At 45.9% G+C, this 1,153,433-nt stretch overlaps 2 protein-coding genes across 6 annotated transcripts; one reads left to right on the top strand and one right to left on the bottom strand.

Moving 5' to 3' along the window:
- Nucleotides 1-193,067: 193,067 nt before the first annotated feature.
- EXOSC5 (exosome component 5) lies at nt 193,068-781,642 on the bottom strand. 2 transcript variants are annotated; one of them, XM_069644392.1, is made up of 7 exons: nt 781,448-781,598; nt 657,853-657,966; nt 526,408-526,529; nt 454,905-455,045; nt 413,434-413,523; nt 208,392-208,500; nt 193,068-194,452 (listed from the first exon to the last, which is right to left on the bottom strand). In XM_069644392.1, exons 1-6 carry the CDS (start codon nt 781,554-781,556, stop codon nt 208,396-208,398), a joined length of 681 nt encoding a protein of 226 aa, XP_069500493.1. In that variant the 5' UTR covers nt 781,557-781,598; the 3' UTR covers nt 193,068-194,452; nt 208,392-208,395. The 2 variants fall into 2 exon arrangements, with proteins under 2 accessions (XP_069500493.1, XP_069500494.1); XM_069644393.1 differs by lacking the exon at nt 208,392-208,500 and having other exon boundaries at nt 781,448-781,642.
- A 674-nt stretch (nt 781,643-782,316) lies between these two features.
- On the top strand, nt 782,317-960,192 carry BCKDHA (branched chain keto acid dehydrogenase E1 subunit alpha). Of its 4 annotated transcripts, none has more exons than XM_069644388.1 (9): nt 782,317-782,649; nt 838,735-838,914; nt 848,348-848,434; nt 867,019-867,127; nt 875,217-875,378; nt 896,977-897,183; nt 897,927-898,068; nt 951,907-952,078; nt 958,396-960,192. In XM_069644388.1, the coding sequence occupies exons 1-9, from the start codon at nt 782,563-782,565 to the stop codon at nt 958,564-958,566; spliced, it is 1,317 nt and encodes a 438-aa protein (XP_069500489.1). In that variant the 5' UTR covers nt 782,317-782,562; the 3' UTR covers nt 958,567-960,192. The 4 variants fall into 4 exon arrangements, with proteins under 4 accessions (XP_069500489.1, XP_069500490.1, XP_069500492.1 ...); XM_069644389.1 differs by having other exon boundaries at nt 782,617-782,710; XM_069644391.1 differs by lacking the exons at nt 782,317-782,649; nt 838,735-838,914 and adding an exon at nt 840,311-840,334.
- Nucleotides 960,193-1,153,433: the final 193,241 nt, after the last annotated feature.

The raw sequence follows: 1,153,433 nt of genomic DNA, 5'->3' as shown, positions 1-1,153,433 counted from the left end.
CAGTCCAAGGAAAGACTTGCTAAGAGGTGGAAGAATGTAAAACTATATTCTGAAATTACTTGAAGGAAGTAATTATTTAATGTATAGGTAAAAATTGTCAGTTTGATTTGAATGTAGAAAACTGGGAAAAAAAGTGACATTTAGCTGAAACCTGGCTTAATGAAACTGGGTTCTGCCTGACAACTACCCCCGACAGGAGAAACCTGCTCAGCCACTCTTCCCAGGCCTAGCTGCATCCTGCTGCCCCTTGCCAAAAGGAGTTGACACCTTAGATTAGGGGTGGAGCACATGGGAACTGGAAGGGACAGAACAATGCAACTTCCTTGACTCAGGCAAATGTTATATTGGGGGCGTCGTAAAATAGCTTCCTCTTGGGAGAAACTGGGGGGCAGCTGTGCCTCTGTGAACAAGCTGGCTTGGGGGAAGTGGATAAACCAGTTATTCCACCCTGTGATGTGGGAAGCCACACCCCTTTTTGACCAGGGCATAAGTTAAAAAGATAGATAACTCACAGTGTGGACTGGTCAAAATATATAAATAATACCATTATGCTTGTGATTTTTCGGTGCACATTTTAAGAGGTGTTAGGACCCTGTGGTATGTTCCTGGGGATAATAGCGGAAAAAAGGTTGTTACTCCAAATGTCTGCATGTTAAAAATCTGACACTTTATCATCTGAAACCCATATCCCTGGTGCACATTTGTGAAAAATCTGGAAAGGTTTAGAGGTCGTTATCTGGATGAAAAGGGGAGAATTATGTCATCAGTGGACACGACATCATACAAAGACAGGGATCGGATGGTTTGGTGCTACAGAAAATATGTTAACTGGACCTATAATATGAGAGAAATGGTACATAGATAAATATGTATTTGGATCAGAAATAGATTTGTGTGCAATTTGACAAGGGGAGGTTCCTCTGACCATAAAACCTACAGCATCACTCGGAAACTCCATTTCTTCCCCCCCAATCATGGGAGAGAGGAGGAATTGGCCAATGATAAGTGAGAGGGGCAGGTATAGTTATGACCAACGCACACACCCACTTTCCAAAACACATAAAAAGAGACTGATGGGGCAGGTAGAGAGATTCAATTCCATTTGCTGCGGAGCATGCTGACCGACGACTTCACATCCAGAGATCCAGACTTCAAATCCATCAATCTCCAGAACCTGTAGCAGAAATTAACTCCAGAATTTGTAGCAGAGAGGCCTGAATCCACCAGCTGAATCCTTTTCAGCAGGCCTCAAAACCAACCAAACTATTCAACAGCCGGGCGAGCTGTTTGAATTTTTGCCAAGAATTTTTGCAATAACCTGTAGCAGTATCCAGAAAGCAGTGCTGTATCCGGAACCCGAGAGAACCACAAACCAGACCGTTGTGAGCAGAACAGGTGCTTGACAGACCCAGAGAGCAGAGCTGACCCAGATAGCCGGGACTTCAGATCCACCCGCCGGAAGTCCCGTCCAACCTGACCAGACCGTGACAAGGCCTATTTCAAATTGATATTGTGAGTGCCTAGCAGAACTGTGCAGAACCAATCTCTTAGTTCAAATAATCTAATCCAAACTATTTTAATTTAAGTAGAACAGCCTCCTAGAAATCGTGTCATCTGTCATTTTTAAAGCTGCACAACTGTCACCTGTCAATTCTGCAGCTGTCATTTTGAGTTTTACTTTAAATCCAAAAATCTACCTTTATTAAATCGTCCGTATCTCTGGAACCGTTTGGGCTAGGAATGTGGTTTAACTTTCATTTTAAAGCTGTGATTCTAGGCTTTCCAACTTTCTACTCCTTATACTTTTTCCGCAATCACGATTTACGCACTCGCGAAATTTACCGCGATTTGCGATTTTGGCTCAATTTTTCCACTTGTCAAAATAGCAGCTCCATTCTTTCTTTTATTAAAATCCGTTTGCAACTTGGTAATAACTCATAGAGCATTGCTAAAGTGAGCCTGAACTAATACCAACACGCATCTCCCACTCACCCTGAATCTCTAGAGGGAATTAAAATCAGTTGGCACATTTTCCCATCCGTTGCCATCACATTTAAAAAGCGTTTTGGCCCTGTATTTCAAACGCCTACCGGTTTCCTCTAAGCTTGCTGGGGGGGAACTGAATTTCGTATTGTATTTGATTGTATTCCTGAAGACTGTGTGTGTTACTTCCATCTCCTTGCATTGCATATAAGGGGATCTGAATTGCCACCAGGGGAAAAGTGAACCTATTATTTCTTGTAAAACCATATCAGTTTATTTTCTGTACTGCATTTATTCCACCTTGCATTTCATTGAAACCATAAAGAATTTCAGCTACCTCATCCTATATACTACTCCTAAGTAATCAAGTGTACCACTGTAACATTACCCATTGTGGATCCACATCATATGTCTAAGTGTACTATCAGATATTAATTTGTTATAAAAGTGTGATACATATATATTGTTTAATTGCCCAAATAAACCTTTTAATTTGCAAAACAAACCTACTTCTTAGCTCAGTGAGTCAGGGGGATTCTAAGAGGGGGGTGTTATACAAGGGTTGTCATCCAGAGTACTGAACTGGATATAAAAATACATCAATAAGGGTTTTCCTCAGCATCCCAGATTAGGCATTGACTTAGCTGTAGTGTTGATTGAATAGCGCTTACAGAAATGGGGGCTCGGAGCCGGGATATTCTGGGTTAGATTTACCACTTGTGCAGATTAATACAGTGTGCCAACTGACGAGATACACATATCCGGTTAGATCACCACGCTGTTTTACACTGTGAAAGCATCCCTCAAAGGAACGCTCTAAGGAAACGGTCTGTTTTGCAAAATAAAATACAAACTTCTGTAAGTCAGGAAGGAACTCAAATTCCAGAATGACGACCTTGGTAGATATGAAAATAGCCAGAAAGAACTTCTTAAATAAGCTATTTGTGAGAGGTGAGTGGACTCATCAGGACCAAACGGTCTGGTTGCAGGCAATCGCGCAACAGGTCACTGACACAGGGTCAGATATATGGGGAGATCAGGGTCCCCTACATGTGGCCCTGAGTGAACTATATATGGCCCCTAAAGCCAAAGATGAACATAATAAGATTGCCAGGATAGCGGCATATTTGTATCTATATATGGGAGCCATGCAGGACAAATGTGCTGAAGGCCAAGATCTAGCAAATAGGCAACAGATGGCATTAGAAAAGGCCCAATCTGACCTGGTCTCTTCTGAGCAGAGGCTGCAGAGGAGCCAGGAGTCAGAAAATGATAGTAGGCAGTATATCATTAAAATAAAATAGGACATGGATATACTGCAACAGGAAAAGACAGACCAGGATACCACAATTCTGGCTTTGCAGAAGGAGCACCAAGACAGTTTGGACTCCTTACTGCAGAGCCAGAAAAAGCTGGAGCAAAAGATCAATTTCAACAGGGCATGCACAGAGCAGGTAGCCACCCTGCAAATCCAACTAGACAGAGAGAAAGAGGAAAGCAATACATTGATTTTGAAAGACCTGGATACCCAGGCAGAGTTTGATGAAGAACGCCAGAAAGCTGGTGCCTTTCAAAGGCAGAGGGGCGACCTGGCGTCACAAATGCAGGCTCTTGGTCAGGAAAGGGATACCTTAGGCCAGGAAGTCTGCCATTTAAAACGAAAAATTAAAGAAAATCACTTGACCCTCCAGGGGCTGGGTGACCTCCAAAAAGAGCATCAGGGCTTGCTAGATCACACCAGGAGGGTGGAGGAGGCTCTGGCAAGAAAGGAGCAGGCCAGTAGGGATGTGACTGAGGAGGTAATCCTCCTGCAGCAGAGACTGGCCCAGTACTCCAGGACCAATCAGAAGGCACAGAGAGAGGATGAGGCTCTCTGCCAGCACAATGATAGGCTCCAGCAACAGGTAGCGATGCAGGAGAGACTGATAGAGTCTAGTAAGGCCTTAACTGAGGAACTGAAAGCGCAGGCTCTTGCTTTGCAACAGGAAGCAGGGGCGGATAGAGATGAGGTTCGCTGGGAAAGAGAAACTCCTGAGCATAACCTCAGGAGCCCTAGTACCAGAGGCCTTCATCTCTCCCAGTCCCTGGACTCTGCCACCACCATATCCCCTCGCGCACATGAGCCCAGGGCCACGGGGATGGCAGATTACGATCAAGTTAGAAGTATGGGACTCATAGGCCAGTACCTCCCAGGAATGGCTGAGCGGGCATCCGGGTATGGGCACCCAAGCACAGTGCCATTTAGTGGGGAACCCCAGGAGAGTAGGCCCACTGAGGGCATCCTGAAAACCTCTGCCCAGTTAGGTCAGTGGGGGGGATACCCAGCAAATCATGGTAGCAAGGAGGGATCTGAACACTCCTCTGAGCGTCACAGGACACAGGAGACCAGGTCCCCACATTCTGCCAGCCATTCCCAGGCTCGCAGAATCCGGGAAAACCTGGAAGATCAGACGGGCACCTCTGGGAGCATCGCTTCTGAGTCGGAGGATGAATGGACCAGGGTTACCCGAACCAAAAAGGCCAATAAGGCAAAAAGGGCCTTGCTTAAGGACCCATTGAAACAAATAAAGGCAATACGGAGTGTCATCACGCCTTATCATAAGAACGCCAAGTATTCTCTTTGGGAACACTTGGAGCTCTACGAGCAAATGATGGAGACTTTCCATTTGAAGGACAGCCAAAGCTGTATTCAATATGTAAAGTGGACCTTCTCACCAGAATACTCCAGTTTCTTTGCGGGGCTGGAGGATCAAAACCATTCAAGGTGGTCCACATAGAGGGCGGCCATCTTGAAACATTTTTCTGTGCACAGAAATCCTCAAGAGGCTCGCAAGGCAGCCTACAATTTGCAATGTGGGGAGGATCAGGCCCCACGGGAGTTTGTGCAAGAATTAAAGCGTGCTTTTGCGCAGACCACCAGAAGGGTGCGCACGGATAGCAGAGAATTTATCAATACGTTTTTCCATGCCTTACCCAAATACATAATGACCCAGCTCGTGAGAGATTTTCATGAGAAAAGATCTTTAGACTGGGTCATTGAACAGGCTACCCGGATCTATGAGGTGCAGAAGCCCATAGAAAATAAACTAATGCGCAGAAAAAACCCAAAACCAACAGCACCTCTGCTGCTGCCAAGGTGGCGGAGGTAAAGGTTGCCTCCGTTTTAGATTTGGAGATGGGGGGGCCTAAAAACCTGCCTGCACCAAATAATTCAAAGCCCAGAAGGCCCTCGGGCCAGTCACAGACAGGGAGTCGAGGAGGTAGTCCCACAAATGGGGTCCCCCGCCCCTCTGACTATGTAAGTCCCCGCTACAAGGGAAACCGACCAATCCTGGGTTATGTGTGGACTCCTCCAGCCCAAGGGGGGGGAATCCAACCAAGCACCTGACCCGGGGAACTTCCCTCCTAACTTCCCCCAGGAGGGCAGAAATTCACCAAATCCTGGGCAGAACTTTTTCCCCAGGTATCCACCCAATTTCCAGCCCCAAAATCATCCATCCTTCTTTCCCCAATTCCCTGAGCCCAGACAACATAATCCGGGAGAGGGGAGGCCAAGGGTGGAGGGGTACCCAAATCTTCCCAATCCGGGGTATTACCAGAGAGGGGATAGCTACCCTTCCCGGGATCAGCTCAGGGGAGAAAATAGAGCCCCGTATCAGCCTGAGCGGGTTTCACAACTTGAGCTCCAGGTCCAAAATATGGCACGAGATCTGGGTCACATACTGAGGACTCAACAGAACCCTCAGATGAGTATGCCACCGCAGAATGCCCCAAACTCTGGACCTGGTGCTCCAGAACAATGACGGGGGCAGCACCCCGATAACCCACAGGTTCCCAGGGAGGAGGCACAAGGGGAAGGGGGGTGTAAAGCCTTGGAGGAAGCTTCCTTCCCAACTTGTAAACAGCCCCTGGAAAACCAGGAACCAGAAACAAAATCTCCTGCCCCTGAAAGCCTGCCTCCCAAGGAGCAGAGGGGGGTAGGAGAAACAAAGGACACAAACAGACCCACTTTGTGGAGGAGGTACAGGTCTTCCAATTTGAAGGAGAGGGATCCTCAGAAGATCCTGGGAAAAGGATCTTCTCCTTCAGAGAAGGGGGAACTCCTCCCAAGGAAAAATGGGTCCCAAGGGATGCCAATATACTGGGGGTAGATGTGGAGACTGAGCTACTGCCGCCCGTCATCTCATCCCAGAACCAACGAAACCAAAAACCCCTGGTTGAAACCCATCCTGGTGACTGCCTCCAAAAAGGCAAGGGCGGCCCAGAACCGGAACCAGGGGAACCCACAATGGCTCGGATCTCCAGTTGTCAACTTTTTCTTTCAGATTCCCCAGGCTCTTCACAGAATTCTGGCCAAATCTCTTCACTAGCAATGTCCAAAACCAGAAAGTTAGCCCACCAGTTGTCCAAAAAATGTGCATTATCTGTGCCCCCTTGAGGAGAAGGAGGGAAGATATTACGCCCTGGTACAAGTACAGGGGCAGGGTACAATTTTGGCACTGGTGGACACTGGATCCCAAGATACCCTTCTGTCCAAAAGGGCCTTTGATGAACTAAATGCAGGAAGGGGGGATAATTACCGTATTCCTCTCACCTCTCTTCCTGGACAACTGCAGAACTTTGACGGGAAGGAAATTTCTGTCGGGGGGACTGCAGATTTGGACATCAAAATTGGGCGACACAAGGTGAAACACCCGGTCATAGTAGTGACTCCAGAGGGCACCCCTTGTTTACTAGGGAATGACCTCCTGAGAAGGTTGTCATCCCTAATAGATTGCGTAAACAAGGTCCTCTGGACCCAGACTAGCCAACCAATAAAATTAAAACAGAGTGTCAACCATGTTAGTTTAAACGGCACCTGCCACATCTCTTGAACAAAAATCTGACCAAGTAGAATTTCACTTACAGAACAACCAAATTCCAGACGTGACAGTAATAGCAGTAGGACAACAGACTGGTGATGGGGGGTCCTCTCTATTTCTGAAAATCAACCTTCCTTCCAGTTTAAGGTGGTATTCCACACTGGAAGGAAACACCCTGAAATTCTTTACAAATCCACAATCAGAAACTCCCACTCCTATAGTCCAGAAAGATGTGAAATCAGCTCAGAGCCTGGCTGATATTCAGCAAATTGGAGAGCAGTTGTTCATCCCTGTTCAGTTAAATGATGGGAAGGACTCTGTTGTCGCTCGAGTGTGTGTGAACAACGGTAAGAGCTTCATCAGCGAAGCCATGTTCCGCCGACTCCCAAAAGATCCAGCCATTCCCACATTCAAACTGATAGACAAATGGGAAATGGATCTGGAAACACCCAATTCCAAACATCTCCTGCCAAGCAGGTGTATGCTCAAAATCTCCAGTGGCAACAAGAGCACAGTCCATAATTGTTGGGTCGTGCAAGACATCACTGCCGCCTTTTACTTAGGCAGTGACATTCTCAATCGCTTTGCCATTAGTTTGGACCTAATAAACTTCAAAGTTTGGTCCCGATTAGCGGATAATCCCATAGGCTTTGATGATCCGGAAAAAGCATTTAGGTCAGCTCAATTGCTACCTTATGTAGTTGAAATTCAGCTCAAAGAGGAAGTCACCATCCCAGAAAGGACCCGACAATTCTCCCTGGAAGTGAAAGTTAAAATAGGACAAACATTGAAAAACCCTGATGCTTATATACATCTAAATGCTTCTCTCCAACAGCAAGGGTTGGGGGTAAACTCAACTCCATTAGTCAACATAGAACATGACACCATTCCAATAGAGGTGGATAACAGCGACTTAAAGAGTATTACTCTAGCCGCAGGCACCATCATTGGAATGGCGGTTGATGACCGACATTTCTCCATTGATTTAGGAAATGAACTGTTAGGACCGATCCCCAAGGACTGTTTTGACAGTGACAGTGAGGACAATACAACACCAGACAGGATTTTCACCCGGCATGGGGGGAAGTTCCTGGTGTACACTTCTTGCCCTTATGGTAAGGAAGATGTGACTTGTGACTTCAGAGGGGATGAGGTGATTTTCCAGGTCCATGAGGGCTGCCTTGCCCACCTGAAGCCTCCTGTCCAAATCAGCACTCTGACCAGGGACTTCTCCACCCAGCTGGAGGAGGCCGCTGAGATAGCAAAACCAGAAGTCTTTCCAGGCTTCAGGCAGATGGTGGAAGAGAGAGTTAACCTAGCTGATGCCTGCGTGACTCTGGAACAGAAGCAAAAGTTGAAACAAGTTTTCTTGGATTTCCAAGATCTCTTTGCGGTAGACTCATATGACTGTGGTCGCACCGACATCCACACCACAACAATTCCCACGGACCCTGGAATGCCTCCAGTGTTTGTGAAGCAATATCGTTTGCCTCTCGCATCCATGGAGTCCCTTACTGAAATAATTAAGAACCTTGAGTCCCGGGGAATAATCCGTCCAGTACACAGAACCTTCAATAATCCGGTGCTGGGAATATTGAAGCCAAATGGCCAGTGGAGACTGCGCCGACCTTAGGGAGCTCAACAAACGGGTCCATACTTCCCGATGGCCTCTTCCCTACATTGACCAAGGGCTGGCCCAGATCCAGGGGTCACAAGTATTCACTGCAATAGACCTGACCAATGGATACTGGACTGTGCCTGTCAGTAGGGAGGACCAATACAAACTGGCTTTTACCTTTGGGGGCCAGCAGTACACATGGACCCGGACTCCTTTCGGATACCTCAACTCCGGCAATTAATTCAACATTTTCCTACACAAGGTCATGCCGGACCTGGGTGCAAGGGGTAACCTGGCTTATGTAGATGATGTCCTCATCAAAAGTTCATCTTTGGAAGAACACATAGCGGAGATCCGTTATGTTCTGATGCTGCTGAGGGCCCCCGGAGCAAAAATTTCCTTTCAGAAAGCACAGTGGTGTAGAACCCGTGTTAATTTCTTGGGGCATGAGATTACTCCTCAGGGTCTCTGTCCCCAGGAAAAGAAAGTGGAAGCACTCCAGAAACTGAAGGATCCCACAACTCTGCGGGAACTAAGGAGCCTCCTTGGACTGACTAATTAAGGCAGAAAGTTCATTGAGTGCTACGCAGAGATCACTAGACCCCTGATTCATCTCCTGAAGGGGGGGTCAAGTGGGAATGGGGTCCAGAACAATCCGAGGCTGTAAGACAACTCAAAAAAGCCTCTCACAAGCGCCTTGCCTAGCTTACCCTGTCAGAAACAAGGAGTTCTTCCTGGAGACAGGGTTCTCTAATACGTGCTTGACGGCAGTATTATATCAAAAGCATGACAAGGTCAATAAAGTAATCTCCTATGCGAGCAAAACTTTATCCTCTGTGGAGAAAAAATTCAACGATTGTGAGAAGGCACTCCTGGCAACGGTGTGGGCATTGAAGAATTACCGCCATTTTATCCAGGGGGAACACATCATAGTGGAGACTCCACACCAGCCTCTGCAATATCTCCAAAGTGACAGAATCCGGACCGGAAATGTGAGTAATTCCCGGATTACTTCCTGGCTTCTGTCAATGCAAGGCTTTCCTGTGGAGGTCAGAAATGGCCAAAACATGAAGAGTCCCTTCGCGCAAGGTCTGGCTGACCTGCATGATTGTGCCAGAGAAAACTGTCTTGAGGACGAAAGTCTAAAAATCAAGGACAACATGGAGGCATACCTTAATTCCCCACACAAAGTCTTTGAAGAAGACAAGTGTGAGGGAATGCCCACTGTCTATGTGGATGGATGCTCGTACCATGTTGACAACAACGGGGAGAAAGAACTGGTGGCCGGAGTAGGGAATGCATGGGTGAATGAGTCCCCAGAACCCTCCGCTGGATACAAAATTGGTCCCCGAAGTAGTCAGGTGGCAGAATTGATGGCTGTGCATCAGGCCATCTTCACTGCTGTCCAACATCAACTCCACAAACTGGTCATAATCACAGATTTGGATTATGTACGGAACGGGTTCGTGGAGCACCTGGTTAATTGGAAAACCAGAGGCATGTTATGTGCTAATAACAAACCCCTGAAACATGGGAAGCTAATCCAAAATATTGATGACCTGGTCACATCGAATGGGATGACCATCTACTGGAAAAAGATCAAGGGTCATTCCAAAGTAGAGGGACCAGACAAAACTGGAAATGACTTAGCTGATCAGCTGGCCAAAACCGGGGCCATCCAAGGGGATCTAATTGAGATTGAGTCCCTGTTGGGGGAAATCCAGGTCACTGCTATCACTAGGTCCCAGACAAATGCTCACAATGATCTTTCAACTGCACAATGGAGTAAGGAGACCCATGATTTAATTACAGCTCAGAAGGGGGATCCAATTATTGGTAAATTTTACCAACACCTTGAGGACCCTGAGAACTTTCCCCTGACGGATACCGATTACATTGGGAAAGAGGACCTAAGAGTGTTGATGAAATGTCCAAAAAGGTTCCGAATCCAAGACGGTTTGTTGGTAAGGAAATCCCAAGCTGGCCATGATCAGTGGGTGGTCCCTACCTCATTCCGAAGCCTGATGTTAAGTCAAGCCCATGATGCGGCCACCGCCGGTCATAGGGGGTTTCACACGACACTGGAAATCTTAAGAGAGGTTGCATACTGGCCACACATGGGGCAGGACCTCGACCAATACTTGAAGGAGTGTCTTGTGTGTGCACAATTTCAGCCATCATCCCTCACACACCGTGCGCCTCTCCAAAAGAGGGGGATGACACTGCCATGGTCAGATTTGAAAATCGACTTTGTAGGCCCTGTAAATCGCTCGTCTAGAGGAAACAAGTACATGTGGACCTTTACATGCTTGTTTACCAAGTGGGTGAAATGTCTCCCAGCCCCAAACTGCAAGGCAGAAACAGCAGCTGCCCTGATGATTAACCACCTCTTTTCCCGTTGTGGTCTACCTCAAAGGATTGAGTCAGACAGAGGTAGCCACTTCACCAGTGAAGTAATGACAAAGATGTGGGAGATACTGGGGGTTAAAAGGAAGCTACACATTGCTTACAGGCCAGCTTCTTCTGGAGCAGTGGAGAGATATAACCGAACCATTGTGAGCATCTTAAAAAAGTTTGTGGCAGATTCTGGGCCAAGTTGGGATAACCGATTACCTCTGGTCCTAATGGCCATCAGATCTACCCCTTCATCTGCAACTAAAATGTCACCATTTGAGTTGATGACCGGACGCAAGATGGTTTCCCAGCATTTGCTCTACAGAACCCAAGAGGAAACGTTGATAAATGCCTCCACAACTCATGAGTATGTGGAAAATTTAAGGAAACACCTTCAGCATGCTTTTGCCTATGCTCAGCGGAATCTAGAAAGATCAGCCGAGAGCATGAAGACCCACTATGATTTAAAAACTACCCGAAAGGAATATAAGGTGGGTGATCGGGTCTATCTATACAATTTCCAAAGGAACCAGGCCAAACAGCGAAAATTCTTGCCTACATGGAAGGGACCCTTTGAAATTATAGACAAAATCGCCCCTGTGGCCTACAATATCCGCATCCCCAAAGGCGGTTTGGCAGAGGGGGAAGACAAGTGGGTCCATATAAATCAGCTAAAGTATTGCCATCCCAGACACACTCTGCAACAAATGGAGGAGTCCTCTGCAATGCCAGAGGGGACCGCTCCAGAGTAATTCAATTCCAACCCTAAAATATCCCACATATAGTCTCTAAAATATTATGATTTGGAAAAAAAATGTCTTATAATTGTATCTTGTTTTTGTTAAAATAAGAACGCAAATGTTTTCACTATAAAATGTATATGCCACCCCACCATATCAATGGTGGGGATGAAATGTCTAGGAATGGGTATTGCCGCTTTGCTTTATCATCCTAGGAGAGATAAAACCATGGAGACTGACCAAGGAGGACGACCGGGGACCGGGAGCAGAGACCGGAGGGGCCCGGGGTACCGCCCAATCCTCCCATCAGGACCAGCAAGGAGAACCGATTGATCGGCTGGAGGGAGGAAAATATGCTGAACTGTGCCATCCATGGAATTGGAAGAAGAGGAGGCGAACATCCCAGATCTTGCGAGTTCCATCAGTGAAAGGACAGAATGGCCATCGCAAGAGGGGGGGGCCTGTGGGATGTTTTTACCCATGCATCCAAGCCCTACCATAAAACTGGGCAGTACTGGCATGGAAAACAACATGATGGCCAGAACTCCCCAGAGAGTGCACAGGGAAAATATGAAGAATAGGCTGCCACACATTTTGCTTATGTTGTGAGCACAGGAGGGCACCGCCTAAAACCACCATTGGGCTACACACACAGTAGCCTGAAACCATTGGGAATGGCAATGCTGATTGCCAAAAAGCAACTCAGAACTGTGGGGAATTCATTTTCTTAATCCCAAAAATGGTTGCAATACCGGTACTCACCACTATCAGAAAGCCGGTGTTTTAAAACCACCAGACTTTTGTGTAAAACTGAACAAATGAAACAAAACCAGTCCAAGGAAAGACTTGCTAAGAGGTGGAAGAATGTAAAACTATATTCTGAAATGACTTGAAGGAAGTAATTATTTAATGTATAGGTAAAAATTGTCAGTTTGATTTGAATGTAGAACACTGGGAACAAAAAGTGACATTTAGCTGAAACCTGGCTTAATGAAACTGGATTCTGCCTGACAACTACCCCCGACAGGAGAAACCTGCTCAGCCACTCTTCCCAGGCCTAGCTGCATTCTGCTGCCCCTTGCCAAAAGGAGTCGACACCTCTCTGATTAGATTAGGGGTGGAGCACCTGGGAACTGGAAGGGACAGAACAATGCAACTTCCTTGACTCAGGCAAATGTTATATTGGGGGCGTCATAAAATAGCTTCCTCTTGGGAGAAACTGGGGGCCAGCTGTGCCTCTGTGAACAAGCTGGCTTGGGGGAAGTGGATAAACCAGTTATTCCACCCTGTGATGTGGGAAGCCACACCCCTTTTTGACCAGGGCATAAGTTAAAAAGATAGATAACTCATAGTGCGGACTGGTCAAAATTATATAAATAATACCATTATTCTTGTGATTTTTCGGTGCACATTTTAAGAGGTGTTAGGACCCTGTGGTATGTTCCTGGGGATAGTAGCGGAAAAAAGGTTGTTACTCCAAATGTCTGCATGTTAAACATCTGACACTTTATCATCTGAAACCCATATCCCTGGTGCACATTTGTGTAAAATCTGGAAAGGTTTAGAGGTCGTTATCTGGATGAAAAGGGGAGAATTCTGTCATCAGTGGACACAACATCGTACAAAGCAAGGGATCGGATGGTTTGGTGCTACAGAAAATATGTTAACTGGACCTATAATATGAGAGAAATGGTACATAGATAAATATGTATTTGGATCAGAAATAGATGTGTGTGCAATTTGACAAGGGGAGGTTCCTCTGACCATAAAACCTACAGCATCACTCTGAAACTCCATTTCTTCCCCCCAATCATGGGAGAGAGGAGGAATTGGCCAATGATAAGTGAGAGGGGCAGGTTTAGTTATGACCAACGCACACACCCACTTTCTAAAACACATAAAAAGAGACTGCTGGGACAGGTAGAGAGATTCAATTCTATTTGCTGCGGAGCATGCTGACCGACGACTTCACATCCAGAGATCCAGACTTCAAATCCCTCAATCTCCAGAACCTGTAGCAGAAATTAACTCCAGAATTTGTAGCAGAGAGGCCTGAATCCACCAGCTGAATCCTCTTCAGCAGGCCTCAAAACCAACCAAACTATTCAACAGCCGGGCGAGCTGTTTGAATTTTTGCCAAGAATTTTTGCAAGAGCCTGTAGCAATATCCAGAAAGCAGTGCTGTATCCGGAACCCAAGAGAACCACAAACCAGACCGTTGTGAGCAGAACCGGTGCTTGACAGACCCAGAGAGCAGAGCTGACCCAGATAGCTGGGACTTCAGAACCACCCGCCGGAAGTCCCGTCCAACCTGACCAGACCGTGACAAGGCCTATTTCAAATTGATATTGTGAGTACCTAGCAGAACTGTGCAGAACCAATCTCTTAGTTAAAATAATCTAATCCAAACTATTTTAACTATTTTAACCTAAGTAGAACAGCCTCCTAGAAATCGTGTCATCTGTCATTTTTAAAGCTGCACAACTGTCACCTGTCAATTCTGCACCTGTCATTTTGAGTTTTACTTTAAATCCAAAAATCTACCTTTATTAAATCGTCCGTATCTCTGGAACCGTTTGGGCTAGGAACGTGGTTTAACTTTCATTTTAAAGCTGTGATTCTAGACTTATACTTTTTCCACAATCACGATTTACGCACTCGCAAAATTTACTGCGATTTGCGATTTTGGCTCAATTTCTCCACTTGTCAAAATAGCAGCTCCATTCTTTCTTTTGTTAAAATCCGTTTGCAACTTGGTAATAACTCATAGAGCATGCTAAAGTGAGCCTGAACTAATACCAACACGCATCTCCCACTCACCCTGAATCTCTAGAGGGAATTAAAATCAGTTGGCACATTGTCCCATCCATTGCCATCACATTTAAAAAGCATTTTGTGCCTGTGTTTCAAACTCCTACCTGTTTCCTCTAAGCTTGCTGGGGGGGGGAACTGAATTTCGTATTGTATTTGATTGTATTCCTGAAGACTGTGTGTGTAACTTCCATCTCCTTGCATTGCATATAGGGGGTGGGGTGAATTGCCACCAGGGGAAAAGTGAACATATCTCTTGTGAAACCATATCAGTTTATTTTCTGTACTGCATTTATTCCACCTTGCATTTCATTGAAACCATAAAGCATTTCAGCTACCTCATCCGCTGTACTACTCCTAAGTAATCAAGTGTACCACTGTAACATTACCCATTGTGGATCCACATCATATGTCTAAGTGCACTATCAGATATTAATTTGTTATAAAAGTGTGACAAATATATATTGTTTAATTGTCCAAATAAACCTTTTAATTTGCAAAACAAACCTACTTCTTGGCTCAGCGGGGTCAGAGGGATTCTAAGAGGGGGGGTGTTATACAAGGGTTGTCATCCAGAGTACTGAACTGGATATAAAAATACATCAATAAGGGTTTTCCTCAGCATCCCAGACTAGGCATTGACTTAGCTGTAGTGTTGATTGAATATCGCTTACATGTCTTGGTAATTGAAACGTGTCTGTCCGTGGCTATGAGGTCGATGTGCATTCCCCTTGATGGTAGATATTGCAATGATTTTATAAATCCAAGTTTCTCCATGGCCACTGAGGATTTACATTGGGACACCTGCACGACCACCAAACTCACAATTTTCTTACTATGTCCTGAAAGTGGTAGGTGCAGTACTTGCCAGAAAATCTAGGGCTGTCGCACTGTCCATCGCCAGCTAGCCTGAATCGTTTCCCTTCGAATGTACTTGCTAGAGACAATTGTTAAATTTTCCAAGCATCACTAATGGCCGGAAACAGATAATCATGTTGGTATTTGTCCCACAAACTGAAAGAAAGACTCTAACTTTCTAAAACTGGACCCACCAAAAATGTGAGGCAGCTGAACACATTAAATTGCCTGCTAGCAGTTTCCCCAGCATCGGTTGTGCAGACCATGAGAACGTATGATTTAATCTACAGGCGGCATGTATTCTGATGTTACTGCCTTGTTTTTGATGAGTCACATGAATCAATGGCTCCCCACATACTTCCCCTCCAACTGAATGCCCATATTTCAGCATATTTATAATATCCATCAAACAACTGTCGAATACTATGTATTTGCCCTCTTTCATTAGACTGTCATCCGGCGTGAAAGTTGTTTCGGACTGTGCCGTTGAGGACATATCAAGAAATTCGAAAGAAATATCGCTGATATCAAGTTCTGATGCGTCGTTGGGTGCTGCTGCTGGTTCATTCTCTGTAATTTCAACATCTGTTACTTCAGCATTGATGGGAGAACAATATTGTCGACAGCTTTTTGGGTGGCATTTTTTTGGCGGGTGTAGATTGTGTGAATTGATCTGCGACTACTTTAGAGCTATCTTCAATACATTCAGTATCATCTTATTTTGGTGGTGCAGTCGAACTGTAGCAATGGTCCAATACAACTTTACCGGATTCTCCGGACACATTCAATTCATGTTCTGGCCATTGGACATGAGCATCCAGAGTCTCAACACGCCGCGTCTGAAGTAATAGTTCCTCCATAGTGTAAATGGTCTGGCAAGCAACATCTCTCATTTGCTTCACTGTCCGTGTATGTATAGTTTGTACACCCACGGGTAACTAGAGGACATATTGCAAAAGGGATGTTCTTTTTAAAACACAATATAAAGTATAGTACAATTGATAGGAAAAAAACATAATATAGTCCACAACACAAAACAATTCCTAAAATTATGAACTGTTTGTAACTAACCTTATTTTTGTTTCTTTTCTTTGCAACTTTGACTCAAACTTCAACATCTGCACGCTGTTGCTCCGATTCGTTTCCGCATGTCTTCCTTCCTCTTGCGCTGCAACGACTATATTTTCTGGATCCGCATAGCGGCATGGAATGACGCTCCATCGACTCCCTGAAACATAGTACTTTCATGACTATGTATCACAGTATTGAAAACATAAAACACACGTGTGGATGAACACACAGGTACATCTCAATGGCTAAACACGAATTAAACATTCTGTAGAACAATCACACCACAAGTATTCAAGCTCTGATGATCTAGTTCGATGGAACTGTCAGTATCCATACCTCTGGCTCCGCATGGACGGCCATGAATGGTTATATTGGAGAGGAGGCATCAGCAACTCCCTGAAACACAGAATTTGCATTAGTATGGTTTTCAATATTGTAAACATAACACACACTTGGGGACGACGGCACATGTACATATAAAGAGATAACCACAAAGGATGCATTGTCTAAAATAATCAAGGAATATCTAAATATGATCAGATTTCATCGACTTATTTCTCCGCTTTATTTACATCTGCATCATCTGAATGGGATGTTGTTATTGTAGTGGAAGCTCTGTTGTCTTCCTGAAACACAGTACTTGCGTTAATAGGGAAGAAAATATAGCAAATGGAATCACGTTATATGATGACGCTCGATGGAGCGGTCAGTATCCATACCTCGTGCTGCCGAAGAATATGTAGGGATGTTGTAAATGTAGTGCACACTTCCGAAAGCTGTTGCGCCAATTCGTATACGCAAGGTCCCGCTTCCACTTCCCCTGGAATAACTTGAATGTCAGGCTCCGCATCAAGTGCAGGGGTTGACGCTCCATCAACTGCCTGAAAGATAGTACTTGCTTTAGTAAGGATTACAATATGGAAAACATAAAACACACTTGGGGTCGACCGCACAGGTACATATCAATGGCTAACCATGAATGAAACATTGTGTAGAACAATCAAACGACAAGTATTACAGCTCTGATGATCTAGTTCGATGGAGCTGTCAGTATCCATACCTCGTGCTGCTGAAGAAAATCTATGGATGTTGTCAATGTGGTGGACGCTTCAGCATCTCCCTGAAAGACACTACTTGCATTACTATGGATAACACTAATCATAACTGAAAACAAACACCAGTGGACAATAACTAAGGTGTAAATCAATTGGAAAGCACTAACCAAACATTTGGTAAAATAATTACACAATACATTAAAAATATTACTTGACATGCATAAAACAAGTCTGTAGCGGAATAGCCAAGTAAGATTACCTGATACGCACTAGAAGTGGTTGATAACAGCGAGCATGTCACGGATGTACAATGTTCTTGCTTCAGATTCAAGGGATAGTCAAGCAGTTGTAAAGGTAAATTATTGATTGATAATGAAATGCCAATATTAGCACAGTTCCCTGTGCCCATATATAGATTTCGTTTGTGGGTTATGAAATCGAAAAAGAATATATTGATAAATGTCATTATTCAAAAAGTTATACACTCATATCAATGTCGAAAGTATTACAAGGGACACAACACCTAAAATATCAATGAATCCATTTGGCTACCTAAACACTACCGCAAGGCCTAAAGCTAAATCCGGACACTTGACTCACCAGTGGCGGAATGTGGATGAATAGAGTAGGAATAGCGTTCACGAGCAATTTTCGTGTTGTTCGCCGTGTATTCTTCTTTGTTACCCAAGATGTTGTGTACATGTTCGAGGAAAAGTGCCGGCTGCAGATGCGGTATCGATCACCCCTCTTGTCCTCTAAGACTTGTTGGACTCTACTTTCCAGCTCATCCAGTGGATAGCCGCAATGTCTGACTCATTCTTTTATTCGATCAACAGTTTTCGGGAATACATGCATTGTAGTGCCTTCAGATTTAGCATAGGTCTTCGAAGAACAACCGCTAATCGAACAGGCAGGCATTGTTGAACATTTTGAAAAGTAAATATCAACATTATTATACAATCTTGATGAATAAAAATTAGATACAAAAGTAAATGAACCATACAATGTTCAATGCAAGGTTTGTTTTCGTCGCAGGAACTATACCAGTTCATCATGGGGGGCTTAGCATTTGCAGAAATTGCAGAAATTTATAAATGATGTGACTAAACTCTGAACATGTGACTCGTCCCTTGGATGTTCTGTCTTGCAGAGAAGGAAACAAGCTTACATTATAGACTGGACCCCCGAAGGATGCAATTCAATGACAATTGACACAGATGAAAATAAATAGATCTATTGATAGCATAACAATGGAAACTCAAGCCAATATCAATGAGACCAATGAAAATAGCACTATTGAGTACTCTACTCGAAAATAAATAGAAATGTAAAAATCAGCGAAATATGACTACGATACATGGCCTTACCTTGGCCAACAAACAGTTGGATTCAGCAAGCAGAGCAGTATGTTGCAGGAGAACAAGTAGATGGCCACACGTAGCACACTGACGAGTTTGTTCGAAGCATTCACTGAAGTTCACGGATAGCACGACGACGAGCAGATGAGCATAGATCTCAGTGGTTCTCAGGTAGCACGTTCAGGAGTTGACTTGCAAAGCACAAAGATGTTCTCATGAGACATATCAAGTGGTTTATAAAGTATTACAAACAGGGGTGTGGTTGTGAATGAATGACGTGTGTATGTCGTGGTATTATGTGGTTTGCCGGGGGACGGCCAGCTTGAAGGGGGTTCCTGGCCGGACACACAGAGTCTAAGGAGGTCATGTGAGTGATGGGCCCTTGGCGTGGGATACCTTTTGAAGTGTACTTGCTGTTTGGCACCTTGGCCGTTTGCACTCCTGACAGCCCCCCATGGCAGCGCGCATCCACATGCGCGAACCACTTTTGATCGAGGGGGGTGGGATGGATGGACCTGGGGCGTGCAGATAAGGCACAGGAAGACTGCTGAATGGAGACACACTTATGTGGATTGCAGGGGGCAGCCTGCTTCAAGGGGGAGCCCTGCCTGGAGACACAGAGTCTGAGGAGGCCATGTGAGCGATGGGCCCTTGGCGTGGGATACCTTTTGAAGTGTACATGCTGTTTGGCACCTTGGCCGTTCTCGCCCCTGAAACCCCCCATGGCAGCGCGCATCCACTGGACTTGTTGTTATGGACTTTTGTTTTTGTTAAACTAACCACTTTTTTATACTTTATATAGTTATACTTCGCCTTTGATAGGGGAGGGGGTGGATGGATGGATGGGCCGGTGGGCGTGCAGACAAGGCACAGGAAGACTGTTGAATGGAGACACACTTGATTCATCTAAAAAATCGAAACAACCGTTGTTAAAATATGTGTGGTGTTTTATTTTATTTCTTTTTTTGATGGCACAAAAATACAAAACTTTACACATTGTACAGGTCAGGTTGCAGCACAGCGAGGGAAAATGACCTGTACTGAACGCTGTCACTCGGGAAAGTTTCTCTTATGGCACGAACGGCACAGGCGGGTATTACTCTTCAAACGCGGTGTCCAAGCCTCCCGTGAAACCACCATGTAAAGGAACGATAGGCCACCAGCCGGTACCACCTGTGAAAAATAATACAAACTGTTTTTAAATGACCAAGATAAGTTGATTAAACGTTTGTTGTCAATGACAATTCTTGTAACTAATGGCATTCTGCTTGGACAAATGCTATCTAGACACAGCACATTATTGAACGACTTTCATGCGTTACAATGATATGTAGATGTAATTTTGGATATAGGAGACAACCATGAAATAGTAGTGGCATCACAAGCAGATTATACTTACTCGTTACTCAGATTACGAGGACGAACAGTTGCGCAAAGTTCGTGCATAAGCACCATCCTTATCCTCAACACGGACCGTGTGAGGCAGGCTGCCCTGAAGTCTGGCAGCTCGGTGATGCATTGCGGTCGTGGCTCGCCTTCCGAAATGTAGGCCACGCATCCCGAGTTTTCACAGCAGCAGCAGTTCTCCTCCTCGGTTGGCATTAGCTTGCACCGATTGCATGTGCACCAGGTGGAAACACCGTCCATGCGACTAGGTCCAGTGTCTTCATCCATTGATTCGTCCTGCCAACTGCCGTCCGAAGCCCCATCGTTTTCACGTGTTTCCCTTTCCAGTAGTTCCTCCTCAGTATACTCGGGCTCGTACTTGTAGGGCATTATTGTAGCCATTGTGTGGTAAACAAACTAAAATAATTTATAGCGTTGGTACAGGTGTTCACACGGGCTACAAGCGGCAAAGGTAGCTGACCAGAGCACAGAAACGAGTCACAGAATACTCAAAGTAACACAGAGAGAGGAATGGAATCGAAAATCTGCTGCTGTGTGTTGGGAAACGGTCTGTTTATACTTATTGAGGAAAGAGGCGTCTTGCCATTTCCATGGCGACACGTCATTAGCTGAAGGATTATCACAAAATGGCAGCGCCCTGGTGCCTGTTTTCGCATGCATTTAATGGACAAAAATTTGGGTAAGGTCCATAGGAAATTTTTCTAAAATCGAGCGACTTAGGCTTAAAAACACATGGCTGACCCGTAGGGACAATAACAAATGTTGACCGAACCATTCCTTTAACAGGGTGGCCACAGAGGGGGAAGAGGCAGGGGTGCGCCACTTGAGCACGATGTGTGCCATGTGTCGGTACAGTCTTGCCACCACCCCTTGTGGTTCCGGGAGATGCACTGACCCGGCAGTCTGTTTCGTCGACTGCCACGGGCTCAAGGGTAGTGGTAAGCTGCAGGTGCAGTTGTGGACACCACCACCCAGGCTCAGGGTCTGCCAGCGCAGGCTGCGTTGGCACTTGAAGAGCCCTTGGAAGATTTCCAACATGCCAGGAGGGAAACCGTAGGTCCATGCAGGGCTGCCCTGATCAAGACACGTGTCCCTGGGGCAGTAATGTCATCTGCTGCCTCGACCAGCCGGGTGTTGGCAAGTGCAGGGGCAGATGCAGCCAACAACACCCCGGTTGTGAGTCTGCCAACCAGGACAGTCGCGGTCAATGACCCTGCCACAGCGGATTTTGCTGCGCAGGGCCCATTAGAGGGCACCCAGCTGCCACTGACGCAAGTCAGGCCTTTGGTCGACCCTCCACCTGCCACTCCCTTGGCTCAATCCACCGGTGCTACTGGCCACAGTGATCAGGGCGGCATTTGCCAGCCAGGGTCTGCGTCACAATCCAAGAGGAGGAAAGTTGCACCTGCAGCACAGGCTGGGACCCCACACACAGCCACGACCTCCAGCACGTCGAGGAAGAAGCCTTTCTGCAACCAGGAACTGGACTGCCTCGTGGACTACGTGCTGGGCCACAGCCGTGACATGCTAGTGGGTCCTAATTGTCAGACTACGACTGCCCACCGTGATACCCACTGGAAGCAAGTTGTGGAACATGTGAGTGCATTAGGCCATGAGGTGCGCATGTCGCAAGAGTGCAAAAAGCGTTGGAATGACCTCAAATGCAGCACTAAGGCTAAGTGTGCCTCAAATAACAACTTGACTCTGGTGACTTGCAGTGGGCCTGCACCTGAGGAGGAAGACCTCACTCCGCATGAGTCACTCGTTGCGGAGTTCATACCATCTGAATCGGTCGAAGGAGTGGGAGAGATGCCGGACTTTGATGCCCAGTCCAGTGAGTGTTGCTGCGTGTCTGTTGTGGACATGTGTGTTTCACTCGTGTGATGTGTTGTGCATGACTGCCATGACATGTCACATGTACATGGTTCTGATGTGCAAGTAATGCAATGCTTCCCTGATGCATGTCTGCTCTGCTGGATGGTGGACATGTGGAGCGGACGGGGACTGTCTGCATCACTACTATTGCACCCTACTCACATGCTGGTCACCAGGATGCCCCTCAAGTCCATGTTCCAGCTCACTGGCCCTTCAGTATGTAGCGTCGGGTGACCTTCCTCTCAGCCCAGGGACTATGTCATAGCATGACTGACGTGCATGTGTCCTGTGCCTGCATGCGGGTACTCCATGTAGGCCCGCTCCCTTGCCTCCCCACCCCCCCTCTGCACCCCAATTCCACCTTAACACTGGTATGCTTCAATTCCACCTTAACACTGTTATGCTTCAATTCTGCCGTTGAGTACTTCCCTGTTCATGCTTCTGGTGTACATGACGACTTCCAGCAGCCAATCTGCCAGACATATGCTGTGTGGTACATCCTTTGTACTTGATGAAGGGTGTCTCACTTGGACTGTGCAGAGGTCAGATGCCCAGCAGGGACATGAGTGCCCATTCATGCTCCATGTGTATTCCACTCATGCCCCTGTGTGTCCTTGACTGGATGATCATTGTGGTAGGAGTCCAGGGGGACCTACATTGAATGGCATTTCATCAGCCTTCCCATTTCCACTGTGGCTCAGTCCTGCGTCACACACATGTTTAGGGTGTGACGGTTTGTGTGGGTCACGGGCCTCAGCTTGTTTAATGGCCAATGACTCTGTCCAACTGGTGTAGTGTCTTCTTCACACGTGGGTGTACCCCAAAGGTTTCATCATGTGTCCGGCTTAATGTCCCATCATCATTTGCTGTGTTGTCACTTGACTCACATGATGCAGGTGATGCTAGTCACCACTGTCTGTCAATACACAGGTCTATGTTCAGCATTTTGATACCATGCTAGGCATCCCTGCATTTGCACTTGGGGGGAGGGGTGGTTTAGTTGTAGACATGCTACCCATTGAATGCACATTGCACGTGATGCCTGAAGTTGACCTTGCACTGCCTTCACATTTTCTGACACACATCATGAAGTTCTTATACATGTAGATAGTGAGTAACATACATATTTGCTGCACTGCATCGACCCACTTCAGTGCAAACTGACACCTTTAGACATGCCTAATCACATAATCAATTTCAAGTTGACCCAGCATGCATGGCAGGTTCTATTTTGTGTGTGACATGTCTGCTTGATGTGTTTGGTGTCTGTATGTGTGTTTGTTGTGTGCTTCTAACATGTGTAGTGACCTTTTTTCCCTCTACTTTTCAGATTATGATGCAATGGAGCCAGAGGGTGGTGTTGTCATGCCAGGCACAGGGTTGTCATCACTACAGCAACCCGGCACAAGTGGGGGTCGTGGGGAGGTAGGCCACGAAAATCCACATGTGCTACAGTCCATCTTGTCTCTGGCTGGCAATGAGTCCAGCCCTGATGACCACTCTGACTTCCATGTCGAATTGGATGAGCATCAGGTCCATATGTCAGGGGTGAGTGATTCTGATGTGGACACACCTCTGCCTGCGAATCCGGCACTGAGGGGTCAGACAGTCTTGGAACCTCCACCTGTGGTGGATCGGGATGCAGGGTCACCCTCCATACCAGTCAATGATGTGCCTGGGCCATCACGTTGACGGGCCATGTAGTCGTGCAGCCACGGGCGGTGCCAACACAACGAGGACACCCAGTCCTTGGGTCCCGCAGGGGTCAAGCCCAGCAATGCAGTCACCGCGCGCAACCACAGTATACTGAGTGGGAGCAAGACATGACTGCCAATTCTGAACGTTAGGGGGCAGCAATGGAGAACATCGATGAGAGCATGGAGCGTGTGGCCCAATCCATGCTCCCCCCTGCTAGGCAGGTGCCCATGGAGGCCCTGAGGCAAGAGTATGCTTCCCTCAGATCCACTATGGGTGTCCTTCTGATGTCCCAGAGGGAGCGGGCAGAGGAGAGGTTTGCGCAGCTTGAGCATACCATCTTGGCTGAGCTACATGCTTGCCGTGAGGTGCAGCAGCTGTCCAGCCAGGCCTTGCAGGATGAACTCCGTGTTACATGTGCTACCTTGCAAGAGGAAGCACGTTTATCACGGGAGGTTCTGCATGCAGATCTACGTGTGATCACCACACAGAACCAGGCCCACCCGTCTGGCAGACTTGCTGCCGACGAGGGGAAGCTGCGGCTAGGCATGGTCAGGCTCCTGTGCCACATCCTCCTTTCCAGGAAGAGACCGACTCGGACGACAATCTATCTCCCACATAGGTCGGGCTTTGCAGGCGTTGAGCACATGGAGGTTTTTTTTTTCCCTCAACATCATCGCATGTGGGTGTTGAGCAGCACCCTGTACCTCTCCCCTCCTGAGTGCCCCCCCCCGGGTCATATGTGGCCATTTTTTAATTTTTCTTTTAGTTTAGTTTCATTTTGATAGTTAGGTTAAATAGGTAATGTAGGTTTTTCATAGTTAGTGTAATTAGTTAATATAGTTAATATAGTTTGAAATTGTTGGTGTATGTGTTTGCAGCTTGGGGTCCTTGACTCACATATTCCACTCCTGCTTCCCTTAGCCATGGGCTAGCAAGGATGGTTCGGTGTAACAGCCTATTACACAAGGGCTCTGGACTATCATATCTGTGGCATGTCTGCTGCTGTGAAACTTGTGTTAACACCCCTAGTGGGGATGATGCGGGTGTTATTGACCACTGTCACTAGATGGGGGTTTCAAGATTGATGTGTACATTCATTGCTATTCATTGTGTAGTATGTTTATTATCTATACTGTACATGTGTTTGTTGCAATTCCTGGCATAGATGGTGTGTTCAACAGTTTGCCTGTGAAAGACGGACTGATGGTGTGATTTGTGTTGTACGTCTCTGACATGGTCCAGTCATGTAATGCCTGAAGAGACACACACAGATGATTTTAAAGCATTAATCATGTGTTCCATGCCCTTTCTGCAGGGGGATGAGCCTCCAGACCACCTTTGCCAGCAGACATGGGCCATTGGACGTCTGGAGCTGGTCACGTTTGGTGGTGCCGACATGCGCATGTGTGCGCAAGCAGAGGCACAGGGATTGTGCTCATACATCCGAAAACAGCTGACGTATTACAAGGGACTCCAGGCAAGGTGAGCAGGACAGAGGGGCCACAATGCATCAGACCTTTCACCTGGCCAGTTGCACATGCATGCTTAGCAGCAACACTGACGGTGAGCTTGGACAAATATTGGTGTTGAAGCGCACAATACAGCTGAGATGCGTTGGTAGACTAACGGCTAGTTGATGTGAAAGTTGTCTGGGGCACCTGCAGTGCCAGTGGCACACATCCTCCGGTCCACCATGGTCCATTGAGGCACTTGTATTAGCCATGTAGCATTCTGAGACATGGAAAGAAGCAGCTCACAGGAACAGACAGCAAGAGACAGACTCGTGTGCAGTGCATTTCATTACCATGTAGAATTTGACACATGCATTACCTACTTTATTTGGGTCATGGTGGAACAGGACTTGTTCAGAAGTCATTCCTTGCTATATGCATCTGGCTGCTTACCCAGGGAACATTCCATGTTGTGTGATTCGTGACACATTGGTCTCCCATTTGCAACGCACCCAGCGGCGAATGACTTACTGCATTGACTGTGTATGAACCATCACAGGGGTAATGTTACGCATGGGTACGAAGCATCCACACGAGATTGTTTGTAGAGTATTTTGTTACTTTGGGGCATATATGGTGGTGTGTTTGTGTGTTATGGGCACGCACAGATTAGTAACTGTGGCTCTCTTTGCAGCATTAAACTGCTCCTGTTACCGGACCTGAGAGTGTGGAGGCAGGAGGTCAGCACTCAACCCAGAGATAAGTTTCTCTTTGACTTCCATTTGAGTAATTTGTTACTATGTGCATGATGATCAGGTTTGGTGTACTTGTGTATGTGTTAATGTGAATAGTACAGTTTTGTGCATTTCATACTTTCCCATGTGAATCCTACTCCCCTCTCCTGCCCCTCATTCCGGTTATCCATTATAGCAATCCCTGTCCCGACTGCATATCCCTGACCCTCCTTCCCCACCAGGGTCTCAGAGGCCTGTGTGAGTTTAACCTTGCAGGCACCCAGCCACGGTGGGGGGTGGTTGGTTCGTGCCACTCCTGCACCTGTACACGGGAGCAGTGAAAGTACACATCAGTTCGTGGTGCATTATTCTGTGTTATGTACCACACATGGTACACATCCTGTTGTGAAATTGTTTTACTGTGCTACTTTGGTTGTTACATCATTGTGTTAGTACTTTGGCTTTGTGACGTACTGCTACTTCAAGTCATCTACTGGAGGGTCTTCTGGTTTGTTTTGCTGCCTGCAGGCTTTTTTCTTGGCTTCTGTGTTGGCCTGCTTTGAGTTCTATTTGATGTGGTGTTTTGCAAGTCAAGGTGGCCTCTGAGGGTGCTGGACACTTTTTGCACATAAGGTGGGAGATGGTGACAAAGGGGAAGGGTGATCCTGTGGCCAGGCGAACTTCAAGGATGAAGGCTAGATAACTCAGGTGCAGTTGTTCAGTGGGTCATGGTGATTTGTGAGGGATGGGGGTGTTTTGTTGTTGACAGTTGCCTTGCCCTACAGTGTGATGCACACCCTGACATTGTAATTGCAGTATCCTATGTACATGATGTATTCTGCTGATCAATGCCTGTTCATGTGTTGTGTTTACCTTTCAAGTGTGAGGCAATAGTTGTGGCTTGACATGCAGGGGTGTACACATAGTGAATGTTCACATGTGATTTGTAGAGGAAACTGATGGTCACTTGATTGCACATGCATATATTGAGTGCATGTCCCTACTGACCCACACACTCGCTCTATGATCCACTACATGTACAACCACCCTTCCATGTCCACATGTACACTCTGTTTGCCTTCTGGTGCCCACTGTGTCCCTGCAGCACATGATCTATGACCAATTGTGGATCCTGTACATGCGTAATTTGCTTTTTGATGTATTTTGTCGCTTGGATGTGATGCTCAGGGTGTACGTCACACACAATGGCTGTTCACTATGCTGTGCGCTGAGCAGTGTGTTGCATGAGGTGGGCACGGCACACAGAAGCTGCAGTGTTGATTTTGCAATGCACAATGTGCATGTAGACAGGAATACATTGTTATGTTATAACTAGAAGTGTTGGAATGCTTTTGGGAATTAATTCTTTTGGGTGGGAGGTTGTTGGTCAGTCATTTCATCTGAATTCATGTCAGGCATCATTGTGCGATGCCACTTTACATATTTCACATGTCAATGTGTACCTTATTGGTACTGTGTTGGGGTATAGCTATTGCTTGCCATGTCATGTTGTGGTTTGGGAGGGTTTGGGTGACATAGCAGTGATAGTCATGGCCTGTTTTGCAGGTCTGTGTGATTCACACCTTGCATGTGTGCCTTTTGGTCACACAGGATTGCTTATGTTTAAGGAGCTAGGGATGCACACAATGTGGCACTTGCATGGCAACATTCTCAGGTTGACTGTCTCTTTGTCATCTGGTATGTGCCAGGCCTGTGTGCACTCCGCAGGGGTGGGAATTTAGGTGAAAAATGTGGCCACAAGCTGGGTGCGGGCTGCCTCACCACTTGCCCTGTCCCCTCCCATGGGCAGCACCTGTGCCTGTGGTTGGGGATGTGGGGGCACCACCATGTCCACCGGTACACCTGCCGTGTTGCAACATTGTGCAGGACCCTTGCTGCCACAATGATCCTGCACACTACTGGGGGTGCATAGAGTAGCTGCCTGCCAGAATGGTCAAGGAAGCGGAAGCGTGACTTGAGCACTGCGAATGTGCGCTCCACTATGGCCCTGATTGCAATATGGGCAGCATTGTATCTTACCTGGAGTGGTGTGGTGGGGTTCCGGATTGGCGTCATCATGTGGTTGCTCAGAGGGTAGGCACTGTCCCCTGGAGAGGTGATGATTGTTGTGATTATTGGGGTTTGTGTATTTGTGTGTGTGTGTGACATGCATGCATGTGCACAGGCATTTGTACTCACCTAGGAGCCATGTGTCGCCATGCTGCCCAGCTTCCAGGGCCCGGCTCAGGGCGGACATTCTGTATATGAAACTGTCATGGGTGGAGCCAGGGTAGTTTGCATAGACAGAGGTGATGATTCCCTTTGCATCACATACCACCTGCACATTGATGGAATGCCAGTGCTTGCGGTTTTGGTAGATGTGCTCAGTGGCCCTAGGTGGACGTAGGGCCACATGGGTGCAATCTATGGCACTGAGCACTTTGGGGAACTGTGCCACCCTGTACAAGTCCTGGACAACGGTCTGCCTTTCTACGGGTGTTCTGGGCATGTATATGTGCCTGCGGACTGAGTGGCGTGCTGTCATGATTGCCAAGACCTGGTGTAGGCAGCATGACTGCATGGCCTGTGAGACCCCCCTAATATGGCAGTAGTCCGCTGAAATGACCCAGTGGCCAAAAAATGCAGGACATTGAGCACCTTTTCCAAGGGGCTCAATGCTTGGGAGCAGAGGGTGGGGGATGTAAGGTCATCTTCCCACTCCCTGACCAGGTCTAGGATGATACGAGGTGGAAACCTATACCTGCCATAGACCTGGTTGTCGGGCATCCCAAAAAGACTTGTCTGGGGTGAAAAAATGCGTGCCCTGGCTATTCTCCTCCTCCTGCGGTGTCTCACGATCAGTGCTGCGACAAATGGGGCATTCATCGTAGCGGTATATACCTGTTTGTTGTTTGCGCGCACTTTTATACTGTGTGCGGGGACGCTTCCGCCTGCTTTCCTGTGGCGGACGCGTTGACGCCTATGCGCGTTGCCGTGCGCAGGTTTCCCGTATTCGGATCCATGAATACGGGTTGTTCGTGTGCATGTGGGTGTTCCGTGTAGTTCCCTGCAGTACTTCCCCAGTTACGCCTTCTTTTTCACGTGTTATTCCCCATTCCGCGTGTTACGCCCACTGTTCCGCCCACTTTTGTTGTGTGCGCCGCGCTATGTGCGCTTTCGCTGTGCACGTAGCGCACGCCGTTTGATGACATGTGCGCCCGCGTGCGCCACGCACGAATTTGGCGCACAACCAGTGGTATACATGCGCAGCACCTTCCTTGAATCGCACGCGTGCGCTTGCTTTCTCACGCTTGCACCACCTTGCGCCTGCTTGCTCTGGGATTTTCGGGGCGCGTTTGTTCCATGAATCGGCCCCTATATTGTTATAAGCAAGAGAAGAAAATAAAATCTAGATCCTATGTACAATAAATGTATATACATATTGCACATAAGCAAGGTGAAAATGGAGTAGTTTGAAAAATAAATGCTCCCGGTCATTAAAAACTTTGAAGTACAAATCCTTTCTATGTACTTCTTCAACAAATGTCCATTATAAAGAAGGAGGTACACAATGGCACCATGTAAATGTTCTGTCACTGAATTGTTTTTGCCACAATTTTAAGTGCCAATGTGAAACGCAGAAGTCTCTCAACTTAGGAGGGCTACCATACATTAAAATGCTACTCCAAATCCGCTGTATTATTCAATAACTGATTCCTCTTTCCAAAAAAGGAATATAGGTAACGTTCTCATTTGAAAAGTTGAAATGAAGATAAAACAGGTACGCTGTTTAAAAAAAATAAATAATCAAAACACGTACAAAAAAGCACAGTGTAACGTAACCATTAATAAAACAATACAAGAATTAAAACATTCATCTTGCTACAAACATTATTTCATTTATTTCTTCTGTGTACCTATTTAAAAACCATACCTTCACATAAAAGGACATGCCAAAATGAAAAAGATATGCTAATAAACAAGGAAAAGAATCTGCATACATGTAAAATACACCACAAACCAACCAAGTGCAATCTTGCCTTATCAAAACTAACAAAATCAACAGTGTTTTGGGTAATAAATGCTATATATATATATATATATATATATATATATATATATATATATATATATTACATGGCCACGGTAGTGGCCATGTAGTTATGCTTAAGTTGGTGTTTCCATAGGAAGAGCACTTTTTGGGTGGCTTATAACTTCGCTCTCCCTGGACGAATCCTCACCAAACTTTGCAAATAAAGTGTTTGGGTCACTCCGAATTTGTTTTGCAAAGTTTGGTGAGGATTCGTCCAGGGGGGGCAAAGTTATAGGGGGGGTCCCAAAACTTTTTTTTCCCATAGACTGAATGGGGAAAAAAAATGTGCTTGCGTCTACAGCCCAAACCGCTGGACGGATTTTCACCAAATTTGGACCAGGAGCAGCGGCTTGGTCCCGAAAGCGTGCTTTTGCAAATTTGGTGAAAATCCGTCTAGTAGTTTTTTAAAAATGACCAAAAAGTAGGTAAAAAAAATTAGTGATATCTGTGTTCGGTCCGCAGACACACTTCCCTGTTCGCTCCGCGGACAGTGTCCTGATTGGCTAATCGGCTTGCGTGATGTTCGCGGACATGCAACGTGTTCGCTGATTGGACGGCGTGGAGCGTGAAGCGCGTCAGATTTTCGGTAGCGCCCGCCATCTTGGATTCGCGGTCGTCTGCGGACAGCGCGGTGAAACTTTGTTCAAAATTTGGATTTAGTAGTGTGTTGGTGTGTAGGAGTGTTTGGGGAGGGTGGGAGTGTATGAGATAGGATGGAAGTTGTGTTTTTTTATGTGTTAGACGTTCTTGTTGTGTTCGATTTGTCTGTGGACATCACAGGTGTTCTGAAATGTTCTAAATAAACTGAATGGGGGGTGTTCTGAGGACTCAATATGTGTCTGTTTTGTTCGCAAGCAAACTGAAACTGTTCTAAGTGTCCTGAAATGTTTGCAAATAAACAAAATGGGGGTGTCCTGAGGACGCTGTCGGTATTGTTCGTTGTCAAGTTGAATATGTTCTAAGAACACTCACGGTTTCCTAAAATGTTCGCAAATACACAAAATGGGGGTGTTCTGAAGACGTTGTCGAACACTCGCTGTGTCCTGAAATGTTCGCAAATATGAATGGGGGTTGTGGCTGACAAGTTGAATGTGTTCTAAGAACACTCGCAGTGTCCTGAAATGTTCGCAAATAAACAAAATGGGGGTGTCCTGAGGACGCTGTCCGTATTGTTCGCTGGCAAGTTGAAAGTGGTCTAAGAACACTCATAATGTCCGCGGACATTAAAAGTTTCCATAGACCATAGTTGAAATGTTTGACTCTATGGATGTGATATGCCGCGGTGGTTGTTGCCAGGGCATAGAGTCTTGGGTGCATGGCCATATGGCCATGCACCCAAGACTCTATGCCCTGGCAACAACCACCGCGGCATATCACATTCATATTTGCTTATAACTTTGGGTGAAAAACAAATGTATAAGGAACAAAGGTATTAGATACTATGGATGTGATATGCTGCTATGGTTCTCATTATTGTATACTTACTGTTTGGTCTAGTAACCGGAGTACATGTATTTCTTGTTAATTTCTGTGATAAAAGAAAATAGCATGTTAGTATTAGTATTTTGTAATGACTTATTACATTGTATAATCAATATACTTTTTTTGGACCCTTATATTTAGTAGATTACAAATCAGAGTTCTTTGCAATTTGCTCAGTTTCTGTATTTGTTGCTAAAATCATTGGGTCTGTGGGAGAAAAAAAAATCCATGTTGGATTAAAAAAAAACCTTTTTATGTTATGCTTCAGTTTATTTGTTTGTTTGTTTTCAGTGTTCACTTGTTGTTTCTGGCTAATGCTTTATACTTTGGCTTGTTGTATTTTTTTGGAGTAGTAACATATTATTTATTTGTTTTGATATTATAAAATTTTGGAGCAGTTAGATACCAATTGGCGTATTCTAACTGTGTATTTTTTGGTCTAATTTAGTGGTATTCATTTATCTGATTAGTTGTTGTGGAATCTTTGAGCAGTTAGATAGCTTTTGGAGTATTCTAACAGTTTATATTTTTTAACACAAGTTTACTTAGGGTTTAAATACAGTTTAGTTATCAAATTTTGGTTTTAAGAACATCAAATAAGCGTTTGAAAGATTTCCTGGTAATCTCTGCTTTAGAGTAATGGTACTATCATTACATTCAAACCATCCACATTTTGTTTTTATATATGCAGTTTAGCGCCCTGAATTGGTTGTGGCTCCTGCGTGGTAGATTATACCTATTGTTGTGAAGGTTTTCTTACCAAGTGATATTTGACCATGTGCGAATCCAGTCAGCTTGCAGTTGTTTTTGGTACCATCTGCATTGTAACGTAGAAGCATTAGTATTATGTATTTACTATGTGTTTGTATTACTAACGTGGAGCGATTATCTGAATTGCAGGTAGAGCATCATCTACCATGGTTTGCATTTTGTAGAAGTTGCTGAAATGGAATGGATTCACAATTTGGTATTGATATATATATATGAAGCGTTCTTTGGGGATTTCATCTTGTGTCATATTGTTGCAGAGAGTGCATGTATGTTTCCACATGTATGAAGTCTGAAAGATTTAATTTATAGGTATGTTTTTGTTTTCCAGTACTTGTAGTAAGAACATTAGAAATTCTTGTGGATCTTCCTGTGAGTTTATAGTGAATTTCACCATTCCAGCACAGTAGTCCAATTGTTGTCTTATTCCATAAACACTATACGTGTTGTAAGGATTGTTTGCTGCATTTCTGTGAAGTACTAACATTTGCAAACACAATTGGTCTGTACTGTGTAAGTAAATGTTGTCAACAATTGGTGGCAATTGAAATAGAATATTCATTGCTACATTTGCGTAGCAACTTACACCAACTATATTTGAGAATTTAAATGGTCCAGGTAGTTCTGTATCTAACTGCTTTTTTTGGAGTTTGTCTTCCTTCTTTAAAGAAGTACCTGGTTTACTTTCCCTAATTGATTCTTTTTTGCTTGTGGTACTTGATGAAGTATTAGATTCTTTTACTCTCTTTGGAGGATTTGCAGTGACATCCTGTTGCATTTCTGTTTGATTTATTTTTCTTTTATAACGTTTTACTTTTTGTGGAACAGAATATGTGTTTAGGTGGGGGGTGTATAGTGAGCGAAGTCTATTGTATTCTAAAATGCAAGGAATATCATCCAGACATAATTGTAATTAATTGTGGAGGAAACAGTTTAGGACATGTGACTGGAATTTTTTTGCAATTTGCTATGAAAGAAGGACTTGGAAAGGTTATGGACATGTTTCCTAATTCTCAAGTGATATTTTCACGGATTGCGCAGAGACAAATGTGGCTTCGTTCTTCTTCATTTGGTCCACAAATGGAAAAAGCAAAGCGCAATGTTAATAAAGGTGTTTGTGCCTTTCTAAAAGATTTTGGCATGTCTTCTTTTTACAATGAAAATATTTTGTTTCGTAGTACAAACATTTTTCGCAAAGATGGAGTCCATCTTACTTATGGTGGCAATCAGATTTTTCTGAGAAATGTACAAAATGCATTGCGACCTTTTTTGGAATTACAACATCCATTTTGAAGTACGTGTTAAGCATTTATAATTTTTGACTTACAAACACCTCCCAAAGGCTATTTTCAGAGCCACCACTTCCTCCCAGAGAAAATTGCAATGTTTGTGATGGGGTAGCAACCCAATTTTTTAAATGTTCGCGAACTGTCCGCGGACTTCTGAAAAATACAAAGGGCTCTGCTTCATTTATTTTCACTTCTATTTTTTAACTGTGAAAGGCGGCTCTGAAAAGAGCCTTATTTTTTTTTTGATTTTTGATATTTTGTATTTTTTTTGGTTTTTTATACACGACACACTAGGAGAGGAGGGGAAAGGAATGTAAAGGGGGGACACTAACCACAGGGATAAGAAAGGGCGAGCTGAGAGAGGAAGATGTAGAGTGGGTTTTATTTGGGTAGTGAGCAGATCTTCTCGTGCTCTGAGACGATAGTCTCAAAAGCACTACAAAGTCGCTCCCCCCTGCAGAGTACTGTGTCACAGTACATACATACCACTGTGACCCTCGAAAGGTAAGGGTCATCAGCATTCTGTATGGCCTGTGAGGCAGCTTGAGGAAGACGCTGTCCCACAGAGGTGGTCCTTGAGGTGACAGGATCAGAAACAGAGGCTGAAGTAGAGGAAATGAACCTGCTACGTTCTTCGCAAGGGACAACCCTGCGAATAGCCCCAGAGTGAAATGACCTCCGGTGTCGCTTCATAGTAGTGGTCCCAAAGCTGTACTTACCGTGCTTCCCGTGACTGAGTATCATTTTGCACGCATTGCAGGTAACACGGTTCGCACGAGCCTTAGGAACATTCCCATGAATGGTAAATAACCGCTACACCCAAGACTCTCGCCTAGTGCGGGTAGTAGGGTTTTCCTCTACCTCATTCTCATCATCCTCTTCTTCCTCCTCCGCATCCTCACTCCTGTTCCCCTCTTCAGGCCCTTGGGGAGGTGGTGGAGTGGGTGGGGGTAGGGGTGGTGCTGAAGCAGGTGCAGCACCAGGTGGCAGTTCAGCAGCCAGGGATGCCATCAAAGATGCGATGGAAATCTGCAGTTGGCAGCAAAAATCACAGTGTTTCGAAGAATAGCCAGAAACACAATGAGAATAAGCTCTAGGGCGTGGTCTAGAAACTCAGGATTACTATGTGGGACTTGTGCCATGGTGAGATTGTATTGAAAAATATTATGGATTAATTGAAAATGTACTTTTAATTTGTTCGGGGACCTGAACAGTGTCTGCATGCATTACACGCGATCAGCATGAGCGCGGTCATATGATCTGTTCGCGAACAAGTCCGCGAAGGAAGTGCATATCCGCAGGACACCAAATGCACAGAGATTGGCTAGCGCATGCGCGTTGATGTTCTACGGACACTGTTCGGGTCCTGAACTAATTAAAATTGCGTTGCACATGAAACAAAGATTTCAGGACACTGCGTGTGTTCTTAGAACAGTTTAAACTTGCTAGCGAACAGTAAGGACGGATATAGTGTTCTTCAGGACACGTTCAATTTCGTTTATGTACGAACATTTCAGGACACCAATTGTGTTCTTAGAACATTTTCAACTTGCTAGCAAACAGTACGGACAGGTATAGTGTTCTTTAAGACACCTCCATTTTCGTTTAATTACGAACAATACAGGACACCGCGTGTGATCTTAGAACAGTTTGAACTTGCTAGCGAACACTACAAACAGGTATAATGTTCTTCAGGACACCTCCATTTTCGTTTACGTACGAACATTTCAGGACACTAATTGTGTTCTTAGAAGAGTTTAAACTTGATAGCGAACACTACGGATAGATATAGTGTTCTTTAGGACACTTTAATTTTTTTTTTTAACGAACATTTCAGGACACCGCGTGTGTTCTTAGAATAGTTTCATCTTGCTAGCGAACAGTACGAACAGGTATAGTGTTCTTCAGGACACCTCCATTTTCGTTTATTTACAACATTTCAGAACACCTGCACTGTCCGCGGACACCTACATTTAAAAAAAAAAAAAACTATTTACAACACAATATACAAATTAAACTTTATTTAACATATATTAATAATTTATGACAGAGAAGGTGAGGCAGAAACAGAAACAAAAACAGGAGAATTAGGGGTTTCAACATGATTGTTATTAGGTGAAGAAGCGATGGAAGTCTCATCAAAACGTTTTGGGTTATGGAGAGGGTTTGGGGATAATTGACTGGGATATGGTGAGGAGGGGCAAGTACATGTGGGGCAATGGTACGAGGTTTTTGGTTTAAAATGATCTTCCACAAAAGTTTTCAAATTATTAACATTAGTCAACAATAAATCCATTTTTTCTTCTATACTGTGAAAAGTGTTATCCATAACAGGTTTTTCTGAAGTATTTTCTATTTTGGTATGCTCTGTACAAAAAATATATATATATGTTAAATGTATACAAAATAATAATAATTAAATGGTTTATATTATAAAGTGTTTACCATTAGTTTCACTATCTTGTGACATTTCTTCATGTGGGAAATGCTCCTCTAGCCATTCCAGAGTACTAGACATTTCTGTGAGAGAAAAAAAAAAAAAGATAATATATTGTTTTATCTAATACAGAAAGTTTATAAATATATGAATAAAATTAAGTAGACTTACTATTTCAGGTAAGATATGTCCTATGTACTCAGTGGGTCTGCTCTTGTTCTCAGTTCTGTCGTGTTTGTGAGGTAATTATGTTGGAAGCCAATTTATTTTCTTGTGGTATATTCCATTTTAGAACATAGTTCATTTAAATGAACGGTTAGTGTGTTGTATATATGGGTTACATTTCTTATGCATTAGTACATATAATGTGTTTGTGTGCTTCTTTTTGAATGTGTTAAATGTTCCTATGTTATGATATAACAATCAAACATACCCCCCAGAGTTTTTAGGTAGTGGTACTGTTCTTCGAACATGTCCGCAAACATTAAATGAGTTCGCGGACATCAAGTACAGTAGAAGAGATTCAGTCAGTTCCATATGATATGTATATAAAGTCAAAGTCGTTATGGTTAAGTTGCGCTACTAAAAACCTATGAAATTCAGTGAAAAAACTTTGTTAAAGGGACGTTATGGTTAAGTTGCGCTACTAAAAACCTATGAAATTCAGTGAAAAAACTTTGTTAAAGGGACGTTATGGTTCCATGTAAAACCGAACAACCCTTGAAATTCGCCAGTTATGGTAAGCTAAGCAACCATAACTCGCGCCACCACCGTGCACTGCTAAGACTAACACCCACGACATCAAAGATGACATCACAAATGTCATTGATGAATTCACGGATGATATCACATGTCTGGCTCACTCTTTTTTCTTTTGCTGACATATCTAGGCCACATGGTTTTCTTCAGTAACAGTCAGAAACTAAAACATTTATTTTATTTGTAGACGTATCCTTCAAGTAGGTTCTTACAGTAATTCCCTTAGAGTCCAGTCACATCATATGAAACATATACATAGGGGAAGACACAAGCTTGAAAGACAGCAATCATTTTTGTGCATAAAGATAATCAATAGACTTATCCGCACTTTCTGATAGTTCTGTTTTTTTATGGCTGCACCTTCCCTGTATATGGTCATATTTGTATACATTATACTCACACTACTTTCCTTTGGGTCCAATCACATCAAGTGCTACATAGGGTAAATAGCAGCTTTGAAACAGCAATCATTTATTTGCATGAACATAATCAGTTAGGTTATGAATTGTTTCTGCTACTACTTGTGCTTTTTTGCTAACTTCACTTTCCCTGTATATACCCATATTGGTATGTGTTCTTGTCTCTTTATGTTTTGTCTATAGTAATGCAATTATGTAATACATGGGTTTTATTAGCTACTTATTACATATTTCACAGTACACAAAAATCTATTAAGAAAACAATTATCATTTCATTATTCAACATATTAACATTACGAATATTATACCTTCATCTTGTACCTGGCACACAATGCTATGTTTCTGTATGAGTAGCTTAGTATACTAGATATAACCCCATAATAGAATGCTATTTATATCAATGCATCGTTCAATGCACTAATTAGGGTATGATATTTATTGCAATGATCCTTGACACTTTTTCACAACATTATAATAAGAATCCCTTGTACACATTTTCATGAAAAGTACATACACATGTGATGTCATCAGTGATGTCATCAATAACATTTGTGATGTCATCTTTGATGTTGTGGGTGTTAGTCTTAGCAGTGCACGGTGGTGGCGCGAGTTATGGTTGCTTAGCTTACCATAACTGGCGAATTTCAAGGGTTTTTCGGTTTTACTTGGAACCATAACGTCCCTTTAACAAAGTTTTTTCACTGAATTTCGTAGGTTTTTAGTAGCGCAACTTAACCATAACGTCCCTTTAACAAAGTTTTTTCACTGAATATATATGTGTATATATATATATATATGTGTATATATATATATATATATATATATATATAGCAGAATATCTGTTAGTTTGTTCCTTACACAATTCCACACTTTTCCACCAATCTGTATCAAATGATGCATAATTACCTGTAAGGACCCTGCAGATGTTACTGGCTACCTAACAAATGGATACCCACCCCTTTCTCTGGATTTCAGCCTCTTCACACATGAGACAGTTGCCTGAAATTGGTGAAACATAAATGTGGTTGTGGGAGGACCGGGAAAGACTAATTTTATGCACCTCGACGCAAGGAACACAACTCAAAATTACCTGAAAACCATGTTGCAAGATCCTAGGATGCACTGTTTCCAAGATATTTGCACCACAACATTCCAGGCTGAGGCGGCAAGGGGGGTGGGGGGCGTACAGAAGGTCCCATTATTGTGAGCATGCCAACTCTCGCCTCCCCTCCACTCCTGCTCTTCAAAGTGCAAAGCACATCAAGCTATAAGCGATTCGGAACAACGACCTACAGGAGCACTGATTTTCAACTATTGATGAGTGTTATCATGTGTGTCTACTAAACCCGTACGCAGTACGGGTACTTTTTGCTAGTTACAAATAAAAGACACACCATTTTGCTTGAAATTATCCAATTACTTTCAACTATTAGAAACTAATGCTTCAAAAGCAGATACCTGATGCCGTCACCAATTTAGTACTGGAATTATTTTGCATAAATGACTCAAACCCCCCAAATATATTCTACACATATAATAAAATTCATACTTCAAAATGTACCTGCAGAAAAAAGTAGTCCTTTGAAATTTTAAAACCATCACTACCTACAAAATGGAATGATACATTGGTATTCCACATACAAACCTTAAATAAATCATGCAGAACAAAATATAAGGCAAAATGAAAATTCCCATCCTGCAAACATTGTATCATTCCCTCATAAAACATAATGGGCTGATGTCGAGTACACAAATTCCCAAAATACAGAAAAAAGAATCCCACATTGGAACAAATAATGGATTGCATCGAAACGTAATGTTACCCAGAATCAATACATTTAACTTTAACTCATGTAATCTGAACAACTGCACTTATAAAAATGTAACCCTTCAAAAATGCCATTTTACACACAACACCACAGACCTGCGCAAAATCCATGTTTCATCTCCTGATATAAAATAAAACATTACAAATGATTAAACATTACAGTTTAACAAACTCATCTTATTAAGAAATAACAAGTGAGTAAATAACTTTAGAAGTAATTATAACACACAAAAAGGGAACACCTCAATGGCACGCTCTGACGTCCGCACATCCAATAACCACGTGTGCCTTCCTAAATGTAGTACAGAGAATAATCTATGAATCAAAAAAATGCTTTCAACCATGTATTAAAAACACTTAAAAGTGATATGTAAAATTACATTACTTTTACTGTCACTTACATATACATCAGTCCACCCACTCATTCAATGACAAACACAACATTATCAAAATAGGAAACATCTACTATCATTATCGGTTACTAAACGAAAGAGGAATTTTGAGCTCCTGGAAGACTGGTAGGTGGGTAAGGAGACTTGGGATCCACTCTGTCACCAGTAAGCCTTTTATACAAAGGGGACTCCTTTGTATTCATCCGAGAAAGGAGTGCTCATTATTTGCAACCCTCGCCCAACACGTATCCCACTAATTCATGTCAAAAACTTGAATGCCAGTCCATCATAGGTATCCACTGCAGTCACCTACAAGATGCAAATTACGCTGATTCATGGTGTGATTATATTCTGCCCATTCTCGTAGGTGGAGCCCATACGTTCTTATGAACTGTGTTATGCTATCTGCGTTTACGTTACGGCATTGTCCAACCTTCTTTATAGCCTAATGGCCCCTGGCCAATGCCCTATGACTTAGTTTTAAGCACTTCTGGCCCAGACTCAGGGGCACAGAGTACGCAGGTGCTCTGGGGCCCGGACACCCGCTGGCAGAATGAAGTCGGGGCTGAGCACCCCCCCGGGACGGACAGAAGAGATGCAGTATGGATGGCCCTTTGTTCCATACATACTGTGTCTGTCTGGCGGCCCGGGTGAAAGCCCGGTAAACAACGATGTTTAAAAATTGAGGAACGGATGCAAAACAAGAGGCTCTCGTTTTGAATCTGTCCCTCAATTTCTAAAAATCGTTTTGGTTTGGGTATACTTATACATCTGTGCACCCGGGTGCACGGATGTAGAGGTACACCCAACCCAAAACAATTTTTAGAAATGGAGGCACAGATGCAAAGCAAGTCTGTCCCTCAATTTCTAAAAATCTTTTTGGGTTGGATGAATTTGTACATCTGTGCACCCCTCTTGCATTGCATCTGCGGAGGGAGGTCGCAGGGAGAGAGCAAAGGAGACTGTTTGCAAGTCTCTGAGTGTGTACGTAGTGAGGGTGAATGCCATGCTTTGGGTGGGGAACGGAGGCGTTGCTGGAGGCAACTCCCCTGAATTCTAAGGAAGGTAACAGCGTGGGAGAGGGTGGGAGGGTGGGGTGAGGTGGGGATCAGCTTCCTGGGTGGGTTTAGCGGGCTTGGGCGGCAGTAGAATGTGATAATTCGGCCTTTTGAAGACCACACAAATCGGCCAAAATAAATTTTTGTATTTGTTCTTCAAAATGCAGAATTATCACATAGAACTCTGTTTGGACCTTGGCATACTGTTGACCTTGTTCAGTGTAATAGCATTCAATGGGACAGTACTTGCAGGGCCTAATGGTGCAGAGCTAATGGGCTTCTATATTTTTAAAGAGACAGTAACAGCACTTCTCAGCAAGGCTGTGTAATCTATTTTCAACTAGAGCTGCCATATTTGAAATGGGGCAATGCTGGTACTCCTCAGTTAGCTCGCTAAACAGGGCTTCTATAATTGTAATACTATACTTTTGTTGAGGCAATGCTAGTTCATCTTAGTGGGACTGCTATACTTTTGATGGGACATATAACTGCTGGTGTTGTCACTTCCTACATTTGGGCACCCCCCAGGAACTTCATAAATCGGCTCCCCTGCCCAGACTCCCCGAGTATGAGTATAGGCACAATGACCTATAGTCAGATATATTTTGGTTAATGTATGGCTTCTTCAATAAGCGGGCACCACTCATCTGATGCTCTTAGTAGGCAGTTCCCCGCCACAATTCCGAGCAAGTAGCAGGCGATTTGATCAAAACTCCCATTTATTTTAATAAAGGAAAACAATGTGGTTCCCACGCTTTGTGTAGGAGAACTCACCACAATAATGCACAATCAGAGGCAGCTTGTCAACAAAAAACAAAAATAGCCTGTATGCATGAATCTCACTGTGTTGCCCACACACCCTCCAACATCAACATTACAGGTTTCGCATCTGCCTTTCCCACTGTCCCACTAATGAAACCTGCCCCTCTTTCTTCTTACAGAGCCCAGCTCAGCAAGGCCACCAAGAGTAGTAGATAGGCATTATACAATACATCTTACATTGCATTACAGTATGGGCATACCTGGACATGAAGTAAGTGTAGGAGAAGTGAATTGTAAGAGCGTTGAGTGAGCCTCATTATGAGTATCTATATAAAGGTTGCCCTCTGCTGTCCAAATGGCAGAGTGCACCTTCGTGTGCCCTTCCACTTCAATAACAGCTACCATTTTAAAAAACAGAATGAACACAGTTCTACAGGGTCACCTTCCCCTTCCACTATAGCAAACATTCAGAATAGTTTGCAGTTACTTCTTTCCACCCCACTTCTCTTCACACAGGGCATGGTGGTTCCAGTGTCAATGAATAGTTATATACCGGCTCAGCATTGCAGTATCTAAAGAGCAAAACACTGTAAGACAAAAACCTCCCCATAAGTTAAAACTGAAAGAAGGTGCTGTAATTATGCTACTACGCAATCTTATGCCATCACAGGGACTCTGTAGTGGAACAAGGTTGACAATTACGTGTCTACAGAGACACAGCATAGAGGCCTGTGCAATCGGTGGCACTTAGATACTGTTCGTATACTGCGCATACCTCTCATTCCATCTGATACAAATATGCCTTTCAAAATTCAAAGAAGACTGTTACCAATATGTTTAGCCTTTTCAATGACCATTAATAAGTCAAAGGGACCTACGCCCCCGAAGTGATAAGTGGTAATTCTGATATTTAAGAAGGGGGACAGACCTGACCCTATGAACTACCGACCGATATTGACCTTTAAGAACTGCTATGTTATGCTGGGAATGGCTAGTACTATTTAAAGCTGTAGTTGTTGATAGAGGTGCATTGTGGGACTCCAGCAGGAGTCTCATAATGAGTGTCGCTTGAAGTACATTGTAAGAGCTCTGAGGGTGTCCCAGTACTGTATGTATATACTCATATATTGTAAATGTGGATAGAGGTGCACAGGGACAACTCTGAGGGAGTCTCAGTACTGTATGAGTATACCACTACATGGTGCAAGTTAATAAATGCTCATCATGAGAGATCTGATAGCGCTCATGCTGGTATATTACATGCTGTAAGTGTAGATAGAGGTACATTGTGAGAGGTGCACAACGATCGCTCTGAGAGTGTCTCAATACTGTATGGGCATATCAGTACATGATAAAAGTGTGGAAGACCTACATTATGAGAACTCTGAGGGTCCATCAGCATGGGAACACTATTACATGCGGTAAGTGTGGATACCAATGCACTACGAGAGATCTAATCGTACAACAGTACTTTGTTTGCACTGTTTTTCTGCCCATAGATGTTATACCATAAGGCACTTTGCATAGATCCTTTTAGGCCACTTTGGTGGTAGTTGGCACCACAAGAAGAAAATAGAAATGTATATGTATGCATGTGTATGTGTGTGTATGTCTATGCACGGGTCAGAGTAGACTAAAGGAGCTCTTACAGACAGCGTTCTACAACCCTAGACCCGGATTAAAAAGTAACTTAGATATTTGCAAAATTGGCTGATACTATCCAAACAAATGTTGTTTTCTCACTTTTCAGGGACCTGCAAGCTTCATCTTTTTGTATGCATACAAAGGTCTACTACCAGGTCAGGGCAGGGTAGACTAAGGTAGACTAAAAGAGCTCTTGCAGCCTGCATTCTACAACCATAGACACAGTTTAAAGAGCAGCCCAGGCATTTAAAAAATGGCAGATCCTATCCATGTATATGCCGTTTTGCCCAATTTTCGGGGTCTTACAAGTTTCTTCTTTGTGTTGTAAAACTCCTGGGAGGCTTTTGTGGTCATAGAGGGCACACACAGCAACTTGTCCAGTTTAGGAGCCAGCATGGGACACTTCTTCTGCCTTCTTTTACATTTTCATCAGACATCTTATCAACTTGTGTAAAAGTATTGTTAATCGAATGTGAAGCAATGTCACTATTTTTGTTTTGAAAATGTTTGGCTTCGCACAGAATTTGAGACTTACGCTCTAATCTCTTTGTCTATCTCAGATAAACTGGTATGTATTACCTTGATTGCTTCATAACCAGCCTACTGAATACTACAAAATAAAACTCATGTATAAGGCACAAATAAGACAAAAAATAAGTGTATAATTGGTCTATAAAGAGTCTTTATGCTCAATGTATTTCAACACCTAACTACAATCTTGCCTCAGAGGACCTGATGTGTCACAACCAACAAAAACAAAAGTTCCTTCAATAAATCTTCACGGAGCGATTACTCTTCACCTTAGGATCCGCCCTCTGCCGGGCTCCGATCCTTCGTACATCGTGGGCCTCCCTCTGTTGGGTTCACTACGGCCTTTCTTTCACAATGTAACATGCAAGAGTCTCAATGTCTTTTTAAACAAACATCCACTGTGGACAACCCTCAGCTGGGTTCACTCTTATCAACACAATGTTCACGGGTGTATCACTGTTCACCCAATTCACAGGCATCCCTCAGCCGCGTTCACAAATTGCCAAATACACAGTTCACCTTGCTTTATCAATATGCAGGATTCACTCTCCTTAGCTTTCCCCTCGACATCCCTCTGTCGGGTTCACATAGCCATTCTAACACAGTTCATGATTTGCTCATTCTCATCTGAAAGTGGAGTTTACTTCCCCTAGCTTTTCTTCCTTCGGCATCCCGCCGTCGGGTTCACACTTTTCACAATGTTCACAATCTCATCAGAAAGCAGGGATTAATTTCACCTAGCTTTCTCTTGCCATCCCTCTGTCGGGTTCACACTTGCCAGAGTTCACAAAGAAGTCACTCTAGACCCCTTAGGTTATTCCCTTTTCCTAATTCTGGGTTTCAACCCCTAGTCAGGCTTTCCTTAAAGCCTCCAACCAGGCTCCACAATGTTCAATTAATACAATTCACTTCCCTTTACTTTCCTTCTTGTCAATGCCTCAGAGACTTTCGATTGTACAAGGGGTTTGACTCGACCCTTGTATGACCCCTCTGACTCCTCACACCGACCTCTCCTAGGACCTCCTGGTACTTGTAGTTTCAACAAAAGGGACCAGCCAGAGTCCTTCAAATTTGCACCCACGTGGTGCCTGACCCCTCCGCAGCTGGTCCTTCGATGGACTTTCTTTCAAGCTTTAACACATACTAGTTCTTTGTTCACAAGTTCATAAAATGTTGCCGTTCGTAACCTTGGGCTCAACTCAGTCCGGTTTGCTATCAGTTTTCTCCGACTCACTGGCTGTGCTGAACTGTTGGAGTTTCTTGTCTCGGACGGCACCACGATGGCAAGTGCTTCTCCCCGCTTTGCCCATCAGCGCAGGACGGCCCTTTGTACCATTGACACCTGTCACACCACACTCCAGCTGGACTTCCCGGTCTTATGAGTTCCCTTCCCGAGGCTTTGAGGGTCTGAGTTGAAAAGGGCATGGGCAATTGCCTCCATGTCATCCTTTCAGGTCTTGCAGGCCTTTCTCCTCCATTTGAACTGCCAGTTTGGAATAGCTGCTTCCTCCTGCGTTCGGCCTTGCTCAAATTGTGCTTTTGTGCTCTGCCTTTTATCCCTATGGGGGAAGAGACAGGGCCATCAGGTGTGTTGAATTTTTGGCAATTGCCTGACCTTTGTGTTGGGACATGTCAGGTAAACGGCTTTGTCGTTAGTCCATTGTCTGTCAAGGTGTGAGAAAGTGTTCATGTAGTAAAAAGGGGGAGTGGTTGGTCAACTCGGAAAGGTGAGATTTGTAAAGATTGTAAAATTAATAGGGGGGAAGTGGGGAAGGTAGTGTTTTGTAAAAACAGACTGGGGGTTTGGGAAACCATAATCAGAGGGACGTGGAGAAGAATGACTGGGAGTATTCGGGTATGCAACGGGAAGACAGGGATTCTGGGAGATGTAGTTTCCTAGTGCAGCAGGGTTTGAGTTCCTATTGGATTTACCAGATGCAAAGGGGTCATTGGATCATGATAAGGGAGATTCTTTGGGTGGAAACGACGTTGAGTTGAAACAGCCTATAAAAGCCTCAAGGACTTCATCCTCTTTCCTGGTGGAATATTGCTTCTCACCTGGGGCCTTCCTCCGAGCATAAACCTAGGTGGACCTCCCTCACTCGTCCACCCCCAGGGCTGGGATCTGAGAGCGCCAGCCCTTCATTGGCCACCTGAATAAGGGATTCTCGAGGTCTACTCGGGAGAATACCCTCAGGTTTCTCACAGTAGATATGGGCTACAAGGTGAGCACACATGATGGTATGAGATGTTTTGTCATGCTAGAAAGTATTTGTGAAGCCTGATCCCCAGAGATTAGATAGCACCTTGCTGATTCTAAGGAAATGGACCCCACACAAAGCGGCCAGTCATCTAAAGCCAGGCCAATGTCAATGCATATGCTCCAACAGAAAGACAAGGAACAACCTACTTTCCACACCCTGCACATTCTTTTCACAATAGGATTAATTAGCCAGAATAATTGACAGGGAATGCAGGTTTCAAAATGCTGTGAGGCGGTGAGAGAACAGAAGGAACGGCTGGGCGATGTCACCAGCAAAGCGAACCCCCGTATGACTCCATTGAAAGCCAGCCTCTGGAGTAAGGGAAAAGAATATCATTTACTGCAGCAAAGGCAGAAGGGAATGCTGAATGGACACTAAGCTGATAGAACTGCAGGGGGTAATTGATGACCCATGCATGAAGAGTGGGCTAGGCAAAGAGGGGTTTCTGAGATGTTTCCCTGTGTGGACCAAGCCTCAAGGAGAAGTAAAGAAATAGACTGACCTTTACAGTCAGGTGAGCCACAGAGACAATGGAAGGGGGGAGAAACAAAGGAAATAGGAAGTCACAGGTATAAACGGCCAGCACAGACATAATAGAATGGAAGGCGCTCAGGTGAGGTGATGAGTTTTTGGAGGTGGACCAAGAGACAAAGAAGCTGGAGTGCTGAGGTCTCTATGGCGGTGTTGGATGTATGTGCAGGTAAGATATTAAATGTAAGAAGAGAGTGTGCCAAAGGGAAAGAGTGAAGCTGACTGTGAGAGTGGGTGGGAGTAAGTGTTGGAGGAGAGTGTGTAAGGGAGTAGGTGTTAGGAGAGTAAGTGGGAAAGGTGAGGTGAGAAAGGGTGTAGTCAGAGTACGGAAGGTTGGAGAATGGAGGAAGTAGTTGGTGGAGGAGAGAAGAGAAAGTAAGAGAAAGAGAGGAGATGTGTGAGAAGATCAGTGTGTCAGAGGAGGAGGAGAAAGGGAAGTAGACAGGTGGGAGAGAGGATTTAGGAAGATCAGAGGTAGGGAGTGAGCAGGAGGAAGCAGTAGAAGCACAGAAGGTAGAGCAGGGAACTGTGAGATCAGGGAAGGGATTGAAAGAGCATGAAAGGACGAGAGAAAGAGAGAGAATATCTGATACAAGCACAATCTTGAAGGATACTGATACAAGTCTCAGGAAAATATAGAGGAGGGGACCCTAAGGAAGTCCCGGAGGAAGATCGAGATGGCTTCAGCCTTTCTTAACTGGTTCCATTCAATGTGAATGTGGTATTCAATAGGTGCAGTTTTGCCTGTTTCATTCAGTTAGGTATTCAATAAATTCAGCGTTGCTTGTTTCATTCAATTCGGAATTCAATAAGTGCAGTTTTGTTTGTTTCATTCAAATCAGTTTTGCTTACTGTCATGGACGGCTATTGTATTTACGGTCCCTTGGAGTGCCTGGGTGGTTCCAGTGTCCCCGACACTAGAGGAACTTCTCCCCAAGCAGGAAAGCCTGTTCACTGGGTGCTTCGTTCAGCACACGCTAGCTCTCGTGTGTAGCTCTACCTCTGCTCCACGTCTGCGCCTGCTGTCCGCCTTCCCTTTCAAGGGTTCTCTGTCCTGCAAAGTCCCACCAGAAGGACTCCCAGGATCTTGGTTGCTGTCTCGGAGTCTCAGCTTCTTCCACTCCTGCATGGCTCCTTCTGCTTGCAATCACTGTTCCCCAGCTGCTGGTCTCTTGTGCTTCTGCAATCCATCTCTTATACACCTGTGGTCCGTTAATGGGCTGCAGGCATATTCCATTAATTAAGGCGGCCTGACTCGGATTGTAAGGACATGTCTGACTTTCATGCATCTTCTTCGTCCCAGGACCAAAGTGGTGACAGGAAGTGGTGTGCATTATTCTCAGTTGCTTCTTCATCTCAGTACCGTTGGGTACCCCAAGAGGCGAACAAAGGAAAACTGCCATATAATGACCCAGAACGTTCGGGGTATGGATTGGTAGGTTGTTACTAGAATAAGGGGGATACTGTGTTCTGTCCCAAGGTACCTCATCTCCAATCCTTCTCCTCCTCTTTCTAACACGTCTGGGATGATAACATCTCCTGCCCTTCTCAGAGAACAGGGGACATGGTGGACAATATCCCATAACCACTTCTGCGATAGGGTAGCCTCCTAAAAGGAGGAAGTGGAACACTGTGTCTTACCTAAGGGCATCCCACCTCCAATCACCAAGGACCTTCCATCCAGGTGGTCTCCCCTCGCTTGTCCAACCCCAGGGCAAGGTCTAAAAGTGATGGACTTTCCCTGGCCACCTGCATAGAGGCTCCAAGTGGAGTAGATGTGAGAATGCCCTAAATTTTCTCACACTGTTTAGCAGACAAAAACCAGAATGTCTCGATAGATAACCTACCAGGATCTCGAACAAAACCTGCAAAATGAGATAGTCTCAGTTTCTTACTGAATTTAAATTCGATAAAAATTTGACGTAAAGTTTCAAGTGTTCCTTCCATTTTACGTAACCTACATCTTGCTTACTTAGTTAACCGACTTACCAAATTGTATGCCATATAATTCCGGGACAGAAGGATGATAACTAGCATTAACAGTCCCAAAGGGAGAGCCTGTGATTAAATTCAGTAAATAGTTCAGTTTAACAGTACCAGGTTCCCAGAGTAAATGGGTTAGCGGGTCTTTCAGTTCTACCATTCCACTCCTACAAGCAGGTGGCACTGCAAGGATGTTTTAACTACATAAGCAATTTTATTCCAAGTTACTAATAAGGAGAGGGCTTCCATCTGACGTACTTCAGATGCATCATATTTTCACATCACACAGATTCATGTTAAATCAGATGCAGTAACAATACAATCCTTGTGTGTGGTATTGAGGCAAAGAAGAACACTTATTAAGTTATTTGTAAGAGAAGATATCCTAAACCTCCAAGCCCAAAAATGTGTGAGTCATAACATCTTTTTAGAAGTCAAAATACTTCTATATTAGAATAAACATGAAAAAATGAAGGCCTTTGTACCTGAAGGCACCAAATGGCACAATGGAGCCCGGCACTTTAGAAGCCATGAGAGTATGTATTTTAGGTGCTCTACTTATGTCCTCGAAGAGGCTGGTCTCAGGAAGGGAAGTTGCCAATCAACGTCTCTCCCTCTTTCCCCGAGTGTGGGCAGATGAGGAGCAGAGCAGAGGGACCGGATGGAAATACAAGAGACAAGTATAAAAAAAAAGTGATTGCGTGCTTGGGGATTGTCGTGTGAATGTTTATGTGCGAGGGGAAAATGTCATGAAAATGTGTTTTACTGTGCAATAATGGCATATATAATTACTTTTGTGCTACGAATAATGAAATACATTAATTTGACTGACTGGCTGACTATTAGGCACATGAATATATGTATGTTTTAAATGGTAATGCATGCATGTATCAGGCACTGGCTGCATGACAGCATGTTATAGAGCAAGCCAGGCATATATTGTTGCATGCTAAACTGGCAGTATGAAAGTGGAGCAGTACTGGCATATTGTGTCAACAGACCTCATGCTCTGTTTTGGGCACAAGCACTATGAAAGTGCGTTTTACAGGGCAATGCTGGCATATATTAGGCACTGCCTGTATGATGTGTTTTATAGGGCAATGCTGGCATATATTATTGGGCAGTGGGCTGGCAGTACAAAGGTGGGGCAGTGTTGGCATTGTGGTGAAATACCTCATGATCTGCTCTGGACACAGTCAACATGAAAAGGTGTTTTACTGCTTTAAACTGGCATGTATTAGGCACAGGCCTCACAACAATATTTTCTTGCAGTTGAAATACTGGCATATATTTGGAACAGTCAGAATTAAAATGTGTTTTTACAATGACAATTGTAGCATATGTTAGCGGATGGCTGCAGGAAAATGTGTTTTACAGGGCAATGCCTGCAAATATTGTTGGGCACAGGGCTAGCAGCATTGATGTAGAACAATGCTGGCATGTTGTGTTGCCAAGCCAAATGATCTGTTCTGACCACAGGCTGGGGGGAAATGTGCTTCACTGGGTGATGTTGGCATATACTGTTGAGAAAATCCTCAAGATTTTTCTTTGAACAAAGCGAGCATGACAATGTATTGCGTACTCATGGTCACCTGGAACCTATTGGAGTTTTTCATGTGTTTCCCTACATATCTGATTGTAAATTATGTTTTCTCTTACCTACATGTGCTGAAATGTGTGTTGTAAAGTGCACCATCTCATAACATTATTTAAAACGTTTCTCCCAAGAATCGTCCTGAATGATTTGGGCAAATAAAGTCTTAACATAAAGAAGTATTTTGCCAAGGGGGAATATTTCAGTGTAGAGAGAAATTCGGTTATGGACAATTCCAATTTTACCACCTTCTCCTTCAGTGGCTGAACAGGCAATTGCAGCAGTAGTTGGGTAAGTGTTGTCCCTTTTGAACATCTGTAATATGTTGTCAATCACAACTAACAACTGTGTTTCCCTGCCTCGTGGGATAAGTGCACACGCCAAAACAGCTGGGGAGGGTGGTTTCTAAAGTTTGGGCTGAACCATAAAGGAACTTGTGACTCCTGTACTGTGCAGAGGAAGGCAATTGCAGGCAGAGGGCCTTTTGATTTTAGGAGGCTAAACATGAGTGGGGCTAACACAGCATGGAAGCTGTGACAAAGGAACGATCTTTGCCACAATTCTGAGAACACTCTGCATGATTGCCTCTTTCTGTAGTGTCTCCACTTGGTATTGAAACCTCCGAGAACTGCTGAAAAAGAGGGTGAACACTTCCCTAGGAAGTCGGTACCTAGGAAGTCACCATCATTGGATTCTAACAAAGAGCCTGAAAGGCACCAACCCCTTGCTAGTATCTTGCTATAAATGGAGTGGGAACCCACCCCCCTGTTGATGTTAATGGAGTTGTGGACAACTCCAAGCTCCAAGACCCCAAGATCCAAGGGGTGAGAGACACCCTTCCTTCAATTTCCCTAAGGTCCAGAAGAGACACTACTAGAATAACCTTGTCTGCGTGCTCTGAAGACCTTTTTACCAGGATCAAATTATTGAAAAAGTTATTCCGATAGTCTAAGTCCCTATCTCTAACTAAATGTCCCTATTTTCTATACTTTTCCCTCTCTCCAGGGATTACCCTAGGTTCTTGCTTGTGTTTACGCCTATCTAGGGTGCAGAGGGTGTAAGGGGATCTTTCCTTATCCTTGCTCACTACTTTGCTGTCTGCTAAAATGTTGCACACGTCCTCAAGGTCGATAGGTTACTTTATTGACATCGCCTTAAGTCTGTGTGTCTTCTAGCACTAAGGTTCTTGATTTGAATTCTCAAGAAATTTCTAAAATCAAAAAACAGCTCTCAACCTTTTGGGGCTTTTCATCTTAAAAGATGCTACTATGCCTGGCCGTATCCACCACTTTTATTTATGTGGAGCACAGGGTTAAGGTCATCACTCCTGATGAAGGGGATTATAGTAAATTTTGTTAAAGGATTCTAATATATTGTGTAAAACGTCATGTAAATTTCCCAGGTTAACAACATAGAAAGATTATTGATGGATAAATGATTGAGAGAAGGTGCCCGGACACGAGACAATGCCACATGACTGATGGGCAGTATTTTCGAGTTGTTTTTACATTAGGCAAGTGTAGCTTGGTGGTTGAAACTCATCATATCCTGTTTATTACTGTTCTTGGCAGAGGAGGATAGTGTTGTAGAGGGCTCATGATTGCACACACTGGAATAAGGGAGTTAGAGCAGCATTCATGTTAAGATTTGAACGGTACCGTGTGGTGCCCATAAATTTTGCTGCGAGGGATGGGGAGGTAAGGACAGTCTTTAATATCCCTTACTTTTGGCCCCCATCTTCTCACTATCAAATTAGCCTTTAACTTTTCATGATTTGGCACGAAAGCAGAGTACAATATTCCCCAACCAATATGGCGTATACACAGGAACATTGAGTCCAAGGCAACCTCTTTGTATATTACTCAGCGTTGTAAGATGTGGGATGTTTCAATCCAAGCCCTACAACATCATTGTGTATTACTGACATGGGAAACATCATAATGGCCACCGGAAAGCATGCGGCTGGCCAGAAATCACCAATAATGCGCAGTGAAAACCTGAGCGATAGGCCACCATCCACTTTTGCCTCTGTCAGTGTTAATACAGGAGACCATTGCCAGACCCTATCCTTTGGCTGCACACAGAGCAAAATCAGTGCAAAGGAATATAGTGCTGGTCAAAATCCGTTTTAATTGATGTCAAAAATTGCCAAAATCATGGCTCACAGAACCACTAAAAAGGTCCCCCCTCATTGTTGGGGGGTCAACATCATTCTCCCGAAAGAATCTACATGATTCTGAGGTCCACAGAAGTGCACCTATATTTGAACAAAGTATAATTTGAGGACTGCTTACTGGTAAGGCAGTTGTCAAACATGGCTGCAATACCGTTGCTTGACACTAACCGACGCTAGCGATCCAAATTCTGACAGGACACCTGTATTTCAGAAGCTATACAGCATCCTAAGTTAGCTGAGACTTCAAAGGGTCAATGAGAATTCTTAACACCTACTCTTCCCAGGCCCTACACCAACAGCACAGGATATCACAGGGTCCTGTTGATTAAAAGGGGAGGAGAGTTTCCCTGCAGCCTGGAGGAAAGAGACAATTGATGCCTTCAGCTGAATAGAATATGCTGATTTTGGGTGTAAACTGTCAACACTGCTCTGGGGAAGGCAAGACACATGATCTCTGAGTCAAGCCAAGTTCCCGGGGGCGGGGGCAAACAAATGGGTGTACTGAATTGAGAGCAAATGTATGTTTGATTAAATTGCTTATAAAATATTGTATGAAGCTGACAAATGTATAATCTGGGGATTCTTAATATGAAAAATTCACTAACAGTTGAAGACGAAGTTGGACGTTGTGGGATGTTCTGAGGCAAAACCCTGGATTTATTAATATTGTAGACACTGTGTTTATGCTAGGACAATGCAAACTTACAGTAATAGGCGCAGAGAGGAGGTGTACCTCCGTGGAAGATTTGATGAAAAACCAATATGGCGAAACCCACTAAAAGCGCAAAATGTTGTCATTTCTGAACCCAAGCTCTTAGAAAGATCAGGGTTGAACAGAGACCTGTCTTAATTAATCCATGATGTGTACATGTAATTTCAACAACTTGTGTATCTGGAAAATATGTGTTTTGGGTAAAAGGGATTTTCTATAAGAAACCAAAGGGGAGTGTTCTTTCCTTAAAGCCATAAAAATGCAACCTGATGACACAGGATGACTCACTACTCCGTTCTCTAGTCAGAGGACAGTAAATCCTTTAACCTATCAGAACCCTTAGTGGGTTGGGAATAGAAAGTCAGCCTTCCCACCCACTTTCAAGAGACATAAAAAGAACCACTGAAAGCCAGATAGGGACTGCTCTTTCCACTTTCTTGCGCAGCACTTTGCCAGACCAGACAATATCCAGAAGGACCATAGACTCCAGAACTTGAAGCAGAGAGGCCTGAACCAAAAGATGAATCCTTCTCAGCGGGCCTCAGAATCCAGCAACCTAACCAAACTATTCAACAGCCGGGTGAGCTGTTTGATTCTGGCTAGAACCATACCCAGACTGCTGTGCAGTGCCGATAGCAGACCCAGACGAGATGCTGTGAGCAGAACCAGTGGCAGAGACCGTCCCGTGGCGAGAGTGCAGTCCAAGGCCCCTTCCGGTCCAAAATTAGGAGTGAGTATCCTGCCAGAACTGTGCATTGTCATCTCTAAAGTAATCTCATCCCATCCATTTCAACCTATTTAGAACTGCACCATAGAATTGTGTGTCCATTCTGTGATTTCAAAATCTGTCAAAGCGCAATTGTCATTCTGAAATCTTGATTTTAGTTCTGAAAATCTACATCCACAAAAACGTCCGTATTTTTTGAACCGTATGTCCGAGAAGCGAGATTTAACTTTCATTCTAAAGCTACGAACCTAAAATTTCCAACGGACCTAATATGACTTGCCAACTCCTTATACTTTTTCCATAATCGCGATCGACGCACTGTGAAAAAGTGCAGTGAATTGCAAACTGGCTCAATTTCACCACTTGTAAAAATAGCTGCTTCTTGCTTTCCACTGCTGAAATTCGTTTTCACTTTGATAATCATTCCTGAATCATTGCTAGTGTTGACCTGAACTAATTCAAAGTAGCTATCAACTACCCCGAATCTCCTACAGGGAATTAAAATCATTTTTAGCATATTTTCCACTTCATTGCAAATCACATGTAAAAGTATTTTTGACTGTTTAAAAGCATACCGGTTGCTCTAAGCTTGCTAGGGGGGAACTGAACTGCTTTTGATTTTATTCCTGAAAACCTGTGTGCCCTCATTTCCATCTATTCATATTGCATAGGGGGGGAGTGAGTTGTCATAAAGAAAAAAGTGATCATCTTATCTATTGTTGAAACCATATCAGTTTATTTATGTGCTGCAGTCTTTCCATCATTGCTTTTAATTGAAACCATACAAAGTATTCTCTGCTACCTTATCCTTTCTATACCAACTCCTAAGTAATTAAAGAATTGTGCTACTATAATATTATCCATTGTTGATCACTGTCATATTCATAGGAGTGCTATCAAATATTAATTTATTCATAAAAGTGTGATATATATATTGTTTAATTTTTCCAATAAATCTGTTCATTTTCAAAACAAACCTACTTCTTGGCTCAGTGAGGTCAGGGGGATTCAAAGAGAGGGGCGTTATATAAGGGTTCATCATCCAGATTTATGAACTTGTCATAAAAATATATAAATAAGGGCTTCCATTGGGCATCCCAGACTAGGCATTGACTTAGTTGGAGTGCTGAATTGAAGTCATTTACAAAGACGAGACGGGTTTGCCGATCCCTGTCTGCACCGCGGAGGAGCTTTTACACAATCTTCCTGGAAATATACTAGCACAAGCATCCGGCTGCTCATAGTGCTATAGACTTCACTTTTTGTTTTTGTTTTATGATAACGCGCGTAGTCATAAAGCTGCCCACGCACCACGTATACGGTACCAGTAGATACAGAAACAAATCTATGCCATATTGAACTGGGCAAGGGGTTTCTATTTTATATATAGTGCCACTTCGTCACATTTGGGTCAATAGGCTCTTTGAAAGTTACAGTTTGCCAAAACAATCAAGGGACTGGTGTCACGCATATCTAAAACAAAACCATCTATTTTTCCATAGGTGGTTCCTGGATTCGGAGGCCGTGAATCATTTAGTTCACACTGTGTTGGTGGACAAAGAGACTGCCTGCTATGGCCTGACATTGCCACAGTTATGCTCCGGTAAATATATTTTCACACCGAGCTCAAGGGGTAAATGTAAAGTTTGTGGGCTAATTTCTGAGACTGATGTAAATCATTATTTCATGCAGATCGTAACAGACTCACAAGTGAATATTCTAAAGATTCCAGAATTTTATGATGCTACATTTTGGAAGCAAGCGAAGTTCAAGGTTAGTCAAACTGTCATGGGCATACTAATTGTGATTTGGAAATACAAAAATAAGATCATATTATAATGGTAATTACCATATTCAATTACAGAAATACCGCTGAAAATGGAAATGGTTAGAATAATACGTCATTGTTGAGCAGGCCCTGATGAGGGATTTGACATCCGAAACACGTAGGCCACAAATTGAATGTTGGAACTCTGACGTTAACCAATATTTGTTATGATTTTGGTTTAAACAAAAGGAACTTTGATGTTGTAGATGCCAAATAATCTACTAATAATGCTTTGAAAAGAAACTGTGAGCGCATGATTTTGACCGAAAGCTGTTAATAGTGAATTACAACTACCAGTATTGAAAGAGTTCTTTTTTACATTTATTCCCTATGTTGAATTTGAATTACATTTTTTCAAGCTAAAAGGTGTACCGTTGCACATTGTTTGTGATATGTGCGACGTGATTACATTTTACCATTAAAAGTGATTTTATACTGTTTTGAAATTGTTTATTACTAATTATTAAATATTAAGAGGTCAGACAGACCCCGCAGGAGTGCATAGGGGTTACCTGTTGGCAACAACAGGGTGTATAGGTACCTAGGGAGTTTAATACCATGTGCAGATACTATCCTAGTGATGTAGTTTCTCCACCAGGAGTGGAATTGGGGCTAACTCGTGGATCCCCCACGTGTTGAAGTTAAAACGGTCACCCTCCTTCCTGGTAAATTAAATTGGGGTTATTGCAGTTGAAATCAGCAGGCAACATAAACCCCACAGTACACATGTTACATATGTGAATCCAGTAAGGGCAACCTTTATATAAAAATGTGCATGAGAAGCAAGTAAGTAAATGTATAAATAAATACATAAATAAAGGCCAGAGGTGGGGAATAAATATCACACAGATAAAACAATTTGGTTCTATAAATAAATAATATAAAGCATTAGTATGATCAATTAATAGTAGGGTGCCGCAAAGGGACCTCAGTGCTAATTACGGTACCGCAATTTGCGGTACCGTACTTAGCGCCTACCTCAGTCCCATTGAGCCCTATGGGGCGGAAATGGGAATTGGGAAGGGCCATGGTGAAATGCGGAAATACCGCCCCGCCAGCCTTGGAATGGGGCGGTATTTCCCCATTTCACCATGGCGGACTTGTTACAACACCGGCACCAACCATGGTGCTAATAGCGCCATGGTTTAGCGCCGGGGTTGTAATGAGGGCCTATGTGCTATTCCTTTCAGATCCTAAACAGAGTCTCAATGTCCTTTGTAGCACACCTAGTTAGCCTGGGCTGAATATCTTTCTCCTTTCAAGTGCTTCCTATGCCAGTGTTAATGTTCACAACATGTAGAGCAATAAAAAAAGGGGTAGCTGTAGTCTACTAACAGTGACAACCTGCCACTGACCGGTCAAACATATTTGATAAGCCAGCTTGCCTGTCCAAGAGGATAACTCGCTCCTGTGCGCAGGACCACAGTAGAATCAGCTAGGCAAGGTTGTTCTTTGTTTTGTCAGGTGGCCATAACACAGGAGCTTAATGCACGAAAGGTATGATTTTCCTGTCGCTGAGTTATGGCGGCTGTGCTGTGCTTGAGGGGTTGCTTTCTTCAGATTTAAACTGGAGCCTAACCTGTTAATGGGCCCGTACGGTGGATGTAGACAGCCCGTCGATGTAGGGTTAGGAATAATGGGTGACCCCACAGTGTCAGTTCTGGGCAAAGGAGTAAGGGGCAGCTATGATCCCAGCTTGGTTTAGATGCAGGACTCCCATATGTGGAGGTACAGCTTGAATCTCCCAGGCGGGAAAAACTGCACCTCAGTTAACCGTCCCCATGTGAATGGGTCTTGAACAGGTAATACTGGACACCGTTTATTGGTTTAGCAGCAGGCGTACGAGGCTGTGAAAAAGAAAAATCTGATGGCAGGGATATTTACTTTTCTCACAACATGGTAGTGTCTGGAAAGGGAGGATCTACCCTTACTGTGTCAAATGCTACTATATTAAATAATGCTTTCCCTTTCCTTAATAACAACAACACTAAGTGAACTATAACTGACTGTCACTTTTTCTTTACTGTCAGTTCATCTAAAAACAACATCCCCTGTGGGATCATTTACCATGAGTATTTTTCTGAGCTCAAACCAAGAGAACATTACCACTGACCTGCCGAGATTATATAAATGTACAATTTAGTAAAAACCACGAGCCCAGAGCTCACACTATGACATCTTAATTAAACACATGCTGCAGATGTACTCCTCACAAGGGAAGAGTGGCTTTAGAGTTTCTTCAATTGTGTTTTTCTTATATCTGGTTGTTTAACTTCTGGCCTGACGCTTTTAGGTACAGGCATACCACCCTCGGCAAAACTGATAATTAGGGCACTGGAGCCCGGCAGGATTTATTGTTTCACAGAAAGAAAGAGAAATAGGTACTATAGCTCAGCGGCAACACGCTTGGAAGCAAGACGGTACAAAGCAACACAGGTTCGAATCCCGAGTCAGTGCTTAGAAACCTCTTTGGTATTAAGCCAGTTATAAACATTATAATAATAATAATAATAATGTGACTCCCAGGCAGAAGTACGTTATATGTGCACTTTTCCCTCTGAGGTACTTTGTACTGCACAGCTGCTTGTGATCATGGGGCCCTTATCAAATACCCTGTACATGCTGACAGGAATTTGTACAGACACAGGGGTGCTACGCTTTCTTCTTTAACAATTCACTCGGATACCATGAGAACCAGGCAGTCTATTTGTTCATGGCAACTTACTCTGATTAATGGGCCAGTAACATCCAGAGAGGAGAGCACTCCAGCTGCCTCCAAGACTGAATAAACTTACGCAATGCTGGCCCCTGTTAAGTTCTTTCCTTTCTTATTTCCTACCATAATTCACCGTGTGAGCAACAACAAACAGAAGGCAGAAACCTCTTCAGCATAGTTACCAGACGGCCTTCAGATACCTGGGCAGAGATGCTAATTAAGCCTCCTTATTTATCATGACCGCCTCTGCGGTAAGCCACTCTCCGTTCTCTACACTCCACTGGGTGGGAGGGATGTAAATCAACAGGAATGAAAGGCCGGTAAGGCCTGGTACAGCCTGCATCAGCTGACAGACTGCCTGAGAAGTAGTTAACCCAAGGGGAGGCCCTTGAACAATGGGAAGACCCAAATAGGCATCTTATGGTTAGAAAACAATGGGGGTTGGTCTTTCCCATTTGTTCAATTAGGTCATCTCTTAATTCCAGTATGAATTATTTGCAACAAATAATGGCTACGGCTAAATTAGCATGAACAATGAGTGAGCCCCATCCAAGATTTGTGACGGCAAGGTCATAGAACAGGGGAGTGACAAAAGTACTAGTTGCGCTCCACTAACACACACATATAGACCATTACACATGTGTTGTCCTCAATAAGCGGTTCAATTAGTAGCCTCTATTTATTTTTGCTTTTTGTGGATTTTTTATCTCCTGAAGAGTTAATCATAAACACATGTTGTTAAAACATGATAACAAAAGAACACACATATTTATATTAGTGAGTGCATTGTGAAACGGTGGATCTACATACATAAAGTACAGTGAGATTCCTGTTGTGAACATACATAGTAAAAAACTTCAATCCAGTCAGTTGGTACATATATGAAATGTATCATGTAACTGTGGCCAGTGCAGTCAGAACAAAAGTGCATGTATTTCTAACTGTAGAAAAAACAGTCATTGGCACTCAGCCAGTTCATGAATGTGTGCTGGATAAAAATGTGACCAGTCCATCATCACAATGAATAGATAAAGACCAATCCAAGGTCGGCGTCGGACTTCCTGATGCCGTGATATGGACTACAAGAGGGGCAAATGGGCTCCTGGTCCAAGGATGCTTTGGCAGGCAGGAGAGGCTGCCTTCTTCTGGGCCTAGGAATATGCCTCTACAAGAAACAGAACGCAGAGGTCTGTTAATGAAGGATTGCCTGGCTGAAAGCGGATGCACAGGGCTGGCGGTGGGGGGATTCAATCAAAGAACAAGAAACAAATGTTAAAAAGGCATAATGAAACCATTATTATGCCAAAGTTGGCACCGCTAACCTGATAGATGGTCCCTTGTGTGGTTTTGTGCCCCAGTGGAAGATGTTGTCATCAATAGGGTTCAATATTCCCTTGGTGTAGGAAATAATTTGAATTTATAAACTGGCTCCCTGTGAGGATCTGGAGGGGCTCAATTGCGAGATTGTGTGGGCAGCTGTGGGGAGAACATAGGAGTCCGAACAAAATATTCTAACTATAGATTACGTGCCTAACCGACCATTGAATGGATGCATGTCAAACTATGCAAGCACCAGTAGTGAGTTAGCATGTAAAATAAATAGAATGGTAGTTTACTTGAATAGAAGAGGGCCCAGCACATAAATCAGTATCTGTGCTCTGTCACGGTATGCTGCGTATGGTGTTCTCCGATTGCTGGATGTGCACACCATAGTGGCAGAGAGTAAGGAAAGAGGGGAAAGAAACAAATCGGAGTGTGGCCAAATGCTAAAATCTGTACGAAGGCTTGGAAGGGTTCATGTGTAAATTGCAAGGGTCAGAATGACTGGAAGGGCGCTGGCCTGCTACACGGTGCCCAGCATGTAGTCCTACCTTACAGATGAACTGCTCGAGCTGTCTGGCTCGGATGCCGTCATCCGTGAGTCTGCTGTTTCCCTGCGTAGTTATGGCAACTCACTCCCGTAATTCATGATTGCGCATTTGCGTTGTGTATTACCCAGGGTAGGCATGCATATGGAGTCGGAAGCATTCTGGAATGCTGGAGGGGAGCCATGGCAACCGGGATGCACAGAAGCACTGTTGGTGTATTGTTGCTGCAGTGAGAATGTAAAGTGTGCATCCTGCGGTACGGTGTAAATAAAGAGATATAAAGGAATTATGCATCTATGGACACTGCCTGTGTGCAACCCAGGATGGGATGCTTGCAGGAATTCGCCTGGCACCTGTAACTCGAAGACTGCATGACACATGGTGTAGTGTGTCATGCAGAAGAGGTGAATGCTGGCCACTTCATAAATGAAAACCTGGAGGGTTGGTCATCATGGGGAGGAGGGGTGTTGTGGATAAGGGCAAGTAGATGTGAGTTATCTGAAGGGAGTGGCGACACTTGCTTCATTCAGCCCATGGTCAATGGTGTTGAGTCTAAAGACCCACCAGGCCTCTTTGCAATTGAGTGCATTTCCAATATTGGTATCTCCATGTACTGTCTTCCACCCACCATCTCATATCGTCTTGATTATGCTGGTGTTCTATGTAGTGGGAGACAAGTGGAGCAGTATGATTCTTGTACCTGATTCTTGAGCGGTGTTCAATTATCTGTTTATTACAGGTCTGCTGGTCTGCCCTACATAACGGAGAGCACAGGGGCATTCGATGATATAGGTCACTTTAGTGCTCTTACAATTTGAGAAGTGTCGAAGTGTCCATTCTCTGCCTGATATGTCAAAGGGCTTGAGTTTTCCAGTAAATCTACAGACGGAGCAGGTTCCATATGGGTAGTACCCTGTAAGCTCTCTCAGGTTCTATAGGGTGTTCCTAGATGATTTCTTAGTGAGTCTGGCATGTGTCAAATATTCTTTGAGATTTTTAGAGCATTTTAGCGCCATCGAGGATAGGGTTCACTCACAATTTTGAGTTGGACTAATGGCCAACATTTCCTGATGATTTGCTTGATTAGCGTGGTGGCCGTACAAAAAGTTGTCACACAAGTCATGATATCTTGATCGTCACTTCTAGTTCTTGGTTGAAGTAGAGCTTCCCGGGGAGTGTTGAGTGCCCTTTTGTAGTTGTTTTTGATTCATTTATTGGGGTATCCTCGATTGAGTAATTCAGTTTTCTCAGTGCAATTGCGCCTTAGTCACGAAAATTGTCCATCGGCGAGATTATCCCTTAAATTACGGGGATGGCAGCTCTTGTAGTGTACTAAAGTGTTTCTGTCCGTATCCTTCTTGAACTATGAACATATTAGTTGGTCATCTTTTGCTTGTATTCAAATTTGGCCATAAAAATAATCGCAAGATTGGGAGCAAAGGCTGCCCCCATTGCGGTGCCGCAGATTTGTAAATAAAACCAGTCATCAAAGGAAAAGAAGTTTTTTGTCAGCGCTATTTCCAACAGTTCAATGATGAAATTAGAAGGTACCCTCCTTTGCATCATGTGATGTGTTAAGTGTGCTTGTATGCATTCGATGGCCTGTTTGCGGAATACTCGTATACAGAGATGTCATATCCATGGTGGTAAGCAAGGTGGTAGATGCATTGTATGGGAGATCGTCAAAAAGTTGGATTGTGGTCCTGGTGACTCAGAGTTATTTAGGGGTCCGTTGGCTGAGAGGTTTCAAAAATTAATCTATACATTTGCATATGGGCTCCAGGATGGAACCGTAGCCGGATACTATGGGTCTGCCAGGGGGATTTTGGGCATCCTTGTGGACTTTTGGCAGAGCATAGAAAGCAGGTATTCTGCCTTCCGATATATTGTGGAATGCTTCCTCCTTTTGGTGATCCAGTGGTGTTCCAGGGCAAATGTGGTTCCGTCTCGTATCTGATATTTTATCAAGGGAGTGGGATCTTTTTTAGTTTCTTATAGTTAGTTTCATCCTCCAGCAGAGATCTCACCATGGCTCGGTACTGGTTCACATTCTGGATCACGAGGCCACCCCCTTTATTTGCAGACTTGATAACAATGTCTTTGTTATCTGTAAATGTTTTCAAGGTCCTCAGCTCCTTTTTAGACATGTTATGTCTTTGATTCCTGGTGCTAAATTGGATTTTTTGAATTTTTAGAACTTCCCTCAAGACACATTTCTCAAAGGTTATGATAGCTGGGGAGATCTCGTTCTCTCCTGGGTAGAACGTTTCATTTGGGTCTGAACCCTGTGTCAGTTTCTTCAGGTTCACCCTCAAGATCTTCAAAAAATGATTTGAGCCTGATTTTACAGAAGAAACCTCTTAGTTCAGTATTGATGCATGAGAAGGACAGAGATCCTTCACTTTTGACAGCCCCCTCAGATCTCTCCTTGTGAGAAAAAAGGGGCTTTCGTCTCTTACTAGGGTCATACCGCTAAGTGCCTCATTGAGGGAATGACAGCTGTCAAATTTATCTCTGATTTTTCTCCTCAGGGACACAGAGGCTCCTTCTGCACCCGATGCCACCAAACACATACATTTGCAACCCCCAGGCACAGGGGTAGATCACACAAAATGGCAGGGCTTGCTTACTTTTCTTTTCTAGGGTAATGGCAAGCCATATTCCATTCTCCACATAACTCAGCAAAGTTTACACTGAACATACCTGACACGGATGCATTCTCAGGAGAGTATAACGATCCTATTTAGGCACAGGAAAACATGTTACACTTCTCCAACATTTAACTGTAGATGCCATAGAGTTTTGACATAAAACAAAGTGAAATGTCACTTTCAATTGGCCATGACATTGGGCCTCATTATAAGTCGGCCTGTCTGGTATTAGAGTGCCAGTATCAACATATACTGGCACTTTTATCGGACCGGCCAACTACAGGTAAGCCGGACCACAATTGCTGGATACATCAGCACCAGTAAAAATGTATCCGAAAACACAGGCGCTGGTCAAACCGGTGCCGTAAATACCAGATGACCCCTGTAACCCATGCCAGAATTAACAGCACAAAGGAAACAGCACATCCTGAGCCTGTCTCTTCCTGTGTTACCAGCAAATAAATGCTGGTAATACAGGCAAACGCTAGGCGGCCAAACTTCCACCTGAAAGCACATGGTAAATGTCATCAAATGCTTGCAGGTGTGGGAAATTAGGCCACAGGTGCACCCAATGCATCCAGGTAAAGCTGCATGGAAGAGCTGAAAAGGCAACACCTTCAACAAGCACACTTCCAAACACCACCATGTTGCCACGGACTACAGTCAGCATTGACCTGCAGCTGCTCCAGGCCAACATAGCACTGCAGAGACTGGAGCATCAAAAAAGGGCACAAGAGGCAGAGGATGAGGAATGTGAGGATGAGACACCCCGCGCAAGGCGTGCACCCATACCCCGTGTTTGGGCCACACCATGGACCCTCACTGACATGCAAATCCTCACCCTTTACCACCTTGACAGGGAGTGCATTGCATATGTCCTCAGCATGATCCAGGAAGATATTGTGAGCAAGATTGGCATCAGGACAGCCATACCACTGCTGGTAAAGCTGGTGTCAGTCCTGCACTTCCTTGCCATGGGCACATTCCAACACACTGTGAGCCAGCTGCACAGCATTTCTCAGCCTGCATTGTCAAAACTGATGGTCGTGCTGCTGGATGCACTCCTGCTGCATTGTTGGACAGCACATTGCACACCCCACCACCCTAGCACAGGTGAACGCCAACAAGGCAAGATTCTATGCCATTGCAGGCATGCCCAATGTGGTGGCTGCATTGGATTGCACATACATCGAGCTGGTGGCACCCCAGGCTTCAGAGGAAGTCTACAGGAACTGGAAGCAGTACCATTCACTCAACGTCCAGGTTACCTGTGATGCAGACCTCACAATCACCCACAGCTGTGCCCGGTTCCCTGGTTTAACCCATGATGCCATGGTCCTGCGGAACAGCACGCTGCCAGCGTACATGGAGGGGCATGAAGGCAAACTTACCTGGGCATTGGGTGAGTACATGTCCCAGCACACTGAGCCTGATGTAGGGAGCGGGGGTGCCGCAATGAAAATGAATGCCCTGAGAAGGCCACAAACACCAGACCCACACACCCACTGAGACAAGAAAGGCTGCGGGCCACCGTAATAGCACATGACACATGAAGCAGCAGTGAATGGCCAAACCATGCAACTCAAACATGCCAGCCACACACACTGGACCACAGGTAACACAATACAACAATACACAACCCACAAGATGCATGGACTGCAAGGGGGTGGGCATGGTTGCCGAGGGGTGTCCAATGTATGTCTACTGGGGCACCAATGGCATCGAGGAGGTGCAAATATGATAGGTGACAACATACAAGATCACCAAGGTCACTGGCCATAGTAAGCAGAAGCACGCATCCAAATCATCTGCAAGTAGATCAGTCTGCAAAATGGCATACAGTAGTTAGAATGGCCTGCCAAGTCCCAAACACCCATTGTGCATGCTGACGGACTGGGGTAAGGTACAGGGCCGCGTCCCACCAACGTGAATCAAACACATAGGGGTGAACACTGCATTAATGACTGCATCACACTGCCGTACTTGAGATGTTGCCCTGATGAACTGTAACAGAGGGAATCAACAGTAGCAATGGACATGGCAACTGACCAGTACACCATGCACAACACGCAATCAAGTGATCTACACAGACACGCACTTGAAACCCAGACCATCCCATTGAACATGGGAGCAATGGACAGGCCCAATCCACACAACATGCCATGTGTACCAGACCCAACCTGTGAGGCACCACCCATGGCTGCTACGATTGTTGGGTGTGTCCAAGATGAGCCATGCCTCCTCCACCCACCCCCCCTGAGTAGTACACCCCACATGCAAAGGCCAAAATATGAATTGGCGTAGTGGGATGACATGTGACATGCCATAACAAGCTGACTATTGTGAAACTGATGTGATGATGAATCCATCCACATTAACCAATGACCTTCTTCAATGTCTATCCCCTTTGCAGGTGACTTTGTATATCCACAGCTTTAGTGGTTGCTGAATCCTCTCAGGAATGCCCAGATGCCATATAACCGGACAGACATCAGGACCTGGTTGGCAATTGAACATACCTTCGCCTGTGGAAGGCACGCTTCGGATGCCTACACCGGACAGGGGGGAGGGCACTCATGTACAGGCCGGACAAGGTGGGCAGCATAGTGCTTGCATGTGCCATGTTGCACAACATTTGCATCCGGCGCAACATACCCCTGACCCCGGATGTGAACACCCCTGAAGAGGATGGCACGATGCCCGCGAGTGGCAAACATGTACACACTGAGCGTGTATAGGGTAGGCTAAGGCGCTTGCTCGCCAGGAACTCATTGAGAACGTCTTCTGATGTGGCCACCCAGTATCACTACCCATGCACCTATTAGTAGTAATTGCACACAATAAACACATGCAACAAATGACGAATGTCCATTCAATACTGCAAGTGAAAAGTATTTATCTAAGTGCAACTTGTACAGTACATGACATGAATACCTGGCCCTTCCCAAACACCCACCCCACCCCAGCACACCACACCCTCCCTAAACACCCACCCCAGCACATCCTCCCCAACACAACTACACCCTAGATGGTGTCCATGGCTCATTTACGTGGACACTTTGACTTTGGTTCTTGTGCCTGAATCCTGGTGATGTAGTGAACGTTGCCTTGGTTTGCTCTCAAGTGAGCCCTAAGTGCGTGTTGCCGAGATGGAGCGCTCTGATCACTGCGCACTAATGTATTGCAGGGTCAACTGCAAGGCCTGGTGCAGTGCCTCTGGTGATGAGGATGTTGCATCTGTATGCTCACGGACTATTTAACCGAGTGTCACCATTGCGGCAGTAGCATGTCCCATGGAGTGCACCATGTTCCAGGAGCATCCCTGCATGCAGTCACGCATTGCCTGCATTTCTGAAAGCTGTTGGCCTGCAAGTGTGTGCATGTCCACCTACTGCCTCTCAATGTTGTTTAGGCATGCCCATATTGCCCACAGGTTAGACTCTGCCAGTGGAAGTGCACTGTGCGGACTTGAGGGCAGGGCGGGGCTGAAGTCAGGTGTTGTGTCCCCCTCGTACTGCCCCCCCTCCTCCTCATCATACTCCTCTTAGCCAAACTGTGCCATGGGACATTGTGCATGGGATTGTGATGAGGGTGTGCTGGTGCGGGTGGTGGGGCTCTGTACACAGGCATGGGTGTTGTATCCCCATCAGGGTTGGTCTGGGACTCCACAACAGTGGCTGTTGGCAGAGGTGACTGGGCTGCTGCAGGTGTTGGCAGAGGAGGCTGGGTTGCTGCAGGTGTTGGTAGAGGAGGCTGGGCTGCTGCAGGTGTTGGCAGAGGAGGCTGGGCTGCTGCAGGTGCTAGGGCCAGTGGCTGGGACCACAGCACTGCCCTGCTGCTTGCTCCTTCTTGCAGATGGTGTGCCCTGTGCAGAGGTGGGGGCTGTTGCAGCAGCTGCATTTTAGGGTCCAGCCATTTAATTGTCCGTGGACAGTGTACCTGTTGAGGAAGTGAGATAGGTTGTTAGCAATTTGGCACCATGTCGGGGGTCATGAATTCCACCCATACCATGTGTGTGTCCTAGTGTTATTGGTTTTATGTGTCTCTCGTAGGTGGTATTGCTCAGATGGATGACCATGCAGGGGGGGGTGCATGCTGAGTGTGTACACTGTGCATGCATGTGCATTGGTTTGGAGTACCACAGCCATTGACATGTGTGCGCTACCTGCCTATTTGATGTGACTGGCATGTTTCTGACCACTTGACATGCCCATTGATCTGTGATATGCTGGTGGATGCATGCAATGGGGGCGGGGAGTCATCCACATATTCAGGCACTTGTACTTACTACCATCTCCATGGATCCCTGCTCCGGCCTCAGCACCTCTGATGCCTTCTATTCTCTCCATGTGGAGTATACTGCTGGCTCGCTCCTCCCATGACATGAGGTGAAGGTGGTCCACCGTGCCTCCCCCAGTGGCTGCACACTCCTTCCTGTGTGTGGCAATGGCACTATGGACCTGGGCTTTGAGGTTATCCCACCTCTTACAGCAGTCCCTGTTGGTGAGAGGCAGTTCCCACTGCCATCACGCTTGGTACCACCTCACTCCATATGGCAGTCTTGCGCTGTGTGTTAGTTTTCTGCTGCCTGCTCCCGAAAAGTTCATCGGCATGCTGTACTGCAGTGTCCACTAATACGGTCAGCTCAGTGTCAGAGAACTTTGGTTTTATGAGCCGGAATTCTTTGCCTGGGGTCTTCTGGTCCAGTGACATGCTTCTGACTTGCTTCTGGTCCTGGATGGCTGAAGGAACAGGAAGATTCAGTTGGATTCTGCTTTTTTATTCATGGCCACTGCAGGCCTTCAGGGTTTGGTGGCAAATCTGTTTCCAGTGCCGGTATTACTGGCGCCGTCATTGTTGTGGCATGGTTACCAGTAGTTTTCTGCCGTAAGCGTTATTACCTGCATTTTTTGCCACTAATGCCATTACAACATTTTTCCCATCTGCTAATACCAGCATGCCGGTATTGTAATTTCCAGTGGGGGATCGTGCGTGCGCCCGTGGACTCCTAGTACGCCGGTGATTTCGGCACATGCCTCGCCAGGAACAGTAATAATGTCATGCCGGTATTGGTGCCATTTTAGCGGAAGACTCGGAATGAGGCCCATTTATCTTTACTAAACATGCATTAAATGTTACCTTCTGTTCACAATCAAACCCAGAAGTTATGACTGGGTTACACCTGGAATTTCAGGGAATGACATGTCTCCATTTCAAGATCTGACTGCTAATATGAAACATATGTTTGCCCAATGACATCCACTGACGAGCCTCCAAGAGAACATACAGAGATGGCAGTGGGTGATGATGTTACGAGATTTGTGATGGAGACTGAAGATATGCTTAAATAATGTATATTTCAGAATACAAGGAAGTGCAGAACAAACCTATTCTGTCTCCATCATGTCCAAGGGTACTCCCCTGGGTCAAAAAGGGAGCTGCCAGAAATCATGTAAAATCGACTGCACGGTTAAGCTACAAAGAAAGACATGTCAGGAGACATCCATATGCTGCAAGGAGCAGTTCTGGCAGCTAACCTACTGGGCCGAATGACGAAGACAGCAATGGAAATTTCAGCCATAAAATGTTCTATGACTCAACAACACCTTGTTGTTTAAGGCAACCCATCACTGTTACACAGACTAGGAAAATTGCAGGACATCAAGTTACTTTACACATTGATGAGTCTACGAGACCAGTGGCCCATCTACCTAGAATCATAGGTTGAAAACGAAATTGAAAATCTACTGAAAGCCGACATTATTGAACCAGCAATTGGCCTTACGCCAGGGTCTCCCATATCACAGCTGTATCCCAAAAGAACTCCAAGAATGATATTCACATCTGTGTCTGCATGCAGCAAGTCAACAAATCAATAAAGACAGACCTTCATCCATGAATGCACATAAACCACATGTACAGTTACTTGAATGGTGCTCGGATAGTCACCAAACTGGACTGCAAGAAGGGTTATCATCAAAGAGTATTCGATGAACAAGAATGGCACACAATGACATTTTCCACAGATATGCATTTGTATCAGTTTAAGCAAATTAGCTCTGGGGTTTTCTTGTAAGCTGAGGAGTAATATGGCGTATTAAAAACTGCGTCCCCAGTACATTATTACACAGCTCTACAGAAAGTGTGCACAGCACTCAAAATGGCCAGACTCACCCTGAATAGGGAAAGGGGAGAATTTGGGAAAGGTGATCAATCAATCTTTGGACACAGCTTCTCGAGAGGAATTCAGCTCAATCCTGAAAAAGCACAGGCCATTGGAAACACGCGGGATCTCTCCGATAAGAGTGACATAGATTCCTTTTTGGGATGAATAGCTACTGAATCAGATATATAAAAGAATGGGGGCCTCATTATGAATTTCGGGGTAATTCGGCAGTAAATCTACAGAATTAACATTAATCTTTTTTGCATTACCCACTTGGTCCTGTGGGTTTACTACAATATTATAAAATGGGATACAGCAGTGTTAATCCCCATTTTTGGAGTCCATAGGACTCTAGGAAATTCAGTGGAATTACTGTGAGTGACAATTCCAGCAAAGTCATTTCACCAATATTTGGCTTTAAAGTGTCAAATTTACCTCCCCCATGATGCTGGAGGAAAACCCTCCTCCTTCAAGGTCAAACTTGTAGTTCAGCAGTGTGGTAAAATCGTCAGTAATTCTGTTGCACACAAATATGTGGTGGTGACAGACCTACCGCCAGTTTTATCCTGCACTGCTGAATTTGTGATAAGGCCATTTGGGCACCTCCGAACTACAAGTTTGACCTTGGAATAGAGGATTTTTCTCCAGCATCATGATGGAAGTAAATACGTCACTTTAAGAAAAATAATCAGGGGAATTACAGCATCGGAATTACCGCTTATGGAAATTCCACTGAAATCCCCATGGAGTCCTATGGATTCTAAAAACGGCAATTAACACCACCCTACATCCACTTGTAATGCTGTGGTAAACTCACGGGACCAGTAATGTTTGATGGTAATTTGGTGATTTTACCACCAAACTCGTAATGAGGCCCTTTGTAACCACCAGAACAGTAGCCCTTGAGTGAACTAAAGAAAACATGCTGTACCGTTACAAAGGGCTGTGATATTTTGCCAAATCAAGGAATAATCTGCATCAGTATAGCACATGTTCTATGTCAATCTCTCTTTATGAATCAAATTACCAGTTTATTGATAGTTTGATAGGATTAGGAGCCATTGTTGTCCAGCACAAACCTGCGAGAGACTCAACTGAAAATGCCAGTCGAAGTTTGTCCGGAGCTGAGTTGGCATACTCTTCAGAAAGGTGAGTCTGGCTGTGGTATGGGCATGCAAACACTTCCACATGTTCATATTTGGAAAATCGCTTACCATAGTTACGCCTCATCGCACCTTAAACTCAATATATGGGATTCCTTAGTGTAATATGCTCCACAATTAGAATGCTTGGATCTCAAGTGACAAGTGAATACAAACCAGGAAAACTATATGATCATGTGGATTTCAGGTCCAGACACCCTGTGTCCTCCACATCAAGAAATGATCTCTCTCTGAACAAAGAATATGTTAATTTGATCACACAGGTCATGCACACTACACCTGTATCATTGAAACAAGTGATTGAACACACAAAGGTTTATAGTGACATTTTCGAACGTAATAATTTCAAATGCCTTAATGTCAAATGAAAAAGAAATGTGCTTTTTTATTTTTTTTAATGGGGGTTCCCCCAAAACCCCGTTTTTTTTTTAATTGACCTTTTTTTTTTTACTAACTAACCCCAAAAAAACTCTATAATAGATATATATATTCGAAAAAAAAATTGACATTTTTTCCCAACATTAACGCATTCGAAATTGTGCATTCGAACTTTTAACTGGATACCACACACAAAGGCTGATCTTGCGACGGGTAAAGCGTTTGACCTCATACCTTCTTGCCGCTGGAACAGTGTAACAGCCAGTTGGCTATGATAGGCAAATATTTTTGGGGGAGAGCACCCGTCACAAATGGAGAAATGTGTGCCTAACCCAGTGGTCGAAATGAGCGGGAGCAGTGCTCCTCTACTTTTTTAAGTGACCTTTTACAGCTCCTATACTTTTATTTTAAAAAGAAACCGTTCCGGAATCGTTTCGTTTTAAAATAAAAGTGTAGGAAGAAGTTGAAACTTGCACTTTCAGTGCACTGTACAGAACGTTCCCTTAAACAGCAAGCGCAAGTGTTTGGTTGTGTGTATTGTGTGTGGGAGGGGACGTGGTGATGGGGATTGTGGGGAGTGGGTGCAGGCCAGCAGGGAACATAGTTCCACTACTTCTTTTCCTACACTTCGACCACTGGGCCCTAACCTGGAGTTCCTTCACCCTTCTCCTGCTCCTGGGGGGCGGTGACGGGTTGATCATTGCTGCCTGTCCACTGGGACTCCTTACCCTTTCATCACACATCGAAAGCTGTCGATAAAAGCCTATTCCCTAGATTGATGGCTAAATAAAACTCAGGCGATTTAGACCTGGATTTCCCTGGACTATGAAGATGGTTTGTTTTCTCTAAAATGTGTCTAGGCGCACTGCTGTGGCGTCGGAAGGCGCGTCCTATGCAGCTCTTAAACAACTACTACTACGGCCTATGTCGCAAGAATGGAAAATAATGCTGGCCTCTCTTGTAGAGAAGTAGAAATAGGTGTGTTTTCTATCAGGCGTGACGTACTATAGACTTCGATCTGCAGCAGCGTCGTGTGCATTAATGGAACGGGGTAAAACCCGGAAAAGGCCGGAATGGACCGGAACGGTACCCTAATATATAAAATGGCAGCAAAACACACCTGAAAATGATGCAAACACACATGAAGAACATTTTAGAAATGGGAAGGTTGAACAATGTGCTGTCATTAACCCATTACTGCCCAAAATCTACATTTTCAGACGAAAAAGTACCCGGAACGGTACCCTAATATATAAAACTGCAGCAAAACTAACCTGAAAATGATGCAAACACACATGAAGAACATTTTGAAATGGCAAAGGATGAACAATGTGCTGTCATTAACCCATTACTGCCCAAAATCTACATTTTCACACGAAAAAGTACCCGGAACGGTACCCTAATATATAAAACGGCAGCAAAACTCACCTGAAAATGATGCAAACACACATGAAGAACATTTTGAAATGGGAAAGGATGAACAATGTGCTGCCATTAACCCATTACTGCCCAAAATCTACATTTTCACACAAAAAAGTACTCGGAACGGGCCAGAACGGTACCCTAATATATAAAATATCAGCAAAACTCACCGGAAAATAATGCAAACACACATGAAGAACCTTTTGAAATGAGAAAGGTGCACCAATATGCTGTCATTAATCCATTACTGCCCAAAATCTACATTTTCACACGAAAAAGTACCCGGAATGGGCTGGAACGGTACCCTAACATATAAAATGGCAGCGAAACTCACCTGAAAATGATGTAAACACACATGAAGAACATGTTGAAATGAGAAAGCTCCACCAATATGCTGGCATTTACCCATTACTGCCCAAAATCTACATTTTAACACGAAAAAGTTCCCGGAACGGGCCTGAACGCTACCCTAATATATAAAACGGCAGCGAAACTCACCTGAAAATGATGTAAACACACATGAAGAACATGTTGAAATGAGAAAGCTCCACCAATATGCTGGCATTAACCCATTACTGCCCAAAATCTACATTTTCACACGAAAAAGTACCCGGAATGAGCCGGAACGGTACCCTAACATATAAAATGGCAGCACAAATCACTTGAAAATGATGCAAACACACATGAAGAACATTTTGAAATGAGAAAGGTGCACCAATAGGCTGTCATTAACCCATTACTGCCCAAAATCTACATTTTAACACGAAAAAGTACCCGGAACGGGCCGGAACGGTACCCTAACATATAAAATGGCAGCACAAATCACCTGAAAATGATGCAAACACACATGCAGAACATTTTGAAATGAAAAAGGTGCACCAATATGTTGTCATTAACCCACTACTGCCCAAAATCTACATTTTAACACGAAAGAGTACCCAGAACGGGCCGGAACGGTACCCTAACATATAAAACAGCAGCAAAACTCACCTGAAAATGATGTAAACACACATGAAGAACATTTTGGAAATGGGAAAGGTTGAAAAATGTGCTGTCATTAACCCATTACTGCCCAAAATCTACACTTTCAGACGAAAAAGTACCCGGAACGGGCCGGAACGGTACCCTAATATATAAAACAGCAGCAAAACTCACCTGAAAATGATGTAAACACATATGAAGAACATTTTGGAAATGGCAAAGGATGAACAATGTGCTGTCATTAACCCATTACTGCCCAAAATCTACATTTTCACACAAAAAAGTACCCGGAACGGTACCCTAATATATAAAACGGCAGCAAAACTTACCTGAAAATGATGCAAACACACATGAAGAACATTTTGAAATGGCAAAGGATGAACAATGTGCTGTCATTAACCCATTACTGCCCAAAATCTACATTTTCACAAAAAAGTACGCGGAACAGGCCGGAACGGTACCCTAATATATAAAACGGCAGCAAAACTCACCTGAAAATGATGCAAACACACATGAAGAACATTTTGAAATGGCAAAGGATGAACAATGTGCTGCCATTAACCCACTACTGCCCAAAATCTACATTTTCACACAAAAAAGTACTCGGAACGGGCCAGAACGGTACCCTAATATATAAAATATCAGCAAAACTCACCGGAAAATAATGCAAACACACATGAAGAACCTTTTGAAATGAGAAAGGTGCACCAATATGCTGTCATTAATCCATTACTGCCCAAAATCTACATTTTCACACGAAAAAGTACCCGGAATGGGCTGGAACGGTACCCTAACATATAAAATGGCAGCGAAACTCACCTGAAAATGATGTAAACACACATGAAGAACATGTTGAAATGAGAAAGCTCCACCAATATGCTGGCATTTACCCATTACTGCCCAAAATCTACATTTTAACACGAAAAAGTTCCCGGAACGGGCCTGAACGCTACCCTAATATATAAAACGGCAGCGAAACTCACCTGAAAATGATGTAAACACACATGAAGAACATGTTGAAATGAGAAAGCTCCACCAATATGCTGGCATTAACCCATTACTGCCCAAAATCTACATTTTCACACGAAAAAGTACCCGGAATGAGCCGGAACGGTACCCTAACATATAAAATGGCAGCACAAATCACTTGAAAATGATGCAAACACACATGAAGAACATTTTGAAATGAGAAAGGTGCACCAATAGGCTGTCATTAACCCATTACTGCCCAAAATCTACATTTTAACACGAAAAAGTACCCGGAACGGGCCGGAACGGTACCCTAACATATAAAATGGCAGCATAAATCACCTGAATATGATGCAAACACACATGCAGAACATTTTGAAATGAAAAAGGTGCACCAATATGTTGTCATTAACCCACTACTGCCCAAAATCTACATTTTAACACGAAAAAGTTCCCGGAACGGTACCCTAACAAATAAAATGGCATCACAAATCACCTGAAAATGATGCAAACACACATGAAGAACATTTTGAAATGAGAAAGGTGCACCAATATGTCATTAACCCATTACTGCCCAAAATCTACATTTTATCACGAAAAAGTACCCGGAACAGGCCGGAACGCTACCCTAATATATAAAACGGCAGCGAAACTCACCTGAAAATGATGCAAACACACATGAAGAACATGTTGAAATGAGAAAGCTCCACCAATATGCTGTCATTAACCCATTACTGCCCAAAATCTACATTTTATCACGAAAAAGTACCCGGAACGGGCCGGAACGCTACCCTAATATATAAAACGGCAGCGAAACTCACCTGAAAATGATGCAAGCACACATGAAGAACATGTTGAAATGAGAAAGCTCCACCAATATGCTGGCATTAACCCATTACTGCCCAAAATCTACATTTTCACACGAAAAAGTACCCGGAATGAGCCGGAACGCTACCCTAACATATAAAATGGCAGCACAAATCACTTGAAAATGACGCAAACACACATTCAGAACATTTCGAAATGAGAAAGGTGCACCAATATGTTGTCATTAACCCTTTACTGCCCAAAATCTACATTTTAACACGAAAAAGTTCCCGGAACGGGCCGGAACGCTACCCTAATATATAAAACGGCAGCGAAACTCACCTGAAAATGATGCAAACACACATGAAGTACATTTTGAAATGAGAAAGGTGCACCAATATGCTGTCATTAACCCATTACTGCCCAAAATCTACATTTTATCACGAAAAAGTACACGGAACGGGCCGGAACGGTACCCTAATATATAAAACGGCAGTGAAACTCACATGAAAATGATGCAAGCACACATGAAGAACATGTTGAAATGAGAAAGCTCCACCAATATGCTGTCATTAACCCATTACTGCCCAAAATCTACATTTTATCACGAAAAAGTACCCGGAACAGGCCGGAACGCTACCCTAATATATAAAACGGCAGCGAAACTCACCTGAAAATGATGTAAACACACATGAAGAACATGTTAAAAAGAGAAAGCTCCACCAATATGCTGTCATTAACCCATTACTGCCCAAAATCTACATTTTATCACGAAAAAGTACCCAGAACAGGCCGGAACGCTACCCTAATATATAAAACGGCAGCGAAACTCACCTGAAAATGATGTAAACACACATGAAGAACATGTTGACAAGAGAAAGCTCGTCCAATATGCTGTCATTAACCCATTACTGCCCAAAATCTACATTTTAACACGAAAAAGTACCCGGAACGGGCCGGAACGGTACCCTAACATATAAAATGGCAGCATAAATCACCTGAATATGATGCAAACACACATGCAGAACATTTTGAAATGAAAAAGGTGCACCAATATGTTGTCATTAACCCACTACTGCCCAAAATCTACATTTTAACACGAAAAAGTTCCCGGAACGGTACCCTAACAAATAAAATGGCATCACAAATCACCTGAAAATGATGCAAACACACATGAAGAACATTTTGAAATGAGAAAGGTGCACCAATATGTCATTAACCCATTACTGCCCAAAATCTACATTTTATCACGAAAAAGTACCCGGAACAGGCCGGAACGCTACCCTAATATATAAAACGGCAGCGAAACTCACCTGAAAATGATGCAAGCACACATGAAGAACATGTTGAAATGAGAAAGCTCCACCAATATGCTGTCATTAACCCATTACTGCCCAAAATCTACATTTTATCACGAAAAAGTACCCGGAACGGGCCGGAACGCAACCCTAATATATAAAACGGCAGCGAAACTCACCTGAAAATGATGCAAGCACACATGAAGAACATGTTGAAATGAGAAAGCTCCACCAATATGCTGGCATTAACCCATTACTGCCCAAAATCTACATTTTCACACGAAAAAGTACCCGGAATGAGCCGGAACGCTACCCTAACATATAAAATGGCAGCACAAATCACTTGAAAATGACGCAAACACACATTCAGAACATTTCGAAATGAGAAAGGTGCACCAATATGTTGTCATTAACCCTTTACTGCCCAAAATCTACATTTTAACACGAAAAAGTTCCCGGAACGGGCCGGAACGCTACCCTAATATATAAAACGGCAGCGAAACTCACCTGAAAATGATGCAAACACACATGAAGTACATTTTGAAATGAGAAAGGTGCACCAATATGCTGTCATTAACCCATTACTGCCCAAAATCTACATTTTATCACGAAAAAGTACACGGAACGGGCCGGAACGGTACCCTAATATATAAAACGGCAGTGAAACTCACATGAAAATGATGCAAGCACACATGAAGAACATGTTGAAATGAGAAAGCTCCACCAATATGCTGTCATTAACCCATTACTGCCCAAAATCTACATTTTATCACGAAAAAGTACCCGGAACAGGCCGGAACGCTACCCTAATATATAAAACGGCAGCGAAACTCACCTGAAAATGATGTAAACACACATGAAGAACATGTTAAAAAGAGAAAGCTCCACCAATATGCTGTCATTAACCCATTACTGCCCAAAATCTACATTTTATCACGAAAAAGTACCCAGAACAGGCCGGAACGCTACCCTAATATATAAAACGGCAGCGAAACTCACCTGAAAATGATGTAAACACACATGAAGAACATGTTGACAAGAGAAAGCTCGTCCAATATGCTGTCATTAACCCATTACTGCCCAAAATCTACATTTTCACACGAAAAAGTACCCGGAACGCTACCCTAATTGTTAAAACGGCAGCAAAACTCACATGAAAATGATGCAACCACACATGAAGAACATTTTGGAAATGGGGAAGGATTACTGCCCAAAATCTTAATTTTAATGCGAAAAAGTAGGACCACCCTGCCTTTTCACTACTTAGTTGGAAAGAGGTCTTCAAGTGGACAGAGCCCAGCCTCGTATGTGACGCAGCAAGGATCATAAAATGTCTTCAAGGTGGCTCAGCAGCTTATAAACACATTTCATGCAAACAAGGAAGCATGAATGCCTAAGACGGGGCCCTTAAAAATCAGACATATCATCTCTTATTTGGAGAAACCTAGATGTGCATCATGAAGAAAGCCGTTTCATTGTTTTCTTTGTGTAATGTGTTATTTCTTGCTTTCCCCCCCTGTTCCTGTGTTGTGAGCCTGGGTGCTGTGGAATGCTTGTAGAATGCCTGCCTCTGGAATGTTGATAGCAACCTCATCAAAGTGGCCAATGAGGTAAAAACTCTAGGCTTTTACCTCAGCTCCACTCTATCTTTTACTAAACAAGTAAATGCTCTGGCCTCCGCTAACGCTTACACTTATAAACCTATCAGAACCTGCACACCCTTTCTTTCCAACAACAGTTGCATCATCCTGGCCAGAGCCCTCATTCTGTCCAGGCTGGATTATTGCAACACCCTTTATATAGGTTCTAATAAATCTATCATCAGGAGAATCCAAACCCTCCAAAATAATGCCCTTAGAGCGGCCCTCACAGTAGCTAGAAGAACTCCTATATCTGAGATTAGGCAACAAAACAACTGGCTTTCGACCAACGATGAATTCTAGCTAAAAACTGCATCGCTTATTCACAAATCTTGGAATAATGCCGTTCCCAGCTATCTCTCTTAGAGATTCCACAGACAGACATCCACCAGACCCTCTAGACTAGTCATCACTAATTGTCTTTCCACTCCCAGATTTAAATTATCTAAGGTTAGAGGCAGCAGCTTTCCCATGAAAGCGGCCCAGCTATGGAACTCCCTGCCTTCCTCACTCCGAGAAGATCAATCATACCAGAGCTTTAGATCTAACTTTGTTAACTGGCTCAAGTCAACAGATCAGTAGGGCCTGGATGCCCTCACCACTTTGTCCATAGCCCTTATGTTGTTGACACTATGTTTTTAACATAGTTCTCCTTGCTCGTGCGCCTCTTTTGTAAAGAATCGTAATTATCTTCTGTGCCTTTCTATGTTCATATTTGTTTGCCATATGTAATGTATCTCTGTATCCCAAGCCGTGTACCTTCTTGTAACCTCTGCACCCTGATACCCTAGGGTCTGGTGCGCAATACAAATAATAAACAAACAATATATGGCAATTTTCCACAAGCTACATCAGGGCTTTATGTCATTTTTCAGGGAGCTGTCCATGCTGAACCGTGAATATTGATCAACAGTGTTATGTGAAGTGAAGCCTGTTTGGATGTAAATTGTCCATTGGTACGTTGTGGATTGTGGTGGATCTGGGATGTGTCTGGTGTATTTTGGTAAAGACGTTGCCTCTGTTAGTTAAAGGAAGTTGAAATTTGGTTTGTTCTCGCATGTTGATTTAACTTTTGCCTCCACAGGTCTATCAGAATATGGATGTGAGAATAGGGCATGGATTTACAGGGGGTTACTTGTGTACGTGGTGTGTATTGTGCTCACTGGGTGGCCTAGCAAACCACCTTGTGGGGTTAGACAGTTTTGTTTGTGTTTTGTGTGGCAGGGTAGTGCCAGCCACCTGGGCTGCTAGCTGCCAGCACATGGCACACCCAGCACTTTGGAGAGGTATTATGTGCCCGTGCCATTTGTGTTCATGGTTGTGGTTTGAGAAAGGTTGTTGAGCGTAGTTTACCTCATTAGTTTGTTTCTGTTCCCTGCACTCACATGTTTTTTTTGCCATTTGGTCAAGTGTGCTTTGCCATTGTGTTTTGGGAGGACCCCAGTACTCTTTGTGGGGGTCCCACACCTTGGATGTGGTGGTCTCAACCTATGTGTTGTTCTTGTGGTGCTCCTTGTTGGGGCACTGGTGGTGCATTTTCGTGTGCCATCTATTTGTGGTGGTTTAGTGTTGCTTGTCTGTCGAGCAGTCTGAGTGCTGGTTTGGTTAGTTGATAAAGTGGTTTTGTTTGGTTGAGGTGGGTAGTCGGCAGTCGTTCCGAGGGGTGTGGGGCCGGTGCCCTGTGTGAGTTCCTGCTGTTTGGTCAATAGTGTGGATGGTGACGTGTTTTGGGTTGTGATGTTTTTCTAGCATTTCATTGGTAGGACGGTTGAGGGGATTTTATTTATTTTAATTTTATTTATTTATTTAAATATGGTGCTGAAGGCCCGCAGGCATTGATTCAGGCTCCAGGTAACATCAACACCAAAAGACATACAGAAAGACGGGACAGAGGTCAGGAAAGTTGGGTCATGTCAAAGGGAGCATTACTTAAAAAGAAAGGTTTGTAGTTGTTGTCGGAATATTGTATTGTTTTGTTCTTGTCTCAAGGTCAGGGGGAGAGAATTCCAAGGTTTGGCTGAGAGGACTGGGATGGATTTTCCCAGTGTGTTAGCCGGCTTGATGCTTGAGATGGTTTGAATGGCAGGTTTCTGTGTTCTGAGCAAGTTTTATAGTGACAGAATATTGGACCTGTCATGGGTCACTTTGAGATGGTTGGTTTTTTGGGATTGTTCTTTTGTCTCTCTGTTCCATTCTCTTACTCTTGTTGGTTTTACAGCAGGTGATGTTGTCGGAATAGAAATAATATTATGCCTCCTATTGTAATAGTTGTATGTGTATTGGCCTACGCCAAGTTGTCTAAACCTCATGCGCGAACAAACTCCACGGCAAGGTCCTGACCTCAGAGAAATCAATGTAAGCCGCCATCTTGGATTAAGCCGCCATTTTAGGTTCTCTTGTTATGTAGAAGTCACCCTGAACATCAAAATGGAGGCCAAATGACATTCCGAATAAGATTCTGGCGGTTGTGACCTCCGTACAGCTGAATAATTAATATGCCTGCAGGCCACTTGTCGGGGTCGCGAACAGAGACCTTGTCCTACTGTTGACCTATATGTAAATGTACTACTTATATCAGCGAAACTAATCAAAATGCATATATTAAAGGTTGACCTGGCAAAGAACCCTAAGACCAGTATTGTATTTCGCAGAATGGTTAACCCGCAAGAGGGTTGGCCAAGGGCTGGACAAATTGTATAAAATATCCCGGGTATTCCAATGTGCGGTCTCTCACTGAAAACATCGAACCCTCGTTTAAGTTCGTTATGTTATACTGAGTGCCGAATAGCTATCCGTTTGTCAGTTGACTTGGAAACTGTTGTAGCTTGAAAAAAAGCACTTGTATGTTTCTTTGTAACCTGTGTCGGTGTGTTTCCTTTTGGGCTTCCCGGCCTCATATTATTTTTCTGTTTTCACAATGTGTTATGTCTTGCTTCCTCCCCTGTTCCTGTGCTGTGACCCTTGGTGCTGTGGAATGCTTGTAAAAAGCTTGCCTGTGGAATGTTGAGAGAGTCTTTGTGTGTGTGTGTTCCTTGGGGGTCAGTTGGAAGTGGGCTGCTGGATTGAGTGGGTACTGGTGAATGTCTCCTATGTCTTTCTGTACTTGAAGATCCTTTTGTACTTACCTGCTACCTAATATCCTGGACACTTGTATGTAAGTAAAGAAGATACCTACCCCTGCCTGGCCTCCCTGTGTCATCACTGAAGTACCCAATTAACATAACGCAAAAGAAATGAAACATTTCACCTCTTATGTCAAATACTACTGTCACAGTGCAGAGGTAGTCTATGCATGTTGTGCCAAATCCCAAGCTATTTCCCATGAGGCCAGGGAGGTGAGGCCGCTACCTGATTGTCCCCCTGGGGGTGGTACTCAGTGGGTGGATTGCATGGGGAGGGAAACCCCTCATGGGGCCAGTGACGATCCACTTGGGAGAATGCAGTGTTCCCCTCCTTCACTTCTGTCCTCTACTTCCCTTCACCCAACTCAGTCCCCACTTTCCTTATCTTCTATTCAGACCATTTGTCATGATGCCTACCCCCGGGCATCCGGATCAAGCCCATCAGCCCTGGGAGCAGGCATTCAGACATTTACAAAAACCCCAGCAGCCCCAGCTAGGGGCTGTCTGGGTTCAGTCCTGGCGCCGTAGGCACCAGGCTCATAATAAAAATCAGTCCTGGCGCCACAGGCGCCAGGCTCATAGACATTACTTACCTCATGCAGACCATGCTGCAAATAAATCCAAGCCAACATGAGGCCTGGATGGGACTATTTTACTATAGGGACTATTTTTTACTCGGGTGTGGTCCTGGGGAACTTCTTTCCTGGGACTACTTTGGAGGATATTTAAACCACGCCCGAACAACACATGCACATGCTTCGTGTTATTCTGCATCCAGCAGCGTGACTCTCACCGTGCCTGCAGCCAGCATCCAGTCTTCTGCCACGCCCGCGTGCCTGCAGCCAGCATCCAGTCTTCTGCCACGCCCGCCTCGAATCCGGAGCTCCTAGAATAAAGAGGAAGAAAAGGACAAGGTTAGAAAACAAAATTATTTCAAATTCCTCACCTGATTCCGGATCCATTTCATCTCCCGACCTGGAAAGTACATCAGTCCTGCACGCGTCGCTTCGCCAGCTTCAGCACGGCGCCATACTCACAAGTTCTCACAGCATCTTTCGATCCGGCACGGTCTCCATCATTTCTTCGCCGTACTCCGGCACCTAGGGGCACAAGAATAACAAGGTGAGCCAAGGGAATCAACAAATACCTCTTACCACCATAGACTTACCTGATTTACCACCAACGGTATTATTCTCCATATCTTCATATGCCACATCTGTAAAGAGGGAGAAAAAGAACACGTTAACGCATGCAATAGTTACCGGACAGTGTTGGGTAACACAGACTCTTACATGAATGCCAGCAGCAGCTACGAGACCTTCTTCTCACAAACTCAGTTGCAACTTAAGGAAGGGGACAAGAGTGAACATCGGGCACATTGAACTCTGAACTTGATACTTACCAATCCCGCCTGGGACTTCAGAGTCAATGCTTACAGATACTCTCCCAACGCCTTCAAACCAGTGAAGTAACTGGTATCTACGCGCCCCTGCAAGACACGCAGGATGGAGAGCTCATCTTTTACAAACATAAGGTGAGGTTACTAAGGGGATATCAGAGGTGATTAGTGGGGGAGAGCGAGAACAGTTGGGAGGCCATCACTAAAACCCACAGGTGGCTAATCCCTGTCTCCACTTGCAGGAAAATACTTCTTCGGGTCCAGCAGACAAGACTAGGCGGGCCAGTCTAGACAGTCATCTCTGCACTCCGCATCACGTTGATGGAGACCGCAGCTGTCCGGGTCCGATCGACACCCCTGTGGGGTCCAGGTGAGCGTAACACCATTCTGGTCCCCCATACTTTTGTATGTTACAGTGGAGTGGAATGTATAATTCACACGAATGGGATGAGGAAGAGGGAGACTCACCCTAGCTTAATGCAAAGGATTACTGAGATGAAGGAGGCAAAATCCCACCATGGAACCAACACACACGGTACAGTTGTCAAGAAGCAATCCCAATCATAAAAAGGGAAGGAGGACTAAATGGTCTGTGGAATCTGCCCTGGAGGAGCAAGAACAAGATGCTTGTTCTATGCCAGAGAATACAAAGGCTAAGAGCCGAGACGCAGAGGCGTGTAGCAAGGAGAGAGGCCCAAGCAAGGCGGACCTGGCCGGAGGCAGGGAGAAAGGAAGCCAAACCGCCAAAAGCAGACCGAGAACGAAGACACAGGCAGCCAGAGACACAACTAAGAATCCAGAGCTGTGGAACCGCAGGAAAGAGAATGCCAAATGCAGCCAGCAGACAAACTCTGCTCCACCACCTGATGAGACCGGAGACCACCCAGACGCTTCCCAAAGGTATGGAAAGGGTTGGGCTGGTGGCAAGGGCATTAAGAGAGCTAGAGCAGCTGAAACCCCATGCAGGTATATCCCAAAGAGCACACAGGGATGCAAGTGGTACTATATTTGATACAAACTTTGTAAATCATGCAAAGATATTCTGAAGAGCACAAGGGGATACCAGTGGCATTATATGTGATACAGATTTGATAAATCACGCAAATACATCCTGGAGTGTACAAAGGGGTGAAAGAACAATGAGAATGTAGTAAAGCAGGGAAGTCATCCTAAAGATTTCATAGGGATAAAAGAGAGGATACTCAGACAAATACCAACCTCAAGAAAATGCCTATTTGTGATAGTACCTGGCAGGAGAGTATACCAGGTCTGTCTGAGTGGTTGGTATGGTTTTTGGGCTCAGCTATATGAGTATTTGAGAGGGGTATGACAGTGGCCATCTAATGAAAGGAACAGGATAATAAAGGGGATAGGGAGGTGCAGTTTAGCAAAGTCAGTCCTTTAAAAGTCTGGGGTACGAAGGGGTCTCTGGGAGCACAGGAAGGATTGGCAGAGCAGGGGATGGGAAGTGTGGAAAAAATCTGAGCTAAAGGGGGATGAGAATGTGGGATAGTGGAGAGAACGTACTGAGGGGTGGTAGGGAAAGGAGGCTAGTGAGATCAGGGATTCTTAAGCCTTTTGCAGTGAGAGACGAAAGAATGAAGAGTGGTTGGGGGGAGAAGGGTAAAAACTGATGGTCCTGGATAGTTTGTGACAGTAAAAATGGAGAGCAGAGATGAGGTTGCTGTAACAGTGTGATGTGGCAGAGTTCAGGATGTAACAGAGTATGAGGAGTGATTCCTTGTAGGAGACAAGAAGAACCTGGCAAAGGATTTTACAGCAGTAGCAGAGATGGATGTGCATATAGTATGATGAATCAGTAGTGATTCCCCCAGAATCTTGGCCTGGGACCCTTCTCATGTGGTCAGGGGAAGGCAGCGGCTTCCTGATCCCAACCCTGGGGGTGGTGTTCTGCGGGAGGATGACATGAGGTGGGAACAGGCCAGGAGGAAGGAGAAACTCCCTTGCCAATTTCCCCCGAAACCCCAATCTTGGAATGGCTTATTGTAAGGTAGAAGACATTAGGAAAACTAACTTGGTTGACAGGGACTTCAAGTCCCATAATTCCTTCAGTACTGGGACAAGGAGGAGGGATGCCGAGGAATACTGCTGTGGGAGTAGTCAGCTAATTAGTGTAAACGATCTACACCTGAGGGACACAGAGGCTTAAAAAGCCCCCTCAGGTGCAGGAAGAGGGAGAGCATGAGCAGCAGGAGAAGAGAATGCAGTGCGGGCCTCAGAGGAAAGCGAAGCTGGTGTGAGAGAAGACACTGGGACCATTGTGCAGCCAAGAGCAGTGTCAAGTCCGGAGAGTGTCTTTGCCTCGAGCTATTACTGTTGCAGAGATTGAAGAGCGGGGAGCGTAAGAATGGGACGCTTGCCCATTGAAGGCTCGTTGTGCAGAGATTGCGCAGCAGGAAGCGGAATTAGCGAAGGAAGTGTACCCTAGTTAAAGGCTTTAGGTGGCTGAGCCTCCAACTATCGGAGGAAGCTCCAAATTTGAGTGGCATGAGCAGAGGTGGACCAGACGAGGCTGTTTGCCTGACTGAGAGGAGCCACAATGTCAGAAGACCTGCGAACACCAAACGGAGCTAGATCGAGCAACTTAACTGGTAAGTTCTCAGCTTGCAGGTGACTCCGCAGCGCTCTGACGCTATCCACAGCAGGCAGTTTCACTCGTGTGTGAGTTAGAGAAGCAGTGATTACAATTCTGAATACCGAACTGTACGAAACCAACAAATGTTTTACTTATTAAACCAAAGTGACTGCAAGCAAGCATGTGAGTTGGTGGAAGGCCCAAAAACCCTGTGGGGAAGCTTTAGTCCAAACAAAAGCATACAAACAATACCAAGCCAAGAGTATTAAAAAACCCAGCAATACCAATACAACAAACATTGCTCAAGCTCTCGGGATGATAGCTCAGGGGCAATGTGCTTTCCTTGCAAGAAAGACGACACAGAGCACCACAGGTTCGATCCCCGGGTCCGCGCTTAGAAACCTCTGGGTATTAAGCATGTTATAAATAACCTAACCTATCATATCAAATAACCTATCAAGGCTAGAGGGGAATATTGGTAACCCCAAGAGTTGTAAGACATTCTGTTTATGTGTTGTGTTATGAAATACATATCACTAGATGATATAAACACACATTGCCAAAGCCAAGACGGTCACTATAGGATTGTTGGCGTAGAGTGGAAAGAAAGGTGGCAACCAGGTTGCCCTTCTGAAGATTATCCAGAGGAAGAGAAGCATAGTTACAGAGGAATCGTAAAGAGCACTAATGTGATTCCTTGTTTCACCGAAAATGGTTTAAAGTTTGATGCTAAATAAACCTTGTGAAGTTGTTGTTCTTAGTTGGAAGTTACCACTGAAGTACACTTTGTTCTCTTGTGAAGTATTAGACGGGCAGGTGAGTAAACCGTGTGGAAAGTTGCTGAAATAGAAGGCCTGGCATGAGTGAAAACCAGGTAGTAGTTGATCAGAGTGCTAAACTGTGGCTCTAACAAAGAACTCTTTAAATCCCTTCTTACTCCGGGAGGAGTGGGAACACACTATTTCTTTTAAAATCAAAGGTATCGAATGGAACGGAATAGATGGAATGGAATAGATTTTGTAAAGCGCAACATTTGCCTAAGGGCATCTTGGTGCTCCTTACAGAGTAGTGAAGGAGATAGCCTAGAAAAGAAACATTTTCAGAGCTTTGCGAAAAGCCAGAGGAATCGGAGTAGCTCTGAGAGAAAGAGGTAGAGAATTCCAGAGAACAGCCATAGCCACTAAGAAAGCGCGGACACCAATGCAGCTATACCTGAACGATGGAACAGTCAGCAAGCAAGCGATAGCTGACCGCAGAGCTTGGCTCGTGATGTAGGGCACGAAGTTCGCCATGAGGTATTCCACCCCCTGGCCATAGAAAGCTTGGTGGACCAGGCAAAGGGCCTTGAATTGAATATGTTTGGCCACCAGCAGCCAATGGTGTTTGCGGAGAACAGGGGAGATGTGACAGCCACGAGGAGTAGAAGTCACCAATCGCGCAGCAGCATTTTGGAGGACTTGCAGGCGATGAAGTATATAAGCAGGTTGGCCAAAGTACAGAGAGTTGCAATAGTCCAGTGAGGATGTAACCAGAGCAGAAATGACAAAGACGCAGAGATGCTCTTGGATATAAGGGATGACCCAACACAAGAGCCTCAGCTGAAAATGCCCCGCTGGCACGCAGAGCTGACTTGTGACTCCATGGACAAGGATGCAGTAAGTTTAACCCCAAGGTCCTTGACCATTGAGACTGGCTGAGGAAAGGGGCCCAGGGAGGCAGGCCAGAAAGCTGGCATCCAATGAGTAGCAGCTGCAGGGGGGGCCACCACCAAATCCTCGGTTTTATCACCGTTCAGCTTAACCCAGTTGGAATGCATCCATTCTCCCACGGCCTCCAGACAGGCAAGAAATCTGGCAGCAGACTCAGGGCTGGAGAGATCCAGATGAACCATTATCTGCGTGTCATTGGTGTAAAAATAACGGAGGAAGCCGTGAGAGAATATCAGTTTAGTCAAAGGCTGGACGTAGACGTTAAATATGACCGGGGAGATGATGGACCATAGCCGTAGAAAAAAAGGAGGGAGTGATAGAATTTGACAACGGGCGTAGAGGAAGGAAGATAACCAATCAAGGACGGTGCCCGAGGGGCCGGTACCTTCCAAGCGGCCTAGCAGGACTAAATTATCAATGGTGTCAAAGGCACTGATGCTGCCCCCGTCATGAGTCTGCGGCAAGTCGTCCGTGACAGAGACCAGGACACTCTCGGTACCACGTCCTGGGCGAAAGCCCGATTGTGAGGGGTGAAAGGAAGAGGATTCCTCAAGAAAAGTGGAGAGTAGTGGTCAGACCAGGGATTCAAGAAGTTTCTTCAGGAAAGTTAAAAGAGAGATAGGATGGAAGTTAGAAGGGATCAGTGGATCCAACAAGGGTTTCTTTAACAGTGGGATCACAGTGGCCAGTTTAAGGGAGGCCAGGATCACTCCCACAGAGAGGGATGTATTAACTGTTTCTGTCAACAAATAAGTAATGTGAGGAAGGATATCCTTAACAAGATGAAGAGGAGTAGGATCAAGAGGGGATGATGAACTGAGCTTAGTAACAGCAGTGGTCACCTCCAGAACAGAGAAAGTAGGAAACACTGACCAAGAAGCGGCCGGCAGAGGCTCAGATTGCCCAATATCATTTGCTGCTATTTCAAAGTTAGCTGTTTGTACCATTTGCTGCTATTTCAAAGTTAGCTGTTTGCACCATTTGCTGATATTTTTAAGTTAGCTATTAGTACCATTTGCTGCTACTCTGAAGTTAGCTGTTAGTACCATTTGCTGCTATTCTGAAGTTAGCTATTAGTACCATTTGCTGCTTTTTGTGACCTTGGCTGTGCCCAGTGACTACCCTGTGCTACCCCATACTGCATTTCAACCATCCTGTCTCCCCCTAGCCCCTCTCCACTACTCTCCCTTTTCTTCCCCCTCCTCCATGACACCTATGGCACTCTCTGTCTCTCCTAGTTTTTTTCTAACGGTTTCTCCATTGACTATCCTACCCTTCTCACTAAGTCTGGTAGGAAGAAGTTTAAAAGGGATATCTTGGCCTCTAACCCTGGTCTCCCTATTGCTGACACCTACTCCAGCGCTTCCTCCAGACAGACCATCACCGACATCCTCTTTGTTGTTCCTTCGCCAGACCTTTGGACTCCTCTTTATGGTCTCTGTGCTCTCTCCCTTCTCTTCCTCACCCATTAATGGTGGCACCCGGTGGGAGGCACTCCTGGACCTCTAAGGTAATCATTAATGTCTACTTTAATGGCACCGTCATGGTCCAAGGCACTCAGGCCAACCTGCTCCTCTTTGATAGATGCTTCCCACGCCTCATCAATTTCCTTTCTTCTCCTGCTGTCCCGTCCCTTCATGGGCTTTCTTGCCCCCCCTCCCTCTGCATCCTCCTTGGCTACCTTGCCCTCTCCTCCTCCCTCTTCTGCCCCCCCTCGGGCTCCTTCTACACCTCTGCAGGGCGTATCTCGGATTTGTACCCCTCCCCGGAATTCATTAATGGATGGCAACCTTCTCCATATTGCCACTCTAAACTCTCGCTCAGCTGTCAAACACTCCTCCGACATCTGCCTCCTCCTGGAAGAACTTGACCTAGATGTCCACGGTCTCACCGAGACATGGTTCATGGCCAGCTCGGTTACAAGCTTTGACACTCTCCTCCCCAATGGCTGTAAGATCCTCTCCACGCCCAGATTCAACCATTCTGGAGGGGGTGTAGCCTTGATCTTCCCGGAGTGGATTCCTGCCTCTGACATTCCTATGCAGGCCTACTCAAATGCCTTGTCTGAGGCTTTTTCTCTATCTTGGCCACTCTCTTACCATGGCTACTATCTATCAGCCACCTGGTCAAATCACCTCCTTCCTCTCTGAGTGGGCAGACCTCACCTCCTCCCTCCTGGCCTCAACCACTCCACTCCTCCTTCTTCGAGAATTCAACATCCATCTGGATGCTTCCTGTCCCTCCTCTGGACTCTTTTGTGCCCTCTGCGACTCTCTCTATCTTTCTATTCTCCCCTCTGGCCCATCTCACTCTGCTGGGCACACTCTGGATGCTCTGATCTATTCAGACCTACCCCTCTCTATCCCTCTGACCACTCCTCTCTTCTGGAGTGATCACTCTCTCCTTTCCTCCCATCTCTCCCTCTCTACCCATCAGGTCAAGCCAACTCCAACACTGCCATGTATCTTCTCGGTCATCCGACCCATGAAGCGTGTGCCAGTTGAGACTTTCAATTCCACTTCCCCCCCCCTCCTCCTCTGGCTGACTCACATCCTGACACAGCCCTTTCCATGCTCGACTCTTCTATCTCTGATATTCTTGATGTTCTTGCTCCTGCCATGAAGATCCACTTGAAGCCCTAAGCCAAGTGCAACTCTTGGTATGACTCTGACCTAGTTACCCTTAAACGCAAGTGTAGGGTGGCTGAGAGGAAATGGTGGGCTTCTTGTGCATCCTCTGACAAACTGGCCTGCATCTGCTTCAAAGGCAATACCACCTCCTTGTCCGCATTAAGAAGGGAGCCCATATCCAAGCCTGCGTCTTTGTGGCATCTAACAACTTGGCCGTACTCTTTAAAATCTGCAAGGAGCTGGCCAACCCTACTGCAGTCTCTACCTCTCCTGTCGCCTCCCAGGTCATCTGCATGGCCCTGGCCTTTCATTTCATCTAAAAAACCCAGGACATCCTTTCCACCCTCTCGTCCTCTCCTCCTCTCCTCCAACTCCCGCTTCTCTCTCCATTACCTTTGGCCCCCCTGCTGCTGCCTCTCCGCCCTCTAGCTAATTTTTTCCTCTGTTCTCCCTTGACAAGATTTCCAGAAAGTCAAATCTATGAAAGTATCATCAAAACAGGTTATTTCCTGTTCATCGAAAACCATCAAGGACCACATCGACACCCTTGCTCCCGCTCTGGTCGACTTCTGCAACTACTCCTTCACCTATGGAGCCTTCACCTCCCCTCTGAAGCACTCTCTTGTGCACCCTCTTCTCAAGAAACTCATAGCCGATCCCTCTTGCCCAGGTAACTATCACCCGATCTCTATCACTCCATTCCTGGGCAAACTCCTGGAAAAGCTGGACATCTCCCAGCTTAATCTTCACTCCGATTCTGTTAGGGTTGTCTCCATGACCATCATGTCACGACCCACTTCCTGGAACCCCCCCGGCAGGCCATGGGCCAGGAGGGGTCTCGGCTCAGGCCCCCAACAAGCTTAGGCATCCTTTGCCTAAGCCCTCTTGGGGCCAGTCCTGGCGCATACTTAATGGAGACTTGTGCTTGGGGACTACTTTATTTCAATGCCAGTCAACATGGAGGCACCCACATAGCTTGGCTTTTTGGAACCAAGCTATGCGGTATAGTGTTTTGGGTGTGGTAGCCTAGGGACTATTTTACCTGGACTACTTTCTTGATGCTATTTAAACCACACCTGACTTGGAGAACACGTTTTGCGTTACTTTGCAATCCTGCAACGTGACGCTCGTCGTGTTCAGCAGCATCTGCGAACCTCGGAAGAACAGCACCTGAAAAAAACAAAGGGACATCGTTATTAGCAGCAGCATACCTGTAATTCCACCGCTAGCTGCCCTCTGCTCCTGCCAATAGCATCCAAGGAACAGCAAGCCTCCCAGACCGTCGGATCTGCAAAAGGAGAGAAACAAGACATTAGACATTTACAATCGTGCCGGCAGCTTACCTCTCAAGTCGCCCATCGACTAGCACCGCCTTGGGACTTCTTCTTGCTTCGGGTGAGCACCGCAACCTATGGGAACAAAAGACAATAGGTTAGCGATGGCAAGGCATCATAGCGCTGCGCATAGCGCCTACTTACCGCATCAAGGCGCTCTCGAAACACCATCCCCTGCCGGTGAGTCCAAATTCTGCCAACGTTCCTCAGCGAACTTCCACAAACCTAAGGAGAGAGAAAAGACATTATTGAATCCAAGAAAGGCTTACAGAATAACAGTAATAAGACCTACCTGAAAGACTCTAAAGGGCAGCATCAGTGAAGTAACTAGATCGCACTCGCCCACAAAGGATAATGCGCCCCTGCCAAGAAGGCAGGACACAGAGCACGCCAAAACCCATAACAAGGTGAGGAAAGGTCCGGGGAGGGGATGCGGGCAAACGGGGTGTTGGGAGGCTCTTACCCCAGTTGCCCAGTCTTGAACATTGCCCACCTGTTTTCCAGGCAGAACTTCCCCGCTGATTATACCAGGGAGCGGCTGAGAAGGGCACCAGAGTCCCCGCAGCTGGGTGGGGTCACCGTGGATACCAGGTGAGCGTAACACATCAGTCTGGCTTCAGAGCTGCCAGAAGCACGGAAAGTGCTCTCCTGAACATCCGTGAAGACCTGCTCTCCAACCTTCCTTCTAACATCCCATCTATCCTCATCCTACTCAATCTTTCTTCTGCCTTTGACACGGTCAACCATGTCATCCTGCTCAATCGCCTCCGTGATAAACTTGGTATCACTTATCAGGCCCTGGCTTGGCTGACCCCCTTTCTCTCCAACCGACCCTCCCAGGTCCAACTTGGGTCCTTCCTTTCCTCTATCTCACTTTGTACCTGTGGTGTTCCCCAGGGGTCTAACCTCTCTCCTTGGCTTTTCAACCAATACCTGGCACCGCTCGCTCACTGCATTGATGCTCTCTGCTCAAACCTTCAGTGCTATGCGGATGACACCCAACTTGTTTTCAGGCTCCCCTCTGCCACCTCTTCTCTGTCTCTCATCTCGGACTGTGTGTCTGCCATCCAGGTGTGGTGCGCCGCCAACTACCTCTGTCTTAATGCCAGTAAGACAGAGATCCTCCTCATCGGCACACCTGCACCTTCCTTTCCTGTCACTCTCTGGCCGGCCTCCCTTGGCCCTCTCCCTGCTCCCACTTGCGAGGCTAAGAACCCCTGGGTCATCTTCGACTCCACGCTTTCCTTTTCTCCACACTTCTTTGACGTCTCAAAAAAGTCTAACTACCAACTGGACCTCCTCAGAAGTATACTTCCTTGCCTGTCCTTCCCCCCAGAAGCTCACTGTCTCCAGAGCTCTGGTTCTCTCTAGGCTGGACTAATGCAACAGCCTCTTTCTAAATCCACCTGCAACCACTCTCCGCCCTCTGCAGCTCATCCAGAACAGGACTGCGAGACTTGTCCTTGGCCTCAAGCCCTGCGATCGTATCTCTCCAGCCCTGAAATCTCTTCATTGGCTCCCAGTGTCTGCAAGGATTAAATTCAAGACCCTTTGCATTGTCCACAAGGCTTTCTGGGGCCTGGTTCCACAATACCTTGAACTCTCCCTTCGTAAATACCTTCCTACTTGAGCTCTTCACTTTTTCACCTCCATCTCCCTCAGGGTCAGTTGCTTCTCCAAGCAAACAATTGGGAGTAGATCCCTTTCCTCTGCTGGGGCATCCACCTGGAACAGCCTCCCTGCCTCCCTGAAACTTGAGGAGAACCATCTTTGGTTCCAGAAGCACCTCAAGACCTTCCTCTTTGCTTCTGCCTTCGCTCTTCCTCTCCCCTGATAAACTGTCTGCTTTGGCACTGGACACCTGGTTACCCTCCGATATCGGGCCCAGACCCCTGCCCTCCAAGCCACACACCCGCACTGCCTCCTGGAACCCCTTGCACTTGGGTCTGTATCTGCTACCCTACAGTCCCCTTCCAGCACTTATCATTCACCCGTTGTCTACACCTTATTTTCACACTTACCACCTGCTGGCCGCACTACCTGTGGTTGTTCAATCACGTGTTCAGCACTATCCGCTCCTCCCCTGCCCCTCGCATTTCCCCCTTGCCTCTCCCGTGCACTTGCACGTTCTGAATATCACTGGGCCTAGTAAGATTCTTGTTTTGTCCTCCCTTGTTGCCCCTCTCTCGCCTCATTGCGCTCTGAAACACTTGTGTATGGGCGCGATACAAATAAAATATCATATCATATAAATATCTCAGAAGGAAGGTGAGTAACAGCAATATTCGATTGAATAGAAATGATTTCATCCATAAAACATGTGGATGAGGAATCACAAAGGGCCTGAGAGGAGGAACCGGTAAGCTAGTAGAGAGATTACAAACCACTTTGAACAACTCCCTGGGGTGATTCACAGAAGTTTCAATAATAGATGCAACATAGACATGTTTGGCACATGAAATGGCAAGGTGATACTGGGAGGTGACCAGAGACAAGGCGCCTCCACTTTCGCTCCATCTGTCGGCGGTGTAGGCGAAGGGCACGCAGCTCGTCCATGAACCACTGCTGAGAGGGGCGTGAAGATAGCCTAGATGTCTTGAGCAGAGCAAGGCTGTCTGCAACTGCGGTCAGAGTACTAGTTAAAGAATTCATGCCACAGGGGACAGCCCTGAAAGTCGGGTAAGTATAAAAGAGGTCATATCAGTTTTAAATACTGAACGCCATCCACGCAGGTGGACCAATTTGGCTGGTGGAGCAAATGGTGGGCGCTTAATGCCCCAGGTGAAGGAGACAAAGAAATGACCAGACCACGAGATTTGAAAGGCAGCAAAAAGAGTGATCGCAGAATCTGCTGAGAAAATCAGGTCCAAGGTGTTACCTAAGGAATGGGTCTGTTCATGAACCTGCTGGGGGAGGGAGAGTTCTGTCATAGAGGACCGAAAGCTTTGAATCTTAAAGTTCTCCACCTCATTGACCTTAAGATTAAAGTCACCCACAATTGTAATTGGCTATTTATAACATGCTTAATACCCAAAGGTTTCTAAGCGCGGACCCGGGCATCGAACCTGTGTTGCTCTGCGTCGTCTTGCTACCAAGGCGAGCACTTTGCCCCAGAGCTATCCTCCCGACACAATGGCATATCATCCTGACAAAGACAGTTTTTGGTTACTTGAAGGAGACAAATGTAAAACCTGTTCTTACTCCAGGAGTAGTTGGAACATATCACTTCTTTTGGTTCATTGTTGATGCAACTGAACTTTTTATTATCAAGTTATGAATCTGCAAGAACTGTGATGGAACTTTGAGGCAAAACAGAATTTCATGATTTCTTTTGAACTGTGGAGCAAAACCTTGCTCAAACCTGGAGAAGGGGAATTAACCCAGGTTATGAGAAGAGGCAGTGGCCATATTGTGAATGTGGTTTTATGTTATATATAATTGTTGGATTAAACTGCCATACATTTCCGTACTGATTTAATGAGTATACAAGTGTGAGGGACAGATATCCTTTTGTAAGAGTATTTTCTTTAGTTTATTCTAGGCAGGAACATCCTTGTCAGGGTAGGGATAGAGTGGCGTTTATCCTACCTTTTTATTTAATAAAATGGCTAAAGTTGAAAACTCTTTACAAAGTTGTCCGCCTCACATTTTTTACCCCTCACAATAGGTTCTGAGATGCTGCATGGTTGGGGAAATCCATGGTTCAGGACACGGGCAAGAGGGATAATGGTATTCAACGAGAGCACTAGTGCTAGGTTAAAATCTGGGAAGGCCTTCTCACTGGAGTTGGTAACAGTTGGAAAGAGCACCTAAAGGAAGGGCCTGACTTTATTCAGATGCAGAGTTATTTAGTCCAGTGAGTTTCAGAAAAATTGGGTCGACTGATTGTGGAAAGGGGACCAGAAAATTGTCAGAGTGTGAGGAGTCAAGGTGAAGACAGTGGCCGTAGTCATGTTCGGAAGGTTGAATTGCAGGAGTTCAGTGTAATAGATTTGATTAAGAGGTCCAAGTCCTTGGAAAAGAGAGATTGAAGACTCAAGGAGGCCAATAGATGAGAATTATGCAAGAGGAGGTGGGGCAAGGAGCTGAATACAAATGTACTCAAAAGAAAATGAGATTAAGTCATTGGGGAGAGAGGTGGATGGCGTGAGCTCCAGGGCAGCCTTGCCTGAACAGCCATCGGCTAAGGACGAGAGGCAAAGGGAAGCGCCCTCCAGAGCAGCTCCACTCCCTGTTTGCCCCTGTTAGCCCATGGACGCCAGACGTAGACAACCTACAGTGACTGACAAGGTAAGAGTGGTGTGGGCGGGGAGTACAGCCATTACTGTACTCCAGTAAAACACTACCACTCTTTTTACCTAATATCATATATCTACCTGCATTCCATGTTTTGCATTTAGCCTAAATGTGTAAGTTAGACATGTGTTTCTTCTAACTAACGGTACTAAAAACAATCAAATTCTACATACTCAACTGCAAACTCTGAACTGGACACAACCATACCTCTACCGCACCACAATCCAGATGCACTTCACAACACCCAACCCAGCATAAAATCAAACCACGCACAAACATACCTCAACACCACATGGCGGCTACCAACTGAAAATGCACCAATGCCCAGTGACCGGTTTCTCCGAACTGAAGCTGTCAACAGTACCTCAAAGCACTTTTGCTCTTTTCTCTCTCAATCCCACTAAAAAACCCCACCCCAACACTCCTTACATTGCAGATCTGCCAGTGTGCCAAGAGACTACACCAGTGGCAACAGTGTGTGGTACAAGACTCATAACATTAACATCATTTGCCAGTGTTGGCATCAAATGCCCAGCTTCTTCCACCATATGATCAGGCACTTCTGTGATAAGACTGTGCTCTTCTACCATACAGCATGCACTCATACTTTTAACTGACAAGTCCTACTCCATATATTCAGGTACTGGCAGAGACACCATGTTCGTGAGTAATGGGTTAATGACAGGCATCGTTTAACCTTTCTCATTTCTAAATGTTCTTCATGTGTGTTTGTATCATTTTCAGGTGAGTTTCGCTGCCATTGTATATATTAGGTTACTGTCCCGGCCCGTTCCGGGTACTTTTTTTGTGGAAAAATGTAGATTTTGGGCAGTAATGGGTTAATGACAGCATATTGGTGCACCTTTCTCATTTCAAAATGTTCTTCATGTGTGTTTGCATCATTTTCAGGTGAGTTTTGCTGCCGTTTTATCTATTAGGGTACCGTTCCGGCCCTTTCTGGGTGCTTTTTCGTGATAAAATGTAGATTTTGGACAGTAAAGGGTTAATGACAGCATATTGGAGGCGCTTTCTCATTTCAACATGTTCTTCATGTGTGTTTGCATCATTTTCAGGCGAGTTTCGCTGCCGTTTTATCTATTAGGGTAGCGTTCCAGGTACTTTTTCGTGTGAAAATGTTGATTTTGGGCAGTAATGGCTTAATGACAACATATTGGTGCACCTTTCTCATTTCAACATGTTCTTCATGTGTGTTAGCAACATTTTAAGGTGAATTTCGCTGCCGTTTTATATATTAGGGTAGCGTTACGGCGACTTTTTCGTGATAAAATGTAGATTTTGGGCAGTAATGGGTTAATGACAGCATATTGGTGGAGCTTTCTCATTTCAAAATGTTCTTCATGTGTGTTTGCATTATTTTCAGCTGAGTTTTGCTGCCATTTTATATGTTAGGGGACCGTTCCGGCCCGTTACGCATACTTTTTCGTTTGGAAATGTAGATTTTTGGCAGTAATGGGTTAATGACAGCATATTGGTGCACCTTTCTCATTTCAGAATGTTCTTAATGTGTGTTTGCATCATTTTCAGGTGAGTTTCGCTGCCGTTTTATATATTAGGGTACCCTTCGGGCCCGTTTTTCTTGTGAAAATGTAGATTTTGTGCAGTAATGGGTTAATGACAGCATATTGGTGCACCTTTCTCATTTCAAAATGTTCTTCATGTGTGCTTGCATCATTTTCAGGTGAGTTTCGCTGCCGTTTTATATATTAGGGTAGCGTTACGGCCCGTTCCGGGTACTTTTTTGTGATAAAATGTAGATTTTGGGCAGTGATGGGTTAATGACAGCATATTTGTGCACCTTTCTCATTTCAAAATGTTCTTCATGTGTGTTTGCATCATTTTCAGGTGATTTTTGCTGCCATTTTATATGTTAGGGTACCGTTCCGGCTTGTTCCGGGTACTTTTTCGTGATAAAATGTAGATTTTGGGCAGTAATGGGTTAATGACAGCATATTTGTGCACCTTTCTCATTTCAAAATGTCCTTCATGTGTGTTTGCATCATTTTCAGGTGATTTTTGCTGCCATTTCATATGTTAGGGTACAGTTCTTGCCCGCTTCGGGTACTTTTTCGTGATAAAATGTAGATTTTGGGCAGTAATGGGTTAATGACAGCATATTTGTGCACCTTTCTCATTTCAACATGTTCTTCATGTGTGCTTGCATCATTTTCAGGTGAGTTTCGCTGCCGTTTTATATATTAGGGTAGCGTTACGGGGACTTTTTCGTGATAAAATGTAGATTTTGGGCAGTAATGGGTTAATGACAGCATATTGGTGGAGCTTTCTCATTTCAAAATGTTCTTCATGTGTGTTTGCATTATTTTCAGCTGAGTTTTGCTGCCATTTTATATGTTAGGGGACCGTTCCGGCCTATTACGCATACTTTTTCGTTTGAAAATGTAGATTTTGGGCAGTAATGGGTTAATGACAGCATATTGGTGCACCTTTCTCATTTCACAATGTTCTTCATGCGTGTTTGCATGATTTTCAGGTGATTTTTGCTGCCTTTTTATATGTTAGGGTACCATTCCGGCCCGTTCCGTGTACTTTTTTGTGTGAAAATGTAGATTTTGGGCAGTAATCGGTTAATGACAGCCTATTGGTGCACCTTTCACATTTCAAAATGGTCTTCATGTGTGTTTGTATCATTTTCAGGCGAGTTTCGCTGCCGTTTTATATGTTAGGGCAGCGTTCCGTCCTGTTCCGGGTACTTTTTCGTGATAAAATGTAGATTTTGGGCAGTAATGGGTTAATGACAGCATATTGCTGCACCTTTCTCATTTCAAAATTTTCCTCATGTGTGTTTGCATCATTTTCAGGTGATTTTTGCTGCCATTTTATATGTTAGGGTAGCGTTCCGGCCCGTTCTGGGTACTTTTTTGTGATACAATGTAGATTTTGGGCAGTAATAGGTTAATGACAGCATATTGGTGCACCTTTCTCATTTCAACATGTTCTTCATGTGTGTTAGCAACATTTTCAGGTGAGATTCGCTGTCGTTTTATATATTAGGGTAGCGTTCCGGGGACTTTTTCGTGATAAAATGTAGATTTTGGGCAGTAATGGGTTAATGACAGCATATTGGTGGAGCTTTCTCATTTCAAAATGTTCTTCATGTGTGTTTGCATTATTTTCAGCTGAGTTTTGCTGCCATTTTCTATGTTAGGGTACCGTTCCAGCCCATTCCGGGTACTTTTTCGTGATAAAATGTAGATTTTGGGCAGTAATGGGTTAATGACAGCATATTGGTGCACCTTTCTCATTTCAGAATGTTCTTCATGTGTGTTTGCATCATTTTCAGGTGAGTTTTGCTGCCATTTTATATGTTAGGGTACCGTTCCGGCCTGTTCCGGCGTGTTCTAGGTTTTACACACACCCTGCATTAATTGCCATCAGGCGCTATGTTTGGTTGCGTGAAAGACTGATTCAGTCCGAAACCATTTGCTAGTAGATTTGTCATGTTAGGGACTGTTGACCAAACATGTTAAGAAGGTGTTTGAGGAAAACGAGCATGCCATATCCTTTCTGTGCAAAAGAAAACTCCTTTTTCCACAGCTGCCAAGTTGTTCCAAGCCAAGGAGGATGCTGTCAGCAAGTACTGGTTTTACAATTTGCTTGCTAGGACTTGTAATGGGGGGGAGTAAAGAAGTGGAAGCATGCAAAGTGCAAAGCCAGAACTGTCCGACGGCATCAAACATGACATGTGGACACTTGTCAGCTATGTTCCTTCTACCACCACAGAGGCTCACAGACACCCGCAATTTATAGATTGTTTGATCCAAACCTCATTCCTGGTGTGCTCCCTCACGCACATAGTCATGTTTACAGTTCTGTGACAGGTAAGGATCTAATGTGCCCAGCAGTGTTTGATTTTTGTAAATTATTTAAATCAATGGACATCATCCATGTTTGCGCATAGATACACTTGTGTACAGGCGCGTTAAAAATGGCATATCATATCATTGGATTTATTAAATAAAAGGAAATAAGATACAGGGTGTCAATTCTCCCACTGAGTGAGGCTTTTGGAAAGGCATAGAAGATTGTTCCTGCTTACTACAGGTTTTCTTGATTTCCACATCACACTCTGAGAACAAGCGACTCCAGCTCAGGCAGGCAGTGGGGGCAACAATATAGAGAAACACAGAAAAGCAAGTCAAATCTAAAATGGCTGACGGGCCCATACAATTTAAGATTGTCCATTTCAGCCTAAGGGGGGATGGTAGCATTAGCCAATCAGATACACCTCGGCATCGCACACATGCAGACCCTTGTCCAGAGTCCACCCTGGGCCATGTGAGACCACAGAATATGAACCTAGCAGTTAAGTCTAGCAGGAGTGCTGTTGGAGGGATGTAACGCTCACCTGAATCCCTCGGAGGCGCAGGTCTGGGCTGGGGGTTCTCGGAGTCTTCTAGGGTCACGCGCAGGCCTCGAATGCCACCCTGGAAAGGCCCTCTCCTTACTGAGATCTTGATCTGAAGGGTGAGGTGTCTGCAATTATGAGAGCAAGGGGTTAATAAGGATATATAAGCCTGACTGGGCCAGCTGACTCCCCTTCCTGGTACTCCCCAAGTAGTTCGTAGGCCAAATGTGCTCACCTTATGTAGGTGAAAGCGGAGCTCTCCATCCTGCGTCTGTGCAGGGGCGCCGAAGCCAGTTACTTCACTGGTTAATTGTCCAGCCTCTTGGTCGCTGAGGATGAAGATTTGGAGCTAGGCCGCCGTTAGCAGCACGAACGGCGGTTGCTTGAATATGGAGGTCCGGAGAGCGATGGAATGGCGAAGGTATTGCAGGCAAGTAAGTAGAAAATGTCAATTCGAAGTTAAAAGCACTTCTTAATGTCTCTTCTCCTTTTTCAGGTTGCAGAAGCAGCTGGGTAGAAAAATAGATGTCGAGGAATGCGCCGAGGAGTGAGAAAGATGAGAGCTGCCCAAAACACGTGCGTATAGATGGAGTTTTGTATTTCTTAATGATGTCCTTTTGTTTTGCAGAGCGAGTAGCAGCGTCGGCGGAGGCGAGAAGAATGCAGCGCAGGAAAGGAAATTTTCACAGGGGTTTACTAACCAATGTCCTTGCTTCCACAGGGTGCCAAAAAATGGAAAGCTGCAGCCCGTGGCTTGAGATGCACCGATGGACTGGGTAAGTGCTGCGCTGGTTTTTATCTCATGCTAACCTGGTGTTCTTTTCCCTTCTCAGATGCTGCAGAAGACGAAGATGGTATTTCAGAAGGTAAGATTACGGATTTCTCTTCCCTAGATGCAGAAGTTGCAGATTCTCTGGAGCTGACACGGTGAGCGTCCTGCTGCTATTGCAGAATAACGCAAAGCACGTTGCTCTGAACGGGCGTGGTTTAAATAGCCTACTGGAGTGCTTAGGTGTCTCCTTCCACAGCAGCCTCGCCCAGGTAAGAAGTCCCAGCTTCCAGAATAGTTCCAGTATCCAGTCCCAGGGAGTGGTGCTGGCCACACCCAGAAGGTAAAGTAGTTCCAGCCATGGATGGATGAGGATTTCATCCTGCAGGTGAGTGAGCAGCATGGTCTGCAGCAGGTAGGTCCACCCAAGCACCATTCCTTGCATCATGAGCCCGGCACGTCCTGTGCCGGGACTGGGTGTTACGCAGCTGTTGGTCGTGCAGAGTATGGGCTATCCCTCTGTTCCCAAGTATCAGACTGACAATCACGGAAATACCGCCAGAGTGATGCTTGGGGCCAAAGATGGTAGTCCGTAAAGCCAGGACTCAGGAACAACCGGAAGAACCCCTGGAGCGCTGCAAAGGAAGGGATAAGGTTATGCAACTGTACAGTATGTAGTATTCTTAGTGAAAACAACCAGGGCACTAAATACCTGTGAGGACTGGAGCGTTATCCCAGAGTATCGAAAGTAGGCGTTAGCCAGTTGTTCAGAACGGGGCAGCGGGTCCGAGCAGGCGTGGCAGCAGAGATGGGCAGGTAACCACCTAAGACAGGACCGGAGTCCTGACGTAACACATGAAACGTAGAGAGTACCAAAGCAGTCCGAGGGGCTAAACACAAGGCAGTCCGTAGGGCAGAGCGTAGGTCGGCATCAGTGGATCCAAATTCCAAGGTAGCAAAGGGGCAAGACACAAGCAATCCGTTGGGCAAAACCAGTTTGTCAACCAATAGTCCAAAGTTCCAAAGCAGACAAGAGTTAGGCACTGAGCAATCCGTATAGCAAAGCCGAGGTCAGATGAAGTGAGGAGTCTAGAAACGAAGAGTAAGCAACACGTAATCCAGATAGAACAGCCTTGAAGCAACGCTTTCCGTAACCGGACTCCTTTTATCCCTGGATAGGAAACACGTGACCACTAACACGTGACACGTATACCCAAGCATTGAGAATTGCTAGGCAACGAGTCACGTGTTCCGAGCCGCGCTAGGTCGCGCAGTCCTCAGTGCGTTTCTGTGATGAAGCCTCCAGTTCGCTTGCCACAAACATGAAGGGCGATAGACTCCAGCCCTGCCGAGCATGCCACGCCTTGCCCCATAGCGTGACACCTGATGAGGTGATAAGGTACCCCTGTCGGGACGTGTGTGTTTGGGTGTTGGTTGAGAAGAGGCTGTGGACATGGAGGGGCGTGCCTTAGTAGGATGAGTCGTAGCTCGTGCGGGGAGCGGTGTGACAGAATCCCCCCGCAACGGCCCACGACCCCGTGGGCTAGACGGGTTGTCCCTATGGAACTGTGACACCAGAAGAGGGGCCTGGACGTCATGGGAGGGAACCCAGGATCGGTCCTCGGGACCATAACCCAGCCAGTCCACCAGGTACTGTAGGCGGCCCCTATGGAATCGGGACCCGAGGATGGCACTGACCTCATAAACGTCCTGGGAAGACACAGAGACAGGGGCGGGAGGAACAAGGATGCGAGTGGAAGCAAGGAATGGCTTAAGGAGGGAGACATGGAAAACCGGGTGGATCCGCCAAGCACGCGGAACAGACAGACGCAGGGCCACAGGATTAAGTATTCCGACGATCCGATAGGGGCCCACAAAGCGGGGCAACAGCTTGCGACAACCAGGGATTCGCAAGTGTCTGGTCGACAACCATACCCGATCGCCCACGTGATACACCGGTGCCTCGGCCCGCTTACGGTCTGCTTTGACCTTCATCACCGACTGAGCCTCGTGGAGGTGGACCAGTGTTTGTGCATGGACACCTGTTAGATCACGCACGCAGGCGTTAGCGGCAGGAGTGACAGAGGAGAAATCAGGGAGCGGTAGGGCGCGAGGATGTTGTCCATACAGAGAGTAGAAAGGGGAGAACCCAGTGGCCGAATGACGTGAGTTATTGTATGCGAACTCAGCCAGATAGAGCAGCTTGAACCAGGAGTCCTGGTACTGAAGGGACAGACAGCGCAGGTACTGCTCTAGGGCTTGGTTAACCCTCTCCGTCTGCCCATCGCTTTCAGGGTGGTACGCCGAAGAGAAGCGGGCATCGATCTTCAGGAGTCCGGTAAGAGCACGCCAGAAGCAGGACGTGAACTGGGATCCCCGGTCTGATATGATGACATGTGGTAAACCGAAAAGACAGAAAACCGTTTTGAAGAACAGGCGAGCCAGTGTTGGGGCCGACGGGATGCCTGTGCAGGGAATGAAACGGGCCATTTTGGTATATGAGTCGACGATAACCCATATGGTATCGTAACCCTGTCTGCGAGGTAGATCAGTTATGAGGTCCATAGAGATGGTGTGCCACGGCCTGGGAGGTATGGGTAATGGTAGGAGTAACCCCAATGGCCGTCCTCTACGTGTTTTGCATTGTGCGCATATAGAACATGTGTTTACATAGTTTTCTATGTCCTTTCTCATGGATGGCCACCAGCACCAGCGTTGTAATAATTCAAGGGTGCGTTGTTGCCCGGGATGGCCATTTATGGCCGCATCGTGCGACCATGCCAGCGCCTGGTTGCGTGCATCGCATGTAGGAAGGAATAGTTTGCCCTGAATGAAAGGCAGCCCGTCCTGGAGAGATATGTCCCATTCCGTGAGTGTATGAGGATGTTGAGAAACCCATTCTCTAATGGCAGTGAGCATGAGTGGCGAGGGTGTACACAAGCAAACAACATGGCTTTTCCCTAGTAATGTGTCTGGAAATGTAACCAAGGATTCCCCACCGGGAGATCGGGACAAAGCGTCAGCCTTGCCATTGATGTGGCCTGGTCTATGTTTAACAACAAAATCAAAGGCAGCAAAAAACAAGTGCCAGCGTACCTGCCGGCTGTTTACGCACTTCAGGGAGGCCAGGTCTTGCAGGTTTTTGTGGTCTGTATAAACCACCGTTTGGTGCTTTGCCCCCATGAGATGATGTCGCCATGTCTGGAGGGCGTCCTTGATGGCCAGCAGCTCTTTCTCGGTTACAGTGTAGTGAGTTTCGGCTGTTGTGAACTTCCGAGAGTGATAGGCCACCGGATGTAGCCGACCCGTGGCTGGACATGGCTGGGACAACACCGCACCTAGTGCAAACGAAGAGGCGTCTGCTTCCAGGACGTAGGGGAGGTCGGGATCGGGGTGTTCTAGGACCGGGGCAGAAGTAAACCTGGATTTGAGTGTCTCGAATGCCCTTTGCTGCGTAGGGGTCCAAGAGTACGGGACAAGAGGACTGGTCAAAGCGGTCAATGGAGAAACGATGGAAGAGAAGCCGGCGATGAACCGTCGGTAAAAATTAGCAAAACCAAGAAAGGACTGAGGTTGTTTAATGTTAGTCGGAGTCGGCCATTCCATGACAGCGCGAACCTTGGACTGGTTCATGGACAGGCCTCCAGGGGAGATGTGAAAGCCTAGGAACTCTACTTCCTTTGAATGGAAAGTGCATTTCTCCAGCTTGGCGAACAGGGCGTTCGCCTTAAGGCGAGAGAGGACCTCTCTGACGTGACCAATGTGTTCCTCTAACGAGGGTGAAAAAACCAATATATCGTCCAGGTATACCACTACGTACGTATCCAAGATGTCAGAGAATACGTCATTGATAAACCGCTGGAAAGTTGCGGGAGCGTTACAAAGCCCAAAGGGCATTACGGTGTACTCAAACAACCCCTGCCGAGAACAGAAGGCCGTCTTCCACTCATCCCCAAGTCGCATACGAATCAGGTTGTATGCCCCTCTTAAGTCCAACTTGGTGAAAACGGTAGCCCTTGTTAATCTGTCCAACAGTGTGGAGATGAGGGGGAGAGGGTACCTGTTCTTTATAGTAACGGCATTCAACTTCCTGTAGTCCACACATGGACGCAAATCGCCTTCCCTTTTTGGCACGAAAAATATCGGGCTGGCAGCAGGGGAACTCGATGGACGGATGTGACCCAATTGCAACGCCTGCTGGATGTATTCATTGAGGGCCTGCTCCTCTGATGGGGACAATGAGTAGATCCTCCCCCTGGGTATAGGTGCATCCGGAACTAAATCAATCGGACAGTCGTATGGTCTATGTGGGGGTAGACCCTCCGCCTTGGCTTTATCAAATACCATGTGGAATTCATGGTATTCGATGGGGATATTAGCCAGGATGGCCCCCACAGTATGTGAGGGCCCAGTCTCTGAGGTTACCTCAGTAATGCGAGTAGAGGCCATGGCGCCCAGGATAGTGGCAGGAGAGGAGAGCGTATCACCATCCACAAGACAAAACTGCTGACACACCTCTGATTCGAACGTGACCTGTCCTGTCCCCCAGTTAATCAACGGGTTGTGTTGCCGTAACCAGGGTATTCCCAAAATGACACCGAATTGAGGTGTGGTGATAAGGTCAAACGATATGATTTCCCTGTGGGTGCTCTGAATCAATACTTCCAAGGGCGCGGTCTGGAACTGAATGGGGCCGGACGACAAGGACTTGCCGTCCACAGCATGTACGGGTTCCGGGTGTTCTTTCCTGACCAGGGGTAGGTTGAGACGATGGGCCAAGGCAATATCAATAAAACAACCTGTGGCCCCAGAGTCGATTACAATTTGGACCACATGTGCGATCTCCTTGGTGGGTTTCATTAGGGCCTGGACTATTACTGGTCTGACAGGGCCAAAGGCGGGTTCAGAGGGGTTTGAAGACAGGCTCGCCGGTGCCCCCTGTATCATGGGCGAGCCCTCTGAAAACTCGGGGTTTTGTTCTTAGGGCGTCGGGGGCATTCCCTTACATAGTGCCCGTTTAACCCGCAATAAAAGCAGGCGTTATCCGCCCTCCGGCGTTCACGCTCGGACGGTGTTATTGGGCTTCGGATACCGCCTATTTGCATGGGTTCGGAAGGGGTGGTAGAAGAGGCCTGACCGGACTGGCTAGTGAACATTGTTTCTGTCCTTCTCTCGGATCTCCTTGCATCTATCTGTAAAGCGAGATCCACCAGATCCGAGAACACAGAGGGAAGGGCGGGAACTACTGAAAGCGCATCTTTCATGGAGTTACATAAACCACGGTAGAACACAATCGCTTTTTTCTCCTCCGGCCAGGAAGTCTCGGCGGCGAGCTGGTTATATCGAGCAATGTATTCAATCAATGATAGTTTACCCTGTGTTAGGTCCAGGAGTTCTAGGTCCCTCGATTGAGCTTTATGGTGTGTATTAAAGACCTTGGCCATTTCCGATGTAAGAAGGTCAAAATCATACAGAGCGGGATGATCGCTTTCCAACATTGGGTTTGCCCAGGTGGCCGCCACCCCTGATAAATGTGACAGAAGAAATGCGGCCTTTGTGACTGAATCGGGGAAAGCCAAGGGTCTGCACAAGAAGTGGAGTTTACATTGATTAATGAAGGTACGGTATTTCCGAGGGTCCCCCTGGTAGCGTTCTGGGGCAGCAAGAGGAACGGGTGTCGGAAACAACATAGGAGTGGGTGCGGAGGCCGGGATAGGTGCTGGCTGATCCGAGGGACCGGAGTCCCCGAATTCGGTGTCTGGGGGTAATGGGTAACGTGTGCTCTGGAAGGCGTCAAGACGGTCGTGTATGGCTGTTGTGGCGGCGGCCATGTCGGTCCTGAGGGCCGCTACTGCTTGCATCAAAGCGGTCACTGGGTCCCCGGTGGAGGGATTCATACTCTGGATGACTAATAAGGCTTCACAGTCTGTTACGCAGCTGTTGGTCGTGCAGAGTATGGGCTATCCCTCTGTTCCCAAGTATCAGACTGACAATCACGGAAATACCGCCAGAGTGATGCTTGGGGCCAAAGATGGTAGTCCGTAAAGCCAGGACTCAGGAACAACCGGAAGAACCCCTGGAGCGCTGCAAAGGAAGGGATAAGGTTATGCAACTGTACAGTATGTAGTATTCTTAGTGAAAACAACCAGGGCACTAAATACCTGTGAGGACTGGAGCGTTATCCCAGAGTATCGAAAGTAGGCGTTAGCCAGTTGTTCAGAACGGGGCAGCGGGTCCGAGCAGGCGTGGCAGCAGAGATGGGCAGGTAACCACCTAAGACAGGACCGGAGTCCTGACGTAACACATGAAACGTAGAGAGTACCAAAGCAGTTCGAGGGGCTAAACACAAGGCAGTCCGTAGGGCAGAGCGTAGGTCGGCATCAGTGGATCCAAATTCCAAGGTAGCAAAGGGGCAAGACACAAGCAATCCGTTGGGCAAAACCAGTTTGTCAACCAATAGTCCAAAGTTCCAAAGCAGACAAGAGTTAGGCACTGAGCAATCCGTATAGCAAAGCCGAGGTCAGATGAAGTGAGGAGTCTAGAAACGAAGAGTAAGCAACACGTAATCCAGATAGAACAGCTGTGAAGCAACGCTTTCCGTAACCGGACTCCTTTTATCCCTGGATAGGAAACACGTGACCACTAACACGTGACACGTATACCCAAGCATTGAGAATTGCTAGGCAACGAGTCACGTGTTCCGAGCCGCGCTAGGTCGCGCAGTCCTCAGTGCATTTCTGTGATGAAGCCTCCAGTTCGCTTGCCACAAACATGAAGGGCGATAGACTCCAGCCCTGCCGAGCATGCCACGCCTTGCCCCATAGCGTGACACCTGATGAGGTGATAAGGTACCCCTGTCGGGACGTGTGTGTTTGGGTGTTGGTTGAGAAGAGGCTGTGGACGTGGAGGGGCGTGCCTTAGTAGGATGAGTCGTAGCTCGTGCGGGGAGCGGCGTGACACTGGGTCCCCTGATGAGCCTGGCGCCACTGGCACCAGGACAAGGTCCATAAGGCCCCTATGGGAGCCGATGGGTGCCTGGAAATGAAGTTGTGACCCAGCTCTCGAGGCAGTTGGGCTAAACCTGACTCCTTGGAGGCTCCGGTCATGACAGCACACCCCTCAAGGCCCCTCCCAAGCTTGTCTTTTCCGGAGGTTTTGGCTTGTTGGGAAAAGCCCGATGAAATTTTCGGACTAGACGAGGTGCATGTACATATTCTGAGGGTTCCCAAGATCTCTCCTGGGGTCCATATCCCTTCCAATCAATCAGGTAGTATAGTTTTGATTTGGAAATTTTGGAGTCCAAGATGTCTCGAATTTCAAATTCGGATTCTCCGTCAACTTGGATTGGCTCAGGAGGTTTAGTCAATGGGTTCCGGGTTGCACAGGTTTCAGGAGAGAAACATGGAAGACAGGATGTATCTTCATTCGAGTAGGTAATTCTAGTTTGACAGCCACTGGGTTAATCACGGCCGTGATTGAGTAGGGTCCTAAATATCTTGGGTTGAAGGTGCGTGGCCCTTTTAAAGATAAATGTTTAGTGGACAGCCAGACTTGATCTCCTTTTTGATATTGAGGAGCCTCTTTTCGATGTTGGTCTGCTCCTTTTTTGTATGATTCTTTAGCTCGTTGAAGATGAGCTGTGGCTTCTTTAAATGCTTGAGTTATCGTCGAATGCAGATGGTCAACAGCAGGTGTTCCGAGAGCTTGAGGTGGGTCCAGATTTGAGGTTCGAGGATGACTTCCATACAGCAGGAAAAAGGGGTTTTTTCCCGTCCCAGAATGGATTGAATTATTGCGAGCGTATTCAGCAATCCAAAGGACATCCTTCCAAGTACTCTCGGATTGATGCAACATGCAGCGCAGATATTGTTCTAGAGTTTGGTTAGTTCTCTCAGTCTGCCCATCGGTTTGAGGATGATGGCTGGTGGAAAGTCGTACATCAATTTGTGCTAAACGACAACAACTCCGCCAAAAATGGGAAATAAATTGGCTCCCTCGGTCAGAGATTAGTACTGAAGGGAAACCGTGTAACCGGACAATGTTTTCAAGAAATTCTCGGGCTAGAATGGAAGCTGTAGGTAAACCCTTCAGTGGGATAAAATGAGCCATTTTTGAAAAAAGGTCCACGATCACTAGAATCGTGTTGTATCCGGAGCAAGGGGGTAAATCTGTGATAAAATCCATCGAGAGCGTGTGCCAAGGGCCTGGTGGAATGTCTATTGGACGTAATAATCCTGCTGGTTTTTCCTTCTGACTCTTGTTTTGTGCACAGATACCACACGAAGCCACAAACTCCTTAACATCTTTCCTCCAAGATGGCCACCAAAAATGCCTTTTAACTTTCTCTGAGGTTTTGGCAACTCCAGGATGTCCTTCCATTAGAGAATCATGGTAGCAGGTGATGACCTGTTTTTGTAAGTCAGCGCAGGGTAAGAATAGTCTTCCTTGGAAATACAATAGGTTCTGATCTATTGTAAAATCCTTTCCTTTCAATTGCCAATTCGATGAATCTTCGGGAGTTATGAGCTGATTGACCCTTGCTTTAATCTCTTCGAGGGATAATGTGTTGATTACTCCTAGTATCTTTTGTTCAGGAATTATTGGCACCGGCTCCGGATTAGCTGTAAGTTCGTCTACCCCTATCCGGGAAAGGGCGTCTGCTTTTCCGTTCCTAACACCTGGTCGAAATGTGATTACAAAATCGAATTCTGCGAAGAATAAAGCCCAGCGTAGTTGCCTCGAAGATTGAGCTTTAGCTGACTTCAGGTACTGGAGGTTACTTTGATCCGTGATTACAGTTACTGTGTGCCGGGCTCCCAAAAGATAATGCCGCCAGGCCTTAAAGGCGGACTTAATTGCCAAGAGTTCTTTGTCCGTAATTGTGTAGTTGATTTCAGGAGCCAAAAATTTGCGAGACCAAAAGGCTACAGGGTGTAACTGGTGCGTTTCGGGGTCTCTTTGTGACAGCACCGCCCCCATTGCAAGACTGGAAGCGCCTGTCTCGACGATGTAGGGAAGTTCAGGACGGGGATGCCTTAAGACTGGAGCAGAGATAAATTTGGCTTTTAATTCTTGGAAGGCTTGTTCGGCTTCTGGAGTCCACTCGAATTTTTTATTCTTTTTCAGAAGAGCCGTGATAGGTTGGACTATCCGAGAGAATTCAGGAATGAACCTTCGGTAAAAATTAGCGAAGCCCAGCATGCTCTGCACACCTTTCACGGAAGTTGGGGAAGGCCATTTGGTGATAGCATCCACTTTTCTTGAGTCCATGTGAACTCCTTTGGGTGATAAGATGAACCCTAAAAATTCCACTTCCTTTGCGTGAAAGGTGCACTTCTCCAGTTTAGCAAACAAGCGGTGTTGGCGAAGTCTCTGCAAAACCGCTGTGACGTGTCTATGATGATCAGTTTCTGAGGCTGAGTATACCAGGATGTCGTCAATATAAACGACTACGCACACATCAATAAGTTCTCTGAGGACATCATTCATGAAAAACTGGAAAGCGGCCGGTGCGTTACATAGTCCGAAGGGCATTACTTGATACTCAAATAATCCATATTTAGTGCGAAAGGCCGTCTTCCATTCGTCGCCCTCCTTAATGCGTACCAAATGGTAAGCTCCTCTGAGGTCTAACTTTGTGTATATGCAGGCGCCTTTTACCTGGTCCAATAATTCAGGAATCAATGGCAACGGGTATCGGTTTTTGACTGTAATCTGGTTCAGGGCGCGATAATCGATACACATTCTTAGGTCACCTTCCTTTTTCGGGACGAAGAACAAAGCTGAGGAAGCCGGGGATTTCGAGGGGCGGATGAATCCGTTAGCCAAGTACTGGTCCAAGTATTGCCTGAGATGGAGGTTTTCTGGTTCCGTGAGGGCATATATTCTACTGCACGGAGGGGTGGACCCAGGTATCAGGTCTATCTGGCAGTCGTATGACCGATGCGGAGGCAGGGTGTTGGCTTGATCTTTCTGAAAGACGTCACTGAACTCTTGGTATTCCAGAGGTAATCGGGGGTCCTCGGAAGTGATGGCTGCTAGCTTGATTTCGGGCTGAGGATAACAGGTTGAAGCGCATTCTGGAAACCGAATTACCTTGGCTCGCCAGTTTATCTGAGGATTGTGCTTTTCCAACCAAGGCATTCCCAGAATCATCTGAAACTGCGGGGCCTTGATTACATCAAACACGATCTTCTCCCGATGTCCACATTGACATAACAACGTTACCTCCATGGTGGTATGAGAAACTGGTCCGGAAGCTATTTCAGTACCATCCACTGTAGTGATTACGTCCTTTACCATCTTGGGACATAGGGGAAGATCCATCCTGGTAGCCAAGTCGTGGTCCACATAATTACCGATTGCTCCGCTATCAATGTATACTTTGATAGCATGCATGCGATCTGGTCTATTGGGACTTATGAGGACCATAGGCATAACCAAATGCGAGGTCAAGGAACTGGTTTTAACGCTCGGCAAGTGGACCTCTACGCTTGTCGGGCGAGGTTGTTTCCCGATTCCAGTTTCTCAGCATTTTTATCAGAAGCTCCTACGGTCTTCTTGACCGGTTTCACTGAGCAATCACGAAGGAAATGTCCAGAATTCCCACAGTATAGGCACAGCTGTAATTGCCTTCTTCTTTCCCGTTCTTTCTGAGTTAATGGTCCTTTTACTACTCCTATTTGCATTGGTTCCACGGAGTCATTCCCTTTAGCGGAGCTCTGAGGTCTTGAAAGTACCCGGGTTTCAAATCTGGATCGATCGGACTTCCTGTTCTGTAGCCGATGATCTAATTGGACCACTAGGTCGATATAATCTGAACAGTCTTGCGGCGGATTAACCACCTGTGCTAAAACGTCTTTAAATTCCCCACGTAGGCCTCTGTAGAAGAGCGTGATTCTCTTATCTTCAGGCCACCTGGTCTCAACCACCAGTCTATTAAAGGACGCTATGTAAGCCAGGAGATCCTGATTACCTTGTCTGAGTGACAGGAGTTCATTGTCCAAGGCCTGCCCCTGTGAATGTCTTGCGAACAACTTTTCCATACTGGTCTGAAAGTCTTGAAAGTTATAGAGGAGCGGGTCATCCTGTGTCACGAGAGGAATGGACCAATCTGCAGCACTACCGCTAAGATAGGAAAGTACAAACGCTACCTTGGCTTGGTCCGTTGGGAATGCGGCGGGTCTACACAGAAAGTGCAAGCGGCATTGATTGATGAATACTGCATATCGCTTTGGATCACCAGAAAAACGTTCAGGCGGGGCCAAAGGCACATTCCCTGGCAGATTAATTTGCACCGGATTACTTGAGGTTGTAGGAATGCCGCCCCCTCCATAGGGAGGCAGTGGCGTCTGTCCCGCTTGAGCCTGTAGCAACTGTCTTGCCAGATCATCCGTCCGTTCCTTGGCAATGATCAACTCCCTTCGTAAAGCGTTTGTTTCTTGGCAAGATGCGTGTACTTCTGCCCTTAGTTCCCCAAGCAATTGAGCCAGTTGATCTGTGTCCGAGGTTTCCATTGCGCCTGGGTGGGAATATTGCGGTAGGCTTCGCGTTCTGTAACGCTCACCTGAATCCCTCGGAGGCGCAGGTCTGGGCTGGGGGTTCTCGGAGTCTTCTAGGGTCACGCGCAGGCCTCGAATGCCACCCTGGAAAGGCCCTCTCCTCACTGAGATCTTGATCTGAAGGGTGAGGTGTCTGCAATTATGAGAGCAAGGGGTTAATAAGGATATATAAGCCTGACTGGGCCAGCTGACTCCCCTTCCTGGTACTCCCCAAGTAGTTTGTAGGCCAAATGTGCTCACCTTATGTAGGTGAAAGCGGAGCTCTCCATCCTGCGTCTGTGCAGGGGCGCCGAAGCCAGTTACTTCATTGGTTAATTGTCCAGCCTCTTGGTCGCTGAGGATGAAGATTTGGAGCTAGGCCGTCGTTAGCAGCACGAACGGCGGTTGCTTGAATATGGAGGTCCGGAGAGCGATGGAATGGCGAAGGTATTGCAGGCAAGTAACTAGAAAATGTCAATTCGAAGTTAAAAGCACTTCTTAATGTCTCTTCTCCTTTTTCAGGTTGCAGAAGCAGCTGGGTAGAAAAATAGATGTCGAGGAATACGCCGAGGAGTGAGAAAGATGAGAGCTGCCCAAAACACGTGCGTATAGATGGAGTTTTGTATTTCTTAATGATGTCCTTTTGTTTTGCAGAGCGAGTAGCAGCGTCGGCGGAGGCGAGAAGAATGCAGCGCAGGAAAGGAAAGTTTCACGGGGGTTTACTAACCAATGTCCTTGCTTCCACAGGGTGCCAAAAAATGGAAAGCTGCAGCCCGTGGCTTGAGATGCACCGATGGACTGGGTAAGTGCTGCGCTGGTTTTTATCTCGTGCTAACCTGGTGTTCTTTTCCCTTCTCAGATGCTGCAGGAGACGAAGATGGTATTTCAGAAGGTAAGATTATGGATTTCTCTTCCCTAGATGCAGAAGTTGCAGATTCTCTGGAGCTGACACGGTGAGCGTCCTGCTGCTATTGCAGAATAACGCGAAGCACGTTGCTCTGATCGGGCGTGGTTTAAATAGCCTACTGGAGTGCTTAGGTGTCTCCTTCCACAGCAGCCTCGCCCAGGTAAGAAGTCCCAGCTTCCAGAATAGTTCAAGTATCCAGTCCCAGGGAGTGGTGCTGGCCACACCCAGAAGGTAAAGTACTTCCAGCCATGGATGGATGAGGATTTCATCCTGCAGGTGAGTGAGCAGCATGGTCTGCAGCAGGTAGGTCCACCCAAGCACCATTCCTTGCATCATGAGCCCGGCACGTCCTGTGCCGGGACTGGGTCCCCTGATGAGCCTGGCACCACTGGCGCCAGGACAAGGTCCATAAGGCCCCTATGGGAGCCGATGGGTGCCTGGAAATGAAGTTGTGACCCAGCTTCCGAGGCAGTTGGGCTAAACCTGACTCCTTGGAGGCTGCGGTCATGACAAGGGATGACAATACTGTGGGGGCGGGTTTTTGCTTGAATAAATAAATATACAAATGTACTCAATGGTGGAAATTATGGGGGCTATTCTAGTGCAGGAGGGATTGGGATTGTCCGTATGAATTTAAGCAAAGAATATGCCCAACCCCGTGATATTGTACCCTTCATGCCCTTAGTTTTGGTATTTTTTTCTTTCTTTTAGAAGACTCTTTACTAGGCTTCTTGTACCCCTGTATGCTGTAGGGAAACTTGGTATTGGACACATGTGCAGTAAAGAAAGTCTGATCAGCTCCTTTCCCTCCGGGATTATTGTAGCAAGGCCATGGGCCGGCTTTGGGCCTGTGTCCAGCCAGCCTGAACTGGTATGAACAATAGACATTTGTCTGACAATGGCAGTCATGGAGTGGAAAGCATGCCGGAAGGGCTAGTGTGAGAAACCAAAGAGTGTCTCACCCGCTAGTCCTCTGGGACTTGTCATCCAGGTGGCCAGGACACAGCCATTGCTTTTGGTGTGGCTTTGCTTTAGTTCCTGGTGTTGGACCATTGCAGGATCACCACCTGGGTGAGGGGTCTTCAGGGAGCGGGGGGTGAGACAAGCGATGGTGAGACACGGTATTCCCCCCCTTTTTATTAATCTAGCCCATCCTATTTTGTAGGATTTTCCAAAGTTCCAACTCCCCCCCTCTTTTTACACAAACACTGGACTGAGGAAGAGGGTAACAGAGTAACCAGACTAACTCTCTCACATCGTATTGGACATGTCCCGCTAAATCAAGTCAGGCAAATTAAAGCACTTTACACTAAGTGCAAACACCTGGATACCAGTTAGCTCTCCTCACATGAATAAAAGGAAACACCTAGAGACACACTCTGAGCAAGGTGGAACACGGGTACGAGCAGAATTTACGGGACGAAGGCACACCTACTGGAGAAAAGCAATGGACCAAGGGACGAGAGCAGCGGTGGCAAATCCCAAAGGTTCCCTACCGGAGGTGGTTGCCTCCGGCAGATCGCAAAAGACACGTAGAGAAGGCCAGATCCCACAAGTGAAGATTGCATTGTGTTTCAAGGGCCAGTGATCCTCCCGGGTGAACGGCAGAGTTGGGGAGGCAAGGCCAAGCCTGTGGTACTAACCTTGACTTGTTAATTGGAAATAGAGAAACAAGAAAGAACCACACACAAACAGTGAGTTGGCAAGCGACCTGAGAGACTGGTGTGTGTTAAAGCAAATGAAGTAGCAACAGTATATCACAAGTGAAGGCTGGATGCGTGTGGATGAGACGTGAAGGAAGACAGACCTGTGAATGAACTTTGAAGTAAAAGGCAGCTGTGAGATCACAAACCAACAGCAAAAGTGAATTAGGCAAGAGTAAGCATGAACTTTGAGTCGAAGTGGCCCTTAGGTGGTTTGTGTAGAGAGCCACGCACATTCGAAAGTATTCGACATCTGAAAGCGGTACAAGCCCGATTGAGGGAGACCCAAAGTACAATAAGCTTGGGGAAGGAGCACCCCGGCAAGTTTGTCTTGAACTGTGACGTGAGAGGTCTGAGCCCGACAGAGTGGGACCCACGTGAACTGTATGCTGTAAGGTCTGAGCCCAGCAGAGCGGTACCTTTGTGAACATTATGTTGGAATACAATTTTGAAAATCAAGAAAGAGACTTTAACGTGGAAGGGGAAGCCGGGCTTCGATCCATGGTTTGGAACTGCTTAGAGTGTTAGAAACCGAGCCAGAGTGCGTCATCCTGCCTACAAGGACAGCCTTACTCCATGAGGTTTAACGTGAGGAGGTGAGCTGGTTCAACTCCATTTATTCTTTTGAACACTGATTTTTACTTTGCATACATTTCTCCTTTTTACACTTTTTGGACAAAAGATAGGGCAGGCATTAGGTTTTTGCTAGCATATGCCATTTTGATTTGACAAACTACACTAGTACTGGTTTATTTATCGTTTCATGGTCGAGACTACTCCCATCTTAGATAAAGGGCAAAATAGGAGTTTGTCCGACCCCAACATTTTCAATAAAGGTTTTACAAATGTTATCCATTGTGTCAGTGTCATGCTTGTGATGCCATGCTTTCCCTACACTAGGCAGAGGTTATTTCAAATCTTCAGGGATCAGATGACTGGGAAACTGTAAAGATAACAGGAATGGAAGGTGGTTTTGGGAAGGGGGCGACCCCATCCCACTGCTCTAATCGCATTAGAGTAAGGTGAGCTGCATTCCAAACACTATGATGGGCCAGGGGCGAGGGGGTAGTGGTAGGACCCCCGTCCCAATATAATCAACCCACATAGTATAGCGCAAGACGAAAGCAAGACTGCATAGATGTTAGCAATCATAGTTAAGAGACAAGGCCTGCGCGGCGAATGTGGCATTTCATGCACTAGACCCTAATTGCGAGACGAAGGAAACCTCCAGCGATGGCCGAGCTCCCATGAGGACAACCCACACATCCAACCACCATAAAATTCATTCATTGTTCTAACAATGTTGCAAAGATGCTTTTCTATCTGAAAGGAATGTGCCCTACAAGACAGCGATCATAGATCGACTCCTGGTGTGTATGTTATCTCACACTAGCCAAAGCATGACCAGGCCCACCCCCAGGCGACTACGAGTTATAGCCCATATAACTGACTGAGTCCCAAGATACCAGAATTCCATGTCAACCGTTGACCTACGCCCATCAACCCTAAAAGTAACAAGTCTTGAATGTTCAAAGAGAATGGGCATGGCACGTCTTTGGACTACAACCGTATGATTTGTATTGCGAGGTGCTGGGAGGGATAAATTATAGTTAAACACAAGGGTGGAGACCTTGGAGCCGGATGGTGCGAAGGGGAGTGAGTGAAATGTGTTTGCGGAGGGCAGAGTGCCACAGAACCTCCTTTTGTGGCAGACTTAAAGCCTGCCAGGTGCACAGTATAATGATGAAGTAGCATTGTGTTAGGTGTGTAGTTAATTCATTCTTTGACCTTCGTAGGTGAGAAGATGATTTCCGCAGCACCCATGTGATGGAAGACGGACGGACTGGGATGGAACCAATGACCTGGCATCCTTATGGAGCAGGCAGATCCTATATAGGCGCACAACAACCAGCCGTGCAGGTTTTACTCTATGGTATTGCCTCATGACAATAGGTCTCCTCTTAAGCCTTTGCTTGTACCCTTTTTCAGCAGAACGTTCTTGGCAGCAGCGTTCTTTGCTGTTACTCTCATCTTTGTGTGGGATTAAAACTTGTGTTTTCCTTACAAGATCGACTTGGGCCTTTCTTTCCTAGTGGTTTGTATTCTTTCTGGTGTGAGCGTTCAGAGGCGTACCTTCAATTGGTTATCCCAGAACCCCCCACTGTATTTGCGGAGGCTTCCAGGCTGCTTCTCCAGAAGGAGCCATCGGCCACCTACGGCGACCTGTCCTGAAAAAACACGTGTTCTGAGTGGTTTAGCAGGAGCCATTTTAAGAGAAGTCCTCTCTGCTCTTTGAAGCAGGGCGCAGCTCCGAGGGGAGTTCAGGCCAGTGTTGAGTTCGGATGAGCGTGCACATGTGAGTAGACTCTTGTAAGTGATAACAAGTAGGGGACAGATGCATGAGGAAGTGTACGAGGTTTGAACACGTGGAAAGCGAGGTAGTTGAAATGACATGGGTGTGGTTTGTGTTATTTCTTACTGGTGTTTGTATTGTAAAGAGATTATTTTGGTAAGGCATTATAAGGTAAGGCAAAGGTAAGGCATGGAGTCCCTCCTCAGAAGAGGAGGGAAGGTGGTACTACAATAATATTATTTAAAGGAGCAACACGGAAATAAAAGTATGGTCCTGTGTAAATAGTGGGCCTGGAACAAGTAGTGGTTGTTATTTTAGCTTGTTATTTTAGTTTATTGTATTTGTGTTTTATTAGAGGAAGAACAGGCCGTAGAAGGGGCATTCATTGTTTGTGTGGCGGCATGGTGTGTCATTGGATGGTTGTGTGAAGTCGTGTGTGAGCGAGGGGCAGGGGGACAGAAAAGGGTGGGGTTGATTTTCTTTTTTTTTGTTACAAGCAGCGCCAGCGCGTGCGGCGCGTTAGCAGGGCTTTGCGGGGACAGTAAGACAGACATGACCAGCATGGGGGGAGACACACAATAGAGTATATGTACAAGGCCCTGCCACTGTATCATGACAGGATGGAAAAATACCTTAAGCAGTGGATTGTGGAGATGGGAGTAGGGGATGCCCTGCTCGTGGCCAGAGCAGGGCTCCCACAATAAGAACGTCTTGGAAAGTTTTTCCACATTCTTAGTAGCCAAGTATAAGGGGAAACAGTTACAGAAGAGAAAAGACATTTTAGTCCTGTGGCGAATGTTTGAGGACATAGAGGACTAAGGGTACACAGATACAGAAAGATAGAACGTGGAGAAGGAGAGGGTGGGGCACCAGCGGAGCATGAGGGATTATATCCCTTGACAGTGTGTCCCACAGAAGGGTACACAAATCCAACCTATGTGCTTTCCCACAGTTCAAAGCCAGGGCGAGTAAGTGGATATACAAGCTTGAAAAGCAAACAGCAGGGCTGCCCCTGGCAGTGGGGGATATCAAGAGCTTGATGGGCATTATAATTGGGGACCAGGCCGGGGATGTGTGGGTGAAAGCAGGGTATCCGGGAATAACCCTAGGGGACGATGCACACGATTGAGCATCATTCCATGGAATTAGAGCGCAGGTGTGGAATACAATAAGCAGGGCTTTCCCAGATACCCCCGATTTACAGTCCCTGATGCAGTGTACAATAGGCGATGATAAGGAAACAGCTAAATTCATTCTTAAATTACGAGAGATGTGGAGAGCTGAAATGCGAAGACCGGGAGATGGTTAAATACCCTTTTTCTATTTTATTGTAAAGAAGGGCTTTCCACGAAGGAAGTGCAGAAGGCATTAGATATGATTGTGGCTATCGAAGCAAAGGGGTGGCCGGAGATAGAGAGTATAACAGTGCACCATTGTAAAAGAATCAAGGCGGGGGACAGGGAAAGAGCCCAAAGCCATGAAACGGAGGAATCAAAATTGGTAGAAAAGAAATTGGGAAAAGTTGTTGTCCAGGCACCTGTGTCAACGCCAATACAGGGGAGAGGACAGAGAGCACCCAACAGGTCGTGAGCGCCACCATTGCTGCCCTATGGGGTGAAGGAGGACAAGGACAGTGGGGTGGGGGGGGGCAACAGTATCCCAGCCCACAGTGGCAGCAATAAGGCTGGGGCGAGGAAGAGTGGGCTTCCAAGGAGCAAGAGGAGGGGGATTTGGACCCTAAGGGGGTGGGTTTGGACCATCACAATGTTGGAATTATTTGAGGTGGGGGCATTTTGTAAGGGAATGCAGGGGCAGGTCTGCAATGGAGTAAAATTACTGGTCACAGCAGCAGAGATACAGGCCCCAAGGGCATCCCCAACAGGTTCAAGGGTATCAGAATCAAGGGTATCTACTTGGACAACATCAAACATATGTTATGTTATTTTGTATTTGTATAGCGCCTTATGTATCATTGGTATGATCCCAAGGCGCTGGTAGGTTGAATGCCCTCGGGAACCGCAGTTCAATTCAGTTGAGCGAGAGAGAGAGAGATTTGTAAAGTGCGTGGGCGCACCAGGTGTGTGTGCAGCTGGTGTGGTTGTTGCATGATAGCTGCTTCTTAGTGGTAGGTGTGGTGCTGAGGAGATCAGTTGAATGTGTTCAGTCTGGAGGGTGGACATCCAGACTGAGTTCTGGCTGGATTAGGCCTGAGGAGACGCGTAAGCTAGCCGGCATGTGCTAGCTAGCTGGGTTTTATTAGGATGATGGGTGGTTTGATGAGTCATGTTAGAATGAGAACAGCTTTACCAAATGTGTCATAGTACTGCTGTGTTCTAGTTGAATGGCGGTGTATAGGAGAGAGTAAGCATAGTAGTGTGATATTGTGGTAATCAGTAAAGTGTATGCGACCAGGCACACAATGGTGTTCGGAATACCTTCTAAATTCAACTTTAACACAGTGACGCTATCAGGGCACACTTTCTAAGTTCGACTTTAACACAGTGACACTATAAGGCACACTTTCTAGATTCAACTTTAACACAGTGACGCTATCAGGGCACACTTTCTAAGTTCAACTTTAACACAGTGACGCAATTAGGCACACTTTCTAGATTCAACTTTAACACAGTGACGCTATTAAGGCAACATGCTATTTACCACAATTGTGCCTAAATGTGGTACATGCTATCATTCACAATGCACCTACGTGAGGGATGTGCTACCAGTCATAATTCCGTCTGAGTGTGATGCATGCTATTATTCACAATTCAAGCTAAGTGTGGGACATGTGTATGGGAGGACTGGTCCAGGAGACCCCCCTCCCATGCCTCTTCTCCCCCGGTGAGGTTCATGGCTCAACGGGTGTCCTTCCTGCCACCAGGGCCCAGGTGGTGGGTGGGGCACTGGCTGAAGACATTGACCAAACCTGTTCAATTTAGCTAGGCCCTGGAAACCATTTTGTATAATAAAAATGGCTTGAGCCCTGCGCACCGCCGCACGGCCCCCACCCGTGGAGAATATCACTTATCCCTGTGGCTCCCTGGCAGATCCGCTAAGAGCCCGTTCCCACGAGCAGACGGACATGAGCTAATGTTAGATACCAACACTGTAACATTTCACCTTCCGCAGTGTATCACTGTTTCCAGCATGACCCGGCCAGCAGGGCCTAGGTGGGAAAGAACTGTACAATGGTCCCCTGACAAAAGCAAAGTCCCCAAATACTAATGAGCAAACCACTTTTGATGAAAGCGTTCTCTCCACAACCTCTCTGACTAAAAAACATGTAAAATATATGAAAATGGCAGGATGGGTGCTCATATAACATTAGGGATAAAGCACCCACATCCCTGTAGCTATGCGCAAATGGTAAAAGCATCCCGGTGGTTTTTCATGTTATGTGTGTTATCGAAAAGACTGCACCCCACAGTCCCGCGCCAAAACTGAACTAATGCTGCTAAAGTGCAAAGGAAGACAAAATGCAACCATACTGAGGGCTCATGTAAGGGGTGCACGAAAATGCACCATATGTGTGTCCGAGCCCACTATGTGCCACTGCCGCCAGTCGCAGTGGCGGGTTGTTCCTGCGTGCTCCACCAACCTTACTACTACCTCACTTACCGTGTATGTATAAGCTATAACAAAATGTTATAATTGCTAAAAACGTAGTGTACAAGTAATGTGCTCAACCTGGCCATATGGATGGCACTAGCAATGTCAAAAACGTGAGCTTTGGTAAGACTTCATGAGTATTGTATATTATATGAATGTTTATATCTCTTCCTTCTAAAGTCTGCAACACACGAGGAAAATACCTTTGTGAGCACATGCAAGGCCATTCCCCCTTCCTCCCAGTGAAGCCTACCAGACGAAAAAGCAGAGGCCTGTGCCGCACTGCTCCACCTCCCCCAATTCGGCTGGAGCCGCTTCAAGCATTCGCATTCCCCCGCAGCACCCAAGGCCACAGCCTGCCACCTGAATTATTTACAACCCAGCAGTAAACCCCGGCCTTAAAACACAGATCCAAAGGCGCCCTTTCTTAGACTCCACAGCCCGCTGGCCCACCCTAGGTTAATGGCCCCTGTAAAATTAGGACACCCAATATTATGGCAACATCACAAAAGCACATCCATAATTACTTCTAACAAGACATGATAACATAGACCGCCTGTACCGTGCCCCGAGACCCAACCCCACGACCTTTGATACCCGGTCAACAGGATGGTGGTAACCATGTATTGACGAATCGCCGACAGACCCCACTCAGGTGCATTCCTCCTGTGTTGCATTAACCTGTAGAATAACCTATTGGAAGATTTACCAGGAAAGATAATATTGCAATGTTGAATGACTGCGGTGTGCGTGGCCCTAGGGCAGAAAGTCAGGAAAGACATTCATCCCTGACACTGGTCACGGTTGGCAACACAACACCGCCCGGATGAGCCCAGCTGACCTGCCAGGCCCAGCCCAACCCACGAGGGTAACCAGTGACATCCTCCAGCCGCGGCAAACCACATCGCAGCAGCACCTATAGCTAGTCGTCGCCACCCAATCCCCACAAACTTGTGCCCCCTATAGCATGTAGGTTCTTATGACGTTTTTTGTAAATATATACGCCTGTCTTTGCTATTGTCAGACAGAGGGCTCTCGGAGTTTGCAGAGTTCTTTGCATGCCCTATTTCGATTGATAAACTCCCATTTAAGCTCACCCGCACTTTGTCCTGGCCTTATTTCCCATCCTGGGAGAGTCCATTATTGTCTCTCACTGCGGGGAGGATCGTGCTATCTGGGGACGCTTGCCTTCAGTGGTGACCCCGAAAGCGTGATTTTAACTCCTCTCCTAATATATATATATATCCCTACCGTCCCCTTTGGCACGAAAATCTCCGGTCGAAAAGGGATACGCACGGTGCGCCGGCTCCGGGAGGCTGCCTGCCAACGGCGACCGGTACGCTCAGAAGTGCGCACTCACCAGAGAGAGGGTACGGGATCCCGGTTGAAAAATCCCCTTTGAGTACCGCTCGCCGGAGCCGGGGCTGACCGTTGAGCAAACGGCAACACTGCCTGGACGGACCCAGTTTCGGAGACTCTCGGTTCAAGACGGGCACATGAGTATTGAGTGCGAGAGACCTTAAAGGGGCAGGGGAGGAAATATAGGACGGGGAACGAGGCTGGTTGAGAGGGGGGCCCTTTTGGTCTACTAAGGACCATCCTAAACTTTCTTTGCTTTTTCTTTGCATATGGCCATTAGGATTAAGAGGTGAACAGAGATAAAGAGACAGGAACCTAGCTCCGCAAGGGGGTGGAAGGCGGCACCGCATAGTGCTATCTTGACTAGTACTGGGAATATATGAAGAAGTGGTATATGAGATAAAGGTGTCTGGTAAAGGAAGACACGGAAAATACATTAGTGACTGCTACTATTTCTATTTTTCTCTCTGAGTTTACGGGTAAATAAAAGCGGGTAGTACAAAGATATAATATAAGTAGAAAAATAATTTTACATCAAAACTAGAAAGACAAATATATATATATCGGATTAAGACGGACAGGGACAGTTGAAAAGGGAGGAAAGGGAGGACAAACTGGGCTGTGAATAGAGTGCTGCTTATGAGTGCGTATGCATCGTATATGTCAGAACATATTTGATATAATAAGTGTGTAAAGGTGGTCAGAAATACGTAATTATGGTATGGTTACGGTAAGTGTGACCAGGAGAAACATCAGAAAGAAGACTGTAATGTGGTACAGTGAGTGTTCATTTCTTTGATCTGCTGGGTTCAATTGTCACAGTTATTGATGGTTTGCTCTTGTACGTGCCCCCTAAAGAGTATAGAATAGCGGCTGTGTGCAGCCATTCTCATACTGTACAGGTGACGGGAAAATGCGCCAATGCTCATTAAGACATAAGTACGAGAGTTCACATGGTGACACGCTCAAAGTAAGAGACAGACATACATAGAGAGGTACACTAGCATCCAGTAAGTACGAAGTATGGGGGCAGAAACACCCTTATCACAGATTTGTAAGAGCCTACCTGGGTACGCAGAACGGATTAGGAAATATCATGACCAGTGGATCACAGAGTTGAAGGGAGAAGGGTTACCTCAGATATGGCCAGAAGGGGGGTCATTTGACAAAAGCGTCTTAGATATGGTAGCCACATGCATTTGTTTGAAATATAAGGGGAAGCAACTACACAATAGGAGGGAAATATTAGACCTATGGAGACTGTTTGAAGAAATACCCCCTTCTAAGAAAAGGGAATCAGATACTGACCTACCATCTACTACGGACAACCCATTGCTGATAACAAAAGATGACAAGATACTTTCAGAAGAGAAGCCCCCGACTGAGGTAACTAGGTTGTACCCAATACTAAATAAGCCAGTGCCCGCAGAAGGATATAGCGACCCAATTTATGTACCCCCAATGACAACCACTACCACTCAAGGGCCGACTGCACCACCACCATATGAGAGTCAGAGGGAACGAGAGCAGGTAAGTACGCCAAGGGTGGATATAGAGAAATTGACAGGGGATCTAGAATCCACACTCTCTATAGCCAAAGATGAGCTCTCGAGAATTAAAAGTATATGTGAGCGGACTGCAATCAGCACCGCTAGATCAGAGCCTGCATCAGGAGCGCAGAGTGAGAATAGGACATTTGGAGAGGGATGGAAAAAAGGAGAGATACTGTTTAGGATAGAAGAAGAACCAACACAGATAATTGAACTAGAGGGAAGAGGGGGGTGTACTGGTGATGAGGTAAGGACCACAGGAGGCAGAGAGGAGCTATTGTGCGATATAGGGGATGACTTAGAAGAAGGTGACAGGCTAAGTGTGGCAATGGGAGGGGGAAGCGAGGAGTTGGATGCCGCATGCTCAATGAGAACAATGGACGAGGAGTGGACAGGGCGACTAAGGAACAGATTGGGAAAAATGGCGCCATTAGGAAAATCGGGAGTAAGAATGAGTACAGATACAAAGACAAAGGGGAAGCTACAACTCCCATTGATACATAGAGGAGGAGGGAGGCCGAATTACATACCCTGGGCTCAGATGGACAAGGCCAATTTGCTAAAATTATTGCCCCCGCTATCAGGAGGGGCAAGCAAGTGGATATATGCCTTTGAGAAACACACAGCCGGGGTACCTCTAGCAATAGGTGACGTGAAGAGTTTGCTAGTATCAGCAGTTGGGGATCAAGCTGACAGAGTATGGGTAAAAGCTGGCTTCCCGGGAGTAACGTTAGACTGCGATCGTCATGATGGTGCCTCTTTCAATACAGTACGTGCCAGGGTGTGGGATGCCTTGCGGGAAACGTTCCCAGATACCCCGGATTTACAGTCAGTAATGCAATGTACAATGAATGACGGGGAAGTTGCTATGGATTACATTTTTCGAGTCCAAGAGATGTGGACAACCGAAACGGCCACGTCCGGGTATCAGTCAACATCATTATTTTATAATAAAGAGGGGGCTCCCAAAAGAGGTGCAAAAAGCACTTGACAAAATAGCAGGTATTGAAGCAAAAGGTTGGCCCGAAATTCAGAGCATAATAGTTCACCACTGTAAACGAATAAAAGAAAGGGAAAAGGAGGTGGCGCAGAGAAGATTGGCAGACGAAGCGAAACTAGTACAGACAAAGCTGGTGAAGGTCGCCGCGGCAGTAGCCGCGCTCCCACACAGCAGGGAGGGAGATGACGAGGAGGAGGGGCTGGTAGCAATACAAGGGAGGATGGTAACGAATTGGACAGGAGCAGGACAGAGGCAGTGGAACAAGCAGGAGCAGAACGGAGGTCTGCAGTGGCAAGAGTGGGCCCCTCGAGGGGGACTAGGTGGGTACAGGGGTCGAAGAGGGGGTGGACAAGGGTATGGGGGAATGGGAGGAAATGGATGGCAGGGTCCCAGGGGTGCACAAGGAAGTTGTTGGAACTGCGGGAGGTGGGGGCACTTTTCAAGAGAGTGCAGAAGTAGACCAAACAATGGGTTTCCGGAGGTAGAACACTATGGCCATCCTCATCCGGGGAGCCCATATGGTCTCCCAATGGGACAACAACAAAGGGACCCAGGGCAGGGGTACCCTGAACAACGGCAAGGACACCAATACAGAACACAGAATCACCCGCACAACAATGACACTATGCACTACACCCCAGGCAACCCTTTCGCGACAACAGCAAATGGAGCCCCAGCACCAGCCCCCTATAGTGGTGTATCAGTAGTTTCAGGGAGTGTGTTCAACCAGGGGGGGCTATGGGACACCCCGCATAGGACAGCCCACAGAGAACACTTGCGTGTCCTGTCCTATCTACCACCTACGATGCAGCAGAGGAACCATTGGTAGGGGCGCAGATAGGAGATAAGCAGTTCATATTCATGGTGGATTCGGGAGCGGAGAAAACATGTATTAGCGAGGGCCGGTTTCTGTTATCTAACCGGAAGTTAGTTAACATGACAATATCATTCACAGAAAGAGGAATAGTGTGTTCAACACCAGGAATCTGCCCATTACGTGTAATGCTGGTAGTACAGGCTCAAACAACTGCTCCGGAAATACGCGGCCTGCCAGTGGATGAAAGAATGTTTATTGAAGGTTTGAAAACACTGGCCCAAGTAGTTCCTGAGCTAAAAAAGCTGGATTGGAGAATACCCGCCGAATTCATCTTCCGCCCAATAGTGCACCCAGACATAGCACCAGGGTCAGTGGTATCATTAGACTTGCATGCTGTACAGGTATCAGCAAAAAGGATTGCAGTAATTGGGATGGACATAGATGGATGTGAATGGCGCACTGTGCTGTGCGTCAACGCCAATATTGCCCTACGAGACTTATCTGATGAGGATCTCTTCTCTGATTCAGACAATGATGGTGAAATAATAATGGAAATAGCAATGCCCTGTGACAGTTTGATTCAGGCTAGGCAAATTCCCGTTCAATTGATGGCAGTAGTGGGAACACCACCGTCATTTTTTGACGATGACATGCGACTGGTGCCAGGAAATTTGTGGACAACAGGCCCCCATGATGTGGGGTTGTTGCATGGAGTGATGCCACTAGTCATAAAACTCAAACAAGGGGTAATCCTGCCCCGAGTAAAGCAATATCCATTGTCCCGCAAGGCGGAGGAAGAAATAAAAGAGACAATAAGTGCATTATTAGCTCAGGGAATAATAGTGCCTTCAAACTCACCATGCAACACCTGTATCTACCCAATTAAAAAAGCAAAGGGAGGGGCTTGGAGGATAATCCAGGATTTGCGCCCTTTAAATGACGTCATACAGAAAGAGTTCCCTTTAGTCCCGAACCCTGCTTCAATATTGTGCAGTATCCCAAAAACGGCATCACATTTTACAGTGGTCGATTTAAAAACGCATTCTTCTCCATCCCCTTGGCTGAAGAAAGCAGATACCCGACAGCATTCACCTTAGGGGGAAAGAGATACGAACATTGCAGATTACCTCAGGGATACTGTGAGAGCCCAAGTATATTCAACCTACACGAAGACCTGGGTAATTTATCAGTTGAAGGCACAATCATTCAGTATGTAGACGATCTGCTTGTCTGCGCACAGGATGAAGAAACGTGCAGAAAAGACTCAGTAACACTCCTGTCACTGCTGGCAAACAATTATACTTAGGGCAGCTGATATCGAAAGACGGAAAGAGAATAATCCCTGACAGGGTAGAAGCCATAAGATCCGTAAGAGAACCCACGACAGTGAAGGAGATGCAGAAATTCCTGGGGATGTGCAATTATTGCAGAGCATGGATATTAGATTATGCAGCCTACACAAGACCATTACTGCAAGCACTCAAGGAGGCACAACAAGAGAACAGGAAAAGTGAATGGTCAGAAGAGATGAGTGACTCATTCAAGTCACTAAAAGAATTGATTTCGAGTGATCCAGTACTCGCCAACCCTGATTATGAACGCAAGTTTTTCCTATTTTCACATTGTAGGGGAACACTCATGACCGCTGTACTGACACAAAAGACTTCTCTACGACACAAACCATTGGCTTACTATAGTGGCACCTTGGATGCGGTGATGCAAGGACACTTCGCATGCGAGCAATCTCTCACCGCCGCCGCGTTCGCCATTGAGAAAAGTGCCACAATAGTAATGGGATGCCCTGTCACATTGTTTGTGGAACATTCATTATTTGCAATAGTTGAAAGATCAAAAAGTACACTGACCACACAGCGAGCAACAGCCTATGAGATAATATTGTCGAGCGCCAATATCAATGTGGTACGATGCAGGACAGTGAATCCAGCAACATTCATTACAGAAGCATGCACACTGGAGGATATGCAGGAACACAACTGTGCAACTTACACAGGGGAAACAGGGGAGGACACGGTGGTGTGCGAGAATGCCCTGAGCGAGGGGGAGGTATACTTTGTGGATGGGTCAGCATCAATTGACATGGACATGGGAGAGAAACATGTGGGGTTGGCGGTGGTGAGGTTGGAAGAAGGTGAGTATGAGACACTAGTGCAGTATTGCCTTCCATCCCATTTCTCAGCACAGGCAGCGGAACTCATTGCCTTAATAGAAGCACTACATGCCGCTAAAGGTTGTGCAGTAACAATATACACAGATTCAGCTTACATGACGACAACAGTACATGGAGGTCTGGCAAGATGGCGGAGGGGGTTTCGAAGAGCAGATGGGACTCCAGTGCAGCATGCAGAATTGCTGAAGGAGTTCATTGAGGCCCTAAAAGACCCAACAGTGGTAGCAATAGTGAAGTGCCAAGCACATACGTCCAACACAGACGTTGTGTCTTTGGGGAACGCGGCAGCGGACGCTGCTGCCAAGGAAGCTTCATACTTTGAAAAACATGAAACAGGTGAGTACATGCTGCAGCATAAGACAAACGAAGAGCTCCCATAAGGATACAATGCGATGCCCATATCACAAATACTAGAATTACAGGAAGGAGCAAGTGGCGATGAAAAGATGATGTGGGTAAAACGAGGGTGCAGTCAATCAGCAACAGACTTACTCTGGTGACAAAATAACTCAGGAAAAGTGGTAATGCCAGTAAAACTATTAGAAATAGCGTTTCAACAATTACACTTCCCAGCACACAACACGAAATAACACATTGCAGCAGAGATAGAAGAGGAGTGGTTTGTGCCCTGTCTTCAGGAGCACATATCTAGATTGACAATGGAGTGCACAACATGCCAGATATACAACTCTGGAATGACATTACGTACACTCAGGGGAACAATTCCAAAACCTATTGGGCCATTCAGAGAGCTACACATTGACTACGCAGACATGGGAGAAAGGTGCAATGGGGCACGCTACATGATTGTGGCTGTATGCCCATTTTCGAGGTGGGTGGAAGCAGGCCCATGTGCACGACCTGATGCTAAAAGCGCTGAAAAATTCCTAGTAAGGGAAGTATTCCCGCGCTGGGGGATTTGTGACATAGTTCGCTCAGACAACGGCACTCACTTTGTGAACGAGCTCTTCAAAGAAGTAACAACACTATTGGGAATAAAACATAAATTGTGCTCGATTTATCATCCTCAAAGTAATGCATGGTAGAAAAGATGAACGGCCTGTTAAAAGGATGATTATCGAAATTATGCTTCTCATTAAAGAAGAACTGGATTTACTGTTTGCCCCTTGCGCTGTTTGAGCTGAGAAATCAGCCAAGCAAGGACCACCATTTGTCTCCGCACGAAATAGTGACCGGGAGGCGAATGCACACAGCACATTTCCCACTGTGCCAACATTCAGACGCGCACAGAAGCGCTGCGATATTGGGAGATGAGTTCACAGACTACCTAAAAAAGCTAACTAGGGCAGCACGCGCAATATCAAAGCAGCTCTCCCCACCATTCACAAGGGAAGAAGGGAACACAACGGAGTCCCTTACGGAACCTGAAACACCGGTACAACTGGTGCCGGGAGAGTTCATTTATGTCCGGAGCTTTGTGCGTCGGTGGAATGCACCACGGTTCCACGGACCATACGAAGTGGTATTTTGTACTCCTACGGCTGTAAAAGAGAAGGGCCTTAAGTACTGGATACACTTGACGGATGTACGAAGAGCATATAATAGTGTGCGGGAGGAGGTGGATGAGGGGGCACAGACAACAGCAAGCAATACAAATGAAAATAATGAGTGAATGTGAACATGTGTGTGACGGAAATGCACCTGATTGAGAAAGGTGATGACGAGAACCATTACATTTAAGGGTATCTATAAAGATGAAAAGATTGAAAAAAAAAATATATATATATATATATGAACTTATGTGTAAATACTAATGTGATAAAAATGTATAGTGTCTGCTCCCTTGTCTGTACATCCCCATTCCCCTTCCATGAAATCTTGGCACTGGTAGTGCCAACAAAATGTTTACATGCATGCACTTAATGCACTTTTATATCTCAAACAGGAATTACCATGGCAACTAACGGGCAGCCTGCAACGGATAGATTTATTAGATATAGAGAATTTTTAGCTGAGAGATGTAGATATTCGTATGAGTGTGGATTGTCGATATGCATTCCATTATTTTTTACAATGATGTTTGGCCTGGTTACGTATTGGTTCATAGCGTTCATCTCTATCGAGATGAACGAGGGGGGAGGGATCAACAGGACTAATGTGACAAATGAAACAGCAATTGTAAATACTAAAGGTGATTTTTTGGTATGGGATGGAACTAAACTGGTATGGGGATATTACACGACACCATCCAATGTTGCTATCTCGCATAATGAAGGTCTGCAGGGAAAAATGCAAAACAGCACACTTTCCCCGCCGAAGGTATCTAATTACACACTTTCCCCGCCAAATGTATCTAATTACAATGCCCGCAGTCTAAATGATCGTAACCCCTCTGCTATATCCTGGTTATATAACACCCCCACCAGCAGGCCCACTCCCGTAACCAAAAACACACTGCCAGATTCCATAAAGAAGGAGAATGAAGAAATGACAGCGAGATATGAACTATTATATGATAATCGGGCAAAGGGGGGGGGGAGAGAGAGAAAGGGGGGCCCACACTCTCCATCGCCCATGAGGCCGGGAAATACCTTAGAAAAAGGAATAACAGGCAGAGAAGGGAGGTGGGGAGGAGAAAATATGATGAATATTATGGGTTAGGATTAGACAAAATGGAAGACCCACGACACCCCCACCAGACAAATAAATGGTATGCGGATATGAGTGCAACGGCTAAGCAAACAACGAACGAGAGCTGTTATGTCTGCTCCCTCATTCCCCATGCTTCAGGTACACCCAAAGTATTGTTACCGAAAGAGTTGCCTATTGTCGATGCCCAGTGTCTCCTTCATCTCACGTTGTGCAGAATTAAGAACACCTTCCAGGCACATGAGGTAACTTTCAGGATGCTGCAGAACGAAAAGACCTGTTACCCAAAGGCAGTAGGAGTGGTCTGTTTGGAGGAGCCATTTTTTATAATACAAGGGACACTTTTTTCGGAAAACAAGTGGAAGGACGAAGAAATAATGTGCAAGGCTGAAGCACTGCGGGGTGTGGCACCAGAGAAACTGAAATGGATAGAGGAGACATGCACACCCATATGGAAGGAACACATCTCAAAATTGACTTGGGTAACGGCCATCGAAAAACCCTTCAAACTGCAGAAAGAAATAAACTATGAACTGTGTTTCAAGGGAGACGGGAGAACCACCATGGGGGCAAACAAGAATTGTAACAAGACCCTCACCATCCCAGATATGAGAAAAGGGACAGCGGCCCTAATGGATACCTATTGGGTATGTGGCAACCAAGCATACCTGCACCTCCCACAATCCTAGGGTGGCAGCTGTTCATTGGCCACCCTGCACTCCGCGCTAATGGTAATACCGGAAAGCCACATTGATGGGGGCAAGGAGACGCAAGGAAAATCTCAACAGAGTGGGGCCCCACCAACTGCAGAATCACAAGTATATGACCTGTCCTCCGGAAACAAGGAAGGGGCGCTGTCCCGAAACAGACGGTCATCGAACTACATATCAAAAGCATCATCAGAACTGCTGGCACAGATCCCAGATAGATATCGATTATTCAGCTCTGCAGAAACGTTCTTTGCCTCACTCATCCCAAGCATCCAGGCGCGAGCAAACGCAAAGTGGCTCCAAATCACACGTTGGGAACTGATCCAATTGGCAACTGATACTGAAGAAGGGTTTAACGTAATAAAAGTAGAACTACGAGCACTGCGGCTAATGACCATGCAGAACAGGTATGTCTTGGACCTGTTGACAGCAATGGACAGAGGTGTTTGCCGAAAAATTGGAAGTGCCTGCTGCACTTTCGTACCTTCTGAAGACGCAGATAACGGCTCCCTGTCCCATGTGATCGAAGCAGTACATAGCCTAGGAGAAAGAATGAGAATGGAAGGTGGAGCAGAAGAAAGTACATGGTTCGACAATATCTTCTCCTGGGTCCCATCATGGCTGGGAATGACTGTCGAGATTTTGATGCCGGCTGTAGTGTTCCTCCTTTTCATTTTCTGCCTATGCCAGGTGGGTCTCCGATGTTGTGCCAACGCAGTGCCGAATGGTGCAATGATGATGGTGACAATGGGCAACGCACACGGTACAATACAAACTATGCAGGAAGCACAGGTACAAACGGGTACAGATTACACGTCAAGATTCCAGATGGTGCCCATGTACCATGACAAGGATATAGTGGATAAGCTATGGCACACTACAATTAAAGAGCCCCGGGTACTCGAATGGTACGAGGAAGTGTGGGTGGACCTAGAAGGGGAAAGCGGTTGTATATACCTGACCTGTACCCCAGATGAATATGCTAGGAGAGGTGAAAGCCTGCGAGGGGTGTGCAGGGCATGGATGCCCATAAAAGGCACCCCTGCATGGGATGACGCTATAGCTGACGAGGAAGAGTGCAGGAGGTTGGAGGATTTAAAGTATTCGTTACCTAAGTAACGAAAGGGGTGAAATGTATAGGAGGACTGGTCCAGGAGACCCCCCTCCCGTGCCTCTTCTCCCCTGGTGAGGTTCATGGCTCACCGGGTGTCCTTCCTGCCACCAGGGCCCAGGTGGTGGGTGGGGCACTGGCTGAAGACATTGACCAAACCTGTTCAATTTAGCTAGGCCCTGGAAACCATTTTGTATAATAAAAATGGCTTGAACCCTGCGCACCGCCGCACGGCCCCCACCCGTGGAGAGTATCACTTATCCCTGTGGCCACAGCTCCCGGCAGATCCGCTAAGAGCCCGTTCCCACGAGCAGACGGACATGAGCTTATGTTAGATACCAACACTAACATTTCATCTTCCGCAGTGTATCACTGTTTCCAGCATGACCCGGCCAGCAGGGCCTGGGTGGGAAAGAACTGTACAATGGTCCCCTGACAAAAGCAAAGTCGCCAAATACTAATGAGCAAACCACCTTTGATGAAAGCGTTCTCTCCACAACCTCTCTGACTAAAAAACCTGTAAAATATATGAAAATGGCAGGATGGGCGCTCAGATAACATTAGGGATAAAGCACCCACATCCCTGTAGCTATGCGCAAATGGTAAAAGCATCCCGGTGGTTTTTCATGTTATGTGTGTTATCGAAAAGACTGCACCCCACACTCCCGTGCCAAAACTGAACTAATGCTGCTAGAGTGCAAAGGAAGACAAAATGCAACCATACTGAGGGCTCATGTAAGGGGTGCACGAAAATGCACTATATGTGTGTCTGAGCCCACTATGTGCCACTGCCGCCAGTCGCAGTGGCGGGTTGTTCCTGCGTGCTCCACCAACCTTACTACTACCTCACTTACCGTGTATGTATAAGCTATAACAAAATGTTATAATTGCTAAAAACGTAGTGTACAAGTAATGTGCTCAACCTGGCCATATGGATGGCACTAGCAATGTCAAAAACGTGAGCTTTGGAAAGACTTAATGAGTATTGTATATTATATGAATGTTTATGTCTCTTCCTCCTAAAGTCTGCAACACACGAGGAAAATACCTTTGTGAGCACATGCAAGGCCATTCCCCCTTCCCCCCAGCGAAGCCTACCAGACGAAAAAGCAGAGGCCTGTGCCGCACTGCTCCACCTCCCCCAATTCGGCTGGAGCCGATTCAAGCATTCGCATTCCCCCGCAGCACCCAAGGCCACAGCCTGCCACCTGAATTATTTACAACCCAGCAGTAAACCCCGGCCTTAAAACACAGATCCAAAGGCACCCTTTCTTAGACTCGACAACCCGCTGGCCCACCCTAGGTCAATGGCCCCTGTAACCCAATATTATGGCAACATCACAAGAGCACATCCATAATGACTTCTAACAAGACATGATAACATAGACCGCCTGTCCCATGACCCGAGACCCAACCCCACGACCTCTGATACCCGGTCAACAGGATGGTGGTAACCATGTATTGACGAATCGCCGACAGACCCCACTCCAGGTGCATTCCTCCTGTGTTGCATTAACCTGTAGAATAACCTATTGGAAGATTTACCAGGAAAGATATTATTGCAATGTTGAATGACTGCGGTGTGCGTGGCCTTAGGGCACAAAGTCCGGAAAGATATTCATCTCTGACACTGGTCACGGTTGGCACAACAACGCCGCCCGGATGAGCCCAGCTGACCTGCCAGGTCCAGCCCAACCCACGAGGGTAACCAGTGACGTCCTCCAGCCGCGGCAAACCACATCGCAGCAGCACCTATAGCTAGTCGTCGCCACCCAATCCCCACAAACTTGTGCCCCCTATAGCATGTAGGTTCTTATGATGTTTTTTGTAAATATATACGCCTGTCTTTGCTATTGTCAGACAGAGCGCTCTCGGAGTTTGCAGAGTTCTTTGCATGCCCTATTTCGATTGATAAACTCCCATTTAAGCTCACCCGCACTTTGTCCTGGCCTTATTTCCCATCCTGGGAGAGTCCAATATTGTCTCTCACTGCGGGGAGGATTGTGCTATCTGGGGACGCTTGCCTTCACATGTTAACATTGTTACACCTATCTCAATGTGGCTAATATTTACTAATGTCTCTGGGGGTGGCACTAGTTCTTAATGCATGTATGTTAGAAGGTTTTGCAGAACAAAATTTACAGTGATGGTGCATTGGTGCTCGGATCTCTCCAGGTGTGCATGGTGTAATTATTGGTAGTTTATGTTATGGGAAGGTAAGGTAGAGTGGCAAGGGTTTTTTGGAGTAGAGTAATTGCTCTACACCCCACCTATGCCACACTTACAGTTTTGTTGGTGTCTGTACGCTGCTGGCTTCCCCTGCTGACACCTGCAGACACGTCTTGGAGCCGCCTTTTGCCTTGGGGACCTTAGCCACAGGGGCTGCCGGGCAGAGGGCTACCCTGGGAGGACTGGTTATGATCAATTGGGTGTGGCAGAGGCACAGCCAATCAGGGGTGGGGGCGGGACGGAAGGCTGACCAGGAAGGGGTGCCGGGAGATTCCCAACGGACGCTGGGCCTGGGGGCACTCATACACACGATTTAAGGCAGTAATGGGGTCGCAGGATGGCACGGGGGTCATGGGTCACAGCTACACTCACCTGCGTCAGCAAAGGACACCTTTATTTATTTATTTTTCAATTTGGGCCAAAATGGAGGTCGCAATGAGGGCAACACTCACCTGGGCGAGTTGCAAGCAAAGGAGATAGGAAGGCTGGCGTGGCGCGCTACACCAAAACACTTGGAGCACACTGACCAATCAGGTCGCGGGGCGGGCTCGGGAGGCAGGAGCAAGTGGGAGGCAGGAAGCAAGGGAACGAGGGATACGGGCAGACGGGGCTCGGGATATCTTTTTTTTATTTTTATTTTTTTAATTTGGGCCAAAATGGAGGTCGTAATGAGGGCAACACTCACCTGGGCGAGTTGCAGGCAAAGGAGGCAGGAAAGCTGGCGCGGTGCGCTACACCAAAACACTGGGAGCACACTGACCAATCAGGTCAGCAGTCTCAAGCATCTGACATGCAAGTGCGGCACCTGCCACAGCAACAGCAGTTTGGTGTTGCCCTAGTCAATACGGTTCTGAGCGGGTCCACCGCCCCATTTGGAGGAGCAACCGTGATGGGGGAACCCCTTCTCGTTCCCCAGAACACATATCCTGATTAGGACAGTCCACAAAGAGCACTCACATGTCCGGTCTTGTCAACACCCAGCCACCATGAAGAGGAACCCATGGTGGGACGGAGAAAGGAAACAAGCAGTTCATATTTATGGAGGACTCAAGTGCAACAAAATCATGTATCTTGGAGAGGAATTTCCCATTATCAGGCAAATATCTTGACACACAGGGATTCTCTGGGGCTATTTCCATGGTTCCATACACTTGAGGAGCTGGACATAAAAGTGGGAGGGAAGGTGGCGCAGGCTCCCTTACTGTATTCCGAAAGTTCTCCTGTTAATTTAATGGGCAGGAACCTGCTCAGCAAGTTAAACCTGACAATATAATTCACAGATCGCAGTATGGTATGCTCCACACCAGGGATGTGCGCAATACGGGCAATGCAGATAATAAACACAATGTCAAGGGAGGTGGTAGTTGGCAGGACTCCCGTGGACCCAGAGATGTTCATTTATTGTATTACTGTGCTTGTCGAGGTGGTGCCTCAGATCGCTAAGCAGTGTTGGCGAGTGACCACAGATTTCATTTTACGTCCAGTTAAGTCGTGTGAGGTGGTGGCGGGAACTATATTATCTCTGGATTTACAGGAATTTTTGGTCTTTGACAAGAGGGGTCTTGTCTAGGAATAGACGAGGATGGGTGTGAGTGGCGCACAGTGCTCTGTATTGATCCAATAGTAGAGTTAAAGGAAGTGACGGATGACAAGCTGTTTGAGAACAATGACAAACATAGGGAGATAATATTAGAGATTTGGATCCCATGCAATATAATGGTACAGTACCAGAGGGTGCAGTGCCCCCTGATGGCAGTACTAACTCCACCTTTATTTCTTGATGAAGACTTACAACATGTGCCTCTGCATTTGTTGACTACAAATCCACCTATTGTGGGTGTCATGATCCCTAACAGAGCATAAGGCATCCATTCATATAACCAGCAGGGACATTTAGGCAACACTGGTAAGAAATGGACAATGAGGGTGGCTGGCTGGCGTGGGCACCTATATGCAAACAATAAGTGCCCCTGCCAAGATGGCCACCAAGTTAGGACTTAGCCTAGGATGCAAGATAGCCCCCAGGTACCTCATACTGCCAGAATCCATGGTGGTCTAGTGGAAAGGCTATAAAAGGCCCACCCTGGGCCACACCCAGTGCGTCGCGTTTTTTCCTCAGCATTTGCAAGTGGTTTAACACTTGCCGCGATTCTGGCTCCACATGCCCAAGGATTCTAGCTTTTCAGCAGCTCTGTGCAATTTACCTGGTTCCAGACCCTCAGCACTTTGCTTGCTCTCCTGGGCCTCTGCTGACTTCCATACTTACTTGGAGCGAGCGCTTCCTTGAATCATCTGCAACAACGCCAGCTTTTCTACTTGTATACACATCAGAGCTTCCACCTCAGTGTTCCTCTGCATCCTAGGAGAAAAGACAATACAGTAAGTCCGGAGATATCAACATCCATTCTACTCCCCGGAAAACTTTAGAACTCAGCTTACCTGAAACCGGCATTCCGCGCCTGCACAGCTGACGTCCCGCTTCAGCGTCAGTGCAACTGAAATCAGCATTCCGCTCCTGCACAGCCGACGGCCCCCTTCAGCATTATCCTTAGCTGAAAGATAAATAATAAAAAGTAATTAGCTTACAACAGCGCATAACACGTGCACTGCGCGTCTTCAGCACAGACATCAAAGGACATTAAAGACATTATGAACATTTTAACGACATTAAGGAAACTCTGCTTTGCTGCCGAGCGGCGCAGCAAAGGACATTACCGTTGAGACTTATCTAAAGGAAGCATCTTGTGCGTCGCAGCCGGACTGTGCAACTATCATCCAGTGATGCAACTGGACCAGATGCTGTCCTGATCATTTGCGAGTTCATCTGCAATAATAAAGGTGAGCCCTGGTTCCCCCCAATCAATCAACCTAAGGGGATAGGGAAGGGAGGTGGGGGAGAGTAAGGCGGTGCCCCTTGTATCTATGCCCATGTGAGATGGTATCTCCTCCTACAGAAGCTACGCCAGAACCTATGCAACTGGGAAGTGTCAGAGGTCCGCTGACCAAAGAGGAAAGAGAGAGACATAGGCGACAACAACTCTGCTTATATTGTGACAATGCTGGACACTTCTTAAAAGATTTCCTGAGTAAGCTACCTCGGAAGCCTTTAGGGGCAGTCGACTCGGGATTGACGGAAGAAAGAAAGCCTGCGGAAAACGGAATGGCTCGGCAAGAGTAGGAATCGGCTTGTCGAGAGAGGGGAAGGTGTCAACGATCTCACAACACAGTTAATCCTCATCTACCCGGAGCAGCAGCAGCGAATGCACCCCTTTGAGGCTTATGTAGATTGTGGAGCTATAGGTAACTACATGGACATCACAGTGGCCCAGCGGATAGGCGTCCCCATACAGCAGAGGTTGAAGGTAGATAACCTAGTCTCAGTCGATGGTACTCAATTATCATCTGGACCAGTGACCAAGTGTATGGGTGAAATGGAACTGTTGTATCATGATGGCCATCGTGATCGCATAGTTTTTGACTTGATGAATGCACCTCAGTTCCAGCTCATATTAGGCATGCCCTGGTTGGATAGTCATTATCCAGTCATCAACTGGCAGACGCACATGTTGACTTTCTCTGCTGAGTGCTTACAGACCTGCTACTCACCTTCACTCTGTGCTACTCCATCAACTACAGAAAAGCTAAACGACAGCCACAAGGTAACAATTGGTACCATTGGACAGCTGCCTCCCAAATACAAAGCGTATCAAGATGTTTTTCAGAAAGAATAGGCCAATTCCCTGCCGCCACATCGGCTTTATGACTGTCAAATAGATCTCATCCCCGGTTCCCAGGCACCATGCAGTTGCATATATGTGCTTAGAGAAAAAGAAAATCAGCACTTACGCAGTTATCTTGATCAGTATTTGACAAACAATTTCATTCGGCCTTCCAAGTGCCCTGCCCCTTCGGCTCTCTTTTTCATTCCTTAAAAAGGACAGAGACCTTAGAACCTGCATAGACTATAGAGGATTTAACAAAATCACGATTAAGAACCAGTACCCTCTACCGTTGATCCCGGTACTGCTGGACCAAGTAAAAGGAGTCAAGATCTACACCAAACTTGACCTTAAAGGGGGAATACCACTTGGCACGTGTAAAAGCAGGTGACAAGTGGATGCCGGACTTCTGTACCAAGTTCGGGCTGTTTGAATACACTGTTATGCCCTTCGGTTTATGCAACGCGCCAGCAGCCTTTCAATACTTCATGAATGACGTCCTCCAAAAGCTGCTGGATGTTTGTGCCATGGTATATATAGATGACATTCTGATCCATTCCTCGCCATGGGAGGAACATGTGCAACATGTCAAGGCGGTATTAGAGAAGCTACGACAACATCAGCTATACGCCAAATTGGAGAAGTGTGCTTTCCATGTAACGAGGTGGAGTTTCTGAGATTTATCCTGACCCCGCAAGCAATTAGCAAGGAATCCAAACGCCTTGACAAATGGATAAACGCAAGGTAGAAGCAATACTTCAGTGCTCATCACCTACCTCGGTAAAAGCAGCCCAGAGCTTCCTGGGATTTGCCCATATTTATCGGCGGTTCATCTCGGACTTCTCAAATATAGCCCATCTAATCACTTTGTTGCTTTGGCAGAACAAAACCTTTACCTGGACTATTGAAGCTGCGCAAGCTTTCACTCAGCTCAAGCACTAGTTTACCACCACACCGGTACTCAGACACCCGGATTCGGATCTTCCATATCTGGTGGAGACCAACACATTTAGCATCGCCATGGGTGCTGTCATGTCTCAACGGAACTTTAAGACCAACCAGTTGCACCCTGTAGCATTCTGGTCCAAGAAGTTCACTCCGGCTGAATTGAACAGTGCAGTAACTAACAAGGAGCTGCTCGCCATCAAAGCCGTCTTTAAATAATGGCAACATCACCTGCTTGGAGCACGCCATACCATTAGAGTACTTACCGACCATCGTAACTTACAATATTTATGAACAGCTAAAAAGCGCAGTCCCCTCGCCAGTTAAGATGGGTGCAGTTGGGGGCGTGGTTTGGCGCCATGATGGTCGGTCTGGCTCTGTGAGAGTTATCGGCCGAGGCTACGCGTCTAACCAAAATGCCTGAGTGAAAGTGCAGTCCGCACTTACATCTACAGCGATTCGAGAAGCTGTAAGGCTAACTCATCCAACTACCAGCTCTCAGCCTCCCTCGCTCGCTCCCGGGAACCCAGGGTTTGCGGCGAGTCTCTCCTGGAGCAGGCTGGAGCACAAAAAGGGCCCACAAAATGGCGGGCAGCCTGGTGGCGGAGGGGGCGGCCGGCGGAGATGGCAAGAGGGAAGATAGCGGAAATGCCAAATTCAAGCTTCAGGGAGCTCGTCATCCGAGGAATCCACGCTGTCCCTCAGCCGCCCATAACATCGGACCCCAGCGCCCATGCTCTAAGGGACCCCAGCCGCTGTCGCTGAGACTGTGCCGCCTCTCCCGATGCAATTTCGCACCAACAGCAGACTTCACTATTACGCGTGGGCAACAGGCTGGCCAATCCAAACGCATCGGGTCGTGCCGCTCCAAGCAGCTGAGGTGGGCCGGAGGTCCATCCAACGGCTCAGGAGCAAGGCTCCCCCACATCTCACCCGCTGTCCACAAAGACCTGGGGAGGCCCGACAGCCGCATCTGAGAGTCACAGAGTCGTCTCCTAGTACCAGCAGACCGGGCACGTAGGGTGGGGCAAGTGGGTCTCCTCCATCAAGGCCCTTCCCGTCCATGCTCCATGCCCCACAGCTACAATCTCTGCAGCAGCAACCTCGAGAAGAGGCGCAGATGACTCGGCCCCCGGCTGATGCTCCGGAGCGGGGGCTGCCTGAGCCCCAGCACTAGCACAGCCCCAGAGCTTTAACAAAAGGTAGGGCGGCACCTGCCGCACCGTAGAGCACACGCTACCGGGCATGGGGGCTTGGTCAGTTCATCCCCCGGGCCCTGCAACCCGGTCAGCTCACAGTGGGGCACACCACGACTGGCAGAATCCAGAGGGCACACACTCGCCCCTGCTTTAGTGGACAAGCCTGAAAGCACAGTGGACCCATGGCCCCGCAAAAGGAGCACCTGCCATCCTAGCCCAGCGAGTCGCAAAACCAGCGGGCAGAGAAACAGTAATCGCCCTGCGGTATGAAAACATTCTCCCCCCTGGGAAGTCTCAATTGGATTGCCACCAGCCAAGCAACACCAGAAGGGGCCCCAAGGAGGGATCCTGGTGCCCCTCCGCGACCACTCTCAGCACCGATTGACCACTGAGGTCCCCCTGGGCAGAATCCCTCCCTATCCAAGCCACCAGTCCGGTGTTTAGAGGACAAAAGCGCACCCACCCACAACACCAGGCCAGGGCTCCTCAGGAAGAGGCCTAAGAGCCGGAACTACTAACAACTCGCCTGGCCCCTCCAGCGCCCCAAGGCTGCCCACAGTCCCCAGGGGAACACTGAAACCCAGTGCCCTCATCAAGATCAACTAGGCAGTGCGAGCACTGCCAATCACCAGACAATCGAAGCCCTAAGGCGAAGGGTCAGTAACTGGGAGAGGCTCCGAGCCCCACACCACTTAAATTAGGAGCAGGACACGGGCAGCTCAGGGCTCGCCCCCTGCGGCCCGAGGTACACATAACAGAATGTCCAGAAACCGCAAGGTCACCAAACAGGTGGACATTGCCACCCTGTTCTCAACGACCATGGCGGAGAAATCAAAGAAAGGAGAGTGCAATGAAAACGCTAGCCCAGGTTCACACTTAGAAATCGGTCCTGAACAGTCGGCCAAAGCAATTACAAAAGGTGATATCCAGGGCCTCCTTTCTGCTATCATCAAGGAATATCAAAAGGGAACCAACAGAACTAAAAAGCTAAATCCCTACCCTAGACAAGCGAGTGGGAGAAATCGATACTAGAACCAAGGAAATAGAACCAACCCTTTATGGACAAAACGTAGAAATCGGGGAGGGGGTGGACAGGCTTGCTGCGCTCGAGGCCAGGTGCGACACCCTAGAGAACAAGCAGGAAGACACAGAAAATATATCCAGGCGCAACGACATCCGCCTGAGGGGAATCCCTACAGCTGTTCCCGATGAAGAACTTGGGGCCTACGTCAATGACCTGTTCCGCTTCACTTAACACTCCCAGACAAAGCCCCAATAGAACTCGACAGAGTGCAATGGGCAAGAGCAAAGCAAAACACAGCCTCCCCCACAGACGTCCTGGCAAGGGTACATTTCTACAGAATCAAAGAAGAGATCATGCGTGAAGCCAGGAGCTCGGCCCGCATACACTTCTGAGCTGCTGCAATATCCCTGTACCAAGACCTGGCAGCAGCCACTCTAGCAAAGAGGAAGGCCCTGAAACCAATGACTGAGTGGCTCCGCGAGAGGAAGGTCACATATCGTTGGAGCTTCCCCAATGCTCTCTCCTTCATGTGGGAAGGCAAGCTCTGGCACATCCCCCAGAGATGCGGAAGGCTTCATGTACCCGGAAGGTGAGACAGACGACCCAGACAAATACACACACAACATGGAAGGGACACAACGGGAACCCCTAAAATCCTGGACCCACGTGGAGGGCTGTCGCAGACTATGCGGACCACGGCCCGAAAACAAGAAGAGCAATCACCGCTGAGATGGGAGACTACTCCCCCCTCGCTCTAAGGCCCAAAGGGGCCCCCAGCTCCCATCAATCCTAAAAATCTACCTGGATGGAGGCGAGCCACAAGCGAACTGGGTCTGACAAAAGTCACAGACCCCTCAGCCCCCATAACCCTCCAGCCATATTAATATCACATCATAACGCAGTACCCAAGGGGCTGAGGGGCCCGAGCTCCCGTAGAAACCCTTACAGCTACAAGACTCCAGAAACATACGCCGTAAAACTTTCCTGTTTCACTGGTTGAACAAGAGGCACAGTTGCCTTGGGCTACGTTGGCGCGTTGGTCTGGCCGACTGCCCCTTTGGTCGAAGGCTGGTCCGGAAAACCTGCTTATTGAGGGGAGGGTGTGAGGGGCTAGAGGGGGGAGTGTCCCGGGGAGAAGGGGAGGGTCCCGACGAGGAGGGGGAACTACAGAAAGGGAGCCCACAAGGCGAGACCAAACTATCACCAGGGAAGACAAGAGATCAAACAACAATTGGCTCTCTAGATGGGCTCCCAGGATAAAGTACTCACCATAACGACCTGGAATGTGCAAGGTCTAAACGCCCCAAGAAAACAAAAATCAGTGGAGCACAGTCTTGCCCAGCAGACATTGTCTGTCTTCAAGAAACACACCTCGTAGCGACCGACAAAAAGCAGATATGCTTCCGACGTTACCCAAAATGCTACTTCGCCTCAGCGAACCAGAAAAAAAAAAAGAGGGGTTGCCATCCTGCTATGCCGCGACTTACCACTAACTCAGATCACAATCAAAAGAGACCCGGAGGGCAGATATCTGCTACTAAAAGGCCTCCTGGTCGAACTTCCCATCACCCTAATGGCAATCTATAGCCCAAACAAGGAACACAGCCACTTCCTCCGCAATACCAGTCATCGCAGCATTCTCCAAAGGTCACCTACTAATCTGGGGCGACTGCAATCTCCTCCCGGACCTAAGCTCTAACAAAACTCTCCCCCCTTCGAGGGAAGACTTTATCAAAGCCCTAGCCATGGCCGAATTCTGAAGGGAAACTAAAACAATGTATGGAGACTACTCAACTGCGGAGAGAAGGACGACACATTTTTCTCACACTTTTTTCTTACTCGAGGATCGACCTGTTGTTGGCCGCAAGCACGCTCGCCCCCTGCGTGGAAGACATTCAAATTGGGCATATTGCCATTCCAGACCATGCCCCAGTCACCATGAGCCTCCGAAATGCAGGGCTTCCCGAAGCCCCTCCAAAGACAATGGAAAATACAAGACCAGATTCTGTCGGACATAACCACCAGCTCAGAACCAGCCGAATCACTTAAAAACGACTTTAAGGAGAACACGATTCAAGATTCTCCGAAAGCAGTTATCTGGGATGCTATGAAACCAGTCATCTGGGGTGCGGCGATGGATGCAGCGGCTAGGCTCGGATGGCAAAACCAGTTGCAGCAAGTCAGGCTGGAGAAGAGGGTGGTGGAAATGGAGAGCAGTCTCGAAAAGCGCCCCACCAAAACAACAAATCAGGAACTCAAAAGAGCGAAAGCGGCACTGGAGATGCACTTAGAGGACCGGGAGGCCAGAGCTCTAACCTATACTAAACAATTTTACTATCTAAATATTAACAAAGCAAACCACCTCCTGGTGCACAAACTGAAGAAGCTGCAGACGAGGAATAACATCCAGTGCCTGGCTGACAGAGACGGCAACCTTCACCACACGAAGGCAGAGAAGCTCAATTTAATGACGCAGCACCACGAGATGATCATGACTGGGCCCCCAACAACTAAGTCGGTCCTTTCGCAATTCCTGGCCTCTGTCCCAAGAATTCCACCACACCCGCGATTGGAAGGCCTAGAACGTTCAATCACAGTGGAAGACATGGGAGACACGATCTGTTGCCTGAAAAATAGAACCCCGGGACCAGACGGGCTCAAATCACAATTTTACAAGAAATTCGCCTACCTCTCGGCACCCAAGCTGGCAAGCCTATTCAATTAATTTCTGTCCACAGGCTCCACCCCCGCTTCTATGGAAGAGTCATTAACGGTTCTCATCCCGACGCCAGGGAAAGACCGCGTGCAATGCGAATCATACAGACCCATTGCACTGCTAAACAATGATGCAAAAATATTCGCAAAGATCCTGGTGAACATACTAGCCCCAATCCTCCCGGACATAATTCATTCAGACCAGGCGGGCTTCATTCCGGGCCGAAGTCCCCAGGACAACATCCGAAGAACCATTGACATAATAGAGTCGGCAAACAGGATGGGCTTGGAACTGACAGTCCTCTCCCTGGACGCACACAAAGCGTTCGACATGCTGGACTGGGGCTACATAACAGAAACAATACTCCACTTTGGTTTCAGCCCGAATTTCGTAAAGTGGGCGCTAGCTAATTATCAACGCCCTTCCACGAGGCTGCGCCTAAACGGAGCCAAATCGTATAAAATCAACATAACCAGAGGCACCAGACAAGGATGCCCCCTGTCTCCACTCATATTCATGCTCTCCATGGAGCCATTCACCAGCAGGATCTGTCACAACCCGGCAATACAAGGCCTCGCTGTCAAGGGAGAATCCTACAAATCAGCCTTATACGCTGACGACGTGCTACTAACGATCACCAAAACAAAGGAATCCATGAAGGCCCTATGGCAAGAACTAGAAGAGTTTAGAGCAGCCACGGGGTTCACAGTTAACATTGTGAAATCAACAGCAATAGGCATTATTGTGCCGAAAAAGCTTAGGCGGCGCTGGAAGCCAAATACCTGATCCCATGGGCAAAGTCGAAAATTAGCTACCTGGGAGTTCAGACACCAAACAAAACAGAAATAATATACAATACAAACTTCCCCCTGCTGCTTAAAGAGTTGAAAAATGACCTAGCATGATGGCAGAAGCAAGAAATCTCATGGTTTGGCCGGATCATGGCGCTGAAGATGAACTTAATTCCAAGGATGCTATATTTCGGGCTTGCCCTCCCAGTAACCATCCGGAAGAAGGCTCTCCAAAAGCTGCAGGGAGAAATCCTAAATTACGCCTGGGAAAGTAAGAAGTCACGAATTTCGAAGCGCATTATGCTCCGGGGCTCAGTGACGGGTGGCCTAGGCGTCCCGGATGTGGCCAGGTACAGCCTCGCAGCTCAGCTCTCCCAAGCCTTTGAATGGAAGCTAACCACCAACCGCCCCAATGGTTGAAACTGGAAGAAGACTGGTGCAAGACCCTGATTGAAGCGCTACCACACACAAAAGGGTTCAGCAGCACCCAGGATCCAGGTCCACTGCCAGCAACGAGAAACACAGTGACGAGCTGGAAAAGGGCAGCACGCCTATTGAAGTGCATGAGCACGACAGGACCACTCTCGCCTAACTGGGACAACCTGGACTTCTCCCCAGGTATCACGCCAAACAACTTCACTAAGTGGAGGGATGCCGGACTGAGGATCATGGCAGACATTTTTGAGAACGGAAAGCCGCTGAACTTCGAGGTGTGCAAAACCAAATTCCAGGTCCCAGAGACAGAGAGGTTCCGGTACACACATCTGAGACATTGGCTATTGAGTGAGTCTGCTAGGAAGTACGGCAGCAGAGAACTAACTGCGTTAGAACGAACACTCACAGCAAACCCCCCCGAGGGAGAACATTTCCACTTTATACAAGCTTCTGGACAGAACGGATCTAAACAAAAAAGAGCCCTACATGCTAAAGTGGGAAAAAGACATAGGAAGAGTCATCGAACCAGAGGAGTGGAGCCACATCTGGACCCGAGTGCACAAAAGCTCAAAATGTATAACATACAAAGAAGGGGCATTTAAAGTGTGCTTCAGATGGTACCGAACTCCGGAGATCCTGAACAAATGTAACCCGGCCATCCCTTCACAATGCTGGAGGGGATGCCCAGACCTGGGGACGCTATTGCACCTCTTCTGGACTTGCCCAAAAGCCGCCCAATTCTGGAAAAACATCCTGGAACAAATCAAATTGAGAACAGGACTCACAATCCCATGGGACCCGGGAATTGTAATTCTTGGAGAGTCTGGGGAAGGCCAATTCCCACTAACAGGTCGTATGGCAGACCTTTGCTCGCACCTGCGGACAGCCGCAAATATTTCGATCGCCAGACTTTGGAAAAACCGTGAAGGCCCAGCCACGCAGATGTGGTGGTCCAAGTACTGGGAAATAATTCGGGCTGAAAGAATTATAGATTTGGAAACAACCCCAAGTTTGACCAGGTCGGGGCTCCTTTCCTGGAGTACACACAGCAATTCCCAGGAGTAGCGAGACAGCCCCCAACCCTGCCCTGGATGGGAGGCCAAGATTGAAAGGACAAGCTAAAGAATGCGAAATAGGGGGTCAACGCCGCTGGGGTCGAATGCTAGGGAACAAAACACCCCACATTCCAGGCCGCAAACACCAGCAAAACCCAACCCAGGACTATCACTGCACTCAAGCGCTAAGGTGATCTACACTCTTGAACCAAGCTAACTGTGAAAGACTCAGTCTCCCCGTCCCCCTTCACGGCCCCTCCCTCCCCTCTCTTCCAAAGACTGTTACTGTTATTTGTGTTAACATTTAATTGTTTTGTTTCCTTTATCGGCTATGTGCAAGCTCTAAGAAATGTTTCATCTATCAGAAAGCTTGTATGCACAAAAAACAATCAAAATTAATTGGAAAAAAATAAAAAAAAGATGGGTGCAGTTTTTCACTGAATATGACTCCACAGTAACATGCTGCCCCGGAATACAGAACGGGAAGGCTGATGCCCTCTCCCGCATGGGTTGAAATGCATAAGGAGAAGATGTATAGGCACACCTGTTGCCATAATCCCAGAAGATAAATTGCTGCGAGAGCTGGGAACCTGTCCATCTGAAGACTCTCTGCAGGAATAAAATCAGAGGTGCCATGACTTCTGACCAATTATGTCTGTGGGTCTCTCAGGACCCGGTGCGAAGTGAAGACTCTGGGCTCCCATATCACCAGAAGCGTTTATATCTGCCAACTTCAGTTATGCAAAACAAGATTATTCATGCCTACCATGATACACTTACAGCAGGACATCCAAGAGTTGACAAAACTTCTGGTGGCCTACATAGCGAAAGCATAATATACAGTATGTTAAAACTTGTGACAATGTGTGCCAGAAACAAAACATCAAAGAGCAAGCCACAGGGCTCACTTCACCCACTATCTATCCCCCTGCTCCGTGGCACACTATATCGCTAGACTTTATTACAGACTTTCCTCCATGTAAAGGGTACAACACTATACTTGTGGTCGTTGATCTTCTGACCAAGATGGCTCATTTCATCGCTCTGAAAGACCTACCATATGCAGATACGCTGGCGCAAGTATTTCTGGCCAATATGGTCAACTTACATGGGTTTCCATTAATGGTGATATCTGACTGAGAAAGCCAGTTTGTCTCCAAATTTTGGAAGAGCAATTTTGTGCCAATGCCCAAATTGAAATCTGATTATCTACCAGTCATCACCCACAGACCGAGAATTGTCATAAGCGTACTCCGATGGGCAGACCGAGAGGACCAACCAAACCCTCGAGTAATACCGGTGTTGCATGTTCATTCAGGCAGATAAAAGTTGGATAGATCTCTTGTGGGCGGCGGAGTACGCTTATGACAATTCTTTCAACCGGTTTTTCACCTTTCTATTTCTTGCATGGGAGAGATCCACGTACTACTGCTTTCGACCCACCAGTACCATTAGAAATGCTGCCCATAACTTCCCTGCACACAAGTATCAGAGAAAACCTGGCAAAGGCCTCCATGACTCAAAAGCAGCCCACAAACACTTTGCAGACAAACGAAGGATAGAAGCACCTCTGTACCACATAGGGGTTAAGGTTTGGCTTGCTACAAGACATATTCAGTTAAAAGGCTCAAAGAGATTTAATCCAAAATACGTTGGCCCATTTTCCCATTGTTTTCATTATCAATCCTGTTGCAGTCAGATTAGAGTTACCATCTTCCTAACGTATACACCCGGTCTTCCATGTATCATTGGTGAAACCAGTGCAACCGCGTACTACGGACTCCACAACCAGACCACCTCCTGTAGAAGCACATGGAGAAGTGGAATATGAGGTCAGAGATATTCTACCTTCCAAGATCATACGAAGAAAGTTATATTATCTTGTCGACTGGAAAGGGTATGGTGTGTTGGATAGAACCTGGGAGCCAGCAGGTAACATACACATATCACGTCTGTTAGCTCGCTACCCCCGTAACTACCCAAACAGACCAGGACCGGGGATAGCCATCCTTGGGGGGGGTGGTTTAGAGGGGAGTGCTGTCATGATCCCTAGCAGTGTGCCAGTTATTCATTAATATAACCACCAGGGACATATAGGCAACACTGGTAAGCAATGGACAATGAGGGTGGCTGGCTGGCATGGGTGCCTGTATGCAAACAATAAGTGCCCCTGCCAAGATGGCTGCCAAGTTAGGACTCGGCCTAGGACCCAAGGTGGCCCCCAAGCAGCTCATACTGCCAGAATCCTTGGTGGTCTAGTGGAAAGGTGCAGCCCAGGGCTACAATAGCCCCACCCAGTGATTAGCATTTTTTCCTCAGCATTTGCAAGTGGTGTACGCTTGCTATGATTCCGGCTCCATGTGCCTGAGGATTCCAGTTTTTCAGCAGCTCCGTGCAACTTACTTGGTTCCAGACGCTCTGCACTTCGCTTGCCCAGGAGGGCCTCTGCTGACTTCCATACTTACTCGGAGCGAGCACTTCCTTGAATCATCTGCAGCGATGCCGGCTTTACTACTTACTTGTATATGCATCAGAGCTTCCCACTGCAGCGTTTCTCTGCATCCTAGGAGAAAAGACAATCCAGTAAGTCCAAAGATATTAACATCCACGCCACCCCCCCGGAATCTTAGAACTCTGCTTACCTGAAACCGGCATTCTGCGCCTGAACAGCTGACAGCCGCTTCAACATCGGTGCAGTTGAAATCAGCATTCCGCTCAGGCACAGCTGACGGCCCATTTCAGCATTCACCTTAGCTGAAAGATAAACAATAAAAAGGAATTAGCTTACAACAGCGCATAACACGTGCACCGCGCGTCTTCAGCACAGACGTCAAAGGACATTAAAGACATTGCAACAGCATCAGTGATGCAACTGGACTGGATGTTTTCCTGATCATTTGCGAGTTCATCTACAATACTAAAGGTGAGCCGTAGCTCCCTCCAGTCAATGAACCTAAGGGGATAGTGAAGGGAGGTGGGGGGGAGAGGAGAAGGTAGCAGGCACTAACATATTCCACTTGTTTGCCCTTAGGCTCAACTTGAAGTCCCACCATCCTTCATTATACCATTGAGGGGTTCAACCAAACCACTCCCAACTGCAATGCACACTGGGCAATAGCTTTTCAGCAAAACAGTGGGAAAGCAGTGGTTTGGACTTTCATCTTGTTTCTGAGGCTCCATCACCTCAATCTGTGAATACACTCCCAGCGACCCGGACCTGGCACTCCTGCAGGGCACCAGAGGTAAACGGTACAGTGGGACTATTGAAAGACGTGACCCCTGTGCATATGAAACTGAAGCCGGGTGCAGTGCCTCCCAGGGTAAAACAATATCCGTTATTAAAGTAGGCGGAGGAGAGTATCAGGAATACAATACAGGCCCTACTGGACCAGGGGATCATCGTTCCATCCACGTCCCCGTATAACACAGCAATATACCCTGCCAAGAAATCAACAGGGGGCAATTGGAGAATGATTCAGGGTTTACGCCTCCTCAGTGATGTGGTCCAGAAATCATTTCCTGTTGTTCTGATTCCTGCGACATTTCTATGTAGTATTCCCAAAGAAGCCACATACTTCACTGTAGTCGACTTAAAGAATGCATTCTTCTCGATTCTACTCCACCCGGATTCAAGGTACCTCACAGCATCAATATAGGGTAAAATGCGTTTTGAACACATTAGGTTACTGCAGGGGTACTGTGAGAGCACAAGCATCTTTAACAGAATATTGCACGCTGATTTAGGGAAGATTCAAGTACCCAGCATGATTATCCAGTATGTGGACGATCTGCTAGTGTGTAGTGACAGTGAGCAGCACTGCCAAAGGGATTCCATTATACTCCTACAATTGCTGGCCCATAAGGGGTACAAGGTGGACAAGGCTAAATTGCAATACTGGCAACAGGGGTGCTCTATCTGGGGCAGCTCATATCAGCAAATGGTAAGAGAATACTACCAGATAGGGCAGCGTCAGTACGTGCCACCCCCAGACCCGTCTCAGTTAAAGACATGCAGATATTTTTGGGGCTGTGCAACTATTCTAGGGCATGGATCTTAAAGTACGCAGCATACACAAGACCACTTCTGCAGGCCTTTAAGGAAGCACAAAAACAAAGGATCATAAGCTACAGTGGACTGCAGATATGATCAAACAGTTCAAGGATCTAAAAGAAGTTATCAGCTCAGCACCTGTACTGGCCACCCCAGACTACACACAGGAATTTTATTTGTTCTCACATTCAGATGGCCAGCTCATAATTGCAGTGTTGACACAGAAGAGCACTGTGGGGCATAGGCCATTGGCCTATTACAGTGGCACACTCGATTCAGTGATGCAAGGGCAGTTCGCGTGGGAAAAAGCACTATTAGCCACTGCATTTGCAATAGGAAAAATTTCTACTATTGTAATGGGGTGCTCGGTTACACTGTATGTGGAACACTCTCTATTTGCCATCCTAGAGAGGTCAAAATCCAGCTCTGACTACACAGAGATCTTCTGCGTACAAGATTATTATTTCAAAGCCCCACATTCATGTGGTTAGATGTAAAGCAGTGAATCCTGCAACCTTCCTAACAGATCTGCCCACTGCCGAAGATCTAACGGTACACGACTGTGCCACATACAAGGGGGAGGAGGATGACATCCCCAAAGCAAAATATTATGCATTGACGGAGGGTGAGGTACTGTTCATTGATGGCTCATCTATAATTGATCAAGAGACTGGACAGGGACATACAGGGGCAGCTGTGGTACGACTTGAGGAAGGGGAGTACAAGATGTCCAAACTAACGGGACAGATGAAATATTAATGGGGAACACAGCCGCTGACGCGGCATTCAAAATAGAGTATTTGCCAAACAAAAGGCCTGCTGAGTACATGTGACCCCCCGCCCCCAGTGAGCAAACATCCAGTACCTTACACAGCACTGCATATCTCCCAGAAAATTGAATTACAAGGAAGGGTACCAAAGAGAGAGAGAAAGAATTATGGCTACAAAGGGGATACAAGCAATCCCCAACAGATTTATTGTGGAGACAAGAGAGCTCTGGAAAGACAGTAATCCCCTAGGAGCTGCTAGCAGTAGCATTTTAACAGTTACACTACGCATCCCACAGTTCATAGCAGAACATCACAGCAGTCATGTAGGAGGACTGGTTCATACCAAACATTCAGGAGAATATCACAGAGATGGTTGTACATTGCACCACATGTCAAAGTTTTAGTACAGGGATGACACTACAGACGTTACGGGGCACATTTCCCCGCCCTTCTGGGCTGTTCCGTGATTACACATAGATTATGCCGTCCTGGGTGACCATTACAATGGCTCCAGGTACCTCTTAGTAGTGGTTTTCCCTTTCTCAAGGTGGGTGGTAACATGGCCTTGTACACATCCGGATGCCAAATGTGCTGCTAGACTTTTGGTACATGAGGTTTTCCCTCGATGGGGTGTGTGCGAGGTTTTGAGGTCAGACAATGGCACACATTTTTTCAATGCACTGTTTCAGCATGTCACAGCACTACTTGGCATTAGGCACCAGATAAGTTCAATTTACCACCCAAAGTCAACGTTGTAGAGAGGATCAACAGGCACCTCAAAAGCAAGTTGTCCAAACTGAGTACGACGTTGAAGAAGAACTGGGTACACTGTTTGCCCCTTGCCCTCTTCAGATTACACACACAGCACAGCAAAGACCACCATTTGTCACCTCACAAGGTGGTCACTGGTCGGCGTATGCACACCCCCATATCTCCTTTCAGAAGAACTTCAGACGCACTTAGAGCAACATCAGTGTTAGGTGACAAGTTCAAAGAGTATTTGACAACACTAAAGCAGGGAATGAAATGTGTCTCCCAACAGATTGCACCTCCCAGAGTTGAGACAGCAGACGCACCGGATGTAGCAACCACAACGGCGACTAATCCAAAGTGTGTGACCACACAAGCGCTGCTGCCTGGTGACTGTGTACATTCGCAATTTTGTGGGTAGGTGGAAGCACCCTCAGTTCCACTGGCCATACGAGGTGGTGTTTTGCACTCCCCTCGCTGTGAAGGCAAAGGGCTTGCGATATTGGATCCACCTCTCCGACGTCCGCAGGGCACCTCCAGACATCACATCAGCACTTCAGTTATCTTAGAGGAGTGGCAGTAGTACCTGTGCGATATCTACTTTGCCGGCCTGTGCAGGGGCAATACGTGTGTGTGGTGTCACACTACTCCAATGGGCCACAGCTCAGCTGCTAGTTCCGGAGCATTCTCTCTGTCTCTCTCTCTCTCTCTCTCGCTCTCTCTCTGTAAAGGTACATCTTGTACGTCTTTCTTTTTTTTTTGTTCTGTCCATTCTGCTTGCATTTCAGGAGAGAAGATGATGAACCTCACCAAGGTAATGAACTGTTCGTTAAGTATGGATCCGAAGCGTAGATGCACAAATGATAATATACGGGCCTATGCCTATTACTGGGGAATGACCGTTATTGCAGGTTTATATATAATATTGATGGTATTCTTAGAGCTTTATTGGGGAGAGTGTGTTATAGGGGGAGGTCATATAAAGAGGGAATGGGAATGTATATTTATACGGCACAGTACACATAAATGTTAACAATGTGGGTTTACATATTAGCAGCAACATGAATGTTAACAATAATGGAAATACCTATAGGAGTAGCAATAGTGTTGATATACGTTTTGGTGATGATTATAACAGGCACAACACGACAGTGAGTGTGTGTGCACAATTAGCAGTGAGGGTAATAGTAAAGAGTTTGTTTCCAGCAATTTGAGGACTGTTTATTATCTCAAAACAATATGATCACATTTTTGACAGTAATGTTAAGGCTGGCACCCCTGAGAGCGTGCACAGGAGAATGAAAAGGGAAGTACGAACAGTATGATATGTATCAAGGGCTGGGTTTGGAGACGATTGAGGATATACAGCACCCAGAGTTTACTAGTGGTATACTGACATGATTGGTGTGGGAAGAAATGTTTTGAATGGAAGCTGTTATGTGTGTTCACTGATTCCACATGCGTCAGGGTCTCCCAAGGTGTTAGTCCCAATTTTAGAGGCACAATGCCTAGTTCTTCTTGCACTATGCAGAATAAAAGGAATGTTCCAGGCACATAGAGTGCAACTGAAAATGGTGTGTCCAGATTTTGTGAAGTGCAACAACAATCTAAAGAATATCAAGTATGTGGAACTACCCTATTTGATGGTGAAAGGGCGCAAATATGTTAATAACAAATGGCAGGGCACAACACTGCCTTGCCTGGCAGAAGGACTGGTAAGATATGGCAAGGAAGTGATAGCGCAGGTGGACCAACAAGCTTACTTGCACCACCCACAATCATGGAGGGGCTTATGTTTACTAGCCACACTGCACTCACCGCTACTAGTAATCCCACTAGTAAAAACACCTGAAGGTGGAGCACTTTCTGCTGAGGAGCCAACCAGACCCCTGTATTTGAGAAAGAAGAAAATAACCCGTTGCCCACACAAGAGCTCTGCATCCTGCCAGGGAAAGGACAGTTCCAACAACTAAAGAGGAAGAAAAGATCGAATTACATATCCAAAGACTCCTTTGCTTGCTTGCTGAAACGACTCTTCAGCTCAGCAGAATCTTTTTTCGCATCTGTACTGTTGCCATATGTGCAGGCTGCAGCAAATGCCAAATGGCTGCAGAGCGTGTGCTGGGAGATGGTCCAGCATGTAAATGACACAGAGAACGGGTTCAACTTGAGCAAGGTTGAGTTGCATGCATTGAGACTTATGACGATGCAAAATGGAAGTCGGGGTTTGCAAAATGTTTGGCGATTCCTGCTGCACATTTGTGCCTTCAGAAGATGCTGAGAGCGTGTCATTATCCCACATCATTGCAGCCGTCCAAGACCTCAGTGTTTGCATTAAGAAGGAGGGAGTACAGGAGAGTAGTTTCTTGGCTACTGAAAAAGGCTAACTTACACCCAACGGACTACAATAACTATCGTCCGATTGCTGGGCTCCTTTGGCCAGGAATGGTCGTGCATGGGACGGAGATGGCACTGGTGGTGGTATGGGGACGAGATGTTACAGGCAGGGGACGTAGGTAAACGCCCCGTGCTTGTGATGCTCAACTTATCCGCCGCTTTTGATACGGTGGATCACGGTATACTGCTGGACGGCATGAAAAGCCTTGTGAATGTAGACTCATGCGTTAGATTGGTTTACTTCATTTCTCACTGGACACAAACAATGCGTGCAGTCGGGAGCTTTTTTATCTGAAATCCTCCTCCAGTGCTGTGGTGTACCACAGGGATCAGCACTCTCCCGCTCCTTTTTAATATATATCTTTGTGCCTTAATGGATATCTTGGAGAAATATCATCTTAGATTCCATTCTTATGCTAATGACACCCAGCTATACACCAGGCTTGAAGATGTGGAGGATGCTATTGCTTTGGTCAGCAAGTGCTTGAAGGAAATAGGAATGTGGATGGAAAACAAAACTGGTTGCAACTCAATTCCCAAAAAAACGAGGTGATACTATTTAGTCCTTAACATTTGCTTGAGTGAAAAGGTTGCCCCCCACCCAGTTTTTGGGGACCACTCTTAGTTATGCTACCAAGGTAAAACATTTAGGCTGTATTTGGCAGAGTGATCTGGGCTGTAATGGCCAGGTATCAGCCAAAGTACAATCAGTCTTCTACAACATCCGCCTCCTACGCGAAGCACTACCCTATGTCCCGGACAACGATCGTGCTGTGGTTGTGGGAGATCTGGTCAATTCCAACTTAGATTACTGAAATTGACTTTTGGATAGAGCTCCAGCTAAACAGATCCATTGCTTAAAAAAAACTCAAAATGCAGGAGTAAGACTGGTTTTTGGTGTAGCTAAGAACACCCCAACCTCTGGTCTTCGTCGATACCTGCACTGGTTAGCGGCGGAAGACCATATACAATTTAAAATAGGGTGTTTGGTGTACATATGTATGAACGGGTTGGCACCAATATATCTAATAATTAACTTGAAGTGCTATCAGCCAACACAGGCTCTTAGATCTGAAGATCAATATCTACTCACGATTCCCAGGACTAATTGTGTCTCAAGAGGAGATCATAGTTTCTCAATTGTTGGACCAAGACTGTGGAATAGTCTTCCACTGAATTTAAGAAAGGCAAAGTCTCTATCGATCTTCAGAGCGGGCCTAAAGACACACCTTTTTAAGTAGATGTGGCTTTTTTTATGCTGCTCTGGAATTTCAGTGGCATCGGTATTCATCTGGTTGGTTTTGCTTTTCTCAGCCTATGGTTTCATCTGCGCCAGGATTCGATTACGTTCTTTGTGTGCGTTAAAAAAATAAATAAAATAAATCAGAGTGACTGATTCACCTTAGCATTTAAGTGGGCCCAGTCTTGGCTCAGAGCGATAATGAAGATGTTGATGTCTATTATCGTTTTCACCTTAGTTATCTTCTGCACCGTCCAACTGGGCCTCTGATGTTGTGCCAATGCGGCACCAATAGCGCAAGAATGATGGTATCAATTGGGGTTTCAAAAGCACCTTGCGAGACAAAAGATTGTGAAGAACAGGCTGATATCCTACAGAGTGACCCTAAGTATTAAATGCTCCCCATCCCATATGGAGATGAAGTTGACCGCCTATACCACACTATCATTACTCCACCCCCGGATCTAGAGAATTACACAGAGGTTTCTGTGGATCTGGCGGGGGATCCATCTATATGACTAGATCACCTGCCGAATACCCACTTAGGGGGGAGAGCTTGCGGTCAGTATGCAGGGCTTGGATGCCAATAAAGAGAACACAGCCATACGTGGAAGCAGAGAGGAGACAGCAGGAGCACAGGGGTATGAAGGAGTTTGTTACTGTAGAAGTAACGAAAAGGGTTGAAGGGGGCAACTCCAACCCATCCCCCCTCAGTGCTTTAGAGCAAGGCAAGCTGCATTCAAAGCACTATGATGGGCCAGGGGGCAGAGAGGACGGTGGTAGGACCCCACCCCAATATAATCAATCCACAGGGCACGAGCAAGATTGCCATTTTGCGTAGATGTTAGTAATCATAGTTAGGAGACAAGGCCTGCGTTGCGAATGTAGCATTTCATGCACTAGGCCATAATTGAGAGACAAGGGAAACCTCAAGTCATGTCCAAGCTCCCATGAGGACAACCCACATCCCCAAACGCCATAACGTTCATTCATTGCTCTAACAGTGTTGCAAATATGTTTTTCTAACCAAGAGGAATGTGCCCTCCAAGGCCGTGATCACAGAACGGCGCCTGGTGTGCATGTTATCTTACACTGTCCAAAGCATGATCCGGCCCACCCCCAGGCGACCACGAGTGTGTGCCCATATAACTGAATTCCATGGCACGGGCTGACCTTTGAACACCAACCCTAAAAGTAAAAAGTCTTGAATCTTCAAAGAGAATGGACATTGCACGTCTTTGAGCTACAAGAGTACGATTGGTATTGCGAGGTGCTAGGAGGGATAAATTATAGTTAAAAACAAAGGTGGAGAACTTGGAGATGGGTGGCGCGAAGGGGAGTAAGTGAAATGTGTGTGCAGAGGTCAGAGAGCCCCAGAACCTTTTGTGCCAGTCTTAAATCCTGCCAGGTGCACAGTATAATGATGAAGTAGCATTGTGTTAGGAGTGTAGTTAATTTGTTCTTTGACCTTCAGCATGAGAAGATGATTTCTGCAGCACCCACGTGATGGAAGACAGATGGACTGGGCTGGAACCAATGACCTAGCATCCCTTATGGAGCAGGCGGATAATGTATAGGCGCACACCAAAGAACCGCGCAGGCTTTTACTGTTTGCTATTGCGCCACAATAATGATATGTCTTCTCTTAAGTCTCTGCTTGTACCCTTTTTCAGCAAAACGTTCTTGGCAGCAGAGTTCTTTGCCGTTGCTCTCATCTTTGTGTGAGATTAAAACTTGTTATCCTTAGAAGATCGACTTGGGTCTTTCTTCCCTAGCAGGTTGTATTCTCTCTGGTGTGGCTGTGCCTTTAGCGGGTCAAGTCAGTTAGGTGGGTTTGTCTGTGCTGGGGTGCTGCACTCCTAGACTTGCAAGTGAACAAATAAATCACCTGTTTTACATCTATTCAGGAGCACAGTGATAACAGCCACCACAGGTACCTCAAGGAAATGGGGGGCCACAGGGGTATTAGGTTAATCCATCAGTATGCAACTATTATAAACATCCGAGACACTGGAAGAATGAGTGCCCTTAACAGCCACAGCATAGTATGTTTCCAGACGCCCAGGTTCAAGGTTTCTACCCAACCCAAACCCTCTAGTGAGTGCCCCAGGTACTTTCTCTAACCATTATGTGAATACACCATACCCTTTCCCGAATCCTAACGCTACCAACTTTATGCCTAGCAAACCTCAGCCACTGCCAAAAGTGGCGTCTCCAGGAAATCAATTTAGAGGGGCACAGAAGGGGCCACAGACAAAAGTAGAGGGGCCACAAATAAATGGATGAAGTCAATGTTTTTCCCAAATTGACATGGGCGAAGTAGCCAAAGTGAACCGAGGAGGTAAAAATGGTGCATTTCTACAGCACAATGTTTGAGGAAAGTTGGATAAAAAGACATTTACAAACAATTATGTAGGTCAAATTAAATATTTGAATACTGTAAGCATGCCCGTTTCTCAGAGAGGGCAAAACAGGCGACGGCCCATGGCACAGTTGGGGACAGGTGGAACAGCAGGCAGCCTGTTGATCTCCCTCCTGGGAGAGCAGTGAGCTGTGCATTTAACATCTTTGAGCACTCGATGGACAGAGGCAGCGGAAAAAAGCCTGCCCTGCCCAAAGCCATCTACCACCCATGATGCAGCCAATGGCTAAGTATTCTGTTAAGAGGTTTTTTTAAGAGTCCCACCTAAATTAATATCTCTTTGTGAAACTAATCATGATTTTAACAATGTGATCATTTCTGCATGGCACTGGCATGCCAGAATGGAGGGTTGGGTTATGGTGGACTGAAAGTGCTGCTTTTTTGCAAGCTTAAACAAAAGGGTCAGGGATAGTTTGCAGGAGTAAGCGGTTGTGGAGGCAAAGTAAATGGCCAAAAGAAGGTGTGATAAGAGGAGGGGAGGAATTGGCATTAATTTGTAGTATTTTAACAGGTGATTAGACACATTGGCCCTCATAAAGAGTCTGCCGGTAACCCGCCGGTGCAACCGACGGGTTACCAGCAGACTTGGCTTACCATTTCCACCGCCTGATATCCCAGGTGCTACCCAGATATTACGGGCAGCAGAGGAATGGTAACTTCCCATTCCCATGGAGTCCAGGAGTCCTGAAGCACCAGCACCTTTAGTAATTGTGCCAGTGTTTCAGTGAAAAATGAAGTGGACCGTCTATACCACACTATCATTACTCCACAATACCGGTGGAGTCTGCTGGTAGCGGCCAGAACTACCGGCAGGTCAGGCCTGCTGGTAGGTTCACAGCCCTTAACGGCAGACTCAAAGTGAGCAGGTCCGGAAAAGGTGGCAGCAACTTTGTTACCGCCACATTTGTTTCCAGACCGGCTCACTTATATCGAAGGCCATTGTCTTGTTTGTGGGATGTTTTAGGACAATCAAATGAGTGACTCCATGTCATCTGCACACTACTGGGGTTTCCTTTGAAAATCATTGTTTGTTGATCCAGTTTAAACAAAAGACTAAATCCCAGAATGCATTGATCTGTTACACAAAAACCCAGGACTGGAAACACATGTTCATGTGACAGAGTCCGCCTGTCAAACTATGCTCTTTACTGAGAGGCTAAAATAATTGAAGTACGTACGGATACAAGCAATGTTTGCACACATTAAGTTTGTTGCTGCTCTTTAAGTTTTAGCAAAGAGGTCAAGAATTGGAAAAATGTGATGGTTGAAGGCCCTGAGGATTGCCCTTAAGGGGACCACTTCAATTGTTTGTTTGGGGGGGCTGGGGGGTGTGGGGGGTTATTTACTGTGGAAAAAACCTATGCGCAAAGGTAGAAAACAAGTAGTGTAGCAACAATTAACAACAAATCTTACAGGTTTGACATGTGTATAGTTAAAAAGGTTTTCTTTCTTGCTACTACAGGTATTGAGGTCACATGTCTATGTACATTCACGAGGTGTCTAACGTTACAAGTACATGTACAAGTTACCATCATTACATAGGTTTTGCCAGAATATGTTAATATAAAAACTATTACATGTATTGTCATCATACAGTAAGGAACTTGCATCATTGCCAGGAATTCAATCAGAAATGTCCAGCTTTTGCCATCAGACAACAGCAACTAGCACAAATTACTATGTATTTCAATATTTTGGTATGGTCCTTGCATCACATATATATTCATGATAATTAGATGATTTTTTATAAAGCTTTATGTAGATAGACCATTTCTAAACACTCCTTAAATCAGTGGTATTATTACCCACTGATGGCACTGGGTTCATCCCCCTCAGAATGAAGAAGGGACTAGGCTGTGCTACCAGGGTTTCAAACTTGTTGCATGGCATTGTACAATTTCCCAAACCAGCACGTTGCATGTGAGCTATCCATCGGCATGAACCTATTTGCTAGAAGTTAACATATTTATTTATTTATATATTTATAACACGCCGCAGCTCACAAGCATCAGGGCGCGACAGAAACACGAAGACTGAAGAGGTCACGGGGCTATGTAAAACAGAGAGGAGAAGGACTCAACGTGAGTCCGAAGCTGAAATTGTAGCAGATTACCGAAAGAGTAATGTTTTCAGCTGCTTTCTAAAGGAAAGATAGTTACTTTCCAGCCTAAGATTAGCCGGAAGCTCATTCCAGAGAGCAATTGCCTTGGTGGGAAAGGCCCTGCCAAGTCCGGCAGCTTTTACTTTGGTATGGCTGGATTTGAGTAGCCCTTGTTTAGCTGATCTTAAACATCGGCTAGGTTCGTACCAGTTGAATTCCTTTTTGAGGTATGATGGAGCCGAGCCGTATAAGCAGCGATGGACCAACGTCAAGGATTTGAATTAAATGCGCTCCTCTATGGCGAGCCAATGGAGGCCTATTCTGTCTTGAGTAATATGGTCAACCTTGGGTTTCCTAGTGATGGATCTAACGGCGTTGTTTTGAATGATTTGGCATTGTTTAATGCAGTTGTTGCTGGACCCAAGCATCAATGCATTTCCATAATCGAGTCAGGACAGGATGGTGGCTCTAGCAATAGTGGCGCTATTTTTGGCGTTGAGGAATGGCCTAATACCCCATAGAAGTCTCCGATAGTACTGGCAGTTTCTTTTAAGGTATGTGACCTGGGCCTCAGATCCCAGAGAGGATTGCAGGTACATGCCAAGTGTTTTAACTTTGTTTGTGACTGCGATGTTGGAGTCTTTGATGGTAAATGTAGAATAGGTAGGGCTTAGATTAGATAGAGCTTTTGTGGAGCCAAATGTCATGAGTTCAGTTTTTGAACCATTCAGGCACATCCAGAGAGCCTTCATCCAACTCTCTATGGTGTTATAGATGGCTGACAGTCTGCTGTCTGTGGCATGGTCGCCACAAAGTTCAATGATCAATTGTGTGTCGTCTGCGAAATAAATCCCCAGCTGTGAGAGGAGGGCGCAGAGACAACGAATGTATAAATTAAAAAGGAGAGGGGAGAAGCTTGCTCCCTGTGGGACACCGCAATCCACAGAGTTAGAATTAGTGGAATGTCCGCCCCAGGTGATTTTGGAGTTTGTCCTCCAAAAAGGAGGATATCCATTTAATGGCTTCATCAGAGCAGTTTCCTGCTTTTCCTAGGGCCTCTCGGAGCTTCCGATGATCTAGTAAATCGAACGCTGCCGAGAGGTCCAGGAGGATGAGCAGGCAGGCCTTTCCTTTGTCCAAGATACTCAGCATTTTGGATTGACGGTCAAGTAGTGCTGATTCAGTGCTGTGTGCACTTCTGAATCCAGATTGCTGGGGGTGTAATAAATCGTGCTTGTCCACATACTCTTGGAGCTGGTGCGTAGCTATTTTATATGCCGTGGGATTCAGCCCATTAGGTAGCTGGTGCCAATACATGCCTAGGTACTCCAGCCATTTTGTAGATATTGCCTTCCTATACTCATGTACGCTCACCATATACTACGTTTTCTCATTAAATGCTCATGCACCCACACCATTTGGCAAGTATTGTTATTCTTTGTCTTGGTATTCAGATCATATGGTAACATGACTGCTTCACCTCATAGCATACTCACTTGTCTGGTCTTCCCCTATAGTGCTTTGAAGTAGTTTCAAGGCCTTCTTTTTCACCGGACTGTGAAGGGTCAGGAATGAAACTTGGACACGGGGTTCATAATTTTGGCCATAGACTTTCATTAAACAAAAGTGGGTTTGGAAAACGCCTCTGTGTCACTGCACTAAGAGGTATTTTCCCTACGAAAACAAAACGAATGGGACGGTCCTTTGTTAGGTTGTCCACAACAATTGGCCCTGTTGCCAAAGTACTATTTTGACACTCATATTCTTAAGTTAACTCTAACGTGAAAGAGAAATGATGCAGGCCCTAAAATGTATACAAATGTTCAAAAGAAGAAATGTTTAACTCCAACACAAAAGTTCCAGGTGGATAGAGTTCACAATTCAAAAGGGTAAATCCCTTCCCCTGGATTTCTCTTCACTTAATAGCAGTTCATTGAGTTTCTTTAAATTATCAGAATTAGCATTCAAAGTAACTTGACTGACAATCTGAATCTTAGTAGACTGCCTGGTGTACTCTCCTGCCAGGCTTCTTTCACTCCTGGATATGTTTCATAGTATCCAGTGATTTTAACAAATAAAAAACCGAAAATTAATTTAATAACGAACAAATATGGGTTTTTGGAAAAATATATATGGTGGTGGGGTTAAAACGGGTGGATTGGGTTGGGTTCAAAAGCACATGGAAACAAGGGGGTTAGGAAAACCCCCAATTAAAAAAAGAAATAAAAATGTGATATATTTTAGTTATAAAAATGTCATTGCAAAATCATTCTCTGTAATTTAATTCGGTAAAATCACAGAGCCATGTTTCACTCACACTCCTTGGTTATCTATTGTTATATGTTTGTCAGGATTTGCTCATGCAATATATTTCATATATTGTCCAGCTTGGTCTTGCCTGGCACACTCTCCTGCCGGGGCTTGCCTTATATGTACTTCTGATTTGGAAATCCCTGGAATACTCTGCAGCCAGGACTTTATTTGCATGAACACCCCTTTTTCTGATGTACTTGGTTTCATATACTTGTACCTTGAAATGCCTGGTATACTCTCGTGCCAGGGCTTTACGTGTGCACACTTACAAACCTGACCATATTTTCTTTTTATATTCTTCTGTTCCTTTAAGACATATGGCACACTTGTTTTAATCTCATATAATTTACTTACATTTCCTTTTGGTACCAGTGTTGGAATACCCCTGTGTCCCCGCTTCCCTTGAGCGGACTCACCGGATTACAGTAGAAGGAATTGACTCTCCTGCAGTGAACCTGCAGCAGTCTGTCGGCATTCCGCTTGATCCTTTCGGGCTGGTCGCTTCTGCCTTGTGGTTCCCTTCCTTCTCACGACTTTCGCTTGCACGTTTCCCAGGACTCCAGTGGTGTGGAGCCTGCTCTCCGGTGTAGCCGCACTCCAGGAAGCCATCCTTCCTGCTCTGATGGTCTTGCTGCTTACCAGACTCCGCAGTCTGCCTCCCTCTGTACATCTCATGAGTCGGCTGGCTCCACGGACCTCCGTCACACTTGGCAGGTCCTAGGTCAAGTCTGAGCAGACAGGGGTTCTTTGTGCAGGCTTCTCTCATCAGCCGATTTACCGGTTTAAATGTCCCTCCTGCCAAGATGTGCTCACAACAACTAGAGCACAGCGTGTGTCCCTGGCCTTTTGTGATCTTCATTACTCGACTCCGCTTCCTCGGGGCAGTACTTACAGCATTAGAAAAAGGTAAGTCTGTTTGTGATACCTTATAGGTACAGTGTGAGGAAGTGTCTTTAGTAGTTTTAGATGGTAAATTTGGCGACCTATGTGTAGAGTTGGACAAAGTGTCCCCAGTAGTTCTAAATGACAAGTTAGACTTTAGATAACTCGATGGAGATGGACATTGACTTACCTGGGGAGTAATCCTCCCTACTCCCTGCCTCTTCCTCATCTCAGTGTCCCGTATATTCTCCCTAGTGAGAGTTTGGATATTAGATGCAACAACCTTACACTGAGGTGGGAAATGGGGAACTGGAGAAGCACCATTCAAAGAAAAAAAGAGGATATGTGATTTCCTCCACTGATGTCCTCAGGTCTCCCTGAGAGCTATCTCCCCTCAGGTGGTCCTGCCTCATATAGCCACCACCAGGGTCAGGATCAGGTAGCAGCTGCCGTTGTCTGGTCCCATATGGGGGGCTCCCCCGGGGAACAAAGGGATGACATCCTTAGCCTAGCTAGGAGCTGCCTTCTTTTTTTCACTACCGCCTAACTTTCCCTTTATTTCACACCCCTTTTTCATTCTTCTGCCTGACCATTGGGAACGGCCTCTGAATACTGTGTTCACCAACTGAAGAAAACTATTGGTTCTTGCTACACTTTCAATTGAGAGCAACATTGTTGGAAAAATAGATTATGCAGCGGAAATAGATGCTTCTGAGGATTGCCATCTAGCAGAGTGCCCTTCATTTTGTCATGTCCCTGGGTAACAGGAGGTGATAGTTGAGGTAGTTCTAGGTGGTATTTGTAGTTGTTGCTGTTAGGGAGGGTTGTTTGGGTTGTAATTCCAATTCTTCCTTAACCATTTAACAGCCAGCTACCATTGTCCCATTGTCCCATTCCAAGATGGAGAACTTCCTGCTAAGCACGAAACGTGTAGAGCTCATCTTTTCATTTGTTTCCTTGTTTATTTGATTCTTATTTGTTCACCAATGCATTATGTTATGAATTGATATATTGTCACTAAATAAAATACTGACCAAGTTCAGTATAATCAAGTATAATCAAGAAACATTCTCTGTATTTACCTAATTAAATATGATCTGTTAACTATACTATCATATCTAAAGTTTTGACTGAGGTTATCCACAGTTTGATAGGTGTGAATGGGACGGGAGTGTCCTTGAGTTTTGGACACATTGTTGTTATTGACATGAAGGGAACTAGCCAGGTTGTTTAGACTCTTTCTGTTAGGAAGACGGTTTCCCTTCCATACAACCCCTAAGATCCTAAAACCATATTTCTTGGAGTCTTTTTATGACTGTTGGACTGTGTTGAAGGTTGCTGAAAGATCTACTAGTCGTAGACTGAGGTGATTTTGGAGTTAATGTTAGTTATTAGATCATCGGAGATCAATATTAGTGCTGTTTCCATTCCTCTCACAGGCTTGAAACCTACCTGCGCCTAGTCAAGTAAATGAAGGATTTCTACATGTTCCAGGATTTGTTCATATATGTAGGTTTCCTCGGGTGAGGGATATTTGAGATAGGTCAGTGGCTGGTTTGGTCTTCTGAGCTTCTTGAGGGATCTTTGAGGAATGGTTTAATGTATGCTGCTTAGAAGCTTTGCGGCACAACTCCTGTTACAATAGAATGGTTCATGAGATTACAAAAATATTCTGCAGGTGTCTCTTGGGAGAGGATAATCCGGTAGAAATCCAGTGGGTAAGGGTCTGCTGGATATCCTGCGCTGTTGCTTTGATTCCCTAGGTTGGTAGACTCTTCTTTTAAGATAGCTGAGTAGTAGTGTAGCCTTGTAGTTGGTTCCAGATTTGGTTGGATGCTGATATTGTTGTTTGTGTGGGTGAAACATAAATTACAAAATGTTGTAAGGATAGGGTAGACCGTTTACGATAGAAAAGTGGTACCAGTGTGGATGAAGGGCCGGAGGTATATGCAGGGAAACAGGTATGTTTTGAGGCTCATTCTGAAAGTGTGATAGAGGGTGCAGTGTGGATGCAAAGAGGTTGGGTCTTCCATGCCCTGGGCACCCAGGGGGTAAATGCTTGCTTTTGTGTGCATCTTAGTTTGAAGAGTGAAATGTGAAGATGTCAAGAATGTGCCACTGGAATGGCAAGTGGCACCCACTGAGGACTAATTGAGTCTCAACATCCATCCCCATAATCCATCCCGAACAATACCTATTCATATTTGTTGTTCCTTTCTGTGAGGTGTCAGAAATGAAAGGCGGACACAAAGTTGTAATATTCTCGTTGTTAGACATTTTATTTAACAAAAATTGGTTGGAATGACATCTCTCTAGCCCTATCCTAAAGAAAGAGGCTCCCTGCCTACAAAACTAAAACTAAGAATCAGGCTGTATCAAGTAGTTAACAATCTGTGTCCAAAGCATTTTAAACTGACCCCCACATTAGAAACAAACTAAGGGTGCACGGCAATGTCTCCAACTTATGTTTAGTGTAATGTTCATGATCAAAATATAAAGATAAATACAAACAGTGCTTTCCAAGGGGGAAACCTTGCATTCAGAGGACCGTTCCCTTTCCCTGGATTGTTAGGTAGGATGGCAAAGTGTCTCTCTTTAACAAGTTTCTTTGTATCACAAGAGTGTCTCTTTATCCAACAGTTCCTTCAGGCTTTTACAATGGATTCAGAAGGTTCTTGTTCACCCAATACGTTCTGTAATATCCAACAATGTCTAAAATATATTTCTTTTGAACAACAATTTCTTTATATTGAATTCACAAGGTTCTTGTTTTGTAAACTTGAAGGAATGGCCATTGCACTTCTCTACCAGAAATCCTCCTACGGGCCTTTTTTTTATTTTATTAGACCTCTTGACATACTCCAAGGCCAGGTGTTTTTGCAAAAATGTCTTTATACAACTTCAAGAGCCCAGTGCATTGACATATTAGAACTACTTTCCTATACTTTTCAGATTCCCTGATATACTTCCCTGCCAGGTATTTGATATCAGTGAGAAATATATTCAAGAGAATGTGCCTTGTTACAGGATTGCCGGTGCAGAAATAACATGCCAGTAATCATGTTTACCGGCACGCTTCCGCACTGGTGAAGTACAAGTTTTCCAGTGGGGTGGCCGGAATTATCTTCAGCCAAGAGCTGGAGGTAATTCACCCACCAGCAAACACTGCCAGTATTACCGGCACTGGTAGTACTATTCACAGGTTCAAAGAAATTTCAGCCATAATGCTCACTGGTCCATGGGAAAGCCAGGCAACAAAAACAGGCCATCCAGCACTCTCATGTATGGCTCCCATCTTCTTCTTCTACCCCATTACCAGTGTCCCAACGGGGGATTACTGCAAAGTGAGTGACATGGGACTTGCAAACCCACAAGATAGCGCTAATGCAATTTATTCTACGATGGTGGCTCATTTGTTCTAGGTTGGCTCTTTGTCTCCAGGCTGCCCTCTACACTCTGTTTCCTTAGTTTTACCCTGTGCAATTAGGTTGTGCAGTACATGTACTGAAATGTACACTTCAAGATAACACATTGCATTGTATTGCAACATATTATACAATTCCTATAGGCCTCTAAGGCATCACTGACACAAATTTGGATTCTACCGGATTGCTCTTTAATGTTATATGACCCCAGATGTGTCTCAATTCCCATGATGTGTCGGTCATTCAATATTTAACAATTTTGGTTACTTGCTTTTTTTAATGGTTCTACTAGTATCACAAGACTGGGTATCAGACAGGTGGGCCTGCTTTGCATTGTGTCCTTGACATGTGTGCATGTGGCTGCATGATACTGTTGTGCATTTGATTTGCATCTGGGTATTGCAGAGTCCTCAACTATGGACAGTTTGGAGACTGAATTGTGCTTGGCCCCGCTCCACCCACCTTTGGCGCTGTGGTTGCTGGGGCAGAGCGAAGTCCGATGTGGGGTTCAATACAGTCCTTGCATACTTGTAGACATGACGGGACTTGTTTGTATTTGTATTTATTATTGTTTTATATAGCGCCGTAATCCATTGCCCTAGAAAACTGTACATATTACAGCTAGCATGATGTCACTGCACTATTCATTTATTTTCGCAACTGGACATTTGCAACCATTGATAATTCTACAGTTGACTGCAATTAATTGCCCTGTTTTGTGTGCATTTAGACTGTGGTCTGCCGAGAGGTTGTGCACTTTGAGACAGTAGTTACAGCAATGCATTTTGAGAACATAGGTATCGGTGTGAGGTGCTATATCAATATCAAATAACATATAACACCAGTTGTCTGGGGTATGAATGTCATAAATCGGTCAGTTCTCAAACACGGCCTGACAAGTGAACATACATTGATTGAATCTTTGACATGCCTAACAAACATGCATGCGAGTGAATATTATTAATTGTAATCTCAAAGCTAGGTGTCTGTTTTTACCAACGTTACACCCCCATTTTGTATTGCATCTGTGAACCTTTGTAATTTCAAAGCTAGGCGTGTGTTTTTACCAACGTTACACCCCCATTTTGCATTGCATCTGTGAACATTCGCAAGCACAAATTCTCAAAAAGAAATACGGAAAATTCTCTCTGAAACACATTTTATTATTTTATCAACAGAAAGTGATCCCCATTATAAGTTACTGATTTGAAACCATGCTTCCGAAAAAATCAAATTGGTGGTCAGTCCTAGAAGCCAGATTCTGGGAACAATTGTTACATCTGCCACTAATTCGATTTGAATTAGGAATTTCGTCCTTAGAATCCCACATCAAATGGAGGATGTGCGTCTTATTCAGAAAATCAATCTTGGCCATTGCTTCCGGAGGTTTGCTGGGCATTTTGGCTGTACATCTTCTGGCACATGACCATGCATTCACCAAAATCTGGTGCAATTCAGTTCTGGACACCTTATCCAATGCTTCGGTTTCGCTAGATTTGATCTTATCTAACCCAGTTTGTGCGAAGCAAAAACTTTTTCTTTTCGATTGGATAGAAAATTGAAGGTTATGTCTCAAATATAAGGATTTTGATTTACGAGTTTTGGTAACAAAAGCACTGCATGTAACATCACCTTATTTGTTAAAATGTCCATGTCCTCAGACATCAATTTCTTAGGTTTCGGTTGAATCTCTGGCCCACAACTGAGGTTTTGGCTAGACGAAACCTGATTCGAAAAGAACTGAACTTTTGCCGCTTTAGCGTAGATAATACACAAAGAGAAACTTTAGAACATTGTATATTATATTGTCCTATGTTGGCTGATCAAAGGATTATTCACTTCAAGAAATGCTGTTTGACTAACCTTCATCATATGTCAATGGACGAAATCTGGTGCCACATAACTAACAATCCCGATTTGGGAATGCGGGCAGCCCTTGTTCATTTCTTAGATGCAATTTTTGCACATTGTCCTTCTGATGAAAGATCTTAAATTTACCTCTGCAATTAGTAATTAGTCATAGTTTAACATTTGAGCTCCCTAAGGATGCATATTGTCAACAATACTTTTGACCATGTATCTTCAATATGTTTTGTTTGAAATCTGTGCACAACATGCTTGTCATCGCAAATATTCTTGTTTTAAATTGTTAAATTGTAATATTGTAGTATTTTTTATACGTGACTTAGTATATTTGAAAGGATGATTGTATTATCCATAACAAATAAAAAAAATTAAAAAGAAAGCCAGGTGTGTGTTTTTACCAACGTTACACCCCCATTTTGCATTGCATCTATGAACCTTCAAAATCTCAATCTCAAAGATAGGTGTGCGTTTTACAAATCCCTATATTGTACGTATTTCTGCTGCATCGGCTTGTGTTGGCTACTAGGCCGCCTGGTGAGTTTGTGCACATGCTGTGCAGTCTCTCCTATCCACAAACCTTGTCTCTATGCCACCACTATGGCACTCTCCATCTCCCCTATCTACTCCAATTGCTTCCTGGCCACTCACCCTGGCCTACCCAACGTAGACACCTGTGTCAGAACAATTTCCAGACAAAGTTTAACTGACATCTTCTTTTCTGTCCCCTCTCCAGATCTCTGGACTCCGCCTCTTACCTCAACTCTCTCTCCTTCCCTATCCCATTAATGGTGGCACTAGAGGGGAAGTGCTCCTGGCGGACTTCTCTTCATCTAGGTGTATCATTAATGTCTATCGCAATGGCACTATCATGGCCCATGGTCCTCAACCCAACCTCCTCCTCCTCCTCCTCTTTGACAGGCGCCTGCTGTCCATCATCAACTTTCTTCCTGCACCAGCTACTCCTACTTCCTCTTGATCTGTCCCTCCTCGTCCTCCCCTGACTGGGGTACCACGCCCCTGTACACCTCATCGAAAAACCTTCAAAAGGCGGAGACCTGCTGCACCTTGCCACGCTTAATGCTCACTCTATCAAACACCAAACTGCTGATTTTTCAGAGTTTTGAAAACCTGTTGAACCTAACAGAGATGGGTTTTGTGTTATGAGGCATTGTACTGTAGAAATCGACTTTGTGTTTCTTTCCCTTGGCTGAATGTTCCAATATTTATGCTCTGTTTACTGTTATTTCATATCCTGCATTTCCGAACAATGAAATGGGAATAACATCAATTTTAAGAGTATTTCCACTTTAGTTGTACTACACATTGATACATTGCTTTCCTTTCCTTAAAAAAAAAAAATAATAATAATGTGTTCCGATTACTTATTTTAGGCTTTGAATTAATCTGTTGTTGCCAAAGGTGGCCTTGTAAACAGACCCAAGTGGACACATTTTTCTTTCGTCCTTGAGCGGGGTCTTAAATTGGGGTATATGTTGGTTAAAGCAAATGGCACATTTGTACTCTTCGTTCCAATGTGTTATTTGTTTTGGTTGCAAAATGTGGTAGGAGACGCACACCTCCTGCCATGCATCCCCACCCTATCACCAGCCCATGCCCGCCTTGTATTTTGCGGCAGAAATTCAGTAAAAAGAAAGTATAGTAAAAAGACTGGATACCAATAAAAAACATGTTTGTGGAGACATAATTGCACTGAATAGGTCCGGAATACTAAACTTTGCTATTCTCAAGGATCTTCCGTATGAATCCGTTATTGACATCTCGTGGTCGAGTTCAGAAATGTTACGTTGTTCTTAAATTTTAACTTGTGGGTGTTAATCATGGGGGGTTTCTTCAGTGACCCCTATGATATCCACCCAAAGACCAGAACTTGCTTTCAGGTGTTTTGTAATGGAAAACATGCGGTTTTAAGTTTTATCGTGAATGTACACATTTTTTTACGTAGATTAAAAAAAAATGGTTTAGAATGTTTTGTAGCACATCTTCACAATCGAGGGAGACTCTATATAGAACCCTTTTTGCCTTGCTGTATATAGCTCTGCAATAAAAGGGTGGGGAGGGTGTTGTCAGTGGAACAGCAGGAAACACAGGTGTGAACCCTATGGTGTTGATGGATGCAAGCAGGAAGTCTGCTGGTCCTGAGGCCATGTCTGCTTTTTAAGGGTTTGGCAGAAACACTTGGTGAGTATGTTATCTGAAGGACAGAGCCCAAGAACTGACGGTTTATAGTGCTTTACAACTGGTTAGCCTCTGATGCAGGGCAGTGTCCTATGGCTAAAGAGAAGAGCTCAGTCCTAGTTTGAAAAAGGTTGGTGTGCCAACGGTTAGGCTTGTGGCTGCTGTCTTTGAGAGATGGTGTCTGTAGTACAAGTCAGTTGGTCGGGAGAGGTTTTAGAATAGACTTCGCAAGGCAAAACAGCTGGGTGTCCTCCCTGCACTCCCACAACTAGCCTCTTGTAGACAGGTTCCATTTATTTTATTTTATTTTATTTGACATTTGTATGACACCAATACACAAGTGTTTCCAGGTGCCACAAGGCAAAAAAGGGGGACGGGGGATGGGAAAAAACAACAGTAAACAGTTGTACTAGTCCTTGTAGCATTCTTAGCATGCAAGTACAAAGAAAAAGAAGTGCAGGGGGAGGGTGGACTATGGAGAAGGGATGGGATGGGATGGGGAAGGGAGTGTGGGATGGGGTGAAGTGCAGGAGTGGGAGTCCGGGGGGATGAGAAAATGCCGAGGGGAGCCACAGAGGGCAAGTCCTGGGAGTAAGGTGGGGGAGGGAGGACAAGTGTGGTGGAATGGGGTAGACCAAATAAGACAAGTGCTGCTAGGGATGCTGGGGAGACAGGTCAGGGAGGTCCAGGCCCCTGTAAGAACACATAAGGGACCAGGCACCAGTCTCAGTGGCAGAGGGAGATTAGCATAGGAGGGGGAAGGGAAGTAGGAGGAGAAAAGGAAAGTCTTGAGAAGTTTTTGGAACTTAAGAAGATCCGGCTCAATTCTGAGGGGGGCAGGGAAGCCATTCCAGAGGGAAGCTCCTGCCGAGGAAAGGGATCTTCTTCCCACTCTCTGCTTGGAGAAACATCTGATCTGCAGAGAGTTGGAGCTAGAGGACTGAAGAACTTTAGCAGGGAGGTATTTAGGTAGAGAAAGTTGGATGTAGAGAGGTCCCAGGCTCCAGACAGACTTGTGGATGATGCAAAGGGTTTTGAACTTGATCCTTGCAGTCACCAGGGGCTAGTGGAGAGATGCAGTCACTGGGCTTGAGGCCAAGGATAAGTCTCGCAGCTCTATTCTAGATTAGTTGAAGGGAAGGAAGCAGCAGATTGAGGAATAGGCTTTTTGCAGTTGCAAATTACAGGCTGATCTCCAATACCCAATTCCCGGGAAGACTCATTGATCACGCTGCGTACTCTCAGCTCAACCGCTTTGTAGAATCCAACAAACTTTTCGACCCCGCTCAATCAGGCTTCATGCCGCGCCACAGAACAGAAACCACTCTGATCTCGATCTGGGATGATACAAGTTGTCGGCATACTTGGAGGGTTGAGCAGCAGCCTTTGACACCGTTAACCACTCTATCCTCCTTGACCGACTCCATTCCCTAGGAATCCGAGACTAGGCACTCAAATAGATTGCCTCCTTCCTCAACAACAGGAAACAAATCACTTTCCTTGCCCCATTTGTCTCAACCACTCGCACCGTGAACACTGGAGTACCCCATGGTCCCTGCCTCACTGCTCTCCTTTTCAACCTCTAACTGACCACTCTACCAGGGATCATCCGTGCATACAACCTGACTTACTACAACTACGCTGATGATACCCAAATGATCCTGAGGATTCACAAAACAAGCTCCAACCCTCGTCCCGACCTTGAAGCTTGCCTCAGAGACATTGACTGATGCATGACAAGAAACCACCTCCTTCTGAACCCAGATAAAACTGAGATTATGGTGTGCAGCAGTACTGCTCTTCTCCCGCAACCACTCCCAGGGCCCCCCTCCCTTGGCACCCCTCTCCTCCTTCCAAAATAGTCAAAAACCTTGGCTGTATGATGGACTCAGGCTCAACCCTTTCCCATCACAACAATAATGTATTTAAATCTTGCCACTACCATCTCAAACTCCTAAAATGCATTTTCCCTTACCTCACCTACCCCAACAGACACGCCACTATTATGTTTATTGTTCTGTTGAGACTGAACTATGCCAACTCATTATTCCTGGGTGCACCGGCATACCAAGTAAACAAACTCCAACAAGCCCAAAACACTGCCGCCAAACTCTTCCTTGCTCTGGGACACAGGGATCTCATCTCCCCCCCGCCCTCTCCTCACCCTTCACTGGCTCCCCATTGGTCGAATGGCCACTTTCAAAATCCTATGCATTACCCACCAAACAGTGCACAAGACTGGCCCAGCATACTTACAAGAGAAGATTACACCCTACCACCCATCACGCACCCTAAGGTAAAGCACGGCCCTCTTGTCAGTGATTCCAGCCTCCAACTCAACCAGGATTGGAGAGTCCGCCTTGTCAACATTGGCTTCAATTCTATGGAACTCACTCCCTACGCACATTCGACACATCCAAGACTACATGGCCTCCCGAACAGCTCTAAAAACCTGTCTTGTTCCGTAAACCACGATTAGGACCATCTAGTGCCGCTGATACCCACCAACATCAGAAACCATGACTTCAATGACATTACTTTGGAAAGCAATTACAGCCTGCCGACAAATGCTCGGAGAGACACCGAGCGAAGAGACCACAGAAAGCTACCAATAAGTCTCCAAGAGAGAATTAAGAACTGCATGCCACAGATCGCAACCTTAGTGTCCCGCAGGCTCTAAGATATGCAACTGATGACTCATTGATTCCCGATTGTACTACATAGGCCTAACAGCCTCTGGCGCCATCAAGTTGATTATACCCATTCCCTCTCTACCTGCTCGAATACAAAACTTAAGATACAATCCCACCTAGGCACTAAAGCCTCCATGCTCCACAGTGCCCCTATATCCAGCCTTCCCTTTTCCATCACTACCTCGGTGTGATTACGTTGATGCTAGATAGCTCTTGTCCTATAACCAAGTATCCTGCAAGACCTACCCTGCAACCCACGATAAACCACAACCGGAGACCTGGAAAATGTGCTCCTGAGACGTGCAGTGCTGAGCCCAAGGATGACGACCCTCAGACTGAGCAAAGCTTAACTTACTGCGGTCCAACCTGTGAATCTACCTCAGAGTGCCGCTACTGTGAAACATGATGACCCCTGCCAGTTTATGCAGATCCAGAATATAACCCAGGGACAGTGGGCTCCTAAGAGTAAATCATCCACTCCAGACACTCACCTCTCCTACCATGATGCTCACTCTCTACTTTACACCAGCACACAATAGAGTGCAGCTATACCCCTCAATCAATTTCAGACTAGCTGCACACATACAAACAATACGACATGAACACCTCAACATCCTTCTAGTACGCAGTTATACACCATGAAAAATAAAATCGGCCGAGCTGCACACATAAAAGTCCTACACAGGCCCAATGCGCCAGAATGCTGTCTCGGAGAACAACCACCGAACCGCGCACTTTCGACTGATCTCTCACTACTACTACTAGTATTAGGATGCAGCTACCATCAGGCAAATCACACCAGCAGCACACATATTGAGTGCACCCAAGCACCCTACTCTAACCTACTCTGTCGACTGACCAGGACTACAGTCCCCAAGGGCGTTCAACCCACAAGCGCTTTGAGGTCACACGAGTGATCTATAGGGCACTATATAAATGCCAAATAACATAACTCTACTGACATCTGCCTCCTCCTTGAAGACCTTGACCTCGATATCCTCACTCTTACCGAGAAGTGGTTCAGTGCCAGCTCAGTCAATGCTTTAGACTCCCTTCTCCCTGACAGCTACAAGATCATCTCTAAATCTTGCCCTAACCGTGCTAGCGGTGGGGTTGCACTGATCTTCCCCGAGTGAGCCCCTTCTTCCCACCCAGCAATGCTCCTCCTCCGAGAGGCTGTCTGCAAGCTGGTGGTCTTTCCTACTTCCTCCCTGACCATTGCCACTATCGACCAGCCGGATCTATCACCCTGTTCCTCTGAGAATTAACAGATTTGTCCTCCTCTCTCCTGACATCTACCTCTAAACTCCTTCTCCTGGGTGACTTCAACATCCACCTTGACGCCTCAATTACAGCATCCACTCTCTTCCGTGACCTCTGCACCTCGCTCTCCCTCTCCCTCTCCATTATCCCCTCTGGTCCTACACACTTGGCTGGACATACTCTTGATACCTTTATTCACACTGATCTTGTACGCTCCCCTCACTCACTGCTTTGCTCTCCTGATCAGACACTCCCTCCTCCCCTCTCGCCTGGGTCCTTTCAGGCCTCTGACCGCACCTCCCCCCTGCTCTGCCAACCTCGTTTACGGACACCCTCCCGATGAAATGAGTCAGTTGCTGCCTTTGCATCCACATTCATCCCTTCTTCCCACTAAAAACTACCTCTGATGCTGCGCTCAGCAGTCTCCACCTCACCATCTCGAACACTCTCGACATTCTTGCCCCAGTCAAAGATTTGCCTGAAACATGCCAAGAGTAACACCTGGTACGATTCCTATCTAGCAGCCCTAAAGTGCAAATGATATGATAGCTTATTTATAACGCGCTTAATACCCAGAGGTTTCTAAGCGCGGACCCGGGGATCGAACCCATGTTGCTCCGTGTCATCTTGCTTCCAAGGCAAGCACGTTGCCGTTGAGCTATCCTCCCGAGACCTGCAAAGTGGAAGTGGAAGACCTCAAGCTCATTGTCTAACAAACTGGCCTGTCAAGGCAATATCGTCTCTCCTTTTGCTCTAAGAAGAGGGCCCACATCCAGACACGAATCTCTGGAGCCCCCAACAACATGGCTGAACTCTTTAAAATAAGCAAGGGACTAGCCAATCCTTAAGCAGTCTCCACTATGCCTCTTCCCTGCCAGGCCCTCTGCCCTGCATTGTGTAAGAAAAGCATGGTATTAAAGTAAGACAGGCACAACTGACCACAGTTCAAGGGTGTTTATTGAACTTTATCAAGGGTGTGATAAACGCCTACCTAAACCTAAATCTAATATGGGAGCAAGCTACGATCATCAAATAATAATAATGCAGTCCTAGTGGAGTTTCGTCAAAATAAAAGGTCCTATACTAAAAAAAACTATTGTGAATCCTTACCGCCAAGTTACAAATACTGTGGGGTAATGTTCATGAAAAATAAAGAAGTGTTACAAAATGAAAAGTCAGGATGTGCAGGCCGTTGGTCTCCCTTCCCCACGTTTTCAGCATGGGACAAGGTGCTTCACTCGAGCATAGCACACTCTTGGGCTTCTTTGGAACAAGGACACAGTTCCATTACAAGCATCAGGGCCTTCTATGCCCAAGTCTCTTAAGTTATCAAAAGTCTCTTGCTTCAGAGGGCCTAATATATCAAACAAATGAAAAGTTCCTTTCCAAGTATGCACGTAGGGTGATTCACTCTTCAACCTGGATCCCCCTCAGATCCCTTTTGCTGTCACAATCCCTTCTCGGGTACTCACGGTTCACCCCGGATCTCCCTCAGTCGGGCTCAGATCCCTTTTACACAATCAGTCTCCCGCAGGCGGGTTCAGACCAATTACAGTTTGTATATCTTTTCTCGGGTGACTCATGGAGCACCCCGGATTCACCTCAGTTGGGCTCAGATCCACTTTCACAATTAGTCTCCCTCAGCCAGGCTCAGACCAATTACAGTCATATTAGTAATCGAAGACTTTTGAATGTGCACAGGGTTTGAATTGGCCTGTTGCAGGACCAATTCGATGTCACAGTTGACAATTTTACATTCTCAGTTGGATACCTAACAGAGAGCTTCGAATGAGCACCCACGTGGTGCCAGACCACTCTGTATATGCCTCCCAAAGTTTAATCACAATGTTCAATGACTTCTTTAGTTCAAATTTTACTTGCGTCGCTCATCGCCAACACCTCACACACGGTTCTCTTTATACAATGTTGCTGCTTGCAAACTTGGTCCTAACACAGACCGGTCTGCTATCAGTCTCTCCGACTCATCGGCTGTGATGATTTCACTGGTGCTGCTTTGTTGTGGGATCCAAGGACAGTGCCACGGTGGCAATCGCTCCTACCTGCCTCAGCTATTGAGGCCGGGAGAACCCCAGGTACCTTCGACACACAATGCGCCTTTCTTCAGCTTTAATTCCCGGTGTTATGTTTCTTATTCTCGAGGGCTTGTGAAAGTAGTGGTTTTCCTCCGAAAAGGCCAAGGGCCATTTCCCCCATGCAACTCTTTCTGGTCGTGCCGTCTTTCTCCTCATATTAAACTGCCGTCTAGGTACTGCTGCTTCCTCGTGTGTTTTGCCTGACTCAGAGTGTGCTTTCATGCTCCGCCTTTTATCCGTGTGGGGAAGTCAGGTGTGTGTAATTATTAGTAATTAAAAAAGAACAAAAAGCGAAATGAGTGGGCACCTGTCAGGTTCCATAGTAAATAGGTGGTAATTAAAGAATTATTATCCTTATGTTCTTTGTTTATTTCATTGTTAGGTTTAAAAACTAAATATAGTCCTTTCACTGTTAAAATGGTTGGGCCTTAACTTCCATATTCAGAGTACTGCAGATACCCCAAGCCAAGATGGAGGGCAGAGGCAGGAGTTCTGATTGGGTGGCAGGTTGACAATGGTGTGACTCCCAACATTCTAAACTGCCTTTCATTAGTTTAGTTTCCTGAGCTGGTCATGTTTCTGTTTATCTCCTATGTTTTGGGCCTTGGACAACTCTTAAGAAAATATCTTCAACACTAAAAGAAAAAGAAACAACTCATTCAAGTTACATCTACTCTAAAGAAATTAATTTTCCCTGTGGAAGAAAATGCTGAGAGGTCTTCTAAAGCAAAAAATAAGCTAAGTACTTTTGATGTAATTAATCTAAATGAACTGCCAAAGTTAGCCTTATCTTCTGTTATTTTCTCCTCTGAAGTGCAAGGATTAAAAGACGTCGTGTTGTGAAGCCAGTGTTTTTACATGGCAAACTCATTCATCAGAGATTAAGTCATGAAAACATGATATTTAAAGGCTATTAAAGTTAATGACTGGACAGGCAACCTTGTTTTTTAAAAGCAGCACCAAGAAGGGTATTTATGTTTGAGCCAAGGTATTTTTGAGGTACTGCTGCTTCCTCGTGTGTTTTGCCTGACTCAGAGTGTGCTTTCATGCTCCGCCTTTTATCCGTGTGGGGAAGTCAGGTGTGTGTAATTATTAGTAATTAAAAAAGAACAAAAAGCGAAATGAGTGGGCACCTGTCAGGTTCCATAGTAAATAGGTGGTAATTAAAGAATTATTATCCTTATGTTCTTTGTTTATTTCATTGTTAGGTTTAAAAACTAAATATAGTCCTTTCACTGTTAAAATGGTTGGGCCTTAACTTCCATATTCAGAGTACTGCAGATACCCCAAGCCAAGATGGAGGGCAGAGGCAGGAGTTCTGATTGGGTGGCAGGTTGACAATGGTGTGACTCCCAACATTCTAAACTGCCTTTCATTAGTTTAGTTTCCTGAGCTGGTCATGTTTCTGTTTATCTCCTATGTTTTGGGCCTTGGACAACTCTTAAGAAAATATCTTCAACACTAAAAGAAAAAGAAACGACTCATTCAAGTTACATCTACTCTAAAGAAATTAATTTTCCCTGTGGAAGAAAATGCTGAGAGGTCTTCTAAAGCAAAAAATAAGCTAAGTACTTTTGATGTAATTAATCTAAATGAACTGCCAAAGTTAGCCTTATCTTCTGTTATTTTCTCCTCTGAAGTGCAAGGATTAAAAGACGTCGTGTTGTGAAGCCAGTGTTTTTACATGGCAAACTCATTCATCAGAGATTAAGTCATGAAAACATGATATTTAAAGGCTATTAAAGTTAATGACTGGACAGGCAACCTTGTTTTTTAAAAGCAGCACCAAGAAGGGTATTTATTTTTGAGCCAAGGTATTTTTAACAAAGAGGAAAATATATAAGACTTGTTTACCATATTATATGAGGAATCTTCCAAATGCATCTCATTACATGCAAAGACGTTTTTGAGGAAAAACTTTACTTTAAAACTGCACTCAACATTAAATGGTATTTCCTTTGGTTGTTGAACTATTTCCATAAAGAGAGGTAAATGAAATGGAATGAACTGATTAAGGAAATAGTATCATTTTAAGGAAAACAAAAGATTATTTCTGTGTTTTCAACTATTTTTTCAAGTGTGCTTCATTCAAAAGACTCATCTTCTTGAGACATTCTGGAGTTTGTGTTCACAGTTTTATTGACATTGTTTGGAAACACATTTTCTTTTCTTCAAGTTCATTTATTTCCACAAGGAACCTCCATCAGTTTAGTCACTTGTAATGACATTCAGTTCATTGGTTTTCAGGAGCACAGTTATGAAACATGACCACCAAAGTTTGCTTTTAGGGTAAAAGAGTTGGAGTTATTTCAAAACTAAAAAAAATATATAGAAATAATTATCATCCTCTGGGCTTTTTGCAGAGGGTATTCAGGTAGGATTGTTGATATTCATAAAATAATAGTTGTTTAGTTTTGTAATATTATTTAATGCTTAACAATTTTCATTCATGCAGAAACCGGATGAAGATAGAAGATCCAGTGTCTGATTTGTTATTTTATCCACTTTTCCCCTTTCCCCCCAGGGGTGTCTAGTACTCAGCTGTTCAGTTTAGTTGTGAGCTAAACATCTTAGTGGGATCGTGGGACTCAGCAGCTCCTGCGTTGGATGTGGATATTACCAGCCTGACAGAATGAAAGGCCCAAGTAGTTAACTTCGCCTGAGCTGCTGAGTCCACTTCCCAGAATAATTATGGAAGCCTTGGGGGATATGATTAAGGAGTTGAGGGAAGAATTAAGGGTTTCTATAAATGAGAATGTCCTTTTAAATAAAAAAAGATTGAGGAGTTAAATATTAAGGTAACACATATTCAGGAAATGTCAGAAGAAAGGTTGGTAGGTAGGAGAGAAGAACAGATTTTGGAACCTCCAGTTCTGGAAAGGGAAGGTTCTAGACAGAGAGGAGATTCTGGGTTAGGAGCAATTGGAGGTTTAAAGTCTTTAATTTTACCGGTGCCTCTGGCACCACCTGAACGTTTTTCTGGTGAGGCTAAAGGATTTCAAACATTTTTCACTCAATGTGAATTACATTTTTTAAGTAGGCCGGAAGTGTTTTCTTCTGATATGTCAAAGATAACATTTATGATCTCTTATCTTTCAAGGGAGGCTGCTAGTTGGGCAGGAGTGTTGGTTAAACAAAAAGATTTAGCTTTGTATGATTTTAAATTATTTAAGGAGGAGTTCAGTAAGTTATTTGATAAACGTCAGGAATCCTTACAAGTTGATGGTGAACTGCTTGAGTTAAAACAGGGGGATCGAGAGTTAGTAAGTTATATTACCCAATTTAAGACTCTAGTTGTTGAAAGTAACTGGCCAGAATAGAAGAGAGCATCCCTTTTTTACAGAGGTTTAAGGGATGAATTGAAAGACGCCTTGTCTGGGGTGGTAAATAGACCAACTTCTTGTGACGCCTTGATGGATTTAGTTGTACAGTTAGATTTTCGCCTCTATGAAAGAAGATTGGAGCGTAGGAGGGGAGACAATAAACAAGAGAATAAATCTAATCCTAGATTTGATAGACCTAGGCTGGAGTTTGTAAATAGAGATTTTAGGTAAAAAATTCAGAAAGTTCAGGAAGAATTAGAGGACCTCTTTCTAAGGAGGAAAGAGATAGGCGAAGAAATAATAATCTCTGTCTTTATTGCGGAAGGAGTGGACATTTTCTTGGGAACTACCCTTACACTCCAAAGAAAGTACAAAATCCTGACGGCAAGAATCATCAAGTAGCCAATACTCTTCAGGCGGCAGTTCCTCACATAACAATTAATGTATCCTTGATTTTTGAAAAGAAATTGGTGGGTAGTGGTCCTGTGATTATTGATTCAGGAGCAACTGGGAATTTTATGGATTGGGGAGTAGCAAAGAGTTTAGGTATTCCCTTAGTGAAGAAGGTTTTATCTGAGCAGGTTAGTTCAGTGGATGGATCAGAATTAACTTCAGGACCAATCACACATGAAACTTCTCCCTTACTAATGATTATGGCAGGGAACCATGGAGAGGAGTTGATTTTTGAGATTATCGATGCTCCACAATTGAAGATTATTTTAGGCATGCCCTGGTTTACACATCATAATCCTTTGATTGATTGGGGCAGAAGGGTGATTGAATTAAATTCCAATTTTTGTAAGGAACATTGTTTTGAAGGTAAATCCCTTGAAGATACTCAGATTGATGATGTTAAGGGTGCAAGGTTCTTAGGAGAGGTTGGAGCTCTTTTTCACTCTCATACTATTGGAGCTGTTATGGGAGAGTTACCTGATTGCTACAAAGAATTCAGTGATGTCTTTGATGAGGTAGTGGCAGGTGGTCTTCCTCCTCCTAGACCATTTGATTGTAAGATAGAACTTGAACCAGGAGCCACTTTACCTTGTAGCAGGGTTTATGCACTTACTGAAAAGGAAAACGATTACCTTAAGGAGTATTTAACTGAAAATTTAGCAAAGGGTTTCATTAGACATTCCAAGTCCCCGGTGGCATCTCCTTTATTTTTTGTGCCTAAAAAAGAGGGAACATTGAGGACTTGTATTGATTATAGAGCTCTAAATAAGGTAACCATCAAACACAGATATCCACTTCCTTTAATTTCAGTTATGTTAGATCAGATACAAGGAGCTGAAATATTTTCTAAATTGGATTTGAGAGGTGCTTATCATCTTGTTAGAGTAAAAGAGGGAGATGAATGGAAGACAGCTTTCAAGACTAAGTATGGATTATTTGAATATTTAGTGATGCCTTTCGGATTATGTAATGCCCCAGCTTCATTTCAGTTTTTTATTAATGAAGTTCTACGTGTGTTTCTGGACATTTTTGTTGTAGTCTACATCGATGATATTTTGATTTATTCACAAGATTTGAAACAACATCAAAGTCATGTAAAATTGGTCCTACAAAAATTGAGAGAAAACCATTTATTTGCAAAATTGGAAAAAAGCCAATTTCATACTTCTTCAGTTGAATTCCTTGGTTTTGAAATTACTCCTGGTGGGTTGGAGATGGATTCAAAGAAGATTAAGGCTGTCAAAGACTGGCCATCTCCGACTAAAGTTAAGGAGGTGCAGAGTTTTTTGGGCTTTGCCAATTTTTATAGGAGATTTATCGAAGGATTCTCTCAAATCATTACTCCTATTACTAAACTTCTTAAGAAAGGAGTAAAATTCATTTGGAGTGAAGAGGCTGAAGAGGCTTTTCAGGTTTTGAAAGATCGTTTCATTACAGGACCTGTGCTTTTACATCCTGATCCTTCTAAGCCTTTTTTTTGTTGAGGCAGACGCCTCCAATCTGGCTATGGGAGCGGTTTTATCTCAAAGGCATGAAAACACTGGACAATTGCATCTAGTTGCTTATTTTTCCAAAAAAATTTCTTAAGCTGAAATCAGTTATACCATCATGGATTGTGAGCTTTTAGCGATCAAGGCAGCCTTTGAGGAATGGCGCCATTATTTAAATGGAGTTAGACACACTGTGACAGTTTTGACTGATCATCGAAATCTTTTATTTTTAAAATCAGCTAAAACTTTAACACCCAGACAATTAAGATGGTCATTATTCTTTTCAGATTATGATTTTGTAATTACTTTTAAACCTGGAAGTCAAAATGGAAAGGCAGATGCTTTGTCTCGTCAGTTTCCTGGTAGTGAACAATTGAAGGAGATTGATCAACAACCTGTGATTTCCTCTGAACATTTTATTGTGGCGGGAGTTTTTGATGAAGGAAGTTTTTCTAAAGAAATTCAAGACTGTATTACTTCTGAACAAATGGATGAATGGGTGAGACAGGACCCAGTGAGAAAAATTAAAAATGGTTTACCATATTTCGACACTAGATTATATCTTCCTTCAGAGAAGCTCCGTGAAAAAATTTTGATTGATTGTCATGAATCAAAACTCTCAGGTCATCCAGGGTTTAGAAAAACTTTAGAGTTGGTCAGGAGGGAATTTTGGTGGGATACGAGAAGTGACATTTTAAACTTTGTTAAGACTTGTGAGACTTGTATTAGAGCCAAGTCACATGTGGGTAAACCAATGGGTTTATTAGAACCTCTTCCAATTCCGCCGCATCCGTGGCATACTATTTCTATGGATTTTATAGTTGATCTCCCAAAGGATCAAGGTTTTTCTACAATTTTGGTTGTTGTTGATTTACTTACTAGTCATTTTATTCCAATTAAAGGGGAAGTTACTGCAGAAAGTTTGGCACAGCATTTTTCTCAAGGCATTGTTCGGCTGCATGGTTTACCTAGTCAGGTGATTTCCGATAGAGGTTCTCAGTTTATTTCAAAATTTTGGAGGGCCTTTTGTAGAAGTCTTGGTGTGGAAGTTAAATTAACATCTGGATACCATCCCGAGACTAATGGTCAAGTGGAACGTGTTAATCAAGAGTTGGAAAAGTACTTAAGATGTTACTTGCAAGACAGTTGGGTAGATCTAATTTGGATAGCAGAATTTGCATATAATAATTCTATGAAGGATTCTACTTCTATGTCACCTTTTTTCTGTAGTTGTGGTTTCCATCCTCGTTTCCTTAGAGAACAGATAGAGAAAGACATTGGTAGTCCAGCAGTTGAGATTAGATTACAGACTATGAAGGAAAATTTGGTACGAGCAGTCAAGGCACTTCAATTGAGTAAGGCTAGTTATAAGAGATTTGCTGATGTTATACGCAAGCCTGGGCCAGAATTTTGTGTTGGGAATAAAGTCTGGTTGTCTACCAAGAATTTGAAAATCAAGGGTCGAACTAAATTTAGTCCAAGATTTATAGGTCCTTTTGAGATTGAGACTGTGATAAATCCAGTTGCAGTTAGATTGAAACTTCCCGAAAATTTAAAAGTACATCCAACATTTCACATTAGTCAGTTAAAACCATCTGTTGGTGGAACTAGATTAGGAGTTCCTCCTAGTCCAGTTTTAGTGGAGAATCAATCTGAAGAATTTGAGGTCAGAGCAATTTTGGACTCTAGAAGAAGTCGTGGAAAACTTCAGTATTTAATAGACTGGAAAGGTTTTGGGCCTGAGGAACGCTCTTGGGAATTTGCTAGTGATGTCCATGCTCCAATTTTTGTCGCCAAATTTCATAGGAAGTATCCTTTCAAGCCTGGTCCGGGAGGGAGGGCTTGGAGAGGGGGTACTGTCAGGTTCCATAGTAAATAGGTGGTAATTAAAGAATTATTATCCTTATGTTCTTTGTTTATTTCATTGTTAGGTTTAAAAACTAAATATAGTCCTTTCACTGTTAAAATGGTTGGGCCTTAACTTCCATATTCAGAGTACTGCAGATACCCCAAGCCAAGATGGAGGGCAGAGGCAGGAGTTCTGATTGGGTGGCAGGTTGACAATGGTGTGACTCCCAACATTCTAAACTGCCTTTCATTAGTTTAGTTTCCTGAGCTGGTCATGTTTCTGTTTATCTCCTATGTTTTGGGCCTTGGAAAACTCTTAAGACAATATCTTCAACACTAAAAGAAAAAGAAACAACTCATTCAAGTTACATCTACTCTAAAGAAATTAATTTTCCCTGTGGAAGAAAATGCTGAGAGGTCTTCTAAAGCAAAAAATAAGCTAAGTACTTTTGATGTAATTAATCTAAATGAACTGCCAAAGTTAGCCTTATCTTCTGTTATGTTCTCCTCTGAAGTGCAAGGATTAAAAGACGTTGTGTTGTGAAGCCAGTGTTTTTACATGGCAAACTCATTCATCAGAGATTAAGTATGAAAACATGATATTTAAAGGCTATTAAAGTTAATGACTGCACATGCAACCTTGTTTTTTAAAAGCAGCACCAAGAAGGATATTTATTTTTGAGCCAAGGTATTTTTAACAAAGAGGAAAATATATAAGACTTGTTTTACCATATTATATGAGGAATCTCCCAAATGCATCTCATTACATGCAAAGACGTTTTTGAGGAATAACTTTACTTTAAAACTGCACTCAACATTAAATGGTATTTCCTTTGGTTGTTGAACTATTTCCATAAAGAGAGGTAAATGACATGGAATGAACTGATTAAGGAAATAGTATCATTTTAAGGAAAACAAAAAGATTATTTCTGTGTTTTGAACTATTTTTTCAAGTGTGCTTCATTCAAAAGACTCATCTTCTTGAGACATTCTGGAGTTTGTGTTCACAGTTTTATTGACATTGTTTGGAAACACATTTTCTTTTCTTCAAGTTCATTTATTTCCACAAGGAACCTCCATCAGTTTAGTCACTTGTAATGACATTCAGTTCATTGGTTTTCAGCAGCACAGTTATGAAACATGACCACCAAAGTTTGCTTTTAGGGTAAAAGAGTTGGAGTTATTTCAAAACTAAAAAAAATATATAGAAATAATTATCATCCTCTGGGCTTTTTGCAGAGGGTATTCAGGTAGGATTGTTGATATTCATAAAATAATAGTTGTGTAGTTTTGTAATATTATTTAATGCTTAACAATTTTCATTCATGCAGAGACCGGAGGAAGATAGAAGATCCAGTGTCTGATTTGTTATTTTATCCACTTTTCCCCCTTCCCCCCAGCTGTCCAGTACTCAGCTGTTCTGTTTAGTTGTGAGCTAGACATCTTAGTGGGATCGTGGGACTCAGCAGCTCCTGCGTTGGATGTGGATATTACCAGCCTGATAGCACCACTGTAATATGTTCACGTATCTCAAATGTTCATTGCCGTAAAAAAGGTTAATCTGCTCGGATAGTCTTTGTCAAAAATTACAAAAAGGAGCTGGCTGAGATGAATAAGGAGACGCCCAAATTCAAAATTACACGTGAAGCAGAAGACCCAGTGGGATACAGAGTCACACAGCCGTTCTCTAAAAAACCCAATCAGTAGTTTAAACTTTCCAAAAAATTAATTGAAACCAAAAAAATAACAACCATTGAAGTTCAGTTGTTTTTCCAAAATCCTTTTATCAAAAAACAGTTTTGTCAAAGAAAAATGAGTCTCATAATATGAGAAGTCAAAAGTACTTTCTTAGCGAGGAAGAAAACGCCACTTGCATTTTACATCAGACCAAAAATTGCCAATGCATTTCGGAATTACATTTCCTTCATCAGGTCAAGTCTGTAAATAACGCGTGTGAATTTGTAACATAAAGAAAATACAGAAAATAGTACATCATAGTGCACAGTCACATCAATATCAAAATATAAGGGACATACCAATCCATTGTAGTAGCAGAAGTAGTCGAGATTGGGTGATGGATAGAAATAGAAAAGGAAAAGAAAACAATAAGGATCTGTTCGCTATGAGTTTAAAGATAACAAGAAATGCGGTGTGCATTTTACCTGGCAATGGTAGATTACATGCATGGGAAGTGGTGTGGTCCACGGGAACAATGTGGTGGACAGAAACTGCCTGATATAAATCAGTGCTTTTGTACAGCCTTCAGTAGATAGGCTGCAATGTTAAACAAGCATTCAGAATAACAAACGGGTGAGATCCGTGTGTGAAAACAAAGTGGCAGCGTGTAGTTTGCTTACCGTGAGAACAGCGAGGAATAGGAGTACTCCTCGTTGCTCACTGGCGTGTAACTGTGGTCTACGCATCGGAGCGTTGCCGAGGCAACGCTTCTTTCTATATACCACGTGACTGCGACCCGGAGGGGCCCGCGGTCATAAGTATAAGGCTGCATACGAGTCTTTGAGCTCGATTTCAGAGATTTAAACCAAATAACTGCCTTAATGTGTATTAATGTGGAATTATGGAATCCAAAAAAGTAAAAAACAACAAGATAGAAATACTAGAAATAGAAGAAATACTCCGATGTAAACAATATAACAAAAATCAGAAAAGAGTCATGTTTACACACAAAATGCTGGACGGCACCAGGAGTCAAGTTCAGGAAATACAGCAGAAAGCTAACAATGCAGAAGTAAGCTAAAAATGCAAACACATGGTAATGATAATCTCACACATTTATATGCTTGCGCCCCAACACGAGGGTGTCGACAAGGGACGGCACCTTTGGCGCAAGCAGAGACATGGGACAATGGGTAAGAGCGCTAGGAGGGTTCTTGCAATTAAATTTATGGCACTTCAATTATTCATAAAGATATTACCCACTCCTACTGAAAAACTGTGTCGTCGCCAGACGTCACCTTGGGTCCTAGACAAATGTCCAGGAAATACAGCAGGGTGGCCTTAGGTCCATATTGATACATCACACGGGATATACAACAGCATATAGTACTGACAGCTAGTAACATATACATAGAAGCAAAGGAATTAAGAAATCATAAAAAACAGTGATAGTTAATCTGTTCATTAATTCCATTGGGAACCAAACTGCCAAGTTTGTCGATCCAAAAAGTCTCTCTGCGATTCAACCGCCGGTTCAAGTCTTCATGTGGGCTATTTTTTGTCAGTACTTCCAGAATCACAAATCTAATCTGAGTCAGATCATGTCCATTCTCTATCCAATGGCGTGCTACGGCCGAGTTGGTATTAGCGTTACGGATACAAGAACGGTGTTCATTCCGCCTTGTTTTAGCCATTCTTGTGGATTGGCCTACATAGAATTTTCCGCATGGGCATTTTATGCCATAAATTATGTTGGTGCTGTCACAGGTACCATAGTTTTTGAGCAGAATCTTTTTTCCTGTTCTGGGATGGTTAATGACATTCCCCTTGATTACTGAATTGTAGTTTATACAGTGGAGACAAGGGTATGTACCAGTACGTTGAGTTGTAGGTTCCTTGCGGGGTGGTCTTGTATGCACCAGTTCATCTCTCAGATTACTGCTGCGCTGGTAGGCAAACACCGGTAGTTCGCTAAATAGACCTTGTACCCTGATGTCGTTCTTCAAGATCCCCAAGTGTTTACTGATGGTTTTCTTAATTTTGTTACTCTGAACTGAATATTTGGATACATATACAGGTGATTTCAGTTCTCTCTTGCCTTTAGGATTTTGGGCAGACAACAGGGTCTCACGTGCCAGGGGGCTCACCCTAGCTGATGCTGTATCAAGTTCTTCTTGTTTGTAGCTCCGGGCTAGGAATTTTTCTTTCATCATCTGTTGTTGGGCTAAGCAGTCCTCAGGGTCACTAACAATCTTCTTAACACGTAGGAGTTGACTGTATGGGAGATTCCTAAGTAGACTCAGCTGATGGAAACTCAGAGGGTGTAAAAGGTTGTTGCGGTCAGTTGGTTTGCGGAAAATAGAAGTGCTGTAGCACGTGGTTTCCTTTTTGATGGAAACATCCAGGAAGGTGATAGTGTCGTGTGAGATTTCTCTCGTGAACTGGATCCGTTAATCTATGTTGTTCAGATAATCGAAGAAAGTGTCGAAGGATGTCCTAGTGTTCCTCCACACCCCAAAAATTTCATCAATGTAGCGAGTCCGTAGATGAATGTGTTTCTTCCAAACCTGGTTATTTAATACATTGTCCGTTTCAAAATTATGCATAAAGCAGTTGGCATATGAGGGTGCCATAGTTGCCCACATTGATGTCCCTGAGGTTTGGAGGAAGAACTGATTGCAATGTTGGAAGTAGGAATTTTCTGAAATTAATTGTAAGAGAGCCAGTATAAACTCCTTCTGTGCACGAATTTCAGATGTTTGTAACAGTAGCCATTCTACTGATTTGATCCCAAGGTCATGGGGTATGGAAGTATAAAGGCTTCTGACATCAATGCTGAACATCAAGTCTTCCCGGTCAGGAGTTATGGAGTTGAGTTTTTGAAGGAAATGGGTAGTATCGCGAGTATATGTGGAGGTTTTTTGAATAAGAGACTGTAGAAAGAAATCAATGTAGATGTCCAGCGGTTGGTGGATGCTTTCCATGCCTGCAACAATGGGTCTTCCTGGTGGTTTAGTGGTATGTTTATGAATCTTTGGTAGAGTATAGAAGTTTGGAATCCTGGGATGGTTGTTGAGCAAAAACTTCTGAGTGTATTCATTTATCCATTCAAGCTCAAGAGCTTTGTCCAGTAGAGTCTTTAGATTCTGTCTAATTGTGGCAGATGGATCTTGATCTAAGGTGGCATAAATTGTCCCGTCTTGGAGTTGTCTGTTACATTCTGTATCATAATCGGCCGTGTTCTGGATAACCAACGCCCCACCTTTGTCCGCTGGATGAATGGTTATACTCTTGTCGTTATACAAATCTTTGATTAGTCTCATCTAATGGGGTTTCAGATTCTTGTATGGAGGATTCTTATAGCTAATTCTTTCCAAGTCGCGGGTAACCAGCTTCTGAAAGATGTCAATGGATGGGACTGTGATGGGTGGAACAAACCCGCTTTTCCCTCTAAATTCCTGGAAATCTGGACCATCGGATGGTTTTTCTTGGACTTCCAATTCTTCAAAAAAGACCTTCAATTTCAGTTTTCTAATGAATTTATAGAGTTCAATCTTTGTATCGAACAGAGTGGTTCCATAAGTGGGTACAAAACAGAGACCTTTTTTAACGTGTTCTCCTCTGACCTACTCAGTGGTCGACTGGATATATTAATAACTAAGTTTTCCTTAGCTGGAGCCTGGTTTGAGGTTTGTTCTTTTGGTTTCCTCCTCCCCCTGCGGGTCCTTTGGGCGGGCGCCTAAAAAAGCCAAAGAGGAAGGTGCTTGTCCTATAGGACCAGTTGCTGTATTTGGATCCTCTGTTGTCTGTTCTGTGGATGTTTTGGGGTCTCTCTGGGCTTCTAAATCAGAGCTGCTGGTATTATCCGATGTATATTTTAAATGTTTTTGGGTGCTATAGGACCATATCGTTTCATCCATGTATAGACTTCATCATTAATATAGTCATAGGTGTCCCGTTTGAATTTTTTAACCTTCTTCTGTTCGAGTTCTGTTTTATAATCTTCAAGCTTGGTGTTAATATCTAACAAGATAATGTCATATTCCTCCTTTCCTAATGAACCAACTAGCTCTTTCTCAATATCATCAATCTCCGTCTTCAGAGTCGTTAGGTTTTTATAGAGTTCTTGTATAGTTAACAGGATGAGATCAAATGAACATTTGCTCAAGATTGCCTCCCACTTGCGAACAAACTCCTTACTTTCCTTAAACAGGGTTGGTCGGAGTTGTATACGAATGCCTCTAGGGATCCGTTGGTTCTTGTAATAGCGCCCCAATTGCATGTAGTTTTCTGTTGATTTCTTTACGTATTAGGTATTCTAGCTGTCTGATCAGTTTGGCAGGATCCTTAAGTGTAGTACCATGTGTGCCAATCAATGTGTCACTATTAGTTCTAAGATGGCATTTGCTTCCTCAGATGAAAACCCTTGGGTTTCCGCACATTTGTTTGATAATCCTTCAATGTTCTCAAATGACATAGTAGTGCAAATGTTTATGTATCTCTAAGATGCTTTGAGAAATGTGTGCCTCCACGGCGGTGTGTCTCACCAAAATAGGGGAAAAAAAGAGCAAAAAGCAAAATGAGTGGGCACCACTGTAATATGTTCACGTATCTCAAATGTTCATTGTCGTAAAAAAGGTTAATCTGCTCGGATAGTCTGTCAAAAATTACAAAAAGGAGCTGGCTGAGATGAATGAGGAGACACCCAAATTCAAAATTACATGTGAAGCAGAAGACCCAGTGGGATACAGGGTCACACAGCCGCTCTCTAAAAAACCCAATCAGGGTATATAAGTAGTTTAAACTTTCCAAAAAATTAATTGAATCCAAGGCATGAAATGTTTTTGTGTTTAAAAAAAAACAACCATTGAAGTTCAGTTGTTTTTCCAAAATCCTTTTTATCAAAAAACAGTTTCGTCAAAGAAAAATGAGTCTCATAATATGAGAAGTCACTAGTACTTTCTTAGCGAGGAAGAAAACACCACTTGCATTTTACATCAGACCAAAAATTGCCAATGTATTTCGGAATTACATTTCCTTCATCAGGGCAAGTCTGTAAATAACGTGTACATTTGTAACATAAAGAAAATACAGAAAATAGTACATCATAGTGCACAGTCACATCAATATCAAAATATAAGGGACATACCAATCCATTGTAGTAGCAGAAGTAGTCGAGATTGGGTGATGGATAGAAATAGAAAAGGAAAAGAAAACAATAAGGATCTGTTCGCTATGAGTTTAAAGATAACAAGAAATGCGGTGTGCATTTTCTTCCCATCAGTTTCTTCCTTGGGTAACTCCTGGAGAAGTTGGTCTTCCCCCAACTGACCCAGCACACTGAGCTCATTGGTTGCCTTCACGGCCATAAATCTTGACTTCAAGCATCCAGAGTCACGGAAACTATTCTTCTGAACAACCGTGAAGAATTGCTTGCATCCCTTGACTCTTACTCCCCTGCTGTTCTCATTCTACTTGATCTCTCCTCTGCATTCAAAATGGTCAACACCTCCATCCTCATGGAGCAACTCCATGACACCCTTGGTAATCCGGAGTGGGCACTGGACTGACTTGCTGACCTCTTTCCTCACTGACCGCCCCTCCCAGGTTATCCTGGGCTCCTTCTCCTCTCCCACCTCTATCTCCACCTGTGGCGTCGCCAGGGCTCCAACCTCTCACCGTACAAATTGTCTTCAAACTTCCTTCTGGTCCTCTCTTCACTTCCTACCATTCCGGACTTCCTATCTGCGATCCAGTCCTGTGTTCCTCCAATGATCTCTGCCTCAATGCCAGCAGGACTCAGATCCTTCCTATTGGGACTCCTTCTCCCTCTTTCCCTTTTCACTCTGGGCACCGTCTATGGGCTCCCCCCCTTCTCCTTCATCTGAAACCAGAAACCTCAGAGACATCTTTGACTCCTCTCTGTCCTCCCTCACATCCTGGACCTTGCCAAGAAGGCCCACTTTCAACTCCACCTCCTTAGAGGTATCCTTCCTTTACTCACTTTTCCCCAGAAGCTCAATGTCTCTAGAGCTTTGGTACTCTCCAGGCTAGACTAACACAACAGCCTCTTCCTTTATCTTCCTTCTTCCTCTCTCCGCCCACTCCAGCTTATCCCAAAATAGGGCTGCAAGGCTTATCCTTGGCTTTAAGCCCAAGGACTGTATCTCTCCAGCCTAGAATCTCTTCACTTGCTCCCGGCTGCTGCAAGGATTACATTCTAATCCCTCTGCATCATCCACAAGGCTCTCTGGGGCCGAGGACTATGCTATCTACAACTTGCTCTCACTAAATACTCTCCCTCCAGATAACTACGCTCCTCCGGCTCCAACTCTTTGCATGTTAAGCATTTCTCTAAGCAGCGTGCTGGTGAACATTCTCTTTCTTTGGTTGGCTCCCTCCTCTGGAACAGCCTCCATCTTCCTCTCTGTCTTGAGCCGAATCTCTTCAAATTCCGGAAGCTCCTCAAGACGTTCCTCTTCACCTCTGCCTTCCCTCACTCCCTCCCGTGATAAACCCCACTGTTACTGAGATTGGTGGCCAGGAGCTTTATGTGTCCCTTTGGGTCCTGTCCTCCCTCCCAATCACTTTCAGCCTATGCCCTCTCCCAGCACCTGCCTTCGGGCACCCACTGGACTGTGTTGCCTCACAGGCCTGCACTTACTGTATTAGCATGTGATCTCTACTTACCAACGGATCTCTGCCATGCACTTAACTGTTACCTGCAACTGGTTTACTCCCAGGCACTTCCCCCTCTGTGGCTTTTCCCAGCACTTACCACCTTGCCTTCTCCCTCTCTCTCTACACTTGCACATTCTGAACGCTCACAGGGACTAGTAGGACCGCATCTTTCCTGTCCGTCAGTTATATTCCTACCTGCCTGTTGTTCCCATGCTCCCATCCCCCTTTGCCCTGTAGGTGCTTTGAAACACAATTTCTTGCCGTATAAGCACCTTACAAATGCACAATAAATAAATAAAATAGATTGTGCAGGTGTTCTGAATTTAAAACATAGCAGAGCCCTCAAATGTAGACAGTTGCCCTTGAGGTTGATGAGACTGATTTATACTACCTCCTCTTCCAACTTTAGCACTGCGGCACAAAGAATACAGTTGAGTCCCATGAAAAATGTGGTTCAGTGGTCAAATAGTTTTTGACATGGAGTCATTCATGCTGCCCCCAAATACTCTTCACACTACGGCTATAATGTTACTACACTAGTCAACTCTGCTAATTATTGAATGTTTACTTGAAATTATAATGACTATTTCATGCAATGTGATGCTCTTCTATTTCATATCTGTTCAAACTGCAGTCTGCCAAAGGGCCATCCCACACTCTGGGATTCAAATGGCGGTAAGGCGCTTTACAAATATCATTATTTGTTATTAGCATAACATTTAACGGTCCTAAGAGAATTGCACCCTGCCAGGATTCTCTTTGAGATTCCCTTTGAGATCGAGACCGTGCGGTACGTGCACCTCCAGGAGTCAGACCATCACAATGCTCGAGACAAAACTGACGCTCAAAGGGGAGAAAAAAAAAGAGAGAAAGCAATTAGTCTGGCCACCACAATCTCGTTCTTCAGTAAGAACCTAAACCCTGTTGTTCAGTGAGTATCTATGACCCCAAATCCTCTTTTCAGAAGGACATGCCAGATCCACAGTCTGAACCTATCACCACATGGAGCAGCCTACACTCTTTTGTAGAGTGCAACAACATTGTACAGTGGTCTGTCGTTCCACAGCTACATGTGCGCTACATAAACTCAAAAATAAACAAAGAAACTATAAAAGTGAGAGTGCTTATGATCCTCCACTTAATTCCAGAATATGGTCCATGCACCGCAAAAGAGGTTCCTCTGCTGGAGAAAAATGATTGCATGGCCTATGATTAATACGGCAGCACATCCCCCAACATCCCGCTCTCACCTTTTCAATGACATTCTAAAGGGTCAGAAATGAAGGGCAAATCAATTGCCTATCAGAAAACTTATTGACAGTCACTTTACTCAGAGCAATAATTAATGAAATTGTGTAGCGATCTTCCGATTGTTGGAGTTTGATGGGTACAGCTAGTGTTAGCTGCAGGAATGAAAATAAAGATTTGGTATGAGTCAATGTAGCACCTGGATGTGGGACCGGCTTCTGCAAAACAAGGAGCTAGTGATATTTAGTGTGAAGCAAATCTAGTAACATTTTCAAGAAAAGGGACGTTTTCTAACAAGTGTAACAGTTATTGGCACATTATGTGCTGAAGAACAGTAGAAGACATGAAATGTAGTAATGTAAAATTGAAGGGAAAGATTTCTTATGCAGGTCCTAAAATGATGCATAAAGCGAACCTTTGCTCATCATTTTGCCTAGGATCAACATCTGACAACAAAGTATTTTGTAAATGACAAAAAGCACTCAATATGATTTGTTGATCATATTGTATACGTTCACATAGTTTAGAGAAGTAATACCCAATTAGAAATATGATTAAGACTCACTTTCATGGGGATCCCGAATGGCCAACACAGGTGTAATGTCTTGCGGGAATGTATGTTTGGCACCAGTGGTTTTGGAGTCAAAAGTAGCTTCAGGAAGTAGCGTGTGTTAAGTTAACCACACTCTTCTGATCTACGGCTTGTGGTGGAGCACACATAGAACGCCCTAGAGCAGCCCCGTCTCACATTGGTCACCGCAGGGAGTGTAGAGTGAGGAAGAGCAGGCCGTGAAAAAACACAAAAGAACTGAATTCAAACACACCTTATTCAGTCACTTTCCCAGATTAGGTTTATTAAGGAAGTACAAAGGCTCAGCCACATACCTGAGAGTTCAAACCCTGACTGAAAAGGTCAGGGTAAAACTACAATATTTTCGTACTGAAGAAAAATGACAAACTCTGCATTCGTGTGTAGAGCATCGCTTCCCTTTTTATGTCCCATGCCGAATATATCGAAACTCCTGCTTTCTCCATGTCTGAGCAATGTATGAACTTTATTCTAAAAGGTGTCTGCAACCTTTGGCTCTCCAGGTGTGTTGGACTAGAACGGCCATCAGTCCTAACTCAAAAAGTCGGAGCTATGGGTATTTTAGCCCAACACACCTGGAGAGCTACGGGTTGCAGAGTCCTGCTCGAAGGTAATTCTTTTGCAGACGTTCCACATTGTTGCAAGGAAGGAAAAGAAAACTCTGGACTTATAAAAAATAAATCCGAACTAGTTGAACTTGCTAATTAAATGGTCAACGGTCTAAATCGTGCACGGCAGTTTTATTCCTCCACCCTGCTTGTGTCCTTCCCCTGCCTTTCACAATAATTCAGACTCCCGTGGATAAAGCTGCGACCCAACGTACACATTTCTGCAGCAAAAAGAAAGGTTGTCGTCGTTTATTTTTCCTTTCACAGCCATGACCCTCAGAGTGGCGGGAGGGCATTTCGAACATCTCTTTCTCAAAACTAAAGCTGTGACCTTTTGAAATACAAGGCAGGTCCCCAACATGGTGTGACGTCTTTTAGTGCCATTTTGGTTCCCCCTCCTCCTGGCATTGAGCCAATATTTGCTGTTGGTATGAGAAAGTGCCTGTGGGAACTGCATTATTGAAGCTGTTTAAAAGAAACACGAATCATAATTATAACTCTATAAAAATGGTGTGTGATGCAGGGAAGCACTCTTGGGTAAATGTCTTTTCTTCAAGGTTACGTATCTGTGCAAAAACGTAGCCTATGAGAGGAGCTCAAGGCCACACCCTCAGCGCATAATAATGTCTTTCTACTACCCGTTCGTTAAGGACCATGAATGGCTGGCAATCAGTTTACAGTGTAAGAATGGCTACTTGGCAATCTCCGGTATTATGATTTTAGCAACGTGTCTGGTAAATCTGTATGAAAATACAAAAGCAGCAAATGAAATACAAGGAACCCCAATCAGTCAGTTGACATGCTTTGCTGAGCCGAACACAAGCTGTATCGGTGGCAGGCGCCTCTGTCCCCAGGTCTCGTGACAATGACACCAGCGGACCAGACTGAGGAGGCGCTGTGGGAGCGACCGCAGGTTCCTTTCATGACTTGGAGTACCGCCTCTTCACCGAGTCCCGGTAGAACTGGAACAGCTTCTCGGAGGCTCTCTGCGCCGTCACCACACACCGCTGCAGCTGAAGACGAAGAGAAACGACCAGTTTACGATGTAGGCAGTGCAATGAAACACAAACAAGAAGGCTTTACAGGCGGCGTGGCACACAAATAGGGGAGCAGATGGAGAGGAGCAGAAGGGGGAATAACGAACCGAGCCTACACGCTCTGCTCGGCAGTCGGCACAACTGTCAGGGAAAGAAATAGCGGTTTGAGATATATATATATATATATATATATATACATATACACGCAAAGGCATGGAACCAAGATAAGATTGCTGTAAGGAGGTAAATATTGCATTTGGAAATGCAATGGACTTGCGTTTCCCTTCCTACTGTGCTCAGTATGCAAGTGATGTCATGATTGCTTGGATATGGAAAGCTGGGTGAATGTTCTCTGCCGAGTGTTCTCTGAATGACAGCTGATGAGAGGCTGGCTTGGAGAGAGGGTGGCTGGTGGATGTGCAATTATGTTCCTGTAACTTGTGCCCTTGTCTTTATCTTATGTAACCTGCAACCAAGTAAAGAAGTTTCCTTTTACACTTGAGGCGAGGGATGTTCTAGAGGTGATGTGAGGCCAGATGTGACAGTGTGTGTGAGTGCATGGCAGGAGTGCATGTCGCAACCTCTGTCCAAGGAATGTAACCAACTGTTGTGATTTTGAACGAAAATGTATTTGTTTTTGCTTCACAGCAAAACCTACTGCTGCGGATGTCACATTTAGGGCATGGACTTATAAGTGTTTAGTTTATTATTAGCTGTATTTACCATGTTTTAGTGTTTCTGCTCATCGCATGTTAGAGGTGGAGATGTTGAGCTTGGCTGACAATGCAGAGCATGTGATTGGTGGTTTCTATACAGTGGTGTGGGTCATGCTAAATGGCGCAGAGCATTTTGCGGTGTTGGACACCCGTCATATTTTTGGGTTGTGGGTCACCCCAGCCATTTTCTAGGCGTGTTGGACACCTGCCACATTTTAGGGGTGTTCACCCATGCCATTTATTTGTTTTTATGGGTGTTGGACACCCGTGGTTTAAAAAACAAATACGTTTAAGGGTGTTGAACACCCGTCTCATTTTAGGGTGTTGGGGACCCGTACCATTTTTGTGGGGTTGGACACCCATGCCATTTCTAGGGGTGTTCGTCACCTGGTACATTTTGGTGCGCAATCCAGTTTTTGTGTTGGTCACTACGGTTTTGCTGTCCCAGAGTGGAAATTTGCCAGCAAACAATATTCTAGCTTAGTGTGAGGGATGTGTTGTCTATTCTTGTTATAGTTGAAGTTGCCACCTCTCTTATCTCATGTATTTAGAGGGGTGGTGGTCTTGAGAGCTGATGTGTCCTGCTGCCTTATGGGGCTGGTCCTTGTGTGGGCATGCGAGGACGGCGTAGGGTTTAAGTGCTGAGTGGGGTTTTATACTGATGGTGGGGATGGAATGAGAAGTGAACATTGAGGGAGGTGCATTTGTCTTGCTGCCTTGATTGTGTGCCTGTCTCCTTTGGGGGGTTTTCTTATCCTGCTAAAGGAGGGAGATGTGTTGCGACTTGCTTTCCCTTCCTACTCTGCTCAATATGTATTTTTTTTATTTTAATTTTGGATTTATAGAGCGCACTGCAGCCCACAGGCATCTAGGCGCTAAAAGATACTTAAGAAGGCATGCTTGCGGGTTACAATAAGCGGGCCAGTAAAAAAATCTTACAAACAGTTACTTACAGGGATAAATTACAAGTACAATATTCTATATTGCATAGTGTGTCCTAGTTCAGTTAAGTAGCATATGTAAAGTATCGCAAATGGATGATAAGCCCTTCAAACAAAGAGCCTAGTTTTTAAGGCTTTGCGGAATGCAGCATGAGACTCAATTGATCTTATCTGCTTTGGGAGTTTGTTCCAGAGAGTGGCAGCCATTGTTGGAAAGCTGAAGCCCCCAGTGATGTAAAGAGTGCATGGATGCGGACCTTTGGGTGAATGTTCTCTGCTGATTGTTCTAAGAATGACAGCTGACGAGAGGCTGGCTTGGAGAGAGGGTGGCCGGTGGATGTGTCCTTATGTTCCTGTAACTTGTAGCCTTGTGTTTACCTTATGTAACCAAGTAAAGAAGATGTCCTTTTGTACTGGAGGCTACTGTGTCATCTGTGAAGGGAACCACCTTTTATCACACTTCTATAAGTTGTAGCGGCATAGATGGGTCCTTGGCTTCCCTACATGGTCGGGTCTGGCCATCACAGGCAGTGCCAAAGACAGACACATTGTCTCACTCTCTAGCTGTGCCAAAGCATGGTTTTCCCTGCATTTTAGCAGAGGTCAAAGTGGGCAGGAACCAAAGGGTACAATGTTCCATTACTCTTGGGGGAAATCGGTCATCGTTCCCTTATGTGACCTAGAACACTGTTCCAGGACAGCAGTTAAGGCCATCTTTATTTATTTATTGCATAACTTATCTCCTACTGGGGACCTGTGCCATGCTGGTAACACTCCAGTGACACACCATGGTGCCTATCCTGCAGGCGCTGGGTTGATCTTGTTCATTTGTATAGACTCTGTGACATAACACGCATTGCTGAGCAGTCACTAAGCCCCGCTCGGCACTGATCTGTGTCTTCTGCAATTAATCATGGATTGCCGCAGACACAGTGGGGATCCTTATGAGTAGGGTAGTGGGGTTTAAAAAAAATAAAAAAATCATTATAACTTTTTTTTTTTTTTTAAATGGTGCACCACTGAACTACAGATTAGGCTATGAAGTGGAGGATTCACCTCCAGGAAAAACCTGGAGGTAAATCTGCCACTTTACTGCCGAAAAAAAGGCAAAAATCAGCACAATTACAGCCGGCAATAATTCTGCCGAAATTCCCATGGAGTCCTATGGACTCCAATAAAAGGGAACCAACACCGCCTACCACCACTTGTAATCTGGTGGTAAATCTGCTGGACCAATTGGCGATAACAGTAATTCTGTTTGATGGTATTCTGGCAGATGTAACGTTGGAATACCGCCAAACCTGTAATGAGTCCCAGCATCTGAACAGATAATGGGTAGGGATGTGTGGCTATAGTCCTAGGCATGCCCCTTAATCAGGGGGAATGCTGGGTGATTGGAAGGGGGAGGCTGCTTAAAGCTGCATGCTGTGGGGAGCAATGACCAACTAATGGTAGTTATTTAAATGTATTTTCCTTTGTTTTGTTCTCCTCTGTCTTGCTAATGCTGTTGTAAACACAGCAGTGAGGGGTGGAGTGGAGAAAAGGAAGGTATGGTGTTTGAATTGTGGGGGGTTTGAGTATGGGTGAGTGAGTAGGCGGGGCACAGAGGGTATATAAGGGTGCTGGCAGAGATCATAGTTCCAATAAAAAAAATGTAACGTTTCGACCACTGCATTTTAGTATTTACATTTATTTGAAGGAGTGGGATTTCAATTCCGATTTACACATGGCGGAAGCATTCCCCAGAGGGTGCCCCTGTAATAGCACAAAGATGAGAACAAGTGGTAAGCCAGTTTATGAGAGTGTGAACAATAGACCAGGGACAACACAAACCAAACAAAATTGAAGAATCAGGTGACTTAACAGAGGTGACATTAACCTGGGGGCGAGTTCTACAAACTAAAGAGGAGAACTGTATAAATATACCAAGTTACGTTATTACAAAGCACTGGAGCAAGTGGTAAGGTCAGGTAGGGTGGATTGGGGAAGAGGGTGGATGTGTTCCCTCTTTAGCATGTAAGCGTGGTGTAAGTGGAGCTTTCAAGAGATCCACAGTTGGGCTGTCTTTGATTAGGCGCTTTGAAACAGTTGTTGCAAATTGTATAAGCATCTAACAAGTGACCAATAAATAAATACATTGGGATAGGCAGGAGGTTTCAATAGAGGAGGGCGAGTAGGGAGAAAGAGCAGAAGCAAGAAGAGGCCAGCATGGAAATGGGGCAGTGAAGTTGATGACAGAGAAGCAGAGGAAAGAAGATAAAGAAGATGTTGAGAAGACAGATACAATTAGACAGGTACCGATTAGCAAGGCCTTTGATAGCTATGCAGACTAGAAGAAGGAACTGGAAAACGGAGTGGTTGTGCATGGTGTCGGTATGTGTAAGTGGGGGAGGATCTCAGTAGGTTATAGGCAGTGCAGGTAGCAAAGTTGAGTTCTTTGTTTAGAGGGAGTAACGAGTAGAGAAGAAGATCAAGAAGTAGGCTGAGGCAGTAATTGAGTTTCCTGACCACGTGGGTGGAGATCATAGTTTTCAAATCACCTAGCAATACATTTGCAAATGTTGAGAAGATTAATACGAGCATCAGTGGTATTGATGAACTGTTGCAATCGGAGGTCGCCATCAAAGAAGACCCCATGGGTACGAGCCTTAAGCGAGGGAGCAGTAAAGCTAGGCGGGAAGTCGATAGGAGAGGGCAGTATTGGGATGAAATTGGAAGCTGGGAGAAAAAGGAATATCATTTTTGAAGAGTTCTGCATGAGGCAGCAGAAAGTCATCCAGTGACGGATTTCAGTGAGACAGTTGGTAATCTGCTCTGAGATGGCTGGGGGAAGGAGGGAGAGGAGAAAAAGATTTGAGTTCCATCAGTAAAGAGGTGATTGTGAAAGCCAAAGGACGAAATAAGTCTTCCTAGGGGAGAAGTAAAGAAGGCAAAGTGTAGAGGTCCACAGACTGGCACTTGGGAGACACCGAGAGCGACAGGGGTGGGGGTCACAGGTTTATGAGTTCTAGGAAATTTTAAAAGACATGACACTCCAGGTAGTTGGTAGCCCAGCCGAGAGCAGATATGCAAAGCCCAAAGTACCAGAGAGAGAAAAGGGCAGAGAATGGTCACCAGTGTCTAAAGCAGCAGATCAGTCCAAAAGTATCAGTGTATAAGAGTTTGGAGTGATAAGCATGAATTACAGTGATAGTTGGAGAAATGCAAGAGTGCCGTTTTTGTGGAGTATTTGCTGAGGAATACAGATTGAAGTTGATCTCCAATGCCATTATCCTCAAGGAAATCAACCCACTAAAAGGTTTTCATCAGTTAACACAAAAAAGAGACAACGAGGGAGTGATTCAGGGTGACGTGGGCATGGGCAGAGTTATCAATGAGAGAGACTAGGTGATCAGAGAACAAGGTAGGGTCATTCAGTGAGCAAAGCAAGACGACCAGTGAAAAAGCCATGGTGACGAGGGTCCTGGGCAGCAAATGATGTGTGGGCCCCTTCTTCTTTGCATATGTAGTAGCACCAATGACATCACAGAAAATAATGTCAGGGACTGACATTCGAAGTGTCAGGAGCAAACCAAGAGTAAAATGAACTGTGATGTCTAGTATATGATTTTTATTGTTCATATTACATATATGAAATATCAGGGGCAAAGCTTTTTTTGGAGGAGCAGACTGTGTGAGCTAATTACTTGTAGTGACTTCTAGTTTAGGTAGATAAGACATAGTGAGATAAAACGATTTGCACAGGAGAACTGTGACTAAATGATTACTGCTCTGTAAGGAATACAGGGATGAGTAGTGGCTAAACTGCCTACTCAGTCCTCACAACACTACAAGCCAGCACTGATCCCAATCATAAAGGTAAAACAGGCACAGTCGAGAGATATATCTCCTTCGTCTTTTGTGATAATGTAAGACGAGAACAGGCATACTCATAATAGGGGTACAACTGTGATAATAGAAGCAACCCAAATAGCAATAGTACAAAAACTCCATTAAAAAAAGAATGTCCAACTAAGGTTCTAAAAAAGTATGTGCTTCAATTAAACAAACCAATATGCAATTCACCATCTAAAAAACGCTAACAAAAACCTCCAGCTGAAGATAAAATGCAGAAAATATCCAACTGGCACTTATGGTGCCTTGATGGTGTCTTGACTGCTGGCACCAAGGAACAGGAATAGTGGTCTGGTGGAAATGAATGGGCGTTGTCCCTGCTGAGTGAGGAAATAGCAGGAATGTGGTCGTCCTGTGATCTAATTAAGTCTTGGGTATTCCAGACAATGGGCCTCATTACAAGGTTGCCGGCACTTGGTCCAGGAGAATTACCGCCAGAATCAATGAAGAATGAGTAGGATCAATATCTCCTATTGGTTTAAATGTTGTTGCAGGGTCTTGTAACATACATGTTCTAATACAGACAAAAACAATAGGAAAGGGGCGGACTAAGGGCCTGCACAAAAATAATATTTTCTTTTGACAAAAACCGAAGATACTACGCAGGGGTGGTACATGTACCTGGATTGAATGGCCGAAACACGGTTGTGTCAACGCGAACATTGTTTATATTGCATCTCAGAAAACTGTTATGGTGATCAAGATTGCCTGTGTGCGAGCCTCCATTGAATGTTTGAGACACATTGCTACTTTCAGCCTTTTCCTATTTGTCGAGGACTTGAGATATAGTTTCAGCAATGATATCAGACAATAGGATGTTGAAGAACCGAGGAGGTTTCTGATCACAAACCTTAACATTAATTCAGAGGAATGATCTGTGCATGTCGATTTGATCACATTGATAGTAATCCCTGTCACAAATGAACTCTTGATTTGAAAAGTTATTAAACCTGCAATTTTATATCAGTTTTTTGAAATTTTGTTTTTAATAATTTTAGAAATTATGAAGAAAGGAGATCTTTATTTGTTGTATGGATACCGGTGTTTGAGCATTCCCTGTTGAAGGAACAAGATGTTGAGCAGCACATTGATTTAGTTCTACTACTTTGTGTTAATGTGTTGAATCCCAGTGGGGGAGTAGGTTTTGAGTCCCCATTTTGTTTAATAACCGACTAAATCTGCAGATTCCACCATACCTTAGCATGAAAACCAACCCCTGGTCATTAGAAAACATCTGAGAATGTACTCAGAACTATATCATTCACCAGTCCAACATGGAGGTGTCATAAAGGATGGAACAACAAATAATTCAAACAGTGCAACATTATGTCAGCATTTCATCTAAGGTTATAAGGAAACAAAGTTAATGCAATTAAATGGACTTTGAATTTAAACTGACCTCACAGAGACACACAATGATACCATTATATTGCTATAAGAAAGCGGTGATTGTTTCTGGGAGCAGTACTATAATAAAACAAAGGTGAGCGAGAGAGAAAAGGAAGGGGAAACAAATGGTAAATGGTTTAGCCAATTCACCCGGAAGCAGGGGTCTCTCACCCATCTCTACAACCATGGCTCTGGGAGGATATCATCTGACATAGGGCATGGGACATTAATTCAGTGAAGACTCAGCCAAGTGCGTACATGTATTTTAGAGCATTCCAGTCTTCCTCTGTCAAGTATCAGATGCTAAAATCCAAATACTAAGATTGAAAATGTGAAACATGTAAACGTAGCAGGCGGTATAGAAACAGAACTTCCAAAAAGTCTCTGATAAACAGCACAGAAAATTCAGCCCCTGGTAAAACCAGAGACTAAGGTTGGGTCTACAGGAGCTACAACAGATAAGTAAATGCTAGCTCCCCCCTGCACTTTGGCACTAGTTAAAGGATAAATCCAACCCCAGATTAGAATAAGTAGTAGTGCTGGGGTCAGCAACCTTTGACTTCCAAGATGATGGGCTACAGCTCCCAAGAACCCTAGCCAGCACAGTCAATGGCGAGGGATCGTGGCAGTCAGTCTAAAACAAGTTTCTGCAACATGTGGCTCTTCAGATGTTTTGAACTCTGTCTCCCATGATCCCTCCCTATTGACTAAACTGGGTAAGGTTGATGGCAGCTGTAGTAGAAAACATCTAGTGAGCCAATGGCTGCAGATCCCTGATCTAAAACATCTGGCGAGCTCCATGTTGTAGACTCCAGACACAGTGAATAAATAATACCCGTGAAACAGGAGCTTTCACCAATGAAAGCCACACCACACAGAGATCGCTCTACAGAAGAGTAAAGGAAAATGGAAGAATAAAGGACTGCACAGACAGCCAGGTCATCTACAGGCGGCATCCAGTCATTGCATCGAATACCAAAGCATTGAATGCCAAATCATCGAAAAAAGCATCGAAAAAAAGCATTGAATGCACTTTTTTTCAAAGGTAAAGGTTTCATTTTAATTATAATGGGTTTTAAGGGGTAAAAAAAGGGGGGTTGGAGGGATCCCTCCATTAAAAAGAAAAAAAGAAAATGCATTCGATGCTTTATTTTCGTTGCTTATTTTTAGATGTTAAGGCATTCAATGCTTTGGTATTCGATGCAGTCACTATACACCCATCCAGCCATGTGTTTTTTCAGACTGATGCACCAGTTTGTCTAATTGTACTAATAGTTTTCCCCCTTTACACATTTTCCTTCTGCTTTACCAAGAGTATTCGGGCTCGAGTATGCCTGAATAACGGAAGAAGCTTCATCAGCGAAGCATTATTCAGGCAACACCCCAAAAAAAAAAATCAGACCTTTCCCACATTTAAATTGATTGATAGGTGGGCAATGGGCCTGGAAACTCCAAATTCCAAACATCTCCTGCCAAGCAGGTGTATGCTAAAAATTTCCAGTAGCGGCAAAAGCATAGAACATAATTTTTGGGTTGTGAGAGATGTCCCCTCCACCTTTTACTTAGGCAGTGACATTCTCAATCGATTCGCAATTAATTTGGACCTAATTAATAACAAAGCCTGGTCTCAACTAGGAGGTAACCACATGGCCTTTGACAACACTGAGAAAGCATTTCAGTCAGCTCAATTGCTGCCGTAAGCGGTTGAAGTTCAAGTGAGAGAAGAGGTTACTATCCCAGGACAGATGCGACAATTTACAATTCCCCTAAGAATTAAGCGAGGACAGAACCTCAAAAATCAGGATCCTATATACATTTGAATTATCACCTCCAACAGCAAAGTTTGTGTTTACATCAGACACCCCCAGTTGACCTAGAAAATTACACCATTCAAATATTGGTGGATAAGAGTATCACTTTGGGCCGAGACACCTTTATTGTAATGGCGGTTGACTATTGATTTAGGTAATGAGATCACTGGACCAATGCCAGATGACTGCTTCCATATAGACGGTATCCCTCCGGAAAAGATTTTTACCAGGCAACAGGGGAATTTCTTGGTGTATTCTTCCCGCCCTTATGGTGTGGAAGAAGAGACCTGTGACATCAGGAAGGATCACGCGATATTCCGAGTCAACTGTGACTACCTCCCATCCTTGGAACCTCACATCCAGGCCAACACCATAACCAGAGATCTCCAACCAATTGAAGGATACCACTGAAATTGCCAAGCCAGAGGTCTTTCCAGGCTATAAGTAGATGCTCGAAGAACAAATCAATCTCGCTGATGCCTGGGAGACCGAGGAGGAAAAGTAGAAGCTGAAACCGGTGTTTCTGGATTTTCAGGATATCTTTGCAGTGGATTCATAGGATTGTGGAAACCAGAGATGCATTCAACCACCATACCTACGGAACAAAGATAGCTCCAGTATTTGTGAAGGAATACCGGTTACCTCTTTCGTCTATGGAGTCACTCATGGAGATTATTAAAAACGTACAATCCCATGGGATATTTGTCCAATTCACAGTACCTTTAACAACCTGGTACTGGGGATACTTAAACCCAATGGCCAATGGAGACTTTGGGCAGACCTAACAGAGTTAAATAAACGGGTCCACATGTCAAGATGGCCCCTTCCCTACACCGATCAGGGACTGGCCCAGATCCAAGGCTCAAAGTTGTACATCCCTATTGAACTGACCAACTGTTACCGGAGAGTACCCGTGAGTAGGGAAGACCAGTACAAGCTTGCCTTTACCTTCGAGGGGCAGCAATACATGTGGACCTGAACCCCCTTTGGATACATAAACTCTGGCAATTAATAAAATATCTTCCTAAATAAGGCCATGTCGATTTGGGAGAAAGGGCAAACTTGGCCTATGCCGATGTCTTAATCAAGAGCTCAACTGTAGAGGAACACACAGCTGAAATCCGTTATGCTCGGAACCAGTTGCAGAGAGACGGAGCAAAACTGTCCTTTCAGAAAGCACAGTGGTGTAAGACCCGCGTGAACTTCTTAGAACACAAAATCACCACTGAGGGTCTCCATCCCCACTCGAAAAAGGTGGAAGCATTATTGAAATTGAAAGACCCTACTACTCTGCGAGAACTAAGAAGCCTTCCCGGACTCACTAATTATAGTAGAAAGTTAATTGAAGACTATGCAGAGGTCCCTCAACCCTTGGTCAATTTATTAAAGGCCGAGGTAGGGTCCGGAACAATCTGAGGCAGTAAAACAACTAAAGAGAAGCCTTTCCCAAGCGCCTCGTTTGGCTTATCCTGTAAAGAACAAGGAATTTTTCTTGGAGACTGGGTTATCACATACTTGCTTAACGGCAGTGTTAAACCAAAAGCACAACAAGGTCAACAAAGTAATCTCGTACGCAAACAAGACTTTGTACTCTGTGGACCAAAAATTCAATGATTGCGAAAAAAGTACTCCTGGCAATGGTGTGGGCATTGAACAATTACTGCCCATTCGTCCAGGGGGAGCACATCATCGTGGGACTCCTCTCAAACCCTTGCAATACTTACAACGTGACCGAATACAAACAGGGAATGTCAGTAACTCCAGAATTACTTCCTGGATTCTGTCCATGCAAGGCTTTCCTGTGGAGGCCAGATATGGCCAAAACAAGAAGAGTCCTCTAGCGCAAGGATTGGCTGACTTACATGACTGTGCTCCAAAAAACTGTCTCAAGGACAAAAGTCTAAGGACCAATGACAATATGGAGGCATACCTTACTTGCCTGCACAAAGTCTATAAGGAAGACATGTGTCAGGGGATACCCACAGTTTATGTGGATGGGTGCTCCTACCAGGCTGACAATCATGGGGAAAGAACTAGTGGCTGACATTGGGAATGCCTGGGTGAATGATGCTCCAGAACCCTCTGCTGGGTACAAAATAGGTCCCGAAGTAGTCAGTTAATGCAATACATCAAGCCATCCTCACTGTCGTGCAACACAAACTCAAAGAGCTGGTCATAATCACTGATTCAGATTAGGTCATAAATGGGTTCGTGGATCACCTGATTAATTGGAGAAATCGAGGCATGCAGTGTGTGAATAACAAACCGCTCACACACAGGAAATTAATCCAATCAATTGATGATCTGGTAACCTCTAATGAGATGACCATCTAATGGAAAAAGATCAGAGGTCACTCCAAAATAGAGGTACCAGACAAAACTGGAAATGACCTGGCTGACCAGTGAGCCAAAGCCAGAGCCATTCACAGGGATCTCCTAGAAACTGAATCCCTGTTGGGGAAAATCTAGATCACTGCTGTCATCAGGTCCCAAACCCATGCCAGAAATGAACTCTCAACTGCCCAGTGGAGTAAAGAAACCCCAAATGCAGATTTGATTACTGCACAAAAAGAAGACCCAATTATTAGGAAATGTTTGAAGACCCTGTGAATTTTCCTCTGACAGAACCCGATAATCTTGGGGAGGATCTCCGTACATTAATGAAGTTTTCCAAAATGTTCTGAATCCAAGATGGTTTGTTGGTACGAAGATCCATAACTGGATGTGACCAGTGGGTGGTACATACCTTATTCTGAAGCCTGATGTTATGTCACGCCCATGACATGGCCACTGCCGGTTGTATGGGGTTTCATGCAACATTAGAAATCTTGCGCAAGGTCGCATATTGGCCACACGTGGGCCAGGACCTTGACATCTACTTAAAGGGGTGTCTTATGTGTTCATAATTTCAGCCAAGTTCTCACATACACAGAGCTCCCCTACAGAAAAGGAGAATGACACTGTCTTGGTCGGATTTGCAAGTGGATTTCATCGGGCCAGTGATTCGCTCCTCTAGAGGAAACAAGCACATGTTGACCGTGACATGATTGTTTAACAAGTGGGTAGATTGTGTTTATGCCCCAAATTGTAAGGCAGAGACAGCTACTGCACTAATGATCAACCACCTCCTCTCTCGTTTCACCCTTCCCCAAAGGATTGGGTCGGACCGAGAAAGTCATTTTACCAGCGAGGTGATGAGCAAGTTGTGGGAGATACTAGGGGTAAAGAGAAAACTCCACACTGCCTACCGGTTAGCCACAAGCGGGGGAGTTAAGAGGTACAACAAATCAATTGTGGAATCTTGAAGCAGTTTGTGGCGGACTCTGGACTGAGTTGGGACATCCGATTACCACTTTTCCTAATGGCCATTAGGTCCACGCCATCTTCTGCAACCAAAATGTCTTGATTTGAGCTCATGACAGGACAGAAAATTGGGCTACCTCAGCATCTGCTCTACACAACCCAAGAGCAGACCCTGATCAATGCGTCCACTACCTTGAGAATTTATGGAAACACCTTCAGCACGCTTTTGCTTACGCTCAGAGCAATTTAGAAAAGTCGGCAGAAGGAATGAAACCCTATTACGACTTAAAAATGACCATTAAGGAGTACGAAGTAGGAGACAAGGTCTACCTGTACAATTTCCAAAGGAACCAGACCAAGGAGCCGAAGTTCCTCCCCTCTTGAGCGGTGCCTTTGAAATTGTCGATAAAATGTCACCTGTCACCTATAAGATACGCATCCCTAAAGAAGAACATACAGAAGAGAAATGGGTCCATATCAATCAGTTGAAGAGCTCCACCCCAGAAAGGTGCTACAACTGATTGAAGAACCCAGTGAGGGTAGTGCCCAAGAACCATCTGAAGAATGAAAGGAAAGGATGTAAACCCGGATGGAGAATATTGCACATCAACAGGGAGTAAAACAATTCATACTTATAAGGTATGTACCCAAATTAGAGAAACAGAATGTTGTTGAATTGTGTATGTCAAGTGAAATCTTTGTTAACATTTGGTTGTGATGTATAAACTGTTTGTTGTCAATTTATATCCCTATCCACTGAGGAAAGAAGTACTGTATAAAATACCTAACCTCTCGCTCCTTACCTTCACATATGGGGAGGCTGGAGTTTCCAGAAAGGGAGGAGTTCCAGGACCAAAACCCCAACATCCGAAAAGAGTGGAGTGCAGACCAGAGCGCCACTCCCTCGGACAGGAAAAGAGCAGAGGCTCTCTGACGAGGAAATTCATGGAATGAGCTTAACCAAAAAGATAAAACAGAAACCCCTCACTCCCCTTGCTCTTTTCTCTGAGTCAACTGGATAAAAGAGCCAGAGGGCAGGGTCGGGGACTTGTGGGGTAAAAAGACAGGCCAGCAGCGACAGATGGAGAGGCCATGCTAGGCCCCATTGTGAGAGTGAACCCTGCTAAGTGTGGAGTTCCATTGAAATATAAAAGCTAGTACAAAACAGTGATTTCGACGGAGGGCCTAGTGACTGAGCGAGAATAGGCCTCCCTCACCTTTGTTAGGAATATTGTTCACATTGTCCAATGGATTCCAAAAAGACATTTGGAATTGCAGATGCTGACCTTGTGTAAATGCCCACTTTGACAGACTCAAAACTGCAACAGTGCACATGGGAAGAAAAGATACATTTAAACACTGGGCATTTGGAAGTTAAAAAGGAGGAATGATACCTTACATTTGAAAAATAAAGTCGAATGACAGACTGCGTTTTCAGAAATAAAGGGACTTAATTTCAGCACATAAAATGTCATTTATAGGGAAAGGCCTATTTCGTTTTTGGAGCAATGAACACTGCTTCTTATGTAACTGTGGCCTATCTGTGTGAATAGTGAATCTACCTCTATTTTAATGTAGTAGAAAAGAAAGATTGTATTTATGAATTGCAGGCCTAGATGTAATGCGAAAATGTTACATGTAAGCACATCTTGTCGATTTAAAGCTGTATTTTCTGAAGGATGGGTGCAGCTGGTGTTTTTCCTACTAAACTGAAAGGTCTGTGCCTTTGAACATTTGAACGCAAGACCTTTGGTTGAGGACCCCTAGTAGAAGAAGGCCTCCTTGTCAATTTAAATGCTAAGATATACAAAGAAGTAGATGGAACTACGGTGATACAGATAACATGACCAACAGAAATTACCTTTTTAGGTTGGGTTCACCGTACAAAGTGTGCATTTGCTCTGAACAAAGACTCTTTGAAGCTCAGGAGAAGAGGGTAGAATAAACATTGGCCAGCCAGAAGTCCTGATCTGATCATGGAAGAGAAATGAAAGTTCTTGAGGTGATGAGAAACAAAACTATCTCTCATTTAATACCTTCCCATATGTTTAACACTGAACACATTTTCTAAATAAAAAGAGCATTGTGTGTCCCAGTGAGCCCAGCCCAGGTTCATTTTGAAGAGGATAAAGAGCCAGTTGGAACCATGTAAAGACAGCATTTATGTGATGAACATAACTTAAGTTATGATCGAAATGATGATTCTGGCATTTTCATAAATCGGAGAAATTGGAAATATTGATATAGTGAAAGACGGTGAAATTAATGTTGGAATTATGTAGCGTCAGATTTGTAACTATTACGGCGCAGCCACAAAGCTTGAAAAACGGTGGCTACGCCCAGGAAGGGCGTGCCAAAATAAAATTTGTATTTTCTGACTCGCCATAAAATGTAGAATTCGAAAATATACAGATTCATGTAGTTATCTGAAAAATAAGCATACCTGCCATGTTGTTAAGATTTTCAGAACCCAAAAAGGTAAATACCACATGTCATTTTGAGATGACAAGTCTTTCTCCTCACTCGACCTGCATCATACACTCCCCACCTCCCCAACTTCTGGTCCTATCAGCAGCCAGTGGGCATCTTGGTGGGAGGTGAAGGGAGATTGCTAGCCAATCCTTACCGTGGGAATTATGAGAATGTAGGAGTGTAATCAGCCCTATAAAATGTCAATTTTGCATCAGAACAGGGCTTTTCCACTTGATTCCGAGAGATAGCCTGCTGCCGGACTCTTGCGAGGAACAACTAGCGGAGAGGCATCAATCCTTCCATTGGAGATAGTGACATGGAAATCTAGAAGATAGCTGGGACCCTAATCAGATTAGCAGAGGATGTCTTGGTGCAGGAGAAAATCATTGACTGAAGCCCTTGACCAGATCTGTGATGTCATCAGAGGCGCCCTGTTTTTCCCCGACTAAAGCCTCCTATGTAAGTAGACTAATCCAAAAGCCATCAATTGTGTGGGGAGCTACCTGACTTTATCCCTTTGCATTAGTGGGTGGGTGGGTGGGTGAAACTGGGTAGGCCCTTGGCACATTGTATTAAATCCAATTCAAATTAATTCCACTATAGAAAATCACCCTATCCATTTAAATTGAATTGTGTTGGAAACAGCCCGCCTTAATCCTTCCCATTAAATTGTGGGGAGGGGGGAAGCTGTGTAGATCCTTAGCGCCTTGAAATGAAGATAAATCAATGAATTCCCATATAGAAAATCATGGGATGAGTGTTGTTAGAATTTGAAACTAACAAAGTTCATGCCCAGTATGTTAGAGCCGGTATAGACAAAGACTTGGGTGACTGTGCTTCTGAAACCCCTGACTCCTGTCCCGAAAGGTGAGGAGGGCATAATCCCAAAATAAATAACCCTAAGTAACTGCTATTCAAGTCACTGCAGGGGGTGCAAAAAGAAATTCCCCATTTATCGGTTTGCATCCCAAACCTGAGTTCCCAAGAATTACATCTCCATTGTATGTGTGTTGCTAAACAAAATTTCCCATCGATTCCCTTGCCTCCCAAACCAGACTCCCAAAGCACGGCCTGTCCTTTGAATGTGTGTTGCAAAACAATGTTTCCATTGTATTGTGAATGTTTTCTATTGTTTAATTTGCAATTAAATCTGATGTAAGTTGTGACTGCATATTTCAAAATTATACCTGTGTTGTTTTAATAAACAGAAAGTAATTTGGAGTTGTGATATTGTGACGTGCCACCGCATTGGTGGTTGAGGTTGGTTGCTAGTCTTCTCCGTCAAACCTGAAATAAAAATATATATTCTTAATATACACCAGCCTGGTTCCTAGTCCATTGGTGACATAGGGTAATTGTTGGGGTCGGTGCGAGACGGGTTGGAGGCTTCACTAAAGTAGAATCTGTATACATGCTTTGGGTGTGCGCCACCTTGCTTGGGGGGGGAACAGAACTCTCCGAGTTGAGTGTGACTGCCTAATAAACTGTGACAACCACTGCTCTACACCCTCCACTTTCATCCTACCCACTCTGGTGAGGACACTGACCTTGTCTTTTTCTATGCATGCTCTCCCTCCTCGGACTACTCTATTGACCCCTCTCACTCCATTGCTCCATTTAAGATCTCTGCCCCCCCCTTTGTACTCTCATCTCCCCTCTTCAAAGACTAAGAGGAACTTCAGGCAGGACTCCCTTTCCCCTTATATTGATGATGCGAGGACGCCCCCCGCCCTTCTCTTTTCCCTAGCAATTCCTCTTCCATTTTATGTGCTTTCTCTGACTCTAACTATCAATTTATGACTCCATTTGACCAACACTACCCTGCTTGCACATTCACATCTTCCCATCCCTCATCTTCAACCTTTGATCAAGTCTGAAATTCATACCCTCAAAACAAAGATCCTCTGTCACATACAACACTAATTCAAATTGCAGACACCTACCCTACTAATAGCCTACACAAAATTCCTTGCTGCCCTAACCTTTGCACTGGACCTCTGCTAAATCCTCCTTCACAAACGTAATCTCCTCCCTTTGCAATCGCTGCAACAAACTTACCTGCCCTCTAATCTTTCCTCACATCTCCCAAGCCAACATCCATCACCTCCTTTCTTTCTGCCACCGTCTTTGCTCAGTACTTTTCCTCTGAAATCTCTAAAATGTGTGACACTCACAACCCCTCCCCTCTCTCCCTCTACATCTCTCCTTCTGTCCACCACCTCTTGCCCTACCTCTCCTACTCTAGAGTATTTATCCCATATCTATCCTATTGAATTTGCACCCATTGCTCGCAGTGCCAACCCATCTTGTGCTCCTATCAACCCTTTTGCTCCCTAAATGGTCAAAGACTTTGCCTCAACCACTTGCCCATATGTCTCTAAGCTCTTTAACCTCTCCCTCTCTTCCCACTGGACTCTTCCCTGCCTCCTTCAAATCTGCTGTCTAACACCCATTGAAGTAACCCTCTGCAGACACAAACATCACAGCAAACTAGCATCCAGTTTTTCTCCTAGCCTAGTATTCTGAAGTCCTTGAGCGGGTGCTCTTTGACCAGATCGGCAAGAACTTTGAGGACAACAGCTTTGGAGATCCACTTCAATTTAGCTTCCGTAGTAAACACTCCACTAAGACTGCACTCGTGCATTTCTCCAACTTTCTCTCTAAGGCTCCAAACTCACTTCTATACTCATCCTTTTGGACCTTTCTGCAATTTCCATCACTGTTAACCGCTCTTGTCTCCTCATTGTCCAAGACATTGGTTTGTGCAAATCTACTCTTGCTTGGATCTTCTCCTAACTGAAAGGATTACCCTTTAGAATCTCTTGGAACTCGCACCCTTTCACACCACCCCTCTTCATGTTGTTGCTCCCCCAATGATTAGTCCTTAAACCTCTGCTCTTGACTTGCTATAACTCTGCCCTAGACAGACTTCTCATCCTTTGGCTTTCACCATCACCTTTTGGCTTATGACACTCACATATTTTTCTCCTTTCCCTCCTTCACCCGAGCCATCTCGGAACAGATTACGAACTGTCTCACTGCAATTCATGACTGGATGGCTCCCCGTTCTCATGTCATGCTGAATGCTTCAAAAACAGAAGGCATCATTCTCCCAACATCCAATGCCATCCCTCCCCTCACCTATCCAATCACCTTCCCACCTGACCTTCTTGCTCATTCGCTCTGCCTCCTAAGTCTACTATTAACCACATGCTGATTGGCTCTCCATGCACAAATGCTCTCTTTCCAAGTTCTTTCTCTTAGTCTAAACGTTGTCAATGGTCTTGCTCCAATTACCTATCTAACTGGAGTTTACTTCTCTTGTTCCTTCCAAACGTCTTCTGCTCTCAACCTCATTGCCCCATACCCTCCATGTGACTCATATTGCTTCAGCTCGCCCTACTGGCTACTCTTCACTGGAAACCCACTGCTGACAATAATGAAAAGCCAGCCCAAATGTGGATCTCTTTAAAGCTCTGCTTAAACTTCACTTAATTGCTAATCCAGACTTTCCCCATGCGCGTTCCTTCCTCCCTACCTAACATCAAAAGTGATTTTGTATATTTATATAGTAATCCTCTTTAGTTTAAGCCACTCACCCCCTTAGGTTAATATTACATATGTAAGTCACATATACATATATATATATAAATATATATATACACACACACACAATGACAAAAACTTTGTTTAAGGGACGTTATGGTTACAAGTAAAACCTAAACCTCAGAAATTTGGCAGTTATGGAAAGCTAAACAACCATAACTCGCGCCACCACTGTGCACTGCCAAGACCAACACCCAGGACATCAAAGATGACATTGATGACATCACTGATGACATCACATATCTTGGCCACTTGTTGTTCACCGACATATCAAGGCCAGGTGATTTTGATCACTGACAGTCAGAATATTAAAATTCAAAAGGTGCTATATATCTAGACGTTAACCTTGTCATATGTTTTCCTTACAATTTGGTCTCAGCTCATGGTGCACATACATGCAGAAATAAGCAGGCCTCAAACACGCACTTCATTTGTATACATGAAGATAATCTTTAATGTTATTAACATTTTCCGATGATGCTGTTTCTTTCCTTCTTACTTTAGTTTCCGTGTATGTGCCTCTGATATGTATGCATTGTGGATCTCCATATGTATGATTTGTACTAGCACACGTGTACATTAAGTCTTGAATTGTTAGCTAGTTATTACATGTTTAACATTACTCTAAACTCTGATAAGGTAGGATTCATTATTGTACTATCCAAAAGTACAATATTATAAATATTGTACCTCTATGGTGCATGCTGCAGCCATTGCATATGTTTATGTATGATTAGGTTCTGGTATTAACAACACTCCAATACAATGTTTTTTAGATGAGTACATTCTTCAATAGATTAAGTAGTTCATGATATGTCTCCCGATCACCCTGACATCTTGTTACCAACATTATAAATACAACCCCTTGTAGGGACTTTTCAACAACATTAATTTCACTTATGATGTCATCAGTTTTTCATTGAATTTCATAGGTTTTTATTAGTGCAACTTAACCATAATACCCTTTAACAAAGATTTTTTTAGTGAATTTCATAGCTTTTTATTAGTGCAACTTAATCCTAATGTTTTCAGGGCTTACTGTGCAACGTAGCTTACGTTACTTAAAGTAACGTAAGTTACAAATAGTGTGAAAACCAAAACGGGCCCACGGTGCTAGCTTAAGAAACCATCCCAACCCGGGGCCGAATAGCCGATGGCCGAGTCCGACCCCAAATCCAACCACTGTAATGTTCTTAGAAAGGTTTTTCCTTTCTTAGCAAGTAGTAGACTGTCTTCCTCCACATCATCTTCCTCAACCAATACTGTAACCACACAGCCTACATCTGTGGGACACAAAATCCCACCAGCTACCTTGCAAGCAATAAAAGAGGCCATTGATCCATATCTTTCGAAGACAACAGTCGTCTGCATATACTGCAACACACCACTCTGCAGAAGGAACCTTGCCAGCAATAAAAGAGGCCATTGATCCATATCTTTCGAAGACAACAGTCGTCTGCATATACTGCAACACACCACTCTGCAGAAGGAAGAAATCTCGAAGTGCTTTTGAAGCTGTAATCTAAGGTAGGGGCCAGTGTTTCTCATGCTCCTTGAAATAACACACGCGGATCATCTTCCCCTGTCCACCTGTCCCTCCATATTAGTGCTTGGTGCGTCTTTCCTGATTTCCCTCCCCACCTTATGTTCTAACCTCTCCTGCAAAAAAAATATACATTAAAAAAAGAAAGGTTCCTTTAGGAACCGCCTTTCACAGTTAAAAAATAGAACTAAAAAGAAAATCTTATAGACTCTATCTACTTAACATTCCTCAGTTACGTAGATACACTCAATAAGATTATCCAACACTTCCATTAGCATTTTGTGTTATACTAATGGGAATAATATGGCGTTCATCCCCCGTTCCAGACACTGGAGCAGAGGATAACGGGCCGGCAGCCCAAGTTCCAGGCCCAAACATAGCGAGGGCAGATAACGAGGGCTCCGGACCGTTATCCCCATTCCAGCCCCTGCAATGGGGGATTAAAGCCATTAGCACCCCGGTTCCCCAAGGCGGGAACCCAGGGTGCTAAAAAAAATAAAAATAAAAAAAGAAATAAAAGGATTTTTCTTTCTACGCTGGGACTCCTGTGGCGTCCCGCTGTAGGAAGAACAATTCCTTTTTCAAGATGGCCACCATGGAAAGAGACGGCAGGGCTCATTACAGAGCCCCTCTTCCCTTTCCATGGTAGCCTGCAGAAGCAAAGAGAACCCTATGACCATATTACCACAAGCACATTTTTATTTCCTTTTCAAACCTATCCCACTTTCGAATAACTTTACCACATAGCGAGTTCCAGGTGGATATGGCCACTTTAACCTTATTTGTTGTCCCTCGTGGTCATGGACAGTAGCCACATTGTTTGGGTCATGACCTTATGACATGACCCAGACAATCTGGCCACTGCCCATGGCCACAGGCTATATACCTCAGTCACCAAAGGTATATCACTATTTTTTGTACCTACATTATGAAACTTGTCAAAAAATAAAACACTGGCACATTTGCAAAACCATGCTTTAAGGTCCTTGCCAATGCCTCTTACACAGGTTTGCTGGAAATCCACCCAGGTTTCAGAAGTGTCAAAATATATACACATACAATAGTCCTATAACTTAGCCCCCACTTGACAAAATACATTCAGACTTCACACAAACATTCAAGGTTGGGTCTATAATCTGTTTTAACACTTTTGTCCACATTCGTCAAACGGCAGCAAAGTTATAAGCCATCTAAAAATGTTGAGACCCCCCTCTAATTTTCCCCTTGTTGACGGAATCCCACCAAACTTTGCAAAACCATTTATATCTAGATTTAAAATAATTTTTCCGAACCTTTGTACAGATTCGTCACATGGCACCACATTTATAAGCCTTTACAATATTTTGGGTTGCTGCCCTCTAATTTTGTTTCCTCTTGACAAAACAGCTCAGCACTTGCCAACCATTCAGAATCAGGTCTAGAATAAAATAACAAAATTTAATGCAGTTTTATTGAGTGACGACAAAGTTATAAGCCATCCAAAAACTGCTTTTCACCAACCGAGTAATGCAGAAATAGGCATAGATGTCCCCGAACATCTGAAGTGTTCACGAACATCATAGGACAGTACCCAGAAATCCAGACTGTTCGCAGATTTAAGGGATAAAAAAAACACCTGTTTTTTGGCTTCTTATGGCCATATCCCATCCCATCCTCATCATCATCCCTCACCTCCGCAGAGATTGTTTGATAAGTTTGACAATTGCAATGTTGTGTTTTTTAATAGGCGGGTGTTTTAAAAAATCTGATGCACTTCACGCTTTTCACCATCCAATCAGGGGGGAGCATCCGATGTCCGGGGACATCACTTTGCCCTCTTAGCCAATCGGAGGCCTGTCTGCGGAATGAACAGGGAAGGGAGTCTGCAGACTAAAATTTTGGGACCCCCTATAACTTTGCCCCCCCTTGAAGAAACCTCACCAAACTTCCCAGAAAAATTCTGATGGGACCATATACTTTTTATTAGCAAAGTTTGGTAAGGGTTGGTCCATAAAATGCTCTTCCTATTGGTTGAGCAACTTAACCATAACTACAGGGCCGCTATCGCAGGCCCTGTAAAATAGGTATGGTTTAAGTTAGTTACCTGTAACTATTGTTCACCAGCATGGGTCTGGCATGGATTAACATGCTCATGAATAACGAATACACAGCAGTACAACATTACACAACCTGTGCGTGGACCTTCACGTAGCAGCCCTGCAGATGTCAAGCAGGTGCCACCAGACAAGAACCCCGTCTTCTCAGCAATCGCTATGGTGGAGTGGGCTCTCAGACAGCCCGGCCGCGGTCGGTTCGCTGACCGATGGCAGTGCATGATGCAGCCGGTGAGCCATCTTGAAATGGAAGCCTTGGACAAGGCCTTCCCATGCTTCACAGGATCAAAGTTAACAAACAATTGTGAAGTCTTCCGAAAACTCTTTGTGCAAATCATTTAGAAATTCAAGGCACGAGCAACGTTCAGTGAGTGCAAGGCCCTCTACACCAGTGACAAAGGTTTCAGGAAGAAAACGGGTAAAACCAAAGGCTCGTTGAGGTGGAATTCCTACTGGACCTTCAGCATGAAAGAGGGGTGCGTACGCAGTATCAGCCTTGATTTGTGGAAAGTCAGATACGGCTGTTTGCAGGATAGGGTCTGGATCTCACCTACACATCTGGCAGAGATGATGGCCACAAGGAAAGCAGTCTTTCATGAGAGAAACATGAGTGGGGCCTGAGGCATAGGCTCAAAATAGGGCCCCATGAGCCTCGTCAGCATCACGTTGAGTTTCCACGCCGGGGCTGGAGCCTTTCCTGGCGGGAAGGATCCAAAAAAGACCTTTGACAAACTCCTTGACGAGTCTGTGGGATGACAGCGAGGATCTTGCTGGGGGCCTGATGTAGCGGGAGATGGCTGCCTGATGTACCTTGATGGATGTGTGAGCCAGTCCAGATTTTTCCAGGGACAGCAAGTATGGAAGGATCTGAGGAGCCGTGATCCTCAAAGACTTAGGGCCTCATTACGACCCAGGCAGTAAGGGGTTAACGGCGCCGTAAAAGGTGGCGGCGCCATTAACCCCTTACCGCCCAATTACGAGGGCCCTTTGCGGGTCCCTACCTTAACGGCTGGTTTTTCCAGCCGTTAAGGATTGGACCCGCAAAGGGACCTTGGAGGTAATTACGGTACCGCAATTTGCGGTACCGTAACTACCGCCTTCCCCATTTCCATTGAGCCCTATGGGGGCAAAAACGGGAATGGGGAATTACCGCCCTGCCAACCTTGGAATGGGGCGGTAATTCCGCCATTCACCATGGCGGAATCAGTAAAATACCGGCAGCAACCATGGCGATGCCAGCGCCATGGTTACCGCACGGGTCGTAATGAGGCCCTTAATCTTATGCGACCAGCACCACATAGCAAAACACTTCCACTTATGGCCGTAGCACTTCAAAGTCAACAACGCTCTGGTTCTGGCGAGGACCTCCCTGCAGACTGCTGGCAACTCATAACCTCAGAGCTCTAAGGCTGCAGGAGCCAAGCCTTCAGGTTCAGCTATCCAGGGTCGGGATGAAGGATTGCGCCTCCCTTTCTGGTGAGCTTATCTGAAACCACAGGCAACCTGACTGGAGGCGACACTGATAGGCTGAGAAGGTCCAGATACCAAATCTGCCTCAGCCACACTGGGGTGCTCTGTGTTCATGACTCGTAGCAGGCGAGGCAATGTAGGGAACGTGTACAGAAACAGCCCTTCCCACAGGAAGGAGAATGCATCCCCAAAGCTCCTTGGCTGGTGGAATCTGCTGGCAAACTTCTGGCATTTGGAGTTTGCCGGCGTGGCAAACAGATCGATCTGGGGTCTGCCCCATTTGACGAACAGGCTGTCCACCTGGTTCTGACGAAGCTCCCTCTCGTGGCAGGAGTCTGCGTTGGTGTTCTTGACGGTACAGTGCCACAAGTCCTGAGCTTCCTTGTAGAGCACCAGGGATTGAGTGCCCCCCTGCGTTCTAATGTAGAACATGGTGGTGGTGGCGTCCAACAAGATCCTCACCACCTGGCCTTTCAGAGATGGTAGGAACGACTTGAGGGGCCAGAACACTGCCTGTAGCTCCAGGATGTTGATATGCACAGCCTTCTGCTTCGGCAGCCACAGGCCTCTGGCGTTCAGTCGTCCAGTGTGACCTCCCCAACCTTCCAGGGAGGCGTCCGTGGCGACTGTCCCCTGGTATGGGGAGATTTGAAATATCCTGTGCCTTGGGTGATGTGGGAGCATACCCCCCACCACTCCATCGCCTGTCAGAACTCCTCATAGAGAGGGATCTTAACTGTCAAACTTCCAGACACTTGTATCCAACAGGCATCTAGGAATTCTTGTAGGGGGTCGAATCAGCAACCTGCAGAGATGGACGAGGTAGATGCAGGATGACATCATGCCCAGTAACGACTTGATGGCGGCACTGTGGCCGTCTTCGCCAATGACACTCTTGGGGCTGACTTCAAGCCGAACGTTAGGGCCTTTAATTGGTAGCGCTGCCCTCCACAACGAAACAGACATTTCTGATGTTTCTTGTGAATGGGAACATGGAAATAGGCATCCCCCACATCCAACAAAGTCAAGAAACCCTGTTCCTCTACTTGGCCGAGCAAGTGCTGCAACCTGAACATCCTTAACTTTTGGGACTAAGTATTTGTCCAGATGTTGTAGGTCTAGAAAGGGTCTCCAGTCTCCTGGTTTCTTTCTGACTAGAAAGTATCTGGAATAGACTCCGGTACCATTGAGGAACTAGCTCTATTGCCCCTTTCCGTAGCATGGCTCGTACCTCTTTCAGAAGTTGAGAGATCTGCTGCTCCTGATGGGGAACCAGCAGAATACGAGGACACCTGCGTTGGAATTCCAAGGTGTGCCCCTGGGCAAGAGCATCCAGCGCCCATCTGTCTGTGGTGATCTTCCTCCACTCGCTGACAAATCTCATCAGCCGGCCTCTCACCAGAGTGCATGAGTGGGGGCACGATGTCTTGGCCAGTTCAGGCTTGCTTGGGCGCTGGCGTCCTGCCCTGCTGGAGACGGCGACGCTGTCCTCCGGTACCGAAAGCCTGGAGCAGCCTCTGTAGGCTTCTTGCATTGAGGACCAGGAAGGCTGTCTGTAAGACGTGGAGAAACCTTTTGATGAGCTGCTCGATTTTCCTGTGGAGGAGCGAAAAGACGAGCAGTGCTGCTGGAGAGTGTCGAAGGAACGGGCCGTCTCTGTATCCGTGTTGATGGCTTGGAGGGACTCATCGACGGCCTTCCCAAACAGATTTTCCCCATCAAAGGGCATGCCCCGTACCTTTGCTTGGACCTCCTAACAGAAGTGAGTGGCACTTATCCATCCCTGCCGACGAAGGCAAACACCGTTAACCATCTGCCGGAACCATGTGCCTGCAATGTCCACTGCCACTGTGGTGGCACAGTCTGATGCCACTTCCCCCTTCTTGAAGAGGGAAAGGGCTTCCATCTTCTTATTGTTGGGGAATAACTCCAGAATCAGTCCTAGCTTGTACCACAATTCCCTGTCGTACCTAGCTAGGATCGCCAGGGCGTTGGCTGCCTTCATTGCGGACGCTGCATGTAAATCATCTTCTTCCCCATGGCATCCATCCTTTTTCCCCTCACTGTCCAGAGGGACAGACGACGATGAGGACGGGTTAGCCGACCGTTTCCTCGCAGCCGCTGACGCTACCGAGTCTGGCGATGGTTGCAACCTCAGGCACTTGTGTGCGGAGTCCGGCACCCTATACTTCTTCTCCAGCCTATGCCACTTAGCTGGAGCCGTGCAATGGTTTTTCATGAGGGTCAGACCCTCCTCCCAAATATCATCCAGAAAAGGCACAGCCATAATCGTCTTCCTTTTGGCCTCTCGCCTCTGGTACAAAAAGCCCTCCTTGTTTTCCCTGGGCATCAGCTGAAATAGCTTGGAGGCCCTGCCTGGTGATCATGGAGTGGAACGATCCCACCTCATCCGGTGGGGATACCTTGTGAGGAGCATCCAAATGTGGCAATTAATTGTCCGCTGGGACGAAGTCTTCGTCCTAATCCGTCCTCATATCCATCCCCGTGTCTGGGTCTGCCGCGGGTAGGGGCTCAACACGGTGGAAGAGTTTGACATGGGGGTGTCAGGTGACCCTTCCTCTTTTTAGACAGAGGCTGATCAGGGGCTGGAGTACCGATGGTGGTGACATTCTCTGCTTGATCTCCAAGACCAAGGTGTGGAGAATGGATAGGATGTCCAAAAAAATGTCCCTCGGCTGAGAAGGCAAAGACGGAAAACTCAGCCCTGCACCACCGTTGTCGTCCTCATCGTCCTCATGGACTGTATGCATGTACTCTTGATTCTCGTCTTCCGTCGACGACACTTCCATAGTTTGAGCAGTGACCTGAGAGGACCGTTTCAGAGGCCTCCTCACCCCACACCAAGGCCCCTACAGTGGTATCGCACCGTGGGTGCAGGGACACTTTCTGAGCTGTGGGAGAAACCCTCATAGGATCGTAGCTGTCGTGGTAGTAGTAGCCATCAACAAAGTCGCTGATGAGTACTTTGTCTGCGCCGGTTGAGCCAGCTTGGGCTGCGCAGCCTTCCTCTCCTCTGACCTTGGCTTAGCGGATTTCCCCCGTAGTAGATGACCTTTTTTAAGAGAAGTTCAAAGGTAGGCTGGCAATGGAGGCGGAAGGTGATGCTGAACACGCCCTATCCAACTTAGAACCCGCATCAGCCGCAAACCCAGTGGACTCAGACTTGCAGATCTTGGACTTATCTTGGACCCCAACAGATGGGGTAACCTCAAAGGACTTAGAAGACTGTCCTCGGACCAGCCAGTCCTGAGGGAGGCATCAGCCAGCTTGGAGCATGGGTCAGAGGCCTTGTTTGAGTTAAGCCATGCCACCAGCCTACTATGCTTGTCTCTCATCGTCTTCTTAGAGAAACCTAGGCATATCTCGCACTCTACCTTCTTATGGTCCGGGTGTAGGCAGTAGAGGCACTGCAGGTGGTGGTCTTCCATGAACACATTCTATAGCCCGCATTTGGTGCAGGGCCTGAAGAGTGTTCTTTCCTCCTTCTCCTCTGCCATGGTCGGAGGGCGTGAAGTAGGCCCAAGAAGGCCTTATTGAATCTTCAATGAATCTTCACCCTTGAGGGGCGTGGAACTTCACAGACAACGGATCCATAGTGCCAGCAGATGAGGAAAGAGCACACTGGCTCTTTGGAACAACATTTTTACTTTTCTCTTTGAAAAACACAAAAAACATACAAATAGCTCGGAGAGCAACTAGAGGATTCCCAAAACTGAAGCATGCAGTAATAATCTGAAGATGGCTGCCAGAGGCCTTAGGGAGAGGACTATTATTGGATGGGGCAGGGGCATTGGATGGGGGCAGTATGACCCAGAGGACAGCGATTAGAGAAGAACAACAAGTTACTTCTTACCTTGTAACGTTCTTTCGACGGGATGTTCCTCCGACGTATTCCTCATCTTAGATATCTCCTTCCAGCTCTGCTGGCCTCGGAAAATTTTTCTCTAGAGGGCGCTGCGCGTCGACGTCCTCCGAGTCGATGTCCTTCGACAGCCGCCGTATCGACGTCGACGTCATCCTGCCTATAAAGGCCGCGCGCAGCGTCCGTTGCTCAGTTCCGTTTTGTAGCCCACAATAATACTTTCTGGACTAACTAATCACCCTGAAGGAGCGTAAGCTGCAACAACAAGGGAAGTAGAACTGCGGGGATGGATGGGAGGGTCGATGAGGAATACGTCGGAGGAACATCCAGTCGAAAGAACGTTACAAGGTAAGAAGTAACTTGTTCTTCGAAGGGATTGTGTCCTCCGACGTATTCCTCATCTTAGATAGGCTCCCATAGCAGTATTCTATTATCGGAGGAGGGAGTACTGACTTCATGCTGTCTTCTATTGATGAATAGAATGCAGTACAGCCCTTCCAAACCTAGTCTCTTGACTGGAGGAGGAATCCAGATTGTAAAAACGTGTAAAGGTATGGACAGACAACCATGTAGCGGCCGCACATATGTCTTTAACCGACACGCCCCTTTTGAGGGCCGATGAAGCTGCAATACCTCTGGTCGAGTGAGCCCTAAGGTTTTGAGGGGGCTCCTTCCCTGCCAGTTTATAACATTCCAGAATGGCTAGAATGATCCATCTGGAAATGGTCTGCTTAGTTATTGGTAACCCCAGCTTGTGACCTGCGTAACCTATAAACAGCTGGTCTGCCCGTCTTATCCTGGCTAGTCTACTAATGTAAAAACTTAAAGCCCTCCTAGGGTCTAGCCTGTGTAACCTCTCTTCCTCTTTCCCCGGGTGAGGAGGAGGATAGAAAGATGGTAGGGTAATCTTCTGAGTGATATGGAATTCAGAAACCACCTTTGGGAGGAAATTAGGCTTCACTTGCAGGACAACTTTGTCTTTGTGAAATATAGTATGAGGGGGTTTACAAGAAAGAGCTTGTAATTCGCTCACCCTTCTAGCAGATGTAAGTGCTATTAATAAAACAGTTTTAAGGGTAAGGAATCTTAACGAACAAGAACGGAGAGGTTCGAAAGGTGTACCCATCAGGAAAGTTAGTACTAAGTTTAAATCCCATAGGGGAACTTGGAATGGTCTTGGGGGGTAAACATTGGTTAACCCCTTTAGAAACTGTATTACCAAGGGTAATTTGAAATAGGATGGTTCTTCCGCAGTACGCTTAAAGATGGATAGCGCTGCGAGATAGCCCTTAATGGTGCCAACTTGAAGGCCTGAATTTGCTAAATATAGTAGAAAGGACAAAACCATTGGTGTACCACATGAAAAAGGGTCGATATTCTGTTCTCTACACCAGCTGCAAAATCTGTTCCAACAGCAGCGGTATAAAGACTTTGTTGCTGGCCTCCTTGCCGAAAGAAACACCTCCATAACATCATCAGGGAGGTCCCAATCCTTGTATCTCAACCTTTCAGAAGCCAAGCGTGAAGGTTGAGGGTTTTGATGTCTGGATGGAGAACCTGACCTCCCTTCTGTGAGAGTAGGTCCTGTCTGAATGGAAGTCGAATTGGAGGGCAGATGGACAAATCTAGAAGGTCCGGGTACCACGTTCTCCTGGCCCAATCCGGGGCAATTAGGATCATGGTTCACCGGAATCTTCTCAACCTCCTGATCATTTGAGGAATGACAGGGACCGGTGGGAACGCGTACAGAAGCGGAAACTCCCAGTCCACTATGAACGCGTCTCCCAGAGCTCCTCTCGGGGGAAATTCCCTTGAACAGAACAGGTCGCATTTCCTGTTTAGGCTGGTGGCGAACAGATCTACCTGAGGGGTTCCCCAAAGGGCGAAGATCTCTTGAAGGACTTCCCGAGCTAGCTCCCACTCGTGGGAGACTGTGTTCTGCCTGCTCAGAGCGTCCGCTGTCAAGTTCTTCTCTCCGGCTAGGTGAACTGCCGATAGAGAGATTCCCTCTTGGATTGCCCAAAACCAGAGCTGCATCGCCTCTCTGCACAGGGGTAGTGATCCTACGCCTCCTCTTTTGTTGAGGTAATGCATGGCCACCGTGTTGTCCGTCATTATCAGGACGTTCTTCCCGTGTACAGCTGGCAGGAATGCCTTCAGCGCAAGTCTGATGGCTCTCAGCTCTAACAGGTTGATGTGTAGTCTGGACTCCGATGGAGACCAACGACCGCTGATGGTCAAGTCGTTGGCGTGGGCTCCCCACTCCGTGAGTGAGGCATCCGTGACTACTGTTATCTCCGGCCAGGGTTGCCAAAACTGTTCTCCTTTCAGACTGTTCTCCTGACAGGCCCACCACTGAAGGTCTCGAGCCACCCTGCCGGGAACCTGAAGAAGATCTGTCATTCTCCCTGAGAATTGTGACCACTGAGTCCTCAGTGCCCACTGGAGGGATCTCATTCTCAGGCGAGCCTCTGGCACTAGGAAAATGCAGGATGCCATGAGGCCTAGCAACCTCAAAAAGTCGAAGGCTAGGAGACATTGGGCATGCTGGAACTTGGTAACCATCTGTAGAATATCTTGAGCCCTCACCTCTGGTGGCGAGGCTTTTCCCAGGGAAGTATCCAGGATCGCTCCTATGAACTGGAGTCTCTGCGATGGCATCATTTGTGACTTCTTTAAATTGAGGGAGAAGCCCAGTCTGTGAAGGAAGTGGCACACGTGATTTAGCTGGATCTGAGCTTGTTCCGGAGAAACAGCCCTGATCAACCAATCGTCCAGGTAGGGGTAGACGTGAATCCTTTCCCTCCTTAGACTTGCAGCCACTACCGACATTAACTTGGTGAAGACCCTCGGGGCGGAGGTCAGCCCAAATGACAGCACTCGAAATTGATAGTGAGAGTTGCCAATTGCGAACCTCAGGTATTTCCTGTGTTTGAGATGGATAGGCACATGGAAATAAGCATCCTGAAGGTCCAGAGATACCAACCAGTCCTGGAACTGAAGGGCCTGGAGGATCTGAGAAAGAGTGACCATCTTGAATTTGTCTTTTTTGAGGAATTTGTTCAATTCTCGCAAGTCCAAGATGAGTCTCATTCCTCCATCTTTCTTTGGAATGAGAAAGTAAGGGGAGTACCAGCCCTTGTTCCTCTCCGCTACAGGCACCGGTTCTATGGCACCTTTCTCTAGCAGGTCCCAAATTTCCTGCAAGAGGAGCGGATCTGGAGCTTTCTGAGAGCTGATCCCCGGTGGATGACTCTGAGGTATACGTAGGAAAGGCAGGCAGTAACCTTGAGCAACTGTTTCCAATGCCCAAGCATCTGACGTGATAGCCTGCCATACCGTCAGATGTTGAGTCAACCTGCCTCCTACAGGTGTCCTGTGAGGGAAGTCCTCAGAGTGGTTTTGGGGCGGCTGATGCAGATGCCGATGGTAAAGAGGCACCTGCTGTTGCTGCGGCTTTTGAATATCTACCTCGTCCACCTCGGGTAGTTCTTCTTTGACCCGTTTGAGCCGGTCGTCCTCTACCTCTTCCGAATGCGGAGTAGAAGCGAAAGGACTTGCCCCTCGCAGAGGTTCCTGTGGGACGAAAAGGAGTCTGACGGATTGCAGCTCCTAGGGATTTTGCTGCTGCTTTTGAAGTTTGCAGTTTCTCTAAACTGTCATCCGCCTTTTTCCCGAACAAAGAAGAGCCATCGAATGGCATGTTCAAGAGCCTGGCTTGCACATCTGGGGCAAAACCCGACTTTCTCAACCAAGCGAATCTCCTGGTTGATGTACTTGCCGCCATTGCTCTGCTGATACTGTCAGCCGAATCAATGCCCGTCTGGAGGGATTCGCACGTAGCGTCTTTACCGTCCTGTATAATATTCAGGAACGCATCCCTTTCTTCTCCCTCCGGGATGCAGTCAGCCGCTGTAGAAGCACACTCCCAAAGTGTATGGCTGAACCTAGCAAGGGTGCAAGTAGCATTAATAGATTTTAACGCCATGCTACATGCTGAAAAGACTTTCTTTGCCATAGCATCATATTTTTTATCGTCCCTGCCCTGTGGGACGGTAGGATAAGCCGTCTTTACATCGGTAGAGGATGCTGCCTGTACCACGAGACTTTCTGGGGATGGGTGTTTAGACAAAAACTCTGGGTCTGTAGAAGATACCCTGTACTTTGTAGACAGTTTTTTATTTACTGCTGGTACTACATCTGGGGTTTCCCAGTTTGTCATGATCTTTCTCTAAAGAGCTTTATGAAAAGGCACCACAGGATCCTCCTGTGGGCCTTTGTCAAGAATATCCGTGAGGTCATCTTGTTGGAAAGATTGTGAAGGTGCAGACCACCCCATGAACTCTGTAATCCTGGCCGTTAAGGCTCTGTAGGGGGTTTCAGCATGCTCCCCCGGGTCTGGCTTAGCAAACTCCACCTCAGGGGAAGTGTCTAACCCACTTGCCTCATGTAAAGAATCATGAAGATCCTTTAATCTGCGCTCTTCAGAGGAAAATTCCTCTCTAACTGGGGTTACAGGTCCCTGTAACTCAAATGTGTCTTCCTGTTCAGACAAATCTCCCTCTTCTAAAATTGAGGATAGAGTTCTCAATTGTTCTGAACTCATAAAGGGAGTAAATCCCATTTCCAAGGCAGAGGGTGCCGAACTTGTCATTATTGGCCTCGAAAACGTCGATGTCGTCGACGCCGACATCGAAGGCTTCGAGCGTGGCGTCGAAAACAGAGGCGGAGGCCTCGAAGACCTCGACAGAATTGGAATTCTACTCGACAATATCGAAGCCATCGACGTCGAGGGCCTGGGGATAGTCACTGGATGTGTGGTAACCGTGACTTTTCTTGGCGTCGAAGCCGGCGTCGAGTCGACAGACCCGTGTGTCGAAGGTCCCTTCGACAACGGCGTCGAAGACATCGACCTCGACGTCGAAGGAACCTTCGTCGACGGCGTCGACGAAACCTTCGAGGAAGGTTTGGAGGTCATAGTCCTGCTCGAGGGTTCGAGACGCGCTCGAGAGGTTTCTTTCGCCGGGTACTGCGACTCGCGGCGTTTTTGACCTTCGGGTCTTTCAACCAGAGCATTGCTCTCGGCAGTCTTCGAGGGGGTCGAGGCCGCTTTCTCGAAGACGCTCATCATATTTTTTCAGAATTCCTCCCATTCAGCCCGGGAACTATGTTTCGTGGGGCAAGGGATTCTCTTTGGCGAAACAGAGGAAGAGGAAGACGGAGAAGGGGATCTTCGACGTCTCCTCTTCGAGTGCTTCGATCTCGAGGAGTGATGAGACCCACTCCGAGACCTGGAGCGCGAATGGTAACGAGGAGACGAATGTCTCGACTTCGTCGACGAAGAAGAAGCTTTAAAAGTCTTACCTTTCTCCAGCTTCCCCCTACGCTCCTTCAGGGCCTTAGCTGTCATGGACATACAGTCCTCGCACTCCGAACAATGGTGTTCGGCTCCCAAACACCACAGACAAATTCTGTGAGGATCGGTCAACGACATCTTTTTTCCACAATCTCGACATTTCTTGAAGCCGGATCGAGGAGTTGTCGGTTCCGACGAGGAAGCCATCGAGTACGGATCGAATAACTTGAGGTAAATAGGATTAATCTGACTAAGAACTGAGCAACGGTATTCCGAGGCACTGAGTAAGCGCGGAAAAACGGAACTGAGCAACGAACACTGCACGTGGCCTTTATAGGCAGGATGACGTTGACGTCGATACGGCGGCTGTCGAAGGACATCGACTCGGAGGACGCCGACGCGCAGCGCCCTCTAGAGAAAATTTTTCCGAGGCCAGCAGAGCTGGAAGGAGCTATCTAAGATGAGGAATACGTCGGAGGACACAATCCCTTCGAAATACATTTTAAAGTGAAACTGTTTTTTTCTTTTACCGAGGATTCACAGCCTGACGGGGAATATTCCTGAGCATATGAATTCATGCCAGACCCCATGTTGGAGAACTTTATTGTTTGTTTTGTCCATGGTATATGTCCCACTTTTTTACACCCTCATAAACTGGCTAACAACTTGCTCTCATCTTGGTGCTGGGTTACAGGCACCCTTTGTGAGAATGCCTCTGCCTTTTGTAAATGTGTTATTGTAAGTCATTTCTGAATGACATTGACACCCCTGCTATTCAAATAAATGCAAATACATTAACTAAGGGCATCTAAACATAGCAACCTACATTCCGTTCTTCAAAAATGTGTGGTCGAAAAAACAGTGGTCAAATATAAGGTGCAAGTGAAACAAAAAAAGGGAAAACGTTCCCACCATGATACTCCTACTTAGCAAAGCTCTCTCTGTTCCAAACCTCAAATCACCTGGCTAGCATAACTATTCCACACACTCTCACAACCAGAGCCATTTCATGCTAATCCATGGTGGGACCCTAAATGCCCCAACCTCACCCTGCCGACACCTAATGTCCCCCTAAACCAAACCTCACACTCTTTTGGAGGGTGTCACCACCAAGCCTCTTAGCAGTCCATATATTTCAATGGATTCACACCCACCAAAAATCAAAATTTCTGTTTTCACCAACCTGAGGGAACAAAAGGTTGAGAGGAATGCTGAAACTGTTCCTTCAATGTTCAAAGTCTGCTTAAGGCACCCTCTGGACCCTACAACCCTGCTCCATCCAACCCCCGCAGCCAAAAAAACAATCTCTAATTATTTTAATGGGCATTTGTAAGGCGCTTATACATCAAGGAAATGGTGTTTCAAAGTGCCCACCCGGGCAAAGGGTAGGGAACAAGGGAAAACAGCAAGACAATGGAATATACAAAAATGCAGAAAGGAAAGTAGTCCTAATAGGCTTTGTGAACATTTGGATTGTGCAAGTGCAGAAAGAGAGAAGGGGCAGGGGGAAGGGGAACAGGGAAAGCTAGAGGATCCATGGAGGTGAAGTGCCAGGGAGGTAGTTGCATGGCAACAGGTAAACGCAGGAGTCAGTTGTAAAGGCAACAGGTAAGTGCCAGGCCATGACCACTGGATGGAGGAACGGTCACCAGCATGTACAGTAAGTGCTGGCCTGTGAGGCTGAGTGGTGTCCAAAGGCAAGTGCAGGGGGGGAGCGGATGCTGCAAGCTATTGGAAAGAAGGCCAGGACCCAGAAGGACACATAAGGGCCCAGGCCAGCAATCACAGCTATTGTGGGGTCTAGCATGGGAGGGATAGAGGGAAGGAGGAGGAAAAGAGGAGAGTATTGAGGTGTTTGCAAAACTTATGGAGATCCATCTCGAGATGGAGAGAAAGGGGGAGGCTGTTCCAGAGAAGGGAGCCAGCTGAGGAGAGGTAACGGCCACCCGCTCTGTGCTTAGAGAAGCGCTTGACGAGCAGAGATTTGGAGCCAGAGGATCGGGGAGATCTGGAAGGAGAGTATTTGGTGAGAGCAAGTTGCAGATAGCATGGTCCCTGGCCCCAGACAGCCTTATGGATGATGCAGAGGGATTTAAATGTGATCCTTGCAGCAACCGGGAGACAGTGGAGAGATTTTAGTGCTGGGGAGATATGGTGCCTGGGCTTAAGGTCTAAGATAAGTTTTCGCAGCCCAGTATCTGCAGAAAACATCGAATCAGAATTAACTATTGTTCGAAATGATCGAGTGAAATTTGTCTGATTATTATAAGTTCGAATTGCACCAAAATGTATTTCAACCCGTTTAAATAATTTGAAATGCATGTTTATATTTTCTGCACAATTATATCTTCCGGGTTTTTGAATCTTGAGAGAGTGCGTGCGATTACGGAAATGCAGGAAGTGCTTCTGTATGTCTGACACAATATGTTAATCCGCCTTCATATTTGGATATTTCGCTTTGCTTTTTCCTCCTTATTTGACAGTGTTGGCATTGGACATATAAATGCATGGTCTGGAAAAAGTTTATTAAAAAAATGCCATAAATTGTTGATTAAATAACTGGAATAACTTCCTCATGTGCCGTAAAGTGTAGTTGAATAATAAGCAGAATCTAACAAAAAGTAAGTGAAAATATGCATGCAAACACTTGCGAAGGCGAATATCTGCTTTGCTGCAACTTTGAAAAATACAATTGGGTTGATGATTTGTACGCGCACATGTTAAAGTAGTTCAGCTATCTAGTTTACTATACAATTTCAATCCTAATGAAACATAGGCGCACATGTTTTTATATCATTCTTAAAAATAAATGAAATATTCATTTGGAGCCGGTATTTTGCCACGAGATGCTATTTTTGTTAGCCGCACATGTCAAATTATGTATTCATTGGTTAAATCATTGCGTATGAAAATAAAATTTATTTCCACGTTATTTACAAAGCAGCACTCATTTAAACGTACGAAATGCACCTGCTTATGTTCTCTTTTTAGTTTCCAAAACAAACCAAATACATTGCGAAGTTCATATGCGCTGAATGTCGCATTTCAGTTTCGCTTTAAAACAAACTACTTAAATTATTCATTTCTTCATTCTCAATTAAATCTATACTCCTAGGTAACCTTATACTACTTTTTCGTATTTACGTTCTTTTCATAAAGCACATATACGATCATTTTGTCCATACATTCATTTTTTTCGCAATGTTCACGTACATCCTTGCAGCCCTATTCTGGATTAGCTGGAGGGGGTGGATAGAAGAAGAAGGTAGATTAAGAGGCAGTTGCAGTAGTCCAGCCTGGAGAGTATCAGTGTTCTGGTAAAATTGAGCTTCTGCGGGAAAGTGAGGAAAGGGATGGTGCCCCTGAGAAGGTAGAGTTGGAAATGGGCCTTCTTGTCAAGGTCCAAGATTTGAGGAATGAAAGAGAGTAGTCAAAGATAACTCCGAGGTTTCTGGCCTCATAGGAAGGGGTCGGAGGTGAGCTCATTGAGGGGGGCCAGAGTGAGTGGGGAAAGGAGAAAGCCGGGGTCCCAACAGGGACGTCATTTCACCAAAATGCCAGGGATAGCGGAAATGTCATCACATGACCCTTGACCCCTGGTGACATCACAGGAAGTGATGTCATTTGACCCCACCCCGAAGTGATATCGCGGGATGTGATGGAACGCGACCTTTCACCCGTTGACAAAACAGGGTGTGCTATCACATTGCATTGTACACTACAAAAAATTTGGTTACGATATCACTATAATGTGATGTACATTTCATACAAGAATGGATCTCCATATAGATCGTTAAGATCAGTGTGTATAGGCCCATATTACCAAATTACTGTGAATGCAAGTAGACATCCATGACCAAATGATAATGATGTGTTATTATATAGAACTTATGCTTAAACGCTTTATATAGAAAAAATATACACCCAATATCACCCAACCTGTGTTGGTACTCATTTATCGACTCAGAAGGATGAAAGGCTTAGTTGAGGCGTTTAAGAACAGACTAAATCAGTGACTCACCCCTGAAGTGTGCCTGAAATAAACCTTTAATGAGTCTAGCAATTATTGTATAGAATTCCAGAATTATTTGATATCCCTAATCTTTCTTATTTAGGGTCAGTGCTGAAAGTGTTTAGACTTGTGTCACTTCTTTTCTTCTTTTTTTTAAGGGGCTTTAACAAAAAAGCCAGCCACTCCAGAACTAAAGAGCCACATGGTGCTGGCCACAGCCCATGAGTTTGCATTTAAAAAAAAAAAAACTAAAAAGAAAATATATTTTTTTCTTTTTTTCTAGAGGTCGCAAGGGAGACCTCAGAGGTCGCAGTTGCGACCTCTGGTGACCCCTAAATGACGTCCCTGGGTCCCAAAAGGCAGAATCTCAGTCTGGCTAGCATTGAGACAGAGGTCTTCGGAGGAACACCAAGACTGAATAGCTGTCAAGTAGTCAGGAATTGCAGAGGAGGTCAAAAGAGATGCAGTAGGTACTCTGAAGAAGAGTTGGATGTCGTCTGTATAACACTGGACGTATGGTGAGAAGGTGGAGATATGGTGAGCGAGAGGAGCAAGATAGATGTTAAAGAGCCAGGGTGAAAGGTTTGAGCCCTGGGGAATGCCACAGGGGGAGATAGAAGTGGGTGAGGCGAGATAACCTGGGAGGGTCAGTCAGTGAAGGAGGTTAGCCAGTCCAGTGCTCGCTCCGAGATATCAAGGGTCTCATGGAGCCGTTTTATGAGAATGGAGTGGCTAACTGTGTCAAAACCGTGTCTACCTCTCGCACCTCCAAGCAGAAAACTCCATAGTAGCACTTGACCAAACTTTTCTAACTCTGTGCACGGATGTTTCCTCCCTCTACCTTCCAGGCATGTAAACAGATGACCTTGCCTCTCCTGCATATTCCTTACCCTTCCCCACATGACCACCTTTTTAAAATGGTGCTTGCACGCGTGCAAAGCAGTTCATAATTTGTCACAGAGCTTGCACATGCCCTATTGTTACAGCATTACAGAACATGTAAACATTTCATTCTTACACAAACCGGCACAGTACAATGATGCTACTCCAAAGCAGGTGAGTTTAAGAAACATTGTATTGTTCAGTGCAATACGACCCCATCAGCAAGCTGCACCTGGTCCTCTTCTAATTAAAAATAAAACAGAAAAAAAAATCTTTTTTTCAAAATGTTTTTCTTCAAAAAGCCTTTCATCCTTCTTAGGTCGATAAATTAGTATCAACACAGGTTGGGTGATATTGTATGCATATTTGTTCTATAAAAAAGAGCTTAAGGGTAAGTGCTATACAATAACATATTATTTGGCCTTGGACGTCTGCTTGGATTCACAGTAATTTAGTGTACTCAGGAACAATGCCATTTGATGCCACTTCCTGTTTTGTCAAGGGGTGAAAGGTTGTGTTTCATCGCTTCCCGGGATATCACTTTGGGGTGGGGGGCCAAATGACATCACTTCCGGTGATGTCATCAGAGGTCAAGGGTCGTGAGGCGAGGGGTGGGTCACTTTTCTTTGGGTGACCGGGCCCATTTCTTGTCCCAGTCCGACCCTGGGGTGCCCTTGTGTTTTTCTTGCCCTCGTGTCAGCTTTCGCCTGCCACGTGCCAAGCTTTCCATTAGCTGATCACTGTGTGTTGACATGGAAGCAGAGCCTGCTGCTATTGGCACAAACCCTTTGGTTGAGGTAGATAACCTTCAACTGGTTGTTTGCTAATACCACTCAAACGTTTGTACCCAATTTCACAGCTTGCCCTCTGTGGCCTTTAAAGCACGTTGAGAATGCTCAACTGCCAGCACAGTCGTGTGCAGTTCCCTTTCTGCACTCCCAGAGCCCCTGAGCATTAGATTTTCGCTTGCTCACACAATTCCACCCTAAACCTTTGTGGCTTTCCACATTTCACAAACTTTTATGTATCTGACATGTAGCCGCTATCATCCTTAACGTACTTCAGCTGCAACTTTCCCATCTATGCCAACCACACTGTTGTCTTGGGTTTGTGTACCTTTATCTCAGACGTGGACACACCCATAGTTGAGTGAGTTGTGAACCGGTGGGCAATGACTGTTGGCTTGGATGCTTCTTATCAAATGTGAACTAAACCCAACACTCTATGGATGCTTTCCATTCTAACTCTATTGAGTCTTTCTACATTGGTCATGGGGTGATATATTGCACCGGCTTTGTGGAGGACTTAATTTACCCTAAACAATTTGCAATGTATTCTGAACGAAAGAAATGGAATTGTTATGTCCGTTAGAATTTAAGTAGGGTAGACCTCCCTTAGGAACATCTCTTCCAGGAATGTTAACAAAGGACCAAGCTTGTAAAATTCCTCAGCCCAGCTGGATGGTGGTCTACTGGCATGAAGAAATGCTATTCCACATGTGAGCAGATGCCAGGAACAGTATCGCATGCATCTCTGCAAGCTTCACACACATAGATGGGGCAGATCACGAGAGCAGCAGGACCAAACGGACAGACACACACCTGAAATTACAAAAAAAAAAATGGAGGCCCGTGCAATGGCCAGCAAAATCATGCAACCGGGTAACTTAAGATTTAGAAGCAAAGAGTGCTCATCAAGTGCCGGCCAGGCCAATGCAACTTAGTTAAATGTTGTTATGCACATAAGGAAGAGAGCTCGTGGCAGTGGAAGCTTCCTTTACGCAAAGCATAGAATCAGCATGAAAAGCGGCAGTGAAAGTTCCATCGCACACAAAAGAGCACAGGTAATCAGTGCAGGCTAATCACACACAGCAGGCACCGAAAAATCCAGTAAGGCTGATACATTGGTCTAGTTTACAGGCTGAAGGCAGCCAGTGACTGAATGATGAAGGTAGGACCTCGGCTTCATTTCTGACTTCCCCGTGGAAGCTGGTGATGGCTTCATTATTTTTGCTCAAAACCAAGACAGACCAGCATGTTGCAATTATTTTTAATTAGCAGGCCTAGGTGTAGATAATTTGCATAATCATTTACACTGTTGGTCATGGTCGGATGTGGACTGCGATCCAGTGTGTAATAGGGTCATAACTTTGTCGTCTGTCCGTGGCATGCGTAATTGTCTTGCCTGCAAGGGTCTATGATTGACATAGCTCAAGTAATCATTGTTTTCTGACATACGTCTCTGGCCCTTAATAGGTAGGTAATGAACAACTGCTTCGTTTGCTACCAGTCCTTAATAGACGTATAACAGGCCGCCACATCAGCCAGTGAGTGCACTTCACTGCCAGCCTCTTAATGGATTAGAGTGGACCATTTTGTCAGTCTAAATCCCACTAATAGTCCTAAAAAAATTGTGAATGTTGGGCTTACAAATGCCGCTTAACATACAACAGGCTAATGTAATTGGTCAAAGGGTCAGTCTCTGCTGTCTTTTCAGTCACTGTATAGGTTGATTAATGTAGATGAATTTACCATCCAAGGGGAATGAACTCAAAGAGCAGAGCTGCCTCGGATTGAGACCTCTGTGTCATGGCAAGCAGCAGCAACCGTGGTACAGCACTGCTGGTGCATCAGCAAGAAGCAGGGACTCGCCAACAACCAAAGGATGTGCATGATCTGCTTGATTCTCAGAGAATGGACTGTAGCAAACAAGCAGATGCCTGCGACCAACTCTGCTTGGCTCCTTCCGCCCTGTACTCTGGTGCCCGAAACTGGAGCAAATGTAGATATATGCTCAGCACATCTTTGAGATGCTAATGAGAAAATGCGAGTCACACAGACTTCCTCCTCCAGGGCCTCTCTGAATGTATAGATGTTCTAGGCAATAGGTATCCGGTGCAAACATGAGAGATTCCCCTCTCGGGCATTCACGGATGTGCTCCCATGCAAATATTTCAGAATAGGTGCGATCACTGTTCCCTATGGTTAGTGCGTGCCGTTACTTGGTCAAAGTTGTATTAACTACATTTCCTTTAAAGAACTCGTCCCCTTGGTTTTTGAGCCCGGCCAGCGAACATTAACAGCAGTTGTCATAACAACCGAGCAGGCAGCCCATTATCCCTCTAAAAAGCATCAGTTTAAGGGAAAAAAGAGGGAAAAGAAACAGATAGATAAACTAGTCTTTCAACTAAAGCCATCGCCTATCTCCAGCCCCATTCTGCTGGGCGAAGTGCAGCCCAATTCTTCAGAAGCCTGCCCTGCTTGGAGACTTCCAGAGAGGGGGAGGCAGAAGCGGGGCGCACAGGCGGGAGCAAGGAGGGCTCTGGAAGGTTTTTGCACCAAAGGAAAAGGAAAGCCGAAGTGGAGACGCTTGGCGATCGTCACTGGGAAATTGAATACTTTTTTCCATTTCACATTACATAAAATCCCTTTTAATCCCGCTGGAAGGGAGGAAGAAGCCATTACCGCAGTCGCCTTAATCCTCCACAGGGTCTGGCATGCGCGGTGCCAGCGCAGGCCTTGAGGAGACAGATTGTTCGTTCACATCTAATGGTTTTTCTGAAATCCCATTTGTTAACTTGTCTTTGCCTTACCTTAAATACATATTTGAATCCGTATTCTCCACATGCCCCAAAGGGACTCAAATCCCATCTTGTGAAGGAGAAGCAAACGCCACACCTCTAAGCCACACTAACTCCAAGAGGATGCCCTGAGCAACCCGGGAAAATCGCCCAAGAGAGGCGTCAGAGCAGAAGGACTGCAGAACAGTGCATTCAAGAATGAACCCATTCACGCGCTGTCCTTCTGGCTTTCTATTCTGCTTCTGCAGTGAAGACACCTTGCAATTCTCTTCACTGCCTGCCTTCACGTTACCGGGCCTTTAGATTAAACACAACGACGAAACAAACCACGCATAGTCTCGCCCAACACCAAGAAACGCTCAGTGAATGGTGTCACCCGAACGGAAGCTGTAACAAACATAGGGGTCCTGCCACTTATACATTTCACATACCATGAGTTGTGTATGTAATACTCGTCCGGAGTAGTGGCTGGAGTAAATCTGCCTGTAAATCCCATCCGCAGTCTAATACTGGGTGTATGTAGTCATAGGAAAAATAAAGTAAACTACAACATTTACTTGTCGGGGCAACCTTTTTCAATTGGCTGTGCCACTGAATTTATTCCTATTTTTGATTATAAATGGAAAAACACAATGTGGTACTATGTCTGCCATTTACAACAGTTTAGCATATGCTTTACTAAACATATTTGAAAAAGGGCACAGAGTAAAACTGCAACAATTGTAGACAGTGCATTTTAGAAGTACCGCAGATTGCCTCAAAGGCAGTACATATGTGCATTGTTATGGAAACACAAAACAATACAAAACGCATCTTGACATGATTATGAACGGAAACATAAGCATAATCTCATAATGCAACATCATCAGAATGTCTATATGCGTGTGCCCATAGGTGACCTAATATAGGTCTAGCTGCAGGCAAAAAGTGACCAATCCTGGGTCAAACCAACTGAAAACACACACCTAGCTAGCTACACTCAGTTAACAGTGTCACCCGAACTGAAGCTGGCAACAGTACATCACAGCTTTCTTGCTTTTTTTCTCGCTCAGTCCTACTAACTTACCCACCTCCCTCCCTGCTTTACAAATGCACCAGAACGCCAAGAGACAACCTAGGTGGTAACAGTGCACAGTATAAGAACCTTTAATATAACAAGGACCGTTGGGCCCTGCCATTTCAGGAAGTGACGTATCAACCTGAAAAGTACATCAAAGCAGAGGATATGACCCAATGAAAAAGACCCTAGGAGCAGTCAATTTCATAAAAAACAAAGTTTACACCTTCAGGTAAATCAGGCTCGGAAAACAAACAAGAAACGAATACGCACTTCTGTTCATCGTTTTGTACCATCCCAACATGTCGCCTTGCAGTCTCTGCACATGGACCACACCAAAGAGCGTGCAACCAATACCCGAAGGCGTTCAACTGCAGTTTATTTAATTTGGGAGTGTAATTACAGCATACACTGCACCAAAACCTCCCGGCTCAATACCACAAGCAGAAGTCCACCTCAGTATCTGTGGCAGCCACCTGACTCATCCCCACCTCGTGCAGCCTACGCACAACCACCTGCCCCCAGCAACCTCAGTGGTGTATGGCACCTTCTTAGAGGCCCAGTATGGGTATCATAAAGGCAGAAGCCTGCTAAAACACCCAACCCTCGAGCATTAACCTATTTTGTATCTGCTATTAATTCTTAACAGCTGGCATATTGTGCAATCCTATGTAAATTAGATGAACAAACTCACCCTTTGCACTTAAACATCCCACATTACGGAACCTGGTCAGCAAGAAATGTTGACGTTAGCCACGCCGGCTTGGATTTTATTTGCAGCTTTTCGCTCTAGACTTAAACACCCGATAGTAGTTATGAGGTTTTTCCTACAGGAATACCGATTTACCCGAATTACGGGTACTGCACGCAGTATTTGGAAGGGTCTGCACATTTCAACTTCACTGCCACTAGGTTGATATGTCATAAATCAAGTATTCAGAAATTAAGTATTTCTCAAAATGTCTCTTTTATCTGAAGGATGGAAATGCATGTGGGGGGCAGCAGTGGTCCACATCACTCCTGTCCCATGGGGACAAAATGGGCATAAGGGTGAAAAAAGACCCTTCTCCCATTGTGCATCTCTATACTCGAGGGTGAGCCTGTGAGCATTGCACGAGCGCACATTCTCACCCACTTCCAAGCATCCCTGGAATTGTTTTCACCCAAAACGAAGGGATGCACCAAAACGAAGGCATGCACTAGACCACACAGTCTGCAACTTTTCATTTGGACTACAACTCCCATCAGTCCAAGCCAGCATATGTAATGGAATGTAGCTATGGGACTTGTAATGCAACACATCTGGAGAGGCCACAGGTTGCAAACTTGGAATAGGCAAAAAATAAATAAATAAGATATATATAGATATATATTCTTTTTCTTTATCCGTAATTCGGGTAAATCGGTATTCCTGTAGGGAAAACCTCAAAACTACTATGGGGTGTTTAAGTCTCGAGCGAAAAGCTGCAAATAAAATCCAAGCCGGCGTGGCGAACGTCAACATTTCTTGCTGACCAGGTTCCGTAATGTTGGGTGTTTAAGTGCAAAGGGTGAGTTTGTTCATCTAATTTACATAGGATTGCACAATATCCCAGCTGTTAAGAATTAATAGAAGATACAAAATAGGTTAATGCTCCAGGGCTGGGTGTTTTAGCAGGCTTCTGCCTTTATGATACCCATACTGGGCCTCTAAGAAGGTGCCATGCACCACTGAGGTTTCTGGGGGCAGGTGGTTGTACATAGGCTCCAAGAGGTCGGGAGGATTTAGATGGCTGCTGCAGAGACTGAAGTTGACTTCTGCTTGTGGTATTGAGCCCTGGAGGTCTTGGTGCAGTGTATGATGTAATTAAACTCCCAAATTAAATAAACTGCAGTGGAACCCCTTCTTTATGGTTTTGAGTTGGTATTTCAACTCATAATCGCATGGTATTTACCATTTCTGGTAAATACCTGAATGTGAATTGTCAGTAAAACATGGGTGATAATCCAAAACCTGCATGTTTTTACTCTTAGCTCCAGCGTTGCAGTAACATGTCCTTCCTTTGTATGGGATTTTCAATCTTTAGCAATCTTCCAGGATTCCCATGTTCATTTAACGGTTGCTCATAGGTTTGGTAAAGCAACAGGGAGTGCTTAACTGAATTCACCCTGTTTCTCCGCGAGTTATCAGATTAGGGATACGTTCACCTGCTTCGTTATTCTCATTCACACGTTGTTTCTCCTGACTTTTTGCAAACTTTTCCTTGTGCTATTGTCCCACTTTTAAGTGAACGCATTGGGATTTCTTAATATTTACAATTCTTTTTCACACACAAACCTAGACTTTCTGAACTGGAGAGTGGATATGTGCTTGCGTGGCAATTCAGAAGCCAGCCTCAAGTAGGGAGATGGCTGCAGAGGAGGCCGGGCGAAGAGCAACTGGTGAAAAGGGATAAACAGGACAGACATCCAATGCAAGAGGGAACGTCAAGGATACAAAGAGGGGAAAACATGCACAGGAGCACGAAAAGCATGCTAAATTACTGGAAAAATAATTCTAATTTATAATGATTTAAGGCAATAGTTAGCCTACTTAACTAGAATAGTAATGTTGGCTGGAAGTGAATGCAGTCTCAAACTAGACCTAGTAAACCATCAGATGAGATGCATGCTAGTATATTGAGGAATTTATGGAGGTAATGGCGGCAAGGCAGAAAGCCTTGTTGAACTGCTCCTTGGAGACCAATGTGGTGCTGCTGAACCGTAGTATGGGCGGCCGTTTTGACATAATTCAAGATATGCATCTCAGTGTACCGTGTGTATATTTCAGAATCTCATGTATGCATCTCAGTATAGGATATATACATCTTAGTATGAGAGTATACATTTCAGTGATTTATGAATCTTGAATGATGTCCCAAAAGGCCCCCATACTGGAGTAAAGAACAAAGGCAGACGCAACGTGCATAAGTGAAAACAAGGAGGACGGTAGTAGTACTGATCTCAGTGGTCAGCAAATTATTGAGCAAATCTACAACAGAAAGACAGGTAAATGAGTCAACGCCAGAGTTGACCAGATCCACAGCAGAACGATTTCAGGGGAAAATGTCATGGCAGACAAACCTGCTTGATTCTTTTGAAGTGCATGGCTTTGGATTTCAATCAAGGTAAAGCAGAAAAGTTGGAAAAAATAAACCTCTTAACTTGGGCCCCCACACAGACACGTTAAGTAACTTCAGTGTGTCAGATGGGTGAATTGGATGAGGAAGTGGATAAGGGACTCTCGGAAGAGGGTGTGCGCCACAGTGGTGCCACACACATTACCAGAGTCAATGCTGCCTTTGAAGACATGTATCAGTGCAACTGCTGAAGGACTTGAAGCGAATGTATCCATTTGTGGATTACAGCAAGGTTTGTGCTGAGAACGGAGAGGGATTACCAAGGAGCGGTTGCCCCGTGCATCCACCTGGGAAGAGGATCTATCACTTGGGATGAAATAGGTAACTTGTGTGGCGGAGGCATGTGCACTTAGCCCCAAAAAACAGCCACCTGTAGCTGGGTTTGTCTCATGCACAACCAAGCATGGGTCGCAACTACAATTAACAAGGACATGAAGCCCAAGGCTCATTGCAAACATAAAGATGTGACTTGTTTGTGCTCCCGGAGTGTCTGGCAGGATGGGTGGATGTCAAGAATTCTTTAACGATGAGTGAACAACCTGTACATGTATAACCCTTTTGTACAATTGTGGAGATAAAATAGCAGAAAGCAAACCACTATGTGCAAGGGATGCTTCATGGACTTGGAGATGCAACAGAAATCATCTTGAGCTGAAGGAAGAAGTCCCTAAACCCCTCTCTCCTGATCATAGTCAGGCGATGAACTATTAGAGCAGAGAAGAAAAAAAGAAGAGCCGCAGAAGGAGAGAGGATAAGAAGTGGGGTGAACAGCAGGACGGGCAAGGTGATGAAGGTTGAGCCTATTTTAATTTCAACCTGATGTCTGAGGGGCAGGTTCTGTTGGCAGAGCTGGATTTGGGTGTACTGGGGGAGCTACTGAAACAGGAATTGCAAATGATGTTGATGGCAGTAGGTGAAGAGGAAGTGTTTGAACATTTGTAGATGGGGCAGCAGGGGCTGGGCAGAGTAGAACAAATCTGTCATAACATTCCTAAGGTATAACTTCATTGATGGCAAGGTGGTAAACCTGTGAAGCATGTTGCATAACAGTTCTTCCTGTTGGGCAGGGTACAAAGGTATAGGCCTTGAGAGTAATCCTTGATGATGCAGATGTATTGCTTGCTGGCGCCAGCATATCTGGGTGTCTGTACAGCATGGAAAACAGAGTGGATGGGAACTGCGAAAAATTTCAAATGAAAGTTAACCAACCAACTTGGGAGGAGGGAAGGAAGCGGTCTTCTGGGAATGGAGAACTCTGAATCACTCCTGCACTTCAGTTTTCTATGGGCAACTAGGAGGGTTCAGAAGACCCACTATCATCGTGAGATCCTGAATCGCAGTTCCGCATGGAAACGACTGCAGAAGTAGAGGCTCAGAACTATATGATGGCGGTGTAGCCTCAATTGATCATAACATTTCTAATGTGATGTTGGTGGTTAGAGGGGGCTTTGTTACACTGACCATTATCCTCAAACATGTGAATATGACCATAGGAACCCTTGCAGAAGCAGAATCCAGCAATGAGCTTTACAGGGATGAATTTATGCTGCCTATCTGATTGAATTCAGTTGAACAGAACTGGCACTGTTACGTCAGGTTCGCTCCTGGATCTGGACCTGGAGAATTAAGGCAAAGACAGAAGATTAGGCCATTTCTGAACAATGGAAAGGAGTAGGTGTCTTCCTTTTACAACTTGGTAAAGTCCCTGAATAAGAGACCCTCAAAATGGGATTGGGATGAAGGCCTCAGGACTTAGGCCTTATAGGAAGGCTCTCGGGACGAGGGCCATTTCCATCCCCGAGAGGGGTGCTACAGGATTCAACCCGTCAGTACATAAAGTTTGGCCTTTGCCGTAAACCACAGGGTGCCTTTCCAGTTGACGGATCATCGGGGATTCAATCTCTAAGCTTGGGTGCTTGAGAAAAAAGCCACCTTTGAAGCCGACCAATTCCAATGTTGTTCAAAGAACAGTAGGCCTCTTGAGTCTGTACACAAAGCACAGAAGCAAAGATGTGTCATAGGATGTGCACCAATGCCACGTATATTCAGGGCTGAGACACCCGAGGCACAAAGAGTGATGATCCGAGGTGGAGAAGGAACTCTTACAAGCGAGACAGGTCTTACTGTTCCACCTATATTATGGGATACAGTGGGTAAAAAGGAGTGGTGTAGGCCGAAAAACAAAGAAAAGGTGTGATAGGCTGCCAGAGTGCTGGCGTGAGATCCTGTCCATCTGATGCAGAGTGAAGGACTGGCAGTTGGAGCTGGTGTGGGAGGACTGGTCCAGGAGACCCCCCTCCCATGCCTTTTCTCCCCCTGTGAGGTTCATGGCTCATCAATTGTCCTTCCTGCCACCAGGGCCCAGGTGGTGGGTGGGGCACTGGCTGAAGACATTGACCAAACCTGCTCAATTTAGCTAGGCCCTGGAAACCATTTTGTCTAATACAAATGGCTTGTGCCCTGTGCACTGCAGCACGGCCCCCACCCTTGGAGAGTGTCACTTAGCCCTGTGGCCACAGCTCCCTGGCAGATCTGCTAAGAGCCTGTTCCCACGAACAGACGGACATGAGCTAGTGTTAGATACCAACACTGTAACAATTTCACCTTCCGCAGTGTATCGCTGTTTCCAGCATGACCCTGCCGGCAGGGCCTGGGTGGAAAAGAACTGTACAAAGGTCCCCTGACAAAAGCAGAGTCCCCAAATACTAATGAGCAAACCACCTGTGATGAAAGTGTTCTCTCCACAACCTCTCTGACTAAAAAACCTGTAAATACATGAAAATGGCAGAATGGGTGCTCATATGACATTAGGGATGAAGCACCCACATCCCTGAAGCTAGGCGCAAATGGTACAAGCGTCCCGGGGGTTTTTCATGTTATGTGTGTTATCGAGATGACTGCACCCCACGGTCCCGCGCCAAAACTGAACTAATGCTGCTAGAGTGCAAAGGAAGACAAATGCAACCATATTGAGGGCTCATGTAAGGGGTGCACGAAAATGCACCAGATGTGTGTCCAAGCCCACTATGTGCCACTGCCGTCAGTCTCATTGGCGGGTTGTTCCTGCGTGCTCCACCAACCTTACTACTACCTCACTTACCGCGCATGTATAAGCATATAACAAAATGTTGTAGTTGTTAAAAACGTAGTGTACAAGTAATGTGCTCAAATTGGCCATATGGATGGCACTAGCAATGTCAAAAACGTGAGCTTTGGAAAGACTCAATGAGTATTGTACATTATAAGAATGTTTATGTCTCTTCCACCTAAAGTCTGCAACACATGAGGAAAATACCTTTGTGAGCACACGCAAGGCCATTCCCCCCTTCCTCCCAGTGAAGCCGGCCAGACGAAAAAGCAGAGGCCTGTGCTGCCCTGCTCCACCTCCCCCAACTCGGCTGGAGCCGCTTCAAGCATTCACATTCCCCCGCAGCACCCAAGGCCACGGCCTGCCACCTGAATTATTTACAACCCAGCAGTAAACCCCGGCCTTAAAACACAGATCCAAAGGCGCCCTTTCTTAGGCTCCACGACCCACCGACTCACCTAAGGTTAATGGCCCCTGTAAAATTAGGACACCCAATATTATGGCAACATTACAAGAACACATCCATAATGACTTCTAACAAGACATGATAACACGGACCGCCTGTCCCATGCCCCGAGACCCAACCCCACGACCTCTGATACCCGGTCAACAGGACGATGGTAACCATGTATTGATGAATCGCCAACAGACCCCACTCTAGGTGCATTCCTCCTGTGTTGCATTAACCTGTAGAATAACCTATTAGAAGATTTACCAGGGAAGATAATATTGCAAGGTTGAATGACTGCGGTGTGCGTGGCCCTAGGGCAGAAAGTCAGGAAAGACATTCATCTCTGACACAGATCACGGTTGGCACAACAACACCGCCCGGATGAGCCCAGCTGACCTGCCAGGCCCAGCCCAACCCACGAGGGTAACCAGTGACGCCCTCCAGCCGCGGCAAACCACATCGCAGCAGCACCTATAGCTAGTCGTCGCCACCCAATCCCCACGAACTTGTGCCCCCTATAGCATGTAGGTTCTTATGATGTTTTTTGTAAATATATACGCCTGTCTTTGCTATTGTCAGACAGAGCGCTCTCGGAGTTTGCAGAGTTCTTTGCATGCCCTATTTTGATTGATAAACTCCCATTTAAGCTCACCCGCACTTTGTCCTGGCCTTATTCCCATCCTGGGAGAGTCCATTATTGTCTCTCATTGTGGGGAGGATCGTGCTATCTGGGGACGCTTGCTTTCAGTGGTGAGCCCGAAAGTGTGATTTTAATCTCTCTCCTAATATATATATATATATATATATATATATATATATATATATATATATATATATATCCCTACCATCCCCTTTGGCACGAAAATCTCCGGTCGAAAAGGGATACGCATGGTGCGCCGGCTCCGGGAGGCTGCCCGCCAACAGCGACCGGTACGCTCAGAAGTGCGCACTCACCAGAGAGAGGCTACGGGATCCCGGTTGAAAAATCCCCTTTGAGTACTGCTCGCCGGAGCCGGGGCTGACCGTTGAGCAAACAGCAACACTGCCTGGACGGACCCAGTTTCGGAGACTCTCGGTTCAAGACGGGCACGTGAGTATTGAGTGCGAGAGACCTTAAAGGGAGTAGGGGAGGAAATACAGGACAGGGAACGAGGCTGGTTGAAAAGGGGGCACTTTGGGTCTACTAAGGACCATCCTAAACTTTCTTTGCTTTTTCTTTGCATATGGCCATTAGGATTAAGAGGTGAACAGAGATAAAGAGACAGGAACCTAGCTCCACAAGGGGGTGGAAGTAGGCGCCGCATATTGCTATCTTGACTAGTACTGGGAATATATGAAGAAGTGGAATATGAGATAAAGGTGTCTGGTAAAGGAAGACACGGAAAATACATTAGTAACTGCTACTATTTCCATTTCTCTCTCTGGGTTTACGGGAAAATAAAAGCGGGTTAGTACAAACAAAGATATAATGTGAGTAGAAAAATATTTTTGCATCAAAATTAGGAGACAAATATATATATATCAGATTAAAACGGACAGGGACAGTTGGCAAGGGAGGACAAACTGGGCTGTGAATAGAGTGCTGCTTATGAGTGTGTATGCATCGTATATGTCAGAACATATTTGATATAATAAGTGTGTAAAGGTGGTCAGAAATACATAATTGTGGTATGGTTACGGTAAGTGTGACCAGGAGAAATATCAGAAAGAAGAGTGTAATGTGGTAAAGTGAGTGTTCATTTCATTGATCTGCTGGGTTCAATTGTCACAGTTATTGATGGTTTGCTCTTGTACGTGCCCCCTAAAGAGTATAGAATAGAGGCTGTGTGCAGCCATACTCATACTGTACAGGTGGCGGGAAAACACGCCCACGCTCAATAAGACAAAGTACATGAATTCATATGGTGATGCGTCCATATTAAGAGAGACAGACATACATAGAGAGGTACACTAGTATCCAGTAGGTACGAAGTATGGGGGCAGAAACACCCTTATCACATATTTGTAAGACCCTACCTGGCTACGCAGAACGGATTAAGAAATATCATGACCAGTGGATCACAGAGTTGAAGGGAGAAGGATTACCTCAGATATGGCCTGAAGGGGGATCATTTGACAAGGGCGTCTTAGATATGGTAGCCACATGAATTTGTTTGAAATATAAGGGGAAGCAGCTACACAATAGGAGATAAATATTAGACCTATGGAGACTGTTTGAAGAAATACCCCCACCTAAGAAAAGGGAATCAGATACTGACCTACCATCTACTACTGACAACCCATTACTGATACCAAAAGATGACAAGGTATTACCAGAAGAGAAGCCACCGATAGAGGTAACTAGTCTGTACCCAATACTAAATAAGCCAGTGCCCGCAGAAGGATATAGTGACCCAACTTATCTACCCCCAACGACAACCACTACCACTCAAGGGCCAACTGCACCACCACCATATGAGAGTCATAGGGAACGAGTGTAGGTAAGTACACCAAGGGTGGATATAGAGAAATTGACAGGAGATCTAGAATCCAGACTCTCTATAGCTAAAGACGAGCTCTCGAGAATAAAAAGTATATGTGAGCGGACTGCAATCAGTGCCGCTAGATCAGAGCCTGCATCAGGAGCGCAGAGTGAGAATAGGACATTTGGAGAAGGATGGAAAAAAGGAGAGATACTGTTTAGGATAGAAGAAGAACCAACACGGATAATTGAACTAGAGGGAAGAGCGGGGTGTACTGGTGATGAGGTGAGGACCACAGGAGGCAGAGAGGAGCTATTGTGTGATATAGGGGATGACTTAGAAGAAGGTGAAAGGCTAAGCGTGGCAATGGGAGGGGGAAGCGAGGAGTTGGATGGCGCATGCTCAATGAGAAGGATGGATGAGGAGTGGACAGGGCGACTAAGGAACAGGTTGGGAAAAATGGCACCATTAGGAAAATCAGGAGTAAAGGTGAGTGCAGATACAACGACAAAGGGGAAGTTACAACTCCCATTAATACATAGAGGAGGAGGGAGGCCGAATTACATACCCTTGGATCAGATGGATAAGGCCAATTTGTTAAAATTATTGCCCCCGCTATCAGGAGGGGCAAGCAAGTGGATATATGCCTTTGAGAAACACAGACCCGGGGTACCTCTAGCAATAGGTGACGTGAAGAGTTTGCTAGTATCAGCAGTTGGGGATCAAGCTGACAGAGTATGGGTAAAAGCTGGCTTCCCGGGAGTAACGTTAGACTGCGATCGCCATGATGGAGCCTCTTTCAATACAGTACCTGCCAGGGTATGGGATGCCTTGCGGGAAACGTTTCCAGATACCCCAGATTTGCAGTCAGTAATGCAATGTACAATGAATGACGGGGAAGATGCTATGGATTACATTTTTCGAGTCCAAGAGATGTGGAGAGCCGAAACGGGCACGCCCTGGTATCAATCAACATCATTATTCTACTTTATAATAAAGAGGGGGCTCCCAAAAGAGGTGCAAAAAGCACTTGACAAAATAGCAGGTATTGAAGCAAAAGGTTGGCCCGAAATTCAGAGCATAATAGTTCACCACTGCAAATGAATAAAAGAAAGGGAAAAGGAGGTGGCGCAGAGAAGATTGGCAGACGAAGCGAAACTAGTACAAACAAAGCTGGTGAAGGTCGCCGCAGCAGTAGCCGCGCTCCCACACAGTAGGGAGGGAGATGAAGAGGAGGAGGGGCTGGTAGCAATACAGGGGAGGATGGCAACGAATTGGGCAGGAGTAGGGCCACGGCAGTGAACGAACAGGAGCCCAGTGGAGGTCCGCAGTGGCAAGATTGGGCCCCTCGAGGGGGACGAGGTGAGTACAGGGGCCGAAGAGGGGGCGGACAAGGGTATGGGGGAATGGGAAGAAACGGATGGCAGGGTCCCAGAGGTGCGCAAGGAAGTTGTTGGAACTGCGGGAGGTGGGGACACTTTTCCAGAGAGTGCAGGACTAGACCAAACAACGGGTTTCCAGAGGTAGAACACTATGGCCATCCTCATCCGGGGAGCCCATATGATTTCCCAATGGAACAACTACAAAGGGACCTAGGGCAGGGGTACCCTGAGCAACGGCAGGGACACCAATACAGAACACAGAATCACCCGCAGAACAATGACAATATGCACTACACCCCAGGCAACCCTTTCGCAACAACAGCAAATGGAGCCCCAACACCAGCCCCCTATAGTGATGTATCAGTAGTTTCAGGGAGTGTGTTCAACCAGGGGGGGCTATGAGACACCCCGCATAGGACAGCCCACAGAGAACACTTGCATGTCCTGTCCTATCTACCACCTACGATGCAGCAGAGGAACCATTGGTACGGGCGCAGATAGGAGACAAGCAGTTCATATTCATGGTGGATTCGGGAGCGGAGAAATCATGTATTAGGGAGGGCCGGTTTCCGTTATCTAACCGGAAGTTAGAGACGCAGGGGTTCTCTGGGGCTGTAATTGAAGTTCCTTACACAGAAGCTTTGGATGTGACAGTGGGGGGTAAAACTGTAAAAACACCCTTACTGTATTACGAACAATCGCCAATAAACTTGCTAGGGAGGGACCTTCTTAGAAAGCTTAACATGACAATATCATTCACAGAAAGGGGAATAGTGTGTTCAACACCAGGAATATGCCCATTACGTGTAATGCTGGTAGTACAGGCTCAAACAACTGCTCCGGAAATACGTGGCCTGCCAGTGGACGAAAGAATGTTTATTGAAGGTTTGAAAACACTGGCCCAAGTAGTTCCTGAGCTAAAAAAGCTGGATTGGAGAATACCCGTGGAATTCATCTTCCGCCCAATAGTACGCCCAGACATAGCACTAGGGTCAGTGGTATCATTAGACTTGCATGCTGTACAGGTATCAGCAAAAAGGATTGCAGTGATTGGGATGGACATAGATGGATGTGAATGGCGCACTGTACTGTGCATCAACGCCAATATTGCCTTACGGGACTTATCTGATGAGGATCTCTTCTCTGATTCAGACAATGATGGTGAAATAATAATGGAAATAGCAATGCCCTGTGACATTTTGATTGAGGCTAGGCAAAATCCCGTTCAGTTGATGGCAGTAGTGGGAACACCACCGTCATTTTTTGACAACGACATGCGACTGGTGCCAGGCAATTTGTGGACAACAGGCCCCCATGATGTGGGGTTGTTGCATGGAGTGACGCCAGTGGTTATAAAACTCAAACAGGGGGCAATCCTGCCCCGAGTAAAGCAATATCCATTGTCCCCGTGAAGCGGAGGAAGGGATAAAAGAGACAATAAATGCATTATTAGCTCAGGGAATAATAGTGCCTTCAAACTCACCATGCAACACCTGTATCTACCCGATTAAAAAAGCAAAGGGAAGGGCTTGGAGGATGATCCAGGATTTACGCCCCTTAAATGACGTCATACAGAAAGAGTTCCGTTTGGTCCCGAACCCTGCTTCAATATTATGCAGTATCCCAAAAACGGCATCACATTTCACAGTGGTCGATTTGAAAAACGCATTCTTTTCCATCCCCTTGGCAGAAGAAAGCAGATACCTGACAGCATTCACATTAGGGGGAAAGAGATACGAACATTGCAGACTACCACAGGGATACTGTGAGAGCCCAAGCATCTTCAACCGCATTCTACACGAAGACCTGGGTAATTTATCAGTTGAAAGCACCATCATTCAGTATGTATACGATATGCTTGTCTGTGCACAGAATGAAGTAACATGCAGAAAAGACTCAGTAACACTCCTGTCACTGCTGGCAAACAAGGGGCACCAAGCCGACCAGGAAAAGCTACAATACTGTCAGGAAGAGGTATTATACTTAGGGCAGCTGATATCGAAAGATGGAAAGAGAATAATCCCTGACAGGGTAGAAGCAATAAGATCAGTAAGAGAACCCACAACAGTGAAGTTCCTGGGAATGTGCAATTATTGCAGAGCATGGATATTAGATTATGCAGCCTACACGAGACCATTACTGCAAGCACTCAAGGAGGCACAACAAGAGAACAGGAAAATAGAATGGTCAGAAGAGATGAGTGACTCATTCAAATCACTAAAAGAATTGATTTTGAGTGCTCCAGTACTCGCCAACCCTGATTATGAACGCAAGTTTTTCTATTTTCACATTGTAAGGGAACACTCATGACAGCTGTACTGACACAAAAGACTTCTCTAGGACACAAACCACTGGCTTACTATAGTGGCACATTGGATGCGGTGATGCAAGGACATTTCGCGTGCGAGCAATCACTCGCCGCCGCCGCGTTCGCCATTGAGAAAAGTGCCACAATAGTAATGGGATGCCCTGTCACATTGTTTGTGGAACACTCATTATTTGCAATTCTTGAGAGATCAAAGAGTACACTGACCACACAGCGAGCAACTGCCTATGAGATAATATTGTCGAGCGCCAATGTCAATGTGGTACGATGCAGGACAGTGAATCCGGCAACATTCATTACAGAAGCATGCACACTGGAGGTCATGCAGGAACACGATTGTGCGACTTACACAGGGGAAAGAGGAGAGGACACAGTGGTGTGCGAGAATGCCCTGAGCGAGGGGGAGGTGTACTTTGTGGATGGGTCGGCATCAATTGACATGGACACGGGAGAGAAACATGTGGGGCTGGCAGTGGTGAGGTTAGAAGAAGGTGAGTATGAGACACTAGTGCAGTATCGCCTTCCATCCCATTTCTCAGCACAGGCAGCAGAACTCATTGCATTAATAGAAGCACTACATGCAGCTAAAGGTTGTGCAGTAACAATATACACAGATTCAGCTTACATGACAACAGTACATGGAGGTCTGGCAAGATGGGGCAGAGGGGGTTTCGAAGAGCAGATGGGACTCCAGTGCAACATGCAGAATTGCTGAAGGAGTTAATTGGGGCCCTACGAGATCCAACAGTGGTAGCAATAGTAAAGTGCCAAGCACATACGTCCAACACAGACGTTGTGTCTTTGGGGAACGCGGCAGCGGACGCTGCTGCCAAGGAAGCCTCATATTTTGAAAAACATGAAACAGGTGAGTACATGCTGCAGCACAAGACAAACAAAGTGCTCCCAGAAGGATACAATGCGATGCCCATATCACAAATACTAGAGATACAGGAAGGAGCAAGTGGCGATGAAAAGATGATGTGGGTAAAACGAGGGTACAGCCAATCAGCAACTGACTTACTATGGCGACAAACTAATTCAGGGAAAGTGGTAATGCCAGTCAAGCTATTAGAAATAGCGTTTCAGCAATTACACTTTCCAGCACACAACACCAAACAACACATTGCAGCAGAAATACAAGAAGACTGGTTCGTGCCGTGTCTCCAGGAACACATATCAAGATTAACAATGGAGTGCACAACGTGCCAGATATACAATTCTGTAATGACGTTACGTACACTCAAGGGAACAATTCCAAAACCAGTAGGACCCTTCAGGGAGTTGCATATTGACTACGCAGATATGGTAGAAAGGTGTAATGGGGCACGCTACACGATTGTGGGTGTATGCCCATTCTCGAGGTGGGTGGAAGCAAGACCATGTGCACGACCTGATGCTAAAAGCGCTGCAAAGTTCCTAGTAAGGGAAGTATTCCCGCGCTGGGGAATTTGCGACGTAATTCGCTCAGACAACGGCACTCACTTCGTGAACGAGCTCTTCAAAGAAGTGATGACATTATTGGGAATAAAACATTAATTGTGCTCGATTTATCATCCACAAAGTAATGGCGTGGTAGAAAAGATGAACGGACTGTTAAAAGGCAGATTGTCCAAATTGTGCTTCTCATTAAAGAAAAGCTGGATTTACTGTTTGCCCCTTGCGCTGTTTGAGCTGAGGAATCAGCCAAGCAAGGACCACCATTTGTCCCCGCACGAAATCGTGACCGGGAGACGAATGCACACAGCACACACCCCACTGCGCCAACACTCAGACGCACACAGAAGCGCCGCACTATTGGGAGATGAGTTCACAGAATATCTGAAAAAGCTAACTAGGGCAGCACGCGCAATATCAAAGCAGCTCTCACCACCATTCACAAGGGAAGACGGGAACACAACGGAGTCCCTTACGGAACCTGAAACACCGGTACAACTGATGCCGGGAGAGTTCTTATGTCCGGAGCTTTGTGTGCCGGTGGAATGCACCACGGTTCCACGGACCATATGAAGTGGTATTTTGCACCCCTACGGCGGTAAAAGTTAAGGGCCTCAAGTACTGGATACATTTGACAGATGTACGAAAAGCATATAATAGTGTGCAGGAAGAGGTGGACGAGGAGGCACAGACAACAGCAAACAATGCTAATGAAAATGATGAGTGAATACAAAAATGTGTGTGGATGAAGTATACATGCCAGAGAAAATTGTTAACGAAAAACATTATATTACAGGTTATCTATAATGATGAAGGATTGCAAAAATAATAATGGGTTTATGTGTAAAATAATAATGTGAAGATTATGTATGTCGTATGCTCCCTTCTCTGTACATCCCAACCCCCCTCCCCTACCCAATCCTATTCCCCTTACATGATATCTTGGCACTGGTAGTGCCAACAAAATGTTTACATACATGAACTTAATGCACTTTTATATCTCAAACAGGAACTACCATGGCAACTAACGGGCAGCCTGCAACGGATAGATTTATTAGATATAGAGAATTTTTAGCTGAGAGATGTAGATATTCGTATGAGTGTGGATTGTCCATATGCATTACATTATTTTTTACAATTATGTTTGGCCTGGTTACGTATTGGTTCATAGCGTTCATCTCTATCGAGATGAACGAGGGGGGAGGGATTAACGGGACTAATGTGACAAATGAAACAGCAATTGTAAATACTAAAGAAAGTGATTTTTTGGTATGGGATGGAACTAAACTGGTATGAGGATATTACACGACACCATCTAATGTTGCTATCAAGCAAAATGAAGATTTGAAGGAAAAAAGGCAAAACAGCACAACTCCCCCGCCAAAAGTGTCCAATTACAATGCCTGCAGTCTGAATGATCGTAACCCCTATATAACACACCCACCAGCCGGCCCGCTCCCGTAACCAAAAACACACTGCTAGATAGCATAAAGAAAGAGAATGAAGAAATGACAGCGAGATATTAACTATTATATGATAATTGGGCAAAGGGGGCGAGAGGGAGAAAGGGGGGCCCACACTGCCCATCGCCCATGAAGCTGGGAAATACCTTAGGAAAAGAAATAACAGACGGAAAAGGGAGGCGGGGAGGAGAAAGTATGATGAGTTTTATGGGTTAGGATTAGACAAAATGGAAGACCCACGACACCCCCACAAGACAAATAAATGGTATGAGGACATGAGTGCAACGGCTAAGCAAACAACGAACGAGAGCTGTTATGTCTGCTCCCTCATTCCCCATGCTTCAGGTACACCCAAAGTATTGTTACCCAAAGAGTTGCCTATTGTCGATGCCCAGTGTCTCCTTCATCTCACGTTGTGCAGAATTAAGAACACCTTCCAGGCACATGAGGTAACTTTTAGGATGCTGCAGAACGAGAAGACCTGTTACCCAAAGGCAGTAGGAGTGTTGTGTTTAAAGGAGCCATTTTTTATAATACAAGGGACACTTTTTTCGGACAACAAGTGGAAGGACGAAGAAATAATGTGCAAGGCTGAAGCACTGCGGGGTGTGGCACCAGAGAAACTGCAATGGATAGAAGAGACATGCACACCCATATGGAAGGGACACATCTCAAAATTGACTTGGGTAACGGCCATTGAAAAACTCTTCAAGCTGTAGAAAGAAATAAACTATGAACTGTGTTTCAAGGGAGACGGGAGAACCACCATGGGGGCAAACAAGAACTGTAACAAGACCCTCACCATCCCAGATATGAGAAAAGGGACAGCGGCCCTAATGGATACCTATTGGGTATGTGGCAACCAGGCATACCTACACCTCCCACAATCCTGGGGTGGCAGCTGTTCATTGGCCACCCTGCACTCCGTGCTAATGGTAATCCCGGAAAGCCACATTGATGGGGGCAAGGAGACGCGAGGAAAATCTAAGCAGAGTTGGGCCAAACCAACTGCAGAATCACAAGTATATGTCCTGTCCTACGGAAACAAGGAAGGGGCGCTGTCCCGAAACAGACGATCATCGAACTACATATCAAAAGCATCATCAGAACTGCTGGCACAGATCCCGGATAAATATCGATTATTCAGCTCTGCAGAAACGTTCTTCGCCTCACTCGTCCCAAGCATCCAGGCGCGAGCAAATGCAAAGTGGCTCCAAATCACACGTTGGGAACTGATCCAACTGGCAAATGATACTGAAGAAGGGTTTAACGTAATAAAAGTGGAACTGCGAGCACTACGGCTAATGACCATGCAGAACAGGTATGTCTTGGACCTGTTGACAGCAATGGACGGAGGTGTTTGCCGAAAAATTGGAAGTGCCTGCTGCACTTTCGTACCTTCTGAAGACGCAGATAACGGCTCCCTGTCCCATGTGATCGAAGCAGTACATAACCTAGGAGAAAGAATGAGAATGGAAGGTGGAGCAGATGAAAGTACATGGTTCGACAATATCTTCTCCTGGGTCCCATCATGGCTAGGAATGACTGTCAAGCTTTTGATGCCGGCTGTAGTGTTCCTCCTTTTCATTTTTTGCCTATGCCAGGTGGGTCTTCGATGTTGTGCCAACGCAGTGCCGAATGGTGCAATGATGGTGACAATGGGCAACGCCTGCGGTACAATACAAACTATGCAGGAAGCACAGGTACAAACGGGTACAGATTACACGTCAAGATTCCAGATGGTGCCCATATACCACGACAAGGATATAGTAGATAAGTTATAGCACACTACAATTAAAGAGCCCCGGGTACTTGAATGGTATGAGGAAGTGTGGGTGGACCTAGAAGGTGGAAACGGTTGTATATACCTGACCTGTACCCCAGATGAATATGCTAGGAGGTGAAAGCCTGCGAGGGGTGTGCAGGGCATGGATGCCCATAAAAGGCACCCCTGCATGGGATGACGCTATAGCTGACGAGGAAGAGTGCAGGAGGTTGGAGGATTTAAAGTATTCGTTACTTAAGTAACGAAAGGGGAGAAATGTGTGGGAGGACTGGTCCAGGAGACCCCCCTCCCATGCCTTTTCTCCCCCTGTGAGGTTCATGGCTCATCAATTGTCCTTCCTGCCACCAGGGCCCAGGTGGTGGGTGGGGCACTGGCTGAAGACATTGACCAAACCTGCTCAATTTAGCTAGGCCCTGGAAACCATTTTGTCTAATAAAAATGGCTTGAGCCCTGTGCACCGCAGCACGGCCCCCACCCTTGGAGAGTGTCACTTATCCCTGTGGCCACAGCTCCCTGGCAGATCCGCTACGAGCCCGTTCCCACGAACAGACGGACATGAGCTAGTGTTAGATACCAACACTGTAACATTTTCACATTCCACAGTGTATTGCTGTTTCCAGCATGACCCGGCCGGCAGGACCTGGGTGGAAAAGAACTGTACAAAGGTCCCCTGACAAAAGCAGAGTCCCCAAATACTAATGAACAAACCACCTGTGACGAAAGCGTTCTCTCCACAACCTCTCTGACTAAAAACCCCGTAAATTCATGAAAATGGCAGAAGGGGTGCTCATATGACATTAGGGATAAAGCACTCACATCCCTGTAGCTAGGCGCAAATGGTACAAGCGTTCCGGGGGTTTTTCATGTTATGTGTGTTATCGAGAAGACTGCACCCCACGGTCCTGCGCCAAAACTGAACTAATGCTGCTAGAGTGCAAAGGAAGACAAATGCAACCATATTGAGGGCTCATGTAAGGGGTGCACGAAAATGCACCAGATGTGTGTCCAAGCCCACTATGTGCCACTGCCGTCAGTCTCATTAGGGTTGTTCCTGCGTGCTCCACCAACCTTACTACTACCTCACTTACCGTGCATGTATAAGCATATAACAAAATGTTGTAGTTGTTAAAAACGTAGTGTACAAGTAATGTGCTCAAATTGGCCATATGGATGGCACTAGCAATGTCAAAAATGTGAGCTTTGGAAAGACTCAATGAGTATTGTACATTATATGAATGTTTATGTCTCTTCCACCTAAAGTCTGCAACACATGAGGAAAATACCTTTGTGAGCACACGCAAGGCCATTCCCCCCTTCCTCCCAGTGAAGCCGGCCAGATGAAAAAGCAGAGGCCTGTGCTGCCCTGCTCCACCTCCCCCAACTCGGCTGGAGCCGCTTCAAGCATTCACATTCCCCTGCAGCACCCAAGGCCACGGCCTGCCACCTGAATTATTTACAACCCAGCAGTAAACCCCGGCCTTAAAACACAGATCCAAAGGCGCCCTTTCTTAGGCTCCACGACCCACCGGCTCACCTTAGGTTAATGGCCCCTGTAAAATTAGGACACCCAATATTATGGCAACATTACAAGAACACATCCATAATGACTTCTAACAAGACATGATAACACAGACCGCCTGTCCCATGCCCCGAGACCCAACCCCACAACCTCTGATACCCGGTCAACAGGACGATGGTAACCATGTATTGATGAATCGCCAACAGTCCCCACTCTAGGTGCATTCCTCCTGTGTTGCATTAACCTGTAGAATAACCTATTAGAAGATTTACCAGGGAAGATAATATTGCAAGGTTGAATGACTGCGGTGTGCGTGGCCCTAGGGCAGAAAGTCAGGAAAGACATTCATCTCTGACACAGATCACGGTTGGCACAACAACACCGCCCGGATGAGCCCAGCTGACCTGCCAGGCCCAGCCCAACCCACGAGGGTAACCAGTGACGTCCTCCAGCCGCGGCAAACCACATCGCAGCAGCACCTATAGCTAGTCGTCGCCACCCAATCCCCACGAACTTGTGCCCCCTATAGCATGTAGGTTCTTATGACGTTTTTTGTAAATATATACGCCTGTCTTTGCTATTGTCAGAAAGAGTGCTCTCGGAGTTTGCAGAGTTCTTTGCATGCCCTATTTTGATTGATAAACTCCCATTTAAGCTCACCCGCACTTTGTCCTGGCCTTATTCCCATCCTGGGAGAGTCCATTATTGTCTCTCATTGTGGGGAGGATCGTGCTATCAGGGGACGCTTGCTTTCAGCGCATGCATGGAGTGTAAGTGCACGGGCGTGGTTGCACATGTACCTGGCTTCTAATGTGTTTTAATTCAATATCTAGCTGCACAGAGTGCTCCTGCGTTGTCCCCTTCTCAGGGGCAATATCTAAGGAGTATGGAGGAAAGGGGACACAGTGTAAAAGCACATGCTGTTCAAACACAAAACCACAAAACACATAAGTCAGTACATGGTGGGAAATGCATAACACAAGGGAAGCATATGTTCTTTTATTCAAGGAGTTTGAAAATAGGAAAGACATTGATGAACCTACACCATAATGCAGGCAGTATATGATAAAGATGCTGTGGGGTACATTTACCAGCCCAACAGAAATCCCCTGCATCACAAAACTGCATTTTAGCAGTTATAAAAAATAATGGCTGTGCTGTATTTTCTGAGCACGCATGGAGCGAGATAGAACATAGACGCCCCGAGAATGGCTACATTTATTTTCTTCATGTGAATCCAAAGAGAAGAATTCAAAGGCAGAATGGCTCAGCGCTGCTCTGCTGTCATCTTAATAACTCAAAACTGCACAAGAAAATGTCATGGATTTAAAACGATCTTGCAATGGTGCTACTTTCATCTTTAAACAGCACATAGTTTGGTTCTAGTAAAACACAGCCATATCCATCCATTTCAGGTTGAACACCATCAAATGAGGGCCATCCCTCCCTGAACGGCATTGTTTTGTAAAATAAAGTCTGACGAGCAGGGAATTTAATTTCTGTCCGCACGGCTAGCATTCACTTTGGAAAAAAATGAACACACGCAAAGCACTTCCAAAGCTCTCTCTCTCCTTTGCATGGTTTCAAAGAATCCATTTCCCAAGCACATCCCTGTGTATAGAAACTGACCAGAGCTGTGAAAGCCTTCAGAAAGTAAATGCGAGAAAAAACGCATTTTGTAAAAATGTACATGAGCTAAGAAGAACACTTGTAAACCTGCTTTTGCAAAGCAGTGAAATGACACGTTGAAAGCTAAAATGTGAAATCATTCCAAATACTCACACAGAAACAGTACACATGTGTGGGACTGGGGTGGTTGAGAGGCAGGCACTTTGAAGGTACCGAGTCCCTTGGGAAAGGAAGCTACTTTACAAATGTGAAAGGACCAATGTGTGGAAATTTGCGACCTCATCAGACTGACCGGCATTTCTGCTGCAAGGAACAATGGACTAAGGGGAACTAGCCTTGTCACAGAAGTGTGAATTCCTTTGACACCTTCTCTGCTTCAATTGCCCATGATCAAAGGGCACTACGGTAACCCTGTTGTTCAGAACTGACAGAAGGGGCAGGCTGGCTGTGGAGATTTGAAGAACTGCCTTTGGAGACAAATCCATCCCATTTGATTTAAAATAACTTTTTACATTAATAAATTTAATTCAATACTCTGAACAAGCAGTAATGCGAAATAATAACAGCTTTTATGGGATATTTAGATTCACAGAATGAGACTGGGGGTGTTTTTGTAGCCCCTGGAGAACTGGAATGGCAGACAAATTGTATTTTGATGTGAATCATAAATGGTACAGACATGAAACCTGAGGAAAATATGCCCAATACTAATATGTATATATGGAGCCAGTTGCAGACTTATAGGTGTTTTGTTTCCCTGGAAAACATTGAAATTGTGCCTGAAGGCAAAAGCAGCATCGTACAGTCTTGGCGTTTGACCTGGCATATTCCTTGTAAAATATGGGATCTGTCTATCTGATTTGTATAATGGTGACTATTGAAAAAATGAAGTTGCATTCCATAACTCCTTTTGTGAAAGGTTTGGCTTGTGGAACAAAATGGGTCATATAACACACACACTTAAACTGATGTCACTTCCTTCAGTCCAATCAGCTCAGAGGGAGGTGACGACAGGAATAGCCTGACCTATCCCATCCAAGAGGTATGTCCAGGTTACATCCGCCGACATATTAAAAATTCTCTGATGTCATCCTGCTTATATAAGGAGGAGGCATGGGGAGATTCAGGACACTCAAAAATCCAGACAAACAGACATTCAAAATTGACCCGGCAAGACTCCAGAAATCAGATCCAGGCAGAACCACCTATCCTGATCCAGAACCACCTATCCAGAACTAAACCCTACAAAAATCCCAATAATTCAGGGAGAAAGGAGGAAAGGCTGCTGATCTCTTTGGGAGAATCCAGTGACCAGACCTGTCTTTGCCCAGCTGATGCATCCCACTGTCCACAGTGACCAGATGCCTGTTGCCCCACTGTTCCCTTAAAGGAGAGCTCAGCCGCTGCCAGGTGACCAGATCCTTGCCCCGTTGTCCAGAGACCTGGTTAGCTGTCCAAACTACCCAACTCAAGTGCATTTTGTAAGTATCACCCTCCTCAGTACAAAAACTGCATACCCCGCTCTATTGCCTTGCATTCTGTCTAAACCCTATAAACTCCTATCAGTACCCTAGTAACTTCCCAAATTGTTAGCATTCTTTGTTTATTCTGTTCTTAGAAGAATCTGTGTTAGTCTCCATGTGTTAGCGTAATTCTAATTCTTCTCAAATAATTTCAGTCCTTTGTGCAAGTCCGTAGTACCATTTTAAAATAAATAAATTAATTTCCCATAAGGATGAACGTGGCGCCAATAGGTTAACATTGTAAATTAACCTTGTTGCGTGCAGTGTCTTTCTTTAATAATCTAGCCACTAAAATATAGTCTCAGTAAAACGAATCATTTTACTAACAAAACCGATTTTGCCCGTGAACTTATTTCCATTCTAAAATCCGATTTTACTTTCCTATCAAGAAACTCATACTGTCACCCCATAAGAGTAACCCATACACTTCAGTATCCTATCTGTTATGTGCATTTATACCCCATCAGAAAAAACGATGTCCTATTTTCACTGTTTAGCCCATTTCCTTAGCTGTGCGCTTGTTTCGGTCTGGTTGGACTTCATCAGTAGGGTGGAGCTGTGCCTCTCTAAGAATAGTGAGCAAGGGATCCAGGTCTGCGTTCCCCATGTAACTTTGGGTGAGACACAAAGTTACTTAAAATAAGCAAATAAGTGCTGGACTGCCCCAGGGCAGGACAAAGACTGATATGTTTGGGATATTTCTTCTCTGTGAAAGATAGTGAGCTAAAGACTCTGGGTAAGTCCTTTGTAACCAGAACTAATGTCTGGCAGAGGGACTCCCAGGACCCCCCCTTGTTAATTTGCATATTTAAGTAACCTTGGGTCTCAACCTAAGTTACTAGGGGAATCCAGACGTGGACCCCTTTCTCACTATTCTTAGAGAGGCACAGCTCCACCCTACTGATGAGGTGCAACCAGACCGAAACACGTGTCTGGGATTGCTGTTGGTACTCTTGTTCAGGGGAGAATTGCCTAGCATTTCGGTGCTGGACTGCCCCAGGGCAGGACAAAGACTGATATGTTTGGGATATTTCTTCTCTGTGAAAGATAGTGGGCTAAAGACTCTGGGTAAGTCCCTTGTAACCAGGACTAATGCCTGGCAGAAGGACTCCCAGGACCCCCCTTGTTAATTTGCATTATTACACACCAGCCTGGTTCATGGTCCATTGCGACACAGGGTGTTTGTCAAGGAGGGTGTGAGACGGGTTGGCTGTCTTCTCAAAGCGGAATTCGAAATTAATACATTTAAAAGCGTTTTCATTGTGCACCACATCCCTTACTAGTGGAAAGAGGACTGGTCTGGAGTGTGCCGTGCCTTTAAATCCATTACAATACAGAGGATGGTAGATGTGTTAAAAGCCATTTTTATTCCATTAACGGACCAATATCAAATGCAGATCAAGGGTACAATGCCAATGCAAATAGTAACCATATTTAAGCATTAGTGTGTGCTGCTTGATTTGAGTAAAAGCGTTTCTTCAAACGCCAACGTTCTGCTGCCTAACTTTGCGCTCGAGTAGCACTGCGAGCCTCCTGCTCTTGCTACATTGGTGCCTGCTTCCTGGAGGAGGCGGGGCGCTGCAGCCTCACGTGACGAATCACGTGACATCCACCGGGCATTAAAACCAGCCCTAATCCAGCCGAGGGGTGTGTGCTGCTTGATTTGAGTAAAAGCGTTTCTTCAAACGCCAACGTTCTGCTGCCTAACTTTGCGCTCGAGTAGCACTGCGAGCCTCCTGCTCTTGCTACATTGGTGCCTGCTTCCTGGAGGAGGCAGGGCGCTGCAGCCTCACGTGACGAATCACGTGACATCCACCGGGCATTAAAACCAGCCCTAATCCAGCCGAGGGGTGTGTGCTGCTTGATTTGAGTAAAAGCGTTTCTTCAAACGCCAACGTTCTGCTGCCTAACTTTTCGCTCGAGTAGCACTGCGAGCCTCCTGCTCTTGCTACATTGGTGCCTGCTTCCTGGAGGAGGCGGGGCGCTGCAGCCTCACGTGACGAATCACGTGACATCCACCGGGCATTAAAACCAGCCCTAATCCATCCGAGGGGTGTGTGCTGCTTGATTTGAGTAAAAGCGTTTCTTCAAACGCCAACGTTCTGCTGCCTAACTTTGCGCTCGAGTAGCACTGCGAGCCTCCTGCTCTTGCTACATTGGTGCCTGCTTCCTGGAGGAGGCGGGGCGCTGCAGGCTCACGTGACGAATCACGTGACATCCACCGGGCATTAAAACCAACCCTAAACCACCCTTGCGGCGTAAAGCCCTGTGGAGTTAAGCCCTCTGGCTGTTATACGGCTGTTGTGCGTGTTGTGCCGAAGTTGCCGAAGGAAGATTACTCTGCAGGATCCTAAGTAAGCTAACCAGCTATCTCAGTGTAATACTCATTGTTACCACCTGGCTGGGGGGGAGAGTCGGACTAAGGCCGCTCCTCAAGCTGTCGGGCGTTCCCTTTCCGGGTGGTTTGTTCGGATTGACACTCTGATATTACATTCATTGACATTTTAACTCTATTTTCCAACCATTGACTATTATATGATTTGTGATGATAATTTTAACCTAACAAATTAATTATTCTTCTTACGAAATTGTATTACTTTGTTTTTTTATTCGCTCCCATTTTAACTGATGGTATTGGCTGCTCACTTTATAGTATTAGTATCTGCTGATCCCTGATATTAGCTTAATTTATCTGAGGGGCTGCGAAGGTTTCTTCTCCCCGGCTATTTCTGAGAAACGGAGTGTATATTAACTACTGAATTGATTAGGTCCTAGGTACATTTATTATAGATTTTTTGTGATAGAACTATTTTGATTTCTGGGTGATTTGCCTCCTTAGGGATTAATAGGCAAACCTAAGCACTAATCCTCCATATTTTATTAATATATATCCCCCTTAACACTTTATTACCATGGCCCAAAGTCCATGCTCACACAATCTGAGATCTAAAAAGGGGAAGAAAAGTGTATCTACATCTAATATTAAATTAGGAACCGAGAAGCCTGGTAAGGGGAAAAAACAAAAAAAGGGAAGTAAGAGTGAGCCTATATGTGAGACTAAAGGAGTATTGGAACAACCTAAGATACCCAGCTTTTTTACTACAAAAGAAAAAGTATTGGCAACTGATAATGCTCTCCCCCTCCCTCCCCCCCTTAATAGCTCGAAGATTGACAATTTACTACCTTCCCCTCTTCCCGCTAATAGCTCTATGATTGATAATAATTCGCTTTTGACATTAGTACATAAATTCAGACGTCAATCTATGGGAACAGGAACTAATCTGAAAATATCTGTAGTTGAGGATACCGATATGAATAACATTATCGGTACAAATTTGTCAGCTTCTCCAGATTTGGATAAATTTGCCGAGAGAGAAGTGGAACTAAATTCGAGCGATGAGTCTTATAATTCTATGGGTAACCTCTCTGAAATTTCTGTTAACAGTGATAGAAGTAGGGTAATTGAATATTCACTTAAATCCGGTGAGAAATTGGATGCCCTTACTACCATGATGGATGTCGTCTTGACCATTTGCACTAAATTGCTTAAAGAACAGAGTGACACAAAATCATTGGTATTGCAGAATATTGATAATACAAGATCTCTTGGGATTATGATAGGAGATTGCTGTGGAAATGTTCTTAAAAAGGGGGAAAGGCATACTATGGGGTCTAATGAGGTGTTAGGAGATTTGAGTGAGTTGGTTTTGGCGGTTGAAAAAGAAAAAGAGAATACCACTGTACAAACTAATATTTCCCCCATGGAACAACTTAATCTAAGGGAAAACTCGGCTGATAAGACTATTATTAGTGTGAGAGAGGTAGAAATAAGGGCAACTCAAGGCTATAGGAGGCGCACTAGGCGAAATAGAAAAAATAAAAAATCCACCCGTAAGAGGATGGCGATTGACAAGACCAAAACTACTAAAACTCCCTGGCCCTAGCAAATACAGCACCTTTAGACTCTGAATGCGTAGAAGTGGGGAACCACTATGAAATTATTGAACATCAGCGGAAGTCGGATGGTGGGAAAAAAGTGGTAATTAAAAATAAGGGACTAGAAAACTGGCTAAAGGGTAAGGATAATACATTAGAGGAAAGGGAAAGTGAGGATATGGTATCCATAGAAAATAATTTTAAATATGTTGAAATTCCATATAATAATAATATTATGCCCCTCACTAAAAGGGAGAGGGAAATATATATCAAAGAGATGGAGCGATTGGCCATGCATAGTAACCAAAAAACAAGCATGGCAAAATCTGTGGGAATAATTGAAGAACCCCAACTTATAGTGGGGAAAAGTATTAAAATCATAGAAAAATCCACTTCGGATGAAAGCCCTTTTTTAAATCGGACTTGGCTACTGAATAAACTGTCACATATTCCACAGCTACAGAACATTAACACAGGGGATATTGAATCTATTATCCTGCCGGATATATGGTAGCTGGGATAATTGGGTCATTGTCCAATTTAGATCCGCAGTTTTTGTGGACCTCATTAGGGAATACTCTAATGGAATATGGGGCAATAAATATGAAATTGTGATATGCCACTCCGCAACTCATAATGATTTGAAAAACAAAAACACGAATTTGGTGGGAGCTTCACCTACTACTATGGAAGTAAGAAATAAAAATGCAGAAGTAAATTCTTTGGAAGGTAATACTACTATTCAAAATTGAGATGAGGTATGTACTAATGAATTCAATCTCCTCTCTTGGAATAGTAGAGGCTTTAATTCCCTATTACACAAGGATGGTATCCAATTGCTGATGGAGAGTGATGTTTTTGCCTTACAAGAAACTTGGGTAACTGGGGAAATTCTACTCGATGGATACAATATTTGGAGTAAAGCTGCTTCCAAAGGTGAAAAGGGACGGCCGTATGGAGGGCTTTGTATTGGGGTAAAAAAACATCTTTCATTTAAACCTTATGAGAAGCATGGGAGCCTACCTAATGTTATATGTGCAATCATAGATAGGGGAAGACTATCAGGGAACCTCCTTCTTATTAACATGTACTCTCAACCAGGGGGGGGGGATAATGTCTATGAGATTGGGGAGTTTATAAACCATACCATTGAAAGCTGGACTCTGGACTCCCCTCAGTCCGAAATCTGTATAGTGGGAGATTTTAACGCCCATTGTGACTCTGCTGTAAGGGAGATGAATAGGTGCAATGAATTGTGGGATGAAACGTTCATTACCGCATCATTGGTAACACAGGAGGGTAACCTGGTTGATGGACTAAATACCCATTCCAGGCAGGGATGTCGGTGGATGAACCTTATGTCTAGCTGGGGGTTAGAATATTTGGAACCTAATATAGGACCAGGCACCGGGGCAACCTGGACTAATGGGAAGGTAGGCTATAGGCTAGACTATATGTTTGTAAATAAAAAACTAAGCCAATCTATGATCCATTTTGAACATATAGATATCTCCTTGAGTGACCACACACCCATTAGGGGCAAATTCTACAATGGCCCGATAAAGCAAAGCTGGGACGTGGGCAAAGTGATGGATATCCAATTTACTGCAGGTAGAAACAGGATCACTTGGTCGGATAAAAATTTAATTATCTTTAATGAGCTGTTCGATCGCCTGATCATTGATGACCTAGATATTGCGCGACAAGGCCTAAATTTGATAACAAATTTGTTGGGAACAATACGGAGGACAAACAGCAACCTTATAGTGAAAAATAAAAAGGGGAAAAATCATTCCCACAAATTTGATCAAGTGATCTATGACAGGAAAAAAGAAATGATGGGTGAGATCCGTAAATTAAAACAGACATGTGACTCAGATGATGAAGAAAGAAATAAGAGAATCAGTAATATAAAGACACAATATAAAAACTGGCTAAAGGATAAGTACAGCACTAATAATGCCAATTGGAGGTGCTTATTTAAGATATGCAAAACCCATGACTCAAAAAAATTTTGGTACTTATACCGACAATTCCTGATGGAGGAAGATTGCAGGGAAAATACTAATGTTAGCCAGGAGGTTTGGAAACAGTATATTACTGATCTCTACTTCAAGATTAGTTATATGTCTGCTATCCCTACTGGTATAAATCCATATAGCTATAGTACATTTCCCTTTGGTATTCGAGATATAATTAAAATGATCTCTAAAATGAAAGCATCACGTGTCCCCGGCCCAGACGGGTTAGCTAATGCTGTCATAAAACAAAATCCCATGAAATGGGCAGTGATTCTGCACCAGCTATTTTCCGCCATATGGGAAACAGGCCGTATACCGGATAGCTGGAGGAAAGCTATAGTAGTCCCTATTTTTAAAAAAGGGGACAGAAAATTGCCCGATAATTATAGATTACTTGCTATGGCAGACAGCAGCTGTAAGATCTTCTGCTCATTGTTAGTTGACAGCTTAAATAACTGGATAGAGGAAAAGGGGCTTCTGTCTGCTCTACAAACTGGCTTCCGCAAAGGATACAGCACCCTCGATAATATATTAATGTTGAAACACCTTATAGCAGGGGCTAAGGATAAGGGGGAAAAACTATATGTGTGCTTCGTTGATTATTCGAAAGCCTTTGACAGTGTTAATAGGGGGCTTTTGTGGAAGAAATTAAGAGAGAAAAAGATCTGTCCCAACATTCTGCATTTCTTGGAAGAAATGTATAGGGAAACTACTGTCTCCATATGCCTGGGTAAAAGAGGGATATTATCACCTGAGATTGCTACGAATACTGGACTGAAGCAGGGATGTGTTACATCGCCTATATTGTATAACTTGTATGTTTCAGATATGTGGGAAAGCTTCACCACCATAAATAACTTTCCACCAATAGTGGCGGGGAAACCCATATGTGGCCTTTTGTATGCAGATGACACCGTCCTCCTGGATAAGACTCCGATAGGGTTACAAAGAATGTTGAATGGCCTACTAGCTTACTCTGAAGCGAATAACCTTGGTATTAATATTAATAAGACTAAGGTAATGGTATTCGGAGCCACAAAGTTAGAAAAGAAAAAACTTTCCTCAAGATGGCAGATAAACTCTATTAAATTGGAGGTTGTTGATGCCTATCCATATTTGGGGATGCCCATTCTGAGCAATCCCTGTATAAATTTTTTCCAGGAGGCGGTTAATCTAAAAGTACTAAAGAAATGGAAAGTCATAAGGAAATATATGACTAGTAAAGGTGGCCACTCAATTGAAGGTTTACTTGAGATATACAAAAGCTGTATTATACCTGGTATTCTGTATGCACTAGAAACAGTAGAAAGTAAATATCTGAGTAAGCTACACTTACTTGAAGGGAAGATCTGGAGACCAGCCCTAGGACTCCCCAACTCAGTACCAATACAAGCTATAAGGTGTGAACTGGGTCTCATATCCCTCTCGACTCTGTGGAAAATCGAATGTTGCAAACTCTATTTTAGAATTATCTCAGGGGATGGGGATGAAGGAAGCCTGCTTAACCTTATAAGACAAAATAAAAGTGAAGGCAGATTTAAGAATTCCTATATGCTTAGCCTTCAAAAAACAGTTCTGTCTTTCTTAGAAGCCCTTGGCTATAACGAATGCATGGAAAAAGATAACAGAATGTGCACTAAGAAAAGTCTTAAAGATAAGGCTTTTATTTGGGATCTATGTGAAAATCAATCTTATCTCTATAATAAGTCTAGATACTCTGTTTATGCTCTACAAGGCCTCAAACCTGCCATCCCAAGACAATATCTGCTAAACACGGGACACGGGAAGCAGAGCTCTGAGAAGATTTATCTTGCAGCTACGTCTGAACACTCTCCCGTGTAATGATATTATCGGGGCAAGAACAAATATTCCCTGTGCAGAAAGATTGTGCAGGCATTGTAATATAGAGGTGGAGACAGTAAGACATATTTTAACTTCATGTACTAAACTGAGGGAATGTTATTTTAAAGGGTATGCACAATTTGTAGATGACATGCAAAGGATTGAAACTGACCAATTCTGGTCAGCTATTTATGATGGAGAGATTAAGGTCTATATTGGGGCAGCCTTTTATATTTGGAAGCGAGTAATATGATGTATGCTTTTTGTATGTATAATATATGTATTTGTGTTTGGTTGATATAATATTTTTTTTGTAGTGTATAAGGTTTTAATTAACCAATAAACACTTTAAATTAAAAAAAAATAAAAAAAAATATATAAACATATAGTACCCTATACCAACACACCAGTATGAAACATACTTCTCAGATAACCCCTACAGTGGTGGCTCACAACCCTCCTCCTCCACTTAAACAAAGATGAAGATTGGAGAGTTTCATGATTCAAACGTCCACACAGTGCTCACAATCTAAACGAGATAATTTGTGCTGTGCCACTGGCAGTACTTACTTCACTTTTAATAATCCACCTAGCTTGCAGCATCATCCTTTTTAGGGGGTAGCCTCCTAAGTGAGGGTCGTTCCATAGTGGTAAACGTGCACAGGGGTGGGGGAGGGAGGGTCATCTGCTTCACACTTCTTATAGGAGGATGTGATAAATGCTGAAAAGGATTTTCTTTAAATACCATGGAAGAAATAACAAGGCGGCACAAAAATAGGCAGATTCTGGCAGGGGTATAGTTGGCAAGTATGGCCTACTGGTGTGAATGTAGCTGTTGCATACTCTCAACCTTATAGTGTATTTTAGAAGTAGACAGCAGTGGAGGGCTCCATGATACTGCATTGGAGTGGCATAGTGTCCTTGCAGGGGTTGCCTTATCAAGGAGCAGTTGGACCTCTCTTACAGTCTACAGGTCCACCCCCCACCCACCACCTCCATGCATAACCTGGCCCTGGCTGTAGAATAGGTTTACAGAGTATTTCACTTCTATGCTGACCAAATTCAGTGATCTTAATGTATCCCTATCCAGCAGCTGGTCCCATGGCTGTGCGGACACCGTTTGGCAGTCTCAGTTCACTTACCCACTCACAGAAAAACACTGCTATCACAGTTATCATGCTAAGAAGATAGAATGAGTGATCACTGAATTCCCCTCACATGGCTGTTGCTTGTTGGCGATGAACGTGAGGATCTGGTCCCTTCCATAACACTACACATATGTGGCACTAGAAGTCATCACTGTTCCCAGTGTCTGTGATGCAACACTGCAGGACCAGCAATGGATGAAGTCATGAAGCAAAAGGAGGAACGGTTCCTTGTCTGACACAGTTGTTTTCCAATGTGGGTTTTGGCTCCAGATTAAGCCCGCGGTGGGGAAATACCCATGCTGGAGAGGCTGTTCTCCATCAGAGAGGTTAATAACCATGTGCGCCTAACTATGTTCGCACCCTGGTTACCTTTCATCCTTACTGCATATGGATCAAACGCTTAGCGAGACACCTTAGCCCATTCAAAGAGTTAAGTGTGGAATCTGCAATCGTCGTCCGGCCCCACATCCCTCCCGCTGTGAATACTTAATTAGCCAATTTATATTCCACGCAAAGTTATCAGTGTGTAGACAGACACAAAAAGGGATAAAGATTAATTTCGCCTCCAAATTGAGGCGATTTGCATAAAAGTGTCAATGGCTGTCGGTGGAAGCTCTGTACATTTCAACTCAATTACAGCGCTGCCGCGCCAGCGGGCGGACGAGGCGGCAGGTGCTGAAAGCAGATTTTAAGATTCAGTTCAGCATCCGCCTTCAGTCTACTTACATCTGTATTTGATCTCTGACTAGTGTTTGAGAAACGTCAAAAATGGATTTAACAATTCAGTTTCCACTAAATGGGCATGATCTCTCTCCTTCGCTCTTCCGGGGCCCTGGCAGTGGACACTTTGACTTGAGGTAGAGGCATGGAGCAGACATCAAAAGGAGGCTGTGAGGAGAACAATCACCCTGGCATGTAGAGATGCTCTAGTCAAGCTCACTAGCTCTTTTGGTTTTGGTGGAGGTGCAGGAAACACGAGGGTTGTGGCTCTAAGGAATAAGGTACCAGGACTGAGGTGGCAAAGTGCACCATCACAAGGAAAAACATAAGAGGAGAGTACTGTGTGCTGCCGTGAGAAACAAGGCTCTAGAAGCGAGATGTGTTAACGACTGCTGAGATAGCAGGTGGTGCTACAATAAGGAATACAGTCACGGTAGGAAGATGGCAGGTGACACTTGGTAAGGAGCAAGGGCCCATTATTCGTGCAGATGGTGGCCCTGTGGTGAGAAATTAGATCTGAGTAATGTAACAGGAGTTGGTGATGCAGTAAGGTATGATCCCAATACTGGTATATCAGTGGGTGCTGAAGATGATGATGAAGGTTTCAGTACTACAGTAACAGGAGGTGCTTTAGTAGTGAATACGTTTAAAGTACTGACAAAGCAGCAGTAAGTTATGCTATTCTAGTGGAAGATAGCAGGAGCCGTTGCATCACGAGAAGAGGTCCCAGCATTGAGAAACCATGGAGTGTCACGGGAGGATAGCTCAGCGGCAACGTGCTCGCCTTGGAAACAAGACAACAAGAAGCAACACAGGTTCGATCCCTGGGTCCGTGCCGAGAAACCTCCGGGTACTAAGCACATTATAAATACGCAACTAAGAGACATATTCCTGTAACAGCGCTTCAATTCCCCCGGGCTGTGTGAGCGCTTTAAAAATGCAAAAAAAACACAAAAAAGGAATAAAGACACAATACATTCAATAGCGTGGCGAGTGCTCAAAGCAGCACTGCAGAAGGAATGCAGGAAATGGGTGGAGTGTTGTGGGGGTACCCAATGCTGTAATAGTTCACCCAGGCAGGCATGCATGAACAAAGTGGTGCGAGATCCCGAAAAAAGCTCTGGATGCTAGCTAATGAAGCAACCTTAGTTAAGCTATACAGAAGGATCTATGCGAAGAGAAAACCAGACCCCACTACAAAGTCCTCGGTTCTTCAGAAGGAAATTGTATGAGTAATACAATGGATAATTCAATTGGAAGCTGCGATCTTAAAAAGACAGCATTCTCTGTGGGCTTTACCTGAAAGAGAAACCACCCTTCTCGGTGGCTTTTTATGTTAAAACAAAAATAGAAACGGATCGAGGGTTGGTAGGAAACACAGAAACAAGGATTTATTAAAAGCATCCCACCGCCATCCATCACGCGCTGCCAGCAGTGATGTCATAAGAGTAGCTTGTAAACGTGAAGATGTGCATAGAAAAAAAAACATGGAAGCAAATGTTGTGTATTGCCTGCTTAGGCAAGAAGGAATGTTGTGATGTCATAACTTATTACCAGCTTCACAGGATAACTTTACAAGCAGTTACATAGATTATAAGTAAGTTACATGAATAGGACAAAGCACAGGCTCCATTACCCAGGCAGGGGGCTTCCTAACTGCCAGGGCTAAAACCCTCAGCCATATTTTCTATCATTCAGGCATCAACACTCTATATGACATCACAACATTCCTTCTTGCCTAAGCAGGCAATACAAAACACATCTCCCCCCCTTTACATTTACACAACACACAGAAAGAAACACATCACAACACATCTCCACTCACACTCGCACCAAACACACACAGAGACTCGGGTTATAGGGCGCGCACACCAACCTGTGCTCTTCCGCTCACCAAAACACCTGATGTGCTGGCCAGGCCCATCAAAGCCATCAACCAAAGAAATTGAACCATCACTACACCCTGATGAATATGACCTGGAGTCTTAACTGCACACAGCACAACTACAAGAAGTAGTTGCACATGCTAAAGAAACAAACTAGTGCGGTGAAAACCACTAAGTACCAAGATACATTCTTTGACCCTGTGTGACCTACAACCACAGTCACACTCAAACTGGGAGTGCTAACACCCAGAAAAACACGACACACACCTACACATGCCTTACAGGCTGACCTGGTATCTCACATACCGCTGTCAGCAATACTGCTCTAGGGAGGGTCCCACTGCCAACAGTACTGCTCTAGGAAGTGACAGACCCACTGACAGCAGTGCTGCTCTAGGAAGGGACCCCCACCTCCAGCAGTACTGCTCTAGGAAGGGAACCACTGCCAGCAGTACTGCTCTAGGAAGCGACCCACTGCCAGCAGTACTGCTCTAGGAAGGGACCCACTGCCAGCAGTACTGCTCTAGGAAGGGACCCACTGCCAGCAATAATGCTCTAGGAAGGGACTCGCTACCAGCAGCACTGCTCTAGGGAGGGAAGGACTCACTTCCAAACAGTACTGCTCTACGAAGGGACCCCCTGTCAGCAGTACTGCTCTAGAAAGAAACCCCCGCTGCCAGCAGTAATTCTCTAGGGAGGGACACCCTGCCAATAGTACTGCTCTAAGAAGAGACCCACTTTCTTTATACAGGGTTCGAATCCCCCAATTCCTCCAGCAAAGGCGTCTCTCATTAAGAATTCCCTCTTATGTTTTAATGGTAGTTCAGCTAATAACAACTAGCCCTTTCAGTAGGTGTGCTCTGCATGCTTCTGCACTTCTTCCTCATCCCAGTTCTGATCTTGAGGACTAGCAGTGAATCAGTTGATCTCTTACTCGTGGAAGTACATAAGGGATATAAATCCCCTGAGGAGTCCATATTCTTCCTTGTCTCAGTACTTCCTACCTGGCTCTTCTGACAAACGTACATGGGTACACTAGGGAAGGTACTGGTGGAAGGGGTGTAGGAAGTTGTGTCAGGGTTAGGTGGGCATGGGGATACCATGTTCTCCCCAGGTCGTCACTAAACCCAGAGAGGGCTCCCCTCCCCATGAGATTCATCTGTTGAGCACCACCCCCAGGGGAACTATTGGGTAGCAGCCTGGCCTCATTCGAAGGGGCTCCCCTAGGGGAGAAGTGAGGACATCTGGGGATACGTCCTGCTACCCTCAAATCTTTCACCATACCCAAGCATCCAATATAAAAAAAGTAATCAATCTTCCTCTTCCTTGATGCAGTGAGGAAAGAGTATTCAATAGTTTTCACCAACTCAAATCCCCAAGATCATTGTGCAATGATATGATAGTTTATTTATATCGCGCCCATACACATAAATGCACACAGGCCCATCTATCCCCCAATGTTTTCAAATCTAGTAATGCAACAAGTTATCTCAGGTATGCTCCTAACCCAATTCTAGTCAGAGATCGAGGGTTTGTCTATCTCACACCATTTATATGTGTTGAACCTACCACTACAGCCAACTGAAACCCTACACCACTAAGCTCGAAGTCTATTAAATCAATCAGTAGACATTGCGTCAACGGTCCTTAGATTAGCCTTCCCTACTGACATCAGTTTTGTAAACAGTAATAAAATCAACAGAAAAAGTGCTCTCCCTTGGAGTCCCACATAAAAACCTTTGGAGTGGACTTGGCTATTCTCAGGGATAATAGAAGGCCAACATAAGATCCACAACCAGAGCCCACCTGTTAGCCTTACGCTAGGAGATAGGAATGGCTGGAGAGGAAAGGAGGCCAGGTTTGTGAATTGGGGCAGGACACACGTTTCTTGCACAGCCATTCAAGCAAGATTTGTCAACTGACACCACCAAACTTGCTTACACCAAAACACTATTCTAGCTGATGATGCTAAGAGAATGAGAACCCCATGGCTGGAAGGAACTATAATTACAGTCATGGGTGGTCATTTCTCCTGATTAAATGAGGAAATCCCACTAATATTTAATCCACTGCCATATTATCTCATGTGGCCCCTCCCAGTATAACACCCATGGAAGAGGCAGAAAAAAAACTCTCACTACTACAAATACTTCCCAAAGGCGTAGGGGGCTGGCTTCAGGACAAAACTGGATTACTATATTTCAGCTGGGTAGAACGGCCAGAAGGGGAAGGCCCACAGATTCAGAAAGCCCAACAAAAAAGGGGCCAATGCTGGGGGAAACAAACTCTGCATAATTGCCATCAAGGTTACGAGTTCAGCTGAGACCAGAGGCAATTATTAGATGCATAACATCAAAAAATGGACAGTTGGGTCCTTTTTAACCCCAGCCAGTATACAACTTTAACCGACTGTGGGTTTGCCCCTTTCTATGAGATATAATACCTTTACCATAAAACGACAGCAACTTTTCTTTACACTGTTAAGGTGCAGTTAGTGACCAACGAGGGCAGCCAGATGTTGGCAGAAAGAGAGAAGGACTCCGATATATCAAGGACACCCTTCTTTACATAGGGCTGCAGAAGCTGAGGTGGAAAACGACAACATGGGTTTTCCCTACCACATGGCAGAATCAACCAAAGAATATTGCACCTGCAGCTGGGACGCAAGGCAGTTCTCTGAAGGTACCGGAATGGATGCGCGTTAATATTTTTGTTAATCTGAAGCAATGAGTGGGGCTATCTTCAAATTGTTTGCACTTCCGTCAACACATCTTTCTGTAGATGAATGCCAGAGTGCAAGTAAGCTCCATCAGCTCACCAGCAGAGGGTCCAAGATTCCTTTCTCTGTTGCCAGCGTTTCAGGTAGTGTGATACACATATACTCCATTATACCCTCCATATGTTCATGGAGAGTGTAAATGAAAGAGAAGACTGCCAGAAGTTGATGCAGCGAAGAGGTGACTTAAGAATGAACAGTAGATGCTCGTGCAGCCGATGGGAACGAGGTCCAGCCCTCCCTGGGTCCAAATGGACAAAGGGGCAGTTGGGTCATTGTATTAGAGCTAACCTAACCCATATGCTTCCTAGAAGCCACTTTCCTTTGTGCGATCTGGTGTAAAAAAGCACTGGGGGAAGGAGGGATGTTCTGTCAACTCACCTTGCTCAGCTTGTGTGAAAAAACGACTACTGCTCTGCAGAGGTACAGGGCAGGGTGGTGGCTAAAACGCCTATTCAGCCCCATACTATTACTAAACCAGCAGTGATCACAACCATAAAGGCGAAACAGGTACACAGGTGTACCTCCTTGCCCATTTGGGGTAGTTTAGGGGAAGGGCAGGCTATATTCTTCAGGAGGGCTGTGAGCTGTACAGAAGCAATCCAAACAAATACTTATGTGGTACCAAAATAAAAGATTGTCCTACTAAGGTTCTATAAAAAAATAGGATCTTTAATTAAACTAATAAAAATGCACACAACTCCTAAAATCAATACTGGCCCACCCCGTAAAGGAAAACAAAGAGGAAGTCGACTTTAAAATAAAGGGACACTTTGGCAAAGATTCCAGCAGCACAATATCCTTTAATGAATATGTCTCTCAAAAGGTAGAGAAGGCGTTTACAGTGAAAATATCTTTTTAATTATTTCGAATTCAAAAAACGAGGGCGCAGAGGGGCCGACAGGCATTGTCAGAATGGAGACGAAAGTCACAGGGAAGTTTGAAGCTGCGGAGTATTACAGTTTGTTTTTCGAAACTCGAAAATGGGGGTCAACACAGGGCGTGCCAGTAATACTATCCCTAGTGTGACGTCCACTGTACCCATGATCCCTCATGCGTCTAGGACCCTCAGATTGTATTTTTTCTGACATGAGGTAGCATGAGGAGTAGCGTGAGTACAGATAATCCAAGCAGATAGATAACAAGATAAGACTACAAGCATCCATGCGCCTTCTCTCAGAGGGGAGGGAGGGTGGGCCGCATGTGAATCTAAGCAGATACAAGCATCAGAAATACGATTACGGTGAGTAATGTATCCCTTCTGAGGCTTGTGGAATCTGCTTAGATCACATGCTGTGCATAGATTAGCGAGCAGTGTTAGAAGAAGGAGGAGGAGGTGGGATGTGAGAAGGGTCATGAGCAAATAAATGTCTTAGAACCACTTGTCCCACTTGAGTATCTGTCTTGGAATGGGTGTCAATGCAGTAATGCTGAGTAAAAGTGGGAATAGAGCTTCAAGTAGCTGCTTTGCAAATGGTGTCAAGGGGTACATTTGCAATGAAAGCCAGAGTGGCCCCAATGCCTCTTGTAGAGTGGGCTCTTGGCGTGAAAGGCAGAGTTTTTTCAGAAAGGGAGTAACACAGCTGGAAACAGTTAACAATCCACTTAGAGATGGCACCTTTAGAGACGCAATCTCCCTCTCTGCCTGTAGCTACGGAGACAAACAGTTGGTCTGTTTTCCTTAGTGGTCTGGTTTTGTTTACATAGTATAGGACCGCCCTACGCACATCTAGGGTGTGTAGTTTCACCTCAGCCGAGCTTTGTAGGTCTTGGAAGAAAGCCGGAAACTCGATGGACTGGTTCACGTGGAATTAAGAAATAAACTTAGGTGAGAACCTAGGGTGTGTACGTAAAACCAGTTTATCTTTATGAACTGTAAAGAAAGGATCCTGCACTGACAGAGCCTGAATTTCACAGACCCTTCTTATAGATGTAATAGCTACTAAGAAGGGCGTCTTATAAGTCAGGTGTTTGAGACTGCTTTTATGCATGGGCTCGAAAGGGGGCCCCATGAGTTTAGCTAGCACCACGTTAAGGTCCCATCCTGGTGGTGGGTTTGAAATTAGAGGGTCAAGTCTCTTTACTCCTTCCATGAAGGCTTTAACCACTGGTACTTTCCACCACGACACCTTGCTATGGGAGGTGGTGTATGCTGACAGAGCTGCCAGGCGTACCTTCAGCGAGTTAAAAACCAACCCTGCGTCTAGCAGGTGGAGCATGTATGTGACAATTGTGGAAGGAGTGCAATCAACCGGGTTGATCTGCTTATTCTGGCACCAGATAACAAATCTTTTCCATTTGTCAAAGTAGCAGTGCCTCGTGTTTGGCTTCCTAGATTCTTTTAGGATGTCCATACATCTCTGTGGTAAATTGAGATGTCCAAACTCTATGACCTCAGGAGCCATGCTGCCAGGTTCATTGAGTTGGGTTGAGGATGCACTTTGTGACCCTGGTGCTGGGAGAGTAGGTTGTACCAGCCCGGGAGTTTGATGGGTTCGCACACCGCTAGTCTGCGTAAGTGTGGGAACCACGGTTGTCTCGCCCACATGGGAGCAACTAGGACGAGCGTCATCAATTCTCTGTTCATCTTGTTGACCACCTTCCTGATGAGAGGTGTTGGTGGAAAAGCGTACGCAAACATCCCTGACCAGTTCATCCACAGGGCGTTCCCCTGGGACTCTGGTTGGGGGAACCTGGATGCGAATCCTGGGCACTGTCTGTTTTTGCTTGTGGCAAATAGGTCTATAGTGGGGTAACCCCACTGAGAGAAGGTATCTTCTACGACTTCTCTGTGTAGACACCATTCGTGTTCCTCTGGGAGGGGATCTCTGCTCAAAGCGTCCGCCAGAGAATTGAGATCCCCTGGAACATGTTGAGATGACAGGAAGATGTTCCGTCTGAGTGCCCATATCCAAATTTTCTGGGCAAGCTTGGACAGATTTGGCGAACGAGTCCCTCCTTGTTTGTTCAGGTAAAACATGGCTGTAGTGCTGTCCGTCAGGATCTGCACTGACCGGTTCAACAGGTAGGGCTCGAACGCTTGAAGCCCTCTGAATACTGCCAGAAGCTCTAGCAGGTTGATATGATTCTTGGCCACTGAGTGAGACCAGAGACCCTGAGCTGTGTGGTGCGTCTGTTGTGACTACCGCCTGTATCTCAGGATCGTAAAAGGGTTTCCCCCTTGGACAGATTCTCTCTTGTCCACCAGTGAAGGCTTTGTACAACAGTTAGCGAAACGACAACTAGATCGTCCCACTGACCACTTGCCTGAGACCACTGTTTCGCCAACCATTCTTGCATGGGACGCATGTGCAGGCGTGCGTGGGGGACCAGGTAAATACATGATGCCATCATGCCCAGCAAGCACATTGCTTTGCGTACCGTTATCTGGTGACCGGCCTGATATTGCGGAATTTGCAGCAGTATATTCCGAATTCTTTCCTCTGATGGAAAGGCCAACCCCTCTTGAGTGTTTAGGACAGCTCCTAGGAACTGTTTGGAGGTGCTTGGCACCAGGTTTCACTTTTTATCGTTTATGGAGAAACCTAATTCGAAGAGGAGGTTGATCGTTCTTTGAATGTTTGTTCTGCAAATGACTGGGGTCTCCCCCGTGATGAGCCAGTCGTCCAGGTAAGGGTACACTGGGATTGCCTCCCTGTGGTGGTGTGCAACTGCCACCGCCAGTACCTTGGTGAATACCCTTTGAGCCGAGGCTATCCCAAAGGGCAGTACCTTGAACTGGTAGTGATGACTGTCCACCTTGAAGCGTACGTACTTTCTGTGCTCTGGGAACATGGAAATCTGAAAATAGGCATCTTTCATGTCCAATATTGCCATGTAATCCTCCTTTTTTAGGAGGGGGATTACCTCTTGGAGAGTGGTCATGCGAAATTTTTGGGGCTTGACATACTTGCAGGCCGTAAGTCCAATACTGGGCGCATTGTCAAATCTTTTTTTGGCACAAGGAAGTAAGTTGAATAAATACCCTTGTTTACCTGGTGTCCTGGGACGAGTTCTATCGCGTCCTTTGCTAGAAGATTGACGATTTCTTCGAGGAGGATCTTCTGGTGGTCCAATGAGTGTATTTTTTGTCGTGGAGGGTGGTTTTGGGGACGCTCTAACAGTTCTATGCAGTATCCTGCGGACACTGTGGACAGCACCCATCTGTCTGATGTGATCCCTTCCCAAGCTTGGGTGAAGTTGGAAATGAGAAGAGACCCTGAACGGAACGTCACTGTTTTGGTGGAGGCGTGCCGCTGCCTCTACCGGGGCTGCCTCTACCTTTACCACGTCCTCTCTTATTACCCCTGCCATAAAACTGGGTAGACTGCTTGTTGTTGTTCCATGGTGTATCCTGCCCCTGGGAATAGTTAGATCCTCTCTGGGAATTGTGTCCGCGTGGGCGACGAAAATTGCCATTCCCTCTTTGATTCGGGGGTTTGTTGGTTAATTGGCCCAGGGATTTGAGAGTCCCGTACTTATCCTTGGCATTTTTCAGCGCATCCTCTACCGCCTTTCCAAACAATAGATCCGGCTCTACCGGTTTATCTATTAACGATGCTTGGGTCTCGGGTTTGAACCCAGATTGCCATAACCAAGCATGTCTTTTGATAACAGTGCTTTCTGCTATCAATATGCCGGCGTTATCCACGGCATCAAAGGTTGCTTTTAAGATGCAACCGGACACGGCTCTTCCCTCCGACGCAACTCATGCCAATTGGCTCTTTACGGGTTCTGGGGCGGAGTCTATGAGTGCTGCGACTTCTTCCAACTGGTGGCAGTTGTAACTCGCCAGTACGGTGGTGGAGTTGGCAATCCTTGCCTGGTAGGCGGAAGTGGAGGCTACCTTCCTACCCAAGCCATAAATCTTCTTGCTCTCCTTGTCGGGAGGAGCTTTGGACGATGACAGGGGAGTTCCCGCTCTCCTTCGGGTGTTCATAACTACCAGGGAGTCCGGTTTCAGATGCCCCCTTATGTACAGCGGGTCTGATTGGGCTGCCCTGAAAAACTTTTCGATCCTGGGGTTTACTGCCCTGGTGAGGTTGGGATTTACAAGTGAAGGATCTATCCTCCTTTGTATCGATTTAAGGATAGGGATGGCCTGGGCAACAGTTCCCCTTTCTACCACTAACTATTCGGCAAAGTCCCCCTCTTCTTGTGCTCCCTGGGTGTCAATGTGGAAGTGTTCTGCCGCTCTGGACAAAACTTCATTCAAGAGAGGTTGGTTGTCGACAGTGGAGTCGGTAACCAGGGGATATTTGTCTACTGGGGAATATACCCTGTAGGTTCCTGGGTCGTCCTCTTCCTACTCTTGGTCCTCGTCATCCCCATAGTAGCCAGTCCGTTTGGTCTGCCAACATGCCCAAATCAGGATCCTCACTAAAAGCTGGATCTTCATGATATTGAGTGTAGGGCTGTATACAGAAAGGGTCCGAAAACCTTGTTGGTGCTTCAACCCGGGACTTCTTACTTGGGGGTATTGGGTCCCTACAGCCTGAGGGTGAGGGTGATGCCCCGTCGTGGGTATATGAGAGGAAGTGCCCAGGATTCTTGGCATAGAAGTCTGCCAATGATGACATCCTTGACATAACTCTGTCTATGTCGTCACTAGACCATTCTCTTGAGCTGGGAATGACTCTCTCCTGGGAGAGTTTCCCTGTTTTATCCTGACTGGACCTATTGGTTTGTGAAGGGGTCTTTAGGATGACAGAAGACTGATACTTGTCTGTTTGTCTTTGTGGAGTCTGTCTGTCTGCTTCTGAGGTGTGGAAGGCGGCAGAGACTGCTTCTTTTGTGGTTTTACCCCCTCCCCGTGGGTGGAAGAGTGTTTTCCCTGTTTTTTGGCCCCTTCAGAGCTTTTCGACGTCTGGCGTCGAGGTTCGGGGTAGTGTCCCCATCTCTCGCGTGTGGATGTTGGGACTCGGGAATAGCCGTTACATGGTCTGCTGACGCCGACTCCTGGAGTGCGGCCTGGGGATAGAGGTCGGCTTCGTCTTCCGACGATCAAACCTCTGTTACCTTAGGGAGCGAGGCACTTTCGGCAACAGTGGATGGCTGCCTGGAGTCATGCGGCGATCTAGATCGAGAACACCCAGAGGACACCGATTCGGTGGACCGTTCTGTGTGTGCCTCTTTCCGAGAACTCGAGGTGTGCGTCGAGTCTCGGGTGGGACTTTGTGTTTGGTGGAAGTGCTGTGGGTAGCGCTTGTGTCGCCGGGGGTTTTCCCATAGCCGCCCTGCCAGACGACCATCCGAGGTCGGGGACTTGCGCTTGGCTGTGTCTCGATGCCACGTTGCCCTCGCCGTCCGAAAGCACGGCGTTGCTGCCATCGCTGAAGGCGCCCTCCGCTGCCATGGCCTCTTGACGCCTGGCATGGTGGGCCCAACGCTTGATCGAACGGTCCTTTAGTGTTTTCGGTTTAAACCTACTACACGCTCTGAAGTTCGCCTCGGGGTGGTCCCTCGGCAAGCAGAGGTTGCACGTGGCGTGTCTTTCAACCCAAGGGTACTTGCGGTTGCACTTGGGGCAAAATTGGAAAGGGGTACCCTCCATACGCACCCTGTGGCAGCAGGCTAATGAGTGTAGGAATATATAAGAATGTACCTATATATTGAAGAGTGTAAAGTATGTACCACCCCACACTCTCCCTACTTGCAGGGCGGAGGCCAGAGGCCTGCCGAGGCCGAAGTCCGTCGTGCAGCTCTAGACGGTCCATTTCTTCTCCAGGCCGGCGTCGAGTGTGGAAGTTCGGTGACTCGACGTTGGGGTGGAGAAATGGGGAAATATAACGATATTTTTGCAAAATTATGGCTAAGGCCAGGGAACTCCGCAGGATGCTTCCGACCAGTATGGCGGAAAAAGACAATCTGAGGGTCCTAGACGCGTGAGGGATCATGGGTACAGTGGACGTCACACTAGGGATAGTATTACTGGCATGCCCTGTGTCGATGCCCATTTTCGATTTTCGAAAAACAAACTGTAATACTGCACAGCTTCCACTAGATGTCAGCCTATGCACAGCATGTGATCTAAGCAGATTCCACAAGCCTCAGATATATATATATAGATAGATCCTGGGGATGTGAGTACAAATGTATTTTGTGGAGCAAAGGGGTGATACCCACATTTAAAGAGTGAGGGTGGATGGGTGATCAGTTTACATGGAGGTAACCCCCAAACTCCAGTAATAGTGATAATTCCACTTTTGAAGGCAGCAGAAAATCGACCTAAAATGTTTCTTTTTTGTGTAGGGCTTTCAAAATGTGGAATTATCACATGGAACCAGAGAAGGGGACTTTAAAGTCACCAGGTTTTTTGTAAGGTGGACCAAGAGTACAGGGCAACCTCATGTACTTTAGGCTCTTGTTTTTAAGGGCTCAATAGCGTTAAGCCATGGTTTTCTGCATCAAACCTGGGAGTCTGGGCACTTTCGTCACAGGCCAACGTCGGGTCAGGGAGAGGTAGTGACTGGTACCAACAATGTGGTCATGTTCGGCAGTGGTGACAGCTTGCAGATTTAAGACGCTTGGGACGACAGGTGGTGTTGGATCGAAAGTGCTGGAAGACTCAATGTCCTCGCATTCAGAGAAGCTGTGGGCGGGCTAGTCTGGCTCAACACAGTATCATGGCACTGCAGTGACAATGGCTAGGAGCTCATAAAAGCCGGCAAATGGTGGGTCTCAGATGCAGAGACGGCAGAGCTTCACCATGGAACAAAACTTGGAGCTGCAGAGGCATTCGAGCATCAAGGTCTAAGACGATTCCAGCGGTTCCCTTGCAGCAGCTTGGATGGTGCTGGTGGTGTGCAAGCTCGCGCTGAGGCAGTTGAAAGATGAAGGGAGAGACGGGAGTTGCTTCTATGTTTCTGTAATTGCTAGGAGACCCAGTACAGAATCTGAGTGGCTCAAGGGGAGAGTCTTCCTCCTTGAACAAACTTGCATTTGAACAAAGTGACATTTAAACCACCAGAATAAATCAAGGGGAAGGGAAGAGCCCATCTCCTGGTAGAACTTTATTCCTTTTCTTTTGCACCGTAGGACTTTGGTTTGAACTTTGAAAGAAAGCTACAAGTAAATACCTTACAGAAATCCTCATTTGCACAATATATTGAGTTCAGCGTCTAAGGGTCAGTTTAGGGTTTTGGACACAGGACAGAGGATGCTTTTTGGTTAAACATCATGACACAGACTTTCCTTAGTTTTGTTGAGGCAGGTAAAGCCCTCTTAGGGTTAGGGATAGATAGGATTACTCCAAACCCTTTTTTCTTTTGTGAAAAATAAAGGACTGCAGCAAACACTTAACAGGCCACTGTGTCCGAGTCTTACTCTTGATCCTTTATTGAAGCCTTCTTCTAGCTGTGTCCAAATGTGAATTCACTTAGGGGAGGGTCTTTCCCTCGCCTATACATTGGTAAAATTATACAGCGAATCCACAGCAAGCAAGTTATTAAGGAACCAATCCTGATTGCCGAGACAAGTGTCTGATGCCTGCTGATTTCATACCCAGAGTACCTTGTCTGTAGGAAGTGAAAAGGAGGACAGGAAGTTAGGGAGCCTGAGCAAAATCTAAGATGGTGAGACCTCTCTGCAAACTGAAACTCTACCCTGGGCGATGCCAACTCCTCTGACTTCCACTGACTGCCTACATCAAAAGTAATCTGCACCCTCGTTTGAGATGGCCATTCTAATGTTAGCACAGTTTTTGAAGCACTGGTTGCCATGGCACCTCACAGGGAGTTCCTGGTCCCTGCTGGAAGGTGTCTACACTTCCCAGGGGGATCAAAGAGCGGGCTTGCTGGGCTGGACCCAACATGGATGGGCTGGGTGCACCCAGCCCAAGCAGTCTAATGCACACCGGCCCCATCATGAATAAGTCACTGTTCATCAAGCTGACAATAAATGACATCAAATATGTGTGGCTGTGTAATGTCAGGAGCCACCATGTGAAACCAAAATATGGCGTATTTTTAGATTTTAACAATTGATAACCATGCTGGTAGGGTACACAATTATAATATTTTGAACCATAGGTGCATATAGATAAAAAGCCACCTCTGTCTGTTGGAAGATTGTGTTCCAGCAGCTGTGTTCAGTAAAGCACAAGTGACCTTGGAATCTGCTCTGCTGCCACTGCAGGCCAGCTGCTTGAGTGGTCAGATAATGGTCATAGCAAGGTAAATGCGCACATTATACTACTTGGCATGGAGTATTATGAAAGTGGGGTCTGATTATCAGATCCAGCTTTCAGAAACAGAACTACCCATACCGTTGCATAATGAAACATTTGAAAAAGCCCATGCTTCCCAATCTGGGGCTGCTGGTGTGAGGAAATGTGTCACCTGGGTGGGGTTCTGAAGTAAAATCGGTTTAGCACTGACATTCCAAGCCTCATTGCATTTCAAGAATTGGTGGAACTTCAGTGGTGGAGGACAACAGCTGAAAATACCCTCCCAGAGGTTGATGCACGTGCCAAGTACATGGGAAGAAAGTGGTGCTCACATGGAGCACAGATTCCACTCGTGGTCGGCGCAAGACACCCCCAGCAGTGAAAATATAATAATATGACAAGAAGAACCTACGTTTACATGCCCTAAAATGAGAAGATAGTTTAGGCGGCATAGGCTACGAAATAGAACAGCCAGTTTCTGGGGGCAAACAGAGTACACAAAGAATTGAAAAAAAAGAAGAAAAACTGGGGGAAAAACATGCTGCGCATGCTCGGCGTCCAATTCACTCAGAAAGGAAGAAAAAGACTGGTGTGTGTGGAGATGGAGGGCGTGGCATACCAGGCCAAAACCATACACCGCGCATGCACACGGGCTTCCTAACAGCTTAAGGCGGCTTTCATTGTGCAATCGCTGTTGTGAGATGGACATTTATTTAGATTTATAAAGCACTGCATATAGTGCTAAATAAGTGGATAAAGTATGATCCTATACCAGAAATGACAATATGAAATACAAATTCTTTTCAAGGGGAAAAATTGCCAAAAATTGTGCACTGAAAAAAACTTGAAAATGAAAAAGTGGCAGCAAAACGAACAGAAAAAAAGAAAGATGTTTCAAAATTTCGGAGCCAGGAGAGCAAAGAAGTGATAATTGAATGGAGGACACTAAAACAAAAAAAGAGCTGATGAAGTTAGAGTACAAGCAAGTACATACAGGGAAATTAAAGATGAGAGATAAAAAGGAGCAAGACCATGGATGCATTAAAAAGAAACAGACTGGAAATTAAACCGGAGATGTAAAAAGGAAGCCACTGAAGTGAGGCCCGAGGTGGAGAAGTATGAGATCCTGGAAGAAGAAAACAGAGTAAGCAATCAACCGAATTAAAGACTGATTGAAGGGGGAAAGGGCATAGACAGTAAGGTAAGAACAATAATTGAGTCACGAAAACAGTAAAGCAAGGAAAAGAGTTTCATTTGCAGAAAAGGTAAGATAATGACAAATCAAATTTTACGTATATTATAGAGCGGATAGAGACAGGGTAAAGTATGGTAGAAATATGAGAAAGAGAGGGATAGGCCAAATGCAGCTCAAGCTGCAAGCATATGGAAAAAATCATGGAATCATAAGGAAAAGAAATAGAAGAGGGAGGACAGTCATAAGGAGAGAAAGCAGAACAACAAAATATTCGTTTTTGACTGGTTAAGTTGAAGAGTGAGAATGTATCTATAGCTTGATTGCCGACACACAGTCAGACAAAGAAGGGTGGAGAGAGTCAAATAAACATGAAAATGAGAATAAAGATTTGCGAATAATCAGCATGGAAGTGGAAACCAAATGATTAAATAATCGAGAAGAGTGGAATAGTGTAGAGAGAAGAAAGTCGGGTGGCCAACAATGGAAACTTGAAGAACCACAGAGCGTAAAGGTAAGGACTAAAAATATTTCCCAGTCCATGAAACAGAATATGTGAGAACATATAGGAAGAGAACAGCAAAAGACAACACTGGATTTATACCAAGGCGGTAGAGAGCAAAGTGAAGACTAGAGTGATACAACATATTGAAAGACTAACAATTCAGAACAATGAGAAACAAAGGGTTATGGGAAACTAGAGGAATACACATGCTTCTTTCTTCCTCTTCTGCAAGTGGCATTACGTGCTTCTCAGGCACAGTTCCCATTCGAAGATTGCCGCCAATGTCAAACATCAACCATTCGGTGCCACAACCAAGATGACAGACTTCCAGATCTGGGTACATGGTATGCGTGGCACTGCGAATGCCTTATCAGATAGCCGGACCGACAAGAAATCGCATGAACAACTACAGCTATCACTGCCTGGCCTGCAGCAGACAATGTTCCCTGATCTCCCCGACCCTTTGTGCCTTTTCTTCTCATATTTGATGACAGGTATATACAGGCAGGCGTCCAGTTGTATGCCAGATGTGCTGCCAAGTCCAACACAAAGGACAATACCTGAGAATAGTCTGCAGGCTCTCTCTCTCTCTCTCTCTCTGTCTCTCTCTCTCTGTCTCTCTCTCTCTGTCTCCCCCTCTCAGCCACTCTCTTACTGTTGCTACTCTCTACCGGACCGTGGTCAAATCACCTCTTTGCTCTCTGAATGGGTTGACCTCTCCTCCTCCCACTTGGCATCAACCACTCAACGTATCCTCCTTGGTGACCTCAACATCCATCTTGATTCTACCTGTCCTTCATCTGCACTCTTTCGCGTCCTCTGTGATTCACTCACCCTCTCTATTCTTACCTCCGGACCGACTCACTCTGCTGGTCACACACTTGATGTCTTGATCTCATCCGGCCTCCCCCTCTCTACCCTCCTCATCACTCCTCTCTCCTGCCCCTCTCTACCCTCCTCATCACTCCTCTCTCATGGAGTGATCACTGCCTCCTCTCCTCCCAACTCTCCATCTCCTCCCCCAAGTCAAGGCCACTCCTTTATTGCCACCCACCTTCTCGGATATCCAGTCCATGAAGCGTGTGTCAGTCGAGGCCTTCGCTGCAACCTTTTCACCCCCGCCCCCCTTCCTCAAACCCAGGGTTACTCACACCCTGACACAGCCCTCTCTCCTCTATTTCTGCTAATCTTGATACTCTTGCCGCCATCATAAGGATCCGTTTGAAGTCCAAAGCAAAGTGCAATACTTTGTATGAGTCTGACCTAGCTACACTTAAACAGAAGTGTAGGGCGGCAGAGAGGAAATGGAGTGCTTCTTGCTCATCCTCTGACAAACTGGCCTGCCGACTCGCTGTCCGCGCTAAGGAGAAAGTCAACATACAAGCCTGCGTCTCTGCAGCATCTAACAACTTGGACGAACTCTTCAAAATCTGCAAGGAGCTGGACAACTCTGCGGCAGCCTCCACCCCTCCTCTAGCCCCCAAGGTTCTTTGCAACGCCCTTGCCTCTAACTTTATCTCTAAAACCCTGGATATCCTGTCCACCTTCTCCTCCTCTCCCCCTCCCCCTCCTCTTCCCTCTCCTTCTCCTTCTCGGCTTGCTAACCCTCCCCTCAGCTACCCCCTGGCCCCCTTTCTCCTCCTTTCCTCTTTTCTCCCCTGATGAGGTCGCTAGACAAGTCCGATCTGTGAAAACCTCATCAAAACAGGTCCTTCTCTGTTCCTCTAAAACCATTAGGGACCACATTGACACCCTTGCTCCGGCCCTTGCCGATTTCTCTAACCTCTCCTCTGCCTCTGGCTCTTTTCCCTCCCCTCTTAAGCACTCCCTTGTGCATCCTCTCCACAAGAAATCCACTGCTGATCCATCTCGTCCAGCAAACCACTACCCAATTGCCATTACTCCCTTTTTGAGTAAGCTCCTGGAAAAGCTGCCCATCTCTCATCTTAATCTTAATTCTGACTCTGGTGGCTCCCTCCATGACCACCAATTTGGCTTCAGAGCTGCCAGAAGCACGGAAACTGCTCTCATGAACATCCGTGAAGACCTGCTCTCCAACCCCTATTCCAACATTCCCTCTGTCCTCATCCTACTTGATCTCTCCTCTGCATTCAACACGGTCAACCATACCACCCTGCTCAATCGTCTCTGTGACAACCTGTGTATCACTGATCAGGCTCTGGCCTGGCTGACCTCTTTTCTTTCTGACCGACCCTCCCAGGTACAATTTGGGTCCTTCCTATCTTCTATCTCCCTCTCCACTTGTGGTGTCCCCCAGGGGTCTAACCTCTCGCCCTTGCTTTTCAACCAATACCTGGCAACTCTCGCCTACTGCATCTCCATTTTCTGCTCAACTTTCCATTGCTATGCTGACAACACCCAACTTATTTTCAGGCTTCCTTCAGCCTCCTCCTCTTCTTCCCTCATCTCCGATTGTCTAATCACCATTCAAAATTGGTGTTCTCTCAATGATCTATGTCTAAATGCCAACCAGACCGAGATCCTCCTCATTGGTACACCATCTCCATCCTTTCCTCTCAGTCTCTGGCCGGCCCGCCTCCTACCACCAACTGCGTGGCTAAAACCCTTGGGGTTATCTTTGACTCTACACTTTCCATCTCTGCACACATCTTTGACGTCTCCAAAAGGTAAAACTTTTTATTGCACCTCCTAAGAGGTACTTTGCCTTTCCTCTCCTTCCCTCAACAGCTCACAGTCTCCCAAGCTCTGGTTCTCTCCAGACTGGATTATTTTAACAGCCTCTTTCTAAACCTACCTGCGTCCACTCTCTGCCCTTTACAACTAATACAGAACAGGACTTCAAGACTTGTCCTTGGCCACAAGCCCTGGGATCGTATCCCTCCAGCCCTGAAATCCCTTTATTGGCTCCCAGTGGATGCAAGGATCAAATTTAAAACCCTCTGCATTGTCCACAAGGCTTTCTGGGGCATGGGTCCAAAATACCTTCAACTATCCCTCCGTAAATATCTCCCCTCTCAAGCCCTTCACTCCTCTACTTCTAACTCCCTCAGGGTCAGTCGTTTTGCAAAGAAACAAGCTGGGGGTAGACTTCGGCTGGTGCCTCCCTTTGGAACAGCCTCCCGGCCACCTTAAAACTTGAGGAAAATCATCTCCGGTTCCGGAAGCACCTGCCCCCCTTCTCTCCTGTTGACCTGTTTCTTCTCTTGGCATCGTGCTCCTGGCCACCGTCTGTCATTCGGGACGAGGTACCTGCTCACCCTGCCACCCGCCGGCACTCGGGCTCTGTATCTGTACCCATACAGACACCCTCCCACTTTTTTTCAGCACTTAACAGATATATCATATCTGATTAACTTTCACCTGCCACTTGCAGGCTGCACTACCATGGTTTATCGCCCTTATTTATTTATTTTATTTAATATTTATTCTGTTTTCTCTCTTCTGCACTTTCCACTCCTCCCTCCCCGACACACTTTCCCCCTTTTCCGTGCACTTGTGCTTTCTTATATGTCACTGGGCTTAGTAAGATCGCTGTTTTTCTCTTTTTGTTGTCGTTTGTTCTCCCTTGTTCCCCTCCCTTTTTGCCTGGTCGCGCTCTCAAACAATTGTGTACGAGCGCGATATAAATAGAATATCATTTAAAGTACTTTGAAACCTCAAGATTCTCTCACTCGTGTCCACTTTACCTTCTCAGAGGCCACGGAGGGTGAATGGATGCTTGTGGGCAATCTGAGAACCATGCACTCCACCACCACTGTGGTACTATCAGAATAAGATGGCAGTGCTTGGAATTCTCCAGTTTGTGAACCATGCTCACAAACTGAGTAGGAGAGAATTCATAAATGGTCTTACACTTCCATAGTATAAAGACTGCCTCTCCCAGGGAGCTGATCTGTTGGCCCCTCCAAGACGCAAAAGAAAAAACTTTTGAATCTCATCCTGGCTAAGAGATCTGAAACCTAATTCTCAAACAGAAAAGTATAACCTCAGATCCTCAACTAGAGTCACCAGGTCCTCCAACACCCTCAGCTTGCTAGTACCGAGATATAAACTAAAAAAAAAAAAATCAGGGGGGGAAGCAGCTTCCCAGTCATAGCTGCTCAGCTTTGGAACTCACTCCCCACCTTCTTGAAAACCACCAATTCATTCTCAAGTTTCAAAAGTAAGTCTATCAAATGGCTAATTGAGAAGCATTAACCTTGTGCCTCACATCACTACCTTTGATCCTTTAGTTAACACTTGCTCGGTATACTGCATTGCACTTAACGATCGCTGGCCCGATGTATATATGTGTAACTTGACATTGTTATTATGTGCAATCTTGTAACACATCCAAAGTATGTGTAATTTTGCACATCATCTGTAACATGTGTAATTCTATTTGCCTTGATCCTGCATTCCTGTAACACTTGCATGTGCCAAATGCGCCCAGATACCTCTGGGTTAAGGTGCGCTATAGAAATAATAAAACAAACAGGTTGAAGATCTCATTTGGCCTTCCCCAAGAAGGTCCATTCTTTGGGGGGGGGTCTAGTACCGTCTTCTTAAGGAGACCTACCCCCTACAATGTCTTCAATTGGAAAACCTAGTGGCTGATGCCCTAATTCCAAAGGTCTTGTGCCACCTTGCAAAGCTCAGGGTAATAGTTACCCCCACCGTTCTTGTTCAAAATGAAAATCACAGTTGGGTGGTCTGTCGAAATAGAAATTCCCTGTCCAAAGAAAAGCTCTATGTGCCAGAAAAATCATCTTTAGTTCCATGACAGTGATACAGCACTTCATCTCTGCTAGCTAGCAAAGACTGTGCATTTTCACATTGTCCATGGACGTTCTCCACACCAAGAGGGATAAGCCTATAGCAATTTGAATCTGTGGATTGGGAATTAAAAAGGGCCCATTGGAGAAAGACTAGAAGTTTTCATCCATCATTCAAGTCCATCTTTAGCGATGTCAGAGAACAGAAGGAGTGCAGACTGATATCGAGCTTCTTTGTTCCAGTGACTTGCCAAATAGAACAGTTTACATAATATGGAGTTTCATACAGGGAACTACTGTAGCTCAGAATTTCATAAGCCCCCACATTCTCTAAAACAGAAAGGCCTGGGCTTCATTTTACTGTATCAACTATGATCATGTAGTCTGAATAGCCAGAACGCTGTACTCTGTCGAAAAGGAACGACCAAGGTTTATGTCCCATATGAATAAAACATATAGGATACCTATTTCGTTGTTAGGATGGATTTTATGTAACCCCTAAACAGGCCATGGAAATCAAAAAGCAATCCTGGACTTACCTGAAAAGCATTAGAAACTAGAAACAACAAGAGGCTCTTCTCAGACTGTTGTCCAAATAGGAGTACATCTGAATGCCTCTCGGATGTCGATGTGTCCCTCAGCTTCCATGACTTTTGCAAACATCCTCAGGTCTCAGTTCAGAAAAATGCGGATCATTTTGAACTTGAAGATCTGACCAAGAGTTGCAAACCTGAGGAAATATTGATGAGGGCTCCATTTAAGGCTATTCAATGATGGTTTCTTGAAGGTCTCAGATGTTTATCACATCTCCTGCAGTTCTCCAAGGATCAATACCGGTTTAGCATTCTTGAACCTCTCTTTTGGAAGAAAATCCTTGAACCTAGAAAAGTCCAAGATGTCTTTCTTTGGAAAATCAAAACCATGAATAAAACATTTTTGAAAAAATGAAAAGGTCAAACTGTCACTACTTACCAATCTTTTTAATGAAAGTTGGAAGGGGATGGAAATAAAGTAACCTAGATTCAGGGACACAAGGTTATGGAAAAAGGAAAAGAGATCTGGTCTGCCACCCGTGTCATCTGTTCATATCGGAGGAGGCTGTCAAATATTCAGCTTATTCGCAGGAGTAGAGGTAAGAAATGTTGTAGTCATCCTCTGCGAATAGTCTTGGGATAGTGATTGTGATCCTTTGAAACCCTGAAGGCCCCATGTCTGGGCTCCGGGAAGTGAACAACCATAGTGTCTCTTCGATATTTTCTGACCGTGCTTTTTATGTATCTGTGTTTTCATTAGTGAGGACCTAGTCTGTGCTGGAGTACAAAAGTTAAAAGTCTATCAAATGATAGGCTGCAAACACTGTCCTAGGTACCGGAAACCAACTTGGAACCTTTCAGGCAGACACTCCTTACACCCAGACTGGCAGACATACACAGATGTCGAAGGGCCGCCTGTACAACTTGGCCTCCTGCATAGAGTCCCTGTTGATGCAGTAAACTTGTTGAATGTATGCACGGACCTCCACAGAGCCAAGCCGGCAGATGTCCACGAGAGGGACACCAGAGAGGAAAGCAGAAGTAGACGAGCTAGTACTTGTGGAATGCACCTTAAGTCATCCGGGAAGCAGCCTGTTAGCAAGGCAGTGGCAAAAGGAAATACAAGCAGAAAGCCAACGGAAGATGGAAGATTTAGAAAGAAACTTGACCCTAGCAGTTGGGCCAAATGCAGCGAACAGTTGAGGATTTCCGGAATGGCTTGGTATGGGCAACATAGTGCTTAAGTGCTCGCATGACATTCAGAGGGTGGAGGGAGTGCTCAGCGGGCATGGAAGATGAGCCTAAGAAAAACAGCAGTACCAGAGGCTCATTAAGGTGAAATGATGAGGGCACCTTTGTCTTAAACATAGGTTTCATCCTCCATAGGACACTGGATCTGTAAAAATCCAGTTAAGGAGGTTTGGAGGATAGAGACTGGATTTCATACCCCCTTTTGGCTGAGGTGAGGGTGAGCAGAAAGCTGTTTTCCATTAAAAGACTTTGGTGTGGGCCTTATGTAAAGGCTCAAAAGGATGGCCCATTAATTTGGAGTACGAGGTTTAGCTCCCAAACTGGAGCCTGTGTGTACATCATTGGGAAGGCATGGAAATAAGCCATTGTGAAATTCCTGGATGAGTCGATGAGACCATAATGAAGGTGTAGCTGGAGTGCTCGTGAAGTGAGAAATCACCTCCAAGTGAACCCTGATCGCAGTGTGGGCCACACCGCTATGTGTCCAAGGTGAGTAAATACAGCAGAATATGTTGATGCTGGAAGTGCAGAGCATACATCCCATGAGCAGCGCACAACATGGTGAAGCATTCCCATTAACTGTTAAAGCAGGAGACAGTAGCAGATGCTCAAGCCTTCACCAAGATGGCTCTGCAGTTCAATAGCACGTCAATATGGCTGAACTCTAGGGATGCAGGAGCCAGGTCATCAGATTGAGTAAGGCTGGGCCGTGAATAAGGACTACCCCCTTGTTCCAGAACAGAAGGTGGAACACTGGTGCAATCTTGATGAGGGGCCGTGGAAACAGCCAGGAGCTCTGAGAAACAAAAAGCATACACACATGTCTGTCCACGGTAAGGTGAAGACGTCCTGCAGGCTCTCCAGTTGCAGAAACCTGCATACAATTGCAAGGTAATTCGAGTTGTCTTTGGTGGCATAGCACTCTATGCCCGGTGTCGCCAAAGTCTGAAATAAAAGGAGTACCTGCATGAGGAGGAGTTCCCATTCTTGGCAGGATCTGAGTTGCCTGCTGAGGGAAACTACCAAGGAGTTGTGGATACCTGGCAGGTAAATTGGGGAAAGGAACATCTCATGAGACACAGGCAATTTCCAGATGGATTGTGTTATGGCGCACAGGAAGGTTTATCTGGTGATGCCCCATTTCTGAATATAGACCATTGGGGCTATGTTTTCCAAGAACACACGGACCACCATCCCCTATAATTAAAGTAGGAAGGACTTCGGAGCCTAGAAGACTGCTCTTATTTCCAGGATACTAATGTGCAGAGACTTTTCCTCTATCAACCAGAGTCTTTTGGCGTGTAGACATGGAGTGCAGTTGTAGTATGAAGTATTTTTATTTGATTGAAGGTCATCATCCCCCCTTTTTTTTCCTAAGGTGATCTTCTCCATCGAAAAGCATTTCTACAACATTGGCCTGGACATCTGGGTGATAGTTCATGGCCTTTAGCCACCCTTGGCAACTTAGCACAACTCCATTTCCCATCTGACGGAAACCAGTATTTGCGATGTCCACAGCAACAGAGATGGTGGGATCCGGTGCAGATTCGCTTTCAAGAAGTGGCGCTAAAGCTTCCTGCTCTTTGTTAGGAAGGAAATTGAGGATGGGGCCTGATAATTCCTGTTCGTACCAGGATAAAACGGCAACGGAATTAGCGACCTTGATGGTACTGGCTGCAGCAGATACAATTAGCCATTTGCTGAAGGTGTACAGTTGTTTTGCTTTCTTTTCCAGAGGCATGGTGCATATAGAGAATGGATTGGCGTGTCTCTTCCGAACAGCCAGTTCCCAGGGTAAATACTCTTTTTGGGCTCCGCTCCACCAAATCAAACAAATGAATCATCCAGAATATCTGGTCGTGCCCCCCTCATTGTGATCATAAACCATAACTTGACATGGTGACTCACAGCGATCAAAATAAGCATGGGTACTCACTTTCAATCCCCTTACCATCGTCTTTCTTGCTGTAATGAGAATAATAAATAAGTGGCAATTAAAGGGCAACATTAGCAGTCCACGAAAAGGGTACTTGTGTTCTAGCACAGGTAGAGAAGACATTTTTTTATCAATAGCAGCCACGTTGAAGGTACACGGGCTGTTGCAAAAATGCAGGACACAGATCATATGAAAAAGGTCAATATAACCCAGAATAGGCAGAAGGCTCCGATTAGCTGCCTCACACAAATGCAAAAGTGCTCAAGCATGGATATATGTGGTCAAGTGGAAGCAAGGAGAAAGCCTCATATACCATAGGATAGATAATGGATGCAGATTAGAAGCTACTAGAGAGGGGTTTGTATCCAGACAGACTGAGATTAGAAGAGGTACATGGTTATCAAGTGGTGTTGCCATTGGAGATCAAAGAAACAAGAGGCTGTGGTGTACAATATATCAATGAAACTATACATAGCCTACGAAACCATGCTAAGAAGCAGCTGTCATGCAAGTGCCACACCAGCTGAAAACATATCCGGTGTACCCACGCACCTTATGACTCTCTCTCTCTCTACTGACTTGAACTACGGTTCCCAAGGGCGTTCAACCTACCAGCACCTTGAGATCATACCAATGATACATAAGGTGCTATATAAATGCAAAGTAACATAACATAACATGTCTGAGACTTCTTTTGAAGATCATACCCTGAGAAGAAAATCACTCTGATGGGCTAATAATTTGAAAGGTTTTAGATACGGGCAATTTAAGGCAATACAAGATTAAATGAGATGCCTACGATCACACATTGGTTAAGCGGTGAAGCAGATTTTCCAGTTCTTAATATAAGCAAGGTGAAATTATTTGTTAATGCTTGACTTTCATGAGCTAAAATAATCCCATTGTATACTATTGACTTGGAAAGAACATTAATCAGATAACACAACATTCGAATTATAAAAAACAAAATGTAAAAAAAAAAAACATTATGAATAATTGGAATGATTGTAGCTTCATTGTCGCCATTATCTTTAGCTGGATTTCTCCTTTGTATTTTAGAGCTAAATGCATACAAAGCAGACTTGTGGATTGTTTTTTATGATGTGCAGAGGAACCTTTGAATTGTTTCTAAAAAGCAAATAGTTTTTGTGTAAAATAAGCAGACCTCAAAATATGCTTGCCAGAGGACTGCGATATCTGGTCCGCTTTCTTCTGTATAGAACTCCTTCCACTGAAACCGCCAACTTAAAAAGAAAGATCAGATAATGGGATAAGCAAAGCCTCCAGCATGTGAGAAGGTGACCTTTTCACAGAAGACAGCACTGTATTGTCACTGATATAAGATGATTTGTCCAGCATCACTGTATCGTCTGCTGGCAAAGCTAGGATACGAGCATGAACGCTTTGGTTCCACAGTCTTGGATTATAGTACCTTTTCAACTCTCCAGAGTAACACTTCATGTTCATCACTGGGGGTGGCTATCTAGGTTTTGCAATCCCCATTGGTGATAATAGCACCTATTGTGCTACATAACGTACATTTGCATGTACGCTTATCAACTTCAGACATAGGAAAGGCTGAGTTAGCCTTGCTGGAATTTGGTTTTGTCACATGCATATGAACAGAAATCGCTGCAATGAGTACTTGGTACACTGAGCTATCTTCTGAAACATTGCTGCACTCATAGTTATCAACATGCACAATGCTACAGGAGTTGAGACATAGCGAACACACAGATTATGTATATCAGAGTAATCGTAGCAGGATTCTTTGATAAGAGCAGAATGTACATGTCAAAAAGACTGTCAATAGGTTTAGAGCAAAAGCAGAGCACCATCAAATATCTTGATGTGTGCTGTTCACATTTTCTGAAAAATGAGAACCGACTTCTTTAGATCAGGCAGACTTGTGCCCCCAGATGTAAAGTGGGGCATGTGCCTGTTTTTGCCCTCCTATAAAGACGTCTCTGCCAGCAGCAGCTGCAGAAACAACCGTCAGAACTTGGTTAGGCGCAGAGACAATTTGGTCATTGTCTGGTGCCCTATATTGTTTGTCAAAACGGTCCTTCTTAGAAGGTTCTGTGAACGGATTCTTCATAGTAAGAAAGCGGTCTTCCCATATGTCCTCTAGAACCGGAATACACATTACGGTGTTATGGGCCTATTGTCATCATTGAAGGAGGATAGCCTGTTGTATGGGGAGGAGATGAAAAAAAATTCTGCCTTGGACATGACGGTATGAAATGTCACAATTTCACCACGAGGAGAGTCCACGATTGGGAGCTCTTGCAGTTCGCCATGTACGGATACCAAATCATTGAAGTTGTCCAGAAACAAAGAGTGAGTGGATGCAGAGTGCAGAGAAGGATCTGCATGAGAGTGAGAGACAGACAGTAATACTGATGCCGGTGATTGCGCCAACTGTCTGCCGGTAGGGGCCTGAGCTACCGGCAGTTCATGTCTGACGGTAGATCACAGCCAGTAAAAGTAGACTTGTAGTTTGCTAGTCCGGAAAGGTGCTAGTATACATTATTACTGGTACCTTATCTCCGGACCAGCAAACATGCAATGTGACCCTTAGTGTATGTCATCGACGAGGATTCATCAACAGGATGTTTTTCGTCGGCATCGCGTTCATTGAAATTGTTGATGAAGCAGGCTCGATGGGCTTCGCTATAGTTGTCGACAGGTACAACATCGCCGAAGCTGCCGACTGTCAAGGCCTTCTGGATGAAATGTGTCTTGGATGCTAGGTGGCTTATTGGCGTATCAGAAAGTTACGCCGATGGTGCCGTCGCCCTAGACTTCATTGACAAAGCTGGTATTTATGAGATGATGAGGATTTAGGCAGTAGGGCAGCAGGTCATAGATAGCATCACCTTTCCTCACCCTTTTACCACAAAAAGCCTCCTCCTGGTATCTCAACCTCTTAGAAGAGGTGGTATGCTTAGGGACCTGCTATGGCGTAGTAAGACATGGCTCCTCACTGATGCCAAGTCTGAGGCCACCGTCCCTTCATTCAGCCAGGCCGCCAGTTTCCTGCGTCAGTCTTTTAAAGTTTTATTTGAAAACGAGGGGCATATGGAGTAGGAGTTGAGCTCACGGTCTAGATAAAGAACTGTAAAGACACTCCTGATGTTGGTCTTCAATGCAAAGGTTCTTAAGGTGACAAGTAGAACAAGCCCTGAAAACACTTTTTTTGCCTTGGACTCAGTCATTGTGGGTGAAAAGGAGAGAGACATCACAGGGCTCAACTCTGGTGGAACACAGGAGGTCTGTGCCGAGTAGGGGAGACCCAACTGGGCGAATCACTTCTAGAATCCCACAATAAAAAAGTACTTTGCTTAAGCTTTCTAACCGTATGGAAAGCAAGTTTGCAGAATGTAGAATTAGTCTCAGGAAGCAAAGTTGGTACTTGCGCAGCTCTGATCTATTCCCATTATAAACAATGTACATGCTACAGCCGTGAACGCTTCTTAATCTTTCCATTCACAGATTAAGGAAGAGATCACAGCTGCAGGGTGTACTAGACTGTACATGTGTGTAAGGGTGAGGGGCACCAGTTTTTTTAATCTAATGTTATGAATCTGGCGATGTCATTACTCCTCTCCCAGAGAAAGTCTTGCCTCTTGTGGCCTGGGAAAGGCAGACGCTACCTGATCCCAACCCTGGGTGGATCTATCTGAGGGAGGACCACATAGGGGATACGACACTCATGCGGGTGGAAGGACATTGCCACATGAGACATGGCATCCCCCTTTCACCTTTAACACCGACTACCATCCCCCACATGCTCTAACCACGTGGGAGGAGACAAGCTCCAGGGGATAAGACAATACTTGACAAAAATGACCTAATAACCACAGTGTTCGATCACAACCATGAACCTATACAACATACCTATATGGCCTATTGTGATATAGATGAAGAATATATAGGTATTCCCAGTCCAACACAGTGTCAGCCTGTCCCCACCCCATTTTTAGTACTGGGACGAGCGAGACGAATCAACTTCCCGGGCACCAGTGGCCCAGGGATTAATACTGATTTCTAAACCATCAGACAGCCCCATACCTATAGTACACCAGAAGGGATCTGAACAGATTGGAAATACATGTCGATTATAATCCTTGACAAATTTTGGTAAAGTGGATGTAAAGGCAGGCTTATCTCCGCAAGGTCGCGGATCCTTCGTTAGTTAGAACAGAGCGAAAATACAATTATTACCCAATGATAAAAGTGACTGTCCAGTCAAGGTTGTATACTAATATTTACTTTATTATTATGAGGCAGTTCTAGCACACTACAAAATACAACCAACCCTGTAAAGGTGTGCAGAGCACAGACCGTTTCAAAGAAAGAGAAGGGATGCAATCTGCATACTGACAGGAGAGTAGTCGGTACTACAATTAATCACAATAATTCAAGGATACATGGTTTCAACACAAAGGGAGAAATTGGTCATAGTTTAGTTTAGTTTCTTTATTTGTACTGCGCACCGAACCCTGAGTTAACTGGGCACTTAAAGCTTATACATGGGTTACAGATTTAAACGCAGAGAAATGCAGACAATATTTTGGGTAACAGAGATATACACATAGTACAACAGCAGAGATAAGTTCAGGTCGACCAGGGGTTACAAAGGTGGTCATGGATGGGGGGGGGACAGATTACAGAGTCAGGCAGGGAAGTTACAACCGGCCGGCGGGTCCGGGCGGGTCAGAAACTGAATAATCTTGGAACTTCCCAAAGAGCCAACTCTTTACTTTAGCTCTGAAGGTCCAGAATGCCAGTTCCGTTCTGATGCTAAGAGGAAGGGCATTCCACTGTTTGGCAGCTAGGACTGGGAATCTCGCTCCCCCTGTTCCATTTAGTAGAAATCCTGGAACGACCAGACACTGCAAGTAGATGGCTCTAGTTGGTGTAGTGGGTAGGTGTAGGTTGATTTTATCAGCTAGGTATTTTGAGGCGGTGTTTGATAAGACACTTGTGGGTGATGACTAGAGTGCGGAGGGCGATTCTGTCCCGTATCGGGAGCCAGTGGGCGTCCTGCCTGAAGCTACAGATGTGCGCGGATCTCGGTATACTTAAAGCTGCTCTTAAGACGTTATTTTGAAGGTCCTGGAGTTTGTTGAGGTTCCTTTCGTAGGTGCGTAGGTAGAGGGTGTTGCAGCAGTTGATCTTGGATAACAATAGAGCCCTGGCTAGTGTGATGCAACTACTAGGTGAGAGGAATTGCTTGCAGGAGTTAATTAGTTTGTTCATGTAGGCCGTGGAAGACGCAGTTCAGTTCACCTGCTTCTTGAAGGACAGTGTGGAGTCTAAGTATACTCCCAGAGTTTTGATCTCTGGCCACTTTGATTGGGTTTCCATTGATGTTGATGGAAACATAGCAGGGTCTAGTTTGTTCAGGCGGGCTTGGGAGCCGACGATCAGGAGCTCCGTTTTCTCGTCGTTGAGGCATAGGCAGTGATCTGCCATCCACGCCTGAATTTCCTGGTAAATCTCGTTGATTCTTTTACAATCATCTTCATAGCACCCTGAGAGTGTGATGAGAACCTGGGTGTCATCAGCGTAATTGGTGTATGTGACACCCAGGTTGTCAAGACGGTCAAAGAGGAGCTTGGTGAAAATGTTGTAAAGCGTTGGAGAGGTGCACGAGCCTTGCGGTACGCCGCAGTGGATGGGAATTCGGTCAGCTGAGGCAGAGGGTGCAAAAACCCTGGTGGTACGGTTAGACAGGAAGGATTGTATCCAGGTAGAGGCGTTGCTGGAAAAGGCGGCTGCTGTAGACAGGTGATCAGTGAGGATCTGATGGTCGACGAGATCAAATGCCGCTGATAAGTCTAACAGCAGGAGCATGGCAAGCTTACCATTGTCCTTAGCCTCATCCATTTGGATTTTTAGATCCAGGGGGGCTGTTTTCATTCCGTGTCTAGGCCTGAAGCCCGATTGTCTAAGGACTAGTAAGTTGTGATCCTTCAGGTGTTTCTGGATTTTAAGGTAGGCCACTGTGTCCAAGATCTTGGGGATGTAAGGAACGGTGGTGATGGGCCTGTAGTTCGTGGGAGTGTTGCCATCTAGGTTGTTTTTTGTTTTGTTTTTTCTTTTAAAGGGGCATGACCCAGACCTCCTTGAGGTTGTTGGGTACCGTCTTGGTCTCAAAAGAGGAGTTCATTAACGCCGAGATGAATGGGGCCAGCTCCTTTGCGCCTTCCTGAATGATTGCCGCTGGGCAGATATCTCCCTAGCATTTGGAAGGTTTGAGGCTTTTGATGATTTTTTCCACCTTGTTAGCCGTGACCGGTGAGGAGGAAAAAGGTGGGCAATTTGGGATGTTAAGTGGTGGGAGGGAGGTGGTGGGGATGGTGTTCTTGGCCAGGCTGCTCTTTTTTTGCTCAATTTTGTTTTGGAGCAGAGCAATTTTGTCTGCAAGTGCTTTCTGTATCTTAGCACACCAGATTGCGTCTTTAGCGCAGGTTTCCGATGGTGGTGCTGGGGACTCTAGTTCCCTTAGAATACTGAAGAGCTCTTTAGTCTTAGATTTGGCATTGTGGATGCGGTTGTCATAGATTTCCTTTTTGGTGCTAAGGATAGCAGATTTGTATGATGCTGCTGCAGTAAATAGGGCCTTGTTAGTTGGGTTGGGTGATTTTCTCCATGGTGCCTCTGCTGCTTTTTTTGGCATTCCGAATGATTTTTTATATCAGGCATAAACCATTTGTTGAGGTGGCCAGTTGGTTTGGCTTTGGTTAGTTTTACTGGGGCGATGCTGTTCACAGCGGTCTCGAGGGTGTTATTGTAAAGGTCCACTAGTTTAGTTGTGTCCAGGTCCTTAAAAATGGCTGGGTCGAGGACGTTCTAGATTAAGGGGCGTAGGTTTTGGAGCGTTAGGTTACGGTTATTCCTGGTGAGGATTTGTGGGGCGGTGTGGGGGGTAGGGAGGGTCAGTGCATTCCCTTGGATGATAAAGGATATGAAGCGATGGTCCGACCATGTGGTAGGAACATTTTGGAGGATGGTTGTAGAGCAGTTGGTCTGCCAACTAGTCCAGAGTTCTACCTTTATTGTGAGTTGGGGATGTAACACAATGTTGAAAGCCGAGTTGGGAGATGGTGTTTTCCAAGGATGAGGCATTGGGGTCGTTGGGATCGGAGAGACCTCGGTTGAAGTCACCAAGAAGGATTATTTGTGAACCCGGTTTGGTGTTATTGGTCAGTAGGTCAGAGAGATCTTCCTCGAAGGAGGAGATGTGACCTGGGGGTCAGTAAATAAGATGAATGAGGATGGTTTGGGTTTCTGAAATGGAGAGCTTGGCTGAGAGTAGTTCCATTGAGGTGGGGCTGGCAGTGGGGGTGGCTCTAAGGCAGAGGGATGTTTTTTAGCGATGAATGCTACTTCGCCTCCTTTGCTGTCCTCTCTGTGCTTCCTTATTATTGAATAGCCAGCTGGGATAGCTAAAGAAAGTGCTGGGCCTGCGCCTGATGCAGCAAGGTCTCAGTAATTGCCAGCAAGTGAAGGTCATTGTTCGAGATTAGGTCTGCAATGTCTAAGGCGTGGGCGACCAGGGAGCGGGCATTGATTAGTGCGCCTCTAATGATAGGATGTTTAGCTGAGCTCTGAATTTCGGGAGCATTAGGCGCAGAGGGTGAGAGACAAGATGTGTTGGTGGGAGGAAGCTTGGGAAGGCAGGGACATAAAATGTCACTAGGGTCCCAAAGCTGAGGAGAGTGTTGCAGGCAGCTACCTTGTCCTTGGTTTGGTTCAGAGAGACTCTGGCACTTCCCCACCTAGGAAGCTTGCTGCAGAGCCTAGCAAGGCACGCTGTGTGCTGGCTGGGAACCGGTTCTGGAGCTGTTATAAGGTCTTCTGGAATCAGTATCTACCTCTTTTCCATGGGAGATGTTGAGGGAAGGGATCTTGCTTCCCCTTGGGGATCTTGACCTTCCTTTATTGGCATAAGATGTAAGGCAGACTGTCCCTTCAGCCAGGGTCCAATGCTGAGTTCTTCTTGTTACTCCTTGCAAGGTCTTCAGATCTGCGCCAAACAGACAACAGGTATTGGTGTAGGCTAAGCCTACCTCAATGAACCAATCCAACAATCTCCGGTATGCGTAGGGTCATAACCTGAGTGCTTTGCAACAGAAAAGGTAAAGGGGGGAAAACATGTAATACTAAGCCCCACCCATCTTCCTGTCTGTTGTGGATAAAAGTGTCTGTCTGGTTAAAAGAGCTCTCTGTGGTTCTTGATAAAAGCGGCAGGTCTCCCTTGAAGCTGCAACACAACCAGACTTTCTGGCACGTTCAATCTACATACTCATACCTTCTGAATGTGGTCTCCCTGCGGGGATGACTACTGTAATACACGCAGTCCAGACATGACATTTCACTGTCGAAGCAATATTGAGGGCGGGAGCTGGCTTCAGGGTGACAGTGCATCTGAAAGGTTGTTGGTCTTTCCGGTCTCCTTCGGTAGCCTCTGCAGCTAGGCCTCATGTGGGCCTGTTTGATGTATACTCTATTAATACAGAGCTAAACAAAAGGAAACATTGGATCCATGGAGTCTTTGTAAGTTAATTAGGCTGGCCATGGCAGGAGGAAGGGGTTGCTCCCACCCCCTTCTGAGATGACAAGGTGTACTCTTGGCTGTCATATCCCAAATAAATATGACAGGGGGGGCTGCGTTTGTAGGCTGTGTCCACCCAGAGTACACAGGTCTATGTGTATGACGTGCGGTTAGCATAGGAAAATGTGTGCGGATTAACCCCACACATGTTCTGGTGGTTGATCTACCATCATTCAGTTTCATTTAAAATTTCAAAAAGCCCAGGCGAGCGCACACCCGCTGTGCGGATGGTCAAATTCCTCACAATGAGGAAGAGCGACTGAGCAATGAAGACGACTAGGACTGGTAAACCAACCCAGCGGTCTAGTCTTTGGAAACTGTTGTCGTAAATCTCCCCCCGTCTCGCATGCGATCGCTTCTTGCTCTGTTCCGCGCGAGGATTCCTCTTGCGGGCGGATCGGGTCTTGTATAGGCTCGCACGAGTCTCGTCCGACTTCAGCGCGTGTTCAGAGTTCCAGGAAGGTCGCAGTTCCAGGATGTCCAGGAAGGAAGTAGCGGTCGCTAGGGTTGAGGATACCGGGAGTAGATTTAGAGGGGAAAGGTGGAAGGAAGGAAGAAGGGACCAGGAAACTAGGAATAGTGGATTCGCCGAACAGCGCACACACGTCTAGCCACTACCTAATGATAGCGGGGGCTTGGCCAATTTATATAACGTGCCGTGTCCGACGTAAAGGCTGGTGCGAGGCAAGTCCTCTGGCATGTCCATGTTGGGAGTAACAAGGAATACAAGCCCCGTCGCGATAAGGACCAGGAAGACCAGAAAGGGCAAGTTCTATGGGTCATGAAAACTGTTCGGCAAGACCGAGAAGTTTAAATTTGCCATCGCTGCTGAGTCAAGGCCAGAGAAGCAGCTGAGAGAGAGGCAGAAACCAAGTGAGATGTTGACTGGAGCTGCTGCCGCCGAGAGCACCGAATGCAAGCAAAGCGAAGAGAGAGCAATTCAGGCGGAGATGAGAGGCATGTGCAAAAAGCAGAGCGAAAGAAGCCCACGGCCTGGTTGCCCACAGCAGCGGGAGCCGTACGCAGCAGAAAGAAGCAATGTGAGGGTCGCTTGGCTCACAGGACGCACACTGAGTCAGCGAAGCAGAGAAACCGAAGAGACAGACGCGAGAGATGAACAAGTTACTTACCCCTGGTAACGTTCTTTCGACTGGATGTTCCTCCCATGCATTCCTTTTGACACATGTTGTCCAGCTTCAGAAAAATATTTTTAGGCAGGGGGTGCTGTGAGTCGATGGCGTCGACTCGATGTCCCTCGAAAGGCCTCCATCAAGGATGAGGTCATCGAAGGCATATATAGCAAGCACAGCGCCCATTGGCTTCAGTTCTGTTTTACACCCTTAACAGCAGAAATACCTGAAAAACATGCGAATGACCGCACACAGCCTTGATAGAATGGAAGCTGTAATAGCACGGAAAATTCTACTGAGGGGTAGGTCGGGAGGGCGATGAGGAATATGTGGGAGGAACATCCAGTCTAAGGAACCTTACCAGGGGTAAGTAACTTGTTCTTTGAATGGATTGTGTCCTCCCACATATTCCTCATTTTTTGACAGACTCCCAAAGCAGTATTTGATTTGGAGGAGGGAGTTGAATTTAAGTTTATATGTTTTCATGAATCGAGTGCAGGACTGCTTTACAATAGCTAATATCCTGAGCGAGGGAAGATTCCAGGCAATAATGCTTAGTGATTGTGTGGATAGTAGACCACGTTGCTGCTTCACATACGTTTTTAATTGGCACACCCCTTTGCAGGGCTGTAGAGGTAGCCATGCCCCTGGTGGAATGGGCCCTTAAACCTTCCAGAGGCTACTTTCCTGCCAACCTATAACATTATGAAATGGCCAGAATTATCCATCTGGATAAGGTCTGCTTAGAGACAGCGGGACCCAGTTTATAACCCGTATATCCAATGAAAAGTTGGTCACCAAAACTCAGTTTTGACATTCTAGATTAATAAAAGCTTAAAGCTCTACGAGGGTCCAACATATGTAGTCTTTCCTCCTTCTTGCCAGGAGGAGGAGGGGGATAGAAAGAAGGGTGAACATTTTTCTGTCCTATACGGAAATCAGAAATGATGTTGGGCAAAAATGAAGGCTTGACTGTTAGAACAACCCTAACCTTGTGGAAAATAGAGAGGGTTGGCTTGGACGAAAGTGTCTACAACTCGCTCACTCTACGGGTTGATGTTAGAGCTACTAATAGAGCTACTAATAGAATGGTTTTAAAGGTTAAAAACCTCATAGGATATGAATGTAAAGGTTCAAAAGGTGTACACATTAGACATTTTAGAGCCAGATTAAGGTCCCAAACTGGAACCTGGAAAGGAGATGGAGGGAACACATTGGTGAGTACCTTTAGAAATGGTGTTGCCAGTGGAACTTTGAAGTAGGAAGATTCTTCCGACAAGCGCTTAAAGATGGACAGTTCTGCCAAGTAGCCTTTAATAGTACCAATACAGAACCCCAGATTGGCTAAAGATAGCGGAATGGATAAAACATCCAGTGTTTTACATAGAAAAGTATCTGCATTCTTTTCTCTGCACCAGTTGCAGAATTTATTCCAATGGCAACGGTACAAAGACTTTGTTGCTGGCAAACTCTCCATTACGTCATCCTTGAGGTCCCAATCCTTGCATCTCAACCTTTCATAAACCAAGCGTGAAGCTTGAGTGTCTTGACCTCTGGATGGAGAACCTGACCCTCCTCTGTCTCTCGAGAGAAAGTCCACTCTTTGTGGAAGACGTATTGGAGGACAGATGGCCATGTCCAGAACGTCCAAGTACCACGTCCTCCTGGCTCAATCTGGGGCAATTAGATCATGAGTTTCCCAAACTTTAACAACCTCCTGATCATGCGAGGAATGACGGGGACTGGAGGAAACGCGTACAGGCAGATCGCACTTCCGGTTGACCAAGGTCGTGAACAGATCCACTTTCAGGGGCTCCCCAAAGGGTGAAGATCTCTTGAAGGACTTCCTGAGCTAGTCCCACTTGTGGGAGACTGTCCTCTGCCTGCTCAGAGCGTCTGACGCTGTGTTCTCCTCTCCAGCTAGGTGAACTGCTGACAGGGATATTCCTTCTTCAATTGCCCAATACCAGAGCTGCATTGCCTCTCTGCACAGTGGTAGTAACACTACACCTCCTCTCTTGTTGGGGTAGTACATGGCCACTGTGTTTTCCATCATTATCAGGACATTCTTTCCCCTTACAGAGGGCAAGAAGGTCTTCAGCGCTAGTCTGATTGCCCTCAGCTTCAAAATATTGATATGTAGTTTGGACTCTGATGGAGACCAACGACCGGTGACTGTCAGATCGTTGGTATGGGCTCCCCACCCTGAGAGTGAGGTGTCAGTTACCACGGTTATCTCCGGCTATGGTTGCCAACATTTTTCTCCCTTCAGAATGTTGTGCTCGCAGGCCCACCACAGAAGATCCTGTGCGACCCTGCTTGGAACCTGATGTGGGCCAGACATCTTTCCTGAGAACTGGGACCATTGAGTTCTTAGAGCCTATTCAAGGGATCTCATTCTCAGGCAGGCCTCTGGCACCATAAAAATGCAGGATGGCATGAGGCCGAGCAACCTCAAAAAAATCGAAGGCCCGTAGACTGCGGGAATTCTGAACCTGGTAACCATCTGACCAATGTTTTGAGCCCTCACCTCGGGTGGTGAGCTCTTTCCCAAGGATGTATCCAGCACAGCTCAGATGTCATATGGGACTTCTTGTAATTGAGGGAGAAGCCCAACCTGTGAAGAGAGTGGCAGTTGACGTTGAGATTATCCCTGTCTTGTTTGGGAGAACACGCACTGATCAGCCAATCGTTCAGGTAGGGGTAGACATGAATTCCCCCTCTCCTGAGACTTGCTGCCAACACCGCCAACATTTTGGTGAAAACCCTCGGGGCAGAAGTTAGCCCGAATGCGAACCTCAGGTATTTTATGTGCTTGAGATGGATTGGCATATGAAAATAAGCATCCTGAAGGCCCAATGACACCAACCAATCCTGGAGTTGGAGGGCCAGAAGGATCCAAGAAAATGTGATCATCTTCCAACTAGTCCTTCCGGAGGAGCTTGTTCAAGCATCCCAAGTCCAAGATGGGTCTCAGTCCTCCGTCCTTCTTGGGTATTAGTAAATAAGGGGAATACCAACACTTGTTCCTCTCCGCTACCAGCACTGGTTCTATAGCACCTTTCTTCAGCAGAGTTAAAATCTCCTGCACAAGGAGCAGATCCAGAATCCTCAAAGAGTGGTTCCCTGTGTGGATTGTTCTGAGGACTCCTTATAAAAGGAAGGCAGTAACCGTGGGCTACGGTTTCTAGAGCCCAAGCATCCAAAGTAATGTCTTGCCATTATTCTAGATACTGAGACAGCCTGCGCTCCACTGGTGAACTGTGACTCAAGACCTCAGAGATTTTGAGGAGGTGGCTGATGCAGCTGCCGATGGTAAGGAAGCTGCTGCTTGAGCTGGCTTTGCGCCCCTTCCTCGTCCACCACAAGGAGATCTTCTTTGGCCCCTTTGACTGGCCATTCCCCTAGCCCTTCCAACTGAGCAGTAGTAGCGAAAAGATCTACCCCTCCAAGGTTGTCCACTAGGTTGAAAAGGCTGAGGTTGCCTAATAGCGGCGCCTAAAGATTTGGCTGCCGCCTTGAGGTCTGCAACTTCTCAAGGCTCTCGTCAGCCTTGTTGCCAAAAAGGAGAGACCCGTCAAAATGCATGTTCAGAAGTCTGGATTGCGCGTCCGGTGTAAAACCCGACTTCAGCAACCACCCAAACCTGGGCAGAGCGGTGCTGGTGGCCAGGGCTATGCTGATGCCATCAGCATGACCCAAACCTGACTGAAGAGACTCACACATGGCCACTTTGCTGTCTCTAACTATGGCTAAGAAGCTGTCCCTTTCATCCCCTTCAGGAATGTGCTCTGCCGCCATGGAAATGCAGTCCCACAGAGTGAACGTAAACTTTGCAAGGGCACAAGTGGAGTTGGCAGATTTCAGTGCCTTGCTCCCTGCAGAAAAAGAAAATACCTTCCTTGCCCATCCATCTACTCGCTTGTTGTCCCTATCTGGAGGGATGGTACACTGCTTGTAAGATGTTTTGCAGTAGCTGCCTGCACCACACCACTCTCTCTGGAGTGGGGTGTTTTGACAGGTAGTCGGGGTCACTACTGGAGGGGCAGTACTTCTTGGTCAAGTTCTTAACAGTCGGATTGGTCTCCGGTGTCTCTCAATACGTTGCCACCCTTTTCTGCAAGGCAATGTGGAATGTTACAATGGGATTGGACTGTGGACCTTTGTCTAGAATGTCTGTAAGGTCATCTTGGTCGCACAGTAATGGAGGTCTACTCCAACCCATGTAATCCACTACCTTTGACATGAGTTGCCTGTAGGATGCATCTGTATGCTCCCCAGCCTCTAGTTTCCCAAACTCTAGTTCAGGTGAGGTATAAACCCCACCTGCAGTCTTCAGGTTATCATAGAGGTCCCTCATCCTGGACTCCTCTGCAATGAAACTCTCTGGTACATTAGGCGTACCATATTGTAGGCCAAATGGGGCCTCTTCATCAGACTGCTCATCCTCTTCATTGATTGAAGAAAGAGACTTAAAATTGTCTTTCCTATCTAGTGGGACATAGGTTTTCTCAGAAACCATGGGTTTTGACAGTAATGCCATCAACGCTGGAGTAGTCGTTGGGGCCTTCTTTATCGGCGCCATTGGTTTAACTGGGGTGCTCGGCGTCGATGGCACAGCTGGCAATGATGGCGCAGGTGGCGTTGATGCCTTCAGCATTGATGCCGAAGTTAAAGGCCTGGCTGGCGTCGAAGACACAGCCGAAGGTGTCGATGACGTTGACGACCTCGACTTGCGTTTGCGGCTCGACTGATCCTTCGATGAAACTTTATCGGATTGAGTGCTTAGAATGCAGATGGGCTCTTCGTCCTGGGCTCGAGCGCGCGCAGGATTTAGGTTGAGCCCTTTCCTTCCATGCTTCTTTTGAAGGTGCAGTAAGAGCAGGGCTTGGAGTCTTTTGTTTTTCAAATATCTCGAGCATTTTGGCCGTACTGGACTTTTTGGTTGGACAATCAACTCTGTCTGGGGAAGCATCTGACGACGAAGTCGAAGTAGGCAACCAACGGTGCCTTCTCTTCGATTTCTTCGAGGACGAAGAAGAGTGGTGTGAGCCACTCCTCGATCTTGACCCCTTGGCTTTCTTCCTCTGAGGAGTGTCGCCTCTCCAAGGATTCATGGTCCGGATAGGAGATTTAGGGATTCGGCCTACCTTCAGCTTCCCCTTCCGTTCCCTTAAAGCCTTTCCAGTCCTAGACTAGCACTTTGAGCAATCGGAGGTGAACTGCTCCGGCCCGAGGCACCACAAACAGATTCGGTAGGGATCGGTCAGAGATATTTTCGACCCGCAGTCCCGACACTTTTTGAAACCAGACTTCAGAGTCGTCTGTGTCGATGATGAAGACATCTCGATCTCAAAATAGTAAAGACGTCACAAGAGTGAAGAAGCGTGCCATTTCTCTTCAAATCTAACCCTGTTGCGGAAAAACGGAACTGTAGCCAACAGGTGCTACGCGTGTTATATATGCCTTTGATGACATCATCGTCGACCGAGGCCTTTGAGGGACTTCGAGTCAACGCCATCGACGCACAGCACCCTCTGCCGATTTGTTTTTTTCTTTCCAAAGCAGCTGAAGCTGGACAACATATGTCTAAAGATGAGGAATACGTGGGGGGACACGACAGACATCCGGTAAGCCCAGGGGAGCTGAATGGGTTACCGGAGGGCCTGCAAGTGAATGCCATGTTACAGAGATAACATGAGGAAGGCAAAGCAAGGCCTTTCAGGAAGTTGGGATATTTACAAATAATGCTGAGAAAGCATAGGCGACCCAACATATGCAGCGAAGAATAAATGTGAATGCAAATAAAGGTAAAAGGGGGCCAGTAGCCCAAAACTTTGAAAGAGTGTTAGGAACTTTGACAAAAGGGGGTTAGCAACCCAATATCATAAAATCGTGGATCAAAGAAAGACAAATTGGATGGAATAAAATCCCTAGTCGGATAGAGATCTAGGCAAATGGTGTGGTTGGCCTCTAAGGAAGGCATGGTATCAAACAGTGAAGATAGACACAACTGCTCACAGTTCAAGGGTGTTTATTGAACTTCAAGGTGGTTGGAAAAATGCCTATCTAAACCTAAATCTAAGGATGGAAGCAAGCTGGGACGATCCAAATAAAGATAACGCAGTCCTAGTAGTGTCTTTGTCAAAATAAAAGGGCCTATAGTAAAAAATAAAAACTATTGCCAATCCTTACTTCTAAGCAATAAACTGTGTGGCAAATGATGTACATAACAAAAGGTGTATTATGAAACAATATGTCAGGATAACTGAATAGTGGGTTCCCTTTCCCCACGTTTTCACCATGGGACAAGGTGGTACACTTGGGCTTGGAACACACTTCAGTTCAGCTAAGCACAAGGGCATGGTTCCAGTTCATGTATCAGCTGTCCTCAACCAAAAATCTCTTGCTCAATCAAGGAATGCTTCTCCCTCGCAAGACAAATGTTCAACAAAGATTGTTCAAAATTCCTTTCCTCAGGAGATTACTTTTCAAGAAACAAACGTCTTTTACTTCCACTTTATTTTATTTATTTATTTATTTAATTTATTTGTTACACGCCCAGACCCTCGGGTGTCACGGCGTGGTTGTAAGACAGCTTTAGATCCCCCTCGACCGGGCTCAGACTCCCTTTTCACTTTACAATTTACCATAGTCCTCTCTCCATCTGACCCGGGCCTCTGTGTGGTTCTGTTCTCAATTCACACCACTTTCACCTTTCCCTTTGAGTTCCCCTTGTCGGGCTCAGACTCCTATTTCTTTCACAGTTCACTACAAACCGAAGACTTTTGATTATGCAAAGGATTTGACTTAAACACTCGGAGGACCACCTTGATGCTCTTCCTCATAAATCATATTCACATTTCATAAGTTCTGTTAGCAGGATATATTCAGTGTCGGACCACTCTGCTACTTATTATCGTGCTTTCACTTCTCAAAGTTCAGAAAACAATTATCGGCTTTATCTTTTCATTTGCGTCTTTCATCAAAACACCCTTCCCATTCAACTTCATAGGACACTTTGTTGTCGCCCATACTGCCTTTCATACGCAGCCTGGTTTAACACAGTTGCCTTCAACTCACCGGCTGTATATAAGGTTCGGCTCGCGGCTTTGATCATGGAGTCAAGGGCAATATCACGGTGGTTGCACTTCTCCTCCAACTCGACTAGTCAGGCAGGAGGGCCCCTGGTATCTCGGACACGTATTACAGGATTCTTGTGAAGGGGTATGGGGAAGTTTGTCCCCTCTTCCCCCTCCTATAAAATACATGATGCGGAAGAAGGCCAAGAGATGCCGCGATCACCCATTCTATTTCAGACCAATTCCTACTGCTCCCATGATTGATAAGTATGTCGAGAGGTACCACTCATCCAGCTCTACAGACCAGGTGCGGTACAAGTCTACCACAGAGTAGACAAGGAACCACAGGCTGCAACTAAAGAGACCTCAATTGACAGGATTGACTAAAGCGCCAAGAAGCCATGTTGCTGATGTCGATAGAGAAACCACGACTTAAGAGCGTTCGACATGAAGCACTCGTGCCATCGGGACACAAACACACACTCTAATACATGAAGAACACGAGCATACAGTTCTATAGTTCGAGGACAGATACATATACATACTGTTACTGCTTTTTTTATTTTGCCACTAGCCAAAGACAGCAACGCAGAAACCGCAAGAAGCAACAGCTCTTGAATAAAGCTTGCAGATGCTTATATGCTAATGACTTTATGGAACTGCATGAGCACCTATGAGACCTGATCGAGCCAAGTGTGAGTAGCCTATAGAGAATAACGCATAGCACAAACATTTTAGGAAACATGTTATGGTTTATGAAAATTACAGCAGGCCACAAGCCTCTCAGCAAGAGCTGAGTTGAACTCAGGCTGGACGAGAGCAAATATGTGAGACAGGACCCGCTGCCAAGGTCAGCAGATACTGATGACATTTCATTCCATGAACGAAAGTAACACCAACTGCAGTAAAAGCAAATAATTCTTCATAATTCAGAGCTGCACAGCTTCAAATCAAGGTCTTCTAACACGTGACCCGGCTGACTCAGACAATGCACAGCAACCAGTGCTGGGAAAGGAAGCCGAGCTCACGCTGCCAGACAGAAGTTTGAAACAAAGATGTTACAATGTGAGATAAGTGCTGAACGAGCACTTTTATAGTCTAAGGTGGCACACACAAGTTACAATGCAGACACATAGTGATTCTCATTACCTTAAGAAGGTACAGCAAGAGCTGAGAATCTTTGCAGGATCGCAGGCCTGGGTAGGTCAGTTGTAGCCAATCACAGTTCAGGCTCCTAAGGGTGGTTAGCAATGGGCACGAACCAATGGTAAGACCCTCAAACTGCAACTTTTTTATAGATAGAGACTTGGGGATGAACCAGGCCAGCCACCTGACATGGGAGAGCCAGTAGAGTAACATGTTTAGGGGATTATACAGGTTATTAGTCTCCTGACGGGCAATCCCAGGTTTTTTGGAGTAAGGCCCAGGTTGTGATGTCACTATGATGCAATTTTAGGTCAAAACTGGCCTGCGAGCCAGGAGATGTTGAGACGTCCACAGATTTCTTCTGTTCCAGTACTGATCTCTGTTGGTTCTTGCTGTAATAAACCGCAGTTTGAACTTGCCGTTTGACTGAGTCCTATGTTCCTTTTGGGGAAGGTGTTGGGCCTTCCAAGAGTCTGAACTCCTAGTGGCTCACTGGCACACCTGGGAGTTTATCCCAACTCTCTGGCCTCGCTTCTCTGCCTCACAAGTGCTGCTTCCATGTTTTCAGCAGCCCAGCGAGTACTTGTCACACGGCCCAAGTGCTTCTCCCTCCTTGGCTTCGTTCCGCGACTTTAAATCTGGCTTCCTCGATTCAGCTGTGGTCTGAAATAGGCTGCTCCTTCATGTGGTCTATCTCGTTCCTTGCCTTGCTTGAAGTGAGTTTCCCTGCTCTGCCTTTTATCCAGGTGGGAAAGGTAAATGGGATTCAGGTGTGAGTTGTTCCAGGCAACTTCCTGACTCTACCTGACCACAGCACTGGGACATGTTCGAGTCTGACTTTCCCTACTGTGTAAAGGGAATGTATATGTGTTTGTGCAGGAAAGGGGCTGTGGGGGGGTTACAAAACTTATGTACTTGATCAGGAAAGAGGGACTAAAGGTATTAAAGGGAGGGGATACCGCATCTCACCATTAGGTGTCCCACACCCACTCCCCAAGGATCCCCATCCCGGTGATATTCTCGCACTGGTCCACCCCCGGGATCTGGATCCATTATTGATGACTGTGCCCAGGCAACTTGGATGACAGAATCTCTGACGACTGGTAAGTGAGACCCCTTCTGGTTTCTCACAGACTCACACACAAAGAAGTGAGAACAAGGTTTAAGGAAAGTAAACCAGAAGTGAAAGAGAAAGAGAACTGGCATTTATGAAAATAGTGTTATCTCAGCAGGGGAGTAAACCAGGAGTGAGAAAGAAAGCAAACTTGAACTGGGGTGTACACCAGGAGAGGAAATTATGATAATATTAAATTGTTATTCTTTTCCTTTTCACACCTTGCAACCTTTTTTTCATTTGGAACTTGGAAAGAAAGCTACGGGGATAGCTTATGTGAATTCCCTTGTACACATTATGTTATGTTTAGAATGTAAGTGTCAGTTCAGGGTTTGGACACAGGATGCTTTTGTTTTATTTAACATCCTGACACAGACGTTCCTTAGTTCCGTTGAGGCAGGGAAACACCACTTAGAAGTAGGGATAGATAGGAGTTTCCCAACCCACTTCTTGTTTTGAGAAATAAAGGTCTTTAACCAAAACCGAATATGCCACTGTTGGATTCTATCTCTTGACCCCTTACACTAAAGTTCAAGTTCTATGGTGTTTTGAATCTGGTTTAAAATCACACTTTAAAAGACGGCTGATCCTCCCAGTGTAAAATTTCCAATTCCCCAGCTCACCTGGGTGATTCATTTTCTAGCAATGTGCAATTTTTTAGGCTGTGCTCTGTGAAATCCCTGCCACCTACCCTGAAATGAGCTTTCTGACAGGTTAACAGGATCAATGCAGATCACAAATCTGCACAACCCCAGACTACTCTCCCGTGCTGACATCATAGGCAGCCCAGAATCCACAGCAGACAATGCGGTTAGAGGATTGTAAGAGAAAAAGAACAAAATGAAATATATATATCACCCAAGAACAATTAAGCACGCAGAATCCAATTGTGAAAGTCCGTCACAAATGTTCCTCCTTTAATAAATCATCTGCAGTCTGCACCATGGTGGAAGAAATTAAAAGCTTGGTTTACTGACAGCCACGCTCCGATGATTGTTTTTAATACCAGTTTTATTCAATTAAACTGCGTGCAAAGTGCTCTAATTGGCATGTTACTTTTTTTCTTAACTTGTAATTCAATGTTAGGGGTTTCTTAGGGCTTCAGGTAGCGAGGGGTAGCCGCAAGCCATGTACAAATCTGTATCTGCTGTGCTTCTGCAGTTTGCTCTCATCTTGAGTCGGCATGCAAGCGGTTGAAATACATTGGAACCAGGGACCTGCTTGGTTTTTCTGCCTTCTTCCGGCACAGTAAACAAAAAGGCCACACTCCGCAGGATTAGAATGATGATGGCATGCTGGCTTGAGTGAAGCCCAGTGGGCAGTGGCGACTGATGATTTTTTTAAATTGGATAATTGGAGGGGCGCATTTCCTACAAATATGCCAGACCGACCAACCGTTTCAAGGAAGCCCGAACCAACCAATGGAGGCTTAGGGAGGTTTTCCCCTTTGAAAAACATTTGAATAATGGTTTAAAAAGTCACATTTTGCAGCACACCGAGCAACAACAATCAATTGGGTAAAAAAAAGCCAAACGGTTTGCAATTGGTTGGATAGGGTACCTCATGAAAACAGCCAAGAGATGCAAGTCACCAACAGTGTATAGGAGCCTTTTCCAACACATTTTCATGATGCTTTTCCCCTAATAATATGCCTATATACAAATATTTTCACACTGGCTGTGCCCATACATTTCCATGCTGGCTGCACCAATATATGGCAGTATTCCCATATAAGGACATACTCATGTTTGCTTTGCACATAATGCCAGTGATACCATAAGAAAACACATCCACACAGGTTCTGCCAATATATGCCAGTATCCCCACGTAAGAGCATACTTGTGTTTGCTTCACCATTAAAAATGCATTGCAGCACTATGAAAACATGCACAAACTGGCTGCACCAAAATGGCAACCTAGACACATAACGTCACATAATTCTATGTCTAGACCGGAGGCACCCATTATGCTTCTCTTTCTTTTATTAATATATAAATAGAAAGCTCAGCAGCAAGTTGTAATGCACCTTACTGAAAGCGCATGTATGCGTGGCAGACAAAAGGTGCATGAAAACACAAAGAACTTAGAAAAAACATTAACAAAAACAGTGTAAATCCGAGAAAACTCAATTTCCCATGGTGCTTCAGGAAAAGGTCCAGTAAAGGGTCACCAACATGTGACCTAGTCCACCAATGAATAACTAACTGGCTGCCCATATAAACAGTCATGCCAATTATGTCACTTCCTCTTTCTTGCTGCACAAAGCAAAGATAAGTACCTTTCTATCTCTTTGTTAAAAAAAAAAAAGTTTTAGAATTTTAGATTTAAATAATATTTTAATAATTGCGAATATGTATTTACATATGATTACTGTATTATCGGAATCTACGTTCCACGTGTAGCATTATACTGCTTTTGCATTCCAACAACGTTCGTTTGTTGTCATACGCGCGTAGCCCATTTCCTTGTTTTCTGTCAGTTTCAGAGATCCTCTGCGTCAGCTGCTTGGCTGCCGTCGGAGGATCTCTGCCAACTGACAAGAGCCCTCAGTTCGCGAGCGGCCTGCCTCATCATTATTCACGGCTCCGTGTGCGCGGTCCCCGGCTCGCCTCTTCGCTCCTGCAGAGCCCGGGGAGGCCACGCACGGAGAGCATTTCTCTCGCGGTTACCTCCCACGACCGCCAAAGGGAGCCTCTGCTCTCTGAGTCTTTTTTTCTATAGCTGGTGCTCGCTTGTCATTTCCGTTGCATTTACAGCAGATTTTGAAAGCGAGCGCCAGCTGCAGCTATGAGTCCCCTTCTTTCATCTACTTTTGCACGTTTATATATGGGATACATTACTCACCGTAATCGTATTTCTGATGGTTGTATCTGCTTAGATCACATGCTGTGCATAGGCCGACATCTAGTGGAAGCTGTGGCGTATTACAGTTTGTTTTTCGAAATTCGAAAATGGGCATCGACACAGGGAGTGCCAGTAATACTATCCCTAGTGTGACGTCCACTGTACCCAAGATCCCTCACGCGTCTAGGATCCTCGGATTGTATTTTTTCTGACATGAGGTAGCATGAGGAGTAGCGCGAGTACAGATAATCCAAGCAGATAGATAGAAAGGTAAGACTACAAGCAACCATGCGCCTTCTCTCAGAGGGGAGGAAGGGTGGGTCGCATGTGAATCTAAGCAGATACAAGCATCAGAAATACGATAACAGTGAGTAATGTATCCCTTCTGAGGCTTGTGGAATCTGCTTAGATCACATGCTGTGCATATATTAGCGAGCAGTACTTGAAGAAGGAGGTGGGATGTGAGAAGGGTCATGAGCAAATAAATGTCTTAGAACCGCTTGTCCCACTTGTGTATCTGCCTTGGAATGGGTGTCAATGCAGTAATGCTGAGTAAAAGTGTGAATAGAACTCCAAGTAGCCGCTTTGCAAATGGTGTCAAGGGGTACATTTGCAATGAAAGCCAGAGTGGCCCCAATGCCTCTAGTAGAGTGGGCTCTTGGCGTGAAAGGCAGAGTTCTTTCAGAGAGTGAGTAACACAGCTGGATACAGTTAATAATCCACTTCGAGATGGCACCTTTAGAGTCGCGATCTCCCTCTCTGCCTGTAGCTACGGAGACAAACAGTTGGTCTGGTTTTATTTACATAGTAGAGGACCACCCTACGCACATCTAGGGTGTGTAGTTTCACCTCAGCCGAGCGTTGAGGGTCTTGGAAGAAAGCCGGAAGCTAGATGGACTGGTTTATGTGGAATTTAGGTATAAACTTAGGTGAGAACCTAGGGTGTGTGCGTAAAACCAGTTTGTCTTTATGGACAGTAAAGAAGGGATCCTGCACTGACAGAGCCTGAATTTCACAGACCCTTCTTATAGAAGTAATAGCTACTAAGAAGGCCGTTTTATAAGTCAGGTGTTTGAGACTGCTTTTATGCATGGGCTCGAAAGGGGGGCCCATGAGCTTAGATAGCACCACATTAAGGTCCCGCCCTGGTGGGGGGTTTGAAATAGGAGGGTGAAGTCTCTTTACTCCTTCCATGAAGGCTTTAACTACTGGTACTTTCCACCACGAGACCTTGTTATGGGAAGTGTTGTATGCCGACAGGGTTGCCAGGTGTACTTTCACCGAGTTAAAAACCAATCCTGCATCTAGCAGGTGCAGCATGTATGTAACAATAGTGGAAGGAGTGCAATCAACTGAGTTGATTTGTCTACCGTGGCACCAGATAACAAATCTCTTCCACTTGTCAAAGTAACAGTGCCTTGTGTTTGGTTTCCTAGATTCCTTTAGGATGTCCATACACCTCTGTGGTAAATTGAGATGTCCAAACTCTATGACCTCAGGAGCCATGCTTCATTGAGTTGGGTTGCTGATGCACTGTTTGACCTTGATGCTGGGACAGTAGGTTGTACCAGGCTGAAAGTTTGATGGGCTCGCACACCGCCATCCTGCGTAGGTGTGGGAACCACGGTTGTCTTGCCCACATGGGAGCAACTAGGACGAGCGTCATCGACTCTCTGTTCATCTTGTTGACCACCTTCCTGATGAGAGGAGTTGGTGGAAAAGCGTACGCAAACATCCCTGACCAGTTCATCCACAGGGCGTTCCCCTGGGAGTCTGGTTGGGGGAACCTGGATGCAAATCCTGGGCATTGTCTGTTTTCGCTTGTGACGAATAAGTCTATAGTGGGGAAACCCCACTGAGAGAAGATACCTTCTACGACCTCTCTGTGTAGAACCCATTCGTGTTCCTCTGGGAGGGAGTCTCTGCTCAGAGCATCCGCTAGGGAATTGAGCTCCCCTGGAACATGTTGTGATGACAGGAAGATGTTCTGTCTGAGTGCCCATATCCAGATTTTCTAGGAAAGCTTGGACAGATTTGGTGAGCGAGTCCCTCCTTGCTTGTTCAGGTAGAACATGGCTGTTGTGCTGTCCGTCCGGATTTTCACTGACAGGTTTAGTAGGTGGGGCTCGAACGCTTGAAGCGCTCTGAATACTGCCAGAAGCTCTAGCAGGTTGATGTGGTTCTTGGCCACTGAGGGAGACCAGAGACCCTGAGCTGTGTGGTGGAGATGGTGAGCTCCCCACCCCGTCAGACATGCATCGGTAGTGACTACGGCCTGTACTTCTGGATCGTAAAAGGGTTTTCCCTGTGCAAGATTCTCTCTTGTCCACCAGTGAAGTCTTTGTACTAGTGTTGGCGAAACGACCACTAGATCGTCCCACTGACCACTTGCCTGAGACCACTGTTTCGCCAACCATTCCTGCATGGGACGCATGCGCAGGTGCGCGTGGGGGGGACCAGGTAAATACATGACGCCATCATGCCCAGCAAACGCATTGCTTTGCGTACCGTTAATTGGTGACCGGACTGATATTGCGGAATTTGCAGTAGTATATTTCGAATTCTTTCCTCTGAAGGAAATGCCAACCCCTCTTGAGTATCTAGGATTGCTCCTAGGAACTGTTTGGAGGTGCTTGGCACCATGCTTGACTTTTTCTCGTTGATTGAGAAGCCTAATTCGTGGAGGAGGTCGATAGTCCTTTGAATGTTTGTCCTGCAAATTACTGGGGTTTCCCCCGTTATGAGCCAGTCGTCCAGATAAGGGTACACCGGGATTGCCTCCCTGGGTAGGTGTGCAGCCGCCACCGCCAGCACCTTGGTGAATACCCTTGGTGCCGAAGCCATCCCGAAGGGTAGTACCTTGAACTGGTAGTGCCGACTGTCCACCTTGAAGCGCAAGTACCTTCTGTGCGCTGGGAACATGGAAATATGAAAATAGGCATCTTTCATATCCAAGGTTGCCATGTAATCCCCCTTTTTTAGGAGGGGGATTACCTCTTGTAGCGTAGGCATTCGAAACTTTTGGGGCTTGACATACTTGTTGGCAGGCCGTAAATCCAATACAGGGCGCATTGTCAAATCTTTTTTTGGCACAAGGAAGTAAGTTGAATAAATACCCTTGTTTACCTGGTGTCCCGGGACGAGTTCTATTGCGTCCTTTGCTAGCAGATTGGCGATCTCCTCGAGGAGAATCTTCTGATGTTCTAAAGAGTGTACTCTTTGTCGTGGAGGATGGTTCCGGGGACGCTGCAGTAGTTCTATACAGTACCCTGCGGATACTGTTGACAGCGCCCATCTGTCTGATGTGATCCCTTCCCAAACCTGGGTGAAGTTGGAAATGCGTCCCCCTACTGGGGTTGCGTGAGAAGGGACCCTGAACTGAGCGTCACTGCTTTGGTGGAGGCGTGCCGCCTCCTTTACTGGGGCCTCTGCCTTTACCACGTCCTCTTCTATTACCCCTGCCGTAACCCTGGGTAGACTGTTGGCTTTTGTTGTTCCACTTGTACCCTGCCCCTGGGAATAGTTTGATCCTCTTTGGGAATTTTGGCCGCATGGGCGACGAAAATTACTATTCCCTCTCTGGTTAGGGGGTTTATTGGTTAACTGGCCAAGGGACTTGAGTGTCTCGTATTCGTCCTTGGCATTCTTCAGCGCGTCCTCGACCGACTTACCAAACAACAGATCGGCTTCCACCGGTTTATCCAACAATGATGCCTGGGTTTCTGCCTTAAAACCAGACTGCCGTAACCACGCATGTCTCTTGATAACAGTACCTTCTGCTATAAATCTACCTGCGTTGTCCGCGGTGTCAAAAGTTGCTTTTAAAATGCAACCAGACACGGCTCTACCCTCTGCGGAATTTCGTGCTAACTGGCCCTTTAAGGGTAATGGTGCAGAGGCTATGAGTGCCGCAACTTCTTCCCACTGATGGCAGTTGTAGCTGGCCAACAGGGTGGTGGAGTTTGCAATCCTTGCCTGATAGGCGGACGTTGAGGCTACTTTCCTGCCGAAACCATATAGTTTTTTGCTCTCCTTGTCTGGGGGAGCTTCCGACGATGACAAGGGTGTTCCAGCCCTCTTACGAGTGTTAGTGACCACTAGGGAGTTTGGCTTCAGAGGTCCTCTTATATAGAGAGGGTCAGACTGGGCTGCCCTGAAAACTTTTTCAACTCTGGGATTGACTGCTCTGGTGAGGTTCTATTCTTCGCTGAATAGACTTCAGGATAGGGATGGTCTAGGCAACAGGCCTCCTTTCTCCCACTAACTCCTCGGCGAAGTCCCTCTCTTCCTGGACACCGTGGGTGTCAATATGGAAATGTTCTGCTGCTCGTGCGAGAACCTCGTTCAGGAGGGGTTGGTTATCGACAGGGGAGTCGGTAACCGGGGCTTCCTTCTCTACCGGGGAATCTACTCTGTAGGTTTCAGGGTCTTCCCTCTTCCTCTTCTTGGTCCTCATCATCCCCATAGTAGCCCGTCCCGGTTTGCTCTTCTACCATGCCAAAATCTTGGTCCTCACCAAAGGTCTCTCCTTGATACAGTGAGTATGACCGTGAGTATGGTTGTACCTCGAAGGGGTCTGTAGACCTCATCGGTGTCTCAAACCGGGGCTTATTACTCGGGGGGATAGGATCATTAGAGCCTGAGGGTGTAGCCCCTTGTAGATTATATGAAAGGAAATGGTCAGGATTTTTATCGTAAAAGTCTGCCAAAGAAGACATCCTTGACATGACCCTATATATTGTCATCACTCGACCATTTTTTGGAACTGGGAATGACTCTCTCAGAAAGTCTAGGAGATTCATTTTGAGTAGATTTGCTGGTTTTAGAAATATCAGCAGACCTGGTCTTGTCTGTCTGCTTAGGAGGAGTGGAGTGTTTTACAGGTGTGGAAGAGTGCAGAGGCTGCTTCTTCTGCTGTTTTCCCCCTCCCCGCGAGTGGAAAAGTGTTTTCCCTGTCCCTTTGTGGCTCCGGAGGTTTTCGACGCCTGGCGTCGAGGATCGGGGGTAGAGTCCCTGTCCTTCGAACGTGGGGCCGCGCTGATCTTGTCTGCGGGCTCCGACTCCTGGAGAGCGGCCTGGGGGTGGAAGTCGTCTTCGTCCTCCGACGATCGAACTTCTGTTAGCCTAGGGAGCGAGGCACTCTAGGCAAGAGTGGATGATTGCCTGGAGTCATGCAGCGATCTCGACCGAGAACGCCCAGAGGACACCGATTCGGACCATTCTGTTTGTGCCTCTTTCGGAGAACTCAAAGTCGTTGAGTCTCGGTTGGACTTCGTGTGTTTTGTGTGAGTGGTGTGTGAAGCGCTTGTGTCGCCGGGGGTCTTCCCCATAGCCGCCCTGTCGGACGACCTTCCGAGGTCGGGGACCTGCGCTCGGCTGTCTTTTGACGCTGTAATGCCCTCGCCGTCCGAAAGTACGGCGTCGCTGCCATCGCTGAAGGCGCCCTCTGCTGCCATGGCCGCCTGCCTGGCGTGGTGGGCCCAAAGCTTCGTCGAACGGTCCTTAAGTGTCTTAGGTTTAAACCTACTACACGCTCTGCAGTTCGCTTCGGGGTGGTCCCTCGGCAAGCAGAGATTGCACGTGGCGTGCCTGTCGACCCAAGGGTATTTGCGATTGCACTTGGGGCACAATTGAAAAGGGGTACCCTCCATACGCACCTTGAGGCAGCAGGCTGGTAAGTGTAGGAAATGTGTAAGGTGTACCTATATACCAAGAGTGTGAGTATGTCCAACCCCCCACTCTCCCTACTTGCAGGGCCGAGGCCAGAGGCCTTCCAAGGCCCGGGCCGAGGACAGAGGCCTTCCGAGGCCCAAATCCGTTGTGCAGCAGCCGACGGTCGATTTCTTCTCCAAGCCGGCGTCGAGTGTCGAAGTTCGACGTTGGGATGGGGAAAGGATGTAAATTAATCAATATTTTAGCAAAAGTATGGCTAAGGCCAGGGGACTCCGCAAAATGCTTCCGACCAGTATGGCGGAAAAAAACAATGTGAGGATCCTAGACGCGTGAGGGATCTTGGGTACAGTGGACGTCACATAGGGATAGTATTACTGGCACGCCCTGTGTCGACGCCCATTTTCGAGTTTCGAAAAAACAAACTGTAATACTCCGCAGCTTCCACTAGATGTCAGCCTATGCACAGCATGTGATCTAAGCAGATTCCACAAGCCTCAGAAATATATATATATTAAAAAAAAAAAACAGAAAACGGAAAGTGAACAAAGGAAGCCTTCACAGAAGGGGGATACTTTCCTTTCCATGACAGCAAGGTTTGTGCTCCACACCTTCCTTTGCTGAAACTAAGTGGGCTGAGAGAAGGCTGTCTGTTGCCCACAAGAACATTTATATTTAAAAAAAAAAAAAAACTAAAAAAAAAAGTGCATTTACATTTTGTTATGGCAGCTCAATACTTCCCTCAGGCAGACCAAGACTGGTGTGATGAGGAGGAAGAATACCAGATAGATGAGGTAGCAATGGCAGACAGCCTCAAAAAGGTGCTGGGATCCTCAGTGGAGACCACCATCAAGAAGGCAGTATCTGAGATGCTCCTGCCTATCCAGCAGCGCCTACACAGTATGGAGCAGCATCTACAGGAGACCTCCCCGCCAGGGAGAAAGAAAAACCATAAAAGAAAGCACCTTATAGATGGGGGATGTACTCCGGCTCGCAGGAGCAAAGACTCCATGACCCCCCCCCCCCCGAGCCAGCCTACTCCTGCCACCGCTGCCATCTCTGACACCTTCTCCAGGCTGAAAAAAGCCTTCATGGACAGGAAGGACACCCCTTCCCTTGAAAGACCCTCTTACCCCGAGGAAGACAATAGGGGTATTAGGCCCTCAAGCCCGGAGGGATATCAACAGGGCACTGATGACTAAGCTAAAAGGTTCTATGATAACTATCATCCCCTTTCATCCTCCGATGAGGATTCTCAAACTATAGAGTCGCGACCCTCTAACTCTGGGATTGCGGCAGTCCCCATCCCCAAGAAGGTAACGGAGGAACTGCCCACTTCCAGCGGGATGTTTACTCCAGAAGATCTTGTGCACCCCAGATCCTTCGACTGGGAACCTTCGTCCAGAACAACCAATTACATCATGAGCAGGCTTCGCAAGCCCCTGGATAAGGAAGTAAGGGCCAGATTAAAGGCAGAATGCCCCCGTCCCAATAATCCTGGGAAAGTAGCCCTCACCCCGGAGCTAGACTCCAAGATTATCACATTTCTGGGAAAGAATGTGAAAGACCCGAAAAAGGGTATTGACCGCGCTTGGAGATCCTGTCAGGACAGAGTCCTGGCCATTACCGGTCCTCTAGCTAAGATTATGGACCAGGCTGAGGCAGCCATTGATTCCAGCGATCTCATCGATCCAGCGATCCTTTCAGGTTGGGCGCAAAGAGCCCTCTGTCTACTGGGTAATGCCAGTTGCGCCATCTCGGCTGAACGCCGTAAGGGTATCCTATATAAAATTGACGGCAAGCTAACCGAGCTAGCAGATACGGAATCAGGAGCAGCAGCCCAAGGTCCGCTTTTCGGAGACCCATTCATGAAAGAAATGTCGAAGTTCGTCGGCACCTTTACAGCCTTGGATAAGGCTCAAGCCTCCATCAGAAGGGTTTTTGCTACTAAGGTTTTCTCCAGGGCCGGACGAGGCAGAGGTCGCTCCTTCGGCCGCTTCCCCTTTGATCGAAGACCTCAGCAGTCCCGGGACCAATACAATTCTTGGCAAGACCGCTCAGACACTTTCTTCCCCTCAAGAGGGCGGGGAAGAGGTTGTGGATGGAGAAGAGGCGCAAGATATCCAGCCCAACACCAAACTACAGGTCAGTGTACCCATAGCAGCGCTTGCGCCACAGACACCTATAGGGGGGAGGTTAGCTCTTTTTGCACAGGCATGGGACTACGTATCAGGAGATGCATGGGTCAGGGACGAAGCACGCGGCCTGCGCTTAGAGTTTTTAGCTCAACCTCATCAAACCGCTCGCCCTGCACCATTAGTTATGTCCATAGAAGAGGAGAAACCGTTAGACGGTGAAATACGCAGTCTACATCTAAAACAAGCAATTCGCCCCTGCTTAAGCCAAGGCGGGTTCTTCAGCCCTATATTCTTGGTTCATATGAAGCAAAAAGTATGTCCAGTTCTAAATTTGAGGGCTCTCAACGACTTCATTGTCTACCATCACTTCAAGATGGAAAGGATACACATGCTCAGGGACATCCTGAGGCCAAACGACTCGCTTGTGCGCCTGGACTTGAAGGACGCTTACCTAGCAGTTCCTATTCACCAGGCCCACGTAAGCTATCTCAGGTTTTCCTGGTAAAACCAAGACTGGGAGTGCACAAGTTTACCTTTTGAGCTCTCCTCAGTGCCTTAGGCCTTTACCAAACTTCTACGGCCCGTAGTAGCCCGCTTGGGAGAACTGGAAGTCAGATTGATCGTCTATCTAGACGACATTATCTTCATGGCTCATTCTCAAGTCCTAGTAGAGCATCAGGCCGAATAGCCTTCGACCTACTACAGAGTCTTGGTTTCCTCATAAACTGGGAGAAATCTGTACTCAGTCCATCTCAGAATCTAGAATTTCTCAGATTCCTGGTAGAAACATTGAACTCGCAACTTCATCTTCCTGTGGCCAAGATACACGCGACACGGAGGGAGATCCGCAGACTTCTGCAGAGGGACCTTATATCTCTTCGAGAGTTGGCAAGAGTAATCGGTCTCCTGTGTTCTTCCATTCAAGCAATTTTTCCCGGTCCTCTTTATTACAGAGAATTGCAAAGGCTCAAGGGTCAGCACTTGAGACAGAGCCTCTCCTACTCTCAACGTCTGACACTGTCGACTTCCGCGCGCACGGCGCTCAATTGGTGGCTCACTCACATGGAAGCCTGGAACGGCAGAGCCATTTTCAGATCCACTCCCAATATTATCATAGAATCAGACGCCAGTCGTTCCGGTTGGGGAGCGAGATGCTGCTCTGTCGCCACAGGAGAGACCTGGTCACCTCAGAAGCTGGAAATGCATATAAATTGTCTGGAGCTCCTTGCAGGCTCATTCGCTGGGCGCTCCTTTGCCAGAAGCAAAGCGAGTTGTTGTATCTTACGGAAGATGGACCACATCTCCGCAGTACGGTACAATCAATCACCTGGGAGGGACCAGGTCAAGACCTCTAGCGGAGTTAGCCAAAGATTTTTGGCATTTCTGTTTGAAGCACCGGATCTTGGTGACAGCGGAATATCTCCCAGGGCTCACAAACGTAGTGGCGGACTGGTACTCCCGTCACTCCACAGATTTCAGCGACTGGAGGCTCGACAGAGAAGTCTTTCTCCGCCTCCAGCGAACATGGGGCCCCATGTCCGTAGATCTCTTTGCATCCCATCTCAACACCCAGCTACCCATCTTTTACAGCTGGAGACCGGATCCAGCAGCAGCTGCAACCGATGCATTCATACAGCGGTTGACCCATGGGATTCATTATGCCTTTCCCCCATTTACAATGATAGCGAGGACCCTGGCGAAGGCCCGTCAGGAGCATACGGACCTGGTTCTCATAGCCCCGGTCTGGACCTCTCTCATACATGGTATCCATTTCTTCTGGAACTTTCTTCGGATTTTCCAATCCTTCTACCCCAATTTCCAGATCTCCTTCTGGATCCGTCAGGGCAGCGTCACCCCCTTCTCCTCAACGGATCACTGAACCTGGCCGCCTGGAGGATTTCAGGCCAAGGTGGAGGATTCCCGGCATATCAGCCATGGCAGTCAACCTCATTGAGGAAATCTGGGCCCCTGCTACCCTCAAGAGGTATTCTAACTCCTGGAGCGCCTGGGGTAACTGTTGCCGGAGGAACAGTTCACGTCCAGTTTCAGCACCTATCGAGGAAATCCTGAATTTCCTGGCATCATTAGTTGAAAGAGGTCTCACCTATAGGACAGTTAATGCTACCGCTCAGCTATTTCTGCCTGGCATGACCTCATTCAGGGTCTTCCAGTTGGAGAGCATCAGCTCGTCTGCAGACTGCTTAAAGGAATCAGACTTACAATTCCACCCCCACCCCGCTATGATAAGCTTTGGGACGTCAACAAGGTTCTGAATCTTTTTCTGTCATGGCTGCATAATGAGGACATGTCCCGGACTGCTGTCAGGCAAACTTACTACGCTGCTCTGCTTAGTCTTCTGCAGGAGGGTATCTGACGTCGGAGCTCTCGATCTGGCGGGCAGGACTTTTTCTCCTGATGGGGTAGTATTCCACTTGCACAGGAGAACGAAATGTAACTCGAGGGTGATTTCGTACCCCGCTTTCAAAGATCAACCTAAGCTTTGCCTAGTAAAAGTTTACGAGGAGCAGACCGCCCCGCTTAGGACTTCCCCTAACGGGTAACTGCTGATAGCCCTGCGTAAACCGCAAAAGGCAGTTTCGGCTCCAACCCTAGTGCGCTGGGTGCGCTGGACTCTGACTCAAGCAGGAATAGATACCCTGCATTTTGGGGCCCACTCCGTGACAGGAGCTATGGCTTCCAAAGAACTTCAGGTCAGAGTACGCCTAGAAGATATCATGAGAATGGCAGATTGGTCAGGTGAATCAATATTCAAGGAATTCTACCTGAAACTGCATCTATTGTGGTAAGTAAGCTTTAAACAAGCATAATGGGAGCCTGCGGTCTTGACATAGAATAAAGATTTTCCATAATAACTTACTAGAAATTCTTGATTCTATTAAAGACACAGACGCGAGCGTTATCCCGCCCAGCAAGAGAAATAACAGCGCTAATCACTTTTGGGTAATAATTGGGCGACATGTTGAGGAATGTTACTGCTTATTGGACTGACTTATGTATGTGAAGTTAACACACTATTTCTCTCCCACCCCCGTAAGGGGAACTAGGGTTCTCTGATGCATAAACTAATTCTAGTTACTTTCTCTTCCTTGACAGCGGCTACAGACAAGCCCTCCTGATCGCCTAATCAGCTCCGCTTCGGCTCCTGTCTTAAGACGATCTCAGTTACAGTTCTTCTTTTCACCGTCTTTCTTCTTGAACAGCCAAGTTCGCAGCTTCGAAAGAGGAAGTGACATAATTGGCATGACTGTTTATATGGACAGCCAGTTATTCATTGGTGGACTAGGTCACATGTTGGTGACCCTTTACTGGACCTTTTCCTGAAGCACCATGGGAAATTGAGTTTTCTCGGATTTACACTGTTTTTGTTCATGTTTTTTCATGCACCTTTTGTCTGGCACGCATATCTGTGCTTTCAGTAAGGTGCATTAACACTTGCTGCTGAGCTTTCTATTTATATATTAATAAAAGAAAGAGAAGCATAATGCTCGCCTCCGTGTCTTTAATAGAATCAAGAATGTCTAGTTATTATGGAAAATCTTTATTCTTTCTTTATCATAGATGCCCAGTAGAAAATGCCATGCCACAGTAAGAAGAACAAACTAGTCTGGCTGTATCAAAATACCAGTATAGCCATGTGATAACACTTATCACGCTTGCTTTAACAAAGATTCCCAAATAGATTCCCAAATAGATGCCCAATAAAAAGAGACATGCCACAGTCAGAAACGGATAGACTGGCTACACCAAGATGCCAGTCTAGCCAGATTACGCAACAGCACTGAAGCTTGCTTTATTATCAATGCCAGCAAACAATTCAGCACCCTCGCTCACCCTCTACCCTCCCAGCCAAAATCAGTGCCCCTGGCCAAGCAAACACAAGCGGACGAACACACATTCACAAAACATTCCCTCACACATTCACACGTGCACCTACCATCATACACCCACTCATTATACATGCATACATAAACTTTAAAAGGTATTCTTACATTTTGTCTTGGTACTGATACTCCATAGAGTCCGGAAAGCACTGCAGCACCCACAGTATGAAGAGGAACCAGGAAGTAAAGAGAGCTTCTTGGTTTCTGCAAATGCGCCCATAAGCCGAAAGTGCTTTTGACTCACCAGCCAATCTGTTTCAATGTGTGGGGAGATGCAGGAACCACACCACTCTCACGTTCAGACATGCAGCTCCCCAGCTTGGACCATGCAAGGCTGGGAAGGCAGAACACCCCCAGCTTTGCATGGTCCATTGGACATGCATGCTGGGGAGCTGAAACTGTCAAAGGAACGATTTACATTTGACAGTTTAACCGCGGTTTCTGCCTTATGGCCGAGTATCCCCTGCCAGTGGTTCTCATCAAACGCAATCATCAGAATCGTGCAGACTGGGGGTAAAGTCTTCTTCATGCTTTTTCCACTACTTCTATCATTACCCAGAATGAGGACGTTCAGAGGTAAGCAATACAGGAAAGAAAGGAGTAGAAATGAACTGTAGTTTAAAAAACAAAGCTGTAAAACTAATGCCAACATTAAAACGGTTTACAAATCGTAAGAAAACAAGTTTGTGAAAAGCAATGTGCATAATATTCAAGTATATAAGTGGTGGGGGGAAAACCGTCCAATCCCCCCGCCTAATAAATAATGTCCTTTGGAATAAACTCTTCAACCAGCTTCCAACCCACACATACCCCACCGCCTCCACCCAACAGTACCTTCAACCAGCCTAATCCAACAAGGACGAGGGGGTGTTATGCCCCCTTCCTTCAAAGCACTCACTTCAGCACAAACTCCTGTTTTCCAATCCCAGCACAGCTTGAATCACCCACACCCTTCTTGCTCCTTCACTAATAATTTGTATTACTGCAGGTAAAGAAAAATGTAATATCTGTGGAATTACTACCAAACTTGGTTACCGTTACTGCTACTCAGTGGCAGAGTCAGCTCTTGGTGCCAGGGGGGTGAAAAGCTCCTGAAAGGACACCAAGATTTCTAAACTATTTATGGGTAAACAGGCCCTCAAGGGGTGGTAAATGTTTTCAGTGGACAGTTCTAAATTAATCTTAAATTAGCGCAAGCGGCCGAGTGCAGTGATTGAGCCCCAAAAATTAAGGGGGGTTTGGCGGGGGCCCCACACCCCCACCCCCGACAAACGTTTTATAAATAATGTGCTGAAATGATGCATTTTGCAGAACAATTTTTGCAAAAAATTAGATAATACGCCATACAATTTACAGTTGGTTCTCTGGGTTAACATGAAAAAATCAAGTAAATACAATGTCACCAACAGTATACAACATAGGAGCACTTTATACCATTTTCATAAGGCTGCAGCCACAACCTATCTATGCCAGTAATGGTCACTGTAAATCGCATGCATTAGGCTGCTGCCACAATCTATCTATGACAGTAACGGTCCCTTTAAATTACATCCAAGGAGCGCTCCAGCCTTTATGCTCATCATTTAAAGTGACCATTACTGGCATTGATAGGCTGTGGCAGAAGCTTCATGTATGTGATTTAAAGTGACCATTACTGGCATTGATAGGCTGTGGCAGAAGCTTCATGTATGTGATTTAAAGTGACCATTTCTGGCATTCATATGCAATGGTCACCTTAAATCCAGTGGCAGCTGGTGATTTCCTTTTATTGGCGTGCTGTAAATATTTCCCCGAAATATGTCGGAGTAACCGAGCTTAGAGATGTAGCCCGAACCAATCTAGGGTGCTGGGGTATTTCCATCCCCGTAGATATTGTTTTCAAATATTGGATTAACATGCATTATAAAGCACACTTTCTGTGTAAAAATATGTAAAAATTGCAGACAGTTTGTAACACCAACAGTACACACGTGCATTTCCCAACGTATTTTTATGAGGCCTTTGTCCACCTATGTATGCTATATGAAAACATTTTCAACATTGTGACGCTGGCTGTGCAGATAAATTTGCATTCTAGCTGCACCAATATATGCCAGAATTCCTGTATAAGAACATACTCCTGTTTGCTTGGCACACAATGCCAGTAATCATACTATAAGAAAACATGTCCACACTGGCTGTATCAATACATGGCAGTCTCCCCACATAAGAACACACTCCTGTTGGCTTTCCCTTTCAAAATGCCATTTCACAATAAGAAAACATGTCTAGACTAGCTGCACAATGTAGTCCAATCTAGACAAGCAAAAACACTTATCATGCTTACTTTATCATAGATGCCCAGAATAAAATGCCATGCCACAGTAAGAAATGGATTGACTGGCTGCACCAAAATGCCATTCTAGCCAAGTAATAACACATATACTTTATTTTCATAGATGCCCAGTTAATAAACTTTATGTCACTGTAAAAAAAAGAAAAAAAAGGGCTAGACTGACTGCCCGCAAAATGCCAGTCTATCCAAGTAATAACACATACCATGCTTGGTTTATCATAGATGCCCAGTGAAAAAACCTTGACAGTTCAAGACAGCCCAGGAGCACTCCCCCGGCTGCAACAGCCAGCTAAGGTAGGGCCTCTGGGCTAGCACGGCTCCTCCATGATGGGTTAGGCTTCAGAAGTGTGGATCCCACCTCTCCCCTTATGGATGGGCCGCCCCTGTTTGAATCACAAGCATATGATTTGAAATGACCACTACTGGCATAGATAGGCACAACCTATCTATGTAAATGACATGCATGAAGGCTAAAGTGCTTCATGCATATGACTTAAAGTGACCATTACAGGCATAGATAGGTTGTGGCAGCAGCTTCATGCATGTGATTTAAAGTGACCATTACTGGCATAGATAGGAAAGCAATCTATGCCAGTAATGTTCACTTTAAATCACATGCATGAGGATGCGGAGACAACATATCAATAGCAGCAGTATCTGCAAGGTATTTACAGTGACCATGTATGGTTGGTCACCGTAAGTAACCCAACCTTTGGTATAGGCATGTACTACACAAGTAGGTCGAGAGACTACCAACTCCTCTCTTCCTCCTGTCCCTTCTCTCTCCTCTACCTCTGGTCCTCCTACATATGCCCCCGTCCAAGGAACAAGTTACTTGCCTTTAACTGTTGTTCTCCAGCATGGGTCTGGCATGGATTCACATGCTCATGACTATTCCTCGTCAGGCTGGGAATCCTCGGTAAAGAAAAAATCTGTTTTGTTTCTGAACTGTCTTTCTACTAATAACCAATCGCTGGTCTCTGGGTCATACTGCCCCCAGCCAATGACTGCCCTCTACCTAAGCCCATCCTCTGGCAGCCATCTTCAGATTTGGTAGCACGTAAAGTGGCAGTAGGACCAAGAGAAGAGCCGCAGAGGGGTTGGAGGGAGGGTTCGCATGTGAATCCATGCCAGACCCATGCTGGAGAACAACAGTTACAGGTAAGTAACTTGTTCCTTCTCCAGCATGGGGTCTGGCATGTATTCACATGCTCATGAATACAAGAACACATAGCAGTACACACATGCACAACCACGGGAGGTGGCAAGGCTCAACATTAAGCATTTCAGCAACTCAACATTAAGCATCTCTTACCTCCTCACCAGGCTCACCTTCAAGCAAACAGGTTGCGCAGCACTGCCTGGACGACTCTGGACTCCTCCCTGGAATCCCGGTGGACGCAGTAGAATCTCGTGAAGGTGTGCGTCGACCTCCACATCGCAGCCCTGCAGATGTCCAGCAGGGGCACACCAGACAGGAACGCCGTAGTAGCAGCGATCACTCTGGTTGAATGTGCTCTCGGATGGCCGGGCAACGATCGGTTTGCCAACCGGTGACAGTGCATAATGCAGCCGGAGAGCTATCTGGAAATGGAAGCCTTTGAGAGGGCCTTCCCTTGGTTCACAGGGCCAGAGTTCACAAATAGCTGTGATGTCTTCCAAAAACTCTTTGTGCGGTGCACGTAGAACTTCAGCGCTCTAACCCCATCGAGCGAGTGCAAAGTCCTCTCAGGGAGCGACAAAGGCGACGGGAAGAAAACAGGTAACACCAAGGGCTCGTTGAGATGGAAGTCCGACGGCACCTTGGGCATGAAGGAGGTGTGCGTCCTCAGCACTATCCTTGTCTCGTGGAATGTCAGATATGGCGGTTTACAGGAGAGGGCCTGGATCTCTCCCACTCATCGTGCGGAGGTGATGGCCACAAGAAACGCTGTCTTCCATGATAGGAACTTCAACGGTGCCGAATGCAGAGGCTCGATTGGCAGGCCCATGAGCCTGGTCAGCACCACATTGAGCTCCCACACCGGGGCCAGAGCCTTCACTGGCGGGAAAGAGTGGAACAGTCCTTTCATGAACTCCTTCACCAGGCGATGAGAAAACACAGATGACCGCCCCGTAGTTCTAGTGTAGCAGGAGATCGCCGCCAGATGGATTTTGATGGAGGCGTGCACCAGCCCCGCCTTGGCCAGCGACAGCAAGTATGGCAGCACTTGAGGGGCCATAATCCTCAGAGGGATGATCTTCTGTGCACTGCACCAGATAGAGAACCTCTTCCATTTGTGTCCATAGCACTTGAGTCAAGGAAGCCCTGGCCTTTGCAAGCTCCTCCTTGCAGTCTGCGGGGATATTGTACCCTCCAAACTCTAGTGCTGCAGGAGCCAGGCCTGCAGGTCCAGCAATCCCGGGTCGTGATGGAGGATGGAGCCTCCTTCCCTGGCGAGAAGATCTGCGTCCCTCAGCAGTTTGACTGGGGGGGATGCTGACAGGTCCAGAAGGCCCGGGAACCAGATCTGCCTCAGCCACGCCGGTGCGACAAGGATCATCCTGCAACAGGACCGTCTGAGTTGACTGATGAGTCGCAGCAGCAACGGCGGGAACGCATACAGGGACAGGCCGACTAAGGGGAAAGAGAATGCGTCACCCATGCTCCCCGGCTGGGGAAACCTGCTGGCGAACATCCGCCACTTGGTGTTCATCGCCGTCGCAAATAGATCGATCTGGGGATTGCCCCATCGTCGGAACAGGAGATCCACTTGATCCTGCCGAAGCTCCCACTCGTGGCAAGAGCGCAGCTCCCTGCTGAGTGAGTCGGCGATGGTGTACTTTATTCCTGCCAGATGGAAGGGTACCACGAACATCCCGTGGGCAACGGCCCAGCGCCACAGATCCTGCGCTTCCTTTGATAGGGCTGGGGATCTGGTGCCCCCCTGCTTCCGGATGTAGAACATTGTGGTGGTGTTGTCGGTGAAGACCCTCACCACCTTGCCCTTGAGGGACGGGAGGAACGACCTGGGGGCCCAGAACATGGCTCAGAGCTCCAGGATGTTGATGTGTAGTGACCTCTCCGGTGTGCGCTCCCCATCCTTCCAGGGAGGCGTCCGTCGTCACCGTTTCCTGATGTGCCGGGGTCTGGAAGTCCATGCCCGCCGCTAGATGCGCACGGTTGCCCCACCACCGGATCGCTTGGCGGAAAGTCTCGTTGAGGGAGATCTTGTCCTCGAAGCTGCCCCTCGCTTGCATCCAATGGGCGTCGAGGAACTCCTGCAGTGGCCACGTCTGCAACCTGCACAGACGCACGACGTAGATGCACAATGACATCATGCCGAGCAGGGACTTGATGGACCCCACCCTGGCCACTTCCATGGTCAACAGCCATTGTACCTTGCCCAGGATGGCTTTCGTCCTCTCCTCTGACGGTGAAGCTAACCGTTCCACTGTGTCGAGTCTTGCTCCCAGGAACAGGGCGTCCTGCGACGGTACCAAGTGGGACTTTGCGAAGTTGATCGAGAATCCCAGTTCCATGAGCAGGTGGATGGTCTTCGCTGTGTGATCGACGGTGTGTTCTCTTGACTTTGCTCGGATTAGCCAATCGTTCAGATAGGGGTATACGCGGATCCCCTGCAGGCGCAGCCGTGCCGCCACCGGTGCCAGGCACTTGGTGAAGACTCTTGGCGCTGACTTCACCCCGAAGGGCAGGGCCTTGAACTGGTAGTGCCGCCCTTGGACCATGAACCGTAGGAGCTTTCGATGTCCTTTTCGTATGGGGATGTGGAAGTAAGAGTCCTCCAAGTCCAGTGACGACAGGAAGTCGCATTCCTCCAATTGTCCCAGCACGTGCTGAAGGGTGACCATCCGGAACTTTTGGGACTTGAGGTATTTGTTGAGGCGGCGAAGGTGTAGGATGGGCCCCCAGCCGCCAGTCTTCTTTCGGGACAAGGAAGTACCACGAGTATACTCCGGAGCCTCTTTGGGACGAGTTCTATCGCGCCCTTTCTCAGCATTGCTCGTACCTCCAGAAGCAGCTGTGGCACGTGCTTTTCTTTCTTGGCCACATGTGGGAAACGGGGACACTTTCTTTGGAACTCCAGGGAGTGCCTGTTGGCAAAGGGCGTCCCAGCACCCAACAGTCGGTAGAGATGGACTCCCACACACTGACGAATTCGCTAGCCGGCCTCCCACCGGGGTTCTCGGGTGGGGGCACGAAATCACGGCCGGTTCAGTCTTGTTTCGCCGAGGCCTTGCAACCTTGGCCTCCTTGGCGGCGACGACGACAATGTCCTCCTGTCTTGTTGCGGCCTCTGTAGGCATCCTGCGACAAGGACCAGGCTGTCTGGTGGTACGACGAGGCACTGCCGCCGAATCCTTTGGAGGCACCTTGGGACTTGTCTCCAGAGGTCCGAAAGGACAGCCGTCGCTGATGGAGAGAACCCAGGGCCCGGGCCGTCTCGGAGTCCGCCTTGATGGCCTGCAGTGACTCGTCCACTGCCATGCCGAACAGGTTGTTCCTGTCAAAGGGCCTGGTCTGCACGTCCTGGCAGAAATCAGTGGCCCTAAACCAACCGCGCCGGTGAAGGCAAACGCTTTGCCCATCTGGTGAAAACCGGTGTCGGCGATGTCCCTGGCCACCGTGATGGCGTGCTCCTACGCCACCTCATCTTCCTGCAGGATTTCAAGGGCTTCTGCCCTCTTGTCATCTGGGAGGAAGTCCACGATGGGAGCGATCTTGAACCACAGCTCACTGTCATAGCGGGCCACGATCGCGAGGGCGTTGGCCACCTTGATGGTCGTCGCTGCCGCCGAGGTGACACGTCATCCCATGGCATCCAGCTTCTTCCCCTTGGCGTCCGGGAGGGAAGTGGAAGTTGACACTGTCGCCCCTGCCGATTTCTTCTTGGCTGCCGCAAATCCACCGAGTCCGGGGACGGCTGTGCCCTGAGGCACATAGGAGCTGAGTCCGGGACTCAGTACTTCTTCTTGTACCGGTCCCTCTTCGCCGGGGCCGTGGACGGGTTCTTCAGCAGGGACAGTCCTTCGTTCCCCCCTGCTTCCGGATGTAGAACATTGTGGTGGTGTTGTCGGTGAAGACCCTCACCACCTTGCCCTTGAGGGACGGGAGGAACGACCTGGGGGCCCAGAACATGGCTCAGAGCTCCAGGATGTTGATGTGTAGTGACCTCTCCGGTGTGCGCTCCCCATCCTTCCAGGGAGGCGTCCGTCGTCACCGTTTCCTGATGTGCCGGGGTCTGGAAGTCCATGCCCGCCGCTAGATGCGCACGGTTGCCCCACCACCGGATCGCTTGGCGGAAAGTCTCGTTGAGGGAGATCTTGTCCTCGAAGCTGCCCCTCGCTTGCATCCAATGGGCGTCGAGGAACTCCTGCAGTGGCCACGTCTGCAACCTGCACAGACGCACGACGTAGATGCACAATGACATCATGCCGAGCAGGGACTTGATGGACCCCACCCTGGCCACTTCCATGGTCAACAGCCATTGTACCTTGCCCAGGATGGCTTTCGTCCTCTCCTCTGACGGTGAAGCTAACCGTTCCACTGTGTCGAGTCTTGCTCCCAGGAACAGGGCGTCCTGCGACGGTACCAAGTGGGACTTTGCGAAGTTGATCGAGAATCCCAGTTCCATGAGCAGGTGGATGGTCTTCGCTGTGTGATCGACGGTGTGTTCTCTTGACTTTGCTCGGATTAGCCAATCGTTCAGATAGGGGTATACGCGGATCCCCTGCAGGCGCAGCCGTGCCGCCACCGGTGCCAGGCACTTGGTGAAGACTCTTGGCGCTGACTTCACCCCGAAGGGCAGGGCCTTGAACTGGTAGTGCCGCCCTTGGACCATGAACCGTAGGAGCTTTCGATGTCCTTTTCGTATGGGGATGTGGAAGTAAGAGTCCTCCAAGTCCAGTGACGACAGGAAGTCGCATTCCTCCAATTGTCCCAGCACGTGCTGAAGGGTGACCATCCGGAACTTTTGGGACTTGAGGTATTTGTTGAGGCGGCGAAGGTGTAGGATGGGCCCCCAGCCGCCAGTCTTCTTTCGGGACAAGGAAGTACCACGAGTATACTCCGGAGCCTCTTTGGGACGAGTTCTATCGCGCCCTTTCTCAGCATTGCTCGTACCTCCAGAAGCAGCTGTGGCACGTGCTTTTCTTTCTTGGCCACATGTGGGAAACGGGGACACTTTCTTTGGAACTCCAGGGAGTGCCTGTTGGCAAAGGGCGTCCCAGCACCCAACAGTCGGTAGAGATGGACTCCCACACACTGACGAATTCGCTAGCCGGCCTCCCACCGGGGTTCTCGGGTGGGGGCACGAAATCACGGCCGGTTCAGTCTTGTTTCGCCGAGGCCTTGCAACCTTGGCCTCCTTGGCGGCGACGACGACAATGTCCTCCTGTCTTGTTGCGGCCTCTGTAGGCATCCTGCGACAAGGACCAGGCTGTCTGGTGGTACGACGAGGCACTGCCGCCGAATCCTTTGGAGGCACCTTGGGACTTGTCTCCAGAGGTCCGAAAGGACAGCCGTCGCTGATGGAGAGAACCCAGGGCCCGGGCCGTCTCGGAGTCCGCCTTGATGGCCTGCAGTGACTCGTCCACTGCCATGCCGAACAGGTTGTTCCTGTCAAAGGGCCTGGTCTGCACGTCCTGGCAGAAATCAGTGGCCCTAAACCAACCGCGCCGGTGAAGGCAAACGCTTTGCCCATCTGGTGAAAACCGGTGTCGGCGATGTCCCTGGCCACCGTGATGGCGTGCTCCTACGCCACCTCATCTTCCTGCAGGATTTCAAGGGCTTCTGCCCTCTTGTCATCTGGGAGGAAGTCCACGATGGGAGCGATCTTGAACCACAGCTCACTGTCATAGCGGGCCACGATCGCGAGGGCGTTGGCCACCTTGATGGTCGTCGCTGCCGCCGAGGTGACACGTCGTCCCATGGCATCCAGCTTCTTCCCCTTGGCGTCCGGGAGGGAAGTGGAAGTTGACACTGTCGCCCCTGCCGATTTCTTCTTGGCCGCCGCAAATCCACCGAGTCCGGGGACGGCTGTGCCCTGAGGCACATAGGAGCTGAGTCCGGGACTCAGTACTTCTTCTTGTACCGGTCCCTCTTCGCCGGGGCCGTGGACGGGTTCTTCAGCAGGGACAGTCCTTCGTCCCAGATGTCGTCCAGTAGAGGGACTGAGAGGACAGTCTTCCTCTTGGCCTCCCGTCGTTGGTAGAGGAACCCTTCCTTCTTCTGCTCTTCGGGGCATAGCTGGAAAAGCTCTGATGACCTGGCGATCATGGCATGAAAGGAGCAAATTTCGTCAGGGGGCAGAGGGCCCGGGCAGGGGGTGATGGGAGATCAGGTCTGTCATCACCACCGTCGTCCATCCCAGTCGTCGCTGTCTCCGTCCCCGTCTCGTCCCTCGGAGGAGGAGATGGGGATGAAGGCTGGAAGGAATGTGGAGGATGGACTCGCCTCCGCTTGTTCGGTGGCCTCCCCGACGGTCCAGGCGCCGCTGGATCGTCCTGTGGTGGCAAGGCCAACCTTGTCCTCATCTCCGTACACAGGGTCTGAAAAGCTATCAAGATTGCTCCTGAATTGTCTTGTGGCATCAGCTACGACGGGAGCGAAGGCTGGGGCGCGGGTTCCTATGCTTCCTCGACGGTCCGCGGTTCCTAGTCAGCCGCACCGTTGCTCTCTACCTCTGCCTCGTTGGGATCCCTCCCGTAGGCTGTGGCCTCCTCAAACCTCTTGTCCAGGATCTTTTTGACACCAGGCAGCTCATCCTCAGAGATAGTATCTGTGTCCATTATGGCTACCGTGCCCCCCCCTTTCTTATCCCAGGGTTTCACAGGGGTCTTCTCGATAGACTGGAAAGATGTTTCCCTCCTGGGTGGTGGGGAAACTCTAGGCCTGGAGGTTGTCTCCACTGGAGTAGCCTCCGCAGGCTTTGTGAGGGCCACCACGACCCCTTCAATCGAGGCCTTAGCCGGGTGAATCTGGGCCTCACAACCTTTGAGGCCTTCACCGTGTGGGGAGGGTCACTGCATCGCTCCCCCTTGGCTGTCTCCATCGGGATCGACCGGGGCTTCTCTTGAAGCTTACCCGGGTTCTCCGACTTCCTTTTCACCGAGCCAGAGCGTTGGCTCGAGGATGATGGCATCAGTGACATTGCGCCCTGCCTGGCAGCTGAGGAGCCCGAACCAACGGCGCTCCCGGTGCCCGCGGACTCGCGGTCCTTAGCCTTTTGTTGGGCCCCGTCGCCGGAGCACCCTCAAAGATCTTAGAAGACCGCTCTGACTTCTTCTTCTAACCTGCTGCTGGGCTCTTCCCCTGCAGCCAGTTGGTGAGTTGAGTACCATGATCCTTCATTGTCCGGACGGACATGTTCTTACAGAACGCACAGTCCTCCTCCAAGTGCGATTTGTTGTTGTGAAGGCAGTAAAGGCACTGGGAGTGCTCATCTTCCTTGAAGACATTCTGTAGTCCACATCCAGGGCAGATCCTAAATAGCTTGGATCCAACAGGCGTCGTGTCTCCTTTGTCCTGGGCGATGACCACGCAGGGTAGGCCTCAAATATCTTCCGGAATCCTCCTAGAAGTGAAAACTCGACGAAAATTCACCCTTGAGAGGCGTAGAAAATTCCGAAATGGGTCCCTGTTGATCGTAAGCAGAATCGGTGGAGCTTGAGGCTCGATTGACCGAAAAATATAAGAGTCAACACTATGAAAAAATGCAATACGCAGTAAAAGCTCGAGAGCTACAGCACGAGGACTCCCAACATTTGAACGTGTGGTAAAAATCTAAAGATGGCTGCCAGAGGAGGGGCTTAGGTAGAGGGAAGTCATTGGCTGGGGGCAGTATAACCCAGAGACCAGTGATTGGTCATTAGTAGAAAGACAGTTCAGAAACTAAACTGAAATTGATTTTTTCTTTACTGAGGATTCCCAGCCTGACGACGGGGAATATTCATGAGCATGTGAATCCATGCCAGACCTCATGCTGGAGAACTTTCTCTTCCTTTCCTCTTTTCCCTCCGGACGATGTTTCTAGACAAGTCCGATCTATGAAAGTCTCATCAAAACAGATACTTCCCTTTTCATCCAAAACCACCAAGGACCACATTGACACCCTTGCTCCTGCTCTGGTTGACTTCAGCAATCTCTCCATCGCCTCTGGAGCCTTCCCCTCCCCTCTGAGGCACACTTGTGCATCCGCTCCTCAGGAAACCCACAGCCGACCCCTCATGACCGGCTAACTATCGCCCTATCTCCATCACTGCTTTCCTGGGCAAACTCCTGGAAAACCTGGCCATCTCCCAGCTTAATCTTCACATCGATTCTGTTGGTTGTCTCCATGACCATAACCATAAGTCTGGCTTCAGAGCTGCCGAAGCATGGTAACTGTTCTCCTGAACATCCGTGAAGACCTGCTCTCCAACCTTGACTCCAACACCCCCTCTGTACTCATGCTACTCGATCTCTCTTCTGCCTTTGACATGGTAAACCATGCCATCCTGCTCAACCGTCTCCGTGACAACCTGGGTATCAGTGATCAGGCCCTGGCCTGGCTGACCTCTCTCCTCTCTGATCGACCCTGCCAGGTCCAACTTGGGTCCTTCCTCTCCTCTATCTCACTCTCTACCTGTGGTGTTCGCGAGGGGTCTCTCCCTGGTCGTTTAAACAATACCAGGCACCCATTGCCCACTGCATTGCTGCTCTATGCTCCACCTTTCGGTGCTATGCGGATGACACTCTGCTCATCTTCAGGCTTCCTTCTGCCACCTCCTCTCCTTCTCTCATCTCTGATTGTCTGTCCGCTATCCAGGAGTGGTGTGCTGCCAATGATCTCTGCCTTAAAGCCAGCAAGACTGCGATCCTGCTCATCGGCACACACGCACCCTCCTTTCCTGTCACTCTCTGGCCTGCCTCCCTTGGCCCTCTTCCTGCACCCACTTGTAAGGCTAAGAACCTAGGGTCATCTTCAACTCCACACTCTCCTTTTCTCCTCACATCTCTGGTGTCTCCAAGAAGTTAAACTACCTACTGCACCTCCTGAAATGTATACTTCCTTTCCTCTCCTTCCCCCAGAAGCTTACAGTCTCTCGAGCTCTGGTTCTCTCTAGGGTTGACTATTGCAACAGCCTCTTTCTAAATATGCGTGCTTCTACTCTCTGCCCTCTGCAACTCATCCAGAACAGGACTGCGAAACTTGTCCTGGGCCTCAAGCCCCAGGATCATATCTCTCCAGCCCTGAAATCTCTTCATTGGCTCCCAGTGGCTGCAAGGATTAAATTCAAGACCCTTTGCATTGTTCACAAGGCTTTCTGGGGCCTGGGCCCAAAATACATTCAACTCGCTCTCCGCAAATACCTTCCCACTCAAGCTCTTTGCTCCTCCACCTCCAACTCCCTCCGAGTAAGTCGCTTCTCCGTGCAATGTGTTGTTGGTAGATCTCTTTCCTCAGCTGGGGCCTCCCTCTGGAACAGCCTCACTGCCACTCTAAAACTGGAGAACCACCTCCGGTTCCGGAAGCACCTCAAAACCTTCCTCTTTGCTTCTGCCTTCGCTCTTCCTCTCCCCTGCTGATCTTCTGTTTTGGCACCCTGCACCTGGTTACCTGCGTACTCCAGACCCAGGTCCTTGCTGACCCATCCACTCACCCGCACTGCCTCCTGGCAACCCCTGCACTTGGGTCTGTATCTGTAACCCTACAGTCCCTTTACCTGCACTTATCAGACATCCCTTGTCTGCGTGTTAAACCATGCACTTGCCAACCTGCTGGATGCACTACCAGTTCTTGTGTTTTTATCCCTGCTTAGCACTTTCCACTTCTCCAGTCTCCCTTGCACTATCCCACTTCCCTCGCCCCTGCATTTGCACGTTCTCAATGTCACTGGGTCCAGTAAGATCGTTGTTTTTTGTCGTCCCTTGTGTTCCCCTCCTTTGCCTTGTCACGCTCTGAAACACTTGTGTATAAGCGCGTTACAAATAAAATATCAATATCAATAAATCCCTTGCAGAGATGCTACAAATATACACACACATGCCCAGTCACACAGTGATACCAATATACGCATTCATACATACATACATGCATGCACAGCAACTCACTCAACTAGTCCTGCGCGCGTGCGTGCGCACACACACACAATGCATTACATTCAGACACACATGCATACATTCAAACATACACATACATAAATTTCAAAATGAAATGTATGTATATGTTCAAATATATCCATTTCAAATGCATACATTCAAAGACATACATAAACATGCATTCATAAATAAATATACACAACACTTACCTTAGTTAGGTCTTCTTCTGGCCAGGGCTGGCAGGGACATGACAAACAGAATGCACAGTGACGGCGTGTCCTGGAAGCACTTGAATCCCAGGGGCGGGCCGCCGCCAGCACACAGCCCACAACACCAACGTGGTTGCCATGGCAACCCGGTGAGAGGATCGCTGCACCGCACAGGACAGTACGCCACTCAAGAGTTTTTTTTTTTTATATCAGCCCTGGCTAGCGCTCACTGGCCAGCTAGCACTGATATTAAATATATAAATACAAAAAACCTTAGTGGTACACCATCCTGTGTGGCACAGGGCGCTGCTCAATTTTTTTTTTTTAAAGAAATCAGGGCTGGCGCCAATTCAGACCGATATCCCTGCGAGAGCCTGGGGGGCGCACCGGCACCAGGGGGTGGGGGGGCCTCCACAGTGCAGTGTCATCCTGTCACTGCACTGTGTAGGGAACCAGGCAGCACTTCCCCATAGCTCCTCTGACCCACACATCATGTAGCGTGGGGTGGTACCATTCCACTGTACTACCCTCCACCCCCAAACTTATCCGTAGGCATGCAACCCTGGCAAGGCTGAGGGCATCATCACACCCACAAAAATGTTTATATATCTCCTGTGATGGTTTTCAGTTTGAAGCACAAGCCATTTATCCATGTGATGATTTCAGAAATGCTTGCAAAGATCGCAAAACAATAGGTACAGGAAAATAATTATGGGGGTTAAAGGTGGGGAGGGGAGATGAGGATTTGTGAAGGATTGGTATTTTGAGGCAGAATTTTTACCCATGCTGAGGCCGATTTGCCAGCAGCTGAAATAAAACACATTTTTCAGTATGAAAATGCATAAGTATGCACCGAAAATCACTGCAGATCTTAATTAAGTGCTGTGGATGTTTTATTGAATTTCAAACACAGAACAATGAGTGGACTGAGTTGGAATTACTCTAAAATGTTTGCCAATTGTATTATAGTGGTGTACATTCGTTTTAATTCACAAAGTAGAGGCGTGGCAGGGGCAAAAACCAGTGAGGGGTAATTGAAATTGAAATGTACCGGGGGGCGTGGCTAGCAGCCATCCGATGAGGACGTGAGCTCGCGCTGCTCCCGCACCACTGGCTCCATCCTGCGAAATCCTGACAAAATACATCTTCGTGCGAAATCCTGAAATAACCCAGCGGTGGGAGAGACTCTCCTGCACCGAATCGCGGCGCTCCGACACAAATCGGTGTACGGATTCACCGTCCAGACCGTGTGGAAGCGACACGACCCGCGCCAGGTGTTGAACTCAAAAATGGCCGCCATGTCTGCGCACTAATTGTCGACCGAAGGCCGGGGCACGCAAATCCGGGCCGGGCGACGGTGGCACGGACCTATTGGCCGTGGTCCGATACATCCAGCGATGTGGTAAGGAGAGGTGGAGCCGGAGTAGAAGGGGCTGGTGAACGGGCCTTTCCCCCCACGGGCGAGAGACCCCCGGTCGGAGCTGCGACTCCCGCCTGCGAAGACGGAACCACAGAGCTGCTAAGAGCAGGGTTGCTCGTGGAAAGAGCCAGGTCGGCACAGACACAGTCGGTCGCAGTGCGTCAACACCGGCTGCTCCCCCACGTTTGGGATTAGACATCGGTAGATTGTACCAACACAGTGCCGGACAGAGAATGGGCAAGGAGAAACCCAGGAAAACGTCCACCCAGAGCAGGATCGAGCAATATGCGGCGATGCCAGCACCCCGCTCACCAGAGAGAACGCCGCCGGTCACCCCGGACCCTATGGATAACATTTCCCTGAAAGATATCATGAGTGCCATCACCAGCTCCAGGACTTCGATGGAGAAAAAGATGGACAGCATCGGTGCAGATGTGTCCCTGTTACGGCACGACCTCCAGAAGCTGACCGCCCGAACGGTTGAGGCGGAGGCCCGAATCTCTGAAACCGAGGATGGCCTACGTGGCGTCAACAGGCAAGTGACGAGCATGTTAGCACGGATAAAGACCCTGGAGGCAAGGGTGGACGATAGCGAGGGTAGATCCCGACGTAACAATGTCCGCATAATCGGCCTACCCGAAAAGGCCGAAGGGGATTGTATGGAGCTTTTCCTGGAGGACTGGCTGACGAACATTTATGACAGAGAGGCTTTCTCTAAATTTTTTTCTATTGAACGGGCCCATCGCATTCCGACTGGCAGAGTGATACCTGGGGCCCCACCACGCCCAGTGATTGCCAGGTTACTGAATTACAGAGACAGAGATGCGGTACTCCAGCTAGCAAGATCGAAGGGCACGGTCACATTTAACGGATCCAAAATAGCCTTTTTCCCCGATTTCACCAAAGAAGTCCAGAAAGCACGCCAATCATTCGACCCGCTAAAAAGACGCTTACAATCAGCAGGCGTCAAATATGGTCTGATCTTCCCGGCCCAGCTCAAAATATTCCATGGTGGCACGTCAGTGCACTTTACCGACCCCAGAGAGGCATGGAACTGGGCCGAGCGGCACATAGAAGGGGATTGGAATGCGGAGGAGAGAAGAAGAGGCAGACGCAACAGCCCTCGACCGGAGCGCCCACCGGAGCAAGGCCAACAAGAGCACCAACAGCCTGCTAATCCGCCGCAGGGGAATATCTGAACTGGGGAACAACACGGAGCAGGAAGCTACGATACTGGGATTTGGACTACTATCGAGTAAACTTGTGCCCCCTCCCCGGGCAGGTCAACGCACGGATTGCAACCAGGCCAGTGGTCGGACGGCCGCCCACCCCACGGGCAAAGTCTAACACTGAGGAAGCCCACGACAGCACCACGGACAGTTGCGTAAGCTATATGGTGCAAAGGCCACTGACTGTGGCTTAGTTTAAAGTTTATTTGTTCTGGTTCAAACTTCGGGCGACAGATACTCCAAGTTGGGTGGGAGTATAGGGAGGGGGATAGATAACACAACCGGGGCGGTAGATGCCCCCGAGGGAACAAATGTTTGAACAGATGGGAGGAAGAATCTACTCCCGTGTTTTGAGGTTTGTTTTCAGGTTCGTTCTAAATTTTATTCATGTATGGTCCGACAACAGTACACAACCACTTTCACGTGCTTGCGCCTCACAGCGAAACACTAGCGCGTGCATCCCCACGGAATCCTACACATTCTGCTCCACAACAACCCGCTCCCCAGCCAGATGACGCATGACAGATATGATATGAGAACATTGCGTTTTCTTACTTGGAATGTCAACGGGCTGGGTAGTGGGATTAAACGCAAACTTGTTACCCAAACATTAAACAGACACGCGCCGGATGTGGTGATGCTCACGGAAACCCATTTAGCGGGTTCCACATGCAACCTATTTAAACGAGGCCACTATCGTATTGCACTACACTCAGGTTTCACCACGGGCTCCAGGGGGGTCCTCATACTGATTCACAAAAGGCTGCCATTGACACTATCCAGTGTGTCACAGGACAGGGGGGCAGATTCGTGCACATGACAGGATCCCTATGGAATCGAACCATAACAATAATAGCTGTGTATGCACCACCTGCGCTGCTGCCAAGTCTCATAGAGGACATAACTCCCCAAATAGCACAGGACTCCTCAGACACACTAATCCTTGGTGGCGACTTCAACGAAGTCATGAACCTGGGCATGGATCGCACACACCTAAGGGGCAGGAATCCTGAACTACACACCAAGCTAGCCTCCTTCATATCAGCACTGGGCCTGAGGGACGTGTGGCGGGACCTTCACCCGGGGGAGCGGGAATACTCTTTTCATTCGGGCGCACACGCTTCCCTCTCCCGGTTAGACTATTTTTTCGTGCCAACCACCGAGATACATAGGGTAACTAGCGCTGCACTACTTTCACGCGGCATCTCTGACCATTCTCCCCTACTAATGGAACTATCAACATCACGACCCATTCCCCCACCCTCATGGCGCCTCAACAACTATTATCTAGGCTTCCCAGAGCTAGTTGAGCGTATACAAGAAACCACAACCAACTACTTCGAGCTGAACGCTGGGTCAGTAGGCGACCCGAGCTTACTATGGGAAGCGTACAAGCCGGTCTTGCGGGGAGAGATCATCTCCTGGATAGCGGCGCATAAAAAGGCCCACATGCAAAAATTACACGAAGCGGAAGATCAGGTGGAACGGGCAGAAAGTGCACATCTGGCGCGAGACCTGCCCGAAACGAACCGAGCTTTAATCCTTGCCCAAAAAAAACTGCACAATGTAGCCTTAGACAATGCCAAACAGGCACACGCCACAATGCGAGCCAGATTATATGAGACTGGCGATAAGGCGGGTAAACTGTTGGCCTGGCTGGAACGTAGGGATGAAGGGCACAAACAGGTCAGGGTGATCAAACCCGACAATTCAGAACCGCTGTGGACAGACCGGGCGATCGCAGAAGGCTTTGCTAAATACTACGCAGAGCTCTATGGGTCACCGGAAGCCCCCACTGATCTCTCTGTGCTGAGCGGGATCACCCTACCCAGCCTAACGGACACACAACGAGGGCTGCTGGAGGCAGCCATTACCGAGGAAGAGCTTGGGGCGGCCATGTCTCAACTAAATCCTGGGAAAACTCCGGGACCAAACGGCTTCCCGGTAGAGACGTGGAAGGGGGTGGAACCGAGTGCGTTAATCCCGCATCTCTTGCAGATGTACACTCACTCGAGGGAGCAAGGGCAGCTTCCCCTGGACCTAAGAAGGGCCACTATAGTGGTGATCCCCAAATCAGATAAACCACCAGAGAGGTGTAGCTCATACAGGCCCATCTCATTACTTAATACCGAGACCAAAATCCTGGCGAAAGCGTTGGCAATCCGCCTGCAGAAAGTTATCTCATCACTTATACACCCTGACCAATGTGGCTTTATGCCCCAGCGGTCAACGCGTATGAATATCCACCGACTGCACACTGCGATTGAAAAATCCCCCCTATTGCGGGACCCCCTAGCCCTGCTAGCAATAGATTTTGAAAAGGCTTTCGATTCGGTACACTGGCCAGCATTGTGGGAAATAATGCGCCGAATGGGCTTCGGTGACCAGTTCCTGGGATGGGTACAACTACTATACGAATCCCCTGAAGCTGTGACCAGAGTAAATGGTTGGTCTTCGCAACCGTTCAGACTGGGCAAGGGAACACGACAGGGGTGCCCCCTGTCTGCAATGCTCTTTGCGCTGGCCATAGAGCCACTAGCAATTCTATTACGTGAATCTCGACTATGGAAGGGCTTCCGGTGGACAGAAAATTGGGAGGATAGGGTCTTGCTGTATGCGGATGATCTGCTTTTGTATCTAGCGGACCCCATAGTCTCGTGCCCAGTGGTGATTGGTATATTGAAGGATTATGAATCCTTTAGTGGGTTGAAGGTGAACTGGTCGAAGTCCACACTATTCCCACTGAGAGAGTTGGACAGCGCTGAATTACAGGACTGCCCATTTCGCATAGAAGTTGACCAATTCCGCTATCTAGGGGTACAGATAACGACGAATCTGGCCGAGTATGTAGAGAAGAATCTCCACCCGGTCACTAATCGCTTTGCGGACGACGTCAAACACTGGAACGCCCTTCAACTGACCATATTATGGAGAGCAGCGTTATTCAAGATGTTGGCGTTACCTAGATTCCTGTACATACTCCAAAACGCCCCGCTACACATCCCCAGACAAGAATTTCACAGAATTGACAGGATCCTTCGGAAACTCCTGTGGAATAACGGGCACCCAAGACTGGCGCTCCACATCCTGCAGCGCTCCATCTGGGAGGGAGGCATAGGATTGCCGCGTATACAGACATACTATTGGGCGAGTCAAATGGCGGTGATAAACGACCTCCTACACGGCGATCCCTCGCTACCCCACATAAAATTCGATACTCTCGATGGGACCAGCACAACCCCATTAGAATCCCTATACCGGAAAACTAACGGCAATAGTAACAAAACAATGGCTAATCACCGAACGCTAGTCTGGGAAGAGGCACACAAGCACATACACTGGGAGGGGAGAATCACACCAGTACAGCCACTGTGGGCGAACAAAAATATCCCGGAGCTGGGCAAACTTCCAAAATGGCGGAACTGGGTGGCTGCGGGAATTTCCAAAGTAGGAGATGTGTTCCGGGAGGGGAGGCCGGTGACATTTGAGAGGTTAGTGGAGGATTTTAATCTGCCTGCCACGGACCGATATCGGCATGTGCAACTGTGTCATGCTTTACAACAGCATTTACCTGCACTACGAGATATGGCGGACTGCACCCCCATAGAAAGAAACCTGGTTCTGGAAAGCATAGATGTTAAAATTACCTCAGTAATGTACAATGTCCTCACCTCGTTTGCCACGCCGGAGATTGGATAACGATCCTAATGCACCCAAGAGAAACGGCCATCTCGGCCAGGCTACGCCTGGTACAACTCAAAATCCTGCATAGAATATATTACCCGCGGGTAGCGTTGTACAGATGGGGCAAGACCACAGACCCAAACTGCTTGCGATGCCTTCAAAACGAGGGCACCTTCTTTCACATCATATGGGATTGCCCACACATCACGACATACTGGCAGCACTGCTGTGACACACTCAGTAAGGTTTTGGGTCGAACTGTGCTCAGAGATCCAAAGCTGATGTTGTTGGGAGTGGAGGAAGAGGGCGAAATGTCTCGCTCCGATAGGCTATTATTTGCAACCTCCACGGCACTGATTAAGCGCAACATTGCCAGGCTGTGGGGCTCGAGCGTCACCCCTGTGCACGCACAGTGGCTAGATGATGTGGAAGCATGCATTGCGATGGAGCGAAGGGTATATGCGGCCAGGGGATGTCCTAGGAAAGCGGGGAAAATCTGGGAAAAGTGGGAGAATGCAGTATGAAATTCTTTTGTAGGAACTAGGCCGACGGCCAGCATGTGATGGCATAGCAAGAATGTGCATAACGCTGACAACGTGTCCTCAAGATGTTGTAAAACGGACCATATACTCTTTACTGTTTATGTTATTATTGATGGTTGGACCCTTCAGGGTCACTGTTTTTTCTTGTATGATGTAATAAAATCAATAAAAGTGTTTGATCAAAAAAAAAGAAATTGAAATGTACCACACTCTCACTTGACTGGCCGAACTGCCAATGGCTACCGAGGATTGCTCCGACGTCTGAGGGCGACAAGAGGGTTTGGGGTGCGGCAAGACAGTAATTGCTCTCCTCTTGAGAGAGAAGGAGCGCCAGCAGGTAGACAGTGTGCACTATCCAGACCCTTAGCAAGTTCACTGCACTGCCAAAATACAAAATGATCTTGTGCACTCATTGAACGGACAAGAATTTTTGCTAATTCACAAACATGACTGAAATGTATTCTTATTAGAAAAAGTAATGCTTCTGAAAACTATCTCTTGCCAATACATCTGAATAATCGTTATTACCCTATTTCATATGAACTGCCTAGTTCATAGGATACAATGCTACTGTGAAGTCAAGAAAAGGCCAAGACGTGTTTCGTACTCTAGGGTGCCCTGTTTAGACTCGAATAATCAAATGTTGTCTACTTCAAGTGACTTCGGATTAAATTAAAATCAACAAATGCTTGAAACATTTCAAAATGGTGAAAAAAACAAAAAGTGGAAACAAAAAGAAAGCTAATAACTGGTAAATTGGTAATACATGTTGCACATCAATTATCTTCAAGCAAGTATGACTACAGTATGTATGTAGATTTATATTTGTGTGATTACACTCATATAGACACTGCTGTATCAATTGTCCCACACTTATGAAAACATCTGTTAATTTATATTTAATACCACCATATGAGCCAACACCTTTGGATGTCATATTACCCTGACGTTTAACTTGAAGGACCGCACTTGCTCACAAATTGATCAAAATTGTAGCTGTACTGCATGCAATTTATACTGTTGCGTAGACTGGAAGCATGCATCCGGCATTGGCTGCTTAAAAAAATACTAGTATGTATCATGGCATCACAATAGAAGTTGTGTAGAAATGCAAGATGCCAATTGTAAATCAAAATAAAGAATTGACCTCGTTAAGCATACTGACACTACAGCCCATGTTGCCTTGAGTACCTCTATGAAATAATTAACATAGTGGACCACTGACGATCTGGTTGCCTAAAAGACTGAAACTTTACCTCCTATTATGGATATTCCAACTACATCTAAGAAGATTCAAAGGCTCAAAGAGGATATGCCCAAGACAGTTAACAGGTTGGTTAAGCATATGCTTCATAAGAGTACTATAATTATTACGAACCTCGCCCAACATTCTCGCACGAACCTTGGTAAGTACTAGATGACACTTCCATGGGCTCAGAGGGAAAGTTGGTGCAAGTCACTGAAATGGTGCCCGATTCTATATTGTATCATGATAGACAGTGGGAAATGTAACTTGAAAAGAGTTTTTCTGAAAAAAATATAAATCCACACCATCCCAAATAGACATGTTTCTTCTTAATTGATCTCTGATTGACGTTAGTTTGTTTTGAGTAAACCTCTCATGCTGGTTTAATCATCCATGATGTTTTATTGGCCACTAAGAACAAATTTATTACTGTAGATTCCATTGTTGTGAGTTTGTTTGTTCTTTTTGTGGTCTTACAGCGCTTAGATATACTCAGGTTGTATAGAGTCATACAGTATATGGTTGAAACAAGCCTCATGATCTGCTTTGGGCTCAACCAACATTCAAAAGGTGCAGCACTGGCCTGTTGTGTTAAAAGGCCCTGTGATCTGCTTTGGGTGCTGCCAGCCTGAAAGCGGGGAAATGCTGGCATAGATTGTTGAGACTCGTCTCATGAGCTTCTTTGGACGCAGCCTGCATGTAACTGTTGGTTGACCTAAATCTACTGTCGTATATCATGTGCTGCCCTACAAAACCTAAAATGTAAATGTTATGGTTTTCCACCCAATATTTCTAAAATCAGTACTGCAAGGTGCCTCATTATAACCCATTATTTAAAATGTTTTCCCAAAGGCAGAAGCCCCCAACCACTTTGACGTTTTCAGTCTTGCTACTAAGGTCGTTATCATTTGAGCACATGTTGGGAGAACAAATTAACCCCCAAAAAAACAAGTGTTTTTCAACAGTTTGCGCATCCTCGCTCACTGCTGCCATTTTGGGTACTCCCTTGAGGTAGCAGTTGTTGCGATAGGTTACTGGGATTTATTCCATGCACCCCTGTCATTTGCATGGTCTCCAGGCGCTCCAGTGAAACCGAAATGCAGGGTGACGGGTTACGTCAGTGGGAAAAGAGGGATAAAGTTATGCTGTTGGGTGCCGGCTAGGAGAACCCTGAGCTCCGCAAGCGGGTCTGCTTCTAGGTCTTCTGTATCAAAGGCATCGAGGCATGTGTGTCCAGCGACAAGCCTCGCCGACTGCGGTGCTAGGATGCATTGGCAAGGTATGCAGTATTTAAATTGGCTGTAGAGTTGTAGTGTCCCGTTCCCGGTATTTTGGGAAAGATAATAAATTGCTGCGTTCAAGTGACTTGCTTGGTTCGAGCACAGTGTTTGCAGACAGAAGTTGAGAATGCTAGTATGGGAAGGTCAGTGGAGTGCCCGTAAGCAATTTCGAACATTCATCTGATGTGTTTGTTGTGAGTTTTGTTACTCAGGCGACGTGTCGATAGTGATAACCTTGCGTGAGGTGTTTATGAAGAGACATTCTGGCGTGGGTGGGGACACATACATACACTGACAACAAAGCGGTAGCAAATTGACACCTGGGGTAGCCCACACTTGATAGGTGGCCACAGCGGAGAAACTTTCGTTCTAAAGCGCAATGCACTAACAGCGACTGGTGACTTTATATCACTGTGAAAGCAAAAGAGAAATTCGACAAAGATGAAGTCGTATTTGCGATCATCCCAAAATTGTAATCCAGTGAATATTACTTTCTCACTTGCAGCCTTATCTGCACAATTTAGAAAAGCTTAGTATTAAGCCAGTTGCATATATTGGAATCCTATATAAACAATCAAAGCAAACATGGTTGCTCCTCCTGGTAGGAATATGCCCAAGAGAGTGAGGCGGTCATGGGAGGGAAAGGAGCTACAGGGGCATTTGACTCATGGCTCCAGGTAATGAAATCAGCATTATGTGCACAGTGCAGGAGAATGTGTGACTGCAAGGAAGATGTTCAGGGAGAGAATTGTGCCAGAAGAGATAAGGAGGGCAATGGGAAGGAGAATACAATGGAGAAACGCAAATATCTTCCAAGTTGGAAGATAAGCGAGCATTATGCAGGCAGTGCAGCCAGGTCTAGCCACGAGGGTAGAGATGAGGTTCAGAAAAAAGCACACAGCCAAAAGGGCCAGCAGAACCCGGTGTAGGAGTAGAAGCCTGCAAAACGAGAAAAGTATAGTAAGGGTGAGACTTCAGATAGAGGTTGGGCAGGAAGGTGTTGAAAAGGGGTCGAGATCATGTTGACAACCACAGTGCGTGAGGGCCTGAAGTGGAAGGAAGGCAGTGCAAGGTATATGCATCCTATCTCGTGGCCATGCTAGGCACCAAAGGTCATTAGTGCGAGAAAACATTTCAGCCCAGGCAATGGGCTGTATAACAAGGCCATATGTGCAACACCTCGCAGGCAAGCTACTCAGAGACCTACTTGTGCCAACCCATTTGTTTGACTGGGGTCAGCTCTAGATGATGCAGCCATTCAACAAAGTTCCGAATTCTGGCAGCTGGGGGACCTTGGTTTTGAAATTCAAGCTTGTGTAGCCTGAGCCGGACAGAGGCTGTGATCTTCTAGCTATTGGTTTCTTAAATTCGACAAGATTGTAGATTCACATAGCATAGACTGTTGAAGGAATTTGGACCATGAGAAATGGGATTTACAACTCCTGAATAATGCATAAACCCACCTAGTGTGACAAATTACTGAATTGATCTGAAGATCTCACATGAGTCCGGTCTGTTTTTATCCCGATCACACATTTGTAACTCTTCCAAGTCGAAGTGCCCCTTTTCTCAGCAGGAGCATTGACTCCCACTAACTATGCAGGACCCATATCTTTAGGCTGAATACCAAAGCGTTGCCCTTATGGAATGCGATTGAGGTAGTCATTTTCTGAAATATTTTATACTTGGGCATTTTCCAACACATCTTTTCCACGGTTGCAAGGATTCCCTTTGGCCAGCCGATTAAAAATATATGCAAATGCCCTAACTCACCAGCTTCCTGATGCTCCAGGAACATTCAGACACATAGTGGACAAGGAACCCACATGTATTTACAAGTTTAATCAAATAGGCTAACACTAGCTATATCTCCCACAGAAAAACAAACTGTCCCTAGGTGTGGTGCACGACGGTGTGCCACTTATCTAGGAAAGGGATAGTAGAAAGACACTAAATCTAATCATCTTACTCCACAGCCAAACATACCGTTGTAGTGTACTCTTACAGACTAGGAGTATAAAGTTCATAGAATGAAGAGAGAATGTGGTATACGTGAGGAAGCACTGTAGGCACTATATTTTGCAAACATTTTTGGAAAAAATATTAAAAACAGAATGGGAGGGGGTTGAACACAGACTTTATTACTCCCCTAACGTCCTTCCTTGTGGAGAAAAGATGTATTTTTCTTAGTTAAGGAAGGTGCTTATCTTCTTATAAAAGGGGGTATCTCAACATATAACAATATCCCCTCTTAGGGTCCACCGGTTTCAGTGACAACTATTCCATTTAAGTCGCATTCTTCAGGACCAACATGAAGTATTGTATATTGCCTAGCTATGCTCCCTGAAAATTGTAGTACACCGGGGGTGCAATTCCTTTGGTAAAGCATAGCATTTCAATGTGCTCTTCATTTATTTTCTTCATCGTTTATTTTTCATTTATTGAGATTTTTTTTCCTTCTTTCTTACATGCCATGCAGAAATTCTAATTCACCAATTCACAGTGCATAGACCAGAATATTGTCTGTTTGTTTACGAATACTAGGGACATACCATTATCCTCAATTCGCTAAGGTAAGGGTACAAAGTCAACTCCGATCTACTGCAAAAATCCTCTTCGCAAAATCCAAGAACCACCCCCCGAGACCATCTACCCAACAACATCTGTGAAACACATCACCTCTTCTACCCAATCCTCCTAACACCTACATTCCCATCAAAACACTACCACTCATGACACTTACCAATCTCTGCATTTGCTAACACATAGATTATTTCCAGGCATACCAGTCTACCTAACCCAAGGACTCTAAAGAATCCAAAATGCTTTGCATATACAACTGCTTCACCTTCCCATAGCAATCACATTTGACATGCCTTAAAGACATTACCCCAGCTCCAAGTTGTGCACCTGGAGTAACGTAAGGCCCCATGCATTCACTATAGAGCAAGATACAAGATTGCCTGCAGAAGACAATCACATTACTCCCAGCTTTCATTCGTTAACTTAAAGGTTTTTACCCTTCAGGAAAAAGTAATGTCATCAACCCTTCAAGGTCCACACAGGGCACTTTGGAACTCACCCATGTACATGCACACTTCACAATATCACTCATACGGAAAGGCCCCAAGCAATGTCACTTCATGGATACTAATGAGGTAGTCAAAAAGCGAGCTTGTGGCATACCACCTTATTTTAACAGGTGTGTATTGTGAAAGGTATTGTATATTTTGCAACAAAGCACTGACTAAAAAGAAACGTACAGAAACGTATACTTTTCAGTGCACAGGGCTCCATGTAAAATGTTGAGGTGGGTTTTTTCCAATCACTACTTTTGGAAGTAGGGAGTCAAAATGTATTTGCATTGCTGACTTGCGTATGGTTAGAAAAACAAGCATTTTAATTGGTAATCCAAGGTATTTGTTTTGTAACACATACTTCCTATATGGCTACTAACTACCACAAATACAAATATTTGTTTCATGTGGGTCCTCTTCAGATCAGGTGATACAATGGTAAAAGTCCTCTGGGTGACATACACTGCTGAAGTCTCTGGTCTGAGCACTTCAAAACAGCGCCAGAGGCAGCAACAAGGAGCAGCCAGGGCATCTTTTACTCCCTTTTGTCTGTTGTGTGTATTTACCTAATTTACTGAGTGAAACAGATGGGAACACCACTTATCTGGAGAGCTATGTGTAATAAAGTAATTATCTTGTCTTTGGCTTAACAGACCAATACACACATGACCCCAGGGGTGTCTACTAGGGGAAAAACATTGCTCACGACAGCAGGGGGCTTAGGTCATGGAGGCATAGTGATACCAAATATGCACCAATTTGCAACATGGTCTATTGCTTTACAGAAGATCGGAGTACGGCGTGCTACTCTGTAGACCAATCCATGCACAACACCCTGAAAGTTCAAGGGTGCTTTATGCAGTCAACCATTTGTGCAGTATTCGGGAAGAGACCTGTCAGCCATTCATAATATTGGGCTAATGGGTTTCCTCCTGTAGGATGCACCTGATATGATTTTGTTTGTAGTGTGACTGTTACAAGCAAGCAACGTAAGGTTTCCCTCAGCAGAAAAATCCCATACTTTGCCTTTTTATCAGTAGAGGTAACACAGTCATAATAATGGATTTACCATAAGTTATTTTAAACAGTGTGCAATCTAGCAGCGACATTAAGGCTCTTAAAACATGTGCCCACCCCGCCCTCGTGTTACCGTTTTTTCCAGAACAGAGTCTGCCGACACCACGATTCACTGCCCCCAAGGGTCTCTGCTTTCTGGCAAGGCATTGCCTTTATCAGACAGTGGGATTGTGTCCCCCAGGTATGTGTGCTCATCTCTTGATTCAACACTAATGCTCCGCTGCTACTGTGTACCTTCGCTGCTCTGAGTGGCCCATTAGCATTTCTCATTGTGTTCTGCCGCCGTGATGCTGCTGAGCGAGATTGGCAATGAGGATCAGCCGTGTGGGTTTGAGAAGGAGGCGTTTGAAAAGAATGCTGGACTGATCTTGTGGTTGCGGTCTGTGCGGATTTACAAACATGTCAATGTCAACATGCTGCGGAGTCGAACTCAAAACATTAAGGAAACAACTAGTTAATATCAGAGGTCAAGTCGAGGCTACACATGAGTGGACCGAGTCTCCCCAATATTTTCAGCGAGGGGTTATAGTCCTCTCCAGGCCAGCCAAGGAAGAAGAAGACGTGGTCCCATTTAAGTGTGATTTTGTGGAACCAAGTGCCGCAGGTAAGGTCTGATTGTTGCTGCAATTGTTAAAATGTTGTGTAAGAGTCAAGAGAAAGAGTCAGACACAGTGACATATATAGTTTTGGTTAAAGACTTTTTTTATTTCTCAAAACAATAAGTGGGTTGGTAGGAATCCTATCCATCCCTACTTCTAAGAGGGGTTTGCCTGCCTCAACAAAACTAAGGAACGTCTGTGTCAGGATGTTAAATAAAACAAAAGCATCCTCCGTCAGGTGTCCAAACCCTGAACAGACCCTTACATTCTAAACCTAATATATTGTGCACTAGGGAATTCACATAAGCTATCCACGTAGCTTTCTTTCCAAGTTCCAAACGTAATAAGGTTGCAAGGTGTGAAAAGGAAAAGAATAACAGTTCCACCAGAAAAGGGGATTTCCCTTCCCCTAGATTTCTTCTAGTAATCAAAAAGCTATGCAATCATAGTTCTGCTCCATTCTCTCATACTCTGTATTTCCAAAAGGATAACAATACTTTCCTTCTTCAATGATTATTCCTCTTGAAACTCCTGGTACCCTCCCGTTCCAGGATGTTTATGTGTTTTTCATTGATCCTCCAAAAGGGGTATGCTTTCTCCCTTCAAAGCTTGTTTCTTACAATTTAATATTATCAAATTTACTCTGCTTTCCTCTCCTGGTGGACTCCCCTGCCAGGATATTGCGTTTCAAATTTGCTTTCTTTCTCACTGCTGGTTTACTCTCCTGCCAGGATATCACTATTTTCATAAATGCCAGTTCGCTTTCTCCTTCACTCCTGGTTTGCTCTCCAGTCAGGATAACACTGTTTCCTTAAACCTCTTTCTCACTCGTGTATGTGTGAGTCCAACCTCATTGTTTGCCTTGTTCACCATCCTGATGGGGCTTTTTTTCTCTCAAATTATTCTTTCTTTAATACACGATTTTAGGCACATCCAATTTGGGTTGCTAATCCCCTCTTTTCAAAGTTTGTAACACTATTGTCAAGGTTTTGGGCTACTGGCCCCCTTTTTACCATTATATGCATTTACATGTATTCTTCTCTTCGTATGTTGGCCTGCCAACCCTTTCTCAGCATTATTTGTAAATATCCCAACTTTCTCAAAGTCCTTGCTTTGTCTTCCTTGCATTACCTCTGCAACACGGCATTCACTTGCAGGCACTCTGCATACCCATTCAGCGTCCATGGGCTTATTTATTTATTTTTATTTATTGGGTATTCATAATGTGCCTATACAGCAAAAGGTGTTTCAAGGTGCAACAAGACAAAGGAGGGGTGCGGGGATCGTGCTAGTGCAGTAAAAAGAAGTGCAGGGAGAGGGGAGGGGAGGAGTGCCGATCAGGGCGGAGAATGGGCCTAAGGGTTAGGACAGTACTAAGGGGAGGCTAGGTGGACAAGTGCCGGGGGAATACAGAGAGTGCAAAGGAAAGAAGTTCAACATGCTAAGTGTGAGGGACGTGGCTGGGAGGGCTCAAAGGGGTGCAGGCCCAGCCAGGCTAGTGCAGGGGGAGGGAGCCTGGACATGCAAGTGCAGGTTAGGGGGTGAGGGGATACCTAGTGCAGGGGTAGACTGATGGAGAGGGGCCCGGTGCCCTGTAAGAATCAGAGGGAACCAGGCAGCCTGTCAAAAAGAGGCAGAGGGGGACATTAGCAGTGGAGGGCGAGAGGGAAGGAGGAAAAGAAATGGAGGGTATTGAGAAGCTTCCAGAACTTAAGGAGATCAGGCGCAAATCTGAGTAGGGCAGGGAGCCATTCCAGAGGGAGGCACCTCCGGAGGAGAGAGATCTACCCCCCACTCTCTGCTTGGAAAAGCGTCTGATCTCCAGAGAGTTGGAGCTAGAAGACCGGAGAGCTCTAGCAGAGAGGTGTTTAGGGCAAGAGTGATGGATTTAGCAGGGTCCCAGGCCCCAGAAAGCCTTGTGGATGATGCAGAGGGTCTTGAACTTGATCCTTGCAGCAACTGGGAGCGAGTGGGGAGATTTTAGAGCTGGAGAGATGTGGTCACTGGGCCTGAGTCCATGGATAAGTCTTGCAGCCCTATTCTGGATTAGTTGAAGGGGCGAAGGGAGGAAGTAGGCAGATTGAGGAAGAGGTTGTTGCATTAGTCCAGCCTGGAGAGGACCAGAGCTCTGGAGACATTGAGGTTCTGGGGGAACGCGAGGAGAGGGAGAATGCCTCTGAGGAGGTGCAGCTGAAAGTGGGCCTCCTTAGCAAGGTCTGATGTGAGGAGAGAAGAAGAGAGGAGTCGAAGATGACACAAAGGTTTTTTGCCTCACAGGAGGGTGATGTGAGGGGGCCAGAGAGGAAGATTGAAGGAGGGAGCTGGGGTCCCAATGAGAAGGATCTCAGTCTTACTGACATTAAGGCAGAGATCGTTAGCAGTGCACCATGCCTAAATAGCAGACAGACAGTCAGGAATGAGAGAGGAAGAAGAGGATGCAGAGGAGGGAAGCTTGAAGGAGAGCTGCGTGTTGCCCGCATAACACTGGAAGTTAGAAGGCAGAGATCAAATGGGCTAGAGGGGCAAGGTAGATGTTGAAGAGTCACGGCGAGAGGATAGAGCCCTGAGGGACACCACAGGTGGAGAGTGTGATGGAAGAGAGAAAAGGGCCCTGTTGAACCTGGGAAGATCAGTGATAGAAGAAAGATCAATGAGCCGAGGGCCAGGTCCGTGATGCCAAGGGTATCACAGAGCCGATTTATAAGGGTGGCATGATTGACCGTATCAAAGGCAGAGGAAAGGCCAAGAAGGATGAGAACAGAAGGAGAGTTGGAATCGAGATTAGAGAGCAAGTCTTCACAGGTGTTCAGGAGTGCAGTTTCCGTGCCTCTAACTGCTTTGAAGCCAGACTGGTGGTCGTGGAGACAACCAACAGATTCAGTGTGGTGGATAAGCTCGGAGATGTCCAGCTTCTCCAAGAGTTTTCCCAGGAAGGGGGTAATGGAGATAGGGCGGTAGTTGCCCAGACAGGAGGGGTCGGCAGAAGGCTGTTTAAGGAGAGGGTGCACAAGGGAGTGCTTGAGGAGTAGTGGAAAGGAGCCAGTAGCAAATAAGTGATTGCAGAATACAGCCAAGGCTGCAGTAAGAAAGGCAATGTTGTCCTTGATAGTTCTGGAGGAGCAGGGGAGCACCTGTTTGGATGAGACTTTCAAAGAGCGGACTTGCCTAGAGACCTCATCAGGTGATATGGGAGAGAAAGAGGAGAGGAGGAGGGAAGGCGAGAGGTGGGCCAAGGGAGGCCTGAGAGTGGGTGAGGTAGAAGGGAGTGGTGTAGAGGAGTGTCCTGAGTTTTAGTAATTAAGTGAGAGGCCAGTGCAGTGCAGAGGGTCGGGGAAGGCAGAAGGGAAATGGAGACTGCAGTAGGATTTGCGAGTTCCTTGCAGATTTTGAACAGTTCAGCCATGGGCTTGGATATAGGCCGCCTTCTTCGAGCGGATGGATAGTCTATATTGCCGTTGGAGCAGGCAGCAGGCCAGTCTGTCATGGGATGTGCCGAAGCCTGCCACTTGTGCTTAGCATCTCTGCGCCTGTGATTTAGAGAGGCTAGGTCGCAGTCATACCAGGTGTTGCACTTGGAGGCAGGCTTCATGCAGATCCTCATGACAGTGGCAAGGATGTCCAGAGTGTTGGAGATGGAGAGTTGAAGGTTAGTAAGGGCTGTGTCCGTGTGAGAGTCAGTGGCAGGAGTGGGAGGTGGAATAAAGGTGGCGGCAAGCAGAAACTGACACTCGCTTTATTGGTTGAATGACGGAGAAGGAGACTGACAGTGTGGGCGGGAGTTTAGCCAGGGGACCCATGAGGTCCAGGTGAGAAGACAGGAGATCATGATCAAACCAGGAGAGAGGTGTAGCAAGAGGTTTGGAGATGGGAATGTCTGCTGAGATGAGAGCATCCAAGGTGTGTCTGGCCGAGTGTGTCGGACCGCAGGGAAGAATGGAAAGGGAAAGAATCACAGAGGTTGCGAAAGAGTTCAGAGTCTGCATCAGGGGAGTCAAGGTGAGGAGGAGAAGCTTGGAGGTGGAAGGCAGGAGAGAAGAGGTGAGGTCAGACCACTCAGAGGAAGAGTGAGACCGGACCAGGGGGCCTGTAGATGGTGGCAAGTGTCAGCGAGAGGATAGGAGAGATACCAAGCCTGCAGATGAGGCATTCGAAGGAGGAGTAGGGCTGAGTTGGTATGATAGTAGCAGGGACCAATTCAGGGAAGATCAGGGCCACTCTGCCCCCGAACCGGTTAGGGCTGGGCATAGAGAAGGTCTTGTAGCCTTTTGTAGGAGAGTGTCAAAACCCGTGCCAGAGCTGGCCATGAACCATGTCTAGGAGAGAGCAAGTAGGTTGAGGCATTGAAGGAGGTGGCAGATGTCAGAGGAGCCAAATTTGAAGGTCTTCCAAGGAGGGGTACAGGAATGTGATACACCAGTCAATGGTGGCAGAAGAGGAATGGCAGGCGAAGGAGGAGGTTGAGACACAGAAGATGCTATCAAGAAGGAGGAGGTAGGGCCGAGAGCCCTGGACCATGACAGTGCCATTCAGGTAGACATTAATGATGGCCCTAGTGGGTGGGAAATATGCTAAGAGTGCTTCCCAATGGGTGCCACTTTTAATGGGTGAGGAAGAGAAAGAGGAGATCACTGAGACCATATGGGGAATCCAAAGGTCCGGAGAGGGAACAAAAAAGAAGATGTCAGAAACTGCCTGTAAGAAGCATTGACATAGGTGTCAATGATGGGCAGGCCTGGATTGGAGACCAGTCGATCCTTCTTGAACTATTTCCTTCCAGACTTACTTCAAAATAGAGATAGGATAGGTGATAGAGTAGCAGTTAGAGAATATAGGGGAGATTGAAAGCACCATAGAGGGTGAGCGCAGATAGAAGGAGGGGGGAAGAGAGAGAGAGGGTGAAACTGCAGTGCAAGACGCCCAACTTCAACACAACAGCAATGCAACCATCTAGATTCAAGTGTCCAGGATAAAAGGTAAACAACTAAGGTTTCAGCATACAGCAGAAAAAGCCAAACACATCAATGTGAGTTTCCCGGATAGAGGGAAAAAGCCCAGATAGAGGGAAAGTGGGAGGAAGCCCAAACTTCAAAACGCACAGCAAATACAGAACACCCAGAATTGACTTTCCTAGATAGAGGGGAGGGAAAAAGCCCAATATGCCTAAGACAATTCAACTAAATGGTAGATATGGATAACAAAACTCGGGGCGTGCAGCAGACTGCAAGCTTTGCTAATATGAGTAATAAGAGGAGGGACAGTTAAATAGGGAGCAGTAATGGCTGTTCTCCCTGCCCACACCCTTCTTACCTTGTCGGTCATTGCTGGTTGACGGCTGCGAAGCATGCTCCACCAGCGAACACTGGCAAACACGATCTGGAGCTGCTACTGCAGGAGCTGCCCTTTGCCTTGGGGCCCTTAGCCGCAGGGGCTGCACAGGCAGGTGGGTGCCCTACGAAGGGGTCCTAAAAGGAGGAGCCTGCCCAATCACGGGTGGTGGGAGGGAGGGCAAAGAAGGGGTTGCCCGGAAGCAGCTGACTCAATGGAAAGCGAGTGAGATTGGATGGTGCTCAAATGCGTAGATCTACAATAACATGAGGGCACTAATCCCAAAAGCATGTCTGAACCACACCCAAAGTACAAGAAGCACTTGCCCAACGGCACTGAAGGAGAAAATTGGTGCGTGGGAGAGCTCACGGGCACAAGAGCAGGGCTCTGTAAGCTTTGGAATAGCCTGACCAATCACGGGTGATGAGAGGCCTGCAGAGAGGGCACAGAAGGCGAAGGCCGGAAACGGCTGCCTCACTGCAAGCGATGGAGGTCGGATGTCGCTCAGATCCATGTTAGGGAGAATTCTCCGTTTAGGCTGAATTTCCTAACCTAGTGAGTCCCCCCAGCAGCTTTGCTGGATTTTTGGGGTTTATTTTTTTCTCCTGCCAAGAGTGAGACTCTTTTACCCTCACTCTTGGACATGATTTGAGTGTGTTTCTTTGAATCTAGAAGTGTTTAATGGGCTATGGGGTCTTTTACTCCATAGGGCTTCATGCGTTTTTGTGATGTGTGTTACACAGCACCCTCAGTGCAGTGACACAGGGGTGTCATAGTGATCCCCCAGTATAGAATTCATACCCTGGGACTGACTACTGTCTCCCAGGGCATGTAAAGTCACCATTGACTTTACTAGTCTTAAATTCTGAACAGAACCAGTATAAACCATCATATTGTGGACGTACTGGCTGGGGCAATTCGATTGCCCCAGGGTCTGTTAGTCGAGGGGGCACGTCTCCGTCCCCCCTGATCGAGTTTTGGCTGGTGGCAGTGGACACTACTTTTTATATTCAACCGCAAATATTTTCCTATGGGATTTCCCATTGTTTTAGGCTACTATCTCTATTTAATTATTTACGGTAGCCTCGAACATACCGCTGGTTTATTTAATTAATATTAATTCTCTGGTTGGTATTTTTTGCCAAAACTTGATTCTAAAATGGCGTTTGTGTTCTCTTCTGTGACTCCAACCCAAGTCGAGCCCTTTGTTCCACTTTTTGGCGGGCTTCTCCATAGAAGCCCTCCAAAGTGGTGCCACTCTGTCTGGGGTACTTAGGAGGGGTGGAGGGGAATTTAGGCACCCTGGACTGAGTTGCCTATGCAACTCAAGTCGCACTCCATCCTGATTGGCCCAAGTGGTGAGCCGGCCGGCTGTTTGAGTGACAGCTAGGCTGAGTGAATGGGGGTTTGCTGCATAAAAGCAGGGCTTTGGGGACCGGAACTTCAGAAGTCACCACAGGACCTAAAAATCCGACGAGGGAGAAGCTGAGCCGACCTGCCACGACACCACCACCGGACCGTCTCACCACTTTTCCCAACGACAGAGGAGATCTCCCGCCGGAGAGTCTTCTTCCTTTGACTGGTGGGGATAACCAGTTTCACCGTCTTTTCGCCTTACCGACGTACCTCGTGGCCGTCTTGCCTGTGCCAAGCACCCCGGCAACCGGGATACCACGTTTTACCACGACCGCGAAACAAAGGTACCACCTTTAACCGGAAAACTCTGCGGCTGGTTTCTGCCCTGGTAGTGCAACGACCTTTATCTTTCCTCCAAGTCGAGATCTTCTCTTCCCCTGGATGACGACGCAACTTGCACCCACTACCAGGAACAACTGCCACCGCTGGAGGATCCTTCCCACTTAAGGTACCGTGTCCCGCCTGGCTTCCCTTGCTATCGACTGTACGGGGTAGATTTAGCCCCCGGCTTTCGAACCTGCGTTAGCCTGGGCCACCCTGGCTAAACTTTCCTAAGCCTCTCTAAACTCTTTTTGAACACTCTGCAAGACTTTCTAAGCCTAGTGTAACTGTGTGATCTTGGGCGCATTTGTGCTTTGCTCTCTATCAGAGTGGGCCCAGCCTTTGGACTTTGGCTCACCAGTGACTTTTGCTCTTCTGCCTTGCTAACAGTGTTCCTGAATCTTAGAGTGGTGTACCTTTCCATATTCTGTCTTTTTCCCTCCCTTTCTCACAAACTTATTGGAGTGCCATCTAGTTAAGCGCTCACCTCTGTATGAAAATAAGTGGTGTTTTACAGTGACTTATCTGATAAGGAAAAGGGGTGTATATATTACAATAGTAACTGTGTTTAGAATATTTTACAATAAGAGTGCTGGAGTGTTTCAAACAGTGTGTTTTTAAATAAATAATAATATACTTTGATACCAAAGCTCTGGTCAGTGTTTGCTTGTATTATTGTATCTGGGTGCCTATTGTGTATACTTTGCATACTATCTAACTCTTCTTGAGGGAAGTCTGACTGCTCAGCCACAGCTACCAGGTAAATCTGGGTGGTACAGACTGCTACCAAGTGGGTTTACTGCCAACACCTGTAGTCTTAAATCTTTTGCAGTGGTCCCTAAGGGAACTGCACAGGTTTCTGCCTAACAATCCACAATAATATGGAGGGCATTAATCCCAAAGCAGGTCTGAATCATGGCCAAAGTACCAGAAGCACTTACCCAACGGCACCAAAGGAGGAAAATTGGTGTATGGGAGATCTTACTGTCGTGTCTCGAACATCTCGGTCTCTTCAGTTTCTCTGCTTTGCTGACTTTGTGTGGGTCCTCTCAGCCGAGCAATCCTTGTGTTGCTTCTTTTTGCAGCGTATGGCTCACGCTGCTGTGAGCAACCATGCCATGGGCTTCCTTCACTCTGCTTTTCCCACACACCTCTCGTGTCAGCCTCAATTGCTCTATCTCTTTGTTTGCATTCGCGTTCACTTCGGGGGCAGCACCAGTCACCAACTCACTTGGTTTCTGCCTCTCCCTCCTCGAAACATCAGCTGTGGCAGAGAAAAACTTCCCAGTCTTGCGAAACAGTTTCCAAAGACTAGACTGCTGTGCTGGTTTACCGGTCCTAGTCATATTTATTGTTCTGTCGCTCTTATTCGTCCCAGTACTAAAACAGGGCGGGGTCAGAGACTGAAACTGTTTGACTGAGAATACCTATATATTCGTCATCTATATCACAATAGCCCACATAGGTATGTTGTATAGGTGTGGTTGTTATCGGATTTTGTGGTTATTAGGTCATTTTGTTCGAATATTGTCTCATACCTCTGGAGCTCGTCTCAGCTCACATGTTCCTCCGGCAGATAGCCACCCCCAAATCAAGAGTCAGGTAGCTTCTGCCTTTCCCCGGCCACGTAAGAGAAGCTTCCCTCAATAGGATTAGTGACGATATTGCTAAATTCCTCACAGTTGCCAGAATTTGTTTTGAGCCATGTTTGCTCTCAGCACATCTCGAAGCCAAACAGTTGAATATAAGTAATACTCTTTTTAAAGTTTCCTTATTACATTTCTAGGATGACAGATTATTCAATGGATGTTGTGTTATTGGGATTTATGTAACACTCTTTGGCCATGTGCATGGTCCCCAGGCGCTCGGGTGGATCAGAAAGAGTGGTTGATGAGGGTAGTAGAGAGAAAGAGAAAAATGCAAGATCGCTTTGCTGTTGTGTTTATGCATACAAACCGGAACTGAAATATCTTGATCTCTGGATACAGGTCTGCTTCTAATTGTAATATGATGAGAGCAAGTTGGCATTTGTGTCGGAAGAGGCGCCTGAGGTCTTTAGCGCTTTATAAATAAACAAATAAATAAGACGAGCATTATGCGCCCTTGGTGTAGGATGCATGAAGAGTTTGGTATCCAGGTTGGCTGCATAGTTGATTTTTTTAACTGATTTTTGATATCTTTTGGGAGGGCTCTTCAATTGCAATGTGAGAGTGGCTTAGTTGGTATTTGTATTGTGTTTTGGAATTTAGTTTTGCGAGTGTCCGTGGAGAGAGTAGTCAGAGACCTTGATGAGCAGATAAATCTGAAACTACATATAGCAGATCATAACATGGCATTGCAAGGCTTGTGCAAAGGCATGAAAGTCATCATAAAGCATTTAAACTCATAGAAATACATGGACAAGTCCTCACAACCAGGTAACCTCCCCATGCTCCTAACCAAAAGACTCAAGAAGACAGGTCACACTTAGTGTGTGTGCGTTTCTCACTCTCTCTCTTACTGTTTCTCTCTGATAAATTGTACCCTATGTGCCACAAGGATTGGAACTTTGCCATATGAAAACTCCAAGCACCCCTTTCAACTTCCTTAGTATGCAGGTTGGCAGAATTGGCACCATCTGAAGCCTCACTAACTTGTTCAGGGGCTCTACTCATTGGCTAGCTCAGGCTTTTCCCAGCCGGGCACTGGACATCAGGGCAATGTCAGACTATCAGGGCAATGCGAATCTCCCACAAGCCTCAAACTCCTCTCACACAGTTCATACAGCTGCCACCCAGCCACAGGCCATAATGAAATGAACTCCTCCTTCCCCCCACCCATTAACCCTCACCTGATTCTGCAACGGATCCATTACTTCTGTGTCATAATGATGCTGAAAAAATGCTGGGAGAGGATCCGAAAAGATAAAAGGTGGAGTCTGGATTGCTGAAACTCCCACATGAAGCTGGTTACACCACCCTTTATGTCTAAAGGGGTGTTACTTGTAGAGATAGGGTGGGGATGTCAGGGAATATTATATGCACTTATTTGGATCTGTCTCCACACGCTGTCTCCTGGAGCTAGAAAAAACGCCTCTACAAGACACACCACTACAAAGTGGGGATTAAGTGCAAGGGGGCTGCCTTTCTGGAGCAATGTGGTATCGACCGATTTGTACCCTAATATTTCCATCTCAAGCAAGTTGGTATGTTTTGTGGAATGAGTGTCACACTGAGCTTGCATACTTTTGAGAACTATGATGGCCGCTACACCATGAATGCCAAATTCCCCAGGCAGCAAGAAATGACTCAATGGAGTTCCTGGCATGGGAAAAATTAGGTGGTAAGCGAGCGGGGTGCACTGGGTGCGCGTTAACACTGGCTACAGACTACGGAGTGATTGCAGACGTGCTGTCGGGTTTATGATCTTCGTTAGTGTAATTCATAGGGCTATAGGCGCAGGCAGTGGGGTACTTCTTTCCCTTGTAGGATTGCATTTTATTTTTACTTTTATTTGTTTTCTCTGGGTGGTTGTGAACGACTCACTGTATTTTTATGGGATGCATCCTCTCCCTGGCTTAGCTCTGCTGGTGTCGTCTCTGTATGGTCTTGTTGTGGTGAGACACCAGCTCTGTTGGTTAATGGGAGGTCTGTGGGCATCTGGGCCGAAGGATCATTCTGACTCAGCGTGGTCATGAGAACTGCAGGGCCCAAAAGGGTGTTGTCTTGCTGCATGCTCTGGTCCGCCATGGGAAAAGGTCACGTATACATGAGCGATAAGGGGAGGTTCCCAACCATTGCCAGATGTTGTGGAGTGTGCGTTGGTAAGGCCTTTGGCTGTGCAGCACTCTCGAAGCAATGAATGAACACACACACCTTGGTCTGCGATTGTGGGTCTCATCTTGCCAAAACACAGTCAGCCCTCTTTGATTCTATTTCGATGACCTACGTCACCTTACTCAACAAGTGACTGCACAAGTGAGGTCAGAGCGTGCACAAGCCGCCTGACCCTGTAACACCACCCTAGCCCATGTCTGCAGTTCGGTAGCTTTTCAGTTCAGCAAATCAAATGCAAACCCAAAATAAAGATATTTGCACAAGGCAAGGATCGTGATTAGAATGCACAGGGTGAGTCTTCCCGGCAGACAGACGCATTTATCTAATTAACGACTCCTCGCCGCCATCTCTGTTCAATAACACATTAGCGCTCATAATTGCTCTTCTTGGCAGCCTGGATCCCAGTTCCGAGCCATTAAACAAGGAGCTGCCACCAGGAATGAGGGACGAGTCGGCGTCCCAGGCTGGAATGCTTGAGAACTCCCAGCATGGATCAAGGCCTGGATTGATTATCTTTATCAGTCTTCCTCTTTCTCCTGTGTGTCCGGGAGGAGCCTTAATTACTCCGTACGCACACATTTTGTTACGCTGCCTCAGTTGACACGCTCATTTTACACAAAACATCCTCGAACTGCTCTCCCCCCGTACATACGAGGAGTTCCATTTTGATTCATGCGGGCGGCAAAAAACATTGATAAAAACAGATGGGAGTTCTATTGAAATATCTGCTCACACATGACACAAAATGCCCCAAAGCAGCAGTCGAAAACTGTCTTGGGTCCACATCATAGAAATTCCTTGGTTTTTCTGGCTGAGATAATTCAGTATCTATACAAGGCAATGTAGCTTTTGATGCATCATGAGGATTTGTAGAGCGATTTCTTTAGTATCTAGCATTGAATATATACAATATTTTAGCAGACATTGTGAAGCGAAAGAGCTATTGCATACGGTGACGAATCTGTATAAGCCTACCCAGTTGAGGCTAGGGAGGTGAGCCCGCTCAGCATGACCCTCCCAAGGGGTTTGGGAAAGCTGCACCTCACTGGGAGTGCCCAGCCCCCCACCCTTTGGGGGGATGAGAACTCCAAAGTTGTTGAGATCTCCCGCAAAGACTGCACTCCCAGACTATGAGCCAAAGATGTTGGAAATGTGATAAGGCCTTTTTGTTTGCCTGATACCAGTGCTGAAATCTCCTCGAACCCAATATCCTATAATCCAAAACACTGCAAAGACTCTGATAAAAACACCAAAGTCCTCAGTTGGAGGAGGGAAGAGAATCCCTGATACAATATCAAACGGCAGGAGAGGAGCCGCAGAGAGCGGATGCTGCCGCTGGAATGTGGAATGAGGAGAACCTGAAGGCGAGACCACAAAGAGGACGTGGTGGGCACAACGCCTGCAAAACAGCTTTTTAGCTTCGTACCCAAAGTCTGAGAAGGTGAAAGAGTCACTAGCACCGACAAGGCCATCACAACGCGAAACACTAATGTGGCAGGCGTAAACGAACCACTCTACCATCAATACCACTGACCCTCCCTGGCGGAATCGCGGCAAGAGAACAGGTACGCAGGTCATAGAGGAAGAATGGAGGCAGGCGGTTGATCGCTGCAGGGATCCTAACCCACAATTAGTGCTCGGCTAAGGAGCTGATAAGCCGAGGCTGAAGCGTCCGGAGTGATACAAAAAAGGCTAAGAAAACAGTCATACTGAAATGTCTGGCAATGAGATAGGGACACAGACCCCACCAGAGACATAAGAGAAACCCATAAATAGCATCGACAAGGGCCGAGCTGTCTTGAGGCATGGGAACTGATACAGAACGTAAGGCCCTTTGGCTATCAGGTATGCAGTGGATGGGAGGCAGAGTAACTCTTACACCAAATAATCAAACCAACTCAGGAAGATGGCAAGGGTTTCTGTTTTAATATCAATTGTCTAAACCAGGGAGCTGCAACAGACATCAAAAGACGGTCGTACAAGCTCTCATCAACTGACTCAGCTAAACTTAATGCATCTCATAAAAAAGAGATTTTATACTAAACATTTGTCATACGTGGCTTCATACTATGTGGCAAATAAGAAACACCTACGAGGATTGTGATACTATCAAGGGGAACATCAAAGTACATTTTCTATAAGGGGATGCATTGTGATTGGATTTCTACTGTCAGGTGGGCAACTTATGCCCACCCCTAGTGCAAGTCATCTTCAACACTTATTAAGTACACAGTATATGATTGGCTCTCAAACTATAAGGCCCTCTGTTATATGGCCCTTTATATGTCAAGGAGTTCCCCCCCCTTCTCACCTGGGTCCGATGTTTGCCGGTGACTTCGATCGCTGCCTTCTTGCGAACGCTCCTTGTCTTGAACAGCGCTGCTCGAGATTCGTCTGGTTCCAGGTTGCGTTTAGTTCCGGGATCACGGAATCACGGAGTCCAGGAATCCGGGAGACTGGAAAAGGCTAGAAAGGCTCGGAACCAGGAAAGGGGAAAGGAAAAGGAATGGGTAATAGAACTGGGACAAGGGAAACAATACAGTGTGCTACGAACACACGTCTGGGCTACTCTGCAATAGCATTGAGACACGCGGAGCCGCGGAAGGCGTGGTCTACAAATAGACCACGCCGCGTTCAGCACATGGAGCGAGCAAGGGCTTCAGCTCTGGACGGCCATGTTGGAAGTAGTACGGAATGCAATGCAAGCCCCGTTGAGACAAGGACCAGGAGGTCCAAAAGGGGCGTGATCTGAAGTTCATGACACTATAATTGGTTGGCACGCTCGTGCCCTTCTCAAACATTCGACTCACTTAGCAGCACATAAGCTCTAGCCCAGGTGCCAGGAGGTGGACTTGGCTTTACCTCCCCACCCAATTAGCCCATCATCTATCATCACCCATGCCTTCTGCCATTAAGATTGTCTTTGAGCTTGGCCTTACAAAGCACAGACACAACACTGCCAGAACTATTACAGTATTGGGGATTAAGCCCCTATCGCTGACATCTGGGATTCACCCACAGACTTTGCCTGATGACCTCCACTTTACTAAATTAGAACATTCTACATTGCTATTATTACTATAGGATTCCTTTTACTCTATCACTACTGAGATACTCTTATATATCTATAGCAACATTGCCTTGACAACGACCCAGGGGGTCAAAACACGTGTCGGCTGATTCGTCTAGGAGTACAATAAATTTCAAGATGTATTACAGACACCAGATCTACTGTGGATTTATATGGAACAATTCAGTCCTCTCTTAATACTTTAGATTTGCGCGTTGAATATACCTTCTTCCAGCCATACATTTCATTGTTTTGGTGCTTACTAGGGGGTACCAATTGAAGAGTTTCAACGCAGCATCGCTGATCACCTCTACCATATTAGCAATTGTACTCAGTGGCAGTCTTAACTAGCGCACTATCTGCTACAAAAATCCCCAGGTTTTACCTACAGGCCTTACAAAGTACACTTGTGTCTGGGAATATAAGGGAGTGGGAGCACGCAATATCGTTGTTCTGGTCCTCCACGCCTGAACTCTATTTTCATCCTTGGTTCACATGACAGGAGACCACGATTTGGTTCATTTTGCAGCATTTAATGCTCTTAAATGAATAAAACTTGTAATGCATGGTGTTATTTCTTAGCACCTAAACAAGGGATGATTCAGTATCTCACGTTTACTGCCATCAAGAATAGATAACCAGTCTGGCTGCTTTATCTTTGACACAAGGCCAGACAGCCCGTCCAGACTCTTCCACGATTCTCAGCTAATTCATGCTACAATACAGCTTTCAGCTCTTCTCTCCATGGGTTTGAGTTTACTAAATTTGTGACACTGATGTCCAGCTTCTATGTAATGGCGGCTTGCCTGCAGTCTATTCACTACTTATAACCAGTTTCTAAGATTACTTGATCTACTTGCGTTGCTGCATCTGTACATTTGTTGAACGGCTTGCATTTTCTGCAGTGCTCTTCACACGTGTGATCTTCTCTACGCATAAGTTTACTTGATTCCCAACTTCGTCATCAGTTTCTATAAGGTCCATAAGTTGTCTTCAGCCAGTCTTCTTAGGGGGTCACGTTCTTCTTTTGTGATCGACAGCTCCTCTTTCTCTCATTTTCATATCCATTCAAGAAGTTCCTTTCTCAGAGGGTCATCGCTTCGGGGATACATTGGATAGGGTTTCCTTACTCGATACCTTCTTTCAAATATACATAGCAGAATTGGCAAAACTGAACATTTGATTCTGAAGATTGTCTGCAGGGCGGGGGTGGGCGCGGGATCAGTTAAGAGCCAATGACCACCTCCAGTGCGAAAAACACTTGCTCCCGTTTTGTTTCCTTTTTTCCATCAAGTGGTAGGGCCAGTTAATTGCACAGGTTAGGACAGAGGACTGTTTTATAGTTATTTGACATTCTGACGAGCACCTTCGTTTTTTAGTGGTAAGGAAGGGAAACACCTATAGCAATAGAGATAATGTGGCATTTTCCTTTAATTTGAATAATAGAGTATTGTAAGAACATGTCCTCTGGTCCGAGTCTTACTTCTGGTTCGCCACAATACTGACTCGTCCACTGCAATGCATCACTATGCCAGCATAGGAGTATTAACATTTGGCTTTCCAACCATGTGTGACAGACTGCCCATTCTCTGTCCTGCTTACGTATTTACAGACAAATTAAAAAGAGGAGCAGGGATGGTATGAGGAATAGGCTGTTATGGAGTGGAGTTATTAGCTATCCTCGTATGAAAGGCAGCTGAAGAGGCCACCTTCCTCCCCATCGTGTACAGCTTTTTATTCTCTTTGTCCGGAGGTGCCTCAGAAGAGGCTAGGGGTGTTCCTGCTCTCTTCCTTTTTGTTGTAACTACAAGAGGGTCAGGTTTGAGCTGTCCCCTGATATAGAGAGGGTCTGATGGAGCAGGAAGGAAGAGCTTCCTGATGCAGGGATTTACTGCCCACATCCGGTTAAGCGTTTTCAGTGAGGGTTGTATCTTCCGCTGAATAGACTGCAGGAGGGGAATCAACTGAGTGAAGGCTTTTTTATCCCCCAAAATGTCATCAACACAAAGTCTTTGTCTGGTTGAGTTTCCTGAGTTTTTATCTGGAAGTGCTCAGCTGCCTTTATGAGCATGTCATTCAGTAGTGGCTGGTTATCTATAGGGGAATCTGCCGCAGGAGGATCCTGGTTGACGGGAGAGTCTATGTTATACATGTCTGGCTCTTCATCATCATCACCATAGTAAGGGTCAGATGCCTTTTGAGTTACATAAAGGTCCTCATTGCCACTGTCCGGGTCAAACAGGTCAATGAATGAGGGATCTTGCTGCGATGGAATTGTTAGGGTATCGGGGCAAGACCTTTTTGATGGGGGTTGAGAAGCAGTGGCTGATACAGGGACCTGCGAACTAGAGGGTGCTGTTGTGGGAGGGGTGGACTGAAGACTCTGGAAGTAATTAGGGTCTTTTTCAAAAATGTTTGCCATAAAAGTCACCCTTCTCATGACCCTATCAATATCCTGACATGTCCATTGGGTAGAGCTAGGAATGGACATAGGGTCCAATGGAAACCCCTGATCCTGAGGAGTGAATGTGACTTGAGGTGAAGGCTGGCCCTTTTTCTTTAGGGTTGAAGACAAGGAATCCTGTGCCAGTGTGGACCTATCTTTATGGGACCTTTCTCTGTGAGGGGGTCTTAGAAGATTATTCTTGGACTCCCTCCCCTTTATTAGGCCTTCTGGGATGTGTTTTTTTAACCAAATGGGCTAGTCCCGCCTGTATAGGATTTTTTTACTGTTTGACGAAGATTGTCGAACTTCGGCTACGGAATTATTCCAAGTCTCGTCTACAGACGTGCGATGTTCGGGAATGGATTTAGTCACGACGCCTGTTCTGTCTTTCGACAGTCTGGGCCTGTCATGTGCCGATCCGGACTCGGCGAGCCCAGAGGACAGTGATTCTGCAGATCTCTCCCTAAACGTCATGGATGGGCCTTTGTTCATCGAACGTGTGGAGTCTTAGCCGTGGGTTGCGTGCTTAGTGGAAGGGGCTGTGAGCGCCACTGCCACCGTCCCCGTAACAAGGCCGCCAGCCTGTCCGATGTGGTTGGGGGCCGGCACTTGGGAAACTGAAGTATCCCCATCGCCTTCGCCGTCAGATAAGAAAGTCACCTCTACGTCCATGGTAGCCTCGACATGCATGGCGTGGTGGGCCCAGCGCTTGGTTAAACGGTCCTTTAATGTCTTGGGTTTAAAGAGCCTCCAGGCTCGACAGGTACCTTTGACGTGATCCCGGGAGAGACAAAGGTTGCACACCAGGTGTTTGTCGACCCATGGGAATATTTTGTAGCACTTAGGGCAAAATTTGAAAGGGGTTCTATCCATAATGGAAAGACATGGCAGCCAGGCGAGAATAATGTACAAAAAGGGGTAAATACATTCTGAAATATCCTCCCCCCTCTCTCCTTACCGTGTGGGCCGAAGCCCGAAGCAGCCTTCTATGGCGGACGGATCCGTCGATGGGAGTCTTCGACGGTCGTTTCTTCACCCCTGTCAGATGTTCGACAGTCGGTGATGTAGAATATAAAGGATAGGAAGAGAAACTATCTCTAATTTGTATAAATCAATGGCAGCAAGCCGAAAGGAGGACTCTGCGAAATAGCACCCATCTACGATGGCGGAAAAAATCAATCTGAGGGACCTCGACACGTGAAGGACCATGGGTACAGTGGACGTCACACTAGGGAAAGTATTACTTGCACGCCCTGTCGACATCCCTTTTCGAATTTTGAAAACAACAACTGTAATACTCTGCAGCTTCAACTAGATTGCGGCCTATGCACAGCATGTGATCTAAGCAGATTCCACAAGCCTCAGATATATATACTGTCAGGAAGCTACACATCTGCCTTCTTTCCAAAACAAACTACCAACAAGCTCACCATACCAATATCTCATACAGTACAGATGTTACACACCTTCCATTTTCCCAAAACAAAAATAAAACATACTGATTAATGCTCATCAATGACACCTTCCAAGAAGAACACAAATGCAATATGAAAGGCATAGGAAAGTGACAAACAGAACAATAAGGGCACACAAAACAAAATGTGACTGTAAGGGAACAGCCCGTTGTTTATCACACAACAAGGAGCAATCTTTGTATATCCCCCTCATTGCATAAAGATGCAATTTGTGAAATCACCCTTAATCATGTGTGCAAGATGGAAACAGAAACGCTTACTTTTATGCACACTTGACAATATGCCACTAACTTTCCAAATTTGTGCATAACATCTTCCCATGTTTGTGCTTACAACCAAAACTCTAAACCCACACTCTTAGTGGCAGGAATCAACTAACCAATGCTCCATTTTAAACTAGTGCAAATTATTCATTCAACTTTCACTGCTGAGCACAAACATACTGTGAGGAGTCAGACATGGGAGACAGACACATAGGTGGAGTTTTCTCACAAGTCGCCAAGGGTGAGACAAAAGCCTGACTTTCCACAACCTAACAAACCAAGACTATAGGAAAATGACCTATTGCCTGGAAAATGCATGTCCCTCACACTAATACATACAACAAAACCATACAGGAATTATATGGCAGTTTCAACTTCATAAAATAACATATAAATTCAACCATAAAGAAAACAAGAACCCGTTTAACCAGGGTTGGATCCCTTTCCCCTGGATCACTTCAGGAAGTTTCAAACCAAAGTTCAATTGCAGGAAAGTTATTTTCACTATCCAAGTTTCACTACAAATAGACTACACAGTTCTTTTCATTCAGTATGTCCTTCACTTGGCAAAGTGACTACCAAGGGTTCTTACTCTTAAGACAATTGTTAACGTTTGTACAACCTTCTACTTGGCGAACCATAGACCCTCTCTCCATAGATCAAGTTGAAAGGTCAATGTAAAGAGTTATTTTCTCAAAAACCAATCACTTTCTATCATATTGCCTTTCTTCTTCATAAACAACACTATAATCAGGATGGTTCGTTCAGAAAGTTTTACTTTACTCACGATAGTTGTACTACAGTTCATCAAAACACAGTAGTGGAGATTCCAAGATGGCCGCCGGACCGTGAGGACGTGCACCTCGGGTCCTCCGTGCAGGCAAACAAAAAAGGAGAAAATCGCGGCGCTTATGAACTCACAGCCATGCGAAAATATGCAGCTGGAAAGCACAACATGATCCAGATCAGAGGTTTGGGTCTGAGGACGTGGTCCGGTGTGTGGCGGAGCCCAAGGCCCTCACAGCAATCAAGCGCGCATTCAACGTAGAGGGTGGACATACCCCACTGGAGGCCACAGAAGGAAGCCCGGGGCTCCGGAGTAGCAATAGCCAGCAATCGGCAACACACGATCGGAGGCATCGCCCCAGCCCCCACGACACGGCAACAGCGGGAGGCAAGGGATCCGGGTGCCAGCGGTGGACCCGCTCGGTGACAGCGAGACAGTCAGTGACCGAGGATCTCCCGCCCAACAGAGCAGCACGCAGGCCAGCGAGAACTTGCGGAGCACCAGTTACAGCCGTGATCAAGGTACCAGCAGCAGTTGCTAGCGAGGCGAAGTGCCCAGGGGTGAGGGAGTCCTCGGCACGGACCGGCAGAGGTGAAGACAGGCGCCGAGGGAGAGCCCCGTGGGTGGACGAGCCGAGTGGTAGAGGAGGAGGGAAGGCATAATGCTGCAGCTGCCTGGACCCTCCCCAGACGAGCAGGGAACCGACGCCGGTCGCGTCCGGCAGTCCATGGACGCACGGGCTCAGGATTGTGGTTGCCTGGGGTCTCCTGGATAGCGAGGACCTCCGACTCGCAGAGGGGCCCAGGGCCCATCCGAAGGAACCTGGAGCCCACCCGATGGGGAGCGGCGAGGCGGAGGAGGGGCGATTCCGGGCCAACCCGGGCAGCACCTGACAGCAGCAGGGGTGTCGCTCCTGCACGATCCCGGGTGCCAGGTGGGAGCCGGGTTCCGGGGGGGGGGGGACGGCCCAGGAGCGGGGCCCTCTCGCAGACCGGAGGAGTAGCGGGGCAGGCCTGGGGAGCATACTTGAAGCGCTCCGTCGGGACCCGGTGAAGCAAGGAGCCTGAGACACAGCGGCGGGAGCCCCCCCTGCCCACTCTCGAAACAGCACAGTGAGAGCGGGCCAGAAGAGGCACTACGCCGGTCGAGAGGAGATAGGCTCGAGATAAACATTGGGGTGCCTCGAACGGAGGGAACGCTGACACGGAAGCACCGGCAGAGACACGGGGATAAGCCCTCCCCCAGAGCATCCAGAAAACTGGTGGGCCACACAGCGAGGCACATATGGTTCATTTAAGGGGTCTCCTAAGACTGAGAAACGTCATCAACCCTGCCGCCGGACACCCACCTCCAACCCAAAGAAGCACACGAGACCCTGTCTCTCATACTGGCTCGAGAAGTGAAGAGCCCACCCCAAACAGTGGACCAGACCCGAGAACCACGACGGACATATAATAGCCCGATTACTCAAGTCAAACCAAAAGGACATTAGCAACAACAGCAACATTCACTCTACACTAGGAATACCGCTAGCCGACAGTGGCCAGAGCGACTCAGATGCCAGGCACCAAATCCAGAGCGGGCCCAATAAGAGCAAGAACCACAGCGAGACCCCAGGAAGGGCATATAGAGAAGTGTTGGCAGCAGAGGCGCCAAACACACACAGAATCGCCATCCCCTCCACCGGAGCTGACTACTGAAACAAAGGACCTCCCAACTAGCATAATGGCAACCGACAAAGATGAACTCTTGAACTGCTTAAAAGGAATGGAGGCCAGAATGACTAAAGCCTTCCATAGTCAAATGGAACAATTAAGAGAGGACCTGAAATCATTCCTCCAGGAGGTCAACAAAGAAATGGTGGAGATAGGAGAAAGAGTGGGCATAGTTGAAAGTGGCCTCTCGAATGTTACGGAAGAAACTAATCAAAACAGCCTGTTACTAGACCAGTTGGCGACCGCAACAAACAATCTGGAACTCCAGGCGCAGGATCTGGAAAACCGCTCGAGAAGATCCAATATTAGGGTCAAAGGCCTGGTAGAATCGGTGCAGGACAAGGATCTAAAAGACACCATGCAACTCTGCTTTATCAACCTGCTAGCTGATACCCAACCGGAGACGATCGGCTTTGACAGGATACACCGAGTGGGCCCAATACATAATGAACCAGGGTCGAGACCCAGAGATGTCCTGATAGCGATGACATCGTATGGTCTGAAAGAGGAGGTGCTACGCGCGGCAAGGACAAACGGAGACCTTACGATTAATGGGTCCCGCATACAGCTATACCAGGACCTTGCCCTGATCACTCTCCACAAAAGAAGGCGAATGCAACCTGTTAGGAAGGCCCTTCAAGCACAACAAATCCGATATAGGTGGACACACCCATTTGGCCTGTCATTTACATGGGAAGGAAAACAGAGGAGAATTGGGAACTGCGAAGAGGGTTTGGCTCTGCTACACCTGGAGGATGAGCAATCAGAGGTGTCCATGCGCCCGCAGCGTAATATGACCGGCCCACCCGGCAAACCATGGGAATGGTCAACGGAGAGAAAGCAAAGACGAGGGAGGACAGGAAAAACTGGAAGCTCGCAACGAGCTCATGACCGTGAGCGTAGAGGCCCAACGTATCCGAACTCGGCCCATCACACGGACAATGCGTGAAGTGCCACCTAAATGTGAGAAGACCGCACAACTGAATAGGAGCGCTTGCACGGTGGTAGGAGGTCACAAATCTTGGAAGCAGGGTCAGGTAATACAACTCCTGACTATTGTGAACTGGGGGAAATTTAGAGGCCCTAAATCCGTTTTGACAAGCGGGGGGCCCCTCAGGAGCCCAGGCCTCTTGCACTCCCAGGATTGGGGGAAGTGAAGGGGGTGGGTAAGGGAGGGAAAGGGAACAAGGGACAGAAAAGCAAATAACCCAAAAACCGTGAAGAAAGGTCAGCCAGCTCCACAAATGTGTAAAAACAGAAGCAAAAACGGGCAGAGAAAGTTACAGCAAACAGAACATGGGGTCCAATATGCAGATAATCCTCACCTAGGGAGTAATGGAGGAAGTGAACATTGTCTCGATTAATGTCCAAGGGCTAAACTCCCACGCTAAAAGACGATCGATTTTAGGCAGACTGGAAGCTATGCAATCGAAGATAGCGATCCTACAGGAGACACACCTGCTCCAGAAAGATGAAAAAAGGATGCGAAGCAGAACATACCCTCTTCAGTTTTTTGCCTCAAGCCAGACAAAAACAAAAGGGGTGGCAATCCTATGCAGCAGAGACTTAGGCTTCCACAAACAGCAAACAATGAAGGATCAGGAAGGTAGATACTTGGGTGTGAAGGGTACTGTCAATGGCCAAATGTAAGCAATTCTAGCAGTCTATGTCCCCAATGAAAAACAGGACCAGTATATCCCCAAACTACTCCAGAAGGTGGAAGGGTGGTGTGAGGGCCGAGTGATAATAGGAGGGGACTTTAACTGTGTGATGGACCCACAATTAGATAAAACAATCCCCCCCGACTGCAGCAGATCAGCGAAACAGACAGACCCTTGGAAAACTCTTTAGAGACTTGGCGGCGATATAAACGTGGCGGTTTTTCCACCCAGAAATCCAGGAAAATACACACTACTCAGCAGTGCACAGGGGTTACTCTAGAATTGACATGATTCTGGTTTCCTCTACATTAATTCTCTACGTCAAAAAAATAGAAATTGGTGTTCAATCTCTCTCCAATCATGTCCCAGTTGTGACCTACATAGAACTGCAAGGGACAATAAATAGACCCCGACCACAATGGAGGCTAAATGAAACAATCCTGAGGGATATCGCACTTAGGGCACACATGGAAGAAGTCATAAGTAACTATTTCCTGGAAAATTACAGTGGGGAGGTAGACTGGAGGGTGGTGTGGGACGCGGGGAAGGCAGTAATCAGTAGGGAATTCATAGCACAAGCAACGCAATATTACAGGGGAAAGCCCTTATAAGGCGTAAATTAGAGGAAGAGGTAGGAAATGCTGAAAAGCTCCATAAGTCCTGTCAGACGCCCAGAACCTGGCGGGATCTTAAAAAGGCCAGAGCCAAACTAGAAAACCACACTGCAGATAGAACAGCGCAAGTATTGCTAAACATTAAACAATCATATTACATACACGGGGGAAAGCGAGCACATTTTTAGCAGCCAAACTACGCAAACAGAAGGCACGCAATCATATTACCCGGTTAAGAAATAGTAGTGGGGAACTGCAAACGGGAGACGAGGAGAAACTAGAAACGATGGTCCACTTTCACAAAAATCTGCTGACTAACGAGAACCTGAACAGAGCAGAACAAGTGTCGTATTTGTCGGCTATAAAATTGCCACAGATTTCGGAACACAAAGCAAAATTAGGGGCCCCAATCATGTTGCAGGAAGTGTGTGATGCGATAGCAGCGCTACCCAGGGGAAAGGCACCAGGCCCAGATGGCTTAGGAAATGGGTTCTACAAAATGTTTCAGACACAGTTGGCTACTCGCCTTTTCAATTTAATCAGGGACAGGGGAGCAGTCTCAAAGGACATGGGACACTCGACCACGAAATTACCCCTAAAGCCAGGGAAAGACCCAGTAGAATGCACCAGTTACTGCCCCATAGCTCTCCTCAACACAGACGCAAAACTGTATGCAAAAATACTGGCGAATCGGTTGGTGACAGTGCTGCCCGAGATAGTACACGAAGACCAGGCAGGCTTCGTAAGGGGGAGACACACATAGGATAATGTCAGGCGAGTAATTGACATCATAGATTGGGGAATCAGAGGGGACCAGAAATTCTCGATTGCCGCGCTAGACGCCACACGGGCATTCAATAGCATAGACTGAGAGAATTTAAGAGTGGTACTGGAGGGCTTCGGTTGTGGGCCGACATTCACTAAGATGGTTTTAGCAAACTACCAGCACCCATCTATGCAACTCATGGTGAATGGCTTCACCTCAGAAAGAATCAACATCAAGAGAGGTACTCGGCAGGGGTGCCCTCTCTCCCCGCTCATATTTGCCATGGCAATGGAGCCATTTGCATGCCGAATAAGGGAAGACCCGGGAATTAAAGGGGTGTGCACCGGGGAGCTCCAAAACAAGATAGCCCTCTATGCAGATGATATCATGCTCTACATGGCAGACTCCATACACACATTACCCAGAATAATTAAAGAATTGCAGAAGTTTGAAAAGACATCAGGGTTTACAATAAATTATTCAAAATCCAAAGCGCTGAATATAACCGAAGCTAGTGGGGACATAGCACGCTTGAAGGAACACTACACCCTAAAGTGGGAAAAGCAGTCCCTGGAATATCTAGGAACTCCACATCACTAGAACCATAAAGAACTTGCTCAAGGCAAACATCACACCCCTATGGAAGCGCCTGCAGGAAGACTTGCAGAGATGGGACGTCCAAGAATTATCATGGTTTGCTAGAATATCGGCGATAAAAATTACCTTACTTCCCAGATTACTGTATGTAGTAAGTTCAACCCCGGTGGTGATCCCCCCAAAACTAATTCAGGAACTCCAGAAGGCAGTGTTTAAGTTCATCTGGGGAAACAAGAAACAGAGGATCCAAAAAAGGATCCTGATGCGGCCCACGCTTCTTGGAGGGCTGGGAGTTCCAGATATGGGGAGATATGTTTTGGCTGCTCAGCTGTCACCAGCATTGAAATGGGCGGGTAGAGACCCTCTTCCAGGTTGGGGGAAAATAGAACAGACTGTGACAGATATCCCATTGGGTATGCTACCATTCCTAAAGCCAAAAGCTTGAGATAAGGGGGGTATCCTATTAGAGGCCACTAAGACAACAGTACACAGCTGGGATAAGGCTATCCGTGGCAGCGGGGTCAAACAAGGACTGGGCCCACTATCGCCTATCGTGCATAATTCAGACTTCTCGCCTGGGCTTCATAAAATGTTCTGGGAGGGTTGGCGGGAAGCAGACACACTGTCCCTACAAGATATGTATCAGGTTGATGCCCCACTCACCTTCGAAGCATGCAAACAAAGATTTGGCATTACCGAAAATCAAAGATTTTATTATATACAACTGCGTCACTGGACCTCACATCCAGAGATAAAAACAGGCTGGTATACGACCCCCATTAGGCTTAAAACTAACAATACGGGAGGGGACACCCGCAAAAGGGATCACTAGACTATACAAGCTACTGGACAAATAGAAGACACTCTCCAATACATGAAGGACTGGGAGCGGGACATAGGGGAGGAGATTACACAGGAAGAATGGAGTCAAATCTGGAGGAGGGCTCATAAACTATCCAAATCCACAGCAATTAAAGAATCGGCATACAAACTCTTATCGCTGGTATATGCCCCCAAGTAGAATACACAAAATGATCCCCACGTATCCTCCAGAATGTTGGCGTCAGTGTGGGGAAAGAGGAGATATGTTCCATATGTGGTGGTCGTGCCCAAGGATAAAAGTGTACTGGAAAGAAATACTGAGCCTTATCAGAGACATAACGGGTGCAGACCTGCCATGGTCCCCAAAAGTCATTCTGCTGGGGGCAGTAGCAGAAGGGACATATGCAGCTTCAGGGAACAGAGCGGCCCTCATAACCCACCCACTGGCTGCAGCAAGGATGACAGTGGCCCAACGATGGAAGACAGTGGAAGGTCCTACAGCTCAATGGTGGTGGGTGAAAGTGTGGGGAGTTATGGCAATGGAGAACATCTGCGCCACAAAATCAGGGACATATCTGAAATTCTTGGCCATATGGGAACCCCTTTAGGACTATGTGGGGGAGAGAGAGTCTCAATACTTTAAACCCCGGATTCTCAGAAACATCCACATCAGATAAAGACAGCAGAAGCTATGGCCGAGGGGTTGGCTCATGGAACTGTTCTGGTTACAAACCATGGTTTGTTTGGTTCGAACAATGATGGGGAGGGGGATGGGTGAGGGTGGGAGGGTATGGGTAAAGTATGAAGACAATACTAGATTCGACGCGAAGGTTCAAGAGTGATGAATAGGGGGGTCATGAGGGTAACAATGTGCATAACACATGTAATTACAGACCAATAATTGTCTTAGTAAAAATGAAAATAAAGTTGGTTAAAAAAAAAACACAGTAGTGGAATTGTCACCTCTTTTCCACCACAACCTTCTACCACATCGCAGTACTTCAAATCCTCTTCTTCCTAGTCCACTCGTCTGCCAGGACTAGCCACTAATTGTCCTTTTCATGGTGTACTCCTACTACTATGATTTGTACTCTGCGGTGAGGCTTGTTCCAAACTTTCCATACTTAACAATGGAGAATGTTGAACCAACAAGAGTTTCTTAGGCAAATCATTTGAGTTGCATTACAATTGGACAACTTCTTTCACAAACCTGCTGTACAAAAGGACAATGATTCTCACATTGATCTATGTGCCATAGGCAATGCAGGTCACAGTTCTGTCCCCTTGATGCTTTCTACTAGTCATTTCTCCTGCCATCTTTGATTTCTTTCTGCACATTTTGGGAAGTGGTATTCCATGTGCCTGTCTGTTGTCCCCTTTTGGCTTAGGCAATGCGGGCTACTATATCCTTTGATTCGCTATCTCCTTTTTGGGAGATTACATTCGCCTTGCTCAGCTATTGCCCCCTTTTAAATTGGGCAATGTAGGTTACAATATTCTCCGGGTTTGCTTTCATTTAAAGGTTCGGTATTCAGAAGGTTTATGTATGTGTAGCAGTTTATTTTGGAGCGCCCCAGGGTCACATCTGACAGGCCAAATCACTGCTATGTCCTGGCATCTCAGTTGGACTCGCTGTTTACGCTTTCTCCCACATCAGGACCTCTACAATGTTTGACAGGTCTGGCTAGCGTTTCTCCTCCCACGCTAGCTGTCAGTGGAGCACTTGCACCGCCAAACGCGCTCTGGTGAGAACGTTTCACAAGAGTGAAAGGCAGGACACGGAGAGCTTCTCTCTCTTCTGGGACAGCCGGTCTTCACACCACTTTCTGCTGCGCATCCGCTGCATCGGCCTGGACATCCAACCTCTGCCACGTTCCTCACACAGCGTTTCGCAAATGGCAACATGGCGGCTCCAGCCTCTGCTACCTCCTGCGGCTGCTTCTTCCACAGCTTTCTACTTACCTGGACCTGAGAGGCCTTTAAATATTTAAAGGTCCTGTGTAGGTGTGGGTCATTAGAACAACTAGACCACTCACTACGGTTTAGTGACTCTGTGGCCCTCTTCCTCGCCTCACTACTTAGAAGTCCATTATGTTCTTAGTTGTTTTAAAATCAGAATCAAATTTTATAGCAAAGCCATCAGGACCGGAGGATCACTAGGGAAATTATTGAGGGTCTTCCAATTTCTCCCCACCAGAGTTCTCTCCCACGTGATCTTCCCACACAATAACACCCCCACGGTCAGGATCATGTAGCGGCTGCTTTCCCTGGCCACATGGGAGGGTGTCCAGGTCAGGGTTTTTGGGATTATCCCCTCTGATTCATCACAATAGACACTGCATGCCTAGCTGCTCAAAAGGCATGCTTACATTTGTTTTTATTGTGAGCCTTACTGATCTAAGCCATGCTTAAAAAATAGCAATGCTCAACTGGCACGCTCACTGACTAACACTAAGCATTAATGCTCAGTGGCAATGAAACAAACAATGTCCTCAACATTTCTTCAATTAATTTGAATCACCCTTTGCTACATTAATGGTGTATCATAACCAATGTGTAACTTCTCTTATCACACACGCATAACTCTTGTTACTTACATGGTTTTGCATAACCAACATATAGCTTATCCTATCAAGCACGCATAACCCTTGTTACTTAATGGTTTTGCATAACCAACGTGTAGCTTATTTTATATATCATAATTTCAAACGTTCACACACACACACACGTAACCCTTAGTACTTTAATGATTTACCTCAACCAATGCGTAACTTTCACACACGCGCAACCTTTGTTACATTAATGGTTTTACATAACCAATGTGCAATTTATCTTATCACACACGCATAACCATTGGTACTTTAATGATTTTGCATAACCAACGTGTAGGTTATTTTATCATTTCATCTTCCATGCACGCGCAACCCTTATTACTTTAATGGTTTTTCTAAACCAGTGTGAAACTTATTTCACAATTCTTGACTTTGTAATTACTAGCCATATAGAATGCAATAAGAGGTTCATAGATAAACCGCTAACACACCCCTAATGTTCATGCACCCTATTCCCGCATTCCAGAAACACGTTACTCATGTCAACCCACATACGTAGTTAAGCACTAAACATGATGATCAGTATGGTATCCAGGATGCTAGAGACATTTCCCAGTGACTGGAAATATGGGGTACTCTCCAGCCAAAGGTGAGCTCAGACTGCTAAGCAAAATACACTCAAAAGAGGAGTCACAGGGAGTACTTTACGATTTTTGAATTAATCTAAACCAGTGTTGGTGCTCTCGGCAACCTTACACACCAGCGTGTGTATCCAGTCTGTGCCAATGCAATCTGTCTAGCACTGCTCTCCATTTTCTAGTTATAATAATGTCTGAGCAGTCACAGGGAACACAGTGTGAGCCAGTAATTAAGCATAGTGATGACGCTCGGCTTTGTAGGGATAGAATTAATCACTGTGCAGACACTCTGCGTCTAATGTCAATTCTTGGCTTCAGAGCAAATGTGTCAGACCCGTTAATTATTTTCCACAAAGCCTTGCGGAAAAATCAGAAGCACTTGCTCTTACACTGGTTATAATGTGGTCTGAAGCAGGCCCAATAGCTATAGTCACTAGCAAGTCATTAGATTCTAAATTAGCGGTTCTGATACCAAATCACATAAGCACCAGGCTACGGTCTGTAATGCAATGCATGGTCGTACACGGTGTGCAAACCTCAATGTTAATGTTAAAGGTATTTGTACCGCGCACCTTCACCACCGGAGTGGTACCAAGGCACGCCAATAAGGAGAGGAGCTGCAGGAACCGGTCAGGGGCATCTCTCAATCCGTAATGCTTTTTCATTTAGTCACCAAGGCACATATTCACCATCCATAAACACTGTCAAAGGTTTAGAGATGACAATAACAATTTCGCTCTTTACTGACAGATTTTCATTAAATGTCTGTTACCCACCCGTGCCCTTAATCAAAGCACTGGCAACATGGGAGGGTAGCTAGATCAAAGGTCGTTTTTTGCAAATTCGAGTTGTTTCCTACAGAAGATGTTTAATTAATGTTTACATGGAATATAAGGATGCTTTAAATATCCCTGAATTCAGGGAAGGTATACCTCAGACAATCTATACCAGGGCGATTGTGAAAAGCTTGGTGAACACTCACAAAAAAGTCTGAATTCCTGAAGAGGTTCCCATTGTTGAAGATGGATTGCACGTGTCTACGAAAATGGGACCACAGTTTCTGTAGGTCTTGGGGTATACCTGGATCTAGGAGGTTTATTGGATTTTTCGTTTTTTAACTACAAAAAGTGTGTGGGGGTAGGGGAGGGGGACACCCCTGCAGCTCCCACGCTGCCCTTCTACATACTTAACCCAAACCCCCATCTATCTTTTTGTGGTAAAAATAAAGTGGTAAAAAAAGCTGCAAAATATAATTTGTCAAAATGGTGATTCAGCCAATATGGGGGATACTGTATATCTAGAGCGTGTCTAAAGGTGCTCTACAGTATGACGTCAAATTTGATCTGGGCCTCTAAACGGCTCCATGGGTTTGGGGGTTAGCAGGGAGGGGGTAACCAAACTTTGTGATACGTTATTAGCCATCTCAAAGAGCAGTTGACTATTATTGGCTGATGGAAGAGGACATAGCGGCATGGAATGTGATGGGAAACTGCCAGATCTATCTGGGAAGCAGCTGGACAGATATTGCACCGGAGCATACAACATTAAAGTGCAGTGAACTCCAATATTTACAGACCTTTATTTGTCCACTTGGTTACTTGTGGCAGTAGTAGAACAGTTTGTACTAAGCACAAAATGTAATGGTAAGAACATGCAAAACAAAGACAATCAGATCAAATGTGTACAATACAGAAAAGATTAATAAAAAAGACGCAATACATAGGCAGACCAGTGCAATAGAAACCAATATCGCTCTCCTTTCCACCCTTTGCCCCCCAACCCTTCTACTCCTCACCCCATCTACATACCATACCCAAGCTTACCATCTTTGCGGCATAAAAAGTGGCTAAAAATGTGGCAAGAAAAATTGACCAAAAATAGATACCAGTAGTTGAAAACGGCTTGGCTTACATTGGTTGAACTGTCTGTGCAGTTAAATTACATATTCATGATCATGTTCGAACACTTTGTGATGTTGATATTACATATGGTGTCTCTCCAAACTTTCATCAAGCTCATAATTAGTGCAAGTAGTGCAAGTAATTAGTGGGCTTAAGGTGCAGGAGACCGCCAAAATATGCACCTCTCAGCAGATCCCGACTTTACAATTTCGGTCCGGGCATTGTTATATCCGCCCTGCGCCCCGCAACGCGATGACGCAGGGTGTCTGAATAAAAGCCCCACCCCCGTGCAAGGGCGGCAGTTCCGAGCTCAGACTCTAACAACGTGTGGCATGTTTCATTTCGCTCCGGCCGGAGCTGCGCCACTGCGGCCTACCTCAGAGGCCTTCAACGTTCTGCCTCCGCGCGGAGTAACACTGGCGACGAGGGAAACGCGACCCAGCACACGTGCTCGGCGCCCTACCATCTCATTCCTCCTACAACGCACGACCCATCGGCATCCAGGGGCCACTGGCACCGCGCCTGGTCGTGTGAGCCCACTGTACACGCAGTGCGCACGTGCGATCACGGCAGCGGGCACCTGGAACGAGGCAGCGGCCCCATCCGCCAACACTTCGTAGGTCGACCCCAAAAGGGACCGTCAGGTAACGACGACACCCCACCATGGAGACCGGCACGTCCACCCCCGGGCCCAGCACGCCATCGAGACTTGGGGCGAATCTGTCGATGCCGTCACCGCCGGCTCACCCACAAAGCAGCTTCTCCACAATGATTCAGCCATTTGACCCATTCACGGATCCATCTTCGGTTGGCCCCCGGTGGCAGCTATGGCTCCAAAAATTCGAGATGGCAATGGAGGGCAAAGACGTAAAGTCCGCCAGGAAAATGACATACAGGCCACGAGTCCGCCCATGACACCCACCGGCATCCGCAGCTTCCTGGGGATGGCCACGTACTGTGGGAGATTCATCCGGAACCTGGCCACACTGTCGGAACCCCTTCGAGAACTTACCAAGCTCAACGCGAAGTGGGAATGGGGGAAAGAGTGCCAGGAAGCCTTCGAAAGTATCAAAGAGTCGCTTTCCATGGATACGAAAATGCCGTACTACAACACAGCGCTTCCGAACTCTGAACTTTATGTGGATGCAGGCCCTGTCGGCCTGGGGGCCATCCTCATGCAGGTCACCAAAGAGGGCGAGAAGTGACCCATCACCTATGCGTCACGAGCTCTCACGGCGACGGAGCAGCGATACTCTCACATCGAGAAGGAGGTATTGCCGTACTGTGGGGGTGCCGCCATTTCCACCTCTATCTGTACGGCCGCAGGTTCACGGCGATCACGGATCACAAACCCCTCCGACCAATCTTCATGGGCACCTCCTCGCACCCGCCGGCCAGGATAGCCAAATGGCTGCTCCATCTCCAGCAGTATAATTTCGAGTTGACGTATCAGCCGGGAAGCGGCAACCCGGCGGACTTCCTCTCAAGGCACCCTCGGGCAGCGACGCCACAGGAGGTTCAGGTGGCCGAAGAGACCGAGGAGCACATCTGCCAGGTGGTGCGGGCCATGAGGCCGACGGCTGTCAGCATTGATGACATCGCAGAAGAAACGGGCAATGACCCCTGTTGCGACTTGGTAAAGGATGCCATCATTTCAGGTGACTGGAGGTCCTTCATGAAAAACATGCACAACAGGACGGAAGAAGCAAAGGCGTTCCTCACAGGGATGTTCACCATCCACCAGGATCTGTCGATAACAGAGCAAGGTCTGCTGCTCCGTGGAAATCGCATCGTCATCCCGCCAGGCTCGCACGACCGAATAGTGGCCCTCACCCATGAGGGCCACCAAGGGATGGCTCGAACGAAGGCTCGAATTCGACACCAAGTGTGGTTTCCACGGATAGACGAAAAAGTGGAAAAACTAGTCAACACCTGCCTACCATGCCTAATAACCGGAGCCCCTCCGGATCCAGAACCTATCCAGTCGGCGGAACGAGGCTCTGGCAGGTGGGACGCAATAATCATTGACTTCTGCAAACTGCGAGAGGGCCTGTACCTTTTGGTGGCCATCGACGATCACTCCCGATAACCCGAAGTCGTGGTGGTCGAATCCACGGCGGCGGAAGTGGTCATCCCGGCTATCGAGAAGATGTTAGCGACACATGGACTACCCACCACGATCAAAAGTGACAACGGCGCACCCTTCCAAGGGGAGGAGTTCAAACACTACCTGCAAGATCTGAACATCCGGTATCACCATATCATGCCAAGGTGGCCCCAGGCGAATGGGGATGTGGAACGGTTCATGAGAACAATCAATCAAGTGTTGAGGTTATCAAAAGCAAATGCCAGTCCGTGGAAAGTCGACCTCTATCGTTTCCTGAGAAACTACAGTGTCACCCCGCACTGCACAACTGGTGTCCCCCCAGCTGGTCTTGCTTAGTGCTCAATCGCCTGCTCATGAGCTGCTGTGGAGGCATAGGTAATATTTAAATTGAAAATACTGTGGCGAATACCAGGATATTGTCACTGCTCCCATGGGGGGAGCCTCTTACCATGGTGCCAGAGAGATGAGGCTGCTACCGGATAGTCCCCCTAGGAGTGGTAACCAGAGGGAGGATCCCATACGGAGAGAAACCCCCTACGGGACCAGTCACCCCTCCATCTCTCCTTCCCTCCCTCCCTCATCCCTCCCTCCCTCCCTCATACACCTCGGAAGTCTCCAACACTTCTATATGTTTTTGCAGAGTAGAGGACCCCATTCCCGTAAGACATACTGAGACGAAGAAGAATAAGGACTACCCATATGGAGTGCATGAGAAAACAGATAAGGACGAATCCACCTAACCCAGTAGAGAGTAATCATGTCAATACTGGGACGAAGAAGAACAGCAGAGGAATGAGAAGTGAACTGCGGAACCAAGGTACGTGTTCCATTCAATGCGGACAATTTAAAGATATAAAAAGGGAAGAAAGACTGCACAAGTCGTCCGATCCACCCTGGAAGAGCCGCAAGAGCCAGCACTGTCCAAGAAGGAGGAAAACGGACCGGGGCATCAAGAAGGAAGCAGGAAGGTATGGGGCCAGTCCAGAGTGGAAGAAAACACTTGACAACCACAGAGAGAGAAGCTCCAGGTGCTTCTAAAATTGGGGAAGTGTGAGAAGGGAGAATAAAGCTACCGGAAGGAAGCTTTCAGCTGCTGAGCCGCCGCAACCCAAAGGAAGAGCAGGAGTGCCGTGGAAGCCCTACGACTGGTTGTAGGTGCGAAGGAAGACCCAGGACGAGCGCGGACAGCGAGAAAAGGCACTCTCGTTGCTGGGAAGGCGTTGGGGTGGAAACCCCAAAGGGGAGTAGAAAGCCAAGAATACAGGGTCCGAGACCCTGACCAAGCGGGAGGGACCTTGTCATACCTGAGTTTGCACAATAGTACCTGGCAGGAGAATGAACAAAGTTTATCAAGATGGACAGCCAAGCAAGAAAGGCAAGTCTAGGACCTGTGAGGGGCCAGTTATGCGAAGTGGACAACTGCTTGTAGATTTCTCAAAATATGCCATTTTATTAAAGAAATTGTAAGAAAACGCCTTGCTTGACCTACTCAACAGAGGAATTCCCCACCTAATCTAAAGACTAAGGGAATATGCTCTACCATGGAAAACTGTCACTCTCACTAAACAACAAACATACAAAAGAAATTATATAGCAACACAATATAAGAAACAATAACACAATATCTAAATGGCCTTTTCCTGTCCTGGGTAAAATCCCTTCCAAAATGTTCAGCGAAAGAAAAGAACAGGTTTTGAACCAATTCTTGAAAGTTCAAAGTCAATGAAAACAGTTCATCAAACAAATATCCACTGTTAACAACTCTTTGTTCCTGGATGAAAGATCCCCTTCCAACTTCCAGAAAAAGAAATAGCATCAATGGTAATCCTGGTTTTGATATATTTTCTCTTCCTTCAGATAAATGGACACAGTTCAAAAGGAAGGTGTAATATTTGCCAAACGTCAATAATACACAATTCTTAAGGAATTCTTCAGTTACAACTTTACATTTGTTGGATTTGTCAGGAGACTTTCGCTGGGTTGCTGCTTCTATTTTGAACAATACTTCTACTGTTGGTACTATGAGAACAGTCACCTTTGTCTCACAGTACGTTATTCCTTCAAACCACTTCAATGAGACATTTGCTGACAAGTGAATATACCACCACAGTTAAAATACCACTAAGAATGCTCAGTATTTTGGAATGGTTAGTCAGGCTTGGAAAAGACACTTCCACCACTTCAGGTAGGCTAGGCACTCTTCCTTTTTATGACTTCCTAAAAAAAAGGGGCAGCCTCTTTGCCTCTTCCATCTGTCTGACTGCTTTAAGAACAACCTACTTCTGCCCAGAAGACTCCCTTCTTTCTAGCTTCAGCAGTCTTTAGCACCACAGGTTATATTTTTCCCATGCATTTGTTTCCCCTTCCCCAGCTTTACATCCAATAAATAAGTAAATTCCCACGGTAAATGGTAAAGGGTAAAGGATGAGATTCCAACTTCCTTTGGGGATTACAATTAGGCACATGCAACCTCATTTTGATATGGTTTTCACTCTTCGGAACTTGTAAGTCGTGTATAGACACAGTTAGGTATTCGGTAATGGGTTTGTGAGTGTCTGCTCTTGTTAATTAGGGACACACGACCACTCCGTTAGGTCTATAAATGCTTCAACAATGGGTTTAAAGGATGTTAGCTTCTCACGCGAGTGCTTAACTTCAACGTTATATGCGCTTGCTACAATTTTGTTAATAAGAGTTTAGATAGAACAAACAGCTTTTACTCGCATTAGGCAATACGGAAGCCACTTAGGAGCCTACAGTTACCAGCAAGGGTCATGCAGTGTATTTGAACTATGTGTTTGAACTATGTGCTTCACTCACCAGCTTCATGGTTTTGCGGGTTGGACTGCATTCCTGACTTCTACTGCATCTACTGCTTCTGGCTCGCTGGGAATCTACACCTTTCTCCAGTACAGGTGTCTTCAGCCACTTGATTTGTGAGTTCCTTTTCCACCCAAGACCCTTGCCTTTCTTTCTGCTTCTAACCTTAGTCTCCTTCACGTTCACAGCTCTGCAATCATGGCAATCAGGTTCACGCAGTCCAAGAAGGAGGAAAGCAGACCGGGACACCAAGAAGTAAGCGGGAAGGTATGGGCCAGTCCAGAGTGGAACAAGCCACTGAAAAACCGCATAGAGAGAAGCTCTAGGCACTCCTAAAACTGGGGAAGTTTGAGAAGGGAGAACCATGCTCCTGGAAGCAAGCTTTCAGCTTGGGGAAAACTCAGCCTATTGTAAGTCTTCCTCTGCAAAGCCTCTGCACTTCAGGTTTTGGGAGAACAGGACTCTCTCAGAACTTGCAGGTGAAATCTGTCTCCACGTTCCAATGTCCCTTCTGCGCTCCCACTTCCTCGTGCTACTGCTGCTACAGCCAGCATTCCAGTTCTCATTCCTGCTCCTTCTACTCCTCCTCTCCTGATGGGGCCGTAAATGCCTCCCATGTTCAATGACTCTTCAGGTGTGGGCTAGTAGCCTTAATTGCCAGACTAGTGCAATAGCTACTAGGCTTAATTACCTGACTGCTACTTCTGCATGCCTCTCCAGCCCTCTTCTTCATCTCAGTACCTCTAGGATTCTGGGACTTGTAGTTTCTTTTAACAATGTTCGGTTTTTCCACTTTTAAAGTATTTGTAAGAGCAGATTTAATTCCCTAAAGGCTTTTAACAGAGGCACTATGAGAATTAGCTATTACAGAAGAAGACTTCTTAGTGAAGACAACATTTCCATGATCCGTCACATTGGCTTGTGAAAGGTATTTAATTTTGGATAGCAAAAAGGATCTTTCTTTTGGTATAGTGTGTTCTGATTTTATAACCTTGGGGTTTACAACCTTAGATCTAATATGCGGTTGAGAGACATTGAAATGACAATAAACCATAATCTCTTGGGTAAAGTGGTAAGAATTTTCTTGTCACAGGAAAATGACTCACCCCACGGAATCGCCTCACCTCCCTGGTCCCTGCCTTGTCCCAGGTGATCCTCCCACAGTACACCACCCCCAAGGTTGGGATCAGGAAGCGTCTGCCTTCCCCTGGCCACCTGGGAGGAGACTTTAGGCAGGGTTTTAGTGAGGGAACCGCAGGATTCTTAAAAGACCTGCACCCATAAAAGGAAGAAAGATCATCATTCTTCAATCACAGTACCTGGCAGGATAGTAAACCAGGTTGTCTGTGCCTAACGAGAGCTGAGAAAGAGCTGGGGAAGAAGTAATTCCCCCATCAAGCATTGTGTTGCTTGGGAGGCCTGAGAAAGGCCAGGGTAAGGGAGACATCCCCTAACATCGTGAACTGGGGCGAGAGGGGCGGGAGTCATCCCCCTGGTCAGGAAGACAAAAACACGTACATGCCAAGGATACCATAGTGAAAACAACTATGACCAACAACAGATTTCTTTTTTGTGAACTGAACTTTAAAAACCTGGAACTTTATATTGCTTCAAAACGAGAATTAACCTTGGGACTGGAGGCATTCTCTCAAAACACAGTCTCTGTTTGGAACTATGAAGCCCCCTCAGTTATTTAGTTTCATTCATAGTGTAAGGGATGGAAATAGGTTTTTGACACAGGATGGAGTCTTTACTTTGGGACATCCTAACAGATTCCATAATACTTTTGTTGAGGCCTGTCCTGCTCTCTTGTCAACGAAGTGTGGGAGGAGGAGACATGCAGATCGATGGCTAAACTGAAGTCATTGGAACCATAAAAAAGGTATTCTAATCCTGGCATCCCCACTTGAGCAAAACTGTTACCTTGGGTACAACACTTCAGCTTCTAAAGCTTTATTATCTACCAAAGGTGGGAATGCTTGGAAATCAAAAGACATCATGTGCATTAAATCAGAAAGGATTGGAGAGGAGAGGAGAGGAGGCAGATGCAGTCTAACAGTGAACTTGCCAACTTTACAAACAGTAGATTGAAGTTCCAGGCTCCCGTCAATACAAAACACAATACACCAAAAACAGAGTAGAGGTATGTTCCAATGGCTAAGACATACACTTTGGAACCAGAAGATTTTTTATTATTTATAATAATGGATGTCATGTTGCTGCAAATATGGATTCGGATAACAATTTGAGGTAAGATAATGTTACTCCTTATTTCATACAGTTAGATTTAAAAGAATGTTCAGGTAGTAAAAAATTCTCACTCCTAGCGGTCATATATTTAGGCAAGTAAACATATATTTTAAATAAGAACTATGATGTTTCTAGTAATCCAAACATTCTTTGTAGCTAGCAATTCCCGTAACTGAAAATGCCTTTTATTTATCATCTAGGGCGTCTTCACAGTAGGCAGCTCTATAGCAGAGGTCTTCTTTGTAGAAGGTGCAGTTCATGCCACACATCACCTGAGCAGTACAGGTGGCATACGGGGTTGAAAATATGGGTATCCTTTACTCTCTATTTTTCTTTGTTTGAAGCATTGGTCTGATTTTACAGAGGCAAATTGGCAGGTACATCACTTATCTGGTACTCCGGATGTAGCTATTGAAACCCGTATTTTGCAACTTGCAACATTAAGAACTGCTTCTTCATCCAGCGGATTTAACTAATCTGATTATTGTCCGGTCAGTAATCAGGATGCCTTTTAGATTTTACATCTTGGAGTTGGGGCTCATTATTAATCTTAGTTCAGTAACATACTGCAGTCTCAAGTTTCCAATAAATACGACTTAAAAAGCATTCAGTGACTCATCAATTGGGTGGATATTATTTGATGACCTTTTCAGTGATGTCATTATGGACTTTACCTTTTGGATTATGGTGAAATTGCGCCACAGATTGTAATTCCATTTCCCTCCTTGTCCAAATTATGTGATCAGCACCACCTATCTTTGCCCACCTGGTTCAACATTTAATTAATTTTATTGGCTATTTGTAAGGCGCCTGTACAATAAATGGTTTTTCAAGGTGCCACAAGACAAAATGGGAGGGGGGAACTAGGGAGAAAGATAATACTGGTCCTACTAGGCTTTGTGACATTCGGATCGTGCAAGTGCAGTAAAGTGCGAGGGAGGCTAAGTGCCGGTCTGCACAAAGGGCAAAGTACTAAGGTAGGAAGGGAAGTGCATGGTAGAGAGGAAAGAGTGAAGTGAAAAAGGGTGGTGGGGGGAAAAGGGCTAGACAAGTGTTAAGGGGAGTCCAGGCAAAAAAAAGCCAGGGAATTGCAAGGTGGTGCAGGTGGAGAAGGTGCACATGCTAAGTGCGAGGAGGGTTGGTGGACTGTCACTGAGGTAGACAGGGGTGATAGAAGGGGAGAGGGAAGGAGGAAGGGAAAAGGAGGGTCTTGAGGAGTTTCCGGTACTTAAGAAGAGCCGGCCGAAGCCTGGGAGGGGCAGGGAGACCATTCCAGAGGGAGGCTCCTGCAAAGGAGAGAGATCTACCCCCCACTCTCTGCTTAGAGAAGCATCTGATATGCAGGGAGTTGGAGCTAGAAGTCTGACGGGCTCTAGCAGGAAGGAGTTGGATGAAGAGCAGTCCCTGGGGGTGTGGGGGGGGCGCGAAAGGAGGATAAAGGAAGATTGAGGAAGAGGATGTGGCAGTAGTCCAGCCTAGAGAGGACCAGAGCTCTGGAGACTTGAGTTTCTGGGGGAAGGTGAGGAACGGGAGAATGTCTCTGAGGAGTTTCAGCTGATAGTGGGCCTTCTTGGCAAGGTCCGCGATGTGAGGAGAGAGAGGAGTCAAAGATGACACAAAGGTCTTTTGCCTCAAAAGACGGTGAGGGGAGGGGGGCCCATAGAGGGTGGCCAGAGGGTAGGAGGGAAGGAGGGAGCTGGGTTCCCAATGAGAAGGATCTCAGTCTAACTGGCATTAAAGCAGCGATCATTGGCAGAACACTATCCCTTAATAGCAGTCAGACAGTCAGGGATGAGAGAGGAGGAAAAGGAAGAACAAGAGGGAACCTGGAAGCAGGGCTGTGTGTCGTCTGCATAACACTGGAAGTGAGGCAAGTAGGAGGAGATCAGGTGAGCCAGAGGGGCAAGATAGATATTGAAGAGACACAGCAAGAGGATAGAGCCTTGAGGGACGCTGCAGGTCGAAAGTGCGATAGGGGAGAGCAAGGGGACTAGTTGAACCTGGGAAAGTCGGTCGGAGAGAAAAGAGGTCAGCCAGTCCAGTGCCAGGCCCGTGATGCTAAAGGTGTTACAGAGCCGATATGACAGGGTGGCATGATCGACCGTGTCAAAGGCAGAAGAAAGATCCAGAAGTATAATAGATGGAGAGTTGGAGTCTTCACAGGTGTTCAGAAGAGCAGTTTACATGCCTCTGGCTGCTCTGAAGCCAGATTGGTGGTTGTGGAGACAACCACCAAATTCTGTGTGATGGATCAATAGGGAGATGGCCAGCTTCTCAAGAAATTTGCCCAGAAGGGGGTAATGGAGATAGGGCAGTAGTTAGCTGTGCAGAAAGGGTCGGCAGAGGGCTTTTTGAGGACAGGATGCACAAGTGAGTGGCAAAGGAGTGATTGCAGAAATCGGCCAAGGCTGATGCAAGGGAGGCAATATTGTCCTTGACAGTTCTGGAGGAGCAGGGGAGCACCTGTTTGGAGGTGACCTTCATAGAGAGGATTTGTCTAGAGACTTCATACGGTACTATGGGTGAGAAAGATGAGAGTAGAAAGGGAGGGGGGGCAAGGGAGGACTGGGAGCAGGGAAGGGAGGAGGGGGGTGGAAGAGGAGAGTGAGGACAGGATGTGCAGAATTTTGGTTAAGAAGTGGGAGGCCAGTGAAGTACAGAAGGTCATAGATGGCAGGGGAGACTGAAGTAGGATTGGCAAGTTCTTTGCAGATTTTAAACAGTTTGCCAGTGTTATTGGACCCAGAGATGCAGGCTTGGGTACTGGCCCTCTTCTTTGAACGGATGGAGAGTCTGTATTGTCTTTGGAGCAGACAACAGGCCAGTCTGTCAGAGGATATGCCTGATGCCCGCCACGTCCGCTCTCAGCAACTCTGCACTTGCGTTTCAGAGAGGCTAGGTCAGAGTCATACCAGGTGTTGCGCTTGGAGCAGGCTTCATTCGGATCCTCATGACAGGGGCAAGGATGTTCATGTTGTTAGTGATAGATGAAGATTAGCAAGGGCAGAGTCAGTGTGGGAGACCATGGTAAGCGAGGGAAGGAGGATGAAAGTAGTGGCAAAAGGAGCAACTGACACTCGCGTCATCAGACGAATGACGGCGAAGGAGACTGGCAGTGCAGACAGAGGCTTAACCGGGGGGCATAAGACATCCAGGTGGGATCAGAAGATTTGCCTGATGCCCGCCACATTCTTATCCGGCAGATGTGGAAGGGCTTAGAAATAAAGTGGACATCAGTTTCAATAACCAAGAATGGTTTGGAGAGAAAAGGAAGAGGATGTGTAGGTAAGTGCTAGGTTGCTGACTTACCAGATGATCTGGAACCGAACATGGGCTTCACTCCTTGACCAAAGTAGTTTGATTTTGGGCAATTTACTTTGATCTCCTTATGATTCCTTTTTCTTATCTGAGATGTTAATAGCCATCTGTAAACTTCTCATCTTTTGAAGTTGATAAGTTGCAACAACCTAAGTTGTAATTGGTCATTGTCTAGTATCAGATACACAGGGAGGGAGCCCAGTCCTTTTACATTGGTGATATATATGCTGCAGGTTTTTCATTAACATGTCCACATGAGCTCAGTTTCCTACGGTAGGCCAGTGTTATTGCAAACCTGTAATTAAGCATTCACAAGCAAGAAATATTCCCACAAAGTGTGAAATTTACCACAACTATTGTTTTCTGGTTTACGCATATTCTGCACATCTGTTAGGATCTTAGTTTAGCTGTAAATATCAGCTAAAACAATGACTTCAGAATTAAAACAGAATATTATAGCCATGTTATTATTTGTAATGATTAAGTTACCTACCTGTAACTCCTGTTCAGCATTGGCCTCACTCATGGTTTCACAGGCTGTTTAATATTCCAAGTTACGCTGGGCATCCTCTGTAACAATAAGCAGTTTCAAAGGAATACCAGAAACTGCACTCACTTTAGTGTTCTCTTAGTCCTGTTTTGAATATTGTATCCTTTAGCCAATAGATCGTGCCACCCTTAGCACCAGCCCTTGAGGCCATCTTCTGATTAGTATAACACACGTAACAGTGCAAAATTGGATCTAATGAAGGCTAAACTGGAGGGTCACATGTAAATCTATAAAATAAATGCTGGAAAACAGGAGTTATAGGTAAGTAACTTATTCTTTCTCCAGCACTGGACCTTTCATAGATTCACTTGCTATTGACTAGATTACAAAGCAGTAAAATACATTAACATGCATCCAAACATGTGTATATATATAGGAAGGAGGAATATGGCTCACTTCAGAAGAACGGGTTTCGAAGGAACTCCGATCCAACCCAGGACTCCTGCGCAGGGTTCTTTCCAACGCAGTAAAACCTAGTGAAGGTGTGTGCAGACCTCCACGTAGACTCGCTGCAAATATCCGACAGTGGCACTCCTTCTAGTACAGGAGTACCAGGCAAGACTACTCTCATAGAATGTTCTTTCGGTCAACCAGGAAGTGGCCTGTTAGCTTGCTAAGGTGCAGAAAGCAATACAAGACGATCGCCATCTGGAGACTGAGGTCTTAGAGAGACACTTGCCAGTATCAGCAGGCCTAAAGGCAAAAAACAGTTGCAACGGTTAACAGAAGTCCTTGGTACGATCAATATTAGTATTTAAGTGCCCTCATGTCATGCAAGTGTAGTGAGTATTAAGCAAGTGTCATCGAGTGCTGAAGAAAAAAGGCAAAACTAAGGGCTCGTTCAGGTGAAAAGAGGATCTCATTTTAGTCATAAATCTTGTATTGGCTCATAGGAGGGCCTTTGTTCTTGTAAAACATGCGTTCCGGTGGTTGCAAGGAAAGTGCCTGAATCTCACTCACTCTTCTGGCTGAGGCAGTGGCCACCAAAAAACACTGTCTTCTTGGAGACAAACCAATTATGCCCCTTCACTCCACTTATGCATCGGCTCGAACAGGGGTCCCATCAACTTATGTTTATGTTTATTGAATAATATAGCACTTTAAGCCAAAGCAGTTTACAATATAACAGCAGGTACAACAGTGAGAGAGGCATATTTACAAACATGAACAGGTTATTAGAACAATAAGTAGAACTATTTACAGGGGGGGAGAAGGTGGTGGGAGGGTAGAAGAAGGGGTAGGTGAAGGGAGTTACAGTGTATGATTTGAGGTGAGGGGAGGGGAGGGGAAGGGAAGGGAAGGGAAGGGGGAGTCATCTGGTGTCCTCATTGCCCTTACATAGTATTTGTTACCAATTTAAGGTCAGAGGGGAAGGAGAGAGGATGGGGGAAAGGGGGTGGGGCAAGGGCAGGAGGGTAGGGGTAGGGAAGGGAAGTCAGGGGGGGAGTGAAGAAGATGGGCTTTCAGGGAGTGGCAGAAGGATGAGTAGGTATTTAGTCAGTTACGACTTTAACTTAGTCACGACTACGTCACAACCAATTTACGACTACAACTTAGTCAGAACGACGTTGAACTGCCAAGAAGGTGTAGGCTTGTGTACAGGAGGAAAAGTCCAAAAAAGACCTTCAAAGTTAACAAATTTGTATGCCCACAGATGTGCGCATGTAGCAGGAATGCCAGCCAAATGGACTTTGATTGACGAAAAGGCAAAACAACTGGTAGCCAAACAGCAAGTATAATGGGTATCTGCTCTGGCATCAACTCTGTGGTTGGAAAAACAGGCCGAAAACAATGGTCTGGAGGATTGCCCGGAGCTGTGCCAATGGTTATTATTGATTTCAAACCTTCCAGCCATCACCTTTTGCTTTTGCTAAAGTCACCCCGAGTGAAACCTTTTCACTAAGAAAACCGTATCTGATGCATCTCCGGAGAACTGACAGTCTCCTAGAGGAATTCCCGGAAGGAATATGAAAATAAGAGAAATAAGGTGTTGGTGACGTCACAAGAAGTGAGCATGACGCACTAAGAAGGATGGTCGAATAAGAAGATGCATAGACCTTATAAAATCGAATGATGAAGTAAAGAATCGAGCGAACTTTCATATGTGGACTGAAGATTGCACATGTGAAGAACACTGCAGAAAATGCAAGCCATTTTATAATTGTACAGATGCTGTAACGTAAGTAGACTAAGTGATCATAAGGCTGGCTATACGTAGTGAAATAGACTGCAGGCGGTGTCGCCACTATATGCGATAAATTACTCACCGTAATCGTATTTCTGATGCTTGTATCTGCTTAGATTCACATGCTATGCATAGGCCTACATCTAGTGGAAGCTGCAGAGTATTACAGTTGTTTTCGAAACTCAAAAAGTGACATCGACAGGGAATGCCAGTGATGCTATCCCTAGTGTGGCATCCACTGTACCCATGGTCCTTCACGCGTCGAGGTCCATCAGATTGTTTTGTTTCTAACATGAGGTAGCATGAAGTGTAGTGCGAGTACAGGTGTATCCAAACAGATAAATATAATTGTAGCTCATATAACATCTATGCACCTTCTCTCAGGGGACCAAGGGTGGGCGCATGTGAATCTAAGCAGATACAAGCATCAGAAATATGATTACGATGAGTAATGTATCCCTTCTGAGGCATAGATTAGTGAGCAGTGTTAGGAGAAGGTGCCGGGTTGTGAGAAGGTTCAGCTGCAAGCAGGTGTTTTAGAACCGCTTGTCCCACCTGTGTATCTGCTTTGGAATGAGTGTCAATGCAGTAGTGCTGAGTGAAAGTGTGTACTGAGCTCCATGTAGCTGCTTTGCAAATGCTGTCTAAGGGGACATTTGCGATACAAGCCGGAGTAGCTCCTGTGCTCCTTGTGGAGTGAGCTGTTGGTGTGAAAGGCAGTGTGTCTTGTTTGATAATGAATAGCACAGTTGTATGCATCTGATTATCCATCTGGAGATGGCATTTTTGGAAATGCGGTCTCCTTCTCTACCTGGTGCTATGGAGACAAACAGTTGGTCTGTTTCCCTAAGCGGCCCGGTCTTGTTTACGTAGTAAAGGACTGTCTGCCTTACATCTAGTGTGTGGGGTTTTACCTCAGCTGAGCTAGTTGGATTCTGGAAGAAGCCTAGTTGGATTCTGGAAGAAGGCCGGTAGCTCAATGGATTGGTTCACGTGGAATTTGGAAATTAACTTAGGAGAGAACGTAGGATGTGTACGTAAAACCAGTTTTTCTTTGTGTATGACAAAGAAAGGGTCCTGCACTGACAATGCTTGCAATTCACTAACCCTTCTTATAGAAGTAATAACCACTAAGAAGACAGTCTTGCAAGTCAGGTGTTTAAGACTTGATTTATGCATAGGCTTGAATGGGTGCCCCATGAGCTTCACGAGTACTGCATTAAGATCCCAGCCTGGCGGTGGGTTTGAAATTGGAGGGTGGAATCTCTTTACTACTAACCCTGAGTCTAGAAAGTGGAGCATATAATTCAGAATGTGGGAAGGAGTACAATCTATAGAGTTTGTTTAGACTGGCATCAAATTACAAATCTCCTCCACTTGTCGAAATAACAGTGTCTGGTGTTTGGTTTTCGAGCTTCCTTGAGGACTAGCACGGCGACCCCAGGTGAGCTGCAGGGCCCCTTCACTCCACTCTTGCAACCTTGTGGCCATGGTCGGGTCCCCATGCAGCCCCAGGCCCCCTATGTTGCTCCATTCCCGTTGTCCCCGGCTTCCTCCCTCCCCTCCCTCATCCCGCCTCCCGTGCCTCCCTCCTCCCGTGATTGGCGACTCAGGCCTTACACTGTTTGGGCCGGCAGCTTCACCGTGGGAGAACACCATTACCAGCACGGTGACCCCAGGTGAGCTGCAGGGCCCCTTTCACTCCACTCTTGCAACCTTGTGGCCCTGGTCGGGTCCCCATGCAGCCCCAGGCCCCCTCGTGTTGCTCCGTTCCCCCCAGCTTCCCCCTCCCCCTCCCTTCCCTTCGCACGCCTCCCGGACCTCTCTCCTCCTGTGATTGGCCACTCGGGCCTTACACTCTTTGGGCCTGCAGCTTCACCGTGGAAGAATGCCATTACCAGCACGGTGACCCCAGGTGAGCTGCAGAGCCCCTCCACTCCACTCTTGCTACCTTGTGGCCATGGTCGGGTTCCCATGCGGCCCCAGGCCCCCTCGTGTTGCTCTGTTCCGGTACTCCCCAGCTTTCCCCTTCTCCTCCCTCCGCCCACCTCCCGGACCTCCCTCCGCCCGTGATTGGCTGACTGGCTGGTCTAAAGTAAACCAGCCATGGCAGCCCTGCGGCTGAGGGCCCCAAGGCAAAGGGCGGCTCCTGCACTGGCTGCTCCAAGATGTGTCTACGGGTGTCCGCAGGGGAAGCGAAGGAAGCCAGTAACCAACAGACACCAACAGAACTGTAAGTGTGGCATGGGTGGGGTGTAGAGCAATTACTCTACTCCAGAAAGCCCTTGCCACTCTACCTTACCTTCCATATCGTAGACTGACATAGATTTACACCATGCATACGTCCACTCTTGGGTGACCTGTAAATGTTGCATTCCATTACATACTAACATACTAGCCGGTGTTTGTGCCACACCTATATAAATGATCAGGATTGGCCTGCATCACATTTGGACAGGTGTAACAATGTTAGCTTATGCCATACTTGGCACCCGTAACTTTAACGTCCGTCACATCTAGATAGAAATGTGAATGTTAGCCTGTGCCCCACTCAGATGTCATTCTCAACTTTAACCCCGTCGCATCTAGATAGAAATATGAATGTTAGCATGTTCCACACTTGGATGTCATCCTCAACTCAGCCCTCGTCGCATAGAGACATGGATGGGATTGTGAGTGTTTGCATGTGCTATATTTGGATGAAGCTGTGAGTAATGGCGGGTGCCGCGCTTGGATGGAGTAGTGAATGATATCGGGCCTCACACCTAGACACAATTGCCAATCCACTAACAACTTCATCCCTCTGCATACACCTCTCAAACTCTAACCAAACACAACCACAAGCCTAAACACAGCAATCCTCAAAAACTTCACTGCACTGCAGTCCCAGATAATTACTCCATCTTGAGACAAGATAGACCCAACTCCAGAGGATGGGGTGTTGCTATCTTCCACAAATCTAGTCTCACCATGAGATTAGCTACCCCTATTAAAGTCCCCTTTGAGAAATACTCTCTGTTAAAGTTGCACTTACTAATTCCCAAACTCTTAATATCCATGTGATCTATCGCCCACCAGGCCCAATAGGCACATTTGATGAGGACATTAACACTATCCCTTGGGGACTTTAATATGGGCTTTAACGATCCGACAGACCAACATGCCACTACCATGCTTAATACCCTTTCTGATCTAGGATTTACCCAAAGATGTATGGAACCCACACATGCCAAAGGCAGAATACTTGATTGGGTGGCTGACTACAATTGCCTAGCTAACATTACTGCCATCTCACCCTTAGCATCGACTGACCACCACTTGGTTTCACTCATGTTGTCCACCTGCCGACCCTTACCCTTGCCGATTAGCAGGGCTCCACCCACACTCACAAGAAATAAAAACAGTATCACTGTGGAGAGACTTATCCCGAACTTACTCCCCACACTTAACACACTCCCTGACAACTCTGATCTCGAGACCTTGGTCGAAGAATACAATAAAATTATGTCCACCACATTAGACCTAATCGCCCCCCTCAAACTCAGACCAAGTAAGCCTAAAAAGCACTTGAACAAATGGTATACTCAATTTCTTAAAAACTTAAGGCAGCAAAAAAAAATTACGAGGCCACTTGGAGAAAACTCCCTTCAGCAGCTAATAAACTCAAACTCACCAAACTCGCAGCCCTCTACAAAAAAGAAATTTGCCTAGCAAAACATACCTCCTTTGACGCCCGTATAATCCAAGCTAAATCAAACATGAAGGAATTATTCTCCATCCTCAAAGAATTAGAGACCCCTTTAGCACCACCCGATACTTGCACTAAAGATAGAAATAGGTGCTCAGAGATCCAAAATGCCCTAGCCAACAAGATTGCCACCCTACAAAACAAAATCTCCTGTAAAAAAGCCTCTTTGATTGACCCCTCCCCCTCCAAACCGACTGAGAAGCCTACTTTATTGGAAACCACCCGCTTTAACTTCTCCAAAGTCACCACACTTGAAGTAGAAAAAATAATTTTTTCACTGAAACCTTCCAACTGTCAGGGAGACTTGTGCCCGGCACAGCTCATCAAGGATGATGCCCGAGACCTTTCCCCTTTCATCACAAAGTTAATCAATGCCTCCTTCTCCACCAGCTCTATCCCTACTAACCTAAAACAATCCTGGGTACTTCCGTTACTAAAAAAACCCACACTTGGACCAGCCACGCCAACCGACTACAGACCTATCACAACCATACCCTTTCTTCGAACAATCCTGGATAAGGTCGCTTACGTACAAAACAGAAGTACTTGGAAGAACACCACATACTAGGAGCTAGACAATCAGGCTTCTGTCCTCAACACAGGACTGAGACTGCCCTTATTGACCTTAAAACACAAATTGATGAGCTCAGAGACAATGGCCAAGCTGCCTTACTCCTCCTCCTAGACCTCTCTGCAGCTTTTAACCTGGTCGACCACTCTGTCCTATGTACTCACCTCAACACATCATCTCACTTCTCCGTAGAGGCTATCACCTGGATCAGATAATTCCTTAAGGTAGAACCATGAGGGTTTTTTCACCAATAGCAACAGCAGACCCCATACCCATCACTTGTGGTGTGCCACAGGGTTCTTGTGTTTCGCCCACACTGTACAATATATTTACCAAGCCCCTTTTCGATGATCTGGATCATCCTGGTATCACCTACACCAATTATGCAGATGATACCCAGATCCTCCTTCCACTTTCTGGGTATTATGGCAAGGATTTGGCCTTGGTGAATAGAGTGCACATCATCATCCAGGCATGGATGGCCACACATGGACTATGCCTGAATGATGATAAAACTGAACTCATCATCCTGGGCACCACCTTTAGTCTAAAAAAACTGGGCCATGTCTACTCATCTTTCACAATTGATGGCAATAGCATCAAAGTAGGACAAGAGGTCAAAACGTTAGGTTTTTACCTGGACTCTAACCTCTCTTTCGACAGACAGGTGAATTCCCTAGCTTCATCTACGGCTTACACATGTAAACTGATCCGTGGAGCCAAACCCTTTTTGTCTGGCACCAGCTGCCTGACCCTCGCGTGAGCCCTCATATTGTCCCGCCTGGACTATTGCAATGCTCTTTATCTCGGGGCTGCCAAAGCTACCACCAGTAAATTACAAACTCTCCAAAACAATGCTCTGAGAGCGGCATTGGATATCTGCAGAGGAGATCATATCACTACACATAGTGAACAGAATACCTGGCTTTCTATCAAAGACAAAATACTGCTAAAAACTGTGTCACTTGCTCATAAATTCCTCAATAATGCTGCTGCGACTTACTTGATGGACAGATTTCACAGACAGACTGTCTGAGAAGCCGAGGCATCCCTTGTTAAGTTGCAAAGAGAGAGCATCATGAGTGGCAACTTTATTAATTCAAGACAATTAAATGCTATAAAATGGACCAATTCACGGTCTACTGTCATATGCGCAAGGATGGAAATAGAAGTTGGGGCACACAGACCAGAACTGTGATAAGAAGTGTCCATACTGCCTTTTATTCCCAGGAGCAAGAAGCAACTATAAGGCCGAGTTCAAAGACAATCTGAATGGCAGAAGGCATGAGCGATGAGAGATATGGGGCTAATTGGGTGGGGAGACCCGGTCAAGTCCACCCACTGACACCTGGGGTACCAGCTTAAGTGTTGCTAGTGAATCGAATGTTTTGGAGGGGTACAAGTGTGCCAACCAATTATAGAAGGCCAAATAACGAGGGCCTATAGTTTGACAGCCAATGATGTACCGTGTATCTAATAACCGTTGAAGATGACTTGCACTAGGGGTGGGCATAAGTTGTCCACATGACTGTAGAGACCCAATCACAATTCCACCCAGTATAGAAAGTATAGATGTCCCCCTTAAGCAAACCATAATCCCACATAGGTTTTTCTTGTTTGCCATGTAGTATGACATCACAAATTACACATTTCTGCTATATAAGAATGCTTTTTTATGAAATAAGTTGAGCGATTTGTGCGATATCAGTTGATGTCTGATGTAGCTCCCAGTTTTAGACAATTGAAAATAAAACAGTCTGACGGGACATCTTGCCAACTTTCTGAGTCAGTCTTATTTGTTGTAAGGGCTATTCTGAATCCCATCGATCGTACGATGTGTTACCTCAATTAAAGGGACCATAAGGGTTCAAACCGTTATGCCCAGACTTGTGTCCTGAGCCTGCTGGGCCTAGAGACCAAAGCTAGTCCTCACTGAGGACACCCACTGAGGCTGAAACATGTTGAGGCTGAAACATGCTTGTGGTCTCGTGCAGAAGGGATGTGACCTAGCAGTTCGGGCTGGACTGCCCCTTTGGGGTGGGACTAAGCCTGAATTGCACACGGTCTTTCCCCTTCTGTAATGGCTTGGCAGGCCAAAAAACAATGGTGTGGAGGGTTGCCCAGGGCTGTGCCAGTGTTTACGATTGATTGAAACCTTTCAACCATTACTTTTTGGTTTTGCCTAAGCTCTGGACAGGATATCCCTAAAATCCGGGGGAATGTTTATGTGGTCGAATTCTAGGGAAGCAGAAGCCAGGCTTTGAGGTTGCGAGAGGAGGGGTCATGGTGGAGAACCCTGCCTCTTTCTCTAGAGAGCAAGTTGTGCACATGTGGGAGCGTGATTGGTGGAGCGAGCTAGAAGCTCTGAGAACCAGAACCATCATGGCCATGCTGATGCCACAAGGATCAGTCTGCACATCTGCTGCCGTTTGACTGTGTCAAAGGAAACAGTGGAAAAGCATAAAGAAATCTTCAGTTCCATGGAAAAAGCATCTACGAGGCTATCTTGCGGAGGGAACCTGCAGGTGCACTTTGAGTTGTCCCATGTGTTATTTTCTTCTGTTGTCCATAGGCCTCTGGCGTAAAGATTTGTAGCGTGAGCTCCACAGACCTCCATGGAGGCAGCCGTCATCACAGTCATTGGTGAAATGGGATTGGGAAAGGTGCACCTACTGGTAAGGTTGATGCTGTTCGCCCACGAAAGCATCGCATCATAGAACGTGATGGTTAGATTAAGCTTATCGTCCCAATGTCCAGAGACATGATTCCAATGGGCATCTAGAAATTCCTGCAGGGGGCGCATGTGAGGTCTGCAATTCCTGATGAACGGTATGCATGAAGACATGCTCAAGAGAACCGTGATGATTTGTACTGAAGTTTTAACAAAGTTTGAACATTTGGCACCAGCCGCTGTGACAGAATCATAGATGATTTTTTGTTATTTACTGAGAAGCACAACAATTTTAGACAGACTTCTGTGGTTTTCATGTGTAGTGGTCCTACGTCGAGTGTTGGGGCCAGCCAGTCATCCAAGTAAGGGTAGATGTGTATCCCTGAATTCCAGAGATGTGCCGCAGTTCGGGCAAAGCATTTCGTACATAACTTTAGGGAGGACTTGAGGCTGAAAGGGAGGACCTCGAATTGGAAGTGGTGGCCCGCCACCAGGAAGCGCAGGAAGTTGGGATGACGATGGTGAATGGGGATGTGGAAATAGGCATCCTTTATGTCCAAGGATAACAGGAAATCCCTTTTGCAAAGCCATCTGAAGATCTTCTGCAGCGTAACCATTTGGACTGTTTGGTAGCGAACAAACTTGTTAAGGTACCAGAGGTAGAATATGTCTCCATCCACTGACTTATTTTGGACCAGGAAGTAGCGGGAGTAAACAATTTGATTCCTTTGAGAATGAGTGACTCGTTCTATGGCATTTTTTAATTGGAGCAATTGCACATCTAATTGGAGATGTTTATTTGGTTTGCCGGCATGGGTAGTTGTGGCAGCTTTATAACAAATTCCAGTGTGTGGCTTTGAGTCACCATCAAAAAACACTAATTTGCCTGGTGTTATTTGCCTCCATTGATGTAAGGCATCCTCCCACTGGACTGCTGAAATGGGAGGGCAGCAATGAACAGGAATTAAGCTTACTTGTTGGACTGGCTCTTGAACTGAGAAGTCGTCTGTGGGTCCCCAAGGACCTGAAAAGGACACCTTAGTTGCAGAGTACAGAGAGACCTAGCTCTGACTGTTGGTCTTAATCGCTTGCAAAGTATGATCTACCTTCTTTCCAAAAAGGTCTTCCCTGTTGAATGGTATATTTTGTACTGTTGCATAGACTTTCGTCTACAATTCATGCCCTTCAGCCAACTGTTGTAAAGGTCCAGATCCAACACTGCCAAGGGGGCGACTGGGGTGGGGGGCGGTACAAGTGCCAGTTGCACAAGTAACATGGTGATGGCAAGAGTAAAGTGGTGGGTGAGATCAGGGGTGGGGACATAATTGAACGCGGCGTTGGTTGCATTAAGTGACACCAACGTGCAGGTGTAGCGCGAGACATCCCATGGTGGAACTCAATGACAGGTGGGTGCTTTGGGCATAGAGGGGGGTAGTTGCATAAAGCAGGCACCAGGTGGGGGTGCAAGATGTTGTATGGGGATATATGATCGGGCCGGCTTTGAGCAATATGTGAACAACAGAGAGGCCATTTTGTTTGTAGGCCCACATTAGGAAAGCATTTCTCGCTGACAGCGTATACGGAACAAGTTACTTACCTATAACTGTTGTATTCCAGCATGGCTCTGGCATGGATTCACATACTCATGAATATTCCCAGTCAGGACTTTAGGGCATTGCCAATGGCCCCATATTTCTCAAATCTTTCCCTTTTCACTGGTACAGTGAAGGGATTTTTTCATGGCTATGAGCTCCTCCTTACAAATTTCATCCAAGATTGGAATGGACACTTTTTTCCGTGACCTTTCTCTTTGTTGGTAAAAGAACCTTTCCTCTGATCAGTAGGGAGGAAATTGAACACTTCTGCCATTTTTGACATGGAGGCATGGAAAGTTCTGATTTCAACTGGAGGTGAATCCCTTCCGGCTCTCCACCGGCAGGCACCAAGTCCCCAAACTCATCAGTAGGTGAAGAGTTACTAGATGCTATGTCTGGATGCATGCTATCCTGGTAACAGGTTGGTCTGGAGGTGGTTGTTCCTCCGCTAGAGGCAGTCTAGGCGCTGTGTCCGGTCTTGGAGGAATAGTTAGAGCCCTGTCTGAAGTTCAGACACCAGAGTTTGCAAGGTGATTAAAATGCCCATAGACAGAGTATCTGCATAGGGCTCGGTACTGGTTTTGAGGGGCCATGCTGTTCCACTAGATGTAGCATAGCCTTTGAGAGTATCGGAGGCGAAAAGGGCTGTGCTGGAGGCAACCCAGAAAACTCCTCCTCTTCCTAAGAAAACACACCCTTTGGACCTTCAAAGTCTGCGTCAATGGTGTGTTCCAAGATGTCCTTTGGAGGAACATTGGAAGGCTCAGACAGAATGGGAGGACCAAGTGGCTGGAGTGTGAAAACAGGCTGTTTTGGTCTCTAAGGTGCTCTGAGCAGTGAAGTATCTATGAGCTGAAACATCAACGACAGCTGCATAGACTAAGTCGAAGAGGCAATGGTAAATAGCATAACCATAGACTAGGCCATTGACGGGTCAGTGAACACTTGGATGTGGTGATCATCGATGAGGTCGCAAATGGAGCTAACCGCAAAGGTTTCAATGTCGTAGTCATCGATGAAGTAGTTGACGGAGTTGTCCATGGTGTGTGCTTCCTGGACAAGGGCGTCAATGCTCTAGTTGTAGACAGGGTTGTCAATGTATGAGGAATGGTGTGGCATGAAGACGCAGCCGTTGCAGAGTATTTCATGGACAGAGTTTTCCATGATTATGTAGACAAACCTTTTGGCAATGAAGCAGACAGTTTGTGTGAGGAAGAAGAGATAGACTTTTCTGTAATGGCAGTCTAACAGAAACCTTATGAGCCCAGGTGGCATCATCCTTCTTCACCGTTTTTCCACTGGAAGCCTCCTCATGGGACCTTTCTCTTTTTGATGCGGTAACTCTCTCTGGGCGCCTGCTAGGAATCAATGAAGCACAGCACCTTACTGAAGCAGAGTCCGAGTCTACAGGGCATTCATCGAGCCAGGCATCCAATCATCTCTGCCTATCCTAAATCGTAATACCAAAGATAGACTGACAAATATAGCACGACTCCAGATTCTGACCTTGGTAAAGGCAGTAAAGGCACCCCTGATGACAGTTTTCGACAAATATATTTTTCAGTCTGCAAATAGAGCAGGCTTTAGAAAAGCTCTTCTTGGCTTTTGCACCAGCTACGGTTAGGAGAGGCAGAGACATTGCACTGTGCTCTACCCTGGTAGAACACAGGGTAAACCCTACTCCCCTCATAGGGGTGCACTTAATGAGTGATGAAGCTCCCAAACTGCAAAATAGTAAAGTACTTATCTGTAACTTTCAAACGATGTCAAACTTAAAGCTGTGATATTAAAATTCTAAGAAAAAAACATTGAATGCATTGAAAATTTGGAGAGGGCTTCAAACGTGTGGTAAAGAATCTGAAGAGGGCTTTCAGGGATGGATATAGGGGAGCCACTACCTATTAACTGAAGGGTAAATGACTTAAAACAAGACTAATGAAAAACTAAAGTGAGTGCAGTTTCCTGTAGCTAATTAAAACTGCTTATTGTTACTGAGGATTCCCAGACTGGCGACAGGGAATATTAATCAACGTGTGAATCTATGAAAGATCCAAAGCTGGAGAAGTCAATATTATTATTTTTTGTGGGGCCCTCGAACTCAAAATCTTGCATGAAAATAGCTCATCCGAATCGCCAATTTAATACTAAAATGGCAAAATACATATATTTTCCCAGAAGAATCTGGTTCACCTCCCAGAATATTTTGTCATCAGTGGCTTATTCAAAATAGGATGGAGTCACAAGTGCATTACTATTTACCATAGATGTCAAGATGGTGTATATCTGATGAGGGGGGCAGAAATTTTGGAAAAGTTTATTTTGTAAGAAGAATTGTGGTGCTTATCAGATATTTGCTGAGAGAAACATTTTGTGTAAACGGGAGAACACTCCTGTATTTACACATTTGAAGCTTAAAGAATCTTGTCCATACAACAAAGTATTTTATGCTGGCTGAACTATATAGATGGCATTTCTAGGGTTTTGTGAGTCACTGATGCAGAGCTGATAACCGTTGGCAAAGAATTAACTAGGTTATCTTTACACAGTATTTGTGCAGCGTTATTTGCCTAGCATCCTGGCACTGTAGTACATTAAACCAAATGATAGAATATATTATGGAAAGTGGTACACAGCAATTAATTACCTAGACATCACAACATTCCTAAAGGAAGGAAGATTTCAAACAGGTTCACACACCAAGAAGACTGGCAATTTACTACAAGCAACTTGTGTCTGACTACAGTGAACTCTTACCTTACAAAGAAAAATGGCTACAGTCGAGTAAGATTGCATAAGAAGACAAAACTAAATTTGTTAGACGGAATGGAGAGGTTTTGAGCTTGGGCAGGTATAAACCGATGGCTTTGTTAATGGGTAACCCACAGAATGAAGCCAGAGCTCATGAATAATGTTTTGCTGCTCGAACAGATAATAAGCAAGCCACACAAGGGGCAATGGTGTCTGATCTTTAAGGATGAGATTTTGTATTAAGACTAACAATAACAAACATTGGCAGTTGCGCTAGTGTGATCAATGTGCTACTAACTCATTAAAGGAAACATTTCAACAAATAGATATTTGAGAAGTTGTTTTGTTAAAAGAGTATATGCACAAGGTTGTGGGGTGTAAGGAAAATTCGAAGGGCACAAAGGTACCGGACCACGTTGGTCTAAATTGTATAAATTGCTCTATAATCATAGTAGAAAAAGAACTGAAGAATTTGTCCTTTCAATAGAAGCATATAAAATAAGCCACAACAGCACTGAATGTATGAAACATCAAGCAAAGAAATGTAAACGAGTCTGACGTTCAATATTGAAACAATCCAAATGAAAACCTCTGCCACAATAAACCTAAACCTCATATGTCAGGATTTCCAGGAGATTACTTTTCAGGTTGAGGAACTCGTAGATTCAAGCAGACCAGATGCGAGGGTTGCATCCAAAAACCTGCAGGTTATCCGACAGTACAAACATAAAGGTTTCTGGTAGCAGACCCCTGCATCATCCATATTTGACTCACTCTGGCACATTCTCAAACCAGGCCTATACAGTTCAGGCGAGGACTTTCAATCAGCTTAAGACCCTTTTGCCCCGGTGATCCTACTGAAAGATTGTTCTCTTTAACACATGCATGTTAACTCACGCTTTGAAGGCAACCTCTGCAGCAAATAGTGCATTACAAAAACCTCCAATAAGAAAAAGAAAGGGAAATCAAGTGAAGAAACCATTACTAAGGGAAACATGGTGTATATATTTCCCAGATAGACCATCTCCAGTAGACATGAATGAATCTAAAGATTTAAGGGGTTTGTTTGATGGGGGTAGACACCATGAAGAACTTACTGATCTCCTCATTCTACATCAGCCTACACTATGCTGTGTATGAGTCAGTATCTTAGAAGCCCTGATTCAGAGCAAAATTGCATGACATCATCATACCTGTATTTTAGAGTAATGAACATAAGCAAATCCCTTTGGTTGATGTACATGTTTGTTGGGGATGGTCATAAAAAGGTTTATGTCCACAATGGATGAAATGACTTATTGATCTATCACTATTGTTACAAAATGAACTCACTAAATGCTGATTTGCAGTTTGCTAAAAGAACTCTGCTATGCCAATCGGTGTCTACTTTGAAGTTCTGCGATTTGGAGATATAAGCACAGTTATTAAAGAATTGCATGCAATGTGCATAACATGGAGATTAATTACACAGAGGAAACAGTAGCTATAGCTACAATTCACAGAAGTAGCGTTACTTGGCCTTTAACGTGGCAAAATGGCAGTACTGCATTTCAAAATGCAAGAATCGTTTTTCCAAGCTTAAAAACATGTTTAAAAGCACAATTGTTAGTGTAAAAATGTAATCAATTTCACCTAAAGATGAGGTTTGAAAGATGTAGAGATGGATTCATGTTTTCTATCTAGAAGGACCGTAGAAGAAGTTGGATTTATATGAACGTATAGAATGGCAAACAATATGACTTTAAACTGATACATTGATTTGCCTAAATGCAAGCAGCCATTTTACGGTCAAATCTGAAGTACTCTGCATATACTAACTAAAAAATCAAAGGTGGAACATTCCTGTATTGCTTATGCCTCCAGTATCTGTTGAGGAGGGAAGGACGACCTGGGGTTGGGGAAGGCGGAACAAAGCTGAACAGTCAATCAAGAAGAACCTTGATGAGCTTTTTAGTTCACTGTAAACCATGTACGACCCCACTGCATTCCACCTGGTTGCTCAGGAAAAATCAGCAGCAATGTATTGCAGAAGCAATCTGTTACTTGTACATGCATAGCTCCAAAATATGCATCAGATCTGTAATCTAATGGCCAAGGAACCTGACAGTGAAGACATTGTGTCTTTATAGTCTTGTGCATGTACCTCAGGTCTTATGAACCTCACTAAGAATTCAAGCAAAATAAATATTCTAAAAGATTCAGATTTTTAGCTCAAGTTAGAAATCATTATTTTAATGCACCTATAAATGTGTCCAAGCACTGAATTAGGCAGCTAACAAAGCTACATAAATGAATGTTGCTGACCAAAAAGAGAGGAGCAGAGATAGAGGTTACATTGAAGGCTGGTAGGTTGTGCATAACAGGACTGGGGACAGGAGAGGAAAAAGGGAGGAAGAGAAAACAGGGAGACTTAAGAAGAGAATATAAAATATGGGAGTGAAGCAAATACACGAAGGAATAGTTTGAGGCAGTGGTAGTTTTGATTAATCTTATGGACTCCTCACTAATTCCCTGCCTTAAGTCTCCTCCAAGGTGGCCTGGGAAAGGCAGGTGCTTTCTGGCGTTAAACCTGGGGTTGGTGATCTGTAGGAGGAACACCTAGGAAGAGAAAAGGCTCAGGGGAATGAGAGGACTCAGCATTTGTTTTCCTCTAGGGAGGGTGACGGTGTAATACCAAAGTGTGTAATGGCTTGTTGTAAAACCCATCTTGCTGGGTCACAAAATAAGTAGTGTGGTTGGCAGCCCAAGCAGAAGCTGGAGGATAGAGAGGACGCCGGGACCAATGCATGGCAGAGAGCAACTGCCAATCCTGAGAGGGTCTGTTGCTCTTGAGTACTGAAGTGCAGAGGTCGCACAGCGGGAAGTGTTCAGGAGGGAAGCTTGCCCTCTGGTGAACTACTCTGCAGAGGCTGTGCAGCGGGAAGCGAAGGCGTGGGAAGCTTTCCCATCCCAGAGGCCGTCTCAGGTGGCTGGCGTGCACCTGAGGGCCTCAAAGTCTCTGGGGACTTGCCTGCACCAGAGGACCTCAGGAGTGATGAGGGCTCTAGGGTGGTGCGGCAGCGGAGAACTGAAAGAAGAGGTTTGATGAATCATGAGAAGCCACAAGAAGAGGAATCCTGCAAGCGGCGAGAGGAAGAGAAGAGCATGTCGTACCCTGCGAGTTCACATCGTTTGCTTGACCACGGAGCACTCCATCACCGCTTGTATATGCAAGGGAAGTGTTCGGTGAGAAACACTCATGTGTGACTAAAAGTGACATGAAAAGCACTTTTTAAACTCGAACTACCAAAACAAAGCAAAAGAAGCACGCACGAGTGAGCGGGATTGATTTAACAAGTACTTTGGAATACGAAAGTCATATAAAGCAGCAAAAAAACATTATTCAAAAGCAGACAGACTGTAATGTTATAAATGTGAGTCTATAGAAAAACCAACAATATAAAGGGGCAATATGGTTAAAAAGGAACACTTACAAGCATTGCCCAAGCCAAGAAAGTTTAAACAAGGCAGTTACAAAAGAACAGATATTGCCAATTCCTGTGTTACACAACCTGTGGTGAAAATTGACATGAACTCACACTATCCAACTCAAAGGAAGAGAATTAAAAGACCCTTTGCACATCAGTCATTGGTTACTTGTTTAGTGGGGAAACAAGACAGTCACAAAGGCTGCCCTTCTGGGAGAGAGAGTGATAGAGAGAGATCCAGAGGGAGAGGAGCATTATTGTGAGAAGAGTGTCAAAGAGCACTATTATAAATCTTGTTTTCCCTGAAAAGTTGCTGGAGGTTTGGAAGCTGCAATTTGTAGAACAATTTGAAATTGTGGTGAAACATTCATCAAATGATATTTAACCCCAAAAGCACTTGTGGTTGTGAATTGCTGTGCGGACAGGGAAGTATACCTGAACTGCAAACTGCTGGAGGAGTGGGCCTGGCATGGGAATAAACCAGGATTTAAAGAAGTGTTTAAAAAGGGGTACTGGTGAATGCACTTTATGTTGCAGGTGATACTAAAAGACATTTGTGGCAAAAAATCATCCTAAAACAATTATTGCTACTATTGATGAACTGAAGAATTGTTCAAGGGAGAGAAAGAACCTATCTTTTTTTCTGAGTTGGAACTTCTGTTGACAAACCTAAGTTACTTCAAACTGAGCTGGAACTTTATATTGACTAGTTGAAGTGGAAACAAACTGTGATTGAACATTATTGCAAATAAGGATTTCCTTGTTTTCTTTCCTTGAACTTTGAAACAGAATCACATTTGAACGTGGAGGAAGGGGAATTCGCCCAAGTTACAAAGATAGACTGGTGATATTACTAATGTAATCATTACTGTTTGTTGTGAATTGTAATACATTTCCTTGTTTATTTGTTGTATGTATAAGTGTGAGGAACAGATATCCTTTGTTAAAGTGTTTCTTTTAATTTATTTTAGACAGGGAAATCCTTGTCAGGGTAAGGATAGTGAGGCGTTCATCCAACCTTATCTTATAATAAAGTGGCATTTGTTGAGAAATCTTCACAATGTTGCCCGCCTCACATAGTATATAGACAAACAGATGAATTGTGAGAAATTAGGATAAAGGGAGTTAGAGAAGAAATGGGAAGTGAGAAGATAGGTGGTCCATGACTAAAGAACAACGAAATCTGGGCATGAAACAGAGAAAGAAAGAAAAAGAAAAAAGGCAGAGAATGGGAAATATGAAAGAGATGTAGACAAACGCCTAAGAAATAACCTCGCTCAGCATTATAAAGGGGTTGTCCTATTAAAAGGTCTTAAAGAGGATTAGCTAATGCACAAATACAAACATGTGCATTCTTCTACTGACTCTGGGGCTAACACATTGAGCTTGAAAAATGGCAGGGTACGAAAGTGGAAGGCGTCTTCAACCCTTACCTCTTCCACAGAGTAAGCTCCTTTGCTTGTGATCATCAGCACCTTCTGTTCCCCGCTCTCTATTGCAAAAGTCAGACTAGCACGGCTGTCCTGAAAGGCAAGTAAAGTAGAAGCACGGAAATGGTGTAAACCAGAGAGCAATTTAGCCCACAATTACATAGCAAACACTTCACCCATCACCTTCCCCATACTGACTTTCCATCATTTGCATCAAGCATTCATTACAAACCATTAAACAGGGATAACAGTCATGGTTCCTGAAAACAGGATACTAGTACAAGCATGGCAACCTTCCCACACAAACACTGCACCAAACGTTTCCTGTTATTTTCTGTTCCTCCTTTAGATTAGGAGCTTCAAACTGGAAAGGAACAAGCTGTACACATGTCTACATCACATGCTTTGTTGTACTACAAGATTCACAAAGCCACCCCACTAGTGAAGTGAGCCAGGAGGAGGGCCGAGTTATATGCAAGAGCAAGGTCTGTAAGGACTTACATTCAAGTCTCTTTCACAGGTCTCCCCTTGGGAGCTTATATACAAGAGCAAGGTTTCCAAGGACTGACGTTCAAGCCTCTCTCAAAGGTCTCACCTTTGGGTGCTTTTATTTGTAAGTATGTAAAAAACAAAAAGCATAGATGCCAATCATGCTGGTACTGTGTATTTCCATTCAAGTGAAGCTCATATCAATCATTGGACTCTGAAACCCTGAAATCTTATACCCAAGCCGAAGTATGCGGTAATCTTTCACGGTAGTGAGTAAATGTACTACTTCAGCGGGTGATGGGGTCTCACATCAGACAATCATCCGTTTTATTGAGTTATACAAAAGACCAAACAATACAAACCAAACAAACAGTGCATGTTCCAACAGTTTCATTACACGTTCTTAACTTCTACTTCCCTTAACCCACCCCCCTTTACGAGTCTATTGCATTAAACCTTCAATTTCCGTAACCTGTGGCTCGGTCTCCTCTTCTACAGGCTCCGCCGGGTCAGCTAATGACCCAAACAGTTCAGCTATCAGTGATTTCTGGGCCATCAGGGTCTCATTCTCCTCCTCCCCCCCTTTGCTACTCGCTTCTTGCCATGCCATGGTTTCGGCTTCCGTCCCATTTTTGCAAATCTCTCCACCACACCTTTACCTTTGGCACATGGCATGACTTCCATCCCATGGCAATCCTCCTTTTTGCAAGCACATAAGCCAGATCCCTCAGCTTACTTACGTGCCTGAGCTTCTGTGGTCTGGGGAACCCCACCAGCAGACAGGCCCACACTGTATCCACTACCATCTTGACCCCTTTTTCTTCCAGTTTCTCTTTCACTCCCCTCCAGAATCGCTCTATGATCGGGCATGACCAGAACATATGCACCATGCCCGCGTTCTCCTCATCACACTTGGGGCATGCTTGCCGCCCTGCATTTTCAAACCTCGATATCCTCCAAGGCGTCATATATGCCCTGTGCGTTATGTACAGCTGAATCTGTTTCAGCCTCGCGTTTCTAGACACCTTCTTATGATACCCCTGCACCCGTTCCCACATCCCGTCTCCCATCGGGGCCCCAACCTCCATTTCCCAGTCAAGTCTCAACTGCGTGACCTCCTTCCCCACTTTAGACATCAGCATTTCATACAATCTGGAAATCTCATGACCCCCCTCAGCTATGTCATATATCACGTCTATGGTGGCATCTGATTCTTCCTCCAACACTGTTTCAGGCCATGTTCTCTTAATCCTCTGTACCACTCTATGATATGTAATATACTGGCCCTCGTGCAACCCAGTTTCTTCCCGCAGCCCCTCAAAAGTAATACTAGAGCCCTCCCGCCAAATATCACCCATTGTTGCCACCCCAGCCGGTTCCCAGTGGTTCCTGAGTATCATTCGTAGCTGTGCGACTGCCCCCATCAATACAACCAGTGGTATCTGGTGTGAGCATGGGGACGGGTCCTCCATCATTTGACATGCCCTGCGCCACACGTTCCACCCTAGTAGCATCATTTTAGCGCGTCCCACCATTTCCGCCCTGGGTACCCACATCATCTCTTTTAAATAAAAAGGTGCACAATCACGCCCAAACAGCCTAAATTCAGAAGTCTCTTCGTCAGAGACCCATTTGGCAACATACTGTAACTGGCTTGCCACATAGTACGCCTCATAGTTGGGCAGCTTTATCTCTCCTTTGTCATGGAAGTTCTGTAGTTTCCATAACGCCACTCTATTTCGCGTGCCATGCCACAAAAAGTCCCTACACATGTTATTCAATTTGGTGAAGAACTTCTTAGGAATCAGGTACGGTATGTTCCTGAAGTAGTGTAGGAGCCTTGGCAGGACCACCATCTTTAGCATTGCTCCCCGCCCCATCATCGCCAAGGGCAGCTTTGCCCAAAACTGCATGCACTTCTCAGTTTTTTTAGTGGCTACTTCTGTATTGCACCTATGCTCTTCCTCCACGGTGTGGTATATATCTATCCCCAGGTACCGAAATGTGCTAACCGCCCACGGCGCTTGCAATACAGGTAACCGCTCCGCTGGAATCCCCATGTACCCCCCTAATGGGAACAAGCTGGACTTCTGGGGGGTTCACTGCTATGCCGGACAGCACAGCGTATCTCTCCAGCACTTCTAGGATGTACTGGAGATTTTCTTCTGGGAATCGCAAGTACAGCAGCATGTCATCTGCATATAGGGAGATCAGATGCCCCTCCCCTTTCACCTCGATGCCTATGGTGTCATATTGCTGCCTCAGATATATTGCTAGAGGGTCCAGGGCCAGTATGTAGAGCGTGGAGATCACGGGCATCCCTGTCTAGTACCTCTGCTGAGCTGCCACCTTTCCGATATCACAGATCCTGTCCTAACTCTAGCCAGCGGTTCGCTATATAAAATTTTCGTCCACCAAACATATCCAGGCAATAACCCGTAGTGCTTCAGGGCCGCAAGCAGCCATGGCCATTTAACGGAGTCAAAGACCTTGATCGCATCCAAAGACACAATTGCCATTTCCTCATCTCTTTCGCTGCCAAACTCAATGATTCTCTGGAGTCGCCTATGATTATTGGCAATGTTGCTATGAGGGACATTGCCCGTTTGATCCGGGTGTATTAATTTGCCAATAACCTTCTTCAGTCTATTTGCTAAGACAGCAGTTAATATCTTGCCGTCTTGATTCAGCATGGACAAGGGTCTATAGGAACCACAGCATGCCGAGGTTTATTAAGTTTGGGGAGAGGTATTATGACAGCCTCTCTCAGTGACTCCGGTAAGCGTCCCGTCTCAAACGCTTCGTTTAACATCTCTAACAGTGGGGAGAGGACCTCTTCCATGTATACTTTGTAAAACTCACTTGGGAGTCCATCTGTCCCTGGGGTTTTACTAGTAGGCAGCTGTCTCACCACCTCCCCTAATTCTTCCAAGGTGATCGGGGTATCTAGTTTCTCTCTCTCCTCCTCACTTATCTTGGGCAACCCCATATCCTCAAGCGTTTCTTCCATCATAGCGCGACTACTTTCCCCGTCATCTCCGTATAATACCTTAGAATAATCCACAAACGCTTGATTAACTCCCTCCTGGGTGTCTTCTATGCTACCTTCTTCTCTCTCTATAGTCCTGATTGTGACTCTGGGGGTCTCACTCATATAACCACGCCAAAAGTCTCCCCGGTTTATCACCTCCCGCATGCTGTCTCTCTACGTATTTTCTATAAGTAAGGTCACACAATCCCTCCCAATATTCCGCACATTTTTGCTGTAGCCTAAGTGTCAATTCTAGCTTCTCTGCTGTATCGTCTCTGCCCCTTAAGGCCTCTTCTAATTTTCTTCCGTCTCCTGCAGTTCAGCCAAAACCCCACCTTGTAGGCCCTTGGATTTCGCTATGGCTACCTCCCTCATGACAACTTTAAAGGTCTCCCAGTGTTCCAGCGGAATCCATGCTCCCAGTATTTGTTTCAAAATAATTTACAATCTCCTCCCTCAAGTCCTCCCTAAAAAAGGGGTCTCGCAATGCCTCCGCTCGTAGGCGCCATGTCGGGATCCTCACTCTCGGGGGGCAATATTGTCATGCGAGAATCAGGGGCGAGTGGTCAGAAAGGACCCTGGCCTTGTACTCTATTTGTGCGATCTCCGCTATCATTTCAGGTGATGTGAAGACATAATCCAGCCTCGTTGATAACTGCTGTGGGGCAGAATAATGTGAATATTGCCTTTCCTGGGGGTACCTCACTCTCCATGCATCCTCCAACCCAAAGTCATCCAGCAATGTCTGTAACGCCCTGGCTGCAGGGGCCGGTCTATCCATCTTCCCATCCGATCTGTCCTCCCTCGGGTTCAATACGCAGTTGAAGTCCCCTCCCCAGATCATCGCACTTCCTACGCATACACCCAAATTCGCACTCAATGTTCTAATGTACGCTGCTGTGTTCTGGTTCGGGGCATACGTGTTAACAATGCTTATCTCCCTGTTCTCCACCAGTCCCCTCAGCATAACCATCCTCCCGTCTGTCTCAGCCACCACTTGCAATCGCTGAAAAGGGACATGTGGCGCCACCCAAATAAGCACTCCTCTTGCATAAGCAGAGTACGATGAGCCCACCAACACCCCTTTCCACTTCCCAGCGATCGTGTCCATCCTCTCTCGTGTAAGGTGGGTTTCCTACAGCAATGCAATATCTATTTTCTGCCTGCGCAGGTACAACATAACTTTGTTCCTTTTTAGGTAGCTGTTGAGCCCCCGCATGTTCCATGTAAGTATCTTAAGGTCCCCCATGGCCTGTACCAGTTCCGTTCCCCCTCCCCGAGGTGCAGTCTGACTTTGAATTCCAATCCAATCTGTATAGGCTCGCATCCCATTCTAAATTCCCTTTAACCAAAAACACACCAAACTTCCCGTTCCCCCTCCCTCCCGCCTCCCGTCCCTTCCCCAACATCACACCCCCAACTGTTGCCCAGCTCCATCCCTGGATCTCAGGCTCCCCCGCATCTAGCTCTTTCTGGCCCTCACCTGTACTTGAAGCTCTGCAGGATGAGGCCGCCCTATTGGCCAACCTACTACTACTACTACTACAACTATAATTCAGGGGGTAGGGTGCTTTCGCCCTGCAGCTCCTATGACACATCGGATTGACTACACATTGCTATACAATTTGAATATATGTACACGCTACTATATTCCAGTCCTTCAAGTCCGTTACAATCAGCAGTATTTTATCAAAATATCAGCCTTCGACAGCTCTTCCGGAGTGTCAAAAAAATACATTTTGCTCTTGTGCACCGCCTTCAATTTTGCGGGGTACAAAAGCATATATTTTATCCCAGCCACACGCAGCCACCTTTTGATTGCCACATAGCTGTACTGTTGCCTCTGGACCAACATAGTGTAGTCCGGATACGCCGTGATGGTGGTCGAGGCCCTTAGATTGTTCCACCTTTTCGGAAGTACTCCAGTATTTTCTCACGGTCTTTGTAGTTCAATATTTTGGCGATTATCGCCCGGGGAGGGGCCCCTGGTCTCGGCTTCCTCATAAGGGCTCTATGTGCACGCTCCACTGCGAATCCCTGCTAGAGTTTGCCAGCCCCAATTCCTTGTAGGAGTAGGTTCTCGACATAATCTGTCGGGTCCTGTCTCTCCTCACCTTCCGGCAAGCCCACCACGCGAATATTGTTTCTCCTCGCTCTCCCTTCTGCTTCCTCTGCTCGAGACTCCAAGTTAGCCACCTATTTGAGTACATGGAGCTCCTTTGCGTTGTTAGTGCTGGTGTCCGTGTTAGTTTTCACCTCACCTTCCAGGCTGCTTGTTTGTTACGCCAGCCCCCTGACATCTTGCCTCAGCAGGGAGACTTCATGCCCACTGCGTCTATTTTAGCCTCCAGGGAAGTGCGCAGGTCCAACATTGCAACCCCCCAAGAGTCTTTCAGCTCTGTGATGGCCTCTAAAATCTGATGGTTATCGGCCACTGTGGTGCCCTCCGCTGGTACCATCGAGCCTTTGGCCGCAGGAGAATGTTGCGTTTTGGCAAAAATATCCATTGTGGATTGTTTATTCTTGTTCTTGCCCACGGCCCCTCGCGCCGACATTCTGAGGTCTCCGTTGGGCCTCACTATCACGATCCAGCGTCCGCGTGCCTCCCCAACCATCTTTTCCACTGTTATCAGCTGTTGTAGTACTCTTCAAGCAGTCGCACCGTCCGCCGCCTCTCAGCGCAGCTTACTGCTCATCGATGCCGAGCGAGCGCATCCTATGTCTGTTCGCACCCCCGCTGCCCCCGGGCTCTTGTCTTCCGGGTCAGCAAGCAAGCCATTACGACACAAGGCTTACCGCCACAGGGGTTTCGCTCCGTCTCCACTTCGCCATCATCATTCTTTCCCCGCGGCTGCAGTCTCTATTCTGCGGCTCTGGGTGCTCCAGTTTTGTTTCCTTTGTTGTCGGCCATCTTGTGTGACAATGGACCGAGCAGTCGCCGTCGTTCGCCGAGCAAGTCCTCCAGAATTCCAAACACGATTCACTCGGTCTTTATACAGTGAGCAGAACACACGTTCCCATGCATGTATATTCAATCCTGGAACCAGTAGCGCGTTTGTGAAGGTAGTTTTCACGGATCATATGTCGGATCCTCCGGAGCTGGTCAGGAAGCATGTCCTACTCCATGGCTGCCCAAGCCACGCCCCCAGACAATCATCCTTCGACCCTTCCTAGCCGAGACACTGCAGTACCTTCAAGTCTACTGCCACACTCCCAGCTTCCATTGCACCACTGTTGCATGAGGTGAAGCACTTCAACTCATGAAAAAGATGTTGCAGAAGCTGTTCTAAGGTACTGCACACCCTAAGACCATGTGCCTCAGGTTTTGGACTCCCAGCAAGGGATATTGTTAATTATGTGCAGCTGTGGTTTATTGAAGTCAGTACTTCAGTATTTATAGATGCTGCTGCAGATTTGTGAATTCAGTTTTCGGCACACAATTCCCTTTACATCATAGATTTTCCATAGTGTTGTAGGAGAACTGACAATGCTTGGTGACTTGCTTTGCATGATTTTCCCTAGGAGCCTTAAGCAGTCCTTTCTTTGATCCCGGTTTCTTCAGGGTAGGGGATGCAAATATTTCCAAGGTTTTACACCCACATCGTCAAATGATGACTGAAATGCACCCCCCCATCCCTCCCAGCAAGTGTTCTTGGAGGAAATCAATAACATGACACCCTCAAAAACGAATTAGCAGTGTCCAAAATTCTCTTACTGGAAACAAAAGTGCTGTATTTGGAATATATGTGCCGACACCGCAAGCGATATTGGCATATATGTTCAGTCTGAATTACTAATAAAATCCATGAAACCAAAGTGTCTCCACAACAAACCACAGGGTCACACTACCATCCTGACTCGGGTACTTCCAGCTGCACTGGTCAACACTTTCGTTTTCACATCTTCCTCCCCTTCTTCCAGACTAACATCCCAACTCATCTTATTTCAGAGCCAAGCACACAAGGCTTAAAACATGGCAGGGGCTTATAGTATGTGGTATTAGGCCACAATATTGTGTTATCCCAGGATAAATTCTATTGTTGCCATACCTCATGACTCTACCTAACTCCCCCTTTGCAATCCCTACCCATCTCTACAAGCTACCACCATTCTCCCCATCCTTGTCCCTGACCTACAAACCATTACCTCCTTACTCCACCTCACCCAACTTTAGTCTCCACCAATCCTTGCACACTACCTGCTACAGCCCTCCTCGACATGATCACTATCCTACTGCACCTCTAAACACTGCCCTTCTGGTGTAGGGCATGAACCTATAGATTCAGGAATACGGACTCAAACGACGTGGCCCGTTAACTCACTTTATGACAAATGTTGCACTGGCACATACCAAGATGTTATCTCTCTGGAAAATGCTTTATTTCATAGGCGTGGTCCTTTTTCCCCAGCTCTTAATGACATATGTCAATGTCTAATATTATTTTATGCTGTCTTGTTATGATGCTTGCTACTCCTATTGTCATGCAACTATAAATGTGATCCTATTTTGGTGCTTGGTTCCTCTTAAGCAGCAAACATGTTATTGGATTCAACTAAATACATGGGAGTAGGTGAATGAACTGTCCGCAATTTGTGGTCAATTGGATGGGGTATTGGACATACTTAACCACAACACTAGACAACCTCACAGGGGACACACACTCGCCACTAAAAACGGATTCAGCCAGCCACACACCTGGAACTGATACAGTTAATAAACACCACTTGGCCAGCTTCCAGGAACTAGTAACCAATCAATCACGATCTTGGCATTATATTGTGCAAGTTCTTCATGCATTGTTATGTTAATGCATATGGCATCAAAATCTAAAATACCAATCTGCAATATGTGTACGCACTGCCATCTGGAATGCCACGCCGAATATGGCGCTTTGGAATCACGGAACTGTGCAACACTACACGCAGAGAATGCGCTATCAGATCAAAGGTATGGAGGATATGCGCTTCACAAGTTAAGCACAGTAGTCACAATCATAAACGAGGCCCAGCAATCTTGTTAATTTTGCTCCAAATACTACAAAATGTAGTACAAAAACATTTTAAAATCATAGCCAAACTTGTATCTGCTTCCAGTATGTGTGGGCAGAACCAGAGGCGACCTCCTGGAGATAGAAGCCGTATCGTCCAATCAGTGCAATATGGGCAAATCTAAAAAATCGGAAGGTATTTCTGTCCGACACGGAGAGCCAATACTCCCGTCTCAAAGCCAGAAGGTCATGACATCTTATTGATCCACAAGACACGTGTGTCGGCTGTAACATGGACTCTTCAATGTCTGCGGATGTGAATTAATACTGCATTTATTCTGTGCGCGCAACGTGCATAGTGGTCTTAGGGTGCCAAGGCTTCTACCAGAGAACGCAATGTGTCTGTGGAGGGAGAAGCGACGTGGAGGGGAGGTTGAAATGCAGCTGGAAAAAGACAGCCCTCGGGCGAGCTGGTGTGGAGGATGCACATACTGTTACCATTTGAATCTTATCCAGGTGCCAGCAGGGGAAATGGGCAATGCCAAGTCTGCAGATGTTTACTTCCAGTTGCATTTAAGATTTCATAAAAGATGCAGGGACACAATTGCATAGTGCCTACAGGGTGGAACACCAGCTGTCCCTGTTTTTACCAGTAGACGGATAGCAAGAGTCAGGTACATTCCAACTTTCGGAAATACAATGCCTCCAAATGCCTTCCTCGATCCGAGGTTCAATGTTGCTTTCTTTTTGTGATCAACTACAATTGCAGCACTCAATGTGGGCAATGGGGCTAAAGTTGTCGGATGCCAAATAGCCCCGCTGGCATTAGATGCGGTAGGCCAGGTTTGCACAAAGTAATGTTTCTGAACAAAATCGGCAAATGTGAGGGTTGATGACTTCAGGGTGAATCGCATTAGACATCTTCTAGCTACACTGGATTCAGCTGAAGTTCTATCTGGGTATTAGCTGTTTTTTTTACTTCCCCCTACTCTGTGGCTTAGAGTCACAGAGGCGACAAATTGTTTTTAAAAAGACCTTTTTCAGTACACTCTGGGTAAAAATGTACATAGAGTCTTGAGATTAAAATTGGGAGCTTACTAACCATGCAAAAAGTTTTAGATTTAGGGAAATCAAGAGGAAAATCAACTTGGTGAAAAAACGGTACATTTTTCCAAACCGACCACATTGTCCTTGAGGGACAAAGTATACGGAAAACAAGAGCAGAAAGCCTGGTGCTCATTATCCCCTCCTTGAAGATGCATTGGAAACAGGGAAATAAAGATGCCCAAAAAGAGATTTGAAGAATTTACAGGAGCAGGCGTTCTGAAACGAGGAAAATAACCTTTCATGGCAGCATTGCAAAATGTGCACATTCTTTACAGTACAAAGATAAGAGAATATACCTAGAGTGGTTTCATATATATGGCAATTGCAATCGCATGTTGCCCATCACTGTTAAATTAAGACGCGACCGCCACACATGCTGGCGATATGTATAATCTATGTTTATAAATAGAACATAAATTGTACTGGAATACAGGGTCTATTTATTTACCCAAAAAAATAATCTCTTTAATTCATAAAAGTGAGTACAAAGAGTCTTTCGTAACATTCAACACCACATCCATCTTGTCTTCTTCCTCATGCTTGAACCTTTCATGCTTAAGATCCACAAGATCGGTGATGCTGGTTGGGATGAAGAATAATTCCTTTGCATGTAAATAGGAGAACCAGCATACTGACAAATACATTGGCTGTTCTGGAGTACCAAGCCGGAGGCTATAAACAGGTACCATAGCCGAGTAATCACTGATCCTACTAGAGTAGGCAAAGACAACAGGGTAAATTATGGCTCAAAGAGCCAGGTTAGCAACTGCCTTCCCAAACCGTAGGGAATAGCTGATACACAGGAAACGGTATGCTGGGGAAAGATTCATCAACTTGCCGGTAAGGGCAAGACCAAACAATTAATGATATTTCTGTGGACCGTGGTCCTGTCCTCTTGGACACAGGGTGTGAAGCTGGTCTGGTGCGGGGATGAAAGTGAGGGCAACCAGCACAAATATGCAAAAGTGCGAGAGGGGAATTCAATCTCGCATTTTTAAATCTAGGCAGCTGGCAATCAAAACTGCGAAGATTGAGACATTGGATTTGTCATGTAATTTTATTTTAACAATAATGACTAGAGAGTTCCTTGCAAAAAGGGTGGTTATCCAAGGGGGTGATTACCAAAGTACCGAATAATCACTAAAAAAATGCACTGTCCCACTTGGTGTGGGATGGGAAAACCAATACTTTTTGGGTTTTCTCTCAATTTTATGCCGTAACCCCTATTGGTCTTGGGGGTATCATAAAATGTTGCGGTGGAGCCACAACAGGTAAGGTCGACCGGTTTCGATGGTTCATGACTGATTAAGGACCATCTTCTTCAGGACAAGATCAATCTTCATGTTCTATTGAATAGTGTCTGTCCTCTTACTAGGGCAGCGATAACAGGCGGCAAAGTGGATCCTGGGAGGGGAGACATAAAAAACATAAAAAACATAATTGCAGAGAGGGTGAATTGGCCTCTAACTGCAATGTTGCAACAATAGTACATCCAGAGTACAGCTAAGGAACCTGTTACAATGCAAGTAAATGCTAACACAAACAAGGTGCTCGCCAATTCAGAGCAAAGAGCCAATCTACTGGTGGCTAAAAACATAGACAAATCAACCCCGTGGAGGAAAGAAGGAAAGGTAACAGGATCTGTGCACGTAAGAAAAGGGAAAAGGGGGGGGGGAGGGGAAAGGGAGGAAAGGGAACGAGAAAATTGGGTGCGAGGAAAGGGGCCTACCTGGAGGGGATAGCTGTGCTATCCAGGAGGTCAGATGAGAGCCGAAAATGATCTCTCTCCAATGGCGTACCTACGGAGAAGGCGAGACTGATAAGGGGCTGGATGTGCCGGGGGAACGCTGAAAGAAGCGCGAGGGAATTCGCCTACCTGAGGAAAAACGGGGGCGAGCACTGAAGAGCTGCAGCCTGCTCGGTCCCAAGGCTGTGAGTGTGCTGTGCGGCTGCAGCGGTAAAGGCCAACTACATCTGACAGTGCATGGAGGCGTGGCATCGTGCGTGAGGGGGTTGATTTGTCTATGTTTTTAGCCACCAGTAGATTGGCTCTTTGCTCTGAATTGGCGAGCACCTTGTTTGTGTTAGCATTTACTTGCATTGTAACAGGTTCCTTAGCTGTACTCTGGATGTACTATTGTTGCAACATTGCAGTTAGAGGCCAATTCACCCTCTCTGCAATTATGTTTTTTATGTTTTTTATGTCTCCCCTCCCAGGATCCACTTTGCCGCCTGTTATCGCTGCCCTAGTAAGAGGACAGACACTATTCAATAGAACATGAAGATTGATCTTGTCCTGAAGAAGATGGTTGTTAATCAGTCATGAACCATCGAAACCGGTCGACCTTACCTGTTGTGGCTCCACCACAACATTTTATGATACCCCCAAGACCAATAGGGGTTACGGCATAAAATTGAGAGAAAACCCAAAAAGTATTGGTTTTCCCATCCCACACCAAGTGGGACAGTGCATTTTTTTAGTGATTATTCGGTACTTTGGTAATCACCCCCTTGGATAACCACCCTTTTTGCAAGGAACTCTCTAGTCATTATTGTTAAAATAAAATTACATGACAAATCCAATGTCTCAATCTTCGCAGTTTTGATTGCCAGCTGCCTAGATTTAAAAATGCGAGATTGAATTCCCCTCTCGCACTTTTGCATATTTGTGCTGGTTGCCCTCACTTTCATCCCCGCACCAGACCAGCTTCACACCCTGTGTCCAAGAGGACAGGACCACGGTCCACAGAAATATCATTAATTGTTTGGTCTTGCCCTTACCGGCAAGTTGATGAATCTTTCCCCAGCATACCTACTAGAGTAGGTACAGTACATTACGGTTAAGGGGTGCCATACAGGCGAGCCAGGCAACCATTCAGAAAACATGAATATAGAGGTTATAAGATAATGCGAACCTAGCTCTTAAACAATGGTGAACTGTATACTAGGGGCATGCGGTATACATAGTAGAGCAACACGTGAGCAATTCGAAGGCTAGACTATGTTCTTAAGGATATGGAAAAGGGAGGCACAGAGGGTTAAAGATAAGGAATGCAGAATAGAGATGTTAAAGAGGGCCCAGTGCCACGAAAGCAATATTTCTGCGAGACTCAGGGTCTGCAGACTGACTGCTCCAACATGAAATGCTGGCCTAACACGATTCTAGCATAGAAGTTTGTTGTAAGCAAACATATCTTTATAAGGAGAGTTGCACTGTCACAGGCGGCCTCGAGAACAAACCAACTCTTGAAGACAGTTCAAGGGTTTTATTTTCCAAATATTAATGGGGCTCTCGAAGGGCTGTCCCTCTCGCTTTCTCGTCTAGAGCTGGCCAAGCCTTCCCTAAATCCGGGCCTCCCTCAACCGCAGGATTGAATATAGAGATCAGTAACTTCTATTATCTAAGATGCTGTCTGTCTGATTGTGATGGCTTAACGGGAAAAGACCTTCTAGCGAGAACTAAGTACAATTCTCCAATGCAGTATGATGTAAGGATTGGTGCCTTAAAGACACTCAGGCATCACTTGGTCCTTTCCTTACGCGCTCTGGTATTCCTCTCGCAATGTCTCTCACCCTTTTTTCCACCTACTCTGCCCCTTATTATTTCACCCACCCTCTCGCCTCTCTCCCAGTCACACTGTCTCTTTTATCCATCTAAAGTTTATCTCTCTAGAGCCTACTTCCTCCCTCCAATCTTACTTTCTACTGCTCTCTCTCTCTCTCCGTCACCAACCAATACCTCATGTTGCACACACCTTCAGCAATCTTATGAACCATCCCTTCTCCACTTGGTCTATTGGTCCTCCTTCTTTGACCTCATCCAAGCAGCACACTGTTTCATGCCCCCCATTTTATTCTCCTTCCCTCTCCACTAGCTCTCTCACTTCGTTCCCTTGGCCAAATGCTGGCTTTTCTTTCCCCAAGCAAGGTATTATAGCTGAGTAAAAGCATCAAAGGGGTTTTAACCTCTGCCTCTTTCTCATACACAGGGCTAGTAGCTCTAGTCAATAGCTGCCCTCATGAGAGTTCCGATTCATTGTCCCAGTTTGTTTGAGGGCTTCCCAGCGTGTTTGGGATGCTGTTCTGACAGAGGAATTGCTCTGCGGCCCAGTCACAAGAAAGACGATTTTCATCGTGAAGGAGTGTGTTGGGATTGCTGCAAAGCAGAAGGGAATGCTCTGCGGTCTTGCTATGGGTGACATTATTGTTTGAGTCCAGTTCGCGTGGGGCACTGGGATTACCAGATCGGCGTATGCATCATTCCACAGTTTTCTCTCTCCAGGTTGGACTGCTCGCTTGCTCTTCCACCACCAGGTCTTCTAGGAAAAGTAGTTTCTGTTACAGAAACAGACTGTCTGTAATATAAAGGGGTGTGTATGACCCTCTTTTTTGCTTCGGGGGCCTTTGTCATGAGGGTATGAAATGATTCTTGTGACACAGGGACATAGCCTACTAGACAGATGTGTGGATATATCAACCACATTCTAAGTCACAACTTGTACTAACCATCACAAAAAACTGTTTTACAATATGTTAGTCATATGAATATTTACTATGATGGCTTTTGTATACATCTCCTCCTAGACCGGGGGTTGAAGATGTATATACATACACAGCAGCCTTCACAGTCTTTTTACGGATTTATTAGAAAATAAAAACTGTTATATGTGTGAAAACAAAAATATTGGCGCTCTCTTATTCATACACAGATCAAATGTTATGATCAATTTGTTGTGCGGCATTACACTACCGGCAAGTGCCATACAGGTGGGGTAGCCTATGTCCCTGGGTCACAGAAACAGACTGGCCAGCAGTGTGCACAGCCGATATGTGGCACGAAAAGGTGGGTCAAACAGGCAGAAGGGGCAGAGACTGGGGCCCCTCCAACTCAGTGCTTGTAGGGCAGGACTGGCTGTGGTGGAAACCCTGGTAGGTCTCCCAATCTACGATGCGAGGTCTCCATCCCCTCTTGACAAGGTCAGGTTCCTGGTGCTGTCACACCAAATGATTACGAATATAATTTGGTGGGAGCTGATTCAGTAATCTGTGTAGAGAACCATTTTTTCTGGCTCATATGATCCCTTTGGAAATGGCTACTTGCTGTATCGGATCCAATCAGACACAGAGGACTCATGGTGGTTGGCATAAACTTTTATTAAATAATAGATGGGTTGGAAAAGGCCTCACTGTCACTAATGAAGGAGGTACTTCCCTACCGCAACCGAAAACTAAGGGCCTGTCTGGTGTCAATTTGTCTGAAGCAAAAATATCCTGTGTCCAAAATCCTATTTTAGCCCTCTAATTCTAAAAGTAACTCAAAAGTGTTAAGTATAATGTCTTTGGCTTGAAAAGTGCACAAATGTTCAAGTTCAACAAAAAGGTATAAATCCAACAAAAGTTCCAAATGGGTAATTTTCACAGTTCCAGGAAAAGACTCCCTTCCCTAGGTTTTTCGCCACCAAAACAAAAGTTCATAAGAATAATCAAGTTCTTTGTAGCCCAAGAGGATAATCCCCTCCTGTTGGGGTTTCAATTCACTCCAGGGGAAGGGAATCCCTTAGCCAGGTCTTTTCCACATTCAATTTAATTCAAAATCCTACGGGCATGAATCTTCCTTGGGATTCTCTGACTCACAAAACACCTGGTATACTCTCTCCTGCCATGTTCTTCTCATACCGTTCCTTAATACAATATGGGTGCGGGTCCCAACTCGCAAAACACCTGCTATACTCTCCTGCAAGGTTCTCATATTTTCATTCACTTTCAAGATCTAAGATCTGAGGGTATATGGCCCCCCCACCCCCCAGAACCCCTCCCCCACCAAGTCCCTCTTATCATTGGTGCATTTGTATCTCCCCAAACACAGGGAATTATGAAACTCAGTTTGTTAGTTTGTTATGCAAGCCGTGGGGAATTTGTCTACCATTCCAGTTAGGGACCATGCCTTCTCCAGCTCCCTCCCGGGACCCGACCTTCCAGTGTGGGCTCGCCAGTTTTAGGGCAGCTTCCATGGCTTCTCTGACCCTGCTTGGGTCCTTCTCAGCTTCGGCTCTCTCCCTCCACTTCGAGTAGCTTGTCTCGGCAGCTGAAGGTGGGCTGCACATCCCTCCAGTTTCTCCTGCTGGCGTGAAGCTCCTTTGCCTCGCTTCCCACTTCAGCGTCTCTCCTGCCTGCAAGAATGTGTCTCCGGTCCAGATGCTGCCTCTCTCTTACTTTGCTCGCGTGTCCACTTGACAGCTTGGCTTCACCGGCAGTCACTAGCCGGTCACTTCTCACTGCAGTTCTCCGCTGCTCCATCTTTGGACGCCTGCATTACTGAAGGGAGCCGTTTGGAGCCAATCGGATTTCTCCAACAGCTAGACCCTCACTTCGTTCTAGCTGAGCAATCTTGATTACGGTTGCTCTCTTCCTCATGTCAGTCTTTGCCTCTGATGCAACTAGGTGATGTTTAAATGTTCTATGAATACGTGTTGGAGAATATTGAGGGTTATTGCCACAATAAGTCATCAGGGCCTGAGGTACTGGATGGGGTGTACCTAAAAAGGAATGGGGGATACCATGTCTCACCCAATGTTGTCGCTCCACCCCTCTCAGGTTCACTTCCCTCCCATGTGGTCCTCCCTCAAATAGCCACCCCGGGGGTCAGGATTATGTAGTGGCTGCTGTCTGTTGGCCGCATGAGGAGAGGCTACCTCTGGGAAAGGAGTGAGGCCATCATCAGATTCATCAAAGTGGGCTAAACAGTAAACCTGTGAACAGTTAACATTTTGTACAGTTTTTCCATCGAAGTTAAACATGTTTTCTGAACGTATTTAAAATGCAAATATTTTACGAGCCACCTGTGCACTCAGTCACCTAATAGGCAAATTCTCATTAAGCCAGCCCTCCCAAAATGTAATGTCTCTACTGATGGGGTTTATATTTTAGCCTTGCAACCTAGGCATGAATGTTAATATTGGTTTGCATCCTGCTTCTGCTGCCACCTCCCTTGCAGATAATCTGATGCACTTCTCTACTGTGCTCAGTTAGAATGAGGCCTGTCAAGATAATCCATCATCCCAGGCCTTAGATCTATGCTGCAAGGCTTTCCTTGATGTGTAGTAGAGCAGGGTGGTGGGATTCTAGGGCTGGGGGGTGATTGGGGGATGGTGAGTGGAGATGTCAGTCTTGCCTTCCATCCCATATGCTATTGCTCCTTTTGTTATGGATTAGGGAAGGGCAGGAGATGGAACATTGCTCCTGCTGCATCCCCCTTGCACTCTTGTGGAACATTTAGATGTACTGTCTCCTGAAAGAGACTGCCCAGTTCAGTGATGTGGGGCTTTTATAGAGATCTTTCACTGGCTTCTCAGTTGCTGAGAAGTTTGATGCCAGAGACCAGAGAAAAGCAAAGACAGTCGCAGCACAAATCTGCACAAGTTGGAAATGTCTGGATAAGGACGCAATTCTAAAATACATGCATCACTCTAGGTAGAGAAGTATTAAATGTGGTTAACTTCAACCCAAAGCATAGCTCAAAAGCAACCATGGTGCCAACCTAAGGTTCTTCCATAAATATCACAGAAAATAGAGCAATGCCATTTGTCCAATTACACTTTCAGGCAGCTTTTTGATGCCCTTGATTATGGGTTACTGCTCTTTGGCCACAAGTGTTTTGGAAACGTCCCTGATTGATGGTTGGAATATTTCCTTATAGTTATGAAATGGAAAAAGAATACTCCTGGGAGCAGCATCAGGATTATACCCTGCAGCCCTTTTTTTGGTCTATGGTCCTTTTAGCCATCTTCACATGCAGTCTGCTGCATGGTCATAATTCTAAACTGTGGGAGTAGGTGCCTCCAAGCTGGACAGTGTCTGAAAGAGGCAGTCAGCAATCTAACTGTGTGTCTCTGCTGTGAATAGCATTTGGCACGGAATAGGCGAATTGATAAACACGTCAAACACTGATAGACCATGTGTGAAAACCATTGATCTGAAGAATCAAAGACCCGGTGTTGCCATTCCACCGGATCATTTGCAAACAAACTTCAAAACAATGCATATAAAAGCCTTGAAATAACACCAGTGTTCAGTCTGCCACTAAATGTAATGCAGGCAGATCAGCTGGGGCGGGGGGGAGGGGCTTTTGACAATGGTAAAATAAGGTGTGGGAATTTGGGATATTAGTGAGCACAATGTCCAACAAGGTGCTTTAGCGGTTGAATTTTCTATGATCTTATTGGGCAGGAAACAGCTCTTTTTAGTACTTAACAAGTACTGGCATAAGGGGATCAGTAAGCTTGGTACGTTTTTAGATGCCCTGGTTGATTATATAGTGAACTGGTTAAACCATTGTCCCAATGGGCATATATCGTTGGTGGGGGACTTCAATTAAAGTTTCCACAAACAAATTCTAGCAATAACGATTTTGTCCTTTTAGACACCAGCGATGCCGGTTTGGACAACATTTTTCAAGGTCCTCTTGTCTTGCCACGTTTGATTAAAATTCACTACATGATGCTGTCATTGGTGACGGTGCGGCTGCTCCGACATGGCAAAGGGGGGAATAGTCGCTCGATAGTGGACTACATTTTTGTTGACCAATTTATGTTAAGTAAATGCAAGAGTATGCAGATGATTCCATCTAGTTGGAGTGGCCATAGTATGCAGCAAAGGACATTTGATCAGTGTCCGTCTGGTAAGGCTGAGATTGGTCCAGGTGAACTAGTGCTCAAAGTCTGTAAAAATAGAATTTCTCGAATGTGAAAGCAGTGAATAGATTAATGGTTCGATTTTGGAGGGCACTAGTTATGAATGGAAGCTCCATACATTTAATTTAGACAACTATGAGAGCTTCATATGCCAACAGTTGAATGAGTCGTTCAAATCAACTAGGTCCTTATTATCAGTGGTTAAAAGAACAAGTAAGCACGTACATGTGTTTGATGAAGCTGTGACGGAGCGTAAAAAAGAGCGGAGGGTAGAAATAAAAAAGATTAAGAAACGGATTACAGTGCAGGAGGAACAAAATAATGTAATCAAAAGCTTGTGACAATTAGTGGAAACGTCTGCATGCTCGCTCGCATTGTGCAGCAGGATGCGGAGGGGATGCCTTCATCATTCATCACGAATGATGGAGGTAATTTCTGGAGGATGCTCAATTCACAAGTGGCTGCTCAGGCAGAGTTCCAATTAAATGGGGTATCTGTAGCCGATTGGATTACCCATTTTGAATCTCTGTATGCTTGTGATCCAGTTGCTCCCTTTGCGATGACAATTTGTATTCTATGGCATCTGTTTTAGAAGAGCTGACGGTGGAAAAGTAGGGGGTGTACAGGGTTATACGCAGAATAAGTAACTCCAGGCCCGAACCAGCTCTCAAACATACTATATAAATCGTATCGCTTTACATGGGCAGTTATATTAACAATTTTATTTAAAGACATGATTAATGAAAGGTGCTTTCCTTTATCCTGCCGTACCGCTCACATTATCCCGAAAGTTAAAAAGGGACTGTGCTCAGATGCAAAGAATGACTGTCCTATCTCTATCATGGATGCAGACAGCAGGGAGCTTGTGGCTAATCTTTTGCAAAACCTTGAATCCTGGGCTGAAGAGCGAGGCAGGATTTTAAAAAAGCAAAATTGGTGTCAGAAAGTTTCACAATACTAGTTTCAATGGTTTTGTAATAAGATCTTTGCAGAAGCTCACATGGTCAAAAAAGTATGAAATAATTTTTTTGACCGCCTTTGACTTAACAGCGGCCTGTGATTTAGTTAGATGGTCACATCTTTGTTCCGAATTGCATAAGTGGGGTTTTTCCGCTGCGTCTTGTTATGGGGCTTTATGAACATTCAAATGTTCAAGTATGGCTAAATCAGGAAGGTCTCCCGACTCAAAAAATGCATTACAAGGTCTGGTCTGAAGCAGGGCTGCATTTTGGCCCCATTTCTCTTTATCTAGAGCCGGCCTTATTTGTGTTCCTGGAGACCAATCTCGCTAGCCTATGCAGATGTTTTAATTTTCATTGATTGTACCCCGATTTATCTACAGCAGCTCATCTCATCCTTTTCTGACTGAAAATTAATCCAAATAAGAGTAAGGTCCTGCAATTGACTCTAGTAAAAAAAAGGTGTACATACAGAGTCTGAATAATGATAATTTGGCAGTTGTAGACCATCTTGTCTACGCGGGATTCCCCATATCAAGTAAGCTGCGTAGGAGTCACGTTATTTCAAATCTTGGACATAAAGCAGATGTCTGGTGTCACAGATGAAGTATATAAGTAAATATTGTACATTTTCTGTCATTCAACTGTTCAAGTTTTAGGAGGGTAAAGTCATCCCAAGAATTTTATATGGTATACAAATCTTATAGACTTGGGTTTTGGAATTATTGCATAAAAGGGAGAGCATTATCTGGCATAGGGTGTTGGGTATTCCCAACGCTGTTCCTTAAATAGTAATCCGTTATGAATTTAGATTGAATTCCACAAAGGTTAGAGGGTTATGGAGATATCTGCAATTTGATTCTAAGCTTCTGAACCCCTTACCCAAGACCTTGTATGATGAGTTGGATAAATTGGTACTCTTAAAGGCGAGAGGGTGATTAATTCTTTTAGCAAACACTGACACAATTTTAACAAATGATGGTATCTTTGTAGGAATTGAGGGATAATCCGGGAAGGGTGAAAAAGGTCTCACATCTTCAAGATTAGTGCTCCATGGTTGACAATACCATGGACATGTGTCATTAAATCACTTGAGATATGAACACAAAAGACTTGGTGAATTAGCCTCTTATTTAAAGCAGTTTCCTTGTCGTCATGCCCAATCAGATTTTATACTAGGGAAATTTTAGCAAGACGATTGGGAAGTGAGAATATTAACATTTCATGTAGATCTTGCAATGATCCTTTGGAACCAGAAACTTTGAAGCACTTGTCAATTTTCTGCCCACATTTGATATCACTTCGTATTCAACATTTTAGTTTGTATGTTTTTAATCTTGGTTCAGTGGATACTGAAGCATTATGGATGAAGTGCTTGTTTGGTTGCCCTACTTCATTAGCACTTACGGTTACTCGATTTGATCAAGGATCTGAAGTTGAGTGAGACACATTTTGATAATTTATGCATTAACTGTAAATATATATGTATATGAATTTTTAGCTTTGCAATCAATGTGTATTATGGTTCAATTTTTTTTGTTTTATATGAATTTTATTAATCATTAATACAAATGTTACTCTTTTCAGCTGTTGTGCTGTATGAATTTTCAACAAGAATTGAAATTTTATTGGTACATTTTGTACTTTATATTGTAACAGATGAAAACATGTTTTTAACCAATACACAATAAAATACACACCAATGCTATATGTACTGAAAGCCTGCAGCTGTTGATGGTACTGGACCTCTCAGCAACTTTTGACCTTGTGGACCACACACTATTAGGGTATTGTACGCTGCTCCTAGACGGCTGCCCAGTGGATTGAATCCTTCCTGGGCCCTAGAGCCTCCAGATTAGGGGTTGCGGATGCCCAAGCATCTCCCATTAATACAACCTGTGGAGTACCACAAGGCTCATGCTTGTCACCAACTCTATTCAATATATACATCATGCCTTTTCTCAACCTCTTGAATAGTCTGGGTGTACAGTACACCAACAATTCTTATGATACCCAGATTCTCCTCGAGTTGTTGGGTAATCATTCTCAAGATACTGAGGCCTTGAATTAAGTCTTTTCTGCCAGTCAATCATGGATGGCTATAAACTCCCTCGCCCTCGACGAGAAGACAGAGCTTCTCATCATTGCTTCAGGTCCTCATTAAAGAAACTAGACCTTTTCAAACATTTGTCTGTCATGGGTTGTGAGATACTGGGAGTAGACAGGTTAAGACGGTGGGAGTTTACTTGGATACAGAGTGGTCTATGAAACCTCATGTCTGTCCTCTCCGCTCCTCTTGTGGATTTGTCACAAAGCTCCTGCATCATATAAGGCCTTATTTGTCCATTGAAAATAAATTCCTTGTTGCATCTGCTCTTGTTAACACCAGATTTGATTACTGCAATAGTCTTCCAATCGAACATTTTGAGCTAACCTATATTATCTTCAGACTGTGCAAAATGGAGCTGTTAGGGCCATTCAGGGTCTACTAAAACGTGACCACGTCACACCATCTAGACAGGCGAGTACAGGACTACCAACAAATTGCAGTCACCGACATATACATGTCAGCAGCCCTGGCTCCTCAAAACCTAATGAGTCGCCTACTAGTCGACCAGCCCAGGTCGAACCTGCACTCCAGTGACAACCACAAGCTCTTACAGCCAAGCTTTAAGCTTGTAAAATTTGGTGGGACGAGCTTCGACATGCAAGCTTCTAAAGTCAGGAATGTCCTTCCTCTCTTCTTGACGATTTCCTCCTATCTGTCCGTGTTCAAAAGATCTATCAAAACACATCTGTTCAACTTGAACCCAGGCTGAGTAGAGTAGAAGGCGCTGCCTTCTTTTGTTCCTGCTGTGTAATTGTCTAGTTTATTTTATTTGTTTTGCATGCGCCCTAAGGCCCATGGGCATGCAGCGTGTAATAATAAATAAATCGTAATAATCTTCCAACTACAAACCCTAAAATAAATCAGATCCAACTGAAAGCTTTCCAGGTCACACTCACTTATGCCTAAACCTCTGATAAGTCTTGTCGGCCTTCTTGTCAAAGAAACTAGCCTGGGGATTCCTGAATAAGAAAAGTGAAAAATATTGTCATTAGGAAGAAAACAAGACATCTCACTAGTCATAGACCAGGCAACGCAGCAGCCTGTGAAACACATAATTACTGCTGAAACTCAACCAACACTGTGAATGGAATCAAAATAAACAGAAACAAAGTCCATTCATAAAAATCTGCAAGAAATCACAAGCTCCTGGGGTACAGACAAGAGCACGTTTCTATGATTAATTAGTGTTTAGATAATTTGGCGTCAATCTCAATTAGAAATAGCTGGATACCCAAATATTATTTATTACCTTTCTGGACCTATTTACCAATTGTCCCATGAACATAGGGGAAACAAGTGTTCTGCTAATTAAACACTTTTGGGATCATTACGAGTTGGGCATTGCAGGTTAAATGCAGCAGTATTAACATACACCGCTGCATTAGCGCACAACTATGAGTAGGGTGGAAAGCACGATTCTCCTCCTCCAGCTATAAACTGGAGGTAGATCTACTGACTTTCTGCCCATTTTCGGTGGAACTGCCACCACAGTAATTGCCGAAAAAGCCCCATAGAATCCAATGGACTCTGACAAAATTGGGATTTACTCCACCACTGCCACTTGTAATCCTCCGGACCAAGTGGTGGTAAAGGTAATTCCGTTGGGCGGTGTTCGAGGATTTACTGCAAGAATAACGGCCAATTCGTAATGACCACCTTTATACTACTACTTCTTAAAAACCTAAATGAACAATTCCAAATGTTATTTAGTAATTATCACTTGTTTTTGCTTACCTGTATTTGAAGCTTGAGATTTATGCAATGAATAGCTATATATACGCTTGTAAAGTCCAACTTATTGCTTTTTAAAGAGAGATGTTCTGCTCTCCTCATATCGCTCATCCCGCTCTACGATACCCGCGATGTGAAAGTACGAGTGTGTAATTTCAGTGAAATGGACTCAACCTCTTGCTTCAGCCAGTGTGGATGCTTTTATGCAAATATATTTGGAGGATTTGAAGGATCGGAGCCAGCATGATATTTCGAATACCCACCTATCTGAGCATGCACGCTTTACTGGGCAACAAAAAACAAACTGAGTTGTTATGATTCAAGAATGATTAAAAAATGTAGCAATTGAATCAAGCTCGTTTTGAGCACACCCTTTGTTTCCAAAGACCACTTGATCCCAAGTTATTGGAGCCATGGCGGATTGGTTTTCCAACAACGAAATGAGAATGTTTTCCTCTGAGCTGCGTTTTCTTTTTGGGGGCAGGATCTACTAAATTCTAGGGCAGGAAGGTTGTCTCTATGAAATTAAAAACCAGTGACTTTGTTCTGTACATCACTATGACAGAATCCACAACAAGGGAAATCCATTATATCTCCTGAAGCCTGTGCTCAAGCAACATTTCTAAGCCTAAAAATTGGCTAAATTATCAAATTGGAAGTAAATCTCTGTTAATGTAGAATGGTTTGGGGTTTCTGTAGTTTTCCAAAAGGCAGGAATTCCATAACATATCTACAGCTTTCACAGCTGGGCCGTCTGCATGAATAATAATGGATGAATTTGCAGTTCCCAAAGTCAATGTATGAGTTGGACAAATGGCACATTTGCTCAATTTCTTGCTCGAAACATGATGGGTAGCTGATCCGCACTGTGCCTGGGGAAAAAAAAGAAATCCTTTGGATTCATCCATATAAAATTTAGATACAAACTACATATAATTTACTCTTATTCAGGAAAGCACAAGTAAGTCCTTTCAGGAGTTGTCATCATAAAAACCTACATGAAGTCCTCCAAAATGCCTCCACACTCACGATAGTAGCAGCAGTGCATGAAGGCAGGTTCCGTCTAGTAACAGAAGTTCTTGAACTCTTAAGCCTGCTGGAGTAGAATAATGAATCCCATGAATCCTTTTAGGATAGACTCAATGACAAATAAAATAGATGATGGACTCAATAATGATGTTAAACAAAGTTTATTTTAGGTAGTTTGGGTTCACTCTCAGAACACACACATTCTCTTATTTAAACAACTAGTAGAAAGGCCTATGTACATGGGCAAATGTGCGCAAGGAAGACATGTCCAGAGTTGTGAGAAACATGAGGATATCCTCAGACCTACTCCCTTTGGATCCTCTTCTCAGGCGGCCAGGGAAAGGCCATTGCTTTTGGATCCTGACCCTGGGGGTAGAGATGCAACAGAGTATCACCTGGGTGGAGGGTCCTTGGGGATTGGGGAGAGAATATCTGCAGATGAGACATGGTAGCCCCCTTTTCTGGTGAGAACCTACCTTACCCTCAATCTGCCTTTATAGGCTGTTGCAAACCATCTCCCCTCATTTTTCCCCATTCAGACTATTATAGTACTATGATGAGGAAAATGCGACTAGGAGTGGTACCACACTACTATGCTATTTTACCACTCTAGTACTGAGACGAGGAGGAGGCCCAAGTACTGTTGTGAAAGTCATGTATGTCACATTAACTATGGTCAGGCAATGAGAATTAAGAGCTCACACCTGCAACCTGTTAAATGGTTGTAGGTGTATGAAATAGGAAGAAAGAAGCAAAGGAGAGAACCTACTGGGCAGGAGAGCGCAGCAAACGGAGTTAGAGCAGGAAGAGCATGGGCTGCTGAAAAGGATGCAGACTGCAGAGAAACCAGAAAGACGCTGATGCTGGAGCGGGCCGCAAGAGGGTCTGGAGCTGAGCAGAGCCCATTGCTGTGTCTTCCCCATTGGGGAAGCCGACAAATGCTGCCGGAAGGTCTGGAGGAAGCGAGTGCTGCACAATGGAGCTCAGTGGTAGAAAGCAGAGCCAGCGAGAACCCGAGAGCGAAACCAGAGCACCCGGAGGAGCGGCCGCACACCATTGAGTGACAGGGAAGCATCACGCCAGGCTGCTCCAGGGGCAGGCTCCAGGGGCATGGTATAACGGTGGATGCCAGTCAAGCTAAAGTCTATGGAAAAGGGGTCTGGGGACATAAGCTGAACTATTGAATACCGAGCAAGTTGTTAAGCATGTAAAGGAGTTTTGAGTGTTATGGAAAAAGGGGTCTGGAGACCCAATATGAAATACTGCATACCGAACAAGTTGTCAAGAACTTAATGAGATTTGAATGCTGAACAAAAGGACAAGATATGAGAATATTACTCAAATGAAACAGAAAGTGATGTGCATTTGCGAACAAAGTGAATTTAAAGAGACAGAATATGCGAACAATGTGAAACGAATAAAAAGCAAAACACTATTGGATAGTGTGGAAGCAAGGGGGTTACCAGGAGAAATACCACAAAGGAAGGTGTTTGAAAGTCACATGTTGATAAAGGCAAGAAGCCACCAATGTGAACCAGAAGCATATTTGGACATAGGTGCAGAAAGAAAACTCATGGGCGAAGTTAAATAACCGTTACATATATCCACACTTTGATCATCAGTGTATCATCCCCAGACAGATAGTCTTGTGGAGAGATTTAATAAAACTCTAAAGACAATACTACAGAAGTTGGTGGAACAGGATGGTAGAAACTGGGGTCAAATGATTCGATGAGCTTTGTTTGCAGTAAGAAAAAACCCTCAGACTTCCACGTTTTAATTACTTTATTGGCGAGAACCCTGGGATGTCTTGGATATGTTGAGGGAAATTTGGGAGGAGAGCGAAGACGCCCCAATCCCACTCTCCCAAACTGCAACTAGGCTTAAAGAACATATGACGGCTGTTTGATCTTTGGTAGGGGCTCACATGGTCGAAGTACAGGAACAACAGAAGACCTCATGATAAAAAGGTCGCTTTAAGGTCCTTATCCATATGGGCAAAAAGTACTAGTGCAATTACCCACTTCTGTAAACAAAAGTATATCTAGTTGGCACGGGCCATATGAGAGGCTTGAAAAAATGGGTCCGTGTAATTATAACATTTCACAACCAGACCATCGTCTTAAACCCCAATTCTACCATGTAAATCTGTTAAAGGAATGGAGAGAAAATCCTTCAGATATTATCCTGTCTGTTACCAAAGAATACGGATAATAATGCCTTAATGTCCCCTGATTTTAGTAATAATCAAAAGCATGGTTTATTTTATAAATAAACAATACCATACCAAGATCTGTTACACGACATTAAACAAACCCAATGCCAGAGACTTAATATGAAAATAGCAGACTTCACTAAGGAGTTTTTCCTCCAGACTGATGTTTTCTTAATGGGACTAGGAGCCTTCTTATTACAAAATCACAACAAATTCATACACTCCATATTATACACAAGTGGGATGTTGTACCCCAGGGAGAAAAACTGCAGTCATCTAGTTAGAGGCACTGGCAATTAAATGGGCGGTGTTACATCGTAAATATTACCTCTTTGGTCGTAGGTTTCGACGGATTATGGATCACTCCACTTTGGTGTGGATTAGTCAGAGAAAAGATCCAATCCTAGGGTTATGCAGTGGTTCCTGGACCTTGAAAAGGTACTGCTCACAGTGGAACACAGGAAGGGCAGAGAGCAAGGTAACATGGACTTTCCATGTGAAGCACCCTGGCCGAACCTGTATAGGGGAAGGGTATGTGGGAAACCTGAGGGTATCCTCAAACCTACTACCCTTGAATCCTCTTCTCAGGTGGCCAGGGAAAGGCCATCGCTTTTGAATCCTGACCCTGGGAGTGGCGATGCGAGGAAGGATCACCTGGGTGGAGGGTCCTTGGGGTTTGGGGAGATGATGTCCAGAAGCGCAGAGTGATAATCAACCTCGGGTTCCCCCTGCTTTTATAGGGTTTTGTCAATCCTTTCCTCTCATTCAGACCACTGTAGTGCTGGGACGAGGAAGAGGCGACTAGGAGTGGTACACACTAACATGTCATTTCACCACTCTAGTACTGAGACAAGGAAGAGGTCAGCAGACTGTTGTGAGGGTTAGGCATGTCCAGAGCACTCTACTAATTATGGTCAGTCAATTGGGCTTGAGAACTTACACCTACAAACTGTCACGACTCACTGATAAACTTAAAAATGCAGAGCCCCCAAGATATCAAGTGGGATGAGGATGATGAGACCTGTTATACCACTCTAAAACCGACACTATGTCAAGGCCTCCGTTTAGGAGTAGCTGACATTTCCGAGGAATTTATTTACAAACTGACACTTCCTTAATGGGCCCAGGAGCCCTCCTGAAGCGGGGTGAGAGGCACTGCGACCTGAGTGGTCCATGAGACGGTCGAAGCCCTGCAGACCCCTAGGCCGCATGTACCCAGGCTGGAGCTGGGGAACACTGAAGACTCTGAATTGCTGTGTGCCACTGCCGCAAGGTTCACAGGTGGCGAGCCCTGCTCGCAGGGGCTCCCAACACATACCCGGCAGGAAAGTGGAAGCAAGAGAAAAATAGGAAGACGCCTGGAAGAGCAGACAGCCCCAGTGAGTGTAAGAAAGAGAACACTCAGGCCGAGGAGCTCCAGGGGTTGGAATAATATATTTGCTGATACCGAACAAACAAACTGTTAAGAATGGGGTTTGGAACCTGAACGAAGAAAGAAATATTGAATCATGAACACATTTCCAAGTATTTTTGAAAAACAACAACAAATATTGAATACCGAACTAAAGAGAAGATATGGAAATTATGTGACAAACAAAGGATGTGCTGTAATGAAAGTTGCTAAAACTGCTAAAAAGCATTGATGAACAAAGTGAAAGTTTGTGAAAGAAGTGTGAAAGACAAGTCTTGGGAGGCTAGTTCAGGGGTAACGTGTTCGCCTTGGAAGCAAGACGACAAAGAGCAACACAGGTTCAATCCCCGGGTCCGCGCTTAGAAATCTCTGGGTATTAAGCGCATTATAAATAACCAATCATATCATATATATCAATCATATCAATCATATCAATTTACTGAATTAAATGGACAATGAGAAATCAAGGTGGTGAAAGAGGATAATCACAGAATAAATTGAATCCAAGTTGTGGCAAAGCCGTAGGACTGCCAAGTAGAAACCACAGCACATGTTCAGTACTGACACAGGTTCATGGTGGAAAAACTGTTGGCCAAGGAAAACCAAAAGCATCACAAAGTGCCAAGGGTTATCAGGTGCGTGACCTGTAGTAGGTGGACCGCGTGGCCCAACAACTGAGCCAAGTAGGAACAAGCCAATAAAAGCCAACATACAAAGGCTGTGTGGTATATGTGCTGACATGAAAGAAATCATCCGTTTGAACTGTGAAACAGTATAAAGGATAAACTTAAAGTATCATTGGAAGTCAAGAGACTTAGAACTGTGTCGAACTTGGGGAAAAGAACCGCAAGACGTTTTTGGGACTATTTTGAATTTGGGGAAGAGGAAGTTGAAACACGCTAGAGCTGTTCAAAGCTTATTTTGAACCCTGATTCTTTTAGTGCTGACATCCCTACACATTGTTTAGCTTTGGCAAGCGCAAGGGCAAGTACATGTTTTGGACACAGACAGACTTTTAAGTTGAACTTACTGAATCTGGCTATCCTTAGTTTCTTTAGGTAGGGAAATCCCACCTTAGTATATGGCAAGTTAGGCCTTACTCTATCCTGACATTTAAATAAATAAAATGGTGTTATTTAACATTGAATCTGTGGTCTGAGTCTTGCTTCAAGATGCCTTCACAGAACTTATGACACAGAAGTTTTTGATGTGAGCGGTGGGAGCCAGAGCCACAGGGGGCAGAGAGAGCTGGATGGGCTGAGGAGTAGGGCAAACGGGATAGAGGGAGCGAGAGCTGCATATCCGGGATGCAAGGCTAAATCGAGAGATCGCCCAGGCACCCAACCATCAGGGCACTGGAGCTGCCAGAGCGGGGTTGGGCCTGCTTGGAGGAGAATCCTATGACATCAAAAGGGATACATTAAGGGGGTGCCTTGGCTTAAAGTGCACGACAGACGACCGTTGAGGTTTTGGAGTGAAGAAAATCAATGCCAAGATAGATGACCCCTGGCGACACTTGCATCAGATCACGTGGCTCCTACCAGGCATAAGAAAAGGGGTCTGATGATTCTTCAAACAAAGGCTCAGGAGCCACAGGAACAAATACTAGCATCTTGACACTGGTAACAACTGCCACCCACAGAACTGGCTAATAGGGCTGAACGCCACCAAAGAAGAAAAGATAGCGAAAGACAGCCCGGCATATAGGTCAAACCCAAATAATTCAGGGGAAACAGTAGCATGGCCATTCAGTAGGGTTATGGGTTAAAGGATAGAATACAAAGGATCGAAATGCAATACACTCGAGTCAAAAGGACCGGAAAAAAAGAGAACGATTTTTTTAATGGGGGGTTGGGGTCTCCGCAAACTCCTGTTTGTAGGGCAAAAGCCATTAATTTTACCTATACCAAAACCTGGAGAAAAAAAATACATTAAAAAAAGGCATTCAGTCTTTTTTTCCCAGTCCTTTTGACTCGAATGTATTGCATTCGATCCTTTTGTTTTCAAATGAATGACTGGACACCATTCAGTAGCACCTCCAGTGACAATAGAGACGGGATAGATGGAGAAGACAATAAACAAGTGTAAGGAAGGCATGGTATCAAACAGCAAGACAGACAAGTGATCACAGTTCAAGGGTGTTAAATGAACTTGAATCAAGAGTGAAAAACGCCCATCTAATCCTAAATCTAAAGATGGGAGCAAGCAAAGACCATGAAATAATAATAACGCAGTCCTAGTGGTGTCCTGTCAAAATAAAAAGGGCCTACACTAATAAATCCATTGCCATTCCTTACTTCTAAATACAAATAGTGTGGGAAACAAGGTTATGCAAAAGAAAAGTGTTCAAGAAATGATACGTCATGATATTCAAGCCATTGGGTTCCCTTCCCTACGTTTTCAGCAAGGGACAAGGCGGCACACAAGTTTAGCACAGTCTATGGCTTCTCTAGCACGAGGGTGCAGTTTATAACTTCAATATCATGGCCTTCTGTGCCAAAGTCTCTTTGCCATTCAAAGTCTCTTTTTCAGAGTGCCTGATGCAACACGACAAACATCCAAGTTCCTTTCTTCTTAGGATTTCACATGTACGCATTCTCAGTCTTGTGTGTTTTGCCTCACTCAGAGTATGCTCTCATGCTCGGCCTGTTATCTGTGTGGGGAATCTTAATGGAAGTCGGGTGTGTGTGATGGTCAGTAATTGCCTGACCGTGCCTGACCTTTGTATTGGGACACGTCAGGTATATGGCTCGGGTGTTAGTCTGTTTTCTCTCATAGCGGGCTGTCCGTGAGAAAGTGTTCATTTTGTAAAGAGGGGTGGGGGGTAGAGTTCCTAAATAGCCTCCTTGCTAGGATGCGTTAAAGTTGTTATAGGGAAGTGTATAATGCATCTCACCATTCGGTGCCCCACTCCCACTCTCCAAAAATGCCTCACCCAGGTGATCCTTCACACTTGTCCACTGCTAGGAACTGGATCCAAAAGCAATGGTTGTGTCCTGGCCACCTGGATGACAGATCCCCGGGGACTACTGGGTGAGACACCTTCTGGTTTCTCACACAAGGCAGACATGGAAACTATTTGCCAATATTCACCCCAATATCAAATATTATCTAATGAGTGGCCTGGAAGTCCGCCAATAGGATCCAACATCAGACATCTGTGAACTACCAAGAGTTTTGGGATCAATAGGAGAATTAGTGGTGGAGATGGATAAAGAAACAGCAGCCAGTGCACCCAGATCCCAAAAGATTCAGAGGACATTAAAGAAAATTGATTGCTAGATCTATCACTCCAATGAAAAGACCTGGAAAACAGATCACACAGGGAAAACATCTGTATCAAAACTCTTCAATAAGTAGCAGACGGTAAAGATGAAATGGCTTTCATGACTGATGATGGCTCACATACTGGCCATCCCAGAAGAGATACTCCGATAGAGAACACAGAGTCAGCATCAAGTAACTAACGATAGGCAACAAGCCTCGAGAAGTGGAAACATGCAAGGAGCGCCCAACGATCTTTAGAGGCAACTAGTGTGAAATATATCAAAACAGCTCAACAAGTTGTTCAAAAAGTGCAAAGACCTGAAGCTTGTCACCTGTAAACTGTGTGACGACATGGCAAACAGAAGGGTTTCAGACTTACTCTTTTCAAAGAAAACGCCTTATTATAAAGCAAAATGTTCAAACACAAATGATTTAGAAGTCCATCTCTGAGTGAATAGCGCAAATATAATGTGCACTTCACCTAGGGAGACAAAAACGTGCTCAAAGTTCTAAAAATCCTAAAGTAAATTCGCCTGTCACAACTAATCCTCAATTTATATAAAAGTTTTATGAATTGAATGTTCTTAAATATAGTCAGTTTTCAGAATGGGCTAATCAAATTGTGAAATTAGAAAAATAACAAGTCCTTCCCTTAAGTGGAAAAAAGTGTTATGGTTAAAGTCGTTCCCCAAAATAAAGTCCATCAATTCAGACAGGCCTCCTCAGGTAGACAAGCAACAGGGCCGTTTATGCGAAAACTCAAACAGGCACCTGTAGTTGCCTTCCAGGTGCACGACCTCTTAGACGAGGGATAAGCTGGGTGCTGTGCTTTGGTTCATGGTCTTAATCCTTTGGTTGATCCATCCTTTTCACAATCTCTCTGTAGTGTCCAACGCCACCTGTGCTCCCGTATGATTGCTCTTTGGGGAATGTTGAGTGCGTGAAGTATGGAACGCGTGGCGCGTGAGGGAATGTTGTGAGGGTTTGTAAGAAAGCGGTTGGAGGGTGTGGATGTCAGAGGGAGTACAGGGTCATTGAGATGTTATAATAAAGGTGCTTCAATTACTCACTGCTGGCTCCTGTGTTTAGGTCTCTGAGACACTACACTCTTGCTCTCTCATGGTTATTTCGTATGTTGCCCCAACCACCAGAGTTTCTGTCTCTTACCCGGGTAAGGGTAAAACCTGCTTTAAATCTTTATTGATGTTTCTTGTAAGCAAATAATATCTTATTTATAGCTTTTTTTAGATGGTGTACGGAAGGCATGGTATCAGTAGACACAGACGCAATCGATGTAAGTTTCAAAAACCTTTATTTTGTAGTTTACTGAGGTTGGTGAAATTCCTAACTGGACCCAACTCTAAAATGGGAGTAGTCTTGATCATAAAAATAAACAACAAACAAGCCCAAGTCCAAGTCAGTCTAGAAAAAAAAAAGGCCTATACTAAGAAAACCTAACCTTGCCCTCTTTCTCAAATGACAAGTGTGTCAAGGTAATACAAAAAGGACAAAAAAAATGTCTTAAAAGAAATGACAGAATGTCCTATGTAACAACTCCCTTCCCCACATTCACAAGCACAGGGTCTCAAACGTTTCTTAGAATGGATAGGTGGGTGGCACAGTTCTATCAGTTTTGCACACTCTGGATTGCTAGTACAATTCAACAGTTCAAGCTTGGGTTCCAAGCTTTTGACAGGCTCCTCAATTCTTTAGGCATCCTCTGCCTTATCACAAATACACAGTTCTGCTTTTTGGGCTTTCACTTTACCACTAATCCCTTTCACTTTGCCACTATTCAACATAGGCGTACCTGCACCGGGCTCGAGCCCGTCTTTCTCTTTGTGGTGGTTCCCTTCCCCGTGTTCTGTCCTTACAGTTAACTTTCACTGTCGAACTTTCAAAACTGCAAGGATTTTACGTAGACCTCTGCAGGACCACTTCGACCTCCTTTTAAACAATTTGACAATCAACAATGTTCTCAACACCAATACTCTTGTAGTTTTACTTTTGCCCTCTCGCATCTTTCAAAGTTCACGTATTCCTTTTACTGTTGCCTTTCTTGGCGGTTTTCAAAGTTCATATAGGTTGCTTTTCGTTCAATTAACTTACGTTCTGGATCGTGGTTGCTTTCTTGCCTTTGTTGCCCCGCATTCCATGGCTCACAACATTACAGAGACTTTCGAATGTGTGACTCCGCTTCGCAGGACCACTCTTACTTTGTACACTTTTCTCAGCATTCAATCATTGTTCTCTTCATTACATGTTTTATCGGCACACGCGCAACCTTCAACTCTATTACATGCCTCTTTTGCCCTTACTCTGCTTCTCCCCAAATCTGTTGTTTACCCAGGAGGGCAGTGGGCTGCCTGGAAGCACTTTGAAGGTTTCTCTTCTCCGCTCACTCGTTTTCGGTCATGGAACACATGCGGCTTCCTGAAAGAATGGAATTCTTGCCTGGCTTTCTTTCATTCTCCGCAGCAGCCAATTAGCCCCTTTGCATTTCCAAATTTCAAAGCCTGGTTCGCATCAGCCCCAAAAGAGCTGTTCCTTTTCGCACCCAGCCGCCCCTCAGAGTGTCACTGGGAATGCCACCTTTTATCCTGACAGGTCGTGTTAACAAGTGGCAGGTGTACGCAATTCAAATAAGGTGCCTGACTCTGCCTGATCTCGTTAGAGACACAGAGCCACTGCAAGTCAGAAGAGGTAATCTTCCTGGCCTCATTCCTCATCTTATTCGGCCCAGTAGTGTTGTCGATGTGAAGTGGGGAGGAATTATGTGAGTTGTAGTTTCCCACAAAATAAGCAGGGATAGGGGTTAGATGGGTTAGGGAAAAAGGTGATGCCATGTCTCACCATCAGGTGCTTCAGCCCCACTCCTGGAGGACCCCCTACTGAGGTGATCCTCCCTCACTTGTTCACCCCCAGGGTCTGGATCCAAAAGCCATGGCCCTTCCCTGGCCACCCGAGTACGGGATCCCAGGGACTAGGCTGTGAAACACGCTCTAGTTTTTCATATACCCTTCCACTATGCAATGTGGACGAATCTGTTTCACAGGGAAACGTGAAAGGAAATGTATGTTGCTCTGATCTTTACCTTTCCGGTGTTCTACTGTGAAACAGTATGGTTGCAAGTCCAGAAACCATCAAGTAACAAGTGGGTTGAACTTGTTTTGCTGACTTCTCCAGACAAAGGGAGAATGGTCAGTGACTAAGACACATTTTTTTCCCAAGAGAAAATATTTGAGATAAAGGATGGCCCATTTGATGGCTAATGCTTCAAATTCTAACATTGAATAGTTCTCTCTGGGAAAAAAAGTGCAAGTTGCAAATATAGCATGCTCAAAGCCATTGTGTATCTGGGACAATACAGCCCCCAGTCCAGTCATAGAAGCATCAGTTTGGAGTATGAACTCTGTTGAGAGGTCTGCCACTTTCAATATAGGATTATGGCATAAAGTTTGTTTTCAACTGTTGTAAAAGACTTCATCCTCATCAGTCCAACAAATCTTTTGAGGTTCTGCGTTTTATAGCTTGTCAGTCAGTCAAGACGTTTTTTCTGAGAAATTGGGGACAAACCTGCGGTAATACCCAATCAGACTCAAAAATGCTCTAAGATCTCGTTTGTTCTTAGGTGTTGGTGCATTTAGAACAGCTTTTCTTTCTCATGCTGTGGCTGTATGCTACCATTTCCTACAAAAAAGCCTAGATATTTTGCAACAGATTGAGCCAGCTTACATTTTCTGGTGTTAGCCGTCAGCCTGGCTTCTCGTAGGGCTCTCATAATGGTGCAGAGATGATGGAGGTGGTTGGCTATAAATAATATCAATATTCCATTACCGATCATTGAAATTCCATTCTCAAGAATTAGTATGGACATTGTGGGGCCCCTAGAAACTTCCAAACTGGGAAATAAATACATCCTGGTAGTTGTGGATTAGGCAACAAGGTACCCAAAAGCCTTTCCCCTGAGAGCAAACACAACACAACAAATGTTGAAGCACCTGCTCCCTTTCTTTTCACAAGTGGGGTTTCCGAAAGAAATATTGATATACCAAGGCTCTACTTTTATGAGCAAGCTCATGGGAAAAGTTAAACAACTGTTGCATACTACCCTATTACGAACATCAGTCCATCATCCACAGACCGATGGCCTTATAGAAAGATTTAATAAAAATGGAAAGAGCATACTGCGAAAGTTGGTGGAACAGGATGGCAGAAATTGGGATCAAATGATTCCATGGGCTTTTTTTGCAGTTAGAACGACCCCTCAGGCTTCCACGGGATTCTCCCCATTTGAATTACTTTATAGGCAGAAACCCCAGGATGTTCTGGATATGTTGAAGGAAACTTGGGAGGAGAGAGAAGGAGCCCCAATACCACTCTCCCAAATTGCAACTAGGCTTAAAGAACAGATGACAGCTGTTAGATCTTTGGTACAAACCCATATGGCCAAAGCACAAGAAGAACGGAAAACCTCTTATGACGAAAAGGTCCCCGAGATCTTTTTCCATAGGTCAAAAGGTATAAGTGCTACTGCCCATTTGTGAGAACAAACGTATATCTAAGTGGCATGGACCATATGAGGTGATGGAACAAATGGGGTCATGTAACTATCATAATTCCCAACCTGACTGCCACCTAAAGACCCAAGTCTACTATATAAATATTTTAAAGGAGTGGAGTGAAAATCCTTCAGATTCCAATGCCATCATATTATCCTGTCTGTTACAAGAGGATTCGGATAATACTGCCTTAATTTCCCCTGATCTTAGCAATAACCACAAGCAAGATATGTATGATCTGATAAAACCGTTTATTATGGATGTGTTTAGGGAAGAGCCCAGAAGAGTAAAGGATATTGAACATCACATCCACACTCCAGAAGGTAAACTGGTACATTTAAAACCTTACCGATTACTAGAGTCCGAAAAAGAAACCATCATCCAGGAAGTTAAACAGATGCTTGAGGCTAACATCACTGCACTTCTAAATAGCACCTGGCCCTCCCCTATCATGTTAGTAGCAAAACCCAATAGAAGCTGGAAGTTTTCTATCGGCTTTGGAAAGGTAAATGCCATCTCTGCCTTTGACACTTACCCAATGCCACGTATTGATGATCTTATTGACCGGCTGGGTAATGCCCTACCTCACCATAGATCTTACTAAAGGCTATCGACAGGTTCCGTTGTATGGACATGACAAAGAGAAAATAGCCTTTGCTACTCCAATAGGACTGTTTCAGTTTAAGGTTTTGCCATTCGGTCTACATGGAGCTCCCGCAACATTTCAGACTCTGATGTATTAAATCTTACAGCTGTGAGAAGCCAAAGGGTGTCTCACCCACTCCTCAGGGACTTGTCATCCAGGTGGCGAGGACACAGCCATCGCTTTTGGATCCAGTTCCTGGGGGGGGGGGACCAGTGTGGGAGGATCACCTGGGCGAGGGGTGTTCGGGGAGTGGGGTTTAAGTGACAGATGGTGAGATGCGGTATTCTCCCCTTTCTCGTACACATGATCCATCCTATTTTATAGGATTCTCCAATGTCCTAACTCCCACACCCCCTTTTCTACACAAACACTGGGCCGGGGAAGAGGGCAACTGAGTAAAAAGGCTACCCCTTACATTTCTCATTGGACATGTCCCGTTAATCGGGTCAGGAAAAGTCAGGCACTTGACTAAGTGCATACATCTGATACCAATTAGCTCTCCTCACACGGATAAAAGGCAGAACAAAGAGACACACTCTGAGCAAGGTAGGACACGAACAAGAGCAGAACTTCCTACTGGAGCAGAGCGACGGACCGAGGCAGGAGAGCAAAGGCAGAGAACCCCAGGAGTTCCCTGCAGGAAGTTGTTGCCTACAAAAGGCTGTGAAAGACATGTGCACAAGGCCAAGTCCCAGACAAGAAGACTTCATTGTGTTTCAAGGACACCAATGACCATCCCGGATGAACGGCAGAGTTGGGAGACGAGGCCAAGCCTGTGGTATCAACCTTGACTCGTGAATCAAAGCCGCAGATAACAGAAAGGAATGCACACAACCAGTAAATTAGCAAAAGACATGAAAGGCCGGTTTGTGCGAAGGAAAGATTGAAGCTGCAACAGTGAATCTCACAATTGAAGGTTGCGCGTGTGTTGATGAGACGTGAAAGAAAGCAAACCGGTCAGCGATAGCTGTGAAGCCAGTGATACAGAGTAGCGAAGTGGTCCGGCATAAGGAAACAGCCCACTCGAAAGTCTCTGCAAAATGTTTGATGTTTAGTAATGATGCGACAAGGTGAACAAACTCCGAAATACGCAAAGGTCAAGATTAACCCTGACGAAAGGGGAAGTTAAAAGGTGATTGATTTAAGAGAAAGATTTCTTTTAACTTTTCTAATTGTGTTATGGAACTACAAAGACAGACACTTGGGCAAATACCGTAAGGGAGAGCTGAAGTGAAAGCCGAAATGGTCCTGCAGAGGTGTATGGAAACAGTCTTGCACATTCGAAAGTCTTCGACATCAGTGAAAGTTCAGAGCACGACTGATGGCGACTGGGAACATGAAAAAAGTTATGGGAAGGGAACCCCTAAAGAGTCTGAATAAAGCTTGGGGAAGAAACCCCTGCAAGTGCTGATTGCAAGGTCTGAGCCCGACTAAGGGAGACCTACGTGAACTGTTGATGCCTAGAGAGGTCTCCGCAACTCTGCCGTTCACCCGGGAGAGTCGCTGGCGTCCTTGAAACACAATGCAGGCTTCTTCTTGTCTGGGATCTGGCTTTCTCTGCGTACCCTTCACGGTTTCCTGGTGGCAACGACCTCCTGTAAGGATCTTCAGGGTTTCCCTACCACTCACTCTGGTCCCTCGATCGGTCCACCTGCTCCAGTGGGTTTGCCTTTGCACCGGAAGATCTGCTCCTTCTCGTCCATTGTTGAACAATGTTTCCTTGGGGCAAGGGAACCCCAAAACCTTTTTGGAACGTCTTTGAACATGAGGAAGGGGAGCTGGAAAGTCAGCCTAGAGCTGGAAGAAGCCGAGAACTGTATTTTGAACACTATTCCTTTTGTTGCTGACATCGCTGCACATTGTTTAGATTTAGTTTTGTGGGCAAGTATAGATTTTGGACACAGACAGACTTAAGTTGAACTTCCTGACTATCCTTAGTTTCTTTAGGTAGGGAAATCCCACCTTAGCATAGGGCACGTTAGGCCTTACACCATCCTGACATTTAAGTTAGTCAAAGTATCTTGTTTGAACTTTCATTCAGTTGTCTGTGTCTTGCTTCATGATGCCTTCACAGTACACACTATGTACATACTGTTTATAATATACAATTGTCCATGGTGACTTTACTTTGAATTTCTATTGAATGTCACTATTTCGTTCAACACATGTGACCTTATATTTTCCTAAAAAAGATGTGCATGTGTGTCTTTCGCAGGCCCTGACCCCCGCGCTGCCCGTGCATTAAACCAGGAATAAGGCTTTTTTGGAATATCTCATACTGAAAACTGAATCACTTCTAGGGGCACCTAATTTTGGCAAGGCACAGTGAGAGTAAATGATTTGTCCAGGATCACACACTTTGGTTAAGTGGTAAATCCAGAATTAGCCTGAAATGTACGTACTTGACCATGCTTCTTAACAGCTCAAGTTGATACAACTATGGTTTAATGTTTGGTTTTGAATGGCTAAAACAATCCTCAATTTTGTACAGATTCATTTTTAAAAATAAATGACAAATCACATGATAAACCAACCTGACAATGTATAGATCGTTGTACAAACATATTCATGAGAAAAAGGGTAAGGGGCTAATTTTGTTTGGAATCCTAAATCACATTTAAATAGCTCTTTAAAACCTTGCATAATTTAAAGAAAAAAAGTGCACAGCGATGGTCACTGCCAGACTTTTTCCGACAACTTCCTTTTAATAAACTGCTGCTGAGACATGTTAAAAAGAGAAGGCCTCCCTTGGAGGGCTTGTGAAGCCCTGGCTGACTTTTAGGGGGGATAGGCCGAGCAGGGACCCACAATACACATGATGTTTTTAGTTTGCAAACAAACACTTTTAATAATTACTTAAACAGTATGATGTTATCAAGTCAGTACTTTTCTAACAATGAAAAGTTTTGGCCGAGCAGGCTAACTTCCAAAAAGACATCGACATTCTATTTTGGTTAGAAACCCACTGGTAAGTATGCATGAGAAGATGATCTGCAGCTGGTCCATGCTTACCATCATAGCCTTGACATGTTCAGGTAGGGGCTTGTCAGACCAACTCAGTAAGGTGCAGCTTGATTCCCTAGGAATAGCTGGCAAGGTACCCACATGTGAGCATATACACTTTCACTTAGGGAGACAAAAAAAACACACACATTGGCAAAGCCAACCGTTTTTGAGTAGGCAGGGGTTAGGCACTTGACAGTGACTGCCATAAGGGTACCACGTTGCCATAAAATGGAACATCTGTAAAATGGTGAGAGTACCTAGGCATGTGATGTCATTGTCTGGCAAATGTCAGTCTAATACCTATACACAAGCCAAAACTGTTGGCTTTGCGATTGCTTGTTTTAGAGGGCACTCCAGTGCAAGAAACAGATGCAAGGACACACAATTTGCTTATAAGTCAACAGGATGAAGACACCTATTGTTAAGAGATTTTTATTACAACCGAGGCTCGTTTATAAAGGCAATTAAGTCAGTAACACAAAAGACTGCTCGGATATAGCACTAAAAGGGCCTATGCAGCACAAAGTTTGTTTTTACTTTGTGACAGAGCTAGCTCAACGAGTACCCAAGAGGGTATGTATCAGCAGGGAGAGGCAGGTAGTTGGTGGGAATGTCATATGGATTAATGTGGAAATGTGTGGTAAATGACCATTTGTGAGTGAGGGATTCAGTTTGAGCGGGCACAGCAGATATATACTATTTTAGATTGCAATTCAATTATTACAATTCCATGATTAGAGGGGTTCGTAGGTCCTGTTTCCACAATGGCCTCACTTGCACTGTGGCGGGTATATAGTAACAAAGGATGCTGTCTGGGGTTGGATAACCTAGGCGTCAGGAAGGACAAAACCTGATTGTTTCACATATAGTGTCAGTTATATATTTTCAAATATATAGGTAATTCTCATATATACAGATTTTCTAAACGTTTAATACAAAGATTCCCACAATCTTCAATTGATTTTTCATAAAATGATGCATTTATTCTGGAGACATAAGCATTCTAAGGATGTCCCATGCATTTTGGCGTGGACCATCTTCAGGGACTAAGTTCTGTCTGTAATTACGTTACTCCTACATGGGCTTCATATTCTTCTAACGAGCTTTGCGCTGGTGGGCTATCCTCAGGTGTATTACGGTGCAGACCTGGGATTATCTTCAGTAACCTTGAGTTTTCAAGTTGTTCTCCCAATTAGATTCTCTCTTCTTGATGTCCTTAGTGTTCTCCTTAAACAGCCTATAGGCCATCAGGAAGAGAGAATCTAATTGGGAGAACACCCTGAAAACTCGAAGTTACTGAAGATAATACCAGGTCTATACCGTGTGAAGCCCATGAAGGAGCGGCATAATCACAGGCAGAACTTGGTCCCTGAAGGCCAAAGACGCTGAAGGTATTTGAGAATATTGCATGGGCTCTGTGGAGCAGGTCTTACGAACAGCTTTTTTTGATTGAACTCATTTTTGTGACATTGACCAAACTACACCTGGTGAGAAGACCACCTGAAACCAACCTTGGTTTCCTATTTTCTGTTGAACCACTATTTTCTTCCTATCACATTATTGTAAAGGGTGATGGCAAGCACAGGTTTAGACACAGGCAGACTTTTATTTTGGACTATGAGACGCTGACAGCCTTTAGAAACATCAGTTAAGGGAACCATCCCATTACAGTTAGGCATTACACCAACCCAGGAACATTAGTAAATTAAAGTTCTGAAATTAACGTCTTTGAGTCTGTGTCTCTCTTGATACCATGCCTGTCTCACACACAGTACAAATGCTTAGTAACGTAACATTAGTGATCACGTTTATTACAGTTCTTAACACAAACCAGGCACGCACTTCAGAACAGCTCATGTGTTGCTCCTGGTTTTTGCTTGAACAGGTTTAGCCATCAATCACTCTTTCCAGAAATTTGACAGTAGAGGCAACCAATTACAACAAAGCTGCAGACAAAATGTTCACATTTCAACGAAATAAAAGGCAAGAAGTACAAAATGAGGGAACTGAGACATAACTAAAGTGAAGGTGTATTTACACATTTGGTATCTGCAGCTATCGAAAATATTTGTTTTGCTCCTCCATGTGACACTATAGCACCATCACTAATTAGCCAAAACTAAAAGGTTATTATGATCTCACCCATTATTGCCCTGTTCAACTCAGAAGGCATTATATGCCCGGCTTTTTAATAGTTCTAATAAAGTGGAAAGATCCTAGTGTAAACACCCACCTTCTCCTGCTTGGCAGTGGGATCCAGCTGAATGTTGCTGTCGGAGTCAAGTGCACAGGTGACACCACAGAACAGGGACGTCATGGGCAAGCCAGCATCCATCAATCCCATACAGGCTGCATTCAGGCAGCATGACAGCAGCTGGGATGGTACTGTTAAGGAGGAATGAGTGTGATGGAAAGAGGCGACTATTGGTTCTAGACATGGTTCAACAAATCAAAAAACCTTACAAATAAAACAGCAATATAAGAAAAGTCAATGTTATGTATAAACAGGCAGGAGAGCTTTCTCAATTCTTTATAAGTCTTTAGTATTGAGAGATCCCAGTTGGGTGCACCATCTCGTCAGCTTCAGCTCTCCAACCACATTCGTTCTGGACCCTCACATATTCCAGAACAGTGCCAACATGAGGCCCTACATAGTGATTACATCACACCTAAGTAAATACAACAAACATAACATCTCCCCCCCCCCTCACATGACATCACAGCAGAAAAGAAGAGGATGGGGCAGATAGGAGGAACATGGGGTGGGGAAAAGGTAGGAACAAAATCTGGGAAAAGGTGGGAAACATATGATATTATACATTTCAAATGAAGGATATAAATGTAGGACCACAATCTGTGCCGCTGAATCAACTGATCTGAGTTACTATATCAGCTTGTTGGAAATCGGTTGTGATCTAATAGTAGATAAAGTCTTTCTTGAAGTTCTGTATGATTCTTCTATTTTTAGATGACATGCCATCGCTCACACTAGAGTCTTTGGACCTCCTGATGACCACCCGAGTTTCTTCTACATTACAGTCATCACTCGATGGTGTGCTCTTCTCTGACAATAACACATCATTGCACGACCAATATCATGGATTTCCCAGATTTCACCATTCTTTGAGGAACTCTACATTTGGACAGACCTTTCAACACTTTCTTGGGTTCTCTCACACAAATCCAATCACCTTCTTTGATCTCGCTTTCTGACATGTTGTCAAGGAGTTCCCCCCCTTCTCACCTGAATCCGTTCTTTACCGGTGTTCTTGGAGGCTGCCTTCTTTCGGATGGATCGGGTTTTGAAGAAAGCGGCCTGTGTCTCTGCCGAATCCAGAATGCGTTCAGTTTTCCGGGAGATCGAATCCAGGAACCCAGGATGCAAGGTAAGTTTGCTAGAACTAGAATCCAGGAGGAAGAAGAAGGGGTGGGGGGGGGTTTCGAGGAAGGGATAGTGGAGAAGAAAGGAGAAGAACCTCGAGCTACGGAGCACACGTCTGGTCGCTAATCGCTATAGCATTGAGACGCGCGGAGCCGCGGAAGGCGTGGTCTAGAAATAGAGAAGGGTTATGTCCAACGCATGGAGCGAGAAGGGAATGCGTTGGACGGCCATATTGGAGGTATTAGTTGTTTAAGTCCGTTGTGACAAGGACCATGAGGCCCAAAAGGGGCGCACCCAGCGATTCATGACAGCATGCCTCCTCCGAAGACCCTTCCCTCCTGGTTTGCCCTGGTGGATGAGGTGGAACCTTCTGAGCAGCCGTGGGGCCTTGATGTTTGAGAGAGGTTCCCAGGTTCTTTCGCTAGGAGGATATCCTTTCCATTCAACCAGGTATTGAAGCTGGCCCCTTCTATACCTGGAGTCACAAATCCAAGATACCTCATATTCCAATTGGTCATCGACCAGTACAGGAGGAGGTCTGGAGGGTTTTTGGGAGGATGGATAGTAGGGTTTCAACAAGGATGTGTGAAACACTGGGTGTATCTTCTTCCAGGATTCAGGCAACTCGATCTGATAAGAAACAGGATTTATAATTTCCTTTATGGAAAATGGACCATAGTACAGAGGGGCCAGTTTACTAGGCCGTAGATGTCGGGGTAGTAATTTGGAGGACAACCAGATCTGATCACCGACTGCATAAGGTGGTCAGGTCTTCTTCTGGAATCTGCATATTTCTTGGTCTGTTTCCTGGCCTTCTCCAAAAATTCCTTGGCTTCTTTATGTATGTTGACAAGGGTTTCGATCCAGGAGTCAACTGTAGGTACTGGTGTAGATTGGGGAAGAACAGAAGGTAGGACCGACGGATGAAATCCTTGACTGCAATAAAAAGGGCTGATCTTAAGTGCCGAATGGTCAGAATTATTGTAAGCGAATTCAGCCACGGGTATCAGGATCGACCAGTCATCCTGGACCTTGGTGGCGAAGCATCGAAGATACTGTTCCAGGGTTTGGTTGACACGGTCTGTGATTCCGTTGGTTTGAGGGTGGTAACCTGACGAAAGGGCACGTTGGATCCCTAAGCATTGACAGAGATGTTTCCAGAATTGAGAGATGTATTGAGGTCCGCGATCCGAAATGATCTTGGAAGGGAGTCCATGTAAACGGAATATGTGTTCCAGGAAGATTCCTGCTAGTTCAGAAGAGGATGGTAATTTACGCAGGGGCATAAAATGAGCCATATGAGTGAACAGGTCTATGGTAACCATGATGGTGGTATACCCAGGGGATGGTGGCAGTTCCACAATGAAGTCCGTAGCGATAATCTCCCAAGGCCTAGTTGGCAATGTAGGTTGTAGTAGAAGGCCCGCTGGTTTCTTGTTATTGTGTTTATTTTGATTGCAGACAACACAGGATTGAATGTACTGCCGTACTACGGGTCCCATCCCAGGCCACCAGAATTGCCTTTGTATTAGACGGAGGGTATTGGTGACACCACAATGTCCGGAATGTAGGGTATTGTGGCAGAGATTCATTATTCTTTGTTGTAGTCTTTTTGTAGGGATGACCAACAGATTGTCTTTGAACAAATAACCTTCCTGGACCTTTACATTCCAAGGATTTCTTTTGGATTTGTCCTTCCACAGATCAGAGGATTGGGTTTGGGCTTGGATTTCTTCGAGGAGGTTGACTGCCTAGGCCACAAATCTGAGGATATGCCTTGTCTTCAGTGGGCTTGTAGTCAGGTCTTCGAGATAAGGTGTCGGTGATCAGGTTTTGTGATCCAGGAACGTGAGTGATATGGAACTGGTACAGGGCAAAGTAGTATGCCCAACGTGGCTGACGACTGTTCCTACACTCCAAAGACTGTAGAATCTGGAGGTTTCGGTGGTCAGTACGGACCTGAACTGGATGTTTAGCTCCCAAAAGTAAATGTCGCCATTCAGTGAAGGCTTGGCGGATGGCTAACAATTTTTTTTCCGGGACTGAATAATGTGTTTCACTAGGAGTCAGAGTTCGTGAGAGGTAAGCAATTGGGTGTTCCAGTTTATCTCCTAATTCTTGTTTCAGGACTGCACCAATGGCATAATTTGAAGCGTCCGTTTCTACCAGAAAAGGACGGCTAGTATCGGGTCGAGCCAAGATAGGAGCTTGCGTAAACTCTGTCTTTAAACGCTGGAACGCCATATCTTGTGGTGCTGACCAGAGGAAAGGAGTGTCTTTCTTCAGGAGAGCAACAATCGGTTGCACTATCTCAGAGAAATTAGATATGAATTTCCGGTAGAAATTGGCGAGTCCCAGGAAATATTGAATTTGTTTCACGGAAATAGGAGTGGGCCAGGTCAATATGGCTTTTACCTTTGAAGGGTCCATACCGATTCCTTCTTGGGTAAGTATAAACCCTAGGTAGTGGACGGAGGTCACATGAAACAAACATTTTTCAGGTTTGGCTAGGAGTTTATGATCTCGGAGTCTGCAACACTGCCTTCACATGCTCTTCATGTTGTTTGGGATCCTTGGAAAAGATCAATATGTCATCCAGATATACAATAACAAAGAGAAACAGCATGTCAGAGAACACCCTATCCATAAAGCGTTGGAAAATTGCCGGGGCGTTAGCCAATCCGAAGGGCAGGACTAGGTACTCAAAATGGCCAAAGGGTGTTCTGAAGGCAGTCTTCCATTCGTCTCCTTCCCTGACACGGATCAAATGACGGGCGCCCCTGAGATCCAACTTGGTGAATATCAATGCGCCTCTCACGGCTTCCAGGATATCCAAAATCAGGGGTAACGGGTACCGATCCTTGAGGGTACATTGATTTAGCCCGCGATAATCAAGGCAGGGTCTGAGTTCCTTGGTATCCTTCTTGGGAGCAAAGAATAGAGAAGCACCAGAAGGAGATTTCAAAGGTCTTATGGTGCCATTTTGAAGGTTGGTATCCAGGTATTCTCTTAGGGCCTTCTTCCCGGGTTCGGAAAGAATGAACATCCTGCCGAAGGGAATCACTGCAGAGGGTTCCGTCTCTATGGCGCAGTCTTCAGGTGTGTGTGGGGGTAAGGCCTGGATAATGGCAGTCGAAAACACATCAGCATAAGCTTGGTAGACTTCAGGAACTTGCATGACATTGGATACCATTAGTGGTGTCTGTTGTTCCTTTGTTGGTTCCTTTGGGTGCGTTAATGGAGGTTCTAGGGATAGACAATGAGACATGCAAAACTCTGAACCTAGGAATAGGGAACCCGCAGACCAATTGATATTTGGCTTGTGTTTCTGTAGCCAGGGCATGCCCAATACCAAGGGGTAATGAGCTGACTTAATAATGTCAAACCTGATCTGTTCTCGATGGCGATTTATTGAAAGCTGGATCTCCTTGGTCTGAAAGCCTATGGGTCCTGATGTGAGGGGTCTTCCGTCGATAGCTTCCACAGGCTGCATGGTGCTTCGTGACTCGAAGGGAATCTGATGTTTATCAACCCACTCATGATCAATGAAAATTCCCATAGCTCTGTAGTCTACCAGGGCCAAAATGGAATAGTTCGTATTCTTGGATGGTGATAAAAAGGCCTGCAGTACTACGAAATTGTTTTGTCCAGGAGAGTTCAAGGATGGAATGGATGTGGAGCAAACATCTCTCTCCCGAAGCCCTGCTCCATCTAGGATCGGGAGCTGGCATTTCCCGAATGCCGAGTGGGTGCTAAAGGACACTCTCTAACCAAATGCTTATCTGAGGCGCAGTACATGCACAAGCCTGTATGAATTCTCCTCATTCTCTCTTGTGGGGTTATGGGTCCACGAAAGGCCCCAATCTGCATGGGCTCGGATTCTGAAACCGGGCTTGGGTTGATTTCTGGTCTGGGGGTACCCTCAAATGATACCTTGGAAGGAGTTCCCTTGGATTTCTTCTTTTCTGACTTCCTTTCCTGGATACGTAAGTCAATCTGCATGGCAAGATCCATTAATGCCTGGAATGAGCTTGGTCGTGGCACTCTGGCCAGCTCATCCTTAATTTCTTCGTTCAATCCTCTCCTGAACAGGGTAAAACTCGCCTCAGTGGACCAGTCGGCTTCTTTTGCCAGTTGTTTAAATCGGGTCACATACGTGAGATTATCCTGGGTCCCTTGCTGAAAGTCTAACAAGCGCTCTTGTGCACTATAGACCTGCTCAGGGCGGTCAAACATGTCTTTTAGGGCACGTATAAACCCATCATAATCGTCTAGGAGGGCATCGCTAGAGTTAACGAGGGGAGTGGCCCAAGTTAAGGCATTCCCGGAAAGGTGAGAGATTATAAAACCCACCTTGGCCCTGGGGGTCGCAAAATAGTAAGGCTTGAAGGTAAAATGAACCAAGCACGAATCCAGGAATGCACAAAGGGTCTTTGCGGAGCCGTCGTATTTATCCACGACTTCGCCCAGTATAACACTCTCTTTTGTAGCAGAATCCCGGGATAGAACCAATTGTTTGAGAGCGGCGTTCTCCGCTTTCAGATTCTGTACCTCGGTTGACAGTTCCTGCATACTACGCATCAAGTCCTGCACAGCAACCTCCATGTCGATATCGCTTTCAATTGGGTGGCGTCTCAAACTGTCAAGGAGTCCCCCTCCCTTCTCACCTGAATCCGTTCTTTACTAGTGTTCTTGGTGGCTGCCTTCTTTCGGATGGATCACGTTTTTAAGAAGGCGGCCCGTGTCTCTGCCGAATCCAGAATGCGTTCAGTTTTCCGGGAGGTCGAATCCAGGAATCCAGGAGGCAAGGTAAGTTCGCTAGAACTAGAATCCAGGAGGAAGAAGAACGGGGGGGGGGGTTTCGAGGAAGGGATAGCGGAGTAGAAAGGAGAAGAACCGCGAGCTACGGAGCACACGTCTGGTCGCTAATCGCTATAGCATTGAGACGCGCGGAGCCGCGGAAGGCGTGGTCTAGAAATAGAGAAGGGTTACGTCCAACGCATGGAGCGAGAAGGGAATGTGTCGGACGGCCATATTGGAGGTATTAGTTGTTTAAGTCTGTTGTGACAAGGACCATGAGGCCCAAAAAGGGCGCACCCAGCGATTCATGACACGTTTATTGGTGTCATAGTATTCCTTGTATTTAGCTTGTCTTTCCTTTACTCTTCTCATCACATCCTCCATATCAATTTGTTTGTGGCACTTTGATAGTAGCCAAGAAGGTCTTAGCCTATTAGATGCTCTCCTCCCCTTCATCATTGTGAAGGGCTCCTCCTCTGTGACTGAATGTGGAGTCATTCTGTAGGCATTTAAGGCTTACTTCAATGTGTCCTTCCACGGTAGAGCATTAGCAATTGCCAACTGAATTATGCTCTTCACGAAGCCATTCATCCTCTCAACTAGACCATTGGCCATTGGATGATACAACAAAGTTGTTTTGTGCTCAATTGCTCTTTCCTTCATAAAAGTGTGTACCTCTGTTGACATGAACTGAACACCATTGCCTGATACTATTTCTAGCGGGTCCTCGTCCCTGTTAAAAACCTGCTCCATGAACCTCACAATCTTCTTCTTGGCAGTAACGGCTCCTTCCACGATGCCCCATTCCACCCATTTAGATGTGTAGTCCAACAATCCTATAATATAAATCTTCTGGGCATCTAAAGTTTCATAAGGTCCCGTAATATCTATGGCTAATTTTGTCCAAACTGAATGTGGAATTTCAACTGGCTGTAGTGGCGTGACCATCACTTTTTTCCTTTCTGACTAACAGCACATGCCGTACAGTCCCTAACCAACTCTTCCGTTTCTCCCCGAATACCCGGCCACCAGTAATTTTCCCCTCACTCTTCTCTTGGTGAGATTCCTCCCTAAGTGACCTTCATGCGCTAAGTATGTTATTCTTTTCCTTAATGCCACTGGAGGAATGATGCGATCATCCCTATAGATACATGCCCCATAACTTGAAATTTCATTTTTATCCTAATATACATCTTCACACTTTGATCATAGCTTGTCTCACATAACCTTGTTCACAGTCCTCAACTACCGCTTTAGTCCATTCCTTGATATGCCTGTATTTATGTGTGCAATAATACATTCTTTACTAATCTCATCACAGAACACATCCTTGGATTCACAGCAATCCCAGGGCAATCTTGAAAAACAGTCCGCTACTACGTTGGATCTTCCTGGGGTGTATATCAAATTTACATTGTACTGCATGATATCTAATATCCATCTCCGGATCCGGGGTTAAACTAGATGCGGGCTCTTAGAATTCAACACATGATCAGCGGTTTGTGATCGGTCCTTAACTCAATTGGCAAACCCCAAATAAGACTTCTAAAATGTTCCAGTACCCATCATACCCCAAGTGCCTCTCTTTCAATGGAGGAGTAGTTTCGCTCTGCCCCCTTTAGTATTCTTGACGCGAATGCAATGCGTACTGTTCTGCCTCCCTGGATTTGTTCCAAAACACCCCCTAAACCAATGTTGCTGGCATCCACAGAAACTATATTCTGAGAATTACAATCGAACATTTCTAATGTCGGTGCCTTGTTTTCACAAACCTTTATTTGTTCAAATTCAGATTTACACTCATCCGATCATGTAAACCTCACAGATTATTTCATCAGTTCTCTCATGTATTTTGTTTTATCATGTAGTGAGGTATAAACTTTGAATAAGTATGTTACCTCACTCATTCTAAACTTGAATCTCTCTATCTTCAGAGTCAGTCCTCTCTTTTGTATCATTTGAAGCACTCCCAATAATTTGGCATGGTGTTCCTCCGCTGTCAGTACTGAAATCAAAATGTCATCTTGAAAATAATGTATGCCCTTCAGCTCACCGAACAACTGATGCATCAGTCTCTGAAATACTGCTGCTGCTGAGGCTTAACCAAAAGGCATTCTCTTGTACCTAAAGGCTCCCAGAGGTGTAACAAATGACGTGAGATGTCTTGATTCCTCATCTAACAGAACTTGATGATATGCTGATGATAAATCAAGTGTTGTAAACATTTTTACTGGCCTCATGGTTGTCAACATCTCTCTGATGTTAGGTAGAGGATGCCTGTCCACCGATATATTTGCTTTCAAATCCCGTAGGTATACACACAGCCTAATGGAATCATCAGGTTTGCGCACAATTACGATCGAGGAAAGCCACTCTGAACTTTCAATTGGCTCGATGATGCCCTGTTCACACAGCTTCATCAATTCATTTTGCAAGGCTTCTCTCGTGCCAATGGGAATATTTCTTACTCTATGTGCAACTGGTTTGGCACCCTTTTTAAATATAATTCTGTGCTTGAAGACTTTCAATACCCCAATACTGTCGTTAAACACTCGAGGAAAGCTGTTTGCTAAATTTTCACTTGTGTCACAACTGTCCACAGATATGCTCAGTATGGGAACATTTTCCCCGGGATGTATCCTAATCTGTAATGCTGCCTGTTCCCGCCATCCTACAGCAGGTGATCCATTTTCCACAACATATAGCTTGCAGTAAGTTTCTCTTCCTTTAAAATATAGATGCACACAGCTGTATCCAATGATATTAATAGGAGTCTTGTCATACCCTGTGGCTCTCACTCTTGTATTTTGTAAATCATCACATTTGCCTTTTAACTCCTTAACGCAAGTCTCCACATCCACAATGGTATATGGTGAGCCTGTGTCCACCATTACTTGCAATGGCACTTCGTTGATGTGCATACACACCCATGGCCCTTTTTCTTCTCACTTGAGTTAAAATGTGTACTTCCTCCTCTTCCTCGTCTGCAATTGATAGTAGGCTACTTGGGCCTCCAATTTCTTCCAATGCCTTAATACTTGTGTTACTTCAACCCGTGAATCGAGTGTCTACATTCTGTATTCTGTTGGTGGGATATGAACCAAATATCCCTCTTCCTCTGGCAGCTCTACAAACTTTGCTGAAATGACCAATGCTGCCACACTTGAAGCATTCAGCAGAGCGTGCTGAGCATTCTTTCTCTATATTCATATGTCTGCCCCGACCACATTTGTAACACTGACCTTGTAATTTGTTGAAAGGCTCCCTCTCTCTCCTGCGATTTGATCTAAAATTGTTCATAGCCATGTTCTTAACCAGTGCTGTAAGTGTCTCTTCATTATTATTCTCCTTTTCATCTTGAAATAGATTTGATCTCATTACTTTCTTGCTTATTCTGTACCACTCTCATACACTTTTCACCCAATTCCATCGTTCTGGCTATTTATGTTGCTTGTTCTAAGGTTGTGTCTTTTGCCTGCCATAACCTTTGGTGTATGTGGGGATTGGCAACATGATTGGCTAAATGGTCCCTTAGATACTCCTCAGCTACTCCTGTAAATTTGCATGTTGAAATCAAACCTCTTAGTACTGCTATAAAGGCATCTATGGATTCACCTTTGTTCTGACGTCTGCAGAAAAAGTGGTATCTTTCAAGGACGATGTTAGTCTTATTTCTGGAATGCTTGGATAGCTTATTTAGGGCACTTTCATACCTTCTGCTGCTACTTGAACCAGATGAGTCTCCTGAACCCCCATCCGTATCAATCTGATCGGGCAGTGTACGGAATATCCGGAGTGCCTCTGCACCAATGCAATTCAACAAGGTAGCTTCTTTCAAGTCGTCGACAAATTTAGTGCCTAGGGTCGTTGCCTGAGCGTGTCAGTGTCTTTCGGAAAATGCTGAGGTAAGCGCTGACCCTTTAAGGATATTGTATTAGCCCACACAGTACCTTGAGGTGGACACGTGGGTCAACTGGGATTTCTTTTTTTTTTGTGTCAGCGCTAATCGTTACGGTATCATTTCTCTTTGTACGCCGGGCCGCGGTACAGGAACATGCGTAGGTTCTCGCACCAAACAAACTTCCTGCTGGGGGCTCTCGTTGGTTGCCTCGTCGCCAATTTGTTATGTATAAACAGGCAGGGCAGCTTTCTCAATTCTTTATAAGTCTTTATTATTGAAAGCCCCCAGGTGGGTGCACCCTCTTGTCAGAGCTTCAGCTCTCCAACCACCTTCGTTCTGGAACCTCACATATTGCAGAACTGTGCCAACATGAGACTCTACATAGTGATTACATCACACCTAAGTAAATACAACAAACATAACAGTCAATATGTCTCAATTGAAAGATGTACCAAGGTAAGCAAGCAAGTGCAAACCTACCCATCCTTCTTGTGTGGAGACCTTCAACAATCTGTGAAGTGAGTGCAGATATAGAAAAATACTGTACTAAGCCCCAACTCTCATTTCCATTAAAAATGGTTTATTTTATTTCTAATCAAAAACACATATTGAATATGCAATAGTAGAATGAACAGAATACTAAAACATCAAATTAAATATAACACAATATACTTAAGGGAATTTAGCTTACTATATATATACACACACATAAATTACTCCCCAAAACATGCAAATCGTGGATCATTGGCACTGTTTAAAATGGATGATGCCATGAAGGAATTGTCTGGGATAGGCACATTTTATTTGGGTATAATTGTTGATCCAAAAGGATCATCAGAGTCCCACAGATCTAAGGTCCATAAAAAGTGATGGATGGCTTCTTTGACTGGTACACGACCACTCAATGATGTAGACAAAGGATCATACATTTTCAAATACATTAACATTTAACATTAAATATTATTTAGCTAGCAAAGTACTTGGAGGTCAGTAATACTTTGTTGTTAAAGGGTATACATGCAATGTGGGGTTAGTACTAGAAAGTGCTTTGCATGGAATCAACATTGTTGAAAAATGTCCTCATTTTTTATCTATAAGGGTATTCCTTAGGTACTAATACATTATTTTTTGTTAGTGTACATGACTAATGCCTGTGCCTCTCCTAAAGACCAGTGCATAATTACATCTGATTTCATTTCATGCATTTCACACTGGTTTATGTGTTCATACATTGCCCAGCAGCTAAGCTCTAGCGCTTTTCCTTTCCGCTTTAGTTTGTTCACAAAAGGATGTTTTATTCTTAGGATGTTCTGTTTCGGCCGTTTGGTCAAGATACGCCCATCCTTGGCGATCTTCTTTTTAAATGTTATGCTGGGCCTTCATCAGGACATGCAATCATTTCATAAACACGATATTCAAATCACTTGACTGCCCCTTAGTATTTTATAATAAAATCAACATGGAACACTTGCGAGTGAGGTCGATTTGGTCTACATAAAGTCTATTTCTTCCAAGTTCACTTTGTTTATGGGGGCTACTGACCTGTATCTTGTTTGACACACAGGGAAGATGAAAGGTTTCTTTTCCGTATGGTTTCTTTTACAAGTGTCATGGGTTTGCTCTTGATGTTATTTCGATCGACCTATAATCATGTGGTGGGACCTGTAGTGGTAACATTTATTTTACGTTTTTACTCGTACACCTTGGTTGCACTATCATTTAGTTATGCACATAGAAGCTTGTTTGAGGCTACTACTGATCACCTTCCTCTGGTAAGCCTGCGAGCGCCTGGTGTTTTTGTTCCTTTTCTTTTTAACTGGATCAGCTATCCATACAACCTGTAATAGGAGGCTGGCATGAGTCACCTATATACATCAGGTTGTTATATTAAGATAATTGAGCAGAGATACTTTGTTTGGTGACAATGTATCGTTTTCTCCAATGTATTCTCTATTACATATGGAGTTTTAAAGTTGCCAAGTGTTTAAATGGCACTACGTTAGGGTCGAAGCAGCAGTCAATTCTTTTTTTGCATGGGAGTGAGAAAGGAGGAACCAATATGGTACATGAGTACTTGCCACAAGACAAAGAGAGGTTCCTATATATGAGTTCTTTACATTCTTTGCTAATGGAATGGTAAGACTATAGCGCGTGTTGTTGAAATAACTTGTGTGATGCTTAATTGCCACCAGAAAGGTCTTCTGATCATTATCATTATCACACTATGTTTACACAGAGACACTCGCTACAGTTAGTGCGGCTGCATAAAACATACTGAATGCAATGCATAATGCCGTCATAAGTGTTATCTCGTGTCTACATGTTCCACACACCAGCTATCGAGATGCAGCAAAACTTGCAGTGCACACGTCAACATAGTGCAGATGATTAACTTTTAATTATCAGCACAGCACTTACTATGTCGACTGGCGGTGTTTATTTTCCAGGTGGTTTTCTCATTGGCAAGTGTCTTGCTCACAGGGTGTAGGTGGACTCACCCATCTGTTCTCTATTTAAAACCACAGAGGTGTTCAGAGGTAGTGGGGCGTTTTTTGTGTTTATTAGGTTAGAAGGGCCTGCTTTCAAAAGTGTTTTACGACGGCCATCTTAACATGTATTTTAAACAAAGCGGCTTGTGTTGCCATAACGGGAGAGAAAACATTAAAGTAATGCCTACCATTTGTATCAGCTTTCACATATATAATTCCAAAACGATCGTTGATATATATATCTTCTTCGATGTTGTTCACAAATGTTGCATATGACCAGTCAGGTTTTTTTGCATTATGCTATTACATGCGGTTATCAGTTACTGATGGTCTGATGTCATATTGTTGATCCCTTTTAAGAACACATATATATTTAAAAATTAGGTGACCTATATTGCCATCAAGTCCACAAGATCATTTTAAATTAAACTGGCCTTACTGTCACAGAGCGTATGTGTGTCCTAAGAGTGGACGGTTACTAGCAATTGTTTGGGACTATTCGATTAGGCCACGGTGTATATATATGGGGATAACTCCTACACAGTGATGGATATACATGCGACCCAGTTCATTCTAAAAGATGATTAGACTTCTGAAATTCCATAACCTTCAAATGAAAGAGAATTGTGCACCAGTATTGAATGGTACCTGTTTATCCAGTAATAAGATAAGCTCATGAATCATGTGAAACCATGCTGCCTTTTTTCAAACGTTGTACCCCTTTGTCCTAAGTATCAGAGCCTAGTGGCCTTTAGACACTCAAATTCTGAAATGTACATAGTCCTAGAGACAAGAGGGACAGACACTACATGGATCTCTGATGCACAATTATCTTTCATTGGTCATTAAAGCAGAACAGGTCTGGAGCCATTTTAGCTGATGCTCTGCAATTGGGCAAATGAGAAAGAGGACAGAAAAAATATATGTATAAGCAGATACTTCACGTTTAAACTGTTCAGCAATAATCGGAAGGTAGACTGCTTTCGCTGAGACTATTTAGGGAATGCACTACTAAGAATACTCCTTTCCTTGTTGGCTTACCCTACTGCCTTCAAAGTATATGAATATGTTAAATTTAACAAACTACTCCACACCACAGCTGCGAGCTACCGATTTACCAACCTAGGCTATAATGAAGCAAAAGAAAAAATGCATTGAAAAGCTATGCGCTCACCATGGACTGCTTCACTCCAGGTTGAGGTCATAGATGTTTGCAGTATGTTCTTGTCTTGAGCATTGTACGAGCAAACACATGTTAAAATGTGGGTGGGGCGAGACACCACTGAAGTTCCTGGTGAAACTGTTCGTTTGGGGAGCTACTGAATAAAGAATTTCTAACATGACAATCCAAATTGGTGTTCTGGGTTACCCTTAAACTCCAATCTTGTCGCTGTGAAAGTTCAGATAAATTACCTAGATCAGGCATCCATGGGACCATGGACCAGTCCTCCTGCAACCTCCCCCGGTATGCCACCAAAACAGGCAAGACAATTTTGTCTTTTTGGGGAGACTCTCAAGAAGGTATGCCCATAGGCCAAGGGGGTCCTTGGTCAGTTGGGAAATAAGCAAAAAATAAATGGATTAAGGCCAGTGCATAACTCAATTGTCTTAGCTGTCTTTTTGTGAACTTGAACGTATTATTTTGATCTTTCTGATGTAGTGCTCCTGAACCTCCCCCCCCCACAAAAGGAAAATAAATAAATGGTTACTGTCTGAAAACCATTTGCAGCCATGCACCATATTATGATGTTCAGTGTAGGGCATTAGTATTGTTATGCAAGTGTCCCGATTGAATGAGTTTGTTGTTTTAGCTTATTTTAATCCTTTGTTTTGAAAATATATAGTACAAAGGGCATTCGAAACTGTCGGGTGAGCGCTGCAACTACCATGCATGCCTCACTAGGCAATCTAATCAGGGATATACTGTCACGCAGGACCACCAGCAGAGAATAATTCTAAAGTGTCAAAAAGTAACCTCTATGAGTGCATTTATCAGTATTGGTAGATTGTTTTCTCTCAGGCCAGGCAAATATATACCTCCATTGTTCCCATACCTCAATTCACCACCTCTGTGGCATATCAGGGTTACATAGTGGTATATATGACTTTGGAGGAGGCCTTTAGTCTTTCTTCTCATTGTGAGTTGTCTCAGATCTGTGTCCTCCATAAGGAGACATTTGTTTGTTATTTTATTTTCTGTTTTTCCCTCTGTAAAAACGTTTCCTTTCTTCCGATCATTGTTTTCATCCATTTGTCTGTCATATAATAGTCTCGGATTATGATTTTCTGTCTTGTGCCCCCATGTATGTGTACCAGTCTCCTTTCCTTACACGCATCTTTGAACAGTTGTTTGGTATAAACCGCATCTCAGTGAAATGACAAGAGCCCTGGTAGAACAGCAGCAATGACAAACGGGTTGTCAGGTTTGAACTTTTTCTTGGCGTAGTGAATTGGGAAAGAGCGGCACAGACCACTATACAAGTCTTTCATTGTGTTACCCCAGTGAGAAGGGAACGGGTCAGTCTAAGCAAGTGCTACTCCCTCCTTAAGGGAATTTAGCTTACTATATATACACACATAAATTACTCTCCAAAACGTGCAAGCCCTAGATCACTGGCACTTTTTAAAAGGGATGATGCCACGAAGCAATTCTCTGAGAATTTTATTTGGGTATAATTGTTGATCCACAAGGAGCATCCGAGTCCCACAGATCTAAGGTCTATAAAAAGTGATGGATGGCTTCTTTGACTGGTACATGACCACTCAATAATGTACAGAGTCGCATGCAAGATCATTTTGGGTTTGGCGGGAAAAAAAAAAAAAGAAATATGCCCATAGCAAATTGCAAGATCAATTGAAGGATTTAAAAAAAGTCAGAGCAGATTTGGCTGTTTTGAGAACTAAAGGATTACAGCCGTCTCCATATATCATGGGGCATCCCCACCAAAAGAATCTCCCAAAGACATTCTTGAATGTTATAATTCAACCTTATTGAATCCATCACGTGATCAACCATGACCACAATCATCTGCACCCCCCTCATCGCCATAATGATCAGATTGAATTATACAGTCTAGACTCGACCATTGGTGACCCTACAGCACACATCCACTGCACTCCTATGAACTTTACAACCTAGCTTCACACAGCCCTCGCTTCGACTTAATAGAACTGGGATCTCAGATGTTTTTCATATCTCAGACTCTGACGGGACAGCTGCAACTTTTACAGGGTTCCCCAGCTCCACAACTTAAGCTATCTCCCTACGATTCCAGCTTGGACAACTGTCGAGAGCTCTGAACATGATAGCGATTGTCCATGCCATGCCCATCGTGTTCCACAGAATTGTTCAAATAGCACATTTAAAGGGCCCTATATTGGTGTCATGATGCCTACCCCCGGGCATCCAGACCAAGTCCATCAACCCCGGAAGCAGGCATCATGTTACCTGGAGCAAACCCAGCAACCCCTGTTAGGGGCTTTCTGGGTACAGTCCTGGCGCCTATGGCGCCAGGCTCATATGGGACATCAGTCCTGGCGCCATAGGCGCCAGGGTCATATGTTAAAACTTACCTGATGCAGACCATGCTGCAAGGGATCCAAGCATCCAAGCCCATGTGAGGCTTGAAGGGACTATTTTATTTTAGGGACTATTTTGTTACTCGGGTGTGGCTGTGGAGGAATACTTACCTGGGACTACTTTGAAGGCTATTTAAACCACACCCGAAGAGCAGCACATGCTTCGCGTTATTCTGCATCCAGCAGCATAATGCTCACCATGTCTGCAGGCAGCATCCAGCATCCTGCCTCGCCCGCCTCGAGTCCAGAGCGCCTAGAAAGAAGGGAAAGGAGAAGAAAGGTTAGAACAAGAACTTTACTGGACTTCTCACCTGATTTCGGATTCTGCGCATCTTCGAACCAGAAGCAGACGTCATTTTAAATGCGTCGCATCGCCAGCAGCAGCGCCGCGCCGTACTCACCGTTCCTCGCAGCATCTCTACGATCCGGAGCTGTCTCCATCACCTGGTTGCCGCATTCCAGCGCCTAAGGGGGACAAGAAAACAACAAGGTGAGCCAAGGGAACAAACAAGGACAATCTCTTGCCACCATATGCTTACCTGATTTTACCGCAGGAGGTATTATCCACCAGCACGCCAAATCTTCCTACGCTGCACCTGCAAGAAAAGAGAAAGCAGCGAGTTAAACCTTGGCATCATTTACCGGACAGTGTTACAAAACACAGACTCTTACCTGAACGCTTTCAGCTGCCACAAGCCGATCATCTTTTGGGTCTAAGCTGCAAAAGAAACAAGGAATTGGACAAGAGTGATTAATCGGACATTTTGAACTCATTAGAACTATATACTTACGGCCTTTCACCCGGAGGTTTGGAGCCAAGATTTGTCCAGAACCTTTCCAATATCCTCAAGCCAGTGAAGTAACTGGCCATCAACGCGCCCCTGCATTCTTCGCAGTATGGAGAGCTCATCATAAAAAAACTATAAGGTGAGCTTTGTGAAAGGGAATGTCAGAAGTGATAAGTGGTGACGCAGTGAGGTGTTAATACTCAAATCCACGGGTAGCTAATTCCCTTTCCCCGTCTTTAGGAGACTACTTCTACGGGTCAAGCAGACGAAGCTAGGTGGGCCAGTCCAGTCAGTCATCTCTGCACTACGCATCACGTTGGTGGAGACCGTGGCTGTCCAGTTCCGCTCGACACCCCTGTGGGAGCCAGGTAATGAAATGTCAGAGTACACATATAACCAAAATGGAACCAAATAAATGTATAAGTGAATGATAAAGTGTGACTTGTGCTCAATCAAACTGAATGCTTATCATTCTTGAAAACAGTGTCGTTGAGAATAATTCATCAACCACGTATTATAACAGCCGAAAAAATATAATACAGATTGTATTTGTTGTCTTATTATTTTGATATTAGGTAGTATACTAATCAGCCTCCTGAATGGGGCTGTTGAGAACACCCAACATGTTTCATTCCAATCCATCTGTTGCTCTTATGGTTGAACTTCTTCAAAGGATGGTTTAACATTTTCCAGCAATTTCCTAAACTACGAGACAATTCTGTTAGGTCCCAAGAAGACCTTTAAGCGATAATAAATTGTTGTAATCTGACTTGTAAGTAATCTGAGCGTCTGTATCCCATCCATCACACTACTTCAACATAAATGTAATTGGTCTTAACAGGAACATGTGTGGTAAAATTTAAAAGAGCTCACAGACAAACTTTTCTGTTCTATCTTGAGGATTTGCCCTACAAAACTGATTGGGCTAAGATTATTGCTTGCAAATAAAATACAAACTCAGCTGCTGATTTGGTAAGGTTGAAACTATATTTTGAGCAGTACTCTGGTATAAGTCGTACAACAGAGCAAGCACAGCAAGCTACCGTGTCCACGTTTGAAGTCGCATTGCAGCTCAAAATTGTAGATGGCATCAAGAGCCTGTTCACAAGTGGGCAAGGAAAGAATTTGACTAATATTTTATTAGCTGCTCAACATTTCCATGAAAAGGTCAAAGAAACAGAAAAAGGTACTCAAACTAAATTCATAGTTTTGCAGATTCAGCAACAGCAGCCTTCTCAAGTAAGAGTAAGACATGAGGTGAGGACCAGGACAAAGTGGCAGGGGAAGGAGTAAATTTGTCACTTTTGATCCTGACAGAGTGTCTAACAGACAACTACCTGCAACCAAACCAAACAGCGATCAGTGCAATTATTGTAAAATATTTGGCCACTGAAGTCAGGAGGCCAGAAGCAGTCCGCTCAAAAGGTTGGCCAGCCTTTTCCTCCGCCTCTACCACCGGCTACCTATAATGCCCAATTGATAGCCATAGGGCCAGCAATATCATTGCTTTGCTAATTTAGCTCACCTTGTCTGCATGTTATGTCCACTGCTCTCAAAATATAAATAGGAGACAGAGCTAGAGGTACAGGTATTATCCACAAGAAATCTGAAAGGAAAGGGTGGCCCAAACACATCTAAAAAATTACAACACAATTTTTTAATAATAAATCAAAAAGGTTAAAAAACATGATTAAATTTAGTGGTCCACAATACAAGAAATACAAATCTTCACAGAAAAACATAGGAATACATAATAGGCAGTCAATGCTAGCTAAAACAAATTCAAGAAAAACAGTGTACACCTCGGACAACCTGCTGTGTACCAAACTCCATTTGAATTAGTGTGCCATATTATAACGTCTCGGTTTTCAATCCAGAGAGCTGTCTCGACACGTTTCTGTTCACAAACACAAATAACGAACATTCATCAGGAGAAAACAGTTTTACGAAAAACCTAGTTCCTATAGATTCACAGACTTGATCTGGGTCAGTTTCATAGTACCTTATCTGGTGCTCGTGGGGGCTCGCAACTTCAATGGTTCAGTTGGAGTAGGAAGGCGAGTCTGTCCTGCCTGTTTAGATAGAAGGCAGGCCGTAAAAGGTATGAGAACCGGTTCACGATACTCTCCGATTCACGTATATAGTGTGGCGCTACACAGTACACCTGACAAAGATCAGAATCAGGTGTCCTGCCGCCTTAAAAAGTGGCACATTGGATACTAGTAAAGCCGGGAAAACTTCCGAATTACTATAGCTTTGGAAACCTCGCTCCCGAGATCAAAGGATGTGGAGGAGTTAGAGTCGGCAAAACTGAATGCAGCGGTCCTCTGTTGGAATGTGCCTTGTAACACGTCCATTGCTCTGCCAGTTGTAGAAATGTATCATGTCTAGTAGATCCAGGAGCTTCTCACTTCATGCCAAAGGCTTCGGAATGTCCACATGCTCCATGTTTCCGATACAGTCATAAATGATTCTGGTACTGGAGGTTAGCCTATACCCCACCCTGTTTCCCAACATTTGACTGTTACAATACGTCATATTTTTGAACACCATGCTTTTCTGCCGAGCCCTTCTTCATCCATAAACCTCCTGGGGCTAGATCTGCTGTGTAAAATGGGACACTATTTATTACTCTCCAGACAGTATTTATTTTGAAGATCACAGCAGGAAAAAGGCATCTGCCTCGGGCCCGAATTTATGTCATCATCCAACTTCACAAATGTGTAACCCACAACCAGACAAAAGGGTTCTTAGCAATGGCTTGTTATTGTAGACAATGGACACTGGGGTTACACCTCTATTGTGAAGCCCTTACATGTCCTTACCCTACATTCAGCATCTGAACCCCTCCTATGGTCAAGCGGGTGTCCTCTAGAGCCGTAGCACTAGGTCTTGCAATTTAGCAGATGACGCTCTATTGTGATTAACATGATGATACTGCAGTAGGAGTGGTGACCCAATTGCACTGTGACAAACACCATCCTACATCCTATTATATATCAGCTTTAGACACTGATGCTGCAGCCCTGTCTCTGAATTGTAGCTCCTACTGCCTTGTTAGTAGATGAGATAGATACCTTGTCTCACTGTTATAGTGCCTAATGCCGTTACCACTTAAGTTCTGAAAAGGTCGACCAAACAAATTTCTAATTGGCATTTGACTTAATATGAGAAACTGTTACTTTCTGCTGCTAAAGTAACAAGATCTCATTATTCTATCCTGGACCCAGCCTCCTAGCTGTATAGGCAGTGTGAAGGTGAACCAGATAATTGTTTAATGATCACTATACACCCAGGCTTGACCCAAAAAATGTGCCACTATAAAACCCTGAGTTCTTTATGTTGATGGTTCATGTGTTAGGAATGAACAGGGATGGCTTACATCTGCATATGCAGTTTGTTCATAGGATGCAGTGTTAGAAGCTTATAGCTTGCCTAGCGCCAGTTCCACCAAGGTTGTTCAGCTTACTGCTCTTACACATGCCTGTATTTTAGCAAGGGACAAGTCTGCCACCATTTATACAGATTCCCGCTATGCCGATCGCGTCACTCCTAATGTTGGCGTACTGTGGAAGCATCAAGGTTTCCTAGTGTGAGCTGGTACCCCCATAAGCAATGGGTTATGCGCCCCTGCATTGCTTGATGCTTAGTTGCTGCCTTCTGGTATTGTGATTATGAAATACAAAGCTCATGGGTCGACCATCTCTGATGTTGCCCAAGGAAATGCCCTGGTTGAAGACAAGGCACATGCATCGATCCTCCGAGGCCCTTAGCTTCTAATAATGTCCTTATTTATGTTTCAGCACAGCTATCCCCAATTCATACCTCTTTTGTCTGGCTGTATTGCAGTATTGAGCTCCTGAACAAGCAAAGGCATACTGGTCTAGTAAAGGATGCAAGTTACAAACGGAAACTCTATGGTGCAGTTCCGATGGTAGCTTGGTAGCACTTGGAACACTGATGCTCTTTATCCCAGGATACAAGAAGGGAGGTAGGGACAGCCCGGCCAATTTTAGACCTATGTCCCTCTTCGATGGGGCTGGGAAACTGTTCCGAAAAATAATCTTGAAACATCTCCAGACATGGGTGGCACATAAACTGATAATAAGCGTCAATCAAGCAGGTTTACAAAACGGACGGGGTACCATAGACCAGTGCCTCATGTTATATATAATTATCCCAAAATACAGGGTAGTACTAAAAAGGCGTCTGTATGTCCTATTTCTGGACCTTAGGACAGCATTTGATTCTGTGTCCCGAGAACAACTATAGAAGGTCCTGAGAGCACGGAAAGTACCAAAGCACCTGACAGGCATCATATTCCAGAACAAAGTCCTGTTTACGGTACAATCTGGGCCGCGAACAAACTACATATTTTGAGGTGGCCCTGGGTGTCAGGCAAGGCTGTGCCCTGGCACCCCTCCTGTTCAATATATACATATACAAGGAATCATAGATGAGCTAGTGAGGGGAGGCCAGGACTCCCAGAGGCTGGCAACAACCAAGTTCCCGCCATTATTCAATGTGGATGACGCGGTGCTAATAGCCACATCAATGCAGGGTCTTAAGCAATCTCTAGCAATCTTCGTAAGGAAGTCTAGAGATCTGGGTCTTGGCATTAACACGGACAAGACAAATTTGATGGTTATAAAACCAAAAGTGTGGAAGAGGGTCACCCTCCAAATTACAATTGACAAGCACTTAATGGAACAGGTCGAACGTTTTGACTATTTGGGGTGAGAATTCAGGCAAGTCCCGGATGAGCCCACCAGCTAGCTAGGGCGGCAGTCACGCTGCACAAATATAGTGGGGCAATCCGGGTCTTCTTTAGTCATCACAGGAGTGGTGCAATTTCACTGGCACAAGAGCTATATCAGAGGCAGGCAGTCTCAGCCGCCCTCTATGGCGCAGAGCTATGGAGGTATGAGAATGCAAAGACCCTGCAAGTAATAGACAATCATTCTATTTTAAAAACGACTGCAACTACCGCCAAGTGCTCCATCCGCTTTGGTGCATTTGGAATGTGGCACACTCCCTTCGTGCCTATGCCTTATTTATCGGCCTATTTCCCGTTGGGTCAGATTGTGGACGAGACCAGCACTTAAACCGTGTATGGAGGCACTGGTACATATTATATCATTGCAAGGTGCAAGTGGATTGAAATGGTTCACGCATATAAAAAACGTGCTACTCTACCTGAAAATGAGTGAGCTTTGGAATGAGCCAGGCAGGATCAGTAATTTAGGATGGAACTAAATGAAGCCCCTAATAAAACAGAGAGCTAGGGAAATGCTCATAAGCGAGGCCTCAAAACTAAGGTTGGGGGAACGCCTACCTAGCCCAGATGGCTACAAACCCAATCTGGATCAGATCAGGCCTGCCACTGCAAGATCCTTATAGTTGAGCGTACGATTAGGTATACTGCCTATCATCGCTTTTACAGCCAAATGGAATGGCCTTGGCTCCACTAGATGCCCCTTGTGCGTTGCCCTCGAGGAGTCAATATCACATTTCATATTATTTTGTAAGCCACTCCAGCGGCTAAAGGCCATGTACCTGAGGCCCATCCTGCTGAGGCAGGGATCAAGTCATGGCCCAATGCCGTGGAATTCCTGGTCCAATCAATAAAACCCCCTAATTGTGGGTGCTGTGGCCTATTCTTTGCCTAAGAGCATGGATCCTGAGGAGGAAAATGGTAGAACTTTAACTGGGAAACAGGCTGCGAGTATAGCTCTCCTGCTGCAACAGTAATCCCTTTGGGTAGTGTTGTTAGTTTTGTTTTTATATATTTTACCTGCTTACTGATCTTTTGTATTGTGATAATTGAATATGTGATTTTTATGCATTGTAATTTTATTTTTATATAATGTAACCTGATGACTTAATGTCGAATAAAGGTATTAAATGATATTCTAATTTGTTCACCTTGCATCTGGAGGATGAAAGTATTCAGAGTTATTATAAGTCCTTAATAAAGGCTCTCAGATGTTTTTATTTCAGGCTCAAGAAGCACTACCCAACGTCCCCAACTGTCCTGGCCATTCACTCATGCCTAGAGAGTGGATCTAGACTGATTTACACCATGGGAAGTCAGCCCTCCAAGCTAGATGGCAAAGCCACTATCAGATTGTGCTAACTACTAATAGAGCTCTTAAGTACGGAGGCATTTGGCACATGCTCATGCTCCCACTTGTAAGACACCATCTTCAGAAGCCTCACTACTCCCAGCACATTCTCCATTGGTTGTATCACACCAGCAGCCTACACACGGAACATTTCTGCCAAGAGCAACCACTTCTTAGCTGACGACCAGCTTTTAGCATCAGTTCTGACACCAAATTCAGCTGCAGTTTTACTGTCATCTTCAGTAATGTCAAGTTATGATATGATACCATAGGTCCTTTATATCGGGCCTGTACAAAAATGTTTGTAGGCGTGACAAAACAAGAAAAAGGGGACAGAGGAGGACAAAACAACAATCTTACTAGGCCATGTGTCAATCAGATCGCGCAAGTGCAGGTGTGTCAGGGAGAAGAGTGCAAGTAGTTTGTAAGTGCTTTGGTAGGTGGCTCATAAGTGCAGAGAGTCAGGGGACTGTAGGGTTGCAGCTAGTGCAAGGGCAGCTGGTCATGCAGGAGCCTGGTCCTGCAAGTTCAGTGGGTGGCCAGGTAACCAGAGTGCGCAGCAGACAGGGACATCAGAAAGGGAGCAGGAGAGAGAAAGTGGAAGCGAAAAGGGAGGTCTTGAGTTGCTTCCGGAAACTTAGATGGTCTCGCTCAGGTTTGTTCCAGAGGGAGGACCCAGCCGAAAAGAGAGATCTACCCCCCCATTCTCTACCCAGAGCAGCGTTTGACCCCCAAAGAGTTGGAGGTAGATGAGCGGAGGGCTCAATAAGGAAGATGTTTAGGAAGAGAAAGTTGGATGTACTGTGGTCTCCGGCCCCAGAAAGCCTTGTGAACAATGCAGAGGGTCTTGAACTTGATCCGTGCAGCCACAGGGAGCCAGTGGAGAGATTTCAGGGCTGGAGAGATACGATCCCTGGGTTTCAGACCAAGGACTAGTCTTGCAGTCCTGTTCTGGATAAGCTTTAAAGGGCGAAGAGTAGAGGCAGGCAGATTTAGAAAGAGGCTGTTGCAGTAGTCCAACCTTGAGAGGACCAGGGCTCTGGAGACAGCCAGCTTTTGGGGGAAAGTGAGAAAAGGAAGAATACATCTGAGGAGGTGCAGTTGATAGTTTCACTTCTTAGAGACGTCAGAGATGTGAGGAGAGAAGGAGAGGGTGGAATCAAAGATGATACCAAGGTTCTTAGCCTCACAGGAAGGAGAAGGTAGAGGGCCCAGGGTTGGCGGCCAGAGAGAGGGAAGGCGGGAGCACGTGTCCCAATGAGGAGGATCCCAGTCTTACTGGCATTAAGGCAGAGATCGTTGGAGACACACCATTCGTAAATTGCAGACAGACAGTCTGGTATGAGAGAAGGAGCAGAAGAGACTGTTGGGAGCCTGAAGGAGAGCTGGGTGGCATCCGCGTAACACTGAAAGTAAAGAGCCAGGGAAAGGGGTTAGACCCCTCGGGAGCACCACAAGTAGAGAGATAGAGATAGAAGGGAGGTAAAACCCAAATTGGACCTGGGAGGGTCGATTAGTGAGAAAGGAGGTGAACCAGCTAAGGGCCTGACCAGAGATGCCCAGAAGAGCTTGAACACAAGGGCACCTCAGCTCAAAGTGCAGAGACAACAGCCATGCAAGGACATAACCTCAGTGCTTGACTTCGGAGGTAACAACAAAACACTTACTGCACCAAACAACAGAGGCACCTGCTTGCATCATGTTCTTTGTGGATGCTACAGAAAGGAGAAAGAGCTGCAAAGAACTCCTGTGCTCATTTATTTCTACAACCCTCTCTACAATGTCACTGTAGGTTTGTTTTTTATGGCTATTTGAATTCTTCTAATGCGTTTTATACACCATCTTCAAAAATGCTGGCTGATGGCAAGCTTCACACACTGTTGCACTAGCATCCTGATAACTACCTCTGTCGTTGGGTAGATTATTATTATTTTTTTGTTAGTGGAAGCTAATCCCCCTGTAGGATATTTGAAATACTGTGAAGAACTGCCCCTGCTCCATGAACTTCTGGGAACGTCAATGTGCGACTGAACACTGTGTGGAACTGACTGCCAAACATGAATTTCCTTCCCCACATAATTATGGTGTTGATTGTTGGCTTTTGAGACTGCTTGTCCTAAACCCACTGACATTGGCATTCGTCCATGGATTGAAAGCAAAAACAGCACTTTGCATGCAACCTGGCAGTACGCCTGCATCCAGAACATATTTTACTATTGGGTTTACTATCACTTTCTGCACGATATAGGTTGTGGCACATGCTCCTTTGGAGGGGGAGAAAGGTGACATATGCAACAAATGCAATTATACTCCACCCACCTCAAATAACATCATCATCATCATCAATGGGGTTCCTTTCTCCTTTAACGCAGGGTTCTCCTTTATAGAGAGTCTGGTTAAACAACATATCAAAGTACATATTTTATATGAAGAACATATATCCTCAACTCAACTGGCCTAAAATACATTGGTCAGGATCCTGCTACATTGGTTAGATTTTGCCAGCCATTATACACCTTACCACGTTGCCTGCATAAAATGAGAGAATCAGGGTGGGACAATCAAGTGAGCATTGGTAGTCACGTCTACCTCCTCCAGGAGTACCCCCTCCCCAGCTCCCCCACTCCCCGACACACAATTTTCACAGCTTCTTTTACATTATTTGGAGAGGTGCTGACTCCTAATCACATTCCTGATAGGTTAGTCCCCTTTTCAGTTTGAACTCTAGAATCGGTTTGGTTATTCTCTGGGCATGTCTTGATTTCTCTCAGATCATTATTAGTAGGGCTTTCATGCTTGATACGTGTTTTATCGTTTGTATTGCTGCTGATGAGGGCTTGTGAAGCTTTGTAGGTGTTTGTGCCATATAATGTCATCCTGGAAGCTCGACACATGTAGAACGCAGTTCCACGTTCATCTGCAGCTCCTTGCAAAGACTTGGACTGCACTCAGCACTTCAGCACTACGATGTCCACAAAGCTGCTCATGATTGCTTTCCTGCAAATAAGGTTTGAATTCAGTTTGAATAATTTGCAAACAGTGGATTTGCAGATTACATTTCCTCTGCAATATACTGACTGTTGCTCCAGTCCTTAGCCTTCCACTACACATTGCAAGGCTTCTTGAGAAATGTAGTCCCGTGGTTCAGTATCCTGCAATGGAACACATAATAGGGTGTTACCGCATCCTAGAGGGTGGGGTTGGTGGGGTTGAGATGGTGGCAGTGAGCCAGTAGGATCCCTCCTTCTCCACCTCCACCCTATAGGAGGAACATCAGCTATCAACCCAGACCCTGGTTGCTCCCTTCCCCAACATGTAAAGAAAGGGAGTTCAGACAAGTCACCACACTGTTACACCCCATTGGTTAGGTGCACGCTTGGAGGACATCCTCGGACAGGTTGATTGGGCCACAAATAATAAAGCCAATACTATGTACTGCAAACCTACTCTGCCTATTCTTACACAGCTTTGAACATGCATAATAAGAGCATCTGCGCTGTGACGTAGAATACAGACTTCTCCTAGTTATGATGACAGAGTCAGGATTTTATTAACAGACACAGAGCATATTATACTCCCTCCTCTAAACCCACACCTTGTTCTCTTTCAGTTTTCAGAAGCTTTATTTGTGGTCAACTACAAAGTAATCTATATAGGTCAATCTGATTTGAGACCAATAATATGGCTACATTTAACACACTCTATTCACCAGTGTAGTCTACACAATAGACATGTGACTCATCCCGTGATGGTATCATCACCTGGTCAGATGTCCACCATATTAGGAAAACTGGTGGAAACTGTTTGGCAGCTTTTCACTAATGTTGTTGGGGAATGCTTGACATTGACAGGCTGGTAAGCATTAACGTTACCGTAATTGATTTGTAGTTCTACTTTTATACAAAAAAAGGAAACCTTTGTTAATTGTAGATCCGTTTACTACAAGTGAATCTCAAAGTTTTACAGCTTGGCAAAGATTCTCAGCAAACTGAATCAATTCAGGTATTTTGGACATTAAGTTACAGAGTAGTTCTTATTCTGGCATATTTCCAATTTTTTTTAGAAAACATAACTATACATCAAGCTATGATCCTGGTTTGAGTATATTAAATACCACAACCTTTGAAATCCAATTCTGCCTTTTTATTGAAGAGCTCTTTACAAGTAAGTTTAGTGCATGAGAAATGAAAAAAATGTAGATTATATCCATTAACTTTTTAACCAATAGTAATTTTTTCCATATGTTTTCAATGCCTAGAAAATTAGAGAAACTCTGTTGTATGCAAAACATAGGGTTCAGCTTCTTGCACATAAAAAAATATCTTTGGGTTTATACTTGTTTTCAATTAATTTGTTGACGTAATTACATTTTCATAGGCTGGAAATTATTAATATCAGTAGTACATGGGGCTCCCTTTTTCGCAATGTAAAATGTTGACATGTGGTAACGCCCCTTTTGTGTCCTTGGTCCCGCCCCCTTTTGGTATGCATTTGATATAAACTTAATATAAATTTAATATGACAAAGATATCAACGATGATATAATTTGTATATCAAATGTATAATTTTATATAAAGTGTTCTTTAAATTTTACATCTAAAAGGATGAAAGTGAATATACATTTAATATTAAAATGATATAAAGCGAATATAAAATGCATATAAAAATGTGGCTGGGAGCATGCGACTGCGCTGATGACTGGTTGAGGGCAAAGTGAGCTGTGAAGACAGACTGCAAATCTAGGGTTTGGCGTGGTGACACGGCGATGACGCAGGAGGAGGCTTGGCCTTTCAAATGTATAGCTGACTTCATGATTGTATATAGATTTAATATAAAGGGTGGGTTTGGCCTTACAAATATATAGCCGATGTCATGATTTTATAACAGTTTTTATATAAATTTAATATAAAAGGAGGGTTTGGCTTTTCAAATATCTAGCAGACTTCATGATTTTATAGAGATTTAATATAAAAGGAGTTTATGGCATTTCAAATATATAGCTAATGTCATAATTTTATAATGTGAAGGAGAGGCTTGAGCTATAAATAGCTTTGGGAGGGTTCCGGTATTTTAATGTGAATAAAACCGGAATAATAATGTTTTAAGTGTGAATAAAAAGATGCAGGAGTGGGCTTGGCCTTCCAAATATATAGTTATCGTTGTGATTTTATAACAGATTTTATATAGATTTAATATAAAAGGAGGTTTATGTCTTCTAAATATATAGCTGATGTCATAATTGTATTACGTGAAGGAAAGGATTGAGTTATGAATATGTTTGGGAGGGCTTTGGTATTTTAATGTGAATAAAAGCTGAATAAAAATGTTTTAAATGTGAATAAAAAATCTGTTGATAATATTTTGTTGTGGTTTTTTAGGTTGAGCCAGGGCGAAGCTATGGACGGACATGCCCGGGCATGTCTGTCCCATAACCGGGCATGAAGCTGGCTGTAATATACTATGACAAAGAAGGTGTCAAGCGCTAGATGTATATATTAAAACATCTAAGTTCTATAGCGTGATTGAAAATATAGAAACTGTTGGGCTATAGCTGCAACTGCTAGTAACATTATACTTGATAGAGTGTAGAAAGAGGCTGGCAATCTGGCCCTATGTAAATAGGCAAAGTGCGCTTTACAGGGCTGAGACAAAGGTTTTCAAGCTATTGCCTTTGGCAATGCTTTTTTAATTAAAAAATATTAGGAACAATTTACTTTTTTATATGTAAAGTGTGGTTTTACAGCACCAATGGGAGTGACCAATGCCAGATAAAAATATCAACGACAGAATTGTGCACATGCTAGCCAGCAAGAAGTGTTAGGACTTTTCAAACAATGAAGAGTGACACTTTAAGATACAAAATTTGTGACTTTAGCATTGACTGTTTGCCATTTTAAAATTAAGCGTGACTCTTTAATCTAAAAAATAAAAATAGTGACTTTGGCAATGCTTGTTCGTCTTAAAAACAAAGCCCATATGCAGCCACAAACAGATCAAATGTATATTTCTATATAAAGTGTTTTCTAATTTTATATCAAAAAGGATATAAAGTGAATATACATTTTATACATCTATACATTTTATATTATATAATAATGTGGCTGGGAGCATGCGCCCACACCCACACTGTTTACTGGTTTAGAGTTAAGATTGAAGTGAGCTGTGAAGACAGACTGACTCTAGGGTTTTGAAGCACGACACAGCAATGATGGCGGAGCGGGGTCCTGCCCTGAGGTGTTAGGGAGCTGGTATACATTTTTTTCAAATGTACAAGTCCCCCCCCAAGGTTTTTGATAGGAATTGTATTGAAATTTGAAGAATGTTTGATATAAAATGATCGAGCAATAAATAGCTTTGGGAGGATTCTATTTTAATGTGAATAGAATCTGAATAAGAATGTATAAATATGAATTCCAAAAAATCAGTTGTTTATAATATTTGGTTGTGTTTTCATGTTCAATGGTTATGGGGTGAACATAGTGGGCATGAGGCTAACGGCTATGGGCGACCATGCCCGGGCATGTCCGTCCCATAGCCAGATATTCATCTGCCTGTGATATATTATGACAAAAGAGCTGTCAAGAGCTATATGTATAAAAAACATTTAAGTTGTATAGTGTGATTAAACATATAGAAAGTGTTGGGCTATAGCTTCAACGACTAACAGGCTTGGATGTTAATTCTAGACAAAATAATTGGTTTTCTAATGAATTGGCAGATATGAAATCCAAGAAAAACAAACTCTACCATCTATGGCAATTGGATAAATCACCCACCCATCTAGAAGCATATAAAACCTCTGCTGCCGCGTTAAAAAAAAAAGCAGTAATAAAAGCAAAAAAAAGAGGCACTTAATGTGAGAATCACGAATGCAAAATCTAACTGTAAGGAGCTTTTTAAAGTGTTAAAAGAACACGCTCATACGTCAGGTCCTACTCAAGCCCTGATTGAATTTCAGTGCACTATTCTTTGTTTTTATCAATCAGTTATGACCCTTAAACTAGAAAAAATTGGCTTTGAATCTATTAGGTCAGACAGAAAAAATTCATGGCGTGGCGGTAAAAGATAAAGATATAGCCATATTTAATTTTAGTCCTGTTTCTGAGGAGGAACTTGCAAAGACCATCAGTCAACTCAAAAGCACAAGTTGCAAAGGTAACCTTGTTCCGCAATCATAATTAAGGAATGTCTACCCACGCTTATCCCGGCACTCACTAAATTTGTGAATATCTCTTTTCAGACTAATTTGGTTCTTGACAATCTAAAAAAGGCGTGGATTACGCCGCTCCTGAAAAAGCCGAATCTGTGCCCTTTAACATCCTCCAATTACAAACCAATCACGAATACCGCGTTCCTTCTGAAGATTTTAGATCGTGTTACCTACAATCAAATCTCTGTATTCCTGGAACAAAATGAAATCTTGCATAAATACCAATCTGGTTTCCGGGCTAACCATGGCACCGAGACAGCCCTTATTGCCCCTAAGTCTCATTTTACTCAAGAGATGGATAAGGGCAAGATCTCCCTTTTGATGATTTTAGATCTTTCCGCGCCTTTTGACCTGGTGGACCATTCCATTCTGTCCACCAGGTTAAGAGTAAACGCTTCATTTTGTGAGGCGGCCATTCAATGTATTTCATCTTTTTTGAAGGGCAGGCAGATCAGAGTGGCTAGTGAATCAGCAGATGACCCTATGCTCCTACTGTATGGAGTTCCCGAAGGAGCTTGTGTGTCACCATGTTTTTATAACATCTTTATGATCCCCTTTTTCCAGATGCTGGAAGAAGAGGGGATCAGATTTGCGAATTACGCAGATGACACACCATGTGCCATACCTATCTCGGGATCATATCAAGAAGATGAAGCCCTTATCAACAATATTAATACCTGAAAATTCAGGATTGGATGGTATCCAATGGGCTTGCACTGAATAGCGCTAAAACGGAGCTTATGCTGGTAGGCTCCCCCGGTAAATTAGAAAAATTGGATACCAACTTTAAGTGCTTCACAGTGGATAATTGCATTATCCAGATTCTACCCAAGGTTAAGACCTTGGGCGTTTATCTGGATAAACACATGAACATGAAGGCCCAAGGGAACAATCTTGTTTCATCTTCATCCTATTTTATCAAACTCTTTCGCCATCTCCGACCGAATGGGGCGGTTAGAGTGGTAAAGGGCTTAGATAAAAGGGACCATGTTTCCGAGGCTCGTAGGAGCCTTCACTGGCTGCCGATTGCAGCAAGAGTCCTGTTTAGGCTTCTTATCACATACAAATGCATTATGGGTCAAATGCCTTTGTATCTGAAGGAGGTAATTGTTATAAAAGACAATGTGAGGACTTTAGGAATATTGGTGTGATCGGATCTGGAGTCTCTCGGAGTAGCTCTAACAAAGCAAGAATGGGCTAGTTTCAAGTAGCGGCTCCCATTGCATGGAATGTCTTGTCGCCCACCCTTCGAACAATGGCATCAACAGAACATTTCAAGAAATTGTTGAAGACATTGCTTTTCGCTTAAAATCTTGGGTTCATTTGCTTTCTCTTCTGTGATTGTTTTTTTGTTCTGTATTTGTTTGCGAGTTTGCGCCCATCAGCCTACGGGTACCAGGTGCGCGTTACAAATGGTTTAATATAACATAACATGAGAGCACAGCAGCACTTTGAGCCTTAAATAGATAGGATTAACTTATTTGTACGTTGCTACGTAGATGTTATGAAAGGATATAGTAAAGTACATTGAAAATAAGCTTCGATCAGAGAGCCCACACACCAGCATTAGGTGGCTTTTAAAACATTTTGAAAAAACATGTACAAATCAAGACTTAAGCCTTCTGAAAGGTGTGAAAGTTACATTAAATATATTTTATGCACGTTTTGAGGAGTGGTGTTACAGCCAGAATTCGATGTTGATGAAACAATATAAAGGCTACATTCATAAATTGGAATCTGGGCCTGGTTGAAAATTGCAATTTGTAACGAGGCCTTAGCTGATATGGCCCTGTTGCATTCTATGTTGATGTATTAGATAGCACAAAAATATAAAAGGCTACATTTTCAATTTAGACTCTGGGCTTGAACACAAAGTGCTACATTTGACATGTGCTAGAACTTATTTTAAAATGTGAAAGCTGCAATGGTTTTTTTTTAATAATTATGAGCTAGATGGATGATGCTGTGCTATCATTTTAAAATAAAATAATAACTTCAGCATTGTCTTTTTCAGAATTTGAACAGCGCTGACAATGTGAAATTATAGTTTGGCAGGCTGGGTCTGACAAGTTTTTGCCATCTTTGTCAGAGATAACACATTTGATGAAGTGTTCTAGCCGAGAATGTTTCATTTTTAGGATTCATGTGCTTGGTTGTTATAGGGGTTTAAAGTGTTGATGCCGACATTGTAATGCTCTGATTTCTATTGTGTAAAAGGTGTTCTATTCTGATTCTATATTTTTCTTGAGTTTACAATCGTCCTGGAATGCCGAACCTTGCAGGCAACGAACCGCGAAGAAATGAATCTAGAATTGTTCATGATATGGAATGTGGAGTCCGCGCCAGGGGCCCATTGCATTTATGGCGATTGATGCATCTAACGCAACACGCCCACCGAGATTCAGGGCCAACAAAACCCAAGGATTATGGGAGCTCCGCCATAGTTTCAGAATGGCCTTTAGGACCAACACGCACCAGCTGCTTTTTGGGGGCCAGCAAAGGCCATGAAATGTCTAAGGGCCTCTACACAGCAGAGTCGTTTTTTTTTATGCATCCACAGGACATTAGTGGATTACAGCTTTCACCCATTTGAGTTTATTTATTTATTTTAATACTTGGTGGCGCGCCACATCGCCCGTAGGCCTCAAGGCGCACAAAAAGGACAAACAGCAGACAATCAGAGTAACCAGCGGCAGAATCAAAGCAGAGTCAAAGAACAGGTCTAAGTAGCCCTGAAGAGAAATGTTTTTAACTTCCTTTTGAAATCAACCAAGGATGTGACGGTTTTAAGATCCAAGGGAATTGGATTCCAAGTGGCTGGAGCCAAGATGTCAAAGATTATTTTCCCAAATATGGCTGATCGAAACCTGGGTTGGCAAAGTTTGGCCTGATCCAGTGACCTAAGGGATCGTGTAGGAACGTACCTGTGTGAATTCGTTCAGAAAGTTAACTGGGCGCAACCCGAGTCGGGCACTTGAAAGTAAGTGTAAGGATCTTGAAAGACACACAAGTGCTTGATTTTTGATTCATCAACAGGGCATAATTGGATTACAGTTTTCACCCATTGGTGGTGCTTTTTGATTCTTTAATGGGTCTCAACAACAGGTGACTAGGAAATGTCCTGGCTTGCAAATGCAGGCCCAAGCAACAGATCACACTGGTTTGTTGTTACAAGGGGTCTATTTGGGCTATACCGCTATGAACGCTTTATTTATTTGACTGCATCCATGCCACCCTCCAGCATACTAATTTAAGAGCCATAAATATGGCACTGGCCTGAAAGATGTCTACCAGTCTCTGGCATCTCACAATAAACAGCATTCTTCAGGAGAATTGAAAAGCGTGCAGATAAGGCCAACTTTCATGGCTGCAGTACTTATATAAGGCGTAACTTGGATGACCAAGTGTTTCCACACCCCTACGTTCAGTGGTTTTTCAAATTTCATTTTTCCCCCTTTGCTAGAAATAATGTCTCTGTCATATTGTTGAGCGACATGTCTCTACAGACAATGGAAAGTGGCCTTGACAGTTTTTATTTTACAGTTAGCTTTTTACAATTCAGGAAGAACAAAAGAATGTTGAGTGATAAAACTGGATCAGGTTTTGCTTTCATAAGCATAATTAAGAAAATATTTGGATAGATCTTGTCTTTGAATGTTTAGAGACTCCCTGCTAGAATATGTGGCATCATTCAACACAGTTAAATTGAGAAATGTAGTGATTATCAGAAGCACAGCACACAGAGCCAGTGGGTCGATGGACAATGTACCCTCTGTATTCTTTGCGAGAAGACAGTTTTGGTAAAGATGTATTCCATGTTATTATTAATTTTTTATTTATTGTTGTTTTGGCTGTAGAAAAATACATTTTTCCAACCTTTCAACATTTACATTTCACATTTAAACTGTTTTTTAAATTTATTTTTTATAAAAGACTTTATAAAAATAATTAACTTCCATTAAATGAACAGTACAGACATTTTAGCATGTAAAATGTTTTCTTGCATGCACTAAAATAAAAATTAAATGGATGAAAATTCCATTAGGGTGATTGGGATCCAAAAATCAGTCCTGATTATGACCAAAAACAGTATGTACATGCAATCTTTGTATAACATTCTATAGTTTTACAATTTTAAGAAAATTAATTATCGCATATTGGACTGATTTTTTGTTCGTGTGGAACAATGTATACCATAACTGTTCGTGCAGAACATTGATATGACCTTCAAAAAAAGGTTTAAACAATTTGCATTTTAAAGCCAACAAATCTACACAGTCAATCAATAAATGCTGTAGAGTCTCTGGATGGTTTTGGCAGAATCGACAATCGATTTGTTCCTTTGATAGCATGTTACGTTTACATAGAAGATCTGCCGTTGGGCACAATTGAAGACTAAAGAGTAAAAAGGCCAGACGATGCTGAGAGTTAGGTGATACTATCAAATATCGGGCAGTTTGACATGTTTTTTTAATTCAAATTAATTCTCCTGACATTTTTTATATTGTGTGCATTGGGCATATGTCTGATTCCAATCATGTTGCCACATCTTTTCCTTGGCTTTGCAAGGATATATCAGCATCGCTAAGCAATTTTATCGCTCTAAGCCTCCATGTTCTTATAAAGTCATCATGGATTTCTTCTGCAACATAGCCTGCCATAAAATGAGCTAGGCCATTTTGCAGCCCGCCCATTATGAGCTTACGATATAAAGAGCACAATTGCCACTTGTATCTGCAATGCAGGGATATTAGACCTAATTCATAGCGGATTAATGGCAGCAGCTCAGAGTTGGGTAGCTGCAACATCTTTCTCCAGTAAGCACCTTCAATTCTAGCCCAGTAAACATATGGACGCCACTTTTTAGTTTCGTTCCATATAACAGGACAGGTGTCATTTTCTGTTTATAATAGGCTAATAAGGGGTATATCGAAAATGTACAGAATTTCACCCTGACGATTCTGGCTTGTGATATGGCATTGTGTAATTTGGCCCTGTTGACCTCCTCATAGGATAGATCAGTAGGATGATTAGTTATCAGAACGCCCAGATAAGAGTAAGTTGTAATGATACTCAAGGCGCTATTCTGTAGTATCCACAAGTATGTTCGACATCTCTGCCTAGGATTTCCAAATTGAATAATTTGTGTTTTAGTTGCATTGATAGATATGCAGTTGGATTGAGCATATCCATCAAGTGCCTTCAGCATGTTTTTGAGGCCCTGATGTGTCTTTGACATGAGCACCAGGTCATCAACGTAAAGAAGCCAATTTATGGGGATTCCCCCAAGTCTTGGAGCATCAGTGTTCAGACCCTTAAAGGCAAGACCTACATCTGAAATAAAGAAGTTAAAAACTGCGGATGCTAGGAGGCACCCCTGCTTCAGACCCCGGTTTGTTTTGATATCATCGGATAACAGTCCATCTCTACGGAGGCGGACTTGGATGGTTGTCTCAGAATGAAGCCGAATTATCCATTGCAAAATTAGCCAGGGGCAGCCCTTGTCCAAAAGCTTCTTAAATAGCAATTCTCGTGGTACGCCATCGAATGCAGTTCGAAAATCAATAAAAGCCACGAAGATGGGCTGTCTTCGTTGTTTGTGTACGTCTATGAGAGAGTTCAAGGTGATCAGATTTATTGATGTGCCAAGACCAGCTACAAACCCAGTTTGAAAGTCATCCCTGAGCTGTCTTTTGGTTAGCCACATATTAAATGCAGCTAGTAGCAGGCTTGTGAAAATTTTACCAGGGCAGTCCAAAAGTGTGATTGGTCGATACCTTCTTGGATCAGACCTCGGACCTTTCTTATATATTGGGAATATTATGGACTTTTTCCAAGAATTGGGTACCTTCCCAGTCTGTAATGTGTGTTGAAAAATGTTATATAAAATGGCTGCCCATCTGGTTGGATTCTGCCTTATTGTCATGTTGAGTAGGCCATCTGGCCCAGCCGCACGAGACCTGCTTAGTTTAGAGATGCAATGTAGTATGTCATCCATGTCAAAATGAAAATATAAGTCCATCTTTAGAACTGACCAGTTCAGTTTGACCTGTGGAAAGGAGGTCCGATAGAGGCCAGTTTAGAATTCAGACCATATTGATTCTGGAATTGAATTGGTTTGCATGGTGCTTTGAGGCGAGGAAACAGCCTCATTAAGTAAACACCATATGCCACCAGTTGATTTAGTCAAGATCTGGGACAGCATTCGTTCTCAGTCTTTTTGATATTCTTCGGCACGCCGCACCCAGCACCAATTCTTATAGAGTTGTTTTAGGGTCTTTATCAGATCAATGTTCTTTTTTGACAAGTCTAGAAACAGATGTCGTACATCTCTACGTAGCTGGACTTTCCTTATTTTAAGCTCAAGGTCAAAGGCGTGAATATGCCTAACATCAAACTGGCGTCCACTGGGCCCCCTTCTACTAAACATTTGCATGGAATGAATGTAACATCCCCCTTCTTTGTCATGTGATGTTCCTAGCTCGATTCTAGAGCCCGATTAAACAACATGAGCTTGTGATCGGTCCATTTGATGTGATTCCCTGCTTGGTTATTCTCAATGGATCGCAAGTTCTGTTGTACGTTTGGTTTTATAGACTGGGACCCATCTGGCCAATTCCATGTTAAGCATAGTTGATTGTAATCACTTAAATCTGTCTCACAAACTGTCTGAGAGATTGTAACGTCCATTAGGGCAATATCCGCATATATATAGTTCAAATGTTCTGTTAATAATTCCCTGTGCCAAGATGGCTTTGCCGGTATGTCCCAAAGTATGGAGCCATTTAGCATTATAAGATTTCTGTCCATGGGCCTCATTACGACCCTGGCGGTAAGGGGTTAGCGCCAGCGTTAGCTGCGCCGACCCCTTACCGCCAATTACGAGTTCCCTTTCCGCCATGGCGGTTTTTACACCTGCTTTTAGCGGGTGTAAAAAACCATGGCGGTAAGGGAACTTGGTGTTAATTACGCCACCGTAATTTACGGTGGCGTAATTAACGCCTTCCCCACTCCCATTATGCCCTATGGGGCAAAAATGGGAATGGGGAAGGGTAAATGGGGATTGGGGATTTACCGCCCCGCCAAGGTCGGAATGGGGCGGTAAATCCCCTTACCGCCATGGCGTTAACGTAGTTAGCACCATGGCGGTAAAGTCACGGCCCTGGCGGTAACTTACCGCCAGGGTCGTAATGAGGCCCCATCAGTTGTATCCACTGTGATTCATGAGAGAGATGATTTTTAGGCTTACTTGGTAAAAGATGTAGATTTAGGTCACCCAAAAGAATTGTGTGATTTATGGTTATATCCATGGTTAGGGAATTAAAGGATAGTTCCGGGACTTTTTTTTTTATTGTCCCTACGGGTCGGCCATGTGTTTGTAAGCATAAATCGGTAGATCGTAGGAAACTTTCCTATGGACCTTACCCGACTTTTCGCCCATTATCGCACTCGAAATCAGCCTCCATTTTGTGATAATCCTATCATTCCGCCGCATCGACCTGGCTCACCTGCCTTTGCGGCACTAAATCAAATCCCCCGCCCCTGAGCCTGACATCAGCAGACGCGTACTGCCCATTTCAAGCACGTCTCGTGTCAACAATCGCTGCGCCTCAGCTATTGACGTGTTGCCATGGAAATGGCAGGACGCCTCTTTCCCCAATAAGTATAAACAGACCGTTTCACAACATACAGCAGCAGATTTTCGATTCCATTCCTCTCTCTGTGTTACTTTGAGTATTCTGTGACTCGTTTCAATGCTCTGGTCAGCAACCTTCGCCGCTTGTAGCCCGTGTGAACACCTGTACCATCTCTGTAAATTATTTTACTATCTTTACCGCACAATGGCCACAATAATGCCGTATATGTACGAGCCCGAGTACACCGAGGAGGAACTACTGGAAAGGCAAGCACGCGAAAACGATGGGGATTCGGACGGCAGTTGGGAGGACCAGTCAACGGATGAAGAGCCTGGACCATGTCGCATGGACGGCGTCTCCACCTGGTGCACGTGCAATCGGTGCAAGCTAATGCCAACTGAGGAGGAGAACTGCTGCTGCCGTGAAAATTCCGGGTGCTTGGCCTACATTTCGGAAAGCGAGCAAAGTCTGCAGGAAGGCGAGCAAAGTCCGCAATGCATCACCGAGCTGCCAGAGTTCAGGGAAGCCTGCCTCTCACGGACAGTGTTGAGGATGATGATGGTGCTTATGCACGAACTTCGTGGCACTGTTCGTCCGCGTAATCCGAGTAACGAGTAAGTATACTCTGTTTGTGATGTCAGTGATGCCACCACTATTTCATGGTCGTCTCCCACATATAAAATTACATTTACATATCATTCGAACGCATGTAAATTGGTTCCATATAGTGCATTTTCTAGATATAATTTTTTTCTAAGAAAAATGACATGTGTTACCTGAATCGACATTGATAAGAAAGTTTGGTCAGTTTAAAACAGTTTGCATCTTTTTTTTTCACAGGTGGTACAGGCTGGTGGCCTATCGTTGCTTCACTTGGTGGCTTCATGGGAGGCTCGGACACCGCGTTCGGAGAGTAATACCTGCCTGTGCGGTACTTGCCATTAGACAACATTTCCCCAGTGACAGTGGACAATACCGTGGATTTTCCCTCGATGTGCTGCAACCTCAACTTTACAATGTGTAATGTTTATTATTTATGTTTAACTAAAATCTAAAATTAAGCCCAACATATATTTTAACAATGGTTGTTTTGATTTTTTAAATGAATCTAGTGTATATTCTCCTGGGAGGGTGAGGTATTTATAAACTCACCCCCCTGCCTTCCATGTAGTAGATCCTGCAGCCATCCTCTTACATTCAGTTAGATGGCCTCTCCTTGGTGAGGCCCTGCGGCAAACGGGTCTTGTCTGCACGACCACCGCCCCGATCCACCCCCCCCGCCCTATCAAAGGCAGTTCGCACCAGGGTACTTGCGCTGCTGGCAAGTGGAGCTGTCAGGGAGCGATAAAGGCCAAGAGGTGCCAAAGACCATGTACACTTCAAAGTGGTCTATAGAGCATGGGTTGTTGTTCCCATGTCTACCTCCAGACCCCGTGTCTCCTGCCAAGCATCCCCCCTCACGCTGGACGCCCCCCTGCAATCCACATAATTGTGTCTCCATTCACGAGTCTTACTGTGTCTTGTCTGCACGACCACCGCCCCGATCCACCCCCCCCCCGCCCTATCAAAGGCAGTTCGCACCAGGGTACTTGCGCTGCTGGCAAGTGGAGCTGTCAGGGAGCGATAAAGGCCAAGAGGTGCCAAAGACCATGTACACTTCAAAGTGGTCTATAGAGCATGGGTTGTTGTTCCCATGTCTACCTCCAGACCCCGTGTCTCCTGCCAAGCATCCCCCCTCACGCTGGACGCCCCCCTGCAATCCACATAAGTGTGTCTCCATTCACGAGTCTTCCTGTGTCTTGTCTGCACGACCACCGCCCCGATCCACCCCCCCCGCCCTATCAAAGGCAGTTCGCACCAGGGTACTTGCGCTGCTGGCAAGTGGAGCTGTCAGGGAGCGATAAAGGCCAAGAGGTGCCAAAGACCATGTACACTTCAAAGTGGTCTATAGAGCATGGGTTGTTGTTCCCATGTCTACCTCCAGACCCCGTGTCTCCTGCCAAGCATCCCCCCTCACGCTGGACGCCCCCCTGCAATCCGCATAATGCCACGACATATACACGTCATTCATTCACAAACACACCCCTGTTTCGAATTCTTTATAACCCACTTCATATTTCTAATGAGAACTTCTTTGCGCTTTGCTAGTCAACCCGTGAAGGTGCTGGTTATCTGCTCTTCGTCTCTGTGAACTTCCGTGACCACTTTGAGCAAACTCGTCAGTTTGCAACCTGTGAACTGCTCCCTGTTCTACGACAAGAAACTACTCTGATCCCTGCATCTAACTGTTTGTTCGTCAAGGTAAGTCCATGTACCATAATCATTTTGCGTCCAATTTTTTAATTTATATCTATTTGCTAGTAGTCATCAAATTGCATCCATGTTTTCTTTTCGTTCACGACAGTACATGCAAGGAACTAGTCACATGTTCTGAGTTTAGTCAAATTACTTTTTCTATTTTTTGAAAGTTATTGAAATACTTATCCGCATGTGAATAACGTGTATAGTTCCAAGAACCAAAACGGACCTTGCATTGAACCTTTTATGTGTCATTTAATGTTTTAACACATTGGTATTCATAGAGAATTGTTGATCTTTACTTTTCAGAACTTTCCATAATGCCTGCCTGTTCCATTGGCGGTTGCCCTTCGAAGACTCATAACAAATCTGAAGGTACTATAATGCATGTTTTCCCTAAGACAATAGATCAGATAAGAGAATGGGTCCGATATTGCGGATATCCAGCCTCTGAGCTAGAAAGTAGAGTCCTAGAAGTCTTTGCGGACAAGAGGGGTGATCGATACCGCATCTGCAGCAGGCACTTTAGCCCAGACATGTACTACACATCATTGCTAATAAAGAAGAAAACACCGCGAGCGAGGCGAAAATTGCTCTCAACCGCTATTCCCACTCTATTCGTCCACATCCCTCCACTGGTGAGTCAAGTTTACGTATTTGTCTCTCGGCCTTGCGGTAGTGTGTAGCATTAGCTAACAATAATTTCCCCATTTATGTATCCACTCAATATGAAGGCGCAAGATTCTCCATCCGTGTCGTTATTGCAGTCATCAGCCACTTCAAGCGCCTATCGGGTAATCTTACTTAGCTATTCTGACACTGACTTGTTTTAGGCATGTAAATCAATAGTTTTAATTGATCCAAAATAATGCAAGTACTGTCTTTCAGGGAGATGCTGAGGAGTCCAACGCATTGACGACAACCGTAGATGTCACTCAGATGCTCGAGGTACGTTTCCGGACAGTTCCATCGATGGAGATCATCAGATCTTGCATTCTTGTAGCGTGATTGTTACACACAATGTTTCTTTAGTTTTTAGCCATTGGTATGTCCTTCTGTCGTCGCCCTCCTATGTGTCTTCTTTTTTCAATATTGTGTTCATTACTAATGAAAGTCCTATGTTTCAGGGAGTCGATGGAGCATTAGTCCAAGAAGAAGGGGGAGCATGCAGTTACGGGTCGGCGCAACAGCTTGCAGAAGTGTGCACCGCAGTTACAGCGTCCCTTGATGTTCTTATGCATTTCGAGGTATGGATACTGACAGATCAATCATGCGAGATCAAATGACGTGATTACATCCGCTGTACTTCCTTCTTTATTAACGCAAGTACTATGTTTCAGGGAGCTGACGGAGCTTCTTCAACAAGAACATCACCCCTAGTAGTTGATGCAGATCTCTGGGTGGTGACACTTCCAACGATGGAGCAAATCGAATCATATTTAGATATCCATTATTTATTTTAGACAACTGATCATTTGTGCAGGTCTATTTAGATGAGCCGTTGACGCCTGCAGAAAGTTTATGTTCTTTTAAACAAAATAGAAAACCATACTAATGCAATTACTGTGTTTCAGGGAGTTGCTGAAGCGTCATCTTCAATAATATCATCAATGGAAGTCTATGCGGAGCCCGAGGTATGGATCTTGACAGTTCAATGTAACTAGATCAACAATGCGTGAACTATTGTCGTTTGAATGTTCTACACAATGCGTTCATTCGTGTTTTGCTATTGAGATGTACGTATGGGTATTGGTCCCCAAGTACATTTTGTGTTTTCAATATTATTATACATACTAATGAAAGTTCTATGTTTCAGGGAGTCGATGGAGCCTCAGTGAGTGATGGATGTGCTTATCATGAAAATATAGTCGTTGCAGCGCGAGAGGAAGTGGAGACATGCACACACGAGTTGGAGCAACAGCGTCCAGATGTTGAAGTTCGAGGCAAGAAAGTTTCAAAGAAAAGAAAGCAAAAGAAGGTTAGTGTCCTGTTCACTATATTATGTTGTCTTTCACTGTCAATAGTTCAATACTGTAAGTTGTGTTTAAACTGAACATCCCTTTTCTAATCTGTCCTCTAGTTGCGAGTGGGTGTAAGAACTAGATCTACACAGACAGTGAAGCGAACGAGAGATGTTGCTTGCCAAACCTTTTGGCAGGGACTTGAGACTGGAGATGCATCGTGCCAATGGGAAGAATATGAAGTGATTGACAACGGAGCTATACCACCACCAGCCATTGATAGTGAATGTCCTCCTGGTAGTTTGGATGCAGTCGGAGATCAATTCACAGAATCCACACCCGCAAAAAATAAGAGCGCGCGAAAGTTGAAGACATTGTTTTTTTCTCCCATCTCCGGACAAGGAACAGATGTTGCAATGGAAGAGAATGAAGTGGACGACAATGAAACACCATCAATATCACTCAGCATAGCGGAAGACGATATCAGAGATTGTACCTTTCATGCGAGTGACATGTCCTCAACGTTACAGGCCGAACCAGCTGGGATGCAGAGTGACAGTATAAGGAAAGAGGCCAAATTCATTGTATTCGATAGCTGTTTGATGGATATTATTATGATGATGAAATGTGGGCATTGGGTTGGTGGGGAAGTATGTGGGGAGCCATTGATTAATGTGACTCGTGCAATTCGAGGCACTAACCTTAAAATACATGCCACCTGTACACAATATCATCCGTTCGCATGGTCTGCACAACCCATGCTGGGGCAACTGCCAGCAGGCAATCTACTTTGTGCAGCGGCCGCACTTTTTAGTGGTTCAAGTTTTAAAAAGTTACAGTATTTCTTTCAGTTTGTGGGAATCCATTTCATTGCGAAAAGTCAGTTCTACAAATACCAAACCGATTATCTATTTCCAGCCATCAGCGAAGCTTGGAGAATGGAAAAAATGTCAATGGAAAGTACATTCGCGGGCAAACGCTTCAGGCTAGCCGGTGATGGACAGTGCGACAGCCCAGGATTTTCAGCCAAGTACTGCACCTACCACTTTCAGGACATGGAAAGTAAGAAAATTGTGAGTTCGGTGGTCGTGCAGGTGTCACAAAGTACATCCTCAGTGGCCATGGAGAAAGTTGGCTTTGTAGCATCATTGCAAGAACTACAATCGCGGGGAATGGTGATCGACCTGATAGCCACGGACAGACACGTTTCAATTGCCAAGACAATGAGAGAAGAGTATAAAAATATAAATCACCAATTTGACGTATGGCATCTTGCAAAAACAATCAATAAAAAATTGTCGGCTGCAGGAAAAAAAAAAGATATGCAAGGTATTTCACAGTGGTCCAAGTCAATCAGCAACCATCTTTGGTGGAGCTCAAAAACATGTGAAGGGTCGTTGGAAATTCTACTGGAAAAATGGCGGTCAGTAATGTTGCACTGTAGCAACGTACATCGATGGTCGACAAATGAGCATTTCCACAAATGTGAACATGGCCATTTGTCCACAGAGGAGGCAAGGAAGAAGAAGTGGTTGATTCCTTCATCACCCACTCACAAGGCCATTGAAAAGATTGTATTTGATAAAACTATAACAAGAGATTTGAGGGGACTCACGGAATTCTGCCACACAGGAGATTTGGAGGTGTTCCACAATATGTGCCTAAAGTACAGGCCCAAAAGATTGCATTTGGGCATGGAAGGCATGATAAATCGGACTCTTCTAGCGGTCTTGGCACATAACCATAATGTTGGCCGTCAACAAAGTAGGACGACCGGAACTTTAGGGACGCTTCGCTACAATAAGGCCTTCGCTAAAAGAAGTAAACAATGGGTGATCAAACCAGTGTTTGAGGATATGCAATATGAGTTTATTGAGAGACTTATCGTAGATGTCCTCGATAGGCACATACATGGAGTGGTGAACGAACCTATGCAGGGGACAACTGCATTGCCACCCAACATTGCCTCTGTTCCATGTCCACCTAAAGCAGAGCTCATTGAGAAATACACATCACGGTTTAAATGATTGTAATTTGATTGTCTGTTCTCTCGAGTCTCCTCATGTTGCAGGCCCATTGCAATTAAACCAAACAGTAATATAAATCATTTTTACAAAAATTATAGAATGTTTCCGTATTACAAACACATGGCCGACCCATAGGGACAATAAAAAAAAGGCACGCAGACAAGATGCCCTTACACTAACTGCAGCTAACTAGAAATGTGTGCTCGCTCAAAGTGAAGGTCAGCTGCTTTGATGTTTTGCTCAGGTGGCGGAACGGCCCACGACCCAGTATAAGGTTCTATTGTGATTTGACCTTGACAGGCCGGGACCATCCTGAAAGACTAAGAAAAGATAATGAATAAAATTTCAGAAACGAAACGATGAGCCACGTTCATTAGAAGAAGTAACGTCGGCAAAGAAGGAGTGGTGTTTCGGGTCTGCCCTACACAGAGACACAATGGAAAATGCAAATATAATGTAAGTAACTTTTGATGAGTTTATACCGCAATTTCATTACTATACAGTGGCTTTAAAGACGGGTTCAGTTGTACTTGTTCGTTCTATGTGGCATATTGTTTTCTACCGCGCACTATCTTGAGGAGAAACATCTGCTTTTACTGAAGCACCTCAAAACCTTCCTCTTTGCTTCTGCTTTCTCTCTCCCTCTCCCCTGCTACAACTGGTCCACTGTCTGCGACCTCGGTCCTGGGCCCTTCCACTCTCCACCTGCACTGCCTCCCTGTCAACCCCTGCACTGGGGGACTGTCTCAGTATCCTACAGCCCCCCCTTCCCAGCACTTGTTCTGCACTTACCTTGCACTTGCCACCAGCTGGCCCTATTTATTTATTATTTTATGCTACTTACCTTGTACTCCACTCCCCCCCCTCCCTGCCTCGCCACGCCTTTAAACACTTGTGTACACCCAGTAGCGCTGTCCTCGCTATGATTTTAATAAGGATCTGATGGTGAGACTAATTTCATTTTTTATGTTTTTAGGTACATCATTCACTACTGTCTGTGTCACGAGTACCGGACACCAGCGGACGGCTTCTACAGCCGCCAGTTGCTTCTCCGCGTGAACAACGTTACCACCCTGACCATTTTATGGGACGATCGCCAAGTACAAGTATGCCCTTACGCGGTACTAACGGTTAGATGCAACATACCTACCGTTGTGGTGGCCTAGTGCCTCGTTGTTGGAACAGCCATGCGATTATCAGTGCGACCGAAGAGCTTATTTTTATCGTAAACCAACACCCTGTGTACTGCACACGAACATCGCTTCCCTCAAGACGAACTAATTTGGATCGAGAGCAAAGAAAAATGCAAATCGCTGAATATTCTCTAAACATTTGATGTCCAATAAACGTACTTTGCCAAATGTACAATCTTGCCGTTTGCTTTTAAACCACGGTTTCACATTCCGAATTGTGGCGCTGTATTGTGAGATGCTCTAAGACCCTGTGTACAGCAAAGGACCATCGCGTTCCTCAATACGAACTTTTTGGAACTTGAGCAAATAAAAATGCAAATCGCTGAATATTCTCTAAACATTTGATGTCAAATAAATGTACTTTACCACATTTACAATCTTGCGGTTTGATTTCAAAGTACAGTTTCATATTCCGAATTGTGGTGCGCTGTATTGTGAGCTGATCTGTGTTGATTTCCGGGGTCTGTGTGGAGTCGCGTAGAAGACGCCTGGGCGCGTTTGCCTACGCAGCACAGTAACGTCACGGAGAGAGGCGGGGAATATGAATGTTTTGATAATGTCTGTTTCAGGGGCGGGGGATTTGATTTAGTGCCGCAAAGGCAGGTGAGCCAGGTCGATGCGGCGGAATGATAGGATTATCACAAAATGGAGGCTGATTTCGAGTGCGATAATGGGCGAAAAGTCGGGTAAGGTCCATAGGAAAGTTTCCTACGATCTACCGATTTATGCTTACAAACACATGGCCGACCCGTAGGGACAATAAAAAAAAAGTCCCGGAACTATCCTTTAAGCACATTGGAGATGTATGTGAAGAATAGTTCTGCTGATAATTGCTGTTTACCCCAATAGACGTTAACAATCGCAGTTGTAACATTCACTTTAGATAATTAAACGATCTGAATATAAGGTGACGGAGACTTGCAAGAAATCATTCGCAGATTCAAGGATTTTTTTTTGTTGCAATCAATAGACCTGCCATTGGACGGCCAAACAAATTTTTGATTGCGGGGGGTCATGGCAATGCAATACGAGTCCCATACGGGTTCTTTAACGAGCCATGTCTCCTGGAGTACAACAATGTCAAAGGCGTTAAGTTCTTTGTTTGGTGTATTCAAGAAGTGTTTATGGCCACGCGTGTTCCAGGAGATCAATTTAATATGTTTATCTATCTTGCATTGTTATGAGTTATGTTGATGGAAGTCAGAATCCACAGATGAGACCTTGTTTGTATGATTGGAATGTGAAATGTTCATAGTGTTATGATAAATTCTAGAAACTGGCATGGTTGTAGAAATAGACATCTCTTGAATTAAGTCTTGAGTTATAACAAAACCCAGACTGTAAAACTCTGCTCTGGCTTGCCACAATGCATTCAACGTAATTCCTGATCCCATGAATAATCTGACTCTGGATAAATCATTGTGACTAATGAATTCTACAAGGTCAGTATATGTGCTTGATAAACATTGAAGAGTTGATATTTCAGCCCAGATATTCAAAACACACATGCAATTTAAGTCATACTTGATAAATGGATGAGGGCGACAGGACATCACCAAGCGGTGGCAGTGTGAGTAGGCTCCGTGAGCCGGGGCCTGCCGACCAGGTCCCATGGATTCTGGGCCAGCAGATGTTTTTATTGTTTGGAGCTTTGGTATCAATGACGCCATGTCATCTTTCTTGGGCATTGGTCCTGGCAAAAAATGGGATATATCCGGCATTGATGCAGACGACTGTTGGGGAGTTACCGGAGATCCCAAGGCGTCTTTGGTTTGTAAAATGTACTGTGCTATCGATTCTCTGATTTCATCACGCAAGTCCTGTCTATTAGAAGTTTCAGTTATAAGATTCTCTTGCGCTTTGTAGTCCATAGATTGGACAGGTGTATCTCTTTCTTTGGTGACAGAGCGCATGTTATTAAAAAATGCATCTATCGAGTGACTCCCTATCACAAAGTGAATACCTTTCAATGTCAGTTTCTTCAGTTATCTCTGAGAACAAAGGAACCATCACACCTTTCAGGAGGCTCAAATCTTGATTTGTACGTGTTTTTTCAAAATGTTGTTTTAAAAGACACCTATAATGCTTGTATGGGCTCTATGATCGAAGCTTATTGTCAATGTACTTTACTATATCCTTTCTTAACATCTATGTAGCAATATACAAATAAGTTAGACCTATCTATTTGAGGCTCAAAGTGCCGCTGTGCATTCCACAATTACCATGCAATCAAGCACTATTCGTTGAAGCTATAGCCCAACAGTTTCTATATGTTTAATCACACTACACAACTAAATGTTTTCATTTTTTTATTTACACATCTAGCTCGACAGCTCCTTTGTCATAATATATTACAGGCAGCTGAATGCCCGGCTATGGGACAGACATGGCCGGGCATGCTCGCCCATAGCAGTCAGCCTCATGCCCCATAACCACTGAACATAAAAACACAACCAAATATTATAAACAAATTATTTTTTATTCACATGCATACATTTTCATTCAGATTGTATTCAAATACTAGAATCCTCCCAAAGCTATTTATACCGTGATCATTTCATATCAAACATTCTTGAAATTCTTCAAATATATAAACTGTATATAAAATGTATATACAATTATTACATTTCAATAAAATTGCCATCAAAAACTTTGGGGGGGTATTATCCATTTGATATATAATGTATGCCTGCTTCCTAACACCTCGAGGCTGGACCCCGCTCTGGCGTCATCACAGTGTTGGGCTGCAAAACTCTAGATTCACAGTCTCTTGTCTTCACAGCTCACTTCGACCCCAACCAGTCAACAGCGCAGACGCATGCTCCCAGCCACATTTAAATTAAATCTATATAAAATCTTTTATAAAATCATGAATATATATTTGGATGGCCAAACCCACCTTTTATATTAAATCCATATAAAATCATGACGTCAGCTATATATGTGAAAGGCTAAAGCCACTGCTGGGTCTTTTTATTCACATTTAAAAAAATGTATTCAGCTTTTATTCACATTAAAATACAAGAACCCCCCCAAAGCTATTTATAGCTCAATCCTCTCCTTCACATTATAAAATTATGACATCAGCTATATGTTTGAAAGGCCATAACCTCCTTTTATATTAAATCTATATCAAACCTGTTATGAAATCATGGCATCAGCTATATATTTGAAAGGCCAAACCCACTCCTGCGTCATCGCCGCGTCACCACGCCAAACCCTAGATTCACAGTCTGTCTTCACAGCTCACTTCGCCCTCAACCAGTCAGCAGTGCAGTTGCATGCTCCCAGCCACATTTTTGTAAAAATGTTACATTCAGTTATCATTTTAAAATAAATTGTATATTCACTTTATATCCTCTTTGATACAACATTAAAAAACACTTCATATAAAAATAACCATTTGATACAAAATTGATAACATTTTTGATATCTTCTTAAATTAAATGTATATTAAGTTTATATCAATCGCATATCAAAAGGGGGCGGGACTAAGGACACAAAAGGAGCGTTCCCACCTGTCAAAATTTAACAGCGCGAAAAAGCGGGCCCGATGTACTACTAGTATCCTTTGCTAGCATTGCTCTTGGAGTTCGGAAATACTGTTCACATTGGTATTGTATGTGTGACATTCTCATGTTTTTTGCATATAAGGCTATAACTTGAAAGCCTGCAAGTATTTGTACCCATATTTCAATCTAATCTTCATTTAATTCAAATGAAGTTCATACTTGTTCTCTAAAAAATGTTTGATGGAGGTCCACGACTCTTATTTGCTTTTTCAGTTTGCAGCCATGGATAATTTCCACAAGATGAAGTTCTTCTGATCCACAAACAAAATGGACAATGTACCATTCAAGGAGTGAAGAGCGATTTAGGGTATTTGGAGCAGTTTGTAAGAAAAAGAACAAGATATTTATGGGAGGGATGTAATTTTAAATTACCTGGAATACACTTCTTAGTGGAACACAAATGGTGCATTGTGGTCGCTGGTTATTGTTTTTTTCTTGAAATATGAAAAAACAACAATAAAAATAACAAAAACCAAACAAGAGAATGCATAATATTTGCCCCAATATCCGTTAATCAGATTCCAACTTTCCTGCATTATAACTAGAATCATTCAGTACATCCGTCTGCAGAGTGCAGGTGTGAACTAACCATGACAAATTCTGACTGGAACACGACCGGTTTTCTGTGTGTACATCAATCGTTACTATGCCTTCCTCTCCTTTATCTCATTATTCCTCATATAAACGTTAAATACTTCCTCCCTCCATCATACCGTTTCATATGTTCTTTTTCATGACATGAATTTACCACACTAGGTTTTCTCCATTTGTTTTGATAATTTTTTTTTTTAAACCACTTGAGTTTATGGCAGCAATATAAAGATATTTATTTAATTTATTTTTCCATTTGTAAAGCGCCTGAACCCTCAGGCATCATTGTAAATATGTATCTTTATAATGCCCCCCACCATGCAGCTACAGGTTTTCCATGCAGCTTTAACCTGACTTGGCCACACCTTTGTCAGGAAAACACTCTGTTAAGAGGCTAGCCGCAGGACATTTGGATGTTTTAGGATTCTGTTCGGGACACGATGTGAAACGATCTAGGTTGAAATGCTGCTCTCTAAATGCCAGCTGTGTTTAATGCTACACTTTTATATGTTGACAGTATTAGAGAGTTCATGTTTCTTTCTCGCCGTGCACAAAACACCAGCCAATTTAAGGCCACTAGTTTTGTGCATGCACAATATACGAAACCCATTACACACACCCACTTTTTGCTCTGGGGACCCCCGCCCCAAACCAATGTTGCATCGGACTGTGCTATTTTATAGGTGCACAATTTCTTTTCTTTTATTCAATAGACTGCATGACACAAAAAGCCGGTTACAGACTTTATGCAGGGTTGTACTGGGGCATAAAATTGTCTCGGGCACCAATGAAAAAGTTTCCCATTGCAAAAGACAATTCATTCCTTTTGTGACAGACTGAATAGTAACGATGTGATACAAATTGTGCAATTTAAAGAATATTTATTCAGCAAGAATGGTCAAAACTACCAGCCGCATAGTGAAGTAACTCATCAAACTGGCCAACATTGTCCCAAAAAGTGGTTTATTTTGACCAAAAAAAACTGCCTCACACTAGCATTTTATATTTATGGGCAGTCCGAGTCCAGCTTTATGTGCCAAGCAGTCTATTGAATGAAACAAAAGAAATACAGCACCTACGAAATAGCAATGTGCTATTTCGTAGGTGCTAGATTTATTTTGTTTCATTCAATAGACTGCTTGACACAGTCATGAAACAAATGAAAGCTAAGATCTACGGAATAGCACAGTGTAATAATGGGACACTGGCTAGTCACCGGCAGGGTGCAGGTTCTAACAGAAAATAAAAGTGGCTGTCATGGGTAGATTGAGCCCTGGCTCGATTGAAGCTGCCGGGGCCCCAACTTGCTCTGGCCCACTTAAAGCCCTGACCCGCTCGGGGAATCCCCTCACCCCCCCCCATGCAGTCATGCCATACAGCGCTGGTGTGCTTCCAGTCTGGTTTTCCCCCTTGCATGCTCATGGTTGTGGCATCCAAAATAGTGGCAGGCATCACTTTTGCATTTCAATGCAGGGAGCATGTTGCAACAAACTGGTGAGGAAGGATAGCTCTGGGACAACTCGTTTGTCTTGGAAGCAGGACAACGCGGCACAACAAAAGTTTGATTCCCAATCCTGCGCTTAGAAACCACTCGCGCGTTATAAATGAGCAATAAAATACAACCTTCTAGTATGCTGGCATTCCAGTTGCAAATTTAAGCTGTGAATAACCAGTACCTTTCGCCGTAACCCAGACTTATGGTGGTTACACTACTCTAACTGTGGTTGTCCCACATGCTTGTACTGCGGTACTCTGCTCTTTGACCACATCTCCCTGCCCACTTAGACTGCGCCCAGACTCCTTCGAGCTGACTAAAGCCCTCGAGCACCCTCTGCCCAAGGCCCTTCTCATATTGCTGAACAGATCACAAGTTAATTAACAAGGGGGGTCCTGGGAGTCCCTCTGCCAGACATTGGTCCTGGTTACGAGAGACTTACCCAGAGTCTTTAGCTCACTATCTTCACAGAGAAGAAATATCCCAAACATATCAGTCTTTGTCCTGCCCTGGGGCAGTCCAGCACCGAAATGCTAGGCAATTCTCCTCTGAACAAGAGTACCAACAGAAACCCCAGACACGTGTTTCGGTCTGGTTGGACCTCATCAGTAGGGTGGATCTGTGCCTCTCTAAGAATAGTGAGCAAGGGGTCCACGTCTGGATTCCCCTAGTAACTTAGGGTGAGACCCAAAATTACTTAAATATGCAAATTAACAAGGGGGGTCCTGGGAGTCCCTCTGCCAGACATTAGTCCTGGTTAAGAGAGACTTACCCAGAGTCTTTAGCTCACTATCTTCACAGAGAAGAAATATCCCAAACATATCAGTCTTTGTCCTGCCTTGGGCAGTCCAGCACCGAAATGCTAGGCAATTCTCCTCTGAACAAGAGTACCAACAGAAACCCCAGACACGTGTTTCGGTCTGGTTGGACCTCATCAGTAGGGTGGATCTGTGCCTCTCTAAGAATAGTGAGCAAGGGGTCCACGTCTGGATTCCCCTAATAACTTAGGGTGAGACCCAAAATTACTTAAATATGCAAATTAACAAGGGGGGTCCTGGGAGTCCCTCTGCCAGACATTAGTCCTGGTTACGAGAGACTTACCCAGAGTCTTTAGCTCACTATCTTTCACAGAGAAGAAATATCCCAAACATATCAGTCTTTGTCCTGCCCTGGGGTAGTCCAGCACCGAAATGCTAGGCAATTCTCCTCAATTTGCATATTTAAGTAACTTTGGGTCTCACCCTAAGTTACTAGGGGAATCCAGACGTGGATCCCTTGCTCACTATTCTTAGAGAGGCACAGCTCCTCCCTACTGATGAGGTCCAACCAGACCGAAACACGTGTCTGGGGTTTCTGTTGGTACTCTTGTTCAGAGGAGAATTGCCTAGCATTTTGGTGCTGGACTGCCCCAGGGCAGGACAAAGACTGATATGTTTGGGATATTTCTTCTCTGTGAAAGATAGTGAGCTAAAGACTCTGGGTAAGTCTCTCGTAACCAGGACTAATGTCTGGCAGAGAGACTCCCAGGACCCCCCTTGTCAATTTGCAGATCACAAGTTAGGCATGATTGGCACATCCATCCCCGATTTATTCTTTGCATTCTAAGACTTGTAAACCTGCACTGCTAATGTGAAGTCTAGACCTAATGCCTTGTATTGTGCTGTGCAAAAGAAATTCAGAAAATACTCATTCCCTGACACGTTTCGCCATGTTATGTGGCTCATCAGGAGGATAATATTCTGCAAAAAGATTTTATGTAATCTTAGCTCTAAAAGCTCTGTGTTGATTTATTAGTCTTATTTTGATGCATAATCGTCTGTAACCCTGTATTATTGTAGTTGTAGCCCAGAAATATATTTGATTACCTCTTTTAGTCTTCATAGTTTGGCTAAAAGAAATATGGTGCATATTCACTACTAGAACTCTTCTGACGCTGAGAAGGAGGCCATGTTAGTACTTCTGGCATGTACCACATTAGTTGCATGCCAATATCGCATTCAATGATTGATTCAAAATGGTGCCTGTCTATCGTTAAGTTTATGACGTAATTGCACCTATGCAATGACATCATGTCGCATGTCGGCCATCTTTGGTACAAAAAAAGCATCCCAATAGTATTGAGTCTACATCAGGTCTCCCATCAATAGCAAACAATTGCATACGTTTTATTTAAAGCGATTGAAGATCATAAAGATATGACTCATCAATTATTGGATCAGATGTTCGAAAGAAGAATGCATTTTAAATATATGTGTTTCTGTATATTATTTGAAAAGGGAAATATATAAATCTGATTTCAAGAATATAAAGCTCCCTAAACCTAATAAATACAAATAAATACAAAATACAAAAGATACAAGGTTTTCAAATATTGTAGTGTTGCCATAAGACAGACACGGGGGGATTTAAGCAGTTCCTATTTCAGCAGTTCTAAATGCTTGTATTAGTATGGAGACCCTTTCTATTTGGACTACCTTGTAGAGGAAATTGTGTTGAGCTAATATACACACTAGGACTCCAAGGCAGTTTTCAAGTATTATAAGTTTGAGATTGAGTAGAGTTGGATGCATGAAGGGACTCGAGCGTGTGCTCAGACAATCCTGGTAGATATCTAGGCTTAAAATATCTGCCATGTCTATTTGTGGTAACATGTATATTCCTGAATAATACTTTTGGGGATACCAAGCAAACTGATCCAAAAGTATAACGCATGAGAGGTGAATGTTGATGGTAACAAATGGTTAGGGAGAGGGATAGACAGAATAAATAAAGAAAATACGATAGGTCTACCTCTAGAAGGAAAATAAAGAAGGTTGGTGGTCTGCATAGTGCTTAATGCCACAGTAAGGCCATCTCGTAGCAATAAGAAGCAAGGAGAGAATTGTTCAATGCTGTAAACCAGCAATCAAAGCAACAATGTGCCCAAACAGCAGCACTAGGGGGCCCCTCATCACGACCATCCACAAACGGCCAGCTCTATAGTAAAGATTGGGTGGGGGGTGTCAGGTTAGGGTGTCTTTCAGTAGGCACATCCCCGAGGATACAGCCATGATCCTGCTGCCCAAAGAGTTATTGTGCTATGCCAGCAAACTTTTAATTTCTTTTAATTTTCTTTAGGATTCCTAGTTTGTTGTGGATCATGGGCCCCGCTTAGGTGGCTGCTGGGCTCCTCGGAGGATAATCTGCATACAAATCACCCTTTTCCAGGCCCTTCCCTGAGTTTCCGTTGGCTAGTTCGGCAAATGGGTGGCTGTAGAGAGAAGCCCAGATGGTTTTGGGAAAACAGCTTAGTTTACGGGGAAAACGGTTCTTTCTACAGCACTGAAGAGTCTTTTAGCCCATAATGGCTAGAACCATGAATTAATATTTTCCAAAAAGGTGCACAAGGTGCAAGAGAAATAGTAATCTGTGATCTCTACACTGGACACCCTTTAAAAGCAAAAGATGGGTTTGCATTAAAACCTATCCACGCAGACGGGTTTACTACAAGGCTAAGGTCCCAGGCGTATGCCCTTTGTCAGCAGCAGGATACATGGGGATTTGGACAGTAGATATTCTGGCAAATCCTTTAAAATCCTTTTAAAACCCAAGAAGGATTACATTTATACCCGAGGAAACACACATTAATTTGCACCAACACTGACACACCCTCGACTAAAGATTATCCAGCAGCAAGGAGAAGAGTATTCTAGTTTAGACATTTAAAAATATTTCCAAATACCTTTTTCCTTTAGATGTTTTGGCGGTCTGGGTAGCATGCCGGATTTTGCTGAAATATCCTGTCATGCGTTAGAATGCCCCTTGCATATAGTATCAATTCTGGTTTTATTAAATGGCAACAGAACAAAGAGGTGTATATCGGATCAAAATATTTGGAACTGGTGTAACTTCTCGTAGAGACTTTGCTCAATGACTATTGTCACAACGTGATAGTGGCACACTTCTATAGGGCATTGCCTCATTGTTGTACTACAAATGTTCCCATTAAAAACTGCCTCTAGAACCGAATTACTGTGTTATTCCGTTTTTTTTCTGAAAATGATGCCGTAAAATAAAACACTTCCACACAATATTTGAAATGTTTCTTTGGAAGAAAACTACCGCCACAGTTTGCTTGAAAGAGTTGAGCTGGATTGACCCCCTTGTTTCTATTCTGTTTAAGAATGCACCCCAACTGTTTCAACTTTCATCAACTGCCACGGGTTATAGGCCAGTGGCAGAAAGGCAGTCACCCCCCCCCCCCACCCACCCCGATTTGCTACCACAATCAAAATCAAAAATACCTTCAACATATTTTGGAAAACAAAAAAAAAACAAAATGCCTTCATGTGCCTTCAGTGTTTTATAGGAGCCCTCACATAGGGACCTTCACACCCTCGAAGGAACCATCCTTCGACATTGGTAAAATTAGTGCAATGGCGTTGGGTAATAATATACATCTGTTGTCTATAGTGCCAAGATATCGCCCTCCTCCTCTTGGGTGAGCATGCGCTGTACGAATTTACAGTATGTTATGTTTATGAAATAAAAAAACACATGGACAGACGTATAAAAAGAACACAATGAATGAGGGCAAAGGTGGGGGAGCAGGATCAAAGGGCCTAACGGGAAGAAGGGAAGGTAACCTGATAAGAGGGAGGCTAGGGGCATGATTAAACATCAGGCCAATGCGAGAAAGGAGTACGAGGAGGAATCAAGGCATAAGCGTGGAGGGTGGGTCCCGGTGGAAGGAAGCGGCACGTGGAGGGTGGGATTAAGATGGGGAGTACGGTGGAAGGAAGCGGCACATGGAGGGTGGGATTAAGATGGGGAGTAGAGGGCACAGGGGAGTAGAGGACACTAAACTAATAATGTAAATAAGGAGGGTTGGTAGTAAACTATGGGAAGAGTGTAAGGGGGTTAAGGAGCGAGTGAGGGAGTAAAATAGTGAGAGGATAAGATCAGGAGGTGAAATGAAGTAAAGATTTAGAGGGATTAAGAAACAGAAAGAGGGGTTTAAGAAATGGGGTACTAGAAATTAAGATAAGAAAAACAACAGTGGGCATAGGATATTGAAAGATGAATACACATTAGGAAACGTATTGGCAATGGAATGCAGGAAAAGAAGAAAAGATGCAAGAGTACGAGGCTGCAATGACAGACTTGACGATGGTGGCAGCGTGGAGAAAGAATGAAACCAACAACTGTCAGGTGATGGACACAGATGGGAAGCAATGGAAGGGACCTAAAGGCGCCATTACCCGCGTGCCCGAGCGACCAGACTTCCCCGGCGTCGCGCTCAGAGCACAAGGCCCGGATCGGCTTCAAGAACCATCCTCAATCTCATCCTGACAGCAGCAATAACGCGGAAGACACGGCATTACGCTCGCAATAAAAACGGCTTTCACGCTTGATTACACTCTTCCAAATCAACGGTGACAGCTGTTTATTGCCTGCTGCGCTGGCACGTGCCCCAGATCATCGCCTTGAACACAGATTCATGTTGGGCTCCTTTGACGAGGACACGCCGGGAACGAAACGCCACTTACAAGAAGACGCTGCCCAGTGCTGGCTAGGGTCTGCCGGAGATCTCGCCCGCTGATAATGTCTGCCAGGGCTTTCAGGACCACCCTGCCACTGATCCAGATGCTGCCAAATTGCAGGAGATCAGAGCCTCACACACACCAAGAGACAGACAGGCCTCACCCCTTAGATTATACCAACAAATCAAGTCCATCTTTAGCTGTTCAGGTGTCACGCCTAGCAGCAAGCCTGAAACAGGAGAATAAGCCAGAACCTCAGCAGGCAGTCACTACAGTATATGATTTCATACACAGCCACAGGCTTGTGAGAAGCCAACACTACCACATTGTTGCACCTTTTTCCGACCCTTAACCTGTGTGCATACTCTATATGATTGTGAAGAAAAGGGAATTGATTTTTTTTTTTACTATAGCAGATAGAACATGGTTGGATGTTAGGCCAACTTTCCACAAGTTCATTGACAAAGTTGCCTGACACGTGTACGTTCATCATTCAAAGTCCATTAAAATAAATAAAACAAATTGCCACAAAGGAGAGGAGGTAAGACCACGACAAAGAATACGGAACAGCAGACCCAGATCTCCAGGGGAAAGGCAGAAACAAGAAATAGGGCCTCATTACACGGAAGGCGGTAAGGGTTAACGGTCACCGGTAAGGGTACCGGTGACCGTTAACCCTTACCGCCTTACTACGAGGTCCCTTTGCGGGACCCAACCTTAACGGCTGGTGTAGACCAGCCGTTAAAATTGGGACCCGCATAGGGACCATGGTGCTAATTACGGTACCGCAATTTGCGGTACCGTAATTACCGCCTTCCCCATTCCCATTATGCCATATGGGGCTAAAATGCGGAAGGGCCTTGGAGAACGGGGGAATTACCGCCCGCCAACCTTGGAAGGTGGTGGTAATTCCCCTTTCCTCCACGGTGGTACCGGTATGGTACCTGCGGCAACCATGGTGCTAATAGCACCATGGTTTACCGCCATCCATGTAATGAGGCCCATAGTCTTATCTTTGCTTTCCGGTGAGAACCCATTATGATTTGATGCGTACTGCAGGGCAGCCAAGGGGAACAGCCAGTGGCCCTTGCCAGGGGAACCCGAGAATGGCCTGGGAGGGAAGGGCCAGACAGATCTGCGTGTACCTGTGAATATGAAGGTGTCCCCCGGCGGGCCATGGTATTGCCGTAGCACTGTCCGAAGAGGGAGGATTCATTTTGAAAGACCTCTCCATGACATGACTTTTCATGAAGATCTTGAAAATGTTCGACAAAGTGCATGAAGATGTGTAACAGAATGTGCAAAACCACTTTGGCATTCAAAGGTGCTGTCAGAATAGCACGCATTACTGAGTTCTCCTCTGTATGCTGGATCCATACATGACAGGGAGGTTGCCCCTGAGTAAGGCATGTGACTAATAAGAATGGAAAGGTCCAATAATTCCTAGAAAGGGAAGCTATCAAGGACATTGGGAAGGCTGGCAACCTAATGCCCGATTCAGCCCTACTGAACTGATGTCCCATCGCAATATCACTTGAGGGGCAGTCCATCTACATGCTGGACAGAACAGTGCTTAGAGGAAACCTCAACGAGGAAGTGTAAAATACTGTGCAGAAGCTCTGTTCCACCACCACCCCTCCAATATCCTGGAAGAGCCCCGACACATGTATAGAAGAATGGGTTTCCTTGTGGGTATGGAAAGGAAGTTCTTTGTGGGTATGGTAAGAAAAAGACAGACTTGCCTTCCTTTGTTAGGACAAACAGAAGGATTCAGGAAGTTATCAATTGGGTTATTACTCACTTGAGAATTCCATGCAGTGCCACGAGCAGCAAGGCTGTTTTATGTGCTTATGCTTGTCCAAGGCTGACATAATGTCTGATTTGTTAGGTTGTGTGTTCCAGTGAACCCTTTCACAAGTGTTTGGTAGTTTTGGTGGAGTGCACTATCAACAGACGAACCTCAGTTTCCACTTCTAGCAGTTGGAAAAGAGATGCGAGGGGGTGAGGTGGGGGGATTGTACAGTTCCAAAAATAGCCCATGACTGGGGTTCTATTAGGAAGAAGCACCAATCACTTGAGGAGATGCCGTGTGGTGTCCTATCCTATCTGGCACCTTGGTGTGTGTTGGATAAGAATTGGTGCAGACACACTGTGCGAGACTACGCAAGATTTATCTGCTTGGTATTAGGTAACCCACCTTCCGGTACAGGTCTGTACTACACAAGTTGGTAGTGTGACTGAGCAGCTAGGCCCATCTCAAGATGGGTAAATGTGAGCTGTAGAGCTGTACAATTGAAATCTGTAAATACAAGAGGCCAAGTAACCCACTTAAGGTTTCAGTTATAATAATAAGCATTCTTTAAAAAGGCAATTCTTTGTAACAGTTCAAGTAAGTTTTTGAATAACATTTCAACAGTCGAAGTTGGTGAATACTCTTTGGAGATGCCAATAGTTTTCTCCTACACCCTGAAGTGACTTCAATAACAAAGATAGTATTGCATTAATATATGACACCAATATAATCTTTAGACTTTTGAGTTTCAGAAAGAAAAGGGTTAGGGAAAAATAGAAAGGTTAGAATATTTACTTATTATGTGAGGACAAATGGAATCCTCCAATGAAGTCTAGGTAAGCCTTTCCGAGCACAAAAAGTGTTCAACAAATGTCAACCTGTGAGTGACAAGCAATGCCATAGTCAATGGATTCAGAAAGGTGCCTTCAGGAAGCCAGGACAGCCAAAGTCATTTGGGCAAAGTCAATAGTTCTGATGCACTTCTTGGATAAATGTCTTTCACAAAAGTCAGAAAATCACTGTACGCACACAAGCTGTTAAGCCTATGCAAAGGGTGTCGAAATCAACTCTGAAAGTTAAGCAAGTGTCAATCTGAAGTGAGACAGCACGATTTAAGGCAAGAAGGTAAGTATCCCCAAGCCCAAACAGTACCTTTGGTTAGAAAACAAAGTGGTCCAGCTGGATTCAGTCTTGCTACAGCCAAGCAGACCCTGGTTCCTGAACCTCAGTCGTGGGGACAAGAGGGAGGATGTCTGGAGGGCTCCTGTGGCAGTTCTCAGGAAGGTCGTCAGCAGCTACGGGCTCTTTTAATTTCAGCAGCACTTCACAGTTTCAGTGCTTAGTAAACTGCACCAATGTGGATAGCTGGACACCGGTTGGACTTTCCGTGCTCCCTCGGTCCTGCACTCTGGTGAGGGGATTTGCATCAGGATGTCCTGCTTCTTGAGGGTCCTTAGGAAGCTCCTGGAGCTTTGAGCCAGATTCGTTCCGCAGCAGACGTTGCACTCGATATTGGTTCCTTGACCCCGGGTATTGGGTTTCTGCAGCAACAGAGAGGCACAGCAAGGGGAGCCAAGTGGAGTTCATCTCGGGGTTAGTTGGTCACACTAACCCAAGGGCAGCAGTCGTTCCTAAGGTAAAAAAGGCGGAAAGTAGGTCAGCACAGCAGCAGGGCTTCACCGGGCCATTGGTGGTCCAGAAGGTTGCAGAGAGCTTCGTTCACGGTTTCTTCTTCGGATGTTGTTCCAGTGGACGACTCTGCCTGTAGTCCCAAAACCCTCGACTTTTAAGCAGGTTTCTCCCATTCATGCATCACACAGCAGGGTGGCTGTCTTGAAAGGACAGCCAGCCAGCCAGCCAGGACTAATTTAAGGCATTCCTAGAGACAAAGGACAGGGGAGTTTCGGGACCCTCCCTCACATCTTGTCCTTCCAGACACACTGGAGTCGGGGGCGGGCTTCAGGGCTGAAGCCTACAAAAGGCAAGACAAACTAAGGGCTCAAACCTGTCTCAAAGCACAGAGTAAAAGCCAAAAAAGACCTCACAAACAGAAAATGGCGTAAAAAGAAGATGGGACCATTTTGACAAAATGGTCACCCACGGGTGCTGTACTGCAGCTGAAGGTTCAACCTAAGGTAGAAAAGCACAATGGTAGAAAAAATTAAACCACTGCCACCAGCCATTTAAAGTAGTGAGGGTAACATAAAAATGTTACATGAGAAAATAGGTTATGAGGTTACTAGTTAACCCCTAGCACTCCACAGAAGATGGTGTCGCTGGACCAACTAAGATAAAAGGTAAGTAAAGTCAATTTAACTTTACTATTCTTGCGTACTGTAGTTCACACAAAGGTGAAGGTGCTGTGTGTCACTATACAAAAAACAGATGCCTATGGAGTATGCCAGACTCCAAAAACAGTGAAACAAACAAAATCTAAATCGGATAAAAACGCATGAGGGGAGAAAAAGGTCCCACTCACTCAGGAGTTAAAATTAAAGAGAGTCCTAAATCCAGCAAAAGAGCGGGTGGTCTCTAATGTGTGAGGAATTTAGCACCGAAAATGAACATTTTCCCCAACAGTGTGAACTTCAGTAAATTCGACAAACAAATGGGTGTGCCCTTATGGAAGCAGTGTGTTTTAGAAACCGGGCTTGTAATCTAAAATCTAAGGAGATTTCCAACATAAAAGCGATAGAATAAAGAACATTTACGATACGCTTTATAGAAAATAAAAAATAACGACATTATAAAACTTCGTGAAATATGCCCCAGAAGTACCATGTGCTATGTTGGTCATTCTTATATATACTATTTTATTGTGTGTTCTTACATTGCATGTATTCACTTTACTTTTTAAGTAGGTTTGTGATGTTATAGACTCTTGTATACATTTCTTGTATTGCTTTCATCACTCAGTTATACAAATGTTTGTAAAACGTTTTTTGCTTGTACAATGATTTATAATTTATTTGTCTTTATGCGTTTTTGAACATATAGATTTGAAGAAAGCATATGCTGTAATTTTGACATATCACATACTGCACTATTTTCACTATTTTGTTACGGCCCTTCTGCTCCATTAGGAATTCCCTTTGTTTATCTATATGAACTCCAGTGAAATCCCAATTTGTAAGGATAGTCAGCAGTTTGTGATAGGTAGTGCCTTTACGTGTAAGGTTTTTGTTTCAAATATAGTCAATATTGGTACGGATTGCGTCCTAGCAGTGCGCCACAAACAATGTTTATTGAATGGAAAGTCCAACCATGCAGCAATTAAGGATGGAACTGGTGAAATTTTAGTACCAGGACAGATCGTTCTTAAATGTCCTGTTCTTAAAAGGAGAACAGCATTAGACCTGAAATAAGAGTGGTGGGATGCTGGACACTGAGGAAGTACTTGCGAGGATCAGATCAGAAAAAGAAAATGGGACCAACAGGATATTCATCAGAGGCAGATTTAGAGGGGGTGAAGGCAGAGCGGCCATTTCTGGCCGAGTCCGCCTTTCTTGCCGAGCCATGCCCCGTTTCAAGAGCTTTGTTCTCATTACCGAAGAACAAAGCTGGGGTCCAAAGGATGAATGGGGTCCAAAGGATGAATGCACCAAATGGGTCCACAACCTAAACAGGTAAGGAAGCAGGCAGTGCAAATAGTCTTTAGGCCCTTCTGTATCAAACACAATCCTAACTGAAAGGCAGTCCAATCCCTAAAATGAGCCTAATGCTCAAATGTACTTGCGATGCCGGCGCACGCAGTAGTTCAAATGGGCAAAGCAGGGTCTTTTGTAGGGGCTGTAGCAGCTCAGGAAGGTAGGTGAGGTGATGCAGAATATGTTCCCACTATTCGAGGAGGGCCTCCACTTGAGGGCAGAGTCGATTGCAAGAGTCGGGAATAGTTCGCACTAGCAGTGGAAAGGAGACGGGCACTCAGGAGCCACTCGTGTGTAAAAATTGATGGATGAGCTAGGTGCCACCGGTTAGGGTTGGGATTACTCACTGAGCCCCAGTGCACTCCGGACCAAACTTCGGCAGTCAAGTCCATTTCGGTTGCAGGTTCAAATGCGCCAATCTCGCAGCTCTCAGCGACAAAGTTACAGCGATGATTCCCCAATAGGACAGTGGTGATTTCTCCGCTCCGGTTGGATGGATCAGGACAGTTCCGCTGTAGCAGGCTTCAGGGAATAGAGGACCACAAAGTTTGTCACCACGGCTGGGCGACACAGCAACCGCGTAAACTCTGGTTCAGCCGCACTCACTTTACTCCAGACCTGGGAACGCCAAGTGTATGAAATTCAGTGTGAGACTACCGTGAACACAGAGCTTGCGATGTAGCAAGTTTCAAGGGCCTTCTTCGAAACTGCGGCGGTATAAGAGCCCAACGCCTGCGCAAGCTGGTCAGTCCACTGGATGGCCCAGGGACACTTCCGAAAAGGCCTACTTGCAGTTTAAGATGAAGTTGCAGAGAATAGTTGGTCTCACTATCCCAAAGGGTCACAGCACCTTCGCAGTCTTTCGGGGACGATGCAGAGGGGTCCAGCGGGACAACAGTGGTCTCAGGGTGCCAAACCTTCCAGCGGGTCACCAGCGGTTCCTCGACTCAGCTTCTTAGTTTCAGGATACTTGGTGTGGGCTACATTTACCCACTCGGCAGAATTCCCCTCAATCACCAAGCTGCACTTCAGCAGAATGGCTGCACTGGCTCCTTTGAGCATCATTGCCTCGCATCAAAACTACGTTTTGCAGCTACAAAATGATGGCTGCACTGTCTTGCCAAGCACCTATCGGGCAAGATGGAACAGGGAGCACACCAAGAAAGGCTGCCAGTTTGTTGTCTTAGGTGCACCCAAGAAGAGAATTGAAAATCAGCACTGCTTTGCTGCTAGCTCAAAATTTCCCTTTGAAAAAAGGAAATATTTTACATTTAAAATGATGGCGCCCCGATCTGTTCAACAATCTACAGTTCTGATGCAGTAAGAAACAACTAGGCCCAGCCATATTCCAGTTGTGCTTTAGCAAAAGAAAGCATTTCTCACTGAATGACAGGCTGTGTTAGGCAAGATCTGGGAAATCACCAGAAACTTAACTCTCAGCCGTACGGAAAAACGCTTGACTTTTATGATACAAAATGTCAAAATAAACTCTTCAAAAGAAACCCTAGCTCTCTGTGCATATGTCAATGTCAGTGGACCTGTGCTTTGAACAGATTGCTGTGTAAGAGAAACTGACCAGGGCTGCAAACAATCTATGGAATCCAGATGGAAGAGAAAACCGAATTTGAAAGGGACGTCCCAGCAGAATTCACCACATGTAAAAATGTGCTTTTGCAAACAAGAAAAATATCTGTTTTAAAGTGTAATGTTGAATAAGGCTCTGTCCTTGCCTAGAAATGTAAGCAGGGTTTGGGTAAAATCTAATATAATGTGTTATTTCAACAGGCTTGTTTCTGATTCAGAATAGAATAAAATAAATAAATGCATTGGCTGTACTGGGGAACCAGCCAAACAGGTTTCCTGCTTGGCTTCAAAGGACATTTGTGTGCTGGGAACAAGAGTGGCCTTCCCCCAAAATGAGCCTCAATAGATTTCTGGGACTCCTACTGTTACGCTCTCCTGGCTCCCACAGGGGCATCGATCCGACCCGGACAGCTGCGGTCTCCTTCAACGTGAAGCATAGTGCAGAGATGACAGACTGGACTGGCCCGCCTAATCTCGTCTGCTTGACCCGTAGAAGTATTCTCCTGCAAGTGGAGAAAGGGATTTAACCACCAGTGGATTCTAGTAATGGCACCCCACTGTTCTCCCCACTAATCACCTCCGATATTCCCTTTCAGTAATCTCACCTTATGTTTTTGAATGATGAGCTCTCCATCCTGCGTGGAATGCAGGGGCGCGTAGATACCAGTTACTTCACTGGTTCGAAGGCGTTGGAAGAGTTCCGGATGAATATTGACTCCGAGGTTCCTGGCGAGAACCCGTAAGTATAAAGTCCAAAGAGTTCAATGTGTCCTATGTTCATTCTTGTCCCATTCCCTTCTTGTGTTGCAGCTGGGTCCAAGAGAAGATTGTCTTGTGGCAGCTGATGGCGTTCAGGTAAGAGTCTGTATTACCCAACACTGTCCGGTAAAAGATGCGTGTATATAACTTGTTGTTTTCTCTCTCCTTACAGGTGCGGCGTAAGAAGTTGCGGGATGTTAAAGAATAATGCCTCCGGTGGTAAATCAGGTAAGTCTATGTTGGTAAAAAGAGGTGTATTTGTTGGCTCTCTCGGCTCACCTTATATTTCTTTTGTCCCCTAGATGTTGGAGTTCGGCGAGGAAAATGATGGAGGCAGCGCCGAATCGAAAAAATGCTGTGAGGACTGGTGAGTATGGCGCGGCGCTGCAGCTGGCGACGCGTGCAGAAATAATGCCCTTTCCAAGTTCGAAGACGTAATGGATCCAGAATCGGGTAAGGAATTAAAATAATGTCTGTGTTCTAACCTTTCCTTCTTTCCTCTTTTTCTAGGAGCTCTGGATTCGAGGCGGGCGTGGCAGAAGACTGGATGCTGACTGCAGGCACGGTGAGCATTACGCTGCTGGATGCAGAATAACGCGAAGCATGTGCTGCTGTTCGGGCGTGGTTTAAATAGCCTTCAAAGTAGTCCCAGGTAAGCAGTTCCCCCAGAACCACACCCGAGTAAAAAATAGTCCCTGAAGTAAAGTAGTCCCATTCAGGCCTCACGTTGGCTTGACATCATTGCAGCATGGTCTGCATGAGGTAAGTAATGTACATGAGCCTGGCGCCTATGGCGCCAGGACTGATTTCCTCTATGAGCCTGGTGCCAATGGCGCCAGGACTGTACCCAGACAGCCCCTAGCCAGGGCTGCTGGGCTTTTAGTAAGCACCTGGATGCCTGCTCCCGGGGCTGATGGGCTTGGTCCGGATGCCCGGGGGTAGGCATCATGACACCTACGTGTTACTTTTTGCCCCAGGAAACCTTGAATGACCAAGAGTAAGAATAGAACATGCTCATCAGACTTTGTGGCTGGGCTCCAGCTTGACACAATAGAGTTCCAGGACACCTACGTGTTACTTTTGGAAGTGACACCTACCATTCACTCAAACTGAGAAACTGCTGGCAACCCTGGGCTAAACTGACATTTGATGACAAAGGCCAGCCCATCTGCCTCCAAAGACTATTTTAATGAATAAACTTTAAAACTGTTTTTTCTACAACCGGACAATGCAGTAATGAAAATGTTTTACAGTTTAACCCCTTAAGTGCCAAGGGCGAGGTATCTCGTCCTTGGGATTACCTCCCTGTTGCCAAGGATGAGATACCTCGTCCTTTTCGGCACTTTGTTTTGAGTGATCCCTGCAAACCTGTAATCCAATCCCGGGTTATATGAGGGGGTGGTCCCTCCTCACTACCTGGGGGCTGGATTACCTTTAGTTTCACGTCTGTGTGAAGTAATTTCACCGTGGCAGCCCTTTTCGGCTGCTGCGATGAAAAGAGAAGGTAAGCTCCCTTCTCCCTCTCCCTCGATCTCCGGCTGTATTCCAACGACACCTTTTGTGAAAGCATTGCTGGGTACGGATCGGGTGCAGAGCGCTCGATCCGTGCTCAGCGATGCCACTGGACCACCAGTGATCTGTTTGTGACATGGGGGGGAGAGGGGGCTTCTTACAGTAAGCAGCCCTCTCCCTCCCTGGCCCCCAAGGCATGATCATGGTAGACAGCCCACTTGGGCTTAGCAGTGTTTAAGCTTTCCCCTTTGTGCCCAGGTAGGTGCACCCACACATGTGAGGTACCGTTTTCGTCGGGACACGGTGGGAACACGGGAAGATAGGCCATGTGTTGTTGGCGGCGTGTTTCAGTGGGTGAACAGATTGAAATGTGCGGAAATTGTGTTTTTTTTGCCACATTTCGCACTTTGCCGGGGGTTCAGGGTAATACATTATGGCTGATTTGCGCAAGTCAGACCTCTGCAGATTCCCATGTGTGTCCTCTTTTCGGAAATGCATGGGGTTCCCTGTTTTCCTTGGTGGCTTGGACACCCCAGGCCCATATCTGTATTGTGTGCGCTTCAGCTGAATACTATTTGCACAAGTGGCAAACAAGGCAAAAAGGTAGACTTTTGGAACAAGTTATATTGTAATCTGGAGAAGAGAAAAGTAAAATATGTATCTTTTCAAATTGAAGGCTTTAAAGAATGTAGACAAGGAAGCGGGCTTTGTGCACAATAACATTCAACGGTCCTCCTTGTGACGAATCAACTTACGGGGCACAAGTGGTCCAGGCATGAATAACAGTTTCTAAACCATCCATCAGCCCCACACCACTAGTACACCAGAAGGGAGCCGAACAGATAGGATAATAAACCTCCTCATTATCCTCAATGGGATTTGAAGTCCAGCGGGTGGAGGGAGAGAAGGGGAAAACTGACCCTTATGGTGTAAAAACTAATCTAGCCCTGTGTATGCCTGGAAAATTAGGAATAACAAAGAATTCTGATAGGGGGAAATTAAAGATGTGGATTGGGAAACTATAATCTCCTCCCTCTGGCAAAAACTGGTCCCGTGATAAGTGGACAGGTCTTGCAACTACCCGGGAGGAGTGTTCGCTAACTGTCATATCTTGGAATACCCGAGGCAATGTCCATCTTCTTTCGAATTGGGAATGTGTAAATAACCTAAGACTTGCTAATTAAATCTGCCTCCAAGAGACGTGGATGAACTCTGCCCCGATCTTGGATGGTTTTAGTGTATTTGTGCAGCCAGCGAAAGAAAGCACTGGCGGTAGAACTTTGGGGGGTCTGATGATTGCAATCAATAACTCACTAGGTTTAAGAGGGGAAAAAGGTGTGAACCTGCCATCTGGGGCACTGGGGATTGAGCTTTGCACCAGTGATAGTAAGGTTAAGATCTTGATCATCAATATCTATTGGCACAGGGGTATCGCCCCTCCTGATGACTTTGTAGAAAATGTAGGTGATAAAATAGATGTCTGGATTGAGAGAAACGTGAATGGGAGAATTATGGTGCTGTGTGACTTTAATGCTGATTGTGATCCCCCAGTACTCCCTATGGAATCCTGAAGACCTAACTAGCGGGTATTCAATAAAGAGATCTCAGTCAGAATGTGGAAGGTTGGGCTTGAGGGGCGTGGTTTGCAGCCCCTAGTGGGAAGGAAGACCAAACAACACACCTCTTTAGACTGCAATATGTGGCATAGAGGGATAAGTTCCTCTGATTGACTAAATCTTTGTTGATCCTTGTCTCATGAACCTATGCCAGTCATTTGAGGTGATGAAAAATGATTGGAGTGATCACTTGATCTTGACGGCTTCCTTTGACCTGCCGGTCTGTATTAGGGAATTTCTGACTCAACCGCGAGCAATTTCTAATGTGGCTGGGAATGCCGTCAAATGGACAGACCGTAATATTCATCTTTTGAACTCGAGGGTAAGGAACTATCTTGACTTATCCACCTATGAGTGGAAGATTAATTGCTTCAATACTAACAAATTCCCGAATCTTGTTGGGGGCCTGGTATCTGGTATTGGGGCAGGACCATGTAGTAAGCATAAAAAACAACCTAGGCATACCCATGGTTTTAATATGGAATTAGCAGAGGCAAAAAGGATTATGAGGAAGGGAAATTCGAATGATACAATGTACCAACTCTGAAAAGGCTATATATAATGAGCTGACCAGAAAGGTCAGACTGTCCTATAGGAATTTCTGTAAATCCCGGAAACACCTCACTCTACAGCGAGATGCAGATTTGCTGGTACCGGTTCTGGAGTTGCTGGTTGGGTCCTCTGAGTCCGGTATCTGCCTCTGTTCCCTTGGAGATGTTTAGGGGAGTGATGTTGCTTCCCTCTTGGAAATTCTGGCCTTACTTCATTGGCAGAAGCTGTAAGGCAGACTGTACCTTCAGCCAGGGTCCAAAAGAGTCCTTCTTACTCCTTTCAAAGTCTTCTGATGATCTGCGAAAAGAGGGGCTCAACACTATTTTAAAGCCAAATGGGCAATAGTGATTGGTGCAGGCTAAGCCTACCTTAATTAGCCAATCCTGGGTCCCCACCAACAATCTTCTAGTTTAGTTTAGTTTATTATTTATATAGCGCCGCCTGGCCCTGGGGCATCCAGGCGCTAAGTATGGTTACTGTAGCAGGAAGTACAGGACATTAAAGGTTTATTAGTGTATTAAGTAAGCTGAATATATATATTAAAAGGGAAATATAAAAGGAATCTCTGAAGGGAGCTGCTTCAGGCTCTCCAACCATCGTCTTAGTGTCCGCACTCCACCTCCACATTCTCCTTCCAGAATCCCTGTGGATTCCACATCAGTGTAGCATAAGATGCACCATGCTACAGTTACAAAGTAGCCAAAATATTACAAACATGGTAAGCATAGGTAAGCATTACAGATAGTATGGACATTATAAAACAGTTACTGATATTATACACATTGTAACGTATTTACAAGGTTTGAAGTGGTGCAGATTATACAGGCAGGATGTACATTTGTGTGGTAAGAAGTTGGCGTTTTAGGGTTCTTTGGCCAAAAGGTAGGTTTTGGCCCTGTGTCTGAATCGGTGAAAGGATGGTTCGGATCTGAGATAATAATAATAATAATAATAATAATAATAATAATAATTTGGCATTTATATAGCGCTACGAACCCTCAGGTATCTGAGCGCTGCTTATTATTACCCACGGTGTGTGGTGCTCATTTATCGACCTCGGAAGGATGAAAGGCTGATTTTGGCCCCGCCGGGATTCGAACCTGCATTAGCAGGCTCTGCACGAATGTCAAAGTGAGCTCTCTACTCACTGTGCCACTTGACCGGCTGGTAGTGAGTTCCAGAGTTTAGCGGCAAGTACAGGGAAGCTTCTGCCGCCTGCTTTTGGAAGCTTAAATCTGGGGATATTTAAGCAATGTGTTTGGGCTGATCTAGTTGGGCGAGATGGGGTGTGGTACGTGAAGTTGTCCGCGAGGTTTCTAGGTGCTTGGTTGAATAAGCATTTGTGTGTGAGAGAGAGTGTTTTATATTCGATTCTCTGAGGTATAGCTAGCCATTGACAGGAGCGTCTGGCGTCAGAGAGGTGCTCGTGTTTGGGTACGTTCATGGCTGCTCTTAGTGCGTTATTTTGGATAACTTGAAGCTTGTTGATGTTCTTTTGGCTGGTGCCCTGGTGGAAAGCGTTGAAGTAGTCGACTTTGGAGAGTACTAGTGCTCTGGCTAAGGTGATGCAGTTGGAGGTCAAGAGGTAAGGTCTACTGGCATTGATGAGCTTACATGTGTAAGCCGTGGCGGATGAGATGGCGTTGATTTGTCTTGTTAGTGTAAGGGAACAGTCAAAGTAAATCCCAAGAATTTTGACGCTGTTGGAGACAGAAATGTTGTTACCGTCAATGGTGAATGCCTGGTAACGTTTGTCGAGTTTGTTGAGTCTGGATTGGGAGCCTAGGAGAAGAAGCTCAGTCTTGTCGCCGTTGAGGCAGAGGCCATGTTTGGCCATCCATTCTTGGATAATGGAATAAATGTTGTTGAGTACTGTGTTGTCGGTGGAGTAATAGCCTGTTAGTGGGATGAGTATTTGAGTGTCATCTGCGTAATTCGTGTAGATGACACCCAAATGGTCCAGTATGTCGAAGAGAGGTTTTGTAAACACATTGTATAATGTGGGGGAGACACAGGAGCCCTGGGGAACGCCACATGTGACGGGGGCTGGTTCGGCAGTGGGAGCAAAGACCCTCATGGATCTGTTATTCAGGAAGGACTGAATCCAGGCATTGGCCTTTTCAGAGAATTTGGCTGCTGAGGCTAGATGTTTGCAGAGAATATCATGATTTACCAAGTCAAAGGCGGCCGACAAGTCGAGGTGGAGAAGAAGGGCTAGTTTGCCGTTGTCTTTGAGGTTGTCCATTTGTGTCTTGAGATCGATCAAGGCTGTCTCTGTGCCGTGTTTAGGGCTGTTTTGCGTGAGGTCATAACCAGAGTGCTTTGCAACTGGAAAAGTAAAGGGTCACAACATGTACTACTAAGTCCCACCCATCTTCCAGTCTGTTGTTGATCAGAGTGTATCTGGTTAATTGAGCGCTCTGTGACTCCTGATCAAAGCGCAGGTCTCCCTTGAAGTTTGTGGCGAGAACAGACTTTCTGTCTCCATCAAATCACATACTTCTTCCCTCTGAAAGGGGGTTCCCCGCAGGTTTGCCTACTGTAAACAGTTGTCCCAGACATGACATTCAGTACCATTCATACAGAGGGGTGGGAGCTAGCTTTAAATTGACAAAACTGTTAGTTCTGTTAGTTCTGCAGGCCTGCTTTCATTTAGCTCTCATCAGTATGAGCTGCCACCACACAGAACTTAGACAATAGAACAGGGCAGATCCATGAAGCCTGTGACATTTAATTAGGCTGGCCATGGCAGTAGAAAGGTGTTGCCTTCCCCCTTCATGAGATGCTTTGATGTAGCCGTGGCTGTCACATTGCAGCTAAATATGACAGGGAGGACATCGCTTGTAGGCTGTGTCCCCCACCGCACCACGGATTACACTTGACTATGTGTTTGTTGTGCGGTGAAAATATGAAATGTGTGCGGGTTAGCCCCACACATTTTCTGAAGTTGATCCCCCATCATTCCATTTCTTAAACAATTTCAAAAAGCCCAGGCGAAAAAAAAACTACCTCTGCGGATGGTCAAATTCCTCACACTCCTGGAATCAGATGGACTCCAAAACAGCCGTTTCCAAACGTATTATCATGGCGCCCACCACCCCAATTCGCAAAAATACTGTTGGCTGTATTATAGTAAAAATGCAGACCTATCATGACTGCAACTACGTGCACGCGGACTACAACCGCGGGTGCTGGGAGCCTACTGCTGGACATGAGCTTTAAAGCCGAGAACACCATTTATCTAAAAAGACAGTGCGGTCCAAAATGGTTCAGTGGTGGATTGTGCTTGGATCACGTTAAAAATATATTTTTCTACAGGTCATTTGTGTGCATAATAGCGCAATGAGCTAAAATCAGGCCGCACATAGAAGAGCACCAAACATCAGGGTTATTTTTTGCTCAGAAATTGTAATGATAGTTGCTGCACAACATGCCTACAGAGACACAGTGGCAACCTTGAAAGGTAAGATGAAGGTGCACGGCTTGACACATTTCTTTGGGTTGCGTCGGGTTTTCAGGAACTTTTGTATCACTTTCGCCGACGTCTTTAAAACAAAACAAAGTCACAACTGAGCGCTAAACCTCCATCAAAACTAGGGTCTCAGTCCCTTTAGGCTTACCTTAATGGTCTACACACTACAGTATGCAAAAGGCGACATAGATTCCAAAGCCGCCTGCTGGGGACAGGCACTCTTAAAGGATACAGAACCTGCGTCGCTGACGACCTGCAGCACGACGGTGACCGACGTCCTGGGGTGCAGGGAGGTCAAGATCACCGCTTCACACGTGTTCCGGATCAACTGCTCCCGGCTCTTTTCCTGCACCGCTGAGAAGGGGAAAGAGAAAATGAATAACTGACATTTGAGATTCACCAACATGCTAGACGCAACTGGCAGGGGCATGGCCAAGCCTAGGTGCTCAGACTACTACGGCGGTGAGTTGGCGCAGTACAAAAGCATATTAGCATAAAACACTTAGTTTTCGAGGATAACAGAGGTAAAGCGAAATGAAAACAACATTGACACTATTATTGGTTGAGACCAAAACAATTGCAACATCAAGGAAAAGAGAATGCAGGTTGCTAGATCACTAGTATTAAGCAATGGTCCGTTTAAAACGGCAAAACATGAATGTCTATAATGACAAGGGTGCCCACGATCACAAGGCTGAAAATGGGCTATGGTTAAGGCATCTCTGGGATGAAACAAAGAAGTGGCTCACAGTAAGCAGTGTCCGAGTGCGTTCCATCACACCAACAGCACACATTATAATCCCTTCTCATTCCAGAGGCCCAGCTTATGAAATACCAGTTCTCTCTAGCAGCAGACATGTAACCCTCATCTTTATAGTAGAAATAATACCAGTGTATGTATTGCAGATCACAAAATGAACTGTCTCTTGTCCCTTGACAATAGGGATTATTACCTACCCCAATAGCAGTTTATTTATATACCTTGGAAGGAGAAGGGCCGAGTTGGGCTTTGAAGCCTGTGTCTGCAAAGAGATTCCAGTAGCATGTGCTTTATTCGTTGTGCTATCTTAATAACTGAAAGAAAGGAATGTGATCTTGTTGCTAAATTGCTGAACCTAGATACACGTGTACTAATCCAAGCTCCATCACGGTACCACAAATGGTGTGGAAAGTCACAATTTTTGTCTCTCAAACTGTATTACATAGGTGTATCTATATATGGACAAAAAAGTACAGTGTGCTGCCTACATGTTTCAGCTTCCCACTCCCCACCATATACCGGCTTATCCCAAACGTAACCCAAAACCCACACTTATGTATGCACTGCCCCACATTTATTTTATGTACTCCCAATATAATAAATGCCCTATGTAAAGAGGTATAATGGATAAATGTCTCTCGACAGCCTTAAATAACAAAAAAACCTTGCTTATAAAACTACTAGTGGCATCACCGGACGTTGCCCGGGTCTGTAGCCGACATGCACGTGAGGGTCTACTATAGCAGCACGTGTATGTTTTATTGTGATATAACTTCCTATTTTTTAAAAATCTCAAATCTTAGAATCAGCAACCTCCCAAAATCACCTATACTGATATCACAGGGCTGACCACGCCATGTGCAGGGCAAATGGGTGGGGTTAGTCAGATTTCACTATCACCAGTACACCCCAGACTGATATGCCGACCTTGGACCACATTTTCATCCCACCAACTGTTATGGGATGGAGCCAACCCTGAACATACAAACACACTTTCACAATATGATACATTACTCACCGTAATCGTATTTCTGATGCTTGTATCTGCTTAGATTCACATGATGTGCATAGGCCGACATCTAGTGGAAGCTGCGGAGTATAACAGTTGTTTTCGAAACTCGAAAAGGGACGTCGACAGGGTGTGCCAGTAATACTATCCCTAGTGTGACGTCCACTGTACCATGACCTCACGTGTCGAGGTCCCTCAGATTGTTATTTTTCTGACACAAGTTCGCATGAGGTGTAGCGTGAGTACAGTTGTAACCAAGCAGATACGTATCAGACAAGCTCATAAGCATCCATGCGCCTTCTCACCAAGGGAGGGCAGGGTGAGCTCATGTGAATCTAATCAGATACAAGCATCAGAGATACGATTACGGTGAGTAATGTATCCCTTCTGAGGCTTGTGGAATCTGCCTAGATCACATGCTATGCATAGATTAGCGAGCAGTGTAGAAGAAGGAGGTGGGATGTGAGAAGGTTCATGAGCGAATAAAGGTCTAAGAACTGCTTGTCCCACTTGTCCATCTCTCTTGGAATGAGTGTCCATGCAGTAGTGCCGAGTGAAATTATGTATTGAGTTCCATGTAGCTGCTTTGCAAATACTGTCTAAAGGGACATTTGCAATGAAAGCCGGGGTGGTTCCTGTGCCTCTAGTGGAATGGGCCCTGGGTGTAAAAGGCAGTGTTTTATTTGATAGGGAATAGCACAGTTGTATACACCTGACTATACACATAGCGATGGTATTCTTAGAAATGCGGTCACCTTCTCTGCCTGGCGCTATGGAGACAAACAATTGATCTGTTTTCCTTAGCGGTCTGGTCTACATAGTAGAGGACTGCCCTCCTCACATCTAGTGTGTGGAGTTTTACCCCAGCTGTGCTGTTGGGTTCCTGGAAGAAAGCCAGTAGCTCAATTGACTGGTTTACATGAAATTTGGAGATTAATTTAGGGGAGAACCTAGGGTGAGTACGTAAAACCAGCTTGTCTTTGTGCACAACAAAGAAAGGATTCTGCACTGACAATGGTTGTACTTAACTTGCTCTTCTTATGGAAGGGATAGCCACTAAGAAGGCAGTTTTGTAAGTCAGGTGTTTTAGACTAGATTTGTGCTTTGGCTCGAAAGGGGGGGGTCCCATGAGCTTAACTAGTACCACGTTGAGATCCCATCCGGGCGGTGGGTTTGAAAGGGGAGGGTGGAGTCTCTTTTCTCCTTCCATGAATGCCTTGATGACAGGTACTTTCCACCATGAGACCGTGCTATGGGAAGTGGTGCAGGCTAATAAAGCCGCCAGGTGGTCTTTTAGGGAGTTGAATACTAACCGTGCATCTAGCAAATGGAGCATAAGGGTTAGAATGTGGGAAGGAGTACATTCTATGGGGTTGATTTTTTTAGACTGGCACCAAATTATGAATCTTCTCCATTTGTCAAAGTAACAGTGTCTAGCGTTTGGTTTTCTCGATTCTTTCAAGATATCCATGCATCTCTGTGGCAGGTTAAGATGTCCAAATTCTATGACCTCAGGAGCCATGCTGCCAAGTTCATAGAGTGAGGCTGCGGGTGCACCGTCAGCACTGCAAAACAACCACTCACGCAGCCACCCTCCACCACACCTAGGACCAGCGAGTCCCACCGGTTAGCCACCTTGCTAAGTTGCACATTAGTCAACTCAAGAACCATATAAGCCCATCCCCTGGATATCCACGACCTTCTAACAGCCAATAACCTTCACTTACTAGCAGTTTCATGAACGTGGCTCCACACAGCTTCAGGCCCTACCCTCTCCATCGCTATTCCACTACAGTACTCCAATCCTACGCTGTAATTGACCAAATACTAAAGGCGGTGGAGTCACCCTCATTTCCAAATACTCTCTCGCTATCGGACAACTCAACACCACACAGCTTGAAAACTGCAACCTACTGTTTATGATAGTGCCACTATCACACACTGACACTATTACCCTGTCCCTGATCCATCATTTCGCAGGACCACTCCTCTCATTCGAGAAAACATCCTACACTTACTCAGTACCATCATCAAGCCCACTTCTAAAATCGATCATCTTGGGTGACTTCAACCTAAGCTTCGACGACCCTGAAGAAACTAACGATAACTTAGCTAACGCCATCTTAGCCCTTGGCATAAAACAGTGCATCACAGAGCACCTACCCATACCAAAGGCCGAACTCTGGACTGGGTAGCTGAGCTAAACTGCAAAGTCTCCATCTGTCCAACATACCATGCTCCCGGAGGGACCACCATATCACCACCTTTTCTATCCCCCTCCAAAACCCGTCCACCCGCACAACCACACAGATGACATACACCATGGCATGGACTCCACATAGCCTTACAAAAGACAGAATCTTGCCTTTTTGAACTCACTCCAACTAGAGCATATACCTCACCCGACCCAGCAGACATGTTGGCCAATCGCTATTCCAAGGTCATGACATGTGCAGTCGACAAGATTGCTCCCATTACTCCTCGAAAAACTAAACCCACTACACACCTGGTTCACCCCTGACCTCCTAGCTCTTCGCACTCAAAAACGTGAAGCCGAAGCCAAATGAAGAAAACCTCAATCTATCACTCACAAATCTACTTTTATCTCAGCAGCCAAAACCCACAAGCTTGCCATCCTCCAAGCCAAATCTGACACATACAACATGAGAATTGCCAGCGCCAATTCCAATATTTGTTACCTCTTCACCATTCTAAGAGAACTGGAGTCCCTCAGCCCTCCTACACTTGACTTCCCAAAAAACGAATCCTGCTAAACTAAGGTACAAAACACCCTCTTTCACAAAATCACCACACTCAACACGAAAATACTACTGAAGCAAGCTTCCACAAACTGTCCCACCCAGAACCAAACTCCCACTCCCTCTATCATGCAGGACTCCCCTCCCTTCAGCTTCTCCAGAGTCTCCGAAGATGAGATCAGCTCCTACTAAAGAGTCTAAAACCCTCCAGATGCAAAAGAGATGCTTGCCCCGCCACAATTGTTAAAGACTGCGCCGATGCCTTAATCCCCTTCATCACAACTTTCATGAACTCTTCCTTCTCCATCCATGTCCCCAACAGCCTTAACAGCCTCAAAGAAGCCCTGGTTCTCGCCCTACCAAAAAAGCCCTCTCTGGACCCCACCGTCCCAACGAACTACTGACTTATCACCATGGTCCCGTTTCTGATAAAGATTTTAAACAAGGCTGCATACCTTCAAATCCAAAATCATCTTGAATCCAACCTGATCCTGGGCAACCGGAAATCTGGGTTCCACCCAGGTTAGAGGCACCAAAACTGCTCTACTCGACCTGAAGATCCAACTTGACGAGATAAGGGACACAGGGAAGCCAGATCTCCTACTTCTCTAACACCTCAGTAAGGAACTCATTGTGGCAACAGTAAAGACAGACAAGTGACCACAGTTCAAAGGTGTTTATTATATTGTATATGCAGGTTGGGAAACCACCTAATCTAAACCGAAATCTAAGATGGGAGCAAGCTTCGAACATCAAATTATAATGCAGTCCTTGTGGCATCTTATCAAATCAGATCGCCTATAATAAAAAAACCTATTGCCAAAACCTTACAATTAGATATAAAAAGAGTGTGGGATTAGATTCATAAGAAAGAAAGAAGTGTTCACAAATAATATGTCAGGAGGCAGTAGCCCGGGTCTCCCTTCCCTTTGAGCACAGGACAAAAGGGGACCTTTGAGCACAACAGTCCCGAGCTTTCCCAGCATGAGACGACAGTTCAGTTTTCAGGCATACGGACCATTGATGGCCAAGTCTCTTTTCCCTTAAAAGTCTCTTGCCTTTGCGGACCTGATGTATTCCAAATAACAAATAATAGTTCATTTCTCATGGTACTTAGGGTGATGGTTCTTCACCCCTGTGTCCCCTATTCCCGGGCGCAGACCCCTCTTGAATCTTAGCCTCCCTCCGTCGGGTTCACTATGGCTTTACTTGCATTCACGAGTCTTAATGTCTTTTTTAAACGGTTTATTGTGGACATCCCTCTGTCGGGTTCACTCTTGTCAACACACTGGTCATAGGGACTTCATGCTTCGCCCCTTTCCATCGGCATCCCTCCGTCGGATTCATTCTTTCCAATTTTTGCTAATCACACAGTTCTTTCTCTATTCTCACCATGCAGGATTCAATCCCTTAGCTTTCTGATTGTTTGTCAGTCAAAGACTTTCGACTGTAAAGAGGATTTTGCTAGGCCCCTGTATGACCACTTTACCTCTTCTTACGGCTCTCCTAAGGCCTTCTGGTATTGGTAGTTTCAAAACATGCGGAATCAACCAGATTCTCTCCAGTGAGCACCCACGTGGTGCCGGATCACTCTCCAGTGGGTTTTCACTTAATTTTACAGTTCTTTGACCTTTCTGTAAATTTGCCACTTTGCGACTTTCATTCAACACAATTCTGTTTCTTATTGGTTCTCCCCTCGACTCACCGGTTGTGATGAACTGCTTGGATTTTCTTGTCTTTGGAATCAAGGTTGGTACCACGGTAGCAGGCTTGTCTCTCTCCATCCTCCTCCTCAGTGTAGAAGTGCTCTGTGTACCGTTGACATCTGCTGCAACACACATCTGCTATTGTTCGCAGTCTTACGATTCCTTCCACAGAGGTTTTGCAGGCCAGGGACGGAAAGATCAAAGTGGCTTCTCTCCTCATCACCCCCTCGGATCTCGCCTCCTTTCTCCTCCTCTTGAACCGCCGTGCTTGGATAACTGTCTTGTTGTGCAGTCTGCCAAGCTCGTACTTCGCTCTCGTGCGCCACCTTTTATCCCTGTGGGGAAGGGCCATTAGGTGTTTGTGATTCTGGTCAATTGCCAGACTTTGCCTGACCCTAGTATTGGGGCATGTCAGGTAACCGGCTCTGGTGTTAGTCCGTTGTCTTTAGTGGTGTGCGAGAGTGTTTGTGGGGGCAAAAGGGGGGGGCAGCATTTCTAAATATCCTATGTGGTAGGATGGGGTAAAGTTGTTGGAGGAAGGGCGGGTACCGCGTCTCATCAGTCAGTGTCACACTCTCACTCACCAAGGACCCCCATCCAGGTGATCCTCCCTCACTGGTCCACCCCAGTAACTGGATCCAATAAAAATGGCTGTGTCCTGGCCACCTGGATGACAGATCCCCAGGGACTAGTTAGGGAGACACCTTAAGGTTTCTCACACCTCTCTGCTGCGTTCGAACTTGTAGACCACAAGTTTCTAGTCCAACACCTCATCTCGGCCAACTTCTCGCCAGAGGCCTCCAAATGGGTTGCCTCTTTCCTCAAAGACAGATCTATGAGAGCCTTTGCTGACAATGCCAGTGCCCCACCAGCCCCATCTCTTGCAGCGTTCCCCAAGGTTCCTGCGTCTCCCCCCCTCTCTCTCCAAAATATTTTCACAAAACCCCTCTTTGACCTTCTTGATTCTATCAACATATCCTATACGAACTATGCTGCTGATACTAAAATTCCTCTCCCCTTATCAGGCGATTACCTCCAAGGACTCTACTAAACTTAATTCTGTCTAACGTCACCATCCAGGCCTGGATGGCTGCCAATTCTCTCTTCCTGGACGACGAAACAAAATGAGCTCTTACTCTTCGGTCTCCCCTCAGTCGTAAAATACTTGAATCAACAATACTCTTCTATAGACAGGATTCCTACCCAAGTATCCCAGTCAGTGAAAACACTAGGAGTCCACCTAGATGCCACCATTTCGCTCACACAACAAGTCAATGCCATCTCCTCCTCAACAGCCCACACCATTAAACTCCTCAATGCCTGCAGACCCTTTTTGTCGGATGACAGTCATCTCACCATCACCAGAGCTTTCATAGGCTTGAGGATAGACTACTGTAACGTTTTATTCTCTGGCACAAAAAAGAAAAACATTCACAAACTCCAAGTCAATGCTCTTTGTTCAGCGCTGCAAACACATCACCATGGCCAGGAGAAAAGCCCACTGGCTCCCTAGACAGCAATGGATTTTCTTCAAGGCATTGTCAATAAGAGCTTGGGCAATATTAACAAGATCATATTAAGGAATCGTTAGATAATGATAATGCACTAATAAGGGAAGCTGTCACAACGAATGGGGACATTTACCGGGGTTCAAAGTACTCAGAGGGGTGTGATACATCCGGCTCGCAAGGTGTGAATCAAGAAATGGTCCAAAGTCCCCAATATAGGTATACTTTCTGTTCTACTTTACCGACCACAAGTAGTAATGCCCGAATTCAATGAAGAAATTGCTCAAATCCTAACCCCCTTAGAGAGTCGGAGTCGACTTACCTTGTTCTTGGGCGATATACATGGATGGAAAGGCGACAAATCAGACAAAGGAGCCCTTGATTTAGAGAAAATTCTACACAACATTAACTTTCAAGTAATGAATAACGAACCCACAACAGACGAAAACCATTTGTTAGATTGGGTGACAACCAGAAAGTTAAAAATCAACATTACCCAGACCAGGCCATGTATTTGATCCGACCATCACCTGGTAGTGTTTCAGATCCTGCCACCAGAAGGATACTCCTCACCCCACAACCCTCCTAAAACAGTTACTAGCTGTAATTTTCAAAGAGTTGGCTCCAGGGAACTAGCATCTTGCATTAACGCCATCATGGCAAAAACAACGCACAAGACTTGGCAGAACATCTAGTTGCCTCTTTTGCAGACAACTTCTCATTGATGCTGGAGAAAATAGCTCCTACCCGAACAAGACTAGTCATAGACAACCCAGAACATCAAAAATTGTTTACTCATGACCTTGGTATTCTAAAAAAGGAAAAGCATTGACTAGAGTATCGCTGGTTAAAACTCTGGATGGATGAAAATAGAAAGGCATGGAAAGAGGTGGACAAAACATACAACAAGAAAATCATTGAAACCAAAAAGATTACTCCAACCAAGAAATAAATCAAGGAGCCAACAGCTCTAGAAAACTGAGACTCTCAGGCTCCTTGAGACACCAAAAGCACTTCAAGTCCCCTTTCTGTCCACCAATCAAGATGCTGCAGCAGTACAGATGGCATTTGATGCTAAAATGAACATAAGGGAGAAAATTAGGATGTACTAAAAAAGGCAACTAAAACCGATTACCTTAAGCACACTCGCTGCAAGTTACAACAGGGACCCTCCTTCTCTTTTAAAGCAATAATAGGAGAAAAAGGAGAAAACGCTCACATCCATGCGGCCTACCACGTGTTCAGAGAATATCATTCCTCCCAAACTCAAACTAGAACATAAAGATCTGTTTGCTCCATTTCTAGCGAGATTCATAAACACAACATTTAAGGATTCCGAAATCCATCAAGACAGTATCGGTTACACCATTGCCAAAAAAAAAAAAACAACCAAGACCCCAGGAACCCTAATAATCTCAGGCCCATCACCAATTGTAAATATCTCCTTCAAATACTTGACAAATCTGCATACCTGCAATTCCAATCTTTTGTTGAAGCAAATAACATGCTTCACAATAGACAATCTGGCTTTCGGCCCAGTCACAGAACAGAGACAGCATTGTTCGATCTGCAATCTCACATGCTAAAAACCATCGAGGAGGGTCAAGTGGTGTTGTTGGTCTTGATTTATCGACCGCTTTTGACTTGGTGGACCACAACCTCCTTCTCTAATGTCTATGCCAGCTTGGGCATTGCTCAGAGGCGGCGGCGAAATGGTTCCACGCCTTTCTATCGGATCGCGAATCCAGGATTCAGTGGGGGTCATCATGTTCATCTACAACACCAATTCATTGTGGAGTCCCGCAAGGGGCAAGCCTGTCGCCCATCCAATTCAACCTATACATTTGTCCCATATGCTGTTTTAGAGGACCTGGGTAGTTTCTTTATGAACTATGCAGAGGATACCCAGCTGGTCATACCAATTACTGGTGACTATGACGCAGGCTTTTCAACCCAAGCTAATATCAACAATCAAATCGAAACTTGAGTGTCAACTAACTGGCTGTGTCTCAATGGCTGTAAGACAGAGCTAATGATCTTTGGGACAAAACTTGCCCGAGCCAAACTTAGCCACAACCTCGAGATTCCGGATTAGAACCAGCATCATCCTAGTAATGGACAAAATTAAGGCCCTCAGGATTCAGTTGGGGGCTTCTCTGAAATCAGACACCTATGTTAACCAGCTAAGTAAAAGTTGGAATTATTATCTTCGTCTGATTAAGAACATACGCCCCTATATCTCTGAAAATAATTGTGCCACTGCTGTTCGAGCCACTATTCTATCAACACTCGATTTTTGCAACTCCGGGCCTCAGCTTTGAACATAAAAATATGTCAAGAGCTGCAAATTAACGCTGTACGGGTTGTCAAGAAGATAGCAAAAAGGGAACACATCTCTACCCACCGAAGAAAGCAACATTGGCTGCCAATCAAGGAGCGTATCAATTTTAAAATAGGAACAGTGGCTCACAGATGCATGTATGGGTCTGCTCCAGCCTACCTCAAATCCCTAATACCTTGCTACCACCCATCTAGAAGTTTGAGATCATATAACACCACTCAGATCATTAGCCTGAGTTACAGGCGGGCAAGTGGAATGGGAAGATCCTTCCCAGTCAAAGCTGCCATCATCTGGAACTCCCTGCCTGTTGCTGTCAGAGGAGAACCTGAGTTGGGAGTGTTTAGGAAAGCCCTGAAAACTCTGCTCTTCAAATAAATCCTCCCCTCCCAAAACAGTCGCCTTGTCCTGTCTTTTATGTTCGTTCATCTGGCGTTTGTGTTAGAGCCCCAATGCCCGCCGGCTACCAGCGCTCTATAAATAAATGAAGGAGAAATGCAGGTGTTTACCGAGGATTCCAGATGTTTTTGTAAGGGTAGCATGCTCAGTGTGGTGATATTAAATATACGGATCAGAACCAGAGTGCAGGATTGAACCACTCAAGGGAGTCTGGGTTATTACCACTGAATTCCGCACACAGGGTCGCTGCTGGCCAGGATCCCCAGAGGCAACATAAGCCCCCACCTAATCACAAAAGAGGCAATGCTAAGGACCCACTGGAAGACTGGAGACAGTTAAACCTCATCTGCACATTCAAGGGACTAACGCATGGCAATAAAACTCATAAGAAATCCTTTATAAATGAATTACATTCGATTTTAGGTGTCAGTGATATTCCTTGTAAGATTTTTTCCACAGCTCGTATACTATCAGATTGTATGTACTGTGGGGGGAGGAGGGGGGTGCAATTTACAAATTGGTTTAAGCAACGCCAGATTATCGTTTGCGTAATACAATGTAGAGATATGATGGCAAGTAAAGGTATAGAGATGTTTCTGGATTCCAATGCTAAGATCTGCCTCCAACATGTCACTTGGTATGACCCATTAATGCTTGATGAGGTGTCTATGGAAGTTACAGAAAGAGGGCAAAGAGACCAGGTGGGCGGTGATTAGTACTCTACTCCACAGCTGATTGATATGACCCATATAGAGCGAGAGTATTCAATTAACAGAAAACAAACTTGAGTGTTCTCTAGGGGGCAAAAGATCCTATTTACGGCAGTATAAGACACTTTATCCTAGGTCGCCTCTAGCTGACAGATGTTGGTTAATCACAATTAATCTCTTGGAATGTGGCGGGTCCTAAAGATAAGGTTATTGGCACAGAATGGGTCAGTTACATCGATGTTTTTGATATTGTTTGCCTGCAACACACCGGGGCAGAAAAGGTTTATCCGGTCAAGGATTTTGTTAGTTTTGCCACAAACGCAAAAAGACTGGGGAGGGGGTTGCCTTGTGTGGAGGTGCTGTAACACTGGTCATGAAGTCCCTCCCATATGTGAATGAAAGAGGCGAAGTGGTTGGGAAGAGGCACGTAGTTGCAGTGGCTCTAAAATCAGTTGTTGGTAAAAGTAGTTTGTTAGTGGTGAATGTCTACCTTCCCCCTAAAGATTGTATTCAGGGCTGTGATCCATGGAAGAAGGGTACGGGGGGCACTTCTGGAGCTATATATGTACTCCAACATTATACTAACAGTGGATGATTTTAAAGCCAAACTGGGCTAATAGAACAGTATTGGGGAAGATAGACACCTGCAGGAAAAACAATGCGGTATAATAGCTAGGAATAGTTTAAATAATAAGTATGATGCAACAGGTAGGGAGGTGGACCAGCTGATGAAAGAGCTCCGCCTTTGGAATTAAATGGTAGATGTGTTCGTGGCTGCCCGCCTAGAAGTTTCAATGTGGTAAGAGTATTTCAATAATCGACTATTGTATAGTGGACATGTTTTCGTGGGTTCCCCCATTTCTCGGTTGGTATCCGTATGGACAGTGACTATTTTGCCACTCCTTCTAGAATTTAAGTACTGTGGTCAGTCTGCAAAACAGGATGTCGATTGTCAAGTTTCTTTTCAGAAAACCCCTACAGGCTTTGTCAGGAACAGATGGGTATCTCCTCAATTAAAATTGGTGAAATCGTTAATGTTCTAAATGCTATGCCAGAGGGAGATATTGATGTGATAAAATGTTACAAAGTGTTAGTTAAAGGGCAATAAATCAGGAATGTAAGAACTTCTGTAATAGCTAGGGTGGAAATCTTAGAAAAAGGTGAAGAATACACTGTGGCTGGATCATGAGGGCAGAGGAAGGAGTGGAGGCCAACTATATGTTCTTAAAAGTGATTTTAAAAAAAGTGCTACAGCAGAAAGAGGGAGAGTTTGCACTGAAACAATGGGAGCAGAAGGAGAGGTCAGTATGCTCAAAAGAATAAGATCTTTTGGAGGTTAGTGGCTAAGGGATTTGAATCCCCGAGTGAACATGACCTAGGTATAATCTGCCCAGAAAGTTGGGTAGCTAATTTCTCAAATATTTTGTATGAACACGATTTGGACGGAATGGCTACCTGTTAAGTTATTTGTAATGCATAGCCATGGCCCCTTGGGGGTGAGGGTGCAGACAAAACAGATGTAACATAAAACAGGAGATCAGAAAGACTAAACTGGCAGAGTGATTAAAAAGAGCTGGAAGGCTCAAAAATACTGTTCACGAAAATAGCCACGTCATCATTTTCTTCTTGAAGGCCGCTAGGGAGGTCTGACCTTGCAAAGCGGATGGCAGCAGATTCCATGACTTGGGAGTTGCCATAAAGAATGCTCCATTCTCTACCTTCTTCATTCTACATTTAGGGGTAAACAGCTAGTTCTGGTTGCTGGACCTAAGATTCGTGCCATTAGCCTTCTCTATAATAAGGTCTTGCAGATAGCAGGGCATTAGCCCCAGTCTGCATTTAAAGGTAATGACCAATAGTCTAAACCTGGCCCGTGCTCAACTGGGAGCCAGTGCAAGGAGTGTCTGGCCTCAGTAACATGGACACGACAATAAAGGCCCATAACCACTCTGACCGCTCCATTTTGTACTACTTGCGGTCTGTTACTATCTGCCTTATGGATTCCTATCAGGAGGCTGCTACAGTAGTCAATCTTAGCCCCGATAATTGATCTTGCAATTCATTCTGCGTTAGCCTGTCTGGTAAAGCTGTCGGGCCGGATGGACTGAGGTCAGATTACTTAAAATGAGGTTTGGAATGGTGGACACACATTTTGATGAAACCTTTTAACGCCATTAGTTGGCCTAGCGCAATTCCAATCTCTTTAAAAAATGCTATAATAGTCTAGATTTTTAAAAAGTAAACTATTAACAACCTGTACAGTTATCGCTGCATTTCCTTGTTAGATATAACAAGTACAATTTTTAACAAGTGTTTGAAATCTAGACTGGAGGCGTGGATGTGTTCGAGTAATATTTTATATTCTTCGCAACCAGGGTTTAGAAAAGATTTTCAACCATGGATCATTGTTTTATTTAAAACACGCTGATAGAAAGTATTGTTTTGTCAGAGGGAGGAGGTTATATGAAGCCTTCTTTGACCTTCAGAAAGCATTCAACTCAGTTGACAGGGAGGTTTTGTGGCAAAAGATGATGGATTTGAAGGTTCCACCTGGACTATTGCAATTGATAATAAAATGTTATATGAATACCCATGCAGTAGTTAGATGCAGTCCTGAGGGGAGTTTCTCAAATGATTTTACCACAAATAAAGGTTTTAAGCAGGGCGGTTCTTTAGTCCCCCTTTTATTCATTTTATTTTTAGCTGATTTCAACCCGATATATACAGGGGATAAAGTTTGCCCTCCTGCATTGGTGGGATGCCTTTGCATCTTTGCTATATGCAGATGATACAGCCTTAATGGATTTAACATCCGGGGGACTGCAGCCAAGTTTAAAATATGCAGATAACTATTTTAGAAGCGATAAGTTAAACCTGAATATGAATATAACAAAAATGGTGGTTTTTGGGAGAGGTAAAACAAAAATCATTATTCTTGGTTTTTAAAAATGGTATGGAAATTGAGGTGGTGGACTAATTTTGTTATCTAGACGTTTTATTTGCAAAAAACGGGAAATGGACCAAACACCTACATATGATAAGCAAGAAAGCCCAGACAAGGATGGGGGGGGCACTTAAGATTTTATCATAGGTTTGGTGGGGGCGAATTTGAATAAGTGGCTAGATGTGTATAAAATTAAGGTGGGGAATGCTTTGTCTTATGGGAGTGAAATTTGGGGGTATGCAAAATGCACCAACCTTGATCATGCACAGAATAAAAAACAGAATAAAAAAAATTAAAAAGCTAACATGCCTCCCACAGGGTAAACCAAACAATGCTCTCCGTTTGGAATTAGGGGTATCTGAATTTGAAACACAGCCAAGGATCAGGTTTGGCTCCTTTTCTATGAAGACTTAAGGGTGAATCTGAGAATCCGAACATTCAAAATGCGTTAGGGGAATTTGTAAGGTCCCCTACTTGTCGTGGGTATAAATGGTATAAGTTGTACAATGAAGGCTGCAAACTACTCCGGATGAGTGGGCTAGTTGACTTCACATCGCTAAAGTATGTGTTTAGGCAAAGGTTATAGGAGTTGATCAGGAGGAGGATCAGAGAGCTGCAGGCAGTATGGACTCGCTGACATGGTTGGTCACCTAGGGACGTGATACACTGGTAGGAGCTGAGGTGTGTAATAATATATTACCTCACTGCCGAAAATGTGTTCTGATGATCCATTTAAACGTGCACCCCTTAAATGCTCGTATTAAATGGGGGTGGGGAGAAGCGTTTAAGCATTGTTTTTGTGAAATAGCTGTGCGGGAGGATTTTTGCCATTTTTTGTTAATTTGTAAGTGTTTCACAGATCTATGTATGAAATTACTAAAACCATATTTTATCGAGAACAATATTCAGCATTGTGAGGTGGCAATGTGGTATAACATGAATTGTAATGTTGCAGAGAGAGCCGTCATGAAGGGGGGCTATAGGGGCAAATTTGCCACGGGCCTCGCGGCACACCTTCCTGCACTGGAGCAGAAGGCAGCACAATCTTCTTTGACACAGGGAACTGTGCTGCCGGCCTCTCACCAGGGCCCTGTCCCCAGCAAAATCCTTTTGTTGTTTGTATGCTGTGGGGCAGGCAAGGAAAAAGACACAAAGGGTACACGTTTCAACACCTTTAAAGTGCCAGGCTATTACGCAAGTCCATGCAAAAAGGGCACTTAAGGGGTTAAGATTGACTGGAGTTGGAGACTACTTAACTGGCCCCAATTCTATATTGGGAGTAGTCTCGACCATCAAAGTTAAATAAAATAGTCCAAGTCAGTCAAAGGAAAAAGACTGTGTCAAAAACCTATAGTTGCCCTCACGTTTCACAATAACCAAGTGTGGGAAAATGGATGACAAATAATGTATTGAAAGAATGTCAGAATGGCAATTAAAGTGGCTCACCATCCCTTCCGCTAGTTCAGTTCAATGGGGTTCTTACAAAGTTCCTTCAAGGTGGGTAGGTAGTATGCACAGCTCAAAGATGTCTCATAAACCTCACCTATTTCAATGTCAGTTCAATATGCATCACAGTTCTCTTCAATTGAGTCTTTTGGGCTTCCCTCACCCGGCTTCACAATTGTCAAAATGATCTAGACAAAGTTCCTTCTTAGTTACTTTCCCAGCCTGCCTTTGCCTGTCTTTAAACACTTCAACGTGGCTGAAACACTTTTTCCAACTAAACAGCTCTGCTTCTCAGAGCTCGGGGAGAACTCCCTTCCCTGACCTTTGTACTTCTCTTTCACAATGTTCAACTGTCAGAGACATTTGCAACCGCATAGTATTATCCCCCCCATGCGTGACCACTGCGACAGCAGGGTCCTTCTTATTATCACTTTGACAGAGACCTTTGCAATCGCACAGTATTCACTCTGACAATAGGGTTATGATATGATATGATAGTTTGTTTATATAGCGTCTATACACAATGTGTTTCAAAGAGCTACACGGCAAGGGAGGGAACAAGGGAAAATACAATGACATTCTTACAGGCCATGAACAACAAGAATGTGAAATTAACTATCGTGCTCGGCCTGACGACATTTCAGATAGTGCAAGAGCTAAAACACAGATAGGAAGGAAATGGGAAACAGACAGGCGACTACCTTACTAGGCCTGATGACATTTCTGGTAGAGCCGAAGATTAACAAGAGGTGAGGGAGGGGAGAGGAGAAAGGAGGGAGAGGAACAAAACAAGCGACTATCGTACTAGGCCTGACGACATTTCAGATAGTGCTGCAGGGGGACGGGGGGCAAGTAAAGGGATGCGGGGAGGAGACAAACATGTGTTGCTATCATACTAAGTCCAGGGACAATTCTGATACAGTAAGTGCATAGAAAAAAGTAAAGGAGGGCGGGAAGAGAGAGGGAGAGGAGGCGAAAACAGAGAATAAAAATAAAACTCAGGTGTCAACCTTGAAGCTGTATTTCTGTGAGGTTCCAATACATCTCAAATTCAAAACTGCAATGTTCAGCCAGTGGGTCTGCGTCACTGTTCTCATCTGAGGCTGTTCCTGGAATGAGCATTGTGGAAGAAGTGCCTGCCTTTTTGTCCCTTGAATGGCCCTCAAGGCACCAAACCATTAAGTAGCGCCTCACAAATTTTTCCCGCTCTTTCGGAGGTTGCCCAATGAAGATTTTGAAATTATAGAGGTGGTTTTCTGTCACGGTTGGTTTCTTTATCTTTGTGCCTCTTACGCTTGGTTCTGCAGAACGGGGCCTCGGCCACTCTGTTCCTCATTTCACATAAGCATATAGTTCATTACGACAGACCCACGGCCACAAGAATATCCATGGACTTTCACATTAGCCTTTTGGGATCTATGCACGCTCCCTTTCCCTCGTGCCCTTCCTTTCGATGGCTTTCAACAAATTTAGTTTTCATTATGAATTGTTCTGTTATCTTTCAAGAAGCGTTCAACAACATGCCTTCTCACACGGCACTGCTCTGCTACTTTGTTTCTCATTGGTTCCCTCGCCGGCTAAATATATAAAAGCTTTCAATTTAATGTCTTTATTCTTCAACGCGTAACATTGTGTGTAACACTGCAACTTTCCACAATCACCTGTACTACAAACCGGGCTCTCCCTTTCTTTGAACTCACCAGCTGTGATTGCCTTCACGTGTCCTATTTTCCGCTCGTCGAGATCAGCGTCTTGCCGACCTACCCCTCAGTCACTCCCGGGCGGTCTTGCGGCCCATGGGAGGAAACAAGCAATTTGCAGGTACCTGTAGAAAAGGTACTTGCCAGCTCCTCGGCTCCCTTCTTTTAACTCTCCCGGCTTCTTAGAGACACAGCTCCCTCACCAAGCTTTCTCCTGCCTCAACTTGCAGCCTGTCAGCGTCTCAACGTCCAGTTCTCCCTTGCCTAGTTCTCGGCAGCTCTCTCTCAGCTGCTCCTCCGTCTCGCCATCCAGCTTCCCTTCCTTCTTGGCCCCTGCTTTCCTCTCTGTGTCTTTCTGTGCTCCACCTTTTATAGTTTGAAAAACGGTCCATGAGTTTCAGGTGTGTGAATTGTGACAGTGCCTGGCCTTATTAGCAGGACAAGGCCAGTACATGTTATTAGTGGTAATCTTCCTAGTCTCATTCGTCCTCTTCCTCGTTTCAATAGTTGGGCTGATTAGGAAAGGAGGGGAGTTATGGGAGTTGTAGTATCCCATAAAGGTAGAGTGAATATGGGGCAAATAACTCCGGAAATGGGGGATACCATGTCTCAACTTCCAGTCTCTCCTCCCCACTCCAGAGGATCCCCTGCCCAGGTGATCCTCCCTCGCTAGTCCACCCCCAGGGTCGGGATTCAATAGCGATGGCCCTTCGCTAGCGACCAGAATAAGGGATCCCCCAGGGACTGAGTTGTCAAACACCTTCAGGTTTTTCACATAGCATAGCAGTTTCGCTCCGCTGCAAACCGAGAAATAATAAGAGAGTGAGCTCTGCTACCCCTCATTACTGTGCAGGCAGCTCAAACACACTAAATGACAGGAGAGAATGCCTCTCCTTTCAGGCATCCCGTCTAGTTGCTGGAGAATAGGAAGGCCATCCGGTCCTCTGGTTTCTGCACAGGCTCATATGAAGGGTGCATGGAGGTAAGGTAAGTGTTTTGTTTTAAAATTAAATGTGTTTGTTTTTATGTATCCGTGCAGGAGCACAAGGAGTTGTGTGACTGGTGGGTGAATGTAATGAGAAACCTGAAGGTGTCTCCCTAACTAGTCCCCAGTGATCTGTCATCCAGGTGGCCATGTCATTGCCATCGCTATTGGATCCAGTTCCTGGGGGTGGACCAGTGAAGGAGGATCACCTGGATAATGGAGGTAGGGGGTTCTCGGGGAGTGAGGTGGGACACACCGACTGGTGAGATGCGATATCCCCCTTCTTCTAATACCTTTTCCCCTTCCTGCTATATGGGAAGCTTAGAAACTCTACACTCCCCCCCCCCTTTTCCGATACGAACATGGATGAACACCAAAGCTGTTTACCCGACATGTCCCAACACAAGGGTCAGGCAAAGCCAGGCAATTGACCAGGATCACATACACACCCAACGGCCCTATCCCTTCCCCAAAGGGATAGAAGGAGAGAGCACATTACGAGCAATGCAGATCGCACAACGAGAGTGCTAACGTAGCAAAGCAGTTCAAGAGGAGGAGAAAGACAGCACAAACCGAGAGGGTGACAAGGATAGAAGCAACCTTGCCCTTCCCGGTGAGTCGAGGGGAAAGCCGATAAGAAACTCAATTGTGTTAAATAACGTTGAAAAGTGAAACATTGAGAAAAGTTCAAAGAACTGCAAATTGATAAGGGAAGACGAGCTGCAGAGGGAATCTGGTTTATCCCATTTTGAGTGAAACTACAAATAACAGAAGGCCGTAGGCGAGCCGCAGAGAAAAGTCAGAGTGGCCATATAGTGATGTAGCAAAATCCCTATACAGTCAAAGGTCTTTGACCAACAAATTGTTGCGAAAGCAAGGGAAGTGAATCCTGCATCAAGAGAAAGTAAGAGAAGTGAGTCAAGCATTAAGAGAAAGCAAAAGGGAAATACAAAGTGGCAAGAGTGAACCCGAAGGAGGGCAGCCAATAAATAGGGGCGAAGTCTAAAGTCCCAAGAAACAGTGTTGACAATAGTGAACCCGGCAGAGTGAGGTCCACAGGAAACTGTTTAAAAAGACATTAAGATTTATTAATACCAAGGAGAAGGTATCTGTAAAAGCCAGAGCGAACCCGAAGGAGGGAGGCAAACAGCAGAGAAGGGTCTGTGCCCAGGAGAGTGGGGCCAAGGGGTGAAGACATCACCCAGCGTACATTTGGAACAGAACGTTTTTGCATTGGGTCCTCTAAGGCAAGAGACTTTTAGAAAAGAGACTTGACCATCGAAGATCCTGATACTTGATGTCAGAACTGTCGTCTCGTGCTGGGAAAGCTTGAGAGGGTGCTGTGCTCAGGAGTCCCACCTTATCCCGTGCTCAAAACATGGGTAATGGAGAACCCCAACTAACATACCATGACTTATTATTTGCGAACACTTCTTTCTTGTAAAATCTTATCCCACACTCTCTTTATTTAGTTAGGATTGGTAATAGGTTTTTTAGTATAGGCCCTTTTATTTTGACAAGACGCCACTAGGACTGCTTTATTTTGATTTGATGGTTGAAGCTTGCTCCCATCTTAGATTTAGATTAGGCGTTTTTCCACCCTACCTATACACTTCAATAAACACATTTGAACTGTGATCACTTGTGTCTGTCTATTCTTGATAGCATGCCTTCCTTACAATGTGTAGGTGAAAGTGTTGTATGTGCCAGCCCCTGGTCAGAAATTTAGCAGGCCAGTGGGTCACTCAATTTCAGAGTGGGGGGCTGCTGGTATGCTTTACGGAGGTAAGTGTTTTGTTTTAAGTGTGAGTGTGTGTGTGTATATTTAACCCCTTAAGTACCAAGGACGAACATGCTTGTCCTTGTTGCATAGACTTGCATAATAGCCTGGCACTATGTATATGTATGTGTGCATGTATGTTGGTGTCAATGGTGTGTTTGTTTTTATAGTTGGGTTCATGCAAGGAGTTGTGTGACTGTTGGGTTAAAGTGTTATATGTGCCATTCCCCACCCCTAAATTTAGCATCCTGGGGGAAACTAAATTTAGGGGTGAAGGCTGCTGCATTGCTTTTTCCTTGATACGTGGAACCATAGATCAAAGGTAAAGCAAACATAAGGGTAGAGCTAGGGACAGCGTCAGGGCCTTTCAGACTTTGCAGTTGAAAGGGGCCTCAGGACCTCAGCAAATGCCCCAATGTTGGCAGTCATTAGTCTTGTACTAGTCTCAAAACGGCTATGTACACATTGGGGGATTCACACACTTCTCAGCACAGCAATATATTCTTTTCTATATTAATTTCGTTCTGGGGCTTGAAATGAGCGCTTTGAAATGCTTGCCTTTCAAACTTGTTATTGATGGGGCCCATCCAGCCGTCACTACCCTGAGGTATACAGAAGTGTTATCACCTTGTTGCCTTTTGACATTGGTTCCTCCACATCAGCTACTTGCTGAGAAAGGCAGATTTAAAGATTTTCAGTGGGCATTTTGTGTTTTAGCTCCTTGCTAGCTGGCTGTTTCGTTGGGGCCTTTCAGCTCTTTCAGTTGGAAGTGGCTTTGGGGGACCCCAGCAAATGCCCCCATGTTACCAGTAAGCAGTTTTGTAACAGCAATATATTCCTGTCTATATTCCTTTAGTACTGATGATTAAAATGAGCGCTTTGAAATGCTCGCATTGCATTCCTTCCAACCGTCACTTCCTTGGGGTAACACTGGTTCCTCCACATCAGCCAATTTCTGACAAGAGTATTTAAATATTTTCAGTGGGCATTTAGTGTTTCAGCTCCCTTCTGGCTGGAGTCTTGTGATAATACGCGGCTATTAACTCCTGGCTGTATTTCTTTGTCGCCATTATAATGTATGCACCCAACGGGTGCCTCAGACTTTTCGCTCTAAGCAATGGGGGGCCCCGACAGTAATGTTGAAATGAGACCCCACTCATCTTCAGCCAGACCTAGGTAAAGAATAAGTGTCATCAGGTGGCTAGACAGGCCTACATTGACTGTTGGCCAGGCTAGCCAGTAATAAAACGTATGGTGCAGAGCCAGTCTGGATTTGCTTTCTGTGGCATGGTATTTTTTACTGGCTTTGAGTCCTTGTATGATAATACTGGCCTATATTGGGGCAGCCTGCATGAAAATGTTTTTATACTGGCATATATTGTGGGCAAAGGCAGCATGAAATGCAATGGAAAATGCTCCTGTGCATGGTTCGTGACTAACATCTATTGGGTTTTTTCCATGTGCTACCATACAGAACCAATTGTAAACTCTATTGGATTCATTAGGAGTATGCCGGTATGGAAAAAGGTGCCAGTAATAATGTGTATCGGCACCTTTTCTGGACCGGCATACTCAGTCGGCTGGGTAGGGGCAATGAACTACCGGCAGGTCAGGCCTGCCGGTAGTTCAGGCCCCTACCGTCAGATAATTCACTGAAGCACTGGCACTGTTAACAACGGTGCAGGCGCTTCAGTGGTTCCCATCCATGGAGTCCTATGGGACTCCATGGATGGGAATTTACTGTTAATCCGCTGCCTGTAATATCCTGGTAATACCGGGATATCGGGCGGTTGAAACAGTAAACCGAGATTGCCGGTTAATCTCATAATGAGCTCCTATGGCTTTTTAACCAAATGTTTCTAGAAAGTGCTGTAAAATGCACCATTTTAATTTGTTTCCAAACAATTTCAGGGGTGGGAAACCCTCTCAAGCACCCCTTGTTTGGTTTGGGCTCCTTCACTGTTTTCTGTCAATCCCACATAATTGGCGCAAACATTTAAGTCTTTTCAGTTCAAAAATTCATCAGCCGCCAATGAACATCAACTACGTGACACTGTGTATGATGTGTGTTTTAATGCGCACACAGGGGCAGGGCACAAGCTAATGCTGGTGGCACGCGCCACATGCCGTCATGCCATCCTATATATATTTATGCATATGACAAAAAAGTTAGTCTGGAATGAAGTTGTCTTCAGTACAGAAACAGAACTTTGCTCGTCTCCTGTTTGCGGCGGTGCACCCGCTGGCTCAGTGCGAAAAGCCATAAGGGGACCTCACCAAACTTTTCGCCCTGGGCCTCACCACCCCTTGTGACAGCCCTGGATTCAGATTTTATTCACAACCTGTGTGAATAGGTTAGGGCTGCTTTGATCCGACGTGTAAGATATATGAAAAGTCAGGCTGATTCTCTTCGCCTGTTTTTAGATTACTGGTGAGTGGGGAGGTGTTTAGCATTGGATATGATGATTGATTTCATTCGTTAACATTGAGGGGTGTTTGTTTTACTAGAGTATTATTCATAATGTATGCTTATTCATTGTTAATAGAGAAATACGACTTAATTCAATTGAATTGAATGACCATACAGAAAGGCCCAGAATGTGCACCACAGACTGCAAGATTCTAGAAGGGATTTTAAAATTGAAAGCAAAAGTTAGAGACCATCAGAGCAGCAGTACACAGGCCCCAACTCTAAGAAACGGGGTGCTCAACCCCACCTATAAATTAAGTGCTGTGGCTCGACTCCAGCAAACACCACTCACATTAATTGTCTTGGTAGCAGACATAGATTTGGTAGGCAACTGGAGAGGTGTGTAGGGGGCACAAAAGGAGGGCGGACAACAGGGAGTCTTTTTTGAGGTGACTTTTTATATCTGCATTTTGTTCCTGCTCCAGGCAGGTTTGAAGGTGAGCAGGTGTGACGGATTGCCATTTGGTAAGGGTATAGGAGCCCTGGCTTTTTTGAATGTATTAAATTGATAAAATGATGCAGGTAATTCAATCTCTGAAAGGAAAATCTGCTGATCAGATTCCCCTTTCATAAGCTCCATGCCAAATGCCTAGTATGTACCTATGTCCTGCTGCATCGATATCCTGATTTGTGGTGCCTGCTCTACAAGTGGCACAGAGCAGGTTCAGAGGTCACAGGCCCATTCGACAGCTGCAGTGACAGACAAATCTCTGTAGCGCAGGTGCCACATTTAAGATATGCACCCCCTGTTTCAAAACCCTTTAATTATGGAGTCTACCACCTGGTTTCAGAATAGTCTTTAAATAGAAGCTATACCCGAGTTAGGGTATGGCATTCTCATAATTATTACAGGCCCATCCAATTTGATATCACATGTCCGCTCATGTGAGTCAGCTGTCCTATAATTCAGTCAGAATGTGTATTCTGGCCATAAGGACTAAACCTGCCAAATGACAGGACAGAAAGCTGAATGGCCATGCCTCTTCTCTGATCTCTTTGTAAGGTCAGGCAACACCCTCTGCTAAAGACATCCGCACAACATGCAGCTGTCCAGGGCCCAAGCATTAAAGGAGCACACCCCTTTAAAAAGTGTAGCCTCACAACAGGGTGCTGCATTTCTAAAGGGTTTTGTTCCTAGTGAGAAGGGGAGGGGCAGGGTTAGAGTAGACAGGAGGGTCTTTACAGTGCAAGAAGACTTCCACCAGCTTGTTTCTCTATGCCTCTATTTTCTATCCTTCCTGTCCTCCCCACTTCCTCTAGAGCAAACCACTTTGGGTGTGATGTTAGAAGGGCAACGTCTGTTTCTTTCGAGTAAAGGAATTGGACCACTAAGGCAGGCTAACTTTAGTCCAATCACCTGCAGGCTTTTGCCTATAAAAGAAGGGGTCTCCGACCACTTCTTTGAATCATCTTGGAATCATCTTTTGGACGCTCACCTTTCAAGAAGATTTAATTGGACCCTCTGTTGGGCGAGTTTATCTTTCCAAAGTCCTCCGCCAATGAGGTGAGGATTAAGTGTCCAAGGAACAGGTACGAGCGGGGGTGAACTTCTGCTGGAAAAAGAGCCTGCCTATCTGCCAGCGACCGCGGTAACCAGGACCTCACCATGTTGAAGGACCGCTGCAGTTGTATGCCAGCCTCCCCTGTGTTTGGGAGCGTGAGAAAAGGGCTCATCTTGCCCCTGAATTGGAATTCACAGCACTCAGAGCCAAGACAGCTGGGATCCTAGTGTTTTTTGCCAATGAAATGCTGGGGGTGTGCTTTCAAGAACTGTTCAACACATTCAATCCAACAATACCCTCCAGTGCTGCCTTTTGCAATCTCCCGATCTTCAAATTGCTTGCACAGCACCAAGAAGTCTGGTTCGGTGCTGCTGAGCCACCAGAAACTGCAAAAAGGTTCTATTGACTATTAACTGCCCCCTTGGTCCAGTTCTGGGCCCTAGAGACTGATTGGGTCAACATTTCCCTTTCTGAATACAAGAAGCATATCCTTTTTAAGGAACATTGAGGTTTTGACTTGTCTTAAACCACTCACTCATTACTAAGAGTGCTGCATTGTTCTATCCTTGCTTTATCTCTGTTCTTTCCTCAGGGGTGGGATTTGTGTAGTGTTTTTCATATTTAGTTATTTTGCAGATGGTGTGTTTTATTAAATTATATCTATTTCTATAGAACCTTGATTGGACATTACCTTTATTTTGAACTGTTATGCTTTGCTGTTTGATTCGCTACTGAATCGCATTCACACCCTTCTTAACTGTATAACCTTCTCTCGTTCCAAGTTACCACAAAAGGCAAAGGAGGTATAGCTCTTAACTATGCCTTTTTTACCTTTATGATTGTGTTGGCTCTTGGTTTGTAGCATTGTGAGGGTTGAGTGGTCATTTTAGTGCCTACTCATCCTTGTACTCCTGAAGGGCAGAATCAAATTCGTCACAGCAGGTCCCTCCAAAAAAGACCAAAATGGTAAGGGTGGTTGCAGCATTAAATTAAACTGCGTGCCATTAGTAGGGCAATGTGAGAAAGACGAGTGGAACATGTTTGAAGAAAAGGACGCCTGCCGAATAAGCAGCCAGGGTATCTTCTCCAAGCCGCTCTGAATTGTCCCGGTTTTCGACACTGCAGAGCCCTAAACTGCCCAGGCTCCTGGTGGTAAGCTACTGCCTCGTTACCTGTTCTTTCATTCCACATCAGAGGTGTAGCCAGGATTGTCTAGCAAATGGGGCTTGAAGCTAATGTAGTTGGGCCCACTGCCCTCACAAAGATATCTGTAAATTAAATACCCACACACAGCTGCAGAGTGGGCATTCACAGATTTTGGGTGTGACTTGCCCCTCGGGCCCTACCCTACCTACGTCTCTTGAATCCACATTACTCTAATTGACTGTATTTCTTCTGACCTTCGTCTGTGCCCCTTTTAGAGTCCTTTTCCGCGCATCCTGGAATATGTTATGAATGCATAAATTAGCCAGCAGGCAGAAAAGGGTGCACGTGTTTTCCTTTACAGCGTCTACCTTGAAACTCCCTCTACAACAATGTCACCTTCAGCTGTTTCTGAGGCCGTTGGTGCTTCATGACGACTACAAAGACATATTCCCCGAAGCGAATGTATGCAGCTATGCCAAATCTGAACCTGGCAGCAGGAGTGGCTTCCGCCAGTGTCGACTCGGCAGCATCACACGTCACCACCACCACTACTAGTTTATCACTAAGCACGAGAGGTGTGCATATTCAGCAAGGGATTAAATTATGCTAATCCCATAAAGGGTCGACACTGGATTCACTCAGTTTAGGGAGTGGATTGTCGTCACAATACTTTGAGATAAACTGCGGCCACACCCTGAAGTTAATTCACAGTTTACTGTTTCCGAGGGCTGAAGCAGTCGTTTATTCTTTAATGAGCTCTGCACACGAGGACATTTATTAAAACCAACACAGTGTATGTTAATAACCAACGCTACATGCCCCAGGCTGCAAAATGAAAATACTTTAATTAATCCAGTTCGGAGCAGGGCCATTTTAAGCACTTTTGGTGCCCTGGGCACAGACATCTTTGGGGCCCCCCTCCACCAAACCAAAGGAATCAAGAATACTGGTCGCGACCCCCACCCGTCGCGCTCACAACCTATAGGTTGATATGCTGTCTCGCAGCATAATAAGCACGTTTACTCCCTTTAAGTCCCCTTACCCTCTTCATTCTTGCTCTAATCAGAGTGATAAACAAGTAGCATTTGAAGACCAACATTAGCAGTCTACAAAGGGGTTACTGTTCTAGTACATCATGGAAACATTTTTATCAATAACATCCACAAAGGTAGATGTACTATTAATGTAGCACTGTATGTAAAATGTACATGTAACCCCCTATAGACAGAGAACTCACATTAGCTGCCTAACAGAATGCAAAAGTGCTCATGCATGGACAGAGACCACCAATTGGAAGGAAGGATAAACGCTGCACATACCATGCATGGATATTGGAGGCAGATTAGAAGGTACCCGGGAGGTGTCTTTAGACAGACATACTAAAATTAGAAGTGGGATATGGTTTCAAATATTGTTGCCTTTAGATATCAAGAGGAACACATGCCTGTGGTGTGCGATATACATATGCTCACTATTAACACAGTGAAACCATGAATAAGGCTTTTATAAAGATTATACCATAAGAAGGAATTCACTAGGAATGCCTGACAATTCTGAAAGATTTAGGGACTGGCAATATTGAGAGGTTGGCCAATACAAGATTAAATGAGATGCGCATGATCACACATTGGTGAAGGGGTGAAGCTGGGATGTGTGCCAACTCTGCAATTTCTGCATTTGAACACATTCTTTTCCAGTTCTTACCATGAACTAAAACAATCTCATTTGTTTTTAAACGAACTTGGAAAGTACACAAATCACATTACCAAACATGACAATTATTAAACAAAATATTATAGAAAAGTGTTCTGCAAAATGGGAATTGTTCTAGCTTAATTCTCTCCATTATCATGGGAAGTATTTAAGAACCAGCATACCAATCGTTGTGATTTAACACATTTAATCTGGGCTTGTCTTATGTATTTTAAAGCTTTAAATACTTCCAAGACAATGGCTTGTGACATTTCCATTTATAAACGTGCATAAAAACCTTTAAATTTTACCAAAAAGTTTTGTGTCAAATATGCAGACCGTAAAATATGCTTGCCTGAGGCCTGCAACATATGGTCCGCTCTCTTCTGTCTACCAACGCTTCCACCCAAATGGCCTACATAATTATAAAGATCAAAGTAATGGGCTAAACGATACCAGCAGCATGCAAGAAGGCAAACCTCACAGAAGACAGCACATAATGTAAGATATATAAGATGATTTGACCAGGATCACTGTATTATCTGCTGGCAATTACAGGATACCAACATGAATGCTGTCGTTCCATAGTCTTGAATTTGGATACTTATTCACCTCTTGGACTAACAGTTTATGCCATCTTTGGAGGCAATTGCCTAGGTTTTACAACACCCCATCTGAACAAACCAATTTCTAGACCTTCACCATACGGATGATATGTTAGTTATTATAGCAACCTATATCTGTTACAGGTAAATTGCTGATAATAGCAGATGTTGTTCTGCAAAACCAAGTACATATGCAGGCAGGTTTGTAAACTTCAGACATAGGAAAGGCTCAGCCAGCCTTGCTGAAATGTGATATTCTAATTTTGCATATGAACACATATCTCTGCAATGGTGCTTCACACACTGAGCTAACTTCTGAACCATTGTGGCGCTCAATTTATCAATATGCATTTCACCATTGCCTATTGCACATGATCAACATAATTGCCAAAGGAAGGAAAGAATGCTACAGAGTTGTGCCATAAGGAACACACAAACTATTTATGCCGCAGTGAACACGGAAAGCAATACATGATGAAATTAGCAAGGCAGAATGCACTTGCCAAAACAAAAAGGCAAAGGGTTTAGAGCCTCAGCAGCACCCCATAAAATATCCTGACGTGTGCTATTTATGTTACGACTGTTCTGTGTAACCGAACTGCCGCACACTTAGAGAAATCAATACCTGGAACAGCTATGGTTCAACCCGAAATCGGGACTTTCAATATGGAGGATCTGGAGACGGTAAGCCGCGCTCTAGTTGTTTTCACTCCTCACACCGCGGGACTAGCCCCGCCTCCAAGCTTCCGGAATGGTACTTCCGGCAACAGGAACCTCTGCACTACGCGTTGCTTCTCTACTCAGAGTCGCGCTGCGCACCGTAAGTTTTCGCTATCCTTCGCTAAAACTTCCTACCTGAAGTAATTCCGCAGCTACCTCCCCGAGGATCATTCTTCTCTCACCTAACTTCTTTTCTTCTTACCCTTCCGTTTCTTGGACACATCAGAATTCAAGGTCTTCTCGAGCACAGCGGATAAACGGAAGTTCACCTCCCTGTGTTTCCGACTGTCCTCTCCGGTACTGTCTTTGTTTCCATCTAGCTTTCGTTCATCAAGTCTCTCACTAGGATTCCCTCCTTGATCTAACTTTTCTATTTTATCCATATCAGCCTTTCAGTATCTTTGAGCCACAAGCCCCCTACCTGGCTCTGAACAATCTTTTTCCTTGGGCTGTCACCATCCGGTCTAACACCAACCTTACCTCCGACTGACTAGAACTGCTCAGTAGAACATAGGCTTGTCAGGGTAAGATCCTTTCTCTATCCTTACCACTTTACTTACTCCATTTGATATCTTACTCATCAAGATTCTATTCTTCTCTATCAGAAGCCACCTTGACAAGATTCCGGAATTCAGCTCAACTAGTGTTTCCCCTCCACCACTCCACCAGCTGCTGCAGGAATCCACGCTCTCTAGCAGCTCCTCACGGGGTTTTTTCCCTTCGGGGTTTCCCCTGGGGATTTCACCTCAATCTAGCCTTGGGCTGGATTGGGGAGGAGTTTTCAGGTAATTCCCTCTAGCTTCTAGTTTCAAGAATCCCGATCACCACAGAGGTAAGTGTTATTCTCATTTGCCGAAAGATAAATTGTGGCAAGCAATCTTATTTGTATAAAGTTATTACAATTTAAGACTGGTGAACACTAGAATCTTACTTCTTCATATAAGCTAGCCTCGTGGGGCCCCCTCCAAGGTGGGGGCCCTAGGCAAGTGCCCCTTTTGCACTCCGATAAAAAAAGTCTCTGGTTCGGAGGTGTCTTCCTAGGGGGCTCAACGCTGCGCAGCGTCCGTCTTGACAGGTGCCAGAGTAACCAGGAGGGCAGATTTGTGAAAAGCCCACGAGCAGGGCAAGTGAGGAAAAAAATTGTGGTGGAAATATGTTCCCCCTGTCTGCCCCCTTCTTGTCCCCATCCAATACCCACCCTTCCCCGCCCCAAGTCAACCCCCATGCAGGGGTCCTTCCATTACTCCACTCATGGGCTATAACGGCCATTTGGGAAAAAGGGGCTTTTACCCTTGCCATCTCACTTCTACCTGAAATTCTGGGTAATGTTCATTGACATCATTGGTAGCGAAAGTGACATCACACGATTCTGGCCTTGACCACTGATATCACAGGAAGTGATGTCATTTGACCCCACCCCGGAGTGACATCACGGGAAGCTGATGTCATTTGACCCTACCCGAAGTGACATCACAGGAAGCTATGGAACACAACCAGGGGCGTAGGAGTCCCATAAAATCTGGGGGGGTACAGGGGACACCTTGGGACTTTGCTTTTTTTAATTTATTGATTGCATTCATCGTTTCACGCAGCATGTAGCTTGTTCCTCAGCCTCGTGTCTCCAGTGGCAAAGAGAGGGGGAAGGATTGCTCGTGGAGCACCAGTCAATACCATTTCACTACTTTCAGGAGCAGACACTAGCTACACCTCTCCAACCTGTTGCCTCCCACAGCTATGCCATTGCTTGTATCCTTTCCCTGCACAGGTACAGAGAAAGAGACAGAGGGAGAGATACCGACAGAGCTTGAGAGAGACGCCGAGAGTGATAGAGAGCGAAAGAGAGAGATGCGAGAACAAAAAGGACAGCAAGATAAAAGGTAAAACAGAAAGAAAGAGAGTGAAAAAAAGATAGGGGGGAAGAACGCAAGGGATATTAAGAGATTTGAAAAAAGGGGAGAGAGAGGAGGAGGTGGGTAGTGCAATAGTGAGACAGATAGTAGCAGAGAGATGGAGTGAAGCGAGATGGAGGGGAAAAACTCAGGAACGAGAATAGGGGAAAAGCAAGCCTGGGATGGAAAAGATTGAGAAAAAAAGATGGTAGACTAGAAATAAGAGCAAGAAAGCATAGCAGACATACTAGTAAGACTCACAACATTAAAAGAAAGCAGTGGGTCATTGAAACCTTACAGGAATACTCTCGACTGACTAGGCATTATTTAATCTATGCTCATATTCATAATTATTCAGATTTTCCATAGAGTTTTTCTAGCACATAATGATGTACCCATATTGTTGAAATAACACGTCCACAAAATATCTCCATTACTCACATAAAACGCAAATGGGATCAGATTTGGTTTCATTTGTGATAATGCACCACTCTCCCTTCTAATCTCCCAACATTCACACTATTTAGGGGCCATGACACAGACAATAATCACTCTCAATTACCCATTGGCGAATGTTTCTGCGGCTTGCTACCACTAATCACAACCTGTTTTAAATGCTGCACCATGCCCCATATCAAAGAATCCTGATAAAAAAGATATCTGATAGACCAATGTAAAGTCCTATTTTTCAATGTTCACTTGAAATGCAAAGCAAAACAAACAGAAGACCAAGAAGCGGGCACTGCCAGTCTGAGCACAGAAGTTAATCTCTAAGCAGCTGATCAGCATGTAAGCTGCGGATCCTCCCCCCCTTAAAGCACCTGTGCCCTGGGCCTCTATGGGTATCAGCTGGCCACATCATGCTTTGTAGAGACCCGTTCACCTTTTGTCAGAAATGTTAATACTTTTCAAATAGCTCTTTCACAGAATGTCTTCCATATGTTACTACTGGGTGAAAGGAGGATTGGGTTGAAGGCTGCAAAATATTCTGTGAAATACTCTGTGGTTGTAAAGACCCTCTTGGCACAGTGTCGGACTGGGCCATACAATTGTCTCGGGCACCAATGAAAAAGTGGCCCACCGTTGAAAATGGCTATTCATTCCTTTTGTGACACTGTTTGAATAGTAACCAAGGGGGTGTTTTTGGATTAGGTGTGATGCAAATTGTGCATTTTAAAGAATATTTATTCAGCAACACCGGTCAAAACTATTAGCTGCACAGTGAATTAACACATCAAACTGGCCAAAAATGGGCCAAAAAGTGTCCCAATTTGACCCCAAAAACCAGCATTTTGTGTTTTTGGTTCGGCCATGGGCCTAATGCCCTATAGGTAGTCTGAGCCTGTCTTGGCATGCTAACTCGCTCCTCTGAAACTTGAAGTGTATCTGGGACAGGTGCATGAGCTGTTTACTAGTGCCAAGAAGGATTGTGCTTCTTTCAGGGTCATCCTTCGATTAGCACAAGTGGAGCCTGCCATATGAGTGTGTCTCTCTCTCTGCTGGTTTACTTTGCAGAGGCTACAGAGGAGGCAGCAGGTAAGGTGGGCACGTCCACTAACGCAGGGCACACAGACAGGAGACAGGTTTTTGCATTATTTCTGGAAGATTCGATGAGGAGAACATGGCGCCTACAGAAGTGTGAGATTTGTTGAACCACTGCAAAGTATGGGAATTGTTGCTGATACCCACAACTATGAAATGGGGTGTCTGCCCTATAAATCAGTAGGACATTATATATCAGACATTCGAGTGAAGTACGGCGTGCATGTAGTACAAAACGATTCTTTCAAGCACACGTGTGGGTGTAGGCATTTGCCAGCAGGGTAATGAGGCGCCGTAGTTCCTGAATTCACACTTAGCTACAGTTGTAGTCAACCAACCACAACAGCATATCTTCCTCTGACTAAGACTCAAATTGCGACCTGAAAGGTAATTTCACAAGATGCAGTGTGGGGATGTTTGTTAAAGACGAGTAACACACTGCACTCCCCCCGGCGCCCACCTCCCCCATTCCAACCTGATGTGCCGGCGCCGCTGCCCGGCCTTCACTCAGGGCCAGGGGCCACTTACTTCTTTCACTTACCTTAGAGTTAGTCAGTCAGAGTAAGTCTTGTCCCCTCGACGTCCACTCAGTGACTGCCAGGACTCACAGGAAGAGGTCTTTGAGGGAGTCAGTGTCGCAGCAGGAGGCAGGAGCAGACGGTCTAGTAGTACTGGTCTCACACTCTAAGAACTAGATGCACGCATCGCTGCCTGCTGCTAGTGGCTTCTAGAAGGTGAGGAGGAGGCTGCGCAGCAGTGCACTGCGCACTCAGAGCTGACACGTGCCGTATTCTCTGGGCCCGGCCGGCCTGCTGCAGCACGTGACACTCAATGCGCAGGCACGGCAGGGGTGGGGGAGGAGGGGAACGTCCGAACGCACTAGCAAGAGTTGTCAACAACTCTTGCTCGTGGTCGTGCGTCGTTCCCCTCCGCCTCCCCACCTGTTGTTGTAACAAGAATCGGAACTGGTTAGAATCCACCCGGCCCGCGCCTGCTGCATGCAATCTTCAGAGTCTGAAGTTTGCACGCATCAGTGCACATGCTGCAGAGCAGACTCCAGGACCAGAGAGACTCAGACACACAAACTGGGGGAAACAAACTGGGGGGATAAATGCCATTGTATCCCCCCACTTAAAATTGTGGGGGGGGATTTGTCCTCCCCCCCCCCATGTCCTACACCCATGAACACAACCTTTCACTGCTTGACAAAACAGGAAGTGGCATCACATAGCATTGTCCCTAAGTACACTACGATAAGACAATGCATTACTTACCGTAAAAGCATTTCTGATGGTTGTATCTGCTTAGATTCACATGCTGTGCATAGGTCCGACATCCAGTGGTCACTGCGGAGTATTGCATTTTGTTTTTCGTAGTCGAAAAGGGGACGTCGACAATGCGTGTCTGTAACACTATCCCTATAGTGACGTGCGTTGTACCCATAATCCCTCACGCGTCGAGGTCCCTCTGTTTGTATTTTTCTGCCCTGAGGGAGCCTTATAGACGTGAGTACAGAAAAGAGAGAGATATAGAAAAGGATGTCTATGTTCCTTCCATCCGAGCGGGGAGGAAGGGTGGGCACATGTGAATCTAAGCAGATACAACCATCAGAAATGCTTTTACGGTAAGTAATGCATTGTCTTCTGATGTTTTTTAATCTGCTTAGAATCACATGCTGTGCATAGACTAGCGAGTTGGAGGTGGGTTGTGAGAAGGAACAGTAGAGAAAAGATGTCTTAATACTGCTTGTCCCACCTGGGAATCAGATCTAGAGTGGGCATCTAGACAGTAGTGTTTTGTAAAGGTGTGTACAGAACTCCAGGTTGCCGCTTTGCAGATGGACTTGAGGGGAACATTTGCAATGAATGCTATGGATGCCCCAGTGCCTCGAGTAGAGTGTGCTCTTGGCTTGAAGGGTAGTTCTCTCTTAGTAAGAGTGTAACAGAGAGTGATGCATTGTACAATCCATCTAGATATAGTGGATTTTGAAACTGCATCTCCTTCTCTTCCTGCTGCCACCGAGACAAAGAACTGATTAGTCTTCCTCAGTGGACTAGTTATTTTCATGTAAAACATGACAGCTCTGCGCACATCAAGTGTATGCAGGCTTTTTTATCCTAGATTTGAAGGATTTTGAAAGAACGTTGGTAGTTCTATAGACTGGTTGACATGGAATTTGGAGATGAATTTCGGTGCGAACGTTGGGTGTGTGCGTAGAACCACTTTATCTTTGTGAACTGTTACAAAGGGGTCTAAGACCGAAAGGGCCTGTAGTTCACTTACTCTCCTAATGGAGGTAATAGCGATTAGGAAAGCAGTCTTAAGAGTGAGATCTTTAAGAGTAGCCTTGTGCATGGGTTCAAAGGGTGACCCCATGAGCCTGGTGAGTACCACATTTAGATCCCAGCCCGGAGCTGGGTTTGCTATTGGAGGGTGTATTCTCTTTACCCCTTCCATGAAGGCTTTGATTACTGGGATCTTCCACCACGATACTTTGAGTTGTGAAGTGGTGTAAGCCGAAAGCGCTGCCAGGTGTACTTTCATAGAATTGAATACTAGACCAGAGTCCAGTAAATGGGTCAGGTACAGAATAATTTGTGTGGGAGAGCAGTCAACGGGGTTGATACTCTTCCCTCTACACCAGATGACAAATCTTTTCCATTTGCTAGAATAGCAGTGACAAGTGTTATGCTTTCTGGCCTCTCTTAGGATGTCCATGCACCTCTGTGGAAGTTGTAAATGTCCAAATTCTATGACCTCAGGAGCCAGGCTGCTAAGTTCATGGTCTGAGGGCATGGGTGCAGTGTCCTGCCCCTGTCTTGTGACAGCATGTTGTACGGGCAGGGCAGTTTCACTGGAGGAGATAGAGACATCTTCAACAAGTGAGCGAACCATGGCTGTCGGGCCCACATAGGGGCCACCAGTATCATGGTAACTTGTTCCTGGTGCATCTTGTGCACTATCTTGTTGAGAAGGGAAGTCGGGGGAAAAGCGTAAACAAATTTCCCTGACCATAGAATCGATAGACCGTTCCCCTTGGACTGGTTCTGGGGGTACCTGGAGGTGTAATCTTGGCATTGAGAGTTTTCCAGAGTTGCGAACAGGTCTATTTCTGGGAAACCCCACTGTGTGAAGTCGTCGAAGACGATGTCTTCTTGTAACCGCCATTCGTACTCTACGGGCAGGGGGCAGTCTCTGCTGAGTTTGTCTGCTAGCAGATTGAGTTCCCCTGGTACATGTTGTGATAGTAGGAACATGTTGTGTTTGAGAGCCCACTTCCAGATGTTCTGGGACAGATTGGACAGTCCTGGAGAGTGAGTGCCCCCTTGCTTGTTGAGGTAGTACATGGCTGTGGTGCTGTCTGTGAGGACCATCACTGTCTTTCCTTGTAGGAGTTCCTGAAAGGCTTTCAGTGCTTTGAACACCGCTAGTAGTTCCAGCAGGTTTATATGCTTGGATGCTAAGCTCGGAGTCCACGCTCCGTGAGCAGTCTGATGGGATAGGTGAGCCCCCCCATCCTGTAAGGGATGCGTCTGTGGTTAGAGTGGCTTCCACTGCGGGTGTGGCAAAAGTTTTCCCTAATAACAGGTTTTGTTTTGTCCACCACCGCAGCGAGAGAACCAAGGCCTGCGAGACCACCACTAGATCGTCCCATTGTCCGCTGGCCTGACACCACTGGCTGTTGAGCCACTCTTGCATTGGGCGCATGCGCAGGCGCGCGTGAGGTACCAAATAAATACATGACGCCATCATTCCTAGCAAGCGCATTGCTTTGCGTACCGTCACCTCTCGACCTGCCACATAATGGGGGATCTGAAACAGCATGTTTTGGACCCTCTCGTTGGAGGGGAAGACGAGGCCGTCCTTTGTTCGAATTAGAGACCCTAGGAATTGTTTGATTTGGCTGGGGTCTAAGCTGGACTTCTTTTCGTTGATGGAGAAGCCCATTTGGAACAAAAGGTCTACGGTCTTTTGGGTATTGGAGAAGCATGTTTCGTAAGAATCCCCTGTTAAGAGCCAGTCGTCGAGGTAAGGGTATACCGGGATGGATAACCTGCGCAGGTGGGCCGCTGCCACTGCCAGTACCTTCGTGAATACCCTTGGTGCAGATGCTATCCCGAAGGGTAGTACTCTGAACTGGTAGTGTTTGTTCTCGATCTTGAACGTAAGGTATTTTCTATGCGCTGGCAACATTAAAATATGAAAGTATGCATCTTTCATGTCCAGTGTTGTCATGTAATCCCCCTGTGATAACAGTGGGATTACTTCCTGCAAGGTCACCATACGAAACTTTTGGGGTTTGACAAACTTGTTCGCTGGGCGCAGATCTAATACAGGGCGCATGGTTAAGTCCTTTTTGGGTACAAGGAAGTACACTGAATAAATACCTTCTGTTACCTGAGATAGGGGGACAGCCTCTATAGCTTCTTTTTTCAGAAGCTCTTCTACTTCTTGTAGAAGAATGGTGAGGTGTTCCGGTATCATGCGTCGGTTCCGTGGGAGTCTGTACTTCGGGGAACCGTTGAATTCGATGCAGTATCCGTGGGCTATGGTGGATAATACCCAGCGGTCTCACGATATTCCCTCCCATGCTGAAAGGAACGATGTTAGCCGGCCCCCGACCGGTGATGCATGGGAGGGGACCCGACTCTTCGGGTCATTTGTTGGTATTGGGCGTGGAACCTTTGGGGCTGGAGCCACGACCTCTTCCCCTGCCACGGCGTTGGCCTCTTTGACTGAACTGGGTGTTGTTACCCTGGTTAGAGGGCCAGTTGGTAGCAGAGTAAAATTGCTGTTGGTTTTGCTGCTGGCGTTGGCCACGAAAGGAGCGTCTATTGCCATAGCCGCGTCTGTTAGGGGGCCTAGCAATTTGGTCAAGAGTTTTGATGGTATCAAACTCTTTCTTCGCATGTTCTAGGGCCTCATCAACTGCTTTCCCAAACAGATGTGTTTCTTCTATGGGCTTATTTATCAGGGAAGCCTGGGTTTCCGGCTTAAATCCCGAATTGCGCAGCCAGACATGGCGTTTGAGAAGTGTTCCCTGAACCAGGGAACGGCCAGCCGTCTCTGCGGCATCTAAGGAGTTCTTTACGATGCCCTGGTTTACAAGAGTTCCCTCTGAAATTGTAGCTAACAGGCGTGAACGCAGGGGTTCTGGTGCGTCCTCTGCTTCGCTGCGCAGCTTGCTCCACTGTGCATCTGCGTAGCTAGCTAGTAGGGAATTGTTATTTGCAATCCTAGTTGAAAAGGTGGCGGACGTCATGATTCTCTTCCCAAGTGCGTAGAGCTTTTTGCCCTCTTTGTCAGGTGGTGCCTCACTAGTGGATAGTGGTACCCCTGCTCTTTTCCTTGTATTAGTAACTACGAGGGAGTCCGGAATAGAATGGCCTCTGATGTACAACGGGTCAGAGGGCGAAGGGCTGAAGAGCTTTTCTATCCGAGGGTTGACCCCTCTGACTAAGGCAGGATTGGAAAGGGAAGGAGTTATTCTTCTCTTTATAGAAGCCAGGAGCGGAATAGACTGACTAACAGTGGCTTTTTCTTTCATAACTTTCTCTACAAAGTCTATGTAAGGAAGAGTCTCCCCTGTGTCTATTTCAAAATGCGCTGCTGCCTTGCGCAATAGTGCATTAAGTGAAGGTTGGTCATCTATGGGAGAGGTGTTTCCAATAGGTGAATCCTTGGGAGGAGAAGGGTGAAAGACATCAGGGTCTGAGTGCACTGATGGGGATTGCCAAGGCTGCGAGGTAGCTGTATCTTCTTCGAAAGCTCCTGCACTAGTGTAAGGGTCCTCTTCAAACCCCTCTTCCTCATGTTCTTCCTCTCCACCCAAACACTCATCATCCTCCTGGAGGTATTGCTCCTCTTCCGTGAGGTCATATACGTCTGTGGAAGGGGGAAACAGCCTAGGAATTTTGACCCTAGGGTCATCCTGGGGCCATTCTGCTAGTCTTTTGGGTGTGTGTGTGGGTTTTGGTTTCCCAAAAACCTTTCCATTTTCTCCATACAGGAATGGAGTCTTTCAAGGGTCTCATGGGGGACCCCTGAATAGTCTAGAGGGGGGAAATCAGTGTTTTCACCTTCAAAACGCTTAGAACGCTCCCACAACGTCGAAGAAAGGTTTCCGTCGCCATCTGAAAAGCCCTCCGGTAGTTCTGAAGTGCCCTTAGATGAAAGGGGCAGTTCCTGGCTACTCTTATGCTTTTTCGGCGTTTCTATAGCTTTTTGTGCGGTATTCGACGTTTGTTTCGTCGTCCGCTTACGTGTGTCTTCGGAAACAATTCTCGCCAGGTTCTCGACAACGAGTTTGTCAGTAGAGGACTCTGGTGTCGACGTTGCCTGCGTTACGCGTTGTTCCTCGACGGCCGCTCTATGGAGCGTTACGTCGGATGATTTTGGGGTAGCGCCCGTGTTTAATGAAAGCCCAATCGCTGGTCGTGGCTGCGTTTGCGGGTGGGGCTTGAGACCCTTACGGTCTGAGGTAGACGCCAGAGTGCCCTGCGTCCCCTTCGGCGCTGATGGATCCTTCGTCTTCGACGAAGAGCCGTGGGTTGTGTGCTTAGGCCTATGGGGTCTGTGTGCGTCCTTGTCGCCGGGGTGTTCATCCCCATGAGCAGGGCGTGAGCCGAGCCCGTCGGGGCCGGGGACGGACGTCGAGGAGCGCGAGCGCTCCTTCTGGGGATTAATGACTTCCGTAACGGACGTGGAGTTATCACCCTCCTCGTCACTTTCTGTAACAGCGGCGGCGGGTGAGGAATCTGACTTCGACATAGCGTAGTCCGCCCACCTCTTAACTTTGCGTTCTTTAAGAGTTCTTGGTTTCAAGAGCTTACAGGCCGCGCAGCTGTCCTCCTTATGATCGAGGGTCAAGCAACGATTACAGAGCTTGTGTTTGTCCTTCCAAGTGTATTTGCCCCTACAGCGTGGGCAAAACTTAAAAAGTGTCCTCTCCATAGCTGAGGCAATAATAACTGGTGATAACAACCCCAAGGGAAAGATGGGGGAAAAAGAAAGACATTCTCAAAGAGAAGATAAAAGTTCGAACCCCCACTCTCCCTACTGTATGTTCGCCGGCGAGGCCAGGCGTTCGGCAGCGCCGAAGGATCTCCTCCGTCTCTTCCCCTCCGTCGAAAACTTGCTCGGTGGAGAAACAGCTTCACAGCTAACGTCGAGGGGAGGGATCTTTAACAATATAATAAGTATAATTAAGGACCGAGGTCCGTAGTAAGTATTTGCAATGTCTCTCTAGGAGCTCCGCGTAAGGCGACCAGAAGCTGGGCGGAAAAAAACAATCTGAGGGACCTCGACGCGTGAGGGATTATGGGTACAATGCACGTCACTATAGGGATAGTGTTAAAGACACGCCTTGTCGACGTCCCCTTTTCGACTACGAAAAACAAAATGCAATACTCCGCAGTGACCACTGGATGTCGGACCTATGCACAGCATGTGATTCTAAGCAGATTAACAAACATCAGAAATATGGTTACAATATCACTGTAATGTGATATACATTTCATATAAGAATGAATCACCATATGTATTGTTAATATCAATGTCTATAGGCCCATATTACCAAATTACTGTGAATGCAAGCAGACGTCCAAGGCCAAACGAGAATGATGTGTTATTATATAGAACTTACGCATAAGCGCTTTATATAGAACAAATATACACACAATATCACCCAACCTGTGTTGGTACTCATTTATAGACCTCAGAAGAATAAAAGGCTGAGTTGGCTTTGTCGGGATTCCAACCTGCAGATCACACACACATCGCAGAAGCGAGCGCTCAACCCACTAAGCTATCGTACCAGCTACCTTACCAGCTATAGTAAAATGAGCCATTACATGTCTGAATGTTCTCAAAGTCAGAAAGCAAATTACACTCTGTAGTGGATACCAATAAACTGGTAAATGATGTTTAACAGCAGGCCAGTTCATCTGCAGGTCTGGTGCAAATTTGGCCACATGTCAAGCCTGCGTGGATCTACTTTTCAGGCTTCAGAGGTAGGCAACATACATATCATTGGGAGGTTTCATAACTGTGTATTAAAGAATTTAGAGTAGCGCAGGGAAAGCAGGGAAAGCAGCACACTCACATGGCATCCCGTACTCTAGTTACCTCATACATTCAAACAAACATCCTGAACAGCATGCCATGGAGATAGGAAAAATAGACACATTGAAACAAAGCATTAATTGTGGCACAATGAAATCGAAGGCCACTTGATGTGCTATGATCAAACATTTCTACACTGTACACAATCTTTTAGGCACAAGGATTTTGTCAAGTGACCGAGAAACTGAGATGGAATGTATTGTGAGCATCGTAACAGAGACAACGGCAGACAAAAACATGCTATAACTGCAACTTGCAAAAAGCAAAATACATATAGTTTTTGTCTGCATTGTGAATTTGAGTTGTTTAAGAACAGACTAAATCAGCAACCCACCCCCTGAAGTTTGCCCAAAATAAACCTTTAATGAGTCTAGCAATTATTGTATAGAATTCCATAAAGACTACTGGTATGCCTATTCTTTGTTGTTTAGGGTCACTGCTCACAGTGTTACACTTGTGGAACCCCCTGTTTTTATTTATTTTTAAATTTATTTTATTTTTTTTAAGAGGCCTGAACAAGAAAGCCAGCCACTCCAGAAACAGAGCCACATGGCTCTGGCCACAGCCCAGGAGCTTCCATTTAAACAATGGTTCAAGGCAGACCACTGGCGACCCCCAAATGACGTCCCTGGTAATGTTAACTGGGCAGACATCGATGAAAAACTGTCATAGGTCGGGGTGGCCCAAAATACCACCAGCGGAACGGAATTGGCGAAATTCGCCAACAATTCCATTCCGCTGGCTGGGCGAATTTCCACCTTTTGTACTGCAATTTTAGCATTTTATTTTTTCACGCCTAACATTCTGTTTTTTGTTGAAAATTCACTTTTTGTATGGTGTAAAACACAAACAAAAACAAAATGTTGAAAACATTTTTTTTTTTAAAAGAACTTTAACTGGTGAAACACCTTTTTCACACACACAATTTCGTAAAAGAAATCTCAAAAACGAAATTTCGAGCAGGAAAAAACACCAAACTGCCAATTCCTCTATGTGGGCGAAATTGGAGGATTTGGCAAAATTCACCAGGAACCCGCCAGTTTTCCAGCAGAATGGAATTAGCTGTATTTGCCCACCCCTCCTAACAAGGGCCCAGCAGTTTTACCACAATGCAACTAGACATGCACAATTAACTAGCAGCTAAATCAGTCACACACCAAGTTACATCCACAGCATTACCAATCCTGGGGAGAAACAGACATGCATTTTGTCCTTCAATCCTGTCGTCAGTGGACTGATATTCTTTATATTGCACATTTTCCTGCTCACTTACGTGACAGGGTCAGCAACGTGGCCCTGTCAAAGGGGTCAAGGGGAGCCTGCTCCAACGCCCCACGGATGCCTGGGAGCAGGAAGACCCCTACCGGCCCCTCCTTACCGGCTGTGAAGGCAGCCTCCGGGCTGCAGATGAAGCGGGAGACCGCAGAATCACAGCAGCAGAAGGCGCCAGAGACCACAAGGCAGAGGGCACACCCTGACAACGGGTGCCGCAAACGGCACAACGGCAGATGGCGTGAAAAGAGGCGCGCTATCCACAACGCACGCAGGCTCCAGCAGACAGTGTCTGCCGGAGAATGTGCCCTGCAGGGAGCCACCACTAACTGACCAGCGAGATATTATAAAAAATATAAACCTTATGAAGGCCTCGAAACACTATGCCATCATGGATATAATGCATTATTGTTATCAAAGGCCCTGCAGGCCTTGAGTTCTCCAGCATCCTGGGATTCCAGCAGGGGTCATGTGGGGAAAAGAGCGGGTCTTACCAGCTCTTTTAAGCCCTCCCATGGCCTTCCCGTCACACCCCTTGGAGGCAGGTAAGTGATTGGACAGGTTAAGTAGCCAATCCTGGGAGAGGGTGGGGTATTTAGGGAGGTGTATGTGAGTGTGTACGTGTGGATTAGTTGGGCGAAGACAGGAGGCGATGGAGGATGTCCGAGAGACCAGTGGAGGCGAGAGCGATTGGAGTACGGAAGCTATTATGAAAGAGGGGGTCTGTGGAGTGTTTTTGTGTGAGAGAGGGAGAGTGTGAGTATTAGAGGTAGAAAAGGAGTAGTGACGGTCTGAAGTGGTAGAGGTGTTGGTAGTAACTGGAAGTAAGTAAAGTAGGTGATGGGAGTAGCGAGTGAAGGAGATAGGTGGTGGTGGGTAGTAGAGAAGTGTGCACCATATCCTTGGGGTCTGACTAGTGGCTAGCGTGAGAGGTGAGCAGGGCTCGATATCCCTGGAGGTCCGGTGAAAGGAAGACAGTGGTAGTAGAGAGGTAGTGGTGGAAGCGGAATAGGAACAATAGTATAGCGGGCAGAGTGACAATGAGTGAGAGAGTATAGTGGCTATTGGCATTAAGTGAGATAGAAATTATAACAAGAGGAATAGCAAGAAGTGGGGAAGTAGAGTGAGAGGAAGGAGGGAAAAGGAAACAGAGGGAGAGGGACAGTTGGAGGTACAAGTGGAAGTAAGAATAGGAGTGGGAAAGGAAGTAAAGGGTGGAGGTGGAAAGACACAGTGAGGGACTGGAGGGACAGTAACGTGATGGGAGGAGAACAGCTTAAGAGAGAAGTATAGAGAAGGGTCAGGTACAAGAGGCTGTAAAAGATGTAAGCGTGACTGTGGGCGAAAGAAGGCACCATTCCCTGAGTTCTAACCAATGACAGGAGAAGGAAAGTCTTAGTTACTTACCTGTAACTGAATTTCTAAAGCATTGGTATCTTTCATAGATTCACATGCTTGAATGTTTCCCGTCAGACAGGGAATCCTCCAAATTTAAATAATTATGAACTATATTAAAACAACTTTTCCTTAAGGAAATTGTACTCCAGAGACCCCTGGCCGGCCCATAGAGCCGAGGTTTGCTCAGAGAGTACTTTAAGACGAGATAGATGCACCTTGAGATGGATGGGGGTGCAGATTTATTACTCCAATACCAATCAATAAGGACAACTCAATGGTTTGGCAAAGGGAGTCAGTTTAATGACAAGTACAAAAAACGGGGAGTCATGGCAATTAGCAGTGATGCGATAGTCCGTCTCGCTTCAACTCCAACGAACTTCATAAAAAACACATCATTTATACTGAAAATTCATCATAAGTGACGTGTAACAATCAAAAGTTAATAAGCATTTCTATTGGTTCGGAAAAGGTAACTTTAATATTAGGTGCTAATCTGTATATGGTAACGGAGTGAGGGGATTGGGTAAATACTGTCAGGGGGGCTTCTAAACCCTTCCTTCAAAATAACTACTGTGACTGTGACTACTGTAGACTAGGGGGGGTCACGGTATTAGTTTTAGGATGGTACAATAACCTTCTTGCCAAATGACGGTATATCATGGTTGTCGCGGTATAGAAGGTGGAGTTAACTAATCTTAACAAATATTTTCTAAAAGGTCATAAATTGTCAGATTTATCATCACAAACAAAACCAGGCACCCATGGCCAGAATTGGGCTTTTCAACATACTTTCCACTGAAATGCCACCCCTTGCTTCCACCAAACACAAACACACGTGTGGAGAGGAGGAGGGGGGGGGAGCCCTGCTGCGACTGGCAAAGCAAACTGAATAGCTTTTCTTAAGTGGTCCTTTAGGCTTTTAGCTCCCCCACTGGCTACGGGTGAAGATGAACATGTTGCCGTCTTGATAACCTGCATGCCACAGATCAATGGAGTCTGGTGGTAGTATACGCTTGTGCGCATACACACACACGCACTCTCTCTTTACGTTACAGCCTTTAGTTTACTTGCGGGCCAAAAGGTGTTCAGTAATCACGGACATGTTACCCTTTGGTATGGCAGCAGGGAATACCCACAGAGATGAGTAAATTTCACAGTGTGACTTATTATATGTAAATTCAATGATAGCACCAGGGAAATCCCCCATTGTCATATGTTTAGAAAACATTATCCATTATAAATATATAAACCCCAAAGCCGCCAACCCAAATTAAACGATTTTCCTTCTTGGCACTGTATTTATTCTTCCTATTGCTAACATATTGATTTTATGTCAGGCACGTGTGGTTTATGGAATGGCATTAAAAACTGCTCCAACTGAAACTACTTGGCAGACGACACATCCAACAGTGCAAGACCAAGACTGCGCAGCACTTGCTTACTGCAGCCTTTCCAAATCAGATTGAAAAGCACACTTAACGGTATGAACGGTATACCGGTATAAACAATGTGACGGTTATTATTGTTCAATTAAGTGGTTCACGGTATCTTTAACGGTATACCGTAATACTGTTACATCCCTAGAGACGTCCCATTGGTTCTACTACTATAGGACCCTAGATTGTGTGGTCCATTGTGATTGGGTTGGCACCAACCCCATGCATACATTTCCACTTTACTTAGCAGCACGCAGAATAGTCAGCCAGGTGCAGGGTGCCCCCTCAGCTACCCAGCCTTCCTCCAATTAAGGTTACAATCAATCATTACTTCAACAACAATGTGTCAATTATGTTACTGTGGTTGGCCTTGAAACTGAACCTTCTGTCTAGGAAAATTCCGATATCTCCTCCTGGGCGGATGCCAAGCGTAGGTGTGAACTCGTGCTTCTCGCTCGGATGGTCATGTGATGCAGACACCGTGAATTTTCCTAGGTTCTCTCAATTCGTGCATTTAATTTATATTCAGCTTACCACCTGCCTACGCTTCCTTATCTTGACCTTTCAGAGACAGGATATTCTGTTCTTAAGTTTCAATTATATGTAGCTACTGTTCGTTCCTTCTATTGGTATGACCTTGGCTCTCTTGGTATGAGTTGCATCTGCTGAGTTTCGATTCAGCCGTCTCTTCTCATTTTGCTAGAATATGAATCTTGTCTTGTTTGGCCTCTAGTAACCGGAGTTGATTCTGCTTTTCCTGGAAGGTGGAAACGCACTTATAATAATTTGCTTTGTTTTGAGGTAGATTATGCACAATGGCGCTTGCCGCGCTATTCTTCTACTTAGCATAGCAAGCCACACTGTTTTCTTAGCTTTCTTGTGGTTTCAAGCATATGTACAGGTGTTCGCTGGTTGAATTTCTTCATCCTGCTTACAGCTTAACTCTCTTATGCTTTGATAGCTTTCTATCACTTTAAGCTCATGATCTCTTTTCTCATGGCCTTTTGTCTCCTTGTGTCATTCTTGGTTCGTCATTTGTTCTATCTGTGAGTCCGTCCGGGCTCTCATGATGTCACCATTCGTCTTCCGTTAAGGCCTTTTTGGTTTCTTCCGGGACGGTACTTAGGCAATCTTCATTTCGTCTCATTTGTTGGTAGGGTTTTCTCAATGGATATCTTACTGTCCATTATTGTCTGGCTATTGGCACTTCAATAGGTGTTGCTATTCTGGGCAGAGCCCTACTGCGGCTCTCTTCTGGTTTATTTGCTCATCATACATCACATATTTTGGTGTGAACGTTCCTGGTATTTCAAAATGAGCGTTGGGAGTGCAGGCTTTATTTGGGACCTCCTTTACAAAATGCTACACACCCAGCCCTTTAGGGCCTGTGTAGCCTCTCACTTGTGCAGTCCCTCCACTTCCTTGGTCCTTTTAGACCTTAACCAATGAGGTGGCAGGGCTTAAGCTCCACCCCAGTCAGCCATCTTCAGATTTGGAACTGTCGGCTGACAGTTGATGACTGACTGAAGGAAGGGAGCAGCCACTCCCCAGGGGATGAGCGTGGGCACATGTGAATTTATGAAGGATACCAATCCTGGAGAAATGCAGTTAACAGGTAAGTAACTAAGACGTCTCCAGCATTGGATCTTTCATAGATTCACATGCTTGAATAGAATACCAAACAATTAAAATTAGTATGATCGCGTCTGATAGCAAGATGTTTGTGTGTGTGTGTACGTACACACACACACACACACACACACACACACACACACACACACACACACACACACACACACACACACACACACACACACACACACACACACACACACAGAGTCTATTAAGGTAAAGCTACACATAACAGTAGAAGAACTCACTTGGGGAAAGTGAGCCTAGCACAGTACGCATAACAGTTACACCAGCAACGGGAAGGCAGGATAAGGAGAGAACATTAAAAGAATATTAGGCTGCTCCTACCTTAAGCAAATAGGCGCTGAAGCACTGCCTGTCCTACTGCCGTTTCCCTTCTGCTGTCCTCTTCCAAGCAGTAATATCCAGCGAACGTTTGGAGCGTACTCCATGTGGCCGCATGACATATGTCTTTTAGAGAAACCCCAGCTTGGAACACTGCAGAAGCCTCTCTCGCCCAGGTGGAGTGTGCTATCGGCGTGGACAGTAGTGGGTTATTTCTTATTTGGTGGCAGTGGGTGATGCAGCTGGAGACCCAACATGCCAGACCCTGTTTGCCGATGCATCGACCCTTGGTACGTCCTGCAAACGCGATGCAAAGCCTCTTGGAGGCCATGAAGTCTTTTGGCCTTTGCATGCAGAACTTTAGTGTTCTAGCCACATCCAGTGAATGCAGCTACAGTTCTAGGATTGCCGAAGAATGTAGGTAATACGATCTGCTCAACACTATAGACTCAGACATGACCTTAGGATGAGGTTGGAGAACTATAATTTTGAAAGATGCTAAATGGTGGTTCGATGGAAAGTGCCTGCAGTTCCCCAATGCGTTAGGCTGATGTGATGGCAACTAATTAGGCTGTCTTCCAAGAAAGGAACTTTATGTTACAACTGTGGATAGGTTGCAGGGCGCTCTCATCAGCGCTGCCAGAACCGTTTTAAGACTCCAGGAAGGGATGGCTTTTCTTTCTCTGAGGAAGGTGCGCATCAAACCTTTAAGGAAGGCTTTGACTGCCGGATCTGTGACTAGAGAGTCCTGATGAGGCATTGTGGTATAAGCAGAGAGGGCCGAAGGTGAACCTTGATGAATGAGGGCGCTAATCCACTTTTACCAACTGGAATAAATAAGGCAATATTTGTTCAACCAATGCAGAGAGGGGATCTGTACTTGTACCTGCACATCAGACCAAGACACGCTTCCACTTTTTGGTGTATGTTCGGCTTGTGGACGGAGCCCTGGCTGCTTGGAGTGTTCCCCAGAACTCAGGGTCTAGTCGAAGGTTGTAGAATCTTCACTGCTAAGGAACCAGCCCCTGAGAGACAGACTGGCTGGTTGGTTGGTGGTGGAGCAACTTACCCTGTGCTGTGACAGTAGGTGTGGATCTGGTTGGAGACGGATGGGGTCTCCTGTGCCAGTTGAAGGAGTGCAGTGTACCATATCTGATGTGTCCATTGTAAGCGATATTCAATCAACACTACAGCTAAGTCAATGCCTAGTCTGGGATGCTGAGGAAAACCCTTATTGATGTATTTTTATATCCAGTTCAGTACTCTGGATGACAACCCTTGTATAACACCCCCCTCTTAGAATCCCCCTGACCCCACTGAGCCAAGAAGTAGGTTTGTTTTGCAAATTAAAAGGTTTATTTGAAAATTTAAACAATATATATATCACACTTCTATAAATAAATTGATAATGGATATTACACTTGTGAATATGAGCAGTAATCAGCAAGAGGTAACTATGAATAGGAACAGAAGAACAAGGTGGGAAAGAATGCTTTATATGGTTCAAGGAAACGCAAGGTGGAATAAAATGCAGTACAGAAATAACTTGTTATGATTTTAGCAAAAGGTAATATAATCACTTTTCCTTGACAATTCACTCCCCCCCCTATGCAATGTAAGAAATGGAAGGAGAGCACACAGTCTTCAAGAATCCCAACAAAATGCAATACGAAATGCAGTTCCCCCCCCCAGCAAGCTTAGGGAAAACAGGGATGAGTTTTAAACACAGGCAAATTACTTTAATGTGGTTCGCAAGGAAGTGAAAAGGTGCTAAAATTGCTTTTAATTCCCTCTAGAGGTTCAGGATAGGTGATGGCTACTTTATATTAGTTCAGGCTCACTTTAACAATACTCTATGAATGATTAGCAGAGTGCAAACGAATTTTAGCAAAGAGAAGCAAAAAGCTGCTGATTTCTACAGATGAAGAAATCGGGCCAAATCGCAAATCGCGGTAAATGTCGCGAGTGCGTGTCTCGCAATTACGGGAAAAGTATAGGGAGTAGGAAGTCGGTTCTAGGTTCGTTGGAAAGCCTAGATTCTAAGCTTTCAGATGAAACGGTTCCAGAGATACGGACGATTAAATAAAGGTAGTTTTTCGGATTTAAAGTAAACTCAAAATGACAGGTGACCACTTGCAGCTGCAGAATTGACAGGTGACAGTTGTGCAGCTTTAAAAATGACAGATGACACGATTTCTAGGAGGCAGTTCTACTTAGGTTAAAATAGTTTGGATTAGATTATTTTAACTAAGAGATTGGTTCTGCACAGTTCTGCTAGGTACTCACAATATAAATTTGAACTAGGCCTTGTTACGGATCTGGTCAACACGTCCGGCTGCGGTTCTGTCTGCTCGGCGGGTCAATCAGGCACCGGTTCTGCTCACAGCGATCTGGGTCAGCTCTGCTCTGCTGGTCTAGCCTCTCTGGATTCTGGATGTAACACTGCTTTCTGGGTACTGCTACAGGTTCTTGCAAAAATTCTTGGCAAAATTCAAACCACTCGCCCGGCTGTGGAATAGTTTGGTTAGTTTTGAGGCCTGCTGAAGAGGATTCAGCTGGTGGATTCAGGCCTCTCTGCTACAAATTCTGGAGTTAATTTCTGCTACAGGTTCTGGAGATCGATTTGAAGTCTGGATCTATGGATGTGAAGTCATCTGTCAGCATGCTCCGCAGCAAATGGAATTGAATGTCTCTACCTGTCCCAGCAGTCTCTTTTTATGTGTTTTGAAAATGGGTGTGTGCCTGGGCCTAGCTAAGCCTGCCCCTCTCTGCTTGTCATTGGCCCAATTCTCCCCTCTCCCATGATTGGGGGAAGGAAATGGATTGTCATCATGATGAGGTCTGTTTATGGGTCAGAGGATCCTCCCCTGGTCAATTTGCCCACAAATCCATATTTGATTCAAATACATATTTCCCAGATATACAATTTGTTGAAATTACATGTACACATTATATATTCCTTATGGTCCATGCTTGTCCGCCTCTGATCTTCCTGGGGGCTTACATTCAAAAATGACAACATTTTGCGCTTTTTAACTGGTTTTGCAATATCGGACATTTACCCAAAATTACACACATGTGCGCAAGGAGTATGGATATTAATTGATGAAGTGTCAGATTTTTAACATGCAGACACTTGGAGTAAGACCCTATTTTCCGCTAGCAACCCCCCCAGAATACACCACACTGTCCTAACGCCTCTTAAAATGTTCACAGAAAAATCACAAAAATAATATTACTTGTATAATTCTGACAAGTCCGCACTATGAGTTATCTATCTTTTTAAAATTATGCTCTGGTCAAAAAGGGGTGTGGCTTCCCACATCACAGGGTGGAATAACTGGTTTATCTACTTCCCCCAAGCCAGCTTGTTCACAGAGGCACAGCTGCCCCCCAGTTTCTCCCAAGAGGAAGCTATTTTACGACGCCCCAAATATAACATTTGCCTGAGTGAAGGACAGGCCTTTGTTCAACTCCCTGTAGTCCCCAGCTGCCACTCCCCTAATCTAATCAGAGAGGTGACAACTCCATTTGGCAAGGGGAAGAGTGGCTGAGCAGGTTTCAACTCCTGTCGGGGGTAGTTGTCAGGCAGAATCCAGTTTCATTAAGCCAGGTTTCAGCTAAATGTCACGTTTTGTTCCCAGTTTAAATCACTTACAATTTTTACATATACATTAAATAATTACTTCCTTCAAGTCATTTCAGAATATAGTTTTACATTGTATCCACCTCTTAGCAAGTCTTTCCTTGGTCTGGTTTTGTTTCATTTGTTCAGTTTTACACAAAAGTCTGGTGGTTTTAAAACGCCGGCTTTCTGATAGTGGTGAGTACTGGTAATGCAACCATTTTTGGGATTAAGAAAATGAATTCCCCACAGTTCTGAGTTGCTTTTTTTTTTGTTGCAATCAGCACTGCCATTCCCAATGGTTTCAGGCTACTGTGTGTGTAGCCCAATGGTGGTTTTAGGCAGTGCCCTCCTGTGCTCACAACATAGGCAAAAATGGGTGGCAGCCTATTCTTCATGTTTTCCCTGTGCACTCTCTGGGGAGTTCTGGCCATCATGATGTTTTCCAGGCCAGTACTGCACAGTTTTATGGTAGGGCTTGGATGCATGGGTAAAAACATCCCACACCATGTCATGTTGGGACTATCATGATCAGGGTGCATGAATGTTTGCTCATTCTACGGAGCACACATGGTATTAAAGTGTTAGAGGGAAGCTGTAAAGGAACTTCCCCCTCCAGTACACTGAGAATGTGTCCCCCAGGGAGTATTTCTCCAGGTACCTGGAAGCAGACTGACTGCATTTTCTGTTTTCAAATGTTGCAACTAGGTCCATCTCGGGCTTCCCCCACCTGCGGAACAGCTTTTCCGGCTTCTGATTACTCAGTTCCCATTTGTGGTATTGCAGGAATTGCCTGCTGAGTTTGTCCGCCAGTATGTTGTCCTTCCCGGGATGGTGTTCTGACCTCATGTGGTTCCTGTGCTGCAATGCCCAATTCCAGAGTCTCTGCGCCCTTAATGACAAGATGCTGGATGTTGTGCTCCCTTGTTTGTTTGTGTAGTGCATGGACTTCAGTCTGCACTGTCATCACCTGCCCACGGAGTAGTGGCAGGAAAGATCTCAGTGCCCATCAGATGTGCAGGCAGGATTCTGCTTGTGACCACACCCCGCTGGCTTGTAGATTACCTAAGTGGGCCCCCCACCCCGACAGCGAGGTGTCCGTCCTAAGGAGTAGAGTGTACGTGGGTATTTGGAAAGGCATGCCCTGTAGCAGATTGGTGTCCTTGGCCCACCATTTCAAGGCCTTGTGGAATGTTGGCTTGTGGTACACAATGTCCTCCCATAATCCGCTGTGTTGGACCCATTGCTTGTCCAGCCCCTCCTGATGCTGTCTCATCTTCAGCCTGCAATTGGGCACGAGGAAGATACAGGAGGACATCATGCCCAGGAGGGATTTGTATGGTCTTACAGTGGAGCTTGTTTTCCTTTGTAACCAGGCAACAAGACTCTCCATTGTTGTCACTCTGTCTGGAGATGGACAAACCTTTGGTACTAGAGTATCCAGATCTGCCCCTAGGAAGATGGATGTTTGGGCTGGTACAGGAGAGGGCTTAACTTCGTTGATCGAGAAGCCTAGATTTTGAAGTAGAGCTGTCGTCTTCTCCACTACATACGACGCTGCTCTCAGGGAAACACTTTATGAGCCAGTCATCTAGGTGTGGGAAAACGTGCACACCTGATCGTGTGAGATGGGCAGCAACTGGATCTGGACATTTTGTGAAGACTCTCAGTGCTGACTTGAGCCTGAAGGGGAGCACCTTGAATTGGAAGTGTTGTTTGCCGATAGAGAACCTAAGGAACTGCCAGTGGGAGGGATGGCTGCGAACATGAAAGTAGGCATGTTTAAGATCTAAAGTGGCCGGAAAAATCACCCTTGTTGAGCAATGGGAGGACCAGTTGGGGAGACGTCATTTTGTATTTGAGTCGACAAACAAATTTGTTGAGGGCCCTTAGATCCAGTCTCAGTGCCCATTCTTTTTCCTTATCAGGAAGAAGAGAGAGTAAAAACCCTTCCCATTTTGTTGGAACGGACACGACATGCAGAGCCAAAGTTCTCTGTCCAACCTGGCCATCATCGCCATGGCGTTACTAGCATTTACAGCCAACGAAGCTGCTGCGGAGTCCTTTCTACTCATTGTCTCTAGATTGCATCCATCTTTATCGGGTGGAGCTGTGAGAGGAGAGGCCAGGTTTTGCAGTTTATTTCTCGCTGCTGTTGGACACAACAGTGCTGAATAGAGAGCCATATATTTATTCTCTGGCCTTGCCACCAGTGCTCGCGTGGAGAAAGGGGTGGCCAGAATCTTTTTCCCAGCTTCCCAAAGGGTAATATTGGGATTGTGGTTACTGTGGGGTGTCTCTTGTCCCTATAATCATAGAGGACTGATGCCTTTTCGTCTGAAGCGACTTGAATCTTGAAAAACTCAGCCGACTTTGCGATAGTAGAGTGAAACAAGACAATATCGTCCAGAGGGGAGGCTCCCCCTGGTGAGTCGCGTTTCTTCTGCTTTGCGATGATGACTGATTCCCAATCGCCTGGGTCTGTGTCGGGTGTATCTTGTGTCAATTCACCCTCCTCCTCCATGTGTGTCTGAAAACTCCCTGAAGAGATCATCCGGTTCCCTCGGGTCTTCCGTGGGGTCGTCAGGACATTCAGAGGCTGTGATGATAGATGGCGCTCTGGGTTCCCGGGTCCTTTGAGGTGAAGTCCGTGGTGGGGAGGGAAAATGTCTCCTTCTCTGAGGTCTGGGTGACCCACTGTACTGCGATCGCTGTTTCTGGGGACTGCTGACAGATGACCACTGTCTAGGTGGTGAATGGTGCGGGATGCGGTCCATGGGGGGGACCTGCTTCTATCACGGCCTGTCGAGGACCTGCTTCGCGAGGGTCTGCCTTCTTCTTGACATGGTTGGGTAGCAAGCAGTCTTTCTCTTTGTCTCCTCTGAAACTCCTCCATTATTCTGTGTATAGACTGCATCAGAGCCAGGCTCCTTAGACTGCACTGGTTGCAGCTCCTGCCCTTCTGAAAACTCCTCCTGTAGGATGTCTGGCAATTCTACCATTTCTGTTATAGGGAACAGTTGTATTGTTCCTTGTAAGCACCCTAGCTGCAGAGTTTGCGATTCCAGTATAACTAGTGCATCCTCTGGCTGTATTACTTTCACAGGAGGCTCCTTGACGATATCTGCTGATGTGGACGATGGAGTGCCGGCGACAGAGCCTTTATCTGTTGTTTTTGGTACTCCGTTAACAGGGCTTCCGTCAACAATGATGTCTTCGTGGACAAGTGCTTCAAAGATGAATTTTTTGTTGAGGAGGTAATGGATTTCTTGGTCGACGATTTTTCCGTCGAGGGTCCAGGCGTTTTAGACGGCAGGAGGCTGCTTGTAGACAGTAAAAAGTGTCTAGGCATGGACAATGTCCCAGTGGACGACAACTCCTCCGACAAAGGGGAAGATTTTAAATCTTTACTTTTCTTAAGAAGGGCCTCCTTTTGCAGGACCTTGGAAGCTTTTTCCGGATGCCAGGGTGGACGTTTCACTCCTCTTCTTTGCCTTGGGAGTGGAGACTGTGTCCTATCCACTGATGAAGCTCTCCTCTTTGAAGCTTGCTTCTCAGCCAGCCTAGTGGAAGTTGAAGGTGCAGCCTTTGAAGATTCATCAGAAGACATTTGCCTGCTTTCTAGCAGTAGTCTTCTATGGCTACCCTCCAGAGTCTTTTTGGTCGGACAAATTTAGCAGGACTGAATTTCATGAGGGTAGAAGCAATAAATACAATATTTGTGATGGTCTCTACTAAAGATAGCCCTCTTGTCACATTTGCTGCAGTCCCTGAAGAGGGAGGTTTTCTCCTTGCCAGCCTGCATGTCTGACTCTGCCATTAGGTGACAGCCAGGTAGACCAACACTCGACAATTAGGAGCAAAAGAAGAGTGACCTGAGCCCAGGAACACTAAGCCAGTGAAGGCATAGGCCCAATAAAGGGAAGAAACAACCCTACGTAGAGTAAAGTGCGATTTCAGATAAAAGTGAATTAAGCTCAGAGAGCTCAAGAGGATTCACCTGTTCAGTAAGACCACAGTGAAAAATATGAAGATGGCTAACTCGGGTGGAATTTAAGCCCTGCCACCTCATTGGTTAGGGTCTAAAAGGACCAAAGGAGGTGAAGGGATTGCACACGTGAGAGTCTACACAGGCCCTATAGGGCTGGGTGTGTAGCATTTCCTTAAGGAAAAGTTTATTAATATAGTTTATAACTATTTAAATTACCAAGGATTCCCAGTCTGACGACAGGGAATATTCAAGCATGTGAATCTATGAAAGATCCAATGCTCGAGAAGTCAGAAGCTCCCTAGGGAGTCAGGTAGCCATTGTCTCAAGGCAAACACTGAAAGTGTAGAGCAGAAGAAAGACAGGTGGGCTTTATTGGTCTGACAGTTACTAACCACCACAATAGGGTCGTCTGGGCTAGGGAGGTGGGAACCAAGCCCGGGTAAGTCTAGCAACACTAAGCACTTCCATCTTCTGCTCACCCTAGCACCAACATCCCCAGCCCCTTTAGAAATCAAAGAACCTTGCGAATCAACCATTTTGACCATGAACAGTCTTTAATAAACACCCTTGAATTAATTCTAGGAGTCAGCATGGTTATTTTTGGTGGGCCGCCCCGTCACATTTGACCCTAGTTTCCACAAACATGATTTTGCAGAGAACACCTCCACACAGGTTTTCCCCTTCCATGACAGCCTCTGAAGTTAGCCGACCTTCCAACATTTGACATCTGACGGGTTGGCATCTCCCCTCAAAATCTTAGTGCCGTTGGGTGCTTACCTCCACTCTGCTGTTTTTCAAAACAGTACCATCAAGACTGAAGAATACACAATGAAAGAAAGTGTCTCTAAATGACCACTATTGGTGTGTCATTGTCCATCACAGTACGCAGCTTCATGCAGGCTCTTCTTTCCAATCATCCACAATTTGCACATATTAAAAGACATACCCAGGACTATAACCACACACACCCTTTCCCACCACCCATTACCTGGAAACATAGCTGTGTTTGTCTTCTACAATGAAGCATGAATTGCTGCAAACACACATCCCGGTCGAGCAGGGCTTTGGGGCTCCGCAATGGGCGTTATGTCCCAAGCAGACTGTACAAATAAACAAAAACAATCCAGCACCTGCGACACAGCACAATATGATGCGACACTGGAGTGTTAACAGCAGGGCCCAGGTTCAAATTCCCAATAGAGAAATGTGAAGGCATCACAAAGCAGACACAGACAACAGATTCAAGTTCAATCTTTAAACTTTTATTAACTAAAATTCAGGATGGAAAAAGGCCTAACTTGCCCTATGCTAAGGTGGGATTCCCTACCTCAATGAACCCAGGGATAGTCTGCGTCAGGTAGTTCAAAGCAAATATCTGTCAGTTTCCAAAACCTCTACTTGCCCTCAACAACTAAGGGCCGGATTCATGGAAGTGTTTTATAATGGCACAATCCCATAGGAACACGTTCCATGAATCAGGCTATAAATGTATACAATATGTAGGGGTGTCAGCATCACAATAAGTAGTGTTCCAATAAGAGTTCCAGCACTTGGCTTGTAACCAGGTTTCCTTTTCCCAAGTTCAAGACAGTTCACAAGATACAGTGGCTCCCTTCCCCAAGAGTTAAAGTCTTTCAGTTTTCCAAAACACAATCCTTGGGACACTTCCCAGCTCTCTTGATATGGTTACCTTTCACCAGTTCATACATTCAGTTCAGTTCCTTGATTTCAGGTTACATAACGCGAGCTTCTTTGTGGGTGCCTTCATTGGCTTTTGCATAGAGGGGTGTACCCGGTCTAGGTGCAGTTGTTGGACCACACAATCCATCCATTACAGGTTATGCAACTGGTACATCTGGCTTGCTTCCTTTTCACCAACGCATTGGCACAGCCCCAGCTTGACAATGGTGCTTGATTCACTCACATATTACATCCTCTTGATGTTGGATCGTGGCTTGGCTTGCCACCGTGCACTTGTTGCATTTCAATGCATTTTTTCTGGCTCCTGCCAATGCTGGTTTCTCATATCTTACAGTTCCTTAACTGGTTCTTACCAATGCTTGTTCACCAATGCGTTTGTGGCTTTGCCAATGCTTGTTTTCTCCTGTAATACAATTCCTTAACCGCTCTTGCCAATACTTATTCATCAAGGCTTCTCTTGGCTCCTGCCAATGCTTGTTCATCAATGCTTCTCGTGGCTTTTGCCAATACGTGTGCTCTCATATCATACAGTTCCTTGTATCAATAGGTTTCACAAACTTGCTTTCACCCAGAGCGGTATTCTAAAAGGGCTTATTCTCACTACACATTCTTTCATTAAATTCAGTGTTCATTGCGTGTTCGCCTGCCAACCCAGTGTCCCCCATGCTTGGTTGACTCACTGGCCGGAGTTTACGGTGTCTTTGCGAGGCGTCCTGCCGCCACAAGCCTTCTCTCCCCCGTGTGGCACCTCGTTCACAAGCGCAGCAGCTGTATGTGGTTTCACTCACCCAGCGATGCTCCTCCTGCAGCTCGGGCCTCATGCGACCGCTTCACCTGTCACACCGGTTCTCCTCTCGCATCTACCACCAGCTTCCAGCATCCTTCAGCTTTGTTCCCTCTGCATCCTTCAAATGGTCTTGAGCGCTCCATGTCGCTTTCCTGGAGGGGTTTGCTTTCACAAAGCAGTCCACAGCCTGGCTTCCACAGCTGACTTCCTTTGCACAATACATCCGGCTTTTAAAATTCCTGCTACCATGATTGATCCAAAAAGGACTAGACCCCTCACTGTTGAAACAGGAGTCCTGCAATACTGTTGCTGGCCTCCTCGTCCCAGTTCAGCGTGTCTCTCAGCGTGTCTGTCTCCGTGTGTTAATAAAATGAGGATGTGTTTCTCTAGTGGGTCTTGTCCCAATACCAACTGGGATTTCTTGGGGAATGTTTTAGGGGAAAACCAGGGAAATAATTGACAGTAGCCTAAAAAGGTTTGAGGGGCAGAAGATGAATTATGTAAGGGAAATTGGGGATACCATGTCACACCCAAGGGTGCCTCGTCCCCACCTCTCCAAGTCTCCACCACCCAGGTGATCCTCCCTCGCATATCCACCCCCAGGGTCAGGATCCAAGAGTGATGGCTTTTCCCTGGTCACCCAAGTGGAGGATACATGGGGAAAAGAAGTGAGGATGCCTTCAGGTTCCTCACAGAAGTAAAAAGAAAACAAAGTGCCCTTCCCTCACGTCCTGGAAATTCGCTAGGGGTCACAAAGTAAGTGAACAATGGCTGACTTCCTCCAAAACTGAGAGAATGGAAGTACCCTTTAGTTCCCACCCACTTCAACATCTGTGCTGCTACCAGCTTCCCAGCCTACCAGCAAGCGTGGTGTGCATTCATCCACCACATCGAAAACATTTCTGCTTGGAATCTTCCATAATTATTTACCAGATTTTCAAATAAAAGATTTGAGCCCGGCCACAGATAAAAGTAGGATAATCCCCCATCCCTCCCCTCCCCTAGTCACCACCACCACCACCACCACCCAACCCACAGTATTTTCAGCACTGCTGCAGGAAACAAATTGTGCAGTTTTGTATGTGAATATAAGCAAGTTAAGAACAAAGAACCCTGTGCTCGGACTTCTATTACCGAACTAGCTGTGTTAATTTCCGGTCTCTGAGAAAGAAAATCTGTTAATTTATATAGCTGGTATCTGAAAGGTTGAAAGATCGAGCCCATCCAACGCTGGTAGAGATCTGTCACAAGTGATGCTGTGTAACTCTGAACCTATATTGATGTTCATTTGGTTTATAAGATAATGAAGATGTTATCATTCCCTGTAGTCCAGCTTGAATTGTACCATTTTTTACCATTTGTAACCGAACCCTTCCCCAAACCCGGAAGGGTTTTTAAATTTAAAGACTGTGGCAGCAAAATTAAGGTCACTGCTGCCTTTTAAATGCATGCCTTTCATTCTGCTGAATAAAAGTGCCTTTCATAACACAAGACATTGCATCAGACCAGTGAGAGAAGGCGAGTGTGTGTGCAGTGAGGCACCTGCTTCAATAGGTGGCAGACAAAGGCATCCAGTCCAGCACCCTCCAATCCCAAATGACCCATGCCTTCATCTTTATATGACCAGGATGAGAAGCCATTCTTTTTCCAACAATATGGAGAGGCCATTTGGAGAAATGGAGGTAGCACGGTACAAGTCCATTGGGAGAAATGGACACAAGTTATCAACTCTGGGTTGTTCCATCACAACTGGTAGGATTGTTAATCCTGTTTCATCATTCTTCTCCAAAGAACTACAGGCCCAGCAGGTCATCAGTCAGCTCACTACTGCTCTATTGATGGATTGGAAGCCACTTTAAAATTTGCTCTTATCCAAAAGGGCTGTTGTTACAAATCATCTTCTGGGGCACCAGCATTCCAGGGATGAATATCTGTTTCTAAATCATCAATCAGCCCCACATCTCATGTACACAAGAAGGGATCCTAACATATTGGCAACTCAAGCAAATTATAAACCTCTTTGTCCAATTTTAGTAACGTGGACCAACGGTAGGCTTAATTCCGAAAGGTCGTAGATAGTTGGTTAGTTGCAACACAGCGAAAATACAATTATTACCCAGTGTTAAAAGGGACTGTCCAGTCAAGGTTGTATACAAATGAACAAGTTACTTACCCCTGGTAACGTTCTTTCGACTGGATGTTCCTCCAACTTATTCCTCATTTTATTCCTGGACTGGATGTTCCTCCAACTTATTCCTCAGCTGCTTTGGAAAAAAAATGTTCGGCAGAGGGCGCTGTGCGTCGATGGCGTCGAGTCGATGTCCCTCGAAGGCCTCTGTCGAGGGTGATGTCATCCGAGGATATATGTAGCATGCACGGCACCAGTTGGCCTCAGTGCTGTTTTTCCACAGTGATTTCAATTCAGCACTCCAACTAAGTCAATGCCTAGTATGGGATGCCCAATGGAAACCCTTATTTATATATTTTGATGTCAAAGTTTGTTTAATTCTGGATGATGTACCCTTATATAATACCCCTCTCTTTGAATCCTCCGGTCTCACTGAACCAAGAAATAGGTTTGTTTTGCAAATTAAAAGATTTATCTGAAGAATTGAACAATATATATATATATTTTTTTTAAATATTTATTGTTTGGCTGTATGGAACAACCTTTCAACAATTACAAAAATGAATAAAAACATATCATAAACATATTACAATTCAATTCATCAATATATAACACGTTTCAATATTTTACACCTGGCACCCAATGTATAAAAAACCTTAATAGCAGTAGCATTCTTTTTCTTCCTTTTTCCCTCTTTTTTCTTTCTTTCCTTCCCTTCCATCACCGTTCCCTCATAAAAGCATTCACAATTACTTTGGGTATAATTCATTTAAAAAACCTGTTGTAGCTAATCTAATTGACATTCTCTTTGTACCAAAAATCAATAGCCATAATTCTTCCATATCAGTTACAATTTGTGCTCTAAAGCAATGGAGATAGTATTTACAACGTATAGCATATAATGCAGGACAGTAGACGATGACATGTTTCAACGTTTCTGCGGTTTCAGGATCCTTACAAAATCGACAGATGTTCTCACTGGCATCAATTAGTTTTCGTCTAAATAAAATATCCTTTGTATGCCACAAATTTAGACGAAAACGAATATAATCATCTCTAAATTTTGGAGATGGATATTTTAAAATATAAGATTCTACAACTCTAAATTTTTTATGGCCAAACTGGGCAATGTTCCAGTCTTTAGAATGGGAAAATTTTTCCAAGGTATATATCCAATCTTGCCGATATAGTTTAATTTTAGCTTGCGTTGGATTATGAATTAAAGTATCTAAAGAGATGTCCGCATCAGAAAGGATATTTATAGCTGTGTTTAACCAGTATTTTGGGTATTGATGATCTGATTATAGTAAATATTTACCCAAGATACAGGATATATCTACACATTGTAATGACAGGATGCATTTTCTCATCAAAGCTATCAATTTCCATGCAATAGTACTGTATAACGATAGCAGCCCTAATTCAAAACCAATCATTGCAATGGGGACACAGGTAGGCAAATTAAGAATTGAGCGCCAGTATTTACCCTCTAATCGATCCCACACTAAACGGGGCAGCATCGATACAGCTTCAGAGCCATACGAGATAATGGGTTTTACTTTCATGGAATAAAATGATATTATATGGTTGCACGTAAACTTTCCAAACTTATATAAAATAACCCTACATTGAGAGATTAAGGTTTGCAGTTTCGATTCAAGTTCTTTTTGAAACACTTTATCATTGTTACCCTGGCTGATCATAATACCCAAGTATTTATATATTGAAGTTAAGAAAATTTGCTCCTTTTTTATATACCACTTGAATTGAAAGTATTTTGTCATTTTACGATTTTGGCACATCATAATTTGAGTTTTCGTTAAGTTCATAGTCATAGCATTTTCTACAGTATACTCCGATAACCCATTAATCAAACGTTGCAAACCTGCCGGAGTTTTGACAATAGAACAAGATCGTCTGCATAAAGGATCCATGGTATCTGTTCTTGGTCTAGTTTGGGAGCATCAGAGTTAACATTCTGAAATTTTTCACCCATATCAAGGATAAATAGGTTGAATAGTGTAGCTGCCAAGATGCATCCCTGTTTCAGTCCTCGATTTGTTAAAATGGGAGGGGTTAGTATTCCATTGCGGGTAAGACGAATATGAACTGAAGTATTTTCATGAAAGATAGAAATTAACTTGACCAATGAATAAGGGCAGCCCAATAGCAACAATTTATGCAGCATTAGATTGCGGTCTATAGAATCGAATGCTTCCTTGAAGTCTACAAAGGCAATGATTAACGATTGCCTTTGCTGACAGCAGAGAGCCTTGATTGCAGTCAAGGAGACGATATTTATAGCCGTTCCCTTACCAGCTACAAATCCTGTCTGAAACCTATCTCTCATGTTCGATGAGTTGATCCATTGTTGGAGATCTCTTAGAATTAGTGAAGCAAAGATTTTCCCTGGAACATCTAAAAGGGCGATTGGCCTATAATTTGCGGGGTTTTGTCTATCGCCTTTTTTATAAATGGGTACGATCAATGAAGTACACCACGATTTAGGGATCTTTTGGGTAATTACAACTTGAGAGAAGATTTCAAACAGGATGGGAGCCCATAGATCCGGAAATTCTTTTAGCATGGCATTCGAAAGCCCATCCGGACGTGGAACACGGGATCTACTTGCTTTGTGGATAAGATAAAGAATATCGTCCATTGTAAAATCTATTAAGAAGGATCCCTCAAGTTTTACAGGAGATACGCAATTAGTAGAAGGGAGAAGAGCATAAAGACCAGCAAAACGGGAGATCCATATGGAGGAAGCAACATCATTAGTCTGCATTTGACATTGAGTGGTGTTATATGTGTCTGTTATTAATGACCAACATCCTGCAGAGTTTTTTGTCAACATTTTAACCAACATTGCCTCACCATCTTTCTGGTATAATGGCGAACGATAAGTTCTTCTCCAATTCCTATGTTTAGTTTTAATTGCTTTAAGAGCAGCCCAGCGCTGATCAACTGGTAGAGATTGAACCGCTTTCTTATTTTTTCGAAATAAAGCTTTCGCTTTCTGCATATCTTGATTATAGGAATGTGCTGCAACCGATGATCTTGTTATCTTAGTAGAACCGGCAAATTGATAGATTAGTTTTGTGTAATCAATATCAGAATTCCAATAGTTTAGCGAGGTTTTACATGATATTCTAAGACAATCTTTAAAATGCAATAGTTTGGTACTGGTCCATCGTAAGCGGTTTCGACCAGGATTTACATCAATAGTACCTTCCATTGTTATAGAAGTCACAAGTGGAGCAATTCCTTGATCAGTAGAGTTCAGTGGCCAGTGAAGATGTAACATATTATGATCACTAACCGAAGATGGCAGAACCTGGAACCCTTTTAGGAGATAGAACAAGGAACGGCTAACATAAATGAAGTCAATAGTAGCCACAGAACTACCTCTTTTCCATGTCGGATGGGGAGGAGAGTCCTCAGGAAATGATCCATTTACCATGAACATATCTTTCGACTGTATAAACGCATTCCAGCTTCGTACTAGATCGTCAGATAATACTTTACTATTATTTAAACAATGGAGATTTAAATCTCCCACTAAAATTATGTGCATTTGTTTCTTGTATTGGTATATTTTTTCCCATAAGCGCTCAAGAGAGCGCAAGTAGGAATCAGTGGAGAAAGCAGCTGGATTCCAATATGTATTAATCAGAGAATACTGACAATCGTCAATAGATAGTTGAGCTAACTGGATATACGGGGTCAAGATTTCATGTGAGATAACACTCATGGATGGAGTTGTTTTCAGCATCATCAGCAGACCAGACATTGGTCGACCTTTAATAGCAGAAATAGCAGGATTTAGGATGGGATAATAACCATCCCACGACGGACAGTTAGTTAGCCATGTTTCCTGTAATAATATAAAATTATACTCTCTTAGTTTAATGGCAGCATCAGAGAGAAGATGTTTGAAGCCTCTAGTATTCCAGCTTAATAATGAAAGTTGCTTACTAGGGGAGACGCTAAGCTTGAGAGGTAGAACACCGACATTTACACTGTTGTTTACATTGTGAACCACTCAAATCCGCTTTAATAAAGGCGCCCAATGTTACTTGTGCATCTTTACATGGGACTGAGATGGCAGAGCTTCTTTGATGGTCAATAGCAAGCTCAAAACCCAGATCCCACAAGGCTGCGCGAGCGGCCCAAACAGTATTTAAAACCACTCTTGAGCGGAGCCAGATTCGCATTAACGACAGGTTGTTATTATTTAAGAATTCAACTTGTTCAATATCACCAGAATTAATATCCTCCAATGCATATATATCACCAAAAATAGCTAAAAGGCTAGCACAATTCGAATCATATGAATGATACGGCAAAGGCCTACATTTAATAATTAGTGACTGGAGATTTTTTTTACATCAGGTTTTTTCTGTCTATTTTGAGTACTTTCCGAATTCGAAGGGAGTATCGCATGGGAGCTTACCTGTTCAGTAAGGGCAAACGGAATTTGCTTTAAATTAGAAGCAGCAAATACAGTTTGGTTTAGATTCGAAGTAGCAATAGATGAAGGTAATTTCTGCCCGCCTTCATCACATGTAACAGCGCTATTATCAGAAGTCTGGTGATATTTTAACATGTATTGTTCAATGGCTGAAGCTATGATACAGTCTAAGGTTGGAGGCATGGAGGATAAATTACATTGATCCATTTTATTCGCAACTGCTAAGGAAGAAAGAGAAGGCAGCTGTGGTACCGATTTTATTGTAGAGGGTAATCTAAGTTGAGATGGCTTATTGGCTCCAATTTGAGGAAGAGCACTATCTTTAATTTTAGATCCATCAATGATATTAGATTCAGCTGGTGGAAGTTTAAGGCTTTTAGCATCTAGATAAAGGTCTATTTCCTTGCGCAGCTCTGAACGTTTTAAACACAATTCAGTATCTAATAGATCCTTCACTCTTGGAGCAGTGATTAATATCGGGTGATTATCAATTACAGCAGATTCATTGTCAATCAAGGCCACAATGTTATTTAAGGGCGAGTGTTCAGCTGAAGGTTGTACATTTGCAAGCCCTTCTAGGCTTTTCTCAGCAGCGATTTTTGCATATTTATCCCGTACTACTTTAACAGCTATGGTCATTTTATTTTTGGCAGGTGGCTTTAGCCCTTTCAAGAATGATTTGGCGATCGAGGAGGGAATATGCTGCTTTGGTTGATTTTTTCTTTTCTTTCCTAAGGGGCTTGCATGAGTCTGTTTAGTCGGGATAACACCCGAAAAAATTGTGAATAGTTCTTTAGAAGGTTGTAATACATTCACTGATGGTGAAGGCAACACAGTATTAGTTAATGAACATACAGGAGCACACTTCTCAACAGGGGAATGAAGTTCTCGAATAATATGTGGAAATGTGGGAAGGGTAAATTGGACAGATGTAGCCGTATTTTCCATGGTCAATTTCGGTTTCTCCAATTGATTAAATGGAGAATCATTGGTTTCTTTCTGCTGTAATAATTTAGCAGGAGATAACTTTGATTTTTTAGGAGAAATGGGAACAATGTCATTTAATGATTTCAACTGTTGTAAACGTAGCTGTGATTGCCATCTAATTAATTTAGTAAGTTGTTTATCCTGGATTTTAAGTTTTCATCCAAGGTCTCACATAATTTAAACAATGATGATATAGCCAGATTCATAGCATGCAAGGTGGTTTCAATTAGTATTGTAGAAGACAAACATGCAGTAGATGGAGGGGGCAAAGAAGGCAAGGGCATGGAAGGAGAAAGGATGGGTTTCGCTATGATATAAAACCGCCTGGGAGTAGGCGCTATATATGAGGATACTGACATATGTTTCTCGTCATCAGAATATATGTGGGAGATTTCTGGTAATTCGTAGTTTGCCTCAGGCGCCACATTATTATCAATAAAGGATGAATTAGAACAGTGATCAAGTTCGTCTTGATCCTTTATAAACTTGTCAGCCAATACTATAACCGTAGGATTAAAAGGTGTACCACACATAGAAGGAATACACGAAGCAGCAGGAGTTAATAAACAATTTGACTCAGGTGTAACTAAAGGCTTGCTAGTGGGCATAAAATTATCACTCTGCGGCAACTGTGTGCTCACTTCTTTTGTAGCCTGTGTATCTTTGTCACATGGTAGTTTTCTCAGATCAGTATAGGAATCCGGCAAAAGAGCCAGTTGTATTGGAATTTCGCTATCCTTCAACATAGTTATATCTGAAATAGAGCGCTTGGGTTTAGGCTGCATTATAGAAGATGTAATATCAGGCGTAGCACAATTACCGGGCAAATCACTGCTACATGTCTTTTTGTCTTTGCCCATGGTGGCGAGCATCTCCTGTATATCGCGCGACGCTACTGTTGCTTTAGATCTTGCAATTTTAGGAACTCTGGAAGCTGAAGCCGCTTGTGGACGCGGTGTACTGCCCATTACTTTCCTTTTCTGAGAAGCAAGAGGTGGGGAAGAAGATGGAACTGCCGCCAGCTTGTTTGATCTAAGATAGTAAAAGCGTTGGCGCATTTAATACGCCACCCAGAAAAGCACTTGGATTCATATTTCAGTTAAAAAGAGTGGATTTGTTAATATTTTTTTTTTTTTTTTTTTAAGAAGCGGTGTCATTCATCTGAATAGTCTAAGGCAGTTGTTCAGTTTTCAGGGAAGGGAACGCCCGACAGCTTGTGGAGCTGCCAGAGTCCGACTCTCCACCCCAAACCCTGAGAGCTAATAGAATACGTGTAAGTGAAGTTAGCAGCTGAGGGTTTCAATCCAGATCACTCACAGATCACAGCCGAACAGCATAACAGCGGCTCCAGCCCTTACTTCCTCCAGGGCTTAACGCAGCAAGGGTGGATATACCGGCAATTTATGCAGGGATAGAGTCACGTGACCACTCACGTGTGCTCGACAGGCCCCGCCTCCTCCAGGAAGCAGGGAAGGCAGCAAGAGCTCAGCTCGCAGTGCTGCTAGGCTCAGAGTCAATGGCAGACGAATTCCAATGCTCGGTACATAAAGCGCACCTTCCAATTAAACAAACACACGCCGCTCGGGCGGATATACCGGCAATTTATGCGGGGATAGAGTCACGTGACCACTCACGTGTGCTCGACAGGCCCCGCCTCCTCCAGGAAGCAGGGAAGGCAGCAAGAGCTCGGCTCGCAGTGCTGCTAGGCTCAGAGTCAATGGCAGACGAATTCCAATGCTCGGTACATAAAGCGCACCTTCCAATTAAACAAACACAATATATAGATTACATGAACAGTGATTAGCAATGGGTAATATTACAATATCAACAATCTCTTTAATCAATTAGGAGTAGGAATAGGAAGAATAGTGTAGCAGAGAATAACTTTGGGTGGGTTCAAGGAAATGCAATGATAGGAAAGAATGCAACAAGAAATAAAATGATAGGACTTCAATCAAAAACAATGTGATCACTCTTTCCCCTGTTACTGCTCACTCCCCCCAGTATACAATATGAAGAGATGGAATGAGGGCACACGGGTATCAGGAATAACAATTAACAATTGCAGTTTCAATCCCACTTCCCCCCAGCAAGCAGAGAGAAACGGGTATGATTTTAAACAGGTCAATTGCTTTGGAATGTGATTTGCAATAAATGGGAAAAATGCTAAAAATGATTTTAATTTGCTAAATGGATTCAGAACTAGTAATAGTTGCTTTGGATTGGGTCAGGCCAACACTAGCAATGACTGTAGAATGATTAGCAGATTGAAAACGAAATACAGAAGTTGAACACAAGAAATAGCTGTTTTTCAGAAACAGAGTCAAGATTTCAAAATGCATATTGCGCTTTAAAGATTCGGAACCAAGATGGGCTTATACGAAGGAGCTATGAAAGTACAAGATACCCAACGGGACAACCACCAGACCAGGGCGCCTTCCGCTCCGATTGCTGTGCGCCAGGACACTTGACTTTCTTCAGAAAATATCAGTGCACAGATGATTATCGCTACAATTATCACAGACTATATAATGAGAAGAATTCAGGATGGACACAAGATTCTATAATGCAGTTCTGGATAGGTTAACATGGAGTGAATAGGATTACTTTAAACTAAGAGAGGGCTATGGACAGTTCTAGACTAAATACTCACTCCTATGGCTTTAGAATGGAATGGGCCTGTCACAGATCTGGTCAAGGGTTTGGCTGGGATTCGCTTGCCACCGGACAGGTCTCAGGCACTGGGTTCTGCTCTCAGCACGGCACTCTGGTCTGCACGGCCTCTTGGACTAGATCTGACGGGTTGGTTACAGCTCTGCTCTATGGATCTGGATCTTGGTTCTAGCACGGGGTTCTTAGCTAGAATAGCAAAACAGCTCAGCCAGGCTGTTGAATGGTTTAGTTAGGCCCCGTGGATGTTTAGGGGTTAGAATCAGGTTGCAAAAGATTCTGGGGCCTGCTGAAGAAGGGTTCAGCTTCTTGGGTTAGGCCTCTCTGCTTCAAAGTTCTAGAGTTTGGTTCTAGAGTCTGGTCTCTGGATCTATGTCTGTAGCCTGGATCTTCCTGCAGGGTGCTTCGCCAAGAAATCAGTTGAGGAGTGGAAAAAGTGTGTGTGTTCCTGCCTGTCCTCAGCAGTCCACATTTATGTATTTCCAAAGTGGGTGGGGAGGCTGATTATCTATGCCCAACCCTCTAAGGATCTGATAGGTCAGATAATTTCCCCTCTCCTGATTTGAGAAAGGAATTGTGTGTCATCATGTGTCAGAGTGATGCTGTGTTTATGATCCAAAAGAAATACCTCCACTTTGCTTTTACATAGAAACTCTATTTTTCCCAAAAAACATATTTCCAAGATACACAAGTTGTTCATAATACATAATTACACGACAGGTTGCCAAAGGTACATTTCTGTCCAACTCATTTTCCTACGAGCTATGGTTCATAAATGACAATTTTTTTCGCACTTTTGGTGGGTTTCTCAATGTTAGTTCTGCACCTATTTTTATACATGCATGCACGTCCCCTCTGGGCACATTCCTGTAATTTTTCATATTCCTAACATAACCACAATGGCTACAATATGAATAATTTCCGGGTTTCAGTCTCAGAACATCGCACAGATGCCATCTTAGTCTTAAACTGTGAGTGAATTTTCCATTTTAACAATCTCCAAGTTTCATATTTTTGTCAGTTCAGTACACTTTGCTATAAGCATTTCTCTAAAACATACATTTACACAAACTTCAATCAACCATTTCAGTCTGGCCCGCCCCCAGAGCTGGGCTGAGTCAGAGGGTCACATGGCTTGCCTTCCTGCCAGAGCAGTTGTTGCGAGTTACACCCGAATTAGCATTCCTATTCAGCCCAAGGAACCCATTGTTTCTTTCTCCTGGCAGCAGGGGAAATCTCCTCCCTTCTGAATAACATGCCAATGCGAAATCCTCTCCTTTTGATGGGAATGAACAAGGTGTGAGTTTCCCAGGGGAGGAAGGCCTCTTGGAAGTTAACTGAATCAGGTTACCTTCTGGTCAATTGTAACAGAGTTCCTTGTGAAAAAAAATACATTTATAAATTTAAAATAAGCAAACCCATCTTTACTTCCAGTCCTTTTTCAACATGCAAATCAGTGTGTCGCACTCTTATATGGCATTTTGATGGAACTCTCACCTTTGGCATAGTTTGAGTTCAATGCTCACTTTACACAGAATAGGTTTTAAATCGCTGGCTTCTGACAGAGGTAACGGTACTACACCCATTTTTGACAGCTTTCTTTCCATCAAGTATCTTTAAAAGAGGATTTTTTTCTGATAACATGATTCTTGCTGATATGGTATTTATGTGGATTCTTGCAGTAGAATAATGTGCAACACCCAACAAGGAGGTTGGATCTATTCGGTGGTTTGTGAGCCATGATTTTTGCACATTTTTGACAATAAAGAAAACAGATTTCCAAACAGCTCTGCGTTTCTTTTTGGCAATCAGCATTGCTTTTTCAAGTGATTTCAGGCTACTTTGTGGGTAGCCCAATGGTGGGTTTTGGCAGTGGTCTCTTGTGTTACCACTGACATAGGCAAAAGTGGATGGCGGCGTATTTTTCAGATTTTTACTGCGCAATTTTGGGTGATTTTTAGCTAGCAGCATGCTTTCCAGTGGCCATTTGAGGTTTCTGCTGCCAGCAATCCACAGTTATGTTGCAGGGCCTGGGCCAGTGGGTTGAGACATCCCACACCACTCCTCGTGTAGTCCATATGCCCATAAATACAGACATGACAGTACTGAGCCTTGGTGGAACGAAAGCTGTAATAGCATGGGAAATTCTACAGCAGGGTAGGTTGGGAGGGCGATGAGGAATACGTTGGGGTAACATCCAGTCGAAAGAACGTTACCAGGGGTAAGTAACTTGTTCTTCAAATGGATTGTGTCCTCCAATGTATTCTTCCTCATCTTTGACAGACTCCCAAAGCAGTATCCATAATTGGAGGAGGGTGTAGAATTATTATATTAAGGATTTTCCAGGGCAGAGTAAAGTACTGCCTTACCAAAGGCAACACCTTGAGAATGAGAAGCAACCAAAAAATAATGCTTTGTAAACCTGTGTATAGATGACCACATTGCAGCATCACAAATATTCCGAATAGGAACGCCCCTTCGAAGGGCTGTAGACGTAGCCATGCCCCTGGTGAAATGAGCATGCAAACCTTCAGGAGGGTCTTTGCCTGCTAGTCTGTAGTATTCAGGATGAGCTGGAGGATAGTAGGCAGCTAGAACAATGTTCTGAATTAAATGAAAGTCTCAAACTACCATTGGCAAGAAGGAGGGTTTTACCCTTAAAACAACCCTGTCCTTGTGGAATATGGTAAAGTGCGTCTTGGAAGAAAGTGCCTGCAACTTGCTCTCTCTACAGGCTGATGTTAGAGCTACCAAGAGTATTGTCTTAAAGGTTAACAACCTTAACAGACAAGTGTGCAAAGGTTCAAATGGCGCACACATCAGGAATCTCAAAACCAGGTCGAGGTACCAAATCGGAACCTGAAAAGGAGATGGAGGGAACACATTAGTGAGCCCTTTTAGAAACTGAGTCACAAGTGGAATCTTGAAATAAGAACATTCTTCTGATGAGCACTTAAAGATTAAAAGCGCTGCCAAATAGCTCTTAATGGTGCCAACCTGAAGACCTTTATTTGCTAATGAAAGCAAAAGAGGATAAAACATCCGGAGTTTTATACTGAAAAGGATCAACATTCTTTTCTCTGCACCAGTTGCAAAACGGCAACGGGTCAGAGACTTAGTTGCTGGCCTTTCGGCCGAAAGCAACACCTCCCATTACGTCATCCGGGAGGCCCCAATCCTTGTATTTTAGCCTTTCAGAAACCAGGCGTGAAGGGTGAGAGTCTTGACCTCGGGATGGAGAACTCGACCATTCTCTCACGAGAGAAGGTCCTCTCTTTGTGGAAGGCGCATCGGAGGACAAATGGACGTGAAGGTCCTCTCTTTGTGGAAGACGCATCGGAGGACAAATGGACATGTCCAGAAGGTCCAGGTGCCACGTTCGCCTGGCCCAATACGGGGCAATTAGGATCATGCGTTTCCTGAATCTTCTCAACCTCCTGATCACATAAGGAATGACGGGAATCGTAGGAAACGCGTACAGTTGTGGAAACTCCCAGTCCACCACAAATGCGTCTCCTAGAGCTCTTCTCAGAGGAACTTCCCTTGAACAGTACTGCTCGCAATTCCGGTTGACACTGGTCGCGAACAGACCCACCTGAGGGGTTCCCCAAATGGCAAAGATCTCTTGAAGGACTTCCCGAGCTAGTTCCCACTCGTGGGAGACTGTGCTCTGCCTGCTCAGATTGTCTGCGACCATGTTCTCCTCTCCGGCTAGGTGAACTGCCGATATGGAGATTCCTTCTTGAATTGCCCAATACCAGACCTGTACTGCCTCTCTGCACAGTGGCAGTGACCCTACACCTCCTCCCTTGTTGAGGTAGTACATGGCCACTGTGTTGTCCGTCATTATCAGGACATTCTTTCCCCTGACAGGGGGCAGGAAGGCCTTCAGCGCTAGTCTGATTGCCCTCAGCTCCAAAAGATTGATGTGCAGTTTGGACTCTGATGGAGACCAACGACCGCTGCCTGTCAGATTGTTGTTGTGGGCTCCCCACCGCGTGAGTGAGGCATCCGTCACTACTGTAATCTCCAGCCATGGTTGCCAAAAAGGTTCTCCCTTCAGAATGTTTTCCTCGCAGGCCCACCACAGAAGATCCTGTGAGAGTCTGGCTGGAACCTGAAGTTGATCCGACATCTTTCCTGAGAATTGGGACCATTGTGTTCTGAGAGCCCATTGAAGGGATCTCATCCTCAGGCGAGCCTCTGGCACCAGAAAAATGCAGGATGCCATGTGGCCGAGCAACCTAAAAAATAAATAAATAAAAATAAATAACCGTAAGCCGGAAGACTTTGCGCACTATCACAGCTCTGATATATTGGAGCTTTTGGGAAGGTGTCATATGGGACTTCTTGTAATTGAGGGAGAAGCCCAGTCTGTGAAGCGAGTGGCAGGTGACGTTGAGATGATCCAGGGCTTGTTCAGGAGAACACGCCCTGATCAGCCAATCTTTCAGATAGGGGTAGACGTGAATCCCCCCCCTCTTCTGAGGCAGGCTGCCACCACCGCCATCAGCTTGGTGAAAACCCTTGGGCGGGGGTCAACCCGAATGGCAGGACTCAAAACTGATAGTGCGAGCCGCCAACCGCAAACCTCAGGTATTTTCTGTACTTGAGATGGATTGCCACATGAAAATAAGCATCCCGAAGGTCCAATGACACCAACCAATCCTGAAGTTAGAGGGCCTGAAGGATCTGAGAAAGAGTGACCATCTTGAACTTGTCCTTCCTGAGGAACTTGTTCAAGTATCTTAAGTCCAAGATGGGTCTCAGTCCTGTGTCCTTTTTACAGATCAAAAAATACGGGGAATACCAACCCTTGTTCCTCTCAGCTACAGGCACCGGTTCTATAGCGCCTTTCTCTAGCAGGGTTAAAATTTCCTGCACAAGGACCGGGTCCGGAATCCTCAAAGAGCGTTTCCCCAGTAGATTGCTCTGAGGTTTTTTTTTATGAAAGGAAGGCAGTAACCGTGGGCTATTGTTTCCAGAGCCCAAGCATCTGTCATGGTGCATGCTCCCAAAACCCCGAAACTGGTGAGCCCATCCCGTACGTTGGCTTCCTTGGGGACTTCCCAGGCCCCAGCTAGGCTCAACTGGACTCAGTCCTGGCGCCGCTGGCGCCAGGCTCATGGTAGGTGCTAAATACATGGGCCATATACTTGGCTCTGAGAGGCTGAGCCATTCAGTACAGGGTGTGTGGCTTGGGACTACTTTACCTGGAGACAGGATACAGTTAAGGGGGACTATTTTCCTGGAACTACTTGCAAGGCTATTTAAACTGCACCCTGCAAACTGAACACGCTTCACGTTATTCTGCACTCCTGCAGCGTAACACTCACCGTGTCAGCTCAGCTCTTGCTTCCCTTCTGCCACACAACCGTCCGGAGATTTCTTTCCATAGGCACCTGAGAAAAGAGAAGAACAGGAGTTAGAAACGCATTGAAGGCCTTACCTGCAGAACATCCTGATCTCGCCTTCTGCTTACCCATGGACCGCCGCATGTATAGAAGAGCAGAACTGAAGGTACCCTCTCGGGTAGCTACTCACCTGAAATCGGCCACTTTTAGAAACTCCATCAAGCAGTTCATCATTCCAGCATCGCGCCGCAACTCAACCCATCGAGCGGCTCTTCCATCATCTTCCTGGAACTGCGCCGCACCTGCCGAACAGAACAGACAAAGCAGGTTAGTTGCACACAGTAAGGAAAGCTAAATACAGCGAACAATTAGCGTGCCCCGCACAGCGCTATACTTACCAGCTGGAATCCTGCTAATCATCGTCAGGAGAGTCATCCATCATCCGAAATCCGCTTAAAGCCGCACCTGAAAGACAAGAACGAACATTAGATATCTCGGGCAAAGACTTAAGACAGCTATTTCAAGGAGTTATTGGAATAGAGACTTACCTGCTTACGCCGGCCTTTCCACTTCAGCAATCTCCATCGGATCAGTGAAGTAACTAGATCCTGGAAAGACTGTGAAACCGCGGCTCTGCCAGAGTGTGTAGGACGACGAGCTCACCCATTAAAAAACCAAGGTGAGCCAGAGGAAGAGAAGGGAAAAATCTGAAGGAGGGGAAAACCAAAACCAGCTCCATTCAATTGGCTAAAATCTTGTTTCGACTTGCAGACAAACATCTCCTGAGGCAAAAACGAAGGGAAGAAGCGAGCTAGCACCTCAGTTAAGCAGAGCAACACCAGTGCAGACATCTTTCGAACACGAACACGCCCCCGTGGAGACCAGGTGAGCGTGACAGCATCTGAAGTAATGTCTCGCCATTCTTCTAGATGCTGATACAGTCTGCCCCCCACTGCTGAGGTGTGCCCCAGGCCCTCAGAAGGGTTTTGTAGCGGCTGTTGCAGAGGCCGATGGTAAAGAGGTAGCTGCTTGAGCTGGCTTGGCACCTCTACCTCGGCCACCACCAGGACATTTTCTTTGGCCTCTTTGACTGGCCACTCCTCTCACCCTTCCAAATGAGTAGTAGCAAAAAGATCTACCCCTACAAGGTTGTCCGCTAGGACGAAAAGGCTGAGGTTGCCTAACAGCAGCACCTAAAGACGTGGCCGCCGCCTTCGAGATCTGCAAGGTCTCAAGGCTCTCACCAGCCTTGCTGCTAAAAAGATGAGACCCGTCAAATGGCATGTTGAGAAGCCTAGCCTGCACATCAGTTGCAAAACCTGACTTCCTCAACCATGCAAATCTGCACATCACAGTGCTGGTAGCCATGGACCTACTGATGCCATCTGCAGAATCCAATCCAGATTGAAGAGACTCACACATGGCTTCTTTTCTGTCCTTAATAGCTAAGAAGCCGTCCCTTTCCTCCCCTTCGTAAATATGCTCTGCCGCCATAGAAATAGTATACAAGAATTTTGCAAGGGCACAAGTGGAGTTGACAGATTTTAATGCCATGCTCCCTGCTGAAAATGCCTTTCTTGCCCATCCATCTACACGCTTATCGTCGGATGGATGGTAGGGTACTTGGTTGGCTATGATGTAGCCGTAGCTGCCTGGACCACCAGACTCCCCGGAGTGGGGGTGCTTTGACAGATAGCCGGGGTCGCTACTGGAGAGACAGTATTTTTTAGTGAGATTTTTATTAACTGCCGGATTAGTTTCTAGAGTCTCCCAATTTCTGGTCACAGTTTTTTGAAGTGCCACATGGAAATGCAAAACTGGATCAGTAGGTGGACCGTTGTCCAGAATATCAGTCATATCATCTTGGTCATAGGGAGGCCTAGACCAACCCAAGTATGCAACAACCTTAGACATGAGTTGGTTGTGAGAGGGGTCAGCATGCTCCCCTTGTTCTGGCCTTCCGAACACCAGCTCTGGAGAGCTGTCAATTCCACTTGCATTGTGTAAATTGTCATACAAGTCTTGCATTTTACTTTCCTCTGAAATAAGGCATTCAGGCACATTAGGTGTACCATACTGAAGCCCAAAAGGAGCATCTTCATCAACTGAATGCTCTTACTCCTCAAAAATTGAAGTTAAGGACTTGAAAAAAATCCTTCTTCAGGAGAGGCGTGTATATTTTTTCTGGTTTTGACACCAGAGGCTTCGACTTTGTCGAAGTAGTCGATGTTTTCTTGTAAAGGGCCTTTCTAGGAAGGTCACTAGGTTGTAATTGTCTAGCTGGCAAAATTGGTGCAGCTGGCGTCGACGGTTTCGGCAGCGATGTCGACACTGGCATCATTGGCAATCAACAGTTTAGTTGGGGGTCGAGGGCCTGGTGGGCGTCCTAGCCACCAAAGGCGCAGAAGGTGTTGAAGGCATCAACGACGTTGATCTCTCCCAATGTCTCGAGTGATCCTATGATTTTTCGGATCAAGGCCTCGAGGGCTCTCGATGTGGATCACGCCTTTTACTCAGGCTCGAGGGTGCGCAACTTTTAGGCCGAGACCTCTCCTTTCTGGCTTCCTTTGAAGGCTCGGTCGGAGCATTACATTGTCTTTCAAAGATTTTCAGCATTTCCAGACGGAAAGCCTCCCATTCTGCGGGTGTGGACTTTTTGGACATGCCTTCTCTTCGATCTCTTTGACGAGTGGTGGGAACCACTCCTTGACCTTGAGCGATTGGCCTTCTTACTCTGAGGGGAGTCGCTTTTCGACTCATCGGTCGAAGGCCCAGCAGGTCAGGGCTTAGGGGAATTGGAAACTTTTCCTACCTTATGCTTCCCCTTTCGTTCCCTCAAGACTTTTCCCGTCATGGATTGACACTTGGAACAAGCATTCATATCGTGGACCTCCTCGAGGCACCACAGGCAGATTTGATGCAGGTCGGTTAAGGACATCTTCGATCCGCAGTCTCTACATTTTATGTTCTTTGAAACTGTACTTGGGTGTCGACGGTGTAGACGAAGAAGACATCATTCGTCAAGATGTTTTCGAAACCACAAGAAAAAACATTTACAAGTTATGAGGCACGCAGAGTTTCTCACGAAGTCAACGCATTTACTGCCAAACTGAACTGAAGCCAACGGGCACAGCGCATGCGACATATACCCTCGGATGACGTCACCCTCGACGGAGGCCTTTGAGGACATTGACTCGATCGATGCACAGCGCCCTCTACCAAATTATTTTTCCGGATCAGCTGAAGCTGGACATTACATGTCAAAGATGAGGAATACGTTGGAGGACACAATCCATTTGAAATCTACTTTATTATTATCACAACAGACAGTTCTAGCAACACTGCGAAATACAACCCACCCTGTAAAGGAATTCATAGGATAGACAATTTCAAAAAAGAAAAGGGATGCACTCTGGATACTGACAGGAAGGTTGTTCAAGGATACTTGGCTTCGGCACAAAGGGAGCAATGGGTCTAAAATGTCCCTAGGGACCTTCAGAGAAGGACCAAGGGGACAGAACCACAATGTACCTTGCGTTGTAGGTGTTCTTGGTGCTTGACAGGGTCTAGTGGGCTTCAGTGCGCTTTGCAGGCTTCTGTGAGAGGGTTATGAGTCAATCAGGCAGCAAGACAGTTCGGCGATTAAAGCTGGACGAATGACTGCATGCTGGCCTACACAGTGGCTCAGGATCAGGAATTGTTGCCTTAGTGCTGGTTGGTGGTTCTGAAGCACTGGTCGAGACATCTCCGATGTCTTTAAGCGACTGCGACGTAACAACGGTCAACATTGCATTCGGTTGCAGCTCGAGGAACTCAATGTCAGGGTCCGGCTTGACTGAATTCCACAGGAGCTGATGCTGGCCCCCACAGACCCTCACCAGGAGTTCACCTCTCAACCCTTAAATATAAGCTGAGCTGAAAACCCGAAGAAAGGGAAAGGGGAATTTGGAGAAAATAACAACGGAGACACTGCAGCCCTGCAACCGTCTGGTAGGCTCTGGTATCTGTGATAAACAAATACACCTGGTTACTTATAAGAAAAAACTTCTTTTCTAAAATTATTCTAAATAAACTCTAAACTCTTTACCTCTTAAACCTCAGTAAAAGACTTAGAGGCTAGTAATCTGTGTGGAATATCTTGTAAACAATATCTTGTGTTGTGCATATAGTTCAAGCCACTCAAGTCTCTTTAGAATCCTAAAGTGATGACTCTTGCAAACACCTTTTCAGAACTAGATATTCTTCTTGCTTCAAAGTTCTTTTAACTTTATGTAGTTTTCAATGCATTTATAAATTGCAGTCTTTCTCTGAAGTATTGAATTCCATTTGCATAAATTACATTAAAATAATATTCTTTAACTTCCTGGAATACTGCTTTCCTTCTGCGTGTGAATTGTTTCCTTATTTACACAAAGAACGTTTAGTTTCTTCCTTGATACGCGTGTGCGATAAACACGTGAAATCAGAAGACGTGAAGAATTGTCCTTGCGTTCAAAATACACACGCGATTCTTTACCAAACACGCGCGCGTGAAAAAATACGTAAACGCGATAAAAATAACACGCGCTAGTTAAAATGGACTTGCGCTCTATCGCTACCGAACTCACGTGGAGAAACAAAACGTATTTCACGTAAAACAGTTCACGGTTTTAAAACAACTTGCGCTTCATCAAAATGGACTCGTGCTCTATCGCAAACCAACACGCGCTTTCTCATGAGACGTCTTTCACGTAAAAAAATGTACACGCGCTAAAATTCACTCGCGCAATTCATTTGGGCACACGCTTTCAAAAACACGTAAACGACGACTTGCGAGCTCGCGCACACATTAAACAGTCTTGAAGAACATTACACGCAGTTAATAAACTTCAAGCTTGTTTTCCTTATAATAACTTTAACTGTAAATGTCTCTTATTCTCAAATGATTTTGAAACTTGTTAACTCTAAGTTTTCTTATAAAAGAAAATGAAAGTTCACTGTGACAATCTTAAAATCTTTAAAAGAACGATCTCACCTGATGTCTTCTTGTTCAAACTGGATCAGCAAACGATATTCTTACTTCTTTGGTAGATTTTCTGAGCTCTGAAAAGGCCTTACTTAAGGAGCTTAACTAATGTACAACCAGCCACTGAATTTCTCTGGATGAAAGGCAGTTTAGAATCTTGCTCACCTCCCAAGAATCAAACCCATTGTCCTCTCCACCAATCAGGCAAACCAAACATATCATTGTTCCTTTAACCAATCAGATTAAGTTTCTTTCGCTCCATCTTGACTTGGGCAAGCACAATGTTAATTCTATGTACAAACTCTTCCTGTTACTAACCCAGCCAGTCCTGACACTCAACTGGCTCAAAAATGTCCTTTAAGGCAGACGTCAGTAGATGCTCTTCGAGTAACTTCTCGCTGCTTCTTTACTGGGCTTGTATCGTCTTGTAAGGCGGACGGGCCAAAGCTGAGGAGTGTGTTGCAGGCAGCTGCCTTGTCCTTGGTTTGGGGTTCAGAGACCTTCTGGCACTTCCCACCTAGGAAGCTTGTCGCAGAGCCTAGCAGGGTACGCTGTGTGCTGGCTGGGTACCAGTTCTGGAGCTGCTGGAGGGTCCTCTGGATTCAGGATCTCCCTCTGTTCCCAGGGAGATGTTTAGGGGAGGGATATTGTTTCCGTCTTGGAGGTCCTGGCCTTCCTACACTGGTGGTAGATGTAAAGCAGACTGTACCTTCAGCCAGGGTCCAATAAGGAGTTCCTCTTGCTACTCATCACAAAGTTTTCAGATGATCTGCCAAAAGAGGGGTGAGCCCTTTTTTAAAGCCATAAGGACTACAGTGATTGGTGTAGGCTAAGCCTTCCTTAATGAGCCAACCCTGGGGTCTCCACAACAATCTCCTGTATGTGTGAGGTAATAACCAGAGTCCTCTGCAACAGGAAAGGTAAAGGGGTGAAAACATGTCCTACTAAGTCCCACCCATCTGCCGGTCTATTGTGGATCAAAGGGTCTCTCTGGTTAATGGAGCGCTCTGCCTTTCCTGATTAAAGTGGCAGGTCTCCCTTGAAGCTGCAGTGAGACCAGACTCTCTGGCTCCTACAAACCACATTCTCACACCTTATGAATGGGGTCCCCATGTGGGGTGGACTACTGTAAACACGCAGTCCCAGACATGACAGCTCACTGTCAATCGCTATTGAGGGCGGGAGCTGGCTTGAGGTTCACACAGTTGCATATAAAAGGTTGTTAGGGTTTCCCCATCTACTTTGTTAGCCTCTGCAGCCAGACCTTATGTGGGACTGTTGGAATTACCATCCGATTTGTATACAAATCGCTGCCTACAGCTGCAGGGACCAACAAAATGACAGGGAGGCTCCATTGAGCCCTTGTTAGTTGATCAGGCTGGCCATGGCAGGGGGAAGGTTTGGTCCTCCCCCCTTCCGAAGATGCATTGTGTACTCTCGCTGTCAGATCCCAACTAAATATGACTCTAGGCTGTGCCCACCCAGAGTACACAGGTCTATGCGTTCGTCGTGCTGTGAGCATAGGGAAATGCGTGTGGATTAACCACACACATTTTCCAGAGGTTGATCTACCATCATTCAATTTCATTTAAAATTTCCAAAAAGACCAGGCGAGCGCACACCCACTGTGCGGATGATCGAATTCCTCAAAGCGGCTCACAAAAGTACCCCAACTGTAGTGTAGTTTCTGTGTGTATTTTCTCTGCAATGCGTTCTCCACTCCGATAGCGCTGTTGCACTAGATAGAAGTTGTGATTCTCTTGTGCACCACTTTACTCTGATGCTTAACTGGGCTCTCTCTTATGGGTGCTTTTCAAATGACCTGTTCTCACCATTCCCTTTAGATAAGCATTTTTAGATTCAATAGGGGGCATGCAGGGTAGAATTTGAGACCGAAGGAAACATGTGTAAAGAGAGCTGGAGAAAAGCTACATTATTTAGAAAATCTTATTTGTAGTATTGACAGGGGAACACAAATCATAGGTACGCTTGTAAATGAGTTGTATAAAAGTAGATTTGTGCAATACAGTTAGGCTGGATCAAGTGAAATTACAAAAGTGAAAAAGGCAACGATAGGAGAGGGGAGGGGAAGCAGATGGAGCATCAGGAAGTACGAACATACCCAAATATTGACATTACTTTCGCTCAAACATGTAAGGAGGGGACAGTTAGAAAATTAATAGACAAGATTGTAAGCAAATGATTGGTGGAATGATTTTCAGCTAGTCATATGATTAGTCCATGACTGTAATGGTTTAACAAACGCGGTGGGATAGGGGAGGGTCGGGGGCATAATGCCAGACTGATGAAATACATTATGCGATAGTTAGTAGGGATGACGATTAAAGATGAGCAATGTATGTGACCTGTTTAGAGTACTACAAACCCTTTGGCTTTTCACACCTCTACTATCTGAATTCCTATTTCTCCTGCTGTTCGCAAAGTGCTTAGTCCAAGCATCTGTTCTGAAGCAAATTCATCAGTCTTCAATCCTATTCGATCCTGCTTCCCAGTCACTTTCATCCTACTTGTAAATGGTCCTACACACAGAGTATTCACTACTCAGTGATTCAGATGGAGCATACCTAAACCACTCCCATGAGTCAGAAAATTTTCCAACAGTGGCCAAGTAATTTTGTTACTTGCGTTCTGAGACGCCCAACATCCCCATACTTTTCCTTTCATCTTCCTCTCCAACCATCTCACCATTTGTTTGGTCAAGTTCAGTGCTGTTCAATGAGCCATTTGTCCAGTAAACAGAGCTATGTTATTATGACAAACCAAAGGGTTGAGAGATATGTTTGGTATTTCTCTAAACAATTTCGTTAATAAATTTACCACTGTGCAGCCATATGAAATATATCAAAATTAAAATATATGATTGTACCAACAATCCAATACATATAATGTATGATACCTGTTGGGGAGATTTTTCATTTGAGACGCCCAGCACATTTTGCTGGACTCCTGGGATTTTGTCTGTTCTCCTGAATGAGGGGGCCCTTTTTCCCTTACCATTCTTTTCTCTGAACATGGGAACCCTTATCCTTGCTTTTACTTTAGTTTGTGGAGTCATGCTTTCCTCCATATTTCATAAGGCCGCTGTAAATGACTTATGCAGCACACAGCACCTTTTGTGCAGTATTGCTGGGATCCCTTTGGGCTTTCCTTTTCATTCACTTTTATTTTCCTTGTGAGAACTGCTGTTCCCAAGGATATGGGAATACTGTTTATTCTTCTCAACTTTTCTATTGTGAGATTTGGACACACCACCTTATGTAGAATGCTAAGGGGTTGCATAGTATCCCCTTTCTCACTGCTGCTGTAACACTTCTGTTACAGTGACAAGCATACCTGAATGGCTGATGGCAGTGGACACGTTCCAAAGACTTTTGTATATTTGTCCTACCCTGGCTGTGTTCACAGCCGTGGTAATGCAAAGAAGGGTCACCATTAACCAAAATTGTGTCCGTTTTCTTTTTTCACCATTATGTGTGCTTGCCCTTTACTGGTCCTTCTTCTGCTGCCCCGAGTGGGGGAGGTCCTGGTTTGACTTTTTGTCTTCGGCGGGAATCCTTTGTGAAGCCTGCCGAGGCTCCAGTTTGTCTGCAAGAGCAGGAAGCCGGCGAGGAGTCAGAAACACTGCAGTTGTCTTCTGGCATGCCTGCCTGGAACCAGTTCCAACTGGGAGGACAGCCACCCCCCAAAGTTTGAATGTTGCATAACTGCTGATTGGCTGGGTTCCTGGATAAAAGGCAAGGATCATTAGGCAAAAGACAAGTCGAACACTGGAACAGAAGAACCGAAGAAGACGACCAGAGGTACCTGATAACTGGTGAATCCTACTGAAGTGAACAAAGCAGTCCTAATCATGTTTTCAAAGCGAGGGGGAAGCTCCGAAAGGGACGACTTCCTCTAATGGACTGATGGGCATAATCAGCCCTAAGACGACCTGCAATATGAGCCCTGTGACCTTCCTGGGCTGCAAACCGACAAATACCCTGGGACCTGTGACCATACTGAGGTGCATCGTCTTCCGACAAACGAATCCTCCCGAAACTTTGATGGACTCCTTCATGACCTCCAGAAACAAGATTCCACTGCTCAAAGTCCCCTCACCAAAGTGCAAGCCAAGCAAGCAAGGCAAATTGATCTCCACTGGGGTCAAAACACAGATCTGCATTGGAGCATGAAGAATCATTTGCTGACAGTCCCCTCTCCCGACTGCTACTGAAAAATCCCTTCCAGAGTCCCTCCTTTCGTCACCACGACCAAGGAAAAGGAAACCGGGTCTACCGCTGCTGTGTCGTGAATGCGTCCAGCTCCAACTTCTTCATCGCTCCTAAGGTACTGTGGGACTCAGGGTAATACTTACCTGGAGTATTTCTGTCGCTCCTTTGTTGCTGGAGTGCTAGTTTAGGCGTTTGGTTGTTCGCCCATACAGGTTGGGCCAGGCCGAACGCTTGTGTGCATTTAGGTAGCTTTTCACTGAGTCCTTGAACGCTTTTTGACCAACAAAAGCTTGCTACATACTTGTTTTTGAAGAATCCTCTGGAACTTTGCCTTTTCTACAGCTGTGATTTACGCATTTCCCTCCAATCTGACTTTAAAGAACTCATACCTAAATAGGGATGGACTGCTAAAGCTTTTAACTTTTTAAAAGTGCTTACCTTCTACCGTTGGTGTTGTTCATCCATTTTATTCCTGCAACAGAATATGTTGAGTTACTGTAACAGTGGTTTTACTTACCTTTGAATTGCATTGATCAAAGTTTTTACATTGTGGTTTACTCACCTGAAGTATTGTATTGGTTTTGTATTGTGTTCATTAGCTTTGAAATAGTACTTACCTATCTGAAGATTTATCTTTGCCTTGTGTATATAAAATAGATAACTATTTTGATATAACTGTGCAAGTGTTTCTTTGGGCCTATGTATACTCCAAGTTCTCTGTACTGACCTACAGCTCACATCTCTGTTACACTTCTATCACTGCTCCTAAAATAAGCCTGGCTTCTCGGTCATACTACCAAAACCTTGAGTAGAATAGACTTATACTAGAAGTTGGGGGTCTGCATACCAAGGGAATAGTTTTATAAAGTCCTACTATAAGTGGACTTTAGAAAAACTGCCGAAACAATGCCAATAATGTAAATGTATCTGTTACACTTCAGGCTTCCCCGCGGGCCTCCTTGCAGAATACGACTTCTTTACAACCTCCTCTATGGACCAGATACAGGCTGCCATGGCGCCTGTACAAACTACGACGAACTCCGGGTCAGCTGACACTTCTTGTACGTGGAAGACGTACGGCAAGACACGCCCCCCTTACGACTATAAAACCACCATCTTCCAAGGGGCTTGTTGCTGCCAATTAGCGTTACAAGCTACACGCGGTTACGTCCGTTACTTCTTCGTGTCTTCCCACACGATTCCTCATCTGAACTCCTGGTTTCGACCCTTGCCTGACTATTGGATTGGCTTGTCTCCTCCTTTATTCCGGTCGTGCTCGTCTGGTTTTTTGACTCGGAACGTTACTGGATCCGGCTCCCTTCTGTCTCTTGCGGTACTTCATTCCAGGTTGCCGCTTCTACACACGGAACCAAAAGCAGAGAACTTGCTGTCAACTATCTGGAACTTTTCTACACCTACTCTGGATACATGTGTGCTCATGTACATACTTAATTGGCAAACCTCATCTCTGCTACTATTTATCTCCACGACTTGTTTGAATATTTTGTCTCCCGTTGGATTCTGGGACATTGAGGGACTATCTTGTGAACTTGTCTTCAAGTGCATATAAACGCTCTGCTGAAACTGCACCAACCCGGCACTAGTGCGACCCTCGTGCCGTCCGGGGCTACTTCCCTATACTAATATTCCTGTTTGTTATTTTCTCCTTTCGTTGTCTTCCGTTTCCTGGATTCCTTTCCTCAAAATATCCTTATTCAGGTTAGTGGTTACCAATTCGATATATAGTTGGGACTGATACTTTAAAAAGGCTCTTTTTAGACCATTCCCACTCATTTTGTGTTATATTCCTTGTAGATCCACCCCGGGGAAGCTCCACTCCAATATCTAGGTAGTTTCCCATTTAATTCAACTGTTCTGATTACTTGCCTTAACCTCAACACTGTCTAATATCTTTGTATTCCTTTGCAGCATTGGTATTGGCGGTGTGTGTTCTCCCCGCTCTTTTATTCCATTGACACCTCTGTCTGTCCCAACTGAAACAGCAGAGAGGTACATTGTAGAAAAGAGCCCCTCTTTGAGGAAGCCTGAGTCTTGTACTCAGGGGAGCTGGGATGGAAGGCTGAATATCGATTCTTGTACCACCATCATCTTCAAAGTCACTCCTCTGCATCTTCGGCCTATTTCGGAGTGGTGAGTAACAGTATCTCAGATTATCCAACATTTAAATAAAATCAGGTTGAACTATATTCACAAGACATTTTATCAATAAATGATTTCAGATTATAGATACTGCAAGATGGCAGACAAATACAAAGAGGTATTATCCATTTTCTATTTCTAACATCGCTATTATATAGACACTACAAGATCGCACCCGGATGTCCGGGGAATGGTAAAACCACGTAGCAATTATACCAAAAATGGAGAGGAGAAGAGCAACACATCTTCAGGTAAGTTATTTAACTAGTTGAGAGAACATTATGCACATGTCTGTGGCATGATCTAGAATATTTTATTTGAAGTCTAGGTTTACATAGAATTTATTAATGTGACAGTCTTTCAGAGGAAGAAACCCATATTCTTTGGATAAAAAGTAACAGACGAAGAACCATTCATAATTATTCCAAAACCTTTCCAGACTTAGGTAATGAAATGTATGGATGTTTAAAATAACATTACCAGTTTGCTTAATCATTCAAGCAGTATTTGCTTGGCTACATTGAAGCTGAACTTGAACCTATTGTGGAGGATATTGTGTTTTCCAGATAATCTGAATAACATGGGAACACACAAATTAATTACTGTCACATTGAGGTTTAAAACGTATGTCCCATTTCTCCATCAACTACCAATATGACGCATGGTACATAATAGTTAAAACGTTTAACAAACACATGTTATGTTTTTGTCTTATTTGTAGACCCCGAGGAAGCATGAATTAAAGAAATAATGACTGCACATTTTTTGAAACATGCCTTGGACAGGTCTGTTGTTCTAAATGCATGAATAAAGGAATGGGCATTTGTGAAAAATAGGGAGTGATTCAATTCAGAATTGTAACTTTGGCACTTATCTTGAACCCATTGCTTAGGGAAATTAGAACCTTATTTTTGTTTGTATTTTAATGTGTACGTTCTTAATCTGTGTAACAAAATTATTTAAAGGATAGTTCCGGGACTTTTTTTTTATTGTCCCTACGGGTCGGCCATGTGTTTGTAAGCATAAATCGGTAGATCGTAGGAAACTTTCCTATGGACCTTACCCGACTTTTCGCCCATTATCGCACTCGAAATCAGCCTCCATTTTGTGATAATCCTATCATTCCGCCGCATCGACCTGGCTCACCTGCCTTTGCGGCACTAAATCAAATCCCCCGCCCCTGAAACAGACTTTATCAAAACATTCATATTCCCCGCCTCTATCCGTGACGTGACTGTGCTGCGTAGGCAAACGCGCCCAGGCGTCTTCTACGCGACTCCACACAGAACCCGGAAACCAACACAGATCAGCTCACAACACAGCGCGCCACAATTCGGAATATGAAACTGTACTTTGAAATCAAACCGCAAGATTGTAAATGTGGTAAAGTACATTTATTGGACATCAAATGTTTTGAGAATATTCAGCGATTTGCATTTTTATTTGCTCATGTTCCAAAAAGTTCGTATTGAGGAACGCGATGGTCCTTTCCTGTACACAGGGTCTTAGAGCATCTCACAATACAGCACCACAATTCGGAATGTGAAACCGTGGTTTAAAAGCAAACGGCAAGATTGTACATTTGGCAAAGTACGTTTATTGGACATCAAATGTTTAGAGAATATTCAGCGATTTGCATTTTTATTTGCTCTCGATCCAAATTAGTTCGTCTTGAGGGAAGCGATGTTCGTGTGCAGTACACAGGGTGTTGGTTTACGATAAAAATAAGCTCTTCGGTCGCACTGATAATCGCATGGCTGTTCCAACAACGAGGCACTAGGCCACCACAACGGTAGGTATGTTGCATCTAACCGTTAGTACCGCGTAAGGGCATACTTGTACTTGGCGATCGTCCCATAAAATGGTCAGGGTGGTAACGTTGTTCACGCGGAGAAGCAACTGGCGGCTGTAGAAGCCGTCCGCCGGTGTCTGGTACTCGTGACACAGACAGTAGTGAATGATGTACCTAAAAACATAAAAAATGAAATTAGTCTCACCATCAGATCCTTATTAAAATCATAGCGAGGACAGCGCTACTGGGTGTACACAAGTGTTTAAAGGCGTGGCGAGGCAGGGAGGGGGGGGAGTGGAGTACAAGGTAAGTAGCATAAAATAATAAATAAATAGGGCCAGCTGGTGGCAAGTGCAAGGTAAGTGCAGAACAAGTGCTGGGAAGGGGGGGCTGTAGGATAATGAGACAGTCCCCCAGTGCAGGGGTTGACAGGGAGGCAGTGCAGGTGGAGAGTGGAAGGGCCCAGGACCGAGGTCGCAGACAGTGGACCAGTTGTAGCAGGGGAGAGGGAGAGAGAAAGCAGAAGCAAAGAGGAAGGTTTTGAGGTGCTTCAGTAAAAGCAGATGTTTCTCCTCAAGATAGTGCGCGGTAGAAAACAATATGCCACATAGAACGAACAAGTACAACTGAACCCGTCTTTAAAGCCACTGTATAGTAATGAAATTGCGGTATAAACTCATCAAAAGTTACTTACATTATATTTGCATTTTCCATTGTGTCTCTGTGTAGGGCAGACCCGAAACACCACTCCTTCTTTGCCGACGTTACTTCTTCTAATGAACGTGGCTCATCGTTTCGTTTCTGAAATTTTATTCATTATCTTTTCTTAGTCTTTCAGGATGGTCCTGGCCTGTCAAGGTCAAATCACAATAGAACCTTATATTGGGTCGTGGGCCGTTCCGCCACCCGAGCAAAACATCAAAGCAGCTGACCTTCACTTTGAGCGAGCACACATTTCTAGTTAGCTGCGGTTAGTTTTAGGGACATCTTGTCTGCGTGCCTTTTTTTTTATTGTCCCTATGGGTCGGCCATGTGTTTGTAATACGGAAACATTCTATAATTTTTGTAAAAATGATTTATATTACTGTTTGGTTTAATTGCAATGGGCCTGCAACATGAGGAGACTCGAGAGAACAGAATCAAATTACAATCATTTAAACCGTGATGTGTATTTCTCAATGAGCTCTGCTTTAGGTGGACATGGAACAGAGGCAATGTTGGGTGGCAATGCAGTTGTCCCCTGCATAGGTTCGTTCACCACTCCATGTATGTGCCTATCTAGGACGTCAACGATAAGTTTCTCAATAAACTCATATTGCATATCCTCAAACACTGGTTTGATCACCCATTGTTTACTTCTTTTAGTGAAGGCCTTATTGTAGCGAAGCGTCCCTAAAGTTCCGGTCGTCCTACTTTGTTGACGGCCAACATTATGGTTATGTGCCAAGACCGCTAAAAGAGTCCGATTTATCATGCCCTCCATGCCAAAATGCAATCGTTTTGGCCTGTACTTGAGGCACATATTGTGGAACACCTCCAAATCTCCTGTGTGGCAGAATTCCGTGAGTCCCCTCAAAGCTTTTGTTATAGTTTTATCAAATACAATCTTTTCAATGGCTTTGTGAGTGGGTGATGAAGGAATCAACCACTTCTTCTTCCGTGCCTCCTCTGTGGACAAATGGCCATGTTCACATTTGTGGAAATGTTCATTTGTCGACCATCGATGTACGTTGCTACAGTGCAAAATTACTGACCGCCATTTTTCCAGTAGAATTTCCAACGACCCTTCACATGTTTTTGAGCTCCACCAAAGATGGTTGCTGATTGACTTGGACCACTGTGAAATACCTTGCAATTCCTTTTTTTTACCTGCAGCCGACAATTTTTTATTGATTGATTTTGCAAGATGCCAAACGTCAAATTGGTGATTTATATTTTTGTACTGTTCTCTCATTGTCTTGGCAATTGAAACGTGTCTGTCCGTGGCTATCAGGTCGATCACCATTCCCCGCGATTGTAGTTCTTGCAATGATGCTACAAAGCCAACTTTCTCCATGGCCACTGAGGATGTACTTTGTGACACCTGCACGACCACCGAACTCACAATTTTCTTACTTTCCATGTCCTGAAAGTGGTAGGTGCAGTACTTGGCTGAAAATCCTGGGCTGTCGCACTGTCCATCACCGGCTAGCCTGAAGCGTTTGCCCGCGAATGTACTTTCCATTGACATTTTTTCCATTCTCCAAGCTTCGCTGATGGCTGGAAATAGATAATCGGTTTGGTATTTGTAGAACTGACTTTTCGCAATGAAATGGATTCCCACAAACTGAAAGAAATACTGTAACTTTTTAAAACTTGAACCACTAAAAAGTGCGGCCGCTGCACAAAGTAGATTGCCTGCAGGCAGTTGCCCCAGCATGGGTTGTGCAGACCATGCGAACGGATGATATTGTGTACAGGTGGCATGTATTTTAAGGTTAGTGCCTCGAATTGCACGAGTCACATTAATCAATGGCTCCCCACATACTTCCCCACCAACCCAATGCCCACATTTCATCATCATAATAATATCCATCAAACAGCTATCGAATACAATGAATTTGGCCTCTTTCCTTATACTGTCACTCTGCATCCCAGCTGGTTCGGCCTGTAACGTTGAGGACATGTCACTCGCATGGAAGGTACAATCTCTGATATCGTCTTCCGCTATGCTGAGTGATATTGATGGTGTTTCATTGTCGTCCACTTCATTCTCTTCCATTGCAACATCTGTTCCTTGTCCGGAGATGGGAGAAAAAAACAATGTCTTCAACTTTCGCGCGCTCTTATTTTTTGCGGGTGTGGATTCTGTGAATTGATCTCCGACTGCATCCAAACTACCAGGAGGACATTCACTATCAATGGCTGGTGGTGGTATAGCTCCGTTGTCAATCACTTCATATTCTTCCCATTGGCACGATGCATCTCCAGTCTCAAGTCCCTGCCAAAAGGTTTGACAAGCAACATCTCTCGTTCGCTTCACTGTCTGTGTAGATCTAGTTCTTACACCCACTCGCAACTAGAGGACAGATTAGAAAAGGGATGTTCAGTTTAAACACAACTTACAGTATTGAACTATTGACAGTGAAAGACAACATAAAATAGTGAACAGGACACTAACCTTCTTTTGCTTTCTTTTCTTTGAAACTTTCTTGCCTCGAACTTCAACATCTGGACGCTGTTGCTCCGACTCGTGTGTGCATGTCTCCACTTCCTCTCGCGCTGCAACGACTATATTTTCATGATAAGCACATCCATCACTCACTGAGGCTCCATCGACTCCCTGAAACATAGAACTTTCATTAGTATGTATAATAATATTGAAAACACAAAATGTACTTGGGGACCAATACCCATACGTACATCTCAATAGCAAAACACGAATGAACGCATTGTGTAGAACATTCAAACGACAATAGTTCACGCATTGTTGATCTAGTTAGATTGAACTGTCAAGATCCATACCTCGGGCTCCGCATAGACTTCCATTGATGATATTATTGAAGATGACGCTTCAGCAACTCCCTGAAACACAGTAATTGCATTAGTATGGTTTTCTATTTTGTTTAAAAGAACATAAACTTTCTGCAGGCGTCAACGGCTCATCTAAATAGACCTGCACAAATGATCAGTTGTCTAAAATAAATAATGGATATCTAAATATGATTCGATTTGCTCCATCGTTGGAAGTGTCACCACCCAGAGATCTGCATCAACTACTAGGGGTGATGTTCTTGTTGAAGAAGCTCCGTCAGCTCCCTGAAACATAGTACTTGCGTTAATAAAGAAGGAAGTATAGCGGGTGTAATCACGTCATTTGATCTCGCATGATTGATCTGTCAGTATCCATACCTCGAAATGCATAAGAACATCAAGGGACGCTGTAACTGCGGTGCACACTTCTGCAAGCTGTTGCGCCGACCCGTAACTGCATGCTCCCCCTTCTTCTTGGACTAATGCTCCATCGACTCCCTGAAACATAGGACTTTCATTAGTAATGAACACAATATTGAAAAAAGAAGACACATAGGAGGGCGACGACAGAAGGACATACCAATGGCTAAAAACGAAAGAAACATTGTGTGTAACAATCACGCTACAAGAATGCAAGATCTGATGATCTCCATCGATGGAACTGTCCGGAAACGTACCTCGAGCATCTGAGTGACATCTACGGTTGTCGTCAATGCGTTGGACTCCTCAGCATCTCCCTGAAAGACAGTACTTGCATTATTTTGGATAACAATAATTATAACTGAAAACAAAGACTAGAGGACGAGTACTGTGGTGTACCATTAGGTAAAATAATTACACGATCAATTAAAACTATTGATTTACATGCCTAAAACAAGTCAGTGTCAGAGTAGCTAAGTAAGATTACCCGATAGGCGCTTGAAGTGGCTGATGACTGCAATAACGACACGGATGGAGAATCTTCCGCCTTCATATTGAGTGGATACATAAATGGGGAAATTATTGTTAGCTAATGCTACACACTACCGCAAGGCCGAGAGACAAATACGTAAACTTGACTCACCAGTGGAGGGATGTGGACGAATAGAGTGGGAATAGCGGTTGAGAGCAATTTTCGCCTCGCTCGAGGTGTTTTCTTCTTTATTAGCAATGATGTGGAGTACATGTCTGGGCTAAAGTGCCTGCTGCAGATGCGGTATCGATCACCCCTCTTGTCCGCAAAGACTTCTAGGACTCTACTTTCTAGCTCAGAGGCTGGATATCCGCAATATCGGACCCATTCTCTTATCTGATCTATTGTCTTAGGGAAAACATGCATTATAGTATCTTCAGATTTGTTATGGGTCTTCGAAGGGCAACCGCCAATGGAACAGGCAGGCATTATGGAAAGTTCTGAAAAGTAAAGATCAACAATTCTCTATGAATACCAATGTGTTAAAACATTAAATGACACATAAAAGGTTCAATGCAAGGTCCGTTTTGGTTCTTGGAACTATACACGTTATTCACATGCGGATAAGTATTTCAATAACTTTCAAAAAATAGAAAAAGTAATTTGACTAAACTCAGAACATGTGACTAGTTCCTTGCATGTACTGTCGTGAACGAAAAGAAAACATGGATGCAATTTGATGACTACTAGCAAATAGATATAAATTAAAAAATTGGACGCAAAATGATTATGGTACATGGACTTACCTTGACGAACAAACAGTTAGATGCAGGGATCAGAGTAGTTTCTTGTCGTAGAACAGGGAGCAGTTCACAGGTTGCAAACTGACGAGTTTGCTCAAAGTGGTCACGGAAGTTCACAGAGACGAAGAGCAGATAACCAGCACCTTCACGGGTTGACTAGCAAAGCGCAAAGAAGTTCTCATTAGAAATATGAAGTGGGTTATAAAGAATTCGAAACAGGGGTGTGTTTGTGAATGAATGACGTGTATATGTCGTGGCATTATGCGGATTGCAGGGGGGCGTCCAGCGTGAGGGGGGATGCTTGGCAGGAGACACGGGGTCTGGAGGTAGACATGGGAACAACAACCCATGCTCTATAGACCACTTTGAAGTGTACATGGTCTTTGGCACCTCTTGGCCTTTATCGCTCCCTGACAGCTCCACTTGCCAGCAGCGCAAGTACCCCGGTGCGAACTGCCTTTGATAGGGCGGGGGGTGGATCGGGGCGGTGGTCGTGCAGACAAGACACAGGAAGACTTGTGAATGGAGATACACTTATGTGGATTGCAGGGGGGCGTCCATCGTGAGGGGGATGCTTGGCAGGAGACACGGGGTCTGGAGGTAGACATGGGAACAACAACCCATGCTCTATAGACCACTTTGAAGTGTACATGGTCTTTGGCACCTCTTGGCCTTTATCGCTCCCTGACAGCTCCACTTGCCAGCAGCGCAAGTACCCCGGTGCGAACTGCCTTTGATAGGGCGGGGGGTGGATCGGGGCGGTGGTCGTGCAGACAAGACACAGGAAGACTTGTGAATGGAGACACACTTATGTGGATTGCAGGGGGGCGTCCATCGTGAGGGGGATGCTTGGCAGGAGACACGGGGTCTGGAGGTAGACATGGGAACAACAACCCATGCTCTATAGACCACTTTGAAGTGTACATGGTCTTTGGCACCTCTTGGCCTTTATCGCTCCCTGACAGCTCCACTTGCCAGCAGCGCAAGTACCCCGGTGCGAACTGCCTTTGATAGGGCGGGGGGTGGATCGGGGCGGTGGTCGTGCAGACAAGACCCGTTTGCTGCAGGGCCTCACCAAGGAGAGGCCATCTAACTGAATGTAAGAGGATGGCTGCAGGATCTACTACATGGAAGGCAGGGGGGTGAGTTTATAAATACCTCACCCTCCCAGGAGAATATATGGGGGTCATCTCTGTACCCGGTGCCCAAAAAGAGGATTTATTATGATCAACCATATTTATTATTTACCCATAACCATGTTTTGTATCAATAAAATCCAACAGCTTTTTATTGCCAACGCTTGATGCCAACCCACAAAAGAATATATGTATGACTGCTGCATATATGGGTTCAACGGTTATGTGGATTGAAGGTGTGCGGCCAGCGTGAGGGAGGATGCTGGCCGGAGACATGTGGTGTGACAAGACAAGGCACTGGAAGGCTATTCAACGGAGACACACTAGATTCATTTAAAAAATCAAAACAACCATTGTTAAAATATATGTTGTGCTTTATTTTAGATTTTAATTAAACATAAATAATAAACATTACACATTGTAAAGTTGAGGTTGCAGCACATCGAGGGAAAATCCGCGGTATTGTCCACTGTCACTGGGGAAATGTTGTCTAATGGCAAGTACCGCACAGGCAGGTATTACTCTCCGAACGCGGTGTCCGAGCCTCCCGTGAAGCCACCAAGTGAAGCAACGATAGGCCACCAGCCTGTACCACCTGTGAAAAAAAAGATGCAAACTGTATTAAACTGACCAAACTTTCTTATCAATGTCGATTCAGGTAACACATGTCATTTTTCTTAGAAAAAAATTATATCTAGAAAATGCACTATATGGAACCAATTTACATGCGTTCGAATGATATGTAAATGTAATTTTATATGTGGGAGACGACCATGAAATAGTGGTGGCATCACTGACATCACAAACAGAGTATACTTACTCGTTACTCGGATTACGCGGACGAACAGTGCCACGAAGTTCGTGCATAAGCACCATCATCATCCTCAACACTGTCCGTGAGAGGCAGGCTTCCCTGAACTCTGGCAGCTCGGTGATGCATTGCGGACTTTGCTCGCCTTCCTGCAGACTTTGCTCGCTTTCCGAAATGTAGGCCAAGCACCCGGAATTTTCACGGCAGCAGCAGTTCTCCTCCTCAGTTGGCATTAGCTCGCACCGATTGCACGTGCACCAGGTGGAGACGCCGTCCATGCGACATGGTCCAGGCTCTTCATCCGTTGACTGGTCCTCCCAACTGCCGTCCGAATCCCCATCGTTTTCGCGTGCTTGCCTTTCCAGTAGTTCCTCCTCGGTGTACTCGGGCTCGTACATATACGGCATTATTGTGGCCATTGTGCGGTAAAGATAGTAAAATAATTTACAGAGATGGTACAGGTGTTCACACGGGCTACAAGCGGCGAAGGTAGCTGACCAGAGCACTGAAACGAGTCACAGAATACTCAAAGTAACACAGAGAGAATAATGGAATCGAAAATATGCTGCTGTGTGTTGTGAAACGGTGTGTTTATACTTATTGGGGAAAGAGGCGTCCTGCCATTTCCATGGCAACACGTCAATAGCTGAGGCGCAGCGATTGTTGACACGAGACGTGCTTGAAATGGGCAGTACGCGTCTGCTGATGTCAGGCTCAGGGGCGGGGGATTTGATTTAGTGCCGCAAAGGCAGGTGAGCCAGGTCGATGCGGCGGAATGATAGGATTATCACAAAATGGAGGCTGATTTCGAGTGCGATAATGGGCGAAAAGTCGGGTAAGGTCCATAGGAAAGTTTCCTACGATCTACCGATTTATGCTTACAAACACATGGCCGACCCGTAGGGACAATAAAAAAAAAGTCCCGGAACTATCCTTTAAATGGAATTGACCAAAAAAATCGTTGGTAAATAGTACATGACATTAAACAAGAACTAATCATACAAACACTGCAACGTCGTGTTGCTTTGTACAAAGCCAACTGAAGTGACCTGTAGCACTCCACAAAACATTCATATAAATAATACACGTAAGCAGCACCAGTGTTGGAAAAAGAAAACATTCACTTTGGCACTCTTCCTGAAGGTGGGGGGAGGGCGAAGGCCGCAATTGCTAGGGGTGGAATCACAGAAGGCAAGTGATAGGCTTCCAAAACGTGTTAAAAGAATACAGGATGAAAATGACACTGCATTTTACAGAGAGAACTTGAAACTTGCACACATTAAATAACGAACCAACCTGAAAATACATAAATCACTATGCGAGCAAAAAGAATATAGGATTGTAGATGTATTCTCTTCATCATAAAAGGAAGCCAACAACTACCATCACGAAAAGCAATGGGAGAATGGCTCTTATGACCTCTGAATGTCTGGGCGCTGTGCACAGCCAATCATTGTTGGTCCAGGGTGTGATGTCTTCAAGGACATCGAACGGGGCCCACCACTATGTGCGCCCTGGCCTAAATGATGTGGCGCAGGAAAGAAAGAGACACGACTGCCTGCTACGGTGCATAAACCCGGACTGGCCTTATGACGCCAGTTCCGGTGGTACCTTTATTCTTCCGCTTCCTGGTTCCCTTTGTCACGTGACCGGACCCTATCTGGCACGTGACACCACATTCCTCCCCAACTTGGAATGTTTTGGCAACAATTAACGACAACAAACACAACAGGTATAGTCTATACTGTCTAGTCTCTCTGGTTTATCAGGGCAGGCTCACCTGCTGGTAGATCCCATCCACCACATATCCTTGTAGGCGTGATGATGGTTTTGGTCTTTCCCTCAGGTGGTATCGGGGATTGCCTCCCTCTGGGTTGTCCGCCGAGGGGTTCTCAGGCTGGACTTCATCTTCTTGCCGACTGGGAGTCCTCGGTTCCCTTGGTGTCTCACAGAGTCCAGGTGTCGATTGGCTTTGCGGCCGGTAGGGCGATCCGGATCCTTCTCTCGCGGCTTCCTGGCTTCCTTCCCACAATTCAGGCGGTACTTTCCTAAGCGTGAAATATTCCTTGTCACGGTCTCACTTCCTCGGGTGGCCGTGATCATACTGTGATTCGCGGCACCAACTGTCCAGGGCTGGAATTCAAAGTTGAGGGACATCTTCTTGGGGGTGGCTCGGTTCTTGAAGATGACTGTGTCTCTGGGTATTAGCTCCCGGTGGCTGGCTCGTCGAGAAATGCTCTCTTGTTCATTTCGTTTCGTTCTTTTGGCATCTATGGTTGGAAGATCTGATTCAGGCGTTACCCACCGGGGGTGTATGGGGAGTTCTGCCTGTATGGGTACTCCAAACATGAGCACTGCTGGGCTGATTCCTGTCAAGGAGTGCGGGGTCTGCCTGTGGGTCCTCAAAAATCGATACACTGCCTTCAGCCACGAATGTCCCCTTTACTTGGCGATGCGGATAACTTTGTTGAGTGACCACATAAATCGTTCGGCATCACCGTTCGCTTTTGGACATCCTGGGGTGATCCGTTTGTGCCGTACGTTGAGATCCTGGAGGAACTGGCGTAGGCCTTGGCTGGTGGAAGGCGGCCCATTGTCTCTTTTGATTTTTGATGGGATCCTGTGTATAGCAAATATCTTCTCCAATGAAAGAGTCATGGTTTCGGCATTGGTGGACGCCACATGTTCGACTTCGGTATACCTGCTGAATTCGTCGATTAGGACAAGTAGGTAGCCTTCTCCAGCAATGGTGCAGTAATCAATACTGACAGCTTCCCACCGTTTGCTGCTTCTCGGGGCGCTGATGATGGGTTCTGGGTTCTCGGCTCTCCAGGTGGCTTGGCAGGCTGTGCAGGACCCCACCAGCTCCATCACTCGCTGTTGCATGTTGGCCATCCACATCCTGGATTTCAAGTATTCTGTTTTCACGATACCTTGGTGCCCGCTGTGGGCTAGTTTGAGGGCTCGTTCTTCTAATGACGTGGGTAGCACAATGCGGTGGCCCTCGAGTATTACCCCTTCGGGGGCTATGGTAAGTTTGTGATGGATTCCGAACAAGGATTGAAGCTTTACCTGGGCCGCTGCGGTGCGCTGAGCCATGGAGGCAAGGAAGTTCTTCAAATTCCCTGATTGGATGGCGGTTATGGTGTGGGTCAGGATAGTGTCTGTCTCGGTCTTGTTGGCTATCTCTCGCAAAGTCAAAGCCTGTGGTCGGGCGCAGGCTACCACGTGGCACACATGTTCATCCTTCTCCTTCGCTCGCGTGGTGTTCTTCTTGATCTGTGGGTGTCGAGACAGATAATCGGCTGGGTTGTCTGTCCCTGGCGGTATTCCACCTCTATATTGTAGGGCTGGAGTTGAAGCATCCACTTTTCGATGCGTGTTGGTGGATGAGGCGCTGATCCTCTGAAAATTGGAATATGTGGTTTATGGTCAGAGTACTTTTGCCTGCTTGCCCAGCAAGTAGACTTTGAAATGTCTGCATCCCCATAGAATGGCGAGGGCCTCTTTCTCTATGTATGCGTAATTTTGTTCTGTTTTGGTTAGTGCACGACTGGCAAAGGCGATGGGGTAAACGTTTCCATCCTTGTCAGCTTGGGTAAGTACGGCTCCCAGGCCGACTGGACTGGCGTCGACTAGGAGTTCTGTATGTCTCTATATATCGAAAAAGGCCATGGTTGTGGAAGCAGATAGAGTGTCCTTGATCTGTTGGAACGCTTGTTGGTGGGCAGGCAACCATTCCCACTTTTGGTCCTTCTTAGTTAGTTCGCAAAGCGGACTTGCAATGTTGGCGAGATCTGGAATGAATCTCACGCAGTACGTCGCCTTTCCTATGAAACTCCTTACTTCCGTGGCTGATGTTGGAGGCTTGGTGCTTTTGATGTCGTTGACTTTAGCGGGATCTGGCGACACCCCTCTTGTGTTGAAAATGTATCCGAAGAAGCTTAGTTCTTCTTTTCCGAATTCGCACTTTTCGGCGTTCTGGGTCAGTCCGGATTCCTCTAGCCTGCATGAGACCGCTGCAAGGCGCTTGAGGCGTTCGCATTCGTTGGACGCATATAAGATGATGTCATCGCTGATGTTCGTCGTCCCTTTCAGGCCGGTGAGGACTTTCCGAATTTCGTGTTGGAATACCTTGGCAGCTGACAATATTCCGAAATTTAGCCACTTGTAGCGTTGCAGTCTGAAGTGGGAGGAGAACGTAGTGATGTACCTCGACTCTTTGGCTAGTTTAAGTTGATGGTAGCCGGACCGGAGGTCAAGCTTGCTGAAAATGTATTTATTTATTTATATTTATATAGCGCGCAGTCAGCCCAGGGGCATTGTGGCGCTGTTACTTGCAGGAACTTAGTTACAGGGGGTACAGGATTGGTAGCAGTCGTTGGCACATTATGATTGCTACAAACAGATTAGTCATTACAGCTCATGCATCTTTGGTTATTACATTACATACAGTTTATTGGCAAACATGGTGCTGCGAGAGACCTTATGTGAAGAGGTTGCCCCTGTTAGGTCAACAATAAGTTCGTCTATGGTCGGTGTAATATGGCGTTCCATCCCGATGGCTGCGTTGGGGAGCCTCATGTCAATTCAGATTCGTACTGCGTTGGGTTGTTTGGGCTTTTTCGTGACTACCATGGGGGATACCCACAGGGTCGGCCCTGATGTCTTCTCTATGATGCCCGCTGCTTCTAGTTTGTCTAGTTCTTTTTCTACAGCTTCCCTCATGTGGAATGGTACTCGGCAATGGCGTACTGCTTTTGGTTCAATGGTGGGATCAATGTGGAGTTAGATGGATCTGCCCTTTAGGTGCCCGATGCCTTGGAATACCTTGTGATGTTGTTTCAGTAAGTCGTCGATCTCCCTGCATTGGATGCTGAAGGCAAAATGGATGAGTTTCAGCTCCTCGGTGCTTCTACAACTTAGCAGTGTTTCACAGCCAGCATCGACGACGTAGACTCGTGCTCGGCACATGGCGCTGTTGTGGGCGAAGTCAGATTTGAACGATCCTTGCACCGGCAGAGGTTTCTTGCAACGTATGCATATAGTCTGACCTCCCTTTCTTGGAGTTTGGGCTTTGGGTGGAGTTTGTTGAATGCTGATACTGGCATTACATTGATGGTTGCGCCCGTGTCTATGACCACGCGCAGTGGTTCCCCATCAGAGATGACAGTGCATGATGGCCTCTTCCGTTGTCTGGACCATTGCGGCTCTAGGGCCGAGATAAGGTGTACGCGGTGCACTCGTTTGCTGTTTTTTCTTCTTTTGTCATGGTCTCTTCTATCGAGGGATGCGCTGTCGTCACTGTCTTCGCTTTCACTTGTGTCCGGTGATCTCTGGGAGTGGCCTACTGCTCTCGCTCTTCCTTTCTTGCTTTGTTGGCAAGGTGTTTCTCGGGGGGCGAATTTCTTCCGGCGTTCATGTGTTTGCCGCAGTGTCTGTTCTCCATCGCTTCTGTTTGGTGGGTTTAGGCAGACATCTGCATATGGGTTGAGGCGGTTGCACTTGCGGCATGTCGATCCCCACACAGGGCAGGATTCTCCCTTGTGCCATGGGCCGGCGCATCATTTGCATGCATTGTCTCTCCCTTGCGGCGTTTGGGTTTTGGTGGTGTTTCCTCTTCGCTCGCCCTGCTCTCGGGTGTTTTGGTGTCTCGATATGGCTGCAACGTCTTCCGTTGGTTTCGGGTTGTCGAGCGGGAGTCTTTGGATTGCTGCCTTGATTGATGCCACCTGGTCTTCTGTTTGTTCACGCAGGCGCGCCATTTCTAAGATTCGGGACAGGCGTTACTCGTATGTTCCTCTCTGATAGGATGGCCCGTCTCCGTTTTTTGTACAAAATTCTGTTTATGATTTGAAGACGGATGGCAAACTCTTCGTTGGGGAACTCACAGCCGACCGCCATTTCGCATAGGCGTGCGTGGAATTTGTCCACTGTCTCGTTTTCACGCTGTCTGGCCATGCAGAAATGAAAGCGTTCATAGTCTTGATTGAGGGTGGGCCTGAACATGTTGGTGAGTGCGTTCTTTGCGGCGTCGTAGTTGTTTGCGTCTCCGCGGTTGGGGATTGCGTTGGAACAGGCGCAGTGCTGCCGCTCCACTGTTGAGTAGAAGAAATGTGCGTTTCTTGTTAGCTAAAGTGATTTCTCTTGCATCCAGGTGCATTTCAAATTGTTGTAACCAGATCTCCCACCGAATAGCTGCACCCGTGGTGGAGGGGTCAAAAGGTGGCATGACGGTGGTCAGCGCTGGGCCAGGGTGATCTGGGTTGGCATTTCTCCCTGCTGACGGGCTCACACCAGTCCTCCCGGAGCTTGTCTCAGCGCTGGACAAGGTTGGCGCTGTGGCGTTTCGCAAATTGAGTCCTTACTTGGATGAGGAAAGAGAAAGAAAAATCCAATGTGGGCACAGGCTGGTTTGATTTCACTCACCAATGTCCCGGGTTGGTGCTTCTGGGTTGTTTGCAATGTTCTGTGACAGTTTCAACTTTGTCTCTTTGGTCAGTGGTGTTTGGGGGCCTTGTTGACTGTTGTGGCTGTCTCTTCGCTTTCCAATTTCCGTTTCTCCGTTTCTTCCGTTGATTGCTTCGGAACGTTGGGGGTGCTAAAGTGAGGCTCCACTTCCTTGTTTGTAGCTGGGCCGTGTGACGGAACGTTGGGGGTATGAGAGTGAGGCTCTGCATACGCACGCGCGTGTTGATACGCGGCTCTGCAGGTAGTCAGTAGGCCTCTCACTCTCCCGCTACCCTTTTTGCCTGCAGGGTGTTGCGGCCCACGTTGATCGCGCGCAGGGCTCTTATAGTACTCGTCGCCAGTGTGATGTCTTCAAGGACATCGAACGGGGCCCACCACTATGTGCGCCCTGGTCTAAATGATGTGGCGCAGCACGTCGCTGCGCAGGAAAGAGACACGACTGCCTGCTACGGTGCATAAAGCCGGACTGGCCTTATGACGCCAGTTCCGGTGGTACCTTTATTCTTCCACTTCCCGGTTCCCTTGGTCACGTGACCGGCTACTCTCTGGCACGTGACACCACACAGGGTAACGCAGCGGCACAAGCATGGGCTTTTGGTTTCCCCGTATCAGTTATCAGAGGGACCATTTTTGCCATACTCCAAATCCAGGTAACTCTGTCCCAATTCCAGCACTGAATAGAATTCATTAAAAGAGCTCCAACGCCCAAATTAGACTAGCAAATTTAAGCTGGTAAACAGACGATAAGCCGTTTTTGGGACGAAGATCTCCCTCCTGATCTCTTAACAGGACAAGGTAACTTTGGCTTATGTTGAGAAGGATAGACATGGCTGGATTATGCAGATTAACATCACAGTGCCAGCTCAAGATGACTCGTGCCACCAGCACCACTACAACCATCTTCATAAACAACCTCCTGGCAGCCCTCAAGAACTTCCGGGCAGCCATGCCCACTGCTTTTCTCAAAGAGAAATCACATTTCAAACCTGCCCTCATATACAAGTGCTTCCTCCCAGCTTTCCTGTATCCTGGCTGTTCGGGGAAGTTCGGCCTAGGGAGTAAATTGAATGGGTGTTTGCTCTCATGGTACTTTGTGCACGGCTTCGAGACCTCAGAAGTATGTAGAAGGGCATTTGCTCACCTTTTCTCTCATACTTTGTTTCAATACATCCAAGTTAACAATGCCACCCTGGGGTTGGAGTAGGTATGCATCATTGCCCGACCATCCCTGAGCTAAACACCAAACAAACGTTCCCACCAGGAATTACTTACCCGTATTAAATACTCAATGAGGAAAATAAATCAGACATTTAAATGGATTGGCTACCGAGTTGCTGCACGCAAGCCACCACGGATGGTAGATAATCCACAATAAAGGAGTTAAACCATCAACAAAATGAAAAACATTTTAATATAGGACCCTAAATCAATTAGGCCATGGAATGATGGAAAATGTATATATAACACATTGTAATACATGTGGACAAAAAACAATAAAGAGTGACAGACAAAACAAAATAGCCTTCTTATACAGCAAGATTGACTTAACTCCTAAAGAATAATAGAACCAAGTAAGCTAGTCTACAGCTAGTCTAAACCTCAGAGGCCTATGTGTTTTGTACATATAGGGGCGAGGCCCAGAACATTTCAGGGCTAAAACCCATAACCAAATGTATTCAACAATCTGATGAAGATTCAAGGTTACAATTTGATCAAAGAAAATATGGAGGAAAACCAACAATGTGTATCTGGAGTTATAATGTGAATCGAGGGCTGATGCTAGGGGAGACTTTTACATTGTTGGGACGCCAGGGGAAATGTTCTCATGGGCATTTCGGCGGTATGAACTGCACCGCCTTCATCAGGACCAAAACACATTGCGCCCTCCAAAGGGCTAGAATGTGCGTGAATAACTAGCGCAGGCAGCCATAGGACATGTCTATGCGCCACAGAAACCGTTGGTGCCGCTGATCGTTATCTCCCCTAGTCAAATCCAGGAAAAACTCGGGCACAGTGTCATCGGTGTCAGGACGAAATGTAATTGAATGTGGTCGTATCGGACTACCTGTGAGCCGAGGGAACCACAAGCAGTCGCATACGGATGCAAATAGGTCCAGTAAAATGCTGCTAAACAAATCGGAAGCTCAGAACGGCTTCCGCGAAGGAGTAACATGTAAAGACAGCGCTGTGTGACAAGTGTTGATCCCTAAACCAAAAGACATACTCACATCATTAAATAATTTCACATCAAAGGCACAAAACACTCAATGTGCACATAAGGACAGACATGTGAACAATCCCTCTGTACTCCCCTTGTTTTTTTTTTGTTTTAATCACTTTATTTAAAATTTTTAACAACAAACAACAAAGAAAAAAAATCTCTGGTACATCGCATCGTGTTCAAATTGCAATGTCTAAAAGAACCTCAGAAATAAACAAAACAATACTGAACACATGGACATCAATAATATTTGTAAAAAACAAATACAGTTTGAACAAAGATCCCTGACACTCAACCAATAAGACAAAACAACAAGAAACAAAAACACACAACAAAACAGCCCCCCATCACCAGAAGTATCAAAGTATCCCCAACCCAAGTAAGGGATTACCCACCCAGGTTTGGAACCCAACCTTCAGCCAAATAGGTCATTAAAGGGTCCCCAAAGTCGAGAATAACGCCCTTCTCTACCTTGTCCAAGGAGCATAACTTTATCAAAGTTCGACAAGACCTGCATATCTGATAACCACCCATCCACACCCGGTTTCTTCCTTGACTTCCAGACCCGTAGGATTTGTTTCATTGCCAAAATCAACCCTTTATTAATACATTCTGTACAGTCCCTAGCTCTGTCTCCTCTGCCCCTGTTGGATAACAAAATGATTGAAAGGAAGAGCAAGGAAGTTTCTCTTCCAATACAAGGTCCAGTCTATCCAATACCCCAGTCCAGAAGTCGGAAACTCTCGGGCACGTCCACAAAATATGTATCAAAGAGCCCACACCACATCCACAACCCCAACATGAATCAGTGTCCGAAAGACCCAATCTGGCCATCTTGGACGGAGTCCAATATAGTCTAAAGAGGACCCTTTGCCTAATATAACGCAGCTGCAAGTCCATCTTTGCCTGCACTCCTACATGAAGCAAATACGTCCATTCCCGAACCGAGATATCCGCCCCAAGATCATCCGTCCAGGTTTGACGAAGCTTATCCCATGCTCTCACATCAACCTCATCCGCCAGCATCAACTTCAGATAAGTTGAAACTCCATACGATGCAGAACGGAGAAGTTCACACAGAGCATGTCTCTCATTCATGCCCCCATCTAACATCCCTGTCCTTTCGGTCAAGAGCACCTTTAAGGCCTCATAACGATTTCTTTCTCTAGCTCCAATACCAAAGGATGTTCTCAGCTGTTCAAAGGAGATCATGTCACCATTATGCCACACATCACGGACCCCAAGTATGCCCTTACCTATCCAACTCTTCCAGCATAAGGGCCTATTCTCTAATTGCAAACATGCATTTTGCCGTAAAGACGCATCATAATGCAACCCATCATTCCCACCTCCAAAGTCCAGAAAGCGCAGCACCGCTTCCCTAGTCGCACCCATTGTGGGCAGCTTCTGTACTGAGGCAGGCAATTAGACATTGAATAGAGGTCTCTCAGCGCATAAGGCGAAAACTGGTAACTCTCAATTATATACCAATTGGGAACATATTCATTAGCCTCAGAAAAATATGGGGTCGATTTTTTTCAATAGAAAACCTGTGCAATAATTCATCAAATTCGGGAATCCAAATCCTCCATCTTTTACTGGACCATTCAAAATAAATGTAGGAATTTTAGGCCGCTTGCCTTCTCCCTAAAGAAAATCCCGAAAGACTATCAACAGGAGCAACAACTTTTTTCTCGTAAACTTCAACGGGATGGACTGTATGATGTAAAGAACCTTCGGCAAAAGTACAATTTTAACGGCATTAACCTTGGCCCAAATTCCCAACTGCAGTCGGCCCCATTTCAATATATCCCTTTTAATTACCTCCAATATCCTTGACACGTTGAAAGCAGTCATCCTTTTTAAATCCCGAACTAAATGTATACCCAAGTATTTCATTGTTCCCACCTCCCAGCGACAGTCCCAAGAACCCAAGACATCACGCGGGACACTAACATCCAAAGGAAAGGCTACAGTCTTCCCCCAATTGATCCTATGGCCCGATAAACGTCCCACCTCATCAAACATCTGTTTAAGTAGTACACATCCCTCAACCGGGTTAGACAATATAACTGTCATGTCATGTCATCAGCGTAGCATAGCACTTTCATCTCATTATCTCCAAATCTAAGCCCCCGAAGGCCCTGCTCTTGTTTTAAGTATAGGATGAGAGGTTCCAAGGCCAGATTGAACAGATACGGAGACAACGGACAACCCTGCCGAGTTCCCGTAGATAACAAGAACGAAGAGGACATAACCCCATTGACTCACACCTTCGCACTAATATTAGAATTCAATGCCCTGATGGTCCTAATAAACGCGTCCCCAAATCCCATCCTCTTAAGGGTGTGGTAAAGGAAGGACCAATTGACCCTGTCAAAAGCCTTTTCCGCATCCATAAATAGCAACAAGGTGTCCCTGGTCTTTGTCTTCGGTAGGCCCATCAAATCTATCAACGTCCTAATATGGTCATAACCGTATCGGCCTCTCATGAATCCAACCTGTGATCCACTAATCAGTTTGCCTATGCACATATTCAGTCTATTAGTCAGAATCCTACTGAAAATGTTTAGATCCACATTCAGGAGCGAGATCGGCCTATAATTCTCGCATTTCTTACCATCTTTCCCCGGTTTCGGGATAACAATTACACAAGCTTCCTTCATAGTGGGACAAAGCAAACCATCCTGCATAAACCATTGTATAGATTGCACAAGAACGGTACAAGAACCCTACTCAGTGTCTGGTAAAACTCTACTGGAAGACCATCTATCCCCGGTGATTTACCCTTATTGAGCTGACCAATAGCCACTGACACTTCCTCTTCCTCAATAGGGCTAACAGTACATGTTCTACTTGGTCACTAAGCTTAGCAGTCCCAGAGTTACTGGCATGGGCAAGTAAACCAGACTGGCTTCAAGGGTGATGTGATTTCTATCACCCCTGCCTTCAGAGCCTTGCCTCCACCCCCAGGGGAGTGTCCATGACCACCCCATCTGGGGATGTGGTAGGTGTAGAGCTAGGTAAATTCATGTACCTCACTGTGCAACAGAGATGAAAGCAGGCAACAACCCCTGCAGGAGGTGGCTGCTCTCAATTGCCAAAACAGGAGAGGTTTACCAATGTCATATATATTTTTATTGATACTCCATTGCTCACACCATCGATTACCTATTGGTGTGTATTAACCCCTTAAGTGACAGGGACGAGTATGCGCGTCCTTTTTGCATAGACTTGCATAATATCCTGGCAGTTAAGACATGTACCTTGTATAACATGTCAATACACAGTTTAAATAGACGCCCCACGTTTAATAATCATGTTCGATGTCATCTGATATCACTCAGTAATGAACACTCAAGGAATGTGTATTACACTCTCATATAAAAAATAAATCATTTTAATTATGAGAAATATGTAATAAAGAAAGATCATCATTATCATCACTATACACAACACAGTAAAGTCATTTGCCTCTACCTCCGGTCAAGACTAAGACTGATCAGCCTTCTCCAAGAAATCAAAATCACCTTAAAAACCAACTTCCTGCCTCACCAGGTCATGATAGGGAACCTCACAGAACATGCTAGGCAATCTAGCACCTACCTCACCAAATCATGATAGGCAATCTCATAGAGGCATCTGCCTCAATCAATAATCAATAACACAATACCTTTCTCAATGTGATAGCAAGTGCAGGGTATAAAGATCCTCCTTATACTCAATAACATTAGAAGGTAGGGAGTTGAACAGGGCAGGAAGAAAAGACTGGATTCCTGTAAAAATCACACAAAACACATTCAACACAAAATGTAAAATTGGAGAAAATGAAATAATTTGACAAAAAGACACATATTGCTGCCCTATGGGATTTTCATCAACATGCATAGTAATAGGATTGAATGCTTAAAAAATAATTACATTTCCTTTGGACTTAATGGTGCTCAGCATATAGCCAATCCCGAATAAGGTGTCTGCTCTTGGGCCCTTAGGCTGTGAGCTGAAATAAGCTGAAGTGCCTTGGGGAAGGGAGGGGGGCAAGTGATAATTGCTCCAGTTCTGCTAAATAAATGCTTCAAAATAGCCAGGGTCCAGCTTAAGGCTTCAACTCTCCAGAAAATGATTTACGGGTGGGCTGGCCCTTCCCGTCTGGGAATCCTTTTCTGCTCTTCATCTCCAACCAGCCATCTGCGTCTGCCTCAGACTTCCTGCAATCGCCCCGAACAGCATCCCCAGGGGCTGAGCCTACTCTGTTATATACCCTATGTGCCTTCCCTATTTTCAAGCCCTCCACACCTACTGTCTTGTCCTTCAGAGACCACTAGAGATTTTGCCAACAATTGCATTTCAGATGACATCTTTCTCTTGCAAAGGCTAGCAAAGGACATGGTCCTGTTCTTCAGAGGGCACTAGGGATTCCGCTAACAATTGTATCTTTAACTGGCTCATCGTTCACATACAGAGCATGGGCAAGGACATAGCGCTGTCCTTCAGAGGCCACTAGGAATTTTGTCAACAATATTTTTAGCTGAAAGCACCTTTCTTGTGCACAACAGACAAGGCTCTGTCCTTCATGGTAGAACCACAGAAGGCCTGCATTTTGTAGTTCGCAGTGTTCGCCATCAATGTTTTTTTGTTTTGCAAGTAAATTGGCTTCCTTCCCGGTAAGGGCCTCCATAGCGGTTAACAGACATCGTTTACACATCAAGAAGGTGGTGTTCCAGGCTCAAGGTCATTGGCTCACAGCATAGACTTTTAGAAAAAAACAAATGTACTTCATCGCAACATGGAAAAGCAAATCTCGTGGCTTGCATTTCACTAAACATAAAAGTGTTTACATTGCACTGTGAATTATAGCATGGAGGCCTGCATTTCACTCAATATTAAAATGTTTTCATCGCACAGTGTAGAAGGCCTGGTCTCCGGCTCAGATCACAGGCCATTTAAGCATGGTTAATATAGGCAGACATAGAAAATACATGTCACCCCCCATTAAGCGTAGAAAAGGCATGGAGGCTACCTGGGAATCGTGGGAATAAGAGTGAAGAGACAAAAGAGCATGTAAAATACAGCAGAATGCTTATTTGCTAAAACGTGTTCACTTGGAATCTACTAAATGTTAAAACATATTTCTTCTTGAAATGAGCAAGCTGCAGCAGGTACTGGTCCGCAGACAATTGTTAAGGATTTCAATCAGGCGACGCACACCTGAAATGTTTATGTCTTTATGTTAGATTCAATATTGAGATGGTACACCACTCATATCACACCCCCTTTTCAAATACCCCGGGCCACAATGGACCATGAACCAGGCTGGTTGGTAAAATACAATATTTATTTATTTGAAAATTAATAGAAATCATACACTTTTTAATATGGGGCAGCACCAATGGGGTGATAATAACAATAGGAATGTAAGCAGTGCACATACTTTAGCCTTCTATTGACACATCTACAAAACACCACTGACTAGGAGCACTTTTTGATTTTAGGTAAGATAGCACTTGAGTTAGAATTTCCCCCTGTAATGTTCCCACAACCCACAAATAATCAATTCTGAGCGGATCAACAGAAGCAGCCGGTAATCAGGAATGACAAATAGGAAACATAATTGAAATCCGACCTTCCCTCCCCAAACGAGAGAAAAACGGATTTTAAACCCTGACAATGCTAAAATGACACTCGGAAATGGATGAATAAAATAATGAATGTGTGCAAAAACCTTGAAACAAATACAGTTCTACACTAAAGCAACAATGTAAAGGTACAAACAACCACAAGCAATGCGTTAGCAAGAGCACACAGTTCGAAAAAATTAGTGGAAGATTTAAAGCAGTTTGCAATCAAAATGACACGTTGGAAACTTTGCAAATATTTCCGTTTTCCGTGTAAATTTACTAAAACGGTTCCTTTGAAAAATGGGTGAAATATTGTAAATTGTAATAGGCAGGGAGATGGATATATATCACAGGTATATTATAGAAGTGAAATTAGGTCTCTAGCTGTTAAACTGAATGAGATAGGCAAGATAGAATGAGGTGTGTGTTTGGACAAATCGGGTAGTGAAAAAGGAAAGGAAATCAGTTTTGACAAGAACAGTTTTACTCTACACTAGAGTATTCAGGCTAGGCCACCAAAAAGGGACACAGTAAGCTCCAGGGTTGATTCGCAAGTTCAACCGTAACTCCCCAGCGCCCACCAGTCCGATCACTCGAAATAGGATTAATAGCTTAGGATTTCACGAGACACAATTACTAAAGAGATCGCGCTAGCACTCAAATTCAATGGCAGGGTGGGAAAAATTATTCTGACAGCATTACAAGTTATCACGGTAAGGATAGGATGACTTAGAGAGTGGTATGGGGACACAGCAAGGCAAGGTATACTATGGATTTCTATGGATTCCTCTTAATACTCACAGTCCACTTTAGTTAGGATTTTGGGACAGTCGGCGTTCTGGTCACCACACGGATATGCTCTAACAAAGGACAGCCGGACAAAATCAGCAGGATAGGATCAGCTGGGCAGGGACTGGATATCAAAGGATAGTTCTGGCCACTGGACACTACAGGTTAGCTGGATGGCAGGATTGCAGCAAGCAGTGGGTGGCAGCAGCATGCAGTGAGTGGGATCAGGATACCAAAAGTACCACAGTTTTTCCCTTTATTTATTTGGGAATTTTAGTGGTTTTCAGATTCGAGGCCTTACTGGGAATGGGACCAGCAATGCCTGGGTTTTGCAGTGGACCCTGGGGCAGGATCAGCAATGGTTTGGCCTTGTAGCTGGAGTCGGGATCTGGAAGATGACGGGTACAGGAACGCGCGCAGGAAATCAGGAAGAGTGTGTGTCACAGTCTTGTCAGGGACCCTTATTTATAATGCCTAGTGACATCATCCAAGAATATGACTGGGGTAGGCTTAACTAACAAACCCCCTGACAAAGGGATTGGACAAGGGTGCCAGTCTCCGCCTCGCTCTCAGTTGGTTGGATTTCAGGAAAATGTCAGATTTATGAGGCGAGTTTTACAATGTCCAAAAACTCCCACATTTACTTTACTTAAAATGTTATACACAGGTTACATATTATGTGCAGCACATATCAGTCCAATCCTCCAGTCTGTGCGACCTTGTTTTACCCTTTTACCAGTTTTTCGCGCTTTTCAATGGGATTTATATTACTCAACATTCTAGAACTTTATACATAGGTGTGGATCATCATGAGGGCTGTATGTACAAAAATTCACATTTGCAACATGGATGCTTTTCTTGTAATCCGTCATTTTTTTACTTCTGTTCCCCATGCAGCAATGAAACCTATGACGTATTAAAAGAAAGGCCATCAAACTACTCCTAAGCATGTTCATTGCCTGCACTATGCACATAATCAGTTCTGCGTGCATAACCCAGGTGAGAGGTCTAGCTTCCCAGATGTTCCATATTATTTGCCAAATATGTTTTGACAAGATTGGCTTACCTTTAGAATCTCTAAATGATTTGGCTTGTCAGCAGGCTTATATTGCATAGTCTGAATCAGACACAATTAGAGTGGGCTTATATGGATCAATTTGTTTTAGTACAAAAACCTCTGCCTTGTATCTCACTAACCTTAGCTGATGTATCCCCTAATTGTTTGGTTTGCGTATCCTGATTTTCAAGCATATTTCTATGGTTGAATCGCCCGTTTACAGCAGCCCAGGCAGCAGAATACTTAAAGTAGGTCCCAATTGCTGGAACAGCATTCTCATTCTATTATAAATGCAATCATCCAAAACAGGATGTCCGGTACTACTGCTTCTGAGGACCATTCCAGATCATCTGTAGCTATTCTGGTTATAGTGCTGTGTTATGTCTGGCGCTGTCTGTGTTGCTTATGCACTATCAGTTGTACAGCAACCAAAATCTTTTCTTCTGGAGCATGGTTGTGCTCAGAAATTGTATAGACATGTGAATGGTATGCAATGGGATTTTGTCCCTCCGTGTTTACATACTACATATGTTAGAGTTATTGGGCTAGGAAAATAGTGTAATTTCAAAGTCCTTGTTTGAGTTCTGTTCTGAAGAGAACTTGGAGTCTCCTATTGGTAGTCTTGGTGTAGGATGGGTGTGTGCTCTCCCTCCCAGTCTGTTGGACGGAGGCCATCATTCAACTAGTCATAGTGGTTTCACAAATGCTGCATGGCCTGCCACCTATGATTGCCCAAAGTTAACTAGGCAAAGTATGGCCTGCAGCTGCTTAAGTGCACTTGGGCTTTGCAGGTTTATACATTTCTCTAGGAATTGTAGAGCAAGTCTTCTTCCCTTATTAGATTATGAAACCCCAGAATTATGATTTCTCTACGGGCTAAGACTTCTTGAATTAGAAAGATGCAGTCTTTAGCTGCTAGTGTCCTAATGATTAAGGCCACCTTCTCTAAATGTAAATTTAAGTTATCTTGTGTGACGTACATGTCATCTATATGTGTCCATCATGTCTGTATGCCTTCTAAGAGGGATTCTATTCTACTAGAGAATAGCCCAGGAGCATTTAGTATCTCTGTGTGAATCCAGTAATGCATGTTATTGCCCTTAAAGGGTATAACTGTGTATGTCTAGCTCTCTGAATCCAGAGGTTGTGTAATAAATCCATTCCCCAGATCCAATACAGTCTTATAATTGTATCTCTGCATGCTACCAGAAGACCTGAACTATGCATGTTCTGTAAAACCTCTGTGCTTGTATAAGCATTTAAGATTTTAAGTTTTAGTTACTTACCTGTAACTGTATTTCTCCAGCATTGGTATCTTTCAAGAATTCAGATGCTTGAATATTCCCCATCGTCAGACTGTGAATCCTCGATGATTTAAATAATAAAAAAATTAAATATTTCCATAGAAAATGAATGTAAATAGTCCATTATGGCCTATGAGCCATTCAATTGTGTAGTCCCTCCACCTCACGTTGGTCCTGTATGGCCCCAACCAATGAGGTGGCAGGGCTTAAGCTCCGCCCCAGGCAGCCATCTTCAGATTTTGAGCCTTAGAAGACTACATGAATAGATGGCACCTAGGAGAGGGAGCAGCCTCCCAGGGGAGGCGGGTGGGCACATGTGAATCTATGAAAGATACCAATGCTGGAGAAATACAGTTACAGGAAAGTAACTAAAACTTCTCCAGCATTGGATCTTTCATAGATTCAGAAGCTTGAATAGAATACCAAGCAGTTAGACATGCCCATCATTATGTACATTCTGCAGATCCTTGTGATCGCCTTACTATACAGCAACTGAATAGGTTACATTACCCGGGAAGAGAAGGCTGCTCCTACCTTAAGCAAAGAGATGGTGAAGAACCGCTTGACCCACTGCTGATTCTTTGCTGGTATCTTCTGCCAGGCAGTAATGTTTGGCGAATGTATGCAGAGTGCTCCAGTTTGCGGCTCTGCAGATGTCTTTCAATGGTACTCCAGCGTGAAAAGCAACCGAAGCGGCCCTCCCCCTGGTGGAATGGGCTGAAGGAGGTCTGGCGAGTGGATCGCCTTTAGACTGGTGGCAGTGACTGATACATTGGGAAACCCAACGCGCCAAACTCTGCTTCGAAATGTGTTGCCCTTTAGTTCGGCCAGCAAATGCGATGAAGTCTAGTCGAGGAGCGGAATTCCTTAGTTCTTTGGATGTCGAACTTTAGAACCCTAGCCACATCTAGGGAGTGCAAGGATCTCTCCGCATCAGATGAATGATTCATGAAGAAGGTTGGAAGTATGATGCGCTCGGTGAGCGTAATTTCTGACAGCACTTTGGGTAAGAATTTTAGATGCGTCCTCATTATGACGCGGTCCTTACGAAACAAGGTGAATGGAGGTTCTGAAGACACGGCTTGCACCTCGCTAATCCTCCTGGCGGATGTGACAGCTACTAAAAAAGCTGCTTTCTAGGATAAGAACTTTATGTCACACCTGTGAATCGGTTCATATGGTGGCTCCATGAGCGCTGCCAGGACCATGTTCAAGCTCCATGCAGGAACCGGTGTAGGAGTTGACGGGAAAGTATGCATCAAACTTTTAAAAAATATTTTGACAGCCGGTTTGGTGAGCAAAGATTATTATTGACCAGGGTTAGTTGTGTATGCTGATATGGCAGACAAATGCACCTTGATGGATGAAAGGGAGAGCCCTGCTTTAGCTAGGTGCAACAGGTATGGCAGTATCTGTTCAATGGAATCAGAGAGCGGGTTCACTGATTATGTTTCACACCACTTAACAAGTCCATTTCCTAATGTAAGTTGTTCATGTATAAGGGGCCCTGTAGGCCTTGATTATGTCCCAGCATTCGGCAGGAAGATTCAGGTTAATTAATTTTCGCTGCTCAGGAACCACGCATGGAGTGAAAAGCTTGCTGGGTCGTGGTGGAGCACATCCCGATCCTGTTGCGTTAAGAGACTCTGATGAACTTTGAAGCAAATAGGGGGCCATAGAGACAGGTGATGCATGGCCGGGTACCGGGCCGGGTACCAAACCTGGCAAGCCCAATCTGGTGCCATCAGGATCATCGAGCAGGTCTGTTCCTTCAGTCTGCGTAGCACTCTCGCTATGAGCGGGATCGGAGGGAAGGCATAAAGGAACTTGCCTGTCCAGTCCACTGAAAAGGCGTCCCACATCGAGAAATGCTCTGGATACCTGGAGGCGAACCTGCATCATTTTTTGTTGGCCTTGGTGGCAAAAAGATCGATTTGTGGATGTCCCCACCTGTGGAAAATTCATCAGACTTCTGCTTCGTCTAGCTCCCATTCGTGGGATGCTGAATAGTCTCTGCTTAACTTATCTGCCAGAACGTTGTCCACTCCCGGTAAGTGTTCTGTCTTGATGTGGATCTTGTGATGTAAAGCCCAGGTCCATATTTCTTGAGCTTCTTGAGAAAACAACTCCGACCTCGTTCCCCCCTTTTTTGTTTGTGTAGTGCACCGATGTCGTGTTGTCCGTTTGGATGGTCACCACCTGCCCTGCAAGTACCAGTAGAAAAGCCTTCAGTGCCCACCGTATCGCCCTGAGCTCTAGGACATTGATGTGCATTTGGGATTCTTGAGAGAACCAAGAGCCTTTTGTTTGTAGATCTGCCAAGTGCGCTTCTCAGCCCGATAGTGAAGCATCCGTCCTGAGGAGAAGAGTCGAAATTGGAGCTTGGAAAGGCATTCCCTGTAGCAGATTTTGAGCTATACCCCACCATATGAGGGGCTTGTGAAAGATTGCTGGTAGTTGTACGGTGACGGCCTGCTTCCATTGGTGGTCCAGGGTCTCTTCGTTTGGCCTCATGTGAAGCCTGCAATTCAGTATGAGGAATATGCATGAGGACATCATGCCCAGAAGAGATTTGAGGGAGAAGACCATGGCTGTCCCATTGCTTTGAAACCATGAAGCCCGCTGAGTTAAAGCAGATATTCTGTCTGCTGATAGTCTTACTCTCGGTATGTTGGTGTTGAGTTCTGCTCCCAGAAAAAGCACTGTCTTGCTGGGAACAGGGCAGGACTTTTCCTCATTTATCGAGAAACCTAACTCTTTCAAGAGATTTACTGTTCTCTCCACTGCGAAGCTCGCAAGTTGGAATGAGCCAATCTAAATACGGGAAGACTTCTGCTCTCGATCTTCTGAGGTATGCTGCCAACAATTTTAAACCGAATGGGAGGACACGGAATTGAAAATGTGACTCCCCTATGGCGAATCTGAGGAATTGCCTGTGGGCAGGATGAATGGGAATGTGGAAATAGGCGTCTTCCAAGTCGAGGGTGGCGAGGTAGTCGTGTTGGATGAGCCAAGGGAGAATCTTTTTAAAGGATGTCATTTTGAATTTGATGCGCCGATAAACTAGTTGAGAGTTCTCAAATCCAGAATCGGTCTGCACCGGCCATTTTTCTTCTTCATCAGTAAAAGAAACTGGAGTAGAAGCCTCTTCCCATTTGCTGGTTTGGTACCGTTTATATCGCTGCTTTTAGGAGTAGCTGGTTAACTTCGAGCATGACCTGCTTCAAATGATGTACCTTGCCTGGAACGGGGGCAAGAAATGGAGGTTGATCCAGAAATTCGATGGTGTGCCCTTCGCGAACCACCTGTAGCACCCACTTATCTGATATTTTTAACCAACGTTGGTAAAAACTGCTCACTCTCCCTCCCACCGGGGTGCGTCGTGAGAGGGGAGAAGGGGGACTCAATTTTGCTTGATCTAGGTCTAGGCGTGGTTCGAACCACGTTTACCCCTATGGGTTTATCTGCTTGTCGACTGATGGTATCGGTCTTGAAAGGTACTTTGCGTCTTTTGACTGTAGGAGGGGCGGCTGAAAACTCTGTATTTTGAAGACGCACCTCGAAAGGATCGAAAGGACCTGCAATCTTTGTCCTTAAGAGAAATGATGGCTCGCGCTGTATCAGTTTCAGCCTTTATACCCTTGAGATGGTCGTCTATCTTTTTTCCAAAGAGGTCTTGCCCATCGAAGGGCATATCCAGTATCTGGGCCTGAACCCCAGGTCTAAAGTTTGTAGCCTTCATCCAGGCTCGTCTCCTCAAGACCGTACCATTTGTCTGAAACCCGACTCCGCTATGTCCACAGCTGTCCACATCCCCAACACAAACAAACCCCACTTGCCTTCATCTTCACGCTGGTTCCCTTCAGCACGAGTTCCCTTTCACTTCCGTGATCGGGAACCGGCGCTGCAGGTTCCTTTCCTTTTCTGTTTTTTTTTGTAACGGGAGGATGCGGGGGTGTCCCCTGCAGCCCCCGCTCACTATACCACAAAGTAGAGTGAGCGGGGCAATGCAGGGGACACCCCCGCATCCCCTGTTTTTTTTCCCAATGCTACCACCAAAGGTTTGAACTTTTGGTGTTCGAACCTTTGGTGATAGCATTTTTAGAACTTTTGGTCAATGCGACCATTTTTTTTTTTTTATTTTTTGAATTTTTATTTTTTTAGGTAATTTCAACCTAAACCGTCGATCATATGTCAGAGGTAGCCTCACAATCCGATATGATTGCTTTGGCCTCTTCTTGCAGTTCTACAGGCAAGTGCTTGGACATACGGAGCCACAGCTCACGATCCAGACGTGCAGTTATGGCAAGAGCGTTTCCAGCCCTAATGGTGAGAGATGCCGACAATGATACCTTCCTGCCCATGGTTTCTAATTTACGCCCTTCTTTGTCAGGTGGAGCTGAAAGGGGTGATGATGGGTTAGCCAGCCTTTTTCTGGCTGCAACCGTTATGACGGAATCCGGTTTAGTATGTCCCCTTAGACATAATGATGCCTGTCCGGTGCCTTATACTTTTTCTCGGATCTTGAGACGAGTACTGGTGTGGCCAAAATCTTCACTCCAGTGTCCCATATCGTGCCCAAAGAGCAATCGTAGTGACTGTCCTTCTACGTTTGTCTCTATGTCATAGAGCACCGATTTTCTCTCTTCTGATGCAACTTGCAAATGAAAGAGGTCCGCCGCTTTAACAATTATGGCATGAAAAGACACTAGATTGTCGGGTGGTGAAGTGTCTCCTGGGGAGTCCCTCTTCTCAGGCTTTTCCACAATGTAATGGTCCCACTCACTCTGCGCGTCAGGATCCTGGGTAATTTCTCCTTCTTCAGGATCTGAAAAATCCCTGAAAGGATCTTCCTGCCAGTCGGAAATGGATGCAGTGGATGGAACTATCGTGGGATCCCTTGTGGGTGGCCTCATGGGGTCCCTTGTAGGTAGTCTTGGTGCAGGCGATGATCCGGTGAGCGTGCTGTCTTACGAGGTCTGCTCCTGTTAGGAGAGTTTCCTGGAGAATAATGAGGCAGTGAACTCGCCTTGTAGGAGACTTTTCCATCGGTGTAGAAGAACGATGCCTTTGCCTTTGACGCCTATTAAATTCGTCAATGATCCTCTGCATTAAAAGCAGGAGCTCTGGATCATGTGGGTCTGCCGGTTCCTCCGAGGTTGGATGTTAGGGAGGACTGTTTTCCTTGGGAGTGAGGATCAGTTGCTCAGAAATGTTTTCGGAATCCGAAAAATCCTCCTGAAGGATGATGTCGGCAGTTCTGCCATCTCTATTAAGGGAGACAGTTGAGTCCCTATTGGTAGACTGAGGGCTTCCAGGGTCTGGAGGTCCGTTTCCATTGGTTTGAACAATTCGCTTTCCTTGGAAGGCGTGCTCGAAGCATCCATGGACGATGCCTTGGACTTATTCTTTTCCGTCAACAGGGGAGGGGTCAATTGTCGTTGACGGTGCTTTCGTCGATGGTGGTTTGGGTGTCTGTCGACAAGGGTGCCGTGGACGAAGATTTCGTGGACAGCGATGGCTTTGTGGACGGGTGATGCTCCGTCAACGATAGCTTTGTTGACAAGTGGTGACATTCCTTCGTCGACTATTGTTTAGTTGTGGCCGATTTCGGCGACAACGAGGTTTGAAGCGTCATCATAGATGACTTATGTTTCGTCGACAGCTTGCTCATCGACGGGCCTCTATCGCCGGTGCCGCTCGCAGGGGGCGTTTTCGATGACGTCTCCTTACCCTGGAGGAGGTTTTCTCATCAGGGTGCTTTTTTCTCTTGGTCTCCAGAACCCAGGGAAGATGATTCCATCTTTTTCTTACTCCTATGTGAAGGAGAAGAACTTCTTTCTACAGAGGAGGCCCTTCTTTTTGAAGTTTGCCTCTCTGAAGGCTTCATAGACAGTACGGGGGCTGTCTTAGCTGATTCTTCATCAGAAGGGTGTCCTCTTGATTCCAAATGTAGAAGGAGTCTTCTATGTCTGTCCTGGAGAGTTTTGTTAGAAAGTCTTACAAATATCACATTTGTGAATGTCATGGGGATAGAGACAGTATATGTACTGCTCATGAGGGTCTTTCATGTAGAAAAGCTTCTTTTTGCATCTTTCACAATCCCTGAAAAAGGAAGGTTTCTTGGTAGCAGGTTCCTCTGACATGGTGTGAAGAGAGGATTCATTCAACGAATTTCGAGTGAAAACAGGTGTTTTCTGAGCCCAGAAACACGGTGTAGGAAGGATTTCAGGAGTTCAACTAGACTGCTTTACATCTTGCACTGCCTCCAACATTGTTCCTCTGTAACCTCGGAACATGTCTTGACAAATGTCATCCAATGTCATTCCATTTCTATTATTTTCTTTAACCAATGTAAAACCTGCAATAAGTGAATATCCTGTAACAGCGCCACAATGCCTCTGGGCGCTTTATAAATCCAAAATAAATAAATACATTTGATCAGGAGAAGCTGTTTTTGAGAAAAAAATATTATATCTAACAGTCAAGAAAAAACAAAAAGCTCAGAGAGCGGAGGATTCCCTCTAGTCGGTTAGGCTGCGGTGAAAAATCTGAAGATCGCTCCCTGGGGCAGAGCTTAAACCCTGCCACCTCATTGGTTGGGGCCCATAAAGACCAAAGTGAGGTGGAGGGACAACACAATTGAATGATGCATAGGCCATAATAGACTATCTACATTCTTTTTCTATGGAAATAATGTATATATATTTAATTTTAAAATAATGATTTAAATAACTGAGGATTCCCAGTCTGACGACAGGGAATATTCAAGTATCTGAATCTATGAAAGATCCAATGCTGGAGAAGATCTATTAACAATTACCATCTGGTGTGGAATTATCGTTGTATTGCAGGGGCATGCCGGTTATATTAGAACCCCTTGTTCCAATAACTGATTCACAATTACTTTCACATATGTTATATCCTGTGCTTTGATTGGATATAGTGTCTGAGGCTTTGGTGTTGCCAACACTTGGCATAATACATGAAGGGTAATCAATGTGCGGTCATGTCTTCATGATTCTTGCATCACTGTTGTGCACCTAGAGCAGCCTATGAGCCCATGAGGCATAGGAGATCACAACATGTTCTAAGTGTATCTGAAATAAATCGGGTTTAACTAATTCTTCCCTTCTAGGGCTTTCCCTAACAAATAGCCTGATCCAAATATATTCTGCTAAAAGGCCATCTTGTGTTGTATGTATATCAGACCAAAATAGTGCCTCTATTTTCTTTGGATATTCCCCTTCAAGGTGAATTGTAACTATATACACATTATTGTCCACAACCACGTCTCCTGTGGGAGTATACACTTCAACATTTCAATTAGTAGAGATGTGTTATATAAGCTTTTTGTGTCTCTCTTTGATTACGGAGACCTGTGTGCCAGAATCAAATTGTGGCACTAACCAATCCCTTGGATCCTTAGTCTCTGGTATGATCTTGTGAGTCTCGTTTAGAGACAACCATTGTTGCCATTGTCCACTCTCAAGATTTCATTCTGCTTCCTTCCTCCTTTCTCTTGGTGGGCTTCTGCTCTCACTTGGGTGCTGAGCACTGAAGGATGCTCTCCATCTCTGTATATTTGCGGCTGCTTAAGCTAGGATCTATCCTTCAGCTTATAGGTACCCTTTTTACCATGTTTACCCTTAAAGGGTCTTCAATCCCAACCAGCTTTTTGCCTGGGACTGGTGCTATCGCTTTCTACAGATAGTGATCTGCTACTAAGGGTCTCCCTTTCTTCTTTGGCAGGGGCTTACTCGAAGCCCTTGTCTATCTCTTGTCGCCCCATTGGGGCGTCTAGCTGAGAAGATATGGCTCCTTGGTTCCTGGCAGGTACCAATAGGTTTAGTAGGTGGTGCTGTTTGGAGTGTTTACTCTCCCCTAATTCCTTCCTTTGCCTTTCCCTGGGGGTTCTACACAGGAGATCCCTGTCTAGATACCTGTGACCAAACCAGAGTTTCCATTCTTGGTCATTGGGCAATGGTGCTAGAGTCTGACGACTTCTAGTCTTACTGACATCCCCTCTTACAAGGGGCATAAGTACTCCTTCCACCATGGAATACTTGCCCCCAACTATTGCCAGCCCTGAATTAATTGCTGCTTCTGCTCCCTGGGAGGTTTTGTAGAATAGAGGTTAGTGCTGTTATGTTATGTTACTTTGCATTTATATAGCGCCTTATGTACCATTGGTATGGTCTGAAGGCGCTGGTAGGTTGAACGCCCTTGGGAACCGAAGTTCAAGTCAGTAGAGAGAGTCAAAGGTGCGTGTGAGCACCAGATGTGTGCAGCTGGTGTGGCATTTGTGTAATAGCTGCTTCTTAGCGGTAGGTGTGGTGGTTGAGAGATCAGGAGTAGGTGTTCGTTCTGGCAGGATTTATCCAGACCGATTGTGGCTGCGTTAGGCCTGAGCAGAAAGCCTGGCTGGGGGGTGTGTAGCCAGCAGTGTATAGTTAGAGTGATGGGGAGTATGAGGCAGATGTTGGTATGAGAACAGCTATACCGAATGGTGTCATAGTATCTCTGTGTTCCAGTTGAATGTGGTGTAAAGAAGAGAGTAAGCGTGGTGATGGGATATGATGGGTTACATGCTCTTTTGAACGTTCCATGCATTCCAAACCATTCCATGTCAGTCGTGCAATTCTATGTGCTCCAGTCTGCTCCACGCACTCCAATCCGCTCCACATACTTGAATCTGTTCCATGTACTCTGATCTGTTCTGTGCATTTCTAAGTTGTTTTATGCACTCCATCCACGTATTGCACCCGTACGATCCACATACTTCCCCGTAGCTTTCACATATTACACCTATAGCTTTCACATTACACCCGTTCCATCCGCCCTAGGCACTCGTCCGCTTTATGCCCTTTCACGCTATACTTACTCACCCGCTCTACGCACTCGTCTGCTCCATGCACTCGTCCGCCCTACGCACTCGTCTGCTCCATAGACTCGTCTGTTCTACGCACTCATCTGCTCAACACACTCATACGTTCTATACACTCATACGTTCTATACACTCATCCGATCTACACACTCATCTGCTCAACGCATTCATCCGCTCAGCACTCTCATCCGTTCCATGCGCTTCATCGATTCTATCGATTTCATCCGCTCCATTCACTTCTTTCAGTCATCATGCATTATCGATTTCAGGCCATGTCACTTGTCATACGCACTGGATCTGTTCTGTGCACTCTATCTGTTTCATGCACTACACTCATCTCATGTACTTGAATCATCTATTCTGTACTTTCCATTTATGCCATGCACTCATACAGTCGGTGTCATCTGTCTGTGTACACATCAGTCTCTTGTATTCATCCTTCCATCCTCTGTAATTGAAGGAGTCTCATATAAATGAAAGTACAACCAACTTTACACCGAAACCCAACTATCAGTGTTCCATGGGTGGATTCCAACCAGTTGGCATTAGAATTGTTAACTCCCTCTGCAGAGGAGTGGCCTGAGGGTAAGCTGCCTCTAGCTGGCTCAGTTCACTGTGATACCATATAGGGATGGCCTCTTGCCTTGTTGGGCTAGTGCCCAGTAAGGTTATAGGGTATGGAATGGATTTGTTCCTTCCTCCTCTACTGCTGCTGATCTGGGTTCTACTCCCAAGACTCTATATTTCACCGCTTGAGCACCGGCAGTGTAAAAAGGTCTCACCAGAAGGTCATAGTGCTCCTGGGTATATGGGCCATTTGCAGCCCTATTCAGGTGAAACCTAAGGATGTGTATTAAGGTTAACCTTTCCATAGCAACTGGAAGGACCATGTCTAGCCCTGGTGGTGGGGTTTGCCATGCCCCCTTGAAACCAGTTCTGGTGGTCTACCTGCTGTAAGACTACTTCAGGATACCCATAGAGTGTGTACTATATTTGATCTAGATCTCTCCTAATTTGCATGGTCTCAAAACATGTCTCCTGGCTTGGTGCCGTGAACAGGGTTTCCCCTGGCAATGATCCAGGCACTGCCACTGCGAAATTGGTGTTGATATTAACACCTCTTTCCTATAACTACCCTGTTACTACATGGTGACATTTCACACGTATAGGGACATCCTCATGTGGGTTAGCCATTCTAATACCTTTTAGCTAGATAGCTGTCATGAGTATGTATTAAACATGCTGCTCTTCACTAGAGTATTTTAATGCCTCCTAGCATGATAGCTGTATAGAGGACTTGCTTGAAAAGCCACCCTGCTCTTCACTAGAGTGCCTTAAGCTTTGGTTTACACCCTGCTCTTCACTAGAATGTATTATTCTTTGTATCACTCAGGCCTGAAGCAACCCTCTGACACCTCTTCAGTAACCAAGTGGGGAGTATATAGAGTATTGTTAGGGTACAGGAAAGGTGAGCAAGGTCCTGCCGCAGTCACCAAAGTGATGCGATTTTTATCACCCCTATCTCCAGAGCCTTGCCTCCACCCCCAGGGGAGTGTCCATGACCACCCCAGCAGGGGCTGTGGTAGTTGTAGGGGTAGGGAAAAGAATGTACCCGTCACTGTGGAACAGAGATGAGAGCAGGCAACCGCTGCAGAAGGTGGCTGCTCTCAACTGCTAACACAGGAGAGGTTTACCAATGTCACATATTTTTACTGATAGTCCATTGATCACACCATCCATTAACCCTTGGTGTGTATTAAGAGATATGTACCTTGTGGAAGACATCAATACACAGTAGTTTAAATAGACGTCCCACACTTAACAACCATGTTCAAAGTCATCTGATATCCCTCAGTAATGAACACTCAATGAATGTAGCTTACACTCTCATATAAAAAAAAATCATTTTCATTATGGCACATATGTAAGAAAGAAACAATCATTATTATCATCACTATACACAACACACTTACAATGCAATAAACCATTAATGTAAAAGTTAAACCATTGCCATTTGCCTCTACCTCGGGTCAAGACTAAGACTGATCAACCTTCTCCAAGAAATCAAAGACACCTTAAAAAACTAATTACCTGCCTCACCAAATCATGATAGGCAATCTCACAGAGGCATCTGCCTCAATCAATAATCAATACTTCAATACCCTTCTCAAAGTGATATCAAATGCAGGGTAAAAAGAGACTCCTTATACTCACTAACATTAGAAGGTAGGAAGCTGAAGAGGGATGGAGGAAAAGACTGGATGCCTGCAAAAATCCCAAAATTCAAAACAAAATGTAACATTGATAAAAAAATTGAAATTATTGGAAAAAAAATCCAAAAGACACCTATTGCTGCCCTATGGGCTTTTCATAAAAATTCATAATAATAGGATTGAATGCTTCAAAAAAATTAAATGTCCTTTGGTGCCGAGTATATAGCCAATCCCGAATATGCCCTTAGGCTGTGAGCTGTAGTGCCTTGGGGGGTGGGGGGGGGATAGGAGGTTGACCAAGAGATCATTTCTCCACCAGCTCAAAATGCAGCTCAAAAAGAATTTCTGCTCAAAAGATTTTCAAAATAGCCATGGTCCAGCTTAAGTCTTCAAAACTCCAGAAAAAGATTTAGGAGTGGACTGAACCCACAGGAAACCTTTTCTGCTCTTCATCTCCAACCAGACATCTCCATCTGCCTCAGACTGCCTGCCATCGCCCCGAACAGCCATTGCCAGGGGCCGAGCCTACTCTGCTATATACCCTCTGTGCCTTCCCTATTTTCAAGCCCTCCACGCCTACTGTCTGTCCTTCAGAGGCCGCTAGGGATTTTGCTAACTATTGCATTTCAGATGACAACATCTTTCTCTTGCAAAGACTAGCTAATGACATGGTCCTGTCCTTCACTAGGAATTCAACCAACAATTGGATCTTTAACTGGCTCATCGTTCACATACACAGCATGGGCAAGGACATAGCGTTGTTCTTCAGAGGCCACTAGGAATTTTGCCAACAATTGTATTTTTAGCTGAAATCACATTTCTTGTGCACAACAGGGCTAGAGGCATGCCCTGTCCTTCATAGTAGATCTACAGAAGGCCTGCATTTCGTAGTTTGCTGTGTTCACTATCTAGGTTTTTTGTTTTTTCGAGTGGATTGGCTTCTTTCCCAAAAATGGCCTCCAAAGCAGTTAACAGACAAGTTCCAGGCTCATGGTCATTGGCTCACGCCCAGACTTTTAGAAATAAAAAAACTCTTAATGTAGTTCATCGCAACATGGAAAAGCATATCTCACAGCTTACATTTCACTAAATATAAAAGTGTTTACATTATGTTGTGCATCATAGCAAGGAGGCCTGCATTTCACTAAATGTTTCATTGCACAGGGTAGAAGGCCTAGTCTGTGGCTCAAATCACAGGCCATGTTAAGCATGGCTAATATGGGCAGACATAGAAAATACATGTGAAGGGTCCGCTTAAACACATCTGAAGCCATCACTTTTGAACACTACTTTAAGCAATACATTTTATCTATCTACAATGCCTGCTTGTAAATATTCCCCTTTCCTACTGACAATTTAGAATGTAACCGTTTACCTTTCTGCAATTCTCATCTAAGACCTGCTTTGGCTGTATCAACACAGACACAAGCTACTACCAACTGTATCGTCTTTCTTTAATCTAACACACCCTAGTTTGAACCTCCATCATCGTTTTAGCTTAAACCGGTTTCTTCATCTGCAGTCTTGAGATCCCGGGCAGTGGTACAATATGCCAGCTTTTAGACATGCCTGGCACAGCCCAATAGATCTTCAACATTGCATATCTCATTACCTTCCAGTGCATTTCATCCATTAGCTATTCTTCAGATTTACTATCGCAGACTGAGCATCGGGGACCAACTCTAGATATAATAACATTTTATGATCATCTGGGTCTTCAGACAAATTTAGGATCTGAGATATCAATGGTGAAATTCTCTAATATAGACACATTTCTATAATCTGCCATACAACTCACAGTTATGTCGATCATTGTGCCAGAGCACCTTTTAGGATAATTTAATAACATCTCTCTAGAAATGGCCAAGTAAGTATGGCTCTTGGAGGATCTGGCTTTCCCTTCTTCCCCCTTCCATCTTCCATCTTCCCCTGCATTTAAACGTACACACCCATGTCTTGGTTCTCGGTACTCCGTCAGTCATCTCTGCATCCTCAGATTATCTCCTTGGTGTACGGGTGACGTTGGAAACTATTTGGTGAGGAAGCCATCACACTTCAAGGACATGGCTGATCACATCCCAAGTCCATCACACAACCAGGCACTGACTAATTCCGGTTCCATGCAACAATGTACTAGAAAATGGGCTTTACCGAAAATGCTCTGTATTACGGGCAGCGTTTTCGCCCACTTCCCATGACCAGCACTCAGTTTGATACATTACCAAAGATTATACATGCACCCCTAGTAATCCAATCAGACACCCCCTCTGTTCAAGCCCCTTGTGCCTTCCTTTTCAATTTGTATTAATTTCTATCCTACTCATGTTCCACCTAACCTCTCACCACGTTGCCTCCTTCCTTTCCCCTACAGCACACAATGTGGCTATCGCTGAAGGGCACAATGCTCCACTATTCAAAGTAGCCTCTGCCTTAAGTCCTCTGCGGTGGAGAAGGGTGCAGTACAAACGCTTATTAACATAAAATAACAAAGCCTCTGGCTTTTTGGGAAGCTGGGTGGGATGCAGTGTTTCGATACGAGGTGAACAGAGCGACTATATATGCAAGGAGAAACCCTCACAAAGACAAGTCATTGATTACTGTCTGGGAGGAAAGCTCAGGGCAACACACTTGTCTTGGAAGCAAGACCATGCAGATGGGTTTGAAGCCTGGTCCCGCGCTTAGAGGCTGGTCTAGAGCCTTATCAAAAGTAAATAAAATGTAATTTTCTTTACACACCAGAGAAGATAGGAGCTGTATTTCAGTTAAGAATGGGATGCTTCTGTCATGGCCAAGACATGCTCCATAAAAAAAGAAATAAAATACAGAACACACCAATACTCAGATATAGAGCCTTTGTCGTGTTTAGTATGCTCCTTCAGAGCCTGCACGACATTGGGAACAGGTCCGATAAAACACAGAAGCCGCTAGTAGGGTGTTTCCGCTACTGCTCTTCCCTCTACTTGTTGCCTGCCTCAGTTTCTTTAGCCTTTTTCAATACTACATTCAGTGACTCAACTGCTGTTGCCCGATATTGGGACTACTGGCATGCAGGGCTTTGTGGAATACATGCGACACAAGATAAGGGAGTTTTATTTGGTCATAGTTTTTTCTTCTGAAATGTCTACTAACACTAGAACAGATACTGAAATGAATAGTGTAGAAATTTGGATGACGACTTTGGTTTCAATTGCAACACCAAAATTACCATTTGTCTTTCATTCTTGGGTTCCATTTTTGTGTATTCCATTTACGTTCCGAAATTACAGTGGATAAATGGCTCCTGTTTCTTACACTAGATGGCTTGCTGCTAGACTCCGACATGGATTTGTCATGCTAGAGCATCTTCACTGAAATGTAAGTTCTGCCATTTCCAGATTTTCTGCTTGTTCTTTTTAGGCTGGTCTGTGCTGGGTTGTACCATTTATTAGCACTTTGTAGCTGGATTTTCACTTTTCCTATTGCTATTGGGAAAGGTAGTTCTCAGAGTACATGGCATGCAGCATGGTGAACGGGCAGATTGATTCCTCCTGGTGGGGGAAGGGATCCATGAAAGTAAGCGCCCTCCAAGAGTTGACCTCTTTGGATGTATTCTCATGGTTGTTAGATAGCACGTGGCCTGACCAGAAGAGGTTGATCAGATATGGATGAATTAGGCCAAGGTAAATTAAGGACCAGACTATGTCTGTGTAGGCAGGAAAAACCATTTGAAGGATTACTATAAATTCCAAATTATTTTGAAGAATTTAGCATTCTATTTTTTTTTTGTCTCCATAAAGAATTCCTCCACCAGCTCCTGCCCCTGCTGCGGGCTGCGGCCTCCAGCCCGCAACTTTCAGGTTCCTTCAGAGCGCGTACCCAGAAGCCCGGGCACAGCACAGCGTGCTCGTTTGCAAGACCATTTGCATCCTGCTCTGCAGACTGCGAGCAGAATTTCAGTTGCTACCCGCGGGATTAAGGTGCTTGCATGGTCATCAAGAATAGAACCATCCTTGTTTCCGATCAGTAAAAGAAAACAAGTCTGTGGTAGTTTTGGTTTTAGGTTTAATGACAATGCATTACTTACCGTAAAAGCATTTCTGATGGTTGTATCTGCTTAGATTCACATGCTGTGCATAGGTCCGGCATCCAGTGGTCACTGCGGAGTATTGCATTTTGTTTTTCGTAGTCGAAAAGGGTCGTCGACAAGGCGTGTCTGAAATACTATCCCTATAGTGACGTGCGTTGTACCCACAATCCCTCACGCGTCGATGTCCCTCTGTTTGTATTTTTCTGCCCTGAGGGAGCCTTCTAGATGTGAGTGAGTACAGAAAAGAGAGATATAAAAGGAAGTCTATGTTCCTTCCATCCGAGCGGGGAGGAAGGGTGGGCGCATGTGAATCTAAACAGATACAACCATCAGAAATGCTTTTACGGTAAGTAATGCATTGTCTTCCGATGATATGCTTAGAATCACATGCTGTGCATAGACTAGCGAGCAGTACCCGGAGTTGGCGGTGGGTTATGAGAAGGAACAGTAGAGAAAAGATGTCTTAATACTGCCTGTCCCACCTGGGAGTCAGATCTCGAGTGTGCATCTAGACAGTAGTGTTTTGTAAAGGTGTGCACAGAACTCCAGGTAGCCGCTTTGCAGATGGACTCAAGGGGAACATTTGCAATGAATGCTATGGACTCCCCCGTGCCTCGAGTAGAGTGTGCTCTTGGCTTAAAGGGCAGTTCTCTCTTAGCAAGAGTATAGCAGAGAGTGATGCATTGAACAATCCATCTAGAAATAGTGGACTTTGAAACTGCATCCCCTTCTCTTCCTGCTGCCACCGAGACGAAGAACTGATTAGTCTTCCTCAGTGGTCTGGTTCTTTCCATGTAGAACATGACCGCTCTGCACACATCTAGTGTGTGCAGAGTTTTTTCTCCCAAGTTGGAAGGATTTGGAAAGAACGTTGGCAGTTCTATAGACTGGTTTACATGGAATTTCGAGATGAATTTCGGAGCAAACCTTGGGTGCGTGCGTAGAACCACCTTATCTCTGTGAACTAACGAAGGGGTCTAGAACAGAACGAGCCTGTAGTTCACTTACTCTCCTGATGGAGGTGATGGCTATTAAAAAAGCAGTCTTCAGAGTGAGGTCTTTAAGAGATGCTTTGTGCATGGGTTCGAATGGTGAGCCCATGAGTCTGGTAAGTACCACGTTAAGGTCCCATCCGGGAGCCGGGTCACCTATTGGGGGGTGTATTCTCTTTACTCCCTCCGTGAAGGCCTTTATAACAGGGAGCTTCCACCACGCCACCTTGAGTTGGGAAGTGGTGTATGCAGAAAGTGCCGCTAGGTGGACTTTAATGGAATTGAACACTAGACCTGAATCCAATAAGTGGATCAGGTATAGAACAATATGTGTGGGAGAGCAGTCAATCGGGTTGATGCTTTTTCCTCTGCACCAGATGACAAATCTCTTCCACTTGCTAGAATAGCAGTGGCGAGTGTTAGGTTTTCTGGCTTCCCTGAGGATGTCCATGCATCTCTGCGGGAGCTGTAGATGTCCGAATTCTATGATCTCAGGAGCCAAGCTGCTAAATTCATGTTCTGGGGGCATGGGTGCAGAGTCCTGCCCTTGTCTTGTGACAGCATGTTGTACGGGCAGGGGAGTTTCATTGGGGGGGATAGAGACATCTCCATCAAGTGAGCAAACCATGGCTGTCGGGCCCACATTGGGGCCACCAGTATCATGGTCACTTGTTCCTGGTGCATCTTGTGCACCACCTTGTTGAGAAGGGGAGTCGGGGGAAAAGCGTAAACAAATTTCCCTGACCATTGCATCGACAGACCGTTCCCCTTGGATTGGTTCTGGGGGTACCTGGAGGCGTAACTTAGGCATTGTGAGTTCTCCAGGGTTGCAAATAGGTCTATTTCTGGGAATCCCTATTGTGTGAAGACGTCGAAGACGATGTCTTCGTGCAGTCGCCATTCGTACTCTTCGGGCAGGGGGAAATCTCTGTCTTGCCCTGTAGGTGTTCCTGGAAGGCTTTTAGCGCCTTGAACACAGCTAGTAGCTCCAGTAGATTTATGTGCTTGGATGCTACGTTCGGAGTCCACACTCTGTGAGCAGTCTGATGGGATAGGTGAGCCCCCCATCCTGTGAGGGATGCGTCTGTGGTTAGAGTGGCTTCCGCCGTGGGTGTGGCAAAGGGTTTCCCTCTTTCCAGGTTTTCCTTTGTCCACCACCGTAGCGAGAGAACCAAGGCCTGCGAGACCACCACTAGATCGTCCCATAGTCCGCTGGCCTGACACCACTGGCTGTTGAGCCACTCTTCCATAGGGCACATGCGCAGGCACGCGTTAGGTACCAAATAAATACACAACGCCATCATGCATAGCAAGCGCATTGCTTTGCGTACCGTTACCTCTCGACCGGTCACATATTGAGGGATCTGAAACAGCATGTTTTGGACCCTCTCGTTGGAGGGGAAGACGAGGCCGTCCTTTGCTTGAATTAGAGCCCCTAGGAATTGTTTGACTTGGCTGGGGTCTAGGCTGGACTTCTTTTCGTTGATGGAGAAGCCCAACTGGAACAAAAGGTCTACAGTCTTTTGGGTATTGGAGAAGCATGTTTCGTAAGAATCCCCTGTTATGAGCCAGTCGTCGAGGTAAGGGTAAACTGGGATGGACAACCTGCGCAGGTGGGCCGCTGCCACTGCCAGTACCTTCGTGAATACCCTTGGTGCTGATGCTATGCCGAAGGGTAGCACTCTGAACTGGTAGTGTTTGCCCTCTATCATGAACCGGAGGTATCGTCTGTGCGCTGGCAACATTGAAATATGAAAGTATGCATCTTTCATGTCCAATGTTGTCATGTAATCTCCCTGTGATAGCAGTGGGATCACTTCGTGTAAGGTCACCATACGAAACTTCTGGGTTTTGATATACTTGTTAGCTGGGCGCAGATCTAATACAGGGCGCATGGTTAGATCCTTTTTGGGTAGAAGGAAGTACACTGAATAAATACCTTCCGTTACCGGAGATAGAGGCACGACCTCTATGGCTCCTTTTTCCAGCAGTAGTTGTACTTCTTGGAGAAGGATGGCAAGGTGTTCCGGTGTCATGCGTCGTCCCCTCGGGAGTCTGTATGTTGGGGAACTGTTGAATTCGATGCAGTATCCGTTGGCTACGGTGGAAAGTACCCAGCGGTCTGACGTTATTCCCTCCCATGCTGGAAGAAAGGATGTTATCCGGCCCCCGACCGGTGTTGCATGGGAGGGGACGCGAATCTTCGCATCACTTGGTGTTGTTGGGGGCTTGGGAGCCTCTGGGGGTGGACCCCGACCTCTCCCTTTGCCCCGGCGCTGGCCTCTTTGGCTGTACTGCCCACTATTGGTCTGGTAATTGGTGGCAGGGTACTGTTGCTGCTGATTCTGCTGTTGGCGTTGGCCACGAAAAAAGCGTTTGTTGCCATAGCCGCGTCTGGTAGTGGGCTTAGAGATCTGGTCAAGAGTTTTGATAGTATCGAACTCTTTTTTTTATCCATCTCCAGAGCCTCATCCACCGCTTTCCCAAAGAGGTTTGAGTCTTCAACAGGTTTATTTATTAAAGACGCCTGTGTCTCCGGTTTGAACCCTGAGTTGCGCAGCCATACATGGCGTTTTAGGAGTATTCCCTGAGCCAGGAAACGTCCCGCTGTCTCTGCAGCATCCAGAGAGTTCTTTACAATACTCTGGTTGACCTGGGTTCCTTCGCCAATAGTTGATAGCAGGCGTGTACGTAGTGGTTCCGGCGCTTCTTCGGCGTCTTTGCGCAGTTTGGCCCACTGCGGGTCCGCGTAGCTAGCTAGCAAAGAATTGTTGTTCGCAATTCTTGCCGAAAAGGCAGCCGAGGATGTGACTCTCTTTGCAAGGGCATATAACTTCTTGCCCTCCTTGTCAAGTGGTGCCTCGCTGGTGGACAGCGGCACCCCTGCCCTCTTCCTTGTATTAGTTACTACAAGGGAATCCGGAATGGAATGTCCCCTGATGTACAGGGGGGCTGAGGGTGAAGGGGTGAAAAGCTTTTCAATTCTTGGATTAACTCCTCTGATTAGTGCGGGTGTGGCTAGCGAAGAGATGATTCTTCTCTTCACTGAAGCGAGGAGGGGAATGGTCTGGCTGACTGGGGGTTTCTCCTTAATTACTCTTTCCACAAAGTCTATTTCAGGAGAGATCTCCCCAGTGTCCAGTTCGAAATGTGCTGCTGCTCTGCGCAACAGGGCATTGAATGTGGGCTGATCGTCAATGGGAGACGTGTTTCTAACAGGTGAATTGTCAGGAGGATTTAGGTTCAGGACATCAGTGTCCGAATATACTGATGGGGATTTCCAGGGATGAGAAGGTCCTTCTTCTGGATTTTCTCCGAAGCCTTCTCCTACCATGTCTGGGCTGTCTTTCAGACCTTCCTCCTGGTTCTGTCCCTCTTCATCGTCCACAAATTCATCCTCCTCCTCCAAGTATTGTTCCTCACCAGTGAGGTCATACACATTATGGAAGTCTGAGGCTGTGTCCTGCTGAGGATTGACTAGTCTCGGATATTTGGCCCTGTTCTCTTGGGAGTGGGAGGGTTCTGGGTCTTCATAAACCTCTCCATTCTCTCCATGCAGAGATGGAGCCTTTCCATGGTTTCATGGGGTACCCCTGAGCGGTCTAGCGGGGGAAAATTAGTGTCATCTAGCTGAAAACGGCTCGACCTCTCCCATAACGTCGAGGAAAGTGTCCCGTCACCTTCCGAAAAGCCTTCCGGTGTGCTGGGGGTCCCCCCGACTGAAGGGGGTAGTCCCCGTCTTTCTTCGGGCTTTTTCGGCGTGTCTTTCGGCCTCTGCGTAGCGCTCGACGTGTCTTTCGGCGTACGCTTCTGGGTGTCGGCTACAACGATCCTCGACAAGCTCTCTGCGACTCGTTTGTCAGCAGAGGGCTGTGGTTTCGACGTTACGGGTGTCGATCGTTCTATGGCGGCGTGCGCTCTCTGCTGGTGCGCGCCGGCCGATGGTTTGGGGGCGGCGCCCTTATTTGCCGAAAGCCCAGTCGCTGGTCGCGGCTGCGGTTGCGAGAGGGGCTTCAAACCTGAACGGTCCGAGGAGGCCGCTGGTGGAACCTGCGCCTCCTTGGGCGCTGATGCTTTCTTCGTCTTCGACGAAGAAGAGCTATGGGTTGTGTGCTTATGTGTGGTATCGTGTGCGTCAGTGTCGCCGGGGTGTTCATCCCCATAAGCAGGGCGTGAGCCGAGCCCGTCGGGGCCGGGGACAGACGACGAAGAGCGCGAGCACTCTTTAGAGGGGTGTACGACTTCCGTAGCGGAGGTCGTGTTATCACGTTCCTCGTCACTGTCGGTGGTAGCAGCGGCGGGTGAAGAATCAGCCTTCGACATAGCGTAGGCCGCCCACCTCTTGACCCTACGGTCTTTGAGTCTTTGGCTTCAGAAGCCGACAAGCCGTGCAACCCTCCTCTTTGTGATCGAGGGGCAAGCAGCGGTTACACCGTGAATGCTTGTCCTTCCAAGTAAACTTGCCCTTGCAAAGTGGGCAAAACCTAAAGGGTGTCCTCTCCATAGCCGAGGCAATAAATCGTGATAACAACCCAAGGGAAAGGAAGGGGAAAAGGAAAGGCATTCTCAGAAAAGAACCAGAGATGTCCCACGACCCCACTCTCCCTACTGTATTTGGCCTGCGAGGCCAGGCCACATGTTCGGCAACGCTGAAGGATCTCCTCCGCTCGTCCCCTCCGTCGAAGATCTTGCTCGGTGGAGACAGCTTCACAGCTGCGTCGAGGGAGGGATTGATATGTTATATATTAAATAGGAAAACGACCAAAGGTCGAGGAGATGGAATCTGCAATGTCTCTCGAGGAGCTCCGCGTAAAGGCGACCAGTAGCTGGGCGGAAAAAAACAATCTGAGGGATCTTGACGCGTGAGGGATTGTGGGTACAACGCACGTCACTATAGGGATAGTATTTCAGACACGCCTTGTCGACGTCCCTTTTTGACTACGAAAAACAAAATGCAATACTCCGCAGTGACCACTGGATGTCGGACCTATGCATAGCATGTGATTCTAAGCAGATTAACAAACATCAGAAATAGGTTTTTGAATACATGTTTTTAGGCATTGCTGATCAATTACTTAAGCTTACGTTTGCTTTTGGTAGAGGTAGTAGTGGTGAGATATGAAATCACAGTACAGTTGGTGAACAACGGTAAAATGACAGGTTCCAAAGCTGTAGGTTAGCTCTCCTGCAGGTTGAGGAAGGCATGAAGGACTATCAAAGAGGGATTACACTTTGATTGGCAGTCGGATTGTTTAGGTGACCTGAATGGGACAAAGGGGGCTTCTGCATCCTGAAAATGGAACCGTTTGTCAATCCTTAAGCTTAGTTATATGAAGTTGCACATGATAAAACATGCATGCTGAAGGGGACCCTTTGACTTACTGACCTTCTCCAGGCCGCCGTTGCTAGTCCAACCTTGGAACTAAGTTTATGAATGGAAATGAGGTCTGGTCACATGCGCAGGTGCTGACAAATCATGTTAGTTTTGGGAGGACCAAGAAGCAGTACACTGGTCTCTGCTTCCCAAGATCTCTTCATGTACACTTCGCCACAATCTTGGGCGGAGAACAGAGTGCCACAGTTCTTTCGGTGCTTCTCAATCATTCAGCTCACACCCAGATGACTAGATGGTACAGGGAGGCCTCAGATGTTGCCACGGCGGTCTGCTGAGAAAAAAGGGCTTAGGAGAGCCTTGGGAAGATTTGTAGTTCCAATTTGTGTCCAGCATTACCAATACACAAGAAGCATTTTAGGTCAGTAGGCCAGATTCTGCCAAGGCAGAATTCTGAGCCATAGCCTGGACCAGGAATACTTTTAGAAAACACACGGTCGCCAGTTAATCCATGCTCATTCATAAGTGGGCAGGATAGTTCCCTTTAATACTGCACTGTACATAAGAGCATTGCAAATGTTGTTCAATATTATTCCATAATACTCTTACCAGGTTTCAGCTTGACCCTAGAAATTATGATTGTATGTGAAATCTTGGACGTAAACTAATGCATAAAACAAAAAGTTACATAAACTAAGATGTTGACAGAAGATGCTGTACGAATCTGTATGCATTGCCCATGATATGGAATGCCAGAAATGCTCCGATATATAAAAAGCAAAGCCACAGACTTTCTTCCTGGGGAATCAGTTTGGTACTTCACTACTACTTCCCCCATCTTGGACTTACCGGGTAGCCCCACTTTTGGCTTCAATATCACTTCCACTGTTGCCTTGTCAAAGATCTCCTTACTGACTTTAACTTCGGCTGGGCCATAAACACCAGCAAGTACAGACGTGTCACCTGGAAAAAACAAAAAATAAAACACAGTGAAAAGACAGTTGCAACAGCGAAAATTCAACACCCATGCAGCATCAACACCTATACTCCAGAATCGGGTTCCTTGCTTGTGGGTAGGGACGCCATGTCCTGGTCCTATTTTGTAAGGGGGTTCTCCCCTCTCATAACAGGATTAATATTGGGATAGTTTCCCTAGAAAATGTTCCCCTTCATGAATGGTGGCACAACGAGCAGACAAAGAAAATGACTGGCACTTCCTGATCAAAATGCAATGACCTCAAAACAAGCATGGATGAGAATCTCAATACTATTAGAAAAATACAATAAAAGGTGGGTACGCCCATCTAAAATACCATCCATTAAGATTAGTAAACATGTTATCAGTTATGCAACTTTTACAATAAACTATATTCTTAATTTCTTAAAAATTACAATACTCTTTGTAAAAGTCCATTGAGCTTCCTCTAGTTTTTAACCAAAAATTTGCACTTATCAGACGAGTAGATTTTGGCTGTTGTGATTGAACTTTTCGGGCACAAACGACACACACGAGACATGATATAATCTTTCTTCAATGTTAGGGCCACAAAACGAATGACTAAACTTACCCGGTCTTTTATGCCATCAATAACCAATATCCTTGGTCATAAAGACGTTATAAAAAAATGTAAATCTCCAGTGCAAGTCAAGATGGTAGAGGAGCACACAATCATGGAGGTTTATGCACAAATCTGTTCCTGCACACAAAATAAACAAAATCCAGGCACCAAAAAGAATCAAACGTACACTCTTCAAAATTGATGAGAAACATTCAAATAGGCCTATAACTAAAGTAGCTGCAGATTTAAAAGTAGTTTTCGGCAGTCTCAACGCTGTTTTGGAGACGCCGACTCCAAAATAATTTCACCATCTATCTGGGAAAGATCTAGGTCTGGACAGGATTCAGCCAGTAAAAAGGTATTGATCCTCTACAGCAAATATAATTGAAACTGTACTATCTCCATTATCTACATTCAACTGCAACGATAATTTAATATCCAAAAGTAATCCCAATGGCTTGGCAGACTACACCAGGGTAGGTGCTATTCCCCCAGTGGCAAGTGGAGTTAACCAGGATTCAGTTTGCTCCCTTAGTCCGCAGGGTTAAAGAGCAAAAACTCAGTTTTCAAGTTAATGAACTTCAGAAGGGCTAAGGTCATCCATACCTCAATAGCTAAGAGGCAACACTCTAACCAACGGACAACATCTTCTGATGACACTATAATATTGAAGTGTCATATGGATGGACATTTCGAATGCCAAATTCTGCAACTCTATACATAGATTAAAACCCATTCTTAACAGGATGCCCCTCACTCCCCTGAAAGAACACCCCAGCACATAGGAAGAGAAGATGATCTGGCGGATCCCCTCTAGACCGCTTGCTATCTGCTAGTGAGGAAGGCTTGGAACCACTCCAGAATTAGACAACCACCCAGAGATGTGCTGGTAAAAGATGTACATAATAAGTACTTCATGGTCCCCTGTGACAAATGCCACTGAGAGACTCAGCAACACCATCACACAGAAAGTGGTACTCTCAAGGCTGCGAGTGGGTCTAAAACCACACGTCCCGAGAAGGTGTTCAGGGACAATAGAAATGTGCAATATAATGATACTTCCTTCTCCAGCTCTTTCCGAAATAAATGGTAGACTAAATACCAGCTGGAAATTACTTAATACCTTAAATTGACTCTTTTCCACTGGCGGGTATTATGTCCAGTTTTACATGTTTCGGAAAGGTGCCTTTTGTAAATTAGGAAATCAAAATATAGTCCGTAGCTACTGTTCCGAAGGAGCATGGACACAAAAAGTAACAATTCTTCTGTATTTCTATTTAATGTTATTTATATAGCGCTATACGCCAAGTCGCTTGCACAGGTAAAAGAAACAGTACAAATCAAGCATAATTAGATGAACATCCAAATCAGCAGGCAAGCAAATGAGTTCTCAGGCTGATTCTGAAGAGAGGAAAGGAAAAGAGATAACGAAGAGAAAGGGGGAGTGTGTTCCAATGTTTGGGGGCCAATACAGAGAAGGAGCATAAGTGAGATTTAGCACATGGAGGGCGAGGAACAGTAAGGAGAAAAAGAGATTGGGACTGAAGAGAGCAGGGTGGTGTATACAAAGAAACAAGTAGGGGGCAAGCAGTTCGTGAAGACACTTGAAAACGAGACAGAAGAAATTGAAAAGAAGGTGCGATTCGAAAGAGCCACTGAAGTGATGCATGCGCAGGGGAGACGGACCCTTGAGAGGATAAAGAGAAGAGAAGACGAATAGAGGAATTGTATAAAGTACGGAAGGGAGCCAGGTGAGTAGCAGGAAGGCCAAGGAGAAGAGAAACATAGTAGAGAGAATATAATAGAGGACACAAGCGTTTTGGTAGTGTTGAAGGAAAGGAAAGCCCACGCCTTGCGGATATTGAAGAGCTGGTGGCAGCAGGAGCAGGCAGTTGTTGAGATATGAGAGGAGAATATGAGAGGAATCACTGAAAATGCTGAGGTTCCGTGTAGTTGAAGAGATATTGAGAAAGGTAGGAGGAAAAGTAGGCAAAGGAGGAGGAATAGTAGAGACAGGGAAGAAAAGGACCTAAGTCTTGGTGGGAGTTAGATGGAGGTAATGTTATTGTGATTTTACTGTGCATCGCTTCCATTTTCATGGTCTCCAGGTGCTATGGCGGATCTAAAATGGATGGAGGGTTGGGAGGGATTAGTTGGTGGGATTGAGAGGGAAAAGCGCAAGAGAGGTTTGATGTGCAGTTGGTAGCTTCAGTTCATAAAAAACTGTCAGTGTCTGCTGGTTTGTTTTAGTTGGTAGACGTTATGTGGTGTTTGGTGCATGAGTGTGTATGGGGTGTGTGATTGGTTTAGTTTCCGGTTAGGTGTTGTGGAGTGTGTGTATTTTGTGGGGGGGGTTAGTTTTCTTGTCTGCGGCAGAGGTTAGAGAGTTTTGGTAGGGTTAGTGGGGAGTCATCAGGCGTTTTATGCAAGGTTATGTTAATCCGTCAAGTTGAAATTATTCAGTGGTGATTTGCTTTATGGCTTTATTCCTTTGGGTGGGCCACGTTTCAGTTCATCAGGTTTCAGTTGTTTTTGGTGCTTTTATTCTGATGGGCTGGCAGTTTCCCTTGGATTATGTTTCCTATTTAGCTCAGGGAGTTAAAGAGCCACATTTCTAACAATTTTCTGCACTTTAGGGTATCTTCTGTTGTTCATATTTCCTTTGGGAGCGATATCCATAGTCTCGCCACTATACAGGAGAATGCGGTTTCCCCAAATTTCCGCTTTGAGTAGTGTTTAGGTTTGAGGCAAATGTTGCTGGGCCTTAGAGTTCATGTTTGTTTTGTAGATGGACATTTTTCCCTGTATGAATTCTGCTCCTATGCCGTGGATTGCTTGGTGTTTTAGGCAGAGTGTTTTGAAGAAAATGGGATTCCTGACCGGTAACCAATGTAGGGTTCTCCGTGCTGGTGTGAAGTGTTCTCTCTTAGTGCGCCTTAAGAGTAGTCCTGCTGCTGTGTTCCTTGCTCATTGTAGTTTTGATAAGGTAGTCTGCCATTCCGAGATAGATGCTGTTAGCGTAGTGTATTCTTGGCATGACGAGAAAAATGACGGTGAGTGTTCTACGTAGAAAGGTGAAAGGGGGAAAGTATCTGTTGGATTGTATGTAGATGGAAGAAGCATTTCTTTACTAGTGTGTTGACTTGCGGTTCGAGTATTAAGTCGCTGTGCATTAATATTCCGAGATTTTTGACCACTTTTGATGGTTCTGGTCTGTTTCCCAATTCAGTAGATGAAATGTGGCAATGGCTTGGCAGGTCATTGGGCCCAATCATGATTTTGGTTTTGTCCAGGTTAGGTTTAAGGCTGGTGTTATTCATCCATTGATTTATTCCTGTGAGGCAGTTAGTAAGGGTTGGGCTTTGTTCTTCACTAGTGTTGATTTTGTAGATGATTTGTGTGTCATCTGCATAATTGTAGCTGGTGCGGCCATGTCATTTTATGAGGTTGATGAGCGGTCATGTATACGTTGAATAGTAGTGGTGAGAGGGAGCTGCTTTTAGCTCCCCGGACAATGGATGCAGACCCAACACACCAATGTGAATTTTATTCTGTGCATTTGAGACAATCTATAAATAAAGATCAGGACACATCTATATCAAGTTTAAAGCATAAAGGGTCACATATAATGGACAAAATGATATTTCTGCATTTTATGTGAAAGTTAGATTTGTGCAATGCTATGTACTAGCGCCTTGTCCCACCGTGGTAGCTCCTGGCCACGGGTTAAATGCTGGATACCCTGGGGCTGCTTTTATCCAATATTAATTTGGATCCATGTTGAAGATGTTAATACCACCAAACATGAGATGGGCTGTGATGTGCCTTGTCTTGTGTGCGATTCATGTCAGTCTTGCTGTTCCTCCATGTAAAGGAAGTGTGTTGTGTCTTGTCATTTGCTGTAATGTAATGCATTACCTATGCAGATGTCCTGCTGGTCATCCCTGCTGGCTCGTCAGAATGTTGGTAAAGTGGGTGATTGGCAGCTCAGGAATGTTGGATGAATGATAAACACGTTAGTGTTCTAAATGTGTCATTTGAGAACTGAGCTAGGATGCCAGAGAATGACGATGGGTATGCCCCTTTGTACCTATGAACAAAGAGTAGGTGCTAGGTCTTTAAAATAAAAGACATGCAGGTGCTCGGGTACTCAGGACCGGCAAATACCTGCCCATTTAAAGCACTGCCATGAACGTTCTGGTGCTGCAAGGTATGTTGGAGGGGTGAGGACAAATATTGACATATTGTAAGGGATACAGATGAGGCTCATAAATAAATAGTACTGAGGGCGGCCGAGGGCTACGGAAAATAGAGGAGAAGCACAGTACAAGGAATAGTAATGGCGCATGAAGAGGGCAAAAAAAAAATATATAGGTGTAAAATGTTTGACGCAAGCGAGAGGAGCATGGGAAGGGGGAATAAAGAGCGATGGCTGGGGAAGGGGACAACGTGAGGAGCAATGAGTTAAGAGATGGGAATCTCCCAAAATGGTCCTGCACACCAGTAAGAAATACTGTATCATCTATGACCCCGGAATGCTACACTGGTTTCCACGACCGCTTGACTGTTCTTAGTTTCTCTCCCCATAATTCAAAATGGATTCGTCCTCCAATGCTTGTAATGTATTAGTCGTTTAACCACAAGATGGTGGTCAAGCACCACGGTATCTCTGGGAAATCCTTTCGTATTTCAGCTCAGGAATGTTGGATGAATGATAAACACGTTAGTACATAATGTAGAAACATACACTCCTCAGCAGCGCGGAATAGACTCCCAATACGTTTACAATGCAGAAAGTAAATGGGCTGAAGTCCTAAAAAAAAAGTGGGCTAACTGGCCAATACTCTTTCAGCAATTAATAGTCCCTTTGCTTTTATTCATGCACTACATTCATTAATCTGGAGTAATTATAATTCACATTTTCCTTAAATCGGTGGACATGCACCACTTATCTATTTTGTCAAATAAAACGCAAATGTCTGGGGAGCTGCATATTCAGTGATGGATACAGGCCGATATCGAATAAACTAGAAACAAGTTTAAAATGTCCTTGGTGACCGTACCTGCATAACCAAACCCAAATTGGAAGAGAAATGTGTGCTTTACTCTCACAACCTGAACATTAGCTTAGCGAAATCGTAGTCCTAAACTATACTTTTGCAGAGGTTTTAGCTTTAAACTGAATTCAGCCAGCCAACAAACGCAATGCTGTCTGGGCCGGGCCTGAAGATAGCCATTTCTCTGCAGATCGCAGCAAGCTCTCCTTCAAGCAGGGTGACTTTAAAAATAAACTGTTTCTTTTTGAAGTCTGAGGGGGCCCCCGCCCAGGACATGTGGTGGTGGGCCCCCCCCCATGCTCCCTTCATCGCAGGGGCTACGGGGGGGGCACTGCACCAGTGGCCTTTGGAAGAATAGCTTCTTTTTTGAGTGGAGACTGAGATGCTAAGGATGATGAAGGGCTTGTTCTACTCTACACGGTGAGGTTACAAGGGAGAGGCCCATATCATACTTTTTTATGCAAGTGGAGCCTGCACTGCTGAGATCCAGGCAGTACCTGTACAATGACATGACAATTGCCATTCGTGTTTCATGTAAATGGAGCTTTCACTATGAAGACCCAGGCTGTACCGGCTGTATTTGATGGGGTGTTTGCGCTGCCAAGGTATGAGGTCCCAGCTCTTTCTTCCTGCATGAGTGGATGCTGTGGCGCGGCGCGTGACGTGTCACGCCGCCGCAGTGTGTATAAATAAAGGGGGCGTTCCCGGCCGCGGGAGAGCGACCGGGAAGCCCGAACATGAAGGACTGGTGCCCGTGTGAGTCCTTTATGTTGAGGGGCTTGCGGGATCGCGTGGGGGCTCCGACCCGCCCCCAACAGTGGCAACGAGTGGTGAGGGAGACCCGGGCCCGGCGGTGAAATCCTTTGGATAAATTTTTTTCAAACGAAGCGGAACGAAGCTTCATCTCGCTTCATGCCGGGTCGCGGGACGCACACGTGGCCGGCGGCCATTTTGTCTTGTAGGCCGTGAAACTTCACGAGGCTCCGGTTTGGAGCGTGAAGGCAACACGGGCCTAATTTTTGGAAACATTGATAGCAGGAAGTCTACCCTGCACGCCCATGCCTGTTTTGTGCTTTTTAACCCAGTTTTGGGACTCCTACGTCGTGTGAAAGCCAGGAGAAGGACTTACATGACAGGGCCTGTCTAGGCCAATCCATCGCCTCAGCTCAATTTTTGGAACTCCCAGGTCCATTTGGACTACGGCAAGATGGATCCACAGTGTTCTCTTTGTCCCCTTCATCATCAGTGTGCTGTGGCTCCTTCTTTGTCTCCTTCATCATCAAGTTTGGCTGCTCTGGGTGTCTTATTCTTTTGTGCCTCCATTGGTGCCCTGTCCGGAAGCCTCCCCCTGTTTGAACTGTTCGTGTGCCCGGAAAGGAAGGGGTGAGTTGCACTATGATGGTGGGAGTTTGAGTCGCGGCCCTCAGGACAGTAGGTGGGGGTGCCTGTGCGCTCAAGCCCATGGGTGACTCTGAGGATTCAGACAGTGGTGTTGCAGCTGCGTCACTCCTCCGCGATCGTGGCCAGGCAGTGGCTCAACAACAGGCTGTCCTACCTCCGGTGATTCAAGCCCCTGCAGGACCGCTACCTGGACAACCAGGACTTCCCATCATGGCTCAAGCACGAGCACCCGCGGCCCATGCCGCCTTGCAGCCCATCCCGGAGTTCGATGCATCGGGCCCACCCTCGAGCATGGGGCCCCGATGGAGAAGATGGGTGAGTCGCCTTGACATGTATTTCAGGGCTGCTCAGGTGACGGATGACGACAGCAGAATTGCCACCATGCTGTACTCGGCAGGGCCGGCAGTCCAGGAGATATTTGAATCGCTTACACCTATTAATAACTCTTATGATGCGGCCAAGGCGGCACTCCTTGCACATTTCCTTCCCCTTGCAAATGTGGATTATGAGAGATTCGTCATGCTCTCGGTTAAGCAGAAGGAAGAGGAGACACTGGACACTTTTTATGGTCGCCTATGCCGCCTCTCCCTCGGATGCGCATGGGGGGATGCAGACGACAGGATACGCACGATGCTGATCCAGGCATGCTCCTCTGGCAAGCTCAGGAGGCAAGTCCTGAGAGAGCCGGGCATCACGCTGCCCCGCATACTGGAGCTGGGCAGGTGCCACGAGGTAGCAGAAGCCCGAGCCAACAAGATGGAAGCAGGGTCTCGGTCGGTGAGGTCGGAGGAGGTGTGTGTCGTGTGGCGAGGTGGCCGAGGAGTGAGACGCCCGGGTGGAGGACCCCGAGACAGGGCAGGAAGAGCCGGGGAGTCGTGCCAGAAGTGCGGGTACGACCTCCCTCACATGGCAGAATGCCCGGCGGTTGGAAAAACCTGTGGGAGGTGTGGACTGGCCGATCACTTCTCGAGAGTATGTCGTGCAGCCATGCCGGTGATGGTGCCGAGAGGTCAGGCACGGACGTGGACTCCGCGACAGAGCCAACAGCCCAGTGTAGCCCAGGTAGAACAGGGTGAAGTCGAGTCCCATGCTGAAGGAGCCGAAGAGGAAGACGAGGAGAACATCTTTTTCGTCTCCAGCGTGGGAATACTCAAAGGAAAAAGCAGGAGACAGCCGAGATGTGTGGTGGAGATCAACCACTCCCCAGTCCCAGTGCTCGTTGACACAGGCGCCTCAGTCAATGTGATGGCCAGAGGGCATTATGACTCTCTCAAACCCCTCCCAGGTCTGGTCACACCGAAGGCCCGCATATTTGCTTTTGAGGGTCAGGAACCGATACCGCTAGACGGTGCCTTCGTGGCAGATGTGGAGCATGATGGCTCACAAATCAAGGCTCGATTCTATGTGACCCCGGTGAGCAGCAATACCTTGCTCAGCTGTGCAGCTGCGGAGGCCTTAGGTATCGTCAGCTTTGCATACTCCGTCCACCTGGAGGACATTAATGCTCTCCTTGACAAATATGCTGCACTCTTCAGTGGGATCGGACAGATGACTGGGGAACCAGTTCGACTACACATCAATGAATCGGTGCAGCCCATCGCATTGAAACACCGCAGAGTACCATTCCATTTAAGGGAGCAGGTCGATAAGGAGCTGGACAACTTGGTGAGCCTGGATATCATCGAGAAGGTTGAAAGCCCAACCCCCTGGGTGTCTCCGATCGTGGTGGCCAGAAAGCCCAAGCAACCTGACTCGGTACGCATCTGCGTGGACATGAGGCTCCCCAACAAGGCGATCAAAAGGGAGCGACATCTTACACCAACGATCGATGATATCATTGCTGATGTTCAAGGGGCTCGAGTTTTCTCGAAACTGGACCTCCGAGCCGAGTATCACCAGGTCGTCCTTCATCCAGAGTCCCGGTACATAACGTTTACCACCCATCGGGGACTGTATCGATACAAGCGGTTGAGCTTTGGAGTATCGTCTGCCGCTGAAGTGTTCCAAAATATCATCAGGGGCGCCCTAGCAGATCTGGAGGGCGTCCTTAACATTAGCGATGATATTTTGGTATTCGCCAAAACCGAAGTGGATCACATGAAGAGGCTCGATAAGACTCTGCAACGACTTCAATCGTTGGGCCTCCCCCTTCACAGGGAAAAGTGTGAATTCATGCGCTCCTCTATTGAATTCTTCGGCTTCATATTCAAGGAGGGGGGGGGTGTCGCCAGACCCGAAAAAGGTCCAGGACATCAGAGCAGCGAAAGCCCCCGAGTCTGTGACGGACGTGAGGAGCTTCCTGGGGATGGTAACCTACTGTGGGCGGTTCATCCCGAACTTAGCCTCGAGATCTGAACCACTCCGGGCGCTGACCAAGAAAGAGTCACCATGGCATTGGGGCCCTCTCGAACAGGCCGCCTTTGAGGACATTAAGGGTGCCCTCACAACGGGGGACACCATGGCGTTTTTCGATCCCGCATTGGAATCAGAGATCGTGGTCGATGCAAGTCCTTTCGGGTTGGGAGCAGTGCTGACTCAAGTGGACCGCAACGGGATTGTTCGACCTGTGGCATATGCTAGCAAAGCACTCACCGAAACGGAACAGAGGTACTCCCAGATCGAGCGGGAGGCCTTGGCCGTGCTGTGGGGCTGCAGACATTTCCAGCTCTATGTTTTGGGACGTCCGGTGACGGTGGTAACTGACCACAAACCACTGCTTCCAATACTGGTGGGCTCCTCTTCAAAACCACCGGCTAGAATCGAGAGGTGGATGCTCGCCCTCCTAGAGTATTCCGTCACCCTGGTGTATAGGCCAGGGGCCAACAATGCCGCAGACTACCTCTCTCGTCATCCAGGAGTGGGTGGGGGAGAGGAATATGACACCTGCGGAGAAGAAGCGGACAGTCATGTACGAATGGTGGTGGAGGCGGCAACACCAAATGCGATGTCCCTAGAGGAGTTGGAGGCTGCGGCGGCTGAGGACGAGTGTTTTCGAATCTTGAAGGACTCGATGCGTAATGGGTCTTGGAAGTCCATCCTCGGGCGCACGCAAGAAGCCAAAACAGTACTGGAGCAGTTGTGGAAGGTGAAGGAGGAGTTGTCGTTCTCGGACTCAGGGCTGCTACTCCGGGGTGACCGGATTGTTGTTCCACAGTCAAAGGTGAGCGATGTGATCAGTCTCGACCACCATGGACATCAGGGCGCCGCCAAGACCAAGGCGCGGCTCCGTTCGAAAGTCTGGTTTCCGGAGTTGGAGAAAAGGGTGGACGACTTTGTGGCGGCATGCATATGGTGTCAGGCGGCCTCTCCTCTGCAACGAGAGCCTGCCATTGAGGCAATGCCCCGAGGCACGAGGCCATGGGAGATCGTCCACGCCGACTTTGGCTCAACATCAGTGGGCACCCACTTCCTGGTAATAGTTGATGAACACTCGAGATACCCGGAGGTCGAGTTTGTTGAATCTGTGGCCTTTGAGCATGTGGTGGTGGCGATGGAGAAATATTTGCGGCCCCTGGTTTTCCCCACACTCTATGCTCTGACAACGGTTCGCCCTTCCAAAGTGAGCGGTTCTCCGAGTTGATGGAGAGCTGCGGAATACAACACAGGAAGATATCCCCACTGTGGCCCCGAGCGAACGGGGATGCTGAGAGACTGATGCGGACTCTGAACAAAACCTTCCGAATTGCTCAGGGGCAGGGTCAATCATTACAACGCGCCCTCTATCAGTTTCTGCGGGTGTACTGCACCACCCCACATGCCGCCACGGGAGTGGCTCCGGCAGAAGTGTTATTCAAGAGGTGCCCCCGGGGGCTGTTGCTGGAAGTTGGGGAGAAAGAACCTGGGGTCATCGATAGTCAGCGGGTGGAGGCTGAAAGGCGAGTCCGAACTGAACAAGAAAACCTGCGCAGGGGTCTCTGACCTCAAAGACTTGAACCGGGAGATGAGGTCCTCATCCGCAACCGACACCCCCACGGGAAGCTCTCACTCCCCTATGAACCGAGCCATTGGATGTAGTGGCAGTGAAAGGGTCTATGGTGACGGCCTCGGATGGACGATCTGCTGTCACCCGAAATGTGAGTTTCTTCAAGAAGCTGGGTGATCCACGAACTGAAACCCCACCCGAACCTGATCCACCAGACATGCCTGCTGGCGGAGGCCTCTGTGGCGAGGTACCCGAATCCCCAGTCCGGGGAGAAGCGGCGGAAGGACGTCACGTGCCGGAGGTAGGCAGGAGGTACCCCCAGAGGGCTGGGCGAGGGAAACCTGCCTACCTCAGCGAATATGTCGTGGGACACGTGGTTAGTGAACTGGGGTGAGAGGATCTGGGTGGATGACATTAAAGGGGTTTTGGGTGTGCAGTAGTGTTTATGATAGATGTGTGGTTTTCTGGTTAATAAAGTTACTGTTAATCTGTTTTGTTGTTCCTCCCGGAAAAGGAGGAGTGTGGCGCTGCCCGATGACGGGCTTACGCGGCGGCGTGACGTGTCACGCCGCCGCAGTGTGTATAAATAAAGGGGGCGTACCCGGCCACGGGAGAGCGACCAGGAAGCCCGAACACGAAGGACTGGTGCCCGTGTGAGTCCTTTATGTTGAGGGGCTTGCGGGATCGCGTGGGGGCTCCGACCCGCCCCCAACAGATGCTAGGCCACCAGACCCCCTAGACTCGCTCAGCAAACAGTTAATTTAACAACTGCTGTGTAGGCAAGCCCAAGGGGAAAGGAGAAGTGGATTAAATAACAAACTCAGGTCTCTCTCAATTGCTCTGGTCTGCTTCCGATTTCTTTCTGAAGAGCTATGGATCATCTGACCTACAAGTCAGAACAAGGTATCATTAATGATTTTCCTCTCCAACCCTAAACACCTTTTCTGATATCAAATCCACCCTTTATTCCCAGTACTGGTTGGCTTTTGCCCGATAGCTGAAAGCATAGCTCTCAACTCACACGCTTTTGGCGGGTGTCACCCGCCCTGTAAAGGGCTGACTCACCCGCCAAGCCTCCTGCACTCCCATTAATTCCAATGGGCGTCTCACCCGCCAAAAACAAAATAGGGTGATTTCACCCGCCTTTGTAACAGAAATGATTGAGAGGTATGTAGCTGAAAGACTTCTCGAGAAATATATAGCTGAGGGATACATAACGTTTTACTTCAATTGCTGAGGGATAAATTTCGTTTCAATTCACAGTTCCTTAAAAATGCTTCTTTTTTTTCACAAAACTCACTAGTAAAGTCTTGTCTTTTTGTATTCCATAGTAACTAAAAAAGAATTGTCTCAAAGTTCGTATCTATTCAGAAGAAAACAAATGCGACCGGCGAAAAGGACACACTGCCTTGGAAAGCTGGACCAACTCACGCTGCAGCTCCGACGACCGAAAACTTACGCTGCACTGCTACAACAAAAATAGGCTATGCAAACACCGATGCCTTCTCACAGGACCCGACTTCCTGGATTGACGCATGCCGTAGATCGCACTACTAGGCCCTTTCTTCTAAGGGCCTCGCCAACCAAGCTGAATTAGACAGGTGCACGGAATCTGTTAGTAAATACTAGCCTTACGCACACTGAAAGGCTCTATAATAACTTTTAAATACCTCAGCTGTCCTTTTTCATCTTTTGTTTCTTCAGCTACAAGAACTAAAACAATTATAACAAACTTGCAAAATAATAATTAAGTGACAACTAGATTTACAGCTGCTCATAGACTAGAATTAGGTTTCTACTTTTCAGTATTTGAAAAGAATAGTTTCCACACTTATCTGAGCTTTTCTATGGATGTTCTTGGTTTTCTGTTGTCTCTGAACTTAGTCTTTTTGGGTTACATTTCTTGATTTTCTTCAGGAGCTCAAATTGCTGTGACATGCTCTAGACACTAGTTGAACGAAAGGCAGTTTGGAATTCTAAACAAAATTCCAAACTACCTCACAGAGAACGTCCAACCAATCAGCGCCGAGTGTCTCCCTTTCCATCTTGCACTGGGAACCCTGTATCCTAATAGGAATGTTAAGGAAAATTGCTTACAGAGGAGCTCAATTCTCCAACAACACAAACAACAGACTCATAAGACCACACATCTCTTTCGCCTCCCACCAGCCTTTAGCATCTTAGTTCTGTTCTTAGCCAAAAAAGTATGGGGAAACCTGACACAAGGCCCATGTTGTGTTTGTTGTATGTAAGGTGAGCCTTGACTGCTGAGACCCACGCTGTAACTGTTTAGTGCGAGCGTAGTATGTATTAGGGTGGCCCATGGTAACCTGGTCAGTGTTTGAGGGAAACTTGCTTTGCATTGGTGCTGCCCAGTGCTGGAAATGGAAAACATGTATTGTGAGAACCGTCACTTCTTAGGACGGGCAAGGGTGTGTCGCCCGGCCAGGTTGCACAACACAGTATCTCTAAATAGAACCAAATCCTGGCGATTTGCATAAAAGCAAAGAGCATTATGGGAACAACATAATCTCCACAATTTGAATAACTTTCTTCAAAGGGGCACCTCTTTGCCTCTCTTGTCTCTGCCACAATTTCAACCTGGGTTTGCGTTCAAGACACACTCCTCTGTGGTGTTCATTCTTGGGCACTGGAGGTCGAGTTTCCTTCGAAATAGTATTTATAAGCAGCCAGATCCCCTCCCCAAATCTGCACCTTTCTGTCAGCTACCAGTCGATTCAATTACCCAGACAACCTTGGTGCCACTCTCTTAGCTTCAGGTAATGCTTGTATAGTGGTGTTTTAGGTCAATTAACTGTTAGTAACTTCACAGTACAGCTGGATTGCTCTTTAACTTTAAGAAAGGTTGGTTTCACTGTTAGTATGGGGCACCACTTGGCATGGGCAATGCTGTTCTTTTCTTCAATAGTTTATACACTTCAGCTTATAATTGAAAGGTATGTTACATTCAAGTATAGTATAGAATTCAGTCTTTCTGTAGGAAACACAATTACGCACACACAACCTCTTCTTGATATGGTTTTCAAGGTTTAAAGATTGGTACACAATTGTGTTCCTGTACGAAAAGTGGAAGATGAGTTCAACCTTTCTTTAGGAAATTAGGCACACGCAACCACCCTTCGATGAACTTTTCATAGGTTAAATGTTTCCACAATTGTATTGTTAGAGTTAAGTATTTGGTAATGGTCTCCGCAGCGTTCACTCCCTTAATTGGAGAAACGCAACCACTCGTTTAGGTATAGACAGTCTCTTTAATAATTGAGCAATGGAATTAAGTAATGTTAGCTTTCTACGCGAGTAAAAGGAGCTTCCAGATTACACGCAAGTGCTGAATTTCCATTGTGTTGAAAATTTGAGATTCAATTAACAGGTTTGACTTGCTTTAATTCTTACGCAAGTTATCACTGAGCTGGATACTGTTGCTGGTAATGCTTGCGCAAGGATTTAAAAAGCTGTACTTCACTCACCGGCTTCTCCGACACTTGCTCTGTGGGTCGCATTGCTTTTCCGACTTATGCTACTACTTCTGCGGCATCTGGCTTTGTTGAGACCCTCACCCTTCCTCTGTGAATGTGTCATCTGTTCGGCCACACGTCTTTGGCGCCCCTCACGCTCCTAATACTAAAGGCTTGAAAACTGCTCCTCACCTCAGTCTCCCGCACAGTCTCTGCACAGCAACCACAACAATCAGTCTCACATGTGGAAAACCAGCTCTCCTGCACTTCTTCCACTGTGCAGCTTCTGCACTTCAGAGTTTGGGGGAACATGACTCTCTCAGAACATGCAGGGGAAATCTGCTGTTAACTCGTTCCGGCCCCTCTCTTTTTATCCCACTTCTGCTTGGTTTGCCATCCTTGTGCCTTCTTCTTTCTGTTACTACTGCTGTGGCTCGCACTCCACTCACAGTTCCAGCTCCTTCCACACCTTCTAATTGCCTCCACCTGAGGGATTCTTTTATGCCTTCCAGGTTCCTTCAGTTATGGGCTGTTAGTCTCAATTACCCGACTACTGCAATCACGGTTAGGCTTAATTGCCTGACTGTTACAACTGCATGCCTCTCCAGCCCTCTTCCTCGTCTCAGTGCTTCTAGGATTCTAGACATGTAGTCCCTTTCTGTAAAGGTGTTTCTTGTGACAATTCAGCTATTTTTAAGGGTAGTTTTATTTTCCCTAAACTCATTAAGAGATGGACTATAAGAATGAGCTGTTACAGAGGACGTTCATTTATTGAAGACAGCATTTCCACATTCCTTCACATTATACCCTTGGGAGTGAGGAAGGTGTTTAGTTTAGGCTACTGTAGGGAAGGCATGGTATCACAATTATGACAATGACCCAATGGATACAATTCGTAAAACTTTTATTGAAAATGTTGGGGCTGGAGAAACTCCTACTTTGCCCTATAACTAAGATGGGAGTACTCTCGACCATCAAACGATAAACAAAACAGTGCTAGTGGAGTCTTTCAAATCCAAATGGTCTATGCTAACAAAAACCTAATGCCTGTCCTATCTCTTGTACAAAAAGTGTAAAATTGAGAAATGTATGCAAAGGAAAAATCAGTGTTCAAAAGAATAAAAAGGTAGTTGCAACAGCTCTCCTCCTCACGTGAAGTGGAGTAAGGCTGTCCTTGTAGGCAAGATGACACACTCTGGCTCGGTTACTAACACTTTAAGCAATTCCAAACCGTGGATTGATGCCCGCCTGGCCTTCCATGTTACAGTCTTCTTCTTGACTTTCAAAATAGAATTGCAATGTTCACCTCTGCCGGGCTTAGACCTTACAGCACACAGTTCATGTAGGCCCCCCTCTGTCGGGCTCAGACCTCTCACGTCACAGTTCAACACAAACTTGCAAGGGGGCTCCCTTCCACAAGCTTATTGTACTTCAGGTCTCCCTCAATCGGACTCATTCCTTTTGGATGTAGAAGACTTTCGAATGTGTGTGGCTCTCTTAACAGACCACCGCAAGACCACTTTGACTCAAAGTTCACATTTACTCTTGCTTAATTCACTTTGGCTGTTTGTTCGCTTTATAGCTTCAAAAAATATACCTTTCATGGAGACTTTTGAATGGGCTACTTTCTTTCACCAGCCCAATCCGTTACATAGTATTGCTGATCTCACAGCTGTCTTACTTCAAAGTTCATTCACAGGTCTGCGTTTCTTGGCGTGTCATCCATATGCGTGCAGCCTTCACTTGTGATATAATGTTGCTACTTCATTCGCTTTAACACACACCGGTCTCTCAGGTCGCTGGCCAACTCACTGGTCCCTCTCAGGCCGCTGGCCAACTCACCGACTCTGTGCGCTTCGTTCTTGTGTTGCTATTTCCAATTCAGTCAAAGTTAGTACCACAGGCTTGGCCTCGGCTCCCCAGTTCTGCCTTTCACAGAGGAGGGTCGCTGGTGTCTTTGAAACACAATGCAATCTTCTCTTGTGGGATCTGGCCTTCTCCACATGTCTTTCGCGGTCGGTCAGAGGCAACTATCTCCAGTAGAGAACCCTTGGGGTTTTCCATCTGCTGTTCTCGTCCCTTGGTCCGTTGCTCTGCTCCAGTAGGTGTGCCTTCATCCCAGATGTTCTGTTCGTACTCGTGTTCCGCCTTGCTCAGGGTGTGGTGTGGCCTTTAATTCGTATGAGGAGAATTAACTGGTATCAGGTGTATGCACTTAGTGTAAAGTGCCAGACTTTGCCTGACCTGATTAAAGGGACATGTTGAGTACCGTCAGAGAGCTAGACTGGTTACTCTCAGTCACCTTCTTCCTAAGCCCAGTGTTTGTGTACTTGGAGTTGAGACTTCAGAAAATCCTGCAAAATAGGAAGGGGGGAATACCGCGTCAAAGCATCAGCTGCCTCACCCCCACTCCCTGAAGACCCCTCACCCAGGTGATCCTCCCGCACTGGTCCACCCCCAGGAACTGGATCCGAAAACGATGGCAGTGCCCTGGGCACCTGGATGACAAGTCCCTGAGGACTAGCGGGTGAGACAGCCTTTGATTTCTCATAATGCCCAAAATGGTCTATCCTTTGTTCAGATTTTACAATACTTGTGACCATACCATTAGTTTTAATATGAGGGTCAAGAACATTAAAATTACAATAAGCCATTACCTCGTTTGGTACCTCGGGAAGGTGTTTCCTTCCAGAGGAAAAATACTGTCTCTCACCCCACGAAATTTCCTCACCATCCTAGGCACAGTCTCCTCGCATGTGATCCTAACGCAGCACAGCACCCCCAGGGTTGGGATCAGGAAGCGTCTGCCTTCCCCAGGCCACCTGGGAGGAGACTTTAGGCAGGGTTTCAGTGAGGGATCTGCAGAATTCTTCACAATGGCTCAGAGTATTAAACCTGCATGGGGCACGACTTTGACGTTTCTGAGAAAAGCGATGGTGGAGGAGGTCACCCATTATCTTTTGCTGAACCTGGATCTCAGATATACGAAGGCTCCCCAGGTAGGGGGGCAAGACAGGACATTTACAGCTGTTACTTTTGAACTGGATGGACCCCAGCCGGCCCATAAGACTGGGGGTCTCCAAACAGCCCTTTATGATGAGTAGCAGCACCCTTGAGATAGATGGTGATGCAGATTCGTACTCTTGCACCAAATAATAATGACACTTCAATAGTTTGGCAAAGGGAGTCTGTTTAATGATATGATATATGATATGTCATTTGTAACGCGCCTATACACAAGTGTTTCAAGTACAGAAAATAGGCAGTTCAATGAACATCAGCAACCGCTCGATATTCCTTCTCGCTTAAACTCCACTTAATTTCAGAAAAAACGCAATCTTTATACCAAACTCATCATCATTGACGTGTAATCCTAAAAACCTAACATGCAACTTGATTGGTTATGGGAAGGTAACTTTAGCATAGGTACAATATCTGTATATGGTAACGGGGAGAGGGGAATTGGATAATCAATGTCAGGTGGGGCAACTAAGCCCTTCCTTAAAACTGGCCACTGTAAACGTCACTAAACGTACGATGTCCCATTGGCTCTACTCTCTGTAGGACCCTAGATTACACGGTACACTATGATTGGGTTGGCATCAATCCCACTCATACTTTACCACTTGCGCTTAGCAGCATGCAGAATAATTAGCCAGGTGCAGGGAGTAAGTCTGCACCCCAGCTTCCCTCCAATTATTTTACAACCATTCATCACCTCAGTGGTCGTGTGTCAATTACTGCCTTGTAGTTTGGCCTTGAATCTGCCTCGTGGTCTTGAGAAAGTTTCGGAGTATGGGTACGGAAGGGGGTATCCCGTGATTCCGTCGAATACAAAGCCTTGAATGTAAAAGCATCGAAAGAATGCTTTTTTTGAAAGGTAAAGGTTTTATTTTTATTATAATGGGTTTTAAGGGGTAAAATAAACGGGGGTTGGGGGAAACCCCCCCCCCCCCATTTAAAAAAAAAATGAAAAAAAAATGCATTTTTTCAATACTTTTGCATTCGATGCCATCACTGTAAACCAATGCAGGGCTCCATGCTTAAGTGTTGAAGTGTCATACCTTCCTGCCTGTCTTGTCACGTGATTCAGGCAGGCCTCTTCTTCATGCATTTTCGTGTATTTGATTTAATTCTGTCAGTCTTCTAGCATCGGTGGCTTATCTCGACCTTGCTGAACAGGGTACTCTGTTCTTTTTCTCTTTAATTGTATCCATTGCTGGCCTATTCAAACCCGGTACGACCTTGGCTTCTTTGCATGGTTACCTTCTGCTGGGTTTTTCTCCATCTTAATTCTTGATTTGTTTGCCACGGCACTCTCCTCTTGAGACCTTTAGTAACCTCTGTTCAATTCTGCTCGTGTGCGTAGGGGATTTTCACTCATCTATAAAGTGCTTTGAGGTAGATATATGTATAGTTGGAGCTTGCCGCAATCTATTTTTCTACTAAGCATAAGCAAGCTTCACGGTTTCTTTGCTTCTTGTGGTTTCTTGCATCTGTACATGTTGTAACTAACTTAATATCGTCATTGTGCATATGGCATAAGTTTCTTCATCTTGAAATGAACTGTTTCAACTTAGGCTAAAGATGTCACTTATCCATGGTATTTCGTCCCTTTGTCAGTATTCTTAGGTCATTATATATGCTATATGTGCGTCAGTCCGATTTTCTCATGACGTCCGTCACCATTCGTCTTCTTTTAGTATCCTCTTGGCTTCTTCGGGTATTTAATTCTGACAAACGTCCTTTTGTCTTGTCTGTAGATATGGTCTTCTCAGTCGGTACTTTACTGTCCAGGTTTGCTTAGGTGTCGGTACTTCAATAGGTGCTGTTACTCTGATAGGCACTGTGCAGAGCCCAACTGCGGCTCTCTGCTGGTTTATCTGTTCTCCATACATCACATATTTTGGCGTGAACGTTCCTGGCACTTCAAAGGGGGTGGCTGGGGTGCGGATGATACCTAGCACTTCCTCTTCACTTTACATACCCTCCAGTGGGGCTGCTATTTCTCCATAGCATGTGTAACATTATCTTCAGTGAACGGAGGGTGATGGAAAAGGCAGCTATACCCAGGAAGTGGTCTAGACTTTATCCTATAGGGGTTTGGTACAGAATTGCCTGATCCGCTCAAGATTGACTTTCTACTTCCTTGTTTTGCAGAACACAAGGCAGTTGGCACACAGGACACAGCTGCTGCTGCCCCATAGATGCAAGTTTGAGAGTGCCTTGAAGAGAGCTTATGAGGCCTCTAATTTTTCCTTCAGAGCAAACACATACCTGTGCTACACCACCCAGCCCTTGCTGAAGGACTTTCACCTTCTGGTTTCCCTCTTATAGAAAGGGATCAAGTGAGCCGAAATGCTGGAGATCCTGGAGAAGGAAAGTATGTTCTGTTTGGACATTTCCATGACCTCTTCAGAGCCATCAACCTCCAGAGCACGTCCAAAGTTACAGCTAGGAGACAGTTTTGTCTCCACATATGGAAGGGGGAGGCCTCGCAAAGAGCCATTCTGCTTCGCCTGACTTTTCCTGGACAACTTCTCCTTGACTCACATTTGGATGGAAGTCCTCAGAGATATGACTTTCATGGCAGGAGTACTTTTAAGTGCATCTTAGCCAGAGCGAAAACGGCCAATGCCCCTATGCTATCCAGACTGCAGCAAGGCCTCGGGTATCTATCCTCTCACATTGCTTGGCCCAGGGGGTCACATACAAGATTTGTACCCCAGTTGGGAAAAGGAGGTGTCCGATCCCTTTGTCTGCATAGAGTTCCTTTCTCCCAACCGGCACCACACTGAGTTTTGGTGGTCACTGCTTGGCCCAGGAACACTGAAGAAGTAGGCCATGTAGGAGGGTAACCGAGACCTACTCAACAATGGGGCAGTAGTTCCAGTCCCAGACGTAGAGGAGAATGCAGTTTTCTTTTCACATACTGTTCCATGTGCAGAAACCATTGAGGTCTTGGTGACCGATAATAGACCTCAACAGAGCAAATGGCTTCATCAAGAACATTTGCACGTGGGGAAGGGCTCTCAGTCAATCAGGTGACTGAAACTGCGGGCGAGAAGACACATTCTCTGCGCCTGCTCTTTCCAGCCACCTGACGCCCTTCCCGGCTGGCACCATCTTTTGTTTTTATGGAGGAGGCAACAGGGAGCCTCTCCCCGACGCCAATAAAAAACAAACCATATGCCTTCACCACCTCCCCACTTACCTGCTGGACCAGTGCTTTGTGCTCCGGTCCTGGCACACCTCCAGATCCCTGCCACTGCCATACAAATGGAAAAGGGACAAACTCCCTTTTCTCTATGGCGGCCGGCATCTATTTTTTTTCCCTTTGGCATCACTTGCACAGCCAATCTCCCGAGGAGAAAAAGAAAAAAAAACATGTGCACACCGCCAGCCGCTGTGGGTGCGGACATGCCAGTAATGGGCCCCCTGCCTTCGCTAAACTCAGGCTGCTGGGCAGTTACCACTCATGTTCACCCCTGATAGCAGGGCAGCAATATTCTATTCCGAATAGAAACATTTCAGGCGATTATTCTCCTAGTGGCCCGAGTAGACTTCCTGACTTCAGTAGACCTGCAGGACACTAACTTTCATGTGCCCATCCATCCAGGGCACCAGAGGTCATTCAATTTGCTGGAAAGGGTTTACAGCTCATTCTCCAGTTTGGGTTGAGGTCAGCACCACAGGTTGCAATGACCTACATCAACAGGACATGTCCCCTTCCCCTACAGGATGTTGCTTCACGGACAATGAACTGGGCAGAGACAAACTTATTCTCGTACAAGCAGCCCACCTCCCAGGCATACTCAACACTAGAGAGCATGCCCTCAGCTGCCAGCTTTCCTCCTCAGTTGAGTACTCCCTTTTGGTCCAGACCGTCCAGCTGATCTGTTCTCATCTAGCAATCCCCGTAGGTGAATCTCTGCTTCCCGAGAAGACGCTCTTCTTCCCATTTTTATCCCTGACCTGGGACCCTGCCGCACGGGGCGAATGCCAGAGAAGCGAACCACGAATTAAACCTTCATTCCCTGTACTAAACGTCAAGTCACCACCTCTCTGTAAACTGTTCAGGTCCGTCTACGTAGCTGTGCGAAACAGTAGGGTTAGCAGTTTCAACGCAGTTGTTGGACTGCCCGGTCCACCCATTACAGGTCACACCACCACAACCCAATCCCTGTCCTTCTGTAGAGCGGCCTCTTGGCCGACTGCTATGACACTTTCCCTGCTTCCCACAATGTGTTTCTGAATAATCGGGGCTGTTCTGCCACTGCTTTTCTTGTTCGGCTTGCCTTTCACCCACTGGGCACCAGCTTTCCGTTGTATAGCATTTGGCTTTCTGCCTCCATGCAGGATGCCTATTCCCTTCTTCATTTCGACATTCTGCACGGCCAACAGCCCATCGGCCTTCGAGACGTCCTTGTGCATTCCCTTGAACCACACCCTTCACGTCTTTTGCTCGAGCTTCTCGGGCCTGCCTTTGTGTGTTCTCTCGGCTGCAGTCTTTCTCTGGTTCTCAATTTCTTTATCCCGGTCTCGTTTTCTCTCCTGGATACTGTGAAAAACCAGAATGTGCCTCACCCACTAGTCCCCGCGGATGGATCGATATATATATATATATATATATATATATATATCTCCCTCCCTCCCTCCCCCCAGAGCACGGCCATCGCCTTTGGATCTAGACCCTGGGGGTGGACCAGTGTGGGAGGATCACCTGGGTGAGGGGTCCTAGGGGAGTGGGACACCGGATGGTGAGACGCAGTATCCCTCTCTTCCCTGTAACACCTTTATCCCATCCTAAACTCAGCCCCTACCCATCCTCCCCCTTTTCCTGCACAAACACTTTTACATAGACAGGCCACTCTGGGAGAAAACAGACTCACAGCCGAGCCGTGAACCTGACTTGTCCCAATACTATGATCAGGCGAGGTCAGGCAATTATCGACAATCACTCACACCTGACTTCATTACACTTCCCCACACGGATAAAAGGCGGAGCACAAGAGCACACTCTGAGCGAGGCAAAACACACAAAGGTACAGCATTTTCGAGTTGGCAGCTAAACGAGGGGAGAAAGATGGCGATGCCCGAGAGGTTCGTGAGAGGGGAAACACCCATGACCTTGTTGGCAGGAAGCTGTTACTTTAAAGAAACCTTCAAGGCAGAAAGCATAAGAGCAGGAAACCAGCCTGTAGAATCCTGCATTGTGTGTCAGAGATACCGAGGGTCCTCCCGCGTTACTGACCAAGGCGGGGATGAGCAGCAGACGCTGTGGTATCGTCCTTGGTGCCAAAAACAAAGAAACGACAGAGAACAACATGGCCAGTGAGTTGGGGAGACCAATGCCAGACCGGTCTGTGTTGAAGTCAAGGTTGGAAGCGGCAACATTGTAAAAAGAGCACTAGAACGAACATTGTTAAATGCGTGTGATGAAAGACGTGAGTGAAGCTAAATTGCTGGTGAATATTTGAACATTAAAAAGAAAAGATACAATACCGTTGAAAGTGGTCCAGCACTGTGAATGTGCTCAGTCGAATGTCTTTGTATGGTATCCTGACAAGAGAAAGGAAAAAAGATGGATGTGAAGTGTAAATTGTGTGAAGTGAATCGAAGTGGTCCTGCGATGGTTTAAGCAAAACCCATTGCACAATCGAAAGGCTTTGATTATGGTATCAAAAGAGATCCGAGCCCGGAATAGGGTGATCCAAGGTCCCAGCCCGAACAAGGGAGACCAAGTTGCGAACATTGTAGAAAAGGGGACTGAGCCAAGACGAGGGGGACCCGTGGTCCGAGCCCGAAGGAGGGAGACCAGTCTTGAACTTGTGAAAGTGAAAGCCCTGACAAAGCAAAGAACATTTGTGTTTTGTTTGTTACATCAGGCCCTCTGCAATAAGAGACTATCATTAGGTGAGAGACTTTGGCAGAAGGGCCTGATGCCTATGTGTTGAAAGGTTTCCTCATGACCAAGAAGCTAGAGAGTGTGCGAAGCCCGCACGTGCCGCCTTGCCCCGTGCTAAAAACGTGGGGAAGGGAAGCCAACTGCTCAACTATCCCGACATATAATTTCTTGAACACTTTTCTTTTACATACATTGTTATCCCACACTATTTTGTATTTAGAAGTAAGGATTGGCAATAGGTTTATGAGTATAGGCCCTTTTATTTTGACAGACTCCACTAGGATATGATATGGCATTTATAACGCGTCTATACACAAGTGTTTCAAGGTGCGACGAGGCAAGGGGGGGGGACAAAGGGAGGACAGACAGCGATCCTACTAGGCCAGGTGTCATTCAGATCGCACAAGTGCATGGGAAGGGGGGGAAAGGAAAAGTGCGCGGGGGAAGGGAGAGGGGAAATTGCAGTACATGGGAAAGTGGAATAAATAAGATAAATAAGACAAATAAAACAGCCAGCTAGTGGCAAGTGCAAGGAAGTGCAGACATAAGTGCTTGTAGGGGGACTGAAGGGATACAGAAAAACGGTCCCCAAGTGCAGGGGTTGCCAGGGAGGCAGTGCAGGTGGGCAATTGACGGGGCCGGGGCTAGAGATCGGAAAGGGTGGCCAGGTAACCAGCGCAATTTCAGTCAGGAATTCAGCAGGGGAGGGGAGGAGAGAAAGCAGAAGCAAAGAGGAAGGTTTTGAGGTGTTTCTGGAACTGGAGATGGTTCTCGAGTTTGAGGGAAGCAGAAAGGCTGTTCCAGAGGGAGGCCCCTGCCGAAGAGAGTGATCTGCCACCAACGCATTGCTTGGAGAAGCGACTGACCCTGAGGGAGTTGGAGGCAGATGAGTGAAGAGTTTGAGAAGGAAGATATTTAGGAAGAGAGAGTTGAAGGTATTGCGGCCCCAGACCCCAGAAGGCCTTGTGTACAATGCCGAGGGTTTTGAACTTTTTAGGGTTTAGGACTGCGTTATTATTATTTGATGGTCGTAGCTTGCTCCCATCTTTAGATTTAGGTTTAGATAGATGTTCTACTAACCGATTGAAGTTCAATAAACACCCTTGAACTGTGATCACTTCCGTCTGTCTTCACTGTTTGATACCATGCCTTCCTTACAATACCCTTCCTGGTACTCTTCCCGATACACTTCCGCCCTGATTTGTTTCTGGTGCCCTGATATAGTATCGCTTGCCCTAATGTAACGCCCATTTCATGGACTACAGCTGAGCTGGTATTTTTCCCGGTCGCTTGTAGCATTCTCAAGGGCTTCTTCTTCTCAGTACTTAAACCATCAGGGTGGTTTAATGGTCACAGTAAAACATGGTTTTAGCCATGAGCTTAGACCCATAAGGTTTAGGTCACATCGCCAGCATACCGGGTTGGGGTTTAAAGGGGATGTGCCTCCCAATCGCGTCCCGATCCCCAGAAGAGGAGCCTCTCTCCATGAGATCCTCCTGCATTTTACCACCCTTAGGGGTTCTATTGGTTAGCGGCCTATCCTCCGGAAGAGGGAGAAGTGGCGCCATCTGAAGGATTGTCACAGTAGCACTTCATTAAGGATTCTTACAACGAAGAACCAAATCAGTGATCATATCACCGACCAGGAAGAATGGTCTCAGTCCAGACAATATTGTACCACAAGATTTTATAATGTAGATTTTAGCATTTACATCTCTGCACTCCCATATAAGAACAAACTATAAAATAGTAGTAGCTCCGGTAATGAGGATTTTCACAAAAGATACAAAAGCAAGGTATGCTTTCAAACGTCCAGACACATAATACAAGTCATGTTTTCTCTACTGGAGGGCGCTGTTGTGCAGCAAAGATGATGGCTGCCTCTGAATAGAGCTCTGCAACTCACCGGCATTATTCTGTAAATTCCCGGTCTGAACATCCTGGGGCAGTTTTGGCTTTCTTTTGGAGAGCGGGCGAATATGGGTTCAGGCGAGGCAGTGCGGAGCCAGCACTACCGTCTTGTGGTGAGCGCTCGGATGAGGCGATCGAAGACCATGGGCTCATGGTACACCTAAGAGGAGGGGAGTAAGAGCGACCTGCCCCCGAGCTGGAAGTCACTGGCTGTGAGCGTCCCTCCGGGTGTGGAATTCCTGCAGTGTGCAGTGAGCAGCACTGTGGCTGGCTCCAGAGAAACGGCGGCCGTGGACGACACCCGCTACGAAGGCTGCCTGGTGTGACAGGCAAGCCTGGTAGATGAGCAGAGAAGAGCAGAGGTACTGGTCATGTGAGGGAAGGCCACCTGCCCACTAGTGCCACGTAAGCTAGAGCGGGGCTAACAGTTGGGTGGCTGGTCCCGACAGACAGGGGGCACTGAGGTAGGTGGTGGCCTCATAAGGGAGAAACACAAGTCCCACTATCACATCTGACTGTCTGCTAGAAGGCAGGCTGCGGGGGCACCACTACTCTCACAATAGTGTCCCCTGCACACAAATCCATCATGGCGGAGAAGCCTCTTAAAAACAATCCAAGTTGGTTGGCTTTGCTAAAAAAGCAGTGTTGGGCGCTGTGTCGAAATTCTCAGATGTCATCCCTTCTCCCCGATGGGGAGCCCCTTTCCATGAGGCCAGAGAGGTGAGGCCGATTCCCCGATAGTCCCCCTGGGGGTGGTACTCAGTGTTTCTGTGGGACTAAGGATGACTCTTCGGTTAGAACGTGGCATATTCACAATGCGTCCCAAACTCCCTCATCCTCATTCCACTAGTCTACCACACTTCCCAGAAGCCAAGTGAAGGGAGGCATTCTCTTGGCATTGTGGGGATTTGGAAAAAGGCCAGGGGAAGGGAATCGCCCCAACCTGGTGATTAGGATCATTGTGTGAGAAGCCATGGGAAGGGAGCCACTCCCTTGGCATTTTGAGAAGCCCAAGAAAGACATGGGGAAGGGCGTAATTCCCCCTGGCATTTTAAACTGCACGGTAGAGGCCAGGAGAAGGTAGACATTCATCCTGGCACAGTGAAAGGTATTAAGGGGACGGCAAATCACCCCAAACCCGTAAAGATACAAGACTTTCTTTTTCCATGAGGGTTGGCAGAATGCCAAGAAAGCTTTTGAGACTTTTGGTTTTGAGCTTTTTGAAGAACGTTTCCTTTTTTTCACCATCACCCGAAGTGAACTTTGGTCAATCACCCAGAGGAAGGGAGCCAATCTTCTTGATCAAGAAGATCACCACTTTACTTAGTTTGATTTAGAGTATAAGGGAAGGGAAGGAAATAGGTTTTGACAAACAACTGTGGACTACTTGTTTTGGACTGACATCCTGATGGTATCCTTAGTATTTGGTTGAGGCAGGGAAACCCCCCTTAATAGTAGGGTTAGTTAGGGTTTTCTTTTTTATTTTATATAATAAAAGTCTATAGCCAAAATGCCACCTGTGTGTCAGTCTCCTACTTCTACACCCTTACAGCGCTGTACACTTGGAAGCTAGGTAGGAGGCCTTGGGAGAGGGACATAAAAACTGTTACAGTCACACCATTGGTGAAAAAGCCTGATCTAGATCAGCAAAACCAGACCAATCTTAGACCTTTTACTAACTGCAACTTTTTACTGAAAATTCTTGACAAGATAGCTACACACCAACTGCAGGAATACGTAGACAAGCATGACCTATTACATCCCCAACAGTCAGGATTTAGAAGCGCTCATAGCACAGAATCTGCACTACTTTATCTCCAGACCAAAATGCTGGGTATTCTGGACAAGGGAAAAGCAGGACTGCTGATTCTTTTGGACCTCTCGGCAGCTTTCGATTTATTAGACCACAGGAAGCTCCGAGTGGCCCTCGATACAGCGGGAAACTGCACAGAGGAAGCCATAGAATGGGTATCCTCATTCCTAGAGGACAGAAACTCCAAAATGTCCTGGGGTGGACACTCCACCAGCGCTCATCCTGTAAACTGCGGCGTCCCCCAGGGTGCTAGCTTCTCCCCCTTACTCTTCAATCTATATATCCGCTGTCTCTGCACCCTTTTTTCACAGTTAGGAATCTACTTCACCAACTTTGCAGATGACACGCAACTGATTTTGGAACTATGCAGAGACCATAAATCAGATAACAACAGATTATCAGCCATCTACAATACCATCGAGAATTGGATGAAAGCCCACTGGATGTGCTTAAATGGCTCAAAAACAGAACTCATGACCTTCGGAACAAAGAAAGCTTTATTTAACCTAGTCCCAGCCTATTCCTCTTTCAATATAAAAGACTCCAACATTGTTGTCACTAATAAGGTTAAAACACTCGGCATATATCTGCAATCCTCACTAGGTTCAGAGGCACAGGTCGCGTACCTGAAAAAAAACTGCCAGTACTACCAGAGGCTGCTAGGCCGCATTAGGCCATTCTTGAACACCAAAAACAGTGCCACCATTGCTAGAGCCACCATCCTCTCACGGTTGGATTATGGTAACGCTCTGTTATTAGGATCTAGCAACGGCTGCTTCAAGCAATGCCAAATCATCCAAAATAACACAGTCCGATCCATCACAGGGAAATCCAAACGAGAACACATAATAAAAGACAGAACCGACCTTCACTGGCTCGCCTTAAAGGAGCGGGTTAGTTTCAAATCCCTGACAATGGTCCACCGGTGCTTATATGGCACGGCCCCAGCATACCTTAAAAAGGAATTCAAATGGTACAAACCAAGCCGCAGCTTAGGATCGGCTAAACAAGGTCTCCTTGAACCCATCCACGTTAGAACAAAAGACACAGGCCTGGGTAGGGCTTTTCCCACCAAAGCCATCTCCCTTTGGCACAAGCTACCCTGCAACATCCGGCTAGAAAGCAATCTCCACTCTTTTTTAAACAGCTGAAACCATCCTTTTCAGGTAAACAGCCACTATACTGTTCAAAACTCTATTGAATCCTTCCTTCTTTTTGTTCTAGTCCTGTGCCTTTATGTCTTCATGTACTTGCCGCGCCCTGATGCTTGCGAGCTTCGGCGCATTATAAATATGCAAATAAATAAATAAAAAATAAATCCCAACGGATCCTTTCACAGCAGCGCTACGTGGCCTCAAAGAGAGCATAGCCACGATTGGTAATAAGATTGACTTCCTGGCTGCTAATGTGCACTCCTCAATTGCAAAGATTGAAAAACTCATGGTTAGAGTTTCAGAGGCAGAGCACAGAGGATGCAGTGCACAAAATGGAAAGTGCAGTAGTATCCCTACAAGCTGAGCTGAAATCAGTGTGTGCCACAAATGACAAAGTTGAAAAAAAATCACTCTAGAAGCAAGAACGTGTGTATACTGGGTCTTCCTGAGTCGACACTGACAGGCCCCTTGGACCTGATCCTGGAAAAACACCTACCAACGATACTGGGAAACCCAGTCTTCTCCTCGCACTTTCAAGTTGAGCAGGCCCACATGAATCTTGATCCGCGCCCTGTGCCGTGGCTCCTGCCGTGACCCATCATTGCCAAAATCTTTAACTTCTGAGACAGAGACCTGATCCTGAAAGCCGCCAGAGAAAAAGGCAAACTACAGTTGCAATCGCCAGATATCCAAATCTTTCCCGACTATAGCTCGACGGTACAGGCGACCAGGAAAACCTTCAATGAGGTCCGCAAGTCTCTGCAAGCAGGTGCAATACACAATGCTGTTCCCAGGCAAGCTCAAAATTATTTAAAGAAGCCTCACTTCTTCACATCCCCGTCTGATGCAATGGATTTCTGCATGACCTACATGAACATGCAACATCCCCATCGTTGACTGGACGCTCTGAGGTATGGTGTATCGGATTTGGACTTAGCCCTCTGGTTCCTATAAAACCGCTAAACTGTTTATGCAGTCGGTGAGCTATGTTAGCTCTCACGCTACCTACCCCCACCCCCCCAGCCCACACCCCCAAAAGCCTGGTGGCAATACAATGTTGGTAATAATCTTGTGATTATTTAAATTCTATGGGGATTCCGCTGGAAAGTTGGGGTCACTGGCGAGGGAGGTGGCAAGTGCGGGGATGGGGTTACATTAAAAGATCATAAAGCACACAGGGAATTTCTTTGATACACATTACCTCCAAAAATGGGTGTTGTGTCCTTTCTGTTATCTAATATAACTAACACACAAAACAGAAAACGGACAAAAAGCTTCACTTGAGCCAATTTCTTTATTGCACGCACTATCCTAGCCCTTCATGATGCTCCTCACCCTAGAAAGCGCTGTTGCACCGACTAAAAGGCAAATAAATTGTCCGAACCCTGACAGCCAGTCCCACGTGAACTGTTTGACAAAAGTGTGCAGCTAGGAGGCACGGTTTCCCGTAACTGCAAATTTTAACTGTTTTGTGCCAAAATTAAGACTGGGTTTAATGCAATCATTGTGAATAAATTTGCCTGAAAATTATCTCATTGTATGTAGGAACAGGGTGAGCGTTGCCCGCATGTATCCCCCTCATTTAGTCGGTACAACAGCGCTTTCTAGGGTGAGGAGCATCATGAAGGGCTAGGATAGTGCGTCCTACTTAAGGAGAGTGTTAGGGCTCCATTGATGGTGCAATAAAGAAATTGGCTCAAGTGAAGCTTTTTGTCCGTTTTCTGTTTTGTGTGTTACAGTTACATTAAAAGAGCCATCACAATCTATTTTGTTTGCTCACGGTCTCTATCATTAGCTACCTGGATACCCAGGCCGAGTCTATACTTATGCTGTCATTTAAACAAGCGTGCTGGTGTAGTGAGAGATTTCCCCCTACACACGTTGCTTCTCATTCAACAGAATGGCTGGGGCGAGATGTTACATGGAATGTGCGTGGGCTAAACAACCTGCTCAAAACAGGCGAGGTCTTTGCTTACTTGCGACGTGTGAAGGCATCATAAAGCAAGACACAGACAACAGATTCACTTTTCTTAATAAAAATACTTCATTGATCTTTGTTTGTCAGGATGTATTAAGGCCCAATTTACCCTAGGCTAAGGTGGGATTTCCCTACCTAAAGAAACTGAGTCCAGACTGTGTCATCAAGTTCAACTCGAAAGTCTGTCGGTGTCCAAAATCTATACTTGCCCTCAACTAAACGTATAGTGTGTGGGAATGTCAGCAATAAAAGAAACCGTGTTCAAAGTAAAGGTTCCAAGCTTCTTCCACCTCTGGCTTGTTTTCAGCTGTACCTGTCCCAAGTTCAAAAAGAGGTCAAAAAGAGTTCCAAAAGGTCTCAGGCTCACTTCCCCAAGTTCAATACAGTAACAAAATGTTTCAGGGTTCCCTTCCCTAAGTTCAACACAATTCACAGAAACCTTAGGGTTCCCTTCCACAAGTGTTGACATGATAAATATCACCCCTACATCCAGAGACTTGCCTCCACCCCCAGGGGAGGGTCCATGACCACCCCAGCAGGGGCTGAGGTAGGTGTAAAGGTAGGGATAGGCATGTACGGGTCACTGTGCAACAGAGAGGAGAGCTGGCAACAACCTCTGCAGTAGGCGGCTGCTCTCAATTGCCAACACAGGAGATGTTCACCAACGTCACATATTGTTATTGATAGTCCATTGCTCACACCATCCATTAACCCCTGGAGTGTATTAAAAGACATGTACCTTGTATAACACATCAATGCACAGTAGTTTAAATAGATGCCCCACACTTAATAATCATGTTCAATGGGCCTCATTACAACCCTGGCGTTGGACCATGGTGCTATTAGCACCATGGTCCATGCCGGATTCCGCCATGGTGGATGGTGGATGGCGGATTTACCATCCCATTCCAAGGTTGGCGGGGCGGTAAATCCCCATTCACCATGGCCCCTTCCCCATTCCCATTTTTGGCCCATAGGGCTCAATGGGAATGGGGAAGGCGCTAATTACGGCACCGTAAGTTACGGTGACGTCATTAGCACCAAGGTCCCTTAGCGGGTTGGACTTTAATGCCTGCAAAAAGCAGGCGTTAAAGTGTGAATCGGGTGTTAAGGGTTTAACGGCGCCGCAGCCTTTTACGGCGCCGTTAAACCCTTAACGCCAGGGTTGTAATGAGGCCCAATGTCATCAGATATCACTCAGTAATGAACACTCAATGAATGTGTCTTACACTCTCATATAAAAAAATCATTTTAATAAAATATGTAATAAAGAAACATCATCACCATCACTATAGACAACACTCTTAAAATGCAATAAACCATTAATGGAAAAGTTGAACCATTGTCATTTGCCTCTACATCAAGTCAAGACTAAGACTGATCAAACTTCTCCAAGAAATCCAAGTCACCTTAAAATCCGACTACCTGCCTCACCAAGTCGGGATAAGCAACCTCACAGAACATGCTAGGAAATCTAGCACCTACCTCACCAAATCATGATAGGCAATCTCATAGAGGCATCTGCCTCAATCAACAATCAATACCTTTCTCAATGTGATGTCAAATGCAGGTTAAAACAAACTCCTTATACTCATTAACATAGAAGGTAGGGAGTTGAAGAGAACTGGAAAAACGGGATGCATCGAAAAACGTATCCACAATTCAAAATAAAAATTGAAAAATGTTGCACCATTCCAAACCAGACCTATTAATATACCATGGGCTTTTTATCGAAAAAGCATTACATGAGGATATAATGCTTTAAAAAGAGTTAAATGTCCATTGGACTCACCAGTACTTTGCATATAGCCAATCCAGACTTGGGTGTCTTTTCTTAGGTCCTTAGGCTGTGAGCTGGATAAGAGGTCTTGGGGGGGAAAAGTAACATTCTTTCCCAAAGCAGCTTAAAAAGGTATTTGAGTTCTGCTCCAAATAATAAAGTTAGGAGTTTCAAAAAAATCATAAGCTTACATCTGAGAAGCCTGGTTGCTTTGGTCTTATTCCAGGCATCTACGTCTGCCCAGCCTTTTGCCAGCTCCGTCGCCCCGAACAGCATTCCTCAGGGGTTGAACTCACACTCTTTTATAACCGTATGGGCTCCCCATTTTCAAGCCTTTCCACGCCTACGCTCCCTGTCCTTCAGTGGCAACTAGGAATGTTGCCAGTAATAGGTTTTCAGATGACTGCATGGTCTATGTGTGCAGCATGGCAAATTACATGGCTTCTGTCCTTTAGTGGCAACTAGGAATTTGGCAAAAGATTATATTTGTAGCTGTCTGTCCCAGTGCACTTGACCAGTCAAGGACAATTCTCTGTCATTCAATGGCATTCAGGGATTTAGCCAGAAAACGTATTTTTAGCTGAACCCACCCTTCTTGTGCACAGCATGACCCAGGACATGGCCCTGTCCTTCATAATAGAACTACAGAAGATCTGCATTTTGTAGTTTGAGGTATTCACTATCTTTGTTTTTTGTTTTACGAGTACATCGGCTGCCTTCCAGGACTGGGTCTCCATAGTGGTTAACACACATTGTTTATACAATCAAAAGATGCTATTCTAGGCTCAAGGTCATTGGCTTGCAACGCAGACTTTAGAAAAAAACTCTAATGTGCTTCATTGCATCATGGAAAAGCAAATCTCACGGCTTGCAATACACCAAATATAGACGTGTTTACATTGCACTGTGCATTATAGCAAGAAAGCCAGCATTACACTAAATATAAATGTGTTTTCGTTTTGCTGTGCACTATGTGAAAGTCTATTCATCATGCTGTGCTCTTTAGCATAAAGGCATGTTTGCGGATCAGATGCTTGGCTAATATGGGCAAACCTAGAAAATACATGTCACCCCCAATGAGGCGGAAACGGGCCATGGAGGCTTCATAGGTATCAGAGTGAATAAGAGTGAAGAGACAAAAGAGCGTGTCAAAAATTACAGGACGCTTATCTGCTAAAATGTGCACTTAAAATCTGCACCATTTACTAAATGTTAAAACAAACATTTCTTCTTGAGGTGAGCCAGCCACGGCAGGTACTAGTCAGCAGACAATCTTCAGCCACTGATGACCGCTAACGAATTATGGACGAGTAGATGTTCGCCACATGAACAGTTCCATACAGTTTTCCTGGGTTAGTCTGGATACAGTTTTGGTGCATTGACAAGTTCAATTCTGCTTGCCATGACAACATCAAACATTGATCAGGAACAGGATGAATTCAGCTACAAGGATGTAGAGCACAGGTGTGATCCCTGTGCATGAAGTTCCATGAACGTTTAAAAATCATTCAATATATTGCAGAAAGCAACTGTTATCGACAGTCTGTAGGTGGAGCTTAAGGTGGAGTTCCCATTTGTTGGAATAGAGCTTTACACCAAGTCTTAAAGCCTTTTTGGCCTTCCTGGTAATATTCCCAGTAGACTCTTGGCCAACTGCAGTACTCTGTTAGATGAGTTGATGAAAGTCAGTGTGGTGCCAGCGCTGTGCATTGCCACAGTGAGGAGGTATGCCAGTCCCAGTTTTAGATGCAGGATGGTGATGGCTCCACTACAAAGGAATAGCTCAGTCTGTACTGGTGGATGTAGATCATAACTGCAACAGTTCACCACGTTTGAGACTGTGATCATGCTGGCAACCCACACAGGTACACCACAGAATGAAGCTTTGAACTGGACAATGTAGGTTCCATTTGGTAGTAGTAGAGCTTTGCTACTGCAGGTTCATATTCGAAATTGTACCCAAAATGCACTTGGTTGAGCTTGGATTCTGCTCACTTGGGTGGAGTCTGAGAATGTCCTGGCATCTTGTATGGGGTGCTCCTACATAATCCTCCAGGTGTTCAGGGAATACAGTTGCACTTCAGAGTCCCCACAATTCATGCAAGCATGGGTATAGGGCACCTCATACAGAGTTTGCATCCATTGCTTCTTCACTTGATGCATGGTACCCCAGGACTGCAGTTGTTCTTTACACAACAGAGCTGTTTCTGCTGGCACATGAATATTCAGGATCCCATGCAGTGCCCATGACAAGGAGTCATTGTCCCAGGCCGATATTCTGTAGCATGTTCTCCTGATTGCATTTAGCAAAGCGTAGATTAACTCTGAATGGCCTATCTATGAGCTTGTCTTGATCGATTCAATTCGGTCAGCTGCTCTGCTCATAGTTTGATAGACCAGACTGGAACACCTGTAGAGAGTGTGCACAGGATTTTTGTGATATCCAGAAGTTGAACAATTGCTTGTTGTTCATACTGTAAGGTCTCTATGTCCTCTTGGATGATATGCACCATATTATTTATTTATTTCATTTGTAGAGCGTGCATACAGCCTGGAGGTATTGAGGCGGTGTTACAGGTACATGTTATTACAGTAGCTATGTCGTACAATACATTAAGGTAAAAAGATCAGGATTTGCAATAGAGTACAATAGGGTCAAAGAGAGCAGGCACTGGTGGGGTAACAGATTAAGAGAAGAGCTGTGTTTGGAGCGCCTGTATATTCTCTCCTGCAATGCAATGAGGTCGTATCAATTGCACAAATGGCTCATCTTACTTGGCCTTTTAGCCAGTCTTTGGATCTTCAGGACAGATTTCTTATTTCTTCAGAGTAAGTTCAGCTTCTTTCACCTCCTTCTTGGCCCTAGCCTTTCCTATGTGACCTATGCCGTCTAAGATTGCTGTCTACCTGTCTTTCCCCCTCTGTGTCATGTATGACATTCGTTGCCTCCAGTCTACTGGAAAGCCTGAGGCATCTATAATGTATGCATATTTCCCTTCCTTTATCGCTTCATTAAGAGAGCTATTTATGTATCCACCAAAAGCCACTCTCCTTGGCCTCCCTATTGGATAAAATGATAAATGGGATGGACCAAACATTATAGCAAGACTAATGGACCACACATTATAGCAAAACGAATACGATTGTGAAAACATCAAATGTGGATGCCTACATGCTACTTGTAGCATGTCTGTTGCAAACACTTGCCAAGAGTCACCCCCTACCATGACATGTTGAGAGGGACCGTGTCTTGTCACACAGTTTCTGTCATCATGGCAAAGAATGCATCATCATAGACCACAAAGTGTAAACCACATACACTGGCCATCTATAGGAGGTGGGGGAGAGTATGTATTTGTTTTGTGCTAAACGCTCTTATTTCACTCTGGACTTTGGCCAGGAAGGGAAGTGTATTTATATGGCAAATTTATTTTGCTTTTAGAATCTCTGCATGAGTTTGCTTGCCACCATTCGAGCCTAAAGGTATAACCTTGTATTACATAGTCTGTATCAGACACAATTACAGTGGGTTTATTATGTCAACCAATTTGTTTTCGTGCAAGGAGGAGGCCTTATATCTCACAAACCTGAGCTGATGTATCCCCTGTGTTTTGTTTGTATATTCTGGTGGTCAAACACATTGTTTTGGTTGAATCACCCTTTTACAACAGCACAGGCAGCAGAATACTCGCTGGAACAGCACTTCCATCACAGTATATGTTTGTAGACATTGCAAACAGGATGTCTGGCTGCTACTTGTAGGGACCATTCCAGTGTATATATCTGTATGTAGCTATTCTGGATTATGTTGATGTGTTATGTCTGGTGCTGTCTGCATTGCTTATGCACTATCATTTGTACAGCAAACAGAATATTTTCTTCTAGAGCAAGGAGTCGCTCAGTAACTGTATAGACATGTGAATAGTATACTTTGGGTATTGGCTCTCCATGATTACAATTGTAAGATTTATTGAGCTAAGACAATAATGTCATTTATTAATCCTTGTGTTCCTGTCCTGAAGAGAACTAATTTGAGTCGTCTGTTGGACGAAGGTCATATAGTGGTTTCACAAATGCTGCATGGTCTGCCACCTAGGATTGCCCAAAGTTAACTAGGCAAAGTATGGCCTGCAGCCATTTAAGGGCACGTGGGCTTTGCAAGTGTATACTTTTCTCAAGGAATTGTGGAGCAGGTCCCCTTCCTGCATTAGATAATGAGGGTACAACGTCCTTTTATCAACACCTGTTTTTGCGATGGGTGTTTTTACGCTGGGTTTTTGTCGAAAAAAAACAATGACTCTTTTGGGTGGGGGTGTGTGAAAGGGAGAACAGAGGGTTTGGGTTGAGGGACCCCCAAAATAATTAAAACAAAATTTCAATGAGTTTTTTTTGCAAACACTCAGCATAAGAACACTGGTCGTAAAAAAGGGTATCAAGGAAATGACATAGAACCGATAAGGAAGGCCCCAGAATTATGATTCTCTACGGGCTAAGACTTCTTCAATTTGAAAGACGCAGCTTTTAGCCGCTAGTGTCCTAATGATTAAGTCCACCTTCTCTAAATGTAAATTTAAGCTATCATGTGTACCATACATGTCATCTACATGTATCCAACATGTCATCATGTCTGCATCAGGGTTCGATTTTGCTAGGCGATAATAGCTCCTGGTAGAGCTTATTCAGCGCCTGGAAATGATGTGTTCATGTGCATGCAGGAGCCATTATCAGCACTTAGTGAAATTTCCACTTATGGCCACTAGATGGCAGCAGAGCTCATCAGATCAGAGACCAGCATGGGGCTGCAATCGACATCTTGACGGCCTTGCCTAGTCTATGTAGTGCTCCTACCTCACTAAGCCTACCCCCTAGTAAATATGTCAACTTATGTTGGTGGATTTACCGAGGGGGTGGGCCTAGAGGCACTGCTGATCTGTGAAACCATTTCTGCTGCAGGCCGTGGGCAGATCAATTTCTCGGGTTTCACGTGCCTCTGATCTGGAAGATACAGGATCCATGCACCCCAATAATAGAGGGTAGAATCCAGACAGCCTTAATTGAACCTGGAACCTGCTTTCACTTGGAAGCAAGTCACCTGATGACCCAAAAGAAAGAAGCCTTCCCCAGAGGCCTTGAAGAAAAGGACCTGGTCTGCTGCCAAGGCCTAATGTTCAAGTAAGTGTTTTTTCCTTGTGACAGCTAATGGTGGTGGAGGGTGTGGGGAGGGGGCATTCAAGTGCACAGGACATTTTCGAAAAATAGCTTTCTCCCAAACCTTCAGGTCAGAGTACTGTTTGGCATGCTATTGCTGCCTTTAGGCCCACATAAACCTCCTTGCATCCACAAACCACTAGCAGCAGAGGTTTCATGAGAAAGATTTTAAAAACGCAGATGGGAATCTTCATTTGAATGTTTTCCAAATAAAGTCCACTTGTCAAGAATAAGCTCTGCTTTCCAGCCCGTATTGGTGAAAACATGCAGCAGCAGTAACACAAGCACAATCGGACCCATCATCGGGCATACCGTGTCCCTCGACATCCATTTTCGGTGTGCCTGTGAGCGACACCGGCCCTTCCTTCTAATGACCAGAGGTTCAGGTACTTAAACTAAATAAAAGACCCAGGGTACTGGGAGCCATTAGTTAAAAAGCCAATTCCAAGCACTGTAGCTAAACACTATCCAGTACGGCCAGGGCAGACTAATAGATAAAATCAGCATAGCACCAATAAACAAAAAGTCCAAAGTCCCCTGCAAATGGTAATTTTTTTTTCCCGATAGCTGAGCTTTTGTCAAATTTGCAAACTGATTACACAATCGGTTGGTAACTTTTGTCAAAAACAGATGCACCGTGCTGCAGAAACTCAAACTTCCTGGGCAGCCTGGCCTCTTAGGCCAAACAAAGCTAGCATACATTAGCATGTTTGTTATCGCCCTTCAGGCCAGTCCGAGCCTATATAAATGAAGGGTTTTCTTTCAAGCTCGATTCCAGATGCTTTCCAGGTCTTCGGTCCTGTGTTTTGTTGTATGCAGACACTGCCACATCCAGTGGCTCTACAGCAGCTTTGTGGTACACATATATACGCACACACAAAGTATATTTATGAAAGGTTTCAAGCACAGGCAAAGTAGGTAACAATACACGTAGCGGTGCATGGCTGAAATCATTCAAACAGGGACGTCATTTAGGGGTCACAACTGCGACCCCTGAGGTCTCCCTTGCTACCCCTGTGGGCTCCCTTGCAACCCCTAAACAAAAAACTGTAAAGTTTTTTCTTTTTTAAATGCAAGGTCCTGGGCTTTGGCCAGCGCCATGTGGCTCTTTGCTTCTGGACTGGCTGGCTTTCTTGTTCAGGCCTCTTAAAAAAAAAAAAGAAAATGATAAAGAACAGGGGTACCACAAGTCTAACACTTTCAGCAGTGACTCTAAATAAGAAAGAATAGGAATACCAAACAATTTGTCTTTCTGGAATTCTATACAATAATTGCTAGGCTCATCAAAGGTTTATTTCAGGGGCACCTGCGGGGGAGAGGGTGGGGGGGGGTGAGTCACTGATGTAGTCTGTTCTTAAACCCCTCAACTCAGCCTTTCATCCTTCTGAGGTCGATAAATGAGTGGGCGATATTAGTTTTAAAAAATTGATTAGCAGAATTTGCTAATTAAACTATCTTGATTAGCAAACACACCCATTTGATTAGCAATGTTGTACTAACATTTCATGCCACCAGAAGTGATTTGGGTCCAAAACATAAAATGAGCAGCAATACATCATTTTTAGTAAAATAATATAGTGAGACGAATCAGGCGTTGCAAATTCTTTAAAATTCCACTAAACCGGCAGGTGAAGTAATTTAGTTTACCTACTCGACTTAAAAGTAATGCACTCGACCGAAAGCAGCGGGTGACAACAAATGTAAATGCGCTTTCTGTAAAATGGTGCATGTCACCACAAATACACTGCTGCCACGCAGAAGCCAGCTATGCACAGTGAAACTTCTTTGACATTTACTGCAAAGAAAGTAAATGTTACATAAAAGTTGCATACATCCCCTGCAAATGGTACTAGCCCTTCATAAACTCTACTGGACTATGCAAGTGGGTGAGTGGACTTTGTGAGTTCTGGCTGAGTGTCTGTAAAAGGTTAGCTGCATAAACGGACACACAAATAAATAGATTTAATAGAAAGGCACTGAAAACAAATTGGCCAGCTCTCTCCCGCCTGTGTTAGTATATAATGCAATCATAATAATAGAGCGAAGTCAGCTCTGGAGCCTACGTACAGTGTGTGGTATCGCAGTAGATGTGCTGATTTACAGTGTGGATGGAACAACTGATCCATCATTTGCATAAACATCTAGTTAGCATTGTGTATTCATTATGTAAGAGGAAAGACAGTTAGAGACTAAGAAGAGTAGTAGGTGTAGCAGGCAGACAACTGGTCAAACTAGGTGGGATATTGTAGTTCACTTTCAGGGTAACTGGTATAAAACAGCTCATGCGTTGAACACCAGTTGCACAGATAAATGCACCCAGCAGGTCAGGTCACAGAACTACATTTGCCATTAAAAGCAGTTGGTCGTGTGATCATGTACACTTTCACTAGTGTTCACTCATCAATGTGTTGCATCTTCCCCAGCAAACAACTAAGATGTAGATTCACTAACCTTAACTTTACTGTAAACCATGGAGACAATGCAGTGTTTTACAAACGCAATACTGTAGTTCTGCATTATGCAACTTAAATTGTTAATAATGGAATTGCATGACTGTTTTTAAGAAAGTTACACATACTGGTCTTTGCCAAAGAGGATATACTTTGCTTAGTAAAATTATCAGCCAGATTACGTCTGGTTTTCAGTTGTTTGAAAAAGAAAATGAATCTTGCCTAGCACTGCCACACAGGCATTTGGCACTAGGAGTGGAGGAGATGATTACTATTGCACTCTCTTTTCAATTACCCCCTTTGAACTTGCAGTGAACAGAGAAGAAGATGGCGAGAGCCCTGAGAGCCAGAGAGGAATTCAGGGTGAGCAGTGCTTTTATTGAACATGGTAACTTAAATAGCTAACTTTTTCACTACACAAGTGTCCATTTATGTAGCAAAACTACAGAATTGCATAGTAATTACTGTGCAAAACTGATAATTTTATGCCTTGGTATATTTGCTTTATATAAAGCGCTCAAGCGTAACAGCTCTAAAATACACATCATTATCATTTGGCCATGGACGTCTGCTAGCATTCATAGTAATTTGGTAATAAGGGAGATTGTACACAGTGACCTTAACGATAAATATAGCAATCCATTCTTGTATGAAATGTATATCACATTATAGTGATATCGTAACCATATGTTTCGTAGTGTACTTAGGCACAATGCTAAGTGATGCTGCTTCCTGTTTTGTCACAGGGTGAAAGGTTGTGTTCCTTCGCTTCCTGTGATCTCACTTTAGGGTGGGGTCAAATGACATCAGTTCCTGTGATGTCATCAGAGGTCAAGGGTTGTGTGATGTCACTTCCGCTACCCCTGGCATCTTGGTTAAATGACGTCCCTGCATGCAAACAGAAGGTAGTGTTGTAAAACTTTGCATCTCGTTCCCATGTGGGTCTTTTAAATCTTTTGCATGAAACATCTGCAGCTCTTGCTCCAGAGCATTACAGAATGAGCAAACAAAACTATCGTTAAAACGAAGTACATGGGCACTGGACAAATGCACACTGACTCCACTTGGTAAACAGGTCATATAGCCAGTTTGCTCACTATAAAAGAGGAAGAGCTGGATTCCATTTCCAGAACCTCATTTTAGCAAATAGACACCAGGATTATGTGGAACAAGTGGCACGCGCCATGCCATTCACTTCAGTTTTTACGCTTAGTACCCAATTCAATTTACACAAAAAATATTTTTAGCTGACAACCAGCAGCAAATCTTCTAACTGTCAAGGGAGGCATTTGTAGTTCGTGCTAGATATGTTTTAGAGCCACGAGACAGTTTATATTCTCTCATTATCAAACTGGCTGATCCTGGGCACGCAAGTGATTCTTCTGGTTTAATTTTGCTTAGCTAAGATTGTATGACTTAGAGATGGGTGAAAGCATGTTAAGTGCTTACTTTTACCCCCCAAGCTCCTGACTACAGCCACTGGTCAAGTGACTCCTCCCCGCCCCCCCTTGCATTCTCAAGCCCCCAGAAGAGGTTCAACATTTAGCAGAACAATGGTTGCCCCTGCCAGCCTGATGATGTCCTCCAGTGGTTCTGCTGGTACCGACTTGGTGACTAGATCACTCCAGGAACGAGCATTGTGGGTGGACAGTCTAATGCCATACACACGAGAGGTCTTTAGAATCTGCCTTAACTCAGGCATGTTTACAAGGCATCACATCTTTTTGAGTGAGCCTTTAATAAATCAGTGCAGTTACCAGGTGTGCCACAGCTTTTTGGATGAGGCGACAGCCTTTTTAAGAAATAACTGTGATTGGGTGAGATGAGCATGTTAAATTGCAACAGGGGTGGCATTGTTTGCCCTCTAAATGCCAGAGCATAATTTGACACCATTTGCTTGTGTTGGGGGAAATAAGAGTTTAAATGAATTGCCCTTAGTTGGGGGTGGGGGCGGGGGCAGGGGTTTCATTTACCTTGCAAGGTACTTCATACCATGGGGCCAGGCAAGGTACAAAAATGCAAGTTCTATGTTACTAGCCAGACATAAAGTCACTTGCCACCTCAATTCTAACACAACATACACACAGCACATTGTGTACTACTCTCCAAGAGTCAATTATCACTAGCCAATGACTAGGTGCGAGTGCACGTTTTGCGCCCTGTCGCCAGGTACACATTTGAATTCTGGCAGGACTGTCACAAGTTGATTAAATGTTTTTTACATTGCCATAAAATTACTGGCACTCCTTGTGATGCAAAATGAAGTTTATTCCTTGCATCAGGGTTAGACTTGACTGTGTTCGTAGTGGAGCACCCGGCCCAATGAATAGGTATCTCCCCCTTCTTTAATGACCCTTTGGGGAGTGTACTATGGAACGCTCCGTTCTTCAAATCTATTTATTTATATATTTATAATGCGCCGAAAGCCTGCAGGCATCAGGGCGCGATAACGACACAAGGACGGAAAGGTGACAGGACAGACCAATAAGGAAGAGAAGAACCAGATTCTACATGAGCGCAGAGTAGAAAGGGGTTACTCATTTGAAAAGCGTGGTTTTCAACTGTTTTCTAAAAGATAGCAAATTGCTTTCGAGACTAAGGTTCCGAGGTAGCTCATTCCAGTGGGAGATGGCCTTGCTAGGAAATGCTCTGCCTAGACCTGTGGATTTGGCTCTGGGGTGACTTGGCTTAAGCAGTCCTTGTTTAGCCGATCTGAAGCTTCTTCCTGGCTCATACCAGTTGAATTCCCTCTCCAAAGTTGTCCCAGTCATGCCGGATACTCCCCTGCACCAGCCTGACCCTTTTCACCCTGTGCATAGCCTTCCCTGTAGCCTAGCACATTCTCAGCTCCATCCTATGATACATCACAGGCACGCCCATCTCACCCATGCATTTCACCAAAAGATTTACCAGCTAGCTATTTAGGAGCCATGTGCAGCAGGTGTGTCTGGCACATGTAATTGACCCAAACCTGTTTGGACCTCAAATGACACCCTGGCCTGAGCACCCTAGGTATGAACTGACAAGTCATGGGGCTGCTCACAAAATACTTACTGTTGCAGAGGTTCTACTGTAATTCGGGGAGATTGGTGGTGTTCCCTAACTAGGTCAGTATCTGGCCTTTAAACAAGATGATGGGAGATAAAACAAGGTTAAAAAAAAAGGAAAATATAAAAAATGTTCCCACTGTCCACAGAAAATTGAGGTAGGTATCTACCCCCTGTCCCTGCTATGGCTGAAACCTGAGCACCCCAGGCGACACCTGCATAGGAAGAACATTATTTCAGAGACCAGATAGAGGTAACCAGAGCCTTAATTTGGAACAGTATTTAAGATCATCTCAGTTAAATCGGTGACTAGAAATATATCAAGCTGTGGAATCCTTACGGCGACAACTAAAGCAGCTTGTGTACAGTTCTAGGAATCCGATTCTATTATTATATTGTAAACCCCTTTCTTTTTTCTCTTAGGGGTAATGCTTTCAAAATACAACTATTGAACAAAATCTACTTTTTGTCGTCTTCTGCCCATCACCTCAGCCCTACAAGTGACCCATCGTGCTTCCCATGCTATAATTGAGTGTTTGGAGAAAATGAGGTTCTGTCCAGTCTTGTGTACATGCCACTTTCGACAGTATAATTCTCAGTGCACTAAAGTAGGTTAGCAGTGTCCAAGCTAACACAATTTGGCTTCACTATACAAGGGAAACGAAAGCTTAATGACAATCCAGTTGATGAAATGTGTGAAAATGCCCCTAAACAAGCAAAACGAAATCCAGGAAAGATTAATGTTACTCTGGTTTCTAGTGTTAAAGGACAGCAAGCCCAAAAACAATATTGTGACCTACCTTGGATTGAATTTGAGTCAGAGGAAGGGCAAGTGACCATGTTATGGTGTACCATTTGCTAATTTTTTTTATTTTTTTTTATTTTGGATGGCTGATTAAATCAACCTTTCAAAACGAGGTTTAAAACAAGATACATACATCATTAAAAAAAAAGGAGAAGAAAAAAAATCACATGTTAAAATCACATGTTAAAATCAGATACAACCATACCACAATCAAGATATATATAGAGAGCCAAATACTATCCCATTTCTTCCATTTCTTCCAATGGGCAGATTAGTTACTCACTTGAATATGGGACATAATATTTTGTTTAGGAAATGGATAGTGGCTATTCTTATTGTTATCTTTGGGGTTGCGAACAGCTCATACCATAGCTCATCATTAGAGCGTCTTATGTAATGATGCCTTGTTAATTTGTCAACCAAATCCTTTCTCTGTGATTGTAATGCAGCACATTCTATCAATAGATGTTTCAATGTTTCTTCGACTTTTGCATCATTGCAGAATCGACAAAAAAGACAGTCTCTCTTAATGATACCCCTCCTTAGCAAAACTTGTTTCGTTGGCCATAGATTCAAACGAAATCGCAATATTTGGTTTCTCAATTTATGGGAAGGACATTTTAATAGATAATCAGCAGTTCCTTGGAGTTTTTTATGCCCAAACATAGCTCTATCAAAATCTTTTAGCTTCATACAGTTCTGTTGCGTTATGTGCCAATCTAAATGATACAATTTGGTTTTAGCTTTGGTAGGATTGGATAGTAATAGATCTAATGTGATATTAGCTTCTGTTAGATCCGACAAAACAGCCGCTCTCCAATTTACTGGGAATAAATGTTCTGACCGCAATAAATAGTCTGCCAGAATTCTTAGCACACTATTGCTGGATAGGCCCATCACACATTTCCGAAATAAGCAGCATCTCTTCCAGGACACTTGTATGTTCACGGAGAGAATTCCCAACTCAAAACGAAGCAGTGCGTTTGGGCAAGAGTTTGGAAGATTCAGAACTTTCTTCCAGAACCTAGCCTCAATTTTGTTCCAATAACCAGCCTGTGGAGGTGACCAGGCTTCTGAACCATAGGTAACAATGGGGATTACTTTTTGTTGATAAAAGGTGAGAATGTGTTTGCATGAGAACTTGCCATACTTATATTGCAAGATTCTCGCTTGCGAGATTAGAGTGGACAATTTACTCTCTATACCAACTCTTTGGGGTATATTAGTGGAGGAGTTGCTAAATATGACTCCTAAGTATTTGTATTCGTTGACTATTTTTAACCTCTGTTTGTTCAAAAGCCAACAATACTGTTTCTTTGATCTAAGTCCAAGTCTCCCCAGTTCCATCACCTGTGTTTTCTCCAAATTTAAGGTCACAAAACCAGTTTGAAATGGATCTCGTCGATTCTCTTTTGAAGCCCAATTGTCAAGGTCTCTTAAAACAATTCTGCTGAAAATCTTGCCAGGGGCGTCAAGAAGAGAAATCGGACGGTAACTGGCCGGATTTGATCGGTCGCCTTTCTTATAAATTGGCACTGTGATGGCCTTACACCACGACGGAGGAACTGCCTGTTTTGTTTGCAGGACCTGGAAGATAGCACAGAGAATAGATGCCCATAACTCCGGATTCTGTTTTAGGACATTATTTGATAAACCGTCAGGACCAGGGGCTCTTGAAGAGCTAGCTTTGTTGATATAAAACAAAACATCTTCACGGTCAAAACTAATCTGAAAGGCTGAATTCAATATTTCTAGATTCAGCTTTGAGGTACTATTCGCCGGAAGAGCGTAAATGCTAGTGAAATAGGCGACCCAACTTTTTTCCGACACGCCATTAAGTTGTGCCGTTAGCTGCGGAGCTCCTGCTCCATTATTTATCATTTTCCAGATTTGTGATGTATTTTTAGTTTGGACCATCTGTAACCATTTTTCCCCATCATGTTGGAACATATTAACTTTGTGACCTCGAATCCAATTTCTATATTTGGTCTTCAATTTGCGTAAAGTCAATTCACGATACTGTACCGGTAAGTTAGAAATCTGTCTTTTCTGTTTTCGGTATTGCCTCTTTCGATCTCTAATGGCCAAATCGAACATATGGATATGCTGCTGCCTGCTCTTATTAGTTTCTGTAGTTGAAGCAGGGGCAAAGAGATGCATTTTATCATGATAATCAGCAACATCCATACCTCTTACCAATCGCTGTTGGTCATTCGTTACACTGCGTGCAAATGTTTGCAGTGCATCGCTTGACCAGTAAAGTCTGTTTCGTTGGGCGTTTATAATAAGACCACTCAATTGATTTGGACTGGAGCGAAGTTCTTCCTTGGTTTGGATCACAAACTCGGCTCTCAAAATCCAATGATCACTCGCTATGGTGGGAACTACCCTAAACTCGGAGATTTTCTCAAACAGCCTTCTATCAACATACATATAGTCAATTGTAGCATTTTGAGCGCCACAAGACCACGTGTATGATGGAGGGTTATCAGTTTCCACTGCCCCATTCAACATAATTAGATCCCACGTGTTAATAAAAGTTCTCCACGGCGAAACCCGATCCAAACTCCTTTTCTTAGATGAAGCCAGCAAATGCATATTCAAATCCCCGGCTAATATTACATGCGCGATGTCCGGGATAGTTATATTGTCTTCCATTAATGTATTCAAATCATTAAGGAGAGTAGAGGTTGAAATTGCAATTGGGTTCCAATATATATTTATAACTAAAAATTTCAGCTTTTGGAACATAATTACTGAACATTGCAAATAGGAGTTTGGGTTGGGCCCCTCAGAGATATTAGTTATCGTGGACATATTGGAGATAGTCACCAACCCAGACATTGGTCTGCCTTTCTGTCCCTTAATTGCTGGAACTAAATGGACATAATGATTGTTCCACGATAGGGGGACAGTCAACCAGGTTTCTTGCATAAGGGCTAGATCACATTCTTTGAGATCACACTTAGCATTATTTAACAAATGTTTATATCCCCTCGTATTCCAGCTCATAACTACCAATTTCTGACCCCGAACATCAGGGTCATCAATTCCTAGTTATGCTTTCCCACAGCTGCATCCCCTACCTGAGGTATGCTCACCACTAATTACCTGACTAGCTGGTTTAGTGATAGCTTCCACCGGCTGGGATTCCTTAGTAGTAGGAATTAAATCAAAGCCCAAATCAAAGAATTCAGATCTAGCGGACCAAATGATATTGTAAATGATGCGAGAACTTAACCACATACAGGACACCGTTGGATCATTATCATCGGGGAACTCCACTTGTACTAGATCACCAGAGGAGATATCTTCCAAATTTGGGATATCTGCAAATATTTGCATGATGCTTCCTCTGTTCATTATGTATGTTGGAAAGGAACCCCCCCCGACAACTAAGGAACAGGGAAAATAATTGGGTAGGCTTTTTACTCTTGTGTGGTACCTTAACATCAGAATGATTCCGTTTACTAAGTGAATCTCTAGTCTTGTAGCATTGGGTCTCCTCCAGTGGGGATTTAAACGTTACATTCTTAGAGATGCATTCTTCATGAGATGGATTTCCCACACCAGAGTGGCCACTCCCCATTGCCTTCAAGGAAGATTTAAGACTTTTTTGTTCCGTGGTCAAAGCAACTAGACAGTCTTTAATTGTGCATAGAATATTATTTTGTAGGTTGTCTTGCGCATCCAACATTGTTTTATTTATTAGTAGGTCATTCTTAGAGGACTTTACTTCCTGAATCGGGAGGGTCCTTTCGCCATTAGTATTTTCATCATCCCCTAATTCAGGTTTCTCCAGTGATGGATTAAAAGTCTGAGACAGAGGGTGAGTCACATGTGGCTTAGGATGGAATTGATTCATATACTCATCCACAGCTTTCCTAAGGTCCTGCGTATTGACTGTGACATTGGGCGTTGAGTTAGCTTTCACTCGCTTGTTCTTCGGTACAGGCGGCACTTGGGTTGGGGCCGTTACATTAATAGATCCGCTCCCCAGCTCCTGCGCAACATGCACCAACTCATCTAAGGGAGCATAAGGGAGAGTCCTGTGGTTGGGATCCTTACCCTTGTTCAACATTCTTTGTCTTTCCTGAGATAGATTTTGATATTTTTTTGTGATAGCACTAGAAGCTAACATTGAGCTTCTATCTGGTTTAGACAGGGATTTAAAGAATTGTTTCGTAGACCCACTCACAGCCGTTGTTTTGGACTTCTGATTTTTTGACTTCTTTGGGTTTAACATTGATCGATTGGAGGGGCCCTTAGATTTTTTTACAAATATCGTGTACGCCCCTTTTATCTGCTGTGTTTCTCTGATTTTTGAATCATCAACCATGGGAACCCCTGCCTCCTTTTCCCTCAGTATCAACTGATCGGGTATGGGATTCACCAGTTTCATCTCCACAGACTTCACAGACTTTCCTCCCTTCCCACCGTGAACAGATTTAATTATTTCAATTCTTGGGTCAGATAGTGGCCCCATTGGTACATTCATTGTCTCCCTATCTGTCACCTCTCTTATAATGCCCTCAACAAAGGGCACAACAGTGTTAACACTTTGTATATTTCCCCCAACTGTAACTGGGTTCAGTTTGCCAGTCAGCTGGTCATCAATGTTTTGGCAGGATAATAACATCATACCCAACTGTTTAGAAAAATGGGCTGCCTGATCAACATCAGCCTCTTGCTTTCGGGCCAAGGACAAACTAAATGCCTTCTGAGATCTCTGGAAATTATCAACATTATCTTGTATTACATTGATTTTGGAGTCTAAGGTTTCAAACAGTCTAGCTAGAGCCATCAAAGCCATGTTCATTTTTTCCAGTGTTAAAGGATCATCTTTTTTTAACACGAGAGCCGGACTTATAATCGAGCTATTTCCATTTGATCTCCTGGGAGTCGGCGGAATAAATGAGATCGAACTTTCAGATTCTGTAATGTCTCCAGTATTAAACAATGCTGGCGATTTGGAAAGATCAAAAGTGTCGTCCTTGGCCACAAAGCAAGAGTCCGAAGATTCCAGCTCAATAATTGCAACATCTTTAGCAACACCAACATCCTGGCTTTCTATCGGAAGGGGAGCTGAGCTAACAACCCCTGAACGAGCATTTTGGAGTATCATTGAATCAGACAGTGAAATATTACATGGCTGTTCTTCCACTTCCTTGTCACCATCTGTGACCTGTGTCACTTGTGAATTCACCACAGATTGCTGAGCAGAGCACGCCCCTACGTCATTACAAAGGGGCTGCGCTTCTATATTCGATACACTTAGATTGTTAAGTTCAGGCATTCTAGCTACAGAGCGTAATGTCCGACAACTGTTGAACCCAAAGTTCCTTAAGTCGCCCATGGCGAAATCCAGTCGTGAGCTTCTCTTCTTTATTCGCTTGTCCCACGGTGCACTTTTGGCAGAGGGTCGTACCGTGTTTGTAGACAACGCTGGACTGTCTCTTGAAGTGGACTCCATTAAGGCATGAACTCGTTCGGTGCAAGGCATGCCAGTACGGAGTGTAAACATCTTAACACTGGGATGCCTCTTTCCGGACGCCACAGAGTTTTAATAGCACCTAACTACAGTGTGCTTCCCTAGAGTCTAACTGTAAACAAAACACCCGCTTAAATAACCAGCACTAGCCGCGTTGCCGCGGCGAAGCGGCAAAGCGGGACTTAACGGGGCTTTACACGGGTGCGCGCGCGCGGTGCGCGCGATCCTGAGCTTATATAGCTCCACCCAGCCCTTGATGCAGCAAAGCCTAAATAAGAGAAAAGTATGTTATATAGTCTGTTTTATGGCTATATTATCTCCATGTAGTGCACAGTTCACTCTTCCATTCACCTGCTGGATCTTGTAGTGAGTACAGCAGCAAATCCTTTGTCGATCGCAATAGCACTGGAGAAGCGTCCGCGGCAAAGCGGGACTTAACGGGGCTTTACACGGGTGCGCGCGCGCGGTGCGCGCGATCCTGAGCTTATATAGCTCCACCCAGCCCTTGATGCAGCAAAGCCTGCTGGATCTTGTAGTGAGTACAGCAGCAAATCCTTTGTCGATCGCAATAGCACTGGAGAAGCGTCCGCGGCAAAGCGGGACTTAACGGGGCTTTACACGGGTGCGCCATTAAACCAGACACATTTGCTAATTAAAACCAGACATCCTGAGGCAGTGCTCCGAAAAGGTAGGACAAATTGTAAATGTTGACTCTTACATCAAAGGCACAGTTAATATTTTTAAAAACTATGAACGCTATGCCACATCAGAGGGACATAGAAGAGCCACAGCTGCTGTCTTAGCAGAGACATCTGCTATAGCTGGCCCAATTCAGAAGGGAATTCTAAAAATGAACAGGAAACGTATAGATTGTATGGAGAAATTATTTGACATTGCATACTATGTAGCTAAGGACGAATTACCATTTACAAAATATCCTAAACTCATAGATCTAGAAAAGCGGCATGGCTGCGATCTTGGCGCAGCATACAATAATGACAAAGCATGTGCCACATTTATTGGTTTCATGCAAACAATTTGAAGGATCCACTTATTCATCATTTCTGCAAATTCAACATTCCGATATCATTCAGTCTTTATGGACGGAACAACAGACCGAACAGTAACCGAGAAAGAGATAGTGGCCCTCATTACAAGTCAGGCGGTGGACCATGGTGCTACTAGCACCATGGTCCATGCCGGATTCCGCCATGGTGGATGGCGGAATTACCGCCCCATTCCAAGGTGAGTGGGGCGGTAATTCCCCATTCACCATTTGCCCTTCCCCATTCCCATTTTTGCCCCATAGGGCATAATGGGGATGGGGAAGGCGCTAATTACGGCACCGTAAAATACGGTGCCGTAATTAGCACCTAGGTCGCTTAGCGCCTTGGACTTTAACGCCTGCAAAAAGCAGGCGTTAAAGTGTGAATCAGGCGTTAAGGGTTAACGGCGCCGTTAACCCCTTAATGCCTGACTTGTAATGAGGGCCAGTGTATGTTAAAACCTTGGAAAATGGTCGACCAAAAATGAAGCTATTGGGTTTAATTGATGTTCAGTCTGGTGACGCACAGGGTCTCAAATGTGCAATGCTCTAAGCTTACAGATCTGCTTTTAAAAACGCTGAAGTAAATTTGAAAAAGCTGTGCTGCATTGGTGCTGATGGGGCATCGGTCAATTCTGGCCACAAAAAAGGAATGATGACTTTGCTCAGAGCATTGCCGATGGAAAATAGCTGTCCACTTTGTCTCCCATAGACTACAGTTGGCTGCGAAGCATGCATTAAAAAAATATACGTTGAAACTATTGATGAACTCCCATCATCTATATTTTACTTTTATGAAAAGTCTCCAAAGCGCTACAGAGAAATGAGTTGCTGAAGTGCGAAACTCTTCCTTAAAACAATTCAAACATTCCCATGGCACTCGCTGGCTTACACACAAGAGGGATGCCCTTCAAGCCGTTTTGCATAATGATGGGTCCATTCTTGGCCATTGGGATGAAGCTGCCAGTGAAAGCAGATGGGACATCCCACAAGCAGAGAAGGTCAAGATGATAGTCTGGAAGAAGTTAATTGACTTTGTTTCTTTTATCCTTTCACTCTGACCTGGATGTAGTAGTTCAACTGTCTGATATCTCCTGTGCTCTTCTGCAAGGCCTCTCACTCCCATTCCTGAAGGATCTGGTCAAAAATGCTCTTGTAAATAGAACCTTACTAAAATACAAAGGGCACCAGATTTGCTGCATTCCTAAGACAACAATTACTGGAGGAGGTGATGCTTATTTTCATGATGTGCAACTCACCAAAGTGGACATTGCATTGGCAGCCCTACAAAAAGGGAGAAGATAATCCCAGCGGTGATGGCTTGTCTCAATCAGCGTTTCACTGGCTTCACAGAGGACCTCTTGATAGACAAGAGCTGTGTATTTGACACAGCTAATTGGCCGGAAAACGAATTCAGCCTCTCTGCCTGTGGTAATGATGCAGTTGCATTTCCCCTTAATCATTTTTCTACTGTAATCGTAGAACATGGCTGTGACATAAACAATGTGATTCAAGAATGGAAGCTGCTAAAAGTAAATATATATAAGCACCATATGAAAATCCCATTCCTTGAAACGTGGTGTCTATTTTTCCAAAGGAAATTTCACTTGTTTCCAAATATTTTGCATATCATTGCAGTCACTCTGGTCTACCCTTTATCTAATGCAACACTCTAGAGAGCTTTCTCAGTCAACAAGAGAATCTTTTCTGGTTGGAGAGCTAATCTAAAGATCAGCACTATTGAGCAATTGCTTTTGATTTCCATAGAAGCTCCAGAACCTCAGGAATATTGTAGCACTTGATCAGTGAAAGAGTGGCTTGTAGGTGCCAAACACTACATAGCCGTTTTGCATATGGCATTACTCCTCCTCAAACATAAATCATCATTACAGAAGATTCTGATGATTAATGTCCCAGCTTTCTTCCTCCCAATTCTGATGACGAAAGCCATACCTTTCCTCCAGATTCAGATGACGAAAGCCATAGCCTTTCTCCTGAGCCAGACATTGGCTCAGTTCCATGAACATCTGATGCAGTTATGTCCACTCAACTTACGATTCATTAAATATGATACAACTGAGGCAAGCCTTCCTACTCGATTAACCCTCTGAAGGAAGCATGTAGAAGTGTTGACCAGTCCAAAATACACATTTTTTGTCTCATCATCCTAGTTAGGGATTACTTTAGGTGATTTGAAACCTCTGCGTCGTGGTGCAATCTTCCATTAAGCATGTGAGCCCACTTCTGATACAAGTGAACAACTCTGGTGCCAATCATCAGAGCAGTCTTCACTTGAATGAGTCGGAGATCAGGGATCAATGTGTGTAGTTTCTACCTCTATGAAGATGTATGTTGTAGAACTATGGTCATTATGTGCCTATTGCCCTATTTTACCAACATAGCCTCGCTGCTGCCATGGTTACAAATAGAAAGCACCATTGACTTTCAGGGTTTTTCTAAAACTATGTGTAAGCACTGTTATTTTAAAGGTCATTTAATTTTAAAAAGTGCAGGAATTGTTTTCACCTCTTTGCATCTATGGAGATTGTGTTCATCAACTGACCCAATGCTAAATGTGGTTCATAAATATTGATTATACTGTTACTGTACCAATTGAATATTTAAAGGCTTGCAACTGAGAGAACCCCTGCACCAAGTGCCTGATGGCATTGAAATGCTGTATGGTTGAAGGAGTTTCTAGAAACGATAGCGTTAGTCTTTTTTTTAAGCTGATTTGTTTTATGGTGCTTATTTCAAAGCACCCTACTACCACAGGTGTGCCCTTATATTGCTGTCTCCAAGTGTTGCGCTCAGTGTGACAATCCTAATATGTGACCAGTGCGCAAATTCCCACTATTACCTAGAGTTAGAAAATATGTTCCCTGTTTTGCACCCAATACAAATCCAGTTTAGCAATCCCAGGTGACTGTCAATTGGAAGTGAGGTCACATTTTACACTCCTTTTTAAACAATAGTCGTGCTTCTACAAGAAGTATCCAAAATGCTTCTCTGTTCCAGTTCAATTGGAAATTCAGGTTGGGCCATATAATTTCAATGGTTATGTTCTAATATAAATAAGAAAGAGAGACGTGCGTGTGTGCCTGTGTGTGGTTGTGTCTGTTTTCTAGTTTCCTGTTACAAACGCAGTGAGGTTCAACAACCTAGTATGTACTGAGTTTGTAAAATCGCAATGTGACATTTAAAAATATTCGTCAAGACTAACTTCCATTTGTAAGTTAACATTCGGCAAGTATTTCAATGTCCATACTGAACCTTACATCTTTGGTAGATTGATGGTAATCTGTAATGGATTTTGTCATGACATTCTCAAGCTGTTGTAGCGACTGTTCCATCTCTGCTTAGACTTGTGTTTTCTCAAGTAAATTTGAATGACAAAGATGCAAAATAAAAATCAGCAGATTTTACAATCAATATGTCTTTTCTTCCTTTTGTGCTGCTCGTGTTGCTTTTTCAGTAAAACGACAAATACAAACGTATTCATGGAACCACATTTTTTGATATCTCCTGGTTAGAGTAATATTCCTGGCGATCAGGAGCTGCTTTCAGTTCCTGCTCTATGAATCCCTCCTTCTACCATGGAATAATTGCCCCCAGCCATTACCAGCCTTAAGATTATTGATGCTGTTGCTCCCTGGCTGCCTAATGTCTCTTTCAGAATGCAGGTTAGTGCTATAATTGAATGAGTCCCATTTAAATGAAGGTTATAGGGCTCGTCATGGCACAGAGACTGCCATGCTTGACCATAAGTCCACCTTAGCAGGCATAGTAAATAAAAATCGAGCCGCTTTGTTGATGCCGTTAGACCTTTCCGCAGCCTTCGATCTTGTTGATCACACTCTGCTAGTGATAAGGCTAGGAGAGGATGCAAACTGCTCCAAGCTGGCATCCAAATGGATTGCCTCATTTTTAGGTCTGCGTACAGTGAAGGTCTGTGTGGGCAACAATCACTTCACTCCCATATCAAACCTGCAGTGTTCCGCAGGGCTCATGCCTGTCGCCGCTGCTCTTTAACTTGTATATTCAGCCACTATTAGACCTGCTGAACAGCCTGGGTGTCCAATATACGAACTACGCAGATGACACTCAGGTTGTTATTCAACTCAATGGCCAATACAAGAATGACGCAGAAACCCTTAATAACATCTATAGTGCAATCCAAAATTGGATGGCCTGCGAACCTTAGCTCTTACAAACAGTAAAACTGAGCTTATAATTGTCTCCACCAAGAACACCCAGAGCAGGTTAACACCCGACTACTCCAAGTTCCTGATAGCAGACCAAGTCATAACCATCTTAAGAAAAGTGAAAACACTGGGGGCGTTTATCTAGATGATGAACTCTCTATGAAACACCACGTTGCCAACATCCGATCAAGTTGTGGACTCATCAATAAAGAATACAATATATTCAAACTTTTATAACAACTGCCCTCTTCTGTCCACAGCATTGATAAATTCCAAGCTTGTTTTTTGTAAAAGTCTGCTGACCGGCACTACCTCCGATGACATACAACCACTCCAAGTCCCACAGAATAATGCCGTGCGCACCTCCTTTAAACAATCGCGCCTTATCCACATCTCCTCCAAGAAAAAGCTACACTGGCTTCCTGTACAACAAAGAATTACATACAAAGCGCTCACTTTAGCACACAAATGTGTGTCTCTCTCACGTCCCGTATATATATCAAAGCGTATCAAAATGAAGCCTAATAATACAAATTTGCGCTCTACTGCAGCTACAGCACTTGTCCAGCCGAGATCTAAACTGGCCAGGTCTCGAGGCACTAGCTTTGATTCTCAGGCCCTCACGCTTTGGAATTCTCTCCTAGCGGCTATATGCCAAATACAGAATTACTCTTCTTTAAAAAAGCTGTACAAACTCATCTCTTTAATCTCAACAAAGAATATCTGTCTACTTCTTTTCCTCTGGTTTGCTCTTATGTTTTGTGCGTCCTGTCTCGTTTCTATGTGTGCCCTGAGGCCTGCGGGCATGTGGCGCGTTACAAGTATTAAAATAAATAAATAAAAAAGGTACAACCAACTGTACACTGAAACCCAACTTTCACAGTGTTCCCTCGGAGGATTACAACATGTTGCCATTAAGGTTGCTAACACCCTACGCCTCTGCTGAGGTAAACTGCCTCTAGCTGGCTCAGTTTTCTCCAATACCACCTAGGGATGTCCTCCTGCCTTGTGGGGCATGTGCTCAGTAAGTCCCTGAGGGTCTGGAAGGGAAGTGCTCCTTCCTCCCCTGCTAACATTGTTCTGGGTGCTGCTGGAGCAGCTCCCAAGGCTCTATATTCTACAGATTGAGTGTGGACAGTGTCAAATGTCTCACCAGAACGTCATATTGCTCCCTGATATATGGGTCATTTGCCTATTAGAGTGGAACCTAAGGATGCGTTATCAGGTTAACACTTCCATAACAAAATGGAAGGACTAGGTCTAGCCCCCTTGAAACCAGCTCTGGTGGTTTACCGGCTTTAAGGCTACTTCAGCATACCCATAGTGTGTGTACTACAATTGATCTAGATCCCTCCTAATGTATAGGGTCTCAAAACATGTCTCCTGACTTGGTACCAGGTGTCTTCATGTATGTGAACAGGGTTTCCCCTAGCAATCCTCCAGGCAATGTCACTGTGAAGTTGGTGTTGACCAACCCATCACCTCTTTCGTGTAACTACCTGGTTACTGCACGGTGGCAGCTCACAGGTATAAGGACATTATCATGTGGGTTAGCCATTCTTATACCTTTTAGCTAGATAGCGGTCAAGACTATGGGCCTCATTACACGGTGGGAATTTAACGTTACCGGTAATGGAATACCGGTAACGTTAAATCCCCATGCGAATTACGACCCGGCTCACCGCTATTAGCGGCACCGCTAAGTACGGTGCCACTAATAGCGGGCAGTCCGCGTGTGCGCGACCCTCCATCCCGTAAATAACGCCATGCCGCTAATAGGACACCATAACAAGCCGAGCAGACATGCCAATAGCGGCATGGTAAAGCCCCCCTAATCCCTTACCGCAATGGCGCTAATACCGGCATTGCGAACCACCCGTTAAGAGAACGGAGCAGTGTTCCCACCTGCCACAGGTGGACACAATCAGCACAGGTGGAGGCAATGTAGACTCTGGCAGCACAAAAAGAGCACACCACACCCCTTCCCACACCCCTTCCCACACCAAGATGGTCCCAATACTAGCAGCATTACATGGGCTGGAGGACATGATTGCAGTGCAGCAGCAACTACAACAGGCAGCACAGAGGAGACGCAGGAGAAGGAGTAGGAGGGCAAGACAGGCACAGCAAGCACCACCACGGCACCTAGTCATACCACAGAGGCAGCCACCAATCCCCAGGGTCAGAGCCAGGCCATTTAACCTAGCCCCTGAGCAGATACACACCCTGTACCGTCTGGACCGGGATACCATCACCAGTATCGTGGACATGATACATGATGACATTGTGAGCCTCATAGACATCAGAACTGCCACCCCCCTCTACTAAAGGTGGTGACTGTGCTCCACTTCCTGGCCACAGGCACCTACCAGCATACAGTGGGGCACATGCATGGCATCTCACAACCAGTATTCTCACGCACGCTGAATCAGGTACTAAATGCCCTCCTGAGGCATGCACCTGAACACACATTCATGCCAAGGACTGCCCAGGAAATTGCAAACACCAAAGTTGGCTTCTATGCACTGGCAGGCATCCCAAGTTGCATTGGGGCCATCGACTGTACCCATGTGGAATTGGTGGTCCCACATTACAATGAAGTTGTCTACCGAAACAGGAAGCAATTCCACTCCATCAATGTCCAAATGGTATGTGACGCCAACAAGATAATCACACATTGTTGTGCCCGTTTCCCCTGATCAACCCATGATTCCATGGTCCTGCGGAACACAACCATCCCACGCTACATGGAGCGACAAACCGGACAACGTTCATGGCTACTTGGTGAGTAGCAGGGCAAGCACATGGCAGTGTGAAGGGGGGGGGGGGGGAGATACATACTCCAACTGGGTGTAGCTTGTCGTCCGTAGGACAAATGGACATACACATGTAGGCCCATGCCCATCTAGGAAGGCCGCAATCTACCTGAGATTAACCCACATGCAAGTATAAACTACACAACATAGCGAAAAATCTAGGCCTAGAAACATTAAGCAACCATCCACATCCACATTGCACAACAGTCAACACCACAAAATACACCAATCTCCTACATGCCGTCATGACAGTCATACAGGATCACGGCTGCACAACCACAATAATGCAATGTGCCCTTGAGTGCATGCAAAGGGATCACCCCTACCCATGGCATTGTACCACGCACCTATAGCACCACTGAAGTGATGCATCTCAGCATGGCAACATAAATGTATGAATGGCACTACACTAGCAGTGTGGTAACAATTGTGCCTAGGCCCAAGGACATGTAAGACCTGGCCTCACCCAGGTCATGTCAATTACTTTAGGAGGCATTAATGGGGCATGTTCACTTGCATGGTCGAGCTCAACTTTGCACATTGCAGTCACACAGACCGTCTGCATGCATGCTGCCAATTGTGGACTACAATCACAATGCAAAGTCAATTTGTGTGATATGAACAGGCCGCTCTTGAGGTGAACATTAACCAGACCCCATTCGTCCCCCCCATACAGGTGATGCCGGCTATCCCCTGAAGAGGTGGCTGCTTACCCCTGTACGGAACCCACAGAACAGGCACAAAGAGGACTACAATCGTGCACACACCCGTACCCGCATCGTGATCGAGCAGACTTTTGGCCATTTGAAGACACAGTTTAGGTGCATTAGCAGGTCTGGTGGCGCTCTCCTGTATGGCCATGAGAAGGTTGCCAAGATCACAATGGCATGTGTCGTGCTGCACAATATGTGTATCAGACGGAATGTGCCACTGCCCCCGGACGTAGAAATAGAAGCACCTGATGAGGATGATGATGGTGATGAGTACGGAGTTGACGGGGATGCAGGTCATGCAAGATGGGATGGCCAGGAGGGACAGGAGGGACGTGCTGTGAGACAGCATCTGATCAACCAAATATTCTGAGTTACAATTTTTCTTTTTGTGGGAATGGATATGGGCTGCTATGCACTGGTGTCTGTTTGGAAGCTCACAATGGACCCTGTCGCTAATAAAACACACATACACAATGAAGAAGTCCAAGCCTGTGTATGGATCAAACACCAGTGTATTGAGAAATGTAAAGATGTAAAAGTGCATGTCCCCAAACATCCCACCCCCTTTCCCCCCCACCCCCCACAACAGTGCAAAAACACCCTTCCCCCACAACAGTGCAAAAACACCCTTTCCCCCACCCCCCACAACAGTGCAAAAACACCCTTCCCCTCCACCCCCCACAACAGTTCCTCATGTGTCAGCCACAATGTTTTCGTCCAGCCATACACGCGGAAGCTTGACCATGCACTCCCTATTCGCCATTGCCACCACCAGCATTGGGAGGCTGCCTAGACGTGCGCCTGGTGGTGCATGAGGAGCGGCGGAGGGGGCTTGTCTACCTTGAACTGGCGGTTGAGGAAGTGGCTGACTGTCCAGGTGGTGGTGGTGGTGGGAACTGGCAGTCCATTGCGTCCGCTATCCGTGTGAGGACCTCCCTAAGTCAGACAATCTCCCCACACAGCCTGTGTATACAGGTCTCCATCCTCTCCATGGAGTGCCTTGCTGTCTCCACAATGTCCGCCCTGAGACGGGCCGCCTCCTCCACATGCTGCCTAACCAGCACAGTTATTTCCTGTTGCCGCTGGCTGATGCTGGCCAGGTCGAGGGCAGTGTTGCCTTCTGGTGGAGTGGCTGCAGTGCCCGCTGATGCAACCAGGTCAACAAGTGAAGCCACCGGAGGGCTACTAAAACCTCCCATGTTGTCCTCGCCAGTGACACTAGACCCAGGTGTCTGCTGTGGTGATGCCTCGGGGGTTCCAGGGGTGTGCATCTCCATGTGGAAATCGGTCGTATCCTCCACATCTGAGAGTGGTGCAGTGGCTGCCGCCTCTCCTGCGGAACTAGTTGCAGCTGAGGGTGGGCCCTCCGTGGTTGGGCTCGGTGGTGGTGGGTTCACCTCCGGAGGTGGGGCAGTTGTTGGTGGTGTGGACACTTGCATCTTGGCAGTGGCGCTCCACCGATGTTTGCCACTCTGCATGTGGACCCTTCTACCTTTGCCCCTTGATGTCGTGGGGGTGTCCTCTGTGTCCTGTGCCATTGATTTTGTTACTCGCAGGGGGTGCCTGAGATGCAGTGGCAGCATCCTCACTGTCTGTATGTGAGCCTGTCGGGGACAAAGACGGGGATGGCATTGGTTACGGTTATATGTACTTAATGCAGTATACATCAATAATGCAGTTGTGGGCATTTTGACTTCATTGTTAAGGATGCAGGTGATGTGTCAGTTCAGTGGCTCATCCATGCATGGTTGTGTGTGGCACTTGTCTCTGGTGATGTGTGCATGTGTGTGTGTTTGGGATTGACACTGACATAGCCAGGGTTGCATGCATCTGTGGATGTTTGGCCATGCATGAGGTGATTCTGGCCTCATATTTGGGGGGGGGGGGACAGTAGATTCACATTGCATACTTTCATGTGTACACTCACCTCCATCTGAAGTGGTTGCCACTCCGTGCTCCATTGTCCCGACTCCCTCTATAGATTCCACTCCAATGAGGTTGGCACAGGTCTCTTCCCATTCCTTCAATTTTATAGGGGAATCAAATCCACCTGATGTGGCAATGTTGTGGTTTGCTGATAGGATGCTTCTAACCCGTAGTCGGAGATCATCCCACTGCTTTCTGCACTCACGCACATTGCGGGTGGTGGTGCCCACAGCACTGACTTTCAAGGCAACCTCAGCCCAGATTGCCTTCTTTCTGATTAGTGTCTCCCGACGCATGTCGCTGGCAAAGACCACAGCGGCATTGGCAGCAAGGGTCTGGGTGAGCATCATTAGCTCCTTTGTGGTGAATTTTTCCTTCCGCTGCCGGTCGGTAGTTTTTTTTACAGCCTTAGGCATGTCGAGGGTGTCCCTGTGGATTTCCTATTGCAAACTACTCAGAACAGGTCCAGGGGGCAGAGGATGGTAATGGATTGTGTTTTTAAAGATGGCCGCCGTGCTCTTTCCCGTTCCTGTGCGATGACGCCATTTCCGGTTCCGGTATTTAACGCTCACCGCTAATAGCGGTGGCCGCTATTTGCATGTAGCGTGAGGGCGGAGGTGCTATCTGCACTTTCGTTGAAGCCGGTAAGGGACTTTTTGGGGACTTTAGCGGCATGGCGGTGGGGTCATTACCGGCATGGCACTATGCTTGTGTCCACGTACTCGTAATGGTACGCTATTAGCGACCTCTTGCGAGGGCGGACACGTTAATAGCGCCATGCCGGTAATTTACGATTATTACCGCACAACGTGTAATGAGGCCCTATGTATTAAACACCCTGCTCTTCACTAGAGTGTTTTAATGCCTCCTAGCTTGATAGCTGCATAGAGGACTTGCAAGAACGGTCGCCCTGATCTTCACTAGAGTGCATTAAGCTTTTGTTTACACCCGGCTCTTCACTAGAGTGTATTATTGTTTGTATCGCTAAGGCCTGAATCAACCCCTCTCGCCCCTCTTCAGTAGCCTGGTGGGGAGAGTATAGACTATTGTTGGGTATAGAAAGGGTGAGCAATGTCCTGCTGCGGTCGCAAATGTCACGAATATTTATCACCCCCACCTCCAAAGCCTTGCCCCCCCCTCCCAGGAGTGTCCATGATCACCCCAGCACGGGCTGTGGTAGGTGTAAGGGTAGGGATGGGCATGTACCGGTCACTGTGCAACAGAGATGAGAGCAGGCAACAACCCCTGCAGTAGGTGGCTGCTCTCAATTGCAATCACAGGAGAGGTTTACCAATGTCACATATATTTTCATTGATCATCCATTGCTCACACCATCCCTTAACCCTTGGTGTGTTTTACAAGACATGTACCTTGTATGACACATCAATACACATTAGTTTAAATTGATGCCCCACACGTAATAATCATGTTCAAAGTCATCTGAAATCACTCACTATTTTATTTTAAACCTTTATTTTGGTTTTCAACAACAACAGATTACATTACACTGCAAAAACTGCGTCCCGTGGTTCCCGGTCGATTCAAACAAAGTATTCATAGCATACATGTGATATCACTCAATAATGAACACTCAATGAATGGGTCTTACACTCCAATATACAAAATACATCATTTTAATTATGAGAAATATGTAATAAATGAACATCATTATCAACACACTTAAAATGCAATAAACCATTAATAGAAAAGTTGAACCATTGTCATTTGCCTCTACCTCCAGTCCAGACTAAGACTGATAAACCTTCGCCAAGAAATCAAAGCCACCTTAAAATCCAACTACCTGTGTTAGGGAAATTTGTCACACAAGTGCTAAAATCCCTCTACCTTAGAGCCCTCCAGCTCTTTTGCTATATTTTGGGGCTTTGAACGTTTCAATTTCAATGTGTTTTACTTTTGTGTTCTTTGGTTATGGAGTTTTAAAACTCCATGGCATCATCTTTTTCTGTGTGTCAAACAGCACCTTCAGTGCAGTGGCACAGGGGTGTCTTTCAGACTCCCCAAGGTTTAAATACCTTCTCTGGGACTGACTACTGTCTCCCAGAGCATGTAAAGTGAAATTGACTTTACTAGTCTCTTTAAATTTACTGACCCAGCACACACTATCTTCCTATAGAGTGCTGGAGGGGTTACCTAGCTTCCCCGGAGTCAAAACACTCATGCAACAGTAAAATGTTACCCTTTCCTACTTTAAATGGCTGGTGGCAGTGGTTTAGATCAACTACCGTGATTTTTCCTGACCGCTAACAACGGTAGCTAAAAATCGGGTCAGCCATGTTTTTCAAGATGGCGTTCAAGACCTATTTGTAAAAACAGACTCCGGTCATCTTTTTTGCCATTTCTTTTAGGAAAGGTCCTTCTTGTGTTTGTCTCTGCGCGCCAAACCAGGTTTGGTCTCTTTGTTCATTGGCCTTTGGCGGGCTTCAGTGCTGAAGCCCTCCTCTGGCCCCTGAGTGTCTGGGGTGGACAGGATGTGAGGGAGGTGTCTGAAACTCCATGTGCTTAGTCTCCTAGGAGACCCGAATGCACTCTGGCATGATTGGCCGGCTGGCTGTCAGGCAAGGACAGCCACAATGCTGTGCGAGTGACAGCCAGGCTGGAATGAATGGGGGAAAACTGTTTAAAAGCAGGTCTCTGGGACTTGGAAAGCAGAGTCGACCACTGGAACAAAAGAACCGAAGAGGAGAGGAAGGAAGAGGACTGCTGCAACTCCTGGACGACCGGTGAAGCCCTGCTGCAGGTCCAAATTGCCAGAAACTCCGACGACAGGGAAGCCCTTCAAGGTTAACTTCTTCCCTTGAGTTTGGTGGGAACAACCAACTCACAAGCCAACTGGACACCGTCCCCATCTGGTCGAATTTTCATCAGAGTGCTGTTGAAAACCGGATAGCCAGAAGGAAGGAAACCAGCTTGTGGACTTTAAGGCCCTCACACCTTAAATCGACGTCTTGCTACAGCTTTTGGCCTCTTCCCTGGGCAGTGCAGGAACCTCCCAACATCCTCCTTGTCCCCACGACTAAAGCTCAGGAACAGCGAGATCTGCTTGAACTGCCAGGAACAACTGCCTCAGCTACAGCTTTCTTTATTGACAAGGTACTGTGCAAACGCAGTCCGGAAATCTCGGCCATTGACAAAGTGTGTGAAACTTTCCTCAACTACGAAGGCTTGTGCTTCCTTAAACATTCGTCAAACTTTTCGCCTAGCCAAATTCTTCTAATCTCTGTGGCAAAGACTTAACCGTTACTTACCAGAACTGTGCTATCCTATACAAAAGACTCTGAACCAGTGACTTTGGCGTAGGCCTATTGAGACGTATTGCTGGTTGTATTTAACTGAAACCCTTTGCCCTGCCTATGAATGTATTTGGGCTGTCTATTCTTATAACCTTCTCTTTTCCCACCTTTATTAAGTATCTGAAGTGCCATGTTGCTCCCACTTCCTTTTGGAGCTAAACTTGTTCATTTACTTACCGGTTGGATTTTTGTGGTTTATTAGTGTGTGATATTGAGCTGCTTGTGCTAGTGTTTTCTAACTGACTGAGTAAACAAATGTATATTCTTTTACCAAGAAACATTGAGTGTCTATTTGAATCACTGTATTAGCTGGTCCTTTGTGTTAACTTGTTCTTCTGCTCACTCAACTCTTGAGATAAGTCTGGCTGCTCAGCCACTGCTACCACATAACTGTGTAGTACAGGCTTGTACCAAAGGTGAACTTGTACTTACACTTGTAGTCTTAATTGCCTGTAGTGTTCCCCAAGGGTACTGAAGGTGATTCTGCCTAACAACCTGCCTCACCAAATCATGATAGGCAAATCATAGAGGCATCTGAATCAATCAATCAATACACCAATACCTTTCTGATATCAAATGAAGGGTAAAAGAGCCCCCTTATACTCACTGACATAGAAGGTAGGGAGTTGAAGAGGACTGGAAAACCGGGAGGCATGGAAAGGTATCCACAATTCAAAATAGAAATTAAAAATGGAAAATTGGAAAAATTCATGGGCTTCATGGGCTTTTTATCAAAAGTTCATTAAATGAAGATATAATGCTTTAAAAAGAGTTAAATGTCCATTGGACTCACTGGTGCTTAGCATATGGCCAATACAGACGTAGGCGTCTTTTCTTAGGCCCTTAGGCTGTGAGCTGGAAAAGTGGTATTGGGGAAAAGTAACCCCATCCTCCCGATCCCCCCATTACCCCCAGCAGCTCAAAATGATATTTGAGTTCTTCTCAAAATAATTAAAAATAGCCAGAACCCAGTTAGGAGCTTCAACTAAATCAAAAGATAGGTTCAGCACCCCATACATCTGATAAGCCTGGTTGCTTTCATCTTCTTCCAGGATCTAAGTCTGCCCAGTCTTCCGTCACCCGGAACAACAGTCCTCAGGGGTTGAATTCACCCTTTTTTATAACCCTCTGGGCTCCCTATTTTCAAGCCTTTCCACACCTACTTTCCATTTCCCTAAGTAGCAACTAGGAATTTTGCCAATACTAGGTTTTCAGCTGACTGCATTGTCTATGTGCGCAGCATGGCAAAAGACATGGCTTCTGTCATTCATTGGCAACTATGAAGTTGGCCAAAGATTATATTTTTAGCTGTCTGTGCCAGTGACCTTGACCTGTCAAGCACAATTCTCTGTCTTCAATGGCATTTATGGGTTTTGCCAGAAATTTATTTTTAGCTGAACCCACCCTTCTTGTGCACAGCATAACCCAGAAAATGGCCCTGTCCTTCATAATAGAACTACAGAAGACCTGCATTTTGTAGTTTGCAGTATTCGCTATCTTTGTTTTTTGTTTTGCGAGTACATTGGCTGCCTTCCAGGACTGGGCCTCCATAACGGTTAACAGACATTGTTTATACCATCAGAAGATGCTGTTCTAGGCTCAAGGTCAACGGCTCGCAGCCCAGACTTTTTAGAAAAAGACTCTAACGTGGCGCTTCATAGTAACATGGAAAAGCAAATCTTGCCGCTTGCATTTCACTAAATATAAACAAGTTTACATCGCACTGTGCATTATAGCAAGAAGACCAGCATTACACTACATGTACATGTGTTTTCATCACGCTATGTAGTTTAGTAAATATGAAATTGTGTTAATCATGCAGTGCTCTTTAGCATAAGGCCCGTTTGCAGCTCAGATGCTTGGCTGATATGGGTGTACAAGAGGGCGGAGTGACCTCTGACGGGCCCATAGGATCAGAGCTCACCCTCGAGTACTTTAGGACGAGATAGCTGCACCTTGAGGTGGATGGGGTGCGGGATTCTCTTACTCCAACACCAATCAATAAGGACAACTCAATGGTTTGGCAAAGGGAAGTCCGTTTAATGACAAGTACAAAAAACGGGGAAACATGGAAATCAACAGTGATGCGATTGCCCGTCTCACTTCAACTCCCTCAAACTTCAATCAACAGCAATAGTTATAGTCGAAATTCGTCATCATTGACGCTTAACACTCATAAGTTTGTCATGCAATTCTATTGGTTGAAAAGGTAACTTAAGTATAGGTGCTATATCAGTATATGGTAACGGAGTGAGAGGATTGGATAACTCTTATCGGGTAGGCGTCTACGCCCTTCCCTCTACATTACTCATGCAAACTTCACTAAAAAGGTACGACGTCTCATTGGTTCTACTATCTATAAGACCTTAGATTATTTGGCCCACTGTGATTGGGCTGGCTACAACCCCAAGCATAAAACTCCACATTAATTAGCAGCATGCAGAATGGTCACCCAGATACAGGATGCCCCAGGATTCACCCTGCCTCCCTTCCATCAATCAGTACTTTAGGGCTATGTGTCAATTAGTTGGCTGAGGTTGGCCTCGAAACAGTAGCTTCTTGTGAATCGGCTTTGTTTTCCTTCTATTTGTGCATTTAATTCTCCTTTTCAGCCGCCACCTGCCTGGGCCCCCTTATCTCGACATTCACAGGGCAGGCTGCTCTGCTCTTAAGTTTCGATTCTCGGAAGTTACTGTCTGCCTCCCTCTCTTGGTTTGATCTCGACTTCCCAGGCATGAGCTGCCTCTTGCTGAGTTTCAATTCCGCTCTTTCGTCTGTTTTTTAGCTGGCATACGAATACTGGCCTGTTTGACCCCTAGCAACCTGGGTTTCATTCTGCTATTGTATAAAGTGCACTCACACTCATATAATGTGCTTCGTTGAGGTAGATACAAAGTTGGAGCCTGCCGCTCTATTTGTCTATTAAGCATTGCAAGCAGCACTGTTTTCTTAGCTTCTTGCGTTCCAAGCCTATTTACAGGCGTTAGCTAGTTGCATATTTTCATCCTGCTTTATAGTTACGTTTCTTTATTATTTCGTCATTGTCTCTTCTTTTAGGTCTGTTACGTCATTATTCGTAACATTTCATCTTTATCACCTTTTTGGTTGTCGTTTCTTTCATCTGTGAGTCTGTCCGGGCCCTTGTGTCGTCACCATTCGCCTTCGATTAAGGCCCTTTGGGTCTCTTCTGGGACAGTTTGTAAGTAGTCTCCATTTCGTGTCAGCTGCTGGTACGGTTGTCTCAATGGATACCTTACTGCCCATGGTTGTCTGGTTATTGGCACTTCAATGGGCATTGCTTCTGATGGGCACTGGGCAGAGCCCTAGTGCAGCTCTCTGCTGGTTCATTTGTACATCATATGTCATATATGTTGGGGTGTACGTTCCTGGTACTTCAAAATGGGTGGCTGGAGTGCAGGCCATATCTGGGACCTCCTCTACACTGGCAAACCTACAAAATACATGCCAGTGTAACACAGTTCACAAAGACTCAGGGTTCACTTCCCCAAGCAGGGAGACCCTCCACTAGAACTGCTGTGAGCTTCTGGACTTGTAAAAATGCAGTCAGTTTAACTTTGTAATCTTTTAGGTCCCCAAGTAGCTAAAATGTATGCTTTCTTTCACTTCAGCAATTGTCATGTAGCACAGCCTTTGTATTGTGGCTTTCTTTGGTTCCTCCTCCAGCAGGGCTACTCAGTCGAGGCGCTGTTGTCAGACCACACAGTCCACCCATTAAAGGTCATGCAAGAGATAACCCTTGGCACTCTGTGATACTCTTGGATTTCCTTGGCCGACACAGGCTTTCTGTCATGAGAGGACAAAGGCAGTGACTGTGGCAAGGGAAATGTGCACAAGATCACACAGTGAATAGATTTGAGTCAAACATGCACACAGGAACCAGGACACATGTACACTAAAGCCCAGGGTGTGCATGTAGAGCGGGATAACAATACAAATATATGAAAAGGGATGTTGGGTAAGCACTTGGAAGCTCCTTATGATTACAAAGAAAGTTGGCAAGCTCCTTACCCACAATTGCCGTTACAGGTACTGACAGCGCTAAGCCCACATACAGGGCAAGCAACGACATGATCTGTGAGCTAACACCCTTGATGGTATTGTATAAGGTAACTTAAAGACAATACTAAGGAGGATGAGAAATACCACCTGAAATGCCAGCGAAGCCAACAAACCCTGTTGATCAAACAGGTACCCAGAAAGGCTATAACAGCAATGGGAGGATACCTTAATACATAGGACTCATGACAAGGGGCAAGTAGGACTAGTGATTACAGAATAGTGAGGAAAACGAAGGCATTCGCACAGGAGCTAGCTACAACAGCACACTACACCTAATAATCAATAGGAAACAAATGGAAATGTGCAAGGGAAAACCTGGAATAGATTCCAAGAGAAAGTAAAGGAACAGAAGCAGGGAAAACTAAGTTACAAAGGAAAAACCTCCCCTCCCCGTCCAGGGGAAAAGGCAAAATGCTAAATCTATAAAGAGAGAGACTAAAGGATCAAGGTTTCACAGCAGAATAGGGCAAAGTGTAAGAAATATAGAACACAGGCAAACTGGGCTGCACAGAAAAAGGTAAGCACTGGGAAGTGCTGCCTGCAAAACAGAGGAAGACAGAAAGGGAATCTAGGAAGTACAAATTACTAATAAGCACATTAAATTCTAAATCCAGGGAAAAGGAACAAGAAAATAGAAACCAGGAACTAGACACTAAGCTCCGGGGCCAGTCACAAACAGGAACACTGCATCAATGACCAGCGCTGGATTAAAGCAAACTGAGGCTTTTAAAGCTGCTTAACAAGCACACCCCTCAGGGGTGCTGCACCTACCAGCCACAGGTGTTGCTTATCCTCAACCCACCCTTGTCCTGCAAGGGTGGAGATGAAGCAGTGGGCCAGGCATTCTGGGAAGCATAATCTTTTGATTAAAGCAGCATGCTGGCTGTCAAAAACCTAGAATGGATCCGGAAGGGAAGTAGCATGGAAAATAAGGATTTAGCGCTCCCAATTCACCACCGCACTGTAGAGTAAGATTCGGAAGGAAAGTTCAGGAGGGAATAAACCCCAAATCATGCCCCCAAGTGGTGGGAACGGGAGTGAAGAGAGCGAATCGTGACACATTCTCCCTAAACCTGTGTCAGTAATTCACATTCATGGTAGTTTTCACAGTGGCAGTCTCTTGGCTTTGCCACAACTTGTATTCAAGTCACTCTGACACACTGTACAATAAATCCTTTTTAAACTTGGCTTTTTCCAATGTCCATTTAAACTCATCAACTTGTCTTTCACACTTGCCTTTCTGCTTTTCAATAGTACTTATTATGAGCTTTCACCTTGTTCATTAAAATCTTCTGAACGGGTTTTCAGTGTTCATAACTGTACATCATTCAATTGTCCCTCATGTGGCATTTTCATCTGATTACCTTATCTTTCTCTTCAATTCGATATTCACTAAATCTTAGTACATTTCAAAGGTGCTTTGCAATTTTCTCGGTATTCAATACTCTTCCCTTAGGGTTCCAAACCCCACTCTTAGGCGTTTTAGCTGAATCGCTACTTGCAAATGTCCAATTCCTGCCCCTGGTGCGCCCCAATACGAGTGTTCCCTCTATCACACTTACCGGTACTCGGCTGCTCCTCCCGGTGTCTCCGCAGACTTCTCCAACTTCCACTTTCCTCCCGGGAAAGCATCGGGTGCTCCAGCTACCAGCAAACCTTGCTGCGACGGGCCACGGCATTTTTGAGTCTTCCGTGTTCCCCAGCTCTAGCTGGGGAACATGTGGCTCAGGTAGTTGCTGGGGCTCTGGTCCTCCACTGCCCGCTCGGGTCGCAGCATCACGTTCACCGCCTGGCAACACAAGGCATCCTGTCTGCCGGCCCCGCTCCAGCCTGCCCCTCACCTCGTAGCTGCCACCTTCTCCTTTCTCAGTCTACCATTTTATGCACCTGTGGCCTGTCAATTGGTTGCAAGTGCAATTCCTTTGCCTGACCACAATTATAGCAATTAACGGGACATGCCTGAACTTCCATAGTCCTCTTCCTCGTCTCAGTCCCATAGTGGTGAAACTGACTAGAAGTGTGCATTACTCCTAGTTGCCTCTTCCTCGTTCCAGTTGGAAAGGTATGTAAATGTGGGACAGTAGGTGTTTAGGGAAGGCAAAAGGACATAAAATACCCTACAATGATCAGGCGGCGGGTAGGACACATTCTCAACAGGGAAAGGGGGGATACCAGGTCTCACCTGCAGACCTCCTCTTCCCCACTCCCCAGGGTCCCTCCACCCAGATGACCTTCCCTCGCATCTCCACCCCCAGTGTCAGGGTCGCAAAATGATGGCCTTTCCCTGGCCACCTGAGAAGAGGATCGAAGGGAAGTAGATGGTAGGATCCCCTCAGGTTCCTCACAGACACCAGAAGGGAGATACAATTTGCTCCAAAAGACACACCTCCCTACAAGTCTGTCTGAGGAGGCACTGGGGGGGAACGTAGCAGGCACGCCATTTACTCCAAATATTCTAGGGGAGTCCTAACCCTGATTAACAGAAATGTCGACTTTAAATGCCTGCTCACAAGAGGGACATGGTGCATACATCTCCTGGCAGAAGGGTGATCATCCAAGAAAGTCCCTGGCTTCGCATCCCTGCATCCATACCACTCACTAGGCTGCTTTGCTCTGGCACTTCAGGGACATGTGGCGAGTCCACCATAATGATATTCTCTAGTTTTCAGGATCCTCCTTACGCGAGCCATCGCTGGGTATCGAGCTGTACATACCAGGCACACAGTGCTGTGTCCCACCGAGATGACAAAGGAAGGTGCGAAGAAGCAAAGTTCCATGAGCCAATATGCCTGAAGCAGTTGGCTACCAGGAAGGGGACTAAGACCACAAACACAGCTACTGCGACAATGTAACTCACTGAGACCTTGTGCATGATGGCCTGCATGCAGGAGGGGTTCTTGGCAGTCCACAGAAAACTGAATGACATCACAAGCACAGTTGGATCTATAAAGGCATGGCTGGAGAAAACAGAGAACAGGCTGATGGAGGCCGAAGAGAGGGTGGGCGCAGTGGAAGATGATGTGCTAACTCTGAAGACTGAGGTGGTGGTGTGAGGAATTTGACCATTCACACAGTGGGTGTGCGCTCACCTAGGTCTTTTTTAGAAATTTGAAATGAAATTGAATGATGGTAGATCAACCTCTGGAAAATGTGTGGGGTTAATCTGCACACAGTTTCCTATGCTCACTGCATGACATACACATAGACCAGTGTACTCTGGGTGGACACAGCCTACAGGCGCAGTAGCCCCTGTCATATTTAGTTGGGATATGACAGCCAGGATTACACCATCTCCTCTCAGTAGGAGGTCAAAACCTTCCCCCTGCCATGGCTAGCCTAATTAACTAACAAAGGCTCCATGGATCCACCCTGTCATTTTGTTTAGCGCTACAAATGGTGGCAGCAATTAACATACAAATATAGTGTACTTCAAACAGGCCCCAATGGGGCCTGGCTGCAGAGGTTAACAAATGGGACAGGAAACCCCAACAACCTTTGATATGCACTGTGGCAACCTGAAACCAGCTCCTGCCCTTAGTATTAATGGACAGTGAAATGTTGGACTGTGTGTATTACAATAATCATCCCCGCAGGGAGACCCCATTCAGAAGGTATGAGTATGCGGATTGACAGTACCAGAAAGTCTGGTTGTGCCACAGCTTCAAGGGAGACCCCTCAAGATCCTCACCTGATGATGGCAATTCGTCGTCTTTTCGTGAGGCCTCATCTTTCTTCTTTGCTTTAAGCTTGTCCCGAAGAATGTCCTTGAAGACAGATTGCTACCAATCTGAGAAGTCCCAGAAGATAGAAGAGCAGGAGATTGGAGGAGAAATGAAGAAAGTAGCCTAAAGAAGCACCAGCTCAGAACAATAGCCGCACGGGCACCGGCGACCCTGGGGAGGAGTGTGCACCAAAATGCAGCAGAAAGGGTCTGGGCCACAGGAGGATTAGTCAGACCTGCCACCGAGGTGAGGGCGGAGCTGGAGCCGCGGGCAGAGCTAGTAGAAAACAGTCTGCAGAAGAAAGTCACAGCGGGAGGGAGAAGAACAGCTAGTGAGCCAAGGAAGGGAAGCTCCAGGAGTAGCAGGGAAAAATATGGAGCATAAAAGAACGCTGTAGGTAGCCAAGAGAAAGTACAAACAAGAAACAATGCCTTAGCGTCTTACCCCTGGGCTAAAGAGCGATGAGGGTTGCAACGCACCCGAACAAGGGACCTCGCTGGCTATAAGCCTTCCTTTTCTCCCAGTGGAATCCATCTTAGAAAAGACTAGACCGCTGCTGCTCGGAACATGGCAGCACTTTCTGACCTGAACCATTCTAGCAGATATTAACACACTGCACTCTCTGCACCAACACTGCAACAAGGACCACCAAAAGGTTGTGAAAGACCTGCCACTTTAATCAGGAACCACACAGAGCTCCTTTAACCAGAGAGACCCTTTGATCCACAACAGACAGAAAGATGTGTGGGACTTAGTATTGCATGCTTTCACCGCTTTATCTTTTCTGTTGCAAAGAACTCTGGTTATGACCTCGTGCATGCAGGAGATTGTTGGTGGGGACCCAGGATTGGTTCATTAAAGTAGGCTTAGCCTACCCAATCCCAGTGGCCCATTTGGCTTTAAAAGAGGGCTGGCCCCTCTTTGGGCAGATCATCTGAAGACTTTGCAAGGAGTAACAAGAAGAACTTGGCATTGGACCCTGGTTGAAGGTACAGTCTGCCTTACATCTTCTGCCTGTAAAGGAGGGCCAGGACCTCCAAGATGGAAGAAAGATCCCTCCCATAAAAATCTCCCAGGAAACAGAGGGAGATACTGGGCCTCATTACGACTTTGGAGGTAGCCATGGTGCTATTCGCGCCATGGCTGCCTCCAAAATTGTGTCTGGGTTCCCTGAATGGGGAAATACCGGGCCATTCCGACTTTGGAGGGCCCGGCATTTCCTCCTTCAGGGAACCAGATCCGGTCCTTCCCCATGGGGAGGGAGCTAACAACGGGCCCATTAATAGCGGGTCCATTGTTAGCTCCCTGGTCTGCTCGCGGGACCCGCTATGGATGTCTGGTTTTACCAGACGTCCATAGCGGGTCCCGGAATGGGTTTAACGGCGCCGGCACCATTACCGGCGCAGTTAAACCCATTCCGCCCTTCTTGTAATGAGGCCCACTGAATCCAGAAGACCCTCTAGAAGTTCCAGAACCGGAACCCAACCAGCACACAGCAAGCCCTGCTAAGCTCTGCAGCAAGCTTCCTAGGTGGGAAGTGCCAGAGAGTCTCTGAACCAAACCAAGGACAAGGCAGCTGCCTGCAGCACTCAGCATTGGGACTTCCGCCTTGAAGGAAGGCACAAGCCCAGTGAAGAAGCTAGGAGGAGTGCATCGACAAGCATCTACCGACGTCTGCCTTTTCGAGCCAGTCGAGCCCCTTGAGATGCAACTGACTGCACCGCTGACTGTTGTTATGCCGCAGTCGCTAAAGCTGTCCAAGATACCTTGACCAGTGCTTCAGAACCGCAGACCAGCTCTGAAACAACGATTCCTGACCGCCAGCCGCCATGTAGGCCAGCCTGCAGCCGTCCGCCCAGCTTTGCTTGCCGAACTGCCTGCCGCGTGATACCCACAGCTGTCTCCCGTTTTGAACTCTGTCGCAGAAGCTGTAAAGTGCCCTGAAACAGACTTGACACTGTCAAGCACCAAGAACTTCTACAAGCACAAGGTACATTGTGGTTCTGTCCCCGTGGTCCTACTCAGAAGGTCCCTAGTGACATTTTATGACCCATTGCTCCCTTTGTGTTGAAACCAAGTATCCTTGAACTATTGCAATTCATTACTATACCGGCAACCCTCCTGTCAATATCCAGAGTGCATCCCTTTTCCTTAGAAACTGTCTGCCATCTGCATTCCTTTACAGGGGAGGTTGCATTTCGTAGTGTGCTAGAACGGTCTGTTATGATAATAAAGTAGATATTTTCATACAACCTTGACTGGACAGTCCCTATTGTCATTGGGTAATAATTGTATTTTTGCTGTGTTGCAACTAACCAATGATCCACAAGCTTTCAGAGAAAAGCCTGCTGTTCTCTCCAGGTTACCAAAATTGGACAAGGAGATTTATAATTGACTTGTTTCCAATCTGTTAGGAGGTGTGGGGCCGATTGATAGTTTAGAAACAGATATTCATCCCAGGACCATTAGTGCCCCGTAAATTGATTCCTCACAGGTGACACGATCTAAACAAGTTCAGGAAGTCACCAAGAAAAATGACGAACTTGAATCACGGTCCCACCGTAATAATATTCACATCATCATGGTGTTGGAGAGCAATACTGAAACATCGCTGGAGAATTTGTGGTGGACATTCTTCTCCCTTTCCTGGGCAACCCCAAGCTTTCTCCTCAGTTTGCGGTGAAGCGCACCCACAGGTCGTTGGCACCCAAACCCAGGGCGTCGCCACATCCAATAATTTCCTGCATCCTCAACTACCAGAATTGGGATGCCATCCACCATGCGGCCCGTGAACAAGGTGACCTTATGTTGTGTATCAGCAAAGTGCACATCAATGCTTACTTTGAGGACTGTGCAACAAGAGCGGAAGATAGTCCTAGCAGTCAATGGGCGTCTGTGTGAAAAGGCACTCAAGTGTGCAATGTTATATCCAGCCAAATTGCGAATTGAATGGAATGCCAAAACCTACTTCTTTACTATGCCTAACGAGGCTATGAAGTTTCTGGACGAGAACTTGCTTGCACCTTGAGCGCCAGGGCCAACGGCCAGAGTTTGGCATATGGACGAACAGCTTGACTTGACAAATGTAGGGCATTTTGCCTGCCTGCTGATTTGTGACTTGATTCTAGCCGAGACTGCCCTCACGGTGGGCAGCAATGAACATTATTAAAGGGCTAGAACCTTATTGGTATATGTTACATTAGGATGTGTGTGAATACTTATCCTTTCATGTTAGAAAGTCTGTTGGATGGTCCGGGTAAGTGCCTGTGCATCAGCCGCTCTATAAAAGTTGGGGTTGTTCTTCCAGGGTCTGCATCAGCCCAGTTTTGAGGAGGGGTGGGGGGTTGTTTGGGTTTATGAAAAAGAATTTGGCACAGAAATTGTTGACATATGAGATGGTGGTCGGTCCCATGGGAACGGGTTGGCTGAAAGGGCTTAAAATGTTTGATGACTGTGTGATTCTTCAGACACTGGGATGGGGGAGGGGATAGGGCTTACCTTGAATATTAGATGTCTGAGAACCGTGATTAAGAGGTGGAAACTATTGCTATGTGTAGAAAGAGACAGGGACAAACTATTGCACCTGCAAGAGACGTGTGCCCTTACTGCGAGCTGCAAAGATTTTGCTAAAAGCTGGGACAGGAATAGATTCTATACTACATATTTCACACAATCCCGTGGGGTATTGATCTTGGTGCATAAGTCAATCCAATTCCAACACAAGAGAGTGGTGTTTGACCCCTTAGGGCAATACGTACTTGTGTAAGGGTCATTGGCTGGGAGGGAAATCTTGCTTTTGAATGTGTACAGCCCCAATGTTGATGACCCTCAATTTGTACTCGGATATTATTGATATGTTGACCTTTTACCCATTAATACCCATCCTTTGGGGCAGTGACTAACACAATACTTAACTTCCAATTAGATAGATTCACCCATGCCCAAAGGTCCCTTACGAGAGCAGTGAGAGTCATCAGCGACGGTATTGCATTTCTCTGAGGTTGGTGACACTTGGAGAGTGATGCATGTTCACATGTCTCTGATGTGCTATTGGGGGAATGTATGAGACATGTATGCTTCCCAGATCCTACTCCGATCACTCCTTTGTGGGTCTCCCCGACTCTGGATAACCTGCCCGGGCACGGAAACAACTGGTGCTTTTAAACCGCAGGCTCTGACAGGTGTGGCATTTCAGACGACCATAGATGCGCATGTGAGGCTAGATTTTGAAAGCAACATGGGCTCAGTGTCCTCATTCCAAAAGCTTTGGGAAGCCTTGGAGGTTTGCATACATGGGATCACCATGGCCACAGAGTCTAGTGTACTTAAGCTGATCTGGCACGACATAGGGCATTGTGAGGAATCTCTCTGTGCTGGAGCAGCAGCATGCTGCTACACTGCCCACAGCCACGCTTGTGCAAGTAAAGGAGGCAGTGGACAATTTTAGGGGCAATGCGGAGCACAAGCTTAAAGTCCTTAACACCCCGCCGGCCTGCCAGGCTCTACGGAGAAGGGGAGCGAACGAGCAGGCTGTTAGCTCACATGGTACGGCAGGAGGGTGGTGGTGGGTGCATTCCGCTTATTGTGGACAAAACGGGTGCGCAGGTATGCGCCAACCAACGGGGTATTTGCAAGGTACTACACTGACCTTTATTGTAATAAGGACTGTGACTCTTTGGAGGGTGTTGAAAGAACTCTGGCGGCTCTACCGATCACGCAACTGTCGCAGGATGCAAGGGTCCACTTGGACCAGCCGATTTCCCTCCCAGAGATTGCGAGTGCGATCAAGGGCCTACCGACAGGGAAGGCCCCAGGTACGTATTGGCCCCACCGCCGGATTCTACAAACAATATAAGGCCCTGCTAGCGCCCCAGTTGCCTGCACTGTGTCAAGAATCCCTCGGGCATAGGAGCTTCCGATAACTATTAGGGAGGTAGTGAACACAGTCCTTTTGAAGCCCGACAAGCCTGCAGAGCAATGTGGCTGCTACAGACCTCTCTCCCTGATCCACACTGATGTTAACATCTTTGCAAATATACTGCCCACTTGACTGCTGGCGTTTATGCCGCACATAATTCATCCGGATCAAGCAGGGTTCATTCCCAGGAGATCCACATTTGTGCAGGCTTTTTAATATCATGGCACAGATAGATCCTCCTGGGCAGGCAGGGGCGACAGCCTTGGTCATCCAAAAAGCCTTTGTTTCGGTCTCCTGGCAGTTCATGTATGCTGTATTGTCGCAGTCCGGTGTTTCTCTCCTACATACATCTCCTATATGCGGCACCAGTGGCCATGGTGTGATATGTTATGATAAGTTATTTATAACGCGCTTAATACCCAGAGGTTTCTAAGCGCGGACCCGGGGATCGAACCTGTGTTGGTCCGGGTCGTCTTGCTTCCAATGCGAGCATGTTGCAGCTGAGCTATCCTCCTGAGACGAATGGTACACTGTCAAAAAAACCAGCAGTAGTTGGAGGCACCCGTCAGGGTTGCCTGCTATTGCCCTTGCTATTCGCCATAACTCTTGAACCCATAGCAGGTCTTATACGACACAAGCATTGGAACAGGGGATTCCGGTTGACATGTGAGCCTGAAATTACATCGACATATCCTGATGATGCATTAGTGTGCATTAGTAATCCCCACATTCATCTCGCACCAGTTATGGCGGACATTCTAGATTTTGCTGAGCTGTCAGGGTTGCGGGTGAAATGCAGAAAATCAGAGTTATTTACTCTAACAGACTCCACTGTCAAACCTTGTGATCTGCAGGGGTTTGCGTGGTCTCCAGCCACTGTGCATTATCTGGGGATTGTTGCGACCAGGCAAGGCATGTTGCTGTATGAGCAATACTATGCCGCATACATGGCACAACTGGTGACAAAACTTGGGCACAATTGCCGATTACTTTAACTGGCAGGATCACGCTAGTAAAAATGACGGTGCTTCCCAAACGACTGTATTTCTTTCTTAATATCCCGCTATGGCCTGGGCAGTCATTGGACTGGAGGCGGAGGTCTGTAAATTTGTATGGCACTATGGTGCTGTTCGGCTAAAATGGCCCACGCGGAGACAACCATATAAAAAAGGGGGAGGGGGGATGCAGACCCCGATTTCTATTTGTACTGGGCTGTGGCGCAGGCACAGTTTGTGGCTACTTGTTTTTCGGAGGGTGTGTCTGCCCCTCACGTTAAGCTGGAGAGGCGCTCTGCTGGAGACCGGGACCTGAGGTCGCTGATTTTTTTTCCCCATTTTGCCGACTGCTGCGAGTTCGATCCTGCGAGTGTTATGGCGCTAGCCTAAAGCAAAATATGGGCGTGTATGGGGTAACTGCTCAGTATCACACAGATCTCCCTGGAGCTGTATGCCTTCATACATTAGCAGACATGGCTTCTAGGCGCACCTCGGCACAGCATGGGTTCACCACGATGAGTGCAGTGCCCACTAGCAAAATATACCTATGCAACAGCAAAATAAATCCTCTACCTGGTTAGTATATATGGGTTCGCTTAGGGCATACAGGAAACAGTGGAAGTGATTCCCGGTGGAGCCGGAGAGTGATAAGGTCATGGGGTATATATCCTAGCTACAGATGGGAGCCCAGGCCTTGTATCGTCCAGATCACCTAATTCAGGGCTGTATGGGGAAACCGCACACCGATGCTTGCTCAAGGTGGGCTGGGGACATGCAGCTGAATATCACGAATGACGTGTGGGTGGACATGTGCATGCACACTCGTAATGTTTCCTATAATTCCAGATTCAAGTTGATACAACTGAGGGTGTTGCATAGATACCACTATACATCCGCTAGGCTACCGAGGTTTCTGCAAGAGAGGACGGGTGAATGCCCTAGGTGCGAAGGTGAGGATGCTAACTAATTCCACATGATATGAGAATGTCTGCTATTGGTGCCCTGCTGGAGGGATGTATGCACGTTACTGTCAGAGATGACGGGTATGGATACAACCCCCAGCCCCATGCAATGTGTATTTCATGTGTTTTAACCCTGACTGAAGCAAAGGAGTACATTTGTGGGACTGTGTCTTCTGCTTGCCAATAGCTACATTCTGTTGCGATGGACGAGGGCTGGAGCACCCACAAGGGGCCAATGGCTAAGTTCAGTCATCTGGGCTGATGACATGTAGAAGCAATGGTCCCTGATGCAACCCGTCAAGACTCGCCCAAAGGACATGTGTTGTGCTCTGCCCCTCGGGGGCTGTTCCTTTTGACTTTCTTTGCAACCCGAGTTTCCCTTTATTGTTTGCCCTCCATATATGTACCGTATGATGCCATGTGTGTTAATAAAGTTTTTTAAAAAAAGTTGATGTGATTATTGCTGGCTTACGCAACTGTGTGCGAGAAAATGTTACAAATTAGGAAAGAATTCAGAAAAGAGTGAACTTAGTGTACAATTACAAGCCAGGTGTGAGGCTTTAAACGTGCAGATTGCACAGAAAGAGAGGCAGATGATTGAAGGTAAAGGGGAAATTGCCCATTTGAAAACTGTTTTAGAAACTGTCCGGAAGGACAGAGACCTTGCTTTATCAGAAGTGCAGGCACGACACAAATGTGGTAAATAATCTTCTAGAGACTTGCAACCATTAGAGGAGGAGGTGCTCAGATTAATGTCTGAGAATGATAGAAAGCTGCAAGTGATTGATAAAATTACTGAAATTAATAATAGTCAAATTGAGATAACTGCAGTCTAGAAGAAAACAAAAGAGCTCCACGCACAGTTTAGAGGGATGAGGCGACAAAGTTTGGATTTCGAGAAACCCACAACTGCTCTCAAAATCCCAAGGGCTGCAGGGCATGACTCATCAAGGCTGGATTCAGCCACAGTCTGGGAAATTTGCCAGCTGATGTGCTTTCAGAGAGAGCCTGCTACACTCCAGTAATAGGGACTGGGCTTGTTTGCACAGAGCACAGAGAGGGAGGTCAAGATGAAGAACATGTTAGCCCATTACAAATCATGAAAAATATTAAGAGCTTGATTAAACCTTTTAAGAAATGTTCAGATGGTTCTATTGAGAAACATTTGGAATCTGTCAAATTATTTCAGACTCTGGACATCCCCAAGGCCCAGTATGTCAGATTTCTTCATCTCACAATGGAACCGAGTTCTGCTAGCTTTATATGAGGTTTGAATGAGCAAGAAATGTGCAATGGGAAGATTTTGAAACATGTTCTAAAGCAGTTCTCTCCATATTGCTCCATCCAGGATGCAAAAAAGGCAGCATATACTATGACCGCACAATTAGATGTATCGCCAAAGCACTTCTTGTGAAACCTAAAAACAGTTTTGACACTAGCTATGACACGACCTCCAAGATTTATAAGGTCATTTCACATGAGGGAACAATTAAGGAGTCAAAACAGCAAAAACCGAAAGAATCTGCCCTTACAATGTTAAAAAAAAGTTTTTAAAAAAATGGGAAAAACATGACATTAGGGACTGCTCCAATGAAGAATGACACACCACATAAGTAGGGCGTGGCCATACAGGTGAAAGCTGCACCATCCCAGGCTACTGTATTTCAATCTACAGATCCCAGCCAGAGAGACACGTACATTAGTCCTATGTATCTTAGAAATTCGCCAAAGGTTGGGTTTCACTTGATATGGTAGGACATAATAACACCCAAAGTCAAATGTATAATGGACCCTACCAGGCATTGGGGGCCCAGAGTAGGTTTAACCCTGCTACAATGATATATGGAAATCAGACAGGGCCAAAATATGAGGACAGGTTCATGAAAAATGGAAATCAGCAAAGGGAACAGAATCAATCAAACGAGACAAAATGTAACGTATAGTCCTGGCCCATATGTTCAGGCTTCTGGACAGAGGACTGTCACCTCCTTTGGTCTGGGAGTTCAGGGGAAACACAAACAGAAATCAGTTTAGTGCCAGCCTAGAGCAAAGAGGGATGCATTTAGGGATCTGGATAGATTCCAGTGCTTAGAGGCACAAGTGAAAATGTTAACTGAGCAGATAGGAAAGCTGTGTGCAGGGCAGAAACAGCAGTGATGCAGAATATCACAAAAGTGACATTCCAGCAGGTGGTATTAAATGACTAATCAGCCAGGATTTGTTTCCTGAAGGTAGAAATGACCGAACATTGACTGAACAAACTTAATTGCTTGGTAACTTAAAATTAAGAAAACAATCATATGATGGCAACATAGGAAATAAAAAACACACACAAGAATGGAGTGTGGTTTAATTTAGAGTTGAACCAAACCAATCAGGTGTATGAAGATGAGATAGGAGGAAAGAGAAATATACAGGAGGAACCCAAAGCACTAAGAATTAAAAGACGATTTAAAAAGAACATACAACATGAAAATGATGAGGCTCTTACTTTTGAACAAATGATATGCTGTGATCAAGTGGACCATTACAGGATTAAATGGTGCACTGAATGACTCAACATTAAATGATACCAGAATGAATGAGATAGTAGGTGAAAACAGAAAAATAATTAAAGTGTTTCATTGCCTGGCAATTCTAATAGTGCTCATATCTCCACAGAAATGAAAATGTTACAAAGAATATGTGTAGATGAGTCCCCTGAGGAGTATTTCGAGCGACAGATGTTCCAAGAGGCAGAGCTGACCGGTATGGTACAAGAGCCAGGTATTCAATCACAAAGTACTGATATTCTGCCACACAATGATAATGAAAACACAAAACAGTTGTACACAAGTGTGGAAGTAAGTGAAGAAAATCAAAACAATGGAGAAAGAGCAGAAAGAGAATGGATGAGAACACAGGTGAACCCGATATACAAATGGGCAATCAGTGGCAAAGCTCCAAATTAATTCTCATGACAAAAATATAAACAGAGAAATTGAAAAAAAAGAGATGGGGTAAAATGTCATTTCATATGCCACTTTGCTAAGCAAGAAGCCAGGCAGGTTTAAAGAAAATAAGCCCTGAGATTAGTAACAACTAACACTTCCTTTGCATACCTGAAGAATTTGAAGCAGGTATTACGCCCATGTTACCATTGAAGAGAAACGCAATGTTGGAGACAGGCGCACAGGCAACTGTAATGTCAAGGAAAGTGTTGGACAGCATAAACGAAGGTAGACTACCACAAGACATGTTAAAATTGAGACAGATTGAAGGACCTGTACATAATTTCAATGGAGAAGAAATACCAGTGGATGGTGCCACTGAAGGACATCAAGGCAGGGAAACAGACTGAGGCAAGATGTGGTGGTCACATCCATTGAGGAGACCCCATTCCTATTAAGAACAAATTGTCTCAAGAGGCTGTTACCCTCATTGATGGGGGTAAATGGGGTGTTGTGGTCTTTGGTCAAAAAACCATTGTAACTTTAAAAAGTGATGCGCCAGTTAGCAATGAAAAAGAATGTCACACCATTGCTAGATCAGAGAGAGCAGTGGAAGTGTAACTTCATAGTGGCTGTGTACCTAGTGTCACTGTCATTCTCATGTGCCAGGGTGAAATGCAAATCCAAGGAGAGAAAGAAAAAAAAATCATTAGCGATTAACTTGGATCACAGGAAGAACTGGCAGGCACAGATAGATGAAAACACATTGCGGTTATATCTAAGTGATAAAGACTGAACAAAGTGAAGTCTCGGAGTCAGATCAGGAAAGGTATATTTCAACAATTGCAGAAATACACATGAAAGAAGGTCATGCCTGGATACCGGTGCATATGAATGGGCACCCAGAAATAATTGAGGCAGTTTTTGTCCTAGAACAGGAAAGGAATGTCATTAATGAAAAAGTGTTCAAACATATGTTTGACAGTTAAGAGATACCAAGTTTTAAAATGTCAAATCAGCATGTTTTTGGTTTAAATGGCCCTGATTTGGGACAAAGAATTGTTGGAAAATGCATGTTGAAAATCACAATTGGGTCCAAAAGCATTCATCACAATGTATGGATTGTAAGTAGAACCAAAGCATTTGGGAAATGACATCATGCACTGAATGTGTGATGGTTTTATTTATTGCGTTTCATTATACGGCCAAACCCTTGTGTATCACGGTGTGGGTTACATATATCTTCATTTTCATGTCAAGGTTACATACTTTTTGTTTTGCAGAAACGGTACAGTCATATATACAGCTTGGTTATCATTTGACTTTGCAGTTATCTTGCGATACTGAGAGGGGTGACCAACTCTGTTGGAGAGCTGGTGCAGGAGTTGAATAGCCATGTTTTGAGTGGTTTTTTAAAACTTAGGTAAGGAAATTACATTGCACAGGTGATGGGGGAGTGAGATTTAGATTTAGATTTCTTGAATCAAAAGGTTTGGTCTAGACTGGGTGGAGCAGCACCTGAATTTGAGGACTGCAAGTGAAAACAGACGTTACCATCTCTGCATTCACAAGGCAGTTCACAAATGGCAGTGAAATACAAGAAGGGAAATAAATTGAAGGAACGCAATGCATTTGTGTGTCTCAATGAATCCACAAGACAGCAGGAGCTGGAATGTGAATACACACCTTTGGTGGAAGTTGGGGATGGCCCCATTTGAATTCTGGTGAATAAATGATGCAAGGACGTTCACTTGGAAGAAGGTTCACCATTAGTGCTGGCAATGTAAGAATAATCTACACTGCAAATTTAAAGAACTCAGTCATTGGGAATATTCCTGAAAGTTACGTCACCTTACAGGGTGAACTACCGGAGTCCTCAGATCCTAAAACAAAAGGAATTTTTAATAATCCTTCAGTATACACTTATGAAACAAAGGATGTGATTGGTTTTCATGAGGGTGATTGTATCCTATTTCAGGTGGATAAGCATGAGGAGGAAAAACATTAAATTGAAGTAGAGGCTGAAATGCCAAGATACTTGGAGGATGGCGTCCCTCCAAAGGGATACTGACACACAGTTAAGTGCAGAGGTTCCTCCTTTGGAGGATTTTCCAGAGTTTTCCAAAATGGTTGAGGAGCAAATTCAGGCGGCAGATGCCGGTGCCACTGAAGAAGAAAAAGACCAATTGAGAAAGATATTTGTCTAATTCAAGAAGGTATTTGCCAAAGACGTGTACTGATGTTGCTACACTGTCGAGGACTACAGTAGGGAATCTGTATTTGTGCGATAATATCTGTTGGATATCTGTTGGGCCTGTTTGGAGTCCTTGGCAGAAATAATTAGACCCATTCATAGTACCTCAAACAAGAGGGTTCCTGTGTCAAGGTGGGTGCTTCCATGTATTGATCAATGCGTTGCACAGATCCATGAGTTAAAGGGGTTTACTACCTTAGATCTAACAGCAGGGTATTGGTGTGTTCCCCTAGCCAAATATATACAAAATCTATTTTCGTTTAATGGACTACTATATGCGTGGAATTGTACACCCATTGGCTTTATCAATAGTGGGAGTGAGTTTGGGATAGTCCTGAACAAAGCACTCCCGGGTGCAGCTGAGAGGGGAAACTGATCTATTTGGACGATGTCCTGATCAAAAATGAAGACATCATAAGCCATTTCAATGAAATTAGACATGTGCTCAGCCAGTTGCAAAAGGCTGGGCAAACGTGCCATTGCAGAAAGCGAAGTGGTGTAGGAAAGGGGTACATTTCTTGGGACATGAAGTGACCGAGTAAGGGTTAAACCCACAAAAGAAAAAGGTTGAAGCTCTCTAAAAATTAAAAGATCCCACAACTCTGAAGGGCTTGAAGAGTTTGTTAGATTCATTCGAAACCTTCCACCCATCCCTTTTGTGGTCAGTTTGTTTCTCCTTGTGAGAGAGGGTATGCCCAGACGTGGGTCCCTTGCTCGCTGCGCCACAGGGAACCAGGCTGCACCTCACTGAGGAGGTCCAACAAGGCCGAAACATGTCTGGGGTTGCTTGGTTTTCTGTGCAGAGGGGACTTGGCCTAGCAGTTCGGGCTGGGCTGCTACCTTCGGTGGCGGCAGCTGCTGACTGATTTGCACATGGCTGGTCCCCTTCTGCAATGGCGCAGACGAGCTAAAAAACGGTGGTGTGGAAGGTTGGCCCAGAGCAATTGCCAGTGGTTTAGATTCATTCGAAACCTTCCACCCATCACTTTTGTGGTCAGTTTATCCAAAAAAGAACCAACATTTCTTTCTGGAGATAGGGTTTGCAGATAAGTGCATCTCACTGGTTTTATATCAAAAACATGATTCAAACAAAAAATGCCCTAATCCCTCTCCCCCGCCCCGTTGGCTGCCACGTGGTTCCCTATTTATTCTGACATCAGGTGCCCGTGCCAACCACGGTGGTCAAATCTATTTGGCTTCTGTGGTTCGGGGGAGAGTGTCGATACTCTTACCCTCTTGGAATCTTGACCTAATCATCCGCCCCAGAGTCAGGTTATATTTACCACCCAAGCCAAATGGAGACAAATCCTTCCCCTTTAGCCAATGTGCTACATTACAAGATATTCAGATTGAATTAACTTATGCTAGGAAGGAATCAATCGCTGTGAAGGCCAAGGTGCAGGGACTAGTGGCGCAAGGTACCCCTTAAGAGGGTGTAAATGCCGAACCTTCAGGAGGGGCAGTGGCGGGCAGAGCCCCTACAGAGATTGTGCAACCGCCTAGTAGCGTTCCATTGGCGGCACCAGAAAGATTCACTGGAGATCCTAGGAAGTACATAATGTTTTTAACACAATACAGGTTACATTTTCTGTGTAAGTCGGCGGCCTTTGAAACAATCCAAGCTAGAACCGCTTTTGAGATCTCATATTTGATGGGAGAAGCTGCTGCCTGGGCCATGCCGTTGGTTCAAAAGGATGACCGTTGCTGTATAATTGGGAGGGGTTTTTGACTGAGTTTGGGCGATTGTTTGACAGGCGGGAGGTGTCACTGGCTCAGGATAAAGAACTGCTGGAATTACATCAGGGGGCACGATATGTGACAAAGTTTAATCGGTTGATAATTGTAACCGATTGGCTGGAGACCAAACAGACAGACCGTATTGTTCTATCAAGGATTGAGGGAGGAATTGAAGGAGGCAATTGCATAAGTGAAACCCCAACCCACTACCTGTACGGCCATGATTGATCTAGCCTTACAGTTGGATCATCGGATGAATGAACGCAAGCGTGATAGGAAGAAGCCTGAGGTAGTACCATTTGTAAGGTTGGACAAGGTCGAGGAGGAAGGGGTAGAGAAGGAGAACCCATGCAAATTGGGAGTGTAAGAGGGCCCTTGTCACCAGCAGAGAAAGAACAGCATAAGAGCAACAATCTATGTTTATACTGCGGGCAATCCGGGCATTATATACGCACCCGTCCAAACACTCCTAAAAGAGGGACAGGGGGAGACCGAAGCAAGGGAGAGGCGAGAAAAGGATTGGGGCAGGCTTAGGGGGAACGCGGGTGTCAGGCCCTAATGAATCAAGGATCCCTGGTTGGGTAGCAAATACAGCAGGAAGTAAGACCTCTATCATTTATATATTTTGGTGACATTATGTTTTGCCCTAACTAAACATATGGTGTCAGCTATGGTGGACTCTGGGGCTCGAGGGAATTTCATTGACATCAAGCTCGAATTTCATTGACATCAAGCTTGCAGAACAAGCTTGCAGGATAAGAAGCAGGTGGAGGGAGTTCAGTCAGTGGATGGATCTCCATTGACGTCAGGATCCATTAGACAGCAAACCCAACCCTTGAGGATGGTGTGAGAGGACATCTAGAAGAAATTACCTTTAATCTTATTGCGGCCCCACAATTTGGTCCCATTTTAGGGATGCGGTTGCTGGTGCAGCATAATCCTAGGATTGATTGGGCGACCCACAAAGTGTTTTTTGAGTCTCGGGAGTGTGAGACACATATGCAGGGGGAGATTGGACCCGCTATTTTCTTGGCGGGCCGCACACAGCAAATGCCTTAGGTTGTGGGGCCATTGAAATGGGAATTCCATCCCAATACAAGGAGTTTGCAGGCGTGTTTGACAAAGGTGGGGCTGAGAGATTGCCACCCCATCGGCCTTATGATTGTGTGACTGAGTTGGAACCAGGGGCGAAGTTGCCTTGCAGCAGGATATACGCACTGACTGAGATTGAGAATTTACATTTGAGAGAGTATTTAAATGAGATGCTGGAAATGGGGTTCATCAGGCACTCTACTTCCCCTATATCCTCACCCTTGTTTTTTGTGCCAAAGAAGGAAGGAACACTCAGAACTTGCATAGATTATCACGCATTGAACAAGGTGACGCTAAAGTATAGGTTTTCTCTGCCGTTATTTGCTGTATTGTTAGATCAAGTGAAATTAGCAATGGAGTACACCAAATTGGATTTAAGGGGGGGCTATCATTTGATAAGGGTGAAGAGTGGGGATGAGTGGATGACCGCTTTCAGGACCAAGTTTGGATTATTTGAGTACTTGGTCATGCCCTTTGGCCTGTGTAATGCCCCGGCTGCTTTTCAATATTTCATGCAGGAGGTTTTGAGGGAATTAATTGATGCGTTTGTCATCATGTAAATCGATGATATTCTAATTTATTCGGCATCCCAAGAGCAACATATAGCACATGTAAAAGCATGGTTAGGGTCGGTTGCAGGAATATCAATTGTATGTTAAACTTGAGAAGTGCGCATTCCATGCTACCCAGGTGGAGTATTGTCATGTCACGCGGGAGACTGGGGTCTGCCGCTCCCATTTCCTCCTGGCGAGTCTACCCGCGCGTTCGCGTCTGGGGACTCGCCGGGAGGGGAGCGACGGGTTACGGGGCCGGCGGCCTTCGGCGCATGCGCGGAGGCCCTCTCTCTCGGTTCCGCGCATGCGCCGTGGGGGCTTGCCTCCTAAGCCTCGTTATGGGTTCGCCGGCGCCCGGAAACGGAACGGTTTGCGTTCCAGGCCTCTCGGGCGCCGGCGGCCCATAAAAGAGGCCGCGAGTCAAAGCGGGTCGCGTCTCAACGCGGTTCGCTTTGCTCACCTCGTTGTTCCTGCCCTGCCCTTACCTGTGGCCTGTCCTGGGCCTGCCTGCATCCAGTCCTTACCTGTGGCCTGTCCTGGGCCTGCCTGCATCCAGTCCTTACCTGTGGCCTGTCCTGGGCCTGCCTGCCTCCAGTCCTTACCTGTGGCCTGTCCTGGGCCTGCCTTACCTGTGGCCTGTCCTGGGCCTGCCTGCCTCCAGTCCTTACCTGTGGCCTGTCCTGGGCCTGCCTGCCTCCAGTCCTACCTGTGGCCTGTCCTGGGCCTGCCTGCCTCCAGTCCTTACCTGTGGCCTGCCCTGGGCCAGCCTGACTCCAGTCCTTACCCGGGTCCTGTCCTGGGCCTGCCTGCCTCCAATCCTCACCTGGTTCCGGCCCTGGGCCAGCCAGCCTCCAGCTACTACCTGGGTTCTGCCCTGGGTCAGCCTTCCCTCAGCCCATTCCGGAGTTCTGTCCTGAGTCATCATTGTGTAGATGGGACTTATCCTACACTAGCCTGCATTCCCCTGTTCCATCTTGGGCACGTTCCTACAGTTCTCTATTTGGCCAGACAGCTAGCTACAACTGACCTCACTCTTTCCTGTCTTGCCTGACTCCGAATCTCATCCTGTGTACCATTGTAACCATCTGCACCAGCCAAGCTCCTTTTGCCTACTGCGAATACCTTTTCTGCTACACTGGTCTATCTACCAACTGTCGCTGCATTGAGGTTCTTGGAAGATTCATGGTCTTGACAACAAGCTCCACCTGGACTATGGTTCCATCCATCTGAGCCTACAATCCTCTTGTCACGCTTACCTGGGAGAGTGCCTTCGTGACATTGGGGGTTGGTCCATCCTTCACCCAGTTCCTCTTTTGGGTGGTGGAGAGGCTGATTCCTCGTGCCGCTATTTCATCAGTTCCTGGACTCCAGACTGGCGACCTCTGCGAGACCAACCACCAAGACTACAGGTACGCGGTCCTCTCGGGCCAATCAGCTTGACAGATTGAGACGCCTTCCTTCTGATTCAGAGATGGATGAATCGCAGGACATGAGGAACGAGTTGCTAGCGCTCAGGGCCGAGATGACCGCCCTGCGTCAGGAGAATCAAACATTACGACAAATGATAACGCAAGGAGCACCCAGTACCTCTCAAGTAGAGGGATCATTGGCTCATACAACACCCATCAAATTCGACGGAGACCCTAGACGGGTGGCAGAGTTTTGTAACCACTGCAGGATACACTTTCTCTTCAGGTCTACCTACTTCAACAACGATAGGGCCAAGATTGGTTACATCTTGGGGAACCTAACTGGGAACGCATTAGCTTGGGCAACTCCGTTTGTGGTTACGAACAGTCCTATTTTGAATGACTTTGCTGCCTTTGAAAAGGCCTTTCTTGAGGTATTCCAGACGCCGAACCTGGCCTCCGTTGCACAGAATCAATTGATGGACTACAAACAGGGAAGCAATGACGTCATCACCTACATCAGCCGTTTCCGACTTTTGGCTACCGACTCCCAGTGGCCCGAAATTACACAGAAGACACTGTTTCGTCGAGGCCTGAGAGAGGAGTACAAGGATGAGTTACTTCACATCCCTGAACCAGAGAGCCTTCAACTCTTGATTGATCAAGTACTCCGTATTGACCAAAGGCTAGCCGAACGAAAGGCTGAGAGACGTCGGCTTGACAGAAGCGGTCCCCGGACGACCAACTCACCCGCTGGTTCGTTTGGGTCGACCGAGTCCGGACCTGAGCCCATGCAAGTAGGAGCCATGAGGGGACCTTTGACGGAAGAAGAGAAGAAACGAAGGAGGTCTTTGCGTTTGTGTCTTTACTGTGGAGCAGCTGGACATTATTTGGGTACGTGTCCTTTGCGTCCGCAGAAGAAGAAGTCGGGAAACTAGGAGACCTGTCGTATACAGGAAGGGCAACGACAGGTCCCATTCCTTCCTCAGACCCTTCTGTTATTTGTTCTATTCGTCTGCCCATGCAACCAGCGGTGCTACAGACCCTGAAGGTCCGAATTAAATTACCAGACAAGAACATGGAAGTATCCGGTCTACTGGACTGTGGGGCTTCCGGCAATTACATCGACGAAACGTTCGTCACCAGACATAAGATACCACTCGTTTCCAGACACACGCCTCTGTCGGTGGAGCTTATTGATGGTACTCCCTTGTCTTCTGGACCCGTTAGTCAGTTCACAGTTGGACTGGCTCTTCTGATTGCTGATCATTACGAGGAACTAGCCTTGGATGTTATTAAGTCACCGAACTACAAGATGGTCTTGGGATTACCTTGGTTGCAACACCACAATCCTTTGATAGACTGGAGAACCCAGACCTTGACCTTTTCATCCGAAAGGTGTGCTCAAGAATGCAAGCTACCGGTTCCCACCAGGACCGTTTCGACTTCTCTAGTAACGGACAGCAATGGGGTTCATCCATGTTCCACGTCTCTGGTCCCACAGGAATATTCCGAATTCAAACAGGTGTTTTCTGAACCCGGCAACATACCCCTTCCTCCACACTGTTCCTTTGATTGCTCCATTGACCTGCTACCGGACCACGTTATTCCCCATGGGAAATTATATGCTTCGACACGTGACGAGAAGCTAGTTCTTCAGGAGCATTTGTCAGAGAGTCTAGAAAAGGGGTACATTGTGCCGTCAAAATCACCTGCAGGATTTCCCCTGTTTTTTGTAAAGAAAAAAGAAGGTACATTGAGACCCTGTGTCGACTACCGGCAGTTGAATGACATAACAGCCAAGGACCGGTATCCTTTACCCTTAATTCGCAGTATCCTTGAAACCCTGCATACTGCGCGAATCTTCTCCAAATTGGACCTCCGCAGAGCTTATCATTTGGTGCGCATCAGGAGTGGGGACGAGTGGAAGACAGCTTTCAAGACATCTTTTGGGCATTTTGAATACAGGGTTATGCCTTTCGGCTTATGTAATGCCCCCGCTGTTTTTCAACGATTCATGGACTACATCTTTGGTGACCTGTTAGGATTATCCGTCTGGGTTTATCTGGACGACATATTGATATTCTCTAAATCCTTAGACGAGCATGTGGAACACGTTCGTGAGGTCCTTCATCGGCTGTCCGTCAATAACCTGTTCGCCAAAGCGGAGAAATGTAGCTTTCACCAACCCAGCATTGAGTTCATGGGATTTGTTATCAATCAAGAAGGTATTGGGATGGATCCCAAGAAGGTGCGAGCCATACAAGAATGGAAACATCCACACGATATCAAGGCTCTCCAACGCTTTCTGGGATTCGCAAACTTTTACAGGCGCTTTATCCCACAGTTCTCACAGATCTCGGCGCCCCTCACCAGGCTAACCAGCAGCAAGATCACGTTCGAATGGGATCTCGTGGCTTCTCAGGCTTTCGACGTATTGAAGTCGGCCTTTATGGCTGCCCCGATCCTGCGCCATCCCCAGGAAGAGTTGCCTTACATAGTGGAGGCCGATGCTTCCAGCTTCGCTGTAGGAGCAGTCCTTCTTCAGAAAGATCCAACCACGTTAGTAGAACATCCAGAGGCCTATTATTCTCGCAAGTTCAGTCCCAGCGAACGAAACTACGCGGTGATTGAAAGGGAACTGTTGGCCATCAAGACCGCATTCGAGGAATGGAGACATTTTCTCCTCGGAGCACGCTTTTCTGTGGAGGTGCGGACAGACCATCGCAATCTGCAATATCTTCGCTCTCTGCAATGTCGGACTCCTCGTCAAGCCCGGTGGGCCTTCTTCTTCTCTCCGTTTGAGTTCCATGTTACTTATATCCCGGGAACCTCCAATACAAAGGCGGATGCGCTTTCCAGGTCCCTGGAAAACGTAGATGGGACGCCTTGTCCAGAACTGCCACTGATTTCTCCTCGCCATTTTCTGCTGGCCTTGTCCTCTCACCTTAAGTCCATCGCGGAAGCCACTCGGTCGGATCCAGAAAGAACGACCCTTCTTAGTCGGCAATTGGTTTCAGAACGAGATGGACTGTTGTTTTTTCAGAGAAGACTCTACATACCTAGAGGAACCGTTAGAAGGGGCATTCTACATGGATTCCATGATTCACCCATAGGAGGACATCGCGGGGTCAGAGCCACTCGAGACTGGATATCCCGACAGTTCTGGTGGCCTGCTTGGGCGACCGAGGTCCAGAAGTACATCGACAGCTGTCCAATTTGTGCCCAGTGCAAGGTTCCCAGAAGACGACCATTGGGTTTGTTAATGCCCACCGAAGTGGCTCCCTATCCATGGCATACCATCGCCACCGATTTCATTGTGGATTTGCCTCCATCTGAAGGGTACACCTGTATAATGGTGGTTGTAGACAGCTTCACCAAACTGGCCCATTTCATCCCATTCCAGAAAATCCCTACAGCTACTCAAATGGCTTCAGCGTTTCTGCACGACATCTACCGGTTGCACGGCCTACCGGAGAAAATCATATCGGATAGAGGTACCCAGTTCCTTTCATCATTTTGGAGACAGGTGTGTGGTCATCTGGGAATACATAGAGCTCTAAGCTCAGGCTACCACCCACAGACAAATGGGCTAACCGAAAGGACCAATCAGACTTTGGAGGGGTACCTCCGCTGTTTTGCCAATGCCACACAGTCTAATTGGAAAGATGGGTTAGATCTGGCCGAAGTATCCTACAACAACACCGTTCATGCTTCCATTGGAGTCAGCCCATTCTTCTGTTCCACTGGTCTACATCCTCGGTTAATGCCTTTTCAACCAGTTCCATCTAGTACTGTTCCCTCTGCTGATGGTCTGGTTTTACACATCCGGGAACAGCAAGAACTTGCACGCAAGATCTTAAGTGAAGCCAAGGATCGGATGAAGAGACAGGCAGACGGGAAGAGGAGTGCAGAACCTAATTTCCAGGAGGGCGACAAGGTGTGGTTGTCCTCAAAGAACCTGCCTCTCCGCAATTTGCCCGTCAAACTGGCCCCTCGATATTTGGGATCCTTTGTTATCACCAAACGGTTGTCCTCTGTAGCCTTCCGTCTTCGCCTACCCTCTTCCTGGCGTGTACATCCCGTTTTTCACGTGTCCCTGTTAAAGCCCTATGTGGTCGATGATTACGGCCGCACCTCTCCTCGTCCGGCCTCTGTTTTGGTACAGGGCGTCCCTGAGTTTGAGGTACACGAGATCTGTGATGCCCGTTACCGTAGAGGGGTGCTCCACTATTTGGTTGACTGGAAGGGGTACCCAGCCTGTGATCGTACATGGGAACCGCGCCAGCACGTGCATGCTCCCCGGCTGATACGTGAGTTCTACGTACGGTTTCCCTGGAAACCTGGGGCCCCGGGTCTTCCTGGGAGGGGGCATAGTGTCATGTCACGCGGGAGACTGGGGTCTGCCGCTCCCATTTCCTCCTGGCGAGTCTACCCGCGCGTTCGCGTCTGGGGACTCGCCGGGAGGGGAGCGACGGGTTACGGGGCCGGCGGCCTTCGGCGCATGCGCGGAGGCCCTCTCTATCGGTTCCGCGCATGCGCCGTGGGGGCTTGCCTCCCAAGCCTCGTTATGGGTTCGCCGGCGCCCGGAAACGGAACGGTTTGCGTTCCAGGCCTCTTGGGCGCCAGCGGCCCATAAAAGAGGCCGCGAGTCAAAGCGGGTCGCGTCTCAACGCGGTTCGCTTTGCTCACCTCGTTGTTCCTGCCCTGCCCTTACCTGTGGCCTGTCCTGGGCCTGCCTGCATCCAGTCCTTACCTGTGGCCTGTCCTGGGCCTGCCTGCATCCAGTCCTTACCTGTGGCCTGTCCTGGGCCTGCCTGCCTCCAGTCCTTACCTGTGGCCTGTCCTGGGCCTGCCTGCCTCCAGTCCTTACCTGTGGCCTGTCCTGGGCCTGCCTGCCTCCAGTCCTTACCTGTGGCCTGTCCTGGGCCTGCCTGCCACCAGTCCTACCTGTGGCCTGTCCTGGGCCTGCCTGCCTCCAGTCCTTACCTGTGGCCTGCCCTGGGCCAGCCTGACTCCAGTCCTTACCCGGGTTCTGTCCTGGGCCTGCCTGCCTCCAATCCTCACCTGGGTCCGGCCCTGGGCCAGCCAGCCTCCAGCTACTACCTGGGTTCTGCCCTGGGTCAGCCTTCCCTCAGCCCATTCCGGAGTTCTGTCCCGAGTCATCATTGTGTAGATGGGACTTATCCTACACTAGCCTGCATTCCCCTGTTCCATCTTGGGCACGTTCCTACAGTTCTCTATTTGGCCAGACAGCTAGCTACAACTGACCTCACTCTTTCCTGTCTTGCCGGACTCCGAATCTCATCCTGTGTACCATTGGAACCATCTGCACCAGCCAAGCTCCTTTTGCCTACTGCGAATACCTTTTCTGCTACACTGGTCTATCTACCAACTGTCGCTGCATTGAGGTTCTTGGAAGGTTCATGGTCTTGACAACAAGCTCCACCTGGACTATGGTTCCATCCATCTGAGCCTACAATCCTCTTGTCACGCTTACCTGGGAGAGTGCCTTCGTGACATTGGGGGTTGGTCCATCCTTCACCCAGTTCCTCTTTTGGGTGGTGGAGAGGCTGATTCCTCGTGCCGCTATTTCATCAGTTCCCGGACTCCAGACTGGCGACCTCTGCGAGACCAACCACCAAAACTACAGGTACGCGGTCCTCTCGGGCCAATCAGCTTGACAAGTATTTGGGGGTTCATTTTAACCCTGACCGGTATTGTAATGGACAAAAAGAAAGTGCAGGCGGTCACTGATGCCATCCCCTCAATTTGTAAAAGACATCCAGTCATTTTTGGGTTTGCCAACTTCTATCAGAGATTTATTGGAAGTTTTCGGGTGGTGACCCCCATAAGTAAGTTGTTAAGAAAGGCAGCACGGTTTCATTGGAACCCGGAAGCTGAGGAGGCTTTCCAGGAATTGAAAAAAGCTTTTACTCAGGCACCAGTCTTACGACATCCAGACTCTGAGAAACCCTTTCAGGTAGAGATGGATGCATCTAATGTGGCCATTGAGGCATTGTTGTCCCAGAGAGATGAGGAAGGAATAGGCATCCGGTGGCATTCTGCTCTCGCAAGTTTACAAATTGTGAACAGAATTATTCAATCACAGAAAGAATTGTTTAGCCATTCGTGCAGCATTCTTGGAGTGGAGGCACTGCTTGTTGGGGGCCAAGCATCAGGTGATAGTGGTGACAGACCACAAAAAAGTACAATACTTTAAGACAGCACAGACTTTGAGCCCTAGGCAACTGCGATGGTCCCAACATGTTCATGAATTTGATTTTGTTGTGACTTTTAGACCTGGGTGGAAAAATTGGAAGGCTGATGCTTTGACTAGGCAGCAGAATTTGGAGAATGTGGTGACAGAGGTTAAGGCAATCACCCCCCCAGAAGGTTTTTGGGGCGTATACTGAAAAACAGAACAAGGACGAAAAGGCCCGAGTCAACAGGAAGTGCATGAGTGGGGAGAGGAGAACCTATTAAAAACCATCCGGGATGGGCTTCCTTATTATGCTGCGGGGCATTTTTTACCCATGCATAACTTACAGGATAAGGCCTTATATTGGTTTCTTTAAATCCTCCTTAGCAGGTCTTTCTGGAAGAAAAAAAGACTCATGTTGGAAAATACTGGAGGCCGGATTTGAGAAAGGATACAGTGGGGTACATCCAAAAGTGTGAGACTTGTGTCCACAACAAGGCAGATCATTCCCGAAAGGTGGGGCCGTTACATCCTTCACCGATACCTCAGAGGGCCTGGAAACATCTCCATGGATTTTATAACAGATCTGCCTCCAGATAATCAGTATGACACTATTTGGGTGGTGGTCGATTATTTGTCGAAACAAGCTCACTTTGTGCCATGGATTGGTATTCTGAGGGCCGGGCAACTGGCAGAGTTGTTCTTGCAGAATATTGTAAGATTGCATGGTTTGCCTCAGGGTATTGTTTCTGACAGGGGACCTGAATTACCTCTAGATTTTGGCGTGCCTTCTGCTGGATGTTAGAAATCGATTGTGCCCTTTTCACGAGTTATCACCCACAGACTGATGGGCAGACGGAGATGGTAAATCAGACAATGGAACAGTACTTACAGTGCTACCTGGGGGACGGTTTGGACTTGTGTTTGAGAGCCTTGTGGTTGTCCGAGCTCATGTACAATAACACTCAACACGCATCTATGGGTATGGCACCTAATGAGTGTTTGTACGGGCGTGAACAAAATATGTTACCCGAAGTTTTGCCTGAGGTGGAACAAATTCTGGTTCTACACGAAAGGAAGCAATTGCTTCTTAACATCAGGCAGAAGGCACAAGCTAATCTGGAACAGGCTAAAAGGGCTTACAAGACACAAGCTGATAAGAAACGGCAAGAGTCTCCCAAATACAAGATGGAAGATGGAGTTTGGCTGTCCACTCATAATCTTTCCCTGATTGGACCACGCAAATTTGCACCCCGGTTTATTGGGCCCTACGAGATCATACAGTGTGTGTGTCATCTGTGGCTATGAAATTGCAATTACCTAAGAATTTGAAGATACACCCCTTATTCCATGTGTCTTTGCTTAAACCCGCAGCTCCAGGGATGACCATGCAGCGACCACCAGCAATCTTGAAGGAGGGTCAAGTGGAATATGAGGTGAAAAGGATTCTGGACTCCAAAAAGAAAACAAAGCAAATTATGGTATTCAATTCAATGGGTAGGTTATGGTCCGGAAGACTAAATAGGAACCGGCGGGTGTGGTTCATGCTCCAAGACTAGTGAGACAATTTAATTTGTGTCATCTGGAGAAGCCAGGTCCGGTGAAGGGCCCTGATAGAGGAGGTACTGTTAGGTTCAATGTTTGGGCCAGGAGGAGACGTGTGGGGCTGTGAAAATGTTTGTATGATATTGCTGGATTGAGGAAACTACAATTCCCAGCTGCATTGGGAGGGAATTGTAGTTCCCCAGTGCGCACTCTTCCACAGCTGATTGTGATCACAGGGACTACTTTACTCACCGGCCACCCGTGTCCAGGTGCGGATTATTGATGGCGTTTGCCACGGGCAGTTACGGCGGCATGGATTGAATTTTCTCATGATACTTTGGACTCCGGAGGACTGCTGGTTTTCTCCCCTGGGCCGCAGTGGTGAATGTGAGGCCAGAGGTCTGCTGGCTGCTGCACGGCATAGCACGGAGTGGCGAGCACAGCCCCATTAATGCAGCCTGGGTCCCAGCAGTGAGGAGACACTGCAGGGCTAATCACGACGTCATCCCTCCAGGTGTGGGTGGTCCCACAGGGTGCCCGGACAAGTACCCACATGCATATCTTCCATGGAAAACTTATGATCGCGCAGGGAGTTGACTGTTGCCACACTCGCTTATCATTCAATGCGCCAAGCCCACTTTCCTGATTTTAAGGACGGTGGAGAGACGGCTGCACAAGGAATATGATTTTGAGCCTTACTGAGAATGCTATTTAGTCGGCAGAGGCATACCAAAAACCCATTTGTATTTACTGTGCTGGCTAAGGGAGTAACACATAATTGGGTCTTTTTATGTTATCAACTTTCATGTCAGCTGTGTGTTGCTTTGCTTGCCCAAAGGGCCATGGGTATGTTATTCATGCAGGGTCATTCCCTTGTTTGTTTCATTGCTAAAGTGAGTCTGTGCATTTCATGTTTCATTATGCTGCTTGCTATTAGGACACAGTTGCATGTCTGAAAAGGTTATAAGAGGGTGTTGTGGGTTTCACGATTACAATGGAAGTCAGGCAGGTCAGGAGGTAGGAATTGTATGTATGTATCTTCCCAATACCTATCCCATTATGCTTAGCCTTACCCTCTTTTCGGTTTTCCTTATCTCCCCTTTCCCCATTCACAACCGCTCCCTAATCCCTCTCCCCACCATTGGCTGCCATGTGGTTCCCTGTTTATTCTGACATCAGGCGCCCATGCCAACCACGGTGGGAGGCTCAAATCTACTCGGCTTCTGTGGTTCGGGGCAGAGTGTCGATACTCTTACCCTCTTGGAATCTTGACTAAAATGGTTTTGCCCCAACACTTGTTTTACAGAAATAATGAGCAAGTCCTGGTAAATGCATCCACAATTCAGGAGTACGTGGAAGAACTGAGAAAGCACTTGCAGCATGCATTTGCATAGCAAAATCTGGAAAGGGTAGCCGATGGTGACAAGTCATATTATGACAGGACAACATCCGTTAGGGAATATGAAGTAGGTGACCAGGTGTTTAAATGTAATTTTTTTTCGAAAGGCAAGAATAGGAATGACAAATTGTTGGCATCCTGGCGTGGTCCATCTAAAATTGTGGACAAGGTTTTGCCCGTTGTCTACAGCATAATAATGAAAGAAGGAGATCTGTCTGTCTGTGGAACAATTTGTCCACGTGAACCAGATCAAACCATTCCAACCAAAACACGAGATTTAAAGGCTGGATCAGACTGGAGAAACCAGTAAGGAATGAGAGAGTTGCAGCATATCCATAAAAAACAAAGTGAGTAAGTCAGTGAATGACAGTGAGGTAAGTAACTCACAGAAAGACTAAAGGGGGTCCATCGAGAAAATAAGTAGCTGTGTAGGGCGTGGTGTGCATGCAGGTATGAATGCAAGTTGTATATTTTCACACACAAAATAGAAAATTTAGGAAAGGTACATTTGTATAATTATTAGAAATTTATATGTATAAAACACATGTATTTGTTATCAGGTAATTGAAAAGTGGAGCTATAAGTGAAAGATTATTTTTGCTTAATACTAACCTGTCTGTCTCTCTCTTCTGGTTTAAATGAGTTAACTTGTTTCCTTCATCAGCATCCCCCGGATGAACCGTAGTCCCCTGGGTGAAGATGCAGGACCAAGAAAGAGGGGAAAAGATGGAAAGAGACGGCCGAGAGGGACCCAGATGACAGGATAAACCTATACACTTGTGTTATGTGTGCTGTATACATGGACATAGGCCTCTCCGGCAAACAAACACAATTTGCAAGCTGGTGGGGCCAGCATTAAGCCTTGTGGTGGATATATCACCACCGACTTTATTTCATTTGAAAGAGGTGTTCATTTTCCATTTCTTTCTCTACAATTCTTATCCTCACTTTCTATATTATGTGCTATTCTTTTTTTTTTTAATATGTTTATTTTAAATCAAGGCAGGTTGACAACCATACAACATGAGCAATAGATGAGACACATTGACCCCTCAAACATTCCCCTCAAGTCCCATCCCCCTCTCCCCCCCCCATTCCCGATCTGGGGCCTCCACCCTCTGGGCCACTCTGTGGCCCCATCGGCTATGTGTCCCCTCCGGGGTCTTCCTGGTCTCTCAGGGTCCACCGGGAATTGATGGGTTTGTAAATCAGGGTGGGAAATCGCTGGTCGTATTCCAGCACTGGGGCCCAAATGTTCTGGAATCGGTGGAGGACTCCGACTTTTGCCGCTGTCACCTTCGCCGCGATCAGTATGTCCCATAGTTTCGTCCACCACTAGGCCATGAGGGGACCGCCGGGGATTTCCAGAAGCGGGCAAGCACCGTTTTCCCAGCTAGGAGACATTGGGTCAGCAATTCCTGTTCCCGGAGCGTGGATAGATCGCGGGGACTGTGACCCCCAGCAGGACGGGTTCCGGCTCCAGCAGGATTGCTGTCCCGGTGATCTGTGCAATAGTCACCAAAAATAGTTTCCAGAATTGCTGGATCTTCAGGCATGTCCACCACATGTGAAAGAAGGAGCCTGGTTGACCGCACCTTCTCCAGCAAGAATGGTCCACCTGGGGGTTCATGTGGTGGAGCCTAAGGGGGGGGGGGGTAGTACCACCACAGCATGATCTCGTATGCACATTCCCTGTTGGTGACACAGGTGGACGAGGAGTGTGCTCGGGCCCAGATGTCCACCCATGTCTGATCCTCAATTGAGTGTCCCAGGTCGACCTCCCACTGGGCCATGCATCGGGTTTTTGATGCCAGGAAGTCCCCCAAAAGCGCCTGTATAAGGTGGATATCCTGCCTCGAGTCGGGAGGTCCTCGAGTGTTAGTTCGAGGGCGATGAGGGTGCGCGTTGCCACCTGGAGGGTCTGGGTGTTTGAGCACCAGTGACACAATTGAATATATGTAAATCTGTCCTTTTCCTGGAGTTGGAACCTTTCCTTGCACTGTTCGAATGTATGGGGTACATTTCCCGTGTATAGCTGTTCTAGGGTCTCGAGGCCACCGTTTATCCAGTTCCGGAAACTACGAGGATTCGACCCGGGTGAAAAAGCTAGATTATGCAAAATTGGCGATTGCGGGCCCAGACCCCTCGGGATTCCCTTTCGTTTTAGTGCCCAGTCCCAGGAGCTAAGGGGGTGTTTGGTTGCCGATAGAAGACCCTCCCAGCGCATTCTGAGCAGGGGTGGGATATGTGGCGGGAATCGCAGGGGGAGCGGAAGTTGCGACTGCTCCAATTCTACCCATCTGGGGCGGTTTGTGATTGTCTGCCATGCGTGGACATGTGCCCGTTGCGCTGCCTCCCTGTAGGTCCGGGACCCCCCAGCCCTCCCAGTTTAGAGCCGCCCAGCATTGTCTTGTGGGGGATTCTAGCCCTTTTACCCCTTCAGATGAACTTCGGCATTTTCCTCTGCAGGTCACGAAGGGTTGGTGCGGGGATTGCCACTGGGAGGGAAGAGCAGGCATAGAGAAACCTCAGGAGAAGGTTATGCGTCCCATCAGTGAAATTTCCTGGGTCGTCCAGCGTTTCAGGTCTCCTCCTAGTTCCTTGAACAGCCGGGGAAAGTTGGCCTAGTATGTATCTTTTGGGTTCGCCGGAATGTGGTTTCCCAGGTAGGGGATGGCCCTTCTTTTCCACGTGATTGTTCCTCTGGGGGGAGGCCGATGCCCAAAGCCACCGACTTGGTGAAGTTGAAAGAGAAGCAGGAAACCTCTCCATAGCTGGTTATTTCCACCAGGGCATGCTTGAAAGGGGAGCGGGCCTCCGACATCATGAGCAGTACGTCATCAGCGTATAGGGCGATTTTATGTTGCGATGAGCCGACCTGGGGCCTTTGATGTGGTTGTTCCGTCTGATCCTCTGAGCGAAGGGTTCCATGGTGAGTGCGAAAAGCAGAGGCGATAGCGGGCAGCCCTGTCTGGTTCCACAGGACAGGGGGATTGGGGCCAAGATGGATCCGTTGGTCCTCAGAAATGTCTTTGGGGCTTTGTAGTTAGCCAGCATGATTGTCTGGAACGTTGCTCCAAATCCAAAGAGTGAGTTTCATGAACGACCAGTCCACCTTGTCAAATGCCTTGGTAGCTTCTAAGGCCATTAGTACTAGTCTTAACTTAACTTAAAATTTAGGGCGGCGAGGTCAACCAAGTTCTGTCATGATTCCTGCCCCTCATGTCCCCAGCCCTCCAAGATGTCAGGCTGGACCCAGGCCACAATCACCTACATGGCCCGCAAGGGCCTCTCCATCCCTCCAAAGACCCACTTGGAGTCAGACTTGGCGCTTGTGGCACCAGACTCACTCACTCACTCCCATAGGATAACATTGGGGATTGGACTTGTAGTGCATTGATGGGGACAAGATGGATGCCCCACATATTTCAGTTCCCAGAACTGCATGTGCAGTCTAGTCTTTTGGGTGCGGTTCAGCCCAGAGACACCTGGGATACCGAGAGACTATTTAAGCCACGGGCAGGCTGAGAAACATGCTTTTTTGTGTTTTCTGCACCTGCAGCGTGACATTCGCCGTGTTCGGATCGGTCTCCAGTAGGCCTGCATCTTTCTTCTGCGCTTGCAGGAGCTAAGAACAAGAACACCGTTAGGAACAGCCTTACCTTGCGGCGCTTCTGCCCATTATTCATCGCTCCTTCTGTTCTGCGGGCATCTTCGGCGGTGTCATTCCAATCCCGGCACGCCGCTTCCTAAGGAAAAGGGAAAAGAACAGAAAAAAGGCATTAGTAAGCATTCAGCAAATCTTTGCTTATTTTTACAGAATGTACGAGCTTCAAACGCTTACCTGAATCCCAGCCGCTCTGGGGGAACTGTCTCTGGAACTTCTCATCCATCTGCAAGAGGGAAAAGACACTCCAGGTTAGTGTGGAAACATCTAGAGGCGCCGCATACCGTGCTTACTCACCGCATTTCTTCTTCATAACCGGCATCCACGCTGAAAACGTTGCGGCACCTAAAAGACACAGAAAAAGAACTCCGTTCAATACAAATACGAAAGGGTCGCATTGCGCTCTCACTCACCTTCAGCGCTACTCATCTCAGCAGCACGTCGCCATCCCCGGACGCCGGCCATCATCTAAGGAAGGAAAGGAACGAAGTTAGAGAACTGTTCAAAAGACTCATTATACTTACCTGTCGGACTCTTGCCAGTGAAGTACTAGGCAGCAACGAGCCTGCACCAATCAACGCACCCCCGCACTGAAAGCAGGACGGAGAGCACACTTTCCAAGAAAACAAGGTGAGCTGTGGATCAAAGGGGAGGGTTGGACCCCGGGGAAGAAGGGGTTCAAGCACACAGAGACAATAAGGAGTTAGACTCTACCAATCCTGTGTTTCAGACCCAGTCTCCAGTCGAGTAGACTCCAGGGAAGGGTTCGAGGTCGTAAGAGGTCAGAACAGGCTGAGTGACGTCCCCGTGGATACCAGGTGAGCGTTACAGTTCAAGGTTCTGCAGATATTATCTCCTGTTGTTCGGTTTAAGATGAAGCCTGCATGGTCAGGATTAATTATCTCCAGTAGTATGCAACCTAGACGGTTTGCGAGAATTTTGGAATACAGGTTAGCATTCAACAGGGCTATTGGCCGTATGAAGCCGGGTTTCTCGGGTCTTTCCCTGGCTTGGGCAGGAGGATGGTGGTAGATTCCTGCATCAAAGAGGTCACTGGTCCGGTTTCCCTGAAGGAGTTGAAGAGTGTCACCAAGGGGGGAGCTAGCTGGGGATTGAATAGTTTGTAGAATGTTGCGTAGAACCCATCTGGGCCTGGGGCCCGAGATTTAAGAGCTTTGATGGCTTCCTCGACCTCCTCCTCAGTGATGGGCACCTCCAGACTCTCTCTTGCCGAGTCGGTGAGTCGGGGCAGGGTTGCTCTTTGCAGGTATTCTACCTGTTTGGACTGGTCTTGTGGCAGAGCAGTCATTACCTGGGTCAAGTGGTCCACAGCCAGTAGTTGTTTTTTTAGTTCTGAATATTGGGCGACTCCCTTGGAGTCACGCAGGCCAGCGATGGAATTAGTCTGTCTTGTTTTGGCCAGTTTAGCTACCAGGATTTTGTTTGCTTAATTGTTCTTTGTGTAATAAGATTGTTTGGCCTTGGCCATTAGTTGTGCAGTTTGTTCAGCATAGTGGGCTTCTAGTTTCTTCCTGGCTATGCGTATGGCTCGCTGCGTCCTAGGGGGACCAGCCTTTTTTCTTGTGAGCTTCCTCTGCAACTCCGAGTTCTTCCTCCAGGGCCATCCGGATCAGCCGCCTGTTCCGGTGGTAGGCCACCCTTTGTGCAATCAAGACACCTCTAATCACTGCCTTCATGGCATCCCAGTTATTTGCCGGAGAAGTGTCTGAGTCTGGATTTTCCTGTCCCTCGTCGACATGTCATTGAGGATTGGGTCATAAAGGGACCATTTACGTGGGGAATTAGGCTTGGGGTCGTGTGCCCGGATCTCCATGATTACTGGGGCGTGGTCAGATAGGATCCTTGGGCCAATAGTCACTTCGTTGGCGAAGGCGAGAGTCTGCGGGGACGTCCATAGGAGGTCGATCCTTGAGAAGGTTCGGTGAATGTAAGAGTAAAAAGAGTCATCTTTTTCGGTGGGATAAAGCACCCGCCACGAGTCCACCACCACCAGGGATCTAAATAGACATAGAAGGCTGAGCGCCTGGGTAAAGTCACCCAGAGTCGGGGGTGAGATTTCTCTCTTATAGGGTCTGGTACTCCATTAAAGTCCCCTCCAATTATAGTCTGGCCTTCTACAAAGCATGAGAGAGAGGAACTCAGCGAGTCATAGAAGCTTGATTGCCCAGAATTGGGGGCATATACTGAAACAAAGGTGTACAGGTCTCCCAGCAGAAGGCATTCGATTGCTATAAAACGGCCGTCTGTGCATGTTTTCAAATCTAGGACCTGGGGATTTAGGTCCTTCCTGAAAAGAATTGCGGTACCTCCTTTTTTTAGTACCTCCTGAGGCAAAAAACTGGAGTGGGTATAGCCGGGAGCGGAGCCGCCCGACGTCTGCTGGTAGTAGGTGAGTCTCCTGGAGTATCGCCATCGGAGCCTCCTCATCCTGAAGTTTTTGCAGGATCGCTCTCCGTTTGGCGGGGGAGTTCAGCCCATTGACGTTGAAAGAGGAGCTTTAAGTTTTGATGTTCCTGGGCTAGGCCCTTCCCCGCCATCCCGTCTAGAGGGAGGGGGGGGGTTTGAAGGTGAGCGGGTCAGCCGCCATCTCTGGTGAGAGCTAGAAGTGTGTCATCCTGCACTTGGAGTTTTAACACGAGCCCCCAACAGGAGGCCGTAACTTTAACTGGCGAGTGGGCCGACATTGTAAGTACGGTCGTACCCCTAGCCAACCGGGCCAACAAGTAAGTCGAAATACTACAGATTTCCAAGGACTCAGAGATGGAACGTACCTTGGAATGGGCATGAGCCGTGGATGTAGCCTGCTGTCATGGTTACAGGTGTTCGATCGCTGGATCAGAGATGGAGATTCCCTGTGGAGCAGGGCAGGGCGGCCGATGATTGAATGTGGCGTGGGTCTATAAGGCGCAGACTCGCCCCCGACTATTTCCTCCTGTTGCTCCGCTGCACCTTTGACTACGAGGGCCGCCTAGGTTTCGGGGAGGGGGCAGGCTCCGGATTTTTGGCCACCTCCAGGTCCGGTGAAGTGGTCTCTCTAGATGAGGCTGGGTGCATGATTTTATTAGCGTCTTCCAAGTGGCTGATCGCCGCAACCTGCCCTTATATGAGAACTGTAGGGCCGTTGGGAACAGCCATCTGTATCGCACCTGGTGATCTCGAAGAAAGAGCGTCAGGGGCCAAAGTGATATTTTCTGGAGAGTGAGCATTGAGAGGTCTTGGTAAATCTGGAGAAGTGAGCCCTGGAAAGAGAGTTCGTTCAGAGACCGGCTTATAGCTGAGATGTCCTCTTTTGTAGTGAAGAAATGGACACTGGTGATGACATCTGGGGGGAGGTTCAAGTCCACTTCCCGGCGTGGGCGCAGTCTATGGATGTGGTCCAACAGAAGCTGGGATTTTTCCAGTTGTGGGAGCAAGGTCTGGAAAAAGTCCCCTACGTATTCCGCCAGGTTTTTATCAAGGACGGAATCCTCTGATCCGGAGGTTGTTGCGATGTGCCCTATTTTCGAGGTCCTCCTGTTTAAATTCTAGGATTTCGCATTTGTCTTGTAGGGCTCTGATTGAGCGTTGGACTTCCCCCAGTGTAGCGGTATGTTCTTGTGAGCGATCCTCGATCTCTCCTAGCCTCTGCTCCACCTCAGTCACCCTTTGATCGGTCTGTTCTACTTTGGTGGTGAGTTCTGTCATGCAAGAACGAAATTCGGACTTGATGTCAGCCATAAAAGCCGCTATGTCTCCTTTGGTAGCGAGAGCTTCTTCTTCTTGAGGTTTCTGCGGGGTGAGCCTAGGAGGGTCCTGCTTCTTTCCTTTGTCCGATGTCGAGAACATAGTGGCTATATCCAAGTTCTTGCCGGCTTTTGCTTGTTTGGTCATGGTGGCAGCACAGAGGGGACGCGTTGAGAGGCGCCAAGGTTTCCTATTGGGGGTCTCCGTCAGAGGGCGGATCCAGAAGGCAGCGATCTCAATGGTTGTTGGGGGGAGAGCTCCGAAGGCTCGGGACGGAACCCGTCAGTGTCACTGATCCAGTAGGTTGTGTCCACCCAACGTTATGCGGAGAGGAGCGGGTGGTTACAGTTCTTCCGGTAGAGGGGAGAATTCCAGAGGCGTACTCTGTTCCTTGGGCAAAGGAGGCACGGCTGAATGAGGATGTGGGCCGGGGCGCCCCAGGAAGTGAGCAGGGGGCAGAAACAAAGGGGGTTCCCACCACCCTGTGAGAGTGGCGGATCCGCTCGGCCCCTTTCAGGGCTGGGAAAATTAGCCCAAGTTGCTTCAGGTATGGCTGGGACTCTGCTGGACTTGGCGGACCCCCTTTGGCTGCAGGGGCCTTTTGGTAGCATAGTTAGTTAGACTGCATTGCAAGAGGCCCTGATGAATGCACTCCGTTACCTGCTGTGCCTATAGGTATGGCTGTGGTGTTGTTGCAGGCTCAGTTTGTCTCTCCGTTGGGGTGCTTGAGTCTAGTGTCGGTCCCCGCTTCACTCCCTGTACGTGCCTTGCGCCGGATGTTGCCGCCTGTCTGGTGTGCCGCTGAAGTTTCCTCCTTGGAAGATATTGCCACCTCCGGGATCTCTATGCCACCCCGGGGCCCAGACGGAGTGCCGCCAGGGGCCCCCCACACTCAAAGGCGGGGGAAGGGTCGAACTGGTTATCTTATTGCAGAGGGGTCCTGAGGTTACTGCCACGAATTCCCGTGCCCCCACTCCACCCCGGAGGTCCCCGCCGCTGGCTTGGCTCTCGCCACTCCTCTCAGGGGGCCTGCTTGCGGGAGGCCTCAGCCAAGGGGCCTCCCGACGCAGAACCGCCAGCCAAGGGCTCTATTATGCAGGGTTCCGGGGTTCGCCCCAGGTATCCCTAACCTGGGGGGGCGCAGATCTACCCCGTAGAATAAGGATAGCCTGCATTGGTAAGTAAGGAAAGAAAGAGTCCCATGCAGTAAATGAATCCAATGCTACGGAGGAGCAGATCCAAAAGTCACAAAGCGGTGTTTACTTGGTTTTTTAAGTCTTCGTTGCGTTTCGCCATCCGTGGCTGAAGAGGGCTACCTCTTGCCGGCTCTATTACGATAGAGGCTCTCAGTTGAAGCTTTGATGCGGTCGCCCCTGCTGCGTGTCACGCCCAGGAGACGGGGTCCGCTCTTCGGTGGCTTGCGGGAGCGGGGGGACTCATTCCCTGTGCTGCTTCCCTCGGCTGGTGTTCCGACAACACCACGGCAGCTCTGGTTCTTCAGACGCTGGAACTGGGCTACATCCCACGGCTGAGGGGCGCCAGTCCGCACTTGTTGTCCGGCCCCTCACCGCTCCCGACATGCATGTCCTTACGAGGTCCGCCTCCACTCCTTGTCGGCATATGCGCCTGCCATCTTGGTTTTTCAGATGGTGCCAGGTGCTGGTTTTCAACAGCTGATTTCAGGCACAATGGTTGTGCGTTAACCACTCAGCTTGAGACCAGCTGTGCTCAAGCAGTTCCGGTCGCCTTAGTTGGTGTCAGCGACCCGTTTTAATTGCGGGAACTGCATATTTTTCACGGGCTTCCCACGGATGGCTTCAGAGGAGCGGTCATATAGATGGCGCTCCAAGCCACTCCTCCATTATGTGCTATTCTTAAACTATGGACATTTGTCGCAACATGTATTGCCATTTATTCCTAGGTATAGACATTTGTTGCCAACATGGACAATTGTTGATTATTTCTTGTTGCAATCTATGCACAATTATTAGTATACATTCTTTTCTTTTTTCAAAGACTGCAATATTCAACAGCCACATACTCGCATGAAAGATGGATTCAATTACTTTATGAGAAATTGTTGCTGATGTATTGTTGAGTTATAGTCAACTTAAAAAGGAAAAACGTATTTGGTTGGCCAAGGATCACATGGGTTGGGGAGGTGTAGCTAAGACTAATGCTTCTGAAGAGGCCTTTGTTTATTCAAGTTTCTGCAGAAGAAGGGGGGGAGGAGGGAGAAGTTGGAGAAATGAGTGCACACATTTCAACCGTGTACTAATTTCAATGGAGGATGTTAATGTTGTAGCATGAGGTGTGTGGCTTGGCGACGATGAGTGGCCTTGAGGGTAAACTAAAGAGGGGGTTGATCTGGAATTCAGCATAGTAACATAGCACAGTGTAGTGGAGGATATTAACAACATTAACACAACTAAATAATAACAATAATTATAATCCTACTGACATTAGTAATTGGACTGGGGGCTGTAAGTGCATGAATTCACACTGAAATATCAGCAGTGTGCTTTGCAGATGTTAGATTTAGAGCACAATGAGGCAGCAGGATGTGAGCTTGAAAGAATGATTTTATTGTTCAAGGTACAAGTCAGGAAGCAAAGGATGTCATGTTGCACATTTCATCTGGGCTCAGTGAAATATTGAGCAGGAGTGCTGACTAAAGGTTATTGTAGAAAAAGCCAGAAAAGGCTGGAATGATACTGGGGGTTGTTGGCCAAAAGATGGGTGGTGATTGACCAATGGCACCCCATGACATCACGATAGAATGCAGGAAAATGGGCGGTAAAACAAAGAATCTTTATGAAAATATAGGCGGTGGAGGTGAAAGCAGGAGAGCTTAAAAGCTGGGGGAAGAGAGGAGAAAGGGGTTGGCCACAGAATGAGCGAGGATAGCAAGAAGAGGGGGAGAAGAAAAACAAATGTTAAGTAGGGCGGATCGGGGGCTGTGAGGCTGCAGTCTGGGCCGGGAGCTGTGCTCACTGCAAAGGAGGGAGATTGGTGTTAGAGGAGTGATGGCTGTAAACCCGGAGGAGAGGGAGAGAGAAGGAAAGGAAGGGAGAGGGAGACCGTGAAACGAAAGAGGGTCCAGCCATGCAGACAAAGTGGCACTGAACTCTTGGCAAGCATAGGTGACAAAACAAATATTTAATTAGAGATAACTCATATTGCAATTAGGGAAGTGTCAAATTGGGCACAAAAGGGTGGAAACCCATTTGTTCTCTATGCCTCGGAGAACAAGTGTATTTTCCTGAGCGCAAATAGTCACTTGTTAGAAGGAGGAGTTTGCAGTACTGTTAAGCTCATCAGTAATATTTTCAAGGTTGTGTATAAAAATGCATGTGGTCTGCCAAGTTTGCTAAAAGAGAAGCTAGTTTTGCTAGACTCGAAAGGGAAATAATTGTCTTGGTGGGGGGGATGTTAAGGAAGTCTATGACGATAGACTGCGAATATAAATGCTCCAACAAGTTAAGAAAACTGCATTTTTGCCAAGCTGCATTTAGATCATTCTTCCCGTTTCTTCTATGTGTTCAACGAGATGTAATGCATTAATATTATTCTGTTTTGCTAAATGAAGATAAAGAGTGCCTGAGGGTATGATTGTGGAAGCTTTGTGTGTGTTTTAGAATTGCGTGACCTGGTCATTTTGTGATATGTGATGAAGTCTGTTGTATCCAGTATAGTCGATATGGGAACTTAGTATGCCTAGTGGATTGCTAAGCCTGACATTTCATTAGCCAAAGACCCAAAATAAAATCATAGCAGTAAACAATGACCAATTAACGAATTCCCTACACTGTAGCAAACAAATCCTTACAATGTCCAAGGAATTTGGCTTATTGAAGTTGGTGTGGGGGGACTGAACCGGTGTGAATCCCGTTTGAAGGCACTGTACAATGAACATGCCAGGAGCAGGCTCCGGAAAAGCTGTTAAGAAGCATACCAAGTTTTGTGAGCTTGCTGACAGGAAACTCAAGATGTGCACCCAAAGGCCTACGGCCAGAAAATACGCTGAACCGACAGGTCTAGCAACATTTTGGCCTGGCTGGTGAGGCAACATAAGGGGGCCTAACAAGAATTAATCTGTAGTGGATTTGGAGGCGAGGTCTACCTCCCACGCCACTGACATCAACTTGATAATCAAGAAGTATTACACTGCACTGTATGCATTAAACCTTGTCACAACCATCTTCCAGTTAATAGAATACTTCCACTTTGCTATGGCCGGAAGGTGAGCAGAGTGTCTTGTTGAATATGCACGTCACCGTGGAGGAGATCAGAGCAGCATTAACAGACCTACAGTCTGGGAAGGTGCCAGGTCCCGACAGGCTTTCAGAATTCAGAAACATCCTTACCCCGGAACTGCTGATAATGTATAATGAGGCCCTGGTGCTGGGCTCCCTACCACCCTCAGCCAAAGAAGACAAGATCGTGGTCCTGCCCAAACCCAATAAGAACTCCAGAGATTGCTGGTTCTATAGACCCCTGTCCATGCTGAATGTGGATAATAAAATACTAGGTAAATTGCTAGCACGAGGAACACTCCCTTTACTACAGGAGGTGGTCATAGATGACAGTCTGGCTTTGTGCCTGGGCAATCCAATGTCATAGCCTGAGAAAACACTTTACCAGTATGGATTTAATGGACCCTATAGCAACACCGGTGGCAGCCTTTTTGGATGCTGAAAAGGCGTTCTCACTAGAATAGCCATTTATGATCGAGGTATTCTCTAGGATGGGAACAGGGAGATATATTATTGCACTGGTGTCACTACTGTATACCAACCCGATGGCCTGGGTGTATACTAATGGAGTGACATCAGAGATGTTCCCCTCTTTCGTAATACCTGTCAAGGGTATCCTCTATCCCCAATCTTGTTTGCCCTTTCCATTGAGTCACTGGCCACGATACTACAGGAGCATCATACAGAAAGAGGCCTCAGATTTTTCAACAAAACCGTGTTGTCATTATATACGAATGATGTGGTAATAACACCCCGAGCGTAATCTGCATCCCATTGTAGAGGAAATGTAATGATTCGGTCAACACTCAGGGTTAAGAATTAATTGGAACAAATCAGAGTTCTTCCCACTTACAGAGCCGGTATCCCCAGCGGCCTACTGCAAACAGTTTAAGTGGTCAGACCAGAGAGCCCTCTACTTGGGCATGAATGTTGCCATATCTGTGGACATTTTATAGGAGCAAAACTATGCACCTCTTATCTGCGACATGGAGGCTAAGGCTAGGAAATGGATTACACTGCCCATCTCCTTTCTGGCTAGAATCTCCTTGAACAAAATGGTGCTACTTCCTAAATGTCTCTACTGGTTTACTAAAAACGCCATACATCTCAAGTCCAAATGCTTTGGCAAGATCAAGGCATTACTTATCGCTCTTATATGGGAGAGAGGCGGGCAAACACGTCACATTAAATGGGAATCACCGATTCTGCCATACCATCTGGGAGGGTTAATGTACCAGATTTTAAAACGTATATACTGGTTAACATGTTTCATCACACATATTGGTTCCAGGGATCCCTGGTTCCCCAGTGCATTAGATTGGAAAGAATGCTGGGGCAACCAGTGGCACCCCAGGCGATGACTATTGCAACTAGTAAGTGTAGTCGGGATTCAGTTACATTCAAGATCACTATTTGGGCTTCCCTGAAACTGCATCACAAATACGACATGTCACCACCTTACACACCATTTTCCTAGATAGCATAGAGGGTTTACCATTCACTATGTAGAAGGGCGGTATGCAAGAAAAATATATATATATAAAAAGGGACTACCGAGGCTGGAAAAATCGGCTTGTGGGGGGGGGGGTTGTTTAAGGAATGAGTTTATAGACCCATCGAGCTTCCATGAACAAAAGCCCACTCACATGATATCTACCCTGCTATATAAAATTGGGTCACAGTGAATTGATAGCAAGGTACCCGAAAATGCCTGAGGATCCTAAGTCACGCGTTGTCTCTGTATTTCCATGGGGAATTCGCCCAGGAGAAACGGGGCAGCCAGGAGGAGGTGGGAGTCAGAGATAGGTACCCCAATAGAGGGTGAACGATGGAACAAAATATGCTGGCCAACAAGGTACATATCCTTCAAACACAAACACAGAGCACAGCAGTACAGATATTTACATCAAACGTAGTATATGAGAATGAAGGTGAGGAAGTGTAATGCTGCAGTGTCTGGAGCATGTCCAAAATGTAAACAGCTCCTGGCACACGACTTGGGTGGGCCCTCTGGAAAGGGGTTGTGGGCACGACGGCAGAGATGTCTGGGCTGGAGCCAATGGAGGACCCACTGGCCTGCTTGCTGGGCCTTCTCCCACCCCTCCCCCAATGCCTAAGAGGGAAGGTAGGTTCATAGTTCTGGGGTTATTAATCGCCTGAAATTGATTCCATTAAGATAGATGGACAGACTGGCCCCATCACATAATGGTTGAATGAGCTGGCCAAGGCTAATGAATGCGAGGAGCTCTACCGTGAGCTAGCACACCCATCTGCAAGACCAAGGGAAGTGTGGGTTTGGTTACAGCAATTCTTGGTTGAAAAAGCAGCTCGAGAGGCCGGACTCTAGACGCTGCGCAGACCGTTGATGCCTATATTGGAGGGATGTGTCGGGGCATCTGGGTATACTTAAATGTATGGGAAACTGTAGTATTCAGAATGCTGCACTGGGTTTTAATTCTCGTCCTTTTGCTTCCCCTTTTTATAAACGGCAAATGAGGGAGTGGTAGCACAAATTAACTTTGATATGTAATGTATTTGGTTGTGATGATGGCTTATTGAATAAAAAAAGTTAACAGGTTTGCTTCTGAGATATCGGCCAGGTTTGTTTGCATTTAAAAATTGAACAAAAATACTGAAGAAATCTAAATGTACAGACCTTTGGAGAGGAATAACTAACGGACTATTGAGTGACTTATTCTCCTGCAAAACATAAATATCCCAAATCTGCAGCACGCACTATTAAAAACTAGTAAGCAAAATAGCTGTAGAGTGACTGGGAATTGGCACGCATAATGTATTTTTCTATAGTTGAAATACTATAAATAGACCCACAATTGGTTAACACGCACACTATCATTCTGTTAACTAGTTAAAAACTTTAAAATAAATGTAGCTTTTCCCTGTGCCATTATGCCCTGTTGCTGATGTAATGCACTATATTGAATAGCAAAATTGATGTATTCATTTTTAGTAATGTTCAAAACCTGCCTTAATCAGATGATAGGAGGTGAAATTATGGTTTACTTCATTCCTACTACATGGAGATTTTTAGTTTAGGGAAGCTGAGTAGTAGTAGTACTATATGGGAGAAACTTGCACTACAGCGGTACATAGTTTTCGATGTGGGAGGTGTTCCAACTGCTATGGTTATTCTATACTTTTTCCTTTTCTATGCAAGGGGAACTGGGGTCACGGAGGGCCACGCCGGACATATTCTTTGTGATCAGAGCTTTGACTGCTGAGGCCTAGATTTTTCTGTTCTATGAAAGAGTAGCGTACATTGCTGAGGCCCTTAACCTGTTCAATGCACGGTGCAGGGGCTTGCACTACTCTCTACCATGCAGTTCCTGCTTTATGTGAGTGTAGTTTGTACTGCTGTGACCCATGGCTTACCCATTCTATGTGGTAAGCTGGCACTGGTTAAGACCCATGACATGTCTCTCCTATGTGAGGGAAGCACGATGTACTGAAGTCCATTTCATACCATTGCCATATCCAGGATGAGAGTGTGTACTCCTGCAGCCTATATTGCACCAGTTCTATGAGAGGTGAGTTCCACTGCAGATAGCCATTCCTTATCTCTTCTCTGTGTGTGAATCATCGTCCCTTTCTCTACTTTGCATGATCTACCAGTTCTACATGATGACAGCTTCCATTGCTGTTGACCTGGTGTGCCTAATCTAATTTTGTGAAGAAATCCTGTACTGCTCTGTTTGAGCAAAGCTTTACAAAGTGTACACTGATATACTGATTGCTTGCATGACCTGGAAGTTCACTGGGTTAGTTCCCCAACTGCTCCAAGTAGTGGTGGCTCATGATTTTTTCAATTCAAGGGGTGTAAATGCATGCTTAGCGTAGGCAGGATTTTTAAAGTAATGGATTAAAATGATGCATTTAATAGCACACATACCGTGAAAACCTTGGTAAAAAGCCAAACGAGTAGCATAGCACAAGAAAAAAAAATTAAAAAGATGCAAGTTACCAACTGTGCACAGGACAAGGCACAAAATAAGTAGTGTCGCAGAGCAATTCGCTATGCAAATCTGTAGGTTTGCTCATTAAAATGACACTCGAGTAGCAAAGTAGCTATTTAAGTTAACCTGTTCAATAACAGCCCAGCTCACCCAGAATTCCTCTCTGGCTCTCAAGGCTTTCTCCACCCTTTTTTCTCTGCAAGTTTAAAGGGGCTAATGAAGGGAGAGAGTGCAATAGTAATAATCACCTTCACTTTTAAGTGCCAAAGGCCTGTGTGGGAGTGCTAAGCACTTTTTATTTTCCTTTTTCAACAATTGAAAACCAAAAGTAATCTAAATGTAACGTTCACTAAGCCAACTATATCCTGTTTGGCAAAGACCAGTTTGTGTTAACTTTAAAAACAGTCCGCAAAATGTCTCTATTTCTGCAATAAAGTACAAACAGGGTTCTACAATCTCTAGATGCAACAGTGCTATGGAAATCCTGGTCTATGCTGAAAAAATTAACTATGTCAGACTCCGCTCCCCAGTATGACATATTAAAAGAAACTGCAGAAAAAACAATGAAGGTGTATTAAGAGACTGGTCAGCGAAAGCTCTAAAGCAACTAACATATGTGGGAGCCACCCTTAATTTACTGCACGATAAACCATGTGCGGTTAAAAAAAAAAAAGTGAAGTACTGCGAATGGATTAACACCATCAATCAGAGAGAAAAGCTGAAATTTAGCATACGTCTTGAGTGTGAAAATCGAGGAGTAGATCAAGTCCCGAAGTACCTACAAAATTTCCCTCGAGATATCATCATGACAAGTTTGTACGGCTACACTTAAACCTGTTACCGACGAAGGTGTTGTTTTTGAAAAAAAGATCAAAAAATCCAACACAACCACTGTCAGTTCTGTGATCAAGATGTAGAATCAATGAAGCACCTGATAAATAAAATCAGAAAGAACGTTGGCGCTAGGGAAATTTGCACCCCTAAATGGGAATATGAATGAGTGGTGGACAGCTATATTGTTTGGAAAAAACCAAATGACATGTGCGGTCATAGACTTTCTGGAAATATTGTTGACAGCAACAGAAAGAATGGAAGGACTAACCGAAGAAAAGTGATGTACTGATATACGTGCATTTCAAGTCTGTTTTTTATGTGCTTTTTAAGTCCTTTTTAAGACAAATTGATGACACCTAAGCAATAAGGACTTAGAATGGTTTGTTAAAACTCTGTTAAAGTTTTGTAAAAAGATTTTTTTGAAACTAAATACAATAAAAAATAAAAGAAAACAGTCATGCATTTCCATTCCTAAAAACCTAAGCTGTTACATAATACTGAACTACAGTATTGCTTATGTAAAATACTGCAGTCTTCATGGTTTACAGTAAAGTTTAGGTTAGTGCATCTAAATATCAGTGTCAACTATATTTCATTTTGTTGAGGAAGATGCATCACATCGACAAGTGAATATTTTGAAAACACACCTGCTCACACAGTTTAATGTTTTTTATGGCTAACCTAGTTCTGTGACCTGCTGGTTGCATTCATCTGTGCAACTGGTGCTCAATCCATAATCTGATCCTATACTTCTTGACATCGTGTCTTATCACCCTGTTGGTTTATACCAACTACCCTGAAAGTGAGATGGCCGCAAATTACAACATTGCACCTAGTTTTTCCAGTTTTCTGCATGCTATGCCATCCACCCTGCTTAATCTCTTAATTTCTTTCCTCTTAGATAATACACAAAGCAAACTAGATGTTTACACAAAGTAGTGATTAATATTTCCATCTAGTCTATACATCTACAGATCTACTGCACTAACATACACTGTAATAAACCTCCAAAGCTCGCTTCACTCTGACTGCATTATATATTCGTTCATGTGGGAGACAGCTGGCCAAACTCTTTTCATAGCCTTTTTTACAATATCCATTTGTGTCCATTCGTGCAGCTAACCTTTTACATTTACAGACACTCATCCAGGGCTTGCAAAGCCCACTCCTGCATAGTCAAGAACATTTTATGATGAGCGAGTACCATTTGCAGGGGATATTTGTAACTTGTATGAAACACTAGCTGATATACCTGGCGTTGCACGGGCTTTCATTGCCTAAATCGGTAAAGGCAACTGTGCAAAAGTCGGTGCAGATTGGTGAAACGGTGTGAAATTGTATAAGGACACTCTAATAAAGTTACCAACCTTCAGGATAAGATTGCCAAAAAAAGCTAACCTACCTAACATGATCACACCAGCTAGAACCTCCATGCGTCCTCATAAACCAGCACAGCGCTAGTTTTCCAAAAGTTTCACTTCGAGGTCGAAAAAATGATCCTCTCCCTCAAACCCTCGAATTGTCAGGGAGATAAATGCCCAGCCCAAATCGTTAAAGATGCTGCTAGAGACTTGGCACCTTTCATATCCAAGTTAATTAATGCCTCATTCTCGACCGGCACCATCCCTAGTAATCTAAAGGAGTTCTGGGTACTTCCACTCCTCAAAAAACAAGTAATTAGATCCCACTATACCCACCAACTATAGGCCCATAACGACAGTACCATTTTTACTAACATTTTTAGATAGGGTGGCCTATCTCCAAATACAGGATTATTTGGAGCACAACCAGCTACTAGGAGTCCTCCAATCAGGATTCAGGCCCCAACACGGTACCGAAACGGCACTAATTGACCTCAAGGCCCAAATCGACGAGCTTAGAGACAAAGGGAAATCAGCCTTACTACTTCTCCTTGATCTCTCGCCTGCGTTCGACCTGGTGGACCACAAGGTGTTATGTAATCACCTTGACTCAGCAGCACACTTTTCCCAGGAGGCCATAGTCTGGATCCAATCCTTTCTAAGTAACCAGACTAAGAGTTTTCGCGCCTTCAGCAGCAGCAGACCCTATTCATATTACTTGTGGAGTGCCACAGGGCTTCTGTGTCTCTCTCACAATGTATAATATATTCACTAAGCCCCTTTTCGATGATCTCGACCTTCTTGGTATCACCTACACTAACTACGCAGATAATACCAAGATTCTCATACCACTTACTGGGGATTATGATAAGGATTAGGCCTTTGTAAATAAAATATACCTCATCCTCCAGGCATAGATGGCTGTCACGGTCTATGCCTGAATGATGACAAAACTGAGCTCATCATTCTAGGAACGACGTCTAACTTCAATAAACTTGGTCACAAATACACTTCCTTTAACATTGATGGCAATACTATTAAGGTCGCTAAAGAGGTAAAAACCGGTTTTTATTTGGATTCCACCCTCACCTTCGCTAGACAGGTTAACTCCATGGCTTCTGCCTCTGCATGCACATGCAAGCTGATCAGAGCCGGCAAACCATTCCCATCTAAAAAATAGTACCATTGGGGCCAATGCTTTAACCTTGTCCAAATTGGACTATTGTAACTCCCTTTACATGGGAGCCAATAAGTACACCGTCAGAAAATTCAGATTCTCCAGAATAATGCCCTTAGAGCAGCATTGGGCATAGCGAGGAAAGAGCACATTTCTGATGTAAGGAGACTGGATAATTGGCTTTCCTCGAGTGACAAAATCCTGCTTAAAACTGCCTCACTAACATACAAGTGCCTAAACAACACTGCACCCCGCTATCTCAGAGAGCATCAATAGAAAATCCTCGAACCGGCCTACCAGGACTACAAATACGAACTGTCTGATTGAACCCAGGTTCAAATTGACTAAAGCTGGGGTGTGGGAGGGGGCATGGGGAGCTTCCCAGTCAAAGCTGCTCAATTCTGGAACTCATTACCCCCCTACCTGAGGGCGGACCAAACGTATCTGAACTTCAGATATAACATCATTAAGTGGCTCAAAGAAAATGACCACTAATGCACCTTTAGTCACTGTTTTATCCTTACTCTTATGCACTGTAAATAGTCCCCATTATGTACACCTGATGTTGAACCTCCTTCTTAAATTATGGGAACTTCCACTTCTCTAAGGAAGCCACTACGTGGATCAAATCATTCCTCTGAGACCGCACATCCAGAGTAGCCATAGGAGACACAGCAGCAGACCCCATTTCAGTCCCGCTGGGAGTTCCTCAAGGATCCTGTCTCTCCCCAACGCTCTACAATGCGTACACCAAATTACTCTTTGCAGCACTAGACGCAATAGGAGTAATTTATACCAACTTTGCTGATGATACACATATACTTCTTCTTTGAATTGTTTTTATTATTTTAAAACAACAAACCAAACATTACAGATGATACACATATATTTATCCCTATTTCAGGTAACCTTGAACAGGACACCATCTGTGTGAACAAAATTTACTCCGTCATGTCATACAGAACAGTTTATGCCTAAATGGAGAAAAAACTTAGATCCTCATAGTAGGCTCTCCCGCCTGATTAGCCAAGCTTCACTCACAATACACAGCCATAGTCATTGACGACACCCCCAGCCCAATCTCTAACCAAGTAAAAACCCCAGGGGTTTATCTAGACTCGAGTCTTACCATGTGCAAACATATCAGTGCCCTTGCCTCTTCCACAGCCCATACTACTAAACTTATCACACTGAGTCATCCTTTCCTTACACAACAAAATTGTATCACCCTAGCAAGAGCCCTCATTTTAGCCAAGATTAACTAGTGTAATATACTCCTATTAGGCACTTCAAAAAATAAATATTAGCAAAATGCAACTACTCCAGAACAAAGCCTTAAGAGCAGCTCCAGGCATAAGAAAATAAAAAAAAGGATCACATTTCTCAACACAGAAGAGAGGCACACTGGCTACCTATCCAAGCCAGGATACTCCATAAAACGCTCACCCTCACTCACAAATGTGCCTCAGGAGATGCCCCCAGCTACATCAACAAAAGTTTAAGCCGTAAAACTACAACCAGATCCCTCAGATCCAATGCAAACACACACTTACACATCCCTCATTGCAAGAATGCAAGAATGCAAGAACAGGCAGCTCCAGCTTCACGGTAGCAGTTCCTAGAACCTGGAATTCACTCCCAGCCTATATCATCAATGAGCCTTCCCTGAACAAATTTAAGAAACTCCTCAAAACCTGGCTCTTTAACAAATACTAACTTCACCTTCAGACGCATAGTAATACAACAGCCCCGACTATTCCTGAATGTTGTATATCTATGGATAACCACAATTTAACACTATCGTGGTGATAGGTCAACAATAAACTAAACCGCTCACCCAAGTAGCATACCTGTATTAGTCTATGCTACCATGCAATGATTACCTCTCTTCTGCTTTTTCGTTTCTATGTATACATTGTACCACTGCAAACTGTAATGCCCTACCTTTATTGTTAACTAACAGGAGCAGTCCTCTGTTCATTACAGTTAATGAGTGGGCCTCGACCCACGTGATTAAGGAGACGGGGTTGCCGCCAGAAGTTCAGTTAGCGCCTGAAAAAAGACAGATTCAGACGTGCCATCATTGTCTCCTGCTTCATTTGAATCATCAAATTGCTGACTTATATTGCATGCATGCAGCGCCAACGCTATGCGTTAATATACTGCCAACATAACATCTAACAATGGCGATGAGGTTTCTATAAAGCGGCGCCGAGGCCCGGAGGTGAGCCCAGCCACTGCGACGCAGTGCCAGCAATCAAACGCCTGAATCAAAGCACCGGAGCCGCTCAAAACACACACGGCAGGAAAACAAACCACAAGTAAGGACTCATTAGCACGCGAGTGCAGATTGCAGCATTCCGCACAGAACGCTCAGCTACCAGCACGTGTTATGCACGCTGCGTATTATACGCGGTGGAAGGGCACAGTCATACGCGTGCGCCGTAAAAACAAAATAGAGTCCTGTCAAAGGCTGAAGGCATCGCAAGCTACTTAACACGCTCCACATAAAGCGTGCACCACATTAATTATCCCAGCAGCATTTGACTGGATCAAAAGCCCCAGTTTCATCAGAAAAGCACTACCACCCTCAAGAAAGCTCAATTATGTCTGAAGACAACAGTGGAATTGTAAGCCCTCCCACCAGCTCCACGCCCCGCCAAGCCTCGCATAAAGAAGAAACTACAAGCCCCGCAGCCATTTGACATGGCTGGATAACACCAGCAGCCTTGCCCCCACGTGGGATAGGTGGCTCAAGGAACTGCACATCTACATAGATGCATCGGGGGTAAGGGAGGAGCGCCGACTAAGAGGGATCCTGCTACATTCTCTTGGCCCAGTAGTGCGTCACATTGTGTTTGAAATGCCTGAATCCAATACAGACACTTTTCAAGGAATCATTGAAGCACTAAATGCTTATTTCGCACCGTTGCGAAACATTGACTATGAACGACACATCTTCCATACATCCACGCAAGAAAGTGGTGAAAATATGGACAATTTTATAATGAGGTTAAGAAAAAGAACGAAATATTGTGACTTTGACAGATATTCAACAGACGAAGCGCTTAAATCTCAAACCATTGCCGGCTGTGCATCACATGAGTTTAGAAACAATCTACTTCAGAAAAGCAGAACGCTAGAGGAAGTATTACAACTCACACGGGCTGTCTCGGCTCTCACACTACAGACGGAATCATTAGGCAACATCAAGATCACGCAGTCAGTTTCCACGGCATCAGTATGCCCCATCAGAACAACCAGAGACCCCCCTCCCGCGGAACAGAAGAAATGCTACAGGTGCGGATTCAGATTTCCACATGTGGGGCCGTGCCCTGCTATTGGCCACAAATGTGGAGGTGAAAATCATTGTGTGCAGAAACATCAATTTCTTCCAACCGACAGAACAACAAAGACACATGGAGACAAGACCGCAACCCAAGGCGGGAGAGCTCAAGATCCCGTGTGAGGCACTCGCCTGCGGCCTCCAGACACCAGTCACAAAATACACCACGTGACCGGCCGCGTGAAGAGAGAAAGCGGGAAGAAAGAAGAGATTATTCGAGTAACACCAGCACCAGGCACGAATCACAAAAACGTCATTCCAGGCAAACAATTTGATATTTAGATGACTCACCGCGCAGGAAACGCGAGTCACACTCGTCCTCATCAAGCGGGGACCGGAAAAGGGGATACGTACATGCCATCGGAAACAGCATAGCAGCAGAATACAGCCCCACCCTACTACTACAAATAAATGGGCAGAACAAAGAATTCCTAATTGACACGGGAGCGACCGTCAATGTCATAAATGATGAAACGTATAAATTACTCAACTACAAGAAGACATTGAAAGAAGCAGACACAGTGATATATCCATACGGCTCGAATAAGCCACTGCACTGCCAAGGTATGTTTACGGCGCATTGTCAATACAAGGACAAGAGTCAGAAGATCAAGATATATGTTATAAAAGGGGAAGTGCCCGGGGGCAGCATCCTAAGTTTCAAATCTGCAATTCAGATGGGACTCATTCAAATAATGTATCAAATAATGTCAGCTTATACAACCAGCCCAAAAGACATGATGCAGCAAATGTTCCCCGCTCTCTTTACAGGCCTGGGGAAACTAAAGGACAAACAAGTCAGACTACATATCAATCCACAAATACCCCCAACGGCACAACATTACCGAGGCATTCCCCTCAACATACAGAAACATGTGGAAGACGAGATCCAGTCATTATTACAGCAAGACATCATAGAGCCAGCGTCGGGACCAACTCCATGGGTGTCTCCCATTGTACCAGTACCCAAGAAAGACAACAAGGACAGCATTCGCATATGCATTGACATGAGGGCCCCAAACGTGGCCATAGAGGGAGAACGACACCTCGCCCCAAGAATGACTGATATGATGCATCTACTTCACGGATCCAAAGTGTTCTCAAAATTAGACTTGAACAAGGGATACCACCAGCTGGAGTTACACCCTGCCTCAAGATAGATCACCACCTTCTCAACGCATATTGGTTTATTCAGATATAAAAGGCTCAGCTTCGGGGTATCCTCAGCTGCAGAAATATTTCAGAACGAAATACATCAGGTGATAAAACACATCCCCAACTGCCTAAACTATTCTGACGACATCTTAATATTTGGCACCACGCAAGACAGCCATGATGACACCCTGCGAAGAGTCTGCATGGCTTTGGAAAACGCCCACTTCACTCAATCCCGATAAATGTGAGATTAGCAAATCCACCCTCAAATTCTTCTGACATATTTTCTCGAAAGATGGACTGCAACCCGACCCTGAAAAGGTCCAAGCGTTGGTAGAAATGCCCACACCCACGTCAGTCTCAGCAGTACATTCGTTCCTTGGCATGAAGAGCTACAGCACACGATATATTCAAGATTTTGCGTCTGTGAGTACACCCTTGCGACTCCTCACAGGAAAACTTCAGGAATTCCAATTGTCACACGCATGTGAAGAAGCCTTCCAAGAAATCAAAAATGCCACCGCATCATGTATGACATACTACGACCCCAACCTTGACACGGAACTCACAGTAGACGCCATCCCCGTGGGGTTAGGAGCGATTCTAGCGCAATCCAAGCGCGGAGCATCCCCAGACTCTCCAAAATAAATTGTGGCATACGCAAGCCGAAGTCTGTCCACCACAGAATGCGCATACTCTCAACCCAAAAAAGAAAGCCTGGCAGTAGTCTGGGCGTGCGAACATTACCATTTATTCTTGTACGGGTGACCGTTCACCATAATCACAGACCACCAGGCTCTTACCACGATCTACGGCAAACCAACAGCAAAAATGCCGCCTCGCATTGCCAGGTGGGGCCTCAGGCTACAAGAATACTCTTTCAAAATAATTCACCATCCAGGTAAGGACAACAATCCAGCAGACTTTCTTTCAAGATACCCACTCCCAGCTCGTGATGAGCGGCAATCACACAAAGCAAACCAATACCTACGCTACCTGGTCAGCAGCGCACTACCCAAATCCATAACTACAGCGCAATTGCTAGAAGAGACAAGAAAAGACAAACTAATTCAAGCGGTTCAAATGTGTCTACGCTCAAATCAGTGGCAGTGCAAGCAGAGAGGAATGCCATTCATGTCTGCTGAAGAGGTACAACACTTTTGCACATTCAAGCTTGTCCGCAACACCCTGTCCACATCACCCGAGGGCCTGCTACTGAAGGAAAAGAGACTTGTAATTCCTGCAGCACTGCATGACCAAGTGTTAGATATTGCTCACGCAAGACACAGAGGCATCGTATCAACCAAATGGCAATTAAGGACCAAGGTGTGGTTCCCATCCGTAGATGAACGAGTGGAACAGCGGCTAAGGAAATGCCTACCATGCCAGGCAGTGGCTCCGCGCACGTTCCCCGAGCCCATCCGACCATCTGAAATGCTGCTGCAAGTGTGGGATGAAGTAGCGGTTGACATGTTTGGCCCTTTAGCCAATGGCAAATATGCGCTAGTGATCATTGACGAGATGTCACGATTCCCAAAGTACATCTGATCCACTCCACCAGTGCTCAGGCTGTCATGCCGGCCCTGGATAAGACATTTGCCAACTATGGCATTCCTTCCAGATGTCAAATCGGACAATGGGCCTCCATTCAGTGGGCACGACTTTGCCATGTTTGCTGAACACCTAGGTTTCCAGCATCACAAAGTTACACCGTTATGGCCACAAGCAAACGGAATGGTGGAACGATTTATGGGTAATCTCAAACGCACCCTTTAAATATGCTCCATCAGAAACGGCTCGTTCATGCAAGCCATTTGCAATTTATTACGAGAATACCGAAACACGCCTCACAGCTCGACAGGCAAATGTCCATCAATGCTAATGTTTGGACGTGTTATAAGAACAAGGCTCCCGCACAACCCCCGAGCCAAGACTGACTCTACCCAGGTGGAGAATGCCAGAAACAAAGATCGAGAGAGCAAAGCCAGGATGAAAGAATATGATGACACCAAGAGACAAGCAAGACCAAGCTCGATCCAGATAGGGGACCAAGTCCTGGTAAGACAGAATCAAGTCACGAAGGACACACCTGCTTTCAAACCAGATCCAATGACCGTAACTCCCATTCAAGGCTCCATGATAATGGCAGCAAGCATCCAAGGCACCATTACCAGAAACTCATCCTTCTTCAGGACATTTACAGGCACCGACACCAATGCCACCATCACAAGAACATTGTTGGATGATTCATCAGACATACACACGGAATACTGTGAAGAAGAGAGAGACGCTGATGTCAGCGACAGCGGTGGAGCAATTTCGAGACTGTCCCCACCAACACACAGCCCATCCAAGAGGGTTATCAGAAGGCCCACCAGGTGGATTGAAGAACTCAATTAAAAGTTGTCACGTTTTGTTTTAGTGAGGGGGAGATGTAATGTCCTACCTTTATTGTTATTGTTCACAAAGAGGAACAGTACCCTGTTCATTACAGTTAATGAGTTGGCTGCGACCCACGTGATTAAGGAGGCAGGGTTGCCGCCAGAAGTTCAGTTAGGGCCTGAATAAAGACAGATTCCAACGTGTCATCATTGTCTCCTGCTTCATTTGAATTATCTAATTGCTGATTTATATTGCATGCATGCGGCGCCAACGCTACGCGTTAATATACTGCCAACATAACATCTAACACAAACTAATGTATATGCAACCACTAAGACTAAGTATACTTGTAAAATACTCTGTGATACCCCTGGGTTTGGACGTACAACGAATGCAATAAATAAATAAAAAATAAATGTGTTCAAATCCTGGAAGCATCTGCACCTCAAAAGTAAATATTGCAAAGCAAAATAAATAGTAGGACTAGGATTAATGAAGATTACTGGTAAATAATCAGAACATTTGTTTGCCACTGTCAAGAGATGTGTGGCACCGAGGTAAGCGATCAAGTGCAGGCAACATATTACCTCAGAATAATGGTTATATGCTTCAAAAATGAACCAATGCGAAACACCAAATAGTTTCTGTTTTTTTTTTTTAAACTTGTTGGTGGTCCATTGATAACAGTTGTTGTCCATGAGACACTGACATTGTACCAAAATCACTCACACACAGACGTCACCTTACCACAGGCGAGAGGGTTGTGTTCTTACCCTGCAGAAATGAGGCAGACCCGTCCGGTCTAGACAACAGGTTCTGTTCACAGGCGAAAACTCTAAGGCTGCCATGAGAAAACATGCTCAAACCCTGTTTAGCTTCCATGCTGTCTATCAAACAAACCAGGCACTGCGCAGACAACCCTGTCAGGGAATAAAAGAGGACCCCTACGACAGCAGGAGAAACCTGTTTTCACAACGCTCCTCGCCCACCTTACCATAAAAACAGTACTATTCAATGCAACACTGCAATAGAGGAAAGTGAAGATTAGACGCGCATCTAAATAACGTGTTTAGAATGAAGAAATATATGGTTTCGATCATTTTAATTCAACAATTAAATGTGTTCAATAAGGGCAACACGTTGATTCATATTTTTTTTTTTTAACTGATACATTTTAAGGCTAGTTTTTAAATAAGAAAGAGGAGGTCCGATACAAGTCGCCTAACGAAGAATCAACGTTGTAAAGCAAAGCCGTCTGGCTATCCTTGTAGGTAGCAGCCACGAAGGTGCGCAAACCCCAGTCGCCGCATCAGCAGCGTTATCGCCATCTTGGAGCGTCGCCGTTCGTGTATAAAGTATTGGACGTTTTCACGCCGCGCGTTTGTGTTGGTGATTGGGGAGCAATCAGAAAAGAAATCATTCGAGATTAACAGCAGGTCCGTCCACTTGCCTATGTAAAACCTCGAAATTGATCATTTATGAAGATAATGCGTTCGCTGTGTCTTGTTGTGCTATCTACATCACCGAATGTCCTACACGAACGAGTAGATACCATTAGTTATAGTTTCATTTTGAAAAATATTAAAGTTAGTCTACGGTTTACATGTCATCTTTGTGTGTCTACCTGTTTACAATTTATTCTGCTATATGTTCCAATGTAGCTGCCAGAGTAAGAACATTAACTTTTATCTCTTCAGGCCCCCTGATGACAAAAGGCTGGCTGTAGAGCTGCCTGAGGATTGTGCACCTCTAAAGCACAACTGTATCAGCTAGGCTGGCATCCGTAGCCGGATTACACGGTGACCTAATGTGAACCCATATCCAGCTCGACTCCTTCAGGTGTACCAAGCGGCCAACAAACTTGACAAGAGTAAGACCCGCATCAAAGATGGCGGCCGCTGCAGTGCTGAGGAGACTGACCCGGCTGCCTCGCAGCGCTGGGTTTTACGGTGTTACCCGCACGCTTTCCATCGGTGTAAGTAACTGTTCGTGTGCGCTTGGGTGGGGCGACTAGGCAATTGAAGGCGACTGAACGGGTGAGTTATGGGATTCCTTGTAACTAGTTTAGCAACACTTAGATCGTGGTGAGCACATTTCACTCCGATAAGCAGAGAATGCTATTCAGTCACAGACTGAGAGCACCCCTTTCACGGAAGCACGGTCTAGAAGACCATGACCCCTTTACTGAGAAACTCGCCACGAGAACTTTGTTTATAGGCTCGCAAGTCAACAATGTGTTTCGAAACCATAGCTTTTTCTATTTCGAACTGTCAAGCCGACGACAATGATTCCTAAAACGTTATGTCAACAGACCCTTCATAAATATTTAGCCACTCATATTAACATCTGCCTCAATATGCACAGACCATGTATTGACCTTGGCAAGGTAAAGTCATCCGCAGTTTAGGCCAGCCTACCGAAAGCCTGTCTAGCAGCCAGTCTCTGATTGCTGCTGGCAGGGGGAGTGTGTGGGGCTCGTAACGATCGCTGTCAAAGGGAAAGTACTTCCTCGAAGTAGAGAAAGTGGCTTTGTCGCGCACAAGACACTCAAATGTAATGCAATGATGGGAGTAGAATAAAAGCAAATGAGGGGTAGATGTTAGGTACTGGGTTTAGGACGGGGAAGCTGCGAAGTGGAGTGGCAGATGTTGATAGATCAAAAGGGGCATGCGGAAACCCGGAACGACGGGGGACAGAACAAGAGCGGTACTGGAGAATATTATATGATATGGCATTTATAATGCGCCTATACACAAGTGCTTCAAGGCGCGACAAGTTGAAGGAAGCGTGAAGAAGAGAAAGAATGGGAATGTTGTATTTGTTTATTGGTGATATGTACTGTGTTCCTGTAAGCTGCTTCGTGGCACCAGGCTAGATGTGTCATTGGTAGTAGGCAGTGGAGGTTATAAGTACATCTTAAACGTGGCGTAGAGAGAGGGGAGATGAGGAAAGTAGGGTTGAGATGGGGACACAAAGGTATAATCGTGTTTGATAAATAATGATTTCACGTTTTAACTGGCGTTAAGTGAGTGACCATACCAGTTCTCTACAGCAGATGATGTCCAATTAAGTGGACATTACCAGCACGTATCGGTGCTCCTGTACATTGAGTGGGAAAGTAAGCAAGACTCCAAACTCTACAAAACAATGCTCTTAGAGCTGCACTAGGCATAAAGAAGAGGGAGCATATCTCCTCTATTAGGCGGCAACACAAATGGCTCTCCACTGATAACAAAATCCACCTAAAATGATCTCCTTGACCCATAAGGCTCTAAATAATGCTGCTCCCAGTTACTTGACGGACAAAATAAAAAGAAAAACATCTAATAGACCTATGAGACACGCCAACTCTAACTGCCTGGATGTACCCAGATTTAGACTTGCCAAAATCGGTGGTGCCAGCTTCCCTGTGAGAGCTGCCAACTTGTGGAACGCTTTGCCACCCAACCTAAGAGTAGACCAACCTTTCCCACACTTCAGAAGGAACTTCATTAAACACATTAACGCTAACAATGACTAGACACCTGCTATGAAATTTCACACGCGCAGCCCTACTCAATGTACTCAGATGTTTTAGCGACCCTTTATGTTTATAACTGCTAACTTTGTATATTGCTAATTGTTCATTCATGTAATATTGTTATATTGTAAACTTATTCATGTAACATTGTAAGTCTCGCATATACTTGCTGCTGCGCCCGGTAACCTATGGGTCTGGAGCGCATTATAAATAAACAAACAAGCAGCACTTTTTATTAGAGCTGATACTCTACCAATGGAACCTACCGAAATACACTTTTAATGACGGTTACAACACCTCTCAGAAAGGCTGCTGTATTGTTGCTTTACTTTTAATGAGGAATCACACTGCTGATTAAACTGAATCCTGCATGTCTCAGTATCTTGCTATAGTTTGGAAAACATACTAACAACCCCTCTCATGGTATTTGTGTTTTTAATAAGGCAGTGCAAGCAGTTCCCGACCTCTGACAATATATTAATTTCAGTGTTACTCTTGAAAATGGGCTACAAGCAATTTCTAACATGTTGGCTTTTCTTTAAATCGAGCCCCACGCCACCCTGCTTTTTTTTGTTGCGGGCTTGAATAAAATAACAGCACTTCATGGCACGTCTGCTGTACTCTGAGACTGCAGAAGCACTACCTTAAGGTTTACTTCTCTTTAATGAGATGTCGGTAGCACTTCTTAGTGCTACTGTGTTTTTGACGCCACCTCACAGCTTCTTGAGGAGAATTCCTAACTTTTGCAAACGCAGCTTTGCTTCTCATGCAACAATCTGTTAAGAGAGTTAAGGCAGCTGAATGTCAGAGTCCACAGGAGGAGCAATCAGCGAGTTTGAGCAAAAGGTTATATTTTGAAAGAAATCTGATTGAGGAATGACTATGATTCAATCCCAGTAAATGGGATCGCTGAGACTGGCTAAAAGTGAAACTGTACTCCAGGGTATGAGTTAACTTCCCGTCAGTGAGACAGTGTTCGAAGGTATTGGCTTCACAACGACCGAGAAGCACATTTTTAAGGTGTGTGATTCACAATCTGAGATTGTCAGAGAAAGTGTCTATTTTAGATTGTACACCAAATGAGTGAGACTGTAATATAATATATAACACATGCACACAATAGGCGTCAGACTGTGCTCCTAAGTGTAATACTGGCAATGTAATAATGAGGCATTGCTCACGATATGAGACGAATAGCCATTTTGAGATGCTTTGTTCTGCGAAGCTAAGTACAGACACGCCTGTGGTACAAGGTGTGGTTTTTACACCCAATCAGTGGTCCAGTGGTCATAGGGGAAGAGACTAATTCTCAATGACTGACGGGGCTGCAGGCAATGTGACCTCTTCTATACTCTCAGACGCGAGACTTGCATCATTAGAGACTCAAACCAAATGATTGAAACTGGGATCCAGTGTGATACTCGATGAATGAGACTGCTCCAAGGTGTGCGAATTTCACGAAATAATTCACTGTTCTTTTAGTAGCAAGAAAGACCCATACCGGTAGTGTGAATTTGCTTCCAGTTCTGAGGCTCACATTCAGTGAGATAGACTGTGGCGGGAGACGTGCCCCAATGAGTGGTACTGTTATCTCAGAGGGGAGACTCTAAATGAGTGAGAATGTGCTCGTAGATGTGAGACACACTGTGAATTAGACTGTACATTGTGATATCGGAGTTCTCTGAGGAGTGAGGGTCACGCTCTATTGCCAGGTGCAAGCACACTTCTCCCCACCCCACCCCACCCCGCACATCTCCCTTCTCCCTCGCTGCAAATATGGTCCAGCTTGGAGATTCACACTCAACAAGTCACAGTGCTCCCAAAGGAGAGGCTCATACTCTGATTGAGCCTCTGCGTCCAACTGTGAGGCTCACACACAGAGTGTAATTGTTCTCTTTGGAATTACATTCATCCTTAATGAGTGAGACTCGCACAAAACGATAGACAGATTTAGTAGTAGACTCCCACCCAGTGAGTATGTGCTACCAGAAGTTATAACTGCACCCTAAGTGTTGCCTTGCTCAGTGTTGTGAAACTCATGCTCAAAGGAGCAAGACTCCTGTGAGCTGTGAAACCCATGCTTAATGAAGTAGACTTTGTTGCAAACTGTGAGACCCATGCTGAAGTAATGAATCTCTGACGGGTTTGAGTCTCTCACCCAAACAGTTGAGACATTTCTCCCAACAGTGACATATACACCCTTTGGGAGCATCTGCTCGGAGAAAAGACACCCCACCCAGTGGTTGAGAACATTCTTCGAGTAGTGTGCGTCGAATATGGCAAATCAAATTGTGCTCCTAGAAGTGAGACTTCCACCCAGGGAATCGAGGTGTGAAAAGTACACCCACTGACCAACACTGTGAAATGGGACATTTAGTAAGGGTGCTCTGAGGTCTGAAAACTGTACACGGTGGATGATAATGTGCTACAAGGTCTTTAACTTGGTGTGAAACAGCCCTCAAGTGAGGTAGAGCTACACCAAATAAGCGAGTCCCTTCTCCCACCATAGAGATTCATCCCTAACCAACAGCAAAAGTTATGGAGTCTAGGTTTCTTGGATTGGGAAGGCGGTAAACATGGGCACAATTGTTGAGAGCCTACATGACACTTATTTAAGAACATATGAAATATAATTGCTGGATTTCTGCATTATTTGATGGAGTTTGTCTGACAATGACGTCAACAAAACAAATGTATTCCATAGCATTGTATCTGCCTCTCAGAGATGTACTCCCTTCTGTGAGACATAATGATGGGTAGGCAATTGAACAGTGCAGGACCGACAGGCATTTTGTCCAAATACACGCATGAGTATGCAGACCGTTTATTGCAGAGTAATGTTGCATGAATCTTATAGGATGGCATTCTATGGCACAGTGGATTACGGGAAGGAAGCTTGCTTTGTTTTTCTTGGACAGTATCTGATGGGGATAGCACTACATGCACAGTGACTGTATCTGATGTACAATTAATTCATGCACACTAACTAGTGTACTGGGGTGTATAGTACCAAATGGAGATATATTTTGTGGCACGATAACTGGAATACCTCGTGTGGCATAGTACGTCCTCTGTGGCCCAAAAACCGATCGGCAGACATTATGTGCATAGTGCCTGCACTGGACATCTGTTCATAATAATCGTAGAGCATGCGTTTTGTGCCACAGTAACATACTGGCAGGTATTCTATGCATGTTTACTGGTGTTCAAACATCTGTTGGCACTATAACCCGAAGGCCTGATGTGTGTGGAATAGTAAAGGTGAACATGTCTTCTGTGGTACAAAAACTGATCGGGCAGACATTCTCTTCCTGGTGGGCAGGCTTTCGGTTCATAACTGAGGAATAGGCATTTTAACACATTAGCAGGTGTTAGATGGTTATATATCTGTTGTCAAATATTCAGTTGCACTGTAGCTCTTAAAGATGAGTTTTGGAATAGTTAAGATGAATAGCTCTGCATATTGTGCAATAACTGGTGGACAGGTATTGGGCGCATTGGAACTAGCAGGCAAATAGATTCATAGCAACTGAAGGACACGCCTTTTGTGACAAAGTAATTGACCAGCAGGCATTTTGTAATTGAAAATTGTATTCAAACATTCTGTGGCACAGTATCTGATGGTCAAGCTTTCTATTTTATGGAAATATATTGGATTTCTTATCTAGCGGAGTAACTACTCAGAAGGTATTTTGGAGTGGAGTAGTAAATGGGTGGGGCGTTCTTCGGCTAGTGGCGGACATGCAACAACATTTAATATTTCACAATTTAGAAAGGGCTGTCACTGAGCTGCTTTTCAGCACAATAATCCAGCTGGGAATAGTACTCGTTAAAGGAATTATTTCTTTGTTCCCCTGCACAGGAATCCTGCTGGGGATAGGTTCAAACACCTGACTTAACTGCCTTCTTAGTGGCTATCACTTTCTTAAGAAGGGTTAGTGAAATACAAGCATTGTCAGTGCAGGATGCTTTCTTTGTTGTACACAAAGACAAGCTGGTTTTACGTACTCGCCCTAGGTTCTCACCTAAATTTCATCTCCAAATTTCATGTAAACTGTCCATTGAGCTACCGGCTTTCTTCCAGGACCCCAACAGCTCAGCTGAGGTAAAACTCCACACGTTAGATGTGAGGAGAGCGGTCCTCTATTACGTAGACAAAACTAGACCGCTAAGAAAAACAGATAAATTGTTTGTCTCCATAGCGCCAGGCATAGAAGGTGACCGCATCTCTAAGAATGCCATCTCTAGGTGGATAGTCGGATGAATCCAACTGTGCTATTCCCTATCAGATAAAACGCTGCCTTTTACTCCCAGGGCTCACTCCACAAGAGGTACTGGAGCCACTGTGGCTTTCATTGCAAATGTCCCCATAGATAGTATTTGCAAGGCAGCTACATGGAACACTGTACATACTTTCACTCAGCACTACTGCATTGACACCCATTCCAAGACAGATCCACAAGTGGGACAAGCTGTTCTAAGACATTTATTTGCTCATGAACCTTCTCACATCCCACCTCCTTCCTCCACTGCTCGCTAATCTATGCACAGCACGTGATCTTAGCAGATTCCACAAGCCTCTGAAGGGATACATTACTCACTGTAATCGTATTTCTGATGCTTGTATCTGTAGAGATTTACATGCGACCCACCCTTCCTCCCCTCGGAGAGAAGGCGCATGGATGCCTATAAGCTTGTCTGATAAGTATCTGCTTGGATACAACTGTACTCGCGCTACACCTCATGTCAGAAAAATAACAATCTGAGGGACCTACATGCGTGTGTAGTCATGGGTACAGTGACGTCACACATGGGATAGTATTACTGGCACGCCCTGTCAACATCCCTTTTCGAGTTTTGAAAACAACAGTAATACTCTGCAGCTTCCACTAGATGTCGGCCTATGCAGAGGTTGTGAATCTAAGCAGATACAAGCATCAGAAATATATATATATAATGTTACTAGTATAGTATGAAGTTTTGCCACATAACTACTTGTTTCCAAAAAGCTGACATGGAAACAAAAGGGGATTTCTAATGGGAGTTGCCATGTTTCTGTTCCAGACTCCTAAACCAATCCTTAGAGAGAGGCTGGATTTGGGGGGAGAAAGAAGGGTAATTGTCCAATCCTGGTTGCGAAATTATTGCAGGGCACTGCCCAATATTGAAATCTTGATGGTGTCATCACTGGTATATAAAGTGGATGCACTATCGGATAAGAGAAGAGCTGCTAAAAAAATGACCCCCTGACAGCCGCAAGGAAACTCCAAAGGAGATTTAGTGAAATTGCATCTAGGTGGAGCAGTCTATTGCAGGGGAGGCCTAAAAGCTGACTGGGCCCTAAGAGCTGGGGACCATCCTTGAGAGTGGAGTGACCAGACCCCTGCCTTGTCCTCCAAGAGGGTCCTGAAATGCTGCTGGCTTTCCTGAACTTCATAAACAGGTTTTAAATGTAGGTAGAATTAAGCTCTTTGAAAAAGTGGGGGAATCTTCTGGACTTGACTCCTTTCCCTTTACAGTGGGCGGGGGGCAAAACTGTGTAGATCATTAGCCTATTTGATTGAATATAATTTAATTCCCATTCAGCAACAACACTCGAGGGGTATTTTTTGTTGAAATTCGAAATTAACAAAGCTCATTCCTAGTGAACGCTGAAGACTATAAGCTGTAATTTAATTGGGTAATTCTAATTGTCCTGTTGACCCCAACTTATTAAGGAAGAGGGGTGTCTTGGTGCCTAAACTAAAACTGTAAACTTCCAACTTTCCCAACACAGGCCTTTAAGTGGAGGGGTGGTCTAAAAACATGTTGAATCACCCTGTGCTTATTTGAAAGCAAAAGTGTGTGTGAAATAGTTGTCATATGCATTTGTACAATATCTGTAAACCAAACTGCTGGCCTTTTTATGCTTGCAGGAAAATTAATTGCATAGCACTGCATCTGTACATTGATTTTGTTAATTGACTAGTTTTGGTTATTTCTAGAATTGAAATCGGGATATAGTACTGTGATTTGTGTTTTTCTCAATCAACTTGTGTGATTTATTTATGTACAAATACGTTTTTAACCACAAAGAAGGTGGGAGTATAAAGTATATTTTTCTGTACACGAGTCTGGTTCTTGGCTCACAGGTGGTGCAGAAGAGGGATCCAGGTGCACAACGTGAGACTGAAATAGGACTGAAGGAGGAACTGACAAACCGTTTGTGTGACACCTAGATTGGGGAGGGAAGGAACTCCCTGTGTTGAGGGTGGCCTCTCAATAAACCGTTACAGCAGTCCCATAGCAAGGGTGTAGTTTTGCTTCCTTGTAGAGTTTCAGAGCAGCTCTAAAGTGCTTCTGCTGCACTGTTATTTGGACCATACAGTCTGTCCCTGACAATGGTGGGGAGAGTGAAATGCCTAAGCCGCGTTGTCCCAGAACATATGTCACAGCAGGAAGGTGTGCAACAGGCCATGGCATAGTCCCAGCTTAGAAATAATTTCATAATGGATCACTATAAACATTAAACTGGCATTGGCTGGCTCAGCGTTGTTCCAGTACTCGCAGCCTGGGTGACTGCACCAATCCAAGGGCAAGAGGCAATGGCACCCTCTTCTTTCGGGCGGACCAACTGGGGCACCACTGTGGCCAGATTCTCGTTCAGAGCAGCCACGTGGTGCGAAAGCCAACTCGGTACCACTCGTTTGGCACAAGTGCGATTTGGGTGCAGCTGCTAAATGTCAGTATTTAGCAGTCGACATTGCAGCCTATTTCTAAATGTCCTTCATACCTAATGAGTGGTGCCGATTTGATGGCGGAGCATGTGGCTTATGAAAACAGTTTAATGCCTGAAAGAACCACATGCAATACAACAAATGCCATACTACATACATCAGTGTTCCGTAGAAAGGTTTGAAGATTAACTCTTTCATGTGAAAGTAAAAGAACTGGCAACATCTCCAATTGATTTACTACGCTTGCCCTACCCTAGCAATTCGATTAATATTGCCAGAATGCTGTGATCATATCAAAACCCAATTTGTAGTACTAATCAATTTCAAACTGGTGTATATGGCATTGACAATGTACCCCATAAACCATGTTCACTTTAGCAACAAGTACAGTTGACCATACTCAATTCGGTACATGCAGCAAGAGTTAGCACTTTGGGACTGATTGACAGAAGCGTTTTATAATGCAATCCCACAGGAAAACGTTCTTTGAATCAGGGACTTTGTGTGCTGTGGATGGATTACTCTAATATGATCCTTGGTTTTCTGATTGCACCCTAGTGTGGGTAACCTAGGGATGGGTCTGACAATGCAAAGCATTCTAGCTTTTGTTGTCCTCCGCTTTCTCCCAACCGGATGCGGATGTGTACAAAGACGGTCATAAAATTAGGAATCGATCCCCTTTTGCCAGAGAGAATCGCCACACTATCAGCCACGTAAGGACATGACGCAAGAGTCCAATTGGTAGTTACAAACAATTCTCCTTTTAAAATATTTTAACAAGGCACTTTTATTTATTTGAATGTTTCTTGAAAACCAGAAATACAAATGCACATACCTTGAATTCATACACCAACGTATGGCAGAAAAAGTTTAGATTTTTTACGATTTTGAACTTTACATGTGCACATGCAACATAGGCTTTAGAAAAACTGTGCCTGCCACTCCCTAACGATCTAACATTTCACTCTGTCGGCTCTAAGCGTGTTTACTGCCCTCTGAACCACCTTCTGTACTCTGCTTCCACATGCAACCATGTTCATCATACCCGCTTCCACATGCAACCATGTTAATCATATCAGCTCTTAAACTCCTTTTCTGAGTCATCGTGGAGAATGCCCCTGGGTGGTAGCAGTGCACGGCATAAATCAACATAACATCCCACATTGCAGGTGAGCATTTCTGCCAGTAGGCACCCCTCACCTAAAATATCCCGCCGTGCAAGGAAGACTACTGAAAACGTAGATCTGGGCAGGTTAATGTCGGAGGATGGGAGTCTCCACTTTGTATTCTTGCAAAATCTACCACCTGAATGACGTCTTGTACACGGTGTAGGGTAAATTTAGTTGAGGAAAAGAGTTTTCATGTTAAAATGAGAGAGAATCCTGGAGAACTGGCCCTCAAGTGCATCTCTGTTGCTAGCCATTTTACTGACATGGTAGCCCAATGTACCTTTTTGTACATGGTAGGATTAAAATTGGCATTTTGCACTCGTGTTGTTGGGTGCTTGAGGGCAGAGACGTACCCACAAAGCAGAGCGGAGAATAGTGCACAAGCGATAGGAGTGTAAGGAGTCCTGTAGGCAAGGAAGAATACATCATAACTACAGGTAGTGAACAAAGTGCCAGGGGATACAACCAAGACAAACACGTTAGCTTCACACTTGGGGTATATGCAGAATGTGGAGAAGTATCCCACAGGTCAGGGCAAACTCTAGCGTTCTGAGCTGGTTATTACAGGGCCAACTCTGCTCATGGAAAGGAGCAACAAGAGTGGGCATCTGTGTTTGAACCCGAAGACATCAACAGTGAAACAAGACTGAAGCCTGTATGGGTCCAGCAGGAATGGAGCAGTGACTACCCGCTGAAACCGGAACGAGCACGCTGTTAAGAATATGGCACAATAAACTAGACTATGACGTGACCAAAGAAAGGGATTGCTTGCCTGTCAGGTAAAGCCAGAAGCCAAACTCTGAGCAATTACACACGCGCAAGTGAGAACAGTAACAGACATTTCCAGGGAAAAAATAGGAAGAGAAAGTGACCAACTTCAGGGCAGAGAACAGAACGAAATAGCCTAAGTAAGAATACAATAATAAGTGCAAAGGTACAGAAGACGAACTGCAGAGTGGAACCTAAGGACTTGAATCAAGGAGCAGCAGACTGAACTGTAGATCGTGAAACAAGTCAACTGCACTGAAATAGGATGAACAGGACTAAACTGCACAGTGAGGGACTGTACGTCTGGATTAGAATAATGAGCACAGAGCTGCAGACAGAATATAAGGAAACTCATGGCATGAATGTAGGAAGCTAAATCCATGTAGCACGGACGATGGGCACAGAGCAAGGAACTGCCGGCAAGGAACAAGAGAATTGGGGCTAGAGAGCAAGGGACTGCCAGGGAAGAGCTGACTGCTGAGAGAGGAGCACAGGAACTGCAGGAAGAGTATTGAGGGTTTCAGGGCAGAGGGAACACCTGCATAGGAGTTCCAGCAGGGGTGCAGGGTGGAGAGCACAGGCCACTGGAACTGGAGCAGGTTCTGGAAACGGCAGCAAGAGGCCACAGAATAAATCAAAGGTCTGGCAGCGAACTGTATGCAAGAGCCCTGTTCTCCTGCAGGTAGCTGCTTAAATAAGGACTCGCCCTGCGCTGAAGCAGGCTCGTTACCACCTGGAGCACCACACCAGAATGTGCATTAGAATATATTAAGTTCGGTACTTCCCTAGTTCATTGTACAAAGTGTTGCAAAGGAAACGTAAAGTCATAAATATGAATAGGTGATGATTTCGGGTCCCAATTAGTCCAGAATGGGTGGCACTTGGTGTTGCAGTGGCACAGCCACGACACATGGCAGCCCCTCATATTGATTAGAACTGTTCTATACCAGTACAAGTCCTTGAGCCCCTCCTTTCACATGCTGTGGGTGTAGTCTGGGTTGTTTGGAAGTCCTAAAGGCCAACTAGATTGGTGGGCCACCTGACCCCTTTCTCCCTAGCCTCCTCTTGAAATTGGCGGGCTTGCTCTGGCCAGCCCCTCTTTGTAGAAGTACTTAAGGGGAATCCAGACCCTGTCCTTTGCCTAAGAAGTAGGTTTACCTTCCTTCATGCATTTCCTGCTGTTGCTGCCATTTAAGTCCCTCAGTTGTCCATGCTGGCTGAACGCTGTGGCTTCGGCATATCTTCGCTCAGGGATTTATGCTGCTGGACGTTCATCACAGGCATCCTGAATCCTCCTGATGACCCCACTGGTGTTTTAAGTGGAACCTTCTGTGCTTGCAACATCTCCTGGCCGTTTTACTACCGCTTCCTGCTAGGGTCTCCAGCTTTGGTGCTGGTCACGATCTTCCCCTGGGAGGGTAATGGGACGCTGCTACCCCACCTTGTCTACTCCTAATTTGTTTCTTACTACTAGATGGAGGGTATCCATCATGTGAAGGCCTTTTGTTCTACTGGTTGTTCGTTGTGGCTGCCGTTGGCCCAGGGATCAAGTCCTTGGGAGTTGGATCCCTTTAAACCACACCTAAGAAGAAGCTTCATACATAATGGGGGAGCTTGGCCTCCTTGGAACTGAATTTCTGGGAGCCAGTGTTGTGGTTTACTTACTGTGTTTATTGATTTGTAGCGCGCGCCAGACCAGAGAATGTCAGGTGTGAGGACGAGAATACTTTAAGCTTACATACTGTTACAAGGTACATAGCTACAGGTCAGTGCAATGATACAGAAAGAAATACAATTCGGTTACAAGTATACACAGCTAAGGAGCAAGGTCCAAACTAGGTTCCAAGGTCAAATACTGGGAGTAGCCGGTAATGCTAGAGCTACTGATCATTTTCTTTAAGCCACTTGCTGATGTTTAATCGAAAGTGTGGGTAAGATTGATCGGTCCATAAGGTGGGTGGGAGGGAATTCCACAATTGGGCTGCTTTCACTGGGAAACTGTTCCCTCCAATTGTAGTCATTTTGAAGGGGGTAATTGATACGCAGTTTGTGCACGCTGCTCTGGTAGGTCTTCTTCTGAACCTCTGTCAAGTAGCTAGGGGCTAAGTTGTTGAGGCATTTAAATGTGAGAGAGGCAGTTTTAAATTTGATTTTGTCTTTAGTAGAGGGCCAGTTTGATTGTCTCATCGTTTGTGTTCTCTGTTGGGTATTCCAAGGGCTGCTATCAGGGTGTTTTGCAATATTAGGATTTTCTTAGAAATGTATTTATTAGCTCCCAAGTAGAGAGCGTTGCAGTAATCCAGTTTGAACCGCACAAGTGCTCTTGCCAAAGTGGTGCAGCTAGTTGTGGATAGGTAGGGTTTAGCTGATCTAATAATCTTACATGTGTAGGCAGTAGATGAGGCCATAGCGTTCACTTGTTTTGTCAGTGTAAGGCTAGAATCGAGGTAAAAACCTAGTGTTTTCAACTCCTTAGCAACTTTAATTGTATGTCCATCTATAACCAAGGCGGTGTAGTCTTGGCTAAGTTTCTTAATGTTAGGTGTTGTCTCCCGTATGAGTTCCGTTTTGTTATCGTTCAGGCATAGACCATGAAGTGCTATCCATGCCTGGATGATGAGGTATATCATATTCACCAAGGCCAAATCCAGTTCGTAATCCCCAGAAAGTGGGATGAGAATCTGAGTGTCATCTGCATAGTTAGTGTAGGTGACACCCAGAAGGTCTAGATCATCGAACCGGGGCTTGGTAAAGATGTTGTACATGGTAGGGGAGACGCAGGATCCCTGGGTTACGCCACAAGTGATAGCACCGGGGTCTGCTGTGGTGAAGACTGTTATGCTTGATCTAAAATGGCGCTGGTGCACAATGTATTCTGGGAGCGCTCGGAGCCAAGATGGATATTTACTTCATGCCGCAGTGAAAAGCTGCACACATTTTGAGAGTGTTAGATTCACGATGCTGAGAAAAACATGCTTTCCAAACCTGTTATGCGGTCAAGGACATTTCTGCTGGGAAAGCTAACTTTGTTATGGTTTGCTACTGTTCTCCGTGGAGCGTGTTTTTAGAGAAGGGAGGCACTGCGCTTCTTGGGGGGAGCTCTCGATTGACCCAGCTGGCAACCGACGGCTGTTCCTCAACTGCGCAAGTGCAATTTCCAGAAGGTTCGAGAAGTGACTCCCCTTTGTGGAGTGTGTATATATGCGGAAGCCCGGAGGTGGTCAGGTGAGCCTTCAGCCCGAGAAGGACGCTTACGTCCGGCCCTCCTGTGAGCTGTGGTGCTCTCGGCCTGGCTGTTCCCTGGGTCTTCCAGCCGCTTCTGGGAGAGATGAGGAATCCTGTTACGCTCAGGGTGATGTATTTCCTTTTGAATTCTTTATTTCTTCTGTGATTTATGTCCATATTATTTTTGTGAGTTATTTCTATGTATTTCTGAGCTTTGAATAAATAGCCGTATAAGAGCTGATTATCTTCTAAGAGTGCGTCGCTGTGAGTTATTGCGCCTGTCTACGTTCAAAGTATTTGCTCTGTAATTGCATTGGTGATTTATGTTTGTTCTGTGCACTTTGGGGAGAGCAAAACAAAGACCCTTGGTTCTTTCGCTAAGAAATTATTTGATCCATGCTATAGCCTGAGGTGTGCTGCTGATTCTAAATGGTTGCAGAGTACTTTATGATCCACCAGGTCAAACGCTGCTGAGAGATCCAGGAGGAGAATTAAGGCAGCTTTTCCCTGATCTCTAATCTCGTCGACCTGGGCCTTAAGATCAATAAGAGCTGTCTCAGTGCCGTGCAGTGGTCTGAAACCTGATTGCCGGGTGCCTAGGAGTTGGTGCGTTTCCAGATGCCACTCTTATCTAATATCTTTAGTAGGAATGGCGCAGTGGTGATTGGCCTATAATTCTGGGGTATAGCTGGGTCCAACGATTGCTTTTTAAGGAGAGGGAGAACCCAGGATTCCTTGAGATTACTCAGTATGGTACCTGAAGTGAGTGAAGCATTAATACGTTTAGAGATAAAAGGAGATAGATGTCTTGCATCTTTTATAATTTGTGGAGGGCAATTATCGCCTCGGCAGTTTGATGGCTTGAGCGATGATATTATTTTTTCAACCTCTAAAATGGATACTTTATTGAAATTGAATCGCTGTTCTGGTTTGGTGATGGTATGAGATTTGTTGAATCAGGTTGTGTTGGGTGGTATGTTTAGTTTTTTCTTATCCATTTTAACTTGGAGGGCGGCAATTTTGTCGTTAAGTGCCTTCTGAATGTCAACCATGTTTTATTTTTGATGCAGTTGTCCGGCATCGGGATGGGGCTCTCAATTCCTTTAGTATAGTGATGAGCTCCGTGGTGCCTGATTTAGCTTGCATTATTCTTTTGTCAGTGCTTTCTTTTTTTGCGCGTCATATTTCAGTTTTGTATTTTGTAGAGGTATTGATATAGATTGCTTTATTTGCCTCTGAAGGTGATAGTCGCCAGATGGTTTCACACTTGTTTTTTTTCTTTTCTCAAGGATTTTAGGTGTGGGGTAAACCAGGCATTTAGATGTGCTCTTGGTTTACTGTTTGTCATCGGGGCAATGGTGTCCAAGGTGTTGGCCATGACTGTGTTAAATTCATTAACTAAGGTGGATGGGTCTAATGTGTCTGGCAGCGCGTTTAAGGTAGGGAGAATTAGAGGTAATGGATCTGTCTGTGGTTATACTTTATTCCTTGTTGGCGTCAGGGGTGCTACTAGGTTATTTTGTGTCAAGAGAATTTTAGCATCTATGGAGAAGGCTACGAGAGAGCATGGTCTGTCCATGCTTGTGGAGTGATGGTGGTATTGCAATTATAGTCAGCCACCCAGTCGAGTATACAGCCTTCCTCATGAGTAGGCTGTGTCACTTTTTGGGTGAAGCGAGCTCTGAAAGGACATTGGCTATGTTTGTGGCTTGTGCATCTTTGTAGCCGTTGAAACCCAGATTTAGGTCTCCTAGTATAATGGCCTGTGATGTATTTTTCAAGTTGTCTGACAGGATCATAGGTATGTCTTCTTCGAAGGAGCTGATAGGTCCTGGCAGCCTATAGGTAAGTGTATGGAAATAGTTTGAGAATTGGAAGTGGGAATCTTGACAGTTAATGACTCACAAGATTTGGTGTGCAAGGGTGTTGCTGTTCTCATTGACGGGTTGGTTTTAGCTATAAAAGCTATGCCTCTTCCACGGGAGTTGGTTCGGTTTTCTCTAAAGATGGTGTAATTAGTGGGCACAGCAAGCATCAAGGCAGGACCGGCTGCTTGGTGTAGCCAGGTTTCGGTGATGGCTAAGTAGTCATATTTGCCGATTTGTTTAAGGTTGGAAATTTCTGTAGCATAGGCTATTTATGATCTGGCATTGATAAGGGCTCCTCTAATGGCAAGGCTAGATGTTAGTTGAGTGGGTGAGGCAGGGCTATTGTGTTTAGCAAGGCAAGTTGTTGGTTTGACATTTGCCTCTTTTGTGGTGATGATTGGATGTTGAGTTTGGTGGGGGGCGGTTCTGTTTGGTAGTGGTAGCCTCATGTTGATTTTTATAACGGGCACATTTAGTATGGTAACGGGCAGGCAGTTCGAATATTTTTGGTAGTCTTGACCGTAGTTTGGAGTTTCTGGGTCAAGTCGCACGGGATGTTGGTTGTTAGGAAGTTCAATGTATGGTTGGAAATGTGCGACCTTCCTAGGGGCCACTGTGTGTCTAGGGTAGTCGTGGACAATCTAATATTGCTGTCCAGCATTTCGGTGGACGTATATTGTTGGGTAGGACCTACTAGGGGCCTTTAAGCCAGGGAGCAGTTTGGCAGAGGAGAATGATAAACATTATAATTAGGGATGGTGTGGATATCTGTGAGAGCAAGCGGCTAGTTCGCCATGCGATACGTAGTATGGAATCACAGGTAATGCAATGGTGCTAAATGGGCTAGTACGCCAGGCAATGCAGAATGTAAAATCACAGGTAAGGCAATGGTGCTAAATAGGCTAGTCCACCACACTATACATTTAAGGATCATTAAAAGATAGTCTCCAAGGGGACAGAATGAGACGTTTGTTGTTTGCTTAAGTAAAGCATCAAATTGACTCTGCGCTGATACCTGAGGCAGGTTTAACATGTAATAGGTATAATATGTGTGAGCCAAAATGTATTAGCCTTCAAGGTCTAGCATAAGTCGTATGGGCGTATAACCATTCGATAGTAATGTGAGGGTTATACGGTTACAAGGGATGGGCAGTTCTACCATAGCATTGTAGTGAATCAGTCTCTCAACAGGGCTTATTGGTACTCGCGCATATAAAGGTACTTGTCCAATCTTTGCCGGGATGTGAGTCTCTGGAGATTTGTGCGAAATGAAGACCGGGTCACATTGAGGACAATTGTTGCTCCTAGTGGCAAACGGGGCCTTAGAGGGCCTTTAGTGGGCCGGCTCTTCTGCCTGCCGGCGGATGCTAGATATTTTCAAACACGCGGTTGCTTGGCAACCGGCACAGCGCTGAGCCTCGTTGTGGCGCTGCATCGCACCCGACATTTTGTTTTCACAGCGAATGTCGGCGCTTATGCAGGCGCATCCTGAAGGCCTCGGCTGCCAAAGGGTGAAATCTGGGGTGCTCGATGGGTAACGGTGCACCAGTAATGTGCACTTATTGCTGAATTGAAGAAAGGGAGATCCGGGGCATCGAACGCCGCATGTGGAGGTAGATCAATGCTTCTCTCCTCGGCGCAGGGTCAGATCCCTGATTCTTGATGGGAGGGCTGCAGAAGCGGGTTGGTGGGGGCTCCTGCCCTCGCCACCTAGCTGGCTCCGGTCACTGTGTGTTCTGGGGAAACCTTTATTCTTGATACCCAACCTTAGGGGTCCCTCTGGTCAAAGGCTAAGAATTTTTGTGAAGGAGGTGTTGGGTGTCCTGACCCACGTTTGGACTATTAAGCTGCAACATTTGGTGCTGTGGGCTTAGAAAATCCAAGATGGCGGAAAAGCCCACAGTTGCGCCAGAATCCGGGAAAACCGCACACACCAAAATGGTTGCCTAACCTGCTACCCACCAGTGCAAGCATGATGGGCCAGGAGTGAATTGTGTGCCAAAGGAAAAACGGCAGTGCCGGTTGACTAAAAAAGAGCTTTAAAATCACCTTTGTTTCCCTGAATGCAAGCTCAAAATGCCTATTTTAAACATCACAAGATATTCAAAAATCTCAATGAAGACCAGCAGACATTTGGCAGAATGTATTCTTGTGTGCATACAAAATCTGGAAAGATGAAGAGCCCAAAACAATGTTTATAACAAAACTGGCTGAGCTGTCGATGTCAGCAGCTTAAGTTAAATGGACAGAAAGCTACTAAAATTGAAATGTTTAAAATAAATGAGTGACCTACTTTTGAGTGGAACATAGGTTGCAACGGTTAAATGTCATAGTTTTGAACTTAGAATCAGCATTCTAGCTGCATAGTTTTGAACTTAGAATCAGCATTCTAGCTGCATGTGTAAAAATTGTAAGTTGGATTTGAATGTAGAAAACTGGGAACAAACATGACATTTAGCTGAAGCTTGGCTTAAAGAGATTGAATTCTGCCTGACAACTACCCCCGACAGGAGTTGAACTGGCTCAACAACTCTTCCCAGGCCTGGCTGCATTCTGCTGCCCCTGCCAAAAGGAGATGACACCTCTCTGATTGGATTAGGGGAGGAGCACATGGGGACTACAGGAAACCAAACAAAGCACTGTCCCTGGCTCAGGCAAATGTTATATTAGGGGGGTCGTAAATGGCTTCCTCTTGGGAGAAACTGGGAGGGGCACTGAATCTGTGAGAGCAAGCTGAGCTTGGGGGAAGTGGATAAACCAGAAATTCCACCATGTGCTTTGGAAAAGAAAACCACACCCCTTTGGGGCCAGAGCATGATTTTAAAAAGATGGATAATTCATAGTGCGGACTTGTAAAAATTATATAAATAACATCATCATTCTTGTGATTTTTCTGTGCACATTTTAAGAGGTGTTAGGACCCTGTGGTATGGGGATAGTAGCGGGAAAAAAGGGTGTTACTCCAAACGTATGCATGTTAAAAATCTGACCCTTTATCATCTGAAACCCATATCCCTGGTTCATATTTGTGTAAAATCTGGAAAGGCCTTTATCTGGATGAAAAGGGGAGAATTCTGTCATAAGTGGACACGACATCGTACAAAGACAGGGATCGGATGGTTTGGTGCTACAGAAAATGTTAACTGGACCTATAATATTAGAAAAATGGTACATAGATAAATATGTATTTGGATCAGAAATAGATTTGTGTACAATTTGACAAGGGGAGGATCCTCTGACCATAAATCTACCTCATCACTCTGACTCACAATCCAGTTCCCCCAATCAAGGAAGAGAGGAGGAACTGGCCAATGATAAGTTGAGAGGGTTGGGCATGCAGAATGAGCCGACCCACCCACTTTCTAAACATATAAAAGGAACATTGAAACCCAGGTAGAGACATTCACTTTCCACTTTCTTGCGGGACGCTTTGCCGGGAGACTCCAGACTTCAAATCCAGAACTCCAGGGATCCAGAACTTTACTTCAGAATTTGTAGCAGAGAGGCTAACCCACAAGCTGAGTTCTCTTCAGCAGGCCTCAAAAATAATTTGCACTATTCAACCGCCGGGCTGTGCGGTTTGCTGCTTGCTTAGAATCCACTTGATCCAGACCCGCAGAACCAGAAACCGCTGTATCCAGAACCGCTAGCAGAACCGATAACAGAACCGGAGACCCAGGGACCAGATCGCTGTGCGCGGAACCAGTACCAGAGAACCGCATCCAATCTTGACCCGATCCGTGACGAAGTCGCATTCCTGTCCAAAATCTAGTGTGAGTACCCAGCTAGCACTGTGCTAAAACCAATCTTAGTTTAAAAGAATCTAATCCAAACTATTTTAGCCTATTAGAACTGCCTCCTAGAATCGTGTCATTCTGTCATCTTTAAAACTGAAAACTGTCATCTGTCATTCTGAGCTTTAAAATTTAAAATCCGAAAAACTACCTTTACTAAATCGGCCGTATCTCCGGAACCATTTGTGCTAGGAACGAGATTTCCTACCCTCCCTCCGTAATTGCGCTCGACGCACGTGACTAAATTTGCCGCGATTTGACATTTTGCTTAATTTCAGCCACGTGTAAAAAGATTTGTCCTTGCTTTCCTTTGCTGAAATTCGTTTGCAACCTGACAATCATTCATAGAGCATTGCTAAAGTGATCCTGAACTAATTTAAAGTATCTCTCACTCACCCTGAACCTCCTATAAGGAATTAAAAGCAATTTGAGTATATTTTTCACTTCATTGCCACCACGTTTAAAAGTATTTTGCCTGTGTTTAAAACTCCTACCTGTTTTCCTCTAAGCTTGCTAGGGGGGAACTGAATTATATTTGATTGCATTCCTGAGAACTGTGTGCTTTCCTTCCATCTCTTTACATTGCATAAAGGGGGGGGGGTGAATTTTCAAAGAAAAGTGATTACATTGTCTTTTGTTGAAGTCACATCAAGTTTATTTTCTGTACTGCATTTTCATTCATCATTGCATTGTCCTTGAAGCCATAAAAGCATTCTCAGCTACTTTATCCTCTCTATATCACTTCTAAGCCATCAAAAGAGTGTGCCACTGTAACATTATCCATTGTTGATCACTACCATCTTCACAAGTGTGCTATCAAACATTAATTTATTATAAAAGTGTGATATATATTGTTTAATTTTCAAATAAACCTTTTAATTTGCAAAACAAACCTACTTCTTGGGTCAGGGGGATTCTAATAATAATAATATAAGGGTTGTCATCCAGAGTAAACAAACTGGACATAAAAATATATCAATAAGGATTTCCCTCAGCATCCAAGACTAGGCATTGACTTAGCTGTAGTGTTGAATTGAATCCGCTTACAGAGGGTGTACTGGACCTCAGATTTATTAACATTGGGGATCTGTTAGGCAATTGTATGCCGTACCCTGTGGGACCACAGGTGTAAGCGAAACCAACCTTTGGTATAAGTCTGTACTACACAGTTTTGTGGTAGCGAGCAGAGCAGCCAGGCTTATCTCAAGAGGGAATGTGAGCAGTACAAAGATGTTACACAGGTCTCACAATCGCAGTGGTTCAAGTAGACACTTACACTCAAGGTTTCTTGGTAAAAAAATTTTTTTTAAAACAATTTTATTGATTTTATTTCAACAAACACAAACCAAACTTGCAGTGCATAGAACACTTGAAATATACATCACTTAATCCGTGTCCACTGCTTCTCCCCTCCCCTTCCCTCCCCCCCCCCTTCCGAGCCTACTCTCCTTCATGTTCTATTTCTTGTCTTGCAGTAGGGATTCTTCTTCCATGGTTTCTGTTGGATCCCGATCACTTCACCAGTCTTGCGTGGGCCCAAATAATTCAGCTATTAGCTGTTTCCAGGCTAACAAGGTTTCAGCCTCCTCCCCCTTCACCCCCCAGAATTACTAGCTTCCTGCCATACTGTGGTTTCAGCATTAGGTCTTTTTCTTGGTAAAACAGTTATTAATTTATTACACAATCATTTAGAAAACATGCACTAGAAGTAGGCAACTTAATATTATACACAAATATACTCAGTACCAAACCAATACGTTTCTGAGTAAATTAGGCGCCCCTAAAATAGGAGGAAAATGGCATTTCAGGCACTTAAAATAGGCCTACAAAGGCACAAGTTAATGAAATAGATCACAAATACTTTCTTAGGCAGTGCAAATAATTGTAGTTCACTAGAGGACTCAATTCAATAGGCCTACGCCAAAACCATGTTCCCTACTGGCCTGCACCGCTCCCAACAGACCCCATCGCCGCACCCCCTCCACAGCACAATAAAATCCCCAAAACACATGTGCCTGCTCTTTAAGGAAACGTCCTGTGCAGTGCACTGAAAGTGCAAGTTCCAACCTCTTCCTACACTTATATTTTAAAACGAAACCGTTCAGGAAAGGTTTCTTTTTGAAATAAAAGTATAGGAACGGTAAAACATAATTAAAAGAAGTAGCAGAGCACCGCTCCCGCCCACTTCGACCACTGGCCAAAGTCAATGGACTAGTGTCTTGGGTAGGAAAGAGCAGTTCTTGTAGTAAACGGTAAAGTCTTTGCCAAAGTTCTCAGAAGTAATTTGTACAAAAAGGAATCATATGTTGGGTCACAAGCTGATTAGGCCTGCAAGTTGGGAAAGTTTCACAAACTTTCACCGCAAGAGGAAAGTTCTCTCAATCGGGTTGGCACAGTACCTTTAGTATGAAGAAAAGATGCAGCTGAAAACTGTAGTTCCTGTAGATCTCACTGTTCCTGGGCCTCAGTCGTGGGAAGAAGAGGGAGGATGTTGGAGGGACGGGGGATGGGGGGGGGGAGGGGGGGCCTCCTGCAATGCACGGGGATGGGTCGAACAAGCTAGCAAAATGGAAGCTCTTCGTTTGAGTAGCTGTAGTCCAGCACACAAGCTGGTGTCCTTCCACCTGGTTTAACCTAACCAGCTCCTAGTATGGTATCCAGGTGGCTTACGAGTTGATTGGTCCTACCAACTCAAAGGAAGAAGTCATCCTTGAAGGGCTTCTCAGTCGAGGTGAACTTGGCAGTTTGGACCTGCAGGAGGGCTGCACCGGGCAAACCAACAGTCCAGTAGTTGCAGCAGCCGTCCTCTTCCAGCTCGTCTTCGGTTCTTTCGTTCCAGTGGTCGACTCTGCTTTCCAGTCCCAAGAGACTCGCCTTTTAAAGAGTTTTCCCCATTTCATTCAAGCCGAGCTGCCACTAACCCAGTAGGGTGGCTGTCCTTGCCGACCAATCACGCCAGAGTGCATTTGGGTCTCCTAGGAGACTAAGCACGGGAGTTTTGGGCACCTCTCTCACCTCCTGCCCACCCCAGATACTCGCGACGCCACAGGCGGTCTTCAGTACTGAAGCCTGCCAAAGGCGTTGAAACAAAGGGTCCAAACCTAGTTTGGCGCGCAGAGATAAACTCTAGAAGGACATTTTCAAAAAGAAATGGCGAAAAAAGAAGGCCAGGACCCGTTTAACAAAGGGGCTTAAGGCGCATCTTGAAAAACATGGCTCCCGCGATTTTTTGCTACCGGTGTTCGCGGTCGGGAAAAATCATGGCGGTAGTTCGTTGTAAAACCACTGCCACCAGCCATTTCGATAGGAAGGGTAGAATTTGACTGCTACGAGTTTCTAGACACAGGGGATACTAGCTAACCCCTCCAGCCCTCTATATGAAGATCGTGTGTGCTGGGTCTAGGAATTTTGAAAAGACTAGTAAAATCAATGTAAGCTTACATTCTCTGGGAAACAGTAGTTTATCCCACAGAAGGTATTTAAACCTTGGGGCAGCCTAAAAAGGCTTCCCTCTGTTACTGCACTGAGGGTGCTGTGTAACACACATGAAAAGATGATGCCTATGGAGTTGTCTAAAACTCCATAAACAAAAAGAAATAAACACAGAAAACAAACGGAATTAAAAAGTACAGAGTCCCAAAGTTCAGCAAAAGATCTGGAGGTCTCTAAGGTAGAGATTAGCACATTTTGAGAATTCTCCCTAACGGGATCTTCTGCTGTGCTGCAACCTGGGGCTCCTGGTCCTTGAACTGACCTCTGCATCTCTTCCTTTGGGCCTCCCTGGGGTTGCTTGCTACCATATGCGCAACTGTGTGAGATAAACAGACTTTTCCCCAAACATGTGGGTGGCCTACTGATTTATTTTATTTCCTGTTTCCTATGGAACTTACTACTCGCCTTGGAACTCTACTAAAGAGACTTTTTTCCTTGTTTTGTTTTTGTCCTCTATCCAGTTGAGGTTCCGAAGTTCTACGCCAGAAACTTTGTTTAGTACTCACTAGGGATTTTTTTTTAATGTCTTTTTTTATAAATTCATAATCTTAACTAAATGTGAATACCTGCGTTATACTGTGCCTAATTGAGTTGCAGTGATAATGTACCTAGATTTTCTGAGGGCCTTCGTCGCTGATGTTTTCTACCCACTAGCACTGTCCTTGAATGGGATGTGTGCATTTGTGTTTAACAGATAATATGCCGTAGAGGACCGGAAATGGTGTGTATTGTTGGTGAGGCCTTGGGGACTATTTTTACTGTGGTGTAAGTTTCTCCCCTCTTTTGTTACTTTATGTTGTGACCCACATTTAATGGGTATTAAGTGTCCTTATTGATTATTTTTATAACATACTTGCAAAAGTACCCATTCTCCAACGGGTTCTTTAGACAGACCGAACGCTGATCCTGTAGGTAGCTGTTCTGTTTCGCTTATCGCTAGATGTGCTTTGCCCCCTAAAGCAAACTGCACTGGGAGGCTGGTGTGACTGACTGGCATACCCCAGAGCAGACGTTGGGGGTGGGGTGGGCGAGAGTTAGTGTTCTGCTGCATACTGAGATCTTCTGTGCTCTCCCCCACCTGTCGCCTCACCTTGCTGCAGTGTGTTGCACTGCAAATATCTTGGAAACCGTGCATCCTAGTAGACCTCCAGTTTCATTCCTTGTTTTGAGACCGGTCCTTCTACGACCACATTGAGGTATCGCCGATTTCAAGTATCCGTCTCATGCGTGAAGGTGCCGAAATCCGGGGAAAGAGGTGGGGTGTCCAAATGTCATGTACCTAGTGATGTCCGGAGGATCCTAATACAAAATCTGGTGAAGATTGGTGAAACGGTGTGTAATTGTATAAGGAACAATGCTTCGCCAATCCAAAATACCACAAACTTTGACTTTTGCTGAAATCCGGGGAAAGGGGTGGGGTGTCCAAATGTCATGTAGCCAGTAATGTCCATAGGGTCCTAGCAGGCAACTATTCAAAATGTGGTGGAGATTGAAACAGTGTGGAATTGTATAAGGAACAACACTTGGCCACAAACAAAAAGTTGACTTTAAAAATGCTGCATATGGGATACATTACTCACCGTAATTGTATTTCTCATGCTTGTATCTGATTAGATTGACATGCTGTGCATAGGCCGACATCTAGTTGAAGCTGCGGAGTATTAGTTGTTGTCTTCGAAATTCGAAAAGGGATGTCGACAGTGCGTGCCAGTTATACTATCCCTAGTGTGGCGTGGAGAGAGGAATCGCGGGCTCTAACCCGTGTACTAAAGACAGATACAGGTATTTAACAACTGATTTGAAAGAGGATACTCCATTAGATTGGCGTCAACAGCAAAAAGACAGTGAACCTTTACATCAGGATTCTTTGCTACATTAGAGGAAGAGGAGCCTAACGGCTGAAGTAATATTCAATGAAGTTCAAACCATTTAGGGGTACTTGGCTGATGAATACACAACTAATTTTGACTACATCGACACATTATGGCTTGTGGAATCAAATCGCATTGAGGTTTTTGCAGGGACGCCATTGCTGCGTTAAGGATTCCGGATACTTACTTGTTAGCCTTGAAAACAACCTAGGGGTCGAAACACATGTCGGCTGCGAACTTGTTGAAACATACCATTAAATAATCATCAACACTTTGTACTAACTGGGACTCAACCATTGATATTAACTATTTGATATATTGATATTGAAGAACCTAATTCAGAGTCTTTGCATGATTCGATAGCATACTTAAGCTTTCTTTCTGACGTCTATTGTACCCATGGTCCTTCACGTGTCGAGGTCACTCAGATTGTTTTGTTTCTCCATGAAGTGTAGCATGAGTAGAGGTGTATCCAAGCATATATGTATTAGACAAGCTCATAATCATCCATGCACCTTCTCTCCAAGGGGAGGTAGGGTGTGCGCATGTGAATCTAAGCAGATACAAACATCAGAAATACAATTACGGTGAGTAATGTATCCCTTCTGAGGCTTGTGGAATCTGCTTAGATCACATGCTGTGCATAGATTGGCGAGCAATGTTAAGAGAAGGTGGTGGGTTGTGAGAAGGTTCATGGCAAACGGATGTTTTAGAACTGCTTGTCCCACCTGTGTATCTGTCTTGGAATGAGTGTTAATGCAGTAGTGCTGAGTGAAAGTGTGTACTGAGCTCCATGTAGCTGCTTTGCAAATGCTGTCTAAGGGGACAGTTGCAATAGATGCTAGAGTAGCTCCTGTGCTCCTTGTGGAGTGAGCTCTTGGTGTGAAAGGCAGTGTTTTGTCTGACGGAGAATAGCACAGTTGTAGCCATCTGACTATCCATCTGGAGATGGCATTCTTTGAAATGCGGTATCCTTCTCTGCCTGGGGCTATGGAGACAAACAGTTGGTCTGTTTTTCTTAGTGGTCTGGTCTTGTTTACATAGTAAAGGACCGTCCTCCTTAAATCTAGTGTGTGGAATTTTACCTCATCTGAGCTTTTTGGGTTCTGGAAGAAAGCTGGAAGCTCAATGGACTGGTTCACATGAAATTTTGAGATGAAGTTAGGAGAGAAACCGGGATGAATACATAAAACCAGTTTGTCCTTGTGTATGACAAAGGATCTTGCACTGACAATGCTTGCAATTCACTAACTCTTGTAGCCACTAAGAAGGCAGTCTTGTAAGTCAGGTGCTTAAGACTTTACTTGTGTATCGGCTCGAAAGGGGGTCCCATGAGTTTAGCGAGTACTACATTGAGATCCCATCCTGGCGGTGGGTGGAGTCTCTTTACTCCCTCCATGAATGCCTTGATGACTGGTACCTTCCACCACAATACTTTATTGTGGGAGGTGGTGTAAGCTGACAGGGCCGCCATGTGGACCTTTTCTAGAGTTGAATACAAACCCTGATAACAAGTGGAGCATATCGTTTAGAATGTGGGATGGGGGCCCATTCTATGAGGTTAATTTGTTTAGACTGGCACCAAATTACAAATCTCCTCTACTTGTCGAAATAACAGTGTCTAGTGTTTGGCTTTTGTGCCTCTTTGAGGATATCCATACATCTTGTGGTAGGTTAAGATGTTCGAACTCTTGACTTCAGGAGCCACGCTGCCAATTTCATTGAGTGAGGTTGCGGGTGCACTGTCAATCCCCCGTTCTAAGTGAGTAAGTTGGTCTGGTACGGGAGCTTGATGGTGTCGCACATCGCAAGTTTGCGCAGATGTAGATATCATGACTGTCTTGCCCACATAGGAGCAACTAGGATGAGCATCACTTAATCCTTGTGGATCTTGTTCACCACTTTGTTCATGAGCTAAGGGGGGGGGGAGCGTAAGCAAATCTCCTTGACCAGTTCATACATAGGGCATTCCCCTTGGAGCCTGTTTGGGGGAACCTGGACGCGAAGTCTGGGCATTGTTTGTTTTTCGCTTGTAGCAAACAAGTCTAGCGTGGGGGAAACCCCATTGAGAGAAGTGGTTGTGTAAGACCCTTATGTCTAGTTGCCACTCGTGTTCCTCTGATAGGGGATCTCTGCTCAGTGAGTCGGCTAGAGAGTGGAGTTCCCCTGGAACGTGTTGAGGATAGGAATATTTTCCGTTTGAGTGCCCATTTCCAAATTTGTTGTGCTGGTTTGGACAGATTTGGAGAGTGTGTGCCCCCTGTTTGTTGATGTAAAACCTTTCTGTAGTGCTGTCGGTGAGGACTTGCACAGACTGGTTTGCTAGGTGTATCTTGAATATATGAAGGGCCTTGGAACACCGCCAGTAGCTCGAGCAGACTGATGTGGTTCTGTGCATTGCATGAGTCCACAGACCCTGTGCTGTGTGGTGAAGGTGATGAGCCCCCCACCCGGTGAGAGACACGTCTGTCGTAACTATTGTCTGCACTTCTGTATCGTGGAAGGGTTTCCCCTTCAACAGATTTTCTCTTGTCCACCATCGAGGGCTTTGTACCAGTGTTGATGAAATGACCACTAGATCATCCCGCTGACCGCTTGTCTGAGACAACTGTTTCGCCAACCACTCCTGCATGGGTTACAGGCGTGCGTGTGGGACCAGGTAAATGCAAGATGCCATCATGCCTAGCAAACGCATAGCTTTGCATATGCTTATCTGGCGGCCGGCCTGATAATGAGGTATTTGCAGTAACATATTTTTGACTCTTTCCTCTGACGGGGAATACAAACCCCTCTTGAGTCCATTGCAGCTCCCAGGAACTGTTTGGTTGTGCTTGGCACTAGGCTTGGTTTGTATTATTTTATTTTTTCTCATTTATTGAGAAGCGCAATTGAAAGAGAAGGTTGATGGTTCTTTGAATGTTTCGTCTGCAAATATGAGGAGGCTCCCCTGTAATCAGCCAGTCGTCTAGGTAAGGGTGCACTGGGATTGCTTCCCTCCAGAGGTGCGCTGCCACCACTGCCAGTACCTTTGTGAATACCCTTGGAGCGGATGCTCTTCCGAAAGGGTAGCACTTTGAATTGGTAGTGCTGGTTCGCTATCTTAAATCACAAGAATCTTCTGTGCGCTGGGACCGTTGAAATGTGAAAATAAGCATCCTTCATAACCAATGTTCCCATGTAGTCTCCCCGCTTTAGCACGGGGATTACTTCTTGTAGTGTAGTCGTGTGTAATTTTTGTGGCTTAACATAAGTGTTTGCAGGGCATAGGTCTAATATTGGTTGCATTGTTAGATCTTTCTTTGGCCCTTTTTTAAACTTTATTTTTGGGTTGCACATCACGATACACTCACCTCCAATCTCCCATGCAAGTTACAAGTATGTTATGCATTTCATAATCGTACAGATTTTATCAAGCTGATGTTATACGTCAGGCCATTATTGTTATGGATACAGTAGACACAATGCAAATAATAGGGGATAGAGTCTCATATGTAGAGCCACGAAGAGTTTACATTTAGTTCACACTTTCATCATCAGAATTTTCTGTATCGGGACATGTTTCAGTTAGGTACGCCCTGAATGGTGCCCAAATGTCTTTCGGTTTACATGGAGAGGGTATCGTTTCCACATAGTTGTCTTCGCATTAATTTACGTAAACCAGTGCAGAAAGTAACTGATCTACCGTCGGTGCCTGTGTGCTCTTCCATTTCTGGAGGATGCATTTCTTTGCGACTGCGCATGCCACATTGAACAGTCTCCTGATTTTTTCGGGGACTTTACCGATGTCCCCGAACAAGTATTTCGGAGGGTTAAGGACTGCAGGGATTTGTGTGATCTCCTCTAGGATGCTAGCCACCATGCGCCAGAATTCCGCTACATGGGGGCAAGCCCAGTACATGTGAAAGGAGGTAGCGTCTGGAGCTAGGCATTTTGGACAATTATCAGATGAGGTGACATAGAATTTTGCCATTTTTACCGGGGTGAAGTGTAGTTTATTCAGTATCTTGAATTGTATTAGTCTCAGACCTGCATTCAATGAAATTTCTTTGGATAGGAGACAGTATCTAGTCCATTTCCCTGCATCAATAGCAGTGCCCATGTCCTCTTCCCATGATGTCCGAGTTTCCGTATGTGTCTGAATAATGTTATATAGTTTGGATATTCCTGTGCCCGCTTGAGAGTACAATGATTGGTAACATGCATGTTCGGGGGGCTCATCTGGAAATGTGGGCCAGCGTTTCTTGAACGCCGCTTTCATGCGATGGAACTGAAGGGTGAGCAGTTGGTTTCCGCCAACCGATTCTGTGAAGTCCTCAGGGGTAACAAATTTACCGTTCGGGAACATGGTTTTCATGGTAAGTTCATAATCCGGGAGCCAGCTTTTCTGGATGTCAGTATCATAGGTAGGTGTAATCCCTGGGAAATTCCAGAGGGGAGCTTGAGAGTCATAGGGGTTGTCTATCTGAAGTCGCTTGCCAATCGCCGCCCATGCCGCAATTGTACAAGAGGTAGGGTCAAACTTGCAGATCTCTATACCTTTTCGTGAATATGATTGAACGCAAGTCTGTTGGGCGAACTGAATGTCGCTCAATAGGTATATGTGGTGTTGTATCCGAGGGGTCTTGCCAGAATTTTGCATAATGTGCCTGTGCTGCATAATAATAGAGCTCGAAGTCGGGAGCCGCAAAGCCACCCTTTTCATAGGGTTCGACTAACTTGGCCCAACTGATTCTGCTTGCCCCCCCGTTCCAGACAAAGGTGATAGCCATGGATCGGAGGTTATCAAAGAAGGGTCTTCCCGGCCAAATAGGGATGTTACAAAAGATGTAGAGGAGCTTAGGGAGTACGGTCATCTTGAGCACTGCAATACGGCCAGCTAGGGAAATGGGGAGTTTAGCCCAAATTTGAAGTTTCGAGATTATGGTTTGCAAAGTAGCCTCGTGGTTGTCAACATAAAGGGAGGTACTATCCCGGGAGACTAGGATTCCCAGGTATCTGATGTGGTCGGGTGCCCATGTGAGGCCGTGTGTGTTTGTGGGGCAAGTAGTGGCAGCAGTCAAAGGGAAGATATCGGATTTGGCAGTTTTAATCTTGTATCCTGAATATGAGGTAAAGTCGTTTATCACGGTCAGTATGGGAGTCGGGTTCTTCTCCGGTTCCCGGACATATAACAGTGCATCGTCCGCGTACAGTGAGATGGCTTGGTACGCCCCGGACATATATATGCCTCTCAGCTCTTGTTCGGCCCTGACTGCGGCCGCCACCGGCTCAATTGTCAGAGCAAAGGGTATAGGCGAAAAGGGGCACTCCTGTCTAGTTCCTCTCTGTAGCGAGAACTGTTCAGATAGAGTTCGGTTGGTAAGTACTCTGGCTTTGGGCGACGAGTAGAGTAGCCTGACACATCCTGTCAGATAGGGGCCAAATCCGAACTTGCGAGAGAACCTCAAACATATATATCCATGAAACCGAATTGAACGCTTTCTCTGCGTCCAACGATATAGCTACAGCCTGCGCCTCTGGTTTAATCTGTGCCAGTATGCAGAATAGTCTACGCAAGTTTAGAGCCGTGGATCTGGTGGGTATAAATCCACATTGGTCAGAATGGACCAGGGCTGTCATCTTAGGAAGTAGTCTAGTGGAAAGTACTTTTGTGTATATTTTCGCATCGGTGTTGATCAAGGACAGGGGGCGATATGAGGAGCGTTCGTGGGCTGGGCGTCTGGGTTTCAGAAGCACCGTGATGACCGCTTCCGTCATGGATTCTGGGAGTGAACCAACATCAATGGCCTCTTCCCAAACCGTGGCAAGTATCGGGGCCAGAATTGTGCAAAATGATTTGTATAGTTCGGCACACAGGCCGTCTGGGCCTGGGGTTTTACCTGAGGGCAGCGATTTGATTGCCTCAGCAATTTCATCGCTTGTTATGGGTTGCTCGAGGGCCCAGTTGTCTACCAGGCTCAGCTTGGGGAGGTCAATCTCACTCAGATATGTCCGTATACTGTTTTGTGTACGACTGTCATGATTAGCATACAGGTCAGAGTAGTAATGCGAGAATTCGAGGTTTATTTCGCTTTCTCCATTCGCGACTGTCCCATCCTCCGTTAGGATGCTCATGATGGGAGAATGGGTGCGCTCACTACGTAGCATGCGGGCAAGATGATGGCCTGCTCTATTGCCCTCCCCGTATCTGCGTGCTCCGATTGGGATGGCCATGTATTGTTGTTCTTTGGTTGCCAGGTCTCTGAAAGTTTGGAGATATGCGCTAATGTCTGAGAGGATACGTTTGTCTTGGGTCATACTGTATTAAGTTTCTAGTGTTTGCAGGCGATATTCTGTATCGTTCAGTTGGCTCCTGACCGCTTTAAGGAGGCCAGTCGTCCTGGACTTCAAATGACCCCTTACCCATACCTTAAACGTCTCCCATATCGTCGCCCACCTGTCTACGGAGCCTTTATTCAACTGGAAGAATTCTTCCATGTCAGCGTGGAGGGTATCTACAACACTCAGATCTTTTAATATGTTGGAGGACATCTCCATCGCCACGCTGGACGGTTTATATCGGGGAACCGAATGTCCAAGGTGACTGTAGAGTGGTCCGAGTGTGCGCGGGAGGATTGCACAACGTTTGACACAGTTAACAAGGGGGGATGAAATGAGCCAGTAATCTATTCTGGATTCAGTGTCATGGACTGAAGAGAAGAACGTACATTTTCTGTCAGTAGGATGGGTCCCCTCCAAGCATCAGATAGGGCAAGTTCCTCTTGGGCGTGGCAAATGATGTTCGCTGCTTTGGAGAGGTGTCTGGGTCTACTGGAGGACCTATCCAATGTAGTGTCGAGGATGGTGTTGAGATCTCCCCCCCCCCCCCCCCCCCCCCACAGGATCCAGTAATCTGTTGTCAAGCCTATCACTGTAAGAAGCTGTATGTAGAACTCCGGGTCGTCCAGATTCGGACCATATGTATTAACTAACAAAAGTTTAACTCCAGCCAACGTGCCCCAGACCACCACATATCTACCCTGTGGATCTATCTTGCATTTTTCAGTGGAGAACCCCAATGAGGAGTGTATTAATGTAATGACCCCCCTGCTCTGAGAGGAATATTCTGTGTAATGCCTGTTGCTACCTCATTGCCGGAGGATACTTTTGTGTGTAGCCTTCAATGCATGGGTCTCCTGGAGCAATGCGATATGTGGGTGGTGCCTGTTAATATATGCACCCACCTTGCTAGCCTTCGCTCTATTGTTTAACCCTCGAATGTTACAAGTGATTAGTTTCAGTTGAAGCCCCTTGGGTACAATAGTGTTTTGTGCCATTTTCGTGCATCATGATAACATTAGGAGAAGCATTCTTACAAAGAGTGTCAGCGAGCAAACCTGTGAGTGCAATTTTATCAGTAAACCAGCAACAACAAACAACGATGAACATTTGTGCCTTGCGCCCAACTGGGGCGTCCTGAGGTCTTAACCTGGGTAAGTCAAATACACCACTTATCCGGCGCCCAGGAGGGGCTACCCTTGGCGTTGACATGGTTTCCAAACAGTGAAGCCATTCCCTATCACCCGTTCCCACCCCCACCCACACCATCGTACCCAACTTGATGATGATCCCCAAGACTAATGTATGGGTGTCCCCCAAAGAAGGGGACGAGTCCAGAAACCCTGCGTCGAATCGGGCACGACTCATCCGGTTTTTATAATACGAGGGGGACATGGGTCATCCCCCTTTCCTGTCCTGTTTCCAGTGTTCTCAAATGTCACAGCAGGTTAGCCGCTCCTGAAGCTAGTACAAGTGTGTTGAAGAGGCCGATCAGATGGGTTGTTGCAGATCATTTTGATCAGGCTCCCGTCTCCCGGGTGGAAGGGGTATCGAGGCTTCCACTTAGGCGAGGGCATTTGCAGGGGATTCGAAAAAATTGGCTCTTCCCCCATGCTGGATGCGAAGCTTCGCCGGAAAGAGGAGAGCATAAGGAACCTGTCGCATTCGAAGTTTACGCTTGACAGTGTCGTAGGACCGTCTCTGGACCCCTGCAGAGAAGTCCGGGTAGATGTGGATGTTGCCGGTTCCGGACCTAAGGGGACCCTTCTCCCTCGCCAGTTTAAGGATTGCATCCCTGTCCCTGTAGTTCATCATTCTGGCTATCACCGTGCGGGGAGGCGCACCCGGCCTGGGTGGCGGGGCGGCTGAGCGATGTGCCCGCTCCACAAGGAATTGGGGCGAGAACGCCTCCTCCCCAAGGTGAGATCTCAAGAGGTCCTCCAGGCGTGTTTCCATAGGGCCCTTATAGACGTTCTCTGAAAGGCCGGCTATACGGATGTTGTTTCGTCTGGAACGGGACTCCAAGTCGTCGCACTTGTCACGGAGCTTGTTCATTTCCCCTCTAATTTGTGCAATCTCCTGGGTGTTTTGCCTAGTGGAATCCTCATTTGCACCAATTCTAGTTTCAGTGTCTTTAAATCTGGCACTTTCCTTGTCCAGGCGCGTTTTCAGTGAACCTATCGTTGAGACAATGTCATCAAGCTTAACGTTTATTGCAAGGAATCCATTCTGAACAGTTGTCAGTAAATGATCAAATTTGGTGTCCTCTGCATCGAGGGGCGAAGTAGAGGATTGAGGATCCGGGCCCTCAGGCGAAGCCTGCGAGTTTGTGAAGGAGTCCATCGGGCCCGTTTTCCTGGCTTTGCCCGGGGTCTTTGCCGGCATGGTGAACTTGCAGTTAAAGTCGGCCAGGGGCCCTCTGGCGCAAGGGGACAATGCCGCAGAGGTCCACCGAAATATGTGCAAAGGGAGCGTAGGTCTCGCAGCCGGAGGAAAGTGTTTAGGTCCACGACCACCTCTAGTCAATTTCTCGTGGGACACGCAGCCCGGCGGGCATGTAGGCAGGCGAGGTTGGGGTGTGTGGGCCGGCAGCAGGTGCCCCAGGCTGCTTAAGGGTAACGACGGATGAGTTGTGGAGTTAGTCGTTCACATCCGCTAGTCTACCAAGAGTGTATCGCGGTCTCCCAGACTCGAGCGTAAGTCAGGGCGTCGCTGAAGCCCCCAGTATATAGTACGCGGCTCGGGGGGGGGGGCCTGCAGGACAGCCAGATGGCCGCACCGGGGGAGGAGAGAGGCGGGAATTACCGGATGGCGTCTGAGCGGGCCCCTGAAGTGGGATGGGCTCCCACTCCCCGCCGCCTCCCAACGCCCGGCCGCGGGCAATGGGCGCCCTGGGATAGGAGAGATGCCGCCGCGCCGGGCCTTTGCAGAATAGGGCAACCGCAATAACGGCCCGAGGCTGGGCCCCACACAGCACCCACCTTCAGGAGTATGCGCAGAGTCAAGGGGGGGAACACCCCCGGTCGCCGTGTGAAAACATAAAAATAATATGAGGCCGGGAAGCCCAAAAAGAAACACACCAACACAGGTTACAAAGTACATACAAGTGCTTTATTTAAAAGCTACAACAGTTACCAAAGTCAATTGAAAAACAGATAGCTATTCGGCTCTCCGAGTAACATAACGAACTTCAACAAGAGTTCACTAGTGAGTGAGAGAGACCGTACATTGGAATACTTGGGTGTTTTATACCCTTTATCCAGCCCTTGGCCAACCCTCTCGCGGGTTAACCATTCTAGGAGTCGGGCCTATGGGTTCCTTGCCAGGTCAATCCTATAATATATGCATTTTGATTTGTTTCGCTGATATAGTTGTACATTTACACACAGGTCAACAGTAGGACAAGGTCTCAGTTCGCGACCCCGACAAGTGGCCTGCAGGCATATTAATTATTTGTGTGTACGGAGGTCACAACGGCCAGAATTTTACTCAGAATGTCATTCGGCCTCCATTTTGATGTTCAGGGTGACTTCCATATAACAAGAGAACCTAAAATGGCTGCTTAATCCAAGATGGCGACTTACATTACATCAAGACCTTGCCGTGGAGTTTGTTCGCATATGATGTTTAGACAACTTGGCGTAGGCCAATACACATATACACTTGTTGCGATAGGAGGCATAACATTGTTTCAATTCCGACAGCCGGGCCGCCCCAGGATCCGTGTCGGGGGTTCGTGGTCCTCCGCTGGCGTACGCTCTCCGCGCACGCACTCCCCCGTATGGAGTAGGCCGGCAATGGACCTCGGCAGCAGGTTTGCAGGGAAGGCCAGTACGCCGCAGCTGCAGGATACGAGGTGGGGGGGAGATCCGAGGGATAGGTCCCACCGCTGATGTGCACCCAGGCCCGGGGGGCCGTTCCAGGACGCCACACGTCAGCTGGGACACCGCCGTCAAGGATGTGAGGTTCGGCCTGCCGCCGGGCCCGACATAGCCGAGGAGCCGCGGCACTCGCGTATGTACTCGCGGAGCCGCAGATCGGCCCGGAGCCGCGCGCCAGGAGCTGCCAGGTTTCTCAGGGTTAGAAAGTCCGATTTTAGTCGGGACTTCGCCTGTGGGTGCAGCGTCAATTGCAGGAGCGGCGCCGCTAATTAGAAAAGCACAATTTGGGCTGGAAACAGGAGTTTATTACTGCAGGATTCATTCCGGAGAGGAGCTCCTCTTCTAAGCGGCCATCTTGTCGCGGAACATCGCCCCCTCTTCGGCCCAAGGAAGTAAATTTAATAATACCCTTGTTTACCTGGTTTGCCGGGATGACTTCTGTGGTGTCCTTTTTGGAGCAGCGTTGCGATTTCCTCGAAGAATGCGTTGTTCTTCCTTCGAGTGAGTCTTTTGACACGGGGGGATGGTTCTGGGGTTGCTGGATTAGGTGCACACAATAACCGCCCGCCACTGTGGAGAGCACCCATTTGTCTGAGGTGATTCCCTCCCATGCTTGGGTGAAGTTTGAAATGCGCTCTCCTAATGGAGAGGCATGGGGGGGGGGGCATCTGAAGCGGATAGCCACCGTTTTGGAGGTGTGGCTCCACCTCGAGGTGGAGAACCTCCCCCGGCTGCAAGACCTGCGCTGTCCCCTTTGGTAACCCCGTGAGGCCTGGCCCTGATTGTTAACCAGGACGATTCTTGGTTCTGATTGTTTGACCCTCTCTGTGAATTGTCTGCGAAAGCAGAGAAATTAACTATTAACCCTTTGGCCTGTGGGTTTATTGGTAAGCTGACCCAAGGACTTTAAGGTGTTGGATTCCTCCTTTGCAGACTTGAGGGCGTCTTCAACTGCCTTTCGGAAGAAGACGTTGTGCTCAATAGGCATATTGAGAAGTGAGTTTCTTGCTTGAAGCCGGATTGGCGTAGCCAAGCATGTCTCTTAATAATGGTTCCCACTGCAATGATTCTGCCTGCATTGTCCCCGGGATCTAAATTACTCTTTGGAATGGAGCTAGAAACTGCTCTGCCTTCTACCACTACCGGAGCCAATTGAGTCTTAAGGGGTTCAGGCGCTGAAGACCATACTGCGGACGCCTCACCCCATTATGGCAGTTATAACTCGCCAGAAGAGTGGTGGTGTTAGCTGTTCTAGCCTGAAAGGCCGCCAAAGAGGCTACTTTCCGCCCCATAGTAAACAGCTTCTTACTTTCCTTGTCTGGTGGTGCCTCGGAAGAGGCTAATGGTGGCCCTGCTCTCTTCCTTGTTGTAACTCAGGTTTGAGCTGTCCCCTGATATAAAGGGGATCTGTGGGAGCAGGGCAGAAGAGCTTATCTATGTGTGGATTAACTGCCCGCGTCTGGTTAGGTGTTTCCAGGGATGGTTGGATCCTCTGCTGGATAGACTGCAGATTGGGACTGCAGGATGGGAATGAACTGCGTGACCGCCTTCTTATCCCCTAAAATGTCCTCAACAATGTCCTGGTCTTGTTGGGTCTCCTGTGTTTTTATCTGAAAATGCTCAGTTGCCTTGATGAGCATGTCATTTTGTAGTGGCTGGTTGTCTATGGGCGAATCTGCTACTCGGGGATCTAGAGTGACTGGAGAGTCTTTGTTATACATGCTGTCCTCTTCGCCATAGTGCTGTTCTCTGCCCTCCTGAGCTGTATAGGTATCTGCAGTGTCAGTCTGGGTCATAGAGATCAATGAAGGGTGGGTCCACCTGTGATTGGATAGCCAGGGTATCAGTATGAGCCCTCTTAGATGGGAGGGCGAGGAGTAGGGGCGTCTAAAGGGGCTTTGAGAACCCAAGGCAGCTGCAGTGGGAGGTGTGATTTGGAAGTTTTTGAAAGAATCTGGGTTCTTTAAGTGCCATAAGTCATCCTTCTCATGACTCTTAATGTCTTCACATGTCCATTGGGCCGAGCTTGGAATGGACATAGGGCCTAGAGGAAAAGCCTGAGGCTAGAGTTGAGGGCTGACCCTTATTCCTTAGGGCTGATGACAAAGATTCCTCTTCGTGGAGAAGTGAATCCCTTTCTTTGTTTGGATGTAGAGTGAGACCTTTCCTTGTGAGGGGTTTTAGAGTGCTTTTTGGACTATTTCCCCTTTAGCAGGCCCTTTGGGAAGTTTCTTTACCAGGTGGGCTAATCCCGACTGTATTGAGTCCTTAGCCTTCTTCGACGAGGCATGTCAAACTTCGGATGTGGGGTGACCCGACGTCTCGTCTGCGACGTTCGGGAACAGATTTAGGCACAACATCTGTTCTCTGTCTTGCGCCCGATCGTGACCTCGAGTGCCCAGAGGACAGGGAATCTACGGACCTCCCCCTAGACGTTGTCTGTGGGCTCTTGGTCGACAGACGTGTCGACTCACGGCCCTTGGCTGTGTGCTTAGTGGAAGGGGCTGTGGCAGCCCTGATGCTGCCGGGGGTCGTGTTAGGCCGAATTGCATGCATTACCCTCTGGGACCACCACATATAATTAGGACCACATGTGCAAGCAAAAACCAACCTTTGGTATAAGTCTGTACTACAGTTTTGTGGTAGCGAGCGAAGCAGCCAGACTTATCTCAAGAGGGAATGTGAGCAGTACAAGAAGTTGCACAGAGGTCTTACAATCACAGTGGTTCAAGTAAGACACTTGTTACACAATCATTTAGAAAACATTTACTAGAAGGAGGCAACTACATCATATACAGAAATATACTTCAGTAGCAAACCAATAGGTTTCTGTGCAATTTAAGCTCCACTGAAATAGCAGAAAAATTGCACTTCGGTTACTTTCAATGGGAGTAAAAAGGCACAAGTTAGCAGAATAGATCAAAAATACTTTCTTAGGCAGTGCAAATGGTTATAGTTCACTAGAGGACTCGATTCAGTTCAATAGGCCTAGGCCAAAGTCCATGTGTCTTGGCTAGGAAAGAGCGGTTCTTGAAGTAAACGGTAAAGTCTTTGCCAAAGGTCTCAGAAGTAAGAATCATATGTTGGGTCACAAGCTAATTAGGCCTGTAAATTGGGAAAGTTCCACAAACTTTCACCGCGAGAGCAGCGTTCTCTCAATCAGGTTGGCACAGTACCTTAGTATGAAGCAAAAGATGCAGCTGAAGACGTTGGTTCCTGGCTGTTCCTGCATATCTCCCTGTTCCTGAGCCTGTTGTGGGGACAAGAGGGAGGACGTTGGGGGACTCCTGCACTGGATCGTCGGAAAATGCTGCCAAAAGGAGTCGCTTCAGTTTAAGTAACTGTTCTTCAAGCTCACAAGCTGGTGTCCTTCCCCCTGGTTAATCCTAACCAGCTTCGAGAATGGTATCCAGGTGGCTTACGAGTCGATTGGTCCCACCAACTCAAAGGAAGAAGTCGTCCTTGAAGGGGCTTCTCCGTCGAAAGGAGCTTTGGCAATTCGGACCCGCAGCAGGACTTCACTGGGCAAACCAATGGTCCAGGAGTTGCAGCAGTCGTCCTCTTCCAGCTCGTCATCAGTTCTTGCGTTCCAGTGGTCGACTCTGCTTTCCAGTCCTGGAGACTGGCCCTTTATCCAGTTTCCTCCCATTCATTCCAGCCTAGCTGCCAATCACCCAGCAGGGTGACTGTCCTTGCCGGACAGTCAGCCAGCCGATCACGCCAGAGTGCATTTGGTTCTCCTAGGAGACTAAGCACAGGGAGTTTCGGGCATCTACCTCACTTCCTGCCTAGCCCAGATACACAGACGCCATGGGCGGACTTCAGTCTTGAAGCCCACCAAAGGCATGAAAACAAAGGGACCAAATCTGGTTTGGCGCGCAGAGACAAACACTAGAAGGACCTTTCCAAAAAGAAATGGCGAAAAAAGAAGGCCGGGACTGGTATAAACAAAGGGGATTAAGGCGCCATCTTGAAAAAACATGAGATTTTTAGCTACCGGTGTTCGCAGTCGGGAAAAATCATGATAGTTTGTTGTAAAACCACTGCCACCTGCCATTTGGATTGAAAAGGGTAGCATTTGACTGCTACATGCGGATACTATGTAACCCCTCCACCACTCTATAGGAAGATGGTGTGTGCTGGGTCTAGGAATTTTAAAAGACTAGTAAAGTCAATTTAACCTTACATTCTCTGGTAAACAGTAGTTTATCCCAGAGAAGGTATTTAAACCTTTGGGAAGTCTAAAAAGACATCCCTGTGTCACTGCACTGAAGGTGCTGTGTAACACACATGAAAAGCTGCCTATGGAGTTATCTCCATAATCAAAGAACACAAGAGTAAAACATACATGAAAGAGTGGGGGAAAAAAGGCTCACACTCTTTCCAGGAAAAAAAATATCAAGTCCTCAAAATCCAGCAAAGTTGCTGGGCGTCTCTAAGGTGAAGGGAAATGGCACATTTTTGAGAATTCTCCCTAACAGGTCGTCCGCCGGCCTGTTTGATGGGGTCGGGGGCTTGCGCTTGGGAAACCGAACTTTCCGCGTCGCCTTCGCTGTCTGAAAATGCTGTGTTGCTGCTGTCGCTGTAGGTCCCTTCCACGTTCCTGGTGGCTTTGGCCTGCATGGCGTGGCAGGCCCAGCGTTCAGTTAAACGGTCCTTTAACATCTTGGTTTTAAAGAGCTTACAGGCACGACGGTTCGCTTCAACGTGATCCCGAGGGAGACGAAGATTGCACACTAGGTGCTTGTCGACCCAGGGGAATTTTTTGTTGCACTTTGGGCAAAACTTGAAAGGGGTTCTATCCATGATTAAACAAAATGGCAGCTAGCCGTAGATAATATATGAAAAGTGGTAAATACACTCTCAATGTCACCCCCCTCTCTCCTTATTGTGTGGCCCGAAGCGGCCCTCCAAGGTCCAAGGATCAGTCAATGGGAGTCTTCGACGGTCGTTTTCTTCACCGCTGTCGGAGATGTTATCGATGGTCCGTGAAGGAAGATATAAAGGATAGGAAGAGTAACTAACTCTAATTTGATAAATCAATGTTTTTTTTTTTTTTTATTTTTTTTTTATTTTTTTTTTTTGTATTTCAGTGTGGTGCATGGGTACTAATTGAATATACCTTAATGTCAGCCTGTGAGCACTTACTGAGGGATAAACCTGACTGCTCTGCCGCTGTACCTTCTTTTTGGCTGGGCACTTTTACCTTAACATAGGGTTACAAAAAACTGCCTTAGCAACTATGATTTGTGGACACATTTTGTATATGACCCACTGTGCACTTATCGACATTGTTTGGTTGTGACTTGTGGGCACACTTTGTCTAACGCCTTTGGCAAACGTGAGTATATGAAGGAAGTGATGACATTTTCTGTGTGAATGCATTGGGTATATTACTCGGATGTGTGCATGTAAAGGATATATGTACTGAATATTGATAGCGGCATGGTAATGTGATATGGTATAACGCAGTGCCTGAAGGCCATAGCCCAAGTAAAGTGGCCACTGGCCTCTGGACAACCATTGGGGGCACACATGGTGGCTCAGCAGGTCCCCTCGGTGTCTTGGTATGAATTGTTTATGGTTGGGGTGCAAATGATAGTTTGTAGTTTATCATAACTGACAAATGTGTCTGGTTTTTAGATTTTCCGCTGTAACCATATTGTCGTTTTTTTTTTTTCAATTTTTTTTTTGTTTTTTTTTACTGAATTTCAAAGGTTTTTATATTTGAAAGTGTTTTATAATGTTAAGGAACTGAACATCAACAATTTAAAAAAATACATATTTTATTAATGTAACAACCATAACATTCCTTTTTACACTTTTCCCAGTGGTTTTAAGATGATATAACTTAGGGGCAGATTCATGGAACAAACGTGCCCCGAAAATCTTGGCGCAAACGTGAAAAAAACAGGCACACGCATGCGATTCTAGGAAGTCCCTGTGCATGTTTTCCTCGGGATGTGTGCCAAACCCATGCGTGGTGCACACGTCATTGCATCATCCCGAACACCGTGCGCGACGGGCACAGGGAAAGCGCACAACGTCCACGCACACACCAAAAAGGGGGCGGGACACACGGCGTAACACGCGGAATGGGGAACAACGCGTGAAAAAAAAGGCGTAACTGGGGGAAGTACTACAGGGAAATACACTTAACGCCCACACGCACATGAACGACACGTATTCATGGATTCGAATACGGGAAAAGACGCGCATAGGCGACAACACGTCCGCCACACAAAGGCGGAAGCGCCCCCGCGCACAGTATAAAAGTGCGCGCAAACAACAAACGCGCATATACAGCTACGATGAATGCCCCATTTGTCGCAGCACTGATCGTGGGACACCGCAGGAGGAGGAGAATAGCCAGGGCCCGCAATTATTTATTTTTTTCTTCCCCCCACCACCCCCAGACCAGCCTTTTTGAGATGCCTGATGACCACGTCTATGGCAGGTATAGGTTTCCACCTCGTATCATCCTAGACCTCGTCAGGGAGTGGGAAGATGACCTTACATCCCCCACCCTGTGCTCCCAAGCATTGAGCCCCTTGGAGAAGGTGCTCAATGTCCTGCATTTTTTGGCCACTGGGTCATTTCAGCGGACAACTGCCATAGTGGGGGGGGGGGGGTCTCACAGGCCACGCAGTCACGCTGCCTACACCAGGTATTGTCAATCATCACTGTACGCCCCTCAGTCCGCAGGCACATATACATGCCCAGAACACCCGCAGAAAGGCAGGCCGTGGTCCAGGACTTTTACAGGGTGGCACACTTCCCCAAAGTGCTCGGTGCCATAGATTGCACCCATGCGGCCCTACGTCCACCTAGGGCCACTGAGCACATCTATCGAAACCACAAGCACTGGCATTCCATCAAAGTGCAGGTTGTATGCGATGCTAAAGGAATCATCACCTCTGTCTATGCAAACTACCCTGGCTCCACCCATGACAGTTTCGTATACAGAATGTATGCCCTGGGCCGGGACCTGGAAGCTGGGCAGCATGGTGACACATGGCTCCTAGGTGAGTACAAATGCCTGTGCACATGCATTTATGTCGCACACAGACAAATACCCAAACCCTAATACTCACATCTATTTTCACCTCCCCAGGGGACAGTGCCTACCCTCTGAGCAACCACATGATGACGCCAATCTGGAACCTCACCACACCACCCCAGGTAAGATACAATGATGCCCATATTGCAACCAGGGACATAGTGGAGCGCACATTCGGAGTGCTCAAGTCACGCTTCCACTCCCTTGACCGCTCTGGTGGGCAGCTACTATATGCACCCCCAGTAGTGTGCAGGATCATTGTGGCAGCATGTGTCCTGCACAATGTTGCAACATGGCAGGAGGTACTGGTGGACATAGTGGTGCCCCCACATCCCCCAACCACAGGCGCTGCCCATGGGAGGGGACGGGGCACGTGGCGAGGTAACCCTGCACCCTGCTTGTGGCCACTTTCTTCACCTAAACTCCCACCCCTGCGGAGTGCACACAGGCCTGGCACATACCAGGTGACAATCGATGGTGACAAAGAGACAGTCAACTGTCACAACCTTACTACCCTGAGATTGTTGCCACGGAAGTGCTACATTGTGTGCACCGTTAGCTACTTAAACATAACCAATCCTGTGTGACCAAAAGGAACACGTGCAAGGTGTGTATCACACCCCCCCCCTGCAAACAGGCCATCACAATCCCTGCTATGTCACCCAAACCCTCCCAAACCACATCACCCTTGTCTGCCACACCATGACATGGCATGCAATAGCAAAAGGCCAACACATGACCAATAAGATACAAAGTGACATGTCATAAATGAAAACTGGCACGAGCCAATGATGCCTGACATGGAATCAGATGAAATGACTGACCAACAACCTCCCACACATACAAAGTCAGACACAAATGCTTTCCACCAGTCGTAGCATGAAAGCAACACTGAATGCCTGTTCACATGCACATGGGGCATGGCAAAATCCTGACTCCTGAACCCGTGTGCTGTGTGCGTTTCCTGCAACACACTGCTCAGCACACAGCCATTGTGTTGCAGATACACCTTGAGCATCACATGAAAATGACAAATAAAATCACTAACCAAATGACACATGTACAGGATACCCAAATGGTAATAGCTCATGTGCTGCAGGGACACAGTGGGCCTGAGAATGCAATCTGTGTGCACCTGTGGCCATGGAAGGGTTTGTTGTACGTGTGGTGGAACATTGTGCAACTGTGTGTCATTAGGGACATGCACTCAATATATGCATGTGAAATCAAGTGACCCTCCGTGTCCTGTACACATTACATGTGAACATTGCCCATGTGAACACCCCAGCATGTCAAACCACCCCAATCCCCTGACACCTGAAACGTAAAGACAACACAGGAACAGGCATTGACCAGCACAACACATGTACATAGTACCCCACAATTACAATGTCAGAGTGCCCAAAACACTGTAGCCCAAGCCAACTGTCCAACAACAAAAGGCCCTCCCTCGTTTACACATCACCGTGACCTTCTGAACAACTGTATCTGGGGTATGTAGCCGCCTTCCTACAAGTCTACCTTGCTACAGGATCACCCTACCCCTGGTCTCCATGTTCCAGCTTGCGTGTAAATAGGGTCCAGCCCCCTCAGAGGCCACCTTGACTGGTAAAAATACCAAATCGCAGATAACTCCAAGTAGCCAAACCCACAAACCAGGGGAAAAAGCCTGTAGGCACCAGAAAACCCTGGAAGAGTCTCCAGTAGATGACTTGAAGTAGCAGGAAATGTCAAAGCACATGTACAAGCACAATGATAGAACAACAAAGGTAGCACAGTTGAACAATGGTCCTACAGGATGGGTACCATTTATGGTACATAACATACAATGAGGATGCAACAACTGATGGGTAGTGTCACAGCACCAACGTCCAGGCGTGGGAGTGGCACGAACCAACCACCCCCCCCCCGGTGGACTGGGCGCCTGCAAGGTCAAACTTACACAGGCCTCTGAGACCCCGGCAGGGAAGGAGGGTTAGGGAGATGTTGTTTGGACAGGCGTTGGTATGCAGGATAACCGGAAAGAGAGGCAGGAGAGGGGCGTCGGATTGGCAAGGGAAAGTAGTCAAAATACAAAAAACTACTATTCACAATAGCACATACTCAATCTGAGAAAACATGTTCATCATGCACATTGTACCAAATGAGTCAAATGCAAGCCAAAGAGAGACTTCTGGGGTGAGTGCTGGCCTCCTGCCTGCGCACTCTCAGTACTGGTGACAGAAGCACTTCAAAGCTGCAAAGAGAGCGAGAGTTACTAATCTGAATGTGTGTTAACAACACACACACACCATCCATGCCCCAAAGTAATTGACTCCTCCACAAACACTCACTCCTGTCTGCTTCTTTGTACCCAAACGTTAGCTTGGCCCCCCCCTCATGGTTCATACACTGTCAATGCAGTAAGGCAGGCGCATGTGGGCGCGCAGGAAATGGAAGACCAATGCGTCAAGAATCACACATGATACAATGGTCCCTGGGTGAGCTGCTACATGCGTATAGCAAGGTACAACTTCAGTACAAGTTGTGTTCTGGCAGCCGCCGATTTCAATAGGTAATGCAGGTGGCAATTTGCACATGCAAATGATATGCACTGCACACGAGTCTGTGTCTCGCAGGGTGTCACTGTGCGCTGTATCAGTTTCTGGCTAGGAAAGCTACTGCCCTAATAACGCTGCTTCAATGGAGCAGGGGGTACTCGAGGATATGTTCGATGGCCCCTGCGTGTGCCCCTGACAACTTGTAAAGCCACTTTGCATTTGGCCGTCACAGCTGTACTGTGCGCTTCTCCAACAATGCCTGGCAAAGCTCCCCAGCATTGGTGCCACTTATCATTCATGTGCAAGTGGCCAGGTGGAAGGTTGGCTGCGGTGTGGGCCCTTGTGCTGCTCACCTTGCCTGGAGCTCCTGGCAACGCATCTGCTTCTGTCGGATGTCTGAGCACAAGCCCTGTGCTTCTGCTTGCGCACACATGCACACGTCTGCACCACTGAACGTGCCCAGTCATCGGGATTACACGTCCCTGTGTCTGCTGGCAAAAGTAGTGTGGAGGCTCATTCTGCTGCAGAAAGGGCATAAAAGATATTAATAAGGCTTGAAAGTACTCTGTGTGTGTGTCTTCATGCTGGTTGTCACTGGGCCAGGTTACAGACCTACATCCAAACTCCTCCCACCATCAGTGTGACATTGACAGGCCAAGGGTGCAGGCTACTGTCTACAGCACGAAGGGCATCAAGCACATATACAGGCAAGAAAAGAACATACATCACAATCCACATCAATTAATGGAGACATCAATCACGTACTCGCCCAAATTGATTACGGACAAGGGGTGGATAAACCACTACAAATCCCCACTAGGGGTGTTAACACAAGTAGTACAGCAGCAGACGGGCCACAGTTATGATGAAAGTCCAAAGCCCTTGTGTAACACAGAACCATCCTAGCAAGCCCATGGATAAGGGAAGCAGGAGTGGCCTATGTGAGTCAGGACCCCAAGCTGCAAACACATACACGAGACAAGCTTGAATGGCCCAGCTGGAACAGACAGTGGATGCTTTCAAAAGCCACTAAGCACCACACAGTCACATGAATGCACAATAGACAAACAATATTAAACTATATTAACTAATTAAACTAACAATGAACAACCTACATAACCTAATTAAAATAACTATCAAATAGTCAATATTAACTAACTAAACTAAAAATAAAAATCAAAAATGGCCATATACGACCCGGGGGGGAGGAGCACCCACGAGGGGGAGATACAGGGTGCACCTCAACACCCACATGCAATGATGTTGAGACAAAAAAAACCTCCATGGGCTCAACGCCTGCGCAGCCCGACCTGTGTGGGAGATATCACGTCGTCCGAGTCTGGCTCATCCTGAAAAGGAGGATGTGGCACAGGAGCCTGACCACGCATAGCCGCAGCTTGCCCCTCGTCGGCAGCAAGTCTGCCGGACGGGTGAGCCTGGTTCTGTGTGGCGATGACACGTAGGTCTGAATGCAGAACCTCCCGTGATACGTGCTTCCTCTTGCAAGGTAACAGAGTTCTTCCTGCGTGGCCTGGCTGGACAACTGATGCACCTCGCAGCAAGCACATAGCTCAGCCGAGATGGTACGCTCAAGCTGCTCAAACCTCTCCTCTGACAGCACCCTCTGGGACGTCAAGAGGACACCCAGAGTGGATCTGAGGGACTCATACTCAGCCCTCAGGGCCTCCATGTGTGCCTCTGCGTGAGCAGCAATTGCTTGATGCAAAGACAACATTTCAGCCTGGCGTGCCCTGTCTGAGGCCTCCATGCCCAGCCTGAGCGAGCAGGCCACACGTTCCATGCTCACAGCAATGTTATCAAGTGCTGCCCCCTGCTGTTCTAAATTGGCAGTCATGTCTGGCTACCACTCAGTGTACTTCGGTGGCGCGCGGCCACCGCGTTGCTGGGCTTGACACCTGCGGGACCCAAGGACCGGCCATCCTAGTTAGGTTGGCACCGCCCGCGGCTGCAGGACTACATGCCCCTGTCGATGTGATGCCCCAGGCACATCAGCGACTGGTGTGGAGGGTGACCCTGCGTCCCGATCCACCACAGGCGGAGGTCACACCACTTTCTGGCCCCTTGGTGCAGGTGTCGCAGACAGGAGTGTCCACATCAGAATCGCTCGCCCCTGATGTATGGACCTGATGCACATCCAACTCGACATGGACATCAGAGTGGTCATCTGGGCTGGACTCATTGCCAGCCAAAGACAAGATGGTCTGTAGCACATGTGGGTTCTCGTGCTCTAACACAACACGACCCCCACTTGTGCCGGGTTGCGGTTGTGATAACAACCCTGTGCCTGGCATGACCCCATCCTCTGGCTCCATTGCATCATCATCTGAAAAGTGGAGAGAAAAAAACATTAGTACACATGTTAGAAGCACATAACACTAACACACCCTCACACTCACACACAGACCTCACACTCACACACAGACCTCACACTCACACACAGACCTCACACTCACACACAGACATCACACACACACACAGACATCACACACACACACAGACATCACACACACACACAGACATCACACACACACACAGACATCACACACACACACAGACATCACACACACACACAGACATCACACACACACACACAGACATCACACACACACACAGACATCACACACACACACAGACATCACACACACACAGACATCACACACACACAGACATCACACACACACACAGACATCACACACACACACAGACATCACACACACACACAGACATCACACACACACACAGACATCACACACACACACAGACATCACACACACACAGAGACATCACACACACACAGAGACATCACACACACACAGACATCACACACACACACAGACATCACACACACACACAGACATCACACACACACACAGACATCACACACACACAGAGACATCACACACACACAGAGACATCACACACACACAGAGACATCACACAGAGACATCACACAGAGACATCTCACACGCACGGAGACATCTCACACGCACGGAGACATCTCACACGCACGGAGACATCACACACGCACGGAGACCTCAGACACGCACGGAGACCTCAGACACGCACGGAGACCTCAGACGCGCACGGAGACCTCAGACGCGCACGGAGACCTCAGACGCGCACGGAGACCTCAGACGCGCACGGAGACCTCAGACGCGCACGGAGACCTCAGACGCGCACGGAGACCTCAGACGCGCACGGAGACCTCAGACGCGCACGGAGACCTCAGACGCGCACGGAGACCTCAGACGCGCACGGAGACCTCAGACGCGCACGGAGACCTCAGACGCGCACGCCGACCTCAGCCTCGCACGCCGACCTCAGCCTCGCACGCCGACCTCAGCCTCGCACGCCGACCTCAGCCTCGCACGCCGACCTCAGCCTCGCACGCCGACCTCAGCCTCGCACGCCGACCTCAGCCTCGCACGCCGACCTCAGCCTCGCACGCCGACCTCAGCCTCGCACGCCGACCTCAGCCTCGCACGCCGACCTCAGCCTCGCACGCCGACCTCAGCCTCGCACGCCGACCTCAGCCTCGCACGCCGACCTCAGCCTCGCACGCCGACCTCAGCCTCGCACGCCGACCTCAGCCTCGCACGCCGACCTCAGCCCCGCACGCCGACCTCAGCCTCGCACGCCGACCTCAGCCCCGCACGCCGACCTCAGACGCGCACGCCGACCTCAGACGCGCACGCCGACCTCAGACGCGCACGCCGACCTCAGACGCGCACGCCGACCTCAGACGCGCACGCCGACCTCAGACGCGCACGCCGACCTCACACTCGCACACATCCAACACATGAAGCAGACATGTCACACACAAGAGAACCTGCCATGCATGCCTGGTCAATTTGACATTGCATCAGTGAGTAGGTATGTAGAATGGTGTTACACGGCTCAGAAGTGGGTTGATGCAGTGCAGAACATGTGTATGTTACTCACTATCTACATGAACAAGTACTTCATGATGTGTATCAAAGAAACGTGAAGGCAGTGCAAGGGCAAGTTCAGGCATCACGTGCAATGTGCATGCAATGGGTAGCATGGCTACAAGCAAACCCCCCCCACCCCCCTAGTGAAAATGCAGGGATGCCTTGCATGGTAGCAAAAGGGTGACCAGAGACCTGCGTATTGGCAGACAGTGTTGACTAGCATCAGTGGCATCATCTGAGTCAACTGACAACACAGCAGATGATGGGACAGTAAGCAGGACACATGACAAACCCTCAGTAGTACACCCATGTGTGCAGAAGCCACTACACCAGTTGGACAGAGTCAGTGAGCCTGAAACTGGGGGAGGACTGTGCCCCACACAGACTGTGACACCCTAAACATGTGTGTGATGCAGGACTGGGCCAGAGTGGGCATGGGATGGCTGAAGAAATGCCTTGAAATGTTGCTCATCCTGGACACGTACTACAATGATCATCCAGTCAAGGACACACAGGGGCATGCATGGAATGCACATGGAGCATGAATGGGCACTCATGTCCCTGCGGAGCATCTGCCATCTGCACAGTCCTAGTGAGAGACCCTGCATGAAGGCCAGAGGATGTACCCCACTGCTTGTGTCTGGCAGGTTGGCTGGTGGAAGTTAGCATGTACACAGGAGGCTTGAACAGGCCATTGCAATACGCCAAAATGATGCACACCAATGCAATGGTGTAATTGGGGTGCGGGGGGGGGGGCAAGGGGGCATGCCTAAGTGGAGTATCTGCATGCAGGCAGAGGACACATGCACGTCAGTCATGCAATGACATAGTCCCAGTGCTGAGAGGAAAGACACCCCTGGCTACATGCAGAAGGGCCAGTGAGCTGGACATGGACTGTAGGGGCATCTAGGTAACTAGCATGTGAGTAGGGTGCAAGTGTGGTGATGAGGACAGTCCCCGTCTGCTCTACATGTTCACCATCCTGCACAGCAAGCGCGCATCAGTGAAGCATTGCATGACTAGCACATGAGAACCATGTACACATAGCATGTAGTGGCAGTCAAGCACAACACATCACACAGGCAAACCACACATGGGCTGGACATACACACAACAACACTCACTGGACGGGGCATCAAAGTCCTGCATCTCTCCCACTCCTTCAACCAATTCTGCTGGTATGAACCCCGCAACGAGTGACTCGTGCGGAGTGAGGTCATCCTCCTCAGGTGGTGGCCCACCGACAGTCACCAGAGTCATGTTGTAATTAGAGGCACACTTGGACTTAGCACTGCGTTTGAGGTCATCCCAACGTTTCTTGCACTCGGCAGCTTGCGCACCTCATGGCCGAATGCACTCCCATTATCCGCAACATGCTTCCAGTGGGTATTCCGATGGGCAGCCGTAGTTTGACTATTCGGCCCACTAACATCTCACGGTTGTGGGCCCGCATGTAGTCCACAAGGGAGTCCAGTTCCTGCGCACAGAAAGGCTTCTTCCTTGACGTGCAGGAGGCCGTGGCTGTGTCTGGGGTCCCAGCCTGTGCTGCAGATGCAACCTTCCTCCTCTTGGATAGTGGTGCGGACCCTGGCTGGCGAATGCCGCCCTGATCAGTATGGCCAGTGGCACCGGTGGATTGAACCAAGGGAGTGGCGGGTGGAAGGAGGAGCGAAGGCCTGACTTGCGTCAGTGGCTGGGGGTGCCCTGGAATGGACCCTGCGCAGCAACATCCACTGTGTCGGGGTCATTGACCGTGACTATCCTGTTTGATAGACTCACAACCGGGGTGGTGTTGGCTGCATCTGCCCCTGCACTTGCCAACACCAAGATGGTCGGGGCAGCAGATGACAATACTGCCCCAGGGACATGTGCCTCGGTCAAGGCAGCCCTGCGTGCACTTACGGTGTGCCTCCTGACCTGAAGCTACTACTACCCTTGTACCCGTGGCAGTCGATGAAACGGACTGCCAGGTCACATGGGCGCCAGTGCCAGATGCAAGAACTGCATCTCTCGGAGCCACAGGGGGTGGTGGCATGACTGCACCAACACGTGGCACAACATCGTCACGAGCTGCCGCACCCCTGCCTCTCCCCCCCCCCCCTTCCCTCTGCAGCCACCCTGGACACTCTGGAGTCCCCCTACTCTCTGGTCACCCCAGCCACGTCCCTGACCATGACCGCCACGAGGAGTATGCCCGGCTGAGGCGCCTCTCACCTTTTGTGACCTACCAACCATGGCACAGATGGAGTAGTGCCGGCACAGATGTAGTGCCAATGGGAGGTGTACACAACAATTGTCCTGGGCAATTGGGGTGAAGGGGGTGGGGATACAAGATGTTAAAAGCACCCCTGCACCTGCAAGGCTATATGTGACCCCGGTGATGAAGTGACGGGTCATCAACGCTCAGGCACCCCAAAACTGCAGTAAAACCATGCATGCAACCCCCAGTAGCCCACGTGTGTGGAAGTAACCCCCTGCAGTACGCGGTGGCACCCAGGGACACGAAAAACATGTATGCGTGGGACACGCAGGCTACTATGACCTCAAACGGGTACGCTATACACAGGGGCACCCACAGTGGGAAAAATAGCGTGCGCGACTCAACGTCAGACTAGCGTGATAACGAAAAACACGCGTAGCCAATACCCCCGCCAAAAGAAGAGGTACGTCCTTGATCCGCTGTGAAGTTGTGATGGTGCGCGAATCAACACGAAGTAGCAACACACACGTCAGTCTCCACGAAAGGCACGTACACTGAACTGCTGGCCCTGCTCACCTTTAACCCCTGCTGAGGGAAACACCTGCGCGGGTCACGTCACTTAAGCGTTTAGGCCGTTTCCTCGGATTACACGCATTAACACGCGGACGTGCTGTTTTTTCACATGCTGAATCACTATGAACCAGTCACGAGGGAAACGCCCATGCGTGTAACGTCACAGACGCGCTTACGCGCTAAGGGCCTTTCCTCGAATTACACGCTGATGTGCACTTTTTTCACGTGCCAAGTCACTCTGTATCAAGCTGGCCACGCGACAACACACACGGAAGACCACGCTCCTGCCCTGAAGGCCATTTTCCTGCCCCCCTGAGCACGCTCCCACCTGCCATCTGCTGGCCACGTGCCCTGCTGTTTGGTGCCTGCACGTCAACCATCTGCAGGGGTCCAGTTGCTGTGACCACCCCTGCTGGAACAGAAGACTCCAGACTGCTATTCAATCGCTCCACAGCCCAGCCCCAGGACCCAGTCTCCCACCCACACCTGCCTCTGGGGTTGCCATGTCGGACACAACACTTATCTCCCAACACTGGCAACCCCCAGCCAGAGAGGTAGAGGGCTAGCAGCTTCAGTGCCAATGGAGTCCTGGGGCAGTATGATGCCCTCTTTGGAAGTTTGCCCACCAACAATGAAGGACGGAAGAGGATCTGGATAGAGGATGTGGCTGCTATCAACGTGGAGAGGGTGGCAGTCCGTGACATACAACAAGTCCGGAAGCGCTGGGAGGCTTTTTAGTTGGGGGGCAGAATTTCACTGGTGCAGTCCAGGGGCAGGAGGCAGCGCGGGGGTGCCTGTGTGTAATCCTGTCCCCGATCCTGTGACTGCATCATCCGGCACCAGACGGGATGCCTACGTCCAGACCCGTTCTCGGGGAGAGGCTGAGCGCACAACAACTGGCCTTCCTCTCCCTGCGGATGTGGCAATCAAGTCCCGTGTTGAGCCTGTCCTGGCTAGGGTGGCGTTGCGTGAACGGGGCATGCAAGATGACCTGCATTGTTTTCGTGAAGACACTGCATGTCATCTTAGATGCCTCTTTGACCGCGTCGACCTACTGGGACGGGTCACTAGGACTGGATTCCTCTGTCTGCTGGACCTTCTTCCGACCCCCTCCTCACCTGAACCCCCCCCCCCCCTATGCGCCAGTCATACTCCGTGCCATCTTCCGGCCCATGTATCACCTGGGTACCCTGTGGAGGTGCCTCTGACCCAGCGGCCAGGCTGGTGGAGGACACTTCCCTGCCACAGTTGGGAGTCGGAGGTCCAGCAGGGGTGGCCACACCAACAACTGCACCCCAGCAGGAGGAGGACGTGCAGGCATCAAGAGCCAGGCCACAGGCACAGCAGCAGCAGGCTCAAGGTGGGAGCAATGATGGCTCGGGCCATCAACATCAGAGGGGCAGGCATCGGCCGGAGGGCAGGAGGACCCTGGATTGGGAGTGTCTTCCGTGTGGCAGCGGTTGGGCCAGCACATAGATGCGGAGCGGCGGCGGCGGGCGGAAGAGGCACGGCTCACTATGGTCAGGGCGGAGAACTCCATGCGCAGGGCGCTGAGGCGGGCCGAGTGCCTCGAGGCAATTTGCAGGGAGTTGGAGTTGGACATGGCGTTATCCCTGCGAAACCTCGGGGCCATGGAACAAGGCCGCCTCCAGGACATATAACAGGAGTTCGATGATGCCCTGGCCCGGGAAATAGGCAAGTGAGCCGTAGGACATGCCCGCCGCCATTGTATATAGTTAGTGTTGGGTTTCATTTGTTTTTCTTTAATTTTGGGCGCTTGGACTATGCCCCACCTTTTTGTAGAAAATTATTTATTTGGTCGTTTTTTTTGTAGGTTTGATTTCAATGGTTGGGCTCATGGACCCTGGATTTGTTATTAGTATATAGTTGAACAGTGGATTTATCGTCGTCTTTTTTTTTTTTTTTTTTCTTCACCATGGAGCAATGGATTTTACTTATTTCTTTCCCTTTGGATTTGCTTTGTTGGACGGAGACTTTGGACACTTTTTCATTTGGATTGTGATTTCATATTTTTTCTCATTTTGGAACATGCAGCATTTTATTTCTTGATTGTGTGTTCATTTGATTCACTGCTTTTTGTGTTGAATACATTTTTGTTTCATACTTCAATGTGTGGTATTCTCTCATTGGTTTCATGCATGTCACGATGTGGGTTTTCACATTCACTGGCACCCATTGTGTGTGTGTGTGTGTGTGTGACGGACATGTGTTGATGTACATACATGCCTTTTGGGTTGTTTCATGTAATGGGCCTTTCAATGTGGGGTGTATGTAATACTTGGTTGGTACTTTGGGCAGAGGTGGCGTGCGGTGGGATTTGGGTGGCCATGAGGGCCATGATCTTGATGATGATGACGTGTTGGGGGGTATGGGGGAAACATGTGTCGGGGCCTGCTGGCAGGTGCCCGTCTCTGCTGGGTGGGTGGGTGGGGGTGCAGGGGGACATGTGTCGGTGCTCACTTGTGCATGGTGACATGTGGGCTGGCTGGGGGGCATGCCCAGGGGTGGATGAGCTGCCTGCGGGGCATGCCCAAGGTGGATGGGCTGCCTGCAGGGCATGGCCAGGGGTGCAGGATAGTCCCCTGTGTTGTGTGCTGCCTGCAGGGCCTGGGGGGGGGGGGGGGGGGAAGAGTGCTCACCTGGGAGGACACACACTGCCAATTCGCATTGGGCCACCCTAGGAATACACATACCCCGCTCGCCCAGCGAAATCGCCTGTGGAACTCCACGCACACCCCTCATTATACACGTACCCGCTGGCCAAGGCCTATCGCGTGTGAAACTCCCTGCATACCCCAGTAATACACGTACCCCGCTCGCACAAGGCCTATCCCGTATGATACTACACACGCACCCCCAGAATACGTGCAGCCAGCCCATCCACCCTCCCCATACCGCGCAGGCAGCCCATTCACCCCTGGGCATGCTCCGCAGGCAGCCCTTCACCCGTGGGCATGCCCCGCAGACAGCCCATCCACCCTCCCCATGCCCCACAGGCAGCCCACACCACAGGGGGGACTTATTCCACGCAAATTACCTGGCGCGAGCAGGGTACGTGTATTCCAAGGAGTGCGCGTGGAGTTTTACACGCTATTGGCCTAGCGCGAGCGGGGTACGTGTATTCTGGGGCATGCGCAGGGAGTTTTACACGCTTTTGGCCTGGCGCGAGCTTGGGTACCTGTATTCTGGGGCGTGTGCGGGAATTTTGCACGTGTTTTCATGGTGGGGGGGGGCTGTATGCTGGTCCACTGGCCTTTGCGCCTGGTACTGGATTTGTTCGATTTCTTTGGCGCACGGGGCGGAGTTGGGGGCGTAACTGGTGCTGCTGCAGGGTCGCTGCGCCACGGCTGGTTATGGATGTGATTCCATGAATACGCTGTGCGCCTAAATGGGTTTTGGCGCACGTGGCTGGTGCAGACTGCTGCATGCGCACTCTGTGCGCCAGCCGCGTGCGCCACTTGTGCGCCGATTTTATATGAATTACCCCCTTAGTCATTTCTACTACTTCTCATCAGAAAAAGAAGTCCACGTCGGGCTCCTGGGACCTCGTCGCAATGCTCGGTATGGACAGTTTTTCCTGCTGAAGGCTGAGTTATTAAATCACAAGCCCAAGATATGATTTGTCAGTTGTGTGATTGCACAGTAAGTTGTGGTAAAATGAGTTTGGACATTAAAGTCATGGTAAAACGCCACCACACACAACATGGGCGTAGTTTGAAAATTCAAAATAAAAAGAACACTACATGAAGAACACCAACAAGCGGATTAAAGGGAACAGCACTTGCAACCTGATGAAGCTCCAGTGTTGTCAGGATGCTGAAGAAAATGAACATCTGCTGGAGGGCACCTCCTGCAGAAGTTGGTTTCTGTTGCCAAGAGCCATTGTTTATTTTCACCAGTAAAGGCCATATTCCGTCGCACTAGGGTTTGCTCTCACAGACCTGGAGGTTGGGGCACGCCTCGGAGGTTTCCAATATGTCCCCTTTTAAAAAATGTTGTATGGCACTTTTTGTAGTGGATCCACCGGTCCCATCAATAGGAGTTCAGCCAAACTTAAGACGTCCATTCTGATGTGGCAGCAACACAAATATGTGTGGGTATCTGCTGATTATGTTCCAGCCAATCAAATTCTTTTTCCTTCACCAATCCAATTTAAGCTTTTCAATTCCAACTTGCACATTTGCCAAATATTCATAAATACAAATGCGCTGTTTTATTTGTTGTAAACCACTGCACAGATTTGCACCAAACCAATCGAGTTGTTCCATATGCCAGCTGCTCGCAAAGTTTGTTCGCTAAACTGTCCAGCATGTTTTGTTTTCTGTAGGTGATCTCAAAAATCCCTTTAGGTGTTTGAATGGGAAATGCAACTTTTGTGAAATGTCCCCTATATCTTTGGCCCCCCTGGAACGGACCTTTCCAATAACATTCCGAGGGCATGTCTACTTTTTTGACAAGATTTGTGTCGAATGGCACCCAAGGTACAAGCATATAGAAACATCAATTTAAAGATGACTTCAGAGTCACTATAGACTCTTAACAGATACAAAAAGAATAGTCACTGGGTGTTCACGTGTTTAGAACACTTTGGCGAACCATATCATCTCCAAGCCCGATTTCTGCAAAAGATGATCAAATGTTTCATAGAATACCAATGTATTTACGTTTATTGGGAAACTGTTTGTGGGAACTAGTGAGAACCATCAAACTAGTAAACCGTGATAGGACAACGAACTTTATGCCTCCTTGAACTGTATGGTCCCATTAGGCAGTGCACATAAAAATCTCTTCTATGGCTACACCACTTTTGATTCATCACCCTTTCCTTACTGAAAAATGGCATGCGTCATATATTACCCTGATTAGTGTAAAATGCATGTGTGTACAGCCATCCTTCTTGGCCTTTGCCATGTAAATTGTAGCCCCATCCCCAACATTGATTTCTAGAGAAGCTTCTTCAGTTCTGTTAGTTTGCAAAAAAAAGGTTGTTCTAAATCTGTGCAAGATAAGCCAATGAGATGCATGACGCCACACAGTGCCAGGCCATATGCTAGTGCCTCTAACTGTTCACTCCCTTCCTCCTCATCACAGCGAGGCCTCCGCCAACAGAATGAGTTCACATCCCTTGAGGATAAGCCTCAGTTCCCCGGAGCCTCGGCCGAATTTGTGGATAAACTGGACTTCATTCAGCCCAACGTGATTTCTGGGATACCCATCTACAGGGTGATGGACCGCCAGGGGCAGATAATTAATCCGGACGAAGACCCGCAGGTAAGCCGCCTGGTTGAAGGGGCACAGACAAGTAAGGTGTGCCTCTTATTGAAAGGCGTTGGGTTGTGTGGGTGGGGTGAGGTGGGATGGCGTCATGTTGAAGACCAGTCAATAATTGCTATCGTGGGCAGTCTAAACTCTTTGAAATGTGATGCTATACCGGTTGTTTGTCTTTTTACTGCTCTTTTTTACTGGATTTTTTCAATGTCAATTTTCAGTTTTCAAATACAGTGCGGCAGCAAAAGGAGAACCAACCCCAGCCTAAACGCATATTATGCCCATCTTCTTTTTGTACAAATCTCTATTGTAGATGAGTTCATTTTTTGCTGAAAAATGTCTGCAGTGAAAGTTTTTTGCCCCGACATCTCTGGATGTTCCAGCACCCCACATGAAAGATTCATCTTTGCCAACCTTGTGTTGAAGTCGAACTTGAATGCTATCTCCCTGGTAGGTATGTAGCCATTCTGCTTAGGTCAGAGAATGGGCATCACACACCAAATTGCAAATGTCTTTCAGTTTCTAGGACGGACCTGTGTGTGCCCTCTTTTGTTGAAGCCCATCAGGAGGCATAGTTTAGCGGTTTCTAGGGGTTATAGTTGCCCTTGCGACATCCCTTATCTCACACTGCCATCATTTCTCTGTCTATTTGAGAGCCTCAGATTTCCGATGAGCCTTTTCCCAACTCTATATTCCCTCTCGCAGCAGTTAAGATGACCCTTTTTTGTGTGTCACAGCAAAGCCTTGCCATCCACCCGCCCCCCGCCCATTAAGGGAACATGCCTTGATGGATTACTGTTCAGCGTTACAATATCTAATGTGCTGCCATGGTATGGCGCAGCCATTTGCAGGAAAGCATTTGTTGGCACATTAATGGACGGGCAGCTGCTATGCATGCTCTCTGGGTACAGTAACTCTAGGTGGGTTATTTAGGCTGTATGATAAATCTCAGCCATTCCTGTCTGTTGCTGTTGCACTCAAATGTTGCCCTCTTGCTGTAAGCCATGCTCAACATTTCTGATGGCTATAGCACTGATACTGGCGCTGCAGTGGCACAGTAACTGATGAACGGGCACTTTGTGACGCAGTGGTTATGATGAGCATGTTTATTCCACGACCTGAAGTTGGATCGTAAATGCAGTATTCACACAAACCTAGAACGAACAACCTGTCCCAGAACTAGAATGTGAACATTTCTGTCAATCTAAGTGAAAGATCATGATGTTGGCATATGCTTTTTGAGCACTCTGAGAGGAATCCGTCTAATCTACTCTCTTCCATATTCCCCAACCTCCACACGTCCAGCTCTCTGGCCACTGTGACTTCCACATCTACAGGAGAGCCGTAAAACAAGAGAGGGAGAGAACAGAATGCGAAACGCAAGCAGAGAAGAGCAAGTGGAGATGATGATGAGGAGATGAAGGTAGGGAGTAAGAGAGCGAGGCAGATGAGCAATCAAACCAACTTTTATTTGGTGTAAAAAGACCCTCAAGTTATGCAGCATTAAAACACAATACACATTTCTTGGTAAAATTCATAAATTAACAATTAGCTAAAATTGTAATAAAAAGATGGAACATCTACAGATAAAAACCTTCATACATAGAACAGCAACGATAAATAAAACCAGGGTACCAGCGGAATTAATAGACAGAGTAAGGTTTCACTTGGTATGGGCCAGAGATGGAAGAACAGCACTGCTGTTCAGTTAGGTAGGTACTGACTGGGAGAGTAAACTCTCAGCCCCGTGTCCGTATCATAAGGCTGTGTGGGCTGAGCTCCTGCTCCTAGGGCCTTAAAGACATTTAATCTATGCAGCCACACTCTATGGGTGTATCTGGCAGTTGCAAAAATAACGTGTGGTTGCAGAGATTGTCTCAGGACCTTGACAGCATCGCCTGTACAGCAAATCCTTCAGCCCTGTTGCACACTATAGCCCCTCCGGGGCACCTGCATACTACCTTTGTGCCGATCCTCCATTTTGTCTCTCCTAATGCTGCCTGACCCTAAAATGGCAGGCGCAGTGCGGCCCTAAAACGAGGCTGCCATTGGCTGCTAACCTGCTCGATCTTCAGCCAATCCCCTACACCGGTAGGCGGAAGCCGGCTTTCGGGAGAAGGCCCGAGGGAAAAGGCCCTGTTCCTCCCCTGTTCGCCCACGGACCTGCGGGCACATATGTTCGACCAGCTTCCACTAGCCACAACTATTTGCTCGGACACTGACTACTCCCACCCTTAATGCTCTGCACTGCTACGCCAGACCGTTACGCACCGGGGTCAGAGCAGGAGCTCCCCCACAGCAACCCGCACTGCAGGAGCAACACAGAGACACCTTGTCCTTTGATCTTTGTCCTTTAAGGTAAGCCTGCAGGCTTTATCTAACCCTTGCACTATCCCCAGACATGCATGTTATTTTCATATGTGCCGCCCAAAATGCCATAGTCATACTATTAGCTACGCACTCAATGCATATGTACCTTTGCTAGCCACTCCTTGTTCTGCCCAGTCTATGCCACTAAAAAATTGTATGCCTACCCCATCTCAAAAAAATCCGCCTTCATTCCATAGTGTGCCCATACAAATTCGAATCTAGCCATTTGTTGTGTTACCCTGCCATTCAAATCTAGCCATTTTGATGTGATACTCTGCCATTCGATTCTAGCCTGCCCCTAGCGGCCCTGCTCAATTGTGTTATTGCCTGCCCCTAGCGGCCTTGATCTTCTGCGTTAACTGCCTCCCCTAGCGGCCCTGCCCTAGCGGCCCTGTACTGCCTGTCCCTAGCGGCCCTGCTCAATTGTGTTATTGCCTGCCCCTAGCGGCCTTGATCTACTGCGTTAACTGCCTCCCCTAGCGGCCCTGCCCTAGCGGCCCTGTACTGCCTGTCCCTAGCGGCCCTGCTCAATTGTGTTACTGCATGCCCCTAGCGGCCCTGATCTACTGTGTTAACTGCCCACCCTTACCAACAGTGTTATTGCCCACCTACCTGTACATCTCTTGTCTACAAATGCAGCCCCTTGGCACACACCCCAAAGCGCCTACACACCTCCCTTCCTCTTTATCCATCTTCTTCACATCCCTCTCCTTTCTGGCCATCTGCAGCATGCCGCATGCGCACCCAGACCAGCATGCCCACCCATGCCTTACCCCACCATCTGACCTCATACACACCACAGCGTCGTCTGCACTCCATTCCACACTCAACTACCACACCAATCCGATCGGACATCACCCACTCCACCTCAGGCTCTGTAGACTAAGAACACGCACCAAACACCTCCTAACTCTCCGCAGCATTCCACACTCCTTAGGAACAACAGACTCAGCTCTCGCACCCATACATCAGCCGCCCAGACTTACCTCTCTGACCACGCTCACTACCCTAGCACCCATCACGCTGCATCTATCATGCCCCAGCCTCACACACCCAAATACGCACCGCCCACCCCCAACACCACCAACGCCAACACACACACTCTACGACCAGACTTAAGATGCGCTCTCATCAAAGCGCGCTCTGTCTATGCCCATGCCATTGAAATCAATGACCTTATCACCACCCACAATCTTGACCTACTTGCCATATCCAAAACCTGGCTCCACGAAGCTTCCAGTCCATCCATCCACCTCGCTCTCCCTCAAAACTATACCATTCTCAGACAGGACCGTAAAAACTCCAAAGGTGGTGGCGGCGGCGTCGCCCTCATCTTTAAAGACACCCTCTCCATAAGAATGTGTAATCAACAATGGGATAACAACGCTGATCTCCTCACTGCTAAACTAGCCCTCTCACCTAACTGCACCATAAACTTCTTTATCACCTACAGACCACCAGGATCACCCTTTGACTACCAAAAGCAACTCCTCCAAAACATAGGCAACCACCTCAAAAGCATCCTTTTAGGGGACATTAACCTTGGTTTAGCTGACCCAAAGGACAAAGCAGCCGCAAATTTAGCCAAAGAACTATCAAACATGGGGTTCGAACACAAAATTACTGCCCCCACTCCTAACAAAGGCAGATCCATGACTGGCTAGCTGATCACAACTGCTCATCTGCAATTACCTCCATCTCGGCCCTCCCATGGACGGACCATTACCTCATTCAATTCTCCATTCCTACCACGCCCACTCATAAAACCTTAACTCATGCCCCACCCGCTAAAGTAAGAAGCTCCAAAAAACTCACTGCTTCCAACCTCGCCCCTCTCCTCGATATCCCTGAACTCAAGCCTCCATTCATCCATGACCCTACCTCTCTAGCCAACATCTACTCCAGCACACTCACTCAAGCCATCGATCTCATTGCCCCTCTAGAAGAAAAAAAAGGGAAAAAATCAGTGCACTGCAACTCTTGGTTCACTGAAGAACTATCTGACCTTCGCACCAAGAAACGCAAAGCCCTATCCAGATGGCAAGCAGCGCCTAACCAATCCTCGCTTAAAGATTTTAAAGAGATCTCTTTGACCTACAAAAAAGCCATATTCCACGCTAAATCCGAATCCTACAATCCGAGAATTACTAATGCCAGCTCCAAATCAAGAGAAATATTCTCCATATTCAAAGAACTCACCACACCTGCCTCCGGCCCAGATGAAATCATCAAGGATGAAGCCTGGTGCACAGGCATCCAGGCTGCCCTCCTCAATAAAGTTAAAACACTCCAAGACAAAATAGCCTCACAACGCAAAGCTCTCAACACCCCCACCTGCTCGCCCACACCTTCCACCAACAACTCTATCTCACAAACACCCCTTTTTGCTTTTAGAGAAGTCTCAGAGACGGAAGTCAAGGACCTCCTCAAAAAAAATCAAACCTTCCACCTGCAAAGGGGATATCTGCCCACCCTCATTAATCAAAGAGTGCTCAGAATCCCTCACCCCCATCATTACGACTTTCATCAATGCCTCCTTCGCATCTGGAACTGTACCACAATGCCTAAAAGAAGCCTGGGTCCACCCGCTCCTGAAAAAACCCTCTCTCGATCCTTCCTCCCCTAACAACTATCGCCCCATCACCACCGTCCCCTTTCTCCTCAAAATCCTAGACAAAGCCGCACACAATCAAATCCAACACTACCTGGAAACCAACACCATCCTAGGCAAAAGACAATCAGGTTTCCGCAAAGGCCATGGGACTGAAACTGCCCTTCTAGATTTAAAAAATCAAATTACCAAAATAATGGACACAGGCAAACCTGCTCTCCTCCTTCTGCTCGACCTCTGCAGCATTTGACCTGGTCGACCACAGCATTCTCACATCTCACCTCTTCAATGCTGCACAATTCTCTCACAAGGCTACCACTTGGATCACATCTTTCCTTGAAGGTAGGGCCATGAAAGTGTACTCTGACCAGGACAGCGCCCCCCCACCACTATAAATTGTGGAGTCCCACAAGGGTCCTGCACTGCACCGACCCTTTACAACCTATTCACCAAACCCCTCTTTGACTTACTGGACTCCCTCAACATAGCGTACACAAACTACGCAGATGACATGCAAGTTCTCCTCCCCCTCTCCGGAGACTACGACCTAGACTCAGAAGCCCTCCTCAAAATCTACTCGACTATCCAAACCTGGATGGCTATCAATGGTCTCTGCCTAAACGGAGACAAAACCGAAATCATCATCCTAGCCCCCAACGAAACAGTAACCAAACTCAGCCCCAATTATTCTCACATGATCGACAGTATTAGCATACCTGTCTCCTCTTCCTTCAAGACCTTAGGAGTCTACATTGACGCCACACTCTCAATGATTAGACAAACCATCGCCTCAGCTTCTGCTCTGACCACCAAACTCCTTTTTTATGCCATAAAACCCTACCTCACCACGCCCAACTGCCTCTCCATAGCCAGAGCTACTATAGGAGCCAGATAGGACTACTGCAACGCCCTCCTGGCAGGCACATCGTCAAAAAACCTAAGCAGGCTCCAAATAGTGCAAAACAATGCCCTCCGCGCTGCACTACACATCCCCAAAACTGACCATATTTCACAGGCCAGAAGACTTGTCCACTGGCTCCCAGTCAAGGAAAGAATCAACTTTAAAATCCTCACTCTCACACACAAGTGCATCAATCACACAGCACCCCCCTACCTATCTGAAACTATAACTAAGAACTCTTCCATCCGTCCCAGAAGTAGCCATCACGCCAACCAACTCCGAGTACCCACTGTAAAAAGAGCCAAAGCCGGCGGCATTGGCTTCCCACACATAGCTCCTAAGCTCTGGAATGCCCTCCCTAACTCACTCAGAGCAGAACCTTCTCTGTATTCCTTTCGCAAATCTCTAAAAACCACTCTATTCAACTAACTCCATCCTTCCTTCACCCACACCAGCTCGCATAGGTCTGATACGAAATGTGTCTGATACGAAATGTGTCTTGTAATGAAAATTGCTTTGTAACCATCTTCCTTCCACGGTATCCAGATTATGTATGTCTTCATGTAACAGCGCCACGATGCCCCCGGGCTGACGTGCGCTTTAAATAAATCTGAATAAATAAATTACTGGCTGCAAATAACAGCGGCTCATGTTAATTGTACAAGGGCATACCAGTAGGTAATGATTCGCTTTTCTTCTGCTAATTTACACATGGGGCACAGTGCAGAAGTGTTTTCATGCCCACCCCCCTAGTGAAGGGAGCAATCTGCAGGGTCCCAGCTTTCATGCAGATATATAGTGATCATTCAAAAGGGGGCAAAATGTGATCAAGATGGGTATATTGATCACTTTTTGACCACCGGGATAAGTAATCCGGGCCCAACTTTAACATAGCAGCTTTGCCCACTACCCTCTTTTTAATTCTTGTTTTTATTGTCTCCCTCAGGTTTGATAAACTTGTACCGAGGTGGGATCTAGAGTGGTTTCTCATGTCATTTATTCCCACTCGTTCAGTGTATGTTTCAGGTGTGTAATCCATTTGGCACTGTGCGCCCTATTTAAGGATAACAAATGGTTTGCTGCTTCAGGATAAATTGTCAGATCATCTGTGATCCACAGGCACTCCCAATATAATGCTGCTTTGTACTCAAATCGCATAATGGCGCAACACTGAGTCCAAGCTGTAGCAACGATGAGGGTGTACTGCTCCTGAGGAGAACCAATTGTTTTATTTATTTTAATGGGTGCTCTATGCTAGCCAGTTTCCTGGTATTGGCATATCCCCCGAGCTCGGAACCATAGATGGCTGCAGGGACAGCCTGTTTCTTATACAGTTCCAAGGCCAGGGATATTGCACCGCTGCCATGCCTTCTGTCGGATGATTGAATTGCCCCACTGTATTTTTCCAGGGTAATCCCAGATTTGAGAATTTGTTGCGACCATACCCCTGAATCTTGAAATGTAACACCCAAGTAGTCAAAATATTTAACATGCTCCAGTCTGACATTGTTTACTTGGATCGACAGGGGGCAGTACTTGGCAAAGAGACTTTTGTTTTTTCTGCGTACTCCATTTTTACAGAAAAATATTGAATGAGTTTTTCAGTCCCATCGGTGTGGTGGCCAAAATAACTGCATCATCTGCATAAACCAGGGCAGTGATCTCCAGTGATGCCATCTTTGGGTGGTCAAAGCAGCACATCACCAGGGCTTTTATTAGCTCCTGGATATAAATACAGCATGGGAGGGGAAGGGGAGGGGGCAGAACACATCCTTGTCTCATCCTTTTATTTACAATAGTCTGTTCCCTGCTCCCTTCCACCCCCCCCGCCACCCTCAAGCCATAGCGTACAGTGGCTTAGTTCTCCCCATATACTAGCATTATAGAGGTCAGCATTTGGTTGGAAATATTGTGATTTCTTAAAATCTACCACAGTAAGGTCCTTGACACTGTGTCGAACGCAGTTTTCAGGTCCAGAAATGGAGCATATCATTCCATTTTACGCAATACCGTATATTTCTGGATCACTGTAAACCGTAAGAAGCAGTGGTCAATTGTACCCCTTTTTGCGTGAAACCACCTTGCAAGTCACTCAACACATTATTATTGTCAACCCATTCCTGCAGTTGATTGTGCAGGGAAAGATATTTGGGAAGGCGATTCTCAATCTATTAGGGAAATCGGGCGGTAGTTCTATGGCAACTCCCTGCCCCCTTTTTTTATAAATTGGAACTATTACTGCACTCGGCCAGGACTTGGGGATGGACCTTGAGGTAAGCACAGCATTGAAAAGTTTAATCAGCACTGGGGCCCAAATTGCTGGCTCGCCCTTCTAAAGATCCAGTGGGATTAGATCTGGGCCTGCCGTGCGGCCACTTCTGTTCTTTCAGTGCCCTCACAACTTCACAGGTTGATATGGCAGCCCAGAAGATATCTAGTTCCCTGAGGACCGAAGCTCATTAGCCTGGCTGATTGTTCCATCCTCGCTCTGGTATAGAGTGCTGAAGTGGGAGTGCCACGAAAGGGCAGGTATCATGCAATGATGAGTTTTGTCCCCCTTTGATTCTCCCCCCACCCCTCCGTGACCAGTTTTCAAAATGTAATATGATCTCGATCAATCGGAGCAGCCCAGTGGTATAACGTGAGCGAGAACAAGAAGGTGATGGTGGATATTCAGAATGGGGGTGCACAAAAGAAAAGTGGAAGGCCGAGAAAAATGGAGATTGGGCAATGGGGACTGTCTGATAGCTCAGAAGGGTGTGCTCTTTCTGTTTCGATTTGTGTCCAACTTTCCGAATCAAGGATTGAATCTTGAAGATTTCCGCCCTTTTTGCTTCCATGGTCCATAAATTGAATAGCTTGCACTTGTTAAAGGTAACACTTTTAGTTGCAGTGCTACAAATCTGCATGGTGGTAGCCAATGCTATATAAAACAAGATGGCAGTATTATTATTGGTGTAAATACTTGTGGAAGAGGAGTAACGGATAAGGAGTGGGGGGATAGAGGAAGAAGGACGACTAGGAACTACAGAGAGAAGGACGACCAGGTGAGGGGGCGGGGGGCTAATAAAGTAGGCAACACTAAATGGGTAGTAGATCGAGAGATGGATGAGGCTGGCCTGTAAAATGAGTGCAAAACTGGAGACTGGCTTTGAAATAGTAGGGGAAAGAGTTGTGACAAACGGGCGACTCGGATGGAAGTAGTGAACATGTACAGACATTCTTAAATCATCGGGTGATCACGTTTTCCCAGACACTCTTGCAATGCTCCCGAAAAGCCCCCGCGTCTCAAACACAAAAGACACTCTGCTAGCCAACACAAAAGAGCTTAGCTCCAAAGGTCCCTGAGATGTTTCCTCTAAAGTATGGGTGAAGGATGTGGGTTGTGGCTATCTTTGTAGATGGAAAATTCATATTCCATTGCTGCAGATCTTGTGCCCGCCTCGAATTCCGCTGTCGTCACTGTCACTATGTATCTATATATTCAAGTGCGCACTTGTCATACATTTTTTCTTAAAGTATGATTTTTAAACGGGCATTTTCACCCTACGCAGCTAACGAAAGAGCAGGTACTGAAGTTCTACCACACCATGACGCTGCTGAACACCATGGACCGCATCCTGTATGAGTCTCAGAGACAGGTACGTCTTGTGCAACATGTGAACCCCACGCGGTCCGGAAGCACTATTTATTTTCCATGTATCACGCACTATTAACCTTATGTGTGCCACATTGTAATACCCCACTTGGATGCATGCTCCTTTAAGTTCCCCTTACTATATAAGTGCTACGCTAGCACATGGTAGGATACTGGGAAAGAACATGGTGGGCAAACCGTTTTAACGTTTTAGTTCCAGTGGATAGTAGCAAGCTTCTAGCTTTGGATCACTCCACCAAGGTGACTTTATGTACTAAACAGAAAGCAGTAAAACAAATACATCTACAAAGTATTTTCTTACATTTTTGTTTCTTCGTTTATTTATCCTAGTTTGTTTTTGAAAATGTATTTATGTATAGGGGCTGAAACGTGTTTTCTGCTTAAGCACTTTAACAAGGGTACAATTAATGAACTCTGTTTATCATGGTCCAATATAACAGTGTTTGAACACCTGTATGTGCTTTAAAATGGTGTTGCTGTGGTATGGGGAACTTTAATTATAAATGTTTCAAGCTACTTCAGGATTCCTAGGTTATCCCAATTGAATATATTGCTGTGGTGCCTTCAAATATCAGTACATTTGTCAGCAGAGTTCCAGTAAGGGGCTTGATAGTTGAGGGTCATGTTGTCGAACAGTGTGGGTAAGCCTTTCAGGTGACATCGACATGGTCCTTGTCCTAATTCGGATTGGGCTATTCAACATTGTGGCTTTGTCTTATTCTACATGACTCTTATCATCAATTATGAACTGTTTTACTTGTTTTGTTGGATCTGAGACATGGTACAATAACCTAGCACCAGTATGGACTTTTTGACCCTACATCACAATGAGTTCAGACTAGACACAGAAGAAACCGGAGAGACTCTGACCCTTTAAGCGTTTATGGTCCCTGCATTAGAGTGTGCCTGTTGCAAGAGTATCTTTGGGAAGCGCAGTCAGTCATAGAGGTTGCATTATGCATTTACTTACAGCAGACAAAATGGAGGCCTGGGCTCTCTAATCCAATACATATACAAGGCTTCCTCTAAAGTATCCCCTTTATATAGCCACTTTAACTCTATTCCTTTTATTAACAACACTTTTAAAACCTGTTTCCATTTTTATTATACACCAGCAAAAAATTATTGCATCATCACAATAATTTGAAAGGTCAAATTATGGGTAATGTCCAGTTAAAATGGCAAAAGACAATCCCTGAGTTGAGGGGCATACCAAATCCGACTGGTGAGCTCGGTGTGCATCTTGTAATTAATCGTGGAGATATGGTAGTAACCCATGGCAACAGACTACGTTTACTAATTGCAACTCTAGTATGGTTGAGCATTTGATAAGCTGCCCATGCCAGAACGTGATCGTTGGTAAGACGGAAAGGAAAGGAAAGGGAACGTGAGTGTAACTGCACAGTTACGTTAAAATAAGAGCCCAAATGCACCTCTTGTCTCACAGTTCATTGAGATGAGACATGAGTTGGCAGTTTGAAGTGGACAATGGCAAGTCGCCATTGGCAATGAATTGGACGGGAGCCAGGCGTTATTATTAGGAAAAGGAAGGGGTTGATTTTTCTGAAGCAATCCTAGTGGGTTTGAATGAGTGCATGCAGTGGAAGTTTTGGTACCAGTTCCGATTTTTTGGTTTCACCGTTTTATAAAATGTTTCACACTGACTGAAGTACTTAATTCGCACACAACGTGCAGATATGTATTGCTACAAGTTTAAAAGTGGTTCTTTGAAATGGTGCCAGTGGTTGCTACTACTACTGATTGCGCAAGCATCCTCTACTACCAGTGCAGTCTGCTTCCGATGCTTAAACATTCTTTTCTTCAAAGCCTTGATTGTTTGCTCCCCTAGAGACTTTCGTCCTGTTTTAAGTCACTATACATTCCTCTACTCCATGGCCTTTTTAATACACATGCATTTTCTTCCTATAGCTCGTCGTCCTCTCCCTGTCATTGTGTAGTATTGTGGACTCTTTTCTCCTGTACACCTTTTTGCCTGTGCTTCCTCTTTTTTAGTTTTACATGTTCATCCCCTTCTTCTGTCATTTTTACTTGCTCCTCCTCTGGTTTCCATTGTGCCCTTGATGATGATCCTCCAAATGCCAAATAACTTGTTTGCTTTCATTTGCGTCCCTATTCTTCACATGTATTGCTTTATTCCGATCCTTGAGCATTTTATTACCATGTCTTGTCCCTCATCTACATTCTCTTCTCCCGTCCTTTGGCCTGTTTTTCTTTATTAACTCGTCTCGTCCCCCGACTTATTTCCCCCATGCCTATTTTTTTCCCTTTGCATGTCTTCTGCTGAATTCCTTTCTGCTCTCTGTTGACTGGTTCCTCCTCTGCTTGCCCATCTTTAGGCAAGAATTGATGTAGTAACCCTGTGGGAGACTACACAGCACTTGTCCTCTTGGTATTAGGTAACCCACCTATTGGTATAGGCCTGCACTACACACATTGGTAGTCTGACTGAGCAGCCAGGCTTATCTGAAGAGGGGTAAATGTGAGCTTTAGCAATGAAATCCACCAATACAAGTAACACTTATACTCAAGGTTTTTGTTAAAAACAATTAACAGTGGTTTTTTTAAATGAGCATTCTTTAAAAAGGCCAATATATGCAGCAACCAAATACACTTCATAGTACTTTCTCAGAATCATCACAAAGCAAGTAGATACTCTTTAGCGATGCTTCATACACATGCCCTACACCCTGAGGCGACTTCACTAACTAGGACAGTATTGGCATTTATGTATCACTTGTACACTTTTGGATTCTGAGGTTAGAGTAAGGAAGAAGGTTAAACAGGTTCTCGGAGCATGAGAGCATTTTAAATCGTCCAATGTAGTCTAGATACAAGCATTTCCCTGCAATATTAGTTTAAAACCAATGCATCACCTATGAGGTACAGCAAGAATCAATGTCGGATGGAATAGAAGAGTCTGCAGGCAGCCAGGACAGCCAAATTCATTTGAGAAAAGTCTATGTAGCTGAGGCACTTCTAGATAGTGAAAGTCTTGCACAAAGAGTTTATTGAAGAAAAATCACTGTTACACTTGTGAAGGTTAGGGCTGAAATCAACTCTACAAAAGCAGTTGCTGCACGTTTCAACTGAGAAGAGCAAGCCACAGACATTGAGGTAAGTACCCCAAGTCAGAACAGTACCTTTGGTTAGAAGACGAGTGGTACAGCTGGCTTCTGTCTGGTTGCAGCGATGCAGATCCTGTGTTCCTGGGCCTCCAGTCGTGGCAACAAGAGGGAGGACGTCTGGGAACTCCTGCGACAGCAATTCGAAGGTTGGCGGCAGCTACAGGCTCCTTTCGTATCAGCAGCAGTTCACCACCTTGGATACTGGTTGGGCTCTCTTCACTCCTTGAATCCTGCACTCTGGTGAGGGGACTCAAGCTCTGGTTGTCCTGCCTCTGAAGGGTCCCGAGGAGACTCCTGGAGCTTTTAGCTGGATCACAGACGTTGCACTAGACTATGGATTTCTTGACCCCTGGCATTCGGTTCCTGCAGCAGCAAAGAAGTACAGCCAGTCTGGGAAGAGGCTCCAGTGGAGTACGTCTCGGAGTTTCAGCACAGCATCAGGGCTTCACCGGGCAGTTCAGCGGTCCAGGAGGATGCAGCAAGCTTTGTTCAGCTTCTTCGGGTTGTTCTTCCCAGTGGTTGTTTCTGTGTTCAGTCCAAGAATCCTCGCCTTTTAAGCAGGTTTCTCTCATTCATGCACAGCCTAGCTGTCACTCAAACAGCAGGGTGGCTGTCCTGCAAGGACAGCCAGACAGCCAATCGGGACTGGGTGCATTCAGGTTTCCCTAGAGACAAAGGAAAGAGTTTCGGGCACCTTTCTCACTTCCTGCACTTAGACACACTGGAGCCAGAAGCGGGTTTCAGTACTGAATCCCGCCAAAGGCAAAATGAACAAAGGGCTCAAACCTTACTTGGTGCGCAGAGTAAAACACAAGAAAGACCCCGCAAACGGAAAATGGCAGAAAAAGACCCGGGCCATTTTTACACAATGGTCACCCATGGGTGCTATACTGCAGCTGAGGATTCAGCCGACGGTAGTAAAACACAAAGGTAGGAAAATTAAACCACTGCCACCAGCCAATTAAAGTAGTGAGGGGAACAACATTTTTTATATGAGTAGTTAGGAATGGGCGCTACTAAGTAACCCCCCCACCTCCCCCCATCACTCCACATAAAATGGGGTGTTCTGGATCTACAAAGAGAAAAGGGAAGTAAAGTCAATTTCGCTTTACTATTCTTGGGAACTGTAAAGGTATTTAAACCGTGTGAGAAATCTAAAGGATTTCTCTGTGACACTGCACTGAGGGTGCTGTGTCACCATACAAAAAGTAGATGCCTATGGAGTTGTCAGACTCTAAAAACAAAGGAAACGCATAATCCAAATCGGGCAAAACACATGAGAGAGTGAGAAAAAGGGCTCACTCACTCAGTGATAAAATTAAAAAGTCCTAAAGTCCAGCAAAAGAGCTGGGGGTACCTGATGAAGGGAATTAGCACAGAAATGAGAATTCTCCCCAACACCCATATATACCTCGCAGGCATTGCCCTCTTTTAAAATGCAATCTCATGTTGAAGCCGATAATCCCTCTAAAGTTGTCCCCCGCCTTCCTCTACTAGTGTTTGTGTTGAGAAAACTACCTCCTTCCCAGCTTTGTCTTCTGATACTGTTTTCATTACACTGGTCTTGTTCCCTTAACCACCTCCTGTCCCTGTGTCTGCTGCTCTCCCAGAAGGCCTCCTTTATTTGCGGTCGTAGTGTCCTCACCTTTTACACCTGTTACCTGGATAGCTTTCCCCTGTCTGAGGACCTGGAATAAACACAAAGATGTTGGTGTGCAGAAGATCCTTGCATCCAGCTAAGTGTATGAATAACCAGAACCCACAATAGGAAGGGGATTGCTCAGACTGAATGAACCTCCCATATCCCTATCTGGTATAGCATTGTGTCCTTCCTGGACATACCCATCCCCCTTTTCCTGTTACATGATTTGTATGACTGAACATTTTTTGGCAGAACTCTGCACTCATTGACACACTTTAATTGAGGTTTTTCATTGACAACAAGAGTACGTAAAAATCAACCTTTATGTTCTCAGGCACCCAGATGATGTGACTCCAAAAGACTGGATAGGGTTTCTTGAACACTCCAGTAACTTGCACTTGTGCCAAGGGTCTGCCGTGACCCAACTCTGGGAGCAATACCAAGGATCTGCACCAGTATCCTTCGGGCTTGGGTGCCGTGTGGCTCTCCAGGACAGTTTCAGCCTGCACAGTGTCGTCTCACTCAATACATGTTTGTAAAACAAAGTCTGAGCAGAGACACAAGACCGCTAATCAATCACATTTCTGTTACTTTGCAGCAAAGACTGCCAATAGTGGCTAAATTGAAGGCACTGCACCTGCTCCCATACCACCCTCCACTTCCATTGATCTTCCCCAGTAGCCCCAGAAGCATCACAAACTGGTGGCAGAGGGTAAAGTTTCAGCAGCTTAACATGCACACTAAGAATATGGGCCAGTACAGTAAGCTTTCTGATCATTGACCAAAGAATATACTTGACAATGCCAGCCCATTAGCAGTGCTAGGAAAGATGCCCACTTCTCAAAGCCAGGAAGATTCTTCAACCAAGCTCTTGGCCCGCCACCTTCCAGCTGACTGCTCGGTGAGACCATTTGGAGGACCGTAGGCGAGCAAATCATTTGTAACAAATGAAGCACTGATTTATAACTAGTGATGTCAAATTTCAGGAGGTTTTGAAGTAACGGGGTCGGGGGGAGGGGAATGAGGGGGGTGGCGATAGAGGGAATTAAAAACAAATCTACAGTATTTTACCCAGCAGAATTTACAGATGTAAAATTAATTTGCCACTTATAACTTGCTTTTGTCATAAAAGTAAACTTGGTATATCTATTCATGGGTGAGGGAGAAGGTGTAATTCAGTGGCTAGCTTGTTTGCATGTGTGTACATATAAGGCACAAAATATGCACTCGCCACTAGCCGTTGGCTAGTGATGATTGACTCTTGGTGAGTAAGAAATGTTGTGCTCGTATGTATCCATAGCCTGGAGGTAGTGAGTCTTTTTATGGCTGACTTTAGCTTGCACCTTGAAATTATTTTTCCCAGTTACTGTAGTGTAGGAAACTAATTGAAAACTCTTGGTATTTTCACTTATTCTGCTGGTTCTAAAATGTGCAAATAGAAACTTGAGACACTCATTCAGCCAGCCTAGCATTCTGTTAGTTTTTGGGAGAGAAAAGGTCTTTCTCAACCCCTTTTTTTGTTTTTATGAGTACAGGTTTATAACCAAAACAATGCAACACTTGCAACCCTTCTAGCACACATTGGGAAAAGTTGGGATACCGGGTTTTAGGGGACCTATTCCCAGAGGGGGAGGTTCCTTACTATGCAAACGTGCAAACCAAGACGGGGGGTGGTATGACAACAGAGATTCTGCAAGTTTACAGACTGAAAGCCATGGCCTCCAAAGGGTGGGAAGGTCGCCCCATAGAACCCCTAGAAAATTAGCTACTTGTGTAAATCTAAAATTCTTCTCATAGTCGCAGGATACTGGCTTCACTGTATAGGATGGATATGGGTAAGGCAGAAGTACAGATATCTAACGTGAGACAGCAGTGGCAGAGGATATGGGGACAGACCTATTCGAAGAGCAATGGGATAGGATGTGCTCCTTGTCCAAATCTGTGTAGTTGAATACTGTATTTAAATTGATCCAATAAAAGATATTTAACAAACTTTAAAAAATCGACCCAGACATGGATGGTAGATCCCCAAGATGCAAGAGTGAAAATCACTTGCACATGTTGTGGAATTATGGCAAACAGTGTGGCCTTTGGGGTCATGTGTTGGATACTCTGCAGTGGTGAACTGCACTTTGACTCAATCGCCCATGAGTGCGCTATTTGGGTCATGAAGGGACGTCCGGAGAGGAGGCTCAGAACCTTCCTAAACATGGAATGCCTCATCGACAAGCAGTGTACATTGAAGAAATGGATGGACATCCGTCTCCCGCTGGGAAAAGACTGGCTGGCAGCACTGCCATGGGCTGAGAATTGTGAAGACTTTTATAAAGTTACATTGTCAAGCACGTCTAAGCCGAGATGTATGGTGTGATTGTTGAGGAGATTTATAATTGTTATGCTTCATCCCCTCTCCTAGTGAGACCCCCCAGCACTTTTGCTGTACTTCTGGACCTTTTTCTTTCAATCTTGAATGAGTGGAGCCTTTTCCACTCCTCCTCTTGTGGGCTCTGTCTTTTGGAACTATATTCTTTGTATTCTACGTGTACTATGAAGTCTATCTGCTCCATAGCTCTTAAAGGCATCTGTGTTTTTACAACTGCAGCACACAGTTCCTTATGGACAGTGTTTCTGGGGACCCTTTAGGGTTTTCCTTTTTAATATTCCTTTTCTGTATCCTCCAGTAACTAGAGTGATACTTGGTATCTCCCCCTAAACTCTATAGTCTGAGAGATTGGCACACACCACCTTCAGTGGATTGCCAAAGGGATACCTAGTATCCCCCTTCTCTCTGCTCCTGTGACTTTTTAGACACACAATCACTTAGTTATTGCTGGTGGCAGTGGACGTGTTCTACCAACTATTGTGCATTTTTTATACCGCAGATTATGTCCATAGCCGCGGTAGTGCACAATGGGGGCACCCAAATACCAACTTGGTGCCCCCCTTCTTTTATTTGCCATTACTAGCGTGGTTGTTCTTTGTTTAGCGCTTCTGCCGATCTGGGAGGGGGAGGTCAGTATATCCAGCTTGAGCTGCTTCGAAAAGATTTTTCGTCCGAGGGCGCTGTGCATTGATTGTCGACTTGATGTCCCTCGAGGGGCTCCATCTCGAGGATGTCACCTAAAGTGTATATAGCACTCGTAGCGCCAGTTGGCTTCAGTTCTGTTTTTCTGAGTAAGTTTTCGCTTTGTGAACTACTGCACGCTTCAGATATTTCTTCAAGTATTATCAAAAAATGTCTTTGTCTTTGGCTCCGACCACCCCGACAACCAGGTTTTAAAAAATTCCTAGACTGCGACTCCAAGGTGTCGCTGATGGACCCACATCGAGTATGCTTGTGCTGTCTCCGTGTGGAACATAAGACCTCGGCCTGTCCGAAGTGTCCATCGATGACTGGAAAACTCTGAAGGAGCATAAAGGCAAATTGGTGGTTGGTAGAATCCCCAAAGAATCCCCTTCGACTATCTCGTCGAAAAAATGTCTTCTAACGAAACAAGAGACTACTCGCCTCTATCTAAGAAGATTAAAAGGTCAAGGTCACAGAGTGGCTCCCACCACTCCTCGTCATTGTCGAGGAAATCAAAGAAAAGGCATCCCAAATCACCTACTTTGTCAGCCTCGTCCGATTAATTCCCAGAGATTACTCAGGCTGAATGGGAATCATTTAGGCAGGAAATACATTTGAGAGCCAGAAGCCTTCGAAAGCAAGTAGGCCATGCTCCTACCGCGCCTTCTGGAGCCGGTAAGGAAAGGGCTTGAGCCAAATGCTGCACACCCTCTAGCCTGGGATGAAGGCCAGATTCCCATCGAGAGCGGTAGAGGCCTCGACACGATGGAAAGTCGGAGGAATCCTTCGAGCCATCGAAGTACGTCATGGACAAAGTTCAAGGACCAGCCGAAGTAATCGCCAACGGTGCCGTTGACGTCTAAGACGTCTCGATCGAAGACATCGACTCCATTGGCATCTGGCTCAAAACCTTCGAAGCCATCGACACCTTTGCCAGTAATTGAGAAAACCTTCACTACTTCGGCTAGGAAGGATTTCTTTAAGTCACTCACTTCCATTTATGAGTACAATGAACCATCTGATGATAATGATGCACTCTTTGGATTGCAGTGTGGCACTCCAAATGTCCCTGATGGCTTCATATCAGAAGAATCCAGTTTACAGGACCTGCATGAACATTTACAGACGTCTAGTGGAGTGAACACTTCACTAAAGTTGGATTTTGTTAAGCCAGAATCAGATGAGCATGCAGATGCCTCTTGCAGGCAATTAAAGATAGTTGATTATCTGGGATGGAGCAGGCCTGCCCTCCCATTCGAACAGGATGACCTCAGAGACATCCTGGACAAAGGTTCTCAAAGGGATCATATTCTACCCTTTCATGCCTCTCTACAAAAGAGAGGAAGTGCTAATTGGGAAGCACCGGAATCCAGTCCGGCAGTCGATAAAAACTTGACAAAAAAATGTTGTCCGTCAAGCAGCTACTTGTGAAAACATCCTACCCCAGAAAGTCTAGTGGTGCAAGCAGCACCCATTACCTCCAAGCAGGATACCTATCCGACCATCCCACCAGATCGGGATGATAACGTATAGACGCTTGGTCAAGGAAAGTGTTTTCTGCTGGGAGCATGGCTGTCAAATCCACCAACTCTATATGTGCCCTTGCGGAATTCACTTACACTATATGGTACTGTATATTCATGGCAGCTGAACATATTCCAGAAGGGGAGGAATGAGACTGTTTGTTTATTGGCCCATTGTAAAAGACGGCAAAGGGGCCTTGTGTGAGTCTCTTCAGTCTGGTTATGATTCTGCTGACAGCAACAGCAGAGCCATGGTGGCAAGCACCGTGGTACGCAGGTTTGCGTGGTTAAGGAAGCCTGGATTTGCACCAGAGGTGCAGTCTAGACTCCTAAATATGCCTTTTGTCAGATCTCTTCTTTTTGGCAGCAAGGCTGACTAAAGCCTTGAAGCTGCAGACCTCCTTGGCAGCAGCCAAGTCTCTAGGTGCCGCTTTTAGGCAGCCTCAGCCCTTTCACTCAAGTGGAACGTCTTGGAGGGGTAGATCCTTTTGCTACTGCTCCTCAGTTGGAAGAATGAGAGGAATGACTAGTCAAAGAGGCCAAAGAAGATTCCCTCGTGGTGGACAAGGGAGAGGTGCAAAGCCCGCCCAAGCAGCAGAATCTTTACCATCAGCTACTGCTTCAGCCACCTGAAAACTTCTCTTGACTCACGACACCCCAGTGGGAGGCAGACTGTCTCAGCATCTGAAAGAATCTCAGGGTATTACTTCAGATGCTTGGGCATTACAAACCGTAGCCAAGGTTACTGCCTCCCCTTCATTCGGAGACCTCGGAATCATCCACTGGGGAGCCATGTGTTAAAGGTTCCAGATCAGTTCCATGTGCAGGAAATGTTCACCCTCCTAGAGAAAGGTACTATAGAACCAGTATCTGTAACCGAGAGAAACAAAGGATGCTATTCTCCATAGTTCCTGATCCCCGAGAAGGACAGAGGACTGAGACCCATCTTGGACTTGAGATACTTGAAAAAGTTCCTCAGGAAGGACAAGTTCAAGATGGTCAAACTTTCTTAGATCCTTGAGCCTCTCCTTCTCCGGGATAGGATGGTGTCATTGGACCTTCAGGATGCTTATTTTCATGTGCCTATCCATCTCAAGCATAGAAAATGCACGAGGTTCGCTGTTGGCGGTTCTCATTATCAGTTTCGAGTTCTGCCTTTCGGGCTGACCTCAGCCCCAAGGGTTTTCACCAAACTGATGGCAGTGGTGGCAGCGAGTCTCATGAGGGGCGGATTCCCATCTACCCCCTACCTGGACGATTGGCTGATCAGGGCATGTTCTCCCGAACAAACCCTGGATCATCCATGCGTGACCTGCCACTCTGTCCACAGACTGGGCTTCTCCCGTAATTACAAGAAGTCCCACATGATACCATTTCAAAAGATCCAATTCATCTGGGTGGTACTGGATACATCCCTGGGAAAGACCTCACCACCCGAAGTGAGGGCTCAATACATTCTGCAGATGGTCAACAAATGTGAGGTCCCAGCGTTTCCCGGCCTGACTTTTTGAGGTTGCTCAGCCTCATGGCATCCTGCATTTTCCTGGTGCCAGAGGCTTGTCTAAGAATGAGATCCTTTCAATGATCTCAATTCTCGGGCAACATGTCAGACCTACTTCATGTTCCAAACAGGGTCACACAGGATCTCCTGTGGTGGGCCTGCGAGGACAATATTTTGAAGGGAGAACCTTTTTGGCAACCATGGCCGGAGAGAAAGGTAGTAACGGACACCTCACTGACTGGGTGGGGAGCCCATGCCAACAATTTGACTATCAGCAGTCATTGGTCTCCATCAAAGTCCAAACTACACATCATTCTTTTGGAGCTGAAAACAATAACTTACGCTGAAGGCTTTTCTGCCCTCTGTACGTGTAGGGTCACTACCACTGTGCAGAGAGACAATACAGCTCTGGTTCTGGGCAATTCAAGAAAGAATCTCCCTATAAGCAGTTATCCTAGCCAGAGAGGAGAACACGGTGGCAGTGGGGGACGCTCTGAGTAGGCAGAGCATAGTCTCCCATGAGTGGGAACTAGCTCAGGAAGTCCTTCAAGAGATCTTCGCCCTTTGGGCAACCCCTCGAGTGGATCTGTTTGCTACCAGTGTCAACCGGAAGTGCACACTGTACTATTCCAGGGAATTTCCCAAAGGAGGAGCTCTAGGAGACTCTGAGGACCTCAGGAGATGGCTCATTTCAAAGTTTGTCTTGGGACTGGTTGTTTCCACCAGCCAAAAGGAAGGAGTCGTCATCTTCGGAGCTCCTCTGTCGCACAGTAAATGGGGTCAGGACAGCAGTGGCCATTTCACGGTGTTGCACAGGGTCTGCAGGCGTCTCTGGTCATGTTCGGTTACTTCAGCTTCCAGTGGTCGACTTGCTTTTCACTCCAGAAGCCTCACCTTTTATACAGTTCCAGCACACACTCCTCTGCAATCTCTCTCTCCAACTTTGTAGACCCAGTGCACACTATCTTGAGTGCTGGAGGGGTTACTTAGTATCCCCTTTGTCTACTTTCTCATTTGTTACCCTTTCTACAATTAATGGCTGGTGGCAGTGGTTTACTTTTTCCTACCAGTGTGTGTTTTTAGCGCGAACTGGGTTCGCAGCTGCAGTATGGCACCCATGGGTGCCCATTTTGTCAAAATGGCCCCAGTTTTCTTTTTTCACCATTTCTTTTTGTAAAGGTCCTTCTTGAGATTTACTCTGCACGCCAAACCAGTTTTGGTCCCTTTGTTCGTTTTGTCTTTGGCAGGGCTGAAGCCTGCCTCTGGCTCCAGCGTGTCGGGCAGGGCAAGAAGCGAGGAAGGTTCCCAAAACTCCCTGTGCTTAGTCTTAGGTTACAGGAATGCACCCAAAGGTGGTTGGCCGGTTGGCTGTCTTTGGAGGACAGCCACCTTGCTGTGTGAGTGACAGCAAGGCTGCAAATGAATGGGAGAGACTTTCATAAAAGCGAGGTCTTTTGCAAGGAAGGCAGTCGGCCACTGAATTAAGGAATCTGAAGAAGAACTTGAGAGACGCTTGCTGCAACTCCTGGACTGTTGGTTTGCCTGGTGAGGCCCTGCTGCAGTGCTGAAGCTCCGAATTCGCCTCGACTGGAAAAGCCCTGCAAAGGATGACTTCTCCCCTTGGGTTGGTGGGACCAATCGACCCCAAGACGAACTCGACTGGAAACGCTCTCTCTGCTGGTTGTACTTACATTGCTGCTGCAGGAACCGAGTGCCAGGGACAGGAACACCAGAATAGAGTGCATAATTTTTAGGCCAGACCCGAGCTCCAGGACGATCCTCCGGACTGCCTCGAAGCAGGGCTGGCCGAGCCTGAGCCACCTCAAGAGTGCTGGACCCCAGAAGCAAGGAAAGCTCACAAAGTGTCCAAGAACCACAATGGTGCTATTCGCGAGAAGTCGAAACCGCAACGTCCCACTGATCTGAATTTTACCCATTGCTGCCACCGACCTGCGAGTCATAGTGCAGGAGTCCCCAGACATCCTCCCTCTTGTCCCCACGACTGAGGCCCAGGAACAACAGGATCTGCCATACTACAACAGGGACAGAAGCCAGCTGGAACCAATTTCTTCAGACCTAAGGTACTGTGAACTAAGGGTACTTACCTTTTGTTGTTTAGCTTGCTTACTCTGTTGAGGCTTGCATTTGCTGTCTTTTACAGAGTTGCTTGCTACTTTGCCTGTCACAAGCCTCCCAGCTTGTGGCCCAACAGTGTTTTCTTTTTCTACAAAACTCTCTATAACATTGTGCAAGACTTTTTACTTCTTCGAGAAGTAGCTCAGCTCCCCTAGACTTTGCTCAATTGACTTTGGCTGTCCTGGCTCCCTGAAGACTCTTCTAACCTCTGACTTTGTGTTTTGATCTGTCCCTCCAAAAGTCATACGTTCTTTACTTGTATAGCTGGGAAAGGGTTAATCTACATAGCATTGAGGGATTTAAGAGTGCTCATCGGTTTCAGAAACTTGTTAACCATGGTTTCCTTACCTAACTCTTTCCTTTTTGACACCAAACTCAGTATTGCTCGAAATGTACCAGTGATATATCAATGTCCACAGTTTCGTAGTAATTGAAGTCACCTCAGGGTGTAGGAAGAGCCTGTGTGCCATCCCAAAAGGTCATCTACAGATTTATTGAAACAGAGTGTGTATTTTGAAGTATAAAGTGTTACATATTTGGTGCCTTCTTTAGAAGGCTTATTTATTTTAAAACTGACTTAAATTAATAAATAATTGTTTAATCAAGAAACCTTGAGTGTAAGTGTTATTTGGATACTTGTCACTGTGAAACTCTATTGCAACTCTACAGCTCCCATTGGCCCCTCATGGAGATAAGCCTGGCTGCTTAATCACTCTACCAACTTGTGAAGTATGGACTTATACCAAAGTTTGGGTTAACTATTGCCAAGAGGACACAGCTGGTGCAGTCTCCAGCAGGGTACTGCATACAATCTTGCCTAACACTAGTTGAAGAAACCGTATCTAGAGCATTGAACTAAGCTCGTGCTACACTAACCATTATCCTCCCTTTAAGAGACTTTAATATGTGTCTGCAGAGTACATGTATTACTGTATAAACCGCGTGAGTGCACAATAATTTGTCTCGGGAGGATAGCTCAGTGGCAACATGCTCGCCTTGAAAGCAAGACGACACGGAGCACCACAGAGTTCGATCCCCGGGTCCGCGCTTAGAAACCTCTGGGTTTTAAGCATGTTATAAATAACCTATCCTATATCATATCATAGCCGATAATACGATGACCTTGTCTTTTCCTTTTCTAATATTGCTACACATGTAACCGCGAACAAACGCAAGTGAAAGTGCCATTTTAAGTGTATTATCAAGTGTTCAAAGTAAGCGTCTGTAGTATTTAAAGTGATTCTGATGTAAATATATACTTTTTATATAAATATGTGCAAGTGCTTCTTTTGTTGTGCCTGTCTAGCTAAGATTCAGTGTACTCTACAGCTCCCATGTTCCTCTTAAGATAAGCCTGACTGCTCTGCCACTATACCAAGTCCCTGAGCTAGTACAGACTGATACTAAGAGTTGGGGGAATATACAAAACACTGAGATAGCTCACTTAAGTCTTACTGCCATAGGACTTTAGGACAACTCCCATAACGGCGATTACCATGTGTATTTAGCCCAAATGCAGTTGCCATAAGTGCACTCCCAGTTGTCATGGCTGTATTGTCTTAAGTCTTAAAATGCCAGTCTACTGAATCTACGTCCCAGTTCAATGACATTTACATGCTGTAGGAGCTCAAGCATGATATGTATCGTTGACCACTTTATGGTCCAATTTGATTAACTTATCCATGCATTTGTCTCTCTGCCAAGCGTAAATAAAGTATTAAAAAACAAAAGGAATCAGTGGCACATGTTAAGGCTAGTCTTTGTCCTGAAAACGACCTGAACTCAAGGGCGTCTGTGGAAAAACATCCATGTGCAGGTAATGACCTTCAAAGTCACTTTTAAAGTGTTTCAGGTAAGTGTGAGAGGTCTCCATAGGAATCAGTAGGACAAAGTTTGGCAGGTGTGGTTATGGGGTAAAGGCTGGTACGTCCCTAATCTCCACATGGCAGCAACCTACCATCGGGTAATGCCAGGTGAGACCATCAAGAAGAATTCAGTCCATAGTTTGTGAATGAAGAGCCTCGGGCGAAAAGGCAGCATAATAGGATTCAGGCCATTGCAAGTTAAATGCAAAACGTGGTTGAAGGAGAGGGCTGCATAAACCTTTGACCATGGACTACAGGGACCCATGAAGGCGAGTATCCGAAATAGCCCACCAACGCAGAGGCAGTTGCGCACTGTGGCAGTTCCCCCATAGATGGCTCAGGAACGGTGTAAAAACCCAATCAGTAGAAGATCTACTTGGGTGACGAGGATCAGAATACCCAGATACCTGAACCCCCATCAACAACAAGATGAAAATCTGCCTTCGCTGGAGCAGGACCCAGCATCCTGGAGTAAAAACCTGCAAGGTTCGCTCGCGAAAAGGCCGAGAAACATAACAAGGCAGAGTTTGATGGCTTGAGGGACAGGCAATACACAGAAAATTTTTTTATGATCGAAACACTGTGAATTTGACCTAGGACAGTCCAGTCGAAGAGCAGAGATTGGGTAGTGGTGTCCTGCAACCCTTCTGTACAATGGCAGATTCCTATCTCAATGTGCACAATCATGCTGTTATTTGAGGAAGACAGCAGTAAAATGGCACAGGAATGGTCCCAGCAAAGCCAAAATTAAATTACAGCTTCAACCAGCCTACTTACTAGAAACCATTGCAAGGTGCCCTAATCACTCCGATGCCCAAAAGGGGTGCATTTAAAGCACCCCAATCTTAGGAGCCGTATTGACTACTATAAAACCATACACTCAATGGTTGCTTTGCTAGGGGGACTTCAGTAGAAGACCACAAGAAGTGGTCTGGTCTTAAAAGCAAGAAGAAAAAATGAAATTTGGGCTCTTCAGTCAAATTGTGCCCTAACACCCAGCCTCTGATTAGTACTTCATACAGATTCATGGCATTGTGGGATAAAGTTGCTCTCGCCGCTCTTTGCTCTGTGCCTACATTGCAACCTCTGTCATCCTACCAGTGGCAGGTATGTCGGGTCAATAACCTTTGTTCCTTACTTCGCCATGTGATATACTTTGGTTTGCCCATAAGTAGTCTCTGTTTTGAGTGGCTTGCATCAGAAGGCCCTGAACCACAACATTCTGCTAATCTAGATTGTTTGCTAGTAGCCCCTCTTATGGGTAGAGAGCCCCAGGAACTCCCTCAATGAGGGAGCCCAAGTTCTAAAACACGTTTTAAAAATGTCCATTAGCTGAAATCTGTTTCCTCTACACAACGACAGGTCAACTTCTCTTCGAGACCCCAATTGTCAGTGCTCCTGTTGGATCTGTCAACACTGTGATTGGTTGTACCGGTCATCACTCTTCAGTCCACTAGCAACAGACCCTCTCCTGCTACAGCCACTGGGCACCACACTGCAGCCCATGCAGCCTAACCTGTGAAAGCACAGATCCATTGTCATTCACCCAGGTCACGGAAGTATGGTAAATGGACACTTGTCATCCATTACACAGCTCCCTCTCCTTGTGGCTCGTCATGCCATGGAGACTGACCGGCTACAGAGACTAGAAGGTGTTATCTCTTGCCTTCATATCTTTAACTTTTTCTTGCTCGTATCCTGCTCTCTGTTCCATTCTCTTGCTTGCTGTATATCTTCACTAACTCCCAGTTCTTTTAAGTGAGATGCTAAATCGAGGGGGAACCCTCATTAAGGGGCGTGGCCCAAGTGTGTGTGTGTGTGTGTATTTGGGCCACTCCTCTATCGAGAGATCCGCCCCCCCCTCGCTTGGGTTTGAGGGGGCTGGCACTATTCCCTTTAGTCTTTTTTCCTGCTGATAGATTTTATCCATCAGCTGTGATTTCTGGATATCGAGGCTTGAGCCTCATCTTCTCAGGTTGAGTATGTAGTCGTGGGTTAGGATTCTTCTTGGTCTGTGTAGACTTGTCACAGTTGGGCTGGTTTCACAGGGTCTTCGCTGTGAGGGGATTCCCTTTGGTGCACCCAGGCCCTTGATTTAAACAAACCAGGGGGTGGGCGCAATAAAGGTGTGACACCAGCTCCCCCTCAGACGCAGCATGAAGCCCTTTCATTCAAGGAATTGCGTGGTTAAAAACCATAGGCTCTTTGAATGAAAGGTCTGTCTGCTGCGTGATTAGTCTGTACTCAGAAACAGGAGGCAGGCTGGAGGGCCCGGCTCTCCTATTGAGTACAGAGTCATCATGCAGCCTGTGTAGCCGAAGCCATGGCTGCACGATTACACCGGCTGTCTGCAGGCCTTTTTTTATTTTTCTATTCTGAAGTGCTGACACCTGCAGGCAGCCTGTGTAATCATACATCGCTTCGACTAAACAGGCTGCCTGAGGTGTTGGCGTGTCTGGGGCTAGTTGGCGGTGGGGCCCAACTAGCTCCGACCAGTGGTAGAAGTGTATCCAAAGAAAAGTAGTGGAGCTGTGACCCCAGCAGGCGACGGAGTATGCTGGAAGGGCGAAACGTGCAACACGTTTTTCAAGGGTTGCAGCCATGCTAGTTGACATCCATTTGAGTTAAAACCGATCTAATTCTAACTGAAACTGCTATTGGGTGTTACAGTGGAGGTGTGGAAAAAGTACTAGAACTGTAAAAGTATTGGAACGCCTCTCCCAGCCTTTCCCGCTCACTTCAACCACTGGCCCGACCCACTTAAAGCCCTCCTAACTCCTCGGGTTTCTGGTTATTACCTCTCTCCTTGCCGATGTGGATTTCGTCCCATATGACATTTTTGCTATTAATCTTTTGACTGTAGCTTTCTATTATTCCTCAAGAGCCTTCTTTACTACCATACCTCAATAGTCTAATGGATATAGCTAAAAGCACAAAATGATTAATTTACATGTACTGCACATGAATCGCATGCCCCCACATTGTTGTGCTTGCTGAGCTTACAGTTCCCTCACCATGCTAGAAATCTATAAGAAACTGTTGTACCAATAAAGGAAACCGGGTTAATTTAATCTGCACCAGCAAGGGAGGGGCTTCTGTTGAGAGAGATGGCCCCCTCAAACCTTTCTTAATATTCCTGCAACTGGAAGTTAAGGGCTAGAAATCGACCCACCTACTGTTATATGGCTCCTGAACAGTCTTAATGGCTGTTGTGATGGGTTCTTGAGTGAGGAGGTGGTCCTTTTGCGCATAGTTTGAAAATCAGATGCCTTAAAATTACATGAGTGGCAGTGCCCTGATCTTGGTGCTTCCTTGCTGGCCTGCTCCTTAAACATGTTCTTACTGCCTTAAGTCAGGTTAGGTTTGCCCATGTCCAATTCAAAAGCTGATAACCTACAATACAGTACTATTGACTTTGCCAGTGCTTGTGTGGATAATGCTACAACATTTTGCTTTTTTACCAAGTTGCAAAATAGGAATGTGTATTGGGCATCATCAAGGACAAGCGGATAAATAACATGAGCCTGAGAGATTCAAAACAGAGCAGACTAGGTGTCTGTGATCTGGCATGGCTTTTCTGGAGATTCCTCCAGTTTGGGACCTTAACCCAAATGGCAAGTGATCTATGCCTTTGTGGGACCATCACAGGTTGATACGTAATCTAAGAATGGCGTTTTCTTTTTTCAGGGTCGAATCTCATTCTACATGACCAACTACGGGGAAGAGGGCACCCATGTTGGCAGTGCTGCAGCTCTGAGTGACGCAGACCTGGTCTTTGGACAGTACAGGGAAGCAGGTAACTGAAACTAGGCTTGGACCATAGACATGGTTGATCACTTCAGTGGTACAGTTGTAGCGTGCATGTTTGTTACCTCATCTGCAGCCCATGGTCTACTTTGGATCTCCAGTTGAAGTGAGACTGTTACATCTCCATAATCTTCGAATCACATTTCCGCACATTTCCTCATTTGATTGTCAGAACTGGTCCTTATTAACTAGTCGAAAATGTAAATTGTAATTGTTTATACAGCGCTTTTACACAGGTGGATTGCTTCAAAGCGCTTCAAGGCAGGAACAAGGGAATATAGCAATCATTCTTAGGCCTTGAAGGTTCCGAATGATGTAAAAGAAAAAATAGCATACTAGGCCTGATGGCATTTCTCCTAGTACAAGCACATGAAGTGTTAGTTGCGACCAAGCTAGGCGGAGGGGGACAAAGAAATGGGGGGTGGGGGAGGCGGGTGGACAGGACAGACTAAGTAGCCCTAGTACTTTAGGTTATGCATGCGTACTGACTTGGAGGGGGTGGCCGGGGGGGGGGGAGGGGTTAGAGGGGACAAATAAATCCAGTCCAGCAGGGCCCTGGGTTAAGTGCAGAAGTGGTTGCCCCTCATGAGCGTAAGCTGAAAGTGCAGTAATGCTGAACATAGTGCAGCGGCCCGGAGACAAGTGCAAAAGTACTGGCCTAGAGAGAACCAGGTCTTTAGAAGTTGTGACCCTCTGGGGAAAGTGGGAAGTTGGAATACCTCTGAGGAGGTGCAGTTGGTAGTGGGACTTTTTGGAGAGGTTTGAGATGTGAGCAGAAGAGAGTGGAGTCGAAGATGACCCCTAGATTATTTGGCTCATTGGTAGGTGAGGGCGCAGGGCCAAGGGAGGCTGGCCAATGTGAGTGGGAAATCTGGAGCAGGGGTCCCAATGAGGACGATCTGTCTTACTTGCATTCAGGCAGAGATTTTTACCAGCGCGCCAAGACTGAATTGCGGATAGACAGTTGAGGATGAGCCTGAAAGAGCGGAGTGTCATCCGCATAACACTGAAAGTTAGAGGTAGAGTTTCTGTGGGCCAAGGGGGCCATGTAGATATTGAAGAACCAGGGGGATAGGTTATATCCCTAGGGGACACCACAAGTAGAGAGAGTGATAGAGGAGAGAGGACCCAAGGCCCTCCTGGCAGGGCCAGTCAAAGAGAAAGGAGGCGAGCCACACCAGGGCCTGATCTGTGATGCCAAGGGTATCACAGAGATGGGTGATAAGGATGTTGTGGTTTATTTTATCAAAAGCAGAATAGAGGTCGAGAAGAATGAGGACAGAAGGAGAGTTAAGAGTCAAGATTTGAGAGCAGGTCTTCACTGGTGTTCAGAAGAGCAGTTTCCGTGCCTCTGGATGCTCTAAAGCCAGACTGATGGACATGGAGACAACCAACTGATTCAGTGTGGAGGTTAAGTTGAGTGATAGCAAGCTTCTCCAGGAGTTTTCCCGGGAAAGGGGTGATGGAGATAGGCTGATAGTTTGCTGGAATAGACTGGTTAGTGGAGGGTTTTTTGAGCAGGGAGTGCCCAAGATTGCTTGAGAGGAAATCTCCAGGTGTGAAAGAGAGGTTGCAGAGGTCGGCCAAAGCTGGATGAGTGTCAATATTGCCCTTGGTGATTTTGGGGGGGGTATGGGTCCACCTGTTTAGACAAGTCCGGTCTATGAAAGCCTCTTTCAGAGACCTCATCAGGTGTGACAGGGGAGAGTGAGGAGAGAAGCGGGGGAGTGGTGGGGGCAGCCAAGGGGGGGCCCCAACAAGAGATATTGGTGCAGGTCTGGGGGGGGCAGAAGAGAGGGTGGACAGGGTGTTTTGGTGGTGAAATGTGTGGCCAGGGCCCAGCAAAGGGCCTGGGTGGGTGCAGTAGAGGATGCGACTGCAGTAGGGTTGGCCAGTTCCTTGCAGATTTTCAAAAATGTGGCCGTGTTAGATGCCGCAGAGATGCAGGCTTGAATGTAGACTTTTTTTGGAACGGATGCAGAGTCTACATTGCCTTTGAAGAAGGCGGCAGGCCAGTTTGTCAGAGGGTGCACCTGAAGATCCCCGTTTCCATTCCGCTGCTCTGCACTTACATTTAAGGGCAGCCAGATCGGAGTTGTACCAAGAGTTGCACTTTTTGGCAGGCTTCAGTCGGACCCTCGTGACGGGGCAAGCATGTCAAGGGTGTTGGAGAAGGAACGGTGAAAGTTAGAGAGGGCTGTATCAGTGTTTAAGTCGGATGCAGAAGTAGGAGGAGGAGAGTAGTTGGAGGCAATGGTGGAAAATAATGGCCCCTGGAAGATGCTATGTTGCCTACATTTTGTTCTAGTCCTGCAATTAAATGCACGAATTAAAACCTCTCTCCTCTGCTACTATTAAAACAATACATTTTTAACACGTACATTCGCTTAATTTGTACTTATTTATATAAAGAAAACATTTTAAATTGTTGTTTTTGATGAACTTTTATTGGTTCATCCCTAAAGTTTCCCAAGTTTTAAAAGCAAACCACATGACCATTTTATATTGTACAATATGGTCATAAAAAAAAGCTTATATACATATTGAAAATATCTCTTAACATTTTTGCAGACAGGCTAAGCACCTTTTGCACAGCTTAAAAAAAAGAAAAAGCTCTGAAACGCACATGCAAATGCCTGCCATTTTTAAGAGTTGTTTAAATTCAGCAATTGAAAATTGCCACAAATCTTTTTATTTATAGACAACCGGTCCACAGTCCATGAAGTCGCAACTAAAGGTCTGTTGGGTCGTCCAAAGGGTGGGCTACTTATATTAGTTTTGAGCCCGTGGACAATAGAAAAATTATCCCCATCATCTCCAAATATTCTAATAGCCAAGATCATGAAAGCAGATACTAGCATCATTATTATTAATGTCTATGATCCACCCAAAATGTCAATTTTTTTAAAAAAACATCAAAGGGATTGATGCCGCACTAAAAAAAATACTCCTACAACTTCCCAATTTGGCTCCTTGGCGACTTTAATGGCAAAATAGGTGAGATCGCCCCAGTAGAGCAATTGGTGGATGGCCTTCAGAAATCCAACTCCATCAAACATGTTTCTAACACTCGAGGCAAAAAGTGGCACAGACGCTTACAATCTCATAACATAACACGTTTGAATGGTAGCACCGTGAGCGACCCACATATGGCTCGCACGCGTGTAGAGGGCTCATCTGCAGTCACCATTGACTACATTTTTTTCAAACACCGTCGGCATGCCACTAATTAGGGTTATGGGAGTTGTGTGTCGTGAGGAGAGCGATCACCTGCCCCTATGTCTCCTTACTGATGCAAAGCACAAAAAGCATATATTGCCATCTCATGACAAAAATGGTCAGATACTGTTCAATGAAGGACAGAATCGTATCCTAAAGAAACGTCATAATATTGAACAAGCAAAAACAATGGCCCGGGAACTGCTACCTTCCTTAATTCAATTGTACTCCTTTGGGCCTAACTTAGGTGTTCAATTAATCGAGCACTTTTCGTCTACTAAGACCAATATTCAAAGCTCCACCATAGAGCAACGCTCATACAAATCTGTTTTGGAGAGAGTCAATATTTTGCAACCAATACGCAAAGATAATGACAGTTATCCAATCTGAAAAGAGGAAATTACGCCGAAATATTAAAGTTAGTCCACTCCAAAATAGGGGTGACCACGGTGTTATCGATAACAGAACAAATCCGTGACTTAAAAAAAGGCCATAAACGTTGGCTAAGATCCCATTAAAAAAGATATTGAGTTAAAACTTTGACAAAAGATTGCCAGACTATCCCACCTAGGTAATGGCAACGCGATATGGCATCTGTTAGCTAAAAACAAAAAGAGACTTGACAATAAATTGCATCAATGAAGAGTCATGGGTGGACCATATAGCCTCCACTCTTGGCAGCATTGAAACTGTCGCTACGGCCCCACTGATCCCTGATTCATCATGGGAATGTAAAGCCTCAATTTTAAAAATCGCCATTATCGAAAATCTAAAATCATCTTGCGTTGTTGGCCCTGATGGTATATCCAATCTGGTTATAAAAAGTGATCCACCGTTATGGGGTGCTGCCTTGCACATATTATATTGTCATATTGGCATATATGGAATTCTTCCACCTTCCTGGAAAGCTAGTAACATTCTGACTGTGCACAAAAAGGGAGCTTGGGATGTTCCATCTAATTTCAGAATGCTCGCTATGTTAGGCTCAACATCTAAAGTCTTTACTAAAGTTTTGCATCATGAACTAAATGCTTGGATTAACACACAGATTCTTCCTCCCAATCAGATTGGTTTAAGATCCAAATCTAGCACCCTACATAATCTTCTCGTTCTAAACTCTGTGATTGAACACTCTTGGACGCGGCGGAACCTATATGTCTATTGTGCTTTCATCGATTTTTCCGCCACGTTGGACACTGCATGTAGAAATCAGCTATGGTGCGAAGTGGTGGACTGGGGGATCCCAAGTGGTTTGCTGTGTATGCCGATGTTACTTCATGCAGACGCATCAGTTGGTGTCCGTCTTAACGCATTGGGTAAATTATCTATATCTATGCCCACCAAATGTGGTGTTAAACAAGGATGCATGATAGCCGCGACACTTTTTAACCTATATCTGGCCGATATGATTGCTTCCTTTAACATCTACGCTGCCAACTCTATCAAAATTAGGAATGTGGCTTTGGGGTGGCTTGCATATGCCGATGACCTTTTACTTCTTAATTATACCCCAACTGGATTACAACTTATGTTAAATGCATTAGCCATCTATGCATCCAATAATGGCCTTACAATTAACAATTCCAAAAGTAAAATCATGGTCTTCACACAGAAGTTGAGGCCAAAACGTCCACATTGGTCCTTATCCGACGCCCCACTGGAGCAACTATCCTCTTACAAATACCTAGGGGTAATTATCGACGATGAGCTTAAATGGGACCGCCATTGGGCCGAGGCAAAATTGAAATGCGAGACATCGGGGAACACCTTAAGTGCTTTCATTGGTCGTAATAATGGTTACAGTGCATCGGCCTTACTATCTATGTACAACTCAAATAATAGCAATGCTGTCTTACGCAGTAGTCATTTGGGGCCATAAATTTAAAAAAGCTCATTAGATTTGAAGCCAAACTACTGAGGTGACTATTTCGACTTCCTAAATGCATAAGTATCGAATATTTGTACCTTGAGTTTAACTTAAAGGGCATTTGGAATGTACATTTATCTCAATGTGTAATGTTCTACCAACGTTTGATCACTGTGTCAACTGATACGATAATTGTCCCTTGCATGCAGGCCTTCTTAAGTCTGGATGTTACCACACCGTTGGGTACAATCGGTACTTTGCAGCGTACTCATAGTCTGTGGCTTTATGAAGGAAGCAATCCGTATGTCCCAGGTGACCTCAAATATTGGCTCAAGAGAAAATTAACTGAGACTGCGTTTCTTCAAAATATGCTATATCTAGAAACCCTGACATCTGCCACTGAATATTGCCAATACAGATGGGCTTGTAAATCCATTGCAAAATATATATTGGCATATCAGAGTCCAAACATATTTCGGGTTTACCTTCTTCTTAAATTTAACGTATCAGTTGCGCTCTCGCCAAAAGTTGGATGAACAATACCACATATAATTACAAATATTGCAAACTATGCAGCAAACTTCTGGAAGAAACATTGTTCCATCTAATCACTGAATGCGCAAGTCTGAACAGTCTCTGTATTAAATATTTTAAGTCGCATAATAATGCTGTTAAGGTGCTAGATATTCCTTGCCTATGGTTGGAATTTTTACAGGGTGATGATTTTAATTTACTTTACTGTTAGATTTTATATGCATATCGTAGAGATTTTTAAATGTCTTCCATAACAGCATCTATGTTTAATGAAAAAAAACACTCTAAACAGCTCGTAAATGATATGTTTTAACTTGTCTAGCTTACATATTGAATGGATTTTAAACTGTTCTATGAAATGTTATACAAAGCTTTTGCTATATCTATATTCAATAAACTCATTATTTATTTGCACTACTGTACAGTCAAAAGAATTAAAAATGGGAACTGTTATTTTTACAGCAAAATACATTTACTGAAATTCATAGTTTTGAAAGTACAGTAATGTACATTAGACATTCTGTGAATTTCTGAATTGTTTGTTGTTTTTTTTATTTAACCATGAAATAGTTACTGACGGTCAAGAGGCATGGTTACTTGAATAGAAGTCAAGAACAGCTGAAATGAGCAAGGGAATCGAATTGAGGTCTGGCCTAGCTGCTGATGGTGATCAGGGCTTCAGGGAAAGGGGATATGATGCTGGAAGGCTATTGTTGAAACTGGAAGGAGACACCCAAAGGTTAAGGAACAGGAAGGCTATTATTGGCAGCACATTGCGATTGCTACACGGAGACGGCGGACGCAGCCATGCCGTACTCGAGCCTTTTTTCATTCAGGGTTTGATCCAGACACTGGAACCTGGCAACCAGATACGAACATGGATGTCTCCCACGTTTATGCAGTGACTACTCCTGCAAGACACTAACTGCACCATGCACCCCCATCGACCACTGGAAGTACAGGAGTTTCCACACAGCTTCCGGGTACAGGGAGACCTTCATAATTAAGGCCCCAGAAGAAGATTGAGAATAAATACCAATCGAAACGTCAGTGTCCCCCGTGGTCCCCCATTGCAAGACCACCTTCGAGGAACACACAGAACTATCTTTATTCTTTAAACAGACATCGGACCAGTCTCCCTCGGTCTTGGACCAGCCGTGGCTGGCCAGGACCAGTCTCTCTCGGTCTTGGACCAGCCGTGGCTGGCCACCATTATTAAAACTATTTCTACATAGAAATGACAACAACCCATCCAGGCTACTATATGCAAAAGAATTGAATTGCAAAATATAATACTGGACAGCATTGTAACTAAAAGGTTATGTTTCAACATGAAGTAATATAACATATACCTCTATTCCATGCTTTTGCTAAACATAAGGTGTTTCTGCATATTAGTTACAGACTTGTGATAAATTGCCTCAGAAAACTGTTTAAACCCTTCTTATTGCTATAACACAGTTCCTTACCAAGTTTTTGATTGAAATTATGTGACGTTAAAACTCTGATGCTTGACTGTGCTTTCCATGCTTTACTCTTTTTCTATATCTTTTATTCTAATTGAATATTTGTTTTTACAAAACGTTACAAGAAAAAGCCACTTAAGAAATAAAATAAGGCTACCTTCTAAAAACCAGATATTGTTAATGGTTGTTTTCTCATCCCATGCTCGGGATCTCTGTACCTCTGCATGGGGCTTTTAGGAAGGTTGAACCATTTGCTGCCTTAAATTGTGCGCAGCACACAGAACTCGGGGAGGACAGGCCCACCCAATGTGTACATGCGAGGAAAAATCAGGCGGCATAGGATGAAAAAGTGCTGCAATCAGGAAGTGTACTTTTGGACTTGGGAGGTGACGGAGACTGTGCAGGAGAAGGGTGCCATGGAGGGAGGGGGGACTGTATTCCTCCTACTTGTTACTGATTTTCTGTGTTTTTGAATAGGTTAGGATTGACCGTGAAACTGGGGCTAGGATGCTTCAGAAATTGTTAATTAATTTTAAAAACATAATTTTCAATCAAAGGTTATTTCTAATCCATCTCTATGCAGTAATTTATTTCTGGTCAAATACGTTGTCAGAGGCTAATCTAGAAAAACATGAAAATTAATGTTCAGGCAAAATAAATACATTGCTTTGAATCTAAGGGGCCTCTGCTAATCGATCCAAGGGTGGTGATTGGATTATGGATATGACGGCATCCTAGTCAATGGTGAGAGCAAGCATGTGCACAGTTTACCAAAGGCCATCTTAATTTGTGTCAAATTTCAATCCTCATGGCTGTGGATTGTCTCAAGCTTCAGGCAAACTATTTTCTTCCTTTGTCAAACTGATCACCACCCTGGTTTTCTCTCCTAAACCAAGAAAGCATTTGGTCCTTATATATGTTTCTATTGCATCATTGCAGCAGGCGCATCACGTTAAATCATAATTCCTTTAGTCTGTCCTTTTCTTTTACAGGTGTCCTGATGTACCGTGGCTACCCCCTGGACCTCTTCATGGCACAGTGCTATGGCAATTGTTTGGACCCTGGCAAGGGTCGCCAGATGCCAGTGCATTATGGCAGTAAGGATCTGAACTTTCTCACCATTTCCTCTCCTTTGGCAACGCAGATCCCACAAGGTAAGCAGTGTATGTCTCGCATAGAGCGGTGGTGCTTGTTAGGGATGCTATAAAACTGCAACTGACACCAAGGAAACTATGATTGGTGTTAATGCAGTGTTTGCACATTCCTCAGGTGAGGGCTATACGCCTAACATTTCAGGGGGGCTAACCCTTCAAATGGTGGGAGAGGCACTAAGTTCACGGGTGGTGGGGAGGGGGAAACTTATTTGTGTGGGGGCATCTAACTTCTTTACGTGTTTTAATGAGACTATTCTAGTGCAGCTTCAATGTTACAAGCAGTTAGCTCTCTCCTTTAAGTCTCCTAATCCCTCTCTACCCTTCCAATCACTCCCCTGGCATGCAAGTACTAGACCCACATCGCGATTTCAATTGCCTAAAAAATGTGGCTTTTGAATGCAAGTACTAGCAGTGAAATGCTTTACGTTGGTAATTGCTGGGAACTTATTAACAGCAAAAACCCAGGTGCCGTTTAACATCTGTGTCCTGTTCTTTCCGGCAACTGCTCTAAAGGCCAGCCAGGTCAAGGCAACATAGCCCAAAATGTCAATCGGGGCGGGGAGGGGAGTGCTGATGCCCAGTCAACTCAATGGTGTTGCGCCCCTACTTGTGTTTAATGCCTTGATTACTCCTAGCCCTATGCTTCCTCGTCCCAGTACTTGTGTATGAGGCAGAGTACACAAGTACTGCCTCATACATAAGTACTGGGATGAGGTAGAGGTACAAGGAGGTAATGCCTGACTTAGCTACCTGTAATCTTCATTACTCCTAGTCCCACTCTTCCTCATACCAGTACTTACCCATGAGGCAAGGAGCCTCATACGTAACTCTGGGACAAGAAAGAGGGATGTCGAGGTAATTCTTGGCCAAGGAGCTGATTTTGGAGGTTGGGGTAGGGGATTGGAGGGAGAGGGGATGTGTGGGGGGCGGGGTTGTGCTATAAATCATAATGGTTGTCCATGTCCAGGCTAAGCAGGCATGATATGTGGTATTAGTGGCTAGAGAGGAATTTTGGTGCAGCCAGTCTAGTCATACCTCAGTTTGGTATGACTTTCTTTTAACTGGGAATTTCTGAAAAAGTGTAATTACCTGGCTAGATTGGCATTTTGGTGCTGCCAGTCTAGCCATTTCTTACTGCAGCATTGTATATTTTTCTGGGCATCTGTGATAAAATGATATGATAAAAGTAATTGATAACGTGCCTGTATACAAGTGTTGCTATGCGTGACAAGGGAGGGAAGATAGAGGGAGGACAAGACAAACCATGTCACTAGGCCTTGTGTCATTGTGAGAACGAGAGGTGCAATAGGAAAGGGAGGGGGGGGGAAGTGCACGAGAGAGGAGAGGAGAGGAGAGGGGAGGGGAGGGGATGGGAAAACATGGCTGCAATGCTCTGAGTAAGCACAGCCAGGGCAGCGCGGCTTTGGGTAGTGCAAGGCGAACAAGGGGCTGCAGGGTTACAGTGCAGCCCCTAAGTGCATGGTAGGCACGGAGACGGAGACAGTTCAAGGGTGACCGATCAAGAAAGAGCCGGACTCAGAGACTCTGAAGGTATACAAGCAACCGGTCGGTACAGCAGACAGGTAGGTCAGCAGGGGAGGGAGGGAGGGAGAGAAAGCAGAGGAGAAAAGGTTTTGAGCGGATTCCGAAACTTCAGATGGTCCGGCTCATGTTTGAAAGGGTAGGGAGGCCATTCCAGAAGATGGCACCAGCAGAGAAGAGAGATCTACCCCCACTCTCTACCTGGAGAAGCGTCTAACCCTTTGAAAGTTGGAGGTAGCTGAGCGAAGGGCTCGAGAAGGAAGGTATTTTGGAAGAGATAGATGGATGTAGTGAAGGCCCCAGACCCAGAAAGCCTTGTGGACAACACAAAGGGTCTTGAACTTGATCCTTGCAGCCACTGGGAGCCAGTGGAGAGATTTCAGGGCTGGAGAGATATGATCCCTGGGCTTGAAGCCAAGGATAAGTCTTGCAGTCCTGTTCTGGATTAGTTGCAGATGCCGGAGAGTAGAGGAAGGCAGAATGAGAAAGAGGCTGTTGCAGTAGTCCAGCCTAGAGAGAACGAGTGCTCTGGAGACAGTGAGCTTCTGGAGGAAAGTGAGAAAGGGAAGAGTCCCTTTGAGGAAGAGCAGCTGGTAGTGGAACTTCTTGGTGACATCGGAGATGTGAGGAGAGAAAGGGAGAGTGGCATAGAGATGACACCAAAGTGTTTTGCCTCGCAGGAATGTGAAGGAAGAGGGCCCAAGGCGGACATCCAGAGTGAGAGAGGTAAAGCTGGTGCCAGGGTCCCAATGAGAAGGATCTCAGTCTTACTGGTATTAAGGCAGAGATTGTTGGAGGCGCAGGGTAGACTGTCAGGAATGAGCGAGAGAGGAGAGGAGGCCGAGGGGAGCCTGAAGGAAAGCTGAGTCATCCGCATAACTCAAAGTTGGAGGAGAAGGTAGAGATCAGGTGGGCCAAAGAGGAGAAGGTAGAGATCAGGTGGGCCAAAGGGGCCAAGTAGAGGTTGAAAAACCAGGGTGAGAGTATAGAGCCCTGGGGAACGCCACAGGTAGAGAGGGGTGGCAGAGAGATTGGGACCAGGTTGTACCTGGGAGGGAGGGGGGAGTCCAAGAGGAAGGAGGTTAGTCACTCCAGGGCCTGATCCACGATGCCCAGGTTCTCACGGAGTCGATTGATCAGGATGGTGTTGTTGACTGTGTCAAAAGCAGAGGAAAGAAGGAGAGTTAGGACAGAAGGAATGCTGGAATAAAGGTTAGAGAGCAGATCTTTATGGGTGTTCAGGAGAGCAGTTTCCATGTCTCTGGCATCTCTGAAGCCAGACTGATGGTCATGGAGACAACCAACAGATTCAGTATGGAGCGTGAGCTGGGAGATGGCAAGCTTTTCCAAGAGTTTGCCCAAGAAAGGGGTGAAGGAGATTGGGCAGTAGTTTGCCGGGCAGGTAGGATCAGCAGATGGCTTCTTGAGGACTGGGTGCACAAGGGAGTGCTTAAGGGGAGAGGGGAACGTTCCAGTGGCTAAAGAGTGATTACAAAAATCGGCCAAGGCTGGAGCGAGGGTGGCAATATGGTCCTTGATGGTTCTGGAGGAGCAGGGGAGCACCTGTTTGGACGACGCTTTTAGATCAGACTTGTCTAGAAACCTCGTCAGGTGTTGTCGGAGAGAAAGAGGAAAAAGGAGGGGGAGAGGTACAGATTGCCAAAGGGGGCCGGAAGAGGAAGAGAAGATGGAGGACAGGATGTCCTGAGATTTAGCGGAGAAGAGGCCAGAGCCTTATAGACGGCATTGGAGGGAACAGGAGAGGTAGAGACCGCAACAGGATTGACCAGTTCCCTGCAGATTTTAAAGAGTTTGGTCGTGTTGGTAGAGGCCACGGGGACGCAGGCTTGAATGTGTGCTCTCTTCTTGATGAGTGTTATTACTTTGACTGGCATTTTGGTGCAACCAGTCTAGGTATGTCTAAATGTGGCCTGCCATGCTTTACTGTAATGTTATTACGTGTCTACACTGGTCTACATTGTGCAGCCAGTTGGACATGTTTTCATTGTGGCATGGCATTTTTAATAGCAAAGCATTAATGTTCCTGTGCACTTTTGGTGACTTACATGTATTGGATTGGTGTTGCCCTACAAAACAATTGCAAACCCTGTGGCTTTATAGCGAATTCTTCTCAGTGTGCTATACAATACATTAAAATGCACATTTATATATTTCTCCTAGTGCAGTGTGCAGCACGTTCATGTATATTGCGCAAGCGTGACCATCTAGGCTGGCCCACAGTTAGGCTCGACCCATGATTTGTTGATCATTTTGCGGGGGGGGGTGGGGAGGGGTCCTCAGCATGGCTCGCTCGGGGGCCCCCACATTTTGTTATGCCACTCGGCGGCCCCATAGTGAACCAAGCTGCACCTTGCTGATGAGGCACAACAAGGCCAAAGCATGTCTGTGGTTGCTTGTTTCTATGCAGTGGGGAACTGGCCTAGCAGTTGGTGCTGAGTTGCGCCCATTGGTGGCAGTACCAATGGCTGAACCCCTTTTGAAGTGGTGTGGAAAGTTGCCCAGAGTAGTGCCAGTGGTTCAGATTAATTCAAAACCTTCCACCCATCCCTTTCTTGGTTGTTACTCCCTAGAATCAAACTGGTTACAAGATAAATATACAGGTGCAGGTTAGCAACTCCAAAGTCACTTTGCAGAGAATTTCAGGCGAGGGAATGGGCCCATAGAAATAAAAGACAAATTCAATATGCAATTTGTGTGTATGGGGAAAAGACAGTTGGCAGTTTCATTTGTCACTGAACAACCTCTGGGAGGAACAGAGGAGATGTCAAGAGTTTGAGGGTGGTTCGAGAACCAGGAGCCCTAGAAGGTCTAGCAAAGCCTGAATGAAATCCAGCGTGAAAATGCAGTTGCCAACCACCCCATACGTACAGACTTCTTTTTCTAGGTGTGGATTACAGGACATGACCCCAATGAGAAAAGAACAGCAAACAGCCTTCCTTGAAGAGAACCCATCAAGCCAGAAATGCTGAAGAGCCTGGCAAAACATGTTCCAGCAGCTTGATGAAAAAAGGACATCCCAAACACATAATAAAATGTTCCACAGAAAACACTACACTGGGGATGACTCGGTCAGCCTGAAGAGCAGATGAGGAGGGATATTGGAGTCTCAAGACCCTCCTATGCTACGGTAATGACCAGCACCATTGCTTCACATCTGGAGGTAAAGCACAAAAAGTAAAACGGTCTGGCCCAGCACACAAGTGGAGTCTTCTGGGGTGTGGGGTGGGTGTTGTAGAAGGACAAACACAGTTGCAGCCTTGAGGATGACCTCTGTAGCGAGAAGCAAGAGCCTGAAGAAGTGGGTATACCAAGTTTCGTCCTCCTAGGTGGATCAGCTGTCTTTACCACAGCCATCCATGAGGATGCTTGTGTCTCCAATTCCTTCCACAAAGTTTCAGGTCGATTCTCTGTAGAACAGCTCTGGCTTTCCACAGTTATACACACAGAGACCTGGTGGGGTTACCCAGTCCTTCAGTCTCTGTGCCTTTCAAAGTTTTGGTAGCTATCCAAACTGGATTGAACAGTATGGTGGGTTTGAAAACCTTTCCAGACTGCCTTATGAGGGGAGTGAGGCACCAGGGATTGGGTTGACCCAGCCGCTACCTGAGGCCCAGAGGGTGCATGGAGAAGTATCCCACTGGCTTGACTCCTTCGCAGAGATGCAGTAATCTCTTGTCTCAGCCTATCGGATCAGTGCCTGAAGAAATAGACCTTAGCTACAAGTACCATCATCCCTCAGTGTCACCTACTGTGAAGGATAGTGGCCTAAACAATGGTAACATTCGTTCAATAACACCCACAAACCTGGGAACATCATTTCACAGAACGCACTGATAGAATACAGAAAGTGAGAGCATTGATGGCTCTCCATAACCCCGCAGAAGTTTTGACCAAGAACAAGCTGCCTTACCCAACCAGAAAGAAACAACAAAGCTCTCTGGTGCTCCTGTGCTCAGGCGGTGAAAGACTTCACATCCTGTGGGTGAAATGATGGATCGCTGAGTAACTACCATGCCCCACAAAGCAAATTCCAAGATGGAGCTCCATGGCGCAGACACTTATGTAACCATTATTCATTAAACCAATCCTAGCCTTTGTCTAATCCTTTCAGCAGGGGAATTAAGAATTTTGTAAGTAATAACCAATCCTGGGGAGGGGTACGAGAGCAATTGGGGGGGGGGGGGGGGTTAACCAACAAAAAAACACTATTAGAAAAATATCCAGACTACGTTTTATGAAGGGGGCTGGACAAGTTCAATCACTGTCATGGATTTGGAGGAAGGAGATGTACATGCTGAGGCTCCCTTGATAGAGCGGGAGATTGCTAAAGAGGAGCGTACTCGAAGAACTGCTGCCTAGAGAAAGGCAGTGCAAGCCTGGAGAGGCTGGAGAAAGGGATGGAGCTGGTAATCCCTTGAAGTCCGGGGAAGAAAGGCTGATCAGAGTGATACTAGAACACCTCAATTTGTTTGGAGAGCCAGAGAAATAGGATGGAGCCCTGGGGACACTGCTAGTAGAGAGGGTGGTGGAGAAGGGGCCCAATTGCAACTGGCAAGGGGGTTGGTGAGAAAAGAGGTCAGCCAATCAAGTGCCCGGTCAGTGATGCCAAGGGTGTCGTTCATTTTATGAGGATTGGTTGACTGTATCAAAGGCAGAGGAGAGCTCAAGAAGAATGAGAACAGCGGGAGAATTGGAGTCGAGATTTGCAAGCATGGTTTTGCATGTGTTCTGGAGAGCAGTTTCTGTACCTCCTGGATGCCCCTAATCCACATTGATGGTCATGAAGGCAACCAACAATTCCAGTGTGGAAGTTCAGTTGGGGGAGGACCAACTTCTCCAAGAGTTTACCCAGGAAGGGGGTAGTGGAAGTGGGGTGATAGTTGGCCATTCAGGAGGGTTTTTGTCATGCCTACCCCCGGGGAACCAGACCAGGTCCAGCAACCCCGTAAGCAGGCATCATATTATTTTGAGCAAGCCCAAAAACCCCTGCTAGGGGCTGTTTGGGTGTGATCCTGGCGCTTATGGCGCCAGGCTCATATGGAGAGTCGGTCCTGGCGCCATAGGCGCAAGGCTCATAGAGTAGAACTTACCTGATGCAGACCATGCTGCAAGCTTACCTGAGGCAGACCATGCTGCAGAGCTCCAAGCCAAATGAGGCTTGGAAAGGACTATTTTAGCTAGGGACTATTTTTTACTCGGGTGGGGCTGGGGAGCAATATTTACCTGAGACTACTTTGGAGGCTATTTAAACCACGCCCGAAGAGCTGCACACGCTTCGCGTTATTCTGCATCCAGCAGCGTAATGCTCACCTTGTCTGCAAGCCTGCATCCAGTCTTCTGCCACGCCCGCCTCGAGTTTGCAGCTCCTAGACAAAGGGAGGAACAGAAGGAGAAAAGGTTAGCATAAGAGCAAAACCTTCGATCCTTACCTAAATTCCGGATCCACTGTGCCTTCGAGCTGGAAGAAGGAAGCATTTTACGCGTGCCACCTCGCCTGCTGCAGAGCTGCGCTGATCTCACCGGCCTTCGCAGCATCCTCACGATCCACGCATCCTTCTGCACATTCCCGCCGCACTCTAGCACCTAAGGGGAACACAAGAACAGCAAAGGTGAGCCAAGGGAATGAACAGAGGCAATAGTAACTACCCCCATAGACTTACCTGATTACCGCTGGGGTACTATTCCTCTTCACGGGTCGGCGCAGTCTCCATTGCATCCTCGCTGTACCCCGGCCCCTAAGGGGAACAAACGGACAACAAGGTGAGACAAAGGGACAAACAAGGGGAACTCTTCTCACCGCAATAGACTTACTACCGCCGGAGGCATTATTCCCCGAACTTCATATTTTCTCTCCACACCTGAATAAGGGAGCAAGCAACAGGTTACATTCTGGCCTTATCTTATTGAACTGTGTAGGATAAGCCAAATCCTTACCTGAACTTCGTCAGCTACCACGAGGAACTCTTTGCTGGGTTCAAGCTGCAAACTGCAAGGAATCGGACAAGAGTGAAAGTCAGACATGTGAACTCTTACGAACTACATACTTTTCGGAGTCAATATTTTTCTGGAACTCACCAATTCCTTCGAGCCAGTAAAGCAACTGGTTATCAATGCGCCCCTGCGCTCAATGCAGGATGGAGAGCTCATCTTTTCAAACCATCAGAAGAATATTCCTACGGGCCAAGCAAACAAAGCTAGGTGGGCCTGTCCAGTCTGTCATCTCGGCCCTACGCGTCACATTGGTGGAGACCACAGCTGTCCAGTTCAGATCGATGCCTCTGTGGGAGCCAGGTGAGCCTAACAGTTTTTTAAGGGAGGATGACCAACCGAGTGCTTGAGGGATAGAGGGAAGAACCAGTGGTGAATGAGTGGTTACAGAAGTCTGCGAGAGCATGGGCGAGGGAGGAGATGTTGTCCTTAATGGTTCTGGAGGAGCAGGGGAGCACCTGTCTGGAGGAGTCCTTCATAGAGCGAACCACTTTAGAGTCCTCATCCAGTGCTATTTATTTTATTTTTTATTTATTGTGCATTTGTACGGCACAAGTAAATTGTGTTTCAAAGTGCCCACAGGGCAACTGGGAGGGAACATGGAAAAGAAAAGCAAATATAACAATGAAAAATAGAGGCAGACCTATTAGGCCTTGTGAGCATTCAGAACGTGCAAGTGCAGAGAGAGAGGTGGGGGGAGGAAGTGGGGGAGGGGGTAAGTGCTAAGTGTACCAAAGAGGAAAGTGTTAAGTGACTTGGTGAGAGTGGTCAGCTGCCAATAAATAAGTGCAGTCCTGTGGTGGCATATGCCAGTGGGTGCCAAGGCAAGTGCTGGGAGCGGGCAGAGGCTGAAGGCGATTGGGTGTTGAAGGCCAGGACCCAGGAGGACACGTATAAGGGCCCTGGTTCTCAATCTCAACAACGGTGGGGTTTAGCAGAAGAGGGGCGGGAGGGAAGAAGGTGAAAAGGAAGGTCTTGAGGAGCTTCCGGAATTTGAGGAGATCTGGCTCAAGACGAAGCTCCTGCTATTGGCAGGAGGGAGGAGAGAGAGGTTGAAGGAGAGGAGCCAAGGGAGGCAGGGGGACAGGGATGGGTGTGGAATAGTGAGGACAAGATGTCCTGGGTTTCATATGTGAAATGGGAAGCCAAAGCATTGCAGAGAGCCTCAGAAGGGAGGAGAGAGGTGGAGACTGCAGCTGGATTGGCGCACAGATTTTGAAAGGTTCGGCCATGTTGGTGGCTCCAGAGATGTGGGCCCGCTTCTTGGAGCGGATGGAGAAGCGATATTGCCTTTGGAGCAGGTCGGCAGGCCAGTTTGTCAGAGGGTAAACCCAAGGTCTGCCACTTCCGTTCAGCAACTCTGCACTTGTGTTTCAGAGATGGTAGACCAGAGACGTACCAGCTGTTGTCCTTGGAGGCAGGTTTTAGGTGGACCCTCATGACTGGGACAAGGATGTCAAGGGTGATAGAGATGGAGAGGTGCAAGGACCGGATCAGAGGAAAAGTCCGTGGTGGGGGTGAGAGAGGGGATGAAGGTGGAGGTGAGAGAAGCGAGTAACCTTCTCTTCATAGGTCGGATGACAGTGAAGGAGACTGGTGGCGGTCCGGATAGAGAGCCAAGGGGACGCAGGTGGGAGGAGAGTGGTCAGACCATGAGAGCGGGGTGGTGACTGGGTTGGAGATGAGGGATGTAGCCAGAAATGAGGGCGTCCAGGGTGTGACCGGCAGAATGGGACGGGTCGCAGAGAGAATAGATGGAGACCAAGGGTACGGCACTGGGAGGTGGATGATTCAAGGGAGTCGAGGTGGATGTTGAAGTGATCAAGGAGGAGGAGCAGTTTGGAAGAAGAGGTTGAGAGGCAGGAGGTAAGGTCCGCCCATTCAGAGAGGGGTACAGGGGCGTGGTACCCCCCATCAGTGGTGGTGGGCAGGAGGAAGGAGTGGCAGGAGAAGGGAGGAAGCTCATGAGTGGGCATGCGCCTGCCGAGAAGGAAAAGAGTAGGTTGAGAACCTTGGGCCATGATAGTACCATTGTGATATGAACATAAGGTCCTTAATCAGTAACCTGTCATGCGGAGTGGGATGCAGAATAACTTGCATCAAATAATCAACTCGGGAAATTGGCAAAGTATTATCAATTGTCTGAAACAGGGAGTTACAATGAATATCAACGGACGTTTGATCGTGCTCTCAGCGTAAATCACATATAAACACATTTAAATTGCAGAAATTCATCATACTACGTGGCAAATGAGAAAAACCTACTAGCGATCGGATTTGGATTAAGGGGAACATCTAAGTACACTTTCTATACTAGGGCAGGTTGTGATAGGACATCTACTGTGAGGTGGACAACTTAAGCCTGCCTCTAGTGAAAGTCATCCTCAACACTTAGTACACAGAATACTATTGATTCTTAAACTAGAAGGCCCTTCGTTATATGGCCCTCTACAATTGGTTGGCATGCTCGTGCCATGTCTAGAACAGTTTGCTCCTTAGCAGCACGTAAGCTCATACCCAGGTGCCAGGAAGTGGACATGACTTTGCTTCCCACCCAAATTAGCCCTACATCTCATCGCCCATGCCTTCTGCTATGCAGACTGTCTTTGAGCTTGGCCTTGCAGTAGATTCTCTTCTCTTGGGAATAAAAGGGAGTACGTATACACACTTATCACAATTCTGGTCTACATGTCCAACTCATACTTCAATCCGTGGCTCCTGTGACAGGAGACCGCAATTCAGCCCATTTTGTAGCATTTAATTGTCTTGAATTAATAAATTTGGCACTCATGGTGTTCCTTCCTTGCACCTTAACGAGGGATAATTCAGCTTCTCACGTTCACTGTTCTTCATGGATAGATAACCGGCTTAGGCTTGCTCCAGCTTTGATACCAGGCTAAGCAGCTTCGCCCTTCAAGTCTGCGATCTTCAGTTAATTCTTTGCTACGACATACACCGCTCTCGATCCTTCTTTCTCTGTGGGTTTGAGTTCACTAAAATTTGTGGTACAGATGTCCAGACACTATACAATGATAGCTTCGCCTGCAATCTATTCACTACGTATAGCTAGCTTCTAAGTTTACTTAGTCTGCTTGCTTTCCTGCATCTGTACAGTTATTAAATGGCTGACATTTTCTGCAGTGCTCTTCACTTCACACGTGCAATCTTCTTTTCTGCATAAGGATGTTCACTTTATCCCTTATTTCGTCATCAGTTTCTATAAGGTCCATACATCCTCCTCTTCAGCCACTCTTCCTAGTGAGTCACCCTCACCTCTTGTGACGTCACCAGCTTGATTGTCATTTCTACAGGGGTACATCAGATGGGGTTTTCTTAATGGGTACCTTTTCATGAACACTCGTCACAATATGGTCACAACTATGTTAAGCATTGTGCAGTTTGTCTTCAAAAATACAGGTAGTAGGGGGGGGCGGGACTTCCTGCAGAGGCATTCGGCTGCTCCTCTACAGATACATAAATGATGCACCTAGAGGATGAGAAGTATACCAGGAGTTCTTACCTAGTGCCCCCATTAATGGGTGAGGAGGAGAAAGGGGAAAGAGTGGAGACCAAATGGGGGGTCCATAGGTCAGAAGAGGGCACAGAGAAGAGGTCTGCAATAGTCTGCCTGGAAGCGACATTGACGTAGGTGTCAGCAATAGTTAGGCCTGGATTAGAGTCCAGGACAGCTTTCTTCAGCTTTATTTCTTCCAGACTTTGTGAGAGAGGTATGATGGGTGATAGAATAGCAGTTAGAATAGATTCGAGAGATAGAGTGCCATGGGAGCAGTGGATGAGAGGGAGATAAATGGGAGTTGAACAGTGCAAAGGAACTCGCCAGGTGGCCTAGCAGCCAGGCGGGCACAGAAGGAGATGTGCAATCGAAAACTATTGCACCTAAATTCGAATTTCTCAAAACACACTAAATACAGCACAGCATGGTGGATGCACAAATTTAAAAAGCATGCTTTAGGAATGTTTGAATAAGGCGCTAATGAGCAGCGGCAAGTGAGCAATATGTTAGTCAAAGGCAGGTACACATCAAGTGGGCAAGAAGTTAGTTTGCAGTCAGCGACCTCTGGGAGAAGAAAAGTAGAGGACACAGGCCCATGGTAGGAGAGCAAGAGAATATCAGCTGTCTGAAAAAGGACCCTAAATGAGGTTGTGAGGCGGTTTGGAATAACCATTAAACCAAAAATGCATTGGGTCTGGGAAGATACCTATTGGGAATCCTGGAAACAGAAGGCTGAGTTGTGAGGATTATGAATTCTGAAAATCCATTGTCTATGGGAAGGACCCATTTGGAATCTTGTAGAAAGCAGAGGTCCATGAAGGTCCTGTTGAACATACTGAGAAGGATACGGTCTAAAAGAGAACTTCCAAGAAGCAGGAATACTCGGTCAGGCAGAAGCCACAAACCTGAAGACAAAGCTGTGATATGCCTGGGACAAATCCTAGGAATCAAGGTAAAAGCAGAGAGACTGAAGGTAAGTCCAGACTGTGAGTAGCTCCTAAAGGAACTTTCCCTGGGACATTTATTGATTTGGCTTTACCTTGCTTAGGATGGATATTTGAGTGGAGTATTAAAAATCTTGTTTCCGTAGTCCGCTAATGCAAATAATCGTGTTAGGTTTCCCTCTGCTGCCCAAATGGTATAGTTCACCTCTGTGTGCCCTTTCACTTCAACAACAGCTATCATTCTAACAAACGGAATGAGCACGGGTTCTACGTGGTCAACTTCACCTTTCACTATCTCAAACATTCGGAATAACTTCTAGTAACTTCTTTCTACCTCCACCTCTCTTCACACAGAGCACAGCGGTTTCAGTGTCGATATTACTTACCGGCTCAACGTTGCAGTCTCTAAAGAGTGGAACGCTATAGGACGAATGCCTCCTCACAAGCTAAGACTGATAGTAGTTGCTTTAATTCGGCTCATACGCAATCTTATGCCATCACAGGGACTCTGTAGATGCGGAATTGTCAACTTTGTTCCACTGCATAGCCACATCATAGAGGCCCTTGTAGTCGGTGGAACTCGCACTTCTCATTCCATCTGATACAAATATGCCTTTCAAATTCAAAAGAAGACCGTTACCTATAAGTTTCGCTTTTTCAATGACCATTAAAAAGTCACGCTGACCTACATCCCCTTCTTGGAAGCGATCAGTGGTAATTTCCGATATTTAAGAAGGGGGACATAAGTGACCCTATAAATAGCCAACCGATATTGACCTTTAAGATCTGCTATAACGGCGTATATAACTCCGAGAACTGCTAGTATGTTTTATTAGCTTATGGTAGCCAGGAGGCTAAATAACTCATTAAGATTAGGTTTTGGGAGTTTTCTGTTGGGCACAGCATTTGAAAAATAATTTGTAGACCAGGACAGAAAGGGACTAGTAAGTGTTGGTGTGGATCTTTTACTTTTGAACGTATTGGACACTCTGAGAGAACCTCATTTTCTGTGACCCATTCGTGTCACTGTTTACCTTAGAATCTCCTTTTGTTTTTAGGTCTACCCCAGCTCCTATAGGCATTTTTTCCAGCCCCTTAACTAAAACCTAAATTAATACTATCTTATGGTACTCACAACTTTGGTATCCATGGCGTCGTTCTGCCCTGCACACCAGCCAAAAAACACAGGTTATTGAATTGACCTTCATCAAGTCTAACCCAAATTCCATTCAGCCTTTGTGAGCTCTCTTCAGAGCTCAAGTAAAAGTGTAGCCAAAATGGACATTCCTCATGATACAAATCCAGAAGATGGCTGTATTGTAGAAATTAACAATGCAATGGTGGTCATTTTGCTTCAGTTTAGGGAGCAAGTGGGTACTGTGGCAGAAAGAAAAAATGTATGCTATGAAATATAAAATGCAAAACTGAGCTCGAAGAGTTTTGCAAGAGTTTTAAGAAGTAAACCAATACATCAATGCTAGGACATTCGTTTAGGCTGGATCACTAAAACTCTCCACTGATTAAATATAAGACTTCTTCTTAAGACTGTGAACACTTGCATACAAGGTGTTTCTGCTTGGCACGCCTAAGTGACAATTTTTCTTTTACATTGCTCAGCGAAGTTGTTTGTTAAACTTTGTCTATTTAATTGCACTGCCGACTACTGGCTTCCACCACTTGCATTAGAGACTAGATGAATAGTAAATTCTCTAACTAGCTCACAGCTGCAATGTGGGCTGCTTCTCACAGGGCCATGGGAAGCAAAAAGGTTATAGTACTTCTTTGAAGTTCTTGCGATAAGCCAGAAACCGAAAGGGCACTCCTTAGAAATTACTTAATGAGTGTTAGTCCACACCTCTCTTGGAGGCTTCAATGTGTTTGAAAGTGTAAAGAGTACCTGGCTTCTGCAATAACTGGCAGCAAAGAGGTAGGATGGTGGTTTTCTCCAGGCATGGGGTGCAGGCAGCAAGCAGGGGACTCTGCATCTCACTAGTGCAGCATTCTGGGCCTTGTTAAGTTGGACACCTTCCCTTTTTCTTCTGCTGTGCAGCCAGCATAAGTGGCACCAATATTCAGGCGCATGCCAATTGTGAGGAATCCGAGGGCGTCCGCACTTCTTTTCCCAATATATCCTCCTCCCAGTTGGCCACTGAAACGCTGGCTCGATCAGATCCTGACACTAGGGGTGGGTATGCGAGGGAGGATCCACCTGAGTGGAGGAGACTTTGGGGAGTTGGGATGATGCGCCCTTAGGTGAGACGCAGGATCCCACATTTCCCCGTTTATAGTGGGTTTGACATCCCCAAGGCCTTTATAGGCTATTACAGTCCCTTCCCTATTTTTCCAGTAGATCATCTCCCAGGAAACACCAGTCGGGTACTGGGAAGAGGAAGAGAAAACCCTGAACCATACATCCTCTCTATTGATTTACACACGCACACCAGTTATGCACTGAGACGAGGAGGCAAGCAAGAGCAATGCAGAACTTCCAAGTCGGCAATGAGCGGTCTAGTCCTTTTAGGACCAATCAACCTGGCGGTAAGTTTAAAAGCTGCAAGAATAGTGAGAATGGAGGCAGCTGGGGAAACCAGTCTATAGACTGCTGGGTGAGAGCAGACCTCTCCAGGACGATGGTGTGGTAGACAGCGTGCTGGAGGAACCCGGAATGATGCAAAGCGAATGCAGCAGTGAGCAAGGCTAAAGAAAGCTGGAGGTCTGTTTTGGAATGCATAGAACCAGGCGAAGCAGCAGTGTGAGGCCCAGCTGTGAGACGCATCAGTGGTGGGAGCGAAGCCGCAGAGAGCCACAGAGAGCCGATGTGGAGACGGAGCGAGGCACTGCACGAGAGAGAGAGCTTGTGGCAGCCGAAATCTTCGCTGGAACATGTTAAGCACGGACCGGTGAGTCAACCTAGGAAGGGGGACACCGGGACGACAGGCAAGCATGTAAGACTTATAAGAAAGTTTGATTGTCGATCTAAATGAAAACCAGCATTTTGAATACCGAACTGAATGAAAGTACGGTTGAATACCATTAGGAATGAAAGTAGTTTTGTGGAATCACAGGATATGAAGGGAGTTGTGTAGTTTGAGAGAAGAAGCATTGACGAGAGCCATGACGATACAAAGGAACTGTGCAGCTTGAGAGAACAAGCATTGGCAAGAGCCTCGAGTATGTGAAAGTGCAACAAGTGAATGGTGGCAAAACAAGCAATGGTAAAGCATCATGAGGATGTGAAATGAAAACAAACCAAGCGCCACTGTAGAGATGATAGTGGCAATGTACAAATGAAGAAGCAATTGAGGTGCGTCAGTTGCGTGAACTGTAATGGTTTGTTGGGGAGGATTTTTTTCTGTGCTGATTCCCTTTTACCTGAGAGACCCCAGCACTGTTTGCTGGACTCTGGACTTTTTTGATTTATTCTCCCGAGTGAGTGGAACATTTTGCCACTTGCTCAGTCTTTGCTCTGGCTTGGAATCTTATTTTACTGCTTTGTGGAGTATGCTTTCCTTCCATAGATTTCAATGGGCGGAACTGTAATTGACTTTTGGTGGACACAGCACCCTCTGTGCAGTGTCACTGTAGAGTCGCTTGGACATCCCTCATTATTTTATTCTCTTGTGTGAACTACAGTTCCCAAGAGTAGTAATGTATCGTTTATCTTACTTGCCTTTTCTTTTGTGGGACAAGAACACACCACCTTATGTAGGGTGCTGGGTGGTTATACTGTAGTTCCTCTCCTACTACTCATGTAACATTTGTTACAGTAACTAACAAACCTAAATGGCTGGCGGCAGTGGATAGGGTTTCTACATTTTTGTGGACGTTACTTGCAGGCTGGTATTTTAGCTGCAGTACAATACCTATGGGAGACCATTTTCTCAAAATGGCTTTTGTGTTTTTTTTTTTCTGCCATTTTGTTTAGAAGTTCCTTCTATCATTCCAGGTAAGGTTGGATCCTTTGACTTTTGCCTTTTGGTGGGCTTCTTGTAGGAAGCCTGCCCATGCTCCAGTGTGTCTGGCAAGGCAGGAAGTGAGGGAGGGACACGAAAATCTCACTGTCCTTGGTGTGTATGTGTGCCTGGCTGAAACCAGTTCAAACTGGGCAGGACAGCCAACCTGTAGGTGATAGATAGGCCAATAGGGGTGAATGAATGGGTTACAGCATATAAGGTGAGGATTTTTGATCACACCCAGAGTCGACCACTGAAACTGGAAATCTAAAGCAGAATACAAGCAGAGATGCCAACAGCACCTTCAACAACTGCAGAAGTACCGGTGAAGCCTTGCAGCTCTGCTGACAGTTTTCAATTTGACAGGGAAGCTTTGCCAAGGAATACTTCCTCCCTTGGGTTGTTGGGACCAACTAGCCTCAGGACCTTCAATTTGTGCCATCCCCCAACGTCCTGTGATTTTCCTTGGCTGCAGAATAACAATACCCGGGGTACCTGGACCATTTGCGAGAGCATCATCTTGCAATCAACAAATCTCGCGGAAACTTCACAGGCATCTGTATGTACCTCAAAGTCCCCTCACCAGAGTTCAGGACCGAGTAAACGAAGCGCAACCAACTGGCGATATTAGTTACTTCTTGACGCTAAGAAAAAGGCACCAAAACCACAAACGGCTGCTGGAGTGAGCTGAATCCTTTGCTGCCGACCCCTTCTCTCGAGTGCTGCCACAGAAGCCCACTGAAGGTCCCCCTTTCGTACCCACGACCAGGAACCAGAGTCTTCATCGTTGCATCCGGAAGTCGAGCAGCTATATTTTTAGCTTCACTCTTCAGGTACTGTGAGGCTTGGGTTAGACTTCCCGTAGGCCATTTTCGGTGCTCCTTTGTTTTGGGAGTGCTGCTTTTCTCATTTGGGAATTCACCTCAACTCCTCAGTGCAGGTCTTGCAACCTGTATTCCTACTGGAAGGCTCCACTTGAGCTCCTGTGTTTTATACAAGAACTGACTGTTTACATAACTTCTCTCTGAGGATTTTCATCAGAACTGGTGCGGTCCGTTTGACTGTGATTTTGCTGGTTTCCGAAAGGTCCATCTTCTTGATCCTACTGGCTTTGACAATGCTGTGTCCTCGATAAACTTGAATTGTGAACACTTTTTTTTTAGTTATACAACACACTGCCTAAATCCCTCTGGGAGAGTGTACATTGTTACTTACCAGTTGCTAGCTGTGTTCTGTCTAACCTTTACTCACCCTTAAACAGAATTTTGTAAAGGTAATACTTATAGGTTCCTACTGACCTTAACTGAAGTCACTGTTTGTGCTGGATATGAAAAGTATATACAAAGTTACTTACCTGCATTATTATTCCTTTTCTAATTGAATGTTATTGGTAGTTGCTGTATTTTAGATTTGCCTGTGTGCCTTGTGTATTTATAAATATATTTTAATATAACTTTGAGTGTTTTCCTTGGATCTCTGTATGTACCGACTACTTTGTACTGCTCTACAGCTCACACAACTCCCTAAGATAGGCCTGGCTGCTCAGCCACTCTACCCACTTGTGTAGTACAGGCCTATATTAATAGTTGGTTCCCTAATACCAAGAGAAGTCTTATGAAGTCTGACCCCAGTTGGGCTTTTCCTAACATGGGTGGACTGTGCGGTCCAGCAACTGCGCCTAGACCGAGTACACCCATTTATGGAAAGGCCACTTAAAGCACCACAACAAAGCTTGTGATTGATTCAAAAGGAAATCTTGTGTGATTTGAAATTAAGGAAGTGGACTCTTGAGATTTGTGAAAAGTAACCAAGCCAGACGAGCTGGGAAGTATCCCAAAGAGCTGTGTTGAAACTGGTGAAAAGCTTGAAAGCGTGGGGAAGAGAACTCCTTTTTACATTGTGAACTATTTGAACCTTGGGTAAGGGAAACCATTTGAAAACCAAGAGCTGAACTTTTATTTGAAAACTTCTCATTTTGAGGCTGACATCCCTACATATGGTATGCAAATGTTTGTGCGGCCAAGTATAGGTTTTGGACACACAGACCTTTGCTTTGGACATTCTGACACAGACTATCCTTAGTTTTATTTTGGTAGGGAACACCAACCTTGGTATAGGACAAGATGGGCCTTTTTCCAAACCTTTTTGTTTAAATATGTTTATAGCCCAAACTTTATTAGCGTTGGCTGTCTGCTTCATGATGTCTTCACACAAGCCACCAACTGCTGGCGCATTACTGATCTGCGTTGCACAGTCGCCAGTCCCATTAGTTGGGCTGAGTGGCACCCTGCACAAAGAGTACAGAAACTGGACAGTCACCAGCCAACAGCACTGCCAGGACGGGCAAGTCAAAGGAAAAGGCAACTGCCAAGGAGTGCTTGTGCAGCTTTTTTCTATGGCTAGACTACCAACATATTCCGCTTGCCACCCTAAAGAAGCAGTTAAACAGCTGGTGACTCACATTAAGACACAATTACTACAGCATGTTATGTTTTTTGATTGATATTTGTAAATTGCGCATTTGCCATGCTTTGTCCAAACGTCACCCCCCATGAGCTGGTGCATAACTAAATATGTTGACACTATGGGGAGCAGCAGTGGGTGGCGAGTTGCTGCCCTGATGTGATACAGGCATGCTAGAAAATACTTGAGAACTGGCCCTTAGTTATTTACAAATTAAGCACTGGTGCTGGGGCACTTAAACCAACCGGAGAGTATGAGTACATTGAAAGACTTCCATTGGTGGAGACACCCTGCAAGGGTGTGTGAGAATACTGTTTGGATATCGGACTAAGGAGACTAGGCCCTTTTATCTTAGTAACCCTTTTCACTGGCTTAGTTGCTCCTCATCCTGATACAGTAGGTATACAGTTTTCCTATTGGGTTTTTGTTTGAACATGTAGTCTTTTTACCAACCTAACCCCAAGGCCCAGAGCCACTAGGCAAACTACTGGTCATGAGGAAAATGATCTCCATATAGAGCGAAACCACGCAACATGCACTCCCTAAAAGCCCCATTCAACTTTAATTAACCGTTTTAGTAGGCCACTCTTCCATGTTGTGCTATGTTTTTCCCCTCATCCCCTGAGCATGAACGTTTTAAGCACTTGCAAATAAACATAATTATGTTTTCCCTCTATTTTTCTGTCTTGACTCCTGTGTGCCTTATCTCCTGCATGACTTCATCCTTGCAATGAGCCAGTGGAAAAGGGAACACGTACTAGATTCTTCATAATATTCAGTTTCATTCAAAGCTCTTGATGTATTGGGGGCAGATTCTATCAAGTTAGTCTCAACCACTTTTGGCCTCATCAGATGGATGCTGACCCCATTTTTCAAATCTCTGTATGATGTTGGGTTTTGAAGGATAACTCCCTCTTATTAGGTCCATCTACAGACCGTGTGCCATGCTTCAGAAAAATCAAGAAAGGGGTGTTTTCAGGCAGCATGCTATCTAACTCGAGTATCCAATAAAATGTCTTTTTAACATTTTAATAATACTTCAAAAGAAATGTGCATATTCTAAGTGCCCCAATTCATTTGTATTCATTCCTTTGGGGGTAGTTGGTTCGGCAAAATAATATTTTCTTTCAGACAGCTGATGGTCTCAAGACCCATCCCCAAACTCCTCAGCCTTTTCCTAAAAAGAGATGCAGCTGCAACATTCAAACAAAAATTTAACTTTTAAGCAAAATCACAATGTGCAAATGGACAATATGTAACATTTGTTGGTAAATCCCTGAAATGTGTGGATTCTTTTGGTGTGTTTGGAATTTGGGTCCTCCCTCACACTGTGGTGATATGAAATGTTGGATATGTGTCTGTGGGACAAAGCTGAACCTAGTTGTGTTAATGGGAAGTGTCAAACCAAATAAAGCTATGGTGCCTTGGAAAAAAAACCTTTGTGTGGTCCCTGTTCTACTCTTGTGAATTGTTTCAGAGCACCGCACCCAAATCTGTGTTTGCTCGGGTCAAGAATTATGGTAAACGCAAGCATGTCAGACTATGGGACCCAGGGGAAACGGAGGAAACTCGTAACAGGCTTGTAACTTTGAAAATCGCCCACATTGGGGCACTGCAAGTCCTATGAGCACTGCCCTGTTAAGATTATTAACAAGTGTTGAAATAGGAACAATTTACTGGGGGGGGAACCCCTCATCTTTGGAGGAGCGTGGCGGTCTGAGGGGGCGTGATCCCAGGCCAGGTCACGCAATACAGTATCACTTCATAGAATCTGGTGAATTGCAGAACAGCATAGAGCATTATGGCAATATGAGTGTGTCCAGAATTTTAAATAAACATGTCTTATTGTGATTAATTAGGAAACCCTTTTGAGCGAATAATGGCAGTTGGGCTCTGCAATTTTAATTGGTCATACTACTCACCCTAGTGTTAAATGTTAAAGGTATTCGTACCGCGCACCTTTGCCAACAGAGTTGGTCCCCAGGTGCTCTGGCAGATCTGCAAATGAGAAGTTGGGATGGGTTCGTAAGGTGAAGAGGGAGTAGGGTAGTGATAGGAGTGGTGTTCCGTTTGCAGCTTCAACTCGGTATACACCAGGTGCTGAGCTTTGGTGCGAGTATCGGATCGATGTCTGTACTCGTGCGCTGATGGTGCGGCTTATGTGTTGCATTGTTGTGAAGTGCGTGCGGGTTGTTGTGCGAGAGATGGTTGGGTGAGTTTTTAAGTGAGCTAAGTATGCAGAAATGTTGAGCTTTTTTTTTGGTTAGTAGGTTATGATATTCCACACGTTAACATTCACAATTCTGTCCGAGTGTGGCACTTGCTAACCTTCACAATCCCATCAGGAGCGACTCAGGCTAACGTTCAGAATTCTATCCAAGTGTGGGACATGCTAACATTCCCAAATCCATTTTAAGTGTTGCACTTGGTAATCTTCATAATTCCATCTATGTGTGGCACGTGCTAACATTCACAATCCTGTCTAGGTGCGGGGCAGTACAGTGTTGACAATTCCATCTAAGTGGTGGACGTCGCAACATTCACAGTCCTATCTAGATGTGATGCAGGCTAATGTTTACAATTCTAAGTGTGAGACATGCTAATAAAAACATTCTTTACGACATGTACACCAGTGTTAACATTGACAACAAGCATGTGGGGCTTTGGCTGTTTCTGTATTCAGTTGCCCTGCCCATGGGTTGCTCGTGCAGTGATAAGTCTGCTTCAGGACACTTCTGGCTGGGAGTATCCTGTTCTGAAGCCAAGTTGTCTCACCACAAGCAACCCGCCCCTCATCCAGCAGACCGCTTTCAGAAGACTCGGGCAGTGGTGCAGAGTCTTCTGAAAGCCGCCTGCTCGTTGAAGTGGTGTGATAGTTCGTGGGCAAGCCCCTCGGTCTGGTAACAAGGCTGCAAGACGCGTTTTCCCGGAGCACCGCTCCGTCTTAAGGCCCATTTCCTGCGCCGTTTGCCAGTCTTCCAAGACTCAGAAATCCTGCTTTCTCTTGCCTCATGACGGACTCTTTTGCAGGCAGTCATAGTTTTATGCTGCAGCAAAGCATACACTTTCAGATGTATCAGAGCTATGTCCAACCATCACACACACGTGAACTTGGACAGGCTGTTTGCAGATCTTTACACAATTCCAATTACTTGTTTGCCTTCTGTCTGCAGCCGTGGGTTCAGCTTATGCCATGAAGCGGGAGAATAACAACCGTATCGTCATTTGCTATTTTGGTGAAGGGGCAGCCAGCGAGGGGGATGCCCATGCCGGCTTCAACTTTTCTGCTACTCTGGAGTGCCCAATCATCTTCTTCTGCAGGAACAATGGTTATGCCATCTCAACACCCACCTCAGAGCAGTACAGGGGGGATGGCATTGGTAAGTATACAGGAGGCATCTGTTTTTTTTAAAAAGTCTGTAGCAGGCAGTACTGAGGAGCATAAAGCACAAGCTGTTATGGGGCAGTGGCATTCAAAGAACGTTTCCCCTTCTATCCGATTTCAGACTTGTTGGATTCGTTTTTTGGTACAGAATCAGGCTTGATTGGTGTGGTAACTTAATACGTTAAACACCTTGGGGATGAATGAATTGATATTTCTGTTTCCCCACCTTAGTGCACAGTAAATAAACCCACTAACTCACTTGTGTGATAGTTTGCTGATAAGATAGCTAAGTTTATTGAGCACTCTGCAAATATCTGTGTGCAGCAAGCGGCTCACCAGTTTGAATCCTGGTGTGCCGATGTAGTGTTTTATCACCCCCCTTGATTTTGTGTGTGAAATTGTACAGGGATACATAAATATGTTCTCCCTCCTTCTCCATTGTAACTATATCTAGGCTAGTAACCGAAAACATCAAGTGTGGGGAACAAGTGATATGCATTCAGATTTTTAAGGATGCAGGAATTGACCAAAGGGGTTCAGGAAACCAGGCAATAGAGCGAATGCCAAGGGGAATCTCAACACTGTTTGAATAGAGGGATTTAGTACTTGGGACGATATCACATAAGTAAAGTACTGATCAGGAGGAGAAATGCACTAGGGAGGGGCCAACCTGTAAATACAGGAGTAGAATTGTATTCGCAGGGAAAAGTTGCATGTAATCAACTTTTTGTTTTGCAGCGGCTCGGGGTCCAGGCTATGGGATCTTGTCCATTCGAGTGGACGGCAATGATGTATTTGCTGTCTACAACGCTGTGAAGGAGGCTCGCCGGCGAGCTGTGGCAGAGAACCAGCCTTTCCTCATTGAAGCCATGACATACAGGTTAGTGTTTAGCATTTCTTGTTTTTAACTTGAAATGGCCTGTAATCGCTGAACTAAGGTTTCCCCAAGTCCTCTGGTGAGGGATTCAAGAAGACCAACCTTTTGTGGATGTGTCTCTCAAATAGTAAATATGAAAGAGCAGTCTATCTTTACTCTTAGGAGCGGTACCAGGGCCAGCCTTTGCTTTGGCAGAGCCATGGACGAAACAAAATGTTGCGCCCACACCCTCGTGAAGGCGCAGCCGGCGTCATGAAGGCAGCTTTTCACTTAAATGGGATGGTGCCAGCTGTTGGCTTGGGGGGTCTTCTGGAGAATTTTCACTTCTGTGCTAATTTCATCCCACCTTAGAGACCCCCAGCTCTTAACTCATGAGTGAGTGGGATCTTTTTCTCACTCCCTGTTTTTCCCTGACTGAGATTTTATGTCTGACAAACTCCATAGGCATCTGCTTTGTGTATAGTGACGCACAGCACCCTCAGTGCAGTGTCACTGAGAAGTCCCTTGGATTTCCCTTAAGCTTTATATACATTTTCTTGGGAGAACTACTGTTCCCAAGAATAGTAACGTGAACTTGCTCTTTCTTTTTTACTTTGTAGGTCCAGCACACCTCTTATGTGGAGTGCTGTGGGGGGTGGTGTGGGGGTTTACCTAGTAACCCTTTATCCTACTTTCTCATGTAACATTTTGTGTTACCCTTACTACTTTAAATGGCTGGTGGCACTGGTTTACTTTTTACTACCAGTGTGCATTTTTACCACAAGATGAACCCTCAGCTACAGTACAGCACCCAGGGGTGTCCATTTTGTTAAAATGGCCCCTGTCTTCTTTTTTCACCATTTTCTGTTTGAGGTCTTTCTTGGCGTTTACTCAGTAAATTGAGAGGTTTGAGCCCTTTGTGTGTTTTGCCTTTGGTGGGCTTCAAATTTGAAGCCCGCCCCTTGCTTACAGTGTGTCTGGAAGGACAGGAAATGAGGGAGTGTCCCGAAACTCCCCTGTCCTTTGTCTCTAGGTGTGCCTGAATGAAACCAGTCCTGATTGGCCAGCTGTCTGTCTGGGAAGGACTGCCACCTTCCTGGGTGATTGACAGGCTAGGACGGTGAATGAAGGAATGAGAACGAGCTTAAAAGGCGAGATTCTTGGGACTACAGGCAGAGTCGACCACTGGAAGAAACATCCGAAGAAGAAATCGTGAAGAGAAGCCCGCTGCAACCTGCTGGACCTTGAAGTGCCCGGTGAAGCCCTGCTTCTGTGCTGATCTTCTTTATCGCATCGACTGAGAAGCTCCGGACAGAACGACCTCTTTCCTCGGGCTGGTGGGACCAACTAGCCCTGAGACTCTACTTTGGCGCAAACCCCGACTTACTGTGCCTCTCCAGTGCTGCAGAAGCCAAATTCCAGGGGTTGAGTGTCCATTACCGAGTGCAACGTCTTCCGCTGAACAAATCCGGCCAAAAGCTCCAGAAGCCTCCTAAGGACACTCCAGAAGCAGGAAATCCAGATCCAGACTCTTCTCACCAGAGTCCAGGACCGAGGGAGCAAGGAAAGTCCAACCAGGGATATTCAATCTGCATCGGTGCTGTTTGCGAGGCGCTGAAACCATGAAGAGCCGCTGAATCTAAGAAAATCCGTAGCTGCCGAAGTACTCTCCCGCGTACTGCCGCAGGAGACTGCCAGACATCCTCCCTCTTGTCCCCACGAATGAGGCTCAGGAAAAAGGGTCTATTTGGCTGTAGCAAGGCGGAATCCAGCAGGATCACTTTCTTCTAACCAGAGGTTCTGTGGGGGTTGGGGTATTTACCTTATCGCCATAAGTCGTGCTGTCTCACTTAAGTGCACTGGCTTACCTTTTTGAAGGTAACTCCCCTTGCACAGGCTTAACAACTTGTGTTCCTTTAGTGATCTTTCTGAGCTACCTGACTTTGTGAAAGACTTTATCCAAGAAGTGCATCAGAACTATCGACTCGGTCCAATTGACTTTGGCTTTCCTGGCTCCTTAAAGGCACCCTTCTAATCTGTTGACTTTGGCATTGCTTGTCCCTTCATAGGTTGTACTTTAACACTGTTACTGCTGGGAAAGGCTTACCTAGATTTCATTAGAGGGTTCAATCTGTCTTCCTGTTATGATAAAGTATGTTCTATGTTCTGATCTTTCTATTTCCTTAACCCTTCCTTCCTGAAACGCAGAGTCTAAAAAGTATATTGGTGTCTAAGATAAATGCAATACTATCCTTGTTATTGAAGTCACTTCAGGGTTTAGGAGAAATGTATTAGCATGTCCAAAGAGTATTCACCAACTTCAGTGATTCCAAAGTTTGATTGTTACAAACAATTGCCCTTTTAAAAAACAAATTCTGAACTAAAAATTATGTGTAAATGAATAAATATATATTTATAACTGAAACCTTGAGTGTAAGTGTTACTTGGTTACCTGTATTGACTGATTTACTATGTACAGCTCACATTTACCCCTCTTGAGATAAGCCTGGCTGCTCAGTGACACTACCAACTCGTGCACTACAGACCTATATTGTTAGGTGGGTTACCTAATACCAAGCAGATATGTCTTGTGTAGGCTCACACAGTGTGACTGCGCCAATTCTTAACTAACAGGTGGCCTTAAGTCTCCCACTTTAATAAGAGGCTTGCAGGCAGAAGGCAGCACTCTGCCTTGATGTCTTCATTGCTAAATCCTGTGCTTCTTATGAGAAAGGGGTGCTGCCAAAATCTGGTCTAATTTCTCACCTGGTAGAGCAGACTATTTACATTTAATCATTAATTAACCTGGCAGCAGCAGCAAACCTACAGTGGCAGAAGACAAAAGCCTGCACAGGCGTTATCAATATACCCCTTGATGACCAGCTTTCAAGACCCTTCACCCCCAAACAAAATATGGACTGGCTCTACCACTGCACCAGCTCGGGGTAGCTCTTCAAGGCTCCTTTGTGCTGGCTTGGCAGTGGCGCGCTATGCAAAGGAAAAGCTCCCAGAACCAGGTCCTGAGGTTCGGGGCGACCCAGGAAAATCCCAGATCTGTTCCCAATCCCACCTTCAGAAGACTTGGCATGAGACTGAATGCAGAAACGGCCAGCCTTACAGCCTGTTCACAAGATGTCAGAATTGGTATATATGTCTTGCAATGTTCAAACATTTCTTTTGTTGGGCTGAATATTGTGATCAATGAAAACAGCAGGGTCCAACTTCCGTTACTCACTGAAAAGGATTTATTGCTGAATCACTATCCGACATGTTTCAAATTTAAAATTGTGGGTGTTAATGGGAATGTCCACAAATTAACAAAACATGCATTCTGCATAAAAGCAAAGAGCATTCTGGGAACATACACATTTAATGTTCTCTAAATGCTCATTGCTTTTATGCAATATGCCATGCTTGGGTTCAATGAAGATGGGGGACATAGCCTTTGTCTCCGCCCTCCTCCAAGGAGGAGGGGAGAGCCCAGAGTTTTTTATTTGGGCAGTATTAGGCAAAGTTTGTATGCAGTTTCCTCTGGGAACACTCTAAACAACTCTGACTACAGGTATAGGAAACCCAATGTTTTGGTATAAACTTGTACTACACAGTTTTGGTAGCGTGTTGAGTAGCCAGGCTTATCTCAAGAGGGGTCAATGTGAGCTGTAGTGGAGATACAGAGATTTACAGTTACAAGTATTCAAATAAACTTACACTCAAGGTTTCTTGAATAAACAATTATTCATTTATCAGTCAGTTAGATTAAGCCTGCTGCAGAAGGGAGCAATATAATAGTCACACTCAAATACACTTCATGAAATACCCACTCTTAATATCTCTAAATCAGTAGATACCCTTTTGGGATGGCACACAGACACTACCTACACCTTCAAGTGACTTCAATTGCTAGGGTGCTGGGGACATTAATATATCACTGTTGCATTTAGAATCATATAGTAATAAGTCAAAGGAAAAGGTTATTTCGAACATACAAGAGACCACAATTATTCTTAAGCAGGCAAATGCCTTTGGATGCCCCCAGGAAGAGCCATTCAGTACAATAGGCTAGGCCAAAGTCAATGGGCAAAAGTCTTATGTAGGATGCTGCACTTCTGGTAGGTGAGTAGAAAGTCTTTTCACAATGTTTTAGAAAGTTTAGTTAGTTCTGTAAAGGTACACTTACTCTGACAGCAAGCCAGATTATTTAATGGCACCCTAGAAATCTCACTTTCTAAGAAAGACAAATACAGCGTCGCTCCCGAGTCGTCCTGGCTCTCTGGGGGCCTTCTCCTCCCAGTTGATCCACCCGACTTATACCAACCTTAGGGTCAGGCAGCAGCTGCCTTGCCCTGGCCACCTGGGAGGAGACTTCAGGCAGGGATTTTGTGAAGATCCATCACACTGCCTGTTAGGGAAAATTCTCAGAAATGTGCCAATTCCCTCCACCTTAGAGACCCAACAACTTTGCTGGATTTTGAGGACTTGATTTTTTCAACCTGGAGAGAGCAAGACCCTTTTTCCCACTTTCGCATGTATTTTCATGTGATTTTTGAACACAGTTTCTTTTGGTTGTGGAGTCTGGCAAACTCCATAGGCATCACCTTTTACATTGTGTCACACAGCATCTTCAGTGCAGTGGCACAGGGAAGTCTTTCCCTTCTGTTGGTGAAACTACTGTTTCCAAGAGTAGTAAAGTGAAATGGACTTTACTTGCATTAGTAACTTTCTAGACCCAGCACACACTATCTTACAATAGGGTGCTGGAGGGGTTACTTAGTATCCCCTTTGTTTAGCTTCTCATGTAACCTTTTTTAAGTTACCCTTTCCTCACTGAATGCCTGGTGGCAGTGGTTTACTTTTAACTATCGTGGTGTGCATTTACTGCGGGCTGCATCCGCAGCTGCAGTGAAGCACCCAAGGGTGCCATTTTTGTCAAAATGGTCCCGGCCTTCTTTTTTTGCCATTTCTTTGTGGAAGATTCTTGAGATTTACTGCGCACAAAACCAGGCTTGGTCACTTGGTTCATTTTGCCTTCGGCAGGATTCACAAGTGAAGCCCGCCTCTGGATCCAGGGTGTCTGGCGGGGGCCGGATGCGAGGGAGGTGCCAAAAACACCCTGTGCCTAGTCTCCTAGGAGACCAAAATGCACTCTAAGGTGATTGGCCGGCTGGCTGTCCGGCACGGACAGCCACCCTGCTGGGTGACTGACAGCTGGGCTGGAATGAATGGGAGAAACCTTCATAAAAGGCTAGTCTTTTTGGCTTCGAAGGCAGAGTCGACCACTGGACAAAGGAATCCAAAGAAGAACTTGAATAGGACACCTGCTGCAACTCTTGTACTGTTGGCTTACCCGGTGAAGCCCTGCTGCTGTGCTGAAACTCCAAATTCGTATCGACAGAAGCTCCTGCAAGGACGATTTCTCCCCTTGAGTTTGTGGGACCAATCAACTCCAAAGTAAGCCACCTGGACATCCTCTCGGAGCTGGTTGGAATTCCACTGCAGTTGCTGCTGGAACCCGAATAGCCAAGGAGAGGAACACCAGATCATGTGCATTGCTTTTAAGCTGGCCTAGAGCTCCAGGAAGATCCTCCGGACTCCCAGGAAGCAGGACTGACTGAGCCTGAGCCCCCCTCAACAGAGTGCGGGACCCCAGATGCAAGGAAAGACAATCTCGACAGCCAGGAACCGCAGTGTTGCTATTTGCGGCAGGCACGAGGAGCTGAAATGCCGAAGTGCCACTTGTTTGAAGATTGCCGGTTGCGAGTGGTGGCCGTCCCATTGCAGTGCAGGAGTCCCCAGAAGTCCTCCCTCTTGTCCCCATGACTGAGTCCCAAGAACACCAGGCTCTGCAGAGCTGCACAGGAACAGAAGTCATCTGCTGCACTTTTATTCAACCGAAAGGTACTGTAAAGTCTGAGAGAACTTGCCTCCCGTTTTGCCACCTTGCTTGTCCTCGTTGGAGACTTGTCTTGATTGCCTCTGTAGAGTTGCACACAGCTTCTTTACCTCACAAGCCTAATCGGCTTGTGGCCCTACTTTGAATTTCTTCTTATTCTACAAAGAATTCTAAAACATTGTGCCAGACTTTTACTTGCCTACAAGAAGTGCTTCAATTCACCTTGACTTTTGCTAACTTTACATTGGCTGGCCTGGCTCACTGAATGACTCTTCTTGCCTCTGCTTAAGTGTTGTGCCTTCCTTGCAGGAAGTGTTAACTATCTTTGCATTGGGGGTTACCAAAAGTACTTTACTGCTTTAGAATATTTGTGTGATCTCTTGTTTTGTTCTAATAACCATCCGAAGCTTTAGGGTCAACTGAGGTCAATGTGTTATCTTGGAACACTAGAGGCTACACATCCTTCTCTGAGGAGCCTAGGAGATCGGAAATTTTTAAAACTTTCGATCTAATTCTTTTTCAAGAAACTTGGCTAACTGGTCTAGTGGGTATTGATGGATACTCAATTTTTCAACAGTTGGCTTTGGCTCCGGGGGTGGGCAGACCGATGGGGGGTTTGTTGGTAGCCTCTAATAACGAGATGTTTAAATCCTCGATGATTGTTTCAAATAGCACCCAGGGGATCCTCATGGTGAGAGTATCTTTGAGAAACTCCAATGAATGTTCAATTTGGATTGTGGTAAACCTGTATTGGAACCCGGGTATTTCTCCACTTTGTGAGTTTTTGTGTGCTCTCTCGGAGGGTTTACTTGATTGCTTTATTCGTTACCCAGCGGATGAAATTCTTATTGCCGGGGACTTTAACTCCCAATGTATTTCCACCGTGGATCCCAGATCAGGCAATTGTAAGCAGAAGTCTAGCAATGGCAAAATATGGTTACAATTTATGCAGGAATGGAATCTATATATGTTGAATGGAAATATTAGGGGGGATATTCCTAATTCCCCCTCCTGGCATAGAGGTTCCTCTTTCTCCACGATAGATTATTTCTTTGTTTCTAGAAACATTTTTGAAAATTGTAATAGTTTGATAATTGGAGATGGGAACCCTGATGACCATGCTATGTTGAAGGTGGCTCTGTGTTATGATTGTGCTCCAGTAACTTCTCGTTATGATCATGAACTACTTGTTAATAACTCAGGAAATGTCATTAGAAAATTTCAAAAAGGAGGCCAGTTATTAAATGGCAAGTTGCGTTTTAGGACGATCCATTTATCTACTCAGAACTTCTCTAAATTTTGTATCCCTAGTGTTTTTTTGAATTTTTTAACGGTACAGGCGTCGGTGGAGCCCCCCGAGCAGAAACCACATAAGCTGCATAAACATTCTTTGAATGTGCAAATTATAAGTCTTAAAAACGAATTGAGGTCCCAGATATCTATCTTAAAGAGATCAGGCCTATGTGAGAAAGCCTATGGAGAGGGGTTAGTAAAGCTGAAAAATAGCTATAGGAATTGGCTTCGTGCACATAATCATCTGGTAGTTCAACAGGATGCTGAGAGAATGCTTTACGCCCTGTCTCTTAGGAATTCTCGAAATTTCTGGACTTTATTGAATCTGAATGAGGTTATTCAACATCAGAAACAAGATTCAATTATTCAAGAGGGGATCTGGATTGACCATTTTTCTAAGGTTTATGGTTCTGATGCCTCGATATGCTCGGTTGCGGATGTATCCCGTAGTTGGCTTCTTGAGTTTAACGTTCTGGATATAGAATTGTTAATTAAAAAATCCTCAACTTCCAGAGCTTCTGGTCCAAAGTAATTCGATCTTGAAATCGGACCCAGAAATGTGGGCGAAGATCCTTAAAGCCCTCTTTGACAACATAATTGTCCAGAGGAAAATCCCTGACTCTTGGACTCATTCAATAGTTATTCCCATTTACAAAAAGGGTGATAGGCTACTGGCTTCTAACTATCGCCCCATCTCTCTCCTAGACGCCGATAGTAAAATCTTTAAGGCATTGTTCTAGGTGAATTGGAATCTTAGGCGAAAACAAAGGGAATTATTCCAAAGCAGCAATCTGGCTTTAGAAAGGGTCTTTCTACCTCATTGAATGGGTTAGTCTTGAGTTGTCTTGCAGAGAAGTCCTTCACCAAGGGGGGTCCTGCCCTTTTTGGAGCCTGGATTGATTTATCCCAGGCATTCGATATGGTTGATAGAAATCTATTATGGGGTAAATTGGATGCCTGGGGTATTCCTGCTGGCCTACTTTCTATCTTAATAGAGCTGCATTCTAACAATTATATGCAGGTCAGACTGGGCAGGTCCGGTTTGCTCTCCGACCCAATCAGGATAACTAAAGGGGTACGCCAAGGCTGTTTATTAGCTCCCCTGCTTTTCATCCTTTTTATGGCAGATTTAGCGGCTTGGCTCCAGAATATAGGGTTAATATCTCCTTCCATCGGTAACGTAAAAATCAATTGGTTAGCATATGCCGATGATATAGTAGTCTTGGACCACTCACAAGTGGGGTTGCAGCGTCTTTTAACTGCTCTAGAATATTTTACTAGGACTTATAAATTAAAAATAAATCGCTCAAAGTCTAAGATTCTTGTATTTAGGAGGCCTAACAAAATAGTGAAGACGATGATCTGTAAGTTAGATTCTGCCCGGGTAGAGGTTGTCTCCGAATTAACCTATCTGGGAGCTGAATTAAGATCCTTCCCATCTAGGCTTACTTTGATGGCCTCTATTGATTTAAAGGTGATCAAATTGGGAGCCCAGATGAAAAAAATCTACTCTAAGTTTGGCAGATTTACCATCCTCCCTCTTATAAGATTTTATATCGGGAAGGTAGTTCCCATAATCCTATATGGCATGGACTACAATCCTTTATCCTTCCAACTAGACTGGGATGCTATTGAATCAAAGATTTGGAAACGCACTTTGGGCCTCCCTGATTGTGTTCCGATTGTTTCTTTACGATATGAGCTTGGCTTGTCTTCACTTAAATCATGGCTAGCCTGGAAATGGCTTACCCTCTATAGGTCAATTCTTGATCCCCCTAGGAACTCACTTTTTGAGGAAATTGATGTAGAGCGGGAACAAGGAGATAATGCTTTTTTGTGTAGGCTAGAACTAACTTGCTTAGCACTATTGTCTGGCGGTGATTCGGATGTAGAGTCCCTTTTACAGAATCCTCTAAAAGTAAAGGAAAGATTGAAAGTGACTGATTGGATTCACACGATTGATAAGATGCGGAGAACTACAAGATCAGCCTCACTGACACTGTTAGATAAGCGTTTATCGTTTCTTCCGGCTTATCTTAAGAAGTCCCCCAGTTTTTGGTTTAGATCTGCTTTTTTGAGATTTCGCTTAAATCTATTCCCTACCCTGGAATTACTGGCTATAAGGGATAAAGAAGGGGGTACTGCACCAACATGTGATAGATGCTTAACTATGGAAGTGCAGACTACTAAGCATTTACTTTCTAAGTGTATCGGGACTTGGAGTATCCGGGTCAGTTCTTTTGGCAGATTTGTTCATGAGGAGTCTCATTTGAATACTGATGATTTCTGGGTGAGCCTATCCTCTGGTAATGAGATGGCTTTATCAATTGAAGTGGTTAGAGTTTTAAAGGAATTGAAGTTAGTAACAACTTGATTTCTCGTTTTAGGAAAAAAAATTTGTTGGTTAGATCTTCTACTCTTTTCTTTTCTTTTTATCTAGAAATTGCAAATGTTTGTTTTTATTGTTCATGTTAATACATTGTGTATGAAATGTGTTAAAAGTCAACGTTGGCTAATGCACTTTAAATAAATTTAAAAAAAAATCTAATAACCTTTTTCCTTTGACATATTCCTAAATCTGATTCTAAATGCAACCGTGATATGAATGTCCCCAGCACCCTAACTATTGAAGTCACCTGAGGGTGTAGGTAGTGTCTGTGGGCCATCCCAATTGAGTACTTGCTGATTTAGAGATCTTAATGTTTATTTATGAAGTGTATTTGAGTGTTACTGTTACATTGCCCCTTCTGAAGAATGCTTATTCTAACTGACTGAAATAAATTAATAGTTGTTTAATCAAGAAACCTTGTTTGTAAGAGTTTATTTGAATACTTGACAGTGTGAAGCTCTGTGTAACTCCCCTACAGCTCACATTGACCCCTCTCGAGATGAGCCTGGCTGCTCAACACGCTACCAACCTGTGTAGTACAGACTTGTACCAAAGCTTGGGTTCCTATTGCAAGGAGGTCAGGGTTGTTGTAGTGCACCCAAGGGGTACTGCATGCAAACTTGCCTAACATCGCCCATCTGCAGAGGCTGATGGGGGGGACGCCTTTGCGTTTTAAACATGGGAGGGGACATTTCTGTATGCATTTCCCTCGATTCCTCTGGTGCCTCAAGTCCTAGACACCTTCAGACTGTATCAGTGCAAACTGATATTAGTGGACCCTGTGTCGCCGAGACAGTTTTGGTACTCCAATCTCCTTGCCCTCATCAGCAGCACCAATCAAGCTGCGCCCGCACCAATCGCGCCTGTCGAGGAACCAGGGGGCGGTGCTGCATTACGACCCAGCCTCTGTATCTGAAGGCCTGGCTCATGTGTTCTTAGATTTTGGGGCTCAGTCCCTTCTGCATGATAGCCAAGATGTCCTAGCCAGAGCAAGAGCGTTGTCCACCTTGAAGTGCTACAAAAGCATGTGGAAACATTTTCAACTGTGGTGCAGGAAAAATCAACTGCGCCCTCAAAACATTCGGCCGGAAGAACTGTTGCCTCATCTATTTTCTCAAGCCCAGTCTGGCTTGACACATTCTTCCATTATGGTGCACCTGGCGGCGATCTCCAGGTACAACCGCTCTGAAGGGGTGCAATCCCTGTGGTCCCATCGGCTGGTGAAGGAGTTCCTGCGTGGGCTGTACCGAATTTTTATTTTAATTTTTTTTTTTCAACGTGTCCGTTGACCTGCTCCGGCAGGGGAGCTGAATGTGCTACTTTCAAGGTTCATGAAGACACCCATCGGGTCTATGCACCAAGCATCAATCAAAAACCTTTCCTGGAAAACTGCATGCTTGGTGGCCATCACCTTGCCAGGCAAATGGTGAGATACTGATTTTTTCATCCAAGCCGCCCTATTTGATGTTTCACAAGGACAATGCTATTTTGAATGCTTTTTATGCCAAAGGTGCCATCCTCTTTTTTTTTAATCTTAATCGGCAGGTGGTTTTGACTTCTTCAGCGGAGCAACACCTCCACACTCTGGATGTTGTGAACGCCCTCAAGAACTATGTGGGACATATTAAGTCTTTCCGTACAACGGATCAGCCGTTTGTTTCATTTGGACCTTCGGGCCCGGGAAGGCTCTCTCCAAGTCCTCCATTTCAAGATGGATTGCAGCCTGCATCTCTTTCTGCCATCAACAGGCCGGCTGCTGTCTGGCAGGCCACGGGTACACTCCACCAGAGTATTGGCTGCAACTGCTGCTTTTCTCTCTAATCCCGCTGCCTGACGTCTGCCGTGCAGCCACCTGGAGATCAGTGCATACATTCACCAGGTTCTTCTGTGCCGACAGAGATTCTGCAGAAGTCTAGAGTCAGCCAATCTGATCTGCAGAACCTTCTTGCATGAGGTTAGTAGGTCTCCAGTGGTAAGTTATGCTGGGAGCTTGCCTCCACCCATGTGCATTGTTCACATACTGCTTTGTAATCTATTCACAGCATGTGAATCTATGAAGGATCCAATGCTGGAGAAGGAGTGTGTTACTTACCTGTAACTCCAGTTCTCCAGCATTGGTATCTTTCATATAGATTCACATGTGACCATCCAGCCTACCGCACATGGCTCGTCTTTTGGCTCTTACTGCCACTCGCGTGTGCTTGCCAAACTATGAATATGTCCGACAGGGGAGGAGCTAAGGGAGGGGTTCCTATTGGCTGTGAGCAGTTTAACCCAAAATGACTGTAATAGAGCGCAAAAGTGACTCAAAGTTTTCAGTTTAAGTGTAAACTGCTCTGTTACCAAGGATTCCCAGCCTGACGACGGGGAATACTCACTGCATGCGAATCTATAAAATATACCAATGCTGGTGAACTGCAGTTACAGGGAAGTGTCGGGGTTCTGGGAAGGCGGGGGTACAAGATCTAGACTGGTCATGAAAACTTTCTTTCTAGGCCCAGCACACTATCTTACATAAAGTGCTGGAGGGGTTACTTAATATCCCCTTTTGTCTACTTTGTCATGTAACATTTTTTATGTTCCCCTTTCTACAATTAATAACTGGTGGCAGTGGTTTACTTTTTACTACCATTGGGAGTTTCTACCGCAGGCTGCAATTGCAGCTGCAGTAAAGCACTCATGCGTGCCCATTTTGTCAAAAGGGCCTGGTCTTCTTTTTTCGCCATTTCTTGTTGGAAGGGTCCTTCTTGAGATTTACTCTGTGCACCAAACCAGGTTTGGTTCCTTTGTTCATTTTGTCTTTGGCCGGATTCATTGTTGAAGCCCGCCTCTGGCTCCAGCGTGTCTGACAGGGCAGGAAGCGAGGGAGGTTCCTGAAACTCCATGTGCTTGGTCTCCTTGGTTACAGGAATGCACCCAAAGGTGATCGACTGGCTGTCCTTGGAGGACAGCTGCCTGCTGTGTGAGTGACAGGTAGGCTGCGAATGAATGGGAGAAACTGCATAAAAGCCGAGGTCTTTTGGATAGAAGACAGTCGACCACTGGATGAAGTAATCTGAAAAATAACTTGGAAGAGACGCTTGCTGCAACTCCTGGACCGTTGGTTTGCCCGGTGAAGCCCAGCTGCAGTGCTGAAGCTACGATTTCACCTCGACTAGAGAAGCCCTGCGAAGGACGACTTCTCCTCTTGGGTTGGTGGGACGAATCGACCCCAAGACGAACTCATCTGGAAATCCTCTGAGCTGGCTGTACTTCCATTGCTGGTTTTGGAACCGATTGCCAGGGAGAGGAACACCAGAATAGAGTGCATCGTCTTTAAGTCAGACCCGAGCTCCAGGAAGATCCTCTGGACTCCCATGAAGCAGGACTGACCAAGCCTGAGCCACCTCAACAGTGTGCTGGACCCCAGATGCGAGAAAAGTTCATAAGGTATCCGAGAACCACAGTGGTGCTATTCGCGAGAAGCAGAAACCGCGAAGTGCCGCTGATCTGAAGTTTTCCCATTGCTGCCGCCGACCTTCAAACCATAGTGCCGGAGTCTGCAGACGTCCTCCCTCTTGTCTCCATGACTGAGGCCCAGGAACAACATGATCTGCAGGACCTACAACAGGATCAGAAGCCAGCTGGAACCAATTTCTTCGTACTTGAGGTACTGTGAATGAAGGGGTACTGTTGTTGTGTAGCCTTGCTAGTTCTCAGTTGAGACTTGCCTTGGTTGCCTTTTGCAGAGTTGCTTGCAGCTTTGCCCTTCACGAGCCGCCCAGCTTGTGGCCCAACTGTGATTTCATTTTCTACAAAGATTTCTGAAACAACGTGCAAGACTTTTTACTTACCTTCAAGAAGTGCTTCAGCTCCCCTAGACTTTGATCAAGTGACATTGGCTGTCCTGGCCCCCTGAAAGATTCTTCTAACCTCTGACTTTCTGTTTTAACTATCCCTCCAAAAAGTCATACATTCTCTACTTGTATAGCCGGGAAAGGGTTCATCTACATTGCATTGGGGTGGGAATGGGGGGTGGGGGAGTGGTATGTAAGTACTTTCCTGCTTAAGAATTTCAAACTGACTGTTAAATTAGTAAATAAGTGTTTAATCAAGAAACCTTGACTGTAAGTGTTTATTTGGATACTTGTCACTGTGAAACTCTATGTTGTAACCCTACAGCTCACATTGACCCCTCTTGAGATAAGCCTGGCTGCTCAGTCACTCTACCAACTTGTTTAGTACATGCTTGTACCAAAGGTTGGGTTAATTATTGCCAAGAGGAAAAGGCTGGTGCAGTCACCCACAGGGTACTGCATACAATCTTGCCTAACAGTAACTTTAAAGTCTCCTTCCTATAGTGGAACCTTCAATTTCATCACCAAAATCTGTGTTGCTTACCTGGACACTGATTTTGACAGGTGTAATCGTTCAACTTTGATAACTATTACTAAACATTCATCAGGCCATGGTTTCTTTCCTTTAACCGCAAGTGCTTGGCTCTTGTGTTTCACCTCTGCATTTAACTTTATGCGAGAGGTGTGTTATCTTTTACAATAAACACTGACCCTTGGACATTATAACCCTAACTTGGACAAACTTGGTTCGCAGAGGCACAGTTCACCCTGAACCTGACCATAACTTGACAGGTGCATAAGCCTCAATGGAAGACCCATAGAGACATGTTCTACCACTTAAAGCCAAATAAACTGCTATTGCCAATATTAAATTATTCATTTTATTGAGAATTACCCACCTACCAAAAGATTGTAAACCGTATGCATTCCATCGTATTTACCAATTTTCACAGAGGGAAAAGAATTATTGCTGGAAAGTGTAGTGCCGTGCCCAGACCTATATCACATGAGGGTGAACAAATCCTAGCCAGAAGGCAAGGGAAACGGATTTAAAACCACATAATCAGGGACGTCATTTCCCCAAAATGCCAGGGGTTCCGGGAGTGACATCGCATGACCCTTGACCTATGATGACATCACAGGAAATGTCATTTGACCCCACCCCAAAGTGACATCACTAGAAGCGATGGAACACGACAGTTTACCCTTTGACAAAACAGGAAGGGGCATTGCATAGCATTGTTTCTAAGTACACTATGAAAAATATGGTTACAATATTACCGTAACGTGATACACATTTCATACAATTATGGATCACAATATATATCGGCATAAAAAAAATGCTAAAACTGCAACTTGCAAAAAGTAAAATACATAGTCCGAAATGGATGCTTATTCTACTCTAAATGCTTTTTGGAGGATTTTGTCTGCATTGTGAATTTGAGGTGTTTAAGAACAGACTAAATCAGCGACTCATCCCCTGAACCTGAAATAAACCTTTAACGAGTCTAGCAATTATTGTATGGAATTCCAGAAAGACAAATGGCTCTAATAGCCCCATGGCATTGGCACAGCCCAGGAACTTCAATTTGTAAAAATAAAAATGTATACATTTTTTTGGGATAGCAAGAGAGATCCCAGGCATCGCAAGTGCGACCCATAAATGACATCCCGGGGCATAATTTTTGCCAGATCCTTCAAAATGTGTGTACATGCATCTTTCAACCCCATTTACATCTAGGACTGCGGAAATCCTCTTCAGGATGATAATACCTCTTCAAATACTTCTAATTAATGCACATAGTAATTTAAAGATTCGTGCAACCTGATGTCGCATATCAATCACTTCTACTTCCAAGGATTTCTACAATGACATGAAGGGTCATAAATTCCAAACTCAATTTGTTTCAAAAGTTGCTTCCCTGAAATACTGCATTTCCTTTGCACAGCAAATCCGATAAAGATATATTTTGAGAAATCTATACTGTGGACATTTCCTTATTGTATGTTCTAAAGTGTACTGCATTTTTGCCCACCCATCTCCCTCCCCCCTGAGAGTTCATCCATGGCTGCTCAGCCAAATCAACCTCTAGGAGGGTGTAAGGAAGTTATAGTATCAAATAGTAAGACAGACACAAGTGATCACAGTTCAAAGGTGTTTATTGAACTTCAATTGGGTTTGGAAAAAAGCTATCTAATACTAAATCTAAAGATGGGAGCAAGCTATGACCATCCAATAATGACGCAGTCCTAGTTGTGTCTTGTCAAAATAAAAGGGCCTATACTAATAAACCTATTGCCAATCCTTACTTCTAAATGCAAATAATGTGGCAAACAATGTTATTCAAAATAAGTGTTCAAGAAATGATATGTCAGAATATTCAAGCCGTTTGCTTCCCTTCCCCACGTTTTAAGCACAGAACAAGACGGCACACTCGATCTTACACACTCTGGCTTCTCTAGCACGAGGGTGCAGTTCAAATATCAGTATCAGGGCTTTCTATGCCAAAGTTTCTTTGCCATTCAAAGTCTCTTACTTCAGATGGCCTGATGCAACATACAAACATTCAAAAGTCCCTTTCTCCTCAGGATTCTCATGTACAACTTCTTGGATGATTTCCGATTCACCCCGAGGCCCACTATGCCGTGCTCAGACCCACTTTATAACAAAGCTTTTAATTTATCTCACTCTGCCGGGCCTGGACCAACTTTATCTACTTGGCCACAAACTTCCTTTACTGTATCAATATAAAAGGCTTTCGACTGTGCATAAGGATTTAACTTGAAGCATTGCAGGACCACTTCGATTCCTAATTCTCTACAAGGCTCTGACAAAGGTATTGTATCTTGGTTTCAAAGTTCTTTCAAAGTTCACTCGCTCATCAGCAGTTTGACTTTACTTGCCTCTTTTATCATAAGTATTTCAAACAATGTTCGTTCAGCGCTCGTGTTTTGCTTTTCTGTCATGTGTAATGACCTTTGGATCACTTACCCTATCACACGGACTAAAGGTTCTGGGACTCAGGACAGCAATGATACACACTCAGACCAACAATTAGAATATAATTGGCTCATTAGAGGCCCTACACATATAGAGAACTATTGGAATAAATCTAATTGGTTATATATAAACACACAACCAAGAATGATTATACAAAGGTCTACATCACCGTTCGTGTAGTTGCAGAAGAAAACTTAATCTCAGCCACAACACTACCCAGTCCCAAGGCAGGTAGGCAGAGCGGTCACACATGCTAACGTGGTCTGGAGTGTCCTCCGTCTCAGCCCTTAGGTTGCCAACCGTCTCCGGCCGAAGGACGGACAGCAAGCATGGGAAGCAAAGCATAGAAAAATCCAGTCAGTAGTGGAAAAACCCAGTTTGTCTCCTGCCCGCTTGCTCCCAGCACCCCTTATCAATGGTCCTTGTTAGGCAAGATTGTATGCAGTACTCTTTGGGTGCACAACAACAACCCTGAACTCCTGGCAATAGAAACCCAACCTTTGGTACAAGTCTGCGCTACACAGGTTGGTAGCGTGTGGAGCAGCCAGGCTTACCTCAAGAGGGGTCAATGTGAGCTGTAGGGGAGTTACAGAGATTCACAGTGACAAGTATTCAAATAAACTCTTACACAAAAGGTTTCTTGATAAAACAATTATTAATTTATCAGTCAGTTAGAATAAGCCTTCTTCAGAAAGTAGCAATATAAAACACCACACATACAATAATATACACTCTTAGTTATCTAAATCAGCAAATCCCCATTTGGGGTGACACAGGCACTATCTACACCCTCAGGTGACTTCAATAGCTAGGGTGCTGTTGGCATTAATGTATCCCTGTTGCATTTAGAATGTTCTTCGGAGTACTGCTAAAGAGAAGAGAGTTTGGAATTAAACAGTTATTCTCAAGCAGGTAAGTACTTTCAATACAATCCCACAATGCAAAGTCTGTTAACCCTTTCCTGGAAGGAAGGCAATACACATAAGCAGAAGAGAGAAGTCATTCAGGGAGCCTAGGCCAGCCATGTTAGGTTAGCAAAAGTCAAGGTGAGCAGAAGCACTTCTTGCAGGTAAGTAGAAAGTCTTTTCCAATGTTTAAAAAGTCTTTGTAGAATAGAAGAAAATCAAAGTAGGACCACAAGCTGATTAGGCTTGTGAAGTAAAGAAGCTGCAAACAACTCTACATATGCAAACCAGCAAGTCTCCAATGAGGACAAGTGGCTACACAACAAGAGGTAACTTCTCTTAGACTTTACAGTACCTTTTAGGTTGAAGAAAAAGTGCAGCAGATGACTTCTGTTCCTGTGCAGCCCTGCATATCTCTGTTCCTGGGCCTCAGTTGTGGGGACAAGAGGGAGGACTTCTGGGGACTCCTGCACTGCAATGGGACAGTCACCACTCGCAACCTGCAAACTTAAAACAAGTGGCCGTTTGGTGTTTCAGGTCCTCGCGTCTACCGCAAATAGCAACACTGCGGTTCCTGGCTGTCAAGGTTGGCTTTCCTTGCTTGTGCGGTCCTGCACTCTGTTAAGGGGGGGGGGGGAGGGTCGGGTTCGGTCAGTTCTGCTTCCTGGGAGTTCGGAGGATCTTCCTGGAGCTCAAGGCCAGTTTAAAAGCAACGCACACAAACTGGTGTTCCTCTCCCTGGCTATCCGGCTCCAGCAGCGACTGCAGTGGATGCTCGACCAGCGTTGAGAGGATGTCCAGGTGGCTTACTTTGGAATTCATTGATCCCACCAACTCAAGGGGGAGAAGTCGTCCTTGCAGAAGCATCTCTATCGATATGAATTTGGAGTTTCAGCACAGCAGCAGGGCTTCACTGGGCAAACCAACGGTCCAGGAGTTGCAGCAGGCGTGTCTTTCAAGTTCTTCTTCGGATTCCTTCGTCCAGTGGTCGACTCTGCCTTCCAAGCCAAAAAGCCTCACCTTTTATGCAGCTTGTTCCCATTAATTCCAGTTTAGCTGTCAGTCACCCAGCAGGGTGGCTGTCCTTGCCGGACAGCCAGTGGTCCAATCCCCTAGGAGTGCATTCCTGTCTCCTAGGAGACTAAACACGGAGTTTCGGCCACCTCCCTCGCTTCCTGCCCACGGCAGACACCCTGGAGCCATAGGCAGGTTTCACTCGTGAAGCCTGCAAAACGAACAAGGGGACCAAACCTGATTTGGCGCGCAGAGTAAATCTCAAGAAGGACCTTTGTACAAAGAAATGGCGAAAAAAGACCAGGGCCATTTTGACAAAAATGGCACCCATCAGTGCTTTACTGTGGCTGCGAGCGCAGCCCGCCGTAAAATCCCATAATGGTAGTAAAAAGTAAACCACTGCCACCAACCATTCAGTGAGGAAAGGGTAACATAAAAATGTTATATGAGAAGCTAGACAAAGGGCATACTAAGTAACCCCTCCAGCACCCTATTGTAAGATAGTATGTGCTGGGTCTAGAAAGTTACATATATAAGTAAAGTCAATTTCACTTTACTGCTCTGGAAAACAGTAGTTTATCCCAGAGAAGGTATTTTAACCTTTGGGAAATCTGAAAGACTTCCCTGTGTCACTGCTCTGAAGGTGCTGTGACACACAATGTAAAAGATGATGCCTATTGAGTTTGTTCGACTCCACAACCAAAAGAAACCGTGTATAAAATCACATTAAAACACATGAGAGAGTGGGAAAAAGGGTCTCACTCTCTCCAGGTTAAAAAATCAAGTCCCCAAAATCCAGTAAAGTTGCTGGGGGTCGCTAATGTAGAGGGAATTCACACATTTCTGAGAATTCTCCCTAACAGTGAAAATCTCCCTGCTTCCGTGCTGGAGTGGGAAGCTTTTCACTTAAATGGGGCATTGCTGCTGTGAGGGATCAGAAATATGAGACGGACAACTTGGCAAAGGTTTTTTACAAGATGGCATTTTATTAACTCAAAATGGTTTGACAAACGCCTCACTACCGCTAACCTAAAGAGGATTTCCCTGCCTATCAAAATAAACTAAATGAAACTCTTACAAAAGGCATCTGTCCCTCGCACTTCTGCATAGATGAAATTAATAAAGGGAATATATGGCAATTCAAATACAACAGAAATCAGTCCTGTTCAACATTTACTATTTCTTCTGGGAAGACATGATACACATGGGTGCTGTTTATTCCACTCTTGTGATTGCCACTTGTAATGCAGGTTATGCTCCTCCTTCTGAATACTTTTATCAGGGGGCCTCTCTCCTGCCACTTGTTTTCCCACTTTTACAACAAACCATGCAGACAATGTCTCATTATTCCACTTTTCTTTGGCTTAGACAATGCTTGTTAAAGGCTTTTTCCACTATTGCCTCTTCCTCACTCTGGCAATAAGGGTTATAATTAACTTGTTTCCGTATTAGCACATTTCTGAGAATTCTCCCTAACACTCCTGCACATCTCAAACTCCCTTCTTGGCTCGTCCTTGAGCGAACAATCCAACAACTATCCTTCATAGTGAGCATGTCTCAATCTTGCAACCATTGCAGAATGTCTGCCTTCTAACTGAGCTCACAGAAACGTAGACTTTCATTGCGGTTTGGAAGTGAATGTCCAAAAGGACCGCGCACCTGCGCCATGTTTTAGCTCATTTTCGCACACGCATTACACTCCACCCTTTGGAAAACCAACTGCCATATCTCAATGAACAAAAAGACGGTTTCTGAAACCGACGAAACAGCCCCATTAAATTTGGGATGCAAGAAATGCAACAATCAATCGCAGCAAATCCCAAAAAAAGAACGCAATGCCTCTGGAATCCACAAACACCTGTTCCCACCAGCTCCCACCCAGATCTTGAGTGACTTGGGGAAATTAGGTCCTTTAAACAGCCAATGTGCTTCTCAGTAGAACGGGAACGATCATCCAAATCAAAACACATCCCTTCAACGGCACTGTAACCCAAATTGTGCTTAAAAAACAATCAATCACAGCCCGGTTCTGCAAAATGGCTTTTCTAAAATTTCTGTTGTCTAACAGCAGCTCGATCAAAGCTTGAGAGGCCTCAGTAAGTCCTTTCACTACTACACAAGCCAACTTAATTAAGGATTTATAGCCCCCAGCAGCTAAACCAAAAACCCCTACCAAGGAAATCGCAAGGGCCAACACCTCAGTTTCAGATAACAAATGCACATTAGAATCAGTCAGGGGACAGACAGATATTATGAACAGCATGCGTAGAGCGACGAATAGCAGGCTGCTAAGGCGTGTCAAAGCACAAGGGCCCCCAAAAATGTTAGCAGGAATATAGGAGTAGGTAATATTACCACATGAAAACAGCCAACCCGTAGGAAGCTTAAAATGGCGAATATGACTGGCCGCTAAGAAAGTAAAATTACAGAACATGTTATGCTATCGGAATTTCTAGAGCGCACGTTCGCCAATGGCGGCATGGTGCTAGCCGCTTGAGCATGTTACAGGGGAACTAGAAAAGGTAGGTTTTTAGACGGCGACGGAATAGCGGATAGTGCCCCGTGGTATGAAGGGCAAAGGTAAGGCATTCCATGCTCTGGCGGCGGCCATTGAGAAAGCCCGGCCGCCAACATGGGAAAGTCTAATGCGGGGCACCGCCACTACACAGGCTGACTGTGAGCGCAGGCAGCGAGATGGCACGTACCGTAAGAATTTCTTTTGAAGATATTCTGCCCCTGTGCCAGAAAAAGCATGATGAACAAGACAGTGACTTAAACAAGACCCGCTGCTCCACTGAAAACCAGTGGAGTTGTCGGAGTAAGGGTGTCGTGTGTGCCCTATACGAGGGGCGCAGCATAGCCCTTGCAGCTGCATTCTGCAGAAGTTGAAGACGTTTTACAAGGAACCGCGGCTGGGCTAGGTATAGTCAGTTGCAGTAGTCTACTGCACTCAGCACAAGAGCAGCTACAACAGGTGCCTGAAATTTTTCCTGGATGTAGGGGAGCACCTTGTGCAGGATGCGAAATTTGAAGTGGCCACCTTTACACACAGCAGCCACCTGCTCATTCATCGACGGGGAAGAAGTAATTTGCACCCACAGGTTCCAGAATGAGGGAGACGGGAGAGGAAAAGGGCCCACAGAGGAGGGCCAGAAATCATTCGTCCAGAACAGAAGGGGTGGTCTTGGTGCCCACAACCAGTACCTCCTGTCTTGCTTCCATTAAGCTTAAGCCAGTTTGCTGTCATCCACGCCCCCAGATCTTCAAGACACTTCCTGAGGCGGGCAGCTGTGTCAGGGCGGGTAAGATCTAAACGCAGCAAAATCTGAGTATCATCTGCATAAGAATAATAGCGAAAGCCAAGAGAGCAAATGAGGGACAGGAGAGGGTGAATGTAGACATTGAAAAGTATTCGAGAGAGAGCAGACCCCTGAGGGACACCACAGTCAAGCCCCATCAGTTTGGACTGAAAAGGGGGGGGGAGAGAGACAGATTGAGAGTGATCAGACAGAAATGACATGAACCATCTCAGTACCTGTCCGGATAGACCGGCCGAAGATAGACGGGAGATCAGGGTGGAATGGTCCACTGTGTCAAACACAGCAGACAAGTCAAGGAGCAGCACTGCTCCGACTCCGCCCTGATCCACCAGACGAGCCAGGTCATCCATTACAGAATTGAGGACAGACTCAGTGCCTCTTCCTGGGTGGAAGCTGGATTGAAAATGGTCGAAGAACCCAGATGTCTCGGAAGAAGGAGAGGAGAGGGGCCACCAAAGCTTCCAATAACTTCATGAGGAACGGGAGAAGCGAGATGGGATGAAAGTTGGAAAGTATTGCAGGATCAAGGGACGGCTTCTTGAGAAGAGGGATCACCAAATGTTTAAGGGTCGCAGGAATCGCGCCATCCTGAAAAGGGGCGTTCAAAGCGGAGGTAAGCATAGTGATCAAATCAGCAGAGATTTCTTTGAGGGTCAAAGGAATGGGGTCAGCCGGAGAGGCGGATTTGAGTCGCCCAATTTCAGCTAGCACATAAGGCTCAGAGAAAACTGGAAAATCAGACCAGTTATTACTAGCGGGAACAGAATCTATGGGGTTCAGAGGTGCGGTAGGAGGGTAGGTACCCACCTGAATGTTCTTACGAATATCCTTAATCTTGGTAAGAAAGAAAGACTTTTGCACAGATCTTGAGGGGGGAGCCTGCGGGCCAGTTTTGGTAGGAGCAGAAAGAGACTGTACCAGCTCAAACAAGGCCCTAGGTTGATTTATTGCTGTTTCCACCTTGTGGGAGAAGAAAGCTTTTTTTGGCTTCAGTGACAGCTTTACGATAATCTGAAAGAGTGAGGCGGAAAATACGCCTAGCTTCCAAGGAGTAGTCCATGCACCACTTCCTCTCAGCTTTTCTACATCTAAGTTTAGCAGCTTTTAGCTCTTCTGAAAACCAGGGCTCGGAAGACAGATTTTTTTTATCAGTTTTTAGAGGAGCAAGTGCATCAGCTACTTCAATGAATGAGGATTCATTAGACAGAGAGCAAGGAAGGTCCGACTTACAGTGGGATGTTAACATGTTATTAGACACATCAATACAAACAGACATAGATTGGGTACATAAACGTTTATTGACATTTACCAATGTGCTGCGTATCACAAGTCATTAGATAACAAACATCAGCAAGAGCAATATTGTAGGTGACAATGCGTGTCATGTTTCTTCATTTGCGATCAGTGTCTGTGCAAAATCTACAGCGCTCTTAGACAGAAAAAGAGCCTCTGACATCTGAATCCTCTACATGAGAATCATTATGCAGTGCTCTGAAAACGTGCCACAGCACAAGGCCGGTGTCGGCACAGCGACAAGGCACGTTGAAATCAAATGTGCAGCATCATGAACATCAGCCAAGCAGAAGTGTGAGATGTTCAGCACACGACGGGCCAAAAATACCCATACATTCTCCGGTTGCTCGACAGTTGCGGCATTGCCATGTCGAACAAGACGTGGAAATTGTGGAAGGGGGCAAAACATCATGGCCATGCCCCCTACGTTTCCTCCGGGAGCCGCGATACCACGCAATGGAGCTGGCAGTAGGCAGCGTGGTCACACAAAGCTGTCAGTCGTCATCCAGATTGTCGAATTCAGCTGCAACATGGAGACACTTGCATCCATTTCTCGCATGTGCCTGGACCCTCCTGAATAGACTCAACACAAATCCACAAGCGCAAACACCACACACAGGGTCTGGAAAGAAGAAATTCAAGAACAAAACAAGTTATCAATGGAGTACATCACTCACATAAATAACATTTGTCAGTGGGAACATGACTCAATTTTCATTTCCCTGGTTCCATCATAAGATCAACCTGGTCCTCTCCTGCTGTAATTACATCTGGTGGAAACCGGCAGACCACTAGGTTTTTCAACCCAAACCTTCGCTCCTGGAACCATTCTGTCTGATGAGCCAAAACCTTTGTCCCTGCATGTAGTATCACTGTGGGTGGCTCTCCCTTCCTCACCATAGACAATTTGACAGGTACGATAATCAATTGTGCCACCCTGTCACCTAAATGGGTAGCTAGCATGTTTTCTCAACTATTGATTAGAATCACTTTCATCTCTCCTTGATAGCTGGCGTCAACAATCCTGCCCAGTACTTGGATTCCTCTCAGTGACAGTCCAGATCTAGGGGCAATTAATCCCTTGTGTTCTGATGGAATGTGCACTCCAATTCCTGTATCAATAACCCAGATTCCTCTGGGTTCCAATCTAATCTCTTCTCTTGCCTGTAAATCCACCCCTGCCTACTCTGGTGGTGCTCGATAAGAACCTAGCGCTACAGGTGACATTTCCAAGTACATTAATGTTTCACATGCTCTGTTGGGCTTCATTTGTAATGATACGCATCAATGGAGTCTCGCCATTGATGACAGGTCTGTTATTCAGCACTTGCACTGCATCCAAAACACATTCATCCTTTCAGATTACCCTCACCAGATTTCCACAATTGTTCTTTCAACAAACCATTTATTCTCTCAAGTCTCTGGATGATGGGGGACATGAAAAATCCATTCAACCCCCTTTTCTTCACCTTGGTCCTGAATCAGTTAGCCTTTTAAAATGGGACCCATTGACACTCAATCTGTAGAGGAATTCCATAATACCCTGCCACTTGATCTAGCAATTTGATAGTATTCAATTGTGTGGCTCTCTTGCAGAGTAAAATCATTAAATATCCTGAATGCGTCCACAATTGTGCATGCGTAATGACATCCTCTACTAATTGGCATCAGACTAATATAATTGATCTGGCAGATTTTACGAGGTAAAGTACCACGTATGACATGAGGAATGGATCTGGTTCTGATGCTGACACACTGGACATTGCTAAATTGTTTTCACCACTTATAAAGGAATGCTAATTCCTCGATCCCGTGCCCACCTGATGGTAGCCTTTTTTCCAAGATGCTCAATTATCTGGTGTGCCCACTTAGCAATTCCTTCCAGTTCATTTCCCTCAGAATTGCACCAATGTTCTAATGAGTCTGTCGCACAGTGTGCATCTACATGATGTACTGTCATACTGTCACTGTGCTATGCATTAACATGTCGTCAATATCTTGACACAGTTCTTTTCCCATAATTCTTTTATATATGGAATCTGCTTAGATCACATGCTGTGCATAGGCTGACATCTGGCGGAAGCTGCTGAGTATTAGTTTGTTTTTCGAAACTAGAAACGGGGTGTTGAACTAGTGTGTGCCAGTAATACTATCCCTAGTATGGCGTCCACTGTACCCATGATCCTCACGCGTGTAGGACCCTCAGATTGTTTTTTTCCGCCATTCTAGTCGGACGCATGGTGCGGAGTTCCCTTGGCATTTGCCAATTATACTGAAATTATTGTTAAAACTTCCCTGTTCTTTCCACCCTATGCTGAAGATCGACACCGGTGAAGATCGAGGAAACCAGCCGTCGAAACTCCACGATGGACTTTGTTCCTTGGAAGGCCTCTGGACTTGGCCCTTTACAAGTAGGGAGAGTGGGGGGGGGGTGGTCATACAAGCTCCCACATTTATTTCATACATAAACACGCCCACTGCCAAATTGATACATTTGCAGAGTACTCCTTTCAAATTCTGCCCTAAGTGTAACAGGAAGTTCCCCTGGGTAGATGAGCACAATACGTGCAATTTGTGGTTCGCACAAGACCATCCCAAGGCTACCTGTCGAGCTTGCAAGTTCTTCAAGCCGAAAACACTTAAGGACCGCTCCACTAAAAGCTGGGCCCACTACGCCAGGCAATGAGAGGCCATGGGGGCCAAATGGTCTTTTAGCGATCGCAGCAATGCCGCCGTTTCGAACAGCGAGGGCAGAGGGGTGACTTCAGACACTCGCGCACAAGCCCCGGACCCCGGAGGACCGATCAGCGGCTCAGTTATGGGGACAACACCCAGCGGCATAAGCGCAACACACACCACTTCCACTAAGCACATCGGCCGCGATTCGACACGCGTGTCGAGCGATCGGCAACGGAAGACACGGAGAGCGGTCTAACGATTCTGTGTCCTCTCTGCGTGCTCGTTCGAGATTGCCTCATGACAAACACCAACCATCCGCGGTTGGAAAAGGTGTCGCACTCCCAATACTCCCGGAGGCCCGATTGTCGGAAGACGATTCCGACCTCTATCCCCAGTCAGGACGCGTAACGTCTACTCCGGAGGAGGAGGAAGAGTCTTGATTCCCCAATTCCTAAAGAACCCCTGGTGCATAACTCACCGGTAGATAATCAGCCACTCCTCAACAAGGTACTGGCCAAGGCAGCAGCCCATTTTCAAATTGACACACAAGGTGTCCAAGAAGACAGGGATTTTGCGGAAGAGATCCTGGGTGACAAAACAGCCATTGCTGAGGCTAGCCCTATATTAGTCTGTCCAGCATAGAATTGACCCCTCGCTGGTAACTCCCAATCTTACTTGTGCGGTTAATCCACAAGTTGAAAAATTATGTGCCGCACTTTCTGATCCCCTATACATTAGGGGCCAATTAAAACCTGACTCCCTGGTAGTAACATCCAACAGAAAGAGGGCAGGTACACCTCTCGCTTCGTCGGAAGCACCTCCCGATAAAGAGAGCAAGAGACTATATACTCTCAGCAGGAAGGTTGCCACCACTTCCGCCTATCGGGCATGAGTTGCAAACAGCACAACTCTTTTGGCAAGCTATAATTGCCACCAGTGGGAACAAGTAGCTGCTTTAGTATCCTCCGCACCCGAACCACTGAAGAGCCAGTTGGCTCAGCTGGCAGCAGATGTAAGGTCGGTATCGGGATGCATTCTGAAAACTAACTTTGATGCAGCAGATAATGCTGGAAGATTAATTGCAGAAGGCACTGTGATAAAGCTTCACGCATGGAGACAGTCGGGGTTCAAACCCGAGACCCAAGCCACCCTTATAGACATGCCAGTAGAGACGGACATACTATCGGCAAGGCAGTGGAGGAAGCCTTAAGGACGAGTACAAGACACTAAAATCTCTCAGAGCAATTTACAAATAAACCTGCAGGACAGAGGGGAAACTCTAATTTTTGTCGCTTTCGGGGCCAAAGCTCGCAGAGGAGTTCGAACTACTATCAAAATACAGGAACCTCATGGGGCAACAATCAGTTCCAAGCATCACAAGCCTTCCCCAGAGGGCAGCGCAGGGGGCGCACTAGGGGTAGAGGCAGCCCCACCAGAGGTGGTACGCCACCCAGTAAACAGTGATGTTCCGCTTCGGGTCCCCTCCCATGCATCCCCATTCGGGGAGTGCATTTCCGCCTTCACCCACGCATGGGAGGGGATCACTTCGGACAGATGGGTGCTGTCCAGTGTCCGCAGGATACTGTATAAAAGTACTAGAGCACCCCCACGACAATCCCCCAAGACAGAAGGTACACTTGTTGGAGCACCAGAAAATCCTTCTCGAGGAGATTGCCATTCTACTTGCAAAGGACGCCATAGAACTCGTCCCGGGCAACCAGGTAAACGGGGATATTTATTCAACCTACTTCCTTGTGCCAAATAAAAATCTAACAATGCGCCCAGTATTAGATTTGCGCCCTGCAAACAAGTATGTTAAACCATAAAAGATCTGCATGACTACACTCCAAGAGGTAATCCCCTACTAAAAAAGGGGATTACATGGCAACATTGTTTCATATTTCAATGTTCCCAGTGGACAGAAGATTCTTGCGTTTCAAAATAGACAACTAGCACTACCAGTTCAAGTTGCTGCCCTTCATTATAGCGTCGGCTCCAAGGGTATTCACCAAGGTATTGGCAGTGGTGGCAGCGCACCTAAGCAGGGAGGCAATTCCAGTGTACCCTTACCTGGACGACTGGCTAATCACAGGGGAAACCCCCTTAATTTGCAGACTAAACATTCAAAGAACAATCGACCTCCTCTTCCAATTGTGCTTCTCAATCAACGAGAAAAAATCAAGCCTGGTGCCTAGCACCTCAAAACAGTTCCTAGGAGCTGTCCTAAAAACCCAAGAGGGGTTGGCCTTTCCATCAGAGGAAAGAATTCAGAACCTGTTGCTGCAAATTCCTCAATATCAGGCCGTCGCCAAATAAGGGTGCGCAATGCATTTGCTAGGCATGATGGCATCTTGCCTTTACCTGGTTCCCCATGCGCGCATGCGATCCATGCAGGAATGGTTGGAGAAACAGTGGTCTCAAGCAAATGGTCAGTGGGACGATCTAGTGGTCGTTTCGCCAGTGGTCTGTACACTAGTACAGAGTCTTCACTGGTGGACAAGAGAAAATCTTACAAAGGGGAAACTTTTCTACGATCCAGAGATACAGGCCGTTATCACAACAGACGCCTCCCTAGCCGGGTGAGAAGGCCACTACCTGCATCATACAGTTCAGGGTATCTGGTCTCGCACAGTGGCTCAGAACCACATCAATCTGCTAGAACTTCTGGCAGTCTCGGGCATTCAAACCCCTCCTATCCAACCTGTCAGTGCAAACAGGCTGCACGACGGCTATGTTTTACTTAAACAAACAAGGGGGCACTTGTTCACCAAATCTGTCCAAGCTTGCCCAGAGAATTTGGAGATGGGTACTCAAACTGAAGATTTACCTGTCATCCCAACATGTTCCAGGCGATCTCAACTCGCTAGCAGATACTCTGAGCAGGGATCCCCTTCCAGAAGAACACGAGTGGACACTACACGAAGAAGTCATAGGAGACATCTTTTCTCAGTGGGGTTTCCCCACTATAGACTTATTTATTTTGCATTTTTAAAGCACTCGTACAGCCCATGGGCATCGAGGCGCTGTTACGGGAATTGTTTGTTTTTGAGTTGCGTAATTGTTTTTTTTGTCTTAGTTTGCATATTTATAACGCGCTTAATCACCCAGAGGTTTCTAAGCGCAGACCCGGGGATCGAACTTGTGTTGCTTCGTGTCGTCTTGCTTCCATCCAAGGCGCGCACGTTGCCGCTAAGCTATCCTCCCGGGACCTATTCGCCACAAGCGAAAACAGTCAACGGCCAGACTTTGCATCCAGGTTGCCCCAGCCAGGCTCCAAGGGGAAAACCCTATGGATGAATTGGTCAGGGATGTTTACCTACGCTTTTCCACCAACCCCTCTGATTAGAAAGGTGGACAACAAGATCCACAGGGAACCGATGACGCTCATCCTAGTTGCTCCTATGTGGGCGAGACAACCATGGTACCCACACCTACGCAAATTGGCGGTGTGCGACCCCATCAAACTCCCATGCCGATACAACCTACTCTTCCAGCACGAGGGCCTAACAGTGCATCCTCAGCCCTACTCGATGAACTTGGCAGCATGGCTCCTGAAGTCAGAGTACCGGACATCTCAATTTACCCCAGAGATGTATGGATATCTTGAAAGAGTCAAGGAAACCTAACACAAGGCACTGTTACTATAACAAATGGAAACTATTCGTTATTTGATGCCAGAATAAGCAAATCAACCCAGTTGATTGTACTCCTTCTAATGTCGTCACCTATATGCTCCACCTATTGGATGCAGGGTTAGTGTTTAACTCACTTAAAGTGCACCTGGCAGCTTTATCAGCCTACACCACTTGCTATAACGAGGTGTCATGGTGTAAAGTGCCAGTTGACACAGCATTTATGGAAGGGATAAAGAGACTCCACCCTCCAATTTCTAACCCACCACCAGGTTGGGACCTTAATGTGGTACTTGCTAAGCTCATTCCCCCTCCACCCCCTTTGAGCCCGTCCAAAATCTAGTCTCAAACACTTGACTTCTAAAACTGCCTTCTTAGTAGCCATCACATCCATAAGAAGGGTCAGGGAAATTCAAGCTCTGTCAGTGCAGGATCCTTTCTTTACTGTTCATAAGGATAAACTGGTTTTACACACTCACCCTAGGTTCTCACCCAAGTTCATTTCCAAATTCCATGTTAACCAGTCCATTGAGCTACCGGCCTTCTTCCAGGAACCCAAAAGCTCTGCTGAGGTGGAATTCCACACACTAGATGTGAGTAGGGTGGTCCGCTACTATGTAGACAAGACCAGGCCGCTAAGAAAGACGGATCAACTGTTTGTCTCCATAGCTCCAGACACAGAGAGAGAGATTGCGTCACTAAGAATGTCATTTCTAAGTGGCTAGTCAGATGTATCCAACTTTGCTATTACCTTTTTGATAAAACACTGCCTTTTACACCGAGGGCCCACTCTACAAGAGGTACTGGAGCCACTCTGGCTTTCATTGCAAATGTACCCCTTGACATCACTTGCAAAGCAGCTACATGGAGCTCTATTCACACCTTTACTCAGCACTACTGCATTGACACTCATTCTAAGACAGATACTCTAGTGGGACAAGCGGTTCTAAGACATTTGTACGCTCATACCCTTCTGACATCCCACCTCCTTCTTCTAACACTACTCGCTAATCTATGCACAGCATGTGATCTAAGCAGATTCCACCAGCCTCAGAAGGGATACATTACTCACCGTAATCGTATTTCTGATGCTTCTATCTGCTTAGATTCACATGCGCCCGCCCTTTCTCCCCTCTGAGAGAAGGCGCATGGATGCTTATAGTCTTATCTATCTTATCTGCTTGGATACTCCGTACTCAGCTACTCCTCATGTCAGATAAAATACAATCTGAGGGTCCTACAAGCATGAGGGATCATGGGTACAGTGGACGTCACACTAGGGATAGTATTACTGGCACGCCCTAGTTCGACACCTCTTTTTCGAGTTTCGAAAACAACTCTAATACTCTGCAGCTTCCAATAGATGTCGGCCTATGCACACCATGTGAATCTAAGCGGATACAAGCACGATTACGGTGAATATATCTATATAGCTATCTAGCTCAATATTTTCTTCCTTTAGGGATTGTACGCCACTGCCTTCCAGTGTCGCTCAGTCCCCACATTTGGCTGAACCATCAGTGACCCAGGCATGTTCAGTTTGTTCACTGGTTAGCTCTCCATACCGGACTCCTCATTTTACTGGAGACTCACTAACTTCGCCCCCCTCCATAGGCTCCAAATCAACCAACGGAACACCAGCCACTTGCTTGTTATTTGGCAATTCCACCCTTTCCCATTTTAGCACGGTCATGAATGTACCACTTCCATTTGATGATACTAGTTTCTTGCGCATGTCCTATTCGATGTGTTTTAGGAGAACTCAATACCCGCTGCATGATTGGAATTTCTGGTTGGGTCAATATATTGTGACCCAATGTCATTTGCTCTCTGTCCACAAGAGCCCAATAACATGCCAACAACTGCTTTTCATAAAGGAGTATATCGGTCACCAGCTTTTGGTAACTTAAGACTCCAACATCCCAAAGGGACACGCTTTCGGTCTTGTTTCTGCCACAAACTCCAATTGGCATAGTTTTCCTGTACAGACGCATTTAATTCCACTTCTGCCGCCCTCAATGGCTATAAATCAAGATCTCTCTGTATAGTGTCTTTTGCTAACTGAAATGCTTTCTCTTGCTCCTCTCCCCACTCAGTTAGATTTCTTCCGGGTCACTTAATAGAGGGACGCAAGAATCTGCCCCAAATGTGGTACATTCTGTCTCCAGAACCCAAACAACCCTATGAACTGTTGAGGTTGTTTCTTATGCATAGGCGTAAACAACTCGAGGATCTTTTGCTTAGTCTTGGGCACCATTTCCCGTTGCCCATGAGGCCACTGAATCCCCAGAAAAATCGCTGTCTCTGCTCGACCTTGTGTTTTTGTCTCATTAATTTCCCATCCTTCTGTGCTATCCTGGTATGATTGTATCTAGTGCTTGTGTATGAAAGGGCCTCATAGAATGTTAAAGTGGAGCTGAGAGTGTTGGAGGCATCGGGGTTCCAGAGAGTGTCGGTTGACTTGGAGATAGACTGGGAACCAGGGCAGAGGCTTATTACTTACTCTCCTACCTTTAATTGACTATGCTATGTAACCAAGAAGAATGAAGCCTGTTTCCTTTTACACTTAACTGAGTCAGCCTGGTTCCTGCTCCATGCTTTTCCTGACTCAGATGCATCATTTGGCGACGAGGTAACCTTGAACCCGGAGCAAGGTGAGAGAGCCAAGCGGAGTAGAAGTGAAGGAGAGAAAGCCAGATGTCAGTGCACAAACTGGGAGAAGTGCTGCCTTGGAGAGATGGCGCTGTGGAGTGTAGTTGGTGCCAAAGTGAGAAGTGACTGTGGCATCAGACAGGCTATGGATGAAGCCTGTAGCCCATCCGTGGGCAGGAAGAGTGTCAGGCCTTGATGAAGCTTGGGGGCCGTGTGGCAGAAGGAATTTCCACAAGCGAGCAGTGTTCGAGGTGCTGGTGATCTGAGCGCCGTTGCGCTCACATGGAAAAAGCTTTTGGGACTTGCAGTCCGTGGAGGATTGCACCATGGTTGAGGCAATGAAAAAAAAAAGACATGGATTAGGGCGCTTCTGGAGGGTCCCTGGGCCGTGGGTGGCACGCGCCCATTTGTGCCCCATGCAGTCCAGCCGTGCCGTTGGCTGGAATGCATGAGAGATGCCTGCGCCATTTGTTTCCCCGAGTTCGGATCACCGGAGTTGTTTACATTAGGAGGCCGCATTGAAGAAAGGCCCCAAGGACGTGCGGCAATGTGATGACATGCCATCAGGAAGCAGGAGGTGCCATGAGATCTGCGTGGAAGACATTCGGTGTTTGCAGATTAACAGCAGTTTCTGATCAGAGTTTCAGAGAAGTGGCTTTATTGAAAAGGAGGTTCACGCACAGAGCTACAGTAAGAGCATTATGGCAGGAAAGAACGCAGTGCTCTATAAATCTTTTAGACATGCTGGCATTCTTGTTCAGGTGTAAGAGGCATACTGCTTAGTGAACTATGGAGTTGCGAGGCACTGTGATTCTCCAGCATGGGGTCTGGCATGGATTCACATGCTCATGAATATTCCCCGTCGTCAGGCTGGGAATCCTCGGTAAAGATAAAACCAGTATCAGTTTCGTTTCTGATCTGTCTTTCGTAGTAATAACCAGTCACTGGTCTCTGCGTCATACTGACCACAGCCAATGACTGCCCTCTACCTAAGCCCCGCCTCTGGCAGCCATCTTCAGATTTTTACCGCACGTTCATGTGTTGGGATCCTCGTGCTATTGCTCTCGAGCGTTAGTGCTATTTTTTTCACGTTTTTCTCAAAAACTTTGTTTTTTTCGGTCAAAAGAGCCTCAAGCTCCACCGACTCTCCATCCGCTCAACGGGGACCCGTGTCGGATTCGTCTGCGCCGCTCAAGGGTGAAGATTTCGTCGAGCTACGCTTTTGGAGGACTCCAGAAGTTTTCGCAGGCCCGTCCCGGACATGGCCCAGGAGAAGGGAAGCTCGACGCCCGGAAAGCTGTTCAGGGTCTGCCCTGGATGCCAGCTGCAGAACGTCTTTAAGGAGGACGAACACTCCTTTTGTCTCTACTGCTTACATGAGGACAAGACGCACGTGGAGAAGGACTGTGCGTTTTGCGGCAACATGTCGGAGCGGACCATGAAGGACCGCCATCAACGTCTCGCCAACTGGCTGGAAGGGAAGAGCCCGTCCGGCGAGAAGAAGAGGAAGAAATCCGAGCGGTCTTCTAAGACCTTTGAGGACGCCCCGGCGACGGGGATCCAACACAAGGCCAAGCACCGCGAGTCCGCTGGCACCGGGAGCGCCGAACGGTCGGGCTCTACGGGCGCCAGGCAGGGCGCACCCTCCCCGGTACCATCAACCACGAGCCAACGCTCTGGGTCGGGTAAGAGGAAGGCCGAGCACCCCTCGAAGCTCCTGGAGAGGCCCCGGTCGAGCTCGAAGGCCCCATCGGAGGGGGAGCGAGGCAGTGTACCTCCCCCCCCCCCCTCAAGGATAAGGCGGTGAGCGCACCTAAGGTGGTGAAGGCCTTAATCCATCCGGCCAAGGCCTGTATCGAGACTGTTGCGGCGGCCCTGGCTCAGACTGTGGAGGCTACGCCAGTGGTGGCGACCTCGGGGCTCAGAGTCTCCCTGCCACCTCGGAGGGAGTCCTCTTTTATGCCCATCGATAGAAACCCCGTGAAATCTCCGGCGGAGAAGAAAAAGGGGGGGCAGGGTGTCGTCGTAGACTCGGCTTCAACCTCGGAGGAAGAGCTGATCGAGGTCTTAAGCCACGGCCTCGGCGTGGAAGAAGACCGGCCCGTCGGGATGGATCCCGACGCGGGTGACATCGTCGAGGGCGCCGACGGGGCCCCTGATCGCCCGTCGGATTCCCCTCTGCCAGCGCCGCAAGACAACTCGGCGGCCATTTTGTTGGCTATACAGTCCTTATGCTCGGAGATAAGGACGAGACTACCGTTGCCAGCGGAGGAACCACTCCCGTCGGGGGACCCAGAACCGGGACCTTCTGGCGTTCCTCCTCCCAAGAAAAGAAGGATTCACCCTCCACCTCCTTTTCAGCCGTCGCGCCTCGTCCAGCCCTCCTCCCCGTCCACGACTCGAGGGGATGATACGGGGACTGACACGGCCACGACGGGTACGGACGAAGAGGTCTACGACGAGGATCTTCCGTCGTCACCTCCCACCAGGGCTTCTCCGCCCGACGAGATTGGATCGTTCCACTCCATGATCGCCAGGGCATCCGAACTTTTCCAACTCTGCCCTGAGGAGAAGAAAAAGGAAGGATTCCTTTATCAACGGCGCGAGGCCAAGAGGAAGACGGTCCTTGCGGTGCCTCTACTGGACGACATTTGGGATGAGGGCCTCGCCCTCCTCAAGAACCCTTCCACGACGCCAGCTAGAAGAGACCGGTACGAAAAGAAGTACCGGGTCCCGGACGCGGCCCCCCTGTGCCTCCGGGCGCAGCCTACCCCGGACTCCGTCGTCTCCGTGGCGGCCAGGAAGAAAGCGGGGCGGGGGGTGCGGTCTCCACATCGACTTCCCCGCCGGACGGCGAGGGAAAGAAATTGGACTCTATGGGACGCAGGGTCATCTCGTCTGCAGCGACGACAATTAAGGCGGCCAACGCCTTGGCTATCGTGGCCCGCTACGACAGGGAGCTATGGTACAAACTGGCTCCCCTGCTGGACTTCCTACCGGACGACAAGAGGGCGGACGCCCTGGAGATCCTACAGGAAGGTGAGGTGGCGTCGGACCACGCCATCACTATTGCGACGGACATCGCCGATACGGGATTTCGCCAGTTGGGCAACGGCGTGTGCCTTAGGCGGCGTGGATGGCTCAAGGCTTCGGACTTCCGTCAAGACGTACAGACCAGAGTCCTGGACATGCCGTTCGATGGGAACAACCTGTTTGGGAAAACAGTGGACGATTCCCTTCAGGCCATTAAAGCGGACACTGAGACGGCCCGGGCCCTTGGGGTTCTGCAACGACGGCCGCCCTTTCGGAGCAGCGGAGGCAAGGGCGCCTCCAAAGGCTCCGGCGGCGGTTTCTCCACCTACCGTCAAGCGGCCCGCTCGTCGTCTCAGGAGGCCTATAGGGGACGAGGCAAGTCGGGCGGACCCCGCCGTCGTCGCCAAGGAGGTCAAGGCGGCAAAGCCTCGTCGAAACAGGATTGAACCGACCGTGGGGTCGGGCCCCCACCGAAGCACCCCGGTGGGAGGCCGGCTGGCGAGCTTCGTCAGCGTGTGGAAGTCCATCTCCACCGACCGTTGGGTGTTGGACGCCTTAGCCCGGGGCCACGCGCTCGAGTTTCAAAGAAGGTGCCCGCGCGTCCCCCCCGTGGCCAGGAAAGAGCTTCACATCCCGCAGCTTCTCCGGGAGGTAAAGGCGATGCTCAGGAAGGGCGCCATCGAACTCGTTCCAAAGAGGCTTCGGGGCTCCGGAGTTTACTCGAGATACTTCCTCGTGAAGAAGACGGGAGGATGGCGCCCCATCCTAGACCTGCGACATCTGAACAAGTTCATCAAGGCTCAGAAGTTCCGGATGGTCACTCTCCAGCACGTCCTGGGTCAGCCGGAGGAAGGAGACTTACTGTCGTCGTTGGATTTGGAGGATGCCTACTTCCATATTCCCATCCTAAGGGGGCACCGAAAATTTCTCAGGTTTGTGGTCCAAGGGCGTCACTACCAGTTCAAAGCCCTCCCCTTCGGACTACGGTCGGCACCCAGGGTTTTCACCAAGTGCCTTGCACCGGTGGCGGCGCAGCTGCGCCGAGAGGGGATCCACGTCTACCCCTACCTGGACGACTGGCTCATCCGAGCCAAGACGAGGGAGCTCGCCGTGGACCACACAGCAAGGACCGTCCAGCTTCTCACGGACCTGGGATTCTCCGTGAACTACGCCAAATCCCACCTGGTACCCGCGCAAGACGCACTGTTTCTGGGAGCGAGGCTCGACACAGTGTCCCTTCTGGCCTCCCCGTCGGAGGAGAGGACCAGAGCCATCCTGGGCAAGGTACAACGGATGTTGGTGGCCGACGCGGCCAAGGTGAGGTCCATCAAGTCCCTCCTCGGGATGATGTCTTCCTGCATCTACCTCAGTCCCCTGTGCAGGCTTCGGATGCGCCCGTTGCAGGAGTTCCTGGACGCGCGCTGGATCCAAACGACTGGCAGCTTCGAGGAAAGGATCACACTCGACGAGAGTTTCCGACGAGCGATCCGGTGGTGGGGCACCCACGCGCATCTGACGGCGGGCATGGACTTCCAGACCCCAGCCCACCAGGAGACAGTGACCACGGATGCCTCCCTGGAAGGGTGGGGAGCGCACACTGAAAATCTGCACGCAAGAGGCCTTTGGCTCCCGACGGAGAAATCACTACATATCAACGTCCTAGAGCTCCGTGCAGTGTTTTGGGCCCTCAGGTCCTTCCTTCCGTCCCTCAAGGGCAAGGTGGTGAGGATCTTCACCGACAACACCACCACCATGTTTTACATCAGGAAACAGGGCGGAACCAGGTCCCCAGCACTGTCCAAGGAGGCGCAGGACCTGTGGCATTGGGCCGTCGCCCAAAGGATGTTTCTGGTGCAGTTTCATCTGGCAGGGATAAAAAACACCATCGCCGACTCACTCAGCAGGGAGCTGCGCTCGTGCCACGAGTGGGAGCTACGGCAGGATCTAGTGGATCGCCTCTTCCGACGGTAGGGCACACCCCAGATCGACCTGTTCGCGACGGCGACGAACTCCAAGTGCCGGAGGTTCGCCAGCAGGTTTCCCCAGGCGAGGAGCATGGGCGATGCTTTCCCGTTCCCCTGGGAGGGCCTGTTCCTTTACGCGTTCCCTCCATTGCCACTGCTAATCCGGCTCATCAACCAGCTCAAGAGGTCACGGTGCAGGATGATCCTCGTCGCACCTGCGTGGCCGAGGCAGATATGGTTCCTGGACCTTCTGGACTTGTCAGCGTTCCCGTCAATCAAGCTGCCTGTGGACGCGGATCTACTCTCCAGGGAAGGAGACGCCATCCTCCACCACGATCCGAAATCGCTGAACTTGCAGGCCTCGCTCCTGCAGCGCTAGAGTTTGGAGGATACGACATACCGGCCGACTGCAGAGAGGTTCTTGCAAAGGCCAGGGCGTCCTCGACTCTTAAATGCTACGGACACAAATGGAAGAGGTTCTCTGTCTGGTGCCACGCACAGAAGATTAACCCTCTACGGATTACGGCTCCCCAAGTACTGCCGTACCTGCTGACGCTGGCCAAAGCTGGACTGGCACACGCGTCCATCAAGATTCATCTTGCTGCGATCTCCCGATACACCAGAACCACGGGGCGGACGTCCTTGTGGTCTCGTCTGGTGAAAGAGTTCATGAAGGGACTGTTCAGATCGTTCCCGCCGGTGAAGGCTCCGGCCCCGGCGTGGGAGCTCAACGTGGTGCTGACCAAGCTCATGGGACCTCCGTTCGAGCCTCTGCACTCGGACCCGTTGAAGTTTCTGTCGTGGAAAACAGCGTTTCTTGTGGCCATAACCTCCGCACGACGAGTGGGAGAGATCCAGGCCCTTTCCTGCAAGGCCCCGTACTTGACTTTTCACGACACGAGGGTAGTGCTCAGGACGCACCCCTCCTTCATGCCCAAGGTGCCGTCGGACTTCCACCTCAGCGAACCCTTGGTGTTGCCTGTGTTCTTCCCGTCGCCTTCGTCGCCGGCTGAGAGGACTTTGCACTCGCTGGATGTGGCTAGAGCGCTGAAGTTCTACGTGGACCGCACAAAGTGTTTTCGGAAGACGTCACAACTCTTTGTGAATTTTGGACCTGTCAATCAGGGGAAGGCACTCTCGAAGGCTTCCATTTCCAGATGGCTCTCCGGCTGTATCATGTACTGTCATCGGTTGGCAAACCGACCGCTGCCTGGCCGTCCGAGAGCCCATTCCACCAGATCGATCGCAGCTACCACGGCGTTCCTTTCTGGTGTGCCCCTGCTGGACATATGCAGGGCTGCTACATGGAGGTCGACGCACACCTTCACGAAATTCTACTGCATCGATCGGGATTCCAGGGAGGAGTCCAGGGTTGGCCAAGCAGTGCTGCGCAACCTGTTCGCCTGAGGTGAGCCTGGTGAGGAGGTAAGATGCTTAATGTTGAGTTTGATGTAATGCTTAATGTTGAGCCTTTGCCACCTCCCGTGGTTGTGCATGTGTGTACTGCTATGTTTTCTTTATTCATGAGCATGTGAATCCATGCCAGACCCATGCTGGAGAACAACAGTTACAGGTAAGTAACTTGTTCCTACTTTTGCTCATGGGTACGGCATCAAAGAGAAAACATGACATTTTTATGGAAGTTCGTGCCCAGCATTTCAGGAACAGCTGGTGTTTGTTTACTGAGCGGAGCACCCTGTGTGTCAATGCTCTATTTGGACAGTGCCTGGGGGAAGGTGGCACATTGACTTGCTGAGCACCGAGCTTTGAAGTTGATTTGTTGTTAGAGCGCTGGACGTAAGCTATTACATTTTGCTAAAGTATGTGAAAACGAAGCATGTTGGAAACTAAATTCAAATTGAATGAGTAGTTTATGAAGTGTGTATGGTGGTGGGATGTGTCGGAATCAAGTGATATTGTGATAAGTAATGTTTGCCAACATGTTTATATTTCACGAGGACATTTATATCCAACGCTGCAGTGTAACGAATGCTATGGGAATAGCAGTTATTTTTAAAGTTGTTTTATTAGAAGTTAATGCCGTACTACGGGCATATGGAAGTGATGGGCATATGGAAGTGAAATGAAAATAATGGGGACGTAAATCAAATTTTGGTAGGCATACGTTTATGTGGCAGCGTATGTTTTAGAATGGTGCATAATGCATTTTGAGCACAGCAAGCAGGCGGACTTCACATGATTTTATATTTGGGTATCGATAAGTTTTTTTTAATATGGAGTTTTATGAAGTTTGTGTTTCAAAATTGAGATGTCCACAGAGTACAGCATTAGAAATTATGCGATTATGCAAGGATGATTGAAATGTGGGGAGAGCCCAAATGACGGGCATCAAATTAGAAATCACTTTGATGTTTTTAGTGATTTTTACCTGCATCCCCAGCATGGTGACTGATCACCACCATGGCTGGTGGCGCAACACATCCAAATTTAGGAAATGTAAATTTCTGATGCATTTGCATGTAGTGTATATGTTGTGTGGACTGTAAGATTGGAGTTTGCATTTGTGAGTGCAAGTTTGTAGTAGTTGTGGGCATATGATGTAGGGGTGTGCACATGATGAAGTACATTTGTGTATTGTGTACGTGTGTGACGTATGTGTCTACACATGTGGAAGCATGTGTGTTGTAGTAGGTGTGAACGTGTGAATGGAACACGTGGTAGTGGAGTTTTACTCGTGTATTGGAGTTGTATCAATGTTTTGTGGAGTGGCTCTCACATGCCGGCCGGGTGTGTTTGCCTTTATGTTGAAAAACCTTTTGTAGTAACCTCAGAATCTTTTTTTTTTTTTTGGGAGTTTGGACACTTTAGATAGAAGTGCTCCAGTTGAGGTTAACCCTTCAGTAGGGTAGATATGTAGACACCAGGGCATGGGGCCCATTTTTTGTAGTTGGGGGTCATGTATATGCATTCTGCATGGGAGTTTTGGGCAGGAGGCCCATTTTGTAGGTATGTGCGTTAAAGGTGACCGCACATGGTGGTGTCTGCTAGGAGTAGCTGGACTCCTAGAATGTTGTCTGTAGTGCCAGGTGGTGCAGGGTAAATTCAGTTGTTTAGCACACCTGTTGATTTTTATGTCTAATAGGTTTTTGGAGTGTCACACAGTTTGTAGGTCAGCGTTCGATTTTTTGACACTGGTTAAATTCTTCTGGGTTGTAGTTGTGGTCGGTGGAGGACCAGTTTAACCACGCACTGACAAATTTGAATTATTTAAAATTATTAACATCAAAGTTTATTACATTTTACTGGGAGCTGTGGAATTTAGCATGACATATTTTTGTTGTGCTTTAATAAGAATTCCAGCATTTTTCATCCTATGCATACCGTTTATTCCATCTGTGTAACGGTTGTGTTACTGTTATTTTGCATGGTTTTTACCGTGTTTGGGTTTACGCACCATTTTTATTCCTTTCTATGGTTGCGTATTTGTGGTTCATGTGGTCTTTATCTAGTTAGTCCCTTTGCTTTAATTTTCATCCTTTTCTATGTGTTCTTTAGGGGAGAAGGGATAAGGTGTTGAGGCGTGTTTATTTTGTATACTGTTGGTTTTGTTGTTGTTGGCATGTTAGGATTTTTGTTAGGCCAATTGTGTACGCTTGTTGGGCTACACTATATTTTGGAAGGTATGTTCTCGTTGAGACACGGTTTGTGCTCAGGTGTGGCAGACTTGAGGCCAGGAGTGGCAGTTCTGGCAAAAGGTGGTAGGTTAGGAGGGTTTATGATGGTAGTTTAGTTTTTATAGTCCATGTGGCAAGGTATGCGCTCGGTGTTGGCAGCACTGAGACCTCGGTGTGGCAGGCCGGTGTAGAAGGTGTTTTTGTTTGTTTTGATTGTGATCCTAACATGATGGTGAGGGTAGTCTGTTTCTTGTAGTTTGTTTGTTAAGGAGGGTCGTGTGTGGTATCCTGGTATGATTGTAGCTAGTGCTTGTGTATGAAAGGGCCTCATAGAATGTTAAAGTGGAGCTGAGAGTGTTGGAGGCATGGGGGTTCGAGAGAGTGTCGATTGACTTGGAGATAGACTGGGAACCAGGGCAGAGGCTTATTACTTACTCTCCTACCTTTCATTGACTATGCTATGTAACCAAGCAGAATGAAGCCTGTTTCCTTTTACACTTACCTGCGTCAACCTGGTTCCTGCTCCATGTCATTCCTGACTCAGATACATCACCTTCCATTCAAAAGTCCTCCATAATGAGGTTCAGGCGCATTCGCACACTCTGCTCATCCAGAATGTCATCAATATAGTGCGAAATCTGCACATCAGGTTTGCATAGAATCTTATCCAGATGTTCCGACACCAGCCGGTGACAAATGGTCAGGCTATGCATGTAGCCCAGGGGCATATGTTGAAACTTATACAGCCTCCCATTCCAAAAGAATGCAATCTGTTCTTGACACTCTTCGGCAATCGGCACAGTGAAGAATACATTTTCCAAATCACTGCATACCAAGTTCCTTCAAACTTTTCACATTCTCATCCTGCTTCAACATATCCTTTAATGGTGTCTGAAATCTTTCTGCCACGGGAATGCAATATTGTTCATAGATATTTTCTTTGTGACTAAGGGAACTTGCATGGGTGGGCATTTTCAATTTTCCCACCATGGCTGGGTTACATATCCAGGCACTCACCCCAAACTGATAGATTTTACCTCCCAATCCTAAAGTCAACCCCTCCAGAATATCAAAGCCAATGTGTATTCAGGTATGGGGACAATCAGTATTTATTTTGTTTCAAATTACCAATTTTCATGTCCACTCTGGTTTTGATTGCGGGCGTCTCTTTCCCTCCCAATACAGTAATGGTAAAATGCCTGCTTAAATCTCAGATTCCCATGAATCAATGAGGCCTCCGGTATCAATTAAGGTGCAAACCTCTTGTATGTTTCCTGATTGTCAGAATAATTTCACATTCACATGAGGCCATCTGTCTACCTTAATTCGGGCAGCGGCTACCGGAGTTTGACCATAATCCTATTTGTATTTTGAATGCGCGTATTTGGACACTGTCTCCAATATCGTGCTCACCACTTTACGTAAATAGCATAGGTCCACTGGTATGGTGAAGACGTCCCCATGGACTCCTCTTCTGGCCGTGCCGAAGGGATCTTGCCCCCATTTGGCTTATTTACATCCTGCCTTTTCACTTGTTTGTACCGCTCTTTTCCTTCGAGCCCTCTCTTTATAAAGCTGATGCATTTCTCGGCTTTCAATTCCATCAATGTCTTCTCGTAGCACTCCATCTTTTAATAACTCCAAAAACATCTTTCCTGGACACACAAGAATCTCTATCGAACCTCAGACTCCCAAGATAACATCATCCACATCCTTAGCAATAATATCAAAAGCTCCACCAAAACCATTCTACTAGGAGACTTCAATCTCGGATTCAATGACACCAAGGACAAATCAGCAACCACTCTCACCAAGGAACTTAATGATCTGGGCTTCACCCAAAAAGTAGAAAGTCCTACCCACGCCAAAGGCCGCATTCTTGACTGGATTGCAGACCATAACTGCCTCTCCACTATCACCTCTAACTCCTCTCTACCCTGGACTGACCACAACTCCATCGAGTTCTGTATTCCTATCACCAAAAACCACAAAACCCTAACCCCTGCTGGCGCTGCACAAGTCAGAAGCAAAAAAAACCTCAGAGGACAACCTGCGCCCATACCTCAATACCACCAAGCTAGCTCCCCATTCGCTAATGACCCCAATATCCTAGCAGACATCTACAATGATGTCATCACTAAAGCCATTAACGAAATAGCCCCACTCGAATGGAAAAAGAGAAGAAATCCCTGCATACCAACTCATGGTTTACTGAAGAACTGCACTCAATGCGATCCCACAAAAGAGCAGCACTAAAGAACTGGACCAGTACTAAAAACAAATTCAATTCAATCTTCCCTCCAATACAAGATAGCTATCACCGATGCCAAAGCCAACGCTTTCAACACACGAATCTCCAATGCCAAATCACACTCCGGACTAAATCATCAAAGATGAAGCCTGGTGTACCAGTATTCAAGCTGCCATGCTAAACAAAATTGACCTTCTCCAAAAGAAAATCAAAGACCACTGCAAAACACTTCCTCAACAGACAGGAACCAAACCCACTAACACCCCACCCACCACATACAAGCCCACCATACCTGACTTCTCCTTCAGAGACGTCACTGAATCAGAAGTTATCAACCTACTAAAAAAATCTCAAACCCTCCCCCCTTTAAAGGCGATATATGCCCACCTAAAGCCGCCTTCGATCTAGTTGATCATAAGACTCTCACATCACACCTCACACACTCGGCCAACTTCTCTAAAGAATCAGCTCTCTGGATCTCCTCCTTCCTAGAGGGAAGAGCCATGAAAGTCTTCTCGGACATCGCCAACGCCTCTCCCACGACTATTCACTGCGGGGTCCCCCAAGGATCATGCACTGCACCCACACTATACAACTTGTTCACCAAGCCCCTCTTTGACAAACTCGACTCATATGGCATCACATACACGAACTACGCGGATGACACACAAGTACTTCTTCCCCTCTTAGGTTCATACAACGAAGACGCTAAGGCACTCCATACAATCTACTCCATCAAGGCATGGATGGCAGTTAATGGCCTCTGCCTCAATGGAGACAAAACTGAAATCATGATATTAGTTCAACAAAACACTCTAGACAAACTTGACAAACTGTACGCTAACTTCTCCATTGACAACTCCATCATCCCCGTATCCACAGCCGTAAAGACACTGGGAGTATACCTTGACTCTTTATCAATGACCAGACAAGTTAACGCAATCACTTACGCGTCTGCGCACACCACCAAACTCCTAAACGCCATCAAGCCTTACCTTTCAAAACCCAACTGCCTCTCCATAGCGAGAGCCACCATTGGAGCCAAACTGGACTATTGTAATGCATTCCTAGCAGGCACATCAGCCAAAAACCTAAACAGACTACAAGTCACGCAGAACAATGCTCTCCGGGCTGCTCTTAGTATCCCAAGAAGAGAACACATCACCCATGTCAGACACTCAGCCCACTGGCTCCCGGTCAAAGAGCGGATCTCTCTCAAAATCCTCACACTCACAAATGCCTCTCCCTCTCCGCCCCGTCCTATCTATCAGAAACCATCCTCCTCCCGTCCCACCAGGACGCAATACACCAACCTACTCTGCATCCCACGCATCAAAAAAGCCAAAACCGGAGGTCTTAGTTTCCCCTACATTGCAGCCAAGACCTGGAATGCTCTTCCGGCAGACATCAGAGCCGAAAACTCCCTCCCTATTTTTCGCAGGAAACTGAAAAACGCATTCCGTGCAAAATAATAGGCAACTCTCTTAAATCCTTGTAAATATACTGCATTGCTAATATGTACATGTCTACTGTAAAAATTGTATTTGTTTGCAAATATTGTAACCTATGTAACTAAGACCTTGTCTGTAACAAGCGCCACGATGCCCCCAGGCTGACGTGCGCTCTACAAATCTGAATAAATAACCTCTTTCCAGGGGTTCGTCTCACTTCACCTCCGTCTCTCTTCTGTCTTGTCCCATTCCCCTAGGTCTGGCAACTGTCTGATGGCATCCACCACCTCATCCGTTATTTTACTGGTCATCCCCACCAGCAGAGTCATAATGACATTTTTATATGCTGGAAGAGCAGTTCGAATGATTGTATTTCGGCTGAGACCGATAACGCTACTACCCCCATATGTTCGGGTTCCTCAGCATGGATGGCTTCTTTCATGGCATCTTCCCTAAGCCTTTGAATTGCCTCTCTCAATGTGTACCATTTCTTCTCCTCGCTAGGCCAGTCCGATGTAATCGGATACTTGCGATTACACCCTTGAGCAGCTAACTGTAATTACAAAACTTGTGGTTCTCTCCCGTCGTCATGAGGTGGCCCTATATGCAAAACCTCCTGAATGTGTTTCCTGTCACAATGGCAGAAATCTTGCGGGGTCCATTGCGCCCACAAGAAGACCCACCGCACCCCCATCGAATAATCTGACCATCCATGTTCTGAGGGTCCTCTAGGGTTAAATCCACTATAAACCCCCTCTGGGATTATTCGGATTTGGCCCTGCCTGCATATGCTTGACTGGTTTAACAGTCACCTCTTTCCGACCAGGTTCTGGTTTTGGACAGCACTTCCCTCTCCGACCCAGTCTCTGAACTAGTATTGTCGAACACATCCCAGTCTCATTGGTCGGGGTTCCAGTCAACCTCTGCGTAGGCAAACACTGTTGCTACCTTGTGTGTATTCACCCTCCCTCTTTTCTTTTGATATTTCTATTGGGCGACTCTTACAGCAGCTCGCTCAGCTACTGCTTGATATTTATCTGCCTTGTCATGACATAACTTCATTTGAAGCTGCTGCATTAACACAATCTGTATCTCAGCAGCCAGCTCCTTTTCCAATCTTAAGACGCTCTCCTGTAACTCTGCATTCTGCTGATGCACCTTTCTAAAGGCATGCAACACAAGCCACCCTCATCTACCTAAAGCAGAACACTCCTTTCCCACAGATACCTGTGTAGGCACCCCACCACCTAGGCCGATTTGCCTATCCTAAACTCGTATCCCAGGTCTCACTCAAACCTGCACCACATGCTCAAGTCTGTGCCAATTTATTATATGGACTCTTTGTCCACCCTGGGATTGTTATTCAGGACAGTCTCTGCCTGCAGAGCTTCCTTTTGTCCTAAATAGGAAACTCCTGGTGTCCATGAATGTTTCACGTCCCTATCGTCAATACCTCCAACGCTTACACCTGTCAGAAAACATAGAAAAATTGGCTTTCTGAGTCCCAGCTTCAGATTAGTTTGGTCTCTGGCATCAATATCAGCACAAAGACCCTGCTCACAGCACCACTGTTTTGCATTTTGAGGGGATTGGGTCCTCCGACGTATTCCATATCTATGACAGTAATCACCACACGGGTGCTGCTTCGGAAAATCTTCGGCGTCTGCGTCGATACGCCGCCCTCAAGGACCTCCTCCGACGGCCGAAGTCACTGGATGTTATAAGTAGGACGCACGGCGCCCCTAGCCTCAGTTCCATTTTTTCCGCGAACGTGTTTGCTTCGGGAATCTCGGCGCACCTCGACTCTATGGAGTTTCTGTTGCTTTCTCGGTTCTTCGAACCTATTTGTGTACTATTTCTTCGTGAAGATGTCTACCTCGTCTTCCACACCATGTCCGGGCTTTAAGAAATGCGGGGACTGTGGGTCCAAGATGTCGGTCACTGACTCGCATGACGCCTGCCTCTGGTGCCTCGGGGAGTCCCATGACGGTAGGTAAGGTGTCCAAGCCCTGGAAGTCGAGGTCTGCAGGGCTTTCGACGGACGACTCGAGGGGCGACTCTCTGCGTCGTCGTCAGAAGTCCAGTGGGTCTCAGTCCCGGAGTCGGTCTCGCCACTCCTCTGCCTCTTCGAGGCACTCCCGCAAGCGCCGTCATCGGTTGGCTTCCCCGTCCTCATCCTAGGACTCCGCCGTTGGCGGGTTGCTTACCCCACCAAGCATGCGACACCGGAGGAATGGGCTTCCTTCGGGAAGAAAATGTTGGCGATTCTCGAAACGCAGGGCACTGGTCCGTCCGAGCCTCCGAGTGGGGTCGGTCGTGATCAGCTGAGAGACACTGATCGCATGCCTTCGGGCTCGGGTGGTCGTCACGATTCACAGGGAAAGGTCCCGCTCGGACAAGGGGAGTCGTTCTCGGCATGCCCGGTCCAGGTCCCAGTCTTCGACGTGCTCGAGACCGCGTGAACCTGTGAAGTCTTTGAGGAAGTCATAGACGCCTGTGGCGCCGAGGTCGTCGACGGCCTCGTTCGAGGCTCTGCCTCCGAGGAAGTCGTCAGCGCCCAGGATGTCGAGGGAGATGCTCGAGGCTCCGCCTTCGAGGCCTGTTTCGACGCCGCCGATGCTGTCGGCGCCGCATCCGTCATCGATGACGATTCACTCGATGCCTTTTGTGGCTGTGTCGACGGGGGGTACCCCGTGGCTCGGGGGAACCACCTAGAAAGGCTCTGGCCAAGGTCAAGCATGGCTTTGGTTCCAGTTCTGTGCCACCTTCTTACTGCCATCTGGAGTTCATTTCAGAGGTGGATGAGGGCTCTGATGATGGCATGGTGCCTGACACAGTGCCTGACGAGATTCTCTCGGGCCAAAGCCAGTTTGAGGACCTGAGGCAGTCGCTGCATGATGCTAGTGGGCTGGACACCCCTCCGGAGGTGGAGTTTTATAGGCCTGAGCCTGGCACTCATGCCGATTCTTCGTACTGGCGCCTTATGTCATGGGTCACCGAGTACTTAGGATGGTCTGCTCCCCCAGGGGAGTTTGTTCAGGATGACCTTACGTATATCCTCGACATTGGTCCACCGACTGACCCGGTACTGCCATTCCATATGGCTCTGCAAAGAAGGGTGGCAGCAGCTTGGACTGCTCCGGAGAGTCTCCCGGCAGTGAGCAAGTCTTTGCCGCAAAAATATCACCCAGCCAGTAGTGACCCCTGCTACTTGTCCAAGCACCCTACTCCGAAGAGTTGGGTGGTGCAGGCGGCTACGGCCCCGCCAAAGTAGGCGTTGTACCCTACCATCCCTCCTGATAGGGACGACGAGCGTTTTGACGGCTGGGCGAAGAAAGTGTTTTCTGCAGGGGGTATGGTGCTTCAGGCGGCCAACTCCATTTGTGCCTTGTCTCGTTTCACGCACTCTGTGGAACTGTTTCCTTGGCGGCTGAACATATTCCCGAAGGGGATGAACGGGATGGTTTCCTTGCCATGGTTCAGGATGGCAAGGATGCTATGTGTGAGGCCGTTCAGTCGGGTTTGGATATGGCAGATTGCGTCAGCCGGTCCATGGCGGCGAGCACCGTGATACGCAGGTTTGAGTGGTTGCAGAAGTCAGGGTTTGCTCCTGATGTGCAGGCCCGGCTCCTCAACATGCCCTTTGACAGGGAACATCTTTTTGGTAGCAAGGCTGATGAGAGCCTTGAGAGGTTGCAGACCTCAAAAGCTGCAGCGAAGTCGTTGGGCGCTGCAGTTAGACAACCTCCGCCTTTTCGTCCTAGGGTACGGCAATGGAGGGGAGGTTCCTTTTGTTATTACTCATCCTTTGGTAAAGTGAGAGGAGCTGCCAGTCAAAGGGGCCACCGTAGGAGTGCCACAGGTGGAAAACAAGGTACTTGAGGTGCCAAGGCCGCTCGGGCTGTTGCCTCTTTGCCCTCAGGCAACGCCGCAGCCGCTTCAACTCAGTCATGAGGCCAGGTCCCATGGTTCGCTGGTTGGGGGAAGGCTTTACTTCGGATGTGTGGGTTCTGGTGATCGTAACCCACGGCTACTGTCTTCCTTTCCGGCAGAGGCCTCAAGACAATCCACTGGGGAATCTCTCTTTGAAGAGTCCGGATCCGCTCCTTGCGCAGGAAATTCAATCCCTGCTGGAGAAAGGCGCCATTGAACTGGAGGAACAAGGGATGGTATTCCCCCTTATTTTTTGATTTCCAAGAAAGACTGGGGATTGATGGTTACTCTCTAAGTCCTCTATGTCCTCCAGGCCCTTCAACTTCAGGACTGGTTGGTATCTCTCGACCTCAAGGATGCTTATTTTCATGTGCCGATCTTGGGAAGTACCTGAGGTTTGCGGTTGGCGACTCACACACTTTCAGTTTTGGGTCTTGCCGTTCGGATTGACCTCCGCCCTGAGGGTCTTCACCAAGCTCATGGTAGTGGTGGCAGCGCACCTCAGGAAAGAGGGGATTCACGTCTAACCCCTACCTGGACGATTGGTTGATCAGGGTGCGCTCTCACGAGCAAGTCCTGGATCATCTGTCAGTCACCTGCCACTCCCTCCACAAGCTGGGCTTCTCCCTCAACTTAAAGAAGTCCCATTTGACACCAACTCGGTGGCTCCAGTACATTGGAGCAGTGCTCGACACGTCCCTGGGGCAGTGTTTTCCTCCCCAGGTGAGGGCTCATCACATTCGGCAGATGGTGCACAAGTTTCAACTTGCCCAGATTCTCCCAGCGTTCGACTTCTTGAGACTGCTTGGCCTCATGGCATCCTGCATTCTTCTGGTGCCAGAGGCCAGGTTGCGGATGATCTTTGCAATGGGCACTCAAGCTCTAGTGGTCTCAGTCCTCCGGCAGTATGTCGGACCCTGTTCAGGTGCCGTCTTCGGTCGCCCGGGACCTTCTGTGGTGGCCAACGAAGGCAATCTGATGAGGGGGGGCTCCATTTTGGCTTCCCTGGCCGGAAGTGACGATTGTGACGGACGCATCCCTCACGGGATGGGGAGCTCATGCCAACGAGTTGACAGTCAGCGGTCGTTGGTCTCCGTCGGAGTCCAGACTCCATATCAATCTGTTGGAGCTGAGGGCCGTCAGGCTAGCCCTGACGGCTTTTCTGCCGACTGTGCGAGGAAAGAATGTCCTGATCCTGACGGACAACACGGTGGCCATGCACTACCTCAACAAAAAGGGGGGGGCAGGGTCACTTCCTGTGTGCAGGGAGGCGATGCAGCTCTGGTTCTGGGCAATCCAGCAGGAAGTTTCGATCTTGGCAGTTCAGCAGTTCGTCTGGCAGGAGACGAAAACGAGACGGCGGACGCTCTGAGCAGGCAGAGCATGATCTCTCACAAGTGGGAGTTGGCTCAGGAGATTCTCCTGGAGAGCTTCGCCCTTTGGGGGACCCCTCATGTGGATCTCTTCGCCTCTAGTGTCAACCGGAAGTGCGAGAGGTTCTGCTTGCAGGAATTTCCTCCAATCGGAGCCTTAGGAGACGTGTTTGTGGTGGAGTGGTCATTCCCACTGCTGTACGCGTTTCCTCCAGTCCCCTTCATCCCGCAAGTACTGCGGAGGTTACAGAGGTTCTGTTCCCGGATGATGCTCATTGCTCTGGCGTGGGCCCGGAGAACATGGTACCCGGACCTTCTCGACTTGTCCATCTGCCCTCCATGACGTCTTCCCTACCGAGACGATCTGCTCTCACGGGAGGGGGGGGGTCAGGTTCTCCATCCAGAAGTCAGGTCCCTCAACCTTCACGCTTGCTTTCTGAAAGGTTGAGGTATAAGGATTGGGACCTCCCTGAAGAAGTGATGGAGGTGTTGATTTTTAAGGACAGGGTTTTCTTTAGAGTTCATCCTTCTTTTCCTCTGAAGGTGGTATCGGAATTTTATTTAGGCCAGAAGGTGGTTCTTCCGGCATTTTATCCTCCAGATCCTGGTAAGGAAGAGGAGAGGCTCCATAGGCTTGATCCTAGGAAAGCGTTAAGCTTTTATATTTCACGCATGTCCCGGGTCAGAGTGGACGATCAGCTCTTCATTGGTTACGCTAGAAAGCGTTTGGGACAGCCTGTGACGAAACAGACTTTGTCTCGTTGGATTATTTTGGCTATCTCCGAGTGTTGCCGCTTGGCGGGTAAGGACCCACCGGTCGGCTTATGGGCCCATTCTACCAGGGGTTTGGCTGCCTCTACTACCCTGCAGAGGGGTGTTCCTATTCGAAACATCTGTGATGCAGCCACCTGGGCTTCGGTACATACTTTTGTACGTCACTATTCCCTCGATTCCATCCGGGGGCAGGATCTGGCCTTTGGCAAGGCAGTCCTTTACTCTGCAATTTGATTGGGCATGCTAAATTTGTATTTTCTAAATTCTTTTCCCAACTCCTTGCATTGGTACTGCTTTGGGAGTCTGTCATAGATATGGAATACGTTGGAGGACCCAATCCGCCTCGAAGAACAAGTTACTCTCTTTACCGGGTAACGTTCTTTCGATGGGATGGTCCGACGACATATTCCATATCGCTCCCTCCCTACCTTCCCCGCTACAGAATTTCTTATGCGATTGCAGCTTACGTTTCCACAAGGCTTTGTGTGTCAGACTGGCAGAAGACTGGTGGCACACGTTCTGGGAAACTACAACTGAGGCTACGGGTGCCGTGCGTCCTACTTATAACATCCAGTGACGTCGGCCGTCGGAGGAGGTCCTCGAGGGCGGCGTATCGACGCAGACGCCGAAGATTTTCCGAAGCAGCACAGCTGTGGTGATTACTGTCATAGATATGGAATATGTCGTCGGACCATCCCATCGAAAAGAATGTTACCAGGTAAGAGAGTAACTTGTTCTTCCGTCATGTGTAATGACCTTAGGATCACTTGCCTATCACACAGACTAAAAGTTATCGGACTCAGGAAAGCAATGATACACACTCAGACCAACAATTAGAACATAAATGGCTTATTACAGGCCCTTTATTCACACATAATACACATATAGATAACTATTGGAATAAATGCAATTGGTTATAAACACACAAGCAAGAATGATTATACAGGTCTAGATCACTGTTAGTGCAGTTGCAGAAGAAAACTTCATCTCAGCCACGACACTACCAAGTCCCAAGGCAGAGAGGTACCACGTGCTAACAGGGTCTGGAGCGGAGCGTCCTCTCTCAGCGAGACTTCCATCACCTGGGGTTCCAACTCTCTCTACCATCTGGATACCTCTCCTCTTATGGGGGAAAAATCCCTGCCCCCTTAGTTGCCAACCGTCCCCGGCCGAAGGACAGATGGCAAGCAAGGGAAGCAAAGAGTGGAAAATTCAGTTTGTTCCCTGCATGCTCGCTCCCCGCACCCGTCATCAATGCACTTACACATCTCAAACTCCCTTCTTGGCACATCTTTGAGCGAACAATCCAACAACTATCCTTCATAGTGCCGAATTCATGTCTGCCTTCTGAGCTCACAGAAATGTAGACTATCATTAATGTCCAAAATGGCTGCGCACCGGTGCCATGTTTTAGCTCATTTTCACACACACATTACACATTACAGCTCGCCATACAATGTTGCCACTTGCAACCTTGGTTCAGCGCAGACCGGTCTGCTATCGGTCTCCCCAACTCACTGGCTGGGTTGATTTCACCGACGCTGCTTTGTTTGTGGAGCCCAGGACAGTACCATGGCGGCTGGCGTTTCTCCCCGCCTTGATTATTTACACAGGAGGGCCCCGGTTATCTCAGACACACAAATCTGGATTCACCAGCTTGTTTTCCTAATCTTGAGCTTTCCAATCTTGAGTGTTCATGAAAGCAACAGTTCCTTGTCAAAAAGGTCAAGGGAACTTCCCTTCCTGCAAAATCCTTTTTGTTTTGTCGTCATTCTCCTCTGGTTAAACTGCCATTTTGGAACTGCTGTTTCCTTTGTTTTTCCCCACTCAGTGTGTGCTCTCGCCTTTTATCCATGTGTGCAAGCTCAATAGATGTCAGGTGTGTGTTTGGGATGGTCAGTAATTCCTGACCTTGCCTGACCATTGTATTGGGACACATCAGGTGTACGGCGCGGGTGTTAGTCAGTTTTTTCTTATAGCGGGCTGTAAATGAGTGTTCATGTTCTAAAGGGGACTGGGGGGGGGTAGAGTTCCTAAATTTCCTACTGGTAGGATGGGGTAAAGGTTTTAGGCAAACCTGATTTTGATTGTAATACACTGTGGCTCGTTTTTAGCAAGATAGTAGGGGGTTGCCGCCTGTAACCCAACTATAATTAGTCTGCCACCAATCGGTAGTTCATTCACATCTTGTCACTTGACAGTACTCCGAGGACAAAACAGGCTTCTTGGTGTACATGGACTTTGAGGCAATTGCGATGTCTCAGGGGAGCATCAGTAACATTTGCATCCCTGATTAAGACTCCGATGAAGAATGAGGGAAACATTGAGTGCAAAAGTCATCAGTGTCCCTTACCCGTCTCTTATTAGGGATGTAAACCTTGCATAGCCATGCACCACAATGTTGAAGAATGATAGAAACTTCCATGCAAATGGAAGAACTGAACAATGTAAAATGATGTGCAAATGTCAATTTTGACTCGGATGACATCACACCAACTTAACTGTACATCAGTGACTTGCTTGAGAACTACATCTGAATGTTTGGGAAGAAACCCATGCAGTGACGCACTTTGGTGAAACATGGAGCACTAGTGAAACAGGGCCAATAAGGAGATGCCCCATTCACAACTGAAGTTCGTGTTGACCTTTTTGTCTTTAATGCCTGTGCAACCCCCAACCATTATAATGCCAAGAGAATCGGATTGCATGAATCAACACTGACATATGTAATCACCTGTTTATCACCTGTTTATCACCTACACTGTTGAGTGTGTACAAACCATCCAGTGTGTCCCGCTCTTTTTACTAGTCCACCAGGCTTTTGAACATTTAATTGGAGCATTCAGTAATTGGTTGTCCAGCTATGAGAACTGATTCCTGCTCTAGATAAGCTCAGAAGACTCCACCTAACAGATCTTTTTGACTCAGAGGTGCACAATTGGAAACATTGCTGCTCTCCTCTGGCATAAAGCAAGCCACAAAGTCTGCATTATTCTAGTTCATTCCAGATGGGAAACGCAAAACTTTGTGGGCCTCCCAGACACTGCTTCTAAGAATATCTGGGGCATCCAGTCCTGAAATGAAGCAACTGGTTGGCGGCAAGATGTAGTAATCCCTTTATTTCTACTTTACAAGTAACTTCGCAACAGATACAATACCATTTTTGTTTTATAAGTGTAAATTCAATTTGCAAACCTCAATGGCAGTCTCACCTATCCATAGTCTCCTCTTAGCCACCACTTTCTAAGTGGGACTATATCTGCCTTTAGACCCATCCTCTAAAATAACTAGTCTTTAGTAAGTTGTCAGTGCAAATCTATGCCCTGCAAGCACTTTGTCATAGCCTAAAGCAGGGCAGACAGATTGCCCTGGAGAGGATCAGCAGGGGATCTACATTCCACCGTGTTATCGGCAAGCAAACCTGTTTCGTGTTTAGTTTGTTTTGACTTTCTGGAATGTTTGGAATAGTTGTTGCTCCTGGATGTAAACTAAACAATCTCATGTTTTTGTTATGTCTTAAGCCATTTTTTTTTTTTTTTAATAGAATTGGCCACCACAGCACAAGTGATGACAGCTCGGCCTACCGCTCAGTAGATGAGGTAAACTACTGGGACAAGCAAGACCATCCAATCGGACGCATCCGTTTCTATATGCTCAACCGAGGTTGGTGGGATGAAGAAAAAGAGAAGATCTGGAGGAAGAAGTCCAGGAAAATGGTGAGCTCTCTTCCTATACCATCAACATGGAATAGTACATGCAGGCGTGAACTGTTTTCCTCCTTCCCACTACAACTCTCTCCTCCTCACTACAACTACTACTCCACCCACCTTTCTACTGAAACATCCTTTAATTCACACAAGCACTTCTTAAACCTACACTCTCCAAGCCATGCTTGTTACCCTATCTCACCCACACGCACAACCACTTGCACTCAACTAACCAGTACCTTACCTGCTCCAGAAATCGCATCCATGTGCCTCTTCTTCCTTCCTGCTGTTCTCTTGCTCTGCCAGATCCTCCTCCTCCTGACCTATCTTGAACCCACAACTTCTTGCTTCATGTTTCCCTCTTTATGCCCCCCTTCCTCTTGCCATTGGATCACTTGCCTCTGCCAATCTTTGCTGCTTGTAACAACTTCCACATGGGGAAGGCAAGCGAAGATAACCAATAGCGGGCTGAGCCCTGCTGCTTTTCCGCAAAATAAGTGATGGTGGCCTGGGTAGGACAATGCACACGTTTCAGTTAGGGGGCCTAAGTCTGGGCTCCTCTAAGGTAAGTGTAGTATGCATGGGGGTCTGCAACCCTTTAAGTCCCTGGTAGTCTAGGGGGTCTGCCCGTGGGTGTTGATTATTGGTTCTGGGGAGTTTTGCATGGCCTGCCTCGCAGCTTTGTAAAAGCCATCACTGAGGACATACTTACAGGAGAAGTTCTCCAGCATTGGATCTTTCATGGATTCACATGCTGTGAATATTCCCTGTCATCAGGCTGCGAAAACCGCGTTAACTTTAAAATAGTCGTTTTCCTATGGAAAAAAAGTGACACCTTGAGCGTCCCATCGGTGTTATTATGGGTGCTTTGGGCAGCACCAATGGCACGTTGAGTGTATAGCTCTGCCCCCGCAGCTTCCCTTCAGATTTGAACCTCTTCCAAACCGTTGTGCCTTTATTGTTCATACCCTAATCATTCTGCCGAATATTGAGATATCTGCCGAGGGTTCTCACCCCTTAAGGACAGTAACAGACACCTGATTTGTTGGCTAAATGAGGGAGCCTACCCAGCTTCGGAGGTCGGCGCATCACACAGTGGCAGGGCTACCACTCCCTCAGACAAGAGTTTGCCATCACGCCAAAGATCAGGGTCTGAGGAACCACTGACAAAGAAACAACGGACAGGTGACACGAAGTAATCTTCCAGTCAGGGTAAGGCCAAGTTACCTCTGAAAAGGCCTCTGTCGAGCGGTGAAGGATCACAGGATCTCCCTAAGCAGCCGCCTTGGGGCACTTCCACATCACACTTGGAGGAACCAAGGGAGAAGGGCTCACACCTGCAAAAATCTGCAGACTTAGCCTGAAAATTCTCGACATCGACAAAGATTTAGATCGAGGCCAATGTCCTCGTCGACAAAGTCATCGTCTTCAACTGGCAATAAACATCACTAGTCATTGTGGTCCCATAGGTCCTCGTCTGGCCACAAGTCATCAAAACATCACATGAAATCCAAATAGTCATCCAAACCATCTCCTTCAGTCGACAACGGTTTCTGGAACGACAACAATGTTGATGACAGTATTCCCTCCATCAAAGTCTCGATTTACGTCATCGACTAAATCGACGACTGATCCCTCAACGACCTTTCATCATCGGTGACCATTCCGTCAACTACCGGCCCGTCAACAACCACTCCATCGACACCCGTTCGACCTCCTTGACGACGACGAAGAAAAAATCCCCGCCAACGCGAACTTCCTCTACTGGGCTGGTCCATTCCGAATTGGAGTCCCGAGTTCTGTCTCCCAAGGACAGATTAAAGCACACAACTGCACCTACGGAACAACCTCTTTTAGAATCCCCAACCATGCTACCTGAGGAGATTCTATAACGTGAAATTGCATCTGATTTTGAGGCACCTCCTTATGATGATCAGGCTGTTTGAGTCCGATCCCAAGGAAGGAGGTTCACAACCGCCTTTTCCAGATCCATCTGTCTTGGGCCTGCAGCAGGCAACTCCAACCCCTTTCTTACAGTCCACATCAAAGGGCATGAGGTTTGTCCCGTCACACTTTCCTCTCATAAATCCCCATTCATTAATATTGGTGCAGGTACTCTCCACTCTGCAGTCCCTCCTCAGACAGCTGGATGCTAGGCTTCCTCTGCCTCAGGCTCCAACAGTCCCACCGTTGGAAAGCCCACAGATTACACCTCGGCAGAAGGACACTTCTGATTCTCTTCGAGACCAGGGCACTTGCCATAGAAGGCAATCCCCAGCTAGCCCTCCTCCCCTGTCCCCTAGGGCATTTAGTCCTCGATGCAGGGAGCTGGAAGCACTGGTTGACTTGGACCAGGACATTGCTCCACAGGACACCCTTTCTACTGCCTCCTTCTATGAGGAGAGCGGGCACTTGGGACACAAACCCAGACCAGGATGCGCCAGGAAGTCTGGCTCAACCATTCCTACCCTGTTTTTGAACCACCTGCCGGAGCAGCAAAGTAAAGAGGCCATGCTTTTGGTATGAGAGGGAGGGAAGAGGCATCGAACCACAGCATAAATATTGCTGTAGACCTAGCCGGCCGAGACTGGCTTCAAACAAATTACCAATGGGATGGTTCTCGGGCGCCAAGCTTGGCTTCGCTGCACGAATTTCCACCAGGAAGTACAGCACAAGGTAATGGATATGCCATGTGAGGGTGAGAATCTTTTTGGTGAAAAGATGGACGAGGCTTTGAAGGCCATGAAAGCGGATTCGGACACTGCAAGGTTGCTTACGACTCTGAAAAGCAGAAGATCCTTTTGCCCCTTTCGTTCATTTCGTGGATTCTCCGTAAACTCAAGATGTTCAGGTTCTCGTGACAACAAGGGATACAATAGATCCTCTTACTATTCTCAAGGATACAAGCGTACTTTCCAACAGGGACTAACGGGGACTGAGAAAACGGGGATCTTCCTCTTCACAAAGAGGCTGTCTAGACAAGGCACAACAGTGACTGCCAAATGGGCAGTCCAATACGGGGAAAGGTGGCATTCCACCTCAACTAGTGGCATTCCCTATCCACAGACAGATGGGTACTAGATGCTATCCAGTACGGCCACTTGTTGGAGTTCAAGCATACACCATTTCCCATTTCTCCTATAAAAACGTCTCAATCTCACCTTCACATCTTACGCCGAGAGGTAAGTCTCATGCTAAAAAAATGGTCCATCGAGAGGGTTCTCCTCTTGGCAAGGGGAAAAGACACATATTCAAGATTTTTCGTGGTCAAGAAACCAAAGGGAAAGTGGCGCCCGAATCTAGACCTGCGGGTGTTGAACAAAAACATAAAGCAAAAATTCAGGATGTTAACCTTGCAAGATGTGATTAGAGCAGTGCAGCCCGAGGAGCTCTTAGCGTCTCTAGATCTCGAGGATGCATATCTTCACATACAGATTCACCCAAAGCACCGGAAATTCCTCAGGTTCACTGTAAGCAACAGCCATTTCCAGTTTTGTGTTCTCCCCTTTGGCTTGAAGTCAGCTCCCAGAACTTTCACCAAGTGCCTGGCTCTTGTAGCATCTTTCCTCTGAAGAAAGGGCTGTCACGTTTACCCGTATTTGGGCAGCTGGTTGGTCCGTGGAACAACTTGCCAAGAGACAAAGTCTCTCAACACCACAAAACGCCTTCTACAGTGTCTGGGATTCGCCATCAACTACAGCAAATCCTGCTCGACTCCCTCACAGCTTGGTCTTCCTCAGAGGACATTTCCGGACAACTCACAATCAAGTGAAAACCTCTGAGGAAAGAATAGAAAAGCTCTTCGGTTACACCGAGCAAATCCGTCACGATCCGCTCTTACATGTCTCTCCTTGGCACCATGTCATCTTGCATCCCCCGTATTCCAAACTGGTGCCTTCACATGCGCCCAGCACAGAAATTCCGCTCATCCAATTGGTCCCAGGCCCAGGGCTCCTAGTCGGACAGAGTAGGCATCTCCCAGCCCCTGGTGTTAGTGGATCCCTGCATCATCAAACGGGCATGCCCCTGGTGGAACCAGACTTCCTGTGCACTATCGTGACCGAAGCTTTACAAGGGCTCAGTGGTGTGGCTTCTCACCGACAACACAACCACAATGTTCTACCTGCGGAAGCATGGGGGGGCGGGCACATGCTCAGAAATCCTAGCCCCGGAAGCGCAAACCATCTGGCACTGGTCCATCCAGCACAAGATTCAGATCCTGGCTTTCCACCTACCAGGGATACAAAACATACAGGCAGATTCCCTCAGGAATGACATCACACATGTCATTGATGACATCACACGTCATTGATGACATCACTGATGACATCACATGTCTGGCTCACTTTTTTTTCTTTTGCTGACATATCTAGGCCACATGGTTTCTTCAGTAACAGTCAAACTAAAAATTGTATTTTATTTGTAGACGTATCCTTCAAGTAGGTTCTTACGTAAATCCCTTAGAGTCCAGTCACATCATATGAAACATTTACATAGGGGAAGACAAAAGCTTGAAAGACAGCAATCCTTTTTGTGCATAAAGATGATCAATAGACGTATCAGCACTTTCTGATAGTTCTGTTTTTTTATGGCTGTACTTTCCCTGTATATGGTCCTATTTGTATACATTGTAATCGCACTACTTTCCTTAGGATCCAATCACATCAAGTGATACATATACATAGGGTAAATAGCAGCTTTGAAACAGAGCAATCATTTATTTTCATGAAAATAATCAGTTAGGTTATGAATTGTTTCTGCTACCAGTGCTTTTTTGCTAACTTCACTTTCCCTGTATAAACCCATATTGGTATGTGTTCTTGTCTCTTTGTGTTTTGTCTATAGTAATGCAATTATGTAATACATGGGTTTTATTAGCTACTTATTACATATTTCACAGTACACAAAAATCTATTAAGAAAACAATTATTTCATTATTCAACATATTAACATTACGAATATTATACCTTCATCTTGTACGCTGCACACAATGCTATGTTTCTGCATGAGTAGCTTAGTATACTAGATAGAACCCCATAATAGGATGCTATTTATATCAATGCATCGTTCAATGCACTAATTAGGGTATGATATTTATTGCAATGATCCCTGACACTTTTTTCGCAACATTATAATAAGAATCCCTTGTACACATTTCATGGAAAGTACATACACATATGATGTCATCAATGACATTTGTGATGTCTTCTTTGATGTCGTGGGTCTCTCTCTCTCTCTCTCTCTGTCTCTGTCTCTCTCTCTCTGTCTCTCTCTTTCTCTCTCTATTTCTCTCTCTATTTCTCTCTCTCTCTCTGAGAGAATGTGCAGCAAAGACATTTAAAAAGGTCTTGATGTAACCCCCGGCCCTCCAGCTCCACGGACCAACACAAACACATTCTCACACAAACACCCATCATCATATATTCACTCATAACCCAAGCATACACGCATCCATACACACATTTAAATACAAAATAAATGAACTTACCTCCTGCCCTGGTCCCGAAATTTCCTCCCCAGCGCCTGCATCATGAACAAGAATCGGGCAGCAAGAGCTCTTCCTGGTTCCTGCAAATGCGTGCAGGGGCCTGAGCATGGGTGCTGAAATTGTCTGTATTTATTTTAGTTAATTTAATTTTTTTTTTTTATAGCGTGCCTAATATTCTACCTGAGTTTGGTTTCTAACTTCAGATCCGTGATTCGTTGCACTATGTGGTCTTGCTGCCAAGACCAGCACATTGCCCCTGTGCTATCCTCCACGGATGTGCGAGGAGGCGCAGGACCTCCCCCTCTCACATACATAAATACATGCTGTTCTCCAGCCAGCATTTCAAATGCGCTATGCAAGGTTGGCGAAGAAAAATGACCCCAGTCTTGCATGGCTCATTGAGCATGTGTGGCTGGGGAACTGAACTGCCTGACAGTTCAGCCAGCCCAGGAGCTCTGCATCAGCTGGAAAAAGCAGCTGAGGGTAGCGCTCATTGTTTCACTGTGCCTGCTGGGTTCCCCCATGGCCCACTTTTTATTTCCTCCCTTTAAAGAAAAGTGTGGGGATTTTTTCAGTTTATTTTTCTCCATTTCAGGCTGGGTTCCGGCGCCACCCCGCCAGGAAAGAGGCTATGCCCTCACCCACCCCCTCCAAACACCCTCAGGGCAGGGGGTACACCCCACAGTTTGAATATAATAGTGGCTTTACTCAGGCTTTCATCCATCCCATGGTGAAAAGTGGGTGGCCTCAGTTTCATCGGTAACAGCAGTTTGTCAACACACTTTAAACTAGATAGCAGTCATTCACGCTTCTGTTTTTTGTTTTTTCTTGTCTGTAGGTGATGGAGGCGTTTGAGCAGGCAGAGCGGAGACTGAAACCCAAGCCAGAACTTATGTTCTCAGACGTGTATGCTGAGATGCCCCCTCATATACAGAAGCAGCAGGAGTCTCTCCATCGACACCTCAAGATCTACGGAGAGCACTACCCACTTGACCTCTATGAGAAGTGAGGGGGATTCCTTGCTTCCGCTCCTTGCTTCCGCTCCTTCAAGAATGGCCTTCTGAACTGTCTGTAGCTCTCCATCCTTGTCAAAGATTCATGGAAGAGATTGAGCACGAACGCATTGGAACTAAGAGCATTGTACCTGGCTTTCTTAGGGATGTTTTGTTTCCTCAAGCATCTCCTGCAACCGAAGCCAGAATGATGAGGCTATAAGGGAAGGACAGACATTCCTCTTCTTCTGTGATTGGTGGTGAGAAAGGGGCTTTGTAGGGTTGCATATCATATGTAGAAAGCAACTTTAGTTATAATCTAAAAAAACTTTGTATACACCTTTTTAACGTGCTCAAATCACGCTTTAAGAGCACCATTTAATCCTTGCAGGTTTGCCCATGTCAGCAGACACGATCTCCTCAGCAATGGTTCTCTTGTCTGTTTGCAGGTGGGGTGATTTACCCTTCTCGCTACAGCATCGTTATCAAGGACAGATTGTGAAAATTGCATTAACGACCAGAATCAAGGTGGTAACAATCAGATGCATCCCTAATTGGTTGTGCCGGACAAGGAAGTTTGGCATTTGCTTGCTGTAGACTGACTTGAGCAGACCGTATATCCTAAAAGTACAGTTAAGCACAATTAGACTCTGCATTATAACCTTAAATTCAGCCACCAAGGTGAGCCAAACCCCTGTGGTGGCAAAGCAGTATTTTCGCTCTCTGAAGCACACGCCTCCAGTACCTGTGCACCCTGGTGTTCAGCTGCTCAATCTTAAATAGATATCTGTACGTTTACTGTAAAATGAATGATAGCGTTACTGTCTAAATCTGCATCCTCTCCTATATATAATCTGACATGTAGCTATGTGCTTTGAGACCTGGGCCTATAATTTGTATAATCGAAGGGATACCTCTGCTGTCTAAGACATGGACCTCTTTGGCACAGTGAATTATCTCATTGCACATAGAAAGTGCTCACACCAGTGTCACTCACTGTTAATAGTATGCACACTGGCAGGATTACCTCTTGTAGACTGTACATAAGTCTCTCAATGCATTTGTTGCTGTCTTGCTGATCATGTCTCGTATTTATAGACCCTTCCCAGGCAAGCCTGTGTCACTGCCTCCAGTGCATTCATCACATTTGAAGTCCCTGAAAAGGCATAGTCATAGGTGCGTGTGCAAAAGGTGGGAGGGAATGATTGGCGTGTTAAAACAATTGAATCATGTTACTGGATCTACGAGCAAAATTTCATCCGGCAAAGAAGGCCGGGTATCCCTTGCCATGCCTTCTTTAGACTGTTACATGTACGACTATAGTGCTATTAATCATTTGGACAGTGTCAAATTATGGCAGACTGTACAGCCCTCCCCCCGACCCCCCTCACCTCTGTAGGGAAGAGGCATTCAGGGAGGGGAGAGTGCTAGACAAAGCATCACTCGTTCAAGGGTCACATGATCCTGTATCCCTGTAATCTGCGCATAATTGCCTACTTGCAGCCTTCTATTGGTAAGCTGAGCGGTGGTCGCAGATGTTTTATCATGGTCATTTGAAAGTCACAGAATCTCTACAACAATAGTAAATATGCCTGAATAAAGGACCCTGGATGTGGGACATTAATAAAACCTCTTTGATTCTATGTGTGTGATAACTTCCTATTTCTATCAGTGCAATGTTAATAGTTGTTTATGGTAAGGAGGTTTGCAGAGTCCTCATAACCACAGAAATCTCTGGGCACTAAAAGGGCGAACTGAAGGGTAGAGCAAACTCGAGGAACAGATCTGAGGAACAAAGCATTTCTGAATAATCGATGGTCCAAGATGTCTCTGATCACTGTATGGCAGAGTTTGGGGAGAGCCCAAAGAGAATGGTGTTACCAGCCCAAAGTCTATTCCTGAGGAAGACAGGAACCTGAAGGAGGAATGTGTGGGACTAGAAGGCAATGTAGAAGGTGGAGAATATAACAGGAATTTCTATTTAGCAAAAATGGTGGACTCTGTCCAATAGGACCAGTGGCCTATACAAAGACTCCTAAAATGTACACTATGGGGGAGGGTCGTGGGGGGTAAGCAAGCCATGGCACTTGGCATGGCATGGGGTAAATGTGGTCTTTACTCTGAGCACCTAGGTGACCTTTGAAGAGTTGGTTCACAGTAACCACTGCAGACTGATTGTTCAGCATGTGAAAAGGGCATGATTTTGCAAAGTGTACAGAGAAGTTAAAAGCAGGTAATACGAATCTTATTGACGTCAAGTGACCGAGTGCTATCTATTTTAAAACCAAGGTTCTTCACACAGGTGGGTACCCATATCTGAGGACTAGAATGTGTGATTTCAGAGCTCCACTACAGCCAACAGCACCTCTGCGTTCGTTTTCAACTAGTGTTGACTTGTCTTTGGTGACTAAACACCCTTTAAAGTTGTTAGCTGATGAAACAAAATCCGTGTCCTTCCAAAAACGGATCTGCTTGCGGTCCACATTAGAGGAGAATGTGTGACTAGATCTGTGAGCACAGCGTTGGGTAATATAGAGGTTGAAAATTATCGGGGAAGATGAGGAGCCCTGGGGTACACCACAGATGAGCAGAAGAGAATCTAACACAAAAAGATGTATGCCATTTAAGAACTGTCTGATAGCAACTAATGGTGCCATGCCAGGAAAGAACAACCCAGTCCTGCTTCTCATGGCCTCTTAAGTAGCAGTGAATAGTGGATGGTGTCAAACACAGCCAAGAGGCACTCGGTTTCCTCAATTCTTTCAACTCGTATTAGGACACATCCTTCCTTCTCGAAAATCTTCGTGGCCATTTTGGCTAGCAGCTGCTTTGAGATCAGGCTACGCAATCCACGAGAGCTGCTTGATAACGAACTGTAGAAACGTTGTTGGACCACCTCCCCTAATAGTTTCTCATGTTCCTCTGTGCTTGGGTGCGTTACCTGAATAAAGGCAATGGGCCTAATTAGTTTGGTAGTAATTCAGTGGTAAATCTGCCAAAATCCTTTACCATTACCACAACTCAGTCCAATGTATTTACCACAGGAATATAAATGGTGGCAAAAATCCACATTTTTAGATTCCTAGGACTGAAGGTGGATTCTGTATTATTTACGTGGAGTGGTAGTTACATTGCAGTAAATCCACCAACTGTATTTATTTTTAGGTGAATTGGAGGCTTTACATCCAGCAATCTGCTGGAGATGATAAATTCTCAACTACACATCCAAAACTCTTACTATGCCCGTGTGGGAAGTTGATGATGATGAATGCTGCCATTTTACTACAATTTTCTCTCATGGCACCATGCTCCTAATGAAGCCCAATGTAGAAGAAATCTTCTTTCTCAAATAAAAAGGCACCTTTTTCTCTTTATTGTGGTGTTCAACCCATTCAAGCTGTCCAGTTTGTTGGGCTTCCTCCTCAAATCATTACCCAGCATGTAAGTTCCTACAGGTTGCTTACATCACTTGTCTAGTGAACGGGTCAAATCAATAGTCCTACTACTCTGTATTCTGTGCTTTGCAGTCCATTGCTGCATGTTGAATCAACGGCGAGCGAATCAAGGTAAAAAGAAAATGGGAGAAAAGGGTAAGGCATACAGTGCAAATCTACCAACTCTGCTTTCAATAGCTGATGATATAAATCTACCAGTTCCTCTTTCAAGTAGGCAAACGCATGCTAACCTCCTTGCTGATTGCCCATCCTTCAGCAGCACCTACAATTGGCACTGTACCACCCTTGTTCAAATCCAGTGCATAAGTATTCACCCTATCTGACACACGCAGTTAATTGGCAAGATGAAATGCCTGGACACCTACTAACATGTGAACTCTGCCACAGCCTATACCAACAGCAGTTCTAAAAAGAATGTTCATGCACATCCAAGTTATCTACGGATCTCTGCCGCCACACCTGGATCTATAACTTTGTTGTCCATTACCATCAGCTCCTCCTCAATCTTCTCTATTAAACCACTCAACCCAACACCTATTATCGTTATGACTAGAGTCTGGCCATGCAATGATTTTTTTTCTGCATTTTGCCCTTTCAGGTTTACTCATTCCACATCTCGCAACAGTGATATGGTCATGGGTGTGGCTCTGTCAAGAGAAGGGGGTAGGTTGAGAGAGCCCTTGTTCCTAGCTCCCCAGAGTGGCTGAATAGGTTCAGCGCTATTGGTATCCCTATCCCTGTCCTCTAAAGTCCTACAAGCACCTGAGCCAATTGGAGCCACAGGAAACTCCTGAATAGGAAGGGCGGGGCTATAAAAATCCAGCAGGTGCAGAGGGGCATGGAAAGTGTTTGGGTGAGGTAGAAAGCAGAAGCCCTGGAACAAGCAACCGTCAATGCAGGTGTGGTATTTAATGAAGGAGTTAAACTAGTCTATTGGAATGCTTTAAGATTGTGAAGGTAAACTGTTTCGTTAAGAGGGTGGTACCAATTGGGTTGTGAGTGAGAGACTGATTTGAAGGCTGGGAATAGGAAGGGGGAGTTAAGAGTAGGGAATGTTTGTGAGAGAGGATATGTATGTGTGCATGCATGCATATGGGGTGAGCGAAGGACATGAGAGGCAGGAGGGTGGAGGATAATGGAGCTACGTGTAGTGGTGGGAGCAAGGAGTTTGGAGAGGGGGAAGAGACATGAGCTTGGAGACAGAGCGAGTTGTAAGACCAAGGGCAAACTGTGGGGAGAGTGTGTTAAACCCCATCAAGCAGGGGGAGAAGCCAGTTGGAGGGTGGAGATGGGAAGAGCAGGAGAGAACAGTAAGACCTTCAGAAATAGTGTGGCGAGAGAGATGGAGACAGACAAGGGGGGGTGAGAGAAGCGAGGAGAAGCTGAGGAGTTGGCCATCTGGAGAAGTGAAAGAACAAGCAGACTACTGTTTGGTCCCTTAAGAAGTCCTTGAGGGATTTAGTCAGCTAAGGCCTATAGGCCTTCCTACAATGAGGGATAGAACCAGCCACTAGAGGTACCCTGGTGGTAGTTAACCAATCTTAAAAAAACACTGCGGCAGAATAGGGAGCCTGGGCTCAGGAGGTGGGAGCCCACTATAGAGTGCAGAAAACACAACTGACAGAGAACCCCAATTACCTTTCAGTTATACATATATTTTCTAGTAACATTTTTAAACTAAATATCTGTTGCAAGGTTGAGCACCTTGTGTCAAAATTTACAGAGATATGACCCGGACCTTACCTTCAGCTAGGTCTCTCTTACCCCACACCCTTCCCCCATATGTTCATGTCTGGTGTCTCAAAACTCGCACATATTCAGACTTGTTCTCCAGTTACCTTCTCTTGGATGGGGTGAATGAGATAATTAGCCCGCTCCCTTCTATATATCTTAGCTGCATGGTGAACAGGGTACAAGCAGCAAAGCGTTATATAGTCCCATTTTCTAACCTTTGTGTTTGCCACTCCCTGCTCTACAGGACCATGCAGCCTTACACTGTTCAGTTATCTTAGCCACAGCGATACCGTCTTTCATCTGCTCTGTGAGTAAGCCACATTATACAAATTAACATGAATGAATCGCCCCACAACTCTTCTTCATGGTCTCTCTTCTCTGGTGCAATTTTCCAAGATTATATCTATGCAGAGTGGGTCACACTGAAAAGATTCAATTAACTGTCAAAATGCTTTCCCTAATGAAGTAACTCTTCCTATACATCCAGAGGTGAACATCAAGCCAGGCATGTCATTAGTCTCTCATATTTGGCACTCTATCAACCCAATAACTCCTACCACCTCACCCTGTGGCATATATAAATGCATTTCTAAAGCTTCTGAAGCTGCTAAGATGCACATGTTTTGCATAGGCAACCATCTAGTAGCTGGCTTGGAGTATTACATCATATAACATAGTGTTTTCCTGATTTGAAAAAAAGGTTGACCGGAGCGTTCCTGTTATACTATGTAACGGTTTATTGAGAAGCCACCTTCAACACGGGGAGTTCCTTGCCTCCCCACTCAAGTGGTTGTTCAACAAACTGTTTAACAGATTATTTTTGTGCCCCATCTCAGCCACATATCATGCCCCTTGGATCCCTCTCTCCTATGCTAACAATGAGCCAAGAACCAAGGTGGTGTACAGGAAATATAGTGGTATGTATTTAAATTAACAGTAATGGAAAATAGCACGAAAATATTGAAAACACCACTTTATCCGTGGCACAACACAAGCAACTTCTCGAAGCATCAACAAAAGTGGGTTAAAAAGAAAAGACACAATTCTTCCCTTTCTGTAAATTTCACTTCACAAAATAATTACACTGATCAATAAAGAAGGCACTTGGGTAATGCTGTGCGATTTTGATTTTCCTGCAGGCTTCAAAGGCTAGCAGTAGGATTTCAAGAATGGTAAAAATACTTATGGCAATTATAATATCGGCCACACTTTTGGTTTAAAATAAACACAGGGTGATTTATTGCTTTGTTTTTCAGACTCCACCTTGCTATGGTCAATGTTTGGAAGTCTGACAGAAAAATGGGAATGCTTTGGGGGAATTTTGGATTTTAGATTCCCCCCAGCCCCCTTCCTACTGAAAGGCCTGTGTTGGGGAAGCTGGATAAAAAGGTTGGACTGATTTAAGAACAAAGACACCCCTCTTCCTGAATGAAATCGGGGTCAGCTGGATAACGAGGATACCCAATTAAATGATGGGCTATAGTTTTCAGCGCACACTGGGAATGTTGAATTTTAACAAAATTCACCCGTAGTGTTCTGCCAAATGGGGAATTCGTTAAATTAATATTTTTGGTTACACAGGCTAAGGATCTACACAGTTCCCCCCCCCCCCACACACCCATTATAAAGGGAAAGGATTGAAGGCAAGCGGACACCCCCCCTCCCCCTTTTTGGTTTTCCAGGGCTTAGTTTTAATTGCATAGCAAGCCTCTGTTTAAGGTTCAGGAAACACAGCTGCATCTCAGGACACTCTGGAAAGATAGGGCAGGGGTCTGGTCACTCCATTCTCAAAAATGACCTCCCTTTCTTCACCACAGGACAGTCAGCTTTGAGGCCTTCCTAGAAATAGACCACTCCACCCAGAAGCACTGTCAGCCATCTCCTCTGGTGTCTCCTTATAGCTGTCTGATGGTAAATTTCAGCAGCTTTCCTGGTGGTCTGTCTCTTCTCTGTCCTCCTGTCTTTCTCTTTTTTCTGTGGCCCCAGTTTTTGTGTGTCCTCTGTCCTAGTGCAGTCCCCTTTATATAGCAGAAATAACATCACCAATTTTACAATCTTTGGAAAGTACCCTACAGTTATCCTCTCCTCCCAACCCCGCCTCGAACTCGGGATTAGTTTGTGTCTGGAGCAACATATGGTATTTGCTGTTTGCAATCGCCCCCTGGTTTGCCTTTCAACCTTTTGTCAAAAACTAGTTATGTATCACAACTTCATAATTTTACTAGCAACTGCCATACTAAACCTATTTTCTGATTTAGCTAATCATGGAGAATTAGATAAGCTGACCACCAAATCCGTACAATGTCGCATGGCCATATGGCACATTTCTGCTGTTTCCATAAAAAGTACAACCATTATCAATATGCAAGTTGTTAAGCATATCCCTAATTTCATTTTCCACCTGCTCACCGACTCACATTTGAAACATGCTCGGATCAGCCAGAAACCTTGTCTAACTGGCCATTACAGTTCCCTGAGTCACAGGTAGATGCATTTTATATCCCCAAAATCACCTAGAATTTACATAACAAATTGTACAAAAATGAATAATCCGCCTTACGATGTCTGAGAAAAAGGCCGAAATTATAATAGTCCTTTTAAATTAATAGTACACCTGTATTTTCAGCAAATGGGGGATCTGCTTCATCCAGCACAGCTATCTGTCTTCCTGTGCCAGCCTGTGACCAGAGGTTTTTTTAGGAGTCTCTCTGAAGTTGCAGCCCCCAGTCTTCACACCTTTTAGTCATGCTCCAGCCAAGGATGGCTTACCCTGAAGTCCCTGCTTTCAGAGCAAGCAAGTCTGGAGAACACTGGGTTTCGCACCTTTAGCACAAAATTGTATTGTGGTTGGTCATTAGATAGAAGATGTGACATCAGGGCTGACAGAGGGAGTTTTCCCTGTGATGTTTTGCCCTCAGCCAGCAAAAGGGTCTGCCTTGGGCTGACATTTCTTTCCATAAGACCAAGTGGCTCTTCAGATGTCACTGGAGTTTTGTGGGTGAAACACAATATACATTGCTCTTTGTCAACCCACACATCATGTTTTGTTTTCCTGACATTTTTCTGTGAGCAGTGATATTTTTTTAAGTTTTATTTACTCTTATGTCCCGTCCCCTTTCGTCCATACTGCATGGGCGTCCCTTCCTAGGGACGGGAGACAGAACCTTTTCCACCCGAAAAAAACCTTCTTCCCCTTTAAATTTAGAGGAGCTGGGGTGTGTGGCCCTGGGAGCATGTGCTACCCTGACTCTGCCCTCCGATGCCACGCCCCAGTCCCCTTTTCCACATCGACCGGAACGGGCCTGTTTCACCAGCACCCCTGGGTTTGACTTCAGCCATGTAATACCACAGCTCTTCCCCCGCATTCTTCTATCTTTTTGTCTTCTTTCTGTCATTAAGGTACTCGGTCCTCCGACGTCATGCTCCTCCCTGGCAATGTCGTCTTCAGCAGGTGTCCAACCTGCGAGGGGCTCTTCCCTACGTCCGACCCCCATGCTCTTTACCTCTGCTGCCTTGGCCCTGACCACGGCTGGGAATGTTGTACCGCGTTCAACCACCTTTTTCTCGATAAACAAGAAAAAATCAAGCCTCCTACCAAGCAAGACAAAACAGTTCTTAGGAGCTGTACTAAAGATAGAAGAAGGGTTAGTGTTTCCATTAAAGGAAAGAATCCAAAACCTACTGCTGCAAATACCTCAGTATCAAGCCGGTACGCAGATAAGTAAACGCAAAGTGACTCCACACACACTGAAGAACAGGCTAGCTAGGTGGAGGGAGCTCTTCGAAAGATCGCCTCCAGAGGTCTTGAAGAACTTCGTAAAACAGAGATGGTGGCCCAAGGGAAGGCCGCTATTTTCTATTGCACCCCATGAGGGCGACTGCTTCCAGAGGAAACGCCCGAGCGGGAGGAACCTCTCGGGTTTGTATACCGGCACACGCATCAAGTCTAGTCCAGCTCACGGCCAAGGGGTCATCCGATCCTTCCATAATTGGTGTTGAGGGACCGGAAGGTTCTTTTATCGGTTCTACATTCGAGGGGCAATGCCCTAGTACCGGACCGGTTCAATGTCTGAAGGGGCGCCTGCACGCAGCACTACCGGCGAAAATGCCGAGGGCAATTCGCCTTCCAGGCCTAGGCCTGAGGTGCAGGGTAGGCCTAAAGCTCCACCACCAAGAGTTTTGGAGGGGGCCGGGCCCATGGAGCCATGCACCAGGACTTTGGCACCTGGCATGCAGCTCGACAAATTGGCTGCTGTGCCAGACAATATGGCCGCTTGTCCGATGCCACTCCTAGGAACAGAGCAGGTGGGTGGACGAGTTTCAAGGTGGGACTGGTGTCAACCAGGTACGTGGCCTACAGTTTATCCATCAGCAGGGCAGGTTTACCCTGCCCTCTAGACAGAGTGCGCTCCGGCCTCAGCAGCCCCCGGCCACTCTGTCAAAATCACCTGCCACCTCTTCTAGCTTCGAAGACCGGTTCTTTCTAAAGGTTCCTGGCGCTGATGCAGGCCCACCATATGGAGGCCATCCTGTGGGATGCAGTCAGGGACTTGCTCCCTCCGGTCACTCAACCAGCAGCCATAGTCATTCCTCCCATGGCACTGGCTCTACAGGCCCCAGCGCAGCTCCTGCTGCCCCCTGCGGGCTCCTTCGATTCCGACTCCCCTGCCACCCACAGTACAGGCGGTTCCACACCAGCCTCTGCGGAAGCCTACGGCTCTGGTCTCCACACCGCAGCCCATGTCGCCCAGCACCCCTACACCCGCTCCGGACAAGCTTGACATTCTGGTAGACACAGACGAGGAGGAGGACCCTGACACGCCGTTGTCAGCAAAGGCCTTTCATGACTGGCTTGCAGGTTTGGCTGAATATCTGGGCCTTCCTCAACGTGAGGTCGAGCAGCCCGTGGAGGGGGGGGTCTTAGCAGAAGTCCTCACTTTACGACCCCCTACTAAAATGGGTATCCCAATGCAGAAGGACGTAATTGCTTTGGCCAAGAAGGGGTGGCTCAGGCCATACTCGGCCCAACCTGTCACTCTGCGCCTCGATGCCAAGCATAGACAGATGGAGGTGATTGCTGCGCCTCTAAGCCGCAGTCGTCCTCGGCCACCTCGTCCTCGTTGCTGCTGGGCAAGGAGGAGATTAACTTGGAGGCACACGGGAAGAAGCTGTACTCCAATGCCTCGCTGCACCTGCGCCAATCCAATGTGAATGCCATGCTGGCAGCCGCTAACCAGAGGCTTTGGCGGGAAATGGCGGACTTCCTTCCAGAGCTTCCGGTGCAGAGCCAGGCATGCTTCAAAGAGGCTCTAGGAGAAGCCAAGCTGGTAGCACAGGACATCATGGAGTCCACTGTGGCCCACATCGATACCTCTGGCTGGACCATCTGCATCACCACAGACCTGAGAAGGATGGCCTGGCTTCAGGCTACTAAATGTAACCCTGATGTTCAGGAACGCACATTGAACCTTCCGTTCGAGGGTAGCGACCTCTTTCACTCTACCACCAACGAGGCATTAGATAAAAAGAACAGATCGTAAACTGTGAAGTCTTTATGCTAATGAAGGCCACGCCCAAGGCGTTCACCCAGTCGCACCAACGCTCTGACAGGGGGCGGTAGTTTGGTGGGTTCTGGGGCTTCCAGGAACAGAGGTCAAGACAACCGGACAGCTTGCCCAGTCGGCACCGGCGCAAACAACAAAAGGGGAGGAAGGGGCAAAGGCGTCTTCCAGTCCCCCTCCTCAGCAGCAGCGTCCGAAGAAAAGAAAGCATGACACGTTCCCTCAAACCCACGTGTCTCGAATGAGGGGAGACTTGCCTTTCACATGCAATTTTGGTGCCAGAACTTTGCAGACACCTGGATCCTCTCTAGTGCCCTCGGGGTACCGCCTACCGGTCCCTTCTCCTCCTTCCTTCCTTCCTTCTCTCCCACAGATTGGGACGGCAAATCTGTTGGCGGAATCCAGTCGCTCATTGAGAGCCAGGCTGTGGAAGAAGTCCCAGCCTCCCAGAGAGGATTGGGCTTTTATTCCAGGATTTTCACCATACAAAAGAAGAACCTGGCTGGCCTGAGAGTTGTTGGATCTATCCACCCTAAAATATTCCCCTCCCTCTTCAGAAATTCAAGGTGGTTATGCCAGCACTCATTCGGAGACACTAGACAAGGGAGACTGGAGGTGCTCCCTGGATCTGAAGGACGCTTATCTACATGTCCCGATTTGGCAACCATATCGCTCCTTCCTGCGCCTCAGGATCATGGGCTGGCATTTCCAGTACAAGGTGCTAACCTTTGGCCTCAACTCAGCCCCCATAGTATTTACCAGACTTATGAATGCGGTGGCAGCCCTCCTCAGGGCCATGGCCACCATGTCTACCTGTACCTGGACGACTGGCTCAAGACCTTGCTCTTTGCTTCTGCCTTTGCCCCTCTTCTCCCTGCTGATTTGCTCTCTCGGAATTGAGAAGATGTTCCGCCAAGCCCCATCAGATCCCCCTCTGCATAAGGGGTCAATTAAAACCAGATTCACTGGTAGTTACGATGACAGGAAAGAGGGCGGGAACACCACTGGCTTCATCGGAAGCACCACTGATAGAGTAAGACACTATACACTTTCGGAAGGAAAGTGGCCACCTCCTGAAGCTTTTCAAACCGGAATTGCCAACACCACCGCTCTGCTGGCCAGTTACAATTGCCACAAGTGGGAGGAAATGGCCACCTTAATGGCCTCTGCCCCAGAACCATTAAAATCTCAACTGTCTTTCGCAGTAGCAGAGGGTAAAGCTGTATCTAATTGTATCTTACAAAATAATTTAGATGCAGCTCACAACGAAGGCGGAATTATAGCAGAGGGCACAATTAGAAAATGCCATGCATGCCTGTGCCAGTCAGGATTCAAATTGGAGACACAGGCGCAACCCACCTCAATATGCCGGTATAGCCTAATCTGCTTTTCGGTAAAGCAGTAGAAGATGCATTAAAGAGTGCAAAGGAAGAGTATGACACTCTGAAGTCTCTGGGTTAACTCACCAATAAGCCCTTGGGGCAAAGTGGCAGAAATAATTTTCATCATTTCAGGGGCCAAAATATGCAGAGAGGATCCGGATACAATCATGGTCAGGGTTCATCCTGGGGTTTCAATTAAGGACAATCATCTCAAGGTTTCCAGAGGGGCCAGTGAATATTTCGAAGCCAGGGCAGATCCTCTTCTACAAGGGGTTGGTCCATGCCCCCAAAGCAATGACCACCAGCTTCAGGTACCCTTCCATGTCACTCCAGTAGTAGGACGGATAACACTTCACTCACTCATGGGAGGGAATCGCCTCGGACAAGTGGGTGTTTTCTACCATAACGGGCGGTTATTGCATAGAACTACTGTAGCGACGCTCCTTCCACCCCCTCTGACAAAGAGCCACCACAAGGGAGGAACAGTGCATACTCCTGAAAGAGGTTGCAACACTGTGGTTAAAGACGCCATCGAAATAGTCCTGTGAACGAGGTAAACATGGGTACTTATTCAACGTACTTCCTTGTGCCCAAAAAAGATCGGACAATTCGCCATGTATTAGACCTGCGTCCTGAAAACACCTATTTCAAGCCACAAAAATTCCACATAACAACGCTACAAGAAGTAATCCCACTGCTAAAGCAAGGGGACTACATGGCAACATTGGATATGAAAGATACTTATTTTCCTATTTCAATGTTCGAGCGCACAGAAAATTCTTGCGTTTCAAGATAGCAAACAAGCAATACCAATTCAAGGTGCCACCCTTCGGCATAACTTTAGATCCAAGGGTATTCATGAAGGTACTGGCAGTGGTGGCAGAGCACCTGAGCAGGGAAGCAATACCAATGTACCCTCACCTGGACGACTGGCTGATCATGGGAGAAACAACCCAAATTTGCAAGCAAAATACAAAAAGAACAATCAACCACCTTTTTCTCGATAAACAAGAAAAAATCAAGCCTCCTACCAAGCAAGACAAAACAGTTCTTAGGAGCTGTACTAAAAATAGAAGAAGGGTTAGTCTTTCCATTAAAGGAAAGAATCCAAAACCTACTGGTGCAAATACCTCAGTATCAAGCCGGTACGCAGATAAGTAAACGCAAAGTGATGCATTTGCCCGGCATAATGGCATCTTGCATTTACCTGGTCCCACATGCACGATGTGCATGAGCCCAATGCAGGAGTGGTTGGTGAAACAGTAGTCTCAGGCAAGTGGTCAGTGGGACGATCTAGTTGGCATTTTGTCAACACTAGTACAAGCCTTACGCTGGTGGACAAAGGAGAACCTGTTGAAAGGATAACCTTTCCATGACACAGTGGTGCAAGCAGTAGTTACAACGGATGCATCACTCTCCGTGTGGGGGGGCATCACCTTCATCTCAAAACACATGGTCTGTGAACTTGCATCACAGCACAGAACCATATCAACCTACTGGAACATCTAGCCGTATTCAAAGCTCTCCAAGCCTTCGAAGCACACCTAACAAATCAGTTGGTACAAGTTCACACAGACCGCACCACTGCAATGTTCTATATCAAAAGCAGGGGTGCACACATTCTCCAAATGTGTCCAAGCTAGCACAGAAAATATGGAAGTGGGCACTCAAATGGGGTATGTTCCTGACTTTCCAACATGTTCCAAGGGAATTTAACCCTAGTGGACTCATTAAGCAGAGAGCACGAGAGGCGACTCGACGGAGATGTTGAACACTACATTTTCTCACAGTGGGGTTTTCCCATGCTAGACGTTTGCCACAAGAGAAAACGAGCAATGCCCATACTTTGTGTCCAGGTTTCGCCAACCAGACTCCAAATTGAACGTCCTATGGATGAGTTGGTCAGGGAAATTTGCCTACGCTTTTCCCCCCAACTCCACTTATGAACAGGGTGGTGAATAAAATTCACAAAGAACAGATGTCGTTGATCCTAGTTGCTTCCATGTGGGCGAGACAACCTTGGTATCCACATCTGCGCAAACTGGCGATGTGCGATCCGACAACATTACACCCTCAGCCTCTCTCACTGAACTTGGCAGAATGGCTTCAGAGGTCATAGAGTTTGGAAATCTTAACTTACCTGAAAGGTGTATGGCTATCCTCCAGGGGGCACGTAAACCAAACACCAGACACTGTTATTTTGACAAGTGGAGACGATTTGTAATTAGGTGCTAGTCAAAGCAAATTAACCCAATAGAATATACTCCAACTCAGTCTCCACTGCACGCTCCACTTATTGGACTCCGGTTTATTATTTAACTCAATAAAGGTTCACCTGGCGGCGCCATCCGCATACACCACCTCGCAAAGTAAGGTATCATGGTGGAAAGTACCTGTCATTAACGCATTCATGAAGGGAGTAAAGAGACTTTACTCTCCTATATCAAAGCCACCGCCCGGCTGGGAACTCAATGTAATACTTGCAAAACTCATGGGAGCCCCCTTTGAGCCTAAGTCAAGCCTTAAACTTCTCACGTATAAAACGTCTTTCTTGGTGGCAAACGCCTCCATTAGGAGAATCAGCAAACTTCAAGCATTGTCAGTGCAAGACCCTTTCTTGGCTATACACAAAGACAAATTTGTTTTAAGAACACACCCTAGGTTTTCACTTAATTCATTTCCAAATTCCATGTAAACCAATCCATTGAGCTACCGGCCTTCTTTCAGAACCCAACAAGCGCAGCTGAGAAAAACCTCCATACACTAGATGTAAGGAGGGCGGTCCTTTACTATGTAAACATGACCAGACCGCTCAGGAAAACAGACCAACTGTTTCTCTGTAGCTCCTAGCATAGAAGGAGACTGCATTTCCAAAAATCCATCTCCAGATGGATAGTCAGATGCATACAGCTCTGCTACTCTTTATCAAGCAAAACGCTGCCTTTCAAACCAAGAGCTCACTCCACAAGGGGTACAGGGGCTACTCTGGCCTTTATTGCAAATGTCCCGCTGGACGCCATTTCCAAAGCAGCTACTTGGAGCTCGGTACACACTTTCATGCAGCACTATTGCATTGACACACAGTCTAAAGCAGATACTGAGGTGGGAAAAGCGGTTCTAAAACATCTATTCGCCGCTGGACCTTATCACAACCCACCACCTTCTCTTAACACTGCTCGCTAATCTATGCATAGCATTTGATCAAAGCAGATTCCACAAGCCTCAGAAGGGATACATTACTCACTGTAATCATATTTTCGATTCACATGCGCCCACCCTTCCTCCCCTTGGAGTAGAAGGTGCATAGATGTTTTTCTGAGCGTCATTGGGTTTTATCTGATACATATCTGGTTTAATACACCAGTACTTACACTACACTTCATGCAACCTCATGTCAGAAACAAAACAATCTGAGGGACCTCAACGCTTCAAGGTCCATGGGTACAGTGGACGTCACACTAGGGATAGTATTACTGGCATGCCCTGTCGACGTCCCTTTTCGAGTTTTGAAAACAACTGTAATACTCTGCTGCTTCCACTAGATGGCAGCCTATGCATAGCATGCAAATCTACGCAGATAAAAGCATCAGAAAATCAATTACGGTGAGTAATGTATCCCATGTATATATATCTCATGGGAATGAGGCACAAAAAGTGCTGAGAAAGACGGAGGCAACTAAGAACGTCCGAGCTGACCATCCACAACACTTCTCCCAAAGGAGTCAACATTTCCAGCCTATTTAACCAGCCCATTCAGGGCCAATATATACGGTCGTTCAACGTCTTGGCTTGGAAATGAGAAGAAGGGTATTTGCTCTCGTTTCTCCTGTGCATTGTTGCACACCTACACCGACTCCCAGATGTTGCGAAAGGCCTAGCTGTTGATTGGTGACCTGCTCACTTATGTGTCCTTCTGGGTCCTGGACTCCAGTCAGATCGCCGGCAGAATCCACCCTCCCCCTCCGCCTGCACTTGCCTTCGGGCACCACTTGGCCTGTGCTGCCTCACAGGTCTGCACTTAATGATGGGCTGGTAACCCCACTTCCATCTTGTGGTCACTGCCTGGCACTTATCTGTTTCTTGGAACTATCTCCGTGGCACTTCACCCCTCTGTGGATCCTCTAGCACTTACCCACTTCCCCTCTGTCTCTCTGCACTTGCACAATCCAAATGTTCACAAGGCCTAGTAAGACTGCTTTTTCTGTATTTTGCATTTTCCATTGTTCCCTTCCCTTTAAATACAATTTCCTTGATCTATAAGCTCCTAACACATGCCAAATTAATAAAACAAATACCCTGACTTCAATAAGCCAATGATTTACTATGTGCATCATACACTAGATTCTTGGGTGGCCGGCATGTGAGGTTGTGAATCTGACAGTCTTTCAGCAACCGTAGCACATGCCATGATATGATATGGCATTTATAACGTGCCTAGACACAGGTGTTTCAAGGCGTGACAAGGCAAGGGAAGGGGAACAGAGGGAAGACGGACAAAGATCCTACTAGGCCAGCTGTCATTCAGATTGTGCATGGGAAGGGGAAAGGAGGAAAGTTGCGGGGGGTAGGGTGAGAGGACAGTGCAGTACATGGGATAATAGAATAAATAGACAATAAGTAAAAGTACGGCCAGCAGGTGGCAGGTGCAAGGGTAAGTGTAGACATCAGGTGTCAAGTGCTGGTAGTGGGACTGTAGGGAAACAGAAAACAGTCCCCAAGTGCAGAGACGTTTTTATGGGAGCGCAAAAGGGCCACTTGCCCAGGGCCCCCAACTTGGAGGGGGCCCCACAAGGCTAGCTGATCTGAAGAAGTAAGATTCCATTGTTCACCAGCTTTACATAGCACACGTCAGGATATTTTATGGGGTGCTGCTGAGGCTCTAAACGCATTGCCTTTCTGTTTTGGCAAGTGAATTCTGCCCTGATCAATTCATCATGTATTGCTTTCTGTGTTCACTGTGATAGACATAGTGTGTGTGTTCCTTATGGCACAACTCTGTAGCATTCTTTCCTTCCTGCAGGACTGATGTAGATCATGTGCAATAGGCGATGGTGAAATGCATATTGATAAATTGAGTGGCACAATGGTTCAGAGGTCAACTCAGTGTGTGAAGCACCCATTGCAGAGATATGTGTTCATATGCAAAATTAGAATATCACATTCCAGCAAGGCTGGTTGAGCCTTTCCTATGCCTGAAGTTTATAAAACTGCCTGCATATGTACTTGGTTTTGCAGATCAACATCTGCTATTATCAACAATGTACCTGTACCAGATAGGGGTTGCTATTAAAACTAAGATACCATTCGTATGGTGAATGTCTAGAAATTGGTTTGTTGTTCAGATGGGGTGTTGCAATAGTCCAGCCTAGAGAGAACCAGAGCTCGAGAGCTTGAGAGCCTGGGCAGTAGGGGAGGAGGATGAGATGCCCAAGTCTGAGGTCTGCAGCAGGAGTAGAACCACCCAGACCTGAGAGAACTAAAGCAGCCGGGGCAACAATTCATGGTGGAACACCTGACATTGGGATACCTGAGCAGTGGGAGAAATGCTTAAATCTGAAAGACAACAGTACCTGCAGAAATGCCCACATTTGGGACTCAACAGTACTTGGTGGAACACCTGACATTTGGACACCAGAACAGTGGGAGAAAACGCCTACATTGGAGAGTCAACAGTACAGGGCTGAAAACATCCTCATTTGAGATAAATGATCTCTGACTGATTACTAGCTGACTATAAAAGGTATGCTATGTTAAGCAGGATAATAAGAGTGGAAGGGCTTTGCTGTACTCCATTAATTGCTGTACTCCATACCCAAATCACACTTGCCTTATCAGTCGCTGCTGGTTGACAGTGGCAGGCTTTCCAGGCGAACATGGGCAAACACGGACTGGAGCTGCTTCTTCGGGAGCTGCCCTTTGCCTTGGGGCCTTAGTCAACAGGGCTGCCTGGGCAGAAGCTGCCCTGGGAGGAAGGCCTAAGGGTTTCACAAGAGAAAAGGCAAAAGGAGAGACAGGAGGGGACACGAGCAGATGAGGAAGCAGTTAACAGGCGGAAATAGGCGAGGGGCTAAACTGGAAAAAGTTTGGAAAATGCACCCAAAGTGCACATGGACAAGAACAAGGATTTACATCAAGCTACCTTACCTGAGCTTGGCCACAGATAAATGGCTTCAGCACAGGTGGTGAGAGGGAAAGACCTTTGTTAGATGTTGTGGAGAAGAGAGGCAAATCACAAGTGCATGGGCCTGAGGGAGGGAGGAGGGGACACAGGCAGACAAGGAAACGGCAAACGGGAGGTAACGGCAAACGGGAGGTAACGCACTAAGGGCTAAAGTGAAGAAAGTTTGGAAAATGCACACAAAGTGCACATGGACAAGAAAAAGGATTTACATTAAGCTTACCTACCTGAGCTTGGTTGCAGCTAAAATCTTGGCACTAAACTTTACATGAAGTTTAATTTAAATAACAAGCAACACTTTTCTATTGACAAAAGCAATTGCACCCATGCAGCGCTCTTTATATTTAATCACCCTGTGCACTTGGGAATGCTAGCAGTGTTGGAGCACAACAGACTTTTAAAAACAAAACACATTTGATATAACCCCACCACTATGCAATGAAGAAGCTCTCTTGTATCAGGGGTCACTATCTCAGCCACTGCAGGGATGTGCTTTTAAATCAATGACTTTACTCTTTTTAAGTTGGCAAGACACTTTTCTGCCCCTGCCCAAACCCAGATACTAAGTTTACTATGGCAAGGGGAATAGGAGGCAGTTGGGATTTTCATTTTTATGCACCCCTCCCTTTAGAGAATTCTGAGGTTGGCAAGTACCCAATTACTTTAACAGACTATATTTCGATCCACACTGCAAGCGATGTTGGGATTTTGAATTTCAACAAAACCACCCCATGTCAGTTGACAATAGGGGAATTAATGCACTTATTATTTAGTAACAATATTAAGGATCTACTTGGTCTGCCCACCCAATCAATGAGGGGGAAATATTAAATCAAACAGATCACACACAAGACTTGGTTTGGTTGGACATGTTACTTACATACTATATCTCTGGGTTTTGTGGTGCTCCGGAAAAGACAACACCCCCTGGATCATCTCATGGGGAAAGGGCAGGGATCTGGTTAGGTGGCCACTCTAGGCTCAGTCATGAATACCTCCACAATCCATCCCTTTATTTGCCTCTCCAGATTTTAGTCTTTCTCCTGGTCTAATTTACCTCTTGATGTACAGAATTGTGCAGCACCCTGGATATAACAAATCAATTTAACTTCACCAAATACTTTGCATGGGCTTTACTTTATAACATGTAGCACTTTGAAACCTTATGCTATACACTTGTATTGTATTGTAACTGTCATTTATATAATGCAAGTTCCCCATTTGTATGGACTCGATGTGCTTTGTGGTTGGGACGCCCTCGGGGAACGAAGTCCATGTATGGGAGATTCTAAGAGTTAACTTTAAGATGCGTGTGTGCATTCTGCTGGGATTAGGATTTAGGAGGGCTGGCTGGGTCCCAGTAATCAACCCAGAGGTCAGGCACATGGTTAGGTGCTGTAGGTGGATTAGGATAGAGCGCTAGTGTAGGAGACTCAATGTGTGCTCAGCTAGACCAACATTTTCCGTAGGTTGTCGCATACTAATGGCAAAGCTGCTGAGGCACCATCTCCTGGATCATCTCATGGGGAAAGGACAGGCATCTGGTTAGGTGGCCTCTCCAGATCCAGTCATGGATACCACCACAATCATTTTGGGGAATTATTCAGAGTTCACAACCATTTGCTGGGTCATTGTTTTCACAGTGTGGGTTAAATCACCCCTCCTCCCCTGCCCATAAAACCCCTCTTTCTGGCTCTGCCACAGCTTCAAAGACATTCCCGGAGTCTGATAAGGTTAGAGAGGAGATGAGATGTTCTTGGCTTTGAATCTCACGAGAAAATATCTTTTTGGGCTTAACATAGCTCTTCTTCATGCACAGAAAACTCGTACCATTACTTGTCACAATTTCTTTGCACAGGAGGCCTTGTTTTTAATGTAATTGCATCAGGCCATCAATGTTAAACTTCACATTATAATATACATTTGAATGGTCTCAGCCAAGGAGTTTCCTCTGTGTTAACAAAGCTGCACTTTAGGCATCAGTCATTTGTAATGGAAAGTAGTTTCAGGCCTTTGGTTTTATCACTCAAATACAGGGCCCATTTAGTGTTTGTATTTCTCTTTCTCTGAAAACAACATTTTGAGTGAAATTCTGTCTTTTTTCTGTCAGCCAACAGTGTGCCTTTGAATTCCCCTCTTCAGTGTAGTTTTGTATGTAAAATGTTCCTTGTTCCAAGCTGCAAAATGCACACATTTCTATGGTCTCTATATTTTAGCAAATTAACCAGTTTTTTCATGGTTTTGCAGTTGAAATGAACTGCTGGCTTTTTCTCTGCCAGTTCAGTGTGCTTTCCAATTACAAGAAACTATTTCTGCACGTTTGGGCCCAACGTGGCCAGGGCAAATCATAGGTCTTGGGAGTATATTTAACCCGCCAAATCCCCCCCCATCCTTTATTCTCACGACGTAACTACTGTGAAAGGTCAGGGGAGAGTAGAGTTTTTCTCACAAGTGAGATTCTTCGATAGAGCACGTCCCGCTCTCTCTTCTATATCTGGGAGTGGGGGATCTGGTTTCCTCCTCCTTGTTTTGGGTTCCAGAGGTACGGAAAGAGTTCTTGCTTTTTTTCCCCCTATGTACCTTTCCAGGGTCCTCCCATGGCTCTGCTTCTTCCGGTACCCAGCCTGGAAGGAATATGTTAACTTTCTAAAGAGAGTAGTAAAAAGAATTGTTAAGCATTTTTGTTTGAAACGTATTTCCCCAGTTAACATCTCAGTATAAGACACATTGATTGTATTTCAAATTTTCAATAAAACTCTTTCCTTTTCTATCAAATATTTTGGATGAATATCTTATTTATTTACTCGCCTGTTATATATTTTAGCTTCCATTCGGGGTTATGATCTTACCTTTCATTCCTCAGATGGTTCCTCGGCTCTGACATCAGTTGGCTCCTCAATCACTCGCAAAGCCATTCAGGGATCACGGCTTTTTAACTGATTGATATGGATCAATTTCTTTTCCATCTGTTCTCCTTTTGGGATGCAGATTTTAAAGGCAACAGACTATTTTGTCCACAATCTCAAAACTACCATGTCAAGACGGTAAATACTATTGGTCAATGGTCTTGTTTCTTTGGAAGTTCTACAAATCAAGCTTGTCACCTACCTCATACTCCTTTTTTGTGGTCTTTAAATTGTAGTATGATTCCCTCCCTTCAGCTGACTTCTCTAAGTTGCTCTGCACGTAAGTAAAAGCATGCTGGAGGGGCTTCCTTAGGTTCTCAATGTACTCATGAGTAGTGGACACATTAATCAGTGTCTGCTCCTGAGTTCCACAGAGAAGATGCTGAGATAACACCATTTTCAGTCCGGTCAGAAGTTCAAATGGACACATTTTAGTTGCAGAAGATGGAGTAGACCTAATACCATCAGGACAAGTGGTAATTGAATGTCCAAGCTGGATCCAGAGTCCGCCACAAACTTCTTCAGTATGCTTAAAATTGTCTTATTATATTGCTCAACTCCTTATCTCAATGCTGGGCGGTAGGCAATGTGGAGTTTTATTTTTATCCCTAGAATCTCCCACATCGTGGTCATCCCCTCACTGGTAAAATGACTTCCTCATACCAACTCAATACTTTGCGGGAGCCCGAAACAAGAGAAGATGTGGTTGATCATTAGCGCAGCAGCTGTCTCTGCCATTCGGAGCAAGAAGACATTTTATCCACTTTGTAAACAAGCATGTTGCAGTCATGCAACATACTTGTTGCTTCTAGAGGAAAGAATCATTCACCCGATGAAATCTAACCAAGGCAGTGTCATTCCCCTTTTTTGTAGGGGAGTTCTGTATGGGGGGAATTTGGCTGCAATTGTGCACACACAAGACACCTCTTTAGATCTATGTTGAGGTCCTGGCCCATATGTGGCCACTATGCAACCTCATGCAAGATTTCCAGTGTTGTGTGAAAATCCCTATGACCAGCAGTGGTTGCATCATGGCCGTAATTTAACATCAGTCTCCGGAATGAGGTAGGTACCACCCCTTTGAGTTGGTGGTGTACTGCGGTGTGGATGGCTTGATGAACGGCCATCATCTCTTAAGTATATACAAACAAATTATCAGGGCGGTACTCCGGATAGAGCTACATGTGTCTTGCATTTATTACCACATTAATTCACTGTAATAAAATCAATTTATTAATTCAATTTCTAAAACATTGTTTCTTAAAAAAATGAACGAATATCATACATTTAACACACTTACATACCAGTATTGTACATATATATCAATAAATGATTTTTGAAAAAACATTTTTCATCATCACATTGCAGGCGCAAATTCAGTAACACAGGATGTGATATGATGTGGCATTTATAACACGCCTGTACACAAGCTTGTTTCTAGACGTGACCAGACAATGCGGGGGAAACCAGGGAGGACAAAATAACAATCTTACTAGGTCTTATGTTAATCAGATTGTGCAAGTGCGGGGAAGGGGAGAAGTGCCAGGGGAGAGGGGAACGGGTAAGTGCAGTTAACTCACAAGTGCAGCCAGCAGGTGGCTCATAAGTGCAGAGAGAAGGGACTGTATGATAAGTATTAATTAAATGTAGCATATAACTGCTAACTATCACTTAACAAAGCTTTTCTTCATTGCTTTTTCACCCTTTGCTATTTCCGGGGACATTTGTATACCATGAGCCTAACAAATTATCTTATTGTACAATGTACATCAATGACATTGTGTTAAACATGTCGACACAGAAGTGTTTTGGCCTCATGAGCAAGTGAGCAATGCTTTACTTTTAACAGTGTTTATCATGATGTACATAATTAATGGATCCCCCAAATGTGGTTTCTTGTGTTCCGAAACGCTTCAATACAAACAGTTAAACACATGCCGATCTATCTGAATAAACTTCAAATATATGAAATATTTTTTAATGCAAACGTACACAAAACAAATGTCGGAAAAAGAGTATGGGCCTCATTACACGGATGGCGGTGAACCATGGCGCTATTATCGCTATGGTTCATGCCGGTAAAATACCGGCACCACCTTGGTGGAAAGGGGAATTACCGCCCCATTCCGAGGTTGGCGGGCGGTAATTCCCTCTTCCACCATTGCCCTTCCCCATTCCCATTTTTGCCCCATAGGGCTCTATGGGAATGGGGAAGGTGCTAATTACGGTACTGCAAATTGCGGTACCATAATTGGCTCCACTGGTCCCTTTGCGGGTTGGTTTTTAACGCCTGCAAAAAGCAGGCGTTAAATTCCCCTACCCGCAAAAGGACCTCGTAGTAAGGCGGTAAGGATTTACCGGTACCGGTAAAATACCAGTACCGGTAAACCCTTACCGCCTACCATGTAATGAGGCCCTATACCTCATCATTTCCACAGATGAGTCTATTTCAATCGTGTCCAATTCATGTCACACGAAACTGTGAGCCACATCTATAACACCATTTTTCTTTTTTTTTAAGGAATCCTTTCATTTAGTTAGACCCAATTTTCTAATATGTAAACAATTGTACAATAAGTCTCTACATCTACTTCAAATACATTTAATGTAGTCTAGTGCTTACCCATCATTGACTTCTATTCATCAGATGTAGTCTTGCTAATGCGTATTCATATTCTGAAAATATGAAGGGTGTCAATCGTTATCTTTATCTACAATATCTTTCTCACATTTCAAATCAACTCTACCAAAGTGCCTAATTTACAACCCTACGTGTTAATCTTAAACTACATTTGTCTTACAATATCACACAGGATGTCATATGAAATTGCAGCAAACGTCCTCTTTTGTATCAGCGAAAAACGTCTTGATAGTTTACACAGTGCCTGTGGGGTAAATAACTAACCTCTATTCCCCGACCCCCCACTCACATTTCCTCTACGTTGATAAATGAGTGCTGAGGAGATCGCATACTAATCACTCTCCATTACAGTGACTTTCAGAAATATCTCACATCTGTATCACAATATCTACCTACCTCAACCTCTACTGTAGTCGCCCATTAATTTCTGCCATTATGGCAAACATTTGCTGCCATTTTTTTTATAGAATTTAAAATGCACTATATGCAACTCACTTTTGGTTCGGCTGCAGGAAACGGCCATTAACCATAATCCAATTTGCCTTTAGAATCTCACACATTCCCGCAGTCGCTTACCATGCGGATGGCAGCCATCTTGTACTAGCATCATCGCCACACTTTTAAATTGAATGCGGTTTTGATTTCAATCAATCACTTTACTGAAATCAGGTTTGTAGGGTTTAACAATGACCCCAATTGTCACCACAATGCACTAGTGGTTCTATGAATACCACGCTCCATTATTTTTCAATACTTAATTCAAACCCCTTCAAGGTTTGAGTGTTATTTAACAAACTATGTCAAAATTTCATATATCATTGCATACAGGTATTTCTGACTATTGCTAACTAGCGGAGCCACCATCCAAAGCACAGATTACAGCACTATGTGTGTTCACCTTATGCCTTAATACCTTTTCCCAAATGGTGGCCCTCTTGCACTGGTAACCATCTCAACTGGCAACATTCTCCCTGTTAAGGATACCAACTAAAAGAAACTTTCTTTGGGATGCTGAGATCAAAAAATCAAATTGTTCCATTCCACAACTACATTCAAGCCTTGGTTCACTATCTAAATGATAACTCCATCGCTGCTCTAATTTGTGAGTTGTTTATCCACCTCTCCCCCACTTTGGTGAGGCGTGATTCTCTGCTTTACCAACCATCTAAGGTCCCTGTCATTGTGTCCTTTCTTTCTATAGTGGTCCACTAGTGGCTTCTCTACCACAAAATGTTGCATACATGACCTGTGCTCAAAAATCCGTTGTTTCACTGGCTGCACTGTTTTCCTAACATAGAACAATTTACACAGACACTCAACAATGTATATAACAAATGTGCTATTGCAATTTGTGTGGGTCTGGAGGTGCCATTTGATATTTACCTGTTAAAAAATATGTAATGTCTTCGTAAACTGACAAGCGACACAGTGGCTGCATTTATAATGCCCCTTCAGGGGGGAAGAACCCAAGTGGCCACCAAAGAGTGGTCTGTCTGGGGTTGTTAAGTTATAATTTCATTTGAAGGCAAACAATGATTTCCTATTTAAGGTTCCTTCCTTTTTCACCAAATGCCAATTTTTGTTTGAGACATTTGATTTTATTGCTTACGGTAGTCACACAGACCAGCATCTCCAGTGGATTTTTTTTCTTAGAAGTCAGACAAATTTGCACTTTGCATATTAATGGCCATTTTCTTTGTCATCCATCTTCTTTGGGTATCCTCTTTGTAAGAGTCTTTTTTGCAGACCCGCCACATGTTTCACAAACTTTTTTATAATAACAATTTCTTCAAACATGCAAAAACTGACCATATGTTACATTCATCTTTAATCCCGCTGGATCAAAGCTAGAAAAATGTAACGGACTACTACGATCTGTGAATTTTCTATACAACTCATTTTTCAAAGCCTGGTCCTCTCTGTATATGCATACATTGTATTGTACTGTAATGTAGTTGTAATTTATAAAGAGCCTTTTACCATTATTAGTCTCAATGCTCTAGTGGTGGGAACGGCCTTAGGAACCAAAATCCAGAGTGTTGGAGATCATGGAGTAGGATTAAAATGCGTGTGTGCATTTATGATATATTTTATTTATATTGTGCCCATACACATGTGTTTCAAGGCATGACGAGGCAAGGGAGGGGCTACAAGAGAGGACAAAACAACAATCTTATTAGGCCCAGTGTCATTGAGAATGTGCAAGTGCAGGGGAGAGGAAAGGGGAAAGTGCGAGGGACAGGGGAGGAGTGGAAAGAGCACAACACAGGATCAAAACAACTATAGGTAGTGCGGCCCTCGTGTGGTGAGTGCATGACATAAACACAGACAACAGGTGCCAAATAAGTGCAAGTGAGGGGACTGTAGGGTTGCAGATACAGACCTAAGTGCAAGGGTTGCCGGAGGCAGTGCGGGTAAGTCGCAGGGTGGGCAAGGGATCTGGGCCCGAAATCACAGGGTAGACAGATGCCCAATGCAGAAATAGACGGAGATCAGCAGGGGAGAGGAAGAGAGAAGGTAGAAGCAAAGAGGAACATCTTGAGGTGCTTCCGGAACCGGAGATGGTTCTTCTCAAGTTTCAGAGAGGCAGGGAGGCTGTTCCAGAGGGATGCCCCAGTCAAATAAAAGATATCTACCACCAACTCCTTGCTTGGAGAAGCGACTGACCCTGAGGGAGGTGGAGAAGTGAAGAGCTTGAGTAGAAAGGTATTTATGAAGAGAGAGTTGAATGTATTGAGGACCCAGCCCCGAAAGGCCTTGTGGACAATGCAGAGGGTCTTGAACTTAATCCTCGCAGCCACTGGGAGCCAATACAGAGATCTCAGTGCTGGAGAGATACGATCCATGGGCTTGAGGCCAAGGCCAAGTCTTGCAGTCCTGTTCTGGATGAGTTGCACAGAGCGGAGAGTAGAAGCAGGCAGATTTAGAAACCGGATGTTGCAGTAGTCCAGCCTAGAGAGAACCAGAGCTCTGGAGACAGTGAGCTTCTGGGGGAAGGAGATGAAAGTAAGAATACCTCTGAGGAGGTGCAGTTGGTAGTTTGACTTCTTAGAGATGTCAGAGATGTGAGGGGAAAAAGAGAGTGTGGAGTTGAAGATAACCTGAGGTTCTTAGCCTTACAGGTGGGAGCAGGAAGAGGGCCAAGGGAGTACAGCCAGGGAGTGATAGGAAAGGATGGTGCAGATGTGCTGAGGAGGAGAATCTCTGTCTTACTGGCATTAATGCAGAGATCGTTGGTGGCACACCACTCCAGGATAGCAGACAGACAGTCAGAGATGAGAGATTGATAAGAGGTGGCAGAGGGGAGCCTGAAAACAAGCAGAGTGTTGTCCGCATAGCACTGAAAGTTGGAGCAGAGAGCGGCAATGCAGTGGGCAAGAGGGGCCAGGGATTGGTTGAACAGTCAGGGAGAGAGATTGGACCCCTGGGGAACACCACAGGTAGAGAATGAGATGCAGGAAAGGAAGGATCAAAGTTGGACCTGGGAGGGTCGATAAGAGAGGAAAGAGGTCAGCCAGGCCAGGGCCTGATCAGTGATACCCAGGTTATCACAGAGAGGATTGAGCAGGATGGCATGGTTGACCGTGTCAAAGGCAGAAGAGAGATCGAGTAAGATGAGGATGGAGGGGAGATTAGATTAGAGAGCAGGTCTTCACAGATGTTCAGAAGAGCAGTTACTGTGCTTCTGGCTGCTCTGAAGCCAGACTTGTGGTCATGGAGACAACCAACAGATTCAGAGTGAAGATTAAGATGGGAGATGGCCAGCTTTTCCAGGAGTTTGCCCAGGAAAGGAGCGATGGAGATCAGGCAATAGTTAGCCGGGCAGGAGGGATCGGCAGAGGGTTTCTTGAGAAGAGGGTGCACAAGAGAGTACTTCAGGGAAGAATGGAAGGCTCCAGTGGCAAAGGAGTGGTTGCAGAAGTCCGCCAGGGCAGGAGCAAGGGTGTCGATATGGTCCTTGATGGTTTTGGAAGAACAGGGAAGTACCTGTTTTGACTAGACTTTCATAGATCGGACTTGTCTAGAAACCTTGTCGGGGGAGAACCGATGAAAGGCAGAGAAAGTGGGAGGAGAGGTGGCCACAGGGGGACTAGAGGTAGCGGAGAGAGTAGAGGGAGGAGTAGGAGAGGATCAGAGGGTGGACAGGATGGTCCGAGTTTTAGAAATAAAATGAGAAGTCAGGGATGTGCAGAGGTGGTGGGAGGGGTCAGGAGAGGTGGAGACTGCAGCACGATTGGCCAGCTCCTTGCAGATTTTAAAGAGTTCTGCCGAGTTGTTAGATGCTGCGTAGATGCGGGCTTGGATGTTGGCTCTCTTCTTGGTGCAGACAGAGAGCCAATATTGCTTTTGGAGCAGGCGGCAGGCCAGTTTGTCAGAAGATGCACAAGAAGCTAGCCATTTCCTCTCAGCCACCCTGCACTTGCGTTTAAGGGTGATGAGGTTATAGTTGTACAAGGGGTTGCACTTGGCTTTGGGCTTCAAGCGGATCCTCATGACCGGGGCAAGAACTTCAAGAGTATCAGAGATAGAAGAGTAGAGCATGGACAGTGCTGTGTCAGCGTGTGAGTCAGCCAGAGGAGGGGAAGAGAAAGTGGTGGCAAAAGCCTCAACTGACACATACTTCATGGGTCAGATGACCGAGAAGGTAGGCGGGAGTGCTGGATTTGGCTTGGCCTGAGGGGTAGAGAGGGAGGGATGGGAGGAAAGGAAAGAGTTATCACTCCAGAAGATGATTGGTGGGAGGGATAGAGAGGGGGAGGTCTGAGGAGATCAGAACATCCAGAGTGTGCCCTGCTGAGTGAGTCAGGCCAGAGGGAAGAATAGAGAGGGAGAGAGCGAGTCACAGAGGTCACAAAAGAGTCCGGAGGTTGCGCCAGTTGCCGTCACGAAGTTATTAAAGCTAGTTCACTGCACCTCCGGCTCCTGCGTATTATTCCACGCGCTGGTAGGCGCGGGTTACCCATGCACGCAGCGGGCCAACAATGGCGACGAGCGGGCACGGGCCCTAGCTAGTCGTGCCGAGGATATGCCCTGCGGAGGTGTAGAAGGAGCCCGAGGGGGGGGCGGCAGAGTAAGTGGGAAGGCCAAGGTAGCCAAGGAGGAGGCAAAGGTGGGGTGGGAAAGGAAGCCAGAGAGGAGAGGGAGGGTACAGCAGGAAGGAAGTTGATGAGGCACAGGAAACATCTATCAAAGAGGAGTAGGTTGTCCTGTGGGCCTTGGACCAGGACGGTGCCATTTCAGTAGACATTAATAATTACCTTAGAAGAGTGGAAGGGGTCCAGAAGGGCCTCCCACTGGGTGCCACCATTAATGGGTGAAGCAGAGAAGGGGGAGAGTGCAGAGACCATATAAGGAGTCCAAAGGTCTGGCGAAGGAATGACAAACAGAATTTCGGTGAGGGCCTGTCTGGAGGAAGCGCGGGTGTAGGTGTCAGCGATAGGGAGACCAATATATCCTTTTTGAACTTCTTCCTACCAGACTTAGTGAGAAGGGTAGGATAGTCAATGGAGAGCGCCACAGGTGATGTGGAGGAGTAGATGATGAGTGGAGGGGTAGACAGGGGTGGACGGGGGAACAGGAATATTGGGACACGGTAGCACCATGTAGTCACTGGGTGCAGGCAAAGTCCAAACACAGTGCAGGCACAGGGCACGCTAGATTCAAATTATTAGCAGATGGAGAAACACAGCTAGATTCACATTATTAGCAGATGGTGAAACACAGTACAGACACAGGCAATAAGAGTGGGAGTCCAGGTGAGGTGGAAATGAGGGTGGGAAGTCATGGGGGTGTCTAGGTAGAAGCGACTAAACTATGGTCGATGAAGTGAGTGTGTCACTAGAGTTTATGCTTCAGAGTGTGGGAGCACCATCATCAATGCGCTCGTGAGGGATGCAGGAAAGCCTCACACAACAAACCGGCAGCAGACCAGGAGCAGACAGGGGCCTTAGGAAGTGGGCCTTTGTTGAGGGGGCTGCTAAAGCCTGCCGGTACCCGATAGGATACTTTGTAGGTTGAAAAGACCAATGGGTGAGCACTCAGGCAGGGTTCACATCGTGGTTAAAGGTGGCAGCCATCTTGGCATTGCCGCAAAATGGCAATGGAGAAATCCACACACACTGTAGGTCTATATGGCCATTGTAAGACGTAGGAGGGCTGGCCGGGCTCTGATAAAAAGCATCCCATGAGTTCAAGCATGTGAATGGGTGCTGAGAGAGGTCCAGAAAAAGCAGGATTGCAAGAGACTCATTATGTGTCCAGAAGGTCCAAAATTGTCCTGGGTCTTCACTGCATAGTAATGGCATAGTTGTTAAGGTGCAGTCTGGTGTAAGTAGGCGGAACAATGATCTGATGAGCAAGACCACATTTCTCATAGTCGTTTCTGTATTCTGAAGTTGTGCGGGTAGCTATGCCTGCGGCCAGTGTCCACCGGAGTGGTGCGTTTATACATACCTAGAAACCCAGATGGAGATTTGTTGTTGATGCACCGGTTTGTTCATGTAGGGTCATCCTCTGTTAATTCTTGCAGCTTTGACAAAGAGTTAGCGACACAGGCTGCCTTGACAAAATACAACTAGTATCAAGGCCGGGTGCAGCAGAAAACGATCCTGCCAGATCTTTATGTACAGAAGGATCAATCCTAATACATCTATGTGCCATTAAACAGTCTGTCCTCAAAGGAATACAAGGTACATTGGCCAGTTCCCCCTAGGATCTTCAGAGTGCTGGGACAGGACATCATCATAAACATCTGTGGTAATGGACTGGCTAATGAAAGAGTGCAACACCACTATCCCTCCCATGAACATCTATCTCGGTGCAACACCCTTCCCACCCCCACCAATCCATCCAAGTGTGTCACATTTCCAACCCCCAAAATTCATCTAAGTGCAACTCATTGCCTATCCCCAAAAATCCATTTGTGCAACACATTTTCTAATCCCAAAAATCCATCTAGGAGCAACAAATTTCCCATCTCAGGATACAGCCAAGTGCAGTACACAGATAGCTCCCAACACATCTAACTCACCGTCCAGGGGGTGATGCAGACAATCAAAACATTGTTATTATAGTTATGTAAACTGCAATGAAAACCACTTGGACTCAGCTTTGGCAGTGCAATGAAAACTATCTAGATTCAATGTTGGCAGTGTAGTGAAGAAACACTTAGATTCAAGCTTTGGAAGTGTAATAAAAACCAGTTCCACAATTGGGCCTGATGCAAGTAGGTATGGGATTTTAGGTAATATGAGTGGTGGGGTTTTACTGGAGTACTGTAATGGCTGTTCTCCCTGCCCACACCACACTTACCTTATCATTCACTGTAGGTAGTCTCTGTCAGGTGTCCCAGGCAAACATGGGCAAGCACGGAGTGGAGCTGCTTAGTAGGGAGCTGTCCTTTGCCTTGTGGTCCCTAGTTAGTGGCTGCCCAGGCAAGACTGCCCTGTATCCCCCTGTTAAGAGGATGGCTTCCAAACCCACCAGCCAATCACACAGAGCAGGGTCGGGAAGAGAGAGGGAGCGAAGCCAGAAGAGGGATTTAGGAAGAAACTACTGAAAGGAGCTGATGGAGATATAAAGCTAATGAACTGTCTGTCCCATGTCATGGTAAACTTGATGTTCTTGTCGCACTTGTTAAGCCACTCGAAGAACATTCCAAGTGTTTGTGCATCTCCCGTCCAAATTATGACATTGTCTATGTATGAATGCCATTTAAAAATGTCATCTTGTTACGCTCACCTGTTATCCACGGGGGTGCCACACGATACTGGATGGAGGTCTAAGCGCTATCCCGGACCCCTCTCTGGGTTAAGATACTGGTTCTGTGATGGGTGGACTCCCACCTCACTCTGGTCCAAATCCCCTCCCTTGGGGTTATTGCTCAGCTTAGGTTTTTGTGCATTGAACTCTCCATCCTGCATCTCTGTGCAGGGGCGCGTGGTTGGTGCGGGCGTTCCGTGGACCTAGTTGCTTCACTGGTCCGTGTGCCCTTATGTCGGGTCCAGACCGGCTGTGACTCCGACTCTGCTTGCTGTCTTCCAGGTGAGTTATAATGTCTTTATGTCTTTATTCTGTCTCTTTCTTTCCCTCCGTTTTCTCTGTCTTCTCTGCATCTTGCTCCACTACGCTGTTCCCTAACAATGTCTCTTTTGTTTTCACTGGGATGGTTGCAATCTCGGAGTTGCCGCGCCGATGGCGAAGACCACAGTGAGTTATTGATGCGCGGAGCGCTGCACTGTTTATTGGTGTTAATTGCTAACCTGTGTTCTCTTCTCTTTTTTGTACAAGTTGCGGTGATGTTCCGGAGTGATGAGCGATCGAAGCACTGCTTGCCCAGGTAAGTGCTTTGTTAATGCTGACCTTGTTCCTTCTCCCTTGCAGGTTGCGGTGAAACCCGGAGATGGGCAAAGTAAGAGAAGCGCAGGGTGCTGCCAGGACTCGCTGCTTGCCCAGGTAAGAATTGTTATTAATTCTGTCCTTGTTTCTTTACCTTTGCAGGTTGCGGCGAACTCCGCAGATGGGCGAGGAAAGCGAAGCGCAGGATGGATTCAAGGCCGGTTACTTCACAGGTAAGTGTTCTTGCTCGCTAATGCTGTTCTTGTACTTCCAGGTTATTAATGGAATCCGGATCTAGGGCTTCAGGATCGGGCCACCGGGGAAGCAGATGAGCAGGAGCTGGACACGGTGACCGTTACGCTGCAGGAGTGCAGAATAACGCGAAGCGTGTTCTGCTGTTTGGGTGTGGTTTAAATAGCCCAGGTAAAGTAGTTCCAGGTCCAGCCACACCCAAAACACTAGACCGCATGGCTTAGTTCTAAAGAACTGAGCTGTGTAATAGGCCTCCATGTTGGATTAAGGTCCAAAACTGGTATTACTTTATTCCTGATAATGAGCCAAGCAAAGGTGCCAGGACTGACTCCATGTATGTTTCTGATGGAGTTTTGAGGCCCTTGGGGCCAGTGGGAAGGGCTTTAGCCCAACTGCTGCCAGGGGGCTGTTATACCTGAAGGCGTCAGGGGCATGGATCGTGACACATCTAAATGGATTTGCGCTGAAAAAAGATGAAAAATCTCATAATAGGCCATGTATACCTTGGCTACATCTGGGGAAAATGTGGCCTCCATGCCCACTCCTTTTTGTTTCTTTGTATATCTGTTGCTTAAATACAAAGACATTCTCAGACATAGCCAGCCAAATGCATCAAATGTGCCACCTGACTACATCAGTGTCCTATTTTGTAACCAGCAGATGGCTCCGGAGTACCATTCACCCAGGCATTCCCAATGCCAGCCACTAGTTATTTTCCCCCATTATGGCCAATGTGGTAAGAGCACCCATCCATATAAACTGTGGGTATCCCTTGACAAGTGTGTTATTCATAGACCTTGTGTGGGGAAGTTAGATACACCTACATATTATCTTTGGTTATTAGACCCTCCTCCTCGGGACAGTTTTCTTGATTACAATCATGCAAGTATGCCTATCCTTGCTCTAGAGGGCTCTTCTTGTTTTGGCCACATCTGACCTCCTCAGAAAAGCCTTGCATGAACAGGAAGTAATTCTAAGATCACGTACCTTCACAGCCCAGATTCTGTCACTTTGTAAGTACTGCAAGGGTTGGTAAGAAGTCTCTGATGATGTGCTGCTCTCCGATAAATGAGCGGTCATTTTTCAATGCCCATATCGTTGCCAGGGGTGCCTTTTCACAGTCATTGAAACTGTCCTCCACAGAGGACAAAGTTTTGCTCACATAGAGATAACTTTGTTGATCTTGGCATGCTTTTGGTACAATACCACTGCACTCAGGTATCTGAAAACCTTGTCTCCAAGAAGAACTCCTTATTCTTAATGGGGTAAGCCAAACAAGGAACTTCAGAAAGGCTTCTTTTCAGTTGTTTAACTACTTCCAATTGCTCCGGACCCCACTCCCGCTTGACCCTGGCCTTTAATAAATGGACCCCGAGTCGAGTGACCTCTGCATAGTCTTCAGTGAACTTTCGACTATAATTAGGGAGTCCAAGAAGGCTTCTCAATTCTCTCACAGTTGCAGGGTCTTTTAATTTCAACAAGGCTTCCACTTCCTTTACCTGGGGGTTGATAACATCAGGGGTAATTTCATGCCATAAAATGTTCACTCGGGTCTTACACCACTGTGCCTTCTGAAAGGATAGTTTTGCTCTGGCCTTCAAGTGGTCCAGAACATGGCGAATGTCTGCAATATGTTCTTCCAAAATTGAACTCTCAATACATTATCTACCTAGACCAGATTTCCCCTTTCACTCAAATCAGGCATAGCCTTATGCAGGAAGATGTTGAACTCGTTTCTGGAGTTTATGTATCCAAAGGGTGTTCGGGTTCCATGTATATTGCTTCCCCCCATGCTAATGAAAGCTTGTATTGGTCTTCCCTACTCACGGGTACCATTCCGTAAGTGGTCAAATCAATGGCTGTGTACACTTTTGACCCTTGGATTTGTGCCAGCCCTTGATCGATGTATGGAAGTGGCCATCTTGACAAGCGGACAGTTTGTTCAACTCCCTAAGGTCTGTACATAGTCTCCATTGCCCATTTGGTTTTAGTATCCCCAGTTGTTAAACGTACTGTGGATCTGACTAATTAGCCCATGGGATTCCAAATTCTTGATAATCTCTATGAGTAACTCCATGGATGGGAGAGGTAACCAGTATTGTTTAATGAATACTGGAGCCATCTATGGGTCCGTGGGTATTGTTGGTTGAATGGATAGATGTATGTCCACATTCATATAAATCTACTGAAAAGATATCCTGGAAGTCTAGGAACACCTGTTTTAGCTTCTGTCTCTGCTCCTCAGTCTCATAGGCATCCGTGTTATTGATCTGTTCCTCGACCATCTGCCTGAAACCTGGAAAGACATCGAGCTTGGAAATGTCAGTGGTATCATCCGGTTATGTGGAGAGATCTCTTTTGATGGTGTTTACCTGGAAATGAGGTTCCTTGGATTCAATGTAGTTGTTGACTCTAAATACCCCCTCATCCTTACCGAGTTTACAAGTCACCTCTTCCACATCATAAGGGCATGAAGAGTACAGCAAGAATTCCCCCCAGGACGAGTAACAATCTTTTCTGGAGGAATACTGTCACTGGTGATGAAACAGTTGTTCGAGATTGGCCAGATGATTTCATTCCCTAAATCAATAGAATAGTGTTGGGCATCAACAGCCATTCCAATAGAGGTGTCTGCATCCAAAGTGATTCTTTGAGGGTCGCTGTTATCCACCAATATTCAAATGGTGTTGTGTTCTAGATCCACTAAAGGTGTTGGATGTAAATATAAATGTTGTTGAAGGTGAGAGTTCTAATGTATGCATGCGTCCTTATGCTTTAGGTTCTGTCCTCGCTTCACTTTGAGGGAATGGTGAATTGTCATACCTGTCTTGGGATGGTGACATCTTCTCCCACTTGAACTTCCGCATAAGGTAGCAATTGAGCTGACCAAAATGCTCATTCGGCATTGTCAAAGCCCATGGGGTTACCCCCCACAGTCATGACCATACTTTGTTGTTTTTCAAATCTAGACTAATTGCGAATCGATTTAAAATGTCACTACCCAAATAAAGGTCAGAAGGTACATCTCTAACGACCCAACAATTGTGTTCGATAGTTTTATCCGCAATGGACATTTTTAGTATACACCTGCTAGGCAGGACATTTTTTAAATGTTCTGTTTCCATATGCACTTCCCATTCAGCTATCAATTTAAATGTGGGAATGGTCTGATCTTTTTGGAGTTGCTGAATAACCCTTTGCTGATTAAGCTTTTCTATTATTCAGTCATACTCTGGATAGTACTAGCTAATCCCCCTCCATTGTCTGAATGGGGAAAGCCAAGTGTTTGCTCTTTTTCTTTATGTTGGTCAGCCTTTGGGCTGGTTTTTCTTCTTCCCCTTTCAAGGGATTCAGTGTTTTTTCTGTCTTTTAACTGCATAAAATATCAACGTTTTCCCTTGCAGTGTGGAATGCCAATTGCAATTGGGAGGAAGATTGATTTTCAAGAGTTGAGAAGAGTTCCCATCACCAGTTTGTTCTCCTACAGAGATGATGGTGATTTCTGGGACTTGGTTGTTCTGAAGGTGATCGGCACACAAGTCAATAAGATGGCAGATGCCATTCAGATTCACATAATTTGTACTTCTTTAGAGGACCTGGTTTACGCAGTTGATCAGAGGTGATATCCTCTGAAGGAAATTGTTCCCGGATAAACAAGGCGTGCCCTCTGGAGTCATGACTATCACTGGGTGTGTTAAATGAAATCGCCCAATTTTTATTTCTAGATCTGCAGTCCCTTTGACGGAAATATCATCCCCATCAACATGTTGGAGTCGTCTGGGTAGAGGTATAAGGGGAATCTGGTGACTCTCTCCCCCTTCCTAGGTTGAAAGCCTTTTTGGACAGGAGAGTAGCTTGGGATCCAGTATTCACCAGAATCGATAATTCACACTGACCCTGTACCATGACCGAGGCATTAAATGTGCCCCTTTTTCCTCAATTGTACAAAGAAGGTGTGAGTTATTTTCCAGCTCGGCAGACATTTTCTTACTATTGAATTCCATAACTATGTGATATTGGGCAATTTTCTGTGTAGAGATCGGGAAATTGTGGGAAGGAATTTATATTTTGCAATGTGTATTGTTGGGGGGATATTCTTTGCTGTCACCCTTTGTCTGAAGACAGTTCTCAGAACCTGTTTGTGGGGATGATACCTCTACAGCCTCTGTTTGATGTGGCTCGCATGGATGGGGGCTAGGAATATTTCGATAATGGTCCGGCTCCATACCTACCATGTTGGATTCAGGGTCTCTTGGGTCCCATTTTTGTATGGGAGGGATCCCCCCATTCCTGAAAGAGAAGAATTCCTTACTTGAATCCTCCAGGGATTCTGCTCTTTCAAAGGGGATTATCTTGTTTTGTTTCTCCACAAAGTGAGTTTCTATTAGACTTCTTCTACTTACGATTTGTTCTTTGGGTTCTAACTTCCCGGGAGTAGAAGAGTCACTATCAGGTGGTGAGGTATCCAGGGGTTCTTTACTGGTAAGAAAGGAAGCTTCCTCAAGGGCTTGGCATCTCCCTTCCACCAGGGCCCCATCCTCGGGAACCTGTTGCTTGTCGGGACTTTCCTTCAGTCATTTCCCTCCGAGAGCATCAGGCCTGGGTGTTGGGGTGTTCTGGGAAGCATGGTTAGGTTGAGGGTTCAACTGAACCCTCAGCATGTGCCCCAGGTCATCAGTCAATTGTTGGGCCTGTTGCTCCAGCTGTGTAATCTTTTTCTTGGTTTCTGGGTTGCAGTGAGGTCTCTGCTCATATTTCTGCTGCTCCTTAAAAGGGAAATTGTCCCTTCTAGTGAAGTAGCTCAGGTATTGGAAATTTCCACCATAATTTCCAGTCCTGATTATTTCTTCTCCTTGGTAAAGATATTGATTATCCTAGTACCGGGGAGAAGGAGGAGTATTGTTTTGGAAGTTAGGATTTTGAGGGTATCTGTTAACAAAATGCAGGTTTGGAGGTGGCGCAGTGCTTCTCTCTGCAGTTTTGAGGGGAAGTGCCTACCTGATTTCACCTCCGCCCCCCCCCATTGTGGCTGAGGAGTGTACACTTACCCTAGGAATGGCTTTGTACCCTTGTATCAAGGATTTACGTAGGTAACAGGGCAAGGGGAATCAGTATTCCGATACTGTGCTTGACTACCATTCAATTGGTCTCCTCTGCCTCTAATTCCACTTATCATCTGAAAGATTATTTGTAGGCCCCCCCATATCCAGGTACAAAGGAGGGGTCATTATCACGTCTGCCACCGTTCCAGCGGCAGGTGTGCTAGTTGGCTTGGTGGTTTCTGGGTTGTTTTTACTGTCAGTGGTCTTGTGGAAATTGCAAACTAGTTTGCTAATTATATATTTGGGGAGAGTGTGGAAGGATGTTCGTATTCACCGGCCTGGAAGTCTGCACAAATGGTGCCTGATCTTCCCCACACTGTAAATTATATGCAACCATGATTGCCTCTTGTCGGTTCCTGTGAATTGAGATGTTTTGTAAAATGGCCACCTTTTGCAATGATCCTGGTCTTCCAGTCCTACAAAGAAATGGCCTACTCCAGGGAAAACGTCCATTTCACAAATCCGGGCCATTGACATAATTGTTTTTCAAATGATCATTTGTTCATAAAGTTCCAAATGTTCCCACACTGAATATTTGGTGTTCTTGTGGTATGGGTTCATGAAGCTCTTTTTGACTTTAATTTGCCTGATTGGGCCTTTAACAAAACCCTTTCTCTGTTTTGTATTTCTTTTTCACCCCTGAACCATTCACCCTCAGAATCAGTGCTGCTATTGGCACTCCAGTCCCTGTCTCCTAAGCACACCCTATCTCCATGAGATTGGGAATACCTCCCAGAATCATGGGATCTGGACTCCTCCATTCGCCTATGCCACTGTGAGCTCTCAGGGTCACTTTCCCTGTCATCACCTTTTGGTGCAGGATAGAACACACACTTCTTCCTGGTATTCTGGGATAATCCACCCATTCACCAGAATATGTGGAGGTTTTGAAAATATTCTCGCTAGGCTGAACCTTCTGCTTTTCTCTTGCAGTGCAGCAGGCTAGGTGGTCTCTTTGCAATATACTTTTCCATAAATCTAACTTCCCGATTTTCTCATCACATGAATTTTCAGGGTCAGAAGTACTCACAGGGCTATTTGTGGTCTCCCATGACACCCTGGTCCAGCCAACTTGCCTGCTGTGTGTTGGAGGTGAATATTCATCAATGTCAGATAAGGACTTGCCTTCCTGATCAGGTTGGCTAGGAATATGCAAGTCCACTAGCCTCACGTTTCACTGTTCTCTATAAGTGGTATGCATGAGGTCAGTTGCAGTCTGTACCTGGGAATTTGTCGATAACTGGCATGATGTCCTTGATGGGAGAAGCATCTCTCTTTGGTCATAGGCCCCTAACCCATACCCTGGTTGGTCAAGGTGTTGCAATGCCTGTTTATATTTTTGGATTTCATTATTTATTTTCTCACTCTTATTTCTCTCCGCTAGGATTTCTTGCTTATATTGAGGTTTTTTTAACAACTTTATTTATTTTCGTTTCAGCATCACAAGCAGTTATCAACACTGGAGCAACACCCGATACAGTCGGCATAGTAAAAGCCTGATCAGTCACACCCCTTGACGGAACCCATTGGGGCCTCCCCCATGTTCGTATCGCTCTGGTGAACTGGGGAACCAACGGGGCTCCTCGGGCCGAGAAAGTTCATCACCTGGCGAGACTGGAAGGTCAGAGCTGGGAATCGGCTATGGTAATCCAGTACTGGAGCCCATCAGTCAGTGAAGCGGTGGAGAGCCCCTTCTTTCGCCACTGTGACTTTTTCCGCCACCAATATTTCCCAAACTTTTATCCACCAGAGGGATAATAGGGGACCGTCCTGGGTCTTCCATTTACGTGCCACATTGATCTTTGCAGCTGATAGCAGGTGAGTGAGCAGTTTAGCAGAACGCCCCATTTTGGGATAACAGTCCAGGCTTGCTATGCCCAGGAGGATCACCTCTGGGTCCATCGGCAGCTTGCGCTGAGTAATGTGCTCAATGATTTGTATAATCGTCTTCCAGAAGGACTGCACCATCTGGCATCCCCACCACATATGGAAGAAGGAGCCCTGTTCGTCACAGCGCCTCCAGCAGCTCGGGTCTATGGATGGGTTGCAGTGGTGTAGGCGAACTAGGGCGTAGTGCCAGTGGTGGAGGAGCATCAGAGCGCATTCCCTGTTTGTTACACATCTGGAGGTTGAGTTGATCCTCATCCATATCTCTACCCATGTCTGGTCCTCGATGGGGTGTCCCAGGTCTGTCTCCCATCCGGTCATGTACGAGGGTCTGACCTTCAATATGTCATCCTGGAGGAGGTGATACAGTTTGGTAATCTGCCCTGGCGTGTGCCTTCCCTCAGCGCATGCTCGAGGTGGTGTAAGTCACGGGTGGCCCCTTGATGAACCATCAGCTGCGAGACCCAGTGACGCAGTTGGGTTTATATGAATCTCTCTAACTCAGTCACCTGGAAGCGTCTCTTACATTCCCCGAAGCTAAGTGCCGACACATAATTGGCTGGCTTCAAGTACACTGCTCTCAATCAATCCTTTATTTTCTGTACTTCAGCTTGAAGGATTTTATATTCCTTCTGAGAGTCTTGCATTATGCATTACATGTTCCTGGTGCTTTTCTTCTAAAATGTTGAGCTCTCTCTCCTGAGCATCTCTACTATGTGCTGCCTCCACTAGGTCAGATTCTGCTTGTCTCAAACACTCCCTAAAATCTATATTTTCTTCCCTAAAATCTATATTTTCTTCCATGATTCTGGTCAGTTACCGAGAATCAGGTTGGCCCTTTTCTATATCAATTTTCATCTGATTCACTTTTTGTAACAAGAGACTATAATCCTGGTGTAATATGTCATTTTCCTAAATCAGTTGCATTTTTCATTTTGGTATTGAAGGTGGTTTATGGTTTCTACGCCCTTTTTGGGTGTTCTGGCATGTAGAGAACTCAATTTCTCACTCTAATCTCTCTTTTTGATACGTTTTTACCTCATTTTTGAGTTGCTCAAGGAGGATTTTGTGTAGGAGCTCTAAAATCTGGCTTTGTTGTAAGTTAGCTTTCCATTGCATGAGTGATTGCTGGGCGTTTTCCATGTCTCCAGTCAGAGTAAACATAATTATCTCTTTATTTTGCAATTGCTCTTCAATTATTTTCAAATGGAAATATAACAGAGCTGTGATGTGGGCCATTTTAGTCTGTTCCTCTTGTGCATTTTGAGTCATGTAAAACCCACCCAGAGTTTGATGCAACATTCCACCATCCTGCCAAATGTCAGTGCCTACTGATGCCATTTCTTGTACCATTCTAGTCTTCCAGTACCTAGCGTCCTGCTCATGCCAGTCTCCTCCAATGAACTGCTTTGCTAGGATATGGTAATACCAAATCAGATTTGTTTGCGTTCCCCTGCGCAGTCTTAGTCCTGTGTAAACATCCCTGACTCTCAGGGTTCAAGTCAACAGTCAACAACCTGCCATGCACCTCACTGACGTTGCACTAGAATGAATAGCCTGTTATCCATGCACTTGTCATGAATCAAAAACAAAAAGCTATATCCCGGCCTGAGCCCCCATTGCTGTAGGAAATAATTATGGGACAACTGTTAATGCAGGGAGTTGTCCCCCCCACCAATCAAAAGTGCCACACCAATATACCTTTTTTTTTATATTATTCTATCTGGGCCTGTCTATCATAGCACATAGATCCCTCCAAATCACGCCACCTCACTTTGTGGCCGAAATGCTTTTCTTTCCTAACAATTTGCTTTTCACACACATTGAAAACACTAGTTGGTTTAGGATAACACAAATTACAAACTCTTTAACCCCACATGTACAGTTTTTCTTCATTGGTTATTTCCACCCTGGTTACATAGAAACACAGGTCGATATAATACTTTGGATACCTGGGCCACACACAAAATACTCTTAATGTACAGAATTGTGAAGCACCCCGGACATGACAAAATAATTTTACTTCACCATGCTTCACTGTATACTTTGCATGGGGCGTTACTATACCATGTAGCACCTTGAAACATGACTGGATCATACACTTGGCAATACTCTTGTACATGAAGTTTAATTTAAATAACATGCAACACTTTTCTTTTGACAAAAGCAATTGCACCCATGTAGCGCTCTTTATCCTCCCTGTGCACTTGGCAATGCTAGCAGTGTTAGAGCACAACAGACAATTAAAAACAAAACACTTTTTTATATAGAAATGGAACCCTTTTTCCTCTGCCACTATGCAATGAAGAATCTCTCTTGTATCAGGGGTCACTTTCCCACACACTGCAGAGATGTGCTTTTAAATCAGTGACCTTACTCTTTTTAAATTGGCAAGATACTTTTCTGCAGTTTACTATGGAGACCCCTCTGCTTTAAGGCAGGGTCTGGGTAATAGGGAGCAGTTGGGAATTCTGTTTTTATGCACCCCTCCCCTTAGGGAATTTTGCGTTTGGCAAAAAGAAATAGGCGTATCCAATTACTTTAACATATTATATTACTAGCCACACTGGAAGTGGTGCTGTTGATTTCGAATTTCAACAAAATCACACTGTGTCAGTTGGCTATAGGGGAATTAATTAACTTATCATTGAGTAAAAATATAAAGGATCTACTTGGTCTGCCTACCCAATCAATATGGGAAGATTGAATCAAACAGATCCCCACAAGACTTGGTTTGGTTGGACAGGTTACTTACAGAGAATATCTCTGGGTTTTGTGCTCGGGATAATACACAACCTCTTGGATCTTCTCATGGGGAAAGGACAGGGATCTGGTTAAGTGGCCAATACAGGTTTAGTCATGGATACCTCCACAATCCATCCCCTTATTTGCCTCTCCAAATCTAATGAGCAGTTTGGCAGCCACTGCCTGGTAAACCTGAGGCACTCCACAGATAAAAAGCCAGCATAGTAAAGTGGCACAATTGCTAACTGCAGCAGGCCTGGTACTACGAAAGTGCCGAGAGGGCACCATGCATACAGGACATTGGATGTTGGTGCTCATCAGGCAGTATCTATCATTCTCATTGAGCTTGGGAAACCTAATCAGAGGCCTTTCCATGCCTGCTTGCCACCAGCAATGCTACTCAAACCTTCCTATTGGCCGTTGTACTCCACTGAGCGGCGCCCTGTACACTAGAGACCAGGCTATTGGGTCACTCCCTTTGCCCATTTTCAGGAAGAAGGGTGCAAGAGAAACTAGCCTTCTTCAAACCATTGACATCTGGAATATTCCAAATCGTGGTTGGCCTCCCCAGAGGTTGTGAGGTTTAGTGAGGTATGCAGTACTGTTTACTCCCTGAGAGACTTGGAGCTGGTACTTGTATTTGCTCTAAACTTTGGGATCACGGGATTCACGGCCACTGAATATTTAAGTGACAGGACGCAGACCTACAGACTTGGGTCAGCACAGCAGCTGGGCTGCAAACTGCATTAAAGCTCATTGATGCTGACCTAAAGAAGGGTTTTGCTGAGCACTGTGGAGGGAATCCTGTTCTGCTCACTCTCCTGCCCAATGTGGCAGAGTGGCATTAATTAAACATGAACAACTGAACATGAATATAACCAAGTCTTCTGCATTTATTGGCAAGAATTGTGTTTCAATAACGTATATTGGTGGGGCTAACATCTGGTTGAGCTAACTTACCTAATGTATTCACCAATAAAAAACTTCTTCTAACTGTAAGTGTTGTGAACCTTGGAGGGTGCAAGCACGGTCTATGTTTTGCAAATGGCCTAAACCCAGGGCCACACAAATGTACTATTTCACTGGATAGCTATGACACATACGCTCCTTATCTCCCTGCACATAATCTATCTCCTAGGAAGTGTTAATAAAGATACTCATTAAGACATATTGCCTGGTATATTTAAATATTTTTCAGATTTATTGTCCAGAAACACCATTACACCAATTAATCATCCAAATCAAACCAAAAAAACATTAGCGACAACAATCACATATTCCTAATTTGCCCATTAGTTACTCGTGTCATAGTGACAATGATTGCTAATTTGCCCATTAGTTACTCGTGTTATAGTGCCAATCATTGGCACTACGACACGAGTAACTAATGGGCAAATTAGGAATATCTGATTACAAACAATAACACTTGGAGTTGTAATGACCTGTTCAACCTCTTCCCCCGGTTCCTCCCGCTCCTCTTATTGTCTTCTATGTTTTGTTGGATTTCTTATATTGATGTCTGTTCTGAATTGTATACATTTTTTGTACATTTGTGACTAACAATTGCTAATACTGTCAATGGCGAATGTGGTTGCCCAGTTTGAATTGGATGATGATGTGATATAATGGTGTTTATATATTTTTACCATTTGTCTGTTCTGATTTTGTGTCTGATATATATATGTCTATAACTCAAATGATTTGTGGACTCACGTATAATACACGGTTGGTGTACACTATTTTTTTATTTTTTTTTAAACGTCAGCCTGAAGTGCCACATTGAGCAGTGTGGCATCAGACTTTTATTACAAAGTAACAGCATTCATCAAAATTCAGCCCAGCCAAAAGCCAAATTACGGTGCTGCATAGAATAATCTAAAAGGGAAGAAAGATTCAATTTCATAGAATCATTTGCAGGTCTTCAAGATTTAAAGCGTCTATGTAGTCCGTTACCGCACAGCTTAATTTTATGCTGTGACCGGCTACAATGTAGGACCACCAATCTCGAGTGTTACAATCTACTGGAATATGTTCTCCTAGGTGTTGCATCCTCTTTGAGGTGGTCTTCGTGCATTTGGTGATGAGATGTTCTAAGGATTCTATTTCGCGATGACAGAAGCGACATAGATTATCCTTAGCTTCTTTAAAATGACGACCCCACATCATTTCCTTTGTTTTGATTGCATTTAGTCGAAGTCTTAGAAACTGCTCGCGGTGGTGACGAGATGGACAGTTCGTTAGATATCTACTTGTAACATTTAGTTTGTGTTCTCCGATTCCAGAATCTAGAGTGGTCTTCAACTGCAAACGTCGCTCGTTGTTCTTTATCCAGCACCATTGTTCAAATTTTGTTTTTATGGATTGTGGTCTCGTCACCAGGTCATGCAGGGTCAGATCTGCATTAGATAAGGTTGATATCATTATTTGTTTCCACTCGTCTAGCAGTTTCGAATTTCCTGTAGTTTTTTCCCCAGCAAAGATTTCAAATGCTGGCGCTATGGGGATCAGATTCATTTTACGTAGTGCCATTAGTGATTTCCACATTACGTGAGTGTGTAACGAATTTAAGGAGAGTTCATGTCTTATGTGGATCATCGAGATGTATGGAGGGAGCTTCAGGACTCGCCGCCAGTAGATCCCTTCTAGCTTTTGCCAAAACAGGGCATCGATGTTCCAACCAGCCTCTGAACCAAAGGTAATTGCAGGAATCACTTTTTGGATTTAGAAGGTCAGGACTGGTGCTAGGGTGAACTTTCCAAAGTTTCTATTCAGCAGCTGGCCTTGAATGCTGTATTGAGTCATTCTGTTGACCATGTCAACTTTCCAATGATGTTCATGCACTGAATTATTGAATGTTATTCCCAAATATCTAATCGAATTGACTACATCAAGTCGATTGTCGTTAATTTTCCACGCGAAGGCTTTCTGTTCGTTGGTGCGTCGTTGACCAATGATGACGATCTTGGATTTTTCGATGTTTAGCTCCAAGTCATTTTTTTTTAGATAATCACGAAGATTTGTTAACTGGCGTTGCAGACCTATCTGTGTTTGGTCCAACAAAACCACGTCGTCAGCGTAGATTATGCATCCTATTTCATTATTGTTCAGTTTCGGTGGAAAACAACGCACATCCTTACGATATGCTGGGAGGTCAGAAATGAACAATTTGAAAAGTTCGGCTGCTAGTGGACATCCCTGTTTCACACTTGAGTTTGTTGAGATCGGCTTAGATAGTAAGCCTTGATTGTTTAATCTTATTTTGATGGTAGTCTCTGTGTGTAGAGCTCTTATTGATGCAACCCGGTCACTCGCACACTTCCAATTTATTCATTTTTGCCACAGTTTGCTGCGGTTTACACTGTCAAAGGCACCCCTCAGATCGATGAATGCCAAGTATAATCTCGATTTTGCTTTTAGGCTTTCAAGTTTTAATATATTTATTAGCAGCAGGTTTACCTCCACACCTACGCCTTTTGTAAAACCTGTTTGCCGGATGTCAATTATTTGCTCTTGTATGGACCATGCCGTTAGCCTTTGTCGTAAAAAAGAGGCGAAGATTTTTCCTATGGTGTCCAACAGGGCAATCGGGCGATAGTTGGTTGTATCAGCCCGGTTGCCCTTTTTATAAATTGGCACTATGATCGCCACACGCCAGGAGTCTGGTATCGTCATTGATTTGGACAGGCGTGCAAATAATTGTACAATAAAGATAGCCCATTGTTGTCTGTTCTTCTTCAGCATCGTTAGATATTAGATCTGGACCTGCAGCATGCGAGCTTTTAAGGGCCCGTATTGCAGCACTGATCTCTTCCGCGGTTATTTGAAAATTCCAAGATGTTAACTCATTTATGGGTATACTTATGTCTTCATGAGATGGTTTATTGAAGATGTTAGTAAAGTGTTGTTCCCATGTATCGGCATCAATCGTGTTGGATGGTATTTGATGATGTCTCGAATTGCCTGTATTCAAGATTATCCAGATTTCCCGTAAATTCTTCTGAATTAGATGTTTCATCAGATGCTCAGCTTTGTCTTGCTCAATTATTAGTTTCTGAGATTTCAACCAGTTACGGTATGCTTGGCGACGCACCCGTATTGCAGCTTTGATTGAAGTTGTCGCGCTGGCTGGCTTATCAGACTTCTTTAGGGCTCTAATGTCGCGTCGCATAATCTGTTTAGCTTGAGTCAGGATCAAGGATGAAAGATGTTTGTGAGTTGCACCCATTATGCGATTAGCAGCTTTTGTTGTGATAAAGTCCAGAAGCAAGGGAGCGTAGTTCACGGACAGATCGCTGTCCTGACAAAATTGCTGGCGTAGTTTTTCGATCTTAGGACTGTCGATTCTAAGACGATTTCCGCCAGTATTTACGGAGATTATAGGTTCGTAGGTTCTTTGTTCGAATGACCATTCTACCGTGCAGGCCAGTCTGAGAAGCTTGTGATCACTGCTTGGCATAGTTCTTATTGACAGTGTCAGATCGCTTTAAAGAAAATGTTGAGATATCCAGAAGTAGTCAATTATTGACTGCGCATTCTGAGATGACCAAGTTGACTGAGGGGGTTGATCCCCTGTAGCTTGACCATTTACCATATAGCAGTTTCGATTCCGTAGTGCCTGTCTCCACTTGAACTCTCGACTTTTTTCTTCATCTCGAGTTAATCGTTTAAACGTCTTTGTGGCAAGATCGTGTTTAAACCATGAACAATTTAGATCACCTGCACAAATTATAGATAGATTCTTGTTGACAGTTAGTGATTTGTCAATGCAAGATGTTATTGCGTTTATAAAATTTTTGGTGCTGATTTTGTTTGGATTCCAATATCCGTTTAAGACAAGCAAATGTTTCCTTGTGTCTAAATTTTCATCTGTTGTCTGAAGCAGTGCACTCTGCACAAAAGGATTGGGATTAGAGGAATCAACAAGACGCCACCTGGTGTTTATTTTAATCATCATTAGTAAACCAGAAGATGGTCGCCCCTTTAGATTTTTGATTGCAGGGTTTAATAATGTCAAAAAGCCATCTCGTGACGGAGGGTCACATAACCAGGTCTCCTGCAGACAGATGACGAAGACTTTTTCTAGATCGACGTCAAATTTGTTGAATAAGTGAACGAATCCTCGAGTATTCCAGGAGATGAATTCACGAGTGCACTTGTTTCCAATCCCTAGTGGCTAACGTCGTTCACCATCCTTATTATGGTTAGTGATTTTGGCAGAGTGGTTGTTGTTTGATCTTGGGTTCTCCTTGGTGGTCATGGCTCTGCGTAGCTCGGCACATCTTTGCTTTTGCGTTTCTTGAGAAGTTTTTTGTCTGCTTGTGTTTGACCTATCGAGTCTTGTGCTCGTAGGTTCCACAGAGATGTCGAACCCAAACGCTAACAATTCCTCTGAGGCTTTCACAATAGTGTTTCGAACTGAGACCGAGGTAATATGTAGTAGAACCTGGTCACAGCGTTTTTCTGTTGCATATTCAACAATTCGTATGTCTTCAGATAAAATCGTTCGTAGAGATGGAATACAGGCAAATAATTTCAGTACATTATTGCGATTCAGGTTTAGATCACAATCTTCTCGATTTAGATTTTGTAATCTCAATTTACAGTTCGTCGGGCTTGAGCCATTTCTTAGAGATGAGGAGGCATGAGAGATGTAACGAGCTTGCTTCTTTTCTTGGAAGCGTGTGTATTTGGGATTCAGCCGCGCTAGCCAGTTGGAGGATGACCTCAAATTCGTCAGCCCATTTTTATGGTTCATGTCTTCGTCCACATCAGGGTTTGTTCTGTGTGGCAGTTTGTGAAGAGCGTCATCAGGCACCACAATAGGGACAATAATGGGGTTACTGGATACAGCATCGTCTGAGTAGGTTGAAAGATTGCAGAGATCGATTTCTTCGTCCGATGACTTACTCATTCGGCTTTCGCGGTCTGATTCCACTCTTTGTCGTTTGCTCACTGGAACAGTGAGACGCCCATGACCTCCAGGATCGTTGTCCGCATGAGCAATGTTTTCTTTGCTGGACTTTGGTAATTCTGTTCTGCTGGATGAAGCTGACCTGTTTTCTGGCATTGTGTTTCTGATGAATTTCTGTGACTTCGCGTTGCTAGCGCGTTTTTTGGTAGCATATGTTCTCTTCGCAAAGGCTGATTGTCGACCATGTGTTAGCAAGGCTTTTTGATCAGAAGTCGTGGAGACCTTTATGGCTTTTGCCGCGCCTTCGAAGATTCCAAAAGAAGTCAAAGGCAATTCGGGTTGCGCACTTATGGCTGAGTAGGGTACTTGGTCGCTCAACGTTGACACAGGAGCAAGTGCAGGCAAAGGCGCAGCCAAGTTTCTTTCTCCATCGTTGACAGCCGGAACAATGGAGGATGTTTCTAGGGCTGTTGACTTCAGAGGTAGAACAGACTCGTTTATGTTTTGTGGTCGTGTTTGCGATGGTATTGAGACCTTGGTTGATCGTATGGATGCTTGAGGGTTTATTGGAACGATGTTTGAACTCATCATGGTTGATGAATGTCTCATCCATTTCACAGCTTCAAGTAACCCATCAGATAAGGTGTCATTTTGACAATGATGCCGAGCTGCGAGGTCGCTCAAACGTTCTTGCCATCGCGTCGTATGTTCAGCTTCCTGAGACAATTGTGATTGTAAAAAATTTGTCACACTGTCAAATTTGTCCATTTTTTCCTTGAGGGATAAGATCAGTGATGTCTGGTCTTTGTAGGCCTCCTGCAGTGACTCGTACATCTTCAGAAACGGAAGCAGGGCTGCAGAAGAAGCTGCTAGAACGTTGTTATAGATCTGCATCGCTGCAGCTGAGGAGAGACTTGGTTTTGAGTCGGTAGTAGTTTTGTCCGCCGAAGATGAATGTGAGCAATTTGTGTTTTCTATTTGATGCTCACTAGAAGACGACGTATTCACTGCTGCAGTGACAGAGATGTTCTGTGGAAGTTGTGAAGGTTTTGGCTGTGGATTCACATTTCTTGGAGTACTAGAGGAGGCCATATTGGAAGTGTGAAATCTCGTCTTCATATAGGTTGTGTTAGTGGAGCTATCGTCTGCACCACCAGTATTTCTTTTGTCGCATGATTTTGGACACATTTGGTTTCTTTTCCCTATCAGACCACGATCGGGAGTTTCACGTGATCTGTGCAAGTAATCACTTGCAGTGTCGGAGTTGCGACTGGGTTGATAAGTTACTTGAACTTGATTAGCATGACAATTCGTAGGCCCATGAGCAGGCTGAATGATGCCTGGCATCGCGTATTCCTTTGCTCGTTTTGTCAAAATGCAATCCGGAAAACTGTCTGGTGTTGTTACTTTCGTCGTCCTAGAGTTAACAGTTAAGAATTTGGGTTCCAATGAGGCACTCGATTGAGTTTTATGTATATGACGAGTTTCAGCTTCAGCGAGCGCGGGAGCGTTAACCACAGCCTCAGGATCTTTAATCAAAGGCATCACAATTCGCGTTAGCCCATCGAGTGCAATCAAGTTGTCGATTTGTTCCTCGTCTTGCGAGGCTTCCATAATTTCTGCGTCTGTAATTTCGAAAGGCGTAAAAAATTCCTCCGTGTTTTCTATTGAGTTTAACGTTGGCTGGAATGTATAGTTAGGCTGAGATGATCGTGAAGAATCTAAAGAGATTGGAAGTAGGTTGGTTAGGGTTAGTAGTGGGCGTTGTAAGGAAACGTCTGAGTGTCCGACATCATTCGCAGTGGGAGCACTCGCTTCTGATTTGTCGGACACAAACGCAGACACAGGCGTAGCCTCCTCTGCATTGGGTTTGGGCGTGATTTGTACCGCCACGGGAACTGTTTGATTAGTTACACACTCGAACAAAAATGCGGATTGCCCACAGACATTGGAGTTTTTGTGAGCAGAGATGAATTGTAAATCAGTACTCACAAGCTCTACAGAGGTCGCGGCGCAATCTTTCTTTGACCGTTCCGCGCTCTTCGCTCTAGCGTTTGAGCACGATGTATTTGCGATCAAAGCTTCAGGGTCAGCGAGGGGAGAGGTGGTCACTACGGTCACAGCGATCTCAAGCGAGGTCACAGTTGTAGACGCAGGAGACGCAAGCAGCACCGGTGCTGCTAGTTGGAGCATATCAACCGTTAGATCTGCAGTTACAGGTGATACTTTGGACGCGGGTCTCTTTATAACAGAGCTTACCTTTGAAGACACAGAAACAGAGTCTGCCTTCAAGGCTGTCCACGGATTCTGCATCCGCCGTTGTTGTATTGTTTTGTGCCTTGTTTGGGGGCCCCCATGGCCAGTTTGAGCAGTCATTTCGCAAAACTTTGTGCGCAGAGCTGCCAGTCGCGGACTAACGCAGACTGACTCTGCGCACGACTCTGCGCGCGCTCCGCGCTTGGCGTGGAGTTATGTAGTCACCGCCCACAGCCCGCAGCCAGCAGGGTTAAAGCAGCAGTGCTTAATTTAGAACACGTAGCAAAAAACTTGGCCGGACATGTAGCTGCAGCTCCTCACAACCCAGAAAAGGCAAGTGGACTGACGCAGACTGACTCTGCGCACGACTCCGCGCGCGCTCCGTGCTTGGCGTGGAGTTATGTAGTCGCCGCCCGCAGCCAGCAGGGTTAAAGCAGCAGTGCTTAAGTTAGAACACGTAGCAAAACACTTGGCCGGACACGTAGCTGCAGCTCCTCACAACCCAGAAAAGGCAAGTGGACTGACGCAGACTGACTCTGCGCACAACTCCGCAGTGTACACTATTTGTACACTATTTCAATTTATGATGTAATCAGTCCTGAGGAAGACCTTGTTTAGGTTGAAACACGTGTCGGCTGTTTCTGGATTATAAATCTGGAAAATATGGCTTCTTTTCTTACTGACCGTGGGAAATCTATTTCTTTACCTCCCTATTTTTCATCTTCTGGGACCCTATTTTGCAGGTTCCTCGGGGTTCGGCCTTGTCGCCCCATGTTTAATATCTATGTTCAGCCGCTGATTCGCCTCACCCGTTCCTATGGTTTTTGATGCTATTCTTATGCCGACGACACTCAGACCCTGGTCCGTTTGGATCAGGAACTTGATACTGTGTCCATGAATTTTTGGTACTGTCTGTCGGCAGTAGGAAATTGGATGAGTGCGACTTGGCTAAAGCTGAATGTGGACAAGACCGATGTCTTGATGGTGGGCTCTTCTTTGATCACAGCTGAGTGGTTGAGTGCTTTCTGGCCTTCCACCTTGGGTGACTGTCCTACTCTGGTGAAGGTGGTCAACAATCTCAGGGTCTTTCTTTCTTCTGATCTGTCTATGTCACCACAGGTAAATGCTGTCTGTAAGACTGGCCATTTCATTCTTAGGGTTCTTCGCCGTATCCTGCCTTTTTTGCCGGAAAAGCTGCAACGCCTAGTGGTATCCTTGATTACCAGCTGGCTGGATTACTGCAATGCACTTTATCTGGCACAACCTGCTAGTGTCGTGCACTGTCTCCAATTGCTGCAGAATTTAGCTCCCATAAGCCCAATACTTCGGGCACTTCATTGGCTCCCAGTGGCTCAAAGGATTCAATTCAAGTCCCTTTGTTTTGTCCCCCTCGAACAGGGACCTGGATGTCTGCAGGATAAGTTCTCTCCATATGTCCAGGGCTGACCCTTGTGCTCTGGAGATGCTAAGCTACTGACCGTCCCAAAGATACGTAGGGCCCGCCTTGGTGGGTAGGCATTCTATTATGCAGCCTTTTCCACTCTGGAATGAGCTACCTGCTGGCCTGAGAGCCATAGCAGATCATCTTCATTTCAGGAAGGCCTTGAAAACATGGTTGGTCTAGTGTCCTTGCTATGGTCTGCACCTTCCTGCTCTCCTCGCGCCAAGATACCTTCAGGTGATAGTGCGTGCAATACATTTCCCTAACATCACATAACATACTAGGCAATATGTCTTAATGAGTATCCTTATTAACACTAAGGAGATAGATTATGTGCAGCGAGATAAGGAGTGCATGTGTGGTAGCTATCCAGTGAAGTGGTTCCATAATGGTTGGATCTATATTCTCCTTGAAGTTTTTTATCTCTATAAACTTTCCTTTTTATCATACAGTCCTTATGCCATTACATGTTTAATTGATTGTACTGACCTTTTCATTACCTTTTTCCCTAAAAGGTGTGTTCTGGGTTTTTCACAGAATGCTTTGGAACGTTTACTTTAAGCTCCAGAATCGACCTATTAAACTCAGTTTGCATTTTTATTTTGTATTCGTTTATTTGAAGAACAGGGATGTTAACGTAGAACAGAAAAGAGCAAATGGTTTAGACATTCCCATGAAGGGTGCCTTTACAATAGCACAAAGATGAGAACAAATGGTGAGCTGTTTTATGAGGGTGTAAAAAAGTGGGACATACACCAGAAACAAAACAAAAAAGAAAGAACAAATATAAATAGGAGAACATTGATGACTTGCAAAGTTAACATTAAAAAAGTGGACAAATGCTTCAAACTAAAGAGGAGTCCTTTTTAAATTTACAAAATTGCCTTTTTAAGCATCTTTGGAATCACTGGTGGAGTCGGTAGGAAGGAGGGGGAGTGGGATGGGGAGCTCCATCTGTAGCAAGTAACGTAAGTTTAAGCTGAGCTTTGAAGAGATCGACAGTTGGGCTGGATTTGATTGTTCGGGGCAGTGGATTCCAGTGGAGCAGGGTGAAAAGGGTGGAGGTGTGGAAGGGAGAGGAAGCGTAGGGAGGGTGTGTGATTGTGAGGTTTCATGCAGAGGAGGATAGGGGGAACACATGATGAATAAACTGAGCTCCAATAAGATAGTTAATGGGGAGCAAGACCATTGATAGCTTTGTAGACTAGGAGAAGGAACTTGAAAAAGAGAACGGTTGTGCATGGAGAGCCAACCAGAATATTGTTGGTTGGCAGCAGTAAGAGAGGATCTGGTTCAGTTGTAGAGAATGCAGGTAGAAAAGTTGAGGACTTTGTCTAGAGAGTGGAAGAAGTAGGTAGGTAGGTAGGCCAAGGAGTAGGCCTCAGCTTTAGTCATGTTTTCTGAGCAGGAGTGGAGGAGATTGTGATTATAAGAGCAAGTGTCCTTTGCCAATGACTATGATGACTATTGCATTCAAACAGAGACCACATCACGCCTGGATTTGCAAAGTCATTGTTAACCTCAGGATAGAGTAAGTGGTCACCCTAGTGAGCATTGTGAGAGGCAGTGGTGCCACTGGCTTCATTAAAACACTGCCATCTCAGATTCTCCCTTTCTTAGGATTGAATAAAACATCTCTGATATGCCATCTTCTTAATCTATCAGTGCCCAACAGAATGACTCCACCGCCATTGATGGATGCCTTCTGGTAAGTAATTCCTGATTTGACAGGGTATGAGGTCACAATTTAATGGAGAAGAATGGGCTAATACATTGGGTCCAGAATAAGCTCAATGGAAATGGCCAGCTATGGAACCAACTGCTGGTACCAACACCTTATCAATGTGGAGTAATGGAAATGGCACATGCACATCTCATGTCTGGACTAAAATGCAAGACCTCATTCTCTCGAGGTCTTGGGATATATAACCATATTAAGAGACATAGAGCCTCATTACAAGTCCAGCGGTAACCCAGCTGGTGCTGCCGATGGGTTGCTGCCATACTTTCAATATTTTCCACCGCCTGGCTTGCCGGAAACACCAGGGGATTACTCCCTCTGTGTTCCTGGAAGTCAGGCGCTGGAAAATTGTTAATCCCCATTCACATTTGAATCCCATAGGACTCAATGGGGATGACGGAAGCACCGGCATCATTAATAACGGTGCCAGTGCATCCATGAAAGGCTGCGGGACGACAGATTTGGGCAGGACTCTATGGCCCTCATTAGGAGTGTGCTGGTCCGGTAACGACGGTGCCGGTATGCTTACCGGCACCGTCGTTACCGGACCAGCACACTCCTAATGAGGCCCATAGAGTCCTGCCCAAATCTGTCAGTGGACCTCACATGCAGGGATGTCATTTCCCCAAAATGCCTGGGAAAGCAAAAGTGACATCACATGTCCCTTGACCCCCTGATGACATCACAGGAAGTAATGTAATTTCAGCCTGCCTCCAAGTGACATCACAGGAAGTGATAGCAAACGACCTTCAGATTTTTTAGATGCATCTAGCACCCGTGTTTCCAGGTGCTCTCATTTCAGCCAGACATAAGAACCGAGGCACAGAGGGAGGCATGCTTTGTTCACGATTACCCATTTGGGGAATGCCATTTTCTAGATTCAACGTAGGGTCTACTTGTAACACATACATAATGCAGTATTTCTAACAGGGTAACCGAAATCTGTAACGCAGGCTACAGCTAGTGCATGAAACATCTATAGATCGATGGACACAGAAGTACGTGTTATCTGTGGCATTGCTGTGTTAAACAAGCCAAAAAAGCACTGACCTGGGAAGGCGTGCGCTGCTGTTTAACCAGGAGAAAAATGCTGTATGAGCAAGGCCTGAAAATTAAATAATTGACCAGGATTTAGTATCAACAAAATTCCCTGGTTATAAAGGTACATATGATTCAGCTACCACTACGATAGGAGACACCTATTACACTGGTCTGCATGCACAGAGGGGAGTGCACCTCATAATGTTATCTTTGCTGGAGTGTAATACCTGGGAAAGTTTCTTTCAATATACCCAAGACCGCCCCATAGTTTTTATTATCTAAGCATAATACTGGGTGCCAGAAAATTTTAAAAAGAAAACACCATTTAATGTAATATCATTGCTGCATACATAAATTCATGGCACCACACAGTTATTTAAAATTGAAAACACCCATGAGTTGCTTCTCACCCGGGGACTCACTGGCAGACTTCAAGGCACGCACTGCACACTACCGCTTTGTCAGACCCAGTGGTGCCCAATGGCGTAGCACATAATTTGGCAGCTCCCCTGTGAGCCATGCTGGGGTGGGGGGGCCCAAGATCTTTAACAATGTGCAAGGCACGCCACGTGTGTGGAATGTCAATGATGATTATGCCACTGCAGGGGTATGCACTACTGCAAGTGAAAGAAGTAAATATGTATTTCAATCAAAGCTTAAATCTTTAGTGTAACATAGAGAGAAGGGGGCGGTGCCTGGTCCACAAATATACCCGCCACCAGTGGTAGCTGGTGAGTTGTTTTTTTGGAGGGTGTAAATATTTGACCCAAGTATGTGATTGTGACTGAGCATAGGGAGGGAGCCCGAACTAACGAAAATGGGTTGGAGGCGGATTCTTCTCCCTCCCCAGAGTAAATGTTTTGCATAATGGGTTAAAATGGTGCATTACAAAGCACACTTTATGGGAAAATTTACGTAAAAGGCCAACAATGCGGTAAAAGGCCATCAATCAGTTTTGTAGGGTGTAGGTTAATTCATGAAAAAAAGTACAAAAGTACAATAGATGCAAGTCACCAAACGTGCGCAGGGCATTTCCCAATGCATTATCATGCCGGTCCCTACAATATATGCCAGTATAAAAAACATTTGTATGCTGTCTGTGCCCATACATTTCCATGCTGTCTCAACCAACATATTCTAGTATTACCATATAAGACCATACTGATGTTCGCTTTAAGGTCTTTTTTCTATAATAGCATTACTGGCATTGGTCACAAAACTGTCTCTGCCAATATATGCCAGTACTCCTATGTAAGTACATACTCCTGTTGCTTTGGCCATTATAAGTGACATGTCACAATAGGAAAACCTGTCCAAACGGGTTCCAATGTAAGCCAATCTAGACCCATAAGAACACTTATCTTCATTGATTCATCCTAGATGCTCAGTTAACAAATGGTCATGCTGCAGTGAAGAATATACAGCTTGCTACGCCAAAACATCAGTCTAGCGAGGTAACACTACTTATCCTGCTTGCTTTTTTAAAGATGCAGAGTAAAAAATGTCATGCCACAGTAAGCAATGGCTAGACTGACTGCACCAAAATGCCAGTATAGTCAGGGAATGGCAGACATGAATTTACCGTTGCCCAAAAATACCAGTAAAAAATGCACAGTCAATAAAGGATGTGGGAAAAATGCTCCCGTTATCCCCAGTCTCCTAGAGCCTTACACACACATGCATCCCCTTTCACCCAGCAGTCACTCACCCATACATCTCCACTTGCAGACGCACACACTGGATTCACCACACAGGAACACACCAAACTCCACCCAGAACTATCAAATACACACTACCACATGTATGCCCATTCACCCACCAGTCACTCGCACCTTCTCTTACAAGCACTCTTGACATTCTCTACACAGGCACACACCCGCCCATCCAGAACATTCAAAAACACGCCATCACATTCATACTCATTCACCCACCAGTCCCTCAATCATACACCTTTTCTTACCTCCACCCATTGCATTTTCTACACAGGTGTTGCACACAGCCACCTAACCACCCAGAACATTCAAAAACGTGCCATCACATTCATACTCATTCACTCATCCACCAGTCACTCAATCATACACCTTGTCTTACCGCCACCCATTGCATTCCCTACACAGGCGCTGCCAACAACCACCTACCCACCCAGAACATTCAAAAACACATGTCACATCACTTCTCATTCACCCACCAGTCACTCACACCTTCTATTACATGCACTCATTGCATTCTCTGCACACACACCCACCCACCCAGAACATTCAGAAACACACATCACATCACTTCCCATTCCCCCACCAGTCACTCACACATTCTCTTGCATCCACTCATTACATTCTCTACACAGGCACACACCCACCCACACAGGACATTTAAAAACACACATCAGATCACTTCTCATTCACCCACCCTTCACATACATACATCTGACACGCACTTCACACATGCAAAACACACATCATATTACAAAACAATATCCTTCTTACCTTTTTCTTGCAGATTCGGTCTGTCCTTCCAGGCCCCCTCAGCTCCTCCGTGCTGCTCACAAACGGGAACCAGGAATCTGTGATATCTTCCTGGTTCCTGTATGTGAGCTGCAAGGAAGCCGAGGGAGAAGGGGTTGGAGTTGAACGTGGCATGTGCCACATGTCACGGCCGACTCCAACCCATGCTGAGTGGCTCTCCGGCCCAGCCTTCACACTGATCTTTTTAAATTTGGGGTCTCAAGGGAGTCCCAGGGGTTGAAGTTGCGACCCCCAAATGACATCCCTGCTCACATGATCTGCCCTCCTGAAGCAATTATCAATAGTCAAATTCCCATTATCATGCATTTCCATGAACATTGTAGGTCCACTTGAACCTTCTAAACTGGAGAACAAGTATATACTTGTGAGCATAACCTATGTATCCAACATCCAGAGGCATTTCTCCTAAGAGCCAAAATAACACCGCTTGTATTAAACCACCGAGAAGAAATCTTAAACCTTGTGAACGGAGCAAAGGGGCAACGTGTTTGTCTTGGAAGCAAGACCACACACAGCAACAGGTTCGAATCCCGGTTCTGCGCTTAGAAACCTAACTCTGGTATTAAATTAATGGGGAAGGGCAGCAATGAACAAACTCATGAGCGATATGAAAGAGTTATTGGACATTAAGTCCTTACTGACCTCTCTATACCACATGGATTTGCGAGTTTTAATAACACTCTGAAATCCAGCTTCATAAAACTTGCAGAGAAGGAAAAAACTGGTCGTCATTAATCCCTTGTTCACTCTTTACATTAGGAAACCCCCACAAAGCTCTTCAGTGCTTTCACCCTTTAACTTCTAGTCTATGGCACCCACAGTACGTGGTAGACATGCTCAAAGAGTACTGTGTAGCCAAGTTTACCAAAACCACCTTGGTCTGGATGACTTTCACTGGTTACCGTTGAAAGGAGGTATAGGATCCCCTCAAGTGGACTCCTTGTTCTACATATTCTTCTGGCCTATATTACATGAAGCAACATTTCCCATCGCCTTCTCAATTGACCTAGTGCTGAGTCAAAAGGGGGTTCGAACACAGTGTCTGGGGGACGTATTGGTCTATCAATGGTGTGCATTTGATGTTGTTCATCTGTTTGGGCATGGATGTGTACCACATTGTTTTTACCCAATTTCACTGTCCTCATGTGTTCCTCTACAACCCTTTCGCCAGTTTTCCTGCACTGTGATACTATTATTTGCAGGACACAAAGACCTGTGAATACTAATGCCAGGGCTGCCAGTAATATTTGAAACGTGTTACCTAGCCAGGAAGGCACTCATGAGAACAGAGCCGTAAACCAGTCCTCATCCTCAGCTTCACTACTTTCCTGGACCATTTTTGTGTGAAACTTTTGCACCAACGTTATTGCTTCTGTCAAACTCCCATTCTGCTCATCATGTGCAGGTTTAAATATGCAGCAACTTGAGCCAATTTCTGCATACACTCTTCCCTCCATAACAGTGTGGAGGATGAGGACGCACCTGTTCTGGAGAGTCATCCATCTGATAGCACTCAGCTCTTCCTTAATTGCATTGAGCCCCTTCTCGGTTTCATTAATGGCCTGCAGTAACTCCCATCTAGTAATCTGCAACCATTTGGCATATGCTACTGATTACAAGGCAGGTGCAAGAAGCCATGAAAGAACATATATGCCTTGCTGAACAGCCTTTGTTCGGATGGGATAGAATTTAGTGCATTGACGGATTCCTTCAAAACATAAGTCTCTTTTGGTACATTGTCACATTTTGTGTCTTTTCTCCTTCTGATCCCTTTTTACCAAAGGGTAGTCTACTGTTTGCACCACATTACTTTGAGGCACCACAAGTGCTAGTGCATGTAACACTGCTATTGAGCAGATGACACCCCAATTTGGCGGTAGCTACATATAGGTCCATGAACCACAGGCCCAATAGTGGTCTATTAACACTGATGTGCCTACTTTAATGCCTGGCAGGTCCATGATGTGTTTAAATCGTTCATTGTTTTCTATCTGCACTGTGCCATTGTTTCTGAAACACAGCAATGGGTTTTCTATCCTTGTCATGTGAACTAGCCCTTCTTCGTCATCCATCCATGTCAACAGTCTTGCATATTGGCTCCATTCTTCCAGGCACTTTTTATTAGCATTTTCTACAGGATACCCTTCAACCCAACCTCAAGGGGTGAACACTTCTCCTGCTATGTGTAACTGTGGTTTGTCCCAACAAAATAGTATTTCTTCCCCTTCTTTGTCAGTACATTTTAACAAGGGGTGCTCTCTCACTGTCACCTCACCTCTTCGTGGCACGACAATATATATTTCATCACCTTGTTGATCACTGTCTTTTCCTTGATAAAGTTATCTTCATCAAGGGAATCTGCTTTTGTCACCCATTTTATGGAAGCCGAACTTCCCTGGAATTGTCCCCTTGTTTTGCATAGTGCAGTGTAAGTTAAGCAGTGTGCCCTGTTGACTGGGATTTCCTCGGCCACAAACAATCTGGAAATTCCCAAAGCATACGGAAGGAGCGAGCACACAAAGCAGTTTTCATCTGATTTATTCCTTCCTACCATGGTCAGATGACAATACAAAAGGTTGTTAGTTTTGTGAGTGAAACCTTGAAAATGTTCTCTTAGGAGGTAGCCGTCATCCATAACTTCTCTGCTAGCCCTAATAATGTATTCACTTATGTTAGCAGCTACATTAGTAGTATTATCAGCCAAAACTTTCACTGCCATTGTATAGACAAACCAAAAAAGAAAAAAAGCACCAATCATAATACTAATGGAGTCCATCTTCTCCAGATATTTTCTTCTACTCATATGTTGAGATATTAAAGAGATATTATCTCTTGCTCTTCGGAAATACATAGCTCTTTTGTATGATGTCAGGTCTCACATTACTGGCCAGCTCTCGTCCTCCCTCTCATCTGGGTTCTGGTCACCTCTTCTTCATCACCTTCGTCCAACAGGGGGGCCGTGCCTAGGTATTGTTTCATTTCACCTATATGCACGCCATGCTTTTCTGCCACGTACCTTTACTGCGGTGGGGGTTGCATACTGGACAGAAAATGGGCCCTCAAGCTTGGCTTGTGGAACTAGCAGATAAAGTTCAGCACATAAACTAAGTCACCTGGGATAATAGCAAGGGAGTATTGCAGCATTTACATCTACAATGTTTTCGCTGTTGTCATTGGTTGCTTCTTGCCCCCCCCCTGCACCTTTTATCTGTCGAAAAATACATTTTAAACATTAGTCATGGCTGTCAAATTATCATGCATTTCTTCTCCTAGCACAGTTGCATAACATTTTGCATCCAATCAAGCACATGTGGGACGAGTATTAGGGACATGCATCTGTCTACCTGTCACTATTTCATGGGGTGTGAGGTAGTGGTCTGAGCCTGGCTGGTTGCGTAGGGCCAAAAGAGCCAGGGGAAGGCACTGCATCCAATTTTTGTTTAACATATCTTTCAATTTAGCATTGCGTTCCTTTAAGAGGCTGTTGAGGCATTCTGCAAGGTGGTTGGCCTGTGGGCGATTAGTAGAACAGAGCTTGTGCTTGATGCCAAGCAGTGATGTCACTTCAGAAAATATCCCATTTACAAGGTGTGGTCCATTATCCGACCATAACACTTTGCACATTCCCCATTGGGTAACCACGTCACGTACGCTTGGCATCTGCATGGGTACATGGTCCCGCTTCTATCCATTGCAAAAAGGGACACACCACCACTATCATATATTTGTATCCATTACTTTTGGACCATATCAACATAGTCGATATGCAAATGCCGAAAAGGGCCTGTAGGATGGGGTATTTCTCCTTCCATCGTTCTGAAGGTATGTCCAACAGTGTATTGCTGGCATGTGGCACAATTGATAATAAAATTAACAACATCCTCATGCAACTTTGGTATGAACCAATCTTCGGAAACATCTGCTGCCACATACTCTCTTGTGGTATGTGTTGGGTAGTGAAGTTGGTCTAACGTTAACTTAAGCAATTACAGGCTTCCCTGTGCTATTTTGTCACCACACCAGATCAGTGGGGGATAATGAACATCCCCACTTTATCCACAGCTCCTGCTCTGTCTGTGATATGTGCCCCAGTAGTTCCACTATTTGTGTTAATGGTAATACATTATAGTCTTCCTGTTGAGCATGCTTGTATGTGGAACGATTGCAATATCTGCTATTTGTGGAAAAAAGGCTGCCCTTTTTGCTTCTGCATCCTTTGCTTCATTACAATGGGAAAACAAATCTGTGCCCCACGTGTGGGCTGCGCACTGCACCATTGCGGTCACCATGGGTATGCCAGTGCATCTAGTAATCTTCCAAGTAATGGAGCATGTTGTATTGGTGTGCCATCTCTGTGCTGGAAGCCCCTCCTTCTCCACCGGGACAGTTGTGAGTGTACCATAGATGTCACATAGATGGAGTCAGAGCATATCATCACTACATGGTCCTCGGGCTCTTAAAATGCTAGTATCATCTTCACTAACTCAGCAGCCTGCACAGAAAAATGTTCAGGTAATCTGATACTTGACACACTCTCAAAATTATCACCCTTACTCCTTATCACTGCTGCACCTGAATATCGCAATCCAGGGCTCTGATCTATCGCCGATGAACAGTCAATGAATACCACCTCCCCCCCCTCTAACTTTGTTTCTCCTACTGGGGGTACATCATCATCATGTATGTCTGTGTATGTTATGTTTTTATATGTAAGGCGCCAAAGCCCGAGGGCATCCAGGCGCCATGAAGAAGGAAGGTAAGGCCCTATCTATGTTGAACAGTCATGGCCCCATTCTCCTCCCTCCACTGGTTCGGCAATAAATCTTGCAGTGTTCACTGTCCGACATATTACAATTTTTGTTGACAGATTGGACAGTATGACCTTGTATCTAGATGCTCGCTGTTTAGTGAGCATGGACTTTGATTTTTCAAGAACCACAAACGGGGAGTGCTCCACATACAATGTTACTGCACAGCCCATCATTATTGCTGATGATTTTTCTATGGCAAAGGCTGCTGCACCCAGTGTGTGTTCACATGGGAAATGCCCTCTCATCACTGGATCTAGGATTCCACTGGAATATGAGGGGTGCTTGTGCCCCATTGAGGTTTTCTGTTTGAGGACAGTTGTCCTCACATATCCATTTGAATGTGAAAATAGAAAAAGTTCTTCCTTGTGTTCTGGTATTCCCAATATGGGTTCTGTGCTTATCGCTTGTTTTAGTTCTTCAAATACATTGATCATCATATCTGTCCACAGTAGAGGGGGCTCTGCTGTTTCTGTGCTTCCTTCAATCCTTCTAAAAGAGGCAGAATGTACGTGCTGTAGTCGAAGACCCAGACGTTACAATATTTACATGGGCCTAAGAATTGCTGTAGTTCCTTCACTGTCTTTAGGCGGGGCGTATTTACAATTGCCTCTGCTCTGTCAGGTGTCACCCTCCTCCCTTCTTTTGATATTATCTAACTCAGATATAATACTTCTTGACAATACTGCAATTTGTTTTTGTCTACCTTATATCCTTTGACATCCAATACTAATAATAGCGTTACTGATTCTGCCCTGCACTCTTCCTCCATGATGCTGCACACCAGCAAATCATCAATGCACTGTATGATTGCACTGAGTGTCCCTGTTTCCCAAGTGCATCTGTAGCATCTGTAGCACTCTGTAGAAAACACTGGGGGACTCACAGTGCCCCTATGGGAGGCTTGTGTGTTGAAGGCGGATCCTGCGATACATAAATGCTGTGAGGTATTGAGTCTACATCCAATGGAATGGAAAAGAAAGCATTCTTTAAGTCAATCACTGTAAAATCGCTAGCAGTAGGTGGTATGTTACACAGAATTATAGCTGGTTGGGCACAACTGTAAACTCCACCTCCACGAAGTTGCTTAAGGGACATAAATCCTGAGTAAATCTTCAAGACCCGCCCTTTTTTCACAGGGTACACCACTGTGTGCATGGGGATTCGGATGGCACAATGATACCCTGTTGCATCAAGGCGGCAATCATTTCATAAATGCCCTTATCTGATTCCCTTGATTTGGGATATTTTTTAACTAGCTGTAGAATTTCTCCATCTTCCAATTTTATTTGTACTGCTCCAATTCCTGTACTATGGTCTGCTGGTCCACAGTACACTTGGTTCTTTTGCCAAATTTTGTTGCAGAAATATTCGTACCCTTCTAGGCAACAATATTATCTGGGGCTTTTCCATGTACTGTATATACAATTATTTATGGAAAAGAATTCTCAAAAAGTACTTCATCATCTTCAAATAGCTCATCATCTGTCATGTCACTTAACCACAATGTTGAGTCAGTTAACACCTTCCTCATCTGTGCCATGTAACGCTACTCTGTCCTCGCATCCTACTGCTGCATCTAAAGTGTATTGTTATTATCTGCCCTTCTGCCACATCCGTGGGTACTTCTGCTCTAAATAAAATCTCTGTCGGTAATCGTAACAACGTGTTCTTAATTCATGGGAACCAACCTAGGAACACATGTACTTTATAAAGACATATTTCTGCATTTTAAAGACATTCCTCAGAATGCTTTTGGACCGTGGAATGCTTGTAGGAATTTTTTTGCATGTGCATAATGTTTGCCTGTTGTCTAACATATTATCCCTTCCTCAGTAAATGAAATAGTCATAATTAATATACTCATTAAGTCTCTTCCCAGTATATTAAACTGTGTTTTCCGGGAATACAACAAGGGTGCAGCCATGGTGTCTTCTCCTACTGTTATAGGTAGCTCTTTTGCAAATAGAACCTTTGTCATAGCCCCAGAGAACCCTTATGCGTCCATCGTTAGCACAAGATCTTCTTGCCCCCGGTTGTGATGCTGGAAATGCATTGGAGGGACAGGGCCTCTGAATCCTTGTCCTTCATTGCTTTTTATCATGTGTTCTGACTTGTTTTCCGCGCAGGAGTTCATGTGGGACTCCTGGTGGTGCGGCTCTTCCTGTATTTGGTTTGGTGACCAGACCCTTGGGATACCCTTGTGGCACCCATGGGTGGGAGTACAACCCTGTACTCCTAGTGTATGTCTTTGGGCACCTGTGTGTGGCCCACAGAGCTGGGTACGGGCTGATGGCAGCTCTGTGCTGAATTGATAGGTGCCCTGAGCGTCCTCCATTTTGGGATGCCCAGGCCCTGTCATTGGAATTGGTGGATTCCTGATGGAGACAAGATGGCCCCCATGACCTCTTGCTTTCCAACACTTATTACCTTGTTTCGCTATGTCCCGGGAAGACCTGACCAGAGTCAGGGACAGATCCCTTCCCCCTGACCGGCTTTTGGGTGGAAGTTCCCTATATGGTATTGTGTGGAAGTCCAGGCCAGACTGGCTGGAGCCTTCCCAATGACTGTATGTTGTGGGTTCGCCCATGGGGTGGGATCTGGTTGAATGGAGTGTGTGATGAATCCGCATTCTGTGTTCTGAGTGTCTGGATGGAGAAGAATGGCCTGATTGTCTGACTGCCTGAATGCCCTTCTGAGTGATTGGTTGCCTGGGTGAGACCCAGCAGAGTGAATGGGAGATCAACAGTATATCTGGGGGCCTCTCACTGCTAGAAATCATTCAGAAGCTGAAGTAGAAACTGACATCGAAACTGACGAAGTTTAGAAGCTGAAGTTGATACTTGATGCTTACTCTATAAGCCGATCCAGAAGAAGAAGGTGAACCACTGTTCCTTTCCTTGCAATCTGAAAGCTGCTGTGCCTTCAAGAACTGATCCAAGAGAGGAACTGGCTAGGAGACCTCTCCATAAGCTATGAGGGACCATCGTGCACCAGCTGATCTTTGACAGAGCTCCCTGGTAGACAGACCTACGGAAAGGCTGCCGACCAGAGACGGGGACCGCCAAGAAGAATGAAGAGAAGCACCGCACAGCCGTCCACCGTCGCCGACCAGAGCCGCTGTGCTCCCATTGCCTACGAACATTTGATCCAAGGACTCCCTTGTTCCTCATCGTCGACCGCTTTCGTCCTCCCGGAGAAAGTCAAGGCCGTCGACGACCGAGGAGAATCCGCCGGTGGGTTTCCAGCTACCCAAAGACCTCAGAGACGCCGACAAAGCTACTGAAGCAAGCTGTGGTCATGTCCCATTCGCCGATGCCAGACGCTGACGACCCAATGCCCTTGCTGGGCCAAAGTTCTTCACTGACTCTTTGCAGCAATGAACACTCATCGTCGAAGTTGCACCGCACGCCTCTTCTTCACAGGATGTTCACGAGCTTTCGTCAACGAGCACCGCGAAGATCGAAGCTGCTCCCTCCACGACAACGTTCTCCCTTTATTCATCTCGGAAGTTCGACGACCCCTGGCTCCTGCCTGATAGGGGGTGCACTCAAGAAGGGCTTGTTGATTCCCTGATGAAGAACTCTACAGCACAAGGTACATTTGGGTTGCAGAACTATAGAAGAATATAAGACTCTAGTAGACCATATATGGACTGGGCTTGTAGCGTATCTTCATTTACAGGTTGCCCAGTTGGGGGGATCCTCATACGGAACTGTGCCTAGTGATAGGGGCTCAGTATTCTGCCAATTGTCTAACCAATTTGTCTTCCTCCTAAGTCTATATTGATATAGTTTTACTGTGTTGATTCTAATGCTATTTGGGGCTGTCAGCTGTGGTCGCATTTTAATGGAATCAGAGAAAGAGTGGTACCACCTAGATCTGTATATATTTACCATTTTAGAATTATCAGAGCACAAAGTGTATTATCGTGTATTATCGTGATTGTGTATATAACCTTGAACTTTATTGATATAAAGAGCTGTGTTGACATTCCTTTGTGGGTGCTTGGGACTACACTGTACTTAAGAACCAGCCCGCATCAACCTCCTGAGAAGCTAGGCCTCGATTGCTCATCCATTGCTACCGTAATAGAGAATATTGGCAGGGGTCCTCTGTGCCTCACCTCTGCCATATAGAGAGCAGGAGTACAGACACCCCCCTCCTGTGGTTGCTTTACAACAGTGTCAACCAAGAAAGAGAACATCCTATGTCCTATTCTCACCCCCATCTAGGATTCCTCTTCCGGTCGGCAGTTACTGATAGTACTGGACACATCAAACTTCTCTGTGGTCTGTCCTATTGAGGGTAAATGCTCTTCCCTGTTCCTGTGAAGAGATTCCCTCCTACCACTGTTGCACAACTTATCGCAGGCACTGGAGTCTGTGGCAATATGTTCCTGTCCCACTGTCTGGACTGTTGCGTTTGCATGTGTAATGGGTTCAGTGTTTGTGATTGTGGATGTACTTGTGGCTGTTGCTGATGTTGTAATTGGGGCTTCTGTGGCTGTGGTGTATGGTGCATCCGTGGCTGCGTCTGTGTGTCATGCTATAGGAATATTTGCTTTTGTGTGTATTCAAACGTCCCCTGTTCTTGCTGTGTCTGTGCATAATATTGTGGGGGAAATGCAGGCGCCCCTCTTGGGCCGGGTTGTTGCCATCCTTCATTCATTGCCCCTCTGCTCCTACATGCTCGTGCATAATGCCCTGTTCTCCCGCATGTCCAATACTCTGCTCCAAAACCTCCAAATCATGCTCCCATCCCACCAAAACCTCCTTCAGGTCCATATCCCCTTCCCCTCGGCACATACCCCCTCCCCCTGGGGTAAAAGCTACTCTCTCCTCGCTCTCCCAAATATACGTTCACCCCTGCTGTTGATATTCATGCTCATAATTTTCTGCCCCAACATTCATTATCACTCCGTCCACTGTTATTTATGACAATTTCTTTTACACAAATTTAGCTTCCTCTGTTCTACCTTATTTCTCTCCTTTTCTTGTCCCATTTGACAATAATGGACAATATTCAACTGTATCCTGAGCTATTGTATCATCGCAATATTTATTATTTTCTTCAGCTGCTTCTGCACTTCTTTGGGGAGACCCTAATATAAGATTAAACACAGGTATATTTTTGTCCCAACTCTCCCTTGTTTCTAAACGCCATTTCTCTTGTATTTCTTGGGTAAATGCAGCTGGATTCTCCTCTATCCTCATTTTGCGTATCATAATCACACTCATGTCTGATGTGTCTGGGTATTGTAGTCTTAATGCCCTCCAAACGGGCGTTCTGCAATTGTTAAAAGTTGAACCATCATGTGTGTTATTTTGTTCCGTCACAGTAGGGTAACCTGCCGTTATCTATACATCCTTTTCCTATTCTCCTAATATTGAGGCTAGTAGACTCTTCATGTCCCCTAGCGCCAACGTCATACCTGCCTTTTTTCCAACTCATAAATCCCCTTCCCTGCCCCTGCTGTCAGCGATGGTAGGTTAGCCACCAAATTGTTCTTATGTGTTTGTGGCCACAGAATATACTGAGCTAGTCCCTTCCCCTTATGGAGCAATGGTAACTGTGTCAACCCTGCCTTGCACACGGGAACCTCGCTCTTCGTCCCTTTGACACTACCATCATGCAGCCTGCTTGGCAGTCTGCCAAGTTCCTTAATCTGTTTACGTACAGTGTTTGTTTTCCTTCTGGTATTTATTAGGAGGAGCTCCGAGAACAATGTAGCTCTGCTCATAACAGTTCATAATCCTGCACATATATTAGTGGACACTCTTTTGGGCTCACGTGGTTGAGGGGCTTGTGTCCCTCTTCTTCCTCCTTTTAATTTTCCCACTCTTCTCTCTTCTTCCTCTTCCTATATTTCATCCTGCACCTCGCTGCCTTTTCCTCCACTCGACATACACTCCTTTCTCAATTTAATCTTTTCTGTTTCTTCTAATGTTGTCCACGGCCCTCTCACGCTTCCTTCTCTTTCTCTGTTCCCTGTCATTCTTCTATTAATGATACCATTAATGTCTCTCCTGTACTCTTCTCTCCTGCTCATTCTCTCTCTACAGGGCCTTTACATTGTCATTACATTACATTTTCTGTCCGCCATTTTAAATAGTATCTGTCCTCCCACCCATTTGTCTGGTGTTACAGCTGCCTCTTTTACTCCCCCCTTATGTTCTTCACTTTTTTAACTCTCCTCTCGTTTCCTTTAGCTGCGCTTCTAAACTGCGCCATTTTTCATTTTCAACTCGTGTTGCCAATGTACTCCTTGAGTGACTTTCCTTTTCCTTAATCTCACCTCCTGCTTTTTGGGGCACATATCTAGGATTGTTGTAACCTGCAGCAGCCTGCAATAGATATAACCCTGGCACAGTTCAGAGCAAAACGTATGGTTGAGGGGGAGAAGGAGCTGTTGGCTGTACAATCACTATAGCTTCTTCTCTTCTGCCTATATTCTCTTTTTTTGACCTCCTCCTCAAACATTTTCCACAATTCGAGTGTGCTTAATCTGCTCTGTAATGTATTTCCCTTGTGTGTGGCATACAGGTATGTGTGCATATGTTTCAGCAGATGATTTGAGTGTGTCCCTACTTGGGTCATGGCTGATACATTTTACTGGCTGTGTCTTTAACCCATTGCACATGGTATTGCTGTCTGTGAGACTTGGCAGGACTTTTGCCTGAACTGGGCTCCTGCCAACCGCTTCTCAGGTGCATGCATGAACCTCTTCCTGCAGGTGGAGGCTGCCCAAGAGAACCACAGCAAGGAGTCCTCAACCCTCTGTCAGACACTGGCAATCTCAGCAGTGCCTCCAAATGTTAAAGGAATGGTTTGGTCGAAAAATGTTATTGTCCCTACGGGTCGGCCATGTGTTTTTAAGCCTAAGTCGCTCGATTTTAGAAATATTTCGTACGGACCTTACCCGAGTTTTCGTCCATTAAACGCACGCGAAAACAGGCACCAGGGTGCTGCCATTTTGTGATAATCCTATCACTTGCCGCATCGCCCTGGCTGACCTGCTTTTGTGGCACTAAATCATATCCCCCACCCGTGAGCCTGACATTATGAAAACATTCATATTCCCTGCCTCTCTCCGTAACGTTACTGTGCTGCGTAGGCAAACGCGCCCAGTCGTCTTCTACGCGACTTCACACAAAACCCGGAAACCAACACAGATCAACTCACAACACAGCGCGCCACAATTCGGAATATGAAACTGTACTTTAAAATCAAACAGCAACACGGTACATTTGGTAAAGTACACTTATTTGACATTAAATGTTTATAAAATATTCAGCAATTGGCATATTAAACCGGAATGTGATTTTTTTTTTTCTTTTCTCTCTTTCCGCAAATGCTGTTCCGTTTCATCGCGAGTCACACGTTGTTCCTTTATGGTACACAGGGTGTTGGTTTTCGTTAAAAGAAGCACTTTGGTCGCACGGTGAACCGCAACGCTGTTCCATCAACTAGGCACTAGGCCAGCGTAAAGGTTGATATATTGCTTCTAGCCACTAGTACCGCGTAAGGGCATATGGGCACTTGGCGACCGTCCCATAAGATCGTCAAAGTGGTGCAGTTGTTTACGAGAAGCTGCAGCTGGCGGTTGAAAAAACCATCTGCCGGGGTCTGAAACTGGTAGCAGTAGAAGTAGGGTAGGATATACCTGTTTTGAAAACATAAAAATTATAAATAGTCTCGCCAGCCGATCTTTATTACTATTATTCATTTTATTTATTATGGCCGATCAGAAACTATTTGCTTGCAAGGATAGTGCAATGGAGAATGTTCGGCTCTAAAATCAATGCGAAAACTAACGAAATAAATCGAGGTAAACACACAATGAGAAACAACTGTTTGTCTACATGCGTGTGGAATGTGGACCTGCATGCCCATGTGCTCGGTACAAAGACGATCCCACAAACGTTTTACTTGCTCTTCATTCATTCATTCATTCATCCATTCATTAATTCTTCATTCCAGTATAATAGCGTCTAAAGAGTTACTTACATTATATTTGCAATTTCCATTGTGACTCTGCGTAATGCAGTCCGTAAATCCCACTGTGCTCGTGACAACGGTTTTTCGTATACTGAACTAACATGAAACTCTGTCTAGTTTCTGAATTTTCTGCCTTATCGTCTTACGTTATTGCACCCCTCCTTCAAATGAAGTCCTTTCAGCATGGTCCCTGTCTCTCAAGGTCAAAAAACAATAGAACCTTATACTGCCAGTGCGAGTTGTGGGCTTCTTCAGGCCGCAATCTGAAAATCAAAGCCGCTGACCTTCACTCGAAATGAGCATACATTCTTACTTTGCAACATCCCGTAGGAAAGCCATCTGTGAGAACTTGAATTTTCGAATCCATCTATGTACTGGGCCTCAATGTGCAAATGCGAACTGGCTTCTCTCCCATTTGCAACTGCTCGCTTGGCGCGTTCTAAGGCCCCCAATTTTGTCCTCCTTGTCCGCGAGCTTTGCAGCCCTAGAGACCATAACTATGGGGATATTGACTTTTTGGGGGAAGGTCAGGGAAAGTATAAAGTACCTGAGGAGTTGAGTTGAAAGTGAGATTTATTGTTTGTTTTATTATTTGCAATACGCAAGCCTCCCATTGGTTAACAGTGCACAGCATTTACATGAGATTGCGAAACTTAGTTACATATACAAAAATATATACATACACATATTGACAAGGTCAGCGATATGAGGTGAATAGAGAGAGAAGTCAAAGATGACATCCAGGTTGTTCGCCACCCAGGATGGTGAAGGTAGGGGTTAGGGTTTGCATACTTTGTATGTACACTGTACAATAACTTTTTTTACAAAAAGACAATCAGATTATAATGATTTAAACTGGGATTTGTACTTCTCAACGAGTTCTTCTTTGGGTGGACATGGCACACTGGCAATGTTTGGTGGCAATGCATCAGTGCTCTGCACAGAAACGCTCAAAATTCCATATCTATGCTTCTTGAGTACAGCAACACTAAGGCCTTCAACAAAGTCGAATTCCATTTCCTCATAGAATGGTTTGATCACCCATTGCTTACTTCTTTTTGCAAAGGCCGTAGTGTAGCGAAGCATTCCTACATTACCTGTAGTTCTTGATTTTGTTCACGGCACACATTCTCGTTATGGGCCAAGACCGCAAGTAGAGTCCTATGTTTCATGCCCTGCATGCTGAAATGCAAGCACTTTGGCCTGTACTTTAGGCACAAATTGTGGAAGACTGCCAAACCTCCTGTGTGACAGAATTCTGTCAGCCCCCTCAAATCTCTTGATAGAGTTTTATCGAAAACAATCTTTTGTGTGTGGGTGAAGATGGAACCAACCACTTCTTCTTCCATGCCTCCTCTGGGGACAAAGGGCTATGTTCACATTGGCGGAAATGTAGGTTTTCTGTCCAGCGGTGAACGTTGGTACAGTGGTGCATCAGTGATCGCCATTTTTCAAGTAGGATTTCCACTGACCCTTCACAAGTTTTGGAGCTCCACCAAAGATGGTTGTTGATAGACTGGGACCACTGTGAAATACTTTCCAAACCTTGTTTTTTCCCTGCAGCCGAGATTTTCTTATTGATTGATTTAGCAAGATGCCATACATCAAATTGATGTTTAATATGTGGGAACTGCTCTCTCATTGTCTTGGCAATTGAAACGTGTCTGTCTGTGGCTACGAGGTCGATGTGCATGCCTCTCGATTGTAGATATTCCACTGATTTTATAAATCCTAGTTTCTCCATGGCCACTGAGGATTTACATTGGGACACCTGCACGACCACCGAACCCACAACTTTCTTACTATCCATGTCCTGAAAGTGGTAAGTGCAGTACTTGGCAGAAAATCCAGGGCTGTCGCACTGTCCATCGCCGGCTAGCCTGAATCGTTTGCCTTCGAATGTACTTGCTTGGAAAATTGAACAATTGTCTATAGCATCACTAATGGCCCGAAATAGATAATCATGTTGGAATTTGTAGTACTGCGTTTTAGAAATGAAATGGAGTCCCACAAACTGAAAGAAAGACTCTACTTTCTAAAACTGGAGCCACTAAAAAGTGATGCAGTTGCACACAGTAGATTGCCTGCTGGCAGTTTCCCCAGCATCGGTTGTGCATACCATGAGAACATATGATTTAATCTACAGGCGGCATGTATTGTGACGTTACTGCCTTGTTTTTGACGAGTCACATGAATCAATGGCTTCCCACATACTTTCCCTCTGACGGAATGCCCACATTTCAGCATACTTTTAATATCCATCAAACAACTGTCGAATCCTATGTATTTGCCCTCTTTGATTAGACTGTCATCCGGCATCACACTTGTTTCGGACTGCATCGTTGCGGACATATCAGTGGAATTGAAAGAAATATCGCCGATATCAGGTTCTGATGCGTCGGTGAATGCTGCTGCTGGTTCATTCTCTGTCATTTCAACATCTGTTACTTCAACATTGATGGGAGAACACAACAATGTCAACAGCTTTTTTGGTGGCAATTTTTTGGCGGGTGTAGATTGTGTGAGTTCATCTGCGACTACTTCAGAGCTATCTTCAATACATTCAGTATCATCTTCTTGTGGTGTTGCAGTCGCACTGTAGCAATGCTCCTTTACAACTTTACTGGATTCTCCGGACACATTCATTTCATGTTCTGGCCATTGGACATGAGCATCTCCAGTCTCAACACGCAGCGTCTGAATTAATAGTTCCTCCATAGTGTAAATGGTCTGGTAAGCAACATCTCTCATTCGCTTCACTGTCTGTGTATGTATAGTTCGTACACCCATGGGTAACTAGAGGACAGATTGGAAAAGGGATGTTCAGTTTAAACACAAGATAAAGTATAGTACAATTGACTGGAAAAAAACATAAAATAGTCCCCAGCACAAAAACTTTTCTAAAGTTATGAACTGTTTGTAACTAACCTTATTTTTGTTTCTTTTCTTTGCAATTTTTTTGACTCGACCTTCAACATCTGCACGCTGTAGCTCCGATTCGTTTCCGCATCTCTTCCCTTCCTGTTGCGCTGCACTGACTATATTTTCTGTATCCGCATAGAGAGCACAGAATGAGGCTCCATCGACTCCCTGAAACATAGTACTTTCATTACTATGTATCACAATATTGTTAGCATAAAACACACGTGAGGACGAACACACAGGTACATCTCAATAGCTAAACATGATTTAAACATTGTGTAGAACAATCAAACGACAAGTATTCGAGCTCTGATGACCTAGTTCGATGGAACTGTCAGTATCCATACCTCTGGCTCTGCATGGACTGCCATGAATGATTGTATTGGAGAGGATGCATCAGCAACTCCCTGAAACACAGTACTTGCGTTAGTATGGTTTTCATTATTGTAAACATACACACACTTTGGGTCGACGGCACAGGTACATATAAAGAGATAACCACAAATGATGCTTTGTCTAAAAGAATCAAGGAATATTTAAATATGATCAGATTTAATCGACTTATTTCTCCGATTTCTTTACATCTGCATCATCTAAATGGGATGTTGTGATTGTAGTGGAAGCTCCATCGTCTCCCTGAAACACAGTACTTGCGTTAATAGGGAAGACATTATAGCAAATGGAATCACGTTATATGATCACGCTCGATGGAGCTGTCAGTATCCATACCTCGTGCTGCTGAAGAATATCTAGGGATGTTGTAAATGCAGTGCGCACTTCCGAAAGCTGTTGCACCGATTCGTATCCGCATGGTCCCGATTCCACTTCCCCTGGAATTACTTGAATGTCAGGCTCCACATCAAGTGCGGGGGTTGACGCTTCAACAAAACTGCCTGAAACATAGTATTTGCATTAGTAAGGATAACAATATTGAAAACATAACACACACTTGGGGTCGACCGCACAGGTACATATCAATGGCTAACCACGAATGAAACATGGTGTAGAACAAACGACAAGTATTCCAGTCCTGATGATCACGGTTTATGGAGCTGTCAGTATCCATACCTCGTGCTGCTGTGAACATCTAGGGCTGTTGTCAATGTGGTGGATGCTTCAACATCTCCCTGAAAGACAGTACTTACATTAGTATGGATAACACTAATTATAACTGAAAACAAACACCAGGGGACGACAACTTAGGTGTATATCAATTGGAAAGCACTAACCAAACAATTGGTAAAATAATCACACGATACATAAAAACTATTACTTGACATGCATAAAACAAGTCTGTAGCGGAATAGCCAAGTAAGATTACCTGATTTGCGCTAGAAGTGGTTGATAACTGCGAGCACGTCACGGAAGTAGAATGTTCTTGCTTCAGATTCAAGGGATAGTCAAGCAGTTGTAAAGGTAAATTATTGTTTGATAATGAAATGCCAATTTTAAAATTGCCATGTAAGACAGAATACTTGAGTAATGCTATTGAAAATGCACAATATAGCACAGTTCCCTGTGCCCATATATAGATTTTGTTTGTGGGTTATGAAATCTAAAAATAATATATTGATAAATGTCATTCTTCAAAAAGCTATACACTCATATCAGTGTCGAAAGTATTACAAATTGGAAACAACACCTAAAATATCAATTAATCCATTCGGCTACCTACACACTACCGCAAGGCCTAAAGCTAAAAACGGACACTTGACTCACCAGTGGCGGAATGTGGACGAATAGAGTGGGAATAGCGTTTGCAAGAAATTTTCGTGTTGTTCGCCGTTTATTCTGCCGGCTGCAGATGCAGTATCGATCACCCCTCTTGTCCTGTAAGACTTCTTGGACTCTACTTTCTAGCTCATCCAGTGGATATCCGCAATGTCTGACCCATTCTCTTATTCGATCAATAGTTTTTGGGAATACATGCATTGTAGTGCCTTCAGATTTAGCATGGGTCTTCGAAGGGCAACCGCTAATCGAACAGGCAAGCATTGTTGAAAATTCTGAAAAGTAAATATCAACATTATTAAACATTCTTGATGAATAAAAATGTGATACAAAAGTAAATGAACCATACAATGTTCAATGCAAAGTTTGTTTTACTCGCCGGAACTATACCAGTTCATCATGTGCGTCTTAGTATTTGCAGAAATTGCGGAAATTTATAAATGATGTGACTAAACTCTGAACATGTGACTCGTCCCTTGGATGTTCTGTCTTGCACGAGAAGGAAACATGCTTACATTATAGACTGGACCACCGAAGGATGCAATTCGATGACAATTGACACAGATGAAAATAAATAGATCTATCGATAGCATAACAATTGAAACTCAAGTCAATAGCAATGAGCCAAATGAACATAGCACTATTGGGTACTCTAATCGCAAATAGATAGAAATTTAAAAATGACCAAAATATGACTAGGATACATGACCTTACCTTGACCAACAAACAGTTGGATTCAGCAGGGCGAGCAGTATGTTGCAGGAGAGCAGGTAGATGGCCACAGGTAGTACACTGACGAGTTTGCTCGAAGCGGTCACAGATGGCACGACGACGAGCAGATTAGCATAGATCTCAGTGCTTCTCAGGTAGAACGTTCAGGAGTTGACTTGCAAAGCACAAAGATGTTCTCATGAGACATATCAAGTGGTTTATAAAGTATTAGAAACAGGGGTGTGTTTGTGAATGAATGACGTGTGTATGTCGTGGTATTATGTGGTTTGCAGGGGGGCTGCCAGTGTCAGGCTTCGCCTGCCTGGAGACACAGGGTCTGAGGAGGCCATGTGAGCGATTGCCCCTGGGCGTGGGATACCTTTTGAAGTGTACATGGTGTTTGGCACCTTGGCCGTTATCGCCCCTGACAGCACACCATGGCAGCGCTCATCCACGGGTGCGAAATGCCTTTGATGGGGGGGGGGTGGATGGATGGGCCGGTGGGCGTTCAGACAAGGCACAGGAAGACTGCTGAATGGAGACACACTAATGTGGATTGCAGGGGGGCAGCCTGCCTCAGGGGAGGCCTGCCTGGAGACACGGGGTCTGAGGAGGCCATGTGAGCGATTGCCCCTGGGCGTGGGATACCTTTTGAAGTGTACATGGTGTTTGGCACCTTGGCCGTTATCGCCCCTGAAAGCACACCATGGCAGCGCTCATCCACGGGTGCGAAATGCCTTTGATAGGGGGTGGGCCGGTGGGCGTGCAGCCAAGTGTGTGGGAGCGAGGGGCCATCAGGCCCCTCTCATCCTTTACTTCTCAGTAGAAACTCGGACCAAGTGCCTCCAGTAGTGGGTTTGCCCCTTGCCCTTATGTGATGTTAACTATGGTTGACATTCGCATAGATGGGACCACTGAGCAGGACATGGGCATCCATTTTTGTACCCCCTTTCCACTCCATCTTGGTGACCAGGCCTCACTGCGATAGTACAGCGCGCAGAGCACATGGCCCCCACCCTCGTTCCCACTCTGACTGGATAACTCCAGAGGTATTTACAACAGCTAATAAATGTAACACATCACTCTTCCTCTGAGATCACTGTCCTGCATGTGAACCAGCCTGAACTAAGCACATAGCTCGTTCATCTCCACAAACGTGTCCTTGCCCACGCACCCTCGCCAGTGGAAACTTACTGCCATTCTGACCCTGTGTCCCTGCAAGGTATTCTCTTCATGTGCCAGACCACTGACCACGCCATGATGCCCACCTAGCAGATCCCCAACTAACATTAGACCCCTACCACATTATATTGTTGCCTTTCAATAACAAATGACACATACCACAGATTCTTGTGAGCACAGACCCACACTTCAACCTGTGTATTATAGTGGTCAAGACCCTTAACCTAAGGCCTGTATAATCCAATGTTAATTGATAGTATAGATATATGTGTGACTTTTATAGAGACATAACCTACTGAAAGACTTTGAACAAGTGTTATTTAGTGCATGCATTATTGAGAATATATTATGTTAGCTTAGATACTGACCACCCCGCTTCACAGTGACCTGACCTTCACCCATTCGGAGCACAGATGTCTGACATCCATCCTTGAATGGAGACACACTTCATTCATTTAAAAAATCGAAACAACCGTTGTTGAAATATATGTGGTGTTTTATTTTGTATCTTATTTTGATGGCACAAAAATACAAGACTTTACACATTGTACAGGTCAGGTTGCAGCACAGTGAGGGAAAATCCCCTGTACTGACCGCTGTCACTCGGGAAAGTTTCTCTTATGGCACGAATGGCACAGGCGGGTATTACTCTTCGAACGCGGTGTCCAAACTTCCCGTGAAGCCACCATGTAAAGGAAAGATAGGCCACCAGCCGGTACCACCGGTGAAAAAGAATGATACAAACTGTTTTTAAATGAACAAGATAAGTTTATTAAACGTTTGTTGTCAATGACAATTCTTGTAACTAATGGCATTCTGCTTGGACAAATGCTATCTAGAGATCTAGAGACTGCACACTATTGAACGACTTTCATGCGTTAACATGATATGTAATTTTGGATATAGTAGAAGACCATGAAATAGGAGTGGCATCACAAGCAGAGTATACTTACTCGTTACTCGGATTACGAGGACGAACAGTTGCGCGAAGTTCGTGCATAAGCACCATCATTATCCTTAACACGGACCGTGTGAAGTCTGGCAGCTCGGTGATGCATTGCGGCCGTGGCTCGACTTCCGAAATGTAGGCCACGCATCCCGAGTTTTCACAGCAGCAGCAGTTCTCATCCTCGATTGGCATTAGCTCGCACCGATTGCATGTGCACCAGGTGGAAACACCGTCCATGCGACTAGGTCCAGTGTCTTCATCCGTTGATTCGTCCTGCCAACTGCCGTCCGAAGCCCCATCGTTTTCACATGTTTCCCTTTCCAGTAGTTCCTCCTCGGTATACTCGGGCTCGTACATGTAGGGCATTATTGTAGCCATTGTGTGGTAAACAAACGAAAATAATTTATAGCGGTGGTACTGGTATCTGTTCACACGGCTACAAGCAATGAAGGTAGCTGACCAGAGCACAGAAACGAGTCACAGAATACTCAAAGTAACACAGAGAGAGGAATGGAATCGAAAATCTGCTGCTGTGTGTTGTGAAACGGTCTGTTTATACTTATTGAGTAAAGAGGCTTCCTGCCATTTCCATGGTGACACATCATTAGCTGAAGCGCAGCGATTGTTGACACGATACGTGCTTTGGCGTTGTGAAATGGGCAGTACGCGTCTGCTGATGACAGGCTCAGGGGTGGGGGATATGATTTAGTGCCGCAAAAGCAGGTCAGCCAGGGCGATGGGGCAAGTGATAGGATTATCACGAAATGGCAGCGCCCTGGTGCCTGTTTTCGTGTGCGTTTAATGGACGAAAACTCGGATAAGGTCCATAGGAAATTTTTCTAAAATCGTGCGACTTAGGCTTAAAAACACATGGCCGACCCGTAGGGACAATAAAAATTTGTTACCGAACCATTCCTTTAAGAGAGGCCCAAATACCAATACCAATACAAAATAAAAACTCAATAACAGAGTAACTCCAAGTGCATGAAGAAACCCAGCTTAATTCTAATGCAGACAGCTGCTGGGAGAAGTTACAAAATACAATCTCAAAATGGCGTTAGGAACAAGGTTTTAAACAAGGAAATCATCATGAAAGATGGCCTAGTTAGTAATTATCATAAAAACCTCTGCTCTCTAACTTGATTTGTTGGTAGAGTATAGAACATGTATTATCTATAAGTGGAACCTTTTATTATTGGTTCTTTCACAACTAATAACTCCTACTAGGTACATCTTTGTACAAATGATACATTTCAATCTAGCATATTGTTGGTTGGCACTCTGCTACACTGGTTGATAGTGCAACATAGTTTGATTTGTCAGTCATTTGCTCATCGGGCCTCAGACACCTTTATGCAGTGCCAAGGTACATGGTGGGGAAGGAGAAGTGGGCGAACTGCCATGATCCAGTTAAAGTAATACTCCCATTTCGTTCCAAGGCTTGAGGCCTATCCACCAGCCCGTTCATGGCCTTGGGCATCATGTCTCGATGTCTGGGCATACTAGGAAAGTGACCATGCACTATCGAATTAGGCCTTAAATTAATGACTATTTTTAGATCACGTGGTGAGGGACCACTGGGCTAAAATCATTTGGACCGTTTATTGGGATTTCCTGCTGTTCCACGTGTGCGTGTGTGCTTTCCTTCGATGGCTGTTTGGGGCACTGTGTGTTAATTTTTTATGGGATCAATTGGTACGTTAGCTACCTGCACCTGGTATTCAAGGGTATGTCTATTTCTCACTGCTACCAATTGAAACTAGTTAAGCTTATACATGTATGCTGTGTGCTCTGGGAAACTTTATCTGGTGTGGTTTCAGCTTCTTAAGCGAACCTCCCTTTGACGCACTGCCCTTGGGGCTGTGCTACTGTCTGAGCTTCCTGAGCCCTGGAAACTGTCAGGCCGATTCATGGAATCAACGTGCGCCGAAAAAACGGCAAAAACGTGCGATTCGCAGTGAAATAGCAAAAATCGCAGTGCAAGTGCGATTATCGCAGTGCAAGTGTGATTATCGCACAGAAAACATCGCACATCTATTCATGGAAGTCCGTGCACGCGCAAAATGTGGGATGTGCGCTGAAAAAGTGCGCGGCGCATGCTGGCGCACGCTGGCGCACAGGTCATCGAACGCCATGCGATAAGGCCACAGCGAATTCGCACATAGCGCGGCGCACATAACAAAAGTAGGCGTAACACGGGGCGTCACACGCAGAATGGGGAACAACTCGTGAAAATGTGGGCGTCATGGGGGAAGTACAGGAGGCAAGTGCGCAGAACGCCCACACGCTCGCCTACAACACGTATTCATGGAATCGAATAGGGAAAAACAGCGCACGGCCAAAGACGCGCACAGGCCCATACATGTCCGCCACATGAAAGCAGGCGGTAGCGTCCCTGCGCAGGAAAAAAATGTGTGCCAGAGAAGGCCCACACGCGATCGGGCCTGGGGGAGCGTGTGCGTGTATTCCAGGGGTGCGCGAGAAGTTCCACACGCGATTTGCCTGGGCACGTGTATTTCAGGGGTGCGCGAGAAGTTCCACACGCGATTTGCCTGGGCGCGTGTATTTCAGGGGTGCGTGAGAAGTTCCACACGCGATTGGCCTGGGTGCGTGTATTTCAGGGGTGCGCGAGAAGTTCCACACGCGATCGTGCCTGGGGGAGCGTGTGCGTGTATTTCTGAGGTGCGCGAGAAGTTCCACACGCGATTGGCCTGGGCGCGTGTATTTCAGAGGTGCGCGAGAAGTTCCACACGCGATTGGCCTGGACGCGTGTATTTCAGGGGTGCGCGAGAAGTTCCACACGCGATTTGCCTGGGCGTGTGTATTTCAGGGGTGCGCGAGAAGTTCCACACGCGATTGGCCTGGGTGCGTGTATTTCAGGGGTGCGCGAGAAGTTCCACACGCGATTGGGCCTGGGGGAGCGTGTGCGTGTATTTCTGAGGTGCGCGAGAAGTTCCACACGCGATTTGCCTGGGCGCGTGTATTTCAGGGGTGCGCGAGAAGTTTCACACGCGATTGGCCTGGGCACGTGTATTTCAGAGGTGCGCGAGAAGTTCCACACGCGATTGGCCTGGGCGCGTGTATTTCAGGGGTGCGCGAGAAGTTCCACATGCGATTTGCCTGGGCGCGTGTATTTCAGGGGTGCGTGAGAAGTTCCACACGCGATTGGCCTGGGCGTGTGTATTTCAGGGGTGCGCGAGAAGTTCCACACGCGATTTGCCTGGGTGCGTGTATTTCAGGGGTGCGCAAGAAGTACCACACGCGATTGGCCTGGGCGTGTGTATTTCAGGGGTGCGCGAGAAGTTCCACACGCGATCGGGCCTGGGGGAGCGTGTGCGTGTATTCCTGAGGTGCGCGAGAAGTTCCACACGCGATTGGCCTGGGCGCGTGTATTTCAGAGGTGCGCGAGAAGTTCCACACGCGATTGGCCTGGGCGCGTTTATTTCAGGGGTGCGCGAGAAGTTTCACACGCGATTGGCCTGGGTACGCGATTCCATTGGACCAAAGGCCCTGACAGCGCAGGCGCGTCTGTGACGTGACACGCGCGGGCGTGTCCCTGTACCCGGGGGAATGTTACAAGACTAAAAACTGCACGTCCGAGTGTCAGCCCGCGTAATTGGAGGATAGTGCCTCAGTGCATATACGCGGAAGTGACGTTGGACGTGTGGTGCGGTTTAAAAGGTGCGTGTAGTACGTCATTTCCTTGTACGTGCTTCCCGTGGAGAGCGAGTGGGTGAAATCTGTACTTCTTGTCGGTTCACACGTGATTTACTTCACAGCGTTTCTAGTTCGTACTCCCTGTTACCTCTGTCAGTATTTTTCTGATTTTCTCTTCGACCTGTTTCCTCAAACAGCGTTGACTTCTCCTTTTGTCCTGTCTCCTCAGACAGTGTACAATTCTTCTTTTGGCGGGAGTGTGGCCAACGCGTGTATTTTTCACGCTCTTTTCCCAGGCAGACGGTGAGTCGCGCACGTATTTACCAACTGTGCTAGCCCCGTGTGTAGCGTACCCCTTCAGAGGTCATTGTAGGCTGCGTGTGACACGCATACGTTCATTTTTGTGTTTCTGGGTGCCACAGTGTAGTGCAGGTTCCTTTTCCCACGCACGTGGTCTACGAGGGGTCGCGTGCACGTCATTTTCTGTTTTAGGGGTGCCTGTGCGTTGCGTGACCCGTCATCTTTCCCCAGGGGTTCCATACAGCCTTGCTAGAGCACTTGGGTACGAATTCCATCTAGTACCCTACCCCTTTGACCCCCAATTGCCCAGGACAATTGTCCACTGCAACTTCCATACGCACAACTCCATCAGTGCCATGCCTTGGAGGCGAGCAAGTGGTAAGGGTGGCAAAGGTGGGCGAGCCTCAAGAGGTGGGCGTAGGTAGTGGACGTGGCCAGGATTTGCAGACTCCCCCTAGCCCCCCACGTGTGGAGGACCAGTCAGGGACACACATTCCCCCCCCCCCATGGTTGATGGAAACGTGGCTGACACCATCCCTGCTCAGCCCTTGTTGGACCGGCCCGTTGTGGCACCTGACCTAGCACAGGGTGACTCCCAGGCTGACTTCCAGGTCGACATGTCTAGGCCACGGGTGGCGGCGCAAGGCAGTGTCACCAGGCCACGTGGTACAGGGGCAGCCATGTCATCTGCTGCCCCGAGTAGGCGGGGTGGGGAGGCTGCAGGGGCAGCTGCAGCTCCGTCCACCCCAGATCTGACTCCCCCAGCAAGGACAGTGTTGGTCCCGGTACATCAGACTGAGGTTCCCCCTGCCATCATCACACTTCAGCTAATGCCTGCAGAAAGTCATGTGGTCAGTGTGCCATCGCACACTACTACTACACAGTCCACCGGTGCTCCTGCCCCTAGTGTCCAGAGCGGCGTAGGGCACTCCGGATCCCCACCACCCACAAAAAGAAAGAGGAAGAGTGCTCGTCCAGTACAGGCTGATGACCCCGACACGGCTACACGGTCCACATGCCAAGGAAGCCTAGCTTCAATGATGCCGAACTGGATGCACTTGTGCAGTATGTGTCCGAACATGACGCCGAAATGTTGGTCACTTCAGGGTGTAGGATTACACCTGCTCGACGTCAGGCACACTGGCAGTCCATCGCGGACAGCATAAGTGCCCTTGGGTTTATGAGGCGCACAGCTGTTGAGTGCTACAAGCGCTGGAACGACCTTAAGCGTAGGGCTAAGAAAAAGCTGGCCTCAAGTCATGCCGCAACTCTGGTGACTGGAGGTGGGTCTCCACAAGTGGACATAGAACTCACTCTACATGAGCATGTTGCTGGGACCTACGTCACAGAGGAGCAGATCCAAGGTGTGGGAGAACTGCCAGATTACGAGGCATTGTCCGGTGAGTGCACATGCATGTGTGTGTGATCCATGTGTATGTTGTTTGTGGGAGGGGTTCTGGTTGAGTGCCAGGTCAGGGTGTGTGTGCCTGAGTGTTTTGGCCCACCCATGTGGTTCATCCAATGCATTCGGCGCCCCGGAATTTGGGTATTACAGTATCCCTTCTGGCCACAGTAGGCGTTTTGCACTACATCGCGCCAGTTGCCCTTGAAGTGGCATCTTGCTACAACATTGTTCCGTATTTAGCTGTGTTCATTCAGGCTGATTGTAGGAATTCACCTGGTTCTACTGCGCATCACTCTGCCCTATTGTCACATATATGACATGCCTATGGTACATGCCATCTGTGTGATGGCATGTGTCATGTATGTGTATTGGACATGCCACTCACAGGCCAATGTGTGATGGCACTGCTAGCCAGCATGCAGCTGATGTGTTGCTCTCCCATCTTGGTGGCATCAGTGTCTGACATTTTCCTCCCCTTCCAACTCATGGACAGTGCATGCATGGGAGGGTTATAGTCATGTGGGACATGTGTAAATCAAGTACTGGTACTGTAGCTTATCTGGCCTAATAGCGTGCCATGGTGCTAATGCCTGTTCCCATTTTTTGTCTTTCATATTTTTGCAGAGGATGACACACCTGATGCTGTTGAGGGAGAGGAGATGGTGCAGGCCCAGGAGGGATCTGAAGCACGACCAGGCACCAGTGTGGGACGTGGTTTGGTGGTGGGGGAGAACCCTCTCTTGCTGCAGGCCATACTGTCCAGGGGTGTCCCTGGCTGCACCTCCCCAGAACTCTTTTCAGGTGTTGATTCGGATGAGGCCTATGTGGATTCGCAGGTATGTGTTCATGGGAGGGATACTGTTCTGTCCGACCCACCTGCACCAGGGTTAGAGCCCACTATGGGGATGTCAGTGTTGGTAGGTGCGCCTCTGGTGGTTACGGATGCAGGGCCACACTCCGCAACATCTGATCCTGTTCCTGGGCCAGCAGTTCAGAGGGGAAATGCAGTCCTGCAGCTCAGGCAGTGCCGACACAGCAAGGCGCAGTTCGCCTTGCCCCAGACAGGTGTGGTGCCCGCCAATGTGGTGGCCGTCCGCCACCAGGCAATACCGCATGGGAGCAATCCATTTACGGTATGGCCAACCAACAGGCAGCATCATCAGAAATGATTGCTCAAGCCATGGAGAGGGTGGCCACTTCCATTGTCCCCCCAGAAAGGCAGATGGAGCTACTACAGCAGGCAACAGACTCCATTTGCCAATCAGTCAGGGAGGACATGTTGGTGTCCAACAGGGACAAACAGGCGGCCCTGGACAATCTGAGGGAATCAATTTCTATAGATGCCCAGGGACAGAGGGGAAGCCCTGAGGGGAGAGGTCCGGCACCTCAGGCAGACTCTTGTGGACCTTGAGGCTTCCACTGTCACCAGGACGGAACAGCTGCTGGAGCGCATCACCCGTACGCTCTCAGCAGAGATGCAGGCAACTCGGGCGGAGGTCCGGGCAACACGTCGGGTGTTGCATGGGGATCTCCGCACCATATCCCTCCAGAACGAGGCCTTCCAGACCCGCATGCTTGCTGCCATGGAGGACCAAACTAGGGCTTTGCGTGGGCTGCCTCCCATAGCACCACCACCTCCTGTGGCAGCAGAAGCAGAGGTTGAGGAGAGCGAATCCAGCAGTGAATCTCCCACTATTTAGTAGCCGTGCAGGCCATGAGCCATGGAGGTGTTTTTTTTTCGCATCATTCACGCAGGTGGCTGTTGGTGGGCACCCTGTCCTCGGACCTCCTGGGTGGCCTCCCCCACCCCTCCTGGCCCACACATGGCCATTTTTGATTTTTGATTATTTGTTGCAGTGTGTTGCCTTGTGTGGCTCCCGTGGGCATCCACTGTATTCCAGCTGGGCACATGCAGGCTTGTCCTGAGTTTGGGTTAGATGCTTGGGTTCGTGAGACACACACCCCTCCTGCTTCCCGTTTCCATGGGCTTGCAAAGGGTGTGCCCAAGTGACAGTGAATTACACAGTGACGTTGGACTCCCATGAGCTGTGTGGGCAGTCTGTAGTCAATACTGTGTATACATTCCTAGTGCATATTGTTGTTGTATTGTGCACTGCATGGTGTATTGATGTGTGCTTGTGCATCCATGTCTCCCTCCTAATTTGCAGGTTCATTCCTCATGTCTTCACAAGGCCGTCCACTTTGGAGATGGAGCTCATGTTGTGAGCAGTGGACTCCCAGATGTGCGTGATGTTGATTGTATTGTGGTAAGTATTTGGTCATGTGTGTTGTTTCTACATTTATGTGGGCATATTGTGTGTGGCCAGTTTCCATTAGGGACACTGTACTTTGTGACACGTGTCATGTTTGGGGGATGACTTTGTTTGCTCTCACATGGCATGTCATGCCATGGTGTGTTGGGTGGCGGTGCTGGGGAGGGGTTGGGTGACATGGCACTGTTGTCATGTTGTGTCTTGCAAGGGGGTAATGATTTTAGCAGCATGGAAGTGTGTCTTTTGAACACAGCATTGGTGGTGTTTGTGTAGGTAGGGAAGCACACAATGGAACACTTCCAGATGTACAATCTCAGGCTGGTATGGTTGTGACAGTTGACTGTCCATTGACACATCATAATTGTCAGTTACAATCATCATTGATTGTCAGCTGGTATGTGCCAGGGCTGTGTGCACTCCACAGGGGTGTGATTTTATGTGAAGTAATTAGCCACGAGCTGCGTACGGGCTGCCTCACCCCGTGCCCTTCCCCTCCCATGCGCAGTGGGCATGCATGTGGTTGGGGATGTGGGGGCACCACCATGTCCACGGCCAGGCCCCGGCGTGTTGCAACATTGTTCAGGACACATGCTGCCACTATGATCCTGCACACTACTGGGGGAGCGTATAACAGCTGCCCGCCAGAACGGTCAAGGGAGCGGAAGCGTGACTTGAGCACTCCGAATGTGCGCTCCACGATGCCCCGGGTTGCAATGTGGGCTGTGTTGTATCTAACCTGGGGTGGCGTGGTGGGGTTCCGAATTGGCGTCATCATGTGGGTGCTGAGAGGGTAGGCACTGTCCCCTGGGGAGGTGGTGATGGGTATCATCAGTGGGGTTGTGACATTACTCAGTATCTGACATGCATGCATGCGCAGTGGCATTTATACTCACCCAGCAGCCATGTATCGCCATGCCGCCCAGCTTCTATGTCCCGGTTTAGGATAGACATTCTGTAGATGAAACTGTCGTGGGTGGAGCCTGGATAGTTGGCGTATACTGAGGTGATGATTCCCTTGGCATCAGATACTACCTGGGCGTTGATGGAATGCCAGTGTTTGCGGTTTCTATAGATGTGCTCAGTTGCCCTGGGGGGGACATAGAGCCACATGGGTGCAATCAATGGCACCTAGCACTTTGGGGAATTGTGCCACCCTGTGGAAATCCTGGGCAACAGCCTGCCTTTCTGCAGGTGTTCTGGGCAGGTATATGTGCCTGCGGACTGATGGGCGTGCAGTGATGATGGCCAGGACCTGGTGTAGGCAGCGTGACTGCGTGGCCTGTGACACCCCCCCCACTATGGCACTTGTCCGCTGAAATGATCCAGTGGCCAGGAAGTGCAGTACATTGAGGACCTTCTCCAGGGGGCTGAGTGCTTGGGAGCACAGGGTGGTTGATGTGAGGTCATCCTCCCACTCACTGACCAGGTCGAGTATTATGTGAGGTGGAAACCTGAACCTTCCATACACATGGTCATCAGGCATCCCAAAAAGGCTGGTTCTGGGTGTAAAAATTCTGGCCCGGACTATCCTCCTCCTCCTCCTCCTGCGGTATCCCACGGCCACTGCTGCTAGGAACGGTATGTTCATCCTGGCGTCTGAGCTTGTTTGTTGTTTGCCTGCACTTTTATGCTGTGCGGGTGGACGTACGCCTACTTCCTGCTGGCGTACGTGTTTCCGGATTGGCCACGTTCGTTTCCATGAATACGTGTTGTAGGCGAGCGTGTAAAACTTCCCGCGCAGCCCTGGAATACCCGCACCCAGCCCAATAGCGTGTGGAACTTCTCACGCACCCCTGAAATACACGCACACGCTCCCCAGGCCCGATCGCGTGTGGAACTTCTCGCGCACCTCTGAACTACACGCGCCCAAGCCAATCGCGTGTGGAACTTCTCGCGCACCCCTGAAATACACGCACACGCTCCCCCAGGCCCGATCGCGTGTGGAACTTCTCGCGCACCTCTGAACTACATGCACCCAGGCCAATCGCGTGTGGAACTTCTCGCGCACCCCTGAAATATACACACACGCTCCCCCAGGCCCGATCGCGTGTGGAACTTCTCGCGCACCTCTGAACTACACGTGCCCAGGCCAATCGCGTGTGGAACTTCTCGCGCACCCCTGAAATACACGCACACGCTCCCCCAGGCCCGATCGCGTGTGGAACTTCTCGCGCACCTCTGAACTACACGCGCCCAGGCCAATCGCGTGTGGAACTTCTCGCGCACCCCTGAAATACACGCACACGCTCCCCCAGGCCCGATCGCGTGTGGAACTTCTCGCGCATCTCTGAACTACACGCGCCCAGGCCAATCGCATGTGGAACTTCTCGCGCACCCCTGAAATACACGCACACGCTCCCCCAGGCCCGATCGCGTGTGCAACTTCTCGCACACCTCTGAACTACACGCGCCCAGGCCAATCGCGTGTGGAACTTCTCGCGCACCCCTGAAATACGCGCTCCCCCAGACCCGATCGCGTGTGGAACTTCTCGCGCACCTCTGAACTACACGCACCCAGGCCAATCGCGTGTGGAACTTCTCGCGCACCCCTGAAATACACGCACACGCTCCCCCAGGCCCGATCGCGTGTGGAACTTCTCGCGCACCTCTGAACTACACGCGCCCAGGCCAATCGCGTGTGGAACTTCTCGCGCACCTCTGAACTACACACGCCCAGGCGAATCGCATGTGGAACTTCTCGCGCACCCCTGAAATACACGCACAAGCTCCCCCAGGCCCGATCGCGTGTGGAACTTCTCGCGCACCTCTGAACTACACGCGCCCAGGCCAATCGCATGTGGAACTTCTCGCGCACCTCTGAACTACACACGCCCAGGCCAATCGCATGTGGAACTTCTCGCGCACCCCTGAAATACGCGCACACGCTCCCCCAGGCCCGATCGCGTGTGGAACTTCTCGCGCACCTCTGAACTACACGCGCCCAGGCCAATCGCATGTGGAACTTCCCGCGCACCCCTGAAATACACACACATGCTCCCCCAGGCCTGATCGCGTGTGGAACTTCTCGCGCACCCCTGAAATACACACACATGCTCCCCCAGGCCAGATCGCGTGTGAAACTTCTAGCGCACGCGTGTTCCTGAAACCCGTAATACGCGTTCCCCACTTTGCGTTTGCTGTTTGCCAGTCCGGTAAACTGGTACAGGGTTGGCACGGCCCTTTTCGATGGTTTTGCGATCTTGATGGCTTTTCCTTGCGCAAGGGCGTTCTTGGGGGTGTAACTGGTGCTGCTGCAGGGTCGCTGCGCCACGTCTGCTTTTGGAGGCGAGAATCCATGAATACGCTGTGCGTAGAAATTGATTTTATCGCACGCGGCTGGCGCAGACATTCGCACGGGCACGCTGTGCGCCAGCCGCGTGCGACACTTTTGAGAGGAATTACATGAATCGGCCTGTGTGTGTTAAGCAATTTTATGTCAGGATGCAGTATTTCAGAATTGAGGTCTTGACGATTTTGATCTGAATAATAGAGGTACTCTCTCTCTGTCATGTTAGTGTTCATCATTTCCGGTGTGTGTTCTTCGTGTCTGGTGTATGTTCTTCGTGTTTATTGCATGTGTGCCCTATCTGGGTATTCTGTAACCTCCTACTTCTATAGGTTTAAACTACTGAATGTCCTACTTGTGTCACACAACATTTCTACTCTTAATGGCGGCTACATGATCCGTAGTATTTCAGTGACAGTTCACTGATCATTTCTTAGTTTGCATCTTTGTTCATGATTGGACACAGGTGGGGGCATGGCCAGACCTGGAGCAACTCTCATCCCCATTACCACAAATTATTAGTAGTTCATAAAATATGGGTGTCATTCGGAGTTGAACTGTTTTTTTCTACGAAAGTTACCACCTCTGCCAGTTGTATTTCTGAAAATCTGTCCAATTCAGAGTTTAGCACTGAAAGAGGTGGCATTTCTGGAATACATAAGAAGGTATTTTAGAAATACCACCTCTGCCAGTAGTAATGTAAAAACACATTTTCTAAACATTTCAGGCATTTTCAAGTTCAATGTGAACGTGGAAATGCATTATGTACACTAGTAGCTCATATCAATACTGTACATTTCGTATGCACAAACTGGTACCTTCTGACTCTTTTATGAATTACAGGTGTATGGTATGAGGGGGTTATCAGAAGTCCAACTTTTTACCCCACTTACCATGACCCTGTGTAAAAACATTTTTCACTGTATTTAGAGGAAGTGTCTGAGCTTCCCTTCTGCACAGTAAAAGAAAGTTTAAAAAACATTATGGACAATTTGGATGTTTTTACCTCTACCTCTCAGGTGACGGTATAGTCAGACTTTCTGCAGAAAGTACATCTAAAGTGTTGCCACCGGTATTCCCAGGGAATACTGCCAGTGATACTTGAGAATTTCCTGAATTTGGTAGACAGTACAATCATTGGTATTTGCGTAATACCACTGATGTTATCATTACCACCCGAATCAGAATGACCCCCTAAGTCTATCATATATTATTGTCTTGTCAAGAGCTCCCTTTTGTGACCAACAAAAGACAAACATACAAATTAATAACATATTTACATATAAAGATACTGTGATGAATCCGATGGTGTCATCACTCCTTTCCCGGCAGTGACCTCCTCCCATGTGGCCAGGGGATGGCAGCCGCTACCTGATCCTGACCCTGGGTGCGGCTATATTGGCGTGCATCACATGGGGGTACACTACCTCCAGGGAGGTATCATGGCATCATCGGATGAGACATGGTATCCCCCGTTTTCCCTTGAGGATAACCCTCACAAATCTGATACCCTCATAGCATATTGTCATACAGCTCTAGATCTACCTATGAAGGGTATTACAAACCTTTTGCCAACACCCATACGCTAATCTTCAAACTCTGATCTGCCTTGTGAAACTTATGAAAACACTTTCTCAGATTCCACTTACAAATCATCCAGGTCTGACATGCCCTTGGAAACCATTAAGAATACTTACCCAGGTTTATCGTGCAAATTGGCAAGAATGGACTTCCATTCCCATAACTACCAAAATAATGGGACGAGGAAGAGAAACTGATTAAAGCAGAGTGAAGGAGGCCACAAGCAGAAGGAGCGCTCTAGTTTCTGGGCGCACACATAAGTGGCCTGGATATTTTAAGAGCAGAAGCAGAAAGTGGAGGCAGGCTGCTGCTGGCGAGAGAAAGAAGCTCCTCTCGGTGCGGACCGAGAGACTGAAGAGTTGGAACGTGTGCGGTGGAGACGACTGGCTCAAGAGCTAAGAAGAAGGAAGCCCCCATGGGAAGAGAACATGCAGCAGGAATTCCAGCAGCTGATGATAGACTCCTGGGCTTTCACGGGTGTTGAAAGACAGCATCTAACTTACGGGAGCTTGGAACCAGCCCAACAGAAGCCACAAGAGACTGTAAAGCCAAGAGAAAGCGGTTGTGAGAAGGAAAGCACCGAAAGACTGTTACTGGCTGGCCGCAGGAGAAATCAGGAATGCCAACACGAAACGGTGAGTCCACCCAGAGACAACGGGGACAGCAGGGCATTTTGGCAGCCACACCTAATGCAAGTGATTGTGAATAAACAAGCTGAGAGAGAAAGAGCGAGAGAGCTTTTTGTCAAAAAGGAAAATTAACCTTTTAGGTTTGTCAATGTATACAGTGCAAGTATATGGGAAATCCAGACAGGATACTATATCAAGCAGATATATTATCAAACAAAGTAAACCTACAAGAAGCCCTGGCAGGAGAGTATTCCTGGCAGTTACAAGTGTGTGATTACGAGAAGCCCTGGCAGGAGATTATATCAGGTAGTTACAAGTGTGTGATCTCAGAGGAGCCCTAGCAGGAAATATTTACCAGGCAGTTGCAAGTGTGTATGAAAAGAAATTCTTGGGAGAGAAGTGCACAAGGCAAGGGCAAGTTGAATCATGTACAGAAAGTACAGAACTTAAAGAGGTCCTGAGAAAAAATATATTAGGATTAGAAAAAAGGAGTGTGTTAGCCAGGAGAGAAGGGGCAAAACCTGGCAGGAGAGGATATCGGGTGTTCTGACAAGAAAAAAGCAGAAGATCAGACAGTTTTGTGTATCGGTGTTGTTGCTGGACAAGAAAGTCACATGAAACTGCTACTTGTGAAAAGATCAGAAAAGATCCTTAGCCTTGAATAACTTTTGTGTTGGAGTTATTTAGTCTTCCTTTTTCAGCACTTTTCTAAATCACCCAAAGCCAAAGACATTACTGTTTTCACTGAAGAATTTAGTTTATTAGCATGTGAGTGTCGGAATAGAACTTGGGAAATGTTACAGTTTTGTTTTGGACACAGACAGATGCTTAGTGTTTGTTTAGGTAGGGAACCCCCTTTTAGAGTGGGGTCAGAGAAGCATTTTCCCAACCCCTTTTATTTTAATAAACGTATTTGACCAAAAACATGACTCACTTGTGTTCGAGTTTAATTCCTGCCTCCTCACAATACATAGTAACATGAACATAGATACCTACTTCCACACATACATTACACAGTCCGCCTTCCTTGAAAATACAAATAAATATGATATGTCGCTCTTTCTCCCTCTCGATCACCATATCCCAGGTGGACTCCCCTCACAGTTCCCTCTGTTTCTAGGACTTGAAATATGCCAACCTTCCAAGAAAGTGCATCTTGGGAGCACAATAAAAGCCACTTCCCCTCAGTGTCTTTGGCTCTTGATTGTCCACGTGCAGACCCCATAGGCACAAATACCATCAAGACCCCCAACTACAGCTTCCGGTTGTTTCTGGCAGTGGCTCACTGGTAAATGAAGGTGGTGTTCCATCTACATGTAAGCTTGGGAAATGCTAGTGTGTGAGTGACAAGGACTGTGGTGGCTGCGCAATGTGGGCAGGGGAAGGGGGTGTATTCATGGTAAGCAAAAGGTGAAGTGAGGTCTGAAAGTTATTTATAAGGAAGGGGCGGTGAAGGGGCATTGAGCATGTGGTGTAAGTTAAGGACACCAGAGGGTGATGGGTAAGTAAAAAAGGACAAATGAGAAAAAGAGACATAGGTAGAAATCTGGGAATGTGGGTCAGCAGATTGAGTGACTGTTGCTGAGATCTGGGCCTGACCTGCATGCCACTGCATCCGATTGTGGGACTGGCTCAAACCCTTTCTTTTTTCACATGAACTGATGCATACTTACTTTATGAATGTATGTTTCAATTAAGACAGTGCTTATATTTTTTCCGTTTTTTTTATCATGTGACTTGGTGCTTTGTATGCCAGATTTATTTAACAGAACCAACAAAACATCTTTGCAGAAAGTGTTTTGTTGGTTCTGATATTGAAGATGGAATAGGAGAAGATGAAGTCTTCTTTGCTGTTGAAAACAGAAACCGTTCAACCTGGAAGCCAAGGCTCAAATATCGCCTTCCACACTTAACACATTTTGGGATCCTGAGCAAACCTCTTTTCACCACAGTGTTTGATTTTCATTAACTATCTATAGGGGAATTCTCACTCATATGGGTTTATCATCTATATGGTTACTAATCTCAATATTACTAATATTTATAATGCACAGTGGTTGGAAGGCAGGATGCCAAGTGGTCGTCTCATTTTCTGGGGAGTGGGTAGACAGGGTGTCAGGTACGGGTTTTGTGTTGCGGGATGGGGTGACAGGAAGTCAGATACAGGGTTCGAATTTGCCGGGCGCTGGGCACTGATTAGCTCCTGGTTGGCATGATTGAGCACCTGCTTAAGTCCCTTTCGGATGTTTGCAGGTGCCATCAGTAGCGCCTACCCTGAATTCAGTGTGTATGATGCCATACACCTTTTTCATCACTAGGTGGCAGCCGTGCATGAGTTTAAGAAGAGTTGAAGATCAGAGAGCAGAGAGAATGCGCGGTGCTGAGGACCTGCTAAACATGAGGCTCACGCCCCAGGTATTTATTGGAGGTGCCGTGGGGCAGCTTTAGTAGGCAAGTGCTGGGGCTCTAAGCAGCTTTCAGTGGTGGCGTCAGCCACAGCACACAACTTGCCTTTGCAGTCTGCGCTGCTCAGTGCAGACCAGGCAGTGGAGTGTAGCTGGTTATGCTAACAAACATGACAGTCTGCAGTTTGATTCTGGCCGGTTGCTGGGGACAGGGAGTAGAGATTGCTTTCTACGAGTGCCTGGTAAGTGCTCAGCAGGGCCTGCATTGAATGTTTCACCACGCTCAATTCTTTAAATTTGAATACTGCTTATCCGGGTCACATCGGTGAACACTTTGAATTCGGAACAGAGCTTAAAAAACGACTGAAACAGATTATTGCCATTTAAACGTAAAAGATTATATCGAAATTCGTACAGCCGGATACACAAAGGCGTTTCCTGAACTCCATGTTGGGTGTCATGTTTTAGAGTGCTCACTCCCCTGTGGCTCTGGTAAGTATATATACACTACCATGCTTAAAGTCACTCGGGAGGCGCTCACCCAGTCTGGTTCTTGGCATTGTGGGAATTGTAGTTAAACTTCAAGTGCCAGAATGTAAAGGAAAATGTAAAGGGAAAAAAAGTAAGACAAAGCGCATTTTTCAAATGCCATGGGAGGTGTTGACAAATCTATGCAGGATGGGAGGACCTGGTATCAACCTCACACAACACCGTCTTCCCCTTCCCTTCATAACCCCTCCAAATGCAGTTAACTTAATCACTTGTTACCACTTCGAAGTCTGACAGACTAGTTCCGACGTAAAACACCTAAAGAGGAACCTTCTCGCCCCATCATCCTATCCTCTGCTGTGTTTCTTATTTTTTTGACGCCAAAGAAAACATTTAAGTGGATGTCTAGCAAAACATGTTCCTGTGGAAAAGAGAAATATGACGTCCAGGGCTTACAGAAATAAAACGCATAATTAGGCAATGCGGAGCATAAACTGCATCATGTGACTCAAGGGCTGTATTCATGGCGCCAAAAACATCTGCACAAGTGATGCATCGTCAAGCTCTCAGGGATTAAGGAAATCAGGCCATACTCTCTTTCAAATTCCACTACACAAACTAAAGAAACATTTTTTGACTTGATTTTGATTTTAAATATTTGTGACGTGCTCACGGTGGACGGTATAAAGGCGCAATTGGAACGGCGCACATCTAGCACAAGAACAGAAGAGGATGAGCAGTCACCAGGTAAACTGTACCGTTCGTATTTAAACAGGAAGGTTTTTAGGGCCTTCTGAAACTGGGCAAGTGTCTGACAATCCCTAGTCTCCAGCAGTAAACAGTTCCAGAGTCTGGGAGCGAAGACAACACATCTTCTGTCTCCTCTAGTAACAAATACCGAACGGTATTGCTCAACAGCAACTGGTCCCTTGATCTGAGTATCCTTTGGGGGGAGGAGGGGGGGGTTTATGAGGGAGCATTTTAATGCTTATGTACTCCAGGGCCAGTCCCTTTCTACACTTAAAAATCAGGCATGCTACCTTGAATTTAATGCCGTCCTCGACTGCCAGGCAATGCACAGCTCTCTGGAGAGGGGAAACTGCGAGAGGGGAAACATGGTCCGCTCTACCCAGGCCTCCAATCAGTCTGACTGCTGCATTTTCGGCCTTCTGGAGCCTGTATAATTGTTTGGCAGGGATACCCATCAGAAGACTATTACACTAGTCCAAATGGGTGTTTGTCATGGCCCCACCACATGCTCTGTCCCCTTCGGGTGGTGCTCATCCAGTCCTGATTGGGTGTCTTTGCATTCTTGGCCTAGTTGTCCTGGATGTATAACAGAAAAGCAAAAAACAAATCAAGATTGAACGAGCATCTCCTGAATGACATGAAGTATCTTGGCAGGTATGCAAATGAGCAGTACTTCTAGCAGTCAACATTTACAAAACACAATCTGCAACTCTGCTCTGTCCTTGGCAAATGGGGTGCAGCCAGTGTGTATTGGAGCAAGGGGAAGACTGGAGGATGAGGTGTGACTGTAGAACAAGTTTGACTCCAATCTTCAGTTACCAAACCTGATTACTTGAAGATTCCTTCATGGGGCTTACACTGTGCATAGATGTTCAACAATCCCAGCCGTGTTATTGCTGCATTTGAATCTTGATTAGAGTTTCTGCACCCACGCTCTCATCTCTTGCAGGTTTGCCCTCATGGTCCAATTTAGCTAGATTTCAAGGTTAATGCGACACCTGCTGGCCACAGGTTTCAGCCCCTCTAAAATGTAAAAGAGTGGTAATGTGCCTCCTGCAGCAGGGAGGTGTGAGCAGCCTTCTGGGTAAAGGTTCCAGTCCCAGCAACCTAGTGTGTTTTCTGCAGAGCCATGCATATGGTAAGCAAATCCGAATGCTCAGTCAGACAGGGAGGTAAGTGGGCGCTGCACCCGTTGCATGAGACGGCACTTCGGAATTTCAGGGGGCCTCACGCCAACATTCATACTTCTACCTAACAACCTTTATTTTGGTTAATTGTCTAAGGCTTTATATCTCTCCATGAACCATAAAAGTATTAGAAGAGCTAGGGTATGTTTTTTGTCTTCTCCCGTTCCCATTCCACAGATCAGCTGCACCTCAAAAGACAGAAAAATAAAGGGAAACTCCTCATCGCCACTGATGACCCCCGCCATTGCATCACAACAAAGACAGCGAGTCAACCTATTCTCACTGTGTGTGCAACCGTTCGACCAGCAAGCAGCTCATAACAAGACATTCATTGTTCTCTAAGAAAGAAACAACTGCTTTTTGGCCAGCACGGTTTTTCTCAAACATCTCTTTACTTTCAAAAAATCCCTTATTCCAATTGCTAGTCAGAAGCTAAAATCCACAAGGAGGGGGGAGTGGTGAGTGTCACACCTGGATGAACACACCAAAGCTCCACAAGATGTCCCCTTCATTTCGTCTGAGAGCCTGGTTTGCAAAGTGGTTAGTTTCAGCAGGACCTCTACCATAAAGGAACTGAAAGAAATAGCCCAGACGTTTTGTGAAAAGAAGTAAATTAATGACACACCCTCCCAATCAAAGTGTTCCCATTATTATTAAACCTCTGATGGTGACCCTCGAATTTAGGTCACGAAGAAGAAAAGCTGGCATCCCGATTGGTTACACAACCGTCCTATTGGTACTGAGGGTAGCATGATGCAGCCCGGCCCTTATACTTCTCTAGTCCTAAGCTGTGTTTGCAGCTCAGCCAAGCCTGGTAAAACCTTTCTCAACTACTAGGTACTATGCACCAGGTATTATAAATGGGAACATGATTTCTAGCACTGTGGGAGTGATGTGTGGTGAGGCTATAACATGGTCCCCATAAATAAACACAATCATGCCAGTGATTTACACATGTTCTTTAGTCCCACTATGGCTATTTATCTCTTAAAAATATTCCTTTAGTTCAATGCCTTTGAATGAAAATGTGAAGTCAGGTGTGCATTTTAATATCAGAGAAAGTATAAAAGGTTGATGGGTAACATTGTCATTGCATTTGTGCCCAAGCTGATTTTAGAAACTGCTATGCCTGCTTCTGTTTTCTCACATAAAGGTTCTATGTGGCACAGGTTTCTGCTGCTAAATAGCTTTACAAAATAACCATCGCTTCCATCTCGGATTACCGTTTTACTTTTCTTATGCTGCTAATTTATTTTAACTAATATCCACTAAATGTACACTAGTCTAACAGCATATTACTGGAGCTTCATTTTAATAGCTCCTGGTCACAGTAAAATTACTAGCACCCAGGAGCTACTTTTAGCTCCTGCTCTATGATTCCCAATTTCGGCCCCTGCAGATATGGTGGTTTTGCTGTGCCAGTGCGTTTTTTGGCTCTCGGAGGAAAGCCAGACACACGGTCGAGACTCTACCAATACATTCTCTGGCTCCCCCATCTCTTTACATTGGTCTAAAAGCAAAGATGGAAGGGGATGCAGCCTGCTGTCAAATTGCAAACTGGCAATCGTGTTACTTACTCCCTTTGGTCTGGGGGAAGGTTCTGTAGGGCCAGGGTATCTAAGTAACCACACGCATTCCTTTCCTTGTATGAAAGATATCTTCCATTGATGTCAATAATGCCTACTACGTCTGCTTGAGAAATGCATGGGTGGGGGCTAGCATGGTGTTAAGTACACTTTTTCTCTAAGTAGGGGCTGCTGCATTGTGGGCTTGGCCACTGCACAATGGGTTATAACATTGTATTTGCCACCCAGGCCACACGTTTCCAGTTCCCCTCTGCTGCTGGTAAGTACAAAAACAAAACACCGAAAGCTTGACATGTCAGTGCAAAAAGCTCAGTGGTTTCCCGGACTTCCCGGAGGAAAAAAAATCCACCCTCATCAACACCACTTTGGAACAAAGCAGAACACATGTGGAAAGAGATTTTATTCCGCATCCAGTAGAGGGCAGAGTTGTTCCACGGTAAAGGCACAAGTTACACATTTACCGCACGTTCTATAAATATGAGTACACAATTCCATGTGTGGGAATGAACACTAAAGACTGTTTATTTGCAAACAAGACTTCACTTTAGGCAGTCACAAAAGGGTGTGTCTGCAACCCGTGCACCTTTTGTCTTGTGCTATTCAATGTAGGGCAGAAAATGTTAAACCCATAAATTGCACATAAAAAAGGAACACTACCGTAAATAGTAATGCCAAAACCCAGGAGGCAAATCTTTTTTGTTTTCTTTTTTTTTAAGGAAAGTGTTACAAGCTCTCATTAAATGTTTTTGTTGTCTCACTAAAATAAAAAGCCACATGACTCCGTAAATATCTTTTCGTAACTTACTGCAATGTATTCAGTGATGTCACTTCCTATGAAGTAATCAAGTGCAATGGTCACATGACAATACTCCCAATACCCCTCCCATTTTGGTGATTTCATGTCACTGCTTGGGTCCCACCAGTTCATTTGGGAAGCTGGCAACGATTCCTATGCACTGATCATGGACAATGGCCCCTTTTCTTTTTAGTATTATACGAAAGCAAATCAGCCTAAATTGTGTTCAGTGGCTACTCCTTACTTATTGTACCCGGATGACATCGTCCTGTGTGATTATACGCCTATCGGTTTGCAACGTTCTCTCAGCGTGGTTCATGACCTTTGTAAGAATTTGGATTTGTTGCTCAGCACTAAAATATCAAAAATATTAATCCTAAACTCGAGAAGGTGCATAAAAGGAACATTGTTGACCAAAACATTTAAATGGTCTTTAGCGGGTGAATTATTAGAGAAGGTGGGTGCTATCGCTTCCTTTCACCAACCCCACTGGCTCTCTGCGAGCACTTGCAATTTGGAGGTGCAACTACCACTGGCTCTGCTTGCCATAGCTCTGCCTCCTCCTGCTCCATTAAGCCCCCACTAAAGAGAGTGGCAGAAACTACTGCTCCAGTCACTGAAAGTGAGAGGGTGTTACTTGCTGCCAGTAGCTTTGCTACCACGGCCTCTAGCTCTAGGGGGTGCAAGCCCCCTCACATCCTCTTCCCAGGTGTGGCGCTGCCCGATGACGGGGCGCGCACACGGCAGCGTGACGTTGCACGCCGCCGCGTGCAGTATAAATAAACGGGGCGTTTCCTGGCCGCGCAGAGCGATGCTGCCTTCATAGGCAAGTGGAGGGAATTCCTTTGGTGTCCCAGAGATGGAGCGAAAAACAGGAGTGAGCCAGTCCCTGCCACCCACAAGCAGGTGGTGCACTACCCAAAGCACCATCTGGTGTTTCAGGGAGTCCACCTGGTGAAAAGTCTTTGATCAGGCTGATTACCTACCGGCTGCAATTAGGGCCATATCGGAAAATGGGGCAGTGGTTCTGCCTCCCAGCCAGGCTGCCACAAGGTGGAGTGGAGATGTGGTGAAAGCTCTGCTTTCACCAGGTTTCCGAAATAGGGAGTTTGGGGAGAAAGGATAGGTCAGGGGCAATGCGTTTGTCTCGGAAGCAAGACAACGCAGCACATCACAGGTTTGAATCTAGATCCTGCACTTAGAAACCACTCGTTGGTATTAAGCGTGTTATAAAAGAACAATTATAATTCTAAATTACAATTGTAGTGTGCTATGCAGCTTGCAGGTTTAACCTATTGTACTGTCCCAATGTTCTTTAAGTGTCCCACTTACCCCAAAAAGGTCCTCCTGGTACTAGTCAGTTTTCTGTATAAAGTAATACATTGTGTTTCATGAGTGTGGGCCACACCGCTTCCTTAATTCACTAAACAGGTACAGTACTGGCACAAACAGTGCCAACTTTATTTACACACAGAAAAGACAAGACAGCACATGCAGCAGAAGTAGAAACGTCCCTCGCATACAGGAAAGGTACAATGTGGTGATCAGAGCAATTGACTCTCACACAAAGAACAGGAGCCGCACAGGGATCAGCATTGAAAGCTTCCATCAGACACCAAACAGACCTAGCATGGGAAGCAGCAGGTCCATATTCCCTCACATGCACCTTTGAGTCACAGTTAAGGCAGCAGTGCTGCAAAGCTCCTCACAAATACAGCACATACAGTTACTATATGCATGGGACCAGCACAGTCGTCCCTCACAAACAGAATATAACGGGGACAGGAACAGCAGAGGTAGGACCAGCACAGGCTTTCCTCAAATGGGTACAACATAGACCCGGCTAATGCAAGTTGTCCTCAAAAAGCCTTAGGAACTGCATGGGCATGGCCAGTGGATGCTTTGGTTCAATACAAGCTTCCCTAACAAACAAGTGCACATACAACATGGACAAGGCTAGTGCACGATTCCATTTCAAACACATACAGCATTTACACAAGGAGAATACATTTCACTCACAACTGGTTCAGCATGGTCAGGTGAAAGTTGCCTCACAGACAAGGTCAATACAAGCGTCCCTCAGAAACAAGTGCCGGTATAGGGTTCACAGGCCAGGGCATGTTTCTCTCACATGTGAGTAGAGGTACAGCATGGACAAGTCTATTACAACTTTCCCTAACAAATAGGTACAGGGACAGCAAGGGTAGGGCTAGGCAAGCATCCCTCACAAACAGATACAGCATGCGCAGGGTCAATGCAAGCTTCCTGCACAAAGAGATACAACATGGGAAGGGTCAGTGCACGTCCTGTGCAAACAGGTACTGGTACAGCATGCCAGGGCCAGTGTAAATTTCCCCTGCCAAATATGCACAAATAGAGCATTGCCGGAGCAAATGATTAAGAGGCCTGTGCACACGTCTCTCAAATGTGTGCCTTTATGCCAAAAACAGGATCAGCGCAAGCTTCCCTCCCTCACTTGCTAGTATAGGTAGAGCATTTTCAAGGCCAGTGCAGGTTTCACTCCTAATCTAGAACAGGTGTAAAATGGTCAGAGCCAGGGACAGCTCCCTCAACAGACAACTTGAACAGCATAGGCAGTGACAGTGCTAGTTTAACTTGCAAAAAACAAGTACAGCATTAGCTCCATTTCCATGCAACCTGCTATCTCGCATGCATGTGAAGAGCCTGTCTTTCATATGACTCTCTATCACAATCATCTGCTCTTACCAGTGACCATGTGCTGGCTCAGGAATGGGACAGCTACAGGAGGTGCACTGTGCAAACATGCTTGCTTTCTGCACTCTTCCTCGTCAATAGCTCATGTTCAGACTTACTTGTGTGGTGGTAGATGGGCCAGGTGAAGAAGAGTTAGTAGACTCTGCGCCTGCCTCTTACTACTGGACAAGGTTGGCTGCGCTGGGCACCCTGTTGTGCTGATGTTGGGTGGGAAATTAGTGCCTCAGAGACCTTGATTGCTTTCTGAAGCCCTGTACCAGGTCTGAAACCATATCAGGCTTTTTTTGTGCTCTGTTTCCCTTAACTTCTTTTCCGATCATCTATTTACCTGTGCACATTTTCTGGCATTTTTTACCCTTTTCCCTACCCTGGAGGTAGCTTACTCCATGCCTGTGATCTACAGTTTTATGATCTCAGCGAAAGTGTGCTTTGCTGTCTGTGATTGGACTTCTGTCTTGGGCATTGGAAATTGATATGATATAGGATATGTCATTTCTAACACGTCTATACACAAGTGTTTCAAGGCAAGGGATGGGAAACAGAGGGAGGACAAAAAACAAAGATCTTACTAGGCCTAGTGACATTGAGATCGCAGAAGTGTAGGGGAGCGGGGAGGGCAGAAGTGCTGGAGGGGTGGATGGACAAGTGCAGGACAAGAAATCAACACAACATGTAGTCCAGCCAGCAGGTGGCAAGTGCGAAAGTTAAAAGCACAGACAGCAAGTATAAGTGCATGAAGGGGACTGTAGGGTTACAGATACAGACTTCAAGTGCAGGGGGTGCCAGGAGGCAGTGCGAGTGTGCAGCTAGACGGGCAGGGACCTGGGCCTGAATTTAGAGGGTAGCCAGGCGACCAGTGCAGTATCAGACATAAGATCAACAGGGGAGAGGAAGAGAGAAGGCAGAAGCAAAGATGAATGTCTTGAGGTGCTTCTGGAACCGGAGATGGTTCTGCTCAAGTTTCAGAGAGGCAGGGAGGATGTTCCAAAGGAAGGCGCCAGCTGAAGCAAGAGATCTGCCCCCAACTCGTTGCTAGGAGAACCTACTGACCCTCAAGCAGTTGGAGGTGGAGGAGCGAAGAGCTCGGGTAGCAAGATATTTCCGTAGAGACAGTTGAAGGTAATGCGGTCCCAGGCCCCACAAGGCCTTGTGGACAATACAGAGGGTCTTAAACTTGATCTTGGCCACCACTGGGAGCCAATGGAGAGATTTCAGAGCTGGAGAGATGCGATCCCTGGGCTTGAGGCCAAGGACAAGTCTCACAGTCCTGTTCTGGATGAGCTGTAGAGGACGGAGTCTAGAGGCAGGTAGATTTAGAAAGTGGCTGTTGCAATAGTACAGCCTAGAGAGAACCAGAGCTCTGGAGACAGTGAGCTTCTGGGTGAAAGTGAGGAAAGGAACAATATGTCTGAGGAGGTGAAGCTGGTAGTTTAACTTCCTAGAGACATCAGCGATGTGAGGAGAGAAGTAGAGTGTGGAGTTGAAGATAACGCTGAGGTTCTTAGCCTTATAGGTGGAAGCAGGAAGAGGGCCCAGCGTGGACGGCCAAAGAGTAACTGGAAAGGAAGGTGCTGGTGAGCTGATGAGGAGGATCTCTGTCTTACTGGCATTAAGGCAGAGGTAGTTGGTGGCACACCACTCTTGGATTGCGAAAAGACAATCCAGGATGAGAGTGAGAAGAGACAGCTGAAGGGAGCCTGAAAGTGAGCTGAGTGTCATCCGCATAGCACTGAAAGTTGGAGCAGAGAGCGGCTGTGTGGTGGACGAGAGGTGACAGATATTGGTTGAACAGCCTGGAAGAAAGATTAGACCCCTGGGGAACACCACAGGTTGAGAGAGAGAAATAGAGGAAAGGAAGTACCCAAGTTGGACCTGGGAGGGTCAGTTAGAGAGAAATGAGGTCAGCCAGACCAGAGCCTTATCAGTGATACCCAGGTTATCACGGCACAGAGCCGGTTGACCAGGATGGCATGGTTGACAGTATCAAAAGCAGAAGAGAGATTGAATAGAACGAGGACAGAGGGCTGGTTAGTATCCAGGTTTTAGAGCAGGTCTTCACAGATGTTCAGGAGAGCAGTTTCCGTGCTTCTGGCTGCTCTGAAACCAGACTGATGGTCATGAAGACAACCAACAGATTGGGTATGAAGGTTAAGCTGGGACATGGGCAGCTTTTCCAAGAGTTTGCCCAGAAAAGGAGTAATGGAAATTGGGTGATAGTTAGCCGGACAGGAGGGGTTGGCTGAGGGTTTCTTACGAAGAGGTTGCACAAGTGAGTGCTTCAAGGGGGAAGGGAAGGTTCCAGTCGCAAAAGACTGATTACAAAAGTTGGCCAAGGCCGGAGCAAGGGTGTACATTTTTTGAGGAGACTTTCATAGATCAGACTTGTCTAGAATTCTTGTCAGGGGTGAACGAAGGAAAGGAAGAGAAGCGAGGAGGAGAGGTGGCCGCAGGAAGGCCACAGGTAGAGGAGAAAGTAGAGAAAGTAGGAGGAGAAGAAGAGATGGTAGACAGGATGTCCTGGGGTTTTGAGATAAAATGTGAAGCCAGGGCCGTGCAGAGGGCCTGGGAGGTGGGAGGGCAGGAAAGGTAGAGACTGCAGCAGGATTGGCCAGCTCCTTGCAGATTTTAAAGAGTTTGGCCAAGTTGTTAGATGCCGCAGAAACACAGGCTTGGATGTGAGCTCTCTTCTTAGTGTATACCTAGAGTTGGTACAGCCTTTGGAGCAGGCGGCAGGCCAGTTTGTCAGAGGGTTCACAAGATGCCCGCCATTTTCTCTCAGCCACACTACACTTGTCTTTAAGGGCAACGAGGTCTGAGTCGTACAAAGAGTTGCACTTGCCTTTGGGCTTCAAGCAGATCCTCATTACCATCTATAATTGCCTCCATGCTACCACCTTATCAGATTTTCCAACTTTGTGCCTTTCCTTGGACTGGTACCAGCTCTGTTCTCCCACCATCATCTGCTGTCGACGTGTGCCATCATTCCTGGACCTCTAAACTGGCTTTCTTGTGGCCATTCCACCGCCTCTGCAGCATGTTTTAAAACTCTATCCCACCCCCCTTGTGTTTGGTGACTGGTGCAGTCACGTGTTTCCACGTGACTGCTATTTTTAAGGAGCCTCCTGGACATATGTAGCTCCTTGCACCCTATTCTCTGGGTGACCCCTCTTGAAAGGCTTTGATTTTCAATATTTATTTCTATTTTGTGACAAATCGTGTGCCGATCAGTTATCTTTTTGTCTCCTGTTTTCCTTTCTATTCTTCTCTTTACTTCTATGTCTCGTCCTATCCCATCTAGGACAACCTATCGCACTTCTTTCAGTGCTTATCCCTGCTCCTGTCCTGCCCTCCCATTTTTTCGGACCCTCTTCTGCAATTCCACTTTCCACTTTGGTCTCTTAAACGTTTGTTCTAATTGTAACACATCACATTCTATTCTTGAGCTCTTCTTTCGCTCTAGTTTCCATTTTCTCTGTTTAACTGAAACTTGGTTCACCCTGGTAACTCTGTAATCCCTACGTTTCTTCACACTCCATCTACTTCTTTTTCTCACACACCCATCCACATAGGCGTGGGGGGGCACTGGAAATCTCTTTAATTCTTCCTGGTCTCTTCTATCCTCTTGCTCTAATCTCCCTGAATTTTCTTCCTTTGAATACCATTTTCCCTCATTTTCCAATCCTTTTCCTGTCTCTTTTCTTGTTGTTTATCGTCCCTCTGGCCAACCCACAGATTTTCTTGAACATCTCGATCTCCTTCTATCCCCTCTCTTCCGTCTCCCTCCACTTTCTTTCTCCTTGGGGATTTTAATCTTCCTGCCACTAATTCTTCACTCCCTCTGTTGCTCTCTCTTACTGACTCTTATCACTTGCACTTCCTTCCTTCTCTTTCTTCTCATCAGTATGGCTCCTGTCTTTACTTAATCCTCTCTTCTTATTCACCTCCTCCCCTTTCTCTTCTTCCCCCATTCATGCTTCTGGTACCCTTACTTCTTTCTTTCTCTCTTTCACCTCCCCTCGCTCCAGTTCCTCCTTCGACTATCTTTATGCATCATAATATTTTTTCTTTTGATTCCCCATATTTCCTTTCGTTATTGAGTTCATCCCTTACTCCAACTTGCCTTTTTTCTTCCCTGTCTCCAGATTTAGCTGCTAGTACATTACGTTCTTCTGTACAATCTGTCGTGGACTCTACTTTCTCTTTACATTTTTTTCCGCTACTTGTAAAACTTCACAGACTTGGACCACTCCTAGTCTTATTTCCCTTTGCCGCAGTTTGCGTAAAGATGAGCGGCTTGGGAAAAACACTCACCCTCTACCCATCTGTCTACATTTTCTATACTGCGCTCTTCTTTTGATCCTGCTTGACTCATTGCCAAGAAATCTTACTTCTCTGAACTTAGACTTTCTCTATCTCACCACCCTTGTCCTCTCTATCAGCTGCTGCACAATATCCACTCTACAAAAGCCCCTGAACCTTCTGCGTTCTGATCCCTTTCTGCTTCTGATTTTGCAAACTACTTTAGGTTTAAAGTAGCTAACCTCTGTCTTGCTTTTATTGCTTCTTCCTCTCCTTCTGCTCCTTTTTCTCCTCCGTCATCACTTTACTCTTTTGCATCTTTTTCTTCTCTTATGGACGTTGACACGTCTGCTCTTTTGACTCATGCTCATCCTACTGCCTCTCTATGTGGTCCTCTCCCTTCTTCTCTCATTCCTCAAGTCTAGCCCCATTTTCTTCCTTACCTTACTTCTCTTATTAACTCTTCCCTTGTACATTATTGCTTTCCTGCGGCTTTCAAACATGCACTTATTCTTCCTATCCTAAAAACCTTCTCTTGATCCGTCTTCCCCAGCTAACTTCCACCCTATTTCTCTTTTATGCTTTCTTTCCAGAATTCTTGAATGGGCTGCCTGTACCTAGGTAACCCGTTACTTGAGTCTTCACTCACTTCTTCCTCCCTTGAGGTCCGGTTTCCGCCCATCTCACTCTAAGGAAACTGCTCTTCTTCATGTTTCCAATCCTCCTCCCACAGCTCACCACTCTAGGCTATCTACTATTCTTATTGTTCTCGATCTGTCTGCAGCGTTTCACACTGTGGATCACTCTCTTATTTCCTCTCTTTCCATTTTAGGTATTTCTAGGTCTCCTCTTGAATGGATTTGCTCATATCTCTCGCAAAAGACTTATTTTGTTACCTGGCATGAACACTCTTCTTCTTCTCTCCTTCTTCCTTATTGTGTCCCCCAAAGCTTGGTACTTGGCCCTCTCCTTTTCTCCCTCTATACTGCTCCTCCCTCTGCTCTTATCTCCTCCTTTCACCTTTCATTCCACCTATAAGCTGATGACACCCAGATCTTTCTTTCTCTTCCTTTGATTCTGCTCTCCACTGTTTCTAACTGTCTTCTAGCTGTTCAGAACTGGATGTCCTCCCACTTTTTACATTTTAACCCCTCAAAAACAGAGGTTTTGCTCGTTCCCTCTTCAACTATCTCTCCTGCCCCATCGCCTCCCTCTTTAATCTTTCCACCATCCTCTCTCTCCTTTTCATCTTCAGTGAACAACCTACGCGTTATCTTTGATCCTTCCCTTTGCTTTTCCCATTCATATCTCCTCTATTGCTCGTTCTTGCCACTTTGCTCTGTTTAACATTTTCTGCACTCGCACTTATCTTTCTTTTCATGCCACTAAACGTCTTTTTTTCCCCTGGACTTTTCCCATATTAAATACTCTTCATCTTTATTGCCTGGTCTCCCTACTTGCCACCTTTTCCCTCTCGGTTCCATCTATAATTCTTCTATTTGTCTCCTTTTTCCTTTGCCCCCTCGATTCCCTATTACATCCTCCCTGCTTTCAATAGCCTTACTTCCTTTTGAATCTCGTCTCTTGTACCACTTTCTCTCAATTGTCTTCAAATGCACTCATGGTCTAGCCCCGCCCTACATCTCTTCCCTACTCTCGTTCTATATCCCTACACATCCTTTATGTTCTCAGAATCTATTTCTCTTATCTGTTCCTAAGCCCCCCTGTGCCCAGGAGTGGACTGGGAACCAAAAGAGGCCCTGGAAATAATGTTCAAAGTGGCCCCATATTACACATTTTCAGCAAGCCCAACTCTTTTCCTATGAGAAAATGTGGCAATAAAATAGGTTACCACACAAAAGCAGGCCAGGGTGCACAGTCCTACTGGGAAATCTCCAGAGTTCTCTGTAGGGCAGTCTACCCCTGCCTGTGCCTCGTCTCGTTTCTGCCCTTTTTCTCCTCGGGCTCCTAAACTTTGGAACGCTCTTCCTCTTTCCCTGCGCTCAAACTCTTCTCTTCATCTCTTACAAACCAATCTTAATCTTCTTTCGTTTCTTGCTTCATGAAAAAACAAAACTAGATGTAATCACTAATCATTTGTCTCATTCCGGCTGTACTGCTTGGCAGCGGCAGCACAATTCTTTGCGCAACACCCCTACTACCTTTGTGGCAAAGCTGCGCATTCACACCAGCCTTTAATCTGCCCCACCGTTGTCTTTATTAATGGCCCTTTAGCAGCCTCTTACTGTTCTAACTGGACAATGGTGGGCCAGACAGCGTAGACATTGACATGGTGTTGGCAGCAATCATGTACATCAGAGGCGCACCATCACTCTGCTACCATTACTCTACCACTGTCCCAAAGACATTGCATTGCCTGCAGTTCCCAATGGTTGCCAATCATCTCCCCACACAAAGTCTCTACCATGGTCTGTGGTCATGGATGGTGGGAGGTTAGAGTGGGGGGATGGTTCGGTATTCAAAGCAGTATGCAGCTTCGATCAGAAAAACAGTAAGTATGCACAGTTAATCAATTAGAGGCAACAGCACTTTTTCTGAGCAGGTGCCCCAACTTTATTGCAATGTATGTGTTGTACAGCACAATGCTAAAAGTTGAAAACAGCAGAGTTGCTCATTATGGCCATCAGGGCTCTCTGGAACACAGTTGATGTTTCTTTAATGGACAAGATGATCGTGCTTGGGCCAATTGGCAGATGTATGGCCCTTCCTTAGTGGAACGTGTTATCTCTCATGGTTATGAAGCTACAGCAATCCCAGATTGCTAGGGTGCACCTGGAGCTATCAAAACATAGAATTAGAAGACAGCAGTAATTAGCATACAAATGCGTCTGCAACCTGGACACTAACCTGTATAGTGGTTAGAAGCACAGCCAACATTCCACTGTACCATAGTTGCTGGACCTTCACTATTCGGCGAGCATGGAAGCAAGCACTTTCGACAAAATCTGCACTCTTCCACAGAAACTCAGATTTAATCACCCAAGAAGCTGAAGGTGGCACAGAAGGACCAACTGCTTGGCACTGAACTTGGTAACTACTGTAACTGTCTAGCTAGTGTGTCATGTTATGTAATGTTACTGGGATATGTACAGCGCACCACTGCCATTTGCATGATCTCCAGGTGCACGCTCGCTCTCTCTCTCTCTCTCTCTCTCTCTCTCTCTTTTCTACATCCTCTCTCGCATGCCTCTCTACCATTCGCCCTTTTCAACCCTGTCTCTATCTGTCCACTCTTTTCTCCCACGTGCCCTCCTTGAGTTGGAATGGAGTTTTCTAGTCACTGTAAATCCCAGCACATGGTCCTTATGTTTTCTTTCTCTCTCTTTCTTTCGCTCTCTCTTTCTCTCTCTCTCTTTCTCGCTTTCTCTCTTTCTCTTTCTCTCTCTATTTCTCTCTTTCTCTCTCTCTTTCTCTCTTTCTCTCTCTCTCTTTCTCTTTCTCTTTCTCTCTCTCTTTCTCTTTCTCTCTTTCTCTCTCTCTTTCTCTTTCTCTCTCTCTTTCTCTTTCTCTCTCTCTTTCTCTCTTTCTCTTTCTCTTTCTCTTTCTCTTTCTCTCTCTCTTTCTTTCGCTCTCTCTCTTTCTCTTTCTCTTTCTCTCTCTCTTTCTCTCTTTCTCTCTCTCTCTTTCTCTTTCTCTTTCTCTCTCTCTTTCTCTTTCTCTCTTTCTCTCTCTCTTTCTCTTTCTCTCTCTCTTTCTCTTTCTCTCTCTCTTTCTCTCTTTCTCTTTCTCTTTCTCTTTCTCTTTCTCTCTCTCTTTCTTTCGCTCTCTCTCTTTCTCTTTCTCTTTCTCTCCCTCTTTCTTTCTCTTTCTCTTTCTCTCTCTCTTTCTCTTTCTTTCTCTTTCTCTCTCTCTCTCTCTCTCTTTCTCTCTCTCTTTCTCTCTTTCTCTTTCTCTCTCTCTTTCTCTTTCTCTTTCTCTCTTTTCCCTCTCTCTCTCTCTCTCTCTCTCTCTCTCTCTCTCTCTCTTTCTCTCTCTCTCTCTCCCTCTGAATTATTTGTAACCTCGGTGTGGCTCTCTCGGTTTGTCTCACTACATTCCATCCCTTTCTTCATTAACATACAGTACTCCAATGTTATGCTATGCTATGTTATGTCATATTATGTTATTTTACGTCATTATATCTTACTGGGATTCATACTGCACACTGCTGTCATTTGCGTGGGCTCCAGGCACTCTGGTGGATTAGAATGATATTTATTGTTCTTTGCAGAAGCCCTCAAAGAGTTTGGCTGTCGTACATCCTTAGAAAGAGGATATTTACGGCACAATTCAGCAGTCTAGATGCTGTGCTCAGTCTATGAATCTCTCTACTTCTCTCTACTTCTCTCACTTTCTCTCTTTCACTGTCTCGATCTCTCTTTGCATGTTTCTCTATCTCTATCTCTCTGTATGTCTCTTTCACTCTGTCGATTTATCGCTCTCTCGTGTTCTCCCTTGTCTCTTGTTCTCTCTCTGTATGTCTCTCTCATTTACCATGGCGGTCATTAAGGGTTTGCCGGTATCCTGTCTGTAAATCCGGTGGGATACCGGCAAACAGAATCAGCATTTCCGCCGCCTGATATCCAGCTACTACCGTGATATTACAGGCAGCGGGAATGCCAGTAATTCCCCATTCCATGCAGTGTCATAGGATTCCATGGGGGTGTTTCTGGCAATTTTCTGCCGGTGGTGGCCAGATTTACCTCCAGCTCTTGGCTGTGGTAAATCAGTAACCCCCACTGGCAAACTTGTAGTTACCCGGTGCAGGTAAAGTGCTGGTGGCGGTATTACCGCCACCTTTACCAGCATTTGTCCTACACCGGAAAACGTACGACCCCCCATGTCTCTCACTTTGTTACCATGTCTCTATCTCACTCCAAATAATGTTATTTATTTAGGTGTCTTGTAGCTTTCCTATGCAATCTGATGATCACTTCAGCGCACATACAGTATGTTCATTTTTCTTTACTGAAGACCCATGGCTGGTTGTCCTCATACTGGAGAAGAAGGCCCTGGACTGAACCATTGAGTGGGGTCCCCCTTACCTCGGGAGGGTCCCAGTCTTCCAAAAGGTCAGGAAGTGATCAACCAAGCATTGCCCTAGGAAGCAGCACCACTGAATGGACCAAAGCCGTGCCTTTGCTGCCTATTCCCTCACACCTGGCACTGAATGTGGAGCAGTTGTTCACTAACATTTTAGATCGCAGGAGGCTTTTGAAGCATTGGATTCATAATGCACATTGACTTTGGACATATGATGGCGAGCAAGGGGCTGCCGACTCCCACCTTTGAAATTGAGCTTTTTGAGGAGCCTCAGGTGGGTGGGTGACATTAGAGAGGGCACTGTACCATACCTGATGACATGCCCAAAAACCCCTAGATTGGCCTCCGCTTTTTCCTCACCCATGACCACACAGGTGCCCACTGACTTATCCTCACTTATACCCACCCGGGATCTGCCACCTTTTCATCCTGGCACAACTGTCTTCTCATCTGCCCCTACCCAGGCACCCCAGCTTCTCCTCATCCAGTTACCCCCACCCTCTACTTACCTCGCACCTAGGCAACTCCACCTTCCCCTCACCCACTTTCAACTGGATACCCCTTTTTCCTCACAACTATGCAGGTACCACTAGGTCCTTTGGCACCATTAGCTTCCTCCTCCTTTTTCCATTTGATGTCACATGTGACACGCAGCCCCGCTTGCACCCCATGGCCTTGAAGAAGAGGAGTTTAGGCACTGTAAGGAACTCATGGTGACAACAGTAAAGATAGACACAAGTGATCACAGTTCAAGGGTGTTTATTAAACTGCAAAAGTGGGTGAGATAAACACCTAATCTAAACCTAAATCTAAGATGGGAGCAATCTATTACCGACAAATTAAAATAAGGCAGTCCTAGTGGTGTTGTGTCAAATAAAAGGGCCTATACTAAGAAAAACCTTTTGCAAATCCGTATGCTAATTATAAAAAGAGTGTGGGATAGGATTCATAAGAAAGAAAGAAGTGTTCACAGATAATGTGTCAGGATGCAGTAGTCAGGGTCTCCCTTCCCCACGTTTTGTGCACGGGATAAGGTGGAACCTCTGAGCACAGCACACTTCTCAGGCTTCCCCAGCACAAGGCGACAGTTCTGCTCTCAACCTTCAAAGAACCTCGATGGCTAAGTATCTTTTCCTGCAAAAAGTCTCTTGCCTTCGATGGTCATAAAATAACAAGCCAAAAAGTTCCTTTTATGTGGTAGTGAGGCTTCACCCCGTTTTGTCAGCATCCCTCTGCCGGGTACACTGTTGCCAACTTTATCAATCATGCCTTTCTCAATCACCTGTCGGTCAAAGACTTTCGACTGTAGAGAGGATTTTGCAAGACCCCTGTATGACCACTTTGATCTCTCCTTTGCAGCCTTCCCAAGGTCTTCTGATATTAGCAGTTTCAACAAACACAAGATTGACTAGGGTCTCTCGAGTAAGCACCAACGTGGTGCCGGATCCCTCTGCAGCTGGTCTCCCCTTTATTCTAGCAGTTCTTTGAACTTCCCTTAAATTGCTACATTGCGGCTTTCATTCAACACAGTTCGGTTTTTATCAGTTCACCCCTTGACTCTTTGGCTGTGATAAACCGCTTGGCTTTTCAGCATATTTGGAGTCAAGGCCGGTAATACGGTAGCAGGCGACTCCCTCGGTGCTGCTTATCAGCGTAGGCACACTTCGTGTACCATTGACATCTGCTGCAACACACTTGAGCTATTGTCCGCGGTCTTACTATTCCTTCTGCAGAGGTTTCGCGGGTTTGGTTCGGAAAGGGCAAGTTTGCATCTCTCCTTGTCAGCCTCTTGATATTCACCGCCTTTCTCCTCCTCTTGAACTGCTGTGTCTGAATAGCTGTCTCGTCGTGCGGTCTGCCTTGCTTGTCATGTGTTCTTGTCCTCCACAGGAAAAAGGGCCATCAGGTGTGTGTTTCGGGACATGTCAGGTAAACCGTTTTATTAGTCTGTTGTTTTCTACAGTATGAGAACGTGTTTAGGTCATACAAGGGGGGATTTGGAGTGTCAGAGTATCCTACGTGGTAGGATGGGGAAGAAGTGTAATAGGGAATTCTAACCCTCGTACTGGGAGGGTTGGTAAACTCAGAAGGATGGGTTTTGTGAATCAAATGAAAATGATCAGAGTTCTTACAGTGACTGGTAGTTCGGAAAAGGAGAAGAATGACTAGAGGGACATGGAAAAGAATGACCGGGAGTATTTGGGTAAGACACAGGGAAACAGGGATTTTGGGCGTTGTGGTTTTTGAGGACAGCAGGGTTTGGGCTGCTATGGGACTTATCAGATATGGAGGGGTAGTGGCTTTTGGATAAAAGGGATTCAATGGGAGGGAGGAGGGCAGATGCAGTATAGCCTACAAAGGCCTCAAGGAGTTTGTCCTCCTCTCCTTCTTCCTCAATATAATACAGCGTCTCACCTGGGGCATTCCCCTGAGCATAACCCCGGCTCCTCTACCCAGGTGATCCTCCCTCGCTCGTCCACCCCCAGGGTTGGGATCTGAGAGTGCCAGCCCTTTGCTGGCCACTTGAATAAGTGATTTGCGAAGTCTACTCGGGAGAATACCCTCAGGTTTCTTACAGTATCCTGCTATATGATTACACATGGAAAACCATTTCAGCAGAGGTGAATAGGTCATTGTTAGTAATGTAAGCAGCATCTGGGCGATATGTTCAGCATACTGTTCAAACATTTGGTCACTTTTGAGCAGCCTGAGCAGTGGTGCAAGCGGGTGAACTGTGATGGATTGGAACACAAAGTGGCCTTCCTATTCTTCTGCAGACCATCATCCTAGCCTTTGTGCATGCTAGGTTCACTGGTGAATTTAAAATTCTTGCACAAGCCAAGGTGGAGCCTGTACTCCCCTGTACCACCATGTACTGCTCCACCTTTCCCTACTTAGTTCCAGAGACCAGTGGCTGGTTCATTAGAAGCCATCCTCTTTACCCAATTTACCCATACCATCTCTATCCCCTTGGTTCCAGTGACCAGTGGCTGGACCACTGGAAGCCTTCATCCTTCCCACAAGTACCTGCCCAACATCTCCCCTTCTTGAGTCTTGAGACCAGTGGCTGGTCTACTGACGGCCATCAACTCCCTACCCCTGAACCAGCCCCACCTTTGCCCATGTAGCCCACAAGACTAGTAAACGGTTGACTTGCAGGCGTCAATCTTCCTCCCATACCTATCGTACCTCTGCCCTACTTGTTTCTTCAAACTAGTGACATGGCCACTAGCAGATACCAACTTTACAATAAGTGCCTATCTTTCCTCTCTCCTCATTGGACCCTAATATCAGTGGCTGGTCCACTAGCAGCCATCAGCTCCCCACTCCTCTACACCTCTATTTCCCAACACTAGTAACTGGCAGCCACCAACTTTCCTCCCACACCTGCTCTCCCACCCCCTGCATCTTGATGCCCTAGACCAGTGACTGGGCACTAGCAGCTGTCAACCTTCCCCTTGCTGCCTGTGACTGTTCTGTCTACTTCTTCAATTGCAGTGTAAAGTAAGCTATTTTTTGCTGAACTACTGTATACACTCTACCGTACTATGCTTGACCTGTGTACTTGCTCCCAACCTAAAACTTTTGCCAACAGTTAAAGTATGTACATATTAATTGTATTTATTGAGTGAATGGCAGAGTATGTAAACTGAGTTACATAACATAATGGTGCGAGCATTCAGTGGGCATGTAACGTATTCACAAAGTGGTCGTAGCCCCAGTGCGCTCCATGACTATGCAGTAGAATGGGAGGACAAGTGGTACATCATGCACGTAAAACCTTGTATAATTGCTTCATCAAGTACTGGGTGGGTCCCATACTTTCTGATATGTCGTTAGACTTATCAGCATCCTTCGACTTGCTAGACCATAAATTTCTGCTTGATCGGATGTCTTCTGTTGGAGGTCTCTCCAAAAATGCCATTACCTGGCTTGGGTCCTTTGTGGAGGGCCACCAGTCGCAAGTATTTTGGGGTGATTGTGCTTTGGAGTCACAGACTGACATGCAGAGTCCCTCAGGGGGCATGTTTTCCCCCTTGTTCAACATTTACATCCTCCCCCTATGCGAAGAATTATATTTATTGGGGATTTTCTTCTGCAACTACGCTGAAGATTTCCAACTGTTGGTGGACATTACCGGGAATCATGATATGGACCAACTGACGTTGGCAGCAGCCTATTATGTCATAAAAAACTGGATGTCCACAAAGGGCTCTGTTTAAATGCTGCCAAGACCGAACTGATGCTTTTCGCCCCCGAGCAGGCCCAATCTAAATTAGATCAGAGGTATGCCTGTTTTATTTTCGATGGCAGCCAAATCAAAGTGGTACAGAAAGTAAAGACACTAGGTACATACATGGAGGAAAGCCTGAACTGCGAGGTACATGTAACAGCAATTACCACCAATACCAACTATCACCTCAAACTACTCAGGCAAGTGGCACCCTTAGTCTCAATGGAAAATCGCATTAAGCTTGCGAGGGCGGTGATCCTCCCACGTGTAGACTATTGTAATGCCCTATTGGGAGGTGCTAACAAGGCCAATATCCAACAACTACAGAAAATTCAGAATGCCGCAGTACAGATCATCTTTCAGATGAAACACTCAGAGCCTACTAGTGCAGCCAGAAAAAAACTTCACTGGCTCCCAGTGGCAGCCCGTATTCAGTTTAAACTGTTACCTACTTGTCATAAGTGCATCTTTGGTAATGCCCCTGTATACCTGAAGGACAAGGTCAACATTTATCAACCCAGCAAATATCTAAAATCGACGAAGGGCTTCCTATTGGGACTACCTCGGGTAAAACAAGCTCGTGGATTAGGTCGGGCCTTCCACGTCCAGGGTGCTAGAGCATGCAATGCCCTCCCCCCACAGCTACGAAAGACTGAGGATCATCTTGTCTTTCGGAAACAGTTGAAGGCAATCCTGTTTTACTAGATTTGATTGTGCTTGGCAAACCGGTACTCTCTTTTGTCTCTTGGCGCCTAGATGCCCACGGGCTTTGGCGTGATACAAGCCTAGTAACATAACATAACATAGAACAGCCATCAACACTTGACATCTTAATAAGGGCCTATTTTCATACCGGGCAGATGGAAATCGTCCATGTGAAAAGGTGGACCGCCTTGCAACAGACTGTTTGGGTGATAAGGACAGATCCCCATGATTACGAGGGTTCAATTTGTCGTATTCATAACTGGAGGTGGCAGCAAACTGGGTGCCCTGTTGCAATTTCATATGTATCAAAGTGTAGTTAATTTTGGATGGGATATGTTATTTTAGCGTTGATGTTTGTTTAGAAATTGATACATATTAGCTTGCACGTGCATAGAAAGATAATATGTCAAACCCACCAAATATAAAAAGGCACATTAATACCAATACATGAACTTTTAGAAATGAATCAAACCCACGGTAGTTGGGATTGTCTGCAAGGTGAATTTTAACTGTTGAGTAACTGATTCGGTGAGGTTTTGGAAGTCACGGGGAGGGGTTAATAAGTAACTCCACAACCTTCGTGGTCAGCGCTGCAGGAACTGGCCATGAGTTTTATGCTTTGATCAATATCACAGATGCAGAAGGCAATCTCCTGTTGAATGGGAGTGTGATAGAAGGGGTGATCATTATTTATTTTAGCTAGCAGTCAAACACGGTGAGCCAATGCCCAGGGCTAAAATAATTAGAAACCAGGAGTTGTAATTATATTGTCAGATGTGCTATGCGCGATAAAGCGGCACAGTATTTAGATTAGAATTTTCCACTCAGGCTTATGACCTGGGGAATGAGATAGCATCACTAACTCAATGAGAAATCATTAACCCAGCCTTCCTCATATCGCTGGTAATATTCATGCGTATCTGTGCAAATCAAGAGTTAGGGTTTAAATGGCTTAGGCCAGTTATTGATAATAATGAATTATGTTTCAATACAATGTTTAACCATGTGCTGTTGTCATGAAGTACTACGTCCAAATCCTAAGAAGAGGTGTGTTATGAATATGATCTGAAGATGACTATTAAGCTAAAACTGGCCAATGAAAACGTAGGAACTGGGGAAAAATGGGATTTCTTTGAAGACGTTTTTGCCCAATCCTGTTTGGTGGGTGTATTACAATAAAGTATCTGGGAGTGTTTTATCTGTTGCAAAATTGTATAAAAGATGTCAACTGATCTGGTTTGTTGAGACTTGAGTTAGTTTGGTCCTGCAACACCATCTAACCGTTGCCCAAATTATTATACAATAAACTTGCTTGACATACAACCATGCACTCTCTACTTAAGTGGTGGGCCTGTTTGGGTTAATGTGATTAAAGGACCATCCTCACATCTGGTGTCCCTGGGTGGGTCACAGACTTTCTGATATGTTGGGGGTGTCCTATCCGCACCACTCAGCAGCAGCACCTCACTGCGGGGACCAGTCTTCCGTGCACAGTAAAAAAGAGGTCTGCAGATGCCACATTGGTTACATTTCCATCTGCTCCCCAGAGAAGCAGTGCCATGGCCCAGCTTTGCAGGACAACTTGACGGAGCACCAGATCAGAGCGCTTCAGGTTCACGTGAGTGCACATTTGGGGTATAAGGCAAGAGGGCAAATAGGTGTAAAAAAGGGTTGTTTCTTTGATTTAAGTTTTTTTCTGTAAGGGTAGACTTGGAGTGTTGGTGTGAAATTAGTTGAGGTTGTGGGGATTGGAAAAGTGGATGTATTTGACCGTGTTGTTGAACTGTCCCGTGTTGTAAATCCTCTGTATATATTTTTCTCTTAGTTTGTTATTTTAGAGGTCTGAGGGTATCTTACCCCACATGCCCAGTTTGAGGCTTGTCCTGATACCCTTTAGTTTGCTTGTTTGGTTGGCTGGAGCCCTCACCTGAAGGTGTACCGAGAGACCCCCGGCCGGCCCATAGAGTTGGGTTTGCTCTGCAGGACCTTAAGATGAGATAGCTGCACCTTGAGATGGATGGGGTGCAGGATTTCTTACTCCAACAGCAATCAATAAGGACAACTCAATGGTTTGGCAAAGGGTAGTCCATTAATGACCAGTACAAAAAACGGGGAAACAAGGAAATCGCCCGCCCGTCTCGCTTCAACTCCCACGAGCTTCACACATAACATAACTTTTATACTCAAAATGCATCATAATCTGACGTGTAACACTCAAAAGTTAACATTCAATTCTATTGGTTGAAAAAAGGTAACTTTGATATAGGTGCTATATCTGAATATGGTAATGGAGTAAGGGGATTGGGTGAATACTGTCAGGTGGGCATCGAAGCCCTACCTTCAAAAATGACTACTGTAGATGTCACTAAAAGAACAGCGTCTCATTGGTTCTACTAACTATAGGACCCTAGATTACTTGCTCCATTTTGATTGGGTTGGCAACAACCCCACGCATAACTCTCCACTTTGCTTAGCAGCACGCAGAACGGTCAACCAGATGCAGGGTGTCCCCCACTTCACCCTGCCTTCCTTCAATCACTCATCTCTTTATCGGCTATGTGTCAATTAGTTCACTGTGGTTGGCCTCAAAACTGCATCTTCTGTCTGGAAAAAGTTCTGATATCTCTGTCTGGGCCGGTGCCAGGCGTAGGTGTGAAACCGTGCCTCATCTCGCTCGGCTGGTCACGTGTTAGCACACTATGGATTTACCTCGTTTCTTCCAATTTGTGTATTTGATTTTCGTTTCACCCAACCAACTGCATTCGCTTTCTTATCTCGATTCTTCAGAGGCAGGATATTCTGTTCTTAGCTTCATCAAAAGTAGCTACTGTTCACAGCTTCTATCGATGTGACCTTGGCTTCCCTGGCACGAGCTGCCTTTGCTGAGTTCGGATTCAGCCTTTTTCCTCTTGTTGCTAGAATATGAAACTTCTTGCGTTGGCCTGTAATAACCTGGGTTGGTTCTGCTTAATGCAAAGTGGATTTGCACTTGTATAACATGCGTAATTTTGAGGTAGATTGTGTACAATGGCGCTTGCCGATCTATTCTTCTATTTAGCATAAAAAGCTGCACTGTTTTCATTAGCCTTCTTGCTGTTACAAGCGTATTTACAAGCGTTAGTTGGTTGAATACCTTCACCATGCTTTCAGTTTAAGCTCCCTTATATTTCAACAATGTTTTAGTTTCACAATATTTTTATTCATGGTGTTTCATCTCATCCTTGGGTCGTCATATCTTCTATCTGTGCGTTAGTCCGGGCTTTTGTGACGTCACCATTCCCCTTCCATTAAGGTCTTTTTGTTTCTTCTTGTACAGTACTTAAGCAATCTACATTTCGTTTTATTGGCTGGTAGTGTGTTCTTAATGGGTACCTTACTGCCCATGGTTGTCTGGTTATTGGTACTTCAATAGGCATTGTTCTTCTGATAGGTACTGGGCAGAGTCCTATTGCGGCTCTCCGCTGATTTATCTGCTCATCATACGTCACATATTTCGGGATGAATGTTCCTGGTACTTCAAAATGGGCGACTGGAGTGCAGGCTATATTTGGGACCTCCTCTACAAAGGTATTTTAGGATAAGTCCAACCATAAATACCTTTCTGAAGTAGGCCATGACATTCTTTTGTATTAGCAATGCGGACAGAGCCCCTCACCTCGATTTTCTTGGTTAGTCGAAGTAGTGAAGGGGAAACGTCCTGTAGTCAGGAAAAGATAGTTTTGTGGTAGAGAAGGCTGTGCTAGTGATAAAGTGAGCGAGAGCAGCACTGCTTTAGTGGAAAGCATTGCACCCCTCCTATACTCGAGTGGTGGGGATAGGTCGGAAATATTGACCAGCAAGTGTTTTTGCTAAGATGCTGTCTTTTGTGTATGAATGAAAAATAGAACTGAAGCAAATAGTGAAGTGAGGTAATTGCACTATAGACGAGTACGGTGAGTGAGTGTGAAGCATGACTAAGGAATTGGGTAATGGTAGAATGGGAGTTCTTCGGGTGAAAGTATTTTGTGCTGCTGGTGTGGCTCGGGTGTCAGGTTTTGGTGAAACCATTTTTTGTTTGTGATAAATGTTCTGTGGAATATGGAAACTCATTTGAATCATTAGTGCCAGGTGTTGCCTGGCTATTAGGCAAACATTCTAAAATACCACAGGTAGTGGTTGTGGGAAACTAAGGAGAAAATGCTCATTTCTTGGCCTGTCGAGGAAACCTATGATTCAGGGATTTTGGAGAACCTGCATCATTTCTTACTAGAAAGCCCAAGGGCTCGAAGTTAAAGAAGTGGTTAAACATCTTGGAATTATGGAGGATGTATGAAAAAGGCAGTAAGGGCCATAATGTTGAAATTGTGTGGGCAGGGCCGAAAAAGGAGAGTGCAGGAATTCCTTCTGCACCACCCCCATATGGGTGCTATCCTTTATTGCCCACATAGGGGTACACAGACCGTGAGTTCTAAGTACTGAGAGTTTGAGGAAAGGGGAAGGATAACACCTTTGATGGTTAGGGCTACAGAGAGGTTGAAAACAGAGGGCAGGAATGTGAGCAGATAGATTAAGGGTAGAGGAGCACGAAAGTGTGAGGCAGGTAGTCTGAGGAGCAGAGGAAGGATTGAAAAACAGAGAGAAAGAAGAGCTTAGCCCTTTTCCTGCTAGGATAGAGGATAGGCTGCAAAGATTGGTAGATGTGAATGAATGGGAAAAAAGGAAGGAAGCATTAAGGCTAGTGGAAGAAAAGGTAGTGCTGCTACTGTGGCAAAGAGATGAAGAGCAGTAGGAAGTGAGAAGACAGATAAGGGATGGAGAAGAATGAAGGTGAAGATATGGGCAGGTTCCTGTTAGATTGGACAACTTGGTTATCAGAACGGTTGAGGTGGATATGGAGAAAATGGATGCTGCCACAGGTACAGGGGCTGAGCAGGGAGGACGGGAGATGGCACCCTATGGTAGTGCTGATTATGCTTCCATGCTTGTAGCAGGGTCGGGGATGTAGTAGCCAGAGTACACAATGAAGTAAAGGAATGGGATGTTGAGCACGGAGATAGGGGTGCAGTCAGCATACCTCCTGCTCCAGTAGCACAGATAGAAAGCACACCATGGAGCCATAGGACGAGCCATGGTACTCACATGGCTGTAGCAAATACTAAGGGAGAAATGGGGTCAGCCCCAAAAGAAACAGGTGTAACTCAGTTTCCGTTGCTCCAGAACGTTTTGGGAAGGGCGTATTATGTCCAGTGATCCCACATGGACCGGAGAAACTTGATGAGTATACTCCCTTTGCTCACTGCAAGGGCATGGATGTGGATCTATGTATTAGAGAAACGCACTGCCGGTGTCATGTTGGCTATAGTGGACATGAAGAGCTTATTCGCTGCGCTACTGGAGGAGCGGTCGATGAGCTCTGGAAGAAATCAGGGTATCCACAAGTTCAGTTGGATATAAATACCCATGATGGAGTAGCTTTAAGAATCTTAGCGCACAGGTATGGGGGGCCTTGCAGATTATGTATACCCATGTGCCTGATATCAATTCAATTTTAGATAAACAATGAAATTGGATGATGATCCTGCTGAACACATCCAGTTAATTCAGGAGATGTGGAGGGCAGAAACGGGAGAAGCATGGGACAAGAATGTGGTGATTGTTTTACAACATGCTGAAGAAGGAACATCCCAAAGATGTCAAGCACGATTTAGGTAAAGTGGTTGGGATGGAGGCCAAGGGTTGGCTGGAGTTTTTCTCTCCCCAGTGCTAATATGTACCAGGAGTAGGACAACTCACAGGGGTCTTTGATGTGTCCAGTCCTGTCTGTTACCACTGATCCGGAAGACGAACCCTGGATAGGTGTGCAGGTAGGTGACCAAATGTACTCATTCATGGTTGAAACAGGTGCTACAAAATCTTGCATTAAGGTAGGTGAGTTCCCCATATCAGGCAAAACAATGGACACACAGGGATTCTCTGGGGCTATCCTGTCAGTTCCTTACACTGAATGACTTCATATTAAGGTAGGTACCCAAAATGTATCTGCCCGTTTGTTGTATTGTATGGACAACCCAGCAAATCTTTTGGGAAGGGACATCTTGCGTAAGCTGCAGATGTTGACTGCTTTCACTCTATCCCAGGATTGTATTTGGTAAGGTAAGGGAAGCAGCACGTTTTCAGACCTATTGTATCGACAGCACGATTAGAGTGGTTCCCATACATATGGCATTGTTTCTTTATGGGGTGATGGTTTTGTTGAGTTGGGCCCCGGGGATCAGCCATTATACTTGGAGGGTACCGATTGAGTTTTTATTTTGGCCTGATGTGCCACAGGAGGTAACACCAGGCACCATTGTTACGATTCTCTTACAGCCTGTAGTGATCAAGAAGGACAGGGTGGTTATCTCAGGCACAGACTAGGAAGGCGGAGAAAGGCGCACGGTTCCGTGCATCGATCTGACATTGTCCCTAAGGGACGTGTCAGACGTGCAATTGATCGAAGACACTGCACTGAAGACACAGGAGAGATGGTCTTTGAAATTGGGGTGCCTTGCCAATAGCGATAGAACAAAGGGAAGTACCACAGCCCATGTTCATTGTTAAAAATACATCACTATTTTGGAAGGAGAATTTGGGAAAAGTGCCAGACCATTCGTGGACCAGCAATACTCATGATGTTGGGCTGCTAAAGAGTGTGGGAGCGTTGGGGATAAAATTGAAACCTGGTGCGATATTACCCCGGGTTAAGCAGCACCCCATGTCTAAGGAAACAGATGAATGGATTTATGAGACCATTATGGCACTGTTGAAGCAAGGCATAATACAACTTTCTGTGTACCCATGCAATACAGCAAACTACCCTGTGAAGAAAGTGAAGGGGTCCAGTTGGAGGATGGCCCAGGATTAGCGACCCCTTCAATAATATTGTTGAGGTGGAATTTTCAGTGGTACCAAATCCTGCTGTCATTCTCTGTAACATCCCTACTGCGTCGACCCACTTCATAGTAATTTATATAAAAAATGAATTTTTCTCTGGTCCCTTGCACCCCGATTTTCAGAACCTCACTGTGTTTATGTATCGTAGTCAGAGATTTGAGCACACAAAGTTGTCATATGCTTACTGCGAATCTCAGAGTGTTTTTAACAGGGTAGTTCAGATGGATTTAGGGAATTTACATGTGTCCAGTACCGCAATTCAGTACGTCTATTAGTATGCAGCACTTCAGAGGAGCACTGCCGAGGAGACTCTATTTCACTCCTCCTCCTGCTTGTGGAGAAGGGGTACAAAGTAGACAAGGAAAAATTGCAGTACTGCCAGACACAGGTAGTATATTTGAGGCAAGTAGTATGTCCTTCAGGAAGAAAGGTAATCCTGAAGAGAGCCACCAGAGTACAGAATACGCCTCAGCCAGACACCATGAAACAGATGCATCATTTTTTGGGGCTCTGTAACTATTGTAGATCATGGATCTTCGATTACTCTAGTTAGGTGAGGACCTTACTGCAGGGACTAAAGAAAGCAGAGAAGGTGAGAGAGAGGTCCGATAGAGTGGTCTGAGGAAATAGGGACTTTCGGGAAATCAAGGCTTCAATTAGCAAATCTCTGGTCTTGGACATCCCGAATTACAAGAAGCAATTCTTTCTGTTTTCCCAATCAAATGGGCAGGTGATGACAGTGGTCCTGACCCAGAAAACATTGCTGGGCCACAAACCTTTAGCGTATTACAGTGGACTCCTAGACCCAGTGATGCTGGGACAGTTCCCTTGTGAGCAAGGTCTAGCGGCAGCGGCTTTTGTGATTCTGGTGATATTGTACATGGAGCATGCAGTCTTCGTGATTCTAGAAAGGCCTAAATCCACGTTAATGACTTGGAGAGTGTCAGGGTATGAGGTCATTTTGTCAAATGCATCACTTGAGGATATTGTTCACGATTGTGCCACATATGAGGGGCAAGAGGAAAAGAGGGTGAATGTGAAAGAGGATTCACTGGAGAGGGCTGAGGTGATTGTTGTTGATGGGTCTTCGATCATCAACCAGGAGACGGCTGAGAGGCATACAGATGCAACTGTTGTGGATGGGGAGTACTGGGTCAGACTGAAGAGACTATTGCCTTCTCATTACTCTGCACACGCAGCAGAACTGGTGGCACTTATAGAGGTGCTAGAAATGAGTAAGGGGAAGGCAGCCACTGTTCATTCAGACTCCACATACATCACCTCCACCGTCCATTCTTGGTTATCAAGATGGCAGAGAAGAGGGTTTAGGAGGTCTGACGGGGCCCCTGACCAGCATGCTGAGCTGCTATCCCAGCTAATTGAAACATTAACCTTGCCAGCAGAGAGAGGTCTAGTAAAGTGCTCTAAATCAATAGCTCTCAGAAATGATACCGCAGACAAGGTGGCGAAGGAAGCAGCATATTATTTTCCTTTCACGGATTCCCAGATAATGGAAACTGGGCCTCATTATAAGTTTGCCCGCCTGGAAACAATGGTGCTGGTAAACCTACCGGCACCGTTGTTTCTGGACCGGCAAACTACAAGTCTTCCTGCCGGAGCCGCTGTGCCCAACTGGTCTGACACTGCCGGGCACAGCGGCCACGGTAGGCAGATTTGTCATGGGAGAACCGGCACCATTGCTAACGGTGCCAGTGCTCCTGTGTCCCCATTCCGATGGAGTCCAATAGGACTCTATCAGAATGGGGATTACCAAAATTGCTGGCACCGGTAATTTATTCCGAATCCGGTGGCAACCCGCCGTTAGCACCGGCAGGGTTACCGCCGGACTCGGAATGAGGCACATTGTGTCCCAACAGGTACAATTACTAGTCCTGTAAACCGCTGTCCCAGTGCTCCAGATAATAGAAATGCAAGGGAAACCCCCTAAAGAAAAAAAGGAGCTCTGGAAAAAAGATGTGTTCTCTCTCCCACAGATTTGCTTTGGAGACAGGAGGTGTTGTGGAATGTAGTAATGCCTGTAGAACTGCTTCTTTTGACTCTAGAGCAACTACATTACACGTCACATACTTCTCGATGGCAAATCGCAGCAGAGTTCCAGGAGGACTGATTTATCCCTGACTTACAAGAACCGGTAAAAAGATTTGTAGGGAATTGTGTAGTGTGCAAGTAGTTCAATCCTGGAAATACCATGAGGTCGGTGAGGGGGGTCATGGCCCAGGCCCTCTGGTCCATTCAAGGAGCTCCACGCCGATTTTGTGTACATGTTTACAAGGTGCAGTAACTTCAGATATCTAATTGTCATGACTTGTCCATTCTCCCAGTGACTAGAGAGTGGTCCTTGCGTACATCCTGATGCTAAATCGGCAGAAAGATTTCTGTGAGAGAGGTATTTCCAATATGAGGAATTTGCAAGGTCCTAAAATCCAATAACGGAACCCTTCTTTAATGCCTTGTTCACAGAAATAACTTCTCTGCTAGGAATAAAGCATAGGTTGTGCTCAGTGTACCACCTGCAGGCCAACTTGATCGCTGAGAGGATCATTGCTGTCCTTAAGGCCTGTTTAGCTAAAATATGTGAAGATTTAAATACATCGTGGCATGTGTGCCTCCCACTAGCACTGTTTTATTTACATGATCAGCCTGGGAGGGACCACCACTTGAGCCGTCACAAAATTGTGACTGGGGGTAGGCTACATACACCTCTCTCACCCACACGTATGACATCAGATGCACATAAGACCACAGCGGTCCTAGGAGAGGAGTTTGGGGAGTACCTTAGGGCATTAACAAAAAGTGTTGAGATTATTTCTTCACAGGTTGTTTCTTCTCATCAACAAACAGGAGAAAACGGCGAGACTACCGACAATAAGCACAAGACACAGCTTCTCCCTGGGGACTGCATCTACATTCGTACTTTTCTGTGTCGTTGGAACAAGCAGCGTTTTTCATGGGCGGCATAGAGTAATCTATGCAACTCCGACTGCCGTGAAGGTGGAGGGCAACAAGAGTTGGATCCACCTGAGTGACACTCGAAGGGATACCGGCAGCACTCCACCGGCACAGGAACAGGCATAGAAGTTAAGTACGCCCTAAGGATTCACTGTTTGTTTCAGTGCAAAAGGGGTGCGTACAGAACACAAAAATATTTGGTGTGTTCAAAGATCCCAATTGACCTTGGAAGGAGCTATTTAAAAAAGAATCGATGGGAGCAAGAGGTGAAGAGTTGGAGAGCTGGAGGAATGAGAGTTTTCTCAGAAGAAGTGGTGGAACGAATAAATCAAGAGTGTTGGACAGTATGGAGAAATCATTTGCAGTATCTGACATCGTTCAAAGAGCAAGAAAAAACGGTTAGGATAAAGACAATTACCAATTTTTTTCTGTATTTTAAGGGTAATGTCACAGTGCCTGTTGGCACAAATGGCAACTGCAGCCTCATGCTTTGCAACACAGATCTGACTGGAGGTACAGCTGCTCTTCTTGATCATTTTTGGACCTGTTGATCGTATGCGTACAGGCAGTTGCCTCCAGCCTGGCAAGGTGTGTGCAGTCTCTCAACTCTTCATGCACCCGTCCTTGTGATCCCTGAAAAACACCAGATTTCTGCCTGTCCAATGCCCGAAGTTACAGCTGTGCCCTTTTTGTCCCCTCTGCCTCTTGCATCCCTTTCACCACCTTATATGGACAAATCAAAGACTTTACTTAACGGTGAAAATCACAAACAATTGCAATGCAGGAGAAGATCGAACTATCTGTCAGCAGCATCATCACAAGGTTTAGCAGACACTCCTGATCAATATCGACTGTACAGCCACACCAAGACTTTCTTTGCGTCACTCCTTGCACCTGGTGCCCAAGCAGCAGCCAATGCTAAATGGCTCCAGGTCACCAGGTACAAACTACTATTCTTCACAAACACTTCAGAGTCAGCGTTCAGTGCCATTGGGGAACATTTGAGGGCACTCAGGCATAAGACTCTGCAAAACTGGTTTATACTCAACCTCCTAACAGCAATGGAGGATGGGGCATGCCGCAAAAATGAGAATACCTGTTGCATGTTTGTGCCTAACAATGATACAGAAAATGGTATGCTCACCAGAACTATTGCTGCCTTGCATAAACTGAAAGTGATCATGGAGACTGAGGCTGGGATCACCAATGATTTGTGGATCAACTCCCTGTTCTCCTGGGTACCTTCTTGATTGGGCCTCCCTGCAAAGATCATGTTACCTATTTTTGTATTTTTTTCTCATTCTTTTCTGTTTTTGGAAAATGCTCTTTCGATGTTGCTCTGCCCAGATAACGACAGCTGCTGCCATGATTACCGTAACTCTGTCCAAGGATAATGTCACAACCACTTCATCCCATAGGGGTATTCAGATTGAAGTAGTCTTTTGTCCTCCACCAAATTGGCAGGCTTGTGTGGAGCAGCGGGTAGATTACGGGAATGGTGAGCAGACGATTTGGGTTTGTTCAGCGGAGGAGTATGCCCATATTGAGACCGGTGTGAGAGATAGTTGTGGGGTTGCTACCCAAGAAGATGATTATGATTTGCTAGTTAAAGTATTGGGGATTGCTGTTGGTACTCTTGTTCAGAGGAGTCTAGACTAGCATTTTGGGACTTGACTGTCCTTGTGGGTTGGATCAAACTGGTATGCAAATTAATATTTCTCCTCTATGAAAGGTACAGTGGTACAGTAAGCTAAAACTTACTTATATAGATCTCCTGAGTGGAAGCGAACCCCTAGAACATGTCATTTGCCCACGTTCGTTCTCAGGTGAAGGGCTCCCACATTGTTGTGTATTTCATTTAAATCCATCCCTTCACTCTTGAAACACTTCCTTGGATTGCCAGCCTTTCTCTTAACTTTAGAAAATGCTGCTTTGCGTAGAACTCTTTCTAACCTGAGCTAAGGCTGGCAAGAAGGGGCCAGGAAACCTACAGCTAATTCTAATGACCTAAACTGACCATAACACTAAACATCTAACCAAGAGTTGCTAATTAACTAACTACACAGCACTGCCTTTGCTGAGTCTTTATCGTCTTCAATTGAGGGACATTTTCTCTTCACTGATCCTTCTCTGAATTTGCTGGGAACACGAGTCACCCTTGTGGTATGTGCTTCTACATGATCCCAGTTCACTACACAGTCCTGAAGAGTAGCATCCAATCTATGAACTAGACATGTTTTCTCAAACCTGGGGTGGGGGGAAAGCTTCTGAGCACACTTGTATTGAGGTTATCTGCATTGTCAGTGATCCCCGCAGGGGACCTCTTGTGGGCTGTGTAACTCACAGCGCATGAAAGATGCTGCTCACACAGATTGATGTTGCTGATTTCCCCCCATGTGCTGGAACTGCCTATTTATTATTGTGGTGACACTTGCCCCGGGTCACCCAGTGAATGCATGCATGTTAAGGAAGGGCCAGACCGACACACCTAGCACAACGGCAGTTCAGATACAAATCACGCCTCATCAAATTTCTCCCATGTAAGGAACTCATGGTGGCAATAGTAAAGACAGACAGAAGGGGTCACAGTTCAAGGGTGTTTATTAAGCTGTAATGCAGGGTGGAAAAACACCTCACCTAAATCTAATATGGGAGCAAGCTTCGACCATCAAATGAAAAATAAGGAAGTCCTTGTGGCATCTTGTCAAAGTAAAAGGCCTATTCTAAACAAAACGTACTGCCAAATCCTTACAACTAATTACAGAAAGAGTGTGGAATGGGTTTTTCAATAAAGAAAGAAGTGTTCACAGATAATAAGTCAGGGTGTGCTTGCCAGGGGTCTTCCTTCCCCATGTTTTTTGGACAAAGTGGATCTCCTGAGCACTGCACATGCTCGAGCTTTCCCAGCACGAGCCGACCGTTCCGTACCAGCTATCAGGTTCTTCTCTTTTCAATAAAAAAGTCTCTCGCCTTCAAGGCCTGATGTACCCAACAAACAAACACAAAGTTCTGCTTCACATATACTTCACATATACTTTGTGTAATGTCTTCACCCCTGGGTCCCCCTCTTCCGGACATAGACCCTTCACAAAATCGTATTGAACAAATCAACTTAACAGTGGTTTTTTCAATGAACTTTGGGTGATAACTTTCTACCCCCGGATCTCCCTCTTTCGGGCTTGGACCCCTTTCAGACGTCAGCCTCCCTCTTTTGGGTTCACTGTGGCTTTTCTTACTTTCACGAATCTTAATGTCTTTTTAGACACTTCTTCGAGCCATGCCCCTTTTTGGTGGCTTCCCTCTGCCGGGTTCACTTCTCGACACCTTTTACAGACAATTCACTGTGGACACCCCTCGGTCGGGTTCACTTCGGTGAACACACTATTCATAGGGACTTCAGGCCTCGCCCCTTTTGTTAGCATCCCTCGGCCTGATTCACTCTTGTAAACTTTTGCTATACAGTTCACTGTTCATGCGCTAATTTTAAAAGCAGGATTAATTTCCCTTTTCTTCATAATGATCTGTCAGTCAAAGACTTTAGATGGTGCAGAGGATTTTACAAGACCACTTTGACCTCTTTTTGCCTTTTCCCTAGGCCTTCTGGTTTGCTGTTGCCAACCTTTACCAAACAGTTCACTATGGACATCCCTCGGTCGTGTGTACTCTTGTCATCATATTCTACGGGACCTTTAGACTCTGCCCCTTCTTGTTAGCATCCCTCTGCTGGGTTCACTCTTGCCAACCTTTGCAAAACACTGTTTATGTACTCATTTCATCAAGCAGGATTCATTTTCCTTAGCTTCGTAATCATCTGTTGGCCAAAGACTTTCGACGGTACAGAGGATTTTTACAAGTTCCCTATAGGACCACTTTGCCTTCTTCTTGCCTTATCTCAAGGCCTTCTGGTTACGGTAGTTTCTACCATCGGGTTATCGCCCAGAGGTTCCTGCCTGAGCACCCATGTGGTGCCGGACTCCTCTATTGCTGGTTTTCCCCCTCTTTCGCCAATCGTTTCTTTAAACCTTTTCAAGTTCAAATTAGCTGTTCGCTATGTTTCGTTCAACACAGTTCCGTTTCCTATTGACTCTCCCTAGACTCACCTGCTGTGATGAACCGCTTGGTTTTCTTTCTCCTTTGAGTCAAGGTTGGTACCGCGGAGACCAGCATCTCTCCCTGGCTTGGTTATCAACGGAGGAGGGTCTTGCGTACCGTAGACATCTGCTGCAACACACACTGGCTATTGTTTGTGGTCTTATGTTTCCCTCTGTGGAGGATTCACGGGCCTTGGTCGGAAAGGGCAAGGTTGCTTCTCTCCATGTCACCCCCTTGGTATGCGCCATCTTTCTCCTCCTATTGAACTGCTGTGCTCAGTTAGCTCTCACGTTGTGCGGTCTGTCTTGCTTGTCTTGTGCTCTTGTGCTCCACCTTTTATACCTGTGGGGAAAGGAAATGGCTATCAGGTGTGTGTGTGGTTCAGGTCTATTGCCTGACTTTGCCTGACCCTTGGGTTGGGACATGTCAGGTGAACAGCTCTGGAATTAGTCCGTTGTTTTTCATGGTTTGGAAAAGTGTTTGGGTCTGAAAAGGGTGGTGGTAGAGATTCCAGGTATTCTGCGGGGCAGGATGGAGAAAAGGTGTCGTACTGGATTATAGTTCTCGTGCTAGGGGTTTGGGTACATTCGGAAGGGTGAGATTGGTAGGAGTTGTGGAATGAACATAGATCACCAGAATTTCTATCGTGAACTGAACAGGGGCAATTTTGGAAATGGTAGTGTGTTGTTAATGCGGTATACTGCGGTTTCGGGAGAGAACAATCAGAGGGACGTGAAAAAGAATGACCAGGATTATTCGGGGAGGTAACAGAAAAACAAGGATTCTTTGGTTAAAAGGGAGATGGAAGCAGAATAACCAAAAAAAGCTTCAGGGACTTGGTACCTGATAGAATATTGCATCACTCCTGGGGTAATCCTCCAAGCATAACCCTGGGCTCCCTTACCCAGGTGATGCTTCCCTGCTCATCCGTCCCCAGGGTTGGCACCAACCCTTCCCTGGCCACCTGAATAAGGGATTCTTGAGGTCTACGTGGAAGTATGCCCTCAAGTTTCTTACACCCACCAAATATAAACAAAATTAAGCAAGGTATCTGGAGGGTTGTGGATGCTGTTCTCTTACACGTATTCAATAATAAAGTATTTTACCCTACTTGGCAGCCATCATTATGCTCTTGGGGGATTCCAGGAGGCCAGGATGTTGCTTGTTATCTACGCGGGTCCAGGGAAGTCAAGCTACTCTTGAGTGGTGTTTTTCCTCCAGAAGCGGATTTCTTCTAACTCGTCTCCACTTCCCATGAGTTATTGTCATCATTGTGGATATTATCATTTTAACCTTGTAAAGAATCTTCAGCAAGTTTGGTTTTAATGTGCTTGAAATGTGAAGTGATTGCTCTCACCGAAGACAATTTTCGCTGAACAGTGATAATCGTGCCTTTCCTGTTTGTTATGGTGAAATGTCTGGCACACCCTTCTAAACTTTCCTCTGATCTTGCATTTTTTTCATAGCATAGTATTTCCCACCCTGATGGTGGACTCTTCGGCTAATCTACCTCTTCTCTCTTCATCATTCCATGCAGTGGGCCACCTAGAGACATCCACGCTGTTATACTTTTGTGCAGAAGATGAGAGAGGTATGTGGGAATTCTGTTGTGGGCCATGCTTCTGAAGAGGAGGGTTGCTGGGGTCACCCCTGTTGATGGTTAGCAAGTAGATCATTACTACCTCAAGGACTGCTAAAGGGCTTTTTCAATGTCTCCTTGTCGACCAACTGCGATTCTTTGAGTATTGTTTAGAATTTGCCTGAACCATTAAGCTTCACTGTTGGCATGCAGCCTGCAGGGATGATGCATACCTATTTTATATTTGTAATGTTCGATAACCTCAAGCGTGTTTCCGTTTATTTGCCATTTGAATTTTTGAGGTTTTGTTTGAGAATTAGGATGGCAACATAGTATTTTGGTCTTTTCAACATTAATCTCCAATTGATTTGCAATGGCATAGTTTTGGAGTGCAGCTAGTAGTTTTTGAAGACCAATCAGCGTTTTGGACAATAAAAGCAGACCATCTGCATAAATAGCCACCATAGTGGTACGGTTCCAAGTCGAGGCGGATCAGATGTTTCTGTTGAAAATACATCCCCCCATGTCAGCAATAAAGAAATTGAAGATGGTGGATGCAAGGATACATCCTTGTTTGAGTCCACGATATGTCGGGACTAGCGCAGAAAGCTTGCCATCTGTTGTTAATCTGATCTGTATTGATGCATCTGTATGAATTTGCGTAGTTAATGACAGTAGAGTCGACGGACATCCAGCAGTTGCTAGTTTTCGCAACATTAGGGATCTGCTGATTGAGTCAAATGCTGACTTGAAGTTAATGAAAGCCATGTATATGGACTGTTTTGATTTAATAATTTGTTGTTGGATTGCTGTTATGGTGATGAGGTTGATAGAAGTGCCCATTCCAGGTATAAAACCTGTCTGATGTGGGTCATAAAGTTTGTTACGATTGATCCAAAAGGTTAGGTCTCTCAAGATGATACGCGAGAATATTTTAGCCGGTATATCTAGCAGCGCTATTGGGCTGTAACTTAGAAGGCAGTTGTCGGTTGCCTTTTTTAAAAATGGGCACTATTATAGATTTGCACCAATTTGCTGGAATTTGATGCGTATAGCTGACCCTGCAAAATATTAAGTTGAGAATTTGAGCCCAGGCATCCGGCTGGGCCTTCAGGTGTACATTAGAAAGGCCATCAGGGCCCGGCACTCTTGAAAGACTCAATTTGGCTATATAGGGCCTCATTAGGACCCTGGCGGAGAGGGTATTACGCCAGCGTAGTGCATGGCGTACCTCTCCGCCATACTACGAGTTCCCGTAGCGCCATGGAGGTTTTCTCCGCCTGGTTTTACCAGCCGGAGAAAACCATGGCGCTACGGGACCTCGTTGTTAATTACGCCACCGTATTTTACGGTGGCGTAATTAACTCCTTCCCCACTCCCATTATACCCTATGGGGCAAAAATGGGAATGGGGAAGGGCAGAATGGGGATTGGGGATTTACCGCTCCGCCGAGGTCGGAATGGGGCGGTAAATCCGCCAACCCCCATGGCGCTATCGGCGGCTTTCCGCCATGCTTCGCGGTGCATTTAGCACCGCGAAGTCCGCCTGGGTCGTAATGAGGCCCATAGAGTTTTATATCATCTATATAGAATTCCAACATAGTCTTGGACTGACCATCATGACTGGTTGTAAATACAATCTCATCTTTATTAGAATATAGTTCAGCAAAGTGATTAGTCCATACATACTCTGGAACTGCATTTATTTGCAACGATGATTGTGATGTTAAAGAGGCACCATGAAGTAAGTGCCAAATTGCTCCAGAGTTTTTGGAAGCGAGCGTTTGAAGTAACACTTCGCCATCCTGTTGATATAGGAGGGCTTTCTGAGACATGACCCAATTTTTATATTTTCTCTTCAATGATTTGATTAAAGATTGCTGATTGCAAGACTTTGAAATTCTGATGCACCTTATTTCTTTTCTGAGAAGGGACTTCTGCCTAATTTCCTGATCAAATTGATGTTTATGTTGAAATATAGGTTTTTTACATTTTCTTGGAACCTCAGCAAATAGGTGGATCATTGATGCATAATCTCCATCACTTGAACAAGCAGTATTTTTGTTATAGAAGTGAAATTCCAGCTTCTCAGTAAAGTGTTGTAGTCAATCAGCATTCCAAATTAGGCGATTGTGCCTGCTATTAATGAGTAGTTGACCACTCTTGGCATCTTTTGGCTGGTCACCATCACCTATTGTCCATTCGAGGATACTATGAGTTGATCATGGTCGCTCTTGTGCTGATTTCGTATGCTGAAATTATTTACACATCGAAAGGTATTGCGATCAATATATATGTAATCTAGAATAGCTTGTTGAGTTTGCCTATGCCAAGTTGATTTTGCAGGGAGGTCTCCCTCAACTGCTCCATTGAGGTGAAGCATTTGTCTGTTTGCCATCAGTTCAGACCATCTACAAGCTGTTTGAGTCTGCTGTAGTTTTATGTTAAGCCGTGCAAATAAAGGTCACCTACAATTAGGGTGGATGTAATAGATTGATCAGCCGTAATCAAATCCAGGATCGAGTGCATGGTATTGAAAAAGAGTTCTTCAGTTATGGCCAGATGGTTCCAATATATGTTTGCCAAGGCAATAGCGTGAGATTGGATTGTGATTTTTATCAAGTGGATATAGGGATTGGGTTGAGTCCAATTTTTTAGAGTTAGCCCACTTGAGTTTTTGAAGGCAATGAGGAGGCCTGTCATTGGTCTACCTTTTGCTTGAGTTACTGCAGTGGTCATTAGTATAGAATGGTTATTCCAGACCTGAATCATCGTCAACCAGGTTTCCTGAAGTACTATGATATCGAAGCCATCGAGACCACTATGTTCGTTGTTAAGAAAATTGGTAAGTGCACGGGTATTCCACGATAAAAGGTTGAATGTTCTCTCTGAGTGTAATCTTAATGGTTATGCGTCCTTGTTACATCATTGTTGTGTCTTTAGTCATACCTGATAGAATATGACTGGTAGCTGTTGAGCTGATTTTGTATTCCAGTTTCCAACCGAATGGTGCAAGGTGTTTGTTTTTAGGAGCTCTTTACTGTTTCCCATCATGGTGTTGTATTTTTCAAAAGACTCATAAGTTAACGTGAAGCCTAGATTGAATATGTCAGCTCTAGCCTGCCATATAAGATTTGAAATGGCACCTGATCTAATCCACAATCTGGAGATCGTTAAATTCTTTTCATGAATAAAATCAACCTAGTCTATATCCGAAGATGTTAAATCATCCAGCGAGTATACATCAGGTAGTATGTTCAGTACGGAGGTTCTATTAAGATGGTATCTTTGTTGGAGATCTGATCTGCTGCACTGTATTATCAGGGTATGAAAATGAGGATCATCTGTGAATCGGCGATAATGTTGTGTCGGTTTGGTGTTAGGCTGTGCATATATTTTTTCATTCTCTGTTACCATTAATGTGTGTTGATTTTTCATTCCGATCAGCTGCACCTCTTGTGGATGTATATGCAGTTGGGGTTGAACAGTAGGACCAATTGCATGTTCTTTAGGGTGTGCAGCGGTTTCAGGACCAGAAAAGAAATAGTGTATTAGCTTTTCTATATAAACAAGTCTTTTTTCATGTGTATCGGATATTTCAAAGGTTTGTTGGTTTGAAGGGTTCAGTGGTTGGACTGCAGATTGTGCAACCTCTTCTTCCTTAGAGGCAATTTTTGAGCATACTTTGTGTTCTTGAATGGCTTCCAAGAGTTCATCGAAAGGCTCCTGCGTTAGAGCCTCAAGTGTTGTTTGCAAATTTCCTTTTTTGATTTTATTGTCATTTTGTTTGGTAATGTTTTAATATGTCTTAGTGATTGCAGCACTTGCATCTGTAATTTGTTTGTTTGGCCTAGATAAGTTTTTAATGGACTGTTTGGATGCAGCATTTGAAGGTAGGGAAGGTTTCTTGGTGGTTTTCGTTTTCTTAGTCTTCGCCAGCACCTGAGTTTTCTTATGTGTTGTTTTGATGGCTTTTGTGAATATCCTGAAATCGGATTTTATCTCTGCTGTCTTCGGGACCAGGTTTCGCATTGCCTTTTCGACTGCTTCACTAGAAATGTCATGGTTAAAGGACGGTGGATTTATAGTTTGCAGATTATCACTAATTGTTGCAGTATCCGTAATTGGAAGAGCTGTAGACTGCCTAACATTATCAGTGACCGATGTAACTTGGTAAGAGGACAAGTTATTGTCTTGGCTTAAAGGACTAGTCTCCAACACCTTTCAGGGTTTTTTCTGCTTGATGCAGTCAGACAAGGAAGGCAGCGGCATCGTATTTCCGATTTTGCCGGGCACTGGTTGCATGTCTGCTGGTTGGAAACACTTTAAGAGCTGCTTATTTAAAACAAAAATGTGTGTATTGCTGTTGTTTTAGTATGTTGTTTAGTACATCTGCCTGGGTATGCAGTTTTGCATCCATAACTTCATATAGTTTTAGCATTGTTGAAAGAGCTAAGTTCATAGCTACTAAAGTGGACTGGAGTAGCGAGTTCGCTGCCGGGGCAACAACAGCAAGAGATCTATTCAGGGTAGAGACTTTAGATGGTAAATGATCGGAAAACGTAATTGACAGAGGTGATGAGTTCGGTGCAGTAGTGGGAAACATTATCAGAGATTGAGAAAGGGTAGAGTAACGCGATGAGCAGTAGCTCTGCCTTTCCAGGGAGTATGATATGTGGATGGCAAGGGTTTTACAGGAATTAGTTGATCAGGGTCTGCTGTGTTTATATCATTTTTGTTTGTGGATGGCGAATCAATCAGGACTAAGTCATCTGATAATTATTCTGTTTTGTAGCAGTTTATCACTTCCCACGCTTACTACTGGAGTAAGCGTGTCTTTTTCAGAAAGTGTCAGATCTTTGGTATCGCCATGTATATCGAGTGGAAATGTTGCAGGGACAGAAGCCATCGTTTTGTCGGTGATGTCTGTAGGTGTGCAACCTTGTGGATGTACAGTTATATCGGCATCATTTCAGGGACAGAAGCCATCGTTTTGTCGGTGATGTCTGTAGGTGTGCAACCTTGTGGATGTACAGTTATATCGGCATCATTGCAGGGACAGAAGCCATCGTTTTGTCGGTGATGTCTGTAGGTGTGCAACCTTGTGGATGTACAGTTATATCGGCATCATTGCAGGGACAGAAGCCATCGTTTTGTCGGTGATGTCTGTACGTGTGCAACCTTGTGGGTGTACAGTTATATCGGCATCAGTAGCAGTGTTCACATTCGCATTGTCTAAGTCTATTTTGTTTGATTCCACAGTATAAGATAAACGTATATCGGCGGATGCCACACAAGCCTCGTTCAAAACTGCAGGCGCTGAAGTTTTCAATGTAGATTGTTTTCTCCTTAAGAGGTGTACGTTTTAGACGTTGTGCAAGTTTCAGAGTTTCTCATTTAGATGGCATATTCGTCTTTAACTTGTAGGGATTATATCTATAGGCTTTCCACATACAAACAATATTCTGAACTAGTGTTGGCTAAAATGTCTATGCAACAGACAATGGAGCCGTACACAAAGGTGAATGTGAACAAGCAACACGATCAAGACAAACAGTGTTTATACAATGTATGAAATGTTGGCAGTGGTGGGCAGTTGAGGTTAGGCGCCCTGACGGGAAATAGGGTGTGTTATGGGGCTGTAAATGGTAGCAGGTTGTAGTCACCCTGCCAAGGTGCCTACCTACGTCAAAGGAATTGTTAAGAAGGGGTTTGCTACCATTAATTGCGCTCACAAACACAGTTATTAAAGCTCATTGAGCATTATTTAATGCAAATCAAAAACAGCCGACACGTGTTTCGAGCTTCAACGCTCTTTTTCCAGGCTTGTTGGTGCTTGAAACAGGAAACTATGAAGTAATACGATTAGAAAAATTATTATGTACGAGGTGCATTCACCGGCTCCACTATATTGTTGCAGTTGCAATTAACCGCGGTGTTTCTGCACGTAGTGAAAGGGACACTCTTTTCCAACAAGCCTGGAAAAAGAGTGTCGAAGCTCGAAACACGTGTCGGCTGTTTTTGATTTGCTTTAATGAGCTTTAATAACTGTGTTTGTGTGAGCAATTAATGGTAGCAAACCCCTTCTTAACAGTGTTTATAAAACAATTGTTTTTAGAATAATGACAATAAATAGTATGGTGCTCACCTCACCCTCTACAGCCCTAAACAGCCCTTTACACAACAGGGCTTTCCAGAATAGCACGCGCGCAATGGCACGGACACGCTTGTTGAAATGGGATTGTGGGATTGGTTTGCAGCACTTAGACAAAATTCGATGCAAAAGCACCATTGACGTCCAGATGAGAGTTTTTTCAACGGGAACAGCAGGAACATCCACAAACAGCCCTTTTCACAACAGGGCTTTCCACAATAGCGCTTTCCTGAAGACTGGCCTCATCTTCACCCCAGCTTTCCACCGCGGGGGACATCCTATGGGCCGTGTTACATGCAGTTTATCATTACATACACAGTGCGCGATTTTGCCACTCAGACACAGGAACCTCCTTTTATATATTACCATGGTGACAATGTGGGAATCCGCTACAGGACAGCGGTGCGGCTACAAACAAGGCCGCAGCGGCAAAACACAAATATGGCACCCCCCTCAAGTGCGCCCCTGGTCATGGGGGTGGTGGTGGTGGACGCTGCCACATTTTTCATTAGGTGCTGATCAGCTCCCTATTGTAGAGCATTTGATTTCAATAGGGTGCCTGCCACGCCATCTCCCACCATGCCAGTTCGGTGCGGCCTCGAAAGACTCACCAACTCTGCCGATTTTTGCAGTGGCTGTAGGATTTGCAGTGAAAAATTTCGATATTTTCCAGCTTTTTCCTAAAATGTGCCTCATTCATCCAACGCCTTTTTCCTGACTAAAACGTGCTTCTTTCATCCAAAGCAAGTCGTGGGGGCCAGGGGGTCTCCATGTCTCCTGCGCCAAATCCCCCACTTAACTGTTTTCAAAGGTTGAACAGTTTCCTTCTGAGGCTCTGCTGTGATCTCAGACTAAGAGGAAGCACCAGGGGAGCTGTGGCTCTCCTGAAACACTGAGATAGCGCTCCTGGGGGCATTGGGCGGGTGCCAAGAACACAGAACTGTGTGCCGCGCTGTGGTTTTTCATTTCCGAATGTCAAACACCCCCAGTGCACGTCTGTTTTTTGGTCTAGCGACCTGCTCGCTGCTTCTCGGCAATACAGTATCTTTACCTAGCAAGTGACCCTCAGACTATCATCAAATCACTTAAAGGTTGGAAGGATGTGGTTTTTAAGTGGTCTGCCACGCGAGAGACGATACACCCTTTGCATTGGCGCTGCCCCTCAACAGAAGGATGAACAGGAAACGTACTATTTGCATTCAATGCATCCTGTTCATCGTTATTGAGACAGTAGACGACGCTTTAATGAAAAAAAAAAACGTTTAAAAGAAAAACTGCACACAGAGTAAAGCCTGACAAATGCAATCCCACTGCTTGGTGCTTTACAATTTAGTGGAAATTATTGGAGTAATGCCAGATTGGTTTTGTAGCAAAAGGATCAACGTCACACCTTCACCCACCCCCCCAACCCTTCTCCGATGATAACCCCCAACCCCAGGTCCCTCAAATGCAGATGAATTTCACAACTTATGCATTTTTATCTTCTGTTTGCAGGCACACTTCCATTTGTGAGAATCATACCTGGGCTTAAATACTAGGGTGCAGGGACCAAAGCCCAAGTTTTCATTGACACAGTAGGACCACTATATATCCTAAGGGAACAGCTCCCTTTAGTGGTGACAGCAGGCAAAACTATGCGAATTGACATTGCCTCTATGTATCCTAAAGCATCAGCTCCCTCTAGTGGTGAAAACAGGCGAACCTAATGCATCGGCCAAAAACAGAGGGACAAGCATACATCTGGCCTTTTATTATATTGTTAGATAGCTGTGCTCTTAATATTATGCTGCAATTGCAAGAGAAAAGTGTCTGCCAAAAAGCCATAAATTGCTCTACACAAGACTGCATTGCTTACATTATAAATCTGGAGGGGACCATAGAACTATTTGCACTTTACATGGGGGACTTAGATGGTAACACAGGTAAACAGTGAACTTAAGGGTCTGCTTCCTAGTGGCGTGCACCATGCCCTGTCTTCATGCAAATTCTCTGGCTGCCGTTCTAAGCTCTGCTGTCACATTACCAATAGTGATATTGACAAAAAGCATGTCACTGCCATGAGCACGGGCTCTCTGAAAAGGACAGCCATTTCATATTTTCAATCATAAACATGCAATCCATTTATTTTTTGTGGCATTGTAAGTAAATGGGTTTTTAAGCTATGCAGGTCTTGTTTAATTCAAGAATTACCTGAAAGTCTTACAGCAGTGAATCTCATAACTAGCTATATAGTAGGCAGTGGTTTACAATCGTGCGCACACGTGGTAAAAGATGGGCAGGCCTCAGGGTTTAGTGTCCACATTGCAGTTTGTGGACTATATAGTGCCCAGGGCAAAACACTAAAATGTGCCCCTACACTGCAAACCCCACACTGCAACCTCCCCCCCAACATTGCAAAACAATTGCAATGTAATCAAAAGTTACTTTTATTAAAGGAGCAGTGGCTAGCTCTATACATAGTGTGCACATCTCGGGAACTGAAATCGCCAGCAAGAAATGTTTTTTTTTATAAAACACCAAATATTATGGGCCCAATTCACAGAAATGTGCGCAGAAATCCCACAAGGGCCGCGTGCAGAGAAGGCCACTTTGCAAGCCTGCTTACAGAATAGAAAATGTGCAGCCCTCATATTCATGGAATTTACTGCCCAAAGTAACCATAATCGCAAGTCGCGGCTGGAACGTCCCCGGCACGCCCACATATAAAGGATAAAAATCCAGAACAGCTACCTTTGCGCGCTCCCCAGGGCGGGAATACATGCACCTTTCAAACATGCGTATAAAAAAATTGACCTTCGTAATTACTCTGGAAATTGATGTGCAAACCCCCCCGTAAACCATTCCTGCACCCCGTTAAACTGCATACGTGCACCCCTAAGTTAGATCGGAACCCCAGTTGAGTACACACACCCCAAAATCCGACATGCAACCCCACCGAGTGCGAGGGACTGCTTGCAGGCCGTCCCTCATAGGCCCATTTTTTAGCAAGTTCTTCTCCATTTTTGGTGTCCAGCCCTCTGCGCAAGCCACGGCCACACTCTCCATGGAGTCTTGCACAAGGTCCTCGACAGCTCGCAGAGACGTGCCGAGCCTGTGTGAACTCCATGCAAGTCCAGAAAAAGTACTGAGCATTTGTTTCCATGAATGGACAAATGTGGATTTGCGCTCAAGTATCCTATTTTCCACACAACTAATTCCATGAATCAGGCCCTATGAATATTGCTATCTTGTAATGAAAGTACTTAAAAGTGATAAGTAGACCCAGGAAAGTAGCTGTTAGTGGCACAAAAAAATGCCATCCTGTATATATCGTCTACATCTCATTCGCCTATATTCTGTTGATACAAAAACATTCAAAGCTGTGTGTTATCTATTTTAACGATCATTTTCCTCTCAATTGAATGTATAATTAGAGCCAAAGGCCCCTCTTCAGCCATTAAATACTATACAAATGTTTTTTTTTCAGGTGTAATTACTGGAACTCCTCTCAACCATCAGCATCAGCACCTGCAATCAATATCCTCAGGTGTGCCGAACAGTTAGAAACAACAAGAGGAGTATGTTGCAACATGGAAAGCATGTTCACTATCTACAGCTGATAACTGCTGGCTTTGTTAATAACCACAGTCTATTAAACCACAAGTGAGGAGTTTCTTTTAATAGCACACACTGCAAAATAGCGTATTCACACTATCTCAAGCGCGCGCTGGTAAACAGGTTCCGCTTCCATTGCGTGATAAGGCCGCCCTCCAGCAGAAGCACTTTAGTCTGTGTGCCTTAATATCAATCCCCGTCATGGCGTCCTTGGAACCTGCCATCACAGCAGGAGTCATTCGTTAGGTAAGTAGCTGACTTTACAGGTAAAACAAACATTGCTTGCAGATTCATTTGTTTTCACAGTCAAATAATCCTCATCAGTACCTTTGGAATTAACAGCATATTTCTAGTTTGGACAATACTGCAGGACCTGTACACAACCAAAAGAAGAGCAACCATGAGACCACTGCCAAAACAACACTCAACTTCAATTAGCAAAACACAATCACAATGTGTTTCCATTGCATTCCCAAATCAGGTGGTGCTTTCAAAGAAAAGTTGCAAAAGGACCTGAGGAAAACAACATTTCTACCAACTACGGCAAGCAGGACATGTCTTGAAGTGCCTGAGTTGCCGGCTGCTCTCGAATCCCAGCTTCTCCACTTAACTAAAGGATGTGCTCTTGGGTTAATAATTTTATCTCGCTATCAGTGGCGGAGTAGCCTACAGGGAAGTTTGCAGATTCGCAGGTGGGACTCTGAACCAGGGGGCTCACATTTGTTGTGTTTCTGCATGCAAATCACACAATTAAGATACTATTTTCGCTTACAACAGGTGGAATTGGGCCACTTTGAAAAAAAAATCGCTCTTTTGGGTCCCAGTCCACTCCTACTCACTGTGCCTTATCTGCTCAAATCCACGGGCAAGGGATTCAGTTGGCACTGTCTGCTACTCCAAAAAAGCTCTACCCATGAAATGTTCCCATATACAATAGTAATAGTGACAGTTCGTATATTCTACATCACAATGTTTACTTGTCGTCTGCCTTACTCCCGGCCACTTCTTTTAATGTAACTTCTTCCCATGATTCTCTCGAGCTTCAAAGTCCACCTGGGATTTCATTTTTTGTGATACCAGTACACGTGAACATTAGGTGGGCCCCAAATGCATTTGCCACACAAGCCTGGCAAATCCAGCCCTGCACACAGGGAATGCTATGAACCCCACCTGCCTCTTTGACCCCTAACTGCCATGAACCAATCCCAGGCCACGCTGGAACAGACAGCAGAAGCTCGGCAAAATGGAAGCAGACAGGGGTCAACCAGCCCCATGGAGATGGAAGACCCACCAACAAACACCGATCAGGAGAACGAGGCTGAACCCTCATTGATGTCTGACAAATGAAATACCTCAACAGAGACCCGATGCAGGAGTTTCATTGCCACTTGCTGGCTGCACTACCACTGTTTGTTGCCTTTATCGTTTATTTATTTTATTATTTATCTGTTTTCCTTTGCACCGCACTTTCCACTCCCCCCCCCCTTCCATGCACTTCTCCCCTTTCCCTCTCCCATGCACTTGCACGTTCTCAATGTCACTGGGCCTAGTAAGATCGCTGTTTTGTTCTCCCATGTTCCCCTCCCTTGCCCGTGGCGCTCTGAAACACTTGTGTACGAGCGCCATACATCCTCAGCTGCCTTTTCAGAAGGAAGTCGCCCAGGGGTCAAAGTGTACCAAAAAGTAGTGGAACTACGCTCACCTCTGCTCCAGCCCCTCGTCTTCCGCCACCACTCCCCACTGACCCCACACTCCCCCCTCGTTTACCCCAATATAGGGTTTGCACTGTACCTAGTGGGTCCGCCCCCCACTGTGACTGTACTATCAAGACTGAAAAACACAGTGAAGAAAATGCATCTTCGACGACCACCGTTACTTTCAGTCTATGTGCCCCACAGCATGCAGCTTTAGGCCCCCGTCCCCTTTATAATCACCCACCATTCACACCTCTTTATCACCCACCATTCACACCTCTTAAGGACCATGCAGAAGACTATAGCCTCTAACCCACCCACTGAGGGTAGGTTGGAGGCTATAGGGTGGGTGCTGAGAGTGGGTGCTGTGCATACCTGCCTAACCTGCGGGTTTTCCCGGAGACTCCGGGTTTTTAGCCTCTTCTGCAGGTCTCCGAATTTTTGTGGGCAGGACCAAAAATAATGCAGACTGGGGCAAAATAAACGTACAATACTGCTTTCAATCCGGTGTTGAAAGCAGTATTACCGCGTTTATTTTGCTTAAGCTTTCATTGAAGGGCGACTAAAACATAAGGCAAACTGGGCAAAAAGAATGAAAGCTTAAGCGAAGTAAACGCGAAAATACTGCTTTTAATGAAAGCAGTATTGCGCGTTTCTTAATTTTTCAGCTTTCATTCTTTTTGGCCAGTTTGCATGGGCTGAAGTCAGGGTACAGGCGGGTGGACCGACTCCCACTTTTTTCAGAGAGTGGACTCCTTCACCCCCGCCCCCCAGCTAAAGTGAGAAACATTGAAGATCCTCTTTGAATTCATGCCGACCTCAGGGATTGAACCCCAGCCATCAGGTTTGCGTGCTGGACACCTCACCATTATACTGATGAAAAACAACCAACAACTAAGGTGAAATGTCCAATTTCAGTATTTTAACGTTTTCAAAAACACTACTTGAAGAAAGTATCCTCTATTTGTTATGTGTGTGTATTGATTTTATGGAAGGCGTATGCCATTCGCCCTATGCAATTTGGGTGGTTATGAAAAGCCAATTTAATAACATTTATTGCATTCCAAAGTAAAGTGCAAACTGCACTTTTTGACATGTGGGCGGGGCGTGTTTGCAGAGCGTGTGCAAGGGGTGGAGTCCTGTGTGTCTGTGAGCGGGGCATACATCTTGCGGTTTTTGATTTTCAAATGTAGGCAGCTGTGGTGCTGAGGCACACGCAGCTGCGCCTCAGCAATTTCACGTTGATCTTGTTTAAATGCAGAAGACAGATGCTGATCACTGCCTGTGCAACGCTATTGCGGCTGCAGACTGGGCCTTATGTCCCAAGCAGCCCATTGAAATAAACAAAAGCAAGCGATGTTCTGCAGGGGGCCCTATTAAGATGTAACAGTGGAAATTGACCAGCAAGTGGGTGAAGCAAAACAAAAGTGGCCTTCGCCTGTCATCCAAGAACGATACCTGGGCCACAAACAGTAAGGGAATGATGGCAGAATTTTTCCAAAAATGAAAACGCGGTACCCTTTAGTTCCTGCCCACTTCGACTTCTGAAGCTGCCTGCTGAAGAGGGCCAGGATTCATCATTTGCAGTTTGCAGAGGTGGCTGGACTGCAGATATTGCCCGAAAGCTTTTGTGCAAAGACTGCAGGAACCAGACAAAAAGGGATGCACAGTTTATTTGCCTAGTACATACACTGGTCATACATTTGACATTAAAGGTGGAACCACTGCCACCCGCTTTCTCTGGCTGGACAAATGTGGATCAGAGATGGGGCTCCTTCAGATCCGTTTGGTTATTGGTCAAATATACTTATGATGTATCGGATGTTTCTACCAGTTGCGCTCAGTGGCCACTCAGAGCACTCCGGCCCTTCGACATGATGCTGCTTCTTCTTGGGTGTCTGGAGAGGAGGCGTCTGACTGTACTGAGGCTCTGCTTGTTATGGAGAAACAGGTTCAGTTCTTGTCTGACATTTTATGTGCTATTTTGAAATCTGTGACATCATGAAGCGGCCTGGATGCAGGCCTTAATGTTCCCTGGACCTTTGGATTGGGTGTCAGTTGGTACTGGAGCTTAGCAGAGCAAGCCCTGTTTGCGGGGTCTAGTACTGCATATCTTACCTCTGATGAAATACCAATAAATTCCAGCTCATGAAGACTTATGCATGAGCCTCTTCTGTGCGGGTGGTGAGCCAGTCTGGCTTCTGGCCTAGATGCAGCACAGAGACTGCCACCATCTAAGTGGTAGATGATGCTCTCTGCATACTCTAGACGATGGATACCCCAGGCACATGGTACTGATTAATCTTTCTGCAGCCTTCGACTCTGTGGCTTGTCACAGCCTCATTGATACACCAAACAACTGCAAGGGAACTGGTGAGACAATCCTCCAGTGGTTCACCTTACACCTTATGCATAGAAGACCACCATCAGTTTGTCTTTATTATGTAGCAGGTTACACGTAGTTAGTTAAGCAGGAGACTAGGATACAGGCAACCACCATGTAATTAACCTAATCCTGTCTGATCTCTAGAAGATGCTCCTGGAATCTCCCAGGTCCCAGATTCCACATTCCTTCAGGTATTCCACAAGCACCTAGCCTCTCCATGGACAAAATATAACAGCAGAGAGACACAAGATATCACACACCTCCTTTCCTAAAAGTCCCAACAACTGGACTCTAGCACCCTAGAATGCAACCCGCAAGGAACAAAACCTTTGACAACCATTGTGAACACACTGAAGCCCCAAGGACTTGGAATCAGCAAACCCTGAAGGTGCATAAACCACCACACATGGCGCGCTCTTAAGGCACATAAAAATTCGTGTCACACGTGCCACCAAAGAGCGCTCCCAACCATCCAGAGAAAAGCACATTACTTTTAAACTACTGAGGGAGACATAGATCTTAACCCATACAACCAAACATCATTACTTCTATGCACAAACAGGTTGCAAGGTGACGCAAGAGGGCTAACAATAGCTCTGTTTGCCCAGGCCTGCCATACATAGGCCTCAGTAATAAGCAAAGGACAATCACCCCTAGTTACAAACAACAATTTCAGACAGGCCTATCAAGAACATTTAACAAAAATGCTACACAATGAACTGCGTGCATGAAAGAACTACAGTCAACAACCATCAGGCTAAGTCATGGTAGAATCACACGCAACTAATACATGTATAAAGCAACAACTTGCTTAATTGCATAAATGATACAACACATAATCGATACACTGTGCAAGCACAAATGTGGCGGCTCACAAATAATCTGTTCCTCCAAGAAATGTGTGTCAATAGAGTGTTTTTGTTTGGCATCTAAAAGTGATAAATCCCCTAGTAGCAATGAAGAAAGCACATCCATAACAATTGTAAAAAAAATACTCAACACTAAAGTGTAATGTCCTCATAGGCAAAAACAATTGCTACAAAAAACAAATAAACCAACATAAATATAAAAACATCACAATTCAAACAATAAGACATTGGGCCTCATTACGAGTAGGGCAGTAAGGGATACCAGGCACTGCTAAGAAGACCGGTACCGGTAATCCCGTACCGCCCTACTATGAGTTCTCTTAGTGGGTTCCTCCTTTAACGCCTGGTCTGACCAGGCGTTATGGAGGGGACCCGTTAAGGGACTTCAGAGCTAATAACTGTACCGCAAATTGCGGTACCATTATTAGCTACTTCCCCATTGAGCCCTATGGGGGCTCAAATGGGAATGGGGAATGTTTTTTTCAATGGTGAACAGTCCCCATTGAACGAGACCGGTGCCGGTACCGTTATTGGAGGCAGTCATGGCACAAATAGCGCCATGACTACCTCCAATCTAGGAATTAGGCCCATTCACTGAAGGAACTTGAGTTTTGGCTGTTTAGGATCCAAATTCACATGAGGAATTTGGCTCAGCCCTCCTCAGGACACAACATGAATTACAAGCCGCATGGATACATTTGCGATATTCATTGATGCTGTTCAACAATCACTGTATCTGAAAGTAAATGAAAAGTCATATGTAAGCTTGAGGGGTCTAGTATTGTTTGCCTAATCGTAGTTCTGCGAAAATCATAAAGTAATGAGTACCTGAAGAGTATTCTCTCAGTATGCAGAAAGCGTTCTTTTGTGGTGACCTCATAGGAGGTTCACCACCATTTTCCCATGTCGGGAGCAGTAACAAAAGCAGTCTCGCGGAAGGGTGACTGGCCTGTGAGGTTGAAAATAAGGTCTACATTTAGAACAACAATATGTAAACAAAAAATCGAGTGAATCATCCAATGCCATGGACCGTGTGTGAGCATGACGGGCCGTGGAGGAAAAAGGTCCCTCTGATGAGACTTACACAGGTTCGGCAAGTTAACTGGTTCCTCTGAAGTCCTACTCTTGGTGTTGTTCTGGAGTTGAAACGAATGACAAACCAGGGCACATTGAGGCGATGCATTCACAAAATGTTGAACAGAAGGACATGTCCACCTGGTAATGTTGTTAAGTGTTTACGAGTTGTGGACAAAACAACCTACCTTCAGTCTCACTTCTAGAAAGTGTTAAACATTGGAATGTAGCGTGTGTAGTCGCTTTCCCCAACGCACCTGACAAACAATGTGGAAGTCACTATGTATCCAGCATTCATATTGCGAATTCCATTATGGGAGGGGCAACTACAGCCACTGGACTGCCAACACCACTACAGTGGTGTGTCAAAGATCGGCAGCCATCTTGAAGTTAGATGGTTGTAGATGCAAATTGTGAGATGGTTGCAAAAGGGCAATGTTACTGACAAAAGCAGTGAGGTGTGTAGAAGTCTATCTCAACCCCAGTTCATATGGGGTGCTGTTGGTCATATAGATAATGAAAATGAATATAATTGGAATGGAAATGAATAGGACTAACTACTCTTTGACTGATGTGAGACTAAAGGTGTATAAAAATGTATACATCTCTCTCCCCCTGTAATGACGCAGGTTGGGACCCATTTGAAAATGGAGAAACCACACAATCTCAACGAGTGTTTCTCATCTAGAGAGTAAGAGAGACCAATTCAATAGCTCATTGAGTACCATGTTGTGAGTGTCCAACCTGTAGATACAATGTTGTTCTAATTTGTAGAGACAGTTGGGGACCTAAACATTGCTAATATCTGTGCAGATAGTTTCAATGATGAACCACTCAAGATCATTCTCAGTGTGGGCAAACTCTAGAAAGTGTATGGGAGCGAGGGGCCCCCAGGCCCCCTCACACCGTACACTCCTCAGTACAAGGCTTGGACCATGTACCTCCCGTAGTGGATTTGCCCCTTGCCCTTATGTAAAGTTAACCACGGTTGACTGCTACATAGATGGGACCACCGAGCAGGTCACGGGGCATCCATCTTTTGTGCCCCCCTTCGACTCCATCTTGGGTAAACAGGCCTCACTGCGTTAGTACAGCAAGGCTCAGCTCCCCTTCCACTGCAATAGCCAAGGACAGAGACACACACACAAGGCGCGCAGGCAGCTGGCTGGCCCCCACCCTTGCACTCCCCCTGGAAAGGAAAGCTCCACGCTCCCATTCTCACACTGAAGCTGGAGAAAGTTGCAACAACCAATATGATACAGTTTTCTTCCTCTGAGATCACTGTTAGCATGAGAACCAGCATGTGAACCAGGATGAGCTAAGCACTTTCTGCTTGTTCGTCCCCATAAACGTGCAAGCCACCCACCCCCATTTAGAGCAATTTATTGCCATCCTGACCCAGCGCTCCCTGTAAGGTATTTCTTTCAAGTGCCAGACCCTCGCCTGCGCTGCGAAACCCACCCAACACACCCGCTACTAACCTTAAGCACTTTGCCACAATATATGTTTTTACTTACACTAATAGGTCTAAAACTTAGGAGATATGGGAAACACAGCTTGACTCTTTTTACATGCACAATAAAGGCCAAGGCCTCCAATTGAAGCCACGAATGAGCTAATTGTACTGACAATTAATAAAAAAAAATATTTAGATAATTTGTTATTTAGTGTTTTACGAATGCAACATATTAGCTTAGGTAGTGACCACAGTGACCGGACCCTGACCTGCGTGGAGCACAAGATATTAAACGTCCATCATCTTGTCAGCCACTCAGCCAATCAGAAGGAAGAGGTGCCACCCACACCTACAGCACCACACCACCTGGCCAATCGGGTCCATTTAGTATTTTTTGTTAGAGTTACTTTAATTGATATATATATGAGTGATGATGTAAATGTTTTGGAGGGTTTTTTGGGTTATTTCCTAGCTGGAGAAATAAACCATCCTTTGAACTCTTGCAGCCGGGTCTCAGTGCCTCCTTCCCCGACAGGGGTTGTGTTGGTTATTATATTTTCTCTTACATGTAGTAAGCTGGGGAAAGGCGCCTACATTTTTGGTGACCCCCGCGACGTGATTTAGAGAGGTGCCTCGAGGCCTGCACCGCCCGGCAGCGAGATCCAGGACGGCCCCAGCAAGACCATCGCCTCTGCGGTTGACCAGACTGTGCACATCAAGAAGAAAGGGTCAAGGGTTCCCGGTTGACGAATACCCGATCGAAAAGGCTGCTCGCCAAGGCTGGCCACGGCTTGGTTGGGGGACAGACCTGAGTGAGGTCCGGCCATGAGCGGCGACCCTCGGAGTACCTGACTGAACACGTGGAGTCCCGGTTGCAAAGACCCCAAAGGAAGGTAAGGGGAAATACGGGAAGAAGGGAATTAGCAACAAAGGGAAGGTAGTTAAGAATAGGGTCTGTGTGAGTGACGGTGAGGCTTTTCTGATCTATCCTTTATATGGCCATTAGGTGTTGTAAGAAGTGAGAAGAAGAGAAGTGGTATCTTAGCCTGTATGGGGTAGAAGGTGGCGCCGCATAGCATTTGTCCCAACCAAGTGCAGAATAGAGATAAAGAGAAAATAGTAGGGGTCTCGTATATTGAGTAGACTCGGAGTAGTTTTAGAATATTCTTTTTCCGTGGAGGTAAGAAATCTTGAGACATAATAAGGTGAAAGAGGTGGGGAGTGAATGCGAAATAGGAGGTAGAATAGGGAAGAAGAAAAACCGGGGACAGTAACGGGAATAGGGAAAGAACAAACGCGCGCAGGCAGTGCATGTGTATGTTGCATGATTATATGTTTGCTGGTCTGCTTTGTGTATATGTCCTGTTGAACACGCCAAAGTATTTCAGTACAAGTAACTTGTTGATTAATGAATAATACGCAAAGAAATAAATTGTGAGAGGTGACCAGGTAACACCTCTCAGAAAGAACAGCTAATGTGACATACCATAATTGCGAGCATTGCTAAAGAACGTATTTTCACATATTGTAACTGACATACCAAGTGAGAGGTGGGAAGGGACTCAAGGGTACCAGAACACACAAGAAAGGAAAAGAAGCATTGCCATGGGGGGAGTAACGCCACTAGCACATATTTGCCAGCACCTTCCACTATATAGCGACAGGATACAGAAGTATCACGATCAGTGGATCACTGAGATAAAAGGAGATGGGGTTATACCAATTTGGCCAGAAGGAGGGTCATTCGACAAAAGAGTGTTGGACCTAGTATCAACACATTTGCTAGCACGAAACAAAGGGAAACAATTACAGAACCAGAGAGAAGTGTTAGATTTATGGCGAATGTACGAGGAAGTTACCCCCACGGCAGAGGTAGGTCCACGCCGAATGATAGAAAAAGAAGAAAATACCTGAAGAAGTAAGCGGGACACCAAAAGGGGAGTGCTCAACCATTACAACCGAGAACGAAGTAACAAAAATCGCACAAGTGTTTCAAGGCGCGACGAGGCAGGGAGGGGGAACAAGGGGAAGACAGACAACAATCCTACTAGGCCAGGTGTCATTCAGACCGCGCAAGTGCAGGGGTAGGGGGAAGGGAAAAAGTGCAAGGGGAAGGGGGAGGGGGGGAGTGCAGTACAAATAAGTAGAATAGAAATAAAATAATAAATAAATAGGGCCAGCTGGTGGCAAGTGCAAGGTAAGTGCAGACAAGTGCTGGGGGGGGGTGTAGGGATACAGAGACAGTCCTACAGTGCAGGGGTTGCCAGGGAGGCAGTGCAAGTGAAGAGTGACTGGGCCCAGGACTGAGATCGGTGAGAGTGGTCCAGTTGCAGAATCAGTGCAGTGTAGGTGAAGAATTTAGCAGGGGAGAGGGAGAGAGAAAGCAGAAGTGAAGAGGAAGGTTTTGAGGTGCTTCCGGAACCGGAGATTATCCCTTAATGACCAGGCCAGCAGTAGGGTTTAGTGAGCCCATATATATACCACCCACCCCCACTGCTCCGTGCGGGGCAACCGCTCCTGAACCCCCACCATATGACAAAGGAGGCCTGTACGGCCCCTCAAGTGCGCCTCCTGTGAACCTAGCACGTTTAACAGGCGATTTAAATCGCCAGCTAGCATACGCACAAATGGAAATAACACGGTTAAGAGCTCTATGCGACAAGGGGCAAATGCTGCCAGGGGGAGGGGAGGTACCCCTGCTGTCACTGGCAGATCTCACACCTCCAATAGGGGCAGCAAGCAATGCAACCCCAGCAGTCTCGGTATCAGGACAATCTATAGCATCGCAAGGGACGTCATCACAGCAAAGACAAGAACAAGAGTGGCAGTCAGGACAGTTCCTGTTCCAATTGAATAACACGCCAGTGAGAATTATACGCCCAGATACACCAGAGACTCAACAAAGTGGAGATCAGGGTGAAAGGCAAGGAAGTGAACCCAAGGAAAACTGGGAGGATAATAACGAGCCAGAATCAGAAATAGAAGAAGTATGGGATGATTTAGATGAATACGAAGAGGCAGCTGCCGCAGAGGGTTCCCCACTGCCAAACTGCCATTACCCAGACACACTATCACCACCATTATGGCAGGGTAGATTAAGACAACGAACAGGGAGGACAGGGAACATACTGGTAAGTAAAATGAAAAAAGGGAGAATAAGCAAAACAGGAAAGAAACAGAAACTACAAATGCCACTAATACACAAAGGAGCAGGTAGGCCAAACTATATCCCGTGGGCCCAAATGGACAAAAATAACCTGTTAAAACTCCTCCCCTCGCTGACGGGAGGAGCAGGTAAGTGGATACATGTATTTGAGAAGAACACGGCAGGCGTGCCGTTAGCTATAGGTGATGTGAAAAGCTTATTAGTATCAGCAATCGGGGACCAAGCAGACACAATCTGGGAAAGGGCAGGGTTCCCGGGAATAACAATGAGCTGTGATCGCCACGATGGATCACCATTCAACAATGTTCGAGCACAAGTGTGGGATGCATTGCGGCGTGCATTTCCAGACGTTCCAGATTTACATGCAGTGATGCAGTGCACGATGGAGGAGAGCGAGGATCCTGCGCAATTCATTTTGCGAGTGCAAGACTTATGGAGCAGTGAAACTGGTACGGCATGGAATCAATCAACAGCCTTATTTTATTTTATCATCAAAACCGGGTTGCCGAAAGAGGTGCAGAAGACCTTGGACAAAATAGCTGGGATCGAAGCCAAAGGGTGGCCTGAAATTCAGAGCATAATTGTACACCATTGAAGGAGGATCAAAGAAAAGGAAAAGGAGGTCACACAAAAGAGGCTGGCCGACGAAGCAAAACTAGTGCAGACAAAATTAGTGAAGGTCGCCGCCATTACTGCCAGTGTAACCGCAGAAAGAGAAAACGAAGGAGAGGAAAACGCGGGAGGAAGGCCCGTTGGGATAGCAGCTCAGTGGGTTGGAGAGGACCAACGACAGTGGAACGGAGAGGAACGGCCATGCCAAGGATCACAGTGGCAGAACAGGACGGCCCAAGGAAGAGGTGGGTACCGTGGGCAGAGGGGAGGATACGGAGGAATGGGAACCAGAGGGTATGGTGGGTAAGGACCAAGAGGAGGACAACAGGGGTCATGTTGGAATTGTGGAAGGTGGGGACATTATTCACAAGATTGTAGAATGCGACCATCAGGGTATTTTCAGGGGCAGCAGCAGCCCATGAACAAGGGTGGGGCTGCCCACACCCTGGTAGCCCTTGTGGAGCTCTAATGGGGAGGGGGGACAACAAGACCAGAACTGTTATTAACCCCAAATGCAACAAAGACAGTCAGACCCACAACAGCAGCAGCCACAACATCAAAGCGCACTACAGCCCATGGCAAGCCAAAACTCAGTAGGGAACATAAACAATAATCCTTTTGTAGTGGCTGCAAATGGTGCTCTTTCACCATTCCGTGGCGTAACGGTCGTAGGTGACAATGTTTTCTCAGTGCCAGGTCAGCAAAGATACCAAGACTAGGACAGCCCACAGGGAGTACTTGCGTGTCCAGTCCTATCCACCACACAAAGTGCAAATGAGGAACCACTAGTGGCGGCAGAGATAGGAAACAAGCAATTATCTTTATGGTAGACTCTGGAGCAGAAAGATCTTGTCTCACAGAAGGGCGGTTTCAGCTCTCGGGAAGAAATTTGGAGACACAGGGGTTCTCTGGGGCTATTTTAAAAGTTCCTTACACAAAAGATCTTGATGTAACAGTAGGGGGAAAAACAGTGCGTGCACCCTTATTGTATTACGAAGACGCGCCAATCAATTTGATGGGACGAGGCTTGCTCAGTAAGTTAAACATGACCATAGCTTTTTCTAAAAGAGGGATAGTGTGCTCGACACCAGGGGTATGCCCAGTACGAGCACTCCTGATAATAAGCATGATTACAAAGGAAGTTGCAGTAAGAGGGATCCCCATTGATATGGACATGTTCGTCTATGGGATACAGGTATTAGCCCGAGTAGTGCCTGAAATAACATGAAAAGAGTGGAGAATACCATCAGACTTCATATTCCGCCCAATCACACCAACAGATGTAGTGCCAGGCACAATTATATCTATAGACATTGAGGCTGTTCAAGTTTCCAACAGACGCATTGTGGTCATAGGCCTGGACACGCAGGGACTCGAGTGGAGAAGTGTGCTATGCATAGAGCCGAACATAATGCTAAAATATATAACTGATGAAGAATTGTTTACCGATTACGAGGGGGATGGAGAAATAATAATAGAAATAAGCATACCATGTGACATTATGATACAATACAGAGAAATACACAACCCACTCATGGCTAACATAAAAGCCCCACTGACAATATTTGAGGAAGAGATGGCTAGGGTAGCACCTGAAATTTGGACTACAGGGCCACACAATGTCGGATTGTTGCATGAGGTGACTCCCATAAAGATAAAATTGAAACCAGGTGCCCTCCCACCCAGAGTGAAACAATACCCAATATCCAAAGAAGCAGAGGAAGGTATTAGAGAAACAGTGAATGCACTCCTAAGCCAAAGTATCTTAGTGCCATCAACTTCCCATTGCAACACAGCGATTTGTCCGATTAAAAAAGCCAAAGGAGGGGCATGCAGAATGGTCCAGGATCTCCGCCCACTCAATGACGTCATCCAAAAAGAATTCCCATTAGTGTCTAACCCGGCATCAATATTGTGCAGTATACCAAAAGAGGCAACTTGCTTCACTGTCATTGATTTGAAAAATGATTTGAAAAATGCTTTTTTCTCTGTGCCACTTGCACCAGAGTCGCAGTACCTTACAGCCTTTACATTAGGAAACAACAGATATGAACACCGCAGACTCCCACAGGGGTATTGCGAGAGCCCAAGCATTTTTAACAGAGTACTATGAGAAGACATCGGCAACATAGATGTATGGAGCACCATTATACAGTACGTAGACGATTTACTCGTCTGCAGCAAAACATAAGAAGATTGTAGAGAAGACTTGATAACACTGCTTAACGTATTGGCTGCCAAGGGATACAAGGTGGACAAAGGAAAGTTACAATACTGCCTTGCAGACATTGTATATCCCGGCCAGCAAATATCTAAAGATGGGAAAAGAATACTATCAGACATTATCATACCAAAAAACAGTAAAGGACATGCAGAAATTTCTTGGCATATGTAACTATTGCCGAGCATGGATCCTCGATTATGCAGCATACACACCGCCAATGCTACAATCACTGAAGGAAGCACAGAAGAACAGGGCCCCAATAAAATGGACACATGAGACAATTGCCCAATTCTCCCGATTAAAAGACCTTATTGCAGACGCCCCAGTCCTTGCAAATCCAGATTATGAAAGGGAATTTTTCCTGTTTTCACACAGCAATGGAACATTGATGACAGCAGTATTGACACAAAAGACATCGCTAGACCACAAGCCATTAGCATACTACAGTGGAATATTAGACCCAATAATGCAGGGACATTTCGCTTGTGAACAGGCCTTTGCTGCAGCGGCCTTCGCCATTGAGAAAAGTGCCACGATCGTAATGGGATGTTCAGTGACGCTATATGTGGAACACTCATTATTTGCTATCCTGGAAAGATCAAAATCTACTCTCACAACACAGAGAGCATCTGCTTATGAAATAATAATATCCAGTCCAAATGTACATGTGGTCAGATGCAAGACAGTGAACCCAGTCACATTCATTACAGAGCCATGCACAACTGAAGATTTACAGGAACACGATTGTCACACGTATGAGGGAGAGGGCAATGACATTCCCAAAGCAAGAGAAAATGCCCTTACAGAAAGAGAAATCTATTTCACAGACGGGTCAGCATCCATAAACTCAGAGACAGGAGAGAAACATGTGGGGATGGCAGTAGTGCGCATGGAAGAAGACACATACGAAGTGATTGTTCAAAAGTGCCTCCCCTCACACTACTCTGCACAAGCAGCCGAACTGACTGAACTAATCAGCGCGTTACACACAGCCAAATATTGTGCAGTAACAATATATTCAGACTCAGCTTACGCCACCACCACAGTTCACTCAGGGCTATCACGTTGGTGAAGGAGAGGGTTCAGAACAGCAGACGGGTCCCCCATACAACATGCCACGTTGCTAAATGAACTAATAGAAGCTTTAGCAGAGCCATCAGTAGTGGCAGTGGTTAAATGCCAGACCCATACCAATAACACAGACGCTATCTCATTGGGGAACGCGTCAGCCAACACAGCAGCGAAGGAAGCCTCGTACTTCAATAAGACACCAACATCATAGCACAATTGATAGAACTCCAGAGAAGGGCCCCACCGGAAGAGCAGGAGTTGTGGGGCAAACGAGGGTGTATACAATCAGCCACAGATCTCATTTGGAGACAGGAAACGACAGGCAAGGTGGTGATGCCTGTAGAATTATTAGAAGTAGCGTTCCAACAACTGCACTTCACAGCTCACGTTACAAAACAACACATCGCCTCAGACATTCAGGAGGATTGGTTTGTTCCCAATCTGCACGAATACTTGTCTAAATTTGTGATTGAATGTACTACATGCCAAATTTACAATTCAGGAATGACATTACGAACTCTGCGTGGCACTTTGCCACGCCTTACAGGTCCATGCAGAGAACTACATATCGACTACGCTGATATGGGAGAAAGAGGTAATGGAGCGAGATACTTGATTGTGGTGGTATGCCCTTTTTCATGGTGTGTGGAAGCGGGCCCCTGTCCCCATCCTGATGCAAAATGTGCTGCCAAGTTCCTTGTGCGAGAAGTATTCTCGCGGTGGGGAATATGTGACGTGATCCGTTCAGACAACGGCACGCACTTTGTGAATGATCTTTTCAAAGAAGTAACCTCCCTTCTGGGGGTGAAACATAAACTATGTTCGATTTATCATCCAATGGCCAATGGAGTTGTGGAGAGGATCAACGGGCTGCTCAAAAGAAATGTATCGAAATTATGCAGCACGTTGAAAAAAATGTATTTGGATATATTGTCTGCCCCTAGCACTGTTCCAACTCAGAAATCAACCATGCAAGGATCACCATTTGAGCCACCACGAAGTCTTGACGGGGAGAAGAATGCACATGCCACTCTCTCCTGTTAGGAGGGTGTCGGATGCACACAGGGCTGCCACAGTGCTGGGGGAAGAGTTTAAGGAATACCTAGCACAGCTACTGTGCGCGGTATGCAGCATAGCAAAACAAATTGCTCCGCCATTTACTGAAGATGTAGCAAACAGACACCTCCATGCCAGCAGCAGATAGCCCGGAGGGGCCATTAATGCCAGGGAAACACATCTATGTTAGAAGCTTTGTAAGAAGGTGGAATTCACCAAGATTTCATGGTCCATACACAGTGGTGTACAGCACACCAACTGCAGTTAAGGTGAAGGGACTGAAATACTGGGTGCACCTCTCGGACGTGAGAAGGGCGCGCGGTGTTGCACTCCCCCAAAACGAAACAGACTGTGTGGATGGCATTACTAACACAGTCTGACATGATGAAAACTGCAACCAAGAGAGGAAAAGTATAGTAAAAAAACAAAATGTTTTTTTTGCATATTCTCTCTCTCTCTCTTTCTTTCTCTCTCTCTCTCTCTCTCTCTCTCTCTGTCTTTTTTCTCTTTTTTCTCTCTTACTGTCATATGAATTATGTTATTTTTCCTATTTTTCTTCATTGTTTTTATGATAAATGGAAAGAAATTGTTAAATGCCTAACTAAGCAAAAAGATGAAAAAGAATGAACAATTGCAAATATGTTTCTTTTCATGATGACTTAACAAATTTGTCTCGCCCACATAGGTTCAACATGAGCCAATGCGATGAAACGGCTGAGCAGGCAGAAATGTTAGATAGAAATAGGGATGCCACTAGGGCCAGTAGATTAAGCAATGTAGAATCCGTTATAAAATATGCTGCCATACTATTTGCAATAATGATGTTTTATTTTATTTTGTATAACGTTGTTTTATTTGTAGCAAATGAAATGAACAAAGGGGGGAGCGGGGTTAACATGATAAACCAGGGTCTAAACTAATATGGACTGGAGTAACAACCATTTGGAAGGACACTTATAACGTTGAATCAAATAGTATAAATACAACGCCACCCTATGAACCATTGCATGAAAACAAAACTGCTATCCCATTGTTGAGTAATACTATGGCCAAGGAAATAGAGCCTGGATGGGATGTAAATGACGATTACTACTGGTTGACTAACTCCAGAAATACAAGCATGCACACACACGGCACCAGAAACCACTACTGAATACACACATGTCACCATGAACAACATTGATGATGCATGGTCCAGAATATTCCCGCTGCAATATCAACGAGTTGGTACCCAATTAAAAAACAAAAGAGGGAGGAGAAAAAGGGGGGTGGGAAAAAACAGATATGATATTTATCACAACCTCGGGTTAGATGAAATAGAGGACCCCCAACACCCTGATCAATCAAATAAATGGTATTCAGACATGAGCACCGCAGCAAAGCAAGCAAGTAATGAAAGTTGCTACGTGTGCTCACTTATTCCTCATGCAACTGGAACCCCAAAAATGTTAATTCCACAGAAAGTACCCTTGTCTGAGGCCCAATGTTTGATTCATCTGATGCTGTGTAGAATAAAAAAGACATTTCAGGCACACACAGTCACCATGGAAAAATTGGAAAACGAACAAACATGCACCAGCAGACGACAAGGAGTAATTTGCCTCCAAGAGCCATTTTTCATCATAAAAGGGACAAGGTATGCAGACAACAAGTGGCATGATGAAACGATTGAATGCAGAGCTGAGGGGCTTCGAGGGCTGCCAGACGAAACATACGAGTGGGCAAAAGAAAAATGTGCATCCCCATCTGGTCACAGCATATCACCAAGCTCACATGGGTTACACCACTGGAGAGAACCATAAAGATTCAAAAGGAAATACCGCACAAACTTTGCTTCCATGGAGAAGGGAAGGTGAATATGGGAAATGCACAGCAGTGCAATAAGACTTTAATAATACCAGATATAAAAAAGGCACTGCCGCATTAATGGACATATACTGTATCTGTGGCAAACAAGCTTTCCTGCATCTCCCAGCATCCTGGAGGGGCACTTGTGCCCTAGCCACACTTCACTCCACTCTGCACTAATGGTGATACCAGAGAGGCATGTTCAGTTTACAGCAAGGCCTTCGGCGGACAGTTCGACAGCAGGCCAATCGGCTGACATACCGGCAGCAGGGGAATCGGCTGAACCATCGACAGTGCCCGATGAGACAATCACAGAGCCCCCAGCATACGAACTATTGTCAGAAGAAACATTGAGAACCAAGTTGTCACGCAGCAAAAGACCAATTATATTTCGTCCAAATCGTCAGAACTCCTTGCTGAAATCCCGCAGCAGTACAAGCTTTTCTCATCTGCAGAGAAATGTTTTGCATCATTTCTAGCACCAGGCATTCAAGCCAGCACAAACGCGAAATGGCTGCAGATAACACGCTGGGAGCTCATCCAACTGGCTAACAACACTGAAGAAGGATTCAACATCATAAAAATAGAGCTCCGTGCACTGCGCCTGATGACGATGCAAAACAGATATGTCTTATCTCAGCGATGGACGGCAGTGTTTGCAAAAAAATTGGGGGGGCGTGCTGCACGTTCGTACCAACTTCAGATGCTGATAACGGGACACTGTCACACGTGATAACAGCAGTGCATAATTTAGGAGAAAGAATGAGAACGGAAAGTGGAGCAGACAACAGCACATGGTTCGACAATCTGTTCAGCTGGATACCAACATGGGTGAACATAGCAGCAAAGATACTCATTCCCATTATTGTCTTTCTTCTCCTAATATTCTGTGTGTGCCAACTGGGACTAAGATGCTGTGAAAATAATATGCCTAATTCAGCGATGATGATGGTAACAGTGGGCCGACAAACAACGGTGGCAACTCTGATAGATGCCCAAGTACAAACTGGAGAATACACCACACCGCAGTATAGAATGACTGCCATCTATAGGCAGTATGGGGACGTGGTCGATAATCTACATTACACTACCATTAAAGAACCAAAAGACTTGCTGTGTTATAACAAGGTTTGGATAGATTTGGATGGGGATGGTGGGCTATACTTAATGGTCACCCCAGAAGAATACGCAAGAAGGGGTAACAGCTTGAGAAGTGTGTGCAAAGCATGGATGCCAATAAAGGGTACACCCGCTTGGGATGAGGCTGTGGCAGAAGCTGAGCGCTACCGAAGGGAAAACAGAAAGAACGAGATAAGTAGTTTGTTACTTTAGATGTAACGAAAGAGGGGAATGTATGGGAGCGAGGGGCCTCCAGGCCCCCTCGCGCCGTACACTCCTCAGTACAAGGCTTGGACCACATGCCTCCGGTAGTGGGTTTGCCCCTTGCCCTTATGTAAAGTTAACCACGGTTGACCGCTACATAGATGGGACCACCGAGCAGGTCGCGGGGCATCCATCTTTTGTACCCCCTTTCGACTCCATCTTGGATAAATAGGCCTCACTGCGATAGTACAGCAAGGCTCAGCTCCCCTTCCACTGCAAAAGCCAAGGACAGAGACACACACACAAGGTGCGCAGGCAGCTGGCTGGCCCCCACCCTTGCACTCCCCCTGCGAAGGAAAGCTCTGCGCTCCCATTCTCACGCTGAAGCTGGAGAAAGTTGCAACAACCAATATGATACAGTTTTCTTCCTCTGAGATCACTGTTAGCATGAGAACCAGCATGTGAACCAGGATGAGCTAAGCACTTTCTGCTCGTTCGTCCCCATAAACGTGCAAGCCACCCACCCCCATTTAGAGCAATTTATTGCCATCCTGACCCTGCGCTCCCTGTAAGGTATTTCTTTCTAGTGCCAGACCCTCACCTGCGCTGCGAAACCCACCCAACACACCCGCTACTAACCTTAAGCACTTTGCCACAATATATGTTTTTACTTACACTAATAGGTCTAACACTTAGGAGATATGTGAAACACAGCTTGACTCTTTTTACATGCACAATAAAGGTCAAGGCCTCCAATTGAAGCCACGAATTACCTAATTGTACTGACAATAAATACTATGTGTGATTTGTGTAGAAATATGAAAAGTAGCATAAAATGTTTAGATTATTTGTTATTTAGTATTTTACGAATGCAACATATTAGCTTAGGTAGTGACCACAGTGACCAGACCCTGACCTGCGTGGAGCACAAGATATTTGACGTCCATCATCTCGTCAGCCACTCAGCCAATCAGAAGGAAGAGGTGCCACCCACACCTACAGCACCACACCGCCTGGACAATCGGGTCCATTTAGTATTTTTTGTTAGAGTTACTTTAATTGATATATATATATGAGTGATGATGTAAATGTTTTGAAGGGTTTTTTGGGTTATTTCCTAGCTGGAGAAATAAACCATCCTTTGAACTCTTGCAGCCGGGTCTCAGTGCCTCCTTCCCCGACCGGGGTTGTGTTGGTTATTATATTTTCTCTTACACGTAGTAAGCCGGGGAAAGGCATCTACAAAAGTGCTTGACCAAACGTGCTTGCATCTGCAAATTCCTAATACTAGATCTGTGTTCAGCTATTTGTGTACTTCGTTTGGCCATGCATATGTACCCACCTGTCTAATGGACAGATGATGGCATAAATGATGTACTTGGTTTGACATGCGTTGAAATTATTTAATGTTCACCGGAATTGGTAATGTGTGAGCACCTTCTTCATGCACAGCAGACACCCCAAAACCACCCCACCTGCTGACCCCACCTCAGATTGAGTCATATATTGTTATCAGTATGGAGACTAAAGATGGGATTATTATTTTTTTGGGTGTAATTTTTGTTCAGCGCTGGCTCTACCCAGAGGGTCACACAGCACCTTACAAGGTTCAAAAGTGCAAAGGGTGGGAGATGAAACAGAAGTTACAAAATGTTTTCAGAATAGGATAGGAAGATTAGGCTAGATAGGGAATAACAGGGGAGTTGGAGGGGCTAGATTATTTGTGTGTAAACAGTTATGTTTTGAGGCTCTTTCACAAAGTGGTGATGGAGGGGGCAGTGCAGATTTGTAGCGGTAGGTTGTTCCATGCAATGGATGCCCACTCGGTAAATGCTTGTTTTTGTGTGCATATTAGTTTGCATAGTGGAATATGTCGAAGATGCTGGTTAGCTTGTCTGTTGTGTGTGTGGGCGATGAGTTAATACTAAAGATGTGTTACTGGAATTGGTGACAGTAATTCATCATTTCGGGTGCACTTCAATTCTGAATCCATATGAAAGACTTTGGAAATTACATTCTCTCTTTTGTGCCCTCTAGTCCTCCATGAGCGTCTTCAAGAGGGATTTCTCATGAACATTTCAGTCTCTATTTTAAGAGCAAATCCAGCAGATGTCTGAGCCTTTAAAGAACCATTGGGTGGCATATCCAGTGCTATGTGTAATGCAAAGTTTGTTTTTCATGGGTTTTTGGCTTACCCGTCCATCAGCCCTATCTCTCAGCCCTTCATGGGACTTTGAACTAATCCTTAGTTCATTACAGAGTACGCCTTTTGTGCCTCTTGAAGAGGACTCATTGAGACCTCTGACATTGAAATAGCTGGTGGCTGCAACATCTGCACGTAGGTTTGGAGAGTTAGACGCTCTTTTATGTTCTCATCGGTATATGCAGTTTACTTCAAAGGGATTAGTGTTGAGCCCATATCCAATGTTTACTCCTAAAGTAGGGTTCTCATTCCACGTTTCTTGATTCAACTGCCTCAGATTCCAGGCTGCATCTGTTGGATGTGGCATGGACGGGCAGGATTTACCTTGAGCGCTTTGCATTATTATGCATAGTGAGACCAGTGTGACTGGAGCGATTAAGATTTAGAGGAAAAAGCAGTAAGATGAGCTAATTTGGACTACATTTCTTGCTAGATGGGGCTTAATTCAAGCAAATTCACGTTCATGAAGGCCCTAAATTGGAACCTACTTGGTTTGGAGTTGCATCAACCACAGTTATTGAGTACATCTACTTAACCAACGTAGTATATAATGAGATGCGCCATTTTAAGGTAATAAGGATAAACTCTTGTGATGATGCTGTGTTGGACTTGTCCTTTAGTATTTTATCTAATGGAGAGGAGGTACAATTCTCCTACTGTCACAATTAATTTACCAGCGCCTCAAGCAACAGAGTTTTCCAGCTAAGTAAGAATAGTGATAAAGTCAACCTGGGTTTGGCAAAATGTTGGGATAACTTAACAGAGGTGGAGAAGAATTGCTGCTCTGCTCCTGCTGAATTTCACCATTAGTTAACAGGGTTGTTACGTTTGGATATAAGAAGAGTAATTCAATCCAAATTTAAGGATTGGAACACGAAAAAAATAGAAATTCCTACCTTGAAGCAGAGATTTAAAATCTGGTTAAGACACCATAGAATTCTAAGGTATATTAGGACCAACAAGGGCTTTCTTGTAGACATTTTAAAGAAATATGCTAGACGCATATGGCTGACACTGAATAATAAAGATGAGGCCCAGCCTAAACAACAGTCATCCTGTGTCGCAGAGGCTGACTGGATCAATTATCTTTCTTCTAAATTCAGTATTGATGTTGACAAACTCAGTAATTAAATCTTTGATCTCGCAGCTGAGGAAAAATGGTCTTATAAATTTGAGACTGAGGAGATTAAGAATATAATCATAAAGCTAAAGAAATCTTGATCTTTTTGTCCCGATGGGATGGCAAATGGGTTATTGAAAAACATTTCTGATTTATGGACAGATATCCTGTACAGGTTATTTATACAGGTGGTAAGAAATTGTGTTATTCATGCTTCCTGGAATCAATCTATAATTGTTCCAATCTTTAAAAAGGGCAGTAGAGAAGAACCTTTAAGCTATTGCCCCATCTCATTAATAGTTAGTTCCTCTAAAATGTTATTATCCATCGTACTAAAAGATCTCATCAAGTGGGCAGAGTGTACACATCATTTTAGTCCTCTTCAGACAGGCTACAGACAGGGTGTTGGCTCTATAGAAAGTGGTTTAGCCCAGTCATCATGTTTTCCCCAAGCGGGAAAACGTACCGGCAGAACTCTTTACGTGTCTGTCCTGGATCTGTCCTCTGCTTTTCGTAAATGTTTCCCTTTTGTGGAATAAGTTACTGGAGTGGGGGAATCGATCCAGGACTGTTACGTAGGCTTCTGCTGTTCTACTCAAACAACGAGGCAAGGGTCAGGCGAAACACTCTTGGTGAACTGTCAAGTGCCTTAGTCCTGAGAAAGGGAGTCTACCAGAGGTGTGCGATTGCTCCAACATTATTCAACCTGTATCTGGTGGACCTCTGGAAGGAGTGTATGGAATGCGATGGATATCCCCCCAGATGTGGCAGTCTATTTTGACATTGTCTCTTATACTTTATTTATTTATTTGTACATTTGTAAAGCATGCGAAGCCCAAAGACCTCTAGGCGCTGAGACTTAAGAAGATGGTTACAAGTTTTTTTGGAGCTTCATGAAAATACATTTACACAATAGGAACACATATACGTTACACATATAAAATGACATGCTGATTAAGAGACCAAAGATAACAACACTTACAATGGCTAGGGGCTAGGTATGCAGAGTGTTAGTCCTGGTGGCAGCGAAGGAGTCAACATAAAGGCTGTGAGCTGAAAGGAAAGGTGTCTGTTGAGTAAGGTCAAGCCTAAATAGTCGGGCTTTTAGATTTTTCCTGAATGACCAGAGGGATGTGTTGTTTTTTAGTTGTGTGGGAAGGAGTTCCACAATTTAGCTGCTATCACCAGAAAGCTTGAACCTCCCACTTTCTGTCTTCTATATCTAGGTGTGGTAAGCAGGTTGGTGTATGATGACCGACTAGATCTGTTAGATTGGGTTTTGCTGATCTGGTTGCTAAGATAAGCTGGCGCATTATTCGAGATACATTTGTGTGTGAGCTTAAGAATTTTAAATTTGATCCTTTCATGAACTGGTGTTATTTTGTACAGTTTGTAGTTTTTTGATATTTCTGATACTAGTTCCACCAAATAGAGAGTTATAATAATCAATCCTGGAGAGCATCAAGGCTCTGGCACGAATGATGGAGTTGTTTGTAGAAACGAAAAGTCTACTAGCTCTTATCAATTTAGCTGTATAGGCAGCAGAGGAGAGTATGGCATTGACCTGTCTATTTAAGGTGAGGGAAGAGTCAATGTAGACCCCAAGAGTTTTTATTTGGTTCACGACCATGATAGTGTTGCCGTCGATGTTGAACAATTTGTACTCTTGTGGGAGATTGCTTAGCTTAGATTTATTTCCGATTAGAATGTAACGCTCACCTGATATCCACAGGGATGCCACTCAGCCTGGCTGGACCACTTCTGATCTCGAACCCCTCCCTTGGACTCTTGTTTGGCCGAGGACTGGGCCTGAAACACAGGAATTCCGGGTTTAATCTTACTGCCTCTTCTTGCTTGGATCCCACCTCCCTTGTGGACCCAACTTCCCTCTTAGTTCTCTCCTCACCTTGCTTTCTTGTATGGTGCGCACTCCGTCCTGCCTCTCAGTGCAGGGGTTTGTTGCTGGTGTGGATGCGCCGCAACCTAGTTGCTTCACTGGTGCGGGCCTTCAGGGTCCAGACCTGCTGTGACTCAAGTTCGTCCAGGTAAGTTTGCTGGTTTTTGCAATTTGTCCTTTTCTTTCCAATTGCCCCTGCTAATGTCTCTCCTTCTTCCTATAGATGCAGGAAGAGCTCTAGTGGTGCCCTGCTGCTTGGGGCTAAACACAAGATAGTAAGTGAAAGCTTGATGCATGGCGCTATGTGCCTTTTCTCGTGATGACCTGTCTTTCTCACTTTCTTACAGGCCGCTGCAATGTCCCAGAATGGATGCTGGCTGAGAAGATAGTGTGCGGTGAGTAATGCGTAGCACGCTGCGCCTTCTTGACCTTTTGTGTGCTAATCTGTGTTTCCTCTCTTTTGCAGGTCGTTATTATGGCTCTGAGTGGATGTTGACCAAGAGCGATTCGAACCCAGGTAAGCGTGCAATTGATTAGTTATTTTCGGAATTGGAATATAAACGCTTACTAATGCTGTTTCGTTCTCTTCTTCTCAGGTTGCAGTGTTTTTCAAAGATCGAGGGGACGTCGCCGAGATGCTGCGTTCTCTGGACCAAAAGAGCGGTGGATGGCGAGCAGGATTCACTCACAGGTAAGTATTATACTGATGGTGTTCTTGTTCTTTTAGGTATGCTGTTCCGGAAGCAGGCGAAGGTCCGAGCAGAGCGTGGTGAGCGTCACGCTGCAGAGCGCAGAGTAACGCAAAGCGTGTTTCTCTGCCTGGGCGTGGCTTACATAGCCCCCAGGTATCCCAGGTATCCCTAGGCCTGACCACACCTAAAACACTAGACTGCATAGCCCGGTTCATTGAACTGAGCTATGCGGGGGCATCCAAGTTGTGCAAAAGTCCATTGCCAAGCCCAGTTCTCAAGTTTTCCTCACTTTATATATGAGCCTGGAACCAAAGGCGCCAGGACTGACTCCAGGAGAGTCTTAGATGAGATGGTAAGCCTTTAAGGCCATGATGGAGGGTCGTAACATATCCCCAATGGCTTGCCTATTAGGGCCAGGGGCATGGGTCATGACAGCACCCACCCCCCCCCGAAGACCCCTCTCAGGGTAGTTCTTCTGACTGGTCCTGGCTTGGTGGGATAATTGTGATGGAACCGCCTTATCAAACGTGGTGCATGGATATAATCGCAAGGTTCCCATGTTCTGTCCTGCGGGCCATACTGTGATGCTGGAAATGCATCAGAGGGACAGGGCCTCTGAATCCTTGTCCTTTACTGCTTTTTATCGTGTGTTCTGTCGTGTTTTCTGCCCAGGAGTCCATGTGGGACTCCTGGCAGTGCAGCTCTCTCTTTTGGTTTGGTGAACAGACCCATGGGATACCCTTATGGCACCCATGGGTAGGGGTACAACCCTGTGCCCCTAGTGTATGTTTTTGGGCACCTGTGGGTGGCCCACAGAGCAGGGTATGGGCTGGTGGCAGCTCCATGCTGAATTTGACAGGTGCTCTGGGTGTCCTCCATTTTGGGATACCCAGGCCCTGCCATTGGGATCAGTTGATTCCTGATAGGAAATAAGATGGCCCCTGTGGCCTCTTGCTTTCTATTGCCTGTTACCGTGTTTTCCCAAAGTCCTGGGAAGCCCTGACTCTATCCCTTCCCCCTGACTGGCTGTTGGGTGGAAGTTCCATATATGGTGTTGTTGTGAAGGCCCAGCTAGACTGACTGGAGCCTTCCCAGTGACTGTATGTTGTGGGTACCTCCTGTGGGTGGGACCTGGGTGAATGGAGTGTGTGACCAATATACACTCCTTGTTGTGGTTGTCTGGTTTCTGGCATGAGAGACAAAGACTGAGACAGCCCTGCCCGAAACTGGCCTGAATGCAGTGTGTAGTGTTGAATGGCTGGGTACTTGTCCCAATCCACATTCCTTGTTGTGAGTGTCTGAAAGGGAGGAGTGTGGCCTGAATGCACTGTGTGCCTGATTGGCTGACTGACTGCATGAATGCCCTTCTCTATGATTGGCTGCTGAGTGTGTGCCATCAGTGTGGATGAGAGACAGAATAGTATATCTGGGGACCTCTCACCACTGGTAATTGTTCAGAAGCGTTCAGAAGCTGAGTCTCCACTCTAAGAGTAACTGGAACTGCTGATCCTCGACGCCCAGCTGGAAGAAGAAGACTTGCTGTTGCACTTGCTTCGACCGATCTGAAAGCTGCCGAATTCGTCGAGGACTGACCCGAGAGAGGACCTGGTAAGGCGCCCTCTTCCCGTGCTCCGAGGGATCATCGAGCACCGCTACATCTTCGCCGAAGCGCCCTGGAAGTCAGACCCTCGAAAGGCTGCCGACCCGAGACGGGACCGCCGAGGAGATCGAAGTGAAGCACCCGGACATCGCCGCCGTCGAAGTCCATTGCCGTCGACCAGGGTTCGCAGGTCTGTGTAACTGCTGGAGGCCCGTCGAAGTTGTGTTGCCCAGCCGTGGGAACCACTTGATGCCGTGCCACCGACGACCGGAGCCGTCCGCTCCTTTGCTTAAGAACATTTGAATAGAAGGACTCCCTCGTCCGCACCGTCGACCGCTTTATCCTGCCGGAGAAAGTCGAGGACGACCAACGCACCGACGAGAAACCTGCCGGTGGGTTTCCCGCCACCCGAAGACCACAAAGACTCGAACGACTCGACGCCCTTGCTGGGCCCCCGCCTTCGCAATCTTTGCAGTCCAGAACAATTGTCATCGAGGTGCCCCGCACGCCTCTGCCTTGCAGGACGCCAACGCTCCGTCGTCGACGAGCACCGCTTGGATCGAAGCTGCCGCCTCATCGACGCCGTTCTACCCTGTTTGTTGTCGGACGTTCAACACCCCGTGTCTCCCGCTTGAAAGGGAAGGCATTCAAGAAGGGCCGTCGATTCCCCGCCGCCGAACGCCGAGTTCCTCGACGCTTCTCGACGCCTCTCGACGATCCGTGACTCCCGCTTGAAAGGGGGTCGCTCAAGAAGGATCTGTCGACGCCTCTTCAAAGAACTCGACCCCACCAGGTACATTGGGGGGGGGTAAAAACATTATAGGAGGGAATAAGACTTGCAGAGCAATATATGGACTGGGCTTGTGCTATATCTTTATTTTACAGGTTGCCCAGGTGGGGGGATCTCCACACAGAACTGTGTCTAGTGGTAGGGGCCAGTATTCTGCCTATTGCTCAACCATCTTATTTTCTCTCCTCTCTCTATTGCTGGTTTCACTCTATTGATCTGTGTGACATTGTTACAGTATTGTTGATGCACTTTAATGAGATCTAATACAAAGGGTGGTACCACTTTAGAATTGTATATATTTGCCATTGTTGATTTTCCTAAGTACAAAGTGAGTTATTATGATAAGTGTACATAACCTTGAATATTGATTATATAAAGACTGTGTTCTAACCAATACAGTGTGTGGACATTCCTTTGTGGGGGCTTGGGGACTACACTGTACTTAAGAACCAGCCTGCATCACCTCCTGAGAAGCTAGGCCTTGATTGCTCGACCCTAGCTACCGAATAGAGAATCTAGGCTGGGGTCCTCTGTGCCTCCCCTCTACCATATAGAGAGCAGAAGTACAGACCACCCCCTACCAGTCTTTACAGCTGGTGGCAGCGGTGGGATGCTTATGGTTTTAAGAATCAGTGTATAACCGTGCCACTTACAAAATATCTGCACTTTATTAAATTAAGGTTTAGTTGTGTACAAGATAACTGCATTACAAACAATGGAGTCTATTGCAAATGGCAAATTGACTCGGATGAGCTTGGAGGCTCTCCAGAGTGCTTGTGAAGCCAGGAAGTTAGACTTTGCGGATAAGTCTAGGGCTGAGCTGATAGCTGCCCTGGTGGACTACCAGACTGATGGTGAAACTCTTGATGAGGGGGGGAATGCAACCAATGGGGACTCTGCCCCTGGGGTTTCTGCTGAATCTGTTTCTGGGAATGCTGCCATTCCTGCTGCCTCTGTTCCAAACCCCAGCAATTCCTTGGAGCTTGAGTTATTAAGGATGAAATTGGCCTTTGAATACTGCAAGTTGGAAATAGATGCTGAACTTAAGAAAGAGGAGTTGGCTCAACAAGTGGAGCTCAAGAATAGGGATCTTGAACTCAGAAATAAGGACCTTGAACTCAAGAGCCAGGACACTGAATGTCAGAGAATCCAGCTAGAGAAAGCTAGAATGGAGACTTCAGCTAAAACCAGTGAGAGTGTCAGGTCCCCAGCCACCAAGTTTATGAAAGATTTGGTTGGTGTATTTGTGGAGGGTTCAGATATCCTCCAATGGATTGAAGCGTTTGAAATGGCTTGTGCGATTCATGATGTTGATAAAAGAGATTGGGCTAAGTGTTTGTTAAGCAGAGTGCCTCAAACTGGATATGACTGTATTCTGAAGCTGAGTGTGGAAGAAAGGGGTCAGTATGAGTGTATGAAGTCTGCTTTGATTGCCAAGTTTGGCAAGACACCTACCCAATACCGTAAAAGGTTCAGGGATTTTAAGAAAAGAGAGAATGTGTCTTGGGTTGACTGGGTGAGTGCTGCGCACATGAACATGATGGGGTGGATTGATGGATACAAGGTTAAGACTTTTGTTGAATTGTCCCACCTCTTGTTTCTTGAGCATTTTTTCTGAAGCCTGTTCACCAGAGCTGCGTCAGTATGTGGCTGACCAGAACATTTTGGACCCCTTTAAGCTGGCTAGGTTGGCTGACAAGTGGGTCTCCCACCGGGTGTCCCCTAAGGACTCCAGTGGGAAGGACAAGGACAAAGAAAAGGGGGCCTCTCAGAAAGCTGAGGAGTCCCACAAGCAGTCACAGTCGGGTAAACCTAAACCTTCCTCTCCCAAGACCCAAAAATCTAGTGGGGATAAGTCATCTGTGGGTGGGAATAAGAGTAGTGGTCCACCTGCTGCAAAGCAGGCTCCTAGTGGTTCCAGTATCGTACCCCGCACTCCTGGCACTTGTTGGGACTGTGGGGCTCTGGATCACAGAAGGGGTGACTCCAAGTGTAAAGGTAAGGCACTTGGAGTACAGGCTGTCAGCCTGACCTACCCTTACCCCGTGTCTGAGGTGGAGGCCACTGTCCTCCCCTCCTCTACCAGGATCACATTTGGTGCTCCGGTAGAGATTTCCTTAGTGTCCCTTGGGGCCTGGGACCAGTATGCAGAAGTACTGGCGACTATCCCACAGAACACCCGTAGGATTTTGCAAAGTGTCCTCTTGAATGGCCAGCCTTCTACTGGTTTGAGAGACACTGGGGCAAGCATGACAGTGGTGGACAGGACCCTGCTCAAGCCAGAGGACTATGTAGGTGCTCCTCTGAGAACCACCAGGTTAGCTGGTGGGCCTCCCAAATTATCGCCTGTAGCCTTAGTCACACTCATGATTGGAGACAAGACAGCAAAGCTTCCTGTCCTGGTTCAGGACTATGTCCCTGCTAACATTCTGTTAGTAAATGATCTAGTAGAGTTGGGGTTGATCTCGGATGGTCTTCCCATGACTGCTGCTGCAGTCACTAGGTCACATGTGACACCGGGTCTGGCTGTGAGTCAGGTACCCGAGCCAAAGGCGAGGCCTAAGGCAAGAAGAAGGAAGACCTCTGTGGAGGGAACACCTTCTCTTCCTGCTGTTCCGAAAACCCAAACTCAACTTCTGTGGGAGAAGAGACAGAAGACTCTCCTGTGGGAGAGGTTCTCAACCCGGAGGATCATCCCGACCTTCAATGCTTGTTAGCTGAAGGGGGACCCTCCCGGGCAGACTTCTGTAAGGGACAGAGAGAGTGCCACTCTCTCGAGGGACTGAGGAAACAGGCCCTGTCCCAGGCACAAGGAGAAGTGCCTAGGACATTCCGGATTTATTGGGAGGGTGAGCTCCTTGTTAGTGAGCCCACTAAGCCTGAACCTGGTGCCCTCAAGAGGTTGGTGGTACCCCAGGTTTACAGGCCCTTCCTACTGCAGTTGGCACTTGAGGTGCCCTTGGCTGGTCATCTTGGGACCAAGAAGACTAAGCAGAGGCTCTCTGCACATTTCTACTGGCCACGGATGGGAGTAGAGGTGGAGTCCCACTGCAGGACCTGCCCAACTTGTCAGTTGTCTGGCAAGACTGGAGGCAGTGTCATTGCCCCACTGCAGCCATTGCCAGTGGTTGGCACACCATTTGAGAGGGTGGGCATCGACATCGTCGGTCCCCTTGACCCTCCCACTTCAGGCGAACATCGGTTCATCCTGGTCTTGGTAGATCATGCCACCAGGTACCCTGAGGCAATACCCCTTCGGACTGTTTCTGCCAAGGTGGTTGCCAGGGCTTTCCTGGGCATTTTCACCCGTGTTGGATTCCCCAAGGAGGTTGTCTCTGACAGAGGACCCAACTTCATGTCTAGTTACATGAAAACCATGTGGAAAGAGGGCGGGGTAACCCACAAGTTCTCCACCTCTTACCACCCCCAGACCAATGGTCTGGTTGAGAGATTTAATAAAACTCTCAAGGGCATGCTAGGGGCTTTGGAAGAACCCCTAAGGAGGAAATGGGATCTCCTCCTGCCATGCCTGCTGTTTGCTTACAGAGAGGTACCTCAAGAGGGTGTTGGTTTCAGCCCCTTTGAGTTACTCTTTGTACATCCCGTGAGGGGGCCCCTCGCCTTGATCAGAGAAGGCTTGGAAGCCACCCCTCCAGGTCCCGCCAAGCAAGCGGGGGACTATGTGTTAGGCCTCAGACGGAGGATGACACAGATGATGGGTCAGGCAACCGCAAATCTCAAGGCCAGCCAGGAATTGAATAAGTACTGGCATGACCTTAAAGCCTCGCAAGTGGATTGGACTCTGGGACAGGAAATCCTTGTGATGGAGCCTACCAAGCCTAGAGCTTTGGCAGACAAGTGGACTGGACCCTTCAGGATCATCTCCAAGATGGGCGAAGTCAATTATCTGGTTGACATGGGAGCCTCTGGGGTAGCCCCTCCGGTATTCCATGTCAACCGGCTCAAGCCTTTCCACCGGCGAGCAGAAGTCTCATGTCTCTTGCTAGCTTCAGGGCAAGAAGAGGATGAGAGTGAGCCCCTTCCTGATTTGCTGCATAGCAACCCTCAGAATGGCTCAGTGGAGGGAGTACATCTCTCTCCGGATTTGACAACAGAGCAACAGAGGGCCTGCAGGGCTTTGCTCCAACAGTATGCCTCTCTGTTTTCACTGACGCCAGGCCTTACACCATGGTGTAGGCATGAAATTGACACTGGTGACAGTGTGCCTGTCAAAAGCAGGTGCTACCGTATGTCAGATACCGTCAACAACCACATCCAGGCTGAGGTCGCCAAGATGTTGGATCTGGGTCTTATTGAACCCTCAACCAGTCCCTGGTCTAGTCCAGTGGTCCTTGTCCCAAAGGCAAGTTCCCAGGCGGGTACCAAGGATTGGAGGTTCTGTGTGGACTACCGAGGAGTCAATTCCGTCACCAAAACTGACGCGCACCCATTGCCCAGGGCTGATGAGCTCGTGGACACCATAGGTGCTGCCAAATTTGTGAGCACCTTTGACCTTACCTCAGGCTATTGGCAAATAGCTCTGACGGACCATGCCAAGGAAAAGACGGCCTTCTCAACACCTGAGGGACTCTAACAGTTTAGGGTCATGCCTTTTGGGTTGAAGAATGCCCCTGCCACCTTCCAGAGATTGGTCAACCATGCGCTCAGTGGGCTGGAAGCTGGAAGCCTTTTGTGTGGCTTACTTATACGACATTGGCGTCTACAGTTCCACCTGGGAAGAGCATTTGACACATCTGGATAAGATGTTGCAGGCCTTGAAAAGGGCTAACCTCACTATCAAGGCCACCAAGTGCCAGATAGCTCAGGGGAAAGTTACCTATCTTGGTCATGAGGTAGGAGGGGGTCAAATCCAACCTCTCTCCAGTAAAGTACAGGATGTACAGAACTGGGAGACTCCCACTACTCAAACTCAGGTGAGAGCCTTTTTGGGCCTCACTGGGTACTATCGCAATTTCATGGCAGACTATGGAACCATAGCTGCACCCCTGACAGCTCTAACTTCACCCAAACAGCCTAGGAAGGTTAATTGGACCGAAGACTGTCAGAGGGCCTTTGATGGCTTGAAAGAAAGTCTGTGTAGGGCACCTGTGTTGTGTGCGCCTGACTACAGCCGACCCTTTATCGTCCAGACGGATGCCTGCGACACCGGAATTGGAGCTGTCTGTCCCAGTTAGATGACAAAGGGAGAGAACATCCTATCATATTCAGCAGTAGACAACTCAAGGGTAGAGAACTTAGGTGGGCTACTGTTGAAAAGGAGTGTTTTAGCATAGTTTGGAGCCTTAGGCGTTTTAGGCCCTACCTTACGGGGTCTACCTTCAAGGACCAAACAGATCATAAGCCCCTGAAGTGGCTTATGCAGATGAAGGGTGAGAATCCGAAATTGCTCAGGTGGTCCATTAGCCTGCAAGGGCTAGACTTCACCATAGAGCACAGACCAGGGAAGAGTCACAATAATGCAGATGGCCTTTCCAGAAGGTATGTTGACCGTCTGGATGAGGGTGTCGATCCCGTGGGAGATTAGACACCCTCCACCTCAGTCTGGGGGGGGCGACTGTGATGCTGGAAATGCATCAGAGGGACAGGGCCTCTGAATCCTTGTCCTTTACTGCTTTTTATCGTGTGTTATGTCGTGTTTTCTGCCCAGGAGTCCATGTGGGACTCCTGGCAGTGCAGCTCTCTCTTTTGGTTTGGTGAACAGACCCATGGGAAACCCTTATGGCACCCATGGGTAGGGGTCCAACCCTGTGCCCCTAGGGTATGTTTTTGGGCACCTGTGGGTGGCCCACAGAGCAGGGTATGGGCTGGTGGCAGCTCCATGCTGAATTTGACAGGTGCTCTGGGTGTCCTCCATTTTGGGATACCCAGGCCCTGCCATTGGGATCAGTTGATTCCTGATAGGAAACAAGATGGCCCCTGTGGCCTCTTGCTTTCTATTGCCTGTTACCTTGTTTTCCCAAAGTCCTGGGAAGCCCTGACTCTATCCCTTCCCCCTGACTGGCTGTTGGGTGGAAGTTCCATATATGGTGTTGTTGTGAAGGCCCAGCTAGACTGACTGGAGCCTTCCCAGTGACTGTATGTTGTGGGTACCTCCTGTGGGTGGGACCTGGGTGAATGGAGTGTGTGACCAATATACACTCCTTGTTGTGGTTTTCTGGTTTCTGGCATGAGAGACAAAGACTGAGACAGCCCTGCCCGAAACTGGCCTGAATGCAGTGTGTAGTGTTGAATGGCTGGGTACTTGTCCCAATCCACATTCCTTGTTGTGAGTGTCTGAAAGGGAGGAGTGTGGCCTGAATGCACTGTGTGCCTGATTGGCTGACTGACTGCATGAATGCCCTTCTGTATGATTGGCTGCTGAGTGTGTGCCAGCAGTGTGGATGAGAGACAGAATGGTATATCTGGGGACCTCTCACCACTGGTAATTGTTCAGAAGCGTTCAGAAGCTAAGTCTCCACTCTAAGAGTAACTGGAACTGCTGATCCTCGACGCCCAGCTGGAAGAAGAAGACTTGCTGTTGCACTTGCTTCGACCGATCTGAAAGCTGCCGAATTCGTCGAGGACTGACCCGAGAGAGGACCTGGTAAGGCGCCCTCTTCCCGTGCTCCGAGGGATCATCGAGCACCGCTACATCTTCGCCGAAGCGCCCTGGAAGTCAGACCCTCGAAAGGCTGCCGACTCAAGACGGGACCGCCGAGGAGATCGAAGTGAAGCACCCGGACATCGCCGCCGTCGAAGTCCATTGCCGTCGACCAGGGTTCGCAGGTCTGTGTAACCGCTGGAGGCCCGTCGAAGTTGTGTTGCCCAGCCGTGGGAACCACTTGACGCCGTGCCGCCGACGACCGGAGCCGTCCGCTCCTTGCCTAAGAACATTTGAATAGAAGGACTCCCTCATCCGCACCGTCGACCGCTTTATCCTGCCGGAGAAAGTCGAGGACGACCAACGCACCGACGAGAAACCTGCCGGTGGGTTTCCCCCCACCCAAAGACCACAAAGACTCGAACGACTCGACGCCCTTGCTGGGCCCCCGTCTTCACAATCTTTGCAGTCCAGAACAATTGTCATCGAGGTGCCCCGCACGCCTCTGCCTTGCAGGACGCCAACGCTCCGTCGTTGACGAGCACCGCTTGGATCGAAGCTGCCGCCTCATCGACGCCGTTCTACCCTGTTTGTTGTCGGACGTTCGACGCCCCGTGTCTCCCGCTTGAAAGGGAAGGCATTCAAGAAGGGCCGTCGATTCCCCGCCGCCGAACGCCGAGTTCCTCGACGCTTCTCGGCGCCTCTCGACGATCCGTGACTCCCGCTTGAAAGGGGGTCGCTCAAGAAGGATCTGTCGACGCCTCTTCGAAGAACTCGACTCCACCAGGTACATTGGGGGGGGTAAAAACATTATAGGAGGGAATAAGACTTGCAGAACAATATATGGACTGGGCTTGTGCTATATCTTTATTTTGCAGGTTGCCCAGGTGGGGGGATCTCCACACAGAACTGTGTTTAGTGGTAGGGGCCAGTATTCTGCCTATTGCTCAACCATCTTATTTTCTCTCCTCTCTCTATTGCTGGTTTCACTCTATTGATCTGTGTGACATTGTTACAGTATTGTTGATGCACTTTAATGAGATCTAATACAAAGGGTGGTACCACTTTAGAATTGTATATATTTGCCATTGTTGATTTTCCTAAGTACAAAGTGAGTTATTATGATAAGTGTACATAACCTTGAATATTGATTATATAAAGACTGTGTTCTAACCAATACAGTGTGTGGACATTCCTTTGTGGGGGTTTGGGGACTACACTGTACTTAAGAACCAGCCTGCATCACCTCCTGAGAAGCTAGGCCTTGATTGCTCGACCATAGCTACCGAATAGAGAATCTAGGCTGGGGTCCTCTGTGCCTCCCCTCTACCATATAGAGAGCAGAAGTACAGACCACCCCCTACCAGTCTTTACACATACCCCTTCCAGTCTACTAGATAATATAGTTTACATCTGACATACTTTGAGTCCAGAATGTCCTTAACCTCAAATTCCGGTTCTCCATTGATCATTACTGGTTTGGGTGGTGTTGTAACATGAGTTCCAGGTTGGACAGGTTTCAAAAGAGATGCATGGAACACAGGGTGGATTTGCATGTTGAATGGTAAGGCCAGTTTAACTGCTACTGGATCTATTATAGATTCAATGGTAAAAGGACCTAAATAGTGTGGGCGAAATGTCTGGGTTTGTTTTATAGGCACATGTTTCGATGCCAACCAGACTTCGTCTCCAACCTGGTAATTGGGAGCCTTTTCACGACGCTGGTCAGCGTATTTCTTTTGGCGGTCCTTAGCTTGGTGTAAATGTTCGACTGCCTTTTTGAAGGTCTGAGAGATAATGGTGTGTAAGGTCTTAATGGCTGGCATTTCCAGAGTAGTTGGAACATCTAGTTCGGAGGTGTGTGGATATCTGTCATATATTGTATAAAAAGGTGTCTGTCCCGTACTGCTGTGAAAAGAATTATTATAGGCGTATTCATATTTCCAAAGCAAGTCTTTCCAACTTTCTTCCACTTGATGTAGCATACAGCGTAGGTATTGCTCAAGTGTTTGGTTCGTTCTTTCTGTTTGGCCATCCATTTGGGGATGGTGGCTAGTGGATAGTTGTATATCGATTTGGGCCATGGAACAGCATTTTCTCCAGAAGTTGGATACAAATTGGGTACCTCGGTCTGAGATCAGTACCAAAGTAAACCCATGAAGCCGTATGATATGTTCGAGAAATACCTTTGCCAGGCTAGTTGCATTTGGGAGACCTTTAAATGGCAGTAAGTGTGCCATTTTTGAAAATAAGTCTATGACCACTAGAATGGTATTGAATCCTTGACTGGGTGGTAAATCGGTGATGAAGTCAAGAGATAGTGTATGCCAGGGTACCAGTGAAATTTCCAATGGTCTAAGGAGTCCAGCTGGTTTTTGCTTTGATGACTTATTTTGCACACACACGCTGCAGGATAGGATGAATTGAATAATGTCCTTATGCCATATGGGCCACCAGTAGCTTCGTTCTACCTTGGCTAGAGTCTTAGCAATTCCAGGGTGACCCTCAATCAAAGAGTCGTGATACCCCGAGATGAAGTGTTCCTGTAGTTCCTTTTTTGGCAAGAATAAACGGTTCCTGAAATATGGTAGTTGGTCCTTGATTGTATAGTGTTCTCCTCGTCTATTCCACTCTTGTAACAGCTCAGGACTCATCAAGCGTTGGATCTCTTCTTGTAGTTCATTCTGAGTCATTGTTGTCGTAATGCCCAGGAGCTTGTCACTTTGAATAATGGCCACTGGATCGGGGATCGTGTACACCTGTGCATCAATACCCATACGGGAAAGGGCATCGGCCTTTCCATTTTTGACCCCTGGTCAAAACGTGATCACGTAATCATACTCTGTGAAGAAAAGGGCCCAGCGTAGTTGCAGTGAGGATTGAGCCTTTGCTTTTTTTAGATATTGTAGATTTCAATGGTCAGTTATTACGTGATTGTATGCCTGGCAACTAGGAGATAAGGTCGCCAGGCCTTAAAGGCTGATTTGATGGCTAGAAGCTCTTTATCCATGATAGCGTAATTGAGTTCAGGTGGTGAGAACTTATGTGACCAGAAGGCTACAGGGTGCAACTGACCGGTTTTTGGGTCCCTTTGCGAGAGGACAGCACCCATTGCCATGCTTGAGGCATCCGTTTCTGCCACGTATGGAAGATCTGGGCAAGGATGTCGTAGGATCGGGGCGGAAGTGAACCTCACCTTGAGTTCTTGGAAGGCCTTTTCTGCTTCTTCTGTCCATTGGAATTTCTTGTTGCTTTTCCTTAATAGTGATGTGATGCACTATTTGAGAAAACCCCGGGATGAATCAGCGGTAGAAGTTTGCAAAACCTAACATGCTCTGGATTCCTTTGAACGAACTTGGTGACAGGCAGTTTAGAATGGCATCGACTTTGTGCACATCCATTCGGATTCCTTTTGGGGTGTGGACAAAACCAAGGAACTCCACTTCGGTGACATGAAATGAGCATTTCTCGAGTTTGGCATAGAGGTGATGTTGGCAGAGTTTTGTAAGAACGGAGCGGACATGCTTGACGTGGTCCTGTTTTGAAGCTGAATATACTAGGATATCATCAATATAGACTAGGGCACAGACGTCAATTAGTTCTCTCAAGACATCGTTCATGAAGTACTGAAATGCAGCAGGAGCGTTGCAAAGCCCAAATGGCATTACCTGGTATTCGTATAGGCCATATTTAGTAGGAAAGGCGGTCTTCCATTCGTCACCCTTTTTCACACAAATGAGATGGTAAGCCCCTCTAAGGTCCAATTTAGTGTAGATTTGGGCGTCTTTGACTTAATCTAACAATTCTGGAATGAGCGGTAGGGGGTAGCAATTCTTTATGGTGATTTGGTTTAATGCGCGGTAGTCGATGCAAGTCCTCAAATCTCCTTCCTTCTTCAGCACGAAGAATAGAGGAGATGCTGCTGGTGACTTCAAAGGGTGGATGAAACCATTTGACAGGTATTGATCTAAATAGGACTTCAAATGTTGGTTTTCTGGTTCTGTGAGTGCATAGATTCGACCACAAGGGATTTGTTCACCAGGTACCAGGTCGATCTGGCAATCATATGGAATGTGCGGCGGTAAGGTATTAGCTTGTTCCTTCTGAAACACATCATGAAAGTCCTGGTATTCACTTGGTAGGGTACCGATCACACCCAGAGTTATTGTCGCTGTTCCATGGCCAGATGGGCTTGTATTTGTTGGCTCATTTTCTTTGTGGTAACAAGTGTGAGTATAACTTTCGGAAAAGACCAACTCCTTTGCACGCCAATCTATTTGAGGATTGTGAGCTACCAACCACGTCATCCCTAAGATCAACCTAAACTGGGGCACCTTGATGAGGTCAAAAGCAATAGATTCCCGGTGTCCATCTTCGCACAGAAGGGTTAAGACTGCTGTGTATTGGGATACTGGACCGGAAGCTATTTCCGTACCATCAACGGTGGTGACTGTTTCAGTGGTCGATTTAGGGCATAGAGGAAGCCCCATCTTTGTTGCGAGATCCTGGTCCATATAATTCCCAACTGCTCCGCTGTCTATGTGTGCTTCTATAGTATCCGTCTGAGACAGTTGCTGGTGGTTGATCAGGATCACAGGCAACGCAAAATGGGAGGTCTGTAGTTTACCTTATTTGCTCGACAAATGGACCCCTACATTTGCCGGGCTTGGTAGTTTTCCGACTCATCGTTCGTATTTTCTTTGTCAGTGGCTCCTACGGTTCTCCTCTGCAGTTTTACTGGACACTCTTTAAGGAAATGGGCTGATTTTCCGCAGTATAAGCATAACTGCTGCTGCCTTCTCTTGTCCCTTTCAGCCTTGGTTAAAGGGGCCCTTACCCCTCCTATTTGCATTGGTTCACCCAAACTTTCTGTTGCTCGTGGGGCATTGTCCTTTGATCGTACGTACATAGGGCGGGTGTCCAGTCTACTCCGATCTGCTCTTCGGTCTTGCAACCTATGATCTAGCTTAACAACAAAATTAATCAACTCTGCACAGTCTTTTGGTGGATCGACCACTTGGGCAAGAACATCTTTTAGCTCCCCCCGTAAGCCCAGGTGGAATAACGTAGTTCTCTTCTCCTCAGGCCACCCTGCTTCCACCACGAGCCTGTTGAAGGTTGCTATATTTGTTAATAAGTCTTGGTTTCCTTGACAAAGGGACAAAAGTTTGTTGTCTCGTGCCTGTCCATGGGTACAACGAGCAAAGAGCTTTTCCATCTCCTGCCGAAAACTCATGAAGTCATGAAGCAGAGGATCATCCTGACTAACAAATGGTACCGACCAGTCCGCAGCACTGCCACTCAAATAAGATAGCACGAAAGCAACCCGTGAGTGGTCGTTAGGGAAGGCCCCAGGCCTACAAAGGAAATGAAGGCGACATTGGTTCATAAATGTTGCATACTTCTTGGGGTCTCCCGTGAAGCGCTCAGGTGGGGCCAAAGGAACTGCTCCAGGAAGGGTTATCTGTACCGGATTGGCTGATGGTGTTGGCACTGATGAGACGTTCCCAGGTAATGGAGCTTGTCCCGCCTGTGACTGGAGGAGTTGCCTACTCAGGTCATCAGTGCGTTCCTTAGCCACTTTCAATTCCCTCTGCAGGGCATTGGTCTCCTGTCTGGCTGAATGCACCTCAGCAAGTAACCTCCCCAGCATTTGAGCTAACTGGTCGGTTTCTGACGTTTCCATGACGCCCAGGTGGATTACAGTTTGTTAAGGCTTCGCATTCTGTAACGCTCTCCTGATATCCACGGGGACGCCACTCAGCCTGGCTGGACCACTTCTGATCTCGAACCCCTCACTTGGACTCTTGTTTGGCCGAGGACTGGGCCTGAAACACAGGAATTTCGGGTTTAATCTTACTGCCTCTTCTTGCTTGGATCCCACCTCCCTTGTGGACCCAACTTCCCCCTTAGTTCTCTCCTCAACTTGCTTTCTTGTATGGTGCCCTCTCCGTCCTGCCTCTCAGTTCAGGGGTGTGTTGCTGGTGTGGGTGCACCGCAACCTAGTTGCTTCACTGGTGTGGGCCCTCAGAGTCCAGACCGACCGTGACTCGAGTTCGTCCAGGTAAGTTTGCTGGTTTTTGCAGTTTGTCCTTTTCTTTCCAATTGCCCCTGTTAATGTCTCTCCTTCTTCCTCTAGGTGCAGGAAGAGCTCTAGTGGTGCCGTGCTGCTTGAGGCTAAACATGAGATGGTAAGTGAAAGTGCGATGCGCAGCACTATGTGCCTTTTCTCGTGCTGACCTGTCTTTCTCACTTTCTTGCAGGCCGCTGCAATGTCCCAGAATGGATGCTGGCTGAGAATATAGTGAGCGGTGAGTAATACGTAGCACACATCGCCACCTTAACCTTTTGTGTGCTAATCTGTGTTTCCTCTCTTTTGCAGGTCGTTGTTATGACCCGGAGTGGATGTTGACAAAGAGCGATTCGAACCCAGGTAAGCGTGCGATTGATTAGTTATTTTCAGAATTGGAATATTAACGCTTACTAATGCTGTTTCGTTCTCTTCTTCTCAGGTTGCAGTGTTTTTCGAAGAACGTGGTGAGCGTCACGCCGCAGAGCGCAGAGTAACGCGAAGCGTGTTTCTCTGCCTGGGCGTGGCTTATATAGCTCCCAGGTATCCTAGGTATCCCTAGGCCTGACCACACCTAAAACACTAGACCGCATAGCCCGGTTCATTGAACTGAGCTATGCGGGGGCATCCAAGTTGCGCAACAGTCCATTGCCAAGCCCAGTTCTCAAGTTTTCCTCACTTTATATATGAGCCTGGTGCCTAAGGCGCCAGGACTGACTCCAGGAGAGTCTTGGATGAGATGGTAAGGCCTTTAAGGCCATGATGGAGGGTTGTAACGTAGTCCCAATGGCCTGCCTATTAGGGCCAGGGGCAGGGGTCATGACATAGAATTAACTTGGTCTTGTCGTCATTAAGAGACAATTCATTGAGAGCCATCCAAGCCTGGATTGCAAGGTAAATTTTGTTTAGGTTTTTGGAGTCTGTTTCATAACATCCAGTTATCGGAATGAGTATTTGTGTATCACTGCATGATTTGTATACCTGATACCCATTTTGTCAAGCTTGTCGAATAAGAGCTTAGTAAATGCATTGTATAAGGTAGGCGACAAGCAGGATCCTTGCGGTATGCCACAGGCCACCAGGGCAGGGGAGGGGAGCTGTTAAGATGTCAGAAAAGACCCTCATTGTACGATAAGAAATAAAGTAGTTGATCCAATTAATGGCTTCAGGAGAAAGGTGGGCCGCTCTTTCAAGGTGTTGGCACAGAACATCATGATTGACCAAATCAAAAGCTGCAGAGAGGTTTAGCAGGACAAGGATGCACAGGTCACCTTTATCTTTATATTGGTCCATTTGCGTTTTCAAATCTAGAAGGGCTGTTTCCGTTCCATGACCCGGTCTGAATCCTGATTGTCGTAGACCCAAGAGATTATTTCGTTCCAAGGATTTTTGGATCTGTAGAAAGGCTGCGTGATCAAGGATTGTTAGTAAAAAAGATACTGTGGTGATAGGACGGAAGTTAGTGAGGATGTTGGGGTCTAATGTAGTTTTTTTAAATAATGGTAAAACCCAGGCTGCTTTTAGGTCTTTCGGTAATGTGTTAGTGGCAAATGAGCTATTGATAAGGCTAGTTACGAAGGGTGCAAATTCAAGCACACGTTCTTTTAACAAGGTTCTAGGGCAGATGTTGCCCTAGCATCTTGAAGGTTTTAGGCCTTTAATAATATTAATGGTGTCTGAGGTGGAAAGTGGCGTGAAGGCAAATTTGCTAACCTTGAGTAGTGTCGTTGAAGGAAGTGTAGTTGGGAAGGTAGGGTTGAGGTTGAGTTTAGATTTTTTTAGTACTATTTTTTGTTGTAGCAATGAGATTTTGTCTGCTAAGGCATTTTGAATATTGGAACACCATTGTTCATCTTTGATAGTATGGTCTGGGGTAGGTGCTGGTGCTTCCAGTTCACAGAGAATGTTAAATAATTCTCTGGAATTAGACTGGGTGTTCGAGATTCTTTGGTTGTAGACTTCACTCTTTGCTTTAATGATTTCCTTTTTGTAATTATTGGCCAGTGTCTGCAAGAGGGTTTTGTTCATAGGTGTTGGTGACTTTAGCCAGTTGTTTTCTGCTGACCTTTAGGTTGCACACATGGTATGGAGCTCAGGGGTAAACCAAGAGCTCATATGTGCAATAGGTTTGGCTTTTTTGCTTTTCAAAGGGGCTACTTTTGTCACAAGTCTCTCCCCTTCTCACCTGTTTCTGTTGTGTACTTGCGACCTTCTGGGATTTCTTCTTCTTTACGGTCCGGGATTTGTATAGACCCGAACGCCACTCTTCGGCATCCAGCGTGAGAGTAGCGGTTCAGTTTCCAGGAGCGTTCACAAAGTCCAGGGTAATTCCAGGAAGTAAATAAGGTACTCTCGGAGGCACGGAGGACCGTGACTCGAGCGTGGAAGCTTTTCCAGGAGATTGGAGAGGAAAGGGAACAGGAGGGGATTCAAGGAACTGGGAACAAGGAATCAAGCGAGAGCCCCGATCGAACTCTGGCTAAGCACGTCCGACTACAGGTAGCGGTAGCGTTGAGACGCGCATAGCCACGGGGGCGTGTCTCTTTTGTAGGATGAGCAGCGTGGAACGCATAGACTGATCCGGAGCATTCCATTCCGGGCGGCCATGTTGGAAGGATAACTGCATGCAAACCCTGGCGAGTCAGGGACCAGGAGGTCCAGAAAGGACGTAGACGACGGTTCATGACAGTATGCCTCCTCTGGAAACCAGCTCCTCCGGGTTTGCCCGGATGGATCAGATGAAATCGTCGAACCAATCTGAGAGCATTCATGTTTGACACGGGTTCCCAGGTACGCTCACTGGAAGGGTACCCTTTCCACTCAACCAGATATTGTAGTTGACCACGTCGATATCTTGAGTCACAAATCCTGGAAACCTTGTATTCCAGTTGATCATTTACAATAACAGGGGTAGATCTAAGAGCTGTTCGGGATGACTGATTGTATGGTTTTAACAGAGAAGTGTGAAAGACTGGATGGATTCTTTTCCAAGATTCAGGTAACCGAAGTCGAAAGGCCACTGGGTTGATGATTTCTTGTATGGAAAAGGGACCGTTTATTGTCTGGGAGCCAGTTTATTGGGGCGCAGGTGTCGAGGAAGGAGCTTCAAGGATAACCAAACTTTATCTCCTACTGAATAGGAAGGTCCAGGTCTTCTTTTAGAGTCAGCATAACGTTTGACATCTTCTCGGGCCCGTTCTAGATGTTCCTTGACCTCCTTATGTACTGTGATGAGGTTTTCGATCCAGGAGTCTACTGCAGGTACTGGAGTAGGATGTAGGAGTACGGAGGGTAGGACAGATGGATGGAATCCTTGACTACAGAAGAAGGGACTGGTCTTGATAGCTGAATGATCTGAATTGTTATAGGCGAATTCAGCAATAGGTATTACGAGTGACCAATTGTCCTGAACTTTGGTGGCGAAACATCGTAGATATTGTTCGAGAGTCTGGTTCACACGCTCTGTGCCTCCATTGGTTTGTGGATGGTAGCCAGAGGATAAGGCCCATTGGATTCCCAGAATTCGACATACTTACTTCCAAAACTGAGATATGTACTGAGGTCCTCGGTCTGAAATGATCTTGGAAGGCAACCCATGAAGTCGGAATATGTGTTCCAGGAAAATTCCGGCAAGATCTGATGAGGAAGGTAGTTTGGATAAGGGTGTAAAATGAGCCATATGAGTAAACAAATCAATAGTGACCATGATTGTTGTGTAGCCTCTAGAGGGTGGTAATTCCACGATAAAATCAGTGGCAATGAATTCCCAGGGTCTTGTTGGTATTGCTGGTTGGAGTAGGAGTCCGGCTGGCTTCTTATTATCATGTTTGTTCTGATTGCAAACTGCGCATGTTTGGACATGGATCCTAATATCATCCTTCATCTTGGGCCACCAAAACTGTCTTTGTACTAGATGGAGGGTGTTGGTTATCCCACGATGTCCCGAATGTAAGGTACCATGACATAGACTTGTGATCCTTTGTCTCAGTGGGAATGACTAAGCGATTATCTTTGAATAGATACCCGTCCTTAGCTGTGAGATTCCATCTGTTATTTCGCTTGTGCTCCTTCCAGAGGTCCGAAAGTCGAGTTTGGCCTTGGATATTCTCCAGGAGGGTGAGTGCTTGGGCAACAAAGATCGTGTGAGGAAACATCTTTGGAAAGGTCCGATCCTCAGAGTTTTCATAGTCAGGACGTCTCGAAAGTGGAACTGATACTGGGTAAAGAAGAAGGCCCAACGGGCCTGACGACTGTTCCTACACTCCAAAGATTGTAGAACTTGAAGATTTTGATGGTTCGTACAGACCTGGACTGGATGCCTAGCTCCCAGGAGTAGATGTCGCCATTCTGTGAAGGCTTGGCGGATGGCTAGCAGTTCCTTTTCCAAGACGGAATAATGAGTCTCACTGGGCGTCAGGGTTCGTGAAAGGTAAGCAATGGGGTGTTCCAATTTGTCCTCAAATTCCTGTTTTAGTACTGCTCCTATGGCGTAATTGGATGCATCCATCTCCACTAAGAATGGCCGGTTAATATCGGGTTGAGCCAGAATGGGGGCTTAATCGTTGGAATGCCTTGTCTTGATCTGTCTTGATCTGTAGACAAGAGAAATGGAGCATCTTTCTTCAAGAGAGCAATGATCGGTTGAACAATTTCAGAGAAGGACGGTATGAACTTTCGGTAAAAATTGGCAAGTCCCAGGAATGATTGAATCTGTTTCACAGATGTGGGAGCCGGCCAATATAGTATGGCCTTAACCTTTGAAGGATCCATTCCAATTCCTTCTGGACTAGGGACAAATCCTAGGTAATGAACAGAAGTGACATGAAACAGGCATTTCTCGGGTTTAGCTAGGAGTTTGTGTTCACGTAATCATTGTAAAACTGCCTTAACATGCTCTTCATGCCTTAGAAGGTCCTTGGAGTAGATCAAGATGTCATCCAGATAGACGATAACGAAGAGGAACAGCATGTCCGAGAACACCCTATCCATGAAATGTTGAAAAACTGCTGGGGCATTAGCAAGTCCAAAGGGCATGACCAGATATTCAAAATGGCCAAAGGGAGTTCTAAATGCTGTTTTCCATTCGTCACCTTCCTTTATACGAATGAGATGGTAAGCACCCCTTAGGTCTAATTTTGTGAAGATTACTGCACCTCTGACTGCTTCCAGGATATCCGAAATGAGGGGTAGAGGATAACGGTCCTTGAGAGTGCACTGATTTAGACCACGGTAGTCCAGACATGGCCTGAGTTCTTTGGTATCTTTCTTTGGAACAGAGAACAATGAAGCACCCGCTGGAGATTTGGACGGGCGTATGGTGCCATTTTCCAGGTAAGTATCCAGATATTCTCAGAGAGCCTTCTTTTCAGGTTCAGATAATATAAACATTCTGCCAAAAGGAATCACAGCTGTGGGTTTGGTATTGATGGCACAATCCTCTGGCCTGTGAGGAGGGAGAGCTTGAACTATCGCGGTCGAAAAAACATCAGAAAAGGCTTGGTAGGCCCTGGGAATCTGGATGATGTTAGAAACGGTGAGTGGACTTTGTTGGTTCTCTTGAAAGTCTCTAGAAGGCTTTGGTAAGGTATCCAGGGATAGGCAGTGAGCCATACAATATTCAGATCCAAGAAACTGTGAGACAGTTGCCCAGTTGATGTAAGGATTGTGCCTCTGCAGCCAGGGCATTCCAAGAACTATCGGATAATGGGCTGATTTAATGAGGTCAAATTTGATTCTCTCTTGATGGTGATTGATAGAAAGTAGAATCTCTTTAATCTGAAGGGTAATGGGCCCTGAGGAAAGAGGCCTTCCATCAATTGTCTCTACTGGTTGCATTGTAACTCGGCTTTCATGTGGAATGTTATGAGCAGTGACCCAATCTTGATCTAGCAATACGCCCATAGCTCCGCAGTCAACCAATGTCAGCATGGGGTAGGATTCTGTCTTGGAAGGCGATAGTAGGGCCTGAAGAACCACAAGGTTATTTTGTCCAGGAGAGTTCAAGGATGGAATTGATGTGGAGCAAACATCTCTCTCCCGACACTGTGCTCCATCTACGATCGGGAGCTGGCGTTTCCCGAACGCCGTGGAGGAGCAATGGGACATTCTACCACACAAGATGTTTATCGGAGGCTTAATACATGCACAGACCAGTATGGATTCGTCGCATCCTTTCTTTAGGGGTAATGTGTCCACAAAAGGCTCCTAGTTGCATAGGTTCTGGGTCCGGGGTAGAAGGAACAGTAGACTCTGCTCTAGGGGCATGTTCCGTGATGGTCTTTTGGAAACTTGCCTTAGACTTCCTCTTCTCTGCTCTTCTTTCTTGGATTCGGAAATCTATCTGTAAGGATAGATCCATAAGAGCCTGGAAGGAGCTTGGGCAGGCCACCCTAGCGAGCTCATCTTTTATTTCTTCGTTCAGCCCCCTTCGGAAGAGTGTAAAACTAGCTTCTGGAGACCAGTCTGCTTCTTTCACAAGTTGTTTGAAATGAGTAACATAGGTGAGCATATCCTGGGACCCTTGTTGAAACTCGAGTAGTCTCTCTTGAGCACTATACACCTGCTCTGGGCGATCAAACATTTCCTTAAGGGCTCTCACAAAGCCATCATAGTCATCCAGGAGTGCGTCGCTTGTATTGACTAGGGGGGTTGCCCAAGTCAATGCATTTCCAGTGAGGTGTGAGATCATAAAACCCACCTTTGCTCTAGGAGTGGAGAAGTAGTAGGGCTTGAAAATGAAGTGAACTAAACACAAATCAAGGAAGGCGCGGAGAGTCTTGGAAGAACCGTTATACTTGTCCACTATTACTCCCAATATTACATTTTCTTTGGTTGCAGAATCACGTGATAGAACTAGCTGTTTTAATGCTGCGTTCTCTGCCTTGAGGTTCTGTACCTCCTTTGTTAATTCCTGCATGCCTCGCATGAGGTCTTGAACGGCGGCTCCATCTCTGAATCTGTATCGTTTTTAAGGCGTCTCAATCTGTCACAAGTCTCCCCCCTTCTCACCTGTTTCTGTTGTGTACTTGCGACCTTCTGGGATTTCTTCTTCTTTACGCTCTTTGGCATCCAGTGTGAAAGTAGCGGTTCAGTTTCCAGGAGCATTCACAAAATCCAGGGTAATTCCAGGAAGTAAATAAGGTACGCTCGGAGGCACGGAGGACCGTGACTCGAGCGTGGAAGGTTTTCCAGGAGATTGGAGAGGGAAGGGAACAGGAGGGGATTCAAGGAACTGGGAACAAGGAATCAAGCGAGAGCCCCGATTGAACTCTGGCTAAGCACGTCCGACTACAGGTAGCGGTAGCGTTGAGACGCGCAGAGCCGCAGGGGCGTGTCTCTTTTGTAGGATGAGGAGCGTGGAACGCATAGACTGATCCGGAGCACTCTGTTCCGGGTGACCATGTTGGAAGGATAACTGCATGCAAACCCCTGCGAGTCAGGGACCAGGAGGTCCAGAAAGGACGTAGACAATGGTTCATGACAACTTTTTCAATAGCCGCAAACATAACTTTATTGTATTGACTGACCAATGCTGATGGGTCGTTGTCAGAATATGTCAAGTCCAGTAAAGATGTTAGGAGTGGTAGCATGTTATCTTGGTTAATAATTTTGATACTTCTGGGTGAAGCCGGGAGTACTGCTGGGGGATGTTTCTCAGTTTTAGTGATAAGAGTAGTAGAGAAGATTATGGTGTTATGATCTGACCAAGGCGTAGGGGTGTTAGGGAGAATGGCAGTGACACAATTAGTGTCAGATAACCAGCCTAAGGTACATCCTTTTTCACGGGTATGGGAGCAAATTCTAAAACCTTGGGCTTTCATGGAATTGGCCAGGAGGCCTGCATGAATATCCTTTGGGTCATTCAGGCCTAAGTTGAAGTTGCCCAAAGAATGATGGCTTTAGAGTGGGTTTCATATTATGTGCCAGAAGTGAGGTGATGTCATCTTCGAAAGTGGAAATAGGGCCTGGGGGCCTACGGACGATATGTAGTGTGAGAGTGCAGGTATGTGTAAGGGAGATTTGTAGTGTGATAACTTCACCTGCGTTGAAGGGGGTTCAATAGTGGTTCTTATGTTTGAGGCTTTCTTGGCAAGTAGGGCTACTCCGCCTCCTTTTGTTGTTATTCTATCCTTCCTAAAGATAGAGTAACCCTCTGGAATGTCTAGGGAAAGATGAGGGCCTGAAGCTGAGTGGAGCCAGGTTTCAGTGATTGCTATGAAGTCTAGGTAATTGGTTTTGATGACGTCTTCAATATCCACGGCATGGGTAGTGATGGATCTGGTATTGGTGAGAGCACATTTTAGATGTAGGGTCTCATTGTGTTGGCTAGGATCTTGGTAAGTGGGTAAGCATTTGTGAGGCATTTTGAGTTATCGTCTAACATATGTGACTTAGTTGAGTTGGGATAGGGGGGGTGGATCCTTTTGTGATACCTGAATTGTTATTGAGGTGTGGAGCTAACGCTGCAACTAGATTGTTGTGAATCTTAGGCTTTTGTAGGTTATGGATGACTGGCATGTGTGTCTTGTTATGCCGTTGGGTATGGCATTGGCAGTAGCGAGAAGATAGTCTAAGTCTTCTAGTGAGTCTTGCAATAGGACGTGAAGGCAGTAATGGGTTGTTAGTTTGTGAATCATGTGACAAGGGTTTCTGTAAGGAGAGGGCAGGCGGCGGAGGGGCTGTGGAGGCATGGCAGTGTCACTGGGCTGTCCGCACAGATAGACAGTATGATCATGGACGTCCATCCGGTGGAAGTGTGGTTAGGGGGCAGGTATTAGTGTAAGGGTATGGCCTCACCTTGTCCTGGGTGGGAGAGGAGTTATTAAGTAAGGGGGAGAGGGCAGGGAAGGGTCAGGTAAGGGCCGGCTATCCCCTTCCGGTGATTCTGGTTGACTCAAGTATCGCGCTGTGGCCAATCAGTTTCTGCAGCTCTCTAGGCGAGGTTGCTAGGCAACGGATAAACAAGAAGAGCAGCGGCTATCTTAGATGCAGAGCACATTGTGATTACACAGCTTTTCAATGAGAAAACTGCTGATTGTGGGCAGCTGGGCAAAATGAGGTGCAGATGATGTCTCTAGGTCTCCGAGAAAGATGCAGAGTCTCAGAATAAGGTAGCAGTGCTAAAGCATACGCGCTCAGCCTTACCCTGATTTCCAGGTGATGAGGCAGAGCGGGACAACGCACTTCTCCCTAAATTGGCAGTGGGGGCAAGGGAGGGCTTTTGCCCTCCCTCCCAGGATATCGATGAAATGTAGAATGTGAGGCACATACAGGCAGTGGCCTTTTGTAGCGGGCCTTCTGTGTAAGGGCCGGCTAGTGCCTTCCGGTGATTCCGGTTGATTCAAGTATCGTGCTGCAGACAATCAGGTTCCGCGGCTCTTTAGGTGAGGTTGCTAGGCAACAGATAAACAAGAAGAGTGGCAGCCATCTTAGATAGGGAGCATGTGTGATTACACGGCTTGTCAATGAGAAAACAGCTCACTGAGGTTCGCCGGGCAAAACGAGGTGCAGATGGTGTCTCCAGGTCTCTGAGAAAGATGCCGAGTCTTAGAATATGGTAGCGGTGCTAAAGCATACCCTGATTTCCAGGTGATGAGGCAGAGTGGGATGACGCACTTCTCCCAAAGTCAGCGGTGGGGGCAAGGAAGGGCTCCTGCCCTCCCTCCCAGGATGTTGATGAAATGTAGCATACGCAGGCAATTTAATTCTTATGGATTTTACTCCTGCAGGACTCCAATGTTCTTTAAGTGGTGTGACCCTTTTCCTTAGGTGCAATAAGTTAGCAATGACTCCTGCTAAATTGCTAATAATGACCGTCAGTGCAAAGCAAAAGAGGAAAATGTATGTGTAGACAATAAATAATGAAAAAATTACCTAAGTGGAATCTTTCTGTTATTTAGGCTTTGTGTTTTCTGCCAAAGATGCGCTGAATAGGATTAAGATGAAAATAGAGGAGAAAGTACAATCTAGTTTATCCTTAATGAATGTTATAAAACATATGTTGTGTGCCTTTTCCCTTGTTCTGTTAATAGATGTGTATCACTTGAAGTGTACCCCATGTCTCTCTATTGTATTGAATTAACCACATTCTTTAGTATGAAATACCTAGACTGTGTGGAGGGCTGGATCCTTATAGAGGTGGTGGGGTATCCAAATCAGTATCCATTATTGTTGTTCATTTAGAGGTTACTAGCCAAATGCAACATCCTATGGAGATCATGGGCCCCCTTCACAAGAAGCAATCTGGCTTACGTAGCGTTCACAAAACGGAGAGTGCCCTCCTTGATCTTTGCACCCACATGTTAACTGCTTTAGAAAGGAGTGGGTCGGGCTGCTAATACTTTTGGATTTATCTGCAGCTTTTGACCTTCTTAATCATAAACAGCTGTTAAAGACACTGATTCATACAGGCCGCTTCTCAGAGGAAGCCACAGTATGGATGGAGTCTTTTCTTTGGGGCCGTAACAGCAGAGTATATTTGGGGGGATCCCTCATCGACCTTGCTCCAATTTCGTGTGGTGTTCCACAGGGGGCTTGTCTGTCCACATCTTTGTTTAATATTTATATCAAGCCCCTATGTGTTGAAATAGAAAAACTGGGATTTTCTTCACAAATGATGCTGATGACTTCCAGTTGTCTATGAAAATGAGCGGGAACTACAAACCGCATCAGGAGAACCTGAATCAAATGTTCAAGCTTATTAAAGATTGGATGACTTCAAATTGGCTATGCTTAAATGCTGCCAAGACAGAACTTATGGTATATGGATCAAAACTGGCCAGAGATATATTGAGTCCGGCTTACAAGAGTTTCAGTAAAGATGGAGGCAGCATCTCTGTGGTCGATAAAGTTAAAACCTTAGGTATCGTTATGGAGGCATCATTTAATGTGGATTCCCTTGTAAATTATGTGGTCAAAAATGTCAATTGCTACTTGAGGGCTCTGAGACAGATCTGCCCCCTGGTAAACCAGAAAAACCGTGGGAAACTAGGACAAGCCATTGTGTTACCCAGACTGGACTATTGCAACTCTTTGCTAGGTGGGGCAAGGAAGGATTGTCTGGGTAAGCTTCAAAAGATCCACAATGTTGTGGTTCGCGCAGTTTCTAATGTTGTTCAGAGAGAACCGGTATCCGGGGCTCGTAAGGACATCCACTGGCACCCTATTGCTGCCAGGGTTCAGTTTAAGATTCGTTGAAAGAGAAACTGGAAGTTTACAAACTAGCCCGCAACCTTCGGTCTTCTGATGCACATGGCCTCATCATCCCACGCTTCAAGAGAAGCAGCGGAAATGGTCGTTCTTTCCTGATTCTAATTGCTCAAGCTTGGAATGAGCTGTCTGATAACCTGCGGAAGGAAAAAAAAATCTTGCTTTTAGGAAAACTTGAAAAACGTCTCTCCTGTATAGTTCATATTGTTTTGTGTCTGTGTAGCGCCTTGATGCCTAAGGGCATTGGCGCTTAACAAATATATAGAAATAGATAATAGAAATAGAGGTGGGGCTCCAATCTTGGTGGCCCCACTATGTGAAAAAAGTATTCTGATCTACAAGAAGGTAATAGACTCAAAAACACCTAAATTAGCCTATTATTTGGGTGAAATGCTAAAAAATGATTCAAATGGCTTTCTTCGTAAATTGCAAAGACGTGTGACATTTATGGCGGTAGCTGATACAGTTGACTGACTCTCAGGTAGTCCTGAAAAATAAAAATAAAAGGTGGGATAGGATAAGGGATATTGAAGATCTGAAGAGATTGCAATTATATCGCAATAATGGGCTATTCTATAGGCCCTCCAATAACACTCGACCGTACTTGGTAAATGTCCATCTAAACTGCTACGCACTTGGTTTCTAAAGTTTAAATTGAACTGTTAACCTACTCTAGAAGTTAGAGATTCCCAGAGAAATTAGAAATTGTAGGTCATGCAAGACCAAGAGTCTGGAGTCCTTATTTCATGTAGTTATTGAATGGCCTCAGTTTCTCAAGTATGGGCTGGAATTTCTCGGACCCTATGTACACTCTACATCTGATGTGTTACCAACGTGCCTTTGGAATTGATTACTGACGGGCTCCCAACTATCTCTTACTTTGGCTTTGTCCACATTTTTGATAAAAATCTTTGCAGATCTACAATTGGTAGTCGACTTTGGGGAAGCACTCCTAGAGAGTGTAGATTTACAAGCTATTATTGTTCTTTTGACCAATGTTTGAATATGCATAATCCTTTATTTATGTCTTTTATAGAAATGCTTTAATTAATTAGAATTATTTGCTTCTAACCAAACAGATGATTTATAGTGATATGAGTTTTGTATTGAATAATTTTAAGAAATGTGAGATTTTATTAAATTAATGTTTTCTTTTCTTGTTGTCATTGTTTCTATGTTTGTGTACGGTACCTTAAGTGCTATATACACAAATAAAAGAACATTTAAAAAAGAAATTACGCCTATTGGATACACTAACCCTTTGGGCTCAGCGACAAAGTAAAATACACCATCTACCCCTTCTCTGAGCAGATGGGTTAAGCAAACAATCTAGTTTGCCTCTCAGCAAAGTCAGTTTCCTATTGCCTTCCCACAGGGGAGGCCAACGAGATGCAGGGCCGCTTCATACCGAGAGGCAACCAGGCCACTATTGCTAAAAATGTGTTGGGAGGCCAGAGTGTGTGGCACTCTATATGTGTGAGTCACTATAGGCTCTAACTGTCCACAAATCTTGAAGCAGACTGCTTCCAGGAGTGCCTTGATTTTCTGAATTTGTTGTATTTTTTGGAGTAAGTACATGTTTGCAGATTCTCTGATTATTGTCTTCTTCTGGTACAAGTCTTCCATTCTTGCTACATCACCAATGATAAGGACTAGGTCAATAAAAAAGGACAACTTCAAAGAATCTTCATTAACCTGAGGCCTACTCTTCCTCATCTGCCTCGTATAACGCCAAGGGGCTGTTCAGACATGTTTCACGGCTTGATGGACCATCTTGGGTGAGTGAAGGAAAGTGGAGGGAGTAAGAGCCTCATCCCTGAAAGGAAGAACCCTGAGGTCCCACTCATTTTTCAAAGGACTGGGCTTGTCAAAAATGGCAGTTTTCGGAGGGGGCCCCTCCTCAATGATAAAGATTGGCATAAGGAAGAGTAGGACTCAGAGTAATGACGAACCCTCGTAAATATTCTGAGCATCTTCTAGTTTTCAGATGACTCACAACTCGGCTTGAGGATGTCGTCCAGGGACAAGATTTATCATTGGAAAGATTGCCATCTTCGTGGATGGGATTTCACTTAATGTAAAATACTCGCACAAACCGTCTAGTTCTGAATGTACAGCCTGCTCTATGTCTATCCGAAGCTTGTTGATGCCTGAGAAGTCGCTGGCACTCTTTAAATAAGACTACATTTTTTTTTAAAAAACACACTTAATGCTTCTGTGAGCTACATCTAGGCTTTATTTGATCTTTTCAGTATGTGGACTTTGCAACGTAAGACAGTGCTCTAGTGGATGCTTGGCCAACACATTCTATAGCAGTAATGTAACTTGCTTTCACTACTGCTGATTAAGCCTCTCGCTGTGCACCCCAGATTCACATTCTCCGCACTGCCTTGCATTACTGCTTCCCTGGATTTTTGCGCCTCACATGCACGTCAACAACACGTGGCTGTGTTGCTTTTTTATCTGCCACCTCACTGGATGCTCTTCTGGGTTTCATAAATCCCCACTCGTATTTTCCACATTCTCTGACGTGTCGAACAGTGGCCAAAGGCTACAGTATCTAAAAGGTGCGAGGTTCCTCTAATTTCCAAATATTAACAAATTGGGGGTCATTGCGACTTGAGCAGTATTCTGGCGGTAAATCCGCCTAAATACTGCCCAACGCAATTACAGTTATCGCCACTTGGTCCGGCGGTATTACCGCCAGATTACAAGTGGCAGTGGCGGTGTAAATCCCCATTTTCTTTGAGTCCATAGGACTCAATGGGGCATTTTTGGCAGAATTACTGCAGTGGTAATACCGTCGCAGTATTTCTGCCAAAAATCGTTGGAAAGTCAGCAGATTTACCTCTAGCTCAGAGCTGGAGGTGAATCCTCCAACTTTCCGCCCAACTCATAGTTGAGCGAGGCGGCAATGGCATGGTAATGGAATTACCGCTGCATTTTTGCTGGACCACCCAACTCGTGATGAGGGCCATTGTTTCCTTACGTTTCTCTGGAAAACTGTTCCTGAGGGACAGTGGGAAAATCGCGCCCTTGTTGAGTTGTTTCTATTTTTTTCTGCCAGAGCCCAGCCCTTGCATTCCTTCACATCTGGGGGGGGGGGTCAGGTGGGCGTCAGGTCAGAGGTCTGCTTGTGACGCAGCAAAGGTGCCCTTCAGGAATGCTACTCATCTTCACTGATGTATTCCAGGCCAGCAGACCTGGAAGCCCTGCAAGAGCTGAAATGTGACCGCTGTTTGTGAGGCTTTCAGCTCTGCCCTTGCTATTGAACTGAAATGACATGTTTCTTCCTCCAAGCCAGCAGTGGAGGGGAGCTACAGGGGAACCCAAAGGTCTTCTAGGCACAGGCAGCAGCAGATATAGTTCTGCGAGCATTTCACATTAGGCATGTGTGGGGGGATTAGCGGTGCATATTCTACTTTTTTTGTCCATGTCGGCCACTGCTGTTGACACTTGCTTAGTTCTATGTCCACAACATATCTGAAGAGAATGAGCAGGTGCAGCATACCCAGGACCACCTTTCTGCTTGACCCAACACATTGGGCCTCATTACGAGTTTGGAGGTAGCCATGCCGTTTTTACCGGCATGGCTATCCCCAAACTCGGGTCCCGAAAAATGGGAATTACCGGGCCATTCCGACCTTTGCAGGCCCAGTAATTCCCATTCTCAGGACCCAGACCCGGTACGTCCCCATTCCCATTGAGCCCCCCATAGGGTTCAATGGGAATGAGGAGGATGGTAACAACGGCCCGTTAATAACGGGACCGTTGCTACCATCCTGTTCTGCTAGCGGGTGCCGCTCTGCATGTCTGGTCTGACCAGGCGTACAGAGCGGCCCCGGGAGCACAACTCGGAATGTTGCG

The sequence above is a fragment of the Ambystoma mexicanum genome, chromosome 2p (assembly GCF_040938575.1).
Source record: "Ambystoma mexicanum isolate Mex_15411 chromosome 2p, UKY_AmexF1_1, whole genome shotgun sequence".
Taxonomy (NCBI): domain Eukaryota; kingdom Metazoa; phylum Chordata; class Amphibia; order Caudata; family Ambystomatidae; genus Ambystoma; species Ambystoma mexicanum.
This window is presented reverse-complemented; position numbering and strand designations above follow the sequence as displayed.

Coding starts and splice junctions, on each gene's coding strand:
- EXOSC5 (XM_069644392.1), bottom strand. CDS start 781,556: ATGGAAGCTAAACAGGGTTTGAGCATGTTTTCTCATGGCAGCCTTAGA. Junction 657,967..781,447: donor GTCTGCCTCATTTCTGCAGG/GTAAGAACACAA, acceptor TGTTTTTTCCAG/GTGACACGTCTGTACTTGCT. Junction 526,530..657,852: donor GCCAAAAGTGGGGCTACCCG/GTAAGTCCAAGA, acceptor TCCCCTTCTCAG/CGGTGCAGGAAAAGAGCCGG.
- BCKDHA (XM_069644388.1), top strand. CDS start 782,563: ATGGCGGCCGCTGCAGTGCTGAGGAGACTGACCCGGCTGCCTCGCAGC. Junction 848,435..867,018: donor TGTATGAGTCTCAGAGACAG/GTACGTCTTGTG, acceptor TTCTTTTTTCAG/GGTCGAATCTCATTCTACAT. Junction 875,379..896,976: donor GGCAACGCAGATCCCACAAG/GTAAGCAGTGTA, acceptor TTCTGTCTGCAG/CCGTGGGTTCAGCTTATGCC.